Raw genomic sequence first — 1,062,299 nt, 5'->3', positions numbered from 1 at the left:
GAGCAGCCGTCAGGATGTAGTAGTTGTTGATAAGGGCCCCTCCACACCAGTAGTCACGCCCTCCTCGGCTGCTTAGCAGGAAAATGGCTGCCTGCGTAGAGCGAAAGGGGGATGCGCATTAGTTGCATTAGTCCACGTTGCAAATAACTACAGAAAAATGGATTTGTCAATAAGATAAAATAAACTGAATTATTGCAGGTTGCACGTGAGCATTCCAAATTACCGAATTTCTTAAAAGAGACCTGCCGAAATCTCGTTCAGGTACGAGAAACTGGATACTTACCAAATGTGCTGCGTCACCAGCTATAAACTAAATATAACATTACGTGAACTGCGCAAGTTGTGAATATCTTACAAATAAACTGATATTTATTTATTAAATTTATATGATACATTTACCATTCAAACCCAGCATATATTTGATGTATTCGTTAACGCTTATTTATATTTATTAGTATTAGCCACGAGGTATCTCACCCAGGTGTGTCAAAAGAGGGACACAGAACTGCCCTTGTGCGGCGAAACGTGCACACTAAACGATGTACATTCGCAGTACACCGATCCCGTTTATACACTGAAACGAAGACAACTTCCCCCACTGGGGAAAAAGCCGTAGACGGGCCAAATCGTAAGAAGCGTGAAACCTAAAGGCAAAACTTCGTCCAATTTTAACATCGAATTCAAATATTTCGGCTCAAACGTGGCAAAAAAGAAGGGTTCGTAAACCTGAAAATGAGCAACATTGGACCTGGTACCTTTTAAGTCCTCGGTTTCTAAAGTGGGGTGCAGTTAACTGTCAGATTTTTTAAGGTCAATAACCAAATACAGAAACGTAGATAGAAATACTTTATCTTAAAACAACAAAAAATATGTACAGTACAGCGAAATCTGCATTAAGCGCTCCTGCGTGAAACCTGCGTCACCCTCTGTTAAGCGGTGCATTTTTGTCTGTTCTTCGCAAACACCCCTATTAAGCGCCGCCCTGTCTAACATAAACGTGTGTATTGTTCTACTCATTATCTTAAAATTCTAATCTCAAAGCGAATCAGGAACAGCTGCTGGACGTAAACTTGACACGCCGACATCTAAGAGGGCACGATTCGATACTAAGGGAATGATGAGTACATACTTGGGTTTGCGTCACTTGAAATGCCCTTGTTACAAGCATCCTCTCAAGTTGCATATTTATGATCTGCCAAGAAAAAGTAGTCTCGCACAATTGGCGAAGAGTTAGTGATATTTTGTCAATGAAAATGGCAAAAATAGTATTCGGTCCAGAAGCACAAAAGAAACTTCAATGGGTTCCCTTATCAAATGGGTTGATCACTCACGCACTAGCAAGGCTTTTGTGGATTTATTGGATGATTGTTGATGTAGAAATCAGCATGTTCGGGAGGCAACTAGAGGGAGTAATACTCCAAATCTGATTATCAGTAGTGATTCTTCATGCATTAAGAATCTGCAGATAAATGAACCACTAGGGGGGCAGTGATCACCGTGTGCTGAAGTGGGATTTACTCAACGAGATAACTACCAACAGGGGTAAAGGGAAGGGTTTTTGCTTTCGTAAAGGTGACTACGATGGTCTGAGACAGTATTTAAATTCTATTAAATTATATTCGGTGGGATTCTATACTGTTGATGATCAACTGATGGAACCAACTGATGATGTTACCAACAGCAAATTCGAAATGGGAAGCATTAAAAGAACTTATCTTGGAAGCTACTAGGCTTTAAATACCAACTAAGAAATATTGTTCAAGGTTTAGGCCAAAATGGATGTCAGATGAACTAATGAGGCATATGGCAGAGAAGAAAAATGCATGGGATACTTACAAATTAACACATGACACAGAAGCCTATGATAGATACAAGTTGATCTGTAACCAAGTTACAAAGGAGGTTAGGCAGGCGAAGGCAGATTACGAGAGATTTTTGGCAAAGGATGCAAAGAGTTCTTTACATGTAACCTCTAGAACAGCGTCAACTTTTTTTTAATTATCGCCCCCTAAAGGACTTTTTTTTAGACAATTTTTTTGCTAATCGCCCCCCATGAAATTTTAAACAAGAAAATACTTTATACTTTCTCTTTTTATTCAATGGGATGTCTGAGCCTGATGCTTCTTAGCTAAAAATGCAGTGTTCGGTATGATGTTAGTAAGTTTTAATTGTAATGTCTCCTCTTGTACATACGTGTACGAATTCTGTTTCTTTCCTTTATTAATGTTTTATTAATGAACTAAAACCACTTTCAAACATATTAGCTGGAAAGCAAACCGTACTTTGGCCATTTCAGACCACATTGTTGGATAAAGAACTTTATTTTTTTATCCCCACAATTCAGCCATTCCACCTTTTTCGAATTTATATTTGCATTCTTCGTTATGTTTCAATTCAATGAGTTCTTGAATTTCTTCACTAGAAGACCGGCATCGCATCCAATTGGATCTAACATCCGTGGCTTCATTTCAAAAGAAAATAAATCTGAAATTCTATTTTTCATTTCATCTTATAAAGAACACAAATGATCCGATAATTCTTAAGATCATTCTCGGTGAGAGATTCATTGATTTCAGCTAACCCTTGCATACCATTAAATTGTTTTCTCATTGAATTGCTTTCAAATATTTCCGGTTTTCCGTGAACGCTTTTATCACCGTAATTAATTTCCCTCGAAGTTGAAGTTGAACTTCGATACAACTTCGTCGAAGCGAAGTTTTCTAAAAATCCAAGCCATATAGTACATGTTATTTTTGTGTTTGCTGATCTCCTTTGCTAAATCTGAATAAGGAGACATACTTCGCTTTCTAAAAAACTAATTATCGTGTCAAAAAGGTTTACAAATCTTGTTATAGACAGTTTCCTTTAGAAAGCCATCTGACCTCATGTCAAAGAAGCCTCATAGCGTTCTTCATTATTAATACAAAATTTTCTGAAAAGGCGATCATGTTTGCTACGTGACTTTATTTTATTGATGGTTTTAATAACTATACTGAGAGATTGATTAAAAACTGGACTAATATTTTTTTGCAACCAGATGATGTCGGTGCACAATGCAGTGTATTGCAAGAACTTCGGGACATACCTCCTTTAAGTGGGCTGTAAAACCTTTGTCTTTCAACCATGGAGGTAGCACCAACAGTGGCACAGGATACCAATGGTACATGTTTTTCATCAAACCATCTTTTTACAGCACCAAAAATGGATGCTCCACTACAGTCAGCTTCTATACATTTTATATACATTATAAACAACATGTCTTCTTGCAATTTACAATCATCATCGAAATAACGAACGTATGCCATTAGAAGGGCCTTACTGTCAGTAATGGATTCATCAATCTGAATTCAATTAGCTGTCTTCAATGTTAACTGATATCTCATCGATTTGTCTTCAAATTGAATCGCTGCTCAATGGCAATGCTTTAAAGTACTGGAAGGATTTTGATGCATCACTGTTGAAATTACAGTCTCTAATGTGGGTCGTATCACAGTCTCGGCAACTGTATGAGCACTGCCAATTTTTGTAATGATTTCTGCAATTTTATAAGACCCAATCGTTCCATCGTCATTTGTTTGTGTGTTCTTCTTGAATAAGGAAGTAACAGTGTTATGTTGCTCAAAATTCTGTATTAAAATATTCCACATGTTCACCATCTTTATCAGGCTATTTCCTTTTTGAGTGATCTAAAATCTTGATGGTTTCATAGCCTCATTTAAAAAAGAATTGTTACACATAGGACACATGGGCAGCCTTGAGTGAATGGGCTTTCAATAAAACCATAAGCTAAGATAAAAAGATATTCATCCAGATACTGTCGACACTTTTTTCTTTTCAGCATTTGATACGATTGATGATGGATTGAATAACTACAAAGAATTAAATAATAAAATATAAACTATTTTTTTTAACTCTCATAGCCCACGTCACTCACAAAAGCACTGTAGATCAAGAATAAACAACTTCCACATGGAAACAATAAATCAATACTAATTGTCGCTTAGAAAGTAGAAACAATAGACTGCAACATTTCCTCATCCCATTGATGCCTCATATATTGACCAATGAAACAAAAGAATTAATAAATAAACCACGCCCACCATGCCACCGCCAAAGTCGCAGCTGTCGGAAAGACCCAAATGTCAAGTATTGCGAAGACATTACTTCTGAAAGCATTTGAGGATTTAATGCCTATGAAAAGCAAAGGTGGTTGAATTAAACCACGCCCACTATCTTCCTTTTATCAACATTTATGTTACTCCTAGTATAATAGACCTATATGTTAAAAATCAATTGTCTCAGGGGAAAAGAAAACCCAGTGAGAGAAATTAAATGTTAAGGAATAAGATGTCGTCGGGTAGGAGTGAACTTTGGAAGGCCACAAACCATTGTAATACCCATGATTTTTTCGGCCCCAAAAACCAATTTTCGCTCCCTTGGTGGCGATATCGCCCCTGTTGAGAATCCCTGCTCTAGAAAGAAGGGATGAATCAGATTGGTCCACTTGATATCAATAATTCAACTGTTGATGATCCTGCTCAGATAGCTAAAAAACTAAATGAGTATTTTGCATTCACACATATGAGTGGTTATTCGGTGAGGGGAAGGCCAGAGGTGAATTAAACTCGGGCAGTGAGCGAGATGATTTTGTAATGACTGAGAGCAAAGTAGAGGAGAAATTGTTGAAATTGAACGTAAGAAAGGCACCTGGGTGGACCGTGGATGGGATATATTAAAGGAGGTGGCAGAGGAAGTAAGCAAACCCTTAGCCATAATTATGAGAGCTTCCTTGGACTCAGGGGAGGCACCCATAGACTGGAAATGTGCAAATGTGACCCCAATTCACAAAGGAGGATCAAAGGGCGACACAAGTAATTACAGACCTGTGAGCTTAACTTCTGTTCCAGGAAAATTAATGGAGGCACTGCAGGTTAACGAAGCACTGCAGGTCATCTAGACAAGCGTTCAGTTATAGCTCGAACGCTGCATGGGTTTGTTAAGGGGAAGTCTTGTCGGCCAGCACACACGCGCAGCCATCTTCTTGGCACTGAGCGGATCATGTATATATAATGTGCTTTAGCATCATAATACACAGCCATTTCTGAATAAACAGAAAATTTTTAAGGCGGCATCGTTTTAGGTTATATCTCATATTGTGAATACCTTCACAACGAGTTGCCATGATATTGCACTACTTCGAATAAGTAACGCTTCACCTAAGGAGAAGACTAGTGTTACTTATTCTCAGATAGGTACCACCACCCAGACAGCACTGTTTCAGGGCTATTTGGCCCTTCGTCAGTGAGTGGGTAGGTACCCAAGTGATGCAATGATGGCAAAAACAGTTATGAAGTATAACTCCACAATATGAGAGATGCCTGATGGTGTATGATGTATTTAGACTAAGGCGCATTTAGGGCTAGAGCCTCAAGCTGCGAACAAATTTGGACTATGTATTGGACTAACCTAAAACGATGCCGCCTTAAAAATTTTCTGTTTATTCAGAAATGGCTGTGTATTATGATGCTAAAGCACTTTATATATACATAGTCCAAATTTGTTCGCAGCTTGAGGCTCTAGCTCTAAATGCGACTGAGCAGATCTTGTTAACTTGCGTCTAGACCCACTCTAGTTCTACAGCTGAGACACACCGAGATTGCTAGGGTCAAGACGGATCTTGCGAGGTGTGGCTATCCCACTAGTATCCGAGACATGTGTGACCTTCAGGCACATGACCACATAGCGACCAACAGGAACATTCAAGGTAATGATTCCGCCGCGAGCAGTTTTCTGGAGTCCTAAACTTTCATGGGATAAATTATTATTAAATCCGTTTATTAAAAATAGCGAGTGTTTGCTTTCACCCCCTTATACACAGCCGACCGGCTAGAAGAGTGTACAAAATGCAAGAATTGCAATTATTTACAATATGAAAAGGGTGTACAAAAAGCAAGAATTACAATTATTTACAGTATTTACAATATAAAAGAAAGATGTACAAAAATGCACGATTACAATTATTTACAATATTTACACAAGTGCGTATATTTACAATATTGTTTACAAATTCACTCATTGTCAAGATTATAGTTGGAGTAAGCTGTGCGCTTCTGAGATGCTCTTCACTCTCTACTGCTTGCTTTCGGAGTATTTCACAGGGTGGTCTATTGTCAATCAATTGAAAAGGTTCACTGCGTTGTTTGGGAAGAAATTCTTCACACAGCACAGGTTGGATAGTGTAGGATGCAACGGTAGGTAGGGACTGTCACTACTGCGTCCTGCACGTGGAATAGAGATAAGTCCTCGAAGACTGGGGGCGTCAATCACACCAGTAAGCATCTGAGAAAGAAGAAGAATATTCCTGGATGCAATGTGAACTCTCCAGGGAATGATATTTAAGTTGACATATAAAACAGCCCTGGGGTCAGAGGGTGAATGCGCTGCCCGTGACTCTGTTCATCCAATCCATCGCATTACCCAGTACTCGACTGAGAGGAATCTATTTATATACTATGTCGGGGCAGAAGACCAGATTGGTGATGCATACACGTGATCACAATGGGTTGTGGGCACCGCTGAACGTATCCTCCGACTACATCGACGTGGAGTATCCCCGTCAGCTCTTGTCGAATTGCCCGAAAAAGTCTTAGTTTTCATGGTCGAAAAATGGTTTTGAAAAGTGAGCCCCTCGTCCCAAGTCAAGCCGAGGTCGGTGTGAGACTTCACTTTCCTTATCTGCACTCCGTTGTGATGTCATTTTTGATTCTCTTTTTTGTAAATGTGATTTGTGCTGATTTAGATATGTTTAGCTCCAGACCTATCTGCAGTCGATAGGTTACAAGGCTGTTGATCAGGACGGCGCCTCGCTTGTTTATCAGGTGGGTTTGTTCAGGGTCTTTTGATTTTATATATAATTTGAGGTCATCTGCATATGATGAGAAACCAGTGTACCTTGCGAAGAAGGGTTCAAGGGCAGCGGCGAACAGTACACAGGATAGGGCACCTCCCTGTGGTACTCTTCTCGTTATAATGCACTCCTGTTGGAAGGATTTATAGCTGATGATGAGTTGTCTTGGTGTAAGGATGCGGTTGATGGTTTTTAGCAGGTTTCCAGTAATGCCAAAGTACTTTTCCAGAATGTAGATTAGAGCGGGAACTGAGAGCTTATCATAAGCAGATGAAATATCCAGGAAAATGACGTCTAGCTGAGATTTACTGTTGAGAGCAGTTTGAATTTTAAATAGGGCATCCAGTAGGTTTGTATATGTAATCTTTTGGGGATCACAGTATGCAGATATTTGGGGTCTATGAGAGAAGCATTGGTCGATCAGTGCTGATAAGATAGCTTTCTCAAACACTTTTAATAGAGAGCAACCCACTGAGATCGGTCTCAAGTCCTTAGGTTCCTTAGGGTTTCTTCTTTTGGGTATGGGTTGTTCCCTGTAGTGATTCCACATTGTCGGGATTGATCAGAACTTCAATATGCGATTAAAGATTACAAGAAGGGGCTCCACAATGAAGGCACTACACACTTTAACCATGAAGAGAGGGAAGCCGTCAGGACCAATTGTAGATTTATTAGGAAGTCTATTGATGGTATTTATAAAGTGTTCTTTTGTTAGCGTTATAATTGAAAGGGCTGTCTAGAGGGCATGACGAAATCACTTAGGTTTGGGGTTTTTGGGTCTAATGGCATTTCGTTGAAAGTCAAAGATAACCATTCCTGAAATATCTTCTCATCGATATGGAAATCTTTGTTGCATTTGGATGTAATACGTTTGGAGCGGTTTATGCTGTTGAGTACCAGCTGTCGGATTGCATTTCGTTTACATTTGAGGAAGGTTGCCCGCTCTTTCTTGTACATCTGGTTGTCAGCTGAGTTATGGTACTTTTTCCATATTCTGAATTCTTTTTGTTTCCTCTTGAATGCTTCTCGGACTTCGGCATTGAACCATGTATTGGATCTATCAGAAAGTTTTAATTGTTTGGAAGCTCCTTGGGAGGCAATTTCAAGTAGCTGGTTATCCAGGTTAGATATATAGCAAAATCTATTGATTCTTGCTGTAGATCCTTCCAGTTTATTCATTTGATGTGAGACGTGCAAGGATGATCTCTGGGTCTAAGTATTTAATGGACAATACTATTTTGGTAATCTTCTCGTTCCTGAGAGCTTCACCAGCGTTTGAGTTTACAGTGACTCAAACGGGATGGGAGAGTGATCAGAGTGGAAGCTGTGGTGTTCAGTGGTCAGACCAAGGCGTGGGAGTTTGTGGAATAATAGATCCAGCATCTGATTTCCCCTGGTAGGAGGTGTGGTTCGGTGAAATAAGCCAAATGTGCCAATGACTGATATGAGATCCTCAGTGGCCTCATCATGTCTAGGCGTAGGCAAGTTGAAATCGCTTATAATGAAGGTGGGGATATTGGGGGCTAGGTTGGCTGCTAATCATGCTATCAGTTCACTTCGTGAATCTTCTGTATCAGGGGGTAGATATACAAGACAAATTTGGAATTGTATGGCATCCTTTCTTAATGTGGTACATTGGGCTTCGAATTTAGCTGATTTGGTCCCCTGAAATCTGGACTGGCTGAAACTGGATGAGTACAGTAACGCAACACCTCCACCTCGTCTGCTGTCCCTGGAATTATGGAGGCTGAGGTAATCAAGAGGCTGACCTATGACATCCAGTTGCCTTCCGTGAGATAACCAGGTTTCGGTCATGCAGATGAACTGATATTCAGCTAGTAACATGATGGTTTGTAGGGGGTATAGTTTATTGCTGATACTGCGTACATTTTGGTAGAAGCATTTAAGGGGAGTTATTGAGACAGATTGGCATGATGCTGACGTTGGCTGCTGTCCCTGTGTTATTGTTGATCACAATAGGATGTGGAAGATGTTCGTTCTTTGTACATTTTTTTTAGAGTTCCTGGCGGCCAGGTGCTGGTATCTAGCACTTTTAGTTCATCCTATTTGTCACAAGTAATTGTGAATGAAGAATAGGCGGGATATCTTGTTTTCACAGGTCTGACAGCCACCTCGATCCCTATTTGTTCCTCAAAGAATTTACATATATTTGCATCGGTTGTGGATGGTCCAAGTCTCGATATGAAGATTTTCGATTTTTGTTTGAATGGTTGTTATATTGTATTTTCTCCAATATATTGGATTGGCCGACTGGTTTGGCTTTGATGGGGCATGCTAGTGATGTTCCTTGAGTGGGACTGGCACTCTGGGCTACCAATCTATTTACGGAACTACCTTGGTGAGAAGTTGGATCATTGACCGTTAATGACACTTCCGAAGGGGAATTGGTCGCGATCGTTTGAAGGATGACTGCTGGGAGACAATATGTGTATAAGTGGGTTTTTTATTGGTGTCACCACCCATGCTTGAGTGTAGGCATGGAGCATTTTGAGAAGCTTCACTGAGAGAAACGGCTGCTTCAGATATATAATCGATATCGCACCTAGGTTCACAAGGGTACTCTGATACAGGTAATTGACTTATATCGATGGGGGTAGGAATGTCGCTGTGTTTCCTATTAGTTAAAGATTGTTTTTCTTTAGTACTGCTGGTTTAAGATTTAGTGGGTTTCTTCATACTTTGATGACTATCACGATGTGCGGTACCATGTATTCATTTGATGTAGCTCCTTTGCCATTTCAATGGTTTTGTTCTGACAGAAGGCTGGTTCACAATGGTGAACTTATTTCTAATTAATTCTGTCTTTAGTAGTTGTACTTCTTCAAGTAGGCTTGAGTTTTGTGCTTTAATTTGCTTAAGCTCATTAATAAGAGTATTCAGCTGACTGTTTATGAGAATCACATAATCATTACTTATCCGCGGGCAGTTTTCCCCGTGCATCGAAGTTGTTGCCGTTTGGCAACATTTAGTGGCCGAGGTAGCTACGTCATGCATAACTTCTTCAGGGTGGCATTCAATTGCCCTGTGGTGCAACAGCGAAGTGGAGACAGCATCGTCATCTATGGGGGAATGATTTTCCCCCTCGGCGATTTGTACCTGTTCATCGGTAGTTTCAGGTGTGATGCTTCTGCTAAGGTATGCTGAGATAGCTTTTTTTTCCTGTGCAGATGATATAGTTTCAGTTGATGCGCAGGGTATCTCATTACGTTGGGAAGGTGCCCTTAATCAGATATTTCCTTGCATGAAACACAAGAAATTGCGTCTCCGTTGCTTATTCATCTTTTTTTAGGTCAATTTTGAGGCATGACACAAAAGGTAGTGCAGCACGTAACACAGATGATGCATAGTCCGTGTTTAATTTGCGTAATTTACATTCGGCTTCGGTAAAGACTTCATTCAATTCAGTCGTGTTTGAATGTCTGTTGGAAAAAAAAAAATGCTGGTGTTTGAAGGTTTAACAGGCTAAAACGATAGTATTTAGTTCGGCGAGCTTGACATCGATCTTAGGAATGCAGTTAATCTGTTTGTGGAGGACGTCAATCTCCAGGGGTTAGTGATTGATTTGTAGTGTCCCACCTAGATGAGACTCAACGGCCAGCTTTTTAGGGCCTGCAAACTGATGGAGACGACATACGGTGGCACTCTCCCGCCAGGACAGCCTATTGGCGACCCAAATCCGCACTCTCTTGAGCGGATCTTTCTTTCCAAACTCCTGGGGAGGAGACGCTTGCCTCTCCTTGCCTCCCCAATTTTCTCACTCTGGTGGGGCACGGGCATTCCTCACTACCTGCAGGGGCCATCTACTCTGTCGGCCCCTTATTTCCAATTTCTTCCCCCCAGTCTTCATCCTCCACCCCAAACTTTTGTCTTGCACAGCGTTTAGCCCTACATTTCAAAATCAAAAGAGAACATCAAAATTCTTGCCCGAACCTATTTTGTTTTTAAAACTCACTTTCACCGCACAGCCCCACGTCGCATACTATTAATACTAACTTGTTAATTATCACTAATATCAACCGCGATTTTTCTTTTTTTTTTTGGTCCTAGCCACTGAAATCCCAGGAAAGTAAGTGGCAAGACCAGCCAGAGTACAAATATTGGTAACACTCGGCCGGCCTCCCTGCGGCGGGTATCGGTAACGTCGGGTCTCACTAGGGGCCCGGCGGCTAACAGGCCGGACGAACAATGGGCACAACAAACTACATAGTACATATCCCACACACTTTTAAATCTCTGGCTTGTCCGATACAGAGAACATACGGGGAGATGGGAGAAATCCCAGGTGCCATCAGACCCCGAAGGTATTTATAAAGATTAATACCTATTAGGTATTAGTTATTCTGATGACAGAATAACTAATACGTAATAGGGCAACTGACCTTGATCTGCAGCTGGCAGCGATAATACAGCTTGTTAGTGTCCGCTTATGAGATTCTGCAATTTGAAAAAGAACTGCAAATAATAAATACCTGGGACCCTTGGTCGCCTTAAAGTTGATGTCTTCCTCTTCAGCGTCACTTGAGGAGCATAACAACACTAAAATCACCGTATACACTTAGGCAAAACTACTTTAATATTCATGATTATTGAGAGCAACGCACATACGTGACCGTACCGTCCGACACCACCTAGCTACATCATCATAAAGTGCATACACAGCAGGTTTCTAGGGTCCAGAAATCTCATGGGATAAAGTACATACGGCTCCCGGGCAGGAAATTGCGATCCCTCATCTCTACAGTGAAAACCTTAATACGTACAAAGTGGACTAGTCTACCACAGTTCTTGCTGTGACTGCACTGGTTGCTATGTTGGAGAAACTGGCATAAGGCTCGGAAAACGTATCTCAGCACACGAAAGAGCCATCCGGTTAGCGGACATAAAACGTTCGGCCATTGCTGAGCAATTCTGGTCAACCCAACACGACATTGACCCACGCCGCGGTGTCATGTTGTCGTTCGGTCCCGCCTTTACTGATGCGGTGCCTGGTTGGAGTCGTTGCACATCACGTGCTCTAATACTTCGGTCAACAGAAGCAGTGGATATCGTATCCACCCTATTATTGAGGCAACCATTCTGATGACTGACAAACGTTGTCAACGTTCACATATGTCACAACCACAGGCTTTAACTTCAAACAGTTAGTTGTTACATCACGCAGTTTACTGTGCATGACTGGCACTCACGCTCTTAAGTTCAACGTTCCTAAACTTTGAGTTCAACTGATGAAGGTTACCATAATAACCGAAAGCTTTTTGTATTTAACATATTCTGTTTTACTATTTAACATTAAACCTGTCATTTATTTTATTTTACTTAATAGATTATACATAATAGGTATATAAGTATATAATATCTATTATGTATACTGTACATAATACTTACTAGATTAAACATAATAGATTATACATAAAAGTAAACAATAACTTATTACACGGATATGTTTTCAGTAGGAAAATGTGAAAGCTGGTCCAAAACAAATCGAAAAAAAACCGATAGGCAAAACAAAACACAAATCGCGACTAAATTAAGTAAAATCTCATTTTTTCGCGTTTAAGCATGATATTGAACTCGATTTTCATATAAAAAATGGAATTTTATCAAAGATAAGAGAAAAAAGATTATTATATATATTTAAAGTGTTCCGCTGATTTTAGAATATTACAGTTACAATCACCAATTTTATAATTACAATTTGCAAATTACGATTCTAAAGCATTAAGTTCTGAATTGCCGTTACAATACAAAATAGGAAACGTAAATTAAATATGTTTATAAAAAAGATTAAATTCTTATCTGCTGGCAGATTCTTCTTGTCGATGCTCCCAGAAACCTGATGTGCATACAGGCAAAGAGGCCAGCAGTTAATTTATAAGTGAGGGATTAACTCCATTGGCCAATAGGACAGTGCCAAATTTTTATCCTGCATCTGGCGTTCTTGTTTAGTGAAAGCCTAGGGTGACCTTTGCTCCCATACTCTGTTTACCAGGGTTTGTGTGTAGGCTGGTTCAGGATCTTACCGATACCCATCATGAGACCATGCTTCTGGTTCAGGTGGACTGGAAGCCCTCCTGTGTAGCACAGTTGGTAGGAGCGCCGTTCCCTCCCCCACCCACACAGGGTGGAAAAGACCTGAGTTCGATTTCCGTCGATGACGGGAGGAATTTTTATGGGTCTTTCTCATGTGGCCGAGTTTGTCGGCCTCAGGCGAGGATACCTGGTTTTTTTTTCCAGGAAACACGGGTTTTTCGTTCAGCAAACAGAAAATCGACCTCAGAACACATGCAATTTGTAGACAGTAAATACGGAGCAACATGACCTTAGTCACCGATGCTACTAAAACCCAATAACAACAACAACAACAACAGGCGAACTGAAGGAATTTTATCTGGTCCACTTCTTTTCCTGAATGTTTTCATTCCTTCTATTTTCTTATCGCGGGTCGAATTCGCTGTTTTCTATTCCTTCCCTAATTATTTTCCCTTAATTTTATAAAATTAAATCTTTCGTGCCACACCAGAAATCTTTCTGGGACACATTAGAGTGCTTCGGCACACAGGTTGGGAAACTCTGACTTAGATGATCCAACTTCTGTTCCACTCCTGCACAAAATAAATTAGTTTCCTCTAAATCAAAGAGTCATTAATATAATTTGTAACCTAGAGGCAATTACAGTATCCATCGATTAATTTTGAAGCGAAACACTTTTAGCACGTGGATAATGAAAAATTATTTTATTAATTAAGCGCTTTGACCGGATTCCCAAACTCATTACAAAGGTGACGCTGTCTCGCGATCCTTGCCGAATCGCATCACGAGACCAACCACGGTGAGAAGATGCTAACAGCGGTGCATGGTTTGAAGATGGATGGTGACGCGCCACCTTTGTAATAAGAGCTTGATGCCAGAAGTATTGAATCAAATATTCTGACGCTTATTTAGAGCGATGCCGCATTCCAATCGCTCGGCTGGAAAATAACTTCGAAAACTAAAAATGCTTTGCATAACCTTAAAAGTGAACTGGAATTTGAGACTCACCATCCAGGGCCATTGTCCGGCTTGGCTCTGGTAGCCACCCACAATTCGAGGGTTTCTTCCTTCGACTCCGCACTCTGCAATGAAAAGCAAAACTGTTAGGCATTGACAAATGTGAAATGCAGCGAACGAAGAACGCCTCTGATCGATGATGGAAGCTCCGTTGGACACTCGACTAAAGTTAACATTAGAGAAGATAACCAGACGGTAATTGTATTACGAGTTTATCGTGAAAAAAAATTAAATCGGGTAAAATAACAGTAAGTATTACATTAAACCTTTCTTGGCCTTTTTGGCATTCTTTTTTTTGAGGGGAGAACTGGTGGTGATGAGCAATGCGCAGTAATGGTTGTTTTCGTGGTACGATGATTTAAAGATGCTCAGGTATGGGCTCAGGTAAGGTCGGAATAGACAAACTTGTGGTGAGTCACGTGGTTACCAATTCCGACGGAACCCTGCTACTGGATTGCAAGCAGAATTCCAAAACCTGTCAGCAATTCTTAATCGATGTCTTATCGGGCCGAACTCGGTGTTGATCGTAATGGTTGCGGTGGTGTTCTCATATAGCGCCAGTCCCAGAAATGGGGATGATGTAATGAAGAGTTCCATTATCGCTCTCAGTCGTCTATTGATGAATAACTGTCGTTGGTCGAGGTAGTTCCACCCGTACAACCTAGGCGGTGTGCGAAATGCGGAAGTAAGCAATGCCTATAAACGGCCCATTTCACCAGCCGACATTCTTCCGAGATTTTATCGTTGGGATCGGGCTGCAGGGGGCCTCACTTTAGCTCCCTCCTTACATGCACGAGGTCGACTTTGCACGCTCTCTTGTGGTTGGCATTCTGTTTTTCAGCTCGTCAATGTGATCGCAAAAATTCAGTTTCGAATGAAGTGTGGTTCTTAGTTCTCTCTAAGTTTTGTGTCCCGCCGGGTACCTCTGTCTGGCTCAACTGTCGCTGGCGCGAACTTTGGATTAAAAATCCCCACTTTGGTTTCGAATTGGATTGAGGAGCCCGGACTATTTAGGTCTAAGGGACTTCGAAAAAGGGGCATGTCATATAACTGATTGCTGCGTATGATTGTACGTCCGTTTGGTTGAATAATCCCGGCGATAGCGCAGTCGTTATAATTACCACCCTTTCAGGAAGGGTGGTAATTATAACTACTGTGCTATCAACCCTTATAATTATCACCCTTTCAGAGTTCGAACAGGAAGAGGCCTGGTTTGAACTCTATCAATGGCGCGAACTTTTCGCACCGTAGCCGAAACAGCCAAACTTACCGGAGGATAAGCAATTTTCAGATAAAATATACTCGAGTATAGAAACATACCAGGGAAGGTACCCCGTTCGGGTAACCCGAAATCGAATCTGTTTGTCTGGTGAGCTCAATCCCATCCGTACAAAGCACCACATCTTCTCGATGTTCAATGTATGGTATTGTGCAGCTGTACAGAACCGGTTCGGGCAATACTCTGCCATGTGAAACGCGGCTGATTCGGTGTAAATTGTTTTGTTGATAATGAAGCTGACTTTTTGGGATCGAAAAGGAGAGCTCGTTTTCTTTTAGGCCGAAACAGTTTTCAAGAAGGATGATGCTGGCAATTGCATCGATGATTCCAAAAGACCACACAACGGTCAATTCGGCTTTTTTTCAGTCGAAAGCATTTAGGATGCGATGCACATCAAGGATGTTGGTTAAAGTGGATATGTTGGCGCTTGTGGTGGTCTGCGCAGAGCAATGTGGTTTGTTAGCACGAGGAGGATTGCTTAGTTGACACTGCGGAAATGGGTTTAAATATTTATTATAGCGGATGAAATGGTCTGAAATGTTTAGCACTGGTGGTTTGAATCGTCCGAACTGGCTTTATGGCATGTTTCTTCCTCGTTTGGAGAACTATCCGAGTTTACATCTAGTCGGATATTTGTAATGAGCATTCACATGAACGCATTAAATATGGTTATGAGACGACTAAAAAATATTTAAGGGCAAAGGCCTCATGCTACGAGGTAGAATGACTAATGTGTAGGTTAGTACAAAAGCATCATTTTAACGTGGCAATTTACCAAAGTAGTTAAATTAATTTATTAAATTGGTTATATCTCATATTGTGAATGCCTTCACAACGAGTTGCCATGGTATTGTACTACCTCGAATAAATAACACTTCACCAGTGGCGAAGACTGTCACTATTGCAACACCATGGTACCTGCCCACCCACCGAAGAGAAGCCAACAAGCTTTGAAACGGTGCCGTCTGAGTGGTGGTATCCGCTGAGAATAAATAACAGTAGTCTTCTCCACTGGTGAAGTGTTATTTATTCGTGGTAGTACAATACCATGGCAATGTGGGGGGTGGTAAATGTGTGTTATCTTATTTGTATCTTCTTTTTTTGTATTAATTTATTTTTATTTATTTATTTATTTTTTTTTTTAATATATCCCCTTATAAACTCCTCCCACTTTAACACCTGACTTGATTGATCTCAGAAAATCCCAGACTCACGGGGACCCCAAATATATTAGGTATTCTTCCACTGGACTGGCTGAGTTTCGGAATGACAGACACACACACACATATGAATGTAGAATGATACAATGTTTATTAACATGTCATACATAAAAACTTGCAATAATATCTAACTGATTATAATATTTGGTTGGAAACTTGTTATCTTTCTAACTTTTAAATGTGTATATATCTTGATCTCAAACCAATTATCTCACCAACAATTATCCAATTCTAATACATATTCTTATACATTATATCATGGTGTCTCTTCATGTTTTTACATGGGCTTCGATAGGGCGTAGTATTCACCTCATACAATCCGTCTCACTCTACTCCTAAACAGTCTGTATAATGGAACAACAAACTACCAGTCAATGAACTGGCCAACAAAATCTTTAAGAGTTCGTTTCTCAAACTTGTAAGGAAAGTACATTTATTCAATCAAACATTTTCTTGTAGCCAGGTTAACAGTAAACATTAATCAACTCAATTAAATAGTACCCTTCTGATCAATTAGTCCACAACTCCTTGATAGTTCACCTGTTAACAAACTCCTACTCCAATCAGATATACTCACAATAATTCAACTTTCATAATAAATTAAAGTTCAACCTTTAACTTCACACTAGTTAGAAAACCTTTACTCAATCGTAACAATTCTTAGTTAATTATTACCTCTTTTCTTTCTATCAAACTTTAATATATAGGACTTCACTTCCAATTACAGATTACTTACGCCTTAATTATATTACACTTATATACATATATTCATCACTTAGACATCCCTCCTTAACTATATAGCATTCTCCTATAGTCCTTCCCTTATTAATATAGGTACATTTATTCTCAGTAAACTTCCTAACACTTACGTGATTGTCTGGACTCTTCTCCCTGCTCGGATTCCTTTCCTATCTGCCCTTCGTGTACTGGAATGCGGAAGGCGCCCATCCGGGATCACGGTAATCTTTCTGATGTTTTCCTACAGGGTATTGCGCGGCTGTATTTAAATCTGGATCCTATATTCCTTTCTAGTCGGCATTTTTTTCTTCCGTGGACTGAGGTGCTTTCCTAGTAGGCCAGTCGTTCGACTGCTCATTTGATTATTCTTTGCCTAAAGAATTCTCAGAGTGTGTTTCTCTTTTCTCCTTCCATACTGCTTCAATGTCTACAGGTGAACATTCCTTCCTATTGTAGTCGTACGCAGAGTTCTTATCACAACTTCCATCTACCCCAGGACTTAGACCACGACTCCAACTTAGACCACGACTTTCCTTCCTCAGAAAAACTCCTCGAAAAAACTCCTCAGTATCAATTTTCCAGCCCCTTCTCTACGTTCTCTCAAAAATCCCTCCGCTTTCTTCCTGGCCAATCGTTGACTTCCACATCCTTTCCTTCGTGATTCTTATTCGTCTCCTTTCATTTCCGTGGGCGTGTTTTTCCATCCTTTTGTGTCCGAACTTCCGTTAGTCTGGAAATTACGAGATCATTCTAGAAGGTAAAACGTAAGTTCCGGTCAACTAAGAAAGTTTCAGGCCTTCTTTGTGACCTCACATTCACATCCATTACTACCTCGCCCACACCTGCTAGAGTCGCACCGTGAAATCTTTAAAAGGGCCACTCCCGCACTCAGTGCCCTTTCTATAGGGTATATGCTCCTGTCTTATGTGGGATTTGTTTCGGTCAATTACTTTTACTGACTCGCTTAAGGAATCCTTTACAAACAAGATATAACTAGAGCTAGGCGTGGCTGGAATAAACTTCCAAATTCCAGTGGTTCCTAACACATATTATTTGAGCTGAAAACTAACTATTTACACTACAATTAATTCTTCAAATATTTAACAAAACTTTATTAAATTATTGTAAGGATGGGTCCTTACAGCAACTCGTTGTGAAGGCATTCACAATATGAGATATAACCAAAACGATGCCAATTTAATTATTTTAACTACTTTGGTAGATGGCTACGTTAAAATGATGCTTTTGTACTAACCTACATGTTAGGTTATGAGGGGTTGATGAGAGGTATGAGCTCGGCACTCAACTATGAAGTATGGGATTCCATTGGCACCCATCGTAGCGGATAACTGTGGTATCGATTCATTCGTGCAGCCGTTCTCGTGACTCTCGACAAGATAGATAGGATATGAGGTCGTTTACTATTCCTCGTTTGGGCTCGGGATTATAATCACCATTCCCCGCAACCCGGGTGGAAAAGACCGGGATTTAAATAAATAAATAAATTTTCTGTTTATACTCCAGGACGACCAAACTCCTGTTTATACAAAGGGTACTAGGAAAGTTTTGCAATATGACGCAACAATGAATCACAGGAAGCTGCTTGTTGCTGCATGTTGAGACATGTTCATACGTGCATAGTAGCCGCCGCGCCAAGTCGATGGGCTCAGTTATTCATTAGTAGTGAGAGTGTAAAGTGCTTGCGATGGCATCGTGGTCACAAAATGAGATAAGGACAGTTTTGCGGTATAATTTCGTGCGTGGTTTAACCATAGACCAGTGCTTAGAAGAAATGACTCTTGCACTAGATGATGATTGTCCACATCGTACAACGATATTCAGGTGGTATAGAGAATTCCAAAGGGGAAATTTCACTCTGGAGGATTCTGAGAGGCCGGGAAGGCCACGAACGTCAGTTACGGAGGAAAACGTTACTGCTGTGAGGAAAATGCTTGACGAAAACAGGCGAGTGACCTACCAACAGATAGAGGATACTTTGGGCCTAAATGCACCAGCAATTCGTTCGATTCTGCAAGATCATTTGCACGTGAAGAAACTTTGTTCTCTCTGGGTGCCGCATCAACTGACTGAAGAGCAGATGACACGACGTGTGACTTGGTGCCGGGAGATGTTAAAAAAGTTTGATAAGGGACAATCTCGGTATGTGAACAACATCGTGACAGGTGACGAGACTTGGCTGTACTATTACGATCTGCCGACCAAGGCTCAAAACAAAGTTTGGGTCTTTGATGATGACGACACACCCGTAATTGTCAGAAAATCCCGATCTGTAAAGAAGAAAATGATAGCTGTATTTTTCAAATCGAGTGGAATTGTGGAATGTGTCGTTTTGGACACGCAGAAGACAGTCACAGCTAAGTGGTATACTGAACAATGCCTGCCTAAAGTCATTGGATCTATGAAGAACCTGCGGCCAAAGTCAAGAATGGACACCTGGTACCTCCATCACGATAATGCTCCAGCTCACCGCGCCAAAGCCTGCACCGAATATTTGACCGCGACAGGACTGAAACTTCTGGAGCACCTTCCCTACAGTCCAGACCTTGCTCCCTGCGACTTTGCACTGTTCCCGCATGTGAAAATGAAGCTAAAAGGGAGGCGGTTTTCCAGTGATGAGGACCTTCTACGGGCTTGGGACAACGAGTGTGCTTTACTCCCTAGTGAAACTTGGCAGAACTGGTTTAAAGATTGGTTTCGGAGGATGGAGAGGTGTATTGAATGTAGAGGAAATTACTTTGAAAAAATTAAATAAACAAAGCTGTATTGCAAAACTTTCCTAGTACCCTTTGTACTCTGGGATGACGAAACGGTCAGAGAAGTGAACTCCTCTGACCGTTTGGTCGTCTCGGAATATAAACAGGAAATTTGTTTATTTATTTAAACCAGGGTCTTTTCCACCCGGTGTTGCAAGGAATGGTGATTATAATCCAGGGCCCAAACGAGGAGTAGTAAACGGCCTCGTATCCTATCTATCTTGTCGAGAGTCACGAGGACGGCTGCACGAATGAATCGATACCACAGTTATCCGCTACGATGGGTGCCATTGGGATCCCTTATTTCATAGTTCAGTGTCCGAGCTCGTTAGACCCTCTACATACCTATACGTTATTAACAGACATCTCGCAATCCCGTTCATGATGAGGGACTTTTACGGGCTTTTTTTTCGCTCTGAGGCTGAGTTATTTGGTCGTAGCGAGGATGGCAATTTTTTTTTTCTCGCGGAAAGTCGAATTTTTTGTCCAGCCAGCAAAGCAGCAGATTGACAAGAAGAAATCCGCAATTTACGGACATAGTACACACGCGCAGATGAATTAGTTTTCGGTGGCCCTAATTCGACACCGCGTTGTTCTTAATTTCCCTCGATTGTCGCCTGTTCAACAACGTTCTTGATTCTCCATTCTGATTGCTTCTTCACGTTGTGGATCGCTTGTTTATTAGGGAGGCGTGCCTTGTTGTCATATCGATCCATTTCGTCACCACGAACGTAGCGTGCATAGTATTAGGGTCAGGCGCCACCTGTGGCTTCCCACATCTGCGCCGTAGGCATACTGTGAAGAATTACAGTACTGCTGTAAATGCCAGAAACGTGTTGCGTGTTGAATGCGCAGTATTAAGTTAGGTTCCATTGTTATGTACTGGCATTTGGCCACAGGGTCCCTGGTGGGACCCCACGTTGCACGCACACACCACTCGGACATAGCCAGGCTGTCCATTATTCTCTGGCTGGTCTCCGCCAGGGTCGACTGAGCTTCCTGGACGGAGAAAAAAAAAAAAAAAGTAGAGTCGGGGGAGTACAGAATGTACGCAAGTGGGGAGGGTATAGCTAGAAATATGGAGAGTATGTAGGCGAAGGCATTGTCCAGGTTATGAGTGGGGCCATAAACTCCATCAGGCGAAAGGGGAATCCGGGGAAAAGGTTAAATAAGACGCAGCGAGAGAGTTGCGTGTAAGTCGCCACTGGAGAATCAGGTGGCCCGAGGGCCATTAAATCCTATCCAGGTTAAGATCGGTTGACCAATTAGGTTAAGATCAGATGTTTCGAGTGTTTCTATTCTGCGTTGGGTGTTCCTCTTGTGAAGAGGGCTTGTGCAAACTTGGGAAACTCGTACTAGTAGTTTTCTTCTGTGATGTATAAGTGTTCATTTCCTTGAGGGATGTCTTGTATATCAGTAAACAGGATGCTGGGAAGGTCCTCATACTGTTGACAGGTATATACCAGATGATTCCAGTCTTCTATATCACCACATGCACAGTAAGGGTTGTCAATGATTCCTATAGACGTTAGTTTGTGGTTTATTGACCCGTATCTGGTAATGAGATAGGTGTGATGAAGACCAGGAGAAAACCTATTTGGAGACTTGAGAAATACGACATTCACATAAGGTATAAATTTCTTGGTGATTGGGCCCTTGTCTGCAGCAGTACATTTGTCCTGCCAGGTCTGGAGCAGTAGGGTGGCAATTTGTTCTTTTCCTGCCTGATTTCATTCAGATTATTGATGGAGTGTCCGAAAATAGATGCCGCTTGATAGAGTGTAGTGAAGACCCCATCGAATAACCCTCAGATTGAGAGGAAAGACGCCCGCAAGAACCTAAAGGGCTGGGTTACTGACCCTTGTAATAGTAAGAAGGATGGTGCGCTGGAAGGTTCCCAGTTTATGTTGGTTGTAGAGAGTTGCCCTGCGAAACCAGACTGCAGATCCATATGTTATGATGGGAAGGAAGATTGATTTATACAGAACTTTAAGGGTGCGTCGGTTCAACCACAAGGACTCACCAGTGCATTGAGAGCAGTGTACACTGCGAGTCACGTTGGCAGTACATAGCAACCAAGTAATGATCCGAGCTGCGCGAGACATTTATCTGAGTTCAATAATTAGCTGAGACTATGGAGACTATTTCCCTTTTGTTTCACGTTAGGAACTGCGAAGTTGGTGGGGGGGGGGGTCCAGATTGGCATAAAGAAGAACATCGAGTTGCGATCCGATGAGAAAGAACTGTAATCTTTAGAGTGCCAGAGAAATTTCGTTCCGTTCAAGTCCTGATAAAGTCGAACCAGTTTATTCTGGCTTCTTTTCGAGTTCAGGCCGATTGTCGACGTTGATGCGTGTTAAATTCGGATTATTTTTCACCCGGCAAACGGACAAACCGACTGAGCAATAAAGAAGTTACATACAAAAGTGTACACGGACATTAGCAGAAATAAAGAGAGATGGAACTGCTGAGAAGTAGCCGCGTGCAGAGAAAGGTGACGGAATCGAGTTGTAAGAATGAACGAGGAAAACGACTGATGGAGCTAAAGTTCCACCGGGCTGCAATAAATTTGGACGGAGATCTACGAACGCTTGTTAGCACTTTCGCCGACTCAACGCAGGTCATGAGGCGCGAGTATTCTGTTATGTCCGTAAATTGCGCATATTAACGATCTGCCTGTTTCTAAGAGTGGGGGAAAAATAAAGATGACACCTCGGCTCTAGACGGAATAACTCGGGCAGGTACAAAACATTTAATGAAAGTTCCACCCGTGTGGACGAAATTCAATAAAAAATCCACAAAAAAACTTTCTGTACGAATACACAGCGATCGTGATCCCTGTGCTGGTCTCCAGGATTAAACGAGAATTAAAACCAAGGGGACGAAGGGAGGATGCTTTAAAGCCGGTACTACAAGCAGACCGCTGACCGAATTTTTGATTTTTTCCTCGTCTTTTCAGTAATTTAGAGCCCCATTTTTAAGTATACTTCGAAATACGCATCAATAAACAACATCAATGTTTAACAAAAGCAAAGAATGAAACGCTACAAACCTGTCATTGGGGATTCAGAAGGTACCGCTGTCCCCACTACGTTCAGTGTAGTCGACGTTACGACGCTTTGAAATCCCACACCGGGCGACACCCCAAGACCAGTTGAAGGCGGTCCGAGCAGATGACCTTCCAGTGCAGATTGCGGTGACAGCAGCGGAGGAGACTGCGTGATTGCCGAAGACGTTAAAAAACTCCCGCGAGGGGTGGTGGGGTTTGGGGCACCAAAACTGAATGGACCTGTTGTAGTTGGAATGACGGAAGCAGAAGCAGCAGGCGTCGAGAACCCTTCGGAAATCTGAAACAAAACGATAAAAACGTTGAGGTCAACCAATATTTTTGTAAACCATGTCCAGAAGATCCTCCATCGAAAATCTGGCCGCGTCTGATCTAAGTAATAAATACACTAAAGGGTTCGTCGTCTTCAAATTATCGCGAAGAATGCTACATTCAAATTTGGAGGTGCGATTTGTGGGCAAAATTTTGCATTTCTGTTTATATTCGTACGCGTGCAATTATTGTCATTAAGCGTCAACATATGTAAATGTACTCGCTCTCGATGAAATATTTAAATACAGTATTTTAGGGAAAAGGTTTTTCAGAAAGCCATGCGAAACCTGTGGAAAATATCAAAACGAGCGTGACGTCTGTCTCACGTAGGAGATAAAAAATGCTTTTATTTTATGCGAATTACAGTGGTGCGCAAAATTTAAGGACCAGTCAGGTTTTCACCTGTAGCTTCTCGTAGGAGTGGCCTGGAATTGGGAAAAGCATACCAAAGGAACCTCGTGAGGTACAGAAATGATGAAGGAGACAACGCCGACACAACAACGTAAACAAAACGGTACAGAGGGACTTTATTCAAAAATGGCAACATAGCACTGGCTGCCATGATACAGATGCATCAGTGCCAAAGATGGGACGTGTTTGGCAGTGATGAGGTGGTCCTCGGTAGGAGATATAGCCATCCCTAATGTCGATGCACCGCCTGTCCATACTTAGAACAATGTTGTTGATAAGTTCTTGCGGAAACATCGTCCACTCCTCTGTCAGCGCCACCTTCAGCTGCTGAACATTTTCTGGTGGGTGTGGACGTGCTGCTGTGAAATGACAGAACTTGCCAGCAGAACTGTGGTTTCTTGCGATAACTCTAGAGAAAACCAAAGACAGGTTCCTTTCATTTGTACGTATGGTAACGGCAGAAAGTGTGAGTTTTATACCCTCTACAGAGAGTCTTCTTAGCAAATATCTCCATAGTAATGAATTTGTTTATTCTATTTGGATAGTGTTTATTTTGAGATATGGAGAGAGAGAGAGAGAGATGTTATTTTCCGAAAGAGGACTGTTTATAATATCTTTGCTTTTGCCCACCTGTCCAGTTCCACTGATGACGACAGCAAATGAAGGGGATTATAACATGTACAACTTTAAAACGGTTATACCTTTCCAGTGCAGTGAAGTGTTCAGATACAAAAGGTATTTACATTCAAAAATCCATATTTGCGTAACGCTTGTGTGCCATTTTAGCATTGGGCTTGCAGTTCACATCGTGCAAAATCTATTGAAATTCCAGCCAGAATGGAACAAACGTTGTCAGCAAGAGAACAGGACAGCCAGTATGATCGCTACGTTCAAGAAGCTTAGAAGATGCCGATGCAGACAAAGGTACTCCGCTACACTTCCTTTAGGATGTTGTGTTGTGCAATAGCGAAGTTAGTAATTTAATTTGTGACTGCGTATCGTAATAGTATTCATTTTTCGTACAAGCAGTTCTTTAACAAAATCCCCGAAGTTATCAATGCAAAGTCTGTCATGATATCCAATGATATTCATTTCTTTATGTGTTATAACTTCGTACATGTAACTCTCCTTGTGAATTAGAAAGCCCCTGGCTCGTACGCCGTTTCTTGGGTAGGATGTACACCTAAATCTGATTTAAATAAAAAACAAAACCTTAGATTCCTCAGGCAAGTTTAATGGCAGCACCACAGATGCCCTTCTACACGTCGACACCCTCCTAAATTAATTTTTAATTAATTAACTAATATATGAGGATAGCTTAATTCGTTTCTAACCTCTCATCGAACGTATTTCTGATATATATATATATATATTTTTTTTTTTTTTTCCCCAATAATCTGAACCATTATACACTCAATGATCACTCATTATCACAACCAACCGTGTTGAGCCACCGTTCGCACGGATAACAGCCACTATTCGCCTACGCATTTTTGACTCCACTAGATATCTGAAGACATTGTAGGGACCTTCCACAATACTGGAACAGATGACGGTTGCGTGCCCATACGCTTCACTTCCCGTTCCAGAACATTTCACAGGTGTTCACTTGGATTGAGGTCAGGCGAATTTGGAGGCTAATCAAGACCCACCCGTTCTTGATTGGCCTCCAAATGCCCACATGATGCACCTCGCCCACATGGTGCATTATCGTCTTTGAAGATCCCGTTTCTGTCCCGGAAAAAATACAACATGGCACGGTGCACATGTTCTCCTAAGAGTTGCCAGTACAACTCACCAGAAACTTTCGTCCATGAGATCAGAGGTCCTACTTCTTATTTATTTATTATTTATTATTAACGTAATATACACAACAGGCGTACGCCCAGTTAAAGTGTATAACAGAACAGAAAATGCACGAAGATATTGATTGTACATTAACGTGTAAATAAATAAAAGAATACTTACTATTTAATCATAACTTCCACCTTGATGCTCAATGTTAGGCAACCACCGCCACCTGCCTGGATAGTGGGCACCATGCACAATCTATTGCTTACGCCACACAGGAAGGCGTCCGTCGGCTTGTTGCACCAGATATTTGGATTCATCCGACCAGCACATTCGTGGCAAGTCCTTTAGTGTCTAACCAGCGTGTTATTGACACATTTCGCCATCGACGATGATCCGCAGCGAGGCCAGGGTGATTCTTGGGTTGTCTGTTGTGGAACCCCATACGTCTGAGTGTGCGGCGCATCGTCATTTGGGACATTGTTCTTGCATCCCCATATTGTATTGCGATGTCAATTGTAGCACAGTAGCCTGTCGTTGATCCTGTAGAATGCGCTGCACCCTGCGCTTACTACGAACATCCACCTTGCGTTATCTTTTACAGTTCTGTCGACGGATGGCGGTTTGACCCGTTCGACACTGTGCTTTGTGGGCCTTAGCCACAGTGGACCATGAACAACAGACAAGACGTGCCGTTTTCTCCAGTGGACGAGTACCCAGAATCTTCTGTCCAGGTGACTGGTGCTTCTGGGTACCCAAGAGGCCAGAACATTACAACAGAACACACACACAGATCTACGTCACACAAATATATGGCCCATTTGTAGTGATACAGTTCTTCACAGATACGAGGCGGAGTTGAACAAACGTTCTAGGTGCCGCCCTTACATATACACACACATCCACATGTCCATGGAACACCCGACGCACGAACTCACACAATCATGGCCTTTTTAAACTCCGTGATACCTTTACTACGTCCCACAACTGCTACTTTATCACTTTGACCTGCCCGAACAGATGCAAATTACCACTGCTCTAGAGTACGAAGCTGTTCGGCTTGTTTTCACTTCGAGCTTTACAGCAGAGTCCATTACGGATGGGTGGTGACAATTCAGTGATCACTGAGTCTATGAGCACATGCAAAGTTCATAATTTATAACACCTTTTTTTGGCTGTGGCCATTCAGCTGAACTGGTTTCTGCACGATTGGGCCCGCCTTTTGACACACGATCATATACGCGTTCGATTCAAAACTTCAAAGTAACTCTTGCCCGTCATCGAGCATCTGCTTGATAACGAGGAAATCTAACCTAACATTTTCTGGCCACATATGTAACCATAGAAGAAACATTAGCTTCACCATTACCAACCAGACCCAAAAGAGTAATCGTGGGGTCAATGGTGACATGCTAATTCACCATCTCCAAAGAATATCAAGGCGGACTCATCAGTATGTAACATCGTAGTGTCTGTCTTCTGGAATGATTCAAAAAGGATGAAAACGGTGGACTGTTTTCCAAAGGAACAAATAATAAACGGACAATTCTACATTAATTTAATTTAGTTATTATATATTATGTAACATTCTATATCATTATATATTATATAATTATAATAATTATTATTATTATTATATATTATCACGAAAGCCGTTTTAGCAGACGTACATCCCCAAGGTCAAAGTGACAACAGAGGCAGATAATGGTACCATCTGGTGTCACTCCGAAGAACTAACACCACCACCACCACCACCAAAACCACCACCACTGAATGCAAGCCGAAGCAAACCAGGTACATCTTCATAGATGGATGTCGAAGAGAAGTAATGAACATACTGCAGTAAGTGTGGCACAGATAAAATCACTCGCGTTCATTCCTTAGACAAAGCGGTTGGTTCGAAAATTCGGAGACGGTCTCCTAGGAAGAGAGTGGAGCAAGTGGCGATGACTCCCGTATGGCTGCCACAAGGGCAAGCCATCCAGCCCAACCAAATGGAAGTGCTTCCTTTGTAACTGCGCTAGTGACCACCCAGAAAAAAAGAAAATGCCAACGCATGCAGTGGAGCATCGAAAGGAATATGTTCATCGTGCGAACATACTACGAAGTAAACAAGATAGAGGCCGATATGACAAAATACACACCAAGTGGCTGGAACGATTCCCGAATGTTCAGGTCAGCGAATAGCAGACCAGAGAAAGACCTTTGCGAAGAAGCCTGATGACTCCTGCCATCTTGGACAAAATCAAACAGGATGTGAGGGACCAACTACAAAGAACAAAGACTATGGAGAACATAGAACAAGACGAGGAAGAGCAAGAAGAAAACAGATAATAGTTCATGATATCCACAGAATTAACATGATACCCACAGGCCCTAACAGAATTCCCTCGAATTCTGTTAGGGAAGAAGGCCCTAACATTGGAAGAAGGCCCTAACAGAATTCGAGGGAATGGACCCAACAAAGACCACGCCATACGGAAGCAGAGACCTAATAAAATCCTGTAGCGAGTCAATGATCACCTCACCTGGAACATAATATCACATTACCTCGATAACAACGGTGCAACGCTGGAGGCCATCCACACAACAATGGCCGGACTAAGGTATTCCCTTTGCCCCGGGAAGAAAGATTATTTCGGCGTCCCTTTGCATATCCTAGAAACTGCTTAAGGTTTTGTAAAAAAAATCATTCCCTTGTTCTTCAGCTTCTTGGCACCCTTGTAAGAATGGCGCCCCCGGCAGATGACCTGTTAGCCCGTGTAGTGCCGGAATCTGGCACTGCACACAACCATATACTGTATTGCAGTATATGGTTGTGTGCCACTAGGATCAACGGAAGAGAAACGAGAGGCCAGAAGAAAAGGAAAAACAAGGAGGCGCCAGCCTGGAAAGAAGGCTTCGGTAGAAGATTGAAGAATTAAATGTCAAGATAGGCCAACTAGCATTAGCATATGTTTCAAGAAAGCAAGCTTACCTAGCTTGCTTTGCATCAACCAAAAAAAAAAAAAAAAATCTTCCCGTTTCAGCCATCTGTTCACTCCAGAAGTTTGTCTAATTCATTCAGCCTTGAATTTATTTAAGCTGTCAGCTTCTACAACGGCAGATGGAAGTTTGTTCCAGTAATCAACCACCCGCTGGCTAAAGGCAAACTTCCACACATCTATTCTGCAACTGTCTTTCCTCGTTTGAATTTATGTCCCCTCAGGTACGGAATCTCAGCAAGAGGAAGAATCCCATCAGCATTGACTTGCTCAAACTGTCCAAGGTCTTATACACTTCTATCAGACGCTACAATCTGCAGAACTTAAGCCTATCTTGGCAACGGCAACCCTTTGTTACACTCACTGATCTCGTTGCCCTTCTCTGTACTCGTTCTAGTAGCTCAACATCTTTCCTAAAATTAGGGCTCCAGACGTGTATAAGGGAATAATCACTTCCTTATCGCTGCTAGCAAAATTCCTATATATCATTGACCAGACACTATGAGCTACTCTTACAGCCTGTCTGCACTGCTCAGAAAACTTCATATCTCACTGCACAATCACCTCCAGCTCTTTTTCATTCTCCACTACCCTGAGCGCAGTATCGTACTGACGGAATAACAGGAGCAAGAAGTTGAATGGAAGTGCATCCGGAAGAGAGACAAAGTCCACTGCAACCACGAGACCAAAAATCAGAGAACAGGAGAATGCTTAGACACACTAAAGCTGAACCTCTTCGCACTCAGCAAGAGACTATGCCACAAAGAGAGCTCCGAGAGAAAAGTAAACAACAGCTTCTTCGATGAAAACCAAAGAGCCTTCTCTTTGGTTTTCCAAGGATGTAGAGGTGATGACAAAATAAGAGATTCTTGAGGAAGAAGTTGAACAGCGATCAGGAAGTCCCCAACTGGTGAACTCCAGGAATAGACAACGTCCAAAACTATTGGTACAAGAAGCTCATTTGCACACACAAGCACTTAGCCGAGCAGGTCACCAGGATTATAAGTCATCCTCATCCAATCCCAAAGTTTCTTACTCAAGGAATCACATATCTGAAGGATAAAGACCAAGAAACCCGAAGAAATAGAGACCGATCAGCTGTCTCCCAACGATGTAAGTTCTTGGCCAGCTGCATAACTAAGAAGATATGAGACCACTTGAGCAAGCCTACAAGAAGCGCCGCAACGCGTACACGTCTTACATCCATACCCGCAAGGCCTTCGACACCGTGCCTCTTAGCTGGCAGAGACGCTGAAGACCTACATAGTCAATCTGACAATGACAAACTTTCTTGAAGCAACCACGGTGAAATGGAGTACGGCCATAAAGGTCGAAAAAGTCACAACCAGACCGTCAGGAATCTTTCAGGGAGATGCCCTGAGCTCACTGTGCTTCTGTCTAGCACTCAACCTGCTATCTGCCGTGCACAACAACAGCAAGTATGAATACCCCCAAAGGAATCTATCCAGCTGAACTGAAAAAGGCCTTTGTTACCCCTCTTTACAAAAAAAGGAGCCCCATCCTCACCCAACAACTACAGACCAGTTTGTCAATTAAATACAATCTCAAAGATAATTTAATCCATTGTAATGAAGCAGCTATTTAACTTTATGAAATTTAATTTGTCAGATTACTCTCACCGATTTATCAAGAGTCGTTTCACCTGTACAGATATGATTTCGTTTGTCTCGAATATATCCCAGGCGCTTGACGAAAGAAAACAAGTCGACTCCATCTTCCTTGATTTAAGCAAAGCCTTCGACAAAGTAGTCCATCAGAGAATAATCAATAAACTGCATCTCTATGGTCTCAGAGGACAGGCACTAAACTGGATTGCAAACTACTTGGAAGGTAGAGAAAGGTCGGTGACATTTAAAGGTAAAATCTCATATCCTTTCAAGCCTGAAATTTCCCGGAATATATAAGAGCACTAGAAATTTACAAGAAAAAAGTAGATTATAGTTGATGATGATAATGCTTGGGTAAGACTATAAGTTTTGTAGAGAAGGATTAGATACGTAAGTATATAACTTGTGCTTAATATAGTAATTAAGAAGGATTAGATAATGTATATATGAAATACCACGGTGACTATGACGGCATCTCTTTTGAAGTAGTACTTAAGGTACTACTAAATAGATTGATTTGTTTGCATTGTATATGTGTGAAATTTATTTGATGTTTAAGTATGAGTAGAATAGTGATTTGTCCAGTTATAAGCAGGTAAAATGAGTTGAATATCTCAAGACTGAAAGTTTAGAATATGATACTACATGTTGTAGTAAGATATTAGATATGGAATTGTAATTAATTGATTAATTACAATTCCATATCTTCATAATTGTAACTAATTGTGAAGATACTGGAGCTGTAATGGCAAGGAATTGTTCTTTTAGATAGTTTTTAGAGGTTTTTGTGAGTGAGCAAGGATCCTGTAATCCCTGGAATTCTAGTTTAAATTAAATGAATTAAATAATAGTGTGAAATATAAACATTACTCATATGAAAGAGTTTATAGGATGAGAAACCCTATTGCGTGGAAAGGAAAGGGTAAAGAAGTAGCTGGATAGTAGAAGCCTACCTCCACGCGGTAGGGATGGCAACTCTCTCCATTAAAATCTAAGAAATAAAAAGTGGATTTTTCTTGGGAGAGGCTAAGTGGCTTAAATTAAATAGAGTTGTAGTTAACAGTTGACAGTTTGAAACAACGTTACCAAAATTTTTTTTGTTATATATAGTTGAATTCTAAAAGACTCCGACACTAGTTCCTTTCAAGAGTTAGCCATGGATGAGCTACGGCTCAGGGAATGGTTCCCTTGAAAGAGGTTTCGAATGGAATGTCTCGAATATATCCCAGGCGCTTGACGAAAGAAAACAAGTCGACTCCATCTTCCTTGATTTAAGCAAAGCCTTCGACAAGGTAGTCCATCAGAGAATAATCAATAAACTGCATCTCTATGGTCTCAGAGGACAGGCACTAAACTGGATTGCAAACTACTTGGAAGGTAGAGAAAGGTCGGTGACATTTAAAGGTAAAATCTCATATCCTTTCAAGCCTGAAATTGGTGTCCCACAGTGTTCATCCTTAGGCCCGCTATTATTTCTTATCTACATCAACGACCTGCAAGCACCCTTGGAGACTACCAAATAAAAATCAACATATTTGCAGAAGACATAAAAATGTATAAAGCAATTGGCAGTACCAATGACTGCATCATCCTAAAGGAACTGTTCAACGAGTTATTCAGTAGCTGAAGGAGAAAAAAATGGTAGTCAATGAAAATAAGTAAAAAGTAAATAAGTAAACTCTGTAAAAGGCCAGAAATGTGTGTAATGTTATGTTTATGCAGTATGTGTTGTTATGTTGTTTAGTTGTTTCTGGCTTCTTTGTCACCAGGCTGGCGATCACCTGGAAAGCCTGCCCAATGTCCGTCTACACCACGGGGAGGTGGGCCAGAACTGAGCATGTGCTGTGGCTCACGAGCAGACGCTCTCCCTGGAGACTAAAGGATTCATGCTCGCCACAAGACCAGGTACTATAGAAAATACATCGCCAAGGAGCCCGGAGTGTCAGATGACACATATCAACGATGCTACCTGGCCTCAGAAACGATCCAACACATCACGGTGGGATGCAAGGTGGTCACCCAGACTCAGTACACTCATAGACACGACCAGATAGCCAGGATAACACATCAGAAGCTAGCATGGAAACACCAACTAATCAAAGAAAGTGTGCCGTATTACAAGTACGAACCCCAGGCAGTACTAGAGACCCCAACCCACACGCTGTACTGGGACCGCGCCATAATAACGGATAAGACCATCCCGCACAACAGACCGGGCGTAACCCTTGCCGACAAGAAGGAAAAAGTTACCTATCTGATCGACATCGCAGTGTCCAACACTAGCAACATCCAGAAAACCCACGAAGAAAAGATCAGGAAGTATACAGGAAGGACCTACTAAAACAGGGAATGAAAGAGTTGTGGCATCAAGTAATGACCATTCCGATCACCGTGTCAATCACCGGTATGGTGACATGACAACCACCCTGTGCAGTTGGTACCAGAACTCGTTACGGGGGGTTGGACAACTCCCCCGTCACCCATCAAGTAGAAATAACATAACAATAATAAAGAGGTCAGGGAAGCTCACTGAAACCTTTGTGTCACCAGGGCAATGCACCTATTTACGTATTGGCTGTTGTCATGGCTACAATTCATTAGGCCCGCTACGAATTGTTTTTGCACTCATTCTCCCACGGTATTTTCGGATTCGAAAGTAAAAACCAGGTTGTCCGGAAGGAAATTTGGGTCGGATGATGGGATGCTACTGGCCACACCCTCCTTTTTTCGGGACATTCAAGGAAACGACTACAACAGTGGGAACGCGAATGTGGGACATCGCTGGAAAAAGTGCGTTGTTCCATCTCAACGCATTTAATTTTTTTTTTTTTTTTTTTTTTTATGAAAACCCCAAACACGAAAGGTATCAAAACCTATAGTACTTAGTACCGTGCATGGGTTGAAGGAGAAGTATGGGGGGAGGGGGATGCCGGAAACTTTGCTCTAGAGACTGAACATGGGTTTCACCACTTCAAGCGTCCAATAAGCAAAGTGGTGGTATTTCACCGGTTGATGAAAGTCATCTACCTCCTTAGTACCCTTAAGGGTACATTAAGCAAATTCGTACCCTTAAGCAAATTTTCCACGATTTTAGAGACCGCTTTTTCTACATCCATGCTAGACTTAAGTTTAGAATCATGCCGAGGCCTCATCAGAAGTACATTATCAGAACTAACAATATTTGTCAGCCGATTATTCTGCTTTGCATGGCTGTCATAATTAGTTATGTTATCTTTCCAGTTTTCATTTTTTAACAACCTCGCTGTAAAATTCGATATTTTCCTCTAATTACTGGGAATAGTACTTGACCCTAAGCTCACTTTCTCTCCGCATCTTGCACACCTCCACGCGAAAGTGAGAAATTACACTGCTCTCATTGCACGGGTGAGTCGTCGCGATTGGGGATTGAACCGACGCACCCTTAAGATTCTGTACAAATCAATCTTCCTTCCCTTCATAACGTATGGATCAGGGGTCTGGTTTCGCAGGGCAACTCTTTACAACAACAAACGCAAACTGGGAACCATCCAGCGCACCATCCTTCTTACTATTACAAGGGCATGCTGCACAGTTAGCAACCCAGCCCTTCAGGTTCTTGCGGGCGTCCTTCCGCTTGATCTTGAGGTTATTCGAAGGGGCCTCCACTACTGTCTATCCAGGGGTATGCCAGCAACTATCCTTGGACACTCCATCAATAACCTGAATGAAATCAGGCAGGAAAAGAAAATAACTGCCATCCAACTACTTCAGACCTGGCAGGACAGATGGACTGCTACCGACAAGGGCCCAATATCACCAAGAAATTTATACCGAATGTCAATGCCGTATTTCCTAAATCTCCCACTTGGTTTTCTCCTGGTCTTTATACCACCTACCACATTACTGGACACGGATCAATAAACCATAAATTAACATCCATGGGAATCATTGACAACCCCTACTGTGCATGTGGTGAAATAGAAGATTGGAACCATCTAGTATATACCTGTCAACACTACGAGGACCTCCGCAGCATCCTGTTTACTCGTATACAAGATAACCCTCAAGGAAACGAACACTTATTCATCACAGAAGAAAACTACTACTATGAGTTTACCAAGTTTGCACAAGCCCTCTTCACAAGACGGAGCACCCTATTGCCAACACAAAATAGGAACAACCCAAACATCTGATCCTAACCTAACTGGCCAACCGATCTTAACCTGGATAGGATCAACTGGCGTATGGACCACCTCATTCCTCAGTGGCAACTTGCACACGGCTCTCTTGCTGTCTTATTTATCGTCCTTCCCGGGTTCCCCTTTCAACTGATGGCGCTTATTGCTCCATTGATAAGCTGGAGGATACCTTCGCCTACATCCTCCATATTTCTAGCTATACCCTCCTTTCTTGAGTACACTCTGTACTTCCCCGACTCTTTTTTTTTTGTCTCCGTCCAGGAAGCTCTGGCGACCCTGGCGGAGACAAGCCAGAGAATAATGGGCAGACTGGCTACCTCCTAGTGGTGTGTGCGAGCAACGTGGAGTCCCACTAGGGGCCCTGCGGCCAAATGCCAGGACACACAACAGAACCTAACGCAATATGTCATATACAACACACAACACTTTTCTGGCATTTACAGTAGTTCTGTATTCCTTCACAGCGAACATATGGCGCAGATGTGGGAAACCACAGGTGGCGCCTGACCCTAATACTATGCACATTATTCCTCTAATTATTGCAATGTATTGAGTTAGAGACCCCTGTAAACATCTACGTGGCATCATTAACAATTCCATGTCCTTTAGCAAATAAAATTTCCTCTAACTTTCTTCTCATACATGTCACATTGATTGGCTCTTTGTGGAAATTGTTAAGCGCTTGTTTCTGCATATTTGGGTTTTTCAGTCCGTCTCTACCAAACAACTGCGAATCTGTTAAATCTGGTTCGTTTTCTACTAAATCTTGCGACTAATATCCAGAAGCGTGTGATCGATGTTTCGATGTTTGTCGACGCCAATGTCGACAGAATTATTAAAATTGTCAATATCCTCAACTGGATTCGTATATTTCCTGTCAAGTCTATTTTAAGTCCGTTTCTATGTTTCTGTTGACTTGTCTCATTTCTTCATCATTATCCTTAAGTACCTCTACTTCATTTAATACTTTAGTCAAATTTTTCTTATGTTTATCGCTTCTTTTTCACAAAACATGAGATTTACTCTTAACCGAAGTAGGAGTACCCACAGAGCTTTCTCCTTCGTCTATCACTTCTTGTCATAATATAATTCTCAAGGATTCTGCTTCTTGAGAGGACACAGCTGTCACTCTGCATCTCAACACAGTGTGAAGTGGACATCAGAAACTCATATCGATCAACCTTCGTGTACAAAAGGAAGTGTTTTCGCCTCGGGGCAATTACCTCACAACGTGCTTTGCTCAATGTTTTGTAATTCTTCCTGTTCCATTTTAAATAAAAACTGAATTGCAACTATTTCAGCGATTATTATTATTACTATTAGTCATATGGTGCAAGGAAGCGTAAGGCTTATTCTGCACCAGCCAAAAAAATTCCCAAGTTACCCCTAGAGAGAGAGAGAGAGAGAGAGAGTCAGAAGTAGAAGGGAATCACCAAGAAAGAGAAGAAGGATGATATCCACCTCAGGACCTTGGGTGTGCAAAGAACATATTCACCAGATGTGAGCCCCTCGGGTGATTTGCCCCTGTGATTTAATAAAAGAAACAATTAGCAATACGCGTTTCGTGTAGCCAAAAGTTTTGTATTTCACGTTGTGCCGCGATTAACACAAGACGTAGTAATAATTGGTGATTTATACATTCGGGGAATTGATACGAAAATACGAGCTCGTCAAAAAGTAGCCACTTCATATGCGCGAGCAGAGAACATTTCGTTTCTGCGCATTTCCCGTCTATTCCTTTAATCTGTGCGCAGCAACAAACGTATCTAGATCTAGCCACTTACGTGATATATATAAAGCAGGGGTCCCCAACCTTTTTCATCGGAGGGCCACCTAGAAAATTCAAAACAAATGGCGGGTCGGCGTCGGTGCAATTTCGACGACTAAAAACGCTTTAAACCAGAAACGGGGTGTACAAGACAGAAAATCTATAAACACGGGATATTTATTGTAAATAAAGCCATAGTGATATCAGAAATGACAATGTTTATTGTTATAATCCCATTTGTTTTTCTGAAAAACATCAGTTTTTCTTTTCCTTGACATCTTGGTTCGCTAAAATTAAACTTAAAAATTCAAATTTAAATAAAAATAACGCGCATTTATATAAATAGCGCCAATAAATTGTTGCAACCGATTCGCAACAGACCGCTTGACCTGGAGCGCGTGATAATCGGTGCAGCGGCCCGGCGCTGCGAGCTGACCACGAGGAAGATTAATACGCGTACTCGTGTTTGCGTTCAGTTCTTTCACTAATACGTACTTCATTAATATTTATATTTTGTGTTCAGCGATTGTTTTAACAGGCGCTTATTTTAACTTCACTTTTTGACCCAACGCTCGTGTTCGCCGGAAATACTCGAGGCTATAAACTTATTGGGCGCCCACACCGTTCCGATTTCCGACATCGCAAGAAACACCGCTGCCGAGTGGAAGCCCACAGGGTTGCAAAATTGTATTTAGACGCATTTACATTGATTTTTATTAAAAATATCCTCATATACAAAGGGTACTAGGAAAGTTTTGCAATACAGCTTAGTTTATTTAATTTTTTCAAAGTAATTTCCTCTACATTCAATACACCTCTCCATCCTCCGAAACCAATCTTTAAACCAGTTCTGCCAAGTTTCACTCGGGAGTAAAACACACTCGTTGTCCCAAGCCCGTAGAAGGTCCTCATCACTGGAAAACCGCCTCCCTTTTAGCTTCATTTTCACATGCGGGAACTGTGCAAAGTCGCAGGGAGCAAGGTCTGGACTGTAGGGAGGGTGCTCGAGAAGTTTCAGTCCTGTCGTGGTCAAATATTCGGTGCAGGCTTTGGCGCGGTTAGCTGGAGCATTATCGTGATGCAGGTACCAGGTGTCCATTCTTGACTTTGGCCGCAGGTTCTTCATAGATCCAATGACTTTAGGCAGGCATTGTTCAGTATACCACTTAGCTGTGACTGTCTTCTGCGTGTCCAAAACGACACGTTCCACAATTCCACTCGATTTGAAAAATACAGCTATCATTTTCTTCTTTACAGATCGGGATTTTCTGACAATTACGGGTGTGTCGTCATCATCAAAGACCCAAACTTTGTTTTGAGCCTTGGTCGGCAGATCGTAATAGTACAGCCAAGTCTCGTCACCTGTCTCGATGTTGTTCATATACCGAGATTGTCCCTTATCAAACTTTTTTAACATCTCCCGGCACCAAGTCACACGTCGTGTCATCTTCTCTTCAGTCAGTTGATGCGGCACCCAGAGAGAACAAAGTTTCTTCACGTGCAAATGATCTTGCAGAATCGAACGAATTGCTGGTGCATTTAGGCCCAAAGTATCCTCTATCTGTTGGTAGGTCACTCGCCTGTTTTCGTCAAGCATTTTCCTCACAGCAGTAACGTTTTCCTCCGTAACTGACGTTCGTGGCCTTCCCGGCCTCTCAGAATCCTCCAGAGTGAAATTTCCCCTTTGGAATTCTCTATACCACCTGAATATCGTTGTACGATGTGGACAATCATCATCTAGTGCAAGAGTCATTTCTTCTAAGCACTGGTCTATGGTTAAACCACGCACGAAATTATACCGCAAAACTGTCCTTATCTCATTTCGTGACCACGATGCCATCGCAAGCACTTGACTCTCTCACTACTAATGAATAACTGAGCCCATCGACTTGGCGCGGCTGCTACTATGCACGTATGAACATGTCTCAACATGCAGCAACAAGCAGCTTCCTGTGATTCATTGTTGCGTCATATTGCAAAACTTTCCTAGTACCCTTTGTACAATATGTAGACGAGGCGGATGAAATCGCCTCGCGGGCCGGATGAAATCATCTGGCCCACAGGCCGTACGTTGGGGACCATTGATATAAATGATATTTGTCCGATTTTAACGCAATTTGGGACAGTTGGGCGTGTAGCGCAGTGGTATCGTCACCGTCTACCCCACACCGAGCGGAAAAGGCCCGAGTTCGAATCCCGTCGATGGCGAAGAACTTTAATGGGCTTTTTTCACTCGGTGGCTGAGTTAGTGGGTCTCAGGTGTAGACAACAAAAAGGTTCCCCCCTCCCCCCCAGAAACTGGAGTTTTCGTCCAGCAAAACAGACAAATCGAACGTACGCAATCAACAGACACACAGCATGGCAGACGAATTTTATTATTCGGGTGGCGTAAAAATAATAGTTTGCGTTTTTATACATATACGAGGGACGATCATTTAATTCGCGGACTGGTGCAAGACCTTATCTTAATTGTCTCATGTGAATCTTCAGTGGATTTCCCCTTCTTCAAATACTCTTCCTTGCACTTTACACACTTTCGACACTGTCCTACCCACGCATTAAATGCTTCTTTTTTTGCGAGCCATTTTTCGAACGACTGCGAATTTCTTCTGTTGTGGCTCTGCGATCATCGTTGTGTCGGAAGCGAAATGCTTGCCTTTTACGGCTTTCTTCGGACGTGGAAACAGGAAGAAATCACATCGGGCTAAGTCCGCCGAATAAGAGGGACGTGGTAGAACCTCGGCACCTATAGTAATGATCACTGCCCGCATAATATTAGCCGAATGGGGTCTGGTATTGTCTCGGTGGAGAAACCACTTCACACCGGAAAATTCGGTCGCACCGGAATACAAGCCATCCTACCAAGACACTCATTACCATACGCTTCATTCATCTCTTTAACTGTTTTCGGTGCATTTAAGATCCAAAAAAAAAAAAAAAACCTACTTTCCCCCTCTCTGGAACAGATATGCTGTGAGGCCACATCCTAAATGCCAATCTGCATCCCTCATTAAACAGTTTCCAGCCTCTTGAAACTTATGGAGAAGGCATTACTTTCAACCATCACCAATCAAATCATGCCTCACAAACCCCCACAAATTCACTATGCCATTCCCGGAAGATCCACAGTCACCAATTTAACTTCCATAACCAGCACCATTCTCAGGGCACTAGAAGCAAAAGCAGAACTTGCCGTTACATATGTCGACCTGGAAGCTGCCTTCGACTCAATCAGCATTCCCTCACTCGTTCACCTCCTAGAAAATTACTTCCATATAAAAGGTGACATGTTGTGGTTTATCACAACCCTGCTATCAGACAGAATCATTGTTCTTACGGCGGATCAAGATATAACCTCAAGAAAAATCCCTGCAGGAGTTCCCCAAGGCGGAGTCCTCTCCGGAGCATTATTTACAGCAGTCATTATTCCGTTTGTTCAAGAGAAAGAAGACATAATATGCTGACGATATTAAGTTACACACCCAGATTAACCCGGGCGAACATATCTCAAAAATTAATGAAAAGATCAATTGAAAGCTACACGACTTAGAATCCTATCTCCATCAATTTGGACTACTTATTAATCCTGCAAAATCAGCCCAAATTGTTTTTTCTTTGAAGCACCAACTCACTGAAGTTCAAGCTTCTCTAGATGGCATTCTCCTTCCAGTGGTAAATACACATACGGACTTGGGAGTAGTTTTCGATTGCAAACTGACCTTCAAGCCCCTCATTGACAAGCTCATAACAAAATTCTGCAAAATCCGGTGGATTACCAAACAACAACTACTTCACGTTAAGGATCTGGATGTGACTCGGCGGTACGTATACACCTCTGTATATTCCGTGGTGTTATACGCCTCAGAAATATGGGCATCTGCAGCCCCCACGAATATCAAGCGTGTGTACTCCTCCGAATACTGGCTCCTTCGTTGGGTCACACATAAACATCATCGTCCACCCCAGCAAAGAACAACTGCGATGGCAACCGCACTGAACTTTGCCCGACTGCCAAATCTTATAATGGAAAGACGCCTCAGCCTAATTGTCAAAATGACCACAGGAATAATCTCGGAGCCAAACATTATGGGAACTGCGCAGCTGGAGGATCCCTCAACCCGGACTGAGATCAGCTCCAACCCTTAGCCAACCATAACAGACTAGCCCTTAGCGACCGCTTTCTCCCCAAGCAGATGCTTATCACAGTCCAAGCAATCGAAGGCGACCTCTACAAATTTGTCAAGGACCGCAAATACCGGAGGGAGATCCTTGATGACCTAAACTCAATTGTGGCAAACTGCACAGTAATGTCGCAGTATAATAAATTTAAAAAGGATGTCTGTATAATATTGTATATAATGTCAAAAAATACTGTATAACATTTTTATGAATATTGTGAATAATTTAACTGAAACCTATTATATTGTTGGCCTTGGGGGATGAACCCGAACTTCGATGTGGGCCCCGTCCTCAAGGCCTTTGTACACCAGCCAATGTGAAGCCCCTGGCATTAATGCCGTGAAGGGTACATTGTATACATCCTTTGTACAATAAAGATTATATATATTTAGGTCACCCAAATAATTAAATTCACGTGCCATGTCTTTTATGTCCGTTAATTGCGTGTGTTCTATGTTCGATTTGTCTGTTTTGCTGGACGAAAAATCCCAGTTTCTTGGGAGGGGGGCTTGCTATCTACACCTGAGACCTACTAACTCAGCCACGGAGTGAAAAAAGCCCATAAAAGTTCCTCGTGTCATCGACGGGATTCGAACCCGGGCCTTTTCCACCCGGTGTAGGGAGGACGGTGATGATATCACTGTGCTACGCGCGCAGACTGCATTTAGGATCCGTCTAACACAATAACGAATCCCATATCGCAGCTCAATCTGTATGTCCGACATGATACTTGCTTCAAAACGATCGTCAGTGACACGCGGCTAAAAAAAAAACTGTTCACGCGACACTAGTACTGGCATGCGCACACAGAGTGTGCTCAGTAGCGATTAGGGAGAGCGCCTCTAGCGGAAGTTATGGAAGGTTCGCCCGGTAAGCATAAAATCTTGCAGCAGTCAGCGAATTGAGTAATCACCCCTCGTATTTTTAAGCGATTTCGAAGCGAGCGTGCGAAAGCGCCAAAATTCGCCACGGGGCGGCTGCCAGGTTCTTTCCACGTTTAATCGCGATTAACCAATCGGAATTACACGTGCAATAAAAATAATTAAAATAATTTCGGTTAATGAATCCGAAGCTACGGCAGCAGAGCCGAGCACGCAATTAGGAAGGTGCGAAGTCGAGTTAACGACAAACAGCGCGCGATCGATATTTTGGAGTGGCACGCGCAGCGGTGCCACTGCCGACCGCAGTAGAAGCATCCCGCGTGACCGGCAGCTTAAGGGGATTAAGAGCGCAGAAGACAAGCGGAAATGGGCAGTGTTCCGTCGATGAACTCACCTCGGCTAGTGGACAGCAGACGCCCAGCAGAAGGACACTCCGTAAGCACATCGATCTTCCGAATTTCCCGAAGTTGAGCAGAAGACGCGGGCACTGAAGCAGACCAACACACTTCCCCGGATATCCGTCACGAGACCAGCAATGATCCCAGTTTGGAAACAGGAACTCGGCTGCAAGTAGTCAATTGCGTATTCTTAAGGCCTTTCGTTAAACTTCTTTATTTAGTTAAAAGTGCACTCGCCAGATGGCTTCTCATTCAAACTGAAACACACAAAATATGGCAGAATGAGCGTGGAACAGCTAACTCAGTTGTTTTCAACCGGGGTGCCGCAGCAACATTCCAGGGATGCCACGTAATTTGGGTTTAAGTTACTTAAACTTATTATTATTTTTTGATTTATTTCATTATAAAAAGTGTACCTTTTTAATTTTGTGGTGATCTCTAATTGATGTTTACTGAGTACCTCAATATAAAGAATAAAATTATACATATAATTTGTATTATGAAATGTAATTTTTATAATTGTATTATTGTAATAACATTTATATTTTTAATATTCAGTAGGGCTCCCACAAAATAAAATAAATTACTTAGGGGTGCCGTTATTCAAAAAAGGTTGAAAAACCACTGAGCTAACACGTACAAGCACCTTCCCCCCCCCCCACCTGAAACTCCCTCGAACTGTACGCGATGCAACAATTAATGTACCCGCAATTTCTTCTACAATTCATTCATTTATTAATTTTAATTTTTTTTTCTCTCTTTTACGTATTTGCGTGTAAAGTTCGGTGATCTCTCCATCTGGGGGTCAGCTGGACATCTGCCGATTACTCTTCGTCCAATTTGGGTGACCAAATTCGTCGAGAAGAGTAATTCCGGAACTTCGTAAAGATACGCACGTTTTTCGGGCGATTGAACTTTCGACATTATCGTCGTTTGCGCCTCGTGGAATTGGGGCCGTTTTCGCTCTTCGAAGTCGCTTCACTTCGGTCGCGATTAAACGAAACTCTTCCACGTCACGAGGAGCGATTTTCTCTCGGAAGAATGGTGTCGTCGTGTTTCGTGCGGCGCCTCTCTCTGTCGAACGTAGCACGGCAGAACGCCGATCTTTTATCGCCGGCCCTACGAACGTTCCCGAAACGGGCTTAAAGACCAAAGTTCAACTTTTACTCGGCCGGATTCTAAGACTGAAAAACATCCGTGTCGACATCTCCGACGGAATCTGCAGCAGGGACGGCGACCAACGAAATGCTTTTCGTAACGAGAGAAATCCACGAGGGTTATCGGGGTCTGGTCCGAGACATTTTCCAAGACCACGAGCGTGTTTCTCCAGAATATTCGAACAAAAACCGATATCTTTTGACCGTAAAGCGTTCCGGTGCTGAGAATTTGCACGTGCAGTGAGCGGAAAGGAGATTTCAAAGGGAAAACACAATGACCCGCTCAACAAACACTCGGGTTGGACTACGAGTAAGTGGTGTTCTGACTGAGCAGGGGCAAAATAGCGGCCCTCGTTCGCGGGGAAAGAGCACGTGACGGAAAGAAAAAGGCGGTTTGCACGCCCACGTCGTTCCACCCGTTTCAAGAAGAGACAGCGGGACAATGGCTGCCAGCGAGAACATTTGGCCAAAACTAACGGAATCCTTCGAGAAACGACGTTCAAAAGAGAACACGTTCAGATGAGCGTGCGATGAATGGAAAATTACTGCGTCTCGGATCAGGGCGGGCCGAGGAAATTCGGGCGATGATCAGCGTACTGTTGTTGTCTATGAACTCGATTTGTATTGAACTCGATTCCTAGGATTCACGAAACGTGATTTGAACCTGTAACCTTTTCAAGCGATTGGACAGTTGGTTTGGTTTTTAAATAAAAGGAAAAAAAAAATTGGTTCCTCGAGCGTCAATCTGTCTCGTTTATAAATTGTGCAATTCTAAGCCAGCCGGCTCGTTTGTGCAATTTTTCGGAGAATAACTCGAAAAGGGTGGGTAATACACGCATTACGTTGTTCAGGCACTTTCGATCGTCGGAGAATTGCACCTCTCAGGAATTGAAAACTTCTCCCTTACTACTCAACGAGGGTACACACAGGGGCGAAACTGCTTGGCCGCCTCTGCCAGATTCATCAATAGCCCAGCATCTTTAACAACCACACCAAATCGGAGCTATCGGAACCCTCTGGGACCTAGTAATCGAGGACGTGGCAGTATGGTAGTTTGGCCACTGTCACCGCGTCATGTTCACGCGATGGGCAGCTGTGAGACGAGAGGTGGCGGTTCTTTTTGGGTGAGGGTTGTACACAGGGGACGTTGGTTATCTGTTGACACGATATTTAGTACAAAAAGTATAGAAGAACAAAATATAGAAGAAAAGGATGAGAGCTGCTGTTCATGCTTTAGTTGGTCCTTGTGGATGTTTCAGGATTAATTCCGATTTTTGGTCACCTCACTGCAGTTCTTCCTACAGAAATGTTGCTATAAATCTGGAACCATCTACGATACCACAGTCCCTCCTCCCCTTCAAACAGAAATCCGTATACAGTAAATGAAAGGATGCTTAACTGGACAGTTGTAAATGGTTTTTAAAGCTTCCCAAACCAACGAAACATGGAAACGCGCGCTGAAAATTTAGCGTGGGATCTCTTCGTTCAGTAGATTTTTTCACCTGATTCATTTGTTGCATTTATTCTAATCTGTTCACAATATCAGAGGTTTTTACAATAACACTGTCTTAATATAAATAATTTGAATGGCAATGCTCAACGTCTTAACTAAGAATAAAAAGTTTGCAAGTGGCCAAATAACTGCTTGAAGGAAACGCTATATTTGTTAGACATATTTATGTTGGATGTCTGAAGTTTTTGCCTGCAAATTTGGCTTTGCGTCCCAACTCTTCTTCAATGCGAAGTATCTGATTATATTTTGCCAGCTGCTTCTTTTGCTTTTGTCTTCATTAGAGTCCAGCAGTCTTGATTTGCTCTGTACAAAGACCAACAACTAGATCTGCAATAGCAGTATCTTCTGTTTCATGACGATGACATACCGTAGCTCCATATCCATTAGACTTTGCCAGTTGATTGGCTTTTATGGCTTCCGAAACGCTGCCAATCTGATTAACTTTGAGAAGACAATTACATGCTTTTTTTTTCTTTTTTTTTTTGTCCACAGCCTTCTCTTTATTCTCTTTGGATTGGTAACAAGCAAATAAATAATCACCGACAATCCGAATGTCTACAGCAGAAGATAATTTTGTCCAACCGGTCCAATCATCTTGATCAAAAGGATCCTGAATAGAAACAATTGGATACTCTTTGACAAATCCTGTATACATCTCACTCAGAGCATCTGGTTCTAGCATTGACTAGAATCTTCATTAGGATTTTTTAAATCTAAATCACATTTGCCATCCTTGTAGAATTCTGAAGCAGCAGCAGCAACATCCATTCCAATTTCTAATTTTCCAGTATATCCAGCAATATTAATAGCCTCCTTAATTAAATTTAGTGCCTCTTTATCATTTTGTATATCAGGTGCAAATCCACCTTCATCTCCTACACTTGTAGCGAGTCCAAATCTGTGTTTGATAACAATTTTAAGGTGATGATATACTTCACTACCTATTTTCATGGCTTCAGTGAATGATGTGCCACCTGTAGGAACAATCACGAATTTTACTAGTTTATTACCCGCATGACTACCCACATTTATTACATTGAAGGCTGGAACTGGAAGGATTACTTCTGCATTTCCCGCAAGGTCAGCAATATGACGATACAATGGAACACCCTTTTGAGCAGCCCCTGTTTTGCATATTGCTAGTGAAACTCAAAGTTTGGATTTATTTTCTGTTCCATCCATATCTAGCATAAACTGGTCAACTTCAGCTTGCTTAGTGGCATCAAAATTCTTTTGCACAAGTGCAGGGGCAATAACTTGGCTGACATTAGCTGTGGCTTTCTTTACACCTTTACCACGATATGCACCTTTATCATCATTTCTCATTTCTAATGCTTCATAAATTCCTGTTGAAGCACCACTTGGTACAGCAGCTCTAAATAAGTCCTTTTCTGTTGTGACTGTAGGATTACCACGACTGTCAAAGATTTGCCTCGCAGAGACTTTGCAGATAGGATGATCAGGACTTGAAAATGAACTTTACTCTTTTAACAATTATCCAAACTTATATTGCGATAAGACTACAGTGCACTACCAACTTTACTCAGGACAAACTAAAGGTCGTTTCTTAAGGCTTCAGCATTCGAAAGTAGAGTTATATTTGGCCTGTTGTGCCGGGTCGTTTTGTCCGTTATTATGGCTACTGAGTGAAAGGAAGCTGTGGGCTTGGAACTGATCCTTTAAACTTCCCGGGGCTGATGGAACACACGTCGAAAATCTGTTGACGCTGTTTCTTCGACAGTTGGAAACTGAAATGTAAGCATGAAACTAGCAACCACTAGTTAACCTCGAAGACACGATATAAAAATGGTTTGGAGAACGGCACTCAATTGACGCAGAGCTGAAGTGAGTTCAACTTAAGACGCCAACTCTTACCAGCTGAACTTAATTAAAAAAGGCATTCATTTGAATTTGGCTGGTAAATCCTCAGATAACTTCCAATGTAGTTAATCCTAATTGCGAAAGTAATCAGGACACTGAGAGGTTTTATGAACACAATTTCGTACTCAATGTAGTCAGAAAATTTCAAAAACTCATCCGTTTCAGGAGTTTGAAATTTTTGGCCATCGCACGCTATAACGTCGAATAACCTCGAAGACTGTTCCACATTCTGTGCTTCACCAGAATGTCAACTTCGACTGTGAATCGAGTTTTTCCAGGCACTACGTTATCTCCTTGGTAGAAGGTGATGTACAGTCACGGTACAGGTGCCACATCTCTCTCTGATGTGGCATCAGAGAGAGAGAGAGAGAGAAATCTATCTAGTGTACCACTAGAGAGAGAGAGAGAGAGAGAGAGAGAGAGAAACGAAAAAATAAAATTAAAAAATATATAAAATAAAATAACATAGCTACACTTGAGGGAAAAATAAAAATAAAGGAAGAAGCAGAGGGAAAAAAACCCTTTATCTAATTAACTTCAGGCCCAATGCCAGGGGTGTTGACCACTCTATATTATTTTTTTATTATTATCTGTTTATTTCCATAAGGAATAATCTCCTCCTTCCAGCAAACACTTCCGTAGCAAAGTTGTGAAGAGCAGATAAACTTTCAGGGGTCAGGAGTAACTAGTCTAATTGATTTTCAGATATTGGGATGGTGTTCGCTAAACCTTGCCTCAAGTCTTCGTACAGAATACAGTCAAAGAGGAGGTGCCTCCAGTTTTCCTTGGCTTCGCAGTAGCACAGGTCAATCGTGCAGAGGCCTAGTTGGTGCAGTTTTTCATTAAGAGAACCATGTCCAGTAACTAGGAAGGAAGTCTCCATGGTGAGGGAAAGTCAGGATTGGACAGAATTAGAGGATGTAAAGGTGACATAGGAAGGAGTCTTCTAGTAACCACCCCAACATGGGATATATCCCAGCGGGTCTGCCAGATGTTCACTAACTCGTTGTAGCATCTGGCTTTCTCAGCTTTTGTTTCGGTGTCAAGATCAAGCTCGATGTCAAGGAACTTAGAGGGGATGTTGTTTTTAATTCTAAATACTAGTCCTCTGTACGCGGCATACAAATCCAGAGGAAGAGTTCCAGCTATGACCTGGATGGCTGCTATAGATACTGTTCTGCAAACTCTAAGGATAGCTAGTAGCATTGTACGTTGGATGAAATTCAATCTGTCTCTCATCTTGACCAATCCAACTCGGTGAAACCAGGCACCGGCTGCATAGGTGACGATCGGCAGGAAGACTGCTTTATAGTAAAGACGACGCGTCCTCTTGGAATAGCCCCAGTCATTCCTGGAGATAAGAATAATGGAACCAGAGAGCTTCTTGACTTTTGATCTGAGATGGGTGAGGTGTAGCAGGAAGCTCACTTTGTGGTCAATTACTTCTCCGAGAATGGTAGCCTCAGTAACTATGGGTAGCCGGATTCCAGAGATTTTAACCCGTGGTGGATGCCTAAGGTCTAGCTTGTGCTTATAGAGCATCATTTTGGTTTTACTTGGATTAATGCGGAGTTTGTTCAAAGCTGTCCAGGAGGAGAGATCAGACAGGACCAGATTGGCGTATGTTCAATGGCACCCCTAGATTTTCCAGACACAACGATCGTAAGGTCATCGGCAAAGGCTACATGGCTCTCCGCTCCGTTGAGAGCACCAAAGTGTTCTCAAAGGAGCAGGAGAGCCATCCTGTAGAACCATATTCCACACCACAGACCCCAAAACCGACGCCTGGGGGCATCCCGAGAGATAGGCCTGTGGACATATTGATATTTGGATTTTAAGATAACAGTTCTTTCAGAGAAGTAGCTAAGGAAAAGTTGATATAGTTGATGGGAACAGGATGCAGATCTGAGGCGCTCCAAAGCGCTGTCCCACCAGACAGTGTCGAACGCTCCCTCAAAATCGACAGATTGCCAATTAAAACTTGGCCTCGGAGTTTACTATATGTAACACCAGGTCAAAAAGGGCCTCTTCACAGGAGCAGTTGTAAAGTGTAAAGTGTGTTTAGGGTCAAACGGCACAAGGGGTTTCCCCCATCTCCACTTAGTTTACATTGTGGTGTGATACAGTTCACTCTAAAGGCCGGAGATTTAAAAGTATATGGATCTTGAGGTGTGTGATGTCGTGTACCGTTGTTCTTCTGGCCATTTAGCCGCCAGACCCCGGCTGAGGGCCGACGTTGCCCACACTTCGCCCCGTGGAGGCAGACGAGGTATCCAGTAGTTGTAGTTTACTCTGGCAGGTCCTGCCACCTAGTTTCCTGAGATTTCAGTGGCTAGGACCTAAAAAAAAAATAAAATAAAAAAAAAATTACGTTTGCGTGGGTTGATCGCTAGATTGAAAGACTGAAATGTGAGCGAACTTAATTTGGAACTATTAAATTTTGACCTGTGGGGTATACGCTGGCGAGCAGATAGAGAGGGAGAGGAGACTGAAGACTGGGGGGAGAAAGACAGAGGAAATGGGATCAATAGAGGAGACAACCCCATTATAAGTCAGTGGGGCATGCCCATGCCCCACCAGGAGGAAATCTGGGTTGGCGAGTAGGGGAGGAGGCAGGAGGGACAGCCTCCTACAGCCGAGGGAGGGGGAGAGAAAGATGGGTCCAACAAGAGCGCCGGCACCGATTGCCATTATGGCTGGCGTATGCAGAAAGCTCTGTGGTCTCATTGGGCTGGTTGGAATTCAGCTGAGTAGAAAGTCACTCATGAGGCTGCGTCCCGTCCGTGGGAGGTCCACATATCGGGTGTGCACTTTTCGTGGGTTAGGTTCGGTTCGTGTGATTGGTTTCTTATCATGGTTTTTTTTTTTTTTTTTTCTGAGGCAGTTAGTTGTTGGTTTGTATTGTTTGCTGTCATAGGTTATTCATTTCATGGTTGTTGCTGTTGTGGTGGTGGATACGGGAGAGTCCACCTTCTTGTGAAGAGGTCTTGCGCATATTGAGTGAAGGCACGTTAAGTATCTTTTTCAGTTAGTACAGGAGCAGTTGATGGCCACTTTATGGATGACAATGCAAGAGCGTATCGTGCCAGAAGCGTGCAAGAGTGGTTCGGAGAACATGACACGGATTTCCGCCGTCTTCCCTGGACCCCACATTCACTAGATCTCAATCCTATTGAGAATATGTGAGATATGCTGGAGAGAAGCAATTGGGCCACGAAGTCTTCGTCCTTCAGCTCTATTGCAGCTGAGCGATATTTTGCCGGACGAATGGTTAAAATTAGACCAAAACGCATTAAAACATGGATGGAAGCCGCGCCGCACAGTTGCTGTTATTGGAAACAAATATTCGATACTGAATAAAGGATCGTTTTTTTTTTTTTTAGCCAGTGTGTGTTTTTTTTTTCGATAGGAGGAAAGGTTCTTTCGCCTCTCTAAATTCCTTTACTTTGCTAAAAATGTAAAAATTTGCATATAAGTTATGAAAAAATCAAGATGATTTTATCTGAGGGTTTTTTTTTTTGAAAATTCGTGTGTGTAAAGAATTGCAAATAAAACTCTTTTGTTTATTCTGTAAACAACCCTATTTTTTTTTTTTTTTCATTCCTTTCGACGTATGGGTTCAACCGGAGAATATGAAAAAGAATACAAATCGCATTTATTATAAAAATTCATCAAAAATGCTCCTACCTTTTCTGTTTATCTTCAGTGTGGTGACGCAGAGGAACGCGCAGAGGAAAGTAGCAGCGAGATCCGTGTTCATTCCTCCAGGGCTGAAAAAAAATAGATGATCGAATCACTCAATCTTGGTTTATCTGACGTTCTCTCAGCAAATAAGCGACATAAATTTGAGAACAAATCACACGAATCCCTTTGAACTTTTTCGGACCTCACTTTGGCCGTAATCAGTTTTGTGGAAACCCTGTTCCATTAGCTGTAAAACTGTTTAAATATATATATTTTTTTTCAATTTAATTCTATTCAAAAAATATAAATTACAGAGTAAACTCACTGGAGTGAGTTTACTCTGTAATAACGTAGTTCACTTTAAAGAATAATATTATACATCTGTGCATAACTATGCAAACAAATAAACAAATAATTAATGAAAACATCGGACAACCTAATTAGCCAATATTCGTACGCTACAAGTAGATTTTGTCGTAGGAGCGGCAGATGCCCACACTTCCGATGCGTACAAGAATGATGGACAAACCTTTCACAGGAGGGCAGAGATAAAGCGCAGAACGTCTCCCTTAATGCAATGATATTCGAACAGCCGTAATACTGAGGCGACATTCACTGCACCGAAGGCGGCCGCATTCGACGCTGATAATATGGCATTTCTGGTCGCGAGGAGGGTTGTAGTCGTTAATGAATCTGAGGAGAGTTTGTCTGCGAGGATCTGTTTGGTAAGGACCGGCAACGACGTTTTCTCAAATCGCTTCAGTACGGCAAAGCCTTTGAGATTGGACTCGCTTAATAAGAGATGGGCGAGGACTTCGGAGAGTGGCTTGGCTGGAGAGCTATTCAGTTCAATGAGGAACGATGGAGTCTTGAGTATGCCATTGAGGATAGTCAGTCTTGTTATATAATGAATGGCTTAGCCACTTAACCATGAGTTGAGATCCGACATGGGGAAGAAATATCTCTGTAACACCCAGAACCGAATCAGTTTTCGAAGAAGCTTCTTGGATAATGCCATGTCCCCAGGAAGTTGTTGAATGTCACGATCTGTTTGTTTTTGTCCTACTGTCGAAGAACTAACCAACCTGTTTTAATTCCTTTATACAGAAGATGTAGGAGAAGTTCAAAATGTATTTGAGATGTTCTGCATCATACTGTTTAGCTTAATTGGAAAGAAGAACTAAGTATCGACCCCGTGAGACACTTATCTGCGTGAAATATCAATGAAACACTTCACAATATCGAACTCGAAATATTGAGCGTTGAAGCGAGTTTCGAATAAATTACAATAGAAAATCTCGTAATCCCAAGGTGCGAAGTTCTCAAATGACGTAGGGTGTCAAACTTCCAACTGGTATCAGAGGCCTCTTGTATATCGAGACTCACCATTACAAGATGTTTATTTACGACTTCAGCGTTATGAATGCGCGTCTCAACTTTCATCAAAGATGATCCGAATCGAAACTGATCGTTATTCGCGTTGATTTCGGTTTCTAGAATTCACGTAAGTACTATTCTTTCAGGTGTCATACTGAGCCAACTGGTGGGAAAGAATTTTATGAACGCGATAGACGCCTTCCTGGTTTAGTAAAGATTGAAATAATAGAGCGTTGGCGTGAAGTTGGATTAACACATTCGAGAGAGAGAGAGAGAGAGAGACAGAGAGACAGAGAGAGAGAGAGAGAGAGACAGAGAGACAGAGAGAGAGAGAGAGAGATCGAAGACTAATCTAAGTTTGCTAAGGTGAAAAAAAAAAAGAAAAAAAAAAAAGAGCTTTTTAAAACTGAAAACATTGAAAATTCGAGATTTGCAAAATTGATGGCGTAGGTGGGGATAAATGAATCCTCGGAATTTTATTTAGATCAGTCGAATTAAATTGGTGTTTGAAAGGATTCCCAGTAACTTTAATTCGATCACTCAGTTTAAATTGAACACTTTTTTTTTTTTTCTTTTGAGCAACCTCACAAATTACACGCTTGTTTGGACTCTTTTTGCGCCAACCGAAGTTTCGTGGTATCGGACAAAACAAACTGGCATCGAATCTAGTCCCGTTCCTTTTCCAGGTGCGTTAGATATGTGCGTCCGTCCGTCCGCATGAGGAAACGGTGAAGACAATCGGCGCATTTGACTGTTGCGACGTAATTTTATATTTGGGCCTTTCACAAATATTTGTAGAGCTGTTCCAGGTGTTCCAAGTGGGACCAAAACAGTAACAGAGATCCGGAACTGTTACTTTTTAGTTTCCTTCCGCGTGTAATACTCGACTTCCGGTGGATGAAATTTTAGTGGTAGAAAAAAAAGAAAGATGAAAATGTACCCTGCCTCAAAATTGTAGGTACTGGAATTTACTTTTTTTTTTAAAGTTGGAACTTTGTGCAAAAAAAAAAAAAAAAAGAAAGAAAGAAAGAAAGAAAGGATGGTGCGTATTACGGAAGAATAGTCGTCGATATTACGGGACTCGGCTGGGGAGAGTAACATCGACAACGATGCCCGCTGAAAAGAGCACCCCGCTTACGCCGCCTCGTGCGCTAATTGCAACGTCTAATTTTGCCGACTGCACTACTGACCTTCTTATCATTTTTAGCACGATGCTCTGCGTTTCGTAGTTCCCCCGGCCCACTCAAAAGAGCGTCGATGCGCATCGCTGAATCGGCACACAAAGAAAGCGGAGACAATCGGAATTGGCACACGCTGGAGGGCGCACAATGCACGAGGGAAGAATGGGGCTTTCATTCGCGTTTCAGAAGACGAACCTTCGCCTTTTCCCTCAAAAGGGAAGGGGCGGACCGGCGGTATTTCACGGTCACTTCGCTTAAAATAGCATTACGAAGCCGAGGGTTGCTTTGGGTCGACATAGACGGCTGCTTACAGCGAAGTTAGGAGCACAAAGGAAGAAGAAAGACGAGGCATCGCCACCTTGTGTTGCAGCGACAGCGTGACCACAGAACAGCTTCTCGTAAGAATGGGCGACCTCGATGCATTCATCCCCTAACGGCAGTCGGCCAGACGAGAGAATCGACTCCAGCAGTCCACGCGTATTCCAGGCTTCGTTACTGACGAGATCAGGCCCCGCCGCCAACATCAATACGGGTCTTCTCACCCCGAAACATCTTGGGCACCCCACAAACGATTCCCAACAATTTTATCAAGGGTTGTTGCAACAAAACCAAACGGCGTGTCGGCGTTGTGATTTAATTTCGAAGCGGACTTTGTTGAAAATGCTCCCCAAAGAGCTTTATTCACTCTGCGCACTTCTCCGAAATTTCTGAATTTAAAGTGATGCCCGCACCTCGCACAGCGGGCGAGTCGACGCTGCACTTTGAGAGAAGAGGCGCATCATTTTCGAAAGGATGCCACCGATCCCCGCTCTGTCAATCTCTCAAAATGCTCAGCGCCCCACATCTTAAGGCGAGATTACTAAATCTCTCAAAAACAAAATCCCAAATCTGTTATGAAAGCAATTTTCTTAAAGCGAAATTTCTTATTGACAAACGCAAATGTGATTGGGCTATACCTCGTGACTGCACCAAGAGGACACTCTCTCTCTACTCTTGTTTGTTGCAATCTCGATTTCTAATAGCAAATGCGCGCACGAAAGTTGCAGAATTCTAGATGGAATTCCTCTCTTTCTATCCCGGTTAGATCGAGAATGGATTTCGCTCTGCATCCAGTTTTCGTTTGAAGATGACCTACGAAAAGAAAGCCACACACACAACCATCAGTAATAAGAACGTTTTTTTTTTTTTTTTTTTTCATTTTTTCAAAAGCGTGATATGAAAAAATGGCAGCTGAAGTTTAATGACACCAAATGGTAGAAAAGTATAGTACCCGGGGAAAAGCAAAACAAACAGAAGTAATTTACAGTTGTTGGGGGTGGGAGAAGATTTAAAGGACGAGAAAGACCTGAGGATTACGATACAAAAAAGAACGGGACGTTTAACTGGAGTGTAAGAAGGCGCCAAAGGGCACTTCTTGCCGCCTGTTTTCTATCTGCGCTTTTTCGAGGTTTCGTAAATACGAGAAGATGTCATTATTTTGGCATCAGATGATGGCGTGACTACACTCGATATACTGCATCCAGGTGTCGTGGCTGCGTCTAAAGAAAGATACACACTGCTTCAGAAGGTGCAAAGAAAGGCGGCCAAATCAGTAAAGAACGCGAAGCATTATCCGTACGAGGAACTTAACCTTAAAAAATGTGGTCTACGAACTTAACAGCCACACACCTTCTTGAGGAGGGCGGCATTTGAGCGAAGTGTATAAGAGGGTGCAGTAAAATGAACCAAGGTGAACATTCTCAGTGATCGGCGAAGAGGAACCGTTATGAAGTTTACCTTCGGGCAGGTGTTTGTGGAACGTTGGAAGAAGTTGCCCGCGAAGGGTGGCCGAGGCGGAAAATTCAAAAAAAAAAACATTGCGGCACTTTTTGACGATGGAAATAATATGAGGGACTTTTTTGGGGAGAGATGCAAAATAATTTGGCTTCCTTGCATCGTTATGCCATTTTATTACTAATATCGGAAAGTATAGTCAATAAATAGATGATAATAATAATGTTGCTGATACGGTATCAATGTCAGATGCTGATCCAATTTGGATCATGAACGATAATCTCCAGTTCATTAATGCACGAGGAAGCTCTAACGGCAGTTTGCGTGGAACATCTCGCCACCGTACGATTCTAACTGATTTGAAGTTTCAAATCAGTTTTCGTTTTCTCTAGAATTTGGGCTGAGGCGCTAAAACAACGAGGATCACTGTACTGCGCGTGCAACTGAATGGAAAACACGAGTTTAAACAACAAAAAAAACATACACTTCCTCTGAAGTCACTTTGCGAAAAAAAAATTATAAACATTTTTCCTCCTCCTCCTGTCTCCATAGGAACTGAACCCAGACAAAATCAGAAAATCGCACGTTAATTTTAATGAATACGAAGAGCATTTGAAAATGCTTCTGGTCTTCTCTCAGAAAGAATGAAGCAATCTGAAAATGAACCTCTAAGAAGACAACTGATACAACGTCTCCAACCCTTCTACACTCCTTATGTAGTAGAACCCGCTGAAACAATCCTCCACAGCCAGCATCAATGACGTTGCTTCAAATGCCAGAGCGAGTTTGAGTTTCGAATTATCTTTTGGAGTATCTAAATATAAAGGAACGAAAGTACAAAAAACAGTTGGGGAGGGCTCAGTTTCTGTTTCGTAGTTTTTTTTTTTTTTTTTTATGTAAACCCCAAACACGAGAAGTATTAGAACCTATAGTACTTAGGGTGCGGGTTGAGAAGATGAAAGAAGATATTTGTTGATATTACACATGAAATTCTGTAGACTGTAATTTTCAGGAAATACGTAAGAAGGAAGGTTGTTCCAGAAAACGGCAGTTGAATGAATAAACGAGAAAGATGAAAAGTTGGTTGTGAGTTTGAAGTTGGACAGTAAATGGATGTTGGCTGGATGTCTTCGGACTGTTTTAAAAGAGAAAGGGGGAATTATAGAAGCCAATTCAGAAGAACAGTGCCCATGGAAGTATCTGTTGAAGAGGCATGCAGCAGAAACAGTGCGTCTATGAGAAAGCGAGTGGAGAGACTCTGTTAGAGATGAATCATTAATTAACCTAACTGCCCTCTTCTGAATGGAATCAAGAAGCCTGAGAGAGGTTTTGGGGGCACCACCCCAGATGTGGGAACAATATTCCATGGCAGGGCGGATTTGCGATTTATACAGAGTGAGCAGCTGTTTGGAAGAAAAGAACGCTGAGAGCGAAAGAGAAAACCAAGTTTTTTAGATGCAGAGGAAGCAATATTTGTAATGTGCTTGTGCCAAGAGAGATATAAGCTAGGTTAATCCGCAAAAGAGATATATCATTTTGCCTAGAAATCGGAGTGTCACCAAAGATAAGCATACGGGCAGAAGAATCCTTTTTGCGAGATATAAGACAAGACAGTTTTAAAAGGGTTGAAATCAACTAAGTTGTCTTTGCCCCACTCGAAAATTACCTGAAGATCGGCATTTAAGGAATTGATAGCAGATTTTAGAGAAGTTGAAGCTGATTGAGAAGGACAAGGTTTCCCACAATGGAAAGTTGAATGCAATGTGCTATCATCGGCAAAACTATGGATAGGATTTCTAGTCAATGGAAGAAGGTCATTGATATTCAAGAGAAAAAAAGTGGGGGAAAGAACTGAACTTTGGAGGACACCGGCATTAGTGGAGAAGTTAGAAGACAGAGAGCCATCTACCATCACCCTCAGTGAGCGATCAGAAAGAAAACTGGATAACCAATTACTAAAAACATTTGGCAAACCATAAGATGGAAGCTTGTTTAGAAGACCTTTATGCCAAACACGATCAAAAGCCTTTGAGATGTCAAGAGCAACTACTTGTGTTTCACCGAACCTTTCCATTGAATTAGTCCATAAATGGGTAACATAAGCCAGAATATCACCAGTGGATCGACACTGACGGAATCCATACTGATGATCGTTGATCAGACGGAAGGTTTCTAGGTAGTTTAAGAGTTGGCGGTTAATTCATTTCTCCATTACTTTAGAAATGGGACGATAATTGGATGGGAGGGATTTGTCACCCTTTTTAGGAACTGGCTGAATATGAGCAAATTTCCAAGCAGAAAAAAAAAACACCTTTGGAATAAGAAAGTGAAAAAAGGCGGCAAAGAACAGGAGCACAGGTTTTGAGAACAAGTGGAGAAATATCATCGGGAGCTGGAACTTTCTTAGCATCAGGATTCGTCAAAATCCTTCTGACATCCTTTTGACGGAAGACCACAGGAGACATTGAATGCAGCGTGTTGGGAATGGTGGGAGGTGTTTTACCAAGTTCATTAATACATGCGTTGGAAGAAAAATGGGATGCTAGCAGGTCAGCTTTATCCTTGGCTGAAGTGACAACAGAACCAACTGGTTTGACAGAGGTGGGAGCAGAGATGGGCAAAAGTTGCGGCCAATAGCTTTGGCAAGAGACCAGAATGCTCGGCTACCATTTGGGCAAGAAGCAAGTTTTCTACTCTCAGCCTGTTCAAACTCTAGTTTGGACTGATTAATAACTGCTTTACAATTGTTGCGAGCTTTGGTGTACGCAGAAAATGAAACTGAAGAATTAAAAACAAGCCAATTACGATATGCAACATTCTTCTCTTGAACAGCCTTAGCACATTTATTGGAAAACGAAGGTTCAGATAAAGGACGAGATTTTAAAGTGGAGTGTGGGATAAAGGGTTCCATTCCTGCAAGAATAATTTCACTAACACGATCTGAGCAAACGTTGACATCAGAAGTCTTGAAACAGTAATCCGACCAAGGAAAAGAAGAAAAGGAGTCTCGCAGGTCATCCCATTTTGCATTGTTGTAATGCCAAACAACATGAGGTTGGGAATAGCCATGAGATAAAGGTTCCATTGGAGAAGAGACAATCACCAAGTTGTGATCTGAAGTGCCTAAAGGACCTCTCACTTAGACCGTGTACTTAGAAGCGTTGTTTGTGAGAAAAAGGTCAAGCGTACTGGCTGTATGATTAGGATTGCCCAGTATTCTTGTACGTAAATTAACAATCTGTGCAAGGTCATTAGTAATTGCAAAAGCCTCAGCATCTCGACCAGCTGGGTCGGTGTGACTAGAAAACGGAAGCCAGCTGGAGTTGTGAACATTAAAATCACCAAGGAAAATTACCTCACTGTTAGGAAAGTTGGACTGGAGAAATTCAAGTTGTAAAGAGAGGAAGTCAAAGAGCTCCAAGTGATTAGTGGAGTTGGGAGAACGGTAGAGACAACAGATTAATTTGACACAATGAGGTAGAGAGATTTTAAGCCAGAGAAGATCAAAGAGAGGAGATTCCAAATTGCCAAGTCTCTGACAGGGAATATCAGAACGGACAAATGCACAAGTACCACCTTTGAGGCGAAAGGTGGTACTTGAGCATATAGCGAATAATTTGGGCAATTGAGATGAGCAGTAGTTGAATCAACCGATAACTGAGTTTCTGTCAGAAAAAGTATATGGAGTTTGGTAGACTGCAAGTGGATGCAGCTCACTACTGAAATGACTTCACCACCTGGACGGGACCTATGTATCCCAGTATTGCACTACTCGAATTTGACGTTCTCGGACTGGACTCTGCCAACTATGACTTCACACAGCATTCCTGCCAATGCCACGTGGTGATCCTGAACCCGTGCTCCCTTGCACGGCCCTGTTTTTCCCCTGTCCTGGCGGGGAGGAGGTGAAGGTTCCTTTGTCTCCTCCCCGCAGCCCCCCTCTTTCCTTCTGGTGGGGCATGGGCTTGCCTGACTGATTTTTGGGTCATCTACTCTATCGATCCTATACTTCTGTCTCTCACCCCCCCCAGTCTTCAGTCTCCCCTGCCCCTCTAGCTTTCCAACTAGCGTTCATCCCATGTCAAAATTATCCTAGCCCTACACCCAAAATTCTTAATTCCACACTGTATAACTCTAGCGCACCCCCTTTTTTTTTTTTTTTTTTGGTCTTAGCCACTGAAATCCCAGGAAATTAGGCGGCAGGACCTGCCAGAGTACTTATTTAAAAATACTGGTCTCAATGGCTTGCCTCCACGGGGCTAAGTGTGGGCAACGTTGGGCCTCGGTAGGGGTCCAGCGGCTAAATGGCCAGTTGAACAACGGTGCACGACACTACATCCAACAATACCCATACACTTTTAAATCTCTGGCCTTTACAGTGTTCTGTAACACACGACAATGTAGACTACACGGAGATGGGGGAAACCCCTGGTGACGTTAGACCCTAAACACGCTTTACACTTTTTACTGCAAGTGGAAATGGACATCGTTGAGATTAGAATTGAAACCACGTATATTTGTGAAATGAATTAGGAAGTCCTTGGGAGGTTTAGATCTTTTCGCAGATAAGCTTGCTCTATTAGTTTGACAATTCATGGTTTATTCAATAGTAAGAAAAAGTGGGTGGGACATGCTGTATGAAGTAATGAAATTTTTGGATATGGCGTACACATGGTAAGGGTATACCGAGATCCTTGACATAACGTGGCCTCGACAATGCTCCCCGCATACACACTACTCGGACCCCCTCCAGTCACTCTCTGGCAGAGTAGAAGTAGCAAGATTATACACTAGCTGATCCGGAAGCCTCCTAATGAGTTACCATTAGGTTTTGTCCGATGTACTAACTAGCGGCCGGCCTGCGAACACCGTTTTAGAGCTGTACCCTCGAAATGTAAGGAATATTGGATCTTGCCACGACGTTCATCATAACCTCAAAAGTCATCAATGATACTAATGATGGAAGAGATAGGGAAGGATTGAACGGAACATAGCTCTAGAGACTAAACATGGGTTCCACCACTTCAAGCCTCCAATAAGCAAAGTGGTGGTATTTCACCGGTTGATGAGAGTCATCTACCACCTAGTACTGCCTGGTAACATAGAGGGGCGGCGTTCCTCCATGTGGTGTGGGCGCCACACCTCGACCCCTGCTTACGTTGATTCACACCTGGGTGGTCACCCACCATGTACTTGAGCATGGAGGGTGACCACCCAGGATTACTAACAGTCCCACCATCGTGAAGGTGCAAGCAGAGGATTTGGCTGTTGCATACCGTCCGGACTTCGCCGAAATTGGGTCCACTTGACCTGACCGAATATCAGTTCCATCAGCATTTTAGACTCCCAGGTAGCAAGTGCAGCTTGTCTGGCAAATCTGAGAGAATGTCTGTGACAACCTCAAGGACCTCAAGTAATGGTGGATCAAAGTTTATTGCCGAGTGCTACTCGCTGTTGATTCAAAAAAAGTTAAAAATCGCGTGAAATAATTTGGGAACGGTCCTCAATATCTTCCAAGCAATTTTTGGACATTTTCGGGATATGGGGGAGTGTTGGATGCAGCAGACGAGCTGCAGATCGATTTCACTTACAAGTATATTCGGGTGGGTGTACGCCATCGCGGTTGCCCTTAAGCCGATGCCCCCCCCCCCCCTCGATGTCTCAATAAAATGCGGTGACCGTCGAATACTTGCCTGCTTCCTTTGCTGATAAATCTGCCCCTGCCGGGTTTTCTAAAAGCGGAACAAAACGTAGCCGAATTTGCAGATTAGGCAGATGAAACGATACAATAAACTGCTTCCAGTTATTATCATCAGTTTATTTAAGTTGATCAGTTGAGTGCAGGTGGAATGAAACTAGCCATAACCACACGCGAAATCATCAACAGCGTGCGCAGCGAAGAGCAAAGTTAATTCACACGCATTTGTTTTCATCGCTCTGTACTCTCGGTGGCGCAAATATTTCTGCGCAGCGCTTTCGACTTCCATTGACCGTGCTGACTACCCGCCGAAGAGGTGACAATAACCACCCAAACAGCCATCGGGATCAAAGCACACGTTTCAAATAATAATAATAAAAAGTTCCGTTTACACCACACAAGCTTTGATCAATATTTGATTCAAGCTCAGAGATTTGCTCTTCTTGGGTTGACACGTGTATTCTGAACTGTCTCCTCTGAAGCATTACAGATTATTTCTGGAAAGCTTCTTGTTCAGTATGGCGTTTGCTGGCTGGATTATTATATTACAGAAAACAATATTAGAAGGACTATTCTGGGCGTAACATCTTGCGCAGAGGAAAATAGGAACTATTCTAAAGTTGATTCGAAATCTGAGAAAATATAATGGATATGTGGCGAGATGATTGGAAAAATGCAAAGAAAAAAAGACCGTTAGACCTTTATGTTTTCCCCCAATAATAAAATTATCAATCCAAAGTTAAAAACATGGCTTCAATTTGTTTTTCATGCCACAAGCCTCATTACTGGACATGGATTGGCATATAAATTGTCATTGTTAAGATTACGTGAGGAGGGGGTCATGTGTCAGTGTTGAACCGGAAACATCTGAACATGTTATGTTGGATTGTTATTTGGACATTAGATCTAAATTTGAAAGATCAGTTAGGATATCAGAGAAAGAGCGACTCTGGGTTCCGTTCACAGATCGTCACATATTTTAATGACTTTGTCAGCGAAGTATTTAGAAGACGGAGTACTCTAATGCTAGATAGTAGCGGCCCGCCTCTTTGTGGCAGATACGGAACACACCCGATTAAGATCTACAGATATGAAGTATCTAGGTAGATTCTTCTCAGTTGGGGTCAAGTGGCCAAATTGAAAGTTTTCAAATTTTGCGTTGCGTTATGTTTATTGTTTATACTAACTTATGGTATTCAACTCCAACCCAGTTAATAGTACAACATCGAATCTGAGAGCCACGGATAAAGCTGTGGCCTTTAGCATTACTGGAATCTTAAATGGACTGCCGTAGCCAGCACGATCCTCAGACTTAAATCCGATCGTGTGGCACGCAGACAGCCAGCTTCTCAGTCACTTCGTTAGCTAAGGTCTGCGCTGGTGGAAGAATGGGATTTGCAGCCACAGAATCTTATAGACACTCTTATATCACTTATGGTTCACTGCTGTGAACAGTATTGAATCCAGGAGGTGAGTTTCACTCTCGGTGGAATAAAATCCCCCCCAAGGTGAAAAATAATAATTTTTATTTTAACATTCATTCAAAGATTTCGGACGTTGAAATTTTCGCCACATTATTTTTTTGTTTATTTTTAATTAAAATTTTCTTCTTACTGCTTTGTTTAGGGGCTATATTATCAGTTTATACAATGTTGTAATTATAAAACACGAATTCAATAAATTTGTGCCAAATAAACATAACACGAAAAATCACATCGACTAAGTGCGGTATTCGTTAGGTCGTACACGGCGAAAATAAATCACTAAAATTCAAAAGACACGAAAATTTCAAAATAATTAAACGGGAAATATTTCTGGCTGCACAAATTATAACTAAAAGTCGCTGTTTCAAGTGTCCGCATTTTCGTTTTATGGCTTTCGGGTTCCCTTTATTTTCACACGAACTATCTCTTGATGTTTCACACAAACGGTCTACTTGTGACTAATTCTTTTTTGGATATACTGTATATCACAAACAAGATGCAGGCCGCGAATAGGTCAGCCTGAATTGGTTCCTGACAGATGCTATTGTATTATAAAATATCATGCGGCTTTCAGGGAAAGGCTAAATGTCTGTGCAAGAGAGAGGTGTCTACTGCAGCCACTAATTCAATCGTCAGCAATTCCGCAATATTGTTTTCACATTCCCTTTATTTGTTTTTTTTTTTTCACAGCACGAGCGTACTTGTGGCTAATTCTTCCTTTGTGTACTGCAAACTAGACTGTTTGGTCACGGCCTATAAATAATACATTTTATAACCTTTTTATTAAATACGCATCTGTATTGTAATATTGAAAGATTGCGCGAAGATAAGCTTAGAGGGCCCGAATGAGTTGTCGGAAAAATTAATAAATGAAGCGATTGATACACATGCTAAGAAAAAGCAAAGAAGGATAATATTGTTATAATACTCGCATGTTTGATTATATTTTGTATGATTTTTTTTTCGAATTTTAATCGGCGCTTTTCATATTATTAAACTGCGATTATTGTCAGTAATGTGGTTTTGTGAACTGACTTTAGTATTTAGATGTTAAATAATTCCTTTTGTTTCCTATTTTGCTTTCTTATCCTCTTTTTATAACATTCATAAATATGCATAAATATAAATATGCATAATCTGTACATTTAAGCATATTTTAAATTTATATGTATGCATAAATATAAAAGTACAGATTTTTTTGTAACATATATATACATATGTTGTAAATGTTAAATAATAATAAAAAATACTATACGTATCCCCCCGGCATGTACTCCCGCAGTTTACATTCTCTCCCCCCCCCCCGGTGCAAACGTTCTGGATTCAACACTGGCTGTGAGGCATGTTTAGACGTTAGAGGGGATCATATGCTGTACTGATGTCACGTGACCATATTTTCAAGGTCTTGTATCAACTTCTGTAATGCGACCTTTTGGTAATTTTTAAACCACCCCTATAAATGTCGCTTATACCTGTTCGAAGTTTCTCGCTGACTCCTCATTTTTTCATCCTTATTCTACGGTACACCACCATACCAAATTTTGTCCCGTTTCACCACCAGCTGAACGAATTTCGACACGTTTTCTGCGTGTTCTGTTAATTTTGTCGACCACTGTATATTATATCATCATATTATTTTAACCAAAAATAAAACCCCGCATTAACAGAACGTTGCTTCAACCACGGGCCTCCCTGCCTCCACTCGGCAATCGAAGGCAGGTGTACTACTAGTACCAACACTCTTGACACACAAGAATACAAAGACCTCTGAGCGACCGAGCGCAACTTGATGTGGCCTTCTTCAATGTGAAAGCGGCAGATGACCGTATCAGTATTGATGCATTCATATATCTCACGGACAATTATTTGAACCTTACAAGTGATGCTATACGAATCTGGAAGCAAGGAAGGGTTCAAGAGCTGCAACGAACAGTAAAGGGGAAAGAACCCCCCCCCCCCCCCCCCCGAGGTACTCCACTATCAGTATAGGTGCCTGATCACTTTGGAGTACCACAGAAAGGAGTCCTTGCCCCTTATTGTTCGCTACAACCCCTTCCTGCATCACAACAGGACTTTTTGTCTTATGCGGATGACATTAAATTCTACGCAACATCATCTAATCCTCATCGAGCAGCTACCATCAATTAAGTGGCCAATTAAAAATACAACGACTAGAAACGTATCTGGGTTCGATCAGTTTAGAACTTAATGAGGACAAATTATCTTTACAAATGGAATAACCTAGAAATCTATATCGGGGGGGGGGGGAACCTGTCGTTATGCGTACGGACTTAGGCTTAACGTGGTACGAGGGACTCGCATTTCAGGAGCATTAAGCGTCACCAAAACGAAGACCTACTCAGCAATGTGGCTGCTACGCCTCCATCATCCGATCCTCAGAGCCCAAAACCCACCTCAGCAAAATTTCTTGGGTTGGGATGCTTAAATGTTAGATTTTAGGAGTCAGCGTCTAAGGCCATATTGTTCCGTACATGCTGTTTGTACATTGCGTGTGTTCCGAGGTCGATTTTCTCTTTGCTGGACGAAAAACCCGAGTTTCCGTAAGAAAATATCACGCTCCCCTCGCCCGACTAACTCAGCCACGTTGTGCACTCCTTAAATGGCTTAATAGAATAACTGGAATCGAATACCATTTCTAGATCGATCGTATACTCGAATTTAGACACGTGATGGAAATTGCGGATTGCTGCCCTAAACATCCTAACACCAACTAAACTTATAACCGGGAGCATCGATGTCTTCGGAATCGACGATATCATCGGGACCCCCAGGACAACAGGCTTCCCTTCGAACGAGAGTAGACGATGAAGTTCGCCAAGTAAACACGTTTCTCGGGAATACAATCGAGCTGGATTGTGTTCAGAGCAGCGATTGAGGTAGAGGAGTTGTGTGGCTCAAAAGTGTACGCGGCAGAAACTGCAGGAAACGTCACGTGGATGGAGTTATGACACTATTACCCAGTGACAAACCACAAGTAACCCATATACTGAGGAAGAGTGTCAATTGCCTCTGACTCGTCCTGCTAAATTCATAAATTTCCCGATAAATCTCCTACACCGGGGTCCGATTTAAACTTGTTGTGGGCCAAAGCTATAACATTTATGAGGCCCTCCTCTCTTACTTGTGACAATATTAAAAAAAAGGATTTTTTTTAAGATGGAGCGAGGCCCTAAGCTATAGCTCGTTTAGCTTATGTGTAACTCCGACCCTGACACACACACACATAACAAGAGAGCCGCGAATATAACGAAAATGAAGAGGGACTTACTGTGGTCAGACGTTGCGAGATTCGACATCACTTCCGCAGTGGTCGACTTCAACTGACACTGGTTGACGGACACTTCATTTCGGACACCGTCGCTCTAAGCGGACTTTAATAGTGTTCGCTCTCTCTCCCTGCCCCGACCAATGTGACACGACTGCTCCCGCTCCTGTCTTCGACTGCGGTGACCCATTTTTGTAGCGAAACTCGCTCGACGCGAAATGGAGGAAGGAGGGGAACATCCTGGTCAAACGCCGGCTTGTTTTCGCTCTCGGTACGCCGGGCTGCCTGACGGCATAATGAGACGGCCATTGTTCGCCATTGTGGGTCAACGCCACCGTTATTTATCGGCGATAAGTGGCGTAGGAAACGGGCCGATGTTAATCGGGAGATTGCAGCGCGGGTGCGCCATCAATAGCAATCCGAACAGATGCGGATTAGCGAACACACTGTTGCTTTCTACTCTATTAACTCCATTCTCTCGTCAATGCGATGTTTTTGTCTCTCGCTGTGTCAACGAGAACTGCACAATGTGTCATTCACCCAATCGTGTGTCACTGTACTACCTCCGATCCCCCAACAAGTTGAGCCAAACTGATTCTGGTCTCATTCTCTATTATTTATTTATGAAGCAATTAGTGCCAACGCAATTTGTTCCAGATTATTTTCTCTCTCTTCTACATTCGATCTTAGGCGGTCTCACTCTGATCACTTATCGATCCGAGCTTATTCGTAACACAAACTTCCCCACCGATCGCTTAACTTCGCGCAAGACCGTGCAATGGTATCCGCAATCCAGGGCAAGGTTGCATTTTGTCCCCTTTCTTTTGTAATAATTATATTATAACCATTTAAAAACGCCTAGGGAGGCCCCAAACACGTCTTGGGGGAGGGCCTTCAGTCCCCTTCGGAACTTGAATGCGTTGCATCCTGCGCATTTCCCCATTTGCACGACCCTGTCTACACGTTCAATTAAGTCCTACGCCTGCCTTTCGAACCACCTTAAAAAGCAACCCTTACCCGTTAATGGGAAGGTGTTAAAGCCACGAGCGACGATGAATTCTTGTGGAAAATACACGAAATGAAGCGAAAGCACTCGTTCGAAAAATCTCTTTTCGAGGATTCTATTTTAAATGGTGCGCAATTGGAATTCCACGCACAGATAACCGGAGGAATCTTGCGAATCATTGACTATGCGAGTGACCAAGCGCAGAAATACAAAGTTCAGCTACAAAATGGCCATCACAAACAAAATATGAAAATATAAAAATAATCGTAATTAAAACAGGCACGACTTAAATTAAGCCTGTCATAAAATTAATGAGCATACTAGGACCGGCACTTGCACACCTGTCCTTTACATACAGTAAGATAGCCGAAGATGCCATCTCGGTAGGATTTGTAATTTTTTGCGATAAATTTGTCAAGACGAAAAGCCGCAAACACCGTGCAAAGGTGGCCGAAGAGAGACTGACAATGCCCTCGAGGAAAACATCGGGGTCCCTCGGAAAGTTATTTATGCCCCGAAAGAAGATTCAAATTGAAACTATTATTTTATAGTGGCACCCGTAATTTCTTACACATACCCGAATACGTATTATGGCTGTAAATTGCGCGTGCGTTCTCTGCTCGATTTGCCTGTTTTTCTGGAGGAAAAAGCCTCACTTTTTTGCGGGAAAAACCTTGGTAAGCTTAATTAGTAATGAAGAAGAAAAAAAAATATATATATACATTTTTTGGATACCACAGCTTAATATAGCTTACCTTGATTTAGCAAATATTTATTTAAATACGCTAAATAACTGAATAAATTAGAAACGGGTAAAGAAAGGGCCTAACGGAAATTTCCCAGAAACTTTGACCAAGAAGGACAAGTCAGATTTCCTCGAAAAGACCGAACACGGCGAAATGAACAGAAAGGGTTTTAGATCGTCAAGGGAGAAAGGATTAATCGGGGATTACACAAAAATAAGGGGAGGGGGAAATGAGAACATAATTTGGTATATAAGGAATTGAGGAGCGGGAAACTGAGTCGGTCTTTTGGGTAAAGCTTCGGTGGTGTCTAGCTGTGTACGGGGAGAATGCAGAAAAGGGTTTGGATCAGCGAAAATTAGCTGAGTACGAGCAGAGTAGGCCAAAAGGGTTTTGAGTTTTCTACTAGCCGTAGTTAAGTACGTATATGCGAAAGGTTACGAAAACCAAATGGTCCACTACCACCTGAGTCCGGTCTGATAGTCCTAAAATGGAGGAAGAAGAATAAGAAAGGGATCCACCGAATTGCAAGCCCCAGAATGGAAAAATCGTCCTTTGATAACGGAACTGGCCCAACCTGACGATGGCGAAAAGTACTCCAAGTACGCTTTATGCATACTATGTCTAGTTTTTGTCCCGAGAAGAGGAATTAAACCTTAATTTAAGAACTAAAGGAAAAGGCACTCTGTGACCCTGCTAAGAAAAGACTCAATCACCAAATGACCTTCACTAACAAAAAGAAGAAAAACAAAATTACGATCTTTGTGAACAATACCAGAGTTCAAAAATCCCCCGCACATGTTGACCTTGGCCTTAAATGGGATGAAGGATTAAACTTCATACCTCACTTCGAACACATTAGAAAAAAGACATACGCAGCACTCTGGAGCACTAGACAAGAACTCACCGGTCTCCGAAGCCCTCATCTCATGATTCAATACATCCTTAAATGCGTTACACCGATCCCGAGAACGACATCAAGGCCTTCTTATGAGTAGAATACCCATAAGAAGGCCTTGATGGCCTCCTGAGATGGCTAAATAAGATCGCCGGAAAACCGTTCACCATCTCAAGAGCGGTCTTGTTTGCCATGTGGACATGTGTTTTTGTAAGGGGCGGCTCCTGAAATGTTAGTTCAACTCGGCCTCGTATCTCTGGGACGAACAGTATCACTACAAATGGGCCAGATATGTGTGTAACATCGATTTGGGTGTATTATGTGTGTGTTCTGTTCTTATGTTCTGGCCTCTTGGCTACCCAGAAGCATCAGTCACCTGGACAGATGATTCTGGGTACTCGTCCACACCACGGAAAGGCGGGCCAATCCCAGCAAAACACGTACTGTCTCAATACGAGACTCTGACCCACCTGATGTTGCCAAAAGGTGGGCCAGGTTCCTCTATGCGCCGACTCCAGAGAAAAAAAAAAAAAAAAATTATTTTCCCGTGGTGCAAAAAAAAAGAAGAAAACAGTGATATCACTATAAAACGCAAAACAACAAACAAAAACAAAACAAAAAATAATAACAATAATAAAAATAAACGATAATAAATAAATAAATAATAATAAAAAACGACAGTGTGACAGCAACCCTGAAGAACGCAATAAGAAGAGATGAGGGAAAAAAAACACAAAAAAAACCACGTGACAGCCACACAGAAGAACGCCAAGAGATGGGAAGAAAAAAAAATAAATAATAAAAAAAAAAAAAAAAAATTTAAAAATGTGATATTACTGTAGAACGTGAAACAACAAAACAAAAAATAATAAATAGAGAGAAAAAAAATAAAATAAAAATAAAATTTTAAAAAATAATAAATAAAAAATAATAATAAAATAAAAATAAAATTTAAAAAAATTTAAAAAAATAATAAATAAAAAATAATAAATAAAATAAATAGAAAAAAAATTAAGAATTAAAAATAAGTAAATAAATAATATTAAAAAAAAACAGCAATGTGAGAGCAACCCTTAAGAACGCAAAAAGAAAAGAGAGGGGAAAAAAACCATATGACAGCCGCTCTGATTGTAGAACGCGAAGAGAAAAAAAGAAATGGGAAGAAATAAAAAATAAGTAAATAAAAAAAATTAAAAAAAGAGAGAGATAGTGTTTTCCGTCCTACACACAGACCGCAGAAACAAGCTCCACAGCCCATGAAGAAGACGGGGGGGGGGTGGTACATGGTCGGTTTCAGTTCACTGCTGGGTCATCGATGTTGGCCAATGGGGACTTGTTAATCCTTCGTTTGCGCTTAAAGACTTGAGCTGAGTAGGTTTGCAGTGCATGAAGGTTATTAGGGTTCGGTAGGAAGAGCTCTAGATGCTCACTAGAGATCTGTGTACAGCTGACAAGGTCGTGTCTCAGATCCGCGTACATAATGCACTCGAATCAGTTCTCTTTGACTCCACAATGGCAGAGATCTGTTGGGTGGAGACCTAGATGGTGTCATTTTTCATTCATGGATCCGTGTCCGGTAATTAGGTATGACATTTCTAGTGAAGGAGTAAACCAAGACCGTACAGATTTAGTAGCAGTGTAGGTTACATCAGGTAGGAATCTTCTTGTGACAATGCCCAGTGTTGAGTTATGCCATCGAGTTTGCCAAATGTTGAAGAGCTCGTTGTAGCAACGGGTCATCTCAGCCTTAGGGTCAGCATCCAGATTAACCTCAATGTCGAGGATCCTTGTTGGGATAATTCTCGTAATTCGGAGGCACAACCCTCGGAAGATGACATGTAGATTGAGCGGAAGTGTTCACCCAATGACCTGAATGGCAGGAGTGGAGACCGTTCTACACACTCGGCAGATTGCCACTAACATTGACTTCTGGATGGTTCGAAGCTTGTCTCGCATCTTTACAAGAGTTACTCGATGGAACCAGGCTCTGGCTGCATAGGTCACAATTGGTGAAAATATTGCGTTGTAATACAACTGCAGGGACCTTTTGGAGAGTCCCCAATCACTTTTAGAGATGCGTATGATGGTTCCTGAGAATCTCTTAACTTTGTTTCTTAGATTAACAAGATGTGGGAGAAACCTGAGTTTGTGGTCAATAATCACCCCAAGTACCTTTGTTTCGGTGACGATTGGCAGTTGAGCATTAAATATCTTTACCTGCGGTGGGCGCCTCATTTTAGCATCATTTTAGTTTTTGTTGGGTTGATATGCAACTCATTAAGTGCTGCCCAAGTTCAGAAATCGTTGAGGACCTGGTTTGCGTTTTCTTTGATGGCCTTCCGTGAATGCCCTTGTCAGGGCATTCACGGAAGGCCACCACTGTGATATCATCAGCGAAAGCCACAATTTTCGCATTCCTGAAGGTGTGGGAGAGCCAGTCTTGGAGGAATATATGAGGGGTTCCAGGACAAACCCTTGGGGACAACCTCGATTTATTGATCTGGTGACTTGCTGGAATTTTGACTTCAGAATAACTGCTTGGTAGGAAAAATAATTCTGAAAGAGGCTGTATAATTGCCGGGGGAAAGCGACAGTTCAAAGGTGTGACAAGGAACTGTTCCACCAGACAGTGTCGAAGTCTATTAAGATGGCCAATTGGAATTTTTCTTCAGAACATTCAATATGTAAGACCAAATCGAAAAGAGCTTCTTCATATGACCTTCCACGGGTGAAGCCATAAAGTGTGTGTGTTTAGGGTCCAACGGCACCAGGGGTTTCCCCCATCTCCGCGTAGTTTACATTGTGGGTGAACCAGTTGACTGGAAAAGCCAGAGATTTAAAAGTGTGTGGGAATTGTATTTGTGTGGTGTCGTGTACCGTTGTTCATCTGGTCATTTAGCCGCTGGACCCCTATTGAGGCCCAACGTTGCCCCACTTTCGCCCCGTGGAGGCAGACCAGGAACTCACTTGACTTAAGTTACTCTGGCAGGTCCTGCCGCTTAATTTCCTGAGATTTCGGCAGCTAGGACCTAAAAAAAAAAAAAAAAAAATTGAAGATATATAAGTGTGTATATATATATATACACACATGCAGTTGTAATTTATTTTTGAATGTTTGCATACAGCGCAAAGCGTCCATGCATTCAAACGGCAAGAGCAGGGCAGTGGATATGATAGGCCGAGACTGGGCGAAAATTATTTTTGATTTGATTAATTTAGGATGTAGGGCGTTTACATCGTGTATAGATAGAGTGGGGGAGGAGAGGCAGAAGGCTGGGGGGTAAAGGTAGAAGTATGGGGGGGACAGAGTAGATGTCCCCAGGTGGTCAGTGAGGCATGTCCATGCCTCACCAGAAGGAAAAGGAGGGTCGGCGGAGAGAGGGGGGACAGGGTGTCTCCCCTCTTCCCGCCTGGGTTTGGGTTTAAAGTAATCGAGTCAGGTGCTCGATTTTGTTCGCCAAAATGGCTTGGTGGCAGTGAACTGCACGATCCAGGTCGGTGTGTTCCTTTGAAAAGTCCAGGGTTGTAGTCATTCTAATGGTTGTAAGCCGTGTCCTTTATTCTTGGTAGAATCCGTTTCCTTGTAGGGTCCACGATGCGGCAGTCATGACACTTTGTCGTTTTCAGTTCTCAGCTTGAATTAGTTTTATTGCTGTTGGTCACGGTTTGGTTGTTGTACAATGAGGGTACGTCTCCTCTTGTAGAGGTCTTCTGCGAATTTGGAGAATGCAATGTATTGCTCTTTACTGTCGAGTAGGTGCTTTTCTCTGTCTCTGGGCAAGAAGGTGATCCTGGAGATGAGCTGGCAGCGAAGGTCATCGTAGAGCCGGCAATCGTACATGAGATGCTGCCAGCTCTCAGACTCTCCACAGCAGCAGGCAGGGTCCTCTGTGATGCCCAGGGCTGTGAGTTTTGCCTTGAATGCTCCGTGTCCGGTAAGTAGAAAGGTTGTATAGAGGCCCGGTGAGAACCACAGCGGGGCCTTCGGATGCAATTTCTCCACGTTGGGGAGAAATTTCCTAGTGATCTCTCCCTTGGAAGAGTTGTCCCATCTAGATTGCCATATTTGCGTGAGGTGGGCAGTGAGCCTTTTCTTTTCGGTCGCTCGATTAGCAGTGGGATCTGCATTGAAGCCCATGAAGGTTCAGGCGCTCCCCTTAGAAATTTCATAGAGGATACCGATTCTGGCCACTTCCAGGTCGAGTGGAAGGGTTCCAGCCAGCACCTGCAGCGCATGTGTGCTTACTGTGCTGCAGGCCCGTGTGATGGCTAATAGCATGGCTCTGTGAATGGAGTCGAGTAACATGTGGTTTACTGCCATGGTGACTTTAGAGTACCATGCTCCCGATGCATAGGTTGCTATCGGTATAAAGGCTGCTTTGTATATGAGCTTGAGGGTTTTGCTGTTTAGCCCCCAGTCCCTTTTTGCGACCCTGGTGATGAGGGCCGTGTAGCCCCTAATTTTCTTCCTGGTGTAGTTGAGATGCGTTTTAAAGGAAAGAGTGGCGTCAAGTATTACACCCAGGTACTTGAGCTCTTTTGATAGTCTCAGTGTGGTGGTACCAATCTTGATCTGAGGGGGTCTCCTCGGATCAAGGAAGCCCCTTAGGAGGATAGAATTAGTTTTTTCTTTGGAGATCCTGAGATTGTGCTTTTCGGTCCATTTCAGAAGAATTTGTAGGGCATGGTTTGCCTTTGTTTCAAGTTGTAGTCTGCTGTTTCCGGCGACCATAAGGATGAGGTCATCTGCGAAGGCTTGCGAGGATGCTTCACCAATGTCCGTATTAAGGAGTTCATCCATTGTGATGTTCCACAGTATGTCCCAGTACAGAGCCCTGTGGGCAGCCTCTGTGTATTTGTCTTGTAAGCGTTCTATATGGGGTGTTTATCGTGATACGTCTGTCAGACAGGTAGCTTTTTATTACGTTATATAAATTTTCTGGCATGCTGGTCTCCCGGAGCCGGGCCAGGACGCTTGGCCACCAGAGGGTGTCAAACGCCCCGGCAAAGTCCACAGAGATAACTAGGAAGTACTTTTGATCAGTGGCTGCTGGTGAAGCCATACTGGCATGGAGAGACCAAATCATGCATCTGTAACAGGGAGACAACCCTGAGAGCCATGAGTCGCTCAAGGACCTTACCAAGGTTAGCCAGCAGGGCAATAGGCCAGAAACTGCGGGAGTCTGTTGGTGGTTTGTGAGGCTTCTTGATGAGGCGAAGGAGGGCCAACTTCCATTCTTTTGGGAAGCATCCTTCATCCAAGCATTTATTGAAGAGAAGGAGTAGATGGTGCGGCCGCAGTTTGTGAAAGCGGAAGATGAAGATGTATTCTATTAGGTCAAGGCCCAGACACTTTTTGGCATTAATGTTTTTAAGGACTGCTCCCAGTTCTTCTAGTATGAATGGATCGGCTTGCTCTTTTGCTATATAATTTCGGTTGGCAGCTCTAATTGCTGAATGTTCTGGGTGATCCTCAGAGATGTCATCAGGTGGAAACAGTTTGTCTAGAATAAGGTTGGCAGAATCCTGCCAAGACTTAGTTTCCTGAGCGTCTACTGAAACAGTGTTGAATATTTCCGGGGAGAAGGTTCTCTCTCTCAAGACCTTATATGCCAGGCCCCATGGATTTGTACGGTTGGTTTCTTTTACGAAATTTGCCCAAACTTCTCTCTTTCTGGCTGCAATTGCCTTGGTATACTCATTCTTTTTAGCGGTATAATCCCTATGAAGACGTTCGACATCAGGAGCTGGCCAATCACAGTGTCGCTGGTAGTTCCTGCGTGCAGTGTGGACTGACTTGCGAAGGATGGTAAGTTCCCGGGTCCATCACGGGAAGATTGCTGGGCGGAACACCTTCTTCCTTGAGGACCTGTATTGGGCTCTGAGTATGGAGTGCTGGATAAAGGTGGTCAAGTCCTCTGCATTCAGCGAGTCCATCTGTGATGGGTCTGTATTTGGAAAGTCCATTTCTATGGAGCTATCATATGCTTCCCAATTGACGTTTCTCGAAGAGAATCTGATGAAGTCAGTTGCCCTTGCTCTGTTATTGTTTCTCGGTGGAACCAAGTCAAGATGGAACAGTATGGCTCTATGGTCGCTAACAATCAGATCTGGGGTTACCTCCCAGCAGCTAACTGACTGACTTAGGTCCTTTGTAGAGAGGGTTAAGTCAATATTAGATTCACCAGTGGAGCTAGAGTAAGTAGTGAATTGGCTAGGCTGGTTATGGATAATAAGATTTTAGCTGAAGACGAAGTCCTCACGAAGCTGGTCACGGCCATCAGCAACGGCACTGTGGCGGAAGGGGGATTTTGCTTTCAAGTCAGATGCAATAAATTTCAGGGCGAATTCCCAAAAGTTTAGTGTTTCATTGATGTTACCTGACGGAGGACGGTAGAGTGACATCAGATAGAATGATTGATCTGTATATGTAATCTGGATACGGGTGGAGAACAGATTGCAGAGCCCCTGGACAACCAGGACATCGAGATATCTATTTATACATGTTTTAGGGTCCACTGGGACAGGTTGAATGACTCGAATGTGTATGGAAAAGCCAGTGAATTTAGAGGTTGGATGGGGTTGTATTCTTGTAGCATAAGGCTCTTGAATCAAAACAACATCAATTGAATGCTTCGCAGTGGCCTGGCGTATTTCATCCGCAACTGTGTGGGAAATTTGCCCATTTATTTGCATCATGCGCAGGTATTTAGTTTGAGATACGGGGGTTCCTCTTAGACTTCCAGGAAGAGTGGGCAGTATTGGAGCGGGGATACAACCGGTATTTCTTGTTGGTTTAGGCATCAGCGGTCCTTAGTCTTACGAGTTCCAGAGCCCTTTGGCATTCTGGGCATAAAACATCCCGGAGAGAATGGTTATGTGTTTGCCTGTTCCTTTTACAATTCACACAAGAAGGCTCTTCATCATGGTGGGGACATTCTGCTTGGACATGCCCACTCCTGGCACAATGCCCGCAGGATAGAGATTTGTGGAAGCAGCGTTGGGAGGTATGCCCATAGCCCAGACATAGGAAACACCTTGTGACAATTGTAAACGGACAAAACCTGTGTGCACTGCAACCAGGGAATAATCTTTCTGTAGAGAGGACGGTTCTATAAATTCGTGGGGAGAAGCTAATTACTTTGTGTTGTGTAGAGCTGGATTTTGATTTTGTTGCGAACCTAAAAGTGGCTTCAGCTTTAACTTCTTGGACATGCCCACTCCTGGCACAATGCCCGCAGGATAGAGATTTGTGGAAGCAGCGTTGGGAGGTATGCCCATAGCCCAGACATAGGAAACACCTTGTGACAATTGTAAACGGACAAAACCTGTGTGCACTGCAACCAAGGAATAATCTTTCTGTAGAGAGGACGGTTCTATAAATTCGTGGGGAGAAGCTAATTACTTTGTGTTGTGTAGAGCTGGATTTTGATTTTGTTGCGAACCTAAAAGTGGCTTCAGCTTTAACTTCCTCCCAGGAGAATCCCCGGTCCAGTAGGTTTCTCTGGAACAGATCCTCAAGTAATTCATCGTTGGACTTGTGCTGCTTTAGAACATCATACACTACGATTGATGGATTTGACTTTTTAGGAGCTATGGCCACTCCTGCATTTGTGAGAGTACCACATGTGGCAATAATACTTGTTAGGGTGTATCTGTCATCGACAACTTGTTTGTGAAATTAATCTTTATTATCAACAGCAATAACGTATAAACCCATGCCTGAAACCTAAAACGTGTTTATATTAAACACGTTGAAATTATATTTGTGTCTGTGTCAGTTGTTTCACTTTATTCCAGTTTAACTTAAGATCCGCCCAGGTAAATCCGCAATTTCTGCTTAACCTGTTCAAAAAATGCCTAACCCAGGGATCCTTCCCAGAAAGCTGGAAAATAGCTGAACTAAACCTAATACCCAAAAACCCATAGAAGCCTCCAGAACAGCCTAAATCATACCGGCCCATTGCCCTCCTGTCCACATTGAGCAAGCTACTTGAACGCTTCCTCCATACCAGATTCCTAACACACTACGCAGAAGCTGGCCTACAATCCAATTCATGGTATGGATTTCGTTCAGGACGCTGTACAGAGGATGCTCTCTATCAAATAACTCAAGCTGCAGCCAACACTAATTACAAGTATTTCCTCCTCATAACCATTGACTTTGACGGGGTCTTTGACATGCTCTGGTGGCCAAGCATTCTTCACAGGCTAAGATTGGCATGCATACCAGCCAACTTATACAAGTGTATGCAAAGTTACCTTTCTAACAGGAAGATCACCATCACCTCACCAAAAGCTCACCAAGTCTATCTACAGAGGCTGCCCACAGGGCTCGGTTCTCGGCCCGTTCCTCTAGAACAGCGTCATCGATGAGTTACCTGGCCTGGATCTGGGACGTGTTACTGTCCAAGCATTTTTGGATGACATTACCATCTCCATCGCAGCGGACACCAGATCAGCTCTCGAGGGCACTGGCAATGAACCATGACAGATCTTACAGGACTGGGCTGGGCGACTCTACACAAGCTCCGATTTCCCCACAGCAGACACAACCCATACTTCTCAAAGGCACCCTGCAAATATCAAGGCCTCCTCAGATCAAGGTATAAGGAAAAACGATCAAGCTGGTTACCTCCCTAAGATGCCTGGATATTATCCTGAATTCGAAGCTCTCTCCTTCTTACCGCACCTCTCATACCTTCAAGTCAAAATCAGAACTTATGAAGCCCTAATCGTCCGAGTAAGCAGGTGTGACCGGGGACTGAACCGGAGAACACTCAAACTCCTGTATAAAGCTATGTTCCTCCCTGTTATTACCAAAAAAAAAAAAAAAAAAAAAAAAATATATATATATATATATTAGCGTTACCCGTAAATGATTACATAAACCCGTATTCGTGTCTGTAAATTGCGTGTGTTCTTTGATCGATTTGCCTGTTTTTCTGGAAGGAAAAAAAACCCAGTTTCGGGGGAAAAAATCCTTGCTATCTACGCCTGAGATCGACTAACTCAGACACAGAGTGAAAAAACACCCACTAAAGTTCCTCGCGTCATCGACGGGATTCGAACCCGGGCCTTTTCCACCCGGTGTGGGGAGAACGGTGGCGATACCACTGTGCTACCACGCAGATACCCTGTTATTACATACGAATCCGGGATTTGGTACCATAGAGCAATAATTGTTCGCAATAAACCCAAAGTAGAAACAATCCAGTGGACTATGTTGCTCGTCATTACCAGGACCTGCTGTGCAGTAAGCTCTCCAGCCCTCCAGGTTCTTGCAGGTGTCCTCCCACTTGACTTGGAAGTTATCCATCAAGGATTGCGCTATTGCACTACTGGGCATCCCAGCTACCGTCTTTAGACATACCATCGACATCTACACTGACTGTTAGCAAGAAAAGAAGAAACTAGCTGCCGTGCTACAACAAATCTGGCAGATAAGATGGGAAGAGACGGACAAGGGCCTAATAACTAAGAACTTCATCCCGGACGTCAAACTTGTTTATCCAAAGTCGCCGCCTTGGTTCTCTCCTGGCCTCTACTGCACATATATTGTAACTGGACACGGCTCTATAAATCATAAGTTGGCTACCTTTGGGAATCATCAATAACCCCTACTGTACATGTGGGGAAATTGAAGATTGGGACCATTTTTTTTATAAAAGCCCAATTTATGACGATCTTCGAGGAACACTATACACCAGACTCCAACACATACCTCAAGGAGAAGAGCACCTGCTCATTTCTGATGAACAACACTACAAATCACTAACGAAGTATGCACAAAACCTCTTTGCTAGACGCAGGACTCTACAACCAACTCATGCTAGGGATACAAACCCGTGAGGGACTTGCTCAAATCGGAAATAAAAAAATCTCTATTTGACCGTTTTACCAACATCGATTGTAAAGTTAGCAGGTAATCCTACCCTGGAACCTCCAGGGTAGGATTACCTGCTAACTCACCCACATGGTTGGGTACGCTCCAATGGTTTTGAAAACTGCAACGCAAATTATAAGTCACACTGAGCACTCTCGCTGCGTGGTTTTTCTACCCATTTGGAGTTATCCCCTCCCCCCTTTTCGCCTGATGGGGCATACGCTCCACTGTCAGTTTAGGGTATGCCTTCACCTACATCCCCTTACCCTTACTTTCACCTCCCCATCTTCTTCCATAACCCTGTACTGCCGTACTTTACCTTATTTTTTATTTATTTTTATTTTTATTATTTTATTATTTTATTATTTTTTATTTTTATTTATTTTTATTTTTATTATTTTTTTATTTTTTATTTTTATTTATTTTTATTTTTATTATTTTTATTATTTTTTTAAATTTTTATTATTTTATTATTTTATTATTTTTTATTTTTATTATTTTTTTAAATTTTTATTATTTTATTATTTTATTATTTTATTATTTTATTATTTTTTATTTTTATTTATTTTTATTTTTATTATTTTTTTATTTTTTATTTTTATTTATTTTTATTTTTATTATTTTTATTATTTTTTTTAATTTTTATTATTTTTTTTAATTTTTATTATTTTATTATTTTATTATTATTATTTTTTTATTTATTTAATTATTTTTTTTTAATTGGTCTCCATTCAGTAAGCTCAGGCGACCCTGATGGGGACCTGCTAGAGAATAATGGGCAGCCTGGCTACCTAGTGGTGTGCGCAGGCAACGTGGGGTTCCATCAGGGGCCCTGTGGCCAAATGACAGGACACACAACATAACCCATCATACTACCACGCATTCAAAACACAACACTTTTCTGGTATCAGTGTTATGTATTTCTTCATAGTGTACATATGGCGCAGATATGGGAAACCACAGGTGGCGCCTGACCCTAACACTATACACACTATGACTTATATGGTGGTATCGTCACCGTCCTCCCCCACACCGGGTGGAAAACGACGGGTTTGAATCCCGTCTATGACGCGAGGAACTTTAATGAGCTTTTTTCACTCCGTGGCTGAGTTAGTCGGTCTCAGGCACAGATAGCAAGGTTCCCCCCCCCCCCCAGAAACTGGGATTTTTTCATCCAGCAAAACAGGCAAATCGACCATAGAACACACGCAATTTACAGACACAAATACGGGTTACTCTATTCAATTACGGGCAACCCTAAAATAATATATATATATTTTTTTGACTTATATGGTATAAAGGATGTCAAAGTTAAATACATAAAGAAAATACGGGCAAACGAAAATACGGCATTAATTGAAACTGCGACCTCCCAAGATCTTGAAAAGATCAAAAACTGCGTCAAATTACAAGAGTTCGGTTTAAAGCCTGAACTTCCCAGAAAGTTATTATTATTATTAGTATCCGTTTATTAAAGTTGGACCCAACGATTGTGTTTATGATGTTCACAAACAGTCCAATATTGAGGATATAATTGAAGATCAGAAAAAATTTAAAGGACTATGACTAACTTGAGAATGTTAAAGAGCAAATTAAGCGTAGATTTCCAACTGAACCGAAACCTAATAAGTCCAATATAAATTGGATTTTAAAAGTCACTGGTAAGATTCGCAAGATTCTTTTTTCTCCTCGTAGAATTTATCTAGGGTGAATATCTTACACGGTCAAGGATTATACCATAGTTCCCAGGTACTATAAATGCTTGGGATATGGCCACTCTTGAGATCATGTTCTCAAGAAGCACAAACTTGTGACCACTGTGGTCTAACTGGACAGAACTTTATAGATTGCCCAAATAAGGAGAAACCAAATGAATATCCAAACTGTAAGAAGCGAAAGAAGAACTGCGCCCATTCCTTCAGAGATCTCAAATGTCAAGAATACTTAAAAGCAGTAGATGCTGTTCACTCTAAGACATTTTATGGATAGAAACACACAGCATCAATACAGTACTAATTATAGTACTGTACAGTACTATAATTACAGTACAGTACTAATTATAGTACTGTACTTCACAATCAACAGTATTCGGGTTTTTGCAGTTAAATTGCCAACAATCCATCCCAGTTACAAATGACTTAACAAAAGTGTCACAAGAACATTGCATTAGCATTAGCATTAGCATTAGTAGAGGCATTTGATGCAAGAAAGCAAGCTTATGCAGCATCAGCCAAAAAAAAAAAAAAAAAACCCACTTCCACTTCACCCCTCTGTTCGTTCAAAATACCTGTCCAGCTGAGCCTTAAACTTATTTAGGCTATCAACCTCCACCACAAGGGATGGCAGTCTGTTCCACCAACCAACCACCCGCTGGCTAAAGGCAAATTTCCGCACGTCTATCCTACATCTGTCTTTCCTCAATTTGAATTTATGCCCTCTCAGGTGATTTTTCTGAGCTAGAGGAAGAATCCCATCAGCATTGAGCATGCTTAAACCATTCAAGGCTTTATACACCTCTATCAGATCACCTCGCTGGTGCCTAGTCTCCAGACACTGTAATTTGCAAAACTTAAGCCTTTCTTCGTAAGAGCACCCCTTTGTTCCATCACTAATCTTGTTGCCCTTCTCTGTACTCGTTCCAGCAGCTCTACATCCTTCTTGAAATGAGGCCTCCAGACCTGTATACAGTACTCTAGGTGTGGCCTGACCATTGCCTTATACAATGGAATAATCACCTCCTTATCACTACTGGAAAAATTCCTGTATATCATTGACAATACTCCATGAGCTACTCTTGCAGCCCGTCTGCACTGCTCAGAGAACTTCATATCTGTCTGCACAATCACCCCCAAGTCCCTTTCATTCTCTACCACTGTCAGTGTAGTACCACAGAGTTTATACGTTGCTCTTGGGTTGCTGTTTCCCATGTTTAGTACTTTACATTTGTCAATGTTAAACTTCATTTGCCACCTCTCAGCCCATCTGCTCAACCTTTCCAGATCCTGTTGCAGCAGCATAGTGTCAGTAGTGTCCTTGACAACCCTGCCAACCTTTGTATCATCTGCAAACTTGGACATTAAGCTTGATATACCATCATCAATATCATTTATAAATACAGAAAACAATAATGGACCCAACACTGAGCCCTGAGGGACTCCACTAATAACATTAGTCCACGATGAGCAGTGTCCATTGATTACCACTCTCTGTCTTCTCCCCCTCAACCACCCCTTTATCCATAGCAGCAATTTGCCTCCAATGTCACACCGCTCCAATTTGTGCAGCAGTCTTCCATGTGCAACAGTATCAAAAGCCTTTCTAAGATCCAAGTATATAATATCAAAGTTATTCCCTGCATCCAGTTCTTTTGTGACTGCATCATAGTATCCAATCAAGTTGGTCAGGCAAGACTTCCCCTTAACAAAACCATGCTGTGTCTGAGCTATAACTGAAGTCTTGTCTAAATGATCCTGCAGTGCTTCTTTAACCAGTGCCTCAATTAATTTTCCTGGCACAGAAGTTAAGCTCACAGGTCTATAATTACTTGTGTCAGCCTTTGATCCTCCTTTGTGAATTGGGGTCACATTTGCACATTTCCAGTCTATGGGTACCTCCCCTGAGTCCAAGGAAGCTCTCATAATTATGGCTAAGGGTTTGCTTACTTCCTTTGCTGCCTCCTTTAATATAACTGGATAGATCCCATCCACCCCGGGTGCCTTTCTTGTGTTTATCTTCAACAGTTTCTCCTCCACTTTACTCCCAGTTATTTCAAGATTCTGTAGCTTACTGCTAGAGTTGAATACACCTCTGGCATTCCCCTTGCTGAATAACTCCTCATGTGTGAATGTCGATGCAAAATATTCATTTAGTTTGTTAGCTACCTGAGCAGGATCATCAACAGTTGACCCATCAATATCAAGTGGACCAATCTGATTCATCCCCTTCCTTCTAGAGTTTACATAAGTAAAGAACTCTTTGCTGTTTTTCTTTGCATCCCTTGCCAAGGATTTCTCGTAATCTGCCTTCGCCTGCCTAACCTCCTTTGTAACTTGGTTGCATATCAACTTGTATCTATCATAGGCATCTGTGTCATGTGTTAATTTGTAAGTATCCCATGCATTTTTCTTCTCTGCCATATGCCTCATTAGTTCATCTGACATCCATTTTGGCCTAAACCTTGAACAATATTTCTTAGTTGGTATGTAAAGCCTAGTAGCTTCCAAGATAAGTTCTTTGAATGCTTCCCATTTTGAATTTGCTGTTGGTAACATCATCAGTTGGTCCCACTGTATAGAATTTAAATACTGTCTCAGTCCATCGTAGTCGCCTTTACGGAAGCAATAACCCTTCCCTTTATCCCTAATGGTAGTTACCTCTTTCAGTAAATCCCACTTCAGCACACTGTGATCACTGCCACCTAGTGGTTCGTTTATCTGCAGATTCTTAATGCATGAAGAATCACTGCTGATAATCAAATCAAGAGTATTACTCCCTCTAGTTGCCTCCCGAACATGCTGATGTAGAAAACAATCATCCAATAAATCCACAAAAGCCCTGCTAGTGTGTGAGTAACCAGCCCCCAAATTCCAGTCAATATCTGGGAAATTAAAATCTCCCATTATAAGACTCTCTGATTTACTGGCCCACTCTATTTCCCTGTACAGTTCCTTATTATACTCATCAGAGTCATTAGGCCTAAAGCACACTCCTACTCTCAATTTTGATCTCCCAATGCTTATGTCACACCAAACTGACTCAACACTGCACTGTCCAGCGATGTCGACTGGCTTCACTTCCTTGGTTTTTATGTGTTTCTTAACTAATAGCATAACCCCTCCCCCCTTCCTATCCTGTCTATCCTTTCTGTAGACATTGTACTCCCCAAATTGCAGTTCTGCATCCCTTATATCTGTGTGACACCACGTCTCTGATATCCCAACAATATCTGCCTTTGATGTTTTGAGCAATACCTCAAATTCATCAAATTTATTTACTAAACTCCTAGCATTGGTGTACACGCAAGTATACCTGCACCTGTTTCTATTCTTAGCTACCCTAACACAACCCATGTGTTTACTTGTACCGCAATGGCTCCCAGCAGTCTCTGAAATACCATGCATCTTGTTTTTCAGGCTTCTGCTCATTCTAATAGAAGCAGTGCAAGAATCTCTTTCACCTCTGCCAGTGGCTACTGTCAATCTATTGGTCTTTGTCTCCCCCCAAGCTAGCAGTTTTCCGACCCACCTAACACTGCCTCGATAGCATCAGCAAATATTCTTGCACCCTTTCTATTTAAGTGTATCCCATCCCTGTAGAAGCAATCTCTCCTGTTAACAAGTACAGTCCAGGCTGAAAAAAATTATACCCCTTGAGCCTTGCACAATCTTTCCAGGGCCGAATTGATCGACAAGGCTCTCATCATATACTCCCTCCTATCGTGTCTGGGCAGAATTGCAGACACTTTCAAATTCAACCCTAATTCTCGGCTTTTGTTCAACAGTGACCTGTACTTGTTAAGTAATTCTGCCGGTCTCCTACTCTTAATATTATTAGTGCCAACGTGTACAACCATATCACCTTTTGTGCCCTTAAAAGATGATATCCGCTCTACAACGTCATCAACCTTTGCCCCTGGCAGACATACCCTGGTCCTGCTCCACCTATTGTATTCAGGTTATGGCTCTTCAAGAGCTCTATTCATACAAGGGCCTTGTAAAGGGTCTTCCTATTCGCTATAGAATAGTACAATCCAATCCAACTACTGATAGAACTGGTAGAAGTACCCGATGTCGGATTTGAGCTGCAATAGTCATCTTAGACCCATGTCTTACAGTTACAAGAATTCCCAGTCTCTGCTCCACCCATGTTGTTTGTGTGTGTTTGGAGGGCCGGTTTGGCCAAGTTTACGCTATCTCGTCATCCTGTCAATGCTCCGAATGCAGAGATTCTATACAACCGTTTGTGGACTACCCGGATATGATACTTAATATTCTACGTGGAAAGAACGTTATTGTCATGATGGATGCAAATGTGGAGTGCTGCAACTACAAATGAAAAGGGTGAACTAATGGAAGACCTAATCTTATCTCACTGCTTAACTATATTAAATATCCCCAGCCATCCACCAACATGTGTGACGCCTATGGGTTCTTCTCACATCGACATTACTCTCGCATTTTCTGCTATTAGTCCGAGACTTGCTAACTGGAAGTTGCACACTACTTGCTCTACCAGCAATCATAACATCATAACATTCCAACTTAATTATGATCAACGGCGATCCAGATTTGATCCTACTGACATACCAAGATTTCACACAAAGAAAGCAAAGTGGGATAAATTTGACTTATACAAGACCAAATGGAACAATTGACTACTCTCACTGCAGATGAACAGGCACGAGTAGTTCAAAACATAATTATTACAGCTTGTCGGCAGTCCATGAACTATAAGAAAAGGAAGCCCTACCATGTGCCGCGGTGGTCTTCAGACTTGTCACAATTAAAATCATTGACGAGACAGGCAAGAAGAAATTTCCAGAAAGCGAAGAGGGGGACAGATCTCGTCCCATTTTGGAGGTTGTTCTTTTGCAAAACAGATACAAACAAGCCCGTAGAAACTATCATCAGGAAATGTACAAGAGGAAAAAAGCTTCGTGGGAGCAACTAGTGAACACTCAGTGAAATAATTCTCCGTGGAGGCTCGTTTACAGATCAATAAACAATAAAATTCCAACTGGTGAAGTGTTTGCATCGATTACAACTTGTGATAATCAAGAAACCATATCTTGGGAATACGCCATAAATAGGATCCTGGATGTTATTATTTATCAAGAAGAAGAAGAGGTATATACGGATCAAAAACAGATAGACATCAGAGTGCAAAAGGCTTGTTATTAGGGCTCGCCTGATGAACCTCCTTTTACCTTTGAGGAGATTGATATTGCTATCCAGTCCATGAGTTCGGGCAAATGTCCTGGACTTGATGGCATTGAGGTGGAAATGCTCAAGCATGTATGGAAAACGGTTCATGTAGTTATTACAACATTATTCAACTCTTGTCTTAATCAGGGTATTTTCCCTGCAATTTGGAAAGTTGCTAACTTAAAAATTCTCCTCAAAAATCCAAAGAAGCCAGAATCTGATCCGCTGTCATATAGGCCTATTGCCTTGCTCCTTGTTGTGGGCAATGGTCTTGAAAAAGTTATTGCGAGTCGTCTTTTGACTAACTATTTTACGAAAGGACTTTCTTCACCTGTACAGTTCGGTTATATAAAGGGTAGAGGAACTGAAGATGCCATTGCTTCTCTATTAGAGACACAGCGGGAAACTACGACTAAATATCTGCTCGGTCTCTTGTGGACATCAAAGGGGTCTTTGACACCCTTTGGTGGCAAAGTGCCCTGGATAGGCTCCGTCAGGCCAAAATGCGTATACCTATATACCAGTTGCTGATGAGCTACTTTTCGCAGCGCTCACTTGTTGTTATGAGTGATGTCATTCAAGTTTAAAGAAAAGTTTAAAGAAAAGAGGATGTCCGCAGGGGTCTATTCTTGGGCCCCTGTGCTGGAATTTAGTGTTCGACTCCTGGTTAAATAAACATTTTGATGCAACAACTATTATCACATATGCAGACGACCTAACCATCTTGGTCCAAGGAAACTCCAGGAAGTCTCTTGAAAATGTTGCTAACCGGGTACTGGAGGAGCAGTCTGTGTGGTCTGACGAGAATAAACTCCAGTATCTACAAGTAAAACGTCCCAAATGTTGCTTAAAGGCAGGTTAGACAGAGGACGTCCCCCTCAAATAAAATAAACTATTAAATACAGTTCAACCACAAAATACTTGGGAATTATTTTGGATGATGGTCTGAGCTTTATACCTCATGAGGCAAAATACATTAAAGAAAAATGCAAGTCACTATTACCTAGATTGAGACAAGTAACGCGACAAGAGTGGGGCCTTAAAGGTCTCTCACTGAGATTGTATATTCTCACTGAGAATATGCAGTTATAAACTGCATATTCCTGTCCATTATCACATATGGTGCTGGCGCATGGCGATATAAGGCAACCAAGTGTGCCATTATCAAACAGCTATTGCAAGCACAGCGTATTGCCCTTCTTATGTTATCGAGAGCTTGTAGGACAATCTCTACTGCAGCGTTGCAGGTGATTGAGGTCCAGTATAGATATTTGAGATACCACCTGAAAAAGGCACATTCTAATTCTCTTGATAATTTGGAACTTGACCTAAGTGTTCCAATTACAACCGAAAAGGAAAGATTTCGCACTATTTATGTTAATAAGTCGCAGTCTGATTGATCTATATTGGAGACGGGAAAGGTGACAAGAGAACATTTGCCTAATGTAAGGGAATTCAGGAAAAGGGAACCATTGTGGTTTCCTCCTGGGTTATATGGAACATACCTTTTGTTTGGTCACGGCAGTCTCAATAGCAAGCTATATAAACTTGGACTGTCTCCTTCCCCCTCTCTGTCTCTGTGGAGGTGAAGAGGACGCAGATCATATTCTTTTGGAGTGTCACTATTATATAGACTTACGGAATGAACTACAACTCATTACTGGTTCCTATGACAGGGAGAAGAAACCTCTGCTGATCCAATCACAAGATGCATTTGAAGCTTTTAACTTATTTGCAACACGAGTATTTAAATGATGAGAGGAATTGAGAGCTGCTGCCCTGAGATAGCCTGAATCTGGATCATGAGAAAGACTTGAACAAGGACTGACATTCTCTTTGCAGACTTGCACAAGAACTGCTACCTAGAAAGTATTGACTAATATATTGGATTTCAATATATCATTACATTATCACTTATTTCTCTATGTCTTCTTATAAGAACAACTGGTGTTACTACTACCACGTTGTCTGACTAGTAGCATAAAAGCTTCAACTGTCACTTCCTGCATTTTGTCTCACGAACATTACGTGATACATCGTGATGGAATTTAAATCCTTATTGATTGGAGTGACGAACCTACTGTGTTAGAAATTCTAAATAGTGTATGTAGTTTGACTCCGGTGCTTCAGCTGTGCCATACCATTGGATTCTCATTATCTAACATCGAAATTTAGGATTGCTACAACTACCGAGCCTCCTCCTGGTATGTCGTAGAGTTCTTTTATGCCTTTGCTCCAAGAGGATTCTCCTATTGAATTGATGGGAGTGCTGAAGAAATCTTCAACATTGGAAGAGTTACCCTTCAAGCTGAAGGATCTATTGAGGAACTGCTTTGACATCTGATAATCCTGGTCACAGCATAGGAATTGCTAATCCTAATTTAGGATAGAATTACACCACGACATGCGGCTTCTACAATGGCTGAAATTTGCCTCAACCTCCTCGTTTTTCTTTTATCTTTTCTCAATTTCCCTTAACTTCCTTTTATTATGGCGAGTCCCTTCTCTGACCCCCCGCAGTCCTTCTTCCCTTCCCCACCCATCCCTAACTTTTCCAGCTATTCTCATTTTCCTTTTCACATAACTTTGTCTATCCTGGAACCTTGTTCCCGTATATACTAGCATGAAGGCGGCGGGGATGGGGGGGTGGGACGCTGCGACCAGGTGTTGCCGCTTCCCCCCCGCTAAGAGCCAGGTACCGATCGATAACACAACAGAACACATCATAACATTTTGGAATGCCGTGCTGGACCAGTGGTTAAATAAGTCTCAAGCTATAAACTACATACAAGTGGCATATGCTGGCGATTTGATTGTGGGGGTCCCAGGTCGGTGTAGAATCGTGTTGGAGCACAGAATACAGGATGTCCTGGAGGATCTCTCTAATTGGGCTACTCTGAACAAATTGAAAATTTCATCTACTAAAACCAAATTCATGGTGTTTAAAAACCATTTTGATTATAACCGCCCACCTAGAGTTGTGTTAAACGGGAAACAAATTCCTGTTGTGTCTAATATCAAGTATTTAGGGATAATTTTGGATGACAGGATGGGTTTTTATCTGCACGTTTCACACCTTAACGATAAAATTAAGAAGTTTATCTGTTCAGTTATAAGAATTTCAAGGCGAGAATGGGGACTTAGCAAAAAAAACTATGAGCTTGTATTACAAAACGATCTTTCTGCCAGTTATCGCTTATGCTGCTGGCGTGTGGGTGGAGGCTGTGTTTAAGATCAAAACTCAACGTAAGTTAATGTCGCTGCAGCGATCAATGATGCTGACTTATTTGAATGCGCCACGGACTGTGTCTACGGTTGCGCTACAAGTGATAGCTGGCTTGTTACCTCTGGATTTATATGTGGTTTACCGAGGAATGTTGTACGCGATGAGGAAGGGTATCCCTGCCCAATATCTAGGGATGTCTTTAAATCTGACGGCTACCGTTAAGGAAGAGAAACTTCGAATTTGGACTGGTTTGGTTGGAATATGGAGAGCCCGATGGAGTTCTTCTGAGGTGGGAGCGATAACTAGAAAGATTATTCCAGAGGCATATTTCGCTATTTCTAAACCAGTGTCGTCGTGGTTTTGCCCCACTATGTATACCAGTTTCCTGCTAACAGGGCACGGGTCGTTCCGGGATAAATTGTATTCTAGGGGGGTTGGAGCCAGATCCATGGTGTTCTTGTGGAGCGGTAGAGACTTGGCAACATATTCTATTTTCTTGTCCTTACTATAATGTTGAAAGGCGTCTTTTAAAAGAACAGATATCTAATCTTGATGAAGATAATGTACATACATTGGTGCAAGGAGTTAACAACTTTCAGGCCTTACATGCAAATGCTGCGTTTTCCAGAAGATGTATAATAAGAAACCTTACGGACATTGAATTTATAACCAGAATCTTCATTGATTGCATCTGGGCTTGGGAGCTTCAGACCTGGAAGCCTTTGGTCGGGTCTGGAGCTCCTGGGCATGGACCACTGCAGTGGTTTTTTTTTTTCTTTTTTTTGTTCAGTTCTTGGGTTTGGGCGGCCCAAGTCTGGACAGCTGGAACTCAATAGTATTGCACTTTCTCTGTTGAGTGTTCAATTGTGCTTCGGCGCTCCAGCTTTTAAATATAGTACCAGGTCCGGCTCCTCGTGCCAGGGACGGGCATCAGATTGCAGTTGAAAAGTCCAGCTGCTTTCTGATGGCAAAGTGACCTGACATAAACAACATACTACACTCACAAACATATCTCTCTTATATATACTTTTATTCTTTCCTATACAAAAATCATTTATACACTTGACTTAGCTTACGAACTTAACTTAACTTTTAAAAAAAAAATTTTTCCCCCCTCCTATTCCTTTTCAAAATTGTGCTTTTGTCTTCTTATTTCTTAGCTATGTTTTTATTTATCAGGTCCACTTTACAGATTTTCTGTTTAAAATGATTTAGGTGGAGATGGGCTTTTGCCTGGGAACCACCCTGACACACACACACACACACACACACACACACACACACACACACACACACACACACACACACACACATCATAACATTTACAGATCCAACACACTACATACAAATCGGCGGTTTTGGCATGAGCTTCACCACACGAAGTACAATAGCGGCTAATGAGGGGAAATCCTGGGGTCCACCACAACAACACATGAATATCTCCCCCGACTTATATGGTTTCAAAGCTGGTTGCAGCACTGAAGATGCTCTTCATAAATTAATATCTACTGCTTCAAACACTTAAGCCAAGTATGCGCTAGCCATCACAGTTGACATTGCTGGGGCTTTTGATCGGCTGTCGTGGCGAAGTATTTTCAGAAGACTCCGTCAAGCCAAAGCACCACTCAACCTTTATAGCTGTGTCAAGGAGTATCTGAGACACCGCACCTTCCATGTTAGTATCAGGTACAAATCTATCACTAGCCAGGTTTCCCGAGGCTGCCCACAAGGCTCGGTCCTGGAGCCTTTCTTTTGGTCTATCGTCCTGGATGAGTTCCTTAGGATGGATTTGGGGATGACTCAACGCCTTGCGTTTGCTGACGATCTGGTTATGGTGGTGGTGCATGGTGACTCAAGAGCTGATCTAGGAGAGCGTGCAAATTGCGCTATAATTAAACTCCAGGATTGGGCGGCCATTCACCGACTAAAGATCTCGGGAGGGAAAACAAAATGTATATTGCTGAAGGGAACAACTACGAAGACCACCGGTTATCAAAATTGACAACACCTCCATAAGATTATACCCAGAAATCAAGTATTTATAAATCGACTTAGATATGAAGTTTAATTCTCATCCTCACTTGAAATACATGTCAGAGAAAATAAAAAAATATTCGGCCATGATCATCCGTATAAGCCGTGCAGACTGGCCTTAAGCGCCAGGCTCTGGCCCTCATTTGTAATGCCACATTTGTGCCAATAGTTTGCTATGGAGCCTGAGTATGGCGTACTTGGGCCTCCTTCGACCAAAATCCCGTAAACTGGACTCCACACAGCGTTCTATGCTCCTTGCTGTAACTAGGGTGTGCTGTACAGTTAGCACCCCAACTCTACAGGTTCTAGCTGGATGTATATCCCCAGACCAAGAGGTAATAAGAAGAGGATTGTATCAACATATCAACAGTTGAAGAAGAGTATTCCCACCAAAACAGCAGGCATCACCCTTGATAAAAACCCCAAACAGGAAAGGAAGAGAATCACTGAAATTATTTTTCAGTGATTCTCTGAGAAGCACCACCAATAAAGGACTAATAATCAAAAAGTTCATTCCCTCTGTGAACCTCATCAGGCCAAAGCCTCCCTGGTACTAACCAGGCCCCAACACTACAATTCTATTTACAGGCCACGGACCCTTTAAGGGGAAGCTAACATTCCTAGGCATAGAAGATGATCCACTGTGTCACTGTGGAGCTGAAGAAACGTGGGATCACGTAATGTACCATTGCCATGAATATGACGGGTTCTGGCTAAGGTCTGCCACTAAAATCCAAGATAATCCCCGGCATTCTGAGCACCTGATTATAATGGACGAGTGGCGGTACGCCATCTTTACTGAGTTTGCCCAGTTTGTCTTCACTGCTAGACGGGTTAAGCACTCAAACACCATTCATTGAAGACAAATTAAGAAATTTCCTGGATATCACCCACTTCTCAGATAAAAAAAAAAAAAAAATTCTTCCTTGGTTGGAAGTTCAGTCCCAGGAGTGACTGAACCACCAACACAGCTGAGCTGCTGCCATTAGGTCTTCCTAGCCATGCTCCCTTGCATGGTCCTTTGCCTCCACTCCCCAGGCGGGAGAGGGAGGTGCCCTATGGTCTCCCCCTTGCCGCCCCTCTTTCCCTCTGGTGGGGAATGAGCCTGCTCCACTGATTTGATGGTTATTTCCTCTATGGACCCCATATCTCTGTCTTTTCCCCCCCAGTCTTCAGTCTCCCTCCTCTTCTCTAACTTACAACTAGCATCCAAATCATCTCTAAATTGCTTCAGCCCTACACCCAAAAACCCAATAGCATCAAATCGCATAACTAGTACTCCTTTTGGCTGACCTATATCTATAGCAATTTTTTCTAATAGGTCTTTGTCACTGAAATCTCAGGAAATTAGGTGGCAGGACCTGCCAGAGTAAATAATCATAATACTGGTGAACTTGGTCTGCCTTCACAGGATGAGTGGAGCTATTGGTTCCCATTAGGGGCCCAGCGGCTAAATGACCAGAGGGAAAACGGTACATGATACTACACATACACCGATGAGCCAAAACATTATGACCACCTACCTAATATGACGTTGGTCTTCCACGTGAAAATCAAAAATATTATATTAGGGCCACCCATTATTTCTAATATACAGGGTGATTCACTACCAGTGCGACAAACTTTCAGGAGGCGTAGGGGGCACAAAGACGAATCGGAATCACATAGCATTGCAGGGTCCGAAATGCCTTCGTCATGCGGTAGAGGTCGTTGAACGGGAGGTCGCGTGAACAGCGATCCCGCTGGAAGTCAGCTTTTGCAAACCGGTTCCCGAGGCATAGTGGCATAGTGGCATAGTGTTTTGTGGAAGGCGCCACCGGTGGTTTCCCACATCTGCACCATAGTACTCTGTGAAGAATTTACAGAATCTCTGTAAAAGCCAGAAAAAGTGTGGTGTCTGGTTTGTGACAGAGTTGTGCTGTGTTCTGTTGTTCTGTCTCTGGCTGCTTAGCCGCAAGGCCCCTAAGGGAACCCCACGTTGCCCGCCACCACCACTGGGAGGTGAGCCAGGCTGCCCATTATACTCTGGCTGGCCTCCGCCAGGGTTGCCTGAGCTTCCTGACGGAGACCAAAAAAAAAAAAAATAATAAAAATAAATAAAAAAATAAAATAAAATAAAAATTAAAAAAAAATAATAAATAAATAATTAAATTAAAAAAAAAAAAAAGAAAAAAAATATATATATAATAATAATAAAAAAAAAAAATATATATATATATATATAAAATAAAAATAAATTAATAGAAATAAGTAAACAAGTAATAGATTAAAAAAAAAAAAAAAAGGGAGAGAGGGAGGGGCATAGAGGATTTGAGGGGGAATGAATTTGGGTGGGTTGACAGTGGAGAATAAATCCACCCTAATTGGGCGAAGTATAGGAAAGAGTGTGGGTTTAAAAAGTCACAGGGGACAGGTGCCCCTGTGTAATTGTCAATGACATAGTGCCTGTAGATCCCGCACTGAGGTCAGTGCCAGCAATCCCGCACCTAGATCGGTGCCAGCAGTATATCCTACCCATTTCGGGTTTGCGATGACTTAAATCCCGCACTCCAAGGAGTGCCAGCATCCCGCACCTTGGATGGTGCCTGCAATAGATCCTACCCTATTAGGGTTTGCATGATTATATCTGCGTTTTCCGGGGGAATAGAGAGTTATCCCACGCCGGTCCGGTTTAGTTCTTGGGCTCTGAGTTCTGCAATCTTAGCTCGCCTAAGAGCAAATGTTTCCTGCGCGTAGGTGGTTAATGCCTTATAGGTATGTTCCTCGAGTAGCAGAGTGGATTCTTGATTACGAGGGTTTCTCTGTATCGTGGTGAGGAATTTAAGCCTAATGTTGTCGTAGCTGGGGCACTCATACATGAGGTGCCCCCAGGACTCCTCTTCGCCGCAGTGGCAACGTGGATCATTCTCGATTCCCATGGCGGTCAGTTTTTGTTGGAAGGATCCATGGCCGGTGATGATAAAGGTCACATGGAGGCCAGGCGAAAACCAGGGTGGAGGTTCTGGGTGAGTTGAGCTTATGGATGGAAGGAATCGTTTTGTGATGGCCCCTTTTGTTGTAGTGTCCCAGTCATGTTGCCATATCTCTTGTAGATGTTGGGTTATCCGTTGTCTTTCCTGCCTGATGCCATTTGTGGTGTCAAGTTGAAAATTTAGCAGTTGGGTTGGAATTCCCTTCCTTAAGTGATAAAAAAGCCCTCTTTTAACCACTTCTAAGTATAGTGGCTGACATCCAGTTAATACCTGCAGAGCAGGGGTGCTGACGGTGCGGCACGCCCTGCAAATTGAAAGGAGCATGAATCTCTGGATTGAATCCAGCTTACGTTTATTTCTTGCTAGGATTGCTTTTCGGTACCAGATAGAGGCACCATAACACACAATTGGCACGTATGCCGCTTGGTATATCAGAGTAAGAGCTTTGTGCTTCAGCCCCCAGTCTGCCCTGCTGACTCGCCTTATCATGGCACTGTACCTTTGAATTTTGTTGGCTAGATACTTTAGGTGGTGGTGGAAGGTAAGCCCCGAGTCTAAGAAGATACCTAGGAGCTTGACTTCAGTGTGCAGCCGTATGGGCATAAAGTTTAATTTTATTGTAGGTGGTCTTGTGATTTGTAGCCTGCCTTTAAGGAGTATGGACTTTGTTTTCTCTCCTGAAATGGTAAGGTTGTGCAGGGCTGCCCAGTTCTGAAGTTTTGCCAGTGCTCCATTTGCCATTTTCTCCAGGTTCGTCCTGGTGTTAGCACATACCAAAAGGACAAGATCATCCGCAAAGGCCAAGGACTCAACACCTCCCAGGTCCATGCCCAGGAACTCATCCAGGACAATAGACCAGAGGAAAGGGCCAAGCACAGAGCCCTGCGGACAGCCTCGATCGATGTACCTAGTCACTGTCTGGAATCTGTTGGTAACTCGGACTTTTCTACCAGTTAAATATGACCTTAAACTGTTGTATAGATTGTTGGAAACATTTGTTTGCCGAAGCCTCCGAAGAACACTGGGCCACCATAGTCGATCAAAGGCCCCAGCGAAGTCTACCATGATTGCAAGGGAGTATTTAAAGGCTATGTGAGTTACTTGAGTGATTAAACTGTTAATGGCATCTTCTGTGCTACTACCTACTTTGAATCCAAATTGCTTGTCACTTGGAAGTTTTTGTTCTTCATATCTGGCGGTTAAGCGAAATAGGAGTAGGCGTTCTTGTAGCTTGGCCATTACAGAGAGCAAGGCAATCGGGCGGTAGGAGGTTGGAATTTGTGGTGGCTTGTCGGGATTTTTCAATATCAATTTCAGGGTTGCCGTTTTCCAGGATGTTGGAAAGGTGCCTTCTGTCAGGCACCTATTTAGAAGGCTTAGGAGAGTAACAGGATAGCATTCTGCAAATTTTTTAACCACATCCACTTCCAGCAGATCAGCACCAGGTGTTTTTCCTACTTTCATTTTGGTTATTGCCAAGTCCATCTCAATGTTAGTGAAGGGGGATTCCACAGAGGCAGGATGATAGTTGTGATTTTCATCTACTATTTCTTGTTGTTGTTGAGTCATAGCTGCAGCTTCAATGGGATAAATGGTGTCTAGAATATTGTTAATGCTATCCTTCCAGGTGTAAGTAGAGGAGCCATCCATCTTTAGTGTCGTATCGAGTACCTCTCCTCGCGGTAGCTTGTTTGTTACGATCTTGAAAACGATGCCCCAGGGGTCCTTATTCCCAGAAGTGGATACCAGGGTTTGCCACGTTTGCTTTTTACTTTTACGAATTAGCTTTGTGTATTCATTTCTGACAATGCGGTAAGCCTCTCTGGCGGCATCTACCTCATGGGGAGGTAGCCTTGATCGAGCCTGCTGGAACATTTTTCTTGAATGGTGGACTCTTCTTCTGAGATCCTGTAGTTGGGGATTCCACCAGGGAACTGCATACCGGTAGGGCCTTCTGCGTGGGATGGAGAGATCACATGCAGATCTTATGGCAGTGGTAATAATTTGTACGCAATCGTCTGAAGGGAGTGCGTCAGGGAGTGGAGTGTCTTCAGGGAATCTTCTTGTTAGCTCAGTACGAAAACGTTGCCAATCTGCCTTTTTTGAATTGTACCGTATCACATCTCGTGGGATCGGAGGGGTCCGTTCCACAGAGCGAACCAGAGAAAATGATATCGCTCTGTGGTCCGACGTGGTCCAGGCTTCTTGTACAGTCCATTTGGCTAGTTTGTTGGCAATGTCTGGGGTGGCTGCTGTAACATCTATGGTGCTTTCCCAAAGGGGGCCGCTGTAAGTTGGAAGTTGATCTGGTCGGTTTATTACTTGGAGGCCTGTAGCTAGGAAGAATTCTTCTAGTTTTGCACCATTTCTTTGTGCAGATCTGTCAGGGGTGCGACTGTGCCAGAGCAGAGATCTGCAGTTTGCATCCATGGCTATTAGTAGTCGTCCCCCCGGGAGAGTCTCAAGAGCCGTCTGAATGGTTGAGATCGCTGGGGTGATGTCTTCACCAGGGTGAGTATATATTGTTAACAGGAACAAATTCCCTAACTGAGTTATGATTTGTGCACAGGCACTGTTTGCAGTGCAGAGTGGTGTAATCTTTGTTGTGCTGATTTCTGGATTTCTGATGATTATTGCTGCCCATGGGGTTTCGGTTTTACAGTAGACCATTTTATAGGATGCAGGGTAACCTGTGACCACACCTGAGCGAACATACGGTTCCTGTAATAAGGCCACATCAATTTGGTTTTCTTCTATTTTCACTTTTAGGTGGTCAGCTACCAGCCTCGCTCTTTGTGCGTTCAGTTGAACTATTTTTATTTCATGGTAGCAGTTTGTAGAGGGGCCTCTATCCATAGTTAATTCTCATTTGGTATTGGCTTTTGGCTTTCAGGTATACCATACAGTTCCCATCCCTGATTGAGTGGGTTTCGTTGAGGAGCTTTCACTGCTTTGCAGTTTGCACAGACTGGGAGCTGATCTTTTGCTGGGCAATCACTGTACTTGTGCCCTTTCTGGGCACAGTGGCCACATGTTGAATCACGCTGGTTGCATGTGTGTGATGTGTGGCCAAAGCGAAGGCACTTGTAACATTTCGTCACTGAAATATGCTCCTTAAACCTATGGCTACCCCAGCCTATGAAAATGCGACTCTGTGTTTCTAAGATTTTCCATGCTCGTGTGGAGAGCTGGATTACCCAATTGACATTTGAATGTGTTTTAGATTTAGTACTGTATTTTGGGCTAACGTCTTCTTCCACAGTGTCCTCAGGTAGGTGCAGACTTAGATTTTTGTGGTAAATTTCCTCTTTGAGTTCTTCTGGGGTTACACCTTGCTGTATGTCAAATAAGACAATTGAGGGTCCTTTTTTCTTGGGAGCCTCTGCCTTTAAACCGTACTTGGTCATATTTTCATTACTTAAAATTGTTTGTGCCTCTTCTCCGGAGTTGGTTTCAATTACCACACATGGGTGTCTAGTCTTCCGCATACTTTTGATCTGGATTGTCTTCATTTGGTCTTTTAGATTTTTGGTTAAGGTCTCCTTTACAGCGTCACTTGTGTCAAGCTGCGCGTCTTCTGTTGGCTTAATCAGGATTATATGTGATTCTGTCTTTCTTGTTAGTGTTTTGGTTTGGAGTCCATCTGGTTTATGGGATGCTACTTTAGCGCCATTTCGCAACGCCTCCGAAAAGGTAGGGGGGCGTTGTTGCATTTGTTTTCCCCCTTTCTGAGGGCGAACCTCCCATTTCGCTTGCAGTTTTTCGTATTCGACGTAGAGGTTTAAAATCACCGTCTCCATCTTGCTGAATATGGTAATGAGGTCAGTGCGGATAGCAGCAGTAATTTTCGATGATTTTCCCACATACTCCTCAAGCGTCCCTCTGATAGCCATAATTTGGTCAACTGGGGTTCCAGTTAGAGGGGGTAGAGTGGGGTTCGGGTTTGCAGCTGGTTCTGGCACTTCATTTGTTTCTTTATGTGCATCTTTCTTCACCTCTTTGCTGGTCTCTTCAGTCAAGTCCGGGTGCGAGCGAGTCAATTGTTGTGAATCCTTCGTTTCACAACTGCTTCTCTTTCCCTTTTCTGGGTAGTAGATTTCGCCTAATTGTAGCTCCTCGACAGATAAGTCCGCAGGAGTGGGAGAGATTTGGTCAGTTGTTGTGCTGTCTCTCTCTGCGTTGTTTTTTCCAGCACTTGAAATGCTGCTTTTGCATTGGCTGCAGTAGTATCTAGATCGAGCCGTGGAACTTATCTTTGGAATCGTAGATCTTCCAGAACAGCACTCCCCCAGTCTTCTTTTGCAGGGGCCATTACAGATCAAAAAGACTTTAATATTTTTTCCGCAGCAATCACAAGTTTGTTGGCTTGCGCGACCAGGCATAATGATTTTTAAAAGGACGGAGAATTGGCAAAGAACAAATGTTTAAGGTTATTAAGGCTATTAAGGTTATTAAGGCTACAGTTGGGGCGGAAGGTTTCTGCAATTTTTATTTATTTTTTTATTTTATTTTTTGTTTATTTATTATTATTATTTTTTATTTTTTGTTTATTTATTATTATTATTTTTTATTTTTTGTTTATTTATTATTATTATTTTTTATTTATTTGAAAAATTACTGCAATTTCTATTTAGATTCTCAAGTTCCTTATTTTTAAAGTGTTCAACTGCTAGGCAATAAAAGCACTTCCTACTATGTGAGGAGAAATAGTCGGGAACTGGAAGTACTGTATCGTATTGATAAAATCAGCCAAGAAATCATATATAATAAAACATTACCTGAGGAAGATGCAGGCGATTTGGTATTATTACCGGACAGATCATCTTTAGAACATCTTTCTTGAAAATCAAAACAGTATAACCGCACAAATTATTAACTTTAATCGGAGCTCATTCGCAGGCTGCCACACACTATACGCGCACGAACTTGCTCCAATTCAAAACTTTGTGTACGTATCGTATTACCAGCAATATCCACTAAGCCTATCTGTCAACAATACGTGTGTTACTACAGCAAAGCGTTAGCAGAATGCTAAGCCTAAAGGGATTAGGTCTATGACGAGAGAGTACAGACCAGATAACCCTCGTAATAACAAAATTTTTTCACCGAATTAATCCACTTGCGAAGTTCTTTTAGCTGGTACACTTTTCCAGTGGAAGAAAACACTTTAAACACATTAAAATAACTGAACATTCAGGAGCTCCAGAACACGTGGCTACACTGAATGACGGCCATTACTACTCCGGTTCCCGAGGCATTAGGTATTAGGTATTAGGTATGTTCGGGGTCTGACGGCACCTGGGATTTCTCCCATCTCCGCGTATGTTCTCTGTATCGGACAAGCCAGAGATTTAAAAGTGTGTGGGATATGTACTGTGTAGTTTGTTGTGCCCATTGTTCGTCCGGCCTGTTAGCCGCCGGGCCCCTAGTGAGACCCGACGTTACCAATACCTGCCACAGGGAGGCCGGCCGGGTGTTACCAATATTTGTACTCTGGCTGGTCTTGCCACTTACTTTCCTGGGATTTTAGTGGCTAGGACCAAAAAAAAAAAAAAAAAAAAAAAATCGAGGTTGATATTAGTGATACAAGTTAGTATTAATATTGCGCGACGTGGGGCTGTGCGGTGAAAGTGAGTTTTAAAAACCAAATAGGTTCGGGCAAGAATTTTGATGTTCTCTTTTGATTTTGACATGTAGGGCTAAACGCTGTGCAAGACAAAAGTTTGGGGGGAGGATGAAGACTGGGGGGAAGAAATTGGAAATAAGGGGCCGACAGAGTAGATGGCCCCTGCAGGTAGTGAGGCATGCCCGTGCCCCACCAGAGTGAAAAAATTGGGGAGGCAAGGAGAGGCAAGCCTCTCCTCCCCAGGAGTTTGGAAAGAAAGATCCGCTCAAGAGAGTGCGGATTTGGGTCGCCAATAGGCTGTTCCGGCGGGAGAGTGCCACGTATGTCGTCTCCATCAGTTTGCAGGCCCTAAAAAATTGGCCGTTGAGTCTCATCTAGGTGGGACACTAATAGGGGATTAAATCTGGATGTCATCCTTCCAGACTGCATGTGGTCTGGGGCTTATTTTCTGGTCATTATCTTGGGGTCATAATCAAGTCTACTGGCTGTCATTATGGGGTTTTATCCCTTCCGTGATGTTTGCTAGTCCTTACACTACCTTTTGTCATTATGTAGTGGGTCTATGCTGCAAGGTCTTGGGGCAGTGTCCCTTTGTTCTGATGTCACGACTATTTAAAGGTGTTTTTTCGCTTCTATTGGCGGTAATCATGACTCTTGTAGTTCGACAATCTATTGTCACTTGTCTTTTCCTAGTGCATTTTGTAGTCAGTCCAAGGTCTGTATAGTCGGTTCCTCTGTGTCGTCTCGCAGCTATTTGCAGTTTTGTTTTGTCTCATTCCGTTAAGGTCTTCGGTATATGGCGGCTAGTGTTTGGCGCCTGCTAAATAATCCCTGGGCAAAATCAGTTAAGGCTAAATATTCTTCTTGTGTATCTAGTAGATGTGACTCGAGATCCCTCGGTAAATAGTGAACTCTAGTTATTAGTCTGCATCTAAGGTCTTCGTATTGGACACACTCAAACATAATGTGCACCCAGCTTTCTTGTTCCCCGCAAGTACAACGCGGATCCTCCACTATTCCCAATGCTGTAAGCTTTGCATTGAAAGCCCCATGACCCGTAAGGAGGTAGGTCGTGTAAAGTCCGGGTTGCAGCCAGGTTGGAAGAATGGGGTATACTCTGTCTACGTCCGGGATGAACTTTTTGGTGATGTTCCCTTTTGTTGTGTTTGTCCAGCGGTATTGCCAGGTTTCTTTTAGGTATTTCTGCAGCCTGTTCTTTTCAGCCTTGTGGGTTGCATTGTTATCCACTGTGTAGTCTTGGTGGGTGCAAGGCATTCCTTTGGTTATATAATAGGCTATTCCAGTACGTATGATGTCCAGGTCAAGGGGAAGGGCTCCGGCCAAGACCTGTAGGGCAACAGTGCTAGTGGTGCTACAGGCTCTGGTAATGGTTAACAGGATAGTTCTATGGATTGAGTCGATTATGCGTCTATTTACGGCGGTTGATGCCTTGTGATACCAAACCGCAGAGGCGTATGTTATAGCTGGTAGGAATGTCGTTTTATAATATAAGGAGAGCACACGACGTTTAAGTCCCCAGTCCCGACGAACCACACGTGCTAACAGTGCAGAGTACTTCCTTATCTTTGTTCTTAAATGTGTGAGATGCTGCTTGAAGGAAAGATTACAATCTAATATCACCCCCAGGTACTTAAGCTGGCTTTGGAGTTTCACTGTGGTGTTGTTCACCTTTATTTGAGGTGGCCTGTGCAGGTCAAGGGAGCCTTTCAGTAAAATTGAGGATGTCTTAGTTGGTGAGATTTTTAGGCAGTGTAAGATGGTCCAGTCCTGTAGTATCCTGATGGCATGGTTTGCTTTTACCTCCAACTGGGTTCTACTGTCGGCAGCAATTTTCAAGATTAAGTCGTCGGCAAAAGCTTGGGTTTGGACGTCACCAAGGTCCATGGCCAGGAACTCATCCAAGACAATGTTCCACAACAGCGGCCCCAGGACAGAACCCTGGGGGCAACCCCTGCAGACACGGCGGTTTACCCTACCATAGGGTGCCACGACACTAATACTCCTGTCGGTAAGGTAAGACTTGATAGTGAGATACAAATTGCAGGGAAGGTTGGCCCGCCTTAGCCTTGCCAGGACACTTGGCCACCAAATGGTGTCGAAAGCCCCGGCAAAATCTATGGAGATGATTAGGTAGTATTTACTGTTGCAACTGGCCACACCGTGCAGCAGATGTCTAAGTGCCTCTACTGTCGAAGACTCAGGCTTAAAGCCGAACTGGGTAGACATGTGCAGTTCAGCACTCTTGTAATGTGTGTCAATTCGGGCATATAGCATTCTCTCAAATAGTTTGCTGATCACTGGTAGCAAAGCTATCGGTCTGTAAGTGGTTGGCTGTTGTGGAGGCTTCGTGGGTGTTTTTGGGATCAGCTTCAGTCCCGCAGTCTTCCAGTTTCTTGGGAAGATGCCTTGATGCAAACAGTTGTTAAACAGATTTAGGAGTTCGGGGGTCAGATCCGTTACTTTTTTGACAATTTCCGGTTCGAGATAATCGAGGCCAGGGCACTTATTATTTCTTACGTGATTTGCCGCGGATTTGATGTCATCTAGCGTGAACGGTGGTTCACGGGAGTCAGTGGTGTATATGTCATTTTCTTGACATATTCTATGCTGTTCAGGTGAAGTAGGCATGGCAGTCTCCGGGAAAATAGTGCCCAGAATATTTGTGATTGACTGTTGCCATGTGGTGGTTTGGCTCCCCTGTGGTGTCAATGTGGTAGAAATAACTTCCCCCCTGGGGAGTTTGTTTGTGATTATCCTATAGACTACCCCCCATGGCTCATTATTTCCTGTTATGCCTGCCAAGTTTTCCCAGGCTCTTTGTTTGCTCTTGTTTATCGCATCCGTATATCTGTTTCTTGCTTCTCTATAGTGCTCCTTTAGTATCTGGACCTCAGCAGCAGGCCATGTGCGTCTTGCCCGTTGAAAGAGTTTTCTTCTTCTCATGGTCTCCCTTCTGAGTTGCTGGATCTCGTGAGTCCACCACGGGACTGCTCCCGGTTTGGGATTTCTCCTCGTCATTGATGCTTCACTCGCCGCAAGTATTATTTCCGTTACCCTCTTTTGATTCTCGTCTGGATCCCCATTCTGGTTTGTTGTTTCCAGGTGTAGGGCTGCAGCGGGCATTAAAACCTCTCTGAACCTTTCCCAGTTCGCCCAGCGGATGGCGAAGCGATTTAGTGTTTGTTTAGGTATCAGTAGCCTGTTTAATGATCTTCTGATTTGGCAGGTAATCACCCTGTGGTCGGAAGTCGTCCACGAGTCTCTGACGATCCAATCATCAACGTAACCTGCAAGGTTTCTCGTGGACAATGTGACATCAATAGTCGCCTCCCACAGGGTATTACAAAATGTAGGCATCTGGTGTGGTCTGTTCAGGATAGTGAACCGGGAGTTCGAGAGAAAGTCCTCTAAAATCTGTCCATTTCTGGTACCTCTCCTGTCTGGGGTCAGACTGTGCCAGGCTGGTGAGCGGCAGTTTACATCTGCCCCAATTATGATCCTTTGATCAGGGAGCATGTCGGTCAAGGCCTGCAAGTACCTGGTGATGGGTGCGATGTCCTCGCCCGGCCTGCTGTAAAGGGCCACAGCATAGGATGGACGAGTATTCAAACATTGAACTGGCCGACATGCACCTCGCGTATGGAGCTGTGGACTGTAAGGGGAAACGATTTTCGCACGTGTGCATAGAAGGTTACGTGAGACTGGTTGTTTCACGAGAGGTACCATGAATCGAGAGCGACCGACGAGGACGCCAGACAATGAGAAGAATGTCCTACGTCTTGCTGAAGGCAATTCGAGTACGAGTACTCGAGCGATAGGCCAACGATTGGGTATTTCCCAATCCACTGTACGGAGGATACTGTCAACAAACCAAATGAGTTCATACCATCTGCAACGCGTCCAATCATTGGAGCCTGCGAATTATCCACTCCGGAGGACTTTTGCTACTTGGTTTCTTCAACAGAAACGGTTCGCAAATGCTGACTTCCAGCGGGATCGCTGTTCACGCGAATTCCCGTTCAACATCCTCTACCGCATGACGAAGGCATTTCGAACCCTGCAATGCTATGTGATTCCGATTCGTCTTTGTGCCCCCTACACCTCCTGCAAGTTTATCGCACTGGTAGTGAATCACCCTGTATACCCATATATGTATTTTGTCTGTGAATTGCGTGTGTTCTCTGGTCGATTTGCATGTTCTGTTGCACGAAAAAACCTGTTTCTGGTGGGGGGGAACCTCGACTAACCGACTAACTCAGCCACGGAGTGAAAAAAGCCCATAAAGTTCATCACGTCATCGACGGGATTGGAACCTGGGCCTTTTCCACCAAGTGTGGGGAGGACGGTGACGATACCACTGTGCTACTTGCAAAGACCTCCATGTGCAGCCAAAATAGCTCGTACCCGGCGAGGCATGGACGCTACAAGATTCCTAAATGTGTCTTGTGGTATCTGGTACCAACACATAACCAGCAGATCCTTTAATTCCTGTAAGGTCCGCGGTTGAGATACCGCAGATCGGAGTTGCTTTTCCAACACAAACCACAGATACTCGATGGAATTGATGTCTGGGAAATTTGGATGCCAGGGCAATACCTGGAAGTCTTCCTCATGTTCTGCGATCCAGTCTCGAACAATCCGGGCAGTGTGGTATGGCGCATTATCCTGCTGAAAGATGGCACCGCCAGAAAGGTTGCCACGAAAGGGTGTACTGTACTGTACTTGGTCAGCAATGATGTTTAGGTAAAGTGTAAAGTGTTTCGTGTCTAACGGCACCAGGTGTTCCCCCCATCTCCGCATAGTTTTCATTGTGGGTGTCACAGTTCACTGTTAAGGCAGGAGATTTAAAAATGTATGGACTGTCTATATATGTAGTGTTATGTGATATTGTTCTCCTGTGATGTTTAGGTAAGTGTGTTTAGGGTCAAGCAGCACCAGGAGTTCTCCCCATCTCCACATAGTTTACGATGTGGTGTGTTACAGTATGCTGCAAATGCCAGAAATTTAAAAGTGTCTTAGTCTTGGATCGTTTAGTGTCGTGTACTTGTTCTTCTGGTCGTTTAGCCGCTGAACACCAGTTGGGCCCAACGTTGCCTCATTTACGCCCCATGGAGGCAGACCAGGAACCCAGTAGCTTATATATATTCTGGCGGGTCCTGCAATCTAATTTACTGAGATTTCAATGGCTAGGTCCTTAAAAAAAAAAAACACCTCGGTAACGATGAGCGCTAGAATTAGAAAAGCGAAATGAGGTTTATGCAGTTTAATTTGGACAAAATTAAGTTTTTGCAGTTTGTGTGGGGTATACGCTGGCGTATTAGGCATAGTCGGGGGGAGACAAGATTGGGGGGAAAAGACAGAAGTATGGGGATGATAGAGAAGGTAACCCCAGGATATTCAGTGAGGCAGGCTCATGCCCCATTAGGAGAAGGAGAAGGGTTGGGGAAGGGACAGAGACAGGACTCCCTCCTCTTCCTCACTGGGGAAAAGGGAGAAAAAGGTGCCAGGCAAGAGAGCCCGGTATAGATCGCCATCAGGAATTGGCACTAGAGAGCATGTTGTCACTGTTGGTAGCCGACCGGGCTAGCCAGGTGGGTAAAGTGCCTGCCTGGCAACCCAAAGGTCGCGGGTTCGAATCCCGCCTCGGGCTTGGATCAGAGTACTGCAAAAACCTTGGGAGGTGCATTATGGCCACAGAAGCTGATGCGCCAACAACTACCAAAAAAAAAAAAAAAAAGTCACTGTTGGTAAAGAGTATAATTTGGATATCTCGTCTGATTCGGCGTCATTCATGGAACAGAGGTTCCATCCGAGATAGGTTAATAATCAGGGCAGTCTTCAATGTGGTGATGGGTGCCAGTCGATTTCGATGGCAGAATACATTCCAATTCCCAGATCTCTTATGTTCTGGATAGGGTTTTTTTGCCTCTGGAATAGGTCCTTTGCAAAGGTGGTGAAGGCAGTGTATTCTTCAGCTGTGTCAAGCAGGTGGTGGTGGTCCATATTCATGGGGATGTAGTGAATTATCGTCGTAAGAGAGCGCCTAAGGCCCTCATAAATGTCACAGTGGTAGAGGAGATGCTCCCAGGTCTATGGGGAGCCACAATGGCAGTTTGGGTCTTCCACAATCCTAAACCTGGCCAATTTAGCTTTGAAAGACCAGTGGACCGTGAGAAGGATGGTCACGTGGAGTCACTGTGAGAACCATGTGGGTAGCTCGGGTTAGATTCTTGAGATTTCAGGGATGAATTTCTTGGCGATGGATCCCTTTGTGGTTTGGTCCCATCTCATTTACCGTGTTCTTTGAAGTTGAAGGGTGAGTTGTGCTTTTTCCACTCTGACACTATTTGCAGGGTCGGTGATGAAGTCAATGCAGGTAAGGGTTCTGCCTCGAAGAGATAATGTAGTAATCCGCACTTGACTACCTCTAGGTCTAGGGTAGTGTACAGGCCAGCACCTGCAAGGCATGTGTGCAGACCGTGCACCAAGCTCTAGTGATGGAAAGTAGGATGGTACGCTGGATTTATTCTAATTTTCTTGTATTTACTGAGTTGTCGCTTTGGCAAACCAAGCTCCTTCAGCATAAGTGATGATGGGTACAAATACTGCTTTGTAGTAAAGGATTAGCGTTTGCCATTTCAAGCCCCATTCTCGCCGAGAAACTCTGTTAACCATGGCACTATATTTTCTTACATTTTGGTGGAGATGAATCAGATGCGAGGTGAATGATAAGTTTCTGTCTAGAATTACTCCCAGGTATTTCAGCTCCTTGGATAGTTTATGGTCGTTTGTTGGATTTTAATTAGGGGAGGTGTGGTGACTTGCAGTGTCCCCTTCAGTAAAATCGAGTTGGTCTTGTCTGGTGAAATCTGCAGGTGCTGCTGTTCAGCCCAAATTTGGAGAGTCATAAGGGCTTCTTTTACTGCATCTTCCAGTTGTCTACGGGAGTCGGCTGCCAGGGTATGAATAAGATCATCAGCATACGCCTGGGTAGAGACGTCTCGCAGATTGATGTGCAGAAATTCGTCTAAAACAATGTTCTAAAAAAGGGGTACAAGGACAGAGCCCTGGAGACACCCTCTATGCACTAGTCTGGTCACCTGGCAGTACGGTGTTTGACTGTTACTTTCCTTTGAAAAAGATAATCCTTAACGCAGCAAAATAATTTGGCTTCCCTGAGTCTGCCGAGGGAGTTTTGCCACCAAAGTGAGTCAAACACCCTGGCAAAGTCAATGGAAGTGACCAGGAAGTATTTTCTCTGTGTTCCTTGCAGCAATCATGATAGCTTCCAGGGCATCAGATGAGAAGCCTTTCTTGAATCCAAACAGTTTTGGTGACTGTAGGTTCATGTTGGAGTAGTGCTGACTGATTCTGAGGTGAAAAAGATGCTGAAACAGTTTGCTGAGCACGGATAGCAGGGCTATGGGCCGGTAGGAGTCTCGTTGTTCCTGAGGCTTGCTCGGGTTTTTTAGTATTAGTCGAATGCTAGCTGTCATCCAGGAGGGTGGAAAGCGTTCTGTCTTTAGGAAATTGTTGAAGAGATTTAAAATTATAGCTGGGGTGTTTTCCACGACTTTTTTTTTACTATCTCCAGTTCTAGCATGTCAATTCCAGGAGATCTCCTATTCTTGAGTTTGTTCGATGCTAGGCAGAGTTCTTCCAGTGTGAAAGGAGGATCTATTGTTTATGTGCGATACTTTTCATTTTTCTGGCAAAGTTTGATCTGCTTCAGATTGGCTGGGGAAGCTGGTGTCTTGATTGTGGTACTTACGATATTATTGATGCTACTGTGCTCATGGAACCGTTTGTCGCTATTGTGAGGGGATAACCGCTCCTCTGGGGAGTTTGTTTGTGGATACCCTATAAATCCTACCCCAGGGATCTTCATTGCAGGTAGCAGAAACCAGATCCTCCCAGGACCAGCTTCCTACGCCTAATTAGCGTGGTGTAGCGGTTTCTTGCTTGGCCATGTCTGGCTGTCTGAGTACTTCAATCTCTGGCTACGGCCAGGATCTACAGGCCCGTTGGAAGTCTTTCCTTCTGCGTTGTACTTCTCTTTACAACACAGAAGAAAAGGAGTTCAGGACACCCCTATCAGGGTGCACCCAGTTTGGGATTTTTTTGATTGCCGTGTTACAGGCAGCAGTGATGAGGTTGGTGATGGCATGTTGGTGCTTGTCTGGGTCCACGTGTTCTAGGTCCTGTTGTTGGAGCTGTGATGCTGCTTTGCTGAGGATTTTCCTGAAACGTTCCCAGTCAGCACTAGCAATAGCATATCTGTGCAAGATTAATCTCTGTACGGATATGCGCACGAAAGAGCGCCTCATCTCAAATGTGATCACCCTGTGGTCGGATGTTGTCCACTCCTCCCTGACTATCCAGTTCAGGAGGTAGCCTGCAAGCGAGGTTTGTGGTCAGAGTAATATCAATGGTAGCCTTCCATAAGGTGCTAGAGAAGGTAGGAAGATTATTCGGTTGATTAATGACTGTGAAATTTGAATTAGCCAGAAAGTCCTCCAGGAGTTGCCCATTCTGGGTGAAACGTCAGCCCACTGTGGCGCTATGTCACAGGGTAGAGCAGCCGTTTACATCATCACACACTAGAATTTTGGCATGGGAGAGGTGAGAAGAGACAATTTGCAGGTAGTTGGTTGCTTGCTGGGTGTCCCTACAGGGTGTGTGTGTGTGTGCAGTAGAGGAATATGACAGAAATCCTCTAGAGGGGTGAGAAGGTGCACACGCACCGCTCAGGCAGTGCAGAGGTGTGCTACTTTCATTATATTAATGTCAGGGTTCTGGACTGGAATGGTGGCCCAATGGTGTTTCCCCCGCTGTGCTGGATGATTTTGTAGGTGAGGGGGTAACCCCTCACTTCTTTGCAGTGGGTGTAGGGTTGTTGAATTAGAATGATGTCAGAGTTTGTTTCATCTGCCTTGATTATGATTGATCTACTACTGCTCGAGCGCGCTGCACGTTTATCTGGATAAAACTGATTTCTTTCGTGTTAAAACTTCTAGTCCGAGTTCCGATAATCGTCCTGCTTTGGTGAATACTCTTGAATTTTTGATATGCTGGGCACTTGCTGTCCCGAAGGGAGTCATTTTACGCACCTTGCAGTTAGTGCAAACAGGCCCAGTAGTTTTATTTCGGCATGACTTGTATTCATATCCCTGCTGGGCACAATGGTCACAAGTTGGCTGGGTATGGACGCATATGTAAGTGGTGTGTCCGAAGCAACAGCACGTGTAGCATTTGGGGACAGGAACATGCTTGTTTAGGTAAAGTGTAAAGTGTATTTACGGTCAGACGGCACCAGGGGTTCCTCCCCCATCTCCGTGCAGTTTACATTGTGTTGTGATACAGTTCGCTGTAAAGACCAGAGATTTAAAAGTGTTTGCAAATTGAAATGTGTGGTGTCATGTACCGTTGTTCTTCTGGCCATTTAGCTGCCAGACCTCTGCTGAGGCCCGACGTTGCCCCATGGAGGCAGACCAGGTACCTAATAGTTTGTATTTACTCTGGCAGGTCCTGCCAACTAATTTCCTGATATTTCAGTGGCTAGGATCTATAAAAAAATAATAAATAAATAATAATAATAATAATAACAATAATAAATAAATAATAATAATAACAATAATAAATAATAATAATAACAATAAATAATAATAATATTAATAATAATAATAATAATAAATAATAATAATAATACAATACAATACAATTTTATTTATCAAGAGAATTCGTTTACAATAAATGAACTTGTTAAGAAAAGTAAATTTCTTGACAACAAGTTGTAGTTCTTCCTTTACAAGTTTTGTACAAATTTGTTATCTTACAGAAAAGACTATGAAGTCACTACACATAGTATATTCCACACTGTAAACAGAGGTAGTTTATCTGCATATCAATTCTAATCTACTGTGTCATTGAGTATCAAGAATTTTCTTATTAGGAATTTTAATTTGGAGATGGGATAACTTCTCCTGAGCCTGAAATCAATGCTAGCCAACAAGTTGTTTATTACATTCATTGTGTGCCTATCTCCAAATCTATTTAGTATCCTAGGGTGAGGCAAAGTAATTGCTTTTGGGTTCCTTAAATTATGTGAGACATTTCTTTGCAGATTCGACTCTTCAAAAATAGTGTTAAGATTTTTTAAGAATAGATTTAACTTTAGTTTTTGAACTGGATACAATATTTTATGTTTCAACAAAAATTGCCTTCTCTTATTCAGGTCATTCCAAGAGTTTGTCCCCATTAAAAGTTTCAGAATCCTATTCATTAAGTTGTCTATTGCCCTTATTTCTGTTTTATTTGCTCGTGCCCATATATTTACTAAATAATTGAGTTGGGAGTCCACTAATGCATAATATAAGGTTACTTTTGTTCTAAGATTTAACTTATTCTTAATGTAGTAGAAAAAGTACACATAAAATCTCATTTTTTTGTACAAGTTTGTTATATGCATTATCCAACTTAGACTGTAGTCGATCCATAACCCAAGGTAACAATGATTTGAGACTTCTTCCACAGTTAGACATTCGCAATTCTGGAAATTCTGTTCATGTAGGCAATCATGTTTGTGCAATTTGATAGAGGGTTGAATGTCCAAGGTTTGATGAGGAGGCCTTATTACCAAAAATTTAGTTTTTTCAAAGCTGAGTGCTAATTTATTATCGTGCAGCCAAGATTGTAAATGTATTGCATCCTGTTGTAAATCATTTGCCATTTTTGTTAGGTCCTTTCCTATTGTATATAAGATTATATCATCTGCATAAATTTTTATAAAGGAGTTCTTAATTACTTCGAATATGTCATTTATATAGATGTTGAACATGATTGGCCCAGCATGAGTGCCCTGAGGTACTCCTCTCTTTACATTATAAGATTTCCCCTTTGTATTTTCTACTTCTACTGTTATTTTTCTCTTGGTTAAATAATTTGCTAGTAGTTGATTGAGTCTTCCCCTTATTCCATATTTCAGTAATTTCTGTTGCAATATTGGGATATCAATTAGGTCATAAGCTTTGGTCAAATCTATAAATAAAATCAATATGAAGTTATTGTTGTTTAAATGTAAGTTTAGAGAGTCTATTAAGTTCTCTAATAATGTCTGTGTGCTCTTGCCCTTCTAATATGAGAATAGAGAGCTGTTTAACAGTCCATATTGATGTAAATATTTGCTTATATGGAAAAATATATAATTTTCTATTATCTTATTTAAAACTGACTGTATTGTTATTGGTCTGTAGTTGCAAAAGTCATCTGGTGGTCCCTTTTTATATATAGGAATTATCTTAAATGACAGTAAGTTTGTAGGATAGCTTCCCGACTCTAACATCCGTGCTATTAGCTCTACCAAGAGAACAGAGAACAGTTCTTTGTTTCTCTTTACTTCGGTTACTGTAATACAGTCCAGTCCGTAAGATTTCTTGTTCTTTAATTGTTCTATAATTTTAAGAATCTCAGTATAATGTGGAGCTAAGACTACACAAGAGTTCATTATCTGAGGAAGCCTATCTTGTTGAGTAAAGGAATTTTGGCAATAATGTATTAAATATCTGTTGAGATCTAATACAGCTTTGGCAAACCTATTTGCAGCCTCATATTGTTTGTTTGCACCAGAAATCTGTTCTACTAGTGTTTTAATTTGGTTTCCCCTTGACTTTTTCTTCCTTGTACTTAACATGTTATTTATAATGCTCCATTTATCCTTTTGTGTTATCTGCTTATCCATGAAAAGATGATTGTAATAAGTGTTTTTTTGCTTTTTTATCATACCTGTCACTTTATTTCTGAGTGTTTTATAATTGTGATAATGTTCTTTCTTTGATGGACAATTTCTAAACTGCCTGTAATATTTATCCCTTTGTACCATTAGTTCTTCTATTTCTTTAGTCATCCAAGGTTTCCTAAGCTTAATCCTGCTACTCCCAGTGTTTGTGTTGTTGGCTGTGTGATTAACTTTTCTCTCGGTATTAAACCTCGAATTGTTTATAATTTGTATTATCTTATTTGAAAAAACATTTACATTTGTTGTGTATGATGCTTGCTCTTGTATTAACAAGGTTCCTATGTTCTGTTTCAGTTTCCCTGTTGATAAATAATTTTTCTTCATAGCATTAGTTAATTTTTTTTCTTCACATGGGTGTTGTTTTGAATACATATCTACTATTAGTATACATGTTCTGTGATCTGAAAGTTGATTTAATAGTATGTAGGAATTAGCATACTTCAACTTGATATTTGTAATTAGGTGGTCCAAACAAGAGCTGACTGTTCTATTACCCTCCATCCTTTGTTGTCTAGTTATTCCAATTAAGGTATGTTCAAATCCATAATTGTTTAAGATTGCAGAGTATCTGGGTATCACATTATCAGTTACATCGGCTAGTAAATTAATATTAAAATCTCCTACTAGTATGGTCTTATCTGTTTGTATGTCGTCCCATTGCAAAATAATGTTTTCTAATTCTATTAGGAAGCTGTTTATTGAATCTGATGGTGGCCTGTAAAAAGCACAAATCATGAATGTGTTTTCTGAGTCTTCTCCTAATAATTTGACACAGCAGTTTTCACAAGACTGAGTTAAGTGGTAAACCTGTATTGCCCTAAAGCATGTTCTATAGTATATTATTATTCCTCCACCCCTTCTCAACTCTCTCAATATATAGACCTTATCATAACCTTGTATGTTATGATATATGTTATAATAATAATAATAATAATAATAATAATAATAATAATAATAAAATAAATAAATAAATAAATCTATATATACATATAATGATTATTTATTATTAATCGATTGTGTGGGAAGAGCGCTTGAAGTCTTGAGAGGCCAAAATCTGAGCGAAAAGTAATTTGGACAAAGTTAGATTTTGACGTGTAGGGTGTATGCTAGATAGATACGTGAAGATAGAAACGGAAGGGAGATTGAAGGCTGGAGGGGGAGATGAACAGAAAGATGGGGTCAATAGTGAAGACGACCCCAATCAGATGTCAGTGGGGAATGCCCATACCAACCGGAGGGAAAAAGAGGGGTGTGTATAGTGTATAGTGTGTTTGTGTCTAACGGCACCAGGAGTTTCCCCCATCTCCGAGTTGCTTTCATTGTGGGTGTGACAGATGTAAAGGCCAGAGATTTAAAAGTGTATGGATCTTGAGATGTATAATGTCGTGTACCGTTGTTCTTCTGGCCATTTAGCCGCTAGACCGCTGCTGGGGTCCAACGTTGTCCACACTATGCCTTGTGGAGACAGACCAGGCATACCAGTATTTAGATATTTACTCTGGCAGGTCCTGAGGACCTAATTTCCTGAGATTTCAGTGGCTAGGACCTATTTGTAAAAAAAAAAAAAAAAGAAAAAAAAAAAAAGAGGGACGAGACGCTGTTAGGGTTGAGAGGCTAAGAGAGTTTGCGCATTAATTTAGATGCTATAAATTTTGGTTCTGTGGAACATTCGCTGTTGACTTAGACAGAGTAGAGGGGGGAGACTGAAGACTGGGGGTGAAAGTCAGAGTAGGGAAGGTGACCCCTTGGAAGATCAGTGGGGCAGACCCATGCCCACCAGGAGAAGAAAATATTTGGTATTTGGTATGTTGAGGGTCTAGTGGCTCCTGGGATTTCTCCCATCTCCGCGGTGTTCTCTGTATCGAGTGACAGTACCGTCAAGCCAGAGATTTAAAATGAGTGGATCGTGTATAGTGTAGTCTGTTGTGCCCATTGTTCATCTGGCTTATTGGCCATTGGGCCCCTGATGGTACCGGACGTTGACCATACCGCACCACGTGGAGGCTAGCCAGGTGTTACCAGTAAGGAATCAGTACTCTGACAAGTCCTGCCACCTACTTCCCTCAGATTTCAGCGGCTAGGACCTATAAAAAAAAAAAAGACATTGCTTTAATCGCTGTTGGTGCTTTGTTTGGTCATAGAGATTTGCCTTAAGAGAGAGAAGGGATTGTACGCTGGATGAGTTGTATTTTTGTCCGAAAAGGCTCGTGGAAGCAATTTTGGTGTAGTTACAATTTTGACATGCGGGACTGTGTGCTGTGAAGGTAGACAGATTTGGGTGGGGAGAAGGAAGGCTGGAGGGCAGAAAAAGAAGAAAGGGACCGATAGAGAAGGTGGCCCCCAAATGTTCTGTGGGCATGCATGCCCATGCCACACCAGAGGGAAAGTGGGTTTTTCAGGGAGGGGGGGTGTCCCCCCGCGGGGAAAAGGAGAGAAAGCAGGCCCGGAAAGGTGTCGGACCTGGGTCGCCTTTTGGCTAGTTGGCAGCAAGGCTGCAATCTAAGTCGTTCACTTTGACTTGTCCAGGTGGTGGACCTGACCTGGCATTCTAGTCCAATCTGGTGAGTTGGAAGGTAGTCCAATCCAGTGGATCATATCTGGCAGTCCAATCCAGTGTAAGTTCGATCTGATGTCTTTGTTTATTGGTTTGTTGATCACATTTTGTGGTTTCAGTTCAGTGTCATGTTGAAGACAGGCACCCAATCCTTTGAGAGTCCTTGTTCTGTTAAGTTTGTTGGAGTCCATTGACAGTTCTGGACGCCCATATCAGACACTCACTGATTGCAGTTTGCAATCAGTGAGTGTCTGATATGGGCGTCAGGGACTGGCAATCAGGTGGAATGCTGCAGTTGTCTTGTCCAGTTCTGTTCGTGAGTCATGGGACAGAGTCTTCCAGGAGTTTCGCGTTTGGAATACTTTGGCTGCAATTTGCAGGGCTTAAGCCTTTCTTGGTAAGAGCACCCCCTTTGTTTCCCTCAGCAATCTTGTTGCCCTTCTTTGTACTCGTCCTAGCAACTCTACATTCTTCCTAAAATGAGGCCTCCACACCTGTACACAGTACTCTAGGTGTGGCCTGACCATTGCCTTGTATAACGGGATAATCACCTCCCTGTCCCGCCTAGCAAAATTCTCTATATCACTGACAAAACTCCGTGACCTGCCCTGGCAGTCCATCCACACTGCTCAGCAAACTTCATATTTGACTGCACAATTACCCCAGGTCTTTTTCACTTTCCACTTCCCTGAGTGTAGTACAACACAATTGGTACGTTTCTCTTCAGTTATTGCTACCCATATATAGTAATTTACATTTGGCAAAGTTAAACTTCAGTTGATACTTCTCAGCCCTTTTGCTCAACTTGTCTAGTCCAGTTTGAGTAGCATACTGTCTTTACTGTCCTTAACAATCCTGCCAACCTTTGTATCATCCGGAAACTTGGACATTAATTCCGATACCTTCATCAATATAATTCATGAATACACAAAACAACAATGGGCCCAGCACCATACCCTGGGGAACTCCACTAATAATATTTGTCTATGAAGAGCAGTGTCCATTTATTACAACTCTCTGTCGTCTCCCACTTAACCATCCCTTTATTCAATGTAGCAATACCCTTAACGCCATACTGCTCCAACTTGTACAGTAGTCTTCCATTTGCAACAGTATCAAGAGCTTTCCTGAAATCCAAGTATATGATATCAAAATTATTTTTGACATTCATTTCCTTTGTGACCACATCATAGTATCCAATCAAATTGGTCAGACAAAACCTCCCTTTAACAAACCCATGTTGTGTCTTAACTATTACTGCAGTCTTGTGTAGATGATCCTGCAATGCATCTTTAACGAGTGACTCCATTGTTACCCAGAACAAAAGTTAAACTAACTGGTCTGCAATTACTCGTGTCACCCTTTGATCTCAATTTGGGAATTGTGGGTACATCTCCATTCCATGGGGGACTTCCCCCTGAGTCCAAGGATGCTCTGATAATTATGGCTAAGGGTTTGCTTACTTCCTTTGCTGCCTCCTTTAATATAACTGGATAGTTCCCATCTGCCCCCAGGTGTTTTCTTATGTTTCTTCAACAATTTGTTCTCAGATATTACAAAATCACTTAGCTCCGTGTTGGAGTTTGATAAACTTCTGGCATTCCCCTCATTGAATAATTCCTCATGTGCGAATTTAGTTGCAAAATACTCATTCAGTGTATCAACTACCTGAGCATGATCATCAATAGTCAACCCATCTATGTTAAATGGTCCAATCTGATTCATCTATGTTAAATGGTCCAATCTGATGAATGATGATTCATCCATTCATCATTCTAGACTTTATATAAGTAAAGAACTTTGCTGTTTTTCTTTGCATCCTTTGCCAAAGATATCTCATAATCTGCCTTCGCCTGTCTAACCTCCTTTGTGACTTGATTACAGACAACGTTATTTCTGCCATAGGCTTCTGTCACCTGATAATTTATATGCATCCCATACATTTTTCTTCTCTGCCACGAGCGTCATTAATTCATCTTACATCCATTTAGGTCCGAACCTTGAACACTATTTCTTAGTTGGAAAAGCCTAGTAGACTCCAGGATTAAGTCCGTGAAAGCTTCCCATTTAGAATTCAACGTTGGCAACATCATCAGTTGAACCCACTGTATAGAATATAAACTGTCTGAGACCCCTGTAGTCACCTCTATGAAAGCAAAAGCCCTTCCCTTTAGCCTTGATGGTAGTTACATCTTGATGGTAGTCTTAAGTAATTCCCACATCAGAACATTGTGACCCAGTGGTTCCTTTATCTGCAAATTCTTAATGCATGAATAATCACTGCTGATAACCAGATCAAGAGTATTATCCCTCTGGTTACCTCTAGAACGTGCTGCTGTAGAAAATACTCATCCAATAAATCCAAAAAATTGTGCGAGCGACCAACCACAAGTTCCAGTCAATATCTGAAAAGTTAAAATCCCCCATTATAAGACATTCTGATTTACTGCCCCACTCTATTTCTCTGCACATCATACTCATCAAATTCATTAGGCTTATAACACACACCTACTCTTATTTTTTCTTTCTCAGTGCTTATGTCACACCAAACAGACTCAACATTGCATCGTCTACCAACATCAATTGGATGCACTTCCTTAGATTTTGTGCTTCTAAACTAACAGCATAAACCCTCCTCCATTCCTGTCCTGTCTATCTTTTCTGTACACATTGTACTCCCCAATTCCAATTCTCACTGCTTATATCTGTTTGACACCATGTCTCTGATAACCTTTGATAACAACAATATCTGCCTTTGATGTCTGGACCAGCACTTCAAATTCATCAAATTTATTAACTATACTCCTAGCATTGGTGTGCATGCAAGTGTACATGACCTGTTTCTACTCTTAGTTACCCTAACACAGCCCATGAATTCATTTGTTCCACTATGACTCCCAACAGTCCTGGAAATCTCCATTGCCTTGCTTTCCATGCTGCTGCTCTAATAGAAGCAGTGCTAGAATCACTTTTGCCTCTGCCTGTGGCCACTGTTAACCTTTTTGTCTGTGTAGTCCCCCCCCCCCCCCTCAACCAAGCTTACAGTGTTCCGACCCACTTAACACTTCCTCGATAGCATCTGCAAATATTCTTGCAACGTTTCTATTTAAGTGTACCCCATCCCCGCAGAAGCAGTCTCTCCTGTCAACAAGCACAGACCAGGTTAAAAAAAATCTACTCCTTGAGCCTTGCACAGTCTCTCCAGGGATAAACTCATCGACAAGGTTCTCATCATATACTCCCTCCTATTATGTCTAGGCAGGACTGCAGATACTTTCACAATAAACTCGCGACTTTTTTTTTTTTTTTCCCCCATCATTGATCTGTATTTGTTGAGTAAATCTGCAGATCTCTTAATCTTAATGTCATTTGTTCCAACATGTACAATAATAACCTTTTGTGCAATGAAAAGACATCTGCTCTACAACAACTTTTGCCCTGGAAGATATACCCTGGTCCTGTCCCACCTATCTTTCTTGCATAATATATTCCCCGTCTCCCTGTCAATAGAGTAACCAACAATAACTAGTTCTTTTGGGACCAGCGCATTCTGCCTTGGAGATTGCCTCTCTGTTGCCTGATACACAGGAGTCGGCTCCACCGTCGAGCTGGGCAGCTGAGAGCTTAATGGGCCCTCATATTAATTTCTTCGAGGGCTACACCTCAAGCTCTTATAGACGCCCATCAGAACGCTGAGTTGGCTCCTAATTCCTAATATCTAGCACACAGAAAGACTTCCTCCTTTGCTAGATAATGTCCTGTTTTAGAAAGTCAGCAAACATTCCGCATTTCATACATTTTTTGAGACTATGATGCGTTGAAGAATCGCCCACTTCGTTTTTCCCCCGAGTCACAGCACTCTCGCTAGTCTATGATCTTTGCTTCGCAGCTCTGGGTCATGATTTCGGTTTAAATACAGTTTAATTAACAATGGAATTTAATAAGATTAATAAATATTTTTGATTAATTGATAATACTATACTAAGCTAACAGATTCCTAATACAGTGCTTCGTATTATGTTATCTAGTTTTACGTTATAACTTATGCTATCAGTTGGAGATATACTGCGCTATTTCTTATCGATTACAATTAATTACAATTACAATTATAAAGCTAGTTCAACAATATTGGCACCAATACCGGGAGTTGTGACTTCCAAAAATCACTAGTTAAATTCAAACTAAGAAGCTAACGAATGCTACTAAATCAATTTAATATCTTTGTAAAACACAATGTAGTATGTTAATTAATGAAGAATACGGTAAAACTATCTAAATACTTATCCCTTTACTGCAGCCAAAAATCAACTGAATGTTCTCTTCCGCGACCAGAGCGCCCTCTTGGCAGAGTTGTTAATGACAGTAAAGACAGTATGCTATTGCAACACGATCTAGAAAAGGTAGGCAGATGGGTTGAGAAGTGGCAACTGAAGTTTAACATTGATAAATGCAAAGTACTGCATATGGGTAGCAGTAACCCAAGAGAAACATAACAACTGTGTGGTCGAGTACGAAAAAGACCTGGGTGTAATTGTGCAATCAGATATGAAATTCTCTGAGCAGTGCAGACAGTTTGACAAAGCAGGTAATGGAGATTTGTCAATGATATATAGGAATTTTGCTAGCAGAGACAAGGAGGTGATTATCTATTTGTATAAGACAATGGTCAGGCCACATCTTGAATACTACATACAGGTTTGGAGGCCTCATTTTAGGAGGGATGTAGAGTTGCTAAAACGAGTACAGAGAAGGGCATCAAGATTGATGAGAGGAACAAAGGGGCATGCATATGAAGAAAGGTTTAAGTTCTGCAAGTTGCAGCATCTGGAGACTAGGCACTTGCGAGGTGATCTGATTGAGGTGTATAAGGTCTCGAATGGTTTGGGCAGGCTCAATGCTGACAGGATACTTCCGCCTGCTCAGATTAAGAAACTTAGGGGGCATAGATGTGTGGCGATGAGATATTTTAAAAAATGTGCAACTTCCTTAACTTCAGCCTAGTTAATAAGTATGTGTAATTAACTAGCAAAACTACTAAATTACTCATATTTAATGTACATACTTCTCGATGATCAATTGTCATATGTTTTTATGGTTTAATTTCTTATGGCAATCTTAAGTTCTAGCCTGCAACTTGAGAAATTCACAATTTCTAAAGTTGCAGGCTAGAACTTAAGATTTAAGTCATAAATGGAAATTTAGCAACACAGAGATTCTAAAAGAGTAAGATATGCAAACAATATTTTGACTTTATTAACAAACATCTGTATCTACAATATACAATCTTCCAATTATGGAATTTTGTTAAAATCATTAAATTAAATATAGTTTATATAATATACAGGAAACAAATCTATATATATATAAATGATATGACAATATTTCAAGATAATTTAAACAATTTAGACAACTAGTACTATTAATTACAGCATAGGAATACACAATGCATAGATCACCCTTGGGAGGTAATTCTAATATCATTTCTGTAAAATTTTGGAGGAGGGGATATCATTTTCTGTTAATTTATATATGTATGCTTGTTTTGACAAATGCTTTTATTAATTTTTACAATTACATACATTACTAAAATTAAGCATCAATTTTTTCATCATATATGATTGTAACACATTTTAGAATTATTCACAAAATTTTAATTCGTTGATTCACTGATTTTGTAATTTTCATCTCAGCAGTGTAATTTGACTTAAAATTCACAATACAAATTAAAACACTTACTACAGTGATAAGTCATGTCCCATGACATGGTATTTCTATTATTTGATTAATAAAAGGGAATTAAAATCAAAGGGGCAAATAGTCATCAATGCCAAATAAGTAAATTTTATTCATTTGCCTCTGGACAACCCAATGTTTTTTTTCAGAGATAAAACAGAATGAATGAATGCCATGATGGCTGGATGACTTCTTCTTATGCATTTCATAAATTAAATTATGGCACTCAGGCAAAAATTTCCATCCAAAAACTGGATCATGTCCCAGTTAACTTAAAAATGTTGAATACTTTGCATCAGTGGTAGTGATATTTCTTCATGAGTGATAACTTTGTTAACCCCCTGCTTATATTATTTCAGGTAATGTGATATGTGCTGCATTATTCTTACCAAATTGTTTACTTGGTCTGAATAGGCCTAACATTGGGGGGGGGGGTGACCATATTTTCAGGGATGAAAAGTGGGACAAAACTGAAAATTCTGAAGATTGGGACATATAATGCATACTGCAAAAATAAAAATGGGTACATTCCCAGGATGTAGATATAAAAACTGGGGGGCATCACAATATTAGCAAAGCTAATATCATTTCATAAACAGTAGTGCACCAACAGATCTTATAGTATTATTATTATTAGCTGTATAGTGCAAGGAAGCCCGAGGCTGATGCTACACCAGCCAAAAAAAAAAACCCGAGTTACCCTGACAGAGAGAGAGAGAGATGTAGAAGGGAATCACCAAGAAAGAGAAGAATGATGATATCTAGCTCAGAACCCTGGGTGTGCCAAGCCCATACTCACCAGATGTGAGCCCCTGGGGTTGTAATTATAGTTTTCTTTCAAGCAAAATTATCAACCAACTGTTGAAACACACAAATCCCAAACCTGGCATGATTATCATGTTTTTTATTTATATATATTTGTAAAATAATAAAAGAAGTTTACCTCAATATAATATGTAATATTATATAATATATGATATATATAATAATATAATACTCTCTAGCAGAAAGAAGGAAAATCATTTTCTGCAATTTTTTTGTGTTAATTTCTTTTAATTTAATTTTTAATTGTGTTCGTTTGATTTCTAATTGTGTTCAATTGAGTTTTAATTATTTTTTAATGTAATGTAAGATTTGCGATTTTTTCGTTTTAATTGCTGAAGAGTATCATACGGAAGTGTTCTACATATTATATTGAGGTAAACTTCTCTTATTATTTTACAAATATTGATATCAAAGTAGAACATATTGAGCATTACAGCTCTCGTTCATATTATCAAATTTATTTTTATATATATATATATATAAAATATCAGTCTCGTATTCATAACTATTAGAAATATTTTCCAGCAGGTCTTTTTTGTTCTGTTATAAAACAAAAAAATTGTCTTTTAATTCTGAGAATGCCAATGGAGAAATATGTAACTTTTTAATCAAATAGTTTATGTCATGAGGCAAGCTATTTTCAGCTGTTTATGATTATGCATTATGGGTGCTGGGCAGCTGATATCTTTCATCCTTTTATTTCCACTTACTGCAATTTTTATCCCAGGGTCTTGACTGTTACCCACTCACTACTACTCAGCTGAAATTAATCATGCTGGCAGTGTGACGAATGTTAAGGCTGATTCACACTTATTAAGTACTTAATGTTTTAATTCAACATTTTTTACTTCATTCAATTTATAAAATTCATTAACCAATATATCAAAATTGTTATGATTATTCAAACAACTGAAAATGGATGGTCACAGGATAGATGTCTGGAAAATCTGCTTTCAGCAAAAGTAACTGTTGGAATAAGCTTTCACCTAGTGTTGTGAAGATAGGTAGTTTAAAGAAATTTAAAGACTGGGCAAATTATTGGATACAATGAGCAAATGAAGTAGATAATCAAATGTATTCAGTTTTTCCAATCAAACATATACAATACTGTGAGTGGCCATTGTAATGCATTTGCATGAGAATATTGCTCACAATTTTTCCTGAATTCTGATATGCAGAATGACACTGAACTACGAAAGTAAGATCTTTACTTTTCTATTATATTAAGTAAAGGAAATTATGTGGAATATATTCAAATATAAAACTTAAAAAATGCCTTATAATAATGGTTTTTATAGTTTTATTTTTTGCATTTCAGCGTTAATGTATTCACACTAGCTGAATTAACATGGTAAACGTGGACGCTACTCTCCCTCACTTTGCACTAAATATTACACTTTACATTTTGCTATCTCCCACCAAAGAATTTTTTAGAACCTAACCTAATTTTAAATAATTTATATATCTGATCTTTAAACAATAAACTAAAAATTTCAAATTCTAAAACTCAAATGGTTGTTTTCAAAGGTTCAATGTCCTCTATTTGCCCTACTTTATTTAAAATAAATGGAAAATTGACCCCTTTGTCACTACCATAAAATATCTGCACCTTACAATTTAATAACCTTTCTGTCACACTTAAAGTTAAAAAATTTTCATCTCAAATGATCAAAATTACTAGATTAGAATGAGGGCTATATAACTATAACTGTAGTTATAGTTATGTACGAGTATGCTGCAGGAGCTTTGTATCATCATACCAAGCTGCTAACAGTGCAAAGAAAAACAGGCTCTATTCAACAGTGTTTTACTCCATTCTTGCAGACCCATGTTAACACCAGCTTTGCAGGTTCTCTCTTTCTCTGGTTTATTGCCCTTAGATCTAATATTAATATATCATGGGCTTAGTTATTATATAAGGAAAGGTTTGGCCATAAAATTTGATGGAATAAATATTAGTCTTAGCTTGAGTACTGCATGCAGGTCTGGAGGCCTAATTTTAGGAAGAATGTAGAGCTGCTGGAATGAGTACAGAGAAGGGTAACAAGATTGGTGAAGGGAACAAAGGGTTGCTCTTACCAAGAAAGGCTTAAGTTCTGCAAATTATAGCATCTGGAGACTAGGTGCCTGTGAGGTGATCTGACTGAGGTGTATAAGGCCTTGAATGGTTTGAGCAAGCTCAATGCTGATGGGATTCTTCCTTTTGCTCAGATTATGCCACTTGAGGGGGTATAAATTCAAATTGAGGAAAGACAGTTATAGAATAGATGTGTGGAAATTTGCCTTTAGTCATCAAGTGGTTGATTGCTGGAACAAACTTCCACCTGTCATTGTGGAGGTTGATAGCATAAATAGAACTGGACAAAGTTTTGGAGTGAACGGATAGGTGAGAAATGTGAAGTTTTTTTTTGGCTAATGTCGTATAGGCTTGCTTTCTCGCATCATATGCCACTATTAATGCCAATGATAATTAGCATTAATAGTGGCATATGATGCAAAAAAGCAAGCTTATAGCAAGCATTAGCCAAAAAAAAAAAAAAAAAAAAAACCTCATTTCATCTATCCATTCACTCCAAAACTTTGTCCAGTTCTTCCTTGAATCTATTTATGCTATCAACTTCCACAACGACAGATGGTTTTTTTTTTTGTTAGTTATTGGCACATCGGCTTCTGTGGCTATAATGCACCTCCCAAGGTTTTTGCAGTACTCTGATCCAAGCACGAGGTGGGATTCGAACCCGCGACCTTTGTGTTGCCAGGTAGACACTTTACCCACCCAGCTAGCCCGGTCGGCTCAATGACAGATGGAAGTTTGTTCCAGCAATCAACCATTCCCCTGAATACCATATACCTGATATCTATTATTATTTTTAGCACTCTGAGAGGCATATATCTGTTGTAAGGTGAATACTGAAAGTTGTTGTTTGTGTCATTTCAGGAGAGAAAGGTCTATGTTAAGAGGGAAAAGGTGGGCAGGAGAAGCAGTGCATAGCACACGATTCTTGATTAAACCGGGGTTCGAGCCCGTGACCACCAAATACGGAGGATGCGGCAAGGTCAGGGAAGGACCACCGCATATCTCCCGGAGCAATGTGGCCTTAGTTGCTAATGCCCCTAAAAACCAAATAACAAATAAGACGGGGAAAAAAAAGATGTCTCTCCACCTACTCTCCTGATCTAGCATCAGCAGACTTCTCCTCTTTCTCATGCTGAAGACTGCCCTCAAAGGAGAGAAATTTCAGATTGGGAGTTTATTCTTGAAGATCCTTTTCCTGTAATTTTAGCCTATTTTTCAAGGGTGAATTTATTTGAAGTAATAATATACACACACATGAGGATCATCCTCATATACAGAGTGAATCAGAATTATGTGTAAACACTTAAACATCAATATTTTGTGCATAGACTTACCAATTTGAATAAAAAAATTGCTCATTTTAAAGCTAAAATAAGAAATTATGTTTTTAATGAGTTTTCATTATGTTGCAGATCCAACATTTCTCTGTTGAGAAAATCAACTAACATTTGAAAAAAGAGTGCATTCTGAAATGGTACTGGAATTATGAAAACATGAAAGAGATTCAGTGTGAAAGTGAAAGCACATGTCACAATAATAAGTCTCTCTGATAAGTTTTATGAAAACTGAACTATTTACATTTTAATAGAAAGACACAGGGGTTAAAAAAAAAAAAAAAAAAACCACTAAGTGTCAAAACATCCAAGCTGTTAGAAGTATGGTAACTGATCGCATCCAAGATGCGATCAGTTACCACAGAAGTTAAGATAGTATTCCCAAGAACTGCATTCGAGTCAATTGAGCATTATGAGAATTTTAAAGGACATAAAGGTTCAACCTTTCATACCTCAGATATTACTGATGATCCTGATTGATGAGCAGGATGCTATGAGTGGGACTGTCAAAACAGCAATGAAGCTGGCTATTTTCAGAATGTAATCATATGGGTAGACAAAACAATGTTAAATTTAAATGGTTACTGGAATCATAACTGTGTTTACTGTGCCAGTGACAATCCCCACCTCCTCTACAGAAAGATGTCAACCTGTTAGGGATCAGCATGTGGTGGTGATGTGGACTGGCCCTTACAGATTTAATGACACTATTACTGGGAAGAATTACCTTGAATTGTTAATGATGCAGTTCCTGCAGTAGGAATCACATTTTTAAATAGACTGGTGTATTTTCAACAGGATGGTACACCTCCACATTTTCACTCTGATGTCCAGAGTTCTGGATAGCGAATTCCCTGAATGATGGATATATAAGAAATTCCTTTAAATACTACCAAGCACTTCAGACCTTCTTTGGCTAGACTTTTTTTGTATTTTTGTATAGTGATAACTGATAGATAGTGTATACTCAAAAACTTCAAAATCACAGCAGGATTTGTGGGTAATGATATAACAAAAAGCAGACAAAATTACAACTGACACATGCATCACCATACATTGGGATTTTGAGAAACAATGCCATTAATGTTGGTGTACTGGTAGCAGACATTTTGAAAATCTGATGTAACTTGTAGTAATAAATCCCATTTCTCTATATCTATAATGTATCTGAAAGCAGTTTTTTAGTTTCTTGTTAGTATCTTCACAATAATATGAATGGTTGTTCATTTACAAGTTACACTGTTTTAAATGGAAACATCTTTGAACAGGAGGTTCAAAAAACATGAATAGGGGTTTTTCAACAATTTTTGTTCCATTGAAAATGTGAAAAAAAAATGCATTTTTAAACTCTACTGTGACTGAAGATGAATCTTGGATTTACCACTATTGTTTGGACAACAAGAAAATTGAAGGAGTTTTGCTTGCCATTAAATCTAGGCAAGTGATGTTGACTGAATTTAGAAATCTATGAATGCTATTCACACAATTTCTTGAAAAACAGATTAGACAAACTCAAAAAATTATTCAATTGAGTAAGGCCTGGCAATACAACAATACTGTTTCAACATTACCATAATGCATTACAAGTTACATTACATATGCTTTACTTTACTACAGCCATGAGACAGCAAGAATTTTGTGTTGGGATTTGAAGTTGTTCTGCAAAAGCCCTACATTGGCCCTAAATGTTTTTTTTCCCCCCAATTCCAAAAGCTTAAAGGCAACAGGTATGACTCAGATGAAGAAGTTGGTTGGATCTTTCAGCAGAAAGAATTTTACTTAAATGGCACAAAAACTTACGTGCAGGAAGAAATGAATCAAGTTAAGTGGGACATATGTAGATAAAAGTAAAAAGCAAACTTCATGTATACCTTTTGTTTTATCTCTATTCCTTAAAAATTTAAGCTGTTATTCTTATTTTTCAGTCCACCATCATATATAGATTTGATTACCACATATGTATGTTGTACTTAATAGATACGGTGGTTGCTGAGAATATTCCTGTTGTTCTAATGTTACTATTAATTAATGTCAATATACAAAATCAGTGATGCTTTTTGGAAGACAAATTTGATTTTATTTTGAACAGGTGGTAAAAGAAGTAAAGTAATAAAAAAAAATGCATAATAGGTCATATAAATTTACTTATGTGATGCACCTTACTTCTCTACAATCACCGACCAGACAGCAACCTGGATATATTTTTAATACAGAAAAATGTTACACTGTTTAAAATATATAACCTATATAAATGACAACTTAATTTAAGGTAAAGATAAAGGTAGAGATGCACTGTTACATTGTTACTTTAATGATCACTAATGCCATTAAATAATTGAACATTATGTGATGGCTGCATATTTATTGATATAATTAAATCTATTATGCAGTTGAAATTTTGAGTTATAACCTATAATACAAGCCATAACTAAACTATAAATTGTGTTCATGTATTAGAATTTCTAATGTATTCAATTACTTATGTGGAACTAAGGAATTGTAAAGAATGGCAATTGGAATATTAAAATATAAATGATACACTATTGAAATTCCAAATACCATAAACCAATAAAATTCACATAAATAAAGTAAAACTATTTACAATTAAAATTATAAAATATGCCATGGAAGTGCTCAACAATGAATATTGTCTTTCTCAACTACAAATACCTTGATTCTGGTGTCCTCATAAATACAGTGGAAAGATACCTTAAAATTACTTAGTGTTATATGGGAACTACTTGATTTTGATATTCTGTTGGTTCATTGAATAACAGATCCCTCCCTCCCCACCATCTCCATAGGAGTATAATACCTCAGGTTAATACTAAACATAATACTTCAGGAACCACCTGGTTTCCCAGGTGGTCCGTGAGGTCTTTTGTCTTGTCAATGTAGCTCACATTCCATTCCGTATAATCAATTTTATAAATCAGCCAACTCATCAACATTTGTGGGGAGAGGGATTTAGCCAGAGGAAATATATCCTATGGTTTATCCTTAGAAATATATCCTTGCTCAGCATTTGTCTACATTGTATATTATACTGCTTTAATATTCTGGATATCTTCTCTGATATTCCAGGACAGAATGGGATGGAAGTCTCACCAGTGCTGGCAGGGCACTCTCTGTGTGAAGTCCTTTGACCAGCCAAAATTTCATACTTATCAAGGATCAATCTGGGAAACAACAGATTATGTAAGTTTTCTTGCATCTGTTCCATTGCTTATTCTTCTTCTTCAGTGACCAAACCCTATCCATTAAAATTTAAGCTGTGCTATTTTTGTGTGCTGGTGCAAGCATTCGGCATAGTTTGTAAACTGGCCTGTGCACACTGGGTTTCTATGTAATGTTGTGAACAGGAAGCAGACATTGTATCTGTGTAGCAGTACATCTAAAAATGGTAGGGTCTCTACTTCAAGGCAAATTTTATAAAGGGGAAAGACTGTTTAAATTACTAAAAATACCTCTTATTTGTTCTTTCGCAAAAAAAAAAAAAAAAAAGTATGGTTAGGAAAGATTCGTGCCAAACTCAGGAAAGAACAAAAAATAAGGTCATTTAAAGATTTATAAGGTGTATAGATGGCATGCAAGCTACATTGGAGAGGCAGAGAGATTACTGAATGACAGTATGAGTCTGAAAAACCATGCGGATGCCATATGCAATGGAGAGTTTAGTTTGACTACTATTGAACACATATAGCAAAAAAGCGCACTATGTACTCGTTTATCCCGGTTTGGCAGAAATCATTGGTTACAAAAAAGATCAAAATATTGTTGATAGCTGGAAGCACTGCCCAATCTGGTTGAAAACGTGCTACAAAAAGACAAGAGAATATGCATTCATTCTATCTTCAAGTCTGTCTCTCTGTCTCTCTCTCTCACACACACACACACACACGATGATGATGTATAATTTAAAATAATTCCTATATGACACTGAGCTCAATGACTAAACATATTTGACCATGTTCACATGATTTAACCAAGTATCTTGCCAGTGTATTTAAGAGGCCACCAGACTCAATATGTTTACGGTTGATAAAGACTATGTATTTTTCGAAAGCTTCCCACATATTGTGGAGGCCTTATTTTAGGAAGGATGTAGAGTTGCTAGAACAAGTACAAAGAAGGGCAACAAGATTGGTGAGGGGAACAAAGGGGTGCTCATACCAAGAAAGGCTTAAGTTCTGCAAACTGCAGTGCCTGGAGAGTAGGCACCTGCGAGGTGATCTGATTGAGGTGTATAAGGCCTTGAATGGGTTGAGCAAGCTGAATGTTGATGGGATTCTTCCTCTTGCTCGGATTAAGAACCTGAGGGGGGCACAGTTTCAAACTGAGGAAAGATAGTTGTAGAATATATGTGTGGAAATTTTCCTTTAGTCGGTAGTTGATTGGTGGATCAGGCTTCCATCTTTTGTTGTGGAAGCTAATAGCCTAAATAAATTTAAGGCTGAGCTGGACAGGCATTTGGAACGAATGGAGGGGTGAAATGGGAGGGATTTTTTTTTTTTTTTTTTTTTTTTTTGGCTGATGCTGCATAAGCTTGTTTCTTGCACTGTATGCCTCTACTAAAGCTAATGCTAAATATTAATTGAAAATTGTTTTATTTTATTTATATAGATTTTATTGGGTTACAGTTTTTGGAATTTTAGTTGTAAATAATTTATACTGTTCTATTATTTTTAAAAAAAATGTAAAAACTTTGTATATTAGAAATATATCCCAATTGCAGTCTGGTCAGTGATTAGACAGAGGTAACGTGTTGTGCCTCGACCTCAGAGGGTTCTTTCATCAGTTACTTACATGAGCTTCAAAATATTATAGAAATGTTTATCTTTTGGATGTTTATCTAAACCAATCTGGCTAAAATTATACATTCTAAAAAACAATGTATGCAGCATAACGATAGCAAAAAACAAACTATCCATGAAATATTAAGGCATATTTTCAAAGGTAATAAAATGTTTAATCTGCAAAGGCACCAAAGAGACTAAACGCATTTGACTATATATGATACAGAGCATTATCCTTTATCTTTTTTAATAACTGTACAGCAACTTAACATGAAAAATATTAAGATTTTCACTTTATGAAACAGCAATATTAAAATATCTTTTTCTTTTATCCCAATAAAAGTGGGATATACTGTTTGTTCAAAAGAGCGTTTCTCTGCCCAATGTGCAAATCTAAATACCTTTTATACATCACTGAATATGAGGATAGTTTACAAGTAAGCAAAATTATCTAATAAAAATCGGCTAGATTCAAATATGTATTATATACAGATGTAAGCTGACATCTGTTCATGATAGTTTGAATCACAGTTAATGTGTGTCAGATAGAAAAGCCAGCCTTCCATCTACCTGCTATCAACCAAATTATTTTCATGCCGTCATACTTTAATGCACACATTAATCAACCACAGTATTTACCAAACTTTGCTAAAACTAATTCACAATAGCACTGCAAACAGATATATAATTTATATAAATATATTATACGTTTGTATTTCTGTTCTTTTACTTAACTGTTTTTGTGGAATAAAAAAAATTCAAAATCTGATTTTAACATATACATAAAATTCCAATGACAATCATATGTAATAATGAAAACTGTGACAAGATGTTTGAATAGGGCAGGATTCTCAAACTGTGGGCTGCATCCCCCCCAGGGGTCATGGACAACTTAGAAACAATTTGCAATTCTTTCAAAAATTTTGTCTCAGGTTTCAAATTTTGTTTGCTTCCAATGAAACAGTTTCATTTTATAAAACTATAAGTCTATATTCACTGTTTTATTTTATATATAGATTAAAATTTAATTATTAAGAGTAAGTGATATATTTATTTCTTACCCAACTCTAACCTACATGAAATGATTATTACTTTTATTCATGGGGGGGGGGGATCACATAAATTCATTTATCATTTAAGTTTAAGAACCCCAAGGTTAGGGCACATTAATAAAAATGCTGAATAATGCATAACACCAATTTCACACAATCTCCAGTGAAAAGATATATGCAGATAACAAACAAAAATGTTAAATTAAAAATAGTAAATTTATCAGTAGTGCAAACCTACTAGATATATTTTAAAAGGTCCTATTATTATGGTAGAGATGTCACATGTGAGCCTTTTGAATGAATGTAGAATTTCATAAGAAAGGACAGGGCATTTTAGAGGTATGGAAATATACCTGTGCTGTTGGTTATCTAATTGATATGTGAAGAAATGCAATTCATTTACAAAGGCTTTTACTGCATAAAAAAAAAGGCAACTTCACTTCTGCTGTAATTTGCAGCTTAGGTTGCAAATTATTAATTTTTATTTTAATTCTTAAATGTCTACATGTCAGTTTTTCAAAAAAAGAGTAATTTTACTGTTAAATATGAAATAAATTTGCTGAGATTTGAACTCCCACAAGATTTAATAACTTTAGATTAATTCCACATCAGAATTGTACAATTCAAAGATACGAAAGGTGTTGGATCTATGGGCATGCAAAACTAGTGGATAGATAATGAAGGAATGTTTGAATTTCTGCTATGTACATAATTTTGCCAGTTTTTGCTAACCACAGAAAACATAGATACTGGGTGCTTTAAAGCTTGAATACCTATCTACAGTATTAAATCTGTGCAATTTTTTCTGTAAGACGGAGATTCTGAATAAGCTGAATTCCATAAATTTCCCTCCCCCAAGTCAATGAAAGCTGTAAAGTATGAATGTGACAAATTATGAATAAGTTAAGATATATTAGATCTGTAGTAATTTTGAAAGAAGCTGAAGCCAGAATACAGGTCAAACATGTCATTTTCCAATAAATGCACCCAATAACTGCTTTCTTTTTTCCTTTCCTCTCTGCTTCCTTGTTAAGGATACTATGTGAAGGACTAATATACAGAAGTGATTTCTGAACGTAACTTATACTGTCTTAATTACATACATCAGAAACAAATCAGCCACTGTCAAACTATATATAATAGTTTTCATTATATAAAGAAATATAACATTTTCGCACAGAATATACAATTATAATATATAGTACTAAGATTTGAATTTATCCCTTATTCTTATTTGTGAATCAAATAGCATTTTTACAAACTGCTCTCATGTAACGAAATATTTCACAGACATTTTGTTACACATAACTTTATATTCTCTGTTGGTCCCTTCCAATTTTACAACAAATATATAAATCTTTATGCTCAGAGAGAAGCATGTAAATCCACAGAAGAATAGAAAAGAAGGTAACCGGCTGCAGTCTGCAAAAATTGAACAAAATTAGTATTACATAATATATTTGTAATATTTCTCTAATTATAACAAATACAAAATAGACAAAAAAAAAAAAAAAAAAATTAAGACTAATCCTTGGCAGTCCTGCATTAATCTTGCCATCTTTTCCATTATAGTCTGCTTCAGAAAAAAAACACTGCTACACTAAATTTGATGTATTCAAATTATTTATCTTACATCCATTACCTAATAGGGTCTAGACTTTTTTTTTTTTTTTTTTAATGAAAACCCCAAACATGAGAGATATTAGAACCTATAGTACTTGGTACCATGTTTGAGTTGGACATTAGACTTGAACTTTGTAGACTGTAATTTTCAGGAAACACGTACGAAGGAAGGTTGTTCCAGAAAACAGCAGTTGAATGAATAAACGAGGAAGATGAAAAGTTGGTTCTGTGAGTCTGAAGTTGGACAGTAAGTGAATGTTCGTGTTCGGACTGTTTTGAAAGAAAGGGCGAGAATAACAGAATCCAATTCAGAAGAACAGGATTCTGAACAGGCCCATGGGAGTATTTGTAGAAAAGGCATGCAGCAGAAACAGTGTCTATGAGACAGCAAGTTGGAAGACTGTTAGAGAGGAGTCATTAACTAACCTAACTGCCCTCTTCTGAATGGAATTTAGAAGCCTGAGAAGGGTTTTGGGGGCACCGACGCAGATGTGGGAACAATATTTCATGGTAGGGCGGATTTGCAATTTGTACAGAGTGAACAACTGTTTGGAAAAAAAGTAACGCCAAGAGCAAAAGAGAAAACCAAGTTTTTTAGATGCAGAGGAAACAATATTTGAAATGTGCTTGTGCCAAGAGAGCTTAGAAGTCAGGGTCCCCAAAAGAGATATACGAACTTGTTTAGAAATTGGAGTGTCATCAAAGGTAAGCATAGGAGCAGAAAAATCCTTTTTGTGAGATGTAGTAGTAGTAGTGGCATGTGATGCAAGGAAGCAAGCGTATGAGCTTATGCAGCATCAGCCAAAAAAAAAAAAAAAAAAAAAAAAAATCACACCATTCCTTCCAAATGCCTGTCCAGTTCCTCCTTAAATTTATTCAACCTATCAACTTCCACAACGACAGATGGAAGTTTGTTCAATTAACCACCCACTGGCTAAAGGAAAATTTCCGCACATCTATTCTACATCTGTCCTTTCTTAATTTGAATTTATGCCCCCTTAGGTTCGTAATCTGAACAAGTGGAAGGATCCCATCAGAATTCAGCATGCTCAACTCATTCAAGGCCTTATACACCTCAATCAGATCACCGTGCAGGTGCCTAGTCTCCAGCCACTGCAATTTGCAGAACTTAAGCCTCTCTTGGTAAGTGGATCCCTTCATTCTGCTCACCAATCTTGTTGCCCTTCTCTGTACACACTCAAGCAAATCTACGTCTTTCCTAAAATTAGGCCTCTAAACTTTGTAGTTGTTATAAGCATCAGTACTTTTCATTGCCCTGTAACTTTTCCATACCATCTTTTTCTGCTCAAGTAATCTGGCAACTTCATTATTCATCCAACTTGGAATCCTCCTCTTCAGTGTTGAATCCAGAGAATTTGCACCGTGGGGGAACATAAACTTTGGTGGGGTAATGTAGTATATGTGTATATTTTTTATTATTTAATATTTACAACATAACGTAGATGTTACAAACAAATCTGTATATTTATGCATAAATATGGCGCTTAGAGGGGGAACAGGCATTCTGTGTGTTATCAGGCACTCAGTCTAAAACACTGATGGATCCAATATCTTTCTATTTCAGAAGATTTAGGGGAAGTCCAGTTGGCCTCCCTCCCTAAAATCCACTCACGCACAACTTCTTGATGGTAAGCCCTGTTACATCAATTAGGTGGCAACGAACGTGTACAGTGGTTCTCTTCAAGTTGCCTGGTCATCATGAAGAGGAAAAGACCAAACCCAACAGCATGACGAAACAAATGGCCTTCAGTCCCCAGAGGCTTTCACTCCCCCTCTTATGGCAGCAACAGGATCAATGCAGAAGCAGAGGATGCTAAGAATCTCTGGATATGACCAGGCTGCCATGCACAGAAACTGAACTTGGCCTGTTGCAGCGTAGGATCGCTCATCGGTGAAGATAGGATATTAGAGCTGGAAAAGGAATTAGGAAACGTGAATTGGAATATCATCGGTTTTGCTGAAACAAGAAGAAGAAATGAATCACTTATAAGTTTATCAAGTGGAAATCTGCTAAACACCAATGTAAACAGTGAAAGGAGAGAAGGTAGAGTTGACTTTCTGGTCCATAGAAATATAAAAAACAACATTTTGGAATTCAAAAGTACATCACCAAGGGTGTCAAGACTACTACAAGTGACCCCCGCTTAACACTGATAATTCGTTCCGGAAAAACAGAGTGCTAAGTGAATCTGCGCTAAGTGAGCATCGCATTCTCATAAGGTAACATATGTATTTGTGAGTTGCGGTCAGTGCCATAGGATATTTCCTAATAAATAATAAACCGTAGTGAACAGAGGCACAAATGTTGGGCAAATATTTAATATTCAAATATTTGTACATATAAAATAGTCTGCATTACATATGTATATAATTATGTGGTAACTACTTATGTATCAAAATTAAACTTAAAATTCCAATTAAAATCATGAATTTAATTGATCTAATTTAATTGATGAATTTAATCATGAAAAATGTGTCGATTTTGGGCTGTACATTGGCCCTCTTGCTGGAAAACTAAAAGGGGTCTTAATTGTAAATCCCCCGCAGCGTTACCACCCAACAATAAAGTCAACCGATCCTTCACCGCTTTGAAACCTGGCATGTTTTTTGCTTCTTTCAATATGAAACTTATTTTAGGCATTCGTTTCCAAAAGAGTAATTTATGTTAAAAACTTGTTGAGAATTACAACACATACCTTCAATAATTTTAACAAGTTCTTTTTTGAAAGTTTCAGCTCCTTGATCTGCGCTTGTGGCTTCTCCCTGGATTTTAAATCTATTCAACCAGCCTTACTAGTTTTAAATGGTTCCAAATATTTATTTATTTTTTTTTTATAGGCGAGTTTTCTTCAGATCATCATATAGGCTAATCTCTCTTTCTCTCTCTCTCTTTTTTTTTTTTTTATAATTAGCATTAGCATTAGTAGAGGCATTTGATGCAAGAAAGCAAGCTTATGCAGCATCAGCCAAAAAAAAAAACCACTTCCACTTCACCCCTCTGTTCGTTCAAAATACCTGTCCAGCTGAGCCTTAAACTTATTTAGGCTATCAACTTCCACGACAAGGGATGGAAGTTTGTTCCACCAACCAACCACCCGCTGGCTAAAGGCAAATTTCCACACGTCTATCCTACATGTCTTTCCTCAATTTGAATTTATGCCCTCTCAGGTGATTATTCTGAGCAAGAGGAAGAATCCCATCAGCATTGCGCATGCTCAAACCATTCAAGGCCTTATACACCTCTATCAGATCACCTCACTAGTGCCTAGTCTCCAGACACTGTAATTTTCAAAACAAAGTATATAATATTTAACTTAACTGAATTCTGCATTGGATATTATCTTCAATAAAATTAGTTAGTCTCCATTTCAATCCTAATAGCCGGCCTAGCCCTAATTGCTTGCAGTGGAACAGCTGTCTTTCCCACTGCTAAAATTAATTCTTTATTTTTTATAACTGTTCTTACAGTTAAACTTGCCAGTCCTAAATTATAGCACACATCTGCTTGTCGTTGACTGGAATCGATTTGCTTCCAAACGTCTAATTTAATTTTAAAATTCAGTCTTTTTCTTACATTTGTAGTCTTCGTACTGCGTCCAGACGTTGCTTTTTCATTCCTATCCGCCATTATTAACTCTTCGAAAATGTAACTGCGTTGGTTGCATTAATTATGATACAATGTTTGAGTAAACTGTCAGTTACGCATGTCAGTTAGACTTCGGATAAATGCATATAACGCAAATATTACAAGCAATACACTTGATCATTTTTTAAAATGTTGATCTCGGAACTACGTAACAAGTCACTGTACTGCAATTAAATTAGCATGCGAAAAATTTCACTGAGCATGGGAAAATTTCTCATCGGCATGGGAAAAATTTTAATGCTGTTTTGCTATTCATTTTCAAGCTATCGACTCCATTAAATGAAACGATTTCGTTAAATATACCAAAAATTCAATCTGTAAAAGAGTGTTATAGTGATTTGTGACAGTGTCAGATACAGGTTATAATATAAGAACAGCGTTATGGCGAATTGGTATAAAGTGAACTGCATTATAACGAGGGCCTGCTGTACTACTTAGGATTTCTAAGAGGTACAAGCTAAAGGTTATAATGATTTATGCACCACCATCGAGCCATGATGATGAAGATGTTGAAGAAATGTACACCAAAATTGAGTCTTCTAGATGAGCAGAAAACCCACTACACTATCATTACGAGAGACTTCAATGCTAAGGTTGAAAAGATAAAAAACAGCACAGAAATGGGAACTATAGGAAATTTTGGAATTGGTGAAAGAAATGAACAAGGTGAAAGACTTGTGGAATTTGCAGAATGTCAGTAATAAACACATTTTTCAAGAAAAGGGTGAACAGAAAGTGGACATGAAAGAGCTCAAATGGATTAACAACTAATGAAATCAACTTCATCCTCACTAACAGAAGATGTATCGTGAATGATATTACACGTCCCGAACAAGGTAAATGTTGGAAGTGATCACAGAATGGTAAGATGCTTGTTTGTTTGTTTCTTATTTGGTTTTTAGGAGCATTAGCAGCTAAGGCCATATTGCTCCAGGATATGCGGTGGTCATTCCCTGACCTTTCTGCATCCTCCATATTTGGTGGTCACGGGCTTGAACCCCGGTCTAATCAAGTAGCGTGTGCTAAGCACTGCTGCTCCTGCCCACCTGGCTACAGAGGCGCCAGTAAGATGCACACTTGATATAGATGTAAGAAAAGAAAGGAAAAAACTGACTCGAGTAAATAACATGAAGGTCTTTGAGGTAACAGAAGAGGAGAAAAAGCAGCATGTAATGGAATTTAAGAACAAGTTTAAACTTCTGCAGACTGTTCAGGACCAAGATATAGATGAGGAATACTACAATTTTCTGAAAGTGAGGAAGATGGATCACAAATTAGTAACACATACGACATACCTGATATCCTTCTTGATGAGGTAAAACATGCACTGAAGAAAATGAAGAATCAGAAAGCCCTGGGGGAAGATGATTGTAATTGTAGAGTTGTTAAAATTGGGAGGAAGAGACATGGTACAGAAACTGCCCAAGAAACCGACAGGTAAAAAGAAATCTAAAGAAGAAAAAATTAGTCAAGAAACACTTGTCATGATGAACCAAAGCTAACAAATGAAGAGCAAGATAAACACTGACAAGGATAAAATTGGGTATATTGAGTTATGCAAAGCCATTAAAAATACTCAGAGAGAACATAAGAAGATTTAACACAAGAAAAGTAGAACAAGCATTAAGGGAAAACAAAGGATTTAAATCAGTGGCCATGAGCAGTAATACAGAAAGACAAATGATAATGAAACTGAATAATAGCGATGGTTTACTTATAAATAGCAGAGAAGGCATAATTCAAATAGCAAAGACTACTCTAGAGAATTATACAAGGACCAAGGGAATGGTGCCAGCAGTGAGGAAGATAGATCACAAATTAGTAACACATAAGACATACCCGATATCTTTCTTGATGAGGTAGAACATGCAGTGAAGAAAATGAAGAATCATAAAGCCCTGGGGGAAGATGAGGTTATTGCAGAATTGGGAGGAAGAGACGTGACACAGAAACTGGCAAGACTCTTCACAAAATGCATTAGAAAAAGCGTGATGTCTAAGGAGTGGAATAATGCAATCATAGTTTTGCTGCATAAGAAAGGAGATAAATCAAAATTGGAAATTATAGACAAATCAGCTTGTTATCCCACATCTACAAGTTGTTCAAAAGGGTCATTACTAACAGATTAGAAATACTTGATGAGAATCAACCAAAAGAGCAAGTTGGCTTTAGGACAGGATGCTCAACTATGCAAATGAATATAAAACACCATTATGCATTTGCGGATTATTAAAAAGCATTTGACTCCATAAAGCATAAGGCAATGTTTCGGGCACTGGAAAGACAGGGCATAGATATCCCATATATTATGATTTTGAAGAAAATATATGAGAACACTACCTCCTTTATTAGACTAGACAAAGACAGTAGCAAATTAAAAATTGAGAAAGGAGTTAGACAAGGAGACACAATATTTCCAAAGTTGTTTACTGCATTTTGGATGGACAGCATTCAGGAAATATAGTCATGTACTGAGGAGCAATATCCCAATTTGTCTAAAATGTAAAATAATGAATTAAAGTATACTCCCCATCATGATTCATATAAGTGAAACTTGGGCACTCACCACAAGAATGGAAGAGAAACTGAGAACTGCACAGCGAAGAATGAAACGAATTATATTAGGAATCAGACTTTCAGATAAGAAGAGAAATACATGGATTAGGTAGCAAACTCAAGTAAAGGACATTCTTATCAAAACTAAAGAACTAAAATGGTCTTGGGCAGGACACATAGCTCAAAGATATGATGACAGATGGACTAAGAAAATAACAGAATGGTGCCCAAGAGGAGCTAAAAGAAAATCTGAAAAACAAAAATGGAGATGGACATATGAAATTCAAGAGTTCATGGGCAGTAAATGGATGGCCATTGCACAAAACAGAAAGAACTGGAAAGTTGCTGGAGAGGCCTTCATCCTGCGATGGATTGAAAATGGCTGAGATGATGATGATGCATAAATATAAGCATAATATGCATATATTATTATTATTATTAGCCATATGGTGCAAGGAAGCCTGTGGCTTATGTTGCATCAGCTAAAAAAAAAAAAAAAAAAAAAAAACCCAAGTTACCCTGAGAGAGAGAGAGAGAGAGAGAGAGAGTCAGAAGTAGAAAGGAATCACCAAGAAAGAGAATGATTATATCCCACTCAGGACCCTGAGTGTCCAAACTCACCAGATGTGAGCCCCTGGGGTTATATTTATATTTATGCATATTTACAAATGTTATAATAAGAGAATATTAGGAAACAAAAGGAAATATTTATTATTTAACATCTAAATACTAATAGACAATTCACAAAAACCACATTACTAACAATAATCACAAATTAATAATATGAAAGTCACCGATTAAAATTTGCAAAAAAAAATTATACATATTATAATTAAACATATAAGTGCAGTACTGTACTATAATAATCTTATTCTTCTTTGTGTATGTATCAATCACTTAATTTATTAATTTTTCCGATAACTCATTCGGGCCCTCTAAGCTTATCTTCATGAAATCGTGCAATATTACAGTACAGATGCATATATAATAAAAAGGTTATAAAATATATTATTTATAGTCTGTGACCAAACCATCTTGTTTGTGGTATACAAAGAAAGAATTAGCCACAAATAGACTCTTGCTGTGAAAAAAACAAATAAAGGGAATGTGAAAACCATAAAGTAAAACTGCTGATGATTGAATCAGTATTAGTAGAGGCATATGATGCAAGAAAGCAAGTTTATATAGCATGTCAAAAAAAAAAAAAAACCCTTCCCATATCACCCATCTGGTCACTCCAGATGTTTGTCTAGTTCAGCCTTAAATTTATGTAAACTATCAACTTCCACAACAACAGAGATGGAAGTCTGTTCCAGCTATCAACTACCTGCTGGCTAAACGCAAACTTCCGCACATCTTTTCTACAACTGTCTTCCCTCAATTTGAATTTATATTCCCTCAGATTTGTAATCTGAGCAAGAGGAAGAATCCCATAGCAATGAGCTTGCTCAATCCAATCGAGGCCTTATACATCTCAATTAGATCACCTTGGAGGTGCCTAGTCTCCAGAAGCTGCAATTTGCAGGACTTAAGCCTTTCTTAATAATACCAACCCTTTGTTCCACTCACCAATCTCGCTTCCCTTCTCTGTACTCGTTCCAGCCGCTCTACACATCTTACCTAAAATGAGGCCTCCAGACCCGTATGCAGTACTCGAGGTGTGGCCTTACCATTGCCTTATACAAGGGGAAAATAACCCCCTTATCCCTGCTAGCAAAATTCCTGAAAAGACACCATGAAAAGACATGGTGTCTTTTCATGGTGTCTATATCATGAAAAGACACCATGAGCTACTCTTGCAACCTTTTTGCACTGCTCAGATTAGTGGCTGCAATAGACTCTTCTCTCTGCCCAGACATTTAGCCCTTTCCCTGAAAGCCACGGGACACTTTACAATTACAATAGCATCTGTCAGGAACCAATTCAGAAGAATCTATTCATGGCCTGTGATCTTGTTTGCGATATACAAACAAAGAATTAGTCGCAAGCAGATCGTTTGTGTGGAACACTATCAAGAGATGGTTTATGTGAAAATAAAGGGAACCTGAAAAGCATAAAAAGAAAATGCAGACACTTGAAATAGTGGCTTTTAGTTACAATTTGTGCAGCCAGAAGTGTTGCCCATTCCATTATTTTGAAAATTTCGTGTCTTTTCAATTTTAGTGATTTATTTTCGCCGTGTACTACCTAACAAGTACCACACTTAGTTGATGTCATTTTTCGTGTTGTGTTTCATCATCATCATCATCAGCCATTTTCAATCCACTGCAGGATGAAGGCCTCTCCAGCAACTTTCCAGTTCCTTCTGTTTTGAGCACTGGCCATCCATTTACTACTCAAAAACTCATGAATTTCATCTATCCATCTCCGTCTTTGTCTTCCAGGTTTTCTTCTAGCTCCTCTTGGGTACCATTCTGTTATTTTCTTAGTCCATCTGTCATCATGTCTTCGAGCTATGTGTCCAGCCCAAGACCATTTTAGTTCTTTAGTTTTGATAAGAATGTCCTTTACTTTAGTTTGCTGCCTAATCCATGTGTTTCTCTTCTTGTCTAACAGTCTGATTCCCAATATAATTCGTTCCATTCTTCGCTGTGTAGTTCTTAGCTTCTCTTCCATTCTTTTGGTGAGTGCCCAAGTTTCACTTCCATAAGTCATGGTGGGGAGTATACATTGATTCATTATTTTACGTTTCAGACAAACTGGGATATTGCTCTTCAGTATGTGACTATATTTCCTGAATGCTATCCATCCAAAATTCATTCTTCTCTTGACTTCCAGCCATTTATCATTATTACAGCTAATAACTTGTCTCAGATAAGTATATGACTCCACCATTTCAATTACTGCTCCTTCAATCATTATTTCCCTTTCCGTGGCATACTTGTTCATCATTACTTTTGTTTTAGCCATATTCATCTTTAGTCCAAAATCCTTACTAACTGTGCATAACTGATTAAGATTTTCCTCTAATTTTTTGGGATCGTGGCTTATGACCACAATGTCATCTGCAAATCGTAAATGGTTTAGGTACTCTCCGTTCACATTGACTCCTTTCTGCGACCAGTCTAATCTTCTGAAAGCTTCCTCAAGGGCAGCAGTAAACAGCTTCAGAGATATTGTGTCTCCTTGTCGAACTCCTTTCTCGATTTGAAATTTGCTACTGTCTTTGTCTAGTCTAATAAAGGATGTAGCATTCTCATATATTTTCTTCAAAATCATAATATATGGAGTATCTATGCCTTGTCTTTCCAGTGCCCGAAACATTGCCTTATGCTGTATGGAGTCAAACGCCTTTTCATAATCCACAAATGCAGGCATAATGGTGTTTTATATTCATTTGCTTTCTCCAATAGCTGTGATATTACGTGAAGGTGATCCATAGTTGAGAATCCTGTCCTAAAGCCAGCTTGCTCTTTCGGTTGATTCTCATCAAGTATTCTTTCTAATCTGTTAGTAATGACCCTTGTGAACAACTTGTAGATATGGGATAACAAGCTAATTGGTCTATAATTTCCAATTTCTGAATTTTCTCCTTTCTTATGCAGCAAAACTATGATTGCATTATTCCACTGCTTAGGCATCACACCTTTTCTAATGCACTTTGTGAAGAGTCTTGCCAGTTTTTGTGTTATGTCTCTTCCTCCCAATTTTAACAACTCTACAGCAACTTCATCTTCCCCCTGGGCTTTCCGATTCTTCATTTTCTTCAATGCATGTTCTACCTCATCAGGAAGAATATCGGGTATGTCGTATGTGTTGCTACTTTGCAATCCATCTTCCCCACTGCTGGTATCATTCCCTCGCTCCTTGTATAATTCTCTATAGTAGTCTTCTGCTATTTGAATTATGCCTTTTCTGCTGTTTATAAGTACACCATCGCTATTCTTCAGTATCATTTGTCTTTCTGTATTACTGCTCATGGCTGCTGATTTAAATCCTTTGTTTTCCCTTAATGCTTGTTCTACTTTTCTTGTGTTAAATCTTCTTATGTCCTCTCTGAGTCTCTTTCTAATGGCTTTGCATAACTCAGTATACTCAATTTTCTCCCTGTCAGTGTTTTTCTTGCTCTTCATTTGTCGTCTTTGGTTCATCATGACAGGTGTTTCTTGACTAATTTTTTCTTCTTTGGATTTCTGTTTCCCTATAGGTTTCTTGGGCTTTATCACTTTCAGAAAGTTGTAATATTCCTCGTCGATATCTTGGTCCTGAGCAGTCTGCAGAAGCTCAAACTTGTCCTTAAGTTCCAGTACATACTGCTTTTTCGCTTCCTCTGTTATTTCAAAGACCTTTGTATTATTTACCCGAGTCAGTTTTTTCCTTTCCTTTCCTACATCTATATCAAGTGTACATCTTACCATTCTGTGATCACTTCCAACATTTACCTTATTCAGGACGGTAACATCATTCACAATATATCTTCTGTTAGTGAGGATGAAGTCGATTTCATTAGTTGTTAATCCATTTGGACTCTTCCATGTCCACTTTCTGTTCACCCTTTTCTTGAAAAAAGTGTTCATTACTGACAGTCCTTGAGATTCTGCAAATTCCACAAGTCTTTCACCTCTTTTATTTCTTTCACCAATTCCAAAATTTCCTATAGTTCCTCTTTCTGCGCTGTTTTGCCTTTTTCCAACCTTAGCATTGAAGTCCCCCATAATAATAGTGTAGTGGGTTTTCTGCTCATCTAGAAGACTCTCAATTTCAGTGTACATTTCTTCAACCTCTTCATCATCATGGCTCGATGTTGGTGCATAAATCATTATAATCTTTAGCTTATACCTCTTAGAAATCTTGAATATTAGTCTTGACACCCTTGGTGATGTACTTTTGAATTCCAAAATGTTGTTTTTAAAATCTTTATGGACCAGAAACCCAACTCCACCTTCACTCCTTTCACTGTTTCCATTGGTGTACAGCAGATTTCCACTTGATAAACTTATAAGTGATTCATTTCTTCTTCTTGTTTCAGCCAAACCGATGACATTCCAATTCACATTTTCTAATTCCTTTTCCAGCTCTAATATCCTGTCTTCACCAATGAGTGATCGTACGTTATAACAGGCCAAGTTCAATTTCCGTGCATGGCAGCCTGGTCGTACCCAGAGATTCTTAGCACCCTCTGCTTCCACTCTGATCCTCTCGCTGCCGTAGGAGGGAGAGTGAAAGCGGCTGGGGACTGAGGGCCATTTGTACTGTTGTGCTCTCATTGCTGGAGGGTTTGGTCTTTTCCTCTTCACGCTGACCAGGCATCTTGAAGAGAACCACTCTACACGTTCGTTGCCACCTAAGTGACGTAACAGGGCTTACCATCGAGAAGGTGTGCATGAGTGGATTTTAGGGAGGCAGGCCAACCAGACTTCTCCTAAATCTTCTGTAATAGAGAGATATTGGATCCATCAGTGTTTTAGGCTGAGTGTCTGATAACACACAGGATACCTTGTTTATTTGGCATAAATTTATTGAAAATTTCAACGTCGGAGGCCTTTGAATGAATATTAAAATAAAAATTACTATTTTTTACATGGGGAGATTTTATTCCCCTGGAGTCAACCCTGCTCCTCATGGAGTATTTTTTTAATGAAATATACATTGCAGTTTTGTTCTGGTAAATGTGTGTGCATTTACCAGAACAAAACTACAGCTTTTTGAAGCAGTAAATGGAAAATGTTTGAATGAAAACATTCGTTACTGCTGCTAGAAACTTGATTTGGTTCTAAAATAATATCATCATTATCTGATAATAAATTAAGTTTTAACAATTTCTGAATTTCTTTACCACAAAGACCATCATGAGATGCCGATGCTATAACTAAATAATTCATTTCTGAAACAAAAACAAAAAATAAAAGTAGCAAACATTGATTTAATTTTTCAAATTGCTTTGATGAATTATCAATAAGTGGCAGTACCAAAGGTACACCAGCAGAGGACTAAAACAAATCTCTATATTACTAAGACTGCAACATTCAGCAATGCTGAATGTTGCAGTCTCAGTAAAATTTACGATAGAAATAACATAGTGCCATAGAAGGTTAATAATCCTCATTAAAAAGCAGTACAAAATGATTACCAAAAATTTATTATCAAGGAATAATGTTCAATCAGATTTAAAGTCAAGAAACGTACATATTTATATTGTATGCTAAGGTATAGTTAGAAATGCTGAATGTAGTTAACAAAGTTGATGAAATTGAAGTACTCCCAACTCTGGCTAAATCAACTAATGCTGACATAATATGAATATCAGAAACCTGCCAGCTTTTATCAATATGTGAAACAAATTAATGATAACTAATAAATAATAAACACCATAAACTTTTTAACCTCCACATCGATGAGAAGGTTAAAAATCAACAAAACAATTCTAATATAATCACAAGATAAAAAATTTATTTAATTACTTGAGAAATGAGATATTCAAGTCTTGACCAGACCACTTAAAGAATTCAGCCTGGGTACTCTAGATCTCAACCGTCTTCCCCCATCAGGGGCTTAGTTTTCACTAGCACAGAGAGAGAGAGAGAGAGAGAGAGAGAGAGAGAGAGAGAGAGAGAGAGAGAGAGAGAGAGAGAGAGAGAGAGATAGTCAGAAATAGAAGGGAATCACCAAGAAAGAGAAGAATGAAAGAATGATTGGGGACAGAGTTGAAGAGCCATTATTAAAAAGTCTGTTTCAATTTCATTGACTTTAATATTTGTATGATTTTTTTTTTTTTTTTTTTTACGAAAACCCCAAACACAAGAGGTATTAGAACCTATAGTACTCAGTTCAAAGGGGTCTGCATGCACAAAACGATTTCTCTAGAAAATCACCTAGCCTCTCCATCCCAATCCCACTCTCACCTCAACGCTGGTGAACCCTGGGACGTGAGCAACCTAGCAGAAGGTTGGGTTATAACCCCAGCGGGAAACTAGATCAGGTGCTAACGAGAGACGGAAGACTGTGCAAGGCCATATTCAACACGCTATGAAACTGGGCTTGCGCAGTGGTCACCAACAAGGTAGGTTGGGAGACCTAGGTCTGGTTGCAGAAGAGCCTCTTAAAAGCCAATGACAGCAAGCACAGCCTCAGACAGTGAAGGTTACTACTTGCAGGGAAGGCAAGGGGACACCACCCTGTTGCTTTTTCTTTTCCCCAAGAAAACCAATGATGAGCAGTCAAAGGGGAATTAGAGTAACTGGCAATTCTGGGATAAACAATACATATAGGCAATGTGATGTCGGGCCCGGCAGGGAAAGTAGCAGGGCTTTCCAGGCTGTCAGCAAGCGAAATCCCTGTTTTGGAATTGGAACATGGAATGTATGCACTATGCTACAGATTGGAAAATTAGAGAATGTTAAAAGAGAGATGAAAAGGAATAAACTAGATGTCCTTGGACTGGCTGAAACCCATTGGAAAGATGCGGGAGAATTCCTCAGTGTAGAATATAAAATAATACATTCAGAAAGTGATAAAGGTCAGGGAGGCATTGCAATTATTATGTCAAAACGTTTTTCATCATGCTTGCCAGATGTGGAAACAATCAGTAACAGGATTATAATGACCTGTCTTGCAGCAGCTTCAGTTGATATTATAATAATACAAGTTTACAAGCCTACATCAAACAGCGATGAAGACACAGCAGAAGAGATCTACGACCAATTGGAAGAACTTCTGAGAAAAACAAAATCATATGATAATATAATTATAATGGGAGACAGTTGTGGGAGACAAAAGAGAAGGAAATATTGTTGGAGATTTTGGGCTGGGAGCAAGAAATTTGAGGGGACAACGACTAACTGATTTCTGTAGTCAAGAAAGATTTGTAGTGGCCAACACTTGGTTTCAGGCGCCACTACGACGTAGGTATACGGGGAAAAATCCTGGAGATTCTCATAGATACCAGTTAGATTACATTCTGGTGAAACAAAGATACCGCAATCAGGTAAGAAAAAAGCCATGTCTATGTCTTTTCCAGGAGCATATGTGGATAGTGACCATTCAATGATGAAAATGATACGAGAACTAAAGCTAAAGAAAATGAATGGAAAGAAAATAAATAATAAATCGAACCTAGAAAAACTAAAGAATGAAGAAATAAGAATACTGTTCCAGAATACTACAAACAGCTATAATGTGGTAAATAAGGAAAGTATGATAAACAATATTGACCAGATGTGGAATAACATTAAAGAAACTATAAACAAAGCAGCTCATGAATTTCTGGGAAAAGGAAACAAGGCGAAAAGAAAACCATGGATAACAGAAGACATCCTTCAAATGATGGATCAAAGAAGAATCTTTAAAAATATGAAAACAAAAGATGGAAAAAATAATTACCATGCTCTCAGGAATGAAATTAATAGAGAATGCAGAAAAGCAAAACATAAATTGTGGACAGAACAATGCCAATAAATTGAAACTTTAATGCAGTATGGACGAACAGATAGGGCCTACAAGAAAATTAAAGAAATAACAAGAAAATGTAATGGAATTCGCTCCAGAGCAATCAGAAATGAAAAAGATAATGCCATTCTCAATACAAAAGAACAACAAGAGACATGGAGAAAGTATATAGAGGATCTATACATGGGACCATATAGTTACACTTGGAAATATGACAAGAAAGGAGGACAACAAAACTTAAAACAAGATCAAATATTAAAAGAAGAATTTGAGCTAGCTTTAAAGTTACTTCCTAATAACAAAGCTCCTGGTATAGAAAATATTAGAGCAGAATTACTAAAGAACAGTGGAGATCAAGTCAAGCAATCACTATTTGGATTGATTTTGAAAGCATACAGTGAAGGAAAATAGCTAGAAGAACATTATGCAACCATCATAGTACCAATACCAAAAAAATCTGCACCAACCAAATGCAAAGACTACAGAACCATCAGCCTCATATCACATGCATCAAAAATTCTCTTAAAAATCATAAAAATACGAATAGAATCCTACATCGAACACTTTGTAGAGGATACAGTAGATAAGAAAAGATAAGAAACTATACAGTAAAATACATTTACTGGATTTACTAACAGAAACTGTACCAATAAGGAAGAAAATGGAAGACCTCAAGACAGAAGTAGATGGTATCAAAAAACCGATGCTTTTGTCTCAGATTCCTTCGATAAAATACAAAATAGCATAAGCAAGCTGCAGGACTCCAACGCTGCTATCAATAAAAAACTTGAGGATCTGGAAGCTTCTTTCAAGAAAAATTAGGAGAATTCTATTCTACTTAACTTACGGATTGACTCGATAGAACAACAGTTATTAGAAAATAATGTAGAAATAGTAGGATTAACAGGATTAGCGGGCCAAGACCTAGAGCATGTTATTCAGCAGCTGGGGGGTTGCATTAAAGCTACAGCACAATAACAAAGTGGAACGCTACTACATACCTAACAACAAAAAAATAAATGACAAGCCTACACTAATTGTGAAATTCTCAAATCATGTGGTAAAGGAAAAATGGATGAGAAAGGCAAAGGAAATTTGATTTACAGCAAATGATGTATTTCAGAACAACAGCAGTGCTCCAATCTACATAAATGACCACTTAACAACACACCTCAAGCAATTATTTTGGGAAACAAAACAATTAGTAAAAACTCACAGTTTCAAATTTTTATGGTTAAAACATGGAAGGATTTACGTGAAGAAGAATGACTCTTCAAGAGCCATAAGAATCTTGAGTTCAAAGGACCTGCAGTATATAAAATAGACTACTTCATTGTGAATAATTGTAATTTCTTGAAATCTAGGCCTAAGGTAATATTAAGGCATCAGGTATGCTTTTTGAGGAATTGCAAACTTTCAATTCATCTTAACATTTTTTTTTAAAAATCCAAATATCCAAGTTCTTTTAATTGATAAAAAACAGTTTTTTCTGGTAGCTCTAAACATCAGGTCATTAAGAAAAAATTGGTTTAACTTTTTGCAATATATAAATGCAATGAAAAAATATATTTCTTGTATAGTTTTAACAGAAGTTAACATAAAAAGTGATGAAATTGCCAACTATAACATACTAGGATATGACGAGGTCTATAAGTTGAGAGAGTTGAGAAGGGGTGGTGGAATAATAATATACTATAGAACATGCTATAAGGCAATACAGGTTTACCACGAGACTCAGTCTTGCGAAAACTGCTGTCTCAAATTATTAGGAGAAGATCCACTTCATGATTTGTGCTTTTTATAGGCCACCATCAGATTCTATAAACACTTTTCTAATAGAATTAGATAACATAATTCTGCAATGGGAAGACAAACAAGCTGATAAGACCATACTAGTGGGAGACTTCAATATCAATTTACTAAATGATGAAACAGAAAATGTAATACTCAGATACTCTGCAATCTTAAATAATTATGGATTTGAACATACCTTATTTGGAACAACAAGGCAACAAACGATGGAGGGAGATAGAACAGTAAGCTCCTGCTTAGATCATCAACAGGCCAGTGAGGTGTCGCTAGTGCATATTGTACATCTTTCTTGAGCTCCTCAAAAAAGTCTCTAAATTGTGATATAAATTGTGATTTCTAGCTGTAAAAGTGTCCATCGAGTTCCTCGTCTGATGGTGAGTCCATTCATAGTACTTTTGTGTCAAATCTTGTAGGGATATCGATGCTAGAAGCGTTTTTAATTAACGTCGCTCTGTTGTTCTTGCTTGCGTTGGAACTGTCGTCAAAATGGCTGCTCCTACATAGGACTGACTATTGTTAATATATTCGTGGAATTTTCTAATTGATATTGTTGCTGTTTTGTACTGTAGAATAATGATTTTCATTGCATTTTTGTTCAGTATGGCTAATTTTTGTAATTGCGCATTTGATTGAGAAGCCTTTGAGACTATATTTTGGCAACTTAACTATAGTTGTTTTGACCATGAAATTAAGTAAGCTTCAAGTCGTCATTGCTTCTTCCCCATGAAGAACAAAGGTCTTTGTTCCAGGAGTTCTTTGTTCGACGCCATCTTGCCCTGTTGTTGCTGGGTGACCACATGCCTGAAGCAGTAGGTACTTGATTATTGTTACTTATCATAAAGATATTGAATCGATTTTCATGATTATATACAAGATACATATTTTGGTCTGTAAATTGTTAACTGTTGACTGATTGATTATTGCATTGTAAGCTAGCATAAGGAATACTGTAGCAGTTTCAAGGCTGGCTAGTTATAAACTCTAACTGGACATATAAACATTGGAAGATTAATATGATTTTTCGCTGCGCCCCTTGGCGAGCGTAGTGAAAAACGCAAATTATCGACATCCAACACAAACTTATACTGTTGGCAATTGGCTTTTCATCCCGCACTTTCAACCCGGATTTTTCATCCCAGATTTTGTAAGCGCCCTGTCTCAACATGAGCACAGTGCAAAGTTCATCTACCACCACTCTGGATGAATCAGAGGCACATCACAGCCTCATACAACATAACAACCCCTCAAAAGTCTGTCACTCAACCACAAAAAAAAGGAAAAGAGAAAAAAGCGCACCGATTATCATTCTCAGGAAGAAGTTCAAGAGTGCTCCAGCCCCTCTGACTTTGGTCCTGATGAGACCCAATGTAGTACTGCATGCACGAGAGCTTCCACAGCCGCGGGCCCCAATGTAGACCCCAAACTCTCAACTCCTACGCTTCCTCCTTCAGCCCTTGACCAGACGATTGTAATGGGTCTAAAACCTTCTGAACGATTGGCCATCTCGTCCTCGCTGATGCCCACTGACTGGAAAACCTCTGCTGAATCTACCACGCTTCATCAAACCATCTGCAAGTTCCGCCTCATACTTGTCTCCTATCTGAATAATGACACCAACCGGATTACCAAAACGGCTAGCACTTATGTACAGGAATTGTGGACTAAATTGGACTTGATAGCGACAGAATTAATAATAGATAACGAGAAACTCCGAGCAGTAAATGATGAGTTGAAGACAAGAACAACTATTTTCGAGAAGGTGGTGGATACCCTTTCCAAGCTCTCGCCTTCTCCTGACCAGGCTTCCCCTCTTGGAATGAATGACCTGACTATGGCTATACCTGATCCCACTCCATTCTCTTATGCGGGAGCAGTGAAAGCTAGGAAAGTTACCCGTGCTGTGGCTGCAAAGCAGCAACAACAACCACCATCAAATTCTGATAGGAAGATGCAGCATGTGCTACTACTCCGTGCTAGTGAAGACTCGAACCTCAAGACCAGTACTGAGGTGCAGGAGATGGTTGCTAACACGCTAAAGAGTGATTATCGAAATGTCAAAGTCAAATCGCTTAGACCCATCAGGAACAGGGGAGTCATCCTCGAAACTACCACTGAAGAGGACCTGAAAAGCATCTCCTCCAGCGGTTCCCTCTCATCTGTTGGTGTCCAGGCAGCACCACCAAAGAAAGCTAATCCATCGTTACTCATTTACGATACTCCCAAGGATTGGTCTAATGAAGAAATTTTAGACGACCTCTACTACAAAAATCTGGCCGACTATGGGTACACTAAAGAAGAAGTCAAAAGAGAAATTACATTCAGATTTCAAACAAAAACAAATTCCAATTCAACGGCGCACAGGGTCATTAGCCTTTCACCCAAAATCTACAAGAGAGTTCTCTCAGCTGATAGAATTTTCTTGGGTTGCAGCGCATACAGATTTCGGCCTTTCACAATCGTCACAAAGTGCTTCTTGTGCCTAGGATATGGCCACACCTCCCAACACTGTACCCATAACTCCCCCACATGTGGCCACTGTGCACGTAGCGGGCATGTACATGTGGAGTGTCCCCATCAAGATGAGCAGCCTTGCTGTGCCAACTGCAAACGACGGAAGCGAGAGCATTCCCACTCAGTCCGTGATGTTACTTGCCCTGAGTACCAACGTGCACTAGAAATGGTACGACTAAATGGTAGTCTAAATACAATCAAATCAAGCCGAGCCACTGCAAAAAACTTTGATTCTACTCCACAGGCTTCCACCAACTCAGTGTGGTCTAGAGCAAAGCTAAGAATTATGCAAATAAATGGACAGAGATCACGATCCGTCTCTGACGAAATTCGTGTCTCTGCTGAGGACCACGAGATCGATGTTATCGCCATCCAGGAACCCTACACCGCTAGAATACAATCTGGACCATCAACAAGGATTATGGGCTTTCCCATCACCACCAGAGTCATTCAGCCTGTCCCAGAGGACCCAAAATCCTGCATTGTCGTCTTCAACCATGAACTGGACATCTTGGTCGTGCATGGGCTCTGTAACAAATTTGCTACCTGTGTTCAAATCATTAGCAAAGTACTGACCTTTTATCTTATTTCACTGTACTGCCCACCATCTGCAGACTTCAATGACTCACTGAATTACCCAGAATTTGCACTCAATTTCCTTGAAAAAAAGTCAGTCCTTCTTGTCTCGGATGTCAATGCCAAATCCCATTTCTGGCATAGCAATACCACGGACCTTCGAGGAATAATGCTAGAGGATTTCATTGTCTCCCACAAACTCATAGTCCATAATCAGCCAAACCAGCACACCACCTACAGCAGCTCCACAGGGAATCTAATACTGATGTCACTGTCACCACCAACAATTTAGGCCCGTGTATCCATGACTGGCAGACCATACCAGATTGGACCCTTAGCGATCATAGAGTTATCACATTCGATCTAACCCCAAATGCAACTAACACATCTAGGATGCCCAGACCACATGCATTAGTGCGGTTCTCCATCAAGAGCATCAACTGGTCTTCGTTTGATGACTCTGTAGTCAAAGACTTTATTTCACATGAACCAAACTACCTGAACTCCTGCACAGCCACTGAAATAGCAGACATGATGCAGCAAGTGTTGTTGAAGGCCTCCTACAGGTCGGCTAGGAAAAAATCTATCCATCCCACTGCCTGCTCTTGGTGGTGTCAAGAGCTTACTGCACTCCACAGAGAGGTCCATCGTGCCCGTCGACTTTATCAACGCCATCGCGACTGGCCTCCCTGTGAAGTAGCTAGATTCCACGGCAATTATATCGCTAAAAAGAACGAATATACCAAAGCTATAGCTGCCCAGAAGAAAACCGCCTGGTTGGAGTTTGTTCGAGACTCAGGGAATTCCAACCCCTGGGGACTTCTATACAAAATAGCGAGGGAAAAGACTTTCAGGCCTGAAATCTTTGGCACTGTAACTACTGGGAACACCGAGACTTCTAACTGGACCGACTACATCAACTCCACACTTGACAGACTGTTTCCTGAAGATAATCCAGCAGACGATCTACCTGAGCACAGAGCAATACGATTAGCTAATCAAACCTATGCTTCCGAGGAAGAAACAAATCCCTTTACAATGGAAGAGCTCACAGCCATCCTCAACACGATCAATCCCCAAAAATGTCCAGGAATGGACCTCATTGAGTACGTCTTTGTCCTTCATTTGTTCAAGCTTAGACCCCTATATCTCCAATTGCTCTACAACAAATGTCTTCAAGAGGGAGTTTTTCCCAAGGCGTGGAAAGTGGCCCTGCTGCGACTCATAAGGAAGCCCGGAAAACCCCCAGGAGATCCGCGCTCCCTTAGACCAATTGCACTCTTGGCAAATCTAGGCAAAGTTCTAGAAAGGCTCATGGCTCTCCGAATCACACAACTGTTCCAGGAAAAGAACCTATTCTCCCCAGCGCAGTATGGCTTCACACCAGGGCGATCTACAGAAGAGGCGCTGTTTGACTTCGTCCTCCATATTGAAAACTCCACATCTAAATATGAACTGGCCATCTTGGTGGATTTTGAAGGTGCCTTCGACACTGTCTGGTGGGACAGTGCATTGGCATGCTTCCGCCTAGCTAACTGTACCTCCCATCTCTACAAGCTCTTCCAGAATTATTTCACAGAGCGCACTATCGTGGTTAAATCCAATCTTCTGCAGATAACTAGACCAACCTCTCGGGGGTGCCCACAGGGTTCTGTCTTGGGGCCCTTTGTGTGGAACACGGTCCTGCACAGCTGGCTTTCTAAAACTTTTGAAGGATGCAAAATTGTGGCGTTTGCAGACAACCTGACTATGGTTGTTTCTGGGAAATCACGCTCCAACCTTGAAAACAAAGCAGATCTTGTCCTAGCAGATCTCTACTCCTGGACAGTTCTCAACAAGCTTCAAATCAGTACCAGCAAAACAAAAATGATGCTTTTTAAATCAAAGCTTGACCTACGTCGCCCACCACAAATCAAGATCTCCGGAAAACAGCTTCCTATTGTGACACAGGCTAAAGTCCTAGGGGTGATCACTGACCATAAGCTGAGCTTCCTTCCACATCTACAATACCTAGGGGTCAAAACGAAAAGATTTTCAGCTGCAATCATGAGGATCTCCAAGAGCAACTGGGGACTCTCCAATAAAACACTCTCTCTGTATTATAAAGCTGTTTTCATCCCCATTGTGACCTACACAGCAGGAGCGTGGTTTCACCGGGTTCAACGAGTACATATGAAAGTCAAGGTCAACTCCATTCAACGTGCTATGCTCTTGGCCACTCACAGATTATGCCGAACAGTGTCTACAGCTGCCATCCAGGTGACAGCTGGAACTCTGCCGCTTGATCTATTTGTTATCTTCAGAGGGCTTAACTTCCGAATTAAAAAGAAAATACCAACGAAGATACAGGGCCTAGAACTAAATCTCAATACTGACCCCAAAGCAGAAAGAGCTCGCTGTTATAAGGAACTCGTCAACATTTGGCAGTCTAGATGGAACACCTCACGCACAGGCTCCGTTACCAGAAAATTCCTCCCTGATGTCACTTTCACAACCCTGAAAACGGTAAAGACCTGGCTTTCTCTCACCTTGGAATCCTCCTACTTGGTTACCGGACACGGGTCCCTCAAAGAAAAGTTACATCTACTGGGTTTGCTACCAACAGATCGCTGTTTCTGCGGCAGTTCAGAGAATTGGAAACATCTTCTTTTCGAATGCAGGTTGTACGATGACTTAAGAAGGACCCTGCTGCAGGCTGTGCCAGGTATCTCAGAACAGCAACCAGAGCCTCTACTCCAAACACCTGACAATCTAAAGGCATTCCAATCCTATGCATCCGAAGTCTTTGAGCGCAGGAAGCAGAGCTACATAGTTGTTACTGCACCTAACAATACCTCTTCGGTGACTTAAAGAGTTCTATATTCGCATGCCACCACTTCTTCATTTTTTTTTTTTTTTTTTCTTCTCCACGTGCTGTCTGGAGTTCCCACTCTATACAGACAAACACCTATACAGAGAAATAGTGTGCCAGTAAATTGAATCTCTCATAGTGGGAAATTTTAACTTTCCAGATGTTGACTGGAATTTGTGGGTTGGTCACTCACAGACTACCAAGACTTGTGGATTTCTTGGATGACTTTTCTACAGCAGCATGTTAGAGATCCATCAAGAACAAGTACCCTTGTTCTGGTTATCAGCAGTGATTCTATATGCATTAAAAACGTGCAGGTAAAAGACCATGTATTAATGTGGAATTTAATTAAAAGACATAACTACTCTCAAGAGTAAAAGGAAAGGCTTTTGCTTTCATCGGAGTGATTACGGTGTTTTCAGACAGTTTTTAAATTCTGTGCTGTGGGACCAACTGTTGCTGTTACCAGTAGCAAATTCTAAATAGGAAATATTCATGAAAGTAATCAGAAGCTACTAGGCTTTCCATACCAAAAAAGAAATACTGTTCAAGGCTTAGACCTAAATGGATGTCAGATGAATTATTGAGGCATGTGGTAGAGAAGAAAAATGCATGGGATGCATATAAATTAATCGGGACACAGAGGGGCACCTCCGTAGCCAGGTGGGAAGGAGCAGCAGTGCGTAGCACACGCTTCTTGATTAGACCGGGGTTCGAGCCCATCACCACCAAATACGGAGGATGCGGAAAGGTCAGGGAATGACCACTGCATATTCCAGGAGCAATATGGCCTTAGTTGCTAATGCTCCTAAAAACCAAACAACCAACCAGGACACAGAACTCTATGGAAGATATAAATTAGTTGTAATCAAGTTACAGAGGTTAGGCATGCTAAGGCAGATTATGAGAAGTCCCTGGCAATGAATGCAAGGAAGAACAGCAAAGACTTCAATGCTTATATTAACGGTAGATGGAAGGGGTTGAATCACATTGGGCCACGTGATGTCTATAGGTTAACTGTTGGTGACCCTGCTTAGGTTGCGGACAAACTGAATAGGTATTTTGCATCTACATTCACACATGAGGAATTCTTTACAGAAGGTGATGCCAGAAGTTTATCAAACTATAACGAGGACCTATGGTAACTGAAAGGAAAGTGTATGAGAAATTGTTGAAGATGGACATTAAAAGGCGTGAATGGAATCTATTGAAATATATTAAGGGATGCAGCAATGCAGATAAGCAAACCTTTTGGTCATAATTATGAGAGCATCCTTGGATTCACGGGAGGTCCGTATGCACTGGAGATGTGCAAGTGTATCCCCAATTCATAAAGGGGAACAAAAGGCAACATGAGTAATTACAAACCTGTTAGCTTAAAGTCTGTTCCATAGAAAATAATAGAAATCACTGGTTAAAGAAGCAGTGCAAGACCATCTGGACAGACATGCAATTATACTGCAATCACAGCATGGATTTGTTAAGGTACGGTCTTGTGTAAGCAATCTGATAGGTTACTGTAATTCCGTGACCAAGGAGCTAAATGCAAAAAATAATTTTGATGTCATATGCAGGGAGCACTCGGTTTGCAATGGTTTGTTTTGAAATGATTCACAATAATGATGGTTGTGAAACCAGAAAGCCAAAAATATCCAAAAACTATAAAAAATTTCAAAAATGTGCAACTTTAAATACCGGATATGATGTAAAGAAAACACAGTCAATCAGAGATGAGGTGGCCGCAAATAAGAGAGGAACACTCAGTTTGCTTGTTGGTGTACTATTGTTGGGCCACTATTCTACAGTGTCAATTTGTGAGTTTTAATTAAAAATTGATTAAATTAATAAAATAAGAAGTGCCATTTCTAGTAAGAGAAATGTGCAGTAAAGCCAAGTGAATTTAAAAATGTCACATAGATCTATCATGCTGAAAAAAAAGATGGGGGTAATTTGTAGAATGGAAGATGATCAGGCACATCTTAATGTGTGCAGAAGTATGAAATTGTCTCCATCGACTGAGAGTACCATAATGAAAAATGCAGATAAAATAAAACCATCACTGCAACATGCTATGACAGTAAGCACTACACAAGTGAGTTATAGCAGAAGTAAACTTTTTAAAAAAAAATGAAGAAATTATTGTCATTGTGGGTGGATGACTTAAATAAATTTAAAAAAAAATTCCACTGGCTCAAGCTGTTATTTGATAAGGCAAAATCAATTTTTGAAGATCTTAAGAAAAAAGAGGGTGATGGTGAAACATTTTTAGGTAGAAAGTGCTGGTTCATGCAATTTAAATCTTGAAGTAAGTGCTGCTGTGCAAAATTAAATGGCACGGTGGAAAGTGCAGATAATGAGGAAGCTGCAGCATTTCCTGCAGTTTCAAGCCATTGTGCAGGAGGGTAATTATCCTCCTGGTCTCATTTTTAATGTTGACAAGACAGCTTTATTGGAAGAAATTGCTATCATGAACCTTCATTGCTCATGAAGAACAGTCTGCAAAAGACAGGCTAATGCTTCTGCTGGGCACAATGTCTCTGGCACTTTAAAATTAAAACCAATGTTGGTGTACCATTCAGACACCATGTACTCTCAAGGACCTAAAAAGCCATGTTGCCAGTCTACTGGAAATGGAACAGGAGAAGTTCTTTAGGAAATGGAGGGCTTGGGTGACACAAATCTTCTTGGATTGGTATTCAAACTATTTTTGTCCTAGTGTGCTCTGTTTTTGTCAAGAGAATGAGTTACCAACCAAGGCTCTTCTTATCTTGGACAATGTCCCTGGCATTACTGGAAACCTTGCTGAAGTTGGAACATCTCAGGATGTCATTGTTTACATACCACCAAACACCACTTCAGTTTTGCAACCAATTGACTAAGGGGGTAACAGCAACCTTTAAAGCCTATTAGCTCCACCAAAACCTTCATGGAAATGGTGATAGTTCTGGACAGGTCAGACCAAACTATCAAGGATTATTGGCACTCATTCGACATTTTGAAGGGCATTAATAACATCAATGCAGTTTGGAAGGAAGTGTCAGTGAACTGTTTGAATGGAGTGAGGTGCATTCTCCCACAATTTATACACAACTTCACAGAATTAGGGCCAATGTAGAACTTTGAAGATGTTAGCAGACTGGCACAAGAGGTGGGATTGGATGAGGTTACAGCTGAAGATGTAACAGCTGTTGGATTGCCATGGATAGCAGCTTTCCAATGAAAACTTGGAAGAATTAGCTAAAGAAATAAGCCAAAAGAAGGAAGAGGAGAAAGAAAAAGATGAAGAGCCTCCAATAAAATCTGAGTACAAGCGATCTATAGCTCATCCTTTCAGCAATGGAGACCCTCACTGATGAGCCCTGTGAGATTGACCATGACTGGGAGCGAAGTGTGAAATTGAAAAGGAGTGTAATTTTATCCATTGGCCCTTATTCTGAGATTCTCAAAGAAAGAAAGAGGAAATCTTGACAGTCAACATTGTATGCTTTTTTCCAAAAAAGGGAAGATCCTCAACCAGGGACTTTATCTGAGAAGTAAGGTCTGCATTATGCCACTGTCAAAAAAAGATCAATGCAGGGCCTTACAGTGACACTTCTAAAACTTTCCATCTGCTCTTCGAACATATCAAAATAAAGGTACAAAATTTAATTTTTTAAAAATTATATTTAGTTTGGCTATTTTATACTGAATTGCATTTAATTCTTTCAAGTTTTAAATATAACAATGTCAATTTTGAGAGGGGCTTGGAACAACTCATTGATTTACATTATATAATTAGGTTCATTTTATGCAGTTTTTTTGTTTTTTTTGTGACTGTTCCATCAGGAATGGAACCCTGTTGTAAACAGAGGGCTACCTGTACTTGGATTTCAGGAAGGTTTTTGATACTGTTACACATAAAAGACTGCTGTACAAACTGGAGCAATGTGGCATTAAGGGCAAGTTACTGCTATGGATAAAGGGATGGTTAAGTGAAAGAAGAAATAGTGGTTATCAGTGGTCGCTGCTCTTCATGGACTAATGTTATTAGTGGAGTTCCCCTGGGTTCAGTGCTGGGCCCATTATTGTTTTCAATATTTATCAGTTATATTGATGAATGTATATCAGGCTTTGTAAGATCTTTGCAGATCTTACAGGTTGGCAGGGTGGTTAACAACAGTACTGCAACAAGGTCTAGAAAAATTGAATTGATGGGCTGAGAAATGGCAGTTGAGGTTTAACATTGATAAATGCTGTGGTTGTATATGTTACTCTGGGGGTTACTGCATATAGGTAGCAGTAACCCCAGAGTAACTTTTGACCTATGTGATACTGCACTCAGGGTAGTGGAGTATCAAAAAAGATCTGGGGGTAATTGCAGCTGACATGAAATTCTCTGAGCAGTGCAGACATGCTGCCAGGACAGCTCAAAGGCTTTTGTCAGTGGTTTACAGAAATTTTGTTAACAGGAATAAGATGATTATCCCTTTGTATAAGGCCATGGTTAGAGCTGCATCTTGGGTATTATATACAAGTCTGGAAGCCTCACTTTAGGAAAGGAAGGGTGTAGATCTGCTGGAATGGGTGCAGAGAAGGGCAAACAGACTAAAAAACATACTCTTACCTAGAAAGACTTCAGTTCTGCAAATTGCAGCATCTCGAGACTAGGAACCATTGGGGAGATCTGGTTGAAGTGTTTGTTTAAAGGCTTTAATGGATTGAGTAAGATGATTGTTAATGGCATTCTTCCATTTATTGAGACTACACACGTGAGGGGGTTATAAATTCAATTTGAGGAAAGATGATTGCAGGATAGATCTGTGGATGTGGATGGGTTGAATAAATTCAAGGAAGAACCAAACAAATTTTTGGAGGGAAACAGATGGGTGAACTGTGTTTTTTTTTTTGGCTGATGCTATATAAGCTTGCTTTCTTGCATCATTTGCCATTACTAATACTATTAATATCATTAATAAATATTGATTAATGATATTTATTAATGGTGAACCCATCACTGAACCTTAGAGATTCCACTGATAACATTAGTTCACAAAGAGCAGTGCCCATTCTGTCCTCTGGCTTCTACCACTCAACCATCCCTTTCTCCATACCAACTTGCTCTTAATGCCACAATGCTCTAGTTTGTACAGCAGTCTTTTATGTGCAACAGTATCAAACGCCTTCCTGAATCCAAGTATATGATAGTAAAATTATTTTTTACATCCAGTTACTTTGTGACTGCATCACAGTATACAATCAGATTAGTCAGATACCCCCCCCCCCCCCGCCCCAACAAATCAATGCTGTGACTGCAGTATAATTGTATTCCTCTCTCTAGAGGTTCTGTATTACTTCTTTAACCAATGACTCAATTATTTTCCCTGGAACAGAGGTTATGCTAACAGGTCTGTAATTACTCATATTACCCTTTGATATGCTTTTTGAATCAGGGATATATTATCACATCTTCAGTCCATAGGGACCTTCTCCGAATCCAAGGATGCTCTTATAATTATGGATAAGGGTTTACTTACCTCCTTTGTTGTTTTCCTTACTATATTATAGTTGGATAGATCACACCCACCCAAGGTACTTTTTTATGTTTAGTTTCAACAATTTACTTTACTCATACACTTTCCTTTCCTTTCCTTTCAGTTATCACAAAATTATTTAGCTCCCTGTTAGAGTATGATAAATGTCTGGCATCCGCTTCCCTAAAGAATTCCTCATGTGTGAATGTAGATGTAAGCTACCTATTCAATTTGTCCGCAACCTGAGCAGGATCATCAACGGTTAACCAATAGACATCAAGTGGTCCAGATCTGCTGTGATGCATGAGGAATCACTAATGATAACCAGATCAAGATTACTGTTTCCTCTTGTTGGCTCTCTAATATGCTGCTGTAGAAAACAGTCATCCAATAAATCCACAAAAGTCTTGCTAGTCTTGCAACCCACAAATTCCAGTTAACATCTGGAAAGTTAAAATCCCATCCCCCATTATAAGACATTCTGATTTACTGGCCCACTACATTTCTCTGTATAATTGTTTGTTATACCAATCAGAGTGACTCTTATGTCACACCAAACTGACTCAACATTACACTGGCCACCTATGTCAACTGGATGAACTGCCTTATATTTAATATGCTTCTTAACTAAAAGCATAACCTCTCCCCATAGGGGTTGGGTCACTTTTCTAGAAAAGAAAGAACCTAGTGGTGGTCTCAAAATCAAGAAAAACTCCAAGAATAAAAAATGAACATGATGAGTACAGTAATTTTTTTCAAAACTTTTGAAAATTCATTTAGAAACTTTATAATTTATTTTAAGCTCTTACCATACATTTTTCTTTAGTTTTAGGTTAAACTAAAATCCTTGTGACAAGATTTACTAGTGCAATAATGTAAGTATGATGTAATCACTATCCATTTATATCACAGCAAAGTGGATATTTTAATATAATTATTTTATTCTAGTTATATTAGAAAAAATATTTTATAGTCGTTTTAATTTTCATTTTTGAGCTGTTACAGCCATACATTAAATATGGGGTGGCTCTTATTAGTCTTACTTTTGTTAAGGTTTGATTTTTATGGAACTCAAACAGACAGGTATGACAAAGTTCCAAAAATGTATAAAATGGTTTTCATCATTACATAGGGATAAAAGGTGATTCCTTTTATCCCTATTTAAGTATGTATTAAAGGAACCAATCCCAAGCCCATCATAATCACTAATATTTAGAAATGACACAGTCCTCTGAAGTACTTTGCAAAACAAAAACTTATACATTTCTATCTAATTGTGCTTTACTCACCTTTACATCAGTTGATGAAATTTCTGATACTTCCTGATCATCATATTTGTACCATTTATCATAGACGCTACTCCGACAGTAAGAGGTGTCTGATAAAACATAAAATAATATGTTAAAATTATTATTATTAGAGTATTATAATTTCTATTAACAGTAACTTCATTATGTATTATTTATTTAGCACTGAATGATCAAAACAGTTTAATTTATGGAGAACCAATAACAGAGTGAAGAGTCGAATACAACAGGATATGGTGCCTCTGTAGCCAGGTGAGCAGGAGCAGCAGTGCTTCTTCATTAGACTGGAGTTCGAGCCCGTGACCACCAAATACGGAGGATGCGGAAAGGTCAGGGAATGACCACCACATATCCCCGGAGCAATATGGCCTTAGTTGCTAATGCTCCAAAAAAAAAATAAATAAATAAATAACAACAGGATATGACATAGACACTTGTGTGTCATCAACAAATTCTGGAATTAATTTAAAGATATTAGAAACAATGGTATTTAATAAGTGAGATTAAGGCTATCTACCACTGACTTTGCAAATAGGTGACCACTATTTGGCTTTAACTGCCTATCAGAGTTGATGGATATCACTTAGAACATACACAAAAAAACTGTCTTTGTCAAAAATGGCTTTATGCTGACAAACAAATGATGAGGTTCAAAGGAGTCAGGTTCTCTTCACATCCAAATTCATATTCAGCCTGCTCCTCAAAGTGTCATTGTCCGGTGTAAATATGGAATCCGCAAACCCTTTGTACAGATTTACCTGGAATGGAATTAGTGTGGTGCTGTTTCTGCACAAAGTATCAGTGGCTATATAGACCTTTACATTGCCATAATGAATAACTGATAGGTTTCATTTAAAGAGGATGAGATTCTGAGACCAGACGTCCTTTCATATACCACAGTATTTCATGGAAGATGATTTCACAATTCACTGATGTTCTATAAGCTTAAGCTTATAGAGAATCAGTGGAAGTAGGCGAAGACCTTTTTACTCTCTTCATTTGTCTATCCACTGTAATAATTTCTTCACCCCTCTTTTAAATGTATTCAAACTACTTAATCTTTTCAAATTTACTTACCTCCGTAAAAACAGGTGGACCACTCAACCATCCCTACCTTACACTAGGTGGAAGTCAATAAATTACTCTCTGGCAGAAGGCAAATTTCACAGATCTGTTGTGTAGCTGAACCTTGTTCAATTTAAATTTATGTTCTCTCTCTGTGTGCATGTCAACTGAGAAACAGAAAAAGATAACATCAGGCCTAATTTTTCATCCTTAAGCATTTCATTTAGGCCTCCACATAAATGCCTAGTCTGCATTTGTGTGGAGGACTGCAATTTACAGAACAAGTCTTTTTTTTTTTTTTGGTAGAATATCCTATTTTTTTGCTCCAAACTAATCTTGTTGCCCTTCTTTGCACCTTTCCTAAAGTGAGTATTCAAAGTTTGCATGTATTATTGAAGATATGGCTTAATCATTGCTTTACACCAGTGGTGTCCAACCTACGGCCCACAGGCCGGATGCAGCCCGTGAATAATTTTTATACAGCCCACGTGGAAAGTGAACTAAAACAGCATTTCAGTTTAATAAATAAATCGCTGACATAGATTCACTGCACTTTTATATAAAAGTGTTGGGAATTTGTATTTTTTATATATAGCCTGAAAATAAAAAACGGTAACATGAAAATAGAAACTTCCTTTTACATGTAACAAGATATGGAAAATGTAATGCAGAAATTTTTCTCCAATCACTCCTGTATGGGAAAAGGTCAGACAACACTGCTTTACACAATAGGACAATTACCTCTTTATTCTTGCTAGCAAAGTTCCTGAATATCACTAGGAGAATCCCACAAGCTGCTCAAGCAGTCTGTCTGCTCGGACAGTTCATGGGGTCCTGTTAATGTTAATATTAATGTTATCCTACTCTTCTGATACTAATTTTATTAAAAGGATATATGAACATATCAGAAAGATGTACTATTACTCAACTTATACTTTCAGTTATACTCCAGAAGCTGGAGAATGCCCCAACAAGGCTGATTATTTAGAACAAGTGATTCATCAGTTAAAGTTAGTACAGATATAATGCACACAAAACCATATGAATTAAGAGTACCACTGAAAGCAGTACACTATGGTATAAATAACTAATGCACCAAAATTTTACAAAAACAAAAATAATCAAAGAACATGTTTGTGCATATGTGTGCTTGTGAATGATAAGGAAAAATGGTGATCTAATACAGGCTTTGTATTAATCAGATTATTATATGTTCTTCTGGTTATAAGTTTACTTCTATTAAGCCTCACTATCTACTTTTTCAATTCAATATAAAGAAGATGGCAAACATATACAGCACACCCTCATGCACAAGGGTTCTTCAATGATACTATATATATACATGGAAAGCTTTAATAATATAACTGAGCACTGAGCCATTCCCTGTTTAGCATTAGCAGTGGCATATGATGCAAAAAAAACAAGCTTATACAGCATCAGCCAAAAAAAGGGGGAGGGAGAGGCCACTTCCCATTCACCTCTCCATCCAATCCAAAAGTTTTTCAGTTCTTCCTTGAATTTATTTAAGCTATCAACTTCCACAATGACAGATGGAAGTCTGTTCCAGAAATCAACCACTGCTGGCAGTGGTTGGTTGCTGAAATGTGTGTAGATGTTCACTTTTAGGCAAACATCTGCACATCTATTCTGCAACTGTCTTTCCTCAATTTGAATTTATGCTCCCTCAAGTGAATAATCTCAGCAAGAGGAAGAATCCCATCGGTAGTAGAAGGAATCTGTTTTGTAGAGATGGGATGCATTTAAACAAAGATGGTGCAAGAGTTTTTGCCAGTATTAATGAGGATATCTTAAAGGTTCAGGGGAACTGCTAATTTGGGGGGACACAAGGATAATATTTATCTAGATATGCATTTATCTGATAATATTTGTCAAAGTAACACTTGCATATACCTCAAGAGTTGTTAGTTGCTGCAACAGATCATATTAGCAAGATGTTCTAAGGGCAGAAACGTTTCAAATGAGTGGGTAGTTAACTATACAAGAACACTAATTCTTAATTGCTTATACATTAATGTCAGAAGTGTTATCAATAAAATGAGGTGAATTTGAACTGCTGGTTAGGACAAGTAACGTTGACATAATGGGTTTAAGGAAATGTGGTACCATCCAGAAATAGCAGATGATGAGTTTCAGTATGGTATGTATTGCATTTAGGAAGGATAGGGAAGATAGAAGGGGTGGTGGGGTCATGCTTCTTATCAAAACACAGCCTGAGTGTGACGAAAGATTTCCCAGATTCAGACATTCCACATGCTAGCATATATGTAGTCTGTATGGTGTGAGATAGTTGGAAGCAAAGGTTTAATGAGTGGGAGTAATCTAAAGGCTAGGTGAATGTGAATATTATGATGAGAGCCTCTACATGCAAATGGAATGGGCAAGTAAGCATCAAAGTCTTATTATGGGTGATTTTAATTTGCCTCTGATTGGAGCAAATGGGAAGGAAACTCGAAATGGGAGACTAAATTTTTAAATCAACTAGATGATTGCTATTTGCATCAACATGTCAGGGAAAAGAATATTCTAGACCTCATTATCACCCATGAACCAGATGACATAATAAGGCTGACAGTACAGGAACCAATAGCAGGAAATGATCATGGAGTTCAACGGTGGACGATGAAGAGAGAGGTAGCAGTAGTTAAAGGCAAAGGAATGGGTTATAATTTCAGAAAAGGAAATTATGATGTCTTAAATGCTATGACCTCTATTAACTGGGTAGATATCATACAAAGAGCAAATACAATTGAATTATGGTATACCTTTAAAACATTAATCACAGAAGCCTTGGATGCTTATATACCATTAAAAAAATACTTCAAGAGGAGGATTCCAAGTTGGATGAATAATGAAGTTGCCAGATTACTTAAGCAGTAAAAGATGGCATGGAAAAGTTACAGGACAATAAAAAGTACTGAAGCCTATAACAGGTACAAATTGATCTGTAATAGTGCCACAGAAAAGGTTAGACTGGCAAAGGCAGATTATGAGAAATCGCTGGCAAAGAGGGAGGATAAGGAATTCTTCACATAAATAAATGCAAAGACAAGGACAAACTGGATCAGACCCTTATGTAATGGACGTGGGATAGTATTAGATACCTCAGCTGAAGTTGCAGATGAACTCAACAGTTATTTAATAAAGTGACTCAGTTATTTAATAAACTCACTTAAAAAAGTGAGTGCACTCACTTATTAAGTTAATAAAGTGAGTGCACTGAATTGAGGCTAATTATGACAACATCACTGGACTCGGGAGTGATTCCATTGGATTGGAAAGGTGTCAATGTATTTCCAATACATAAGGGTGGTTCTAAGAGTGAAGTGGGAAATTACTGGCCGGTTGGTCTAACTTCAGTAGAAGGGAAAATCATAGAGACAATGATCAAGGGTGGAATTCAGGATCATTTAGATAGAAATGGAACTGTGAAGGTTACTCAGCATAGTTTTGCAAAGGGAAAATCATGTTTAACTAATCTGGTTAGCTATTTTGACAGGGTCACTCAAGAGCTGGACTTAGGCAATAATTTTGACATTGTTTATTTGGATTTCAACAAAGCATTTGACTCAGTTGTACATGAGCAGTTACTTTATAAGTTGGAACAGTTGGAATCATAGGGAAAATTCTTTGATGGATAGTTGGAAGGCTTCAGGGCAGGAGGCAGAGGGTAGTGATAATTGGTTATTCCTCAGATTGGGTTGATGTAAGAAGTGGGATTCCCCAAGGATCCGTATTAGGGCTAATGTTGTTTTTGATTTTTATAAATGACATCGATGAAGGGATAGAGAGCGTGATGTCTAAATTTGCAGATGATGTAATGATTGGTAGAGCAGTTATTGATCACTGCCAAGCAGAGCTTCTTCAGAGTCACCTAGATAGACTTCAGGAATGGTCAGAAAAATGGCAGCTATAAGCTGTAAAGTATTGCCCAAGGTGCAATATCTTACACTTTGCTGGGGCAGAGTAACCCCAAAATAACTTATACACTTGGTCAAGTTGAACTAAAGCTGGCAGTGGAGGAAAGGGACTTGGGTATTGCAGTACAGTGAGACAGGAAGTTCTCCAAGCATTATAGACTCTTTGCAAGGAAGGCCCATGGTGTCCCATCGATGATTTATCGAACAATTGCTAGTAGAGATAAGGACGTCATAATCTCATTATATAAGGCTATTGTTAGACCACACCTGTAGAAAGAAATCGTGCTTCTTGAAAGGGTCCAAAGATGGGTAACTCATCTGGTGAGATCGGCAAAAGGGTGTCCATATGAGGAAAGACTACAAAATGTGGGTTGCAGAGCTTGGAAACTAGACACCTTAGAGGAGATATGATTGAGGTGTTTAAGTCACTGAGAGGCATAAGCAAAATGAATGAGGATGAAATTTTTATGGTTATTAATGATTCCAGAACTAGTGGCCATAATTTCAAGTTAAGGGGGGGAGATGTTTAGACTACATTGCAGGAAGTTTTATCTTAGCCAGAGATTATAATTAATTAAATGATACCACTTTATACCATGTGAAATAAAATAATATATAGTTTATTAGGCTGAACGTGACATAATGTAGAGCTATGTAGGCATTCAGCCTAATAAACTATATATTATTTTATTTCATGTGGTATAAGAGTGGTACCATTTAATTAATTATAACTTATTGGAAACACCACATAACGTCCTTCCTAACTCCATTTAGCCAGAGAATTATAAATTGCTGGAATAAGTCGCCTACGTGTGTGTGTGGTAGAGGCTGACAGTTTGGGAAAATTCAAAGATCGGCTTACCTATGGGAGCAGGAAAATGCATAGGTTGTCTTTTTTCTTTTCTCTAATTATTATTTTATTTTTATTCTTTTATTTTATTTTATTTATTTTTTGTTATTTCATTTCATATTTTATTTTATTTATTATTTATTTATTTATTTTTGCTGGTGCAGCATAAGCCATAGGACCTTGCACCATGTGATGAAGTAGTTAAAGTCCTAGAACCCACAGCTTTAGGTACTATCATTTATTTTTATGTTATACCTTAATTTCATTTTATTTCAGGTAATCTGTTTTTACCATGCACGTGTTCTCAATTTTTCCATGGTAATTACACCTGACAGTTCAGAACCTCCACTTAATACACTGATAATAATATATCTGTCTATATGTGACACACACATATATACAATATTGATAAAAATAATTAAGTTACCAAATGACAAAGTAAACAAACAAAGTATAAATCAATATTATTAAACTGTGTATTAAATCAAAATTATTAAACTGTGTTATGGATCCGGGTACTACTAGAGAAACCTGGCAATCATGATGAAATATAGACAAATGCTTATATTCAGTGTATATGGAAGGGATGTTGACCTGTCAATTGTAATTACCATGGAAAAATTGAGAAGGCCTGTAAGGTGAAGGAGATAACCTAAAATAAACTGATTAACATAAAAATAGAAATAATAATGAAGATAACAATGTTACCTAAAGTAGTGGGTCCCAAAGCTTTAACTACTTCTTCATAGGGCCGGCAGCCAAAACTGTGGGAGCCACTACAATAAGCAAGGGTCTCTGTTTCTCTTATGATGTATACATGCAAAATGTATAAATCATAGTCGACCCGACAGAGACCAAAAAGAAAAGAGTAAAATAAAAAAATAATAAAAAAAACAAATTTTGAAATCAAAAGGACAGATACATAACAAAAATTACTTCAACATAAAATAACTGTGTATTTGTAATGGAATCTGTGAAATAGTTCCTGTGGTGCTTACAAAGTAATGTTGGGGAACCAAGGATAAAGCTGATAGATCCTGAATGTTCATATCAGTTGAAGCAACCACATGTGAGGGGGAGGAAACGGAGTTGTCAAAGTAAAAGAAATGTCCCATGTTACGGGGAAGTAGGTAAATAAACAAATGAGGCAAAGTGCCAGCAGAGGGAGATTATTAATGACTGACAAAGTAGTGTAGAAAGACAATAAACTTTGTATCAGAAGAAAAAAGGGGGCAATAGCAGAGGAATAGCATCTCAATTCCTCTGCTATCGCCCCCTTTTTTCTTCTGATACAAAGTTTAGTGTCTTTCCACTAAACTATTTCACAGATTCCGTTCCAAACACACAGTAAGTTGAAGTAATTTTTGTAATGTATCTGTCCTTTTGTATATATATACAAAGGGTACTAGGAAAGTTTTGCAATACAGCTTTGTTTATTTAATTTTTTCAAAGTAATTTCCTCTACATTCAATACACCTCTCCATCCTCCGAAACCAATCTTTAAACCAGTTCTGCCAAGTTTCACTAGGGAGTAAAGCACACTCATTGTCCCAAGCCCGTAGAAGGTCCTCATCACTGGAAAACCGCCTCCCTTTTAGCTTCATTTTCACATGCGGGAACAGTGCAAAGTCGCAGGGAGCAAGGTCTGGTCTGTAGGGAGGGTGCTCGAGAAGTTTCAGTCCTGTCATGGTCAAATATTCGGTGCAGGCTTTGGCGCAGTGAGCTGAAGCATTATCGTGATGGAGGTACCAGGTGTCCATTCTTGACTTTGGCCGCAGGTTCTTCATAGATCCAATGACTTTAGGCAGGCATTGTTCAGTATACCACTTAGCTGTGACTGTCTTCTGCGTGTCCAAAACGACACGTTCCACAATTCCACTCGATTTGAAAAATACAGCTATCATTTTCTTCTTTACAGATCGGGATTTTCTGACAATTACGGGTGTGTCGTCATCATCAAAGACCCAAACTTTGTTTTGAGCCTTGGTCGGCAGATCGTAATAGTACAGCCAAGTCTCGTCACCTGTCACGATGTTGTTCACATACCGAGATTGTCCCTTATCAACCTTTTTTAACATCTCCCGGCACCAAGTCACACGTGTCATCTGCTCTTCAGTCAGTTGATGCGGCACCCAGAGAGAACAAAGTTTCTTCATGTGCAAATGATCTTGCAGAATCGAACGAATTGCTGGTGCATTTAGGCCCAAAGTATCCTCTATCTGTTGGTAGGTCACTCACCTGTTTTCGTCAAGCATTTTCCTCACAGCTGTAACGTTTTCCTCCGTAACTGACGTTCGTGGCCTTCCCGGCCTCTCAGAATCCTCCAGAGTGAAATTTCCCCTTTGGAATTCTCTATACCACCTGAATATCGTTGTACGATGTGGACAATCATCATCTAGTGCAAGAGTCATTTCTTCTAAGCACTGGTCTATGGTTAAACCACGCACGAAATTATACCGCAAAACTGTCCTTATCTCATTTCGTGACCACGATGCCATCACAAGCACTTTACACTCTCACTACTAATGAATAACTGAGCCCATCGACTTGGCGCAGTGGCTACTATGCACGTATGAACATGTCTCAACATGCAGCAACAAGCAGGTTCCTATGATTCATTGTTGCATCATATTGCAAAACTTTCCTAGTACCCTTTGTATTAGCATTAGCATTAGTAGAGGCATATGATGCAAGAAAGCAAGCTTATGCAGCATCAGCCAAAAAAAAAAAAAAAAACCACCCTTCCACTTCACCCCTCCGTTCGTTCGAAATACCTGTCCAGTTGAGCCTTAAATTTATTTAGGCTATCAACTTCCACAACAAGGGATGGAAGTCTGTTCCACTAACCAACTACCCGCTGGCTAAAGGCAAATTTCCGTACATCTGTCTTTCCTCAATTTGAATTTATGCCCTCTCAGGTGATTATTCTGAGCGAGAGGCAGTATCCCATCAGCATTAAGCATGCTCAAACCATTCAAGGCTTTGTACACCTCTATCAGATCACCTCGCCAGTGCCTAGTCTCCAGACACTGTAATTTGCAAAACTTAAGCCTTTCTTCATAAGAGCAACCCTTAGTTGTGTTGACTAACCTTGTTGCCCTTCTCTGTACTCGTTCCAGCAGCTCTACATCCGTCTTGAAATGAGGCCTCCAGACCTGTATACAGTACTCAAGGTGCGGCCTGACCATTGCCTTATACAAGGGAATAATTATCCCTTGTATTATCCCTGGTAGAAAAATTCCTGTATATCATTGATAAGACACCATGAGCTACTCTTGCAGCCCGTCTGCACTGCTCAGAGAACTTCATATCTGCCTGCACAATTACCCCCAGGTCCTTCTCATTCTCTACCACTGTCAGTGTAGTACCACAGAGTTGATATGTTGCTCTGGGGTTACTGTTTCCCATATGTAGTACTTTACATTTCTCAATGTTAAACTTCATTTGCCACCTCTCAGCCCATCTGCTCAACCTTTCCAGATCCTGTTGCAGCAGCATAGCGTCAGTAGCATCCTTAACAACCTTGCCAACCTTTGTATCGTCTGCAAACGTGGACATGAAATATATTCAGTTTTTTTTTTTTTTTTTTAGTTATCAATATTTATAGTTAGCTAGAAATATTGAAATTTTTGAATTTCAATATGTCAATATTTCTAGTTTCAAATTGAAACTAGAAATATTGATAACTAAAAAAAAAAAAAAAACACGCTGTAAACCGGTAGCGAAGCAGACATCTAAAAACTTTCAACTTGCCATGTTCAAAAGAACTTATTTTAGGAATTACTTTGTGTGGACTGCACTGCACATTAAATGGAATTTCAATCTTAGTAGTTAAGGGTACATTTTTCATTACACTGCAAGTGCTTCCACACTACGAATACTAAAATTCATTCTAATTATGATTTAGAATGAATTTTAGTTATGAATTTAGGTATTCTCCATTCACATTGACTCCTTTCTGCAACCAGTCTAAGCTTACGAAAGCTTCTTCAAGGGCAGCAGTAAACAACTTAGGAGATATTGTCTCCTTGTTGAACTACACCACTACTTGTTAGGTGTTCCTTAATAAACATTCACTTTAGCTTATTTTTAGAACTATAAGCCGGCGGTGTTGGGTTTATTATATTCTAATAAATATTTTTGTGCTAAGAGTAGGTAATATTAACTTCCAGCAGTATTTGATATTCGTCCTACTCAGTTGTATGAGAGAAGTAGCAATTTCGCATGAAAATTGGAAAGTGAATATCTGGATATTTAAAAGGTGGTAGATGACTTTCATCAACCGGTGAAATACCACCACTTTGCTTATTGGAGGCTTGAAGTGGTGAAACCCATGTTTAGTCTCTAGAGCAAAGTTTCCGGCACCCCCCTCGCCCCATACTTCTCCTTCAACCCATGCACGGTACTAAGTACTACAGGATTTGATACCTTTCGTGTTTGGGGTTTTCATAAAAAAAAAAAAAAAAAAAAGCTTGATATACCATCATCAATATTATTTATAAATACAGAAAACAACAATGGACCCAACACTGAACCCTGAGGGACTCCACTAATAACATTAATCCACGATGAGCAGCGTCCATTAATTACCACTCTCTGTCTTCTGCCACTCAACCATCCCTTTATCCATAGCAACAATTTGGAACCAATGCCACACTGCTCCAATTTGTGCAGCAGTCTTCCATGTGCAACAGTATCAAAAGCCTTTCTAAAATACAAATATATAATATCAAAGTTATTCCCTGCATCCAATTCTTTTGTGACTACATCATAGTATCCAATCAAATTGGTCACGCAAAACCTTCCCTTAACAAAACCATGCTGTGTCTGAGCTATAACTGAATTCTTGTCAAGATGATCCGGCAGTGCTTCTTTAACCAGTACTTCCATTAATTTTCCTGGAACAGAAGTTAAACTCACAGATCTATAATTACTTGTGTCAGCCTTTGATCCTCCTTTGTGAATTGGGGTTACATTTGCACATCTCCAGTCTGTGGTACCTCCTCTGAGTCCAAGGAAGCTCTCATAATTATGGCTAACGGATTGCTTACTTCCTTTAATATAACTGGATAGATCCCATCCACCCCAGGTGCCTTTCTTGTATTTATCTTCAACAATTTCTCCTCCACTTTACTCTCAATTATTACAAGATCATCTAGCTCACCGCCAGTGTTTACCTCTGGCATTCCCCTTCCAGAATAACTCCTCATGTGTGAATGTAGATGCAAAATATTGATTTAGTTTGTTAGCTACCTGAGCAGGATCATCAACAGTTGACCCATCGATATCAAGTGGACCAATCTGATTCATCCCCTTCCTTCTAGAGTTTAGTAAAGAACTCCTTGCTGTTTTTCTTTGCATCCCTTGCCAAAGATTTCTCGTAATCTGCCTTTGCCTGCCTAACCTTCTTTGTAACTTGGTTACAGATCAACTTATATCATAGGCTCTGTGTCACATGTTAATTTATATGTATCCCATGCATTTTTCTTCTCTGCCATATGTCTCATTAGTTCATCTGACATCCATTTAGGACTGAACCTTGAACAATATTTCTTAGTTGGTATGTAAAGCCTAGTAGCTTCCAAGATAAGTTCTTTGAATGCTTCCCATTTTGAGTTTGCTGTTGATAATATCATCATTTGGTCCCACTGTATAGAATTTAAATACTGTCTCAGACCATCGCAGTCGCTTTTACGAAAGCAATAACCCTTCCCTTTACCCCTGATGGTAGTTACCTCCTTGAGTAAATCCCACTTCAGCACACTGTGATCACTGCCACCTAGTGGTTCCTGTATCTGCAGATTCTTAATGATTGAAGAATCACTACTGATAATCAAATCAAGAGTATTGCTCCCTCTAGTTGCCTCCCGAACATGCTGATTTAGAAAACAATCATCCAATAAATCCACAAAAGCCTTGCTAGTGTGTGAGTGGCCAACCCACAAATTCCAGTCAATATCTGGGAATTTAAAATCCCCCATTATAAGACTCTCTGATTTACTGGCCCACTCTATTTCCCTGTACTGTTTCTTATTATACTCATCAGAGTCATTAGGCCTATAGCACACTCCTACTCTCAATTTTGATCTCCCAATGCTTATGTCACACCAAACTGACTCGACACTGCACTGTCCAGCGATGTCAACTGGCTTCACTTCCTTGGATTTTATGTGTTTCTTAACTAATAGCATAACCCCTCCTCTCTTCCTATCCTGTGTATTATATATATATATATATATATATATATATATATATATATATATCCTTGTTTATGATAAATGATGTTTTATCTTCCCCCCCCTTTTGTTGTTGTTATATTTTAATCTTTCCTCCATGAACATAAGTTTGCATAGTAATGTAGTGCTTTGGTACATGATCAGGTGTAATCCCCTGATGAAATACCTGATCTATATACCAATTTCATTTAGTTTGCATCAAAAGTTTTTTTTTTTTTTCCCCCTTTTTACCTTTTCTACCACCCTCTTTTTGATGCTCTCTATTATTAACATTGATTAATTTCTTCTTTCCCTTTCAGCTCATGTACATATGATTAGCTTATTAATTCAGCCTTTAATTCTATATAATTTCATAATTTTTTTTTATTTTTTTTTTCCCCTTTTTACCTTTTCTACCACCCTCTTTTTGATGCTCTCTATTATTAACATTGATTAATTTCTTCTTTCCCTTTCAGCTCATGTACATATGATTAGCTTATTAATTCAGCCTTTAATTCTATATAATTTCATAATTTTTTTTTAAGGTTCTTAACATTTTTTTCTTTTCATTTCTCATTCTCTTCTCTTTTCCCCCTATTAGGCTCGGCATCTAGTGTTATTTACTTTTCCATCTTTTTGTATTATTTTCTATTAATTACTGCTAATTTTATCATTATATATATATTTAATCTATTAAGAATAATTGGGTTAAATGTAAAAGTTACGTCAGATCAGATTAATGCCATCAATAGTAGATTGAACATTACATCAGCCTGTAATCTAGTTATTATAATAAAAGAATAATATATACTATATAGGTACTGAATATGTATATAAACATAATGGTATACAGTGGGCCATAAGGCCAAAATAATTTATAAAGACTATCTTATAGCCTGTGTAGGTCTACATTGCCATACCATGGAAATAAACATATTAAAAAACATATAATAAACATATAATTATATATTACTATATTACATATTATAGTAATAATATATAATATAGAATACAATAATGATTAAGTAGCCAATTATTGATCTATAGATACATTGAAAGAAACCTTTTCAAGGGCTAACCCCTTTCACTATATCCCACCAAACAGATCGCTATCTGCCTGTTCAACTAAGTCCAATTAATAATCATAAACATAAAAGCTGTTTGGTTAAAATTTAAATTTAACAGAAAACAGGCAAGATAACAGTTAGCCCAACAGATAACTATGAAATGAATATATAGAATATTATTTAGCAAATAGAAGGCCAACATAATTTTCAATTTCAGTTGTGGTAATATTATTTGATTTATATTTATGCAAAATAAATCTACTGCTGACATAAGATGAAAGGAAGTAGGGATAAGTTTAGTAATAGTACCTCAATTTCCCTCGAATTGCAATATAGCAATTCAAGAGAAATTGAGGTACTATTACTATATTATACTTTTACCATAATAACTATACATACACATACACACATATATATATATATATATATATATATATATATATATATATATATATATGTATAGCGAGTGAAATGCAGCGATTCCATGACCATTATTGGCCTCGTGGTCCTCTGTCGATATGGGGCATAATGGTCAGTCTATTTTATTTGGATTTTGTTATCTTTTAGTAATTCCTTTAACCCTTTTTGGTGATATTTCACGTCTTTCGGAACTGGTACCTCTCGGGGGGGGGGGTATCGCTAAATTATTATGTAATTGACATTATTTTAAATTTATATCCGTTTTATTAATTGGATTTAAAGTGTGAAATTATATAAGGGTTTTTCAGCTAATGTTTGTCATACCTTTACTCTCCTTTTTCCGTTCGTTTGTTTTATTTTGGGTTATTTTTATGTTAATTATAACTCTACAGTTTTTGCCATACTACTGGCTTATGTTTTATTTTTTATTTAATCCTAAAATTTAAAATATTGGATATATTGGCTTCATATGGAGGATTTGCGTGTCGCTGCCTCTAATGAAAGCTCAATATTTATTTATTTTATTATATTTTAACTTTTGTCATTATTTAAATATATATATATATATATATATACATTTTTTTAAATGAAAACGCCAAACACGAGAGGCATCAGAACCTATCATACTTAGTACCATGCTTGGGTTGGAGGTTGAGAAGACGAAAGAAGATATTTCTGACATTACACTTGAACTTCTGTAGACTGTAATTTTCAGGAAATATGTATGAAGGAAGGCTGTTCCAGAAAACGGTAGTTGAATGAGGAAGATGAAAAGTTGGTTCTTGTCAGTTTGAAGTTGGACAGTAAATGGACGATGGCTGGTGGTGGCACATGTTCGGACTGTTTTAAAAGGGACAGCAGGAATTGTAGAAGCCAATTCAGAAGAACAGTGCCCATGGAAGTATCTGCAGAAAAGGCATGCAGCAGAAACAGTAGATCTATGAGACACAGAGTGGAGAGATTCTGTTGGAGATGGCTCATTAATTAATCTAACTGCCCTCTTCTGAATGGAATCTAGAAGCCTGAGAGAGGTTTTGGGGGCACCACCCCAGATATGGGAACAATATTACATGGCAGGGCGGATTTGCAATTTAAAGAGAGTGAACAGCTGTTTGAAAGAAAAGTAACACTGAGAGTGAAACCGAAAACCAAGTTTTTTTTAGATGCAGAGAAAGCAATATTTGTAATGTGCTTGTGCCAAGAGAGATATCATACTGCCAAGAAATCAGAGTATCACCAAAGATACACAGGAGCAGAAGAATCCTTTTTCTGAGATATAAGACAGGACTGAGTTTTAGAAGGATTGAAATCAAATAAGTTGTCTTTTCACCACTGGAGAATTACCTTGAGATCGGCTTTAAGGAATTGGTAGCGGATATTTGAGAAGTTGAAGATTCAGCAGGGCACGGTTCCTCAAACTGAAGACAATGTGCCATCATCGGCAAAACTATGGATAGGATTTCCAGTCAATGGAAGAAGGTCATTAATATACAAGAGGAAAAGAGTGGGGGAAAGAATTGAACCTTGGAGGCCACCAGCATTGGTGGAGAAGTTAGAAGATAAAGTGCCATCTACCATCACCCTCAGTGAGCGATCAGAGAGAAAACTAGATAGCCAATTACTAAACACATTTGGCAAACCATAAGATAGAAGCTTGTTTAGAAGACCTTTATGCCAAACACAATCAAAAGCCGTTGAGATGTCAAGAGCAACTGCTTGTGTTTCACCGAACCTTTCCATTGAATTAGTCCATAAATGGGTAACATAAGCCAGAATATCACCAGTGGATCGACACTGATGGAATCCATACTGGCGATCGTTGATCAGATGGAAGGTTTCTAGGTAGTTTAAGAGTTGGCGGTTAATTGATTTCTCCATTACTTTAGAAAGAGTAGAAGTAATTGCAATGGGACGGTAATTGGATGGGAGGGATTTGTCACCCTTTTTAGGAACTGGCTGGAAATAAGCAAATTTCCAGGAAGAAGGAAAAACACCTTCGAAATAAGAAAGTGAAAAAAGGGGGCAAAGAACAGGAGTAAGTTCAGGAGCACAGGTTTTGAAAAGTGGAGAAATACCATCTGAACATGAAGCTTTCTTAGCTTCAAGATTCATCAGTCTTTCTGACATCCTTTTGACAGAAGACCACAGGAGGCTGTTCGAAATGATGGGAAGTGTTTTACCAAGATCATTAATACGAGTTGGAAGAAAAATGGTATGCTAACAGGTCAGCTTTATTTCTTGGCTGAAGTGACAATAGAACCATCTGGTTTTGACAGAGGTGGAAGCAGAGACGTGTGTGTGTGTGTGTAAACTGTGTCGGGGTGGTTCCCAGGCAAATGCCCATCTCCACCTAATTCTTTATTTAACAGAAAATTGTAAAGTGGGCCTGAAGTATAGCTAAGAAGTTGAAATTCCAGAACAAGAATTTTTTAATGTGTAAATTAAATTACACTAATATATCCAATAATAATGACCAAAATTTGAATAGGAAATATTACAATAGTATTGAAGGAATGTTTGTGAGCTTAATGTGTTGTTTATGTCAGGTCACTCTGCCATCAGGAAGCAGCTGACAACTTCAGCTGCAACCTGATGCCCGTCCCCGGCACGTGGAGCCGGACCTGCTTCTACTATGATACTCTAGAGTGCTGCTAAGCACAAACGTGCACCCAACAGAAGAAGTGCAATACTGTTGGGTGCCAACATCCCTGGTCTCAGGCCGCCCAAACCCAAGAACCAGGGAAGAGAAAAAAAAAAAAAAAAAAAACCACCGTAGTGGTACATGTTCAGGAGCCCCAGACCGAACAAAAAGCCTCCCGGACTGAAGCTCCCGAACCCAGATGCAATCATGCATGATGCAAATACGCTGCCAACTCTAGATCTGAAAAGTTTCTGATTATAGTTCTTCTGGTGAACACCGCAGCTGCAAACCTTTGTAAAGCCTGGAAACTAGATACATCTTTCAAGAGGATTCCTACGTTGTCCTCGGCAAAGGGAGAAACCTCATCAAAGAGACGACGACGTTCCAACCCGTAGCAGGGGCAATCAAACAACACATGTGTCCAGGTTTCCGTCTCACCACATGAGCACCACGGGTCTGGCTCCAATCCTCTTGAATACAACTTATCACGAAATGATCCGTGGCCAGTCAAAATATAGCTTGTAGACATCGAAGGACAAAACCAGGATGACACTGTCTTCGATGTAGCGAAATCCACAAGCGGAATAATTTTCCTTGTGATCTCGCCAAAACTAGAAGAGCTCCAACGAGCCCTCCACATAGCAATCAGGGAGTTCCAAATTTTAACTTTCTCGTCCTTAGCATTAGCAGTCAAATCAACCGAGATACCCATACATTGAGCTGAGATACCTTTTCATAGAGCATACAACATGCCACGATATAGAATGTACAAATCTACAGGTATAGTCCCTGCAAGCACCTGCAGTGCAACCGTTGAAACAGTCCTAGGAGCATGCAGAAAAGCCAACAATATGGATCTCTGCAACGACATTAGCTGCCTACTGATTCTAACCTTGGTCACAGCCTCCATCCATACACCAGCGGCGTATGCGACTATGGGCAAGAAAATAGCCTTGTAATATAATGCCATTGTTCTTTTATTAAGACCCCACTCCCTCCGAGAAATCCGTATGACAAAAGAAGTAAAATTCTTCAGCTTATCTCTCAAATGTGAAACATGCTGGTGAAATCCCAGCCGGTCATCCAAAATAATACCTAAATACTTGGTACTACTTACTAGAGGAACTTGGATTCCATTCAGCAAAACCCTAGGTGGACGCTTGTAGTCGAAATGGTTTTTGAATACCATCATCTTGGTTTTCTTAGATGAAATCTTCAGTTTATTTAGCACAGCCCACTCAGAGAGACTACTCAAAACTTCTTGAATTTTCAACTCTATCACAGTTCTTGAGCCACCAGATACTCCCAAAACCAAGTCATCCGCATAAGCCACCTGCAAACACTGTGAAACCATCGATCTATTCAACCATTGGTCTAGAACTGAGTTCCAGAATATCGGCCCCAAAACAGATCCCTGTGGGCATCCCCTGTTGATATACTTGCCGAACATAAGGTGCTTCGCACAGACTCTGACAAGCCGGTCGCTGAAGTAGGAACGAATAACTCCAAAAATATTCCTATTACAACCAGATTTTCTCAAAGACATCAACACACTCTCCCACCATACGGAATCGAAAGTCCCTTCAAAATCTATAAATACAACCAACACATATTTTTCAGTAGAAGATTTGATATAATTCATTAACTCCAAGATAGCTTCCTCAGTAGAATGTCCCTTTTTAAATCCGAGCTGGGAATTTGACACCATGTTTCCATCCACTAAACTACCAATAATGCGAGGGAGTAACAATCTCTCAAATAATTTCCCAAGATTCGCCAACAGGGAAATAGGTCTGTAAGCCCTAGGATCAGCCTTAGACTTCCCAGGTTTGTGAAGGATCTTGAGCAACGCTATCTTCCAGGGTCTCGGAAAGACCATTTCAAGAAAACATTTATTGTACATATTCAATAATATTTGAGGACAGAGATCAAAAAACTTAACCAACATTTTATTTTCTATCAAATCTAAACCCGGACATTTCTTAATACTTAACTTATCTATAGCGGCTCCAAGCTCTGGTAAAGAAAAAAGACATGTCACATCTGGAACCTCGTACGTGGCATTTTCTATTCGTACCCTGGATTAATCCTGTGTATCCAGGTCAATCCGGTCCTCTGGAAAAAGATTTTTAATTATATGTTCCAGGAAGCAGAGACGGGCAAAAGTTGGGACCAATAGTTTTCGGCAAGAGACCACAATGTTCGGCTACCATCATGGCAAGAAGCAAGTTTTATAATCTTAGCCTGTTAAAAATCAAGTTCGGACTGATTAATAACTGCTTTACAACTGTTACGAGCTTTGGTATAGGCAGAAAATGAAACTGAAGAATTGGAAACAAACCAATTAAGATATGCAACTCTTGAACAGCCTTAGCACATTTATTGGAAACCAAGGTTTAGATAAAAGACAAGAATTTAAAGTGGAGTGTGGAATAAAGGATTCCATTCCTACAAGAATAATTTCACTGACACGATCTGAGAAACATTAACATCAGAAGTTTTGAAACAGTAATCTGACCAAGGAAAAGAAGGAAAAAAATCTCGCAGGGCATCCCATTTTGCATTCTTGTAATGCCAAACAACACAAGGTTAAGAATAGCCATGAGATAAAGGTTCCAACAGAGAAGAGACAATCACTAAGTTGTGATCTGAGGTGCCTAAAGGACCACTCACTTTGGTGTACTTAGAAGGGTTGTTTGTGAGAAAAAGATCAAGCGTGTTAGCTGTATGGTTAGGATTGTCCGCTATTCTGGTAGGTAAATGAACAATCTGGGCGAGATCCTTAGTAACTGCATAATCCTCAGCATCTCGACCAGCTGCGTCTGCGTGTCTAGAGAATGGAAGCCAGCTGCGTCTGCGTGTGCAGAGATAGGAAGCCAGCTGCGTCTGTGTGTGTAGAGAACAGAAGCCAGCTGGAGTTGTGAACATTAAAATCACCAAGCAAAATTACCTCACTGTTAAGAAAGTTGAACTGGAAAAAGTGAAATTGCAAAGAGATGAAGTCAAAGAACTCCAAGTGATTAGTGGATTTGGGAGAATGGTAGAGAAAACAGATAAATTTGACACAATGAGGTAGAGAGATTTTAAGTCAGAGAAGATTCCAAATTACCAAGTCTCTGACAGGGAATATCGGTACGGACATATGCGCACGTACCACCTTTAAGGAAAGGAATCATACAGCGAATAATTTGGGCAACTGAGATGAGCAGTGGTTGAACCGTCCGATGACTGAGATTCTGTCAGAAAAAGTACATGGGGTTTAGCAGACTGTAAGTGGAAATGGACATCTTGAAGATTAGGACTGAGACTACGTATATTTGTGATATGAACTAGGAAGTGTTTGGTAGGTTTAGATCTTTTCGCAGATAAGCTTGCTCTATTATTTTGACAATTCATGGTGAATTCAATAGTACGAAAAAGTGGGGGATATTCTGTATGAATTAAATGAAATTTTTGGATATGGCGTACACATGGTAAGAATATACCCAGATCCTTGCCACAACGTGGCCTTGACAATGCCTTCCACATACATACTACTTGGACTCTCTCCAGCCGCTAACTGGCAGAGTAGAGGTAGCAAGTTTATACACTAGCTGATCTGGAAGCCTCCTTGAGAGTTACCAATAGGACCGGCCTGGTGTACCAACTAGCGGCCGGCCTGCAAACACTGTTTTAGAGCTGCACCCTTAAAATGTGAGGAAGTTTGGATCTCACAATGATGTCCAAAAGACATCAGTCTCTTGGACATCATACTACATGATGAAAGAGATGGGGAAAGGTTGACCGGAACTTAGCTCTGGAGAGTAAACATGGGTTCCACCACTTCAAGCCTCCAATAAGCAAAGTGGTGGTATTGCACTGGTTGATGAAGGTAACCACTACCTAGTATTGCCTGGTAACACAGGAGGGACGGCATTCCTCCATGAGGTATGGGTGCCACACCTCGACCCCTGCTTACATTGGTTCACACCTGGTGGTCACCCACAGTGTGCTTGCACACGGGGGTTATACCCAGGATTACTAACATTGTCAACATCGGGAAGGTGCAAGCAGAGGATCTGGCTGTCACAGACTGTTTGGACTTTGCCAAAATTGGGTCCACTTGAATTGAGTTCATACATATATCAGTTCCATCAGCGTTTTAGACTCCTAGGTAGCAAGTACAGCTTGTTTGGCATACCTGAGAGAATGTCTGCAAAAGGTTGATGACGCTGTAGAGCAGATATCATCTTTTAAGGGCACAAAGAGTGATATTGTTGTAAATGTTGGCATCTTGTGTATGGAAGCCAGATATTAAGAGTAGGAGACCGGTAAAATTACTTAACAAGTACAGGTCACTGTTGAAAAAAAGCCTTGAATTAGGGTTCAATTTGAAAGTGTCGGCAATTCTGCCCAGACACGATATTAGGGAATATATGATGAGAGCCTAGTCGATCAATTCGGCCTTGGAATGATTGTGCAAGGTTTGAGGGATGGAATTTTTTTCAGCCTGGTCTGTACTTGTTAACAGGAGAGACCGCTTCTACAGAGATGACATACACATAAATAGAAAGGGTGCAAGAATATTTGCTGATGCTATCGAGGCAGTGTTAAATGGGTCGGAAATCTGCTGGCTTGGGAGGGGGGTACAAGGACTAATAGATTAACAGTGGCCACTGGCAGAGGTAAAAGTGATTCTTGCACTGCTTCTATTGGAATAAGCAGCAGCATGGAAAGCAAGATGCAGGGTATTTCAGAGACTGCTGGGAGTCATTGCAGTACAAGTAAACACATGGGTTGTGTTAGGGTAGCTAAGAATAGGAACAGGTGCATGTATACTAGTGTATAGACCAATGCTAGGTTGTTGTTGTTGAAGTGGGATTTATTGGCGCAACGGCTGCTATGGCCAAAATGCGCCTATAACTTAAGATTGTTGGTCAATATATGAAAGGAATTGTTCTAGAAGTGACTGTAAACGTTTATCATTTTTAAGTATTTAAACAGTTCTGATAGATTGGCATCATCTCCAAGTATATGAGCTAGTTGCAAGGGTTTTTTTGAGTTGGTTAAAGATCTGAAACATTCAATTCTAGCTGAACCATAGTGTGCACATTCAATAATAATATGTTTCACTGTAAGAATGGAACTACAATGCGAGCAGAGAGGAGGCTCTTCTCCTAGCAGTAAAAAAAAGCGTTAGGTGCGTATGACCAATTCGTGCTCTTGCAAGCATGACCTCTTTGTGCCTGGTTAATCGAGAACTAGATCTCCATAGCTGTGGGTTTTGTTTTATTTCAAGAAGTTTGTTTGATATCTGATTATGCCACTTTTCAGACCACATCTCTGTACATATCCTCTGTATGATTGGCTTGTAATCAGAAAAAGGACCTGGGATGAGAGCAAAGCAAGCAGGGTGTTTTGCTGCTTCGTCTGCACACTCGTTTCCTGGAATTCCAACATGGCTGGGTATCCAGCAGAACGTGACAGTCAGCTTATTTTTATTGAGGTGATATAACTGGGATATCATTTGTGTGAGAAGTGGATGGGAACTTTGTGGCTTTTCCTGTAGGGCATTCATTGCACTTAAAGAGTCTGTGTATATTATGACCTGGGTATTTAGATCATTAAGGAGATTTAGAGCCATTTTGATTGCATATAATTCGGCAGTAAATACACTGCATTCACATGGTAATTGTACAGAAACAGTGGATGTAGGACTGATTACTGCAGCTCCCACGGATGTCAGTTTTGGATCCATCTGTGTATATCTGAAGACTGTGAGCATTGGTCAAAGCATGGTCCGCATGTAACTGTCTAAGATTGTGGTTTGATAGGGAGTGTTTTCTCCACTGTAGAAAATAGTTATCGCAAAGAGGTATATACATTGCCCATGGTGCTTGTACTACATCTGCAGCTTGAGAGATGTTTCCTAGACAGATGTTCCAATGTTTGGTTAGCTCTTGTAGCCGGATACCAGCAGGTTTGTTTTCATTGGGTTTATTTTTATATAAATTTTCCCACTGAGGTTCAAACAGATATGTCCAGATGGGGTGAGAAGGGAGGCTATGTAGTTTGGCTGCATAGTTAAGGAGCAATACTTTTCTCCTAAGATGTAGTGGTGGTTCATTGGCGTCTATATACAAACTTTGCACTGGGGAGGTCTTAAAGGCTCCTAAAGCAATCCTCAGAGCACTATGCTGGACTGGATTGAGCCAGGCTAGTACTGTCTTATGCGCAGAGTCATAAACTGGGGCTCCATAATCTTTAGGTTGTTGTTATTAGGAGCATTAGCAACTAAGGCCATATTGCTCCGGGATATGCGGTGGTCATTCCCTGACATTTCCGCATCCTCCGTATTTGGTGGTGATGGGCTCGAACCCAGGTCTAATCAAGAAGCACTGCTGCTCCTTCCCACCTGGCTACGGAGGCGCCACCTCCATAATCTAGACGAGATCTTATTAAAGTACGATATAAGTGTAAGAGTGTGAAGCGATCGGCTCCCCATGTCATAGAAGAGATAACTTTGAGAATATTCATCTTTCTCATGCACTGAGTTCTCATTTGCATTATATGTGCCTGAAAGGTAAGTTTAGCGTCCAGTACTAAACCCAAGAACCGGATATTGTTGCTAAGTGGTATTAGTTGGGCTCCTAACCTTAGCTCAGGATCTGGATGAAGCTGTCGCTTTTTACAAAAGTGAATAGCAGTTGTTTTTGTCCTGGATAGGTGATAGCCATTGTGGGATGCTCATGACTCTATTTTGTTTATTGAGAGTTGCAGTTGGCGTTCAATGGAGCGCATATTTAGTGAATGACAGGATATTGTAAGGTCGTCTGCGTATAGATAAGTGTCGACATTAAGCGGAATATTATCTGTTGCATTGTTCAACCTAACTGCAAAGAGCATTGCACTAAGCACTGATCCTTGTGGGACCCCTTCTTCCCGAACAACTTTTTGGGACAGTGTATTGCAGTAACGCGCCTGAATTTTCTATTTTGGAGAAAGCTCTGTATGATTATTGGTAGCTGGCCCCAAAGTCCTGTGGCATAAAGATTTTGAAGAATGCCATAGCGCCAGGTTGTATCAAAGGCTTTTTCAATGTCGAGGCAGACCATGACGAGATGTTCTCTACGGATAAAAGCATTCCGTATGTTGGATTCTGCCTTGATCATAAGGTCTACAGTTGACCGATTTTTCATAAAGCCATATTGATTCTTGTCCATTACCGAATAAGATTCTAGAAACCAGACTAATCGAGCATGAATCATTTTTTCCATTATCTTACCAAGGCAACTGCTGAGACATATTGGCCGATAGTTTTGTGGATCTGACTGATCCTTTCCAGGTTTAGGAAAGGCTAGGACAATTGAGTGGCACCAAGAATGAGGGAAGTAACCTTCTGAGAATAGCCGGTTGAAATATGCCAGTAGTGAGTTCAGAGCTTGATTGTTTAGGTGTTTAAGCATCGTGTAGTATATTCCATCAGGCCCTGGTGCAGTATTCGCTGACCGATAAGGGAGCTCTCTAGTTCCAGTAATGTAAAAGGTTGGTTATATGAGAGAGATGCCGTTGTATGAAAGTTCAGTTTATACTTTTCTGCATTGGCTTTATGCTGTTTGAAGGCAGGCTCATATGCTGCCTGGGCTGATATTTGAGAAAAGCATTCTGCCAGGGCATTTGCCATATCCACTGAAGAGGAAAACTCTTTACCCTTCCAGCTTAGAATAGGCGTTAGTTCTGGGAGGTATTTTCCATTTAGTTTCTTTATTTTATTCCATATTTTTCTACTTTCAGTATTTTTAGTGATGGTAGAAGCAAACCGGATCCAAGAGTCTTTTTTTGCTTTTTTCTGCACGTAACGTGCTTTGGCTTTGAGTTTCTTAAAATTAATTAGGTTGTCGGTTGTTGGGTGCTTGCGAAAAAGATTCCATGCCTTATTCCGTTCTTTTTTAGCATCTCGGCAATCACGATTACACCAAATATTGGCATATCTATGTGGACCAATTATGACTTTGGGTATGGCACTGGTTGCAGCTGTTATTATCTGTGTAGTGATATGGCTAGTAACATCATCAATAGGCTGGTTTTTAATAACTTGATCGTCAAAGGAAATTGCATTGGTGAACTTGTTCCAATCTGCTTTGGAGAATTTCCATTTTATGGGACTGATTATATGTGAGGTTCTGTTTGTTTGCAATTTGCAAATAATCGGGTAATGGTCGCTGTTCAGTGGGTTATTTGAGACTGACCACTGAATGATTGGGAACATATTGATAGGTCTATGGCAGTAGATACTCAGGTGGGAAAGTGGATATAGGTGTCAGCACCAGTATTTAATAATGTGAGATTCTGGTTATCAATAACTGTTTCAATGAGTTTTCCTCTTTTGTTTATCTGGGGGAGATCCCCCACATAGGGTGGTGCCCATTGAAATCTCCTAGCAGAATAAAAGAAGATGGAAACTGCTTTATGAGTTCCTCCAGCTCTTTCACAGTGAATTCTTTGTTTGGTGAAAGGTACAGTGAGACTGCGGTTAACATAACACTCAGATTTATTCGTACTGCTACAGCCTCTAATGTGGTCTGCAGCGGGATCTGTTTTGTAGGAACCTTTTTGTCGACAATTATGACTACGCCTCCTCTTGTTGAATTAGTATTGTTTCTGTCCTGTTGATAGATACTATAGTTTTTGATAACTGGAGTCACTTGTGGGGTTCGATTGGTTTCTTGTAAGCATAGGATAACTGTACTATGTTGTTTGATTAGTTCATAAATATCAAAAATATTGCTTCGTAGATCTCTACAGTTCCATTGTATAATGTTGTGCATTATTTAATTTTAGAAATTGTGTATGGTTCTGTCTGTTTTTTATATTCTGCCTGTTTGCCTCGATCTAGTTTCATCTTTTCTTTTTTTGGAAAAGTGGGGCGTCCAATTTCCATATCATCTTCTGCATGTAGATCTAGTATTGGTTCATTCTGTAGGGTACCAGAGTCAATATCCATATTTGCTGAGCATGGTTGGTTTGAACTGTTTGGCGGTGATGCTTTTGATTTTGCAGTTTCTGGTAGGGTATCAGAAGCGGTTGGTGGAACTGTTAGCGGGATATTGCTAGCAGAAGTTACTTTCCATTGTTCTGTAGGTGACTGCTGTGGGGATGATAGCACTGATCGAGCCCAATCAGCAATTGAAATGGATGGTGGTACTGTTACTGCCGTTTGTGTTGCTGTTGACTGGTATTTTTTTGTTGCTGCAGCATATGTAATTTTTGGCATATCGAGCATAACTTGCTTTCTAGCTTCCTGATAGGTGACCTTTTGTTCGATATTGTACTTCTGAATCTTTTTGCCTACTCTCCAGAGTTCGCAATTTTTTGAATACGCTGGATGCTGGCCTTTGCAATTTGGGCATTGTGGCTTTTCTGCAGTGCAGTCAGTTTGTGCATAGTCTTTGGAGCCGCAGTTCGGGCAAGTAGTGTCCCCTCGACACACTGTTTGCGAATGTCCAAATTTTTGGCACTTAAAACATCTGGTTGGGTTGGGAATGTACGGACGTACTCGGCAATTTAGGTATCCGGCTTTCACACATGATGGTAAGGTAGGTGTATCGAACGTTAGAATAATGTTTCTAGTTGGAACAAGTTCACCATCCTTTTTAATCATTATTCGTTTTGCCTGGACGACTTTTTGCTCTTTTAGTTCTTCAACTATCTCATTTTCAGCGACATTCATCAAGTCCCACTCAGCTATTACTCCTTTTGAACTATTTAGTGTAGCATGAGGGGTGACCTGTATAGGAATTCCTCCAAAATTTGATAATTTTAGTAGAGCCTGAGAATGCTGATATTTCGCTGTTTCAATTAGTAGATCTCCGGATCGGAGTCTTTTCACCATTTTCGGTGAACCAGCCACGCTTTCTAAACATTTCTGAATTAGAAATGGTGAAAGAGCACTCATAGGCTTGGATGAGAGAGAATGGAATATAAGGAATGTTGGGAATTCCTGCTGATTCTCATTTCTACGTTGTCTTTTGGTTTGTGATACATCATTTTCGGTTTCAATCAGGTCATGAGTTGAGTGTTTAGGCTCAAGTGCGGGATAATTGTCAAAATCCATGATTGCTCCTTTTGGCCCCGGAGGATAACTTTTCCCCCAGGTTACCAGCCCCGCCACGTGGAGGCAGGAGCGGTGCTACCAGTGACCAAGCGATCAGAGGTTAGTGGTTAGTGTGTTATATAAATTAGTTCAATATACAAGAAAAGTACCTTTCCTTTCTTTTTTGAAGAGCTTGCTTCTTTATTCAGAAGAGCAGAAATGAAATAATTTTGCAAATAAAGACTTAAATTCTCAGTAATCTGCTGATTCTGGAGAAGTCGCTTTGAAGTTCACTTTTTAAATTCGCTCTGATCACTCGCTTGGCACTCGGGGCCCCAATGCTAGGAGTTGGGTAAATAAATTTGATGAATTTGAGGTATTGCTCAAAACATCAAAGGCAGATATTTTGATACTGAAAATTTAAACAGATACACAACCGTTTAAAACAGATTTAATTGTAAAATAAAATAAATTAAAATGATACAAAAGATTGTAAAATAATATTTACAAAAATTTTGATTATTTACAAAAAACTAGTTTACAACAAAAAATAAAATAAGATAAAATAAGTAAATAAGTTAAAATGCATTAAAATATAATTTAAAAGCGATAAAAACACTATTGAAGCTTTCGGAGGTGTCTGCCTCCTTCCTCAGCAATAATGAAACTTAAGCGACACATCCTTAAATACCAGGTTCACGGCACACGTGGATGACCAGGCGCATACTCGGTATTCCTTTCACTTGTACCAGAACCGGAAGTGGTCTGGGGACGTGGAAAACTAAAACGTTTATCTCTGGCTAAAACCACCTCCTCAAAAAGGGGGTGAAGCCTAACTCCCCTGTCTCTGTTCATGCTATTGTTGCCAGAGGATCCAATCCACAGACTTTCCAGCCGCTTGCGGTCCCAGAATCTATGCACCCGGTCAAGGATGACAGCATCGTCGGGGGTTGTTGTTGTTGTTGTTTATGGGGTTTTAAGTGCAATGGCTACTTAGGCCATATTGCACTTAGAAAAGTGGTTCATACTGCCTGTTTGTTTCATGTAGAAGCAATTAGAAACGGCTATACATTCCTATTTGTTTTAGGAAGGAGAAGAATTCTGCGATGTTTGATTTTTCGCCTATGATATGGCTAAGTGACAATGGTACCTTTAAGCTTGCTAGAGAACTGAATGACATTAGTCGAGCATTATGATACAGAGTACATTCTAGAAGTATGTGTTTCACTGTAAGTGGTGTATGACAATGATTACACTCAGGAGGGTCATTCCCTGAGAGGAGGAACAAATGAGTTAAATGAGTATGACCGATTCTGGCTCTGGTTACGATTACTTCTTCTTGTCTGTTAGTAATGAGGCTAGAGGCCCATAATTTTGGTACAGGTTTAATTTGAAAAAGTTTATTATGAATTTGTGCTTGCCATTGTAGAGTCCATCGATCTTTACATATACTTCGGATCTTCATTTTATAATCAGTAAACGGTATTAAGAAATTTGTTGGGGCTGCTCTAGATGGATGTTTGGCAGCATCATCCGCAATTTCATTTCCTGGTATTCCAGTATGACCAGGTATCCAGCAGAAAATAACCTTTTGTTGGCACTCTCTCAGACGTATCAACTCTGTTCTAATGAGCTTTAATAGAGGGTGAGTAGACGGGGAATTGTTTTGCAAGGCTGATAAGGAACTCTGCGAGTCTGTGTAAATTAAGCTCTTTTGAATTGACATATGGAAAATACTTTCTATAGCAAGCTTTATGGCATATAATTCAGTTGTGTAGCTACTGCACTCTGTTGGGAGAGATAGAGAAATGGTAGTATCTGGGAGTACTACTGCTGCGCCTGATCCACTCTCAGACTTCGATCCATCTGTATAAATTTTAGCGAAGTCAGGATAACGTTGAGTATGCGCTATGTGTAGCTGCTGGATATTAATATCTGATAGAGAGTGTTTACCCCACTGGTAGAAATAATTGTCACAAGATGGTGTGATGACAGACCATGGAGGATCAGGATCTATAGGATCTCGTAAAATTTTATTGAAGTGTACATCCCAATCTTCTGCTAGCTGTTTTAACCTAATACCAGCAGGCCGAACTGTCTGTGGTTTGTTTCTGTATAAGGTCATAAACTGTGGATTGTAGAGTATTGGCCAATTAGGATGGGTCATCTGGCTTTGGATCTTGGTTGCATAATTCAGCAGCAGCATCTTTCTCCTGATATTTAGGGGAGGTTCATGAGCTTCAACATACAAGCTTTGCACTGGAGATGTTCTGAACGCACCCAGTGCTGTTCTGAGAGCTGAATGTTGAATAGGATTGAGGCGAGATAAAGCGCTCTCCCTAGCAGAATCGAAGACAGGGGCACCGTAGTCCAGTCGAGATCTGATTATGGATCTATATATATGTAGCAGGCTTTGGCGATCTGCTCCCCATGTTGTGGCTGATAAGACTCTGAGAATGTTCAGTTTTTTTTGACAAGTAGTCCGGAGATGTTCAATGTGCTTTTGGAAATTTAACTTATTGTCAAAGAACAATCCTAGTAGACGAGTACAGTCAGCTATGGGAAGAGGATGGTTATTCAATTGCAGCTCAGGTTCAGGATGCATATTGCGTCTAGAGCAGAAGTGTATGGCAGTAGATTTCTGGCTGGACAGTCTATAACCATTTTGTGTCATCCATGTCAGGATGCGATTCATTGATATTTGAAGTTGGCGTTCAATGTAATGCATGTTTTGAGAATGACAGGAAATCGAGAGATCATCTGCGAAAAGGTATGAATCCACCGTTTTCGGAATGAGTTCAATTATATGGTTTATTCTCATTGCAAACAAGGTAGCGCTGAGAACAGATCCCTGTGGAATTCCTTCTTCTTGGATAAAGATTTTAGAGAGGGTTCCCCGATAACGAACTTGAAAGGATCTCCGTTGAAGAAAATTTTGGATAAAATATGGTAAATTACCTCTCAGGCCAAGAGAATGTAGATCCTTTATAAGATTCCAAAACGCCACGTAGTGTCAAAGGCTTTCTCAACGTCAAGACAGACCATGACGAGATGTTCCTTTTTGATGAAAGCATTTCTGATATTTTACTCAGCTTTGATCATAAGATCCAAGGCGGATCGGTTTTTCCGGAATCCAAATTGTTCTTTATTTATCAAGTTTTGAGACTCGAGGAACCAGGTGAGACGGCCATGTATCATTTTCTCAAGAGTTTTGCTGAGACAGCTGGTGAGGGATATCGGTCTGTAATTTTGAGGAACCGAATGATCTTTACCGGGTTTTGCAATCGGTATTACATAAGAATGACTCCAGGAGCTGGGGAGGGTATGTTCAGAAAATATTCGATTATAAAATATGAGCAGCGAAAACAGTGATCTTTGATCCAGATTTCGGAGCATTACATAATATAACCCATCAGGGCCAGCAGCACTGTTTCTTGAGTTGGTAAGAGCTTGCTGTAGCTCGAACATGGTAAATGGCTGATTATACGATAAAGCAGAATTGTCAGCGTAATTCAGTTTGGATCTCTCTGCAACGGTTTTACGTTTTTGGAATGATTGATCATAAGCATTACAAGAAGACAACAGAGAAAATACAATTCCCAGTGCATTTGATATATCTGTGGGATTAGAGAGTTCTTGTCCATTCCAGTTTAGTAGCGGGGTGGATAGAGGAGGAAATTTATTGTTTAAACATTTTATTTTTCTCCAGATTAATCTGATATCGGTATTTTTATTAACTGATGAGGCGAATTTAATCCAAGTTTCTTTTTTTGCTTTGCGTCTGATGTAGCGAGCTTTAGCTCTGAGCCGTTTATAGTTAATAAGATTGGGGGCGGTAGGATTTTTGCGGAAAAGATTCCATGCTTTGTTTTTCTCTTTTTTTGCATTATTGCAATCTTCATTCCACCAGTAATTTAATTTTCGTCTATTACTTGCTTGATATTGAGGAACTGCGACGGATGCAGCTGCCAGCATTTGATTTGTGATATGCTCAGTAACGCTATTGATGGAACCGGACTGAATGATATCGTTGTCAAATGAGATGTGCGATCTGTATTTTTCCCAATCAGCCTTTGAAAATTTCCATTTAATTGGACTTTTTGTTGGGTAGGAACAGGATGTTTGAATTTTGCAGATTAATGGATAATGGTCACTACTATAAGGATCATTCAGAGGTATCCAATCTATACTTGGAAAGAGGATTGGGGAACATATGGAAAGATCTATAGCAGATATTGAGCCAGTAGGGAGATGCACATATGTAGGAGACCCAGTATTCAGTAATGTTAAATTCTGCCTATCAATCAACGTTTCGATCAGCTTACCCCGTCTGTCTGAGGTGGGGGAACCCCATAATGGGTGATGTGCATTAAAGTCTCCTAGTAAACAAAACGGTGATGGTAACTGCGTAACAAGATCTTCAAGTTCCTGAATAGTATATTGATGATTGGGCGGAAGATAAATGGAAGCCAATGTCAAAGTAATACCACTAACAACACGCGTGGCAACAGCTTCTAAGGATGTTCGTAGGGGAATACGTCTGGCGGGGATGCTGGAATCCACGAGTATCGCTACTCCGCCATGAGCGTTATTAGAAACAGTCCTGTCTTGCCTGAATACAGTGTAATTTTTGATTGAGACTGAGACCAGTGATGTCAAATTAGTTTCTTGTAAGCACATTGCAAGAGGTTTATAGTGATGAATTAATTCGTGTATATCATCTAAGTTACTGCGAAGACCTCTACAGTTCCATTGTATAATATGTTCCATTATTTGGTTTTGTAAGAGGAAGCTGAATCTGTCTGCTTTTTATGCGTAGGTTGTTTGTGACGGTCAGATTTAGATTTTTCTTTTCTAGGAAAAGAAGGGCGTCCTGAATCATTTTTATCCTCCATGTCTCCATCTGCATTTAATTCAAGAAAATCTTCTTGGTTGGGCATATCATCTGTATCCATGCTTGTTGGTTGTTTCACCTCCACACTATCTGATTTATGTACTTTTTCTGCCACTGTATTGTGGGTTGGGTTTTGAGTTGGAATTGTGAGTGGCGTATTATTACTTTGGTCCACTAACTGTGATTCAGATGTAGGCTGAGTTGATAGTACAGATCGAGCCCAGTCGGCGATCGATTTATCTGGAGAGACTGACACTTCTGTTTGACATGCTACTGATTTGTAACTATGGGCAGCCGAAGCATAAGTAGTTTTTGGAATACTTGATTTTACTTGTCTTCTAGCTTCTTGAAAAGATACTTTATTTTCTGTCTTGTATTTCTGTATTTTTTTTCCTAACTTCCAAAGATCACAATCTTTGGAGTAGGCTGGATGATTGCCCTTGCAATTAGGACACTGCGGAGTTTGTGCCTTGCATTCAGATTGAGTGTGAGTTGTGCATCCGCAGTTTGGACATGTTGCATCTCCACGGCATGCTGTCTGGGAGTGGCCAAATTTCTGACATTTGTAGCATCTCAGAGGGTTCGGGATATAGGGCCGAACACGACAGTTTAAATAGCCTGCTTTAACCGAGGATGGTAGATTCGGCGAACTAAAGGTTAAAATTATGCTACGGGTTGGGACTAAGATGCCGTCTTTTCGTATCATGATTCTCTTGGCCTGAGTTACATTTTGATCTTTTAGTTCCTGAATTATTTCTTCCTCGGAAACGTTCAATAGGTCCCATTCACTGATCACTCCCTTGGAAGAATTCAGGGTGTTGTGTGGAGTGACTTGGATTGGAATTCCACTTAAAGATGTAAGTTTTAACAGGAGGTCAGAGTGTCTTGGAAGAGAGGTCTCTATTAGCAAGTCGCCAGATTGAAGGCGTTTCACCATTTTTGGAGATGCTGCTGCATTTACAAGGCATCGTTGTATGATGAAAGGCGAAAGCTTGCTGACAGATTGTGAAGACAGAGAATGGATGATCAGGAAAGCTGGAGCTTCCTGCTTGTTTGCATCCTTTTTTAGTCTTTTCGACAATGAGAAGTCATGATCAGTTTCGTGGTTGTCTTGTTGCGAGCTCTTTGGCTCTAATCGTGGGAAATCATTAGTATCCATGTTTACTCCTTTTAGCCCTGGGAGAAGTACTTTCTTCTCCCAGACTACCAGCCCCCGCCACGTGGAGGCAGGAGCAGTGCCACCAGTGACCAAGCGGATATTAAGGTTAGTAGAGTGTGAGTATTTAATATAAATACTAAGAAAGAAAGGTAGATTCCCTTTCTGGGTTCTTACGTAAGACTTTTTAAGTGAAGAACCGCTTTAAGTGAACAAAACAGGAGAAAATCGTACAACAAAAAATAGAACTATATCACTTTCAAAGATCACTTTATGAGTCGCAGAGAAAAATCGCTTGTCACTATCGCTTGGCACTCGGGGCCCATCGTCGGGGGAGATCTGGTATTGTTTTTCCCAATAGTGCTTGGCAATGGCGGATTTATTGAGCTCTGCGGTCTGTATCGCTCTTGAATGTTCCCCCAGACGGTCCTTGAGATGCCGTCCTGTCTCCCCCACGTAACATTCCCCACAATCCAGGCATGTGATCTCATATATGACCCCACTACTAGAATCCCTAGTAATGGGGTCTTTGACCTGTGACACCGCTGTGTGCAACCTCCGGCCCGGAAGCTGCACTCAGCGTGTCTGAAAGTCGCGAAGCATCCTCGCAATGCGATCTGACAGGCCTGGATAGTAGGGAACATACACTGTGGCAAGCGGTACAGGCGGAACTATCCGATTGGTCTCTTCCTCTCTATTGTATTTATCAATGACCCTCTGGGGGTAACCGCACCTCATACGATCCGTTGTAATTTGCCTAATTTCCTTCTCCCCCTGGTCAGAGGTGCTGCAATGTGTACTCACCCTACCCAAAAGTGCTCTGGCCACTCTGTGCCGTCCTATAATATGTATACTGGCCCCTACACATTGGTTTCCTATAAACCTTGGTTCTAAGTCTGGGGCCTTCCCTATATACCATTATGCCCAGAAATGGGAGGGTGCCATCTATTTCTACCTCCAAGGTAAATTTAATAAAGGGGGAGAAACCATTGAGAAACAAGACCACATCTTCCTCTCTCCCCTTCTTTACAATAGTGAACGTGTCATCAACATATTGATGACACGTTCACTATTGTAAAGAAGGGGAGTTTCCACTTTCGCATAGGGAACTCCAATCTCGCAAAAACCCTATTCTCTAATTCCTCCATAGCCACTGTTTGGAGAACCCATGGCTGTGCCTTGAACCTGTTTATACATCACTCCTTGCAAAACCAAGGCTGTACTAGAAAGACATAATTCAACAGCACAACATATATCTTCTATGCTTAGGTGGGATCTAGCACTTAAGGTATTATCCTTCTGTAAAGCCAACTTCACACATTCTACCCCATGTGCTATGGGGATACATGTGAATAATGATATGACATCTAATGACATCATCATCTCGTTCTCCCCTATATCTTGACTCCTTACAAAGTTCACAAATTCCACACTATCTCCAATGACCAACGTGGACCGACCCACAACCAGAGAAATCAGCTGCGCCAGATATTTAGATAGAGCATACATATTTAGATAGAGCATGCATGGAAGAATACTTGTCCCTTGAAATCTTTTCCATTTTTAGCCAGGAAAGTAGCATCTTATTTACACGCTGTTCTAAGTTTGCCAAGGGGTTTCTATGGATAATCTTATAAGTCACCACTATCACCTAATAAGTCTAACACTTTCTTGTGGTAATCTTCCTTGCTTAATACCACCGTTGATCTGCCTTTGTCTGCTGGTAGGATTATAATACCTTCGTCCCGTTTAAGTTCTAGTGCTTTCTTCTGTTTCGAGGTAAGATTTGGAGCAACCGTTTTTGCCTGGCCCAGGATGGCAACAGCTTTAACACAAATTTGATTGGCAATGTGTTTAGGTAATTTGCTAATTGCCCTCTCAATGCCCATAGATGTTTCGGTAACTGGAGGTTTGGGGGGCAGCAATGCAAACTTAGGTCCAAGAGCAAATAGTCTCTCTCTTGTTCTTGGGTTAAAGGTTTGGCACTTAAGTTCTGAATAAAGTTGAAATGGTTACTACCCCTAAATATAGTGGACTGCTCCTCTAATAATGTGTTGAACTTCCTAATATGTCTCTGTTTATATGAATAGGTAATCCTATTCGTCCTCTCCAGTACTAACCTCTTCACACCCATCAGGTGTAGGGGGGGGGGAGACAAAAAAAAGTAAAGTGCAGCCATTATCAACCCACTGCAGGATGGAAGCCTCCTCAACAATTCATGCTGAGGGAAATGGACCATAATCTGCCACGCTGCTCCAGTGCGGGTTGCCAGATCGACCGTATTCAGCAGTCAGGGGCTTGAACCCCAGTCTACTCAAAGAGGGTGTGCTACTGCACTCCCGCTCCTGCCCACTCGGCTACGGAGGGGGGGACAATCTACTACTAATATCACCTAATGCTACACATTGCAATCAAGTTTGTGTTAAAGCTGTTGCCATGCTGGGCCAGGCAAAAACGGTTGCTCCAAATCTTACCCCAAAACAAAAGAGAGCACTAGAAGAACTTAAACGGGACGAAGATATAATCCTGCCATTGCCGAGCACTATTGGGAAAAACAACACCAGATCTCCCCTGACAACGCTGTCATCCTTGACTGGGTGCATAGATTCTGGGACCGCAAGTGGCTGGAAAGTCTGTGGATTGAATCCTCTGGCAACAATAGCATGAACAGAGACAGGGGAGTTAGGCTTCACCCCCTTTTTGAGGAGGTGGTTTTAGCCAGAGATAAACGTTTTAGTTTTCCACGTCCCCAGACCACTTCCGGTTCTGGTACAAGTGAAAGGAATACCGAGTATGCGCCTGGTCATCCACGTGTGCCGTGAATCTGGTATTTAAGGATGTGTCACTTAAGTTTCATTATTGCTGAGGAAGGAGGCAGACACCTCTGAAAGCTTCAATAGTGCTTTTATCGCTTTTAAATTTATATTTTAATGCATTTTAACTTATTTACTTATTTTATCTTATTTTATTTTTGTTGTAAACTAGTTTTTTGTAAATAATAAAAATTTTTGTAAATATTATTTTACAGTCTTTTGTATCATTTTAATTTATTTTATTTTACTATTAAATCAGTTTTAAACGGTTGGTGTATCTGTTTAAATTTGTGGTATGAATAATCACAACCTTAGAGGGTTTATTGCAGAAATAGATATTTTGATATCAGAGACATGGTGTCACACAGATATAAGGAATGCAGAACTGGAATTTGGGGAGCACAATGTCTACAGAAAGGATAGACAGGATAGGAAGGGAGGAGGGGTTATGCTATTAGTTAAGAAACACATAAAATCCAAGGAAGTGAAGCCAGTCGACATCACTGGACAGTGCCGTGTCGAGTCAGTTTGGTGTGACATAAGCATTGGGAGATCAAAATTGAGAGTAGGAGTGTGCTATAGGCCTAATGACTCTGATGAGTATAATAAGAAACTGTACAGAGAAATAGTGGGCCAGTAAATCAGAGAGTCTTATAATGGGGGATTTTAATTTCCCAGATATTGACTGGAATTTGGGGGCTGGTCACTCACACACTAGTAAGGCTTTTGTGGATTTATTGGATGATTGTTTTCTACATCAGCATGTTCGGGAGGCAACTAGAGGGAGTAATACTCTTGATTTGATTATCAGTAGTGATTCTTCATGCATTAAGAATCTGCAGATACAGGAACCACTAGGTGGCAGTGATCACAGTGTGCTGAAGTGGGAGTTACTCAAAGAAGTAACTACCATTAGGGGTAAAGGGAAGGGGTATTGCTTTCGTAAAGGTGACTACGGTGGACTGAGACAGTATTTAAATTCTATACAGTGGGATCAACTGATGTTACCAACAGCAAATTCAAAATGGGAAGCATTCAAAGAACTTATCTTGCAAGTTACTAGGCTTTACATACCAACTAAGAAATATTGTTCAAAGTTTAGGCCTAAATGGATGTCAGATGAACTAATGAGACATATGGCAGAGAAGAAAAATGCATGGGATTCATACAAATTAACACGTGACACAGAAGCCTATGATAGATACAAGTTGATCTGTAACCAAGTTACAAAGGAGGTTAGGCAGGTGAAGGCAGATTACGAGAGATCCTTGGCAAGGGATGGAAAGAAAAAGAGCAAAGAGTTCTTTACTTATGTAAACTCTAGAAGGAAGGGGATGAATCAGATTGCTCCAATTGATATCGATGGGTCAACTGTTGATGACCCTGCTCAGGTAGCGAACAAACTATATGAATATTTTGCATCGACATTCACACATGAGGAGTTATTCAGCGAGGGGAATGCTAGAGAATCTTGTAATAACTGAGAGTAAAGTGGAGGAGAAATTGTTGAAGATGAACACAAGAAAGGCACCTGGGTGGATGGGATCTATCCAGTTATATTAAAGGAGGCAGCAAAGGAAGTTAGCAATCCCTTAGCCATAATTATGAGAGCTTCCTCAGGGGAGGTACCCATGGACTGGAGATGTGCAAATGTGACCCCAATTCACAAGGGAGGATCAAAGGCTGACACAAGTAATTATAGACCTGTGAGTTTAACTTCTGTTCCCGGAAAATTAATGGAGGCACTGGTTAAAGAAGCACTGCAGGATCATCTAGACAAGACATCAGTTATAGCTTGGACACAGCATGGTTTTGTTAAGGGGAAGTCTTGCCTGACCAATTTGATTGGATACTATGATGCAGTTACATAAGAACTGGATGCAGGGAATAATTTTGATATTATATACTTGGATCTTAGAAAGGCTTTTGATACTGTTGCACACGGAAGACTGCTGCACAAATTGGAGCAGTGTGGCATTGGAGGCAAATTGCTGCTATGGATAAAGGGGTGGTTGAGGGGGAGAAGACAGAGAGTGGTAATTAATGGACGCTGCTCATCGTGGACTAATGTTATTAGTGGAGTCCCTCAGGGTTCAGTATTGGGTCCTTTATTGTTCTCTGTATTTATAAATGATATTGATGATGGTATATCAAGCTTAATGTCCAAGTTTGCAGACGATACGAAGGTTGGCAGGGTTGTCAAGGACACTACTGACACTATGCTGCTGCAACAGGATCTGGAAAGGTTGAGCAGATGGGCTGAGAGGTGGCAAATGAAGTTTAACATTGGCAAATGTAAAGTACTACATATGGGAAACAGCAACCCCAGAGCAACGTATCAACTCTGTGGTACTACACTGACAGTGGTAGAGAATGAAAGGGACCTGGGGGTGGTTGTGCAGGCAGATATGAAGTTCTCTGAACAGTGCAGATGGGCTGCAATAGTAGCTCATGGTGTATTGGCAATGATATATAGGAATTTTTCTAGCAGGGATAAGGAGGTGATTATTCCCTTGTATAAGGCCACACCTAGAGTACTGTATACAGGCCTGGAGGCCTCATTTCAAGAAGGATGTAGAGCTGCTGGAACGAGTACAGAGAAGAGCAACAAGATTAGTGAATGGAACAAAGGGGTGCTCTTATGAAGAAAGGCTTAAGTTTTGCGAATTACAGTGTCTGGAGACTAGGCACCAGCGAGGAGATCTCATAGAGGTGTTATAAAGCCTTGAACGGTTTGAGCATGCTCAATGCTGATGGGATTCTTCCTCTTGCTCAGAATAATCACCTGAGAGGGCATAAGTTCAAATTGAGAAAAGACAGATGTAGGATAGAGGTGCGGAAATTTGCCTTTAGCCACCAGCGGGTGGTTGGTAGGTGGAACAGACTTCTATCCCTTGTCGTGGAAGTTGATAGCCTAAATAAGTTTAAGGCTCAGCTGGACATGTATTTCGAACGAACAGAGGGGTGAAGTAGAAGTGGTTATTTTTTATTTATTTTTTTTACTTTATTTTTTTTTGGCTGGTGCTGCATAAGCTTGCTTTCTTGCATCAAATGCCTCTACTAATGCTAATGCTAAAACTGCACTACTAATTTTAGCAAAACAATTGAATTAAGAAATATAAAAACAACTTAGCAGGTTTGAAAATGGCTTTCACAGTATAATTGGGAACAAGGGCAACTTGTTCCCAATGCAAAATAGAATTATACGGTTTCTATTCTTCCCTTTCTTGGATGAATTGCTGTTTCAAGTCTTTTGATTATCTTTATGAATTAATGATTCCAGTGCTCAGATTCTGTCAATAAAATTATTCTTGGAGAGATAAACTACTTTATTTCCCTTTCCACCCTAAAACCTTGTCCGTCACTGGTTTTCCAATAAATGTGCTACAGCTGTTCAAGATATTCAGAATATTGAAACTGGCTTGTATCCAAATCTCCAGCTTCAATTTTTGCCTACACTAAAGACTGGCAACAGTCTTTAGTGTAGGCAAAAGAGTTTAAAAAGTTATTAATTAGTCCAAACTCAATTCTGAATAGCTCAGATTAGGAAACTTATTGTCCAAATGGTAGTAGAGCATTTTAGTCTCTTGCCAATGATATTGGCTGCAACTTATGTTCATCAATACTCCCATCTCTTTTAAAACTGGTTGCTATCACAGCTAAAGATAAAGATGACTTACTAGCATCCTACTTTTCTTCTAACTCTTAGATTTATAATCTTGATAAAGCACCTCCTATCATTCGCAGTACACTCCACTCAATGCCTCCTGTCATCTTCCGTCAAAAGGATGTCAGGAGAATTTTGAACAATTCTTGCCAAGAAAACAACATGTCCTGATGACATTTCTCCACTTGTTCACAAATCTGTGTCTACAAGCCTGTTCTGTCTCTTCTTTACACGTTATTTCACTGGCATTCTGGTGTTTTATCATCTGCTTGGAAATTTACTCATATCTGACAAGTTCCTAAAAAAAGTGTCAAATCCCTCCCTTTCAATTACTGTCACACTACACTCACCTCTACTCTTTACAGAGTAATGGAAAAATTCATCATCTGCCAAACTCTTAAAAACTTCTTGAAACCTTCCATCTATTTAATGATCATCAATCTGAATTCCATGAGTGTCAATATACTGGCTTATGTTTACTCACCTTTGGACAAATTAAATGAAAAAAACTGGAAAAACTCAAAAAACTGCCCTAAGGATTTTGATTATCTGTGGCATAACGAGCCAAAATATAAGTCCATTATAAGATGGGAGCTTCTAAACAGGCATAACAGTCCATAAGATGGGAGCTTCTAAACAAGCTCCCATCTTACGGACTGGTGACTGTTTTCTTGCAATTGCTTATCCAGTTTTCTCCTGACTGCTCTCTGCAACTGATGGTAGATGGCTGCCTGTCTTCTAACTTTTTCTCTCTTGTATATTGATGCTCTTCTTCCAATGAGTGGAAATCCTATTTACAGTTTTTCCAATGATAGCACATTACATCCCAACTTCCAGTTTGAAAAGCCTTGCCCAGTACAAAGAGCCTCAACTTCTCAAATATCTTTCTAAAATTTGTAAGTTTTAGAAAGATCTTCAATCTTTCTAAAACTTAGCCTTGTCTTTCTTTTCTAATTTATGGAAACTGGATGACCAGGAATGGAGTTTTGGTTTAATCTGTAGGAAGTTATTGTAATTTTGAGATCTTCAGATGTCTTGCTAGTAATGTACAGTCATAGTTGTTACAAGATTCTTATATTCTGTTAAGGAAACTATGAAGGCTGTATCAATTGCCTCCACAGAGAGTCTAGCAGCACAGTCAACATGTATAGGAAACCATCAAAATATAACAATTTGCTATTTCTCAGTTAGCCTAATCAACATGTTTAGAATATGTTCAAGCAGTTGCGATATTTCCTGCTTATTGAAAGGCAAGTATGGTACCAAGAGAATCAGCGAAACTGATGCTGCAAGATAAACTGTTGGAACTGATTTGCTTCCATAGCGATTTGCATTGCACATAATTCTGTAGTAAAAATTTTGCATTCTGGAGGCTGTCAAGTGGTGTTTATGAATAACAGAACAGCACAGCACTCACACACTATCAGCTTTGGAGCCATCTGCATGTATACTGCATAGATGAACCATATTGGATAGTAAGGACTTTATGAAGCTGTTTAATCTTTTTACAGGTTACGCAACTTTTTCAACAAACCATACCCCCATTCAATGACAAGGATATAAACTTATTAACACTAATCTTAAATTTAACTTTATGGCAACAATAGAACACTCCAATATTTTAAATATTTTATTTTGAATAAAACATTGGACTGAACTGATGTAAATACTTACAGTGTCCACCCTCGAGAGTCCCATAGTGGTTCTGTTAAAGAAAATAATGTGGTAAATTTGCAAGAATAAACTGCATAACAATAGCTAACTATTAATAACTCTTACATAAGTATAATATTTTCATTATAGAATCATATACTCATTTATATTAAATACACTTTATAAATTTGGAACTGCATACAGGTCAAAACACAACTAGGTGACAGGACAGACGGTCATCATGACCTGATATATTACAGATACAGATAGATGCATATCACATGTGCAGAAATTTGTCTAGATAAATTGTTAGAGGGGATGGACAGGTAAAATGGGAAGTGTGGGTGTTTCTCTTTTTTTTTTTTTTTTTTTTTTTTTTGCTGATGCTATATAAGCTTACTTTCTTGCATCATTTGTCACTACTTCTACTACTAATATTAGATATCATGTTATTTATTAAGGCTTATAATCACATTACTGGTGGGTAATGTGATTATTAGCCTTAATAAATAACATGATATCTAATACGTTAATTGTTATTTTGTGTTTAATTAAAAGTTTCATGTTAACAGGAGAGATTTGTTTCTACAGGGATGGGATAAAGTTAAATAGAAAGGGTGCAAGGATATTTACTGATGCTATCGAGGCAGCGTTAAGTGGGTCGGGAAAACTGCTAGCTTGGGGAGATTCATAGACTAATAGATTAACGGTAGCCACAGGCAGAGGTGAAATTGATTCTTGTACTGCTTCTATTGGAATGAGCAGCAGCCTGCAAAGCAAGGTACTGGGGATTTCAAGGGCTGCTAGGAGTCATCATGGAACAAGTAAATACATGGGTTGTGTTAGGGTAACTAACAGCAAGAATAGATGTATGTATACTTGCATATACATCAATGCTAGGGGTACAGTAAAAAAATTTGATGAATTTGAAGTGCTGGTCAAGATATCCAAGGAAGATATTGTTGGGATAACAGAGGCGTGGTGCCACACAGATATAAGCAGTGCAGATTTAGAATTTGGGGAATACAATGTGTACAGAAAGGATAGACAGGACAGGACAGGAAGGGAGGAGGGGGTTATGCTGTTAGTTAAAAAACACATAAAATCTAAGGAAGTGCATCCAATTGACATTGGTGGCTTACAATACCAAGATTCCGGGATCCTGAATACCGGGGATCCCGGTCATTTTTTTTCAGGATTTGAAATCCCGGTATTGATACAAAAATACCGGTTTTTCAGTATTAATTAAAAAAAAAATAACTATTTATGATTTATTCACATAAAGGTTATAACATCAACAACAATAAATCATTAATATTACAGAATGTGTAATGGAGGGATTATTATACACAGTACAAATGTAATGGAGACCTGAAATCGTCTTGAAACTGAAAATACATAAAAATCTTACAAATATATTTCTCTTAGTAAGTATAGTGTGTGTGGAAGTAAAGCACTTAAAAGGAATAACAAAAACATCATTATGGAAATATTTCCTTTAGTGGGAGTAGGCCTGGTAGGGCTCTTAAGGAATATGGTGAACAATGGCATGGCAAGTGAGGAAATTAAAAGCTACTGAACAACAGTTTATTCCCTCTTTTACACTGCTATTGGAGGATGCGACACTGAGTGCATTTTGGGAAAAAGTGTCGATATGTAGTAGTTCAAATGTATTGTCAGTAAATGATCTAGAGGTAAAAGATGAAAGAGTTTCGTTGTGTGGGAAAAATAATCTGCTTTTCCCACCAAAGGAAGAAGAGTGAGTTTAAAGAATAACACTGTGATTGGATCAGGTTTAAATTAGACAGGGGGAGATACGTAAATGAAAAGGAAATAAATAAGGTTCTCGTGCCAAAAGAGTGGGTTGCGGTTATTGTTCGGCAGGGTTGCAGACTTGCAGTGGTAGTTCTGGATTCAGTTCGGGGTCCAGTTCTGGGAGTGTCCAGCTATATAGGGAAGAGTTCCACCGGGCATGTTCCTCTGCTAGAAGTTAATCCAGAAGCTGAGTAACAAGCCAGTCAGATAGTGCCCTGGCTTCTTCTATTAATGCTATGGTAATTTCCTTCAGTATTAACAGAGAACTTCCTGAAATCCAGAAATAAGATAGTACTGGAAGAGCTATACGGCAGAATTCAACTAAGAAGAAAGACTTCACTGCACTCCGATGAGCCAAAACATTATGACCACCTAATCTAATATGATGTTGGTCGTCCACGTGCAGCCAAAACAGCTCGTACCCGGCGAGGTATGGATGCTACAAAATTTATAAATGTATCTGGTACCAACATGTAACCAGCAGATACTTTAACTACTGTAAGAACCGTGGTTGAGAGGCCACAGATCGGAGTTGCTGCTCCAACACAAACCACACATGCTCAATGGGATTGAAGTCTGGGGAATTTGGAGGTCAGGGCAATACCTGGAAGTGTTCCTCATGTTCCGCAAACCAGTCTCAAACAATCTGGAGGTAAAAATTTAGTTTAAGGTGCACCCTACAAAATGGCGGCGAGGAGAAGAGGAGAAAGCAGTGATTAATGGATTGTGACTCCGCCCTGTCACTGCATTCCCCCTCTTCTCCCTGCTCGCACGCGGTTGATGTCACATGACACCAGAGCTGAAAATGAAGGAAAAGGAATGCGAAAAAGGAAATTTTTTTAAAATCAAGAAACAGCAATGTGTGTAATTCTGGGATGACGAAATGTCACATGACATCACAATACGTCAGAACTAAAAAGAAGAAAATAAAAACAGCAAAAAGCAATTCTTTTAAAGACAAGAAATAAAGGCTAAAATTAACCGAAATAACATTTCACAAGCCGCGATTCTTCTCGCCCATTACTAGACGATTGCACGAGCATTATCAATGAAACTGCTGTTTATCAATTGAATTTTTTTAAATTTTCGGTATGGGAATTTTTTTTTTTAAAACAAGAAATATAAATTTTATTAGAGTCTGCTGACGAGGCTACTAGAGACGGTCGTGTTCAAAGCCGCTAAGTGGATTTTTCTTATTTATTGATTTGAAATTATTGTTTTTCTAAAACTTTTGATTTAAATTTAGTAGTATAACATTATTCAGTGATTTTCTGATTAATTTGGTGTATTTATTCTTTACTCGGCCTTGTAATTGCATAAAAGTATCGGTAAAGGTTTCCACGTGTTTCAACTCCGCTACCGTTCGTAATTTTCGAGCCTTTGTGATACGATAGTTATATACCGTACTAGATAGCGTTAGTTGAATTTCGTTAGCAGTTAAATTGTACGTTTAAATAAATACATATAACGACTTAGATTACAAACGTAATATAATTAATTTATTTAACATAATTAATAACATAACATAATTAATTAATAAATTAATAGAATCATGACTCAGACCAGAGCAGCAAATCAAAAGGCTCAAGCTAATGGAAGTGCTGTGGCTCAGAACAGAACTGAGGGGGGCAGTTGTCCTCTGACTCACAGCCTTATAAAATGCACTGTTTGCTTGATGTTTGCAGAGCAATCGGATACGGGACATGATACTGCCATGGGGGATGTCTTTGTGTGTGCGCGATGCAAAGAGTGTATCGATATCAGGCAACAACTCAGCGTTCTTGTGGGCCTATATGAGAGCTTGAAGGACAGGGTGGATGCCCTCGAAGGAACTAAATTGAGGGGCCCATCAAGCTCTCAGCTGCCCACATCAACGCCAGAGCTTGCACTTGGACATCACGTGACACAGAGGCAACCCCCAAGGCAGAATGCGCTGGTCCCACAGGAACTAGTAGTTGTTGGTGACTCTATTGTCAGGGAAACGGGGAACATGCTTTGTAAAAAAGATAGGTGGAACAGGACCAGGGTATGTCTGCCAGGGGCAAAGGTTGATGACGTTGTAGAGCGAATATCATCTTTTAAGGGCACAAAAGGTGATATAGTTGTACACGTTGGCACTAATGATATTAAGAGTAGGAGACCGGCAGAATTACTTAACAAGTACAGGTCACTGTTGAACAAAAGCCGAGAATTAGGGTTGAATTTGAAAGTGTCTGCAATTCTGCCCAGACACGATAGGAGGGAGTATATGATGAGAGCCTTGTCGATCAATTCGGCCCTGGAAAGATTGTGCAAGGCTCAAGGGGTAGAATTTTTTTCAGCCTGGACTGTACTTGTTAACAGGAGAGATTGCTTCTACAGGGATGGGATACACTTAAATAGAAAGGGTGCAAGAATATTTACTGATGCTATCGAGGCAGTGTTAGGTGGGTCGGAAAACTGCTAGCTTGGGGGGAGACAAAGACCAATAGATTGACAGTAGCCAGTGGCAGAGGTGAAAGAGATTCTTGCAATGCTTCTATTAGAATGAGCAGAAGCCTGAAAAACAAGATGCATGGTATTTCAGAGACTTCTGGGAGCCATTGCGGTACAAGTAAACACATGGGTTGTGTTAGGGTAGCTAAGAATAGAAACAGGTGCAGGTATACTTGCGTGTACACCAATGCTAGGAGTTTAGTAAATAAATTTGATGAATTTGAAGTATTGCTCAAAACATCAAAGGCAGATATTGTTGAGATATCAGAGACGTGGTGTCACACAGATATAAGGGATGCAGAACTGCAATTTGGGGAGTACAATGTTTACAGAAAGGTTAGACAGGACAGGAGGGGAGGAGGGGTTATGCTATTAGTTAAGAAACACATAAAAACCAAGGAAGTGAAGCCAGTCGACATCGCTGGACAGTGCAGTGTTGAGTCAGTTTGGTGTGACATAAGCATTGGGAGATCAAAATTGAGAGTAGGAGTGTGCTATAGGCCTAATGACTCTGATGAGTATAATAAGGAACTGTACAGGGAAATAGAGTGGGCCAGTAAATCAGAGAGTCTTATAATGGGAGATTTTAACTTCCCAGATATTGACTGGAATTTGGGGGCTGGTTACTCACACACTAGCAGGGCTTTTGTGGATTTATTGGATGATTGTTTTCTACATCAGCATGTTCGGGAGGAAACAAGAGGGAGTAATACTCTTGATTTGATTATCAGCAGTGATTCTTCATGCATTAAGAATCTGCAGATAAATGAACCACTAGGTGGCAGTGATCACAGTGTGCTGAAGTGGGATTTACTCAAAGAGGTAACTACCATCAGGGGTAAAGGGAAGGGTTATTGCTTCCGTAAAGGCGACTACGATGGACTGAGACAGTATTTAAATTCTATACAGTGGGACCATCTGATGATGTTACCAACAGCAAATTCAAAAATGGGAAGCATTCAAAGAACTTATCTTGGAAGCTACTAGGCTTTACATACCAACTAAGAAATATTGTTCAAGGTTTAGGCCAAAATGGATGTCAGATGAACTAATGAGGCATATGGCAGAGAAGAAAAATGCATGGGATACTTACAAATTAACACATGACACAGAAGCCTATGATAGATACAAGTTGATATGCAACCAAGTTACAAAGGAGGTTAGGCAGGCTAAGGCAGATTACGAGAAATCTTTGGCAAGGGAAGCAAAGAAAAACAGCAAAGAGTACTTTACTTATGTAAACTCTAGAAGGAAGGGGATGAATCAGATTGGTCCACTTGATATTGATGGGTCAACTGTTGATGATCCTGCTCAGGTAGCTAACAAACTAAATGAATATTTTGCATCGACATTCACACATGAGGAGTTATTCAGCAAGGGGAATGCCAGAGGTGCATTCAACTCTAGCAGTAAGCTACAGAATCTTGAAATAACTGGGAGTAAAGTGGAGGAGAAACTGTTGAAGATAAACACAAGAAAGGCACCCGGGGTGGATGGGATCTATCCAGTTATATTAAAGGAGGCAGCAAAGGAAGTAAGCAAACCCTTAGCCATAATTATGAGAGCTTCCTTGGACTCAGGGGAGGTACCCATAGACAGGAAATGTGCAAATGTGACCCCAATTCACAAAGGAGGATCAAAGGCTGACACAAGTAACTATAGACCTGTGAGCTTAACTTCTGTTCCAGGAAAATTAACGGAGGCACTGGTTAAAGAAGCACTGCAGGATCATTTAGACAAGACTTCAGTTATAGCTCAGACACAGCATGGTTTTGTTAAGGGGAAGTCTTGCCTGACCAACTTGATTGGATACTATGATGCAGTCACAAAAGAACTGGATGCAGGGAATAACTTTGATATTATATACTTGGATCTTAGAAAGGCTTTTGATACTGTTGCACATGGAAGACTGCTACACAAATTGGAGCAGTGTGGCATTGGAGGCAAGTTGCTGCTATGGATAAAGGGGTGGTTGAGGGGGAGAAGACAGAGAGTGGTAATTAATGGACACTGCTCATCGTGGACTAATGTTATTAGTGGAGTCCCTCAGGGCTCAGTGTTGGGTCCATTATTGTTTTCTGTATTTATAAATGATATTGATGATGGTATATCAAGCTTAATGTCCAAGTTTGCAGATGATACAAAGGTTGGCAGGGTTGTCAAGGACACTACTGACACTATACTGCTGCAACAGGATCTGGAAAGGTTGAGCAGATGGGCTGAGAGGTGGCAAATGAAGTTTAACATTGACAAATGTAAAGTACTACAGATGGGAAACAGCAACCCCAGAGCAATGTATCAACTCTGTGGTACTACACTGACAGTGGTAGAGAATGAAAGGGACTTGGGGGGTGGTTGTGCAGGCAGATATGAAGTTCTCTGAGCAGTGCAGACGGGCTGCAAGAGTAGCTCATGGAGTATTGTCAATGATATACAGGAATTTTTCCAGCAGGGATAAGGAGGTGATTATTTCATTGTATAAGGCAATGGTCAGGCCACACCTAGAGTACTGTATACAGGTCTGGAGGCCTCATTTCAAGAAGGATGTAGAGCTGCTGGAACGAGTACAGAGAAGGGCAACAAGATTAGTGAATGGAACAAAGGGGTGCTCTTATGAAGAAAGGCTTAAGTTTTGCAAATTACAGTGTCTGGAGACTAGGCACCAGCGAGGTGATCTGATAGAGGTGTATAAAGCCTTGAATGGTTTAAGCATGCTCAATGCTGATGGGATTCTTCCTCTAGCTCAGAAAAATCACCTGAGAGGGCATAAATTCAAATTGAGGAAAGACAGATGTAGGATAGACGTGCGGAAATTTGCCTTTAGCCAGCGGGTGGTTGGTTGGTGGAACAGACTCCCATCCCTTGTGGTGGAGGTTGATAGCCTAAATAAGTTTAAGGCTCAGCTGGACAGGTATTTTGAACGAACAGAGGGGTGAAGTGGAAGTGGGTTTTTTTTTTTTTTTTTTTGGCTGATGCTGCATAAGCTTGCTTTCTTGCATCAAATGCCTCTACTAATGCTAATTTCACCAACTGCGATTCTTCTTGCCCATACATTACTAGACGATTGCATGGGCATTAACAATGAAATTGCTGTTTGTTAATGCACCAATTGAATACAAAAATGCTAATTTTTTTAAAAATTTTGGTGGGAGCATTAACAAAGAAATTTTTCTTTGTTTATTGCTTATTTTTTAAATTTTTGGTGGGGGCTGCTGCTGCCCCCTAACCCCCGCTTTTGGGATCGAACAGAACTGGACAATTCCAAAGGCATTAACAAAGAAATTGTTCTTTGTTAATGTATAAAATGTATACAAAATTGCTTATTTTTAAAATATTTGGTGGGGGCTGCCACCCCCTAACCCCCGCTTTTGGGATCGAACATAACTGGACAATTCCACGTGTATTAACAAAGAAATTGCTCTTTGTAAATGCACAAAATGTCTACAAAAATGCCTATTTTTTAAAAGTCAATAAGAACTGGAGATAAAATGTTGACAATTTCTTTGTAGTTTCTCTTAAAAATATTTATTGTATGCAAATATTCTGCTTTATATTTTTCTAACTAAACATCCAGTTATTGCTAGTTAAAAATGTATAAAGTAGAAAACTTATTTATAAAGCAAAAGCATTAACAAATAAATATGTATTCATCTGGGTACGAGGTTATCCTGTGCGGACGAAGCTCCTTGAAGCTCTTGAAACAGAGAAGTTTTTCCTGATTTATTTTCTGATTTATTAGCTTAAATTGTCATATTAACTTATTTTCTAGAGTAGCTTTATATTCCTAGTTACGATACTTAGTTTAAAGTTTAACTTAGACAGAGATTTTGTAGGTATTACTTAGTATCGGTAACTGTATCAAATCCACGTGTCACAAATTGAACGAGAGGTCTTTTTTTTTTTTTAACCAAATTTAGTCGCTTTATTAACCAATTGTTATACCAAATTATCTTCTATAAGTAGATTATAGACCTAGTGAGGATCCTTAGTTTATTCTAAATTGAGATAGCGAGATTTGGAAGCTAATCAATACTTACGAGTCCGTTCGAGAATTCCCGCCATTTTTACACGATAGCATAAGCTTAGTGTAGTATAGTGCATAATATAATATTGTCAATTAATCAGTAAATCTATTAATCTTGATAAACTTTATTGTCAATTAAATTGTATTTTAACTATATATATTTATAACGACTTAATCGTAACAAATAATTAATACATAACTATAGTGGTACACGTGATACGGAAGTTGTATAAAGGGAACTCGTAGAAAACACTAGATACCGAAAAAAAAAAAAAAAAAAAAAATTAACATAACTGTTTTTGGATATAACTTAAGGATTTAATTTTTGTTTTGAAATTTTATTGAATTAAATCGGAATCATGACTCTGACCAGAGCAGCAAAGCAAAAGGCTCAAGCTAATGGGAGTGCTGTGGTTCAGGGGAGAACTGAGGGGGGGCAGTTGCCCTCTGAATCACAGTCTTTTAAAATGCACTGTTTGCTTGATGTTTGCGGAGCAGTCGGGTACGGGACATGATGCTGCCAAGGGGGATGTCTTTGTGTGTGCACGATGTAAGGAGTGCAAGGAAATCAGGCGACAACTCAGCGTTGTTATGGGCCTTTATGAGAGCTTGAAGGACAGGGTGGATGCCCTCGAAGGAAATAAATTGAGGGGCCCATCAAGCTCTCAGCTGCCCACATCAACGCCAGAGCTTGCACTTGGTCATCAGGCAACACAGAGGCAGCCCCCTAGGCAGAATGCGCTGGTCCCACAGGAACTAGTAGTTGTTGGTGACTCTATTGTCAGGGAAACGGGGAACATGCTTTGTAAAAAGGATAGGTGGAATAGGACCAGGGTATGTCTGCCAGGGGCAAAGGTTGATGACGTTGTAGAGCGGATATCATCTTTTAAGGGCACAAAAGGTGATATAGTTGTACACGTTGGCACTAATGATATTAAGAGTAGGAGACCGGCGGAATTACTTAGCAAGTACAGGTCACTGTTGAAAAAAAGCCGTGAATTAGGGTTGAATTTGAAAGTGTCTGCAATTCTGCCCAGACACGATAGGAGGGAGTATATGATGAGAGCCTTGTCGATCAATTCGGCCCTGGAGGGATTGTGCAAGGCTCAAGGGGTAGAATTTTTTTCAGCCTGGACTGTACTTGTTAACAGGAGAGATTGCTTCTACAGGGATGGGATACACTTAAATAGAAAGGGTGCAAGAATTTTTGCTGATGCTGTCGAGGCAGTGTTAGGTGGGTCGGAAAACTGCTAGTTGGGGGGGGATACAAGGACTAATAGATTAACAGTAGCCACTGGCAGAGGTGGAAGTGATTCTTGCACTGCTTCTATTGAAATGAGCAGAAGCCTGAAAAACAAGATTCAGGATATTTCAGAGACTGCTGGAAGTCATTGCGGTACAAGTAAACACATGGGTTGTGTTAGGGTAGCTAAGAATAGAAACAGGTGCATGTATACCTGCGTGTACACCAATGCTAGGAGTTTGGTAAATAAATTTGATGAATTTGAGGTATTGCTCAAAACATCAAGGGCAGATATTGTTGGGATATTGGAGACGTGGTGTCACACAGATATAAGTAATGCGGAACTGGAATTTGGGGAATACAATGTGTATAGAAAGGATAGACAGGACAGGAGGGGAGGAGGGGTTATGCTATTAGTTAAGAAACACAAAGTCCAAGGAAGTGAAGCCAGTCGACATCGATGGACAGGGCAGTGTCGAGTCAGTTTGGTGTGACATAAGCATAGGGAAATCAAAATTGAGAGTAGGAGTGTGCTATAGGCCTAATGACTCTGATGAGTATAATAAGATATTGTACAGGGAAATAGAGTGGGCCAGTAAATCAGAGAGTCTTATAATGGGGGATTTTAATTTCACAGATATTGACTGGAATTTGTGGATTGGTCACTCGCACACTAGCAAGGCTTTTGTGGATTTATTGGATGATTGTTTTCTACATCAGCATGTTCGTGAGGCAACAAGAGGGAGCAATACTCTTGATCTGATTATCAGTAGCGATTCTTCATGCATTAAGAATCTGCAGATAAATGAACCACTAGGTGGCAGTGATCACAGTGTGTTGAAGTGGGATTTACTCAAGGAGGTAACTACCATCAGAGGTAAAGGGAAGGGTTTTTGTTTTCGTAAAGGCGACTATGATGGTCTGAGACAGTATTTAAATTCTATACAGTGGGACCAACTGATGATGTTACCAACAGCAAACTCAAAATGGGAAGCATTCAAGGAACTAATCTTGGAGGCTACCAGGCTTTACATACCAACTAAGAAATATTGTTCAAGGTTTAGGCCTAAATGGTTGTCAGATGAACTAATGAGACAGGTGGCAGAGAAGAAAAATGCATCGGATACATACAAATTAATGGGTGACATGGAAGCCTATGATAGATATAAGTTGGTCTGTAACCAAGTCACAAAGGAGATTAGGCAGGCAAAGGCAGACTACGAAAAATCCTTGGCAAAGGATGCAAAGAAAAACAGAAAAGAGTTCTTTACATATTTAAACTCAAGAAGGAAAGGGATGAATCAGATTGGTCCACTGGATATTGATGGTTCAACAGTTGAGGATCCTGCTCAGGTGGCTAACAATCTAAACGAGTATTTTGCATCTACATTCACGCATGAGGAGTTATTCAGGAAGGAGAATGATGTAGGTAAAGTAAACATTGGCAGTGGGCTGGATGATTTTGTAATAACTGAGAAGAAAGTGGAGGAGAGATTCTTCAGGATAAACATAAAAAAGGCACCTGGGGTGGATGGGATCTATCCAGTTATATTAAAGGAGGCAGCAAAGGAAGTAAGCAAACCCCTAGCCATAATTATGAGAGCTTCTTTGGACTCAGGGGAGGTACCCATAGACTGGAGATGTGCAAATGTAACCCCAATTCACAAAGGAGGATCAAAGGCTGACACAAGTAATTATAGACCTGTTAGTTTAACTTCTGTTCCAGGTAAATTAATGGAGGCACTGGTTAAAGAAGCACTGCAGGATCATCTAGACAAGAATTCAGTTATAGCTCAGACGCAGCATGGTTTTGTTAAGGGCAGGTCTTGCCTGACCAATTTGATTGGATACTATGATGTAGTCACAAAAGAACTGGATGCAGGGAATAACTTTGATATTATATATTTGGATCTTAGAAAGGCTTTTGATACTGTTGCACATGGAAGACTGCTGCACAAATTGGAGCAGTGTGGCATTGGAGGCAAATTGCTGCTATGGATAAGGGGATGGTTGAGTGGCAGAAGACAGAGAGTGGTAATCAATGGACACTGCTCAACGTGGACTAATGTTATTAGTGGAGTTCCTCAGGGTTCAGTGTTGGGTCCGTTGTTGTTTTCGGTGTTTATGAATGATATTGATGATGGGATATCAAGTTTAATGTCCAAGTTTGCAGATGATACAAAGGTTGGCAGGGTTGTTAAGGACACTACTGACGCTATGCTGCTGCAACAGGATCTGGAAAGGTTGAACAGATGGGCTGAGAGGTGGCAAATGAAGTTTAACATTGACAAATGTAAAGTACTACATATGGGAAACAGTAACCCCAGAGCAACGTATCAACTCTGCGGTACTACACTGACAGTGGTGGAGAATCAAAAGGACCTGGGGGTAATTGTGCAGGCAGATATGAAGTTCTCTGAGCAGTGCAGACGAGCTGCAAGAGTAGCTCATGGTGTCTTGTCAATGATATACAGGAATTTTTCTAGCAGGGATAAGGAGGTGATTATTCCCTTGTATAAGGCAATGGTTAGGCCACATCTTGAGTACTGTATACAGGTCTGGAGGCCTCATTTCAAGAAGGATGTAGAGCTGCTGGAACGGGTACAGAGAAGGGCAACAAGATTAGTGAATGGAACAAAGGGTTGCTCTTACGAAGAAAGGCTTAAGTTTTGCAAATTACAGAGTCTGGAAACTAGGCACCGGCGAGGTGATCTGATAGAGGTGTATAAGGCTTTGAATGGTTTGAGCATGCTCAATGCCAATGGGATTCTTCATCTTGCTCAGAATAATCACCTCAGAGGGCATAAATTCAAATTGAGGAAGGACGGATGTCGGATAGATGTGCGGAAATTTGCCTTTGGCCAGCGGGTGGTTGGTTGGTGGAACCGACTTCCATCACTTGTTGTTGAAGTTGATAGCCTAAACAAATTTAAAGCTCAACTGGACAGGTATTTCGAACGAACGGAGGGGTGAAATGGGAGTGGTGTTTTTTTTTTTTTTTTTTTTGGCTGATGCTGAATAAGCTTGCTTTCTTGCATCATATGCCTCTACTAATGCTAATGCTAACTGAAGCAATAACTGGGAAAACAATGAAATGGTCAAAAAAACTACAGAATACAAAGAAAACTTACCTCATCAGTTGTAGCCTAGCATAATAAAAACTGAACACTTGAATACACGAAAAGAAGGAGATTACGCAATCCTAATTAGCCAATCAGTAAACTTAAAATTGGAATCATCACTTTTGTTCGTTATTTCGTTATTTGGTTTTTAGGAGCATTAGCAACTAAGGTCATATTGCTCCGGGAATATGCGGTGGTCATTCCCTGACCTTTCCGCATCCTCTGTATTTGGTGGTGACGGGCTCGAACCCCGGTCTAATCAAGAAGCGTGTGCTATACACTGCTGCTCCTTCCCACCTGGCTACGGAGGCGCCCATCACTTTTGTACAAAAAAAAAAAAAAAAAATTAAAAATAACACCTTGTGATATTTCTGTTTTCAGCCTAAATTCAATTGAGTGAATTAAGGCAGCTGCAACCTTTTTGGCTGGTCCAACTTTCGTACAACATTCTCTGCTAATATTCAGCCAGCCTAGCGTTTGGGGATGATCCTTTTTGGCTGTTAACTTTCCCGACAGTTGGTGGGCATCGGTATACTGATTTTTCCGGTAATATTCAGGATTCAGCAGCAACGGTTTGCAGTGCCATAAACTAAATCTTAGCCAAATCCAGGCAAAGATTTCAGCAGGATAATGGGGCATGGTGCATTATCCTGCTGAAAGATGGCACAGCCTTAGGGGAAGACTATTGCCATGAAAGGGTGTACCTGGCCAGCAGCAATGTTCAGGTAGGTGGAAGACATCAGAGTGCCTGGCACAAGGATGACTGCACCCAGGGTATCCCAGCAGAACATTGCCCAAAGCATGACACCACCGGCTTGTTTTTGTCCCAAGGTGCATCCAGGCGCCATTACTTCCCCAGGTAAACGATGCACACATGCGCGGCTGTCCACAAGGAAACGTGATTCATTGGACCAGACGACCTTCTTCCAATCACTCAAGGTCCAGTTTTAACGATCGCGTGCCCATTGTAGGTGCTGTTGCCAGTTTTTTGTTTTTTTGTTTGATTTGGTAGTTTTTGGCGCATCGGCTTCTGTGGCCATATTGCACCTCCCAAGGTTTTTGCAGTACTTTGATCCAAGCCCGAGGCGGGAATCAAACCCGCGACCTTTGGGTTGCCGGGCAGGTACTTTACCCACTCGGCTAGCCCGGTCGGCCCCTGTTGCCAGTGAACAGTGGTTAGCATAGGCACTCAGAGCGGCCTGTGGCTACGCAGCGCCATTTTCAACAGGGTTCAGCGTACTGTGTATTGTGACACATTACTCCCGTCACCAGCAAGTTGCACCACAGTCGCCCTTCTGCTGCCATGTACCATCTGGGAGAGCCTTTGCTCACCTCAAGCATTGATGAGCCGTGGTTGTCCAACACCTCGCCGGCAGTTCGCTGACATCCTTTTGACGGAATACCACAGGAGGCATTGAATGGAGCGTGTTGGAAATGGTGGGAGCTGTTTTACCAAGATCATTAATATATGAGTTGGAAGAAAAATCGGATGCTAGCAGGTCAGCTTTGTCCTTGGGCGAAGTGACAACAGAACCATCTGGTTTTGACAGACCTGGGAGCAGAGATAGGCAAAACTTGTGGCCTTGGCAAGAGACCACAATGCTCAGCTACAATTAGGGCAAGAAGCAAGTTTTCTACTCTTAGCCGGTTCAAAATCTAGTTTTGACTCATTAATAACTGCTTTACAATTGTTGCGAGCTTTGGTGTAGGCAGAAAATGAAACTGAAGAATTGGAAAGAAGCCAATTACAATATGCAACATTCTTCTCCTGAACAGTCTTAGCACATTTATTGGAAAACCAAGGATGAGATTGTAAGAACAAGATAAAGGACAAGATTTTAATGTGGAGTGGGGAAAAAAGGATTCCATTCCTCGAAGAATCATTTCACTGACATGATCTGAGCAAATGTTATGATTGATCAGAAGTTATGAAACAGTAATCCGACCAAGGAAAAGAAGAAAAGAAATCTTGCAGGTCATCCTATTTTGCATTCTTATAATGCCAAACAACACCAGGTTGGGAATAGCCATGAGATGAAGGCTCCACTGGAGAAGAGACAATCATCAAGTTGTGATCTGACCTTGTACTTAGAAGGGTTGTTTGTTGTTGTTGTTGTTATTGGGTTTAAAGACACAAGGGCATCTGAGGCCAAATTGTGTCTATTCATCGTTTAATTGCATGACCCAATCTTTATAGTTGTTAAATTATATGCTGTTGTATAGGCCAATACATTTTAAGTATGTTAAAAGTTCTTCAATATTTGCATTGTTTCCTAGGATATGAGATAAATCAGGTGATACGTTAAGCCTGGAAATTGATTGAAAAGTGTTTGACCAGATGGTTGAATGCAAGGGACAATCAAGCAGAAAATGGCGGACTGTGAGCCGACTGTTACAGGATGAACACTGAGGTGGGATTTCTCCCAATAGCAAGTGGAGATGGGTATGATGTGTATGTCCAATTCTTAGCCTTGCCAACACCACTTCCTCACGTCTGTTTGGTCTGAAGCAAGAGAGCCACAGCTTTGGTTCTTGTTTTATTTGGTAAAGTTTGCTGTTAGTCTTCCTTTTCCATATCTGTGACCAGTTGTGGTAACATGCTTTACGAATAACAGGTTTGTAATCAGTGTATGGAATCTGAGGTTGTTGTGAGAGAGTGGGTTGAGGATGTTTAGCGGCAAAGTCTGCACTTTCATTTCCCGGAATGCCAGAATGGCCAGGGATCCAGCAAAAGCAGATTGACAGATTGGACATACTACAGGAAAATAGTTGGGAATGAATTTCTTTCAATATAGGATGAGAAGAGGAGAAATTCTTCCTTATGGCATTGATAGCACTGAGGGAATCCGTGTAAATTATTGCGGGTGAGATGCAAAGTTCAATAATCTTACTAAGTGCTAACTTGATGGCATAAAGTTCAGTAGTGAAGACACTGCATGATAAAGGTAGTGTGGCTGAAATTGTACATGTAGGAAAGACAGCTGCAGCACCTACCATACTATCAGTTTTAGACCCATCAGTATATATTTTACAGATGTTGTTGTTGTTGTTGTTTGGTTTTTAGGAGCATTAGCAACTAAGGCCATATTGCTCCGGGATATACGGTGGTCATTCCATGACCTTTCCGCATTCTCCATATTTGGTGGTGACGGGCTCGAACCCCGGTCTAATCAAGAAGCGTGTGCTACGCACTGCTGCTCCTTCCCACCTGGCTACGGAGGCGCCTATATTTTACAGAAATCGGAGTTAAGATTAGCATGAGCTGAGTGCAACTGTCTCATGTTATTGGGAGATATGACATTCTTCCCCCACTGGAGAAAATGTGTGTCATGTGAGGCACAAACATACATCCAAGGTGGAATAGGTGCAGTTGTGTTCTGAAAAATATCAGCTAAATCAATGTTCCAACTCAGAATAAGATCTTTGATCCTGAGAGAAGCAGGTCGATTTTCATGTGGCTTATTCTCATAAAAGGAATCCCACCGAGTGTGATAAAGATACTCCCAACTGGGGTGCGATGGAAGACTCTGGATCTTAGAAGCATAGAAAAGCAATAATGTTTTTCTACGAAGATGTAATGGAGGCTCGTGGGCTTCGATAGAAAGACTTTGCATGGGAGAAGTCCTGAATGCGCCCAGAGCAGTCCTCAGGGCACTGTGCTGGATGACATTCAGCCGATCTAATGTGCTTTTCCTAGCTGAGTCATATACGGGAGAACCATAATCTAAGCGTGAGCGGATCAGAGATTTGTAGAGGTGAAGTAAGGAGTACCGATCAGCTCCCCACGACATGGATGAGACTGATCGAAGCATGTTCAACTGTTTTAGACAAGTAGTTCGTAGATATGTGATATGTGCTTGGAAGTTAAGCTTACTATCTAAAATCAGACCGAGAAATCTGATGCTGTTTACTACTGGTATTGGACAATTGTTTAGCCGTAATTCAGGATGGTGGTGGACAGCACGTTTCTTACAAAAGTGAGTGGTGGTAGACTTTTGTACAACTAGACGATATCCGTTGCGTGACATCCAGGATTCAATTCTGTTAATGGCAAGTTGGAGTTGACGCTCAATGGTGTTCATGCTTTGCGATTGGCAGGAGATGGCGAGGTCATCCGCGTACATATATGCCTCCACAGTTTTGGGGATGTCTCTAGTTATGCTGTTGACTCGAATTGCAAATAACGTTGCGCTGAGTATAGATCCCTGCGGTACTCCTTCTTCCTGAATATGGGGTGTAGACAGTACGTTCTGATAACGGACCTGAAAAGAGTGGTGGCGCAAGAAATTCTGAATTATCTGAGGGAGATGACCCCTTAGTCCTAGATGATAAAGGTCCATAATAATACCATGTCGCCAGGTAGTATCAAATGCCTTTTCAATATCTAAATTGACCATGACTAGATGTTGCTTCATGACAAAGGCGTTGCGAATATTCGATTCAGTTTTGATAAGGACATCAAGAGTGGATCTGTTCTTACGAAAGCCACTCTGATGGTCTGTTAAAAGGTTCTCTGCTTCTAAGATCCAGGTAAGCCTCGTATGTACCATTCTTTCAAAAATTTTCCCCATGCAGCTTGTGAGAGATATTGGCCTATAATTGTTAACCAAAGAAGGGTCTTTGCCTGGTTTTGGTATGGCAAGTATGAGAGAATGACGCCAGGAAAGCGGATAGGCATTTTCTGAGAAGATTCGATTATAGAAAATTAATAGGGTACGTAAGTCCTCTTCAAGTAATTGTTTTAGCATGATGTAATGTACGTCGTCTGGGCCGGCCGCACTATTTGAAGATTTATTTAAGGATTCTTTGAGTTCTGTTATATTAAATGGTTGATTGTATGGAAGTGAGAGCTGTGTGGAGAAGTTAATTTTGCGGCGTTCTGCATCTGCCTTGATGCGCTGAAAGGAGATCGAGTAGGAAGTAGAAGCAGATATTGTAGAGAATGATTCTGCTAGCGCATTGGCGATTTCCTTAGGTGCCGATAGATCTTTCCCATTCCAACAGAGTATTGGAGAGGGTGGTCGAGTGAATTTTCCATTTAGTGCTTTAATTCTTCTCCAAATGAATCGTGGGTCAGTGTCTTTGGTGATAGTTGAGGCAAATGAGATCCACGAGTCACGTTTGGCTTTTCTCCTAATCTGCCTTGCTTTGGCTTTAAGTCTTTTGTATTCTATTAGATTATTGGTTGTCGGAAACTTACGGAATTTGTTCCAAGCACGGTTTTTCTCACGCTTGGCATTAGAACAATCTGTATTCCACCAGTTGTTATGGTGGGAGTACTTGTGAGGTTGTGACTTCGGGATTGAATTTTTTGCTGCATTTAGTATCTGATTGGTAATGTAGTTAGTTACGTCTTCAATTGGATGTTGCTGAACATAACTCCTGTCTAACTGGACCTGGGTACAGTAGCTCTCCCAGTTTGCCTTCTTGAACTTCCAGGTGGATCGGACCTCGAGATTTGCAGTTATCCGTGTTTGTAATGAGCAAAGTGATCGCTGTTTAAAGGATTGTTTAGCACTGACCATGACATACTTGGGAGAATTGCTGGTGAGCAGATAGACAAGTCTATTGCAGAGGTAGATCCTGTAGATAGGTTAATATAAGTGGGAGATCCAGAATTTAGTATAGTTAGGTTGTTATTATTCATGAATGTTTCGATTAATTTGCCTCTTGTGTCAATTGCTGGCGACCCCCATAATGGATGGTGGCCATTAAAGTCACCAAGAAGGCAGATTGGAGATGGTAGTTGCATAACCAAATTATCAAGATCTGTATTTGAAAATGGTTGAGAAGGGGAAATATAAATAGAAGTTAGGGTAATTGATATACCGATTGAAATACGTGCTGCCACAGCTTCTAGACTAGTTTGTAACTGAATTTGCCTGGACGGTATGTTTGATTTTATAAGCACAGCTACTCCTCCGCGAGCAGGAGACTCCGAAATCCTGTCTTTTCTATATATTGTATAATTTGTAAATTTTGGTGAAGCTTCAGATGATAAGAAAGTTTCTTGTAGACATACTCCTATCGGATTGTATTGAATCAGTAAATCTTTTATGTCATCAGAATTGCTTCTTAGTCCTCTGCAGTTCCACTGTATGATATTAGACATTATTTGAGTTTAGTTGTGGTCGATTGTTCTGACTGTTTTTTAGAAGTGGAGCATTTCGATCTGTCTTGCTTTATTTTATCTTTTTTCGGAAAATAGGGGCGTACGGAATCCATGGTGTCATTTGCATGGAGTTCCAAAATGGGCTCCCCATTATCTGAACGCTCATCTACTTCCATACTGTTGGTGGGAGTTTCCATTTTTTTTGAACCTGTGTCAGATTTCCTTTGCTCTGTGTCATATGGGACCGATTCAGTATCACTAGGGATACTGATTGGGGTATTTGTAGCTTCGCTAGATTTATTTTGAGGATTTTCCTTTTTTGAATTTGAAAGAGTAGATTTAAGCCAATTAGTCATTGAGGTATTAGGCGGAATTGATACATCTGTTTGTGCTCCAGTAGATACATAGTTTCTAGTGCGAGCAGCGTAGGTTCGACTGCTAGGCATGCTCAACATAACTTGCCTACGTGCCTCAGGAAAAGAAACTTTATTTTCTATTTTATATTTTTGGATTTTTTTCCCTGTAATCCATAATTCGCAAGATTTGGAAAAGGCAGGGTGACTTCCCTTGCAGTTTGGACACGCAGCAGTTGCGGCCGAGCAATCAGCTTGAGTATGTTCTTTAGCTCCGCAGATGGGACAAATGGGGTCACCTCTACATGCCTGCTGTGAATGACCATATTTCTGGCATTTGAAGCAACGAACAGGATTCGGGATATATGGTCTAATACGACAATTCAAATAGCCAGCTTTGATTGAGGATGGTAAGTCTGGAGTACTGAATGTTAAAATGATGGTTCTAGTTGGAGTTAGATTCCCATCTTTTTTACTCATGATTCTTTTTACACTTGTTACCTTTTGACTACTAAGTTCTAGCAGTAGTTCTTCTTCGGAGACTGTAATTAGGTCCCACTCACTGATCACACCTCTTGATGAATTTAAGGTTCTGTGGGGAGTAACTGATACTGTCAGCCCCCCAAATGATGTTGTATTTAACAGCCGTTCAGAATGTTTTGAGGTGGCTGTTTCGATCAGGAGGTCTCCGGATTGTAGTCGCTTCACCATTTTTGGTGACCCTGCAATAGACTCTAAACACTTTTGTATCAAAAATGGTGATAACTTGCCTACAGGTTGGGCAGATAACGAATGTACCACCAAGAAATTCGGTATCTCATTTGGACATTTTGCTTCTGTTCGAAGCTTTTTTGGGTGAACAGAGTCATGGTCAATATCGGGAGTCTCTTGTCTTGAGCTCAATGGCTCTAAAGGGGGATAATTATTTGTATCCATGTTAGCTCCTTTTGGCCCTGGGGGTTTACCTTTACCACCCAGGTTACCGGCCCCGCCACGGGGAGGCAGGAGCAGTGCCGCTTGTGGCCAAGCGTATAGGTTAATATAGTTAGTAGGAGTACTAAATTAAAGAAAAAGGTTCTTTCCTTCTTCTGGGCTCACCTCTTAGTACTTTTAAGAAAATGAAGCTACTTAACGAAAAGGTTTAATAAGTAAGGGAGAAAGCAAAATAGAACCTAGTCGCTTACCAAAAAACGCTCTTTAAACGCACGAGAATCGCTTGGTCACGGAAACGCTTGGCACCCGGGGCCAGGGTTGTTTGTGAGAAAAAGATCAAGCGTGTTGGCTGCATGGTTAAGATTGTCCAGTATTCTGGTAGGTAAATGAACAATCTGGGCGAGGTCATTAGTAATTGCAAAAGCCTCAACATCTCAACCAGCTGGATCTGTGTGACTAGAAAACGGAAGTCAGCTGGAGTTGTGAAGATTAAAATAAACAAGGAAAATTATCTCACTGTTAGAAAAGTTGGACTGGAGAAAGTCAAGTTGCAAAGACAGGAAGTCAAATAGTTCCAAGCAATTAGTGGAGTTAGGAGAACAGTAGAGACAAAAGATGAATTTGACTTCTCTAGCTTAAAAACTCCCTACTAAGGTAGGGAGATTTTAAGCTAGAGAAGATCGAAAAGAAGAGATTCCAAATTATCAAGTCTCTCACAGGGAATATCGGAACAGATATATGCACAAATAACACCTTTGAGGAGGAAGGAATCATTAGCATTAGCATTAGTTGAGGCATATGATGCAAGAAAGCAAGCTTATTCAGCATCAGCCAAAAAAAAAAAAAAAAAAACCACAACCACTACTCCCATTTCACCCCTCCGTTCGTTCGAAATACCTGTCCAGCTGAGCCTTAAATTTGTTTAGGCTATCAACTTCAACAACAAGTGATGGAAGTCTATTCCACCAACCAACCGCCCGCTGGCTAAAGGCAAATTTCCTCACGTCTGTCCTACATCTGTCTTTTCTCAATTTGAATTTATGCCCTCTCAGGTGATTATTCTGAGCAAGAGGAAGAATCCCATCAGCATTGAGCATGCTCAAACCATTCAAGGCTTTACACACCTCTATCAGATCACCTCGCTGGTGCCTAGTCTCCAGACACTGTAATTTGCAAAACTTAAGCCTTTCTTCGTAAGAGCACCCCTTTGTTCCATTCACTAATCTTGTTGCCCTTCTCTGTACTCGTTCCAGCAGCTCTACATCCTTCTTGAAATGAGGCCTCCAGACCTGTATACAGTACTCAAGGTGTGGCCTGACCAATGCCTTATACAAGGGAATAATCACATCCCTATCCCTGCTAGAAAAATTCCTGTATATCATTGACAAGACACCATGAGCTACTCTTGCAGCTCGTCTGCACTGCTCAGAGAACTTCATATCTGCCTGCACAATTACCCCCAGGTCCTTTTCATTCTCTACCACTGTCAGCGTAGTACCACAGAGTTGATACGTTGATCTGGGGTTACTGTTACCCATATGTAGTACTTTACATTTGTCAATGTTAAACTTCATTTGCCACCTCTCAGCCCATCTGTTCAACCTTTCCAGATCCTGTTGCAGCAGCATAGCGTCAGTAGTGCCCTTATCGACCCTGCCAACCTTTGTATCATCTGCAAACTTAGACATTAAACTTGATATCCCATCATCAATATCATTCATAAACACCGAAAACAACAATGGACCCAACACTGAACCTTGAGGAACTCCACTAATAACATTAGTCCACGTTGAGCAGTGTCCATTGATTACCACTCTCTGTCTTCTGCCACTCAACCATCCCCTTATCCATAGCAGCAATTTGCCTCCAATGCCACACTGCTCCAATTTGTGCAGCAGTCTTCCATGCGCAACAGTATCAAAAGCCTTTCTAAGATCCAAATATATAATATCAAAGTTATTCCCTGCATCCAGTTCTTTTGTGACTACATCATAGTATCCAATCAAATTGGTCAGACAAGACCTGCCCTTAACGAAACCATGCTGTGTCTGAGCTATAACTGAATCCTTGTCTAGATGATCCTGCAGTGCTTCTTTAACCAGTGCCTCCATTAATTTTCCTGGAACCGAAGTTAAACTAACAGGTCTATAATTACTTGTGTCAGCCTCTGATCCTCCTTTGTGAATTGGGGTTACATTTGCACATCTCCAGTCTATGGGTACCTCCCCTGAGTCCAAAGAAGCTCTCATAATTATGGCTAGGGGTTGCTTACTTCCTTTGTTGCCTCCTTTAATATAACTGGATAGATCCCATCCACCCCGATGCCTTTTTTATGTTTATCCTCAACAATTTCTCCTCCACTTTCCTCTCAGTTATTAGAAAATCATCTAGCTCACTGCCAATGTTTACTTCACCTACGACATTCCCCTTCCTGTATAACTCCTCATGTGTGAATATAGATGCAAAATACTTGTTTAGATTGTTAGCCACCTGAGCAGGATCCTCAACTGTTGAACCATCAACATCCAGTGGACCAATCTGATTCATCCCTTTCCTTCTTGAGTTTAAATAGGTAAAGAACTCTTTTCTGTTTTTCTTTGCGTCCTTTGCCAAGGATTTCTCATAATCTGCCTTTACCTGCCTATGCACAAAAACCACCTTTGAGGAGGAAGGAATCATACAGCTAATAATTTTGGCATCTAAGATGAGCAGTAGTTGAATCAACCGATAAATGAGATTCTGTCAGAAAAAGTACATGGGGTTTGGCAGACTGCAAGTGGAAATGCACATCGTTGAGATTAGAATTGAGACCACGTATATTTGTGAAATGAATTAGGAAGTGATTGGGAGGACTTCCTAATTCATCCGAGTGTAGAATGAATATTATTAAATGAATGTAAAATGTCTTGGATAGTGCTACTATCAGTAATAACAAGAACATCGTCCAAATACCTACCACAGTATGTGATATGGTGTAGAAAAGGTGTCAGATGTATATGCTCAATCGTTGAGAGAGAGAGAGAGACCTCTAATATTAGCCACTCAGGCTCAATCCCATTGGCAAATACGAAATATGTTGTCTCAAAAGGTGATATAGTTGGCTTCAACTAAAAGTTTAATTAAGTGAAAAACCTCTTTAATAGAAAGTTTCTCTATAATTAATCAGTATAGAGTTATTATTTAACATATCCCAAAGAATATCTAATGTGTATTCAACGTTTACATTCGATATAATGAGGTAACATCTAGTGAGAATAAATTATCATTATCGCCAAGTTTATAGTCCTTAAGGTTATTATTAAATAATGTATCATAGTTTTTTTATCCCAAATTGTATCGTCTGTCTAAAGGGTTTTATAATGCTATTGACATGTGTGGCCAAGGATGAAAATGCCGAGTTTCTGTAGGAAACAATGGGCCGAATAGGAAATCCAGCCTTATGCAATTTTTCCTGACTGAAAAGTGCAGGAATGTTGTATGTTCTGGCCTTCAATTCCTTTAACTGAGCCATAGTAATGTAGTCATTTTTTCAATACATGGTTAACGTTTTATTGTACTGATTGACCAAATTGGTAAATAGTGCCGGGTGTACTTCAAGATATGTGACGGTATCTGATACAATTGAATCTAACTTATTTATATAATCAGGTTTATTGAGTATTACAACTATATCTCCTTTCTCTTCTCTCTGAATAATAATGTCTTTATTTTTCTGAAGTTCACATAAATCGTTCCCACATCTGGGGTGATTTCCCCAAAAATATTTAAGAAAACGTTTCTTGGTATTTACATTCTGCACAGGAATATGATTCATAATTCATAACTAAACTGAGAACCAAAGTTGTATTATTAAACATCAACTGAAGCAAAACCAGTAAATATTAACAATGATGATTTTGGAAGAAATTGGTGCCCATCTGGAACGTTGAACGTTCACCTCATAAGTCTTTTTTGCTGTGAAAAATGTCTTTTAGACTTCTCTCACAGATAAAATATTAATGTTGAAATGAGCAACATATCTAAGAAACAATTTTATCGTGTGCGTGTGTGTGTGTGCACGTGCGCGCAAAGACACATGCCAGGATCTTTTCAGTGACGTATGCATTGCATCAAAGCTGATGGATATCACTTTCAGCATTACCTTTAATGACAGTAAGTAGGCATCACTTATTTTAATACAGAATTAGCATAAAATGAATGAAAAATAATAAATAATGAAGGTAACAGGAACTATTTTTGTTTGAAGTAAGCTATGCTTAACATATTTCTGCAGTCATATGATCACTGGAGCTAGTCAAGTGAAAATGCTGAACAAGCAAAGTGCAATATTGTGCAAAGACAATGCTTAACTAACCAGCATTTCTTTGCATTATCATCAAAACAACCTTTCTGTATTATATATAACTTGTACTCGGGGAAGGTCCCCATGGACTGGACATGTGCAAATGTAACCCCCAATTCAAGGAGGGTGGCACAGGTAATTACTGCCCTGTTAGTTTAACTTCTGTTCCAGGGAAAATAATGGAGTCACTAGTTAAAGAAGCACCGCAGGATCATCTGGACCAAATTGCAGTTATAGTTCACACATAGCATGGGTTTGTTAAGGGGAAATCTTGTCTGACCAATTTGATTGGATATCTATAATATGGTCACAAAGGAATTGGATGCAAAACATAATTTTTATATTGTATACTTCGATTTCAGGAAAGCTTTTGATACTGTTGCACATGGAAGACTACTGTACAAACTGGAGCAGTATAGCATTAAGAGCAAGTTGCTGCTAAGGATAAAGGGATGATTGAGTGGTAGAAGACAAGAGTGGTCATCAATGGACACTGCTCCTCTTGGAATAATGTTAATAGTGGAGTCCCCCAGGGTTTGGTGTTGGGCCCATTGTTGTTTTCTATATTTATTAATGATATTGATGAAGGTATATCAGACTTAATGTCCAAGTTTGCAGACAATATGAAGGTTGGCAGGGTTGTTAATGACAGTAATGCAATGGGATCTAGAAAAGTTTGATATTGATAAATGCAAAGTACTGCATATAGGTAGCAGTAACCACAGAATAGTGTACCGACTCAGGTACTACACTCAGGGTAGTGGAGAATGAAAAAGATCTGGGGGTAATTGTGCAGTCAGATATAAAAGTTTTCTGAGCAGTGCAGACAGGCTGCCAGAGCAGTTCATGGGGTCTTGTCAATGACAACAGAGGAAATTTGCTAGCAGGTATAAGGAGGTGATTATCTCCTTGTATAAGGCAATGGTCAGGCCACACCTTAAGTACTATACAGAGGTCTGGAAATCTCATTTTAGGAAAGATCTAGAGTTGCTGGAACAAGTACAGAGAAAGACGAGATTGGTGAGGAGAACAAAGGGTTGCTCTTACTAAGGAAGGCTTAAGTTTTCCAAATTACAGCATCTGGAGACTAGGCGAGGTGAACTAATTGAGGTGTATAAGGCTTTGAATGGTTTGAGCAAGCTCAATGCTAATGGGATTCTTCCTCTTGCTCAGGTTACACACCAGAAGGAACATATATTCAAATTGAGGAAAGTCAGTTGTAGAACACATGTGCAGAAATTTGCCTTTAGCCAATGGGTTGTTGATTGCTCTGAACAAACTTCCATCTGTCATTGTGGAAGTTGATAGTTTAAATAAATTCAAGGAAGAACTCGACAAACTTTTGGAATGAATGGAAGGGTGAAATGGGAAGGGCTTTATTTATTTATTTATTTATTTGGCTGATGCTGTATATGCTTGCTTTCTTGAATCATATGCCTCTTCTAATGTTAATGCTAACTGAACAATCTCATTTTACTCTATTAAGCTTTACATTTGATATCTACAGGTTGTAAATAGAAAAATTCAGTTCTAGATCCTAAAAAATTGTCAAGAATCTTTTCCTACTACTTCTTTTATATAATTACTTTACACAACTAAATTTTAATCAAGTGTAGAAAGCATACTTACAACCACACCATATAGATCATACACAGATCTTATTATTTCTGTATTAACAAATGGTCGCATTTCCAGCCTTGTTAGTGGAAAGTTAACAAGTGTTTGTAGCTTTCTCCGCCATAAACCTTCATATGAAAACCTGAATTGGATAAAAATATTATTTTCACTCTCTCTCTCTCTCTCTTTTGTAACTTTAATTAAAGTATCTTTTACTACCAGCTTTAATTATTTATCCTTGATGGAGTTCAATAATAAAAAATGAATTAATTAGCTAACTTTATGTTTTTCGAAAAAAGGGAGCAAACTTTCCAAAACAGTACATATTATCATGTGGCCAATTTTATGTATTACTACAAAAGAATTACTATATAATTAAGCAGTGTTCTCTCCAGGACCTATCGAATGGGTGCACCACCCGGTAAATTTAACTGACCTCCCGGCTAAAATTTAAGCGATTCTCGTGGTACCGTATGGTACTGATCACCGATCGCAATCAATATTAATTTGAACATACCATGCAACTGAGATCAATGTGACAGGAGCATATACAAAGGGTACTAGGAAAGTTTTGCAATATGACGCAACAATGAATCACAGGAAGCTGCTTGTTGCTGCATGTTGAGACATGTTCATACGTGCATAGTAGCCGCCGCGCCAAGTCGATGGGCTCAGTTATTCATTAGTAGTGAGAGTGTAAAGTGCTTGCGATGGCATCGTGGTCACGAAATGAGATAAGGACAGTTTTGCGGTATAATTTCGTGCGTGGTTTAACCATAGACCAGTGCTTAGAAGAAATGACTCTTGCACTAGATGATGATTGTCCACATCGTACAACGATATTCAGGTGGTATAGAGAATTCCAAAGGGAAAATTTCACTCTGGAGGATTCTGAGAGGCCGGGAAGGCCACGAATGTCAGTTACGGAGGAAAACGTTACTGCTGTGAGGAAAATGCTTGACGAAAACAGGCGAGTGATCTTCCAACAGATAGAGAATACTTTGGGCCTAAATGCACCAGCAATTCGTTCGATTCTGCAAGATCATTTGCACGTGAAGAAACTTTGTTCTCTCTTGGTGCCGCATCAACTGACTGAAGAGCAGATGACACGACGTGTGACTTGGTGCCGGGAGATGTTAAAAAAGTTTGATAAGGGACAATCTCGGTATGTGAACAACATCGTGACAGGTGACGAGACTTGGCTGTACTATTACGATCTGCCGACCAAGGCTCAAAACAAAGTTTTGGTCTTTGATGATGACGACACATCCGTAATTGTCAGAAAATCCCGATCTGTAAAGAAGAAAATGATAGCTGTATTTTTCAAATCGAGTGGAATTGTGGAACGTGTCGTTTTGGACACACAGAAGACAGTCACAGCTAAGTGGTATACTGAACAATGCCTGCCTAAAGTCATTGGATCTATGAAGAACCTGCGGCCAAAGTCAAGAATGGACACCTGGTACCTCCAACACGATAATGCTCCAGCTAACCGCGCCAAAGCCTGCACCGAATATTTGACCACGACAGGACTGAAACTTCTCGAGCACCCTCCCTACAGTCCAGACCTTGCTCCCTGCGACTTTGCACTGTTCCCGCATGTGAAAATGAAGCTAAAAGGGAGGCGGTTTTCCAGTGATGAGGACCTTCTACGGGCTTGGGACAACGAGTGTGCTTTACTCCCTAGTGAAACTTGGCAGAACTGGTTTAAAGATTGGTTTCGGAGGATGGAGAGGTGTATTGAATGTAGAGGAAATTACTTTGAAAAAATTAAATAAACAAAGCTGTATTGCAAAACTTTCCTAGTACCCTTTGTAATGTTAAATTATGTAATTAATTTTTGCTCTGGATCACTTAAGTCACATTTATCAATAACAGAAAATTTTATAATATTGTGAAGTATTACACTTTCCCACCCAGCTACTTAATAATGCCACCCGGTTGGCAAAATTTTCTGGGGAGAACACTGATTAAGCTGTAACTGCAAAAAAACCACACTGATACTCTCTGAAATATATATCTGTATAAAGAGCATCACTTTCTGGGATCTATAATAGAATATGATGCTCTTTATACAGGTGAATACAATGTCCCCTGATTGAGAGAAGTTGTGCATGTTATCAAGCAATCAGTATAGATCAGATACCGGAATGTGTTGCTCATTATAATGGTAAATATTGTGGAGTAACAGTGTTTTTTAATTGTAGTTATATCTTAATGGAATTAACCTGCAAAGTTAATGACTCGTTTAAAGTCAATTATTAGGGAATTGTCATGCAGCAATTTATAAATTGCCCTCCCATGTATTTAGCAGCCAGTGGGATTTCAAATGCCATGAGTAAACATTATTGTATTAAAACCAAAGTAAGAACATATCCATGTTCTTACTTTGGTTTTTTCATTGTCTTTGGATTAAATACTTTTAAACAAATGATTTCACTGAAAGACTATTCTATTATTGTTTTAAAATATGAGACACTTCTATGGGCCCATACTTTAAATGCTGCCACTTGAAATCCATAGGCCTGCTAAATACAAAGAACATAGTCCTCAAATTATTCATTTATTTTAGCCACGCAAGTATTAATACACTAAAAAAAAATCATTAGCAGGTAACCTGATGCACGATATCATATTTAAATCTGCAGTGCAAGAATGCTAACTAAATAGGCACATACTTGCAGAACTTAACCAGAATTGGAAAGGAATATACCTCCACAAATAGTTATAAATAAGTTTCATATTGATTTTAAATACACCTTACAGCATAAATTTTTAACAACAATTAATGAAATTAATGAAATATCTTTATTAATTAATAAAATAATAATATCCACTATTAATTATCATTCAATCATGTGAAAGCATCTTCATTAGTACTGCAGATGCTTTCATTTCTGAAGATGACTTCATTAGTACATTTTATGGAAATGAATAGTGCTTATCTTTCAAGAAATTACTGTGAAATTTGCTTCTGCTCATAAGTCAATGGGTTTTAAATGGCAAACATTTGTTTGCCATTTAAAACCCATTGACTTATGAGCTTAAATAAAACTGTTTATATTCCAGGAATAAAGGAGTTAGTCTCAGCTGATGCTGGTGTTCTCTGCATATATGAGACATCGAGAATATATCTGGTTAATATACACACATCACACAGAAAATCTTGTAGGTACCTCCTTTGACAGTCAGTGGGAGGAGAGTTGAAGGGTTGCCTTTATTTGATTATATTCATTAAGGTAATATTGAAGCCATATGCATTTCTTTCAAATTCGTTAAGTTGAGGGATGGATGGAATAGAGAGTTGAGAACACGCGGCTGAGGGGAGTACTGATTCTGCAGGTGTTGAGGATTATAATTCTTTTTTAAGGCTGGCAGTCAGGTGCTTGGGTAAATGGTTGTAGCTAGGGATAAAAGGGTGTATTGTAACTTTTTTTTTAGAATAAAGTTTATGATAATCAATATATAGCATTAGTAGGGCAGATGATGCAAGAAAGCAAGCTTATATACAGTGACGGACAAAAAAACTGCATCACCTTATAAAAAGTAACATTTGTAGTGAAATGTATAAGATATTTTTGATTACAATCATTTTGTTTGTCGCAAAGCAAAGGTATTGCATCAGACAGTAATTACAAGGTACTGGATCATCCGTATCTATAAATACGGCATTGGAAGGGGTGTTTTTTTTTTTTTTGTTTAATGAAAACCCCAAACACGAGAGGTATTAGAACATATAATACTTAGTACCAGGTTGAGAAGATGAGAGAAGATATTTATTGACATTAGACTTGAACTTCTGTAGACTGTAATTTTCAGGAAATACATATGAAGGAAGGTTGTTCCAGAAAACGGCAGTTGAACGAATAAACTACGAAGACAGTTCTGTGAGTTTGAAGTGGGACTGTAAATGGATGTTTGCTGGTGGCGGCATGTGTTCGGACTGTTTTGAAAGAGCGTGTATAACAATTCGAACTGTTATACACGCTCATTAATATCTCTTTTGCGGAGGTGTAAGCATGGCTCCATATGTTCAGTTGACACCAAGAAAAAAAAATTGTAGCTGTTGCTCTGTCCCAAGAATGGCTTTCTACGTATGCTATCGTTAATAAACTAGGCTGCCACCAGTCAACGGTATCCCTGGTGCTGAAATTAAAGTGTGATGTGAAGACAACACTGGAATCAGGCTGTAAAAGAGTGACTACGCTTTTCCAAGATCGATATTTGAAACTACTTATGAATTATGATATGATATGATTATGAAGACTATGCCTTCATAAACAGCATGTTAGGGCTCCTGATCTAAAACTGGAATTTGAGATGGCCTCTGGTGTTGAAACAAGTGCATGAACTATCCAAAGATAGATTTCGGAATGTTGTCTGCATGCATATCGGCCCAAGAAGAAGCTTTTGTTAACCCAACAAATGAGGAAGAAGTGACTTGCTTAGGCTAAAACGCATGTTTCATGGACAAAAGAGCAATGGGACACCGTCATCTTTTCTGACGAATCGAAATTCAACCTGCATGGCTTGAATGGGAAGCAATATGCCAGAAGACAAAAATTGGAGGCATACCATCCTGATTGCATAACACTGACTATAAAGTTTCCCGCTGGTCAGATGGTCTGGGGATGCATAACAAGCAAAGGGCCATGTGGGGCGAATTAAGTTTATTAACAGAAAGGTGAGTGCAGAAACTTACACTGCTATCTTGGAGGAGTGCCTGAAACCCGTTATTAGGATCACCACAGAGATATCCAAAACTGAATTTTGGATTGGTAAGGTTTTATGCTATTTAGATTTAATGATGAGTTTGTCTTCTTGTCTCTCAAGGCTTAAAACATACTTACACCAATGTTCTCCCTCTTTTTCTCCCTTAAGGTGCAATCATACTTCAGAAATGCTGGCATTAGTGTTGGAATGGCCCAGCAAGTCCAGATTTGAACCCTAATGAAAATTGCTGGTATATAATGTCATCTAAAATTGCTCAGAAGCCAACAATTAATATTCAGCTGCAGGAGAGCATTGTAAGGGTATGGTACCATGAAATTGAGCAAGGCCCTTCTTGCATCATATGCCTCTTCTAATGCTAACTGAACAATCTCATTTCACTCTAGCTTGACATTTGATATCTGGAGATTGTAAATAGAGAAATTCAGTTCTGTAATTGCAGCTCGAGGAGGAACAACAAAATACTGAGGACTTATTTTGTTGATTTCCACTACATAATACTATTATGTTATCTTGTCATTTCAGTTTGTACACGTAAATGCAATAAAATGTATGTTTGATTGTCATGATTGCCATTTGAATGATTTCTCATATTTCTCATATTAAGCATTTTACCCTTTGGGAAGATATTTATGACAATTAGATAGTCTTTTTATTAGATTTCATTCACAGAGATATATATCCCATCTAACAAATGCATTTCGAACATTTCTGCAAACCACAACGCAGTGCAAAACACATTATTTGCAAAATTCACAGGTGATGCAGTTTTTTTGTCCACCACTGTAGCATGAGCCAAAAAAAAAAAAAACTCACCCTTCCAATTTTGTCCAACAATTCAATGCAAATGTTTATCTAGCTCAGCCTTGAACTTTTAAATTACTGACCTCCATTACAACAGATGGAAGTTTGTTCCAACTATCAACCATCTGCTGGCTAAAGACGAAATTCTGCACATCTATTCTACAATTGTCTTTCCTCAATTTCAATTTATGCACCCTCAGGTGAGTAATCTGAGCAAGAGGAAGAATCCCATTAGCATTGTGCTTGCTTAATCCATTCAAGGCCTTATGCTTATCAATTAGATCACCTCACCAGTGCCCAGTCTCCAGAAGTTGCAATTTGCAGGACTTAAGCCTTTCTTGGTAACGCCAGCCCTTTCAGCAGATCCATATCTTTCCTAAAATGAGAGATCCAAACCGGTATACAGTACTCAATGTGTGGCCTCACCATTGCCTTATACAAAGGGACAATCACCTCCTTATCCTTGCTAGAAAAATTAGCATTAGCATTAGTAGAGGCATTTGATGCAAGAAAGCAAGCTTATGCAGCATCAGCCAAAAAAAAAAAAAAAACCCACTTCCACTTCACCCCTCTGTTCATTCAAAATACCTGTCAAGCTGAGCCTTAAACTTATTTAGGCTATAAACTTCCACGACAAGGGATGGAAGTCTGTTCCACCAACCAACCACCCGCTGGCTAAAGGCAAATTTCCGCATGTCTATCCTACATCTGTCTTTCCTCAATTTGAATTTATGCCCTCTCAGGTGATTATTCTGAGCGAGAGGAAGAATCCCATCAGCATTGAGCATGCTCAATGCTGATGGGATTCTTCCTCTCGCTCAGAAGGGTTATTGCTTTCGTAAAGGCGACTATGATGGACTGAGACAGTATATAAATTCTATACAGTGGGACCAACTGATGATGTTACCAACAGCAAACTCAAAATGGGAAGCATTCAAAGAACTTATCTTGGAAGCTACTAGGCTTTACATACCAACTAAGAAATATTGTTCAAGGTTTAGGTCTAAATGGATGTCAGATGAACTAATGAGACATATGGCAGAGAAGAAAAATGCATGGGATACATACAAATTAACACGTGACACAGAAGTCTATGATAGATACAAGTTGATCTGTAACCAAGTTACAAAAGGAGGTTAGGCAGGCGAAGGCAGATTACGAGAAATCTTTGGCAAAGCATGCAAAGAAAAAAAGCAAAGAGTTCTTTACTTATGTAAACTCTAGAAGGAAGGGGATGAATCAGATTGGTCCACTTGATATCGATGGGTCAACTGTTGATGATCCTGCTCAGGTAGTTAACAAACTAAATGAATATTTTGCATCGACATTCACACATGAGGAGTCATTCAGCGAGGGGAATGCCAGAGGTGTATTCAACTCTGGCAGTAAGCTAAAGAATTTTGTAATAACTGAGAGTAAAGTTTAGGAGAAATTGTTGAAGATAAACACAAGAAAGGCACCTGGGGTGGATGGGATCTATCCAGTTATATTAAAGGAGACAGCAAAGGAAGTAGGCAAACCCTTAGCCATAATTATGAGAGCTTCCTTGGACTCAGGGGAGGTACCCATGGACTGGACATGTGCAAATGTGACCCCAATTCACAAAGGAGGATCAAAAGCTGACATAAGTAATTATAGACCTGTGAGTTTAACTTCTGTTCCCGGAAAATTAATGGAGGCACTGGTTAAAGAAGCACTGCAGTATCATCTAGACAAGACTTCAGTTATAGCTTGGACACAGCATGGTTTTGTTAAGGGGAAGTCTTGTCTGACCAATTTGATTGGATACTATGATGCAGTCACAAAAGAACTGGATGCAGGGAATAACTTTGATATTATATACTTGGATCTTAGAAAGGCTTTTGATACTGTTGCACATGGAAGACTGCTGCACAAATTGGAGCAGTGTGGCATTGGAGGCAAATTGCTGCTATGGATAAAGGGGTGGTTGAGGGGGAGAAGACAGAGAGTGGTAATCAATGGACACTGCTCATCGTGGACTAATGTTATTAGTGGAGTCCCTCAGGGTTCAGTATTGGGTCCATTATTGTTTTCTGTATTTATAAATGATATTGATTTATAAATACAGAAAACAATGTCCAAGTTTGCAGACGATACGAAGGTTGCAGGGTTGTCAAGGACACTACTGATACTATGCTGCTGCAACAGGATCTGGAAAGGTTGAGCAGATGGGCTGAGAGGTGGCAAATGAAGTTTAACATTGACAAATGTAAAGTACTACATATGGGAAACAGCAACCGCAGAGCAACGTATCAACTCTGTGGTACTACATTGACAGTGGTAGAGAATGGAAGGGATTTGGGGGTGGTTGTGCAGGCAGATATGAAGTTCTCTGAGCAGTGCAGACGGGCTGCAAGAGTAGCTCATGGCGTATTGTCAATGATATATAGGAATTTTTCTAGCAGGGATAAGGAGGTGATTATTCCCTTGTATAAGGCAATGGTCAGGCCACACCTAGAGTACTGTATACAGGCCTGGAGGCCTCATTTCAAGAAGGATGTAGAGATGCTGGAACGAGTAGAGAGAAGGACAACAAGATTAGTGAATGGAACAAAGGGGTGCTCTTACGAAGAAAGGCTTAAATTTTGCAAATTACAGTGTCTGGAGACTAGGCACCAGCGAGGTGATCTGATAGAGGTGTATAAAGCCTTGAATGGTTTGAGCATGCTCAATGCTGATGGGATTCTTCCTCTTGCTCAGAATAATCACCTGAGAGGGCATAAATTCAAATTGAGGAAAGACAGATGTAGGATAGACGTGAGGAAATTTGCCTTTAGCCAGCGGTGATTGGTTGCTGGAATAGACTTCCATCCCTTGTCGTGTAAGTTGATAGCCTAAATAAGTTTAAGGCTCAGCTGGACAGGTATTTCGAACGAACAGAGGGGTGAAGTGGAAGTGGTTATTTTTTATTTATTTATTTATTTATTTATTTGTTTGTTTTTTTTTGGCTGATGCTGCATAAGCTTGTCTTCTTGCATCAAAGGCCTCTACTAATGCTAATTCTAAACAGTTCTTTTCGTTTTTTTAATGTCTGTCTATTTGATACACTGCTTTTATCACATTCCACATCGAATTTGAAAGCAAATGTCTTTATAGATTCTTTTTATTTTTTAATATCTGACACAATCTGTTGGCCAAACCAAATTCTTCAGCAATTTTTTTTTTCCAGGAACACCATTTTCAAGTTGTTAATGATAGTTAAAGTTATGTGTTTTCTTTTCATTCCACTTTTTAATTCTTTAGGACCCATAATATAAAATATGTTAACTTATGTACATATATACGTATAAAGAAGTACAAAAATAAAGTAATATAAGCAATAACATCCATCCAACTCAGGGTCAACAACAATACTGAACAACACGTAAGACAATGTTACGTATGCTCCATCTCTCTCTCTGCACAGTCAGAATGACTTATCTGCCTTCCTAAATCCCATATGTCTTTCAAAGTGCTCAACTGTGAACAAAATTTTTCATATTATGAAACGATCTGGATTATCCGACATTCGGATTAACTGTAACTGGATTAGGGAGGGTTTACTGTAAATTAAGTTTAAAAAATCAGGAAATAATCTACAGAAGTCTGTGAACACTTATGTACATAAAAGAATACGAACTGCACTCAAGCCAAAAATATCCTCAAATGAAATAATTTTTTTTTTGAATCAAGTCTTATGTTATAACACATAAGTTACATAAATTGTTGTGATTCGCATAACACTTTTTGAATTTTATCACTTCTGTTATTTTTTGTTTGCTTCTTTACAACATTATTCCATATATATCATGGGATATTTTTTGCTAATCAGTTTTTCTTACTTATCTATAAATGTAATATCTTTTAAATGAACGTACTTCTCCTCCGTAACTGAAAAGTGGCAGTCATATCACTAAGCACATTATCCTTGTAAATGTAATCATAATGAACAGACCAGTAATGAAAATAATACAATAATTTACAGTACCTATGACACTTCTGGACTGCTTCAATGTTTTGCTGGTATGGAATCATTTCATCAGTTTGTTTAAACATTTCTTTATAACGGCCTTCAAGAATCCCCTATTTATCCTCTACAGATCTAAGTTGTGTACTAATATGATGTTCCTCCATCCCAAGTTTTGAAATTTCCATTTGAAGTTCTTGCACTTTTTTTTCAGTATGCCTGGCATTTGTGGATTATTAAAAGATATTTGACTCCATAGAGCATAAGGCTATGTTTCGGGCACTGGAAAGACAAGGCACAGATACCCCACATATTATGATTTTGAAGAAAATATATGAGAATGCTAACTCCTTTATTAGACTAGACAAAGACAGTAGCAAATTTAAAATCGAGAAAGGAGTTTGACAAGGAGACACAATATCTCTGAAGCTGTTTACTGCTGCCCTTGAGGAAGCTTTCAGAAGATTAGACTGGTCGCAGAAAGGAGTCAATGTGAACGGAGAGTACCTAAACCATTTACGATTTGCAGATGACATTGTGGTCATAAGCCACGATCCCAAAGAATTAGAGGAAAATCTTTATCAGTTATGCACAGTTAGTAAGGATTTTGGACTAAAGATGAATATGGCTAAAACAAAAGTAATGATGAACAAGTATGCCACAGAAAGGGAAATAATGACTAAAGGAGCAGTAATTGAAAAGGTGGAGTCATATACTTATCTGGGACAAATTATTAGCTGTAATAATGTTAAATGGCTAGATGTCAAGAGAAGAATAAATTTTGGATGAATAGCATTCAGGAAATATAGTCACATACTGAAGAGCAATATCCCAGTTTGTCTGAAACATAAAATAATGAACCAATGTATACTCCCCACCATGACTTATGGAAGTGAAACTTGGGCACTCACCAAAAGAATGGAAGAGAAGCTGAGAACTACACAGCGAAGAATGGAACGAATTATATTGGGAATCAGACTGTTAAATAAGAAGAGAAACACATGGATTAGGCAGCAAACTAAAGTAAAGGACATTATTATCAAAACTAAAGAACTAAAATGGTCTTGGGCAGGACACATAGCTCGAAGACATGATGACAGATGGACTAACAGAATAACAGAATGGTACCCAAGAGGAGCTAGAAGAAAACCTGGAAGACAAAGGCGGAGATGGATAGATGAAATTCATGAGTTTGTGGGTAGTAAATGGATGGCCAGTGCTCAAAACAGAAGGAACTGGAAAGTTGCTGGAGAGGCCTTCATACTGCAGTGGATTGAAAATGGCTGATGATGATGATGGCAACTAACAGTAGCTTGCGTATGTCTTTTGTTTTTTTTTTGTTTTTTTGCCTTCTCGATATAGCTGTATGGAGGAGTGACGTAATATGATTCCCACACTTCGCCTATAAAGGGCGAAATTGTTTATGAAAATCTACTCCTCTCTGTAAACAGAAATTCCTGCTCTCTCTAGATGAACAAACGAATCAAGTGTTGCATTTCATAAGCCCTAGACTAGTTAGGTGTTAGAAAAATAAATGAAAAAGGTCTAAAAAAATGCTTACTTGATGTCACATTTTTGTCGTTTGCATGAAATTGAATAGAAATTTCTGAAAACTGAAGTGGGAAAATTCAAGAAAACAGTTCTGGCTCCAGCTATAGCGAGTTTCAGCTCTCTAGATAGAGAAAAAATTATAGAATTAACTTGTTGAACCCAGTTGGGGTGAGGATGCACCCCACCAGACCAAAATACGTAGGTTTCTACTTCCCCAGATCCTAATATTCTGTTTATTTGATAGTTCATTGTAATGAAAAGGGCATTCATAATTGAAGATTAAATGGTCAACGAAACCTCTTAGTCCATCTACACCACAATGTACACCATATGTACAATGATTTCATTGACCATTTACTCTTCAATGAATAGATGGACTATGGAGATTTATAAAACAAACAAAAAAAAAAAAAAAAAACAGTTCTAATCCTACTCCAGTATGACTGCATAAATCAGAGTTTACAACTAGAAATTTAACAATAATTTGCCATATTTATTAATCACAAAGATTTAAACCATAATCAACTCAAATGCATGTACAACTGTACTTTTACGCTCCCCACGCAGCTACACAATGTACATAGTAAGCTGCAGTGTAGATGGATTACAGAGTACTGTTTTCAGTTTGTAATTTGATGGCTAGCTTGCTTTGCTGATTTTCTAGGGCTTCAAAAGCTGTCCTCATGTTTTCCGCAGTTTCATCTCTTCCATATAGTATCATCTTCAAAATAGCATGGAACTCTCTGCCCCATGTGGCCATACTGGAGTATAAACAGAGTATGGAGGCCTCATGTAGTGGTCAATACCAAAGTACTGTTGAACGTGCATTTGAGTCGATCACCGTTCAAATCTTTGTGATCAATAAATATGGTAAATGACTGTTAAATTCTAGTTGTAAACTCTGACCTATGCAGTCATACTGGAGTAGGAATAGAACTTCTTTTCTTTAATGAAAACCCCAACATGAAAGGCATTAGAACCTACAGTACTTAATACATGCATGGGTTGACAGTTGAGAAGATGAAAGAAGGTACTTATTGACATTAGACTTGAATTTCTGTAGATTGTAATTTTCAGGAAATATGTGTGTGAAGGCAGGTTATTCCTGAAAATGGAAGTTGAAGGAAGGTTATTCCAGAAAATGGAAGTTGAAGGATAGTAGAAGGATGCTGACTGGTCGTGGCATTGGTTTGGACCTGTGTGGAAGAGGGAGAGAATTACAGAAGCCAATTCAGAAGAATAGTGCCCATGGAAGTATCTATAGAAAAAGCATACAGCAGAAACATAATATTTATGGGATCGAGCACTACAGTTTTGAAAGAACATATCAAAACTGTAGTGCCAATTTCAATTTTGCATTGTAATTTTGTCCTTTTTTTTTCCCAATTTTATGTATATAAACACATAATTCCAACAGTACAGAAAATAAAATATATCAACAACTACATCCATCAAAACCAAACAAAAATTAACATTAGCATTAGCAGGGGCACACATGCAAGAAACCAAGCTTATATAGCATCAGCCAAAAAAAAAAAAGAAAAAAAACTTTCTTATTTTACCCATCCACCAGCTCCAAATGTTTGTCTAGTTCTGCCTTGAATCTATTGAAGTTATCAACTTCGACAACGAAAGTTGGAAGTTTGTTCCAGCAATCAACCACCCGCTGGTTAAAGGCAAACTTCTGCATATCCATCCTACAACTGTCCTTCCTCAATTTGAATTTATACCCTCTCAGGTGATTATTCTGAGCAGGAGGAAGAATCCCATCCGCATTGAGCATGATCAAACCATTCTAGGCTTTATACACCTCAATCAGATCACCTCGTAGGTGCCTAGTCTCCAGACACTGTAATTTGCAAAACATAAGCCTTTCTTCCTAAGAGCAACCCTTTGTTCCATTCACTAATCTTGTTGCCCTTCTCTGTACTCATTCCAACAGCTTTACATCCTTCTTAAAATGATGCCTCCAGACCTTTGTACAGTACTCAAGGTGTAGGATAATCAATATACAAGGGGATAATCACCTCCTTATCCCTGCTAGAAAAATTCCAGTATATCAATGACAAGACACCATGAGCTACCTTTGCAGACAGTCTGCACAGCTCAGAAAACTTCATATCTGCCTGCACAATTACACCCAGGTCCTTTTCACTCTCTACCACTGTCAGTATAGTACCACACAGTTGATACATTACTCTGGGGTTACTGCTTCTCACACGCAGTACTTTACATTTGTTAATATTAAACTTCAGTTTCCACCTCTCAGCCCATCTGCTCAACTTTTCTAGATCCTGTTGCAGCAGTGTACTGGCACTAATGACAGTACACTGCTGCAACAGGAGCAGTGTACTGTCATTAGTGCCATTAACAACCCTGCCGACCTTCATATCGTCTGCAAACTTGGACATTAAGCCCGATATACCATCATCAATATCATTAATTAATACAGAAAACAACAACAGACCCAACACTGAACCCTGGGGGGCCTCCACTAATAACCTTAGTCCACGAAGAGTGGTGTCCATTGATTACCACTCTCTGTCTTCTCCCACTCAACTATCCCTTTATCCATAGCAGCTATTTTACTCCAATGCCACACTGCTCCAATTTGTTCAGCAGTCTTCCATGAGCAACAGTATCAAAAGCCTTTCTAAGATCCAAATATATGATATCTAAGTTATTCCCTGCATCCAGTTCCTTTGTGACCACATCATAGTATCCAATCAAATTGTTCGGGCAAGACTTTCCCTTAACAAAACTATACTGTGTCCGAGCTATAACTGAAGCCTTGTCTAGATGATCCTGCAATGCTTCTTTAACCAGTGCCTCCATTAATTTCCCTGGAACAGAAGTTAAACTAACAGGTCTGTTTTGTTTGTTTGTTTGTTTGTTATTTGGTTTTTAGGAGCATTAGCAACTAAGGTCATATTGCTCCGGGGATATGTGGTGGTCATTCCCTGACCTTTCTGCATCCTCCGTATTTGGTGGTGACAGGCTCGAATCCTGGTTTAATCAAGAAGTGTGTGCTACGCACTGCTGCTCCTTCCCACCTGGCTACAGAGGTGCCTAACTAACAGGTCTGTAATTACTGTGTCTCCCTTTGATCCTCCTTGGTGGATTGGGGTCACATTTGCACATCTCCAGTCCATGGGTAACTCCCCTGAGTCCAAGGAAGCTCTCATAATTATTACTAAGGGTTTGCTTACTTCCTTTGCTGCCTCCTTTAATATAACTGGATAGATCCCATCCACCCCAGGTGCCTTTCTTATGTTTATCTTCAATTTCTCCTCCACTTAACTCTCAGTTATTGCAAGATTATCTAGCTTACTGCCAGAGTTTAATACACCTTTGGCATTCCACTCCCTGAATAACTCCTCATGTGTGAATGTAGATGCAAAATATTGATTTAATTTGTTAGCTACCTGAGCAGGATCATCAACAGTTGACCAAGAGGACCAATCTGATTCATCCCCTTCCTTCTAGAGTTTACATAAGTAAAGGACTCTGCTGTTTTTCTTTGTTTCCTCTGCCAAAGATTTCTCATAATCTGCCTAACCTCCTTTGTGACTTGGTTACAGACCAAATTATATCTATCATAGGCTTCTGTTAATTTATATGTATCCCATGCATTTTTCTTCCCTGCCACATGTCCAATTAGTTTATCTGACATCCATTTAGGCCTAAATCTTGAACAATATTTCTTAGTTGGTAAAAAAGCCTAGTAGCTTCCAAGATTAATTCTTTGAATACTTCCCATTTTGCTGTTGGTAACATCATCAGTTGGTCCCACAGTACAGAATTTAAATACAGTCTCAGACCACCCGTAATCACGTTTACGAAAGCAAAAACCCCTCCCTTTACCCTTGATGGTAGCCACTTAATCAAAAGTGGCTGTTTTAGAAACTATACAAAATTATAGTTTTAATTTTATTTTATTTATTATTTTCATTCCCCTAAGTCACTAGCATTGTTGAACAATTGAATGTCACGCTAAAGGATTTCAAAGTGCACTAGTTATTTTGGCAGGCAATACACAAAACAATATTCCAATTTTGTTTTTATGAATTTCATCATTTAAATTTCGTAACAGTGTGTCAGTACTAGGAATTTTTTAAAAGCAATCTTTTAAAAAAAAAATGTATTCCTGAGCTTAGAAATCCCATAAGTTTTGTTGCATATTGGGAAACATATACATATGGGAAACAGCAACCCCAGAGCAACGTATCAACTCTGTGGTACTACACTGACAGTGGTAGAGAATGAAAGGGACCTGGGGGTGGTTGTGCAGGCAGATATGAAGTTTTATGAGCAGTGCAGATGGGCTGCAAGAGTAGCTCATGATGTATTGTCGATGATATATAGGAATTTTTCTAGCAGGGATAAGGAGGTGATTATTCCCTTGTATAAGGCAATGGTCAGACCATACCTAGAGTACTGTATACAGGTCTGGAGGCCTCATTTCAAGAAGGATGTAGAGATGCTGGAACGAGTACAGAGAAGGGCAACAAGATTAGTGAATGGAACAAAGGGGTGCTCTTACAAAGAAAGGCTTAAGTTTTGCAAATTACAGTGTCTGGAGACTAGGCACCGGCCAGGTGATCTGATAGAGGTGTATAAAGCCTTGAATGGTTTGAGCATGCTCAATGCTGATGGGATTCTTCCTCTTGCTCAGAATAATCACCTGAGAGGGTATAAATTCAAATTGAGAAAAGACAGGTGTAGGATAGATGTGAGGAAATTTGCCTTTAGCCAGCGGGTGGTTGGTTGGTGGAATAGACTTCCATCACTTGTCGTGGAAGTTGATAGCCTAAATAAGTTTAAGGCTCAGCTGGACAGGTATTTTGAACGAACAGAGGGGCGAAGTGGAAGTGGTTATTTTTTATTTATTTATATATATATATTTTTTGGCTGATTCTGCATAAGCTTGCTTTCTTGCATCAAATGCCTCTACTAATGCTAATGCTAATATTTAAGCTGTTTATGCAATGTTAACTTTACCTTTTCAGGTGAATTATCAATATCTGGGGTAATCTGCATATAACCATTTTCTTCTTAGCTTCCTGCTTCTGTTTACAGTGAGAACAATCCCAAGCTGTCTCTCCTTCCATTCTCTCTTCTCTAAGAAATAACTGCAAGCAATCCTAAATAGAACAGACAAATAAGGAAATCTAAAGTTTAATATGTGTGAATTTTGAACTTAAAATTAATATAAATATAAAAAAATACAATAATACAACAAAGTAGCTTACCAATAGCGAACATTTACTGGAAAGAACAGGAAGTGACAAACATGAAAATACTTCATAATTGCTAGAAGTTGTATGACAATGAAGACAGGTTAAAGTAGAGCGCAATAAGCCTTCAAATAAGTCAGCTATAATAGACTGATTCATGTCAGAATGATGCTGCCAAAATCTCTCAGCTGCTACACAATCAGTAAGATTTTCAAGGTTTGGCATGTTAACAGTTCGGGATGGGTTTTTCTGGAAAAAAGAAAAAAAAATCAGAACGTACTGAAAATTAAGATCATTACCATAAAACAGTAACAAGAGAAACTTTTGCTTTAAGAAGAATATAAAGAAAAATTTTACCGTGAGAGACAGAGAGGACATATTTTTTATACTAGGGAATGCAATAAGGTATACAACTAATCAATTATGTATCTCAGGAATATCACACGTCAGTCAAAGCAGTGAGTATGACCATGGAGAAAAATTAACTTGATGGAAGAAAGCAAACAATTCACAGTTCTGCTAATGCTAAATTACTCAGGCAAGACTGCTATACTCATATGCAGATGGACATGACTGACTGGGATTCAAACAGCAATTAACAGGATATGAATTAAAGGAAACATTATTTCTGATCTAAGACAGTTCTAAATGTTTACGTGAATTTCTAATATCTCCTAATATATAGCGGATTAATGAAATTAGTCATGGATATTCTTCTGATAATGAAGAAGATGATGATGGATAAAGAGAAAGTTTATGTGTTTATCCCTTCTTTTTAATACCTAATATATATCTAATACCTAGATATACCAGGTATTACAGGTGGCAGAATAATACTTAGCATATCTTTTGGAGGGTTGTCCCTCTCCCTCCCTAAAAAAAAATAACATAGTACAGATTAAAGGTGTGGTGTGTATGCACTCCCAGAAGAATGAATAATCATCAGAATAATATTGGTGATATAAAATTCTCATCACAGCTGTCTCTATATATACAGTGAAACTTCTCCTAACGGACACCTCTCTTTAACGGACATCTCTCTACAACGGACATTTTCAAATTCACCAACTCTCCTCTATTGGTTTTAACGTGTTTTCAGCTTCTGTCTAGCAGACATTCTCTGTAACGGACGCGGACAGGCAATCTGCACTGTTTCGTTTAGATTAGCGCTTAATTTGATCTCCCAATAATGGACAGCAGGCGAGCTCACAGCCCTTTTTCTAGGAACGTTTCTTCCACGTATTGCCTCAATCGTGTGTTTATTTTCTATTTCCGATTCTCTGAATTTTATCAAGGTGTTTACGTTGTGGTTCTAAACCCTTTTTCAAGAATTTTAAGGCACGTGTAAAACTTCTGATGAATTCGGTGTGTGCAGGGGGGGGGGGGATTTGGTTGGCCTTTCGTCTTTTCAGTTTCAGTTTTGTTCAGTGTCGTGTGAAGTGCACAATGTCTTCTCGTAAACATTTAACTTTAAAAGATAAAGTTAAACTCATTAATGTGTATGATCGGCAAAAAAATAGTGTTTGCAATCTCGCTGCAAAATTCAAAATCGGGAAGACGCAGGTAAGCGACATCCTAAAGAAAAAAAATTAACTGCTCAAACAATTTTGGCAACATGGAAATGATCAGGTTCAAAAATCATCCCCGAAAACTGTTTGACTTCAAATTTGTCGTGCACATGCTAAAAAAATTCCCATTAATGGGCCTATTATTCGAGAAAAGGCTTTGGAGGTGGTGAAATCTATGGGAGTAAATGAGTTCAAAGCTTCTGTGGGATGGCTAGACAAGTTCAAAACTCGGCATAAAATTTCTTGGAAAACCGTAAGTGGTGAAGGTGGATCTGTTGATACCGGGGTTGTAACAGAGTGGACCGTCAAATTGGAAGATTTATGTCGTGATTTTGAAGCTAAGGATATTTAAAACTGTGACGAAACAGGGTTGTTTTTTAAAGCTCTTCCTGAAAAAACAATGAGTCTAAAAAACAAAAAGTGCCAGAGCGGAAAAATTTCTAAGGAACGCTTGACTGTACTATTGTGTACAAATATGCTGGGAGACTTTGAACAACCTCTTGTTATAGGAAACCCTTGTTGTTTCAAGGGCATAAAGTTGAATCTTTTGACTGGAAGTCTAATAAAAAAGTGTGGATGACACGAGATATCATGAGCAAATGGATAAGTCACTTTAACCAAAACATGATTCGTCAAAACAGAAAAATTATTCTTTTCATGGATAATGCTGCATCTCACCCGCACACTGAATTGTCCAACATTCAAATCATTTTTCTGCCACCAAACACATCTGCAGAGTGTCAGCCCTTGGATCAAGGGATAATAAAAAATTTTAAACTTCACTACAGAAAACGTGTTTTAAGACATCTCATTGCAAACATGAATGATGTAACATGTGTGAGTGACCTTGTAAAGAAAATCAGCATCCTAGATGCGATTCAATGAATTTCCTCTTCAGTAAACGCAATTAGAAAACAAACTGTCGTAAACTGTTTTGTAATGTCTGGCTTCTCAAACGCAAAAATTGAAGTTGTAAACAGCAATGTGGAGCACCAAGAAGAACAAGAACTTCAACATCTATTGATAATGTATGATACTTCCACTACGAGTGACCCTGGTTACAAAGATATACACTCGAACCTCACTACAGAACATGGTGCTCTAGATATCAACGACATTATCATCGATATTTTTCAAGAAGTTCCTCATGAGAATGAAGAAATGGAAGGAGGTCATTCTGTCGAAGAACATATTAACGACGAACCACCAATGAAAATAGAAGAAGCGCTCATACAAATCAATTGTTTAAAAATGTTTTTCGCCGCTGAAGAAGATACTGAAGGACTTTCGATGGTTTCTTCACTCCAAACAAATGTTGAAAACAAAATTATCAGCCGGAAGAAGGTGCAGAAGAAAATAAGTGATTACTGTATGTATTTTTCTGAAGATAAAGTCATAATATGCATAGCACAATTGTATGTATATTATTTACAAAAATATTGTGCAAAATCTGTATATCATTTAATTTAATTTTACATTAAATGTTTAATGATTTTTCTTTATCTCTTGTGTATGTAATTGTATATTATTTACAAAAATATTGTTCAAAATTTGTATATATTTTAATTTAATTTTACATTTAACGTTTAACTATTTTTCTTTCTTTCTTTTTTTTTTTCTCCCTCAGACTTCTTGTTAGCGGACAGATTTTCATTCCACATGGCTCTCCGTTAAAGGGAAGTTTCACTGTATATGTTGACATGTATGGTATTTTATGTAGAGCTGTATAACTGATTAAGGAATTGGTCATGGATATTCTTCTGATAATGAAGATGACAGAAAAGGAGATTATTATTATTAATACCAGCCATATAGCAGAAGGAAGAATCCAGCTTTTGCAGCACCAGGCAAAAAAAAAAAAAAAAAAAGACAAGAAAATACAAATTATGTGTTTCCCTCCTCATGTAAGTTGACTTACGAATTTCTTCAAACTTCAGCTTGAACTACCTGCAGAAGCAATGTGTTCTAGTAGTAGTAATAGAGGCATGTGATGAAAACTTCCTACAATACAGTCCAAACCTCTTCCCCTGTAATTTGAATTTATGGCCAATAGCTCTGTAATTCTTTATAACAGAGAAATTCTGCCTTCATTCATTTTACTAACCCCTCTCAGAGCCTTATAAACCTAAATAAGGTTCCTCTAAATGTGCCTGGCTGCCAGGCTCTACAAATAATCAAAGTATTTCCTCGTAAGGTTGCCATTTTGCAGATCTCATCAAGCAAGTTGGCTGTTTTGGACCCTTTCATTTTTTTATTTCTTCAGATCAGATATTCCTTAGTTGGAAGATGAAGAAAGTGGTTGCAAGTATCAAATGTATATGCATGGAGTTTAATTTGTATTAGCCATACACTCAAGGAAGCCACAGGATTTTGCTGCACCTCCACAAATAAAAAAAAAAGTAGATAAGAAAACACAAATTATGCCCATCTCTCCTCTCACAGGAAACCATCCAGTTCACCTTTGAATTTCTTCAAACTGGCAGCTTCAATTGCATGTGAAGGCAATTTGTTCCAGCCAGTGGTGTAACTATGTCAATGCAGCTGCATTGGGGTGCGAGCTTGAAAGGGGCATGTGAAATTTGGAAGACAGTGTCATTCCTCAAGACAATTAATGAATTTCATTAATAAAAGGGAAATTTTTTTAAAATTAAATATACATTCTTGTCAACCCGGTGACTGGCCGCCCAAGTATTGCTTAGACTGATGCCATGCTTATGGAAACATTAGTAAATAAAAGATAGTCAACATATTCAGCAAAAACAGTGGTATCAAATATAAATATACATCACAGTCTGATTTTATTCTAGTGTTGGTGAATTTATTTTACATTTTTTTTGTGTACGTCCAACTCTGAATGTTGTCAAGGGCAATGTGTTTTATTTTACAATACATATATTTGTCACATAGCAGTCTAGCTATGGACAGTGTTGTCATTTTATGCCTTTCACGCTAAATTTGGCATATGTGTGTGTGTTTTTTTTTTAATCTGAAATGAAAAACTACAAGGACTATGAGTTATTACTATGCTAACCAGAGACACATTTAAATAGCAGATCCTCGCGTATGTCGATGACAACCTGAGACTGACCAGTGGACTGGGAGGAACCCTTCCTGTAATTAGTGTTTATCCCATGGTGTTCAGAGTGGATTAAAGAATGAATAAACAAGGCGGAGTAAAGCATCTACTTCAGTCACTCTAAAGCAAGCAGTTTGATTAAATTTATGGTTTTGAGGTTCATTTGCCATTTTCACAAAATTCTACCCTTGTCTATTGCTTTGTTTCTATACAGCCAAAAAGGACCCAGAATTGGTCGCTAGCCATGAATAATACATTTTATATGTATCTGTTCTATTTTCATTTGTGGTGGGAAAATTTGTTGCAAAGTTACTTGAAGGAATAAATTGGGACATGAGAGTGGGAAACAAAGAAAGAAAAAAATCCAGCCAATCACAGAATGTTCATTTGCTTTATTGGCAGAGAAAGAAAGTTCTGCAGCCATCGTGTACTATTATTGTACATTTTCAAGTTTCTTAGAGCAAGAAAAGCACTTTGTCAACCATTACCACCATTCTAACTTGTGATAGAAAGGCTGAAGATGTAAGTAAATTTATTATTCCCGTTTTCGTTTGTATATATGATGGACCATTCAAAATTACGAATGGTCCATGATGTCGGCGATCATCAAACATTATCTAGTTAGTGACACTAATATATGTCACTCATTGCTGTAGATTTAATTTATTATATTTTTTACTAGTCTTTTATTACTCTGATGTCAGTAATATTTTTTTATTGAAAATTTGTTGCTGGATCATTTATAGATCAGTGAAAGATATGATAATATGAATTTCCAACAATCACTTATAAAAGTCCAACTTCCTTTCTTTTAATTTCAATTTTCTGCAGTATAATTTTATAGAGCATCTACTTTATGCTGGTTTCATTTTCTGAATTACTGGAGTATCTTGCCCAAAACATAGATGCATTAACTTAAATCGTTTCCATGTGCAAACCACTGATCTGAACAGGTTTAATGGGTGATGAAGAAACCATTCATTTTTTGTTTGTGATGATTCAATTACTTTGAGTAGATAACTTTTTTCTTTTTTTTTTTTGCTTGTGAATTGTCAGACAGCAGGGAATGTAAGGACTTCAAACCGCAAAGAACGTGTTCTTTGCAGTTTAGTCCTCATTCCCTGCAAAAAAGTATACAAGAATTCACAAAAAGAATACAAGCACACCAAGAAGCTATGCTAAAAGGAAGAGAAAAAGAGTCCACAAAAGCACTAGAAAAAGAATTTTAAAAAATTCTGAAGTTTTCTTTCTTCCCCAGGAGCAACGTGAGCTCTTCTCTTACTACACCGACAGAAATAATAGCAAAATCAGCATCGTCAGGTTCGGTATCAGCAACATCATCTTTTCCAGCACAAACTAGATATAGATGTAAAAAACCAAACGAATACCAATGAACTAGAACTATTAGAAAATTTAGTTAGTGACCAATATCCAAGTGACATTGCTAATTATCCAGACATAATAACAATGGATATGAAGACAATAAACAAACTGGGTCTTAAAATGAACAATTATTGTTGTGTTATTCCCTAAAATTGGATGCAGTGTACTGTGAACTCTGTTGGATGTTTTCTCATCAAGTAAGAAAATTCTGGAGGTATCAGGAATAGAGGACTGGCAAAATTTATCCAATAAAATTAAAGACCACAATGCAAGTTCACCACATACAGAGGCTTGTTATGTGAAGGAATTATGGATGGCAAATAAATGTTTGGATAAAAATGTAGAAGAGAATTATAAGAATTTTTGGAGTAAAGTTTTGAAGCAGCTTATCAAAATAACTAAAATTATCAAAAAATTCAATCCCATTTCGAGGTCATCGAGAGAGTTTGAAAGATATATACAATGGAAACTTTTTGTCTGATGTAAAACTTTTAGCCGAATATGATGATATTATGAGACAAGTGATGATGATACTATGTTGAAGATAAACATAAAAAAGGCACCTGAGGTGGATGGGATCTCTCCAGTTATATTACAGGAGGCAGCAAAGGAAGTAAGCAAACCCTTAGCCATAATTATGAGAGCTTTCTTGGACTCAGGGGAGGTACCTAATGACTGGAGATGTGCAGATGTGACCCCAATTCACAAAGGAAGATCAAAGGACGACACAAGTAATTATAGACCTGTTAGTTTAACTTCTGTTCCAGAAAAATTAATGGAGGCACTGGTTAAAGAAGCACTGCAGGATCAGCTAGACAAGACTTCAGTTACAACTCGGACACAGCATGGTTTTGTTAACGGAAAGTCTTGCCTGACCAATTTGATTGGATACTATGATGTGGATACAAAGGCACTGGATGTAGGGAATAACATTGATATCATATATTTGGATCTTAGAAAGGCTTTTGATACTGTTGAACATGGAAGACTGCTGAACAAATTGGAGCAGTGTCGCATTAGAGGCAAGCTGCTATGGATAAATGGATGGTTGAGTGGGAGAAGACAGAGAGTGGTAATCAATGGCCACTGCTCATTGTGGACTAATGTTATTAGTGGAGACCCTCAGGGTTCAGTGTTGGATCCATTGTTTTCTGTATATATATATATATATATATATAAATGATATTGATGATGGAATATCAAGCTTAATGTCCAGGTTTGCAGACGATACGAAGATTGGCATGGTTGTTAAGGACACTAATGACAGTATGCTGCTGCAAAAAGGATCTAGAAAAGTTGAGCAGATGGGCTGAGAGGTGGCAAATAAAGTTTAACATGACAAATGTAAAGTACTACATATGAGAAGTAGTAACCCCAGAGGGACATATCAACTCTATGGTACTACACTGACAGTGGTAGAGAACGAAAAGGACCTGGGGGTAATTGTGCAGGCAGATATGAAGTTTTCTGCAAGAGTAGCTCATGGTGTCTTGTCAATGATATACAAGAATTTTTATAGCAGGGATAAGGAGGTGATTATTGCCTTGTAAGGCAATGGTCTGCCCACACCTTGAGTACTGTACACAGATCTGGAGGCCTTATTTTAAGAAGGGTGTAGTGCTGTTGGAATGAGTACAGAGAAGGGCAACAAGATTAGTGAATGGAACAAAGGGTTGCTCTTACGAAAAAAGGCTAAAGTTTTGCAAATTACAGTATCTGGAGACTAGGCACTTGCGAGGTGATCTGACTGAGGTGTATAAAGCCTTGAATAGTTTGAGCATGGTCAATGTTGAAGGGATTCTTCCTTTTGCTCAGAATAATCACCTGAGAGGGCATAAATTCAAATTGAGGAAAGACAGATATAGGATAGATGTGTGGACGTTTACCTTTAGCCAGCGGGTAGTTGGTTGGTGGAACAGACTTCCATCCTTTGTTGTGGAAGTTGATAGCCTAAATAAATTTAAGGCTGAACTGGACAGGTATTTGGAACGAACGGAGGCGTGAAATGGAAGCATTTTTTTTTTTTTTGGCTGATGCTGCATAAGCTTGCTTTCTTGCATCATATGCCTCTACTAATGCTAAAAAGTGTTAAATGTGTCATTTGGCACATCGAAATACCCAAGTCCTAAAATATCTTTGTAAAAATACACACAAATATCCCATCAATGATCTCAATAACTTAATATATCTCATAAAATGCCAACCGAACTACGACACCTGTTACATCGGCAGCACAACCACCAAATTTGGTTCCTCCACAACTTCCAATACCCGCGCATACTACCACTTCAACAGTTTCAAGACAAGTCAATCCTGCACTGAGTTAACAACCCATGCTCAAACCCACAACCACACCCCCCTTGTTGACTCTGCCATCACTATTATTAAACTTAGATCGAGCTACAGAATTCTTCAATATGAAGCCCTCACCATCGAATGGTACCGACACCATTCTGATCTCAACATTATTAACGCTAAACTTCCCTTCAACCTTTCACCGGCTTGGAACCTCTCGCGGCTAAAGTTCCCACGTGTCAAAAAGAGCATCATGGGAGTTTAGATAAACTTTAAATACAACACGCGCTCACTTCTCTTCCATTTGCCAACTGATGACGGTTTACTCACGAAAGTTCATTGTAACGACTATTGGCACCACCGGTCTTCTCTCTCTCTTTTTTTTTTTATTTACGTCTTTTAACCTCTTTATGACAACCAAGGATTGGAGATCTGCATTTCTACTTCCTCGCGCTCATTTTAAAATCTGTTTAAAATATTTTCACCCCATTCTCCGCCTTAGTTCTATTTAATGCTTCTTCCAACCTAAATTTAACCACCATCTACCAAAAAAATTTTATTGCAGATTTATACAAGGTGAGTACCGTTTTCTAAGCATTTGCTATTCATTTTTTAGTCAGATTTATCACGGTATTATAAGGTTACTATAATTTCACTATTTAAATATAAAACATTGAATTTTCTTTTCAGAAAACCCAGTGTTCATACATATATACACACACAGAGAAGCATATATACACTGTGCTGCCACTTTATTAGGTACACCTACCTACCTACCTATTGGCGTGTTGAGCTTCCTTCAGCATTCAAAACACAGCCTGAATTCGTCTAGGCATGGATTGAACAAGATGCTGAAAAAGTGCAGGAATGGAGTACCGTGAAGACATGAAAGTGTCACGCAGTTCCTTGAAATTTGACGGAGGAGTAGGCCTTCAACGAACAGCCTTTTTCAGCTCATCCCAAAGAAGTTCGATAGGATTGAGATCCACAGACTGAGCGGGCCACTGCAGCAATGAAAAGTCATTGTCGTGTTCCTGAAACAATTCCATAAGGATTCGGGCTTTGTGCACCGGAGAATTATCCTGCTGGAAGTAACCAACTGACTGAGGATTAACTGTCAACAAGAAATGAAGCACTTGGTCAGCAATGATGTTTAGGTAGAAGTAGCATTCAGATGTGAATCTACACGTATCAATGGACCCAACGTGTGCCAAGAAAACATTCACTACACCATAACACTACCCCCACCATCTTGCACAGTAGTCATCAGACATGACAGGTTCATGGATTCATGTTGTTTTCTTGCCAAGTTCTAAGCCTTCCATCAACATGATGCACAAGGAATTCAACTCGTCAGACCAAGCAACTGTTTTTCAATTCTCGATAGTCCAGTGCTGATGTTGCTGTGCCCACAGGAGGCATGCTCTCTTGTTCTTCATTGATAATGAAGGTACACAACGTGGTCATCGGCTGTTGTAGCCCATTCGTGACAAAGTGCGACTAGTGGTCCATTGCAATATTTTGTTCCGTGCACCACAGTTGTATACTGATGTGATATGCAACATTTTGCCCCGTCTGTTTGCTTGCTCTGACCTCGCTCATCAACAAGTGATTTTCTTCCACAGGAGTGCCATTACAGGATGTTTTCTGTTTCTTCCACCATTCTCAATACACTCTTGAATCTCTGGTGTGTGAAAAGTTCAGGAGAACTACCATTTAGGTGCTTTGTCCAACATGTCTTGCACCTACGACCATGCCACATTCAAAGTCCGTTAGATCACTCCTTTTCCCCATTCTTGCTACGGTTTGTACACTTAACTACTAGAAAATACTAGAAAGGTTGTTCTGCTGCATTTATATCCACAACTGTGGTCATGTGACTTGCAACTTTGTGAGAAAACCCATTTGTGTATACAGCAGGGATGTACCTAATAAAGTGGCAGCACAGTGTATATATAGGGCTCTGCAAACCTTTTTTTGATTTTTGAAAGGGTCCGTAGATCTCAATAATTTGGGAAACACTGACCTAACTAATCAGACTGCTGCAGGTATAACAGTGACTATTTGCAACATACTGCAGTCAAAAGATCTGGATTTTTCTAAATGTTGGATGATGCTAAGGATATGATGGGATATGACTGGTCCTTGAGGCTGTCACAGACATTCTCTAAGATATGCCAGACAAGCTTGTACTTGCTACCTGGGAGTCTAAAAACCACTGATGGAACTCATATACGGGTGACACTCAAGTCAAGTGGAGCCAATTTCGGCGAAGTCGGGATGGTCTTTGACAGTGAAGGTGCAATCCTCTGCTTGCACCTTCACGATGGTGGGATTGTTAATAATCCTGGGTATAACCTCCATGCACAAGCACACAGTGTGGGTGACCACCCAGATGTGAACCAATGTAAGCAGGGGTGGAAGTATGGCGCCCACACCATATGGAGGAATGCCGCCCCTCTGTGTTACCAGGCAGTACTAGGTGGTAGATGACTCTCATCTACTGGTGAAATACCACCTCTTTGCTTATTGGAGGCTTGAAGTGGTGGAACCCATGTTTAGTCTCCAGAGCCAAGTTCCAGTCAACCCTTCCCCATCTCTTCCATCATGCAGTGTGACTTATAATGGTTAAGATGAACATCATGGTGAGATCTAATCTTTAGCATTAGTAGAGGCATTTGATGCAAGAAAGCAAGCTTATGCAGCATCAGCCAAAAAAAAAAAAAAAAAAAACCACTTCCACATCACCTCTCTGTTCGTTCAAAATACTTGTCCAGCTGAGCCTTAAACTTATTTAGGCTATCAACTTCCACGACAAGGGATGGAAGTCTGTTCCACCAACCAACCACTCGCTGGCTAAAGGCAAATTTCCGCACATCTATCCTACATCTGTCTTTCCTCAATTTGAATTTATGCCCTCTGAGGTGATTATTCTGAGCGAGAGGAAGAATCCCATCAGCACTGAGCATGCTCAAACCATTCAAGGCTTTATACACTCTATCAGATCACCTCGCACTATCAGATGCCCTCTGAGGTGATTATTCTGAGCGAGAGGAAGAATCCCATCAGCATTGAGCATGCTCAAACCATTCAAGGCTTTATACACCTCTAAAACATCAAAGGCAGATATTGTTGGGATATCAGAGACGTGGTGTCACACAGATATAAGTAAGGCGGAACTGGAATTTGGGCAATACAATGTGTATAGAAAGGATAGACAGGACAGGAGGGGAGGAGGGGTTATCCTATTAATTAAGAAACACAAAGTCCAAGGAAGTGAAGCCAGTCGACATCGATGGACAGGGCAGTCTCGAGTCAGTTTGGTGTGACACAATCATAGAGAAATCAAAATTGAGAGTAGGAGTGTGCTATAGGCCTAATGACTCTGATGAGTATAATAAGATATTGTACAGGGAAATAGAGTGAGCCAGTAAATCAGAGAGTCTTATAAAGGGGGATTTTAATTTCCCAGATATTGACTGGAATTTGTGGGTTGGTCACTCGCACACTAGCAAGGCTTTTGTGGATTTATTGGATGATTTTTTTCTACATCAGCATGTTCGTGAGGCAACAAGAGGGAGCAATACTCTTGATTTGATTATCAGTAGAGATTCTTCATGAATTAAGAATCTGCAGATAAATGAACCACAAGGTGGCAGTGATCACAGTGTGTTGAAGTGGGATTTACTCAAGGAGGTAACTACCATCAGAGGTAAAGGGAAGGGTTTTTGTTTTCGTAAAGGCGACTATGATGGTCTGAGACAGTATTTAAATTCTATACAGTGGGACCAACTGATGATGTTACCAACAGCAAACTCAAGATGGGAAGCATTCAAGGAACTAATCTTGGAGGCTACCAGGCTTTACATACCAACTAAGAAATATTGTTCAAGGTAAATGGTTGTCAGACGAACTAATGAGACATGTGGCAGAGAAGAAAAATGCATGGGATACATACAAATTAATGGGTGACATGGAAGCCTATGACAGATATAAGTTGGTCTGTAACCAAGTCACAAAGGAGATTAGGCAGGCAAAGGCAGACTACGAAAAATCCTTGGCAAAGGATGCAAAGAAAAACAGAAAAGAGTTCTTTACATATTTAAACTCAAGAAGGAAAGGGATGAATCAGATTGGTCCACTGGATATTGATGGTTCAACAGTTGAGGATCCTGCTCGGTGGCTAACAATCTAAACGAGTATTTTGCATCTACATTCACGCATGAGGAGTTATTCAGGAAGGAGAATGATGTAGGTAAAGTAAACATTGGCAGTGAGCTGGATGATTTTGTAATAACTGAGAGGAAAGTGGAGGAGAGATTCTTCAGGATAAACATAAAAAAGGCACCTGGGGTGGATGGGATCTATCCAGTTATATTAAAGGAGGCAGCAAAGGAAGTAAGCAAACCCCTAGCCATAATTATGAGAGCTTCTTTGGACTCAGGGGAGGTACTCATAGACTGGAGATGTGCAAATGTAACCCCAATTCACAAAGGAGGATCAAAAGCTGACACAAGTAATTATAGACCTGTTAGTTTAACTTCTGTTCCAGGTAAATTAATGGAGGCACTGGTTAAAGAAGCACTGCAGGATCATCTAGACAAGAATTCAGTTATAGCTCAGACGCAGCATGGTTTTGTTAAGGGCAGGTCTTGCCTGACCAATTTGATTGGACACTATGATGTAGTCACAAAAGAACTGGATGCAGGGAATAACTTTGATATTATATATTTGGATCTTAGAAAGGCTTTTGATACTGTTGCACATGGAAGACTGCTGCTATGAATAAGGGGATGGTTGAGTGGCAGAAGACAGAGAGTGGTAATCAATGGACACTGCTCAACGTGGACTAATGTTATTAGTGGAGTTCCTCAGGGTTCAGTGTTGGGTCCGTTGTTGTTTTCGGTGTTTATGAATGATACTGATGATGGGATATCAAGTTTAATGTCCAAGTTTGCAGATGATACAAAGGTTGGCAGGGTTGTTAAGGACACTACTGACACTATGCTGCTGCAACAGGATCTGGAAAGGTTGAACAGATGGGCTGAGAGGTGGCAAATGAAGTTTAACATTGACAAATGTAAAGTACTACATATGGGAAACAGTAACCCCAGAGCAACGTATCAACTCTGCGGTACTACACTGACAGTGGTGGAGAATGAAAAGGACCTGGGGGTAATTGTGCAGGCAGATATGAAGTTCTCTGAGCAGTGCAAACGAGCTGCAAGAGTAGCTCATGGTGTCTTGTCAATGATATACAGGAATTTTTCTAGCAGGGATAAGGAGGTGATTATTCCCTTGTATAAGGCAATGGTTAGGCCACATCTTGAGTTACAGGTCTGGAGGCCTCATTTCAAGAAGGATGTAGAGCTGCTGGAACGGGTACAGAGAAGGGCAACAAGATTAGTGAATGGAACAAAGGGTTGCTCTTACGAAGAAAGGCTTAAGTTTTGCAAATTACAGAGTCTGGAGACTAGGCACCGGCGAGGTGATCTGATAGAGGTGTATATGGCATTGAATGGTTTGAGCATGCTCAATGCCAATGGGATTCTTCATCTTGCTCAGAATAATCACCTCAGAGGGCATAAATTCAAATTGAGGAAGGACGGATGTCGGATAGATGTGCGGAAATTTGCATTTGGCCAGCGGGTGGTTGGTTGGTGGAACCGACTTCCATCACTTGTTGTTGAAGTTGATAGCCTAAACAAATTTAAAGCTCAACTGAACAGGTATTTCGAACGAACGGAGGGATGAAATGGGAATGGTGTGTATTGTTTTTTTTTTTTTTTGGCTGATGCTGAATAAACTTGCTTTCTTGCATTATATGCCCCTACTAATGCTAATGCTAATCTCTTCCATCATGCAGTGTGACTTATAATGGTTAAGATGAACATCATGGTGAGATCTAATCTTTACCATTAGCATTAGTAGAGGCATTTGATGCAAGAAAGCAAGCTTATGCAGCATCAGCCAAAAAAAAAAAAACCACTTCCACTTCACCCACTCTGTTCGTTCAAAATACCTGTCCAGCTGAGCCTTAAACTTATTTAGGCTATCAACTTCCACGACAAGGGATGGAAGTCTGTTCCACCAACCAACTACTCGCTGGCTAAAGGCAAATTTCCGCACGTCTATCCTACATCTGTCTTTCCTCAATTTGAATTTATGCCCTCTGAGGTGATTATTCTGAGCGAGAGAAAGAATCCCATCAGCATTGAGCATGCTCAAACCATTCAAGGCCTTATACACCTCTATGAGATCTCCTGGCTGGTGCCTAGTCTCCAGACACTGTAATTCTCAAAACTTAAGCCTTTCTTCATAAGAGCACCCCTTTGTTCCATTCACTAATCTTGTTGCCCTTCTCTGTACTTGTTCCAGCAGCTCTACATCCTTCTTGAAATGAAGGCTCCACACCTGTATACAGTACTCTAGGTGTGGCCTGACCATTGCCTTATACAAGGGAATAATCACCTACTTATCCCTGCTAAAAAAATACTATATATCATTGACAATACACCATGAGCTACTCTTGCAGCCCGTCTGCACTGCTCAGAGAACTCCATATCTGCCTGCACATCCACCCCCAGGTCCCATTCATTCTCTACCACTGTCAGTGTAGTACCACAGAGTTGATACGTTGCTCTGGGGTTGCTGTTTCCCATGTGTAGACTTTACATTTGTCAATGTTAAACTTCATTTGCCACCTCTCGGCCCATCAGCTCAACCTTTCCAGATCCTGTTGCAGCAGCATAGTGTCAGTAGTGTCCTTGACAACCCTGCCTACCTTTGTATCGTCTGCAAACTTCGATATTAAGCTTGATATACCATCATCAATATCATTTAGGTCAGTCTTCCGACGAGGCTACTAGAGACGGTCGTGTTCCAAGCCGCTAAGTGGATTTTTATTATTTATTGATTTGAAATTATTGTTTTTCTAAAACTTTTGATTTAAATTTAGTAGTATAACATTATTTTGTGATTTTCTGATTAACTTGGTGTATTTATTCTTTATTCGGCCTTGTAATTGCATAAAAGTATCGGTAAAGGTTCCACGTGTTTCAACTCCAATACTGTTCGTAAATTTCCCGCCATTGTGATACGATAGTTGTTTGCCGTACTAGATAGCGTTAGTTGAACTTCGTTAGCAGTTAAATTGTACGTTTAAATAAATACATATAACGACTTAGATTACAAACGTAATATAATTAATTATATTTAACATAATTAATAACATAACATAATTAATTAATAAATTAATAGAATCATGACTCAGACCAGAGCAGCAAAGCAAAAGGCTCAAGCTAATGGAAGCACTGTGGCTCAGAGCAGAACTGAGGGGGACAGTTGTCCTCTGACTCACAGCCTTATAAAATGCACTGTTTGCTTGATGTTTGCAGAGCAATCGGGGACGGGACATGATACTGCCAAGGGGGATGTCTTTGTGTGTGCGCGATGCAAGGAGTGTATCGATATCAGGCAACAACTCGGCGTTCTTGTGGGCCTATATGAGAGCTTGAAGGACAGGGTGGATGCCCTCGAAGGAACTAAATTGAGGGGCCCATCAAGCTCTCAGCTGCCCACATCAACGCCAGAGCTTGCACTTGGGCATCGCGTGACACAGAGACAACCCCCCAAGGCAGAATGCGCTGGTCCCAAAGGAACTAGTAGTTGTTGGTGACTCTATTGTCAGGGAAACGGGGAACATGCTTTGTAAAAAAGATAGGTGGAACAGGACCAGGGTATGTCTGCTAGGGGCAAAGGTTGATGACGTTGTAGAGCGAATATCATCTTTTAAGGGCACAAAAGGTGATATAGTTGTACACGTTGGCACTAATAATATTAAGAGTAGGAGACCGGCAGAATTACTTAACAAGTACAGGTCACTGTTGAACAAAAGCCGAGAATTAGGGTTGAATTTGAAAGTGTCTGCAATTCTGCCCAGACACGATAGGAGGGAGTATATGATGAGAGCCTTGTCGATCAATTCGGCCCTGGAAAGATTGTTCAAGGCTCAAGGGGTAGAATGTTTTTCAGCCTGGACTGTACTTGTTAACAGGAGAGATTGCTTCTACAGGGATGGGATACACTTAAATAGAAAGGGTGCAAGAATATTTGCTGATGCTATCGAGGCAGTGTTAGGTGGGTCGGAAAACTGCTAGCTTGGGGGGATACAAAGACGAATAGATTAACAGTAGCCACTGGCAGAGGTGAAAGAGATTCTTGCACTGCTTCTATTGGAATGAGCAGAAGCCTGAAAAACAAGATTCAGGATATTTCAGAGACTGCTGGGAGTCATTGCGGTACAAATAAACACATGGGTTGTGTTAGGGTAGCTAAGAATAGAAACAGGTGCAGGTATACTTGCGTGTACACCAATGCTAGGAGTTTAGTAAATAAATTTGATGAATTTGAGGTATTGCTCAAAACATCAAAGGCAGATATTGTTTGGATATCAGAGACGTGGTGTCACACAGATATAAGGGATGCAGAACTGCAATTTGGGGAGTACAACGTCTACAGAAAGGATAGACAGGATAGGAAGGGGGGAGGGGTTATGCTATTAGTTAAGAAACACATAAAAACCAAGGAAGTGAAGCCAGTCGACATCGCTGGACAGTGCAGTGTTGAGTCGGTTTGGTGTGACATAAGCATCGGGAGATCAAAATTGAGAGTAGGAGTGTGCTATAGGCCTAATGACTCTGATGAGTATAATAAGGAACTGTACAGGGAAATAAAGTGGGCCAGTAAATCAGAGAGTCTTATAATGGGAGATTTTAATTTCCCAGATATTGACTGGAATTTGGGGGCTGGTTACTCACACACTAGCAGGGCTTTTGTGGATTTATTGGATGATTGTTTTCTACATCAGCATGTTCGGGAGGCAACTAGAGGGAGTAATACTCTTGATTTGATTATCAGCAGTGATTCTTCATGCATTAAGAATCTGCAGATAAATGAACCACTAGGTGGCAGTGATCACAGTGTGCTGAAGTGGGAGTTACTCAAAGAGGTAACTACCATTAGAGGTAAAGGGAAGGGTTATTGCTTCCGTAAAGGCGACTACGATGGACTGAGACAGTATTTAAATTCTATACAGTGGGACCAACTGATGATGTTACCAACAGCAAATTCAAAATGGGAAGCATTCAAAGAACTTATCTTGGAAGCTACTAGGCTTTACATACCGACTAAGAAATATTGTTCAAGGTTTAGGCCAAAATGGATGTCAGATGAACTAATGAGGCATATGGCAGAGAAGAAAAATGCATGGGATACTTACAAATTAACACATGACACAGAAGCCTATGATAGATACAAGTTGATATGCAACCAAGTTATAAAGGAGGTTAGGCAGGCGAAGGCAGATTACGAGAAATCCTTGGCAAGGGATGCAAAGAAAAACAGCAAAGAGTTCTTTACTTATGTAAACTCTAGAAGGAAGGGGATGAATCACATTGGTCCACTTGATATTGATGGGTCAACTGTTGATGATCCTGCTCAGGTAGCTAACAAACTAAATGAATATTTTGCATCGACATTCACACATGAGGAGTTATTCAGCAAGGGGAATGCCAGAGGTGTATTCAACTCTAGCAGTCAGCTACAGAATCTTGAAATAACTGGGAGTAAAGTGGAGGAGAAACTGTTGAAGATAAACACAAGAAAGGCACCCGGGGTGGATGGGATCTATCCAGTTATATTAAAGGAGGCAGCAAAGGAAGTAAGCAAACCCTTAGCCATAATTATGAGAGCTTCCTTGGACTCAGGGGAGGTACCCATAGACTGGAAATGTGCAAATGTAACCCCAATTCACAAAGGAGGATCAAAGGCAGACACAAGTAATTATAGACCTGTGAGCTTAACTTCTGTTCCAGGAAAATTAATGGAGGCACTGGTTAAAGAAGCACTGCAGGATCATTTAGACAAGACTTCAGTTATAGCTCAGACACAGCATGGTTTTGTTAAGGGGAAGTCTTGCCTGACCAACTTGATTGGATACTATGATGCAGTCACAAAAGAACTGGATGCAGGGAATAACTTTGATATTATATATTTGGATCTTAGAAAGGCTTTTGATACTGTTGCACATGGAAGACTGCTACACAAATTGGAGCAGTGTGACATTGGAGGCAAATTGCTGCTATGGATAAAGGGGTGGTTGAGGGGGAGAAGACAGAGAGTGGTAATCAATGGACACTGCTCATCGTGGACTAATGTTATTAGTGGAGTCCCTCAGGGCTCAGTGTTGGGTCCATTATTGTTTTCTGTATTTATAAATGATATTGATGATGGTATATCAAGCTTAATGTCCAAGTTTGCAGATGATACAAAGGTTGGCAGGGTTGTCAAGGACACTACTGACACTATGCTGCTGCAACAGGATCTGGAAAGGTTGAGCAGATGGGCTGAGAGGTGGCAAATGAAGTTTAACATTGACAAATGTAAAGTACTACACATGGGAAACAGCAACCCCAGAGCAACGTATCAACTCTGTGGTGCTGCACTGACAGTGGTGGAGAATGAAAGGGACTTGGGGGTGATTGTGCAGGCAGATATGAAGTTCTCTGAGCAGTGCAGACGGGCTGCAAGAGTAGCTCATGGAGTATTGTCAATGATATACAGGAATTTTTCCAGCAGGGATAAGGAGGTGATTATTCCATTGTATAAGGCAATGGTCAGGCCACACCTAGGGTACTGTATACAGGTCTGGAGGCCTCATTTCAAGAAGGATGTAGAGCTGCTGGAACGAGTACAGAGAAGGGCAACAAGATTAGTGAATGGAACAAAGGGGTGCTCTTACGAAGAAAGGCTTAAGTTTTGCAAATTACAGTGTCTGGAGACTAGGCACCAGCGAGGTGATCTGATAGAGGTGTATAAAGCCTTGAATGGTTTAAGCATGCTCAATGCTGACGGGATTCTTCCTCTAGCTCAGAAAAATCACCTGAGAGGGCATAAATTCAAATTGAGGAAAGACAGATGTAGGATAGACATGCGGAAATTTGCCTTTAGCCAGCGGGTGGTTGGTTGGTGGAACAGACTGCCATCCCTTGTGGTGGAGGTTGATAGCCTAAATAAGTTTAAGGCTCAGCTGGACAGGTATTTTGAACGAACAGAGGGGTGAAGTGGAAGTGGGTTTTTTTTTTTTTTTTTTTTTGGCTGATGCTGCATAAGCTTGCTTTCTTGCATTAAATGCCTCTACTAATGCTAATGCTAATGCTAATTTATAAATACAGAAAACAATAATGGACCCAACACTGAGCCCTGAGGGACTCCACTAATAACATTAGTCCATGACGAGCAGTGTCCATTGATTACCACTCTCTGTCTTCTCCCCCTCAGCCACCCCTTTATCCACAGCAACAATTTGCCTCCAATGTCACACTGCTCCAATTTGTGCAGCAGTCTTCCATGTGCAACAGTATCAAAAGCCTTTCTAAGATCCAAGTATATAATATCAAAGTTATTCCCTGCATCCAGTTCCTTTGTGACTGCATCATAGTATACAATCAAATTGGTCAGGCAAGACTTCCCCTTAACAAAACCATGCTGTGTCCGAGCTATAACTGAAGTCTTGTCTAAATGATCCTGCAGTGCTTCTTTAACTAGTGGCTCCATTAATTTTCCTGGAACAGAAGTTAAACTCACAGGTCTATAATTACTTGTGTCAGCCTTTGATCCTCCTTTGTGAATTGGGGTCACATTTGCACATCTCCTGTCTGTGGGTACCTCCCCTGAGTCCAAGGAAGCTCTCATAATTATGGCTAAGGGTTTGCTTACTTCCTTTGCTGCCTCCTTTAATATAACTGGATAGATCCCATCCACCCCGGGTGCCTTCCTTGTGTTTATCTTCAACAATTTCTCCTCCACTTTAGTTATTACAAGATTCTCTAGCTTACTGCTAGAGTTGAATACACCTCTGGCTTTCCCCTCACTAAATAACTCCTCATGTGTGAATGTCGATGCAAAATATTCATTTAGTTTGTTAGCTACCTGAGCAGGATCATCAACTGTTGACCCATCAATATCAAGTGGACCAATCTGATTCATCCCCTTCCTTCTAGAGTTTACATAAGTAAAGAACTCTTTGCTGTTTTTCTTTGCATCCCTTGCCAAAGATTTCTCGTAATCTGCCTTCGCCTGCCTAACCTCCTTTGTAACTTGGTTACAGATCAACTTGTATCTATCATAGGCTTCTGTGTCATGTGTTAATTTGTATGTATCCCATGCATGTTTCTTCTCTGCCTCATCAGTTCATCTGACATCCATTTAGGCCTAAACCTTGAACAATATTTCTTAGTTGGTATGTAAAGCCTAGTAGCTTCCAAGATAAGTTCTTTGAATGCTTCCCATTTTGCATTTGCTGTTGGTAACATCATCAGTTGGTCCCACTGTATAGAATTTAAATACTGTCTCAGTCCATCATAGTTGCCTTTAGAAAAGCAATAACCCTTCCCTTTGTCTCTAATGGTAGTTACCTCTTTGAGTAAATCCCACTTCAGCACACTGTGATCACTGCCACCTAGTGGTTCATTTATCTGCAGATTCTTAATGCATGAATAATCACTGCTGATAATCAAATCAAGAGTATTCCTCCCTCTAGTTGCCTCCCGAACATGCTGATGTAGAAAACAATCATCCAATAAATCCACAAAAGCCTTGCTAGTGTGTGAGTGACCAACCCACTAATTTCAGTCAATATCTGGGAAATTAAAATCTCCCTTTATAAGACTCTCTGATTTACTGGCCCACTCTATTTCCCTATACAGTTTCTTATTATACTCATCAGAGTCATTAGGCCTATAGCACACTCCTACTCTCAATTTTGATCTCCCAATGCTTATGTCACACCAAACTGACTCGACACTGCACTGTCCAGCGATGTCCACTGGCTTCACTTCCTTGGATTTTATATATTTCTTAACTAATAGCATAACCCCTCCTCCCTTCCTATCCAGTCTATCCTTTCTGTAGACGTTGTACTCCCCAAATTCCAGTTCTGCATTCCTTATATCTGTGTGACACCACGTCTCTGATATCCCAACAATATCTGCCTTTGATGTTTTGAGCAATACCTCAAATTCATCAAATTTATTTACTAAACTCCTAGCATTGGTGTACACGCAAGTATACATGCACCTATTTCTATTCTTAGCTACCCTAACACAACCCATGAGTTTACTTGTACCGCAATGACTCCCGGCAGTCTCTGAAATACCATGCATCTTGTTTTTCAAGCTTCTGCTCATTCCAATAGAAGCAGTGCAAGAATCTCTTTCACCTCTGCCAGTGGCTACTGTTAATCTATTCGCCTTTGTCTCCCCCCAAGCTAGCAGTTTTCCGACCCACCTAATCCTGCCTCGATAGCATCAGCAAATCTTTTTGCACCCTTTCTATTTACGTGTATCCCATCCCTGTAGAAGCAATCTCTCCTGTTAACAAGTACAGTCCAGGCTGAAAAACATTCTACCCCTTGAGCCTTGAACAATCTTTCCAGGGCCGAATTGATCGACAAGGCTCCACCATATACTCCCTCCTATCGTGCCTGGGCAGAATTGCAGACACTTTCAAATTCAATCCTATTTCACGGCTTTTTTTCAACAGTGACCTGTACTTGTTAAGCAATTCTGCCGGTCTCCTACTCTTGATATCGTTAGTGCCAACGTGTACAACTATATCACCTTTTGTGCCCTTAAAAGATGATATCTGCTCTACAACGTCATCAACCTTTGCCCGTGGCAGACATACCCTGGTCCTGTTCCACCTATCCTTTTTACAAAGCATGTTCCCCGTTTCCCTGACAATAGAGTCACCAACAACTACTAGTTCCTTTGGGACCAGCGCATTCTGCCTAGAGGGTTGCCACTGTGTTGCACAATGACCAAGTGCAAGCTCTGGCATTGTGTGAGCAGTGAGAGCTTGATGGGCCCTCAATTTAGTTCCTTCGAGGGCACAGCTCTAAAATGGTGTTCGCAGGCTGGCCGCTAGTTAGTACACCGGACCAAACCTACTGGTAACTCTCCAGGAGGCTTCCAGAAGAGCTAGTGTATAAACTTGCTACCTCTACTCTGCCAGACAGTGACTGGAGGGAGTGCGAGTAGTGTGTATGTGGGGGGACATTGTCAAGGCCACGTTATGTCAAGGATCTGGGTATATTCTTACCATGTGTATGCCATATCCAAAAATTTCATTACTTCATACAGCATGTCCGACCCACTTTTTCTTACTATTGAATACACCATGAATTGTCAAACTAATAGAGTAAGCTTATCTGCAAAAACCTCTCAAACACTTCCTAGTTCATTTCACAAATATACGTGGTCTCAATTCTAATCTTAATGATGTCCATTTCCACTTGCAGTCTGCCAAACCCCATGTACTTTTTCAGACAGAATCTCAGTTATCGGTTGATTCAACTACCGCTCATCTCAGTTGTCCAAACTATTTGCTGTATGATTCCTTGTATGATCGCCTCAAAGGTGGTACTTGTGCATATGTCTGTTCCGATATTTGCTGTCAGCGACTTGGTAATCTGGAATCTCCTCTTTTCGATCTTCTCTGGCTTAAAATTTCTCTACCTCATTTGTCAAATTCATCTGTTGTCTCTACCGTTCTCCCAACTCCACTAATCACTTGGATCTCTTTGACTCCCTTTGCAACTTAACTTTCTCGAGTGCAACTTTCCTAACAGTGAAGTAATTTTCCTTGGTGATTTTAATGTTCACAACTCCAGCTGGCTTCCATTTTCTAGTCACACTGAACCAGCTGGTAGAGATGCTGAGGCTTTTGCAATTATTAATGACCTTGCACAGATTGTTCATTTACCTACAAGAATACCGGACAATCCTAACCATACAGCTAACACGCTTGATCTTTTTCCCACAAACTACCCTTCTATTCTAAGTACATGGTCGAAGTGAGTTGTCCCTTAGGCACCTCAGATCACAACTTAGTGATCGTCTCTTCTCCAATAGAGCTTTTATCTCATGGCTATTCCCAACCCCGTGTTGTTTGGCATTACAAGAATGCAAAATGGGATGACATGCGAGATTTCTTTTCTTCTATTCCTTGGTTAGATTACTGTTTCAAAACTTCTGATGTCAACATTTGCTCAGATCATGTCATTGAAATTATTCTTGCAGGAATGGAATCCTTTATCCCACACTCCACTTTAAAATCTCGTCCTTTATCTAAACCTTGGTTTTCCAATAAATGTGCTAAGGCTGTTCAAGAGAAGAATGTTGCATATCATAATTGGCTTGTTTCTAATTCTTCAGTTTCATTTTCTGCCTACACCAAAGCTCGCAACAATTGTAAAGCAGTTATTAATCAGTCCAAACTAGAGTTTGAACAGGCTAAGAGTAGAAAACTTGCTTCTTGCCCAAATGGTAGCCGAGCATTCTGGTCTCTTTCCAAAGCTATTAGCCACAACTTTTGCCCATCTCTGCTCCCACCTCTGTCCAAACCAGATGGTTCTGTTGTCACTTCAGCCAAGGATAAAGCTGACCTGCTAGAATTCCATTTTTCTTCCACTCATGTATTAATGACCTTGGTAAAACACCTCCCACCATTTCCAACACGGTCCATTCAATGCCTCCTGCGGTCTTCCATCAAAAGAATGTCAGAAAGATTTTGACGAATCTTGATGTTAAAATCCAGGTCCTAATGCAAAACCTGTGCATTAGGACCTGGCATTCGCAAAACCTGTGCTCCTGAACTTACTCCTGTTCTTTGCCGCCTTTTTTCACTTTCTTATTCCATAGGTGTTTTTCCTTCTGCTTGGAAATTTGCTCACATTCAGCCAGTTCCTAAAAAGGGTGACAAATCCTCCCATCCAATTATCGTAGCATTGCGATTACTTGTTGTTGTTATGTTATTTGGTTTTTAGGTGCATTAGCAACTAAGGCCATATTGCTCCGGGGATATGAGGTGGTCATTCCCTGACCTTTCCGCATCCTCCGTATTTGGTGGTCATGGGCTCGAACTCCGGTCTAATCAAGAAGCGTGTGCTACGCACTGCTGCTCCTGCCCTGGCTACGGAGGTGGCCTTACAATTACTTCTACTCTTTCTAAAGTAATGGAGAAATCAATTAACCGTAAACTCTTAAACTACATAGAAACCTTCCGTCCAATCAACGATCGCCAGTATGGATTCCGTCAGTGTCGATCCACTGGTGATATTCTGGCTTGCGTTACCCATTTATGGAAAAATTCAATGGAAAAGTTCAGTGAAACACAAGCAGTTGCTCTTGACATCTCAAAGGCTTTCGATCGTGTTTGGCATAAAGGTCTTCTAAACAAGCTTTCATCTTATTGGAACAAGCTTCCAAGCTTGCTGGTGTGCCAGCTTCCAACTAACCAGGCACAGAACCACACATCTCCAAAACCATTATTCTTATTCCACATGGTTCCATCTGTTCTTTGTATGCCATAGAAGTAAACTGATGCCAAGCAAGGATGCAATGGAATCCAAATTATTCTGTTTATAATAACATATAGCTACTCTATCCCATCACTTAGAAGTTTGGCTCATATAGGTGAAAGGGCATGGGGGGAACCCATGGATATAAAAGTCTATCCACAATGAAAATTTATACCTGCTCCTCAATGTACACTCAGTTCCAAGCATGCAGACTTTCGTAGATATGGTGCTTTTGTCTACTTCTTCTTCTTTGTTAGCTATGCTTTTTGTTTAATTATCAAATGAATATACAACCTAGAACAATAGTTGATTTTGCTTGCTTAACTAAGAATTTCCATCATGTCAGTGAAAATCACCATTATAACTCAATGTATAAGTATTTAAATATTTTTACCGTCCATTCTTAAATCTGCTGAAGACAACCCACAGGGAAGAGCCGGAATGTTATCAGTTATATTTTATAGATTAAAGTACACATCTTGTGTAGTAGCGACTTTTGTCACTGCAAAATCCTACGTATTAAAACTTTTATAAAACATTTAGCGATATTCGGTTGGCACCACAAAAACTTTGAGTTTTGGTTATGTTCTGGGATAAGAGTTTCTGCTAAGATGAAAGGTCTGTATGTCTTTGCCTTGGCCAGGTATTGTAGTTACTGACTATTCACTCTGTTTAAGTATCTATGGAGATGACATTTACAGTAGAGAGAGATGAGAAAAATGTTTCATACCAGACCCACATTTTAAACAACTTTCCAAAAAGACAAAAAAAAAAATTTAATTTTTATACAAAAGCGTGATCATTCTGAATTAGCTATATTTGTAACTGATCTTAAAACAATTTTAGAGGCTCATCTTAATTTCTCTACAGTCCACTATGGCACACACACTGTTTGAAAAAGATTTCAAGATTCATCTCTGGTATTTCAGGAAATTATAACCTATAATTACTATGTGCATGGAAACTTTGTGAACTAAATGTCAGCAAATTCTGAACTAATCTAATTCATATAAATTAGCAGTAATTATTATATGATGAATTCTCGTTGCAACTTACAAGGTTTAAGTCACCATGAAGTTTATCCATTAGAACAACTAAAAATTCATGTGAATCCTGTTGATCAAAATCTGCACACATCTCTAAGTGTCTGCTAACTGCAGTCTGTAAAAAAAAATAATAATAAAAATAAATAAAATGTGTTTATTTTTAGCAGAGCGATGAATCACAATAAATAATGGGTTCAATATATATATATATATATATAATTACTATTGTAAGAGTATAATTGGTACTATAATATAATATAATTGTAAGAGTATAATTGGTAACCTAGAAATAAACATATAATTAGCAATATTTTATTATTATTATTTTTTTTATTTTATTGCTAATTATATGTTTATTTCTAAAGTATAGCAATGTAAATCAACAGGGGCAATCTTAGTCTTTATAGGTTCTTTTGGCCGTATGGCCCGCTGAGTACTTTTATGCCAATGTTTTAATACACTTTGAATACCTATATAGTACCAATTATACTCTTACAATAGTAATTAGGTTACAGACTGATGTAATGTTCAATCTACAATTAATGGCATTAATCTAATCTAACATACCTTTTACATCTATTCCAATATTTCATAATATATTAAATACACACACACACACACACACACACACACACACACACACACACACACATATATATACACAGTGTATTCCGGTTATTTGGGCCACCAAATAACCGGAATCGGGGCAGTTTTTTTTTTTTTTTTTTTTTTTTCGCAGCTGTTTATTTGGGGCAAATCTTAAAAAACAGAAACCAATCGAGAAAATAGCCAGGGTTTACTTCGCTTAATTGGGACAGCATGCCATTTAATCGGGGCAGGAGACCGCAGCACTGGAGATTACCCTACGATTGTCTCCGACGGTACCACGTGGTTTGGTCGAAATTCTGGAGGTCACAACCATAAAACAATTAGCAGTCACCTGTTTATTGGGCTTTTCTGTTAGTGAAATCTATCACAAACGGACAGTAAACTCGATCTTACTGAATTTGCAATAATACCAACAGCTGGAATTCTGTGGGTTATTATGTTGAAATGTTTTTACATTTTCATGAAATCTTCAATCATATAAAAAAATTAATTTTCAGATCTTCTCTTCATTCCTATTTTTAAAGCTTTGTAACTCGTTACTCAGTTCTCACTTGCACGTATTGTGTCACTTGCAATTTGTGTGTGCTGTATTCTTTGTTACTGACTGCTTATCTTTTTACTGTTTTAAATTTTAACCCCCACCCACAAATGTCAGTAAACAGAAATGTCAACTAGTTCGTATGTACATATTACAGTACTTTTATTTAGATAGTATGAATCAGAGCTGTGCTACTCAATATGTTCTACGTTGATAAATATATCTTTTTGTGGAACAAAATTATTATTATTATTATTATTATATATTAATTAATATTATTTTACTAATATTACAGTACGTATTAATTATTCTGATTTTCACATATTTTTTAATTGGTAAGGTAATAAAGAGTAAATTTCTGCTTAATATATCTTTGCTTTTATAGTCTGTGGATAATATTCCTCCTTATTTTCACTAATTAGAATCACTGTTTAAAATTCAATTCACAAACGTGATCACAATGACCGGCGCTTACTATAGTGAATGGTACTTTACTATGTTGAGTTCAACGCAATGCGATTTGATTGTACAGTCAACCAATTGTAAAAAAAAAAGTGGGGGGGGGGGGGGGCGACATTGCATTTTTTTACTATTTATGTGAAACTTAGGATAATTGGGACAGCCGCTGGATCGGGCCAAAATGCACTAGTCCCGATGTGTCCCAAATAACCGGAATGGACTGTGTATATATATACAGGGTGTCTCAAAAATATTGGTACAAACGTTTAGGGGAGGTAGGTAACACCTAAGGAATGTGAATCGCTTAGGAACCCATAACTGGAAATGTCACCGTAAGTCGATAGATGGCGCTGTTCATCAGTCAGCGAGAGGGAAAATTTCAATGTTTTGTTCACGGATGAGGCTTATTTCACTCGGGAAGGCTTATTCAATCAGCACAATGCTCATGTGTGGGCTCACGACAACCCACACGGTGTGCGCCCGCATGCAGCACAACATCGCTTCACAATAAATGTGTGGGCAGGTATGGTTGATGACTGTTTAGTCGGCCCATACCTGTTACCATCCTGCATGAACTCTGCTAAATATCGAATCTTTCTTGAACAAGTTCTACCAGGGTTACTTGACGATGTTCCAGCAAATGTGAGACGCAACATTTGGTTTCAACATGACGGGGTGCCTGCCCATTATGGAAGGTGTGTTCGTAACCATTTGAACAGGCGTTTTGGGCGTTGATGGATTGGCTGTAGTGGACCCGTTGCCTGGCCCCCACGCTCACCTGATTTATCGAGCCTTGATTTCTTTCTCTGGGGGGCTCTCAAATCTATTGTGTATAAATCGCCTGTGGAGATGGAAATGGATCTTGTGGCGAGACTTGTCTACACTGCTGCTACTGTCAAAGAAACTCCAGGTGTGTTCGACAGTGTCTGCCAATCCATGCTGCGTCGGTGTCATGCATGCATCACGTCTCATGGTGGAACCTTCGAGCATCTGTCATCTGTTGTAATATCATGAAATGCATCCATCTCGTACTCCATTGTTAATATTATGTCAAATAAATGTTTGTCACTAATTACTGTCTTGTGTCATTTCTGCTTCTTGTGCCTCTGCTACTACTTTCCCGTGACGTTTCCGGTTATGGGTTCCTATGCGATTCACATTCCTTTAGATGATACCTACCTACCTACCTACCTCCCCTAAAAGTTTGTACCAATATTTTGGAGACACCCTGTATATCTATATGAATGAATCCCCATTTATATATATATATATATATATATATATATATATATATATATATATATAAATGGGATTCGTAAGAAATATATATAAATGGGTATTCCATTTATACTTTTTTATACCATTTTTATCCCAACTCGATACTTATTTTGACCTAAATAAATTACACTGCGTTGGGACTACCTTTTCCATACTGTATTAGTAAGTGCTAATTTCATTTTGTTGCTTTTTTGGCCTTTCACCTTTCTTCTACTACTATGGGCAAGTATAGAAATGCAGTTCCTGATACATCGTCAGGTGTAGTCCCCCTGATGAAATTCCTGATCATGTATCAATATTTGTTTCAGCTGACATCAGATCAAGCATTTTTCCATTACCTATATTAGACCATTTACTAAAAATGTTTCCCCCCCATATCTGATGACAGCTTTACCATTTTGATTTTCATTTTATTTGCATTTCATTAGTATTTTGATATACTAATTTTACTTTACAGTTCCCCGACTTTATATTGGCTTGGCAATTCAGCCCATAATTTTCTTAATTCACTATAACCTCTAAGATATTAACATTCACCCTTCACCTTTCACAAATCTATTACACTTCTTTTTCTACTTTCCTCACTCTTCTAGTTACTGGCACTTTGTGTAACTTTCACATCCATTTATGCATACTTAATTCAATATATTAATACAACTTATTATCGTATGGACATTTGCCATGTCACATGTGATTCCCACATTGAATCGTTGTGAAGTGATGCAATGTAAAAAAAAACTTTGACATTTTCTCTTTCACAAGGTATGTAATGACACTGATATCTCTCCTAGTCTTTGTGCAATAAATCGCTGAAAGTGTTCCCACCATTTATAAACCTGTATATATATATATATATTATGCCAAAATATATATATTATGTCAAATTACCAGTATTTTAATATCCATATTAAAACATTTGTAAAAACATTTGTATTAATATTTTAATCCATTGTTCAAACATATTTCATGTATATTAACACATCATTTCTACCATCGTTTCATTTCGGAAGGTTTCTCCCGACTTCAATCCCCCCCCCCACCACACACACACACACACACACACACACACATTGGCATTGGATATTGGGGCCCTGCGCCATTTCACTATCACACCACTATATACAATAAGAGTGACTGCGCAGAATAAATTTAACAACATTTAAAACAAAAAGAAGGCGGGACTGACCCCTTTCTGACCGTCGACCATCACAGGACAGTAGCAGTAAGTAAGTAAGAATCTTCTCATTTATTCAGATACATACCCGTTAGGCTTTGTGTCACCTATCCCAGTTTGCTGCACCGGATGCTTACAAAATTTAAATTCAAAACTAAATATTATAAAACGTATCTATATCCAAAATTAAAAATACTAAATGTAATGAAAATTAAAATAAATAAATAATCCATTCCTACTAAAATATCGTTTATATATATTAGCAAAGTAATAAAGGGCAAAACTGGTATCGGGACAACAGAAACGGGTAGGTATGAGACATTCCTTTAGACTGGCTATCGACCTACTCAAAGCCCCCAATGAAGTAGTGGATAGATGGCCATGTGAGGGAATGATTTTCAAAAAATTGCATCACCCTTTATCATTTAGTATTGATATTTTCATTTTCATTATAATTTAGTTATGATATCTTCATTATCATTTAGTATTGATATTTTCATATTTTGCGTCATAGTAATTAATATGTTTACATTAACATAATGTTTATAGGCCAACCAGAATTAAGATAGCCTATATATGCTAGCTTGATTACCTGATCCGTATACACACTAATACCTATAATGTCTAAATCATGCACGTATAAAAATACCACTTAATTGAATTAATCAACCAATATATCCATATTAATATAAGGATGTAAACATGAGTTATGTAAATTTGACATATTCAGTCGATTTTTATTTTCCCTTTATTTCTACTGTTTTTAACTTATTAGCACTATATTTAATATCATTTTTATTATCATTTTTTACTGTTATTTTCATTATTATTTTATACCTTCCAGGATAAAGCTAGTTTACTTTTATTAACTTGTTAGTTTGGTCCTTATACACCTAATTCCCTACAGATAGATACTATTAAATAAAACTGACTAATACACCTAATTCTGTTTTTGCACGAACTTTTTTTACACGAATTTGGTTTAACACGAATTCAAAATAAATATTTCATTCTCTTTTTACGCGAGTCATTTTGATTTAACACGATTTCTATGAATTTTTTTTTGCCTAAATTCTAAGAAAATTTTTTTTATTTGTGGCATATTAGTATCATTTCTATATTACACGCACCAATAGATTGGATAACAGCTAGTGTATGCGTTTTGAAACGCGTGCTTTTGCTTACCAATGTGTACGTCTAGGTATCTATGAATCATCAACGTTTTTATTGAATTTGGTGCACATCTACGGTATTCGTGCATTGTATCTTCGGCAGACATGTAGTAGTAAGCTCTATTTCAAAGTGAAAGAATCTTTAGTGAAATTTGTGCACATATAAATTTATTAATTTTGCCGATAGTCAATAAATTGTAAGTTTACAAAATTTTTATACCTTTTTTTATTAATGATAACTGAGATATTTTTCGGTAGCCCTTATATAATGTCGAATAATTCGCCTATTACCAAAATGAAAAGGAAAGCGATTTCTTTGGAACTTAAAATTCAAATTTTAGATCGTCTTGCAACTGGACAAGGGGCTACGTCTGTAGGAAAGCATTTTGGTGTACATGAAGCTACCGTAAGAACTATTAAGAAAAATGAAGCTGCAATTAGGAAGTCGGTATGTTCTGGAACAAAAGTAAGTGTTAATTCATCATCATATACAAGAGATATTGTCAAGGAAAAAATGGAAAAGGCCCTGGTAATATGGATAGAAGATCAGTCACAAAAAAGAGTACCAGTAGATGGAAATGCCATCAAGCAAACAGCACTAAGAATTTACAGACAGATTAAAGAAAAGGAGCCAAGCACTTCATCTCAGTTAAACAGAAAGTATGAATTTTCTGCGAGTACAGGTTGGATGACAGGGTTTCTTAAAAGGAATGCTCTTCATAATATAAAAATTAAAGGTGAAACTGCATCTGCAGATGAATCGGCTGCTAAAGTATTCCCGCAGGAACTTGCAAAAATTATTGAAGATGGAGGATACACTCCTGATCAAGTGTGGAATGCAGATGAAACTGGTTTCTTCTGGAAACGAATGCCGAACAGAACGTATGTAGCCAAATCGCAGAAAACTGGTGGTGGTTTTAAGGTAGCTAAGGATCGTGTGACCTTATTATTTTCCTCCAACGCTTCAGGAGATCGTATGTTGAAACCACTGCTGGTAAATTGAGCCCTAAACACACGTTCAATGAAAGGTGTAGATATCAATAAACTGCCTGTTCACTGGATGGCAAACAAGAAGGCCTGGGTGACCACTACTATTTTTACAGAATGGTTCAACAAATGTTTCGTCCCAGAAGTCAGACGTTATATGAATTTGAAAGGTCTCGAATTTAAAGTTCTTCTGATTCTTGACAATGCACCCGGCCATCCTGTCTTGGAACACCCAAACGTACAAATTTTATTTCTGCCACCTAATACTACATCTTTGATATAACCGCTAGACCAAGGTATAATTGCGACAATTAAAACATACTACGTAAAACGAACATTCCAACACGTTTTGGACAAACTGAATGATGAAACACTAACAGTCATTGATGTGTGGAAGAAATTCTCAATTATGGATTGTATCAATCAAGTTGGATTAGCGTTAACTGAATTAAAACCAGCAACTTTAAATGCGTGTTGGAAAGCGGTTTGGCCACAATGTGTAAAAAGCAAAGATCCCATCATCCCTAATACGACCGAATTTCCCAACATCATTACAATGGCACACAAAATTGGTGGAGAAGGATTCGATGATCTATCGTTTGAAGATATTGATGAATTGTTAACCGACAAAGCCCTAAGCGAAGATGAAATATTAGAGGTTGTCCTTGGGACTCCTTATCCCACAGAACGTAGTGATAATGAAGAAAATGATCCTGTTCTAAATGCAGATTTAATAAAAGAAGGTCTGGAACTGGCCAGAAAATTAGGTAATCATTTTGTCAAACATGACCCTAATGAGGAACGCGCTGGGAAGTTTCAACGTGAACTGAAGTTGTTGACAGCCTCTTACAGAGAATTATATAATGGCCTAACCAAAACACGAACACAACGATTAATAACTGAATTCGTTCGTAAAACCGGTGAAACATCAGCACCAGAGGAGACTCGTGCTGATTTTGCTGAAGAGATCACAGAAAGAATTTCATTAATAGAGGAAGAAGACGATGTCCACAACATTTCTAGTGATGGCAGTGATATTCCAGTCGTACGCAAACGTATGCGCCGTTTATTATCAGAAAGTGAAAATGAATAAAATCTTATGTGTAAAACAGATTTTTTTTGTTCATGAAGAATTTTTTTTCATTTCATATGCATACAAATTTATTTTAGTACATTTTAATTACATATTATTACATGTGTATTTTGTTGAAATAAAATAATAAGCTTAAAACGAATATTTTATGTGTTTTTTTTTTAATTATTTTTACTGATTTTTTTTAGATCCGGAACCAATCTTCTTTTCTTCCATAAATACAATGTCTTTTTTTACACGAATTTTTTTTACACGTATTTTTCAGGAACGTATCTATCGTGTAAAAACAGAATTAGGTGCATATATATATAATCTTATAGAATAATAGAATGGAGAAGCTATTGGTATATGCGGGGGGAGGAAATTAAGATTTAGATAAGATTAGATAAGCAGAATTACGATAACGTGAAATATGGATCAGGGTCACTGCTAACGCAAAAAATACCCTACAACCATAATGTATATATAAAGAATATTTATTATTAGTATAAAATATAGTAAGTAGATATTTATGCTTAGAATTAGACTAATGAAAATACGGTGTACCCTGGGAGTGATATATGTGTTGACCGAAAAGGGGGGGGGAGGAAGAAAGGAATCAAAATTAAAATAAATGTAACAATAGAAAAAATAAACCAAATGGAATTTTGAAGAGAGATGACCAAGGTGGAAATAGCATTGCGGTGTCATTCATAATTTTAGTGTCTTCTTTTGAGGTCATCCACCAAAATAATGAAAAAGACAGCAATACTCTTACTTCTGTTTCCGACATGTTCTGTATGTCAAGGTACACGTGTGAAATTCCACATGGTAAATCTAATATAAATTTTGAATATAATTTTGAATAAGGTTATACAGGTTAGCCAATACAAATGTGTTGATAAAGTAATACATACAGATCATGGATGACCTTACAGAAGTAAGTAGAACGCTATGAAGGTGGAAAAACCAAAGACAAAGGTAAGGAAAATTAGAATGACAGGAACTTACCGCTACTGGTCGGACTGACAGAAAAGACTGTGTCAGAGGATTACCAGTGTATTTATGCGTGGTCACATTAGCGGCGCCTAGCGTTAGACCAAATTTCGGTGTATGTTTGAGATGAAATGAAATTACGTGGGCGGTGAAACTACGCTAGGATTAAGTACATGATGCTCCAACTGCCCAGGATAGTAAGAAATATAATAGCTGACAAAGTAGCAGTAGAAGGCAGCTAAACTTTGTTAAGGCGAAAAATAGCTTGGGTAAAGTCAGAAAAATAGAGCCCTGGTGTAGCGTTCGGTAAACTAATGGTGCACAGGAAATAATATGTAGAGGTTAGCAAAGTAAAAAGATGATTATAGTAGAAATATGTAGTTTGGCTAGGGTAGTTCGGGGTTGCAAACCCGTTCCTATAGTTAGGACCCGGAACGAATGTCCGAGAGTTAGTGCATCATGTATTTAAGTCAGTTGTGTTAAAAGTGGTATACTTGAATACAATTAAGCTATAATATATTCACATATAAATAAAGTTGGGCTTGAACATAATTACAAGATAAATACACTGTGTTAGGCCAATTGGTGGGTACGAGTTTTCCAGGCTGTAAGACACCACAGAGGCCTAGTGTATTGTATTTACACTATATACATACTTGATATGTATGGGAATAATTATATGTCAATAATGCTGTTTATATTAATCTCCTTGAGGTTCTTGTGCCTTAATATGTTAAGGGCTTTAATGATATGATGGCGCAGATATGCTATAGGAAAAAGATTGTTTATCAGTTTCCTGTATAATATCCTGATGTTATCGATGGCTGTTTCATTATCGCTGCATATGGTTGCTATTCTGATGCATTGTGCCAGAATAACATTGGCATGTACCTGTTTGGAAATATTTGAATTCCATTGTGTAAGGTTTACTATGCTAAGGTTGAATGCTTCACTCATTCAACCTTAGCATAGTAAACCTTACAGTTGAATTGATGGAGGCTATGTCATTCTTTAACTTAATGTCTAGATCCAAGAAATTGGCTGCTGTATCAAAGTTGTTTGTTTTTTCCAGTATGAGTTCATTGGGGTATAAGTGTCCATAATCCTTGATGAAATTCAGGCTGTTGATCACTATGAGGTCATCTATATATCTATATAGGATAAAGTCGTGGAAATGATGTTTCTGACCAATACAGATATAGGTTGGCTATTATGCATGAGGCTGGGTTGCCCATAGGTGTTCCATTGGTTTGTTGATACACTGTATTACTGTCATATATAAAATTATTGGAGATACATAGGTTCAGTAAGTTGTTCCAGTAATAGGTATTGCAGGATATATAATCCTTATATTTAGCATAGATATCCTTGAGTACAGATTTTAGATTGGTTTGATTAATACTTGTAAATAGGCTGTGGAAATCAAAGGTTTGAATATTATTGACTTTATTATTCTGCAAAAATTTTAATACAGGTAGGTTGTTGCCTATGATTCTGCTGTTATGTATGTTATGCAGCAGTGGTTGCAGTAGTTGTTCTAGTGTTTTTCCAGGTTTGTGCACTAACTATTTTTGCAGGAGGTTATGAATCTGAAACCTATGGGTTTTTTATGAAATTTTGGAATGAAGTATATATAAGGCAAGTTGCAATTGTTCAAGTTCAGCTTTAGTTTTTTATTGAAGGCTATTAGTTTTTTTGTAATACTATTGCAGGTACTGGATATAGCTTTGTAAGTATTGCTGGAGTTAAGTTCATTTGTCAAAGTTTGTGCATAGAAAGATTTGCAAATGAATGCCAAGTTGTTTGCAGCTTTATCTACAGGTGTGATTATGAAGTCTTTATGTATTTCTAGTAGTTTTTGTTTTAATTTAGCCAAGTTGTGGTATTTATGCTGGTTATATATATTTGAATTGGGTAAAGCATATTTTTGCTTGAATAGAGTGAATGTATGGCTGATCCACATATGGTATGCCTCTACAGGTGTGTTATTTTTGTAAGCTAGTTGGAAGCAGTAGTTTACCAGGTCTTGATATATCTGTTTATTGAAGGTGGTTATATTTAATTTGGTACATGGTCTGAATTTAAATCCCTGTGATAGTACGTATCTGAGTATTGGGTCTGTAATTATGTTTAGATTACCAGTGATGATGTGTCCATAATCTGGATCAATATATTGTTGCATGTTACTATGTTTGCATATGCAGTTGTTGGTGTCTGCAATATGGGATATTAAATTGGTAGCTATGGATTTGTAGTTACAGGCTAATAATCCAAAGGGTTTTTTATATTTATATCTTACTTTTATATAACTTTGGCTGGCATTAGGAAGTAGATGATTATGCTGATTTATAAGTTTATTGATATTTATATTGTCCATGATCTGGCTACTGAAGTTCAAGATTATGATTGATTCATTATCACCTGTTGTGGTGCGTTTGTTTTTAGGTTGAATTTACAAATATCGTTTATTATATGAAAGAGATGTTTGGACTCGAAGTTGAAAGTGTGTATGAACTTGTGCAGTGCTCTCAGTATATTGTGTTTAGTACTGAAAAGTAAATTATGTATATAATGTACATCTATAATATTTTTATCCCATTCTTTAAGGGTGGAATAAAAATCGCCTAAAATAGGCTTGTGTTTAATGCTGGTATTTTTAGATTTTTTAGTACGTTTGTGTTGTTGTTTGGTTTTTAGGAGCATTAGCAACTAAGACCATATTGCTCCGGGATATGCGGTGGTGGTCATTTCCTGACCTTTCCGCATCCTCCGTATTTGGTGGTGACAGGCTCGAACCCCGGTCTAATCAAGAAGCGTGTGCTACGCACTGCTGCTCATTCCCACCTGGCTACGAAGGCGCCCGTACGTTTGTGTGGGTTATTGTGGAATTTAATTATATTGAATTTGTCATATATACAGCAGTCTGTTAAGTTGTTGGTAATAATTTTATGGTTGAATTCATTATTTAGACCATACGGGTATAAGGTTTTTAGTTTTAACATAAATATTTCTTCTCGTTTAGTTCTAATGTTAATGTTACTAATCTGTGCTAGTATGGATATGTATATATTGCTGAAGTTGTGAGACTGAAAATGCAGATATTCTATTTCTTGTTCTATATTATTACTATTTCTATTTAGGTAGTTATTGATGTCTGATCTGTGTTGATTAATTCTCAGGTGTAATTTATTGCTAGTTTGTCCAACGTATTTTATGTTACAGGTATTGTCCATTATGAGGTATATAACATTACTAGTTTTACAAAATGTAGGTTTTGATGCATCATTTGTTATATGTTGCAGGTGCATACAAGGACAGGTTAAACATAGTTTATTTTTGCAAGTGTTGAATTTAAGGTTATGGATCCCATATTTATCTAAGTTAGAAGCATTAAATGCTGTTGTGCTCTGTATTGTGTGTGTTGAATGTGTATGTACTGAGTTATAATTGTGTTGCGGAGTACAGTACAGAGCATAAGTATACCACTTTTAACACAACTGACTTAAATACATAATGCACTAACTCTCGGACATTCGTTCAGGGTCCTAACTATAGGAACAGGTTTGCAACCCGAACTACCCTAGCCAAACTACATATTTCTACTATAATCATCTTTTTACTTTGCTAACCTCTACATATTATGTCCTCTGCGCCATGAGTTTACCGAACGCTACACCAGAGCTCTATTTTTCTAACTTTACCCAAGTTATTTTTCGCCTTAACAAAGTTTAGCTGCCTTCTACTGCTACTTTGTCAGCTATTATATTTCTTACTATCCTGGGCAGTTGGAGCATCATGTACTTAATCCTAGCGTAGTTTCACCGCCCACGTAATTTCATTTCATCTCAAACATACACCGAAATTTGGTCTAACGCTAGGCGCCGCTAATGTGCCCACGCATAAATACACTGGTAATCCTCTGACACAGTCTTTTCTGTCAGTCCGACCAGTAGCGGTAAGTTCCCATCATTCTAATTTTCCTTACCTTTGTCTTTGGTTTTTCCACCTTCATAGCATTCTACTTACTCCTGTAAGGTCATCCATGATCTGTATGTATTACTTTATCAACACATATTGTATTGGCTAACCTGTATAACCTTATTCAAAATTTATATTAGATTTACCACGTGGAATTTCACACGTGTACCTTGACATACAGAACATGTCGGAAACAGAAGTAAGAGTATTGCTGTCTTTTTCATTATTTTGGTGGATGACCTCTGAAGAAGACACAAAAATTATGAATGACACCGCAATGCTATTTCCACCTTGGTCATCTCTTCAAAATTCCATTTGGTTTATTTTTTTCTATTGTTACATTTATTTTAATTTCAATTCCTTTCTTCCCCCCCCCCCTTTCGGTCAACACGTATATCGCTCCCAGGGTACACCGCATTTTCATTAGTCTAATTCTAAGCATAAATATCTACTTACTATATTTTATACTAATAATAAATATTATATATATATATATATATATATATAAGTGTCACAAATGACAGGTACACGTATTGTTTTTCCTATATATATATATTTTTTTTTTTTTCACTTCTTCATTTTTTATTTTTTCCTTCCACTTCTTCGTTTTCATATATATATATATATAGAGATAGAGAGAGAGCGAGAGAGTTTAATAAGAATGGATTCATAAGAAATTAAATATGATTTATGCCCAAGGGGTTCATAATTAGCAGTAACCCAATTAAACAATATCAACAATATCAAAGAAAAAGAAAATATTATAAATCACAAAATAGACCAGAAATACACTTTGCACGTCACAATAAATAATGCAGTTTTTTATTAACTAACATTATTTTTATTAACATTATTTTTATATATTATATATATTATTTACTGTGGTGTCCAAAGGTGTGAATAGTTTATTACTTCATAAAAGTGAACAGTTTATTTCTTGACACTTGCAAAGAAACAATATCATCTAAAGAAAAGATTTATGCAAAAATATTATACAAGTATATTAGTGAGAATCGGTGTGTAGATACACCATAGACAACTCTTAAAAAACTACAAAGTAGTTGTTGTGGGCATCATTTGCTCTTTCTCATATTGTGCTCTGCCTGCACGATGAGTTGCCATGATAATGCACTACCTCGAATAAGTAACGCTTCACTAATAGAGAAGACTATTGTTACTTATTCTCGGTGAGTACCACCACCCAGATATGTTTCAAGGCTATTGACCTATCATCAGTGGGTGGGCAGGTACCCTGGTATTGCAGACATGACGACCCAGTTGTGAAGATAATCACACAATATGAGAGATGCCAAAAGGTGTATATGACAATATTTAAAATAACTAAATGCACAAGGCATAATACATTAAGAGTGTAATATCTACATAATATCGGTGTGTAGATACACCATAGACAACTCTTAAAAAACTACAAAAAAAAAAGTAGTTGTTGTGGGCATCATATAGGAATTTTGCTAGCAGGGAAAAGGAGGTGATTATCCCTCTGTATAAGGCAATGGTCAGGCCACGCCTTGAGTACTGCGTACAGGTCTCGAGGCCTCATTTTAGGAAGGATGTAGATTAACTTGAGCGTGTACAGAGAAGGGCAACAAGATTGGTGAGGGGAATGAAGGGATCCTCTTATCAAGAGAGGCTTAAGTTCTGCAAATTGCAGTGGCTGGAGACTAGGCACCTGCGCGGTGATCTGATTGAGGTGTATAAAGCCTTGAATGGGTTCAGCATGCTGAATTCTGATGGGATCCTTCCACTTGTTCAGATTACGAACCTAAGGGGGCATAAATTCAAATTAAGAAAGGACAGATGTAGAATAGATGTGCGGAAATGTGCCTTTAGCCAGCAGGTGGTGAATTGCTGGAACAAATTCCCACTGGACAGGCATTTGGAGGGAATGGTGTGATTTTTTTTTTTTTTTTTTTTTTTTGGCTGATGCTGCTGATGCAAGAAAGCAAATGTATAAGCTCATACATTTGCTTTCTTGCATCACATGCCACTACTACTACTACTACTACCACCTTTTGGCATCTCTCCTATTGTGTGATTATCTTCACAACTGGGTCGTCATGTCTGCAATACCAGGGTACCTGCCCACCCACCGATGATAGGCCAATAGCCTTGAAACATGTCTGGGTGGTGGTGGTACTCACCGAGAATAAGTAACAATAGTCTTCTCTATTAGTGAAGCGTTACTTATTCGAGGTAGTGCATTATCATGGCAACTCGTCGTGAAGGCAGAGCACAATATGAGAAAGAGCAAATGATGCCCACAACAACTACTTTGTAGTTTTTTAAGAGTTGTCTATGGTGTATCTACACACCGATATTATATAGATATTAAACTATTAATGTATTATGCCTTGTGCATTTAGTTATTTTAAAAATTAGTGAGAATATCCTGTCAAATCTACAGTGTACATAATATATATATATACATACATATATATATATATTTTTTTTTGATGCTTAAATGAATTAAATTTGATTGTTTTATTGATTGTTTTAATATTTTATCCCTTGCTACATTAATGCCATTGCCGTTGGCAATTCGACAATTATACGTGCTTGATATATTTTAGTTTGATTGCTTAGATGAATTAAACTTTAGTGTCTATTTTCCATTGGGTATTAGGGTGTATCCTGAACAGGAGATTTTGTTAGCATTTCAAGTCTAACATATTCCTAGGGGTCTGTGGTGGCGTTCAAATTATATAATAAACAATAATAAAAAGTTAGTTCTAATACTAATTGTTTAATTTTAATTAATGTTATTAATCAATACTAAACATTCCCTTATCTGGTCATCTATCCGCTACTTCTTCAGGGGCTTTGAGCGGATCGATACCCAGTTTTAAAGGAATGTCTCATAATTACCCGTTTCTGTTAACTCCTTATCAGTTTTGCCTTTTTCGTGAGATTTTTATCTCCTTTAGATTATTTAATTTATTAAATAATGATATTTTTATGCTAATTTGTCTTTCAGTTTATTTTTAAATTTTTGAATATTTTTAATACTTAATTTAGGAATTCAGCAAACTGGTATAGGAGAAACAAAGCCCAACGGGTAATTATCGGAATAAGCGAGTGGAGCTATACTTATCTGTCCGGTGGTGGTGGTGGTCCTTCAGTAAAAGAGGGGTTAGCTCTTGTTCACTGTTTGTTTCATCCTTGGTTTGGTTTTTATTGCGCAGTCGTGTCTATTGTTGCTTGATATTGTTATAAGGTGATATTTTAGCAAGTCTTCCGATAAGTGGGTTGGTTCCTACGTCAGCCGGGGTGCGGCCTGGGTTTGTTGACATTGAACTTGAACTTCTGTAGATTGTAATTTTCAGGAAATACGTATGAAGGAAGGTTGTTAAAGAAAACGGCAGTTGAATGAATAAATGAGGAAGATGAAAAATTGGTTCTGTGGGTTTGAAGTTGGACAGTAAATGGATGTTGGCTGGTGGCGGCACGTGTCTGGACTATTGTGAAAGAGAGAGCAGGAATTATAGAAGCAAATTCAGAAGAACAGTGCCCATGGAAGTATCTGTAGAAGAGGCATGCAGCAGAAACAGTACGTCTATGAGAAAGCGAGTGGAGAGACTCTGTTAGAGATGAATCATTAATTAACCTAACTGCCCTCTTCTAAATGGAATCAAGAAGCCTGAGAGAGGTTTTGGGGGCACCATTCCAGAGGTGGGAACAATATTCCATGGCAGGGAGGATTTGAGATTTGTACAGAGTGAGCAGTTGTTTGGAAGAAAAGTAACGCCGAGAGCGAAAGAGAAAACCAAGTTTTTTAGATGCAGAGGAAGCAATATTTCTAATGTGCTTGTGCCAAGAGAGATTAGGTCAGGATAAACCCCAAATGAGATATATCATTTTGCCTAGAAATCGGAGTGTCACTAAAGATAAGCATAGGAGCAGAAGAATCCTTTTTGAGAGATATAAGACAAGACTGAAGGCATTTAAGGAATTAGTAGAGATTTTCAAGAAGTTGAAGCTGATTGAGCAGGACAAGGTTTCTCAAAATGGAAAGTGGAATGCAATGTGCTATCATCGGCAAAACTATGGATAGGATTTCCAGTCAATGGAAGAAGGTCATTAATATACAAGAGAAAAAGAGTGGGGGAAAGAACTGAACCTTGGGGGACACCGGCATTAGTGAAGAAGTTAGAAGACAGAGAGCCATCTACCATCACCCTCAGTGAGCAATCAGAGAGAAAACTGGATAACCAATTACTAAAAACAGTTGGCAAACCACAAGATGGAAGATTGTTTAGAAGACCTTTATACCAAACACGATCAAAAGCCTTTGAGATGTCAAGAGCAACTACTTGTGTTTCACCGAACCTTTCCATTGAATTAGTCCATAAATGGGTAACATAAGCCAGAATATCACCAGTGGATCAACACTGACGGAATCCATACTGGCAATCGTTGACCAGACGGAAGGTTTCTAGGTAGTTTAAGAGTTGGCGGTTAATTGATTTCTCCATTACTTTAGAAAGAGTAGAAGTAATTGCAATGGGACGATAATTGGATGGGAGGGATTTTTCACCCATTTTAGGAACTGGCTGGATATGAGCAAATTTCCAAGCAGAAGGAAAAGCATCTTTGGAATAAGAAAGTGAAAAAATGCGGCAAAGAATAGGAGTAAGTTCAGGAACACAGGTTTCGAGAACAAGTGGAGAAATACCATCAGGACCTGGAGCTTTCTTATCATCAAGATTCATCAAAATCCTTCTGATATCCTTTTAACGGAAGACCACAGGAGGCATTGAATGGAGCGTGTTGGGAATGGTGGGAGGTGTTTTACCAAGATCATTAATACATGAGCTGGAAGGAAAATGGGATGCTAGCAGGTCAGCTTTATCCTTGGCTGCAGTACAACAGAACCATCTGGTTTGGACAGAGGTGGGAGCAGAGATGGGTAAAAGTTGCGGCCAATAGCTTTGGCAAGACACCAGAATGCTCGGCTACCATTAGGGCAAGAAGCAAGTTTTCTACTCTTAGCCTGTTCAAACTCTAGTTTGGACTGATTAATAACTGCTTTACAATTGTTGCGAGCTTTTGTGTAGGCAGAAAATGAAACTGAAGAATTAGAAACAAGCCATTTACGATATGCAACATTCTTCTCTTGAACAGCCTTAGCACATTTATTGGAAAACCAAGGTTTAGATAAAAGACGAGATTTTAAAGTGGAGTGTGGGATAAAGGATTCCATTCCTGCAAGAATAATTTCACTGACACGATCTGAGCAAACGTTGACATCAGAAGTTTTGAAACAGTAATCCGACCAAGGAAAAGAAGACTCGCAGGTCATCCCATTTTGCATTCTTGTAATGCCAAACAACACGAGGTTGGGAATAGCCATGAGATAAAGGTTCAATTGGAGAAGAGACAATCACCAAGTTGTGATCTGAAGTACTAAAGGACATCTCACTTCAACCGTGTACTTAGAAGGGTTGTTTGTGAGAAAAAGATCAAGTGTATCGGCTGTATGATTAGGATTGTCTGGTATTCTTGTAGGTAAATGAACAATCTGTGCTAGGTCATTAGTAATTGCAAAAGCCTCAGCATCTCGACCTGCTGGGTCGGTGTGACTAGAAAACGGAAGTCAGCTGGAGTTGTGAACATCAAAATCACCAAGGAAATTTAAATCACTGTTAGGAAAGTTGGACTGGAGAAATTCAAGTTGCAAAGAGAGAAAGTCAAAGAACTCCGATTAGTGGAGTTGGGAGAACAGTAGAAACAACAGATGAATTTGACACAATGAGGAAGAGAGATTGTAGGCCAGAGAAGATCAAAGAGAGGAGATTCCAAATTGCCAAGTCTCTGACAGGGAATGTCAGAATGGACATATGCACAAGTACCACCTTTGAGGCGAAAGGAATCATACAGCAAATAATTTGGGCATCTAAGATGAGCAGTAGTTGAATCAACCGATAACTGAGATTCTGTCAGAAAAAGTACATGGGGTTTGGCAGACTGCAAGTGGAAATGGACATCGTTGAGATTAGAATTGAGACCACATATATTTGTGAAATGAATTAGGAAGTGCTTGGGAGGCTTAGATGTTTTCGATGTTTTCGCAGATAAGCTTGCTCTATTAGTTTGACAATTCATGGTGTATTCAATAGTAAGAAAAAGTGGGTGGGACATGCTGTATGAAGTAATGAAATTTTTGGATATGGCATACACGTGGTAAGAATATACCCAGATCCTTGACATAACGTGGCCTCATCAATGCACCCCGCATACACACTACTCGGAATTCCTCCAGTCACTATCTGGCAGAGTAGAGGTAGCTTCCGGATCAGCTAGTGTATCATCTGGAAGCCTCCTAGAGAGTTACCAATAGGTTCGATACGGTGTACTAACTAGCGGCCGGCCTGAGAACACCATTTTAGAGCTGTACCCTCGAAATGTAAGGAATATTGGATCTCGCCACGACATTCATCATAACCTCAAAAGTCATCAATCATACTGCATGATGGAAGAGATAGGGAAGGGTTGACCGGAACTTAGCTCTAGAGACTAAACATGGGTTCCACCACTTCAAGCCTCCAATAAGCAAAGTGGTGGTATTTCACCGGTTGATGAGAGTCATCTACCACCCAGTACTGCCTGGTAACATAGAGGGGCGGCATTCCTCCATGTGGTGTGGGTGCCACACCTCGACCCCTGCTTACGTTGGTTCACACCTGGGTGGTCAACCACCATGTACTTGTGCGTGGAGGTTATACTCAGGATTACTAACAGTCCCACCATCGTGAAGGTGCAAGCAGAGGATTTGGCTGTCACAGACCATCCGGACTTCACCGAAATTGGGTCCACTTGACTCGAGTGTCACTCAAATATCAGTTCCATCAGCGTTTTAGACTCCCAGGTAGCAAGTACAGCTTGTCTGGCATATCTGAGAGAATGTCTGTGACAACCTCAAGGACCAAGTTCTTTACTTGGTCCTTGAGGTCAATGTATAATGTGTGACACCTCTCAGCCCATCTGCTGAACTTTTCTAGATCCTGTTGCAACAGCATACTGTCATTAGTGTCATTAACAACCCTTCAGATGACCTTCGTATAATCTACAAACTTGGACATTAAGCCTGATATACAATCATCAATATCATAAATAAATACAGAAAACAAAAATGGACCCAACACTGAACCCTGGGGGACGTCACTAATAACATTAGTTCACGAAGAGCAGTGTCCATTGATTACCACTCTCTGTCTTCTCCCACTCAACCATCCCTTTTTAGCAGTAATTTGCCTCCAATGCCACACTGCTCCAATTTGTGCAGCAGTCTTCCATGTGCAACAGTATCAAAAGCTTCTCTAGGATCCAAATGTATGATATTAAAATTATTCTTTGCATCCAGTTGCTTTGTGACCACATCAGAGTATCCAATCAAAGTGGTCAGACAAGACTTCCCCTTAACAAACCCATGCTGTTTCCGAGCTGTAACTGAAGTCTTGTCTAGGTGATCCTGCAGTGCTTCTTTAACCAGTGCCTCCATTAATTTCCCTGGAACAGAAGTTAAACTAACAGGTCTATAATTACTTGTGCCACCCTTTGATCCTCCTTTGTGAATTGGGGTCACATTTGCACATCTCCAGTCTATCGTACCTTCTCCGAGTCCAAGGAAGTTCTCAATAATTATGGCTAAGGGTTTGCTTACTTCCTTTGCCGCCTCCTTTAATATAACTGGATAGATCCCATCCACCCCAGTTGCCTTTCTTATGTTTATCTTCAAAAATTTCTTCTCCACTTTGCTCTCAGTTATTACAAAATCATCTAGCTCAGTGGCAGAGTTTAGTTCGCCTCTGGCATTCTCCTAACTGAATAACTTCTCGTGTGTGAATGTAGATGCAAAATACTCATTTAGTTTGTTAGCTGCCTGAGCAGGACCATCAACTGTTGAACCATCGATATCAAGTGCACCAATCTGATTCATTCCCTTCCTTCTAGAGTTTACATAAGTAAAGAACTCTTTTCTGTTATATTCACATTATATACATTATATTCCACAAATTCAAATTGCATAGTATACACATTGTACTCCACAAATTCAAATTATGCATCTTTTGTATTGCCTGCATTTGATAGATAACCAATCAATTTGATAACATAACCAATACTTCAAATTGAACAATTTTTTTTACTATACTCCAAACACAACCCATGTATTTGCTTGTCTCATGATGATCTCCAGCAAGCCTTGTAATCTCTGGCACCTCACTTTTTCAGGTGACAGACTTATGTATCAGAAGAAATGCAAGAATGACTTTCACTTCTGCTTGCAGCCATGTTAGTCTGTTAGTCTCCTCCTTCTATACCTCCCCAAACTAGCAGTTTTACAACTCACCCAACACTGATTCGATAGTATTAGCAAATATTCTTACACCCCTTCTCCTTATTTAAGTGTATCCCATTCCTGAAAACAATCTCTCCTGTTAATAACCACAAATTACAGTGAGAAAAACTGTACCCGATGAGCCCTTAATGCTGTTTAAGTTACCTAAATGTCTGAAATATTGGGATTAAATGAGTGGTGTGAAAACATATTTTATGTACATAAATCATCAATTTACAAATGTATTTATTATTTGGAATACATTATACAATGTAGCATTCAGTTTCTAATAAAGAAATAAAAATTTTTGTCTGTTTTACAGTCACTTCACTAAAGCAGGTTTATGGAGTTGCAAAAACAGAATCTGGTTAGCTTGTATGTCATTTTCTATAGCCCAATCAATACATGTGTTAAAACACAAACAAGCAAGCATCTTCGTGCTCTTTTATTGTTTTATTATTTATCTCTAAATGTTATGAGAATGTGCAATGTCCTATATTCATTAATTTGACCACCACAGGATGCTATACACTGGTTACTCATAAAATAAAATTTTTTACTGAAATTAATGATGTTTCATTTAATTAGGCAACCATGGAAGGTGCACTTTCCTTTCTTAAAAATTTTTTTATAGCCCATAACTTAATTTTAAACCCATAATCCCTGTAAAGTATTAGAATCCTATAACCACTATGTATGTGGTAAAACCCTCCACCAGCTAAGCAGATTACTATGAGGTGAGTGCTGAAAATTAAGCTAAGCTATACATACGATTTGATGTTTCATGTATAATAGCATTGATTTTGGCCCTTAGTTATCTTTAACTTAATTAATATTTGCAGTTTTTGAATTAAATACCCTCTCCTTTAGAGAGGGCATACCATAATTTTAATTATGCATTGTTTTTAATTAAGTCAAATCTGAAAAAGTTCGAACAGAATCCTTGCAAACAACAACATTGTGGATGGTATACCATATCCAAGGTTTCTTGGTGAAGCTATACAGCCCTTTTACATAAGGATAACACTTGAAAGATTATATGATTAAGCAAAAATTTTATCTTTTCTTGAGGGTTTTTTTTTTTTTTTTTCTTTTTAATTTGATTAAACAACGAAACATACTCTGATGAATCTGATGGCTTCCAACTGATTTTTATGGACTGCTCAAAACACTGTGGTACTAAAGCTATAATGAAGGATGTATAATAATACATCCTCCATTCTTTTCTTTTTTTCTTCTGTTCATTGCCTATTGCTAATTGTTCCACTTTCTTGAAATCTTGCAATGAATTGTTGAGTAACGTGTTCATAAAGAGCAAGATTCATGCCATTTTATTTAAGCTTACAGGAAAAAGATTCAATAAAATTCTTCAATAAGAATTGAAAATAAGACGTTAGAGGGGGAAATATCCAGAAACTGTGACATGGAGGAAGTCCATCAGCATTTTGTTCACTGCCAGAAAATGTTAGATTGGTAGACACCATTGGGCACCTCCGTAGCCAGTTGGGAAGGAGCAGCACTGCATAGCACACGCTTCTTGATTAGACCGGGGTTCGAGCCCGTCACTACCAAATACGGAGGATGTGGAAAGGTCAAGGAATGACTACCGCATATCCCGGAGCAATATGGCCTTAGTTGCTAATGCTCCTAAAAACCAAATAACAACAACAAGAAGACACCATTGAATCTTTAAACCCACATGAATGATTGTGCTTCTCATGAAGCATCTTCTCTAACAGCCATTTGTAAATTTTAACGTTTTACTAATTTTGAAAAATTACACAGCATGTGCACAACTCCATTTAACAGTTTCATATATGTGAACAGTATACAAGATATAATAGTATATATTATATCTTGTATAATATATACTATTATATTTCATGTATACAACAGTATACAACAGCTAGAGTTCTTTGCCTTGTACAAACCACTTTGCAAAATTCATACTATTATAGGTAATTCAAATTCAGTAACATACCTTGAAATCTTTAGGTGATATAGACCGGTAATGACCAATCCACAAAGCCCGAATTACAGCAGCAAACTCTTCAGCAACTTCTCCCCTTGTTCCCTGCCTACTTTCTCTATAACATAAAAATGCATATAATAATATAAAGAGAGAATATTAGAAAGACAATACATAGTAAACAATAAAAAGCATATCCAGAAATATGAAAATTTTAAAATCCTATCAGAATATGAATTAGAAATTGTAATATCGAAGTATATTATCTAAAATTATAAATAAATATTTGTTCTTCATCTAATATATAAATCAAATTAGAGAACTTATGGCTATATGCTTCATCTAAGGTTTTTTTTTTTTCTTTTTAAATGAAAATCCCAAATACTTGTTGATATTAAATCTGAATTTTCAGATTTAATTCTGAATTAAATCTGTTGTAATTTTTAGGAAATATATGCAAAGGGAGGTAGTTCCAGAAAACGGAAGTTCACGGAATAAATAAAGAAGAAAAGTTTCTGTGAGCTTGAAGTTGGACAGAAACAGGATGCTTACTGGTTGCAATATGTGTTCAGAATGGTTTGGATGAGAGAGAGAGAATTATAGAAGACAATTCAGAAGAACAGAAACCATGGAAATATATCTGTAGAAAAGGAACCCAAAACATCTATGAGAGAGAGGGTGAAAAGATTCCAGTGTAGTGCCCCTGTTGTGGGAACAATATTGCAGAGTAGGGCAGATTTGAGATTTGTACAGAATAAGTAGAGTAACCTTTAAGTAGAGTAACACTGAGAGCAAAAGAGAAAACCCAGTTTTGTAGAAGCAGAGGAAGCAGTATTTGTGATATGCTTATACCAAGAGAGATTAGAAGTCAGGGTAATAACTAAGGGAGATATGTGATTCTGTCTAAAAATCTGAGAGTTGCCAAAGATAAGCATAGGAGCGGAAGAATCCTTTTTGTGAGACATGAGAGGACTGAGTTTTACAACAATTGAAATTAACTAGTTATTATCTTTACCCCACTGGATAATTACACAGAGATCAGCATTCAAAGAATGGGCAGTGGATATTCAAGAAGTTGAAGCTGTTTGTGCAGGGCATGGTTTCTCAAACTGAAAAGTGGAATGCAGTGTGATACCATCAGCAAATTTATGGATAGGATCAGCCAATGGAAGATGGTCATTAATATACAAGAGGAAAAGAGTGGAAGACAGAACTGAACCTTGGAGAACACCAGCATAGAGGACAGAGAGCTGTCTACCATCATGCACAAAGAGTAGTCAGAGAGAAATCTTGATACCCAATTAGCATTACAGTGGTAAATGATGCAAGAAAGGAAGCTTATACAGCATCAGCCAATAAAAAAAAAAAAATACACCTCCCATTTCAACTACTCATTCCCTGAAATAGTTAGCATTAGCATTAGTAGAGGCATTTGATGCAAGAAAGCAAGCTTATGCAGCATCAGCCAAAAAAAAAAAAAAAAAAACCCACTTCCACTTCACCCCTCTGTTCGTTCAAAATACCTGTCCAGCTGAGCCTTAAACTTATTTAGGCTATCAACCTCCACCACAAGGGATGGAAGTCTGTTCCACCAACCAACCACCCGCTGGCTAAAGGCAAATTTCCACACGTCTATCCTACATCTGTCTTTCCTCAATTTGAATTTATGCCCTCTCAGGTGATTTTTCTGAGCTAGAGGAAGAATCCCATCAGCATTGAGCATGCTTAAACCATTCAAGGCTTTATACACCTCTATCAGATCACCTCGCTGGTGCCTAGTCTCCAGACACTGTAATTTGCAAAACTTAAGCCTTTCTTCGTAAGAGCACCCCTTTGTTCCATTCACTAATCTTGTTGCCCTTCTCTGTACTCGTTCCAGCAGCTCTACATCCTTCTTGAAATGAGGTCTCCAGACCTGTATACAGTACTCTAGGTGTGGCCTGACCGCCTGACCATCGCCTTATACAATGGAATAATCACCTCCTTATCCCTGCTGGAAAAATTCCTGTATATCATTGACAATACTCCATGAGCTACTCTTGCAGCCCGTCTGCACTGCTCAGAGAACTTCATATCTGCCTGCACAACCACCCCCAAGTCCCTTTCATTCTCTACCACTGTCAGTGTAGTACCACAGAGTTGATACGTTGCTCTGGGGTTGCTGTTTCCCATGTGTAGTACTTTACATTTATCAATGTTAAACTTCATTTGCCACCTCTCAGCCCATCTGCTCAACCTTTCCAGATCCTGTTGCAGCAGCATAGTGTCAGTAGTGTCCTTGACAACCCTGCCAACCTTTGTATCGTCTGCAAACTTGGACATTAAGCCCGATATACCATCATCAATATCATTTATAAATACAGAAAACAATAATGGACCCAACACTGAGCCCTGAGGGACTCCACTAATAACATCAGTCCACGATGAGCAGTGTCCATTGATTACTACTCTCTGTCTTCTCCCCTTCAACCACCCCTTTATCCATAGCAGCAATTTGCCTCCAATGTCACACTGCTCCAATTTGTGTAGCAGTCTTCCATGTGCAACAGTATCAAAAGCCTTTCTAAGATCCAAGTATATAATATCAAAGTTATTCCCTGCATCCAGTTCTTTTGTGACTGCATCATGGTATCCAACCAAGTTGGTCAGGCAAGACCTCCCCTTAACAAAACCATGCTGTGTCTGAGCTATAACTGAAGTCTTGTCTAAATGATCCTGCAGTGCTTCTTTAACCAGTGCCTCCATTAATTTTCCTGGAACAGAAGTTAAGCTCACAGGTCTATAATTATTTGTGTCAGCCTTTGATCCTCCTTTGTGAATTGGGGTCACATTTGCACATTTCCAGTCTATGGGTACCTCCCCTGAGTCCAAGGAAGCTCTCATAATTATGGCTAAGGGTTTGCTTACTTCCTTTGCTGCCTCCTTTAATATAACTGGATAGATCCCATCCACCCCGGGTGCCTTTCTTGTGTTTATCTTCAACAGTTTCTCCTCCACTTTACTCCCAGTTATTTCAAGATTCTGTAGCTTACTGCTAGAGTTGAATACACCTCTGGCATTCCCCTCGCTGAATAACTCCTCTTTTGTGAATGTCGATGCAAAATATTCATTTAGTTTGTTAGCTACCTGAGCAGGATCATCAAGTTTGTCCAGTTCATCTTGAATTTATTTAAGCTATCAACTTCCACAATAGAGGGAAGTTCCATTTGTTGTGCAAATTAATCAACCACCCACTGGCTAAAAGAAAACTTCCGCACATCTATTTTTCAACGATCCTTCTTCAATTTGAATTTGTGCTCCGTCTTTGGTCCAAGCAAGAGGAAGAAACCCACCAGGATCGAGCTTGCTCAATATATTCAAAGCCTTAAACACCTCAATCAGACCAACTAACAGGTGCATAGTCTCCAAAATATGCAATTTGCAGAACTGAAGCCTTTCTTGGTAAGAGCACTCCTTTGTTTCCCCTTACCAATCTCAGTGCTCTTCTCTGTACTCATTCCAGCAGCAACACATCTTCCTAAAATGAGGCCTGTAGACCTGTATGCAGTAGTCAAGATGTGACCTGACCATTTCCGTAAACAATGGGATAATCACCTCCTTATCGCTGCTAGCAAAATTCCTGTATACCACTGAAAAAACCCCATGAGCTGTTCTGGCAGCCTGTTTTTAATGCTCAGAGAACTACAAATCTGACTGCACAACAATCCTAGGTCTTTTCATTTTACACTGCCTTGAGTGTACTACCATACAGCTGGTACATTACTCTGGGGTTATGTTTCATTTGTCAATGTTAAACTTCAATTGCTGTTTCTCAGCTCATCTGCCTAACTTTTCTAGATCTGTTGCAATCATTATTGTCATTAACAACTCTGCCAACCTTTGTATGCAAACTTGGTAATTAAGCCTGATATACCTTCATCAATCTCAATAATAAATACAGAAAACAACAATGTGCTCAACACATTGTTAACTAATATTAGGCCCTGGGGTACTCCACTAATAACATTAGTCCATGAAGAACAATATCCATTGATTACCACTCTCTTTCTTCTCCCACTCAGCCATCCCTTTATCCATAGCAGCAACTTTCACCATATGCCTCTACTAATATTAATGCTAATACTTGCACTTAATGCCACACTGCTCCAATTTGTACAGTATTATTTTATGTGCAAAAGTATCAAAAGCTTTTTGGAAAGCAGAGTATATATCAAAATTACTTTTTTGCATTCAGTTCTTTTTTTCCTAGACTGTAGGTATCCAATCAAATTGGTCAGACAAGATTTTCCCTTATAAAACCCATACTGTGTTTGAAGTATAATTGCAGCTCTGTCTAGATGACAGGGCCACATTACTTCTTTTACTGGGACTCCATTATTTTTCCTGTAAGAGAAGTTAAACTAACAGGTCTCTACTCGTATCACCCTTTTATCCCCCTTTGTGAATTGGGGATACATCTGCACATCTCCGGTCTGTGGGGACCTCCCTTGAATCAAAAGATGCTCTAGTAATTAGAACTTTCCTCCTCTGTTCCTGTTTGTTACCTCCTTTCCTACCTTCCTTAATAGAATTGGAGAGATCCCACAAGCCAGTGTGGGATTCAAAATAGAGAAGTACTTTACATTTACAGTGCCATCTCCTACCCAACATAGGGCACCCTGGCTCTCTGACTTTATTCCCCTTTAATACTTGTTTCTCTCCCATCACAACCTTTGCACCTAGGGTACTCTACCACTACAAAACTTTCTCTGCTCCCCATCCCTCTGTGGAGGATGGGCTCCTTCCACAGGAGCAACCCTCTGTCCCCTTTAACTTCTGTTTCCAAGGTGGAAGCCATCTTCTAATCCACCTTCTTTTCTTCATCTGTTTCCTTCCCACCTCAACTGTCCCCCCCACACTCGCTTCCAATACAAACTTCTGTTTTTTTTTTCCTTTTAGGGAGCCCTCTCTAGCAAGCTTTGGTGACGCCAGGGTTTGTCCCAGCCAGAGAACCTATCACACCTTAAAACCTGGCCCACCTCTCCATGGTGAAGGACAGGCAATGGGGAACCCCAGGTGACCTGAGGAACAACATTCCAACACAACCAAACACTACACTACCCAGACTATACTAAAACTCACACTATCTCTGGGCTTTACAGAGTTTGTACTGCAACACAGAGTATACAACATGGAGATGGGGTGCAACTTGAACATAACCACTATACAATATGTCCTTTCTGTATAATGATCACTTACACATCCTAATGATCTGGTCTCAAAACTCACTAACTTAATTATAAATGCTGTCCAAACCACATTTGAAAAGATAAAGCCCCACGAAAATGCAGTCCCCTGGTGGTGCCCTGAACTGGAACCTGAGGGTGTTTCACTAAAAAAAAAAAAATTAAACTTCACTTTATTTTAATTTTAACTTCACTTTATTTTATTTTAACTTCACTCTGCTTTCCCTTATGGTTGTTATTCCATTAGGTTTTTATTTAAATTTTTTTCATTTCCTTTATTCCAGAGGACCATGCTTTGGATTGTGTGCACACAGCCTTGGAGGGTGATAATACTTTGAGAGACAGGACGAATTTGAGTGTACAGGACATATGTGAAGGTGTAAGCTTGTGTTTGTCCGGCACCACTATAGTATCTGCAGGTGTGATGTATAAACAGATCTGGGGCATGGCTATGGGTTCACCTATTAGCGCAGTCATTGCTAATTTAATAATGGAAGAATTTGAGAATAGGATGTTAAACTCCTCTGATCCTCTGTCCCTGCGGCCTTGGAAGAGGTATGTGGATGACATGTTCGCTATACTATGTAGGAGACGTGGGCCAGAGGTTCTCAATTGGCTTAATACTTTATAAAGTTTACCCCCGAGGTCAAGCAGGGGGACACTCTGCCATTTTTGGATATCTGGATTTACAGGGTGGGCCAACAATTAAAGACAAAAGTGTTTAGGAAGGAGGTGTCGGGCCCAGTATACTAATTTTGGTTCTGCCCAAACTAGAGGTCATAAGAAGAGTGTAGTTAGGGCTTTAATGAGCAGGGCTTAGTTGCACTGCTCTACCTCGGAGGATAGGGAGGAAGAAATTAAACAGGCCATGGCCGACCTTGTGAGATTGGATACCCCTGGAACGTGATTGAAGGTTGTTATGTGTTAGGGTAGCTAAGAATAGAAACAGGTGCAGGTATACTTGCGTGTACACCAATGCTAGGAGTTTAGTAAATAAATTTGATGAATTTGAGGTATTGCTCAAAACATCAAAGGCAGATATTATTGGGATATCAGAGACGTGGTGTCACACAGATATAAGGGATGCAGAACTGCAATTTGGGGAGTACAACGTCTACAGAAAGGATAGACAGGATAGGAAGGGGGGAGGGGTTATGCTATTAGTTAAGAAACACATAAAAACCAAGGAAGTGAAGCCAGTCGACATCGCTGGACAGTGCAGTGTTGAGTCAGTTTGGTGTGACATAAGCACTGGGAGATCGAAATTGAGAGTAGGAGTGTGCTATAGGCCTAATGACTCTGATGAGTATAATAAGGAACTGTACAGGGAAATAGAGTGGGCCAGTAAATCAGAGAGTCTTATAATGGGAGATTTTAATTTCCCAGATATTGACTGGAATTTGGGGGCTGGTTACTCACGCACTAGCAGGGCTTTTGTGGATTTATTGGATGATTGTTTTCTACATCAGCATGTTCGGGAGGCAACTAGAGGGAGTAATACTCTTGATTTGATTATCAGCAGTGATTCTTCATGCATTAAGAATCTGCAGACAAATGAACCACTAGGTGGCAGTGATCACAGTGTGCTGAAGTGGGATTTACTTAAAGAGGTAACTACCATTAGGGGTAAAGGGAAGGGTTATTGCTTCCGTAAAGGCGACTACGATGGACTGAGACAGTATTTAAATTCTATACAGTGGGACCAACTGATGATGTTACCAACAGCAAATTGAAAATGGGAAGCATTCAAAGAACTTATCTTGGAAGCTACTAGGCTTTACATACCAACTAAGAAATATTGTTCAAGGTTTAGGCCAAAATGGATGTCAGATGAACTAATGAGGCATATGGCAGAGAAGAAAAATGCATGGGATACTTACAAATTAACACATGACACAGAAGCCTATGATAGATACAAGTTGATATGCAACCAAGTTACAAAGGAGGTTAGGCAGGCGAAGGCAGATTACGAGAAATCCTTGGCAAGGGATGCAAAGAAAAACAGCAAAGAGTTCTTTACTTATGTAAACTCTAGAAGGAAGGGGATGAATCAGATTGGTCCACTTGATACTGATGGGTCAACTGTTGATGATCCTGCTCAGGTAGCTAACAAACTAAATGAATATTTTGCATCGACATTCACACATGAGGAGTTATTCAGCAAGGGGAATGCCAGAGGTATATTCAACTCTAACAGTAAGCTACAGAATGATGGGTCAACTGTTGATGATCCTGCTCAGGTAGCTAACAAACTAAATGAATATTTTGCATCGACATTCACACATGAGGAGTTATTCAGCAAGGGGAATGCCAGAGGTATATTCAACTCTAACAGTAAGCTACAGAATGTTGTAACTGGGAGTAAAGTGGAGGAGAAACTGTTGAAGATAAACACAAGAAAGGCACCCGGGGTGGATGGGATCTATCCAGTTATATTAAAGGAGGCAGCAAAGGAAGTAAGCAAACCCTTAGCCATAATTATGAGAGCTTCCTTGGACTCAGGGGAGGTACCCATAGACTGGAAATGTGCAAATGTGACCCCAATTCATAAAGGAGGATCAAAGGCTGACACAAGTAATTATAGACCTGTGAGCTTAACTTCTGTTCCAGGAAAATTAATGGAGGCACTGGTTAAAGAAGCACTGCAGGATCATTTAGACAAGACTTCAGTTATAGCTCAGACACAGCATGGTTTTGTTAAGGGGAAGTCTTGCCTGACCAACTTGATTGGATACTATGATGCAGTCACAAAAGAACTGGATGCAGGGAATAACTTTGATATTATACACTTGGATCTTAGAAAGGCTTTTGATACTGTTGCACATGGAAGACTGCTACACAAATTGGAGCAGTGTGACATTGGAGGCAAATTGCTGCTATGGATAAAGGGGTGGTAATCAATGGACACTGCTCATCGTGGACTAATGTTATTAGTGGAGTCCCTCAGGGCTCAGTGTTGGGTCCATTATTGTTTTCTGTATTTATAAATGATATTGATGATGGTATATCAAGCTTAATGTCCAAGTTTGCAGACGATACAAAGGTTGGCAGGGTTGTCAAGGACACTACTGACACTATGCTGCTGCAACAGGATCTGGAAAGGTTGAGCAGATGGGCTGAGAGGTGGCAAATGAAGTTTAACATTGACAAATGTAAAGTACTACACATGGGAAGCAGCAACCCCAGAGCAACGTATCAACTCTGTGGTACTACACTGACAGTGGTAGAGAATGAAAGGGACTTGGGGGTGGTTGTGCAGGCAGATATGAAGTTCTCTGAGCAGTGCAGACGGGTTGCAAGAGTAGCTCATGGAGTATTGTCAATGATATACAGGAATTTTTCCAGCAGGGATAAGGAGGTGATTATTCCATTGTATAAGGCAATGGTCAGGCCACACCTAGAGTACTGTATACAGGTCTGGAGGCCTCATTTCAAGAAGGATGTAGAGCTGCTGGAACGAGTACAGAGAAGGGCAACAAGATTAGTGAATGGAACAAAGGGGTGCTCTTACGAAGAAAGGCTTAAGTTTTGCAAATTACAGTGTCTGGAGACTAGGCACCAGCGTGGTGATCTGATAGAGGTGTATAAAGCCTTGAATGGTTTAAGCATGCTCAATGCTGATGGGATTCTTCCTCTAGCTCAGAAAAATCACCTGAGAGGGCATAAATTCAAATTGAGGAAAGACAGATGTAGGATAGACGTGCGGAAATTTGCCTTTAGCCAGCGGGTGGTTGGTTGGTGGAACAGACTTCCATCCCTTGTGGTGGAGGTTGATAGCCTAAATAAGTTTAAGGCTCAGCTGGACAGGTATTTTGAACGAACAGAGGGGTGAAGTGGAAGTGGGTTTTTTTTTTTTTGGCTGATGCTGCATAAGCTTGCTTTCTTGCATCAAATGCCTCTACTAATGCTAATGCTAATGTTATGGACATAGTACTCAAAGGGAGGACTTAGCTCCACCGCGTACATTCCCTACTATCTGGGCGATTCACAACCAATAGCCTGCACCTTACAGTCGTACCAAATACGTTGTGTACAGCTTCCAGGTCGGAAGCTGCACATGGTGATGGCAGCAGTTAAAGACCCTGTTGTGGGCTGACAACAGTGGGGTTGTCTACAAAATTCAGTGTCCAGATTGCGGGGGATTTTATGTAGGTGAGGCTAAGTGCAGATTACGCAATATATTGGGGGAACATAGCAGGGCGCTTAGATTGGCTAATGTCTCGGGGTCGGCCATGGTGGAACATGCCTGGGAAACCGGGCATGGGATAACAGCTGAAGGAGCTGTAATTACACATAAGGTACAGGGTTTCTGGAACCGGAAGTGGCTGGAGAACATAAGGATTTGTACCTTGGGTGATCATAGCCTTGAACAGGATAAGAGTTGTAGGATTAATGTAATGTTTGAGACCATTATCCTGGTTAGGGATGGGCATTTTAAAGTCGTATAGCCCCAAGCCATTTCCTGTGCTGATATACAGAAAACGGAGCATGCACAGATAACATAGTACACCCTCGATATCTGCTGTGAAAGCATAGTACTTTTTAATGAATTGCTAATGCAACACTAATTATGTTGAAAAAGGCAGCAGATGCCGAAAGCTTCAGTTTTAGAGTAGTATGGGTTTAACACTTTTAATGTATAATATTTTATACTTTTAATATTTTAATATATTCACATGATTTATTGTATTTTATATTTTACGTATTTTATTTATTTATTTTATTTGTAATTTAATTTTATCGATGTTTAAAGCTATAACTGGTCAGAGTTGGCGGCATTAATTAGCATTAGAGGCATATGATGCAAGAAAGCAAGCATATGCAGCATCGGTAAAAAAAAAAAAAAACTCACATTTCACTCCTCCGTTCATTTCAAATACTTGTCCAGCTGAGCCTTAAATTTATTTAGGCAATCAACTACCACAACAAGGGATGGAAGTCTGTTCACCAACCAGCTACCTGCTGGCTAAAGGCTAATTTCCACACATCTATTCTATATCTATCTTTCCTCAATTTGAATTTATGCCCTCTCAGGTGATTATTCTGAGCAAGAGGAAGATTTCCATCAGTATTGAGCATGCTCAAACCATTCAAGGCTTTATACACCTCTAGCAGATCACCCCGCCGGTGCTTAGTGTCCAGACACTGTATTGCAAAACTTAAGCCTTTCTGCGTAAAAGCAACCTTTTGTTCCATTCACTAATCTTGTTGCTCTTCTCTGTTTGCAGCTCGACATCCTTCTTGAAATGAGGCCTCCAGACCTGTATACAGTACTCAAGGTGTGTCCTGACCATTGTCTTATACAAGGGAATAATCACCTCCATATCCCTTCTAGAATAATTCCTATATATCATAGACAAGACACCATGAGCTACTCTTGCAGACCGTATGCACTGCTCAGAAAACTTCATATCTGCCTACACAATTACCCCAAGGTCCTTTTCATTCTCTGCCACCATCAGTGTAGTACCACAGGGATGATACGTTACCCTGGGGTTACTGTTTCCCATATGTAGTACTTTACATTTGTCAATGTTAAACTTCATTTGCCATCTCTCAGCCCATCTGCTCAACCTTTCCAGATCCTGTTGCAGCAACATATCAGTAGTGTCCTTAACAACCCTGCCAACCTTTGTATCATCTGCAAGCTTGATATACCCTCATCAATATCATTTATAAATACAGAAAACAACAATGGACCCAACACTGAACCTTGAGGGACTCCACGATGAGCAGTGTCCATTGATTACAACTCTCTGTCTTCTGCCACTCAACCATCCCTTTATCCATATCAACAATTTGCCACCAATGCCACACTGCTCCAATTTGTGCAGAAGTCTTCCAAGTGCAACAGTTTCAAAAGCCTTTCTAATATCCAAATATATAATATCAAAGTTATTCCATGCATCCAGTTCTTTTGTGACTGCATCATAGTATCTAATCAAATTGGTCAGGCAAGACTTTCCCTTAACAAAACCATGCTGTGTCCGAGTTATAACTGAAGTCTTGTCTAGATGATCCTGCAGTGCTTCTTTAACCAGTGCCTCCATTAACTTTCCTGGAACAGAAGTTAAACTCACAAGTCTATAATTACTTGTGTTAGCCTTTGATCCTATTTTGAGAATTGGGGTCAAATTTGCACATCTCCAGTCTATGGGTACCTCTCCTGAGAACAAAGAAGCTCACATAATTATGGCTGAGGGTCTGATTGCTTCCTTTGCTGCCTCCTTTAATATAACTGGATAGATCCCATCCACTACAGGTGCCTTTTTATGTTTATCCTCAACAATTTCTCCTCCACTTTCCTCTCAGTTATTACAAAATCATCTAGCTCACTGCCAGAGTTTACTTCACCTCTGGCATTCACCTTCCTGAATAACTCCTCATGTGTGAATGTAGATGCAAAATACTCATTTAGTTTGTTAGCCACCTGAGAAGAATCATCAAGAGTGGAACCATCAATATCCAGTGGAACAATCTGATTCATCCCTTTCCGTCTAGAGTTTACATAGGTAAACTCTAGAGTTTACATAGGTAAAGAACTCTTTTTTGTTTTTTTCTTTGCATCCTTTGCCAAGGATTTCTCAAAATCTGCCTTTGCCTGCCTAATCTCCTTTGTGAGTTGGTTACAGACCAGCTTATATCTATCATTGACTTCCATGTCACCCATTAATTTATATGTATCCCATGCATTTTTCTTCTCTACCATATGTCTCATTAGTTCATCTGACATCCATTTAGGCCTAAACCTTGAACAATATTTCTTAGTTGGTATGTAAAGCCTAGTAGCTTCCAAAATTAATTCTTTGAATGCTTCCCATTTTGAATTTGCTGTTGGTAACATCATCAGTTGGTCCCACCGTATAGAATTTAAATACTGTCTCAGACCATCGTAGTCACCTTTACGAAAGCAAAAACCCTTCCCTTTACCCCCGATGGTAATGACTTCTTTGAGTAAATCCCACTTCAGCACACTGTGATCACTGCCCCCTAGTGGTTCCTTTATCTGCAGATTCTTAATGCATGAAGAATCACTACTGATAATCAGATCAAGAGTATTACTCCCTCTAGTTGCCTCCCAAACATGCTGATGTAGAAAACAATCATCCAAAAAATCCACAAAAGCCTTGCTAGTGTGTGAGTGCCAAACCCACAAATTCCAGTCAATATCTGGGAAATTAAAATCCCCCATTATAAGACACTCTGATTTACTGGCCCACTCTATTTCCCTGTACAGTATCTTATTATACTCATCAGAGTCATTAGGCCTACAGCACACTCCTACTCTCAATTTTGATCTCCCAATGCTTATGTCACACCAAACTGACTCGACACTGCACTGTTCAGCAATGTCGACTGGCTTCACATCCTTGGATTTTATGTGTTTCTTAACTAATATCATAACCCCTCCTCTCTTCTTATCCTGTCTGTACACATTGTACTCCCCAAATTCCAGTCCTGCATTCCTTGTATCTGTGTGACACCACGTCTCTGATGTCCCAACAATATCTGCCTTTGATGTTTTGAGCAATACCTCAAATTCATCAAATTTATTTACCAAACTCCTAGCATTGGTGTACACACAAGTATACATGCACCTGTTCCTATTCTTAGTTACCCTAGCACAACCCATGTGTTTACTTGTACTGCAATGACTCCCAGCAGTCTCTGATATACCCTGCATCTTGTTTTCCAGGCAGCTGCTCATTCCAATAGAAACAGTGCAAGAATCACTTTCACCTCTGCCAGTGGCTACTGTTAATCTATTAGTACTTATATCTCCACAAGCTAACAGTTTTCGACCCCAATTAACACTGCCTCGATAGCATCAGCAAATATTCTTGCAACTTTTCTATTTAAGTATATCCCATTCCTGTAGAAGCAGTCTCTCCTGTTAACAAGCACAGACCACACTGAGAAAAATTCTAACCCTTGAGCCTTTCACAATCTCTCCATGACCAAATTGATAGACAAAGCTCTCATCATATACTCCCTCCTATCATGTCTGGGCAGAATTGCAGACACTTTCAAACTCAACCCTAATTCACAGCTTTTTTTTCAACTGTGACCTGTACTCATTATACTGTTGTAATGTTAAACTTCAATTGTCCTTTCACAGACATATAAGTTTCACAGATAAGACACATCAGTGGTCTCATTGCAAAGTGTAAATTATACTTTTTCACATTCTTTCTACAATAATTGATTCAACATAATCAGACATATCATGTACAGGCAGCCCTTGTTTTGCACTGGTCCGATTTGTGCCGACTCGCAATAGTGCCAATCACTAACCACAATGCCATTTTTATTTTTATTTATTTATTTTTGCAATTTTTTTATAAATTGAAAGTTTAAAATGGTCAGACAAAATTTATCGGCATCATACTATGCTATGTATCATGCACTATTCGCGTGATTTAGGACAATCTGAGCCAATCAGAAATTACCGCATTCATATCAGAGACAAGAAAGATTCCCAACCTCAAAGTAACCACTCATGGATGCGGGTAGTAAAGGTCCATGCAGTGAAGCATTCAGTTAGCCATTGCTTACACTACGCGTGTTGGAAATGTATTGCGCTAACATTTTTTTTATTAACATTAACAGAGGCATACGATGCAAGAAAGCAAGCTTATGCAGCATCAGCCAAAAAAAAAAAAAAAAAAAAGCTCCCATTTCACCGCTCTGTTCGTTCCAAATACCTGTCCAGCTCAGCCTTAAATTTATTTAGGCTATAAACTTCCACAACAAAAGATGGAAGTCTGTTCCACCAATCGACTACCCACTGGCTAAATGCAGAGTTCCACACATCTATCCTACAACTATCTTTCCTCAAGGTGATTATTCTGAGCCAGAGGAAGAATCCCATCAGCATTGAGCATGCTCAAACCATTCAAGGCTTTATATATCTCAATCAGATCACCTCGCAGATGCCTAGTCTCCAGACACTGTAATCTGCAAAACTTAAGCCTTCGTTCGTAAGAACAACCCTTCGTTCCACTGACTAATCTTGTTACCCTTCTCTGTACTCATTCCAAAAGTTCTACATCCTTAAAATGAGGCCTCTAGACCTGTATACAGTACTCAAGGTGTGGCCTGACTATTGCCTTATACAAGGGGATAATCACCTCCTTATCCCTGCTAGAAAAATTCCTATATATCATTGAAAAGACACCATGAGCTACTCTTGCAGACCGTCTGCACTGCTCAGAAAACTGCATATCTGCCTGCACAATTACCCCCAGGTCCTTTTCATTCTCTACCACTGTCAGTGTAGTACAGAGTTGACACGTTACTCTGGGGTTACTGCTTCTCATATGTAGTACTTTACATTTGTCAATGTTAAACTTCATTTGCAACTTCTCAGCCTATTAATAGGACATTAATTGTCCTATTAATGGGCTGAGAGGTGGGCTTTATATAACTACATTATATAAAGGGTTCAATTTGCACCTGTCCCCCCAGGTTTGGTTTTGGTTTTTTTTAGGAACATTAGCAACTAAGGCCATATTGCTCCGGTGCAGTGGTCATTCCCTGACCTTTCCGCATCCTCCGTATTTGGTGGTGACGGGCTCGAACCCCGGTCTAATCAAGAAGCGTGTGCTACGCACTGCTGCTCCTTCCCACCTGGCTACGAAGGCGCCGTCCCCCCCAGGAACCTAACCAATGTTCCCCCTAATTTTTCTTATAGCTGTGCAGTGCAGAAATGCACCTGGGTAAAAAAATTTCAAACAAGATTAAATATGTGCAATATTTTTACAATTGTTTTAATTATAAGTAGGGACATATATAATAATAAAAAAATGTTAACGATAAATTTACACTTTACAGTTAGTTATTATTTTCTTTGAAATTTTCCTCTTTTCTTCTGTTCTTTGTAGAAGTCCATACTTTTTAGAGATCATCTACATTTATTGTTGCACCATTAGCTAAATGCAATTTGATTCTCATAAGGTCACTTAAATGGTCTTCATGTATTCTATTTCAATTTTTTGTTTTAATTGAATTCATAGTGCTAAATCCTTGCTCGCAGTCTGCACTTGATGCTTGAAATGTTCCCATAATATCATAGCGAATAGATGTTACAAAACTCTAAATTTGTAAGTACGAAATTTAAAGTGTCACTGAAAGTTTTAAATGTTCCTGTTTTAGTTTTTTTCGGCAATTATAAATTTTAATTCCGAATATTCTGCTGATATTTCAGAAATAACATCACTTTCATTATTTGTAATAAATCGTGAATATTTTGTTTGGAGGCATATCTGACATTACGTTTCTCAAAGTCAAAATTGTTGCTTTCATTTGTGATAGCATTAACTTTCAAAATATCAAATACTTTCCAATCATTTAATTCATCATCAGGAAATCTGTTATCTCAGTGATCATATACACGTTAGATAAAGCAAATTATACACTGGTGTGCAAAACTGAAGAACCAGTCAGGTTTTCATAGCTTCTCATAGGAGTGGCCTGGATATGGGAAAAGTATACTAAAGGAAACTTGTGAGATACAGAAATGAAGAAAGAAACAACACCGACACAACAACGGAAACAAAACGGTACAGAAGAACTTTATTTAAAGATGGCAACATAGCACTGGCTGCCATGATACAGATGCATCACTGCCAAAGATGGAACAAAGGGAAGAGGTGGTCCTCAGTAGGAGATATGGCCACCCCTAATGTCAATGCAGGCTTTTCACTGCCTGTCCATACTTAGAACAATGTTGTTGATAAGTTCTTGTGGTAACATCGTCCATTCTTCTGTCAGCGCCATCTTCAGCTGGTGAACATTTTCTGGTGGATGTGGACGTGCTGCAAGGCGTCCCATATGTTCGATGGGATTTAGATCGGTCAGGGAACGGGCAGGCCAATCCATACGAACAATATCTTCACTTTCCAAAAGCATATCAACAGCTGCAGTGCGATGGCATATGGCATTATCATCCATAAACACGAACTCGGGGCTAATGGCACCTCGGAACAGACGCACATGGGGAAGGATTTCCTCAGTACAGTAGCGTGCACTGGTAACAGTACCGCCTTCCAGTATCTGGAGTTGGGTATATATATCCAAGATAACGCTTCCCCAGACGAGAACACCTCGACCGCCATATCAATCCCTTTCAGTGATGTTCTGCAGTCATCAGTAGCAAAGTCACAGTCAGTTAACAGCCAGCTGAGCAATTTCGGGAGGGAGCACAGGAATTTTCATGGTTAAACTGAGTTGTAGTTGTAGGACACTTGTAGAGTTGCAAAGGCGCCTCCATAGCCAGGTGGGCAGGAGCAGCAATGCGTAGCACATACTTCTTGATTAGACCGGGGTTCAAGCCCGTGGGCCACAAATACGGAAGATGCAGAAAGGTCAGGGAATGACCACCGCATATCCCCGGAGCAATATGGCCTTAGTTGCTAATGCTCCTAAAAAAAAAAAAAATAAAAATAACAAATAGAGTTGCAAAAAAAAAAAAAAAAACCCACAGGACAAGCCCAAAATTGTAGATGTTGTTGACAAAATGGACGCCACTGCACAGTGAAGGTGAAAAAAGTCTTGAGCTGAATTTGAAACATTCACAGGTCAGTCATTGCAGAAAGAATTGCAAGCCTTTTATTGAAGGCTGCCTTAGCAAAATCCTGAAGGGCACGGTAACTCGTGGCATTTGAGAAGTAAAAACACCTGTGCAACTTCATAGAAATCAGTGTGGGGCCGCACACACACACGCAGCTTAGAGGGAACCATGAACCTAACCCCGACGTAAATCGAGGGCTACCTGTATTTGGCAAGACACTGTGTTATTAGAAAAGTGTGTTATCATCTCCAACTTCTTAACTGAACTGTTTTCAAATATACACTTGACAACTGCTTTTTCATATGGTAAAATCAATTCTGCAATAGAATGAGCTTCTCCTGCCTTTGCAATTTGATAACCCACTATGAAGTAAGTTACTTTTTTCAATCACTTTTTTGATTTCTTGATTATTCAGTATATGAATCAATATTATGTTTTTAATTCATGTGATTTCTGTTTAAAAAATCAACAGGCTTACACAGTTTTCATGTTTTGATTGTAAATGTCAAGACAAAAGAGAAGGTTTCAAGCTGCTATTTTTGAGCACTTCTCTATAAATGACACAATGTGGGTGTAGATATTCATCATTTCCAATAAATGAAAAATTGAATTTAATGAAATCTTCATTATATTTCTTTTTAATTTCATCTTTAATTTAATTTTTAATCTTTATATTGATATCTTGAACATTTTTATGCACTATTTGAGAAATCTGATGAATTGAATGCATTTTACTAATTTCTTGGTCACCTTTCACCTTAAATCGAATTTGGAGGAAGATTTTTTTGTTCCTATTACCATGTTTTTCAACATCGTTTTTCCTTACGTTTCCAGTCTTCAACCAACAATATGTTATGGCTGTTATAATTTTAAAATATTTATATTATATAAAATTTACTTCTATAGAACTTTTACATATTTAATTATATTTTATATTTTACTGAACTCACTGACTTGCATTCGATTTCTTACTAAACATTTTAATATTTACATATATCATTTAAAAAAGCGGGGAACCCATATTTCAATAAAGTAAGCATTGTAAAATTTTGCAGGATTATGTAATTAGAGTTTCTGCAAACAGTACCATCTATATATAAATTTACGTAAATTTTGAGATACGTCCAATTCAAACTTCACCATCGACAGACATGCATTACGTTATTATCTTTAATATCATTCACACAAGGTATACATTTTTAACCGATTTTTTAATAAAAAATGTTTTTATAAAAATTGAAGACAGCACACAGACTTTTTAGCACATGGAGCATTGTCACAAAACCCTGGGGGGGGGGAGACAAATCACAAAAGGGGAACTGCTGACTTATACAATGGGATTATCACCTCCTTAACCCTGCTGGCAAAATTCCTATATATCATTGAAGACAACACACACAGACTTTTTAGCGCGTGCGCACGCGTACACACACACACACACACACACACACACACACACACACACACACACACACACACACACACACACACACACCGTCACAAAATCCTGAGAGGGGGAGTCCATGAATCACAAATGGGAACTGCTAACTGCTAACAATAGGATTACCACCTCCTTATCCCTGCGGGTAAAATTTCTGTAAATCATTGACAAAACTCATTACCTGTCCAGGCAGCCTGTCAGCACTATTCGGGGAACTTCCTAACTGACTGCACAATTACCACTAGGTGTTTTTCATTTTCAACTACCCTGAATGTAGCACTGCACATTTATCCCATTAATCTGCGATTAATGCTACCCATAGGCAGAACCTGAATTTTATAATTAGCATTCGTGAGAGGTATACGATGCAAGAAATAAAGCTTCTAGAGCATCAGCAAAGGGAAAAAAAAAAAAACACGGTCCAATTTCACCCCTCCGTTCGTTCCAAATATCTATCCAACTCAGCCTTAAATTTATTTAGGCTATCAACTTCCACAACAAAAGATGGAAGTTTGTTCCATCAATCAACTACATCTATGCAATCCTACACATCTATGCACTGCTTGCTTGAATGTTTGTGAAGCAATCAGGAATGGGACATGATACTGCCAAGGGGAATGTCTTTGTGTGTGCGCGATGTAAGGAGTGCGAGGAAATCAGGTGCCAACTCGTCATTATGGGTTTATATGAGAGATTGAAGGACAGGGTGGATGCCCTCGAAGGATTTAAATTGAGGGGACCATCAAGCTCTCAGCTACCCACATCAATGCCTGATCTTGCACTTGAACTTCACACAATACAGCGGCAACCCCCAAAGCAGAAAGCACTGGTATCAAAGGAACTAGTTGTTGTTGTTGCAGGTGACTCTATTGTCAGGGAAACGGGGAACATATTGTGCAAAAAGGATAGATCGAACAGGACCAGGGTATGTCTGCCAGGGGCAAAGGTTGATGATGTTGTAGGGCATCATCCTTTACGGGCACAAAGAGTGATACTGTTGTACATGTTGACACTTGGTTTTTTTTTTTTTTTTTTTTTTTTTTAAGGAGCATTAGCAACTAAGGCCATATTGCTTCGGGAATATGTAGTGGTCATTCCCTGGCCTTTCCGCATCCTCCGTATTTGGTGGTGATGGGCTCGAACCCTGGTCTAATCAAGAAGCGTGTGCTACGCACCACTGCTCCTTCCCACCTGGCTACGGTGGCGCCATCATTGGCACTAATGATATTAAGAGTATGAGACCGAAAGAATTACTTAACAAGTACAAAACAATGCTGAAAAAAAGCTGTGAGTCAGGACTGACTTTGAAAGTGTCTGCAATTCTGCCCAGACATAATAGGAGGGAGTATATGACGACAGCCTTGTCGATCAATTCGGCCCTGGAGAGATTGTGCAAGGCTCAAGGGGTAGAATATTTCTCAGCCTGGTCTGTGCTTGTTAACAGGAGAGACTGCTTCTACAGGGATGGGATACACTTAAATAGAAAGTGTGCTAGAATATTTGCTGATGCTATCAAGGCAGAGTTAGGTGAGTCGGAAAACTGCTTCCTTGGGGGGATACATGAACTAATAGATTAACAGTAGCCGCTGGCAGAGGTAAAAGTGATTCTTGCACTACTTCTATTGAAATGCAATTGAGCAGCAGCCTTTTTAAAGCAAGGCAATGGGAATTTCCAGGACTGCTCGGCGTCATAGTGGAACAAGTAAATACATGGGCTGTGTTAAGGTAACTAAGAGTAGAAACAGATGCAGGTATACTTGCATGTGCACCAATGCTAGGAGTATAGTTAATAAATTCGATGAGCTTGAAGTGCTAGTAAAGATATCAAAGGCAGATATTGTTGGCATATAAGAGACATGGTGTCACACAGATATAAGCAGTGCAGAAATGGAATTTGGGGAGTACGATGTGTACAGAAAGGATAGACAGGACAGGAAGGGAGGAGGGGTTATGCTGTTAGCTAAGAAATACATAAAATCTAGGGAAGTGCATCCAATTGATGTGGGGGAAAATGCAATGTTGAGTCTGTTTGGTGTGACATAAGCACTGGAAAATGAAAAATGAGAGTGGATGTGTGTTACAGGCCTAATGAATCTGATGAGTATAATGAGCAATTGTGCAGAGAAATATAGTGAGCCAGTAAATTAGAGTGTCTTATAATGGCGGATTTTAATTTCCCGGATATTGACTGGAATTTGTCGGTAGGTCACTCACACACTAGCAAGGCTTTTGTGGATTTATTGGATGACTGTTTTCTACAGCAGCATGTTCAGGAGGCAAATAGAGGGAGTAATACTCTTGATCTAATTATCAGTAGTGACTCTTCATGCATCAAGAATCTGCAGATAAAGGAATCCCTAGGTGGCAGTGATCACAGTGTGCTGAAGTGAGATTTACTCAAAGAGGAAACTACCATCAAGGGTAAAAGGAAGGGTTTTTACTTTCTGACTACTGTGGTCTGAGACAGTATTTAAATTCTATACAGTGGAACTAACTGATGATGTTCCCAACAGCAAATTAAAAATGGGAATCATTCAAAGAATTAATCTTGCAAGCTACTAGACTTTTCATACCAACAAAGAAATATTGTTCAAGATTTAGGCCTAAACGGATGTCAGATGAATTGATTAGACGTTAGCATTAGCAAAGGCACATAATGCAAGAAAGCAAGCTTATATAGCATCAGCCCAAAAAAAAAAAAAAACACACCCTTATTTCATCCATCCACTCCCTGCAAATGTTTGTCAAGTTTTGCCTTAAATATATTTAAGCTTTCAACTTCTATGACAAATGGAAGCCTGTTCCACCTATCAACCAACTGTTGGCTAAAGGCAAACTTCTGACCATCTATCCTACAACCGTCCTCCCTCAATTTGAATTTAGGCCCTCTAAGGCGATTACTCTGAGCAACAGGAAGAATCCCATCTGCACTGAACATGCTCGAACCATTCAAGGCTTTATACACCTCAATCAGATCACCTCGCAAGTGCGTAGTCTCCAGACACTGTAATTTGCAAAACTGAAGCCTTTCTTCGTAAGAGAAACCACTTGTTCGGTTCACTAATCTTGTTGCCCTTCTCTGTACTCGTTCCAACAGCTCTACATCCTTCTTAAAATGAGGCCTCCAGACCTGTATACAGTACTCAAGGTGTGGCCTGAGTATTCTTGTATATCATTGACAAGAAACCATGAGCTACTTTTGCAGGCCGTGTGCACTGATCAGAAAACTTCATATCTGCCTGCACAATGAATGAAAAGGATCCCAGGTCCTTTTCATTCTTTACCACTATCGGTGTAGTTCCACAGAGTTGAAACGTTACTCTGGTATTACTGCTTCCCATATGTAGTACTTTACATTTGTCAATGTTAAACTTCATTTGCCACCTCTCAACCCATCTGCTCAACTTTTCTAGATCCTGCTGCAGCAGTGTACTGTCGTTAGTGTCATTAACAATCCTGCCAACCTTCGTATCTTGCATGTACACCAATTCTAGGAGTCCAAATATAACCTGCAAACTTGGACATTAAGCCTGATATACCATCATCAATATCATTTATAAATACAGAAAACAACAATGGACCCAACGCTGAACCCTGAGGGACTCCACTAATAACATTAGTCCACGAAGAGCAGTGTCCATTGATTACCACTCTCTGTCTTCTCCCACTCAACCATCCCTTTATCCATACCAGCAATTTGCCTCCAATGCCACACTGCTCCAATTTGTGCAGCAGTCTTCAATATGCAACAGTATCAACGGCTTTTCTAAGATCCAAATATATGATATCAAAGTTATTCTTTGCATCCAGTTCCTTTGTGACTGCATCATAGTATCCAATCAAATTGGTCAGGCAAGACTTTCCCTTAACAAACCCATGCTGTGTCCGAGCTATAACTGAAGTCTTGCCTAGATGATCCTGCAATGCTACTTTAACCAGTACTTCCATTAATTTCCCTGGAACAGAAGTTAAACCTAACAAGTCTATAATTACCTGTGTCTCCCCTTGATCCTCCGTTGTGGATAGGGGTCACATCTGCATTGGTGTACAGGCAAGTATACATGTAACTGTTCCTATCCTTAGCTACCCTAACACAACCCATGTGTTTCCAAATTGATAGACAAAGCTCTTATCATATACTACCTCCTATCATGTCTGGGCAGAATTGCAGACACTTTCAAATTCAACCCTAATTCACAGTTTTTTTTTTAACAGTGACCTGTACTCGTTATACTGTTGTAATGTTAAACTTCAATTGTCCTTTCACAGCCTGTCTGCCAATTTTTCTAGATCTGGTTGCAGCAACACACTTTCTTTACTGTCATTAAACATCCTACCAACTTTTGTATCATCTGCAAACTTATACACTAAGACTGATATATACCTTCATCTATATCATAAATAAATAAATACAGAAAACAACAACAATAGGCCCACTAAACCACAGGAGAGTCCAGTAATAACACTGGTCCACAAAGAGCAGTGTTCACTGATTACCACTCTTTGTCTTCTCTCACTCAACCATCCCTTTATCCAGAGCAGCTATTTGCCCTTAATGCCACACTGCTCCAATTTGTCTTTTATATGAAATTATATGAAGTTTCCAGAAATCCACGTATATGATATCAAAGTTATTTTTTCTATTCAGTTTTTTTATTATTGCATCACGGTATTCAAATGAAATGGCTAGACAAGATTACCCCTTAACAAATCCATGCTGTGACTGCAGTATTCTAGGAGCTCACATCTGGTGAGTATGGGCTTGGCAAACCCCAGGTCCTGAGCTGGATATCATCATTAGCATTAGTAGAGGCATTTGATGCAAGAAAGCAAGCTTATGCAGCATCAGCCAAAAAAAAAAAAAAAAAAAAACCACTTCCACTTCACCCCTCTGTTCGTTCAAAATACCTGTCCAGCTGAGCCTTAAACTTATTTAGGCTATCAACTTCCACCACAAGGGATGGAAGTCTGTTCCACCAACCAACCACCCGCTGGCTAAAGGCAAATTTCCGCACGTCTATCCTACATCTGTCTTTCCTCAATTTGAATTTATGCCCTCTCAGGTGATTATTCTGAGCTAGAGGAAGAATCCCATCAGCATTGAGCATGCTTAAACCATTCAAGGCTTTATACACCTCTATCAGATCACCTCGCTGGTGCCTAGTCTCCAGACACTGTAATTTGGAAAACTTAAGCCTTTCTTCGTAAGAGCACCCCTTTGTTGTTGTTGTTGTTGTTGTTCGGTTTAACGACACAAGGGCTACTACGGCCAAATTGTGTCTCTTCATCGTTAATCCACAAAAGCGTATTGTTAGAGAGATTAAATTATATGCTTCTGTACAAACCAATATATTTTAGATATAATAAAAGTTCTTCAATATTTGCTTCATTTCCTAAGATGCGAGATAAATCAGGTGATATATTCAATGTAGAGAGTGACTGAAAAGTGTTTGACCGGATGGTTGAATGTAAGGGACAATCAACCAGTAAATGACGGACTGTAAGTTGCGTCTGACAGGATGAGCACTGCGGTGGACTTTCCCCCAATAATAGGAAGAGATGAGTATAGTGAGTGTGTCCAATTCTCAGTCTTGCCAGTACCACTTCCTCTCGTCTATTTCTTCGGAAGCCAGACAGCCACAGCTTTGGATCTTCTTTTATCTGATAAAGTTTATTGTTAGGGTCACTTTTCCAGGTCTGTGACCATATATCATAGCAGGCTTTGCGTATGACCGACTTAAAATCAGAGAAAGGAACCTGAGGATGTTGTGAGAGAGCGGGTTGGGGATGTTTAGCGGCAAAGTCAGCACTTTCATTTCCCGGAATGCCTGAATGGCCAGGGATCCAGCAAAAACTGATTGACTGATTGGACACACTGCAAGCGAATAGCTGGGAATGAATCTGTTTCAATATAGGGTGAGAAATGGAGGAATTCTTCCTTATGGCAGAGACAGCACTAAGAGAATCTGTGTAAATTATGGCAGATGAGATGGAGAGCTCAATTATCTTACTAAGCGCTAACTTAATAGCATATAATTCAGCTGTGAAGACGCTGCTAGCAAGCGGTAATGTGGCTGAACTTGTAAATAAAGGAAAAACTGCCGCAGCACCTACCATACTCTCAGTTTTTGAACCATCCGTATAAATTTTACAGGCATGGTTGTCCGTAGCATGAGCTGAATGTAACTGTCTGATATTCCAGGAAGGTATATTTTTCCCCCACTGGAGGAAGTATGTATCTTGAAAGACAGACACATATGTCCAAGGAGCAACAGGTGTAGTTGTGTCTTGGAAAATGTCATTTAAATTGATATTCCAAGTCTGAACAAGTTCTTTGATCCTGAGAGAGGCGGGTCTATTTTCATTTGGTTTGCTCTCGTAGAAGGCATCCCAACGAGTATTATAGAGATACTCCCAACTTGGGTGCGATGGTAGACTCTGGATCTTAGCAGCGTAGTGAAGCAGTAGTGTTTTTCTACGCAGGTGTAATGGGGGATCATGCGCTTCAATATATAGACTTTGGATCGGAGAAGTCCTGAAAGCTCCCAGCGCAGTTCTCAGAGCACTGTGATGGATCATATTTAGCTGTTTTAATGTAGTGCTCCTGGCAGAGTCATACACTGGACAACCATAATCTAGTCGTGAACGGATTAAACTTCTATAGAGATGCAGCAAAGTACACCGATCAGCTCCCCATGACATAGATGAGACAGAACGAAGTATATTCAAATGCCTTAAACAAGTAGTTCTCAAATAAGTGATGTGAGCTTGGAAATTTAGTTTGCGGTCTAATAATAGTCCAAGAAATTTAACGGTATTAACAAGCGGGATTGGAGTATTGTTTATTTGCAGTTCAGGTTCGGGATGGAGAGTTCGCTTCTTGCAAAAGTGTGTGACAGTGCATTTCTTTTCTGACAGTCTGTAACCGTTCAGTGAAGTCCAGGTTTCTATTTTGGTTATGGCAAGTTGTAGCTGCCGTTCAATGGTATTCATACTTTGAGATTGACAGGAAATGGTAAGGTCATCTGCATACATATACGTTTGTACAGTTTTTGGGATATCTCGTGTCATACTACTAACTCTGATTGAAAACAGTGTTGGACTGAGTATTGATCCCTGTGGGACTCCCTCTTCCTGAATGTGAGATGTAGAGAGGATGTTTTTGTACCGGACTTGAAAAGAGCGCAATTGCAGGAAATTTTGAATTATTTCCGGCAAATGGCCCCGAAGCCCCAGATGGTAAAGGTCCCTAATAATACCATGGCGCCATGTTGTATCAAATGCCTTTTCAAGATCTAAATTGACCATGACTAGATGTTGTTTCATGACAAAGGCATTGCGGATATGAGATTCGGCTTTGATAAGCACGTCCAGTGTTGATCTGTTTTTCCGAAAGCCATATTGTTGTTCTGGAAGAAGATTCTCTGACTCCAGGATGTAGGTGAGTCTAGTATGAACCATCCTTTCGAAAATTTTTCCCATGCAGCTCGTAAGAGATATCGGCCTGTAATTTTCAACACAGGAAGGATCTTTTCCTGGTTTTGGTAAGGCGATAACGAACGAATGGCGCCATGAAGAAGGATAGGCATTTTCAGTGAAGATCCGATTATAAAAAATTAATAGAGTTCTCAAGTCTTCATCAAGTAAATGCTTTAGCATAACGTAGTGAACTCCATCTGGTCCTGTAGCGCTATTGGAAGATCTGTTTAATGATTCTTGCAGTTCTATTAATGTAAATGGTTGGTTGTACGACAGTGAGCGGCGCGTGAAGAAGTTGATTTTATACCGTTCTGCACCTGCTTTGATGTTCTGAAAGGCAGACGCATAGGTGGCAGAAGCTGAGATTTTTGCAAATGATTCTGCTAATGCATTTGCAACTTCTTCAGGAGTAGAAATGTCTTTCCCTCTCCAATGAAGTATCGGAGAGGGCAGCCGAGAAAATTTGCCATTTAATGCCTGTATTCTTTTCCAGATGACCCGTGTATCCGTGTCTTTGGTAATGGTTGAGGCAAAAGCAATCCATGAATCCCGTTTCGCTTTCCGCCTAACTTGTCTAGCTTTCGCTTTGAGTCTTTTATAAGAAATTAGGTTACTAGTGGTGGGATACTTGCGGAAATTATTCCAAGCACGGTTTTTTTCCTGTTTGGCAATTAAACAATCTGTATTCCACCAATTATTTCTGTGTTTGTGATAAGGCGTGGATTTTGGAATGGAAGCATTAGCTGCAGTGAGAATCTGATTGGTTATATAAGTATTTACTTCATCAATATGTTGTCTTTGAACATAACATCTGTCTAAGAGTATTTGGGCAGAATATCCTTCCCAATTTGCCTTTTTAAACTGCCAGTTGGATCGTTGAACAGGATTCGGAGTTACTCTTGTTTGTAGTGAGCAAATAATTGGAAAGTGATCACTGTTAAAGGGATCAGTTAATACTGACCATGTCATGATTGGAAAGACAGAGGGTGAACAAATTGATAAGTCGATTGCAGAAACAGATCCTGTTGCTAGGTGTATGTAAGTAGGAGATCCAGAATTTAGTAAATTAAGACCATTATTGTTCATGAATTCCTCCACCAATTTGCCTCTTCTATCCATTGTAGCAGACCCCCACAATGGATGATGTCCATTAAAGTCACCAAAGAGACAAATTGGAGTTGGGAGTTGTGAAATCAGGTTGTCAAGTTCTGAATGAGGAAGTGGTAGAGAGGGTGAAATGTAGATGGAAACAATGGTAATTGAAATACCAACTGCAATACGAGCTGCGACAACTTCTAGAGTGGTTCTCAATTGGATCGGCCTGGATGGAATGTCAGAGTTAACAAGAATAGCTACTCCGCCACGAGCAGCAGAGTTTGAACTCCTGTCTCGTCTATATATCACATAATTTGAGAATTTTGGTGAAATTTGGGGTGACAAGAAAGTTTCCTGTAGGCATACACCTATGGGATTGAATTGAGCTAGTAAATCCCTTAAGTCATCAGAATGACTACTTAGTCCTCTGCAGTTCCATTGTATGATGTTATACATTATTTAGTTTTGGCTGAGGATGATTCGTCTGACTGTTTTTTGTTCGTGGGACATTTTTTCCGGTCTTTTTTTGGGAATGTGGGGCGTCCAAGATCCATGGTGTCATCTGCATGGAGTTCTAGAATGGGCTCCTCATTACGTAGCAGCTCATCTACATCCATATTACTGGTAGGCGCTTCCATTTTTTTTGAGACTGAGTGAGATTTTAATTGTTCTTTTTCAATCGAGACCAATGGGGTATGAGTAGGGATACTGATTGGAGTATTTGTGGCTTCGCTAGTTTTTTTTGGAGGATTATGAGGATTATCTTTTTTTGGGGTTGAAAGTGTAACTTTAAGCCAATTCGCTAGAGAGGTGTTAGGCGGAACTGATACATCCGTTTGAGCTGCAGTAGAAACAAAGTTTCTAGTTCGAGCTGCATAAGAACGACCACTAGGCATGGTCAACATAACTTGTCTACGTGCCTCAGGAAACGTGACTTTATTTTCAATTTTGTATTTTTGTATTTTCTTTCCTGTTATCCATAGCTCACAAGTTTTGGAAAAGGCTGGATGGCTTCCTTTGCAGTTTGGACAAACAGGAGTTTTGACTGAACAATCCGCTTGGGTGTGATCTTTAGAGCCACAGATGGGACATGTGGCTTCCCCGCGACAAGCCTGCTGGGAATGGCCGTATTTCTGACATTTAAAGCAACGAACAGGATTCGGGATGTAGGGTCGAATCCGGAAGTTTAAATAACCAGCTTTAATACAGGATGGTAAGTCTGGAGTGCTAAATGTCAGAATGATGGATCTTGTTGGAGTAAGATTTCCATCTTTTTTTGTCATGATCCGTTTTACATTTACTACTTTCTGACTGCTGAGTTCTTGGAGTAGTTCTTCTTCGGAGACTGTAATTAGGTCCCACTCGCTGATGACACCTTTTGACGAATTTAGAGTTTTGTGGGGAGTAATTTCTACTGTCAACCCACCAAATGTTGTTGTTTTTAACAGCCGCTCAGAATGTTTAGAGGTGGCTGTTTCTATCAGAAGGTCTCCGGATTGCAGTCTTTTAACCATTTTTGGTGATCCTGCAATTGACTCCAAGATTTTCTGAATTAAGAATGGTGACAACTTACCCACAGGTTGGGCGGACAGGGATTGAATCACCAGGAAGTTTGGGAAATCGTCATGACATTCTGCTTCTCTTCGCAGTCTTTTTGGTTGACTTGAGTCATGGTCAGGGTTGGAATCTTCCGCTCTTGAGCTCAAAGGCTCTAAGTTTGGATAATGATTTTTATCCATGCTTGCTCCTTTTTGCCCTGGGGGTTTGCCTTTACCACCCAGGTTACCGGCCCCGCCACGGGGAGGCAGGAGCAGTGCCGCTTGGTGGCCAAGCGTAGAGTTAGTAAGTTAGTACGGCTAGTTAAATTAAAGAAAAAGGTACTTGCCTTCTTCTGGGCTCTCTTCTTAGTGTTTTTAAGTAAGTAGAGCTAGCACCCCTTTGTTCCATTCACTAATCTTGTTGCCCTTCTCTGTACTCGTTCCAGCAGCTCTACATCCTTCTTTATACAGTACTCTAGGTGTGGCCTGACCATCGCCTTATACAATGGAATAATCACCTCCTTATCCCTGCTGGAAAAATTCCTGTATATCATTGACAATACTCCATGAGCTACTCTTGCAGCCCGTCTGCACTGCTCAGAGAACTTCATATCTGCCTGCACAACCACCCCCAAGTCCCTTTCATTCTCTACCACTGTCAGTGTTGTACCACAGAGTTGATACGTTGCTCTGGGGTTGCTGTTTCCCATGTGTAGTACTTTACATTTGTCAATGTTAAACTTCATTTGCCACCTTTCAGCCCATCTGCTCAACCTTTCCAGATCCTGTTGCAGCAGCATAGTGTCAGTAGTGTCCTTGACAACCCTGCCAACCTTTGTATCATCTGCAAACTTGGACATTAATCCCGATATACCATCATCAATATCATTTATAAATACAGAAAACAATAATGGACCCAACACTGAGCCCTGAGGGACTCCACTAATAACATCAGTCCACGATGAGCAGTGTCCATTGATTACCACTCTCTGTCTTCTCCCCCTCAACCACCCCTTTATCCATAGCAGCAATTTGCCTCCAACGTCACACTGCTCCAATTTGTGTAGCAGTCTTCCATGTGCAACAGTATCAAAAGCCTTTCTAAGATCCAAGTATATAATATCAAAGTTATTCCCTGCATCCAGTTCTTTTGTGACTGCATCATAGTATCCAATCAAGTTGGTCAGGCAAGACTTCCCCTTAACAAAACCATGCTGTGTCTGAGCTATAACTGAAGTCTTGTCTAAATGATCCTGCAGTGCTTCTTTAACCAGTGCCTCCATTAATTTTCCTGGAACAGAAGTTAAGCTCACAGGTCTATAATTACTTGTGTCAGCCTTTGATCCTCCTTTGTGAATTGAGGTCACATTTGCACATTTCCAGTCTATGGGTACCTCCCCTGAGTCCAAGGAAGCTCTCATAATTATGGCTAAGGGTTTGCTTACTTCCTTTGCTGCCTCCTTTAATATAACTGGATAGATCCCATCCACCCCGGGTGCCTTTCTTGTGTTTATCTTCAACAGTTTCTCCTCCACTTTACTCCCAGTTATTTCAAGATTCTGTAGCTTACTGCTAGAGTTGAATACACCTCTGGCATTCCCCTCGCTGAATAACTCCTCATGTGTGAATGTCGATGCAAAATATTCATTTAGTTTGTTAGCTACCTGAGCAGGATCATCAACACTTGACCCATCAATATCAAGTGGACCAATCTGATTCATCCCTTTCCTTCTAGAGTTTACATAAGTAAAGAACTCTTTGCTGTTTTTCTTTGCATCCCTTGCCAAGGATTTCTCGTAATCTGCCTTCGCCTGCCTAACCTCCTTTGTAACTTGGTTGCATATCAACTTGTATCTATCATAGGCTTCTGTGTCATGTGTTAATTTGTAAGTATCCCATGCATTTTTCTTCTCTGCCATATGCCTCATTAGTTCATCTGACATCCATTTTGGCCTAAACCTTGAACAATATTTCTTAGTTGGTATGTAAAGCCTAGTAGCTTCCAAGATAAGTTCTTTGAATGCTTCCCATTTTGAATTTGCTGTTGGTAACATCATCAGTTGGTCCCACTGTATAGAATTTAAATACTGTCTCAGTCCATCGTAGTCGCCTTTACGGAAGCAATAACCCTTCCCTTTACCCCTAATGGTAGTTACCTCTTTCAGTAAATCCCACTTCAGCACACTGTGATCACTGCCACCTAGTGGTTCGTTTATCTGCAGATTCTTAATGCATGAAGAATCACTGCTGATAATCAAATCAAGAGTATTACTCCCTCTAGTTGCCTCCCGAACATGCTGATGTAGAAAACAATCATCCAATAAATCCACAAAAGCCCTGCTAGTGTGTGAGTAACCAGCCCCCAAATTCCAGTCAATATCTGGGAAATTAAAATCTCCCATTATAAGACTCTCTGATTTACTGGCCCACTCTATTTCCCTGTACAGTTCCTTATTATACTCATCAGAGTCATTAGGCCTATAGCACACTTCTACTCTCAATTTTGATCTCCCAATGCTTATGTCACACCAAACTGACTCAACACTGCACTGTCCAGCGATGTCGACTGGCTTCACTTCCTTGGTTTTTATGTGTTTCTTAACTAATAGCATAACCCCTCCCCCCTTCCTATCCTGTCTATCCTTTCTGTAGACATTGTACTCCCCAAATTGCAGTTCTGCATCCCTTATATCTGTGTGACACCACGTCTCTGATATCCCAACAATATCTGCCTTTGATGTTTTGAGCAATACCTCAAATTCATCAAATTTATTTACTAAACTCCTAGCATTGGTGTACACGCAAGTATACCTGCACCTGTTTCTATTCTTAGCTACCCTAACACAACCCATGTGTTTACTTGTACCGCAATGGTTCCCAGCAGTCTCTGAAATACCATGCATCTTGTTTTTCAGGCTTCTGCTCATTCTAATAGAAGCAGTGCAAGAATCTCTTTCACCTCTGCCAGTGGCTACTGTCAATCTATTGGTCTTTGTCTCCCCCCAAGCTAGCAGTTTTCCGACCCACCTAACACTGCCTCGATAGCATCAGCAAATATTCTTGCACCCTTTCTATTTAAGTGTATCCCATCCCTGTAGAAGCAATCTCTCCTGTTAACAAGTACAGTCCAGGCTGAAAAAAATTATACCCCTTGAGCCTTGCACAATCTTTCCAGGGCCGAATTGATCGACAAGGCTCTCATCATATACTCCCTCCTATCGTGTCTGGGCAGAATTGCAGACACTTTCAAATTCAACCCTAATTCTCGGCTTTTGTTCAACAGTGACCTGTACTTGTTAAGTAATTCTGCCGGTCTCCTACTCTTAATATTATTAGTTATTTTTTCTATTCAGTTTTTTTATTATTGCATCACGGTATTTAAATGAAATGGCTAGACAAGATTACCCCTTAACAAATCCATCTGTGACTGCAGTATCCTAGGAGCTCACATCTGGTGAGTATGGGCTTGGCAAACCCCAGGTCCTGAGCTGGATATCATCATTATTCTCTTTCTTGCTTTCTTGGTGATTCCCTACTACTTCTCAGGGTAACACAGCATTTTTTTTTTTTTTGGCTGGTGCCAAATGCTAATTGTAACAATAATAATAATTAGGATATAGTCAGAGAATTCCTCGACCAACAGTAACCCCAGACAAAACAACAACCACCCTGTGTACTTGGAAGCAATCACAAGGTGGAACCCCCAATCAGGGAGAAATAATATAAGAGCAATAATAATAATAATAATAATAATAATAATAATCAACACCAAGAATTATAGAAAATACATAGCCAAGGAGCCTGGAGTGTTAAATGACACAGGCCAACGATACCACCTGGCCTCAGAAACGATCCAACACTACTGCGGGATGTAAGGTGATCACCCAGACTGACTACACTCATAGACACGACCAGGTAGCCAAGATACATCAGAAGCTAGCATGGAAATACCAGTTGATCGAAGAAAGTGTGCCATACAGCAAGTATGAACCCCAGGCTGTACTAGAGACCCTAACCTACAAGCTGTACTGGGACCACATCATAATAACGGATAGGACAATCCCGCACAACAGACCGGACATAACCCTTGTGGACAAGAAGGAAAAGGCTACCTACCTGAATAACATAGTGGTACCAAACACTGGCAACCTGCAGAAAACCCATCGGGAAAAAATCAGGAAGTACACGAACCTAAGACAAGAGATCAAAGAGATGCGGCATATGCAATAAGTAACGATCATCCCAATCATCGTGTCAACCACAGGTATGGTGCCAAAGCCCCTACATAACAGCCTAGCAGCAATAGGTCTCCCAGCGAACACCTACAACGAACTCCAGCAAGTCACAATCCTGAACACCTGTAGGATAGTCAGAGAGTTCCTCGACCAACAGTAACGCCACCACCCTGTGTACTTGGCAGAAATACCGTCACATGGTGGAACCCCCTCTCAGGGAGAAATAATATATAAGAGCAATAATAATAACAGTCAATCAGGAACACCCACAACTATAGGAATTGATAACATCCACAATTACTAGTAAAAAAAGATGTCTTCCCCGAGACTGAAGGTTTTATGCTGGCCATCCAAGACCAGGTAATCAACACTAGAAACTATAGAAAATATATCGCAAAGGAGCCCGGAATGTCAGATGACACATGTTGATGATGCCACCTGGCCTCAGAAACACTCCAACACATCACAGGGGGATGGAAGGTGATCACTCAGACTGAGTACGCTCATAGAAACGATTATGTGGCCAGGATAATACATCAGAAGCTAGCAAGGAAATACTAGTTGACCCAAGGAAGTGTACCATACTACAAGTACGAACCCCAGGCAGTACTAGAGACCCCAACCCACAAGCTGTACTGGGACCACGCCATTATAACAGATAAGACCATTCCACAAAACAGACAGGACATAACCCTTGTGGACAAGATGGGAAAGGCTACCTACCTGATTGACATAGCGGTGCCCAACACTAGCAAATGTCCAGAGGTCAAGGAGATGTGGCATATGTAAGAAGTAACGACCATCCCAATCATCGTGTCAACACTGGGATGGTGCCAAAGACCCTACATAGCAACCTAGCAGAAATAGGTCTCCCAGAGAACAGCTACAACGAACTCTAGAAAGTCACAATCCTGAACACCTGTAGGATAGTCAGAGAGTTCTTTGGCCAACAGTAACACAGACATTACAACCACCCTGTGTACTTTGTAGCAATACCCGTCACGTGTGGAACCCCAATAAGGGAGAAATAATATAAGAGCAACAATAATAATAATAACTCTCGTTTACATGGCCTGCATTACTTCTTAAACCAGTGACTCCATTATTTTCCCTGAAACAGAAGTTAAACTAATGGATCTGTAGTCGTTTACATCACTTTTTGATTCACCATTCATATCACCTTAAGTCCACAGGGACTGAAGATGATCTTCCCCTGAATCAAAAGATGTTCTTATAATTATAACTAAGCATTTGCTTACTTCCTTTGTTACCTCCCTTAATGTAATTGGATAGATCTCATCCACTCCACAACTTTTTTATGTTTAGCTTCAACAATTTCTCTTACACTTTCCTCTTAGTTATCACAAAATCATTTAGCTCTCTCAGAATTTGATAAACTTCTGGCATCCCCATCCCGAAAAAAGTTCCTCATGTCTATATTCAGACATGAGGAAAATCAGTGCAAAGTACCTATTCTGTTTGTCAGTAACCTCAACAGCATCATCAACAGTTAAACTACTGACATCAAGTGGATTAATGTGATTCATCTCCTTTCTTCTAGTGTTTACATAAGTTAAGAAGTCTTTCTGATTTTCTTCTCAATCTTTGCCAGAAATTTCTCATAATTTACCTTATCTTGTTAACTACAGTAGAAAACTAGTTTTCAACTGTAGGCCTAATTATGTCTGATCAGTTAAGCATTGTTTGATAATTTATGTGCATCCCATGCATTTTTTTCTCCGCCACAAATCTCATTATTTCTTTTAGGTCTAAGCCTTGAACAGTATCTCTGTCTTAGTTAGTATAAAGAGCTTGATAGCTTCTACGATTACTTACTTGAATATCTTTCATTTATAATTTTCCGTTGGTAATATCATCATTTGGTCCCACTGCACAGAACTTAAAATCTCTCTTAGAGCACTATAGTGAGTGGTCTCAGAGAAAAAGCCATTCCCTTGACAGTAGTTACATTCTTAGGTAAATTTCACATCAATTGATCATGATGACTGCAACCTAGTGGGTCTTTTATCTGCAGATTCTTAATGCATAAAGAATTGCTACTGGGTGACATACAAATTTCAGCCAAAGTTAAAATCCTCCATTATGAAACAATCTGATTTACTGGCCTACTCTGTCTTTCCGTACAGTTGTTCATTATAGCCATCAAGACTGAAATGCCTATAATACTCATAGTCTCATTTTTGTTTTTCTAGTGCTTACTTAAACTGACTCAACATTGCACTGGCCACTCATGTCAACTGGACGTACTGCCTTATAAATTTTGTTTTTTAACTAAGGGCATAACTCCTTCTCTCCATCTTCTATCCTGTCTGTCCTTTCTGTAACTCCTGTCTTGTAGCTGGCACCTTCCCTACAGCTTGGAAAACAGCCAACCTGAAAATTATATTAAAGTCTCCAGAAAAACCGACAAACCAGGCCACATCATATCGACCAATAGCACTGTTACCCTTCCTTGGGAAAGTGCTGGAAAAACTCCTGGCCCAAAGACTCAGAAACTACTATAACTCAAAGGCACTAAATTCAAACGGGCAACTAGGCTTCACTCCACACAAGTGCACCACAGATGCAATTAACCTTATGCTAACAACAATTAAAAATTATAACCACAAATATGTCCTCGGCCTCTTCGTGGACTTCAAAGGGGCATTCGATACACTATGGTGGCCGAGTGCCCTTGCGAGGTTCCGAGAGGTTGGGGTATCAGCTCCAATCTACAAGCTTATGGACAGTTACTTTCAAGACCGGCGCGCAGTAGTCTCCTCGGGCTGTTGCTCAGTTATGCGAAAGATAACAAGAGGATGCCCGCAGGGTTCAGTCCTGGGACCCCTGTGCTGGAATATGGTGCTGGACGGGTGGCTAAATCTACCACATGGAGAGATTATACCCATCGCATACGCGGACGATCTCGCCCTGGTAATCCCAGGAAACTCACGCAAGGAACTCGAGGATAAAACAAACACAATCCTGCAGGAACTTTACACATGGAGCAATACGCATAAGTTGATAATATCAATACCAAAGACCAAGCAAATCCTTCTCAAAGGCCACTTCGACCTCAATAGACCACCAAATATTAAATTAGAAGGTCAAAGAATTGAACTAGTGCGTCAGCATAAATACCTGGGCATCTGGATAGATGACAAGCTATCCTTTCTGCCACACATCAGGCATATCGTCAAATCAATCAGGAAAATAGCAGGATGGCTCATTAACATCACAAAAGCCATATGGGGAATTAAATCCTCCACACTAAGCCTATACTACTCCTGCTTGTACATTCCCATTGTCTGCTATGGAGCCGGGGCCTGGGGTTACAGAGCACTGAACTCGGCTTGCAAAAAATACTTATTGCAGTCACAAAGAGTCTTTCTCCTGGCAACCTGCAGAGCATGCAGGACAATTTCTACTGAGGCCCTCCAGGTACTGTGCGGGAGACCACCCGTATACTTTGATGTAATCTACCACTACCTGGCACACAACCAACGGCTAGGCATACAGGCTACGCTGGGAGGAATTGCCAACGACACCAACCAAAGTATAAAAGAAAACAAAGCAAGAATTTATAGGGACATAGGCACAAAATGGCAGGATATCTGGCAAACAACAACTAAGGGAAGAGACACCTTCACCTTCTTCCCACAAATATATCTGCGAGACAAATCCAGGAACTGGTGGACACCAAGCATGCATACTACTTTTCTAATCACAGGACATGGTAGTCTCAACTCCAAACTCCACAAATTAGGCCTAACTCTCTCCCCCCCTTTGTCAATGCGGCGAAGAAGAAACAGTGAAACACCTCATACTTGACTGTTATCTCTACACAGATCTGAGACATCCCCTGCTATTGGGGACTAACGTAACTAACGCTGGAGAATTCCCACAACTGATAGCTGGGGCAGAATCGCTCAAACTTCTTTCAGCTTTTGCAGGAAAATTATTCAGGCAAAGGGCAGCCCTCCAGCAGGAAGCACAGAGAGACAGTAGGTAAATGGGAAAATGAAAAGAAGGAATGAAGTGGAAGGGACTCAACAGAACAAGAAAATAGGAAGTAACGCAGAACGGAAGCACAATTATACTGAACTGAATAAGAAGCAAAAGTAAGGACTCAAGAACAAGACATCCCACAGCTTAGGAGCAGCGGAGCACACATAACTGTGATGTAGCTTCCTTGAAATTAGTGACTAACACTGATCATGCCCTAAAGAACTGGGTCGATGTCATAGGCCACATAGTGTCTTAGTATGTGCGTTTTTTTTTTTTTTTTTATTTATTAGTGAGGACCCTACCTTCATAGGACAGGACCGAGATCTACGAGAAGCTGAGCAATCGAGAATTTCACTTGGTTATAGCCCTACAGGACTGGGTCGAAGCCACTGGCAATAATCATGTTTCCCGTTAACTACCCTGCCACACTGGCTTGTCCGTCCTTCTACTCGCAAAACACACAATGAACTCATCTCCACACACTCTAGGACAGGATTGAGCCCTGCAAGAATGTGTGTCTTGAATGCGGTGCTTCCCCTCAAGATGAAATTAAACCCTGTAGGACGAGCAAAGATAACTGTGAACTGTATAGCTATGATAATTATAAGATATTCTTAACTACCTTAGAACTGTTAAGTTGCTGTTGCGGTAGCGCTGTGGTTAAGGACACTGGTTGTGTCTTCGGCCATAGTGTTGTTGCGACAGTGGCTGTTTTGCCAAGTATTTATATTGTCAACTGTAAAATTGTAGTAATTACTAACTTAGAAGTGTTCACTTTTGTTCAGGTTTGCTGTGGCTCCGGGGGTGCCGCGGTTGTGGTGCACTGGTTTGTGTCTGTCGCCGCGGCTCCGTCGTGGCTGCCGCAGGTGCATGGAATTGATTGTTACGCCGTGCCCTCTTCTGGCAGGATGGGCCCCTACTAGGGCCAATATTTGGTATAGATCATTGGACAACCTAAACATTGAACATGCTAAACTCACTAGAAACACCCACCACTTTACTGCTCCCCTTAACTAAATCTAAATTCATCCACACGCTATGTTTTAATCTCCTGACGAAACTTAACTTATTTTAAATTACAGTAATACCCCGAAGTTACGCGATAGGTGGGTCCGACGAAAATCGCGTAAGTCGAATTCACGTAAGTCGGGGTACAACTTTGCATATAAATACATATAAATTTTGCTTAATTGGGACCAAGGACTAACAAAAACACTAGTTTAGAAGAAAAATATTAATAAAATTGCAGTTCTTTATACATATTAATACAAAATATGTATTAAAAAACAAATGACTTACGTAAAAAAGTTATTTCGATGTCGATGGCTTCATAAAATCTAACAAATTCGTCTGACGACACAGCGCCTTCTTTTTTTCACGCAGAATTTCTTCGTAGCAAGCTAATAATTGTTTTATTCCTTGCTTTGTAGCTATAACGCGTTCTTCGTTGGAGTCTGTTTTCTAAAAATTTTAAGCCATTTACAATTGAGCCCTTTTCAATTTTCAACCTGTCAAGTTTGCAATTGTCATGTGCTTTTCGCCGTTGCTTCATTTAGGCCTGTAGCACGTGCAATATCACATGGTCTTTCATTTCCCTCAAAGCGTTTCACAATTTCATATTTTTTCTCTATCGACAGAGGCGGACTGGCCATAAGCCTTACTGGGGAAACCCCGGTGGGCCAGTGTGATTTTGGCCATAAACCATAGTATGAGGCCACTACAAATTTTCCCGGGTAAGAATTTTTGACCCAGTCCGCCTCTGTTTATCGATAATTGCTTTTCTTTTTCTCTCTGAATCTGCAGTGTCTTCACCAGGACGCTTCCTTTTCACACCTTTTAATTAAATATTTTACTCATTTTTAGGGAATAAAGCACAATTACAAAACGAGGAGGCACGCTTGATACGCATAAACAAAGCTGCGCGCGTGTAGCAACTGAATAAACAACACCATAAAGGCAGAGATACACTATTAACACCTCACATTTCTAGGGGTTACTACCATAAAACAATAACAATCCAGTTGTGTTTCTGCTAGTGGAATCTGTTATAAACTGGTAGTAAACTCGATCTAATTGCATACCGATAGCTGGAATTGTGTTGGTTTTTACGTTATTATGGTGAAATGTGTTTCCCCTTCACTGATATAAAAAACATAAAAGCAGCAAAGTTGAATTTTGTTCATCTTTCGCTCTCATTCTCCGCCGTCGCACCGTATATCGATAACATATGAAAAACGACCTTGAAGATAGTGGGCGGCAGCGTTGCCAAACGAAAAAATCAAGAACCGCGTAACTCCGAGTTCGCGTAAGTCGGGGTATTACTGTATTACCATATTGTATGTAAAACACACTAGAAACATTCACTCCATTAATTGATCCCCACTCAACTAAACCAACTCTATCCACACTTGATGATTTACTCCTTTATTGCTATATTTATCTCTATTTTAATATTATTGTATAAACATATAGAGGTTCAAGAACCTCCTTTTGTGAAAACCAGACTCCCTGGAGCGCCTCCACGTGGCTAGGGACGGGAGTCAGGACGCAAGATATATCTGTTCTTGCCTCCTGGCTGCAAAGTCTCCAGGTGCCGGCATACAACACTCAACAAAACAAACACTCAAACAAAAACCTCCCCATACACACACTCGCCGGCTTAAAAAAAACCTACAAGAATCATTGCGGCAATAGGGGAAACCCTGGAGGCTGCAGTAAACAAAAATACTTTGAATACTTTGTCCTTTCTGTTTGACTCTGGACCGCTAGAGGGATTGTTGGTTGGATTAATCGTTAAAATGTGCTCCTGTTCTTAAGATTATTTAAAGTTTTTTAAGCCTCCCCCTGCTATTAAATTATGTGCTTCTTAAAGACGAAGAGTTGGTGAGTTGTTCTGTTAAATTTTGGGTGTCGGAATCGTGGGGTTGTGCTGATATCATCGAGTGAAGTATTCTCTTTCATTATTTGAATACTATACATAGGAATACATAGAGTTAACACTGGAATATATACCGTTCTGAAATTTCCCATAGACTTAGCATTAGCCCATAGACTTTTCATGGGAGAAAATGGCTACCTGAGAAATTTTGTTTAAAAATATCCATGGAGATGGAAAACAATAACTAGTGCCATCTCAGTAAATACATAGTACTGAATAATATTAAATATAATATAATTCAAAATATACATATTTTGAAGTTGTGTGATTATTTTCGGGATATTTTGAAGAAGAGAAATCTATCCAACTATAAGATTTTTTATTTATGGCTTTTGTTTCTTCACTGAAACATACACTCTTAAACATGGATACGGATTTAGAAAAAACTTTAACTAGACATTCTGAAGCAGAGAATTCATCTTCTGGATCGGAGTTAGTGGATTCGGGGAGGAGAAAGAAATCTTCAGACAATGTAAAAATGTCTAGAGGTAAAAAAACACCTAAAACGCCCAGAGTGCTTGCTCCTCGGTTGGACAAAGATAAAGACAAGGATAAGGATAAAAATCCTCAGGTGTGGGTGGAAGAGTCTACCCCATCAATAGAAACGGATGTTAATCTAATTACTACTACGATTAATACGGATAATCAAAATAGTTCTAGTGAAAATGATGTGGTTCGGGATTCGTCATTTACCGAGGGTTTGGACCTTGGTGGGTCCATAGAGGCTTCTGCGGTGTATTCAGCGGTAGCCAAAATCCGAAAGGTTTTGGGTGAGGTAATGTCAGCTGATTCAAGCAAAGTAACAAAGTTGGCCTCAAATCGCATCCATAGTTTGTGGGCAGATTTGGAGGCAGTCACAACAGCTTTATTGATTGACAATGAGCGATTAAAAGCTAAATCAGTTGAACTAGAAATTCGAGCAAATCATTTTAATCAGCTAATGGAGAAACGGGCAGCTCCTCATAGATTTTTTGCTGATGCTGTTAGGCAGAATTTGGTTTGTGAGAATTTAAATGGTGATACTATTGTTAGAGAGACTACTGAGAGGCGCGCAATGGGTGTTGCTGCTGCAGATAAGGTTGTGCATGTGTCCTCGGTTAGTCCTCGTGGTATTTCGGACCCTAAAAATATTGTTATACTTAGACCAACAGAGAATTCTGCTTTGGCTTCAAGCCAAGACGTCAGGAATGCGGTGGCAGACGCAATTAAGAAGGATTATAAGAATATGAAAATTAAAAATATTCGTCTCCTGAGGAATAAAGGGGTTTTATTAGAAACCACAAACTCAGAAGATAGGATAGGGAACGTTTCAGCTTTAAAGGAGGTTGGTATATCGATCGAGAGGCCTAAAATGTCAGATCCAACAGTGCTTGTATACGGGGTTCCCAAGGAGTTTACAAAGGATGAAATCCTGGAGGATTTATATTATAAAAATTTTAAAGATTATGAATTTACTCAGGATGAGGTAAAAGATGAAGTAACATTCAGATTTAATTCTGGATCTGGAACTAATGCAACTAATTGGGTCATTGGTTTCAGCCCTCGATTATATAAATGCTTGTTTCATAATGAAAGAATTTTCCTTGGATTCGGTTCACATAGGTTTCGGAAATTCACGGTGGTGAACAAATGTTTTAGATGTCTGGGTTTTGGACATGGTGCACAGTCATGTTCACACAAGACTGTTTCTTGTGGTCACTGTGCTAATGGGGGTCATGTTTTCGCTGAGTGCCCTCACAAGGAGAATCCTCCACAATGTATTAATTGTAAGAGAAGAAACAGAGATTGTAATCACTCCGTAAGGGACATTAAGTGTCCTGAGTACATGAGAGCAGTGGAATTAGCAAACATGTGCATCAATCATGGATAATAACTCCTCTGATTTTACCTCTGGAGCTTTGCAAGGACATAGAGATTTAAAAATTTTGCAAATAAATGGTCAGCGCTGTCGGGCAGTTGCTGATGAAATAAGGGTGATTGCCTTGGAGCATTGTATAGATATTGTTTGTATACAGGAGCCATTTTATTCCTCACAAGTGGGAGGGGCAGCTCATAAGATTATGGGTTTTCCTTCTTCTACTAGAATAGTAGCAGCTGTGGATGTTCCTCCAAAATCCGCTATTGTAATTTTTAATCAAGACCTTGTTGTAACGTCAATCACGGGTTTGTGCTCGGCGTGTATGACAAGCATTATTGTGTCTTCACAAGTTTCTTCTTTCTGCCAAGTGTCACTGTATTGTCCTCCATCGGAAAATATTCAGATAGCGCTTCATAATTTGGAAAATATTTGCTTAAGATATGCATCCCATAATCTCATTGTGACTGCTGATTTTAATGCAAAATCACATTTTTGGCACAGTGGATATACTGATGTGAGAGGGAACCAATTTGAAGACCTCTTATTATCTCATAATCTTGTTGTTCAAAACCTTCCAAATAAGCCGTTCACCTTTTCAACTGTAAATGGAGAGTCTAATATTGACGTAACTGTGACATCTCTTCATATGTGCGATTCTATTTTGAATTGGGAAGTCAATTCTGGTTTAGTAAATAGTGATCACCGTGCAATTTCAGTCTAGATTTTCTATGGACCGTGTTAACTGGAACAATTTTAAAAATTATTTGACTACAGTTTTCGATAGTGATAATTGTGCGATACCTGGAGAGAGTTTAAATGGTATGACAGCTTATGAATATGTAAACTATGTACAGTATCATATTTTCCAGGCTTGTGTGCACTCTACGAGGAGAAAAAGGACTAAAAAGTTGTCTGTGCCGTGGTGGACTCCTGCTTTGTCTTCTCTGAGGTCTCAGGTATGCCAGGCTAGGAAAGTATACCAAAGAAATAGACATCTCTCTAGTGTTGATGTGGAATCATTTAAAAATGCCTATAAAGAGAGAAGAAAGGCCTTTCATAAGGCTATTGCTGAGAGCAAGAGAACTTGTTGGCAAAATTTGGTTAATGAAGTTGGTAACAGAGATCCCTGGGGTCTCGTGTATAAAATCTCTCGTAATAAGTTGCTTTGTGGAGAAATATACAACACTGTATTGAACAATAATGATGAGACATTGGATTGGTTTTCTACTGTGGAAACGATTGTTAGAAGACTATTTCCTCAGGATCTTCCTCAAGATGATTCACCTGAACAAACGGAGATACGCCGGATGAACTCTGAGTTTACAGGAGCAGGTGACGCTGAAGCTGAACTCTTCAGTTTGGTGGAGTTGGGTGCAGCAGTAGCTAAATTGAACGTTAAGAAATGTCCAGGTTTAGACTTAATTGAAAATCAAGTAATCATTAAGTTTTATGATTACTTTCCTCAAATTATGTTAAATTTGTTTAATAAATGTTTCACTGAAGGTACTTTTCCAAGACCGTGGAAGATGGCACTGCTAAAGATATTGCATAAGCCTGGTAAGCCCAGGACTGATCCGAGAGCATACAGACCAATTTCTCTCTTGGCGAACATGGGTAAGGTTTATGAAAGGTTACTTGCTCCCAGAATTTCTGCGATGTTAGAGGATAAGCATCTGTGTTCTGCTGATCAGCACGGATTTAAGAAGGGGCACTCTACAGAGGACGCCATAACATCTCTTTTAAAGTACATTAAGGATTCTTCTGAGAAATATGTTCTTATGGTCTTTATAGACTTCGAAGGAGCATTTGATTCGGTATGGTGGGAAAGTGCCCTTCGATCTCTAGTGCTTGCAGAGTGTAATAGTTACATATTTAACACTATAAGGTCATACTTTCAGGACAGATTTATTACTGTGCGTGCACGTCATCTGTCATATAGTGCCAGTGTCTCGAGAGGCTGTCCTCAAGGTTCGGTTTTGGGACCTCTCTTTTGGAATGCAGTTTTAGATCAGTGGCTTGTTAAGGAGAGTACAGAGGTTGCTAAGATAGCTTATGCTGATGACCTTGTGATTGGAGTTTCTGGGCGCTCCAGACTTATATTGGAAAGAAAAATACAGTCAGTTTTAGATGATTTAATGGAGTGGGCCAATTTGAACAAATTGAAGATCTCTGCAAGTAAGACCTGTTTTATGGTTTTTAAGAAACAATTTGATTACGGCAGGCCTCCAAGAGTTCTTTTAGGTGGTGTTCAAATTCCTTATGTTGCTAAAACTAAGTATTTGGGATTAATCATAGATGACAAACTTTCCTTTTTCCCACATGTTTCACACCTAAATGTAAAAGTAAGACACTTTACAGGCTCCATTGCTAGGATTTCTCGTAAGGAGTGGGGATTGAATAAGAGAGTGTTGTCATTGTATTATAAGACTATTTTTCTCCAGATAGTGGCATATGCGGCTGTTGTTTGGTTTTCTGTGGTAACTAAAACTAGGATTCGATCGAAACTTTTATCGCTTCAGCGCTCTATGTTATTAACTTTATTGAAAGTACCTAGAACAGCGTCTACAAACGCCCTACAGGTAATTGCTGGTACCATGCCATTGGATTTATTTATTGTCTACAGAGGGTTTTTGTACAAATTGAAAAAGGGTACATCAGTAACGTTTTTGGATATTACAATTGATTTGGAGAATAATATTAAAGAAGAAAAACAACGAATATGGAACAAATTAATGGATTTATGGCAGACTAGATGGGAAAGTGGTGATGTTGGAGCTGTGACGAGGAAATATATTCCCCAGGTGAACTATGCATTGGCAAAAACCGTGGCATCTTGGTTTACGCCTTCTATGTACACTTCTTATTTGTTAACAGGACACGGCTCACTTAGGGCCAAATTATATGAGAGAGGGTTGGAGACAGATCCTTTCTGTACATGTGGCGAGCAGGAGACTTGGATGCATGTAATTTTTTTATGTCGGGAGCATAAAGACCAAAGGCGGATTTTGATGGCGCATATTCCTGACTTATCATTTGATACAGTGCATTTGCTTATTGCAAATCGTGACTGTTTTAATTTATTTCAGGAGTTTTCAGCTGCTGTTTTTGCAAGAAGAACTGTTCTCAGAGCCTTTCTTCAGAGGCAAACCTAGTGTCTTAATTGTCTTCATGGAGTTTCACTATTGGTTTCTGCATCTGGCTGGCGGCTGGGGTGCTGGACCTGATTCATGGTGTTGGGTCTGGTGCTCTGGTTGGTTGTCTTTTGTGCTGCAATCATGAATACTCCATTCTGGATTCTGCCGTGCTGGATCAGATTCATTGCGTCGGGTCTGGTGGTCTAAAGCGTCTATTATCCATGGCGTACAGTTGGAGATTGCTGGATAGTACCGTTATTGGTTTTGGAGGTTCCAGTGCATGTGAAACAGCAGCTGAGGAAATATTCAATTGAACTGTGATTTTTGAAGTTTATAGTTGTGCCATCCAGACTATTGAATATTATTGTTGTTTTATTATATATATATATATATATATATTTTTTATTATTATTTTTTTTTTCCCCTGCTGGCTCCCTGGTATGGCCAACCCGGGGCGCGGGATTGCTGGCACTCACTGGTATTGCACTACCTCCAGTGGGTGCGGGATTTCAAGTGCGAATAGCGCTACAGTAAAATCAGACTCAAGTAATTTAACATACTTTTTAAGGACTGCTTTGTAAAGACTATATATTCCCAAGTTCTCAAGGTAGATTTGGGCTTATGCCTGGGAGCTACCCTGAATAAGAACACACTTGCACACACACATGAGAGTTTAATGTTTGTCAGAGCATATAATTATATGTAAATATATCTTGTATATAAATCATGTATATACTTTTATGTACATAATGTTGAGACTATATTGTGTGTAATTAATAAATGAATGAAAAAAAAAATGTCCTTTCTGTTTGTCTCTTTGTGTTTTGCATATATGTTTCTGCATTTCTTCTGGTTGACTATTTCTGTTAATTTCTTGGTTGACTGGTTTTTCAGCTAAGATTTTAATTACTTATTTTGTAAATATTGTATATTTTACTCTCTGCTTATGCAGTGTAATTTGTTAATGTTTACTGCTATGTTTCATATCGGTGACATAAGTATTTATTATTTATCTTAATTTATTCTTTTAAGTGGCTATCTAATAGCCACTTGTACATTACCTATGTTCTTTCCTTGAGACTTTTCTTTTTCCCCTTGTCGGTGCAGGTTGGGCTTCCTTCCCGGCTAGGAGAATCTTTCTTTCAAAATTTTACCTCTTCAAACTCTCTAGCTTGTTAGATTTTGCAACTAGTGTTTTCCTCTTTAATATTTCTTCTTTTTCCTGAGAGAGTGTTTTGCTCTCTTTTCTTCTTCTACTACTTTCTTTTCTCCTACTTTCTCCTCCCTATTCCTTATTAGCATTAGCATTAGTAGAGGCATTTGATGCAAGAAAGCAAGCTTATGCAGCATCAGCCAAAAAAAAAAAAAAAAAAACCCACTTCCACTTCACCCCTCTGTTCGTTCAAAATACCTGTCCAGCTGAGCCTTAAACTTATTTAGGCTATCAACCTCCACTACAAGGGATGGAAGTCTGTTCCACCAACTAACCACCCGCTGGCTAAAGGCAAATTTCCGCACGTCTATCCTACATCTGTCTTTCCTCAATTTGAATTTATGCCCTCTCAGGTGATTATTCTGAGCTAGAGGAAGAATCCCATCAGCATTGAGCATGCTCAAACCATTCAAGGCTTTATACACCTCTATCAGATCACCTCGCTGGTGTCTAGTCTCCAGACACTGTAATTTGCAAAACTTAAGCCTTTCTTCGTAAGAGCACCCCTTTGTTCCATTCACTAATCTTGTTGCCCTTCTCTGTACTCGTTCCAGCAGCTCTACATCCTTCTTGAAATGAGGCCTCCAGACCTGTATACAGTACTCTAGGTGAGGCCTGACCATTGCCTTATACAAGGGAATAATCACCTCCTTATCCCTGCTGGAAAAATTCCTATATATCATTGACAATACTCCATGATCTACTCTTGCAGCCCGTCTGCACTGCTCAGAGAACTTCATATCTGCCTGCACAACCACCCCCAAGTCCATTTCATTCTCTACCACTGTCAGTGTAGTACCATAGAGTTGATACGTTGCTCTGGGGTTGCTGTTTCCCATGTGTAGTACTTTACATTTGTCAATGTTAAACTTCATTTGCCACCTCTCAGCCCATCTGCTCAACCTTTCCAGATCCTGTTGCAGCAGCATAGTGTCAGTAGTGTCCTTGACAACCCTGCCAACCTTTGTATCGTCTGCAAACTTGGACATTAAGCTTGATATACCATCATCAATATCATTTATAAATATAGAAAACAATAATGGACCCAACACTGAGCCCTGAGGGACTCCACTAATAACATTAGTCCACGATGAGCAGTGTCCATTGATTACCACTCTCTGTCTTCTCCCCCTCAACCACCCCTTTATCCATAGCAGCAATTTGCCTCCAATGTCACACTGCTCCAATTTGTGTAGCAGTCTTCCATGTGCAACAGTATCAAAAGCCTTTCTAAGATCCAAGTATATAATATCAAAGCTATTCCCTGCATCCAGTTCTTTTGTGACTGCATCATAATATCCAATCAAATTGGTCAGGCAAGACTTCCCCTTAACAAAACCATGCTGTGTCCGAGCTATAACTGAAGTCTTGTCTAAATGATCCTGCAGTGCTTCTTTAAGCAGTGCTTCCATTAATTTTCCCGGAACAGAAGTTAAGCTCACAGGTCTATAATTACTTGTGTCAGCCTTTGATCCTCCTTTGTGAATTGGGGTCACATTTGCACATTTCCAGTCTATGGGTACCTCCCCTGAGTCCAAGGAAGCCCTCATAATTATGGCTAAGGGTTTGCTTACTTCCTTTGCTGCCTCCTTTAATATAACTGGATAGATCCCATCCACCCCAGGTGCCTTTCTTGTGTTTATCTTCAACCATTTCTCCTCCACTTTACTCCCAGTTATTTCAAGATTCTGTAGCTTACTGCTAGAGTTGAATACACCTTTGGCATTCCCCTCGCTGAATAACTCCTCATGTGTGAATGTCGATGCAAAATATTCATTTAGTTTGTTAGCTACCTGAGCAGGGTCATCAACAGTTGACCCATCAATATCAAGTGAACCAATCTGATTCATCCCCATCCTTCTAGAGTTTACATAAGTAAACTCTAGAAGGAAGGGGGAGAAAATTTCTTTCAAAATTTTACCTCTTCAAACTCTCTAGCTTGTTAGATTTTGCAACTAGTGTTTTCCTCTTTCCTATTTCTTCTTTTTCCTGAGAGAGCATTTTGCTCTCTTTTCTTCTTCTACTACTTTCTTTTCTCCTACTTTCTCCTCCCTATTCCTTATTTATTATAAGTATTCCACTTGTTGGATTCCCACTTAGTTTAATTTAGATAGTTCCTGGAGCGCCTCCACGTGGCTAGGGACGGGAGTCGAGAAGCAGGTAGCTTGCTCCCTGCCTCCCGGTTGCTAAGACTCCAGGGCCGGCAAACAACAACCATCAAAACACATATATACTTACATACACACACTTACACACACACTTGCCAGCTATAAATAACCTACAGATGCTACAGCGGTATATAGGGGTAACCCTGGAGGCTGCAATCAATACAAGAATACCTTGCCCAATCTGTAAACAATGAACTTCCTGTATTTCTCATATTCAAATTCTGCATTCCTTATATCTGAGTGACAACATATTTCTAATATTCCTATAATGTCTTCATTTGATGACTTAGCCAATATTTTAGATTCACTAAATTTATTTACTATGCTTCTAGCATTAGTGTACATGCAACTAATTTTACTCTTAGTAACCTAGCATGGTCCATGTAATTGCTTGTCCAATAAGGGTGCCCAGTAGGCCTTGAAATCTCCAACACGTTGCTTTCCAGGCTGTAGTATATGTTATAAGAGAAGCAGTGCAAGAATCATTTATACTTCTGGGTGTTGTTGTTAAACTATTAATCTGTGTTCTCCCCCCCCCTCCAAGAAGCTTACAGTTTTCTGACCCTGCCTAACCCAATACTGCCTTGATAGCATCAGCAAATATTCTTGCATCCTTTCTATTTACGTGCATCTCATTTCTGTAGAAACATTCTCTCATGTTAACACACACACAGACCATACACAAAAAAATTCTACTCTGTGAGCCTCATGCAGTCTCTTCAGAGTCTAAATGACTGGCAAGGCTCTCGCATGTACTCCCTCCTGTTTGTGTCTGGGCAGAATTATAGACACTTTTAATTTCAAACCTAACTCTGACTTTTTCTGGACACTGTCCTGTAGTTTGAGAAAATTCTCAAAGCTTGTACTCTTAATATCATTAGCATCACTATGTACAAGAGACATATCCCAGTCTTTTTTCCAACTATCCTTTTTACAAAGCATATACTGTGATAAGCTTTTTTTTTCTTTTTTTTTTAAAGTTAAAAAACAGAATATAACCTTCTAATAGAAAACCTGATTTTGTCTTAATGGATGCATAGTAAATACGTTAATACTTACCTGTTAATGTCAGCACGGTAACTGCCAGATATAATATAGCTTGCAAGTGGAGTTGTATTTGATAGACACTGAATAATTGAATTCATGTAACATGTGTTACCTAAATTCTTAAGTCCTGTAACTGCATAACCCTAAAAGGAAAGGAGGGGAAATATATATATATAAAATAAATATATTTAAAAAATAAACTATATAATATCGGTGTAAATACACCATAGTTAACCCATATATTTGAGCTACGATTGTAGTGTAGAAGGCATCGTTTTAATTGTATCTCATAATGTGGTTGCCTTCACAACAAGATAGCTACTATTGAATTACTTCAATACCACCACCCAGACGATCGTTTCGAAGCTTTTTGGCTTCGTCATCAGTGGGCGGGTAGGTAATACAATACGCCATTAGCATTAGCATTTAGCATTAGTAGAGGCATTTGATGCAAGAAAGCAAGCTTATGCAGCATCAGCCAAAAAAAAAAACCACTTCCACTTCACCCCTCTGTTTGTTCAAAATACCTGTCCAGCTGAGCCTTAAACTTATTTAGGCTATCAACCTCCACCACAAGGGATGGAAGTCTGTTCCACCAACCAACCACCCGCTGGCTAAAGGCAAATTTCCGCACGTCTATCCTACATCTGTCTTTCCTCAATTTGAATTTATGCCCTCTCAGGTGATTTCTCTGAGCTAGAGGAAGAATCCCATCAGCATTGAGCATGCTTAAACCATTCAAGGCTTTATACACCTCTATCAGATCACCTCGCTGGTGCCTAGTCTCCAGACACTGTAATTTGCAAAACTTAAGCCTTTCTTCGTAAGAGCACCCCTTTGTTCCATTCACTAATCTTGTTGCCCTTCTCTGTACTCGTTCCAGCAGCTCTACATCCTTCTTGAAATGAGGTCTCCAGACCTGTATACAGTACTCTAGGTGTGGCCTGACCATCGCCTTATACAATGGAATAATCACCTCCTTATCCCTGCTGGAAAAATTCCTGTATATCATTGACAATACTCCATGAGCTACTCTTGCAGCCCGTCTGCACTGCTCAGAGAACTTCATATCTGCCTGCACAACCACCCCCAAGTCCCTTTCATTCTCTACCACTGTCAGTGTAGTACCACAGAGTTGATACGTTGCTCTGGGGTTGCTGTTTCCCATGTGTAGTACTTTACATTTATCAATGTTAACCTTCATTTGCCACCTCTCAGCCCATCTGCTCAACCTTTCCAGATCCTGTTGCAGCAGCATAGTGTCAGCAGTGTCCTTGACAACCCTGCCAACCTTTGTATCGTCTGCAAACTTGGACATTAAGCCCGATATACCATCATCAATATCATTTATAAATACAGAAAACAATAATGGACCCAACACTGAGCCCTGAGGGACTCCACTAATAACATCAGTCCACGATGAGCAATGTCCATTGATTACCACTCTCTGTCTTCTCCCCCTCAACCACCCCTTTATCCATAGCAGCAATTTGCCTCCAATGTCACACTGCTCCAATTTGTGTAGCAGTCTTCCATGTGCAACAGTATCAAAAGCCTTTCTAAGATCCAAGTATATAATATCAAAGTTATTCCCTGCATCCAGTTCTTTTGTGACTGCATCATAGTATCCAATCAAGTTGGTCAGGCAAGACTTCCCCTTAACAAAACCATGCTGTGTCTGAGCTATAACTGAAGTCTTGTCTAAATGATCCTGCAGTGCTTCTTTAACCAGTGCCTCCATTAATTTTCCTGGAACAGAAGTTAAGCTCACAGGTCTATAATTACTTGTGTCGGCCTTTGATCCTCCTTTGTGAATTGGGGTCACATTTGCACATTTCCAGTCTATGGGTACCTCCCCTGAGTCCAAGGAAGCTCTCATAATTATGGCTAAAGGTTTGCTTACTTCCTTTGCTGCCTCCTTTAATATAACTGGATAGATCCCATCCACCCCGGGTGCCTTTCTTGTGTTTATCTTCAACAGTTTCTCCTCCACTTTACTCCCAGTTATTTCAAGATTCTGTAGCTTACTGATAGAGTTGAATACACCTCTGGCATTCCCCTCGCTGAATAACTACTCATGTGTGAATGTCGATGCAAAATATTCATTTAGTTTGTTAGCTACCTGAGCAGGATCATCAACACTTGACCCATCAATATCAAGTGGACCAATCTGATTCATCCCCTTCCTTCTAGAGTTTACATAAGTAAAGAACTCTTTGCTGTTTTTCTTTGCATCCCTTGCCAAGGATTTCTCGTAATCTGCCTTCACCTGCCTAACCTCCTTTGTAACTTGGTTGCATATCAACTTGTATCTATCATAGGCTTCTGTGTCACGTGTAAATTTGTATGTATCCCATGCATTTTTCTTCTCTGCCATATGCCTCATTAGTTCATCTGACATCCATTTTGGCCTAAACCTTGAACAATATTTCTTAGTTGGTATGTAAAGCCTAGTAGCTTCCAAGATAAGTTCTTTGAATGCTTCCCATTTTGAATTTGCTGTTGGTAACATCATCAGTTGGTCCCACTGTATAGAATTTAAATACTGTCTCAGTCCATCGTAGTCGCCTTTACGGAAGCAATAACCCTTCCCTTTACCCCTAATGGTAGTTACCTCTTTGAGTAAATCCCACTTCAGCACACTGTGATCACTGCCACCTAGTGGTTCGTTTATCTGCAGATTCTTAATGCATGAAGAATCACTGCTGATAATCAAATCAAGAGTATTACTCCCTCTAGTTGCCTCCCGAACATGCTGATGTAGAAAACAATCATCCAATAAATCCACAAAAGTCCTGCTAGTGTGTGAGTAACCAGCCCCCAAATTCCAGTCAATATCTGGGAAATTAAAATCTCCCATTATAAGACACTCTGATTTACTGGCCCACTCTATTTCCCTGTACAGTTCCTTATTATACTCATCAGAGTCATTAGGCCTATAGCACACTCCTACTCTCAATTTTGATCTCCCAATGTTTATGTCACACCAAACTGACTCCACACTGCACTGTCCAGCGATGTCGACTGGCTTCACTTCCTTGGTTTTTATGTGTTTCTTAACTAATAACATAACCCCTCCTCCCTTCCTATCCTGTCTATCCTTTCTGTAGACATTGTACTCCCCAAATTGCAGTTCTGCATCCCTTATATCTGTGTGACACCACGTCTCTGATATCCCAACAATATCTGCCTTCGATGTTTTGAGCAATACCTCAAATTCATCAAATTTATTTACTAAACTCCTAGCATTGGTGTACACGCAAGTATACCTGCACCTGTTTCTATTCTTAGCTACCCTAACACAACCCATGTGTTTACTTGTACCGCAATGGCTCCCAGCAGTCTCTGAAATACCATGCATCTTGTTTTTCAGGCTTCTGCTCATTCTAATAGAAGCAGTGCAAGAATCTCTTTTACCTCTGCCAGTGGCTACTGTCAATCTATTGGTCTTTGTCTCCCCCCAAGCTAGCAGTTTTCCGACCCACCTAACACTGCCTCGATAGCATCAGCAAATATTCTTGCACCCTTTCTATTTAAGTGTATCCCATCCCTGTAGAAGCAATCTCTCCTGTTAACAAGTACAGTCCAGGCTGAAAAAAATTCTACCCCTTGAGCCTTGCACAATCTTTCCAGGGCCGAATTGATCGACAAGGCTCTCATCATATACTCCCTCCTATCGTGTCTGGGCAGAATTGCAGACACTTTCAAATTCAACCCTAATTCTCGGCTTTTGTTCAACAGTGACCTGTACTTGTTAAGTAATTCTGTCGGTCTCCTACTCTTAATATTATTAGTGCCAACGTGTACAACTATATCACCTTTTGTGCCCTTAAAAGATGATATTCGCTCTACAACGTCATCAACCTTTGCCCCTGGCAGACATACCCTGGTCCTGTTCCACCTATCTTTTTTACAAAGCATGTTCCCCGATTCCCTGACAATAGAGTCACCAACAACTACTAGTTCCTTCGGGACCAGCGCATTCTGCCTTAGGGGTTGTCTCTGTGTCACGCGATGCCCAAGTGCAAGCTCTGGCGTTGATGTGGGCAGCTGAGAGCTTGATGGGCCCCTCAATTTAGTTTCTTCGAGGGCATCCACCCTGTCCTTCAAGCTCTCATATAGGCCCACAAGAACGCCGAGTTGTTGCCTGATATCGATACACTCCTTGCATCGCGCACACACAAAGACATCTCCCTTGGCAGTATCATGTCCCGTACCCGATTGCTCTGCAAACATCAAGCAAACAGTGCATTTTATAAGGCTGTGAGTCAGAGGACAACTGCCCTCCTCAGTTCTGCTCTGAGCCACAGCACTTCCATTAGCTTGAGCCTTTTGCTTTGCTGCTCTGGTCTGAGTCATGATTCTATTAATTTATTAATTAATTATGTTATGTTATTAATTATATTACATTTGTAATCTAAGTCGTTATATGTATTTATTTAAACGTACAATTTAACTGCTAACGAAGTTCAACTAACGCTATCTAGTACGGTATATAACCTACGGTATATCTAGTACGGTATCACAATGGCGGGAAAGTTACTAACGGTAACGGTAGTTACGAACACGTGGAAACCCTTACCGATACTTTTTCAAGGCCGAGTAAAGAATAAATACACCAAAAATCCATCTCAGTTGCGAAGTTATATCCACATTATGAGAGATGCTAGAAGGGTGTGGTGGTAATGTATTTGGAAAATTAAATGCACTAGGCATAATCATTATGGGTTTTGATAATTAACATTATAATATCGGTGTAAATACACCATAGTTAACCCATATATTTGAGCTATGATTGTAGCGTAGAAGGCATCGTTTTAATTGTATCTCATAATGTGGTTGCTTTCACAACAAACCCATAAGGATTATGCCTAGTGCATTTAATTTTCCAAATACATTACCACCACACCCTTCTGGCATCTCTCATAATGTGGATATAACTTCGCAACTGAGATGGCATATTGTATTACCTACCTGCCCACGGATGGCGAAGCCAAAAAGCTTCGAAACGATTGTCTGGGTGGTGGTACACTGAAAATAAATAACAGTAGTCTTCTCTACTAGAGAAGCGTTATTTATTTGAAGTAATTCAATAGTAGCTATCTTGTTGTGAAGGCAACCACATTATGAGATACAATTAAAACGATGCCTTCTACGCTACAATAGTGGGTTTTCTGCTCATCTAGAAGACTCTCAATTTCAGTGTACATTTCTTCAACCTCTTCATCATCATGGCTCGATTGATGCACCAACATCGAGCCATGATGATGAAGAGGTTGAAGAAATGTACACCAAAATTGAGAGTCTTCTAGATGAGCAGAAAACCCACTACACTATTATTATGGGGGACTTCAATGCTAAGGTTGGAAAAAGGCAAAATAGCGCAGAAAGAGGAACTATAGGAAATTTTGGAATTGGTGAAAGAAATAAAAGAAGTGAAAGACTTGTGGAATTTGCAGAATCTCAAGGAATGTCAGTAATGAACACTTTTTTCAAGAAAAGGGTGAACAGAAAGTGGACATGGAAGAGTCCAAATGGATTAACAACTAATGAAATCGACTTCATCCTCACTAACAGAAGATATATTGTGAATGATGTTACCGTCCTGAATAAGGTAAATGTTGGAAGTGATCACAGAATGGTAAGATGTACACTTGATATAGATGTAGGAAAGGAAAGGAAATCTGACTCGAGTAAATAATACAAAGGTCTTTGAAATAACAGAGCAGGAGAAAAAGCAGTATGTACTGGAACTTAAGAACAAGTTTGTGCTTCTGCAGACTCCTCAGGACCAAGATATCGATGAGGAATATTACAACTTTCTGAAAGTGATAAAGCCCAAGAAACCTATAGGGAAACAGAAATCCAAAGAAGAAAAAATTAGTCAAGAAACACCTGTCATGATGAACCAAAGACGACAAATGAAGAGCAAGAAAAACACTGACAGGGAGAAAATTGAGTATACTGAGTTATGCAAAGCCATTAGAAAGAGACTCAGAGAGGACATAAGAAGATTTAACACAAGAAAATGTAGAACAAGCATTAAGGGAAAACAAAGGATTTAAATCAGCAGCCATGAGCAGTAATACAGAAAGACAAATGATACTGAAACTGAAGAATAGCGATGCTGTACTTATAAACAGCAGAGAAGGCATAATTCAAATAGCAGAAGACTACTATAGAGAATTATACAAGGAGCGAGGGAATGATACCAGCAGTGGGGAAGATGGATTGCAAAATAGCAACACATACGACATACCCGATATTCTTCCTGATGAGGTAGAACATGCATTGAAGAAAATGAAGAATCGGAAAGCCCCGGGGGAAGATGAAGTTACTGTAGAGTTGTTAAAATTGGGAGGAAGAGACATAACACAAAAATTTGCAAGGCTCTTCACAAAGTGCATTAGAAAAGGTGTTATGCCTAAGCAGTGGAATAATGCAATCATAGTTTTGCTGCATAAGAAAGGAGATAAATCAGAAATTGGAAATTATAGACCAATTAGCTTGTTATCCCATATCTACAAGTTGTTCACAAGGGTCATTACTAACAGATTAGAAAGAATACTTGATGAGAATCAACTGAAAGAGCAAGCTGGCTTTAGGACAGGATTCTCAACTATGGATCACCTTCACGTAATATCACAGCTAATGGAGAAAGCAAATGAATATAAAACACCATTATGCCTGGCATTTGTGGATTATGAAAAGGCATTTGACTCCATACAGCATAAGGCAATGTTTCGGGCACTGGAAAGACAAGGCATAGATACCCCACATATTATGATTTTGAAGAAAATATATGAGAGTGCTACATCCTTTATTAGACTAGACAAAGACAGTAGCAAATTTAAAATCGAGAAAGGAGTTCGACAGGGAGACACAATATCTCCGAAGCTGTTTACTGCTGCCCTTGAGGAAGCTTTCAGAAGATTAGACAGGTCGCAGAAAGGAGTCAATGTGAACGGAGAGTACCTAAACCATTTACGATTTGCAGATGACACTGTGGTCATAAGCCACGATCCCAAAGAATTAGAGGAAAATCTTAATCAGTTATGCACAGTTAGTAAGGATTTTGGACTAAAGATGAATATGGCTAAAACAAAAGTAATGATGAACAAGTATGCTACGGAAAGGGAAATAATGATTGAAGGAGCAGTAATTGAAAAGGTGGAGTCATATACTTATCTGGGACAAGTTATTAGCTGTAATAATGATAAATGGCTGGAAGTCAAGAGAAGAATAAATTTTGGATGGATAGCATTCAGGAAATATAGTCACATACTGAAGAGCAATATCCCAGTTTGTCTGAAACGTAAAATAATGATTCAATGTATACTCCCCACCATGACTTATGGAAGTGAAACTTGGGCACTCACCAAAAGAATGGAAGAGAAGCTAAGAACTACACAGCGAAGAATGGAACGAATTATATTGGGAATCAGACTGTTAGATAAGAAGAGAAACACATGGATTAGGCAGCAAACTCAAGTAAAGGACATTCTTATCAAAACTAAAGAACTAAAATGGTCTTGGGCAGGACACATAGCTCGAAGACATGATGACAGATGGACTAAGAAAATAACAGAATGGTAACCAAAGAGGAGCTAGAAGAAAACCTGGAAGACAAAGGCGGAGGTGGATAGATGCAATTCATGAGTTTTTGAGTAGTAAATGGATGGCCAGTGTTCAAAACAGAAGGAACTGGAAAGTTGCTGGAGAGGCCTTCATCCTGCAGTGGATTGAAAATGGCTGATGATGATGATGACGCTACAATTGTAGCTCAAATATATGGGTTAACTATGGTGTATTTACACCGATATTATAATGTTAATTATCAAAACCCATAAGGATTATGCCTAGTGCATTTAATTTTCCATAAAAAATAAAGAAAAAAATATAGGAAAGAATAGGTAGAAATTTTTATTTTATGTTCAAATCATATATATATATGATTTGAATATAAAATATACACACAAATTCAACAAAAACAACAGTGTTCTACAACAGCCTTAGAAAAAATACAACCATTTGAAAACATTTTTACTTTTGAATATGTTATTCTTAACATATTCAACATATTCATGACTTAACATATTCATGACAGTTAGTAAAATGAAAGAGCAACAAGGCCTAGTATCATGACTATGAAACCCTCTAAACAGTAATTTAACAATACAGAGAGATAATTTCTATTCACACACACAGAGATGACTCCTTTTGATAATTGATAATTATAAGCAATTTGTTAACATTAAAAAAAAAAAAAAAAAAAAAAAAAAAAAGAGTACAGTAGCGTAGGGTGTCAATAATCCAAGAGAAACAGGACCATGGCAATTTGGATTAGGGAAAGATGAGAACAATAAAATAAAAAGTCCATTTTGTAATTTTAATTATTAGAATTATACATGAATACATGCATTTACATAGGTGAAGATGTAAATGCATATTACTAGCAACACTGATATTTCATTAATTTGATCAGAAGGACATTTTGCAGACATTAAACTTGCAGCTGTAATTTCAATCACTGAAATTATAACAAATGGGAAACATTCTGGCAGAAATGTTTTATTTTAGTGTGAAACACTTCAGTTTAGTTTTAAAATATGTTAATGGTGTTTTCTTTAATTCTTCTACCATAAACAACATTGGATGAAAGTCAAATCTTCTGCCAAACTTTATGGATCGCCAATCACAGAAAAGATATTTTGCAGCAAAAAATTCCAGATTGACCAACATATGAAAACAACATCACGCTGTGGGCAAAAAGAAAAAAAAAATAATAATAAATAAATAAAATAAAGAAAGAAAAGAACAAAGGAAAAAAAGAAAAGAAAGAGCAAGGAAAACTGGCAGGTCAGTTGCTTTTAAACAAGCCATCTTAGAAAAGAGACTTTTCACAGGACATGACTTGCTGTGGTAAGCAGCAATATTCCTTTCAATAAGTATTACAATTAATAGTGGCAAATAATTCAAGAAAGCAAGCTTATATAATATCAGCAAAAAAAAAAAAAAAAAAACCACTACCACATCATTTGTATAATTTAGCCTCAACTATCCACAAAAGTAATAAGATCCAGAAATTAATAACTCAATAGCTAACACAACTTTTCACAATCTACACTAAATCTTTCTCTATAATTTGAATTTCTGGCATCTAGTTCTGGAATCATTTATAACAATCAAAACTTTAAAGTTTGATATCTGCATTAATAACTGCAGATAAAACAACCACTAGGTGGCACTGATCACGATGTACTGATGTTATTGTTGGTGACTCAATTGTCAGGGAAATGGGAAATATATTGTGCAAAACAGATAGGTGGAATAAGAACAGGGTGTGTCTGCCAGGGGCAAAGGTTCATGATGTTGTAGAGCAGATATCATCTTTTAAGGGCACAAAAGGTGATATGGGTGTACACGAATGATATTAAATGTAGGAGATCTATGGATTTACTAAGAAAGTACAAGTCAATGCTGAAAAACAAGTCACGAACTAGGGTTAAATTTGAAAGTCTGCAATCGTGCCCAGACACAACAGGAGGGAGTATATGATGAGAGCCTTGTCAATTAAATCGGCCCTGGAGAGATTGTGTAAGGTTCATGCAGATAGAATTTTTCTCAGCATGGCCTGTGCTTGTTAACAGGAGAGATTACTTCTACAGGGATGGAATACACTTAAATAGAAAGGGTGCAAGAATATTTGCTGATGCTATCAAGGCAGTGTTAGGTGGGGTGCAAAACTGCAAGCTTGGGGGGGGGGGGATTCACAGACTAATAGGTTAACAGAAGCCACAGGCAGAGGTGGAAATGATTCTTGCACTGCTTCTACTGGAATGAGCAGCAGCCCAGAAAGCCAATTGCTGGGGATTTCAGGAACTGCTGGGGGTTATGAAACAAGTAAATACAAGGGTTGTGTTAGGCTAACTAAGAATAAGAACAGGTGCATGTATACTTCCATGTACACCGATGCTAGGAATATAGTAAAGAAATTTGATGAATTTGAAGTGCTGGTTAAGACATCCAAGGCTGATATTGTTGGGATATCAGAGACTTGGTGCTACTAAGATATAAGGGATGCAGAATTGGAATTTTGGGGAGTACAGACAACCCCCGTATAACAATGTACTTCTATAACATGGATTCGCTCTAACACGACTGATAAATTGCAGAAACCCTCGCACAACATGGTACTTATATAACATGGTTAAATTTCGGAAAACCCCGCATAACAAGGTATTTTTGAACTTTTGTGCGAGGAAACCCTGCTATTATGTTGGATGTAATTTTTCAACATTTTCATTCTTTTTGAATCCCCGCTGTTGACTCGCTATTTAAAAAAAAATTATTGAGAAATGCATGCATTTTATTTTGTTGGGAAATTCCCAAGTTACATTCTGAACTATTGAACTTGTGGAAAAACTAGACTTCAAAGTTTTATTTGTGTTGGATAGAACACCAAGCCATCCAAAAGATTCAAGTCATCCAAATGTTGAAATTATGTTCCTACCACAACAGTTGTACTGGGTTAATACAACTTCTTTCATTCAGCCGTTAGATCAAGGCATTATATCCACCTTTAGCATTAGCAAGGGCACATGGTGCAAGAAAGCAAGCTTATATAGCAACAGCCAAAAAAAAAAAAAAAAAAAAAAAAAAAGAGAGAGAGAGAGAGATCCCCTCGCTCCAAATGTTTGTCAAGTTCTGCCTTGAATCTATTTAAGCTATCAACTTCTACAATGACAGATGGAAGTTTGTACCAGCAATCAACCACCCGTTGGCTAAAAGCAAACTTCAGCACATCTATCCTACAACCGTCTTTCCTCATTTTGAATTTATGCCCTCTCAGGTGATTATTCTGAGCAAGAAGAAGAATCCCATCAGCACTGAGCATGTTCAAACCATTCAAGGCTTTATACACCTCAATCAGATCACCTTGCAGGTGCGTAGTCTCCAGACACTGTAATTTATAAAATTTAAGCCTTTCTTCGTAAGAGAAACCCTTTGTTCTGTTCATTAATCTTGTTGCCCTTCCCTGTACTCATTCCAACAACTCTACATCCTTAAAATGAGGCCTGCAGACCTGTATACAGTACTCAAGGTGAGGCTTAACCATTGCCTTATACAAGGCAATAATCACCTCCCTACCCTTGCTAGAAAAATTCCTGTATATCACTGACAAGACACCATGAGCTACCCTTGCAGACCGTCCGCACTGCTCAGAAAATTTCATATCTGCCTGCACAATTACCCCCAGGTCCTTTTCATTCTCTACCACTGTCAGTGTGGTACCATAGAGTTGATACGTTACTATGAGATTACTGCTTCCCACATGTAGTACTTTACATTTGTCAATGTTAAACTTCATTTGCCACCGCTCAGCCCATCTGCTCAACTTTTCTAGATCCTGTTGCAGCAGTATGCTGTCATTAGTGCCATTAACAACCCTGCCAACCTTCGTATCGTCTGCAAACTTGGACATTAAGCCTGATGTACCATCATCAATATCATTTATAAATACAGAAAACAACAATAGACTCCACTAATAACATCAGTCCACGAAGGGCAGTGTCCATTCATTACCACTCTCTGTCTTCTCCCACTCAACCATCCCTTTATCCATAGCAGTAATTTGCCTCCAATGTCATACTGCTCCAATTTGTGCAGCAGTCTTCCATGTGCAACAATATCAAAGGCCTTTCTAAGATCCAAATATATGATATCAAAGTTATTCTTTGCATCCAGTTCCTTTGTGACTATATCATAGTATCCAATGGAATTAGTCAGACAAGACTTCCCCCTAACAAACCCATGCTGTGTCTGAGCTATAAATGAAGTCTTGTCTAGATGATCCGGCAATGCTTCTTTAACCAGTGCCTCCATTAATTTCCCTGGAACAGAAGTTAAACTAACAGGACTGTAATTACCTGTGTATCCCTTTGTCCTCCTTTGTGGATTGGGGTCACATCTGCACATCTCCGGTCCATGGGTACCTCCTCTGAGTCCAGGGAAGCTCTCATAATTATGGCTAAATGTTTGTTTACTTCTTTTGCCACCTCCTTTAATATAACTGGATAGATTCCATCCACCCCAGGTGCCTTTCTTATGTTTATCTTCACCAATTTTCCTCCACTTTACTCTCAGTTATTATAAGATTATCTAACTTACTGCCAGAGTTGAATACACATCTGGCATTCCCCTCACTGAATAACTCCTCATGTGTGAATGTATATGCAAAATCATTTAGTTTGTTAGCTACCTGAGCAGGATCATCAACAGTTGAACCATCGATATCAAGTGGGCCAATCAGATTCATCCCCTTCCTTCTAGAGTTTACATAAGTAAAGAACTCTTTGCTGTTTTTCTTTGCATCCTTTGCCAAAGATTTCTTGTAATCTACCTTCGTCTGCCTAACCTCCTTTGTAACTTGGTTACAGACCAGCTTATATCTATAGGCTTCTGTGTCACATGTTAATTTATATGTATCCCAAGCATTTTTCTTCTCTGTCACATGTCTTCTTTGTTCATCTGACATCCATTGAGGCCTAAATCTTGAACAATATTTCTTTGTTGGTATGAAATGCCTAGTAGCTTCCAAAATTAATTCTAACCTAATGCTTCCCATTTTGAATTTGCTGTTGGTAACATCATCAGTTGGTCCCACCATATAGAATACTGTCTCAGACCATCGTAGTCATCTTTACGAAAGCAAAAACCCTTCCCTTTACCCTTGATGGTAGTTACCTCTTTGAGTAAATCCCATTTCAGCACACTGTGATCACTGCCACTTAGTGGTTCCTTTATCTGCAGATTCTTGATGCATGAAGAATCACTACTGATAATCAGATCAAGAGTATTACTCCCTCTAGTTGCCTCCCGAACATGATGCTGTAGAAAACAATCATCCAATAAATCTACAAAAGCCTTGCTAGTGTGTGTGAGTGGCCATCGCAAATTGCAGTAAATATCTGGGAAATTAAAATCTCCCATTATAAGACACTGATTTACTGGCCCACTCTATTTCTCTGCACAATTGCTCATTATACTCATCAGATTCATTTGGCCTATAACACAAACCTACTCTCATTTTTCCTTTCCCAGTGCTTATGTCACATCAAACAGACTCAACATTGCATTGTCCATCAACATCAATTGGATGAACTTCCTTAGATTTTATGTGTTTCTTAACTAACAGCATAACCCCTACTCGCTTTCTGTGCTGTCTATCCTTTCACTACACATTTTACTCCCTAAATTCCAGTTCTGCACTGCTTATGTGCGTGTGACACCATGTCTCTGATATCCACAAAAACATAAGAAAGGCACCTGGGGTGGATTCAATCTATCCAGTTATATTAAAAGAGGCAGCAAAGGAAGTAATCAAACCCTTAGCCATAATTATGAGAGCTTCCCTGGACTCAGGGAGGTACACATGGACTGGAGGGTGTGCAAATGTGACCCCAATCCACAAAGGAGGATCGAAGGGAGACACAGGTATTTACAAACCTGTTAGTTTAACTTCTCTTCCATCACAGTATCCAATCAAATTTGTCAGACAAGACTTCAGTTATAGCTCGGACACAGCATGGGTTTGTTAAGGGAAAGTCATGTCTGACAAATTTGATTGGATACTGTGATGTAATCACAAAGGAACTGGATGCAAAAATAACTTTAATATCATATACAGTCGATTCCAGTTATTTTGGCCAGTTACTATTCTGGGACTAGTGCATTTTGCCCGATGAAGCGGCTGCCACAATTATCCGAAGTTTCATGTAAATTGTTAAAAATACAATGTAACCCCCCCCCCCACTTTACAATTAGTTCACTGTACAATCAAATCACATTACGACGAACTCACCACAGTAAAGTACCATTCACTATACGATGTTTAGTAAGCGCCGGTCATTGTGATCACGTTTGTGAATTGAATTTTAATTCTATTAAACAGCAATTCTAACTAGCGAAAATAGGAGGAATATTATCCACAGGCTATAAAAGTAAAGATATATTAAGCACAAATATACAAATATTCCTTACCAATTAAAAAATTAAATGATACATGAAAATCGGAAGAATATACGTGATAATCGGAATAATTAATACGTACTGTAATATGTACATACTAACTAGTTGATATTTCTGTTCACTAAAATTTGTGGAAGGGTGCTAAAATTTAAAACAGTAAAAAGATAAGCAATCAATAACAAAGAACACAGCAAAAACAAATTGCAAGTAACACAATATACGCAAGTGAGAACGGAGTAACGAGTTACAAAGCTAAATAGGAATGAAGAGAAGGTTCTGAAAATTATTTTTTTTATATGATTGAAGATTCCATGGAAGTGTAAACAAATTTTACCATAATAACCCACAGAATTCCAGCTGTCAGTATTATCGCAAATTCAATAAGATCGAGTTTACTATCGGTTTATGATAGATTGCACTAACAGAAAAGCCCAATAAACAGGAGACTGCTAATTGTTTTTATTGTTTTATTGGTTGTGACCTTGAGAAATCCGACCGAACTACGTGGTACGGTCGGAGACAATCGTAGAGTAATCTCCAATGCTGCGGTCTCCTCCCGTGATTAAATGGCATTTTCTCCCAATTAAGCGAAGTAAACCCTGGCTATTTTCTCGATTGCGTTCTGTTTTTTAAGATTTGTCCCAAATAAACGGCTGCACCAATTAACCGGTGGCCCAAATAACTGGAATCCACTGAATTTGGATCTTAGAAAGGACTTTGATACTGTTGCACTTGGTAGACTACTGCACAAATTGGAACAGTGTGACATTGGAGGCAAATTGCTGCTAGGGATAATGGGATGGTTGAGTGGTGGAAGACAGAGAGTGGTAATCAATGGACACTGCTCTTCATGGACTAATGTTATTAGTGGTATCCCTCAGGGTTCAGTGTTGGGTCCATTGCTGTTTTCTGTATTTATAAATGACATTGATGATGGTATATCAGGCTTAATATAAAAGTTTGCAGATGATAAGAAGGTTGGGAGGGTTAGTAATGACACTAATGACAGTACCCTGCTGCAACAGGATCTAGAAAAGTTGAGCAGATGGGCTGAGAAGTGACAACTGAAGTGTAACATTGACAAATGCAATGTATTACATATGGGTAGAAGTAACCCCAGAGAAACGTAACAACTGTGTGGTACTACACTGACAGTGGTAGAGAACTTTTCTGAGCAGTGCAGATGGTCTGCAAGAGTAGCTCATGGTGTCTTTGATATACAGGAATTTTGCTAGCTGGGATAAGGAGGTAATTGTCCCCTTGTCTAGATGCCTCATTTTAAGAAGGATGTAGAGCGGCTGGAAAGAGTACAGAGAAGGGCAACAAGTGAATGGCAACAAGATTAGTGAATGGAACAAAGGGTTGCTCTTACAAATAAAGGCTTAAGTTTTGTAAATTACACCTGCAAACGTGATCTAATTGAGGTGTGTAAGGCCTTGAAGGGGCCTAGAGAGGAACAGGTATTCTGTGTGTTATCAGACACTCAGTCTAAAACATTGATGGATCCAATATCTTTCTATTACAGAATATTTAGGAGATGTCCGGTTGGCCTGTCCACTCATGTACACCTTCTCAATGGTAAGCCTGTTACGTCACTTAGGTGGCAACGAACATGTAGTGGATCTCCTCAAGATAACTGGTTAGCGTGAAGAGGAAAATTGCTGCTAGGGATAAAGGGATGGTTGAGTGGGAGAAGACAGAGTGGTAATCAATGGACACTGCTCTTCATGGACTAATGTTATTAGTGGTATCCCTCAGGGTTCAGTGTTGGGTCCATTGTTGTTTTCTGTATTTATAAATGATATTGATGATGGTATAGCAGCGAGAGAATCAGAGTGGAAGCAGAGGCTGCCAAGAATCTCTGGGTACGACCTGGCTGCCATTCACGGAAACTGAACTTGGCCTGTTACAACATAAGATCGCTCATCAGTGAAGACAAGATATTAGAGCTGGAAAAAGAACTAGAAAATGTGAACTGGGATATCATCGGTTTGGCTGAAACAAGAAGAAGAAACAAATCACTTATAAGTTTATCAAGTGGAAATCTACTGTACACCAATGGAAACAGTGAAAGGAGCAAAGGTGGAGTTCGCTTTCTCGTCCATAAGGATATAAAAAACAACATTTTGGAATTCAAAAATACATCACCAAGGGTATCAAGACTAATACCCAAGATTTCTAACAGGTACAAGCTAAAGATTATAATGATTTAGGCACCAACATCAAGCCATGATGATGAAGAGGTTGAAGAAATGTACACCGATGAGTCTTCTAGATGAGCAGAAAACCCACTACACTATCATTATGGGGGACTTCGATGCTAAGGTTGGAAAAAGACAGAACAGCGCAGAAAGGGGAACTATAGGAATTTTTGGAATTGGTGAAAGAAATGAAAGAGGTGAAAGACTTGTGGAATTTGCAGAATCTCAAGGACTGTCAGTAATGAACACTTTTTTCAAGAAAAGGGTGAACAGAAAGTGGACATAGAAGAGTCCAAATGGATTAACAACTAATGAAATCGACTTCATCTTCACTAACAGAAGATATATCGTGAATGATGTTACCTTCCTGAATAAGGTAAACAGTGGAAGTGATCACAGAATGGTAAGATGCACACTTGATATAGATGTAGGAAAGGAAAAGAAAAAAACGAACTTGAGTAAATAATATGAAGGTCTTAGAGATAGCAGAAGAGGAGAGAAAAAGCAGCAGTATGTACTGGAACTTAAGAATAGGTTTGCGTTCTGCAGACTGCTCAGGACCAAGATATCGACGAGGAATATTACAACTTTCTGAAAGTGATAAAGCCCAAGAAACCTATAGGGAAAAAGAAATCCAAAGAAGAAATTAGTCAAGAAACACTTTTTATGATGAACCGAAGGCGACAAATGAAGAGCAAGATAAACACTGACAAGGAGAAAATTGAGTATACTGAGTTATGCAAAGCTATCAGAAAGAGACTCAGAGAGGACATAAGAAGATTTAACACAAGAAAAGTATATCAAGCAGCCATGAGCAGTAATACAGAAAAACAAATGATACTGAAACAGAAGAATAGCAATGGTGTACCTATAAATAGCAGAGAAGGCATAATACAAATAGCAGAAGACTACTATAGAGAATTGTACAAGGAGCCAGGGAATGATGGCAGCAGTGGGGAAGGTGGATCGCAAATTAGCAACACATACGACATACCCAATATTCTTCCTGATGAGGTAGAACATGCATTGAAGAAAATTAAGAATCAGAAAGCCCCAGGGAAGATGAAGTTACTGTAGAGTTGTTAAAATTAGGATGAAGAGACATAACAGAAACACTGGTAAGGCTCTTCACAATATGAATTAGAAAAGGCGTGATGCTTAAGCAGTAGAATAATGCAATCATAGTTTTGCTGCATAAGAAAGGAGATAAATCAGAAATTGGAAATTATAGACCAATTAGCTTGTTATCCCACATCTACAAGTTGTTCGCAAGGGTAGTAGTAGTAGTATTGGCATGTGATGCAAGAAAGCAAGTGTATGAGCTTATGTAGCGTCAGCCAAAAAAAAAAAAAAAAAAAATCACACGACTCCCTCCAAATGCCTGTCCAGTTCCTCCTTAAATTTATTTAACCTATCAACTTCCACAACAACAGATGGAAGTTTGTTCCAGCAATTAACCACCCGCTGACTAAAGAAAAATTTCCGCACATCTATTTTACATCTGTCTTTTCTTAATTTGAATTTATGCCTCCTTAGGTTCGTAATCTGAACAAGTGGAAGGATCCCATCAAAATTCAGCGTACTCAACCCATTCAAGGCCTTATACACCTCAATCAGATCACCGCACAGGTGCCTAGTCTCCAGCCACCGCAATTTGCAGAACTTAACCCTCTCTTGGTAAGAGGATCCCTTTATTTCCCTCACCAATCTTGTTGCCCTTCTCTATATACACTCAAGAAAATCTACATCCTTCCTAAAATGAGGCATGCAGACCTGTACGCAGAGGCATGACCATAGCCTTATACAGAGGGACAATCACCTCCTTTTCCCTGCTAGCAAAATTCCTATATATCATTGACAAAACCCTATGACCTGGCCTGGCAGCCTGTCTGCATTGCTCAGAAAACTTCATATCTGACTGCACAATTACTCCCAGGTCTTTTTCATTTTCTATCACCTTGTGTAGTACCACACAGTTGGTACATTTCTCTGGGGTTACTTCTACCCATATGCAGTATTTTGCATTTGTGAAGATTAAACTTCAGTTGCCACTTCTTAGCCCATCAGCTTAAATTTTCTAGATCCTGTTGCAGTAGCATACTGCCATTACTGCCATTAACAACCCTGCCAACCTTTGTATCATCTGCAAACTTGGACATTAAACCCGATATACATTCATCACTATTTTGTATATTTATCACTATCACTGATAAATATACAAAACAAAAATGGGCCCAGCACCAAACCCTGGGGAACTCCACTAATAACATTTGTCCAAGAAGAGCAGTGTCCATTGATTTCCACTCTCTGTTGTCTCCCACCCAACCATCCCTTTATCCATTGTAGCAACTTACCCTTAATGCCATATCTAAAATTTGCATAGCAGTCTTCCATTTGCAATAGTATCAAAAGCTTTCCTGAAATCTACGTATATGATATCAAAATTATTCTTGGCATTCGGTTCCTTTGTGACCACATCATAGTTTCCAATCAAATAGACCTTCCTTTAATAAACCCATGCTCTGTCCGAGCTATAACCGAAGTCTTGTCTAGATGATACTGCAGTGCTTCTTTAACCAGTGCCTCCATCAATTTTCCTAGAACAGAAGTTAAACTAACAGGTCTATAATTACTTCTGTTGCCCTTTGATCCTCCTTTGTGAATTGGGGTCATATTTGCACATCTCCAGTCCATGGGTACCCCCCCTGAGTCCAAAGAAGCTCTGTTAATTAGGGCTAACGGTTTGCTTAGTTGCTTTGCCGCCTCCTTTAATATAACTGGATAGATCCCATCCGCCCCAGGTGCCTTTCTTATGTTTAACTTCAAAAATTTCTCTTCCACTTTGCTCTCAGTTATTACAAAATCATTAAGCACCCTGCTACAATTTGATAACCTTCTGCCATTTTCAAATCTTAATAACTCCTCATGTGTGAATGTAGATGCAAAATACTCATTTAGTTTGTTTGTTATCTGAGCAGGATCATCAACAGTCGAACAATCAATATCAAGTGGGTCATTACTAACAGATTAGAAAGAATACTTGATGAGAATCAACCGAAAGAGCCAGCTGGCTTTAGGATAGGATTGTCAACTATAGATCACCTTCACATATCATCACAGCTAATGGAGAATGCAAATGAATGTAAAACACCATTATGCTTGGCATTTGTGGATTATGAAAGACATTTGACTCCATACAGCATAAGGCAATGTTTCGGGAACTGGAAAGACAAGGCATAGATACCCCATATATTATGATTTTGAAGAAAATATATGAGAACGCTACCTCCTTTATCAGACTAGACAAAGACAGTAGCAAATTTAAAATCAAGAAAGGAGTTCGACAAGGAGACACAATATCTCCAAAACTTTTTACTGCTGCCCTTGAGGAAGCTTTCAGTTGGTTGGTTGGTTTTGATTTTATTGGCGCATTAGCAACTAAGGATATAATACGCCAAGACCAGGTCATATATAAAAAATTTTAAACTTTCAGTGACCTAATTACTTAGGTCACTATGTCAAAATATATAACAAATATATAAAAAGTAATATAACAAATATATAAAAAGTAATATAACAAATATATAAAAAGTAATATAACAAATATATAAAATATATAAAGATAGATCAATAGAAAATCACAATAAAATGTAAATTTTATATACAAGCAAAAATGTTTATTGATTTTAAAAAGCTAAAAACAGCAGATACATGGTCATTGTCGGATAAAATCTGACTGAGTGTATAAGGCTCAGCCGGATGATTAAAAACGGTAAAATATAAATCATGTTCGTGTCTAAAACATGGACACACGGTTAAAATGTTATGAATAGTTAAAATGGTGCCGCAGTTCTCGCACATAAGACAGTCATCTGCCCTCAGCAGAAAAGCATGTGTAAGATGACTGTGTTCTATGCGGAGATGAGCTAGATCAACTTCCTCTTTGCGGTTCCTGCGCAGACTAGACTGCCAGTGTCGGATTACAGGCTTTATCTGATAGAGCTTGTTTGTGACTTGCTCATGCCAAGATTGTTGCCTTTGGGAATGTAATTTATCTTGTATTAGCTGCCTGTAGTCTGGATAAGGAACTAACAGGCAATAAGTGTTGCGGGGTTCTGGTGATCTGGCCGCAGCATCTGCAGTTCATTTCCCCCGATCCCAATGTGGCTTGGAATCCAGCAGAAACGGATGTCGAATGAACTCTCAAACAGGGAATGTAACGTCTGCTGAATCCGAGTCACAATCGGATGAGGATTATACCTCATCCCCGATAAAGCCTGCAGTGTACTTGAAGAGTCAGTGTACACCATACATCTTTGGTGCTTACGGGTTTTAATGTGGTCCAAGGCTAGCTCAATAGCATACAACTCAGCTGTATATATGCTGCATTTGTGGGGAATCTTCCCAGATATAGTACTATCTGGAAAGACAGCAGCAGATCCTACAGACAACTCTGATTTCGAGCCATCGGTGAACACAGGCAAAAAATCAGAGTAATCAGATCGGTGGGCAGCATAGAGTTGTTGGTAGACAGAGGATGGAGTTATGGACTTACCCCAACTTTTAATGGAGAAGTCACATGATGGAAAGCGAGCATGCCAGGGTGGAAGTAGATGCCTTGGTGACTGGGCAACATTGTGAACCGTGATATTGGGCTCTCTGAGAAGCTCTTGGACACGGATGCCAAAGGATGGGTTAGCAGTCTGATGGGTTTTATAAAGTGTTTCCCATCATGGCTCAAAAACGCAAGTCCACGTTGGGTTGTCTGGTAGGGATTTTAGTTTAAAGGTATATTTTAGCGGCAATTGCTTTCGTCGGAGCAATAGTGGTGGTTCACCGGCTTCGACGTATAAACTCTGGGCAGGAGATGTTCTGAATGCTCCAGTAGCAGTACAGATGGCTTGGTGGTGGAGTGGGTCTAGCCACCGTAGTAGGCTATTTCTAGCCGATGCATACACTTGGGACCCATAGTCTAATTTTGAATGAACAAGCGCACGATAAAGGCGGAGTAAAGTGCACCGCTCTCCCCCCCCAATTTATTTGAGGAGATGGCACGAAGGAGATTGAATCCCCTCATGCACTTTGTTCGTAGTTGACGGATATGTGGTAAAAATGTCAACTTCTTATCGAATGTGAGACCCAAGAATTTTGTCTCCGTTTGTGACAAAAGTGTACGCAGACGGTCTTCTGAGGTGACAGCCTGAAACCATTAGCCATTGCCCAAGTTTTGACATGGCCAATGGCATGCTGCAATTGTCGTTCAATAACCCTCATGTTGCATGACTGACAGAAAATGGTAAAATCATCAACAAAACTGCTATTTACAGTTGGGGGAAGTTGATCAGTAATAGAATTAACTTTGATAGCGAAAAGCGTAACACTTATCAATGACCCTTGGGGGACTCCATCCTCTTGACAAAAAGATTGAGAGAGAACAGAGCCAACAGGCACTTGGAATGACCGGTTCACTAAGAAATTTTTAATGAAGAGGGCTAGATGGCCCCTCAGACCCAGATCATAGATATCCCTTAAGATTCCAAATCTCCAAGCTGTGTCATACGCATTTTCGATATCAAATAAAATTGACACCAGGTGTTCGCGTTTAAGGAAAGCATCTCGGATAGATGTTTCCAGCCTTATAAGATGGTCAAGTGTTGACCTGTTCCTTTGGAAACCACATTGAACTTTGGAAAGGAGGTCATTCGCTTCTAAATACCACATGAGATGGGCATTCACCATCCTTTCCAAGATCTTGCACAAGCAGCTTGTCAGAGCAATTGGACGGTAATTACTCAGAAATTTTGGATCTTTTCCTGGCTTTGGAAAGGGAAGCTTTCGTAAGACTGGTCGCAGAAAGGAGTCAATGTGAATGGAGAGTAGTTAAACCATTTACTATTTGCAGATGACATTGTGAGCATAAGCCACGATGCCATAGAATTAGAGGAAAATCTTAATCAGTTATGCACAGTTAGTAAGGATTTTGGACTAAAGATGAATATGGCTAAAATAAAAGTAATGATGAACAAGTATGCCACAGAAAGGGAAATAATGATTGAAGGAGCAGTAATTGAAAAGATGGAGTCATATACTTATCTGGGACAAGTTATTAGCTGTAATAATGATAAATGGCTGTAAGTCAAGAGAAGAGTAAATTTTGGAATGATAGCATTCTGGAAATATAGTCACATACTGAAGAGCAACATCCCAGTTTGTCTGAAACATACAATAATGAACCAATGTATACTCCCCACCATGACTTATGGAGGTGAAACCTGGGCACTCACCAAAAGAATGGAAGAGAAGTTGAGACCTACACAGCAAAGAATGGAACGAATTATACTGGGAATCAGACTGTTAAAGAAGAGAAACACATGGATTAGGCAGTCTGTAAAGACTGCCTAATCCATGTCTGTAAAACTCAAGTAAAGGACATTCTTATCAAAACTAGAGAACTAAAATGGTCTTGGGCAGGACACATAGCTCGAAGACATGATGACAGATGGACTAAGAAAATAACAGAATGGTACCTAAGAGGAGCTAGAAGAAAACCTGGAAGACAACGGCGGAGGATGGATAGATGAAATTCATGAGTTTGTGGGTAGTAAATGGATGGCCATTGCACAAAACAGAATGAACTGAAATGTTGCTGGAGAGACCTTCATCCTGCAGTGGATTCATCCTGATGATGATGATGATGATGAAGGCCTTGAATCGGTTGAGTATGCTGAATTCTGATAAGATTCTTCTACTTGCTCGAATTATGAATCTGTGCGGGCATAAGTTGAAATTGAGGAAAGACAGCTGTAGAATAGATGTGCAGAAATTTGCCTTTAGCCAACGGGTTTTAATTTCTGGAATAAACTTCCATCTGTCATTGTGGAAGTTGATAGTTTAAATAAATTCAAGGAGGAACTGGGCAAACTTGTAGTGGGAATGGATGTATGAAGTTGGGGTTATTTTTATTTTTTGGCTGATGCTAGATAAGCTCCTGCACTTGCTTTCTTGCATCACATAACTCCATTACTACTACATGACCTTGAACAATTAGGCAATTGAGCTGAGAAATGGCATTAGAGGTTTAACATTGACAAAATAGATTAACAGTAGCCGTGAAGGCCGAGGTTAAAGTGGTTCTTGCAGTGTTTCTATTGGAATGAGCAGCACCGTGGAAAGCAAAGTGCTGGTGATTTTAAAAACTGCTTGGAGTCAGCATGGAACCAAGTAAATACATCAATGATATTAGTATAGTAAATACATCTGATTAATTTAAAGTGCTGGTCAAGATATCAAAGGGGGATATTGTTTGGATATCAGATATGTGGTGTCACACAGATATAAGGAATGCAGAATTGGAATTTGGGAGTGATATGCGTACAGAAAGGTGTAAACTGAATAGAAAGGGAGGAGAGGTCATGCCATTAGTTAAGAAACATAAAATCTAAGGCAGTGTATCCAGTTTACAGGGGTGGACAATGTAATGTTGTCAGTTTAGTGTGACATAAGCACTGGGAAAGCAAAAATGAGGGTAGGAGTGTGTTATACGCCTAATGACTGATGGGAATAACTGTACAAAGATATAGAGTGATTCAGTATATTAGATTGTTGTATAATGGGGGATTTTAACTTCCCAGATACAGCCTGGAACTTGTGGATTGGTAACTTGCATACTAGCATATCCAGATGTTTTGGATGATTCTTTTCTACATTAGCATGTTCAAGATGCAACCAGGGGGAGTAATGCTCTTGATCTGATTATCAGCAGTCATTATTAATGCATTAAGAATCTGCAAATAAAGGAAACACTAGTTGGCAGTGATCACAGTGTACTGATTTGGGATTTACTTAAAGATGTAACTACCATCAGGAGTAAAGGGAAGGGTTTTTGCTTTCAAAAAAGTGACTAAGTGGTCTCAGAAGTTTTTAAATTCTATACAGTGGGATAAAAAAAGGGCATCAAAGTAAACGGCCACATAATAAATAACATTTGTTACGCTGATGACACAGCATTAGCAGGCAACAACAAAGAACTGCAAGAAATAAAGCTTGGATGATCAGGGCTTGCACATCAGCAATACAAAAAAGAAAATTAATTATCATCAGTGAGACTGGAGTTGACAGGACATATCTTGTTTTAACTGGCAAGAGTATTGAAGGAGTAGTAAGGTCCAATACCTTGGATGCTGGCTAAATGAAAATTTAGACCCTGATGAAGAGATTATGATCAGATTGAGATCGCGAGATCTGGATCCATGAAATATAAAGAACTGGATTTGGGAAAAAAACATTGCACTAGCAACTCACATGAAGTTTGTAAATGCTATGTGTGGCCACTACTTCTGTATGGAGTGGACACTTGGGCACAATCAGGGTTTCAGCAGTGAAGAGAGTGGAATCCTTCAAGATGTGGGTGCATAGAATAATGCTGAGGATCCCCTAGATGAAGCAAATCACAATTGAACAAGTGCTACAAATTATAGGACATAATCAACAAATGATGAGCATCGTGAAATGACAGAAGGTAAAATACCTGGGACATATCATGAGAGGAAGTAAGTACGAGTAGTTGCAGGTGGTCCTGAAGGGGAGGATGGAGGGGAAGAGACGAGTTGGCCGACCAAAAACCTCATGGATGGATAACATCAAGAGATTGACGGAACTAGGGTTTGCAGAACAGGTCAGATGGGCTGAAGATAAAAAGGAGTTCAAAAAAGTGATCAACAACCTCTGAACTCAGAGATGGCACTAAGAGAAAAAAGATACAGTGGGAGCAACTGATGATGTTACCAACAGCAAATTCTAAATGAGAAGTATTTAAGGAATTAATCTTGGAAGTTACTAGGATTTTCATACCACCTAAGAAATACTGTTCAAAGTTAGGCCTAAATGAATATCAAATGAACTAATGAGACTCATGGAAGAGAAGAAAAATACATGGGATGCATATAAATTATGAGATGACACAAGCCTATCGTAGATGTAAGCTGGTCTGTAATCAAGTCACAAAGGAGGTTAGACAAGTGAAGGCAAATTATGAGAAAGCTTTGGCAAAAGTTGCAAATAAAAACAGCAAAGACTTCTTTACTTATGAAAACTTTGGATGGAAGGGAAGGAACCAGATTGGTCCACTTGATATCGATGGTTTGACTATGAATGATCCTGCTTAGGTAGCTGCCAAAGTGAATGAGTATTTTGCATCTACATAAAAGCATGATGAATTCTGTAGGGAAGTAGAGGTCAGAAGTTTATCAAACTCTAACTGGGTAGCTAAATGATTTTATAATAACTGAGAGCAAAGTGGTGGATAAATTTTTGAAGTTAAACATCAGAAATACATCTGGTGTGGATGAGATCTATTTAGTTATATTAAAGGAGGCAGCAAAAGAAGTAAGCAAACCCTTAGGGATAATTATGAGAGGCTTGGATTTGGAAGAGGAAACAAGTGTACTAGTCGTTCAGGTGTTTCAAGAGATTGAGTATTGTGCTTGTAATCAGGAAACCATTGTTCACATTTGTAAGTCTGATATGACTAGGCAAATGATCAGTGAAGTTTCCAAGATTATTTTGGCATTCGTCAGTTGCCTTGCTGTTCTTGATGAGCTTTATGTGTATCATGGAGCATGCCCTTGTAAGGCGAGATGATTGAGCGTTGAATTTTGGTTTCTGTGTCCACAGATTGCAGGTTCATGAGAATAATCAAAGGACAACACTGAAGATACAAAGGGTACTAGGAAAGTTTTGCAATACAGCTTTGTTTATTTAATTTTTTCAAAGTAATTTCCTCTACATTCAATACACCTCTCCATCCTCCGAAACCAATCTTTAAACCAGTTCTGCCAAGTTTCACTAGGGAGTAAAGCACACTCGTTGTCCCAAGCCCGTAGAAGGTCCTCATCACTGGAAAACCGCCTCCCTTTTAGCTTCATTTTCACATGCGGGAACAGTGCAAAGTCGCAGGGAGCAAGGTCTGGACTGTAGGGCGGGTGCTTGAGAAGTTTCAGTCCTGTCGTGGTCAAATACTCGGTGCAGGCTTTGGCGCGGTGAGCTGTAGCATTATCGTGATGGAGGTACCAGGTGTCCATTCTTGACTTTGGCCGCAGGTTCTTCATAGATCCAATGACTTTAGGCAGGCATTGTTCAGTATACCACTTAGCTGTGACTGTCTTCTGCGTGTCCAAAAGGACACGTTCCACAATTCCACTCGATTTGAAAATTACAGCTATCATTTTCTTCTTTACAGATCGGGATTTTCTGACAATTACAGGTGTGTCGTCATCATCAAAGATCCAAACTTTGTTTTGAGCCTTGGTCGGCAGATCGTAATAGTACAGCCAAGTCTCGTCACCTGTCACGATGTTGTTCACATACCAAGATTGTCCCTTATCAAACTTTTTTAACATCTCCCGGCACCAAGTCACACGCCGTGTCATCTGCTCTTCAGTCAGTTTATGCGGCACCTAGAGAGAACAAAGTTTCTTCACGTGCAAATGATCTTGCAGAATCGAACGAATTGCTGGTGCATTTAGGCCCAAAGTATCCTCTATCTGTTGGTAGGTCACTCGCCTGTTTTCGTCAAGCATTTTCCTCACAGCAGTAAAGTTTTCCTCCATAACTGACGTTCGTGGCCTTCCCGGCCTCTCAGAATCCTCCAGAGTGAAATTTCCCCTTTGGAATTCTCTATACCACCTGAATATCGTTGTACAATGTGGACAATATTCATCTAGTGCAAGAGTCATTTCTTCTAAGCACTGGTCTATGGTTAAACCACGCACGAAATTATACCGCAAAACTGTCCTTATCTCATTTCGTGACCACGATGCCATCGCAAGCACTTTACACTCTCACTACTAATGAATAACTGAGCCCATCGACTTGGCGCGGTGGCTACTATGCACGTATGAACATGTCTCAACACGCAGCAACAAGCAGCTTCCTGTGATTCATTGTTGCGTCATATTGCAAAACTTTCCTAGTACCCTTTGTATTCCTGGCTGGGAATATCACTACTGAAAGTAGGCTTGCAAGAATTTGCAGGCCTGCTTTTGGTAATGATATTCCTAGTGACAAAGCTGTGTGATGATGTATGGAGTATATTTTAAAGGTGTGATGTAATATCATTTAAGGTAATAACTGCATAATGAAATTTGGAAGCTTTTTGACTATATCTTGTAATTAGTCAAGTTCCATTTTTAATAACGATTCCATATTCTAAAAGCTGGATATAAAAACTGGCTTGCCATGGCACATGTTGATACCTTTCAACATGTTGAAAATTCTCACTGTATATTTGAAGACACTGGACCTGCCGAGATTGGGGGCTCAAAAAACGCACTCTAGCCTTACTGTTGTATAAAGCCATATTCATACCAGCTATCACCTACGGTTCTGGCATATGGTTCACCAAAGCCTCCACTGTGGTAGGACGAAGAAAGCTGCACATCACTCAACGGCCAATTCTCCTTATGATAACCAGAGCATGTTGCACCTCCAGCACCTCGCCGGTGTACTGCCTCTAGACCTTGAGGTAGCCCATGTGGGGATGCTGTATCAGCTCAGCAGAGGAAAGTCTACAACCTTTATTGATTTTACCACTGATCCTGCTAACACCTATTCCAGTGAAAAAAGCAGACTCCTAACCAAACTTACAACAGACCTGGCAAGCTAGATGGTCTGAATTCACCAAAGGGGCCATCACCCACAAATTTATACCAGACATATGAAAAGTATATCCCAAATCACCATCCTGGTTCTCCCCAGGCCTTGTAACCACATACCTCCTAACAGGGCATGGTACCTTTCGCAGCAAACTGAACCTTCTTGGACTTTCCGACAGCCCCCCCTTTGCACCTGTGGTGCCCAGGAAACCTGGGACCACTTGATGCATGACTGCCTACTATATGATGACCTCAGATCTTCTCTCATCACACAAATTCAGTTCATCCAGAGAGATCAGGAGCAACATCTCCTGGAAGACCACCATACCTATACAGCCTTTTCGAGCTTTGCTCAGAGCCTCTTCACGAGGCGGAAAACCTTACAACAACCACAGAATCAGACCCAACCAAACAATGAAACGGCCTAATCAGCCATGTGTCAAGACCACTACTTGCTTTAGCATACTGCAATCCCCGTGAAGACTTTCAACCTGCACAATAATTGTGCCTTTACAATGCAGTCTCAACATCACCTCCATCTACCATGACTGCCGCTCCGGTTCGCCTCCCACCAAGTTGACTCACAACGAAATGACTCCACTATCTGGACGGGACTTCTTTGTCCCAGGATTGACACTACTCGGATTTGATCCTCTCAGATTGACTCTACCAAACATATCTTCATGCAGCTCACTATTGAAATGACTTCACCACCTGGACGGGAACTGTCTGTCCCAGGATTGCACTACTCGAATTTTACCTTCTCGGACTGGACTCTGCCAACTATGACTCCACGCAGAATTGCTGTCAATGCCACGTGGCGATCCTGAACCCGAGCTCCCTTGCTGCTGCTTTTTTTTTTTTTTTTTTTGATTTGGTAGTTGTTGGCGCATCGGCTTCTGTGGCCATATTGCACCTCCCAAGGTTTTTGCAGTACTTTGATCCAAGCCCGAGGCGGGAATTGCACCCACGACCTTTGGGTTGTCGGGCAGGTACTTTACCCACTCGGCTAGCCCGGTCAGCCTCCTCCCTTGCACGGCCCTGTCCTGGCGGGGAGGAGGTGAAGGTTCCCTTGTCTTCTCCCTGCCGTCCCCTCTTTTCTTCTGGTGTGGCATGGGCCTGCATCACTGATTTTGGGGTCATCTACTCTATCGACCCTATACTTCTGTCTCTCACCCAACCCCCAGCTTTCAGTCTCCCCTCCCCCTCTAGCTTTCCGACTAGCGTTCATCCCATGTCAAAATTATCCTAGCCCTACACCCAAAATTCTTAATTCCACACTGTATAACTTAAAACTCCTTTCGCCTGACCCAACCTCTGGTGCACACCCCCCTCCCCTTTTTTTTTTTTTTGGTCCTAGCCACTGAAATCCCAGTAAATTAGGTGGCAGGACCTGCCAGAGTACTTATTTAAAAATACTGGTGTACCTGGCTTGCCTCCACGGGGCTAAGTGTGGGCAACGTTGGGCCTCAGTAGGGGTCCAGCGGCTAAATGGTCAGACAAACAACGGTACACGACACTACATCCAACAATATCCATACACTTTTAAATCTCTGGCCTTTACAGTGTTCTGTAACACACGACAATGTAGACTACATGGAGATGGGGGGGAATGCATCGACATTCACCCATGAGGAGTTATTCAGCGAGGGGAATGCCAGAGGTGTATTCAACTCTAGCAGTAAGCTACGAAATCTTGAAATAACTGGGAGTAAAGTGGAGGAGAAACTGTTGAAGATAAACACAAGAAAGGCACCCGGGGTGGATGGGATCTATCCAGTTATATTAAAGGAGGCAGCAAAGGAAGTAAGCAAACCCTTAGCCATAATTATGAGAGCTTCCTTGGACTCAGGGGAGGTACCCATAGACTGGAAATGTGCAAATGTGACCCCAATTCACAAAGGAGGATCAAAGGCTGACACAAGTAATTATAGACCTGTGAGCTTAACTTCTGTTCCAGGAAAATTAATGGAGGCACTGGTTAAAGAAGCACTGCAGGATCATTTAGACAAGACTTCAGTTATAGCTCAGACACAGCATGGTTTTGTTAAGGGGAAGTCTTGCCTGACCAATTTGGTTGGATACTATGATGCAGTCACAAAGGAACTGGATGCAGGGAATAACTTTGATATTATATACTTGGATCTTAGAAAGGCTTTTGATACTGTTGCACATGGAAGACTGCTACACAAATTGGAGCAGTGTGACATTGGAGGCAAATTGCTGCTATGGATAAAGGGGTGGTTGAGGGGGAGAAGACAGAGAGTGGTAATCAATGGACACTGCTCATCGTGGACTAATGTTATTAGTGGAGTCCGTCAGGGCTCAGTGTTGGGTCCATTATTGTTTTCTGTATTTATAAATGATATTGATGATGGTATATCAAGCTTAATGTCCAAGTTTGCAGATGATACAAAGGTTGGCAGGGTTGTCAAGGACACTACTGACACTATGCTGCTGCAACAGGATCTGGAAAGGTTGAGCAGATGGGCTGAGAGGTGGCAAATGAAGTTTAACATTGACAACCAATGTAAAGTGCTACACATGGGAAACAGCAACCCCAGAGCAACGTATCAACTCTGTGGTACTACACTGACAGTGGTAGAGAATGAAAGGGACTTGGGGGGGTGGTTGTGCAGGCAGATATGAAGTTCTCTGAGCAGTGCAGACGGGCTGCAAGAGTAGCTCATGGAGTATTGTCAATGATATACAGGAATTTTTCCAGCAGGGATAAGGAGGTGATTATTCCATTGTATAAGGCAATGGTCAGGCCACACCTAGAGTACTGTATACAGGTCTGGAGGCCTCATTTCAAGAAGGATGTAGAGCTGCTGGAACGAGTACAGAGAAGGGCAACAAGATTAGTGAATGGAACAAAGGGGTGCTCTTACGAAGAAAGGCTTAAGTTTTGCAAATTACAGTGTCTGGAGACTAGGCACCAGCGAGGTGATCTGATAGAGGTGTATAAAGCCTTGAATGGTTTAAGCATGCTCAATGCTGATGGGGTTCTTCCTCTAGCTCAGAAAAATCACCTGAGAGGGCATAAATTCAAATTGAGGAAAGACAGATAAAGGATAGACGTGCAGAAATTTGCCTTTAGCCAGCGGGTGGTTGGTTGGTGGAATAGACTTCCATCCCTTGTAGTGGAGGTTGATAGCCTAAATAAGTTTAAGGCTCAGCTGGACAGGTATTTTGAACAAACAGAGGAGTGAAGTGGAAGTGGTTTTTTTTTGGCTGATGCTGCATAAGCTTGCTTTCTTGCATCAAATGCCTCTACTAATGCTAATGAAAAAAAAAAAAAAAAACATGCTGAAAGTTGCTCCATTAGACTCACCTTCTCCAAGGTCGGAGGGACAGCTAAGACAGATAACAGCGCCAGCTGGTGTCACTTACGAGAACTAAAAATACCCACTGGACATAAACCGAAGCTGAACAAGTCCACCTCCATAGATGAATGATGCTGCAGAGAAATATTAATCATACTGCATCAAGTGTGGCACAGGATAAAGTCAGGCCTTACATAGAGGGGTCAGTTTGAAAAGTTGGAGACAGTCTCCCGGGCAAGAAAGTGGAGAAAGAGGCACTGTCCCCCATATGGCTACCACAAGAGAAGGGCAAGACCATCCAGAAATAAAAATACCTACTAGACATAAACCGAAGCTAAACAAGTCCACCTCCATAGATGGATGATGCTGCAGAGAAATATTAATCATACTGCATCAAGTGTGGCACAGAATAAAGTCCCTCACATTCAGGCCTTACACAGAGGGGTCGGTTTGAAAAGTTGGAGACAGTCTCCTGAGCAAGACAGTGGAGAAAGAGGCACTGTCCCCCATATGGCTACCACAAGAGAAGGGCAAGACCATCCAGCTCCACCAATTGGAAGTGCTTTCTGTGCAACTGTGCTAGTGACCACCCAGGAAGGAAGAAGATGCCAACGCATGAAGTGGAGCATCGAAATGAATTACATACATCATGTGAGCATACTATGAAATAACCAGGCCAGAGACCGATATGACAATGTACAGGACGCGAATACATCGAGTGGTTGGGACAATTCACAGATATTCAGTTCATTAAACAGCGATTAGCGGACCGAAGAAGGACCATCGTCACGAAGAACCTAATAGCTACTGCCATCTTGGAAAAAATCAAGCAGGATGTGAGTGATCAACTACAAAGAACAAAGAATATGGTCAATATAGAACCAGAGAAAGAACAGCATACTACGGAACCAGAGGAGGAAGAGCAGGAAGAAATACAACCCAGAGTAGCAAAATGGAAAGAGACTAAGTCACGATATCCAAAATAGAAGACAAGTGGAAGAAGGCCTTAACAGAATTCGAAGGAATGGACTCCACAAGAACCCATGTGATACCTAAACAGAGGCTAAATAAAATCCTGTGGAGAGTAACAGATCACCCCAATCGGCAAATAATACCACATTATCTTGACAACAATGGTGCAATGCTGGAGGCTATCCACACAGCAATATACTGTGTTGCCATAGCAGCCACTAGGATAAATGAAAAAAGAAACAAGAGACCGGCAGCATCAGAAGAACCGAAAGCAGATGGAACTGCCAGCCTGGGAAAGAAGACTTCGGCAGAAGATGGAAGAATTAAAAGTCAAGATAGGTCAGTTGACCAGTACCAACAGGGTAACAGAAGTAAGAAATTCATTGGAAAGGTGAAGAGCACCCTCAAGAGAGACAGCATCCACATCAAACACGAGACCAGAAATCAGAGAATAAGAGAATACTTGGACACACTGAAGTAGAACCTCCTCACACTCAGGAAGAGACTACGCCAATACAAAGAGAGCTCCCAGAGGAAAATAAACAACCGACTCTTCGATGAGGACCAAAGAGCCGTCTAGAGGAAACTGGTAGAAGATGAGAAAACAGGAAACAGATCACCCAAGAAGAAGATGATCGAGGAGATATGGGGAAATATCTGGAGCAGTGAAGTAAGACATAACAGCCGAGCCTGCTAGATAGAAGTAGAACGGAAGAAAACCAAGGACATACAAGAAATGAGAGAGTGGGAGATTCTAGAAGAAGTAGTAGTTTAACAGTCAATCAGGAACACCCAGAACTGGCAAACCCCAGGAACTAATAACATCCACAACTACTAGTACAAGAAGCTCACTTTACACACACATGCACCTAGCAGAGCAATTCACTCGAATGATAAGGCACCCGGGGACAATACCGAAGTTTCTCACAGAAGGAGTCACATATCTGAAGCCTAAAGACGAAGATACAAGAAACCCAGCAAAATACAGGCCAATCACCTGCCTCTAAACGATGTAAAAGATCCTCACCAGCTGCATAACCAAGAAGATATCAGACCACTTAGAGTCAGAACATAATGGCCGAACAGCAGAAAGGATGCATGTGGAGCAGCAATGGATGCAAGGAGCAATTAACCATAGATGCCACAGTTATGGAGCAAGCCTACAAGAAGAACCGCAACCTATACACGGCCTACATTGATTACCGCAAGGCCTTTGACTCCGTAACTCATAGCTGGCTAACAGAGACCCTGAAGATCTACAAAGTCAATCCAATAGTGACAAACTTCCTAGGAACAACAATGACGAAATGGAGTACCACCATTTAATGACGAAATGGAGTACCACCATTAAGGTCAAGAACATCACAACCAGACCAATCCCCATCAGAAGAGGAATCTTTCAGGGAGATGCTCTAAGCCCACTGTGTTTCTGTCTAGCACTCAACCTGCTATCCACCATGCTTAACAGCAGCAAGTATGGATAGAACTTCAAAGAAGAAAGAAAGAACCTGTACACCCTCACCTGATGTACATGGATGACATAAAGCTCTACGCGGCAACTGAAAAGCAACTCCAGCAACTACTCCGGATCACCAAAGAATTCAGCAAAGACATCAGGATGGAATTTGGTCTAGACAAAGGCAAGACCCACACACACACACAAACTGCACCAGGGAAAATTAGTCGGCCGAAACTACCAGCTGATGACTGGTAAAGAGATCAAAGCTATGGCAGAAGTAGAGACTTACAAATACCTAGGGATGATGCAGGCTCAGCAGATAGAGCGCAAAGAAATCAAGAAGTGCCTGATCAAAACATCATCAGAGACTCAGAAGCCTGCTGAAAGCAAAATTGAACAAAGGGAACACAGTTAAAGCCATAAACACCTATGCAGCTCCAGTACTAACATACTCCTTTGGGGTCATAGTGTGGACTAACACCGAGCTAGAGGATATCATGCAAAAGACAAAGACAATGATGATCAAGAGCAGCCAAGACCACCCAAAGTCAGCAGTAGGGAAACTAACAATAGCTTGGAAAGAGGGAGAAAAGGGCCTCATAGGGCTCTTCCCCTCTCAACAGAAAACAGTGAAAGTTAACCTGAAGGATTACTTTGAGAACAACACAGCACCACTCCACCAGGCCATAAGGAAGATAGACAAGCCATAAGGTATACCCCACTAACCTAAGTGACACTACAATGACCTCCATCAAAATCACATCGATAACACTGCTTCCAATGCATGGCTCACAAGCAGGATGCTCTTCCCCGAGACTGAAGGATTCATGCTGGCCAACCAAGACCAGGTAATCAACACCAGAAACTATAGAAAATACATAGCAAAGGAGCCCGGAATGTCCAATGAAACATGTTGACGCTGACACTTATCCTCAGAAACGATCCAACACATCACAGGGGGATGCAAAGTGATAACTCAGACTGAGTATGCTTGTAGACATGACTATGTAGCCAGGATAATACATCAGAAGCTAGCGAGGAAATACCAGTTAACCAAAGAAAATGTGCCATACTACAAGTACGAACCCCAGGCAGTACTAGAGACCCCAACCCACAAGCTGTACTGGGACCACGCCATAATAATGGATAAGACCATCCCGCACAACAGACCAGACATAACCCTTGTGGACAAGATGGAAAGGCTATTTACCTGATTGACACAGCAATGCCCAACATTAGAAATTTCCAGAAAACCCATGAGAAAAAATTCAGGAAATACACGAACCTGAGACATGAGGTCAAGATTTGGCATGTGTGAGACGTAATGCCCATCCCGATCATTGTATCAACCTCCGGTATGGTGCTAAAGACCCTACATAGCAGCCTAGTAGCAATAGGTCTCCCAAAGAACACCTACAAGGAACTCCAGAAAATCACAATCCTGAACATCTGTAGGATAGTCAGAGAGTTCAATAGTAACACCAGACATTAAAACCACCCTGTGTATTTGTTAGCAGTACCCGTCACAGAGTGGAATCCCTCCAATCAGGGAGAAATAATATAAGAGTAATAATAATAATGAGCTCACATGTTTGAATGGCATCAAAGATTTTTAGAAGGAAGATATATGTGGAAGACAATGAAGAGCAGATCATTCAGTATCCATGAAAACAGATGAAAATGTGGACTGGATACAGACACTGATTAGAACTGATCATCGTTTAAGCATTTGTATGGTTACGTCAGAACTTAAAATTGACAAAGAAACAGTTAGACAAATTTTAACTGAAAAATTAGGCACGAGAAAAGTGTGTCAAGATGCTGCCAAAAATTATGAATGAAGATCAAAGAATGAGAAGACTCCAAGTTTCTGAAGATCTTTCAAAAAAAACTGAAGATCCAGACTTTTGAGTACTGTAAGTTTCTTGTGACAAAAGTTGAATGTTCCTATATAAAACAGAAAAACTAAAAAATAAAGTAAATGCAATGGAAAACAAAATTTCCCAGATAAAAAAAAACTAGAATATCAAAAATGAAAACCACACTTCTCGTTTTCCTCAATATTAAAGGAATTATTATGTCTGAATAAGTCCCATCAAATCAGACTGTCAACAAACATACTATATTGAAGTTCAGACAAGACTGCATGAAAAAATTTGAAGGAAATGCCTGAATTGTGGAAGGATAGTTGTAAGCTCCATTAAGACAACCAGCACACAACGCACTCTCACTTTGCCAATTTCTAGCCAAAAAAACAAATCTCTATGTGTGAACATGCATCCTATGACTTTTAGCCCCTTATGACTTTTTTTCTCCTCCTAATGGAATCCATTTTCAGTTGTTAAATGGAATCCATTTTCAGTTGTTAAAAGTGCACACAGAAGATGAGTTCCAAAATTGTTTCTGTGCTTAAACGAAATGTATGGAACAATGTATATGCAAAACCAAGGCAATTATTTTGAAGGGAATAACTTTTAAAGTATGAAATATTTCATTACATTTATTTTGTTGCTGCAGTATTTTTAGTTAACAGGCACATCTGCCCTTCTTCTCATTACATGAATAAATAGTTTTAAATATTTATTTTGAATTTGACATGCCAAGAAGCACGTGAATTTCAAATATTATGCACCTTGCTAACTCTGTACCTGAGCGATTATCACTTTTTGTGTTTATTATTCAAAAATAATAATGATAATCATTATTTTTCGAGAACAACACAGCACCATTCCACCAGGCCATAAGGAAGATAGATAAGTGGTATACCCCACTCAACCTAAGCGAGGAGCCCCCTCCTGCCCAGACGGCACAAGAAACGAAGTTGCAAAGAAGACACTCCATGGCAGACACTACAATGACCTCCATCCAGAGCACATCGATAACATTGCTTCCAATGCATGGCTCACAAGTGGGATGCTCTTCCTCGACACTGAAGGATTCATGCTGAATCCTTCAGTTGATTACATGATCAAAGACCAGGTAATCAACACCAGAAACTATAGAAAATACATCACAAAGGAGCCCTGTGTGTCAGATGAAATCTGACCTCAGAAACGATCCAACACATCACAGGGGGATAAAAGGTGATCGCCCAGACTGAGTACGCTTATAGACGCGACTACGTAGCTAGGATAATATATCAGAAGCTAGCGAGGAAATACCAGTTGACCAAAGAAAATGTACCATACTACAAGTACGAGCCCCAGGCAATACTAGAGACCCCAACCCACAAACTGTACTGGGACTGCGCCATAATAATAGATAAAACCATCCCACACAACAGACCGGACATAACCCTTGTGGACAAGATGGTTGTTGTTATGTTTTTAGGAGCATTAGCAACTAAGGCCATATTGCTCCACGGATATGCGGTGGTTATTCCCTGACCTATCCATATTCTCCGTATTTGGTGGTTACGGGCTCAAACCACGGTTTAATCAAGAAGCGTGTGCTGCGCACTGCTGCTCCTGCCCACCTGCCCACATGGTGGTGCCCAACACTAGCAATGCCCAGAAAACCCACGAGGAAAAAATAAGGAAGTACATGAATGAGATGTGGCATATGCAAGAAGTAACAACTATCCCGATCATTGTGTCAACCACCGGTATGGTGCCAAAGACCCTACATAGCAGCCTAGCAGCAATAGGTCTCCCAGAGAACACCTACAATGAACTGCAGAAATTCGCAATCCTGAACACTTGTAGGATAGTCAGAGAGTTCCTTGACCAACAGTAACACCAGACATTACAACCACCCTGTGTACTTCGTAGCAGTACCCGTCACGGAGTGGAACCCCCCAATCAGGGAGAAATAATATAAGAGCAACAACAATAATAATAATAACAATGATAATTTCCCACGTTAATCTTTATATGAGTTATAAGTATAACAAATGTGATGGGGCAGTACTTGCTGGGTGCACTGATGGGAAAACTATAAATATGGGAAAATTATAAAAATTCAAAAACCATCCCTTTGAATTTTTATAATAAAAATTATAAAAATTCAAATTTAAAAATTTGAATACATTTAGCAAGGTTACAGAAAATCAGATTTTTATCTATAGCTAACCATTTTTTTTTTTTTTTTTTTTTTATGTGAACCCCAAACAAGAGAGGTATTAGAACCCATAGTACTTAGTACCGTGCTTGGGTTGGAGGTTGAGAAGACAAAAGAAGATATTTGTTCACATTGGAATTGAACTTCTGTGGACCGTAATGGTCAGGAAAGACATATGAAGGAAGGTTGTTCCAGAAAATGGCAGTTGGATGAATAAATGAAGAAGATGAAAAGTTGGTTCTGTGGGTTTGAAGTTGGACAGTAAATGGATGTTAGCTGGTGGCGGCACGTGTTCGGACTGTTTTGAAAGAGAGGCAGGAATTATAGAAGCCAATTCAGAAGAACAGTGCCCATGGAAGTATCTGTAGAAGAGGCATGCAGCAGAAACAGTATGTCTATGAGAAAGCGAGTGCAGAGACTGTTAGAGATGAATCATTAATTAACCTAACGGCTCTCTTCTGAATGGAATCAAGAAGCCTGAGAGAGGTTTTGGGGGCACCACCAGAGATGTGGGAACAATATTCCATGGCTGGGCGAATTTGCGATTTATACAGAGTGAGCAGCTGTTTCCAAGAAAAGTAACGCCAAGAGCGAAAGAGAAAACCAAGTTTTTTTGATGGAGAGGAAGCAATATTTGTAATGTGCTTGTGCCAAGAGAGATTAGAAGTCAGGATAATCCCCAAAAGAGATATATCATTTTGCCTAGAAATCGGAGTGTCACTAAAGATAAGCATAGGAGCAGAAGAATCCTTTTTGTAAGATATAAGAGAAGACTGAGTTTTAGAAGGGTTGAAATCAACTAAGTTGTCTTTGCCCCACTGGAGAATTACCCGAAGATCAGCATTTAAGGAATTGGTAGCAGATTTTCGAGAAGTTGAAGCTGATTGAGCAGGGCAAGGTTTCTCAAAATGGAAAGTGGAATGCAATGTGCTATCATCGGCAAAACCATGGATAGGATTTCCAGTCAATGGAAGAAGGTCATTAATATACAACAGGAAAAGAGTGGGGGAAAGAACTGAACCTTGGGGGGGACACCGGCATTAGTGGAGAAGTTAGAAGACAGAGAGCCATCTACTATCACCCTCAGTGAGTGATCAGAGAGAAAACTGGATAACCAATTACTAAAAACAGTTGGCAAACCACAAAATGGAAGCTTGTTAAGAAGAACTTTATGCCAAACACGATCAAAAGCCTTTGAGATATCAAGAGCAACTACTTGTGTTTCACCAAACCTTTCCATTGAATTAGTCCATAAATGGGTAACAAAAGCCAGAATATCATCAGTGGATCAATACTGATGGAATCCACACTGGCGATCGTTGATCGGATGAAAGGTTTCTAGGTAGTTTAAGAGTTGGCGGTTAATTGATTTCTCCATTACTTTAGAAAGAGTAGAATTAACTACTCTTTCTAAAAAAAAAAACTTTAGAATAAGAAAGTGAAAAAAGGCGGCAAAGAATAGGAGTAAGTTCAGGAGCACAGGTTTTGAGAACAAGTGGAGAAATACAATCGGGACCTGGAGCTTTCTTAGCATCAAGATTCATCAAAATCCTTCTGATATACTTTTGACGGAAGACCACAGGAGGCATTGAATGAAGTGTGTTGGGAATAGTGGGAGGTGTTTTACCAAAATCATTAATACATGAGCTGGAAGAAAAATGGGATGCTAGCAGGTCAGCTTTATCCTTGGCTGAAGTGACAACAGAACCGCTTGGTTTGGACAGAGGTTGGAGCAGAGATTTGTAAAAGTTGCGGCCAATAGCTTTGGCAAGAGAGAGCAGAATGCTCGGCTACCATTAGGTACACTCTTAGCCTATTCAAACTCTAGTTTGGACTGATTAATAACTGCTTTACAACTGTTGCGAGCTTTGGTGTAGGCAGAAAATGAAACTGAAGAATTAGAAACAAGCCAATTACGATATGCAACATTCTTCTCTTGAACAGCCTTAGCACATTTATTGGAAAACCAAGGTTTAGATAAAGGACAAGATTTTAAAGTGGAGTGTGGGATAAAGGATTCCATTCCTGCAAGAATAATTTCACTGACACGATATGAGCAAAAGTTGACATCAGAAGTTTTGAAACAGTAATCTGACCAAGGAAAAGAAGAAAAGAAGTCTTGCAGGTCATCCCATTTTGCATTCTTGTAATGCAAAACAACACGAGGTTGGGAATAGCCATGAGATAAAGGTTCCATTGGAGAAGAGACAATCACCAAGTTGTGATCTGAAGTACTAAAGGACCTCTCACTTCGACCGTGTACTTAGAACGGTTGTTCGTGAGAAAAAGATCAAACGTATTGGCTGTATGATTAGGATTGTCCGGTATTCTTGTAGGTAAATAAACAATCTGTGCTAGGTCATTAGTAACTGCAAAAGCTTCAGCATCTCGACCTGCTGGGTCGGTGTGACTAGAAAACGGAAGCCAGCTGGAGTTGTGAACATTAAAATCACCAAGGAAAATTACCTCACTGTTAGGAAAGTTGGACTGGAGAAAGTCAAGTTGCAAAGAGAGGAAGTCAAAGAGCTCCAAGTGATTAGTGGAGTTGGGAGATCGGTAGAGACAACAGATGAATTTGACACAATGAGGTAGAGAGATTTTAAGCCAGAGAAGATCAAAGAGAGGAGATTCCAAATTGCCAAGTCTCTGACAGGGAATATCAGAACGGACATATGCACAAGTACCACTTTGAGACAAAAGGAATCATACAGCGAATAATTTGGGCATCTAAGATGAGCAGTAGTTGAATCAATCGATAACTGAGATTCTGTCAGAAAAAGTTCATGGGGTTTGGCAGACTACAAGTGGAAATGGACATTGTTGAGATTAGAATTGAGACCACGTATATTTGTGAAATGAATTAGGAAGTCCTTGGGAGGTTTAGATCTTTTGGCAGATAAGCTTGCTCTATTAGTTTGACAATTCATGGTGTATTCAATAGTAAGAAAAAGTGGGTGGGACATGCTGTATGAAGTAATGAAATTTTTGGATATGGCGTACACGTGGTAAGAATACACCCAGATCCTTGACATAACGCGGCCTCAATAATGCTCCCCGCATACACACTACTCGGACTCCCTCCAGTCACTATCTGGCAGAGTAGAGGTAGCAAGATTATACACTAGTTGATCCGGAAGCCTCCTAGAGAGTTACCAATAGGTTCAGTCCTGTGTACTAACTAGCAGCCGGCCTGCGAACGCCATTTTAGAGCTGTACCCTCGAAATGTAAGGAATATTGGATTTCGCCACAACGTTCATCATAACCTCAAAAGTCATCAATCATACTGCATGATGGAAGAGATAGGGAAGGGTTGACTGCAGGCTTATTATTTTCGAGTTACAATTCAGGTGTAACTCAAAAATAATGCACACCAACACTCCAGGGTTAAAATTTAAACCCTGAATTGTTAAAATTTAAACACTGAAATTTAAACACATTCAATTCCAAATTTTACTTTTTAGAAAGCTCATGTTATTAACCTATATATAGTTGTTAACAAAACAAATAATTCACAACTGCTGAAGGAGACAAGAGTAATTAACTCTTAGACTTCTTCATGGAAATGCTGCCTTATAAACAAGACAAATGTAAGTAGATGATATGATCTCAGTAGCAGTATTTTTGATAGCTGATACTACTAGTGAGAAGTCTCCCCCACAAATGGTAAAATACTTATGGTATTAGTAATTATTAACCACAAGGTTCACAAATATTTACCTGATTTCCATACATAGGATTTAAATTTCTAAGGCGGGCAGCACTGATTTCTTCAGGCTTCTTACTCCTATTATGACCAAATGAGTGCAACTCAGAACTGAAATAAATAATAAATATTCAATAAAATGCAGCAATGGTATCTAACCCTTAAGTGGGCATACAAAAAAGTAAAACATAAATAGTCACACAAGGTACAAAATTATTATTTCTCACTAATTTTGGTTTTTAACTGGTCAAGTATGTATTGCTCAAATACATCCAAGAACAAATAATGCTTCACTTTTTTTGGAAAATCATCGTATTTTTTTTATTTAGAAAAATACATTTTTCCCATCACATAATCATAAATCTAACATAGCTATATTTATAAGTTACTGACATAAATAAATAAATTAAAACATTTGGTTTTGTTTTTTTAACTCTTTAAGAAGAGAGTTTTCTAAATGTATATGGAAATGCTTTTAAAAAAAATCATAAAAAAAAACTTGCTGTTACTTTTTAATTTCCTCTACATCTATTTGCATACATATAGAGGGCAGGCACTGAATTCAATTTGTAAGCCCACATTGAAAAAACTTGCTAAAAGGTCCAATCTTTGCCTCCTATGATTTTCAAAGGTTTTTCGTGTTGATATATACATAAATTATGTTTACAATTACAATCAAACTCAGTTATAATGAACATGGATATCATGAAGTCACGGCTATAGTAAGAAAATGCAATCTCCAAGTTAAATTAATGAGCATTAACATGCAGAAATTTTATATACATAACAAGCATGCTTCATGGCTATACACTGAGTAAAGTCCACTTGTTTCCAGAGTGTGAACCACTGAGGTACTGTGTTCTATTTCTGTGATATATTCTTTATTCGATTTAGACCATTAAATTTTTATAAACAACAGGACTTATCCAGGAGTAATTACTGTATATGTTCAATTTTCTTCCTAGATACAATAAAAAGTACATCATTGAAATGTTAACTGCACATGGGAAACTTTCAAAAGTAAATATTTATCTCTGAGAGTGGGAACCAATTACCATAACTGTCAGCTGCAATTCAATTATAAATTTTTGTAAACAATGTGACATCTTTTTCAACAGTTTGGGAACAACAAAAGGCAGTGCGTCCAGTGAGCAACTAGTGAGAATAAAACTTGCCATAATGTTTAGTGATACAACAGCATGTGTTCCTGATCTGATCTGATCAGGAATGATCAATGTTTTAATATTCATGAAACTGCATTTGACGAAATTGGCATTTCTTATGGGATATGTTAATCAATTTTAATACAAGATTTGGGAATACAAAACATTTCAGCCAGGTCTGCACCTCACAACCTCACTGATCACAGAGAATGATGAGTTCTAGCAATTCAGAATCTTTGTCAAATGCTGCTTTTTTTTTTTTTTTTTTTATGTGAACCCCAAACATGAGAGGTATTAGAACCTATAGTACTTAGTACCGTGCTTGGGTTTCAGGTTAAGAAGACGAAAGAAGATATTTGTTGACATTGGACTTGAACTTCTGTAGATTGTAAATTTCAGGAAATACATATGAAGGAAGGTTGTTCCAGAAAATGGCAGTTGAATGAATAAATGAGGAAGAAGAAAAGTTGGTTCTGTGGGTTTGAAGTTGGACAGTAAATGGATGTTGGCTGGTGGCGGCACGTGTCTGGACTATTGTGAAAGAGAGAGCAGGAATTATAGAAGCCAATTCAGAAGAACAGTGCCCATGGAAGTATCTGTAGAAGAGGCATGCAGCAGAAACAGTGCATCTATGAGAAAGCGAGTGGAGAGACTCTGTTAGAGCTGAATCATTAATTAACCTAACTGCCCTCTTCTGAATGGAATCAAGAAGCCTGAGAGAGGTTTTGGAGGCACCACCCCAGATGTGGGAACAATATTCCATGGCAGGGCGATTTGCGATTTATACAGAGTGAGCAGCTGTTTGCAAGAAAAGTAACGCCGAGAGCGAAAGAGAAAACCAAGTTTTTTAGATGCAGAGGAAGCAATATTTCTAAAGTGCTTGTGCCAAGAGAGATTAGATGTCAGGGTAATCCCCAAAAGAGATATATCATTTTGCCTAGAAATCGGAGTGTCACTAAAGATAATCATAGGAGTAGAAGAATCCTTTATGCGAGATATAAGACAAGACCGAGTTTTAGAAGGGTTGAAATCAACAAAGTTGTCTTTGCCCCACTGGTGAAGATCGGCATTTAAGGAATCGGTAGCAGATTTTCGAGAAGTTGAAGCTGATTGAGCAGGACAAGTTTTCTCAAAATGGAAAGTGGAATGCAATGTGCTATCATCGGCAAAACTATGTATAGGATTTCCAGTCAATGGAAGAAGGTCATTAATATACAAGAGGAAAAGAGTGGGGGAAAGAACTGAACCTTGGAGGACACCGGCATTAGTGGAGAAGTTAGACAGAGAGACATCTACCATCACCCTCAGTGAACGATCAGAGAGAAAACTGGATAACCAATTACTAAAAACAGTTGGCAAACCACAAGATGGAAGCTTGTTTAGAAGACCTTTATGCCAAACACGATCAAAAGCCTTTGAGATGTCAAGAGCAACTACTTGTGTTTCACCGAACCTTTCCATTGAATTAGTCCATAAATGGGTAACATAAGCCAGAATATCTCCAGTGGATCGACACTGACGGAATCCATACTGGTGATCGTTGATCAGACGGAAGGTTTCTAGGTACTTTAAGAGTTGGCGGTTAATTGATTTCTCCATTACTTTAGAAAGAGTAGAAGTAATTGCAATGGGACGATAATTGGATGGGAGGGATTTGTCACCCTTTTTAGGAACTGGCTAGATATGAGCAAATTTCCAAGCAGAAGGAAAAACACCTTTGGAATAAGAAAGAGAAAAAAGGCGGCAAAGAATAGGAGTAAGTTCAGGAGCACAGGTTTTGAGAACAAGTGGAGAAATACCATCAGGACCTGGAGCTTTCTTAGCATCAAGATTCATCAAAATCCTTCTGATATCCTTTTGACGGAAGACCACAGGAGGCATTGAATGGAGTGTATTGGGAATGGTGGGAGGTGTTTTACCAAGATCATTAATACATGAGCTGGAAGAAAAATGGGATGCTAGCAGGTCAGCTTTCTCCTTGGCTGAAGTGGGAGCAGAGATGGGCAAAAGTTGCGGCCAATAGCTTTGGCAAGACACCAGAATGCTCGGCTACCATTAAGGCAAGAAGCAAGTTTTCTACTCTTAGCCTGTTCAAACTCCTAGTTTGGACTGATTAATAACTGCTTTACAATTGTTGCGTGCTTTGGTGTAGGCAGAAAATGAAACTGAAGAATTAGAAAAAAGCCAATTACGATATGCAACATTCTTCTCTTGAACAGCCTTAGCACATTTATTGGAAAACCAAAGTTTAGATAAAAGACGAGATTTTAAAGTGGAATGTGGGATAAAGGATTCCATTCCTGCAAGAATAATTTCACTGACACGATCTGAGCAAACGTTGACATCAGAAGTTTTGAAACAGTAACCAGACCAAGGAAAAGAAGAAAAGAAATCTCGCAGGTCATCCCATTTTGCATTCTTGTAATGCCAAACAACATGTGGTTGGGAATAGCCATGAGATAAAGGTTCCATTGGAGAATTGACAATCACCAAGTTGTGAACTGAAGTGCCTAAAGGACCTCTCACTTCTACCGTGTACTTAGAAGGGTTGTTTGTGAGAAAAAGATCAAGCGTATTGGCTGTATGATTAGGATTGTCCTCCGGTATTCTTGTAGATAAATGAACAATCTGTGTTTGGTCATTAGCAATTGCAAAAGCCTCAGCATCTCGACCTCCTGGGTCGGTGTGACTAGAAAACGGAAGCCAGTTGGAGTTGTGAACATTAAAATCACCAAGGAAAATTACCTCACTGTTAGGAAAGTTGGGCTGGAGAAAGTCAAGTTGCAAAGAGAGGAAGTCAAAGAGCTCCAAGTGATTAGTGGAGTTGGGAGAACGGTAGAGACAACAGATGAATTTGACACAATGAGGTAGAGAGATTTTAAGCCAGAGAAGATCAAAGAGAGGAGATTCCAAATTGCCAAGTCTCTGACAGGGAATATCAGAACGGACATATGCACAAATACCACCTTTGAGACGAAAGGAATCATACAGCGAATAATTTGGGCATCTAAGATGAGCAGTAGTTGAATCAATCGATAACTGAGATTCTGTCAGAAAAAGTTCATGGGGTTTGGCAGACTACAAGTGGAAATGGACATTGTTGAGATTAGAATTGAGACCACGTATATTTGTGAAATGAATTAGGAAGTCCTTGGGAGGTTTAGATCTTTTGGCAGATAAGCTTGCTCTATTAGTTTGACAATTCATGGTGTATTCAATAGTAAGAAAAAGTAGGTGGGACATGCTGTATGAAGTAATGAAATTTTTGGATATGGCGTATATGTGGTAAGAATATACCCAGATCCTTGACATAACGTGGCCTTGATAATGCTCCCCGCATACACACTACTCGGACTTCCTCCAGTCACTATCTGGCAGAGTAGAGGTAGCAAGATTATACACCAGCTGATCCGGAAGCTTCCTAGAGAGTTACCAATAGGTTCAGTCCGGTGTTCTAACTAGCGGCCGGCCTGCGAACACCGTTTTAGAGCTGTACCCTCGAAATGTATGGAATATTGGATTTCGCCACAACGTTCATCATAACCTCAAAAGTCATCAATCATACTGCATGATGGAAGAGATAGGGAAGGGTTGACCGGAACTTAGCTCTAGAGACTAAACATGGGTTCCACCACTTCAAGCCTCCAATAAGCAAAGTGGTGGTATTTCACCGGTTGATGAGAGTGATCTACCACCTAGTACTGCTGCTGACTCACTATTTGTTTCTTTCATCATTACTGGTGATGATCATAAGTGTATGGTTACAATCTGTAAAGAAAGGCCTAGCCTGCTCAATCAGAGACTCTGTCTTCTCCAAAGTCCAAAAAAAAAGCAACCTTGGTCAAAAGCAATATCATACTTATCATTTTTTTTTTTTTTTTTACTCAAATAGAATTTTTCATTGTGAATTTATCCTGCATGATCAATCAGAAAAACTGGAGTATAAAACAATTTTACAGTGACTGTGTAAAACTATGTGGGGAAAATAGCAGGAAAAATGGCATTCAGGAATTCACACTTGCATAATGACAACTTTACAATACCCTGCACTTTTAATTCAAGAATTTCTTATGAAGCACTCCAACACTGTTAACCCATCTTTCATACTCACTGGATTTAGATTCCTGCAATTTGTGTTTTTGTTTTCCAAGATTGAAGCCCCCTAGAAAGACCCTAGTGCAATGACTGAGGAAATTATTCAGGATTAAGAATTCCAAAAGAAGCATATCAGGAATGCTTCCAGAAATTGAAGAAGAAATGGAATCAGTATATAGTGTTATACTGATTCTGATGGATCTCAAAGGAGATCCATCAGAATACCCAGGAAAGCTTGTTCATTTCACAAATATTAGTTCAGTTCCTGTAATATCTGCTCACTCATATTACATAGGGAATTTTAACTTTCAAGATAATAACCAGAAATTGTGAACAGGTTACCCACAAGGAAGCTGCAACTGTCTTCTATTCCATGTATGACTGATTTCTATATCACATGTTAAAAAGGCAAGAAGAGAAAGCAATATCATTAATCTGATTATCAGAAATAACTCTTGATCAATTAAGAATGCTTAGATACAGGAACTGCTAAGTGGCAGTGATTATAGTATAATGAGGTCAGATTTATTCAAGGACATAACTACTATCAAATTCTCTTCAGTGGAACCAACTGATTCTGTTGCCAAATACAAATTATTAAACTTAGTAGTAGTGGCGGTAGCACATGATGCAAGAAAGAAAACTTATGTAGCTGATTATATAAGCTATAAATCAAGCTTATATAGCTACATTAAAAACAAAAAAAGGAGGGAGAAAAAAAAAAAAAAGACTTCCACATCACATCACCCCCCCCTTTTTTTTAATGAAGACCCTAAGCACGAGAGGTATTAGAACACATAATACTTAGTACCATGCAGAGATTTAATGGTTGAGAAGATGAAAAAAGATACTTGTTGACATTAGACTTCAATTTCTGTAGGTGGTAATTTTCGGGAAATATGCATGAAAAGAGTTCCAGAAAAAAAAGAAGTTGAAGGAATAAATGAGGGAAGAAAAAAAGACTGCTTTTGTGAGATTGGTTATGTGAGATTTAAGTTGGACAGTAAAAGGATGCTCACTGTTTGTGGCATGTGTACAGGCTTTTTTGAAGAGAAGGCAAGAATTATAGACGTCAATTGAGAAGAACAGTGACCATGGAGGTATCTATAGAAAATACACGCAGCAGAACAGAACGTTTATGAGAGAGAGAGAGAGAGAGAGAGAGAGAGAGAGAGAGAGAGAGATAGTGGAGACCAATGTTAGAGATGAGTCATTAATTTAACTAATTAATTAATTAACCTAATTGCTTTCTTTTAAATGGAATCTAGAAGCCTGAGCGAGGTTTAGGGGCACTGCCTCAGATGTTGGAACACTATTCTATTATAGGTAGAATTTGAGGTTTGTACAGAGTGAACAGCTGTTTGGAAAAAAAAAAAGTAACGCTGCGTGTGAAAGAGAAAACCCAGTTTTAGATACAGAGGAAGCAATATTTTTTTGTCATATGCCAAAAGAGATTACAAGTCAGGGTAATCCCAACAGATATGAGATCTTATATAGAGTGTCATCAAAGATAAGCATAGGAGCAAAAGAATCCTATTTGCGAGATAAAAATTTGCGAGATTACCAAGTCTTAGAAGGATTGAAATCAACCAATTATCTTTGCCCCACTGGAGAATTATGTGGAAATCAGCATTCAAGGAATTGGTAGTGGATATTTGAGAAGTTGAAGTCGCTTGTGTAGGGCAAGGTTTGTCAAACTTGAAGATGGAATGCAATGTAATGTGCTATCATTAGAAAAACTGTGGATGGGATTTCCAGTCAATGAGAAAGATCATTAATATACAAGAGTGGGAAAAAGAACTGAACCCTGGGGAACACCTAATTTAGTGGAGAAGTTAGCAGAGAGAATTATCTATTATCATCTGCAATGAGTGGTTAGAGATAACTGGATACCCAATTACAAAAAAAAAAAAAAAAAACAGTTGGCAAACCATCAGATGGAAGATTATTTAGAAGATCTTTATTCCAAACACAATCAAACAACAGCAACTGCTTGAGTTTCACCATTTTCCATTGTATTTGTCCAGAGGCAGGTAACCAGTATATCACCAGTGAATTGACACTGACAGAATCCATACTGGTGATCATTGATCAGATGGAAAGTTTCTTGATAATTTAGGAGTTAAGTGGTTAATAGATTTTTCCATTACTTTGGAAAGAGTAGAAGTGCAAAGGGATGATAACTGAATAGAAGGGATTTTGTCCTTTTAGGAACTGACTGGATATGAACAATTTCCAAGCAGAAGGGAAAACACTGGTGGAATAAAAAAATGTAAAAAGGTGACAAAGAACAGGAGTAAGCTCAGTATCACAGGTTATGAGAACAAGCAGAGAAATACCATCAGGATCAGAAAATTTCTTGAATCAAAACGGTTCAAAATTCTTCTGATATCCTTTAGACAGAGGACCACAGGAGACATTGAATGGAGTGTACTGGGAATGGTAGGAGGTGGTTTACTAAGATCATCACTACACGAGTTAGAAGAAAAGTAGGATGTAGCAGGTTACCTTTATCTTTGGCTGAAGTGGCAAAAGAACCATCTGGTTGTGACAGAGGTGGGAATGGAGATTGACAAAATTTGTGGTAAATACCTTTAGCAAGAGGCCAGAGTGCTTTACTACCATTTGGACAAGAAGCAAGTTTTCTTCTACTAGCCTGTTCAAAATCTAGTTTGGACTGAATAATAACTGCTTTAAAATTATTGGGAGTTTTGGTGTAGGCAGATAATGAACCTGAAGATTTGGATACAAGATAATTACAATATGCAACTCTTATCTTGAACAATCGTAGCACATTTATTGGAAAGCCAAGGTTTAGATAAAGGACAACATTTTAAGGTGGAGTATGGAATCTCTCAAGAAGAAAATAAATCTCGTAGATCATCCCATTTTGCATTCTTGTAATGCCAAACAACACGAGGTTGGGAATGGCCATGAGGGAAAGGCTCCATTGGAGAAGAGACCATCACCAAGTTATGATCTTGTGTGCCTAGAGGACCATTCGCCTCGATCGTGTACTTAGAAGGGTTGTTTGTGAGAAAAAGATCAAACATGTTGGCTGTGTAGTAATGATTGTCTGGTATTCTAGTAGGTAAATGTAAAATCTGTGCGAGGTCATTAGTAATTGCAAAGGCCTCAGCATCTTGACCAGCTGGGTCTGTATGACTAGAAAACAGAAGCAAGAGGAAGTTGTGAACATTAAAATCACCAAGGAAAATTACTTCAATGTTAGGAAAGTTGGACTGGAGAAAATCAAGTTTCAAAGAGTTTCAAGTGATTAGTGTAGTTGGAAGAACAATAGAAGCAACAGACTAATTTAACACAATGTGATAGAGGGATTTTAAGCCAGAGAAGATCGAAAAGAGGAGATTCAAAATTACAGTCTCTGACAGGGAATATCAGAGCAGACAATATGCACGAGTACCACCTTTGAGGTGAAAGGAATCATACAGCGAATAATCAGAACAACTGAGATGAGCAGTGGTTGAATCAACCAATAATTGGGATTCTGTCAGGAAATGTATATGGGGTTTGGCAGACTGTAAGTGGAAATGGACATCACTGAGATTGGAACTGAGACCAAGTATATTTTTGAAATGAATGAGTAAATGTTTGGTTTAGATCTTTTTTCAGATAAGTTTGTTCTATTAGTTTCACTATTCATTATGTATCCAGTAGTAAGAAAAGGTGAGAGGACATGCTGTATGAAGTAATGAAGTTTGTGGATATAGCAAACACTTGGCAAGAATATACCTGGTCCTTGACATACTGTAAGCTACAATGCACCCCGTCCCCACAAAGACACAACCCCATCTCCCTCTAGTAACAAGATTATACAATAGCTGATCCAGAAGCCTCTTAGAGAGTTACCAATAGGTTTGGTTCAGTGGACTATCTAGCGGCCAGCCTGCAAACATTTTAAGAACGTACCCTCAAAATGTTAGCAAGATTGGATCTCACCATTATGTCCATCATAATCTCAAAAGACATTAATCATACTCCAGATGGAAAATATGATGGTGGGGAGGGGTTTCCAGAGCTTTGCTCTTGAGACCAAACATGGGTTCCACCACCTGACATCTCCAATAAGCAAAGTGGTGGTATTAGCATTAGTAGAGGCATATGATGCAATAAAGCAAGCTTATACAGCTTCAGCCAAAAAAACCCTTCCCATTTCACTCATCCAATCACTCCAAAAGTTTGCCTAGTTCTGCCTTGAATTCATTTAAGCTGTCAACTTCTACGATAGATAGAAGTTTGTTCGATCAATCAACCATTCTCTGGCCAAAGGCAAACTTCTGCACATTGCCCCCAATAATTTATATGCTTCCCATGTACTTTTCTTCTCTGCCACTAGTTTCACCATCCATCTGACATCCATTTAATTTTCATTTTTGCATTGAAGCAACTAAAAGTCATGAGACTCCACCCCAGTACAGACTTTTCTTAACTGTGGTTTATAATTGAAGGGTTTTTTTTTTTTTTTTTTGGAGAGGGGGGAAATAGCCCCACAGATGAAAGATAGAACCCTTCAATTATACCTTTTGTACTCCATTGAAGAAGGGAGGTTTACAAAATAAGTTGAATTAAGTTTCTGTAGACTGGAAATACATACATATGAAGGAAACATTTTCAGGAAATACATATGAAGGAAAATCACTGGCATTAGTAAAGGCACATGATGCAAGAAAGCAAGCTTATATAGCATCAGCCCATCATTCCAAAGAACAAAATGCAGAAGGAATAAATGAGGTGAAAAGTAAATTTGCTGAGTTTATAGTTCAAATGTGAATCACTGTTGACTATTTGAAGTGAGTATCTGGATTGATTTGAAATAAAGAAGTCGAATTACAGATACTAATTCAAAAGAACAGTGCCCATGGAAACATCTATAGAAAGGGCATCTACAGCAAATGAATCTTTGATAAGAAATGGAGTGAGTGTAAATGATAGCTAATTAATTAACTTTATTTCCATACTGTGATTTTAGTGTTTTGCACCAACCTTGCGTAGAAGTAGAAATAAAACACCAGGGAAACTAAACTTTTGATAACTGTATTTATAATAAATCAAAATACCCGCATCTACAATAAATTTAACTTTATAATAAACTCTACATATAAATTATTAAAATCTGCTACATTACAATCAATAAAATGCATAAAACATAGATTAAAACGATAAAAACCCGTAGCTTTCAAAGGCTCAGCCTTCTTCTTCAGCGGTAAATCTTGCTATGCAGTACAACTTTAAATATCAGCAGGCTAACGGTACTCCTCACGTGTTTCCATTCTCGTGTGCTTCGTTCTCTCGCGTTGTGGAACTGGAAGTGGCTCGAGTGGAAGCCACACGGAATCGTTCATCCCTTTTGAGGATAGTGGTCTCAAAGATGGGATGAATCCGCGTACCTCTATCCCTATTTATGTTAATGGTAGAACAAATCCGCAAACTCTCGAGCCACTTACGGTCCCAGAACTGATCATATAGCTAGAATACTGATCATATAGCTAGAATACTAAGAAAGTACCAGACGCGGTGTGTGCAGCTTCCAGGACGGAGGCTGCGCACTATCGTGTCTCAGGTTAAAGACCCCATTGAAAAAGAGAACACTAGTGGGGTCGTATATAGCATTAGATGCCCGGATTGTGGGGAGTGTTATGTAGGGGAAACGAAACGCCGTCTTAAAGATCGTCTGGGGGAACACACTAAGGCAATAAGAAATGCGGAATATGGCAAGTCCGCCGTGGCCGAGCATTTTTGGGAGAAACAACACCAGATCTCTCCAGACGATGCTATCATCACCGATCGGGCGCATAAGTTCTGGGACCGTAAGTGGCTCGAGAGTTTGCGGATTTGTTCTACCATTAACATAAATAGGGATAGAGGTACGCGGATTCATCCCATCTTTGAGACCACTATCCTCAAAAGGGATGAACGATTCCGTGTGGCTTCCACTCGAGCCACTTCCAGTTCCACAACGCGAGAGAACGAAGCACACGAGAATGGAAACACGTGAGGAGTACCGTTAGCCTGCTGATATTTAAAGTTGTACTGCATAGCAAGATTTACCGCTGAAGAAGAAGGCTGAGCCTTTGAAAGCTACGGGTTTTTATCGTTTTAATCTATGTTTTATGCATTTTATTGATTGTAATGTAGCAGATTTTAATAATTTATATGTAGAGTTTATTATAAAGTTAAATTTATTGTAGATGCGGGTATTTTGATTTATTATAAATACAGTTATCAAAAGTTTAGTTTCCCTGGTGTTTTATTTCTACTTCTACGCAAGGTTGGTGCAAAACACTAAAATCACAGTATGGATATACCCAACCTCAGAGGCCTGTTTGAAGAACTTTATTTCCCTTTTTTGTACCAAGTCTAGAAGCTTAAGAGAAGTTTTTGGGATCCCAGATAACACAATATTTCATGAAAAGGCAGATTCATGTAGAGCAGTGGTTCACGAACCCCTGGGGGTTCGCAAAAGTGTTCCAGGGGGTTCGCACTAAAAATTCAGTAATGGCGTCTGCTTAGATTTACGCAGGTATATTATTGTAAACTACAAAATATAACTAATAATACACAATAAAGTGAATTAAAATTAAATAAAAAGTAAAGAAATGCCAAAGAAAGAAACCACACATGCCACAATTCCTTATAATTAGTTTACTATCTTACAGTATATCATGTTAAATAAATATGTTTTCCATACTAAATTTTTTTTTCATTCTCAAGGACCATTGTTATGTATAAGTACTTTTCTTTTTTTTAAGAACATATAGTACTTAGTACCATGCATGGATTGAAAGTTTAAAAGATGAAAGAAGATACTTGTTGACATTAGAATTGAACTTTTGTAGATTGTAATTTTCAGGAAATACGTATGAAGGAAGGTTGTTCTAGAAAACAAAAGTTGAATGAATAAATGAGTAAGAAGAAAAGTTGGTTCTGTGAGTTTGAACTTGGACTGTAAAAGGATGTTGACTGGTTGCAGCACGTGTTCGGACTTCTTTGAAGGAGGGAATTATAGTAGCCAATTCAGAAGAACAGTGCCCATGCAAGTATCTATAGAAAAGGCATGCAGCAGAAACAGAAATTTGTGTCTATGAGACAGAGAGTGGAGAGACTCTGTCACAGATGAGACATCCGGCATCCCCCTCCCCCCATACTTCTCCTTCAACCCATGCACGGTACTAAGTACTATAGGTTTTGATACCTTTCGTGTTTGGGGTTTTTCATAAAAAAAAAAAAAAAATTAACCTAACTGCCCTCTTTTGAATGGAATCTAGAAGCCTGAGAGAGGTTTTGGGGTACCGCCCCAGATGTGGGAACAATATTCAATGGTAGGCTGGATTTGCGATTTCTACAAAGACAACAACTGTTTGGAAGAAAAGTAACACCGAGAACGGAGAAGAAAACCCAGTTTTTTTAGATGCAGAGAATGCAATATTTGTAATGTGCTTTATGCCAAGAAAGATTAGAAGTCAGGGTAATCCCCAAGATCTTGCCTAGAAATCGAAGTGTCATCGGAGATATGCATAGGAGCAGAACAATCCTTTTTGTGAGATATAAGACAGGACTGAGTTTTAGAAGGATAGAAAGTAAATTATCTTTGCCCCACTGGAGATTAGCATTTAAGGATTTGGCAGTGGATACTTGAAAAGTTGAAGCTGTTTCACAGCAGGGCAAGGTTTCTCAAACTGGAAGGTGAAATACAATGTGCTATAGTCGGCAAAACTATGGATAGGATTTCCGGTCAATGGAAGAAAGTCATTAATATATACAAGAGGAAAAGAGTGGAAGAAAGAACTGAACATTAGGGAACACCAGCATTAATGGAGAAGTTAGAAGACAGAGAGCCATCTGCCATCGCCCGCAGTGAGCGGTCAGAGAGAAAACTGGATACCCAATTACAAAGCACAGTGGCAAACCAAAGGATAGAAGCTTATTTAGAAGGCCTTTATGCCAAACACGATCAAAAGCCTTTGAAAAGTCAAGAGCAATGGCTTGAGTTTCACCAAACTTTTCCATTAAATTTGTCCATAGATGGGTAACATACACTGCCCTACCATTAATATATGGACACCAGCCTTTAGACAAAAAAAAAAAAAAAACACATGTTCCTCCTCGGCCTTTAATGCAGCCACCAATTCGGCCTTGTTCTTTGGGCAATCTCGACATGCACATTCCCGACGATCCAATACATCCCAAAGACGCTCAATAGGGTTCAGATCAAGACTCTGAGCTGGCCAATCCAACTTTTCTACACCCATTTCTCAAACCACTCTGTTACAACCCGAGCAGTATGGCATGGCAAGTTGTCTTGCTGATAAAGGTCTGGCCCTTCCCGAAGTATTGCCATAATGTTGGAAGTGCATAATTGTCCACAGCATGGTTTTGTCGGTAAGGACTAATGGACCCAAGCCAAACCATGAAAGGAGCACCATACCATGACACTGCCTCCACTAAACTTCATTGTAGAGAGGATTAAATCAGGAAGGAACTGTTTGTTTGGCATTCGTCACACCCTGATAGCTGTGAACCTCGACTCGGCTGTCTATAGGACTGTTTTCCACTGCTCTACAGTCCAGGATTTGCACTCTTTACACCATGTTAATCGGCATCTAGCCAGCATCATTTGATGAGGTGATCAATTCTGAACTATTGAAGTAATTCTGCTGAACGTGTCATCTTGGATGCCCACTTTTGCAATTGTCTGTTCGAAGCCCAGTATGTACATTTATAGCAGGTTCGGTGACATGTTGCATGCATAGGACCTGTTTCCCCCATCCATGGAGGGGATGTCTGGATATTAATGGTGATGGATTTAATATCCAGATATTAATGGATTTAATATCTGGATATTAAAGGCAGTGTAAGTCAGAATATCACCAGTGGAACGTCACTGACGGCATCTATACTGGCAATTGTTGATCAGATGAAAGATTTCCAGATAGTTTAAGAGTCGGTGGTCAATTGATTTCTCCATTACTGTAGAAAGAGTAGAAGTAATCGCAATGGAACAATAATTGGATGGAAGGGATTTGTCACCCTTTTTAGGAACTGGCTTGATATGAGCAAATTTCCACAAATGAAAAACACCTTTGGAATAAGAAAGTGAAAAAAGACCACACAAAACAGAAGTATGTTCAGAGGCACAGGTTTTGAGAATAAGTGGAGAAACACCATCAGGACCTGGAACTTTCTTATCATCAGATTCATCCAAACTCATTCTGATATCCTTTTGACGGAAGACCACAGGAGGCATTAAATGGAGTGTACTGGGAATGGTTTGAGGTGATTTACCAAGATCATCAATACATGAGTTGGAAGAAAAATACAATGCTAGCAGGTCAGCTTTATTTCTGGCTGATATGGCAACGGTACCATCTCGTTTTGACAGAGATGGGCAAAAATTGCGGCCAATAGGTTCGGCAAGAGACCAGAATTCTTGGCTACCATTTGGACAAAAAGCAAGTTTTCTACTCTTACCCTGTTCGAAATCTAGTTTGGACTGAATAATCAGTGCTTTACAAAGTATAAATAATACTTAATAATAATTTTTATTATTATGCAATGTTGCTTATAAAAAAATAGTACTCAAAATATTTTATAATAAAAATTCAGAAAAATTATACGATTTCAGGGTTAATGTTTCGCATTAAAAATATTATGTTTAAATGGGTTCGCAATAAAAAATATTACGTTGAAAGGGGTTCATGAGTAAAAAAAGGTTGGGAACCACTGATGTAGAGATAACAGCTGTTTAGAAGTAATAATGAGAATAACAAAAAATTGTTTTTTTCCATGTAGAGGGAAATATTGTGATATGCTTATAACAAGAATGGTAATTACTTCTTACCATTCGATAAATTATCTCCAATAAAGATCTTATTAAGAAATATTAATGTTGTTGAAGATAAGCATGGGAACCAAAGACTTTTTTTTTAAAACATGCATTTAGGACCAGATTTTAGAAGATTTGAAGTTAACTAAGTTTTCTTCTCCTCACTACTACAAATTGCATTTAAGGAAGGGCAGGTAGATATTGGCGTTACAGCAGTTTCTACAGAGCAGAGTTTATTGGAATGTAAAGCAGATTGTGCTACGATCAGCAAAACTATGGACAGGATTTCCAGTGAACGGATAGTTATTTCCAGAGTACATATGTATATATAAATTTTTCATGTGCAAGTAATATGAAGTACTACACTACCATCCAAAAAGTATCCAGACATTTGATTTCATAATCCATTGTACCTTCCTGGTAAACAAGTGACTCAGGCTAATATATAAGAAAGGTGAATAAGCTATATAAGTTAGTTATTCTTGTCATGGCATGCAGAGCCAAACTGACCAATTTCAAGGCGGAGGTTACTGTCCATTTGTAATTGCTGACAAAATATACTATCCAAAGACAGTGTAATTTTTTTTAATGGAAGAGAAGTGTGGCAGTGCCACCACTGTTCAGCAATGACAATCCTCTGTCTACAATTTCTGAATTTCTGTCTTGTATCTTTTAGCCAGGCTATGATCCAGTATATGATCTTGATATTAGTAAATTGATATTAGTAATAGCAATTTGGCGCCTCCGTAGCCAGGTGGGCAGGAGCAGTAGTGCATAGCACACGCTTCTTGAGTAGACCAGCGTTCAAAGCCCGTGACCACCAAATATGGAAGATGCGGAAGGTCAGGGAATGACCACGCATATCCCCAGCCCGGATAAAGGGTGAGGGTTGCCATCAGGAAGGGCATCCGGCCGTAAAAATTGAATGCCAAAACAATAAAAATGCTGACCCCATATATAATGGGAAAAAGCGAGGACAAAAAAAAAAAAAAAATACCAATTTCTTTAAGTTTTATATAGTAACTTTCCACAAGGGATGGTATCAAAAGCTTCACTAAAGTCTAGATATATAATGTCAAAATTGCTCTGTGAATGGATGGATTAAAAGCTAAGGGATTAGTAGCTTTGATAAAGAATTCAGTAGACTAATTTTTGCATTTTCTTAATTTCTTTAATGTATTATAAATTTTATTTAGATAAAAGTTATTTTCTGTGATACAAGATAACAGTCAAACGTTTTCAGAATGGGGCAATCATATTAATTTAGACTTATATTAGTTACAGTTGTCACTGTCTCCTTCAAAGCACTCCGTTCATAGTTTATACATCGATCCCAATACTTCTCTCATTGTTTTAAACATCTGTGGAACTCCTGATTCTTGATGATGTCCAACACTTTCTGCAATTCAGCTTGAATCTGTGCAATGTCTTCCAATCTCTGTCTTTTAATTGGATTTTCATTTTGGGGAACAGGAAGAAGTCAGAGGGTGTGGCACCATCACCATTTTGTTCTTGGATTAAAACTGCTGAACCAACAAAGCCATATGGATTGATGCATTGTCATGATGCAGAAGTCAATCATGAGCGTGCCTCTTGACATCCTCCCTCAAAAATGAGGGAGGATGTCAAGTTGGTGGATTTTTACAATAAAAGAACTGCTGCCTTGTTTCTGTCATAGCTATAAACCCAGATTTCATCTCCTGTTATGACTTTGGAAAGGAGCTTCCGTCCTTTCTGGCCTGGGTTTGCAGGTCCCTGCACAGAGAAAACTGATTCTGTTTCTGTTCATCACCCCCCCCCCCCAATAAAACAAGCCCCTCTCAGGAGGCCATACTTTAGAAACTACTGCATTAATAGATTGTCATATTTTAAGGGGAAGGATAAAGACAGCATTACTATTGCTATGGGAACTAATGAGTGATATTAAGCACTTATGGATTGAAGATTTGTTGGATAAATATAGGAACATGCTGGGGAAAAAAGTCATGAGTTAGTTCAGAATGCGTCTACAATACATGTCTACAATTCTGGGGGGAGTATACACTGAAATCTCTCTGTATTAAAGACTTAAAAGACTCTGAAAAGTTTTGTGGGGTGGGGTATTTTTAAATATAAGGAATCTATTTTAGATTCCTTGTATTTTAAAAGTGTGGGCCACGCTGATAAACCCCCACCAAAAGCTTTTCAGAATCCCTCAAGTCTTGGTGAGAAACATATGAACAATATGAATAAAATTATCTGACCTTTGAATAAATTCAAGGAAGAACTTGACAAATTATTGGGGGGGGGGGTAACAAGTGATGCCAGGGTTTTTTTAACACAGTTAATTCTTGTTCACACCAACAATATTTTATTTTACTTATTTTTATTTGGCTCAGTTCAGTTATATTTTTTGAAAGGAGTATTTCATCACTGTTGCTGGATGTAAATTAAATGTGATCTCTGTTTTTGTTTTCCAAAAATTACCAAAAAGACTTGGTCTGTATTTTAAAAAAGAAGATAGTGTAACAATTATATATGTGCACTCAACCAATGAATAATTTTTGGTTCTACAGAAATGTAGAAAAGCATTATATGTCAAAGATTTTATAAGAGAGGGAAAACAAACAAACAAACAAAAAAAACAACACATACTTCTTACTAGGTTTAAGGGATCTGTCAAACTGTGGTACTCTTGTCTTCACAATTTTATTTTCTTCTTCATCTACCATCTGAGAAAGATTTGGAAACGAATGGGACCGAGATAAACTTCTTTTTCCCAATCCTCCTCCTCCTCTACTAAGTGAGTCATCCTTCAAACCTATTACATATTCATCTTGCTGGGTTATAATACCTAAAAGCAGCAACACAAAACTGCATTCAAACATATCCAAGCATTCAAGAAGTAGTTCATTAAAAATACACAATTAAATGCACACCTGAGAAAATCCTTAAAAGTTTTTAAGGATTTTCTCTGAGAAAAACCTTTGCCCCTGCCAGGGGCAAAGGTTGATGACGTTGTAGAGCGAATATCATCTTTTAAGGGCACAAAAGGTGATATAGTTGTAAACATTGGCACTAATGATATTAAGAGTAGGAGACCGGCGGAATTACTTAACAAGTACAGGTCACTGATGAAAAAAAGCCGTGAATTAGGGTTGAATTTGAAAGTGTCTGCAATTCTGCCCAGGCACGATAGGAGGGAGTATATGTTGAGAGCCTTGTAGATCAATTCGGCCCTGAAAAGATTGTTCAAGGCTCAAGGGGTAGAATTTTTTTCAGCCTGGACTGTACTTGTTAACAGGAGAGATTCTCCAGGGATGGGATACACTTAAATAGAAAGGGTGCAAGAATATTTGCTGATGCTATCGAGGCAGTGTTAGGTGGGTTGGAAAACTGCTAGCTTAGGGGGAGACAAAGACCAATAGATTGACAGTAGCCACTGGCAGAGGTGAAAGAGATTCTTGCACTGCTTCTATTAGAATGAGCAGAAGCCCGAAAAACAAGATGCATGATATTTCAGAGACTGCTGGGAGCCATTGCGGTACCGCAATGGCTCCCAGCAGTCTCCGCAATGGCTCCCAGCATTGGGAGATCAAAATTGAGAGAAGGAGTGTGCTATAGGCCTAATGACTCTGATCAGTATAATAATAAACTGTACAGGGAAAGAGTGGGCCAGTAAATCAGAGAGTCTTATAATGGGAGATTTTAATTTCCCAGATATTGACTGGAATTTGGGGGCTGGTCACTCACACACTAGCAGGGCTTTTGTGGATTTATTGGATGATTGTTTTCTACATCAGCATGTTCAGGAGGCAACTAGAGGGAGGAATACTCTTGATTTGATTATCAGCAGTGATTCATCATGCATTAAGAATCTGCAGATAAACGAACCACTAGGTGGCAGTGATCACAGTGTGCTGAAGTGGGATTTACTCAAAGAGGTAACTACCATTAGGGGTAAAAGGAAGGGTTATTGCTTCCGTAAAGGCGACTACGATGGACTGAGACAGTATTTAAATTCTATACAGGGGGACCAACTGATGATGTTACCAACAGCAAATTCAAAATGGGAAGCATTCAAAGAACTTATCTTGGAAGCTACTAGGCTTTACATACCAACTAAGAAATATTGTTCAAGGTTTAGGCCAAAATGGAGGTCAGATGAACTAATGAGGCATATGGCAGAGAAGAAAATGCATGGGATACTTACAAATTAACGCATGACACAGAAGCCTATGATAGATACAAGTTGATATGCAACCAAGTTACAAAGGAGGTTAGGCAGGCGAAGGCAGATTACGAGAAATCCTTGGCAAGGGATGCAAAGAAAAACAGCAAAGAGTTCTTTACTTATGTAAACTCTAGAAGGAAGGGGATGAATCAGATTGGTCCACTTGATATTGATGGGTCAACTGTTGATGATCCTGCTCAGGTAGCTAACAAACTAAATGAATATTTTGCATCGACATTCACACATGAGGAGTTATTCAGCGAGGGGAATGCCAGAGGTGTATTCAACTCTAGCAGTAAGCTACAGAATCTTGAAATAACTGGGAGTAAAGTGGAGGAGAAACTGTTGAAGATAAACACAAGAAAGACACCTGGGGTGGATGGGATCTATCCAGTTATATTAAAGGAGGCAGCAAAGGAAGTAAGCAAACCCTTAGCCATAATTATGAGAGCTTCCTTGGACTCAGGGGAGGTACTCATAGACTGCAAATGTGCAAATGTGACCCCAATTCACAAAGGAGGATCAAAGGCTGACACAAGTAATTATAGACCTGTGAGCTTAACTTCTTTTCCAGGAAAATTAATGGAGGCACTGGTTAAAGAAGCACTGCAGGATCATTTAGACAAGACTTCAGCTATAGCTCAGACACAGCATGGTTTTGTTAAGGGGAAGTTTGCCTGACCAATTTGATTGGATACTATGATGCAGTCACAAAAGAACTGGAAGCAGGGAATAGCTTTGATATTATATACTTGGATCTTAGAAAGGCTTTTGATACTGTTGCACATGGAAGACTGCTACACAAATTGGAGCAGTGTGACATTGGAGGCAAATTGCTGCTATGGATAAAGGGGTGGTTGAGGGGGAGAAGACAGAGAGTGGTAATCAATGGACACTGCTCATCGTGGACTAATGTTATTAGTGGAGTCCCTCAGGGCTCAGTGTTGGGTCCATTATTGTTTTCTGTATTTATAAATGATATTGATGATGGTATATCAAGATAATGTCCAAGTTTGCAGACGATACAAAGGTTGGCAGGGTTGTCAAGGACACTACTGACACTCATCATCATCAGCCATTTTCAATCCACTGCAGGATGAAGGCCTCTCCAGCAACTTTCCAGTTCCTTCTGTTTTGATCACTGGCCATCCATTTACTACCCAAAAACTCATGAATTTCATCTATCCATCTCCGCCTTTGTCTTCCAGGTTTTCTTCTAGCTCCTCTTGGGTACCATTCTGTTATTTTCTTAGTCCATCTGTCATCATGTCTTCGAGCTATGTGTCCTGCCAAGACCATTTTAGTTCTTTAGTTTTGAAAAGAATGTCCTTTACTTGAGTTTGCTGCCTAATCCATGTGTTTCTCTTCTTATCTAACAGTCTGATTCCCAATATAATTCGTTCCATTCTTCGCTGTGTAGTTCTTAGCTTCTCTTCCATTCTTTTGGTGAGTGCCCAAGTTTCACTTCCCTAAGTCATGGTGGGGAGTATACATTGATTCATTATTTTACGTTTCAGACAAACTGGGATATTGCTCTTCAGTATGTGGCTATATTTCCTGAATGCTATCCATCCAAAATTTATTCTTCTCTTGACTTCCAGCCATTTATCATTATTACAGCTAATAACTTGTCCCAGATAAGTATATGACTCCACCTTTTCAATTACTGCTTCTTCAATCATTATTTCCCTTCCCTACTGACACTATGCTGCTGCAACAGGATCTGGAACTTTGAGCAGATGGGCTGAGAGGTGGCAAATGAAGTTTAACATTGAAAAATGTAAAGTACTACACATGGGAAACAGCAACCCCAGAGCAACGTATCAACTCTGTGGTACTACACTGACAGTGGTAGAGAATGAAAGGGACTTGGGGGTGGTTGTGCAGGCAGATATGAAGTTCTCTGAGCAGTGCAGACGGGCTGCAAGAGTAGCTCATGGAGTATTGTCAATGATATACAGGAATTTTTCCAGCAGGGATAAAGAGGTGATTATTCCCTTGTATAAGGAAATGGTCAGGCCACACCTAGAGTACTGTATACAGGTCTGGAGGCCTCATTTCAAGAAGGATGTAGAGCTGCTGGAACGAGTACAGAGAAGGGCAACAAGATTAGTGAATGGAACAAAGGGGTGCTCTTACGAAGAAAGGCTTAAGTTTTGCAAATTACAGTGTCTGGAGACTAGGCACCAGCGAGGTGATCTGATAGAGGTGTATAAAGCCTTGAATGGTTTGAGCATGCTCAATGCTGATGAGATTCTTCCTCTAGCTCAGAATAATCACCTGAGAGGGCATAAATTCAAATTTAGGAAAGACAGATGTAGGATAGACGTGCGGAAATTTGCCTTTAGCCAGCGGGTGGTCGGTTGGTGGAACAGACTTCCATCCCTTGTAGTGGAGGTTGATAGCCTAAATAAGTTTAAGGCTCAGCTGGACAGGTATTATGAACGAACAGAGGGGTGAAGTGGAAGTGGGTTTTTTTTTTTTTTTTTGGCTGATGCTGCATAAGCTTGCTTTCTTGCATCAAATGCCTCTATTAATGCTAATGCTAATTACTGAGAATGTATAACTTGAAAAAATAATATTTGCAACTACATGACTGAAAATGATTAGTTACCAGCCTGTCTTTATCATATATAAAGAACTGGAACTAACATAAATCAAACAGTAAACACAGAGATAAAACAAACAGCAATGAAAGCATCTGTTTTTGTTTGCACACAGCAGAGTAAATTGAGTGGGATAAATGCACTTAACCTGTTGGTGGATAATCATTTAATAATAATATATAATCAATTTAATAATATATATATATGAACACACACATATGAGGAGAGGTTGAGTCAATGCCTCCCTCCTGAAGTCAACACACTTTCTGGAATGATCCAGTAGCTTTTGTAATCTGCTCAAATAAAATTCAGAAGATTTTGACTCAAACCAGTTGTTCATTGCATCCATCACAGCATTATCACTGTCGAATTTCTGTCCTTTTGAAGACTTGGAAAATAGTCCTGTGGAGCGAAATCCAGTGAGCAGGGTGGATGCTGTAATTGCCCAACCCCACAGTCATGCCTGTGTCACAGCAAACGCTATATGTTGGTCACTCCTTTGGCCAATTTCCCATATCTGTTGAGCTTCAGTTCCTAATGAAAATGTCTCAGTAAGTTAGAATAATACTTGGCATTGATAGTGGCACTTCATTCCAAGAAATCAACCACAATCACTACTCTGGCATCCCAGAAGATGGATACCACGACTTCTGCACTCAAAACTTTTTAGGAGGGGGAGAAGAGTGATGCTTCCACTATTTTGAATGTTCTTTTGTTTATAATCAAAGTGAAGCACCCATGTTTCATCCACAGTCTCATACTGCCTACAAAACAGCTTCATTTGCTTCAAAATGCTGCAATATCTCATGACAATACCTCGCTTGTTCCTGCTTCTGATCTGTATTCAGTGCTTTAGGACACCCACCTTAAAGAAACCTTCTTCAAGGTGGTCAAATTATAAAACACTCACCACAATATTGTGAGTTTGCTCATGGGAGATGTTGAACATTGTTTCAATGTGCTTCAATGTTATTCTGCAGTCCTGCATGATCAAGTCTGAATGGTATCAACATTTGCAGGTGTCGAAACAAGTAACAGGCCTCCCACTACAGGGACGTGGAGATGGGAGAAATCCCAGGTGCCATCTGACACAAATATACCTTATACAGGGTGCATCTTTAACACTGGCTCATCCATGCTTAAATTCTGCAACCCAATTTTTAACCATGGCATATGAAGGAAAAGATTCCCCTAATGTTTGTTGCATGTCTTCATGAATTTCTTTCAGCAATATTCCCTTTAAATTAAGGTACTCAATGACGGCATGGAACTTGATTCTCTCAACTGTCACCATCTTCATTCACTTTCAACACTTCAATACCCTCTATAAAGGAGAGGAAAGAATATATAGTTACAAATCTGAAATTTTCTGTGAACACACAAGAAGAGTCCAAACAGAAATTGGCAATATTGTCTTTCATGAAAACCTTTGAAATCTATATTGGGCTAAACAGGCAATGGTCAGACCACACCTTGAGTACTGTATATACACACAGTACTCAGGTCTGGAGGCCTCATTTCAAGAAGGATGTAGATTTACTTGAGGACACTGCTCAACGTGGACTAATGTTATTAGTGGAGTTCCTCAGGGTTCAGTGTTGGGTCCGTTGTTGTTTTCGGTGTTTATGAATGATATTGATGATGGGATATCAAGTTTAATGTCCAAGTTTGCAGATGATACAAAGGTTGGCAGGGTTGTTAAGGACACTACTGATCCTATGCTGCTGCAACAGGATCTGGAAAGGTTGAACAGATGGGCTGAGAGGTGGCAAATGAAGTTTAACATTGACAAATGTAAAGTACTACATATGGGAAACAGTAACCCCAGAGCAACATATCAACTCTGCGGTACTACACTGACAGTGGTGGAGAATGAAAAGGACCTGGGGGTAATTGTGCAGGCAGATATGAAGTTCTCTGAGCAGTGCAGACGAGCTGCAAGAGTAGCTCATGGTGTCTTGTCAATGATATACAGGAATTTTTCTAGCAGGGATAAGGAGGTGATTATTCCCTTGTATAAGGCAATGGTTAGGCCACATCTTGAGTACTGTATACAGGTCTGGAGGCCTCATTTCAAGAAGGATGTAGAGCTGCTGGAACGGGTACAGAGAAGGGCAACAAGATTAGTGAATGGAACAAAGGGTTGCTCTTACGAAGAAAGGCTTAAGTTTTGCAAATTACAGAGTCTGGAGACTAGGCACCGGCGAGGTGATCTGATAGAGGTGTATAAGGCTTTGAATGGTTTGAGCATGCTCAATGCCAATGGGATTCTTCATCTTGCTCAGAATAATCACCTCAGAGGGCATAAATTCAAATTGAGGAAGGACGGATGTTGGATAGATGTGCGGAAATTTGCCTTTGGCCAGCGGGTGGTTGGTTGGTGGAACCGACTTCCATCACTTGTTGTTGAAGTTGATAGCCTAAACAAATTTAAAGCTCAACTGGACAGGTATTTCGAACGAACAGAGGGGTGAAATGGTAGTGGTGTGTGTGTGTGTTTTTTTTTTTTTTTTTTTGGCTGATGCTGCATAAGCTTGCTTTCTTGCATCATATGCCTCTACTAATGCTAATATACTTGTACATAGTAAAAAATGAATGAAGGAACTGAAAAATGAGAAAATTACTTTATTAGACATTTTTTATTATAATATGTTACACAATGGATTAAGTAAAGTTTATTGAAGTTATTTTTCAGCTGTATGAATAAAGAATGAATCCAGAGTTGTTCGTGTTTTTTTTTTTTTTTTTTTTGAGGTCATAATGATGATTCCCATAGTCCATTGGATTGAATAGTATTGGCAGGTAAAGCAGTGTACTCCCAGCATTACTTGATTTATGCACAGATAAAGAAGTTTCCCATCTCTACTGCACATCTCCAATTTATATTAGGACGAGCATTGTTGAGCTGTGGGGGGGGGAGAATTTTAAGATTTGTCTATTATTTTCTCACTTCTTGACCAAAATAGTAATGAAACCACCAAGTGGTGATGGCCTGCATGAATCAAGCAAGATCTCTAAGTGCTGTCTTCTTTTCATTAAGCATTTTCTGTAATGCAGAAGGAGCTTGGATTTTTACGTTTCTTGATTTCTTTCACAGTTTCTACCAACAGAATCAGTAATCTAAATGTAATTGGAATACCATTTACAATTTATAAATTTGCCTAATTACCTGCTTTTTTCTCAATGGGAAAATTGTTCCTCATCTACAGTTTAGTCTAAAAACTTCAGTGCTGTACTTCTGAAAGGAATGTAAACCAGCTTTATTTGAAGAAAAATCAAACATGAGAGTTGTATATGACATTTGGTGAGTTTGGGCTTGGCAAACCCAGGGTCCTGAGCTGGATATCATCATTCTTCTCTTTCTTGGTGATGCCTTTCTACTTCTCTCTCTCTTTTCTCTCACACATGGGGTAACTAGGGGTTTTTTTTTTTTTTTTGGCTGGTGCAGCATAAGCCTCAGGCTTCCTTGTACCATATGGCTAATAATAATAATAATACACGAGTTTAACAGTTTGTGTTGCATTTATGAATGCTAACCATTGTGCTATTATTATTATTAATTTTTTTTCTCTGGCAAATAAAGAGGAAACAATTTTCCCTAAGAGGCAAAAAAAGTAGTTAATTGGGCAAAATTTTAATTTAGAAATCACAAAATCTAAATGGTAATACTTAGTACAAGTTTAACATTGGATTCAAAAATTTCAATCCAGATATGAAAAAAAAAAAAAAAGGTCCGTGTAACAAATTGCCTAAACCTAAAAATAAGCGAGAGACACCCTGCTCCATTTTAATTGAAACATATGTAGGTATCTATGAGTATAAGGGTTATTCAAATGATCCAAGGCTTTTGGAATAATTAGATCAGAGAACCTGGTTAAAAGTAAGAACTTATTGTACTGTGACACCAGTCTCATTATATTATCAGGCAGATCATCACAATGGTACCTTAATATTCCACTGACTGTAAATAAAAGAGAGGTGTCAGTCTTCTTCACCTCACTTTCCTACTTAAAGTTACAGCTTAGAGAGTCTTCTTCAGAGGAACAAAGGTGTAGTAGTCACAGGGCAACAAATCAGGATTGTAGGTTGGGTGTTACAGAATTTTCTCCTATACTTCTGCAGATAAGTCGTCTGGATGTCAAAGGTATGACGTTTCATGAGGGGATGTATTTAGAAATTTGCACAGCTTCCAACTCTCCAGATTTAAAACTGAAAATCCATCTTTGTTACTCAATTTGGCCCTTCTCCACTTCACTGTAGTTGAAATGTGTAGCTGGCAAGTACAGAGCAAGGCAACAAGATTTGCGAATGGAACAAAGGGTTGCTCTTACAAAGAAAAGGCTTAAGTTTTGCAAATTACAGTGTCTGGCGACTAGGCACATGCAAGGTGATCTGATTGAGGTGTATAACGCCTTGAATGGTTAGAGCATGCTCAACGCTGATGGGATTCTTCCTGTTGCTCAGAATAATCGCCTGAGAGGGCATAAATTTAAATTGAGGAAAGACAGTTGTAGGATAGATATGCAGAAGTTTGCCTTTAGCCAGCGGATGGTTGCTGGAACAAACTTCCATCTGTCGTAGAAGTTGATAGCTTAAATAAATTCAAGGCAGAACTAGACAAACATTTGGAGTGAGTGGATGGGTGAAATTAGAAGATTTGCGGGTTTTTTTGGCTGATGCTATATAAGATTGTTTTCTTGCATCATGTGCCTTTACTAATGCTAAACTCTTTTCAATCCCCTTCATATATATTATATATATAAATATATAAAATTAATAACAATATTCCAATATTTCATATATTGACTATTCTTTTTTTTACCATATAATACTAAATTTCTTAACCTTTTATATCTTTATATATCTGCTACAGTATATTTATTATGCCTTAGGTTTTTTTTTTTTTTGCCTTGTTTTAGCTTTTAAACTCTTTCCTATCTTATTTATCTTTAAGCCTATCCATCTTTCCTATCTTTAAGCCTATGATAGATATAACCTGGTCTGCAACCAAGTTACAAAGGAAATTAGGCAGGTGAAGGAAGATTATGAGAAATCTTTGGCAAAGGATGAAAAGAAAAACAGCAAAGAGTTCTTTACTTATGTAAACCTCTAGAAGGAAGGGTATGAATCAGATTGGTCCACATGTTGATGTGGATCATCAACTGTTGATCCTGCTCATGTAGCTAACAAACTAAATGAATATTTTGCATCGACATTCACACATGAGGCGTTATTCAGCGAGGGGAATGCCAGAGGTGTATTCAACTCTGGCAGTAAGATAGATAATCTTGTAATAACTGAGAGTAAAGTGGAGAAGAAATTGTTAAAGATAAACACAAGATAGGCACCTGGGGTGGATAGAATCTATCCAGTTATATTAGAATAGGCGGCAAAGGAAGTAAGCAAACCCTTAGCCATAATTATTGAGGGCTTCCTTGGACTCAGAGAAGGTACCCATAGACTGGAGATGTGCAAATGTGATCCCAATTCACAAAGGAGGATCAAAGGGTGACACAGGTAATTACAGACCTGTTAGTTTAAATTCTGTTCCAGGGAAATTAATGGAGGCACTGGTTAAAGAAGCATTGCAAGATTATCTAGACAAGACTTCAGTTATAGCTAGGACACAGCATGGGTTTGTTAAGGGGAAGTCTTGTCTGACAAATTTGATTGGATACTATGATGTAGTCACAAAGGAACTGGATGCAAAGAATAACTTTGATATCAAATATTTGGATTTGAGAAAAGCCTTTGATATTGTTGCACATGGAAGACTGCTGCACAAATTGGAGCAGTATGACATTAGAGGCAAATTGCTGCTATGGATAAAGGGATGGTTGAGTGGGAGAAGACAGAGAGTGGTAATGAATGGACACTGCTCTTCGTGGACTGATGTTATTAGTGGAGTCTATTGTTGTTTTCTGTATTTATAAATGATATTGATGATGGTGCATCAGGCTTAATGTCCAAGTTTGCAGACGATACGAAGGTTGGCAGGGTTGTTAATGTCACTAATGACAGTACACTGCTGCAACAGGATCTAGGAAAGTTGAGCAGATGGGCTGAGAGGTGGAAAATGAAGTTTAACATTGACAAATGCAAAGTACTACATATGGGAAGCAGTAATCCTAGAGTAACATATCAACTCTGTGGTACCACACTGACAGTGGTAGAGAATGAAAAGGACCTGGGGGGTAATTGTCCAGGCAAATATGAAGTTTTCTGAGCAGTGCAGATGGTCTGCAAGAGTAGCTCATGGTGTCTTGTCAATGATATACAGAAAATTTTCTAGCAGAGATAAGGAGGTGATTATCCCCTTGTATAAGGCAATGGTCAAACCACACCTTGAGTACTGTATACAGATCTGGAGGCCTCATTTTAATAAGTCCTTGAGGTTGTCACAGACATTCTCTCAGATATGCCAGACAGGCTGTTCTTGCTAACTGGGAGTCTAAAACGCTGATGGAACTGATATTCGGGTGACACTCAAGTCAAAGTGGACCCAATTTCGGCGAAGTCTGGACGGTCTATGACAGCCAAATCCTCTGCTTGCACCTTCACGATGGTGGGACTGTTAGTAATCCTGGGTATAACCTTCATGCACAAGTACATGGTGGGTGACCACTCAGGTGTGAACCAACGTAAGCAGGGGTCGAGGTGTGGCGCCCACATCACATGGAGGAACGCCGCCCCTCTATGTTACCAGGCAGTACCAGGTAGTAGATGACTCTCATCAACCGGTGAAATACCACCACTTTGCTTATTGGAGGCTTGAAGTGGTGGAACCCATGTTTAGCCTCTAAAGCTAAGTTCCGGCCAACCCTTCCCTATCTCTTCCATCATGCAGGATGATTGATGATTTTTGAGGTTATGATGAATGTCGTGGCGAGATCCAATATTCCTTACATTTCAAGGGTACAGCTCTAAAACGGTGTTCGCAGGCCGGCCGCTAGTGAGTACACTGGACTGAACCTATTGGTAACTCTCTAGGAAGCTTCAGGATCAGCTAGTGTATAATCTTGATGCCTGTACTCTGCCAGATAGTGACTGGAGGGAGTCCGAGTCGTGTGTATGCGGGGAGCATTGTCGAGGCCACGTTATGTCAAGGATCTGTGTATATTCTTACCACATATACGCCATATCCAAAAATTTCATTACTTCATACAGCATGTCCCACCCACGTTTTCTTACTATTGAATACACCATGAATTGTCAAAATAATAGAGCAAGCTTATCTGCGAAAAGATCTAAACCCCCCAAGCACTTCCTAATTCATTTCACAAATATACGTGGTCTCAATTCTAATCTCAACGATGTCCATTTCCACTTGCAGTCTTCCAAACCCCATGTACTTTTTCTGACTGAATCTCAGTTATCAGTTGATTCAAGTACTGCTCATCTCAGATGTCCAAATTATTTGCTGTATGATTCCTTTCGCCTCAAAGGTGGTACTTGTGCATATGTCCATTCTGATATTCCCTGTCAGAGACTTGGCAATTTGGAATCTCCTCTCTTTGATCTTCTCTGGCTTAAAATCTCTCTACCTCATTGTGTAAAATTCATCTGTTGTCTCTACCGTTCTCCCAACTACACTAATCACTTGGAGCTCTTTGACTTCCTCTCTTTGCAACTTGACTTTCTCCAGTCCAACTTTCCTAACAGTGAGGTAATTTTCCTTGGTGATTTTAACGTTCACAACTCCAGCTGGCTTCCATTTTCTAGTCACACCGACCCAGCAGGTCGAGATGCTGAGGCTTTTGCAATTACTAATGACCTAGCACAGATTGTTCATTTACCTACAAGAATACCGGAGGACAATCCTAATCATACAGCCAATACGCTTGATCTTTTTCTCACAAACAACCCTTCTAAGTACAAGGTTGAAGTGAGAGGTCCTTTAGGCACTTCAGATCACAACTTGGTGATTGTCTCTTCTCCAATGGAACCTTTATCTCATGGCTATTCCCAACCTCGTATTGTTTGGCATTACAAGAATGCAAAATGGGATGACCTGCGTGACTTCTTTTCTTCTTTTCCTTGGTCTGATTATTGTTTCAAAACTTCTGATGTCAATGTTTGCTCAGATCGTGTCAGTGAAATTATTCTTGCAGGAATGGAATCCTTTATCCCACACTCCACTTTAAAATCTCGTCCTTTATCTAAACCTTGGTTTTCCAATAAATGTGCTAAGGCTGTCCAAGAGAAGAACGTTGCATATCGTAATTGGCTTGTTTCTAATTCTTCAGTTTCATTTTCTGCCTACACCAAAGCTCGCAACAATTGTAAAGCAGTTATTAATCAGTCCAAACTAGAGTTTGAACAGGCTAAGAGTAGAAAACTTGCTTCTTGCCCTAACGGTAGCCGAGCATTCTGGTCTCTTGCCAAAGCTATTGGCCGCAACTTTTGCCCATCTCTGCTCCCACCTCTGTCCAAACCAGATGGTTCTGTTGTCACTTCAGCCAAGGATAAAGCTGACCTGCTAGCATCCCATTTTTCTTCGAGCTCATGTATTAATGATCTTGGTAAAACACCTCCCACCATTCCTAACACGCTCCATTCAATGCCTCCCGTGGTCTTCCGTCAAAAGGATATCAGAAGGATTTTGATGGATCTTGATGCTAAGAAAGCTCCAGGTCCTGATGGTATTTCTCCACTTGTTCTCAAAACCTGTGCTCCTGAACTTACTCCTATTCTTTGCTGCCTTTTTTCACTTTCTTATTCCAAAGGTGTTTTTCCTTCTGCTTGGAAATTTGCTCATATCCAGCCAGTTCCTAAAAAGGGTGACAAATCCCTCCCATCCAATTATCGTCCCATTGCAATTACTTCTACTCTTTCTAAAGTAATGGAGAAATCAATTAACCGCAAACTCTTAAACTACCTAGAAACCTTCCGTCTGATCAACGATCGCCAGTATGGATTCCGTCAGTGTCGATCCACTGGAGATATTCTGGCTTATGTTACCCATTTATAGACTAATTCAATGGAAAGGTTCGGTGAAACACAAGTAGTTGCTCTTGACATCTCAAAGGCTTTTGATCGTGTTTGGCATAAAGGTCTTCTAAACAAGCTTCCATCTTATGGTTTGCCAACTGTTTTTAGTAATTGGTTATCCAGTTTTCTCTCTGATCGCTCACTGAGGGTGATGGTAGATGGCTCTCTGTCTTCTAACTTCTCCACTAATGCCGGTGTCCAGCAAGGTTCAGTTCTTTCCCCCACTCTTTTCCTCTTGTATATCAATGACCTTCTCCCATTGACTGGAAATCCTATACATAGTTTTGCCGATGATAGCACATTGCATTCAACTTTCCATTTTGAGAAACCTTGTCCAGCTCAATCAGCTTCAAGTTCTCGAAAATCTGCTGCCAATTCCTTAAATGCCGATCTTCAGGTAATTCTCCAGTGGGGCAAAGACAACTTAGTTGATTTCAACCCTTCTAAAACTCAATCTTGTCTTATATCTCGCAAAAAGGATTCTTCTGCTCCTATGCTTATCTTTAGTGACACTCCGATTTCTAGGCAAAATGATATATCTCTTTTGGGGATTACCCTGACTTCTAATCTCTCTTGGCACAAGCACATTACAAATATTGCTTCCTCTGCATCTAAAAAACTTGGTTTGCTCTTTCGCTCGCGGCATTACTTTTCTCCCAAACAGCTGCTCACTCTGTATAAATCGCAAATCCGCCCTGCCATGGAATATTGTTCCCACATCTGGGGTGGTGCCCCCAAAACCTCTCTCAGGCTTCTTGATTCCATTCAGAAGAGGGCAGTTAGGTTAATTAATGATTCATCTCTAACAGAGTCTCTCCACTCGCTTTCTCATAGACGCACTGTTTCTGCTGCATGCCTCTTCTACAGATACTTCCATGGGCACTGTTCTTCTGAATTGGCTTCTATAATTCCCACTCTCTCTTTCAAAACAGTCCGAACACGTGCCGCCACCAGCCAACATCCATTTACTGTCCAAGTTCAAACCCACAGAACCAACTTTTCATCTTCCTCATTTATTCATTCAACTGCCGTTTTCTGGAACAACCTTCCTTCATATGTATTTCCTGAAAATTACAGTCTACAGAAGTTCAAGTCCAATATCAACAAATATCTTCTTTCGTCTTCTCAACCTCCAACCCAAGCACGGTACTAAGTACTATAGGTTATAATACCTCTCGTGTTTGGGGTTCTCATAAAAAAAAAAAAAAAAAAAAAGTATGTAGAGCTGTTGGAATGAGTACAGAGAAGGGTAATATGATTATTTATTTATTTATTTTTTTTGATTTGGTAGTTGTTGGCGCATCGGCTTCTGTGGCCATATTGCACCTCCCAAGGTTTTTTGCAGTACTTTGATCCAAGCCCGAGGCGGGATTCGAACCCGCGACCTTTGGGTTGCCAGGCAGGCACCTTACCCACCTGGCTAGCCCGGTCGGCGTAATATGATTAGTGAATGGAACAAAGGGTTGCTCTTACGAAGGCTTAGGTTTTGCAAATTACAGTGTCTGGAGACTAGGCACCTGCGAGGTGATATGATAGAGGTGTGTAAAGCGTTGAATGGTTTGAGCATGCTCAATGCTGATAGGATTCTTCCTCTTGCTCAGAATAATCACTTGAGAGGGCATAAATTCAAATCGAGGAAAGACGGTTGTAGGATAGATGTGCGGAAGTTTGCCTTTAGCCAGCGGGTGGTTGATTGCTGGAACAAACTTTCATCTGTCGTTGTAGAAGTTGATAGCTTAAACAGATTCAAGGTAGAACTTGATAAACATTTGGAGCAGGTGGATGGGTGAAATAAGGGTTTTTTTTTAGGCTGATGCTATATAAGCTTGCTTTCTTGCATCATGTGCCTTTGCTAATGCTAATGCTATTTTACTAATTTATTTCATCTGACTTCTCATAGGCCAGCATCTTGTAGAAAGAACAAATATTATGCACATAGCATCAGTAATCTGGCGTAATTTGTTACTTTTTTTATTATTATGTAATACAATAGCTTTGATCTCTATAATATCAATAGAACAACAGTTGGCAGCATCAAGCCAAAATGTCCTGTACTGCCAGATTAGTACAGTGGGTAACATACTTGGTATAATGGCAGCACGTTTGAATGATGCTTCCAGTATGCGATTGCAAGTGTCCAACGTTTTTTTAATATGAGGTATAACTAGTGCAATATAATTTTAGCAATCAAACTGCCTTAAAAGCTAAATACATTCTGCTGAACTATTAAGTACTATATTGTACTAGATTGAATGACTTGCAAAATGAATGATTTTATATTTTGCAAATACATAGTATTTGCATACAGTCTAGGAAATTAAAAAACCAAAAAGAAATTAGTGTGAAAATTATTAATGAAACATAATACATAAATCAGGCACCTACATTGCTTGTTTCTTAGAGTTTATCTATCCCTTTTATCCTCTAACCTTATATGATCAACTATTCTCATTGAAATATTAAAAATCTTCTGTTTGTAGATGTGGACAATATGAACTATAACTAGTGCAACATAATTTGAGTAATCAAACTGCCTTAAAATACATACTGCTGAACTATTAAGTACTATATCTTACTAGCTTGAATGTCTTGCAAAATGAATGATTTTATATGTTGCAAATACATAGTATTTGCATACAGTCTAGAAAATTAAAAAACCAAAAAGAAATGACTGTGAAAATTATTAATGGAATATAATACATAAATCAGGCACTGACATTAATTGTTTTTTAAAGTTTAGCTATCCCGTTTATCTTCCAACCTTACAGGATCAACTATTCTCATTGAAATATTAAAAATCTTCTATTTGTAGATAATAATTAGAGTCCCAACCTCAGATTAAAAAAATTACATTATTCACATATTGAAATACTCCAAAATTTTACTGCCTACAAAAGTAGACCACTGTTCTATGATTAAAACAAGGTAAATGAGAAAAATTTATCTGCATTAGTTTTCAAGCAACATATCTAGAAAGTTTTTGTTTCTGAATTATGGAAAACTACACTATGATCATCATCCCCCTCTTCCATGTTCTTCATTTATATGTAAATATTTTCAAGTTGCAATTCATAAAAAACAAGAAAATTTATTCAATAATTGTTCCAAATCTTCTGAATATTTATTCAATGCTGATACACAGATATGACAAAGGGGGAAAAAAAACTTATTAAAAAGTTTAAATTCAAAAGAAAATTGAATTAAGGAGTTAATATCCAATAGCACATGACTAATATGGTTTTTTAAACACTATACTTTAATTCATGAATTAAAAGTTAATAACCACAAATTTAATAAGTACATGGTCCCTTCCAATCATATTGACTTTTTGAAGAAATCTAAAATTTTCTGTTGAATAATGGTCCTTTATATTGCTATTTCATAACTTAAAGCATTTCTTATTGATTTTCTCTTAGAGCATAAAATATTTTTTGGATTCCTTATCAGAATCAGCAAATTTAATAAAAGTACTGCAGCAACTTCTGGATTCATTTAGTTTACCTTCTTCATTTCCAGTTTCAACTAGAGATTTTGACTCCTTGAAATGACATGGTTATATCCATTATAACCATATGATATCCAGTGTCATTTTCATTTTATTTTAGCAACATACATCCACCAAATTAATATCCTTCCAATTTTGCAACACACATTTTGAAAAGTCTTCATCCCTCATCCCACCTAAATCAATAAGAACATCATTACCATTTCAGGACTTTTTCCATAAACTACCATTGTATTTGACTTTACTTCATTCCAATTTGTAATATTCCCTTTTTGGCACAGTTAATAAATAGCAATCTTTATTGTTATAATTTTTTACATTGTCTAATGTATTTTCTCCTCTTGTATCCTGCTTATTGTCAAATTCATCAAGAAAAACAAGATACTCCTAAACTTTTTCATTCAGTACAAATATTTACAGCTGACTCTCTCATCTACAGCTGAATAATGGCTGTAGTACTTGTAGATAAAGAAAAGGCAATTAATATTGCTATAATTAAATGATAAAATTTCAGCGGAAGTGCCATATCTAAGAATAAAAATGTTTTTACTTGAATTTAATTTTTCCATTTAAATGGCTTTCTTTCTTTCTTTTACATTCTTATTCAGTAAAAATTTCTGTCCTTCATGAATGAAATACTCACATAACAAAGGGGAAAAAAAAAAGTCTGAATATTAGCATTAGCATTAGTAGAGGCATTTGATGCAAGAAAGCAAGCTTATGCAGCATCGGCCAAAAAAAAAAAAAAAAAAAACCACTTCCACTTCACCCCTCTGTTTGTTCAAAATACCTGTCAAGCTGAGCCTTAAACTTATTTAGGCTATCAACTTCCACGACAAGGGATGGAAGTCTGTTCCACCAACAAACCACTCGCTGGCTAAAGGCAAATTTCCGCACGTCTATCCTACATCTGTCTTTCCTCAATTTGCATTTATGCCCTCTCAGGCGATTATTCTAAGCGAGAGGAAGAATCCATCAGCATTGAGCATGCTCAAACCATTCAATGCTTTATACACCTCTATCAGATCACCTCGCTGGTGCCTAGTTTCCAGACACTGTAATTTGCAAAACTTAAGCCTTTCTTCGTAAGAGCACCCCTTTGCTCCATTCACTAATCTTGTTGCCCTTCTCTGTACTCGTTCCAGCAGCTCTATATCCTTCCATTGCCTGACCATTGCCTTATACAAGGGAATAATCACCTCCTTATCCCTGCTAGAAAAATTCCTATATATCATTGACAATACACCATGAGCTACTCTTGCAGCCCGTCTGCACTGCTCAGAGAACTTCATATCTGCCTGCACAACCACCCCCAGGTCCCTTTCATTCTCTACCAGTGTCAGTGTAGTACCACAGAGTTGATACGTTGCTCTGGGGTTGCTGTTTCCCATGTGTAGTACTTTACATTTTTCAATGTTAAACTTCATTTGCCACCTCTCAGCCCATCTGCTCAACCTTTCCAGATCCTGTTGCAGCAGCACAGTGTCAGTAGTGTTCTTGACAACCCTGCCTACCTTTGTGTCATCTGCAAACTTCGACATTAAACTTGATATACCATCATCAATATCATTTATGAATACAGAAAACAATAATGGACCCAACACTGAGCCCTGAGGGACTCCACTAATAACATTAGTCCACGATGAGCAGTGTCCATTGATTACAACTCTCTGTCTTCTCCCCCTCAGCCACACCTTTATCCACAGCAGCAATTTGCCTCCAATGTCACACTGCTCCAATTTGTGCAGCAGTCTTCCATGTGCAACAGTATCAGAAGCCTTTCTAAGATCCAAGTATATAATATCAAAGTTATTCCCTGCACCCAGTTCCTTTGTGACTGCATCATAGTATCCAATCAAATTGATCAGGCAAGACTTCCCCTTAACAAAACCATGCTGTGTCCGAGCTATAACTGAAGTCTTGTCTAAATGATCGTGCAGTGCTTCTTTAACTAGTGCCTCCATTAATTTTCCTGGAACAGAAGTTAAACTCACAGGTCTATAATTGCTTGTGTCAGCCTTTGATCCTCCTTTGTGAATTGGGGTCACATTTGCCTGATCCTCCTTTGTGAATTGGGGTCACATTTGCCTGATCCTCCTTTGTGAATTGGGGTCACATTTGCACATCTCCAGTCTGCGGGTACCTCCCCTGAGTCCACGGAAGCTCTCATAATTATGGCTAAGGGTTTGCTTACTTCTTCTGCTGCCTCCTTTAATATAACTGGATAGATCCCATCCACCCCAGGTGGATGGGATCTATCCAGTTATATACTTTCTTTTGTTTACCTTCGACAGTTTCTCCTCCACTTTACTCTCAGTTATTACAAGATTCTCTAGCTTACTGCTAGAGTTGAATACACCCCTGGCTTTCCCCTCGCTAAATAACTTCTCATGTGTGAATGTCGATGCACATATTCATTTAGTTTGTTAGCTACCTGAGCAGGATCATCAACAGTTGACCCATCGATATCAAGTGGACCAATCTGATTCATCCCCTTCCTTCTACAGTTTACATAAGTAAAGAACTCTTTGCTGTTTTTCTTTGCATCCCTTGCCAAAGATTTCTCGTACTCTGCCTTCGCCTGCCTAACCTCCTTTGTAACTTGGTTACAGATCAACTTGTATCTATCATAGGCTTCTGTGTCATGTGTTAATTTATATGTATCCCATGCATGTTTCTTCTCTGCCATATGCCTCATCAGTTCATCTGACATCCATTTAGGCCTAACCTTGAACAATATTTCTTAGTTGGTATGTAAAGCCTAGTAGCTTCCAAGATAAGTTCTTTGAATGCTTCCCATTTTGCATTTGCTGTTGGTAACATCATCAGTTGGTCCCATTGTATAGAATTTAAATACTGTCTCAGTCCATCGTAGTCGCCTTTACGAAAGCAATAACCCTTCCCTTTACCCCTAATGGTAGTTACCTCTTTGAGTAAATCCTACTTCAGCACACTGTGATCACTGCCACCTAGTGGTTCATTTATCTGCAGATTCTTAATGCATGAAGAGTCACTGGTGATAATCAAATCAAGAGTATTCCTCCCTCTAGTTGCCTCCCGAACATGCTGATGTAGAAAACAATCATCCAATAAATCCACAAAAGCCTTGCTAGTGTGTGAGTGACCAGCCCCCAAACTCCAGTCAATATCTGGGAAATTAAAATCTTCCATTATAAGACTCTCTGATTTACTGGCCCACTTTATTTCCCTGTACAGTTTCTTATTATACTCATCAGAGTCATTAGGCCTATAGCACACTCCTACTCTCAATTTTGATCTCCCAATGCTTATGTCACACCAAACTGACTCGACACTGCACTGTCCAGCGATATAACTATTACTCCATTTTCCCAAGTAGTTCCAAACTATCAAATTAATTGTACTAACATTGATAGTTTTAGCTTTCTTGATTATTCAGAAACCATTAGGTATCATGGCAGTATCTTTGCAACTGTTTTTCCTGAAGACTGGTGTGGGAGATGACAGGTTCTGACTGTTATCTGTCACCAGCACAATGAATGCATTAGTATTACCACTTATGTGGACTCAGTTTATTCCCTTTTTAATCATTATTGGCAAAATAATTTGACAAAATACATAAAAATAATAAACTCTCAACTTGTAGTAATGCTGAGGGTCAGAGCTGTTGCTTTCACTAGAGAAAATTACTGTTTTCTCCATTTTTGCTGAGTACCTGTGGGGGGGGGGGGGGGGGGCTCTGGGTGCTGAGCTAAAGTAGTAGTAGAAGCATGTGATGCAAGAAAGCAAGCTTAGGTAGCATCAGCCAAAAAAAAAACCATTTCACAAATTTTGGCTGCATTTAGTTATAAGTATTAATCTCAGTTGCATTTAGTTACAATATTAAAGTTTTAGTTGCCATTTTTTTGGACCATATATGCAACGGAACTGACTTTTTAAAGCAATATAGCCTAGCTCAAATTGTAAACCATACTTCCTATCTTCAAATCATCAGCAAAATTTGAGAGTTAGCTTTCATATCCATGTCAATATCATTTATGAAAATTATATATAGTAGATAACCCAACATCGAAATCAGTCACCTGCAATCCAACATAGGATATTACCAGTAAATAAGGTATGTGCAACATTAATTGTTGGTTTGTTAAATAACAGAATTGAACTAACAAATTTGGTGCCACCTTCAACAAGACACACACACACACACACACACACACACACACACACACACACACACACACACCCTCCTAAATATACACACACTTTTACTTCAATAACCTTTGATTTCTTACAGATTTTTCCAAGTAATTTCACAGCATAATTGTGCAAGGATCTGACAGGTGCAAATGCTACAAAGTTTTGTAGGTTGTGAAATTTAACTCCACAATATGAGATGCCAATTAGTGCACACAGTAATAATATTAAAAAGAATAAATGCACAAGGTGTAATAGGCTACAGATTGGTAATTCACTATATGAATATCAATGATATATGACCATATTTTTCAGTAGTAGCAAAAAACTACAGAAGTAGTGTAAATGACATCGATTTAATTGTATCTCATATTGAAAATATGAGATACAATTAAATATATAAAATTATATACAGACCACCTTCCCAGCTTACGTAATACTTGACTTACGGAAATTCGACTTTACGTAAGTTTTTGCTGGCCAATGCAAACTCAAAAAAGTCACGGAAGCGTATTTTGCATCCCACAGAAATAAATGGAGGCATTTATTTCTGTGGAGTGAATATAATATAATAAATGGAGTGAATATAATAAATGGAGTGAATGCTATTTTAAAGGACAGTGTGCATGTAAAAGATCATGTTAAAGGATCAACGCATTTAAGATCAACAGTGATCACAAAACAGCATTCAGGTGCTATATTGAAGATGGAAAAGCTATTAATAATATGGATGGAAAATCTGATTCAGAAGCGAGTGTCCCTGAGTCTAATGGCCATTCAAGCAATAGCAAGAAGTATTTATGAAGACATTAAGGATAATTACAGCAAACCCCAAGCCAAGTTCGTGGCAAACAACGTGTGGTTTAATAGGTTCAAGCATTGCTCTGGTTTCCAAAACATTAAAGTATGTGGTGAAGTTGCCAGTGTCGATTCTGCAGCTGCAGAGAAATTTTGTGATGTGTTGGAAAAAACCCCTTCTAAATCTCCACAGCCCTCAACTTCCGCAGCGGCGTACTTATCAGCTGGAGAGTTAATTCTAGCAACAATGCTCGAAAGGTAAAACTTGCTTACATTATGGCTGTCTCCCCTCTCTTTTTGTAATTTTATAATTTTGAAATTTTTAATTTTGTAAACTTTTGTAATTTTTCCTGCACATGAGATAAAAAAAAAAAATTAATAAATAATTCTATTTACATGTTTGTCAAACATTTCTTTTTTGTTTCAATCAAATTCAGTGCGCATAGTTGTGAGTGCTGCATACGCATTTAGGGAAATTTTGACTTAGGCAGAGTTCAGTGGAACGCAACCCTTACATAATTTGGGGAGTGGCTGTACATAAAAATATTATATAGTTTTATATATAAAAATATATAAAATTATATATTTATATATATATAAAATTTTATATAAATATATAAAAATATTTATATACATAATAAGCATAAATGTATGGGCATGAACACATTTTGAATTTCATGCACTTAATACATTTTTAAACTGGAAAATGGAAGAGACTAATAGGTTCATGTTTATAATTTATGCCAATATATTTTGTTTTCTTAAATTTTCAGCAGCAGCAGTAATAAAAAAAAAAGTTTTGCCTTCTTTGAAAACATGAAAGGTGTAAAAAAAACACAGCATTTTTAAAATATTTATTTTTTATTTATTTTTTTAATATACATATTAAATGTTGCAATCCATTTAGAAAAAGATGAAATATTGATATACTGAAGCAGAAGCTTTGAACTTTTTCCAGAAATTAAAAAGAAAGTTGTCACCTGTCAGGTTAAAGTTAAGCTAACACTAACTTTGGGGTGTTTCCAGGTTAATAATAGTTATGGTCCACTTAAAATATTTCCCTCCAGGATATCATGACTCAGAAATAGCTGTGGGCAATTCCCATGTGTAGATGCAACTTGCAGTATGTATTCTAAAGTTAATCCAATATATAATCCTAGTTCACTGATAAGTGTAAACTTAATCCAGTAGATAATCCTAGTTCACTGATGAGTGAAGCTTATGCACCAAATGTAAAGAGTGTACTGATCTAAAACTTGGTGCATTACTAGATGAAACTGAATTACTGAAGAAATGCGTGGCTGTTCTAGAAACAGATAAAAGTGGGTTCTCGTCAATGATTAGTGACCTGCCAGATGATACAATTCTGAGTCAGGCCTCAGGAAGGAGAAATGATCAAGTGCAGATTGCTCTGAATCAAAATGACATGGTTTCATCAGGGAACTCAACTGTAAGAGAAATGGTAACATTCTTTGTAATAAATGATATATATATATATATATATATATACATACCCTGAATTACAATCAGGGTATGTCTGCCAGGACTGTTGTCACTTTAAACTACCTATCACCTTTAAAAACTGACAACTTGTCAATTTTTAAGGTGGTAGTAAAGAGAGCACTATTATTTACAGGGGACTAACAAAAAGTGCACATGAACTGATGAATTGTTGAATAAATATATGCCCAAATGATAAAAGCACTTGGAAAACAAAGATTATAGGAAGGATAAGTTATAGACCAGCTGTGATAAGTATAATGAACTTTACAGACAAACAGAATGAGTAAGAAATTCAATTTGTATTGTTATGGAAGACTTTAATTTTCCAGAGAATGGGTGGAACTCAGGGATTAGTCACTCACTTAGTAGTTGAAATTCCTGGAATTCCAAGATATGCCTGACATTCTAGGTATTTACATGCTTTTACCTAATTCTTACATCACCATGGTAAAGATACTACAAGGAAAAGAAATATTTTGACCTTATCAATAAAACTACATCAGATATTGAAAATCTACAAAGAAAGGAACTGTTGGCAAGCAGGAATCACAGTATATTAAAGGGGGATCCATTTAAAGAAGTGACTACTGTAGAAAGAAATCAGAAAAGTTTTTATTTTTCACAAAAGGAATTACAATGGTTTTAAAGATCATTTCAGTTTTTTTTAGTGAGCCTACCTCACTTTAGGTCCACTGAAAAGAACAAAAAATGTTTAAGGAATTTATTGTGGAAGTACTAAGCTTTTTATACCAACAAAAATGTATTAACCAAACTGGATGACAAAACAGCTTTAGTAGCAAAATAGACGGATGCATGGGATAATTATCAATTATCAGTGAATCTTGAATCTTAAAGTAAATATAAATTAGTCAATAATATGTAATAAAATTACTGGAGGTTAGCAATGTTAGAGAGGGTTATAAGAAGTTGTTAGCTAAGCAAGCAAAGAATAGTAGCAAGGAATTCTTTAATATGTTAACAGTAAAAGAAAAGCAATCAATTTTTATATCATATTAGTCCTTTTGACATCTGTGGTAATAGTATCAATGATATCAAAATGTTTGCTGATAACTGGAATAAATATTTTGCATCCCCATTCAAGCATTAAGAAATTTTTTAAAGTTAAGCTAACACTAATTTGGAGTAGAATGATTTCGCAATAACTGAGAAGAAAGCAGAAGCAAAGTTATTTCAATTATATGCAAACGAGGTACTAGGAACTGACAGATTAAATACAATTATACTGAAGGAAGCAGCAAAAAGGTGTAAGCAAATATTTAGATGTTAAAATAAGACCATTCTTGGAATCAGACAATTCCCTCAGAATCAGACAAAACAGCTCTCATTTCTTGGAATCAGACAAAACAGCTCTCATTTTCATATATATAGCTTAAATGGCAAAATAAGCAATCACAGTGGCATAGATAAGCGTCCCAGGGGCAAAAGAAGATGACATTGTACAGCAGATATCATCTTTTAAGGGCAAAAGGTAATATTGTTGTACATGTTGGCACTAAGGATATTAAGAGGAGGAGATCTGAAGACATTACTTAGCAGCAATACAGGTTAATGTTGGGAAAAAGTTGTGAGTTAGGATTGAATCTGAAAGTGTCTGCACTTCTGCCCAGACACGATAGAAGGGATTACGTTGAGTAACGTCAATCAATTCAGCCCTAGAGAGAATGTGCAGGGCTCATAAGGTAGAAATTTTCTCAGCGTGGTCTGTGCTTTGTAACAGGAGAGACTGCTTCTAAGAGATGGGATACGCATACGAGAGTGGTTCAATAAAGAATCGCCCTCACCTAGCTGCACGGGTGCTAGCCTGTTGATTCTTGGCACAGGTTTTATTCCTTCTCTACATAGCCATTGTGCAGATTTACACACTTTTCCCATCGATGGATTAGAAACTTCAAAGACCAACCTCACCACTTCCACAAAAACGGATACCGTTTTTGTAGAAGTGGTGAGGTTGATCTTTGAACCATGACTCTGTTGCAGAAATGAGTGTCTCGTCATGATTTGAGGGAAGGAAACAAGAAGTCCAATGGTGCAAAGATCGGGTGAGTAGGCTGGATGGGGCAGTATTTCATATCCGCAAGTGGCCGCTTGTGTTGTTGCAATTTCAGAAGTGTGAACTGGGGCATTGTCTTGAAGCATTCTCACACCTTTTGGACAGCATACCATGCCTACATATTTTGATTTTCTCCCATAATTTTGTGAGTAAGTTGGCAATAATAGGCACCTGTAATTGTTCTACCTTTAGGCAGGTAATTAGTCATTATTACACCTTTCTCATCCCAAAACACTGTCAACAAGACCTTTCCTGCTGACGCTTGGACCCTTTCCTTCTTGCGGGGGTGGGGAACCATGATGTCGCCATTCCATGGACTGCTTTTTACTTTCAGGGTCGAAATGGTGTATCCAACTTTCATCCTAAGTGATTAGATGAGAGAAAAGGTCTTCCTTGTTTTTTTGGCACAGGGCTAACAACTCTGTGATTTCTGTTGTCGATCAGCCTTCTGGAAACCAGTCAATAATTGGCGAATCCATCTTGCATTCAATTTCTGTAAATGGAGTTGGTTGTGAAAGACTGTTTCAACAGAGCCCACGCTAATCTTCACCTCCTGGGACAATTCATGCACAGATATCCAGCGATCTTCCATGATTAACGACTCCACTTTTCTGATCATGTTGTCATCAATGGCTGAATGGGGAAGATTTAGAATGGGCTCACATTCTACTGATGTCCGACCATATCTAAACTGTCTATGGCAGTGCTTCATAATGCCACAGGATGGAGCTTCAACCTTATATACAGCAGTCATCTACTCATGGATTTCTTTAGGAGATTTCCCCTTCAAGAACAGATACCGGATTACAGTTCTGGCTTCAACTTTGTCCATGATGCTACTTCATCACACGTTCAGCTCTGTAAGAGGAAAACAAATTAAGACAGAGGGCTGAAATTTTACACCTTTGATACAAAGATATGTACAAAATATCATGACTCTGCGATATGCAGAAGTAGGTGAGTGTGATTCTTTATTGAACCACCCTCGTAAATAGAAAGGGTGCAAGAATATTTGCCGATTTTATCAAGGAGTGTTAGGTGGGTGAGAAAACTGCTATCTTGGGGGGGGGGGGGTTAATGGCGCATTGGCAGCTAAGGCCATATCTTGGGGGGGGAATGCACAGACTAAGAGATTAACAATAGCCACAGGCATAAGTAAAGCATTAGCATTAGCATTAGTAGAGGCATATGATGCAAGAAAGCAAGCTTATTCAGCATCAGCCAAAAAAAAAAAAAAAAACACACACCACTCCCATTTCACCCCTCCGTTCGTTCGAAATACCTGTCCAGTTGAGCTTTAAATTTGTTTAGGCTATCAACTTCAACAACAAGTGATGGAAGTCGGTTCCACCAACCAACCACCCGCTGGCCAAAGGCAAATTTCCGCACATCTATCCGACATCCGTCCTTCCTCAATTTGAATTTATGCCCTCTGAGGTGATTATTCTGAGCAAGATGAAGAATCCCATTGGCATTGAGCATGCTCAAACCATTCAAAGCCTTATACACCTCTATCAGATCACCTCGCCGGTGCCTAGTCTCCAGACTCTGTAATTTGCAAAATTTCAAAGGTGATTCTTGTACTGCTTCTAATGGAAAATGCAGCAGCCTGGAAAGTGAATTGTTGGGGATATCAGGTCCTGCTGTGGGTCATCATGGAAGAAGTGAATACATGGGGAGTGTGTAAGGTTAATGAAGAATAAAAGCATGTGCATGCATACTTGCATGTACACTAATCCCAGAAACATTTTAAATAAATTTGAAGTATTGATTTAGTCATTAAATGCACACAACACAGGGATAGCGGAGGCATGGTGTCACTCAGACATAAGTGATGTCGAATCTGAATACAGGGAGAACAAAGTATAGGCAGACCGGCCAGGAGGATTGTAGGAATTAGTTAAGAATCATATTAAATCTAAGGCAGTGCATCCAGTTAATAAGAGTGATCAGTGCCTGGTTGAGTCAGTTCGGTGTAATATAAGCAATAGGGGAAACAAATTTGAGAGTAGTAGTGTGTTATACACCCAATGAATGTGATGATTATACCAAACAGCAATACAAAGAAAGAGAGTAAGCCAGTACATCAGAATGTCTTATAATGGGGGATTTTAACTTTCTGGATGTTAACTGCAAATTGCAGATTGATCACTCACACACGACCAAGACTTTTGTAGATTTTTTGGACGACTGTTTTCTAAACAGCATGTTACCACTATCCTTGATCTGATTATCAATAGTGATTCTACATGCATTAAGAATCTGCAAGTAAAACATGCACTGGGCGGCAGCAATCACACGTGAAATTTAATTAAATGTGAAAAAATTGATGTGAAATTTAATTAAAGACATAACTGCTATCAAGGGTAAAGGGAAAGGATTTTGCTTTTGTAAGGGTGACTATAGTTTCTCAGACAGTTTTTAATTTCATACAATGGAACCAATTGATGGGTTACCAACAGCAAATTGTAAATGGAAAGCATTCAAGGAATTAATCACTAGACTTTTCATACCAATGAAGAAATACTGTTCAAAGTATAGATTATGGACCTAAATGGATGTCATGTGAACTATTGAGACATATGGCAGAGAAGCAAAGAGCACGGGATGCATATAAGTTATCAGGTGATACAGAAGCCTATGGTAGATAAAATTAATCTGTAATGAAGTCACAAAGGATTTTAGGTGAGCTAAGGCAGATTATGAGAAGTCTCTGGCAGAGAATGCAAAGAAAAGCAGTAAAGTGTTCTATGTTTATATTACCAATTGTGGTACAATCAGGGGTTCAATCACATTGGGTCACTTGACGTCGATGGGTTAACTGTTGATGATTCTGCTCAGGTTGCTGACAAACTGAATAGGTATTTTCGGATCTACATTCACACATGAGGAATTCTTTAGAGGAGGGGGATACCAGAATTTTATTAAACTCCAATGTGGAGCAAAATGAATTTGTGATAACTGAAAGAAAAGTGGAAGACAAATCATATTATTGAAGCTGAACATTAAAAAGGCATCTGGAGTGGATGGTATCTATCCAATTATATTAAGGGAGGCAGCAAAGAAGGTAAGAAAACCTTCAGTCATAATTATGAGATCATACTTGCAATTCAGAGGAAGTCCCTATCAACTGAAGATGTGCAAATGTATCCCCAATTCAAAAAGGAGCATCAAAAGGTGACATGACTAATTACAGACCTGTTGCTTTAACTCAGGGAAAATATTGGCGTCACTGGTTAAAGAAGTACTGCAGGACCATTTGGAGAGGAATGCAATTATACTGCAGTCACAGCATGGACTTGTTAAAGAAGCAGTCTTGTCTAACCAATCTGACATGTTACTATAATGCAGGGACAAAGGAACTGAATGCAAAATATAATTTTGATATCATATACTTGGATTTCAGGAAGTCTTTTAACACTGTTGCACATAACAAACTGCTGCATAAACTGGAGCAATGTGGCATTAAGGGCAAGTTATGGATAAAGGGATGGTTAAGTGAAAGAAGATAGATAGAGAGTAATGTTATCAGTGGAGTTCCCCACGGTGTTCGGTGCTGGGTCTATTGTTGTTTTCAATATTTATTAATGACACTGATGAAAGTATATCAGGCTAAATTAGCATTAGAAGAGGCATACGATGCAAGAAAGCAAGCTTATACAGCATCGGCCAAAAAAAGAAAACCCATCCCCATTTCACCCATCCATTTGCTCCAATACTTTGTCTAGTTCTTCCTTGAATTTATTTAAGCTATCAACTTCCACAACAACAGATGGAAGTTTGTTCCAGCATTTGAATTTATGCCCCCTGAGATTCATAATCTGAGCAAGGGGAAGAATCCCATCAGCATTGGGCCTGCTCAAACCATTCAAATATCAGAGTTTGCAGGTGATACAAAAGTTAGCAGGATGGTTAACGACAGTTATGAGGGCAAACTGCTGAGCAAGATCTAGGAAAATGGGACTGATTAGCTGAGAAATGGCAACTGAAGTTTAACATTGACAAATATAAGATACAGTATATGGGTAAGAGTAATCCAGAGTAACTTATCAACTGTGTGGTACAATCAGGGTAGTTGAAAATGAAAAAGACCTGGGGTAGTCAGATATAAAATTCTCTGAGCAGTGCAGATATGCAGCCAATGGGGTTTCGTCAATGATATAAAGAAACTTTGCTAGTCTCTTTGTAAAGGCCATGGTTAGGCCACATCTTAAGTACTGTATATAGGTGTGAAGGCCTCATTTTAGGAAGGATGTAGATCTGCTGCATTGGGTGCAGTGAGGGACAACAAGATAGGTGAAGGGAACAAAAGGTTGTTCTAACATAGAAAGATTAAGTTTTGAAAATTGCAGCATCTGGAGACTAGGCACCTGTGAGGGTGATCTGATTGATGTGTTTAAGGCTTTGAATGGATTAAGTAAGCTGAATGTGAATGGCATTCTTGCTGTTTCTGAGACTACACACAAGGAAGCATAAATTTTAAGTTGAGGAAAGATGGTTGCATAATAGATGAGCAGAAATTTGCCTTCAGCCGGCAGGTGGCTAATTGCAAGAACAGGCTTCCATCTGTTGTTGTGGAAGTGGATGGTTTGATTAAAGTCAAGGTAAAAACTAGAAAAATTCTTGGAGGGTATGGATGGATGAAGTAAGTAGTTTTTTTTATTTTATTTATCTTTTTTGGCTGATGCTATATAAGCTTGATTTTTGCATCATTTGCCACTACTACTACTACTATTAGTTTCATTTGGAGATCTTAACTTAGTATGGAATCATAAGGGGATTGAATCATACTATGGAATTATCAGTGAATTAAATAACAGCTTTGTAATGAACAGCTGTAATCTTACTAATCTACTATAAAGCTGTCAGTAAACAAATGGATAGAAAGAATAATTTCTAACAGTTTGTCGGATTTACCAACAGACCGTCAGATTTTAAGGGAGGTAAAAAGAGAATTATTATTATTCATGTGGACTAACGATATTTAATGTATACCATCTGTTGGTGAAATATAGGACTATGCTGAAAAAATGTCGTGTTAGGTCAAAATTGTGTGTGTGTGCGTGTGTGTGTGTGTGTGCAATTCTGCCCAGACTATCACAGGAGGGAGTATAGGCAGTTCTCACTTTACGAGTTCCCCCCCCCCCCAAGTATCAAGCATCAACAAAATCGAAAATATGAACATTAATTGCAAAAAATGAATGTTAAACATTCATAAATACCACATTTCAAACCACGTGCATAGCTATACAATACAGTGTACTCCGCTTTACGATATTAATCCGTCACCATTGTATTGCGAAAATATCGTAATGTGAACCCAATAACACATTGATTTTGGGTATTTCATTCCACAGAAGTTCAAATTTTCATTCCTCAGATAGGGTATTTCATTCCTCAGAAGTTCAAATTTTCACAATATTATATAACTCCCTAAAATGTCATTTTTATAGTGTAAATTGTATTAGTTACCAATTAAATCATTAAATGCACTACACTTTCATCGTTATCATATGTTATAAGAACCAATTTTGAATGGCTTTGTGATATTTTTCTAAAACACATTTCTGGAAGTCACAACCATAAAATAATAAAAACAATTTGCATTTTCTGGTTTATTGGGCTTTTCTGTTACTGTAAGCAATTATAAATGGGTAGTAAATTTGATGTTATTGCATTTGTGAATATACCGATAGCTGGAATTTGTGAGTTTTTATGTTATTATGGTGAAATGTGTTTGCCCTTTACTGAAATCTTCAATCGTAAAAAAAAACATAAATAAATTTTCAGAATCTTCTCTTCGTTCCATTTTTTTTTTTTTTTTTTTTTAGCTTCGTAAACTTGTTACTCAGCACAAATCGTGTTATTTGCAATTTGTGCGTTTTGTTAAAAAATGCTTATGCATGCTATTCAAATTTATAAAGAAAAGAGAAGATTATCTAGGAAATAAATGCCTCTTGAAGCATTTCTCAAGAAGACGACGCCAAGCATTTCTCAAGAAGACATTTGTGCAACAAATCAACAAGTGCCGAGCCAATAATGAGTGATCAACGAGTGTGCATTTAGTCAATGATGATGATGAAGAATAAACATTTGTAAGTCAATTTGCTTGATTTTACAGGTTGTTTTCATTTCTTTGAATAAATCAATCATTGTTTAAACATAAACTAATTAGCTAACTAATTTCATTGTTGATAATGTAACCCCCATTTTTAACATTATGTCTATGGGAAATAAGTTCCCGCTTTATGAGTTTTTGCTTTACGAGTATGCGCTGGAACGAATTAACTCATAAAGTCGAGAACTACCTGTATATGCTGGAAGCATTGTGGATTAACTTCAAGATGTGAGTGAATCTGCAAGGCTCTGGGGGGGGGGGATTTCTTATCGGCTCAGCCCAGATTTGTAAGTAATAGGAATATATTTTGTAGAGATGGTATTCATTTGAACAAAAGGTGGTGAAAGGATTTTTGCCAGTATGCTTTTAATCTGATCCCTAAAATGCTTTCAGTCTGATCTATTTGCACACCATCAGACATCTCTCATATTGTGGAGTTATACTTCATAAATGGGTTGTCATCATTGTAAAGCCAGTGTATCTGCTCACCCACCAATGAGAAGCCAATAAGCTTCAAATCTTATCCACCAAGAATAAGTAATAATAGTCTTCTCAATTGGTGAAGCATTACTTATTCGAGGTAGTGCAATATCGTGGCAACTCATTGTGAAGATATTCACAATATGAGATATACTTAAATGATGCCAATTCTTTAACTACTTTAGTAGTTTGCTGTGTACTAAAATGATGCATTAGCATTAACCTGTATGTTAGAATATGATGCGAGTCTTTAGATGCGATTTAATGGGCAAGTAAGCATGAATGTCTTATCATGGGTGACTTTAATCTGCACCAGACAACCAGACTGATTCGGGCTTGGATCAAAGTACTGCAAAAACCTTGGGAGGTGCATTATGGCCACAGAAGCCTATGCACCAACAACTACCAAAAAAAAAAAAAAAAAAAAAAAAAAAACCAGACCGATTGGATGTTATTTGTTATTTGGAGCATTAGCAACTAAGGCCATATTGCTCCGGGATATGCGGTGGTCATCCCTGACCTTTCCACATCATCCGTATTTGGTGGTGACGGGCTCGAACCCCGGTCTAATCAAGAAGCGTGTGCTACGCACTGCTGCTCCTTCCCACCTGGCTACTGAGGCGCCACCAGACTGATTGGAATAAGTGGGAGGGAAACTCCCATTAGTGAAAAACTTTTTTAAATAAACTGGATTATTATTTTCTCCATATTCTTGACCTCATTAATACTAATGATTCAGATGGCATCACAGGGTTAAAGTGCAGGAACCATTGTCAGGAAGTGATCATGCAATCACCAGCTGGAAGATGAAGAAAGATGTTGCAGTAGTTAAAGATAAGGATATGGGTTTTAATTTCAGAGGAGGCAACTTTGGCAGTTTAATGTGCTATATCCATCTGTGAAGTGGGCAGATTGACGAGAATGGTGAATACATTTGAATTATGGCATACTTTTAAAGCAAAAATCACAGAAGCCATGAATGCATACATACTTTTAACAAAACATTGCAGAGCTGGCTGGTCCAATAGAGCAGAAAAAGATAGCATGGGACTGTTATGAAGCAATGAAAAGTACTGACGCCTACAACACATACAAGTTGATCTGTAATAGTACCAAAAATAGGGGCAGGGCTGCATATGAGAGAGCATTGACAAAGAGAGCAATGAATTTTTTGTATGTGAATACAAGGAAGAAAAAATGAGAATTAGATTGGACCCTTGTAACAACCAAGTCTTAGACAACCAAGCTGATATTGCAGGTGAATCGAAGAAATACTTTGCATCTGTCTTTACTGATGAAAGATCCTTGCTGAGAACAGGCTCCGCAAGTTAGGCTGAGCCATATGAAATTAGTGATGTCATAATTGCAGATGATTATTTATTGGATAAACGTTGGAGCATATTGGCAAGTAAAGTTCCCGTAGTTTGTGGAGTGCACGAGGGAGTGTACTGAACCATTAAGGTTAATTATGAGGGCATCTTTGGACTCAAGGGAGATTCATTTTAATTGGAAAATGGAGAGTGGAATAATTACGAAATGCTTAGATCAAGTGAAAATGTGACAATTAATGATTGCATTACTATTATGGTAATGATTTAAAGAGTGAAGTATGTCAAACGCACAACCTGATGGTTGCCAACATAATTTATCAAAACAATAAACCTGCACATTCATTATGGTGGTTTTCAACCGGGGTGCCGCAACAATATTCCAGAGGTGCCACGTAATTTGGGTTTAAGTTACTTAAACTTATTATTATTTTTTTAAAAAAATTTATATATTTATTTCATTATAAAAAGGTGTACAGTATCTTTTTAATTTTGTGGTGATCTATAATTGATATTTACTTAGTACTTCTATATAAAGAATAAAATTATTATATACTGTATATATATATATATATATATAATTTATATTATGAAATGTAATTTTTATAATTATATTATTATAATAACTATCATACAGTATATATATATTTTTAATATATATATACAAGAATCGGATCTAACTGGAAGAAAATTGAGTAGGGGGTGCCGCAAAATAAAATAAATGACTTAGGAGTGCCGTTATTAAAAAAAGGTTGAAAACCACTGCGGTAGAGTATAAAAATGTTTGAAATTGATATTCGATTATATCTTTGTTAGAGAAAACAGAGATACAGTAATCACGGATCATGAGAAGTAATATTAACTCTATTATACAGGGTGTCTCAAAAATACACAGCATAACTTCAGGAATGAGTTCCTCATATGAAGACAATAAAAATATTTTATATCAACACAGTTCCGGAAATGCTTGGTTTCCGAGTTTTGAAGGTCTGTCTATGACACTTAAATGTTCACAGTACCTTATAGTAATTGTTCAAAATATCCACCTTCTGCCTGAATACAGGCCTCAACATCGATGTCTCATGGACTCATGAAGACGATGCCAAATTCCTGGCATATTTCTTATTGTCTCACAACCAGCCACAATTCGATTGTGGAAAGTTTCCACATCAGATACCGGAGTCGAATACACCAATGACTTTAAATGACCCCACAAGAAGAAATCTAGTGGGTTTAAATCAGATGAGCATAGTGGCCAGGCCGTTGATCCACCCCTCTACTTCAGGAGTCGTAGATCTTGGTCGTCCTCTGTCGGCAGCATGAGGTATAAAGGTCCCATATTCACAAAGGCAGCGATGGATACCCTCAAACGTTTTCCTGTCTGGACATCTTCGTTCTGGGAACCTTTCGTGGTACAAACAACAAGCCTCCAGAGCATTGCCGTCCACCAAACCATACATAAAGTGCATATCCACTTGCTCCTGATTTGAGTACATGGTCGGAACGGAAAACCATCAGATTCTGTCAGTACCTTGTGATGAAGGAAATCACCTGCGGGAGACAAGACATTCCGGTTAATAACTCGGAAACCAAGCATTTCCAGAACTATCTTGATATAAAATATTTTTATTGTCTACATATGAGGAACTCATTCCTGAAGTTATGCCGTGTATTTTTGAGACACCCTGTATAATGATTATTAGAATACAGTAAGTAATACGGTAAGTTAGTAAGATGGTTTTATTGATTTGGAACAAGAACACCCACAATATAATCTATTAGTCTTTGCAATCTGAGAACAGAATAGTTGTATTTGAGCAGACTGGAGAGAAAACTGTATTTATTGAACAGGATTTCTTTAATACATGATTGTGTGATTTTCTTCATTTTCTCAAGGGTAAGAGAGAGAAACTGATTCCTTTTTGAAGGAATTTCTTTAGGTGCATTCTAGGCAGTTTTCACATGGGAGCAACTTGCATCCATGGAATTACAAAAATGTGACACAAAATGACGTACACAGTACGTAACAGCAACACATGAAGCAATCAGTATCCCTACAGTGTAGCCACGGTGTAACTCACAAGCATGTCGCATTTACGTTTTAAATCATTATATCTCAGCTTCTAGCAATCCAATTTTAAAAATTTAAAAAGCAAAATATTTCTTTCACCATTCTGCTGCATTTCATAAAAAATTTCGATGAAAAAAATATTTAAAATTCAACATGCAGAAGACTAATAGTGAGCATTGTAAGGCGTATAGAGCATGTATACTTGCAATGTAACCACCAAAATCAGCTCCATTGAGTACAAAGGAGGGATCTGTAAATACTTTGTAATAAAGTTGTAAAATATTAAACCACTGTAACATTTAAATAATAAACTTTTCAAAACATTCTAAAGAAGTTTCACTTTACTTCTGCTATGCATGCTTGATGCACATATGATTTTTTTTTATTAGAATACAGTAATTTTTTTTTTTTTTAGGTGCATTAATAAAACTGCATCTCTCGCTATTTCTTATTTAGCCCCATTATTTCAGCATTGAATATATTAAAAATAAAACTTTCTATATAACAGAAAAATCAAAATAATGGCACCTTGAATCCCCAAAGGTGCCGTTATTCTGAAAGTCTACTGTATTTTTAAATTAATTTTCTGCATTAAGTACTTCAAATATAGATTTGTACTCTTCTCTATGCAAATCACTATTGGAGAACCAAATTGGAATCTCCGTTATGAGGAATCCTATACTGAACAGAAGTTTTGCAAAGGTGTGTTGAATGCACAGTGTCAGTGAGTAGCGAGTGCACTTTATCTGCAGACAGTTGGGTGCTACTTCTCTTATTCAGGTCCAGACAGAATTTTTGCTTCCAACCATAGACGTAATCCAATTGCTTGCAAATCCAATGCAGTTTTCTAAATTCATATCATACTTACTCAATTCAGTCTTCAATGCATCATTAATGGACTGTGCTATTGCCAATGATACTGAAACTAATCCTAAAAATGCTGTTTTAATATCAAGTTCTCACACAAACAAATCTTACTACTATGAACAAATATTTTTGGATAGTGAAGTCAGCTAATTAATCAATGAGTAAAGCAAACTTCTTACCTTTAACATTTTCATTTAAATCGTCCTTTAGTGCAACACCAACCACATTTTTTTATTAATTGAATACATTTAGTCTGGTGCATTATAATGCTACCAAGCACACTGCCTTCTCTATGTTTTTTCATTATTTTGCAGAAGTGGTCAATAGTCAGTACACAGTGACTGGCAAGGTCATTTCTACAGTAAGCTAAATTTCAGCTTGTTTAATGTTTTCCTGGTTTGTACGTCTGGTTCTGGCCTATGTACAAATAATAAAAAAGTACTCTGATTCAACTCAACACTTTTAGATTTAGGTTTAGAAGAGGCTTGTTGAGCAAAACTGTACAGAAAACTATATCACTTTTGTGATATAGTTTATCCTTTTAAACTATATCCTTTTCATAACTATGGGAACTTTTTACCCCACTCTTTATTGTATTTCTTTCCACTATCATAATATGGTTTCCACTAAAGACAAACAGTAAATAAAGGGTTATCAAATTTTAGAAAAAAAACACAATTTCTCTAATATCCACACGGGAACATACAACACATGTCGCAACATGTAAAATGATCTACTACTATTTAATAATGTAATGCTTGTGGTCTTGTACAACACTGTACATGTACAAACATCATTTCATCTCGTAAAGGTATATATAAACAAAAGGGAAACAAAATGAAACTGAACAGAAAAATTGACCAAAATTTAATTAAAAATTTTTGCAAAAATATGAAAAAAAGCCAAAATTAAATTTTCATGGACATATTTCTGGAATATTTGGAAACCAAAGGGTACGTGGAAATTGTTTTCAATCAGATGCATTCCTCTGTGGTTGCAGCAGTTCTTATAACGGAATAATGTACAATATTTCACATCAAATTCCAATTTTAACAAAAATTGTTGTTGTTGTTGTTATTTAGTTTTTAGGAGCATTAGCAACTAAAGCCATATTGCCCCGGGGATATGCGGTGGTCATTCCCCAACCTTTCCGCATCCTCCGTATTTGGTGGTCACAGGTTCGAACCCCGGTCTAATCAAGAAGCTTGTGCTACGCACTGCTGCTCCTGCCCACCCGGCTACGGAGGTGCCTTTGTTAAAATTGAACTGGATGCTTTCTTTATATGTGGCCTGTATAAAGCTGTTTGGTAAATTATATTTTTGTATCAGATAATATGATTATAACTGCATATTAGTATTAGATCTCTCTCTCTCTCTCTCTCTCTCTCTCTCTCTCTCTCTCTCTCTCTCTCTCTCTCTATCTTTCTCTCTCTCTCTCTCTCTCTCTCTCTCTCTCTCTCTCTCTCTCTCTCTCTCTCTCTGTGCATCCTTTAAGCAATTCTGTATAGAATACTGTATTCTATACAGAACTAATTCCAGGAATATGAGACTCCTATTACAGTGATTCCTAATCATCAGATCTTGATCCAATTTGAGCACCTGTGCATAGGTTCTATGGGGGAGATATCTGGAGCCATTAAAATATCTATATATATATATATATATATATATATATATATATATATATATATATATATATATATATAGTGGATATGGCAAATAGTTAACAGTTATAAACGTAAGATAATTAATTATAATGGTGATACAATCAGTGAAAACCTAAACAAAGAACCTGACAAGGGAGAGAAGAGCTGATTAATGCCATCAATGTCTAGATAAAACATTACATCAGTCTTAATATCTATGAACATATTGTGAATGAGCAGGTGGTAACTGAGTGCTGTGATAGCTGTCATAGCTGTCTCTGGTCCATGGTAATAACCTGGTAGGGAAACATAATGGTTATATGCAAAAATGAAACATATATATATATATAAGGATAATTACTAAATAACTATGCCAAGCCAATTGTAGTAAAGATAGGGTAGACACATTGCAAAGGACTTTATCGAGGGCTAACCCTTACAATGTGTCCTCCTACAATTGGCGAGCTATCAGTTTCTGTCATCATCATCTGCCTGTTATTCCTGACGAATGGTAAATAGATATCATAAGGATATCTGTAAGGTGACAACTAAGTTAAGTTAAGATTAAACTAGAGTATAGTAGTGGATAGAAGATAATTAGTTAGGGAGGTAAACGAATTAAGGTGGTTAACAAGCTAGATGACTTTAGCCCGACCGATAGCCCAGACAACGAAATCAAAGTAAAAAGCAAATAATGGTGATAGTAAAGAACCAATAATACTATACAAAGGGTACTAGGAAAGTTTTGCAATATGACGCAACAATGAATCACAGGAAGCTGCTTGTTGCTGCATGTTGAGACATGTTCATACGTGCATAGTAGCCGCCGCGCCAAGTCGATGGGCTCAGTTATTCATTAGTAGTGAGAGTGTAAAGTGCTTGCGATGGCATCGTGGTCACGAAATGAGATAAGGACAGTTTTGCGGTATAATTTCGTGCGTGGTTTAACCATAGACCAGTGCTTAGAAGAAATGACTCTTGCACTAGATGATGATTGTCCACATCGTACAACGATATTCAGGTGGTATAGAGAATTCCAAAGGGGAAATTTCACTCTGGAGGATTTTGAGAGGCCGGGAAGGCCACGAACGTCAGTTACGGAGGAAAACGTTACTGCTGTGAGGAAAATGCTTGACGAAAACAGGCGAGTGACCTACCAACAGATAGAGGATACTTTGGGCCTAAATGCACCAGCAATTCGTTCGATTCTGCAAGATCATTTGCACGTGAAGAAACTTTGTTCTCTCTGGGTGCCGCATCAACTGACTGAAGAGCAGATGACACGACGTCTGACTTGGTGCCGGGAGATGTTAAAAAAGTTTGATAAGGGACAATCTCGGTATGTGAACAACATCGTGACAGGTGACGAGACTTGGCTGTACTATTACGATCTGCCGACCAAGGCTCAAAACAAAGTTTGGGTCTTTGATGATGACGACACACCCGTAATTGTCAGAAAATCCCGATCTGTAAAGAAGAAAATGATAGCTGTATTTTTCAAATCGAGTGGAATTGTGGAACTTGTCGTTTTGGACACGCAGAAGACAGTCACAGCTAAGTGGTATACTGAACAATGCCTGCCTAAAGTCATTGGATCTATGAAGAACCTGCGGCCAAAGTCAAGAATGGACACCTGGTACCTCCATCACGATAATGCTGCAGCTCACCGCGCCAAAGCCTGCACCGAATATTTGACCACGACAGGACTGAAACTTCTCGAGTACCCTCCCTACAGTCCAGACCTTGCTCCCTGCGACTTTGCACTGTTCCCGCATGTGAAAATGAAGCTAAAAGGGAGGCGGTTTTCCAGTGATGAGGACCTTCTACGGGCTTGGGACAACGAGTGTGCTTTACTCCCTAGTGAAACTTGGCAGAACTGGTTTAAAGATTGGTTTCGGAGGATGGAGAGGTGTATTGAATGTAGAGGAAATTACTTTGAAAAAATTAAATAAACAAAACTGTATTGCAAAACTTTCCTAGTACCCTTTGTATAACATGTTATTGGATGACAAAAGATAGTCAGCTATTGCTAAATAAGGAGAACGGAGATTAGGTGATAGAAAAGTAATAGTACCTCATGTATATATATATATATATATATAAACACACACACAGGAAACAATGAAATCAACGAGTACCAGCATCACTGTGCATGCTTCTGACACCTCAATGAGTCCATGCTACAGCATATCTAGGCTGTTATGAGAGAAAAAAAAGAGGGGGAACTATTTGGTAATAGGTAGATGTGCCTAATGAAGTGGCCATTCAGTGTATATGTTACAGGGTTTTTTTTTTTTTTTAATATACATTATTCCAAAAACCATTAGCAAAGGCACATGACGCAAGAAAGCAAGCTTATATAGCATCAGCCAAAATAAATAAAAAAAACCCTTATTTCACCCATCCACTCACTCCAAATGTTTGTCAAGTTCTGCCTTGAATCTATTTAAGCTATCAACTTCTACAACAACGGATGGAAGTTTGTTTCAGCAATCAACCACCCGCTGGCTAAAGGAAAACTTCTATACATCTATCCTACAAGCGTCTTTCCTCAATTTGAATTTATGCGCTCTCTCAGGTGATTATTCTGAGCAAGAGGAAGAATCCAATAAGCACTGATCATGCTCAAACCATTCAAGGCTTAATACACCTCGATCAGATCACCTCACACGTGCGTAGTCTCCAGACACTGTAATTTGCAAAACTTAAGCCTTTCTTCATAAGAGATCCTTTGTTCCATACACTAATCTTGTTGCCCTTCTCTGTACTCATTCCAACACCCCTACATCCTCCTTAAAATGAGACCTCCAGATCTGAATACAGTACTCAAGGTGTGGTCTGACCATTGCCTTATACAAGGGGATAATCACCTCCTTATCCCTGCTAGAAAAATTCCTGTATATCATTGACAAGACACCATGAACTACTCTTGCAGACCGTCTGCACTGCTCAGAAAACTTCATATCTGCCTGCACAATTCTCCCCATGTCCTTTTCATTCTCTACCACTGTCAGTGTGGTACCACAGAGCTGATACGTTACTCTGGGATTACTGCTTCCCATATGTAGTACTTTACATTTGTCAATGTTAAACTTCATTTGCCACCTCTCAGCCGATCTGCTCAACTTTTCTAGATCCAGTTGCAGCAGTGTACCGTCATTAGTGTCATTAACAACCCTGCCAACCTTCGTATCATCTGCAAACTTGGACATTAAGCCTGATATACCATCATCAATATCATTTATAAATACAGAAAACAACAATGGACCCAACACTGAACTCTGAGGGACTCCACTAATAACATTAGTGAAAGAAGAGCAGCGTCCATTGATTACCACTCTCTGTCTTCTCCCACTCAACCATCCCTTTATCCATAGCAGCAATTTGCCTCCAATGCTACACTGCTCCAATTTGTGCAGCAGTCTTCCATGCGTATCAAAGGCTTTTCTAAGATCCAAATATATGATGTCAAAGTTATTCTTTGCATCCAGTTCCTTTGTGACTACATCATAGTATCCAATCAAATTAGTCAGACAAGACTTCCCCTTAACAAACCCATGCTGTGTCCGAGCTATAACTGAAGTCTTGTCTAGATGATCCTGCAATGCTTCTTTAACCATTGCCTCCACTAATTTCCCTGGAAAAAAAGTTAAACTAACAGGTCTGTAATTACCTCTGTCTCCCTTTGATCCTCCTTTGTGGATTGGGGTGATATTTTAGCATTAGCAAAGGCACATGATGCAAGAAAGCAAGCATATATAGAATCAGCAAAAAAATAAAAAATAAATAAATAAACCCTTATTATCACCCATCCACTCACTCCGAATGTTTGTCAAGTTCTGCCTTGAATCTACTTAAGCTATCAACTTCTACAACGACAGATGGAAGTTTGTTCCAGCAATCACTCACCTGCTGGCTTAAGGCAAACTTCCGCACATCTATCCTACAACCGTCTTTCCTCAATTTGAATTTATGCCCTCTCGGGCGATTATTCTGAGCAAGAGGAAGAATCCCATCAGCACTGAGCATGCTCAAACCATTCAAGGCTTTATACACTAATGGAGTCACTGGTTAAAGATGCATTGCAGGATCATCTAGACAAGTTTGGTTTGGTTTGGTTTGGGGGTTTATTGGCGCATCAGCAACTGAGGCTATAATGCGCCAAATCTAGACAAGACTGCAGCAATAATTCAGACACAGCATGGGTTTGTTAAGGGAAAGTCTTTGATTGGTTATTATGATGTGGTCACAAAGGAACTGGATGCAAAAAATAATTTTGATATCATATACTTGGATTTCAGGAAAGCTTTTGACACTGTTGCGCATGGAAGACTACTGTACAAATTGGGAGCAGAATGGTATTAAGGGTAAGTTGCTACAATGGATAAAAGGATGGTTAAGTAGGAGAAGACAGAGGGTGGTAATCAATGGGTGCTGCTCTTCGTGGACTAATGTTATTAGTGGAGTCCCACAGGGTTCGGTGTTGGGTCCACTGTTGTTTTGTATATTTATCAATGATATTGATGAAGGTATATCAGGCTTAATGTCGAAGTTTGCAGATGACACGAAGGTTGGCAGGGTTGTTAATGACAGTAATGGCAGTGTGCTACTGCAACAGGATCTAGATAATTTGGGCAGATGGGCTAAGAAGTGGCAACTGAAGTTTAACCTTGACAAATGCAAGTACTGCATATGGGTAGAAGTAACCCCAGAGAAACGTACCAACTGTGTGGTACTACACTTAAGGTGGTAGAAAATGAAAAAGACCTGGGAGTAATTGTGCAGTCAGATATGAAGTTTTCTGAGCAATGTAGACAGGCTGCTAGGGCAGGTCATGGGGTTTTGTCAATGATATATAGGAATTTTGCTAGCAGGGAAAAGGAGGTGATTGTCCCTCTGTATAAGGCAATGGTCAGGCCACGCCTTGAGTACTGCGTACAGGTCTGGAGGCCTCATTTTAGGAAGGATGTAGATTTGCTTGAGCATGTACAGAGAAGAGCAACACGATTGGTGAGGGGAATGAAGGGATCCTCTTACCAAGAGAGGCTTAAGTTCTGCAAATTGCAGTGGCTGGAGACTAGGCACCTGCGCGGTGATCTGATTGAGGTCTATAAGGCCTTGAATGGGTTGAGCACGCTGAATTCTGATGGGATCCTCCCACTTGTTCAGAATACGAACCTACGGGGACATAAGTTCAAATTAAGAAAGGATAGATTTAGAATAGATGTGCGGAAATTTGCCTTTAGCCAGCGGGTGGTTAATTGCTGGAACAAACTTCCATCTGTCGTTGTGGAAGTTGATAGGTTAAATAAATTTAAGGAGGAACTGGACAGGCATTTGGAGGGTATGGTGTGATTTTTTTATTTTTTTTTTATTTATTTATTTTTTTTTTTTGGCTGATGCTGCATAAGCTCCTACACTTGCTTTCTTGCATCAAGTGCCACTACTACTACTACTACTACTACTACTACTACACCTCAATCAGATCATCTTACAGGTTCCTAGTCTCCAGACACTGCAATTTGCAAAATGTAAGCCTTTCTTCGTAAGAGCAACCCTTTGTTCCATTCACTAATCTTGTTGCCTTTCTCTGTACTCGTTCCAACAGCTCTACATCCTTAAAATGAGGCCTTCAGACCTGTATACAATACTCAAGGTGTGGCCTGACCATTGTCTTATACAAGGGGATAATCACCTCCTTGCCAACCAGGCTAACCAGGTGGGTAAAGTGCCTTCCTGGCAACCTAAAGGTAACGGGTTCGAATCCCGCCTTTGGCTTGGACCAGAGTATAAAATGCAAAAACTTTGGGAGGTGCATTAATGCCACAGAAGCCGATGTGCCAACAAAAAAAAAAATAATAAAAATCACTCCCTTAATCAATAAATCTTATATGTCAAAAGGAAATATTTTTAAGCAAATTATGTAATATCAAACAACCTACCCTGCTTCTCAGTGGAAGGGCCCACATGTTCTAATTTGGAGCCTTTGAATGTTTGTTCTGCTGTTTTTAGAGAATCATTCTCTGTTTTTTCCTTCACTTTTTCACTCTTCTTGCGCTCCTCACGCAATCTATAAAGCAAAGTTCAAATTCAAATAATGTGATATCTTCAAAATTAAAAGATATTATGCAGACATAACTACTACCTACAACATAGTACCAATATGATTCATCAACAACAATCAAAATAGTTTTGTTTTATGTTGAAAGATTTGAAATTCTAAAAAGAAATTGTCAATATCAAATAACTTTTAATGAGCTGTCTGCTCATTAAAAAATATTCAGCTCATTAAAAGACACTGAATATCCTAGCAATTTACGCACTGAATATCCTAACAATTAAAGCAATTTAAGCAGTGAATATCCTAACAATTAAAGTGGTGCAGAAAGAACCCATACTTGCACTATGTACTACAAGAGATGTCCACAGCATACAGGCAATCCATTCTGAAAAATGCACTGAAATGTAATTATATAAATTGTATAAAATGAGATAAATAGTTCCACTGTTAAGAAAGGTACAGAATAAAAATTGTTAAAGTGGAACAGAATGCTTGCTTTAAAGCTTGTATAAATCTCTTCAGCAAATTACATATTTGTATGAGATAAACTGATTACAGCTAATTATTTATATCTATAATGTGATTATAGATATATCATATTTGTATTATATAATGTGATTATAACTAAAGGTTGCAAATTAGCCAGTGTCTTCATGATCCGCAGAAGTCTAAATCAGATAACAAAATTAAATACGTGGAATCCATTACAGGTGTTGTTTACATTTTGCAGTACGGTTTTTTTACTACAGTACAATTAATTTTAACATCCGCTCCCTAATTTTTTTTTTTATTTATTTGTGCCTCTATCATGTTACAACAGAAAAGGACTGTTTCATTCCTACTGAACAAAAGTTTGGAAAGAGGCAGATTTACTGGTAATCACATTAAGCCCAGTATTGGGGCGCCATGAGATTAAAGGGGCTACAAATCCAAATCACTCAAAAATATTACTATAATTAAAGTGGGAGGGAAAAAAAAAACTCTCAATAAGCAAGTAAAAATTGAAGCCTCGACAATGATGAAGATTTCAGACAACTGGAGATGCCATTACAGCATTGTACAATTTACTTAGAGTTTTGATTTATAGTTTACCATTAGAAGTTGATAGCTTAAATAGATTCAAGGCAGAACTTGACAAACATTTGGAGCGAGTGGATGGGTGAAATAAGGGTTTTTTTTTTTTTTTTTGGCTGATGCTATATAAGCTTGCTTTCTTGCATCATGTGCCTTTGCTAATGCTAACTGTTATTATACAAATCAGGTTATAAAAGCAGAAGAATGCCAAAAAAAAAAAGAAAGCGAAGAAAAGTGTTAAGACAGTTCATTGCCTTTTGTGAAGCATGTTCCTTCAGTTTTCAAGAGACAATACAAGTGAATCAAGATGAAGTAAAGAAGTGAAGATGGAACAAACCACAAAAATATGAAATTACACATATACAAGCTGAAGTTATTGGTAATGAACAAAATGTCTCAAAATATTTGTTTGGGAAAGTCACAGAGTCCTGCAGTAGTGTCAAATGATACAAGAAAGCAAGCTTATACAACATAAGCCAGTCTGATATTGTATAAGACTTCAAAGATAATCTATAGGCTTCAAAGATAGAGAAGTGGCAGCTATGTTTTAATGGAAGGTACTTGGGAACACCTGGGGAATAGCAATCCCCAAATAAATTATACATTTGGTGGGGGTGAATTGTAAACAGTAGATGAGGAAAGGAATCTGGGAGTTACAATACAGGTAGATATGAAGTTTTCTGAACAGTGTAAACAGGCAGCCAGGAAACTCCATGGTGTCCTATCAATGATGTTCAAATATAATCCTGTAGAGACAGGAAAGTCATAATCCCACTGTATAAGGCAATTGTAAGACCACATTTAGAATACTGTGTTAAAGTAAAGAGACCTCACCTGAAAAAAGACAGTGAGATTCTTGAAAGGGTCCACAGATGAGCAACTCGAATGGCAAGATTGGCAAAAGGGAGACCATATGAATAAAGATTCCAATTATGTAGGCTACAGAGCTTGGTAACCAGGCATCTCAGAAGTGACCTGATTGAGGTTTATAAGGCTTTCAGAGGGTTTAGTAAAATGAATGAAAGTGGAATTTTCACTGTTATAAAGAATTATAGAACTAGGGTCCATAAATTCAAATTACAGTGATTGAGGTTCAGATTGGATTGCAGGAAGTTTTCGTTTCGCCAGTGAGTCATTGATTGCTGGAACAAGTTGCTCTTGCAAGTTGTTAAGGCTGACAGTTTGAATAAATTCAAAGGTCAACTGGATAGTTACTTATGTGAGGAGGGAAGTTGTTTGTTTGTTATTTGGTTTTTAGGAGCATCAGCAACTAAGGCCGCCATATTGCTACGGGGATATGGCAGTGGTCATTCCCTGACCTTTCCGCATCCTCCGTATTTGGTGGTCACAGGCGCAAACCCCGGTCTAATCAAGAAGCGTGTGCTACGCACTGCTGCTCCTGCACACCTGGCTACGGAGGCGCCAAGGAGGGAAGCTGATACTTTGTATTTTATTATCTACTTGGGATTTTTTTTCTTGCTAGTGCAGCAAAAGCCTGTGACAAATACTGTTACTATTACTACAAACCTCATTTATCAATCCTTTATATCAATATATCTAATTCTTCCTTAAATTTATTCAAACTGCTCACTATCACACCATCAGATGTACCAACAATCAGTTATGCTAGTAGATACAAATTTTCACATCTATCCAGCAGCCACCCTTTTTCAATTTCAGTTACTCAGAGAAAGTTTTAGCATAATATCATCAAATTTACTCAATCCATTACAGCTGTAAACACTTCAATCAAGTCTCTCTCTCTCTCTCTCTCTCTGCAAGTTCCTAGTTCTAAGTGTTGCAATTTGCCAAAGGGAACTGATTGAAGTGTTTAGAGCATCATTAAATGGATTGAGTAAACTTAATGATGATATTATTCTAACTCTTTCTTTAACAACATACAAAATGGACACAAACTTAAATTGAAAAGGTGTGGCTTCTGGATAGATATGCTTAGATAGGTTTGAAGATTTGCTTTCCACCAGCGTAACTGATTGTTGGAATAGGGGAATGGACTACTATCTGATGATAGTGAGCAGTTTGAATAAATTTAAGGAAGAATTAGACGTATCAAGATGTATCATATGTCTATTTTATGAATGTAATTTTTATGAAATACATGTAGTATCACTTCCAACTCATTGATGTCCATTTAAACCTAAAATCTGCCAAGCCCCACACTTTTTCTGATAGTGTCTCAATAAAACTTGCATTCGAGATGAGCGGACGTGCTTCGTCAGGGCTCCTCAGTTAAGTGGATCGGATGCTGTTGATTGCTTTTAAATATTTGATTTATTTAGATATTGTTGGATTATTTTGTTATGGGTTTTCCTGTAACAGTTTGATTTTTATAATATTATAGATATAATATAATACATGAAGATAATTTTTTAATTTATCGTGAAGCCTACACACAATTATGGGAGATTTTTTTGAATGGCTTGGTGCAAAATTACATTAAATCTACACTAAGGTACTCGGCCCAAAGTTACCATATTTCTTTTCTAAAATATTGCCTTCAAAACAACATCGTTCCAAAGTTTGCCAGGGTGAATTTAAATCAAAAAATTTCAGGCATAAAACAACTAACACTGGCGACATCACAATAATATTGTTAAGCTTGCCTTAAAATCTCGATGTTCGAATAAACAAAAATACCTTTCCCAGGTAAGGAGGCTTCGCAATAAATTAAAAAATTATCTACATCCGAACGATTGGTCTGTACTGAAGACCCATAGATTTGCGATGGGAAGCACAGGCCTCAGAAATAAAAAAAACAAACACGTTAATAAGTTGCAAACATTATCGGATAGGTCAAGACACGTTCATAGCGAATTTTTTTTTGGCTGGTGCAGCATAAGCCTCAGGCTTCCTTGTACCATATGGCCATTAATAATAATAATAATAATAATAATAACATTGTCGTGGGCTTGCAACCAAGTTCATACGAGTTGGGTGACAACCCCCCCCACAGACACACAACGTACTACCACAGAATATGTCAGCTAGTTCCCAAACACCCCCTCACCCAGTATTCAACGAACCGACATATCAACGGGTTACAAATCTTTCCTCGTGTACACTATCGCAGGACCAGATTTCACTTTTATCCAAAGGACTAAATTATAATTACCACCCCGAAAACTACCTAAAAAACAATGCGTAATTGATATTGAATTTGGACTTCGTAATGTTCCACAAAAGATGTATTTATTCAACAAGTTAACCAAGTAGTGAATAACATAAAAGAAATGCGACTTCCTAAATTGAATATACGTGACAGTTCAGCTTTACGAGAACTTCGGGGAATAAGGACATTATTATACAGAGGGCAGATAAAGGAGATACAGTGGTAATGCTAGATAAACACGATTATATTAATAAGTTAGATTCAGTTGTGTCAGATACCTCCACTTATCGTGAAGTAGACCCCGCACTGTTTACCAATTTGGTCAATCAATACAATAAAACGTTAACCATGTATTGAAAAAACAATATGTGGTTAACGTTACGTTTTACGTGGTTAACTTCAATTCCTTTAACGTTCAGTTAAAGGAATTGAAGTCCAGAACATACAATATTCCTGCACTTTTCAGTCAGCTAAAATTACACAAGACTGGATTTCCTATTCGACCTTTTGTTTCCTACAGGAACTCGGCATTTTCATCCATGTATATAACATTATAAAACCCTTTAGGCAGGTAATACAATTTGGGATTAAGAACTACGGTACATTATTTAATAATCTTAAAGACTGTAGACTCGGCGACAATGACAATTTCTTCTCACTAGATGTTACCTCGTTATATGCGAATGTAAACGTTGAATACACATTAGATATTATTTGGGATGTGTTAAATAAAAACTCGACACTGATTAATTATACGAAGCTACCTATTAAGGAAATTTTTCACTTAATTAAACTGTTAGTTGAGACCAACTACATCACCTTTCGAGACAAGGTGTACAAACAAATTTTTGGATTACCAATGGGTTTGAGCCTGAGTAGCTTAATGTCAGAGATCTATCTCTCAAAGATTGAGCATATACATTTGACACCTTTTTGACCCCGTATCACAAACTATGGGAGTTATTTAGACGATGTTCTAGTTATTACCGATAGTAGTACTATCCAAGACATTTTACATTCATTTAATAATATTCATTCTAGACTCAAATTTACATTGGAAAGGGAGAATACGGATACAAAGTCATTAAACTTTCTAAATTTCACGCTTACCTGGGACTTGAATAAAATACAATTTAGCATCTATCGAAAACCTACAAACACCGGTATGCTTCTACATTATAATAGCTATCACCCGTTCACCTACAAAATATCGATTATCTTTAATCAATTTCTAAATGCTATAAATATTCAACGATGGAATCTGCTTTGGACTCAGAAATACAAATAGCAGATTCTTAAACAGGGGTTATTCCATTACCACAATAAACCGAATTAGGGTACAGGCTAAGGATAGGATACAAAATACTACATCAATCAACAATAGTAATATCAAAAAATACTTGCTTAATAGATTCTTTAAAGACACCTGAATTTAAAATTGTAGCTAGGCCAATACGGAAGTTACACACTATACTGAACAAATCGCTGCGTTCTTTCCGCGTTCGCAACGATCAAATTAAGTGATCTGGAATACAACATTTCTTGCGGTGACTGCGACTCGTCTTACCAGGTTCGACAGCGAGTTTCTCTTAATATTCGTGTAAATCAACATGAAGCCTCAGTTCGTGCTTCTCGTTCAGCAGCGTCAGAATTAGCCCTTTCATGTCATTAACGAAAAACATACCTTTTAATTAACTGAGGCCAAAATACTTAACGTTCAACGTAATTATATGCGACTATTAATTGCAGAAACCGTTGAAAATTAATTACACGAGAATTCTGTTAATGTTCGGCCGGCCATATTTGATCTCCGTGATGCGTGGACTCTTTTCGCACATGCGTGAAGACAAATAATCACTATTTAAGTTTCAGGTTTACCCGATTCGGTAATTTTCATTCCTGTGATCACGACATGCGGTCGAAAAGCGTTGTCAGCTTCAGGAAGGAAAATCGTTTTGAATATTTTCATTAGATTCTTTTAATTGCGTTAATTTGATTTTTAATTGTTTTAAATTGATTTGAATTGTGTTAAATTGATTATTTAATTATTTATATTTTACTCTAATGTACCGGTAAATTATTATTTAATTTCTGGAGGGTATCATACGGAAGTGTTCTACGTACTATATTGAGGTAAACTCCTCTAATTATTAATACTAATGTTACCCATTTATGGACAAATTCAATGAAAAGTTTTGGTGAATACACAAGCAGTAGTGCTCTGACATCTCAAAGGCTTTCAATTGTGTGTTTGGCATAAAGGTCTTCTAAACAAGCTTCCATTTTATGGTTTGCCAGACCGTGTTTTGTAATTGTTTTATCCAGTTTTCTCTCTAATCGCTCACTGAGGTTGATGGTAGATGGCTCTCTGTCTTTATAAGTTCTCACACAATTGGTGTCCCCCAAGGTTCAGTTCTTTACCCTACTATTTTCCTCTCTTGTACAGGTGTCTCAAAATATTGGTACAAAACGTTTAGGGGAGGTAGGTAACATCTAAAGGAATGTCAATCACATAGGAACGCCATAAACGCAAACGTCACTGTAAGTCGGTAGGCGGCTGACGGTAGTGCAGCACAAAGACCATGCACTCGTTATACGAACTGTGAGCAGCAGACATGCACATAGTGTATGGATTAGCAGAGGGCAATGGACAAGCAGCTCAATGAATTTAAGGAGAATGCTTCCCAGACAGATATGTATCGGACCACCGTTTGTCTGCGGGTGTGCATCAAAATTTGTGCAATTAATGGGTCATTTAGAGGTAAACAGGAGTAGTTGGGCTGGAGACACGTTCAACGCGAACTCCTGCCATGGAAGAAAGTGTGTGAATTGCCGTCCAGAATAATCCTACTACCAGCACATGTGCCGTTGCCTCTGCCTTAGAAGTGTCTCGTTGCAGTGTACAGCATGTCGGGCAAGACGATTCCTTACACCCCTATTATCTCCAAAGAGTTCAGTTACTGGTCCTCCAAGATCATCCTGCACATGTTGCTTTTGTGTGCAAGTGGTTTCTCCAAGAATGTGTTCAAGACTTGAATTTTCCAGCCTATGTTTTGTTTCATGGATGAGGCTTATTTCACTCAGGAAAGCTTATTCAATCAGGAAAGCTTATTCAATCAGCAGCAATTGCTCATGTGTAGGATCACGACAACCCACACGGTGTGCGCCCCCATGCGCACAACATCGCTTTTGCAATAAATGTGTGGGCAGGTATGGTCGGTGACTGCTTTAGTCGGCCCATACCTGTTACCATCCCGAATGAACTCCGCTAATATTCGGATCTTTCTTGAACAAAGTTCTACTAGGGTTACGTTGACAATATTCCAGCCAATGTGAGATGCAACATTTGGTTTTCAACATGACGGGGTGCCTGCCCATTATGGAAGGTGTGTTCGTGACCATTTGAACAGGCATTTTGGGCGTCGATGGATTGGCCGTGGTAGACCCATTGCCTGGCCCCCCACGCTCACCTGATTTATCGAGCCTTGATTTCTTTCTGTGGGAGGCCCTCAAATCTATCGTGTATGAATCGTCTGTTGAGACGGAAATGGATCTTGTGGCGAGACTCGTCTGCACTGCTGCTACTGTCAAAGAAACTCCAGGTGTGTTCGACCGTGTCCGCCAATCCATGCTGCATCGGTGTCACGCATGCATCGCATCTCATGGTAGAACCTTCGAGCATCTGTTGTAACATCATGAAATGCATCCATCTCGTACTCCATTGTTAATATTATCTCAAATAAATGTTTGCCATTAATTATTGTCTTGTGTTTTCTGCTTCTTTTTGCCTCTGCTAATACTTTCCCATGACGTTTCCGGTTATGGGTTCCTATGTGATTCACATTCCTTTAGATGTTATCTACCTTTAGATGTTACTGTTTGTACCAATATTTTTGAGACACCCTGTATATTAATGACCTTCTTCCATTGACTGTAAATCGTATCCATAGTTTTGCCAATGATAGCACATTGCATTGCACTTTCCATTTTGAGAAACCTTGCCCTGCTCAATCAGCTTCAACTTCTTGAATATCTGCTACCAATTCCTTAAATGTTGATCTCCAGGTAATTCTCCAGTGGGGCAATGACAACTTAGTTGATTTTAATCCTTCTAAAACTCAGTCTTGTCTTATATCTCGCAAAAAGGTTTCTTCTGCTCCTATGCTTATCTTTGGTGACACTTCGATTTCTAGGCAAAATGATATATCTCTTTTGGGGATTACCCTGACTTCTAATCTCTCTTGGCACAAGCACATTACAAATATTGCTCCCTCTGCATCTAAAAAACTTGGTTTTCTCTCTCGCTCTCGGTGTTACTTTTCTTCCAAACAGTTCACTCTGTACAAATTGTAAATCCACCCTACCATGGAATATTCTTCCCACATCTGCGGCGGTGCCCCCCAAAACCTCTCTCAAGCTTCTAGATTCCATTCAGAAGAGGGCAGTTAGGTTAATTAATGATTCAGCTCTAACAGAGTCTCTCCACTCGCTTTCTCATAGATGCACTGTTTCTGCTGCATGCCTCTTCTACAGATACTTCCATGGGCACTGTTCTTCTGAATTGGCTTCTATAATTCCCGCTCTCTCTTTCGAAACAGTCCGAACACATGCTGCCACCAGCCAACATCCATTTACTGTCCAAATTCACACTCACAGAACCAACTTTTCCTCTTCCTCGTTTATTCATTCAACTGCCGTTTTCTGGAACAACCTTCCTTCATATGTATTTCCTGAAAATTACAGTCTACAGAAGTTCAAGTCTAATGTCAACAAATATCTTTCATCTTTACAACTTCCAACCCAAGCATGGTACTAAGTACTATAGGTTCTAATACCTCCGTTTTTGGGGTTTTCATAAAAAAAAAAAAAAAAAAAACCCTACTTTAATACTAATGACTGAATGAGTTAACAGGTGCTGTCAGAAAAATGGAATTCTGAAATGTAATTATCGTTTATTTCCTACTATCACATAATGCAGCTTTTAATACAAAAAATGAAATTATTTTAAAATGTAACAAGATGAAATTTTGATGTTATTTTTGTAATCAGAAGAAAATGTGCATTAAAAAAAGTCATCTTTTATCAGAAAGAAAATACACTGTTCAATGGCATTATCTGTTTTTCCAATTGTTTTTAAATTTTTCCATCAATATAATTAACAAAGTATAATAATTACACCTCATCTAATTTAGAGTGACGTGTATTTCACGATTCTATTCTCACTAAAATCCCTTTTTACACACTTTGTGGTTTCTGACTGATAAAAGTTGGCAGGTATAGAATTATAAAAATATAAAATTTTTCCTATAGTCTGGGAACTGAGAATTCAGGAAGAACAGTTTTGCCTAACTTTGCATAACTCAAACATCCATATAAATTCTCTTAAAAAAAAAAAAAAAAAAAGAATCTGGTTATTTATTTATGATTTGCATGTTTAATACTAAAAAAAAATCACCTTTCAACTTCTTTGTTTAATGTCATTTTTCTTTCTTCTTCAAGTACTTTTTCAATTCTTTTGGTTTCTTCTTCTCTTGTTTGTGAGCATTCAAGTTCCTAAAAAATATCAAAGTTGCATCTTTATTATAAATGATACCAAGAAAAACTTGATTAATATCCTCTTTATAAAAAAAAAAGGAAAAGAATACAGAAACATAATTAAAAATTAACCGTAATCCTGCTGATTTTTCAGGCACAGTGTGAAGTTTTAGTCTGCAGCACTGAAATCTTTTCAGACGTGACAATCACACAATTGAAAAGTCTTATGCTCTGTCTTTATTGCATCATTGAAAAATCATAGGGACTGCAATAAAGCTATTAGAGCTTCTAGTGGATACAATACTCTTCACAGAATTTCACTTTAAAATAGGGCCAATCATAAAGAAAGTCATTCATTCTTGGTGATATAGTCTCTCCATGTACACTGGTAACTTGAGACACTGGTTACTGGGGAAACTAACAGATTGCACGTCAAGAAGCTTACATCTGCTCAACATCCTTTTGACTACTGGAATAAACCGCTTTGCTCAATGGTTGAGGTTGGCAGTCTAATAAAGTTTAAGGCGTAACTAGACCTTCTGGCAGTGGGAAAAGTATAATAAAAGGAATACAAGTTGTACAGGCATTTTTTTTTTTTTTTTTTTTTTTTTTGTTAGATGAAACAAAAGCCTAGCTACTATGTATCATAGGCCCACTGATATTAATATCTTTAAGATATCAACTGATTTTTCCATAGCTACTGATATAAAGTTGTCTTGCTTATTTTTGATTTACAATTGATCATGCTCTGAGTATAGTATTCATTGGAGTGTCATTTCAAGTTTTCTGTGGGAATATGAACTTAGTTCTTTCAATATGAAAGACACTGCATTTACTATATGATCACAGAACAGAATATTAAACATAAGTTTGGTTAAATCTTTCATTAAACATAAGTTTGATTAAATCTTTCATTAAACATCAGGTTGGATATGAATCAAATGATGAAATACAGATCAAATGATGAAATATTTACTAAGAGGTTTAATGAAACCCATGTACATACAATAAGTTCATAAGGGAGAAAGCTCAGTAGCAAACTCCAGACTGATCAGGTATGGAGTTTGTTGATTTTCAGCATGAAACTTCTTTAGAAGGCAAGAAATGTTAGAAAAGGAAGTTCAGCAGGTCTGGTGTCTTAGCTTGCCATTTATCCCTTTAATGATACAGAAATCCTTGAACTACCTTAGTATTAGTAGTGGCAAATAACAAGAGAGTAATCTTATACAGAATCATCCAATAAATAAAAAAAATAAAAAAAAAATTACCATTTCATCTATCCATTTGAATAGTTTTTTTTATGATGACCTCAAGCACAAGAGTTATTAAAACCTAAAGTATTTAATAAAATGCATGGGTTCAAGGTTTGACAAAAAAAGGTTGAGATGATGAAAGGTTGTAAAGATGAAAGAGAGTCATTAAAGATAAGCATTGGAGCAGAAGAATCCTTTTTGGTGATACATGAGACAGAACTAAGTTTTAGAAGGAAATCAACTAAATTATCTTTGCCCCACTGGAGAATTACCTGGAAATCAGCATTTAAGGAATTATTAGTGCACATTCAAGAAGTTGAAGCTGTATGTACAGGGCAAAGTCCCCCAAACTGGAAGGTGGAACGCAATGTGCTATCATCAACAAAACTATGGACAGGATTTCCAGTCAATGGGAAAAAGTCATTAACACACAAAAGAAAAAGCGTGGGAGAAAGAACTGAACACTGGGGGGATACCAGCATTAGTGTAGAAGTTAGAAAACAGAAAGCCATCTACCATCACCCACAGCAAGTGGTCACAGAGAAAACCGGATACTCAATTACAAAAAAACAGTTGGCAAATCATACAATGGAAGATTATTTAGAAGAACTTTATTCCAAACACGATCAAAAGACTTTGAAATGTCAAATGCAACTGTCTGAGTTTCACCAAACATAAACCGATGAGCCAAAACATTATGACCACCTACCTAATACGATGTTGATCCTCCACATGCAGCCAAAACAGCTCATACCCAGCAAGGCATGGATGCTACAAGATTTCTAAATGTGTCTTGTGGTATCTGATACCAACATGTAACCAGCAGATCCTTTAACTCCTGTAAGGTCCATGGTTGAGGTACCACAGATCAGAGTTGCTGTTCCAACACAAACAGATTGATGTCTGGGAAATTTGGAGGCCAGGGCAATACCTGGAAGTCTTCTTCATGTTATGCAAACCAGTCTCGAACAATCCAAGCGGTGTGTCATGGTGCATTATCCTGCTGAAAGACGGCACCACTGCCATGAAAGGGTGTACCTGGTCAGCAATGATGTTTAGGTAGGTGGTAGACATCAGACTGCCCTGCACATGGATGACTGGACCCAGGGTATCCCAGCAGAACATCGCCAAAGCATGAACCCCCCCCCCCGCCATGCTTATTTTCATCCCACAGTGCATCCAGACACCATCACTTCCCCAGGTAAACAACGCACACGTACCCAGCCATCCACATGGTGCAACAGGAAACATCATTCATCGGACCAGATGATCTTCTTCCAATCACTCAAGGTCCGGTTTCGATGCTCGTGTGCCCATTGTAGGCACTGCCACCAGTGGACCGTGGTTAGCATGGGCACTCAGAGCGGCCTGTGGCTACGCAGCCCCATTTTCAGCAGGGTTCGATGAACTGTGTGTGTTGTGGCACATTACTTCTGTCACTAGCATTCCAATTAATGGCGAGTTGCACCACAGTCACCCTTCTGTTGCCACGTACCATCCGAGGAGAGCCTTCGCTCACCTCGAGCATCAATGAGCTGTGGTTGTCCAACACCTCATCAGTAGTTTGTGGGTTTTCCTTCCTCAGACCACTTTAGGTAGGTACTAACCATGGCTGACCATGAGCACCCTACCAGCCGTGCCATTTCGGATATGCTCGGACCCAGTCATCTGGCCATTACAATTTGACTTTTGGCAAACTTGCTTAAGTCCTCTGCCTTTCCCATCTGAAGGGCAAGAGTAACACTGAGTAACGGAGCTCAGTACCAGGTTTTTTATACCATGTCCTGACCTGTGCAAGCACCGAAGTTCACCTGCAGTTACTTCGATTTTCATAACACGCTGGTCATAATGTTTTGTCCCATCGGTGTATGCATTGCACGGAATTTGTCAACAGATGAGTAACATAGGCCAGATATCACCAGTGGACTGACATTGATGGAATCCATACTGGAGATCATTGATCATATGTAATGTTTCTAGATAGTTTAAGAGTTGGCAGTTAATACATTTCTCCATTACTTCAGAAAGCATAGAAGTAAGTAAGTAATAAGTAAGTAATGTGCATGAGAACTGTTGAAGTTAAACATAAGAAAGGCACTTGGGTGGATGAGATCTATTCAGTTACATTGAAGAAGGCATCAAAGGAAGTTGTTGTTATTTGGTTTTTAGGAGCATTAGCAACTAAGGCCATACTGCTCCAAGGATATGCGGTGGTCATTCCCCGACCCTTCCGCATCATCCGTATTTGGGGGTCATGGGCTGGAACCCCAGTCTAATCAAGAAGCATGTGCTACGCACTGCTTCTTCTGCCCACCTGGCTACAGAGGCACCAGCAAAGGAAGTAAGCAAACCCTTAGCCATAATTATGAAAGCACCCTTAAACAGATGAACTGGAGATGTGCAAATGTATCCTGAATTCACAAAGGTGGATCAAAGGGTTGACATGAGTAATTACAAACCTGTTAGTTTAAATTCTGTTTGGGAAAATAATGGATTCAATGGTTAAAGAAACATTGAAGGATCATGTTACTGCATATGGACTGCAGTAATAATTCAGAAACAGCATGGATTTGTGAAGGGGAAGTCTTGTCTGACCAATTTGATTGGATACTATGTGGTCACAAAGGAACTGATGCAAAAAATAATTCTGATATCATATACTTGGATTTCAGGAAAGCTTTTGATATTGCACATGGAAGACGACTTTGCAGTATGGCAATACAGGCAAGTTGCTACAATAAATAAAAGAATGGTTCAGCGGGAGAAGACACAGAGTGGTAATCAATGGAAACTGCACTTCGCGGCCTAATTTTATTAGTGGAGTCCCCAGGGTTCTGTGTTGGTCCCATTGTTGTTTTGTATATTCATCAATGATATTAATGAAGGTATACATCAGGCTTAATGTCAAAGTTTTCAGATGACACAAATGTTGTCAGGGTTGTTAATGACAGTATGCCACTGCAACAGGATCCAGAAAAGTTTGGCAGATGGGCTGAGAAGTGGCAACTGAAGTTTAACACTGACAAATGCAAAGTACTGCATATGGATAGCAATAACCCAAGAGAAATGTAGCAACAGTGTGGTACTACACTCAGGGAAGTGGAAAGTGAAAAAGACCTAGGGGTAATTGTTCAGTGAAATATGAAGTTTGCTGAGCAGTGCAGACAGGGCCAAGTCAGGTCATGGAGTCTTGTCAATGATATACAGTGGGGTATGCTAGAACAAACGTAATTGGTTCTAGAACCTCATTCGTTATAGCATCTGCACATTCTAGCATACATTGAAATATATGTATTTAGGGGTAATTCTTTCCAGGCCCGCAGTCTAGAGCAAAGTTACCATCCAATACAATGATTTAAACAAGAAAAATATAATACAAAAAGAAAAATATAAGTGTAAAAATAATATAAAATTAATTTATTTAACTTTTATACACTGTACATAAAATTTAAAAAGCATAAACAATATTCCCCCAGTGAAAACAAAAACAAACTTTCCCTAATAAAAATCATAAAACCTACAGATTCTATTTGCACTTTTTATTTCTACCTTGTTTTTTCAAATTGTACTGATTTTTTATTTGGCCATACCATATTCAGCACTTAGATCTCCTACACTTTCTCGCTAGGAAATTATTTGTTTCTTAATCTCTCAGTTAATTAGCTTTCTTACTCTATTTTGCCGGCTCATAGCTAAAATTATATAGAAGAATAAGCAAAAAATATATTTTCACTGCTAAAGAGCAAATAAGCAGATAACTGAACCTTACAAATGATAACAAAGATGATAACTGACGCTCTAATCGAAGTGGGAAATTACAGTGGGAAGCGCTCTAATCAACACGTCATGCACACGCACATGCTATGTTGGCCGTAGTATTCCTCCATGTTTATTGTAGCATCCTGATTTTATTGATAAAAACTGTTCGTTGTAGCATTCGTTCGTTGTAGCATACCTGACTGTATAGGAATTTTTCAAGCAGGGACAGGGAGGTGATTATCCCATTGTACAAGGAAATGGTCAGGCTACACCTAGAGTACTGTGTGCAGGTCTGGAGGCCTCATTTTAGGAAGGATGTAGAGTTGCTAGAACAAGTACAGAGAAGGGCAAAACGATTGGTGAGAGGAACAATGGGGTGCACTTACGAAAAAAGGCTTAAGTTCTGCAAGTTGCAGCATCTGGAGACTAGGCACCTGTGAGGTGATCTGTATTGAGATGTATAAGACCTTGAATGGTTTGAGCAGCCTCAATGCTGATGGGATTTTTCCGCTTGCTCAGACTAAGAACCTGAGGAGGCACAGATTCAAATTGAGGAAAGACAGTTGTAGAATAGGTGTGCAGAAGCTTGCTTTTAACCAGTGGGTAGTTGACTGCTGGAACAGACTTCCATCTTCTGTTGTGGAAGTTGATAGCTATAATTAATTTAAGCCTGAACTAGACAAACATTTGGAGTGACCGGACGGGCGAAATGGTAAGGATTTTTTTGGCTGATGCTATATAAGCTTCAGGGGGCTTAGAGGGGAACAGGTATCCTGTGTGTTATCAGACACTCAGCCTAAAACACTGATGGATCCAATATCTCTCTGTTACAGAAGATTTAGGAGAAGTCCTGTTGGCCTGCCTCCCTAAAATCCACTCATGCACACCTTCTCAATGATAAGCCCTGTTACGTAACTTAGGTGGCAACGAACGTGTAGAGTGGTTCTCTTCAAGACGTCTGGTCAGCGTGAAGAGGAAAAGACCAAACCCTCCAGCATATGACAGCACGACGAAACAAATGGCCCTCAGTCCCCAGCAGCTTTCACTCTCCCTCTTACGGCAGCGAGAGGATCAGAGTGGAAGCAGAGGGTGCTAAGAATCTCTGGATACGACCAGGCTCCCATGCACGGAAACTGAACCTGGCCTGTTATAACGTCATCATCATCAGCCATTTTCAATCCACTGCAGGATGAAGGCCTCTCCAGCAACTTTCCAGTCCCTTCTATTTTGAGCACTGGCCATCCATTTACTACTCAAAAACTCATGAATTTCATCTATCCATCTCCGCCTTTGTCTTCCAGGTTTTCTTCTAGCTCCTCTTGGGTACCATTCTGTTATTTTCTTAGTCCATCTGTCATCATGTCTTCGAGCTATGTGTCCTGCCCAAGACCATTTTAGTTCTTTAGTTTTGATAAGAATGTCCTTTACTTGAGTTTGCTGCCTAATCCATGTGTTTCTCTTCTTATCAACAATCTGATTCCCAATATAATTTGTTCCATTCTTCGCTGTGTAGTTCTTAGCTTCTCTTCCATTCTTTTGTTGAGTGCCCAAGTTTCACTTCCATAAGTCATGGTGGGGAGTATACATTGATTCATTATTTTACATTTCAGACAAACTGGGATATTGCTCTTCAGTATATGACTATATTTCCTGAATGCTATCCATCCAAAATTTATTCTTCTCTTGACTTCCAGTCATTTATCATTATTACAGCTAATAACTTGTCCCAGATAAGTATATGACTCCACCTTTTCAATTACTGCTCCTTCAATCATTATTTCCCTTTTGTGTGGCATACTTGTTCATCATTACTTTTGTTTTAGCCATATTCATCTTTAGTCCAAAATCCTTACTAACTGTGCATAACTGATTAAGATTTTCCTCTAATTCTTTGGGATCGTGGCTTAAGACCACAATGTCATCTGCAAATCGTAAATGGTTTAGGTACTCTCCGTTCAGATTGACTCCTTTCTGCGACCAGTCTAATCTTCTGAAAGCTTCCTCAAGGGCAGCAGTAAACAGCTTCGGAGATACTGTGTCTCCTTGTCGAACTCCTTTCTCGATTTTAAATTTGCTACTGTCTTTGTCTAGTCTAATAAAGGAGGTAGCACACTCATATATTTTCTTCAAAATCATAATATATGGGGTATCAATGCCTTGTCTTTCCAGTGCCCGAAACATTGCCTTATGCTGTATGGAGTCAAACGCCTTTTCATAATCCACAAATGCCAGGCATAATGGTGTTTTATATTCATTTGCTTTCTCCATTAGCTGTGATATTATGTGAAGGTGATCCATAGTTGAGAATCCTGTCCTAAAGCCAGCTTGCTCTTTCAGTTGATTCTCATCAATTATTCTTTCTAATCTGTTAGTAATGACCCTGTGAACAACTTGTAGATATGGGATAACAAGCTAATTGGTCTATAATTTCCAATTTCTGATTTATCTCCTTTCTTATGCAGCAAAACTACGATTGCATTATTCCACTGCTTAGGCATCACACCTTTTCTAATGCACTTTGTGAAGAGACTTGCCAGTTTTTGTGTTATGTCTCTTCCTCCCAATTTTAACAACTCTACAGTAACTTCATCTTCCCCCGGGGCTTTCCGATTCTTCATTTTCTTCAATGCATGTTCTACCTCATCAGAAAGAATATTGGGTATGTCATATGTGTTGTTACTTTGCAATCCATCTTCCCCACTGCTGGTATCATTCCCTCGCTCCTTGTATAATTCTCTATAGTCGTCTTCTGCTATTTGAATTATGCCTTTTCTGCTGTTTATAAGTACACCATCGCTATTCTTCAGTTTCAGTATCATTTGTCTTTCCGTATTACTGCTCATGGCTGCTGATTTAAATCCTTTGTTTTCCCTTAATGCTTGTTCTACTTTTCTTGTGTTAAATCTTCTTATGTCCTCTCTGAGTCTCTTTCTAATGGCTTTGCATAACTCAGTATACTCAATTTTCTCCCTGTCAGTGTTTTTCTTGCTCTTCATTTGTCGTCTTTGGTTCATCATGACAAGTGTTTCTTGACTAATTTTTTCTTCTTTGGATTTCTGTTTCCCTATAGGTTTCTTGGGCTTTATCACTTTCAGAAAGTTGTAATATTCCTCGTCGATATCTTGGTCCTGAGCAGTCTGCAGAAGCTCAAACGTGTTCTTAAGTTCCAGTACATACTGCTTTTTCTCTTCCTCTGTTATTTCAAAGACCTTTGTATTATTTACTCGAGTCAGTTTTTTCCTTTATTTTCCAACATTTACCTTATTCAGGACGGTAACATCATTCACAATATATCTTCTGTTAGTGAGGATGAAGTCGATTTCATTAGTTGTTAATCCATTTGGACTCTTCCATGTCCACTTTCTGTTCACCCTTTTCTTGAAAAAAGTGTTCATTACTGACAGTCCTTGAGATTCTGCAAATTCCAATGTCTTTCACCTCTTTTATTTCTTTCACCAATTCCAAAATTTCCTATAGTTCCTCTTTCTGCGCTGTTTTGCCTTTTTCCCACTTAGCATTGAAGACCCCCATAATAATAGTGTAGTGGGTTTTCTGCTCATCTAGAAGACTCTCAATTTCAGTGTACATTTCTTCAACCTCTTCATCATCATGGCTCGATGTTGGTGCATAAATCATTATAATCTTTAGCTTGTACCTCTTAGAAATCTTGAATATTAGTCTTGACACCCTTGGTGATGTACTTTTGAATTCCAAAATGTTGTTTTAAAAATCTTTATGCACCAGAAACCCAACTCCACCTTCACTCCTTTCACTGTTTCCATTGGTGTACAGCAGATTTCCACTTGATAAACTTATAAGTGATTCATTTCTTCTTCTTGTTTCAGCCAAACCGATGATATTCCAATTCCCATTTTCTAATTCCTTTTCCAGCTCTAATATCCTTTCTTCACCGATGAGTGATCGTACGTTATAACAGGCCAAGTTCAATTTCCGTGCATGGCAGCCTGGTCGTACCCAGAGATTCTTAGCACCCTCTGCTTCCACTCTGATCCTCTCGCTGCCGTAAGAGGGAGAGTGAAAGCTACTGGGGACTGAGGGCCATTTGTATTGTTGTGCTCTCACTGCTGGAGGGTTTGGTCTTTTCCTCTTCACGCTGACCAGGCGTCTTGAAGAGAACCACTCTACATGTTCGTTGCCACCTAAGTGAATTAACAGGGCTTACCATCGAGAAGGTGTGCATGAGTGGATTTTAGGGAGGCAGGCCAACCAGACTTCTCCTAAATCTTCTGTAATAGAGAGATATTGGATCCATCAGTGTTTTAGGCTGAGTGTCTGATAACACACAGGATACCTGTTCCCCTCTCGGTGAAGACAGGATATTAGAGCTGGAAAAGGAATTAGAAAATGTTAATTGGAATATCATTGGTTTGGCTGAAACAAGAAGAAGAAATGAATCACTTATAAGTTTATCAAGTGGAAATCTGCTGTACACCAATGGAAACAGTGAAAGGAGTGAAGGTGGAGTTGGGTTTCTGGTCCATAAAGATTTTAAAAACAACATTCTGGAATTCAAAAGTACATCACCAAGGGTGTCAAGACTAATACTCAAGATTTCTAAGAGGTACAAGCTAAAGATTATTAGCATTAGCATTAGCAGAGGCATATGATGCAAGAAAGCAAGCTTATTCAGCATCAGCCAAAAAAAACAAAAAAAAAAAAAAAAAAAAAACCCACTCCCATTTCACCCCTCCGTTCGTTCGAAATACCTTTCCTGTTGAGCTTTAAATTTGTTTAGGCTATCAACTTCAACAACCAGTGATGGAAGTCGGTTCCACCAACCAACCACCCGCTGGCCAAAGGCAAATTTCCGCACATCTATCCGACATCCGTCCTTCCTCAATTTGAATTTATGCCCTCTGAGGTGATTATTCTGAGAAAGATGAAGAATCCCATTGGCATTGAGCATGCTCAAACCATTCAAAGCCTTATACACCTCTATCAGATCACCTCGCCGGTGCCTAGTCTCCAGACTCTGTAATTTGCAAAACTTAAGCCTTTCTTCGTAAGAGCAACCCTTTGTTCCATTTACTAATCTTGTTGCCCTTCTCTGTACCCGTTCCAGCAGCTCTACATCCTTCTTGAAATGAGGCCTCCAGACCTGTATACAGTACTCAAGATGTGGCCTTACCATTGCCTTATACAAGGGAATAATCACCTCCTTATCCCTGCTAGAAAAATTCCTGTATATCATTGACAAGACACCATGAGCTACTCTTGCAGCTCGTCTGCACTGCTCAGAGAACTTCATATCTGCCTGCACAATTACCCCCAGGTCCTTTTCATTCTCCACCACTGTCAGTGTAGTACTGCAGAGTTGATACATTGCTCTGGGGCAATGTATCAACTCTGTATGACTACATCATAGTATCCAATCAAATTGGTCAGGCAAGACCTGCCCTTAACAAAACCATGCTGCGTCTGAGCTATAACTGAATTCTTGTCTAGATGATCCTGCAGTGCTTCTTTAACCAGTGCCTCCATTAATTTACCTGGAACAGAAGTTAAACTAACAGGTCTATAATTACTTGTGTCAGCCTTTGAACCTCCTTTGTGAATTGGGGTCACATTTGCACATCTCCAGTCCATAGGTACCTCCCCTGAGTCCAAGGAAGCTCTCCTAATTATGGCTAAGGGTTTGCTTACTTCCTTTGCTGCCTCCTTTAATATAACTGGATAGATCCCATCCACCCCAGGTGCCTTTTTTATGTTTATCCTCAACAATCTCTCCTCCACTTTCCTCTCAGTTATTACAAAATCATCCAGCTCACTGCCAATGTTTACTTTACCTACATCATTCTCCTTCCTGAATAACTCCTCATGCGTGAATGTAGATGCAAAATACTCGTTTAGATTGTTAGCCACCTGAGCAGGATCCTCAACTGTTGAACCATCAATATCCAGTGGACCAATCTGATTCATCCCTTTCCTTTTCGAGTTCAAGTATGTAAAGAACTCTTTTCTGTTTTTCTTTGCATCCTTTGCCAAGGATTTTTCATAGTCTGCATTTGCCTGCCTAATCTCCTTTGTGACTTGGTTACAGACCAACTTATATCTATCATAGGCTTCCATGTCACCCATTAATTTGTATGTATCCCATGCATTTTTCTTCTCTGCCACATGTCTCATTAGGGCGCCTCCGTAGCCAGGTGGGAAGGCGCAGCAGTGCGTAGCACACGCTTCTTGATTAGACCGGGGTTCGAGCCCGTCACCACCAAATACGGAGGATGTGGAAAGGTCAGGGAATGACCACCGCATATCCCGGAGCAATATGGCCTTAGTTGCTAATGCTCCTAAAAACCAAATAACAAACAACAAACAACATGTCTCATTAGTTCATCTGACAACCATTTAGGCCTAAACCTTGAACAATATTTCTTAGTTGGTATGTCAAGCCTGGTAGCCTCCAAGATTAGTTCCTTGAATGCTTCCCATTTTGAGTTTGCTGTTGGTAACATCATCAGTTGGTCCCACTGTATAGAATTTAAATACTGTCTCAGACCATCATAGTCGCCTTTACGAAAACAAAAACCCTTCCCTTTACCTCTGATGGTAGTTACCTCCTTGAGTAAATCCCACTTCAACACACTGTGATCACTGCCACCTAGTGGTTCATTTATCTGCAGGTTCTTAATGCATGAAGAATCACTACTGATAATCAGATCAAGAGTATTGCTCCCTCTTGTTGCCTCACGAACTTTGGATGATTGTTTTCTGCTGATGTAGAAAACAATCATCCAATAAATCCACAAAAGCCTTGCTAGTGTGCGAGTGACCAACCCACAAATTCCAGTCAATATCTGGGAAATTAAAGTCCCCCATTATAAGACTCTCTGATTTACTGGCCCACTCTATTTCCCTGTGCAATATCTTATTATACTCATCAGAGTCATTAGGCCTATAGCACACTCCTACTCTCAATTTTGATTTCCCTATGCTTATGTCACACCAAACTGACTCGACGCTGCCCTGTCCATCGATGTCGACTGGCTTCACTTCCTTGGACTTTATGTGTTTCTTAATTAATAGCATGACCCCTCCTCCCCTCCTGTCCTGTCTATCCTTTCTATACACATTGTATTCCCCAAATTCCAGTTCCGCATTACTTACATCTGTGTGACACCACGTCTCTGATATCCCAACAATATCTGCCTTTGATGTTTTGAGCAATACCTCAAATTCATCAAATTTATTTACCAAACTCCTAGCATTGGTGTACACGCAGGTATACATGCACCTGTTTCTATTCTTAGCTACCCTAACACAACCCATGTGTTTACTTGTACCGCAATGACTACCAGCAGTCTCTGAAATATCCTGCATCCTGTTTTTCAGACTTCTGCTCATTTCAATAGAAGCAGTGCAAGAATCACTTCCACCTCTGCCACTGGCTACTGTTAATCTATTAGTCCTTGTATCCCCCCCCAACTAGCAGTTTTCCGACCCACCTAACACTGCCTCGACAGCATCAGCAAAAATTCTTGCACCCTTTCTATTTAAGTGTATCCCATCCCTGTAGAAGCAATCTCTCCTGTTAACAAGTACAGTCCAGGCTGAAAAAAATTCTACCCCTTGAGCCTTGCACAATCCCTCCAGGGCCGAATTGATCGACAAGGCTCTCATCATATACTCCCTCCTATCGTGTCTGGGCAGAATTGCAGACACTTTCAAGTTCAACCCTAATTCACGGCTTTTTTTCAACAGTGACCTGTACTTGCTAAGTAATTCCGCCGGTCTCCTACTCTTAATATCATTAGTGCCAACGTGTACAACTATATCACCTTTTGTGCCCTTAAAAGATGATATCCGCTCTACAACATCATCAACCTTTGCCCCTGGCAGACATACCCTGGTCCTATTCCACCTATCCTTTTTACAAAGGATGTTCCCCGTTTCCCTGACAATAGAGTCACCAACAACTACTAGTTCCTGTGGGACCAGCGCATTCTGCCTAGGGGGCTGCTTCTGTGTTGCCTGATGACCAAGTGCAAGCTCTGGCGTTGATGTGGGCAGCTGAGAGCTTGATGGGCCCCTCAATTTATTTCCTTTGAGGGCATCCACCCTGTCCTTCAAGCTCTCATAAAGGCCCATAACAACGCTGAGTTGTCGCCTGATTTCCTTGCACTCCTTACATCGTGCACACACAAAGACATCCCCCTTGGCAGTATCATGTCCCGTACCCGACTGCTCCGCAAACATCAAGCAAACAGTGCATTTTAATAGACTGTGATTCAGAGGGCAACTGCCCCCCTCAGTTCTCCCCTGAACCACAGCACTCCCATTAGCTTGAGCCTTTTGCTTTGCTGCTCTGGTCAGAGTCATGATTCCGATTTAATTCAATAAAATTCAAAACAAAAATTAAATCCTTAAGTTATATCCCAAAACAGTTATGTTATATATATTTTTTTTTCGGTATCTAGTGTTTTCTACGAGTTCCCTTTATACAACTTCCGTATCACTTGTACCACTATAGTTATGTATTAATTATTTGTTAGATTAAGTCGTTACATATATATATATATATATATATATATAGAGTTAAAAGTACAATTTAATTGACAATAAAATTTATCAAGATTAATAGATTTACTGATTAATTGACAATATTATATTATGCACTATACGACACTAAGCTTATGCTATCGTGTAAAAATGGCGGGAATTCACGAACGGTATTTCTACGGACTCGTAAGTATTGATTAGCTTCCAAATCTCGCTATCTCAATTTAGAATAAACTAAGGATCCTGACTAGGTCTATAATCTACTTATAGAAGGTAATTTGATATAACAGTTGGTTAATAAATCGACTAAATTTGGTTAAAAAAAAAATTTGGTTTGTGACACGTGAATTTGATACCGTTACCGATACTAAGTAATATCTACAAAATCTCTGTCTAAGTTAAACTTTAAACTAAGTATCGTAACTAGGAATATAAAGCTACTCTAGAAAATAAGTTAATATGACAATTTAAACTAATAAAGCAGAAAATAAATCAGGAAAAACTTCTCTGTTTGAAGAGCTTTAAGGAGCAATGACGCACAGGCTAACCTCGCACCCAGACTCGCACTAAATTATAATGATTTATGCACCAACATCAAGCCATGATGATGAAGAGGTTGAAGAAATGTACACCGAAATTGAGTCTTCTAGATGAGCAGAAAACCCACTACACTATTATTATGGGAGACTTCAATTCTAAGGTTGGAAAAAGACAAAACAGCGCAGAAAGGGGAACTATAGGAAATTTTGGAATTGGTGAAAGAAATGAAAGAGGTGAAAGACTTGTGGAATTTGCAGAATCTCCAGGACTGTCAGTAATGAACACTTTTTTCAAGAAAAGGGTGAACAGAAAGTGGACATGGAAAAGTCCGAATGGATTAACTACTAATGAAATCGACTTCATCCTCACTAACAGAAGATATATTGTGAATGATGTTACCGTCCTGAATAAGGTAAATGTTGGAAGTGATCACAGAATGGTAAGATGTACACTTGATATAGATGTGGGAAAGGAAAAAACTGACTCGAGTAAATAATACAAAGGTCTTTGAGATAACAGAAGAGGAGAAAAAGCAGTGTGTACTGGAACTTAAGAACAAGTTTGAGCTTCTGCAGACTGCTGAGGACCAAGATATCAATTAGGAATATTACAACTTTTTGAAAGTGATAAAGCCCAAGAAACCTATAGGGAAAAAGAAATCCAAAGAAGAAAAAATTAGTCAAGAAACACTTGTCACGATGAACCAAAGACGACAAATGAAGAGCAAGAAAAACACTGACAGGGAGAAAATTGAGTATACTGAGTTATGCAAAGCCATTAGAAAGAGACTCAGAGAGGACATAAGAAGATTTAACACAAGAAAAGTAGAACAAGCATTAAGGGAAAACAAAGGATTTAAATCAGCAGCCATGAGCAGTAATACAGAAAGACAAATGATACTGAAACTGAAGAATAGCGATGGTGTACTTATAAACAGCAGAGAAGGCATAATTCAAATAGCAGAAGACTACTATAGAGAATTATACATGGAGCAGTGGAATGATGCCAGCAGTGGGGAAGATGGATTGCAAAGTAGCAACACATACGACATACCCGATATTCTTCTTGATGAGGTAGAACAGGCATTGAAGGAAATGAAGAATCAGAAAGCCCCGGGGGAAGATGAAGTTACTGTAGAGTTGTTAAAATTGGGAGGAAGAGACATAACACAAAAACTGGCAAGGCTCTTCACAAAGTGCATTAGAAAAGGTGTGACGCCTAAGCAGTGGAATAATGCAATCATAGTTTTGCTGCATAAGAAAGGAGATAAATCAGAAATTGGAAATTATAGACCAATTAGTTTGTTATCCCACATCTACAAGTTGTTCACAAGGGTCATTACTAACAGATTAGAAAGAATACTTGATGAGAATCAACCAAAACAGCAAGCTGGCTTTAGGACAGGATTCTCAACTATGGATCACCTTCACGTAATATCACAGCTAATGGAGAAAGCAAATGAATATAAAACACCATTATGCCTGGCATTTGTGGATTATGAAAAGGCATTTGACTCCATACAGCATAAGGCAATGTTTCGGGCACTGGAAAGACAAGGCATTGATACCCCATATATTATGATTTTGAAGAAAATATATGAGTGTGCTACCTCCTTTATTAGACTAGACAAAGACAGTAGCAAATTTAAAATTGAGAAAGGAGTTCGACAAGGAGACACAATATCTCCGAAGCTGTTTACTGCTGCCCTTGAGGAAGCTTTCAGAAGATTAGACTGGTCGCAGAAAGGAGTCAATCTGAACGGAGAGTACCTAAACCATTTACGATTTGCAGATGACATTGTGGTCGTAAGCCACGATCCCAAAGAATTAGAGGAAAATCTTAATCAGTTATGCACAGCTAGCAAGGATTTTGGACTAAATATGGAAATGGCTAAAACCAAAGTAATGATGAAAAAGTAAGCCACAGAAAGGGAAATAATGATTGAGGGAGCAGTAATTGAAAAGATGGAGTCATATACTTATCTGGGACAAGTTATTAGCTGTAATAATGATAAATGGCTGGAAGTCAAGAGAAGAATAAATTTTGGATGGATAGCATTCAGGAAATATAGTCACATACTGAAGAGCAATATCCCAGTTTGTCTAAAACGTAAAATAATGAACCAATGTATACTCCCCACCATGACTTATGGAAGTGAAACTTGGGCACTCACCAAAAGAATGGAAGAGAAGCTGAGAACTACACAGCAAAGAATGGAACGAATCATATTGGGAATCAGACTGTTAGATAAGAAGAGAAACACATGGATTAGGCAACAAACTCGAGGAAAGAACATTCTTATCAAAACTAAAGAACTAAAATGGTCTTGGGCAGGACACATAGCTCGAAGACATGATGACAGATGGACTAAGAAAATAACAGAATGGTATCCAAGAGGAGCTAGAAGAAAACCTGGAAGACAAAGGCGGAGATGGATAGATGAAATTCACGAGTTTGTGGATAGTAAATGGATGGCCAGTGCTCAAAATAGAAGGAACTGGAAAGTTGCTGGAGAGGCCTTCATCCTGCAATGGATTGAAAATGGATGATGATGATGATATAAGCTTGCTTTCTTGCATCCTATGCCTCAACTAATGCTAATGCTACTTTCCAGTTATTTCGAGCAGACAGGATGAAAATCCATCTATCAATGTGGAAATTGATAGCTTAAATATATTCAAGGAGGAACTGGACAAATTTAGAGAGAATGAATGTGTGAAATGGGGTTTTTTTTTTTTTTTTTTTTTTTCGGCTGATGCTACATAAGCTTGCTTTCTTGCATCATATGCTTCTACTACTTGAGACATAACATGTCTTTGTTAAGGGGAAATCTTGTCTGACGAATTTGAGTGTATACTATGATGTGGTCACCAAGGAACAGGATGCAAACAATAATTTTGATATCATAAATTTGGATTTAAAGAAAACTTTTGATTCTGTTGTGCATAAAAGACTGCTGTACAAAATGTGGCAGTATGGCATGAAGGGTAAGTTACTGTTATGGATAAAACAATGGTTGAGTAGGAGAGGAGAAAAAGTGTTTATCAATGGCAAACACCAGTTGGTACATTTGTTCATTTCAAATGCATTTCACAATCTTATAGAGATTTACATTAGTAGTGAAAAATAGCACAAATGTAAAGGTTACTATTCACTCAGAACACAGTTTAGCAAACAGGTGCATCATATGAGCTATTTTTTGGGGGAAAAAGTGATGGAGGTGATTTTTTCAGTCTCCAGAAAGAGACCTGTCAACAGAAAAATTGAGATCTGAGTACAGTACTGCACTCAAAGTTAAAAACAAAAATTCATGCTCTCATGTTAAAACGAAATCGTGATATGTGAACTCATATAAAATAGAGATTACAAATGGATTTTGTTATAATAGTATTTATCAACATTCTCATATGCTAAGAAGTTTAAATATAGTAGTAGGCGCCTCTGTAGCCAGGTGGGAAGGAGCAGCAGTGCGTAGCACACGCTTCTTGATTAGACCGGGGTTCGAGCCCGTCACCACCAAATACGGAGGATGCGGAAAGGTCAGGAAATGACCACCGCATATCCCGGAGCAATATGGCCTTAGTTGCTAATGCTCCTAAAAACCAAATAACATTAAATATAGTAGTACCTCAATTATCCATGCTTCTATTAACCGAGGATTTTATTAACTGAACTAGCTGGCTAGAGCCAAAAAATAATAAATAAATAAATCATAAAAAATATCAGAAGCTAAAAGGCTATATGATTAATCTAAAGGTGAAAGATTTCACATCAATCAATGTGTAGATATAAGTCATGTCAACCAGGACTGGTTTCTGTAAAATGTTGAATGAACACATGCAAACATAATATAATAATATCTCATTGGTTCTGAAATTTGAATACCAGAATTAATTACAAATGTGTTTAAACTTGTAATATTGGATTGATCATCTTAAGATTCTTCTTCTTTTGATGCCATCTCCTATTGGAGGTTGACGATCACCGCGCTGTACTTCTCTCTATCTTGGGTGAGATGAAAAAGATCCTCAGCTGATCTGCCAGTCCAGTTGCAGATGTTTTTCAGCCAAGAAAGTTTCCTCCTCCCCACTCCTCTCTATCCCTCTATTTTCCCCTCAATTATTACTTGAAGCAATTTATATTTCACATTTCTAAGGATGTGTCCCAAGTAGGCAGTTTTCCTTTTCTTCACTAAGCTGAACAATTCACGTTTTCTTCCTGCTCTTTTCAAGAATTCAATGTTGGTGATTCTGTCTATCCAAGATATTTTTAGCATGCATCTGTAGATCCACATTTCAAAGGCCTCTATTTCGTTCATGCTTGATGTTTCAGCATCCAAGTTTCAACTCCGTATAATAATATGGACCACACATAGCACCTAATGAATTTCAGTCTGATTGACAGATCTAGAGCTTTGTGACAAAGCATTGTTCTGTATTTCGTAAAGGCATTTCTCGAAACCTCTATTCTATCATTCATTTCTGCTTTTGGGTCTACATCAGCATTTACTTACTTAATTTTCCTCTTTATCATTTTTTTGATCTGCTGGCATTCAGCTGAAGCACCATTTTTGAATTTCCTTCTTTCATCCATTAGGTTTAGGATCTCTTCTGTCATCCACTGCTTTTTGGCAGGGTTGTTTTTCATCGCCTAGAATTTCTTTTCCAGTATTGATAAAAATCTTACCAAACTCCTTCCATTTGTCATTTACATCTTCAGCTGTTACTCTGTTATTTAATTTTATGTTTAGCTCTTTACCTAATCCAAAATCACCCACAATGTTAAGTACCTTTCCTATGCTGATTTTGGCATTAAAGTCTCCCATGATGATATTTACTTCATGTTTTTTTGTTGTTACTTGTGATGTCTTTCAATTCCCTGTAGAATTTTTCAATAACATCATCACTCTTATCCAATGTAGGTGCATATATTTGTATCACATTAACATTAACTGTGTTACCCTGCAGTTTTAACATAATGATGTGATCCGAGAATGGAATAAAATTAGCTGGTGATTTCTTAAGAAAATCGTGGATCATAATTCCCACACCGTTTTTATGTGTATTGTCACCTGTACCAGAGTAGTATAAGACCATACCATCGGAAGCCGATTCCTGAGTTAGTCCATCTGATCTCACTTCAACCGACAATTTCTACTTCACAATGTTTCATTTCCCTAGCCACAATTGCCAGTTTCCTAGCTTCATATAAGGTTCTAACGTTCCATGTTCCTATTTTGCCTAATGAAAGATTTTGTCACCAGGATTCTTACACCCATCCAATTTAAGGGACGGCAGGGCTCGGGGGCCATCTTCGGGCCATCTATTTTGCCCAATGAAAGATTTTACCACCAGGATTCTTACACCCGTCCCATTTAAAAGATGCCAGGGTTCGAGGCCATTTCTCTCGCTGTACTAGCCATAGTGATTATTCTTGGGAAGCATAGTGGGAAGTGTCTAGAATTAAGATTCTAGAAAGTGAAATGAGGCACATTTCACTCTTCATGGGAGCTGTTAATGCACAAAACTAACGAATATTAGCATTAGTATAGGCATATGATGCAAGTAAGCAAGCTTATGCAGCATCAGCCAAAAAAAAAAAAAAAAAACTTCCACTTAACCCACTTAACCGTTCGAAATACCTGTCCAGCTGAGCATTAAATTTATTTAGGCTATCAACTTCACAAAACAAGGGATGGAAGTCTGTTCCACCAACCAACTACCAGCTAACTAAAGGCAAATTTCCACACATCTATCCTACATCTGTCTTTCTTCAATTTGAATTTATGCCCTCTCAGGTGATTATTCTGAGCAAAGAGGAAGAATCCCATCAGCATTGAGCATACTCAAATTATTCAAGGCTTTATACACGTCTATCAGATCACCTCACCGGTGCCTAGTCTCCAGACATTGTAATTTGCAAAACTTAAGCCTTTCTTCGTAAGAGCAACCCTTTGTTCCATTCACTAATCTTGTTGCCCTTCTCTGTACTCGTTCCAGCAACTCTAAATCCTTCTTGAAATGAGGCCTCCAGACCTGTATACAGTACTAAAGGTGTGGCCTGACCATTGCCTTATACAAGGGAATAATCACCTCCTTATCCCTGCTAGAAAAATTCCTGTATATCATAGACAAGACACCATGAGCAACTCTTGCAGCCCGTCTGCACTGCTCAGAAAACTTTATTTCTGCCTGCACAATTACCCCCAGGTCCTTTTCATTCTCTACCACTGTCAGTGTAGTACCACAGAGTTGCTAAGTTGCTCTGGGGTTACTGTTTTCCATATGTAGTACTTTACATTTGTCAATGTTAAACTTCATTTGCCACCAATCAGCCCATCTGCTCAACCTTTCCAGATCCTGTTGTAGCAGCATAGCATCAGTAGTGTCCTTAACAACCCTGCCAACCTTTGAATCATCTGCAAACTTGGACATTAAGCTTGATATACCATCATCAATATCATTTATAAATACAGAAAACAACAATGGACCCAACACTGAACCCTGAGGGACTCCACTAATAACATTAGTCCACGATGAGCAGTGTCCATTGATTATCACTCTTTGTATTCTCCCCCCCTCAACAATCCCTTTATCCATAGCAGCAATTTGCCTCCAATGCCACATTGCTCCAATTTGTGCAGCAGTCTTCCATGGGCAACAGTATCGAAAGCCTTTCTAAGATCGACATATATAATATCAAAGTTATTCCCTGCATCCAGTTCTTTTGTAACTGCATCATAGTATCCAATCAAATTGGTCAGGCAAGACTTTCCCTTAACAAAACCATGCTGTGTCCGAGCTATAACTCAAGTCTTGTCTGGATGATCCTGCAGTGCTTCTTTAACCAGTGCCTCCATTAATTTTCCAGGAACAGAAGTTAAACTAACAGTTCTATAATTACTTGTGTCGCCCTTTGATCCTCCTTTGTGAATGGGCTATCAAATTCACATTTGCACATCTCCAGTCTATGGGTCCCCTGAGTCCAAAGAAGCTCTCATAATTATGGCTAAGGGTTTGCTTACTTCCTTTTCTGCCTCCTTTAATATAACTGGATAGATTCCATCCACCCCGGGTGCCTTTTTTATGTTTATCCTCAACAATTTCTCCTTCACTTTCCTCTCAGTTATTACAAAATTATCTAGCTCACTGCCAGAGTTTACTTCACCTGTGGCATTCCCCTTTCTGAATAACTCCTCATGTGTGAATGTAGATGCAAAATACTCGTTTAATTTGTTAGCCACCTGAGCAGGATTCTCAACTGTTGAACCATCAATATCCAGTGGAACAATCTGATTCATCCCTTTCCTTCTAGAGTTTACACATAGGTAAAGAACTCTTTACATCCTTTGCCAAAGATTTCTCATAATCTGCCTTTGCCTGCCTAATCTCCTTTGTGACTTCATTACAGACCAGCTTATATCTATCATTGGCTTCCATGTCACCCATTAATTTATATGTATCCCATGCATTTTTCTTCTCTGCCATATGTCTCATTAGTTCATCTTACATCCATTTAGGCTTAAACCTTGAACAATATTTCTTAGTTGGTATGTAAAGCCTAGTAGCTTCCAAGATAAGTTCTTTGAATGCTTTCCATTTTGAATTTGCTGTTGGCAACATCATCAGTTGGTCCCACTGTATGGAATTTAAATACTGTCTCAGAACATTGTAGTCGCCTTTACAAAAGCAAAAACCCTTCCCTTTATCCATGATGGTAGTTACCTCTTTGAGTAAATCCCACTTCAGCACACTGTGATCACTGCCACCTAGTGGTTCCTTTATCTGTAGATTCTTAATGCATGAAGAATCACTACTGATAATCAGATCAAGAATATTACTCCCTCTAGTTGCCTCCCGAACATGCTGATGTAGAAAACAATCATCCAATAAATCCACAAAAGCCTTGCTAGTGTGTGAGTGACCAACCCACAAATTCCAGTCACTATTCCTGAAATTAAAATCCTCCATTATAAGACTCTCTGTTTTACTGACCCACTCTATTTCCCTGTACAGTTTCTTATTATACTCATCGGAGACATTAGGCCTATAGTATACTCCTACTCTCAATTTTTATCTCCCAATGCTTATGTCACACCAAACTGACTCGCCACTGCACTGTCCAGTGATGTCGACTGGCTTCACTTCCTTGGTTATGTGTTTCTTAACTAATAGCATAACCCCTCCTCCCTTCCTATCCTGTCTATCCTTTCTGTACACATTGTACTCCCCAAATTCCAGTTCTTTGTTAATTGCTGGAACAAACTTCCATCTGTTGTGACACCACGTCTCTGATATCCCAACAATATCTGCCTTTGATGTTTTGAGCAATACCTCAAATTCATCAAATTTATTTCCAAACTCCTAGCATTGGTGTACACGCAAGTATACATGGACCTGTTTCTATTCTTAGCTACCCTAACACAACCCATGTGTTTACTTGTACCGCAGTGACTCCCAGCAATGTCTGAAATGACTCCCTGCATCTTGTTTTCCAGGCTGCTGCTGCTGCTCATTCCAATAGAAGCAGTGCAAGAATCACTTTCACTTCTGCCAGTACCTACTGTTAATCTATTAGTCCTTGTATCCCTCCAAGGGGGGGGGGACTTCTCGTCCATCTGCTGTGCAAGAAAGAACACTACAAAGTCCATACGTTACAGTATGGTGTGGATTCACAGCAGAGTTTATAATCGGACCATTTTTCTTTGAATTTAAACCTCATGGCCACATAAAGTGCACGACTAGTGCACGGTACTGTGCTCTTCTAAGAGATTACATTATTCCTGTTCTGCTCTGCAAGAAAGGCAATTCTTGGAGACCATAGTGTTCATGCAAAATGGTGCCCCTCCCCACATTGGTTGACAAGTGAAGGAACTGCTCCGTTCAACATTTGGAAATGATCGCACCATTTCTAGAGACTTTCCGCAGTTATGGCCAGCTCAATCTTCAGATCTCAATCCCTGTGATTTTTGGCTATGGGGATACCTGAAAGACAGAGTTTACCGTGGCAACATACAGATGCTTGTCCAATTGAAAGCAAGCATTAAACAAGCATGCAGCCAACATCTCCAATGAGATGCTATGCGAAACTGTGTCACATGCAGTCCTCTGTTCTCAGAATGTCATCTCAAATGAAGGAAAACAAACAGAACAATATCTGTAGCTTTCTAAGTTCAGATATTAAAATCTAATCCTAAGTTAAGCATTCCATCTCGTGTTTACAGTGCCAATTTCTCCCCTGGTGGCACAAATTCAAACTATTTTCTTATACAAATCACTTCCCCATACCCTAAATGACATACCCACTGATTTTCACAGCGCCATGTCTAACCGTTTTGGCACTAGGGTCTTCTAAATAGGGAAATTTATTTTATAACCACCCGGTATATAAAGAATAAAATTATTATACATACAAATATATAATTTGTATTATGAATTGCAATTTTGTTTATAATTATATTATTGTAAAAACTATGATATGACATATTTTTTTATTATTATTATATATACATATATATATATATATATATATAACCATACAAATAAATTAGAATGAGAGTTAAAAAAATAAAATAAAATAATGCCAGCAGTATGGCAAGACAAGAGTGAAAAAGTCTAAATTAAACTCAAGAATCAAACAAAACAGGGAGGGAAGAGAGGGGTAACAAGAGTAAAAATATTGCAGCAGAAAATCTCTAAGATAATTTAGAACATTAATTATAAGAATAATAATTCATTAAATTTTGAAAGCCAATTAAAATAGAAATTTAATGCCCCCCCTCTGGCAGGCACCAGGTCCAAATTTATGTGAAATATCACCAACCGAGATCTAGACTACTACGGTAAAATAAAACAAAAATAAACCAAAAATAGACTGGCCATTACGCCCCATCTCAACAGAGGACCACAAGGCCAATAATGGTCAGGGAATGCTGCATTTCGATCGCTAGACAACTCGCCGTAAAGGCGAGTCGATCGGAAGATCAGTCCACCACCGATCCATAGATCAAACCACCAATGCAGGGGACTTGAATAGCGGTGGTCCTGATGCAGCGAAAACTAAAAATAGAACAGATACGAGCACTCCAGTGCAAAGCCACACTACTGACAGAATTAATCTTAACCAGTTTATATAGACGAAAATTGAACTATGAATGGCAGCACAGGCCCAGCGTTAGCAATTCGCCCACTACTGTCATGTGATATACATATATTTGAATAGCGTTTAAAATAGTTGGAAACTGAATCTTTCATATATATCATATATATATATATATTTATAATTATATTAGTGATAAAAATTAAAAGAAAGTTAAAACAACAGTAACTGTAACTAATATTTATGGGTCAATGCAGTTGCAAGCAATCATGCAATACACCCATAATGTCTATAAAATATTAAGGATAATAGAAAATAATAGAAAAAGTAAATCAATCAAATAATAATACTATCAGGGAATTAAGAAAACACAAAAAAAAAAAAATTATTATCGCTTTTTAGCGACAATCTAGATGACTTCAACTGGGGCCAACCACCTAGACTGAAGGCAAAAAACGACAAGAGGTTCTCTGTTTCTGTAATGATCAATATATGCTAAGTAATTTAAATCTAAACCAAATATAAACCAGTATAGGCCAAATATAAATCAAATGTAAATAAATTTTAGAATTATTAGAATCAAATATAAGAAATATAAGTAAAATATAAATGTAAGCATATATTAATAAAACTATTAATTTACGTAATGACTTGCTGCCTATTAATAACTTACATATTAATATCAGATTTAGATATTCTAAATCTGATATTAATATGGGCCAATGCAGTTGCAAGCAATCATGCAATACACCCATAATGTCTATAAAATATTAAGGATGTAAAAAATTAAAGCATGTAACTATAAAATAATAGCTACAAACCTTCACAATATTAACATCGGACAGGATACATGTGTTTGCCACAAACCTTCATTTCATAGATACGTACCATAACTACATTATAACCGGCAATTTAGATATAATCCCATATCCCGAACTTAGAGATATTTTATCACTGGGTTTTAAATTTCGACCTAATCTACCTATCAATAAATCTACCTTTAAAAAATTGTTATATCTAGATTTACTAAAATACTGCATAAGATCAGCATACAAATATAACATACCGGTTGAGGCTTACCACATGTGGTTATTTACAATGCTTAATATCATATCTAACAAATATAATCAATTGAAATTCATACAGGATAATCTATATAATACTAAATTAATAAATAGGCAGCTCAAAGAAATACATGAACATTTTGTAATTACTCCCGTTGACAAAGCTGCTTGCAATTATGCAATCATATGTAATTCATATTATATAGAAATTATAAAAAATGAACTACAGTCTAGCCATACATATAAACAGATAACATCTTCCTCTAATATAATAATCAAAAAATTAATTGCATTGCATAAAAAATTAAAGTTAAAGTATAATAACCTAAAAGTTTATACAAAGGGTACTAGGAAAGTTTTGCAATACAGCTTTGTTTATTTAATTTTTTCAAAGTAATTTCCTCTACATTCAATACACCTCTCCATCCTCCGAAACTAATCTTTAAACCAGTTCTGCCAAGTTTCACTAGGGAGTAAAGCACACTCGTTGTCCCAAGCCCGTAGAAGGTCCTCATCACTGGAAAACCGCCTCCCTTTTAGCTTCATTTTCACATGCGGGAACAGTGCAAAGTCGCAGGGAGCAAGGTCTGGACTGTAGGGAGGGTACTCGAGAAGTTTCAGTCCTGTCGTGGTCAAATATTCGGTGCAGGCTTTGGCGCGGTGAGCTGGAGCATTATCGTGATGGAGGTACCAGGTGTCCATTCTTGACTTTGGCCGCAGGTTCTTCATAGATCCAATGACTTTAGGCAGGCATTGTTCAGTATGCCACTTAGCTATGACTGTCTTCTGCGTGTCCAAAACGACACGTTCCACAATTCCACTCGATTTGAAAAATACAGCTATCATTTTCTTCTTTACAGATCGGGATTTTCTGACAATTACGGGCGTGTCGTCATCATCAAAGACTCAAAGTTTGTTTTGAGCCTTGGTCGGCAGATCGTAATAGTACAGCCAAGTCTCGTCACCTGTCACGATGTTGTTCACATACCGAGATTGTCCCTTATCAAACTTTTTTAACATCTCCCGGCACCAAGTCACACGTCGTGTCATCTGCTCTTCAGTCAGTTGATGCGGCACCCAGAGAGAACAAAGTTTCTTCACGTGCAAATGATCTTGCAGAATCGAACGAATTGCTGGTGCATTTAGGCCCAAAGTATCCTCTATCTGTTGGTAGGTCACTCGCCTGTTTTCGTCAAGCATTTTCCTCACAGCAGTAACGTTTTCCTCCGTAACTGACGTTCGTGGCCTTCCCGGCCTCTCAGAATCCTCCAGAGTGAAATTTCCCCTTTGGAATTCTCTATACCACCTGAATATCGTTGTACGATGTGGACAATCATCATCTAGTGCAAGAGTCATTTCTTCTAAGCACTGGTCTATGGTTAAACCACGCACGAAATTATACCGCAAAACTGTCCTTATCTCATTTCGTGACCACGATGCCATCGCAAGCACTTTACACTCTCACTACTAATGAATAACTGAGCCCATCGACTTGGCGCGGCGGCTACTATGCACGTATGAACATGTCTCAACATGCAGCAACAAGCAGCTTCCTGTGATTCATTGTTGCGTCACATTGCAAAACTTTCCTAGTACCCTTTGTATATGGCATACCCAAATTTCATAAATCACCTATTGCTTTTAGATTCATAACATCATGTAGAGATAGTTATCCTAAATTTCTCGGAAAAACATTACAAAAGTTACTTAAAATTATATTAAATAACTTAAATAAAACTATTGTAATAAATAATAACTTACAGATTATAAATGCAATAAAAAATAACAATATTCAACAAATACAAACATTTGACTTTAACAGTCTATTTACGAGCATTAATCTTGATAATTTAAAAGTCGTTCTCCTGAAACTATATTTGGAAAACGAATATGCTATAAAGGTTGATTTAACCTATTGGGATACTCTAATAAAATTATGCATCTTTAATAATTATGTATATTACGGAACATCGTTATACTTGCAAGTGACTGGCACTCCTATGGGAAATCCAGCATCAAGCATAATCGCAAACCTTTATCTATATTATACAGAAAGAGCATTCCAAGATAACCTACTTATATACAGATACGTAGATGATCTATGTGTTTTTAATTGTCTACATTTTGTCCAGGATTACAGTAAATTATATCCAGTAGAACTTGTATTAGAAAAAACTAATAGTTCTGATACTATAGCAAATTACTTGGATCTTCATATAGAAATATTCCATAATAATAATATAGACGTAAACGTATATAATAAAAGAGACGCATTTAATTTTAATGTAGTCAGCCTTACAAACTGGAGATCTAATATATCAAAATCAGTGCATGCTAATATAATTTTATCGCAATGTCTAAGGATTGCTTATATTTGCAATAGTAATAAAAACTGTTCAGCGGGCATAACAGCGTTGTAGGGCAAGTTGATTAATAATAATTTCCCTATCGCTTACCTGAAATATCACTTCAGGAAAGCGATAAGCATAATTAATTTCAAAAATTTGTTTTCTGAACCTACTGTTTCAATATAATTGTCATATTTAGTGCCACGTATATATGTACATAGGACACACTTTGCATTCTTGGTGTCTAAAATAATTAAATGCACAAGGCATAATACATTAAGAGTTTAATATATGGTGTGTAGATACACCATAGACAACTCTTAAAAAACTACAAAGTAGTTGTTGTGGGCATCATTTGCTCTTTCTCATATTGTGCTCTGCCTTCACGACAAGTTGCCATGATATTGCACTACCTCAAATAAGTAACGCTTCGCTGATAGAGAAGACTATTGTTACTTATTCTCAGTGAGTACCACCACCCAGACATGTTTCAAGGCTATTGGCCTATCATCAGTGGGTGGGCAGGTACCCTAGTATTGTAGACATGACGACCCAATTGTGAAGATAATCACACAATATAAGAGATGCCAAAAGTTGTATAAGACAATATTTAAAATAATTAAATGCACAAGGCATAATACATGTTTTTTAAGAGTTGTCTATGGTGTATCTACACACCGATATTATATAGATATTAAACTCTTAATGTATTATGCCTTGTGCATTTAATTATTTTAAATATTGTCTTATACACCTTTTGGCATCTCTCATATTGTGTGATTATTCACACAATATGAGGGATGCCAAACTTCACACATTTCACAACTGGGTCATCATGTCTGCAATACTAGGGTACCTGCCCACCCACTGATGATAGGCCAATAGCCTTGAAACATGTCTGGGTGGTGGTACTCACTGAGAATAAGTAACAATAGTCTTCTCTATCAGTGAAGCGTTACTTATTTGATGTAGTGCAATATCATGAAGGCAAGCACAATATGACAAAGAGCAAATGATGCCCACAACAACTACTTTGTAGTTTTTTAAGAGTTGTCTATGGTGTATCTACACACCGATATTATATATTCTTGGTGTCTTACGGCATAGAAAACTTGTACCCACCGGCTTGCAACTTACAGTGTATCATTTTTATATATATATATAGTTAAATTCGTTTAAATTTACTTGGTTCACGCTGAGGTAACATGCAAATTCAGTTCAGGGTCCTACTATAGGAACGGGTTTGCGATCTCGGGCATACCCGAGCCACAACTTATATCTTGTAATGTCTTTAAACTGTCCTACACTACTTTTATTTCTCCGAAATTATTAGGGCAATCCGAGGACGTAGGTGAAACTATTTCTTATCTATACCACTATTTTTCGCCTTTGTGGAGTTCAGGTTCTATTATTGCTACTCCTTTAGTTTTTCTTCTTACTATCTGCATGTTTCCCTTTGAAAAACTTAAATTTAATTATTTATTTTTACCGTATCCATCACATAGGGAGCACCACATTATTTTGACGACTATTACATTATGTCCTAGATACGGTAAATATGTAGTATGTATTATATATTTTAATTACATTCTCTATTTTAAATTACATTCTCTGTTGGGTCAACGATGATTAATATACGCTTACATTTATATAAGCGTATGACGATTTAAATTACTTAGCATATATTGATCATTACAGAAACAGAGAACCTCTTGTCGTTTTTTGCCTTCAGTCTAGGTGGTTGGCCCCAGTTGAAGTCATCTAGATTGTTGGTAAAAAGCGATAATAATTTTTTTTTTTTTTTTTGCGTTTTCTTAAGTCCCTGATAGTATTATTATTTGATTGATTTACTTTTTCTATTATTTTCTATTATCCTTAATATTTTATATATATATATATATATATATATACACACACATATATTATTATTAGTATGCATAATTTTTCTTCACACCATTTTTCTGGACATGAAATCTGCTTTTGGCTCAGTCCAAATAACACCCCTTCTTGCCTTACTTGAGAGATTCTACGGGATATCCGGAAATATGCTCGAGATGCTCAATAATTTGCTATCTAGGAGAATGCTTCACTTCAAAGGCGATGGCGTTAAAGTCACTAAAAGCGTCGAAGTAGGGATCCCACAAGGTGGTTGTCTCTCAGCCTTGTTATTTGCAGCAATATTCGTTCCACTAATGGATCAAATTCCAGCATTCCTATCGTATGCTGATGATATTGTTTGCTACTTGCCATGCAGACGCAATGTTGGTCCTTCACAAGAAAGACAAACCGCCTCTGAATCATTAAACAGCTACCTAAATACATTCTGTAAGTATGCTAAATTTTTTGGCCTGTCAGTCAATCCAGAAGTCAAACTATCTCATCTTTACGCCAAGTCGGATCACTTCTACTGATACTGCATCTTCTCTACTTCCGGAATTGGCAGGAAATGTCCCGACTCCCACAGACAGTGTCAAATTCCTAGGAGTAATCCTGGATGCCAACCTCACCTATAAAAAACAAATCCAAGCACAGTATTCCAAAGCCCTAAGAGCGTTCTGGGGAATGAAAATTGATCTGTGCAAAACGCACAATAAGAAAATAATCAAGAAGTACCTTGCAACTTACTTCTGTAGTGTACTCTCCTATGCCGTGGAAGTTTGGTCGGCGGCACCACCCACCAGCCTCAGGAAACTATGGGGCCTCGAATTCTGGGTGCTGAAGTGGGCCAACTTGTGGTCGCACCAGAACTACACAACATCTAAATCTACTCTCTGCTGCAACCTGCAATATATGCCCATAGTCCACAGAGCCCATGTGCTAAAAATAAAGTCATTCCTTCATCTTTGCTCAGCTAAGCAGGATCACATCAACATCTGGAACAAGGTTGGTTGGCGTTTGCCAGGCAGACATCTCCGTAGTACTCCCTCCTTATACTCAAGGCTCCAGCGGTTACAGAATTTCAAGAGACACTTCCCTAATGTGACTCTGGACACTCTCAACTCGCTCAACATCGACATCGACCTGTGAACGATACACAAGGCATACCGAGATGGCATCTTGTCCTATCTTACTGTTTGTAAAGGACATTTGTGTAAGTGCCGATCTTAGTTAACTTATGTAATTTGTTTCTGCTCAACTTGTATTCCTTTTTCGCTGTAATTACTACTTCATTCATTTTTACATTTTGACTATTATCTTTGCTTTGATCTATTAATTATTATTTAGTTATTATTATTATTATTTTTTTTTTTATTATTATTATTTTTTTTTTTTATAAATCAAAATCACTTGTATAAACAACTAATTGTAAGATTCCTCTGGCTTTCTGTGTAAGGAATCACTAGTGTATAAAATTTATGTTAATAAAGAATCTTATTATTATTATAATCGGTTAGATTTTTTTTTAGCATATAGTTTAATGATTACTTTTGTGCAACGTTAATGCCATTGTAAGTATGCCAATTGGACATTATACGTGCCTGTATATATGTGTGTGTATATGTTTTTCTTTTAATGGTGTTTTGACATAAGTATTATTGTGCATACAAATCTGGTAAACAAGTCAGCCCAACAAGGTTATCTTAATTCAGCATGGCCTATACATATTAATTTTAAGTATATTACTATATGATAATGAATTTTTCATTACACTTTACTGATGAACATAGGATACTTTTTAATTTTAATATTTCATTTACTTTAGTTTAAATTTTTATAATCGTTCTCTACAGCAAACTGTCATAGGGGACACAAAGCCCAACAGGTTTGTTTGTTTGTTTTTGATTTTTAGGAGCATTAGCAACTAAGGCTATATTGCTCCGGGAATATGCGGTGGTCACTCCCTGACCTTTTCCGCATCCTCCGTATTTGGTGGTGACGGGCTCGAACCCCGGTCTAATCAAGAAGCATCTGCTACGCACTGTTGCTCCTTCCCACCTGGCTACGGAGGCGCCAAAGCCCAACAGGCCTGGACATCCTATGCTAATGTCTGCTTTTGGGAGGGTGCTTCTTTGGTTGTTGAATTTCTGTTAATTCCATATGTAATATGCCAACATTGGATTTTAAGTTTGTCTTATCAAATTATATTTATATGAGTATTTACATTCGCTTTTACCTTTGTATTTACATATGCTTTTACTGTTATTTGTACATTTGTTTCTGACTTACCTCGGCGCAGTCCGAGGTAAGGCATTTTTATGTTAAGGCATAACAGCGCATATATGTCCTAAGGTATGGCTATATACAGCCTCTTACTAGGTGATATCTTCTAATACTTTTATAACAATTTTTTCTGGGGGTGGGGGAATTTTTGCTGAGGGTTGTACTGCAGTCAGACAACGAGCCTCGTCTGAGCACAAAAAACCGTTTAAACATTGGGATTAAATTTATTTAATGCTATGGTATTTTTAGATTATTTTCAATGAATGTATGTGGGTCGACATTAGGGTGGTGCATGTATGGCTGCTTTTATATGATGTCTGCTGTATTGGGTGGGTATTTTATTTATGTTGAGAGTTGATGAGTTTTTGTATGGCTACTTTTACACTATTTATATTGTTGCATATTTTTAACAATCTGTTTGTCTGATTTCTGATTGTATTTCCATGTATGCATTTTGCTATATTGCTCTCCCAGTGGGTGAGTTTTATTGTATTGAAGTTAAAGTGGTCTCTCTTATCATAGTGATGTGTGTATATTTTGTTATGGTTGATGGTAATTTCGCTGTCTAAGTAGACAGCTTGCCGGTTGTTATCTGGGTTTGTACGTTCAATGGTTAGGTCTGTTGGGTAAATATACTGTGCTACTGTTCCAAAATTGTCATGGTTGATCACAAGGACGCCATCAATAAATCTGTAAAATGTAATATTGTCTGTGATGCTGCTTTCACAGTGGTGCAGGTAAAGGTTAGCTATGGAGCATGAACTGCTAGAACCCATAGCTATCCTCCTGGATTGCATGTATATCTTTTTTCCCATTAGTACATAGTTTCCCTTGACAAGGTCATTCCAATATTGTTTGCTGCATTTTATGATATTGTGATATTTTTGGTAGTGTAGCAGGAGTACTTCTATTAAATTGTCGTGTGCTATACTTGTAAAGAGGTTTTTGAAGTCTTATGTGTATATACTTTTTATGTTATTGCTATGTTTTGTGATATAGTCCAAATATTTTTTGTTGTCGTTGATAATTCTGGTGTTCTTTATTTCATTAGTAATGTGTTTTAATTTATCTTCCATTATCTTACTAGAATACTTTATATAACTGTTTTTGCTTGATGTAATAAATCTTTTTCCTGCTGACACTTTGTGATATTTTTGGATCCTCGAGGAAACAAATTAAACTAAGAAATCTCAACAGCAAAATAAAAGAAGCACAAAACAAATTCGTGATCACAAGCACAGACAAAGCAAATAATAACTTCAGCATTATATGTAAAAAATGCTATGTAGAAGCTATCAAAGGGGAACTGAATCACAATGACACATACAAATACATAGACACCAAACCAAACAGCATCAGCAAAAATATCAGGATTTTGTATCCTGATATTTTTGTATCTACAAGGGTATTGCATCCTGTCTATTTTTAAGTTTTTTTTTGCATAGCCAAAATTTTTTTGCTGATGCTGTTTGGTTTGGTGTCTATGTATTTGTATGTGTCATTGTGATTCAATTCCTCTTTGATAGCTTCTACATAGCATTTTTTACATATAATGTTGAAGTTATTATTTGCTTTGTCTGTGCTTGTGATCACGAATTTGTTTTGTGTTTCTTTTATTTTGCTGTTGAGATTTCTTAGTTTAATTTGTTTATCATTTTTTTGTGGTGCTATGTTTTCTCTGAAACTGGTCAATATACTTTCAGTGGTGGTGTTTATCCAGTTTTGGAATGATTCTATTGGTTCGCTGTGTTTGTATATGGTTTAAATGCAAATTGTAATAGATCTGTGTATACTGATTTTTGTATGTTTTTCAAATTGACTGGGGTGTTTGGTCTGAATTTTGTACCCTTTTTCATGATCTCTTTAAGTGCATTATCTTTGATAATGTTGAGCTCGCCTGTAATTATATGGTTGTAATGTGTATTAATGAAGTCTTTATACATCATTTTACCACTCAGCAAAAACTGGCACAATAACGGGATTAAAAACGGTAAAATATTACAAGAGTATAATAAAGACAACTATAAAAAGCCACTAAATATCAAAGACTTTGGAAAACTCCTAATAGAATGGGACACTGATCCCATAAATATTAAAAACATACACAATACTCTATTCTCTATTAAAATAAGCAAGCTAAAAGCCGTAAATAATGTATACCAAAAGCAAAAAACACAGAACAAACACCTCAACAATGCCCTAGAAGACATTTAAATTCAGAATAGGCATAAATTATGCCGACCACACCAAAATAGAATACTGCTTATTCAAATACCTAAACCGATCATATGACAAAGTAAGCATAAGTAACATCATAAATAATAATAAGAATTACCTACCCATTAAAAACACCCAAATTAAAGTTAGATACAGCTACACCAAACCTATAGGATTAACAATCTGCAACTACAAAAACACGATAGATAAAATAAATTAAGACCAACCGTGTCACTGCCAAGAAAGTAAGTATAAAGACTTCATTAATACACATTACAACCATATAATTACAGGCGACCTCAACATTATCAAAGATAATGCACTTAAAGAGATCATGAAAAAGGGTACAAAATTCAGACCAAACATCCCAAAATCAGTATACACAGATCTATTACAATTTGCATTTAAAGCTGCATACAAACACAGCGAACCAATAGAATCATTCCAAAACTGGATAAACACCACCACTGAAAGCATACTGACTAGTTTCAGAGAAAACATAGCACCACAAAAAAATGATAAACAAATTAAACTAAGAAATCTCAACAGCAAAATAAAAGAAACACAAAACAAATTCGTGATCACAAGCACAGACAAAGCAAATAACTTCAGCATTATATGTAAAAAATACTATGTAGAAGCTATCAAAGAGGAATTGAATCACAATGACACATACAAATACATAGACACCAAACCAAGCAGCATCAGCAAAAAAATCTTGGCTAAGCATAAAAAACTTAAAATAAAAATAGACACGATGCAATACCCTTACATATATTGGATACCAAAATATCACAAAGTGCCAACAGGAAAAAGATTTATTACATCAGGCAAAAACAGTTATATAAAGTATTCTAGTAAGATAATGGAAGATTATCTTCCATTATCTTACTAGATATCTATGGAAGATAATGGAAGAAATTTGCCTTTAGCCAGCGGGTGGTTGGTTGGTGGAACAGACTTCCATCCCTTGTGGTGGAGGTTGATAGCCTAAATAAGTTTAAGGCTCAGCTGGACAGGTATTTTGAACGAACAGAGGGGTGAAGTGGAAGTGGTTTTTTTTTTTTTTTTTGGCTGATGCTGCATAAGCTTGCTTTCTTGCATCAAATGCCTCTACTAATGCTAATGCTAATGCTAAGATAAATTAAAAAACATTACTAATGAAATAAAGAACACCAGAATTATCAACGACAACAAAAAATATTTGGACTATATCACAAAACATAGCAATAACATAAAAAGTATATACACATACGACTTCAAAAACCTCTTTACAAGTATAGCACACGACAATTTAATAGAAGTACTCCTGCTATACTACCAAAAATATCACAATATCATAAAATGCAGGAAACAATATTGGAATGACCTCATCAAACTTTGTGTCAGGGGAAACTATGTACTAATGGGAAACAAGATATACATGCAATGCATGGATAGCTATGGGTTCTAGCAGTTCATGCTCCATAGCTAACCTTTACCTGCACCACTGTGAAAGCAGCATCACAGACAATATTACATTTTACAGATTTATTGATGACGTCCTTGTGATCAACCATGACAATTTTGGAACATTAGCACAGTATATTTACCCAACAGACCTAACCATTGAATGTACAAACCCAGATAACAACCAGCAAGCTGTCTACTTAGACAGCGAAATTACCATCAACCATAACAAAATATACACACATCACTATAAGAGAGACCACTTTAACTTCAATACAATAAAACTCACCCACTGGGAGAGCAATATAGCAAAATGCATACATAGAAATACAATCAGAAATCAGACAAACAGATTGTTAAAAATATGCAACAATATAAATAGTGTAAAAGTAGCCATACAAAAACTCATTAACTCTCAACATAAATAAAATACCCACCCAATACAGTAGACATCATATAAAAGCAGCCATACATGCAAAACTTAGAATGCACCACCCTAATGTCGACCCACATACATTCATTGAAAATAATCTAAAAATACCATAGCATTAAATAAATTTAATCCCAATGTTTAAACGGTTTTTTGCGCTCAGACGAGGCTCATCATCTGACAGCACTACAACCCTGAGCAAAAATTCCCCCACCCCCAGATAAAATTGTTATAAAAGTATTAGAAGATATCACCTAATAAGAAGCTGTATATATGTATATAGCCATACCTTAGGACATATACGCACTGTTATGCCTTAACATAAAAATTCCTTACCTCGGCGCAGTCCGAGGTAAGGTAAAAGCAAATGTAAATACTCATATAAATACAATTTGATAAGACAAACTTAAAATCCAATGTTGGCATATTACATATGGAATTAACAGAAATTCAACAACCAAAGAAACACCCCCCCCCCCCAAAGCAGACATTAGCATAATATGTCCAGGCCTGAGGCTAATGCACCATCACGACACAGTATAAAGTAAGTGCGACTGCGCAGTAAAAAGCTTCGCTACCTATGTAACAATTAGAAGGCAAGAAATAACCTCTTTCTAATCTACAACTTCATCAGGACAGTAGCAGTGGGTAAGAGCCTTCACAATATCGGATACTTACCCGTTGGGCTTTGTGTCCCCTATCACAGTTTGCTGTAGAGAAAAATTATAAAAATTTAAACTAAAGTAAAGGAAATATATTAAAATTAAAAAGGGAAATTGAAAGTTAAATTAATATAACAAAAATGGCAAAACAGGTATAGGCACAACAGAAACGGGTAGGTATGAGACATTACATCAGATGGGCTGTCAATCCACTCAAAGCCCCCGAAGAAGTAGAGGATTGACAGCCACATGAGGGAATGTTCTATATATTAATATTATATTATATGTAAATGTATTGTTATTTAATATTAGTATTGACATAACATAACCATTAGTTTTAATATAATTTTAGCTGAAGATAATGAAAATTCATCAGTAAAATGTAATGAAAAATTCATTATCATATAGTAATATACTTCGTATTAATATGTATAGGCCATGCTGAATTAAGATAACCTTGTTGGGCTAACTTGATTACCAGATTTGTATGCACAATAATACTTATATGTCAAAACACCATTAAAAGAAAAACATATACACACACACATATATATATATATATATATATATATATAATTACTATAGTAAGAGGATAATAGGTACTATATAGGTACTCAAAGTGTATTAAAAGTATACAGCCGGCCGTAAGACCAAAAGAACCTATAAAGACTAAGATAGCCTGTGTTGGTCTACATTGCCATACCCTAGAAATAAACATATAATTAGCAATAATATAATATAACATAGAATACAATAATGATTATGTAGCTAATTACTGATAATCATTGATATTCAGATAAACTGAATGGAACTTTTTCAAGGGCTAACCCCCATTCAATATATCCCACCAATAGGGTATGGCAATGTAGACCAACACAGGCTATCTTAGTTGTTATAGGTTCTTTTGGCCTTACGGCCGGCTGTATACTTTTAATACACTTTGTTTTAATACACTTTGAGTACCTAATAGTACCTATTATACTCTTACTATAGTAATTAGATTACAGACTGATGTAACGTTCAACCTATCATTGATGGCATTAATCTGATCTCACATAACTTTTACATTTATCCCAATTTTTCATAATAGATTACACACACACACACACACACACACACACACACACACACACACACACACACACACACACACACACACACACACACACAGAATCAGATCTAACAGGCAGAAAATTGAGTAGGGGTGCCACAAAATAAAATTAATTACTTTGGAGTGCCATTATTAAAAAAAAGGTCGAAAATCATTGGGCTAGATGTTTAAGGCCAAATAAATGTCATTGCAAATGAACATACATACATAACAAAATACAGTTATGCGTAAAATTAAGGAAATAAAAAAAAATAAAAAAACTCATTTATACAACAATGTGCTAAGAGCTACCAATTTTAAAGTTAATTCAAAAATATCAACAGTTCAGTTACTGATGCAATAAACTCCACAAAGGAAACTAATTTCATATTTTATTATCACAAAAAAAAAAAAAAAAAGTGAAAATAAATGACTGTTTGATAAATTATGTCAATTAAGTTGTCAGATAAATCAATTGTCACATTAAAATCAAATTTACCTTTTTCATTCTTATATTTTCTTCTTTAATTTTCGCAACTTCCTCTTCTGATGCTTGCTTTTCCTCTTTCAAGGAAAATAATTTAGCACGTAATGTCTCTTCCTGCTCCTGTAATATGAGACGTTTATCTTCTTCTGCTTTCAGCATTTTCTCCAACCGCATCATAATAAATTCCTTTTCCTTTTCATGTGTATTTACAGTTATTTTGGCATTTGTTTCTCCTATAGGTGATGTATTTAACAATGGCCTGTTGTCTGATGATTCAGCAGCCATTGGTTTTTTTATTTCATAACTGGGTTTGGACGCACGATCAACTAATGGAATTTCTTTCCTGGATTGAATGTCTCCCATATTTATGACCTCTTCATACTTCTCGACATTAATTCCACTGTTCTCGACCATAAGAGTAACATCAATATTTTCTCTTAATGTGGTTTTTGCATCAGAAATTGCTGTTTTTGGGATTCCCACTGTTGGTTTAATTTGCCGATTGATTAATGGTGCTGCAGCTGATGATTCACGAATATAACTGTCATTCAATCCATTTTTGGATTGGTCACATATACTGTGCACAGGAAAGACTACTTCATTTGTACTATGATCCGGAGAAGCAAGGAACGCTTCATTCAGGTCAGGATAATCACAGTCAGCTGGAAGATATTTTAATGTAATTACTTTAAACAATGTAATAACTTTTTCAAATATAGGGTTCATAAATAAACTTTACATACAATGAGAAGAAAATACACAGGTTAAAAGCTACAATAAAACTTAATATTAAAGTTTTATTGCATACAAGATTATGCATACAATATAATTGTTTCTTCACTGAAAATTAAAATAAATTACCCAAACTTGGCAATATTCTTAATTTTCAGTTAAGAAAATTGTTGTTAACTAGTAACAAAAATTATTTTTATTTAAATGTTTTTAAATACATATAAATCACAAATAGAATAAAATTACTGTACAAGAGTATTACATTCCAGGATGTACAAGTTCTTATTTTGTGCTTTTATCTTTCATCCTAATGTTTTTTAACTGTTGTATTGTTGTGTTGTAGGAGTGTGTTGACAAGCTTATTGAGTATTTTGCATCTACATTCACACATTAAGAGTTATTCTGGGAGGGAAAGGCCAGAAGTTCATCAAACTCTAAGAGAAGATAAATAATTTTTTAATAACTGATAGCAAAGTGGAGGAGAAATTGTTGAGATTAAACATAAGAAAGGCAACTGGGGTGGAAGAGATCTATCCAGTTACATTAAAGGAGGCAGAAAGGAAGTAAGCAAACCCTTAACCATAATTATGAGAGCTTCTTTGGATCAGGGGAAGTCCCCATGGACTGGAGATGTGCAAATGTGTCGCCAATTCACAAAGGGGAATTAAAGGGCGACACGAGTAATTACAGACCTGTTAGTTTAACTTCTGTTCCGGAAAAAATAATGGAGTCACTGGTTAAAGAAGCATTGCAGGATCGTCCAGACACAGCATGGGTTTGATAAGGGAAAATATTGTCTGACAAATTTGATTGGATACTATGATGTGGTCAGAAAGGAACTGGATGCAAAAAATTATTTTGATATCATATTCTTGTATTTCAGGAAAGCTTTTGATAATGTTGTGAATGGAAGACTGCTGTACAAATTGGAAAATTATGGTATTAAGGTCAAGTTGCTACAGTAGATAAAAGGGTGGTTGAGTGGGAGAAGACAGAGATTAGCAATCAATGTACACTGCTCTTCATGGACTAATGTTATTAGTGGAGTCCCCCAGGGTTCGGTGTTGGCCCACTTTTGTTTTGTATATTTATCAGTGATATTGATGAAGTATATTAGGCTTAATATCCAAGTTTGCAGTTGATATTAGGGTTGGCAGGTTGTTAATGACAGTAATGACAGTGTGCTACTGCAATCAGGATCCAGAAAATTTCAGCAGATGGGCTGAGAAGTGGCAACTGAAGTTTAACATTGAAAAATGCAAAGTACTGCATATGGGTAGAAGTAACCCAGAGAAGCATACCAAATGTGTGGTACTACACTTAGGGTGGTAGAAAATGAAAAAGACATGAGAGTAACTGTGCAGTCAGATATGAAGTTTTCTGAGCAGTGCAGAGAGGTAATGGACTTTTTTGTCAATAATATATAGGAATTTCGCAAGCAGAGACAAGGAAGTGATTATCCTTTTGTATAAGGAAATGGTTAGGCCACACCTTTAGTACTGTGTACAGGACTGGAGCCCTCATTTTAAGAAGGATGTAGAGTTGCAAGACAAGTACAGAGAAGAGCAATAAGATTAGTGTGAGGAACAAACCAAATCCTGCAAGTTGCAGAATCTGGAGACTAGTCACCTGCAAGATGATCTGATTGAAGTCTATAAGGACTTGAATGGTTTGAGCAGGCTCAATTCTGATGGGATTCTTCTTTTTGTTCGGATTACAAACCTGAGGGGGCATAAATTCAAATTGAGAAAAGAAAGTTATAAAATAGATGTGCAGAAATTTGCCTTTTGCCAGCTGGTAGTTGATTGTTGGGACAAACTTCCATCTGTTGTTGTGGAAGTTGAAAGCTTAAATAAATTCAAGGAAGAAATGAAGAAACTTTTAGAGGGAATGAATGTGTGAAATGGTTGTTTTTTTTTTTTTTTTTTTTTTTTTTTTGCTGATGCTACATAAGCTTGCTTTCTTGCATCACATGCCGCTATTACTACTATTATTTTTGGATAAAAGTCTTAATATGATTTTAATCCTAAATCTCAAGACAGGTTAAAACTTCTCCTTGAAAATCATACACAGTTTTGCATTCAATTTTTGTCTTGGATAAACGCTGGATGCCAACAGTGATAGAGGCTTAAATTTGGCAAAATTACTGAAGGGGCAAAAGTGCACCAAGGTGAAAATAGGACACAGAAATGCATTTAATTTTCAAATTATATTAATGCCTGTGTTAAAATATAACTCCACAACCTTTAGAACCAAATCAGACTTTTCTGTTCAAAAATTTTCTGACTACAGATCAGTTGGCAATAATCACTGAACACTTGAAAAAGTACTTCCAGACAAGGCTTACATTAAAATAATATACAAATGTGTATACAAATAATATACGAATTAAAAATAAGTGCAAAGTTTCATAATTATTCTTTTGTGTCTAATTCTACTAAATCTTTTGTTAGTTTTTTTTTTTAATTAGCCTCTGTATCACACAAACTGAAAACAAAAGCCGTAGTTGCCATATTTTTTACTTTTTTATGAAAACATCAAACACGACAGATATTAGAAACTATAGTGCTTAGTACCATCCTTGGGTTGGAAGTTGAGAAAACAAAAGAAGATATTTGGTGACATTAGACTTGAACTTCTGTGGACCGTAATGGTCAGGAAAGACATATGAAGGAAGGTTGTTCAAGAAAGTTGAATGAATAAACGAGGAAATTGAAAAGTTGGTTCATTGAATTTGAAGTTGGACAGTAAATGCATGTTGGCTGGTGGTTGCATGTGTTCAGACTGTTTTGAAAGAGAAAGTGGGAATTATAGAAGCCAATTCAGAAGAACAGTGCCCATGAAAGTATCTGTAGAAAAGGCTTGCAGCAGAAACAGAACATCTATGAGATAGTGAGTGGAGAAACTCTGTTAAAGATGAGTCATTAATTAACCTAACTGCCCGGATGTGAAAGGAATCTGACGTCTGAGAGAGGTTTTGAAGGCACCGCGCAAGATGTGGGAAGAATATTCCATGGCAGGGTGGATTTGCAATTTCTACAGAGTGAACAGCTGTTTGGAAGAAAAGTAATGATGAGAGCGAAAGAGAAAACCAAGTTTTTTACATGCAGAGAAAGCAACAATTGTAATGTGCTTCTGCCAAGAGAGATCAGAAGGCATGGTAATAACCAAAAGAGATATATCAACTTGCCTAGAAATCAGAGTAACACCAAAGATAAGCATAAGAATCCTTTTTGCAAGAGATAAGACAAGTCCAAGTTTTAGAAGGATTGCATTAGCATTACTAGAGGCATTTGATGCAAGAAAGCAAGTTTACGCAGCATCAGCCAAAAAAAAAAAAAAAAAAAAAAAAAAACACTTCCACTTCACCCCTCTGTTCATTCAAAATACCTATCCAGCTGAGCCTTAAACTTATTTAGGCTATCAACCTCCACCACAAGGGATGGAAGTCTGTTCCACCAACCAACCACCCGCTGTCTAAAGCCAAATTTCCGCACGTCTATCCTACACCTGTCTTTCCTCAATTTGAATTTATGCCCTCTCAGGTGATTTTTCTGAGCTAGAGGAAGAATCCCATCAGCATTCAGCATGCTTAAACTATTCAAGGCTTTATACACCTCTATCAGAACACCTCGCTGGTGCCTAGTCTCCAGACACTGTAATTTGCAAAACTTAAGCCTTTCTTCGTAAGAGCACCCCTTTGTTCCATTCACTAATCTTGTTGCCCTTCTCTGTACTCGTTCCAGCAGCTCTACATCCTTCTTGAAATGAGGCCTCCAGACCTGTATACAGTACTCTAGGTGTGGCCTGACCATTGCCTTATACAATGGAATAATCACATCCTTATCCCTGCTGGAAAAATTCCTGTATATCATTGACAATACTCCATGAGCTACTCTTGCAGCCCGTCTGCACTGCTCACAGAACTTCATATCTGCCTGCACAACCACCCCCAAGTCCCTTTCATTCTCTACCACTGTCAGTGTAGTACCACAGAGTTGATACGTTGCTCTGGGGTTGCTGTTTCCCATGTGTAGTACTTTACATTTATCAATGTTAACCTTCATTTGCCACCTCTCAGCCCATCTGCTCAACCTTTCCAGATCCTGTTGCAGCAGCATAGTGTCAGTAGTGTCCTTGACAACACTGCCAACATTTGTATCGTCTGCAAACTTGAACATTAAGCTTGATATACCATCATCAATATCATTTATAAATACAGAAAACAATAATGGACCCAACACTGAGCCCTGAGGGACTCCACTAATAACATTAGTCCACGATGAGCAGTGTCCATTGATTACCACTCTCTGTCTTCTCCCCCTCAACCACCCCTTTATCCATAGCAGCAATTTGCCTCCAATGTCACACTACTCCAATTTGTGTAGCAGTCTTCCATGTGCAACAGTATCAAAAGCCTTTCTAAGATCCAAGTATATAATATCAAAGTTATTCCCTGCATCCAGTTCTTTTGTGACTGCATCATAGTATCCAATCAAGTTGGTCAGGCAAGACTTCAACTTAACAAAACCATGCTGGGTCTGAGCTATAACTGAAGTCTTGTCTAAATGATCCTGCAGTGCTTCTTTAACCAGTGCCTCCATTAATTTTCCTGGAACAGAAGTTAAGCTCACAGGTCTATAATTACTTGTGTCAGCCTTTGATCCTCCTTTGTGAATTGGGGTCACATTTGCACATTTCCAGTCTATGGGTACCTCCCCTGAGTCCAAGGAAGCTCTCATAATTATGGCTAAGGGTTTTCTTACTTCCTCTGCTGCCTCCTTTAATATAACTGGATAGATCCCATCCACCCCGGGTGCCTTTCTTGTGTTTATCTTCAACAGTTTCTCCTCCACTTTACTCTCAGTTATTTCAAGATTCTGTAGGTTACTGCTAGAGTTGAATACACCTCTGGCATTCCCCTTGCTGAATAACTCCTCATGTGTGAATGTCGATGCAAAATATTCATTTAGTTTGTTAGCTACCTGAGCAGGATCATCAACAGGTGACCCATCAATATCAAGTGGACCAATCTGATTCATCCTCTTCCTTCTAGAGTTTACATAAGTAAAGAACTCTTTGCTGTTTTTCTTTGCATCCCTTGCCAAGGATTTCTCGTAATCTGCCTTCGCCTGCCTAACCTCCTTTGTAACTTGGTTGCATATCAACTTGTATCTATCATAGGCTTCTGTATCATGTGTTAATTTGTAAGTATCCCATGCATTTTTCTTCTCTGCCATATGCCTCATTAGTTCATCTGACATCCATTTTGGCCTAAACCTTGAACAATATTTCTTAGTTGGTATGTAAAGCCTAGTAGCTTCCAAGATAAGTTCTTTGAATGCTTCCCATTTTCAATTTGCTGTTGGTAACATCATCATCAGTTGGTCCCACTGTATAGAATTTAAATACTGTCTCAGTCCATCGTAGTCGCCTTTACGGAAGCAATAACCCTTCCCTTTACCCCTAATGGTAGTTACCTCTTTGAGTAAATCCCACTTCAGCACACTGTGATCACTGCTACCTAGTGGTTCATTTATCTGCAGATTCTTAATGCATGAAGAATCACTGCTGATAATCAAATCAAGAGTATTCCTCCCTCTAGTTGCTTCCCGAACATGCTGATGTAGAAAACAATCATCCAATAAATCCACAAAATCCCTGCTAGTTTGTGAGTAACCAGCCCCCAAATTCCAGTCAATATCTGGGAAATTAAAATCTCCCATTATAAGACTCTCTGATTTACTGGCCCACTCTATTTCCCTGTACAGTTCCTTATTATACTCATCAGAGTCATTAGGCCTATAGCACACTCCTACTCTCAATTTTGATCTCCCAATGCTTATGTCACACCAAACTGACTCAACACTGCACTGTCCAGCGATGTCGACTGGCTTCACTTCCTTGGTTTTTATGTGTTTCTTAACTAATAGCATAACCCCTCTCCCCTTCCTGTCCTGTCTATCCTTTCTGTAGACGTTGTACTCCCCAAATTGCAGTTCTGCATCCCTTATATCTGTGTGACACCACGTCTCTGATATCCCAACAATATCTGCCTTTGATGTTTTGAGCAATACCTCAAATTCATCAAATTTATTTACTAAACTCCAAGCATTGGTGTACATGCAAGTATACCTGCACCTGTTTCTATTCTTAGCTACCCTAACACAACCCATGTGTTTACTGGTACCGCAATGGCTCCCAGCAGTCTCTGAAATACCAGGCATCTTGTTTTTCAGGCTTCTGCTCATTCTAATAGAAGCAGTGCAAGAATCTCTTTCACCTCTGCCAGTGGCTACTGTCAATCTATTGGTCTTTGTCTCCCCCCAAGCTAGCAGTTTTCCGATCCACCTAACACTGCCTCGATAGCATCAGCAAATATCCTTGCACCCTTTCTATTTAAGTGTATCCCATCCCTGTAGAAGCAATCTCTCCTGTTAACAAGTACAGTCCAGGCTGAAAAAAATTCTACCCCTTGAGCCTTGCACAATCTTTCCAGGGCCGAATTGATCGACAAGGCTCTCATCATATACTCCCTCCTATCGTGTCTGGGCAGAATTGCAGACACTTTCAAATTCAACCCTAATTCTCGGCTTTTGTTCAACAGTGACCTCAACTGTACAGGGTGCAAAGACAACTTAGTTGATTGAAATCAACTAAGTTGTCTTTGCACCCGGGAGAATAACCTGGAAATCGGGATTTAAGGAATTGGTAGTGGATATTCAAGAAGTTCAAGCTGAATGAGCAGGGGCAAGGTTTCTCAAAATGGAAAGTGGAAAAAACTATGGATAGGATTTCCAGTCAATGGAAGAAGGTCATTAATATACAAGAGCAAAAGAGTGGGAGAATGATCTGAACCTTGGGGGGGGGGCATCAGCATTGGTGGAGAAGTTAGAAGACAGAGAGCCATCTACCATCGCCCTCAGTGAGTGATCAGAGAGAAACTGGATAAACAATTACAAAAAACAGTTGGCAAACCATAAAATGGAAGCTTGTTTAGAAGACCTTTATGCCAAACAAGACTGAAAGCCTTCGAGATGTCAAGAGCAACTGCTTGTGTTTCACCGAAAATTTCCATTGAATTTGTCCATAAATCGAGCATGTTGGAGTAACAAAAGCCGGAATATCACCAGTGAATCAACACTGATGGAATCCATACTGGCGATCGTTGATCAGACAGAAGGTTTCTAGGTAGTTTACGGTTAATTGATTTCTCCATTACTTTAGAAAGAGTAGAAGTAATTGCAATGAGGTGATAATTGGATGGGAGGGATTTGTCATCCTTTTTAAGAACTGTCTGGATATGAGCAAATTTCCAAGCAGAAGGAAAAACACTTTTGGAAGATTCGTCAAAATCCTTCTGACATCCTTTTGAGAGAAGACCACAAGAGGCATTGAATGGAGCATGTTGGGAATGGTGGGAGGTGTTTTACCAAGATCATTAATACATGATTTGGAAGAAAAATGGGTTACTAGCAGGTCAACTTTATCCTAGGCTGAAGTGACAACAGAACCATCTGGTTTTGACAGAGGTGGGAGCAGGGATGGGAAAAAGTTGCTGCCAATAGCTTTGGCAAGAGACCAGAATGCTCGGCTACCATCAGGGCAAGAAGCAAGTTTTCTACTCTTAGCCTGTTCAAAATCTAGTTTGGACCAATTAATTAATAACTGCTTTAAAATTGTTGCGAGCTTTGGTTGAGCAGAAAATGAAACTGAAGAATTGGAAACAAGCCAATTATGATATGCAACATTCTTCTCCTGAATGGCCTTAGCATATTTATTGGAAAACCAAGGTTTAGATAAAGGATGAGATTTTAAAGTGGAGTGTAGGTTAAAGGATTCCATTCCTACAAGAATAATTTCACTGACACGACCGGAGCAAACATTGACATCAGAAATTTTTAAACAGTAGTCCGATCAAGGAAAAGAAGAAAATAAATCTCGCAAGTCATCCCATTTTGCATTCTTGTAATGCCAAACAACACGAGGTTGGTTATTGTTGTTATTTGGTTTTTCAGGAGCATTAGCAACTAAGGCCATATTGCTCAGGGATAGGCGGTGGTCATTCCCTGACCTTTCCGCGTCCTTCGTATTTGGTGGTGACGGGCTCGAACCCCGGTCTAATCAAGAAGCGTGTGCTACGCACTGCTGCTCCTTCCCACCTGGCTACGGAGGCGCCACGAGGTTGGGAATAGCCATGAGATAAAGGCTCCATTGGAGAAGAGACAATCACCAAGTTGTGATCTGAGGTGCCTCAAGGACCACTCACTTCAACAGTGTACTTAGAAGGGTTGTTTGTGAGAAAAAGATCAGGCGTGTCAGCTGTATGGTTAGAACTGTCCGGTATTCTTGTAGGTAAATGAACAATCTGTGCAAGGTGATTAGTAATTGCAAAAGCCTCAGCTTCTCGACCAGCTGGGTCGGTGTGACTAGAAAACAGAAGCCAGCTGGAGTTGTGAACATTAAAATCACCAAGGAAAATTATTACCTCACTGTTAGGAAAGTTGGACTGGAGAAAGTCAAGTTGCAAAGACAGGGAGTTGAAGAGCTCCAATTGATTAGCGGAGTTGGGAGAATGCTAGAGACAACAGATGAATTTGACACAATGAGGTAGAGAGATTTTAAGCCAGAGAAGATTGAAAAGAGGAGATTCCAAATTACCAAGTCTCTGATAGGGTATATCAGAACAAACATATGCACCAAGTACCACCTTTGAGGCAAAAGGAATCGTACAGCAAATAATTTGAGCAACTGAGATGAGCAGTAATTGAATCAAACAATAGCTAAGATTCTGTCAGAAAAGGTACAGTGGATTTGGCAGACTGCAAGTAGAAATGGATGTCACTGAGATTAGAATTGAGACCATGTATATTTGTGAAATGAACTAGGAAGTGTTTGGGAGGTTTAGATCTTTTCGCAGATAAGCTTACTCTATTAGTTTGACAATTCATGGTGTATTCAATAGTAAGAAAAAGTGGGGGAGACAAGCTGTATGAAGTAATGAAATTTTTGGATATGGCTTACACATGGTAAGAATATACCCAGATCCTTGACATAACGTGGCCTTGACAATGCCCCCCGCATACACACTACTCGGATTCCTCCAGTCACTATCATGCAGAGTAGAGGTAGCAAGATTATACACTAGCTGATCCGGAAGCCTCCTAAAGAGTTACCAATAGGTTCAGTCTGGTGTACTAACTAGCGGCCGGCCTGCGAACACCAATTTAGTGCTGTACCTTCAAAATGTAAGGAAGATTGGATCTCGCCATGATGCCCACCATAACCTCAAAAGTCATCAGTCATACTGCATGATGGAAGAGATGGGGAAGGGCTGACCAGAACTTAGCTCTGGAGAGTAAACGTGGGTTCCACCACTTCAAGCCTCCAATAAGCAAAGAGGTGGTAATGCACCAGTTGAGTCATCTACCACCTAGTATTGCCTGGTAACATAGAGGGGCGGCACTGCTCCATGTGGTGTGGGCGCCACACCTTGACCCCTGCTTATGTTGGTTCACACCTGGGTGGTCATCCACAGTGTGCTTGTGCATGGGGTTATATCCAGAATTACTAACAGTCCCACCATTGTGAAGGTGCAAGCAGAGGATTTGGCTGTCACAGACCATCCGGACTTACCGAAATTGGATCCACTTGACTTGAGTGTCACCTGAATATCAATTTCATCAGCGTTTAGACTCCCAGGTAGCAAGCACAGCTTGTCTGGCATATCTGAGATAATGTCTGTAATAACCTCAAGGTTGTTGTTGTTATTTGGTTTTTAGAAGCATTAGCAACTAAGGCCATATTGCTCCGGGGATATGCTATGGTCATTCCCTGACCTTTCAACATCCTCCGTATTTGGTGGGCATGGGCTCGAACCCGGTCTTATCAAGAAGCGTGTGCTATGCCCTGGTGCTCCTGCCCACCTGTCTACGGAGGCGCCAACCTCAAGGACAAAATTATATACTATATAATAAAAGTATATAATTAAAATATTAAAATAAACCAGAATCTCAGTATGGGGGGATTCAAATTTTTCCCTCTTAAATATCAGTACATTTTTATCATGAATATTAAGTATTTCAATATGCATTAATTGGACATTGAATAGGCGAGTGAAAAACAAATTGCTCTCCACAGAAATGGATTTTTGGAGACACTCAGCAAGAACTTCTAGAGGAGACAGAAAAGGAATGAAGACATAAGAGAGAGAAAATGGAAGTGAAAAAGAATATTATTCACACTATCAGAGAAAAGCATTTAACATGGTATGGACATGTAAAACAGATGCAAGAAACCAGATATCCAAAGGCTATCCTGGAATGGATACCTCCAGGAAGGAGAAGAGGAAGACCTAGGAGAACCTGGATCAATGTAGTATGGGAGTGCATAACAGCCCAAGGCATAACCGACCAAGACACCTTGAACCGCACTTTATGGTGGGAAAAAAATTCCTACCAAAAAATAACTTGTAGGCCGAGGAAACCCATTGTAAATGGAAACACTCCTCTTGAAGGAGAAGAACATGCATTAATACATGCAGTAGAACTTCAATATAACATGGGTGTTGAGGACATATTTTAACACACATTACAGCCTGAAATAAGATCTATCTAGTTTTTTTTTTTTTTTTTTTTTTCAAATTTTAACAAGAATGTGTGATGATTTAAACATTTGCACATCTCCAGTCAGTGGGAACCTCCCCTGAGTCCAAGGATGCTCTCATAATTATGGCTAAGGGTTTGCTTAGTTGCTTTGCCGCCTCCTTTAATATAACTGGATAGATCCCATCCACCCCAGATGCTTTTCTTACGTTTAACTTCAACAGTTTCTCTTCCACTTTGCTCTCAGTTATTACAAAATCATTAAGTATCCTGCTACAATTTGATAACCTTCTGCCATTTTCAAACCTTAATAATTCCTCACGTGTGAATGTAGATGCAAAATACTCATTCAGTTTGTTTGCTATCTGAGCAGGATCATCAACAGTCGAACCATCGATGTCAAGTGGACCAATCAGATTCATCCCCTTCCTTTTAGAGTTTATATAAGTAAAGAAATCCTTGCTGTTTTTCTTAGCATCTTTTGCCAAGGATTTCTCGTAATCTGCCTTCACCTGCCTAACCTCCTTTGTGACCTGATTACAGACTAGCTTATATCTGCCATAGGCTTCTGAGCCACTTGATAATTTATATGCATCCCATGCATTTTTCTTCTCTGTTACGAGTCTCATTAGTTCATTTGACAACCATTTAGGCCTAAACCTTGAACAATATTTCTTAATAGGTATGAAACTTTTAGTAGCATCCACGATTAATTCCTTGAATGCTTCCCACTTAGAATTTACTGTTGGTAACATCGTCAGTTGATCCCACTGTACAGAATTTAAAAACTGTCGGAGACCACTGTACTCACCTTTACGGAAGCAAAAACCCTTTCCTTTACCCCTCATGTGCCTTTGCTAATGCTAATATCTTAGTACTCCAAGAGCCCTACACACATATGGGTAGGGTTCAAGGATACGTTATTTGGTTTTTTTTAGGAGCATTAGCAACTAAGGCCATATTGCTCCGGGATATGCGGTGGTCATTCCCTGACCTTTCCGCATCCTCCGTATTTGGTGGTGAGGGGCTCGAACCCCGGTCTAATCAAGAAGCCTGTGCTACGCACTGCTGCTCCTTCCCACCTGGCTATGGAGGCGCCGGTTCAAGGATACCCAAGGGGGTAAAAAATAATAGAATACACCTCAGGTGTCCCTTCTACAGCAATAGTTGTTAAAAATACTGATCTTATAGTCACAAAGGTGGGTCACCTCTGCTCTCCAGTGGCAGTGTATGCCCATATCACCAGTGCCGTAGGACAGTTTTACATCATTTCACTATATTCTAAACGGTGAATATATAAATCCAGCTATTCAATATCCTGACAGATTGACGCCCCCTAGGATTACCCTGCCATGTGTAGGAACCTGGGGACCCACACCAAATAAGTAACCATGTGGGGGAGGGAGATGTACAGGCAGCCAGGGAAGCAGATTAGCTGAAAAATATCAGTAGGCTGGTAGCAAGTAGAATGAAAGACAGAATGAATAGGCTGGTCACTGAGTGAATTAAGAATTATAGTAAAAGGAAATAAATGTCAGTTTTGGTGAAAGAAAGGCAGACCCAGCATGAGGGAAAGAGAGTGAATGAGCATTATGGTGAATGGGAATAAGTGGAAGACCAATTGTAATTGGCTGAAAGAATACAAAGTTAATAATACCTTACACTACTTTATATATACTAACAAACGTTTACTAACAACACTATGACTGCATTCTCCCTTGCCCTCAAAAAACTTGTGGCTAGGCCTGCACCATAACGGAAGGATAATAGTAAGTTGAGGTGCCCAGAGAGTGCAGTGCAGAAAGCAAGAGTTGATCAAATGAAATGAAAGCCAGAAGAATGAATGAGAGTGTAAATGTGTGAGAAAAAGAACACAAACCATAAATGTTAAAGTTAAGTTCACAGGTGGTAGATGACTTCCATCAACCGGTGAAATACCACCACTTTGCTTATTGGAGGCTTGAAGTGGTGAAACCCATGTTTAGTCTCTAGAGCAAAGTTTCCGGCATCCCCCTCCCTCCATACTTCTCCTTCAACCCATGCACGGTACTAAGTACTATAGGTTTTGATACCTTTCGTGTTTGGGGTTTTCATAAAAAAAAAAAAAAAAAAACTAACCCTAGTTTTAATCTTTTTTTTTTTTTTCTTATTTAGCTTATTAATTATTAAGCATCAGTATTTAAATTACATTACACACCCTTTCATCCCCCCCCCCACCCCGGTGTGTGAGAAAGAGATGAATGAGTGAGTGAGCGAAAAAAAAAAAAAAAAAAAAATATATATATATATATATATATATATATATATATATATATATATATGTGTGTGTAACCTAACAGGAAAAAAAATATATATATTATAAACTATAAAAAAAAAGTATAAAAATAGAATGCAAGTAGAATGAGAATGCGGATTATGAATGAAGTAAACTTGTCTCGTCTCCCCCCCCCCACCTGGTGGGTTCCACACTGCCAGCTAACATATCCCACAGCCAGAGCGGGATGGGCAGTTTGACCTCCCTACTGGATTCGACAAGGCATGGACCTGACAACCATCACTGATGAAGGCATACTGCAGCTTTGCAGCCAACATCAGATGACATAACAGGGCTGACAGTAGAGGAACCAGTAGCAGGAAGTGATCACTGAGTTCTACGGTGGATGATGACGAGAGAGGTAGCAGAAGTAAAAGGCAAAGGAATGGGTTTTAATTTCAGAAAAGGAAATTACGATGCCTTAAGGTACTATACATGGCCTCTAATAACTGGGTAGATATCGCGCAGAGAACGAATACAACTGAATTGTGGTACGCTTTTAAAACATTAATCACAGATGCCTTGAATGTGTATATACCATTAAAAAAAATACTCCACGAGGAGGGTTCCAAGTTGGATGAATAGTGAAGTTGCCACATTACTTGAGCAGAAAAAGGTAGCATGGAAAGGTTACAGAGCAATAAAAAAGAGCAATAGAAGCCTATAACAGCTACAAGGTGATGTGTAATAGAGCCACAGAAAAGGTTCGACAGGCAAAGGCAAAGGCAGTTTATGAGAAATCACTAGCAAACAGAGCAAAGAGGGGGGATAAAGAATTCTTCACATATATAAATGCCAAGAGCAGGACAAACCAGATCGGACCTTTACGTAAGGAAAAGGGGATAGTAATAAATACACCAGCTGCCGTTGCAGATGAACTCAACAGTTATTTTGCATCGATATTTACAAATGAAAAGCCTTTTGTGGCAATGGGAAATTGTGGGAGCAAAGTTAAAAAATATGTAATTAATGATATTGAAATTTCGCAAGATTATTTAATGAAAAAACTTTCGAGCCTACAGACCAGTAAGGCTCCTGGAGTTGATGGAATATACCCTATAATCTTAAGAGAGGCGGCAAGTGAGTGCAATGAACCACTGAGGCTAATTATTCGAGCATCACTAGACTCTGGGGAGATTTCCTTGGATTGGAAAAGTGCAAATGTATCTCCCATACATAAGGGTGGCTCTAAAAGTGAAGTTGGAAATTATCGACCTGTCAGTCTGACTTCAGTAGTAGGGAAAATCATGGAGGCAATAATCAAGGGTGGAATTCAGGATCATTTGGATCGAATTGAAATTCTCAAGGATACTCAGCATGGTTTTGTAAAGGGAAAATCATGTTTAACAAATCTGGTTCGCTATTTCGATAGGGTCACTCACGAGCTGGATTTAGGGAATAATTTCGACATTGTTTATTTAGATTTCGGCAAAGCTTTTGACTCAGTCCCACATGAGCGGTTGCTTTATAAGCTGGAACAGGTTGGAATCACTGGGAAAATCCTTAGATGGATAGAAGGATGGCTTCAGGGCAGGAGGCAGAGGGTTGTGATAAATGGCTATTCCTCAGATTGGGTTGATGTAAGAAGTGGGGTTCCCCAAGGATCAGTATTAGGACCACTGTTGTTTTTAATTTTCATAAACGACATTGATGAAGGGATAGAGGGCGTGATGTCTAAATTTGCAGATGATGTTAAAATTGGTAGAGTAGTTAATGATCACTGTCAAGCTGAGCTTCTTCAGAGAGACCTAGATAGACTTCAGGAATGGTCAGAAAAATGGCAGTTGTGCTTTAATCCAACAAAGTGTAAGGTATTACACCTGGGAAACAGAAATCCCAAAAAAACTTATTCACTTGGTGGAGTTCAACTAAACCCAGTACTTGAGGAAAGGGACTTGGGTGTTACGATACGGTCAGACATGAAATTCTCTGAGCATTGTAAACAGGTTGCAAGGAAGGCCCATGGTGTCCTATCGATGATCTATCGAACTTTTGCAAGTAGAGATAGGGACGTGATAATCCCATTATATAAGGCTTATGTTAGACCACACTTGAAATACTGTGTTCAAGTATGGAGACCGCACCTAAAGAAAGACATCGAGCTTCTTGAAAGGGTGCAAAGAAGGGTAACTGGCCTGGTGAGATCGGCAAAAGGGCGTCCTTATGAAGAAAGTCTTCGAATATGTGGGTTGCAGAGTTTGGAAACTAGATCTTAGAGGAGATTTGATTGAGGCTCTGAGAGGCATCAGTAAAATGAATGAGGACAAAATTTTCAAGATTATAAATGATGCTAGAACTAGGGGACATAAATTCAAGTTATGGGGGGAAATGTTTAGATTAGACTGCAGGAAGTTTTATTTTAGCCAGCGAGTTATAAATTACTGGAATAAGTTGCCTTCATAGGTGGTAGAGGCCGACAGTTTGGGGAAATTCAAAGGTCATCTGGATAGTCTTTCGTGTAAGGGAAGCGCATGGGATGATAGGTTTAATTTCCTTTTTTTTTTTTTTTATTAATTATTATTATTTAGTTATTTATTTTATTTTATTTATTTTTTGTTTTTATCATTGTTTTGTTTGGATTTTTTTTTTTTTTTTTTGGCTGGTGCAGCATAAGCCATAGGCTTTCTTGCACCATGCGGCCGTTACTAATACTAAATACTAAAAATACTAAACATGCCATTTGCCGAACTGAACTGGGTACTTTAACCTGGTTCCCTTTAAAACCCCATCGCCAGGTAGGGGAAGGAGGAGACGGGTCTCTGTCTCTCCCCTCCCTGCTCCCCCCATACTTTGGCTGGTGGGGAGGCCTCATCCTCACTGACCTCTTTGGGGATGCCTACTCTATCATCCCCATCCTTCTACCTGTTTCTCCCCAGTCTTCCCCCACTCTAACTAAACCGACCGAGTACACTCCTAACAATACCGCCAAATTCTAATCAGTGTCAAAAAATTCAACCACTTTCTCGTAAACCTCTTTTGGCCTTTCCAAATTCTAGTGTTCACCCCTATTTTTTTAGCATTGCCACTGAAATCCTCAGAAAATAGGTGGCGAGACCTGCCAGAGTACTTAAATAATTATTGGGTTTCTGACCTGCCTCCTCATGGCAAAGTGTGAGCAATGGTGGGTCTCAATAGGGGACATAATATTACACAACAAACACCACTCCTCACACACTTTTTAAATCTCTGGCCTCCACAGAGTTCTGTGTCACTTACAAAGAATACAATGTGGAGATGGGGGAAACCCCCAGTGCCATCAGACAACTAACACACTTTACATTTTATAATTTCAAATTTCGGATTTATCTCTTTTCTTATGCAGCAAAACTATGATTGCATTATTCCACTCCGTAGGCGTCACACCTTTTCTAATGCATTTTGTGAAGAGCCAGTTTTTGTGTCATGTCTCTTCTCCCAATTTTAACAACTCTGCAGTAACTTCATCTTCCCCTGGGGCTTTCTGATTCTTAATTTTCTTCAACGCACGTTCTACCTCATTGGAAAGGATATCGGGTATGTCATATGTGTTACTAATTTGCTATCAAGCCAGCCTCTGTAGCCGATGGTCAGGAGTGGGAGTGCAGTAGCACACGCTCTTTGAGTAGACCGGGATTCAAGCCCATGACTGCTAAATATGGTCGATCTGCCAACCCACACTGGATCAGTGTGGCAGATTATGGTCCATTTCCCTCAGCATAAATTGTTGAGGAGGCTTCTGTCCTGCAGTTGGTTGATAATGGCTGCAGTTAAACTTAAACTTCCCCACTGCTGGCATCACACCCTCGCTCCTTGTATAATTTTCTATAGTAGTGTGCTGCTATTTGAATTATGCCTTCTCTGCTATTTACAAGTACACCATCACAGTAATACAGAAAGACAAATGATACTGAAACTGATGGTGTACAAGTACACCATCAGTTTCAGTATCATTTGTCTTTCTGTATTACTGCTCGTGGCTGCTGATTTAAGTCCTTTGTTTTCCTTTAATGCTTGTTCTACTTTTTCTTGTGTTAAATCTTTTTATGCCTTATCTGAGTCTCTTTCTAATGGCTTTGCATAACTCAGTATTCTCAATTTTCTCCTTGTCAGTGTTTCTAGACAAAATTTTTCTTCTTTGGATTTCTTTTTACCTATAGGTTTCTTGGGCTTTATCACTTTCAGAAAGTTGTAATATTCCTCGTTGATATCTTGGTCCAGAGTAGTCTGCAGAAGCTCAAACTTGTTTTAAGTTCTTCAGTTTTTTCTTTCTTTTCTTACATCTATATCAAGTGTGCATATTACCATTCTGTGATCACTTCCAATGTTTACCTTGTTCAGGACTGTAACATCATTCATGTTGTTACAGAGCATGAAGTCAATTTCATTAGTTGTTAATCCATTTAATTAGTTGTTAATCCATGTCCACTTTCTATTCACCCTTTTCTTGAAAAAGTGTTCATTACTGACATTCCTAGATATGCAAATTCCACGTCTGTCACCTCTTTCACCAATTCCAAAATTTCCTATAGTTCCCCCTTTCTGTGCTGTTTTGTCTCTTTACAACCTCAGCATCGAAGTCACCCATAATGATAGTGTAGTGGGGTTTCTGCTCATCTAGAAGACTCTCAATTTAGGTGTACATTTCTTCAACCTCTTCATCATAATGGCTCGATGTTGGTGCATAAATCATTATAACCTTTAGCTTGTACCTCTCAGAAATCCTGAATAGTAGGCTTGACACCCTTGGTCAGGTACTTTAGAATTCCCAAATGTTGTTTTTTACATCTTTATGGACCATAAAGCCAACTCCACCTTTGCTACTTTCACTGTTTCCATTGGTGTATAGCAGATATCCACTTGATAAACTTATAAGTGATTCCTTTCTTCTTGTTTCAGCCAAACCGATGATATTCCAATTCACATTTTCTAATTCCTTTTCCAGGTCTAATAACCTGTGTTCACCGATGAGCAATTTTACGTTGTAACAGGCCAAGTTCAGTTTCTGTGCATGGCAGTCTGGTCACACCCAGAGATTCTTTGCACCCTCTGCTTCCACTCTGATCCTCTCACTGCTGTAAGAGGGGGAGTGAAAGCTGCTGGAGACTGAGGTCCATTTGTTTTGTCATGATGTCATGAGCTGGAGGGTTTGGTCTTTTCCTCTTCACGCTGACCAGGCGTCTTGAAGAGAACCACTCTACATGTCCGTTGCCACCTAAGTGACATAACAGGGCTTACCATCAAGAAGGTGTGCATGAGTAGATTTTAGGGAGGCAGGCCAACCGGACTTCTCCTAAGTCTTCTGAAATCCTAAGTCTCCTAAGCTGCCCACATCAAATCCAGAGCTTGCACTTGGTCATTGCGCAACACAGTGGCAACCCTCTAGGCAGAATACGCTGGTCCCAAAGGAACTAGTAGTTGTTGGTGACTCTATTGTCAGGGAAACGGGGAACATGCTTTGTAAAAAGGATAGGTGGAACAGGACCAGGGTATGTCTGCCAGGGGCAAAGGTTGATGACGTTGTAGAGCAGATATCATCTTTTAAGGGCACAAAAGGTGATATAGTTGTACACGCTGGCACTAATGATATCAAGAGTAGGAGACCGGCAGAATTGCTTAACAAGTACAAGTCACTGTTGAAAAAAAGCCGTGAAAAAAAGCCGTGAAAAAGAGGGTTGAATTTGAAAGTGTCTGCAATTCTGCCCAGACACGATAGGAGGGAGTATATGATGAGAGCCTTGTCGATCAATTCGGCCCTGGAAAGATTGTGCAAGGCTCAAGGGGTAGAATTTTTTTCAGCCTGGACTGTACTTGTTAACAGGAGAGATTGCTTCTACAGGGATGGGATACACTTAAATAGAAAGGGTGCAAGAATATTTGCTGATGTTATCAAGGCAGTGTTAAGTGGGTCGGAAAACTGCTAGCTTGGGGGGGAGGGGGAGACAAAGACGAATAGATTAACAGTAGCCACTGGCAGAGGTGAAAGAGATTCTTGCACTGCTTCTATTTCAATGTGCAGAAGCCTGAAAAACAAGATGCAGGATATTTCAGAGACCTGAAATGCTGGGAGTCATTGCTGTACAAGTAAACACATGGGTTGTGTTAGAGTAGCTAAGAATAGAAATAGGTGCATGTATACTTGCGTGTACACCAATGCTAGGAGTTTAGTAAATAAATTTGATGAATTTGAGGTATTGCTCAAAACATCAAAGGCAGATATTGTTGGAATATCAGAGACGTGGTGTCACACAGATATAAGGAATGCAGAACTGGAATTTGGGGAGTACAACGTCTACAGAAAGGATAGACTGGATAGGAAGGGAGGAGGGGTTATGCTATTAGTTAAGAAATACATAAAATCCAAGGAAGTGAAGCCAGTGGACATCGCTGGACAGTGCAGTGTCGTGTCAGTTTGGTGTGACATAAGCATTGGGAGATCAAAATTGAGAGTAGGAGTGTGCTATAGGCCTAATGACTCTGATGAGTACAATAAGAAACTGTACAGGGAAATAGAGTGGGCCAGTAAATCAGAGAGTCTTACAATGGGAGATTTTAATTTACCAGATATTGACTGGAATTTGGGGGCTGGTCACTCACACACTAGCAAGGCTTTTGTGGATTTATTGGATGATTGTTTTCTACATCAGCATGTTCAGGAGGCAACTAGAGGGAGTAATACTCTTGATTTGATTATCAGCAGTGATTCTTCATGCATTAAGAATCTGCAGATAAATGAACCACTAGGTGGCAGTGATCACAGTGTGCTGAAGTGGGATTTACTCAAAGAGGTAACTAGCATTAGGGGTAAAGGGAAGGGTTATTGCTTTTGTAAAGGCGACTACGATGGACTGAGACAGTATTTAAATTCTATACAGTGGGACCAACTGATGATGTTACCAACAGCAAATTGAAAATGGGAAGCATTCAAAGAACTTATCTTGGAAGCTACTAGGCTTTACATACCAACTAAGAAATATTTTTCAAGGTTTAGGCCTAAATGGATGTCAGATGAACTGATGAGGCATATGGCAGAGAAGAAACATGCATGGGATACATACAAATTAACACATGACACAGAAGCCTATGATAGGTACAAGTTGATCTGTAACCAAGTTACAAAGGAGGTTAGGCAGGCGAAGGCAGATTACGAGAAATCTTTGGCAAGGGATGCAAAGAAAAACAGCAAAGAGTTCTTTACTTATTTAAACTCTAGAAGGAAGGGCATGAATCAGATTGGCCCACTTGATATCGATAGGTCAACTGTTGATGATCCTGCTCAGGTAGCTAACAAACTAAATGAATATTTTGCATCGACATTCACACATGAGGAGTTATTTAGCGAGGGGAAAGCCAGAGGTGTATTCAACTCTAGCAGTAAGCTAGAGAATCTTGTAATAACTGAGAGTAAAGTGGAGGAGAAATTGTTGAAGATAAACACAAGAAAGGCACCCGGGGTGGATGGGATCTATCCAGTTATATTAAAGGAGGCAGCAGAGGAAGTAAGCAAACCCTTAGCCATAATTATGAGAGCTTCCTTGGACTCAGGGGAGGTACCCGCAGACTGGAGATGTGCAAATGTGACCCCAATTCACAAGGGAGGATCAAAGGCTGACACAAGTAATTATAGACCTGTGAGTTTAACTTCTGTTCCAGGAAAATTAATGGAGGCACTAGTTAAAGAAGCCCTGCAGGATCATTTAGACAAGACTTCAGTTATAGCTCGGACGCAGCATGGTTTTGTTAAGGGGAAGTCTTGCCTGACCAATTTGATTGGATACTATGATGCAGTCACAAAGGAACTGGATGCAGGGAATAACTTTGATATTATATACTTGGATCTTAGAAAGGCTTTTGATACTGTTGCACATGGAAGACTGCTGCACAAATTGGAGCAGTGTGACATTGGAGGCAAACTGCTGCTGTGAATAAAGGGGTGGCTGAGGGGGAGAAGACAGAGAGTGGTAATCAATGGACACTGTTCGTCGTGGACTAATGTTATTAGTGGAGTCCCTCAGGGCTCACTGTTGGGTCCATTATTGTTTTCTGTATACATAAATGATATTGATGATGGTATATCAAGCTTAATGTTCAAGTTTGCAGACGATACAAAGGTAGGCAGGGTTGTCAAGGACACTACTGACACTATGCTGCTGCAACAGGATCTGAAAAGGTTGAGCAGATGGGCTGAGAGGTGGCAAATGAAGTTTAACATTGGCAAATGTAAAGTACTACACATGGAAAACAGCAACCCCAGAGCAACGTATCAACTCTGTGGTACTACACTGACAGTGGTAGAGAATGAAAGGGACTTGGGGGTGGTTGTGCAGGCAGATATGAAGTTCTCTGAGCAGTGCAGACGGGCTGCAAGAGTAGCTCATGGAGTATTGTCAATGATATACAGGAATTTTTCCAGCAGGGATAAGGAGGTGATTATTCCCTTGTATAAGGCAATGGTCAGGCCACACCTAAAGTACTGTATACAGGTCTGGAGGCCTCATTTCAAGAAGGAGATAGAGCTGCTGGAACGAGTACAGAGAAGGGCAACAAGATTAGTGAATGGAACAAAGGGGTGCTCTTTCGAAGAAAGGCTTAAGTTTTGAAAATTACAGTGTCTGGAGACTAGGCACCAGCGAGGTGATCTAATAGAGGTGTATAAAGCCTTGAATGGTTTGAGCATGCTCAATGCTGATGGGATTCTTCCTCTCGCTCAGAATAATCACCTGAGAGGGCATAAATTCAAATTGAGGAAAGACAGATGTAGGATAGACGTGCAGAAATTCGCCTTTAGCCAGCGGGTGGTTGGTTGGTTGGTGGAACAGACTTCCATCCCTTGTCGTGGAAGTTGATAGCCTAAATAAGTTTAAGGCTCAGCTGGACCGGTATTTTGAACGAACAGAGGGGTGAAGTGGAAGTGGTTTTTTTTTTTTGGCTGATGCTGCATAAGCTTGCTTTCTTGCATCAAATGCCTCTACTAATGCTAATGCTAAATAGAAAGATATTGGATTCATCAGCGTTTTAGACTGCGTCTGATAACATACAGAATGCCTGTTCCCCTCTAAGCCCCCGACAACTTCTTTTCGAATACTGTCATTCCTCAATTTCAGTTTATGCCTACTTGCTTGTAATCTAGAGGAAGAATCCCATCAGCACTGAGCCCGCTCAATCCATTCAAGAATACACCACAATCAGATCACCTCACAGGTGCCTATTCTCCAGATGCTAAAATTTTCGGAACTTAAGCCTTTCTTCATAAGAGCACCAGTTGTGTTTCCCTTCTCTGTACTTCTAGGAACTCTACATCCTTCCTAAAATGAGGCGTCCAGGTACTCAAGGTATGGTCTAACCAGTGCCTTATACAAAGGGATAATCACCAATTTATCACTACTAGAAAAATCGTTGTATATCATTGACAAGACCCCATGATCGGCTAAGGCAGCCTGTCTGCACTGTTCAGAAAACTTCATATTTGACTGCACAATTACCCCAGGTCTCTTTCATTCTTCACTACCCTGAGTGTAACACCACACATTTGGTACATTTCTCCGACAAATGCAAAGTACTGCTTATGCTACCCATAAGCAGTACTTTGCATCTGTCGATGTTAATCTTCAGTTGCAACTTCTCAGCCCATCTGCCCAACTTTTATAGATCCTGTTGTGGTAGCATACTGTCATAAACAATCCTGCCAACTTTTGTATCATCTGCAAAATTAGACATTAAGCCTGATACACCTTTATCAATATCATTGATGAATATACAAAACAACGATAGGCCCAACACCGAACCCTGGGGGATTCCACTAATAACATTAATCCATGAAGAGCAGTGTCCACTGATTACCACTGTCTTTCTTCTCCCAATTAAACATCCTTTTAATTGGGAGAAGAAATTTCCCTTAATGCCATACTGCTCCAATTTGTACAGTAGTCTTCCATGTGCAACAGTCAAAAGCTTTCCTGAAATCCAAGTATACGATATCAAAATTATTGTTTGCATTCAATTCCTTTGTGACCACATCATAGTATCAAATCAAATTGGTCCAACCAGACTTTCCCTTTACAAACCCATGCTGTGTCTGAATTATTACTGCAGTTCTTGTCTAGATGATACTGCAATGCTTCTTTAACCAGTGACTTCATTATTTTCCCTGGAACAGAAGTTAAACTAACATGTCTGAACTAACATTTGTGCCAGAAACTGAAGTGCATATGTGTTGCAGTACTATCCTTATAAGATGCACATGCTGTAGCATGTGCATCGTATAAGGATAGTACTGCAACACCTGACACATTACTAGCCTTACAGTGGAATACGGCATGTCCATTTCACGACAAACACTTGCGCTACCACATGGAAATTGACTTGATAAATCCACACAGACATAACCACATCTTCAACGTGAGAGAAGTCCACTCGTTTTTGACCTCTACCTGGTTGAACACCGAGATGTCCTGTCACTTCAAATTTTGCAATCATTTTGCAGACAGCACAGGCCTTATGCGCTTCTGACACCAGAATTCTCTGGTAGCCACAGCTGCATTGTTGCTGTTCTGTGATAGTACAGCTTCAGTAATAGTGCCTTTTCCTGCAATGTTGTTGACATTGCTGCTGTAGTGCAAGCAAACATCTACTGTATGATTTTGAAGAGAATGCTTTGCTTTTATACAGTACAGTACAGCTGAGTAGTGGCGCTGTGGCAACAACTTACGTTATTTGCATAATCGTAACTAAGATAATTATGCGCGATACAATGACAAATTTTGTAACTATATTTTTTTCCAATAAATGGCGAGCGCATTCTTTATTGTACCCATTGTCCAAATTTCTCTTCAGTACAAGCCTTAGAACTCGCTCCAGAGCCCTCTACATAGAAATACTTTAATTTTAACAGCCCACCTACTATATTTTTAACAAAACACCTTCCCACTCTATTCCATTTCTTAAAAAACTCCCCCCCCCCCCAGCTTGAGCTGAAGTATGGCTCTTCGGATTCTGTTTGTTTTTTATTAATTAGATCAAAAATGGCTCTTAACTCAAAAAAGGTTGCCGACCCCTGCTGTAGAAGCAGTCTCTCCTGTCAACAAGCACAGACCAGGCTGAAAAAAATTCTACCCCTTGAGCCTTGCACAATCTCTCCAGTGCCAAATTGATTGACAAGGCTCTCATCATATACTCCCTCCTATCATGTCTGGGCAGAATTGCAGACACTTTCAGTTATTTATCTTATTATAAAATTAGCTGTATGGTAACTATTTTAATTTTAATTGTGTGATTAACATATACAAACAACAGTGTGCTACATAGATGTATAAATACAATTAATATTTTATTAGAATTGCCATAGGTATATGTTTCATGTTAAAACAAAATGGCACTGGAGAGATTGTGCAAGGCTCAAGGGGTAGAATTTGTTTTTTTAAACAATTAAGAAAAAGAAACATAATATCTAGCCATGATTAATCCATACCAATGGATAACTGGGCTTCAGATAACGGATTTTCTATTGTATATTTGTAACAATATACAACAGAAATTGAAAGCTTGTCAGAACTTAAAAAAAGGTATATTTTACTTGGATATTTTTGAGGGCTTTTCACATGATAGTTAAAACCCTGGGTTAAACTATATAAACCATTCCGTGTCGAAACTTCATTTTCATTAACCAAATCAGCCTCATTTAGCCAACAGTCAAACCAAGGAAATAAAGAATAGAAATCAAACACATCATTCTGCCTGGAACTGTTGTAATGCCGAACACCATTAGACTGAGAAAGGCCATGGGACAGAGACTTCTAGAAAAGAGACTATCACCAAATCTATCATATCTACCTCACTGACAACTCATCAAAATAAATTGGTTGTCAGAGAGAAGAAATACTTCATTAGGTGGATGATTAGGATTGTTTGGTATTGTAGGATTAAACAACTTCTGCAGCCTCATTAGTAATAACTAAGCCTCAGTATCTCTAGCAGCTAAGTCCATACAACTAGAAAATTGGATCCAACTGTAATTATGAATGTTAAAACTTCAAAGAAATAAAACTTCTTAACTGTATAGAAAGTTAGATTGGAGAATTTATTTCTTTATTAAGTTCTGTTGAGATGAATTAGGTTATGATACAAGCATACATAAACAACAAATGAAGTATATATATCTATATATACTTCATTTGTTGTTTATGTATTTGTTGTTTAGCTAAAAATATTTTTAGCTATGTGTTATAATATAAGATATATATACTTTTTTTTTTTGGCAGTTCATAGTTTAAGTTTAATTTTTTTTCCCTATTATAGCACAGATAACTGGTACAGTTTTTATCCCATAGGATCTGTATTATTCCATTACTAATATATATATATTTTTAAATCTGCAAGCATTTTTAAATCAGAACCCTGGTTAAGTATACCTTTTTCAAATCTGCAAGAAGAAAAACCTGGATAAGTATACCTTGTAACGAGCACATGTGCATGCTTTGTACAAAGCATATACACGTGCTCATTCTCACAGAAAAATGCAAAATTGTTACTGAAACAATATTCATACAGAAAGGCAGTAGAAGCATAAACATTATATAAATGGCTTTTACAAAATTTTCTATTAACCTCAAATATCACAAAATGTATTGCTTCAAGCAGACTTACACAGCAGTGAAGGAATGACTGAAGAGTCTTTAACTGATGTTTGGAATATGGTACGACCAGTAGTATACATAGGATAATGAAGTGACCAATCTTCAAATCCATCTTCAAGAATTAACGGATTATTCTTTAATGTGTACTTTGAATTCCACTAAACAAACAAATAAAAAAAAATCATAAAGTATCACTGACACCCTTATCAGTTTAAACATCAAAAATGGATATTTAAATACAAAATCTATAAAATCTATAATTTAATTTAATATAAAAACTGATTTTTCAGAAAATCAGTTTTCATCATTAATGAGGGCAATAAATTAATCATTCCGTCCACTTGACTATCTAGCAGCTGGCCTACAAACACCGTTTTAGAGCTGGATCCTTGAAATGTAAGGAAGATTGGATCTTCCATTATTATTATTATTATTAGCTATACGATGCAAGGAAGCCTGAGGCTAGTTACCCTGAGAGGGGAAGAATCACCAAGAAAGAGGATGATAATGATATCCAGCTCAGGACCCTGGGGTTTCCAAGTCTATACTCACCAGATGCGAGCCTCTGGGGTTATATCCATCATAACCTCAAAAAACATCATTCATACTGCACGATGGAAGAGTTGGGGGTTGCGGAGTTTTGCTTTGGAAACTAAATTTGGTTTCCACCACTTCATGCCTCCAATAAGCAAAGTGGTGGTATTACACTGGTTGATGAGGGTCAACTACCACCTAGCATTACCTAGTAACATGGACGAATGGCAATCCTTGTTGTAAAGTGGACGCCACACCTCGACCCCTGCTTACATTGGTATATACCTGGGTGCAGAAACATAGCTAGGTGTTTGGAGCCCTTGGCAAATTTGTGGCTAGGTGCCGTTTTTCAATAATTAGTAAAATCATAATAAATAATAATAAATACAGTCAGACCTCTGTTTAACGAATTTCTTTATAGCAAATTTTTTTGAATTTGAGTTGGTAATTACATTTAAAATAGTTCCCTTAGAACAAAGAAACTTTTCCATATAAAGAGGGGAGATTTAACTAGGTATGCATTGTTCACACCTCTGGCCTTCAAGCAATTTAGGAAAAGTGCTATTGCTAAGTACGAATTAAGTGCTAAAGAGATTACCATCTGCAACTTAGTGGTGCCCATAAAACCTATCCAACTACCTGTCCCACATACCGAGAAGTCGAGCTGGCCAACTAATTTCTAAGTATCCATAGCCAGTGGGCAGATCAAGGCATCTTCACATTGGAGAATAGGCTCTTTTCAAACTTCTACTGTAAGCATCCTGTTAGAAATTTTGGAGAGAGAGTTGTTTTCCTTTATCCTGACAAATGGTCATATGTTGTTTCGTGGAACTGAATCATCCACACTTTGCTGTAAATTTCCCCTATTTCTGTTTACGTGGTCACAATAGTTGAATATCTGAGTGACTTTGACATTCTGGACAGTTTCAAAAAAAAAAAAAAAAAATTATGTTCCTAAATAAAGTTATTATATAGGAACATAAAATTATTAAATTATATCAAAGCTTAATTTTTCTTGCTTTAGTGTTTAGCAAAATTTCATCAAAGTCTATTTTGCTAGCAAGTTCATGTTCAATTAAAAGGAAACGTAGATATGATGTTTGTCTTTGTATCTCAAATAATTCTTAACAAGTTTTAACTTGCTAAAACTTGTTTCAGCAGTGGCTACTATTGTTGGCATTGTAAGGAATATTTTAAGAACTTTTTCAATATTTGGATATGTTTCTTGCAACTCCCATTTAGCCAATACAGTTAAAAAATCTAAGTGATATATTGTATGCGGATTTTTGTTTTCTAAGATTTTAATTATTTGGCATTTAAAGCATTTGATTTCAATTTTAAATTGGTCTTGATTAATTTCAGGGTATTTCTCTGGCAATAAAACAGATTTAGTTTCTAAATCTTCACTTGTCATTGAATTTGCTTTGTAAGTAAAAAATTAGTCTTCTGCTATCTTTTTTAGAGATTCAAATCTTTCATTTATTGTAATGCAGTTGCATTACAGTAGAATTAATTATTGAAAAACAAGAAATTTTTATTCCATTGAAGTTCGATGATTCATCTTCAGCATGCACACCTGTCATTTTTTTTCATTTCACCTTCCTATTTTCAACTGGTACTATTGAAATTTTTTTGCAAATTTCCTCAATTTCAGTAAAAACGTTATAAATTTCATTATTTCTTAGATCTTTAAAATAATCAATAAGTCCTTTAATTAATACAGGATCGATAAATATCCTTATCTTGTTTTGCAGTGATGTTGACTATCCTTTCCAGTATCAAATTCCAGTCTTAAAAATGCAATAAACTTGTAATTACTCATTTAACAGTGCAATGATTTAGATTTATCTTTTATTTCACCTAATATTAAAATAATTTGTCCAAAGTGCAGATATACGGCACTTATGGAATTTACTTTTGAACACCTGCTTGTATCAGTATGTCTCTTCAAGCTGATTTTTATGACCGATGATAGTTTTTCCCATCTACTAGTGGATGAAGAGAAGAAATTTAGATGAACTAATGAGGCATATGGCAGAGAAGAAAAATGCATGGGATACATACAAATTAACACGTGACACGGACGCCTATGATAGATACAAGTTGATCTGTAACCAAGTTACAAAGGAGGTTAGGCAGGCGAAGGCAGATTACGAGAGATCCTTGGCAAGGGATGCGAAGAAAAACAGCAAAGAGTTCTTTACTTATGTAAACTCTAGAAGGAAGGGGATGAATCAGATTGGTCCACTTGAGATCGATGGGTCAACTGTTGATGACCCTGCTCGGGTAGCTAACAAACTAAATGAATATTTTGCATCGACATTCACACATGAGGAGTTATTCAGCGAGGGGAATGCCAGAGGTGTATTCAACTCTAGCAGTAAGCTAGAGAATCTTGTAATAACTGAGAGCAAAGTGGAGGAGAAATTGTTGAAGATAAACACAAGAAAGGCACCTGGGGTGGATGGAATCTATCCAGTTATATTAAAGGAGGCAGCAAAGGAGGTAAGCAAACCCTTAGCCATAATTATGAGAGCTTCCTTGGACTCAGGGGAGGTACCCATTGACTGGAGATGTGCAAATGTGACCCCAATTCACAAAGGGGGATCAAAGGCTGACACAAGTAATTATAGACCTGTGAGTTTAACTTCTGTTCCCGGAAAATTAATGGAGGCACTGGTGAAAGAAGCACTGCAGGATCATCTAGACAAGACTTCAGTTATAGCTAGGACACAGCATGGTTTTGTTAAGGGGAAGTCTTGCCTGACCAATTTGATTGGATACTATGATGCAGTCACAAAAGAACTGGATGCAGGGAATAACTTTGATATTATATACTTGGATCTTAGAAAGGCTTTTGATACTGTTGCACATGGAAGACTGCTGCACAAATTGGAGCAGTGTGGCATTGGAGGCAAGTTGCTGCTATGGATAAAGGGGTGGTTGAGGAGGAGAAGACAGAGAGTGGTAATCAATGGACACTGCTCATCGTGGACTAATGTTATTAGTGGAGTCCCTCAGGGTTCAGTATTGGGGCCTTTATTGTTTTCTGTATTTATAAATGATATTGATGATGGTATATCAGGCTTAATGTCCAAGTTTGCAGACGATACGAAGGTTGGCAGGGTTGTCAAGGACACTACTGACACTATGCTGCTGCAACAGGATTTGGAAAGGTTGAGCAGATGGGCTTCGAGGTGGCAAATGAAGTTTAACATTGACAAATGTAAAGTACTACATATGGGAAACAGCAACCCCAGAGCAACGTATCAACTCTGTGGTACTACACTGACAGTGGTAGAGAATGAAAGGGACCTGGGGGTGGTGGTGCAGGCAGATATGAAGTTCTCTGAGCAGTGCAGACGAGCTGCAAGAGTAGCTCATGGTGTATTGTCAATGATATATAGGAATTTTTCTAGCAGGGATAAGGAGGTGATTATTCCCTTGTATAAGGCAATGGTCAGGCCACACCTAGAGTACTGTATACAGGCCTGGAGGCCTCATTTCAGGAAGGATGTAGAGCTGCTGGAACGAGTACAGAGAAGGGCAACTAGATTGGTGAATGGGACAAAGGGGTTCTCTTACGAAGAAAGGCTTAAGTTTTGCAAATTACAGTGTCTGGAAACTAGGCACCAGCGGGGTGATCTGATAGAGGTGTACAAAGCCTTGAATGGTTTCAGCATGCTCAATGCTGATGGGATTCTTCCTCTAGCTCAGAAAAATCACCTGAGAGGGCATAAATTCAAATTGAGGAAAGACAGATGTAGGATAGATGTGCGGAAATTTGGCTTTAGCCAGCGGGTGGTTGGTGGGTGGAACAGACTTCCATCCCTTGTCGTGGAAGTTGATAGCCTAAATAAGTTTAAGGCTCAGCTGGACAGGTATTTCGAACGAACAGAGGGGTGAAGTGGAAGTGGTTATTTTTATTTATTTATGTTACTTTTTTTTTTTTTTTTTTGGCTGATGCTGCATAAGCTTGCTTTCTTGCATCAAATGCCTCTACTAATGCTAATGCTAATGAAATTATACAATCACAGTATAGTTCCGAAAAATGTCACAACATCTGCATTAATGCTGGCCGCAGCATATATGCCTATCAAATTAAGATTATATTATATGCCTATCAAATTAAGATAATCAACATGCAATATACCGAGCAAGGGAATTCTCCTTTTGAAATATGGCTTGGACGCCTTTTTACTTTCCTGTCATATTAGCTCCATTACCATAGCCTTGACCATGTATATTTTCAATTAATAGGCCTTCTTGAATTAGTTTTTCCTTAATTTCTGACACAATTTTATTAGTGGAGTCCCACAGGGTTCAGTATTGGGTCCTTTATTGTTCTCTGTATTTATAAATGATATTGATGATGGTATATCAAGCTTAATGTCCAAGTTTGCAGACGATACGAAGGTTGGCAGGGTTGTCAAGGACACTACTGACACTATGCTGCTGCAACAGGATCTGGAAAGGTTGAGCAGATGGGCCGAGAGGTGGCAAATGAAGTTTAACATTGACAAATGTAAAGTACTACATATGGGAAACAGCAACCCCAGAGCAACGTATCAACTCTGTGGTACTACACTGACAGTGGTAGAGAATGAAAGGGACCTGGGGGTAGTTGTGCAAGCAGATATGAAGTTCCCTGACAGTGCAGACGGGCTGCAAGAGTAGCTCATGGTGTATTGTCAATGATATATAGGAATTTTTCTAGCAGGGATAAGGAGGTGATTATTCCCTTGTATAAGGCAATGGTCAGGCCACACCTAGAGTACTGTATACAGGCCTGGAGGCCTCATTTCAAGAAGGATGTAGAGCTGCTGGAACGAGTACAGAGAAGAGCAACAAGATTAGTGAATGGAAAGCACAAAGGGGTGCTCTTACGAAGAAAGGCTTAAGTTTTGCGAATTACAGTGTCTGGAGACTAGGCACCAGCGAGGTGATCTGATAGAGGTGTACAAAGCCTTGAATGGTTTGAGCATGCTCAATGCTGATGGGATTCTTCCTCTTGCTCAGAATAATCACCTGAGAGGGCATAAGTTCAAATTGAGGAAAGACAGATGTAGGATAGATGTGCGGAAATTTGCCTTTAGCCAGCGGGTGGTTGGTAGGTGGAACAGACTTCCATCCCTCGTCGTGGAAGTTGATAGCCTAAATAAGTTTAAGGCTCAGCTGGACAGGTATTTCGAACGAACAGAGGGGTGAAGTGGAAGCGGTTATTTTTTATTTATTTATTTTACTTTTTTTTTTTTTTTTGGCTGATGCTGCATAAGCTTGCTTTCTTGCATCAAATGCCTCTACTAATGCTAATGCCAATGCAATTCACTCTCCTGTTTTTTCTGTTGTGTTTATGAAATCGATGAACCTTTCTTCAAGTGTATATTTATCATCTGAAAATTTTACATACCCAATCATTTCTATTAATTGGTCTCTGTGTGATACATCTGGAGTGCCCTCGTGGGTAGCACAGTTGGATCGCCATCCTCCGCCAAATTAGGATCGCCATCCACCCCACACTCAGCGAAAAAGACCAGAGTTCCAGTCCCGTCGATGACGTGAGGAATTTTATGGGCCACTGCACAACGTCGCTGAGTAAGTCGGTCCCAAGCATAGTTTTTTCCTCACAGAAACTCAGGTTTTTCATCCAAAAAACAGAAAATCACTTCAGAACAATCACTTCATGTAATTTACAGACAATATACACAGAGCAATATGGCCTTAGTTGCTGATGCTCCTAAAACCTTACTACAACAGGAACATCTAGAATGCTATTAAATATTATACTATAATATTTAACTATTTGGATTTTTTTTATTATTTCACTTCGTACTTTTGATACTAACAAATTAATAAATTCATTTTGAATTTCTGCCAATAAATAATTAGTGTGGTGTTTAATTTGCAATTCCAAAGCATTTTTCATACCAACATCAAATTGTCTGACAAATTTGATCAAGTTTAAAAATATACCACAATTTTTTCCTTCAGTATCAATATTATTAGCATATTCACAAAATGATAAATTATTTTCAGCACAGAACAATATACAATATACATTTTAATATTATTTTTCAATATATGCTGTCATTTTGAAATTTCATTTCTTAATGCTGCTTGTCCAATGTCATCAAATGGGCCACTGTTGAAGATCCTTTTCTAATAATTTGAATTTTGTAAAATTGTTTGTGTTGTAACAAATTCTCATGAAACAAATGTTGAATTTAGATATTTCCAGTCCTTAAATCCATCTGAGCTGCAAAATGGAACATTATTAGTGGAAGATACAAATAAGAGGCACGGAAAGCAATATACTAGATCTTTGTTTTTACAATAAAATAATCCCAGAGAAACATACCAACTGTGTGGTCCTCCGCTTAGGGTGGTAGAAAACGAAAAAGACCCGGGAGTAATGTGCATGAGTACTGCATACAGATCCTGGAGGCCTCATTTTAGGAAGGATCAGTGTTCTCTCAAGAACCTATCGAATGGGTGCACCGCCCGGTGAATCTAACTGACCGCCTGGCTAAAATTTTAAGCGATTCTCGCAGTATTATATGGTACTGCTCACTGATCTAGATCAATATTAAATCAAACATACTATGTGATCGAGGTTAATGCGACGTGAGCGGATACCACGTCAGCTGGAATTATGATTGGACGACGAAAGATCAGTAGAACTCAGCTTTCCAGTACATAACCTACATATGCAGTTATAAGACCTCCCACTATTCGACAGCTCCCAGACTGCATGGTCACCATGTCGCTGACAACAGGGCTATAGAGAGGCTGCTGATATAACACGGCGGCCGCGTTTCCACTTGACACCTTGACTGGGGAGGTGCCCCAACTAGTGCAAACTGAGCAGTTGTTCTCTATCAATCTGTGTCTTTACCGAATAATATCACCAAAGAAATATGACTTTAATGTGCCCCCCCACCATAAACTCTCCATGGAGAGAGAGAGAGAGAGAGAGGCTATCTTCGCACCTGTGCTTCTACTAGAAATCTGAATGCCATGAACGTCTTCGCCGCTACTAGATATCCCGCTGGGAAAGTAGTCCCGTCCTTTTAGGAGCATTTCTATATCCGGCGTCCCCCCCCCCGCACTCCAAGTGCTGTGGGGAGACCAAAAACTTACACAGTCCACTGTGTGTGCCTTCAAATACACCCATGAACTTGTGGTTGGCATCAATCACAATCACTTTTAATAAACCATCTAACCCCAACATTGTGAACCCGATTAACCGAACAGTCCCGGTAATCCGGAATCCACGGATATGGAGGGGAAAGACAAGCACAAACACTCCCTGACAGAGACACAAAATGATGACCCCATCATTATTGATCAACTGGAGGATATAGAGGACACCCGACCTGGGACCCCCCCAACAAAGCGGAAAACCCGCAAGCGATTGGTTCCCGAACCGAAACGCGAAACACGATCTCGGGTTGAAACAAAGGAACAGCCAGAAGCCAATGCATCGCAAAAACAAAGAAATGATGAAAAACAACAAGAACTATGTCTGGACCATACCATACCAGAGGGCTCCGTATATGAGAAAACTCTCTTTCTGAAAACGGCCCTCGAAACTATTTTTAAGGAGAATCTTAGTAGGATATCGTCTGGCCTGAAATCACAGATTGTCACCATCTTTCACAAGATGGAGACAATCCTGCATGACACACATGTTGAAAACGAGAGAGCCATCACACGGCTACACAACCACATCGAATGCGGGGCAAGACAAATGCCAGGGCGCCCCGACATATTCAGAAACGCTGAGGACCCCAACGGAAATGCAACAGACAACAACGCACCAGAAGAGGAAGACACTCCTACCAACACCAAACCTCGTGATACTTAGACCGAAACAAATAGGAAAAATTCCCACAAGCGAAGGCCTCAAAGCAAAAGTAATAAATAGCATGAAGGAGGACCTGAAGCTAACACGAATAAAAGGGATGAGAAAGACGAGAGATGTAGGACTGGTAATAAAGACAGAGACGAGGCAAGAAATCCAGAGCATCATTGAAAACCCCAAGATTGAAGACCTTGGATTAACGGCCCAGCCGCCCAAAAGGAAGGGACCAAATATATTAATTTATGACGTTAGCCCAGAAATTACAGCCACCCAGATAGCTGAAGAATTTTACCACAGAAACCTCCAACGCGAGATCCCGGACAAGCAGCCGCAAGAAGTTATAACACCAAAGTTCCACATAGAGGCGAGAGGAGGCTTAAAAAACAGCTGGAGTGTGGAACTAATCCCGGAGGCGTGGCAAGTCCTAAAGGACCGGACAAGGGTCTACATAGAATGGGGAAGCTATCGTTTTCGTGAGCAGGTGGCAGTACCGAAATGTTTTAGATGTTGTAAGTTCGTTCACTCCAGCCACGTCTGTTCCCAGACAGTCCCAACATGCGGACATTGCACTGAAAAGGGCCACGAATATAAAGAATGCCCACACAAAGACAAGGAAGCCACATGCGCAAATTGTAAAACAATGAAACTCGAATATATACACACTCAATCAGGGATCCTAACTGCCCAATCTATATAAAAGCCAAGAGCACCTACCAAAACAGAATCGATTATGGGTACAAAAATTAAGAAATATAACACAACCATGATCAAAATAATACAAACAAATGCCCAGTGAGCAAAAGCGGTGGCTGACCAGATTCGGGTCAAGGCCGATGAAGAGAACATAGACGTTATTATATTACAGGAGCCATACGTCCATGCAAGGCGGGTGGCAGGCTACCCATTACAATATAAAGTGATCCACACAGAAGAAGACACCCCGTGGGAGGCGGTATTGGTCAGAAACAAGAATATTACCACAACAAGAATAACGCAACTATGCACGGCTTGGGCAGCCTGTGCCCAACTCATCACAGCACTGGGTTCCCTCTACGTGGTGGCTCTATACAGTAGACCGGGAAAAGAAATAGAGATCGCCATCAACTACCTACGCTACCTACAGAACATCCTGCCAAACAAAAGAATCATAATAGGTGCGGATGTAAACTGCCGCTCCCCACTATGGTATAGCGCTACAGATGATAGAAAAGGGACAGCAAACGGACAGCAGCTTGAGAATTACCTGACAGGATCACAGTTAGCGGTCCTAAACCAGCCACACCAGTTACCGACATTCTGTAACACCCTCTGGGAGGCCACAATCGACATATCCTTAGCCACTAGGAACCTGGCGAACCACATGGCCGAATGGAGGGTGGAGGAAGCCTGGACCACCTCGGATCACCGAGTTATAACTTGCACAATAACAAGAACAATGACAAGAGCAACAACAATCAACCAACGATGCCATAGATATGCAGTTGACAAAGCGGACTGGCCGCTATTCAAAGAACTACTGACCACAGCGATCAACAGTAACCCACTAACCCTGAACCCATTGAACAGCCTGGACGACCTGCAGAAAGTTACTAAGGAACTGATGACAACTATCAGTAACCAAGCAATGAGAAAAAAACACCCCCAACTGGGGGCAGTACCCTGGTGGACTCGAGAAATTGCCATGCTCCGGCGGCAAACGATAAAAGCAAGGAAGGACTTTCAGAGGGCCCGCAGATCATGGCCTGCAAACGAAGTCGAAGTCCTGAGACAACAATATAGGGAGATAAGAAACCGCTATACTGATGCCATTAAGAAGAGCAAAAGATGCTCTTGGTATCCACAGAAGGAAACACTGATCCCTGGGGCCTAGTCTACAAGGTAACCACCAACAAAATGCCCAGAGGGGAGGTGAATGCCACCACCAGGACCCAGCAGGGAAACCTTACCACGACCTGGGAGCAGTCGATGGACAATATACTGGACACAATCTACCAGAAACCAGCGATGCCGATACTACCAGCACAGAGCGAAATATGCGAGAGCAATGCCAGTTACACTAATCAGGCAATGGAGCCCCCCTTTACCAATGACGAGCTCAGCGTGGCAGCTAGTCGAGTAAGAAGCAAGAAATGCCCAGGTCTCGACATGATTGAGCCTGAAATCTTAAAGAAAACTGTTGAATACGCACCGTACCTATTGCTCACCCTATACAACAGATGCCTGGAAGCCGGCCACTTTCGAAAGGCATGGAAAATGGCCAACTTAAAACTAATTCCAAAAAAACCCAGAAAACCCAGATGCATATCGACCCATCGCACTGCTCTCGGTGGTAAGTAAAGTATTCGAAAGACTACTTCACAGAAGAATAATTGCTCACTACGGAAAAGCTGGACTCCATGCCGCGAATCAGTATGGCTTCAAGCCAGGGACCTACTCAGGACGGTGCAAGAATGTAGAAACAAGTACCTGCTTCTCATCTCGGTTGACTTTGCTGGGGCGTTTGACTCACTTTGGTGGCCAAGCGTCCTGGCGAGGTTGAGGGAGGCACAGGTGCCAACAAACCTATTGAAGGTCATGGAAAACTATTTATCACATAGAAGAGTGGAGATCAATGTAGAATACCATAAGGTCACAAGAGAAGTGCACAGAGGCTGTCCACAGGGGTCGGTGCTGGGACCACTCCTGTGGAATATGGTGTTAGATGAGTTCTTAGTGATGGATCTGGGACCCGTCAGGACACAAGCATTCGCTGATGACCTGATATTGACCGTGGGAGCAGATTCCCGGGCCCAGTTGGAAACCCAAGCAAACCAGGCATTGCAGCAACTCCAGCAATGGGCCGCAAAACACCAGCTCACAATTTCACCCATAAAGACCTCTTCAATCCTGCTTAAAGGAACCCTGCAATTGCGACGACCACCGCAAAGAAAAATTGACAATGTCACCATTAAGTTTGTAAACCAACTTAAGTACCTAGGCGTGGTACTGGACAACAACCTCTCGTTCCAGCTGCACCTAAAGTACATAAGAAAAAAAATCAGGAGCTATTCTGCACTGGTAGCCAGAGTTACTAGGAAAGATTGGGGACTCAAAAAAGAGCCCTGACGCTATATTACAGGACAACGTTTCTCCCAGCAATTACTTACGCCTCAGCAATTTGGTTCCCAAAAACTGCACTGGCAGTGAATAGAAGAATTCTGGACATGATCCAAAGGACCATACTCTTAACTACGACGCGTGCATGTAGTACAGTGAGTACTCCAGCACTACAGGTACTTGCTGGAGCGCTTCCTTTGGACCTGGATGTCATTCGCACAGGTTTGCTATACTTGCTATCCAGGGGAGTGGCGGCCACACATCTGGACTACACAACTGACCCAGCGAACAACCTAAAAACGGAAAAAAACTAGATTACAGAACCACCTGCTAAAATTATGGCAGAGAAGATGGACGGAGACCACCAAGGGCAAGATAACCAGAAGATATCTACCAGATCTCCATAAAATCTACCCAAAACAGCCGACCTGGTACTTCCCAGGGTATCATTTGACATCTCTAATAACAGGACACGGACCCTACAATGAGAAGCTGCACGGATTCGGACTCACTGAGGACCCCAACTGTACGTGGGGGGAGAGAAAGCTGGAATCAAATAGTGTAAGAGTGCCCACAATATGAAGACCTCAGGGGGTACTTATAACAAAAATAAGATACCTACCAAAAGGATTGGAATCCCATTTCATAGATACTGAGGATGAATATAGAGCATTATCCCAGTTCGCACAAGACCTCTTCGTCAGGAGAAGGACATTAATCACCATCTACAATGACTGACATCAAGTACCACTATTGAGACACCAGCCAGCACAATGTAAAGAAACTTGAAACAATAGCTGCCGATAGCCATATGGCGATCTGAAGAGGGCACTCTAGCCCCCTTCACCTTTATACCTACTTCCTTGGGGGGAGGGGGGACATTTTCGTCCTCCCCTCCTCTCCACCCTACTCTGGTGGGACATGGGCATGTCCCACTGAAAACTGGGGCTACCTACTCTATTGGCCCCATATTTCTGTCTTTCTCCCCCCAGCCTTCTGCCTCCCCCCCTCTCTATCTATACGCTAGCGAAAGCCCTACATACCAAAAACTTAACATATATAAATTACCTTACGCCCATAACTTGGCCCAGCAAAACTAAGCGATTCTACCCCTACGTCGACGTGTTTCTTTCTTTCTTTCTTTTTTTTTTTTTTTTAAGGTCCTAGCCACCGAAATCTCAGGAAATTAAATGGCAGGACCTGCCAGAGTGAAACAGACTACTGGGTTCCTGGTCTGCCTCCACGGAGCGTAAGTGGGGCAACATTGGGCCTCAGTAGGGGCCCGGCGGCTAAATGACTGGATGAACAACGGTACAAGGCATCACACATATACAAAGTCCATACACTTTTAAATCTCTGGCTTTTCCAGTCAACTGGCTTACCCACAATGTAAACTAGGCGGAGATGGGGGAACCCCTGGTGCCGTTTGACCCTAAACACACTTTACACTTATTCGACAGCTCCAAAAAAAAAGCCAATATGGCAGCCTTTGCAGTCGGACTCAGGTAATGACGCTCCATAAAAATGTGTTTAAATTGCAGTTAAAATTCCAAATTGTGTCTCCACCCGAAGACTCATCCGAGGAGTGCCTAGGTGAAAAACTTTTGGTTCCTTATAGGGAAATTAGCCAGATAGTAGCATTATTCTCTATTTTCCTTTGTTTGCAAGATCGGTATGGTCACCATGCGGCTCGAAGAGGGATAACAGAGAAGCGCTCCGGTATAACACAGCCGCCGCACTAGGATCTGGCCCTTGACTGGGGAAGTACTTCAAAGTGTTGCAATAGTTGGACAGGGAATGTGTCCCAACCTTTCCTACCAAATTCGGTGCAATTTCAATCAAATTTCTTCCCCTACCATAAACTTTCCATGGAAAGGACCCAACTATGCTCTGAAGCACATTACAGCAAATCTGATTCCACCATTGTCTTTGCAGATATCTAGAACCCTCTAAGAAATCCCGACCTTCTAGGGGTATTTTTACACTTGCTGTTCCACCTCCCCAAAGTGTCAGTTGAGGATAGTCCAAAACTTCAAAAGCTCATTGGAAACCCCCAAATTACACCATGGACTTGTGGAAAATACCATTCATCAACATTCTCAAAGCCCAATCCAGGCACATAGGTGTAACCCTGATGGTCTCGATTGACAGGATTACACTAAAAATGGAAGGAAAACAAGGTAAAAATGGCAATACCCAGTTGCAGTGACAGAATGATGATCCTGTCATCATTGACCTGCAGAAGGAAGGGGAGGTTATCCCATCCAGAGCCCACCCCCAACTAAGCTTTGAATTCAAAACTGATCCTGCCAACAATATCAAGGCAGAGAAAAAGCGAGCTGACACAACACTTAATGCAGACTTGGCAGTCAAGATGGACTAATTCTACTAAAGGAAATATCACTAAAAAATTCATTCCTGAAATTTCCAGAATCACCTTCGTGGTTCTCCCCTGGCCTGTAACATCTCATTCCTACTTACTGGCCATAGATCAATCAAGGGAAAATTGGAAGCGCTGGGTATCATTGATGACCCCTGTGCCATTGCAGCTCCACTGAAAACTGGGATCATCTTATGTATGATTGTGAAATCCAGGAGGATATAAGATGCACTCTTCTCACAAGGATACACTATCTTCCAAATCACCTTGATCATCAAGTACTGGAAAACAAAGAAGACTATATTGCCTTCACCCACTTTGTCCAGGACCTGTTCGAGAAGCGGTAAACCCTGTCAAGGAAATAAACTTTAAACAATCGGACAATCAAAAAAATCTAAAAATCTAAACATCATTTGGACTTGACTCAAAAGAAAATAACCTGGACTTGACTCTACCTGCCAAATAGTGACCTATGCAGTGCTCACTTGCACTGTCACTTTTGTTCCCCTTCTCCTTCCTTCCTCTTTCACCTGATGGAGACATCTCCATCTCACCTGAGGATACTTTCGCTGTTGTCCTCAAGGCTCATCCTATCTCTCTCTTTTCTCCCCCTAAACTATATCCTAATTTTCGTACTCTCTCTCTCTCTCTCTTTTTTTTTTTTTTTTTTGTGGTCTCTGTCAGGAAGCTCGGGTGACCCTGGCAGAGACCAGCCAGAGATTTTGGGACTGCCTGGCTACCTCCCAGAGGTTAGTGGCAGACAACGTGGAGTCCCATCAGGGATCCAGCAGTGAAAAGCCAGACGACAACACAACCCAACACTAAACCATAAAGCACACTTCTGGCTTTCACAGAGTACAGTTTTACCGCACAGAGTATACGGCACAGCTGTGGGAACCACTGGAGGCAATCCAACCCAAATACTATGCCATTATTCGACCATCATGCTGACGACATTCAGCCACTGCATAGTTCTATGCTGCAAATTCGGATAACCAAGAATATTGTCGTGTGCTTTATGTTGAGCTATCAGATATAATAAAGCACACAAATATAATAACCTAAAAGGTTAATCTTTACAAGCTGGTACCATCCAGTTGAGTTTTGAAGAGGACTTGGCATCACTGCAGTGATCAAGTTTCGCTCATTCCACTGCATGCGTCCAGTTTACACTGTCACATGATCATTTCCTACTTCCCACCACCACGCCGAAGTAAGAGTCAATTCCAAATGGGTACCATTTTATACGGAACTGCCACCACACAGAAGCAAGTGTAAGTTGTCACATGACCAATTTCCCATGTATCTTTGCAACAAATAATGATGGTGAAGTAGCATACAAGCTAATGCCATCCAACCATCAACTGCGTGCCGGGGTACCAGTTTATACGATCTCTATGGATGCATTGATCGTAGGAGAATTGCCGCCTGGTCGAAGCGTGTGGCAGTTGTCACGTGATCAAATTCATGGCAAAATAGGGGAGAAGCTGGGGTACCAGTTTCTCTGGATAAGAAGATCGACCAAATAATTACAAATTTTTACGGATGCGATGATCACAGGAGAACTATGTCGTACATGCTGGAAAATGATCAGTTATCCATTTAAATTTTATATAATGTCTTTTAAAAAACTGTTAGAAGACAATAGACAATAGGTGAATTTACTCGTGTAAACAGCAGGTAAATGGGTAAAGGTTGCACAGGACAGGCTCGCTTAACTACAAATAGGCCTATAAAAATTCCTCTTGAAGAAATCACAATTTATTAACTCTCTTCGTGACTGAAGTGCATTTTACACAGATCAATTTATATAAACTACCAATTCAGCAGCAAAAGACTCATACATCCAGAAAAAAAAAGAAAAAATATCAAATGCATTTTTAATTTGACATTTAGGAATTTTCAATAAGCTAATAAATCACAGCTGAAGATGCCAATTATGACTACCATTCTGACAAGCTTTACATTCAACCAGTCTTTTTTTTGCAAGAATAGTTTTTATCAATCATCTTGAAAGATGAAGTTGGAATACCAGATGTGGATTTGGTCTTTTTTTTTTGGAAAAGGTTTCTTTTCCGACCTGTGTTACAGTTTTTTTCTGTCTTCAACTAGCTGGTATCTTTTTGTAAGGTGACACTCTGTTGCCAAATCATCTTTTGGTTTCATTCCACGTATATCAGTATGAAACCAAGAATAGCCATTTTCTGCCTGGCAACTTCGATCACATGGCTGAATGATCACATGATTGTTTTGTAAATGACATTGATGATGTAACTTACAAATCCTTTTCTAAAGCAGATGAAACTACTAACTCCATTCAGTCATTCTGGCAAAAAGAATTTTTAGCACAATCCTTGAAATTGTAACTGCATTAAATTATATGCAAGAGACGTATGTTCATTATTAAATGTTACTTAGCATTTTCAAGAGCAGGAACTGATAACCAATTCAATAGCAAATGACCAATAATTATTAACCAATTAAATTCATGAACCTATCTGCAAAATTCATAAAAGTGGCAAAAGGCGGAAAACGAAAATTACGCAGAGAATTATTTTTGTGTGTTTATTTTCTTATTATTACTATTTACTAATTTTTTTTCCTAAAAATGGAAAAAAGTGAATAATTACACAGAAGATTATGAATTGATCTGATTGGCAGTTTCCCTACTATCTTTGATTCCGTAGAAACTGGTATGTACCCCTTCGGAGGGTCATGTGGATTTGGTCATATGACAACTGGTGCTCGCTTCATCGCATGCATAGAAACTGGTATCCAATAGAAACTGGTATCCATTTGGAATTGACACTTGCTTCTGCATGGTGGCAATGGGGGTGGCAATCAAATGACAGTGTAAACTGAACACAAGCAGTGGAAAGTCCTCCTCAAAACTCAACCAGAAGGTTGTTGTTGTTGTTATTTGGTTTTTTAGGAGCCTTAGCAACTAAGGCCATACTGCTCCGGGGATATGCGGTGGTCATTCCCTGACCTTTCCCCATCCTCCGTATTTGGTGGCTCACGAGCTCGAACCCCGGTCTAATCAAGAAGCGTGTGCTATGCACTGCTGCTCCTGCCCACCTGGCTACGGAGGCACTAACCAGAAGGTACCAGCTTGCAAAGATTAACCAAGAACCCATAATGGGTAAGAAGTAAAATCAGAAAACAACACTCTTAAGATTCTTTAAGAAAAATGAAATTACGAAAACAACTACAGAACCAGCAATTTCCGACAAGACATTGCGGAGGCTGCTCTATCTCATGAAACACAGTCTGTTTCAAATGAAAAATGTGCTTCTAAACACTACTTAGGTGTAAACAGTGACTGGTTTCCAACATTTAATTGGTGAGTGGCAGAAAATAATGGAACGATGTGTTCCATGTGTATGATGTACGGAAAGAGATGAACCACAAACAAGGAAGTGACGTGGGTGCCTATATCATGCAAAAGACTTCGAAAAGAAAGTTTAATTGACTATGAACAAAGCAAGTTACACACTGATTCCTGTTCAGATATAACTCAAAAATGTGTACTTGAAGAATATGGGTTAAGATAAATTGAATGATCAATTTCAGTTTTGAATAAATTGAAGAGAGAATAAAGAATAAAGAAAAGAAAAGAAAAGAGAAGAGAGAATTTTGAATAAATTGAAGAGATGCTTTTCTGAGAGCTTTAAGATCTATGTATTGGTTAGCAAAAAATTAACTACCACACACTACATTGTGCAAAAAATTGCTTGAACATTGTAAGGTTATGGGTTGTTCATAATTAAAGCATCTTGATATTGGAAAGAATGCATATTACATGTTGGAAAGAATAATGCAAGACATTGCTTGACATTTTAGCTTCAGAAATTAGAAATTAGATGCGAAATACTAAAAAATGTGCATTCGCAGATTATTTCAGTGTTCTGTGTGATGAAACGACAGACATCTCAGTTTTGAAGCAGCTTATCATATCGATGAAATACGTTTGTCAACTTAAAGATATTAGTGTTAGTTTTATATCAACTTGTAATATCATTGATGTCAAAAGCTGAAACTATAACTAACAAAATTATTGTAATATTTGGCAATATAGTTTTGAAAATTTCAAAATTGATGGGTCTAGAATCTGATGGAGCAGTCATGACTGGGAAACACAAAGGAGTAGCAAAACTACTAAAAGATGACACAGACAGACTCATGGTCAAATGCCATTGTAAAAACAACTGCCTCGCTCTTGCTAGTGCCCAAGAAACTGCTGAGGTGCCTTATTTGGTAAAATTTAACTATACCTTAAATATCATTAAATTTGTTAAATATGTTTTTCTTCTTCTAAAATTTATCCATTAGAACGGCTGGTTAAAAACTAAAATCCAAAATATACTGAATATTCCTCAGATTAAACATAAAATGGCTAGTGACTAGTAAAATTTGCTCATATCCAATTATCATCCCATTGCATTACTTCTACTCTTTCTAAAGTAATGGAGAAATCAATTAACTGCCAACTCTTAAACTACCTAGAAACCTTCCATCTGATCAACGATTGCCAGTTTGAATTCTGGTAGTGTCAATCCACTGGTGATATTATGGGGACATTTATGGACAAATTCAATGGAAAGGTTTGGTGAAACACAAGCAGTTGTTCTTGAAGGCGGCTCCGTAGCCAGGTGGGCAGGAGCGGCAGTGCATAGCACACGCTTCTTGATTAGACCGGATTAGGCCTTGAATGGGTTGAGCATGCTGAATTCTGATGGGATCCTTTCACTTGTTCAGATTACGAACCTAAGGGAGCATAAATTCAAATTAAGAAAAGACAGATGTAGAATAGATGTGCGGAAATTTGCCTTTAGCCAGCGGGTGGTTAATTGCTGTAACAAACTTCCATCTGTCGTTGTGGAAGTTGATAGGTTGAATAAATTTAAGGAGGAACTGGACAGGCATTTGGAGGCAATGGTCTGATTTTTTTTTTTTTTTTGGCTGATGCTGCATAAGCTCATACACTTGCTTTCTTGCATCACATGCCACTACTACTACTACTTCTACTATTTCGAGCCTGTGACCACCAAATACAGAGGATGCAGAAAGGTCAGGGAATGACAACCGCATATCCCCGGAGCAATATGGCCTTAGTTGCTAACGGTCCTAAAAAAAAAGAAAAAGTTGTTCTTGACAACTCAAAGGTTTTCGATCGTGTTTGGCATAAAGGTCTTCTAAACAAGCTTCCATCTTATGGTTTGCCAACTGTTTTTTGTAATTGGTTATCCAATTTTCTCTCTGATTGCTCACTGAGGGTAAGGGTAGATGGCTCTCTGTGTTCTAATTTCTCCACTAATGCTAGTGTCCCCCAAGATTCAATTGTTTCCCCCCACTCTTTTCCTCTTGTATATTAATGACCTTCTTCCATTGACTGGAAATCCTATCCATAGTTTTGCTGATGATAGCACATTGCATTCCACTTTCAATTTTGAGAAACCTTGCCCTGCTCTATCAGCTTCAACTTCTTGAAAATCTGCTACCAATTCCTTAAATGCCAATCTCCTGGTAATTCTCTAGTAAGCAAAGGCAACTTAGTTGATTTCAATCCTTCTAAAATTCAGTCTTGTCTTATATCTCACAAAAAAGGATTCTTCTGATCCTATGGTTATCTTTACCGACACCCCAATTTCTATGCAAGGTGATATATCTCTTTTGGGAATTACCCTGACTTCTAATCTATCTTGGCACAAGCACATTGCAAATATTGCACGTCTAAAAAACTTGGTTTTCTCTTTCATTCTCGGCATTACTTTTCTTCTAACCAGCCATTCACTCTGTACAAATCGCGAATTCGCCCTACCATGGAATATTGTTCCCACATCTCGGGCAGTGACCTCAAAACCTCTCTCAGGCTTCTAGATTCCATTCAGAAGACGGTAGTTAGGTTAATTAATGACTCATCTCTAACAGAGTCTCTCCACTCGTTGTCTCAGGGACATACTGTTTCTACTGAATGCCTTTTCTACAGAAAACAAAGGTATCATCTGTAGAAAACCTTTTCTACAGATGATACAAAGGTTGACAGGGTTGTTAATGACAGTAAAGAGAGTATGTTGCTCAAATGGATCTATATAAGTTGGGAAAATGGGCTGAGAAGTGGCAACTGAAGTTTAACATTGACAAATGCAAAGTACTACATATGGGTAGCATTAATCGATGAGTAACGTACCAACTGTGTGGTACTGCACTCAGGGAAGAGGAAAGCGAAAAAGACATGGGGGCTAACTGTGCATTCAAATATGAAGTTCAATGAGCAGTGCAGATGGGCTGCCAGGGCAGGTCATGGAGTTTTGTCAATGATATATAGGAATTTTGCTATGAGGGACAGGGAGGTGATTATCCCGTTATACAAGGCAATAGTCAGGCCGCACCTAGAGTACTGTGTACAGGTCTGGCGGCCTCATTTTAGGAAGGATATAGAGTAGCTAGAACGAGTACAAAGAAGGTCAACAAGATTGGTGAGGGGTAACAAAGGGGTGCTCTTAACAAGAAAGGCTTAAATTCTGCAAATTGCAGCACCTGGAGAGTAGGCACCTTTGAGATGATTTGATTGAGGTGTATAAGGCCTTGAATGGGTTGAGCAAGCTGAATGCTGATGGGATTCTTCCTCTTGCTCAGACTAAGAACCCAAAGGGGCACAGTTTCAAATTGAGAAAAGTTAATTGTAGAATAGATGTGCATAAATTTACCTTTAGCCAGTGAGTAGTTTATTGGTGGAACAGGCTTCCATCTTTTGTTGTGGAAGGTAATAGCCTAAATAAATTGAACGCTGAGCTGGACAGCCTTAAACCATTCCATTTCAACCCTCCATTTGGAACAAATGGAGGATCCTGCATAAGCTTGCTTTCTTGCATCTTATGCCTCTGCTAATGCTAATTAGATAGATCTCATCCACACAAGGTACCTTTTTTTGTGTTTAAATATTCAACAATTTCTCCTCCACTTTGCTCTCAGTTATTACAAAATCACTTCGATTCCTGTTAGAATTTGATAAACTTCTGGCACTCCTCTCATTGAATAACTTCCCATGTGTGAATGTAGATGCAAAAGACGCATTCAATTTCTCTGCTACCTTAGCATGATCATGAATAGTCAACCGATCTATGTTAAGTGGTCCAATCTGATTCATCCCTTTTCTTCTAGATTTTACATAAGTAAAGAACTCTTTGCTGTTTTTCTTTGCATTCTTTGCCAAGGATTACTCGTAATCTGGCTTCACCTGGCTAACCTCCTTTGTGACTTGATTACAAACTAGTTTATATCTGACATAGGTTTCTGTATCATCTGATACTTTACATGCATCCCATACATTTTTCTTCTCTGCCACGAGCCTCATTATTTTATCTGGCATCCATTTAGGCCTAAACCTTGAGCAGTATTTCTTTAATGGAATGAAAAGGCTAGTAGCCTTCAAAATTAAGTCTCTGAAAGCTAACCATTTAGAATTCAACGTTGTCATCATTAGTTGATCGCACTGTAGAGAATTTAAAAACTGAGACCCCTGTAGTCACCATTACGAAAGCAAAATCCCTTTCCATTAGCCTCGATGGTAGTTACATCTTTAAGTAATTCCCGCATCAGTATATTGTGATCACTGTCACCAAGTGGTTCCTTTATCTGTAAATTTTTAATGCATGAATAATCACTGCTGATAATCAGATCAACAGTATTACTCCCTCTGGTTGCCTCTCGAGGCAACCAAAGGGAGTAAAACATGCTACTGTAGAAAACAGTCATCTAATATATACACAAAAGTCTTCCTAGTGTGTGAGTGACAAACTCACAAGTTTTAGTCAATATCTGGAATAATCCCCCATCTTAAAATCCCCCTTATAAGACATTCTGATTTACTGGCCCACTCTATTTCTCTGCACAACTACTCAATATACTCATCAGATTCATTAGGCCTATAACACACCAAACAGACTCAACACTGCATTGTCCATCGTCAATTGGATGCACTCCTTTGATTTGATGTGTTTCTTAACTAACAGCATAACCCTCCTCCCTTCCTGTCTTGGCTCTCCTTTCTGTACATATTGTACTCCCCACATTCCAACTCTGCACACCTTATGTCTGTTTGACACCACGTCTCTGATATCCCAACAATATCTGCCTTTGATGACTTGACTAGCACTTCAAGCTCATCAAATTTATTAACTATACTCCTAGCATTTTTGTACATGCAAGTATACGTGCACCTGTGTCTACTCTTAGTTACCCTAACACAGCCCATGTACTTATTTGTTCCACTATGACTCCCAGCAGTCCTGGAAATCTCCATTGCCTTGCTTTCCGAATTTCTTAGAATGGCTGCTGCTCATTCTAATTGAAGCAATGCAAGAATCACTTTTGCCTCTGCCTGCAGCCACCATTAACCTTTTAGTCTGTGTACCTCCCCAAGCTAGCAGTTTTCCGACCCACCTAACACTACCTCGATAGCATCAGCAAATATTCTTGCACCCTTTCTATTTAAGTGTATCCCATCCCTGTAGAAGCAATCTCTCCTGTTAACAAGCACAGATCAGGCTGAAAAAAATTCTACTCCTTGACCATTGCACAATCTCTCCAGGGCCGAATTGATTGACAAGGCTATCATCATATACTCCCTCCTATCCTGTCTGGCAGAATTGTAGACACTTTCACATTCAACCCTAACTCACAACTTTTTGGCAACATTGCCCTGTAGATATTTTACTCTTTTGTGCCCTTAAAAGATGATATCTGCTATCTACAATGTAGTAGTAGTAGTGGCATGTGATGCAAGAAAGCAAGTGTATGAGCTTATGCAGCATCAGCCAAAAAAAAAAAAAAAAAAAAAAAAAAATCACACCACTCCCTTCAAATGCCTGTCCAGTTTCTCAAATTTATTCAACCTATCAACTTACACAACGACAAATGGAAGTTCGTTCCAGCAATTAACCACCCACTGGCTAAAGGCAAATTTCCGCACATCTATTCTACATCTATCTTTTCTTAATTTGAATTTATGCCCCCTTAGATTCGTAATCTGAACAAGTAGAGGGATCCCCTCAGAAATCAGCGTGCTCAATCCATTCAAGGCCTTATACACCTCAATCAGATCACTGCGCAGGTGATCTCCAGCCACTGCAATTTTCAGAACTTAAGCCTCTCTTGGTAAGAGAGGCTTAAGTTCTGAACAGGAATTTTGAACGAACAGAGGGGTGAAGTGGAAGTGGGTTTTTTTTTTTTTTTTTTTTGGCTGATGCTGCATAAGCTTGCTTTCTTGCATCAAATGCCTCTACTAATGCTAATGCTAAAGAGGATCCCTTCATTCCCCTCACCACTCTTGTTGACCTTCTCTGTACACGATCAAGCAAATATACATCCTTCCTAAAATGAGGCCTCCAGACCTGTACACCGTACTCAAGGCGTGGCCTAACCATTGCCTTATACAGAGGGATAATCACCTCCTTTTCCCTGCTAGCAAAATTCCTATATATCATTGACAAAACTCCATAACCTGCCCTGGCAGCCTGTCTGCATTGCTCAGAAAACTTCATATCTGCCTGCACAATTACTCCCAGGTCTTTTTCATTTTCTACCACCTTAAGTGTAGTACCACACAGTTGGTACGTTTCTCTGGGGTTACTTCTACCCATATGCAGTATTTTGCATTTGTCAAGGTTAAACTTCAGTTGCCACTTCTTAGCCCATCTGCCCAATTTATCTAGATCCTGTTGCAGTAGCACACTGCCATTACTGTCATTAACAACCCTGCCAACTTTTGTAACATCTGCAAACTTTGACACTAAGCCTGATATACCTTCATCAATATCATTGCAAATTCATTGCGATATCTGCAAATTCTTAATACACGAATGATCATTGCTGATAACCAGATCAAGAGTATTACTCTCTCTCTCTCTCTCTCTCTCTCTCTCTCTCTCTCTCTCTCTCTCTCTCTCTCTCTCTGGTTGCCTCTCGAACATGTTGCTGCAGAAAACAATCATCCAATAAATTCACAAAAGTCTGACCAGTGTGTGAGTGACCAACCCACAAGTTCCAGTCAATATCTGGGAAATTAAAATCCCCCATTATAAGACATTCTGATTTAATGGCCCACTCTATTTCTCTGTATAATTGTTCATTGTACTCATTCGAGTCATTAGGCCTATAACACACTCCTACTCTTATTTTTGCTTTCGCAGTGCTTATGTCACACCAAACTGACTCAACAGTGCACTGTTCATCTATATCAACTGGGTGCACTTCTTTTGATTTTATGTTTTTCTTAATTAACAGCATAACACCTCCTCCCTTTCTATCCTGTCTATCCTTTCTGTACACATTGTACTCCCCAAATTCCAGTTCCGCATTCCTTATATCTGTGTGATACCACATCTCTGCTATCCCAACAATATCCGCCTTTGATGTCTTGACCAAGATATGCGGAAGTTGAGTTTGAGGACGAGAGTTTCCTGTGCGGACGTGCCTTTCTGCCGCTCTTGGAACAGAGAAGTTTTTTCTGATTTATTTTCTGCTTTATTAGTTTAAATTGACATATTAACTTATTTCTAGAGTAGCTTTATATTCCTATTTACGGTACTTAAAGTTAAAGTAACTTAGATAGAGATTTGTATGTATTACTTAGTATCGGAAAGGGTATCAAATCCACGTGTTTACCGTTCATAAACAGCCGCCATTGTTACGTGAAAATTAATCAGTAAAATCTATTAATCTTGTCGAACTTCATTGGCAATTAAATTGTACTTTTAACTATACATATAACCACTTAGGTTACGGAACATAAATAATTAGTAAAAATAAATAATTAATACATAACTTGATATGGAAGTTATACAAAGGGATTTCGTAGATAACACTCGTTACTGAAACGCGATACAGCATATCCGGAATTCGATAGCATTAGCTTTGTATAGTATAGTGCATAATATAATATTGTCAATTAATCAGTAGATCTATTAATCTTGTTAAACTTCATTGTCAATTAAATTGTACTTTTAACTATATATATATAACGACTTAGAGTACAAACGTCACAAATAATTAATACATACTTGATACGGAAGTTATATAAAGGGAACTCTTAGATAACACTCGATACTGAAAAATAAATATAGTATTAGGTATAACTGTGTTAAGATACTAGTTTAAGGTTTTATTTTTGATCTGCAATTGTAATTTAATTGACATTTAAATCGAATCATGACTCTGACCTAGCAGCAAAGCAAAGCGCTCAAGCTAATGGGAGTGCTGTGACTCAGGGGAGAACTGAGGGGGGGCAGTTGCCCTCTGAATCACAGCCTTTTAAGATGCACTGTTTGCTTGATGTTTGCGGAGCAATCGGGTACGGGACATGATACTGCCTGGGGGATGTCTTGTGTGTGCACGATGCAAGGAGTACAAGGGAAATTAGGCGACAACTCGGCGTTGTTATGGCCTATATGAGCCTATGAAGGTCAGGGTGGATGTCCTCGAAGGAAATAAATTGAGGGGCCCATCAAGCTCTAAGCTGCCCACATCATCGCCAGAGCTTGCACTTGGTCATCTTGCAACACAGGGGCAGCCCCAAGGCAGAATGCGCTGGTCCCACAGGAACTAGTAGTTGTTGGTGACTCTATTGTCAGGGAAACGGGGAACATGCTTTGTAAAAAGGATAGGTGGAACAGGACCAGGGTACGTCTGCCAGGGGCAAAGGTTGATGACGTTGTACAGCAGATATCATCTTTTAAGGGCACAAAAGGTGATACAGTTGTACACATTGGCACTAATGATATTAAGAGTAGGAGACCAGCAGAATTACTTAACAAGTACAGGTCACTGTTGAAAAAAAGTCGTGAAGTAGGGTTGAATTTGAAAGTGTCTGCAATTCTGCCCAGACACGATAGGAGGGAGTATATGATGAGAGCCTTGTCGATCAATTTGGCCCTGGAAAGACTGTGCAAGGCTCAAGGGGTAGAATTTTTTTCAGCATGGAATGTACTTGTTAACAGGAGAGATTGCTTCTACAGGGATGGGATACACTTAAATAGAAAGGGTGCAAGAATATTGCTGATGCTATCGAGGCAGTGTTAGGTGGGTCGGAAAACTGCTAGCTTGGGGGGAGACAAAGACTAATGGATTAACAGTAGCCACTGGCAGAGGTGAAAGAGATTCTTGCACTGCTTCTATTGGAATGAGCAGAAGCCTGAAAAACAAGATGCAGGATATTTCAGAGACTGCTGGAAGTCATTGCGGTACAAGTAAACACATGGGTTGTGTTAGGGTAGTTAAGAATAGAAACAGGTGAATGTATACTTGCGTGTACACCAATGCTAGGAGTTTAGTAAATAAATTTGATGAATTTGAGGTATTGCTCAAAACATCAAAGGCAGATATTGTTGGGATATCAGAGACATGGTGTCACACAGATATAAGGAATGCAGAACTGGAATTTGGGGAGTACAATGTGTATAGAAAGGATAAACAGGACAGGAGGGGAGGAGGGGTTATGCTATTAGTTAAAAAACACATAAAATCCAAGGAAGTGAAGTCAGTCGACATTGATGGACAGGGCAGTGTCGAGTCAGTTTGGTGTGACATAAGCATAGGTAAATCAAAATTGAGAGTAGCAGTGTGCTATAGGCCTAATGACTCTAAAGAGTATAATAAGATACTGTGCAGGGAAATAGAATGGGCAAGTAAATCAGAGAGTCTTATAATGGGGGATTTTAATTTCCCAGATATTGACTGGAATTTGTGGGTTGGTCACACACACACTAGCAAGGCTTTTGTGGATTTATTGGATGATTGTTTTCTACACCAGCATGTTCGGGAGGCAACTAGAGGGAGTAATACTCTTGATCTAATTATCAGTAGTGATTCTTCATGCATTAGGAATCTGGAGATAAAGGAACCACTGAGTGGCAGTGATCACAGTGTGCTGAAGTGGGATTTACTCAAGGAGGTAACTACCATCAGAGGTAAAGGGAAGGGTTTTTGCTTTCGTAAAGGCGACAATGATGGTCTGAGACAGTATTTAAATTCTATACAGTGGGACCAACTGATGATGTTACCAACAGCAAATTCAAAATGGGAAGCATTCAAGGAACTACCAGGCTTTACATACCAACCAAGAAATATTGTTCAAGGTTCAGGCCTAAATGGTTGTCAGATGAACTATGAGACATATGGCAGAGAAAAAAAATGCATGGGATACATACAAATTAATGGGTGACATGGAAGCCTATGATAGATATAAGTTGGTCTGTAACCAAGTCACAAAGGAGATTAGGCAGGCAAAGGCAGATTATGAGAAATCCTTGGCAAAGGACGCAAAAAAAACCAGAAAAGAGTTCTTTACCTATTTAAACTCAAGAAGGAAAGGGATGAATCAGATTGGTCCACTGGGTGTTGATGGTTCAACAGTTGAGGATCCAGCTCAGGTGGCTAACAATCTAAACAAGTATTTTGCATCTACATTCACACATGAGGAGTTATTCAGGAAGGGGAATGTCGTAGGTGAAGTAAACATTGGCAGTGAGCTAGATTATTTTCTAATAACTGAGAGGAAAGTGGAGGAGAAATTGTTGAGAATAAACATAAAAAAGGCACCCGGGGTGGATGGGATCTATCCAGTTATATTAAAGGAGGCAGCAAAGGAAGTAAGCAAACCCTTAGCCATAATTATGAGAGCTTCTTTGGACTCAGGGGAGGTACCCATGGACTGGAGATGTGCAAATGTAACCCCAATTCACAAAGGAGGATCAAAGGCTGACACAAGTAATTATAGACCTGTTAGTTTAACTTCGGTTCCAGGAAAATTAATGGTGGCACTGGTTAAAGAAGCACTGCAGGATCATCTGGACAAGAATTCAGTTATAGCTCAGACACAGCATGGTTTTGTTAAGGGCAGGTCTTGTTTGACCAATTTGATTGGATACTATGATGTAGTCACAAAAGAACTGGATGCAGGGAATAACTTTGATATTATATATTTGGATCTTAGAAAGGCTTTTGATTCTGTTGCACATGGAAGACTGCTGCACAAATTGGAGAAGTGTGGCATTGGAGGCAAATTGCTGCTATGGATAAAGGGATGGTTGAGTGGCAGAAGACAGAGAGTGGTAATCAATGGACACTGCTCAACGTGGACTAATGTTATTAGTGGAGTTCCTCAGGGTTCAGTGTTGGGTCCATTGTTGTGTTCTGTATTTATAAATGATATTGATGATGGTGTATCAGGCTTAATGTCCAAGTTTGCAGACGATACCAAGGTTGGCAGGGTTGTTAAGGATACTACTGATACTATGCTGCTGCAACAGGATCTGGAAAGGTTGAGCAGATGGGCTGAGAGGTGGCAAATGAAGTTTAACATTGACAAATGTAAAGTACTACATATGGGAAACAGTAATCCCAGATCAACGTATCAACTCTGTGGTACTACGCTGACAGTGGTAGAGAATGAAAAGGACCTGGGGGTAATTGTGCAGGCAGGTATGAAGTTCTCTGAACAGTGCAGACAAGCTGCAAGAGTAGCTCATGGTGTCTTGTCAATGATATACAGGAACTTTTCTAGCACGGACAGGGATGTGATTATTCCCTTGTATAAGGCATTGGTCAGGCCACACCTTGAGTACTGTATACAGGTCTGGAGACCTCATTTCAAGAAGGATGTAGAGCTGCTGGAACGAATACAGAGAAGGGCAACAAGATTAGTGAATGGAACAAAGGGTTGCTCTTACGAAGAAAGGCTTAAGTTTTGCAAATTACAGAGCCTGGAGACTAGGCATCGGCGAGGTGATCTGATAGAGGTGTATAAGGCTTTGAATGGCTTGAGCATGCTCAATGCTGATGGGATTCTTCCTCTTGCTCAGAATAATCACCTGAGAGGGCATAAATTCAAATTGAGGAAGGACGGATGTGGGATAGATGTGCGGAAATTTGCCTTTAGCCAGCGGGCAGTTGGTTTGTGGAATAGACTCCCATCGCTTGTTGTTGAAGTTGATAGCCTAAACAAATTTAAGGCTCAGCTGGACAGGTATTTCGAACGAACGGAGGGGTGAAATGGGAGTAGTGGTTTTTTTTTTTTTTTTTTTGGCTGATGCTGAATAAGTTTGCTTCTTGCATCATATGCCTCTACTAATGCTAAAGTTTGCCTTCAGCAAGCGGATAGATGATTGCTGGAACAAACTTTCATCTGTTGTTGTTGTTGTTGTGGAAGAGGGTACTTTGAATAAATTCCAGGAACAATTAGACAAATTATGGACATGTGATGTGGAAAGTTTCTTTTTCATTTGGCTGATGCTATATAAGCTTGCTTCGTTGCATCATTTGCCACTACTAATACTAAATAACAATAACAGAAGGAAGAGAATCAGAGTGTCTTGTCAGGTTAAATAAAACGCTTATCATCAGCAATATACTTGAAAATAATCCAGACAACTCAAATTACACATGTGAAACTGAAATATCCATAATATAAGATAAATTTAGTTGCTCAGCTTTTCTGTGGATCTTAAAATTTTTTTTTAATTAATCTAAAAATAAACTAAAACATCCAACAATAAAATTTCACTGTGATAAGATAAATAATATACACTGCAATTAATAGTAATGCGACAACAAATACATATTTATAAACAATACCTTACAAAGTGCATCGTGAAGTGAATGTAAAGCACTGCCATGTGTTAAAATGGAAGAACTGCAGTCCACCAGTATTATAAATTCGACTTTATCTTGCATATTCCACATTTGAAGTGATGACGAAGGAAGGTCCTTTTCCAAATTTGAAGCAGTTAAACTAGGGGAAAAAAAAAAAAAAACTTGTGAAACAGCCCAATATGATAGTTGCAGTTAAAAATCAAACGTTTTATACAAAGGCCCTATGTAACAGCTCTAAAAGCTATAGCCTATGCACCTGCAAGAAGTCTTTAACATTTTATTTTCTTATGAAATATAATAATCAAGGTGTTCAAAAAATTTTTTATGGCAAATTAAGTGTAGTAAGACACACCTAATCCAAACTTCCATAATACAGCATTTTTCGAGTTCACTGCAACCTCCTAATGTCCATATCTTAAACACTTTTTTTTGAAAATCATATCAAAATGTATTTTAACTTTTTCTATTATTTTATGACAGTGGCCAATGTGATTTTACCTCCACTAATGTATCAGCTGTCTGCAGTGAAATTTTATGCATACATTTCATAAATTATAAGCTGAACAATACTCAATACACTATCTAAATATTTAGATAGTGTATTGAGTATTGTAACTCATCTTTATATTACTGCAAAAAATTTAACATGGGAATTCAACTGCAAAAATAAAAATTATGGCTTTTTAAGGAAAAGATCCCGTCTGAAGCAAAATTTTCATTGGTAATACAATTATTGAACAAGAAAACTGCTTTAAATATCTTTAAATTTAAGGATAAGTATGGGGGGGGGGGAAATGCCGGAAACTTTGCCCTAGAGACTAAACATGGGTTTCACCACTTCAAGCCTCCAATAAGCAAAGTGGTGGTATAAAAGCACATGACGCTAGCCAGACCAATACTCATATACAGAAGTGAAGTCTGGAAATCAAAAAACAAGATGAATGCCGAACCACTTCAAGCTGAAATAAAATTTATGAGAAAAACTGCAGAATTTGCATTGTTAGGCAACATAAAAAAAAAGGACATACTAGATAGACTAAAAATGACACCCAACTGAATACATCCAAAAGTACAGAGAAATGGCTACAACACGTAAGAAGACTAGACAAAACCAGCATACCTCATCAGATTCCCTGATACATCCTTAGAGGAAAAAGAATGCCAGGAAGACCAACCAAGAGAGGGCTGGAAACCCTAACAGGCCACTAGGCCTACTACCTGACAAAATGATGATGACATTTAATAAAATAATTCTTAAATTTTCACACCTTGTCACAATTTCTACATATACAGGCTATTGTGTTTATCCATAATATATATATCTTACAACAATTTAGGCAAATAGATATGACTGATCTGTTGTATTACCTGCAAAATAATAATTTATATGTGTGCATACATAGATGATAGTAATATTGAGAGGGCTAACATGCTCAATACCTCCAACCTCTATCTTTCAGTAACAGAAAGACAATTGCAGTGTGAGTACATGCACAGTTTATCTGTGTATCTTTTGCATATTGTTTGTTTCTTGTTTTGTTTAGCATTTTATTTTTAAATTGTTAAAGTGGAAGCAAAGAGCTGTCTGAATAACCCTGAAAATTCCCGCTACATGTGTGGATAGTTTACCACAATAACTTATATTTGTGAAATGAATGAGGAATATTTGGGAGGTTTAGATCTTTTTATAGATAAGTTAGTTCTATTAGTTCGACTATTCGTGATGTATTAGTATGAAAGGAAGAAAATCAACATTATTACTAAATGTGCATTTGGTCCTTGAGGCAGCCACAGACATTCACTTGGGGAATCAAGTTGAGCCTACTACTTGTGAGTCTAAAATGCTGACAAACTGGACAAGTGGACTGAATTTCGGTGAAGTCCAGTCATTCTGCAACAACCAAATCCAATGCTTGACCTTCATGATGGTGGGACTGTTAGTAAACCTGGGTATAACCCACAGTGCCATGTGAAAGTCCCAAAATATGGCACCAGTACATTGGAGGTGTGAAATAACATAAGCAGGTGTTGAGTTGTAGCGTCCACACCACACAGAGAAATGCCATCCCTCTGTGTTACCAGGCAATACTAAGTGGTAGATGACTCTCATCAACCAGTGCAATACCACCACCTTGCTTATTGGAGGATTAAAGTGGTGAAACCCATGTTTAGTCTTCAGAGAAAAGCTCTGGAAATCTCCCATCTTTTCCATCTGCCATGATGCCCATCATAACATCAAAAGACATCAAGACAAGATCCAATGTTCCTTACATTTTGAGAGTACAGCTCTAAGACGGTGTTCACAGACCAGCCAATGGAAAGTCCACCTGGATGACCCTATTTGTAACATCCAGATCAGATAATGTATAATCTCACTGCCCCTACCCTTCCAGATGGTGAGTGGAGGAAACCAAGACGTGTAATGCAGAGGCCACGCCATGTCAAGAAGTATGTCAAGGCCATGTTATGACAAGGAGATGGGTATATTTATGCTGTACACCATATCCAAAAATTTAACTTCATATAACAAGTCCTCCCCACCTTTTCATACTAATACATCACGAATAGTCAAACTAATAGAACAAACTTATCTATGAAAAGATCTAAACCTCCCAAATATTTCTTGTTCATTTCAAAAATATAAGTGATCTTGTTTCATCTCAATGATATCCATTTCCACTTGCAGTCTGCCAAGTCACACTTACTTTTTTTTTAACAGAATCCCAATTATCAGTTGATTCAACCACTGCACATCTCAGTTGTCATTATTTGCTATATGATTCATATCACTTCCAAGGTGGTATCTTTGAAGAGAAAGTGCATATGTCCACTCTGATATTCCCTGTCAGAGATTTAGTAATTTGGAATCTCCTCTGGCTTAGGATTACTCTACACTATTGTGAAAAATTCCTCTGTAGCTTCTATCAATCTCCTAAATTCACTAATCATTTGGAAGGCTTTGACTTGCCCTTTCTTTACAATTTGACTTTCTCCAACTTTTCTAATAGTAAGGTAACTTTCCTTGGTAATTTTAATACTGACAACTCTAGCTGGCATCCGTTTTCTAGTCACAGAGACCCAGCTGGGTGAGATACTCAGGCTTTTGCAAAATTACTAATGACCTCACGCAGACTGTTTATTTGCCTACCAGAATACCAACAATCCTCACCATGTAGAAAACACTCAATTTTTTTCTCACAAACAACCTTTCCAAGTACACAGCTGAGGTGAGAAATCTCTAGGCCCTTCATATCACAACTTAGCGATAGTCGCTTCTCCAATGACATCTTTCTCTCATGGCCATTCTCAAGCTGGTGTTGTGTGGCATTATAAGAATGCAAAATGGAATGATTTGCAAGATTTAAAAATAGTAGAAGAAAAATAGTATAATTCAGGCAGATATGAATTTTCTGAGAAGTGTAATCAGGCAGCCTGGAAAGCCCATGGTGTCCTATCAATGATTTATCAAATGTTATCCTGTAGAGATAGGGAGGTCATAGTCCAATTGTACAATGCAATTGTAAGACCACATCTGGAATACCGTGTTCAAGTATGGAGATCTCATTTGAAAAAAAGACATTGAGCTTCTTGATAGGAAAGACATCGATTATGTGGGCTTGGCAACCAGACACCTCAAGGTTGACGTGACTGAAGTTTATAAGGCTCTGAGAGGGGTTAGTAAAATGAATGAAGGCAAAATTTTCCCTGTTATAAAGAATTCCAGAACTAGTGGACGCTGTTATAAAGAATTCCAGAACTACATTCAAATTACAGGTTTAGACTAGCCAGTGAGTCACTGACTGATGAAACAGGTTGCCGTTGCAGATAGTTGAGGCTAACAGTTTGAATAAATTCAAAAGTCAACTGGATATGTGAATAAGAAAGCAAATAATTTGTATTTTCCATCTACTCGGTTTTCTTTTTTCAACCAATGCAGCAAAAGCCTGTGGCTTCCTTGCAGCACTATAGCTATTGCTATTACTATTCTTCTTTCCTTGACTGGTTTACTCTTTTAAATGTTGTGATGTTTGTTCTGATTGTATTAGTGAAATTATTCATGCAGGGATGAAATCATTTATTCCACACTCCACCTTAAAATCCCTTCCTTTATCTAAATCTTGTTTTTCCAATAAATGTGCTAAGGCTGTTCAAGATAAGAACATTGCACATCGCAGTCAGCTTGCATCCAAATTTCCAGGTTCATTTCTGCCTACACCAAAGCTCGCAACAATTAAAGCAGTTATAAATCATGCCAAACTATTTTTCAAACGGCTAAGAGTAGAACATTTGCTTCTTGTCTAAAGGATTTATTTATTTATTTAATCAAGAATTATGGTCTCTTGCAAAAGCTATTATTAGCAGCAACTTTTACCCATCTTTACTCCCACCTCTCTTAAAACCCAGTGAATCGAATGCTGCCTCAGCTAAAGATAAAGCTGACTGTAGCATCCTACATTTCTTCTAAATCTTGTATTGATGATATTGGTAAACCACTTCCTACCATTTCCAGTACACATAATCCAATGCCTCCTGTAGTCTTCAATTAAAAGTATATCAGAAGAATTTTCAGCAGCCTTCATGCCAAGAAACCACCAGGTCCTGACGGTATTTCTCCATTTGTTCTCAAAACCTGTGCTCGTGAGCTTACTCCTGTTTTGTGTCTCCTTTTTTCACTTTCTTGTTCTACTGTGTTTTTCCTTTTGCTTGAAAATTTGCTCATATCTAGACAGTGCCTAAGAAGGGTGATAAATCCCTCCCATCAAATTATCGTCATATTGCACTTCCTTCTACTTTTTCTAAATAAAAGGAGAAATCCATTAACCACAAACCACTAACTATCTAGAAATCATCCATCTGATCAACAATTGCCAAAATGGATTCACCAGTATATTACCAGCCACTATACCACCAGTGTAAATCCACTGGTGATACAGTGGCTTACATTACCCATTTAAGGACAAACTCAATGGAAAAGTTTGGCAAAACTCAAGCATTTGCTCTTGAAATTTCAAAGGCTTTTGATCATGTTTGGCATAAAGTTCTTTTAAATAAGCTTCCATCTTATGGTTTGTCAACTGTTTTTTGTATTTGAGAGTATCCAGCTTTCTCTCTGACCATTCACTACAAGTGATAGTAGATAGCTCTGTGTCTTCTACTTTCTCCACCAATGCTGATGTTCCACAAGGTTCGGTTCTTTCTCCCACTCTTTTCCTCTTGTATATTAGCCATTTTTCCATTAACTGGAACTACGATCCATAGTTTTGCGAATGATAACACATTGCATTTCACCTTTTAGTTTGAGAAACCCTGCCCTACACAAACAGCTTCAACTTCTCAAATATCCACTACCAATTCCTTAAATGCTGATCTCCAAGTAATTCTGCAGTATGGCAAAGTAACTTAGTTAATGTCAATTCCTCTAAAACTCAGTTTGGTCTTATATCTCACAAAAATAATTTTTCTGCTCCTATACTTATCTTCAACCTCACTCAGATTTCTAGACAAGTTCATATACACTGTGTTGCCACTTTCTTAAGTACACCTACCTAGTAGCATGTTGAGCCTCCTTTAGCCTTAAAAACAGTCTGAATTCATCTAGGCATGAATTGAACAAGATGCTGAAAACATTGTGCAGGAATGGAGTACTATGCAGACATGAGTGTGTCACGCAGTTCCTTGAGATTTGACGGAGGTGTAGGCTGTTGGTGTTGTTATTTGGTTTTTAGGAGCATTAGCAACTAAGACCATATTGCTCCGGAGATATGCGGTGGTCATTCCCTGACCTTTCCACATCCTCCGTATTTGGTGGTCACGGGCTTGAACCCCAGTCTAATCAAGAAGCATGTGCTACGCACTGCTGCTCCTGCCCACCTGGCTACGGGGGCGCCAGGAGGTGTAGGCCTGCAGTGAACAGCCCTTTCCAGCTCATCCCAAAGATGTTCAACAGGATTGAGATCCGCGGACTGAGCAGCCACTGCAGCAAACAAAAGTCATTGCCATTTTCCTGGAACCATTCCATAGTGATTTGGGCTTTATGCACTGGTGCATTATCCTGCTGGAAGTAACCATCTGACTGAAGATAAACTGTCAACATGAACGGATGCATTGGTCAGCAACGATGTTTAGGTACGATGTGGCATTCAGACATGAATCTATGGGTATCGATGGACTCAATGTATGCCAAGAAAACATACCCCACACCATAACACTGCCCCCACCACCTTGCACAGTAGTATCAGACATGACGGGTCCAGGGATTCATGTTGTTTTTGCCAAATTCTGAGCCTTCCAGCAACATGATGCATCAGGAACTTCGACTCGTCAGACCAAACAACTGTTTTCCAATCCTTGATAGTCCAGTGCTGGTGTTGCTGTGCCCACAGGAGGCGTGCTCTCTTGTTCTTCATTGATAACAAAGGTATGCAATGTGGCCGTCGGCTGTTGTAGCCCATTAGCAACAAAGTGTGACTAGTGATCCATTGCGATATTTTGTTCTGAGCACCAAGGTTGTATTCTGACATGATGTGTGACATTGTGGCCCATCTGTTTTCTTGCACAATTCTAGCCATCCTCCTCTGACCTCTCTCATCAACAAGTGATTTTCTTCCACAGGAGTGCCGTTGAGAGGATGTTTTCTGTTTGTTTGTTGCACCATTCTCGATACATCCTTGAAACTGTAGTGCATGAAAAAGGTCAGGAGAACTGCCGTTTCAGAGATGCTTTGTCCAGCACATCTTGCACCTATTACCATGTCACATTCGAAGTCCGTTAGATCGCTCCTTTTCCCATTCTTGCTATGGTTTGTACGCTTAACTCAGAGGTTCCCAACCTTTCTTGGTTCCCAGTAATTTTTTCACGGCATCCCTAGGCCAAAAGAAATACCTAACACAGTGGTTTTCGACCTTTTAATATATACCTATATATTAATTTTATTCTTTATATAGAGATACTAAATAAAGATCAATTATAGATCACCACAAAATTAAAAAGATAAGGTACAATGGATATTGTACCCTTTTATAATGAAATAAATATATAAATTTCAAAATAATAATAATAATAATAATAATAAAAATAACTTTAAGTAACTTAAACCAAAATTACATGGCACCCCAAGTATGTTGTTGTGGCACCCTAGGGTGCCATGGCACCCCGGTTGAAAAACCCACTGGCTTAACTGATACTACAAAGGTTGTTCTGCTGCATTTATATCCACAACTGTGGTCATGTGACTTGCAACATTGTGGGACAAACCATTTGTGTGCACAGCAGGGATGTACCTAATAAAGTGGCAGCACAGTGTATATCTATTAGGGATTACTATGACTTTTACTCTCTCTTGGCATAAACACAAAAAACTGATTTTCCCCTTTGCTCTCAGCATTACATTTCTTCTAAGCAACTGAACACTGTAGAAATCTCAAATCCATCCTACCATTAAATATTGTCCCAATATCTGGGGCAGTGCTCCTAAAACCTCTCTCAGGCTTCCAGACTCAATTCAGAAGAGGTTAATTAATGACCTATCTCTAACCGAGTCCCTTCATTCTCTATCTCGTAGATGTTCTGTTTCTACTGCATGCCTTTTCTATAGATACTTCCATGGGCACTGTTCTTCTGAGTTCACTTCTATAAATCCCGCTCTCTCTCTCTCTCTCTCTCTCTTCCAAACCAGTCTGAACACATGCCACAATCAGTGAACATCCGCTTACTGTCCAACTTCAGAACCAAATTTTCTTCCTCTTCACTTCACATGCATTTCCTGAAAATTACAATCGACAGACATGCAAGACTAATGTCAACAAATACCTTCTTTCATCTTCTCAACCATGAAAAATTCGTCCTCTTCCTAATCATGCAATAACATTATTAATGGAGTCTCCCAGGGATCAGTGCTGTGCCCACTGTTGTTTTCTATATTTATTAATGATTATTGATGAAGATATATCAGGCGTGATGTTTAAGTTTCCAGAGTAATCAGAGTAAGCTACTGCAAGATCTAAAAAAATTAGGCAGATAAGGTGACAAATGGCAATGAAAGTTTAATGTTGACAAGTACAAGGTGCACTTACGAAGAAAGGCTTAAGTATTGCAAATTACAGTGTATGGAGACCAGGCACCTGCGAGGTAATCTCAATGAGGTGTATAAAACCTTGAATGGTTTGAGCATACTCAATGCTGATGGGATTCTTCCTCTTGCTCAGAATAATCGTCTGAGAGGGCATGAATTCAAATTGGGGAAAGACAGTTGTAGGATAGATGTACAGAAGTTTGCTTTAGCTAGTGACTGGTTGATTGTTGGAACAAACTTCCATCTGTCGTTGTAGAAGTTGATAGCTTAAATAGATCAAGGCAGAACTAAACAAACATTTGGAGTGAGTGGATGGGTGAAATTGAAAGTTTTTTTTTTTGGCTGATGATGCATAAGCTTGCTTTCTTGCATCATGAGCCTTTACTAATGCTAATACTAACATAGAAAGAAATTTGCAAACAAAGTATCAAAACTTGTAGAAGAAAAATAGAGCCAAGAAAAACTCAAAAACAAACCAGAATATAGACCTTGGATAAAAGCATCAGGAAATACCTATACTTGTTAACAGGAGAGACTGCTTCTACAGGGATGTGATACACTTAAATAGAAGGGGTGCAAGAATATTTTCTGATGCTATCGAGGCAGTGTTAGGTGGGTCGGAAAACTGCTAGATTGGGGGGGATACAACGACTAATAGATTAAGAGCAGCCACTAGCAGAGGTGAAAATGATTCTTCCACTGCTTCTATTGGAATGAGCAGAAGCTTGGAAAACAAGATGCAGGATATTTCAGAGACTGCTGGGAGTCCTTGCAGTACAAGTAAACTTGTACTGCAAGGACTAAGAATAGAAACAGGTGTATGTATACTTGCATGTACACCAATGCTAGGAGTTTGGTAATTTGAGCAATACCTCAAATTTGATGAATTTGAGGTATTGCTCAAAGCATCAAAGGCGGATATTGTTGGGATATCAGAGACGTGGTTTCACACAAATATAAGGAAAGCAGAACTGGAATTTGGGGAGTAAATGTGTACAGAAAGGATAGACAGGATAGGAAGGGAGGAGGGGTTATGCTATTAGTTAAGAAACACATAAAATCCAAGGAAGTGAAGCCAGTCGACATCGCTGAACAGTGCAGTGTCAAGTCAGTTTGGTGTGACATAAGCATTGGGAGATCAAAATTGAGAGTAGCAGTGTGCTATAGGCCTAATGACTCTGAGGAGTATAATAAGAAACTGTACATGAAAAGAGAGTGGGCCAGTAAATCAGAGAGTCTTATAATGGGAGATTTTAATTTCCCAGATATTGACTGGTATTTGCGGTGTTGGTCACTCACACACTAGCAAGGCTTTTGTGGATTTGTTGGATGATTGTTTTCTACATCAGCATGTTCGGGAGGTAATTAGAGGGAGTAATACTCTGGATTTGATTATCAGTAGTGATTCTTCATGCATTAAGAATCTGCAGATAAAGGAACCACTAGGTGGCAGTGATCACAGTGGGCATCAGGGGTAAAGGGAAGAGTTTTTGCTTTCGTAAAGGCGACTACGATGGTCTGAGACAGTATTTCAATTCTATACAGTGGGACCAACTGATGATGTTACCAACAGCAAATTCAAAATGGGAATCATTCAAAGAACTTATCTTGGAAACTACTAGGTTTTACACACCAACTAAGAAATATTGTTTAAGGTTTAGGCCCAAACGGATGTCAGATGAACTAATGAGACAAATGGCAGAGAATAAAAATGCATGGGATACATATAAATAAACATGTGACACAGAAGTCTATGATAGATATAAGTTCATCTGTAACCAAGTTACAAAGGAGGTAGTAGTAGTAGTGGCATGTGATGCAAGAAAGCAAGTGTCTGAGCTTATGCAGCATCAGCCAAAAAAAAAAAAAAATCACACCATTCCCTCCTAATGCCTGTCCAGTTCCTCCTTAAATTTATTCAACCTATCAACTTCCACAACGACAGATGGAAGTCTGTTCCAGCAATTAACCGCCCACTGGCTAAAAGCAAATTTCCGCACATCTATTCTACGTCTGTCTTTTCTTAATTTGAATTTATGCCCCCTTAAGTTCGTAATCTGAACGAGTGGAAGGATCCCATTAGAATTCAGCAGGCTCAACCCATTCAAGGCCTTACACTTCAATCAGATCACCACGCAGGTGCCTAGTCTCCAGCCACTGCAATTTCCAGAACTTAAGCATCTCTTGGTAAGAGGATCCCTTCATTCCCCTCAACAATCTTGTTGCCCTTCTCTGTACATTAGCATTAGCAGAGGCATATGATGCAAGAAAGCAAGCTTATTCAGCATCAGCCAAAAAAAAACACACACACTACTACCATTTCACCCCTCTGTTCGTTCGAAATACCTGTCCAGTTGAGCTTTAAATTTGTTTAGGCTATCAACTTCAACAACAAGTGATGGAAGTCGGTTCCACCAACCAACCACCCGCTGGCCAAAGGCAAATTTCCGCACATCTATCCGACATCCGTCCTACCTCAATTTGAATTTATGCCCTCTGAGGTGATTATTCTGAGCAAGATGAAGAATCCCATTGGCATTGAGCATGCTCAAACCATTCAAAGCCTTATACACCTCTATCAGATCACCTCGCCGGTGCCTAGTCTCCAGACTCTGTAATTTGCAAAACTTAAGCCTTTCTTCGTAAGAGCAACCCTTTGTTCCATTCACTAATCTTGTTGCCCTTCTCTGTACCCGTTCCAGCAGCTCTACATCCTTCTTGAAATGAGGCCTCCAGACCTGTATACAGTACTCAAGATGTGGCCTAACCATTGCCTTATACAAGGGAATAATCACCTCCTTATCCCTGCTAGAAAAATTCCTGTATATCATTGACAAGACACCATGAGCTACTCTTGCAGCTTGTCTGCACTGCTCAGAGAACTTCATATCTGCCTGCACAATTACCCCCAGGTCCTTTTCATTCTCCACCACTGTCAGTGTAGTACCGCAGAGTTGATACGTTGCTCTGGGGTTACTGTTTCCCATATGTAGTACTTTACATTTGTCAATGTTAAACTTCATTTGCCACCTCTCAGCCCATCTGTTCAACCTTTCCAGATCCTGTTGCAGCAGCATAGCGTCAGTAGTGTCCTTAACAACCCTGCCAACCTTTGTATCATCTGCAAACTTGGACATTAAACTTGATATCCCATCATCAATATCATTCATAAACACCGAAAACAACAACGGACCCAACACTGAACCCTGAGGAACTCCACTAATAACATTAGTCCACGTTGAGCAGTGTCCTCAAGTAAATCTACAACCTTCCTAAAATGAGGCCTCCAGACCTGTATGCAGTACTCAAGGCGTGGCCTGACCATTGCTTTATACAGAGGGACAATCACCTCCTTCTCCCTGCAGGAGATTAGGCAGGCGAAGGCAGATTACGAGAAATCTTTGGCAAAGAATGCAAAGAAAAACAGCAAAGAGTTCTTTACTTATGTAAACTATAGAAGGAAGGGGGATGAATCAGATTGTTCCACTTGATATCGATGGTTCAACTGTTGATGATCCTGCTCAGGTAGCTAACAAACTAAATTAATATTTTGCATCGACATTCACACATGAGAAGTTATTCAGCGAGAGGAATGCCAGAGGTGTACTCAACTCTAACAGTAAGCTAGATAATCTTGTGATAACTGAGAGTAAAGTGGAGGAGAAATTGTTGAAGATAAATACAAGAAAGGCAGCTGGGGTGGATGGGATCTATCCAGTATATTAGAGGAGGCAGCAAAGGAAGTAAGCAAACCCTTAGCCATAATTATGAGAGCTTTCTTGGACTCAGGGGAGGTACCCATAGACTGAAAATGTGCAAATATGACCCCAATTCACAAAGGAGGATAAATGGCTGACACAAGTAATTATAGACCTGTGAGTTTAACTTCTGTTCCAGGAAAATTAATGGAGGCACTGGTTAAAGAAGCACTGCAGGATCATCTAGACAAGACTTCAGTTATAGCTCAGTCACAGCATGGTTTTGTTAAGGGAAAGTCTTGATTGACCAATTTGATTCGATACTATGATGCAGTAACAAAAGAACTGGATGCAGGGAATAAATTTGATATTATATACTTGGATCTTAGAAAGGCTTCTGATACTGTTGCACATGGAAGACTGCTGCACAAATTGGCGCAGTGTGGCATTGGAGGCAAATTGCTGCTATGGATAAAGGGGTGATTGAGGGGGGGGGGAGAAGACAGAGAGTGGTAATCAATGGACACTGCTCATCGTGGACTAATGTTATTAGTGGAGTCCCTCAGGGTTCATTGTTGAGTCCATTATTGCTTACTGTATTTATCAATAATACTGATTAGCATTAGCATTAGTAGAGGCATTTGATGCAAGAAAGCAAGCTTATGCAGCAGCAGCCAAAAAAAAAAAAAAAAAACCAATTCCACTTCACCCCTCTGTTCGTTCAAAATACCTGTCCAGCTGAGCCTTATTCTACATCCTTCTTGAAATGAGGCCTCCAGACCTGTATACAGTACTCTAGGTGTGGCCTGACCATTGCCTTATACAATGGAATAATCACCTCCTTATCCCTGCTGGAAAAATTCCTGTATATCATTGACAATACTCCATGAGCTACTCTTGCAGCCCGTCTGCACTGCTCAGAGAACTTCATATCTGCCTGCACAATCACCCCCAAGTCCCTTTCATTCTCTACCACTGTCAGTGTAGTACCACAGAGTTGATACGTTGCTCTGGGGTTGCTGTTTCCCATGTGTAGTACTTTACATTTGTCAATGTTAAACTTCATTTGCCACCTGTCAGCCCATCTGCTCAACCTTTCCAGATCCTGTTGCAGCAGCATAGTGTCAGTAGTGTCCTTGACAACCCTGCCAACCTTTGTATCATCTGCAAACTTGGACATTAAGCTTGATATACCATCATCAATATCATTTATAAATACAGAAAACAATAATGGACCCAACACTGAGCCCTGAGGAACTCCACTAATAACATTAGTCCACGATGAGCAGTGTCCATTGATTACCACTCTCTGTCTTCTCCCCCTCAACCACCCCTTTATCCATAGCAGCAATTTGCCTCCAATGTCACACTGCTCCAATTTGTGTAGCAGTCTTCCATGTGCAACAGTATCAAAAGCCTTTCTAAGATCCAAGTATATAATATCAAAGTTATTCCATGCATCCAGTTCTTTTGTGACTGCATCATAGTATCCAATCAAGTTGGTCAGGCAAGACTTCCCCTTAACAAAACCATGCTGTGTCTGAGCTATAACTGAAGTCTTGTCTAAATGATCCTGCAGTGCTTCTTTAACCAGTGCCTCCATTAATTTTCCTGGAACAGAAGTTAAGCTCACAGGTCTATAATTACTTGTGTCAGCCTTTGATCCTCCTTTGTGAATTGGGGTCACATTTGCACATTTCCAGTCTATGGGTACCTCCCCTGAGTCCAAGGAAGCTCTCATAATTATGGCTAAGGGTTTGCTTACTTCCTTTGCTGCCTCCTTTAATATAACTGGATAGATCCCATCCACCCCGGGTGCCTTTCTTGTGTTTATCTTCAACAGTTTCTCCTCCACTTTACTCCCAGTTATTTCAAGATTCTGTAGCTTACTGCTAGAGTTGAATACACCTCTGGCATTCCCCTTGCTGAATAACTCCTCATGTGTGAATGTCGATGCAAAATATTCATTTAGTTTGTTAGCTACCTGAGCAGGATCATCAACAGTTGACCCATCAATATCAAGTGGACCAATCTGATTCATCCCCTTCCTTCTAGAGTTTACATAAGTAAAGAACTCTTTGCTGTTTTTCTTTGCATCCCTTGCCAAGGATTTCTCGTAATCTGCCTTCGCCTGCCTAACCTCCTTTGTAACTTGGTTGCATATCAACTTGTATCTATCATAGGCTTCTGTGTCATGTGTTAATTTGTTAGTATCCCATGCATTTTTCTTCTCTGCCATATGCCTCATTAGTTCATCTGACATCCATTTTGGCCTAAGCCTTGAACAATATTTCTTAGTTGGTATGTAAAGCCTAGTAGCTTCCAAGATAAGTTCTTTGAATGCTTCCCATTTTGAATTTGCTGTTGGTAATATCATCAGTTGGTCCCACTGTATAGAATTTAAATACTGTCTCAGTCCATCGTAGTCGCCTTTACGGAAGCAATAACCCTTCCCTTTACCCCTAATGGTAGTTACCTCTTTCAGTAAATCCCACTTCAGCACACTGTGATCACTGCCACCTAGTGGTTCATTTATCTGCAGATTCTTAATGCATGAAGAATCACTGCTGATAATCAAATCAAGAGTATTACTCCCTCTAGTTGCCTCCCGAACATGCTGATGTAGAAAACAATCATCCAATAAATCCACAAAAGCCCTGCTAGTGTGTGAGTAACCAGCCCCCAAATTCCAGTCAATATCTGGGAAATTAAAATCTCCCATTATAAGACTCTCTGATTTACTGGCCCACTCTATTTCCCTGTACAGTTCCTTATTATACTCATCAGAGTCATTAGGCCTATAGCACACTCCTACTCTCAATTTTGATCTCCCAATGCTTATGTCACACCAAACTGACTCAACACTGCACTGTCCAGCGATGTCGACTGGCTTCACTTCCTTGGTTTTTATGTGTTTCTTAACTAATAGCATAACCCCTCGCCCCTTCCTATCGTGTCTACCCTTTCTGTAGACGTTGTACTCCCCAAATTGCATTTCTGCATCCCTTATATCTGTGTGACACCGCGTCTCTGATATCCCAACAATATCTGCCTTTGATGTTTTGAGCAATACCTCAAATTCATCAAATTTATTTACTAAACTCCTAGCATTGGTGTACACGCAAGTATACCTGCACCTGTTTCTATTCTTAGCTACCCTAACAACCCATGTGTTTACTTGTACCGCAATGGCTCCCAGCAGTCTCTGAAATACCATGCATCTTGTTTTTCAGGCTTCTGCTCATTCTAATAGAAGCAGTGCAAGAATCTCTTTCACCTCTGCCAGTGGCTACTGTCAATCTATTGGTCTTTGTGATGACGATATATCAAGCTAATGTCCAAGTTTGCAGACGATAGAAAGGTTGGCAGGGTTGTTGAGGACAGTACTGATGCTATGCTGCTGAAACAGGATCTGGAAAGGTTGAGCAGATGGGCTGAGAGGTGGCAAATGAAATTTAACATTGACAAATGTAAAGTACTACATAGGGGAAACAGCAACCCCAGAGCAACGTATCAAATCTGTGGTACTACACTGACAGTGGTAGAGAATGAAAAGGACCTGGGGGTAATTGTGTAGGCAGATATGAAGTTCTCTGAGCAGTGCAGACGGGCTGCAAGAGTAGCTCATGGTGTCTTGTCAATGATATACAGGAACTTTTCTAGCAGGGATAAGGAGGTGATTATTCTCTTGTATAAGGCAATGGTCAAGGCCACACCTTGAGTACTGTATACAAGTCTGGAGGCCTCATTTGAAGAAGGATGTAGAGCTGCTGGAACGAGTACAGAGAACGGCAACATGATTAGTGAATGGAACAAAGGGTTGCTGTTATGAAGAAAGGCTTAAGTTTTGTAAATTACAGTGTCTGGAGACTAGGCACCGAAGAGGTGAACTGATAGAGGTGTATAAGGCCTTGAATGGTTTGAGCATGCTCAATGCTGATGGGAATTTTCCTCTTGCTTAGAATAATCACCTGAGAGGGCATAAATTCAAACTGAGGAAAGACAGATGTAGGATAGATGTGCGGAAATTTGCCATTAGCCAGCGGGTCGTTGGTTGGTGGAATAGACTTCTATCCCTTGTTGTGGAAGTTGATAGCCTAAATAAATTTAAGGCTCAGCTGGACAGGTATTTCGAATGAACAGAGGGATGAAGTGGAAGTTTTGTTTTGTTTTTTTTGGCTGATGTTGCATAAGCTTGCTTTCTTGCATCATATGCCTCCAGTAATACTAATGCTAAAAGAGTGCAGTCAAACAAAAGAAGATTTGGCACCTAGTAAATGCAAAGAAATAAAAGAACTTGGTAGGATGCATAGAGATGGGCATCTACACAGAGAAGTGAAATCGCTGAAGGTTTGTAAACATATACCAAAATGGAGTTCTGTTCAACAAAAAAGATATGCTAAAGAGATGGTCAGAATACAGAGGAATTTTCAGATACACAGAAAAGTTCTTTGCTGATAAAAGAAAAGGAAAACCATGTGCAATTAATCTAGAGGATTCAACTATTCTGGAATGTGAGGTCACCAATGCCAAAAATGGGAAATCAACTAGAACAGATGAAACCTGTTCAGAAATGCTGAAAGCACTAGGCAGTGATGGAATTAAAGTACTTACAAAACTACTTATTTAAACAACTTCTTTAAAGCCTTCATACCTCTTCCCAAGAAAGCTGGATCCTTGGAATGCTCTGATCATAGAATCATTAGCATCGAGCCATACTTCTAAGATTCTCCTGAAAATAATTTACCTAAGAAACATACACAATCTCACAGCAAAAATGAGCCCAGTTCAAAGTGGATTCATGAAAAACAGTGCAACGAGAGAAGAAATCTTTAACTTAAAGATGATAATTGGGAGATATCTGGAGAAACAAAAAGACATTTAGTCTTTTAGACTACAAAAAAACTTTCGACTCAATAGACCATGAAAAAATTATTCAATCTCTACAAAAAATAGGAATTAATGGTTAAGATATAAGAATTATAACTAATTTATACTGGGAAAAGTCAGCTTCCATCAGAATTGATGGAGAATTTTCAGATGAGTTTCCAATACTAAAGGAAGTGTGTCAGGGATGCATCCAATTGCCTATCCTTTTTAACATTTATACCAAAGAAATTTTCAGAGAGATAGAAGACTTAAAGGGCCTTACCATAAGATGAATCAGAATTAATAACCTAAGATATGCAAATGACACCATTCTACTGGTGGAAAACAAAACAGACAAGTATGCAGAAGAACCATCTTTTCCATTAGGCTATTTAGGTGTTGTCTAAGGCCTACAAAAAAACAGGTATCCAAAAAAATAAAATTCAAATCAAATTCAACAATTTTACTCTAACAAAAAAATTTTACAGACTTTTTTTTAAATACAGATTTCTAAGATAAATTCTTTCCTTGGCTTTTCTGTAAGCAAAGTGATTAAACGTCATCAAAGTTTGTACTGCAGGTAAGTAGTGCTGGAATAAGCAATGTGGAAATAAATTAAAGCCCAAATGTACAGAAATAATAATAATAAGATTCTTTATTAATATAAATTTTATACAATAATGATTCCGTACACAGAAATCCAGAGGAATCTTACAATTTGTTGTTTATACAAGTGATTTTGTTTTATATAAAAAAAAAAAAAATATATATATATATATGTATATATAATAATAATAATAACTATATAATAATTAATAGATCAAAGCAAAGATGATAATCAGAATGTAAAATGAATGAAGTAGTAATTACAGCGAAAACGGACTACAAGTTGAGCAGAACATGAAATGACATCGGCTAGCTAAGATCGGCACTTACACAAATGTCCTTTACAAACAGCAAGATGGGCCAAGATGCCATCTCAATATGCCTTGTCTATAGTCCACAGGTCGATGTCGATGTTGAGCGAGTTGAGAGTGTCCAGAGTCACATTAGGGAAGTGTCTCCTGAAATTCTGTAACCGCTGGAGCCTTGAGCACAGGGGGGGGGAGTACTACGGAGATGTCTGCCTGGCAAACGCCAACCAACCGTGTTCCAGATGTTGATGTGATCCTGCTTAGCTGAGCACAGATGAAGGAATAACTTTATTTTTAGCACATGGGCTCTGTGGACTATGGGCGTATATTGCAGGTTGCAACAGAGAGTAGATTTAGATGTGTAGATCTGGTGCGACCACGAGCTGGCCCACTTAAGCACCCAGAATTCGAGGCCCCATAGTTTCCTGAGGCTGGTGGGTGGTGCCGCCGACCAAACCTCCACGGCATAGGAGAGCACACTACAGAAGTAAGTTGCAAGGTACTTCTTGATTATTTTCTTATTGTGCGTTTTGCACAGATCAATTTTCATTCCCCAGAACGCTCTTAGGGCTTTGGAATACATATGTTTGAATTTCTTGAAAAACAAGAATTAGATTAACAGAAAGGGCATTTTAACATATTTGATATAATGCAGTGCATTATATCAAATATAGGGCCTACACCAAAACCAAAAGACAGTCCTGGTATGCAGGCTGCCTGTCTTACCGGTTGACACAATTTGGCTTCAGTGCCAAGCACATTTTGACCTCAGTCTTCCGAAGACAATCATAAGCAAGCGTGAAGGCAAGCCATATGGGAACATCCATACTTCTGGCATTTAAAGGATCTTAAAGTAATTGAAATAGACGGCCTTGCTGAGAGTGCAGGTAACTAGCTATAAGAGAGTTTAGGGGGTCATGGGAGAATTAAATAGGAGCATGAGATTTCTAGTTGTTATTAGATTTCCATTTTACGATGCACAAATATTCTTTTTAATACCCCCACTCCTTGCCAGAGACATTTTCCCCAATTCTTTTTTCACTTGTTGAATGAATAATCAGGAACCTAGAATGGAACCTGATATGGATTCCATCCTGGGTCTCTTAGCTAAACTGGTATTATCAGATTATCAAGTATAATGTAATTTACACGATCAGATACGTGTATTTTTATTTATGGTTCAGTGGTGCTTGGGCTGTCCAACTACCAGGTAGCCAAAAGAATACTCTCTATCCAGCAAGCAATAAATGCAAATGGAAGAGAGTGCCAAGGCTATGATGATTATGTCTACACCTTAACTAGCATGAATTCTATCCCTTATGTATGGTATCAGCAAGGTTGACCTTTCCATGCAAGCAACATCAGGATCTCAGAGCAGGAATCAATATCCAAGTGGATATTGTGGTTAGAGCAGAGACCCTGAACCACCAGATCTGCTTCCCTTTCAGAATTTCCACAGGTTGCAACACACAGCAAATAAAACAATAAAATGCAATGAGGATGTATCTATTAGATTTAGCGATGCTAATCTGAAGAGTTGGTATTAACAAACACTTGGAGGTCCACCTCCCACCACAACATGTTCAGGTGCCTGCATCAAACAATCTGAATCTCATGCATTTTCCAGATAGTGTGGAATGATAACAAAAGCATAATACTTATATACTTGTTCAGTCTCAAGACTAGGAGCCACCTAAGAGTCATTAATGATTCTTGGGAGGCTCCTAGTCTTCAGACTGAACAAGTCTTAAATTTTCATTTTTAACATTAACATATCATTCATGTTAAAGAATAAATGATAAATAAATGATACAGAATAAATGATAAATGAAAAATATTATAGTGAAAAATCTTAATTATATTTACATACCCAGGTTTTAAGATATCTGCCGGCACATTCATACAAAGATGATGGGTTATATGTGAAGCATCAAACTCTACAGCTGGACGGACATCCATAATTAACAGTGAACTAGCAGCGTCAATGATGAGGCTATACAGATCAGGACTGGAAATAATGCCCTTCTCTGTTTCTGCAATAAATAAATTTCTTTGATTAATGGTTGAGCTACATGTAGAATACAATGATGTGCACAATGATGTTGACATTTTAACTGTATACAATATTATTAAAGCCCCAAAAATGCTTTACTGTCTACTCTATCCTTTGGTCATTGAGGTTATCACAGAACAATCTTTCAGGTATGCCAAGCTGGACTTGCTACCTGGAAATCTAAAACACTAATGGAACAGATACCAGGTCACTGCCGAAATTAGGTCTGCTTGACTTAATTTCAGTCTGGTCAGTCTGTGACATCCAAGTCCTCTGCATGTGCCTTCACAATGGTGGGACTGTTAGTAACAATGAGTATAACCCCCATGTGCAAGTCCTGAAATACAGCACCTAATATACTGGAGGTGACCACCAATGGTGTGAACCAACGTAACCAGGGGTCGAGGTGTGGTGCTCAAACCACATGGAGGAATGTCACCCCTCTGTTTTACCAGGCAATACTGGGTGATAGATGACTCTCATCAACAGGTGAAATACCATCACTTTGCTTATTGGAGGCTTGGAACCCATGTTTAGTCTACAGAGCAAAGCTCTGGTAACCCCCCCCCATCTCTTACATCACGCAGTATGACTGATGTCTTTTGAAGTTATGATGGACATCATGGCGACATCTAATCTTCCTTACATTTCAAGGGAAATGTAAGGAATATTTTAAGGTACAGCCCTAAAACAGTGTTCACAGTCTGGCTGCTAGGTAATCCATCAAACCAGATCTATTGGTAACTCTCTAAGAGGCTTCCCAGATCAGGTAATGTATAATGTTATCACCTATACAATGCCAGATAGTGAATGGAGGGAGTTCAAGTAGTGTGTATGCAGAGGGCATTGTCGAGGCTATGTTATGTCAAGGAGCTGGGTATATTCTTTCCATGTGTATGCCATATTCCAAAATTTCAGCATGTCCTCCCCACCTTATCTTACTGCTGAATAAATTATGAATTGTCAAACTAATATAGCAAACTTATCTGCAAAAAGATCTAAAACCTCACAAACACGTCCTCATTAATTTCACAAATATTAATTTGATAGTATAAAACAGAGCTACAATTCTCTGTATGTTCTACGTTGTATTACTATATTTGTAGAAGAATAAGAGAAATTTCCCTCAATACGGTATGTAGAACACTTCCGTATGACACTCTCCAAAAATTTATTTCATCACTCATGAAATAGAGCAGTGGGTCGAGTTTACCATCTGCAATCTTGTTAAGTAGCCACACACAATAATTCAGAGGTTTTGCTGAATCAGATGGCAGTAATTCTTGGTGACGCACATCACACAATAGGGTTTCAATTTCAAGTAATGAAGTACACGAAAACAAGAAGTTGATTTCACTCCAGTTTGTTGTGACAATTTCCTGATCGATTTTCCAGGTCTAGCTAAAATTCTATTTTGAATGCTCAACACTGCCTTTGGAGTCCTAACAGAGGGCAGACAGTTTTTCGGTGCGTTTACAACAAAAACACACAGAGAAACCATCTACCCTCTGTTAGTTTACAACGGAACCTGCTGTCCGCCATTTTGCAAGTAAGCACTGAATAGCACTCTTAGCTGGGATGGTAGCAATAGGAAATTTCTCAGAAAATAATTCCTGTGTTTCCTTAAAATAGCCATTACATACATAGACTTCCAGTATATAAATCCTTTCTTGCAAAGAATATGGCTTTCTGGACGATACTCTCACACACCTATCACTTACGAACACCAAACACCGACTGTATGAGCAACACAAACTGAATTGATTTAGCCAAAATTCATTCTTTGAACAACTTCACGCGGGAGTTGTTCAAAAATGAATATCACACCAGTATGAGGCGGGCCGGTTTTACATGGAAAACTCTGTATAATTACATTGAACACTAAGTATTTTGCCTCATTGAATAAAAATGTATGGTTTTCATTAATGGCATGAAAGGCCAATCCTGATGCTGTTGAACGACAAGCTTAGACTGAGGACGTGCTGTTTTACTCTCACATCCGGTGTACACTGCGTCGAGCCCTGGTGAGACCAGTCGCAATCACTACATAAATTAAACTTTTTTAATTAATTTTTTAATTGTTTGCTGACATGTAAGTTAGTGCAAGTGCATCATTTCTATGATGCACTTGCACTATACAGTGCTCTATGATTTTTTAATTGTTTTTAATTTATTACTGTAATCATTTTGCGTTAATTTTATATTTGTTTAAATTTCTGGAGAGTGTCATACGGAAGTGTTCTACGTACCATGTTAAGGTAAATTTTTCTTAGTCTTCTACAAATTTCAAAAATATACATGGACTCAGTTCCAATCTAAAGGATGTCCATTTTCACATACAGTCTGACAAACCCCAAACCAATCAATAACTGAGAGAATCTCAGTTATTGATTGATTGATTCAACCACTGCTCATTTCAGTTGTCAGAACTATTTGCTGTATATACAAATCCTTTCTTGCGCAGAATATGGCATGATTCCTTGCACTTAAAAGTTGGTACTTGTGCATATGTCTGCTTTGATATTCTCTGTCAGACTTAAAAATTAGAAATCTCCTCTCTTCAAACTTCTGTGGCTTAAAATCTATTTACTACATTCTGTCAAACGGGGAACATAGTATGTAAAAAGGATAGGTGGAACAGGACAAGTGTATCTCTGCCAGGGGCAAAGGCTGATCATGTTGTAGAGCGGAAATCATTTTTTAAGGGCACAAAAGGTGATATACACACTGGCACTAATGATATTAAGAGTAGGAGACCAGTGCAAGTGATTGACAAGTACAGGTCACTGTTGAAAAAAAGTCGTGAATTAGGGTTGAATTTGAAAGTGTCTGCAATTCTGCCCAGACACGATAGGAGGGAGTATATGATGAGAGAGTTGTTGATCAATTCGGCTCTGAAAAGATTGTGCAAGGCTCAAGGGGTAGGCTTTTTTTTCAGCCTAGTCTGTACTTGTTGAGAGCAGAGAGAGACTGCTTCTACAGGGATGGGATACACTTAAATAGAAAGAATTCAAGAATTGCTGATCCGATCAAGACAGTGTTAGGTGGGTCAGAAAACTGCTAGCTTGAGGGGATACAAGGACTAATAGATTAACAGTAGCCACTGGCAGAGGTTAAAGTGATTCTTGCACTGCTTCTATTGGAATGAGCAGCAGCCTGGAAAACAAGACAAAGGGTATTTCAGAGACTGCTGGGAAGCATTGTGGTACAAGTAAACACATGGGTTGTGTTAGGGTAGCTAAGAATAGGATCAGTTGCATGTCTACATGCGTGTACACCAATGCTAGGAGTTTGGTAAATAAATTTGATGAATTTGAGGTGTTGCTCAAAACATCAAAGGCAGATATTGTTGGGAAATCAGAGATGTGGTGTCACACAGATATAAGGAATGCAGAACTGGAATTTGGGGAGGACAATGTGTACAGAAAGGATAGACAGGATAGGAAGGGAGGAGGGGTTGTGCTATTAGTTAAGAAACACATAAAATCAAAGGAAGCGCAGCCAGTCAACATCCGTGGGTAGTGCAGTGTCGAGTCAGTTTGGAGTGATATAAGCATTGGGAGATCAAAATTGAGAGTAGGAGTGTGTTATAGGACTAATGACTCTGATGAATATAACAAGAAACTGTACACGAAAATAGAGTGGGCCAGTAAATGAGAGAGTCTTATAATGGAGGATTTTAATTTCAGGAATAGTGACTGGAATTTGTGGGTTGGTCACTCACACACTAGCAAGGCTTTTGTGGATTTATGGGATGATTGTTTTCTACATCAGCATGTTTGGGAAGCAACTAGATCGAGTAATACTCTTGATCTGATTATCAGTAGTGATTCTTCATGCATTAAGAATCTGCAGATAAAGGAACCACTAGGTGGCAGTGATCACAGTGTGCTGAAGTGGGATTTACTCAAAAAGGTAACAACCAACAGGTGTAAGGGAAAGGGTTTTTCCTTTCGTAAAGGTGACTACGGAAGTTAGCATTAGCATTAGTAGAGGCATTTGATGCAAGAAAGCAAGCTTATGCAGCATCAGCCAAAAAAAAAAAAAAAAAAAACCCCACTTCCACTTCACCCCTCTGTTCATTCAAAATACCTGTCCAGCTGAGCCTTAAACTTATTTAGGCTATCAACCTCCACCACAAGGAAAGGAAGTCTGTTCCACCAACCAACCACCCGCTGGCTAAAGGCAAATTTCCGCACGTCTATCCTACATCTGTCTTTCCTCAATTTGAATTTATGCCCTCTCAGGTGATTTTTCTGAGCTAGAGGAAGAATCCCATCAGCATTGAGCATGCTTAAACCATTCAAGGCTTTATACACCTCTATCAGATCACCTCGCTGGTGCCTAGTCTCCAGACACTGTAATTTGCAAAACTTAAGCCTTTCTTCGTAAGAGCACCCCTTTGTTCCATTCACTAATCTTGTTGCCCTTCTCTGTACTCGTTCCAGCAGCTCTACATCCTTCTTGAAATGAGGCCTCCAGACCTGTATACAGTACTCTAGGTGTGGCCTGACCATTGCCTTATACAATGGAATAATCACCTCCTTATCCCTGCTGGAAAAATTCCTGTATATCATTGACAATACTCCATGAGCTACTCTTGCAGCCTGTCTGCACTGCTCAGAGAACTTCATATCTGCCTGCACAACCACCCCCAAGTCCCTTTCATTCTCTACCACTGTCAGTGTAGTACCACAGAGTTGATACGTTGCTCTGGGGTTGCTGTTTCCCATGTGTAGTACTTTACATTTGTCAATGTTAAACTACATTTGTCAATGTTAAACTTCATTTGCCACCTCTCAGCCCATCTGCTCAACCTTTCCAGATCCTGTTGCAGCAGCATAGTGTCAGTAGTGTCCTTGACAACCCTGCCAACCTTTGTATCATCTGCAAACTTGGACATTAAGCTTGATATACCATCATCAATATCAGTTATAAATACAGAAAACAATAATGGACCCAACACTGAGCCCTGAGGAAGTCTGAGACAGTATTTAAATTCTATACATTGGGACCAACTGATGATGTTACCAACAGAAAATTCAAAATGGGAAGCATTCTAAGAATTAATCTTGGAAGCTACTACGCTTAAAAGGCCTAAATGGATGTCACATGAACTAATGAGACATGTGGCAGAGAAGAAAAATGCATGGGATACATATAAATTAATGGGTGATATGGAAGCCTATGATAGATATAAGTCTGTAACCAAGTCACAAAGGAGATCAGGCAGGCAAAGGCAGATTATGAGAAATCTTTAGGAAAGAATGCAAAGAAAAACAGCAAAGCGTTCTTTACCTATGTAAATTCTAGAAGGAAAGGGATGAATCAGATTGGTCCACTGGATATTGATGGTACAAATGCTGATGATCCTGCTCAGGTGGCTAACAAACCAAATGAGTATTCTGCATCTACATTCACACATGAGGAGTTATTCAGGTAAGGCAATGCCAGAGGTGAATTAAACTCTGGCAGTGAGCTAGATGAGTTTGAATAACTGAGAGGAAAGCAGCAGAGAAGAAATTGTTGAAGATAAACATAAAAAAGTCACCCTGTGTGGATGAGATCTATCCAGTTATATTAAAGGAGGCAGCAAAGGAAGTAAGCAAATCCTTAGCCATAATTATGAGAGCTTACTTGAACTCAGGGGAGGTACCCATGGTCTGGCGATGTGCAAATGTGACCCCAATTCACAAAGAAGAATCAAAGGGCGACACAAGTAATTATAGTTTAACCTGTTAGTTTAACTTCTGTTCCAGGGAAATTAATGGAGGCTCTGGTTAAAGAAGCACTGCAGGATCATCTAGATGAGACTTCAGTTATAGCTTGGACAGAGCATGGTTTTGTTAAGAGAAAGCCTTGTCTGACATCATAGTATCCAATGAAATTGGATACTATGATGTGGTCACAAAGGAACTGGATGCAGGGAATAACCTTGATATCATATATTTGAAAGACCTTTGATACTGTCGCACATCGTAAAAAGGCATCGTAGACTGTCGCACATCTTAGAAAGGCCTTTGATACTGTTGCACATCGAAGACTGCTGCACAAATTGGAGCAGTGTGGCATTGGAGGCAAGTTGCTGCTATGGATAAAGGGATGGTTCAGTGGGCGAAGACAGAGTGGTAATCAATGGGCACTGCTCTTCGTGGACTAATGTAATTAGTGGAGTCCCTCAGGATTCAGTGTTGGGTCCATTGTTGTTTTCTGTATTTATAAATGATATTGATGATGGTATATCAGGCTTAAAGTACAAATTTGCAGACGATACGAAGGTTGGCAGGGTTGTTAAGGACACTGATGAAAGTATGTTGCTCCAACAGGATCTAGAAAAGTTGAGCAGATGCGCTGGGAGGTGGCAAATGAAGTTTGACAATGACAAATGTAAAGTACTACATATGGGAAGCAGATGTAACCCCAGAGTAACGTATCAACTTTGTGGTACAGCTGACAGTGGTAGAGAATGAAAAGGACCTGGGGGTAATTTTACAGGCAGATATGAAGTTTTCTGAGCAGTGCAGACGATCTGCAAGAGTATCTCATGGTGTCTTGTCAATGATATATAGGAATTTTTCTAGCAAGGATAAGGAGGTGATTATCCTCTTGTATAAGGCAATGGTCAGGCCACACCTTGAGTATTGTGTACAGGTCTGGAGGCCTCATTTTAAGAAGGATGTAGAGCTGTTGGAACGAGTATGGAGAAGGGCAACAAGATTAGTGAATGGAACAAAGGGTTGCTCTTATGAAGAAATGCTTAAGTTTTGCAGATTACAATGTCTGGAGACTAGGCACCTGCGAGGTGATCTGATTGAGGTGTATAAAGCCTTGAATGGTTTGAGCATGCTCAATGCTGATTGGATTCTTCCTCTTGCTCAGAATAATCACCTGAGAGGGCATAAATTCAAATTGAGGTAAGACAGTTGTAGGATAGATGTGTGGAAGTTTGCCTTTAGCCAGCGGGTAATTGATTGGTGGAACCGACTTCCATCTTTTGTTGTGGAAGTTGATAGCTTAAATAAATTTAAGGTTGAGCTGGACAGGTATTTGGAACTAACAGAGGGATGAAATGTGAGCGTTTTTTGTTTTTTTTTTTTTATTTTTTTGGCTGATGCTGAATAAGCTTGCTTTCTTGCATCGTATGCCTCTACTAATGCTAATGCTAAAACTAAGTGGTTAAATGTAGAAAAATTGAAATTTAGATGTTGAAATGAAGTACCGGGCAGCGTTGGCCCAAAGACTGCAGGAACAGGAAAACAGTGACAAGGTTAAAGATGAATGGACTTGCATAAAGGCTGCAATTCTGGGTGCAGCACACGTAACCTTGGGTGAGACCTCAAGGCCAATAAATGAGGAATGGTAGGATGGCGAGTGTCAAGTAGCAGTAGAATTGAAGAGACAAGCCAGGGTGAAATATTTACCGTGGAAGAGCAGAGCGAATAGCGAACACTACAAGGAAAAATGGATTGCTGAAGCTAGGATATGTAGAAAAAAAAAGAGAGAGAAGCTTTAAGAAGGAAGGTCAACAAAATCGTGGAACATTACAAGAAAAAGGAAAGTAGAAAATTTCATAAGAAGATTAAAGAAAGTACACAGGAATTGCCAACCAAAAGATACTGCATGTAGAGATAGTGAAGGGAACTTGCCGACTGAGAGAAAGGAGGTGCTGAAATGGTGGAAAGAGTATTTTGAGAGCATTTTGACAGAATGTAAGACTGAAACAAAGCAGTTATTATACTATACAGTAGAACCATGCATTGAAGACCCTAGCTTCGAAGAAATTCAAGAAGTTATTAAGTGCTTAAAGAACTTTAAAGCAGCAGGGGCTGAGGGAATAACTTCAGAGATGCTCAAGAATGGTGGAGTGACACAATGGAGAAGGATACATAATCTGATATTATTAATACAGTCTGAGGAAAAAATCCCAGATGAATGGAATCATACAGTCAATTCACAAGAGTGACAAACTGCTTTGCTCTATCTATAGAGATATTACATTTCTGAGCCTTACTTATAAGATTTTGTCAGCAGTTATTTATAGCAGACTGGCAGCATATTCAGAGAAAATCACTGAAGAATATCAGTGTGTCGTTTCAGACCCAATCGCTCAACAACTGACCAGATTTTCATCTTCAGGCAGATACAGAAAAAAGCATTTGAGTATAATATACACTTATTTACGTATATGTATATTTCAAACAAGCTTTTGATTCACACAACAGAGAGGAAATGATAGATGATTTCCTTCTCCTGGGAATACCCACAAAGACTATTGGGCTCATAAAAGCAACCCTGGCAGGCTCTAAAACAGTGGTGAGAAATGACAATAAGTTGACAATTCCCACTGGTGACATTAACACTGGTGTTAGACAGAGTGATGCACTGTCTACTGTGTTATTTAACTTGGTTTTAGAGATGGCTGTCAGAAAATTAGAAGTGACTCCGCACATTAGCATTAGTAGGGCATATGATACTAGAAAGCAAGCCGATATAGCATCAATTGAAAAAAAAAAAAAAAAACAACTCTTCCCATTTCACCCATTCATTCACTGCAAAAAGTTTCGAAGTTTGTAGACAGAAGTTTGTTCAAACTATCAACCACCCACAGCTAAAGGCAAATTTCTGCACATCTATTCTACAATTGTCTTTCCTCAATAAGCCACCCAGGTGAGTAATCTGAGCAAGAGAAAGAATTGCATTATCATTGAGCTTGCTCAATCCATTCAAGGCCTTATATACCTCAATTAGATCAACTTGCAGGTGCCTAGTCTCCAGAAGCTCCAATTTGCAGAACTAAAGCCTTTCTTAGTAATACCAATGCTTTATTCCACTCAGCAATCTCGAAGAAGCGGGGATTTGTGTCAGATGAGAACTTAATAAAAATTTGGAATTTTCGATAAAAACATAAGAAAGGCACCTGGGGTGGATGGGATCCATCCTGTTATATATTAAAGGAGGTGGCAAATGAACTAAACAAACCCTTAGCCATAATTATGAGAGCATCCTTGGACTCAGGGGGAGGTCCCCATGGACTGGTGATGTGCAAATGTATCCACAATTCCCAAATTGGGATCAAAGGGCAACACGAGTAATTGCAGACCAGTAGTTTAACTTCTGTTCTGGGTAAAATAATGGAGTCAGTGGTTAAAGATTCATTGCAGGATCATCTAGACAAGAATGCAGCAATAATTCAGACACAGCATGGGCTTGTTAAGGGAAAGGCTTCTCTGACAAATTTGATTGGATACTATGATGTGGTTACAAAGGAACTGGATGCAAAAAATAATTTTGATATCATATACTTGGATTTCAGGAAAGCTTTTTACACTGTTGTGCATGGAAGACTACTGTACAAATTGGAGCAGAATGGTATTAAGGGTAAGTTGCTACGATGGATAAAAGGGTGGTTGAGCGGGAGAAGACAGAGGGTGGTAATCAATGGACACTGCTCTTCATGGACTAATGTTATTAGTGGAGTTCCACAAGGTTCAGCGTTGGGTCCACTGTTGTTTTGTATATTTATCAATGATATTGATGAAGGTATATCAGGCTTAGTGTCGAAGTTTGCAGATGATACAAACGTTGGCAGGGTTGTTAACGACAGTAAAGACAGTATGCTACTCCAACTGGATCTAGATAAGTTGAGAAAATGGGCTGGAAGTGGCAACTGAAGTTTAACCTTGAGAAATGCAAACTACAGCAAATGGGTAGAAGTAACCCCAGAGGAATGTACCAACTGTGTGGTATTACACTTAGGGTGGTAGAAAATGAAAAAGACCTGGGAGTAATTGTGCAGTCAGATATGAAGTTTTCTGAGTGATGCAGACAGGCTGCAAGAGCAGGTCATGGGGGGTTTTGTCAGTGATATACAGGAATTTTGCTACCAGGGAAAAGGAGATGATTATCCCTTTGTATGAGGCAATGGTCAGGCCATGCCTTGAATACTGCGTACAGGTCTTTAGGAGGATGTACATTTGTTTGAGCATGTACAGAGAAGGCCAACAAGATTGGTGAGGGGATTTCAGGGGCTGGAGACTAGGCACCTGCAAGGAGATCTGATTGAGATGTATAAGGCACAGAATGGGTTCAGCACGCTGAATTCTGACAGGATTCTTCCACTTCCTCAGATTACGAATCTACAGGGGTATAAATTCAAATTGAGGAAAGAATTGAGGAAATTCAAATAGAATAGATGTATGGAAATTTGCCTTTAGCCAGCGGGTGGTTAATTGCTGGAACAAACTTCCATCTATCATTGCAGAAGGTGATAGCTTGAATTTTCAAGGAGTAACTGGACATACATTTAGAGGGAAGGGTTGTGTGATTTTTTTTTTTTTTTCTTTTTTTTTGGCTGATGCTACATAAGCTCATATGCTTGCTTTCTTGCATCACATGCCTATATTACTATTTAATTATGAAACTATGCACATTTTTACTTATTTTTTATAATAAATGATATATGCTAAACCCATGCTAAATAAACTGTATTAATATACTTCCTTCGTTGTTTTTTTTCCAAAAATACTACTACTGAAGTAACAAACATAAGGAAACAATTTTTTAGTTTACTTTTGATATCCTTTTAATTTAAAATTTTTCCTCATAGCAAAGAATGAGTTCCGAAATAACAAGTACCGGTACCCATTTTTTTTTCCAAAAAAAAAGTGCTGCTACTCATATGCAGTACTTTGCATATGTCAAGGTTAAACTTCAGTTGCCACCTCTCAGCCCATCTGCTCAACTTTTCCAGATCCTGTTGCAGTAGTGCACAATCATTACTGTCATTAAAAACCCTGCCAACCTTTGTATCGTCTGCAAACTTAGACATTAGCCCTAATATACCTTCATCAATATCATTGATAAATACCGAAAACAACAATGGACCCAACATCGAACCCTGGGGGAACTCCACTAATAACATTAGTCCATGAAGAGCAGTGTCCATTGATAACCACTCCTCTCCCACTCAATCATCCTTTTATCCATTCTAGCAACTTGCCCTTAATGCCATTCTGCTCCAATTTGTACAGTAGCCTTCCATGTGCCACAGTATCAAAAGCTTTCCTAAAATCCAAGTATATGATATCAAAATTATTCTTTGCATCCAATTCCTTTGTGACCACATCACAGTATCCAATCAAATTTGTCAGACACGACTTTAGCATTAGTAGAGGAATTTGATGCAAGAAAGCAAGCTTATGCAGCATCAGCCAAAAAAAAATAAATAAATAAAAATAAAAAAATAAAAATAAATAAATAAAAAATAACCACTTCCACTTCACCCCTCTGTTCTTCGAAATACCTGTCCAGCTGAGCCTTAAACTTATTTAGGCTATCAACTTCCACGACAAGGGATGGAAGTCTGTTCCACCAACCAACCACCCGCTGGCTAAAGGCAAATTTCCTCATGTCTATCCTACATCTGTCTTTCCTCAATTTGAATTTATGCCCTCTCAGGTGATTATTCTGAGCAAGACTTCCTATTAACAAACCCATGCTGTGTCTCAACTATAACTGCAGTCTTGTCTGTATGATCCTGTATCACTTCCTTAACCAGTTACTCCATTATTTTCCCTGGAACAGAAGTCAAACTAAGAGGTCTATAATTACTCGTGTCACCCTTTAATCCCCCTTTGTGAATCTGGGGACACATTTCACATCTTAAATCCATGGGGACCTCCCCTGAGTCCAAGGAAGCTTTCATAATTATGGCTAAGGTTTTGCTTACTTGCTTTACTGCCTCCTTTAATATAATAAATAAGATCTTTATTGTAAGGTTCACCGGTACACGCAGGTACCACTACTCTACAATACCCTTCACGGCATCATGCCAAGGGTTCTTAACTGGATAGATGCCATCCACCGTGGGTGCCTTCCTTATGTTTAACATAGGTGCAGAGAAAGTGCAGGTCTGTGCATATGCTGATGATGTCACTATTATCAGTAGGACTATAAGAGCACTGGAGGAAACAGTGGCCAGACTGGATAGTGAAGCACAAAGAAAAGGACTTAGGATAAATGAAGTGAAGAAAAATATATGGAAGTCCGGAGAACGGCAGACAACGCAGAAAATTTAAGAACCAGCAGCTTTTCGTTTGAGCATGTTCAAAATTTTGCCTATCTAGGTTCACAGATAAACCAGTCCAACTCTATTAGTAATGAAATTGAGTCCCGTTTTCTGAGTGGAAACAAATGCTTCTAAGCATAAGAAAAACTAATGAAGTCCATAGTATTGAACAGACATTTAAAATTAAGAAAAAAAAGAAAGTCTCATTAGACCAGTTGTAACATACAATTGTGAAGTTTGAACATTAAAAAATAAAGATGAGCAGTTGTTCACAGTGTTCAAGCATAGAATTTTGCGAATAGCCTTTGAACCCGTACAAGACACTGATGGATCCTGGAGGATCAGAATGAACCATAAATTTGACAATCTTATTCAGGGTGTGGACATCGTCAGATTTGTGAAGGGCCAGAAACTTGCCTGGTTGGGACATGTTATGAGAATGGATGATAGCAGAAGAACTAAGAGGATAATTGAAATGGAAATCTACAGATAGAGGCAAGATTTTTTGTTATTTTGGTTTTTAGAAGCATTAGCAACTAAGGCCATATTGCTCCGAGATATGCGGTGATCATTCCCTGACCTTTCCGCATCCTCCGTATTTGGTGGTGACGGGCTCGAACCCCGGTCTAATCAAGATTTATTTTTATTTTTGTTTTTTTTTTTTTTTTTAGGAGCCTTAGCAAATGAGGCCATATTGCTCCGGGATATGCGGTGGTCATTCCCTGACCTTTCCGCATCCTCCGTATTTGGTGGTGACGGGCTCGATCTAATCAAGAAGCGTGTGCTAGAGGGGCAAGAGAAAGACTGCGGAAAAGATAGATGGATGACATAGAAGAGGACTTAAAGATCATAAGAATAAGAAATTAGAGAAGTTTGACTAGTGGGAGGGCTTACTGGTGGAACATCGTTGAGAAGGCTAAGACCCACCCTGAGTTATAACATCAGAAGGAGAAGTGCATTTATGTATGTGTTGGAATTTTCATTTTTCAGTTAAAAAATATATAACACTAGCCAATATTAAATTTTTTCAATGTTTGTGGCACAAATTATCATTAAATCAATATAATGTTAAATTATGCAATTAATTTTTGTTCTGGATCACTTAAGTCACATTTATAAATAACAGAAAATTTTAAAATATTGTGAAGTATTACACTTCCCCACCCAACTAATTCATGTCACCGGCTGGCAAAATTTTCTGGGGAGAACACTGCTGAATATACACATAACTAAAAAGTGAACACGAAACTGTGTAAAAGAATGGAATTTATTGTGGATTAAAGCAATTGCATCTAAGGAATAACAATAAGGGGAATTGTGCCTGACATTTTCGGGAGCTGCATTGCTCCCTTCTTCTGAGGATTAAATAGATAGAAGAAAGACCTACTGGTCTATATTGGTTATAAAGACACTCTTGAGTGTCTGTACAGCCAACTTAGATATTCAGACGACTTACCCTTAGATGTAATGACTTTTAACAACCTGTGCTAAAAGACCATTAAAAAATGCATGTTTCTGCACAATTTTGTGGTCTAGCTTTAGTAACATTGCATAATTTCTTTTTCATAATTATCTTCTGAAAATATTTTTTAACCCACTTAATGGTTGTAATCCATGTGTGTGGACCACTTTTTTTTTTTTTTTTTTCTTAGCCACTGGTCCAAACAAACTATATGTACTCTCTGGTTTTCTCGGATTGGGTTTTTTTTTTTTATTAATCTAGGTAACTATTGATCATATATCAACAACAGATCTTGCAAATGATACTCACCTATGCTTTCAACATTTAACTTATATAATACAGTAGGCACTTTTCTTTCTTCACTTTTAGAAGGTTCTGCAACAGCCTTTGAAACTGAATTTTCTTTCAACCTTTCTACTGCTTCCTCTCTAAATTCTTTTTCTGAAGCTTCCTTTAAAATCTTATACCTAGAAGGAGTGAGACAATAATTTTATCAATTCTTGATATTCAATTCAAGAAAAAAGCATAAATATAAATGTAAAAAAATAAAATATATGAAATTCAAGGTACTCTGTAAGAAGAAGGATTTCATTTGAATATTTCTAATTTATTTATTTTTTTTTTCAGCATATTATAATTTGAGATTTGAACAAAACAAGACTATCATTTTAAATGTAAAGGATTAGTGAGTGAGGATTAGTCAGTGTTTATAAATTAATCCAGAGTAATCCATTAAAAATGGCAGTAAAGTAGGTGAATACCAAATCGAAAGGTTGGAATGATAACAAAAACAGATAGCAATATCTGCCAAAAACTGCACCCCACTGGATGTCAACTACCACAAATTTGAGGATACCAAAAGTGCATTATTCAAACATTCCATTAGGATATGTTTTTGTGAATATTGTAATTGTACTTATTGGCATTATTTTTCCAAGTATGACTAGGTTATTAAATGCACTAAACTGGTCAGGAAAATAACCCACACAATAAAGTCTGGCATGGATTGTTAATATTTATACAGCAATAGCTATTAGTAAGTGATAAATTATATAGTGTCAACTGAGTAGTATCTTTGTTTACTTGTAATAATGGTAAAGCTTGTTATGGACTGTAAGAGAAATATTGGAAGAGAGAAACCAAATTAATAAAACTGAGACTTCCAACAGAGAAATGAGAAACCAAGATTTTAGATGAGCCATCATTTCCAATGTGCCTGTTTTGTACACCATGTTACACATTAAAACTCATGAATGGTCCAGGTATAAAATTTACCTTGGAATCAGGAGTGGATGAACCCTCCCATTCCAGACAAGCTAGCGCAAGAGCAAAGCCTGCAGAAAGGCAATGTGAGGATAGAGGTACTGAATCACACAACTCCGCGTTTTGAAAAAAAAAAATTTCACTGACGTTTTTCTCAGAAAGGATGTTTCCGAATCATTTTCTAATGCTGATTCCAAAAATGACTTCTGTTTGCTTCCATCAAGTCTGATTTCTACAAAAATCACAAAAGAAAATTTGATTTTTCACAAATTTTTATTAATTTATTGAATTTGTGCACTGAAATCATAAAATGATAATACTTTTACCAGACTTTTACATTTAAAGACATGTTAAAAACACTATTATAAAGAGAAGTATGGTAAAAGGTCCAAAAAACACTCACCTCTCGTCTGATCAGTTATCACCACTGATGGAATCCAAATTGGTGATAACTGATCATATGTAAGATTTCCAGATAGTTTAGATAGTTGGCAGTTAATTAACAGATTTCTCCATTACTTTAGAAAGAGTGGAAGTGAGTGAATGGGAAAATAATTGGATGGAAGGGATTTTTTACCCTTTTTAGGAACTAGCTGAATATGAACAAATTTCCAAGAAAAAGGAAAGAAAAAGTAGAATAGGAAAATGTAAAAGGCACAGAACAGGAGAAAGGTGAAATGTTTTCAGAAAAATTAAGAGGAAATAACAATATATCGAAATTCTTTGCATTAGCATTAGTAAAGGCACATATGCAAGAAAGCAAGCTTATATACCATCAGCAAAAAAAAAAAAAAAAAAAAACCTCCTCATTTCACCCATCCAGTCGCTCAAAATATTTGTCTACTTCTGCATTGAATCGATTCAAGCTATAAACTTCTACAACAGCTGGAAGTTTGTTCCCGCAAAGGCAAACTTCCGCACCTATCCTACAACGGTCGTTCCTCAATTTGAACTTATGCACTCTCAGGCAATTATTCTGAGCAACAGGAAGAATCTCATCAGCACCGAGCATGCTCAAACCATTCAAGACTTTATACACCTCAATCAGATCAATTCGCAGGTGCCTAGTCTCCAGACACTATTTTGCAAAACTTAAGTTTTTCTCCGTAAGAGCAACCCTTTGTTCCATTCACTAATCTTGTTGCCCTTCGCTGTACTCATTCCAGCAGCTCTATATCATCTTAAAATGAGGCTTCCAGACTTGTATACAGTACAAGGAGTGGCCTGACCATTGCCTTATAGAAGGGAATAATAAACTCCTCATCCCTGCTAGAAACATTCCTGTGTATCATTGACAAGACAACATGAACTAATCTTGCAGACTGTCTGCACTGCTCAGAAAACTTCACATCTGCCTGCACAATTACTCCCAGGTCCTTTTCATTCTCTACCACTGTCAGTGTAGTACAACACAGTTGATACATTACTCTAGAGTTACTGCTACCCATATGCAGTACTTCATATCTGTCAATGTTAAACTTCAATTGCACCTCTCAGCACATCTGGTCAACTTTTCTGGAACCTGTTGCAGCAAAAGTGTCATTAACAACCCTGCTGACCTTCATGTGTGCAAACTTGGATATTAAGCCTGATATACAATCATCAATATCATTAATAAATACAGAAAACAACAATGGACCCAACACTGAACCCTGGGGAATCCACTAATAAACTTAGTCCAGGAAGAGCAGCGTCCATTGATTATCACTCTCTGTCTTCTCCCACTCAACCATCCCTTTATCCATACCAGTAATTTGCCTCCAATGCCACAATGCTCCAATTTGTGCAGCACTCTTCCATGTGCAACATTATCAAAAGACTGTCTAAGATCCAAATATAGGATATCAAAATTATTCTTTGCATCCAGTTCCTTTGTAACAACATCATAGTATCCAATCAAATTGGTAAGACAAGACTTTTCCCTTAACAAACCCATGCTGTGTCCAACCTATAACTGAAGCCTTGTCTAGATGATCCTGCAGTTAAAGGTCTTTTAACCAGTGCCTCCATTCATTTTCCCTTTAAAAGAAATTAAACTAACAGGTCTGTAATTACTTGTGTTTCCCTTTGATCCTCCTTTGTGAATTGAGGTCACATTTGCACATCTCCAGTCCATGGGTACCTCCCTTGAGTCAAAGGAAGCTCTCATATTTAAGGCTAAGAGTTTGCTTACCTCCTTTGCTCCCTCCATTAATATAACTGGATAGATTGCATCCACCTCAGACACTAAATTGCAAAACTTAAGATACTGATAATCAAGTGCCTTTTTTATGTTTATCTTCAATAATTTCTTCTCCATTTTGCTCTCAGTTATTACAAAATCATCTAGCTCACTGTCAGAGTTTAAATCACCTCTGGCATTCCCCTCCCTGAATAACACCTCATGTGTAAATATAGATGTAAAACACTCATTTAGTTCGTTAGCCACCTGAGCAGGATCATCAACAGTTGAACCATTGATATCAAGTGGACCAATCTGATTCATCCCCTTCCTTCTAGAGTTTACTTAAGTAAAGAAATCTTTGCTGTTTTTCTTTGCATCCTTTACCAAAGATTTCTTATAATCTGCCTTTGCCTGCCTAACCTCCTTTGTGACTTAGTTACAGACCAGCCTATATCTATCATAGGCTTCTGTGTCACCTGTTAATTTATATGTATCCCATGCATTTTTCTTCTCTGCCACATGTCTCATTAGTTCATCTGACATCCATTTAGGCCTAAACCTTGAACAATATTTCTTAGTTGGTATGAAAAGTCTAGTAGCTTCCAAGATTAATTCTTTGAATGCCTCCCATTTTGAATTTGCTGTTGGTAACATCATCAGTTGGTCCCACCATATAGAATTTAAATACTGTCTCAGACCACCGTAGTCACATTTACAAAGGCACAAACCCTTCCCTTTACCTCTGATGATAGTTACCTCGTTTAGTAAATCCCAGTTCAGCCCACTGTGATCACTGCTCCCTAGTGGTTCCTTTATCTGCAGATTCTTAATGCATTAAGAATCACTACTGATAATCAGATCAAGAGTATTACTCCCTCTAGTTGCCTCCTGAACATGTTAATGTTGAAATCAATCATCCAATAAATCCACAAAAGCCTTGCTAGTGTGTGTGTGTGTGTGTGTGTGTGTGTGTGTGTGTGTGTGTGTGTGTGTGTGTGTGTGTGTGTGTGTGTGTGTGTGTGTGACCAACCCACAAATTCCAGTCAATATCTAGGAAATTAAAATCTCCCATTATAAAACTCTCTGATTTACTGGCCCACTCTATTTCCCTGCACAGTTTTTTATTATACTCATCACAGTCATTAGGCCTATAACACACTCCAAACTGACTCAACACTGCACTGTCCAGTGATGTCGACTGGCTGCACTTCCTTGGATTTTATGTGTTTCTTAACTAATAGCATAACCCCTCCTCCCTTCCTATCCTGTCTATCCTTCCTGTACACATTGTACTCTCCAAATTCCAGTTCTGCATTCCTTATATCTGTGTGACACCGCATCTCTGATATCCCAACAATATCTGCCTTTGATATTTTGACCAACACCTCAAATTCATCAAATTTATTTACCAAACTCCTAGCATTGGTGTATACGCAAGTATACATGCACCTGTTCCTATTCTTAGCTACCCTAACACAACCCATGTGTTTACTTGTACCGCAATGACTCCCAGCAGTCTCTGAAATATCCTGCATCTTGTTTTCCCGGCTTCTGCTCATTCCAATAGAAGCAGTGCAAGAATCCCTTTCACCTCTGCCAGTGGCTACTGTTAATCTATTAGTCCATGTATCCCCCCACTACTAGCAGTTTCCCGACCCACCTAACACTGGCTCGATTTGCATCAGCAAATATTTTTGCACCCTTTCTATTTAAGTGTATTCTATTCCTGTAGAAGCAGTCTCTCCTGTTAACAAGCACAGACCAGGCTGAAAAAAATTCTACCCCCCCTGAGCCTTGCACAATCTTTCCAGCTCTGAATTGATCGACAAGGCTCTCATCATATACTCCCTCCTATGGTGTCTGGGAAGAATTGCCAACACTGTCAAATTCAACCCTAATTCACGTTTTTTTTTCAACAGTAACCCTTTTGTGCCCTTAAAAAATGATATCTGCTCTACAACGACATCAACCTTTGCACCTGGCAGACCATACCCTGGTCCTGTTCCACCTATCCTTTTTACACACTATGTTCCCCGTTTCCCTGACAACTACTAGTTCCTGTAGGACCAGCGCATTCTGCCTTGGGGGTTGCCACTGTGTTGCGTGATGATCAAGTGTAAGCTCTGGCGTTGATGTGGGCAGCTGAGAGCTTGATGGACCCTCAATTTCTCCAATGGAACCTTTATCTCATGGCTATTCCCAATCTCGTGTCGTTTAGCTTTCCAAGAATGCAAAACAGGATGACCTGCGAGACTTCTTTTCTTCATTTCCTTGGTCGGATTACTGTTTCAAAACTTCTGATGTCAATGTTTGCTCAGATCATGTCAGTGAAATTATTCTTGCAGGAATGGAATCCTTTATCCCACACTCCACTTTAAAATCTCATCCTTTATCTAAACCTTGGTTTTCCAATAAATCTGCAAAGGCTGTTCAAGAGAAGAATGTCGTATATCGTAATTGGCTTGTTTCTAATTCTTCAGTTTCATTTTCTGCCTACACCAAAGCTCGCAACAATTGTAAAACAGTTATTTATCAGTCCAAACTAGAGTTTGAACAGGCTAAGAGTAGAAAACTTGCTTCTTACCCTAATGGTAGCCGAGCATTCTGGTCTCTTGCCACAGCTATTGGCCGCAACTTTTGCCCATCTCTGATCCCACCTCTGTCCAAACCAGATGGTTCTGTTGTCACTTCAGCCAAGAATAAAGCTGACCTGCTAGCATCCCATTTTTCTTCCAGCTCATGTTTGTTATTGTTTGTTATTTGGTGTTTAGGAGCATTAACAACTAAGGCAATATTGCTCCGGGGGATACACGGTGGTTATTCCCTGACCTTTCCGCATCCTCTGTATTTGGAGGTCACGGGCTCGAACCCCGGTCTAATCAAGAAGCGTGTGCTCTGCACTGCTGCTCCTGCCCACCTGGCTACGGAGGCGCCCCAGCTCATGTATTAATGATCTTGGTAAAACACCTCCCACCATTCCCAACACACACTCCATTCAATGGCTCCTGTGGTCTTCTGTCAAAAGGATATCAGAAGGATTTTGATGAATCTTGATGCTAAGAAAGCTCCAGGTCCTGATGGTATTTCTCCACTTGTTCCCAAAACCTGTGCTCCTGAACTTACTCCTATTCTTTGCTGCCTTTTTTTCACTTTCTTATTCCAAAGGTGTTTTTCCTTCTGCTTGGGAAATTTGCTCATATCCAGGAAGTTCCTAAAGAGGGTGACAAATCCCTCCCATCCAATTATTGTCCCATTGCAATTACTTCTACTCTTTCTAAAGTAATGGAGAAATCAATTAACCGCCAACTCTTAAACTACCTAGAAACCTTCTGTCTTATCAACGATCGCCAGTATGGATTCCGTCAGTGTCGATCCACTGGTGATATCTGGCTTATGTTACCCATTTATGGACTAATTCAATGGAAAGGTTCAGTGAAACACAAGTAGTTTTTCTTGACATCTCAAAGGCTTTTGATCATGTTTGGCATAAAGGTCTTCTAAACAAGCTTCCATCTTATGGTTTGCCAACTCTTTTTAGTGATTGGTTATACAGTTTTCTCTCTGATCACTCACTGAGGGTGATGGTAGATGTCTCTCTGTCTAACTTCTCCACTAATGCCGGTGTCCTCCAAGGTTCAGTTCTTTCCCCCACTCTTTTCCTCTTGTATATTAATGACCTTCTTCCATTGGCTGGAAATCCTATACATAGTTTTGCCGATGATAGCACATTGCATTCCACTTTCCATTTTGAGAAAACTACTTGTACTGCTCAATCAGCTTCAACTTCTCGAAAATCTGCTACCAATTCCTTAAATTCCGATCTTTAGGTAATTCTCCAGTGGGCAAAGACAACTTAGTTGATTTCAACCCTTCTAAAACTCAGTCTTGTCTTATATCTCGCAAAAAGGATTCTTCTGCTCCTATGCTTATCTTTGGTAACACTCCGATTTCTAGGCAAAAGGATATATCTCTTTTGGGGATTACCCTGACTTCTAATCTCTCTTGGCACAAGCGCATTAGAAATATTGCTTCCTCTGCATCTAAAAAACTTGGTTTTCTCTTTCGCTCTCGGCGTTACTTTTCTTCCAAACCGCTGCTCACTCTGTATAAATCGCAAATCCGCCCTGCCATGGAATATTGTTCCCACATCTGAGGTGGTGTCCCCAAAACCTCTCTCAGGCTTCTTGATTCCATTCAGAAGAGGGCAGTTAGGTTAATTAATGATTCATCTCTAACAGAGTCTCTCCACTCGCTTTCTCACAGACGTACTGTTTCTGCTGCATGCCTCTTCTACAGATACTTCCATGGGCACTGTTCTTCTGAAATGGCTTCTATAATTCCCGCTCTCTCTTTCAAAACAGTCCAAACACTTGCCGCCACCAGCCAACATCCATTTACTGTCCAACTTCAAACCCACAGAACCAACTTTTCATCTTCCTCATTTATTCATTCAACTGCCGTTTTTTTCCTTCATACGTATTTCCTGAAAATTACAGTCTAGAGAAGTTCAACTCCAATGTCAACAAATATCTTCTTTCGTCTTCTCACCCTCCAACCCAAGCACGGTACTAAGTACTATAGGTTCTAATACCTCTCGTGTTTGGGTACACATAAAAAAAAAAAAAAAAAAATTTTAGATCCTTCAAGGGCATGCACCCTGTCCTTCAAGCTCTCATATAGGCCATAACAACGCTGAGTTAATTGATTCTTATAACGGAACATATGATAACTATGAAACCGGTAGTGCAATTTCTATTATAAATATGACCTGTTAGAGAGATAAATAGCTGAGTAATATAGCGAATTTTTCAACTTCCAAGGACTTCAAACGAATTTTAAAAAAAAAATAATAATAATAATAAAAAGAGTGTTATTCGATTCACATTATGATATTTTCATGATATCTCCATTTATTCCTACGGGATGCAGAATACGTTTTTATGAATTTTTTAAGTTTGCACCGGCCAGCAAAAACTTATGTAAAATGGAATTTCCATAAGTCGAGTATTATGTAACTTGAGTATTATGTAAGTCGGACAGTTCCTGTATATATATAATAGCAGTAAGTAACTAAGTAAAGAGTGGAGAGCAATTGGAGTAAAATGGAAAGTAATAATACTAATATCAGTAGGTAAATAAGTAAAGTGCGAAGAGCAATTTGAGTACTTCTACTTCGCACTTTCTATATACCACTATTTATATTTATTTTTATAAATATATATATATATATACACACAAGATGATGATTAGGGAGGAATAATAAATATTTTGGGAGGTTATAGTATTGATTATTCTGAGTAAAAAAAGTTCATATAAACATGTGTCCAATTCTCAATGGATATGGAGACAGCAATTTGAAACTGGTGTGCAAAAGCCATTATGAGAGGTATTAAAGAACAATAAATGACATTGTTTGTATTTATTGACTTTTTCAATGATACAAAATGATATAAAACACAAATAATTGACAAATTTTTTACAGTTCACAATAAATGCTCGAAAATCACAGCCAACCTCAATGCACTTTGCAACTCTTGTGGTAATATGACGTGTTGTTCTTCTGAGATCATCTTGGCATTCCTTTATGAGGGAAGCAGTATCCAAAATGCAAGCGAGCAATTCTTCTCTTGAATTCAACTTTTCTTTGTATACTGCCCTTTTCATCTATCCCCACAAACAAAAATCTAACGGAGTGAGGTCTGGAGACCTTGGTGGCCAATGAATAGGACCACCAGAGCTGATCCATCCTTCAGGGAAAGTTCAATTTAGATCAATTTATCACCAGACGGGTACAGGGCGCAAGAGCTCCATTATGCTGAAAGTACATACCAATCCTTGTACTATGATTTTTTAGTGTTTCTCACCAACCATTGAAGTAAAAACGAAAGACGAAAAACCAAATTCTTAAAATTTTTAATATTTACAATAAATTTATTTACAAACAAAACAAAATACCATATTACTGATGATAGCAATTTTAAAATAAGACAACTGTGATATACAGTAAATATACAAGGTGATAATGCAAATACCGAATTTAAAATACAATAAAATATACTAGGTTAAAAGCGCTAAAATACTAACTGAAGCTTTCAAAGGCTTCTGCCTTCTTTCTCAACAGTGTACTTCTATTCTGCGGTGTATCATTAAATACCAGCAGGTTCGCGGTGCGTCTCACGTAAACGTATACTGTTCCCGTCGGAACCGGAAGTGGCTCGGGAGCGTTTCAGGCAAAAACGTTCATCCCCTCCAAGGATTACCGCCTCAAAGAGGGGATGAATGCGTGTGCCCCTATCTCTATTTATATTATTCTCGATAGAACTAATTCGTAAGCTCTCGAGCCACTTGAGGTCCCAAAATCTATGTGCCCAATCAGTGATGACAGCTTCGTCTGGGGAGATTTGATGTTGCTTCTCCCAGAAATGTTCAGCTACGGCGGATTTACCATAGTCTGCATTTCTTATCGCATTTGTGTGCTCCCCCAGACGATCTTTGAGACGCCGTTTTGTTTCTCCCACATAAAAAATCATAGTATGAATATACCCAACCCCAGAGGCCTATTTGAACAATCCTTGTAACCAAGGGAACCTCCAATAGTAGTGGAAGTCCATTTTGCAGAAATTCCAGGTAAATGGGCCCTGTAAGATGATTTTGTCACAACATGCACAATCAACTGATTATCGATGATACTTCTCTGTAAACACATTTACAGAGAAGCGATGTTGAAAATTTGTTTCTACGGTGGCATGTGGATTTTCGTCTGACCACCTATAAGAGTTGTGGGTGTTGTTTGATACCATCACGGATGAAAGTAGCTTCATTGCTGAACAGTATTAATGGAATTAATCGGCAATTAGCATTTACTTACCGACAAAATTCCAATCACTGGGCGTCATCTCATGGTTGAAGGTATTGCACCTGCTGTATGTGAAATGGATACAAGCCGTTCTCACGTAATGTTCACTATACTCGTCTTTGGAACACCGATATGCATAGAAATTCTTCGTGTGCTAATGGTAGAACTACGTTCTACAGAGTGAAGAATTTTTTTTCTATTTCATCCATATTTTGTTCATTTGCACGTTCAGAAGAAATATGAGCACTGGGAACTGTAACAGTCTCATGCAGTTTGGTGTAAGCACTAGTAAATGCTCTTGAATCCAGTATTATGCGGTTAGGAAACCATCGACGGTATTCTCTACAAGCAGCAGTAGCACTTCCAAACCACAAAAACCATAGACAAACACCATATCAGCATGTGTGATGATGTGCGACATTCTTAACAACACTTCTAACGCCAAACATCATCAGGTTATAACTGCTTCTTGGTCACATGTGATTCAGAGAGCGGTGCATGCCAATTTCAAACAGCTGCATCTCTGTATCCATTGAGAAATGGACACATGTTTATATGAACTTTTTTACTCAGAATAATATACTATAACCTCAGTCCAATGGACTATCTAGTGGCTGGACTGCAAACACCCCCTTTGCAGCTATACTCTCAAAATGTAAGGAACACTGGATCTCATTACAATACCCATCATAACCTCAAAAGACATCAATCGTACTGCATGATGGAAGAGATGGGATGATTGCTGAAGCTTTTCTCAGGAGACTAAACATGGGTTTCACCACACATTAAGCCTCCAATAAGCAAAGTGGTGGTACTGCACCAGTTGATGAGAGAATCTACACCCTAGTACAGTCAGTCGTCAAATAGCACGATAGTTGTGTTCCTTGAAACCCTCGTGCAATGCAAAATCATGCAATATAAACAACAGGTCCTATGGGAAAAATAGGGTTAGGTGCCGACCACCCAAGATTGAACACACATTTGTAACCAAAAATTACCAAACACAATAAATTATCATAATAAAATACTTACGTATTTTATTACGACTATTACATAATAAAATATTGCTAATGCTTTTGCTCCTATCGTAAGCAAACTTGTTTTTTGTTTGATTTTCTATCCAAACAGACAACAGCCATTCCATCTCTTCCAATTCTTTTTGTCTTAATCTAATGGATTTTAATTACACTTTGAGTTGCTCCTGCTATAAAAGTTGTTTTTATTTTATCTGCATTCTTTGTAATTCTCGGCATTGCCTCATTTAGGCCTGTAGCACGTGCAATATCACATGGTCTTTCATTTCGCTCAAAGCGTTTCGCAATTTCATATTCTTTTCCTCTATCGACAGAGGCAGACTGGCCATAAGCCTTACTGGGGAAACTCCGGTGGGCCGGAGGCCGGTATGATTTTGGCCATAAACCATAGTATGAGGCCACCACAAATTTTCCCGGGTAAGAATTTTTGACCCAGTCCGCATCTGTTTATCAATATTGCTTTTCTTTTTCTCTCTGAATCTGCAGTCTTCACCAGGACGCTTCCTTTTCACACCTTTTAAGTATTTTACTCATTTTTTGGGAATAAAGCACAATTACAAAATGAGGAGGCACGCTTGATACGCATAAACAAAGCTGCGCGCGTGTAACAACTGAATAAACAACACTGTAAAGGCAGAGATACACTATTAACACCTCACATTTTACTAAAGCACATTTCTGGGGGTTACTACCATAAAACAATAAAAACAATTTCCAGTTGCGTTTCTGCTAGTGGAATCTGCTATAAACTGGTAGTAAACTCGATCTAATTGCATTTGCGATAATACCGATAGCTGAAATTGTGTGGGTTTTTACCTTATTATGGTGAAATGTGTTTCCCCTTCACTGATATAAAAAAAAACAAATACATTTTCAGAATCTTCTCTTCATTCCTACGTGTTGCGTTCAGTTGGGGTGATTCCGCGTTCAACTGCCATTTCTTGTAAACACAAAGGCGAATCATGCATAAGCAAATTCGGTTCGTGTTATACACGATATCGTTCCCCTATTTATAAATCGTGTATGATCAAATTCGTGTAGTGTAAACACGTGTTATACGAAGACTGACTGTACACTATTAACACCTCGCATTTCACTAAAGCACATTTCTAGGGGTTACTACCATAAAACAATAAAAACAATTTCCAGTTGCGTTTCTGCTAGTGGAATCTGTTATAAATTGGTAGTAAACTCGATCTAATTGCATTTGCGATTATACTGATAGCTGGAATTGTGTTGGTTTTTACGTTATTATGGTGAAATGTGATATAAAAAACAAATACATTTGCAGAATCTTCTCTTCATTCCTATCGTGTTGCATTCGGTTGGGGTGATTCTGCGTTCGACTGCCATTTCTTGTAAACACAAAGGCAAATCGTGCATAAGCGAATTCGGTTCGTGTTATATAAGATATCGTTCCCCTATTTATAAATCGTGTATGATCGAATTCGTGTAATGTAAACACGTGTTATAAGAGGAGGACTGACTGTACTGCCTGGTAACACAGAGGGGTAGGTGCAGTATTTCAGAACTTTCACGTGGGAGAAGGGGTATACCCAGAGTTACTAACAGTACCACCATCATGAAGGCACAATCAAGAACAATTTCAATTATTCCAAAACTTAGCCCTGTCTTTTATCTCACAAAAAGGGGTCTTCAGCTGCAATGATTATCTTTGATGACAATCAGATTTCTAGATAACATCACATATTTCTATTAGGAATTACCCCAATTTCTAATCTATCTTGGCATAAGCACATCACAAATATTGCTTCTTATGTATCTAAAAAACTGGGTTTACTATTTTACTTCCGACATTACTTGTTTTCCAAACAACTACTCACTGTGTACAAATTCTCAAATGTGCACTACCATGGAATACTGTTCTAATGGGCTCTAGACAGCTTAGAGAGGTTTTATGGTAATGGCCCCAAAACCTCTCTAAGATTTCTAGAGCCTATTCCAAAGAGGGTAGTCAGGCTGATTAATTACCCGTCTCTTTCAAAGTCTCACCACTCTGTCTCCCATATGGCCTGTTTCTACAACATGCCATTTTTACAAATACGTTCATGGGCATTTGTGATTCCCATGAACTCACAGAACTAAGTTTTCTTCTTCCTGATTTATGACTTCAACTTCAGTTTTCTAGACGCACCATGCTTCACATTTATTCCTTGAAAATTACAATATACAAAAGTTCAACGACTATCAACCCTCTTTCACATGGTAGTAAGTACTATAGGTTCTAATATCTTTCATGTTTGGGGTTTTTTTTTAAAAAAAATTAAAAAAAAGTCATTCTCAGCACTTTATTCATTTCTGATAAAAAGCTAAAAAGCTAAGGGTCAGAGAATATTCAACCAGATAAAGAAACAAACTGAATTTGGATTGTCTCTTTCCTGCAAAAATGCTCTTGATAGTGAAGTCTTAATAGTGCTATTGTTATAAACAAAATCTTCACTTAACATTTCTGAAAAGACCAAAACCTATTTTTCAGAAGCAATCATAAACAGTTGATATCTAACAGCCAATCCAAACAGAAATCCAGAGGCAGAAAATTTTCAGGTAAGATGTTAAAAAAAATACTGTACTCATAAATAATCTTATGGTTATATTTTAATATGTGTGTGTTTTCACTGAAATTTCATTTCTATGGCAATATAGGCTTTAAAAACCTGCTTTAATGAAAACCCTGTTTTCCACCTGTTTTTTTGGGGGGGGGGAGAAGGGAAGGGGGAAGAACTGCTGCTATTTGTAAAAAAAAATCCTGCCTTTTGTTTCAATTGGCCAAAAATCTTTTTTTTTTCCTCCTGAAAAACGTAATCTGCAGTGTTTTAAAAGTAAAAACTTGGCAGCTGTACTGCTTTATGGAGCTGAGACACTGGCACTAAAGAAAATAGAATATTAGAATTGAAGCCTTTGAGTTGTAGCCATGGGGGATGCTCGAAAGGATGATCTTGAAAGATGAAATACAAATGAGGAATCATTGAGGACAATAGGAGAAAATCAAAGTATTATAAATGCCATAAGAAAGCAGAAAAAAGAAAACCTAGATTAGTATTTTGGTGCAAGGAAGTCCTGGACTTTTCTGTATGGGGCAAAAAAAAAATAATAATCCACAACAACAGATGGAAGTTTGTCCCAAAAATCAACCACCCATGGCTATAGGCAAACTTCCATACATCTTATTCTGCAACCATCCTTCCTCAATTTGAATTTGTGCTGCCTCATAGGTGCTTATGAGATACTTCCTATTGAGGAAGAATCTCATAAGCACCCATGAGGCAGCACAAACCATTCAAAGCCTTAATCAGATCACCATGCAGGTGCATAGTCTCAAGATGCTGCAATTTGCAGAACTGAAGCCTTTCTTGGTAAAAGCACCCTTTTCTTCCAATCACTAATCTCGCTGCCATTCTCTATAACAAAGTTCCTGTATATCGTTGACAAAACCGCAGGAGCTGTCCTGTTATGAGCTGCATTGCTGAGAACTTCCCCCAGGTCTATTTCATTTTCCACTACCCTGAGTGTAGTACCACACAGTTTATACATTAGTCTGGGGTTACTGCTACCCACATACACTATTTTGCATTTATCAATGTTAAACTTCAATTACCATTTCTCAGCCAATCTACCACACATTTCTGTATCATATTGCAGTAGCATATTCTCATTACTGTCATTAACTATTCTGCCAACCTTGTATCACCTGAAAACTTGGATAATAAGCCTGATATACCTTCATCAATATCATTGGTAAATATAGAAACCAATGATGGGCCCAAGACCACATCTTGGGGAACTCCACTAATAACATTACTCCACGAAGAGCAGTGTCCATTGAATATCACTCTCTGTTTTCTCCCAATCAACCATCCTTTTATCCATTGTAGCAACCTGCCTTTAATGCCATACTGCTGAAACACCAAAATACAAAGGGTACTAGGAAAGTTTTGCAATACAGCTTTGTTTATTTAATTTTTTCAAAGTAATTTCCTCTACATTCAATACACCTCTCCATCCTCCGAAACCAATCTTTAAACCAGTTCTGCCAAGTTTCACTAGGGAGTAAAGCACACTCGTTGTCCCAAGCCCGTAGAAGGTCCTCATCACTGGAAAACCGCCTCCCTTTTAGCTTCATTTTCACATGCGGGAACAGTGCAAAGTCGCAGGGAGCAAGGTCTGGTCTGTAGGGAGGGTGCTCGAGAAGTTTCAGTCCCCTGTCGTCGTCAAATATTCGGTGCAGGCTTTGGCGCAGTGAGCTGCAGCATTTTCGTGATGGAGGTACCAGGTGTCCATTCTTGACTTTGGCCGCAGGTTCTTCATAGATCCAATGACTTTAGGCAGGCATTGTTCAGTATACCACTTAGCTGTGACTGTCTTCTGCGTGTCCAAAACGACACGTTCCACAATTCCACTCGATTTGAAAAATACAGCTATCATTTTCTTCTTTACAGATCGGGATTTTCTGGCAATTACGGGTGTGTCGTCATCATCAAAGACCCAAACTTTGTTTTGAGCCTTGGTCGGCAGATCGTAATAGTACAGCCAAGTCTCGTCACCTGTTACGATGTTGTTCACATACCGAGATTGTCCCTTATCAAACTTTTTTAACATCTCCCGGCACCAAGTCACACGTCGTGTCATCTGCTCTTCAGTCAGTTGATGCGGCACCCAGAGAGAACAAAGTTTCTTCACGTGCAAATGATCTTGCAGAATCGAACGAATTGCTGGTGCATTTAAGCCCAAAGTATCCTCTATCTGTTGGTAGGTCACTCGCCTGTTTTCGTCAAGCATTTTCCTCACAGCAGTAATGTTTTCCTCTGTAACTGACGTTCGTGGCCTTCCCGGCCTCTCAGAATCCTCCAGAGTGAAATTTCCCCTTTGGAATTCTCTATACCACCTGAATATCGTTGTACGATGTGAACAATCATCATCTAGTGCAAGAGTCATTTCTTCTAAGCACTGGTCTATGGTTAAACCACGCACGAAATTATACCGCAAAACTATCCTTATCTCATTTCGTGACCACGATGCCATCGCAAGCACTTTACACTCTCACTACTAATGAATAACTGAGCCCATCGACTTGGCGCGGCGGCTACTATGCACGTATGAACATGTCTCAACATGCAGCAACAAGCAGCTTCCTGTGATTCACTGTTGCGTCATATTGCAAAACTTTCCTAGTACCCTTTGTATAACCAAGAGCATCAGGCCTGGCCAGCCAGCTTAAAAATTCAGCTAGACATATTCAACATGGAAGAACAACAAGATGTGAGGGCTAGGGCATACCCCGTAGGCAACGCACTGCAGTGGACCCTGGCTGTAGTGGAAATAATCAAGGGCAAAAACACAACGCTAGGGCCACCCCAGAAGTTTTAGCATTAGCATTAGTAGAAGCATTTGATGCAAGAAAGCAAGCTTATGCAGCATCAGCCAAAAAAAAAAACCCACTTCCACTTCACCCCTCTGTTCGTTCAAAATACCTGTCCAGCTGAGCCTTAAACTTATTTAGGCTATCAACCTCCACCACAAGGGATGGCAGTCTGTTCCACCAACCAACCACCCGCTGGCTAAAGGCAAATTTCCGCACGTCTATCCTACATCTGTCTTTCCTCAATTTGAATTTATGCCCTCTCAGGTGATTTTTCTGAGCTAGAGGAAGAATCCCATCAGCATTGAGCATGCTTAACCCATTCAAGGCTTTATACACCTCTATCAGATCACCTCGCTGATGCCTAGTCTCCAGACACTAATTTGCAAAACTTAAGCCTTTCTTCGTAAGAGCACCCCTTTGTTCCATTCACTAATCTTGTTGCCCTTCTCTGTACTCGTTCAAGCAGCTCTACATCCTTCTTGAAATGAGGCCTCCAGACCTGTATACAGTACTCTAGGTGTGGCCTGACCATTGCCTTATACAATGGAATAATCACCTCCTTATCCCTGCTGGAAAAATTCCTGTATATCATTGACAATACTCCATGAGCTACTCTTGCAGCCCGTCTGCACTGCTCAGAGAACTTCATATCTGCCTGCACAACCACCCCCAAGTCCCTTTCATTCTCTGCCACTGTCAGTGTAGTACCACAGAGTTGATACGTTGCTCTGGGGTTGCTGTTTCCCATGTGTAGTACTTTACATTTGTCAATGTTAAACTTCATTTGCCACCTCTCAGCCCATCTGCTCAACCTTTCCAGATCCTGTTGCAGCAGCATAGTGACAGTAGTGTCCTTGACAACCCTGCCAACCTTTGTATCGTCTGCAAACTTGGACATTAAGCTTGATGTACCATCATCAATATCATTTATAAATACAGAAAACAATAATGGACCCAACACTGAGCCCTGAGGGACTCCACTAATAACATTAATCCACGATGAGCAGTGTCCATTGATTACCACTCTCTGTCTTCTCCCCCTCAACCACCCCTTTATCCATAGCAGCAATTTGCCTCCAATGTCACACTGCTCCAATTTGTGTAGCAGTCTTCCATGTGCAACAGTATCAAAAGCCTTTCTAAGATCCAAGTATATAATATCAAAGTTATTCCCTGCATCCAGTTCTTTTGTGACTGCATCATAGTATCCAATCAAGTTGGTCAGGCAAGACTTCCCCTTAACAAAACCATGCTGTGTCTGAGCTATAACTGAAGTCTTGTCTAAATGATCCTGCAGTGCTTCTTTAACCAGTGCCTCCATTAATTTTTCTGGAGCAGAAGTTAAGCTCACAGGTCTATAATTACTTGTGTCAGCCTTTGATCCTCCTTTGTGAATTGGGGTCACATTTGCACATTTCCAGTCTATGGGTACCTCCCCTGAGTCCAAGGAAGCTCTCATAATTATGGCTAAGGGTTTGCTTACTTCCTTTGCTGCCTCCTTTAATATAACTGGATAGATCCCATTCACCCCGGGTGCCTTTCTTGTGTTTATCTTCAACAGTTTCTCCTCCACTTTACTCCCAGTTATTTCAAGATTCTGTAACTTACTGCTAAAGTTGAATACACCTCTGGCATTCCCCTTGCTGAATAACTCCTCATGTGTGAATGTCGATGCAAAATACTCATTTAGTTTGTTAGCTACCTGAGCAGGATCATCAACAGTTGACCCATCAATATCAAGTGGACCAATCTGATTCATCCCCTTCCTTTTAGAGTTTCCATGAGTAAAGAACTTTTTGCTGTTTTTCTTTGCATCCCTTGCCAAGGATTTCTCGTAATCTGCCTTCGCCTGCCTAACCTCCTTTGTAACTTGGTTGCATATCAACTTGTATCTATCGTAGGCTTCTCTGTCATGTGTTAATTTGTAAGTATCCCATGCATTTTTCTTCTCTGCCATATGCCTCATTAGTTCATCTGACATCCATTTTGGCATAAACCTTGAACAATATTTCTTAGTTGGTATGTAAAGCCTAGTAGCTTCCAAGATAAGTTCTTTGAATGCTACCCATTTTGAATTTGCTGTTGATAACATCATCAGTTGGTCCCACTGTATAGAATTTAAATACTGTCTCAGTCCATCGTAGTCGCCTTTACGGAAGCAATAACCCTTCCCTTTACCCCTAATGGTAGTTACCTCTTTCAGTAAATCCCACTTCAGCACACTGTGATCACTGCCACCTAGTGGTTCATTTATCTGCAGATTCTTAATGCATGAAGAATCACTGCTGATAATCAAATCAAGAGTATTACTCCCTCTAGTTGCCTCCCGAACATGCTGATGTAGAAAACAATCATCCAATAAATCCACAAAAGCCCTGCTAGTGTGTGAGTAACCAGCCCCCAAATTCCAGTCAATATCTGGGAAAATGAAATCTCCCATTATAAGACTCTCTAATTTACTGGCCCACTCTATTTCCCTGTACAGTTCCTTATTATACTCATCAGAGTCATTAGGCCTATAGCACACTCCTACTCTCAATTTTGATCTCCCAATGCTTATGTCACACCAAACTGATTCAACACTGCACTGTCCAGCGATGTCGACTGGCTTCACTTCCTTGGTTTTTATGTGTTTCTTAACTAATAGCATAACCCCTCCCCCCTTCCTATCCTTTCTGTAGACGTTGTACTCCCCAAATTTCTGCATCCCTTATATCTGTGTGACACCACGTCTCTGATATCCCAACAATATCTGCCTTTGATGTTTTGAGCAATACCTCAAATTCATCAAATTTATTTACTAAACTCCTAGCATTGGTGTACACGCAAGTATACCTGCACCTGTTTCTATTCTTAGCTACCCTAACACAACCCATGTGTTAGGGTAGCTAAGAATAGAAACCACAATGGCTCCCAGCAGTCTCTGAAATACCATGCATCTTGTTTTTCAGGCTTCTGCTCATTCTAATAGAAGCAGTGCAAGAATCTCTTTCACCTCTGCCACTGGCTACTGTCAATCTATTGGTCTTTGTCTCCCCCCAAGCTAGCAGTTTTCCGACCCACCTAACACTGCCTCGATAGCATCAGCAAATATTCTTGCACCCTTTCTATTTAAGTGTATCCCATTCCTGTAGAAGCAATCTCTCCTGTTAACAAGTACAGTACAGGCTGAAAAAAATTCTACCCCTTGAGCCTTGCACAATCTTTCCAGGGCCGAATTGATCGACAAGGCTCTCATCATATACTCCCTCCTATCGTGTCTGGGCAGAATTGCAGACACTTTCAAATTCAACCCTAATTCTCGGCTTTTGTTCAACAGTGACCTGTACTTGTTAAGTAATTCTGCCGGTCTCCTACTCTTAATATTATTAGTGCCAACGTGTACAACTATATCACCTTTTGTGCCCTTAAAAGATGATATTCGTTCTACAACGTCATCAACCTTTGCCCCTGGCAGACATACCCTGGTCCTGTTCCACCTATCTTTTTTACAAAGCATGTTCCCCGTTTCCCTGACAATAGAGTCACCAACAACTACTAGTTCCTTCGGGACCAGCGCATTCTGCCTTGGGGGTTGTCTCTGTATCACGCGATGCCCAAGCTCTGGCGTTGATGTGGGCAGCTGAGAGCTTGATGGGACCCTCAATTTAGTTTCTTCGAGGGCATCCACCCTGTCCTTTAAGCTCTCATATAGGCCCACAAGAATGCCGAGTTGTTGCCTGATATTGATACACTCCTTGCATCGCGCACACACACACAAAGACATCCCCCCCTTGGCAGTATCATGTCCCGTACCCGATTGCTCTGCAAACATCAAGCAAACAGTGCATTTTATAAGGCTGTGAGTCAGAGGACAACTGCCCCCCTCAGTTCTGCTCTGAGCCACAGCACTTCCATTAGCTTGAGCGTTTTGCTTTGCTGCTCTGGTCTGAGTCATGATTCTATTAATTTATTAATTAATTATAATTAATTATGTTAAATATAATTAATCATATTACGTTTGTAATCTAAGTCGTTATATGTATTTATTTAAACGTACAATTAACTGCTAACGAAGTTCAACTAATGCTATCTAGTACGGTGTATAACTATCGTATCACAAGGACGGGAAAGTTACGAACGGTAGCGGAGTTGAAAACACGTGGAAACCCTTACCGATACTTTTATGCAATTACAAGGCCGAGTAAAGAATAAATACACCAAAAGTGATGCATTGCAGCTGGCCCCGGACCAAATATAAGAGGACAAAGGTCAGAGGGGGATCAATTAACGTAGGAACAATGATTGGGAAAGGAATACAACTTGTGGAAGTTATGAAGAAAAGGAAAATCAATGTATTGTGTGTACAGGAAACCAAATGGAGAGGGATGAGGAGTAAAGAACTAGCTGAGGGCTACAAATTAATATACTACGGCACGGAGAATAGGAGGAATGAAGTAGGAGTTGTGGTTGAAGATAACCTAATGGATGCAGTAGTGGACGTGCGCAGGAAAAGTGACTGGCTAATTAAAATTAAACTGTTATTGACTGACAAATGTGTGCTGAATATCATTAGCGGTTACGCCCAACAGGCAAGATGTGATGTAGGAGAGAAGGATACCTTTTATGGGGACGCCTGAAGCAGCACGCCTGAAGAGGAAGGAATTATCACCAGAGCAGACCGGTGATCATTCAATGGACAATGGACATGTGAGCCAGAGAACCCAGGGCTACCTGGAGTCCATGGCAGCTTTGGATGGGGTGATACCCAGTACAAGAAGAGAGAACACCTTATTACATACCATAGTGGTGAACATAGTACCCAAGTCGACTACATGATTTTGAGAGTCAAAAATAAGAAATGGTGCCAAGACTGAAAAGTCTTCCCAGGAGAAAGCTTATTCAATCAACACAGACTTCTGGTATGTGATCTCATTACTGAAGGAACTTGCCAAGGCTATCACAAGATGTTTGAGGAGCACATCAAATGGTTTAGGCTAGAAGAACATGAGCCTAAACTGAGACTGCAGGAGCTGCTCCTACAAGCTTTTATAGAAATCAAGGAGGATCCAAACCTGATGACTGTGGACCAAATATGGAACAAGGCCCAGATAGAGATTATGAAGGGAGGAGAAGAAATTCTAGGGAAGACCAAAGGAGGGAAGAAACTACACAGAGAAACCTGGTGGTGGAGTGAAGAGGTTCATAAGGCACTGAAGGACAAGAAGACAGCTTTTAAAGAATGGCAGAGAGACAAAGCTGATGAAAACAAGAAGGTACAAGGAAAAGAAAAGAAAAGAAAAGACAAGCTAAACATGCAGTAGCTAAAGCCAGGGAGAAAGCTGTGGAAGGATAGTATAACGGTATAAACACCAAGGAAGGGGAATTGAAGATATTCAAGATTGTCAGAATATGGTTCAACAAAGAGCAGACTATAGAAGTAAAAAGAGCAGTAAAAGATCAGATTGGTAAGGTTGTTACAAAAACAGAAGATGTAAACAAGAGATGGAAAAAGTTTTTGGGGGGAACATGAATAGTGAAACAGTTGCTGGAGAAGAACAGGAGCTAGACAGACATGGTGAGGATGTTGAGGATATAAAGGAGAAAGAAGTTCTGCTAGCATTGCATAGTATGAAGTCATGGAAGGCAGCAGGCCCTGCTGCCTTCCATGACTTCATTGATATTTTCATGCCACATTTGATATTTTCAAGGGATTAAGATAGAGAGCCCCATTTATGACGAGGCTAATGAATAAAATAATGAGAGAAGCCAAGGTACCAGATGCTTGGAGGGAGAGACTTATAGTACTGATATATAAAAAAGGAGACATACAAGACTGCAATAACTATAGATCTATCAAACTAATGAGATAGACAATGAAGTGGTTAGAGAGGGTTGTTGAAAGAAGACTGACAGTTAAACTGCAAGGCCAGATTACCAAGAACCAGCTTGGCTTTATGAAGGGGAGAAGCACTACCGATGGAATATTTATAGGAAGGGTCCTGCAAGAGAAGTGCAAGGAGAAAGAGCAAGCTCTCCACTTAGCCTTCATAGACCTAGAAGGATTCTTCTGTGGAAGTATCTCAGAAAGAGATGTGTTCCTAAGCTCTATGTCAAGATTATCCAGAACATGAACAAGGATAGTAGAACTGGAGTATCACTAGTGCAGCTGGAGCTAGTGATGCCTTCACTGTTAATGTCAACTTACAGTAGAGCACTGCCCTTAGTCCGTTTCTTTTCATCATCATAATGGACACACTAACCAGAGACATTCAGAGCAATGGCTCTGACAGTTTACTCATTACAGATGACATCATACTTAGTGGCGAATCACGAGAGAGAGAAAGAGAGTGTGCAACAGAAGCTAGGGAGATGGGTAAGATTTCAAGAGCGGAAAGGTCTAAAAGTCAACAGGAACAAGATAAAACACAAGGAGTGTTTTGGCAACCAAAACAGCTCTCTCAGCATTAGCAACGTACAGCTTAATAGGGTTAATAATTACAAGTACCTAGAGTCAGTGCTAGACACAAATGGCAGCTGTGAACAGGATGTCTAAAGTTGAATAAAATCTGGATGGGTCAAGTGGGGAAAATGTTCGTTGGTTGGTATAGATGTTTCTCGGCACAAGGGCAACTTACGCCAAAATGTGCCTATTCTAATATTTGATAAATGCTGGAAATTCACTTTATTTGACATTAGAAATATTCATATAGTCTGGTTTCTTTAAGATAAGCAAAGAGATCATCCAGATCAGCATTGTTTCCCTAAAGATGAGATAGTGACAAGAGTACTTGGATTTACCTCAGAGAGCGGAAAATATGATTTCTGAACTGAGAAAGAATTCAACAGTCCACAAAAATATTAGCATTCGTAGATGAATACAATGCAAGAAAGCAAGCTTATGCAGAATCAGCCAAAAAAAAAAGAAAGAAAGAAAAAGGGCACAAAAGGTGATATAGTTGCACACGTTGGCACTAATAATATTAAGAGTAGGAGACCGGCAGAATTACTTAACAAGTACAGGTCACTGTTGAACAAAAGCCGAGAATTAGGGTTGAATTTGAAAGTGTCTGCAATTCTGCCCAGACACGATAGGAGGGAGTATATGATGAGAGCCTTGTCGATCAATTCGGCCCTGGAAAGATTGTGCAAGGCTCAAGGGGTAGAATTTTTTTCAGCCTGGCCTGTACTTGTTAACAGGAGAGATTGCTTCTACAGGGATGGGATACACTTAAATAGAAAGGGTGCAAGAATATTTGCTGATGCTATCGAGGCAGTGTTAGGTGGGTCGGAAACCTGCTAACTTGGGGGGAGACAAAGACCAACAGATTGACAGTAGCCAGTGGCAGAGGTGAAAGAGATTCTTGCACTGCTTCTATTAGAATGAGCAGAAGCCTGAAAAACAAGATGCATGGTATTTCAGAGACTGCTGGGAGCCATTGCGGTACAAGTAAACACATGGGTTGTGTTAGGGTAGCTAAGATTAGAAACAGGTGCAGGTATACTTGCGTGTACACCAATGGTAGGAGTTTAGTAAATAAATTTGATGAATTTGAGGTATTGCTCAAAACATCAAAGGCAGATATTGTTGGGATATCAGAGACGTGGTGTCACACAGATATAAGGGATGCAGAACTGCAATTTGGGGTGTACAACGTCTACAGAAAGGATAGACAGGATAGGAAGGGGGGAGGGGTTATGCTATTAGTTAAGAAACACATAAAAACCAAGGAAGTGAAGCCAGTCGACATCGCTGGACAGTGCAGTGTTGAGTCAGTTTGGTGTGACATAAGCATTGGGAGATCAAAATTGAGAGTAGGAGTGTGCTATAGGCCTAATGACTCTGATGAGTATAATAAGGAACTGTACAGGGAAATAGAGTGGGCCAGTAAATCAGAGAGTCTTATAATGGGAGATTTTAATTTCCCAGATATTGACTGGAATTTGGGGGCTGGTTACTCACACACTAGTAGGGCTTTTGTGGATTTATTGGATGATTGTTTTCTACATCAGCATGTTCGGGAGGCAACTAGAGGGAGTAATACTCTTGATTTGATTATCAGCAGTGATTCTTCATGCATTAAGAATCTGCAGATAAATGAACCACTAGGTGGCAGTGATCACAGTGTGCTGAAGTGGGATTTACTCAAAGAGGTAACTACCATTAGGAGTAAAGGGAAGGGTTATTGCTTCCGTAAAGGCGACTACGATGGACTGAGACAGTATTTAAATTCTATACAGTGGGACCAACTGATGATGTTACCAACAGCAAATTCAAAATGGGAAGCATTCAAAGAATTTATCTTGGAAGCTACTAGGCTTTACAAACCAACTAAGAAATATTGTTCAAGGTTTAGGCCAAAATGGATGTCAGATGAACTAATGAGGCATATGGCAGAGAAGAAAAATGCATGGGATACTTACAAATTAACACATGACATAGAAGCCTATGATAGATACAAGTTGATATGCAACCAAGTTACAAAGGAGGTTAGGCAGGCGAAGGCAGATTACGAGAAATCCTTGGCAAGGGATGCAAAGAAAAACAGCAAAGAGTTCTTTACTTATGTAAACTCTAGAAGGAAGGGGATGACTCAGATTGGTCCACTTGATATTGATGGGTCAACTGTTGATGATCCTGCTCAGGTAGCTAACAAACTAAATGAATATTTTGCATCGACATTCACACATGAGGAGTTATTCAGCAAGGGGAAGGCCAGAGGTGTATTCAACTCTAGCAGTAAGCTACAGAATCTTGAAATAACTGGGAGTAAAGTGGAGGAGAAACTGTTGAAGATAAACACAAGAAAGGCACCCGGGGTGGATGGGATCTATCCAGTTATATTAAAGGAGGCAGCAAAGGAAGTAAGCAAACCCTTGGCCATAGTTATGAGAGCTTCCTTGGACTCAGGGGAGGTACCCATGGACTGGAAATGTGCAAATGTGACCCCAATTCACAAAGGAGGATCAAATGCTGAAACAAGTAATTATAGACCTGTGAGCTTAACTTCTGTTCCAGGAAAATTAATGGAGGCACTGGTTAAAGAAGCACTGCAGGATCATTTAGACAAGACTTCAGTTATAGCTCAGACACAGCATGGTTTTGTTAAGGGGAAGTCTTGCCTGACCAACTTGATTGGATACTATGATGCAGTCACAAAAGAGCTGGATGCAGGAAATAACTTTGATATTATATACTTGGATCTTAGAAAGGCTTTTGATACTGTTGCACATGGAAGACTGCTACACAAATTGGAGCAGTGTGACATTGGAGGCAAATTGCTGCTATGGATAAAGGGGTGGTTGAGGGGGAGAAGACAGAGAGTGGTAATCAATGGACACTGCTCATCGTGGACTGATGTTATTAGTGGAGTCCCTCAGGGCTCAGTGTTGGGTCCATTGTTGTTTTCTGTATTTATAAATGATATTGATGATGGTATATCAAGCTTAATGTCCAAGTTTGCAGATGATACAAAGGTTGGCAGGGTTGTCAAGGACACTACTGACACTATGCTGCTGCAACAGGATCTGGAAAGGTTGAGCAGATGGGCTGAGAGGTGGCAAATGAAGTTTAACATTGACAAATGTAAAGTACTACACATGGGAAACAGCAACCCCAGAGCAACGTATCAACTCTGTGGTACTACACTGACAGTGGTAGAGAATGAAAGGGACTTGGGGGTGATTGTGCAGGCAGATATGAAGTTCTCTGAGCAGTGCAGACGGGCTGCAAGAGTAGCTCATGGAGTATTGTCAATGATATACAGGAATTTTTCCAGCAGGGATAAGGAGGTGATTATTCCATTGTATAAGGCAATGGTCAGGCCACACCTAGAGTACTGTATACAGGTCTGGAGGCCTCATTTCAAGAAGGATGTAGAGCTGCTGGAACGAGTACAGAGAAGGGCAACAAGATTAGTGAATGGAACAAAGGGGTGCTCTTACGAAGAAAGGCTTAAGTTTTGCAAATTACAGTGTCTGGAGACTAGGCACCAGCGAGGTGATCTGATAGAGGTGTATAAAGCCTTGAATGGTTTAAGCATGCTCAATGCTGATGGGATTCTTCCTCTAGCTCAGAAAAATCACCTGAGAGGGCATAAATTCAAATTGAGGAAAGACAGATGTAGGATAGACGTGCGGAAATTTGCCTTTAGCCAGCGGGTGGTTGGTTGGTGGAACAGACTGCCATCCCTTGTGGTGGAGGTTGATAGCCTAAATAAGTTTAAGGCTCAGCTGGACAGGTATTTTGAACGAACAGAGGGGTGAAGTGGAAGTGGGTTTTTTTTTTTTTTTTTTTGGCTGATGCTGCATAAGCTTGCTTTCTTGCATCAAATGCCTCTACTAATGCTAATGCTAAAAAGCCCTCCCATTTCACTCATCTATTCACTCCAAATTGCTTGCCAGTTCAGCTTTAAATTTATTTAAGCTATCAACTTCAAAAAACAAAAGATGGAAGTCTGTTCAGCAACAACCACCTGCTGGCTAAAGGCAAATTTATGCATATTTATTTTACAACTGTCTTTCCTCAGTTTGAATTTATGCACCGCCTCAGGTTCTTAATCTGAGTAAGAGGAAGAATCCCATCAGCATTTGGTTTCCTCAACCTGTTCAATGCCTTATACACCTCAATCAGATCAACTCGCAGGTGCCTACTCTCCAAGCGCTGCAATTTGCAGAACTTAAGCCTATCTTGATAAGAGCACCCATTTGTTCCTTTTGCCAATCTTTTTGTCCTACTTTGCACTCATTCTAGCAACTATACATTGTTCCTAAAATGAGGCCTCCAGATCTGTACACAGTATTCAAGGTGTGTCTTGACCATTGCCTTGTACAATGGGATAATCACCTCCTTGTCCCTGCTAGCAAAATTCCTATATATCATTGACAAAACTTCAGGTGCAGATGACCTACTCTGCAGCCCATCTGCACTGCTCAGAAAACTTCATATCTTACAGCACAATTACCCTCAGGTCTCTTTAACTCTCCATTTCCCTGAGTGTAGTACCATACGGTTGATACGTTTCTCTTGGGTTACTCATATGCAGTACTATGCATTTGTCAATGGTAAACTTTAGTTGCCACTTCTCAGCACATTTGCCCAAGTGTTAATGACAGTAAAGACAGTTGTAGTAGCATACTGTCTTTACTGTGATCAACAAACCTGCCAGCCTTTGTATCATCTGCAAACTTGGACATTGGGGACCCTTCGATTACACAATTCACAAAGGGGGATCGAAAGGTGACACAAGTAATTACAGACCAGTTAGTTTAACTTCTTTTCTGGGTAAAATAATGGAGTCACTGGTTAAAGATGCATTGCAGGATCATCTAGACAAGACTGCAGCAATAATTCGGACACAGCATGGGTTTGTTAAGGGAAATTCTCGTCTGACAAATCTGATAGGATATTATGATATGGTTACAAAGGAACTGGATGCAAAAAATAATTTTGATATCATATATTTGGATTTCAGGAAAGCTTTTGACACTGTTGCGCATGGAAGACTATTGTACAAATTGGAGCAGAATGGCATTAAGAGTAAGTTGCTACAATGGATAAAAGGATGGTTGAGTGGGAGAAGACAGAGGATGGTAATTAATGGGTGCTGCTCTTCATGGACTAATGTTATTAGTGGAATCCCACAGGGTTCGGTGTTGGATCCTCTGCTGTTTTGTATATTTATCATTGATATTGATGAAGGTATATCAGGCTTAGTGCCGAAGTTTGCAGATGATACAAAGGTTGGCAGAGTTGTTAATGAAAGTAATGGCAGTGTGCTACTGCAACAGGATCTAGATAATTTGGGCAGATGGGCTAAGAAGTGGCAACTGAAGTTAAACATTGACAAATGCAAAATACTGCATATGGGTAGAAGTAACCCCAGAGAAACGTACCAACTGTGTGGTACTACACTTAAGGTGGTAGAAAATGAAAAAGACCTGGGAGTAATTGTGCAGTCAGATATGAAGTTTTCTGAGCAATGCAGACATGCGCCAGGGCAGGTCATGGAGTTTTGCTAGCAGGGAAAAGGAGGTGATTGTCCCTCTGTATAAGGCAATGGTCAGACCATGCCTTGAGTACTGCGTACAGGTCTGGAGGCCTCATTTTAGGAAGTATGTAGATTTGCTTGAGCGTGTACAGAGAAGGGCAACAAGATTGGTGAGGGGAATGAAGGGATCCTCTTACCGAAAGAAGCTTAAGTTCAAGAAATTGCAGTGGCTGGAGACTAGGCACCTGCGCGGTGATCTGATTGAGGTATATAAGGCCTTGAATGGGTTGAGCATGGTGAATTCTGATGGGATTCTTCCACTTGTTAAGATTACGAACCTAAGAGGGGCATAAATTCAAATTAAGAAAAGACAGACGTAGAATAGATGTGAAGAAATCTGCCTTTAGCCAGTGGGTGGTTAATTGCTGTAACAAACTTCCATCTCTCGTTCTGGAAGTTGACAGGTTAAATAAATTTAAGGAGGAACTGGACAGGCATTTGGAGGGAATGGTGTGATTTTTTTTTTTTTTTTTTTTGCCTGATGCTACACAAGCTCATACACTTGCTTTCTTGCATCACATGCCACTACTACTACTATTAAGTCTGATATACCTTCATCAATATCATGGATTAATAAACAAAACAACAATGGGCCCAGCACCAAACCCTGAGGAACTCCACTAATAACATTAGTCCACGAAGAGCAGAGTCCACTGATTACCACTCTCTGTCGTCTCCCACTGAACCATCCCTTTATCCATTGTAGCAACTTTTCCTTAATGCCATACCACTCCAATTTGCACAGCAGTCTTCCATGTGCAACAGTATAAAAAGCTTTCCTGAAATCTGAGTATATGATATTAAAATTATTTTGTGCATCCAGTTCCTTTGTGACCACATCATAGCATCCAATCAAACTGATCAGACAAGGCCTCCCTTTAACAAACCGATGCCTTGTCTTAACTACTACTGCAGCCTTGTCTAGATGATCTTGCAATGCTTCTTTAAACACAGACACCATTATTTTCCCGTGAAAACAAGTTAAACTAACAGGTTTATAGTTACTTGTGTCACCTTTTGAACCACCTTTGTGAATTGGAGGAACATTGGCACACCTCCAGTCAATGGAGACCTCCCCTGAGTATAAGGAAGCTCTCATAATTATGGCTACTTCCTTTGTTGCCTCCTTTAATATAACTGGATAGATCCCATCCACCCAGGTACCTTCCTTACATTTAACTTCAACAATTTCTCCTCCACTTTGCTCTCAGTTATTACAAAATCACTTAGCTCTCTGACAGAGTTTGATAAGTTTCTGGCATTCCTCTCCTTGAATAACTCCTCATGTGTGAATGTAGATTCAAAATACTCATTCAGTTTATCAGCTACTTGAGCATGATCAAACCATCTATGTTAAGTGGACCAATCTGATTCATTCCTTTTCTTTTAAAGTTTAAATAAAGTACTCTTTGCTGTTTTTCTTTGCATTCTTTGCCAAAGATTTCTTGTACTCTGCCCTTGCCTGCCTAACCTCCTTTGTGATTTATTACAGACTAGCTTATATCTGCCATAGGTTTCTGTATTGTCTGATAATTTATATTTATCCCATGCATTTTTCTTCTCTGTCACAAGCCTCTAATTCATCTGACATCCATTTAGGCCTAAACCTTGAACAGTATTTCTTAGTTCGTAAGAAAACCTAGTACCCTCCAAGATTAAGTCCCTGAAAGGCTTCCCCTTTAGAATTCACTGTTGGTAACATCAGTTGATTCAACTGTAAAGAATTAAAAAATTTTCTGAGACCACCTTTACGAAAGCAAAATCCCATCCCTTTACCCTTCGTGGTAGTTACATCTATAAGTAAATCTCACATAAGTACACTGTGATCACTGCCACCCAGTTGTTTTTTTTATCTGCTAATTCTTAATGCATGAATAATCACTGCTGATAATCAGATCAAGAGTATTATCCCTCTGGTTACCTCTCGAACATGTTGCAGTAAAAAACAGTCATCCAATAAATCCACAAAAGTCTTGCTAGTGTGCGAGTGACCAACCCACAAGTTCCAATCAATATCTGGAAAGTTAAAATCCCCCATTACACCAGTAAATAGTGTACCAGTAAATCAGAATCCCCCACATTCTGATTTACTGGTACACTATTCATTCCGATTCATTAGGCCTATAACACACACACCTACTCTCATTTTCACTTTTCCAGTACTTATGTCACACCACACTGACTCAACATCGCATTGTCCACTAATGTCAACTGGATGCACTTCCTTAGATTTTGTGTGTTTCTTAACAAACAGCATAACTCCTTCTCTCCCCCATCTATCCTTTCTATATCTCAATTTTTGTCAACATTGACCTGTACTTGCTAATTAAATCTGCAGATCTCTTAATCTTAAGGTCAATAGTGTCAACATGTACAACATCACCTTTTGTGCCTTTAAAAGATGATATCTTCTCTACAACGACATCAACTTTTGCCCCTGGGAGTCATACCCTGGTCCTGTTCCACCTATCCTTTTTGCATAATATATTCTACGTCTCCCTGACAATAGAGTCACCAACAATAACTAGTTCCTGTGCGACCAGCATATTCTGCTTTGGAGAATGCCTCTGTGTTACCTGCTGCACAGAAGTAAGATCTGTGTTAAGTTAGCATTAGCATTAGTAGAGGCATATGATGCAAGAAAGCAAGCTTTCGCAGCATCAGCCAACAAAAAAAAAAAAAAAACACTTCCACTTCATCAATTGATGCATTCGAAATACCTGTCCAGCTGAGCCTTAAATTTACTTAGGCTATCAACTTCCACGGCAAGCAATGGAAGTCTGTTCCACCAACCAACTACCCACTGGCTAAAGGCAAATTTCTGTACGTCTATCCTACATCTGTATTTCCTCAATTGGAATTTATGCCCTCTCAGGTGATTATTCTGAGAAAGAGGAAGAATCCCGTCAGCATTGAGCATGCTCAAACCATTCAAGGCTTTACACACCTCCATCAGATAACCTCGCTGGAGCCTACTCTCAAGACACTGCAATTTGCAAAACTTAAGCCTTTCTTCATAGGAGCACCCCTTTGTTCCATTCACTAATCTTGTTGCCCTTCTCTGTACTCGTTCCAGCAGCTCTACATCCTTCTTGAAATGAGGCCTCCAGACTGTATACAGTAATCAAGGTATGGCCTGACCATTGCCTCATACAACGAAATAATCACCTCCTTATCCCTGCTAGAAAAATTCCTGTATATCATTGACAAGACACCATGGGCTACTCTTGCAGCCCTTCTGCACTGTTCAAAGAACTTCATATCTGCCTGCACAATTTCCCCCAGGTCCTTTTCATTCTCTAACACTGTCAGTGTAGTACCACAGAGTTGATACGTTGCTCTGGGGTTACTATTTCCCATATGTAGTACTTTACATTTGTCAATGTTAAACTTCATTTGCAACCTCTCAGCCCATCTGCTCAACCTTTCCAGATCCGGTTGTAGCAGCATAGCATCAGTAGTGTCCTTAACAACCCTGCCAACCTTTGTATTGTCTGCAAACTTGAATATTAAGCTTGATATACCATCATCAATACCATTTATAAATACAGAAAACAACAATGGACACAACACTGAACCCTGAGGGACTTCATTGATAACATTAGTCCACAATGAGCAGTGTCCATTGATTACCACTCTCTGTCTTCTCCCCCTCAACCACCCCTTTATCCATAGCAGCAATTTGCCTCCAATGCCACACTGCTCCAATTTGTGCAGCATTCTTCCATGTGCAAGAGTATCAAAAGCCTTTCTAAGATCCAAGTACATAATATCAAAGTTACTCCCTGCATCCAGTTCTTTTGTGAATGCATCATAGTATCGAATCAAATTGGTCAGGCAAGACTTCCCCTTAACAAAACCATGCTGTGTCCGAGTTATAACTTGAGGAACTCCACTAATGTTATTAGTGGAGTTCCTCAAGGTTCAGTGTTGGGTCCGTTGTTGTTTTCGGTGTTTATGAATGATATTGATGATGGGATATCAAGTTTAATGTCCAAGTTTGCAGATGATACAAAGGTTGGCAGGGTCGTTAAGGACAATACTGACGCTATGCTGCTGCAACAGGATCTGGACAGGTTGAACAGATGGGCTGAGAGGTGGCAAATGAGGTTTAACATCGACAAATGTAAAGTGCTGCATATGGGAAACAGTAACCCCAGAGCAACGTATCAACTCTGCGGTACTACACTGACAGTGGTGGAGAATGAAAAGGACCTGGGGGTAATTGTGCAGGCAGATATGAAGTTCTCTGAGCAGTGCAGACGAGCTGCAAGAGTAGCTCATGGTGTCTTGTCAATGATATACAGGAATTTTTCTAGCAGGGATAAGGAGGTGATTATTCCCTTGTATAAGGCAATGGTAAGGCCACATCTTGAGTACTGTATACAGGTGTGGAGGCCTCATTTCAAGAAGGATGTAGAGCTGCTGGAACGGGTTCAGAGAAGGGCAACAAGATTAGTAAATGGAACAAAGGGTTGCTCTTACGAAGAAAGGCTTAAGTTTTGCAAATTACAGAGTCTGGAGACTAGGCACCGGCGAGGTGATCTGATAGAGGTGTATAAGGCTTTGAATGGTTTGAGCATGCTCAATGCCAATGGGATTCTTCATCTTTCTCAGAATAATCACCTCAGAGGGCATAAATTCAAATTGAGGAAGGACGGATGTCGGATAGATGTGCGGAAATTTGCCTTTGGCCAGCGGGTGGTTGGTTGGTGGAACCGACTTCCATCACTGGTTGTTGAAGTTGATAGCCTAAACAAATTTAAAGCTCAACTGGACAGGTATTTCGAACAAACGGAGGGGTGAAATGGGAGTGGGTTTTTTTTTTTTTTTTTGGCTGATGCTGAATAAGCTTGCTTTCTTGCATCATATGCCTCTGCTAATGCTAATGCTAAATGCTAAACTAAAGTCTTGTCTAGATGATCCTGCAGTGCTTCTTTAACCAGTGCCTCCATTAATTTTCCAGGAACAGAAGTTAAACTCACAGGTCTATAATTACTTGTGTCAGCCATTTATCCTCCTTTGTGAATTGGGGTCACATTTGCACATTTCCAGTCTGCGGGTACCTCCCCTGAGTCCAAGGAAGCTGTCATAATTATGGTCAAGGGTTTGCTTACTTCCTTTGCTGCCTCCTTTAATATAACTGGATAGATCCCAACCACCCCAGGTGCCTTTCTTGTGTTTATCTTCAACAATTTCTCCTGCACTTTACTCTCAGTTATTACAAGATTCTCTAGCTTACTGCCAGAGTTCAGTACACCTCTGGCATTCCCCTCGCTGAATAACTCCTCATCTGTGAATGTCGATGCAAAATTTTCATTTAGTTTGTTAGCTACCTGAGCAGGATCATCAACAGATGACCAATCGATATCAAGTGGACCAATCTGATTCATCCCCTTCCTTCTAGAGTTTACACAAGTAAAGAACTCTTTGCTGTTTTTCTTTGCATCCCTTGCCAAAGATTTCTCATAATCTGCCTTTGCCTGCCTAACCTCCTTTGTAACTTGGTTACAGATCAACTTGTATCTATCATAGGCTTCTGTGTCAAGTGTTAATTTATATGTATCCGATGCATTTTTCTTCTCTGTCATTCATATGTCTCATTAGTTCATCTGACATCCATTTAGGCCTAAACCTTGAAAAATATTTATTAGTTGGTATGTAAAGCTTAGTAGCTTCCAAGATAAGTTCTTTGAATGCTTCCCATTTTGAATTTGCTGTTATTAACACCTTCAGGTGGTCCCCACTGTATAGAATTTAAATACTGTCTCAGACCATCGTAGTCGCCTTTACGAAAGCAATAACCCTTCCCTTTACCCCTGATGGTAGTTACCTCTTTGAGTAAATCCCACTTCAGCACACTGTGATCACTGCCACCTAGTGATTCCTTTATCTGCAGATTCTTAATGCACGAAGAATCACTACTGATAATCAAATCAAGATTATTACACCCTCTATTTGCCTCCTGAACATGCTGATGTAGAAAACAATCATCCAATAAATCCACAAAAGCCTTGCTAGCGTGTGAGTGATCAACCCACAAATTCCAGTCAATATCTGGGAAATTAAAATCCCCCATTATAAGACTCTCTGATTTACTGGCCCACTCTATTTCCCTGTACAGTTTCTTATTATACTCATCAGAGTCATTAGGCCTATAGCACACTCCTACTCTTAATTTTGATCTCCCAATGCTTATGTCACACCAGACTGACTCGACACTGCACTGCACTGCACTGTCCAGCGATGTCGACTGGCTTCACTTCCTTGGTTTTTATGTGTTTCTTAACTAATAGCATAACCCCTCCCCCCTTCCTTTCCTGTCTATCCTTTCTGTAGACGTTGTACTCCCCAAATTGCAGTTCTGCATCCCTTATATCTGTGTGACACCACGTCTCTGATATCCCAACAATATCTGCCTTTGATGCTTTGAGCAATACCTCAAATTCATCAAATGTATTTACCAAACCCATAGCATTGCTGTACACAAAAGTATACATGCATCTGTTTCTATTCTTAGCTACCCTAACACAATCCATGTGTTTACTTGTACTGCAAGGACTCCCAGCTGCCTCTGAAATATCCTGTATCTTGTTTTTCAGGCTTCTGCTCATTCCAATAGAAGCAGTGCAAGAATCACTTTCACCTCTGCCAGTGGCTACTGTTAATCTATTAGTCTTTGTATCTCCCCCCCCACAAGCTAGCAGTTTTCCGACCCACCTAACACTTCCTCGATACCATCAGCAAATATTCTTGCACCCTTTCTATTTAAGTGTATCCAATCCCTGTAGAAGCAGTCTCTCCTGTTAACATGTACAGTCCAGGCTGAAAAAAATTCTACCCCTTGAACCTTGCACAATCATCAGCCAAATTGTTAAGTAATTCTGCCAGTCTACTACTTTTGATATCATCAGTGCCAACGTGTAAAACTATATCACCTTTTGTGCCCTCAAAAGATGATATCCGCTCTATAACGTCATCAACCTTTGCCCCTGGCAGACATACCCTGGTCCTGTTCCACCTATCCTTTTTACAAAGCATGTTCCCCATTTCCTTGACAATAGAGTCACCCACAACTACTACTGTTGGGCAAATGAGTCCTTGGCGGGCCTCTCATATTATTTTATGATTCTTAGAGGGCATCCTAACACCTCAAACTCTAATAGATGCCCATCAGAATGCTGAGTTGGCGCCTAATTTCTTGACACTCTAGGCACCTAGCACACAAAGCGAGATCCTCCTTGGCATGTCCTGTTCCCACAATGTCCGCAAAAATTTCACATATCACACATTTTTTTGAGACTGTGATGTGTTAAAGAATCACCCCCCTTCGTTTCTCCCCAAGCCACTGCACTCCTGCTACTCCGTGATCTTTTGCTTTGCAGCTCTAGTCTGGGTCATGATTTCAGTTTATATACATTTTAATTAACAATGAAATGTAATAAGATTAATAAATTTTATTGATTAATTGATAATGCATACTAAGCTAATAAATTCCTAAAACAGTGATACGTATTACGCATCAACACTGGTGTTCGCAGAAAGTGCATCACCTAGGAATTTCACATTTATAAACCTTTTTCGGGATGGACGGTACGTTACATTAATGACTAGCAACACAAATAGAAATATAAACAAAAGATATTTATTAATAGATAAGGCAAAGCTAAGTAATATTTGACAGGTGCTCTCAAAATATTCCAAAATGAGCATTTCAAACCGTTATACAACAGTTTTGGTAAACACGACAATTATGGCTGAAATAGTAGTAGTAGTAGTACTAGTGGTATATGATGCAAGAAAGCAAGTGTATGAACTTATGCAGCATCAGCCAAAAAAAAAAAAAAAAAAAAAAATCACACCATTCCCTCCAAATGCCTGTCCAGTTCCTCCTTAAATTTATTTAACCTATCAACTTCCACAACGAGAGATGGAAGTTGGTTCCAGCAATTAACCACCCGCTGGCTAAAGGCAAATTTCCGCACATCTATTCTACATCTGTCTTTTCTTAATCTGAATTTATGCCCCCTTAAGTTCGTAATCTGAACAAGTGGAAGGATCCCATCAGAATTCAGCATGCTCAACCCATTCAAGGCCTTATACACCTCGATCAGATCACCGCGCAGGTGCCTAGTCTCCAGCCACTGCAATTTTCAGAACTTAAGCCTCTCTTGGTAAGAGGATCCCTTCATTCCCCTCACCAATCTTGTTGCCCTTCTCTGTACACGCTCAAGTAAATCTACATCCTTCCTAAAATGAGGCCTCCAGACCTGTACGCAGTATTCAAGGCGTGGCCTGACCATTGCCTTGTACAGAAGGACAATCACCTCCTTCTCCCAGCCAGCAAAATTCCTATATATCATTGACAAAACCCCATGACCTGCCCTGGCAGCCTGTCTGCATTGCTCAGAAAACTTCATATCTGACTGCACAATTACTTCCAGGTCTTTTTCATTTTCTACCACCTTAAGTGTAGTACCACACAGTTGGTACGTTTCTCTGGGGTTACTTCTACCCATATGCAGTACTTTGCATTTGTCAAGGTTAAAATTCAGTTGCCACTTCTTAGCCCATCTGCCCAAATTATCTAGATCCTGTTGCAGTAGCACAATGCCATTACTGTCATTAACAACCCTGCCAACCTTTGTATCATCTGCAAACTTCAAGATTAAACCTGATATACCTTCATCAATATCATTGATAAATATACAAAACAACAGTGGATCTAACACCGAAACCTGTGGGACTCCACTAATAACCTTAGTCCACGAAGAGCAGCACCCATTGATTACCACCCTCTGTCTTCTCTCACTCAACCATCCCTCTATCCATTGTAGCAACTTACCCTTAATACCATTCTGCTCCAATTAGTACAATAGTCTTCCATGCGCAACAGTGTCAAAAGCTTTCCTGAAATCCAAATATATGATATCAAAATTATTTTTTGCATCCAATTCCTTTGTAACCACATCATAATATCCTATCAAATTTGTCAGACAAGACTTTCCCTTAACAAACTCATGCTGTGTCTGAATTATTGCTGCAGTCTTATCTAGATGATCCTGCAATGCATCTTTAACCAGTGACTCCATTATTTTACCCGGAACAGAAGTTAAACTAACTGGTCTGTAATTACTCGTGTCACCCTTCGATCCCCCTTTGTGAATTGGGTATACATTTGCACATCTCCAGTCCGTGGGAACCTCCCCTGAGTCCAAGGATGCCGTCTCCTTTAATATAACTGGATAGATCCCATCCACCGCAGGTGCTTTTCTTATGTTAACTTCAACAATTTCTCCTCCACTTTGCTTTCAGTTATTACAATATCATTAAGTATCCTGCTACAATTTGATAACCTTCTGCCATTTTCAAACCTTAATAATTCTTCAAGTGTGAATGTAGATGCAAAATACTCATTCAGTTTGTTTGCTATCTGAGCAGGATCATCAACAGTCGAACCATCGATGTCAAGTGGACCAATCAGATTCATCCCCTTCCTTTTAGAGTTTATATAAGTAAAGAAATCCTTGCTGTTTTTCTTAGCATCTTTTGCCAAGGATTTCTCGTAATCTGTCTTCGCCTGCCTAACCTCCTTTGTGAGGTTAGGATTTTTTGATTACAGACAAGCTGATATCTGATAGCTGATACTTTGATTACAGACTAGCTGATATCTGCCATAGGCTTCTGAGTCGCTTGATAATTTATATGCATCCCATGCATTTTTCTTCTCTGTTACCAGTCTCAATAGTTCATTTGATAACCATTTAGGCCTAAACCTTGAACAATATTTCTTAATAGGTATGAAACTTTTAGTAGCATCCACGATTAATTCCTTGAATGCTGCCCACTTAGAATTTACTGTTGGTAACATCGTCAGTTGATCCCACTGTTATCAGAATCCCTCAATTTGCTTCAGTTTATCATTTTAAATGGAAAACAAAATGAAAAGTTCAGCAGGTGCAAACTAATATTTAGTTGAACGACCTCTGGCCCTGATTACGGCGGCACACCATCAAGGCATTGGCAAGTTCAATTTCTAAAGATAATCAACTGATAGTTCTGGTTCCAAACACAAATTATCAAGTATGGCAGAGAAGAAAAATGCATGGGATACTTACAAATTAACACATGACACAGAAGCCTATGATAGATACAAGTTGATATGCAACCAAGTTACAAAGGAGGTCAGGCAGGTGAAGGCAGATTACGAGAAATCCTTGGCAAGGGATGCAAAGAAAAACAGCAAAGAGTTCTTTACTTATGTAAACTCTAGAAGGAAGGGGATGAATCAGATTGGTCCACTTGATATTGATGGGTCAACTGTTGATGATCCTGCTCAGGTAGCTAACAAACTAAATGAATATTTTGCATCGACATTCACACATGAGGAGTTATTCAGCAAGGGGAATGCCAGAGGTGTATTCAACTCTAGCAGTAAGCTACAGAATCTTGAAATAACTGGGAGTAAAGTGGAGGAGAAACTGTTGAAGATAAACACAAGAAAGGCACCCGGGGTGGATGGGATCTATCCAGTTATATTATAGGAGGCAGCAAAGGAAGTAAGCAAACCCTTAGCCATAGTTATGAGAGCTTCCTTGGACTCAGGGGAGGTACCCATGGACTGGAAATGTGCAAATGTGACCCCAATTCACAAAGGAGGATCAAAGGCTGAAACAAGTAATTATAGACCTGTGAGCTTAACTTCTGTTCCAGGAAAATTAATGGAGGCACTGGTTAAAGAAGCACTGCAGGATCATTTAGACAAGACTTCAGTTATAGCTCAGACACAGCATGGTTTTGTTAAGGGGAAGTCTTGCCTGACCAACTTGATTGGATACTATGATGCAGTCACAAAAGAGCTGGATGCAGGGAATAACTTTGATATTATATACTTGGATCTTAGAAAGGCTTTTGATACTGTTGCACATGGAAGACTGCTACACAAATTGGAGCAGTGTGACATTGGAGGCAAATTGCTGCTATGGATAAAGGGGTGGTTGAGGGGGAGAAGACAGAGAGTGGTAATCAATGGACACTGCTCATCGTGGACTGATGTTATTAGTGGAGTCCCTCAGGGCTCAGTGTTGGGTCCATTGTTGTTTTCTGTATTTATAAATGATATTGATGATGGTATATCAAGCTTAATGTCCAAGTTTGCAGATGATACAAAGGTTGGCAGGGTTGTCAAGGACACTACTGACACTATGCTGCTGCAACAGGATCTGGAAAGGTTGAGCAGATGGGCTGAGAGGTGGCAAATGAAGTTTAACATTGACAAATGTAAAGTACTACACATGGGAAACAGCAACCCCAGAGCAACGTATCAACTCTGTGGTACTACACTGACAGTGGTAGAGAATGAAAGGGACTTGGGGGTGATTGTGCAGGCAGATATGAAGTTCTCTGAGCAGTGCAGACGGGCTGCAAGAGTAGCTCATGGAGTATTGTCAATGATATACAGGAATTTTTCCAGCAGGGATAAGGAGGTGATTATTCCATTGTATAAGGCAATGGTCAGGCCACACCTAGAGTACTGTATACAGTTCTGGAGGCCTCATTTCAAGAAGGATGTAGAGCTGCTGGAATGAGTACAGAGAAGGGCAACAAGATTAGTGAATGGAACAAAAGGGGTGCTCTTACGAAGAAAGGCTTAAGTTTTGCAAATTACAGTGTCTGGAGACTAGGCACCAGCGAGGTGATCTGATAGAGGTGTATAAAGCCTTGAATGGTTTAAGCATGCTCAATGCTGATGGGATTCTTCCTCTAGCTCAGAAAAATCACCTGAGAGGGCATAAATTCAAATTGAGGAAAGACAGATGTAGGATAGACGTGCGGAAATTTGCCTTTAGCCAGCGGGTGGTTGGTTGGTGGAACAGACTGCCATCCCTTGTGGTGGAGGTTGATAGCCTAAATAAGTTTAAGGCTCAGCTGGACAGGTATTTTGAACGAACAGAGGGGTGAAGTGGAAGTGGGTTTTTTTTTTTTGGCTGATGCTGCATAAGCTTGCTTTCTTGCATCAAATGCCTCTACTAATGCTAATGCTAATGCTAAAAGTTCACCAAGTGTCTTTAATTTCTTTCTGGCAACTGTAGATTTCATACAATGCCAACAGTTCTCTATAGGATTCAGGTCTGGCCAGGATGTTTCCTGGCCAGCTAACAGTTGTAATGGTAAAGTAACTACAGAAGAGTCTACTTACACTTTTCGCACAATGACAAGCAACAGAGTCCTCCTGAAAGAGGCAGTTATTTTGTAGGTTTAAATGGTCTCTAATGGTTGACAGCAATTTGCCTTCCAATATAGCCAGGTATCCATTGGCATTTACAGAACCTTTTATAAAACTGCAGGTGACCTACTGCGCAATACGAAATGCACCCCCATATCATTTGGCTGGTAGGGAATTTCACTGTAGACACCACAGTCTGGATGGTATTCTTCACCATGTCTACGGCGAATCGTTTGTCTTCCATCAGAGCCATGTAGGTTTTATTTATCCTCATCCGAGAAAATAACTGCCTTCCACTGCTCAGGGGTCCACTTGACATGCTCCTTACCCCCAATGAATCAGGCTTTTTTCATTTTTTGTGTGAGGAGGGGCTTCTTCTTAGGACGACAGGCTACAAGTCCATTTTTGATGAAGCATCTTCTGACTGTTACTGCACTTGCTACCACTCTTCTATGTTCTTCCCATTCTCTTTTCAGCTCAGATGAAGAAGCTTTACGGTTTTTAAGGCATAAGCGCTTCAAAATGTGATCCTTTTTTTTTTTGGCGTAGAGACTCATTTGTGTCCAGTTCCTTTTTTCCTATCAGCAGAATCAGTATTCTTGAGTTTGGAAAGAAATCTCCTCACTCTCGACTGATTACAAGACACTCTATAAGCAATATGACGGGAAGAACATCCTTCCTCACGTAAAGCAACAATAGTACTCTATCTTCGTGGCATCGACTGTATGTAACTCACCATCCTGACACGAGCAAGAATGACTGCAACTCTTGCAGAGCATGCTTATATAGCTGAAAGTAACAGCTGATGCAATATTACTTCATCACCTACGCACATCAATCTTATCTGATGCAATCTATAAGAAATATTGCCATATACTTACATTATTCGGATGACAATTACAATTTTAAGGGGTGATGCATTTTCTTTGAACACCAGTATAGTTTTACGTTATACCTTATGCTATCAGTTCAAGATATATGTTACACTATTTCGTATCGATCTACGCAATGGCAGCAAGTTCAACAATGTTGGTCCCACAGATGGTATGAGAGGTGAGTCATAAATTACAAAAATCACTAGTTAAATTTTTAAAAAATAGGCTAATAAACGCTACTAAGCCGATTAAATATCTTTGTAGAACACAATGTATTATGGGGGGTTTCCGAAAAGTAAGGTAACAAATTTTTTCTCTTGATGATGTTTAATAATATGAATTTGAAATTACACACCAAGAAATAGGTAAACATGCACTTCTCCACAAAGTCTCCAGTTTTATTGATGCACTTGTCCCAACAATGGATCAGTGATTTATCAATACCAGTCCTGAAGAAGTCCGTGCCCACACGTAGTAACCAACGTCGCACCGCCTGATGAACTTCCTCATCCGTGGTGAAATGCTTTCCTGAAAGGTGTTTTTTCAGAGGGCCGAACAAATGGAAGTCTGAAGGTGCTAAGTCTGGGCTGTAGGGGGATGTGACAGAGTTTCCCAATGATTACGGTGCAACCACTCACGAGTAGTGTGGGCAGTGTGTGGAGTTGCATTGTTGTACAACAAAATCACACCATTTGTGTTGAATGTTTTTCCAACGTTGCACAGTAAAGCTGTGCATTGATTGTTCCTCCCTTCGGCAAGAAATCCACCAACAGAATGCCTTGTGATCCCAGAACACTGTGGCCATGACTTTTAGGACACTGCGAACAGTTTTGAATTTTTTGCGCAGAGGAGATTGTGGATGTTTCTAGGTCATGGAGTCTTGTTTGCTTTCCGGGGTAAAGTGATGAACCCACGTGTCATCTAATCCTCTCCTTCGTCAGTGTATCGCAACAGGTTCTCCAGACACATCCGCATGCATTTTGCTTTGTCCTCCTCTGACAATTGTCGTGGCACCCAGTGGCAGCACACCTTTCGAAAGCCAAGGACATTGTAAACAATTTTGTGAACAGTCAACTTACTCAAAGATCACTATTTGTGCAATTTCATGCAGTTTCACTTGCCCGTTTTCAAGAATGATGCCCTTAATGCACGAAATGTTGTCTTCTGCCTTGCTTGATGAAGGCCTGCCAGCCCGACCAATGTCAATCTTCAATGTCAACTCAGCCCACTTTAAATTCATTGCCCCAAAAACACACATGCTTCTTTGTCATCGCCTTTTCGCCATACACAGCAACCAGTTCAAGGTGAATGTCACTTGGTGAAGACCCTTTTGCTTGCAAAAGCGAATAGCTTCTCGAACACCTGTTTTGGACCACACTCGCATGGTAGCCACCATTTTGCAACTGAAATCTGCTATGAGGTGACAGTACAACACTGCACTGGCGGTCTTTTTCAACGTTATTAACGGTTCTATCTGTCCACAGCGTTTCATCTCATTCACTTTCACCATCATTAAGAAAAAAAATGTTTTTTTTTTCTGAATGATGGTGAAACCTCTTGTATGTTAATTGGAAACCTCTTGTATGTTAATTAACAAAGAATACGGTAAAAATAGCAAAACTACTTATCGTTTTCAGCAGCCAAAAATCCATCAACTGTTGAGTTGTGATGAACAATGAGTACATATAGGAGAGTCATCACCAATGAGCAGGGTGTGTGTGTGTGTGTGTGTGTGTGTGTGTGTGTGTGTGTGTGTGTGTGTGTGTGTGTGTGTGTGTGTGTGTGTGTGTGTGTGTGTGTGTCCTATGCATAGTTTTGCCAGTCTTCATGCCTGTTTCACCTGTACCTGGAGTTCCATTGTTGTGGTTCATGTTTAATTTCAAACAATTTATTGTTTGTATGTTTCTTCCAAATGTCTGGTGTAACCACTGGTGTCAACAGATATGTGTTAATAAATCTACATGTCTTCAGATTTTATTTTAATTACTTGGTAAGATGGAGGTGCGGTGCTGTTTGGATGTTTGGCTGCCTGGTCTGCTGTTTCATTACCTACGATGTCAGCATGCCATAAAAACCAAGAGAAGCTTACAGTATGATTCCTATTCCATAAACGATTTAGACCAGAGTGGATTTCTTTTACTATGAGATGTGGGATTGAGAATTTACTACTCATTGCAGAGAGCACACTCATGGAGTCTGATATATTAAACTATTGGTGTTCAGATGGATATTGAGAACTGTATGCAATCCAGCAATAACTAGCTGGATTGCATACATATATCTCTCCGGACTATATGCAGCAGTTATACTGCAGTTCTGCAGTATAACTGCTGCATGTAGTCCGGAGAGAAACAGATACTGTGAATGAGGGAAAAACTGTTGCAGCACCTACAGTGGCATCTGATTTTGAGCTCTCAGTATATATTATGCAGCTCTGCGCATTGGTATAAGCATGCCCTTTGTGCAGTTTCTTGATCTTGCAGTTTTCCAGACTTTTTCTTTCCCCCATTGTTGGAAATATGTGTCACAGTAAGGTATGTTTGTGTACTAGGATGGATCAGGTATTTTAGCTTCTTTGAGCGTGTTTTCAAAATGTACATTCCAGCATGAATCAACTCTTGTAGTCTAACACCAGTGGGTCTATTTTCAGTGGGTTTATTGTTATAAGATGTTATCCATTCAGGATTGAAGAGTAGCAGTTGATTGGGATGATCTGAAAGGCTTTTAAGTCTGGCTGCGTGGGTGAGGTATAAACATTTCCTCCTGAGGTGGAGTGGAGGTTCGTTTGCCTCTATATAGAAACATTGGACTGGAGAAGTTTGAAATCCAAGAGCAGTGCGAAGAGCACTGTGTTATATGATATTTAGTCATGTAAACACACTTTTCCTGGCTGAGTCATAGACAATTGCATCATAATCTAGTGCCTAGAGTGTCAAGAAATTAGGCGCCAACTCAGCGTTCTGTTGGGCATCTATTCTGTAGGGTAGATGCCCTTGAAGAAATTAATATGAGAGGCCCATCAAGCTCTCATCTGATGAGATAATGATACAAGTGCAGGAGGAGAGTGTATCTATCTGCACCCCATGCTATGGCAGAGATGGCTCTAAGTATATTGAGTTTTTTCAAACAGATGATTCTAAGATAACTTATATGTATGGAAAAATTTAGTTTCACATCTAGTGTTAAACCTAAAAACCAGATATTTCTGGCGAGAGGGATCGGATGATTTCTTAATTTAAGTTCAGGTTCTGGATGCAATTTGTGTTTTTTACAGAAATGGATCACAATCGTCTTTTGTTCTGATAGAAGGTAACCATTTTGTTGGATCCATGTCTCCAGCTTATTTATGGAAAGTTGTAGCTGTCTCTCAATGGTATTAATGTTTGATGAATGGCATGATATGGCAAGATCATCAATATATATATCTCTACAGTTTTGGGAATATTCTGCAGTACGGTCTTTAGCCTAATTGCAAAAAGGGTAGCACTAAGAATGGACCCTTGGGGCACCCCTTCTTCCTGGATAAAATATTGTGACAGTACATTCTGGTGACGAACTTGAAAGTTTCTATGCTTAAGAAAATTCTGAATGAATTGTAGTAAGTGTCCTCTCACCCCCATGGAATTAGAGCTCTCGAAGAACGCCATACCTACATGTGATATCAGAAGCTTTTCCGACGTCTAGACTGACCATAACTAGATGTTCATTTTAAACATAAGCGTTGCAAATATTGGTTTCAGCTCTTATCATAAGGTCCAAGCTGAATTGGTTTTGTTGGAAACCTTATTGGTTGCAATTTAACAGCATTTTACTTTCAAGGATCCATTTTAGTATGCCATGTATATCATTTTTTCGAGTGTTTTACCAAGACAGCTGGTGAGAGAAATTGGTCGATAGTTTTGCATAACTGATTGATCCTGTCCCGGTTTAGGAAAGGCAAGAATTACAGCATGATACCATAAGGAAGGATAAACACATTCAAGGAAAATCCGATCAAGAATACTCATAATAAGTTTAAAGATGTGTTATTGAGATATTTGAGCATTATATAATAGATTCCATCCAGTCGTGCTGCACTGTTTGCTGATCTGTTTAGGGCTTCTTGGAGTAAAGGGCTGGTTATAGGAGAGAGATCGAGTGGTATTAAAATTTATTTTATATTTTTCTGCTGAAGTTTAAATTTTCAGTAATGAATTTTCATATGTAGATGCTGCTAAAAGGTTCTAAAAGGAAACTGCCTATTTCTTTAGGGGAGGGCAGTTTGTGGGAAATGTCTGGTGTTTGGAAAGACAAAAAGATGCCAACTAAACTGAAATCAAAAATTTACAAACATGTGGTAAGGCAATGTATGTTATATGGCTTGGAGTGCCGGGCTGTCAGAAGAAAAGAAGAACAAGCTTTAAAGACAGGACATGAAAGCAGCACCCATCAACTTAAAGATTAGGGATAACAGACTTAGTTGTTGTTTTTATTTGGTTTTTAGGAGCATTAGCAACTAAGGCCATATTGCTCCAGTGATATGCGGACCTTTCCGCATCCTCTGTATTTGCTGTCGCGGGATGTCTTTCGAGTACGGCATCCTTTGCCAAAGATTTCTTGTAATCTGCCTTCACATGCCTAACCTAGGATCATCTAGACAAGACTGCAGCAATAATTCAGACACAGCATGGGTTTGTTAAGGGAAAGTCTTGTCTGACAAATCTGATAGGATATTATGATGTGGTTACAAAGGAACTGGAGACAAAAAATAATTTTGATATCATATATTTGGATTTCAGGAAAGCTTTTGACACTGTTGCGCATGGAAGACTATTGTACAAATTGGAGCAGAATGTATTAAGGGTAAGTTGCTACAATGGATAAAAGGATGGTTAAGTTGGAGAAGACAGAGGGTGGTAATCAATGGGTGCTGCTCTTCGTGGACTAATGTTATTAGTGGAGTCCCACAGGGTTTGGTGTTGGGTGCATTGTTGTTTTGTATATTTATCATTGATATTGATGAAGGTATATCAGGCTTAATGTAGAAGTTTGCAGATAATACAAAAATTGGCAGGGGTGTTAATGACAGTAATGGCAGTGTGCTACTGCAACAGGATCTAGATAATTTGGGCAGATAGGGCCAAGAAGTGGCAACTGAAGTTTAACCTTGACAAATGCAAAGTACTGCATATGGGTAGAAGTAACCTCAGAGAAACGTACCAACTGTGTGGGAGCGTGGAAATATAAAACGCTCGTCTTTTGCCAGGACCACGGCTTCCAGTAGGGGATGAAATCAAACACCCCTGCCCCTATTCATACTATTGTTCTCAGACGAGCCTATCCATAAACTCTCCAGCCACTTACGGTCCCAGAACCTATGCGCCCGGTCAAGAATGACAGCATTCACAGGGGAGACCTGATGATGTTTCTCCCAATAATGCTCAGCAATGGCGGACTTATTGAATTCTGCGGTCTGTATAGCTCGCATGTGCTCTCCCAGACGGTCTTTTAGTCGCTGTCCTGTCTCCCCCACATAGCATTCCCCACAATCCGGGCATTTGATCTCATATACGACCAAACTACTGGAATCCCCAGGAATGGGGTCTTTGACCTGTGACAACACTGTGTGCAACCTCCGGCCCGGAAGTTGCACACAACGTGCCTGAAAGTCACGTAGCATTCTTGAAATTCGATCTGACAAGCCCGGATAATAGGGAATATAAACTGTGGTGACTGGAACGGACGGTGTTCCATGATTAGGCTCCACGCCTCTATTATATTTATCAATGACCCTCTGGGGGTAACCGCATTTCATAAGATCCGCCCTAACTTGCCCAATTTCTCTCATGTCTCTGCTTTCATGTCCTTTAATTAGCATTAGTAGTAGACTATCCCCTTTACATTTAGCATGTGTCAGGACGTTAGTTCATAATAGGGTTGGTAGGATTGCACATTTATATAAAATGAGGCACATTAGCAGATTCAATACATTATTCGAAGAACAGGCAAATATGTATAGGGTTAATAAATCTAATTTTATTTAGAATCTGAGTGGTAAATCCTTAACTACAGAGCAAGAGGGGGGGGATTGGCTTTAGGACCTAAGTTTGCCTTGTTACCCCCTAAACCTCCAATCACTGAGACAGCTATGGGTATTGAGAGGGCAATTCGTAAATTGCCAGAACCCATTGCTAATCGTATTCGGGTAAAGGCCTCAGCCATCCTATGTCAGGCCAGAAAGGCTACCTCTAATCTCACACGTAATCAAATGAAAGGGTTAAAGGAACTCAAGCAGGATGAAGATATTGTAGTTCTTCCGGCAGATAAGGGTAGATCCACAGTAGTATTAAACAGTGATGATTATCATAAAAAAGCCCTAGATTTATTACAGGATGATAATACATACAAGATCATCCGCAGAAATCCTCTAGCCGGTTTGGAACAACGTGTTAATAAGATTTTACAGCTCTAGTTAAAAACGGGTAAGATTTCTAAAGAAAAGTACTGGTCTATGCATGCAACGGGGGGTGTCAGCTGCCCAGGTTTTATGGGCTGCCAAAAACACATAAAGTGGGGGTCCCGTTACGACCCATTGTTTCTTTTATTGGGAGCCCTACCTATGCTTTGTCAAAATTCCTGGTGCAACTGATTTCTCCTATAGTGGGACGGTCCATGTTTGTTGTTAAAGACAGTGTGGATTTTGTGAACTTCGTTAAAAGTCAAAATGTAGGGGAGAATGAAATAATGGTGTCGCTAGATGTGGTGTCATTATTTACTTGTATGCCCATGGGGTGGAATGTGTAAAGGTGGCACTACAAAGAGATGATACCCTAAGTACTAGATCACACCTAAGTGTAGAGGATATATGCTGTGGCGTAGAATTATGTCTTTCAAGTACGACTTTGCTATATAAAGGAGTGATGTACAAACAGGTTCACGGCACAGCTATAGGTTCTCCTATTAGCACTATTGTCGCAAACCTGGCAATGGAAGAGTTAGAGAATAGGGTTTTTACAAGTTTGGAGTTCCCTATGCGCAAGTGGAAGAGATACGTGCATGACATGTTCACTTTGGTGCAAAAGGGGAGAGAAGAGGATGTAGTTAGTTTTCTCAATGATTTCTCTCCTTTTATACAGTTCACCTCAGAGGTAGAAATGAATGGTTCCCTCCCATTCCTGGACGTAATAGTGAGTAGAGAAGGCTTGTCAGATCGAAGTTCAAGAATGCTACATGACTTTCAGGCACGCTATGTGCAACTTCCAGGCCGGAGGTTGCACACAGTGTTGTCACAGGTCAAAGACCCCATTCCTGGGGATTCCAGTAGTGGGGTTGTATATGAGATCAAATGCCCGGATTGTGGGGAATATTATGTGGGGGAGACAGGACGGCGACTAAAAGACCGTCTGGGGGAGCACATGCGAGCTATACAGACCACAGAATTCAATAAGTCCACCATTGCTGAGCATTATTGGGAGAAACATCATCAGGTCTCCCCTGTGAATGCTGTCATCCTTGACCGGGTGCATAGGTTCTGGGACCGTAAGTGGCTGGAGAGTTTATGGATAGGCTCGTCTGACAACAATAGTATGAATAGGGACAGGGGTGTTCGATTTCACCCCCTACTGGAAGCCGTGGTCCTGGCAAAAGACGAGCGTTTTATATTTCCACGCTCCCTTGCCGCTTCCAGTTCTGGATCGTATGGAAGAAATATTGAGCATGCGCCTGATCAGCCACGTGTGCTGTGAGCCTGTTACTTAAGGATGTGTTGCTTAAACATCATTGAGAAAGGAGGCGGAAGCCTCCGAAAGCTTCAGTCAATGTTTTATCGCTTTTAATTTTATTGTATTTTAAATATTTTATTTATATTTTATTGTATATTAAAATTTTTATCGTATATTTTATTTTGTAAATCAGTTTTTTGCATATATTATTTTACAGTGTAGTATCGTTTGTTACATTTTATAATTTTCAGTATTAAACCATTATAGTTAAACGGTTGGTATATTTGTTTTAAATTCTGGATATGTATCACTCTCCCAACCTTAGAGGCCTTTTTGAAGATAAGGGAAAGTCTTGTCTGACAAATTCGATAGGATATTATGATGTGGTTACAAAGGAACTGGATGCAAAAAATAATTTTGATATCATATATTTGGATTTCAGGAAAGCTTTTGACACTGTTGCGCATGGAAGACTATTGTACAAATTGGAGCAGAACGGTATTAAGGGTAAGTTGCTACAATGGATAAAAGGATGGTTAAGTGAAGGAAGACAGAGGGTGGTAATCAATGGGTGCTGCTCTTCTTGGAATAATATTATTAGTGGAGTCCCACAGGGTTCGGTATTAGGTCCACTGTTGTTTTGTATATTTATCAATGATATTGATGAAGGTATATCAGGCTTAATGTCGAAGTTTGCAGATGATACAAAGGTTGGCAGGGTTGTTAATGACAGTAATGGCAGTGTGCTACTGCAACAGGATCTAGATAATTTGGGCAGATGGGCTAAGAAGTGGCAACTGAAGTTTAACCTTGACAAATGCAAAGTACTGCATATGGGTAGAAGTAACCCCAGAGAAACATACCAACTGTGTGGTACTACACTTAAGGTGGTAGAAACTGCAGACAGACCTGGGATAAAGTTTTCTGAGCAATGCAGACAGGCTGCCAGGGCAGGTCATGGGGTTTTGTCAATGATATATAGAAATTTTGCTAGCAGGGAAAAGGAGGTGATTATCCCTCTGTATAAGGCAATGGTCAGGCCACGCCTTGAGTACTGCGTACAGGTCTGGAGGCCTCATTTTAGGAAGGATGTAGATTTACTTGAGCATGTACAGAGAAGGGCAACAAGATTGGTGAGGGGAATGAAGGGATCCTCTTACCAAGAGAGGCTTAAGTTCTGCAAATTGCAGTGGCTGGAGACTAGGCACCTGCGTGGTGATCTGATCGAGGTGTATAAGACCTTGAATGGGTTGAGCATGCTGAATTCTGATGGGATCCTTCCACTTGTTCAGATTACGAACCTAAGGGGGCATAAATTCAGATTAAGAAAAGACAGATGTAGAATAGATGTGCGGAAATTTGCCTTTAGCCAGCGGGTGGTTAATTGCTGGAACCAACTTCCATCTCTCGTTGTGGAAGTTGATAGGTTAAATAAATTTAAGGAGGAACTGGACAGGCATTTGGAGGGAATGGTGTGATTTTTTTTTTTTTTTTTGGCTGATGCTGCATAAGCTCATACACTTGCTTTTTTGCATCACATGCCACTGCTACTACTACTACCTTTACAAAAGCAAAAACCCTTTTCCCCTGCTGGTAGTTACATCTTTCAGTAAATCTCACATCAATTCACTGGGAACACTGCTACCTAGTGGTTCCTTTATCTGCAGATTTGTATTGCATGAATAATCGCAGCTGATAATCAGATCAAGAGTATTGCTCCCTTTGGTTGCCTCTTGAACATGTTGCTGTAGAAAATAATCATTGAATAAATACACAAAAGTCTTGTTAATGTGCAAGTGAAGAACCCACAAGTCCCAGTCAACATCTGGGAAGTTAAAATCTCCCATTGTAAGACATTCTGATTTATTGGCCCAATCTATTTCTCTGTACAGCTGCTTGTTGTACTAATCATAGTCACTGGCATTAGTAGAGACATATGATGCAAAAAAGCATGTTATACAGCATCAGCCAAAGAAATAAAAAAAAATTTTAAAAATTCCCATTTCACCCATTCATCCAATCCAAAAGTTTGTCCAGTTCTTTCTTAAATTTATTTACGCTATCAACTTCCACAATGACTGATGGAAGTTGTTCCAGCATTCAACCACTCGCTGGATAAGGGCAAATTTCCGCACATCTATTCTACAACTGTCTTTCCTCAATTTGAATTTATTCCCCCTTTACAACCCCAAGAGGAAAAATCCCATCAGCTTGCTCAAACCATTTATGACTTTATACATCTCAATTAGATCAATGCACAGCTGCTTAGTCTCGAGATGCTGCAATTTGCAGAAATAAAGCTTTTCTTAGTAAGAGCAACCCCTTGTTCCCCTCACTAATCCCGTTGCCCCTTCTCTGTACTCATTCCAGCAGCTCTGCATCTTTCCCAAAATGAGAACTCCAGATCTGTATGCAGTATTCAAGGTGTGGCCTGACCACTACCTTATACAAGGGGATAATTACCTCTTTATCCCTGCTAGCAAAATTCCTGTATATTATTGACAAGACCCCATGAGCTGCTCTGGCAGTCTGTCTGCACTGCTGGGAAAACTTTAAGTCTATAATGCGCTCCTACTCTAGTCCTATTCCCAGTGCTTGTCACACCAAACTGACTCAACATTGCACTGTCCACCCTTGTCAACTGGATTTTAGATTTTGTGCATTTCTTAACTAACAGTATAACCCCTCCTCCTCCTTTCCTATCCTTCTGTACACACTGTACTTCCCAAATTCCAATACTTCATTCCTTATATCCTGACTTTAATGTCTTGACCAGCAATTCGAATTTATTTACTATACTCCTAGCATTGCTGTATACCCAAGTATACATTTTGAATTTTGCACCTGTTTGTAATCTTAGTTACCCTAACACAGTCCATATATTTACTTGTTTCATATATATATATATATATATATATATATATATATATACTTGTTTCAAGCAATCCTTGAAATCCGCAGCAGCTTGCTTTCCAGGCTACCGCTCATTCCAATAGAAGCAGGGCAAGAATCACTTTCACCTCTGCCTGCAGCTACTATTAATCTAGTGAATCCACCCAAACTAGCAGTTTTCTGACCAACCTAACACTGTCTCATTAGCATCCACAAATATTCTTGCACCCTTTCTATTTAAGTGTATCCTATCTCTATAGAAGCAATGTCTCCTGTTAACAAGCACAGACCATGCTGAGAAAAATGCTACTCCATGGGCGTTGCACAATCTCTCCAGGGCCGAATTGATTGACAAGGCTCTCATCATATACTCCCCCTTATCGTGTCTGGGCAGAATTGCAGACACTTTCAAATTCAACCCTAAATCCCAACTTTTTTTAAACATTGACATTTACTTCTTAAGTCTGCAGATCTCCTACTCTTAATGTCATTAATGCCAATGTACAAAAATATCAACTTTTGTGCCATTAAAAGATATCTGCTCTACAACGTCATCAACTTTTGTCCCTGGCAGACATACCCATCCTATTCCACTTTTTAGAAACGTTTTACAAACTGGAAGAGAACTAAATGTTTCAGAAATGAAAAATACACCCAATTACAGGAAAACATCTAACTAAACTGACAGAAGTGACAGGTATGTTTAGAAATGTGAGAAGAAATGAAACAATTTTGTAAACATTTGCAAAAGACAGAATATGAGGAGTTAACTAAATTTTACTTAACTAAAAAAATTTAGTTTACTAACTAAGTTAACTAAATTACTATTATTATTATTATGATTAGCCATATGGTAGGTACAAGGAAGCCCGAGGCTTATGCTGCACTAGCCAGAATCCGAGTTACCCTGAGAGAGAGAGAGAGAGAGAGAGAGAGTCAGAAGTAGAAAGGAATCACCAAGAAAAAGAAGAATGATGATATCCAGCTGAGGACCCTGGGTGCGCCAATCCCATATTCACCAGATGTGAGCCCCTGGGGTTACTTAAATGTTCAGTGAAATGAAATCTGGCTTAAAAACTTCTTTCAATTAGCATTAGAGATTTTCTTGATTTATAGACTCCTTATAACAACATAACTAACAAAGAACAGCTGTAATAAAACAATAAAAAATTGCCCGTTTAATACTGCCTATAAGGAATACATACTATTAATAGGACAAAGCTCTTATGTATATGATTAATATTCTATCGTATTATATTTTTATCCCTTTGAAAATACAGTGGATTCCGGTAATTTGGGCCACTGGTTAATCGGGGCAGCCATTTATTTGGGGCAAATCTTAAAAAACAGAAACCAATCGAGAAAATAGCCAGGGTTTACTTCGCTTAATAGGAACAAAATGCTGTTTAATCGGGGCAGGAGACCACAGCACTGGAGATTACCGTACGATACCACGTACTCCGACAGTACCACGTGATTCGGTTGAAATTCTGGAGGTCACAACCATAAAACAATAAAAACAATTAGCAGTCACCTGTTTGTTGGGCTTTGCTGTTAGTGAAATCTATCATAAACAGACAGTAAACTCGATCTTACTGAATTTGCGATAATACCGACAGCTGGAATTCTGTGGGTTATTATGGTAAAATGTGTTTACACTTCCATGAAATCTTCAATCATATTAAAAAATCGATTTTCAGATCTTCTCTTCATTCCTATTTTTAAAGCTTTGTAACTTGTTACTCCGTTCTCACTTGTGCATATTATTATTATTATTATTAGCTATATGGTGCAAGGAAGCCTGTGGCTTATGCTGCACCAGCCAAAAAAATATTCCCGAGTTACCCAGAGAGAGAGACAGAGAGAGACAGAGAGAGAGAGAGAGAGAGAGAGAGAGAGAGAGAGAGACATAAGTAGAAGGAAATCACCAAGAAAGAGAAGAATGATGATATCCAGCTCAGGACCCTGGGTGTGCCAAACCCATACTCACCAGATGTGAGCCCCTGGGTTTGTGTTACTTGCAATTTGTGGGTGCCGTGTTCTTTGTTATTGACTGCTCATCTTTTTACTGTTTTATATTTTAACCCCCCACCCACAAATTTCAGCGAACAGAAATGTCAACTAGTTCGTATGTACATATTGCAGTATGTATTAATTATTCCGATTATCACGTATATTCTTCCGATTTTCACGTATCATTTAATTTTTTAATTGGTAAGGTAATAAAGGGTAAATTTGTGCTTAATATATCTTTGCTTTTATAGCCTGTGGATAATATTCCTCCTATTTTTGCTAATTAGAATCGCTGTTTAATAGAATTAAAATTCGATTCACAAATGTTATCACAATGACCGGCGTTTACTGTACATCGTATAGTGAACGGTACTTTACTATGGTGAGTTCGTCGTAACGTGATTTGATTGTACAGTGAACTAATTGTAAAGGGGGGGGGAGTACATTGTAACTTCGGATAATTCGGGCAGCCGCTTAATCGGACCATTATGCACTAGTCCCGATGTGTCCCAAATAACCAGAATGGACTGGATTAACATTTCATTTATGAACATTATTAACATTTCATTTATGAACATTATTAACATTTTATTTATAAACCTTAATCGTGTACCTTTTATTTAAGCTTTTCTGTAGTTCTTCGGCTTTTTCTACAGCTTTCAGCATCACTTTTCTTTGGGTCACATTGGGAAAATCCTTTAAAATATTTTGATTTATCATTTATATGTAAATATTACAAAAAAATACTAGAATTTTCACTTTTGAAAAAATACTATGATTGAATGAAAAAAAAAAGTACTAATAGTTTTGGAATTTCAAATGAACATTATAACTGAATTTAATAAGAAATCCACTAGACGAAATGGCACTAAAATGGCATTCAGGCTCGCTATCTGTTACTCATGTTTATTTTAGTGAAAAATTTACTGATTAGCATTAGCATTAGTAGAGGTATATGATGCAAGAAAGTAAGCTTATGCAGCATCAGCCGAAACAAAAAAAAAAAACACTTCCACTTCACCCCTCCGTTCGTTCGAAATACCTGTCCAGCTGAGCCTTAAATTTATTTAGGCTATCAACTTCCACAACAAGGTATGGAAGTCTGTTCCACCAACCAACTACCCGCTGGCTAAAGGCAAATTTCCGCACATCTATCCTACATCTGTCTTTCCTCAATTTGAATTTATGCCCTCTCAGGTGATTATTCTGAGCAATAGGCAGTATCCCATCAGCATTCAGCATGTTCAAATCAGTCAAGGCTTTATACACTTCAATCAGATCACCTCGCAGGTGCCTAGTCTCCAGACATTGTAATTTGCAAAACTTAAGCCTTTCTTCATAAGAGCAACCCTTTGTTCCATTCACTAATCTTGTTGCCCTTCTCTGTACTCGTTCCAGCAGCTCTACATCCTTCTTGAAATGAGGCCTCCAGACCTGTATACAGTACTCAAAGTGCGGCCTGACCATTGCCTTATACAAGGGAATAATCACCTCCCTATCCCTGCTAGAAAAATTCCTGTATATCATTGATAAGACACCATGAGCTACTCTTGTAGCCCATCTGCACTGCTCAGAGAACTTCATATCTGCCTGCACAACCACCCCCAGGTCCTTTTCATTCTCTACCACTGCCAGTGTAGTACCACAGAGTTGATACGTTGCTCTGGGGTTGCTGTTTCCTATATGTAGTACTTTACATTTGTCAATATTAAACTTCATTTACCACCTCTCAGCACATCTGCTGAACTTTTCCAGATCCTGTTGCAGCAGTATTGAGTCAGTAGCATCCTTAACAACCTTTGTATAGTCTGCAAACTTGGACATTAAGCTTGCTATACCATCATCAATATTATTTATAAATACAGAAAACAACAATGGACCCAACACTGAACCCTGAGGGATTCCACTAATAACATTAGTCCACGATGGGCAGTATCCATTAATTACCACTCTCTGTCTTCTGCCACTCAACCATCCCTTTATCCATAGCAACAATTTGCCACCAATGCCACACTGCTCCAATTTGTGCAGCAGTCTTCCATGTGCAACAGTATCAAAAGCCTTTCTAAGATCCAAATAAATAATATCAAAGTTATTCCCTGCATCCAATTCTTTTGTGACTACATCATAGTATCCAATCAAATTGGTCAGGCAAGACTTCCCCTTAACAAAACCATGCTGTGTCTGAGCTATAACTGAATTATTGTCAAGATGATCCTGCAGTGCTTCTTTAACCAGTGCTTCCATTAATGTTCCTGGAACAGAAGTGAAACTCACAGGTCTATAATTACTTGTGTTGGCCTTTGATCCTCCTTTGTGAATTGGGGTTACATTTGCACATCTCCAGTCTGTTGGTACCTCCCCTGAGATCAAGGAAGCTCTCATAATTATGGCTAATGGATTGCTTACTTCCTTTGCTGCCTCCTTTAATATAACTGGATAGATCCCATCCACCCCAGGTGCCTTTCTTGTATTTATCTTCAACAATTTCTCCTCCACTTTACTCTCAATTATTACAAGATCATCTAGCTCACTGCCAGTGTTTACTTCATCTATGGCATTCCCCTTCCTGAATAACTCCTCATGTGTGAATGTAGATGCAAAATATTGATTTAGCTTGTTAGCTACCTGAGCAGGATCATGAACAGTTGAACCAATGATATCAAGTGGACCAATCTGATTCATCCCCTTCCTTCTAGAGTTTACACAAGTAAAGAACTCCTTGCTGTTTTTCTTTGCATCTCTTGCCAAAGATTTCTCATAATCTTTCTCATAAAACAAATCACCAAATCTGATTTGGTGATTTGTTTTACCTATTGTTTGTGATATTGTTTTAGATCACAGATAATTGTGGTATTGTTTTAAACTATCCACATCTGCAAAAGATGTTGGTACAAGAGTAGAAAGTACAGACTGAAAAATAGGAAGTCAGGTAATTGAGAACCAAAGATTTTCAAAAGAAGTGCCAATCAAAATAAGGAAATTTCTAATTCTTTATGTGCAAAATGGTATCAAGCTAAAGGTATTATTAACACATTTGCTGCCACCTATATCTGAGAGAGAGTGATTTCCATGTGAATTGTATGCATTGATGATTATATGCATGAAGCAGCAGTTGTGTTAAGTGTAAAGAGGTTAAAACAAAAAAGCAGAAATTTGTAAAGTACTTTCAAGCAAATAAAATAATTATACTTCATTTAAGCATTTAATTTTCACTCTGTTTTATTTTAATTCTTACAATCTACACATAAATCCATTCCGAATTAATTAAAAATAAAAATAGCACACATCATATAAATTAAAATATTAAATATTACATGACAATAAGATTTCATAAGAAATTATTATTATTATAATTATTAGCCATATGGTACAAGGAAGCCTGAGGCTTATGCTGCACCAGCCAAAAAAAAATTCCTGAGTTACCCAGAGAGAGAGAGAGAAGTAGAAAGGAATCACTGAGAAAGAGAAGAATGATGATATCCAGCTCAGGACCCTGGGTGTGCCAAGCCCATACTTCTTGAAGACAATGACCACCACAGGCAGATTACCCACTAGGTGCACTTTGCGAATCCCTAAGGACTCAAAACACAATATGATAGCAAAAAAAAATTAATAATAATAATTAATCAAATAGACATGAGTAGTGTATAAGCCGTGAAGAAATTTCTAAAATCATCACGTGATAATTTATCACATTTGGCAGTCATTTGAATTTCCCACTACTACGCAATTTCAATTACAGTTTGCTTCAGCCACTCACTAGCGCTACGAAGAACAGCCCATATTGTTTGTAGCAGGTAATGGCAAATGATGCAAGAAAGCAAGCCTATATAACAGCAGACAAAAAAAAACAAAAAAAAAACACAGTTCTAGTTCTCCCTTGAATTTATTCAATCCATCCACTTTCATAACAGATGGAAGCCTCTACAACAATTAACCACCCACTGGCTGAAGGTAAACTTCCACACATCTGTCCTCTTGCAACTATTCTTCCTCAACTTGAATTTATGCCTCCTCATGTGTGTAGTCTTAGCAAAAGGAAAAATCATAGTTAGGGAAGGCCATTACGTGGTTGTTTTCCATGACTATATTTAATAACCGCTCATATACCATGTGAAATTAATAATATAGTTTAAAGTTTATAGCCCAAACCACTATACATTTAAGGTGATGTTTAAGGCATCTTACTGATACCCATCATCAGACTATGCTGCTGACAGACTCCTGCTTACCGATGCTACCAAAACTTGATGTGCGAGTCTCAGTCAACATCTGGGAAGTTAAAATCCCAGAATCATCAGTTGGTAGATCCCATTGTATAGAATTTAAAAACTGTCTGACACCACTGCAGTCACCTTTACGCAAACAAAAAAACTCTTCACTTTACCCTTGATTGTAGTTACATCTTTAAGTAAATTCCACATCAGTGTCACCTAGTGGTTCCTTTATCCGCAAATTCTTTATGTATGAATAATCACTGCTGATAATCAGATCCAGAGTATTACTCTGATTGCCCCTCGAACATGTTGCTGTAGAAAATAATCCTCCAATAAATCCATAAAAGTCTTGCTAACGTGCAAGTGACCAATCGTGGATTCCGGTTATTTGGGCCACCGTTTATTTGGGGCAGCCGTTTATTTGGGGCAAATCTTAAAAAACAGAACCCAATCGAGAAAATAGACAGGATTTACTTCGCTTAATTGGGACAACATGCCGTTTAATCAGGGCAGGAGACCACAGCACTCGAGATTACCCTATGATTGTCTCTGAACGTACCACGTGGTTCGGTCGGATTTCTGGGAGTCACAACCATAAAACAATAAAAACAATCAGCAGTCACCTGTTTATTGGGCTTCTCTGTTAGTGCAATCTATCGTAAATGAATAGGAAACTCAATCTCATTGAATTTGCGATAATACCGACAGCTGAAATTTTGTGGGTTATTATGATGAAATGTGTTGACACTTCCATGAAATTTTGAATCATATAAAAAAATTAATTTAAAGCTTCGTAACTTGTTACTCCGTTCTCACTGGCGTGTATTGTGTTACTTGCAATTTGTGTCCTGTGTTCTTTGTTCTTGATTGTTGTTGTTGTTGTTTGGGGTTTAATGGCGCAAAAGCAACTTCGGCTATATTGCGCCTGTTCAAGTTTTGTTATTTCCTGTTATATTGTTACTGATTTAACATATTAGATATGATTAGTTAAGTTTATTAAGCTGAGGTATGATAAGAGTTCACTGATGTTTGACTTTTCTCCCATAATGAGTTCAAGGCTTAATGGCTCATTTGAATGCGATTTGAAAGCTGATTGGCGGGCAAGTTGGTATCGTGGACATTCTATGATGATGTGCTTCACTGTTAGTGTGGTCAGACACTGAGGGCATTGTGGAGGATCGTCTTTCATTAGGAGGTAAGAGTGTGTTAAATATGTGTGTCCGATGCGAAGCCGGGCGAGGATAACCTCTTCATGTCTGTTTGACCGAAAACTTGATTTCCAGGATTTCTGCTGTTGTTTGATTTGGTATAATTTATTGTTTGTTTGAGATTTCCAGGTCTGCGTCCATATATTTTCAGAGGCTTTTCGATTGATGTTTTTAAAGTCATTGAGCGGTATTTTATGCAAGTGAGAATTTTTGTTAGATGGATGGTTTGCTGCATCATCCGCACGTTCATTGCCGAGTATTCCAGAATGTCCAGGAATCCAAGTGAATCTGACTCTTTGTTTGTTTTCCCGAAGGTGTGATAAGGAGGAAAGAATTTTTCTTACATACGGATGAGATGGATGATCTTCTGTCTGTAAAGCATATATTGCACTTAATGAGTCTGTGAAAATAATACTTTTTACGAGGGAAGTTTTGGCAATGTGATCTAGGGCGACACTTATTGCAAACAATTCAGCACTAAAGATACTGCACTCTATTGGAAGAGACTGTGAGATTATGTTGTTTGGCAATACAACAGCAGCACCAACGTGTGTGGCCGTCTTGGATCCATCAGTATACAGATGAGAATAGTCAGAGAATTGCGTTACATAAGAGGAATGGAGCTGTTTTATATGTTGGCTTGGGATATTGCTCTGTTTCCATTTTATGAGGAACATGTCACAGTCTATTGAACTGAGATTCCATGGTGGAAGGGCTGTGGGGGTATCTTGGTAGATTTTATCCATACTTAAGTTCAATTGTGAGAGTATTTCTTTTAGTCGGATACCTGCAGGTTTGCAGATATTAGGTTTGTTCGTATATAAATTTTCCCATTTCGGTTTATACAGATATTGCCATGTTGGATGTCCAGGAAGGCTTTGAACTTTCGCAGCATAGTTCATAAGAAGAACTTGTCTACGAAGACTGAGTGGGAGTTCATGGATCTCTGTATATAGGCTATACACAGGTGAGGTACGGAAGGCTCCTGAAATAACACGTAATGCATTGTGATGAATTGGATCTAACCAGTTTAACACACTTTTCCTAGCTGAGGAGTAAATGGGAGAACCATAATCTAATTTAGATCTTATCATTGCACGATAAACATGCAAAAGTGAATATCGATCTGCTCCCCATGTCATGGCTGATACAGCTCGTAGAATGTTTAATTTTTTTAGGCACATTGTACGCAGATATTTTATGTGTTCTAGGAAATTTAATTTTTGATCCATGATTAGTCCTAGTAGCCGGATACTCTGTTTCAGTGGAATTTGTTGATTGCTTATCCTTAGTTCTGGATCAGGATGCATCTTTCGTTTTCTGCAGAAGTGTATTGCCGCTGTCTTTTGTACTGAAATTCGATATCCATTATAGATGGACCAGGATTCTATTTTGTTAATAGCACATTGGAGCTGCCTCTCAATTGTCCGCATATTCTGTGAGTGACATGATATGGTGAGGTCGTCAGCATATAGGTAGGTTTCAATTGTTGCTGGAATAACTTCTGTTACTGGGTTTATTTTGATAGCGAAAAGGGTTGCACTGAGGACTGAGCCTTGGGGGACCCCCTGTTCTTGATTGTATATTAGAGACAGGATATGATGGTAGCGGACTTGAAAAGTTCTTTTGGTCATGAAATTCTGAAGGAACTTCGGTAGATGGCCTCGAAGACCTAATTTGTGCAATTCGTGAAGGATACCATATCTCCACGTGGTATCGAACGCCTTTTCAATATCAAGGCATATCATTACAAGGTGTTCGTTTCGGAGAAAGGCATTGCGAATATTTGATTCAGCTTTTGTCATTATGTCTATTGTGGATCTATTTTTCCGAAAACCATATTGACTAGGACTAAGGAGGTTATGGAAATCAAGAAACCATGTTAACCGAGCGTTCACCATTTTTTCTAAAATTTTACCTAGACAGCTAGTGAGCGCGATGGGACGATAATTATATGGATTTGAATGGTCCTTCCCAGGTTTTGGAAAGGCCAGTACAAACGAATGTCGCCAAGAGTCTGGATATGTATCCTCAAGGTATATCCTATTATATAGCAGTAACAGCATGTATAAAGCATTTTTATGGAGGTGTTTGATCATTTGATAGTGGATTCCATCCGGACCTGCTGCACTTTCTTTAGATTTAGCTAGGGCTTTATGCAATTCATTTATAGTGAAGGATTGATTGTATGAAATCTCATGAGCTGCATGAAAATTAATTTTGTATTTTTCCATTTGAACTTTATATGTTTGAAAGATTGGTCTGTATGACGTTGTTGCTGACAATTCCTCAAATGTTTCTCCTAGTAGATTTGCAATTTTTTCTGGATCAGTTATGTCATGACCTTTCCAGCTTATGATCGGTTTAGGGACGGTTGTATATTTGCCTGAAATTTGTCGAATTTTGTTCCATATTATTCTGCTGTCCATATTTCTATTAATTTTGCTTGCAAAAGATATCCAGGATTCTTTCTGAGATTTCCGGCGTATATAGCGTGATTTTGCTCTGGCTTTCTTATATTTTATGAGATTAGTGGTGGTGGGATACTTTCTGAATTGATTCCAAGCCTTATTTTTTTCTTTCTTTGCTTCCAAGCATTCTTCATTCCACCACTGCTTGTAATGTTTATGAGACTGGTGAGCTGTCTTTGGTATTGCAATGTTTGCTGCAGAAATTATTTGGTTTGTGATATGAGTAACAGCATTATTGATATCAGTATGTCTTATGATTTTCTCATCTAAGGAAGCAGCATATTGGTATTTTTCCCAGTTTGCTTTGCAAAATTTCCATTTTATACCTCTTATAGGTTGCTGTACATCATTTGCTAGTAGGTGACAAACAACTGGGTAATGATCACTGCTATAGGGATCATCGGAAACAGACCAGTCAAGGAGAGGAAAGAGAGCTGGGGAACAGATGGTGAGATCAATTGCAGAGGTAGTCCCTGTTGGTAAGTGGACATGGGTGTGAGTACCTGTGTTTAAGAGTGTTAGGTTCCTATTATTTATAAGTTTTTCAATCATCTGTCCTCTTTTGTCTGTACGAAGTGATCCCCAGATGATATGATGCCCATTAAGGTCCCCCATCAAACAAAAAGGAGATGGTAATTGTTCAATTAAATCCTCAAATTCTTGCAGTGTATACGCATGATTAGGTGGAAGGTAGAGAGAAATCATAGTCAAGGAAATTCCAGTCACGATGCGTACTGCGACTGCTTCAAGGGGTGTTTGTAGTTGAATATGCTTGGATGGAACATTAGAGTCAACAAGAATGGCGACTCCTCCATGACCTGTATTGGTTTTTCGGTCTTGCCTATATAGATTGTAGTTCTTGATTGAAATACTTATGTGCGGAGTTAGGTTTGTTTCTTGCAAACAGATACTTGCAGGAGCATGTACGGAAATTAGATCTTTGATATCGCTTAGATTACTTCGACAGCCACGACAATTCCATTGTAGAAGTGTACGCATTATTTGGGTTTAGTACTTGATTCAGATGACTTACGATGAGCTGCTTGTTTTAATCGATCTGTTTTGATTTTTTCTTTTCTGGGGAAGCTTGGTCGGCCACCACTGTCCATGTCATCATTTGCGTAAAGTTCCAGAACTGGTTCATCATCTTTCTCCTTTTCATCAATATCCATAGTGTCAGTATTTTTTTGTGTTTTTTCTACAGATTTGGTGGAATTTGTACTGCTTGTTGGTGTTGGATCTTCAGCATCTGGTGGGATTACAATGGGTGTATTAATTGCCTGGTCAACTTTTTGTTTTGTTTGTAGAAGAAGATTACGTGCCCAATCTGCTATTGAGATGTTAGGTGGGACTGTGATGTCAGTCTGTATTGCAATTACCTTTGTTTTCTGCACTGTAGTTGCTGGTGTTGCTGCTGCTGCTGCATATGATCTCACTGCTGGAAGTAGTGGTATCTGCTTTTTGGCTTCTTGATATGTTATCTTATGTTCAGTTTTATATTTTTGAACTTGCTTTTCTCTTTTCCATATATTACAGTCTCTGGAATAGGCAGGGTGGTCTCCTTTGCAGTTTGGGCAGTGAGGAGACTGTGTATTGCATTCTTTACTGGTATGTTCTTTTGAGCCACAAGTGGCACAAATAGCTTGTCCTCTGCATACTGTTTGGGAATGGCCATATTTTTGACATTTGAAGCATCTTAATGGATTGGGGATGTATGGTTTTACCTGGCAATTCAGGTACCCGGCTTTGACTGATGATGGTAGAGTTGGAGTACTGAAAGTAAGTATGATGGTGCGGGTTGGAATGAGGTTTCCATCCTTTTTAATAAGGATTCTTTTGGCATGTATGACATTCTGGTTTTGTAGCTCTTGTACGATTTCTTCTTCAGAGCTGTTTAGGAGGTCCCATTCCACGATAACCCCTTTAGATGAATTTAAAGTGGCGTGTGGAGTGACTTTGATGGGAATCCCTCCAAAAGTTTTGGTTTCAAGAAGAAGCTCAGAATGTCGATGATTTGTCGATTCTATCAGAAGGTCGCCTGATTTCAAGCGGCGAACCATTTTCGGTGGACCAGCTATATGTTCTAGACACCTTTGTATAACAAAGGGAGAAAGTTTACTAACTGGTTGGTCTGATAGGGAATGAATAATTAGAAAGAGTGGCGAGATGGTTTGGGTCACATCTTTCTTTTGTCTTTTGGCAGTAGATGGATTAGGATCATCTTGCTGCCGATTATGATCAGTTTGATCCATAATTCCAGGAGAAGTCTGGTTTGTCAAGTCCATTGTTGCTCCTTTTAGCCCTGAAAGGATGATTTTTCCTTTCAGGTTTCCGGCCCCACCACGGGGAGGCAGGAGCAGTGCCACCTAGTGACCAAGCGGCTGACGGATTAGTTTGTTAGTAAGAAAATGGATAAATATCCTAAAAAAGAAAGGTGATTTTCCTTCCTGGGTTCTACTTAAAATCTGCTAAGTGAAGAACCACTTACAATGAACTGAGAATAAGTGAGCGGCTAGAAATGAAACAGAACAAAATCACTTGGAAGGATCACTTTAGAATTCGCTTAAGAAAAATCGCTTGGTCCCTATCGCTTGGCACTTGGGGCCTTGTTCTTGATTGCTTATCATTTTACTGTTTTAAATTTTAACCCCCACACACAAATGTCAGTGAACAGAAATGTCAACTAGTTCTAGTTGACATTTCTGTTCACTGACACAGTACATATTAATTATTCCGATTATCACGTATATTCTTCCGATTTTCACGTATCATTTAATTTTTTAATTGGTAAGGTAAGGTAATAAAGGGTGAATTTGTGCTTAATATGTCTTTACTTTTATAGCCTATGGATAATATTCCTCCTATATTCGCTCATTAGAATCGCTGTTTAATAGAATTAAAATTCAATTCACAAACATGATCACAATGACCGGTGCTTACTACACATCATATAGTAAGCGGTACTTTACTATAGTGACTCCATCGTAACATGATTTGATTGTACAGTGAACCAATTGTAAAGCGAGGGTCCATTGTATTTTAACTATTTACGTGAAACTTCGGATAACTGGAGCATCCACTTAATCGGGCACAAATGCACTACCACTCAGTTTTCTCAAGCTACTAAATGTATTAAACACATCTATCAGATCACCTGGAAGGTGCCTAATCTCCAGACAATGCAATTTGCAGAACTAAAGCCTTCAATTCTAGCCTATAGAACTACTGCTTCTATTAGAATGAGCAGCAGCCTGGAAGGAAAAGGTAATGGAGATTTCCAGGACTGCTTGGAGTCATAGTGAAACAAATAAATACATGGGCTGTGTTTGGGTTACTAAGAGTAGGAACAGGTAGTAGTAGTAGTGGCATGTGATGCAAGAAAGCAAGTGTATGAGCTTATGCAGCATCACCCAAAAAAAAAAAAAAAAATCACACCATTCCCTCCAAATGCCTGTCCAGTTCCTCCTTAAATTTATTCAACCTATCAACTTACACAACGACAAATGGAAGTTCGTTCCAGCAATTAACCACCTGCTGGCTAAAGGCAAATTTCCGCACATCTATTCTACATCTATCTTTTCTTAATTTGAATTTATGCTCCATTAGGTTCGTAATCTGAACAAGTGGAAGGATCCCATCAGAATTCAGCGTGCTCAACCCATTCAAGGCCTTATACACTTCAATCAGATCACCGTACAGGTGCCTAGTCTCCAGCCACTGCAATTTGCAGAACTTAAGCCTCTCTTGGTAAGAGGATCCCTTCATTCCCCTCACCAATCTTGTTGCCCTTCTCTGTACACATTCAAGTAAATCTACATCGTTCCTAAAATGAGGCCTCCAGACCTGTACGCAGTACTCAAGGCGTGGCCTGACCATTGCCTTATTTTTTTTTTTTTTAATGAGAACCCCAAACACGAGAGGTATTAGAACCTATAGTACTTAGTACCGTGCTTGGGTTGGAGGTTGAGAAGACGAAAGAAGATATTTGTTGATATTGGACTTGAACTTCTGTAGATTGTAACTTTCAGGAAATATGTATGAAGGAAGGTTGTTCCAGAAAACGGCAGTTGAATGAATAAATGAGGAAGATGAAAAGTTGGTTCTGTGGGTTTGAAGTTGGACAGTAAATGGATGTTGGCTGGTGGCAGCACGTGTTCGGACTGTTTTGAAAGAGAGAGCGGGAATTATAGAAGCCAATTCAGAAGAACAGTGCCCATGGAAGTATCTGTAGAAGAGGCATGCAGCAGAAACAGTGTGTCTATGAGAAAGCGAGTAGAGAGACTCTGTTAGAGATGAATCATTAATTAACCGAACTGCCCTCTTCTGAATGGAATCAAGAAGCCTGAGAGAGGTTTTGGGGGCACAACCCCAGATGTGGGAACAATATTCCATGGCAGGGCGGATTTGCAATTTATACAGAGTGAGCAGCTGTTTGGGAGAAAAGTAACGCCGAGAGCGAAAGAGAAAACCAAGTTTTTTAGATGCAGAGGAAGCAATATTTGTAATGTGCTTGTGCCAAGAGAGATTAGAAGTCAGGGTAATCCCCAAAGGAGATATATCATTTTGCCTAGAAATCGGAGTGTCCCTAAAGGTAAGCATAGGAGCAGAAGAATCCTTTTTGCGAGATATAAGACAGGATTTTTGCGAGATATAAGACAAGATTGAGTTTTAGAAGGGTTAAAATCAACTAAGTTGTCTTTGTCCCACTCGAGAATTACCTGAAGATCGGCATTTAAGGAATTAGCAGAAGATTTTCGAGAACTTGAAGCTGATTGAGCTGGACAAGGTTTCTCAAAATGGAAAGTTGAATGCAATGTGCTATTATCGGCAAAACTATGGATAGGATTTCCAGTCAATGGGAGAAGGTCATTGATATACAAGAGGAAAAGAGTGAGGGAAAGAACTGAACCTTGGGGGACACCGGCATTAGTGGAGAAGTTAGAAGACAGAGAGCCATCTACCATCACCCACAGTGAGCGATCTGAGAGAAAACTGGATAACCAATTACTAAAAACAGTTGGCAAACCATAAGATGGAAGATTGTTTAGAAGACCTTTATGCCAAACACGATCAAAAGCCTTTGAGATGTCAAGAGCAACTACTTGTGTTTCACCGAACCTTTCCATTGAATTAGTCCATAAATGGGTAACATAAGCCAGAATATCACCAGTGGATCGACACTGATGGAATCCATACTGGCGATCATTGATCAGATGGAAGGATTTTTTTAGGTAGTTTAAAAGTTGGCGGTTAATTGATTTCTCCATTACTTTAGAAAGAGTAGAAGTAATTGCAATGGGACGGAAATTGGATGGGAGGGATTTGTCACCCTTTTTAGGAACTGGCTGGATATGAGCAAATTTCCAAGCAGCAGGAAAAACACCTTTGGAATAAGAAAGTGAAAAAAGGCAGCAAAGAATTGGAGTAAGTTCAGGAGCAGAGGGACAATCACCTCCTTTTCCCTGCTAGCAAAATTCCAATATATCATTGACTAAAAAAAAACCCCATGACCTGCCCTGGCAGCATTAATCAGAAAACTTCATATCTGACTGCACAATTACTCCCAGGTCTTTTTTGTTTTCTACCACCTTAAGTGTAGTACCACACAGTTGGTACGTTTCTCTGGGGTTACTTCTACCCATATGCAGTACTTTGCATTTGTCAAGGTTAAACTTCAGTTGCCACTTCTTAGCCCATCTGCCCAAATTATCTAGATCCTGTTGCAGTAGCACACTGCCATTACTGTCATTAACAACCCTGCCAACCTTTGTATCATCTGCAAACTTCGACATTAAGCCTGATATACCTTCATCAATATCATTGATAAATATACCAAACAGTGGACCGAACACCAAACCCTGTGGTACTCCACTAAAAACATTAGTCTCCGAAGAGCAGCACCCATTGATTACCACCATCTGTCTTCTCCCACTTAACCATCCTTTTATCCATTGTAGCAACTTACCCTTAATACCATTCTGCTCCAATTTGTACAATAGTCTTCCATGCGCAACAGTGTCAAAAGCTTTCCTGAAATCCAAATATATGATATCAAACTTATTTTTTGCATCCAATTCCTTTGTAACCACATCATAATATCCTATCAAATTTGTCAGACAAGACTTTCCCTTAACAAACCCATGCTGTGTCTGAATTATTGCTGCAGTCTTGTCTATATGATCCTGTAATGCATCTTTAACCAGTGGAACCGAAGTTAAACTAACTGGTCTGTAATTACTCGTATCACCCTTTGATCCCCCTTTGTGAATTGGGGGTACATTTGCACATCTCCAGTCAGTGGGAACCTCCCCTGAGTCCAAGGTTGCTCTCATAATTATGGCTAAGGGTTTGCTTAGTTGCTTTGCCGCCTCCTTTAATATAACTGGATAGATTCCATCCACCCCAGGTGCTTTTCTTATGTTTAACTTCGACAATTTCTCCTCCACTTTGCTTTCAGTTATTACAAAATCATTAAGTATCCTGCAACAATTTGATAACCTTCTGCCATTTTCAAACCTTAATAATTCCTCATTTGTGAATGTAGATGCAAAATACTCATTCAGTTTGTTTGCTATCTGAGCAGGATCATCAACAGTCGAACCATCGATGTCAAGTGGACCAATCAGATTCATTCCCTTCCTTTTAGAATTTATATAAGTAAAGAAATCCTTGCTGTTTTCCTTAGCATCTTTCGCCAAGGATTTCTCGTAATCTGCCTTCGCCTGCCTAACCTCCTTTGTGACCTGATTACAGATTAGCTTATATCTGCCATAGGCTTCTGAGTTGCTTGATAATTTATATGCATCCCATGCATTTTTCTTCTCTGCTACGAGTCTCATTAGTTCATTAGATAACCATTTAGGCCTAAACCTTGAACAATATTTCTTAATAGGTATGAAACGTTTTGTAGCTTCGACTATTAATTCCTTGAATGCTTCCCACTTAGAATTTACTGTTGGTAACATCGTCAGTTGATCCTACTGTACAGAATTTAAAAACTGTCGGAGACCACTGTACTCACCTTTACGGAAGCAAAAACCCTTTCCTTTACCCCTGATGGTAATTAAATCTTCAAGTAAATCCCACATCAGTGCACTGTGATCACTGCCACCTAGTGGTTCCTTTATCTGCAGATTCTTAATACATGATTGATCACTGCTGATAACCAGATCAAGCGTATTACTTTCTCTGGTGGCCTCTCGAAAATGCTGCTGCAGAAAACAATCATCCAATAATTCTACAAAAGTCTGACTAGTGTGTGAGTGACCAACCCACAAGTTCCAGTCAATATCTGGGAAGTGAAAATCCCCAATTATAAGACATTCCGATTTATTAGCCACTCTATTTCTCTGTATAATTGTTCACTGTACTCATTCGAGTCATTAGGCTTATAACACACTCTTATTTTTGTTTCGCAGTGCTTATGTCACACCAAACTGACTCAACACTGCACTGTTCATCTATATCAACTGGATGCACTTCTTTTGATTTTATGTTTTTCTTAATTAACAGCATAACACCTCCTCCCTTTCTATCCTCTCTATCCTTTCTGTACACATTGTACTCCCCAAATTCCAGTTCAGCATTCCTTATATCTGTGTGACACCACGTCTCTGCTATCCCAACAATATCCGCCTCTGATGTCTTGACCAACACTTCAAATTCATCAAATTTATTTACTATACTTCTAGCATTGGTATACATGCAAGCACACATGCTCCTACTCCTATTCCTAGTTACACTAACACATAACATATACCCACCTATTTCAGGATGACTGCCATCCGTCCCTGAAACCCCCCAACACCCCATGCTCCAGGTCGCTACTTATTCTAATAGAAGTTGTGCAAGAATCACCTTCACCTCTGCCTACGGCTAATGTTTAACTATTAGCCCTTGTATCCCCCCAAGCTATCAGTTTTCCGACCCACCTAACACTGCCTCGATAGCATCAGCAAATATTCTTGCACCCTTTCTATTTAAGTAGAAAGGGTGCACCTAAATAGAAAGTAGTTTCTATTTAGGTGCATGTATACCAATGCAAGGAGTATAGTTAATCTATTTGATGAGCTTGCAGGTGCTCACATTTGGTGAGTATGGACTTGGCACACCCAGGGTCCTAAGCTGGATATCATTATTCTTCTCTTTCTTGGTGATTCCCTTCTACTTTTGGCTCGCTCTCTCTCTCTCTCTCTCTCTCTCTCTCTCTCTCTCTCTCTCTCTCTCTCTCTCTTGGGGTAACTTGGCAATTTTTTTTTTTTCTTTTGGCTGGTGCAGTATAAGCCTCAGGCTTCCCTGCATCATATAGCTAATAATAATAAAGTCAAGGCATCAAAGGCAGATATTGTTATATATTAGAGACGTGGTGTCACACCGATATAAGCAGTGCAGAATTGGAATTTGGGGAATACAATGTGTTCAAAAAGGATAGACAGGACAGGAAGGGAGGAGGAATTATGCTGTTAGTTAAGAAACAAAATCTAAAATCTAAGGAAGTGCATCCAATTGATGTTGGTGGACAATGCAGTCTTGTTTGGTGTGAAATAAGCACTGGCAAAGGAAAAATGAGAGTAGGTGTGTGTTATAGGCCTAATGAATCTGATGAGTATAATGAGAATTGTGCAGAGAAATAGAGTGGGCCAGTAAATCAGAATGTCTTATAATGTGAGATTGTAACTTTCCAGATATTGATTGGAACTTGTGGATTGGTCACTCACACACTAGCAAGACTTCTGTGGATTTATTGGATGACTGTTTTCTACAGCAACATGTTCGAGAGGCACCAGAGGGAGTAATACTCTTGATCTGATTATCAGCAGTGATTATTCATGCATTAAGAATTTGCAGATAAAGAAACCACTGGGTGAGAGTGATCATAATGTACTGATGTGAGAATTACTTAGCATTAGCATTAGTAGAGGCATTTGATGCAAGAAAGCAAACTTATGCAGCATCAGCCAAAAAAAAAAAATAAAATAAAATAAAATAAAAAATAAATCATTCGAAATACCTGTCCAGCTGAGCCTTAAACTTATTTAGGCTATCAACTTCCACGACAAGGGATGGAAGTCTATTCCACTAACCAACCACCCGCTGGCTAAAGGCAAATTTCCTCATGTCTATCCTACATCTGTCTTTTCTCAATTTGAATTTATGCCCTCTCAGGTGATTATTCTGAGCAAGAGGAAGAATCCCATCAGCATTGAGCATGCTCAAACCATTCAAGGCTTTATACACCTCTATCAGATCACCTCACCGGTGCCTAATCTCCAGACACTGTAATTTGCAAAACTTAAGCCTTTCTTCATAAGAGCACCCCTTTGTTCCATTCACTAATCTTGTTGCCCTTCTCTGTACTCGTTCCAGCATCTCTACATCCTTCTTGAAATGAGGCCTCCAGACCTGTATACAGTACTCTAGGTGTGGTCTGACCATTGCCTTATACAAGGGAATAATCACCTCCTCATCCCTGCTAGAAAAATTCCTATATATCATCGACAATACACCATGAGCTACTCTTTGCAGCCCGTCTGCACTGCTCAGAAAACTTCATATCTGCCTTCATATCTTCATACTTAAAGATGTAACTACCATCAAGGCTAAAGGGAAGGGCTTTTGCTTTTGTAAAGGTGACTACAGAGGTCTCAGACAGTTTTTAAATTCTGTACAGTGGGATCAACTGATGATGTTATCAATATTGAATTCTAATTGGGAAGCCTTCAGGGACTTAATTTTGGAGACTACTAAGCTTTTCATAGAGGGGCTTAGAGGGGAACAGGTGTCCTGTGTGTTATCAGACACTCAGCCTAAAACACTGATAGAGCCAATATCTCTCTATTACAGAAGATTGAGGAGAAGTCCGGTTGGCCTTCCTCCCTAAAATCCACTCATGCACACCGTCTCGATGGTAAGCCCTGTTACGTCACTTAGGTGGCAATGAACGTGTAGAGCGGTTCGCTTCAAGATGCCTGGTCAGCGTGAAGAGGAAAAGACCAAACCCTCCAGCATATGACAGCACGACAAAACAAATGGCCCTCAGTCCCCAGCAGCTTTCGCTCTCCCTCTTACGGCAGCGAGAGGATCAGAGTGGAAGCAGGGGAGGCTAAGAATCTCTGGGTACGACCAGGCTGCCATGCACGAAAACTGAACTCGACCTGTTATAACATAAGATCACTCATCGGTGAAGACAGGATATTAGAGCTGGAAAAGGAATTAGAAAATGTGAATTGGAATATCATCGGTTTGGCTGAAACAAGAAGAAGAAATGAATCACTTATAAGTTTATCAAGTGGAAATCTGCTGTACACCAATGGAAACAGTGAAAGGAGTGAAGGTGGAGTTGGGTTTCTGGTCCATAAAGATTTTTAAAACAACATTTTGGAATTCAAAAGTACATCAACAAGGGTGTCAAGACTAATACTCAAGATTTCTAAGAGGTAAAAGCTAAAGATTATAATGATTTATGCACCAACATCGAGCCATGATGATGAAGAGGTTGAAGAAATGTACACCGAAATTGAGAGTCTTCTAGATGAGCAGAAAACACACTACACAATGGGGGACTTCAATGCTAAGGTTGGAAAAAGGCAAAACAGCACAGAAAGAGGGACTATAGGTAATTTTGGAATTGATGAAAGAAATAAAAGAGGTGAAAGACTTATGGAATTTTCAGAATCTCAAGGACTGTCAGTAACGAACACTTTTTTCAAGAAAAGGGTGAACAGAAAGTGGACATGGAAGAGTCCAAATGGATTAACAACTAATGAAATCGACTTCATCCTCACTAACAGAAGATATATTGTGAATGATGTTACCGTCCTGAATAAGGTAAATGTTGGAAGTGATCACAGAATGGTAAGATGTACACTTGATATAGATGTAGGAAAGGAAAGGAAAAAACTGACTCCAGTAAATAATACAGAGGTCTTTGAGATAACAGAGGAGGAGAAAAAGCAGTATGTACTGGAACTTAAGAACAAGTTTGAGATTCTGCAGACTGCTCAGGACCAAGATATCGACGAGGAATATTACAACTTTCTGAAAGTGATAAAGCCCAAGAAACATGTAGGGAAAAAGAAATCCAAAGAAGAAAAAAATAGTCAAGAAACACTTGTCACGATGAACCGAAGACGACAAATGAAGAGGAAGAAAAAGAATGAGAGGGAGAAAATTGAGTACACTGAGTTATGCAAAGCCATTAGAAAGAGACTCAGAGAGGACATAAGAAGATTTAACACAAGAAAAGTAGAACAAGCATTAAGGGAAAACAAAGGATTTAAATCAGCAGCCATGAGCAGTAATACAGAAAGACAAATGATACTGAAACTGAAGAATACCGATGGTGTACTTATAAACAGCAGAGAAGGCAATAGCACAAGACTACTATAGAGAATTATACAAGGAGCGAGGGAATGATACCAGCAGTGGGGAAGATGGATTGCAAAGTAGCAACACATACGACATACCCGATATTCTTCCTGATGAGGTAGGAACATGCATTGAAGAAAATGAAGAATCAGAAAGCCCCTGGGGAAGATGAAGTTACTGCAGAGTTGTTAAAATTGGGAGGAAGAGACATAACACAAAAACTGGCAAGGCTCTTCACAAAGTGCATTAGAAAAGGTGTGACGCCTAAGCAGTGGAATAATGCAATCATAGTTTTGCTGCATAAGAAAGGAGATAAATCAGAAATTGGAAATTACAGACCAATTAGCTTGTTATCCCACATCTACAAGTTGTTCACAAGGGTCATTACTAACAGATTAGAAAGAATACTTGATGAGAATCAACCGAAAGAGCAAGCTGGCTTTAGGACAGGATTCTCAACTATGGATCACCTTCACGTAATATCACAGCTAATGGAGAAAGCAAATGAATATAAAACACCATTATGCCTGGCATTTGTGGATTATGAAAAGGCATTTGACTCCATACAACATAAGGCAATGTTTCGGGCACTGGAAAGACAAAGCATAGATATCCCATATATTATGATTTTGAAGAAAATATATGAGAGTGCTACCTCCTTTATTAGACTAGACAAAGACAGTAGCAAATTTAAAATTGAGAAAGGAGTTCGATAAGGAGACACAACCGAAGCTGTTTATTGCTGCCCTTGAGGAAGCTTTCAGAAGATTAGACTGGTCGCAGAAAGGAGTCAATGTGAACGGAGAGTACCTAAACCATTTACGATTTGCAGATGACATTGTGGTCATAAGCCACGATCTCAAAGAATTAGAGGAAAATCTTAATCAGTTATGCAGCGTTAGTGAGGATTTTGGACTAAAGATGAATATGGCTAAAACAAAAGTAATGATGAACAAGTATGCCACAGAAAGGGAAATAATGATTGAAGGAGCAGTAATTGAAAAGGTGGAGTCATATACTTATCTGGGACAAGTTATTAGCTGTAATAATGATAAATGGCTGGAAGTCAAGAGAAGAATAAATTTTGGATGGATAGCATTCAGGAAATATAGTCACATACTGAAGAGCAATATCCCAGTTTATCTGAAATGTAAAATAATGAACCAATGTATACTCCCCACCATGACTTATGGAAGTGAAACTTGGGCACTCACCAAAAGAATGGAAGAGAAGCCAAGAACTACACAGCGAAGAATGGAACGAATTATATTGGGAATCAGACTTTTAGATAAGAAGAGAAACACATGGATTAGGCAGCAAACTCAAGTAAAGGACATTCTTATCAAAACTAAAGAACTAAAATGGTCTTGGGCAGGACACATAGCTCGAAGACATGATGATAGATGGACTAAGAAAATAACAGAATGGTACCCAAGAGGAGCCAGAAGCAAACCTGGAAGACAAAGGCGGAGATGGATAGATGAAATTCATGAGTTTTTGGGTAGTAAGTGGATGGTCAGTGCTCAAAACAGCAGGAACTGGAAAGTTACTGGAGAGGCCTTCATCCTGCAGTGGATTGAAAATGGCTGATGATGATGAAGCTTTTCATTCCAACTAAGAAATACTGCTTAAGGTTTAGGCCTAAATGGATGTCAGATGAATTAATGAGGCTCGTGGCAGAGAAGAAGAATGTAAGGGATGCATATAAAGATTTTTTTTTTTTTAGGAGCATTAACAACTAAGGCCATATTGCTCCGGGATATGTGGTGGTCATTCCCTGACCTTTCCGCATCCTCCGTATTTGGTGGTGACGGACTGGAACCCCGGTCTAATCAAGAAGCGTGTGCTACGCACTGCTGCTCCTTCCCACCTGGCTACGGAGGCGCCACATCGGGTAACATAGAAGCTTATGGTAGGTATAAACTAGTCTGTAATAAAGTCACAAAGGAGGTTAGGCAGGCAAAGGCCAATTACGAGAAATCTTTTGCAAAGGATGCAAAGAATTCTTTACTTATGTAAACTCTAAAAGATAAGGGATGAATCAGATTGGACCACTTAACATAGATGGGTTGACTATTGATGATCATGCACAGGTAACTGATAAACTTAATAAGTATTTTGTATCTACATTCACACATGAGGAGTTATTCAATGAGGGGAGTACAAGAAGTTTAACAGGGAGTTAAGTGATTTTGTAATAACTGAGAGCAAAGTGAAGGAGAAATTGTTGAAGTTAAACATAAGGAAGGCACCTGGGGTGGACAGGATCTGAATAGTTATATTAAAGGAGGCAGCAAAAGGAAGTAAGCAAACCCTTAGCCATAATTATGAGAACTTCCTTGGGAATCAGGGAAGGTCCCCATGGACTGGAGGTGTGAAAATGTATCACCAATTCACAAAGGGAGTTCATCAAAAGGTGACACAAGTAGTTGTAATAGTAGTGGCATGTGATGCAAGAAAGCAGTGGATGAGCTTATGCAGCATCAGCCAAAAAAAAAAAAAATTCCCACAACCATTCCCTCTAAATGTTTGTCCAGTTACTCCTTAGATTTATTTAACCTATCAATTTCCACAATAACAGATGGAAGTTTGTTCCAGCAATTAACCACCCGCTGGCTAAAGACAAATTTCCACACATCTATTCTACATCTGTCTAACTACAGCAACTGAAGTTTAACCTTCTTGTTCAGTAACTACAGACCTGTTAGTTTAACTTGTGTTCCGGGGAAATAATGGAATCACTGGTTAAAGAAGCATTGCAAGATCATCTAGACAAGACTGCAGTAATAGTTAAGACACAGCATGGGTTTGGTTAAAGGGAGGTCTTGTCTGACCAATTTGACTGGATACTATGATGTGGTCACAAAGGAACTGAATGCCAAAAATAATTCTGATATCATATACTTGGATTTCAGGAAAGCTTTTGATACTGTTGCACATGGAACTTGTTGTTGTATTTGGGATTTTTGGCACAAGGGCCTTTGGGCCATATTGTGCCTGTTCGTGATTTGCTTGTCACTATGATCACAGTTTAATATACAAATTTATGTGTTTCAAATAATTAAACAGTTCCTCGAAATTTGCTTCATTGCCAAGAATATGAAATAAGGTTAAGGGTTCCTGTAAGTTAGATAGGGAGCTGAAGCTTGATTTTCTGACTGTTGAATGTTGGGGACATTCTATGAGGATGTGTTTTATTGTTAGCTGCAACTGACAGAAGAAACACTGAGGAGGATTCACTCCCATAAGCAAATACAGGTGAGTTGGATGCGAATGACCAATGCGGAGCCTTGCTAGAATCACTTCTTTTCACCTGCTTCTCTTGGAACTAGATGTCCACAGTTGTGGCTCTTTTTTTTTAACTGCAGCAGTTTATTATTGATTTCAGTTTTCCAAAGGTGAAACCATTGTTTCCTCCATGGCGTTTTAATGATAGATTTGCAATCAGTATAGGGAACTTTTAGTTGTCTGGAAGTTCCAGAGTCGGGATGTTTAGCAGCATCATCCGCATGTTCAATACATGGGATGTCGACATGACCAGGGATCCAGCAGAAGGCAACCTTCTGATTAACTGTTCGATAGTAAAATAACTTATATCGGATCTTTTTAAGAATGGGGTGAGAGGGAGAAAAGGTAGACTGAATGGAAGTGATTGCACTTAAGGAGTCTGTATATATCAAAGATTCCTTGATATCGTAGTGGTTTATATTATCTAGAGCCAGTTTTATTGCAAATAATTCTGCAGTATAGATACTGCATTCAACAGAAAGAGAGACAGCTACTGAGAAGGTGGAAGAAACTGCTGCAGCACCTACTGTTGTATCTGTTTTGAAGCCATCAGTAATAGATATGTATTTTTCTGAGTTTTCCAAGGAATGCAATTTATGGAACTGCTGAAAATTTGTATTAGCCAGGTTCTTCCCTCATCTTAAAAAAAATTGTCACAGAGAGGTACCAATTCAGTACAGGGAGGTTCAGCAGTACCAAGGTCTTGGAAAACATTCTGAAAATTAATGTTCCAACTGATCATAAACTCTTGCAGTCGATGCCCTACGGGTCAATTCTCATTAGGTTTATTGTGATATAGCAGGGTGTATTGAGGGCCAAACAAGTGCTGCTAGCTAGGATGAGATGGACTACTCTTAATCTTTAGTGCATAGTTACACAATATGGATTTTCTCCTTAGATACACTGAAGGTTCATTTGCCTCAATATACAGGCTGTGGACTGGAGATGTTCTGAAGGCTCCCACAGCTATCCTAAGGGCACTATGCTGTATGATGTTCAAATGCAATAGCGAACTTTTCCTAGAAGAGTCATAAACAAGTGGCCCATAATCTAAGCGTGATCTTATTAAAGCTCTATAGAGATGAAGGAGAGAACTTCTGTCAGCACCACAGGACATAGCGGAGACAGCTCTTAGAAAAACAGCAAATAGTTCTTTACTTATGTAAACTCTAGAAGGAAGGGGATGAATCAGATTGGTCCACATGATATCGATGGTTCAACTGTTGATGATCCTGCTCAGGTAGCTAACAAACTAAATGAATATTTTGCATCGACATTCACACATGAGGAGTTATTCAGCGAGGGGAATGCCAGAGGTGTATTCAACTCTAGCAGTAAGCTAGATAATCTTGTAATAACTGAGAGTAAAGTAGAGGAGAAATTGTTGAAGATAAACACAAGAAAGGCACCTGGGGTGGATGGGATCTATCCAGTTATATTAAAGGAGGCAGCAAAGGAAGTAAGCAAACCCTTAGCCATAATTATGAGAGCTTCCTTGGACTCAGACTCAGGGGAGGTACAGATAGACTGGAGATGTGCAAATGTGACCCCGATTCACAAAGGAGGATCAAAGGCTGACACAAGTAATTATAGACCTGTGAGTTTAACTTCTGTTCCAGGAAAATTAATGGAGGCACTGGTTAAAGAAGCACTGCAGGATCATCTAGATCTTCAGCTATAGCTCAGACACAGCATGGTTTTGTTAAGGGAAAGTCTTGCCTGACCAATTTGATTGGATACTATGATGCAGTCACAAAAGAACTGGATGCAGGGAATAACTTTGATATTATATACTTGGATCTTAAAAAGGCTTTCGATACTGTTGCACATGGAAGACTGCTGCACAAATTGGAGCAGTGTGGCATTGGAGGCAAATTGCTGCTATGGATAAAGGGGTGATTGAGGGGGAGAATGTTATTTGGTTTTTAGGAGCATTAGCAACTAAGGCCATATTGCTCCGGGAATATGCGGTGGTCATTCCCTGACCTTTCCGCATCCTCCGCATTTGGTGGTGACGGGCTCGAACCCCGGTCTAATCAAGAAGCGTGTGCTACGCACTGCTGCTCCTTCCCACCTGGCTACGGAGGCGCTTGAGGGGGAGAAGACAGAGAGTGGTAATCAATGGACACTGCTCATCGTGGACTAACGTTATTAGTGGAGTCCCTCAGGGTTCAGTGTTGGGTCCATTATTGTTTTCTGTATTTATAAATGATATTGATGATGGTATATCAAGCTTAATGTCCAAGTTTGCAGACAATACAAAGATTGGCAGGGTTGTTAAGGACACTACTGATGCTATGCTGCTGCAAAGGGATCTGGAAAGGTTGAGCAGATGGGCTGAGAGGTGGCAAATGAAGTTTAACATTGACAAATGTAAAGTACTACATATGGGAAACAGCAACCCCAGAGCAACGTATCAACTCTGTGGTACTACACTGACAGTGGGAGAGAATGAAAATGACCTGGGGGTAATTGTACAGGCAGATACGAAGTTCTCTGAGCAGTGCAGACGGGCTGCAAGAATAGCTCATGGTGTCTTGTCAATGACATACAGGAATTTTTCTAGCAGGGATAAGGAGGTGACTATTCCCTTGTATAAGGCAATGGTCAGGCCATACCTTGAGTGCTGTTATTTGGTTTTTTTTTTGGGAGCATTAGCAACTAAGGCCATATTGCTCCGGGATATGCGGTGGTCATTCCCTGACCTTTCCGCATCCTCCGTATTTGGTGGTGACGGGCTCGAACCCCGGTCTAATCAAGAAGCGCGTGCTACGCACTGCTGCTCCTTCCCACCTGGCTACGGAGGCGCCCCTTGAGTGCTGTATACTGGTCTGGAGGCCTCATTTTAAGAAGGATGTAGAGATTCTGGAACGAGTACAGAGAAGGGCAACAAGATTAGTGAATGGAACAAAGGGTTGCTCTTACGAAGAAAGGCTTAAGTTTTGCAAATTACAGTGCCTGGAGACTAGGCACCGGCATGGTGATCTGATAGAAGTGTATAAAGCCTTGAATGGTTTGAGCATGCTCAATGCCGATGGGATTCTTCCTCTTGCTTAGAATAATCACCTGAGAGGTCATAAGTTCAGATTGAGGAAAGACAGTTGTAGGATAGATGTGCAAAAATTTGCCTTTAGCCAGCGGGTAGTTGGTTGGTAGAACAGACTTCCAACACTTGTTGCGGAAGTTGATAGCCTAAATAAATTTAAGGCTCAGCTGGACAGGTATTTCGAACGAACGGGAGGGGTGAAGTGGAAGTGTTTTTTTTTTTTTTTTTTTGGCTGATGCTGCATAAGCTTGCTTTCTTGCATCATATGTCCCTACTAATGCTAATGCTAATGTTCAGTTTTTAAAATATGTAGTTCGAAGGTAAGATATATGGGAAGCAAAGTTAGGTTGGCGAAGGTAAAGAAAGCCTGCACGCGAGAAGCATGCAAAAGTTCGATGAAATTTACCGGTAAAAGTACTTTGCTGTAACGGCATTTATATTGTTGCTCGCTCAGTAAACAGACAGTGAGTGTTATCGGTCAGGAGTAGAAATTGAATCCCATGGGAGATTGAAACCCTCCCAAAGTGGAGGGGATAACCTGACCTTTTTTCTTTAGAATCACTGGTGGACTAGTGGATAAATTGTTTATTAAGAAAAAAAAAAAGGCAAAGGAAGCCCACACAAGAAGCATGGCAAGCTTCAAAAAGGTTTACCGGTTAAACTATGTTACGAACATTTTTTACGACGCCAGAACTTCCAATATGACTCTGTTAGTGATTCAATTAGTGATTCTAAAGAAAAAAGGTCAGGTTAACCCCCCCCCCCTCCACTTCGGGAAGGTTTCAAGCTCTCGTGGTTGTTGTTGTTGTTGTATTGGGTTTTTTGGCACAAGGGCCTCTTGGGCCATATTGTGCCTGTTCATGATTTGTTTGTCACTTTGATCACAGTCTATCATACAGATTTATGTGCTTCAAATAATTAAACAGTTCCTCGAAATTTGCTTCATTGCCAAGAATATGAAATAAGGTTAAGGGTTCCTTTAAGTTGGACAGGGAGCTAAAGCTTGATTTTCTGACTGTTGAAAGTTGGGGACATTCAATGAGGATGTGTTTTATTGTTAGCTGCGACTGACAAAAGAAACACTGAGGAGGATTCTCTCCCATAAGCAAAAACAGGTGAGTTGGATGAGAATGGCCGATGCGGAGCCTTGCTAGAATCACTTCTTGTCGCCTGCTTCTCCTGGAACTAGATGTCCACAGTTGTGGCTCTTTTTTTATCTGCAGTAGTTTATTATTGGTTTTCCAAAGGAGAGACCATTGTTTCCTGCATGTTGTTTTAATGACAGATTTGTGATCGGTGTAGGGAACTTTTATTTGTCTGGAAGATCCAGAGTCGGGATGCTTTTCAGCAGCATCCGCATGTTCATTGCCTGAGATGCCAACATGACCAGGGATCCAGCAGAAGGTAACCTTCTGACTGACTGTTTGATAGTGAAGTAACTTAGATCAGATCTCTTTAAGAATGGGGTGAGAGGGACAAAAAGTAGATTGAATGGCAGTGATTGCGCTTAAGGAGTCTGTATATATCAAGGATTCCTTCATATGGTACTTGTTTATATTATCTAGAGCCAATTTTATTGTGAATAATTCTGCAGTATAGATACTGCATTCAGTGGAAAGAGACACAGCTACTGGAAGAAACTGCTGCAGCACCTACGGCTCTATCTGTTTTGGAGCCATCAGTATAGATATGTACTTTTCCCGAGTTTTCCAAGGAATGAGATTTATGGAGCTGTTGAAAATTTGTATTAGCCAGGGATGTCTTCCCCCATCTTAAAAAGAAATTGTCACAGAGAGGTACGAATTCAGTTCAGGGAGGTTCAGGAGTACCAAGGTCTTGGAAGACATTCTGAAAATTAATGTTCCAACTGATCATGAGCTCTTGCAATCGAAGCCCTGCGGGGCAATTCTCATTAGGTTTATTTTCATATAGCATGGTGTATTTAGGGTCGAACAAGTGCTGCCAGCTAGGATGTGATGGAATACTCTTAATCTTTAGTGCATAGTTACATAATAAGGATTTTCTCCTTAGGTGCAGTGGAGGTTCATTTGCCTCAATATACAGGCTGTGGATTGGAGATGTTCTGAAGGCTCCCACAGCTATCCTAAGGGCACTATGCTGTATGGTGTTCAGACGTAATAGGGAACTGTTCCTAGCGGAGTCATAGACAGGTGATCCATAATCTAAGCATGATAGCTCCCGTGGAATTCAACTTCTACTCCAGACCGATAACACCCACCGTCTGTTTACCAAGAGAGAAACAATACAAATGCCGTTATGGCAAAGTACTTTTACCGGTAAATTTCATTGAACTTTCGAATGCTTCTCATGCAGGCTTTCTTTACCTTCGCCAACCTAACTTTGCTTCCCATATATGGGGAGCAAATATAGAGATTAATCATGACTAGATGTTCTCTCCTTATAAAGGCATTATGGATGTTTGCCTCTGCTTTTATCATCATCACATCTAGTGTGGACTGGTTCTTTCGAAATCCATACTGGCTGCTGTTTAGTAAGTTGTTTGCTTCCAGGAACCATGTTAGCCACCTGGGAACCATTTTTTCCAAGATTTTTCCTAAACAACTAGTCAGTGAAATCGGCCTGTAGTTATGCAGAAAGGTACGATCCTTTCCTGGCTTCGGGAAGGCTAGAACAATTGAGTGATGGCAGGAGAGTGAGTAGGCATTTTCTAAGAAAATTCAGTTGTAATATTTTAACAATGTTCTTTTTGCTCTGTTGTCAAGTTGTTTTAACATTATATAATAGACCCCATCTGGCCCAGCAGCACTACTGGTTGTTTTATTGAGTGCCCCTAGAAATTCTGTTAATGTGAATGCCTGGTTGTATGGGTGTGAAATTGCTGTAGAAAAATTTATCTTATGCTTTTCTGCAGATTTTTTAATTTGTTGAAAGGTTAGGTTATAGGTGGATATTGCTGATATGCTGTAATATGATTCTGCTAAGGCATTTGCTATTTCTCCCGGTGATGACAACTCTTTCCCATTCCAATTTAGTATTGTAGATGGGGACTGAACATATTTGCCATTGAGTGTTTGAATTTTCCTCCAGATGATTCTGCTGTCCATGTCTTTCTTTCTTTGCTTTTCTTCTTATTTGGCAGAACTTGCTTTCAGTCTTTTGAAGTTAATTAGGTTACTAGTTGTGGGGAATTGACGAAATAAATTCCAAGATCTATTTTTTTCCTGTTTGACATGCGTACAATCTTGGTTCCACCAGTAGTTACTGGGTTTTCGTTTCCCCAGTAAAGATTTTGGTATTGCAATGGTAACTGCTAGTAATATTTGACTAGTAATGTGTTCCATGACATTTTCTATGGTCTGAGATTGTATTATTTTACATCTAACTGAATATGAGAGGCATATTCACTCCAGTGTGCCCTACGGAATTTCCAAATGGAGCAACGTAGTGAATGGGAGTCTGCTCGTGTTTGGAGTTTGCAGAGTATTGGCAGGTGATCACTGTTCAGTGGGTTTTCAAGAGCAGACCACTCCATAATAGTATATATGGAGGGAGAACAGATCGAGAGATCTATTGCACTCATGGATCCAGTCGAAAAATGAATATAGGTTGGCAGAATATCCCAGTGTTTAAAAGGGTGAGTTGATAAGCATCAAGAAAGGTTTCTGTTAGTTTACCTCTCTTGTCAATTGTTGGAGATCCCCACAACAAATGATGTGCATTGAAGTTGTTGTTTTTAGATTTGTTGGTGCATCAGCAAATTAGGCTATAATGCACTAATTGCTATCTAATATTTTCTTCCTTTATCTTACTAGTGATATGGTTTAGATAATGTGATATTTATTTATCAATTTTAGAAAGAGAAAAATATCATCCATGTCTTCGCGATCTCTTAGAACACACTGTAATGATAACTCATTAGCAAATTTCAACAATTTTATATTTCTTCATTCTTATATTTCATGAAAATGAGAGGAGAAAGCAGTTTTCTGTTCTTTTAGATATTGCAGGCATTCTATGATTATATGTTTTACTGTTAATGAGCATGAGCAGTTACTGCATTGTGGAGCATCATCGTTTGTTAGAAGGTAGCTATGAGTGAGGAATGTATGACCAATGCATAATCTGGCTAGTATGGTTTCTTCCCTTCTGTTTTGTCTCAGACTGGATTGCCATTGCTTGAGTTCTCTCTCTCTCTCTCTCTCTCTCTCTCTCTCTCTCTCTCTCTCTCTCTCTCTCTCCCCCTTGATTTCAAGTACTTTTTTAATTCTTTGATCTCTCCACATGCATGTCCACATTATCAAACAGACATGTAAAGTCTGTTTGATAATAGATTTATAATCATATAAGGAGTCCTGAAATTAGTTGGCATCATATTTGTAGCACTTTTAGCAGCTAAATCTGCTTGCTCGTTTCCTGGGATTCCAACGTGTCCAGGGATCCAACAAAATATTACGAACTGTCCATGAAATTCTAAATAATAGTTCCCAAATTTTATGTATCAGAGGATGACTAGGGAAGGATTTGCACTATAGAGCATTTACAGCACTTAATGAGTCTGTATATATGATCGATTGAGCATACGAGGCTTCTTTTATATTCTCTAAGGCTAGTAGAATACCGTATAGCTCTGAGGTATAAGTGCTGCATTCTGATGGGAGCCGTCTGGAGATGGTGGCATTTGGTAGTACTACAGTTGTACCAACTTTACTACCAGTCTTGGATCCATCTGTGTATATTAGAAAGAAATTTCTGAACTTAGTGGAGTGCGCCATATGTATTTGCCTAATGTTGATATCTGGAAGGTAATTCTTCCCCATTGTTGAAAATGTCTATCAATATGTATCTGAGGCATTTGCCATGGCTGGGTTTCCATAGTAGTATCCTGAAGAGTGTTATTGAAATTCAGGTCTCAGTTTGTGATTAGAGCTTGAAGTCTAATTCCAGATGGTTTGTTGAGCCGTGGCTTATGTTCATAAAGGTCTCTCCATTTTGGCATGAAGAGATATTGTCATATGGGATGATGTGGAAGGCTGCTGATTTTGGCTGCATAATTTAGTAGAATAGCTTGTCACCGAAGGTGTAGCGGCGGTTCATAGGCTTTGGTATATTGGCTTAAAATTGGTGAGGTACGAAAAGCCCCCAGTGCAATTCATAGTGCACTATGATGTACAGGATCGAGCCATTTCGGAGCACTCGGTCTGGCCAAGTCATATGCTGTTATTTGGTTTTTTTTTAGGAGCATTAGCAACTAAGGCCATATTGCTTCGGGATTATGCAGTGGTCATTCCCTGACCTTTCTGCATCTTCCGTATTTGGTGGTGACGGACTCGAACCCCGGTCTAATCAAGAAGCGTGTGCTACGCACTGCTGCTCCTTCCCACCTGGCTACGGTTATTGTTGTCGTTATTTTGGTTTTTAGGAGCATTAGCAACTAAGGCAATATTGCTCCGGGATATGCGGTGGTCATTCCCTGATCTTTCCGCATCCTCCGTATTTGGTGGTGACGGGCTCGAACCCCGGTCTAATCAAGAAGCGTGTGCTACGCACTGCTGTTCTTTCCCACCTGGCTACGGAGGCGCCTGCCAAGTCATATGCAGGAGACCCATAGACTAACCTGGATCTAATCAGCAAATGGTACAGGTGTAGCAACACGTAATGATCTGCACCCCATGACATAGAAGAAATTACTCTGAGAAGATTTAGTTTTCTAAGACAACTTGTATGAATATGTTTTATATGTTCCAGGAAGTTTAATTTTTTATCAGGTATTACACCAAGGAATTTAATTCTAGGCCGGAAAGTAATACGATGAGAATCTAACTGAAGGTCTGGAGCAAGATGTAAAGAGCGTTTGCGACAGAAGTCTACGGTAGTTGTTTTTGGTTTAGAAAGTTGATATCCATTGTTTTGGCCCAAGAAACTATTTTGTTAATGGTACCTTGTAGTTGTCTTTCAATTAGTTGCATATTTTGAGAATGACATGAGATGGCAAGATCGTCAGTGTATAGGTATGCATCAACTGTATTAAGTATACACTTGGTTATGGCATCAATCCTAATGGCAAAGAGTGTGGCGCTCAACACCAAACCTTGGGGGAACTCCCTCTTCTTGTACATATGCTCAAGACAATGAAGAATGGAATTGGACCTGAAACGATCTATTGCCTAGAAAGTTCTTAATGAATTTCGGCAGTGACCCTGAGGTCCACATTTATGTAAGTCCCGAAGAATCCCATATCGCTAAGTTGTATCGAAGGCTTTCTCTATGTCAACGCATATCATGACTAGGTGCTCATGTCTGAGGAAAGCGTTCCGAATATTTGTTTCTGCTTTGATAATGAGATCAAGTGTAGATCTTCTTCTTCTTCTTCTTCTTCTCCGGAAACCATGCTGGTTTGGACTTAGAGTGTTTTCCATTTCTAGAAACCATGTCAGTCTAGCGTTAACTATTTTTTCCAATGTTTTTCCCAGACAACTGGTTAGAGAAATAGGGTGGTAATTTCTGGGATCTGTCTGGTCTTTTCCTGGTTTCGGGAAGGCTAGCATATAAGAATGGCACCGGCTAGCAGGGTAATAGTCCTCTAGGAAAATTCTGTTATACAGTTGTAAAAGGGCAGTTAATGAATCCTCACTTAAATGACAAATCATGGTGTAAAAAATTCCATCAGGGCCTGGAGCACTGCTCTTCAATCGGGCAAGTGCACTGCACAGTTCAAACATGGTCAGAGGTAGGTTATACAAATGTGAGACAGTAGTATTAAAATTTAGTTTGTACTTTTCTGTCCGGGATTTTAACAATTGAAATATTGGATCATATGTGGCAACAGCTGAAAGTGTTTCGAATGAAGGCATTTGCAATTTCTACAGGTTCAGAAATTTCCTTCCCTTTTACAAGTAGAATAGAAGTTGTTGTTTGCGAATATTTACCATTAATTCTTTTGATTTTTTTTTCCAGATTAAAGAAGCATCTGTGGCTCTGTTTATGGTGGAAGTATAAAGTGCCCATGCTTCTTTTTTACTCTTGCGTTTTATATGACAAGCTTTTGCTCTGGCTCTCTTAAACTGAGGCTGTGGTTGGATATTTTCGAAACAGATTCCAGTACTTATTCCTTTCTTTTTTAGCATTGTTGCATGCTTCATTCCACGACATTTTTGGATGAAGCCGGATTTTCGATGATGATTTTGGAATAGCAGACTCGGATGCTTTCATTATTTTTTGTGTAATGTACCTGACTGCAGAATCAATTGTGAGGGTTGTAATGATGGAAGTATCTATCTGAGCTATTTCCTGGTATTTAGTCCAGTTAGCCTTGTCAAATTTCCAGGTTGTCCTAATGTCTCTCTGGGGAGGAGAACTTGAACTTAAAGTACAGATTATAGGAAAGTGATCGCTACCACGAGGGTTATCAATAACAGTCCAGTCTATGATAGGAAATATCGCTGGGGAGCATATTGAAAGATCAATAGCTGAACTTGAGCCAGATGGAGAGTGTACGTATGTGTGATCACCAGTGTTTAGAATAGTTAGATTATGTTTATCTAAAAATTTTTCTATTATCTGTCCTCTAGAGTCAAGATGTTGGGAACCCCATAGGGGGTGATGGCCATTCCAGTCACCCATAATACAAAAGGAAACAGGTATTTGCTTTACTATATCATCTAAATCAGCAATGGTGTATGTATGGTTTGGTGATAGATACAACGAAACTAATGTTACTGTTATACCAATGGTGACACGAACTGCAACCACCTCTAAAGATGTTTGCATGGGGATAGGTCTACAGGGAATAACAGAGTTCACTATGACTGCTACTCCTCCATGAACTGAATTAAAGGAACTTCTATCTTTTCTATATATAGTATAATGCTTAATTGTCATAGATACTGTATTTTTGAGATTGGTTTCTTGAATGCATACTGCAACAGGCTTATATTTATTTAATAGATCGTAAAAGTCATCTAAGTTAGCACAGAGGCCAAGGCAATTCCACTGAATAACTGTACTCATTGTTTGGTTTTAACTGGTGTCTGCTAATGTCTGTAAAGTAGTCTGCTTACACCTATTTATTTTTGCCTTTTCCTTCTTTGAGAAAACTGGTCTGCCTGTGTCAATCTCATCTTCTGGATGAATTTCAAGAACTGTATCGTATTCGCCTGCTTTTTCATCTATGTCCATGGTTTCAGATCTGAGTTTGTATCTATCAGTTCTTTCAGAGCTCTTGATTTGTTCTTTCTGTTGCTGATTGGGATTCTTATCTGGAGGTATTGTCACTGGTGTATTTACTTCTTGAGTTGCATATCTGGGGGGGAGATTGTTCCTTTGATGAAGAAAGAACTGATTTAGCCCAACCAGATATAGAGATATTTGGAGGGACTGAACAGTCAGTTTGAGTTGATACTGAGCATAGTCGTTGAGTAACTGACGCATACGTAGATGATTTAACAGGAGTTGCAAAGTGTTTTTTTGCCTCTTGATATGACACCTTATGCTCTATTTTATATTTCTGAATATTCTTCTATCGTTTCCATTGATCGCAGTCCTTAGAGAAGGCAGAATGATTACCATGACAGCTAGGACAGTTTTGAGTTTCCTTGTTACAGTCAGTATGTGTGTGTTCTTTAGACCCACAAGCAGCACAAGTGACTACACCTTTGCATACAGTTTGCGAATGACCAAATTTTTGGCACTTGAAGCACAGTACCGGAATGGGAATGTATAGTTGAACATGATATCTGAGGTATCCAGCTTTTATAGTTGTGGGAAGAATTGATGTTTTAAACGTCAGTATGACTGTACAAGTAGGGACAGGCTCTCCATCTCTTTTGATAAAAATTCTTTTTGCATGGATTACATTTTGGTTGTTTAATTCATGGACAAGTTCATCTTCTGATACATTTAGGAGATCCCATTCTGATATTACCCCTTTAGAGGAGTTCAAGGTGGCACGCGGGGTAACCTTTGTGGGAATTCCACCAAAGGTAGAAATTTTCAGGAGTCTCTCAGCATGTCTGTGTTCATTCATCTCCAATAATAAATCTCCAGATCTTAATCGGCAAACCATTTTTGGAGGGCCAGCCACATTTTCGAGACATTTCTGAATCAAAAACGGAGATAACTTACTCTGGTTGGTCTGTGGAGGAATGCAATATTAAAAAAAGAGGAGCAGAATAATCTGTCCCTTCTTTTTTTTGACTCTTGGCATGGGATGGGTTTAAGTCATGATCTGGGTCATGCCTATCTAGATCTGGATCAGTAGATCCACAGCTGGACTGTTTTGTGTTTTCCGTCATTGCTCCTTTTAGCCCTGGGAGAATGGATTTCTCCTCCCAGGTTTCCAGCCCCGCCACGTGGAGGCAAGAGCAGTGCCACCAGTGACCAAGAGATAAGGAGAGATTAGTTGTTAGTGTGTTAATAAATTATTCCTATATACAAAAAGAAAGTGTCTTGTCTTTCTGTCAAGTGAGCTAAATTCTTTACTTCAGAAGAGCAAAATTAAATAACTTTAGAAAAATAACTCTATACTATAATCAACCACTCTTTTAAGTAAATCGCTTTCAAAATCACTTAGGAATCGCTCTAGTCACTCGCTTGGCACTCGGGGCCATGCATTGAAGTCTCCGAGCAAACAGAATGGAGATGGTAGCTGGTCTATTAGATTTTTCTAGGTCATCTGAAGAGAATGAGAAATTAGGAGGGATATATATTGACACTAGTGTAAGAGTGATACCAATTGCAATATGCACTGCTACTGCTTCAAAAGTAGTCTGAAGAGCAATATGTTTTGATGGAATGTTGTTTCTCACAAGAACTGCCACTCCTCCATGGACTGGTGAGTCTATACTCCTACCTCGTCTGAAGATGGTATAATTTTTAATGGTGGGACATACTCGTGCATTTAGGTAAGTTTCCTGTAGGGATGTGCCTGCTATATCATACCGGTCGATGAGATCATATAAATCGTTTGTATTGCGAAAGCCTCCACAATTCCATTGGAGGAATCTTTCCATTAAGTGGTTTTGTTGTTTATTTTTGTTTCTGACTGTTTTTTAGTTGAAACTTGCTTGCATCGATCCAATTTTGCTTTCTCTTTCTTTTTCTTTGGAAAGTAGGGACATGCGATGTCCATCTCATCGGTCGCATTCATTTCTAATATACTATCGTCTGATTCATTGTGTTGGTCACATCCATTCCCGTTGAAACTGGTGGGTTCAGTACCTTAGTTTCTGCCACTTTTGGTTTTGCTGTTTGAGGCACATTGGCTGGAATGGTAATTGGGGTGTTACTGGCTTGTTCAGCTTTCTGTTGTGAAGGATACTGTTTGGAAGCAGAGAGCAAGGAATATGCCCAATCAGCGATGGATATATTTGGAGGAACTGTAACATCTGTTTGGATACCTATTGACTGAAATTGTTTAGAAGCAGTGACATATGTATGCTTTGGTTCTGTTTTGAGTATTTGTCTTCTCGCCTCTGTGTATATTGATGTAATATTTTTGGATTTTATTCCCTTGTTTCCATAATTTGCATATTTTGGAAAAAGCCGGGTGATTACCTTTACAGTTTGGGCAGTGAGAAGTAGCAGTGCATTCAGATTGGTTATGATCCTTTGTTCCACAATTAGAACATATTGCCTCACCTCTACATGCACAGTTTGGGAGTGTCCGTATTTTTGGCACTTACAGTACTAATTGGATTCGGGATGTAAGGACGGACACGGCAATGAAGATAGCCTGCTTTAGCAGATGTTGGTAGAATAGGAGAGCTAAAAGTGAGGATTATACTCCTTGTGGCAACGAGTACCATCTTTCTGAGTCAGGATTCTCCTTGCTTGGATTACTTTTTGTTCACGAAGCTCTTGGACTATTTCCTCCTCTGATACATTTAATAAGTCCCATTCTGTAATTACTCCCTTTGAGGAGTTTAGTGTGGCATGGGGAGTAACCTTTACTGGTTGTCCACCAAAGGTAGTCAGCTTTAATAACTTTGCAGAATGTTGAGATTTAGTGGTCTCTACCAGAATATCCCCGGACTGAAGTCGCCTTACCGTTTTCGATGAACCTGCAACAGACTCAATACATTTCTGAATAAGGAATGGTGATAACTTACTCAGAGGCTGGTCTGAGAGAGAGTGGAGAATGAGGAATGAATGGTATCTCCTCTTGAGGGTTGTTCTCAGCCCTCAAGAGGAGAGTTGGGTTGAGAGAAGTCATTTTCATTGTCATTTGTGTCTCGTCTTGAGCTCAATGACTCTAAAGGGGGATCTACTATCCATCTTTGCTCCTTTCAGCCCTGGGAGAGTGGATTTCTTCTCACAGGTTACGGGCCCCACCACAGGGAGGCAGGAGCAGTGCCGCAAGAGTGACCAAGCAGAATAAAAGTTAGTACGTTAATTTAAAGGAAAAAAGAAGAAAGGTGTTTTTTCCTTTCTGAAACTTGCTTACGATTTGTAAAACTAAGTTGCCTATTAATTAATGGAAAGTAAGAAAACTTTTATAACTGAAACAGAACTATATCTTTGAGAAAACGCTCTAGAAATCACTCAAAAAATCTCTTGATCACTATAATGGTTGGCACCCGGGGCCTGCACATGGAAGACTGCTGTACAAATTGGAGAGATATGGCAATAAGGGAAAGTTGCTACAATGGATAAAAGGATAGTTGAGTGGGAGACTAAAGAGAGTGGTAATCAATGGACATTGCTCTTCTTGGACAAATATTATTAATAGAGTTCTCCAGGGTTTGGTGCTGGGCCCATTGTTGTTTTGTATCAATGATATTGATGACGGTATTTCAGGTTTAATGTCCAAGTTTGAAGATGATACAAAGGTTGGCAGGGTTATTAACGACAGTAAGGACAGTATGCTACTCCAACTGATCTAGATAAGTTGGGAAAATGGGCTGAGAAGTTTTAACATTGATAAATGCAAAGTACTGCATATGGGTAGCAATAACCGAAGAAAAACATACCAACTTTTTTTTTTTTTTTTTTTTGATTTGGTAGTTGTTGGCGCATCGGCTTCTGTGGCCATATTGCACCTCCCAAGGTTTTTGCAGTACTTTGATCCAAGCCCGAGGCGGGAATCGAACCCGCGACCTTTGGGTTGCTGGGCAGGTACTTTACCCACTCAGCTAGCCCGGTCGGCTACACACATACCAACTGTGTGGTACTACACTCAGGGAAGTGGAAAGTGAAAACGACCTAAGAGTAATTGTGCAGTCAAATATGAAGTTCGCAGAGCAGTGCGGACAGGCTGCCAGGGCAGGTCATGAAGTCTTGTCAATGATAACCATGGGATTACTGCTAACTATATGCAGTACTTTGCATTTGTCAATGTTAGTCTTCCAGTTCTACAAATCAAAATTCAAGGACATAGTAATTCCGACAGAAATGCCTGCAGGCACATCCAGTGTGAGTCACGACTTTGTCGTTTGTATAGCCTACGGCACGTATTCTAATACTGGTGTAGTAGATAGACCTAGCTCAACTGAAGATTCTTTTCTTTGCACCAGATGTAAGAAGTATACTGATCTGAAATTAGAACTTGGAGCATTATGAGAAAAATTTGAGTCACTGAAGAAATGAGTGCTTACTCTAGAAACAAACATAACCAGGAGCTCATCAGAGAGGGACACAAGTATCTCGTGACCTGCCAAGTGATACCCCCCAATTTGAATCCCAGAAAAGAAAAGTAAAGTGCAGACTGCTCTGGTCGAAGGTGATTTAGTTTATTAGAAGACTCTATTGTCAGGAAAACAAGTAAAATTTTTTTGTAATAAAGATATGTGGTTCAGAACCAGAGTGTTTTCCAATAGCCAAATTGATTCTTCAAACAGGCCTCTGAGGTTGGGTATGTTCATATTGTAGTTTTAAATGTTTTTCACCAACCTTATGTAGAAATAAAACACAAAGAAAACGAAAACTGGAATCTTGATTTATAATATTTACAATAAATTATATTTAACTTTACAACTAAAATATATAAAATATACATTAAAATATACTGGGTTAAGAACAATAAAATACATTAAAATATACTAAATTAAAATTGATAAAATCAAAGCTTTCGAAGGCTCCTGCCTTCTTCTTCAGCGGTATTTTCTTTGTTCTGCGGTGCGTCTTTAAATACCAGCAGGTTCACGGTACTCATCACGTGTTTCATTCCCACGTGTTCCGTTCTCTTGTGTTACGGAATCGGAATGAATGTACCGTGAACCTGCTGGCATTTAAAGACGCACCGCAGAACAAAGAAAATACCGCTGAAGAAGAAGGCAGGAGCCTTCGAAAGCTTTGGTTTTATCGATTTTAATTTAGTATATTTTAATGTATTTTATTGTTCTTAACCCAGTATATTTTAATGTATATTTTATATATTTTAGTTGTAAAGTTAAATATAATTTATTGTAAATATTATAAATCAAGATTCCAGTTTTCGTTTTCTTTGTGTTTTATTTCTACATAAGGTTGGTGAAAAACATTTAAAACTACAATAGCCAAATTGATGATATTACCAACAGTTTATCAAATTTTAAGGAAAGTACAGAGAGCATTATTATTCATGTAGAAGCTAATGATATTAAACAGGCAAATATTGACCATCTTTTGGATAAATATAGGACTATGCTGAAAAAATGTTGCATCTTAGGTCACAACGTGTATATTTCTGCAATTCTGCCCAAACACAATAGGGACGATTATATGCTGAAAGCCTTTAGCATTAGTAGAGGCATTTGATGCAAGAAAGCAAGCTTATGCAGCATCAGCCAAAAAAAAAAAAAAATAAATAAATAAATAAAAAATAACCACTTCCAATTCACTCTGTTCATTCGAAATATCTGTCCAGCTGAGCCTTAAACTTATTTAGGCTACAACTTCCACGGCAAGGGATGGAAGTCTGTTCCACCAACCAACCACCCGGTGGCTAAAGGCAAATTTCCTCACATCTATCCTACATCTGTCCTTCCTCAATTTGAATTTATGCCCTCTCAGGTGATTATTCTGAGCAAGAGGAAGAATCCCATCAGCATTGAGCATGCTCAAACCATTCAAGGCTTTATACACCCCTATCAGATCACCTCGTTGGTGCCTAGTCTCCAGACACTGTAATTTGCAAAACTTAAGCCTTTCTTCGTAAGAGCACCCCTTTGTTCCATTCACTAATCTTGTTGCCCTTCTCTGTACTCGTTTCAACATCTCTACGTCCTTCTTGAAATGAGGCCTCCAGACCTGTATACAGTACTCTAGGTGTGGTCTGACCATTGCATTATACAAGGGAATAATCACCTCCTTATCCCTGCTAGAAAAATTCCTATATATCATCGACAATACACCATGAGCTACTCTTGCAGCCCATCTGCACTGCTCAGAAAACTTCATTTCTGCCTGCACAACCACCCCCAGGTCCTTTTCATTCTCTACCACTGTCAGCGTAGTACCACAGAGTTGATACGTTGCTCTGGGGTTGCTGTTTCCCATATGTAGTACTTTACAATTGTCAATGTTAAACTTCATTTGCCACCTCTCAGCCCATCTGCTCAACCTTTCCAGATCCTGTTGCACTAGCATAGTGTCAGTAATGTCCTTGACAACCCTGCCAACCTTCGTATCGTCTGCAAACTTGGACATTAAGCTTGATATACCATCATCAATATCATTTATAAATACAGAAAACAATAATGGACCCAATACTGAACCCTGAGGAACTCCACTAATAACATTAGTCCACGATGAGCAGTGTCCATTGATTACCACTCTCTGTCTTCTCCCCCTCAACCACCCCTTTATCCATAGCAGCAATTTGCCTCCAATGCCACACTGCTCCAATTTGTGCAGCAGTCTTCCACGTGCAACTGTATCAAAAGCCTAAGATCCAAGTATATAATATCAAAGTTATTCCCTGCATCTTATTCCCTGCATCCAGTTCTTTTGTGACTGCATCATAGTATCCAATCAAATTGGTCAGGCAAGACTTCCCCTTAACAAAACCATGCTGTGACTGAGCTATAACTGAAGTCTTGTCTTGATGATCCTACAGTGCTTCTTTAACCAGTGCCTCCATTAATTTTCCGGGAACAGAAGTTAAACTAACAGGTCTATAATTACTTGTGTCGCCCTTTGATCCTCCTTTGTGAATTGGGGTCACATTTGCATATCTCCAGTCCATGGGTACTTCCCCTGAGTCCAAGGAAGCTCTCATAATTTTGGCTAACGGTTTGCTTACTTCATTTGCTGCCTCCTTTAATATAGCTGGATAGATCCCATCCACCCCAGGTGCCTTTCTTGTATTTATCTTCAACAATTTCTCCTCCACTTTACTCTCAGTTATTACAAGATTCTCTAGCTTACTGCCGGAGTTGAATACACCTCTGGCATTCCCCTCGCTGAATAACTCCTCATGTGTGAATGTCGATGCAAAATATTCATTTAGTTTGTTAGCTACCTGAGCAGGATCATCAACAGTTGACCCATCGATATCAAGTGGACCAACGTGATTCAAACCCTTTCTTCTACCATTAATATATATAAAGAAGTCTTTGCTGATTTTCTTGGCATTCTTTGCCAGACACTTCTCGTAATCTGCCTTGGCTTGCCTAACCTCCTTTTTAACTTGACTGCAGACTGGTTTATATCTTCCATGGACATCTGTATCATCTGATAATTTATATGCAGCACATGCATTTTTCTTCTCTGCAACGTCTTATTTTCATTTATACCTTATTTTCATACCTTAGTAGGTATGAAAATCCTGTAGCTTTATGATTATATCCCTGAATGCTTCCCATTCAGATGGTTATTGTTGGTAACATTAGTTGGTCCACATCATAGAATTTAAAAACTATCTGAGACCACTGTAGTCTCCGTTACAAAAAAAAAAAAAAAACCTCCCTTTACTCTTGATGGTAGTTACATCTTTATGTAAATGCCACATCAGTACTCTGTGAGCAATGACACCTAGTGGTTCTTTTATGACTGTTGGAACAAACTATATATAAAAATATATATATGTATAAATAACACACCAAAATATAATAAAAATTTGATATTTTACAATAAATATCTATACAAAAAAAAAACATACTATCTTAAATTTTTCAAAATCTCGACTCTGCCTAATTTTATTAATGAGTTCTAGAAACATCATGAAACAGAAATATGCTTTTTCTTCATCTCCATCCAAGCAGCATTTCTCAGCTTCTCCAATTATTTTGGCGGCAGACTTGCAACAGCTAAAAAAATACATGAATAAAAATAAATAAAAGGAAGTGTTTGCACTTATCACACAAAAAATTAACATCACAATATACACATTTCAGAACCTATGAGAACGTTATTTGTTTAAAAAGATATATTTTATGATTATTTGTTCATTATGAATGAATTAAGATGAAGAAATGCTATAAAACCATGATAATGTTAAGTAAATTTTTAACGAAACAGTTATAAGGAGGAGGATAACAATTAATCACCACAATACTAGAAGGAATTAAAATGGAGGGGGGAGCACAAAGCTCTGCCAATGAGTTGGGCTCAGTTACCCAACTCAATCGTAAAGCTTAAACTTGTGCATCTGCCAAAACAGCAATAGTCCCCAAGGCAAAATGCACTGATCCCACAAGAAGTAGTTATTGTCGATGACTGTATTTTCAGGGAAATGAAAAATATACAGTGCAAAAAGGAATAGACCTGGAAAGCAAGGTGTCAGGGATTTCAAGTACTGCTCTCAGTAATCATGGAACAAGTAAATATGTGGACAATGTTAGGGTAACTAAGAGTAAGAACAGGTGCATGTACACTAATGCTATATACAGTCCAACTTCATGGGCAATCTCAACAACAGTCACTCGCCTATCATTTCAGATGAGTTGATTCACTTTCGTGACATTTTCATCATTTCATGACAGGACGTTTCAGGGCATCCACAGTGAATTCATCTTCCAATGCATCCTGCCCATTTTTAAAACAATTAAACCAGTTGTAAACTCTTTCCTTCAAATCATTATCACCATAAACTTTCTGTAATGCTTGCAGCATCTCTTTAACACTTTTCCAAGTCTAAAGAACTTCATGTTAACACGCTGTTCAAACTGTGACGTTCTGCAATCAATCAGCTGTGAGAAAGGAATGAAGAGGACGTGCCAATTCTCACTTGGCATGTGTGAGCACCAAGGTCAATGTCCAATGAAATCTTATAGTCGTAGCACAAACCATTTAAATACCAGCATGCAATTCCAGGAACTTTTTCAATGTATTAGCATTAGCAGAGGCATATGAGGCAAGAAAGCAAGCTTATGCAACATCAGCCAAAAAAAAAAAAAAAAAAAACCTGGTCCCATTTCACTCCTCCCTTTGTTCCAAATACCTGTCCAGCTCAGCCTTAAATTTATTTAGGCTATCAATTTCCACAACAAAGGATAGAAGTCTGTTCCACCAACCAACTACCCGCAGGCTAAAGGCAAATTTACGAACATCTATCCTACATCTGTCTTTCCTCAATTTGAATTTATGCCCTCTCACTCAGGTGATTATTCTGAACAAGAGGAAGAATCCCATCAGCACTGAGCATGCTCAAACCAGTCAAGGCTTTATACACTTCAATCAGATCACCTCGCAGGTGCCTAGTCTCCAGACACTGTAATTTGCAAAACTTAAGCCTTTCTTCGTAAGAGCAACCCTTTGTTCCATTCACTAATCTTGTTGCCCTTCTCTGTACTCGTTCCAACAGCTCTACATCCTTCTTAAAATGACGCCTCCAGTCCTGTATACAGTACTCAAGGTGTGGCCTGACCATTGCCTTATACAAGGGGATAATCACCTCCTTATCTTTGCTAGAAAAATTCCTGTATATTAGCATTAGCATTAGTAGAGGCATTTGATGCAAGAAAGCAAGCTTATGCAGCATCAGCCAAAAAAAAAAAAATAATAATAATAAAGTAAAATAAATAAATAAAAAATAACCACTTCCACTTCACCCCTCTGTTCGTTCAAAATACCTGCCCAGTTGAGCCTTAAACTTATTTAGGCTATCAACTTCCACGACAAGGGATGGAAGCCTGTTCCACCTACCAACCACCCGCTGGCTAAAGGCAAATTTCCGCACATCTATCCTACATCTGTCTTTCCTCAATTTGAATTTATGCCCTCTCAGGTGATTATTCTGAGCAAGAGGAAGAATCCCATCAGCATTGAGCATGCTCAAACCATTCAAGGCTTTGTACACCTCTATCAGATCACCTCGCTGGTGCCTAGTCTCCAGACACTGTAATTTGCAAAACTTAAGCCTTTCTTCGTAAGAGCACCCCTTTGTTCCATTCACTAATCTTGTTGCCCTTCTCTGTACTCGTTCCAGCAGCTCTACATCCTTCTTGAAATGAGGCCTCCAGACCTGTATACAGTACTCTAGGTGTGGCCTGACCATTGCCTTATACAAGGGAATAATCACCTCCTTAGCCCTGCTAGAAAAATTCCTATATATCATGGACAATACACCATGAGCTACTCTTGCAGCCCATCTGCACTGCTCAGAGAACTTCATATCTGCCTGCACAACCACCCCCAGGTCCATTTCATTCTCTACCACTGTCAGTGTAGTACCACAGAGTTGATACTTTGCTCTGGGGTTGCTGTTTCCCATATGTAGTACTTTACATTTGTCAATGTTAAACTTCATTTGCCACCTCTCAGCCCATCTGCTCAACCTTTCCAGATCCTGTTGCAGCAGCATAGTGTCAGTAGTATCCTTGACAACCCTGCCAACCTTCGTATCGTCTGCAAACTTGGACATTAAGCTTGATATAGCATCATCAATATCATTTATAAATACAGAAAACAATAAAGGACCCAATACTGAACCCTGAGGGACTACACTAATAACATTAGTCCATGATGAGCAGTGTCCATTAATTACCACTCTCTGTCTTCTCCCCCTCAACCACCCCTTTATCCACAGCAGCAATTTGCCTCCAATGCCAAACTGCTCCAATTTGTGCAGCAGTCTTCCATGTGCAACAGTATCAAAAGCCTTTCTAAGATCCAAGTATATAATATCAAAGTTATTCCCTGCATCCAGTTCTTTTGTAACTGCATCATAGTATCCAATCAAATTGGTCAGGCAAGACTTCCCCTTAACAAAACCATGCTGTGTCCGAGCTATTGTTAGGATATCAGAGACGTGGTGTCACACAGATATAAGGGATGCAGAACTGCAATTCGGGGAGTACAACGTCTACAGAAAGGATAGACAGGATAGGAAGGGGGGGAGGGGTTATGCTATTAGTTAAGAAACACATAAAAACCAAGGAAGTGAAGCCAGTCGACATTGCTGGACAGTGCAGTGTTGAGTCAGTTTGGTGTGACATAAGCATTGGGAGATCAAAATTGAGAGTAGGAGTGTGCTATAGGCCTAATGACTCTGATGAGTATAATAAGGAACTGTACAGGGAAATAGAGTGGGCCAGTAAATCAGAGAGTCTTATAATGGGAGATTTTAATTTCCCAGATATTGACTGGAATTTGGGGGCTGGTTACTCACACACTAGCAGGGCTTTTGTGGATTTATTGGATGATTGTTTTCTACATCAGCATGTTCGGGAGGCAACTAGAGGGAGTAATACTCTTGATTTGATTATCAGCAGTGATTCTTCATGCATTAAGAATCTGCAGATAAATGAACCACTAGGTGGCAGTGATCACAGTGTGCTGAAGTGGGATTTACTGAAAGAGATAACTACCATTAGGGGTAAAGGGAAGGGTTATTGCTTCCGTAAAGGCGACTACGATGGACTGAGACAGTATTTAAATTCTATACAGTGGGACCAATTGATGATGTTACCAACAGCAAATTCAAAATGGGAAGCATTCAAAGAACTTATCTTGGAAGCTACTAGGCTTTACATACCAACTAAGAAATATTGTTCAAGGTTTAGGCCAAAATGGATGTCAGATGAACTAATGAGGCATATGGCAGAGAAGAAAAATGCATGGGATACTTACAAATTAACACATGACACAGAAGCCTACGATAGATACAAGTTGATATGCAACCAAGTTACAAAGGAGGTTAGGCAGGCGAAGGCAGATTACGAGAAATCCTTGGCAAGGGATGCAAAGAAAAACAGCAAAGAGTTCTTTACTTATGTAAACTCTAGAAGGAAGGGGATGAATCAGATTGGTCCACTTGATATTGATGGGTCAATTGTTGATGATCTGCTCAGGTAGCTAACAAACTAAATGAATATTTTGCATCGACATTCACACATGAGGAGTTATTCAGCAAGGGGAATGCCAGAGGTGTATTCAACTCTAGCAGTAAGCTACAGAATCTTGAAATAACTGGGAGTAAAGTGGAGGAGAAACTGTTGAAGATAAACACAAGAAAGGCACCCGGGGTGGATGGGATCTATCCAGTTATATTAAAGGAGGCAGCAAAGGAAGTAAGCAAACCCTTAGCCATAATTATGAGAGCTTCCTTGGACTCAGGGGAGGTACCCATAGACTGGAAATGTGACCCCAATTCACGAAGGAGGATCAAAGGCTGACACAAGTAATTATAGACCTGTGAGCTTAACTTCTGTTCCAGGAAAATTAATGGAGGCACTGGTTAAAGAAGCACTGCAGGATCATTTAGACAAGACTTCATTATAGCTCAGATACAGCATGGTTTTGTTAAGGGGAAGTCTTGCCTGACCAACTTGATTGGATATTATGATGCAGTCACAAAAGAACTGGATGCAGGGAATAACTTTGATATTATATACTTGGATCTTAGAAAGGCTTTTGATACTGTTGCACATGGAAGACTGCTACACAAATTGGAGCAGTGTGACATTGGAGGCAAATTGCTGCTATGGATAAAGGGGTGGTTGAGGGGGAGAAGACAGAGAGTGGTAATCAATGGACACTGCTCATCGTGGACTAATGTTATTAGTGGAGTCCCTCAGGGCTCAGTATTGGGTCCATTATTGTTTTCTGTATTTATAAATGATATTGATGATGGTATATCAAGCTTAATGTCCAAGTTTGCAGACGATACAAAGGTTGGCAGGGTTGTCAAGGACACTACTGACACTATGCTGCTGCAACAGGATCTGGAAAGGTTGAGCAGATGGGCTGAGAGGTGGCAAATGAAGTTTAACATTGACAAATGTAAAGTACTACACATGGGAAACAGCAACCCCAGAGCAACGTATCAACTCTGTGGTACTACACTGACAGTGGTAGAGAATGAAAGGGACTTGGGGGTGATTGTGCAGGCAGATATGAAGTTCTCTGAGCAGTGCAGACGGGCTGCAAGAGTAGCTCTTGGAGTATTGTCAATGATATACAGGAATTTTTCCAGCAGGTATAAGGAGGTGATTATTCCCTTGTATAAGGCAATGGTCAGGCCACACCTAGAGTACTGTACACAGGTCTGGAGGCCTCGTTTCAAGAAGGACGTAGAGCTGCTGGAACGAGTACAGAGAAGGGCAACAAGATTAGTGAATGGAACAAAGGGGTGCTCTTACGAAGAAAGGCTTAAGTTTTGCAAATTACAGTGTCTAGAGACTAGGCACCAGCGAGGTGATCTGATAGAGGTGTATAAAGCCTTGAATGGTTTAAGCATGCTCAATGCTGATGGGATTCTTCCTCTAGCTCAAAAAAATCACCTGAGAGGGCATAAATTCAAATTGAGGAAAGACAGATGTAGGATTGACGTGCGGAAATTTGCCTTTAGCCAGAGGGTGGTTGGTTGGTGGAACAGACTGCCATCCCTTGTGGTGGAGGCTGATAGCCTAAATAAGTTTAAGGCTCAGCTGGACAGGTATTTTGAACGAATAGAGGGGTGAAGTGGAAGTGGGTTTTTTTTTTTTTTTTTTTTTGGCTGATGCTGCATAAGCTTGCTTTCTTGCATCAAATGCCTCTACTAATGCTAATGCTAATGCTATAACTGAAGTCTTGTCTAGATGATCCTTCAGTGCTTCTTTAACCAGTGCCTCCATTAATTTTCCAGGAACAGAAGTTAAACTCACAGGTCTATAATTACTTGTGTCAGCCTTTGACCTCCCTTGTGAATTGGGGTCACATTTGTACATCTCTAGTCCATGGGTACCTCCCCTGAGTCCAAGGGTAGCTCTCATAATTATGGCTAAGGGTTTGCTTACTTCCTTTGCTGCCTCCTTTAATATAACTGGATAGATCCCATCCACCCCAGGTGCCTTCCTTGTGTTTATCTTCAACAATTTCTCCTCCATTTTCTCTCAGTTATTACAAGATTCTTTAGCTTACTGCTAGAGTTGAGTACACCTCTGGCATTCCCCTCGCTGAATAACTCCTCATGTGTGAATGTCGATGCAAAATATTCATTTAGTTTGTTAGCTACTAGCATTGGTGTATATGCAAGTATACATGCGCCTGTTCTTCCTCTTAGCCACCCTAACACAACCCATGTGTTCACTTGTACCCCCATGATTCCCAGCAGTCTCTGAAATATCCTGCATCTTATTTTCCAGGCTGCTGCTCATTCCAATAGAAGGAGTGCAAGAATCACTTTCTCCTCTGCCAGTGGCTACTGTTAATCTATTAGTCCTTGTATCCCCCCCCCAATCTAGCAGTTTTCCGACCCACCTAACACTGCCTCGATAGCATCAGCCAACAATATCATTGACAAGACACTATGGGCTACTCTTGCAGACCATCTGCACTGCTCAGAAAATCCATATCTGCCTGCACAATTACCCCCAGGTCCTTTTTGTTCTCTACCACTGTCAGTGTAGTACCACAGAGTTGATACATCACTCTGGGGTTACTGCTTCCCATGTAGTACTTTACATTTGTCAATGTTAAACTTCATTTGCCACCTCTCAGCCCATCTGCTCAACTTTTCTAAATCCTGTTGCAGCAGCATACTGTCATTAGTGTCCTACATATGGAAAACAACAATGGGCACTGACTGAACCTGAGGGGGGGGGTTAGCGTTGGCCCAAGAAAAGCAATGCCCATTGATAACCACTGTCTGTGTTGTCCCACTCAGCCATCCCTCACATTTACCTCATATACCTTTTTTTTACATTTAACATGAACAATTTCTCCTCTGTTTTCCTTTATCCATAGCAGTAACTTGTCCTTATCGCCACATAGCTCCAATTTGGATACCAGTCTTTTATGTGCAAGAGCATCAAAAGCTTTCTGAACTGAAATTTATGTACATAATGTCAAAATTATTTTTTCGCATCCAGTTCATTTCTTATTCTATCCAATCTTATTGTATCCAATCAGACTGGTCAGACAAGATCTCCCCTTAACAAATCCATGCTGGGACTGCAATATAACGGCATTCCTGTCTAAATGGCCCAGCATTACTTCTTAACCAGTGACTCGATTATATTCCCTGTGGTAGAAGTAAAGCTAAGAGATAGTCTGTAATTACTCATATCACCCTTTGATCCCTTTATGAATTAGGCTTACATTTGAATGTCCCCATCCACCGGAACCGCCACTGCAACCAAGAATGAATTCATAATCACAGTAAAGGTTAGCTTACCTCCCTTAATATAATTTTACAGTCCCATCTACCTCATATGCCTTTTTTACATTTAGCATCCACAATTTTTCCACCACTTTCCTCTCGGTTATCACAAAAGAATTCAACTCCCTGTTAAAATTTAACACACTTCCAGAATCCCACCACAAAAAAAAAAAAAAAATCCTCATGTGTGAATGTATATAGGCACAATTCAAAATACCCATTCACTTTGTCATCAACCACAGCAAGATCATCAACAGTTAATCCATTCATATCTAGTGGACCAATGTGATTCAACCCGGTCCTTCCAGTGTTTCCATAGGTAAAAAGTCTGCTGCTTTGATTCTTAGCTAGAGACTTCTTGAAATCTGCCTTAGTTTTCCTAACCTCCTTTGTGATTGATAGCAGAGTAGTTTATATACAGGGTGTTTCAAAAGTCTTGTTCAATAATTTAAAGGTGAACTGTACAGACTACATTATGAAAAAAAGCCTAGTAAACATGGGTCCTTAAGTGAATTGTTTTTGAGATATTGCACATTTCTAGTTGGGATCTACTACTGACAAGGTTAACTGTACAGAGTTGGGATTCACCACTGAGTTTTTTTTTGTTTAGGTTGGGTTATACTCATTCTCTCCCTTTCCCAATGCTCTGAGACGTAGAAGGCATATTAGTACTTGTCAAAGGATAATCAACATGGAAAGAGGTTACAGCAACGAAGAGTATGCGGACATGCACTTCACGTAGGGTAAATCCAACGGCAGTGCACTGCACGTTTGTACCAAGAAGCATTTCCCCGCCGAAGGCAGCCCAACAGGCGCACGTTCATCAAGGTACATCAACACCTTAGAGAACATGGGCGCTTTGCACATGGAGTATGAGTAGATAGGTCCAGAAGCATAACACCTGATGTTGAGGAAAGGATGTTAGAAAGAACAGAACCAAATCCAGGAATTTCGACAAGAAGGGTTGCTCTGCAAGAGCGTGTACTGAGTCATAGCAATGCGTGACAATTTTTACATCGATACTTACTGTACCCCTACCATATCCAGCATGTACAAGGTCTCAGCAATACAGACTACCCTCCCAGAGTGCTCACATAGTCAGAGGCGGATATTAACAGAAAATGTGCATTATCTCAAAAACGGTTCATTTCAGCCCGATGTTCTTTTTTGCTTATTTCAGTTTGTACTTTTCACCTTTAAATTATTGACCATCATTTTTGAAACACCCTGTATACTGCAAGCATTTGTATCACTTGATAACTTATATTCATTCCATGCATTTTTCTTCACTGTGTCACAAAGTTCCACAGTTCATGTGACATCCATTTAGGCCTGTCTTGAATTGATGTTATTTGTTATTTTTTTTTTTTTTTTATGAGCATTAGCAACTAAGGCCATATTGCTCTGGGGATATGCAGTGGTCATTCCCTGACCTTTCTGCATCCTCCGTATTTGGTGGTCACGGGCTCGAACCCCGGTCTAATCAAGAAGCGTGTGCTATGCACTGCCACTCCTGCCCACCTGGCTACAGAGGCACCGTCTTGAATTGCATCTCTTCATTGGTATAAAAAGCCTAGTAGCTTCTAGAATTACGTTCCTGAGTGCTTCCAATTTAAAATTTGCTGATGTTCACTTTATCAGCTGACCTCACTGCATAGAATTTAAAAACTATCTGAAACTGCGTAGTCACCTTTACAAAAGCAAATGACCTTTGCTCAGTCTTTGCCAGTAGGTCTCGCCTAGTAGCTCTTTCATCTGCAGATTGTTAATGAAAGGATCACTGCTGATAATCAAACAAATAGTATTGCTTGTTGACTTAGATCTCTCTCTCTCTAAGAGAGACTGGTCACTCACACACTAGCAAGACTTTTGTGGATTTATGGCATGACTGGATTCTACAACAGCATGTTTGAGAGGCAACCAGAGGGAGTAATACTCTTGATCTGATTATCAGCAATGATTATTCATGCATAAAGAATTTGCAGATAAAGGAACCACTAGATGGCAGTCTCAGTGTACTGATGTGGGATTTACTTAAAGATGTAACTACCATCATGAGTAAAGAGAAGGATTTTTGCTTTCGTTTTAAAAAATATCTGAGACAGTAGTCTCAGATATTTTTTAAATTCTATACAGTGGGACCAACTGACAATGTTATCAACAGCAAATTCAAAATGGGGGACATTCCAAAATTATTATTTGGAAGCCCCTAGGCTTTTCATACCAACTAAGAAATACTGTTCAAGGTTTAGGCCCAAATGGATGTAAGACGAACTAATGAGATATCTGGCAGAGAAGAAAAATGCATGGGATACATATAAATTAACAGGTGAGACGGAAGCCTATGATAGATATAAGCTGGTCTGTACCCAAGTCACAAAGGAGGTTAGGCAGGCAAAGGCAGATTACAAGAAATTGGCAAAGGATGCCAAGAAAAACAGCAAAGAATTCTTTACTTATGAAAACTCTAGAAAGAAGAGGATGAATCAGATTGGTCCTCTTGATATGCATGGTTCAACTATCAATGATTCTATTCAAGTAGCTGATAAACTGAATGAGTATTTTGCATCTACATTCACACATTAGGAATTCTGTAGGGAAGTAGATGCCAGAAGCTTGTTAAACTCTAACAGGGAGCTAGATGATTTTGTAATAACTGAGCAAAATGGAGGAGAAATTGTTGAAGTTAAACATAAAAAAGACAGCTAGGGTGGAGGTGATCATCCAGTTGGAAGCAAAGGAAATAAGTACCCCCCCCTTTAGCCATAATTTTGAGAGCATCTTTAGACCCAGAGGTGGTCCCCACGGACTGGAAATGTGCAAATGTATCCCAAATTCACAAAGGGGAATCAAAGGGTGACACAAGTAAATACAGACCTGTTAGTTTAACTTCTGTTCAGGAAAAATAATGGAGTAATTGAATAAAGAAGTAATAGGATCATCTTCACAAAGACAGATGGAAGTTTGTTCCACCAATCAACTATCCACTCAACACTAAATTTGGGGCAAATTTATGCAAATCTATTATCTTTCCTCAATTTGAGTTCATGCCCCCATCAGATTTGCAATGTGAACAAGAGGAAGTATCCCATCAGCACTGAGCCTGTTCAAACCATTCAAGGGCTCATACACATCAATCAGTTCACGTCACAGGTACCGTGTCTCCAGATACTGCAATTTGCAGAACTTAAGCCTTCCTCAAAAGTCTTGTTGCCCTTCTCTGTACTCTCTAGCAACTCTACATCCTTCCTAAAATGAGGCTTGCAGACCTGTATGGTGTACTCAAGGTGAGGCCTGACCATCCCCTTATACCAAGGGATAATCACCTTCTTATCCCTACTAGCAAAATTCCTGTACATCAATGACAAGACTCCATGATCTGCTTTGGTAGCCTGCCTGCATTGCTCAGAAAACTTCATATCTGACTGCACAATTACCCCAAGGTTTTTTTCATTCTCCACTACCAAAGTTTCGTACCACTCACGGTTGGTACATTCCTCTGGGCTTACTGCTACCCATATGCAGTGCTTTGCATTTCTCAATGTTAAACTTTAGTTCCCACTTCTCAGGACATCTGCTAAACTTTTCATGAGTCAACAGCATACTGTCATTACAGTCATTAAAAACCCTACCAACCATTTGAATCATAAGCAAACTTCGACATTACACCTAATATACCTTCATTAATATCATTGATAAATATGCAAAACAACAATGGGCCCATCACTGAACCCCAGGAGACTCCATTAATAACATTAGTCCACAAAGAGCAGTGCCTCTTCTTTTACCACTCTCTTCTCGCACTCAACAATCCTTTTATCTATAGCAGCAACTTGCCCTTAATGCCATACTACTCCAATTTGTACAGTAGTCTGCTGAATGCAACGGAATCAAAAGCTTTCCTGAAATCCAACTACACGATATCAAAATTATTTTTTGCATCCAGTTCATTTGTGACAACATCATAGTATCAATTCAAATTGGTCAGACGAGAGTTCCCCTTAACAAACCTATGCTGTGTCAAATTATTACTGCTTGTTATTGTTAGTTTGTTATTTGGTTTTTATGAGCATTAGCAACTAAGGCCATATTGCTCCGGGAATATGCGGTGGTTATTCCCTGACCTTTCCGCATCCTCCGTATTTGGTGGTGACGGGCTCGAACCCCGGTTTAATCAAGAAATGTGTGCTATGCACTGCTGCTGCTCCTTCCCACCTGGCTACGGAGGCGCCCCGAATTATTACTGCAGTCTTGTCTAGATCCGGCAATGCTTCTTTAACTAATGACTCCATTATTTTCCCCAGAACAGAAGTTAAAATAACACGTCTGTAATTACTTGAGTCGCCCTTTAATCCTCATTTGTGAATTGGGGATACATTTGCACATCTCCAGTAAGTGGGGACCTCCTTTAATATAACTTGATAGATCCCATCCACACAGTTAACAATTTCTCCTTCACTTTGCTCTCAGTTATTAAAAAATTATTCAGCTCCCTGTTAGAGTTTAATAAGCTTCTGTCCTCCACTTCCCAACAGAATTCATGTGTGAATTTTGCACCTACACTGATGAACCAGCTACCTCAGCAGGTTCATAATTTATATATTTTTTAATTTATATGCATGGGATGCATATAAATTATCAGGTGATAATTTAATGCATCCCATGCATTTTTTTTCTCTGCGACGAGTCCCATTAGTTCATTTGACATCCATTTAGGCCTAAACCTTGAACAGTATTCCTCAGTTGGCATGAAAAGCCTAGTAGCTTGCAAGATTAATTCCTTGAATGCTTCCCATTTAGATTTTGCTGTTCATGACATCATCAGTTGGTCCCATCGTATAGAATTTAAATAATGTCTGAGACCACTGTACTCGCCTTTACGAAAGCAAAAACCCTTCCCTTTACCACTGATGGTAGTTACACCTTTAAGTTAAGACCACAGCAGTACACTGTGTTCACTGCCACCTAGTGGTACTTTATCTGCAAAATCTTAATGCATGAATAATCACTTTTGATAATCAGATCAAGAGTATTGCTCCCTCTAGTTGTCTCTCGAACATGCTGCTGTAGAAAACAATCATCCAGTAAATCCACAAAAATTCTGACACAGCATGCATTTGTTAAGGGGAAGTCTTGTCTGGCCAGTTTTATTGGATACTATGATTTGGTCACAAAGGAACTGGATGCAAAAAATAATTTTGATATTATATACTTGGATTTTAGGAAAGCTTGTGATGAGCAGTATGGCATTAAGGGCAAGATACTGCTATGGAAAAAGGGATGGTTCGGTTCAGAGAGTGGTAATCAAGTGGCAAGTCTCTTTGTAGACTAATATTATTAATGGAGTCCCTCAAGGTTTTGTGTTGGGCCTATAGTTATTTTATGAATTTATCAATGATATTGATGAAGGTATATCAGGCTTAATGTCCAAGTTTGTAGACGACACAAAAGTTGGCAGGGTTGTTAATGATAGCAACAGGATCTAGAAAAGTTGAGATGAGCTAAGAAGTGGCAACTGCAATTTAATAATGAGAAATGCAAAGTACTGTGTATGGGTAGTAGTAACCCAAGAATAAAGTACCAACTGTGCGGGTACTACACTCAGGGTAGCAGAGAATGAAAAATACCTGAGGGTAATTGTGCAGCTCGATATGACGTTTTCTGAGAAGTGTGCAGACAGGCTGCAAGAGTAGCTCGTGGGGTCTTGTCAATGATATATAACAATTTTGCTAGCAAGGATAAGGAGGTGATTATCCCCTTGTATAAGATGGTCAGGCCACACCTTGAGTACTGCATACAGGGGTCCAGAGGCCTCATTTTAGGAAAGATGTAGGGCTGCTGGAATGAGTACAGAAAGGGCTACAAGATTAGTATTAGTATTAATATTAGTATTAGCAATGGCCACATTGTGCAAGGAAGCCTATGGCTTATGCTGCACCAGCCATACAAATAAAATAACAAAATAAAAAATAAAATAACAAAAAAATAAAATAAAATAACAAAAAATAAATAAAATAAAATTATAAGAATAAAAGCAAAATAATAATAATAAAAAATACTAAGAGAAAATAGGATAATAGATACTGCTCAAAATCGGATACTGCTGACGAGGCTACTAGAGACGGTCGTGTTCAAAGCCGCTAAATGGAATTTTCTTATTTATTGATTTGAAATTATTGTTTTTCTAAAACTTTTGATTTAAATTTAGTAGTATAACATTATTTTGTGATTTTCTGATTAATTTAGTGTATTTATTCTTTACTCGGTCTTGGAATTGCATAAAAGTATCGGTAAGGGTTTCCACGTGTTTCAACTCCACTACTGTTCGTAATTTTCACGCCTTTGTGATACGATAGTTATATACCGTACTAGATAGCGATGTTGAACTTCGTTAGCAGTTAAACTGTACGTTTAAATAAATACATATAACGACTTAGATTACAAACGTAATATAATTAATTATATTTAACATAATTAATAACATAACATAATTAATTATAATTAATTAATAAATTAATAGAATCATGACTCAGACCAGAGCAGCAAAGCAAAAGGCTCAAGCTAATGGAAGTGCTGTGGCTCAGAACAGAACTGAGGGGGGCAGTTGTCCTCTGACTCACAGCCTTATAAAATGCACTGTTTGCTTGATGTTTGCAGAGCAATCGGGTACGGGACATGATACTGCCATGGGGGATGTCTTTGTGTGTGTGCGCGATGCAAGGAGTGTATCGATATCAGGCAACAACTCGGCGTTCTTGTGGGCCTATATGAGAGCTTGAAGGACAGGATGGATGCCCTCGAAGAAACTAAATTGAGGGGCCCATCAAGCTCTCAGCTGCCCACATCAACGACAGAGCTTGGGCATCGCGTGACACAGAGACAACCCCCAAGGCAGAATGCGCTGGTCCCGAAGGAACTAGTAGTTGTTGGTGACTCTATTGTCAGGGAAACGGGGAACATGCTTTGTAAAAAAGATAGGTGGAACAGGACCAGGGTATGTCTGCCAGGGGCAAAGGTTGATGACGTTGTAGAGCGAATATCATCTTTTAAGGGTACAAAAGGTGATATAGTTGTACACGTTGGCACTAATAATATTAAGAGTAGGAGACCGGCAGAATTACTTAACAAGTACAGGTCACTGTTGAACAAAAGCCGAGAATTAGGGTTGAATTTGAAAGTGTCTACAATTCTGCCCAGACACGATAGGAGGGAGTATATGATGAAAGCCTTGTCGATCAATTCGGCCCTGGAAAGATTGTGCAAGGCTCAAGGGGTAGAATTTTTTTCAGCCTGGACTGTACTTGTTAACAGGAGAGATTGCTTCTACAGGGATGGGATACACTTAAATAGAAAGGGTGCAAGAATATTTGCTGATGCTATCGAGGCAGTGTTAGGTGGGTCGGAAAACTGCTAGCTTGGGGGGAGACAAAGACCAATAGATTGACAGTAGCCACTGCCAGAGGTGAAAGAGATTCTTGCACTGCTTCTATTAGAATGAGCAGAAGCCTGAAAAACAAGATGCATGGTATTTCAGAGACTGCTGGGAGCCATTGCGGTACAAGTAAACACATGGGTTGTGTTAGGGTAGCTAAGAATAGAAACAGGTGCAGGTATACTTGCGTGTACACCAATGCTAGGAGTTTAGTAAATAAATTTGATGAATTTGAGGTATTGCTCAAAACATCAAAGGCAGATATTATTGGGATATCAGAAATGTGGTGTCACACAGATATAAGGGATGCAGAACTGCAATTTGGGGAGTACAACATCTACAGAAAGGATAGACAGGATAGGAAGGGGGGGAGGGGTTATGCTTTTAGTTAAGAAACACATAAAAACCAAGGAAGTGAAGCCAGTCGACATCGCTGGACAGTGCAGTGTTGAGTCAGTTTGGTGTGACATAAGCATTGGGAGATCAAAATTGAGAGTAGGAGTGTGCTATAGGCCTAATGACTCTGATGAGTATAATAAGGAACTGTACAGGGAAATACAGTGGGCCAGTAAATCAGAGAGTCTTATAATGGGAGATTTTAATTTCCCAGATATTGACTGGAATTTGGGGGCTGGTCACTCGCACATTAGCAGGGCTTTTGTGGATTTAATGGATGATTGTTTTCTACATCAGCATGTTCGGGAGGCAACTAGAGGGAGTAATACTCTTGATTTGATTATCAGGAGTGATTCTTCATGCATGAAGAATCTCCAGATAAATGAACCACTAGGTGGCAGTGATCACAATGTGCTGAAGTGGGATTTACTCAAAGAGGTAACTACCATTAGGGGTAAAGGGAAGGGTTATTGCTTCTGTAAAGGCGACTACGATGGACTGAGACAGTATTTAAATTCTATACAGTGGGACCAACTGATGATGTTACCAACAGCAAATTCAAAATGGGAAGCATTCAAAGAACTTATCTTGGAAGCTACTAGGCTTTACATACCAACTAAGAAATATTGTTCAAGGTTTAGGCCAAAATGGATGACAGATGAACTAATGAGGCATATGGCAGAGAAGAAAAATGCATGGGATACTTACAAATTAACACATGACACAGAAGCCTATGATTGATACAAGTTGATATGCAACCAAGTTGCAAAGGAGGTTAAGCAGGCGAAGGCAGATTACGAGAAATCCTTGGCAAGGGATGCAAAGAAAAACAGCAAAGAGTTCTTTACTTATGTAAACTCTAGAAGGAAGGGGATGAATCAGATTGGTCCACTTGATATTGATGGGTCAACTGTTGATGATCCTGCTCAGGTAGCTAACAAACTAAATGAATATTTTGCATCGACATTCACACATGAGGAGTTATTCAGCAAGGGGAATGCCAGAGGTGTATTCAACTCTAGCAGTAAGCTACAGAATCTTGAAATAACTGGGAGTAAAGTGGAGGAGAAACTGTTGAAGATAAACACAAGAAAGGCACCCGGGGTGGATGGGATCTATCCAGTTATATTAAAGGAGGCAGCAAAGGAAGTAAGCAAACCCTTAGCCATAATTATGAGAGCTTCCTTGGACTCAGGGGAGGTACCCATAGACTGGAAATGTGCAAATGTGACCCCAATTCACAAAGGAGGATCAAAGGCTGACACAAGTGATTATAGACCTGTGAGCTTAACTTCTGTTCCAGGAAAATTAATGGAGGCACTGGTTAAAAAAGCACTGCAGGATCATTTAGACAAGACTTCAGTTATAGCTCAGACACAGCATGGTTTTGTTAAGGGGAAGTCTTGCCTGACCAACTTGATTGGATACTATGATGCAGTCACAAAAGAACTGGATGCAGGGAATAACTTTGATATTATATACTTGGATCTTAGAAAGGCTTTTGATACTGTTGCACATGGAAGACTGCTGCACAAATTGGAGCAGTGTGGCATTGGAGGCAAATTGCTGATATGGATAAAGGGGTGGTTGAGGGGGAGAAGACAGAGAGTGGTAATCAATGGACACTGCTCATTGTGGACTATGTTATTAGTGGAGTCCCTCAGGGCTCAGTGTTGGGTCCATTATTGTTTTCTGTATTTATAAATGATATTGATGATGGTATATCAAGCTTAATGTCCAAGTTTGCAGACGATACAAAGGTTGGCAGGGTTGTCAAGGACACTACTGACACTATGCTGCTGCAACAGGATCTGGAAAGGTTGAGCAGATGGGCTGAGAGGTGGCAAATGAAGTTTAACATTGACAAATGTAAAGTACTACACATGGGAAGCAGCAACCCCAGAGCAACGTATCAACTCTGTGGTACTACACTGACAGTGGTAGAGAATGAAAGGGACTTGGGGGTGGTTGTGCAGGCAGATATGAAGTTCTCTGAGCAGTGCAGACGGGCTGCAAGAGTAGCTCATGGAGTATTGTCAATGATATACAGGAATTTTTCCAGCAGGGATAAGGAGGTGATTATTCCATTGTATAAGGCAATGGTCAGGCCACACCTAGAGTACTGTATACGGGTCTGGTGGCCTCATTTCAAGAAGGATGTAGAGCTGCTGGAACGAGTACAGAGAAGGGCAACAAGATTAGTGAATGGAACAATGGGGTGCTCTTACGAAGAAAGGCTTAAGTTTTGCAAATTACAGTGTCTGGAGACTAGGCACCAGCGAGGTGATCTGATAGAGGTGTATAAAGCCTTGAATGGTTTAAGCATGCTCAATGCTGATGGGATTCTTCCTCTAGCTCAGAAAAATCACCTGAGAGGGCATAAATTCAAATTGAGGAAAGACAGATGTAGGATAGACGTGTGGAAATTTGTCTTTAGCCAGCGGGTGGTTGGTTGGTGGAACAGACTTCCATCCCTTGTGGTGGAGCTTGATAGCCTAAATAAGTTTAAGGCTCAGCTGGACAGGTATTTTGAACGAACAGAGGGGTGAAGTGGAAGTGGTTATTTTTTATTTATTTATTTTACTTTATTATTATTATTTTTTTTTTTTGGCTGATGCTGCATAAGCTTGCTTTCTTGCATCAAATGCCTCTACTAATGCTAATGCTAAAAACAAATAGACAACCTATGCATTTCCCTCCTCCCGTAGGTTATCCATCTGACCTTCCCCAAATTTCCCCAAACTGTCATCATCTACCACCTATGTAGGTAATTCAATCTAAACATCTCCCCCGCGTAATTTGAAATTATGACTCTATGTTCTAGAATCATTTATAACCATGAAAATTTAATCCTCATTCATTTTGCTTATGCCACTCAGAGCCTTAAACACGTCAATCAAATCTCCTCTAAGGTACCTAGTTTCCAAGCTCTGCAACCCAAATATTCAGTCTTTCCTCATATGGATGCCCTTTTGGTGAGATCACCAAAAGGCCATCCATATGAGGAAAGACTGAATGGATGATTAGATGAGTTACCCGTCTTTGGACTCTTTCAAGAAGCACAATATCTTTCTTTAGATACCGTCTCCATATCTGAGCACCGTATTCCAAGTGTGGTCTAATAATAACGTCTTGCAGTAGTTTTTGGTTATGATGTCATACTAGTCTACAAATGGATTTTGCTAACTACTGAATTGTAAAAATATACCTATAAAAGTATTTCGAAGATGGCTAAAACTCCAGCTGAGGGAAATCGAGAGAAGTATACAAGAATAAAAGTTTCAAAGCCACAGAAGAAAACTTTCCCATGTCGACAAAAGAATGAGTTCAAAATCATGGAGAATGAAAAAATATGCAGAGTTTAATAACATCTGCTTCTCAAGATTTTGATCAACATCAACCTTCTACATCAACTTCTCATCAAGAAGCTGGGCCGTCAACATCACAAAATTATATTTAAGAACTTCCTGAAAATTTCGATACAGAAGATTTCAGTCCAAATGAATTACCTGAGGATTTTCAATTGATTCCTGAACAGGCTGGACAGAGTATACTGCAACAACCAGCTCTGACTTTGAGGGTCCTGCTAGAACGAAGGCTCGTTGGTGTGCTATGGCTAGAGAAATCAATTTCAAAGCCATACAAATGTACTGATCACAAGAAGAAGAAGTACGAGTGTTTCATTGAATAACAACAGAATGATCTTGGCTAAACGAAATCATTTTCCACTGATACCGGCTTGTGCTATTACTATCCATAAATCTCAGAAAGGTGCTTTTGATTCCATAGTTAATGAATATGAGAAATGTCACAAACAACAACAACTAGCTTATGTTGCCTTATTTCGAGTTACTGATATCAATGAACTTTACATTATTGCTGCAAATGGAGAAAATAAATTTTATCATGGACTGAGAAATGCTACATCCACTCTTGCACTTCAAGCTGAAATGACCAGGTTCTCGAGTAATCCTCTGTTTACCATGCAAGATACTTCATACGAGTTCATCAGTAAATGACAAGATCTTTCCATTCTAATGTTAAATTGTCAAAGTTTACATATCCACAGTGACGATCTCACTGATGCAGTCACCCAACAATCCAATTTACTTCTACTTTCTGAAACTTGGCTAAATAACAAAGAAGTAAGCATACGTAACTTTGATTGTATCATTCAATTCAAATGAGATGATTAACAAGCTGGTGGGATGATGATAAACTGTTAATGAGATGATTAACAGTTTATCGTAAGAGATAAAATCATACTGATATTGTTACTTCTCATATGGAAGTGATTTATCGAAAAACTGTTGGCAAATCCATGAGTGTTAGACCTGTTGGAGACATTTGTGCAGCTGAATGCATTCTTCCTGGTGGTAAAACGATATTATCAGTAGTCATTTACATTTCACCTAACCAAAAGATCGAACACATCATTGAATTCATCCATTTCATTTTACTTCCTTACACAATTGAAGGAGCTGCATTGCTACAACAATTTTTTCACAAGCAATGCAACTGAATACCAATGATACTTAGTGGAGATTTCAACGTTAATTTTGCAGATACTCAACCCAAACCCTTGAGCGATTTCTTAGAAAATAAATTTGGACTAATGTTAAATACTTCTAGATCTGTATCAACTACTAATCATGGAACTATAATTGATGCTGTGTTTCAAAGACATTTACACTCTAGAATCTGAAGTGTATGTATCATATTTTAGCTATCACAAACCCATTGTAAGTAGATTACCTATTGAACATGTATTGCAACCTCAAATTCGTGAAATTGTTGAAAAATAATAAATGCTTTAAAATGTTAAACGTGTTCGGATTCTTTTCATACTAAACGCTTTAACCTCGTCCAAGCCAAGGATGTTTTCACATAAAATAAAACATTTTCCTATGTCACACCAAACTTGCTCAATATTGCACTGGCCATCCATATCCACTGAATGTGCTGCCATTGATTTGATGTGCTTTTTAACTAACAGCATAACTTCCACATCCTGTCCTGTATCTCCCACACATTTTTCTCAAATTATATTTTCCCAAATTTAAATTCTGAATCCCTTATATCTGAACACTACCATGTCTCTGATAACCCTAGAATGTCTGAATTTGATGATTTGATACTTGAATTCACCAAATTTATTTAGTATGTTCCCAGCATTAGTGTACCTGCAAGTATACATGCAACACTCTTTGTAACTCGAATACAGTTTGTATATTTACCTGTTCCACAAGAGTCCCATCAGGTCTTGAAATCCTCAACACCTTGATTTCCGTGCTGCTGCATATTTCGGTAGAAGAAGCAGTGCAAGAATCATTTTCATTCTCTGCCTGCAGCTACTATTAATCTATCAATATATGTATCTCCTCCCCAGGCTAGTAGTTTCACTGTATCAGTAATATTCTTGCTCTTCTATTTAAGCGTATTTTTAAGCGTGCTCTATTTAAGAGTATCCCATCCCTGTAGAGACAGTTTTCCCTGTTAAGGTAGCACAGACCACACAGAAAAATTCTACAGCACAAGCGTTGTACAGCTTTTCCAGGGTTGAATTGCTTGACAAGCATTTGAACATGTACTCCCACCGATCATGTCTGGAAGAACTGTCACTACTTTCAATTTCAATTCTAACTCGCAACTTTTTCTCACCATTACTCTGTACATATTAATTAAGTCTTCAGGTCTCCTACACTTAACATCATTAGTACCAATGTGTACAGCAATACACATTGGTACTAACGATGTTTGCACCCTTAAAAGATGACAGCTGCTCTATGTCATCAACTTTAGCCCATGAAAGACATAACCCAATCCTATTCCAGTTGTTCTTTTTGCACAATATGTTTTTGCACAAAATAATGATGTTCTTTTTTCTTTCTTTTTTTTTTGCCTTGTGCTGTATAAGCTTGCTTTCTTGCATCATTTGGGACTATTAATACTAATACTACTTTAAAAATAAGCAGGGTCATAAAATCAACCCATCACACAATTGTATCTCTATTTGAAATAAAATAGCTAGTTGAAGAAAATTAAATTACACTTTTATTTCTATGAACTATGACTGACCATCGCCAATCTCTGTTTTAAGCTATGGCATTCATAAGATGCTAAACCAAAACCAAAACCAAAATTCAGACATATATATATATAAGTAAACAGTTATCAAAAAAGACCTTTTAGTAATTTTATCTAAAAATAATATTTCACAAAATAAATTTTTTAGTTAGAAAGTACTCTAAAATTTATGTATATTAGAGTTTTCTGGTAGTAATTCTGTGTACAATACGCAGTTGCAAAATGCAGATATGCTGTAATTTGCATATAGACATTTTAAACTTATAAAATGTATGTTTATTTTTCACTTTGATTTTTGTATATTACCTATTATGCTGTCAGCCATGATTTCTTTTATCAATTTTAAAATTACTTCCATGACTCGCACCTCTCCAAAAAAAAATTTTTTTTTTCTTGTAACAAATGCTTAGTCCTATGTCCCTTGACATATGCTAAGACAGCTTCACACCTGTTTAACAGTTGGCTTTTTTTCTTATGTACGTAAATTAGCATTAGCATTGGCACATGATGCAAGAAAGCAAGCTTATATAGCATCAGCCAAAAAAAAAAACCCTTATTTCACCCATCCACTCACTCCAAATGTTTAAGTTCTTGAATCTATTTAAGCTATCAACTTCTACAACGACAGATGGAAGTTTATTCCAGCAACCAACCAACCACCAGCTGGCTAAAGGCAAACTTCCGCACATCTATCCTACAACCGACTTTCCTGAATTTGCATTTATGCCCTCTCAGGCGATTATTCTGCACAAGAGGAAGAATCCCATCCGCATTGAGCATACTCAAACCATTAAAGGCTATATACACTTCAATCAGATCAGCCCACAGGTGCCTAGTCTCCAGACACTGTAATTTGCAAAACTTAAGCCTTTCTTCGTAAGAGCAACCCTTTGTTCCATACTAATCTTGTTGCCTTTCTCTGTACTCGTTCCAACAGCTCTATATACTTCTTAAAATGAGGCCACCAGACCTGTATATAGTACTCAAGGTGTGGCCTGACCATTGTCTTATACAAGGGGATAATCACCTCCTTATCCCTGCTAGAAAAATTCCTGTATATCATTGACAAGACACCATGAGCTACTCTTGCAGACCGTCTGCATTGCTCAGACAACTTCATATCTGCCTGCACAATTACCCCCAGGTCTTTTTAATTCTCTACCACTATAAGTCTGGTATCACAGAGTTGATACGTTACTCTGGGATTACTGCTTCCCATATGTAGTACTTTACATTTGTCAATGTTAAATTTATTTGCCACCTCTCAGTCCATCTGCTCAACTTTTCTAGATTCTGTTGCAGCAATGTACTGTCATTAGTGTCATTAACAACCCTGCCAACCTTCATATCGTCTGCAAACTTGGACATTAAGCCTGATATACTATCATCAGTATATATATAAATACAGAAAACAACAATGGACCCAACACTGAACCCTGAGGGACTCCACTAATAACATTAGTCCATGAAGAGCAGTGTCCATTGATTACCACTCTGTCTTCTCCCACTCAACCATCCCTTTATCCATAGAAGCAATTTGCCTCCGATGCCAAACTGCTCCAATTTGTGCAGCAGTTTTCCATTTGTAACAATATCAAAGGCCTTTCTAAGATTCAAATATATGATATCAAAGTTATTCTTTGCATCCAGTTCCTTTGTGATTATATCATAGTATCCAATCAAATTGATCAGACAAGACTTCCCCTTAACAAACCCATGCTGTATCTGAGCTATAACTGAAGTCTTGTCTCGATGATCCTGCAATGCTTCTTTAACCAGTGCCTCCATTAATTTCCCTGGAACAGAAGTAAAACTAACAGATCTGTAATTACCTGTATCTCCCTTTGTAGATTGGGGTCACATTTGCACATCTCTAGTCCATGGGTTAAAATAAATTAAAATGAATAGTAACAATATATTCATCACACTTTCTTATAAGTAAATTTAAGCCTCATATGATAAATTAAAATATTGCTCAAATAAGAATTCACTAGTAACCTACCGTGCTGGATCAACATTTGGAGGAATATTTTTTTCCACTTTCGAATTGAGCTCACTGATTGACTTAGCTAAATATAATTTCTGGACAATTATACCAGGCATTGCTACGGTACAGTTCTGCAATTTACAAAATCAAACATTTTAAAAATAATCCTAATTCATAATTTTAATATGAATTAGTGTACACATCATTTATGCAAATAGTACAAATAGTTCTCAATTTTAATTTTGTTTCAATTTAATTTATTTTTAACTAGGAATTCCCATTCTGAATTTTCAGAAAAAATATGGGATGCTTTGCATTAACAATTTCCAGAAATAAACTAAAAATTCAAAGGAATACTCATTTTGTTAAATTTTGTGAAATACAGATCACAAATAAAGTACCATTTCTCAAAACATTTTTTCAATTCTTTGTTTCTATATTATTTGTTTAGTGATTAGCACAAATCATAACTGTTATTTAATATCTGCTAAGAGTTTTACTATAATTTTGTTTTAATTAGGAATTACATCTGTTTACTGAACCCTTAGTTACATTTCCAAAACTAGTAGCTGATGTGGTTCAGATGTTTAGAGATATTTCAATGCAGGGAAAGGCGATAAATAAAGACAGAGCTATACATAAAAAAGGTTCTAAGTTAGTTAGCAGTAAAGTTACATCAAGCTTTGATAGACATTTATATTTAACAAAGAAAAAAACACAAATGAGAAATAATTTTATTAAAAAAACAATTTCTGGAGAGTATAATTTATCTCAAAATGAAAGTGCTGTGAGATCAGTTATAAAGAATATTATAATGACACAAATCACCAAAATAATTAAAAAAGAAATTCAATGAAAATTAAAATTCAAAAACATTTTCAAAGCTTCGAAACAGAGCTGTTTTGAAGTGGTGGTACTGAACTGAAAATAAGTAACAATAACCTTCTGTAATGGGGAAGATGTTACAATAATGATGCCAATGTACAAACTTTGGTTTGTCTAAAAAATTCAACTATGTAGTAATAACGAAAATGTACTAACTATTGTCAATAAATATATTTTATAAATGAAATTTTATTTTATTTAATCTTATAACAATAAATAATTTATATATGTGTGCACATTATAATTACTATGGCAGATAATGATGTTTAACATCACATACCATTATATTAGGAGTTATTGGTTAAAATTTTCAGTTAAGTAGAATTTTCAGTTGAAGTTACAGCCTTGAAAAGAAACTATTGGCTACAAAAGTTATGTGGAAATAGCAGACCTCAGATGCACCAGAATGAAGAGGGAAATTTTTAGTTTTAGAAAACAATACTGTAAAATTACAGGGATTTACAACTGTGTTAAGAGCGGTTTAAGTTCCTCCAATGCAGCAGATATCCAGTGGTGATTGCAGGGTGAAAAAATACAAGAAACAAGGACACGTCTAATAATTTATATTAGCCTAATATGAGCCATTTGCAAGTGAATGCCACTTGGGCTTCTTTCCAAGAAGCCCAAGTGGGCCAACTCCTCAATATGAACAATATGAAATTTAAAATTATCAATATGAATAAAAAATACCTGTTCTGTAACAAGGTAAACATCACAAACCAGCTCCTTAGTCATGTCTTCCAGCATTCATGAAATTTGCACAATAATAAGAGAATAATGCATTTTTTTTTTTTTTTGTATATTTTCTGAGGGCTGGTGATTTAGTTTCCAAGGCTTGGTATGGGGCTGCTGTCCAGAGTTTTGAAAACAATGGGTTTGGCACATCAAATGCATCGCTGCCTGTAAATGAAAATCATGCCCCAGACAAGAGCAACGGACTCAAGAGTGCTATGGCTTGGAGGAGAACTTCAGGGGCGATTCTCCTACTAATCATGGCATAGAGACGTGCTGTTTGTGCAATGTTTATGGTGGAACAGGACATGATATAGTGAAGAGAGGATGTCTTTGTGTGCTAGGTGCAGAGAGTGTAAAGAAATTAGGCAATTTAAATTTCTGATGGGCTTTTATGAGAGCTTGAAGAGCAGGGTGGATGTCTTTAAAGGCATTAAAATGGAAATGGCCCATCAAGCTCTCAGCTGCCCAACTCACCAGAGCTCACACTTAAGCATCAGACAACCCAGCAGCAATCACCAGGGCAGAATATGCTGGTCCCACAGGACGTAGCTATTCTTCGTGACTCTATTATTGGGGAAATAGGAAATATATTGTGCAAAAAGAATAGGCGGAATAGAACCAGGATATGTCTGCCAGGGAAAAAAGACGAAAACATAAAGCAGATATCATATTTTAAGGACAGGACAAAACGTGATGTTGTACATGCAAGCACTAAGGACATTAAGGGTACGAGATCTGCTGACTTACTTAACAAGTACTGAGCAATGTTGAGGAAAAGTCACAAGTTAGGGTTGAATTTGAAAGTATTCGAAATTCTGCAAAGGTGTGATAGGAGGGAATATATGATGAGAGCCTTGTCAATCAATTCAGCCTTAGAGACATTCTGCAAGGCTCGTAGGGTACAATTTTTGCAGCATGGTTGGTGCTTGCTGACAGGAGAGACTGCTTCTACAGGGACGGGATATACTTAAATAGAAAAATGGTAAGAATATTTGCTGATGCTATCAAGGAAGCATTAGGTGGGTTGGAAAACTGTTACCATGGGGAATACATGGACTAACAGATTAACAATAACCATAGGCAGAGGTGAAAGTGAATCTTGTACTGTTTTTACTGGAATGTGCAGCAGCCTGGAAAGCAAGGATGAGTATTTCAAAGGCTACTCTAAATCATCATGGTACAAGTAAATACATGGGCTGTGTTAGTGTAACTAAGTGCATGCATACTTGCATGTACACCAATGCTAGAAGCATAGTAAATAAATTTCATGAATTTGAGTACTGGTCAAGTCATCAAATGCAGACATGTGGTGGGGGGATATCAGAAATGCAGATATCATTCAGATATAAGGGATGCAGGATTTGAATATAGGGAGTAGATGGTGTACAGAAGGAACAGATAGGATAGGAGAGGAGTTATGCTCTTAGTAAAGAAGCATATAAAATCTAAGACAGTGCATCCAGTTGACATGGGTGGCCAGTGCAATGTTGAGTCAGTTTGGTGTGACACTGGCACTGGGAAAGCAAATATGAGAGTAGGAGTGTGTGACAGTCCTAATGATTCTAACGAGAACAACAAACAGTGACAGGCCTAATGATTCTGATGAGTACAGAGAAATATATATATTGGATCGGTAAATCAAAAGGTCTTACGATGGGGGATTTTACCTTTTCAGATATTAACTGAAACTTGTGGTTGGTTGCTCACACACTACAAGCCTTTTGTGGATTTACTGGATGACTGTTTCTACAACAGCATATTAGAGAGGCATTAGGAGAGAGTAATACTCTTGATCTGATTTTTCAGCTGTGATTATTCACACGTTAAGAATCTGCAGATAAAAGAAAAACTAGGTGGTAGTGGTCACACAGTACTGATTTGGGATTTACTTAAAGATGTAACTAAGATCAAGGGTAAAGGGAAGAGTTTCTGTTTTCATAAAGGTGACTACAGAGGTCTCAGACAGTTTTTAAATTCTATGCAGTGGAAGCAACTGATGATGTTCTCATCAGCAAATTCTAAATGGGAAGCATTCAAGGAAATAATCATAGAAGCTATTAGCTGCTTTTCATGCCAACTACAAAATACTGTTCAAGTCTTGGGCATCAGAACCTAATGGATGTCAGATAAACTAATGAGACTCATTCCACAGAATAAAGATGCATGGGATGCACATAAATTACACTGATTGGCATCAATTTCCTTCCTGAAATAATTTCAACAGATTCTCATAGGAAATAAATTCAAAAACTCAGATATGTGTTTAAAAAGTGCTCATCCCTCTCAATTTTAAAATATCATAGGCTAATGACCTACAATATTTGAAAACCAAGACCTGTGGTTAAAGCTTCATTTCCGACATTCCCATTTAGACTTTTTTCATGAAATCTTGAGAGCAGTCTCCGATGAACACCCTGAAAGCTTTCACCAAGATATTTCTCAAATGGAAAAATGATACCAGGGAAAATGGAGTCCAAATACGTCAGCAGACTACTGTTGGAATCTTGTATGGGAGACACTAATAGACGAATATAAAGGGCAAAGAACAACAAATTAAGAATTTTGTTATTACATAAGCAATTTTGTAAACAGAATAAGGTTAATAGACCCATTCATTGCACCATATGGATAATAATAATAATAATAAGGATATGTGGCATATACAACAAGTATCGCCATCCCAATCATTGTGACAACCACCAGTATGGTGCCAAAGACAGTACATAGCAGCCTAGCAGCAATAGATCTCCCAGAGAATACCTACAAAGAACTCCAGAGAGTAGCAATCCTGAACACCCGTAGGATAGTCAGAGATTTCCTCGACCAACAGTAACACCAGACATTACAACCACCTGTGTACTTGGTAGCAGTAACCGTCACGGAATGGAATCAATTCCGTGATGGGTACTTTATGCATTATTTTGTTATTAGATAAGCATAAGCATAGGCTGATGCTGTCGAGGCAGTGTTAGGTGGGTCGGAAAACTGCTAGTTTGGGGGGATACAAGGACTAAAAGATTAACAGTAGCCACTGGCAGAGGTGAAAGTGATTCTTGCACTGCTTCTATTGAAATGAGCAGCAGCCTGGAAAACAAGATACAGGATATTTCAGAGACTGCTGGGAGTCATCGCGGAACAAGTAAACACATGGGTTGTGTTAGGGCAGCTAAGAATAAGAACAGGTGCATGTATACTTGCATGTACAACAATGCTAGGAGGTTGGTATTTTTGTAAATAAATTTGATGAATTTGAGGTATTGCTCAAACCATCATAGGGAGATATTGTTGGGATATCAGAGACGTGGTGTCACACAGATATAAGGAATGCAGAACTGGAATTTGGGGAATACAATGTGTATAGAAGGGATAGAAAGGACAGGAGAGGAGGTGGGGGTTATGCTATTAGTTAAGAAACACATAAAATCCAAGGAAGTGAAGCCAGACGACATTGATGGACAGGGCAGTGTTGAGTCAGTTTGGTGTGACATAAGCATAGGGAAATCAAAACTGAGAGTAGGGGTGTGCTATAGGCCTAATGACTCTGATGAGTACAATAAGATACTGTACAAGGAAATAGAGTGGGCCAGTAAATCAGAGTCTTATAATGGGGGATTTTAATTTCCCAGATATTGACTGGAATTAGTGGGTTGGTCACTCACACACTAGCAAGGCTTTTGTGGATTTATTGCATGATTGTTTTCTACATCAGCATGTTCGGGAGGCAACTAGAGGGAGCAATACTCTTGATCTGATTATCAGTAGTGATTCTTCATGCATTAAGAATCTACAGATACAGGAACCACTAAGTGGCAGTGATCACAGTGTGCTGAAGTGGGATTTTCTCAAAGAGGTAACTATCATCAGAGGTAAAGGGAAGGGTTTTTGCTTTCGTAAAGGCGACTATGTTGGTCTGAGACAGTATTTAAATTCTCTACAGTGGGACCAACTGATGATGTTACCAACAGCAAATTCAAAATGGGAAGCATTCAAAGAACTAATCTTGGAAGCTACCAGGTTTTACATACCAACTAAGAAATATTGTTCAAGGTTCAGGCCTAAATGGATGTCATATGAACTAATGAGACATATGGCAGAGAAGAAAAATGCATGGTATACATACAAATTAATAGGTGACATGGAGCCTATGATAGATATAAGTTGGTCTGTAACCAAGTCACAAAGGAGATTAGGCAGGCAAAGGCAGATTATGAGAAATCCTTGGCAAAGGATGCAAAGAAAAACAGCAAAGAGTTCTTTACCTATTTAAACTCAAGAAGGAAGGGGATAAATCAGATTGGTCCACTGGATATTGATTGTTCAACAGTTGAGGATCCAGCTCAGGTGGCTAACAAACTAAACGAGTATTTTGCATCTACATTCCCACATGAGGAGTTATTCAGGAAGGGTGAACGTCGTAGGTGAATTAAACATTGGCAGTGAGCTAGATGATTTTGTAATAACTGCGAGGAAAGTGGAGGAGAAATTGTTGAGGATAAACGCAACGAAGGTACCTGGGGTGGATGGGATCTATCCAGTTATATTAAACGAGTTATATTATGAGAGCTTCTTTGGACTCAGGGGAGGTACCCATACACTGGAGATGTGCAAATGTAACCCCAATTCACAAAGGAGGATCAAAGGCTGACACAAGTAATTACAGACCTGTTAGTTTAACTTCTGTTCAAGGAAAATTAATGGAGGCACTTGTTAAAGAAGCACTGCAGGATCATCTAGACAAGAATTCAGTTATAGCTCAGACACAGCATTGTTTTGTTAAGGGAAGGTCTTGCCTGAACAATTTGATTGGATACTATGATGTAGTCACAAAAGAACTGGATGCAGGGAATAACTTTGATATTATATATTTGGATCGTGGAAGACTGCTGCACAAATTGGAGCTGTGTGGCATTGGAGGCAAATTGCTGCTATGGATAAAGGGATGGTTGAGTGGCAGAAGACAGAGAGTGGTAATTAATGGACACTGCTCAACGTGGACTAATGTTTTTAGTGGAGTTCCTCGGGGTTCAGTGTTGGGTCCGTTGTTGTTTTCTGTATTTATAAATGATATTGATGATGGTATCAAGCTTAATGTCCAAGTTTGCATACGATACAAAGGTTGGCACGGTTGTTAAGGACACTACTGATGCTATGCTGCTGTAACAGGATCTGGAAGGGTTGAGCAGATGGGTTGAGAGGTGGCAAATGAAGTTTAACAATGACATGTAAAGTACTACATATTGTAAACAGTAACCCCAGAGCAATGTATCAACTCTAAGGTACTACACTGACAGTGGTAGAGAATGAAAAGAACCTGGGGGAATTGTGCAGGGAGATATGAAGTTCTCTGAGCAGTGCAAATGAGCTGCAAGAGTAGCTCATGGTGTCTTGTCAATGATATACAGGAATTTGTCTAGAAGGGATAGGGAGGTGATTATTCCCTTGTATAAGGAAATGGTCAGGCCACACCTTGAGTACTGTTTTGTTTTTTTTTTTTTTTTAGGAGCATTAGCAACTAAGGCCATATTGCTCCGGGATATGCGGTGGTCATTCCCTGACCTTTCCACATCCTCCGTATTTGGTGGTGACGGGCTCGAACCCCGGTCTAATCAAGAAGCGTGTGCTACGCACTGCTGCTCCTTCCCACCTGGCTACGGAGGCGCCTCTTGAGTACTGTATACAGGTCTGGAGGCCTCATTTCAAGAAGGATGAAGAGCTGCTGGAACGAGTGCAGAGAAGGGCAACAAGATTAGTAAATGGAACAAAGGGTTGCTCTTACGAAGAAAGGCTTAAGTTTTGCAAATTACAGTCTGGAGACTAAGCACCGGCGAAATGATCTGATAGAGGTGTATAAGGCCTTGAATGGTTTGGGCATGCTCAATGTCGATGGGATTCTTCCTCATGCTCAGAATAATCACCTGAGAAGGCATAAATTCAAATTGAGGACAGATGTGCGGAAATTTGCCTTTAGCCACCGGGTAGTTGGTTGGTGGAAAAGACTTCCATCACTTGTTGTAGTTGATAGCCCAAACAAATTTAAGGCTCAGCTGGACAGGTATTTCGAACGAATGGAGGGGGGTGAAATGGGAGTGGTGGTTTTTTTTTTTTTTTTTGGCTGATGCTGAATAAGCTTGCTTTCTTACATCATATGCCTCTACTAATGCTAATGTGGCACCACGTCTCTGATATCCCAACAATATCTGCCTTTTGATGTTTTGAGCAATATCTCAAATTCATAAAATTTATTTACCAAACTCCTAGCATTGGTGTACACTCAAGTATATATGCACCTGTTCTCTTTCTTAGCTACCCTAACACAACCCATGTGTTTACTTGTACCGCAATGACTCCCAGCAGTCTCTGAAATATCCTGCATCTTGTTTTTCAGGCTTCTGCTCATTCAAATAGAAGCAGTGCAAGAATCCCTTTCGCCTCTGCCAGTGGCTACTGTTAATCTATTAGTCCTTGTATCCCCCAAGCTAACAGTTTTCCGACCCACCTAACACTGCCTCGATAGCATCAGCAAATATTCTTGAACCCTTTCTATTTAAGTGTATCCCATCCCTGTAGAAACAGTCCATTCTGTTAAAAAGTACAGACCAAGCTGAAAAAAATTCTACCCCTCGAGCCTTCCACAATCTTTCCAGGGCCAAACTGATCGACAAGGCTCTCATCATATACTCCCTCCTATCGTGTCTGGGCAGAATTGCAGACACTTTCAAATTCAACCCTAATTCATGGGTTTTTTTCAACATTGAACTGTACTTGTTAAGTAATTCTGCCAGTCTCCTACTCTTAATATCATTAGTACCAATGGGTACAACTATATCACCTTTTGTGCCCTTAAAAGATGATATCCGCCCTACAACTTCATCAACCTTTGCCCCTGGCAGACATACCCTGGTCTTGTTCCACCTATCCTTTTTACAAAGCATGTTCCCTGTTTCCCTGACAATAGAGTCACCAACAACTACTAGTTCCTGTGGGACCAGCGCATTCTGCCTTGGGGATTGCCGCTGTGTTGCGTGATGACCAAGTGCAAGCTCTGGCATTGATGTGGGCAGCTGAGAGCTTGATGGGCCCCTCACTTTAGATTCTTTGAGGGCATCCACCCTGTCCTTCAAGCTCTCATATAGGCCCAAGAGGTAGCCATAGACATAGTTTTCACAGTTTTCATAGAGGTAGTCATAATTCAGTATATAAAACTATTCATTTTGCAAGGCATTCAATTCCAGTTCGTATAGGGCTTTGTACTGCTAAGTAGCAGTACAAAAAATTAATTTTTAAGGTGATTCAATTATGATATGAATTCTGAAATAATATTATTATTATTAGTAGTAGTAATAGTCATATGGTGCAAGGAAGCCTGAGGCTTATGCTGCACCAGGGAAAAAAAAAAAATTCCCAAGTTACCCTGAGAGAGAGAGAGAGAGAGTCAAAAGTAGAAGGGAATCACCAAGAAAATGAAGAATGACATATACCTTATATTAAAAACATATTGGATAATTGAAATACCAATACTGGACATGGGAACTGAACCCACCTTTATTTCTTAGGTATAGCACCCACAAGCAACAACATGATTTCACATTTTAGCTTAGTACTAGTGGTGATTGCTCTATGGAGAGTAGGAATCAAAGCTACTGTATTATCTCACTTTATTATGGAACCAAGAAGTCTCCCCAAATTCAGACTGATAAAATTAAAATTTTGTCTCTGATAATGTGACTGCACTAAAGTATGCTACTGGCTCACCTGAGCTGCTGAGTATAGAATACATGTACAGTATGAATTACTGTTAATACTCAGGTTATATGTATAACTTTCAAAAATCTAGAATGTGTTATGTTTCTACTTCAAATTATGAAGTAAAATAATAATTATTAAATCATTATCAAAAACCTTGTAGTTTTAACAAAATGCTACAAGCCTTTACAATTTTAGATAATAACAATTGTTTCATGTTTTTTTCTTTTTTTATGAATTAAAAATTCAGTTATTCTGAAGCTTTTCTTTAACTCTATAACCTCATTCAGTGCTCTTGACCATAATATACATATAGATATATACGGTGTACGATAAGTCACTCCCCATTTTTAAATTAATGCGACTCTTTATGTTTTAACACCGATTATAACAAAACCACTGTTAAATTATTCATAATTTACTGAAATTTTTGACACTACCTTTTAAAATTCCATGAGCTTGAGAATTTTCAGCACAGTCCCTTAACAAGTAATTAGTCACACAGGCGTGATTTCACACTGACAATATTTCAGCAATTTGTGAGTCAGCTAATCCATTCACATAGCTGAAACTGCTAATAGCTGTTTATTGAAAATTTTTCTTTAAATTCTCCAAGAAAGTTCCAGATATGCCTGTTAATTTTCACACAATTAGAAAAAATTCATTATATGCATGTGTTGACTTTTTTTTTTTTTTTTTTTTTTTTATGAAAACCCCAAACACGAGAGGTATTAGAACCTATAGTACTTAGTACTGTGCTTGGGTTGGAGGTTGAGAAGACGAAAGAAGATATTTGTTGACATTAGACTTGAACTTCTGTAGACTGTAATTTTCAGGAAATATGTACGAAGGAAGGTTGTTCCAGAAAAAGGCAGCTGAATGAATAAACGAGGAAGATGAAAAGTTGGTTCTGTGAGTTTGAAGTTAGACAGTAAATGGATGTTGGCTGATGGCAGCACATATTCTGACTGTTTTGAAAGAGAGAGCGGGAATTATAGAAGCCAATTCAGAAGAACAGTGCCCATGGAAGTATCTGTAGAAAAGGCATGCAGCAGAAACAGTACATCTATGAGACAGAGAGTGGAGAGACTCTGTTAGAGAGGAGTTATGGACTGATATCGTGTTGAGTTATTGACAGCACACTCTCTTTACTGCTACACACTTTCCTCCAATCGGTAATGCTCTCTGGTTTGTGATACTGATGCATCATCTGCAATCAAGCTGTTTACACACATACATCACATTTCATGCAGTGAGCACTCCTGTTACTGATATGCTCTTATCCAAAGTGTACACTGAAGGGTGTGGTTTTTAAATTTGCATTTGCTCATCAACTGGTCTAATGTGAGTTTTAGTTTTCAAAAATTAATTTTAAAAAAAAAATTTTTTAATATTTTTCACAAATGTGTTCAGAAAATATCAAAAATATAAGTGATATAAAAAAAAATTAACAACGTTGGAATATATTTTCTGGATTATATTTTTGAATGCACAGATGAATTTCAAGTTTTCCCACAACTAGTTAAATAAACACAAGTTTGCTACTGTCAATGGCAAAAGTTAACTGGAATGTCTGTGAGCACACTGATGTTTACTTTCACTGCTTCCAATTCATCCAAACTGCATGGTCTTATAATGGTAAACCTCTTCCTTAACACCCCCCCTATCATACAAAAAAATTACAAGGCATTAGATTCAGGCTGCAGGCAAGCCATTCATGCACACATCTGCCAATGCATCACCCTGGTAAATCGTTATGCAGCCACATATGGATATCATTTACAAAATGAAGGGATGCTTATCCTGTACAATACTGAGTTTCAATGTTGTCCCAGTGTGAAATAACTGGCCACACACACGATCTTACAACATTTAAATAAATAAATTTTCTGTTTATACTCCGGGATGACCAAACGGTCAGAGGAGTTCACAAGATAGACAGAATACAAGAAACAACAGCACCATATTCAGTAGTCATGGGCTTGAACCCCGATCACTCAAGGCACGTGTACTTATGCACCTGCGCGCCTGACCACTAGGCTACGGCGGCCTATTTTTTTTTTTTTTTTTTATAAACAAAACAGCACTTTATATGTTTATTTATTTACAGCTTTTATAGGCCCCTTTTTTCTTTTTTATACCTTTGTCAGATTTTTCATGTTTTCTCTTTGTACTTTGTTCACAATGCTCTATTTCATTTTCAGATTTCACATTTTCTATTTTTATATCTACAGGTATCATTTGAAATATACAGGTATATTTCAAGGTATCATTTGGCATTTATCTTGCACAATCAAAGGTCCAGTGAGTGTGGATGATGTCATACACTAGACTGTTATATTTAGATTACCCTGTGCTTTTTTTAACACACGTGGCCTGATTTTCTGTTGCCCAATAATGGCATTGTGTCAATTAACAAAACTGCCAAAGTGAAATACAACCTCGTCACTTCAAACAATACTATCAAACGGCTCTGGCCATTTTTCAATCCACCCCAACCTGATTTCTGCAAATCCTAATCTTCTGTTGCAGTCCTCAGAAAACAACTGCTGCACATGATATGGCGTCCACAGTTCGAAAAACAGTTCTTTCCTAAGCATGATCACAAATGCATAATGAGAGTATCCACTTTCAGCTCCTTCACCCACTGATTTCTAACATCTCTTGCTATGTTGTCTGAAATCCACAAGGTTGAGGGCCTTCACGTTCTCTTCCTATTGGTAACACTGCAGGTTGTCATTAACTCCTGGTGGAAATATTTTATTGTTTTTGTGTCCAGTGTCACATTGATTCCATGTTCAGCCCTCCACCACCTTTGAACTGTTATAATGGATCCCCTACACCTCATAGTGGGCTGTGATTTTGCCCCCTTGCACACTCCAAACTGGAGGCATGGTTCAAGTGTAAAAGAAATTAACATTAACTTTCTGAACTTCAACAAACAATGATTGTCAGTCTCATCAAAATCAGTTAAAATATAAGGTAGTTACAATAATTTAAAAATTAGTTGTCACAATATATGTAGGTAGGAGTGGTTCCAAGATTTTCTAAGCTGAGGAGACTAAAGAAGAATCATTTAGTTTTGATTATCATGTAGCAGAATTTTTTTTAAAAAAATCCACATTACTTTGATCATAAGGGAGGATTGGCTATAAAGCCTTCAACCTGCTACCGTAACTGCGTTTGTATACACAACACAAACCAAAAAATAGTGGGTGTATACATCTAGGTTTCCCAGAACGAGGGTAACAATTACTAACACTAAAAGGACAAAGCTTAAAAACGTCAAATAGACGAGTTCTATGAACCTGGTCGGTCAAAATTGCAAATTGCTTTTGTTGAAAGTGTGAAGAACTAGACAAATAAACGAATAATTAGCGACATACACACAACACAGTTTCCTTTACGTTCACTCAATGTATCATCAACCCTTTCATCACTGATGCAGGGTAGCCTTGCTTCCTTCTGTCTATTAATTAAAGATTTTAGAAATATTGCTATCTCACATTTTATTTTAGTAGCGGTGAGTCCAACTGGGCCAATCTTTTCCCCATAATGACAACTTTATTAATCTGCACGACATGTTAAAATAACATGGTAATTTGTGGTATGCAATTTTGTACACATAACTTGCTAAATAATTTGACGTTATAAAAGTGAGACTGCATGTTGTCATCGTGACAAAAATATAACCATTTGACTTACCAAATAAATTCTAAATACTTTTATACATTTAAAAATGTTTATAAACACATCACTGCATGTCAAAGTTACGTTACGATACGATCCTTACTCATACGCCCTCTATAAGAAGGAGATTAATGCATATCAAATTACGAAAGTCCATTCGGCCTCGTAATCATCATACAGGACGTATGCACGGGTGGACAGAAGGGACATGTGCCGCTCCTTAACCATAATTTTTTTTAACGCCTCCTGCTTTCCAAAAAACCCACTGGTCACAATGCCTCCCCGTGCTTACGATGACAACTGGACATAGTCGCCATGTCTCCCGCTACGATGATACCTGGATACCCCACTGGTCATCATCATAGAGGGGTTAGATCATTATTATTATCATAATTAGCCATAGGGTGCAAGGAAGCCTGAGGGGTTTGGTAGCACCAGCCAAAAAAAAAAAAAAAAAAAAAATTCTGATTTAGCATGAGAGAGAGTCAGAAGTGGAAGCGAATCACCAAGGAAGAAAAGAATAATAATATCCAACTCAGAATCCTGGGTGTGCCAAGCCCATACTCACCAGATGTGAGACCCTTCTCTCTCGCGGTCCGAAGTCGAAGAAAACTTTGGACCGCGAGACTGGTCAAAACAGAATGAAAGAATTTTCTAGAGATGCTTTAACATTTTTGATAAACAGTCTACCTGAAAGAATTACGTACATAGTTTTGCCTCATAAATAAAGAAAGATTTAGAATAAAAAATTAGACAACCAAACACAGTTAATGGAACCTTCCGAAAATTCCCAAAATATACATTTCATAGTTTAGATAGATTCGATTATTTTTCTAAATGATGAAAATACGCAGCAGCATCAGGCGACTGGAGCGTTTAGTATCATGCTGTCATTTGTTTCAAACAAAGAAGACAACTGCATATTGATGGGTCAGCTTGTGAAACTTAGGTTTCCCAGAACGAGGGTAACAATTACTAACACTAAAAGGACAAAGCTTAAAAACGTCAAATAGACGAGTTCTATGAACCTGGTCCGTCAAAATTGCAAATTGCTTTTGTTGAAAGTGTGAAGAACTAGACAAATAAAGGAATAATTAGCAACAATTTCGAGATGACATTACACTAGGAATGAGTTCAAATTATATTAATTCATCTTGGGTATATCCATTATTGAGAAACACCGCAATACAAGATATGTTATTAATTGGAAATATTGGATTTTTTAACGAAAGGCCGATCATCATCCACTATAGAGAATGCCATGTCTATAAATTGAACGTGTCCACTGACCAGATTGCTTGTTTCACTGGATGAAAATAAAACAGTTTTTGCACGATACAAAAAGTACAAAAACTTGAGATCCTCGACTCAATTGAATCGCGCAAATACGAAGTGAATATATTTCAGGCTTCTGCTCATTCTATTAGAATGAGCAGAAGCCTGAAAAACAAGATGCATGGTATTTCAGAGACTGCTGGGAGCCATTGCGGTACAAATAAACACATGGGTTGTGTTAGGGTAGCTAAGAATAGAAACAGGTGCAGGTATACTTGCGTGTACACCAATGCTAGGAGTTTAGTAAATAAATTTGATGAATTTGAGGTATTGCTCAAAACATCAAAGGCAGATATTGTTGGGATATCAGAGACGTGGTGTCACACAGATATAAGGGATGCAGAACTGCAATTTGGGGAGTACAACGTCTACAGAAAGGATAGACAGGATAGGAAGGCGGGAGGGGTTATGCTATTAGTTAAGAAACACATAAAAACCAAGGAAGTGAAGCCAGTCGACATCGCTGGACAGTGCAGTGTTGAGTCAGTTTGGTGTGACATAAGCATTGGGAGATCAAAATTGAGAGTAGGAGTGTGCTATAGGCCTAATGACTCTGATGAGTATAATAAGGAACTGTACAGGGAAATAGAGTGGGCCAGTAAATCAGAGAGTCTTATAATGGGAGATTTTAATTTCCCAGATATTGACTGGAATTTGGGGGCTGGTAACTCACACACTAGCAGGGCTTTTGTGGATTTATTGGATGATTGTTTTCTACATCAGCATGTTCAGGAGGCAACTAGAGGGAGTAATACTCTTGATTTGATTATTAGCAGTGATTCTTCATGCATTAAGAATCTGCAGATAAATGAACCACTAGGTGGCAGTGATCACAGTGTGCTGAAGTGGGATTTACTGAAAGAGGTAACTACCATTAGGGGTAAAGCGAAGGGTTATTGCTTCCGTAAAGGCGACTACGATGGACTGAGACAGTATTTAAATTCTATACAGTGGGACCAACTGATGATGTTACCAACAGCAAATTCAAAATGGGAAGCATTCAAAGAACGTATCTTGGAAGCTACTAGGCTTTACATACCAACTAAGAAATATTGTTCAAGGTTTAGGCCAAAATGGATGTCAGATGAACTAATGAGGCATATGGCAGAGAAGAAAAATGCATGGGATACTTACAAATTAACACATGACACAGAAGCCTACGATAGATACAAGTTGATATGCAACCAAGTTACAAAGGAGGTTAGGCAGGCGAAGGCAGATTACGAGAAATCCTTGGCAAGGGATGCAAAGAAAAACAGCAAAGAGTTCCTTACTTATGTAAACTCTAGAAGGAAGGGGATGAATCAGATTGGTCCACTTGATATTGATGGGTCAACTGTTGATGATCCTGCTCAGGTAGCTAACAAACTAAATGAATATTTTGCATCGACATTCACACATGAGGAGTTATTCAGCAAGGGGAATGCCAGAGGTGTATTCAACTCTAGCAGTAAGCTACAGAATCTTGAAATAACTGGGAATAAAGAGGAGGAGAAACTGTTGAAGATAAACACAAGAAAGGCACCCGGGGTGGATGGGATCTATCCAGTTATATTAAAGGAGGCAGCAAAGGAAGTAAGCAAACCCTTAATCATAATTATGAGAGCTTCCTTGGACTCAGGGGAGGTACCCATAGACTGGAAATGTGCAAATGTGACCCCAATTCACAAAGGAGGATCAAAGGCTGACACAAGTAACTATAGACCTGTGGGCTTAACTTCTGTTCCAGGAAAATTAATGGAGGCACTGGTTAAAGAAGCACTGCAGGATCATTTAGACAAGACTTCAGTTATAGCTCAGACACAGCATGGTTTTGTTAAGGGGAAGTCTTGCCTGACCAACTTGATTGGATACTATGATGCAGCCACAAAAGAACTGAATGCAGGGAATAACTTTGATATTATATACTTGGATCTTAGAAAGGCTTTTGATACTGTTGCACATGGAAGACTGCTACACAAATTGGAGCAGTGTGACATTGGAGGCAAATTGCTGCTATGGATAAAGGGGTGGTTGAGTGGGAGAAGACAGAGCGTGGTAATCAATGGACCCTGCTCATCGTGGACTAATGTTATAAGTGGAGTCCCTCAGGGCTCAGTGTTGGGTCCATTATTGTTTTCTGTATTTATAAATGATATTGATGATGGTATATCAAGCTTAATGTCCAAGTTTGCAGATGATACAAAGGTTGGCAGGGTTGTCAAGAACACTACTGACACTACACTGCTGCAACAGGATCTGGAAAGGTTGAGCAGATGGGCTGAGAGGTGGCAAATTAAGTTTAACATTGAGAAATGTAAAGTACTACACATGGGAAACAGCAACCCCAGAGCAACGTATCAACTCTGTGGTACTACACTGACAGTGGTAGAGAATGAAAGGGACTTGGGGGTGATTGTGCAGGCAGATATGAAGTTCTCTGAACAGTGCAGACGGGCTGCAAGAGTAGCTCATGGAGTATTGTCAATGATATACAGGAATTTTTCCAGCAGGGATAAGGAGGTGATTATTCCATTGTACAAGGCAATGGTCAGTCCACACCTAGAGTACCGTATACAGGTCTGGAGGCCACATTTCAAGAAGGATGTAGAGCTGCTGGAACGAGTACAGAGAAGGGCAACAAGATTAGTGAATGGAACAAAGGGGTGCTCTTACGAAGAAAGGCTTAAGTTTTGCAAATTACAGTGTCTGGAGACTAGGCACCAGCGAGGTGATCTGATAGAGGTGTATAAAGCCTTGAATGGTTTAAGCATGCTCAATGCTGATGGGATTCTTCCTCTAGCTCAGAAAAATCACCTGAGAGGGCATAAATTCAAATTGAGGAAAGACAGATGTAGGATAGACGTGCGGAAAATTGCCTTTAGCCAGCGGGTGGTTGGTTGGTGGAACAGACTGCCATCCCTTGTGGTGGAGGTTGATAGCCTAAATAAGTTTAATGCTCAGCTGGACAGGTATTTTGAACGAACAGAGGGGTGAAGTGGAAGTGGTTTTTTTTTTTTTTTTTTTTTCTGGCTGATGCTGCATAAGCTTGCTTTCTTGCATCAAATGCCTCTACTAATGCTAATGTTAATATGCAATAAAAGTTTGTCGGGACCCTTCAGAGCAAGGCAGTCAGTAGAATCGCTGCACTCCACACACGAGAAAAGGAGACCCATGGGTTTAAAACCAGCTGATAATGTGAGGAATTTTTAGGGGTTTTTTAAACACATGGCTCAGTTAGTTGGTCTCAACGATTATAGTTAGCAGAACGGTTTTTCGTTTTCAAAACACTAGGGATAAGAAAAAGCAAATAGATCACAGAACCCAGACGATTACAAAACATGTTGCTATGGATACAGGGATGGTGGAGTGCGAGAAGGCAGAGACTGGTAATTAATGGACACTGCTCATCGTGGACTAATGTTATTAGTGGAGTCCCACAGGGTTCAGTGTTGGGTCCATTGTTGTTTTCTGTATTTTATAAATAATATTGATGATGGTATATCAAGCTTAATGTCCAAGTTTGCAGACGACACAAAGATTGGCAGGGTTGTTAAGGACGCTACTGACGCTATGCTGCTGCAACAGGATCTGGAAACGTTGAGCAGATGGGCTGACAGGTGGCAAATGAAGTTTAACTTTGACAAATGTAAAGTACTACATATGGGAAATAGCAACCCCAGAGCAACGTATCAACTCTGTGGTACTACACTGACAGCGGTAGAGAATGAAAGGGACCTGGGGGCAATTGTGCATGCAGATATGAAGATATGAAAGAGTAGCTCATGGTGTCTTATCAATGATATACAGGAATTTTTCTAGCAGGGATAGCGAGGTGATTATTCCCTTGTATAAGGCAATGGTCAGGCCGCACCTTGAGTACTGTATACAGGTCTGGAGGCCTCATTTCAAGAAGGATGTAAAGCTGTTGGAACGAGTACAGAGAAGGGCAACAAGGTTAGTGAACGGAACGAAGGGTTGCTCTTACGAAGAAAGGCTTAAGTTTTGCAAATTACAGTGTCTGGAGACTAGGCACCGGCGAGGTGATCTGATAGAGGTGTACAAAGCCTTGAATGGTTTGAGCATGCTCAATGCTGATGGGATACTGCCTCTTGCTCAGAATAATCACCTAAGAGGGCATAAATTCAAATTGAGGAAAGATAGATGTGAGGAAATTTACCTTTAGCCAGTGGGTAGTTGATTGGTGGAATAGACTTCCATCCCTTGTTGTGGAAGTTGATAGCCTAAATAAATTTAAGGCTCAGCTGGACAGGTAATTCGGAAGAACGGAGGGGTGAAGTGGAAGGGTTTTTTTTTTTTTTTTCGGCTGATACTGCATAAGCTTGCGTTCTTGCATAATATGCCTCTACTAATGCTAAATGCTAATGCTAATAATATATATGCGGCAATATCACTTAAGGCGCTGATGCCCGTAAAACCCAAAGACAAACATTTCATCGCATCATTGATGAGATTCGAATCTGCACCTTTTTTCACCAGATGTGGGGAGACAATGAATATACCAACTGTGCTACATGACACGGCACGAAAAAATGATCATTCATAATTTCTATTCTGTTTTTTTTTTTGAAACATGGTTTTAAAAGTTCCTGTCATAGTTTTTGTTAAGATTTGACAATGAAATTATCCTTGTAGGGAAGAAAACTTTTTTTACTACATTACACCCAAAAATCTCTTCCTTCATCACAACAACAAAAAAAAAAAAAAAAAAAATGCTAAGCCTTTATTCTCATAAGAATGAAGCATATCATGACTTGTGTGGGAACTTTTATTTTCATTTTCTATCAAAATTAAAGTTTTCAATAATTTTAAATAACATTAACCAATCGATCTAAACTCGATATTAAAGAGGACAGTATTAAACGTGCTTCTTTTCCAAATGGTGATACAGCGTTGAGGTAACTTTCCAAAGCTATTGGCCGCAATTTCTAAACATCTGTACTCCCGCCTCTCTTATAACCTCGTGGTTTTGTTGCTGTTGCCAGGCTTAAGAGCGCCAGAAAATTCGGGCATATTGCACCGAATGAAACGTCTGTAAATGGTGTGTTCTGTGATCGATTGGCTGTGTCCTCAGGTCTCGTCCAACAGCCCGCTGTGAGAATAACGGTCATTACACGAATTATGCAACGCACGCTGGCCCAACTTGACATTTCTTATGCTTTTTCAGCTATGCTTAAAGACAAAGCAGACTTACTAGCGTGCTACTTATGTAGTAGTCGTAGTAGTTGTAGTAGTAGTAGTAGTGGCATGTGATACAAGAAAGCAAATGTATGAGCTTATGCAGCATCAGCCAAAAAAAAAAAAAAAAAACCAAACAAACACCATTCCCTCCAAATGCCTGTCCGGTTCCTCCTTAAATTTATTCAACCTATCAACTTCCACAACGACAGATGGAAGTTTGTTCCAGCAATTAACCACTCGCTGGCTAAAGGCAAATTTCCGCACATCTATTCTACATCTATCTTTTCTTAATTTGAATTTATGCCCCCTTAGGTTCGTAATCTGAACAAGTGGAAGGATCCCATCAGAATTCAGCGTGCTCAACCCATTCAAGCCTTATATACCTCAATTAGATCACCGCGCAGGTGCCTAGTCTCCAGCCACTGCAATTTGCAGAACTTAAGGCTACCCCAAGTAAGAGGATCCCTTCATTCCCCTCACCAATCTTGTTGCCCTTCTCTGTACCCGCTCAAGTAAATCTACATCCTTCCAAAAATGAGGTCTCCAGACCTGTACGCAGTACTCAAGGCATGGCCTGACCATTGCCTTATACAGAGGGATAATCACCTCCTTTTCCCTGCTAGCAAAATTCCTATATATCATTGACAAAACCCCATGACCTGCCCTTGCAGCCTGTCTGCATTGCTCAGAGAACTTCATATCTGACTGCACAATTATTCCCAGGTCTTTTTCATTTTCTACAACTTTAAGTGTAATACCACACAGTTGGTACGTTTCTCTGGGGTTATTATTTCTATATTTCTATGCAGTAGTTTGCATTTGTCAAGGTTAAACTTGTTGCCACTTCTTAACCCATCTGCCCAAATTATCTAGATCCTGTTGCAGTAGCACACTGCCATTACTGTCATTAACAACCCTGCCAACCTTTGTATCATCTGCAAACTTCGACATTAAGCCTGATATACCTTCATCAATATCATTGATAAATATACAAAACAACAGTGGACCTAACACCGAACCCTGTGGGACTCCACTAATAACCTTAGTCCAAGAAGAGCAGCACTCATTGATTACCACCCTCTGTCTTCTCACACTTAACCAACCTTTTATCCATTGTAGCAACTTACGCTTAATACCATTCTGCTCCAATTTGTACACTAGTCTTCCATGCGCAACAGTGTCAAAAGCTCTCCTGAAATCCAAATATATATATGTTCTCACTCTAGTATCTCCAAATATATGTTCTCACTCTAGTATCAAAGATCTCTGCCAATCGCCTGCGACCATGCCAAATACGCTACAATCGATTAATCCCGTAGTCTTCCGACAGAAGGATAACCGAACAAACATATAAACAAGTATAAACTTGTTTTAAAACTATTTTACAAGCTTTGATATACACACAAAAGACTACTGTTAAATGGAATCAACGTGATATTATAGGTAATTTACCCAGATCGATAAAGGAGTGTTTCAGTGGGAGAAGACAAGGAGTTGATATTAATGAGCACTGCTGTTCTTCGGTAAATAAGTTACTAACTTTTTACCGAAGGTCCTATACGGTTGTTGTTGTTGTTATTTGGTTTTTAGGAGCATTAGCAACTAAGGCCATATTGCTGCGGGGACAGATATGCGGTGGTCATTCCCTAACCTTTCCGCGCCTTCCGTATTTGGTGGTGACGGGTTCGAACCTCGGTCTACTCAACAAGCATGTGCTATGAGCTGCTGCTCTTGCCCACCTGGTACGGAGGCACGGCCTATACAGTTCACTGCTGGCCCCATTGTTGTTTTCAATATTTATTAATGATAATAATGAACGCATCTAATCCTTATTGTCTAAGTAGGCAAAAGATTGGCAGTGTGGTCAATTACAGTAATGAGCGTATGCTGCTGCTGCAATAATAATAAGAACATTAGGCAATTGAGCTGAGAAATGACAATTGAGATTTAACATTCACAAAGGGAAAGTAACGAATCTCAGCAGAAGTAATCCCAAATAAACGGAGTAAGAGCGTACTACTACACTAACAGTATGGAAACTAAAAAAGAACTATATGAAAATCTCGAACCGTAATGACAGGACAGCATGGTTCAGGATTTGTCTACGATATATCGGAATTTTGGAAGCAGGGATAATGTGATTATTTCATAGTATAAGGACGTGAACAGGCCACATCGAGTTATTATAATTGTTGTTGCTCTGATATTATTTCTCCATCATTCGGGGATTTCACTCGGTGACAGGTAATGCTACCAAGTACACAATGGTGGTTGTAATGCTGGTGTTATTGTCGGTTGAGGAAATCTCTGACTATCCTACAGGTTTTCAGGATTGCACCTTTCTGGAGTTCCTTGTAGGTGTCCTTTAGCATTAGCATTAGCAGAGGCATTTGATGCAAAAAGCAAGCTTATGCAGCATCAGCCAAAAAAATTAAAGTAAAAAAAATAAATAAAAAATAACCACTTCCACTTCACCCCTCTGTTCGTTCGAAATACCTGTCTAGCTGAGCCTTAAACTTATTTAGGCTATCAACTTCCACGACAAGGGATGGAAGTCTGTTCCACCTACCAACCACCCGCTGGCTAAAGGCAAATTTCCGCACATCTATCCTACATCTGTCTTTCCTCAATTTGAATTTATGGCCTCTCAGGTGATTATTCTGAGCTAGAGGAAGAATCCCATCAGCATTGGGCATGCTTAAACCATTCAAGGCTTTATACACCTCTATCAGATCACCTCGCTGGTGCCTAGTTTCCAGACGCTGTAATTCGCAAAACTTAAGCCTTTCTTTGTAAGAGCACCCCTTTGTCCCATTCACCAATCTTGTTGCCCTTCTCTGTACTCGTTCCAGCAGCTCTACATCCTTCTTGAAATGAAGCCTCCAGGCCTGTATACAGTACTCTAGGTGTGGCCTGACCATTGCCTTATACAAGGGAATAATCACCTCCTTATCCCTGCTAGAAAAATTCCTATATATCATTGACAATACACCATGAGCTACTCTTGCAGCCTGTCTGCACTGCTCAGAGAACTTCATATCTGCCTGCACAACCACCCCTAGGTCCCTTTCATTCTCTACCACTGTCAGTGTAGTACCACAGAGTTGATACGTTGCTCTGGGGTTGCTGTTTCCCATATGTAGTACTTTACATTTGTCAATGTTAAACTTCATTTGCCACCTCTCAGCCCATCTGCTCAACCTTTCCAAATCCTGTTGCAGCAGCATAGTGTCAGTAGTGTCCTTGACAACCCGGCCAACCTTCATATCGTCTGCAAACTTGGACATTAAGCTTGATATACCATCATCAATATCATTTATAAATACAGAAAACAATAAAGGACCCAATACTCTGAACCCTGAGGGACTCCACTAATATCATTAGTCCACGATGAGCAGTGTCCATTGATTACCACTCTCTGTCTTCTCCCCCTCAACCACCCCTTTATCCATAGCAGCAATTTGCCTCCAATGCCACACCGCTCCAATTTGTGCAGCAGTCTTCCATGTGCAACAGTATCAAAAGCTTTTCTAAGATCCAAGTATATAATATCAAAGTTATTCCCTGCATCCAGTTCTTTTGTGACTGCATCATAGTATCCAATCAAATTGGTCAGGCAAGACTTCCCCTTAACAAAACCGTTCTGTGTCCTAGCTATAACTGAAGTCTTGTCTAGATGATCCTGCAGTGCTTCTTTAACCAGTGGCTCCATTAATCTTCCGGGAACAGAAGTTAAACTCACAGGTCTATAATTACTTGTGTCAGCCTTTGATCCCCGTTTGTGAATTGGGGTCACATTTGCACATCTCCAGTCCATGGGTACCTCCCCCGAGTCCAAGGAAGCTCTCATAATTATGGCTAAGGGTTTGCTTACTTCCTTTGCTGCCTCCTTTAATATAACTGGATAGATCCCATCCACCCCAGGTGCCTTTCTTGTGTTTATCTTCAACAATTTCTCCTCCACTTTGCTCTCAGTTATTACAAGATTCTCTAGCTTACTGCTAGAGTTGAATGCACCCCTGGCATTCCCTTCGCTGAATAACTCCTCATGTGTGAATGTCGATGCAAAATATTCATTTAGTTTGTTAGCTACCTGAGCAGCGTCATCAACAGTTGACCCATCGATCTCAAGTGGACCAATCTGATTCATCCCCTTCCTTCTAGAGTTTACATAAGTAAAGAACTCTTTGCTGTTTTTCTTCGCATCCCTTGCCAAGGATCTCTCGTAATCTGCCTTCTCGTGCCTAACCTCCGTTGTAACTTGGTTACAGATCAACTTGTATCTATCATAGACGTCTGTGTCACGTGTTAATTCGTATGTATCCCATGCATTTTTCTTCTCTGCCATATGCCTCATTAGTTCATCTGACATCCATTTAGGCCTAAACCTTGAACAATATTTCTTAGTTGGTATGTAAAGCCTAGTAGCTTCCAAAATAAGTTCTTTGAATGCTTCCCATTTTGAATTTGCTGTTGGCAATATCATCAGTTGATCCCACTGTATAGAATTTAAATACTGTCTCAGACCATCATTGTCGCCTTTACGAAAGCAATATCCCTTCCCTTTACCCCTAATGGTAGTTACCTCTTTGAGTAACTCCCACTTCAGCACACTGTGATCACTGCCACCTAATGGTTCATTTATCTGCAGATTCTTAATGCATGAAGAATCACTACTGATAATCAAATCAAGAGTATTACTCCCTCTAGTTGCCTCCCGAACATGCTGATGTAGAAAACAATCATGCAATAAATCCACAAAAGCCTTGCTACTGTGTGAATTACCAGCCCCCAAATTCCAGTCAATATCTGGGAAATTAAAATCCCCCATTATAAGACTCTCTGATTTACTGGCCCATTCTATTTCTCCGAACAGTTTCTTATTATACTCATCAGAGTCATTAGGCCTATAGCACACTCCTACTCTCAATTTTGATCTCCCAATGCTTATGTCACACCAAACTGACTCGACACTGCACTGTCCAGCGATGTCGACTGGCTTCACTTCCTTCGATTTTATGTGTTTTTTAACTAATAGCATAACCCCTCCTCCCTTCCTATCCTGTCTATCCTTTCTGTAGACATTGTACTCCCCAAATTCCAGTTCTGCATTCCTTATATCTGTGTGACACCACGTCTCTGAAATCCCCACAATATCTGCCTTTGATGTTTGAGCAATACCTCAAATTCATCAAATTTATTTACTAAACTCCTAGCATTGGTGTACACGCAAGTATACATGCACCTGTTCTTTTTCTTAGCTACCCTAACACAACCCATGTGTTTACTTGTACCCCAATGATTCCCAGCAGTCTCTGAAATATCCTGCATCTTATTTTCCAGGCTGCGGCTCATTCCAATAGAAGCAGTGCAAGAATCACTTTCACCTCTGCCAGTGGCTACTGTTAATCTATTAATCCTTGTATCCCCCCAATCTAGCAGTTTTCCGACCCACCTAACACTGCCTTGATAGCATCAGCAAACATTCTTGCACCCTTTCTATTTAAGTGTATCCCATCCCTGTAGAAGCAGTCTCTCCTGTTAACAAGTACAGACCAGGCTGAAAAAAATTCTACCCCTTGAGCCCTGCACAATCTTTCCAGGGCCGAATTGATTGACCCAGGCCTTTTCATTTTCCACTACCGTGAGTGTAATTCCATACAGTTGGTATGTTAATCTGAGATTACTACTACCCATATGCAGTACACTGCATTTGTCAATGTTAAAGTTCAATTCCCATTTCTCAGCCAGTCTGCCTAATTTTTCTAGATTTTGTTGCAATAGCATACAGTCATCATCTAACCTGCCAACCATTGTGCTATCTGCAAACTGAGACATTTCACCTGATATATGCTCATCAGTATCATTAATAAATACAGAAAATCTGGGGCGCTCAACTAATCAATTAGTTCTTAAAGAGCAATGTTCATTAGAACTGTACTTTTGTCTTAATCCCATTCAGTGGTTTTTTTTTTTTTTTTTTTTGCTAGTGCAGCAAAAGCACTTTTGCATAGAACAGTCAAAATCTTTCCTGGAATCCAGGTATATCAAAATATTTTTTTATATTTCTGCATATGTCATCTTTGTCACTATCATAATATTCAAACAGATTGTTCAGAGAAGATTGTCCCTAACAAGTCCATGCTGTGACTGCAGTAGAAGTGCATTCCTGTCTAGATGATCCTACATTACTTCTCTAACCAGAACTCCATTAATTTCCTTGTAAAAGAAGTTAAGCTAATAGGTCTGTAATTACTCATGTTGCCCTTTGATGCTCCCTTTTATGAATTGGGGGATACATCCTGCACACCTCTAGTCCATTAGGACATCTCCTGAATCTAAACCTGTATTCACAATTATGGCTAAGGTTTTACTTACCTCCTGTGCTGCCTCCCTAATATAATTAGATAGATCTCATCCACCCCAGGCTCTTTTTTATGTTAAGTCTCAACAATTTTTCTTCCACTTTCCTCTCAGTTATCACAAAACCATTTATCTCCTTGTTTGATTTTGATGACTTTTTTGATTTCCCCTCCCTACAGAACTTACATGACCTGAGCATCATCAACAGTGAAACCATCACCTGAAGTGGACCAATATGATTAAATTCCTTCCTTGTACTCTTAATGTAAGTAAAGACGTCTTCGCTGCTTCTTTTGGCATCGTTTGCCAGATACTTAATAGTAATAACCACAGTGCAAGGTTACAGTCTTTCGTTGCACTGGCAAAAAAAAAAAAAAAAAAAAAATACAAGTAGATAAGAAAATACAGACTATTTGCTTCTCTCCTCACATATATATCTATCCAGCTGACCTTTGAAGTTATTAACAACTCTCAACTTCAACTACCTGCTCCAGACAATCTGTTCCAGAAATCAACATCTCACTGGCTAAAAATTTCTAAAATCTATTCTAAACCACCTTCCCTGTAATTTGAATTTATGTCCCCTAGTTCTGGAATTCTTTATAACAGTGAAAATCCCACCTTCATTCATTTTACTAACTCCTCTCACAGCCTTATAAATCTCAATCAGGTCTCCTCTGAGGGGTCTGGTTGTCAAGCTCTGTAGCCCACATAATCGGAATCTTTCCCCGTATGGTTGCCTGTTTGCTGATCTCACCATGTGAATTGCCTGTGTTTGAACCCTGTCAAGAAGCTCAATGTCATTTTTCTAATGAGGTCTCTAAACTTGAACACAGTATTCCAATACTTCTTATAATGTGTGCCTTTGTTTGCCTAAACTGTTCGTAACTTGATTACAGCTTAGGTTATATCTAACATAAGCTTCTGTATCATCTGATAATTTATATGAATTCCATGTATTCTTCTCTGCCATGTGTCTCATTTGTTCATCTGATATCCAATTAGGTCTAAACCTGGAATAGTATTTCTTGGTTGGTATGAAAAGCCTCGTAACTTCTACAATTACTTCACTGAATATTTCCCATTTACAATTTGCTGATGGCAACATCATCAGATGATCCCACTGTAGTCACCTTTATGAAGGGAATAGCCTTTACCTTTGACAGTAGTTAGGACTTTAAGTAAATCCCATCAGCACATTGTGATCACCGCCACTCAGAGGGTATTTTGCCTGCACGTCCGTAATGCATGAATAATCACTGCTGATAATCATATCAAACGTACTGCTTCCTCTTGTTAATGCTTTAACATGCTGCTATCGAAAACAGTCATCTGATAAATCCACAAAACGTACACTGCAAAATTAAAATTCAGCATTTTTCACAAAGAAAACAATTAAGACATCATTAAGCTTGGCAAGGACTGATAACGCACAAAAGATATTGATATAATTTGCCTTGTTCTATCTTGCATTTAGCCAAATTATTCCTGCTGATACTATCAAATAAACAATCAGTTCCTCACATCCTAATTTACAGTGAGGATTCCACATAAGACATAAGTTCTTCTAAACATGTAAAATTTATTACATTTCAATAATTTTAGTGATACAAACTGTGTGGCTAAAACAGAAATGACTGATGATGAAATTGAGAAATTGTGGTACTTCATTGTTTCATTATATACAACAAATGAGTACTAACTGGAAAAGAGCGATCAACCAACAAAGATTGATTTTAATGAGTATATGATTAAAAAATATATAGATATTCCAGAATAGAATAATGAATTAATTTCATGGAATGACTAATATCATATACAATAAACATATGCATCAATTTATTACAACTGCACAACTGTAATGAAAAGTCTTTCTTCTCCATTCCTCATTATGCTGTAATTTACCAGTAAAAAAAAAAAAAGTTGTGAAAGAGTTACATAGCAAAATAATAGCATTTAAAAAGCTTCAGGAATACTAGAAAAATAATTACATTCTCTAATTAAGAATAATAATTGCGAGCTCTAAGGATATATAATAATGTTTAGTTTCTTCACCTGTGCATATTTATATTTTGCACATTACTTCTCAGTTTGTTTCTCAAATTTATTAGTTTATTTTATTTTTCACAAAAAAATATTATTTTAATTGGAAGTTCTTTACACATACAAAGCCATCCACATTTCTATTTTTCATAATTTATACCATTTTATTCTTTTAGTCACAAGCTCATTGTATTAGCATTTACACATTACAAACTGTTACAAACTGCAATGCAAGTTCTGTCTAGCAATTGGAGCCTTAGAATCTTTCTCAATTTAATTAACTCTCTGCAGAGAGTTAGCAAAATTGAGAAAGAGCCTAAGGCTTCAATTATTGGACAGAACTTGCCTAATACTGCAAATATTGCAAGAAAAGCACTACAATAGAATGACTGGAGTAATTTCTATTTAAAAAGTGTGTGAGCAACGGGAACAAATATGGAGGCATTATAATATACTCATGAATAAGAGCGCAGGATGATGAAATAGAGAGAAATGATTTTTGGAATCATTCAGAAAATCATTGCTTTCTATTTCAATGCAGCACAACACTGTGCCTAGAGTAAGACATGGAAGAATAGAAGAAAAATAATATTTAAACCAAATGAAGTATTATTCTCTTCAAGAGTGATGATTACTTCGATAAAAAAACTTAAAGAAGGCATTTCTATGTTAAAGTAAATAAAAATATGCACAGGGAAATGAAGTGCACACATTTTTGCATAATTTTAAAAATGAAAGAAATAATTTATAAGTAATATTATTTACAAATAAGTGTACCATTCCACGTTTCCCATCTATTTCATTTCAGAGATTGCATTTAATGAATTTTTGTTTACTGTTCCCATTTCAATTTGGTTTATTACAGAATTGCAGACAGAAAAACAATATAAAAATGCATCAATGAATGGATGTATACAAGTGTGGAAAGGTGGGGCAGTTTCTTTTAATAAAATAAAATCAGTCATATTCCTGTTGTATGGACCTCAGCTGAACAATAAGATTTTCTAACCCAAAGAGATAGCCTTCATCAGGTCCTGTATATATATTTTGTGCATTTGTCATTTTATTATAAGTAGAATGGGCAAAGTCAATCATTCTAACATCCACTAAGTGACAATGTGAAGAGCTATAATCCTTTTCCAAGTGAGATGGAGTAAGTTTTGAATATGATGAATGAGAACTGAACTGAACATGCCAGTCTTCTGAGCCATCGTCATCAACAGGAAAAGAATTGCTGTTTTCAAATATTTGGTTTGAGTTGTGTATTTCACCATTGTAAGCAACTGCAGTTTTATTTTTATTTGAATTATCTGATTGTTGTAAAGTTGTATTTTCTTCAGTATTGCCTATAAGCCCATTCCCATTGTGAATGGCTGATGGTGGCAGAGGTGGTGTCAGTGGGGATGCTGCTGCCATGGTTTCTTTTCCGTCATAAATAATAAGAAGCGAACTAGTAAAGAAACGGAATGTGTCAAGGTTTTGTACAATAGCATAAAGGCGGTCCAAATTATTGATCAACACTGGGATAATATCTTTTCTAAGTCTGTTGCCATTAAAAAGAAAGTGATGAAGGGCTTGTTTGAAGCCGTCCACTGACAGACTGCGTCCATAATACTTATTGTAACAGATGAAGCGGCATGATTTTAGGTTGTACACCTGCAAAAATAACAGATCAAAAAGGAATTAAAAACTGTCACTGAAATTAGCTTATGATTGCATACAAAACACAAATACAGTAGTGCCGCTTATTGTGATCACATTTGGATTACAAGATAACATTATATGGAGGGATTTTTTTTTTTTTTTTTTTGATGAAATTTAAAACGTTTATCTTACTAATTACTTTATTAATTATCCAATACAGTATATAAATAGTACTCTACATACATAACTACAATATAAAAATATATCAACCAATTTCAGTGTTGAAATTAAAAAACAAAACAAATATGATAAAAAAACATAAATACAGACATATATTCACTGCAGAATTGGAATTTGGGGGAGTACAATGTGTAAAGAAAGGATAGACAGGCCAGGGAGGGAGGGAGGAAGGGAGGAGGGGGGGTCATGCTGTTAGTTAAGAAACAAAAAATCTAAGGAAGTGCATCCAATTCACATTGGTGGACAATGCAATGTTGAGTCAGTGTGGTGTGACATAAGCACTAGGAAATGGAAAATGAGAGTAGGTGTGTGTGTTATAGGACTAATAAATGTGATGAGTACAATGCACAACTGTACAGTGAAATAGAGTGGTCCAGTAAATCAGAATGTCTTATAAAAGTTGATTTTAACTTTCCAGATATTGACTGGAACTTGTGGGTTGGTCACTCACACACTAGCAAGGCTTTTGTGGATTTACGGGATGATTGCATTCTACAACAGCATGTTCGAGACCAGAGGGAGTAATATAATCAGATAATCAGATAAAGAGTAATACTCTTGATCTGATTATCAGTAGTGAATATTCATGCATAAAGAATTTGCAGATAAAGGAACCACTAGATGGAAGTGATCACAGTGTATTGATGTGGAATTTATTTAAAGATGTAACTACCATGAAGGGTAAAGGAAAGGGTTTTTGCTTTCATAAAGATGACTACAGTGGTCTCAGACAGTTTTTAAATTCTATACAGTGAGATCAAATGATGATGTTACCAACGGTGAATTCTAGATGGGAAGCCTTCATGGACTTAATCTTGGAGGCTACTAGACTTTTCATACCAACAAAGACATACTGTTCAAAGTTTAGGCCTAAATGAATTTCAGATGAATTAATGAGGCTCGTGGCAGAGAAGAAAAATGCATGGGATGCATATAAATTATCAGGCGACACAGAATCCTATGGAAGATAAAAGCTAGCCTGAAATAAAGTCACAAAGGAGGTTTGGCAGGCGAAGGCAGATTACGAGAAATCTTTAGCAAAGGATGCAAAGAAAAACAGTAAAGACTTCTTTACTTATGTAAACTCTAGAAGGAAAGGGTTGAATAAGATTGGTCCACTTAACATAGATGGTTTGACTATTGATGATCATGCTCAGGTAGCTGATAAACTGAATGAGATATCCAGAATTTAAAACAAATACACCAACCGTTTAATTATAATGGTTTAATACCAGAAACTAAAATGTACCAAACAATACTACACTGTAAAATGATATATGCAAAAGACTGATTCACAAAATAAATATACGATGAAACTTTAATATACAATAAAATATAAATAAATAAATAAATAAAATATTTAAAATACAATAAAGATAAAAGCGATAAAACATTGACTGAAGCTTTCGGAGGCTTCCGCCTCCTTTCTCAGCAACAATGATGTTTAAGCAACACATCCTTAAGTAAGAGGCTCACAGCACACGTGGTTGACCAGGCATATGCTCAATATTTCTTCCATACCATCCAGAACCGGAAGCGGTTCGAGAGCATGGAAATATAAAACGCTCGTCTTTTGCCAGGACCACAGATTCTAGTAGGGGGTGAAATCGAACACACCTGTCCCTATTCAGACGAGCCTATCCACAAACTCTCTAGCTCGTCTCAGACGAGCCTATCCACAAACTCTCTAGCCACTTACGGTCCCAGAACGGTCCTGGCAAAAGACGAGCGGTTTATATTTCCACGCTCTCGAACTGCTTCCGGTTCTGGATCGTATGGAAGAAATATTGAGCATATGCCTGGTCAACCACGTGTGCTTTGAGCCTGTAAATCAGTCTTTTGCATATATCATTTTACAGTGTAGTATCGTTTGGTACATTTTAGTTTCTAGTATTAAACCATTATAATTAAACGGTTGGTGTATTTCTTTTAAATTCTGGATATGTACTCTCCCAACCTTAGAGGCTTTTTTGAAGAAACTGAATGAGTATTCTGCATCTACATTCACACAAAGAGTGATTCAAGGAGGGGCATGCCAGAAGTTTATCAAACTCCAACAGGGAGGTAAGTGATTTTGTAATAACTGAGAGCAAAGTGGAGGAGAAATTGTTGAATGCACCTGGGGTGGATGGGATCTATCCAGTTATACATTTATTTCCTGATAATGTGCTGGAATGGATCGACTTTTTTTTAATTTTACAGATTAAAAGTATGCATCATGCGAATACTCATTGTATAGTTTTTTGTGTTTTTTAAAAATTTTTTAGTAGAAAATACATGGGAGTAAATAACCCATTTTGGCTATTCTGAGTTATCTTGTGTATGCCAAAAAGTTAGCATTAGTAGAGGCATTTGATGCAAGAAAGCAAGCTTATGCAGCATCAGCCAAAAAAAAAAAAAAATAATAAAATAAATAAAAAAATAACCACTTCCACTTCACCCCTGTTCGTTCGGAATACCTGCCCAACTGAGCCTTAAACTTATTTAAGCTATCAACTTCCACGACAAGGGATGGAAGTCTGTTCCACCAACCAAATAAATACCCGCTGGCTAAAGGCAAATTTCTGAACGTCTACCCTACATCTGTCTTTCCTCAATTTGAATTTATGCCCTCTCAGGTGATTATTCTGAGCAAGAGGAAGAATCCCATCAGCATTGAGCATGCTCAAACCATTCAAGGCTTTATACACCTCTATCAGATCACCTCGTTGGTTCCTAGTCTCAAGACACCGTAATTTGCAAAACTTAAGCCTTTCTTCGTAAGAGCAACCCTTTGTTCCATTCACTAATCTTATTGCCCTTCTCTGTACTCGTTCCAGCAGCTCTACATCCTTCTTGAAATGAGGCATCCAGGCCTGTATACAGTACTCTAGGTGTGGTCTGACCATTGCCTTATACAAGGGAATAATCACCTCCTAGAAAAATTCCTATATATCATTGACAATACAACAAGAGCTACACTTGCAGCCCGTCTGCACTGCTCAGAGAACTTCATATCTGCCTGCACAACCGCCCCCCAGGTCCTTTTCATTCTCTACCACTGAGTTGATACATTGCTCTGGGGTTGCTGTTTCCCATATGTAGTACTTTACATTTGTCAATGTTAAACTTCATTTGCCACCTCTCAGCCCATCTGCTCAACCTTTCCAGATCCTGTTGCAGCAGCATAGTGTCAGTAGTGTCCTTAACAACACTGCCAACCTTCGTATCATCTGCAAACTTGGACATTAAGCTTGATATACCATCATCAATATCATTTATAAATACAGAAAACAGTAATGGACCCAATACTGAACCCTGAGGGACTCCACTAATAACATTAGTCCATGATGAGCAGTGTCCATTGATTACCACTCTCTGTCTTCTCCCCCTCAACCACCCCTTTATCCATAGCAGCAATTTGCCTCCAATGCCAAACTGCTCCAATTTGTGCAGCAGTCTTCCATGTGCAACAGTATCAAAAGCCTTTCTAAGATCCAAGTATGTAATATCAAAGTTATTCCCTGCATCCAGTTCTTTTGTGACTGCATCATAGTATCCAATCAAATTGGTCAGGCAAGACTTCCCCTTCGCAAAACCATGCTGTGTCCGAGCTATAACTGAAGTCTTGTCTAGATGATCCTGCAGTGCTTCTTTAACCAGTGTCTCCATTAATTTTCCGGGAAAAGAAGTTAAATTCACAGGTCTATAATTACTTGTATCAGCCTTTGATCCTCCTTTGTGAATTGGGGTCACATTTGCACATGTCCAGTCTATGGGTACCTCCCCTGAGTCCAAGGAAGCTCTCATAATTATGGCTAAGGGTTTGCTTACTTCCTTTGCTGCCTCCTTTAATATAACTGGATAGATCCCATTCACTCCGGGTGCCTTTCTTGTGTTTATCTTCAACAATTTCTCCACAACTTTACTCTCAGAGATTACAAGATTCTCTAGCTTACTGCCAGAGTTGAATACACCTCTGGCATTCCCCTTGCTGAATGACTTCTCATGTGTGAATGTCGATGCAAAATATTCATTTAGTTTGTTAGCTACCTGAGCAGGATCATCAACAGTTGACCCATCGATATCAAGTGGACCAATCTGATTCATCCCCTTTCTTCTAGAGTTTACATAAGTAAAGAACTCTTTGCTGTTTTTCTTTGCATCCCTTGCCAAAGATATTTCGTAATCTGCATTCGCCTGCCTAACCTACTTTGTAACTTGGTTACAGATCAACTTGTATCTATCATAGGCTTCTGTGTCACATATAGGCTTCTGGCATATGCCTCATTAGTTCATCTGACATCCATTTTGGCCTAAACCTTGAACAATATTTATTAGTTGGTATGTAAAGCCTAGTAGCATCCAAGATAAGTTCTTTGAATGCTTCCCATTTTGAATTTGCTGTTGGTAACAACATCAGTTGGTCCCACTGTATAGAATTTAAATACTGTCTCAGTCCATCGTAATCACCTTTACGGAAGCAATAACCCTTCTCTTTACCCCTAATGGTAGTTACCTCTTTGAGTAAATCCCACTTCAGCACACTGTGATCACTGCCACCTAGTGGTTCATTTATCTGCAGATTCTTAATGCATGAAGAATCACTGCTGATAATCAAATCAAGAGTATTACTCCCTCTAGTTGCCTCCCGAACATGCTGATGTAGAAAACAATCATCCAATAAATCCACAAAAGCCCTGCTAGTGTGTGAGTGACCAGCCCCCAAATTCCAGTCAATATCTGGGAAATTAAAATCTCCCATTATATGACTCTCTGATTTACTGGCCCACTCTATTTCCCTGTACAGTTTCTTATTATACTCATCAGAGTCATTAGGCCTATAGCACACTCCTACTCTCAATTTTGATCTCCCAATGCTTATGTCACACCAAACTGACTCAACTGCACTGTCCAGCGATGTCGACTGGCTTCACTTCCTTGGTTTTTATGTGTTTCTTAACTAATAGCATAACCCCTCCCGCCTTCCTATCCTGTTTATCCTTTCTGTAGACGTTGTACTCCCCAAATTCCAGTTCTGCATCCCTTATATCTGTGTGACACCACGTCTCTGATATCCCAACAATATCTGCCTTTGATGTTTTGAGCAATACCTCAAATTCATCAAATTTGTTTACTAAACTCCTAGCATTGGTGTACACGCAAGTATACCTGCACCTGTTTCTATTCTTAGCTACCCTAACACAACCCATGTGTTTACTTGTACCGCGATGGCTCCCAGCAGTCTCTGAAATATCATGCATCTTGTTTTTCAGGCTTCTGCTCATTCTAATAGAAGCAGTGCAAGAATCTCTTTCACCTCTGCCAGTGGCTACTGTGAATCTATTGGTCTTTGTCCCCCCCCCCAAGCTAGCAGTTTTCTGACCCACCTAACATTGCCTGGATACCATCAGCAAATATTCTTGCACCCTTTCTATTTAAGTGTATCCCATCCCTGTAGAAGCAATTTCTCCTGTTAACAAGTACAGTCCAGGCTGAAAAAAATTCTACCCTTTGAGCCTTGCACAATCTTTCCAGGGCCGAATTGATCGACAAGGCTCTCATCATATACTCACCCCTATCCTGTCTGCGCAGAATTGCAGACACTTTCAAATTCAAGCCTAATTCTCAGCTTTTGTTCAACAGTGACCTGTACTTGTTAAGTAATTCTGCCGGTCTCCTACTCTTAATATCATTAGTTCCAACATGTACAACTATATCACCTTTTGTACCCTTAAAAGATGATATTCGCTCTACAACGTCATCAACATTTGCCCCTGGCAGACATACCCTGGTCCTGTTCCACCTATCCTTTTTACAAAGCATGTTCCCCGTTTCCCTGACAATAGAGTCACCAACAACTACTAGTTCCTTTGGGACCAGCGCATTCTGCCTTGGGGGTTGCCTCTGTATCACGTGATGCCCAAGTGCAAGCTGTGGCGTTGATGTGGGCAGCTGAGAGCTTGATGGGCCCCTCAATTTAGTTTCTTCGAGGGCATCCACCCTGTCCTTCCAGCTCTCATATAGGCCCACAAGAACGCTGAGTTGTTGCCTGATATCGATACACTCCTTGCATCGCGTACACACAAAGACATCCCCCATGGCAGTATCATGTCCCGTACCCGATTGCTCTGCAAACATCAAGCAAACAGTGCATTTTATAAGGCTGAGTCAGAGGACAACTGCCCCCCTCAGTTCTGCTCTGAGCCACAGCACTTCCATTAGCTTGAGCCTTTTGCTTTGCTGCTCTGGTCTGAGTCATGATTCTATTAATCTATTAATTAATTATAATTAATTATGTTATGTTATTAATTATGTTAAATATAATTAATTATGTTACGTTTGTAATCTAAGTCGTTATATGTATTTATTTAAAAGTACAATTTAACTGCTAACGAAGATCAACTAACGCTATCTAGTACGGTATATAACTATCGTATCACAAAGGCGGGAACTTACGAACTTTATATCTACGGACACTTAAGTATTAATTAACTTTCAAATCTCGCTGTCTCAATTCGGAATGAGCTAACGATCCTTACTAGGTCTATAAGCTACTTACAGAAATAATTCGATGTAAAAAATATTCAATCAAGCGGCTAAATTTGGCAAAACTACTTCTCGTTCAGCGGAGTTGCAAACACGTGGATACCCTTACCGATACTTTTATGCAATTACAAGGCCGAGTAAAGAATAAATACACCAAATTAATCAGAAAATCACAAAATAATGTTATACTACTAAATTTAAATCAAAAGTTTTAGAAAAACAATAATTTCAAATCAATAAATAAGAAAAATCTACTTAGCAGCTTTGAACATGACCTCCTAGTAGCAGACCAATGTCTAAGTTTGCAGACAATACAAAGGTTGGCAGGTTGTTAATGAGAGTAATGATACTACACTCTTGCAAAAGAATCTGGAAAGTTGAGCAGATGGGCTGAGAGGTGGCAATTGAAATTTAACATTGACAATGTAAAGCACTGCATACGGGTAGCAGTAACCCCAGAGTAACGTATCAACTGGGTGGTACTACACTCAGGGTAGTGGAGAATGAAAAGGACCTGGGGGTAACTGTGCACTCAGATATGAAGTTTTCTGAGCAGTGCAAAAAGGCTGCAAGAGTAGCTGATGGTGTCCTGTCAATGATATAGAGGAATTTTGCTAGCAGGGATAAGGGGATGATTGTACCCTTGTATAAAGCAATGGTCAGGTCACACCTTGAGTACTGTTTACAGGTCTGGAGGACTCATTTTAGGAAAGATGTAGAACTGCTGGAACGTGTACAGAGAAGGGTAATGAGATTGGTGAGTGGAACAAAGGGTTGCTATAAGTTTGCTTTCTTGCATTGTATGCCCTACTAATGCTAAAGTAGTAAAAAGGTTTGAGGGATAAAAATTTGAGATGTCATCCGTGCATTTGTGTTGTTCTTATGTTCAACTGGTAGAACATAAGAACAACAAGACGTGGATGCTTACTTTTTCCAATTAGAAAAAGACAATTTTCTTTCTTTCTTTCTTTTTTTTTTTTAATTGTGCCTGTCAATATTGCACACATAAGAAGCACAGGCAGATACTCTTTCTTTCTCCTTTTTTCCAGCTGTTCAATGTTCATTTCTGAATAACACAGCATGCTCAGGCATCACTGCTTTAAAATAAGCATCAGTTTCTTCAGTGTTGAAAATACAGTCAGGACTAAATTCTTACAATAAATTAGGTAAGGTATTTTCCAACCCTTTTTGTGCTGAACCTGTATCCAAATCTGATTTTTCTCCACAAAGTTTTTTGTACACAATGTTGTGTCTTATCATCCACCTGTTTAGCTGCCCAATTGTTTACAGAGTTAATCTGCAAATTCATTTGCCTTTTCATATAGAATATTTTTACTGATAGGATTTTTTTTAATCTAGCATTTGAGAACCATATCACAAGCACCTCTTCCGTAAGTTTTCTTTCTGCTTCTTTCCCTTTTCAGACTGTCATTGGCAGTCACTCCTAAGTCATGCAATTTTCTTTTCTTTAAAAGTATACACAAGTAAACCTTTAAAGAAAAGAGAGGAAACATTGAGTTTTAATGCAACTTCTCGCTGACTACACTAGGTAAGGCATTATAAGTGCTTAGAATTTTGTTCTTTTCATTCAAACTTAAATCTACATTTCTGCAACATTTCTATTCTAAGAAAAAATAATAAATCATGGATATATTCTTGATGGACGTCAGTTAAAACTAAACTGCTAAACTCAAGTTTATTCACAGAAAGAAGACTATGGATACAGTAATGCATATATGTAATGTGAGATCATGCGATTGCTTGTAGGAAAACTTAAAATGTTTGGACACTATAAACACCAATAACGAGTCATTGTAAAATTTTGCAATAGTGGGCAAGATTGGTCTTTTCCCTAGCCATATAGCCAGATAACAAAAGCATCTTTTTCTTGATTGTTCACTTGTTTTTGCTTATGGACACTCCACTGCTTTTCCTAAAGGCTACAGACATTTTATTATTTTTATTATTATTAACTGTATGGTATAAGGAAGCCTGCGGCTTATGCTGCACCAGCAAAAAAAAAAAAAAAATTCTGAATTACCCCGAGAGAGAGAGAGAGAGAGAGAGAGAGAGAGAGAGAGAGTAGAAGGGAATCACCAAGAAAGAGAAGAATGATGATATCCAGCTCAGGACCCTGGGTATGCCAAGCCAAACTCACCAGATGTGAGCCCGTGGGGTTGCAGGGATTAGAAATGAAATGGTGCCGTTTTCACGTGACACGGGACAACGTTATAAACATTATTTGGACGAGGTCTCAGTTGTAAATGATTGACAAATTCTGACTTATACACAATGTAGCTGTTCTAGTAGACATTTCTCCTAATTGAAATGAAAAATGATAAAAATAAACAGTGGTATGATCATATAAAGCAGCAGAATTTATATACATTATAATATAAATGGTTTTGAATGTTGTTAATTTTTGATTATAATAAGTGGCAGATAGCAATACCAGCAATAACATTACCATTGATAGAGGCATATGATGCAAGAAAGTAAGCTTATTTAGCATCAGCCAAAAAAAAACCCTGTTCCTCTTTCATTCATCCATTCACTCCAAACGTTTGTCTAGATCAACCTTGAATTTATTTAAGCTGTCAACTTTCATGACAAATGGAAGTTTTTCCAGCAATTAAGCACCTGCTGGCTAAAGGCACATTTCCACACATCTATTCTACAACGATCTTTCCACAATTTAAATTTATGCCCTCTGAAGTGCAGAATCTCATTGAGCTTGCTCAAATCATTCAAGGCCTTATACACCTCAATCACATCACCTTGCAGGTGCCTAAATTCCAAACGTTGCAATTTGCAACGGGTTTAGAAGTTAAGCTTATCTTTGTAATAGCAACCCTTTGTTCCACTCACTAATCTTGTTGCCCTTCTCTGTACTTGTTTTAGTAGCTCAACATCTTTCCTAAAATGAGGCCTCCAGACTTGTATGCAGTATTCAAGGTGTGGCCTAACCATTGCCTTATACAAGGGAACAATCGTATCCTTATGTATACTAGCAAAATTAGTATATATCATTGATAAGACCCCATGAGCTACTTTTTCAGCCTGTCTGCACTGCTCAGAAAACTTCATATTTGACTGCACAATTACCCTCATGTCTTTTTCATCCTTCACTACCCTGAGTGTAGTAATGCACAGTTGGTATGTTACTCTGGGGTCACTGATACCCATATGCAGTATTTTGCCTTTGTCAATGCTAAACTTCAGTTGTCACATCTCAAGCAATCTGCTCAAATTTTCTAGACCCTGTTGCAGTAGTGTACCGTCCTTACCATCATTAATAACCCTACCAACCTTCATATAGTGTGCAAACTTGGACATTAAGCCTAATAAACCTTAATCAATATCATTGATTAATACAGAACTAATGGTTCTGTATTAATCAATACAGAACCATTAGTTCTGTATTGATTAATACCCAACACAGACTAATGTTAATTAATCTATACTGCTTTGTTGTTGTTATTTGGATTTTAGGAGCATTAGCAAATAAGGCTATATTGTTCGGGGAATATGCGGTGGTCATTCCCTGACCTTTCTGCATCCTCCGTATTTGGTGGTGACGGGCTCGAACCCCGGTCTAATCAAGAAAGCATGTGCTACGCACTGCTGCTCCTTCAAGCCTGGCTACAGAGGTGCCAATCTATACTGCAGTATAGATTGATTACCAATCTCTGTTTTCTCCCGCTCAACCATAAGCATGCTGCATAAGCTTGCTTTCTTGCATCAAATGCCTCTGCCCATGCTAATGCAATGCTAACCATCCTTTTATTCATTCTAGCAACTTGTCCTTAATGGCATACTGCTCCAACTTGTACAGCAGTGTTCCATGTGCCACAGTATCAAAAGCTTTCCTAAAATCCAAGTATATGATATCAAAATTATTTTTTGCATCCAATTCCTTTTTGACCAAATCATAGTATCTAATTAAATTGGTCAGACAAGAATTTTCCTTAACAAACCCATTATATGTCTGAACTATAACTGCAGTCTTGTCTAGATGATCCCACAGTGCTTCCTAAAAGTCTGCAATTACTCATGTCACCTTTTAATCCCCATTTGTGAATTGGGGAAACATTTGCACATCTCCAGTTCGTGGGGACCACCCCTAAGTCTAATTATGAGGGCTATGGCTAAGGGCCTGCTTACTTCCTTTGCTGCCTCCTTTGATATATGGATAGATCCCATCCATGCCTTGCTTATGTTTAACTTCAGCAATTTCTCCTCCACTTTGCTCTCAGTTATTACGAAATCATTTAGTTCCCTGCAAGAATTTAAGCTTCTGGCCTCCACTTCCCTACAGGCTTCCTCGTGTGAATGTAGATGCAAAATAGTCATTCAGTTTGTCAGCTACCTCAGCAGGTTCATCAACAATCAAACTATCGATATCAAGTGGACCAATCTGATTCATTCCCTTTCTTCTAGAGTTTACATAAGTAAAGATGTCTTTACTTATGTAAAGACATCTTTACTTATGCATTCTTTGCCAAAGAATATCATTCTCGTAATTCATATTTTCTTGCTTAACCTCCTTTGTTCACTTGATTACAGACTATCTTATATCTAACATAGGCGTTTGTGTATGTCCTGATAGACATGTGTCCCATGCATTTTTCTTCTCTGACACGAGTCTCATTAGTTCATCCGACATCTATTGAGGCCTAAACATTGAACAGTATTTCTTAGTTAGTATGAAAAGTCTAATAGTTTCCAAGATTAATTCCTCAAATGCTTCTCATATAGAATTTGCTGTTGGTAACATCATCAGTTGGCCCCACTCTATAGAATTTAAAAAATCTCTGAGACTACTTTAGTAATCTTTACGAAAGCAAAAAACCCTACCTTTTACCCCTGATGGTAGTTACATCTTTGAATAAATCCACATGAGTACACTGTGGTCACAGCCACCTGCATCTAAAATCTGCAGATAAAGGATGCAATTCTGCATCCTTTATCTGCAGATTTTTAATGCATGAATAGTCGCTACTGGTAATCAGTTAAGAGTATTGCTCCCTCTAGTTGCCTCTTGAACATGCTGCTATAGAAAACAATCATCCAATAAATCCATAAAAGTCTTGTTAGTGTGTAAGTGACCAACCTACTAATTCCTATCTATATCTGGGAAGTTAAAATCCTTCATTATAAGACAATGTGATTTACTGACCTGCTCTATTTCTCTGTAGAATCGTTTGTTGTACTCATCAGAGTCATTAGGCCTATAACACACACTGCTAATTTCAACTTTGCTTTTCCAGTGCTTATGTCACACAAAACAGATTCAACACTGCACTCTCCACCCATGTCAAACTAGATGCATGTTGTACTCCCCCAATTCCAATTCTGCATTCTTTATCTTTGTGTCACACAAATGGTATCTGCCTTTGATGTCTTCACCAGCACTTGAAATTCATCAAATTTATTTATCATACTCCTAGCATTGGTGTACATGCAAGTATACATGCACCTATTCTTACTCTTAGTTATCCTAACACAACACCATGTATTTACTTGTTCCATGATGTCTCCCAGCATTCTTTGAAATCCCAAGCACCTCATTTTCCAGGCTATTACTCATTCCAATATAAGCTGTGCAAGGATCACTTTCACCTCTGCCTGTGGCTACAGTTAATTTATTAGTCTGTGAATCGCCCCCAAGCTAGTAGTTTTCCAACCCACCTAACACTAGCTCAATAGCATCAGCAAATCTTCTTGCACCCTTCCTGTTTAGCATTAGCATTAGCATTAGTAGAGGCATTTGATGCAAGAAAGCAAGCTTATGCAGCATCAGCCAAAAAAAAAAAAAAAAACACCCACTTCCACTTCACCCCTCTGTTCGTTCCAAATACCTGTCCAGCTGAGCCTTAAACTTATTTAGGCTATCAACCTCCACCACAAGGGATGGAAGTCTGTTCCACCAACCAACCACCCACTGGCTAAAGGCAAATTTCCTCACGTCTATCCTACATCTGTCTTTCCTCAATTTGAATTTATGCCCTCTCAGGTGATTTTTCTGAGCTAGAGGAAGAATCCCATCAGCATTGAGCATGCTTAAACCATTCAAGGCTTTATACACCTCTATCAGATCACCTCGCTGGTGCCTAGTCTCCAGACACTGTAATTTGCAAAACTTAAGCCTTTCTTCGTATGTGCCTTGTTCTGTTGTTTTGTTGTATCTGGCCACTTAGCTACTAGGGAGCAGCGATCACCAAGATGGCTGCTCCCTAGTACCTGTCCATGCCATGAATAGGCGGGCCACAACAATATGCATACTGCTAAAACGAAAGTGACAAGGTAAGGATTCTGCATCCACTGGGGGAAAAATCAGTTCCAGTGGATGCTAGCAGATCCTGTGCCACTGAGAGCCCAAACCGGTGGTACCAGCAAAATGTAAAGATAACAAAAAAAAAATAAATAAAATAAATAAATAAAATAATAATAATAAAAAAATATAATAATAATAAAATAATAATAAAAAAATATTAAAATAATAAAAGTAATAAAATAAAGCAATGTATGCAAGCAAATAAAAAATATCAAATTGTTAAAAAGGTTAAATAATTAAATTGAAACAATAAATGCATACAATTAAAAATAATGCATTCAGCAGTCGTCATGTAGCTTTTCAGGGGGTTACAATCAGCAGCAGTCGAGTCGAAGAATTCAGAAGGAAAAATCTTGTTATTATTGTTATTGTTGTTTGGTTTTTAGGAGCATTAGCAACTAAGGCCATATTGCTCCGAGATATGCGGCGGTCATGCCCTGACCTTTCCGCATCCTCCGTATTTGGTGGCGACGGGCTCGAACCCCGGTCTAATCAAGAAGCGTGTGCTACGCAATGCTGCTCCTTCCCACATGGCTACGGAGGCGCCTAGAAAAAATCTTGCAGCCAATGTTCTGAAATAAAATTTTAGGTGGACTTGGCCAGGTGACATATGGCAAAACAAGACTCAGTTGGATCGATTTCAGAATCAAAATTGAGTTCTATCTTGATAGTAGGAAAGCTGGTTAGCTGGCCCCATCTGTTAAAGATTTCTTTTGAAAATTCTTGGAAGATTTCAAAAGTTTCCTTATTTGAAATCAAATCGTTTTCATTTCCAGGAGCAAAGCGATGAGAGGTACTTGAGATTTGTTGCTGAAGACCTTGGTAAATTGGGCAAGAATAAATAAATCATGTGTTGCTAATCCTCGATGCCACAACGTAAGCAAGGATCCGTAGAGGTAAGATTAAACTGTAAGAGCTTCATTTTGTATTCAATGATCCATGACCTGTTATTAAGTATGATGTGCTGAGACCGGGAAAGAACCATTTCTGTACAATGTTGGAACAGGTAAATGAAATGTCAGGTATAAACAACTTAGTAACGGTACCTTTAGAATTAGTATTAGCAATGGCCACATGGTGTGCAAGGAAGCTTATGGCTTATGCTGCACCAGCCAAAAAAATAAAAAAATAAATAAAATAAAATAATAAATTAACAAAAAAATAAATTAAATGATAAGAATAAAAAAATTAATATTAATTAATAAATAAGAGAAAATGAAATGGACAACCTAAGCATTTCACTCCTCCCATAGGTAATTGACTTTTGAATTTCCCCAAACTGTCAGCCTCTACCACCCATGGAGATAACTTTTTCCAGTTATTTATAACTCGCTGCCTAAAATAAAACTTCCTGCAATCCAGTCTAAACATCTGTATAGAAGTAACAACACAGGAATGTACCAACTGTGTGGTACTGCACTTAGGGTGGTAGAAAATGAAAAAGACCTGGGAGTAATTTGAGCAGTCATATATGAAGGTTTATGAGCAATGCAGACAGGCTGAAGAGCAGATCATGGGGTTTTGTCAATGATATACAAATCTGGCTAAGGTAAAGAAAGCCTGCACGAGAAGCATGCAAAAGTTTGATGAAATTTACCGGTAAAAGTACTTTGCCGCAATGGCATTTGTATTGTTGCTCACTCGGTAAACAGACGGTGGGTGTTATCAGTCTGGAGTAGAAATTGAATCACAAGGGAGCTTGAGACCCTCTCGAAGTGGAGGGGGATAACCCGACCTTTTTGCTTTAGAATCAGTAATTGAATTAACTAATTGAATCACGAACAGAGTCATATTAGAAGTTCTGGCGTCTTAAAAAATGTTCGTAACGTAGTTTCACCGGTAAACTTTTTCAAATTCTGCCGTGCTTCTCATGTGGGTTTCCTTTGGCTTTTTTTTTCTTAATAAACAATTTATCCACCAGTGATTCTAAAGAAAAAAGGTCAGGTTGTTCCCTCCATTTTGGGAGGGTTTCAATCTCCCATGGGATTCAATTTCTACTCCTGACTGATAACACCCACCGTCTGTTTACTGAGCGAGTAACAATAAAAATGCCTTTATGGCAAAGTACTTTTACCAGTAAATTTCATCTAACTTTTGCGTGCTTCTCGTGCAGGCTTTCTTTACCTTCGCCACAAACTTTGCTAGCAGGCAAAAGGAGGTGATTATCCCTTTGTTTAAGGCAACGGTCAGGCCACGCCTCGAGTACTGCGTACAGGTATGGAGGACTCATTTTAGGGAGTGTGTATATTTGCTTGAGCATGTACAGGGAAGGGCAACAAGATTGGCGAGGGGGAGAGTGAAGGGACCCTCTTACCAAGAGAGGCTTAAGTTCTGCAAATTGCAGCAGCTGGAGACTACGCACCTGCGAGGTGATCTGATTGAGGTGTATAAGGCCTTGAATAGGTTGAGCACACTGAATTCTGATAGGATTCTTCCATTTGCTCAGATTACAAACCTAAGGGGGCATAAATTCAAATTGAGGAAAGACAGTTGTAGAATAGATATGTGGAAATTTGCCTTTAGCCAGCAGGCGGTTAATTGTTGGAACAAACTTCCATCTATCGTGGAAGTTGATAGCTTAAATAAATTCAAGGAGGAACTGGACAAACATTTAGAAGGAATGGTTGTGTGAGTTTTTTTTTTTTTTTTGGCTGATGCTACATAGCTCATATGCTTTCTTGCATCATATGCCTCTATTACTATCTCCTCATGTAACTTGAGATTATGGCCCCTAGTTCGAGAATTATTTATAACCGTGAAAATTTAATCCTCATTCATTTTGCTTATGCCTCTCAGAGCCTTATTTAAACACCTCAATCAAGTCTCCTCTAAGGTGCCTAGTTTCCAAGCTCTGCAATCCACATATTCGAAGTCTTTCCTCATATGGATGTCCTTTTGCCGATCTCACCAGGCGAGTTACCTGTCTCTCGACCCTTTCAAGAAGAAAAATGTCTTTCTTTAGGTGCGCTCTCCATACCTGAACACAGTGTTCCAAGTGTGGTCTAACAATAGCCTTATATAATTGGATTATGATGTCCTTATCTCTACTAGTAATTGCTTAATAAATCATTGATAGGACACCGTGGGCCTTCCTTGTTATTTACTCCACGGTGCGGAGTAAATAACAAGGAAGTTCTCGGTGCTCCGAGAACTTCATATCTGACAGTAATACCCAAGTCCCTTTCCCACTACCACCTTGTTGTTGTTGTTGTTGTTTGGTTTTTAGGAGCATTAGCAACTAAGGCCATATTGCTCCGGGGATATGTGGTGGTCATTCCCTGACCTTTCCACATCCTCCGTATTTGGTGGGAACAGGCTCAAACCCCGGTCTAATCAAGAAGCGTGTGCTACGCACTGCAGCTCCTGCCCACCTGGCTATGGAGGTACCACTATCGGTTTTAGTTCAACTCTGCCAAGTGTATAAGTTATTTTGGGGTTACTGTTCCCCATATGCAAAGTGGAAGGTATTGCATCTGTTCCCCAGATGCAATACCTAAGGGGTATTGCATCTGGGGAACTTTGCTGGATTAAAGCATAGCTGCCATTTTTTCGACCATCCCTGAAGTCTATCTAGGTCATTCTGAAGAAGCTCTGCTTGGCGGCGATCATTAACTATTCTAGCAATCTTTACGTTATCTGGAAATTTAGACATCACGCCCATAAATGACATCGATGAACGGATCTTCATCGATGTCATTTATGAAAATCAAAACAACAGTGGTCCTAATACTGATCCTTGGGGATCCCCACTTCTTACTAAACCCAATTTGAGGAATAACCACGTATCACAACCCTCTGTCTTGTGCCCTAAAGCCACCCAGCTATCCATCTAAGGATTTTCCCTGTGATTCTGACCTGTTCCAGCTTGTAAAGTAAGTGCTCATGTGGGACTGAGTCAAATGCTTTGCTGAAATCCAAATAAACAATGTCGAAATTATTCCCAAAGTCCAGTTCTTGAGTGACCCTGTCAAAATAGCTAACAAGATTAGTTAAACATGATTTTCCCTTTACAAAATTATGCTAGGTATCCTTTAGAATTCCATTTCTATCTAAATGATCCTGAATTCCAACTTTGATCATTGTGTCCATGATTTTCTCCACTACTGAATTTAGTAAACAAAGGACCACCTGGATTGCCAATAGTTGGTGAGAAGATTCCAGTATTTCTCTTTTTATTTCTTTGGATCAGCAGTTAGATCAACAGTAATATTTAGGAAGGTAATAGGTATCCTTTTCCTAATATAATAGCAGAGAGCTTGGTAAATAACATAAAGGTCAGTGGGGAAAGTGGCTCCGATAGCTTGTAGTGCCAGTGTGGAGACTGTATGGCATGTTCGAAGCAGTGCCAAGAGAAAAGACATTTGTATAGTTTCCAGTCGAGAATTTGAAGTTTGAAGGCTGGCCCTTTGAAACCAAATACAGGGAGCATATGATAGATTTGGGATAAAGACAGTACAATACAAGATATAGAGAGTACAGTATTTGTTTTTTAGTCTCCGATTCTTTGCTAGAAATTCTGAAGAGCATTGATGTAAAGTTCTTTATCACTGCTTTTTATAATGTTAATCATATCTTTATCTCTGTCAAATGATTAGTATGGGATGCAAGGAAGCAAGCTTATACAGCATCAGCAAAAAGTGGGAGAACACACACTTCCACGACCTACCACTTCATGTTTACACAGGGCTGCACTAAGGAGGGTACAACATGTGCAGAGTACACAGGCCAAGTGCTGTAGGGCACTGTACCATCATGGTAAAGACAGTGATGATTTATTTGATTTCGATATGCTTATTTAAGTGGAAGCCGCATGGACAATTATATTTACTGCAGAATTTGCAACAAACATTTTCTGACAGTCACGGCACTGTTATACAGTCTTCATACAAATGGAAAAAAAGAAGTTGTGGGCAAAAATCAACATTTTCGTAATTTCTGAATATGTGGGAATGGCTAATGTTTTTGTTAGTTGTAATTTGCCTAAATTTTGTAAATTTAAAAATAAGTGAAATTAATCTTAGATGTGTGTAAACAGAGGTTAATATTAATAGAGTAGCTGTTGCTATCTTACTTTTATTTTAATATACATATTGAAGTTGTTCCTGATGTCTCTTCTTTATTGATACAGCTATTATTACAAGAATAAGTATTCTGTAATTTTGAATTATAAAAACCATTTCGATAACCTTTACTTATTATTTCTATGATCTGCTGCTTTAATAGCTATCAACTTGATTTGACTTTGAATGACTAACTTCTTGTAGAGATATTGTAATTTATTTAGGAATTCTTTTAGCTCTTCCTTTGATTATTGCCAAGGCTGAGTGTTCTTTATCAAAATTAAAATTAATAAAACATTATTTCCAATCTACAATTTCTCAAAAAAGTTTACCAAATTTAGCAATAATATCTGCAAGAAACATAATATGCAATGACCTTGATTTGCACAGAATTATTAGACAATATTCATTGGCCAAAGCAAGAAATCCATGCTTTCTTTAAATTTAATTAAAATAATGTTACTACTGTAAATTTGATTTACTTTTTCTTTTATATCCAAATATATAATTAATAATTTTTTTGTTCATTACTGTTATGCTGTAAACTTTTTATAAATATTAAAGTACATGTTTATTATGGTACACACAATGTGTGTACCATAATAAACATGTACTTTACAGTTATAATTACACGTACATTACAGTTATAATTACAAATAATTATAACTGTAATGAAATGTGTAATCACTTTAAGTATTTATCTAATTCATCAGTAACAGTTCTGAATGTGTTTGATTGGTAGTTCCATGAAAAGGAAAGTGTTTTCAAAATTAATTTTGCACACAAGTGAAAAATACCTCAGGCACAGACCTGTGTATACATCATTCCTCCTCCAATAGTTTGTCTAATCCTTTAAATTTATTCAAACTACCCACTTCCACAAAAGCAGATGGAAGTTTTTACCAACAATCAATTATTCTACGTCAAAAAGTAAAAATTTTAAAAAATCTATCCTTTCACCAAGTTAAATTCATGTTCTCTTACATATGCTGTCTGAGAAAGAGTAGAAAATACCATCAGCATTTAGGTTACTCAATCTACTTAAAGCTGTAATTACTTCAATCAGAATTCAATAATTACTTCAATTATCTCCTTGCCAGTACTTACTTTCCAGCAGATACAATTTTCAGAAATAAAGACTTAATGAGAATAACTTTTTATACTCCTGAATAATGGCAGAGAGTGGTAATAAATGGACACTGTTTGCAGTACGTGGAATAATGCTATTAGTGGAGTCCCCCAGGGTTGGTACTGTACCCACTGTTGTTCTGTGTATTTATTAATGATACTGAGAAAGGTATATCAGGCTCAATGTCCAAATTTGCAAATGATACAAAAGTTGGCAGGGTTGTTAATGACAGTAAAGACAGTATGCTACTGCAACAGAATCTAGAAAAGTTATGCAGATGGGCTGAGAAGTGGAAACTGAAGTTTAAACATTGACAAATGTAAAGTACTGCATATGGGTAGCAGTAACTCAAGAGAAATGTACCAACTGTGTGGTACTACACTCAGGGAGATGGAGAATGAAAAAGACCTGGGGGTAATTGTGCAGTCAGATATGAAGTTCTCTAAGCAGTGCAGGTAGGCTGCCAGAGCAGATCATGGAGTTTTGTCAATGATATATAGGAATTTTGCTAGCAGAGAGAAGGAGGTGATTATCCCTTTGTATAAGGCAATGGTCAGGCCACACCTTGAGTACTGAATACCGGCCTCTTTTTAGAAAGGATGTAGAGTTGTATAATGAGTACAGAGAAAGGCAACAAAATTGTTGAGAAGGACAAAGGGATGTGCTTAAGAAAAAAGGCTTAAGTTCTGCTGCAAGTTGCAGCATCTGGATACTAGGCACTGCGAGGTGATCTGATCGAGGTTTATAAGGCCTTGAATGGTTTGAGCAGGCTCAATGCTGACGGGATTCTTCCTCTTGCTCAGAATAATTACCTGACAGGACATAAATTCAAATTGAGGAAAGACAGATGTAGGATAGACGTGCGGAAATTTGCCTTTAGCCAGCGGGTGGTTGGTTGGTTGGTGGAACAGACTGCCATCCCTTGTGGTGGAGGTTGATAGCCTAAATAAGTTTAAGGCTCAGCTGGACAGGTATTTCGAACGAACAGAGGGGTGAAGTGGAAGCGGTTATTTTTTATTTATTTATTTTACTTTATTTTTTTTTTTTGGCTGATGCTGCATAAGCTTGCTTTCTTGCATCAAATGCCTCTACTAATGCTAATGCTAATGCCAATGCAATTCACTCTCCTGTTTTTTCTGTTGTGTTTATGAAATCGATGAACCTTTCTTCAAGTGTATATTTATCATCTGAAAATTTTACATACCCAATCATTTCTATTAATTGGTCTCTGTGTGATACATCTGGAGTGCCCTCGTGGGTAGCACAGTTGGATCGCCATCCTCCGCCAAATTAGGATCGCCATCCACCCCACACTCAGCGAAAAAGACCAGAGTTCCAGTTTTTGGTTGTTTGTTTGAACAGACTTTCATCCCTTGTCGTGGAAGTTGATAGCCTAAATAAGTTTAAGGCTCAGCTGGACAGGTATTTCGAACGAACAGAGGGGTGAAGTGGAAAAGGTTATTTTTTATTTAATTATATATTTTTATTTTTTTTATTTATTTATTTTTTTTGGCTGATGCTGCATAAGCTTGCTTTCTTGCATCAAATGCCTCTACTAATGCTAATGCTAATGAGCAGTGTCCATTGATTACCACTCTTTGTCTTCTCCCCCTCAACGATCCCTTTATCCATAGCAGCAATTAAACATGTCTCCAATGCCACACTGCTCCAATTTGTGCAGCAGTCTTCCATGTGCAACAGTATCAAAAGCCTTTCTAAGATCCAAATACAGTAAACTCCCGCTATTCGCGGTATCTGTATTCGCGGTCGCTGATTTAATATAAAATTAAACCTAAAAAGCGACCATAAAAAAAACATGGACGTGGTTAAAATTATCTTTACCAGTCAAAACAGCACTCAGTCGGTGAGAGGAGAGGAGTGACAAAATTGCGAGTGTGGATGTTTCTCGCTAATCCTTGTTCAGTATGTGTTATGGAAGGTTTCGTCGTTTTCTTTTAACTTATATTCTTATAAATTGAATAAAATTATCAATTTATAAATTGATATGCTTACAAAAGTGATAAATCTACCGTTTTGCAGTGTAAAACAGACTTTTTCGAGTGTGTTAACGGAAGAAAGTGACTTTATTGTGGACAAGTTCTTTCTAACCCGTAGAAAAATATGGCTACGAATAATAAGGAAATGTGAAAATATCAAAGAAGGTGATGACATTAGCGAATAAAATTGAGTTATTAGACAAAATTTCTAATGGTGAAAGTGTCTTCTCAGTGGCAAAACATTATAAAATCAATGAGTCAACAGTACGATCAATCAAGAAATTGGAAGAAAAAATCCGCCGTAGTGTCCGTGAAAACGTGCTAACTGCTTCAAAAATTTGCTCTGTAACTGGTGATGTTAAATTAGAAAAACATGGAAAAAGCTTTATATCTGTGGATAGAAGACGGAACTCATAATAAAATTCCGTTAAGTTCACTCATCATTCGTGAAAAGGCAAACTCCTTTATCAACACTTTAGCGAAACTGGTGATAGCACTGGCGGGATAAGTTTTTTAGCTAACAAAGGCACTGGTTTGAAAATTCTAATAAATATTACATTTAATATTAAATTCTTTCTTATTTTCATTTCGATGCCAAATGCTTGCATTTCACTATGTACTGTCTATGTACAACATAGTCATATTATGGAGGTACATATAATACATACATAGACAAAATTTTAGACTACAGGCATACCTCGGTTAACGTTACCTCTGATAACGAAGCTTCGATATAACGAAGTCGGCAATTTCAAGCCCCATTTAACATAAAAAAAAAATTCCAGTTTAATCACCTGAAATCTAAACAAACTGAAGAAATTACGGAAACCTTTGGGGCTTCTCGTGGTTGGTTCGAGAAATTTAAAAAACGGGCCAGGATTCATAGTGTAAAATTAACAGGAGAAGCTGCAAATACGTTTCCAGAAAAACTAAAGGAAATAATTGAACGTGAAAATTTTCCACCAAATTCGGTGTTCAGTGTTGACGAAAACGGTTTGTTCTGGAAACGGCTACCAACAAAAAGCTTCATTTCTATTGAAGAAAAATCAGCTGCTGGGTTTAACGTTACTCTTTGGATCAAATGCCTCTGGCGATTATAAATTAAAATTGTGATTAGTTTACCATTCAGAAAATCCGAGGGCGTTAAAAGGTAACATAAAAATGAATTTACCTGTAATATGGAAAGCAAATAGAAAAGCTTGGGTTACCAAGAGTTATTTACTGATTGGTTTGTTAACCACTTTTGTCCTGAAGTAAAACGGTATTGTCAAAAAAGCAACTTTGAAGAAAAAGCTCTTTTGTTGTTAGACAATGCTCCGGGACATCCTACTGATCTTCACACGTTGGACACATGCATTCCTGTCAAAGTTGTGTTTCTTCCAGCAAACACAACTTCCCTGATTCAGCCATTGGATCAGGGAGTAATAGCATCATTTCAAGCTTATTATCTGCGTCGAACATTAAGCAATTTAACTGAACTAGAGGATAAAGAGGAAATGACAGTTAAAACTTTTTGGAAAAACTACACCATTAAAAACACAATTGAAAACATTGATAATTCTTGGAAAGAAGTCACTAAGAAATGCTTAAATGGAGTTTGGCGCAAAATATGGCCAGAAGTTGTACTAGAAGAAGAAAATAACATCCAAGAAATTAGAAATGAAGTTATCCAGATGGCTCAATCAATAGGTTTCGAAAATGTCGATGAAGAGGATGTTAGAAATTTATTGAATGCAGAAGATGATGGTTTTTCAGTGGAAGATTTAGAAAACCTTGTTAGCAACGAAGACAAAGATAATGAAGACGAAGTTAAAGAAGTTCCTGCCGAAAAAGTGTTAACAACCAAAGATTTAAAAAGGTGCTTAAATGACATTGAAAACGTTTTAAATTTTTTTAGTGAAAATGATCCTGATTTAGGAAGAAGTTTTATTGTTAAGCGATCAGTGTTAAATGCAATAACTCCGTATAGGCAATTGTTAAATGAAAGAGAAAAAAAAAGCATAAGCAATCAACTTTAGACTCATATTTTAAAATGAGATTTCACTTTGTATGTAAGTTGACTGTTTATTTAATAAAACTTTTCTTTGTTTGAAAAAAAGCTTTTCATTTTCTTTAAGTGGGAACGTATTCCTATTCTGGCCATAGTATTTTTACCTCTGAAAACGAAGTTTCGCTTAACGAAGTAATTTCGTGGAACGCATCCTATTCGTTATTCGAGGTATGCCTGTAGTTTTTCTTATATATTTCATACTTTGGAACGGAACCCCTTTATTACTATGGGAGCCATAACTCAGTATTCGCGGCATTTCTCAAGAATGTAACCCCCGCGAATAGCGGGGGTTTACTGTATATAATATGAAAGTTATTCCCTGCATCCAATTCTTTTGTGACTACATCATAGTATCCAATCAAATTGGTCAGGCAAGACCTTCCCTTAACAAAACCATGCTGTGTCTTAGCTATAACTGAATTCTTGTCAAGATGATCCTGTAGTGCTTCTTTAACCAGTGCTTCCATTAATTTTCCTGGAACAGGAGTTAAACTCACAGGTCTATAATTACTTGTGTCAGCCTTTGATCCTCCTTTGTGAATTGGGGTTACATTTGCACATCTCCAGTCTGTTGGTACCTCCCCTGAGATCAAGGCAGCTCTCATAATTATGGCTAATGGATTGCTTACTTCCTTTGCTGCCTCCTTTAATATAACTGGATAGATCCCATCCACCCCAGGTGTCTTTCTTGTATTTATCTTCAACAATTTCTCCTCCAGTTGACTCTCAATTATTACAAGATCACCTAGCTCACCGCCAGTGTTTACCTCTGGCATTCCCCTTCCTGAATAACTCCTCATGTGTGAATGTCAATGCAAAATATTCATTTAGTTTGTTAGCTACTTGAGCAGGATCATCAACAGTTGAACCATCAATATCAAGTGGACCAATCTGATTTCATCCCCTTCCTTCTAGAGTTTACATAAGTAAAGAACTCCTTGCTGTTTTTCTTTGCATCCCTTGCCAAAGGTTTCTCGTAATCTGCCTTCGCCTGCCTAACCTCCTTTGTAACTTGGTTACAGATCAACTTATATCTATCACAGGCTCTGTGTCACATGTAAATTTATATATATCCCATGCATTTTTCTTCTCTGCCATGTCTCATTAGTTCATCTGACATCCATTTAGGCCTGAACCTTGAACAATATTTCTTAGTTGGTATGTAAAGCCTAGTAGCTTCCAGGATAAGTTCTTTGAATGCTTCCCATTTTGAGTTTGCTGTTGGTAACATCATCAGTTTGTCCCACTGTATAGAATTTAAATACTGTCTCAGGCCATCGTAGTCGCCTTTACGAAAGCAATAACTCTTCCCTTTACCCCTGATGGTAGTTACCTCCTTGAGTAAATCCTACTTCAGCACACTGTGATCACTGCCACCTAATGGTTCCTGTATCTGCAGATTCTTAATGCATGAAGAATCACTACTGATAATCAAATCAAGAGTATTGCTCCCTCTAGTTGCCTCCTAAACATGCTGATTTAGAAAACAATCATCCAAAACAATTAGAAAACAATCGTAGATCAAACAGAAGGTTTCTAGGTTGTTTAAGAGATTAGGCGGTTAATTGATTTCTCCATTACTTTGGAAAGAGTAGAAGTAATTGCAATGGGACGATACTTGGATGGGAGTGATTTGTTACCCTTTTTTTGGAAACTGGCTGGATATAAGCAAATTTTTAGAATAAGTGGAGAAATACCATCAGGACCTTTTGACGCAGACAACCTTTTGACGGAAGACCACATCAGGCACTGAATGGAGGGAGGTATTTTACCAAGATCATTAATACATGAGTTAGAAGAAAAATGGGATGCTGGCTGGTCAGCTTTATCCTTGGCTCAAGTGACAACAGAACCATGTGGTTTTGACAGAAGTGGGAGCAGAGATGGGCAAAAGTTGTGGCCAACAGCTTCAGCAAGAGACCAGAATGCTCAGCACCATTAGGGCAAGAAGCAAGTTTTCTACTCTTAGCATGTTAAAAATTTAGTGAGGACTGATTAATGACTGTTTTACAATTGTTGTGAACTTTGGTGTAGGCAGAAAATGAAACTGAAGAATTGGAAACAAGCCAATTACGATATGCAACATTCTTCTCTTGAACAGCCTTAGCACATTTTATACCAAGGTTTAGATAAAGGACAAGTGGAGTGTAGAATAAAGGATTCCATTTATACAAGAATAATTTCATTGACACGATCCGAGAAACGTTGACATCAGAAGTTTTGAAACAATAATCCGACCAACAAAAAGAAGAAAAGAAATCTCGCAGGCCGTCCCATTTTGCATTCTTGTAATGCCAAACAATACGAGGTTGGGAATAGCCATGAGATAAAGGCTCCATTGGAGAAGAGATAATTACCAAGTTGTGATCTGAGGTACGTAAAGGACCACTCACCTCTACCGTGTGATTAGAAGGGCTGTTTCGGAAAAAACAGATCAAGCGTGTAGGCTGTATGGTTTGGATTGTCTGGTATTCTTGTAGGTAAATGAACAATCTGTGCAAGATCATTAGAAATTGCAAAAGCCTCAGCATCTTGAGCAGCTGTCTCGGTGTGACTAGAAAACACAAGTCAGCTGGAGTTGTGAACATTAAAATCACCAAGGAAAATTACCCCACTGTTAGGAAAGTTGGAGTGGAAGAAGTCAATTTGTAAAGAGAGAAAAACAAAGAGCTCCAATTGATTAGTGGAGTTGGGAGAATGGTAGAGGCAATGGATGAATTTGACATAATGAGGTAGAGAGATTTTAAGCCAGAGAAGATCGAAATGAGGAGATTCCAAATTACCAAGTCTCTGACAGGGAATACTGGAACGGACATATGCACAAGTACCACCTTTGAGGCGAAAGGAATCATACAGCGAATAATTTGAGCAACTGAAATTAGCAATAATTGAATCAACCGATAAATTTGATTTTGTCAGAAAAAGTACATGGGGTTTGGCAGACTGCAAGTGGAAATTGACATCATTGAGATTAGAATTGAGAACAAGTATATTTGTGAAATGAACTAGGAAGTGTTTGGGAGGTTTAGATATTTTTGCAGATAAGCTTACTCTATTAGTTTGACAATTCATGGTGTATTCAATAGTTAGAAGAAGTGAGGGGGGGTACATTCTGTAAGAAGTAATGAAAATTTTGTATATGGTGCACACATGGTAAGATTATACCCAGATCCTTGACATAATATGGCCCCGAAAATCCCCCCCACCACATACACACTACTCAGACTCCCTGCAGTCACTATTTGGTAGTGTAGAGTTAGCAAGATTATACACTAGCTGATCCAGAAGCCTCTTAAAGAGTTACCAATAGGTTCGGTCTAGCGTACAAAAAGCAGCTGGCCTACAAACACCATTTTAGAGTTGTACCCTCGAAATGTAAGCAAGATTGGATCTCGCCGTGATATTCATCATAACTTCAAAAGCATCAGTCATACTGCATGATAGAAGAGATAGGGAAGGGTTGACTGGAACTTTGCTCTGGAGACTAAACACAGAGGGGCAGCATTCCTCCATGTGGTGTGGGTGACACATAAGGTATGTTCGTGTCGGACGGCACCTGGGATTTCTCCCATCTCCGCGTGTGTTTCGCTGTATCGAGGACAGTACACTGTCAAGCCAGAGACTTGAAAGTGTGTGGGCTGTGTATGTGCAGTGTGATATCTTGTACCCATTGTGTATCCTTCTTATTGGCCGCCAGGCCCCTAGTGGGGCTTGACGTTGCCCATACCCTGCCACGTGGAGGCTAGCCGGGTGTATCCAGTATCGCAACAAATTGCTCTGGCAGGTCCTGCCACCAAGTTTCCCGGGATTTCAGTGGCTAGGACCTATTAAAAAAAAAAAAAAAAAATTGCGTTTGACATTAATGCTTAATGGGATTTTGCTGTTCGGAAATCGCTGGTTGGGGTTGAACGCTAAAGAGATGTGTTAAAGGCCAAATAGTTTGGCAAAATTTTGATATTATTAAATTTAGACGTGAGGCTATACGCTAGCTAATAGTGTTAGTTGTCTTAGAGATTTACAGGAAACCGGTAGAATTTAGACATTGATTAGAATTTCGCGGCATTAAGGGTGTACTCGGTTGATTTAGTGAGAGAGGGAGGGAGACTGAAGACTGGGGGGAAAACAGATAGAAGAATAGGGATGATAGAGTAGGCATCCCCAAAGAGGTCAGTGGGGACGAGGCAAAGTATGGGGGGTAGGCAGGGAGGAGAGGAGACAGAGATCCGTCTCCTCCCTCCCCTGCCTGGGGATGGGGTTTTAAAGGGAACCAGGTTAGAGTACCCAGTTCAGATTACCATTGGCAGCAAAGCTGCAGAATGTCTTCGTCGGTGTCATGTCCAAGGAGTGTCGAACCCGGTATGAAGGTTAAGCTGCCCATCCCGCTCCGGGGGTGGGATATGTTAGCTGGCAGTGGGGAACCCACCAGGCAAGGGGGTGGGAGAGACACACATTTACTTCATTCTAATCTGCATTCTCACTCTGCTTGCATTCTTTTTTTTTAAATTTTTATTTATTTATTTATTTATTTTTATTTTTTTTTAAATACTTTTTTTCTTATTTTATAATTTTTTTCCAACTTTTATATATATATATATATATATATATATATTTATTTTTTTTTTTTCCAACTCAACTCATTCATCTTTTTCTCACACACCAGGAGGGGATGCAATGATGTGTAGTGTAAATTTAAATACTAATTAAAACTAGGGTTAGTGTGTACTTAACTGTAGCATTTATGGTTTGTGTTCTTTTTCTCACATGCTTACACTTTTATTCATTCTTCTAGCTCTCATTTCATTTATTCGACTCTTACTTTCTGCACTGCACTCTCTGGGCACCTCAACTTACTGTTATTCTTCAGTTGTGGTGCAGGCCTAGCCACAAGTTTTTTTGCAGGGGAGAATGCAGTGATAGTGTTTATGTGGTTAGTAAATGTTTGTTAGTACAGTATATATAAAGTGATATAAGTTATTTTTAACTTTGTATTCTTTTTGCTCTTCCACTCATTCCCATTCACTCTCTCTTTCCCTCTTGCTAGGTCACTCTCTCTTTCCCTCTTGCTAGGTCACTCTTTCTTTCACCAAAACTGCCATTTATTCCCTTTTTACCATAATTCCTAGTTCACTCAGTTCTCAGCCTATTCATTGTCTTTCATTCTCATTCATTCATACTATATTGCATCCCTTTGCTACTAGCCTACTGATATATTTCAGCTAATCTGCACCCTGTACACATCTCCCTCCCCTACGTGGTTACTTATTTGGCATGGGGGCCCCAGGTTCCTACACATGGCAGGGTAGTCCTGGGAAGGTTTGTCATGTCAGGTTTCTGTCAGGGTGCAGAATACTGTTATCCTGACAGTTTTTAAGTTATCGTCTGGGCGTGGTGGGAAACTTGTGCAAATTTACTATTGATTATTGTTTAATTACTGGGGGGGCTGGATTGCCATTCTTTTCATTGCTCTGCGCATTTCGAATACTTTCTGTGTGAAAGATGTAAAAGCTTTATAATTTTGCTCTTCTATGATGAACAGATGTTCTTCTCCCCTGGGAAGGGGATCAATCTGTGCTATTAGCTCTGTTCTGGGGATGTCATATATTACACATTCATATAGAATGTGTGCCCAGTCTTCACTTTCGCCACAGGTGCAGTTTGGGTCATCGGTCAGGCCTAAGGAGGTTAGTTTCACCTTTAGGGAGCCGTGACCTGTCAATATAAATGTTGTAAAAAGTCCAGGGGCATACCACTTAGGTGGCTTTGGGCTAACCATTGACACCCATGGCAGAAACCGTTTGGTAATCAGACCTCTGTTTTCCTGCTCCCACTTTGTTTGCCATAGCTCGTGGAGCTTTGTGGCTATTCTTTTTCTTTCATCATTGAAGGTGTTGGCTGTGTCAAGGGCTATCCCCAGAAATTCTGTGGGTATGCCCTTTTTAAATCTATAATATAAGCCTCTTTTGGCTACTTCCAGGTAAAGTGGGAGAGTTCCGGCCAGCAACTGTAGTGCAGGTGTGCTTACTGTGCGACATGCTCTGGTAATAGTGAGTAGTATTGTCCTTTGTATCGATTCTAATTTATTACTATTTCTTACTACGGCCGAGCGGATGAACCATGCACCGGCTCCATAGGTGATAACAAGTAGGAACATTGCACGGTATATGATTGCCAGGGTCTTTCTTTTGAGTCCCCAGTCTGATCGACTGATCCTGGCAACCATACCTGCATAATTTCTCACTTTCTTCGCCAAGTAGATCAAATGGGGGTAAAAAGTTAATTTTGAATCAAAGACCACTCCAAGATCTTTTAGTTCTGTTACCATTTTTATAGTGGTTGTGTTAATTTTGATTTGTGGATGCCTTCTTATGTCCAAAATTGCCTTTCAGAAGTATTTGTTTGGTTTTTTCAAGCGATATTTTGAACATGTGCATTTGTGCCCACTCCTGCAACTGCAAGAGGGCGGCATTTGATCTTGTCAAATGCCGCCCTCAAATGCCTAATGTCATCTGCAAAGGCCAGGCTTTCCACGGGGGCCCAGATCCAAGGCCAGAAATTCATCCAGAACAATGTTCCAAAAGAAAGGGCCAAGGATTGAACCCTGCGGGCAGCCTTTATTCACAGGGCATGTCAATTCCTGGAACCTTGTGCGTACTGAGACACTTCTGTCTGTAAGGTAGCTGTTTATTACCTTATAGAGGTTTTGTGGGGCATTTTGCCTGGCGAAGTCTCCTAAGGACACTAGGCCACCAGAGTGAGTCAAAGTCAATGGAGATTGCCAGCATATATTTCTCTTCTGTGTTTTTAACTGTTGTCAGTAGGTGGTGCATGGCATCCTCCGTAGAATTGCCCTGCTTAAAACCGTACTGATTGTTGGAATGCAAACCTGCTTCTGTGTAATATTGAGCTAATCTGCTATATATTAGTCTTTCATATATTTTCCCTAGTACAGGGAGTAGGGCTATTGGTCTATATGATTTGGGATCAGTAGTGAGTTTTTCAGGGTTTTTGAGGATTAATCTTAGCACAGCTTGTTTCCATATTTTTGGGAATATACCTTCTGTCATACAGTTATTATATAGTGCTATTAGCATTAGCATTAGCATTAGTAGAGGCATTTGATGCAAGAAAGCAAGCTTATGCAGCATCAGCCAAAAAAAAAAAAAAAAACCCACTTCCACTTCACCCCTCTGTTCGTTCAAAATACCTGTCCAGCTGAGCCTTAAACTTATTTAGGCTATCAACCTCCACCACAAGGGATGGCAGTCTGTTCCACCAACCAACCACCCGCTGGCTAAAGGCAAATTTCCGCACGTCTATCCTACATCTGTCTTTCCTCAATTTGAATTTATGCCCTCTCAGGTGATTTTTCTGAGCTAGAGGAAGAATCCCATCAGCATTGAGCATGCTTAAACCATTCAAGGCTTTATACACCTCTATCAGATCACCTCGCTGGTGCCTAGTCTCCAGACACTGTAATTTGCAAAACTTAAGCCTTTCCTCGTAAGAGCACCCCTTTGTTCCATTCACTAATCTTGTTGCCCTTCTCTGTACTCGTTCCAGCAGCTCTACATCCTTCTTGAAATGAGGCCTCCAGACCTGTATACAGTACTATAGGTGTGGCCTGACCATTGCCTTATACAATGGAATAATCACCTCCTTATCCCTGCTGGAAAAATTCCTGTATATCATTGACAATACTCCATGAGCTACTCTTGCAGCCCGTCTGCACTGCTCAGAGAACTTCATATCTGCCTGCACAATCACCCCCAAGTCCCTTTCATTCTCTACCACTGTCAGTGTAGTACCACAGAGTTGATACGTTGCCCTGGGGTTGCTGTTTCCCATGTGTAGTACTTTACATTTGTCAATGTTAAACTTCATTTGCCACCTCTCAGCCCATCTGCTCAACCTTTCCAGATCCTGTTGCAGCAGTGTAGTGTCAGTAGTGTCCTTGACAAACCTGCCAACCTTTGTATCATCTGCAAACTTGGACATTAAGCTTGATATACCATCATCAATATCATTTATAAATACAGAAAACAATAATGGACCCAACACTGAGCCCTGAGGGACTCCACTAATAACATTAGTCCACGATGAGCAGTGTCCATTGATTACCACTCTCTGTCTTCTCCCACTCAACCACCCCTTTATCCATAGCAGCAATTTGCCTCCAATGTCACACTGCTCCAATTTGTGTAGCAGTCTTCCATGTGCAACAGTATCAAAAGCCTTTCTAAGATCCAAGTATATAATATCAAAGTTATTCCCTGCATCCAGTTCTTTTGTGACTGCATCATAGTATCCAATCAAGTTGGTCAGGCAAGACTTCCCCTTAACAAAACCATGCTGTGTCTGAGCTATAACTGAAGTCTTGTCTAAATGATCCTGCAGTGCTTCTTTAACCAGTGCCTCCATTAATTTTCCTGGAACAGAAGTTAAGCTCACAGGTCTATAGTTACTTGTGTCAGCCTTTGATCCTCCTTTGTGAATTGGGGTCACATTTGCACATTTCCAGTCTATGGGTACCTCCCCCGAGTCCAAGGAAGCTCTCATAATTATGGCTAAGGGTTTGCTTACTTCCTTTGCTGCCTCCTTTAATATAACTGGATAGATCCCATCCACCCCGGGTGCCTTTCTTGTGTTTATCTTCAACAGTTTCTCCTCCACTTTACCAGTTTCTCCTCCACTTTACTCCCAGTTATTTCAAGATTCTGTAGCTTACTGCTAGAGTTGAATACACCTCTGGCATTCCCCTTGCTGAATAACTCCTCATGTGTGAATGTCGATGCAAAATATTCATTTAGTTTGTTAGCTACCTGAGCAGGATCATCAACAGTTGACCCATCAATATCAAGTGGACCAATCTGATTCATCCCCTTCCTTCTAGAGTTTACATAAGTAAAGAACTCTTTGCTGTTTTTCTTTGCATCCCTTGCCAAGGATTTCTCGTAATCTGCCTTCGCCTTCCTAACCTCCTTTGTAACTTGGTTGCATATCAACTTGTATCTATCATAGGCTTCTGTGTCATGTGTTAATTTGTAAGTATCCCATGCATTTTTCTTCTCTGCCATATGCCTCATTAGTTCATCTGACATCCATTTTGGCCTAAACCTTGAACAATATTTCTTAGTTGGTATGTAAAGCCTAGTAGCTTCCAAGATATGTTCTTTGAATGCTTCCCATTTTGAATTTGCTGTTGGTAACATCATCAGTTGGTCCCACTGTATAGAATTTAAATACTGTCTCAGTCCATCGTAGTCGCCTTTACGGAAGCAATAACCCTTCCCTTTACCCCTAATGGTAGTTACCTCTTTCAGTAAATCCCACTTCAGCACACTGTGATCACTGCCACCTAGTGGTTCATTTATCTGCAGATTCTTAATGCATGAAGAATCACTGCTGATAATCAAATCAAGAGTATTACTCCCTCTAGTTGCCTCCTGAACATGCTGATGTAGAAAACAATCATCCAATAAATCCACAAAAGCCCTGCTAGTGTGTGAGTAACCAGCCCCCAAATTCCAGTCAATATCTGGGAAATTAAAATCTCCCATTATAAGACTCTCTGATTTACTGGCCCACTCTATTTCCCTGTACAGTTCCTTATTATACTCATCAGAGTCATTAGGCCTATAGCACACTCCTACTCTCAATTTTGATCTCCCAATGCTTATGTCACACCAAACTGACTCAACACTGCACTGTCCAGCGATGTCGACTGGCTTCACTTCCTTGGTTTTTATGTGTTTCTTAACTAATAGCATAACCCCTCCCCCCTTCCTATCCTGTCTATCCTTTCTGTAGACGTTGTACTCCCCAAATTGCAGTTCTGCATCCCTTATATCTGTGTGACACCACGTCTCTGATATCCCAACAATATCTGCCTTTGATGTTTTGAGCAATACCTCAAATTCATCAAATTTATTTACTAAACTCCTAGCATTGGTGTACACGCAAGTATACCTGCACCTGTTTCTATTCTTAGCTACCCTAACACAACCCATGTGTTTATTTGTACCGCAATGACTCCCAGCAGTCTCTGAAATATCCTGAATCTTGTTTTTCAGGCTTCTGCTCATTCCAATAGAAGCAGTGCAAGAATCTCTTTCACCTCTGCCAGTGGCTACTGTTAATCTATTCGTCTTTGTATCCCCCCAAGCTAGCAGTTTTCCGACCCACCTAACACTGCCTCGATAGCATCAGCAAATATTCTTGCACCCTTTCTATTTAAGTGTATCCCATCCCTGTAGAAGCAATCTCTCCTGTTAACAAGTACAGTCCAGGCTGAAAAAAATTCTACCCCTTGAGCCTTGCACAATCTTTCCAGGGCCGAATTGATCGACAAGGCTCTCATCATATACTCCCTCCTATCGTGTCTGGGCAGAATTGCAGACACTTTCAAATTCAACCCTAATTCTCGGCTTTTGTTCAACAGTGACCTGTACTTGTTAAGTAATTCTGCCGGTCTCCTACTCTTAATATTATTAGTGCCAACGTGTACAACTATATCACCTTTTGTGCCCTTAAAAGATGATATTCGCTCTAAAACGTCATCAACCTTTGCCCCTGGCAGACATACCCTGGTCCTGTTCCACCTATCTTTTTTACAAAGCATGTTCCCCGTTTCCCTGACAATAGAGTCACCAACAACTACTAGTTCCTTTGGGACCAGCGCATTCTGCCTTGGGGGTTGTCTCTGTGTCACGCGATGCCCAAGTGCAAGCTCTGGCGTTGATGTGGGCAGCTGAGAGCTTGATGGGCCCCTCAACTTAGTTTCTTCGAGGGCATCCACCGTGTCCTTCATGCTCTCATATAGGCCCACAAGAACGCCGAGTTGTTGCCTGATATCGATACACTCCTTGCATCACGCACACACAAAGACATCCCCCTTGGCAGTATCATGTCCCGTACCCGATTGCTCTGCAAACATCAAGCAAACAGTGCATTTTATAAGGCTGTGAGTCAGAGGACAACTGCCCCCCTCAGTTCTGCTCTGAGCCACAGCGCTTCCATTAGCTTGAGCCTTTTGCTTTGCTGCTCTGGTCTGAGTCATGATTCTATTAATTTATTAATTAATTATAATTAATTATGTTATGTTATTAATTATGTTAAATATAATTAATTATATTACGTTTGTAATCTAAGTCGTTATATGTATTTATTTAAACGTACAATTTAACTGCTAACGAAGTTCAACTAACGCTATCTAGTGCGGCATACAACTATCGTATCACAATGGCGGGAAAATTACGAACGCTAGCGGAGTTGAAACACGTGGAAACCTTTACCGATACTTTTATGCAATTACAAGGCCGAGTAAAGAATAAATACACCAAGTTAATCAGAAAATCACAAAATAATGTTATACTACTAAATTTAAATCAAAAGTTTTAGAAAAACAATAATTTCAAATCAATAAATAAGAAAAATCCACTTAGCGGCTTGGAACACGACCGTCTCTAGTAGCCTCGTCAGCAGACTCCTCGTAAGCAGACTACTATTAATTTATTTAATATTAATTTATGTGGTGCTATTTCCACTAATTTTTTGATAATCTCAACCTCTAAGAGGTCAAAACCTGGGCATTTATTGTTTTTGGTTTTAGATAGTACTATTTCTAAGTCTTGTATAGTGAACAGAGGTTCAATATTAGCATTGTCATATTCAGTGTTTTCTTTATAATATCTAGCTGGGTGGGGGAATGATTTCCAGTTTCAGTCTGAATGATACTGTCTAGGATGTTATTTACAGAATCCCCCCAACACAGGGTTGGGGTTCCATCTGGTTTGACAGTGGTTTCTAAGACATCTCCTCTTGGCAGCTTGTTGGTCACTATTCTGTAGACAACTCCCCAAGGGTTATCGTTTCCAGTAGTTCCCACCAAGTGCCCCCAGCATTCCTTTTTCTTGTCTCTTATGAGGGCTGTATACTGATTCCTGAGAATTCTATAAGAATCTCTTAGTGCATCCACCTCATTTTGCGGCCAAGATGTTCTGGCTCTTTGAAAATGTCTCCTCGCTTGGTGTACCCTACTTCTGAGTATAGTCAGTTCGGGGCACCACCAGGGAAATGTCTGCTTCCTCGGTTTTTTCCGTGGGATAGACAGGGCTGCTGTTTTTGTTAAAACAGCAACCCTGTCTATCCCAGTGGTTGCTCGTCCGGGCTACAGTTGCCTGATCTAGACCACTCATTTTCCTGTTTTTGCAGCTCAGCTGCTGTATGTTCTGCAAAAATCTCCCAGTTTGCCTTTTTTTTTAAGGTTATACCTTTTGATATCCAACAGAGAGTAGCAAGTACAGCTTGTCTGGCATATCTGCATATGCTAGCATATGGCATATCTGCATATGCTAGCATATGGCATATCTGGCTTACGTTAGTGTCTTTGTGACACCACATCTCTCTTATATCCCAACAATATCTGCCTTTGATGTCTTGACTAGCACTTCAAGCTCATCAGGAACTATACTCCTAGCATTGGTGTACATGCAAGTATACATGCACCTGTTTCTACTCTTAGTTACCCTAACACAGCCCATGTATTTATTTGTTCCACTATGACTCCCAGCCATCCTGGAAATCTCCATTGCCTTGCTTTGCAGGCTGCTGCTCATTCTAATAGAAGTAGTGCAAGAATCACTTTTGCCTCTGCCTGCCGCCACTGTTAACCTTTTAGTCTGTGTTTCCCCCTAAGCTAGCAGTTTTCTGACCCACCTCGATAGCATTAGCAAATATTCTTGCACCCTTTCTATTTAAGTGTACACCATCCCTGTAGAAGCAGTCTCTCCTGTCAACAAGCAGTATGGCATTAACGGTAAGTTGCTAAAAGGGATAAAAGGATGGTTGAGTGGGAGAAGACAGAGAATGGTAATTAATGGATGCTGTTGTCGTGGTCTAATGTTATTAGTGGTGTCCCACAGGTTATTGTTATTTGGTTTTTAGGAGCATTAGCAACTAATGCCATATTGCTCCGGGATATGCGGTGGTCATTCCCTGATCTTTCCGCATTCTCCGTATTTGGTGGTGACGGGCTTGAACCCCGGTCTAATCAAGAAGCATGTGCTACGCACTGCTGCTCCTTCCCACCTGGCTACGGAGACACCGGTGTCCCACAGGGTTCGGCCCATTGTTGTTTTGTATATTTATCAATGATATTGATGAAGGTATATCAAGCTCAATGTCAAAGTTTGCAGATGATACAAAGGTTGAGAGGATTGTTAATAACAGTATGCTGCTGCAACAGGATCTGGAAAAGTTGGATAGATGGGCTGAGAAGTGGCAACTGAAGTTTAACATTGACAAACGCAAAGTACTGCATATGGGTAGCAGTAACCCCAGAGAAAAGTATCAACTGGGTGGTGTTACAATCAGGGTAGTGGAGAATGAAAAAGACTTGGTGGTAATTTTGCAGTCAGATATGAAGTTTTCTGAGCAGTGCAGACAGGCTGTCTGAGTATGTCATGGAGTCTTTTCAATGATACACAAGAATTTTGAGAGCAGGGACAAGGAGGTGATTATTCCCTTATATAAGGCAATGGTCAGTGCTGCGTACAGGTCTGGAAGCCTCGTTTTATTAAGGATGTTGAGTTGCTAGAATGAGTACAGAGAAGGGCAACAAGACTGGTGAGGGGAACAAGGGGGTGCTCTTACAAAGAAAGGATAAAGCTCTGCAAATTGCAGCATCTGGAGAGTAGGAAACTGAAGGCGATCTGATTGAGGTGTATAAGGCCTTGAATGGATTGAGCAGGCTCAATGCTGATGGGATTCTTCCTCTTGCTCAGATTACAAATCTGAGGGGGCATAAACTGAAATTGAGGAAAGACTGTTGTGGAAAAGATGTGCAGAAATTTTCCTTCGGCCAATGGGTAGTTGATTGCTGGAACAAACTTTCATCTCTTGTTGTGGAAGTTGATAGCTTAAATAAATTCAAGGGAGAACTAGACAAACATTTGGAATGAATGGATGTGTAAGATTTGAAAATCTTACAAAAATAAAATATTTTTTTTGGACTTTGGAAGTTAGTTTTCCTTTTTGGATTCTTGCCGTTAGTAGGATAATATGGTAATAGCATCAGTTTCAGTAACAAGAATTATTCAGTAAGAATTATAAAATTAGTGGGTAGTAGTAGTAATGAAAAACAGAGCCATTAGCATAACTTCCGTTGTAAGCAGGGAATAGACGGTGAATACTACGGCAAACACAGCATGTGGTTTTGCGAAACAAACAAGTTAATGTTTATGCAAGGTCAAAATAGTAGGGAAATTTACGCAGACCGGAAATCGGTTCTTAAACGCACACACAAGTTTCCAAAAATAGATGCTGTGGTCACTAATGTCACTTTTTGGTGGTTTTGGAACGCTATGGAGACAAGGCGTTATATATGAAGAGTAAAGTTGTTTTTGGACAATTGGTACCATCAAACGGCACACCGGATGGTCGCAGATCCAACAGGTTGTAAAATAGGGGAGTATTGATCACGTGCTACTGGGCCGGCGGAATAAGGGGTTTTCCAACAAATGGAATGAGATAGAATCCGAAAGTAAATGTAAGATTGGTAGAAGTCACTGGGAAATGGGCATGGCGAAATCGGCAGTAAGAGGAAAAAAAAAAAGGCAGTGAACGAGTTGCAAGACACACAAAGTTGAGATTTTTTGTGGGGTGAGTAAACATGGTTTAGAAGACACTAAGTTGAGATTTTGGCGGTGTGAATGAAAATGGTTTATGAAGGAGATAGTTTAGATTTTGGTCGGTGCGAGGGAATGGGTTAGTAGTCGAGAAAGTCAGAGTTCTTTTTTTTTTTTTTTGAGTGGAACATAGCATTAGCATTAGCAGAGGCATTGGATGCAAGAAAGCAAGCTTATGCAGCATCAGCCAAAAAAAAAAAAAAAAAAAAACCCACTTCCACTTCACCCCTCTGTTCGTTCAAAATACCTGTCCAGATGAGCCTTAAACTTATTTAGGCTATCAACCTCCACCACAAGGGATGGAAGTCTGTTCCACCAACCAACCACCCGCTGGCTAAAGGCAAATTTCCGCACGTCTATCCTACATCTGTTGTTGTTGTTTGGTTTTTAGGAGCATTAGCAACTAAGACCATATTGCTCCAGGATATGCGGTGGTCATTCCTTAACCTTTCCGCATCCTCCGTATTTGGTGGTGACGGGCTCGAACCCCGGTCTAATCAAGAAGCGTGTGCTACGCACTGCTGCTCCTTCCCACCTGGCTACGGAGGCGCCTATCCTACATCTGTCTTTCCTCAATTTGAATTTATGCCCTCTCAGGTGATTTTTCTGAGCTAGAGGAAGAATCCCATCAGCATTGAGCATGCTTAAACCATTCAAGGCTTTATACACCTCTATCAGATCACCTCGCTGGTGCCTAGTCTCCAGACACTGCAATTTGCAAAACTTAAGACTTTCTTCGTAAGAGCACCCCTTTGTTCCATTCACTAATCTTGTTGCCCTTCTCTGTACTCGTTCCAGCAGCTCTACATCCTTCTTGAAATGAGGCCTCCAGACCTGTATACAGTACTCTAGGTGTGGCCTGACCATTGCCTTATACAATGGAATAATCACCTCCTTATCCCTGCTGGAAAAATTCCTGTATATCATTGACAATACTCCATGAGCTACTCTTGCAGCCCGTCTGCACTGCTCAGAGAACTTCATATCTGCCTGCACAACCACCCCCAGGTCCCTTTCATTCTCTACCACTGTCAGTGTAGTACCACAGAGTTGATACGTTGCTCTGGGGTTGCTGTTTCCCATGTGTAGTACTTTACATTTGTCAATGTTAAACTTCATTTGCCACCTCTCAGCCCATCTGCTCAACCTTTCCAGATCCTGTTGCAGCAGCATAGTGTCAGTAGTGTCCTTGACAACCCTGCCAACCTTTGTATCATCTGCAAACTTGGACATTAAGCTTGATATACCATCATCAATATCATTTATAAATACAGAAAACAATAATGGACCCAACACTGAGCCCTGAGGGACTCCACTAATAACATTAGTCCACGATGAGCAGTGTCCATTGATTACCACTCTCTGTCTTCTCCCCCTCAACCACCCCTTTATCCATAGCAGCAATTTGCCTCCAATGTCACACTGCTCCAATTTGTGTAGCAGTCTTCCATGTGCAACAGTATCAAAAGCCTTTCTAAGATCCAAGTATATAATATCAAAGTTATTCCCTGCATCCAGTTCTTTTGTGACTGCATCATAGTATCCAATCAAGTTGGTCAGGCAAGACTTCCCCTTAATAAAACCATGCTGTGTCTGAGCTATAACTGAAGTCTTGTCTAAATGATCCTGCAGTGCTTCTTTAACCAGTGCCTCCATTAATTTTCCTGGAACAGAAGTTAAGCTCACAGGTCTATAATTACTTATGTCAGCCTTTGATCCTCCTTTGTGAATTGGGGTCACATTTACACATCTCCAGTCTATGGGTACCTCCCCTGAGTCCAAGGAAGCTCTCGTAATTATGGCTAAGGGTTTGCTTACTTCCTTTGCTGCCTCCTTTAATATAACTGGATAGATCCCATCCACCCCGGGTGTCTTTCTTGTGTTTATCTTCAACGGTTTCTCCTCCACTTTACTCCCAGTTATTTCAAGATTCTGTAGCTTACTGCTAGAGTTGAATACACCTCTGGCATTCCCCTTGCTGAATAACTCCTCATGTGTGAATGTCGATGCAAAATATTCATTTAGTTTGTTAGCTACCTGAGCAGGATCATCAACAGTTCACCCATCAATATCAAGTGGACCAATCTGATTCATCCCCTTCCTTCTAGAGTTTACATAAGTAAAGAACTCTTTGCTGTTTTTCTTTGCATCCCTTGCCAAGGATTTCTCATAATCTGCCTTCGCCTGCCTAACCTCCTTTGTAACTTGGTTGCATATCAACTTGTGTCTATCATAGGCTTCTGTGTCATGTGTTAATTTGTAAGTATCCCATGCATTTTTCTTCTCTGCCATATGCTCATTAGTTCATCTGACATCCATTTTGGCCTAAACCTTGAACAATATTTCTTAGTTGGTATGTAAAGCCTAGTAGCTTCCAGAAAAAGGTGAAATCAAATCTGCCAAAAAAAAGGCCAAGATCCCTGAAATGTTGGAAAGCACAGTGCTGGAATCGAATGGAATCGGAACCCCGACTGACATGATAGTAGCCATTCCGGAACAGGAGAAGTGCATCAAGCGGGCTGAATAAAATGAAGCCGAAACCTCCTGGCAGCACAACTACCAGTGCCTAATTCTTCAAGAATAGTAAGACGTCGCCCCAGATAGTGAAGATAAGCTGTACCTGATAGGAAGGATGAAACCCGCCGAGTTCTACAAGTAAGTCGCTAGTTTGTAGTACATAGTACCTTCACATACACAAAGAACTGTAGAAACCCAGTAAATTGGTCAGCAGGACTTTAGAAATACCTAATTGTAAAGATAGTTTAGTGAAGAATTAGGAAGGAAGAACATTAAAAGGAGGGAGATTTATTAGATATAAGATATTTAGAATGTTGGATATATGATAACGTAGAAAGGGATAGAATGGAATTGATGTTAATCATTAATTGTTATTAATGGTATTTAAATGAAGCAGTATTAAACATATGCAGGATGAAATAGAATGGAATTAATATTTCCTGTTAATAGTATTTAATTGGTGCAGTACTAAATATATGTAGAAAGGAATGGATGGATTTAATATTTCTTATTAATGGTATTTAAATGAAGCAGTATTAAGTATATGTAGAAAGGAATGGATGGAACTGATAATTCTTGTTTAATTGATGCAGTATTAAGTATATGTAGGGAGGAAGGAAATGGAATTGATAATTCTTGTTAATAGTATTTAACTGATGCAGTATTAAGTATATGTAGGGAGGAAGGGAATGGAATTGATAATTCTTGTTAATAGTATTTAATTGATGCAGTATTAAGTATATGTAGGAGGGAATGGAATGGAATTGATATTTCTTGTTTAATTGATGCAGTATTAAGTATATGTAGGGAGGAAGAGAATGGAATTGATAATTCTTGTTTAACTGATGCAGTAAGGAATAGAATGGAATTGATGGTTCTTATTAATGGTAATTAAATGAAGCAGTATTAAGTATATTTAGAAAGGAATGGATGGAATTGATAATTCTTGTTGATGGTATTTAATTGAGGCAGTATTAAGTATGTGTAGAAAGGAATAGCATGGAATTGATGTTTCTTGTTAATGGAATTTAACTGTTGCAGTATTAAACAAATGTAGGAGGGGATAGAATGGAAATGATATTGTTTTACTAATGGTATTTAGAGGATGCAGGAAATAAAATATATTAACAAAGGAAGTGATTGATATTAGCTTGTTGATGATTTTTACTGAAGTATGAATATGATACAGTAATACCCCGAAGTTACGCGATAGGTGGGTCCGACGAAAATCGCGTAAGTCGAATTCGCGTAAGTCGGGGTACAACTTTGCATATAAATACATATAAATTTTGCTTAATTGGGACCAAGGACTAACAAAAACACTAGTTTAGAAGAAAAATATTAATAAAATTGCAGTTCTTTATACATATTAATACAAAATATGTATTAAAAAAGCAAATGACTTACGTAAAAAAGTTATTTCGATGTCGATGGCTTCATAAAATCTAACAAATTCGTCTGACGACACAGCGCCTTCTTTTTTTCACGCAGAATTTCGTCGTAGCAAGCTAATAATTTTTTTATTCCTTGCTTTGTAGCTATAACGCGTTCTTCGTTGGAGTCTATGTTTTCTAAAATTTTTAAGCCCTTTACAATTGAGCCCTTTTCAATTTTCAACCTGTCAAGTTTGCAATTGTCATGTGCTTTTCGCCGTTGCTTCATTTAGGCCTGTAGCACGTGCAATATCACATTGTCTTTCATTTCACTCAAAGCGTTTCACAATTTCATATTTTTTCTCTATCGACAGAGGCGGACTGGCCATAAGCCTTACCGGGGAAACCCCGGTGGGCCAGTGTGATTTTGGCCATAAACCATAGTATGAGGCCACTACAAATTTTCCCGGGTAAGAATTTTTGATCCAGTCCGCCTCTGTTTATCGATAATTGCTTTTCTTTTTCTCTCTGAATCTGCAGTGTCTTCACCAGGACGCTTCCTTTTCACACCTTTTAATTAAGTATTTTACTCATTTTTAGGGAATAAAGCACAATTACAAAACGAGGAGGCACGCTTGATACGCATAAACAAAGCTGCGCGCATGTAGCAACTGAATAAACAACACCATAAAGGCACAGATACACTATTAACACCTCACATTTCTAGGGGTTACTACCATAAAACAATAAAAATCCAGTTGCGTTTCTGCTAGTGAAATCTGTTATTAACTGGTAGTAAACTCGATCTAATTGCATTTGCGATTATACCGATAGCTGGAATTGTGTTGGTTTTTACGTTATTATGGTGAAATGTGTTTCCCCTTTACTGATATAAAAAACATAAAAGCAGCAAAGTTGAATTTTGTTCATCTTTCGCTCTCATTCTCCGCCGTCGCACCGTATATCGATAACATATGAAAAACGACCTTGAAGATAGTGGGCGGCAGCGTTGCCAAATGAAAAAAAATCAAGAACCGCGTAACTCCGAGTTCGCGTAAGTCGGGGTAGCGTAAGTCGGGGTATTACTGTATATATATATACACATGTAGGTGAGTCCAAATCATGTTGTCATATGTGTGAATTCAATTATTATTTGGTTTTAATTATGCTCATGTAAATATGTCTAATAAACTGATTTTTTTATATACAACATTTGTGTGTTTTTTTTGTTGTTCTGAGTACAAGCCTATCCAAAGGGAATTAAACACATTAAGGAGATTTTCCCCTTGAACTTAGAATTTTCTGTGAAGCAATAGTCAGATGCGCAAGTGGGGAGTTATTTTAAAGGGGAGTTGTTACAAATAAAAGAAAAAAAAAAAAAAAAAAAACAAATGAATATACAAATATATAAATATAAATAATATACATATAATCATTAAAATAACCCCCCCCACAGATGTATGAAATGGGAACGGGATTTTTTTTTTTTTTTTTTTTTTTAACCATTGCTGTATAAGCTTGTGTTTTTGCATCATATGCCTCCACTGATGCTCACCCAGCTGATGTTGATGATGAATTGAATCATTATCACCCATTGGTCTTTACTGGCAAAAGAGTAAGGCTAAACCACGTGAAATCAATGATTTAAAATTTACAGATGACTATTTATTAGTAAAAATTTCAAGTCTCAAGGCAAATAAGTCTCCCAGAGTTGGTGGCACAAAACCAGTAATTTTGAGTGAAGTGGTCAGAGAGCATAATCCAGTGAGCTTAATTATGAGGACATTATTAGACTCGGGAGAGATTCCTTTATATCGGAGAAGTACCAAAATGTTACATAAAGGCAGTTTTAAAAGCAAAGTTGGTAACTATAGTCCTGTTAATATAACTTCAGTGGAAGGGATCTTAGAGGAAATGATCGAAAGTGCAATCCAGGGACATTTATATAGAGATGGTATTGTGAAGGACACGACCTTGTTTTGTTAACGGAGAGTCATTTTTGCTAACATGGTAAGCTATTTTTACACAGTTACTCATGAGCTGTATGTAGGGATTTCAACATAGTTTATTTGAATTTTTGCATTTGGATTATTTTGAATATCAACAAAGGGATAAAAAGTGTGATGTCAAAATTTGCAAACAATATAAAGATTTGGAGTATTATTAATGAGTACAGTGCCAAGCAGCACTCCATCAGGATGACTTGAGACTTGAACAGAGTTCAAGAATGGTCAGATAAGTGGCAGCTGTGTTTTAATGCAGCAAAATGCGAGGGCTTGAACTTGGGAAATGGGAACTCCAAAATAACTTATACACTTGGTGTGATTGAAATAAATAACACAGTAGAGGAGGAGGAGAGGCACCTGGGAGTTATATGATTAGATACATAGTTTTTGAGCAGTGTTAACAGTTGGCCAAGAAAGGCCAGCTGCTAGTTAGTACACCGGACCGAAACTGTTGGTAACTCTCTAGGAGGGTTCCAGATCAGCTAGTATATAATCTTGCTACCTCTACTCTGCCAGATAGTGACTGGAGGGAGTCCGAGTAGTGTGCATGTGGGGTTTTTTTCCCTTTTTCCAAAGGTGTTTTGTTTTTTCCTTCTGCTTGGAAATTTGCTCATATCCAGCCAGTTCCTAAAAAGGGTGACAAATCCCTCCCATCTAATTATCGTCCCATTGCAATTACTTCTACTGTTTCTAAAGTAATGGAGAAATCAATTAACTGCCAACTCTTAAACTACCTAGAAACCTTCCATCTGATCAACGATCGCTAGTATGTATTCCATCAGTGTCGATCCACTGGTGATATTCTGGCTTATGTTACCCAGTTATGGACAAATTCAATGAAAAAGTTTGGTGAGACACAAGCAGTTGCTCTTGACATCTTAAAGACTTTCGATCATGTTTGGCATAAAGGTCTTCTAAACAAGCTTCATCTTATGGTTTTCCAACTGTTTTTTGTAATTGTTTATCCAGTTTCTCTCTGATCGCTCACTGAGGGTGATGGTAGATGGCTCTCTGTCTTCTAACTTCTCAACTAATGTTGGTGTCCCCCCAAGGTTCAGTTCTTTCCCCCACTCTTTTACTCGTATATTAATGACTTTCTTCCTTTGACTGGCAATGCCATCCATAATTTTGCCGACGATAGCACATTGCATTCCACTTTCCATTTTGGGAAACCTTACCCTGCTCAATCAGCTTCAACTTCTTCCATATTCGCTACCAATTCCTTAAATGCTGATCTCCAGGTATTTCTCCAGTGGGGCAAAGACAACTTAGTTGATTTCAATCCTTCTAAAACTCAGTCTTGTCTTATATCTCACAAAAAAGGATTCTTCTGCTCCTATGCTTATCTTTGGTGACACTCCAATTTCTATGCAAGATGATATATCTGTTTTGGGGATTACCCTGACTTCTAATCTTTCTCTGGGCACAAGCATATTACAAATATTGCTTCCTCTGCATCAAAAAAACTTGGTTTTCTCTTTCGCTATCGGCGTTACTTTTCTTCCAAACAGCTCTTCACACTGTCCAAATCGCAAATCCACTCTACCATGGAATATTGTTCTCACATCTGGGGTGGCACCCCCCAAACCTCTCAGGCTTCTAGATTCCATTCAGAAGAGGGCAGTTAGCTTAATTAATGACTCATCTTTAACAGAGTCTCTCCACTTGCTTTCTCATAGACGTTTTGATTCCGCTACATGCCTTTTCTATGGATACTTACATGGGAACTGTTCTTCTGAATTGGCTTCTACAATTCCCACTCTCTCTCTCTCTCTTTCAAAACAGTCCGAACACACGCTGCCAACAGCCAACACCCAATGTCTAATTTCAAACTCACAGAACGAACTTTTCATCTTCCTCGTTTATTCATTCAACTGCTGTTTTCTGGAACAATCTTTCTTCATACGTATTTTCTGAAAATTACCGTCTACAGAAGTTCAAGTCTAATGTCAACAAATATCTTCTTTCGTCTTCTCAACCTCCAACCCAAGCATGGTACTAAGTACTATAGGTTCTAATAACTCTCGTGTTTGAGTTTTCATAAAAATAAAAGAAAGCTCCCATGGTGTCCTACTGATGATTTATTGAACAATATCCTGTAGTGATAGGAGGTGACAATCCCACTGTATAATGCAATTGTAAGGATTTTATGGAGACCTCATCTGAAAAAAAAAAAAGACTGTTTCTTGAAAAAGTCCAAAGACAGGCAACTCTCATGGTAAGATTGACAAAAGAGTGCCCAAAAAAGGAAAGGCTATGATTATGCAGGATATAGAGCTTGACAAACAGGCACCTTAGAGGGGACCTGATTGAGTTTTACCAGCTCTGAGGGAGTTTAATAATATGAAGACAGAATTTTCACTATTATAAATAAATTCCGAACTCAGTGCCATAAATTCAAATTACAGTGGAAGAAAGGTCAACTGGATAGTTGCCTACATGAGGACAGAAGCAAATAATTTGTATTTTCTTTTCTTTCTTTTTTTTTTTTTGGCAGGTGCAACAAAAGCCTGTGTCTCCTTGCACTGCATTGCTAATGCTAATTCTAAAGACACAGGCACACACACAAAGAAAGAAAGAAAGACACTAAAATGGATAATAAAACTTAAAACTAAATTGGCCTCTTACTCTGGGATCTACAGTATATGAAGTACGTATATTGTTCTCCACCGGAGGAACGGAAATAGTTAACAAGTAATTGCAGATACAAACAACTTTAATAAACTGAATGAACAGATTAAATTAAATTAAGTAAAATAAAGCAGAAGTAGCTTTTAAATCTGAGGTACTCTTCTATCCAGTGATTGTCCCTACTGTTGCTGCTTGCACTCGTGTCATGCTTTGTTTGCCATATATGACCACGGCTGGGCATTCTTTGTTTCATACTAATGTTTATGTTCAAGCTGATGAATCTAAGACTCAAAAGCTACTTTTGCTTTATATTAATTTAATATAATTTATTCTGTTCATTTAGTTTATTAAAGGTTACTACCTTTTTTTTACCTGCAGTTCCTTGTTATTGTTAACTATTTCCATTCCTCCGGTAAAAAACATGACCTACTCTGGCAGCCTAATGCTAAAGCATTAGCATTAGGCTGCCAGAGTAGGTCATGGGGTCTTGTTTATGATATATAGGAATTTTGCGAGCAGGGATAAGGAGGTGATTATTCCTTTGTATAAGGCAATGGTCAGGCCACACCTTGAGTATTGTGTACAGGCCTGGAACCCTCATTTTAGGAAGGAAGTAGAGTTGCTAGAAGGCGCCTCTGTAGCCAGGAGCAGCACTGCGTAGCACACGCTTCTTGATTAGACCGGGGTTCGAGCCCATGACCACCAAATACAGAGGATGCGGAAAGGTGAGGTAATGACCACCACATATCCCCGGAGAAATATGGCCTTAGTTGCTAATGCTCCTAAAAACCATATAACAACAAGTTGCTAGAATGAGTACAGAGAAGAGCAACAAGACTTGTGAAGGGAACAAAAGGGTGCTCTTATGAAGAAAGGCTTACGTTCTGCAAATTGCAGCTTCTGGAGACTAGGCACCTGTGAGCTGATTGAGGTGTATAAAGCCTTGAATGGTTTGAGCATGCTCAATGCTCAAACCATTGAGCACTGCACACCCTTGCTGCACTGGGGTGTGCAGCAAGCTCATGGGGCCCGCAGATCACATTTGTCAAGGGCACAGGCAGGATAGCCACAGTGAGATAGATCTGTTTTTACTTTCGAAACTTCACCATGCCTCTCGTCTATGTTGCTGGAATGAGTCCAGACACTGGTGAATAGGGTGCACGTAGTACTGAGAAGTTGGTTGGGGCGTGAGCCGATTTGTAGTTGGTGATTTAGCCAGTACACATTGGCTTATGTTAGACTGAGGTTCTTAAACTTGTGCTCACGCATTGCACTAGAATATCCAGAAAGGAGAGGGCATTGTCCGACTCTAGTTCGATAATGAACTCGATGAAGGGTGATAGGGAGTTGAGATGCTGCAAAAGCTGGGTTTCTGAGCCGCAGGGAATGATAATGAAGACATCATCCACCCAATGATACCTGAAGGTGATAGGAACTGGTAAATTTGAGAATGCATGGTCCTCCGGTTCTTCCATGGCAATATTTGCTGTGACCAAGCTGACAGGTGCACCCATGGCCGTACTGTGAATGTGCCTAAACAGGGAATTGCCAAACATGACTACACCACCAGTCAAACATAAGTTCAGAGCAGTGCAAATGTCCTTTGCGGATAGTGAGGTTCTACTGGGCAGGGTGGAGTCACTGTCTAAAAGTTATCTTGCACATGCAATGGCTTGTTGAACTGGGACTGATGTGAACAAGAGACATCAAAGGAGGCCATGACCTGGTCTTAGAGACGAGGCGCAAGAATTCCCCACTGTTTGAGACAGTACGGTTTGTGTTGCCTAAAAGGAGTGCTAGTAGTCCAGAGACAAATTACAATAGTTCATATGTTGGCAAATTGCAACAAGAGACAATTGGTCTCTTGTCGTGTTCATGTCAACAAGAGACACGACAACGCCTGGACATTCTTTGTTTCATACTAGCGTTTATGTTCAAACTGATGAAGAGTCCCTCAGACTCTAAAGCTACTTTTGCTTCATTTTACGTAATTTAATTTAATTTATTCTTTTCATTTAGTTTATTAAAGGTTACTACCGTGTTTGTACCTGCAATTCCTTATTATTGTTAACTATTTCCATTCCTCCGGTGGAAAACAATATACATACTTTGTATAAAATGGATAATTTTTTTTTAAATATTGGTCTATATTTGCACACACATTTTTTAAATATGAACTTACTTGCATGCCACAAATTCTGACTCCAAGAGTTCCTGAAGTTGAAGAGGCTACCTTAGCTTGATGGCTTTGTCGTTTGGATAAGCTGGCACCATCTCCATATTGTCTTGTTCCCATTTTTAAGTCCAGCACACAGGGAAACTCATATTTAGATGTCAAGTTTTCTAAGAGAAGGAACTCTAGTTCAAGAAAGGAAACAGTGTATATTAGTTTTAATTAATTATTATTAAAGCTAATATTTCAGATGTTATATGTACAAAAAATGAACTGGCCAATAACAAAGAATTTATAAGCTCATGCAAAAAATAATCAAAGCCTTTTCCATTTTGAAAAATTTTTTGGTAAAATTATAATGGATACAGTGCTTAAACCTCTCATGGCCCTGTCCAACACAGATATTTTGTGCATTTGCAATGCTAGAGCCCACACTCAAACATCAGGCAACATAATGACATCCTCAATGGCAGAGAGCATTCATCCCAGAGGATATATCCATTGTCAATGATTCTATTGTCAGGGAAATGGGAAATATATTATGAAAAAATTGGCAGAATAGCAACAGGACTGCCATAAAAATGACATTGTAGAGCAGTTACATTTAAAGGGCACAAAAAAGTGATGACACTAATGATATTTAGAATAGGAAATCGGAGGAATTAACAGGTAAAGAACAATACAGTAAACCCTCGATTTAATGGACCCCGATATAACGGATTTCAGATTTAACGGACCGGACAAATAATAATACGGTAATATACATATTAATCTCAACCATATTATTTTTTTTAGGTTATACAAAACTTCAGTATTATTATTAATTAAAAATTAATAATAATTACCTATTTCCATTATTGTTTTGATAATTACCTACTTTTATTTTTATAATCAAATTCAGGAAATTGTAGTCAGGAAATTGTTTTTTTATTCTTTCTGAAAAGATGTTCAAATAGTTGTTATTACAGATAAGAGCAAGCAGTGACTTGCGAGCTGAACATGACTCAGGACACTAAACTGCAGATCTACCGACTCGCTTTGTTTCGGTCTCAATCTGCCTCAAGCTATCATGCGGTCAGGTCATATACAAAGTGTTTCTGTGATTTCTGAATTGTGACTTTATTTATTAAATAATTTTGCAATCCTTACAATCTAAAATGGCATCAAGTGATAGGGGAGTTAAAAGAAAGCGTGTGAACTTAAATGTGGAATAGAAATTAGAGCTAACTGAGAAATTAGAACAATGCATCTAGTAGCACGTGTTTGTAAAATTTACGGCATAAAAAACAAACTGCTTCTGATATCCGTAAATCAAAGGCAAAATTGCAACATTTTATATTTACAACAGAATATTACATATTCTTTAGGGCCTCCGTAGCTGAGTGGTCAGGAGCAGGAGTGCAGTAGCACACGTTTGAGCATGCTCAGTGCCGATGGGATTCTTCCTCTTGTTCAGAATAATCACCAGATTGAGGAAAGGCAGATGTGGGATAGATGTGCGGAAATTTGCCTTTATCCAGCGGGTAGTTGGTTGGTGGAACAAACTTCCATCCCTTGTTGTGGAAGTTGATAGCCTAAATAAATTTAAGGCTCAGCTGGACAGGTATTTTGAACGAACGGAGGGGTGAAATGGAAGTGGTTTTTTTTTTTTTTTTTTGGCTGATGCTGCATAAGCTCGTTTTCTTGCATCATATGCGTCTACTAATGCTAATGCTCTTTGAGTAGACTGGGGTTCAAGCCCCTGACTGCTAAATATGGTCAATCTGCCAACCCGCAATGGACCAGCGTGGCAGATTATGGTCCATTTCCCTCAGCATGAACTGTTGAGAAGGCTTCCATCCTGCAGTAGATTGATAATGGCTGCAGTTTACCTTTTTTTTTATTACATATTCTTTATTATATTTAATAAGTTTATATTGTTTTAAGGCTTTTTTTTTTTACATTAAGAACAATAAAAAATGCCCCCCCTCCCCCAGTTTACATTTGATTTAACAGACTTTTGGCATTAACGGACACCCCTTCTCCACTATTAGTCTGTTAAATCGAGGGTTTACTGTACTGAGAAAAAAAAATACATAAATTAGTATTATATTTGAAAGTGTCTACAATTTGGACAAGGCACAATATGAGTGAGTACATGATGAGAGCCTTCGTAATCAATATGGCCCTGCTTGGAGAGACTGTGCAGTCTCATGGGGTAGTATTTTTTTCAGCAAGACCTGTGCTTGTTAGAAGGATAAACTATTTTTACAGGAGTGGGATATACTTTAACAGAAGGGGTGCAAGAATATTTGTTAATGCTTTCAAGGCAGTGTTACGTGTACAACTGCTAGTTTGAAGGGATACACAAACTAATGGTTTAATGGCAGCTGTCAGCAGAGAAAAAATTTATACTTGGACTGCTTCCATTGGGAAATGCAGCACTTGGAAAACAGTGAGTGAGATATTATTGGTCTGCTAGAGAGAGATCTGCACAGGACAAGCAAATACAATGGCTATATTAGAGTTGGAGTTGCTAAGTGCCGAAATAGTAGTAGTAGTAGTAGTAGTGTGATGCAAGAAAGCAAATGTATGAGCTTATGCAGCATCAGCCAAAAAAAAAAAAAAAAAAAATCACACCATTCCCTCCAAATGCCTGTCCAGTTCCTCCTTAAATTTATTTAACCTATCAACTTCCACAATGACAGATGGAATTTGTTCCAGCAATTAACCCGCTGGCTAAAGGCAAATTTCCGAACATCTATTCTACATCTGTCTTTTCTTAATTTGAATTTATGCCCCCTTAGGTTCGTAATCTCAACAAGTGGAAGGATCCCCAAAGAATTCAGCGTGCTCAACCCATTCAAGGCCTTATATACCTCAATCAGATCACTGCGCAGGTGCCTAGTCTACAGCCACAGCAATTTGCAGAACATAAGCCTCTCTTAGTAAGAGGATCCCTTCATTCCCCTCACAAATCTCGTTGTCCTTCTCTGTACACGCTCAAGAAAATCTACATCCTTCCTAAAATGAGGCCTCCAGACCTGTATGCAGTAATCAAGGCGTGGCCTGACCATTGCCTTATACAGAGGGACAATCACTTCCTTTTCCCTGCTAGCAAAATTCCTATATATCATTGACAAAACTCCATGACCTGCCCTGGCAACCTGTCTGCATTGCTCAGAAAACTTCATATCTGACTGCACAATTACTCCCAGGTCTTTTTCGTTTTCTACCACCTTAAGTATAGTACCACACAGTTGGTACGTTTCTCTGGGGTTACTTCTACCCATATGCCGTACTTTGCATTTGTCAAGGTTAAACTTCAGTTGCAAATCCTGTTGCAGTAGCACACTGCCATTGCTGTCATTAACAACCCTGCCAACCTTTGTATCATCTGCAAACTTCGACATTAAGCCTGATATACTTTCATCAATATCATTGATAAATATACAAAACAACAGAGGACCCAACACCAAAGCCTGTGGGACTCCACTAATAACATTAATCCATGAAGAGCAGCACCCATTGATTACCACCCTCTGTCTTCTCCCACTCAACCATCCTTTTATCCATTGTAGCAACTTACCCTTAATCCATTCTGCTCCAATTTGTACAATAGTCTTCCATGCGCAACAGTGTCAAAATCTTTCCTGAAATCCAAATATATGATATCAAAATTATTTTTTGCATCCAGTTCCTTTGTAACAACATCATAATATCCTATCAAATTTGTCAGACAAGACGTTCCCTCAACAAACCCATGCCGTGTCTGAATTATTGCTGCAGTCTTGTCTAGATGATCCTGCAATGCATCTTTAACCAGTGACTCCATTATTTTACCCGGAACAGAAGTTAAACTAACTGGTCTGTAATTACTCGTGTCACCCTTTGATCCTCCTTTGTGAATTGGGGATACATTTGGACATCTCCAGTCTGTTGGGACCTCCCCTGAGTCCAAGGATGCTCTCATAATTATGGCTAAGGGTTTGCTTAGTTGCTTATGTTTAACTTCAACAATTTCTCCTCCACTTTGCTCTCAGTTATTACAAAATCATTAAGCACCCTGCTACAATTTGATAACCTTCTGCCATTTTCAAACCTTAATAACTCCTCATGTGTGAATGTAGATGCAAAATACTCATTCAGTTTGTTTGCTATCTGAGCAGGATAATCAACAGTCGACCCATCGATATCAAGTGGACCAATCAGATTCATCTCCTTCATTTTAGAGTTTATATAAGTGATGTAGATGTTGCAATTAGTTGTCACATTCAAAAACTTTCTAAAGCTTCAATTATTTCTTCCAGTTGTTATCTCAATGGTTTTAGTGCTTCCAGATGACTGGTCCATCTGGTATCACTAAGTGCTTTTAAGGTGCCTTTAACATATTGCTTTAAAACAATATGTTAAAACCTTTGTGGAGATGATAAAAAGTGTAAAGATGCTGTACAATATCAAGAAGTGGCACGGGTTCAACACAACTTGATGCGTAATTTATTACTAAATTCAAGGAATGTGAAGAGCATAGTAGAATGCTCTTGGGTATGAGGACAGTATGTGACTCTGTATACCATGATGCCTTCCATGCATGTTTGAGCAGCTGCTTTATCCTTGACCTTTTAAGTCACTCAATGAAAGATTGTACTTTTGTAAAACTTCAAATATTTTGTCCGTCATTCCTTTGTCTGTGCTATCGTTAAAATTTTTTGAATTGTAAAAATCCTTTGAATCCTTTACTCCCATACTTTTAACATCAGGGTGCAGGCTAGTCCAGGATCTTACCAATACCTATCATTAGACCATGCTGCTGCTGGTGTGGGAGAAAAAGTCACCCCAGGCTTCTAAGGATCCCGGATCCAGGATAAAAATCTGGCACTATTCTATTGGCTAAAAGAGTTAATCCCTTTCCTATAAATTAGCTGCTGGCAGTGCCTTTTATCTGTATGCACATCAGGTTTATGGGTGCATCAGAAAGAGAATACATTAGCATTAATAGTGGCACATGTTACAAGAAAGCAAGCTTATACAGAATCAGCCAAAAAAAACCAAAAAAAAAAAAACCATTCCCATTTCACCCATCCATTCGCTCCAAATATTTGTATAATTCTGGCTTGAATTTATTTAAGCTGTCAACTTCTACAATGACAGATGCAGTTTTTTCCAACAATCAACCACACGCTGGCTAAAGGCAAATTTCCACACATCTATTCTACAACTGTCTTTCCTAAATCTGAATTTTGTCCCCTCAGGCGATTAATCTGGGCAAGGGGAAGAATCCCCTCAGCATTGAGCTTGCTGAAACCATTCAAGGCTTTATACACATTATGCTTAGACTCAGCATTGAGCTTGCTCAAACTATTCAAGGCCTTATACACATTATGCTTAGACTCCTGCTGACAGGAGTCTGTCAGCAGGTAAGAATTTAGTCTCTTTGTAAATACCTTAGATTTCCTGTTTTCTATTGTAACAGCAATTCAAAACTTACTACTTTGAAGCATAATTTGCAAATGTAATTGTAATATTCTAAAATATTCAAATTTGTAACCCTTTCTATTTTCTGTTCCCCCCCCCCCACCCCAACAGCTTGGTCTGATGATGGGTATCGGCAGTTCTTTTTTTGTAAAAAAATAGGCCCCGGTACTCATTGTTTGCCTATCAGGAAAAACTGAAAATTAAAAGGATATGAAAAGTAAACTAAAAAATTATTTCCTGATATTGTTACTTCAGTAGTAATGTTTTTGGAATAAGAACAATAAAATATGTATATTAACACAGTTTATTAAACCTAAATTTATTATACAAGTATATAAAAAAATAAGAAACATGTGTAAAAAATATGTCAAAGGTGAGTACAATAAGTAATAAGCAAAAAATAATAAGTAAAAAAATAAGAAAAATAATTTCATAATGAAGTTTTATAGAATATTCCAAATTTTATTAAGTTCTCATCCGACACAATATGCTGACTTCTTTTCTTCTTACTGTTTGTGTCTGTTGCTGAATGACGTTTCCGAAGCAGCCACGAATCAATATATTTTGCTGGATCGAAGCATGTCAGCGGTGGACCTACAATTTTAAGAAACAGTAGGGAAGAAACTGTTTTTGTCATCAACAAAGTTCTGGTTGGGCTGACGATCAGATTTATTTGAGAAAATTCCCGTTCACATTCACTTTATGAAATTGGTATTGAACTCAGAGGGTTCATCAAATGCTTTGATTCTTCCGAAATCTTATTTTCAATTAGGTATTCCCAAAATCCATGAATTGTATCTCTTTCATTTAACTGAAACCTAATTGATAATTTTCTACCTACATTCTCAACAAATGTCATTTGAGAGTTAGTATCTTTAGGCCAATGTTTCCTATCAAGTATTCGGACCGACGCTGCCAAATCAGCATTTTTACTATCAAGTAGCTGCTTTCTACTGATTGTTTCAAAGTTCTGTAGAAAGCTTCTGGATTGATTGGAGAATAATTTCTGTAATCTATCCCATGAAATGAAACTCCTTGAAATTGTAGATTCTTGGCAGCTTTGGCAGGATTTCTGTAATACAGTCCTGGAACTGTTTGTATTTCATGAAAAAGTTGTACAACAATTTATAATTTTTTATTTGCCGTGTACAAATCTATATCGTGCTCCTGCAAGTCCAAGCTCAAGTCTGATAATTCTTGAAGAGCATCACACATTAAACCTAAGTCTAATATAAAGTTTGTAGTCGTAGTTTTCTTCTGCAATCCTTCATATGTACATCTTTCTTTTTGGTCCTGCATTGAGTCATTCTTTGCTTCTTGAAAATGATTAACTAAGGCCTCACAGTTATTCCAAACAGCTGAAACAGACCGGAAGCTCGATGCCACCCATTGTGTGCTTAAAATTCTGCCAATTTTTAATAGTTCAATATTCAGCGAGTTTGTGCACACCTTCAATTTTCTGGAATTTTTTGGCGTTATACGTGACATAAAGTTTATCAAAAAATGCATTAAATCTATCGATACCTGCAACAGATTTCACAGTATCACCAACGGACAGTTCTAATCGGTGATTAGCGCAATGCCACACTATCAAAGAAGGGAATTTTTCTTTCATTAGTTTCATAATGCCACTTTTGCTACCCATCATAACAGCTACACCATCACATGTGAACAAACTAAGCGAGTTTTTGAATAGTTTCTCATCATATCATATGACTGAAAATAATCGAGCAGAGAATCAAATATCCCTTTTGCAGTAACACTTTCGAGTTCAATCAAGTCCAGAAACAAATTTACGGGAGATCTCATTCCACTGTCAAATATACAAGTTCGAATGTAAACGATCAAAGCAGATTTTCTGTCATCATGGTTGATTCGTCAATTATCAATGAAATTTAACTGTTCGACATAACAATTTTATTAGCCAAACTTTTTCTCATTTCATCACTAATGTGGTTCAAGAAGTTAATGCAAACGTTAGTTGAATGAAGAATATGACCCATGTCAATCCCATTCAATTCTTGTAGGTCAATCTCTGATCCAAAATTATGAAAAGACTGATTTTCTTTAGCCACCTTATATGTGGTGTGAAAAATTTTTGCTGTTATTAATTTTTGGTGCAATAAACTCTTTAAACACAGGTTTTCAAGGGGCTCTTTCTCAGCTTCTGCAAGCAGTTTTATAGCAGCTTTATGTCCCACTGTTTCCTTGTGATAGAAAATTTCCTTTCTTAAAGACAGTAGCTGTTGCTGTCTGTTTTTGCCAAAATAGGTAACTTCATTATTTGTCCATTCCTTAAAAATCTTCATGCCCACCTTCTTTTTCACTCCAATAGTTTCAATTTGTTTACACAATGCAAGGCCAAGTCTCTTATTTTGATACTTTAGCCAATTATACTTTGCACAGAAGTAATTTTTTTGATGAACAGTCCAGCAACTTTGCCAGTCATTTATGTCAGACATCCCTTGCTGTTAGATGCAGATACCATCAGGAACAAAAGCAGTCTTTGACACAGTTTCAGTTGTTAAGTCTTCACACATTTTCATTTGCTTTTAATTTCTTAACTATGTAAGGTGAAAAGAAACTAGTAATTTTTTTTCATTTTTTTCATTTATGGTTCAAGACAGTTTTTTCAGCATTAACATTAGTAGGGCATTGAATGCAAAAGCAAGCTTATATAGCATCAGCCAAAAAAAAAAAAAACATTGTTCCCATTTCCCCCATCCGTTCACTCCAAATGTTTGTTTACAATGCAACAAAAAAAGTGATGATGCCCAAGCTAATAGGCAAAAAAAATTAACTTCTTAGACACAGCTGATGGCTAGTGCTTGGGATTTAATTTACGAACAAACAATCAAAAACTATTTTTGTAAATCCAGATTTATTCAGACAGATGTTCTGATAAATATTGAAGAAAGTAGTGCAGTGTCAACACAGTATACCAGTAATACGTTTAATATTACACAAAATTTCAAGTGGTTAAAAATTGATGCAAATCTTACAACAGATGAACTTTCAGTAAAGGATACAGTTGATGAAATTATATCAGATGAACCAGATGCTGAGGAAGATGAAAATTCTGATAATGAAGATATCGAGGTCCATCTACACCAATGACCAGAAAAAAGTAGGAAATCTTTTGAATTGTTAGAACTTAATGGAGGGAAAGGTGAAGATTACAAATTATTGTACACATTACAAGAACATATTGAAAATTTAACTGCTAAGAATTTAAAACAAGATATATTTGAGAAATTTTTTAAATAGTCGTTAAATAGTAGTTTGCATCGACATTCACACATGAGGAGTTATTCAGCAAGGGGAATGCCAGAGGTGTATTCAACTCTAGCAGTAAGCTACTGAATCTTGAAATAACTGGGAGTAAAGTGGAGGAGAAACTGTTGAAGATAAACACAAGGAAGGCACCCGGGGTGGATGGGATCTATCCAGTTATATTAAAGGAGGCAGCAAAGGAAGTAAGCAAACCCTTAGCCATAATTATGAGAGCTTCCTTGGACTCAGGGGAGGTACCCATAGACTGGAAATGTGCAAATGTGACCCCAATTCACAAAGGAGGATCAAAGGCTGACACAAGTAATTATAGACCTGTGAGCTTAACTTCTGTTCCAGGAAAATTAATGGAGGCACTGGTTAAAGAAGCACTGCAGGATCATTTAGACAAGACTTCAGTTATAGCTCAGACACAGCATGGTTTTGTTAAGGGGAAGTCTTGCCTGACCAACTTGATTGGATATTATGATGCAGTCACAAAAGAACTGGATGCAGGGAATAACTTTGATATTATATACTTGGATCTTAGAAAGGCTTTTGATACTGTTGCACATGGAAGACTGCTACACAAATTGGAGCAGTGTGACATTGGAGGCAAATTGCTGCTATGGATAAAGGGGTGGTTGAGGGGGTGAAGACAGAGAGTGGTAATCAATGGACACTGCTCATCGTGGACTAATGTTATTAGTGGAGTCCCTCAGGGCTCAGTGTTGGGTCTATTATTGTTTTCTGTATTTATAAATGATATTGATGATGGTATATCAAGCTTAATGTCCAAGTTTGCAGATGATACAAAGGTTGGCAGGGTTGTCAAGGACACTACTGACACTATGCTGCTGCAACAGGATCTGGAAAGGTTGAGCAGATGGGCTGAGAGGTGGCAAATGAAGTTTAACATTGACAAATGTAAAGTACTACACATGGGAAACAGCAACCCCAGAGCAACGTATCAACTCTGTGGTACTACACTGACAGTGGCAGAGAATGAAAGGGACCTGGGGGTGGTTGTGCAGGCAGATATGAAGTTCTCTGACAGTGCAGACGGGCTGCAAGAGTAGCTCATGGAGTATTGTCAATGATATACAGGAATTTTTCCAGCAGGGATAAGAAGGTGATTATTCCATTGTATAAGGCAATGGTCAGGCCACACCTAGAGTACTGTATACAGGTCTGGAGGCCTCATTTCAAGAAGGATGTAGAGCTGCTGGAACGAGTACAGAGAAGGGCAACAAGATTAGTGAATGGAACAAAGGGGTGCTCTTACGAAGAAAGTCTTAAGTTTTGCAAATTACAGTGTCTGGAGACTAGGCACCAGCGAGGTGATCTGATAGAGGTGTATAAAGCCTTGAATGGTTTAAGCATGCTCAATGCTGATGGGATTCTTCCTCTAGCTCAGAAAAATCACCTGAGAGGGCATAAATTCAAATTGAGGAAAGACAGATGTAGGATAGACGTGCGGAAATTTGCCTTTAGCCAGCGGGTGGTTGGTTGGTGGAACAGACTTCCATCCCTTGTGGTGGAGGTTGATAGCCTAAATAAGTTTAAGGCTCAGCTGGACAGGTATTTTGAACGAACAGAGGGGTGAAGTGGAAGCGGGTTTTTTTTTTTTTTTTTTTTTTTTTGGCTGATGCTGCATAAGCTTGCTTTCTTGCATCAAATGCCTCTACTAATGCTAATGCTAATGAGCAAATTTCCAAGCAGAAGGAAAAACACCTTTGGAATAAGAAAGTGAAAAAAGGTGGCAAAGAATAGGAGTAAGTTCAGGAGCACAGGTTTTGAGAACAAGTGGAGAAATACCATCAGGACCTGGAGCTTTCTTAGCATCAAGATTCATCAAAATCCTTCTGATATCCTTTTGACGGAAGACCACAGGAGGCATTGAATGGAGCGTGTTAGGAATGGTGGGAGGTGTTTTACCAAGATCATTAATACATGAGCTCGAAGAAAAATGGAATGCTAGCAGGTCAGCTTTATCCTTGGCTGAAGTGACAACAGAACCATCTGGTTTGGACAGAGGTGGGAGCAGAGATGGGCAAACGTTGCGGCCAATAGCTTTGGTAAGAGACCAGAATGCTCGGCTACCATTAGGGAAAGAAGCAAGTTTTCTACTCTTAGCCTGTTCAAACTCTAGTTTGGACTGATTAATAACTGCTTTACAATTGTTGCGAGCTTTGGAGTAGGCAGAAAATGAAACTGAAGAATTAGAAACAAGCCAATTACGATATGCAACATTCTTCTCTTGGACAGTCTTAGCACATTTATTGGAAAATCAAGGTTTATTTAAAGGACAATATTTTAAAGTGGAGTGTGGGATAAAGGATTCCATTCCTGCAAGAATAATTTCACTGACACGATCTGAGCAAACGTTGACATCAGAAGTTTTGAAACAGTAATCAGACCAAGGAAAAGAAGAAAAGAAGTCTTGCAGGTCATCCCACTTTGCATTCTTGTAATGCCAAACAATATGAGGTTGGGAATAGCCATGAGATAAAGGTTCCATTGGAGAAGAGACAATCACCAAGTTGTGATCTGAAGTGCCTAAAGGACCTCTCACTTCGACCATGTACTTAGAAGGGTTGTTTGTGAGAACAAGATCAAGCGTATTGGCTGTATGATTAGGATTGTCCGGTATTCTTGTAGGTAAATGAACTATCTGTGCTAGGTCATTAGTAATTGCAAAAGCCTCAGCATCTCGACCTGCTGGGTCGGTGTGACTAGAAAACGGAAGCCAGCTGGAGTTGTGAACATTAAAATCACCAAGGAAAATTACCTCACTGTTAGGAAAGTTGGACTGGAGAAAGTCAAGTTGCAAAGAGAGGAAGTCAAAGAGCTCCAAGTGATTAGTGGAGTTGGGAGAACGTAGAGACAACAGATGAATTTTACACAATGAGGTAGAGAGATTTTAAGCCAGAGAAGATCAAAGAGAGGAGATTCCAAATTGCCAAGTCTCTGACGGGAATATCAGAACGGACATATGCACAAGTACCACCTTTGAGGCGAAAGGAATCATACAGCAAATAATTTGGACATCTGAGATGAGCAGTAGTTGAATCAACTGATAACTGAGATTCAGTCAGAAAAAGTACCTGGGGTTTGGAAGACTGCAAGTGGAAATGGACATCGTTGAGATTGTAATTGAGACCACGTATATTTGTGAAATGAATTAGGAAGACCTTGGGAGGTTTAGATCTTTTCGCAGATAAGCTTGCTCTATTATTTTGACAATTCATGGTGTATTCAATAGTAAGAAAAAGTGGGTGGGACATGCTGTATGAAGTAATGAAATTTTTGGATATGGCGTACATGTGGTAAGAATATACCCAGATCCTTGACATAACGTGGCCTCGACAATGCTCCCCGCATACACACTACTCGGACTCTCTCCAGTCACTATCTGGCAGAGTAGAGGTAGCAAGATTATACACTAGCTGATCCGGAAGCCTCCTAGAGAGTTACCAATAGGTTTGGTCCGGTGTACTATCTAGCGGCCAGCCTGCGAACACCGTTTTAGAGCTGTACCCTTGAAATGTAAGGAATATTGGATCTCGCCACGACATTCATCATAACCTCAAAAATCATCAATCATACTGCATGATGGAAGAGATAGGGAAGGGTTGGCCGGAACTTAGCTCTAGAGACTAAACATGGGTTCCACTACTTCAAGCCTCCAATAAGCAAAGTGGTGGTATTTCACCAGTTGATGAGAGTCATCTACCACCTAGTACTGCCTGGTAACATAGAGGGGCGGCGTTCCTCCATGTGGTGTGGGCGCCACACCTCAACCCCTGCTTACATTGGTTCACACCTGGGTTGTCACCCACCATGTACTTGAGCATGGAGGTTATACCCAGGATTACTAACAGTCCCACCATCGTGAAGGTGCAAGAAGAGGATTTGGCTGTCATAGACCGTCCGGACTTCGCCGAAATTGGGTCCACTTGACTTGAGTGTCACCCGAATATCAGTTCCATCAGCGTTTTAGACTCCCAGGTAGCAAGAACAGCTTGTCTGTCATATCTGAGAGAATGTCTGTGACAACCTCAAGGACCAAATATTTATGCTTAATCGCCTGTTGTAGACCCTCCACAGGTATCAACAGTAGTCAAGCACGAAATCATTTGTAAGAACGTTGAACATGACCATAACTCCTATAAAGAATTTGAACAACAATTTCTGAAAAATACATTTGGAGCTGTTTGTGATATCTGCAATTGATTATAGTATGAAAATGATGTATAATTGTGCACAAAAATGTAGGAATGGAATCATTTTTAATACTTTCACCCATCTATCAAAAATGATTCCATTCCTACCTTTTTGAAGAACAGTTTCGTTTACCCTGCTATTCCACCTCATCAGCCTCGACTGGATTTAGTAACTGTGCAACTCATTTCTTCTAGTATACCATTCATGCAAATTAGAAGACTACGATATGGTTTCAGACAATACAGAATTTTGGGCCAAATTATAAATGTTCCTGTAAATGTTAATTCGATGGTCAATCATTTGACTCGGAGAACAGATGCTGATTACCACGTTAACTTCCATGTCAAACGTAAAAACATACACAAATCAAGATGTAAGGGTTTGGTTAAAGTATCTACTTAAGACTCCTTTGTATCTATCGTCTGTATAATATTGAGATTGATGAAGCATTCTACGACGAAGACATGGAACATGATGATGCACCTGCATGTGATGAAATGAGGTGAAGCTATATCTATTGAAGAAAGTTTAGTCACTCAACAACAAACTTTTGTGGAGCAATGACAAATATTTATGAATAGCTCTTGGTAAACAAAATTTTCCTCAAAGTTTACTTTTTGACGAACATGCCAAAGAATTGTCCTTTCCTAGCATTTACCTTGGTGAGTATCGAGTGTTTAAAGATAATTTAAAAGTTACACTGTTTATGTGGCATCAAGTGAACTTTGTCGTTCAGATTGGCATGTAGTGATGCCTTATCAACTTATTTATATGGCCATGAAAATAATGGGACTAAGAAGTCGAGATTCTTTAATAGTTGCTTTTAAATATGCCAGAAAACACACTAAGGTTACCAAAGAACAAATCCAATCTTGAGAATACGTCAAGAACTGCATTGAAAACAATTTAGCATTTTTGAAATCGATTCCTACTCAACTTATTACCAGACATTTGTTTGTGCTGATCAGACAACTGGGTAAACCTACGTTCTTCTTAACTTTGAGTGCAGAAGAAATCGGTGTTGGCCTAAATTGCTAAAAATTTTATACAAATTAAAACACGACGGCTTGGATATCCCTGACAAGCAAGCAGAAGCTCTTCATTTTATGGAAAAAGCAACATTAGTTAATGAAGATGCGGTAACGTCTGTGATTCATTTTAATAAACTTGTGCATTGTACTTTAACTTTACTTCAGTCTAAGCATTTCAGTGCATTTTGACAATATTATGTCATCAACTATTTTAAACGGATTGAATTTCAATATCGTGGCAGTCCACAGGCTCACATTCTTTTGTGGCTTAATCATGCTTCTAAAGAACCTATGGGAAACGGTATGAATGCAATGATAGCTACGATAAATCAGCTCGTGTCCATTTCTACTGCAAAAGTCTCTAGTATTATCAAACTTCAAACTCAAACATACTTTTACTTGTTAAAAAGGATCCAAACTGCCGATAAACTGGTTTATCATTTTGAAGCTCCACTTATGCCATTACAATTCACAATGATTTTAATTTCCATGCCAAAAGCAGACATGTGACGAGTTAAATGTAATGCTGAATACAAGAAATTGTGGAAGAATCTAGAGGACAGCGAATACTAGCATAAATCACTTCTTTAAAGAAAATCACATTCATTTGGAATCATATTATATTGATTTATGAGCTGGTATATATATATTATATTGATTTACGAGTTGGAATCATATTATATTGATTTATTGAGCTGGTATTACTTGGCCAAAAGTCGTTTCAGAATACAAGAAATTGTATTCTGAAACGAGAACAGAACCTCTTCAAAAAATAGCATAAACCCTTCAATCCTTTTGTGTTTAGCATTCTAAAGTCTAACATGGACATTCAATTCATCACAGAAGAATATTCTTGTGCTGCTTATGTCGTCAAACACACATATAAGATCAATCACGGGATTAGCAATTTACAACATAAAATTATTGAAATTATGAGAGTATCCTGAGCTTGACATCATTGAAATTACAAGAAAATTAAGCATTGACATGCTCAACTCTGTTGAAACTACTAGTCAAGCGGCTGCTTGGAATTTCCTTCATCAACTGATGTCCGACAGTTCAGTTGTAACTTATATACCTACCGTGTGGCCTATCAGGTGACAGAGTAATAGAAAATTGAACAAGAAAACATGGGTGACAATTCTACCGACATTTGGAAAGAGAATTGGTTTGATAAGTATGAGAAAAGACCTCCAGAACTAGAAATTAGCTGAGTTCATTGCCAATTATACTTGCACCTCGGGATGTCAATATCCAAAAATATTTTGATATCGAAATTGATATGGCCAATGACTTGAATGAATATAAAAGAGAAATGGTTACCCTTCATTTATCTTTTCAAAGTGAAGAGGAGGAAATACTTTCTTTTCTCGCTTTGTATGACAAACACGAACAAGTTATTTTAGAACTTCGTAAAAATTATTAATCTGATTTAGATATTCACGAAACTATGGAGATCTGTTGTGACATATACAATACTGACATAGAAGCTGATGCTGACATTGTCGGTGATATATGAAACTTTGCAATGTGGATTCGTGAAGATGCTGATCCATTTAAAGATTTCTACAAACACCCAGACAGTGAAATGAATAGCGACCTTCGACTAGCAACTCCAAATCAGCTTGGTGCAATAGCAAAGAAATGAGAAAATTTAATGCCAAACGATCAGTTTTGGGATTATTATTATTATTATTATTATTATTAAAATCAGTTTATTTCCCAAGAAACCTTGGGTCACCCCGGGACGGCTCTGTGCCAGAAGGGTGTGAATATTTACAGACTAAGGTGCGAGGAACACAATGTACAATAAACAAGAGTACATGTGGGCTCGAACCGAGACTTTTACAGGATTAAATATACAATAATATACAAAATATGCAGTAATATACAAAATATATGATTGCATGAAGACAAAAAGTCTTTGTCATATACAAATAGGCAAGTTAAAAAAAAAAAAAAAAAACAGTCTGTCATGTCCAGGAGCAGGTGAGTATTATAAGTTCATTATCTGGTAGCAGTTCTTGAGGATTTCCTTCCTGTAGGGCTTGTCTTCACAGAACCTATCAGGGTGGATCCTAAATTTATTAAAGATCCGAAGACAATTGGCTGGAAACATGTTCCTTAGGGAATCAATGTTTGACAGCGTAAGACGTAGAGGGAGACAGGAGTCGGGGTGCTCCCCTCTTGCCCTCCTCGGGCCAGAGATTAACGTGGATACCGATGGAGCATCAATTCGCCTCGTTATAAGCCGTGCAAGCGTGAAGACATTTTTTGTCATAATGATATGTCTCCAGGGGGTGGTGCCCAGATTTGCTTGTAGGCCACCCCCCCTAACTATCTCCAGATAGATCTGGAGATAGTTGGAGGGGGGGCTACCACCCTGTTCATCCATCTAAGCAACCAGTACTCTAAACTGAGATACTTCTGAAGGTATGAGGCAGGGGCAGATGACCAAATTTCTGAAGCATAGAGAGGAATCGACGTAATACACCTCAGGATGCGCTGAACAAGCAGCGCTGGCTGATGCACACCAACGAGCTCTTGACGCACTGCCCAAAGAGCAGTGTACATCTTCTGCCTCATCTTGGCAAAGTGAGGCTGAAATGTGAGCCCAACATCCCAGGTGAGGCCAAGATCAGTATGAGAGGTCACCTTTTGCATCGGTTCCCCACTAACAAAGATTTGGATATCATTTTTGACTTTCTTCTTGGTTATCATCAGCTGTGATGATTTGAAGGGCTCAGATGCAGCCCAATTGTGGCAAGATAACTTTCCAAGCTCAATATCTGCCTAGAAGCTTGTTGGTTGATATCATGAATCTGATGTTTATGATCTGAGCTCACGTAGAACTTCAGATCGTCGGCATAGGAGACAAAGTTCGGATTCTGAGCAAGGAAAGGCTCCAAAACTATTGCAAACAGGATAGCTGACAGTACGCTTCCTTGTGGGATGCCTCTTGAGACGTCAATAGTTACTTGAAAGTCATTGTGAGTCACAGACAGATGTCTAGGAAGTAAAATAGACTTTAAAATTTGAAGTAAGGTATCTGCCAAGCCGAAGTAGTGTTTCAGAATGGTAAAAAGAGCTGGGAGGTGTATTCTGTCATAAGCCGATTTTATGTTGAGGAATATGATATCAATCTGTGATTTGTTGTTAAGGGTGTGCTGAATTCTGAAGAGGGTATCAAGAAGATTGGTAGTTGTCGATCTCCTTTGTAGAACGGTATGCAGGTACTCAGGCCTGTGTGCAAAGCAATGCTGGGCAATTGTTGGCTGAATTACTTCTTCAAAAATTTTGAGTAAAGAACAACTGATTATGAATACGTAGTTAATGAATACGAGAAATATTGAGGATAACAACTAATTTATGTTCATTATCTCGAGTTACTGATAACAATGATCTTTACATTATTGCTGGAAATGGAAAAAAAGAAATTTTAATATGGACTGAGAAACGTTACATCCAACCTTGTACTTCAAGCTGAAATGACCCGGTTGCTGAGTAATCCTCTACTTACCATGCAAGTTAGCAAGCTTTCTTGCATCATATGCCTTTACAGATCAAACAGAGAAAAAAAAACAAAAACAACTTCTCATTTCACTCATCCACTAGCTCCAAATGTTTGTCTGGTAGTTCTGCCTTGAATCTACTTAAGCTATCAATTTCTACAACAACAGATGGAAGTTTGTTGGAGAATCGCCCCCTTCGTTTCTCCCCCGAATCACAGCACTCTCGCTAGTCTGTGATCTTTGCTTCGCAGATCTAGTCTGGGTCATGACTTCCATTTAAAATACAATTTAATTAATTTTAATAAGATTAATATTATTTTCGATTTTTGATAATACTATAATAAGCTAACAAATACAGTGCTTCGTATTGTGCTATCTAGGTTTTACTTTATACCTTACACTATCGGTTCGAGATATATATACATTAAGCTATTTCTTATCAACTAAAATATGGTGGCTAGTTGAACAATACTGGCACCAACACCGGAAGAGTCGTAATTACCAAAAATTGCTGGTTAAATTAAAAAAAAAAAAAAAAAAAAATTCATTTAATAATCTAGCAGTACTATTCAAAAAATCAAACTTTAAGTGATTAGTTTTGAATGGCCCTTGTACATATGCCAAGGATCTTGCACAGACTGTTCATTTATCTACAAGCATACCAGACATCCTAACCATACAGCCAACACGCTTGATCTTTTTCTCACAAACTACCCTTCTAAGTACACAGTTGAAGTGAGTGGTCCTTTAGGCACCTCAGATAACAACTTGGTGATTGTTTCTTCTCCAATGGAGCCTTTATCTCATGGTTATTCCCAACCTCGTGTTGTTTGGCATTACAAGAATACAAAATGGTATGACCTGCAAGATTACTTTTCTCATTTTCCTTGGTCAGATTACTGTTTCAAAACTTCTGATGTCAACGTTACATCAATACATCAATACACCAATACAAAATGGTATGACCTGCGAGATTACTTTTCTCCTTTTCCTTGGTCAGATTACTGTTTCAAAACTTCTGATGTCAACGTTTGCTCAGATCGTGTCTGAGCAAACATTGCAAAAAGGATGCAAAGAAAAATAGCAAAGGCTTCTTTACTAATATAAACTCTAAAAGGAAGGGGAGGAATCAGATTGGCCCACTTAATATCAATGGTTGGACTGTAGGTGATCATTCTGAGATAGCTGCCAAACTAAATGAGCATTTTGCATCTAGATTCACACATGAAGAGTTATTTAAGGAAGAGAGGGCCAGATTTTATCAAACTCTAACAGGGAGTTAAATTATTCTGTAATAACTTAGAGCAAAGTGGAGGAGAAATTGTTGAAGATAAACATAAGAAAGGCACCTGGGGTGGAGGGAATCTATCCAGTTATATTAAAGGAGGCAGCAAAGGAAGAAAACAAACCCTTAGCCATAATTACGAGAGCAAACTTGGAGTCAGGGGAAGTCCCCACGGACTGGAGATGTGCAAATGTATCTCCAGTTCACAAAGGGGATCAAAGGGTGACACGAGCAATTACAGACCTGTTAGTTTGACTTCTGCTCCAGGGAAATAATGGAGTCAATAGTTAAAGAAGCATTGCAGGATCATTTAGACAAGATAGCAGTAATAATTCAGACACAGCATGGGTTTGTTAAGAGGAAGTCTTGTCTGACCAATTTGAATGGATATTATGATGTGGTCACAAAGGAACTTGATGCAAAAAAAAAAAAAAATTTGATATCATATACTTGGATTTCAGGAAAGCTTATGATACTGTTGCACATGGAAGACTACTGTACCAATTGGAGCAGTATGGAATTAAGGGCAAGTGGCTACAATGGATAAAAGGATGGCTGAGTGGGAGAAGACAGAGAGTAATGATCAATGTGTACTGCTCTATGTGGACCAATGATTTATGTTATTAGTGGTGTCCCTCAGGGTTCGGTGTTGAGCCCATTGTTTGTTGTTTTGTATATTTATCAATGATATTGATAAAGGCAGATCTAGCTTAATGTCAAAGTGTGCAGGTGATACAAAGGTTGGCATGGTTGTTAATAACAGTAATGACATGCTTCTGCAACAGGATCTGGAAAAGTTGTGTAGAATGACTGAGAAGTGGCAACTGAAATTTAACATTGACAAATGCAAAGTACTGCATATGGGTAGCAGTAACCCCAGAGAAATGTAACAACTATATGGTGTTACACTCAGGGTAGTGGAGTATGAAAGAGATTTGGAGGTAATTGTGCAGTCATATATGAAGTTTTCTGAGCAGTGCAGACAGGCTGCCAGAGTACATCATGGTGTCTTGTCAATGATATACAGGAATTTTGCAAGCAGGGATAAGGAGGTGATTATCCCTTTTTATAAGGCAGTGGTTAGGCCACACCTTGAGTACTGTGTAAGGTGGAAGCCTCATTTTAGGAAGAATGTAGAGTTGCGAGAATGAGTACAGAGAAGGGTAACCAGACTGGTGAAGGGAACAAAGGGATGCTCTTACGAAGAAAGGCTTAAGTTCTGCAAATTGCAGCTTCTGGAGACTAGGCAGCTATGAGGCGATGTGATTGAGGTGTATAAGGCCTTGAATGGATTGAGCAGGCCCAATGCTGATGGGATTCTTCCTCTTTCTCAGATTTAAGAACCTGAGGGGACACAGGTTCAAACTGAGGAAAGATAGTTGTAGAATAGATGTGCAGAATTTTGCCTTTAGCCAGTGGATAGTTGATTGCTGGAACAATCTTCTATCTGTTGTTCTGGAAAAGTTGATAGCTTAAATAAGCTATTTTTTTTTTTTTTTTGGCTGATGTTGCATAAGCTTGCTTTCTTGCATCAAATGCCTCTACTAATGCTAATGCTAAATTCAAGGCAGAACTGGACAAAAATTTGGAATGAATGGATCAGTGAGATGGAAGTGGGGTTTTTTTTTTTTTTTTTTGGCTGCTGCTGTATAAGCTTACTTCTTGCATCATGTGCCTCTTCTAATGCTAATGTCACTTTGATGGCAATGAACTTGTAGAGTGATTCTCTTCAAGACGCCTGGTCAGCATGAAGAGGAAAAGACCAAACCCTTGCATAAGATCTCCTTGCAGGTACCTAGTTTTGAGATGTTGCAATTTGCAGAACTGATGCCTTTGCTAGTAAGAGCATCCTTTTATTTCCCTCACTAATCTTGCTGCTCTTCTATGCATCCATTCCAACAGAACTAAATAAGGTGTGGCTAAACGATTGTTTTATACAAAGGATAATCATCTCCTTATCTCTGCTGGCAAATTCAATTATAGTAGTGTCAAAACACAATGAGCTATCCTAGCAGATTTGTGCTGCTCGCAAAACTTCATATCTGATTTTTCTAGGCTAGTGCTTGGAGTCATTATTAAAGCAAAAGCCTTAACATCTTGACCAGTTAGATTCAGTCGGAGCCAAATGGATCTGTAAACATCAAAATCACCATGGAAACTTACCACACTGTTAGGATAGCTAGACTAGAATGGGGAAGAAAGATTTTAAGCCAGAGCAAATGTATGCACAAGTACCACCTCTGAAGCAAAAGGAATCATAGAGAGAATAATTAGGACAACTGAAATGATGGTTGAGTCAATCAACTGATAATTAAATTCTGGAAGAAAAAGTAAATTATGTGGCTTGGCAGATTGTAGGTGAAAATGGATACCATTGAGAGTGCAACTGGGACTATATATATTTGTGAAATGAATGAGGAAATTTTTGGGAGGTTTAGATCTTTTTTCAGATAAGTTTGTTCTATTAGTTTAACTATTCAAGCTTTCAGTAGTATATAAAGTAAAAGGGAAGATTGGAGAACATGTATAAATTAATGTAATTTTTTGATGTGGCATACACTCAGCAAGAATATACAGTCGAACTTCCCTATAACGAATTTGATAAATCCAGCGAAAAAATTCGTTATAGAGAAATTTCATTAGAAATTGTTATCTAATTAGAAAATGACTCTACATTTATTTTTAATGTATTTTATTTCAAAAACATACTTATTAAATTACGTTTACACAATTTTTGTCGGTAAGCATCACAAATTAAAAAAAATCTGTAATTTTCGTTTGCACAGTATAATTAAAAATTGTCTTGATTCTCAAAGAAAACCTCACATTTGTTCAGAGCATTAAAAACATTATCAGGAACATTTTCACAAACAGTAGAGTCATATGAACCATTTTAAAAGCGTTAATCATTTCTTCGCAAGTTGGCTTTTCTACGGGTTGTTTCTGAAGTATTCAGCATCATCATTAATTTCTTCGTGATCATGGTCATGCTAACACTGTTCAGCAGTATTTTATCTTCATTTGGATGTTCTGCTGTGAACTACATAAGCATAACTGTACAGTGTTATTTAATTTTCGATGTTTCTGGACGATTCTAATAATGTCCAAAAGTTTTTCAGTTGTGAAAGGGGCAGTTCATCATGTTCGTCCAGTCGTTTTTTGACTTCTGTATTCAATGCAAATCCCACTTTCGAAAAACAATTTTGAATAGTATATTCAGTGACATCGTTTGTCCAAACTTTTGCCAGTTCAGAGATGCAATCTCTAAGGTTAATTGTAACCTCCAAGTTTCTATTTTCTGATAACGCATTGACAATCTTCTTTATTATTCTCTTTCGATAATGAAATTTAAAATTTTTAATAATGCCTTGGTCCATTGGCTGGAGTTCTGACGTTACGTTTGGTGGTAAAAACAACTTCGCACTTTTAAGTTTGGCAGAAATACTGGTAGGATGTACCGGACAGTTGTCAGTTACCAACACGAGTTTCCTTTTTTCTTTTGTTATACACTTGTCTAGTTTTAATATCCATTCTTCAAAAATATCACTTGTCATCCATGCTTTTTTTATTAAAGGTGTAATAGTCAACTTCCAAAGATTTTGTGCCTCTAAAACATCTTGGGTTTTTTGATATTCCGATGACTAAAAGTCTTAATTTTTCACTTCCTGTCATATTTGCTCCAACTAGCACAGTGATTCTTTCTTTGCTTTGTTTTCCCCCAAAACATTTATCATCCTTAAAAGCAAGTGTTCTATTTGGTAAACATTTAAAGAATAAACCCATTTCGTCAGCATTAAAAACACCCTTACACTCATATTCTTCCAAAATCTTCTTTAAGGTATTGCTCCTCCAACTGTTGCAATCTTTTTCGCTTACATTAACACTTTCTCCACAAATAACATTTTCCACAATTCTGTGGTGCTTCTTAAATTTATCTAGCCACCCAGTGCTCTCATTAAATTCTGTATGTCCAAGGGACTGTGCAAATTTCAGAGCTTGTTGCTTAATTATTAGGCCCGATATTGGTATATTCTTTTCACGTATCATTTACACCCATTTTAGAACAGCTTTATCAATATCTTCATATATACACAACTTAATTCGCTTCTTGTCTGCTCCTCCTTCAATTGCATTTAAAATTGATTCTCGATTTTTTAAAATCGTAGATAAACTGCTTGCAGGTATGCCATATTTCTCCGCAATATCTTTTTTCTTAAAACCCTGGTCAATATCATAACAATCTTTGCTTTATCATTAATACTTAACATTCTATTCGACATTGTTTCCGCAATTGTAAAAATTACTCTACTGCAGCTCCTGCCGATACATGCACCGCAAACTTTGCTGCGCTGGCCATATAGTGAATTGTTAGTACTACGTACTCAATGATGTTCACTTGCCAATTCAACAGTATCACGTGACCTTTCCTATCAATCACTTTAAAGAAATATACGACTTTGTGAATTTTTTTTATTCTGCTTTCATTCATATATACACGAAAGAAAATTTATGATTAATGTATGCTGTATGTTACTTTCCAGAAAAAAAAAAAAAAAAAAAAAAGGCTAAGATTTAGCATCTGGTGCACCCTCTCTACACTCGCCGACACGGCAGTGATTGACGGGTGCTGACTCCGCCCAGTGTCACGTGATCTCCTGTACATATGGAAACATCTGGTACGCGTGCCACGCAATGCATGTCAGTGTTTCCGTATGTTCAGGTTTTGTAAAAGGCTGAATAAAATAATAAGTATATAGGGGTGGAGGCAAGAGCCCCTCTAGAAATGGCTATCAGGAAAAAATTATAAAACAAAAATGGACAAACCTATATACTATGGTTTCTTGTGTAGTCAGGGACATGGTTTCTTGTATAGTCTACACAAGAAACCATTTCCATTCGATTGCATTCATTTATTTTTTCATTAATATATATTAATAATCACCCTATTTGCGTATAGTCTACACAAGAAACCATTTCCGTTCGATTGCATTAATTTATTTTAATAATCACCCTATTTGCGTATTCAATTGTATTCCTTTTTATTTTCATTAATTAATAGAAAAAATTAGGTCTGCCTAACCAAATTCCTGGTTTCATGTTATTTCTGGCTATATGATTTTTAATTAATAGAAAATTAATGTGATTTAATTTGTTTATCTGTTTTTTTTTTCTGAAAAAAATTAAAGACTGTTATTCTCAATTTTTTTTTTATTAGGTTTTGTTCTCCGAAAGTGAAGTTTCTTCCCTCCCCCAGTCCTCAATTATCTGATTGGCTAATTAGAACTGCGTAATCGCCCTCAATTCCGGTTTGATGTAATTCTGTTCATTATTTCTTTGGTTCTGTGCTGTTTGGTTTTGCGTTGTTCCTGCTGGGGATCGCCTCGTGCTGCTTAGGAATCGCCTCGTGCTGCTTAGGAATCGCCTTCTGTGCTGCTGTGAGTTGTTTTCATATAATTGTATATTGTTTTATTTTATTTTTTTTTTTTGCCGTTCAACCCCAATGGAGAAAGTGACCACGAAAATGTTGTATGGTTTAAAAGGGACTGATGCAAGGCTGTGATTGACTGATGTATGAATGTTAAATTAATTGCATCAGAGTACATGTGTTTCCAGTGTGAATGTATGATGAGCTTGGCTGAGTGCAAGGATTGCACGGATGGATTTGTATGGGTCTATCTACAGAAAGGAAGGGGCTGATCCTCATCATGTTAAAAGGTCTGTGCGCAAGGGGTTGTGGTTCTCAGAGAGTTGATTGACAATAATCCAGGTGCTCCTTCTCACTTATTTTTGGGTTGGGAAGGTACCCGTGGAATTTGTCATCAATGAGATGGGGTGAGTTCCGTGACCGTGTGTGACTGGAGACATTTTTGTTGTGAGGTGTGTGTTGATGTATGTGTGAAAGAAAGTTGTATGATTGGTGGTGGTGTGGGCGTTATTGTAGAAATAGATGAAAGCATGTTTGGGAAGAGAAAGTACAATAGAGGCAAAAGAGTAAATGGGTATTTGGTGTGGCTGAACGTGGTTCTTCCCGGTGTTTTTTCCGGGTCATTGAAAATAGGAGTAAGGAAGTTCTCCTGGACATTATCAAGACTTCCATACTGCCTGGTACCACCATTGTATCAGACTGTTGGAATTGTCTCGGGCAGGAAGGGTTTAAACACCTAACTGTGAACCACTCAATTCCTTTTAGCGACCCGGAAATTGGCGCTAACACCAATAATATTGAGGGTACATGGAGTGCCATTAAACGGCAACTGTCATCTTGTACCATTGATGATCAGTTTGACTTCTACCTTGCAAAATATATGTGGAGACGGAGTCACAACTTCTAGCAGCACCAACATAATGAGGTTTTTCCTAGTAGCCATTTCCAAAATGTATAAACCCACTGATCAGGTTAGTTTGTGGTTTTCTTTCCTGAATTTAAAAAAACAAGCAATTTTATAGACAATTTGTGCAGTAACAAAGAGCTATTTCTTTGTTAATACACGTGGAATTGCTCAGTTTTGTTCGATTCCAAAAGCGTAGCAGCCCCCCACCAAAAATAAGCAATTTTGCAGACATTTTGTGTAGTAACAAAGGGCCATTTCTTTTTTAATGCATGTGGAATTGGCCAGTTTTGTTTGATCACAAAAGTGGGGGTTCTGGGACATTGTTGTCGATCTTCAATAAAAATTGTTGATTTGCCGTTCAATTTCTATCGTTAAATTTCATTAAAAATTACCATTCAGCTAATATTGGCTGAATGGTAAAATTACCGTTCAGCCAATCTCATTGATAATGCTTGTAAAATATAGCCTAGAAAAATGTGCATATCTGTTTGTTTTATTTTTAGTAATTGTTTATTTGCCGTTCCTTTTCTTTTGCGAAATTTCTTTTTAAATTACCTTCCCCCCTCCTCTTCTTTCTGGCTAAATTCGACTTATTCAAATGTCACGTGACATTTTGTGATCCTCGAAAAATGTATATTTTTTAACTTGAATGTTTAAATTTATTGGATTCTTGTGGCTGTGCCATGCGCCATCTGCCGGGCGAGGAGAAGAGGGGGAACACAGTGAGTGGGCGGAGTCGGAGTCTCAATCCGTTAATCACTGCTTTCCCCCTCTTCTCCTCGCCGCCATTTTGAAGGATGCACCATAAACTATTTACCGAAAAAAAAAAATACAAGAGCATATGTGATTGATGACAAACGAAATTAAAAAAAAAAAAAAAATTCACGAAAACCATCTACTGGGAGTCCAGTTAGATGAGAATGGACATATCACATAATGATTGACAGGAAGGTCACGTGGTACAGTTGAAGTGAGAAGCGAATGACACTCAGTAGGTGTTACTAAAAACCGACCATGGTAGCATTCTATGTATTGCCGCCGCAGCAAATTTTGTTTTCCCCTGAGCCAACATCAATTTACAAATCTACCCTATTTATTGTAAAGTTTACGACCACTTTTAAGAAAACCCATTTGGTTTAATAACTGTAACAAAAATGAAACATAGACCCTCCTACGGGAATCAATGGCCACAAGTATTCACTAAATGTATGATTAATTCCAGATGCTAATGCGCAATTTTGGAGGGAAGGAGGATGTATATTTGAGTGGCTGTTTAGCAGTAAATGCTTGAAAATCTTCAAAAAATGCTTTTACTAATTTTTTTTAAAAATTCGTTATAGAGAGACTAACACTTCACTATATGGGGTTAATTTTGCATGTAATTTCATTTCGAGGTGCAATGTTTTGCGAAAAAATTCGTAATATAGAGAAATTCGTTAAATAGAAGTTCGTAATAGAGAAGTTCCACTGTATATAGCTTCTTCACATAATGTGGCCTTCAATAATGCCCCAATCCCCTGTATATACTCTACTCAGACTTCCCTCCAGTCTCAAGATTTGATATTCCAAGGAATATTGAATCTTGCCATGGTGCCCATCATAACCTTGATAGCCATCACTCTAATACTACCTGATGGAAGAGATGGGGGTTGCTCTGCAGACTAAACATAAAGTTTAGTCTGTAGACTAAATGTTGCTATGCATACTAAACAAAGTTTAATGTGCACAAATGTTTAACCTGCAGAGAAATATAAACATGGCTTTTATCACTTGCAGCCTCTAATTAGTAAAGGGATGGTGGTGTTGCAATTTTGCACCAGATGATAGAGGTCATGTGCCTTATTTCAAGGTGGCTTTCCTTTGTGTGATATGGATGCTACACCTTGACCCTGCTTACTTTGATTCACACCTTGAAGCAGGGATATAGGATCAGTCTGGTGGACTGTTTTTGGTTGTCGTGTAATGACTGGACTTCACTGAAATTTGATCATTGGACTCACAAATATAGCCAGATACTATAATTAACACACTTGTAATCTTTGCTTCCTTGCACTTTCCTTCAATTTTGAAATCAATACTAACCATACTTGGAATGATTATTGAAAATATTTTATAAACAAGTTTCATAAAAATTAATTCACTTGAACAGTACTCTCGTGTAAAGGCAGACACATCAATGCAAAAAGATGCTTATAAAATGTACCTAAAAAAATAACTATTTACTTACTATGTGAAAAAACAGTGGATGATGGTGCAGCTCTCATCTTACTTAATTGTTCTTGATGACAATGCAATACCCATGGATTCAGTGAACTTTCAATGCACTCTTTTCCTTGTTCACCCTCTTCGAAGAGCTGAATGGCAAATCCAGGAGAACTTTCAATTTTAATGTTTCCTGACTGCTGAAGATGGATTCTGAAAAAGGAAGTGAGTTTTGAAGTAAACAGGTGTATAATAAATAACAAAAAATAAATTATTACTAAGCTTTTATATTTTTGCGCAATTTCATTTTATTTCTCAAAATTCCTCAAAAGGAATAATGATTTGTGATGTATATTTAACATTAACATTAGTAGAGGGATGTGATGCAAGAAAGCAAAAAAACCTTCCCATTTCACCATCCATTCATTCCAAATGATTGTCTAGTTCTGTCTGGAACTTGTTTAAGTTGTTGACCCCCACTACAACACGTGGAAGTTTGTTCCAACTATCAACCACCTGCTGGCTAAAGGCAAATTTCCGCACATCTATTCTATAATTGTTTTTCCCCAATTTCAATTTATGCCCACTCAGGTGAGTAATCTGAGCAAGAGGAAGAATCTCATTAGCATTGAGCTTGCTCAATTCATTCAAGGCCTTATAACCTCAATTAGATCACCTCACAGGTGCCTAGTCTCCAGAAGCTGCAATCTGCAGAACTTAAGCCTTTCTTGGTAACAGCAGCCCTTCGTTCCACTCACCAATCCTGTTGTCCTTCTTTGTACTCATTTCAGCAGCTCTACATCCTTCCTAAAATGAGGCCTCCAGACCTGTATACAGTACTCGAGGTGTGGCCTGATCATTGCCTTAGACAAGGGGACAACCACCTCTTTATCCCTGCTAGCAAAATTACTGTATATCATTGATCACACCATACGCTAGATTGCTTATGGTGTGATCTCTTGCAGCTTGTCTGCACTGCTCAGAAAACTTCCATCTCCTGCACAATTACTCCCAGGTCCTTTTCATTCTCAAACAATTTAGCAAGGTATATTATTAAACATGCAGTATTATAGCTATGAAAGAAAAACACTTTTCTGCATGAAAAGAAACATAGAAAATAAATAAATATTGAATGTACAAATAACAAAATGTTCAACTGAGCTTACAACAATATGTTAAATTGTGAATACACTGTAAAATGATGATAAAATAACACTTCATTGAGCTAGTAGAGAAAGCAGTTTTATTCGAACTATACCTATTGGTCTATTCATGTAGGGCCCACTCTTCAAAGGACAATAACTACAGGACTAATTATATTATAGATAATCAAAATTTTTAATAAAAGATGTAACTGCCAAAAAGAAACAGATTACTGGCTGATACAGACTGTACAGGGAGATCTGCAGTAACAAAAGTTTGTAGTCCTTGGAAGTATGGGAAACAAGAACCAAAGCAGAATTGTTGTTGTTGTTTAATGGCACCAGGGCTGCTAAGGCCATATTGTGCCTGATTCTATTTACTACTGCAGTTGAAATGTTAAAATCTGTTTAATAATCGTATCTGCTTCAAGAATGCAAAAAATTCGGCTAGATTTGCATTGTCTCCAATCAGATGAGATAATGTTAAAGGTCTTGCAGATATGAAAGCGATGTTAAAGCACTGTTTCGAGCATTAACGTATTGGTTACAATTTAGTAGGATATGCTTCACTGTAAGTGCAGTCTGACAATATGTAAAAATAGGCGGATCTTCCCCCACGAGCAGATAAATATGGGTTAGATGCGTGTGCTCAATAAGCATCCTAGCCAGGATCACCTCTTCTTGCCTATTTGATCTCATGCTTGATGCCCACAACTGAGGTTCCCATTTGAATTGCAACAGCTTATTACCATCCTGAGCCTGCCAGATCTGCAACATTGTTCTTCACAGATGTTTTTAATGACCGATTTATAGTCTGTATACAGCACTTCGTAGTTAGGAGAGCACGCAATGGTCGGATGTTTAGTGGCTTGATCTACATGATCATTTCCTTTGATGCCTACATGATCTGGTATCCAACAGAAAGTGACTGATTGGTTAGCAGCATGTAACACAATTATCTGCGATCTGATTTGCTTCAATATGGGGTGGATTGGCTTGGATGAATTTTTTAATGCTGTTATTGCACTCAAAGAGTCAGAATAGATCATTGTTTGCTTACGGGACAGATCAGTTACGTGATCTAGAGCTATCTTTATAGCAAAAAGTTCGGCAGTATAGACACTGCATTTCTTCGGAAGGGACACAGAACTAGAAAAGATAGTGTAAACTGCTGCTGCACCTACTGTCATACTTGTTTTTGAGCCATCGGCACATATATGAAAATACTGAGAATTTTTAGCTACATGAGTAGCATGGAGTTTCCTGATGGTGGGATCTGCTGCCTGTTTTTTACCCCATTGTTGGAAAGAGAGATCACAGACTGGTATATAAGTAGACCATGGGGGTTCATAAGTGTTTGTGTCCTGAAAGATATCTATATATAAGTTCCAGCATTCTATTAACTGTAGTAGCCTTATTCCAATTGGCTTGTTTTCATTAGGTTTGTTGTGATAAAAGGTGGTTTGATAATTGGGGTTCAAATAAGTATGGCCAGATAGGATGAAAGGGAAGGCTCCATATTTTTCTTGCATAGTTGAGTAGTAACATTTTCCTCCAAAGATGGAGTGGAGGTTCGTGTGCCTCTACATATAGACTCTATACAGGGGATGTTCTGAATGCTCCTAAAGCAGTTCTAAGAGCACTGTGATGGATAGTGTCTAGCTGAATTAGCGCACTTTTCCCGGCAGAGTCATAGACTGGAGCTCTGTAATCCAAGTGAGACTGGATTAATACCCAATATAGCCGAAGCAGAGTGTATTGGTCAGCACCCCACGTGGATTGGATGAAGATAGTACTCTGAGGATATTTAATTTTTTCAAGTAAATGGTTCTCAGGTATGTGATGTGTTGTAAGAAGTTTAATTTATTGTCAAGTATTAGGCCAAGAAATCTGATACTATTGGCTAGAGGGATGGTGAGTTTTTTAATTTGTAATTCAGGCTCAGGATGGATCTTATGTTTGTTACAGAAATTAATACATTTGGATTTTTGTGTGGATAAGTGGTAGCCATTGTGAGTGGTAGCCATTTTGTTAATCGAGATCTGAAGCTGTCTCTCAATAGAATTCATATTTTTTCCTTGGCACGAGATCATGAGGTCATCTGCATAATGATATAATTCTAGTGTGCTTGGAATATCATGGATAATATTGTTTATTCTTACTAAAAATAGAGTAGGACTCAAAAATAGATCCCTGAGGATCTATTTTGAGTCCTAATACCCCCCCCCCTCCTGTATATGGATTGTAGAAAGAACATTTAGATAAAGAACCTGAAAGGTTTTGCCCTGGAGAAAGCTCTGAATAAGCAAAGGAAGCCTGCCTCGTAATCCAAAGGTGTGAAGATCTCGTAAAATACCGAAATGCAATGTTGTATCAAAGGCCTTTTCTAAATCCAGACTTACCATAACTAGGTGGTCATTTCTGACAAAAGCATTTCTGATGTTTACTTCTACTTTGGTCATCATATCTAATGCAGATCTATTTTGTCGAAAGCCATACTGATTTTTATGAAAGATGTTATGTGACTCTAGAAACCAGGTGAGGCACTTGAGAATCATTTTCTCCAGTATTTTCCCCAAACAACTAGTTAAAGAAATTGGACGATAATTAACTGGATTAGAGAGGTCTTTTCCTGGTTTAGGGATGGCTAATACAAATGAATGTCTCCAAGAGTAAGGATAAACATGTTCCTGAAAAATTCTGTTAAAAAATATTAGTAGAGTTTGTAAAGCAGTATCATTCAAGTGTTTTAACATAATATAAAATATACCATCAGGGCCAGCTGCACTATTGGATGCTCTTATTAAGAGATTCTTTTAACTCAGATATTGTAAAAGGCTGATTACATGGAAGGCAGGGACCAGTGTTGAAATTTAACTTCTGCGTTTCTGCTGCCTTTTTAGTTCGTTGGAGCATCATGTGAGTTTGCTGCTGAAATTTTGGCAAAAGCTTCCGCAAAGACTGCTATGTCTTTGGGGAAAGACATAGCAAATGTCATAGCAAAGGGAAGACAGTTCTTGTCCATTACATATCAATATAGGAGAGGATGACAATGGATATTTGCCATTAAGATGTTGGATTTTCCTCCAGATTAATCTAGTATCGGTATTCTTTGTGATAGTGGAAGCAAACTGTATCCAGGAACCTTTTTTGGCTTTTCTTCTTATTTGTCGTGCATTAGCTTTAAGTTTCTTGTAATTTATAAGATTAATAGTAGTGGGATGCTTGTGGAAAATATTCCAAGCTTTATTCTTTTCTTTTTTTGTCCTATTACATTCATCATTCCACCAGTAGTTTTTGCTGCAATAATTACACCTAAACACCAGCCAAGCGATTAAAAATTTTACTATAAAATGAAATAAATACAAAAATAAAATATAATAAAATACTATGATACAAATATCGGGAGACCAAACTATTACAATAAAATAAAATAAGTTACGATGAAACAATTAAAAGCAATGCTAAAATCGTTAAAATTTACTGAAATACCAAAGCTTTCAGAGACTGCTGTCTCCTTCTTCAACAGTGTACTATTACTGCAGTGACACATCCTTAAGTAGCAGGCCAATGGCACTCAAACACGTGATTCACCAGGTACATGGTTGGCATTCCCCACATGCGCATCGGAAACGGAAGTGGCTCGAACAGGGGGTGTAAACGCATACCCCCTGTCCCTGTCAATAGTATTATGACTGGATGAACCGATTCGCAAGCTCTCAAGCCACTTGCATTCCCAAAATCCATGGGCACTGTCAGTAATGACCGCGTATTTTTCTTATATATTTCTTTATTGAGGGGGTACTTGTGGAGTTAAAGTCTTCAAGGGAGATCCGATGTTGCTTCTCCCAGAAATGCTCTACCACAGCAGACCTCGCATAGTTTGCAGTCTTAATAGTGGTCATGTGCTCCCCCAGGACGGTCTTTTAAACGCCACCCCGTCTCCCCCACATAACACTCCTCACAATCCGGGCACTTGATCTCGTAGACCACACTACTAGTACAGTCTTGGGTTACAGGATCCTTGACTTGGGACACCACTGTGTACAACCTCCGTCCCGGAAGTTGCACACAGCGGGTCTGACACTCCCGCAATGCCGATATTTGTATCATAGTATTTTATTATATTTTATTTTTGTATTTTATTTTATAGTAAAATTTTTAATCGCTTGGCTGGTGTTTGAGTGTAATTATTGCAGTATGGAATTTCCCAGCCCCATAGGCCTGTTTGAAGAAGTAGTTTTTGCACCTGCGTGGATGAGTCGCTGATGAGTCGTGGATGAATAGCTATATCAGCTGCTGCAGTATCTGTTTAGTGATATGGTCATTAGTTTCATCTATTGCCTGGTTCTGAATGAAATTTTTATCTAAAACTGCACTTAAAAAAAATTTTATCTAGTTTGCCTTTGTAAATTTCCAGCATCGGCAAGTTTCTGGATAGGGAGAGGTAGTTTGGAATTTACAAGTAATTGGAAGATGATAGCTGTTGTGGGAATTATCCAATACTGTCTAATACTGGGCACAGAGCAGAGGAGCAGATAGTTAGATCTATGGCAGAAGTGTTTCCTATGGAAAAATGCACATGAGTATGTGCACCGGTGTTCAGCAGAGTTCGATTGTGTGTGTACAGTAATGTTTCTATTAGCTGCACTCTTTTATCCATATGAAGACTTCCCCATAGTGGGTGGGGAAGTCTTCATATGGATAAAAGATACCATCTCCTATATCAAACATATAGGAGATGGTATCTGGGCAAGGAGCTCATCAAAGTCTCTGAGTATATATGTTTGGTTCAGTGGAAGATAAATAGAAACAAGAGATAAAATTATTCCAAGTTCTATTCTAACAGCAACAACTTCTAAATTAGTTTTTAAGGGGATTTGCCTAGACGGATTAGTAACGGATACTAACACCGCTACACCTCCACGGGCTGCAGTTGCTGCATTCCTGTCACGCCTGTACAAAGTATATTTCTTTATTGAGGGGGTACTTGTGGAGTTAAATATGTTTCCTGTAAACAAATGCCCGCTGGATTGAAATTTCGGATTAGGTCCTAAAGTTTATCTATATTAGTAAGTACTCCTTGACAATTCCATTGTAACAAACACTGCATTATTAAGTTTTAGTGGTAGGATGACCCGGTTGCTTTTTAGAGGCAGTAGGCTTATGGCGAACTTTTTTGGGAAAGGAAGGATGTCCAGTGTTCATGTCTTCTTCAACATAAATTTCTAATATAGGTTCTTTTTGTGTTGTGTAATGTATGCCCATTAATGCAGTATTTGTTTGGTTCTTTGCAGAGGATTCAGCTTTTCCCGCCCTGGTCTCACTTTGGGACGATGTCATTAGTAGAGGGGATGGAAATGGGAGTATTACATGTTTGATCTTTATTGTTTTGCTTCAGACAGCTGAGGAACTGAAAGCATAGCTCTAGCCCATTCAGCAAGTGATCTGTCAGGTGGAATTGAGTCACTGGTTTGAGTCGCAACCAAGCGACATTTCTTTATAACATTAGCATATGTACATGCTAGATTATCTTTCACTATTTGTCATCTGGCTTCTTGACAAGTCACCTTTGGTTCGACTTTATATCTCTGCATTGTTTTTCCAAGTTTCCATAAATCACAGTTTTTTGAATATGCAGGATAATCTCCTTTGCAATTTGGGCAAACTGGAGATGCTGCAGTACAATCTGTTCAAGCGTGTTCTTGGGAACCACATTTTGGGCATACATTGTTTCCTCGACATGTTGTCTGAGCGTGTCCTAATTTTTGGCACTTATAACAGCATATTGGATTTGGAATATAGGGGCGGATATGACAATTTAGATAACCAGCTTTAACAGTATTTGGTAAGTTTGACGTATTGAAAGTGAGTATTATACTACGGGTTGAAATGAGATTGCCATCCCTATTGAGTCAGAATTCTCTTAGCTTGAACGATCTTTTGATCTCTCATTTCTTGCACAAGTTCCTCTTCTGTTACATTCAATAGATCCCATTCAGAGATAACAACTTTGGAACTATTTAGGGTTGCGTGGGGTGAGATTTTAACATGTTTGTTGTTTGTTATTTGGTTTTTAGGAGCATTAGCAACTAAGGCCATATTGCTCCGGGATATGCGGTGGTCATTCCCTGACCTTTCCGCATCCTCCGTATTTGGTGGTCACGGGCTTGAACCCCGGTCTAATCAAGAAGCGTGTGTATGCACTGCTGCTCCTGCCCACCCAGCTACGGAGGCGCCATTTTAACATGAATTCCCCCAAAGGTTGTAAGCTTTAACAACAGTTCTGAATGTTTAGGCTGTGCCGTTTCAACTAGTAAATCCCCCCGACTGTAACTTTTTGACCATTTTAAGTGATCCGGCAGCATTTTCTAGAAATCTCTGTATCATAAACAGGGAGAGTTTACTCACTGGTTAACTAGATAATGAATGGATTATAAGAAAGGGTGGATACTCTGTTTGATCATTGTCTTTTTTTAAGCACTTACTTTGCGCATTACCTTGATCAGAATTGTACCGATCTTTGGTATTTGAGCTCGAAGGCTCTAATGCTGGATAGTTTTCTTTATCCATGTCAATTCCTTTTTGCCCTGGAGGATTAGCTTTTACACCCAGGTTAATGGCTCTGGGGAGGCAGGAGCAGTGCCGCTTGTGGCCAAGCGTAGGAGTTAGTACGGTTAGTAAACTAAGAAAAAGTAAAAAAAAAGGTACTTTCCTTTTTCTGGCTCTCTTTATATGTATACTTTTAAAAAGTAGAACTAATTAACTAATTAAAAGGACTTATAAAACAAAGTAAAACAAGAAAAAATTTGGTCGCTCTAGGAAAATCACTCTACGAAGTCGCAGATCACTTGGCCACAGAAACGCTTGGCACCTGGGCCCCAAAGGAGAATAAAAGCTGACTATTCATGAGTGGGCAGTATCATTCCCAAAATGTATGGGATAACTCTATTGAGTTCGTTAGTAATATTAGGTGGATTTCCTGAGAATGAGGGTTTTATATGGTTTTGAGAGACATTGACTCCCCCAACAACAGTTTCTGTTTGAATGGAGACAGCTTTCAAAAATTCTCTTCTATAGTTGTTGGATTCAACAAATAGGATGGTGGGATACCCATGGTCAGCAATATGGTTCTTGTAAATGGCATGAAGGGCCATGTCACTATCCCCTGAAAGTTTCCCCATCCCAATATTTCTGATGTGTTCTCCTATGTGGACTCCCAACTACTACGACAGTGACTTTTATAAGTTTTCTACTAATATATAGGCTTAAAGATAGAATTCCTGGCTTCTGGGAAAGAGGATAAGTGAAGGCAATTTGTTTCAGCTTTGGACTGTCCTTAATTTCATCTCCAGACTAGAATAGTAGGGAGGGATGTCATGTATGTGTGTGTGGGGAAGGGAATTGGTTAGTTGACTAGGTTCACAACGTAAACCTGAGAAACTGCAAATTTAGGGCCCTGATGCACTTGTTTCTGATACTCCTGAAGTAATGTTTTTTCCAAGTTGGGGGGGGAAGGTGGATGGGGGATTATACAGCCAGTAGTTTCTCTATGGTTCAAGATGTTCAATCCTTCAAGATGAGCAGTGATGAATATTAATTATACAAATTATGATTAACTAGCTGGCTAATAGTGAAAAGTACTATATAAGAGTATAGTGGTTTTGCACTTTTACCATTCTGAAAAGGTCTGGGTTCAAAACCTGTCAGTGATTGGAACATTTGCTTGTTAGACTTTTTCATTTGCTGTCATGGATAATCTCAGCCAGAGGTAAGTGTTTTATTTGTGAAATATTCCAGATTCTTCACTCCACAAAACATTTAGGGCTGGTCAACACCTCCAATGATCTCAAATTATGGTGAGAGAGAGAGAGAGAGAGAGGGGGGGGGTTTAGTGTGGATTGCAGGATGTTTTCTTTTAGTCAGTGAGTTGTTAATTATTGGAATAAGGTGGGTGAAGCTGATGGTTTGGGTAAATTCAGAGTTCAGCTAGACAGATACCCATGCAAGGTGGTTTATTATTGTTATTATTATGTATTATTATTTTATGTTATTTCATTTTTTTGGATGGTGCAACAAAATCTCAGGGTTTCCCTGCATCATACAACTAATATTAAATTTGCCGGAAAGGTATAAAATAGTTTAAAATTAATTTAATTAGTTTCATGAAAAGCTGAATGATTCTTAAAAAGATTCACATGGGTAAACACTAATGAATGAAATTAAGGGGGCATAAATTCAAGTTTATGAAGGATGGTTGCAGGATAGGTGGTGCCTCCATAGCCAGGTGGGAAGGAGCAGCAGTGCGTAGCATGCTTTTTGACTAGACCGGGGTTCGAGCCCCAAATACGGAGGATCGGAAAGGTCAGAGAATGACCACCGCATATCCCAGAGCAATATGGCCTTAGTTGCTAATGCTCCTAAAAACCAAATAACAAACAAACAAACAGCAGGATGGGTGTGTGTGGAAGTTTGCCTTCAGCCAGGGGAATTGGTTGATTGTTGAAACTAGACAAATCAAGGGAACTATACAAATTCTTGGAGGGTACAGATGGGTTAACTGCTTTTTTTTTGGCTGATGCTATATAAGCTTGTTTTCTTTGCTTGCTATAACCTTGCTTGCTTTATTTGGCAATCCTAATGAGGAAGAAGCAAAAAAAAAAAAAAAAAAAGTAGCAGAGAAATAAGAATAACAATAACAATGGGTAAAAAAAAAGCTTTTGAGAAGCGAAAAAGAATATTATATGGAAGATTAGGAATTTGTTTCTAAGATAAGATTTTCTATAAGTTTGACTATTCATGATGCATTCAATGCCTTTGGCATACACATATTATTACTTGCACTCTCTCTCTCTCTCCCCCCCCAGTGACTAGATGGCAGAGTAGAGGCTGCGAGATTATACATTAGCTGATCTAGATAATACCTCCTTAATAGGCTCCGTCCAGTAGACTGCAGTGACTGGTCTGTGAAAACTGTTTTAGAGCTGTACTTTTGAAATATAAAGAATATTGGATCTTGCCATGATGCCATCATAACCTCAAAACACATTTTTTTGCAACACACTTATCTCTTGCGTGATGGAAGAGATAAGTGTTGTCGAAATTTTGATCTGGTAACTAAACATGGGTTTCACCACTTCAGAACTCCAATAAGTGGTAGAGGTGTGGCATCCACATTACAAGAGAAATCTCTTTTGTATTACAAGGCTATACTAGATAACTGGTAGATTATTTTTTTCATCTGGCACATACTTCTACTTTGCTTACTGTAAGGATTTGGCATGTTCTATGAGAACACAATCCTCTCCAATCCTCAAATGCATACAAAGAACAGAGAATTTGGGTTGTTGCAGAATGACTGGACTTTGCTAAAATTCAGTCTATTTGGCTCAGTGGAACTTTGGTTTTCCATGAGTGTTTTAGATCAAGCTCTGGTTGTCACTCATACTTGAAAGAATGTCAGCAACAAGTCACAGTAACCAATATAAACTGGAGCATGTTGATATCAAGATAAGATCTGCAAGACTGCTATAGGACAGGCAGAAGAGGGTTGTGATTGATGGTTACTCTTCGGATTTGGCATGTTAAAAGTGGGATCTCTCAAGGATCAGTGCTGAGCTCATTGTTGTTTTTGATTTTCTTAAATGATACTGGGTAAATTGGATATTGGCATTAGTAGAGGCATTTGATGCAAGAAAGCAAGCTTATGCAGCATCAGCCAAAAAAATAAAATAAAATAAAATAACATAAATAAATAAATAAATAAATAAATAAAAAACCACTTCCACTTCACCCCTCTGTTCATTCGAAATACCTGTCCAGCTGTGGCTTAAACTTATTTAGGCTATCAACTTCCACGACAAGGGATGGAAGTCTGTTCCACCAACCAACCACCCGCTGGCTAAAGGCAAATTTCCGCACGTCTATCCTACATGTCTTTCCTCAATTTGAATTTATGCCCTCTCAGGTGATTTTTCTGAGCAAGAGAGAGAGAATCCCATCAGCATTGAGCATGCTCAAACCATTCAAGGCTTTATACACGCCTATCAGATCACATCGCTGGTGCCTAGTCTCCAGACACTGTAATTTGCAAAACTTAAAACTTTCTTCATAAGAGCACCCCTTTGTTCCATTCACTACTCTTATTGCCCTTCTCTGTACTCGTTCCAGCAGCTCTACATCCTTCTTGAAATGAGGCCTCCAGACCTGTATACAGTACTCTAGGTGAGGTCTGACCATTGCTTTATACAAGGGAATAATCACCTCCTTAACCCTGCTAGAAAAATTCCTATATATCATTGACAATACACCATGAGCTACTCTTGCAGCCCGTCTGCACTGCTCAGAGAACTTCATATCTGCCTGCACAACCCACCACCAGGTCCTTTTCATTCTCTACCACTGTCAGTGTAGTACCACAGAGTTGATACGTTGCTCTGGGGTTGCTGTTTCCCATATGTAGTACTTTACATTTGTCAATGTTAAACTTCATTTGCCACCTCTCAACCCATCTGCTCAACCTTTCCAGATCCTGTTGCAGCAGCATAGTGTCAGTAGTGTCCTTGACAACCCTGCCAACCTTCGTATCGTCTGCAAACTTGGACATTAAGCTTGATATACCATCATCAATATCATTTATGAATACAGAAAACAATAAGGGACCCAATACTGAACCCTGAGGGACTCCACTAATAACATTAGTCCACGATGAACAGTGTCCATTGATTACCACTCTCTGTCTTCTCCCCCTCACCACCCCTTTATCCATAGCAGCAATTTGCCTCCAATGCCACACTGCTCCAATTTGTGCAGCAGTCTTCTATGTGCAAAAATATCAAAAGCCATTCTAAGATCCAAGTATATAATAACAAAGTTATTCCCTGCATCCAGTTCTTTTGTGACTGCATCATAGTATCCAATCAAATTGGTCAGGCAAGACTTCCCCTTAACAAAACCATGCTGTGTCCGAGCTATAACTGAAGTCTTGTCTAGATGATCCTGCAGTGCTTCTTTAACCAGTGCCTCCATTAATTTTCCGGGAACAGAAATTAAACTCACAGGTCTATAATTACTTGTGTCAGCCTTTGATCCTCTTTTGTGAATTGGGGTCACATTTGCACATCTCCAGTCCATGAGTACCTCCCCTGAGTCCACGGAAGCTCTCATAATTATGGCTAAGGGTTTGCTGCCTCCTTTAATATAACTGGATAGATCCCATCCACCCCAGGTGCCTTCCTTGTGTTTATCTTCAACAATTTCTCCTCCACTTTACTCTCAGAGATTACAAGATTGTCTAGCTTACTGCCAGAGTTGAATACACCTCTGGCATTCCCCTCGCTGAATAACTCCTCATGTGTGAATGTCGATGCAAAATAGTCATTTAGTTTGTTAGCTACGTGAGCAGGATCATCAACAGTTGACCCATCGATATCGAGTGGACCAATCTGATTCATCCCCTTCCTTCTAGAGTTTACATAAGTAAAGAACTCTTTGCTGTTTTTCTTCGCATCCCTTGCCAAAGATATCCCGTAATCTGTCTTCGCCTGCCTAACTTCCTTTGTAACTTGGTTACAGATCAACTTGTATCTATCATAGGCTTCTGTGTCACGTGTTAATTTGTATGTATCCCATGCATGTTTCTTCTCTGCCATATGCCTCATCAGTTCATCTTACATCCATTTAGGCCTAAACCTTGAACAATATTTCTTAGTTGGTATGTAAAGCCTAGTAGCTTCCAAGATAAGTTCTTTGAATGCTTCCCATTTTGAATTTGCTGTTGGTAACATCATCAGTTGGTCCCACTGTATAGAATTTAAATACTGTCTCAGTCCATCGTAGTCGCCTTTACGAAAGCAATAACCCTTCCCTTTACCCCTAATGGTAGTTACCTCTTTCAGTAAATCCCATTTCAGCACACTGTGATCACTGCCACCTAGTGGTTCATTTATCTGCAGATTCTTAATGCATGAAGAATCACTACTGATAATCAAATCAAGAGTATAACTCCCTCTAGTTGCCTCGAGAACATGCTGATGTAGAAAACAATCATCCAATAAATCCACAAAAGCCTTGCTAGTGTGTGAGTGACCAGCCCCTAAATTCCAGTCAATATCTGGGAAATTAAAATCCCTCATTATAAGACTCTCTGATTTACTGGCCCACTCTATTTCCCTGTACAATTTCTTATTATACTCATCAGAGTCGTTAGGTCTATAGCACACTCCTACTCTCAATTTTGATCTCCCAATGCTTATGTCACTCCAAACTGATTCAACACTGCACTGTCCAGCGATGTCGACTGGCTTCACTTCCTTGGATTTTATGTATTTCTTAACTAATAGCATATCCCCTCCTCCCTTCCTATCCTGTCTATCCTTTCTGTAGACATTGTACTCCCCAAATTCCAGTTCTGCATTCCTTATATCTGTGTGACACCATGTCTCTGAAATCCCAACAATATCTGCCTTTGATGTTTTGAGCAATACCTGAAATTCATCAAATTTATTTACTAAACTCCTAGCATTGGTGTACACGCAAGTATACATGCACCTGTTCTTTTTCTTAGCTACTCTAACACAACCCATGTGTTTACTTGTATCCCAATGAAATATCCTGCATCTTATTTTCCAGGCTGCTGCTCATTCCAATAGAAGCAGTGCAAGAATCACTTTCTCCTCTGCCAGTGGCTACTGTTAATCTATTAGTCCTTGTATCCCCCCAATCTAGCAGTTTTCCGACCCACCTAACACTGCCTCGATAGCATCAGCAAACATTCTTGCACCCTTTCTATTTAAGTGTATCCCATCCCTGTAGAAGCAGTCTCTCCTATTAACAGGTACAGACCAGGCTGAAAAAAACTCTACCCTCTTGAGCCTTGCACAGTCTTTCCAGGGCCGAATTTGTACATTAGGAGGAGTTGAGTTAAAGACAGCAGAGGAAGACAGAGATTTGAGGGGTTGGATGACATGAAGTCTTCTATGCAGTGTAGATAGGCAGCAAAGAAGACTCATGGTGTCCTAATGATGATTTATAAAATACTTACTTGTAGAGATAGGAAAGTGATAATCCCACTGTATAAGGCACTGGTGAGACCAAAATTTAGTACAGTGTCCAAGTAAGGAGAAAACACCTAAAGAAACACAGAGTTTCTTGAAAAGATCAAAAGATGGGCGAGTGTTTGACAAAATCAGCAAAAGAGAGAGAGAGAGAGAGAGAGAGAGAGAGAGAGAGAGAGAGAGAGAGAGAGAGAGAGAGAGAGAGAGAGAGAGAGAGAGACTATAGGAGACAAAATTTAGTTATGAGAGGAAAGTACAGCAGGCTGGGCTGTAGAAAGTTTTCTTTTAATGAAAGATTTGTAAATTACTGTAAATCAACGAGTTACCACTGTGGGTAGTTTTTTCTGAGAGTTTGGGAAAGGTGGTTGGTTGGATCAGCAGCTGTGCAGACAGTGGAATACCTACAAAGGTTTTTATCATCGTTTTTGCTTAATTATGTTTATTATTATTATTTTTTTATTTAGTTGGTGCAGCAAAAAGCTAGAACTTCTCTAACTATATAATTTTAGTATTTAATAAAATTGAAAGAAAAAAAGCTGTCAATTTCTTTTATATTTACTGAATTCTCCCATTTCTGTATGAGAAAATATTCTTGATTAAGTGAAAATTTTTTCTTAATGCACATCAGTGCCACTGCTTCTTTCCATATTATAGTAGCATATGCAACAAAATAAGCACAAACACAACCTGGTATTAATTGGTTCAAGCTAATTTTAAATTGCTAAGAAGCCTGCCTGGGCAAGCTTTAAGACCATTCTTTCTGATTCCAAAATATTCTTATCCCAGAGAAAACACTGTTTATAAGACTATTTTCACTTGAATGTAACATATATAATTTGTAATAATTTTATGATAAGGTATTCCCCCTAGATTTATTAGACATAAACATACCTGTATTTTGTCTTATTTTCACCATTTTTAGTTTGATTTGATGAGTGATTCTTCTGGAAGGGAAATTTAGAAATTTCAGGAGTAAAAGCTGTTAAAGTTAAATAACCATCACTGTCTTCTGTGAAGTTTACCTCAATTATCCCTGTAATTAAAAAAAAAAAAAAAAAAAAAGAATTTTGTGATCCGTAACTATAGTAATTAACAGGGTAAAAACTGAAATAGTTTCTTTAGGCCATTATTTTGTAGATAAACAGGAGGAGTTCAGGACAATCAGTTATTTTATTATCTCTATACCCATATAAAGATTCATATAAACCCAAAGAAAACTCCTTTGTTTTGTGAAAGATGTTTCACACATCACACATACAGCTTATAAATCGCGAATAAATTTGGAATGTTTCCTTACCTATGCCACAATGGCAAAAAAAAAAAAAAAAAAAATCCAACAAATATTTAAACAAATTAGAAGAGAAAATAAAAATAACTCATTGCACAGCTTTTTCATCTTATAATGTCCAAACTGTTTCTGCTAAACAAAACAGCAGGCATAGGAATTTAACATATATAGAGCACTTTGATGGTATATGGATATACTACTGCATTTCAACAAAAAAATGCAGTAGTATATCCATATCTTGTCACAAGTGATGTTCACTACAGAAATGCATTTTCCTCAAGTTAAGACTGGTCCACACTAGCAATAGCATTAGTTGTGGCAAATGAGGTAAGAAAGCAAGCTTATACAGCACCAGCCAAAAAAAAACAAAAAAAAAAAAACAATGATACTTCCCATTTCACCTACTCATTTCCTCCAATAGTATGCCTAGTTCTTCCTTGAATTTATTTAAGCTATTAAGATATTAACTATTAACTTTTAAAATAACAGACGCAAGTTTGTTCCAGCAATCAACCATCCATTGGCTAAAGGGAAAGTTCAACACATCTATTTGACAACCACCCTTCATCAATTGGAATTTATGCTACTCATCTGCTTAGTGTGAGCAAGAGGAGGAAGAATACCATCATTAGTGAGTTTTCTAAATGCATTCAAAGCCTCAAACACCTCAGTCAGAAGAGTGCTCTGATCGCAGAAGAGAACAGTCAGTGGATTTTTGGCTGCTGTAAAGGGACAAGTAGTTTTGATATTTTTACCATATTCTTTGTTAATTAACATAACATCGTGTTCTACAAATGATATAAGAATTAAATAGGTTTAGTAGCGTTCGTTAGCTTTTATTCTGAATTTAAGTAGTGATTTTTGGAAGTTGTGACTCACCAGTGGTGGCACCAATATTGTTGAACTAGCCACCATGTTGTAGTCGATAAGAAACAGTGTAATGTATATATCTTGAACTAATAGCATAAGGTATAACATAAAACTAGATAGCATAATATGTAGCACTGTATTAGGAATCTGTTAGCTTAGTATAGTATTATCAATTAATCAAAAATATTTATTAATCTTATCAAATTTCATTGTTAATTAAATTATATTTAATTTAATTAACTCGGCTGTCCAGCACAACGGCAGAGCGCACTCCTGTACATCAGGCAACAGAGAGGCAATCTCCAAGGCAGAATGCGCAGGTCACAGAGGAACTAGTTATTGTTGGTGACTCTATTGTCAGGGAGATTTGGAATATACTATGCAAGAAGGTTAGGTGGAACAGGACCAGGGTGTCAGCCAGGAACAAAAGTTGATGATGTAGTAGTAGTAGTGGCATGTGATGCAAGAAAGCAAGTGTATGAGCTTATGCAGCATCAGCCAAAAAAAAAAAAAAAAAATCACTCCATTCCCTCCAAATGCCTGTCCACTTCCTCCTTAAATTTATTCAACCTATCAACTTCTACAACGACAGATGGAAGTTTGTTCCAGCAATTAACCACCCGCTGGCTAAAGCCAAATTTCCGCACATTTATTCTACATCTGTCCTTTCTTAATTTGAATTTATGCCCCCTTAGGTTCGTAATCTGAACAAGTGGAAGGATCCCATCAGAATTCAAGGCCTTATACACCTCAATCAGATCATCATGCAGGTGCCTAGTCTCCAGCCACTACAATTTGCAGAATTTAAGCCTCTCTTGGTAAGAGGATCCCTTCATGCCCCTCACCAATCTTGTTGCCCTTCTCTGTACACGTTTAAGCAAATCTACATCCTTCCTAAAATGAGGCCTGCACACCTGTAAGCAGTACTCAATGCATGGTCTGACCATTGCCTTATACAGAGGGACAATCACCTCCTTTTCCCTGCTAGCAAAATTCCTATATATCATTGACAAAACCCCATGATCTGCCCTGGCAGCCTATCTGCATTGCTCAGAAAACTTCATATCTGACTGCACAATTACTCCCAAGAGCAACACACATTGATTACAACCCTCTGTCTTCTCCCACTTAACCATCCTTTTATCCATTGTAGCAACTCACCCTTAATACCATTCTGCTCCAATGTGTACAATAGTCTTCCATGCGCAACAGTGTCAAACGCTTTCCTGAAATCCAAATATATGATATCAAAATTATTTTTTGCATCCAGTTCTTTTGTAACCACATCATAATATCCTATCAAATTTGTCAGACAAGACTTTCCCTTAACAAAACCATGCTGTGTCTGAATTATTGCTGCAGTCTTGTCTAGATGATCCTGCAATGCATCTTTAACCAGTGACTCCATTATTTTACCCGGAACAGAAGTTAAACTAACTGGTCTGTAATTACTCGTGTCACTCTTCGATCCCCCTTTGTGAATTGGGATACATTTGTACATCTCCAGTCTGTTGGGACCTCCCCTGTCCAAGGATGCTCTCATAATTATGGCTAAGGGTTTGCTTAGTTGCTTTGCCGCCTCCTTTAATATAACTGGATAGATCCCATCCACCCCAGGTTCTTTTCTCATGTTTAACTTCAACAATTTCACCTCTACTTTGCTCTCAGTTATTACAAAATCATTAATAAATAAATAAATATTCATTTATTGCAAATACAGCAAGCCCATCACAGCACATGGCTAGGGGCAGGTAAAAAGACAAAGGGAATGATATAAAAGTACATGTACATAGTAGATTTTATATAGATATTAACAAGCTAGGAATTTTAGTTATGATTTAAAAAAATTGCAGAACAGTTATGAATTTAAAAACATTGCAGAACAGGACATTTGGCTTTCAGTTGCAATTACTGGGTTGGATTATTTTTCTTCATTTTATCGGAGATCTGACTCCTGTAGGTTTTAGAGTTGATTAACCTGTTGCAATCAATGTTGTGATGATTTATGAGGTGAAGAGATGCATTGGGGAACATTCTGTCCATTTGTTTGAGCCTGGAGAGGTTGGATTTGAATTGCTGGTTTCTTGAATTTTCTCTGTTGGAGACAGCTATTATATTGGCTAAGTTTGGTGAATCGCATGCAGATGTGATTAACTTTGCAAGAAGCAAGTATCTTGCTACAATTTGATAACCTTCTGCCATTTTCAAACCTTAATAATTCCTCATGTGTGAATGTAGATGCAAAATACTCATTCAGTTTGTTTGCTATCTGAGCAGGATCATCAACAGTCGAACCATCATCGATGTCAAGTGGACCAATCAGATTCATCTCCATTCTTTTAGAATTTATATAAGTAAAGAAATCCGTGCTGTTTTTCTTAGCATCTTTTGCCAAGGATTTCTCGTAATCTGCCTTCGCCTGCCTAATCTCCTTTGTGACCTGATTACAGACTAGCTGATATCTGCCATAGGCTTCTGAGTTGCTTGATAATTTATATGCATCCCATGAATTTTTCTTCTCTGTTACGAGTCTCAATAGTTCATTTGATAACCATTTAGGCCTAAACCTTGAACAATATTTCTTAATAGGTATGAAACTTTTAGTAGCATCCACGATTAATTCCTTGAATGCTTCCCACTTAGAATTTACTGTTGGTAACATCGTCAGTTGATCCCACTGTGCAGAAGTTAAAAACTGTCTGAGATCACTGTACTCACCTTTATGGAAGCAAAAACCGTTTTCTTTACCCCTGATGGTAATTAAATCTTTAAGTAAATCCCACATCAGTACACTGTGATCACTGCCACCCAGTGGTTCCTTTACCTGCACATTCTTAATACACGAATGATCACTGCTGATAACCAGAACAAGAGTATTACCCTCTCTAGTTGCCTCTCGAACATGCTGCTGCAGAAAACAATCATCCAATAAATCCACAAAAGACTAGTGTGTGAGTGACCAACCCACAAGTTCCAGTCAGTATCTGGGAAATTAAAATCCCCCATTATAAGACATTCTGATTTACTAGCCCACTCTATTTCTCTATACAACTGTTCATTGTACTCATTCGAGTCATTAGGCCTATAACACACTCCTACTCTTATTTTTGCTTTCGCAGTGCTTATGTCACACCAAACTGACTCAACAGTGCACTGTTCATCTATATCAACTGGGTGCACTTCTTTTGATTTTATGTTTTTCTTAATTAACAGCATAACACCTCCTCCCTTTCTATCCTGTCTATCATTTCTGTACACATTGTATTCCCCAAATTCCAGTTCTGCATTCCTGACACCACGTCTCTGCTATCCCAACAATATCCGCCTTTGATGTCTTGACCAACACTTCAAATTTATTTACTATACTTCGAGCATTGGTATACATGCTCCTATTCCTATTCCTAGTTACCCTAACACATCTTATATACCCACCTATTTCACGATGACTGCCATCCGTTCCTGAAACCCCCAACACCCCTCGCTCCAGGTCGCTACTTATTCTAATAGCAGTTTTGCATCAATCACCTTCACCTCTGCCTGCGGCTACTGTTAAACTATTAGTCCTTGTTTCCCGGCTTTTTTTCAACAGTGACCTGTACTTGTTCAGTAATTCTGCCGGTCTCCTACTCTTAATATCATTAGTGCCAATGTATACAACTATATCACCTTTTGTGCCCTTAAAAGATGATATCCACTCTACACCGTCATCAACCTTTGCCCCTGGCAGACATACCCTGGTCCTATTCCACCTATCCTTTTTACAAAGCATGTTCCTCGTTTCCCTGACAATAGAGTCACCAACAACTACTAGTTCCTGTGGGACCAGCGCATTCTGCCTTGGGGGTTGCCGCTGTGTCGCACGATGACCAAGTGCAAGCTCTGGCGTTGATGTGGGCAGCTGAGAGCTTGATGGGCCCCTCAATTTAGATCCTACGAGGGCATCCACCCTGTCCTTCAAGCTCTCATATAGGCCCATAACAACTGAGTTGTCACCTGAATTCCTTACACTCCTTACATTACGCACACACAAAGACATCCCCCATGGCAATATCATGTTCCGTTCCAGAGAGTTCGGCAAACATTTCACAAGTTGCACATTTTTTTAAGCTGTGATGCGTTGGAGAATCGCCCCTCTCAGTTCTCCTGTGAGTCAAAGCACTCCTGCCACTTTGTGCCCGTTGCTTTGCTGCTCTAGTTAGGGGCATGATATTTTAAATTAACAAGATCAATAAATTAAATTAATTAAATGTGAATACTATGCTATCTAATAGAAACATGAAGCGTATTATGCTATATAATTATACATTGGAGCTACCTAGTTACTTGAATTAAAAATTTGAATTCCCTAATTAGGAAGTGCTTGGGAGGTTTAGATCTTTTCTCAGATAAGCTTGCTGTATTAGTTTGACAATTCATGGTGTATTCAATAGTAAGAAAAAGTGGGTAGGGTATGCTGTATGAAGTAATGAAATTTTTGGATATGGAATGCACATGGTAAGAATATACTCAGATCCTTGGCATAATGTGGCCTCGACAATGCTTCCCGCATACACACTTCTCAGACTTCCCCCAGTCACTATCTGGCAGAGTAGAGGTAGCAAGATTATACATTAGCTGATCCAGAAGCCTCCTTTCTGCTTCATGTCTTTTCTACAAATACTTCCATGCGCACTATTGTTCTGAATTGGCTTCTATAATTCCTGCTCTCTCTCTCTCTCTCTCTCTCTCTCTTTGAAAAAAGTCCAAACACGTACACCACCAGCCGATCCATTTACTGTCCAACTTCAAACTCGCAGAACCAACTTTTCATCTTCCTCGTTTATTCATTCAACTGCCATTTTGTGGAACAACCTTCCTTCATATGTACTTCTTGAAATTACAATCTACAGAAGTTCAAGTCTAATGTCAACAAATATCTTCTTTCATCTTCTCAACCTCCAACCCATGCACGGTACTACGTACTATTGGTTCTAATACCTCTTGTGTTTGGGGTTTTCATAAAAAAAACTGAAGTCTTGCTTGGTAACAGCACCTCGATGAAGCCTCCAGACCAGTAATCAGTGCTCAAGATTTGGCCTGACAATTGCCTTATACAATGCCCTACTTATTGCGACAAGGAGACACAATATCTCCGAAGCTGTTTACTGCTGCCCTTGAGGAAGCTTTCTGAAAATTAGACTGGTCGCTGAAAGGAGTCAATGTGAATGGAGAGTACCTAAACCATTTACGATTTGCAGATGACATTGTGGTCATAAGCCACGATCCCAAAGAATTAGAGGAAAATCTTAATCAGTTATGCATAGCAGGTAAGGATTTTGGACTGAAGATGAATATGGCTAAAACAAAAGTAATGATGAACAAGTATGCCACAGAAAGGAAATAATGATTGAAGGAGCAGTAATTGAAAAGGTGGAGTCATATACTTATCTGGGACAAGTTATTAGCTGTAATAATTATAAATGGCTGGAAGTCAAGAGAAGAATATATTTTGGATGGATAGCATTCAGGAAATATAGTCACATACTGAAGAGCAATATCCCAGTTTGTCTGAAACGTAAAATAATGAACCAATGTATACTCCCCACCATGACTTATGTAAGTGAAACTTGGGCACTCACCGAAAGAATGGAAGAGAAGCTGAGAACTACACAGCGAAGAATGGAACAAATTATATTGGGAATCAGACTGTTAGATAAGATGAGAAACACATGGATTAGGCAGAAAACTCAAGTAAAGGACATTCTTATCAAAACTAAAGAACTAAAATGGTCTTGGGCAGGACACATAGCTCGAAGACATGATGACAGATGGATTAAGAAAATAACAGAATGATACCCAAGAGGAGCTAGAAGAAAACCTGGAAAACAAAGGCGGAGATGGATAGATGAAATTCATGAGTTTGTGGGTAGTAAATGGATGGCCAGTGCTCAAAACAGAAGGAACTGGAAAGTTGCTGGAGAGGCCTTCATCCTGCAGTGGATTGTAAATGGCTGATGATGATGATGTTTGCTGCTAGCAAAATTACTGTATATCACTGACAAAACTCTATTAGCTATCCTGGCAGCCTGTCTATATTGCTCAGAGAACTTTTCATTTTTCCAGTACCCTGAGTGTACCATACATTTGATAAGTTACTATAGGGTTACTGCTACCCATGTCAGTAACATATGCATTAATTTGCATTTGTCATTATGCTATTATGATGACATGTTAATAATGACATGTTAATAATGCATATTAACATGTCATTATGTTAATATGCATTAATTTGCTTTTTTTCAATGTTAAACTTCAATTGCCATTTTTCAGCACATCTTCCTAACTTTTCTAGATCCCGTTACAGCAGCATACAGTTATTCCTTTCATTATCCACCCTGCCAACCTTTATATCATATGCTAACTTGGACATCAAGCCTGATATGCCTCCATCAATATAAATAATAAATATAGAAGACAACATTGAGCCCAACACTGAACTCTAGGGAACTAATAACATTAGTTCAGGAAGAGCAGTATCCACTGATTACCACACTGTCTTCTCCCATTCAACCATCTCTTTATTCACAGCAGCAACTTACACTTAATTCCACACTACTCCAATTTGTTCAGTAGTGTTTTATGTGCAACAGTGTCAAAAGATTTCCTTAAATTGCAGTACAAGTCATCAAAATTATTTTTTGTATCCAGTTCCTTTGTCCCCACATCATAATGTCAATCATATTAGTAGTAGTAGTAATGGCAAATATTGCAAGAAAGCTTATATAGCAGCAGCCAAAAAAAAAAAAAAAAAAAAAAATTCACTTGTCTGTACCCTCCAAGTATTTATCTAACCTCTCCCTTGAATTATTTATTCCATAACCACTTCCACAACAACAGATGGAAGCCTGTTCCAACAATCAACTACCTGCTGGATGAAGACAAACCTCCAGATATCTATTCTGCAACCATCCTTCTTCAACTTTAATTTATATGCCCCTCAAGTGTGTAGTCTCAGAAAGTGGAAGAATATCATTAAGCTTACTCAATCCATTGAAAGCTTTAAACACCTCAATCAGATTGCCCCGAAGATGTCTAACTTCAAGATGTTGCAATTTGTGGAACTGAAGTCTTTCTAGTTTCCTTCAATAATCTGGTTGCCCTTCTCTTCACCCATTCTAGCAGATTTATATCCTTCCTAAAGTGCAGCCTCCATACCTGCATTCTGTACTTAAGGTGCAGCCTAATGATGGCCTCATACAAAGGGATAATCACATCTATATCCCTGCTAGCAAAGTATATCATTGACAAAACCACATGAGCTGTCCTGACAGCATGTCGGCACTGCTTACAGAATTTCATTACTGACTGCACAATTACCCAAGGTCTTTTTCATTCTCCACTACCCTCAGAGTAGTACCATACAGTCCAACTGTAACATCATACTGATGATGTTACAGAGTTGGGCATTACTGCTGAGTGTAGTATCACCATTTGGAGGTTACCTAGCATTTGTGAATGTTAAACTTCAACTGCCATTTCTCAGCCCATCGACCCAATTTTTCTAAATCTTGTTCCAGTACGTCACCCTGATGACTGTCGTAAACCAGCCTGCCAACCTTTGCATCATCTGCAAACTCAGACATTAAGCCTGATATAATAAAATCAATGTCATTGACATTGATTTTATTAACCATTGAAAACAACCATTGAAAACAACAATGGACCTAGCACTAAACCATGGGGAACTTCACTAATAACATTAGTCCATGAAGAACAGTTCCCATTAATAAGCTCGCTCGCTCGCTCGCTCTCTCTCTCTCTCTCTCTCTCTCTCTCTCTCTCTCTCTCTCTCTCTCTCTCTCTCTTTTTCACTTAATCATCCCTTTATCCATAGCAGTAACTTGCCCTTAATGCCATATTGTTCCACTCTGTAACGCAGTCTTTTAAGTGCAACAGTATTAAAGTCTTCCTGAAACTGAAGTATATGATGTCAAAATTATTTTTGCATCCAGTTCCTTGTTAATTGCATTATATTAACCTATCAGATCGGTTAGATAAGAGTGCCTCTTGATAGATATATGTTGTGATCCCTGTAAGAGGTCTATAATTACTCTTGTCCCCATTTGACCCACACTTTATGAATTGGTGATATATTTGTACAATTCCAGTCCATAGAGACCTCATCAGAATCTGAATGCTCTCATAATTATCTGATATAATTAAGTAAGCAGCAAAGGAGGGGGGGTTTCACAGACTAATGGATTAACAGTAGCCAAAGGAAGAAGCAAAAGTTATTCTTGCACTGCTTCTACTGGAATGAGCAGCAGCCTGGAAAACAAGGTACGGGTGATTTGAAGGACTGGTCAAAGGCAGTCAAAGGCAGATATTGCAGGAATATCAGAGACATGGTGTCACACAGATATAAGGAATGCAGAATTGGAATTTGGGGAGTACAAATGAGTTTAAGAAAAACATAAAATTTAAAGAATTGCATCCAGTTGACATGGGTTGACAGTGCAGTGTTGAGTCAGTTTGCTGTGATATAAACACTAGGAAAGCAAAATTGAAAGTAGGCGTGTGTTATAGGCTTAATGACTCTGATGCATACAATGAACTGTACAGAGAAATAGAGAGGGCCAGTAAATCAGATTGTCTTATAATGGGGGATTTAAATTTCCCAGGTATAGACTGGAACTTGCGGATTGGTCCCTCGCTCAGTAGCCAGACTTTTGTAGGCTTATTGTGATTTTCAACAGCATAATGTTCGAGAGGAAAAAGAAGAAGTAATACTCTTGATCTAATTATCAGCAGTGATTATTCATGCATTAAGAATCTTCAGATAAAGGAACCACTAGGTGGCAGTGATCACAGTGTGCTGAAGTGGGATTTACTCGAAAAGGTAATCACCATCAGGGGTAAAGGGAAGGGTTTTTGCTTTCGTAAAGCTGACTACGGTGGTCTGAGTCAGTATTTAAATTCTATATGCTGGAACCAACTGATGATGTTACCAAACAGCAAATTCAAAATGGAAAGCATTCAAAGAATTTATCTTGTAAGTGACTAGGATTTACATACAAACTAAAAAATAGTAGCATTAGCAAGGGCACATGATGCAAGAAAGCAAACTTATATAGCATCAGCCAAAAAAACCAAAAAACCATTATTTCACAAATCACCTTGTGCAAATGTTTGTCAAGTTTTGCCTTGAATCTATTTAAGCTGTCAACTTCTACAACGACAGATGGAAGTTTGTTCCAGTAATCAACCACCCACTGGCTAAAGGCAAACTTCTGCACATCTATCCTACAACCGTGTTTCCTCAATTTGAATTTATGCCCTCTCAGGTAACTATTCTGAGCAAGAGGAAGAATCACATCAGCATTGAGCATGCTCAAACCATTCAAGGCTTTATACACCTCAATCAGATCACCTCACAGGTGTCTAGTCTAAAGACACTGTAATTTGCAAAACTTAAGCCAGTCTTTGTAACAGCAACCCTTTGTTCTGTTCACTAATCTTGCTGCCCTTCTTCTGTACTCGATCCAACAACTCTACATCCTTCTTAAAATGAGGCCTCCAGACCTGTATACAGTACTCAAGGTGTGACCATTGCCTTATACAAGGGGATAATCACCTCCTTATCCTCACTAGAAAAATTCCTGTATATCATTGACAAGACACCATGAGCTACTCTTGCAGGCCGTCTGCACTGCTCAGTAAACTTCATATCTGCCTGCACAATTACCCCAGGTCCTTTTCATTCTCTACCACTGTCGGTGTGGTACCACAGAGTTGATATGTTACTCTGGGATTACTGCTTCCCATATGTAGTACTTTTCATTTGTCAATGTTAAACTTCATTTTCCACCTCTCAACCCATCTGCTCAACTTTTCTAGATCCTGTTCCAGCAATGTACTGTCATTAGTGTCATTAACAACTCTGCCAACCTTTGTATCATCTGCAAACTTGGACATAAAGCCATTCATATTGATGATGGTATATCTTCAATAAATGATATTAATGATATACCATCATCAATATCATTTATAAATACAGAAAACAACAATGGACCCAACACTGAACCCTGAGCGACTCCACTAATAACATTAGTCCATGAAGAGCAGTGTCCATCAATTACCACTCTCTTTCTTCTCCCACTCAACCAGCCCTTTATTAGTATTAGTATTAGTAACGGCCGTATGGTGCAAGAAAGCATATGGCTTATGCTGCACCAGCCAAAAAAAAAAAAAAAAAAAAAAAAAAAATCCGAACAAAACAATGATAAAAACAAAAAATAAATAAAATAAATAACTAAATAATAATAATTAATAAATAAAAAAAAATAAAAAAAATAATAATAAAATGAAATAAAAAATAAATAAAAGGGAAATTAATCCTATCATCCTATGCGCTTCCCTTACCCGAAAGTACTATCCAGATGACCTTTGAATTTCCCCAAACTGTCGGCCTCTACCACCCATGAAGGCAACTTATTCCAGTAATTTATAACTCGCTGGCTAAAATAAAACTTCCTGCAGTCCAATCTAAACATTTCCCCCCGTAACTTGAATTTATGTCCCCTAGTTCTAGCATCATTTATAATCTTGAAAATTTTGTCCTCATTCATTTTACTGATGCCTCTCAGAGCCTTAAACACCTCAATCAAATCTCCTCTAAGGTGTCTAGTTTCCAAACTCTGCAACCCACATATTCGAAGTCTTTCTTCATAAGGACGCCCTTTTGCCGATCTCACCAGGCGAGTTACCCTTCTTTGCACCCTTTCAAGAAGCTCGATGTCTTTCTTTAGGTGCGGTCTCCATACTTGAACACAGTATTCCAAGTGTGGTCTAACATAAGCCTTATATAATGGGATTATCACGTCTCTATCTCTACTTGCAAAAGTTCGATAGATCATCGATAGGACACCATGGGCCTTCCTTGCAACCTGTTTACAATGCTCAGAGAATTTCATGTCTGACCGTATTGTAACACCCAAGTCCCTTTCCTCCAGTACTGGGTTTAGTTGAACTCCACCAAGTGAATACGTTATTTTAGGATTACTGTTTCCCAGGTGTAATACCTTACACTTTGTTGGATTAAAGCACAGCTGCCATTTTTCTGACCATTCTTGAAGTCTATCTAGGTCTCTCTGAAGAAGCTCAGCTTGACAGTGATCATTAACTACTCTACCAATTTTAACATCATCTGCAAATTTAGACATCACGCCCTCTATCCCTTCATCAATGTCGTTTATGAAAATTAAAAACAACAGTGGTCCTAATACTGATCCTTGGGGAACCCCACTTCTTACTTCAACCCAATCTGAGGAATAGCCATTTATCACAACCCTCTGCCTCCTGCCCTGAAGCCATCCTTCTATCCATCTAAGGATTTTCCCAGTGATTCCAACCTGTTCCAGCTTATAAAGCAACCGCTCATGTGGGACTGAGTCAAAAGCTTTGCTGAAATCTAAATAAACAATGTCGTAATTATTCCCTAAATCCAGCTCGTGAGTGACCCTTTCGAAATAGCGAACCAGATTTGTTAAACATGATTTTCCCTTTACAAAACCATGCTGAGTATCCTTGAGAATTTCAATTCGATCCAAATGATCCTGAATTCCACCCTTGATCATTGCCTCCATGATTTTCCCTACTACTGAAGTCAGACTGACAGGTCGATAATTTCCCACTTCACTTTTAGAGCCACCCTTATGTAAGGGAGATACATTTGCACTTTTCCAATCCAAGGGAATCTCCCCAGAGTCTAGTGATGCTCGCATAATTAGCCTCAGTGGTTCAATGCACTCGCTTGCCGCCTCTCTTAAGATTATAGGATATATTCCATCAACTCCAGGAGCCTTACTGGTCTGTAGGCTCGAAAGTTTTTTCATTAAATAATCTTGCGAAATTTCAATATCATTAATTACATATTTTTTAACTTCGCTCCCACAATTTCCCATTGCCACAAAAGGCTTTTCATTTGTAAATATCGATGCAAAATAACTGTTGAGTTCATCTGCAACGGCAGCTGGTGTATTTATTACTATCCCCTTTCCCTTACGTAAAGGTCCGATCTGGTTTGTCCTGCTCTTCTTGGCATTTATATATGTGAAGAATTCTTTATCCCCCCTCTTTGCTCTGTTTGCTAGTGATTTCTCATAAACTGCCTTTGCCTGTCGAACCTTTTCTGTGGCTCTATTACACATCACCTTGTAGCTGTTATAGGTTTCAGTACTTTTTATTGCTCTGTAACTTTTCCATGCCACCTTTTTCTGCTCAAGTAATGTGGCAACTTCACTATTCATCCAACTTGGAACCCTTCTCGTGGAGTATTTTTTTAATGGTATATATGCATTCAAGGCATCTGTGATTAATGTTTTAAAAGCGTACCACAGTTCAATTGTATTCATTCTCTGCGCGATATCTACCCAGTTAATAGAGGCCATGTAGTACCTTAAGGCATCGTAATTTCCTTTTCTGAAATTAAAACCCATTCCTTTGCCTTTTACTTCTGCTACCTCTCTCGTCATCATCCACCGTAGAACTCCGTGATCACTTCCTGCTACTGGTTCCTCTACTGTCAGCCCTGTTATGTCATTTGATTCATGTGTGATGATGAGGTCTAGGATATTCTTTTCTCTAGTACTTTCCCTGACATGTTGATACAAATAACAGTCATCTAGTTGATTTAAAAATTTTGTTCCCCATGTCGAGTTTCCTTCCCATTTACTCCAATCAATTAGAGGCAAATTGAAATCACCCATAATAAGACATTGACGCTTACTTGCCCATTCCATTTGCATGTAGAGGCTTTTGTCATAATCTTCACAATCACCTGGTCTGTAGATTACTCCTACTCCATTGTACCTTTGTTTCCAACTATCTCACACCATACAGACTCTATACTAGCATGTGAAATGTCTGAATCCGGGAAAGCTATCGTCGCACCCAGGCTGCTTCTGATAAGAAGCATTACCCCACCACCCCTTCTATCTACTCTATCCTTCCTAAATACATTATACAAGCCGTACTGAAACTCATCATCCCCAATTTCCGGGTGGCACCACGTCTCTGTAAGCCCTATTATGTCGGCGTTACTTGTTTTAACCAGCAGTTCGAATTCGCTCATTTTATTGACGACACTTCTAACGTTACTGTATAAACAATTAAGATTTACTGTTCTTGTATATTTAACAACCCTAACACAACCCTTGAAGTTTTTTAGGCTCTCTTCCCTGATATTAGCTACCCGCTCACGTGAAACGTCTTTGGCCCCAGAACATCTAGATAATACGTCCAGTTGGGGTAACAGATAAGAACTCTTAAGGTATGTGCAAGAGTTACATTGACCAATATTATCTGATAAACGCGTGTCAGTATTACCCACATCCCCCCTAACTAGCAGTTTCCCTGAGCCTTTAAGATATCCTCAATAATACTGGCAAAAACCTTTGCACCACCTTTGTTTAAGTGTATCCCGTCTCTACAAAACAAATTCCTTCTACCTACAAGTGTGGGCCATGCTGATAGAAATTTACCCCCTAAAGCCTTGCAGATTCCTTCAAGTCTTGAGTTAATCCACAAGGCTCTTAACATATAATCCCTCCTATCGTGTCTGGGCAGAATTGCAGACACATAGACATTATGGCCTAGCTCGCGACATTTCCTCAGCATGGTCCTGTATTTTTCCAACAAATCGTCAGATCGTGTACGTTTAATATCGTTTGTCCCCACATGAATAATAATATTTTCTTTACCCCCTTTAAAATCTGACAGTCTGTTGGTGACATCATCAATAGTTGCTCCCGGCAGACATACCCTGGTTCTGCTCCACCTATCTTTATTACAAAATATATTCCCCGTTTCCCTGACAATGGAGTCTCCTAATAAAACAATGTCCTTTTTAACCAGGGTAGTTTGCACTTGGTTTTTCTGTTTTGAGGCTCGAATCGGGTGTGCATCACTTGGTAGATTGCTGGAGTTTTGAGTCCCTGACGAGCTCCCAGAAGCATTATTTTCGAGGGCAAGCACTCGTTTTTTCAGGGACTCAAATTGTTCCATCAGTGCACCAAATTGTAATTTAAGATCGGTGCACTCCTTACATCGATCACAAAGAAAAGAATCCCCAGGTGAGGTAGGATTAGTCACCAGGTCGACCTTGGAAAACATACCACAGGTTCCACAACGGATTAAATCATGACTCACCCGTAAATCGCCATCTGCTATTTCCGTGTGAGTCACGATACCCTGTGACGTGTTTAAGGCAGATCTCGTAACTACCATTATAAAATTAAATAAATATCAATGAAAGTAACTTTAAAAAATTATATCTACAATATTATTAAAATCAAACAGTTACAGGAAAACCTATAACAAAATAATCCAACAATATCTAAATAAATCAATTATTTAAAAGCACTATCCAAAAGTAAACCACTTTAACTGAGGAGCCCTGTCTAAGCGCGTCCGCTCACCTCGAATGCCAACGTACGAATCAATCACCGACCTTATCCATAGCAACAATTTGCCTCCAATGCCACACTGCTCCAATTTGTGCAGCAGTCTTCCATGTGCAACAGTATCAAAGGCTTTTCTAAGATCCAAATATATGATAACAAAGTTATTCTTTGCATTCGGTTCCTTTGTGACTACATCATAGTATCCAATCAAATTAGTCAGAGAAGACTTCCCCTTAACAAACCCATGCTGTATCCGAGCCATAACTGAAGTCTTGTCTAGATGATCCTGAAATGCTTCTTTAACCAGTGGCTCCATTAATTTCCCTGGAACAGAAGTGAAACTAACAGGCTTGTAATTACCTGTGTCTTCCTTTGATCCTCCTTTGTGAATTGGAGTTACATTTGCACACCTCCAGTCCATGGGTACCTCCTCTGGGTTCAGAGAAGCTCTCATAATTATGGCTAACGCTTTGCTTAATTCCTTTGCCATCTCCTTTAATATAAATGGATAGATTCCATCCACCCCAGGTGCCTTTATTATGTTTATCTTCAACAATTTTTCCTCCACTTTACCCTCAGTTATTACAAGATTATCTAGCTTACTGCCAGAGTTGAATACACCTCTGGCAATTCCCCTCCCTGAATAACTCCTCATATGTGAATGTAGATTCAAAATATTCATTTAGTTTGTTAGCTACCTGAGCAGGATGATCAACAGTCGAACCATTGATATTGTTCAAGGTTTAGGCCTAAATGGATGTCAGATGAACTAATGAGACATATGGCATAGAAGAAAAATGCATGGGATACATATAAATTAATGGGTGACATGGAAGCCTATGATAGATATAGGCTGGTCTGTAACCAAGTCACAAAGAAGATTAGGCAGGCAAAGGCAGATTATGAGAAATCTTTGGCAAAAGATGCAAAGAAAAACAGCAAAGAGTTCTTTACCTATGTAACTCAAGAAAGAAAGGGATGAATCAGATTGGCCCGCTCGATATTGATGGTTCAACTGTTGATGATTCTGCTCAGGTGGCTAACAAACTAAATGAGTATTTTACTTCTACATTCACACATGAGGAGTTATTCAGGGAGGGAAATGCGAGAGGTGAATTAAACTCTGGCAGTGAGCTAGATGATTTTGCAATAACTGAGAAGAAAGTGGAGGAGAAATTGTTGAAGATAAACATAAAAAAGGCACCAGGGATGGATGGGATCTATCCAGTTATATTAAAGGAGGCAGCAAAGGAAATAAGCAAACCCTTAGCATTAATTATGAGAGCTTCCTTGGACTCAGGGGAGGTACATGGACTGGAGATGTGCCAATGTGACCCCAATTTACAAAGGAGGATCAAAGGGCGACACAAATAATTATAGACCTGTTTGTTTAACTTCTGTTCCACAAAAATTAATGGAGGTTCTGGTTAAAGAGCACTGCAGGATCATCTAGACGAGACCTGTTATAGCTCGGACACAGCATGGTTTTGTTAAGGGAAAGTCTTGCCTGACCAACTTGATTGGATACTATGATGTGGTCACAAAGGAACTGGGTGCAGGGAATAACTTTGGTATCGAATATTTGGATTTTAGAAAGGCTTTTGATACTGCTGCATATGGAAGACTGCTGAACAAATTGGAGCAGTGTGGGCTTGGAGGCAAATTGCTGCTATGGATAAAGGGATGGTTGAGTGGGAGAAGACAGAGAGTGGTAATCAATGGACACTGCTCATCGTGGACTAATGTTATTAGTGGAGTCCCTGAGTGTTCAGTGTTGTGTCCATTGTTGTTTTCTGTATTTATAAATGATATTGATGATGGTATATCAAAATGTCAAAGTTTGCAGATGATACGAAGGTTGGCAGGGTTGTTAAGGACACTAACGACAGTATGCTGCTGCAACAGGATCTACAAAAGTTGAGGAGATTGGCCAAGATGTGGTAAATGAAGTTTAACACAGACGAATGTAAAGTACTGCATATGGGAAGCAGTAACCCCAGGGTAACACGTCAAGTCTGTGGCACTACACTGACAGTGGTAGAGAATGAAAAGGACCTGCGGGTAATTGTGCAGGCAGAAATGAAGTTTTCTGAGCAGTGCAGATGGTCTGCAAGAGTAGCTTGTCATGATGTCTTGTCAATGATATACAGGGATTTGTCTAGAAGGGATAAGGAGGTGATTATCTCCTTGTATAAGGCAATGGCCAGGCCACACCTTGAGTACTGTATACAGGTCTGGAGGCCTCATTTTAAGAAGTATGTAGAGCTGTTGGAACAAGTACAGAGAAGGGCATCAAGACTAGTGAATGGAACAAAGGGTTGCTCTTATGAAGAAAGGCTTAAGTTTTGTAAATTACAGTGTCTGGAGACTAGGCACCTGTGAGGTGATTTGGTTGAGATGTATAAAGGCTTGAATGGTTTGAGCATGCTCAATGCTGATGGGGTTCTTCCTCTTGCTCAGAATAGTCACCTGAGACGGGAGAAATTCAAATTGAGGAAACACGGTTGTAGGATAGATGTGCAGAAGTTTGCCTTTAGCCAGCAGGTGGTTGATTGCTGGAACAAACTTCCATCTGTCGTTGTAGAAGTTGACAGCTTAAATAGATTCAAGGTAGAAATTGACAAACATTTGCAGCGAGGGGATGGGTTTTCACCCATGGGAGCGTTTTTTTTTTTTTTTTTTTAGCTGATGTTGCATAAGCTTGCTTTCTTGCATCATATGCCTCTACTAATGCTAATTAATTTAATTGAATAATTGCAGTAATTTAGTTAATCAATTTAATTGAGTAATTACAGACCTGTTAGTTTAACTTCTGTTCCAGGGAAAATAATGGAGTCAGTGGTTAAAGAAGCACTGCAGGATCATCTAGACAAGACTGCAGTTATAGTTCAGACACAGCATGGGTTTATTAGGGGGAAGTCTTGTCTGTCCAATTTGATTGGATACTATGTTGTAGTCACAAAGGAATTGGATGCAAAAAATAATTTTGATATTATTTGATATTACTTGGTTATTATTACTTGGATATTAGATAATTTGATATTACTTGGATATTAGATAATTTGATATTACTTGGATATTAGATAATTTGATATTACTTGGATATTAGATAATTTGATATTACTTGGATATTAGATAATTTGATATTACTTGGATATTAGATAATTTGATATTACTTGGATATTAGATAATTTGATATTACTTGGATATTAGATAATTTGATATTACTTGGATTTTAGGAAAGCTTTTGATACTGTTGCACAATGGAAGTCTACTGTGCAAGTTGGAGCACTATGGCATTAAGGGCAAGTTGCTGCTAGGGATAAAGGGATGATTGAGTGTGAGAAGACAGAGAGTGGTAATCGATGGATTACTGCTCTTCGTGGACTTATATTATTAGGGTGTTTTCCCCAGAAGTTCATGCTGGGCCCATTGAAAAAACCCTGGGGATAATTGAAAAAGCCGAGAGTGAAAAACTTTGTTGTTATCCAAATGGTAACCAATCATTATGGTATCTTGGCAAAAATGTTGGCTGCAACATTTGCCCATCTCTATTCCCAACTCTGAGAAGTCTGTACTGTTCTATTGCCACCTCAGCTAAAGGTAAAGCTGACCTGCTAGCATCCTACTTTCCTCCTAACTCCAGCACTGATCTTGATAAACCACTTCCTACCATTACCAGTACACACCATTCAGCTGTAGTGGACCATTATTATTAGGAGGCTGTAGCTGGTTGCAATTTCTTACAATCTTTATGAAAGTATGAAATCCTACCTCAAAAACAGATACGTCCAAATTGTAACCAATATCAAAGAGTCTCCAGATATGTTCCAGGGGTGTCCCCAGGGATCATTCCTGTGGTCAATTGTACTGGACGAGTTCCTGGGGATGGATCTCGGCAGGGTCTTACTTCTGGCCTTTGCCCATGACCTTGCTCTTGTAATACACTCTGACACAAGAAATGGACTGGAAGTGAAAGCAAATCAAGCTCTTGGACGGCTACAGAATTGGGCCTCTCTGCACCAACTATCCATCTTGGGTGAAAAAAACGAAGTCCATCCTGTTGAAAGGTAAACTTAAAAGACCCCCAGTCATCAAGATAAACAACATACCAATTCGATTATATACTGAAGTTAAATACCTAGGCCTCCACATAGAAGCAAACCTTACCTTTTATCATCACATGAAGTAGCTTGCCATTAAAATAAGAAAATACACAGCCATGATCATGATTGGTCCTTGAGGTTGTCACAGACATTCTCTCAGATATGCCAGACAAGCTGTAATTGCTGCCTGGGAGTCTAAAATGCTCATGGAACTGATATTCGGGTGACACTCAAGTCAAGTGGACCCAATTTCGGTGAAGTCCGGACGGTCTGTGACAGCCATATCCTCTGCTTGCACCTTCACGATTGTGTGACTGTTAGTAATCCTGGGTATAACCTCCATGCACAAGTACATGGTGGGTGACTACCCAGGTGTGAACCAACGTAAGCAGGGGTCGAGGTGTGACGCCCACACCACATGGAGAAATGCCGCCCCTCTATGTTACCAGGCAGTACTAGGTGGTAGATGACTTTCATCAACCGGTGCAATACCACCACTTTGCTTATTGGAGGCTTGAAGTGATGGAACCCATGTTTAGTCTCTAGAGCTAAGTTCCGGTCAACCCTTCCCTATCTCTTCCATCATGCAGTATGATTGATGACTTTTGAGGTTATGATGAACATCATGGCGAGATCCAATATTCCTTACATTTCGAGGGTACAGCTCTAAAATGGTGTTCACAGGCCGGCCGCTAGTTAGTATATCGGACCGAAACTATTGGCAACTCTCTAGGAGGCTTCTGGATCAGCAAGTGTATAATCTTGCTACCTCTACTCTGCCAGATGGTGACTGGAGGGAGTCCGAGTAGTGTGTATGCGGGGAGCACTGTTGAGGCCACGTTATGTCAAGGATCTGGGTATATTCTTACCGTGTGTACGCCACATCCAAAAATTTCATTACTTCATACAGCATGTTCCACCCACTTTTTCTTACTATTGAATACACCATGAATTGTCAAACTAATAGAGCAAGCTTACCTCCAAAAAGATCTAAACCTCCCAAGCACTTCCTAATTCATTTCACAAATATACGTGGTCTCGATTCTAATCTCAACGATGTCGATTTCCACTTGCAGTCTGCCAAACCCCATGTACTTTTTCTGACAGAATCTCAGTTATCGGTTGATTCAAATACTGCTCATCTCAGTTGCCCAAATTATTCGCTGTATGATTCCTTTTGCCTCAAAGGTGGTACTTGTGTATATGTCTGTTCTGATATTCCCTGTCAGAGACTTGGCAATTTGGAATCTTCTCTCTTTGATCTTCTCTGGCTTAAAATCTCTCTACTTCATTGTGTCTAATTCATCTGTTGTCTCTACCATTCTCCCAACTCCACTAATCACTTGGAGCTCTTTGTCTTTGACTTCCTCTCTTTGCAACTTGACTTTCTCCAGTCCAACTTTCCTAACAGTGAGGTAATTTTCCTTGGTGATTTTAATATTCACAACTCCAGCAGACTTCCGTTTTCTAGTCATACCGACCCAGCTGGTCGAGATGCTGAGGCTTTTGCAATTACTAATGACCTTGCACAGAATATTCATTTACCTACAAGAATACCGGACAATCCTAATCATACAGCCAATACATTTGATCTTTTTCTTACAAACAACCCTTCTAAGTACACGGTCGATGTGAGAGGTCCTTTAGGCACTTCAGATCACAACTTGGTGATTGTCTCTTTCCTCCAATGGAACTTTTATCTCATGGCTATTCCCAACCCCGTGTTGTTTGGCATTACAAGAATGCAAAATGGGATGACCTGCGAGACTTCTTTTCTTCTTTTCCTTGGTCGGATTACTGTTTCAAAACTTCTGATGTCAACGTTTGCTCAGATCGTGTCAGTGAAATTATTCTTGCAGGAATGGAATCCTTTATCCCACACTCCACTTTAAAATATTGTCCTTTAAATAAACCTTGGTTTTCCAATAAATGTGCTAAGGCTGTTCAAGAGAAGAATGCTGTATATCGTAATTGGCTTGTTTCTAATTCTGCAGTTTCATTTTCTGCCTACACCAAAGCTCGCAACAATTGTAAAGCGGTTATTAATCAGTCCAAACTAGAGTTTGAACAGGCTAAGAGTAGAAAACTTGCTTCTTGCCCTAATGGTAACCAAGCATTCTGATTTCTTGCCAAAGCTATTGGCCGCAACTTTTGCCCATCTCTGCTCCCAACTCTGTCCAAACAAGATGGTTCTGTTGTCACTTCAGCCAAGGAGAAAGCTGACCGGCTAGCATCCCATTTTTCTTCCAACTCATGTATTAATGATCTTGGTAAAACACCTTCCACTATTCCCAACACGCTCCATTCAATGCCTCCTGTGGTATTCTGTCAAAAAGATGTCAGAAGGATTTTGATGAATCTTGATGCCAAGAAAGCTCCAGGTCCCGATGGTATTTCTCCACTTGTTCTCAAAATCTGTGCTCCTGAACTTACTCCTATTCTTTGCCGCCTTTTTTCACTTTCTTATTCCAAAGGTGTTTTTCCTTCTGCTTGGAAATTTGCTCCTATCCAGCCAGTTCCTAAAAAGGGTGACAAATCCCTCACATCCAATTAGCGTCCCATTGCAATTACTTCTACTCTTTCTAAAGTAATGGAGAAAGCAATTAACCGCCAGTATGGATTCCATCAGTGTCGATCCACTGGTGATATTCTGTCTTATGTTACCCATTTATGGACTAATTCAATGGAAAGGTTCGGTGACACACAAGTAGTTGCTCTTGATATCTCAAAGGCTTTCGATCGTGTTTGGCATAAAGGTCTTCTACACAAGCTTCCATGTTATGGTTTGCCAACTGTTTTTAGTAATTGGTTATCCAGTTTTCTCTCTGATCGCTCACTGAGGGTGATGGTAGATGGCTCTGTGCCTTCTAACTTCTCCACTAATGCCGGTGTCCCCCAAGGTTCAGTTCTTTCTCCCACTTTTTTCCTCTTGTATATTAATGACATTCTTCCATTGACTGGAAATCCTATCCATAGTTTTGCCGATGATAGCACATTGCATTCCATTTTCCATTTTGAGAAATCTTGTCCTGCTCAATCAGCTTCAACTTCTCGACAATCTGCTACCAATTCCTTAAATGCCGATCTTCGGGTAATTCTCCAGTGGGGCAAAGACAACTTAGTTGATTTCAACCCTTCTAAAACCCAGTCTTGTCTTATATCTCGCAAAAAGGATTCTTCTGCTCCTATGCTTATCTTTAGTGACACTCCGATTTCTAGGCAAAATGATATATCTCTTTTGAGGATTACCCTGACTTCTAATCTCTCTTGGCACAAGCACATTACAAATATTGCTTCCTCTGCATCTAAAAAACTTGGATTTCTCTTTCGCTATCGGCGTTACTTTTCTTTCAAACAGCTGCTCACTCTGCATAAATCGCAAATCCGCCCTGCCATGGAATATTGTTCCCACATCTAGGGTGGTGCCCCCAAAACCTCTCTCAGGCTTCTTGATTCCATTCAGAAGAGGGCAGTTAGGTTAATTAATGATTCATCTCTAACAGAGTCTCTGCACTCGCTTTCTCATAGACGCACTGTTTCTGCTGCATGCCTCTTCTACAGATACTTCCATGGGCACTGTTCTTCTGAATTGGCTTCTATAATTTCCGCTCTCTCTCTCTCTCTCTCTCTCTCTCTCTTTCAAAACAGTCCGAACACGTGCCGCCACCAGCCAACATCCATTTACTGTCCAACTTCAAACTCAGAGAACCAACTTTTCATCTTCCTCGTTTATTCATTCAACTGCCGTTTTCTGGCACAACTTTCCTTCATACGTATTTCCTGAAAATTACAGTCTACCGAAGTTCAAGTCTAATGTCAACAAATATCTTCTTTCATCTTCTCAATCTCCAACCCAAGCACGGTACTAAGTACTATAGGTTCTAATAACTCTCGTGTTTTGGGTTTACTTAAAAAAAAAAAAAAAAAAATGATCAAAAGAATAAGCTGGGCTGACTGGACTCTGAAGCACAAGGCCTTCTGTCTAATCTGCAAAGTGGTATTTGTACCGATTGTCTGCTATGGGGCCTCCATATGGTGCACTAGATCCGAACCAGCGTAAACTCGATTCAATTCAGCGATTTACGATCCTGTCTGTTACCAGGGCAACCTACACAGTCAGCACTCCTGCGCTCCAAGTCATTGCAGGATTCATGCCCCTCAACCTGGAAGTAGTGAAAAGAGGCCTCTACCAGTGCCACAGGAAAGGCATTCCCGCCCAACTACTGGATCTGCATCTGAACCTCACAAATGACCATAGGCAAGAAAAAAAGGCATATCACCAGCCACCTACAGCATGTACGGCAGGAGTTCTGGAATTCAACAAATAAAGGAGAAGTAACTAAAAAGTTCTTCCCTACAGTTGCCCTTACCTATCCCAAGCCTCCTCCCTGGTATTCACCTGGACTGCAGGCAACCTTCCTGCTTACCGGGCACGGCCCATTCCAGCAAAAGTTAACAGTGCTCAGTATCGAGAACAATCTTTATTGCCACTTGTAGATGAGGAGTCCTGGGCCCACGTCATGCACGAGTGACCCTCATATGATTATTACTGCTTATGACTCTTCACCAAGATATTATCCAACCCCTGCCAACAGGAGCACATCCTCATAAATGATGAAACGTCTTATGCAGCCTTTACCTGATTTGCACAGGCAGTTGTTATCACCAAACAGGTTTATCACACCCACGACAGGCCTGACCGGAACGTTCCACCACCACTGCAAACTCCATTAGGGGTAGAATAAATGCTAGCACCCAATTATAACAACCAAGCTATCATGCAAACCCAATCTGGGGTAGGATTATGCTGGCACTCTGATGAGTTTGGGATATTCCTTCAGAGTGCTAGGCCAATGGCGGTCACACGGGGTCACCTGCTGCCATGACTTTAATTCCCCATACCCTGTCCCCACATCGCCTTAAATCACCGGGTGCGTCCTTCACCCTCTTGATCTATCTTTGTTTAATAACTTTTAGTTGCATAATATGAAACGGGGAGACAAAGACGAATAGATTAACAGTAGCCACTGGCAGAGGTGAAAGAGATTCTTGCACTGCTTCTATTGGAATGAGCAGAAGCCTGAAAAACAAAATGCAGGATATTTCAGAGACTGCCGGGAGTCATTGCGGTACAAGTAAACACGTGGGTTGTGTTAGGGTAGCTAAGAACAGAAATAGGTGCATGTATACTTGCGTGTACACCAATGCTAGGAGTTTAGTAAATAAATTTGATGAATTTGAGTTATTGCTCAAAACATCAAAGGCAGATATTGTTGGGATATCAGAGACGTGGTGTCACACAGATATAAGGAATGCAGAACTGGAATTTGGGGAGTACAACGTCTACAGAAAGGATAGACTGGATAGGAAGGGAGGAGGGGTTATGCTATTAGTTAAGAAATACATAAAATCCAAGGAAGTGAAGCCAGTGGACATCGCTGGACAGTGCAGTGTCGAGTTAGTCTGGTGTGACATAAGCACTGGGAGATCAAAACTGAGAGTAGGAGTGTGCTATAGGCCTAATGACTCTGATGAGTATAATAAGATACTGTACAGGGAAATAGAGTGGGCCAGTAAATCAGAGAGTCTTATAATGGGAGATTTTAATTTCCCAGATATCGACTGGGATTTGGAGGCTGGTCACTCACACACTAGCAAGACCTTTGTGGATTTATTGGATGATTGTTTTCTACATCAGCATGTTCAGGAGGAAACTAGAGGGAAGAATACTCTTGATTTGATTATCAGCAGCGATTCTTCATGCATTAAGAATCTGCAGATAAATGAACCACTAGGTGGCAGTGATCACAGTGTGCTGAAGTGGGATTTACTCAAAGAGGTAACTACCATTAGGAGTAAAGGGAAGGGTTACTGCTTTCATAAAGGCGACTACGATGGACTGAGACAGTATTTAAATTCTATACAGTGGGACCAACTAATGATGTTACCAACAGCAAATGCAAAATGGGAAGCATTCAAAGAACTTATCTTGGAAGCTACTAGGCTTTACATACTAACTAAGAAATATTGTTCAAGGTTTAGGCCTAAATGGATGTCAGATTAACTGATGAGGCATATGGCAGAGAAGAAACATGCATGGGATACATACAAATTAACACATGACACAGAAGCTTATGATAGATACAAGTTGATCTGTAACCAAGTTACAAAGGAGGTTAGGCAGGCGAAGGCAGATTACGAGAAATCTTTGGCATCCCTTGCCAAAGATTACGAGAAATCTTTGGCAAGGGATGCAAAGAAAAACAGCAAAGAGTTCTTTATTTATGTAAACTCTAGAAGGAAGGGGATGAATCAGATTGGTCCACTTGATATCGATGGGTCAACTGTTGATGATCCTGCTCAGGTAGCTAACAAACTAAATGAATATTTGCATCAACATTCACACATGAGGAGTTATTTAGCGAGGGAAAAGCCAGAGGTGTATTCAACTCTAGCAGTAAGCTAGAGAATCTTGTAATAACTGAGAGTAAAGTGGAGGAGAAATTGTTGAAGATAAACACAAAAAAGGCACCCGGGGTGGATGGGATCTATCCAGTTATATTAAAGGAGGCAGCAAAGGAAGTAAGCAAACCCTTAGCCATAATTATGAGAATTTCCTTGGACTCAGGGGAGGTACCCACAGACTGGAGATGTGCAAATGTCACCCCAATTCACAAAGGAGGATCAAAGGCTGACACAAGTAATTATAGACCTGTGAGTTTAACTTCTGTTCCAGGAAAATTAATGGAGGCACTAGTTAAAGAAGCACTGCAGGATCATTTAGACAAGACTTCAGCTATAGCTTGGACACAGCATGGTTTTGTTAAGGGAAAATCTTGCCTGACCAACTTGATTGGATACTATGATGTGGTCACAAAGGAACTGGATGCAGGGAATAACTTTGATATTATATACTTGGATCTTAGAAAGGCTTTTGATATTGTTGCACATGGAAGACTGCTGCACAAATTGGAGCAGTGTGGCATTGGAGGCAAATTGCTGCTGTGGATAAAGAGGTGGCTGAGGGGAGAAGACAGAGAGTGGTAATCAATGGACACTGCTCGTCGTGGACTAATGTTATTAGTGGAGTCCCTCAGGGCTCAGTGTTGGGTCCATTATTGTTTTCTGTATTCATAAATGATATTGATGAGGGTATATCAAGCTTAATGTCGAAGTTTGCAGACGATACAAAGGTAGGCAGGGTTGTCAAGGACACTACTGACACTATGCTGCTGCAACAGGATCTGGAAAGGATGAGCAGATGGGCTGAGAGGTGGCAAATGAAGTTTAACATTGACAAATGTAAAGTACTACACATGGGAAACAGCAACCCCAGAGCAACGTATCAACTCTGTGGTACTACACTGACAGTGGTAGAGAATGAAAGGGACCTGAGGGTGGTTGTGCAGGCAGATATGAAGTTCTCTGAGCAGTGCAGACGGGCTGCAAGAGTAGCTCATGGTGTATTGTCAATGATATATAGGAATTTTTCTAGCAGGGATAAGGAGGTGATTATTCTCTTGTATAAGGCAATGGTCAGGCCACACCTAGAGTACTGTATACAGGTCTGGAGGCCTCATTTCAAGAAGGATGTAGAGATGCTGGAACGAGTACAGAGAAGGGCAACAAGATTAGTGAATGGAACAAATGGGTGCTCCTACGAAGAAAGGCTTAAGTTTTGCAAATTACAGTGTCTGGAGACTAGGCACCAGCGAGGTGATCTGATAGAGGTGTATAAAGCCTTGAATGGTTTGAGCATGCTCAATGCTGATGGGATTCTTCCTCTCACTCAGAATAATCACCTGAGAGGGCATAAATTCAAATTGAGGAAAGACAGATGTAGGATAGACATGCGGAAATTCGCCTTTAGCCAGCGAGTGGTTGGTTGGTTGGTGGAACAGACTTCCATCCCTTGTCGTGGGAGTTGATAGCCTAAATAAATTTAAGGCTCAGCTGGACCGGTATTTTGAACGAACAGAGGGGTGAAGTGGAAGTGGTTTTTTTTTTTGGCTGATGCTGCATAAGCTTGCTTTCTTGCATCAAATGCCTCTACTAATGCTAATGCTAAATATTAAATAACAGAAAGGGTTAAATTTTGATAAGGTGTCTGAATAATATTAAAATGTACATTATACAATGACAGAATGGAGCAAAAAAAAATGCCTGATTATGGAAGCCTTGGATTAGCGATGCCCTGTTGCATGGTATTCTATAAACTACTTCCAAATATTTACTATTTACCCTTTTTAAATTTACATAAGTGCTCTATCTCTACAAAGATTATTAAGGCAGATTTTTCTTTAGCAGTTATATTTTCTTATTTAAGTTTTATCCCTTGTTTAGACTAAAAGACATTTCTTGGCTATAGCCTTAGCCACTACATTGTGACCCACTCTACTCTTACTCTAATTCCTAGTGTGCTCTGTTCAACAAAAAAAATTTTTTTTTTTTTTTTTTTTTTTTACTTGATCTCTGTCAGGAAGCTCAGGCGACCCCTGGCAGACACCAGCCAGAATATAACAGACTGCCTGGCTCACCTCCCAGTGGTGGTGGTGGCAGGCAAGATACGGTCCCACTAGGTGCCCTGCAGCCAAGCAACCAGACATAGCAGAACAAAATACAATACTTCATAAACCATACATTACACTTTTTTTTTTTTTTCTGGCCTTTGCAGTTGTTCTGCATTCCATCACAGAGTACACATGGTGCAGATGTGGAAAACCACCACATCTGCACCATATTTAGGAAAACCACCCTAAATACTATGCCACTACACACCATTCAATTTCTTGCATTGGTTTAAATGCTTCAGTTACAGCTACAACTGATCCCATTTGAGATATTGAGACTACAGTATCTGCCCTATATATATCTCTGAGGTGATGTATCTGCAAGAGAACAAAGAAACACTTTTCATTCTTGCTTCCAGAGGGTTGCTTAGAATTAAGTAATGTGTCCATGGTGGTTTGCTGGATGCTACAGTTGCTCCTGTGGAAATGCAGGAATGGATTTGCCACATCTACTACAAAGGTATCCTGGAAGAACTTCTGTGGGCAGATAAGACAGTCTCTCACATATTTGATATTCTTCTGGCCAAATCTAACACAAACTTAAGTCAAGTCTTGTCATCAGTGCTAAGTCAGGGCACAATGAAGAGGCAAAGTGCCTTTGCAGAATATTCAAACACCCTCCACAATCTTATAGTCTATTGCTCTTGATATTATAGTACTGTTGTTGCTTACTGAGTCTAGAAACAAATTCATTTTCATGACATGTTTTCTATGTGGTCTGAGTTCATACTTCTTTCATATCAAAGGACTGATCTATTGATAATGGTCTAATTGTAGGGGAATAGCCTAAAAAGACAACTGTCCTACAATTAATCAAAATATAATTTTCAGATTTGGCTGTTCATAAACCATGCTAACTGACAGACTGGCAAATTTTGTGTCAGAACTCCTCCTTCAGACTTGCAGGTTGAATATAAAAACAAGACAAAGAGTTATAATAACACAGAGGTGCAAATGTACTGGAATGGCCAAGCAACTGAATACATGAATTATGAAAATCCTAAGCCCATTGTTAGAGCATGGAGTGAAGAAGTGGGCCAATTATCTAAAATGGAAATGCTTTTGTTGTGACTCCTATGTGTATTAGAGTGTTGGGGGAGGAGGGGAGAACCTCGCACTACAATGACCTCACACATCACACCCTTTTATTCTGTATGGATATGACCTCACATTTCCATTAGATAAATGAAATGAATTTTCTATTTATACTCCAGGATGACCATATAAGGTCAGAGCAGTTTGCAAAATAGAGAGATACAAGGAAAATATTGTATTTAGTAGTCACATGAACTTGAACCATGGTCACTTGAAGCATACGCACTTTGTACCTACACTTGACCATTAGGCTATGGAGGCCACTATTGGATATTAATTTAACCACTGGTTAACAAGATGAAACAATGAAATATATAGCTTAGCAAAAAACCAAAAAAAAAAAAAAACAAAAAAGCATGTGGAACAGAACAGAAGGAATATATAAATGGAGTGAGGAAATTAAAACCATTGGCTGTAGGTGATCAAGTTTTCATTACACATTTTGGAAAGAAGGCTCCTCGAGATAAGTTACACATAAGAGTGAGGAGACTTTATTGGCTCACACAGAAATTTCGAAAAAGTAAACTTTTGTGAAAAAGAAATTTTCTACTCACACAAGGAATATTATACAGTTGGATAATACTCAAAACACTCAGCAAGTGAACAGGAATTTCTAATTTACTTAGGGCTCTTGTAACAACAGCTAGGGGATACGATATGGATAAGGTAACCTACTAGTTGTAATGAAAATCTGTCTGTCTGTCTGTCTCTCTCTCTTGCTCAAAGAGTTATTACATCATCTGAGAGGTAACAGAGTTATTTATCTCATTTGCCCACCAAATATTATTTTTGGTCTTGAGCCTGTCATTTCTAATTAGAGCAGTGACTTCATTATTCATCAAGAAACTGAAACAAGTGCTTTGTCTTCTGTTCTGGAAAATTTAGTTTAAGAGATTAACAAACATTAGATATCATTTCTGAAACAAAAATATTCAAACAACCTATTAGCAATTGTTTTAGTGGGCAGAGATTAAAAAAAAAAAAAATTAAATAACTGTTAAATTAGCAGTTAACTTATTATTGTTGGTTGTTAAAATATTATTTGTTTGATGAACATTTAATAATACTTAACTGTTCTTGTACATATCAGTTAAATTAAATGGAACTGATTATATTTCTTATTGTTCTTCTGTATAATATCTGAACTACTGTTATGTAAGCAAAGGAAATGGCACTGATCTTCTGTCAGAAAAATTCACTATCAAGGACAATTAATTTTTATTTGAAGATGGGAAAATTTGTAGATGATAATAGTCTTTATTAAAAATAAGCTTTGAAACAACTGCAGAGACTGATGAACTTTCCTCCTGTTTGGTAATTTTTGGTTGATTATTTCTTTCCTTTGGCAGTAGAGTGTTAAGCCTTCTTTAAAAATGGAACAACTATCAAGTGTCTGGAACAATCTTGGAAACTGTCACACACATGCCTTTTTTTATGACACAGTCATGTTTTCTTCCTGGAAATGAACCTGATGCTTTTGATTTGATCAACATGTTGAAAATTGTTCAGAACACTTCACTGTTGTTCCTCCTCTTTTTTTTTTTTTTTTTTATATATATCAGCAACAAAGATAAAAGTTTTTCCTTATACACTGCCTTACCATTAATATCTGCCTATGTGCTGAAATCTTTAGCCCTTATGATAGCCTCAAATCTCTGTGGAACATTCTTCATCACCAGTTTTTCATATATGACCTCTGATATTTTCTGTCATTTGGCCTTCAAAATAATGACCAGCTCAGCTCTGTTTTTTTGGGTGATCTCTCCTCCCACACACCTGCCAGTCCAATACATCCTAGAGGTTCTCGACACAGGATTGAGATCAGAGCTCTCGGCTAGTCAGTCCAACTTTTTGCTATTCATGTCCTCAATTCAGTCTATCACAATGCATGTGGTATGGTATGGAGTGCTGTCCTGCTGAAACAGGATGAGCCTTCCCCGACATTCTGCAACAACGTAGGTAATGCATTTTGGCTACAGGCACAATGCATTACCTACGTTATTTAGACCTAAATGCTGAGGTCTAAATACAATACACCTGATGGTCCCAGGCCAAACCATGAAAGATGAGAAGAGGGAAATGCATACGTTGTTTATTTCCTTTTTTATTATTATTATTTATTTTATATACTATTTTACTTCTTTTTTGGCTGGTGCAGCAGCATAAGCCTTAGGCTTCCTTGCACCAAATGGCCATTACTAATTCAAAAAGGTGGGAAAGACAAGGCATGCTGCAATCATTGTAATAAAATGTTGAGCTGCAAAGATTCATCTATGAGCAATCTCCATAATCATCTGAAAGCAATTCGCAAAATAATAATCGACAAGAAAACAGAAACTATCGACAAGTAAGAAACACCTGGACCCTCCTCCTGCCCACAAAACCAAGCCAGTATTTTTAATTTCGTAAAAAGGAGCAGTTTAGAAGAAATTATGCAAAACTTGCTGCAATGGATGGATTGTCCATTAATAGCATTACAATAAGCTCATTTATACGAGAGTCTTTGCAACAATGGGGATGTTCATTACCAAAAAACAACACTTGAGTAATGGATCCAATTCATGTTTTATGACAATGCCAAACGTGAAACTATAAATGAATTGGATTGTATTAAGAAGAATGGGAAAAAATTTTCTATAACTTTAGATGAGTGGACTAGCAAAAGAAATTGCAGATATTTGAATATCAATGTACACCATTTTGAGGAAGATTTTAATTTGGGCTTAGTTCCAATAGCTAGTTCCTGCGATGCTAAGTAAACATTAGAATTAGTTTCTGAGCGGCTACAAATTTTTAACTTGGATCTAGCAACCAACATAGTTGCAGCTACAAATGATGGTGCCGCTGTTATGAAAAAAATTTGGCCAATTATCACCTATAATTAATAAACTATGCTATTCACATGCCATACACTTAGCAGTTACTGATGTGTTATATAAAAATAAAGAAATTGCTGAAACTGATGTATATGTTAAAAGTGAGGAATCGGAAGATGACTAGGGTGAGGATTTTTTAAATTCTCTTGATCTAGATAACGACTATGGATTCGCTATGTTGTCTAACAATTACAAACAATCAATTTCCCAAATTAGAAAAATTTGCAAATTTTTTAGAATATCTCCCATAAGAGATAGCATCCTTCAGAATTATGTAAAACAAGAAAAAGGAAAGAAATTAAGTTTGATTCTTGACTGCCAAACAAGATGGAATAGTTTAGAGGCCATGATTGAAAGATTATAACATGGTTATAACATTAAAGGCCATGATTATAACATTAAAAGAATGTGTTGTTTTAGCTTTGAATGATATTGGTGCTTCTCATATGTGGAATGAAGCTCAATATCCTAAAATCATGGAGCTTCTTAAAGTGTTGGGACCAGTACGTCTAGCAGCTGAGACCTTAGGGCAGCAAGATGCCAATTTATTAACAAGTGAAGGCATATTTGAATTTCTGTTAAATGAACTAAAAAATTTGAAGACTGAAATTAGTTCCAAATTATTAAATGTTTTAGAAGTACGAATTCAAGAAAGAAGACAAGTTGGATTGGTAACCCTTTTGCTATATTTGCAAAATCCACAAACCATTTCAACAAAGAAATCTAGTGTATATCCACTAGTTTTGAAAGTCGATATTACTAAGTTATCTGGAAAAATATTGTCTAGATTATATATTCAAATTCTTGTATGGAAACAGATTCCGATGATGAATATATCAGAGATGGAGAAACTATTAATCAGGGGAATGCTCTAAAAGAAGCCATGGAAAAATCAATTCATAGGTTTCTTGAGGAACCTGAAGAAATAATATCAACTCCGAAGACACTGAAGGCCAAATTTTCAGTATTTGAGGCAACCAATAAAAGAACAAAGAATTTAGATTTATTATTTGATGCCCTGAAAACGATAATACCAAGTTCAGTAGCCAGTGAGAGAATATTTTCTATTTCAGGCAATTCTGTATCTAGAATAAGAACAAGATTAAGTAATTGTTCAGTGGACATTTTATGTTTTTTGTAATCATATTTTCTGAAGAAAAATACTAAATGAAATAAAAATTTATAATTTATATTTTGTATAGATTTTAGTTATTTTATATTTGGTTTTGTATGGATTTCAGTTATTTTATATTTGGTTTTGTATGGAGTATATTTTATTTTGTTATATTTTTGCAGTTCCATAAATATTAAATAAACTGAAAAATTTTAAAATAAGTATAAATATTTTTTTACTGTTTTAATTATATATATATATATATATATATATATATATATATATATATATATATATATATATATATATATTTTTTTTTTTTTTTTGTAAAAATTCAAAAACCGTTTTTTTCAAAAGTCAGTTTTTGTATAAACCCTAGTTGTGTCTGATGTGTGGTTCTTGGGTAGGCCAATGAATATCATCTACACCAGGTGGTGAAGACTCGATAACTGTGAAACAGACAAAGTTTACTTTTGATACACACCAACAATACAATCATTAGGAAATGAGAACTATTAAAGTCTAAAAATTAACCCACTAATATAGTCTTGCCTTTATATTCTGATGTGAAAGGCTTTAAAGATTCTGGAACAGCCTTATAAAAGTTTAATTCTTGTGGAATAAGTGGTTTGCAGATAGTATAGTCATCAAGTTGCAGCATTGATGAATGTCCACCAACCTAAAATATATAAAAGTAATCAAATTAACAAGCACATTTATATATACTAAATTTCACAAATAAAATTTTCATTTAGATAACTTGTTAAAAAGTGTAAAATCATGCAATTTTTATATATATTATACACTATATTGCTTTGGAATTAGAAGGAATATTTTGGAAAACATATATGAAATATAATGAAGAAACGAGAATGGAGAATATTTATTTGAGTTCTGTGCTGAAAACAAGCTTAAGATAAATAATACATTTAACTTAGATTGGAATTACAGATGATGAGTATTTATTAGAAAAACCTTCGGGCATAGAGGCAAGTAAGGCTCCCAGGGTTGATGATATATACCTGGTAATTTTGAAGGAGACTGTCAGGGAGTGTACTGAATTACTGAGGTTATTTATGAGGGCATGTTTGCACTTGAGAGAGATTCCTTTGGATTGAAGAAGTGCCAATGTATTGCAAATAAGTGAAGGTGGTTCTAAAAGTGAAGTTGATAACTACAGACTAGTTAGTCTGCCTTTATGTTATGTTATTATTTGGTTTTTAGGAGCATTAGCATTAGCAACTAAGGCCATATTGCTACGGGGATATGCAGTGGTCATTCCCTGATCTTTCTGCATCCTCCGTATTTGGTGGCTCACGGGCTCGAACCCCGGTTTAATCAAGAAGCATGTGCGATGCACTGCTGCTCCTGCCCATCTGGCTACGGAGACGCCAGTCTGCCTTTAGTAGCAGAGAAAATCTCAGAAGTAATGATTAAGAGTGCAATCCAAGAACAGATAGATAGATATGGCATTATGAATAACACACAAAAACAACATGGTTCTGTTAAGGAAAAATCATGTTGAACTAACTTAGGAGGCTATTTAGACTTAGTTACTCATGAGCTGGATGTAGGGAACGATTTCAACATAGTTTATTTGGATTTTAGCAAGGCATTCGAGTCAGTCCATAACGAGAGGTGACTGTATACGCTTGAACAGGTTGGAATTACTCATAAAATCCTAAAGTGGATTGCTGGGAAGCACACGGCAGAAGGTTGCAATTAATGGATATTCTTCACTTTGGTGTAACATCATGAGTGCGGTTCCTCAAAGATGGGTTCTTGGACAATTGTTGTTTCTCAATTTCATAAATGACATCTGTGAAGGGATAGACGGGTTGGTGTCAAAATTTGGGGATGAAGTAAAGATTGAAAGAGTTGTTTACGATCAGTCCAAGAAGCACTCCTTCTGGATGACTAGAACAGATTTCAAAGATGGTCAGAGAAATGGCAGCTATGTTTTAATGCTGCTAAATGCAAGGTCTTACACTTGGGGAATAGCCCCCACCCAAATAAATATTACACTTGGTGGGGTTGAATTAAAAACAGTGGAGGAGGAAAGGGATCTAGGAGATACAATATAGACATAAGTTTTCTGAACAGTGTAAACAAGCAGCCAGAAAAGCCCCATCTATTATTTACTGAATGCTATCCAGTAGAGATAGCATTAGCAGAGGCATGTGGCAAGAAAGAAAGCTTATTTAGAATTAGCCAAAAAAAAAAAAAAAAAAAAACACACTTCCCTTTTTCACCCATACACCCACTCCAAAAGTTTGTCTAGTTCAGCATTGAATTTGTTTAAGCTGTCAACTTCCACAATGGCAAATGGAAGTTTGTTCCAGCAATCAACCACCTGCTGCCTAAGGCAAACTTCCGCATGTGTATTCTACAACTGTCTTTTCTCATTTTGAATTTATTCCCCCTCAGGTGCGGAATCTGGGTTAGAGGAAGAATTCCATTAGCATTGAGCTTGCTCAAACAATTCAAGGCCTTATACACCTCAATCAGATCACCTTGTAGGGACCTAGACTACAAAGGCTGCAATTTGCAGGACTTAAGCCTATCTTAGTAACAGCAACCATTTGTTCCACTCACTAATCTCGGTGCCCTTCTCTGTACTCATTCTAGTAGCTCAACATCTTTTCTAAAATGAGACCTTCAGACCTCAAGGTGTGGCCTGACATTGCCTTATACAAGGGGATAATCACCTCCTTATCCCTAATAGAAAAGTTCCTATGTATTATTGACAAGATCCCATGAGTGGTATGTTACTCTGGGGTTACTGCTACCCAGTTTTCTCCCCAGGAACTATCGAATGGGTGCACCACCTGGTGAATTTAACTGACCGTCTGGCTAAAATTTAAGCGATTCTCACGGTACGGTATGGTAAAAGATAAAGTGCAGCCATTATCAACCCACTGCAGGATGGAAGCCTCCTCAACAATTCATGCTAAGGGAAATGGACCATAATCTGCCACGCTGGTCCAGTGCGGGTTGGCAGATCAACCGTATTCAGCAGTCAGGAGCTTGAACCCCAGTCTACTCAAAGAGCATATGCTACTGCACTCCCGCTCCTGACCACTCGGCTACGGAGCAGGTAGCCCATGCTTCCTACAAGAAGAAGCCTTCACAAGACTCATACCAAATTTTCGAAAGCAAGGATGGATTTCAAGAAGAGTAAACAATCAGCAATTGATAATTTCATGAATGGCCAGCTATCAAGGGGAAAATGTGTGTGGTCCACAAGTAATACTTGCACCCCCCTCTGTCTTTAGATATCCAGAAATGGTGTGAGCATGTGCTGCGTTTTAAGCGAGATCACATTGTGTGTCCGAAGCATATCCTTGGAACAAAGTGTTTAATGTTTCTTCACCTACTAGTAATACAGAAATTTCTGAAGAACAGCTAATAAAAATAATAAATGCACAGGTGCCTTCAAGCTGGTTGTTGTACAGAGTTGTGGCAGTTCTGAAGAAGCTGCATGCAAAAACACCAGCTGACTTCAGGCCAATATCAATTGCCTCTCCCTTCCTGAAATGCCTTGAGAAGTGCATCTATAATGATGTAGCACTTGGAATCTTTGCGAATAGGCCCGAACATACCCATTATGCCATGCCTAAAGATTTACTGTAACCTGAATACAGTCCTTATCGCAGAAAATACTTCATGCCTGGAATGACAACGAAGATCTTCACACCATTTTTCTGGACATGAAATCTGCTTTTGACTCAGTCCAAATTATGTCTCTTCTTGCCTTACTTGAAAGATTCTATAAGATATCTGGAAATATGCTTGAGATCCTCAATAATCTGCTATCTAGGAGAATGCTTTACTCATAGGAAATGGCATTACAGTCTGAAAAGCGTTGAGGTAGAGATCCCACAAGGTGGTTCTCTCTCAGCCTTGCTATTTGCAGCAATATTCGTTCCACTAATGGATCATATTCCAGCATTACTATATGCTGATGATATTGTATGCTACTTGCCATGCAAACACCATGTTGGTGATTCACAAGAAAGACAAACCTCCTCTGAATCTGTAAACAGCTACCTAAATACATTCTGTAAGTATGCCAAATTTTTGGGCCTGTCAGTTAATTCAGAGAAGTCAAACTACCTCATCTTTACTCCATGTCGGATGACTTCTGCTGATACTGCATCTTCTCTACATCCGGAATTGGCAGGAAATGTTCCGACTCCCACGGATAGTGTCAAATTCCTAGGAGTAATCCTTGATGCCAACCTCACCTATAAAAAACAAATACAAGCTCAGTATTCAAAAGCCCTGAGACCCTTCTGGGGAATGAAAATAGATCTGTGCAAAATGCACAATAAGCAAATAATCAGGAAACACCTTACAACTTACTTCTGTAGTGTGCTCTTCTATGCCATGGAAGTTTGGCAAGAGGCACCACCCACCAACCTCAGAAAACTATGAGGCCTCAAATTCTGGGTACTAAAGTGAGCCAACTTGTGGTCACACCAGATCTACACAACATCTAAATCTGCACTCTGCTCCAACCTGCAGTACACACCCACAGTCCCCATGTGCTAAAAATAAAGGCATTCCTTCATCTATGCTCAGCTAAGCAGGATCACATCAATGACTTTCATCAACCGGTGAAATATCACCACTTTGCTTATTGGAGGCTTGAAGTGGTGAAACCCATGTTTAGTCTCTAGAGCAAAGTTTCCGGCATCCCCCTCCCCCCATACTTCTCCTTCAACCCATGCACGGTACTAAGTACTATAGGTTTTGATACCTTTCGTGTTTGGGGTTTTCATAAAAAAAAAAAAAAAAAAACATCTGGAACACGGTTAATTGGTGTTTGCCAGGCAAACATCTCCGCAGTCCCCCACTTTGTGCTCAAGGATCCAGAGGTTACAGAATTTCAAGAGACACTTCCCAAATGTGACTCTGGACAATCTCAACTCACTCAACATCAACCCGTGGAATATAGACAAGGCATATCACGATGGCATCTTGGCTTATCTTTTTGCTTGTAGTAGTAGTGGCATGTGACGCAAGAAGGCAAGTGTATGAGCTTATGCAGCATCAGCCAAAAAAAAAAAAAAAAATACAAAACAATCCCCTCTAAATGTTTGTCCAGTTCCTCCTTAAATTTATTTACCCTATCAATTTCCACGACAGATGTAAGTTTGTTCCAGCAATTAACCACCCACTGGCTAAAGGCAAATTTCCGCACATCTATTCTACATCTGTCCTTCCTCAATTTAAATTTATGCCCCCCTTAGGTTCGTAATCTGAACAAGTGGAAGAATCCCATCAGAATTCAGCGTGCTCAACCCATTCAAGGCCTTATACACCTCAATCAGATCACCTTGCAGGTGCCTAGTCTCCAGCTGCCACAATTTGCAGAACTTAAGCCTCTCCTGGTAAGAGGATCCCTTCATTCCCCTCACCAATCTTGTTGCCCTTCTCGATACACACTCAAGCAAATCTACATCCTTCCTAAAATGAGGTCTCCAGATTTGAATGCAGTACTCAAGGCGTAGCTCGACCATTGCCTTGTACAGAAGGACAATCACCTCCTTTTCCCTGCTCACAAAATTCCTGTATATCATTGACAACACCCCATGACCTGGCCTGGCAGCCTGTCTGCATTGCTCAGAAAACTTCAAAACTTACATAACTGACCTTTGTAAAGGACAGTTATGTAAGTTTTAGTTAGCCAATGTCATTTCATGTTCTGCTAAACTTGTAGCCCCTTTTCATTTTAATTACTATTTCATTATTACATTTTGATTATTATTACAGTCAGTCCTCATATAACACGTGTTTACACTACACGAATTCGATCATACACGATTTATAAATAGGAGAACGATATCTTATATAACACGAACCAAATTCGCTTATGCAAGATTCGCCTTTGTGTTTACAAGAAATGGCAGTAGGACCGGAATCAGCCCTAACTGAACGCAACACGATAGGAATGAAGAGAAGATTCTGAAAATGTATTTATGTTTTTTATATCAGTGAAGGGGAAACACATTTCACCATAATAACGTAAAAATCAATACAATTCAAACTATCGGTATAATCGCAAATGCAATTAGATCGAGTTTACTACCAGTTTATAACAGATTCCACAAGCAGAAACGCAACTGGAAATTGTTTTTATTGTTTTATGGTAGTAACCCCTAAAAATGTGCTTTAGTAAAATGTGAGGTGTTAATAGTGTATCACGGCCTTTACGGTGTTGTTTATTCAGTTGCTACACGTGCGCAGCTTTGAGCGTATCAAGCGTGCCTCCCCGTTTTGTAATTATGATTTATTCCCTAAAAATGAGCAAAATACTTAACACTACAGATTCAGAGAGAAAAAGAAAAGCAATATCGATAAACAGAGGCGGACTGGATCAAAAATTCTTACCCGGGAAAATTTGTAGTTGGCGTCATACTATGGTTTATAGCCAAAATCACACCGGCCTCCGGGGTGTCCCCTGGTAAGGCTTATGGCCAGTCTGCCTCTGTCGATAGAGAAAAAATATGAAATTGTGAAATGCTTTGACCGAAATGAAAGACCATGTGATATTGCACGTGCTACAGGCCTAAATGAAGCAACGCCGAGAATTACAAAGAATGCAGAGAAAATAAAAAAAAAACTTTCATAGCAGGAACAACTCAAAGTGTAATTAAAAGCCATTAGATTAAGTGCCGACCACCCAAGATTGAACACCCATTTGTAACCAAAACATTACCAAACACAATAAATAATGGTAATAAAATACTTAAGTATTTTATTACATAATAAAATATTGCTAATGCTTTTGCTTCTATCGTAAGCAATCTTGTTTTTTGTTTGATTTTCTATCCAAACAGATGACAGCCGTTCCATCTCTTCCAATTCCTTGTGTCTTAACCCTATTTTTCCCATAGGGCCTGTTGTTTATATTGCACGATTTTTGCATTGCACGATGGTTTCTAGGAACACAACTATCGTGCTATACAAGGACTGACTGTATTTTTTTAATAAAAAAAACCAACATACTGTAAGATTGCTCTGGCTTTCTGTGTCACTATTGTATACATTTATGTTAATAAAGAATCTGATGATATTAATTTGAACATACTACCTAATTGAGGTCAATGTGACAGGAGCATATAATGTTAAATTATGCAATTAATTTTTGCTCTATATTGCTTAAGTCACATTTATAAATAACAGAAAATTTTATAATATTGCTAAGTACACAATTTCATTTCCACACCCAGCTGGCAAAATTTTCTGGGGAGAACACTGCTACTCATATGCAGTACTTTGCATTTGTCAATGTTAAACTTCAGTTGCTACTTCTCAACCAATCTGCTCAAATTTCTATACCTTGTTGCGATAGCATACCATCCTTACTGTCATTAAAAACCCTGCCAGCTGTCATATCATCTGCAACTTTGACTTTAAGCCTGAAATACCTTCATCAATATCATTGCTATATACATAAAACAATAATAGGCCCAACACAGACCACTGGAGAACTCCACTAATAAAACTAGTCTATGAAGAAAAGTGTCCATTAATTACGACTCTCTGTCTTCTGCCCCTCAAACATCCTTTGTAGCAAGTTACCCTTAATGCCATACTGCTCCAACTTGTACAGTAGTCTTCCATATGCAACAGTATCAAAAGCTTTCCTAAAATACAAGTATATGATTTCAAAATTATTTTTTGCATCCAGTTCCTTTGTGACCACATCACAGTATCCAATCTAATTGTCAAACAAGACATCCACTTAAAACACCTATGCTGTGTCTGAACTATAACACTGCAGTCTTGTCTAGATGAAACTGCAGTGCTTCTTTAACCAGTGACCATTATTTTCCCCGGAACATAAGTTAAACTAACAGGTCTGTAAATACTCGCGTCACCTTTCGATCCCCCCTTTGTGAATTAGGGATACATTTTCACATCTCCAGTCCATGGACACCTCTCCCTTATAATCATAACAAAGGGTTTTCAGCCTCATTTAATATACCTGAATAGATCCCATCCAGCCCTGGTGCTTTATGTTTAACTTCAACAATTTCTTCTACACTTTGTTCTCAGTTATTACACAATCATTTAACTCCCTGTTAGATATTGATAAACTTGTGGCATTCACTTATCTACAGAATTCCTCATGTATAAATGTAGATGGAAAACACTCATTCAGTTTGTCAGCTATCTGAGCAGAATCCTCAATATTTGAACCATTGATATCAAGTGGACCAATCTGATTCTTCCCCTTCCTCCTAGTGTTTACATAAGTAAAGAAGTCTTTACGGCTTTTCTTTGCATCCTTTCCAAATATTTCTTGTAATCTGCCTTTCCTTGCTTAACATCCTTTGTGACTTGATTACTGACTATCTTATATCTATCATTGGTATCTGTGACCCCTGATAATTAATGTGTTCCATGCATTTTTCTTTTGTGCCACGAGTCTCATTATTTCATTTGACATTCATTTAAGAATAAATTTTGAATAGTATTCCTTAATTGGTAATAAAAGCCTAGTATCTTCCAAGATTAAATCCTTGAATGCTTTTCACTTAGAATTTGCTGTTAGTAACATCATTAGTTGGCCCCTGTAGTCACCTTTATGAAAGCAAAAACCCTTCCCTTTACCCCTGATCCTAGTTATGTCTTCATGAAAATCCCACAATTAGTATACTGTGATCACTGCTACCTAGTGGTTCCTTTATTGGCAGATTCTTAATGCATGAAGAATTAGTGCTGATAATCAGATCAAGATTATTACTGCATCTGGTTGCCTCTCGAACATGCTGCTGTAGAAAACAATCATCCAATAAATCCACAAAAGCCTTGCTAGTGGGCGAGTGACCAATCACAAGTTGCATTCTATATCTGGGAATTTAAAATCCCCCTATTATAAGGCACTGATTTCCTGGCTCAAACTATTCCTGGCTCAATCAAAAAGCCGTGAATTAGGCTTGAATTTGAAAGTGTCTGCAATTCTGCCCAGACATGATAGGAGGGAGTATATGATGAGAGCCTTGTCGATCAATTCGGCGATGGAAAGGTTGTACAAGGCTCAATGGGTAGAATTTTTTTCAGCCTGGACTGTACTTGTTAACAGGAGAGACTGCTTCTACAGGGATGGGATACACTTAAATAGAAAGGGTGCAAGAATATTTGCTGATGCTATCGAGGCAGTGTTAGGTGGGTCGGAAAACTACTAGCTTGGGGGGAGACAAAGACTAATAGATTAACAGTAGCCACTGGCAAATGTGAAAGAGATTCTTGCACTGCTTCTATTGGAAAGAGCCTGAAAAACAAGATGCAGGATATTTCAGAGACTGCTAGGAGTCATTGCGGTACAAGTAAACACATGGGTTGTGTTAGGGTAGCTAAGAATAGAAACAGGTGCATGTATACTTGCGTGTACACCAATGCTAGGATTTTAGTAAATAAATTTGATGAATTTAAGGTATTGCTCAAAACATCAAAGGCAGATATTGTTGGGATATCCGACACGTGATGTCACACAGATATAAGGAATGCAGAACTGGAATTTGGGGAGTACAACGTCTACAGAAAGAATAGACAGGATAGGAAGGGAGGAGAGGTTACGCTATTAGTTAAGAAACATAAAATCCAAGGAAGTGAAGCCAGTCGACACTGCGCTGGACAGTGCAGTGTCGAGTCAGTTTGGCGTGACTTAAGCATTGGGAGATCAAATTTGAGAGTAGGAGTGTGCTATAGGCCTAATGTCTCTGATGAGTGTGCTATAGGCCTAATGTCTCTGAGAAGAAACTGTACAGGGAAATAGAGTGGGCCAGTAAATCAGAGAGTCTTATAATGGGGGATTTTAATTTCCCAGGTATTAACTGGAATTTGGAGGCTGGTCACTCACACAAGGCTTTTGTGGATTTATTGGATGATTGTTTTCTACATCAGCATGTTCGGGAGGCAACTAGAGGGAGTAATACTCTTGATTTGATTATCAGTAGTGATTTTTCATGCATTAAGAATCTGCAGATAAATGAACCACTAGGTGGCAGTGATCACAGTGTGCTGAAGTGGGATTTACTCAAAGAGGTAACAACTATTAGGGGTAAAGGGAAGGGTTATTGCTTTCGTAAAGGCGACTACAATGGACTGAGACAGTATTTAAATTCTATACAGTGGGACAAACTGATGATGTTACCAACAGCAAATTCAAAATGGGAAGCATTCAAACAACTTATCTTGGAAGCTACTAGGCTTTACATACCAACTAAGAAATATTGTTCAAGGCTTAGGCCTAAATGGATGTCAGATGAACTAATGAGACATATGGCAGAGAAGAAAAATGCATGGGATACATACAAATTAACACGTGACACAGAAGCCTATGATAGATACAAGTTGATCTGTAACCAAGTTACAAAGGAAGTTAGGCAGGCGAAGGCAGATTACAAGAAATCTTTGGAAAGAGATGCAAAGAAAAACAGCAAAGAGTTCTTTACTTATGTAAACTCTAGAAGGAAGGGGATGAATCAGATTGGTCCACTTGATATCGATGGGTCAACTGTTGATGATCCTGCTCTGGTAGCTAACAAACTAAATGAATATTTTGCATCGACATTCACACATGAGGAGTTATTCAGCAAGGGGAATGCCAGAGGTGTATTCAACTCTAGCAGTAAGCTACAGAATCTTGAAATAACTGGGAGTAAAGTGGAGGAGAAACTGTTGAAGATAAACACAAAAAAGGCACCCGGGGTGGATGGGATCTATCCAGTTATATTAAAGGAGGCAGCAAAGGAAGTAAGCAAACCCTTAGCCATAATTATGAGAGCTTCCTTGGACTCAGGGGAGGTACCCATAGACTGGAAATGTGCAAATGTGACCCCAATTCACAAAGGAGGATCAAAGGCTGACACAAGTAATTATAGACCTGTGAGCTTAACTTCTGTTCCAGGAAAATTAATGGAGGCGCTGGTTAAAGAAGCACTGCAGGATCATTTAGACAAGACTTCAGTTATAGCTCAGACACAGCATGGTTTTGTTAAGGGGAAGTCTTGCCTGACCAACTTGATTGGATACTATGATGCAGTCACAAAAGAACTGGATGCAGGGAATAACTTTGATATTATATACTTGGATCTTAGAAAGGCTTTTGATACTGTTGCACATGGAAGACTGCTACACAAATTGGAGCATTGTGACATTGGAGGCAAATTGCTGCTATGGATAAAGGGGTGGTTGAGGGGGAGAAGACAGAGAGTGGTAATCAATGGACACTGCTCATCGTGGACTAATGTTATTAGTGGAGTCCCTCAGGGCTCAGTGTTGGGACCATTATTGTTTTCTGTATTTATAAATGATATTGATGATGGTATATCAAGCTTAATGTCCAAGTTTGCAGACAGTACAAAGGTTGGCAGGGTTGTTAAGTACACTACTGAGAGTATGCTGCTGCATATGCTGTATGCTCTGGAAAGGTTGAGCTGATGTGATGGGCTAAGAGCAAAATCTCGCTCACACCGTTTTGTATTCTTGTAATGCCAAACAACACGAGGTTGGGAATAGCCATGAGATAAAGGCTCCAATGGAGAAGAAACAATGACCAAGTTGTTATCTGAAGTGCCTAGACGACCACTCACTTCAATTGTGTACTTAGAAGGGTAGTTTGTGAGAAAAAGATCAAGCGTGTTGGCTGTATATTTAGGACTGTCTGTTATTCGTGTAGGTAAATGAACAGTCTGTGGAAGGTCCTTGACATTTGTACAAGGGCCATTCAAAAGTAATCACTTAAAGTTTGATTTTTTGAATAGTACTGCTAGATTATTTAATGATTTTTTTTTTTTTTTTTTTTCAATTTAACCAGTGATTTTTGGAAATGACGACTCTTCCGGTGTTGGTGCCAATATTGTTGAACTAGCCACCATATTGTAGTCGATAAGAAATAGGTTAATGTTTATATATCTCGAACTGGTAGCGTAAGGCAGTGGTTCCCAACCGGTGCCCTGCGGAGCTCTAAGGGCTCCGCAGCAGCTCCAGGAAAATAAAATACCTAAAAATTGAATGACATTAAAGAATTAGAAACATAAATTAGAAAACTAGAAATCACATTCTGAATAAAAATTTGACAAGATCAATTTTGCACATTCTCTAGCTGACAATGATCAGTCATTTTGCTGCCATTAGCTTCAAAATTATTGTATTACGAGATGGAGAGACGAAGGCAAAGCAGAGCAGAGGCATAGTGGATCCGGCACAGGGGTTCCTCCATAGAAATTAAATTCTAAAAAGGGCTCCACAGGTCAAAAAGGTTGGGAATTGCTGGTGTAAGGTATAAAGTAAAACTAGATAGCGCAATACGAAGCACTGTATTAGGAATCTGTTAGCTTATTATAGTATTATCAATTAATCAAAAATAATATTAATGTTATTAAAATTCATTGTTAATTAAATTGTATTTTAAATGGAAATCATGACCCAGACTAGATCTGCGAAGCAAAGATCACAGACTAGCGAGAGTGCTGTGATTCGGGTCACAAAAAATGTGCAAAATGTGAAATGTTTGCTGACCTTTTTAAAATAGGACATGGTCCAGCCAAGGAGGATGCGCCCTTGTGTGTGTGCTAGGTGTCTAGAAATTGGGCACCAACTCAATGTTCTGAGGGGTGTCTATGAGAGCTTTAGGTGTAGGATAAATACACTCGAAGGAATTAATGAGGGGCCCATTAATCTTTCACCTGCCCAGCTCAACGACAGAGATCACTCCTGTGCATCAGGCAAAACAGAGGCAATCTCCAAGGCAGAATACTTTGGTCCCAAAGGAACTAGTTATTTTTAGTGACTAGTTATTGTCAGGGAGATGGGAAATATACGATTAACATTACCATTAGTAGATGCATATGATGCAAGAAAGCAAGCTAATGCAGCATCAGCCAAAAAAAAAAAAAAAAAACACTCCCATTTCACCCCTCCGTTCATTCGAAATACCTGTCTAGCTGAACCTTAAGTTTATTTAGGCTATCAACTTCCACAACAACGGATAGAAGTCTGTTCCACCAACCAACTACCCGCTGGCTAAAGGCAAATTTCTGCACATCTATCCTATAACTGTCTTTCCTCAATTTGAATTTATGCCCTCTCAGGTGATTATTCTGAGCAAAAGGAAGAATCCCATCGGCATTGAGCATGCTCAAACCATTCAAGGCTTTATACACCTCAATCAGATCACCTCGCAGGTGCCTAGTCTCCAGACACTGTAATTTGCAAAACTTAAGCCTTTCTTTGTAAGAGCAACCCTTTGTTCCATTCACTAATCTTGTTGCCCTTCTCTGTACTCTTTCCAACAGCTCTACATCCTTCTTAAAATCAGGCCACCAGACCTGTATATAGTACTCTTGTGACCAGACCATTGCCTTATACAAGGTAATAATCACCTCCTTATCCCTGCTAGAAAAATTCCTGTATATCATTGACAGGACACCATTAGCTACTCTTGCAGACCGTCTGCACTGCTCAGAAAACTTCATATCTGCCTGCACAATTACCCCCAGGTCCTTTTCATTCTCTACCACTGTTAGTGTGGTACTACAGAGTTGATACGTTACTCTGGGATTACTCCTTCCCATATGCAGCACTTTACATTTGTCAATGTTAAACTTCATTTGCCACATCTCAGCCCATCTGCTCAACTTTTCTAGATCCTGTTGCAGGATATAGAAAAGACACTAATGACAGTACACTGTCATTAGTGTCATTAAAAACCCTGCCAACCTTCGTATCGTCTGCAAACTTGGAAATTAAGCCTGATATACCATCATCAATATCATTTATAAATACAGAAAACAACAATGGACCTAACACTGAACGCTGAGGGACTCCACTAATTACATTAGTCCACGAAGAGCAGTGTCCATTGATTACCACTCTCTGCCTTCTTCCACTCAACCATCCCTTTATCCATAGCAGCAATTTGCCCCCAATGCCAAACTGCTCCAATTTGTGCATCAGTCTTCCATGTGCAACAGTATCAAAGGCCTGTCTAAGATCCAAATATATGATATCAAAGTTATTCTTTGTATCAAGTTCCTTTGTGACTACATCATAGTATCCAATCAAATTAGTCAAACAAGACTGCTTCTTAACAAAACCATGCTGTGTCAGAGCTATAACTGAATTCTTGTCTAGATGATCCTGCAATGCTTCTTTAACCAGTGCCTCCATTAATTTCCCTGGAACAGAAGTGAAACTAACAGGCTTGTAATTACCTGTGTCTCCCTTTGATCCTCCTTTGTGGATTGGGGTCACATTTGCACATCTGCAGTCCATGGGTACATCTCCTGAGTCCAGGGAAGCTCTCATAATTATGGCAGGGTTTGCTTACTTCCTTTGCCGCTTCCTTTAATATAACTGGATAGATTCCATCCACCCCCAGGTGCATTTCTTATGTTTATCTTCAACAATTTCTGCCCCACTTTATTTTCAGTGTTTACAAGATTATCTAGCTTACTGCCAGATTTGGATATGCCTCTGGCATTCCCCTCCCTCAATAACTCCTCACGTGTGAATGTAGATGAAAATATTCATTTAGTTTGTTAGCTACATGAGCAGGATCATCAACAGTTGAACCATCGATATCAAGTGGACCAATCTGATTCCTCCCCTTCCTTTTAGAGTTTATATAAGTAAAGAACTCTGCTGTTTTTCTTTGCATCCTTTGCCAAAGATTTCTCGTAATCTGCCTGCGCCTGCCTAACCTCCTTTGTAATTTGGTTACAGACAAGCTTATATCTATCATAGGCTTCTGTGTCACATGTTAATTTATATGTATCCCATGCATTTTTCTTCTCTGTCACATGACAGTTCATCTGTCAACCATTTAGGCCTAAATCTTGAACAATATTTCTTTGTTGGTATGAAAAGCCGAATAGCTTCCAAAATAGTTTCTTTGAATGCTTCCCATTTTGCATTTGCTGTTGGTAACATCATCAGTTGATCCCACTGTATAGAATTTAAATACTGTCTCAGACCATCGCAGTCGCCTTTACGAAAGCAAAAACCGTTCCTTTTACTCTGGATGGTAGTTACCTCTTTGAATAAATCCCACTTCAGCACACTGATCACTGCCACCTAGTGGTTCCTTTATCTGCAGATTCTTGATGCATGAATAATCACTACTGATAATCAGATCAAGAGCATTACTCCTTCTATTTGCCTCCCGAACATGCTGCTGTAGAAAACAATCATCCAATAAATCCCCAAAAGCCTTGCTAGTGTGTGAGTGACCAACCCAGAAATTCCAGTCAACATATTTCTAACGTATGTATTCTACGTATTTCTAACAGAGCTAAGTAATTTAATAAAAATCCAACCACCAGGAGGGGAATTATTACATGTGGATGGATGGAGAAAGAAATAATAATTGTTGGATTTTTATTAGACCTAATTTAGTGAGATTTGCAATGACTAGCAATTTTTTTCAAAAAGAGCCAAATATAAAATTTTATGAAAATCGATCTGTGAGTGGATGGACATGGTGAAGACAATACGCTCAGTACACATATATGTTAATGTCATAAAAAAATGGGAGGGGTGAACTAGAGAAATTTGAATAAAACTAACCTGATGTATAAATGGTTCCAGCTGAATATAATCACAAAGTCCTCCTGAATCCTCAGCCATATCTTTTTTACAGTTGTCATTGAAATGGCAAATGAAGTTTCACAAATACATTTTCTTATAGTGTTGGATTTCTGAAAATAAAGTTCATCATAAATACCACGATAAGAATTTAACTTCAGTGATACAAAAGTAATACTGTACTAGCATTAGTTTCTTTTCAAATTCTTCTCGTTAATTCTTCCCTTTTGTATGAACAATAATATAAAATAGAATAAATAAAATAAATATATTTTTATTTTATGTTATGTGATAAAAACTGATTAAAACATGTTGTTTATGAAGACATGTTCCTTTGTTTCTTCAGTCTAAAATTCTCTCAGGTCAAATCTAGCATATAAAGGACTAGACAATTCACAAACAAGCATACCTAAAGCGTATATTTCAACAAGTAAAAAGGTACCTGATACACAGAATGATAATCTAAGGTGATTATTCTGCAAAAAGCATGAGCATATGCGTAAGATTCACTAGTCAATGCGTTAGTGCCATTGTACCATGTTTTGTTTATAGTGAACAACCGGAGTAGATAATTGGCATCGTTTTAATTGTATCTCATATTGCCTTGAAATGGTGCAGTCTGAGTGGGTGGTGGTATGTGCCGAGAATAAGTAACATAAGTCTTCTTCATTGGTGAAGCATTACTTTTTAGCATTAGCATACGCATATGATGCAAGAAAGCAAGCTAATACAGCATCAAACAAAAAAAAAAAAAAAAAACACACCCTTCTCATTTCACTCATCCACTCCCTCCAAATGTTTGTCTAGTTCAGCCTTGAAACTATTTAAGCGATTAACTTCAACAACGACAGATTGAAGTTTGTTCAAGCAATAAACCACCCGCTAGCAAAATTCAAACTTACACACATCTATTCTACAACTGTCTTTCCTCAATTTGAATTTAAGCCCTTTCAGGCGATTATTCTGAGCAAGAGGAAGAATCCCATCAGCATTGTGCTTCATCAAACCATTCAAGGCCTTATACACCTCAATCAAATCACCTCGCAGGTGCCTAGTCTTCAGACACTGTAAATTGCAAAACTTAAGCCTTTCTTCGTAAGAGCAACCCTTTGTTCCATTCACGAATCTTGTTGCCCTTCTCTGTCCTCGTTCCAGCAGCTCTACATCATTCTTAAAATGAGGCCTCCAGACCTTTATACAGTACTCAAGGTGTGGCCTGACCATTGCTATATACAAGGGGATAATCACCTCCTTGTCCCTGCTAAAAAATTTCTGTATATCACTATGAGCTACAATAGCAGACCTTCTACACTGCTTAGAAAACGTCATATCTGACTACACAAATCCTTTTAGTTCTCTACCACTGTCAGTGTAGAACAACACAGTTGATATGTTACTCTGGAGTTACTGCTTCCCATATGCAGTACTTTACATTTGTCAATGTTAAACTTCAGTTGCCACCTGTCAGCCCATCTGCATAACTTTTCTAGATCCTGTTGCAGCAGCGTACTGTCATTAACAGTCCTGATAACCGTCGTCTCATCTGCAAACTTAGACATTAAGCCTGATATACGATCATCAACATCATTAATAAATACAGAAAACAACAATGGATCCAAATTGAACTTTGGGGGACTCCACTAATAACATTAGTCCACAAAGAGCAGTGTTCATTGATTACCACTCTGTCTTTTCCCACTCAACCATCCCTTTACCCATAGCAGCAAACTCTTTCCAATGCCACACTTCTCCAATTGGTGCAGTAGTCTTCCATGTGCAACAGTATGAAAAGGCTTTCTAAGATTCAAATATATGATATCAAAATTATTCTTTGCATCCAGTTCCTTTGTGACCACATCATAGTATCCAGTCAAACTGGTCAGACAAGACTTCACCTTAAGAAACCCATGCTCTGTCTGATCTACAACTCAAGTCTTGTCTAGATGATCCTGAAGTGCTTCTTTAACCCATGCTCCCATTAATTTCCCTGGAACAGAAGTTAAACTAATAGGTCTGTAATTACTTGCTTTGGTCCTCCTTTGTGAATTGGGTCAGAATTGCACATCTCAAGTCCATGAGTACCTCCCTTGGGTCCAAGGAAGCTCTCATAATTATGGCTAAGGGTTGGATTACTTTCTTTGATGCCTCCTTTAATATAACTGGATAGATCACAGCCACCCCAGGTGCTTTCCTTATGTTTATCTTCAACAATTTCTTCTCCACTTTAATGCCAGTTATTACAAACTCATCTAGCTCACTGCAAGAGTTTACACCTCTGGCATTCCCCTCCCTGAATAACTCTTCATGTGTGAATGTAGATACAGAATACTCATTTAGTTTGTTAGATACCTGAGCAGAATCGTCAACAGTTGAACAATCTGATTCATTCCCTTCTTTCCAGAGTTTACATAAGTAAAAAACTCTTTGCTCTTTTTCTTTGCATCCTCTGCGAAAGATTTCTCGTAATCTGCCTTTGCCTGCCTAGCCTCCTTTGTGACTTGGTTACAGACCAGCCTATATCTATCATAGGCTTCCATGTCACCTGTTAATTTATATGTATCCCATACATTTTTCTTCTCTGCCACATGTCTCATTAGTCAACCTGATATTCATTTAGGTACAAACCTTAAACAACATTTCTTAGCTGTATAAAATCCTAGTAGCTTTCAAGATTAATTTTTTTGAATGCTTCCCATTTTGATTTTGCTGTTGGTAACATCATCAGTTGGTCCTACCATATAGAATTTAAAAACTGTCTCAGTCCACCACAGTCACCTTTACAAAAGCATAAACCCTTCCATTTACCCCTGATGGTAGTTACCTTTTTGAGTAAATCCCACTTCAGCACACTGTGATCATTGCCACCTAGTGGTTCCTTCATCTTATTGCATGAAGAATCGCTGCTGATAATCAGATCAAGAGTATTACTCCCTCCAGTTCCTCTCGAACACGCTGCTGTAGAAAACAATCATCCATTAAATCCACAAGAGCCTTGTTAGTGTGTGAGTGACCAACTCACAAATTCCAGTCAATATCTGGTAAATTAAAATTCCTCATTATAAGATAATATGATTTACTGGCCCATTTTTCTGTTTATTATACTCATCAGATTCGTTAGGCCTATAACACACTCCTACTCTCAGTTTTTCTGTCCTAGTGCTTATGTCACTCCAAACTGACTAGACACTGCTCTGTCCACTCGTGTCGACTGGCTGTACTTCTTTGGATTTTATGTGTTTCTTAACTAATAACTCCTCCTCCCTTCCAAACCTGTCTATCCTTCCTGTGCACATTATACTCCTAAAATTCCATTTCTGCATTTCTTATATTTGTGCGACACCACATCTCTGATATCCCAACAACATCTGCTTTTGATGTGTTGACGAACACCTCATATTCATCAAATTTATTTACCTCACTCCTAGCATTGGTGTACACGCAAGTATACATGCACCTTAGCATTAGCATTAGTAGAGGCATTTGATGCAAGAAAGCAAGCTTATGCAGCATCACCCAAAAAAATTAAAGTAAAATAAATAAATAAAAAATAACCACTTCCACATCACCCCTGTGTTCGTTCGAAATACCTATCCAGCCGAGCCTTAAACTTATTTAGGCTATCAACTTCCACGACAAGTGATGGAAGTCTGTTCCAAATAACCAACCACCCGCTGGCTAAAGGCAAATTTCCGCACATCTATTCTACATATGTCTTTCCTCAATTTGAATTTATGCCCTCTCAGTGATTATTCTGAGCAAGAGGAAGAATCCCATCAGCATTGAGCATGCTCAAACCATTCAAGGCTTTGTACACCTCTATCAGATCACCTCGCTGCTGCCTAGTCTCCAGACACTGTAATTCGCAAAACTTAAGCCTTTCTTCGTAAGAGCACCCCTTTGTTCCATTCACTAATCTTGTTGCCCTTCTCTGAACTCATTCCAGCAGCTCTACATCCTTCTTGAAATGAGGTCTCCAGGCCTGTATACAGTACTCTAGGTGTGGCCTGACCAATGCCTTATACAAGGGAATAATCACCTCCTTATCCCTGCTTGAAAAATTCCTATATATCATTGACAATACACCATGAGCAACTCTTGCAGCCCGTCTGCACTGCTCAGAGAACTTCATATCTGCCTGCACAACCACCGCCAGGTCCCTTTCATTCTCTACCACTGTCAGTGTAGTACCACAGAGTTGATACGTTGTTCTGGGGTTGCTATTTCCCATATGTAGTACTTTACATTTGTCAATGTTAAACTTCATTTGCCACCTCAAAGCCCATCTGCTCAACCTTTCCAGATCCTGTTGCAGCAGCATAGTGTCAGTAGTGTCCTTGACAAACCTACCAACCTTCGTATCGTCTGCAAACTTGGACATTAAGCTTGATATACCATCATCAATATCATTTATAAATACAGAAAACAATAAAGGACCCAATAGTGAACCCTGAGGGACTCCACTAATAACATTAGTCCACGATGAGCAGTGTCCATTGATTATCACTCTCTGTCTTCTCCCCCTCAACCATCCCTTTATCCACACCAGCAATTTGCCTCCAATGCCACACTGCTCCAATTTGTGCAGCAGTCTTCCATGTGCAACAGTATCAAAAGCCTTTCTAAGATCCAAGTATATAATATCAAAGTTATTCCCTGCATCCAGTTCTTTTGTGACTGCATCATAGTATCCAATCAAATTGGTCAGGCAAGACTTCCCCTTAACAAAACCATGCTGTGTTTGAGCTATAACTGAAGTCTTGTCTAGATGATCCTGCAGTGCTTCTTTAACCAGTGCCTCCATTAATTTTCCGGGAACAGAAGTTAAACTCACAGGTCTATAATTAATTGTGTCAGCCTTTAATCCTCCTTTGTGAATTGGGGTCACATTTGCACATCTCCAGTCCATGGGTACCTCCTCTGAGTCCAAGGAAGCTCTCATAATTATGGCTAAGGGTTTGCTTACTTCCATTACTGCCTCCTTTAATATAACTGGATAGATTACATCCACCCCAGGTGCCTTTCTTGTGTTTATCTTCAACAATTTCTCCTCCACTTTACTCTCAGTTATTACAAGATTCTCTAGCTTACTGCCAGAGTTGAATCCACCTCTGGAATTCCCCTCGCTGAATAACTCCTCATGTGTGAATGTTGATGCAAAATATTCATTTAGTTTGTTAGCTACCTGAGCAGGATCATGAACAGTTGACCCATCGATATCAAGTGGACCAATCTGATTCATCCCCTTCCTTCTGGATTTACATAAGTAAAGAACTCTTTGCTGTTTTTCTTCACATCCTTTGCCAAGGATTTCTCGTAATCTGCCTTCACCTGCCTAACCTCCTTTGTAACTTGATTACAGATCAACTTGGTTACAGATCTATCATAGTCTTCTGTATCACATGTTAATTTGTATGTATCCCATGCATTTTTCTTCTCTGCCATATGCCTCATTAGTTCATCTGACATCCATTTAGGCCTAAACCTTGAACAATATTTCTTAGTTGGTATGTAAAGCCTAGTAGCTTCCAAGATAAGCAATACCCTTTCCCTTTACCCCTAATGGTAGTTACCTCTTTGAGTAAATCCCACTTCAGAACACTGTGATCACTGCCACCTAGCGGTTCATTTATCTGCAGATTCTTAATGCATGATGAATCATTACTGATAATCAAATCAAGAGTATTACTCCCTCTAGTTGCCTCCCGAACATGCTGATGTAGAAAACAATCATCCAATAAATCCACAAAATCCACCTAGTGTGTGAGTGACCAGCCCCCAAATTCCAGTCAATATCTGGGAAATTAAAATCCCCCATAATAAGACTCTCTGATTTACTGGCCCACTCTATTTCTCTGTACAGTTTCTTATTATACTCATCAGAGTCATTAGGCCTATAGCACACTCCTACTCTCAATTTTGATCTCCCAATGCTTATGTCACTCCAAACTGACTAGACACTGCACTGTGCAGCGATGTCGACTGGCTTCACTTCCTTGGATTTTATGTGTTTCTTAACTAATAGCATAACCCCTCCTCCCTTCCTATCCTGTCTATCCTTTCTGTAGACATTGTACTCCCCAAATTCCAGTTCTGCATTCCTTATATCTGTGTGACACCATGTCTCTGAAATCCCAACAATATCTGCCTTTGATGTTTGAGCAATACCTCAAATTCATCAAATTTATTTACTAAACTCCTAGCATTGGTGTACACGCAAGTATACATGCACCTGTTCTTTTTCTTAGGTACTCTAACACAACCCATGTGTTTACTTGTATCCCAATGAAATATTCTGCATCTTATTTTCCAGGCTGCTGCTCATTCCAATAGAAGCAGTGCAAGAATCACTTTCTCCTCTGCCAGTGGCTACTGTTAATCTATTAGTCCTTGTATCCCCCCAATCTAGCAGTTTTCCGACTCTCCTAACACTGCCTCGATAGCATCAGCCAACATTCTTGCACCCTTTCTATTTAAATGTATCCCATCCCTGTAGAAGCAGTCTCTCCTGTTAACAAGTACAGACCAGGCTGAAAAAAATTCTACCCCTTGAGCCCTGCACAATCTTTCCAGGGCCGAATTGATCGACAGGGCTCTCGTCATATACTCCCTCCTATCGTGTCTGGGCAGAATTGCAGACACCTGTTCCTATTCTCAGCTACCCTAACACACACCATGTATTTACTTGTTCTGCAATGACTCCCAGCAGTCTCCGAAATTCCCCGCACCTTGTTTTCCAGGCTGCTCCTCATTTCAATAGAAGCAGTGCAAGAATCACTTTCACCTCTGCCAGCGGCTACTGTTAATCTATTAGTCCCTGTATCCCCCCAAGCTAGCAATTTTCCGACCGACCTAACACTGGCTCGTTAGCACCAGCAAATATTCTTGCACCCTTTCTATTTAAGTGTATCGCATTTCTGTAGAAGCAGTCTCTCCTGTAAACAAGCACAGACCAATGTGAGAAAAATTCTACCCCTTGAGCCTTGCACAATCTCTCCAGGGACGAAAGACTAGACAAGGCTCTCATCATATACTCCCTCCTATTGTGTCTGGGCAGAATTGCAGACACCTTCAAATTCAACTCTAACTCACAGCTTTTTTCTCAATATTGCCCCGTACTTGTTAAGTAATTCCGCTGGTCTCCTATGCTTAATATCATTAGTGCCAACATTGTACAACAAAATCACCTTTTGTGCCCTTACAAAATTATATCTGCTATACAACAGCAGCATCAACCTTTGCCCCTTGAAGAAGTACCCTGGTCCTGTTTGCTTAATTTATTCCCCGTTTCCCTGACAACAGAGTCACCGACAACAACTAATGTCTATGGGAGCAGCGCATTCTGCTTTGGGGGTTTCCACTGAGTTGCGTGACGTTGAAGTTCAAGCTCAGACATTGATGTGGGCAGCTGAGAGCCTGATAGGCCCCTCAATTTTAATCCTTCAAGTTCTCATATAGGCTTATAACAATGCTGAGTTGGCACCTCATTTCCTCACACTCCTTACATTGCACACACAGAAAGACATTTCCCTTGGCAATATCATGTCCCATTCCTGAATGTTCCACAAACATCAAACAAGCAGTACATTTCTAAAGGCTGTGATTCAGGGGACAACTAACCCCTCATTTCTCCCCTGAGCCACAGCACTCCCTTTAGCTTGAGCCGTTTGCTTTTCTGCTGTGGTCTGATTCATGATTTTGATTCAATTTGAATACAAAATATAACACTAAACTTATATTCCAATGCAGTTATAGCACTATATATACAGGGTGTCTCAAAAATATTGGTACAAACGTTTACGGGAGGTAGGTAACATCTAAAGGAATGTAAATCGCATTGGAACCCATAAACAGAAACGTCACCGTAAGTCGGTACACGGTGCTGTTCATCAGTTCGCGAGAGGGAAAATTTCTGGTTTACTCATTCAAGCAGTAGTCACCACACGAAGAGCATGCATCGATATACAAACTGTGGGCTGGCAGACATGCACCTAGTGTATGGATTAGCAGGGGGCCCACATGGTGTGTGCCCCCATGCGGCACAACATTGCTTCGCAATAAATGTGTGGGCAGGTATGGTTGGTGACTGCTTAGTCAGCCCATACCTGTTACCATCCCGCATGAACTCCGCTAAATATCGGATTTTTCTTGAACAAGTTCTACCAGGGTTACTTGACGATGTTCCAGCAAATGTGAGATGCAACATTTGGTTTCAACATGACAGGGCACCTGCCCATTATGGAAGGTGTGTTCGTGACCATTTGAACAGGCATTTTGGGCGTCGATGGATTGGCCGTGATGGACCCATTGCCTGGTCCCCACGCTCACCTGATTTATCGAGCCTTGATTTCTTTCTGTGGCAGGGGTCCTCAAATCTATTGTGTATAAATTGCATGTGGATACAGAAATGGATCTCGTGGCGAGACTCGTGTGTGCTGCTGCCGGTACTGTCAAAGAAACTCCAGGTGTGTTAGACTGTGTCTGCCAATCCATGCTGCGTCGGTGTCACGCATGCATCGCGTCTCATGGTGGAACCTTCGAGCATCTGTTGTAACATCATGAAATGCATCCATCTCGTACTCCATTGTTAATATTATGTCAAATAAATGTTTGCCACTAATCTTGTGCCTCTGCTACTACTTTCCCGTTATGGGTTCCTATGCGATTCACATTCCTTTAGATGTTACCTACCTTCCCTTAACGTTTGTACCAATATTTTTGAGACACCCTGTATATTTCAGTATTGAGTTTCTTCTCCAACCGAGTTACGTTATATGAATTTCGTATCTCCTATCTAGTTATATGTACTAATTTATAACGTTATGTTTGTAAAATCTAAGTCATTTTACATGACTTAGATTTTACTTATGTATTTAGTTTAAAAAATTTCATTTGTAACTCTATAATAGATAATAACTACTTAGAGAGTAGTTATAGATAACTATCTATTGCCACCAACGTGGTTTGAACTCTCTGCTAGCTATCTATGTCAAATCACCGATTCTAAAAGCTCTACGAATATTACTGTTGTATGTTAAAATCTATGTGACAAATCCAATTATTAATCGCGTAAATAGTGCTATAATTTATGATTTGTAATCCTCTTCTGATAATGATTACACTGCTACAAGTTATGTTGAAACTACCAGTATCTGCTGTATCGATACAAAAAAAAAGGGGTGGGGGCAGATTCAAATGCTACTATCGATACAATGCCGGCAGAAATTGATTGCATAATTTATATTCTTATCAAGAAAATTATGTGAAAAGTCTAAGTTGATGATCAGGTGATTTTCGTTTCACAAAAAAAAAAACCATTCATCCCACAAGACTTCCAGGTGGAGGTGTGGAAAGATCATGTTACCAGATTTAGTCTCATCTCATCTCATCCAATAATGCAACACCCATGTTCAAGAAAATCCATATTGTGTCATGCTACCTAAAATCTTTATTTCCCTCAGAGACTTAAGAAACCTAATCAACTCTCTTCCAAATTTCTTTTGTTGAGGACTATGAGTTAACTTCACATGCTACTTCAAAATTGGTAGCTTTTTCTTCCTTAGATATGTTGCCAACTCTTCACAACCAAATTCTCACCCAATTTTATGTACAGGCGGGCCTCGATTAATGCGATTAATTCGTCCCGCGAGCGCATCGTGCAAAACGGAAACGCGTTAATCGAATATAATAACCAATAGGAAAAATTATAATTACTCCTTGACCTGGAATGTCCGTAAAGAATTTTAAAAATACCTTTTAAATATCTTTTTAACTGTATATAATGTAAAAGATAATGAAAATAATTATGGAATTAAATGTTTATTGCATAAAACAGCGGTTCTTAAACTGTGCGCCGCGGAATATTTTAAATCTTCGAGGGAAACAGAGCGATACTCGACATCTGTCGGACACCGCGCGAACTACTAGCTCGAGGTAGTTCACAGTTTCAGCATTTCTTATTAAGTTGTTTGGACCTATCTACTAAACGAAATGTTAGGTATTTCTTTTGGTCTGGGTGCGCCTTGAAAAAATTACTGAGACACTAAGGGCGCCGTGAACCGAGAAACTTTGGGAACCTCTGACATAAAATACACAATGAAGAAATTACTGTTGCGGAAATATTTGAACAGTGTTGACTTTCTCTTTTCATCAATCAATTTCCGATAGCCGACAACAATCTTCTCTGGGCCCTGGCGAAATAAATATCGCAGAGAACATCAAACCTTTTGTTTGAGGTTCTATGCGATACAAAAGATTTCATCTAATTCTTTTACCGTTATCTCCTTCGCGGTAACATTTTCATCTGGCTCATTTAAAAATTTGAATTTTTAAATGCAAGTCTGCATTGACTTTATTAGCAGGAGACAAACACGTCTTCTTCCGATGGTTGATGGAACACACCGAGGTGGGCAGCAGGCAAACGTTTGTTTATTGACCGTTCGACTCGCGGTAAGCTTAACGCACGATTCAAATCTTTTTTCAACTATCGCATAAAAAAAAAGGTCGCGTTAATTGGAAATTTGCATCGTGTAAAGTGAAAAGTGGTATCATTTTTCAAATAGCGTTAACTGAATATCGCGTTAATGGAACTCGCGTTATGCGAGGCCTAGCTGTACTTCCAGCTTGGAAACAATATAGAATTACTTTTGTCCACAAGAATGCAAAACCATGAGTCAAATGACTCTATTTGCTCTCCCTAACTAAAGCTTTTTAGACAAAATTCTCTTGAAACTGCATTACAGACAAATTTTTACTTCCAGGCCAACATCAATTCACTGCCATCTCAATTGAAACATATTCAACTGAAATGTGTCTTCATTTCTATGATTTATGCAGCATGACAAGCTTCACTGCTTCTTCCATGATGTTAGTGATACCATCGATTCCACTGCTGTTGGTTCACTGATATCTTTGCTCTATTAGCAAATCTCAGGGACCCCTACTGAAAGTGGTTGAACCGCTACTTTATAAATGCACTCTTATATTGTTTAACTAATCTACAATCTGTATTCAGAACATTAGCTTAGGCCTGCCCTGTGGAGCCCTCTTGGTTTATCTTTTCTCAGCCATACACTTTCCTTTCATGTCAGCCTTCTCAAACACCAATTAATGACCTTTACATACTGGCTGGAACTGCCCCTCCCTCTATCAGAAGAAATGTTAACAGCATGAAAGAGAGAACCAAACAGCTACTTGAGCCCAGATATCCATTGTACAGCCAGCAAACAGTTCCACATTGTCTCTCATCCTGTAGGAGCTTCCTGCATGAGACAGCAACACTTTTATCTCCTGATATTACTAGATTAAGATTCTGGAAACAGGCCACTGTCAGATGACAACCCAGCAGACTTATCAGCCTCCCATGATTTGAGGCACTTCCACCAGGAGCCAATTTAGCCTGGCTTACATGGAAAAGCTTGAACAGACTTCAGACACCCTTACTGGAAGATTGAAATTTGATCTGGCGCAATAGGGCTACTCAGATGGTCCAACAGAATGCGATGCCATGCAAACCATGGAACAATTGTTAGACTGTCCTTTGCCTGGTCCACCATGCTCCACAGAGGACTTTGCTTCATGAATCTGATAACTATGCAACATGCACACTACTGGACAAATATTTAACATTTTATACTTCTCTCTCTATATATGGATGATGTTTATATTTGAATTTGTTTGAACGTTTTAAAAAAAAAAAATGTTTCCTTTACATATGGTTAACCATTATTTATTACTGTTTGACTATCTCGTGATGCATTTTTTTTTGAGTCTCACAAAAAATTTATTGAAATTCACTGAAAATTTATTTCTTGCATTTGCAATTAGACTTCTTTCCTGAAAACCTTCACAGTGAGTTATCAGCAAGGGAACTGATTCCATCAAGTCAATTGAAAATTGATACCAAGGTTGCTGGATGAACAAATGTTTATTCCAGATACCTTGGAAAATTTTTCCAGACACATTGCTATTATTTCTGGTGCAAGGGCTGCACTGCGCCTATCAGCAACATGGAGGTTACACACTGTGACTGTCATGAGAACAGTCAGAAATGATCATATCATTTTATCCATTTAAGAAAACAAAAACTCCAATAGATTAGCATCCTTTATGCACATTCAACAAGTATGTGCTTCATTGTAAGCGGCAAGTTGCAGTGCATATACTGCATCAGCATATATTAAAATATGGGCAGACTACTTGTGGCAATATCCACCAGTAGTCAATATTTGCCATGACATCTGGGCAAAGCATACAACGGAAATCATCATAACACATTTTTAAATCATACGGATATTTTTTACAATACAGTGGGGCTTCGATTCATGATGACATCGACATCCGATATTCTCAGGAACTGATATACCTTCCATATGATCTCTTATTTTAAGGACCGATGATATTTGCAGGTACTGATATAGTTGGAAGAATATATGGTTGGAAATTTTCATCGTTCATCATCACTTTCATCACTCGAACGATTGTTCTCAACAAATTAGTGTCTTTGCTATCGTTCAACGCCCGGTGCACGGAACATCACTCGTATGATTGTTTCAGATCTATGACGATCTGAAACTTAAGGCTCCATCAACCAGTGGCAGTGCTGTGCGCTTTGAAGACTTTAAAGCCAGCAGAGGCTGGCTCGAGCACTTCAATAAAAGGGCGAATATCAAATTGATATTCGCCCTTTTATTGAAGTGTTGAAAGGCATGGGGAGGCATCCAGTGCTGATAAAAATGCAGCTGAAATTGAATTCCAAGAGTTTGTTGATCAGGAAGATTATCTTCTCCAGCAGGTTTTTAACACTTATGAAACTGGCCTCTTCTGGAAGCAAAAGCCCAGAATGTACATCACTAAGGATGAGGCTAGTTTATCTGGGCATAAGCCTATGAAACATAGGCTCACTCTCCCGTTGGGTGCCAATGTCTCTTGAGATTTTAAGCTGAAGCCTTTGCTTGTGTGTGTGTCACTAACACCCCCCAGAGTATTTAAATAACAAATGGTCGACAAAGGCAGCTGGAAGCGTTTTGGCACAGTAACAAGAAGATTTGGGTTACAGGATACTGTATGTCTTCAGTGAACCGGAGCTTGGAATTTTCTGTCCTTCAGTGAAGAGAAAAATAAGCTTCCTATGCAGGAACTGCTCCTGCTGGATAATGCAAGGGGCCATGATCCCAAACTTGTTCAATCTCTTCAGTCACAATTTGATTTTGTTCATTTCAAATTTTTGTCCACCACTTTGCTTGACTTTGGACAGTTTCTTTGCCAAGAAACTGCCCAAGTTTTGATAGAAAATGCTAATTTATTGTTTGTTTTTATAATTTTAAGATGTTTTAACTCTTTATTAAATAATCTTTACAACACACTCATTTTTAATGTAAAAATGAAGTATAACATGTAAGAAATACCTATTTTATGTGTTGTTGAGGAACAACTTACAGGAAATAAATGTATTATTTGTTTCAACTTACAATATTTTCAACATATAATCGGTTTGGTGGAACGAATTACCATCAGATGTTGGGGCCCCACTGTACCGTATTGTATTGTATTATTTTAACTATGTGTATAAAGTGTGTTGGGTAAACTGTAAAAGCAATAAAAATGTAATTGTAACCAGACTTGTAATTTTGAATGATATAGCCTTAATTAACTTGTACTGATATTATCAGCAGTCATATTACAAAGTTTGGAAAATGCTCACTTAGACTATGCATGCTTACAGGATTAACAATTGTTTGCATGTCTCATTAATGTATGTATGTTGTTTTGTACTATTAAAAATAAAAGCTTTCCAAGGTTCATGCACTGCTTAAAATGACTGGCACTAGGTAAGCAACCACAGCCAGCAGTTATAGTTTTAATTTTTGATAGTAAATTCAAGGCATTCAGATGCTGCCATACCATACAAACACACCTTTAATGCCAGCTTCTTTTGGCAAAGTGATGATTTCACTTCTCAACATGGCAACAACATCCACCTAGTATTCCACCTAGTATCCTCTGTTCCACTTTTAGATCACAACCAAGCACAGGTCTTGCTGATAACTTATGTCAAAATTCCTTCACTGATGATTGACTGTATCTTTGTTTCTCTTTGTCAGTTGAATAATGGAGGTTGTGTTGGGTAAGAACACAATTTTAATAGAGCCACTCCACGACTTACGCAATGGTTGCATTCCGTGGAACTCTATGTGTCAGAATTTCCCTAAATGCCTATGCAGCACTCGCAACTATGCACTCTGAATTTGATTGAAGCAAAAAAGAAATGTTCGACGAACATGTAAATAGAATTATTTATTCAATATTTTTATCTCATACGCAGAAAAAATTACAAAAGTGTACAAAATTATAAAAAGAGAGAGGAGACAGGCATAACATCAGCAAGTTTTACCTTTCAAACATTGTTGCTAGAATTAACTTTCCAGCTGATAACCACTACACTGCGGAAGTTGAGGACTGTAGAGATTTAGAAGGGGTTTTTTCCAACACATCACAAAATTTATCCACAGCTGCAGAATCAGCACTGGCGACTTCACCGCATACTTTAAACCAGCACACTGCTTGAACCTATTAAACTACCCATTGCTTGCCATGAACTTGGCAAGCAATGTTCATGGCAAGCAATGTTCATGGCAAGCAAAGTTCTTGGCTTGCCATGAACTTGGCAAAGCCACGTTCATGGCAAGCCAAGCCAAGTTCATATGATGAACTTGGCTTGGGTTTACCATAATTATCCTTAATATCTTCATAAATACTTCTTGCTTTTGCTTCAATGGGCATTTGACTCAGGGGCACTTGCTTCTGAATCTGATTTTCCATCCATATTATTAATAGCTTTTCCATCTTCGATAGAATGCTGTTTTGTGATCACTGTTGATCTTAAATGCACTGATCCTTTTATTTAGTCCACGGGTGGACTAAAGAAAAATTGGGCCCTGGCTTTGTGTCCTGGCTTTAATCTGTTTAAGTTGTTGAATCATAACATAATCGTTTTTTCTATATAATGTTAAGGTGTTATTATATCTATTTACTAAATTGTAGAAGACTAAAGAGTCAATTTCTTGATAAGTTGCATCAGACATAATAGTATACAATTTGTCATAATAATCCTTTTCATTCAGTATTACGACTGTATCTCCATTATTGGCTTTTTGTATTACAATGTCTTTATTTCTTCTTAATTTACTCAATGCATCAGCTTCATTTTTATTCAATCTCTGAATATTTTTAACATTGGTGTGATTTATAATCTGGTTTGCTTGTTGAATGAAAATGTTTCTTTGAGGCAAGTCTCTAAGACAAACCTCAAGATCAATAATTAACTGTTTCTTTGGAAGCTTAGGTGGTAGAAGGCTGAAATTTAGGCCTTTGCCTAACAATGCAATTTGATGGGATGAAAGATTTATGACATTATATGAATTCTCAGAGCTGATATTAATTATATCAACCTCCCCCCAATTCAGAATCATTGTATTGCAACGGTTTGGAGTACTATGTTTGCCAAATGATTGTTCATATTGCACCCTGGAAGGGGTGTGTTAGAATTGCATGAATTCCACAATAATTGAAGTTTGCTGGAATGTCTATTTATTATTTCAGTAGTTAGCGCTTCTAATTTTAAGTGTATCGACTCTTTTAGAACGGTCCAATCTTCAATTCTCATATGTTTTTTAAGGGAGTTACAATAGCTTTAATATAAGCGATATTCAGCATCTAATAGCTCTCATTACCGTAAAATTAAGTGATCTTCCATGCGCAACAGTATCAAAAGCTTTCCTGAAATCCAAGTATATGACATCAAAATTATTTTTTGCATCTAGTTGCTTTCTAAACACATCATAGTATCCAATCAAATTTGTCAGACAAGACTTTCTTCTTAACAAACAAATGCTGTGTTTGAATTATTGCTGCAGTCTTGTCTAGATGATCCTGCAATGGATCTTTAACCAGTGACTCCATTATTTTATTTTACAGCCCAGTTATTTTATTATTTTACAGACCAGTTAACTAACTGGTCTGTAATTACTCGTGTCAGCCTTAGATCCCCCCTTTGTGAATTGGGGATACATTTGCACATCTCCATTCCATGGGTCTTTCCCCTGAGATCCAAGGATGCTCTTATAATTATGGGTGGTGCCTCGTAGCCAGGGGGGAAGGAGCAGCAGTGCGTAGCATACGCTTCTTGATCAGACCGGAGTTCGAGCCTGTCACCACCAAATACGGAAAATGCAGAAAGGTCAGGGAATGACCACCGCATATCCCGGAGCAATATGGCCTTAGTTGCTAATGCTCCTAAAAACCAAACAAACAAACAAACAAACATAATTATGACTAAGGGTTTGGATAGTTCCTTTGCTGCCTTGTTTAACATAACTGGATAGATCCCATCAACCCCAGGTGCCTTTCTTATGTTTAACTTCAACTATTTCTCCTCCACTTTGTTCTCAGTTAATACAAAATCATTACGCACCCTGTTACAGTTCGATAAACTTCTGGAATTTTCCTCCCTTAATAACTCCTGATGTGTGAATGTAGATGTAAAATACTCATTCAGTTTGTCAACTATCTGAGGAGGATCATCAGTCAAACCATGAGGAAGAGGGTTGCCGGTGTGGACGTGCCTTTCTGCCGCTCTTGGAACAGAGAAGTTTTTTCTGATTTATTTTCTGCTTTATTAGTTTAAATTGACATATTAACTTATTTTCTAGAGTAGTTTTATATTCCTATTTACGGTACTTAAGTTTAAAGTAACTTAGATAGAGATTTTGTAGGTATTACTTAGTATCAGAAAGGGTATCAAATCCACGTGTTTACCGTTCGTAAAGAGCCGCCATTGTTACAGGAAAATTAATCAGTAAAATCTATTAATCTTGTTGAACTTCATTGGCAATTAAATTTTACTTTTAACTATACATATAACCACTTAGGTTAAGTAACATAAATAATTAGTAAAAATAAATAATTAATACATAACGATACGGAAGTTATATAAAGGGATTTCGTAGATAACACTGGTTACTGAAACAAATATTTTGTAGATAACACTCGTTACTGAAACATAAATATTTCGTAGATAACACTCATAGATTTCGTAGATAACACTTGTTACTGAAACATAAATATTTCGTAGATAACACTCGTAGATTTCGTAGATAACACTCGTTACTGAAACATAGATATAGCATTATAACTGTGTTGGGATACAAGTTTAGGATTTAATTTTATACTGAAATTGAAATTTTATTGAAAGTAAATCGAAATCATGACTCAAACCAGAGCAGCAAAGCAAAAGGCTCAAGCTAATGGGAATGATGTGGCTCAGGGGAGAACTCAGGGGGGCAGCTGCCCTCTAATCACAGCCTTTTAAGATGCACTATTTGCTTGATGTTTGCGGAGCAGTCAGGTATGGGACATGATACTGCCATGGGGGATGTCTTTGTATGTGCACGATGCAAGGAGTGTAAGGAAATCAGTCGACAACTCAGCGTTGTTATGGGCCTATGTGAGAGCTTGAAAGACAGGGTGGATGCCCTCGAAGGATTACAAGTGAGGGGCCCATCAAGCTCTCAGCTGCCCACACCAATGCCGGAGCTTGCACTTGGTCATCGCGCAACACAGCTGCAACCCCCAAGGCAGAATGCGGTGGTCCCACAGGAACTAGTAGTTGTTGGTGACTCTATTGTCAGGGAAACGGGAAACATGCTTTGTAAAAAGGATAGGTGGAACAGGACCAGGGTATGTCTGCCAGGGGCAAAGGTTGATGACGTGGTAGAGCAGATATCATCTTTTAAGGGCACAAAAGGTGATATAGTTGTACACGTTGGCACTAATGATATTAAGAGTAGGAGACCGGTGGAATTACTTAACAAGTACAGGTCACTGATGAAAAAAAGCCGTGAATTAGGGTTGAATTTGAAAGTGTCTGCAATTCTGCCCAGATACGATAAGAGGGAGTATATGATGAGAGCCCTGTCGATCAATTCGGCCCTGGAAAGATTGTGCAGGGCTCAAGGGGTAGAATTTTTTTCAGCCTGGACTGTACTTGTTAACAGGAGAGACTGCTTCTACAGGGATGGGATACACTTAAATAGAAAGGGTGCAAGAATGTTTGCTGATGCTATCGAGGCAGTGTTAGGTGGGTCGGAAAACTGCTAGTTGGTGGGATACAAGGACTAATAGATTAACAGTAGCCACTGGCAGAGGACAAAATTGATAATTGCACTGCTTCTACTGGAATGAGCAGCAGCCTGGAAAATAAGATGCAGGATATTACAGAGACTGCTGGGAATCATGGGTGTACAAGTAAACACATGGGTTGTGTTAGGGTGGCTAAGAGGAAGGGCAGGTGCATGTATACTTGCGTGTACACCAATGCTAGGAGTTTAGTAAATAAATTTGATGAATTTGAGTTATTGCTCAAAACATCAAAGGCAGATATTGTGGGGATTTCAGAGACGTGGTGTCACACAGATATAAGGAATGCAGAACTGGAATTTGGGAAGTACAATGTCTACAGAAAGGATAGACAGGATAGGAAGGGAGGAGGGGTTATGCTATTAATTAAGAAACACATAAAATCCAAGGAAGTGAAGCCAGTCGACATCACTGGACAGTGCAGTGTCGAGTCAGTTTGGTGTGACATAAGCATTGGGAGATCAAAATTGAGAGTAGGAGTGTGCTATAGGCCTAATGACTGTGATGAGTATAATAAGAAACTGTACAGAGAAATAGAGTGGTCCAGTAAATCAGAGAGTCTTATAATGGGGGATTTTAATTTCCCAGATATTGAATGGAATTTGGGGGCTGGTCACTCACACTCTAGCAAGGCATTTGTGGATTTATTGGATGATTGTTTTCTACATCAGCATGTTCGGGAGGCAACTAGAGGGAGTAATACTCTTGATTTGATTATAAGTAGTGATTCTTCATGCATTAAGAATCTGCAGATAAATGAACCACTAGGTGGCAGTGATCACAGTGTTCTGAAGTGGGAGTTACTCAAAGAGGTAACTACCATTAGGGGTAAAGGGAAGGGGTATTGCTTTCGTAAAGGCGACTACGATGGACTGAGACAGTATTTAAATTCTACACAGTGGGATCAACTGATGATGTTACCAACAGCAAATTCAAAATGGGAAGCATTCAAAGAACTTATCTTGCAAGCAACTTGGCTTTACATACCAACTAAGAAATATTGTTCAAGGTTTAGGCCTAAATGGATGTCAGATGAACTAATGAGGCATATGGCAGAGAAGAAAAATGCATGGGATACATACAAATTAACACGTGACACAGAAGCCTATGATAGATACAATTGATTTGTAACCAAGTTACAAAGGAGGTTAGGCAGGCAAAGGCAGATTACGAGAGATCCTTGGCAAGGGATGCGAAGAAAAACAGCAAAGAGTTCTTTACTTATGTAAACTCTAGAAGGAAGGGGATGAATCAGATTGGTCCACTTGATATCGATGGGTCAACTGTTGATGACCCTGCTCAGGTAGCTAACAAACTAAATGAATATTTTGCATCGACATTCACACATGAGGAGTTATTCAGCGAGGGGAATGCAAGAGGTGTATTCAACTCTAGCAGTAAGCTAGAGAATCTTGTAATAACTGAGAGTAAAGTGGAGGAGAAACTGTTGAAGATAAACACAAGAAAGGCACCTGGGGTGGATGGGATCTATCCAGTTATATTATAGGAGGCAGCAAAGGAAGTAAGCAAACCCTTAGCCATAATTATGAGAGCTTTCTTGGACTCAGGGGTACCCATGGACTGGAGATGTGCAAATGTGACCCCAATTCACAAGGGAGGATCAAAGGCTGACACAAGTAATTATAGACCTGTGAGTTTAACTTCTGTTCCTGGAAAATTAATGGAGGCACTGGTTAAAGAAGCACTGCAGGATCATCTAGACAAGACTTCAGTTATAGCTCAAACACAGCATGGTTTTGTTAAGGGGAAGTCTTGCCTGACCAATTTGATTGGATACTATGATGCAGTCACAAAAGAACTGGATGCAGGGAATAACTTTGATATTATATACTTGGATCTTAGAAAGGCTTTTGATACTGTTGCACATGGAAGACTGCTGCACAAATTGGAGCAGTGTGGCACTGGAGGCAAATTGCTGCTATGGATAAAGGGGTGGTTGAGGGGGAGAAGGCAGAGAGTGGTAATCAATGGACACTGCTCATCGTGGACTAATGTTATTAGTGGAGTTCCTCAGGGTTCAGTATTGGGTCCTTTATTGTTCTCTGTATTTATAAATGATATTGATGATGGTATATCAAGCTTAATGTCCAAGTTTGCAGACGATACAAAGGTTGGCAGGGTTGTCAAGGACACTACTGACACTATGCTGCTGCTGCAACAGGATCTGGAAAGGTTGAGAAGATGGGCTGAGAGGTGGCAAATGAAGTTTAACATTGACAAATGTAAAGTACTACATATGGGAAACAGCAACCCCAGAGAAACGTATCAACTCTGTGGTACTACACTGACAGTGGTAGAGAATGAAAGGGACCTGGCGGTGGTTGTGCAGGCAGATATGAAGTTCTCTGAGCAGTGCAGACGGGCTGCAAGAGTAGCTAATGGTGTATTGTCAATGATATATAGGAATTTTTCTAGCAGGGTTAAGGAGGTGATTATTCCCTTGTATAAAGCAATGGTCAGACCACACCTAGAGTACTGTATACAGGTCTGGAGGCCTCATTTCAAGAAGGATGTAGAGCTGCTGGAACGAGTACAGAGAAGGGCAACAAGATTAGTGAATGGAACAAAGGGTTGCTCTTACGAAGAAAGGCTTAAGTTTTGCAAATTACAGTGTCTGGAGACTATGCATCGGCAAGGTGGTCTGAAAGAGGCGTATAAAGCCTTGAATGGTTTGAGCATGCTCAATGCTGATGGGATTCTTCCTCTTGCTCAGAATAATCACCTGAGAGGGCATAAGTTCAAATTGAGGAAAGACAGATGTAGGATTGATGTGTGGAAATTTGCCTTTAGCCAGCGGGTGGTTGGTTGGTGGAACAGACTTCCATCCCTTGTCGTGGAAGTTGATAGCCTAAATAAGTTTAAGGCTCAGCTGGACAGGTATTTCGAACGAACAGAGGGGTGAAGTGGAAGTGGTTATTTTTTATTTATTTATTTTACTTTATTTTTTTTTTTTTTGGCTGATGCTGCATAAGTTTGCTTTCTTGCATCAAATGCCTCTACTAATGCTAATATCAAGTGGACCAATCTGATTCAACCCCTTCCTTTTTGAGTTTATATAAATAAAGAAGTCCTTTGCCAGAGATCTGCATAATCTGCATTTGCTTGCTTAAACTCCTTTGTGACTTGATAATGGACTAGCTTATATCTGCCATAGGTTTCAGTGTCGCCTAATAATTTATATATCCATCCCATGCATTTTTCTTCTCTGCGACAAGTCTCATTAATGGTTTTTTTTTTTCAGGAGCATTAGCAACTAAGGCCATATTTCTCAGGGATATGCGGTGGTTATTCCCCGACCTTTCCGCATCCTCCGTATTTGGTGGTGATGGGCTCGAACCCCGGTCTAATCAAGAAGCGTAACTCATTAATGGAGGTCACATCACATCCATTTAGTCACATCAGACATCCATTTAGGCCTGAACCTTGAACAGTATTTCTTAGTTGGTATGAAAAGCCTAGTGCTTCCATGATTAATTCCTTGAATGCTTCCCACTTAGAATTTGCTGTTGGTAAAATCATCAGTTTGTCCCGCTGTACAGAATTTAAAAACTGTCTGAGACTACTGTAGTCACCTTTCATCCTTGAGGTTGTCACAGACATTCTCTGAAATATGCCACACAAGACTGTACTTGCTACCTGGGAGTCTAAAATGCTGATGGAACTGATATTCAGGTGACATTCAAGTCAAGTGGACACAATTTCGGCCAAGTCCGGACGGTCTGTGACAGCCAAATCCTGGGTATAAGCACACTGGGGGTGACCACCCAGGTGTGAACCAACAAAGCAAGGGTTAGAGTGTGGCACCCACACCACATGGAGGAATGCCGCCCCTCTGTGTTACCACACAATACAAGGTGCTAGATGACTCTTCAATCGGTGCAATACCACCACTTTGCTTATTGGAGGCTTGAAGTGGTGGAACCCATGTTTAGTCTCCAGAGCTAAGTTCCGGTCAACCCTTCCCCATTTCTTCCATCATGCAATATGACTGATGACTTTTGAGGTTATGATGAACATCATGGTGAGATCCAATCTTCCTTACATTTCGAGGGCTCTAAAACGGTGCAGCTTTAGGTACAGCTGTAAAATGGTGTTCGCAGGCCGGTTGCTAGTTAGTACACCAGACCAAACCTATTGGTAACTTTAAGGAGGTTTCCGGATCACCTAGTTTGTAATCTTGCTACCTCTACATTGCAAGATAGTGATTTGAGGGAATCCGAGTGGTGTGTATGTGGGAGGGGGGGGGGTGACATTGCCGAGGCCACATTATATCAAGGATCTGGGTGTATATTCTCACCATGTATACGCCATATCGAAAAATTTCATTACTACATACAGCATGTCTCCCCCCCCCCACCTTTTTCTTACTATTTAATACACCACGAATTGTCAAACTAATAGAGGAAGCTTATTTGCAAAAAGATCTAAACCTCCCAAACACTTTCCTAGTACATTTCACAAATATACATAGTCTCAGTTCTAATCTCAATGATGTCCATTTCCATTTGCAGTCTGCCAAACTCCATGTACTTTTTCTGACAGAATCTTAGTTATCAGTTGATTCAAATACTGCTCATCTCATTTACCCAAACTTTTGCCTCAAAGGTGGTACTTGTGCATATGTCTGTTCCGATATTCCCTGTCAGAGACTTGGAAATCTGGAATCTCCTCTTTTCGATATTCTCTGGCTTAAAATTTCTGTACCTCATTGTGACAAATACATCTGTTGTTGTCTCTAATCACTTGGAGCTCTTTGACTTCCTCTCTTTGCAACTTCAGTCTTCTTCTTTTTTCTGTCCAACTTTCCTAACGGTGAGATAATTTTCCTTGGTGATTTTAATGTTCACAACTCCAGCTGGTTTCCATTTTCTAGTCACATCGACTAAGCTGGTCGAGATGCTCAGGCTTTTGCAATTACTAATGACCTTGCACAGACTGCTCATTTATATACAGGAATACCGGACAATTATGTTTTTCTTAATTAACAGCATAACCACTGCACCCTTCCTATTGTGTATATCCTTTCTGTACACATTGTGCTCCCCAAATTCCAATTCTGCATTCTTAATATCTGTGTGACATGTCTCTGATACTCCAACAATATCCATAGCCATACAGCCAACACGATTGATCTTGTTCTCACAAACAACCCTTCTAAGTGAGTGGTCCTTTAGGCACCTCACATCACAACTTGGTGATAGTCTCTTCTCAAATGAAGTCTTTATCTTATGGCTATTCCTAACCTCTTATTGTTTGGCATTATAAGAATGCACAATGGGATGACCTGCGAGATTTCTTTTCTTCTTTTCCTTGGTTGGATTACTTTTTCAAAACTTCTGATGTCAACGTTTCTTCAGATCGCGTCAGTGAAATTATTCTTATAGGAATGGAATCCTTTATTCCACACTTCACTTTAAAATCTCATCCTTTATCTAAACCTTGGTTTTCCAATAAATGTGATAAGGCTGTTCAAGAGAAGAATATTGCATATTGTAATCGGCTTGTTTCCAATTCTTCAGTTTCATTTTCTTCCTACACCAAAGCTCGCAACAATTGTAAAGCAATTATTAATCAGTCCAAACTATAATTTGAACAGGCTAAGAGTAGAAAACTTGCTTCTGGCCCTAATGGTAGCCAAGCATTCTGGTCTCTTGCCAAAGCTATTGGCCGCAACTTTTGCCCACCTCTGTCCTAACCAGATGGTTCTGTTGTAACTTCAGCCAAGGATAAAGCTGACCTGCTAGCATCCCATTTTTCTTCTAGCTCATGTATTAATAATTTTGGTAAAACACCTCCCACCATTCCCAACACGCTCCATTCAATGCCTCCTGTGGTCATCCATCAAAAGGATGTCAGAAGGATTTTGACAAATCTTGAAAGCTGCAGATCCTGATGGTATTTTGCTAAGAAAGTTCCAGATCCTGATGGTATTTCTCCACTTGTTCTCAAAACCTGTGGTCCTGAATTTACTCCTGTTCTTTGCCACCTTTTTTCACTTTCTTATTCGAAAGATGTTTTCTTTCTGCTTCAAGATTTGCTCATATCCAGCCAGTTCCTAAAAATGGTGACAAATCCCTCCCATACAATTATTGTCCCATTGCAATTACTTCTACTCTTTCCAAAGTAATGGAGATATCAATTAACTGCCAACTCTTAAACTACTTAGAAACCTTCCATCTGATCAACGATTGCAGTATGGATTAGTATGGATTGTTCCATTAGTGTTGTTCCACTGATGATATTCTAGCTTATGTTACTCATTTATGGACAAATTCAATGGAAACGTTTTGTGAAACACAAGCCGTTTCTCTTGACATCTCAAAGGGTTTCGATTGTGTTTGGCCTAAAGGTCTTCTAAACAAGATTCCATCTTATGGTTTGCCAACTGTTTTTTGTAATTGGTTATCCAGTTTTCTCTCTGATTGCTCACTTAGGGAGAAGGTAGATGGGTCACTGTCTTCTAAAGTCTCCACTAATGGTGGTGTCCCCCAAGGTACCAGTTCTTTACCCCACTCTTTCCCTCTAGTATATTAATGACCTTCTTCCATTGACTGGAAATCCTACCCATAATTTTGCCGATGATAGCACATTGCATTCCACTTTCCATTTTGAGAAACCTTGCCCTGCTCAATCAGCTTCAAATTCTCGAATATCTACTACCAGTTCCTTAAATGCCAATCTCCAGGTATTTCTCCAGTGGGGCAAAGACAACTTAGTTGGCTTCAATTGTTCTAAAACTCAGTCTTGTCTTATATCTCGCAAAAAGGATTCTTCTGCTCCTATGCTTATCTTTAGTGACACTCCGATTTCTAGGCAAAATGATATATCTCGATTGGAGATTACCCTGATTTCTAATCTCTCTTGCCACAAACACATTACAAATATTGCTTCCTCTGCATCTAAAAAACTTGGTTTTCTCTTTCGCTCTCGGCGTTACTTTTCTTCCAAACAGCTGTTCACTCTGTACAAATCGCAAATCTGCCCTACCATGGAATATTGTTCCCACATCTGGGGGTGGTGTCCCCAAAATCTCTCTCAGGCTTCTAGATTCCATTCAGAAGAAGGCAGTTAGATTAATTAATGACTCCTCTCTAACAGAGTCTCTCCACTCTCTTTCTCATAGATATACTGTTTCTGCTGCATGTCTTTTCTACAGATATTTCCATGGGCACTGTTCTTTAGCATTAGCATTAGCATTAGTAGAGGCATTTGATGCAAGAAAGCAAGCTTATGCAGCATCAGCCAAAAAAAAAAAAAAAAAAAAAACCCACTTCCACTTCACCCCTCTGTTCGTTCAAAATACCTGTCCAGCTGAGCCTTAAACTTATTTAGGCTATCAACCTCCACCACAAGGGATGGAAGTCTGTTCCACCAACCAACCACCCGCTGGCTAAAGGCAAATTTCCGCACGTCTATCCTACATCTGTCTTTCCTCAATTTGAATTTATGCCTTCTCAGGTGATTATTCTGAGCGAGAGGAAGAATCCCATCAGCATTGAGCATGCTTAAACCATTCAAGGCTTTATACACCTCTATCAGATCACCTCGCTGGTGCCTAGTCTCCAGACACTGTAATTTGCAAAACTTAAGCCTTTCTTCGTAAGAGCACCCCTTTGTTCCATTCACTAATCTTGTTGCCCTTCTCTGTACTTGTTCCAGCAGCTCTACATCCTTCTTGAAATGAGGCCTCCAGACCTGTATACAGTACTCTAGGTGTGGCCTGACCATTGCCTTATACAATGGAATAATCACCTCCTTATCCCTGCTGGAAAAATTCCTGTATATCATTGACAATACTCCATGAGCTACTCTTGCAGCCCATCTGCACTGCTCAGAGAACTTCATATCTGCCTGCACAACCACCCCCAAGTCCCTTTCATTCTCTACCACTGTCAGTGTAGTACCACAGAGTTGATACGTTGCTCTGGGGTTGCTGTTTCCCATGTGTAGTATTTTACATTTGTCAATGTTAAACTTCATTTGCCACCTATCAGCTCATCTGCTCAACCTTTCCAGATCCTGTTGCAGGAGCATAGTGTCAGTAGTGTCCTTGACAACCCTGCCAACCTTTGTATCGTCTGCAAACTTGGACATTAAGCTTGATATCCCTGCTAGAAAAATTCCTATATATCATCATACAGCCTGTCTGCACTGCTCAGAGAACTTCATATCTTCAACACTGAGCCCTGAGGGACTCCACTAATAACATTAGTCCACAATGAGCAGTGTCCATTGATTACCACCCTCTGTCTTCTCCCCCTCAACCACCCCTTTATCCATAGCAGCAATTTGCCTCCAATGTCACACTGCTCCAATTTGTGTAGCAGTCTTCCATGTGCAACAGTATCAAAAGCCTTTCTAAGATCCAAGTATATAATAACAAAGTTATACCCTGCATCCAGTTCTTTTGTGACTGCATCATAGTATCCAATCAAGTTGGTCAGGCAAGACTTCCCCTTAACAAAACCATGCTGTGTCTGAGCTATAACTGAAGTCTTGTCTAAATGATCCTGCAGTGCTTCTTTAACCAGTGCCTCCATTAATTTTCCTGGAACAGAAGTTAAGCTCACAGGTCTATAATTACTTGTGTCAGCCTTTGATCCTCCTTTGTGAATTGGGGTCACATTTGCACATTTCCAGTCTATGGGTACCTCCCCTGAGTCCAAGGAAGCTCTCATAATTATGGCTAAGGGTTTGCTTACTTCCTTTGCTGCCTCCTTTAATATAACTGCATAGATCCCATCCACCCCGGGTGCCTTTCTTGTGTTTATCTTCAGCAGTTTCTCCTCCACTTTACTCCCAGTTATTTCAAGATTCTGTAGCTTACTGCTAGAGTTGAATACACCTCTGGCATTCCCCTTGCTGAATAACTCCTCATGTGTGAATGTCGATGCAAAATATTCATTTAGTGTGTTAGCTACCTGAGCAGGATCATCAACAGTTGACCCATCAATATCAAGTGGACCAATCTGATTCATCCCCTTCCTTCTAGAGTTTACATAAGTAAAGAACTCTTTGCTGTTTTTCTTTGCATCCCTTGCCAAGGATTTCTCGTAATCTGCCTTCGCCTGCCTAACCTCCTTTGTAACTTGGTTGCATATCAACTTGTATCTGTCATAGGCTTCTGTGTCATGTGTTAATTTTTAAGTATCCCATGCATTTTTCTTCTCTGCCATATGCCTGATTAGTTCATCTGACATCCATTTTGGCCTAAACCTTGAACAATATTTCTTAGTTGGTATGTAAAGCCTAGTAGCTTCCAAGATTAATTCTTTGAATGCTTCCCATTTTGAATTTGCTGTTGGTAACATCATCAGTTGGTCCCACTGTATAGAATTTAAATACTGTCTCAGTCCATCGTAGTCGCCTTTACGGAAGCAATAACCCTTCCCTTTACCCCTAATGGTAGTTACCTCTTTGAGTAAATCCCACTTCAGCACACTGTGATCACTGCCACCTAGTGGTTCATTTATCTGCAGATTCTTAATGCATGAAGAATCACTTCTGATAATCAAATCAAGAGTATTACTCCCTCTAGTTGCTTCCCGAACATGCTGATGTAGAAAACAATCATCCAATAAATCCACAAAAGCCCTGCTAGTGTGTGAGTAACCAGCCCCCAAATTCCAGTCAATATCTGGGAAATTAAAATCTCCCATTATAAGACTCTCTGATTTACTGGCCCACTCTATTTCCCTGTACAGTTCCTTATTATACTCATCAGAGTCATTAGGCCTATAGCACACTCCTACTCTCAATTTTGATCTCCCAATGCTTATGTCACACCAAACTGACTCAACACTGCACTGTCCAACGATGTCGACTGGCTTCACTTCCTTGGTTTTTATGTGTTTCTTAACTAATAGCATAACCCCTCCCCCCTTCCTATCCTGTCTATCCTTTCTGTAGACGTTGTACTCCCCAAATTGCAGTTCTGCATCCCTTATATCTGTGTGACACCACGTCTCTGATATCCCAACAATATCTGCCTTTGATGTTTTGAGCAATACCTCAAATTCATCAAATTTATTTACTAAACTCCTAGCATTGGTGTACACGCAAGTATACCTGCACCTGTTTCTATTCTTAGCTACCCTAACACAACCCATGTGTTTACTTGTACCGCAATGGCTCCCAGCAGTCTCTGAAATACCATGCATCTTGTTTTTCAGGCTTCTGCTCATTCTAATAGAAGCAGTGCAAGAATCTCTTTCACCTCTGCCAGTGGCTACTGTCAATCTATTGGTCTTGTCCCCCCCCCCCCAAGCTAGCAGTTTTCCGACCCACCTACCACTGCCTCGATAGCATCAGCAAATATTCTTGCACCCTTTCTATTTAAGTGTATCCCATCCCTGTTCTTCTGAATTGGCTTCTATAATTCCCGCTCTCTCTTTCAAAACAGTCTGAACCTGTGCCGCCACCAGCCAAAATCCATTTACTGTCCTACTTGAAACTCACAGAACCAACTTTTCATCTTCCTTGTTTATTCATTCAACTGCCAGTTTCTGGAACAACCTTACTTTATATGTATTTCCTGAAAATTACAGTCGATAGAAGTTCAAGTCCAATGTCAACAAATATCGTCTTTCGTCTTCTCATCCTCTAACCCATGCACGGTACTACATACTAGAGGTTCTAATACCTCTCATCTTTGGGGTTTTCATAAAAAAAAAAAAAAAAAAAAAAACTTTATGGCAGCAAAAACCCTTCCCTTTAACCCTGATGGTAGTTACATCTTTAAGTAAATCCACATCAGTACACTGTGATCACTGCCTTCTAGTGGTTACATTATGTGCCAATTTTTTATACACAAATAATCACTGCTGATAACCAGATCAAGGGTATTAGCCTCTCTGGTTGCCTTACATACATGTTGCTTCAGAAAACAGTGATTAATCCACAAGTTCCAGTCAATATCTGCGAAGTTAAAATCCTCCATTATAAGATATTTTGATTTACTAATCCACTCTATTTCTCTGTACAATTGTTCGTTGTACTCATTAGAGGTTTAAATGGATGTCAGATGAAATAATTAGAGATGTGGGAGAGAAGAAAAGTGCATGGGATACATATAAATTAAGAGGTGACACAGAAGCATTTGGGCGCCTCGTAGCCAGGTGGGCAGGAGCAACAGTGCGTAGCACACTTCTTGATTAGACCGGGGTTCAAGCCCGTGCCCAACAAATACGGAGGAGGTGGAAAGGTCAGGGAATGACCACCGCATATCCCCGGAGCAATATGGCCTTAGTTGCTAATGCTCCTAAAAACGAAATAACAAACAAACAGAAGCCTATGATAGATATAAGCTGGTCTGTAACTAAGCCACAATGGAAGTTAGTCAGGCAAAGGCAGATTAAGAGAAATCTTTTTGCAAAGGATGCAAAGAGTTCTTTAACTATGTAAACTCTAAAAGGAAGGGGATGAATGAGATTGGTCCACTTGATATCAATGGTTCAACTGTTGATTATCCTGCTCAAGTAGCTAAGGAACTAAATAAATATTTTGCATCTACATTCACAGAGGAGTTATTCAAGGAGGGGAATGCGAGAGGTGTATTAAACTCTGGCAGTAAGCTAGATAATCTTGTAATAACTGAGAGCAAATTGGAGGAGAAATTGTTGAAGATAAACATAAGAAAGGCACCTGGGGTGGATGGAATCTATCCAGTTCTATTAAATAAGGCAGTAAAGGAAGTAAGCAAACCCTCAGCCATAATTATGAGAGATTCCTTGGACTCAGGGGAGGTACCCGTAGACTGGAGATGTGAAAATGTGACTCCAATTCACATAGAAGGATCAAAGGGCGACACAAGTAATTATAGACCTGCAAATTTAACTTCTGTTCCAGGGAAATTAATGGAGGCACTGGATAAAGAAGCACTGCAGGATCATCCAGACAAGATTTCAGTTCGAGCTCGGACACAGCATGGGTTTGTTAAGGGGGATGTCTTGTCTGACCAATTTGATTGGATACTATGATGTGGTCACAAAGTAACTAGTTGCAGGGAATAACTTTGATATCATATATTTGAATCTTAGAAAGGCTTTTGATAGTTGCACATGGAAGACTGCTGCACAAATTGCAGCAGCCTTCCCTGTGCAACATTGCCTCCAATGTGCAGTGTGGCATTGGAGGCAAAGTACTGCTATGGATAAAGGGATAGTTGAGTGGGAGAAGAGAGAGAATGTTAAGCAATGGATACTGCTCTTCGTGGACTAATGTTATTAGTGGAGTCCCTCAGGATTCAGTGTTCGGTCCATTGTTGTTTTCTCTATTTATAAATGATATTGATGAGTATATCAGGCTTAATGTCCAAGTTTGCAGACGATACAAAGGTTGGCAGGGTTGTTAATGACACTAATGACAGTATGCTGCTGCTGCAACAGGATCTAGAAAAGTTGAGGAGATTGTCTGAGGTGGCAAATGAAGTTTAACATTGACAAATGTAAAGTACTACATATCGGAAGCAGTAACCCCAGAGTAATGTATCAACTCTGTGTGGTAGAGTAATGTATCAACACCGATAGTGGTAGAGAAAGAAAAGGATCTAGGGGTAATTATGCAGCCAGATATGAAGTTTTCTGAGCAGTGCAGATGGTCTGCAAGAGTAGCTCATGGTGTCTTGTCAATGATATACAGGTATTTTTCTAGGAGGGATAAAGGAGGTGATTATCCCCTTGTACAAGGCGATGGTTAGGCCACACCTTGAGTACTGTATACAGGTCTGGAGGCCTCATTTTAGGAAAGATGTAGAGCTGCTAGAATAAGTACAGAGAAGTGAAACGATATTAGTGAGTGAAACAAAGGGTTACTCTTACCAAGAAAATCTGAAGTCTGCAAGTTGTAGTGTCTGGAGACTAGGGAACAGTAAGGTGATCTGATTGAGGTGTCTAAGGGATTGAATGGTTTGGGGAAGCTCAATGCTGATAGGATTCTTCCTCATGCTCAGATTTCACACTTGAGGGGCATAAATTCAAATTGAGGAAAGACAGTCACACAATAGATGTGCAGAAATTTGCCTTTACACAGTAGGTGGTTGATTGCTAGAATAAACTTCCATCTATTGTTGTAGAAGTTGACAGCTTAAATAAATTCAAGGCTGAACTAGACAATCTTTTGGATGGATGAAACAGGAAAGTCTTTTTTTTGGCTGATGCTATATAAGCTTGCTTTCTTGCATCATATGCCTCTACTAATGCCAATCCTTAGGCCTATAAGACACTCCTTCCCTAACCTTTGTTCTTTCGCTGCTTATGTCACACCAAATTTCTTCAACATTGCACTGGCCACCCATGTCTACCAAATGCACTGACTTAGATTTAATACGTTCCTTATGAAATATGTTCCGCAACCTGTCTGTACGCACACACTATTCCCCATATTGAATTCTGCACTCCTTATATCTTAGTGATACCATGTTTCTGATATCAACACTTTGTCTGCATTAGATGATTTGATTAGTACTTCTGATTCATCAAATTTATTTAATATGTTCCTAGCATTAGTGTACATAAAAGTATATCTGAAATATTTTTACTCTTAGTAACCCTAATGCAATCCATATATTTGCTTTTTCCACTAGGACCCCCAGGAGGCCTTGAAATCTGTGGTATCTTAGTTTCCAGGCTGTTGCATGTGCTAATAGATGCAGTATAATAATCACTCTCACCTCTGCCTGCTGTTTATTTATTTGTTAGATTATCCCCAACCTGGCTAGCAATTCTTCAAACTATCTAACAATGGCATGATAGCATCCCCAAACATTTTTGCTCCCCTTATGTAAGTGTCTTATTCCTATAGAAACAGCAAAATGTCTCCTGGTAACAAGCACAGGTCATGCTAGGAAAAATTCCATCCCATTAGCCTTGCCCAATCTCTCCATTGCTGAACTGATTGAGAATGCTCTCACCAAGCTGAGAAAAATTCTACTCCACGAACCCAGTCTATCTAGATCCAAATTAATTGACAAGGGTCTCATCATATACATAGATACAAGAAATGACTATATCACTACAGAAAAGGATTTTAAACTAGTTGAAGATCTGAGATTTCAAGCAATTATAAACTTTTACCTTATTGTCATCTTTGTGAAAAGTTTTTGGGAACTGGAAACCAGTATTATGTACTGCCATCACGTTTTTACGTACAGTGAAAAGCTGCACTTAAATCTGAATATGTATATCAGATCATGTATAAAATTCGTGTAAAACTGCCAAAATGTGATACACTGGCTCTTACAGACTGCATGAGCTACCTTTCGCATCGACATTTATTTATAAATTTTAAGGTGATTTTTTAATTGGTATATTCACACAAGCTGCGCGATTTGTGATAATATAAGTTTTAATATCCACAACTTGTAAACGTAAATACTTAATAAAATGGTGAAAATTAATTCCTACCTTTTCTAAAAACCAATCACATCCCCGAAACAGCTGATTTATTAAATTCTCTCCAGTCTTAATTAAAATAACGTTCTCTGTGCATATATCGCTTTATATATATTTAATTAAATAAGTAAATATGTGTGTGTGTATGTATATATATATATATATATATATATATAGCTCCGCCTGTTTACATGTGATGAATCATCACGCAAAGATTACAAACAACTTACAATACATGATTTTCCATCATTATAGCAATTTGCAAACAGCTCCTGAAGCACTTTGGATCAAGGGAAGAGAACGAGGCTATCTTTTTTTCCAGGATGGATTTCAGGAATTCTGATTGATTTTATGGCGAGTTGTGTTTGACCGGCATTGTGAAATGCATACGTAGTTTCTGCACAAAATTTCTTGTACTTTTGTTGAACAAAATGGTTAAAGAAAAACCAAATTCAACTCGAACGTATGATGAAGATGGTTTTCGGAGACGGGCAGCTTGTTTATGCGTACGTAATGAAGAAGAAAGCGAGGTATATATTTTAGTGTCCACCAAAACAAGTTTTTTTTTTTTTTCCCTTTTTAAATCAACACTGTCACACACTGTAGTTTATATTTATTGGAATTAATCATATCATTATACACAACCTATTTGATGTTGTAATGCGCTTTTTTTTTTCATTATAAAAGGGTATTTGTCAAGTTTAACGTGTTCATTAGTTCTCAGTTGAAACTCGAGGTTATGACACCCCCATTATCACCTATTGCCAAAATATTCATTATGTTTGATAACTAGACGCCCGTTTTGAATCTGCATTGCCTATCTCCCCATTCAAATAAATTTTTGCTTAATTTATTATTTTTTTTAAAGAGCAGCTTAGTCAACAAATCATTCAATCAATATAAGTTTCAATTCACTATTAATCAGATAAAATTCAGTATCAGTCAATATCACTTTTCAAACAATGTCAGTTTATTGCCAAGATGCAGACTACAAGGTTGGGCTGCAGCACATAACACCTGATTGTACAACAATAAGTAAATAATGGCATATCCCAAAACGCCAAGGAAGCAGGATCATTTGCATCTTAGCAGAGATATAATGAGGATGCATATTAATGAAAATAACATCACATACAGCAGTTTTAAAATAATAACACTATCACAGAATTAGATTTAAGATTAAAAAAATGGTTGATCAACACTGACAGAATCCATATTGGTGAATATTGATCAGATGGAAGATTTCAAGATAGGGTTAGATTTAATAGGTTTCTTCGTTAATTTGGAAACAGAAGAGGTAGGATGGGAGAGGTTTGGAAACCTTTTTATGGATGGCTAGCTGGATATGAGCAAATTTCTAAGCTGAAGGAAAGACACCAGTGGAATAAGAAAGTGAAATTGAGGTAACAGAACAAATGCATGCTCAGGAGGACAATTCTGAGGAAAGTGGAGAAGTGCCATCAGGATCAGAGCTTTCCTAGCATTGAGATTGTTCAGATGCTTCTAACGTCCTGTTGGAAGCCCACAGGAGGCATAAGTGGAGTGTTCTGAGTATGGTAGGACGAGGTTTACTATGATCAGCAATACAAGAGTTAGAATCAAAATAGGATGCTAGTGGATGTAATAGAACCATAAGGTTTTAACAGGGGTGAGAGTATAGAAGGATATAAGTTGTACCAATAACTTTGGTAAGAGAGCAGAATGCTTAACTGGTTGTTTAAAATGAACTTTGGATTGATTAATACCTGTAACAGTTGTGAGTGGGCAGAAAATGAAGCAGCAGATTCGGATGCAGGCTAATTGCGTTATTCTTATCTTGAACAGCCATAGAACATCATTTGGAAATCCAAGGTTTTAATGTGGAATAAAGGATTTCATCCCTACAAGAGTAATTTCACTAATTTGATCTGTGCCAACATTGTGATCAAAACAGTATCCAACCAAGTTTTCGAAGAACGGAAATCTCTGAGATAATCCCACTTCATACTCTCGAAAGAAAGGGGGAAAAGCATTTTTTTTTGGTGTTATCTAATGTTTTTTTTTTTAATATATAAAAATATCAGGACAAAATAAAGTTTTCTTAAACATCAAAGTAAAGTTCATATCCAAAGCCAGTATAAGGTTAAGTTTTAGTGTGACACTTGGACTTGTTTCTTTTTGCACAAATCTTGAATTTTTGACAAACATCCCTGCAGTTCTTCCTCAACAGACAGTGTCGTTTTTTTTTTTTTTTTATATGTTTAATGTCTCTCAGACATGAGACACTGTTTGCAGAGGTAAGAAGTTTAAGGTTTTCACTGCTTCTGCTGAAATCACAGGATTTTTTTTTTTTTTTTTAATTAAAATTCAAAACATTAGGTTCCATTTCATTGCATTTTTCGTTCAAAGTTCAGTCACACTGTACTGTAGTGCAGTGATATAATGAGGATATATATTAATGACAATAATTAATTCACAAAATTACAGACAGTAATTAATGGGATGATTTCTTTAATCTCCCTGACTCGGAATTAGGAGCAAAAACATTTCAATATTTCCGTTTGAAAGGTGTTTTTTTTCCATACCTTGAGTTTATTCTTGAATGTAAGAAGTTTGTCTGGAGAACTTAGAATGTTTTTTTCTAGGCCCTATGTGCCTGTATTCAAAGTGTTTAAATGCTGATAAATATCTTTAAGTAGGCTAATTTCAGCAGTCATTTTGTATTTTCAAGAAAGTCATAAAAAATGACTTTCTTTATCTTTGAAGTAAGGCAGTGCTTCCTCTTGCAGTTCAAGTAGCCTTACTAAAATTCTCCTTCTTGAAAGTCATCTAACCTCAGTATGTAGGAGTGTGAAATGGTCTTTTTGCCTATCTTCACACAACTTTGAAAGCATGTAATTTAAGATGGTGCTGCTTTATAAAATTGTCCGTGTTAAATCCTCCCTAATACCTTTTTAGATGTACACAGTAGTGGGTCATTATGACATCAAGGATTACACCTTTGACAGGTTTAACCAAGCCTTTTATTGAACTAATTATCGAGGGGGGGGATGCCATCTGTACAAATCTCACCACAAACCACAGGATTCCAAGTAAGAATACCAGATGTTGAAAATATCTTGAACTTTGGTTGTTTCTGACAGTTCTTTACAACAACAAAAATTTCCATTATTTCGTCTTAGTTTTCGTTTGATAATTAAGGTGAAATAATGGAAATTTTTGTTGTAAAGAAACCTTGCTCTCCAAGTCATATTGTAAATAAATATTTGTGTTTGTAAAACTTTCTTCTTCAAGTTGACTTGTCAACAGACATGTTGCTTGTTGACTTATCAACTTGGAGATCAACGTTATTATTTCCGACATCTTCAGTGTCATGTGACATATTATCCATGCTTGTTAATAGTATCATTAGAAAGAGAACTTTGTCAATTTCATTTTCAGCTTCTCGTTATTTTCATTATTTTATAAGCAGGCATTACTACACAAACTGGCAGAACTAGACAAACATTTGGAGCTAATGGATGGGAAGGTTTTTTGGCTGGTGTTGTTTAAGCTTGCTTTCTTGCATCATATGCCTCCACTAATGCTAATTATTAGACTTTCAGTAATAGCATGACTTTTAATTTTTGTGCAACTAGCTCAGCTACTAAAATAGTTTGCTTGCTTGAGCTTTTTCATGATAATTAATTTCTTCTCAAACCCTTTGCAATTTTTGCTTTGTGAATCCAAAAGTCGTTAGAAGTCAGCAGTTGTTTTATTTTAAAAGTGGCCACGATTAGTAGTGAATGTCAGTTTAACTTGGCTGGGGCCATAGCTGTGTTTGTTAGCTTTTTTCCTGTAAACAGTGAATAATGGAAAGGAACAATTTTTGCCAGTCCATGTAGGACCTATGGCTAAGTAACTGTCATGGTAAAGGCGATTTTTTTTTAATATCAGTAACCTCTCCTCTGTTTTACTCATACTTGACTCTGATAATTTTGGTTCATTTTCCTGTCCACACCTTAACTGATGCCTCTTCTTTTCATTAAAATTTACTAGTTATGAGATATAGTGTTTGTGCCATTACTAGCAATAACAAAGGCTCTATGAATCATCATCAGCCATTTTCAGTCCACTGCAGGATGAACGCCTCTCTAGTAACTTTCTAGTTCCTTCTGTTTTGTGCGATGGCCATCCATTTACCACCCACACAAACTCGTGAATTTTGTCTGTTCATCTCCGCTGTTGTCCGGGTTTTCTTCTAGCTCCTCTTGGGTACCATTATGTTATTTTCTTAGTCCATCTGACATTGTCTTCGAGCTATGTGTCCTGCCCAAGACCATTTTAGTTCTTTAGTTTTGATAAGAGTGTCTTTTACTTGATTTTGCTGCCTAATCCATGTGTTTCTCTTCTTATCTCTTCTTATTCTTAGTAGTTGTTGGTGACTCTATTGTCAGGGAAACAGGGAACATGCTTTGTAAAAAGGATAGGTGGAACAGGACCAGGGTATGTCTGCCAGGGGCAAAGGTTGATGACGTTGTAGAGCGGATATCATCTTTTAAGGGCACAAAAGGTGATATAGTTGTATACGTTGGCATTAATGATATTAAGAGTAGGAGACCAGCAGAATTACTTAACTAGTACAGGTCACTGTTGAAAAAAAGCCGTGAAGTAGGGTTGAATTTGAAAGTGTCTGCAATTCTGCCCAGACACGATAGGAGGGAGTATATGATGAGAGCCTTGTCGATCAATTCGGCCCTGGAAAGATTGTGCAAGGCTCAAGGGGTAGAATTTTTTTCAGCCTGGACTGTACTTGTTAACAGAAGAGATTGCTTCTACAGGGATGGGATACACTTAAATAGAAAGGGTGCAAGAATATTTGCTGATGCTATCGAGGCAGTGTTAGGTGGTTCGGAAAACTGCTAGCTTGGGTGGGAGACAAAGACAAATAGATTAACAGTAGCCACTGGCAGAGGTGAAAGAGATTCTTGCACTGCTTCTATTGGAATGAGCAGAAGCCTGAAAAACAATATGCAGGATATTTCAGAGACTGCTGGAAGTCATTGCAGTACAAGTAAACACACGGGTTGTGTTAGGGTAGCTAAGAATAGAAACAGGTGCATGTATACTTGCGTGTCACCAATGCTAGGAGTTTAGTAAATAAATTTGAGGTTTTGCTCAAAACATCAAAGGCAGATATTGTTGGGATATCAGAGACATGGTGTCACACAGAAATAAGGAATGCAGAACTGGAATTTGGGGAGTACAACGTCTACAGAAAGGATAGACAGGATAGGAAGGGAGGAGGGGTTATGCTATTAGTTAAAAAACACATAAAATCCAAGTAAGTGAAGCCAGTCGACATCGATGGACAAGGCAGTGTCGAGTCAGTTTGGTGTGACATAAGCATGGGTAAATCAAAATTGAGAGTAGGAGTGTGCTATAGGCCTAATGACTCTGATGAGTATAATAAGAAACTGTACAGGGAAATAGAATGGGCCAGTAAATCAGAGAGTCTTATAATGGGGGATATTAATTTCCCAGATATTGACTGGAATTTGTGGGTTGGTCACTCACACACACTAGCAAGGCTTTTGTGGATTTATTGGATGATTGTTTTCTACATCAGCATGTTCGTGAGGCAACAAGAGGGAGCAATACTCTTGATCTGATTATCAGTAGTGATTCTTCATGCATTAAGAATCTGCAGATAAAGGAACCACTAGGTGGCAGTGATCACGTGTGCTGAAGTGGGATTTACTCAAGGAGGTAACTACCATCAGAGGTAAAGGGAAGGGTTTTTGCTTTCGTAAAGGCGACTATGATGGGCTGAGACAGTATTTAAATTCTATACAGTGGGACAAACTGATCATGTTACCAACAGCAAATTTAAAATGGGAAGCATTCAAGGAACTAATCTTGGAAGCTACCAGGCTTTACATACCAACCAAGAAATATTGTTCAAGGTTCAGGCCTAAATCGTTGTCAGATGAACTAATGAGACATATGGCAGAGAAGAAATATGCATGGGATACATACAAATTAATGGGTGACATGGAAGCCTATGATAGATATAGGTTGGTCTGTAACCAAGTCACAAAGGAGATTAGGCAGGCAAAGGCAGATTATGAGAAATCCTTGGCAAAGGATGCAAAGAAAAACAGAAAAGAGTTCTTTACCTATTTAAACTCAAGAAGGAAAGGGATGAATCAGATTGGTCCACTGGATGTTGATGGTTCAACAGTTGAGGATCCTGCTCAGGTGGCTAACAATCTAAACGAGTATTTTGCATCTACATTCCCACATGAGGAGTTATTCAGGAAGGGGAATGTCGTAGGTGAGGTAAACATTGGCAGTGAGCTAGATGATTTTCTAATAACTGAGAGGAAAGTGGAGGAGAAATTGTTGAGGATAAACATAAAAAAGGCACCCGGAGTGGATGGGATCTATCCAGTTATATTAAAGGAGGCAGTAAAGGAAGTAAGCAAACCCCCAGCCATAATTTTGAGAGCTTCTTTGGACTCAGGGGAGGTACCATAGACTGGAGATGTGCAAATGTAACCCCAATTCACAAAGGAGGATCAAAGGCTGACATAAGTAATTATAGACCTGTTAGTTTAACTTCGGTTCCAGGAAAATTAATGGAGGCACTGGTTAAAGAAGCACTGCAGGATCATCTGGACAAGAATTCAGTTATAGCTCTGACACAGCATGGTTTTGTTAAGGGCAGGTCTTGTCTGACCAATTTGATTGGATACTATGATGCAGTCACAAAAGAACTGGATGCAGGGAATAACTTTGATATTATATACTTGGATCTTAGAAAGGATTTTGATACTGTTGCATATGGAAGACTGCTGCACAAATTGGAGCAGTGTGGCACTGGAGGCAAATTGCTGCTATGGATAAAGGGGTGGTTGAGGGGGAGAAGACAGAGAGTGGTAATCAATGGACACTGCTCATCATGGACTAATGTTATTAGTGGATTCCCTTAGGGTTCAGTATTGGGTCCATTGTTGTTTTCTGTATTTATAAATGATATAGATGATGGTATATCAAGCTTAATGTCCACGTTTGCAGACGATACAAAGGTTGGCAGAGTTGTTAAGGACACTACTGATGCTATGCTGCTGCAACAGGATCTGGAAAGGTTGAGCAGATGGGCTGAGAGGTGGCAAATGAAGTTTAACATTGACAAATGTAAAGTACTACATATGGGAAACAGTAACCTCAGATCAACGTATCAACTCTGTGGTGCTATGCTGATAGTAGTAGAGAATGAAAAGGAACTGGGGGTAATTGTGCAGGCAGATATGAAATTCTCTGAGCAGTGCAGACGAGCTGCAAGAGTAGCTCATGGTGTCTTGTCAATGATATACAGGAATTTTTCTAGCAGGGATAGGGATGTGATTATTCCCTTGTATAAGGCATTGGTCAGGCCACACCTTGAATACTGTATACAGGTCTGGAGGCCTCATTTCAATAAGGATGTAGAGCTGCTGGAAGAAGTACAGAGAAGGGCAACAAGATTAGTGAATGGAACAAAGGGTTGCTCTTACGAAGAAAGGCTTAAGTTTTGCAAATTACAGAGTCTGGAGACTAGGCATCGGCGAGGTGATCTGATAGAGGTGTATAAGGCTTTGAATGGCTTGAACATGCTCAATGCCGATGGGATTCTTCCTCTTGCTCAGAATAATCACCTGAGAGGACATAAATTCAAATTGAGGAAGGACGGATGTCGGATAGATGTGCGGAAATTTGCCTTTAGCCAGCGGGCAGTTGGTTTGTGGAATAGACTTCCATCACTTGTTGTTGAAGTAGATAGCCTAAACAAATTTAAGGCCCAGCTGGACAGGTATTTCGAACGAATGGAGGGGTAAAATGGGAGTAGTGGTTGTGCTTTTTTTTTTTTTTTTTTTTTGGCTGATGCTGAATAAGCTTGCTTTTTTGCATCATATGCCTCTACTAATGCTAATGCTACCTAACAGTCTGATTCCCAATATAATTTGTTCCATTCTGCGCTGTGTAGTTCTCAACTTCTTTTCCATTCTTTTGGTGAGTGCCCAAGTTTCACTTCCATAAGTCATGGTCGGGAGTATACATTTTTTCATTATTTTACATTTCAGACAAATTGGGATATTGCTCCTCAGTAAGTGACTATATTTCCTGAATGCTATCCATTTAAAATTTATTCTTCTCTTGACTTCTAGCCATTTATCATTATTACAGTTAATGACTTGTCCCAGATAAGTATATGACTCTGCCTTTTCCATTACTGCTCCTTCAACCATTATATCCCTTTCTGTGGCATACTTGTTCATCATTACTTTTGTTTTAGCCATATTCATCTTTAGTCCAAAATCCTTACTAACTCTGCATAACTGATTAAGATTTTCTTCTAATTCTTTGGGATTCAATGTCATCTGCAAATCATAAATATTTTAGGTATTCTTCATTCACATTGATTCCTTTTGCGACCAGTCTAATCTTCTGAAAGCTTTCTCAAGGGCAGCAGTAAACAACTTGGGAGATATTGTGTCTCCTTGTCGAACTCCTCAATTTTAAATTTATTACTGTTTTGTCTAGTCTAATAAAAAAGGTAGCATTCTCATATATTTTCTTCAAAATCATAATATATGGGGTATCTATGCCTTGTCTTTCTAGTGCCCGAAACATTGCCTTATGCTGTATGGAGTCAAATGCCTTTTCATAATCCACAAATGCCAGTCATAATGTTGTTTTATATTCATTTGCTTTCTCTATTAGCTGTGATATTATGTGAAGGTGATCCATAGTTGAGAATCCTGTCCTAAAGCCAACTTGCTCTTTTGGTTGATTCTCATCAAGTTTTCTTTCTAATTTGTTAGTAATGACCCTTGTGAACAACTTGTAGATGTGGGATAACAAGCTAATTGGTCTCTTGATTTTTTAAGGAGTCCTTATGTGCTGTAATGTAATAACTAGATCGTATGTATCACAGTAACGTGCAGCCATTATCAACCCACTGCAGGATGGAAGCCTCCTCAACAATTCATGCTGAGGGAAATGGACCATAATCTGCCACGCTGGTCCAGTGCGGGTTGGCAGATCGAGCATATTCAGCAGTCAGGGGCTTGAACCCCTGTCTACTCAAGGAGCGTGTGCTACTTCACCCCCGCTCCTGACCACTCGGCTACGCTACTGAGTATCGTATGTATAGCTTAGCTTAATTTTCAGCACTCACCTCATAGTAATCCGCTTAGCTGGTGCAGAGATTTACCACATACATAGTGGTTATAGGATTCTAATAATTTACAGGGATTATGGGTTTTAAACTAAGTTGTGGGCCACAAAATTTTTAAGAAAGGAAAGTGCACCTTCCATTCTATGATTGCCTAATTAAATTAAATTAAATGAAGAAAAATAAAGAAAAAATAGAAGCTAATAGTCGCGGACGAGCGACTTTCGAGATTCCTCGTCTGCAGTTAGCTATGTTGGGGGAAAGAGAGCGCGATTGTGTTATATACGGGGTGGGTTTAAGCGCCATACATCACGCAACGTGTTAAACAAAAAGATTCCCGCAAATTTCTCCCCCATTTGGAATTTAGCACATATTAAGTTTCCACGTACACTGAAATGCATTTCGGGAACCCAACCCGTATATAACACAAGCGTGCTCTCTTTTCCCCCCAACATAGCTAACTGAAGACGAGGAATCTCGAAAGTCGCTTGTTCATGACTATTAGCTTCTATTTTTTTATTCATTTTTCATCATTTAATTTAATTTAATTAGGCAACCATAGAATGGAAGGTGCACTTTCCTTTCTTAAAAATTTTGTGGCCCACAACTTAGTTTTAAGCCCATAATCCCTGTAAGTTATTAGAATCCTATAACCACTATGTTTGTGGTAAATCTCTCCACCAGCTAAGCGATAACTATGAGGTGAGTGCTGAAAATTAATCTAAGCTATACATATGATCTAGCTAATTGGTCTATAATTTCCAATTTCTGATTTATCTCCTTTCTTATGCAGCCAAACTATGATTGCATTATTGCACTCCTTAGGCATCACACCTTTTCTAATGCATTTTGTGAAGAGTATTGCCAGTTTTTGTGTCCTGTCCAATTTTCTCCCAATTCCTCCCAATTTTAACAACTCTACAGCAACTTCAACTTCCCGGGGCTTTGTTATTCTTCATTTTATTTTATTTATTTATTTATTTACTTCAATGCATGTTCTACCTCATCAGGAAGGATATCAGGTATGTTGTATGTGTTACTAATTTGCGATCCATCTTCCCCGCTGCTGGCATCATTCCCTCGCTCCTTTTATAACTCTTTATTGTAGTCTTCTGCTATTTGAATTATGCCTTCTCTGCTGTTTATAAGTACACCATCGCTATTCTTCAGTTTCAGTATCATTTGTCTTTCTGTATTACTGCTCATGGCTGCTGATTTAAATCCTTTGTTTTCCCTTAATGCTTGTTCTACTTTTCTTATGTTAAATTTTCTTATGTCCTCTCTCTGTTTCTCTCTAATGGCTTTGCATAACTCAGTATACTTAATTTTCTCCTTGTCAGTGTGTTTTTTGCTCTTCATTTGTCATCTTCGTTTCATCATGACAAGTGTTTGTTGACTAATTTTTTCTTTTTTAGATTTCTTTTTACCTATAGGTTTCTTTGGCTTTATCACTTTCAGAAAGTTGTAATATTCCTCATTGATATCTTGGTCCTGAGCAGTCTGCAGAAGCTCAGACTTGTTCTTAAGTTCCAGTACATACTACTTTTTCTCCCCTTCTGTTATCTCAAAGACCTTTGTATTATTTACTCGAGTCAATTTTTTCCTTTCCTTTCTTTTCTTACATCTATATCAAGCATGCATCTTACCATTCTGTGATCACTTCCACCAAATACCCCGTTCAGGACAGTAACATCATTCACGATATATCTTCTGTTAGTGAGGATGAAGTCAATTTCATTAGTTGTTAATCCATTTGGGCTCTGCCATGTCCACTTTCTGTTCACCCTTTTCTTGAAAAAAGTGGTCATTACTGACATTCCTCAAGATTCTGCAAATTCCACTTCTTAATCCTCTTTCATCTCTTTCACCAATTCCAAAATTTCCTGTAGTTCCCCCTTTCTGCACTGTTTTATCTCTTTCCAACCTTAGCATTGAAGTCCCCCATAATGATAGTGTAGTGTGTTTTCTGTTCATCTAGAAGACTAAATTTTGGTGTACATTTCTTCAACCTCTTCATCATAATGGCTCGATGTTGGTGCATAAATCATTATAACCTTTAGACCTTAGAAACCTTATACCTCTTAGAAATCCTGAGTAGTAGTCTTGACACCCTTGGTGATGTACTTTTGAATTCCAAAATGTTTGTTTTTTATATCTTTATGGACCAGAAAGCCAACTCCACCTTTGCTGCTTTCACTGTGTCCATTGGTGTACAGCAGATTTCCACTTGATAAACTTATAAGTGATTAGTTTCTTCTTCTTCTTGTTTCAGCCAACCCGATGATATCCCAATTCACATTTTCTAATTCCTTTTCCAGTTCTAATATCCTGTCTTCACCGATGAGCGATCTTACGTTGTAGCAGGCCAAGTTCAGTTTCCATGCATGGCAGCCTGGTCATATCCAGAGATTCTTAGTGCCCTCTGCTTCCACTCTGATCCTCTTGCTGCTGTAAGAGGGGAAGTGAAAGCCACTGTGGACTGAGGGCCATTTGTTTTGTCACCAGGTATAGGGATAAGAAAAAGTCACAAATTTAATTTGGAAATGTCTGCATTTCAGCCCCGACATGATCGGTGGCAGCACATGATTAATAGCCTTGACAATAAATTTGTTCTTGGATGGGCTATGCAAGGCTTATGGGGAAAAATATTTCTCAGCATTGTCTGTGCTTGTTAACAGGAGAAACTTTTCAAGAGTTGGGATATATTTAAATAAAAGGGGTGCAAGAATATTTGCTAATGCTATTGAGGGATGTTTAGTGAATTGGGAAACTGCTAGATTTGTTGGGTGGAAGATACACAAACTAATAGATTAACAGTAGCTCCAAGCAGTGATCAAAGTAATTCTGGGACTGCTTCTGTTTGGACATGTCAGCATCCTGGAAAGCAAGGTGTTAGGAATTGAAAGGCCTAATGGGGGTCCAATTCTGCCATTGCCAGTCCCAAACCTGGATGAGAAAGGAGGAGGGGGAGGAGCATACCTCATATAAAAAATCCCGGGCTCGGTTGGCTTCGGCTGAGAGTACCTGTACCTGGGATAGACCCCTGCCTGGGTTACAGGTGAAGATGGAGGATCTATCTTCAGCAACAGTGGAAGTCTGTCACTCTTCCAAGATACTGGTCCCATCTAAATTGTGGACTATGCAGCAGAGGAATGGCAAGCCGGCTGCATTATCTGCCTTAAACCCTATGGATCTCAGTCATTCCCGGAGCAATATGGCCTTAGTTGCTAATGCTCCTAAAAACCAAACAACAAACAACAATTCAGTCATTTTAAGATAAACAGTCATGCTACCCCGTCCTGGGTAACTGACGCGGCTGTTCTTATACCATGGAGAACAGCTATGAAGAAAGCTATACGGTCAGCCAAAACTGAAATGTATCTCGCAACGCTAAATGTAAGTTCGCTTTACAAGACTGGGAAAAAAAAATTGGTAGAAGAAGAAGAAGAAGATCAAATGGGTTATCCTAGGTATATCATAGGTAAGAAGAATGTTGCATATCGTAATTGGTTTGTTTATAATTCTTCAGTTTCATTTTCTGCCTACACCAAAGCTCGCAACAATTGTAAATCAGTTATTAATCAGTCCAAACTAGAATTTGAACAGGCTAAGTGTAGAAAACTTGCTTCTTGCCCTAATGGTAGCCAAGCATTCTGGTCTCTTGCCAAAGCTATTGGCCGTAACTTTTGCCCATCTCTGCTCCCACCTCTGTCCAAACCAGATGGTTCTGTTGTCACTTCAGCCAAGGATAAAACTGACCTGCTAGCATCCCATTTTTCTTCCAGCTCATGTATTAATGAACTTGGTAAAACACCTCCCACCATTCCCAACACGCTCCATTAAATGCCTCCTGTGGTCTTCCGTCAAAAGGATATCAGAAGGATTTTGACAAATCTTGATGCTAAGAAAGCTCCAGGTCCTGATGGTATTTCTCCACTTGTGCGCCTGAACTTACTCCTATTCTTTGCCACCTCTTTTCACTTTCTTATTCCAAAGGTGTTTTTTCTTCTGCTTGGAAATTTGCTCATATTCAACCAGTTCCTAAAAAGGGTGACAAATTCCTCCCATCCAATTATCGTCCCATTGCAATTACTTCTACTCTTTCTAAAGTAATGGAGAAATCAATTAACCGCCAACTCTTAAACTACCTAGAAACCTTCCGTCTGATCAACGATTGCCAGTATGGATTCCATCAGTGTCGATCCACTGGTGATATTCTTGCTTATGTTACCCATTTATGGATTAATTCATTCAACTGCCGTTTTCTGGAACAACCTTCCTTCATACGTATTTCCTAAAAATTACAATCTACAGAAGTTCAAGTCCAATGTCAACAAATATCTTCTTTCGTCTTCTCAACCTCCAACCTCTCGTGTTTGGTGTTCATATAAAAAAAAAAAAAAAAAAAAAAAAGTATCTTAGAGACACATTGGACAGGAGAAGGAACACTGGATATGACAGAAGGAAGAATATTTTACTCAGGGAGAAAAGACAACATACATAGAGGAGGAGTCGCTTTCATAGTAAAGAAATATCTATTAAATTCAATAATAGAAATTCAGCCACACAGCTCAAGAATGATAAGTTTAAGAATAAAAGGTAAAGAAAAAGGAATCTTCATAAAAATAATCCAGGTAACCAGGTAATAACCCAGACTCCTCACATCGTGATACAGAGACAGCTGTCTTCTATTCAGACCTACAAGAAACCATAGATAACACAAACAAAAAGATATTTTAATAATAAGTTGGAGGCTTTTTGACAGATTTCAGTGACATATTAGAAAAGTTCGGGATAGGAAATAGAAATGAGCGAGGAGAAGAACTCTTGAACTTCTGCAAAGAAAATAAACTATTCATCACCAATACACTGTTCTACCACAGATCTCAAGATAAGTATACATGGACATCACCAGATGGAAATACAAAAAACTGTATCGAGTACATTTTAATAAATAACAACTAGAAATCATCCATTCAAAATGTTAAAACTCTTAGAAGTACAGATTTTGACACCGACCGTGACCTGCTAGCAGCAACAATTAAATGGAGATTTAATAATATGAAGCCAAAGAACAATAGAGCAACATTAAATATATCACTATTTGAAGAAGACAAAATAAAGGGCCCCGGGTGCCAAGCGTTCCGTGGCCAAGCGATTTCAGTGCGTTTATACAAGTGAACTATCTAAAGAGCTTTTGCCAATACATATTCTGTTTATTTCTGAATAGCGTTTTCTTCATTTCATTTTATATTTCAGTAGCTCTTTCGTTCTACAAGTAGTAGGCAAAGGCCCAGAAAGGAAAGACACCTTTCTGTTTCTTTTTCCTTTAGTACTAACTTAACTAACAGCCGCTTGGTCACCTCGTGGCACTGCTCCTGCCTCCCCGTGGCGGGGCCGGTAACCTGGGAGGTAAAGAAAAACCCCCAGGGCCAAAAGGAGCCAACATGGATAAAAATACTTATCCACCATTAGAGCCTTCGAGCTCCAGGGCAGAAAATTACAATGACCATGACACAAATCATGATTTAGGTAACAACACCAAAAGACTGAAAACTGATAGGATGGAGCAACCCTGCCCATCTTTTCTAATCTTCCATTCCCTCTCTAGTCAACCTATGAGTAAACTGTCTCCCTTTGTGATTCAGAAACATCTAGAAGGTATTGCAGGATGTCCTAAGACTGTTAAGAGACTGCAATCAGGAGACCTATTAGTGGAAACCAATAACCACAGACATTCGGAGAAACTTTTACAACTAAGTAATTTTGCTGGTATCCCAGTAAAAATATCTCCTCACGCAACCCTAAATTCATCGAAGGGTGTGATATCCAGTTGGGATCTTCTAAATGTCAGCGAAGAAGAAATAACCCAAGAGCTGCAGGGACAAAATGTCATAGAAGCAAAGCGCATAATGACTAAAAAAGACAATCAACTTACACCTACCAGAAACATTATTCTCACGTTTAATACCCCTGACTTACCCACCTCTGTAAAAGCAGGTTATTTGCTATGCCGCATTCGCCCATATATTCCCAATCCTTTACGATGTTACACATGCCAAAAGTATGGCCATTCGCAAACTGTGTGCAGAGGAGTTCCAGTCTGCCCCAATTGTGGGTCCTCTGAACACAATCAAAGTGACTGTTCAGCTACAAAAATGACGTGCGCTAACTGCAAAGGTGACCACCCTGCATATTCCAAAACCTGTGAAAAATGGAAAACAGAGAAAAAAATCGTAAAATACAAGGTTGAGAATAAAGTCAGCTACCAAGAAGCTAGAAAACAAGTTACACCTACTATAAACAAAAATTTAACCTATGCCAATGCAGTAAAAAAATATGAAACAGTCTCCACTCAAACAGATGTCACAGTTTCCACTAATAAATCAATTTCTGATTGGGCTAGAACTGTCCTCTCTGAGAAACAACCAAGTGTACGCAAACAACAGCCCAAAGTTTCAGACCAGGCAAATAATACTCCTCTGACAATACCAGCAGCATCTCCTCCTCCAATGAGTACTACTACGTCCGATATTACAAACTCAAATGCAATGAAAAATACCCAGAACACAACCATGGATACAGATAGCACATCTATACAGGAAGATCCAATTTTAGAAATTCACGCTGAAGAAGAAGAAATGGACACTGGTCGGCCAGTTTTCTCCAAAAAGGATAAATCAAAATTAGAACGTCATAAGCCAGTCACCTTCAAAAAACAGTCAGATACAGCTCCATTAGTTAAACACAAATAATGCCTTGTATTTTGCAATGGAACTGCAGAGGCTTTCGTTGCAATACAGACGATATTCATGACCTGATAAATCGGTATTCGCCAGTTGCTCTTTGTCTCCAAGAAACTTACTTAACTTCACAAATTTCTCCTTCGATAAAGAACTATTGTCTTTATCGAAGAGACCGTAATACAGCAAATGCTGCCCATGGTGGTGTTGCAATTCTGATAAACTCAAAGATCCCAACAAAGCATATCCCACTGCAAACTGGAATAGAAGCTGTTGCTGTTCGTATAACGCTCCATATTTCATTAACACTTGTGTCAATCTACTTGCAGCCAAACCATACATACTGTTTAAAAGAACTTGAAGACCTCATCATACAGATACCTCCACCTTTCTGTATTTTAGGAGACTTTAATGGTCACCACCCACTATGGGGCGCTACTAAATTAGATAGACGAGGTCGACTCATTGAAAGCCTATTAGAGTCACTAAACCTAGCCATACTGAATACTGGCATGCACACTCACATTCAGCTCCCAACTGGACATACTTCAGCAATAGATCTTTCCATTTGTTCTCCAGTACTGGTCCCGACCATAGAGTGGTATGTTATAAACGATCCTATGGGCAGCGATCACTTCCCAATTGTATGCAAGGTATTGATAGCACAGGCTCCTTTAACTAAACCCTGTAGGAAATGGAAATTTTCAAGAGCAAACTGGGCAAAATTTCAGTCATCAATCTGTTTCGATGAGAAAAAAATCCGTCTCCAGCGTATTGATGATGTGACAGATTACATCACGTCGCATCTCCTCAACGTGGCTAAAGATACAATACCATTATCAAATCCACCGGGCCGTAAACACTATAATTATTGGTGGAATGAGGAGTGCACCAAAGCAAAAAAGGCAAAAAATAAAGCGTGGAATTTGTTTCGGCAATATCCAATCACAGCCAATCTGATAAATTATAAGAAAGAAAGGGCAAAAGCACGTTACGTACAGAGGCAAGCCAAAAAAGAATCCTGGACCCGTTTTGCATCAACAATTAACAGAAACACTGACAGCAAATTAATTTGGAAAAAAATTAGACAGCTTTCTGGTAAGTTTCCAACCATACCTTCTCCAGTCCTCTCCTGGAATGGGCGAGAATTATCTAGTCCCTCTGATATAGCTAATGCTTTGGGCAATACTTTTGCTGAGATCTCAGCAACATCAGCTTATACTACATCTTTCCAACGAATTAAAAACAGTCGAGAACAGTATTCTATTAACTTCCAAACTCCCCTCATTCTACCATATAACAAACCTCTACAATATTCTGAATTATTGCATGCCATTAAAACAGCTCGTAATGGTGCCGCAGGACCAGATGGCATCTATTATATCATGCTGCAACATCTTGATGACAAAGCTTTGCGCCTCCTCCTGGTCTTTTACAACCGTATTTTTTTAGAAAATGTTTATCCAGCTTCTTGGCACCATTCTATTGTTTTGGCTTTCTTGAAGCCTGGAAAAGATCCAACCAATCCCCATAACTATAGACCAATATCTCTGTCCAGCTGCCTCAGCAAAATCCTTGAAAAAATTGTCCACAGTAGACTTGTATGGATAATAGAGTCACAACATCTAATGAGCAATATTCAGCATGGCTTTCGACAAAACAGATCATGTTTAGATCTCATGATCAAGGCTGAATTTGCCATTCGCAATGCTTTCGTTAAACATGAGCATCTGGTAATGGTTTCTATAGATATACAGAAGGCTTTTGACACCACCTGGCGACATGGCATACTTAGTGATCTTTATTCTCTCGGTCTACGGGGCAATCTTCCCATATTTGTTCAGAACTTTTTATATACTAGATCGTTTCAAGTAAAATACCAAAACGACCTCTCTACAACTTTCATTCAGCAAGAAGGTGTTCCTCAGGGATCTGTACTGAGTGCCACTCTCTTTGCTCTTAGAATCGATTCCATCACTAAACAGCTTCCAAACACAGTTGAATCATATCTTTACGCTGATGACCTTTCCATTTCCTGTCATTCCCAAAGCATGAGATCTATTGAAAGGCAGCTTCAGATATCACTGAATAAAATACAACAATGGGCCAGCCTTAATGGCTATCGACTCTCACAACAGAAAACAGTTGCTATCCATTTTTGTCGACAACGCAAACTCCATCTGGATCCTGAACTTCAAATTTCCAATGTCTCCATCCCAGTCGCTACTAACATCAGATTTCTAGGATTAATCCTTGACAACAAATTAAATTTCTTAGACCATATAAAAAATGTACGTACTTCCTGTTTAAAAAAGTTAAATATACTCAGAACTTTATCCGCCCTAACATGGGGTGCAGATCGCACCTCCTTACTTCGGTTATACAGGGCATTAATCCGATCCCGTCTCGATTATGGTGCACCTGTCTATGATTCTGCCAGAGCAAGTGTTTTGCGCTGGCTTGATCCAGTTCAGCACAGCGCCTTGAGGACTGCACTTGGGGCTTTCAGAACATCACCAGCACATAGCCTCTACATCGATGCACATGAGCCCCCTTTAACTCTACGTAGGAAAACATTGCTACTGAAGTATGCCGTTAAAATACATAGTTGTGCCTTGCATCCAACTCAGTCATACTTATTCAATCCACCATTAGAAAACCTCTACAGAATTAATCCTAGCATAGTAAAACCAGCTGGTCTTCGCCTTCTTGAACTGATGCAGGTTTGGAATGTCCCCATTCATTCTGTACAAGAAGTAGTAACGTGCGCTCAACCACCATGGACGTGTACTCCTCTACCCACCTGTGACACTTACCTTTGCCAGTGGGGAAAAAATGTTCTTCAAGAATCAAATGTGAAACAACTTCATGCAATTCACACTCACAGATATTCTGACTCTTCTCCAATTTATACAGATGGCTCTAAATCTAACTCAAACGTTGGAGCAGCAGCAGTGTTCCTAAATACCACTATTTCAGCATCCCTTCCACCTGAATTCAGTATCTTCTCAGCAGAATTATATGCAATTAAGCTAGCCTTAGAAAATCTCTGTTCTGACTGCTCATTAAAATTTGTTATTTACACTGACTCCCTCAGCTCAATTATGGCATTATCTAACTCCGCAGATAAAGATCACCCTTTCCTAAATGAAATTAGAAGATTATTACTGCAGATTGAAGAGCGCCACCAACTGATCACCTTCTGCTGGATTCCGGCACATTCTGGAATTTCTGGTAATGAACTGGCCGATAAAGCTGCAAAAAATCCATCTACCTTAAATTTAACCAATATACCTGTTCCAGCATCAGACTATCCACAAATTATTCGTGGTGCATGCCTAACAGAATGGACAGCACTCTGGCACTCTCAAACAAATAACAAACTATTTCAATTTAAACAGGATCCTAGAATTTGGCGTTCCAGTGTCCGTTCATCAAGACGAGAAGAAGTACTTCTTTCAAGATCAAGAATAGGCCATACACATTTGACTCACCTTCATTTACTCACAGGAGATGATCCACCACAGTGTCCACATTGTCCTCTAAATTTGACTGTGAAACACATTCTCATTGAATGCCCACACTATAATCAAGACAGAAATACAACCCTACTATCTTTGGTTAACCTTCGGAAACCAATAACCCTAGAGAATGTCATTGGTGACAATGCAAATATTCCTGAATTTTTTAATTTCCTGAAGAAAATTGGACTTTTTACTCATTTCTGATTTCTCCTTTTCTGACGTGACAAGAAATTCTAATATTTTATTACAATAAAGGAATAGGCGCATTATAGCCAAAGCAGCTTATGCGCCAGAAAACCCCCACAACAACAACAAAATAAAGGAAATTTATGGGGAAATGCTACAAGAAAAATGAAAAGATATAAACTATTCATTATCTGTGGAAAATATATGGGAGAAAACTAAACAAATGACTAAAGATGCAGCCTTAGAAACCTTGGGAACAAAACCAAAACCAAATAATCCTTGGATTACAGCAGAAATTTTAGATGTATGGACGGAAAAAAGGCAAAAGAAAAACCTCCCAAACAAGAAAATAGTCAAGACAAAAGGGAAAAATATAAAGCCCTAAAAAACAAAATAGACAATGTAAAGCTGCTAAAAGGAAATGGTTGGAAGACAAAGCAAAGCAGTGCAAAGAGGCAAATAAACGTCACAACTTGAAAACACATCCCGAAAACACTGACGATAAAAAATAAAAACAATATAAAAAGAGGAAACACGCAAGAAATTAATATGGAAAGAATATTACCAAACCCTGTTCAAAGCAGAAGGAAAAAAACACTCCTGCCTTAGATAATAGAAGAGAAAAAGCACCCTCGATAACAAAAGTAGTTCAATTAGCCAAATGAAGAATGACAAGGCACCCAGAAATTATGGTATCCAAGCAGAATTATGGAAATTCGGAGGCGATGCAATGTTAAAACACTTCACACAATTGTTTAATCTAATTTTATTTACAGGTGATATACCAGAAGACTGGAAAAGTGGAATAATAGTACCTATTCACAAAAAAAGGAGATAAAGGAAATTGTCAGAATTATAGACCCATTACCCTTTTAAACCATATATATAAAATATTTATAAGGATCTTACAAATTAGGATAATAAAAACATATGAAGGAACAATAGGGGAAGAACAAGCAGGATTTAGAAAAGGCAGATCAACAGTAGACCAAATATTCACACGAAATATTGCAGAAAAATATTGGAATAAGAAGAAACCTCTTTATCTGTGCTTCATCGATTTCAAGCAGGCATTTGACTCTGTAAACAGAGAAAATTTAATGAAGTAACTACAAAAAATCCCACTTGATCATGAAATAATCATGTTTGAAAATAATTTCTACAAAAATACAAGAGCAATAGCCCCAGGGGGCTCACATCTGGTGAACATGGGCTAGGCATAAGTAATATTGACCAAATTAATCACAGACTGAACATCGGAAGGACAAACATGAACAAACTCAAAAATATAGGAATTTTGCTAGCAGGGAAAAGGAGGTGATTATCCCTCTGTACAAGGCAATAGTCAGGCCACGCCTTGAGTACTGCATACAGGTCTGGAGGCCTTATTTTAGAAAGGATGTAGATTTACTTGAGCGTGTACAGAGAAGGGCAACAAGATTGGTGAGGGGAATGAAGGGATCCTCTTACCAAGAGAGGCTTAAGTTCTGCAAATTGCAGTGGCTGGAGACTAGGCACCTGCGCGGTGATCTGATTGAGGTGTATAAGGCCTTGAATGGGTTGAGCACGCTGAATTCTGATGGGATCCTTCCACTTGTTGAGATATCGAATCTAAGGGGGCATAAATTCAAATTAAGAAAAGACAGAGGTAGAATAGATGTGCGGAAATTTGCCTTTAGCCATCGGGTGGTTAATTGCTGGAACAAACTTCCATCTGTCGTTGTGGAAGTTGATAGGTTGAATAAATTTAAGGAGGAACTGGACAGGCATTTGGAGGGAATGGTGTGATTTTTTTTTTTTTTTTTGGTCTGATGCTGCATAAGCTCATACACATGCTTTCTTGCATCACATGCCACTACTACTACATATGGAAGAGCAATAAAATGTCAAGTAGTCTAAAAATTAAACTATATGAAACTGTCATCATACCCACAGCAACTTATGGATCAGAGAACTGGATAAGAAATAAGAAAGAAAGGCAAAAAATAATGTCATTTGAAATAAGATGTCTAAGGAAAATCAATAAAACAAATTGGAGAGAACATAAAACTAATGAACAAGTAAGGAGAGATCTAAATTTTGAATGCAGAATAATACAGCAGATCTATAAAAAACAACTGCAGTGGTATGGACATGTGAACCGGATAAAACAACACAGGCTGCCTAATGTAGTAAAGACAGGAAGAAGTGGAGATAAGAGACCGCCAGGAACACCCAAAAGAGAATGGCTCCAATGCCTAAAGGAAAACACAGGCTTTCAGAGTTATCAACAAATGATTCAAGATTCAAGAGAACGACAACAATGGAGGACAATATCTAAATAGGGATTCAACCCATGCCAAATGGAAGAGTAGAATGATGATGAATGGGTGTCCTCATGAAACAAGCAAAAATATTGTATCTGTTAGGGATGGATACTAAGAGGAAGGGGCTTAGAGGGGAACAGGTATCCTGTGTGTTATCAGACACTCAGCCTAAAACACTGATGGATCCAATATCTCTCTATTACAGAAGATTTAGGAGAAGTCCGGTTGGCCTGCCTCCCTAAAATCCACTCATGCACACCTTCTCGATGGTAAGCCCTGTTACGTCACTTAGGTGGCAACGAACGTGTAGAGTGGTTCTCTTCAAGATGCCTGGTCAGCATGAAGAGGAAAAGACCAACCCCTCCAGCAATATGAAAGCACGACGAAACAAATGGCCCTCAGTCCCCAGCAGCTTTCACTCTCCCTCTTACGGCAGCGAGAGGATTAGAGTGGAAGCAGAGGGTGCTAAGAATCTCTGGGTACGACCAGGCTGCCATGCACGGAAACTGAACTTGGCCTGTTATAACGTAAGAACACTCATCGGTGAAGACAGGATATTAGAGCTGGAAAAGGAATTAGAAAATGTGAATTGGAATATCATCGGTTTGGCTGAAACAAGAAGAAGAAATGAATCACTTATGAGTTTATCAAGTGGAAATCTGCTGTACACCAATGGAAACAGTGAAAGGAGTGAAGGTGGAATTGGGTTTCTGGTCCATAAAGATTTTAAAAACAACATTTTGGAATTCAAAAGTACATCACCAAGAGTGTCAAGACTAATACTCAAGATTTCTAAGAGATACAAGCTAAAGATTATAATGATTTATGCACCAACATCGAGCCATGATGATGAAGAGGTTGAAGAAATGTACACTGAAATTGAGAGTCTTCTAGATGAGCAGAAAACCCACTACACTATTATTATGGGAGACTTCAATGCTAAGGTTGGAAAAAGACAAAACAGCACAGAAAGGGGAACTATAGGAAATTTTGGAATTGGTGAAAGAAATGAAAGAGGTGAAAGACTTGTGGAATTTGCAGAATCTCAAGGACTGTCAGTAATGAACACTTTTTTCAAGAAAAGGGTGAACAGAAAGTGGACATGGAAGAGTCCAAATGGATTAACTACTAATGAAATCGACTTCATCCTCAGTAACAGAAGATATATTGTGAATGATGTTACGTCCTGAATAAGGTAAATGTTGGAAGTGATCACAGAATGGTAAGATGTACACTTGATATAGATGTAGGAAAGGAAAGGAAAAAACTGACTCGAGTAAATAATACAAAGGTCTTTGAAATAACAGAGGAGGAGAAAAAGCAGTATGTACTGGAACTTAAGAACATGTTTGAGCTTCTGCAGACTTCTCAGGACCAAGATATCGACGAGGAATATTATAACTTTCTGAAAGTGATAAAGCCCAAGAAACCTATAGGGAAACAGAAATCCAAAGAAGAAAAAATTAGTCAAGAAACATTTGTCATGATGAACCAAAGACGACAAATGAAGAGCAAGAAAAACACTGACAGGGAGAAAATTGAGTATACTGAGTTATGCAAAGCCATTAGAAAGAGACTCAGAGAGGACATAAGAAGATTTAACACAAGAAAAGTAGAACAAGCATTAAGGGAAAACAAAGGATTTAAATCAGCAGCCATGAGCAGTAATACAGAAAGACAAATGATACTGAAACTGAAGAATAGTGATGGTGTACTTATAAACAGCAGAGAAGGCATAATTCAAATAGCAGAAGACTACTATAGAGAATTATACAAGGAGCAGGGGAATGATGCCAGCAGTGGGGAAGATGGATTGCAAAGTAGCAACACATACGACATACCCAATATTCTTCCTGATGAGGTAGAGCATGCATTGAAGAAAATGAAGAATCAGAAAGCCCCGGGGGAAGATGAAGTTACTGTAGAGTTGTTAAAATTGGGAGGAAGAGACATAACACAAAAACTGGCAAGGCTCTTCACAAAGTGCATTAGAAAAGGTGTGACGCCTAAGCAGTGGAATAATGCAATCATAGTTTTGCTGCATAAGAAAGGAGATAAATCAGAAATTGGAAATTATAGACCAATTAGCTTGTTATCCCACATCTACAAGTTGTTCACAAGGGTCATTACTAACAGATTAGAAAGAATACTGGATGAGAATCAACCGAAAGAGCAAGCTGGCTTTAGGACAGGATTCTCAACTATGGATCACCTTCATGTAATATCATGAATTTAATGGAGAAAGCAAATGAATATAAAACACCATTATGCCTGGCATTTGTGGATTATGAAAAGGCATTTGACTCCATACAGCATAAGGCAATGTTTCGGGCACTGGAAAGACAAGGCATTGATACCCCATATATTATGATTTTGAAGAAAATATACGAGAGTGCTACCTCCTTTATTAGACTAGACAAAGACAGTAGGAAATTTAAAATCGAGAAAGGAGTTCGACAAGGAGACACAATATCTCCAAAGCTGTTTACTGCTGCCCTTGAGGAAGCTTTCAGAAGATTAGACTGGTCGCAGAAAGGAGTCAATGTGAATGGAGAGTACCTAAACCATTTACGATTTGCAGATGACATTGTGGTCATAAGCCAAGATCCCAAAGAATTAGAGGAAAATCTTAATCAGTTATGCACAGCTAGTAAGGATTTTGGACTAAAGATGAATATGGCTAAAACAAAAGTAATGATGAACAAGTATGCCACAGAAAGGGAAATAATGATTGAAGGAGCAGTAATTGAAAAGGTGGAGTCATATACTTATCTGGGACAAGTTATTAGCTGTAATAATGATAAATGGCTGGAAGTCAAGAGAAGAATAAATTTTGGATGGATAGCATTCAGGAAATATAGTCACATACTGAAGAGCAATATCCCAGTTTGTCTGAAACGTAAAATAATGGACCAATGTATACTCCCCATCATGACTTATGGAAGTGAAACTTGGGCACTCACCAAAAGAATGGAAGAGAAGCTGAGAACTACACAGCGAAGAATGGAACGAATCATATTGGGAATAAGACTGTTAGATAAGAAGAGAAACACATGGATTAGGCAACAAACTCAAGTAAAGGACATTCTTATCAAAACTAAAGAACTAAAATGGTCTTGGGCAGGACACATAGCTCGAAGACATGATGACAGATGGACTAAGAAAATAACAGAATGGTATCCAAGAGGAGCTAGAAGAAAACCTGGAAGACAAAGGCGGAGATGGATAGATGAAATTCATGAGTTTGTGGGTAGTAAATGGATGTCCAGTGCTCAAAACAGAAGGAACTGGAAAGTTGCTGGAGAGGCCTTCATCCTGCAGTGGATTGAAAATGGCTGATGATGATGATGATGATGATGATGACTAAGAGGAAAAACATATGCTTTTCCTCTGATGCAAGGAATGTGGCAAATAAATTTGAAGTATTGATTAATTTGTATAGTGCTGCTGTAGGACTTATGCAGATGATTTTTTTTTTTTTTTTTTAAGAAAACCCCAAACACGAGAGGTATTAGAATATATAGTACTTAGTACCGCGCATGGGTTGGAGGTTGAGAAGAAGAAAGAAAATATTTGTTGACATTAGACTTGAACTTCTGTGGAATGAAATTTTCAGGAAATATATATGAAGGAAGGTTGTTCCACAAAACAGCAGTTGAAGGAATAAATGAGGAAGATGAAAAGTTGGTTCTGTGATTTCGAAGCTGGACAGTAAATGTATGTAGGCTGGAGGCGGCACATTCGGACTGTTTTGAAAGAGAGAAATGGAATAGAAGCCAATTCAGAAGAACAGTGCCCATGGAAGTATCTGTAGAAAAGGCATGCAGCAAAAACAGAACGTCTTTGTGACAGAGAGTGGAGCAAATTTGTTAGAGATGAGTCATTAAGTAACCTAACAGCCTGTTCTAAATGGAATCTAGAAGCCTGAGAGAGGTTTTGGGGTCACCACCCCAGATGTGGGAACAATATTCCATGGTAGGGTGGATTTGAGATTTGTACAGAATGAACAGCTGTGCCGACCGGGCTAGCCAGTTAGGTAAAGAGCCTGCCTGGCAACCCAAAGGTCGCGGATTCGATTCCCGCCTCGGGCTGGATATCACGATGGTACCGAACCAGCCGGTTGGTTGGATATCCCGGCCACGATACACGAAGAAGCAAGAAAAAACTAGTTCCTTCGTGTATTGATCACATCATATGAAATAAATAAATAAATAGCTGTTTGGAAGAAAAGTAAAGCCGAGAGCAAAAGAGAAAAACCAAGGTTTTTAGGTGCAGAGGAAGCAATATTTGTAATATGCTTGTGCCAAGAGAGTTTAGAAGACAGGGTAATCCCTGAAAAGTAATGCTTGATGGTGTGTGTGTGTGTAGTTTAATCTAAAAAGATTTCTTGACTAAATGCCTAAGAGTATGAAAGAGTTGGTTTATGCATAGTTACTGGACATAATTAAATGATACTACCTGGTTAGTAGAAATGAAATTTTTTTTTAAAATAAAAAAAACTTTTCTTTTAAAGAGTTACATTAAAAACCCATCTATATATATAAGTTAGTAGTTGTGAAGGGTAATGTGCTAACGTTACTTGACTGGTAACGCTGGTTATGACTACTACTAACTTCACGACTACTAACTTATGTAGAAATTATGGTCATTGGGCAACTTTCTGCATATAGCAGTATCAAGTCCATAATCCATTATTTTTATTTCTATTATTAATAATATTTTAAACCATTGCTACCTTTAAAACATATATATATATATTTAAAATGAATGTTGTTGCAATTAAAAGTCAATTGTCTGGCAAGTTCGGAAGGTAATTATGATAACAATAGACACTCCTGCCCTCTTATCACTAATAGCTCAGAGTGTTGAAGAATTATAGGGGTAGGAAAGTAAAAAGAATATGACTGAAGAATATAAAGCTGGTGCTCAGGTAATCCGGGAGTCCAAAATTCCATCTGTGTTGGTAACGGCCGTGGACTGGGTAGGTTTCTGCATTTGAAAGAGATTGTCTCTGTATATCTACTGAAATCTTATGTTAATGTCTACTCTTATACTTAAATTAAAACTAAAGTTTTTAACTTTTAAAATAGAAAAATTAGAGGGTAACTGGCAGATACATGTGAAGCATTATCTCTCCAGGATGCCACACCGTTTCACTATTTCAGCTAATTGTGCTGAAATAGTCCGTATATGCCACCATTAACGTTTCAATAGTCTCCTGTACATATAATTTTTGTGTGTTGAGGCAAAAAAATTTTAAAATGAAAAGAATTTATCTAACGTACATGAAACTGTACATTAGATAGATGCCACAGTTTCCTGTACATTAGATGAATTCTTTTCATTTAAAATTTTTTGGCCTCAACACACAAAAATTATATATATACATGAGACTATTGAAACGTTAATGGCGGCATGTATCGACTATTTCAGCACAATTCGCTGAAATAGTGGAATGGTGGGGCATCCTGCAGAGATATCATTTAACATATATTTGCCAAGTTATCCTCTAATTTTTTAATTTTAGAAGTTAAGAACTGTAGTTTTAATTTAAGTATAACAGTAGACATTAGCATAAGATTTCGGTAGATATACAGAGACAACCTTTTCCAAATGCAGAGACCTACCCAGTCCAGGATCGTTACTAACACGGACGGGAATTTGCACTTCTGGATTACTTGTCCAGGTAATCTTGAGCACCAGGTTTATATTCTTCAGTCATATTCTTTTTACTTTCTTACCCCTATAATTCTTCAACGCTCTGAGCTATTAGTGTAACACGAGGGCAGAAGTGTCTATCGTTATCCTAATTACCTTCCTAACTTTGCCTAATAGCCAGACATTGATTGCTAATTGTAACAACATTCATTTGAAATTAATAAATATAAACTTAATACCTCTATCTTTGCAGCCGGTCGCAAGATAGACATTGATTAATTGACTATACTATACTTGAATAACTATACAATACTACACTGAATGATCACTGAATTATGACCACCCCCTGTGAAAACTGAATGCGACCTGTTGACCACGTGAGGTATGAGAGTGCAGAGTTAGTTGATCTACATAGAACAGATAAGGTGTCGGTGGTTCAGTAGGTAGTAAAATTCTGAGCATGATGGGTAAAAGGAAGGATTTATCGAACTTTCATAAAGGACAGATTGTGGGTGCTCGACGAGCTGGTGCCTCGATTTCCCAAACAGCTGGACTGGTGGAGTGTTCGAGAGCTGCCATTGTTAAAATGTACCAGCACTGGCATCAAAATGGTCAAACAACGACCCGACAGCAAAACTGCAAAGGTCAGCGAAAGGTTGATGTTAGAGGTGAGCTCCACGTCTGACGACTTGAACAGGCTCAACACTGTTGAAGAGTTGACTACCTAATACAACTTGGGCCAACCCGGAACAATATCTGGCATGACCATGCATTGCACTTGCACGTATGGGCTGTACCAGCAGACGACCCCTTGCAGCATCCTCTCCTAACCAAGGTTCATCAGTGGAAAAGACTCGCCTGGTGCGAAGAGCATGCTAGTTGAGACGTTAGAAGACTGGATGAAGGTGTGCTGGTCGGATGAGTCGTTATTTATTCCGCACTGTGGATTGTCGTGTATGGATTTGGCATCAACAACATCAACAACGTATCACTGGTCTCCACTATCGTCAACTGCTTGCTGACTATGTACACCCCCCCTGTGTTACACTTTTTCCTGAATGGTGATGGCGTCTTTTAAGGTGACAGTGCGCCAAGCCATCGGGCACTTGTTATAGGAATGGTTTCAGGAACACAGTTCTGACTTCCAGCATATTGATTGGCCTCCGACCCCCCCTCCCCAATATCAATCCCATAGAGCACTTGTGAGACACTACGGAAGCCGATCGGGCTGGCCGGGTGGGTAAAGCGCCTGCCTGGCAACCCAAAGGTCGCGGGTTCGAATCCCGCCTTGGGCTTGGATCAAAGTACTGCAAAAACCTTGGGAGGTGCATTATAGCCACAGAAGTCGATGCGCCAGTAACTACCAAAGGAAAAAAAAAAAGACACTATAGAAAGCCACATGAGGCATCTGAATACATCAATCACCTCCATGCGTGGCTTGGTTGGCTATACCTCCCGAACGCCTCCGGCATCTTGTTGAATCAATTCCACATCGGATAGCTGCTGTACTGAGGGCAAAAGGAGGACTTGCGATGTATTAGGTAGGTGGTCATAATTCAGTGATCACTCAGTGTGTGTATATATATATATATATATATATATATATATATATATATATATATATATATATATGTATACACTCAGTGATCACTGAATTATGAGCACCCCCATCTGTGATGGAATAGCCTGGAATATAAAAAAAGCCAAACAGCTTCCTACGCCAGAGCAATGATAATTTGCATCTGCTTGTGTGAGTTAGAGTGATAAATTAGCTTTTATGGTCAAGATATCATGCAGGTTCAAAATGGTGAGATTGTGGGAGGAGCTCATTCATTGGGTACTTCCATATCAGAAATGGCAAGTCTTGGCCGTTGATCACAGTGAACTGGCCAAACCAGCTCTTTCTGACAGAACTGTAAAGGATTATACAAGGAGAATTTTCTTGGTAAGCAATGGGTTCAGCCTGTTGTATGGGCTCAACAGTAAGCCACTATAGTTGAGTCTCTCAAGTTACTGTGCAACAGTTGATATTGCAATACAGTTTGGGGACTGCAGAAACAATATCCCAAATGATGATGCACTGCACACTGAAACATATGGGGGGTTCCACAGTAGATGACCCGAAAGACACCCTCTCCTCACCACTAATCACTGTTGATGGCAAATGCTGTGGTGTCAACAATATGCTGGTTGGACACTGGAGGACTGGAAATGAGCATGCAGAATGCATGAATCAAAATACCTGGTGTAACATGCCGATGAATGACTTCGTGTGTGATGCAAGCAACACGAGTCCATGGACCCATGGTGCTCACTATCCAGCCAGGTGGCGAATGTGGCTTAGCATTAGCATTAGTAGAGGCATTTGATGCAAGAAAGCAAGCTTATGCAGCATCAGCCAAAAAAAAAAAAAAAAAAACCCCACTTCCATTTCATCCCTCTGTTCGTTCAAAATACCTGTCCAGCTGAGCCTTAAACTTATTTAGGCTAACCTCCACTACAAGGGATGGAAGTCTGTTCCACCAACCAACCACCCGCTGGCTAAAGGCAAATTTCCGCACGTCTATCCTACATCTGTCTTTCCTCAATTTGAATTTATGCCCTCTGAACTAGAGGAAGAATCCCATCAGCATTGAGCATGCTCAAACCATTCAAGGCTTTATACACCTCTATCAGATCACCTCGCTGGTGTCTAGTCTCCAGACACTGTAATTTGCAAAACTTAAGCCTTTCTTCGTAAGAGCACCCCTTTGTTCCATTCACTAATCTTGTTGCCCTTCTCGCAGCTCTACATCCTTCTTGAAATGAGGCCTCCAGACCTGTATACAGTACTCTAGGTGTGGCCTGACCATTGCCTTATACAAGGGAATAATCACCTCCTTATCCCTGCTGGAAAAATTCCTGTATATCATTGACAATACTCCATGAGCTACTCTTGCAGCCTGTCTGCACTGCTCAGAGAACTTCATATCTGCCTGCACAACCACCCCCAAGTTCCTTTCATTCTCTACCACTGTCAGTGTAGTACCACAGAGTTGATACGTTGCTCTGGGGTTGCTGTTTCCCATGTGTAGTACTTTACATTTGTCAATGTTAAACTTCATTTGCCACCTCTCAGCCCATCTGCTCAACCTTTCCAGATCCTGTTGCAGCAGCATAGTGTCAGTAGTGTCCTTGACAACCCTGCCAACCTTTGTATCGTCTGCAAACTTGGACATTAAGCTTGATATACCATCATTAATATCATTTATAAATACAGAAAACAATAATGGACCCAACACTGAGTCCTGAGGGACTCCACTAATAACATTAGTCCACGATGAGCAGTGTCCATTGATTACCACTCTCTGTCTTCTCCCCCTCAACCACCCCTTTATCCATAGCAGCAATTTGCCTCCAGTGTCACACTGCTCCAATTTGTGTAGCAGTCTTCCATGTGCAACAGTATCAAAAGCCTTTCTAAGATCCAAGTATATAATATCAAAGCTATTCCCTGCATCCAGTTCTTTTGTGACTGCATCATAGTATCCAATCAAATTGGTCAGGCAAGACTTCCCCTTAACAAAACCATGCTGTGTCCGAGCTATAACTGAAGTCTTGTCTAAATGATCCTGCAGTGCTTCTTTAACCAGTGCCTCCATTAATTTTCCTGGAACAGAAGTTAAGCTCACAGGTCTATAATTACTTGTGTCAGCCTTTGATCCTCCTTTGTGAATTGGGGTCACATTTGCACTTTTCCAGTCTATGGGTACCTCCCCTGAGTCCAAGGAAGCTCTCATAATTATGGCTAAGGGTTTGCTTACTTCCTTTGCTGCCTCCTTTAATATAACTGGATAGATCCCATCCACCCCGGGTGCCTTTCTTGTGTTTATCTTCAACAGTTGATCCTCCACTTTACTCCCAGTTATTTCAAGATTCTGTAGCTTACTGCTAGAGTTGAATACACCTCTGGCATTCCCCTCGCTGAATAACTCCTCATGTGTGAATGTTGATGCAAAATATTCATTTAGTTTTTTAGCTACCTGAGCAGGATCATCAACAGTTGACCCATCGATATCAAGTGGACCAATCTGATTCATCCCCTTCCTTCTAGAGTTTACATAAGTAAAGAACTCTTTGCTGTTTTTCTTTGCATCCCTTGCCAAGGATTTCTCGTAATCTGCCTTCGCCTGCCTAACCTCCTTTGTAACTTGGTTGCATATCAACTTGTATCTATCATAGGCTTCTGTGTCATGTGTTAATTTGTAAGTTATTTATAGTCAACTTTCTTAAAGTTGAACCTATTTTGCTAGCAAGAACTAGGACCTCTGGGTACATATGGACCAACATTTCACTGGTGCAGTCTGCTGGCAGTTCTTAGGAGACCATGTGAACCCAGTCATGTTGCATTTTTTTCCTGGATAGAAATGGGATCTTCCAAGACAATAATGTTATTGGGCCTAGGTCCACACTGTGCATGAGTAGTTCTGCACCCTGGGCAGAAAGATTTTTTCGGCACCCTCTTACTAAACATATATATATATTTGTTGCCTCATTGTTCTTCTGTTTTTGTTGCTCCGGGCAAGGGCCTTACTAGCCCATGCCTTAATCAGGCACTGTGCTTGACCTCAATCCAGTTGAACACCAGAGATGTTTTGGAATAGGAAGTGAGGCGTATGGACATGCAACCATCATCTGTTCTGATACTGTAGAAACCTTGTGGGCAGCATGGCAGCAGATCTCTATGGATGTCTTCAGATATCTAGTGGATTCGATGCTTAGGCAAATAGCAGCTGTTATCCATGCTAATGGTTGCCCAACACCGTGTTAGATACTTGGTCATAATTCAGTGTGTGTGTGTGTGTGTGTGTGTGTGTGTGTGTGTGTGTGTGTGTGTGTGTGTGTGCATATACAGGGTGTTTCAAAAGTGATAGCCAATAATTTAAAGGCGAACTGTACAGACTACAATATGCAAAAAAGTAAACATGGGTGCTTAAATGAATCGTTTTCAAGATATTGCACATTTCTAATTGGGATCCACCACTGACTTATTTGTTTAGGTTAGGTTATGTTCATTCTCTCCCTTTCCTCTCTCTCTCAGTGCTGTGAGACATAGCAGGCATACTAGTACTTGTCAAAGGATAGTCGACGTGGAAAGAGGTTACAGCAACAAAGAATATGTAGACCTACACTTCATGTATGGTAAAGCCAATTGCAGTGCACTCGAGGCTGTATGTTTTGTACCAAGAAGCATTTCCCCGCCGAAGGCAGCGAACAGGTGCACATTCATCAGGGTACATTAACGGCATAGAGAACATGGCCCAGAAGCATAATACCTAGTGTTGAGGAAAGAGTGTTAGAAAGAATAGAACAAAATCCAGGAATTTTGACAAGGAGAGTTGCTCTGCTATGTACTGAGTCCACACTGCTATGTACTGAGTCATAGCAGTGTGTGTGGCGAATTTTACATCACCAATTACTATACCCCTGCCATATCCAGGTGTGCAAGGTCTCAGCAATACAGACTACCCTCTAAGAGTGAACTTCTGCCAGTGGATGCAATAAGAGTGTGTCCTGAACCCCCAATTTTTAAACAACATTTTTTTCACTGACGAAGTTGGGTTTACTTGTGATGGTATTTTTAATTTTCATAACTGTCACGTTTGGTCTGACAAAAATCCTAATGCAATTCACAAGTCACCACATCAGCAACGTTTCTTGTTGAATGTCTGGGCAGGACTACTAGGAGACCGTCTAATTGGACCACATTTTCCACCAAAAAGACTAACAGGAGAGCTGTACCTTCAATTCCTGCAGAATATTTTTCCAGATCTCCTTGATGATGATAATGTTCCACTTCAGCAACGCCAGAACATGTGGTTTATGCAAGATGGTGCACCAGCACATTTTGCTCAAGTTGTGACTCGGTATATAACTAGAAGATATGGTCAACAGTGGATAGGTAGAGGTGGGCCTGTAATGTGGCCTCCCAGATCACCAGACTTAAATCCTATGGATTATTGTATCTGGAGTCATGAAACTTGCTGTACACTTTTGATATTAACACAGTTGCAGAATTGCAGCATCAAGTTGAAGGAGCATTAGCATTAGTAGAGGCATTTGATGCAAAAAAGCAAGCTTATGCAGCATCAGCCAAAAAAAAAAAAAAAAACCACTTCTACTTCACCCCTCTGTTCGTTCAAAATACCTGTCCAGCTGAGCCTTAAACTTATTTAAGCTATCAACTTCCACGACAAGGGATGGAAGTCTGTTCCACTAACCAACCACCCGCTGGCTAAAGGCAAATTTCCACACGTCTATCCTTTCAGCAAATCAGAAATGACCCAGGAATGCCTGAGAGGATTCCCTACTCAATGCAGAAAAGACTTCAAAGATGCATTTGGATGCAAGGACTTTTTGAACACCTTTTGTAACATCCTGTAACATGCAACATCTGTAAAATCCTGTGGTGTTGAAACCAAAAAATAAAAATGTATTATTTTATGTTTAATAAAACCATCATTAGCAAAGGAGTCATAGATTTTTACTAAAGCAGTGCTCTCATAGTCAGTGGCAGATCTTAACAGAAAATGTGCATTATCTCGAAAACGGTTCATTTGCGGTGCGACATTCACTGGGACTTTTTTGCTTATTTTAGATTGTACTTTTCACCTTTAAATTATTGAACATCATTTTTGAAACACCCCTGTATATTTTTTTTAATGAAAACACCAAACACGAGAGGTATTAGAACGTATAGTACTTAGTACCGTGCTTGGGTTGGAGGTTGAGAAGACGAAAGAAGATATTTGTTGACATTAGACTCGAACTTCTGCAGACTGTAATTTTCAAGAAATATGTATGAAGGAAGGTTGTTCCAGAAAAACGGCAGATGAATGAATAAATGAGGAAGATGAAAAGTTGGTTCTGTGAGTTTGAAGTTGGACAGTAAATGGATGTTGGATGGTGGTAGCACATGTTTGCACTATTTTGAAAGAGTGAGTGGGAATTATAGAAGTCAATTCAGAAGAACAGTGCCCATGGAAGTATCTGCAGAAAAGGCATGCAGCAGAAACAGTATGTCTATGAGACAGTGAGTGGACTGTTAGAGATGACTCATCCTAACTGCCCTCTTCTGAATGGAATCTAGAAGTCTGAGAGAGGCTTTGGGAGCAGATTTGTACAAAGTGGACAGCTGTTTGGAAGAAAAGTAATGCCGAAAGAAAGAGAAAACCAAGTTTTTTAGATGCAGAGGAAGCAATATTTGTAATATGCTAGTGCCAAGAGAGATTAGAAGTCAGGGTAATCCCCTAAAGAGATATATCATGTTCCCTAGAAATCGGAGTGTCACCAAAGATAAGCATAGGAGCAGAAGAATCCTTTTTGGGAGATATAAGACAAGACTGAGTTTCAGGATTGAAATCAACTAAGTTGTCTTTGCCGCACAGGAGAATTACCTGGAGATCGGCATTTAAAGAATTGGTAGCAGATTTTCGAGAAGTTGAAGCTCATTGAGCAGGGAACGGCTTCTCAAAATGGAAGGTGGAATGCAATGTGCTATCATCAGCAAAACTATGGATAGGATTTCCAGTCAATGGAAGAAGGTCATTAATATACAAGAGGAAAAGAGTGGGGGGAAAGAATTGAATCTTGGGGGACACTAGCATTAGTGGAGAAATTAGAACACAGAGAGCCATCTACCCTTACCCTCAGTGAGCAATCAGAGAGAAAACTGGATAACCAATTACAAAAAACAGTTGGCAAACCATAAGATGGAAGCTTGTTTAGAAGACCTTTATGCCAAATATGATCGAAAGTCTTTGAGATGTCAAGAGCAACTGCTTGTGTTTCACAAAACTTTTCCTTTGAATTTATCCATAAATCAGTAACATAAGCCAGAATATCACCAGTGGATCAATACTGGATGGGTGGGATTTGTCACCCTTTTTAGGAACTGGCTGGATATGAGCAAATTTCCAAGCAGAAGGAAAAACACCTTTGGAATAAGAAAGTGAAAAAAGTGGCAAAGAACATTGGTAAATTCAGGAGCACAGGTTTTAATAACAAGTGGAGAAATACCATCAGGACTTGGAGCTTTCTTAGCATCAAGATTTGTCAAAATCCTTCTGACATCCTTTTGATGGAAGACCACAGGAGGCATTGAATGGAGCATGCTAGGAATGGTGGGAGGTGTTTTACCAGGATCATTAATATGTGAGTTGGAAATAAAATGGTCAGCTTTATCCTTGGCTCAAGTGACAACAGAACCATCTAGTTCTCACCGAGGTGGGAGCAGTGATGGCCAAAAGTTGCAGCCATTAGCTTTTGCAAGAAACCAGAATGCTCTGCTACCATTAGGGCAAGAAGCACATTTTCTACTCTTTGCATATTCAAAATCTAGTTTCGACTGAAAATGATATGCAGCATTCTTTTCTGGAAAAGCCTTAGCACATTTATTATAAAACCAAAGTTTAGATAAAGGACAAGATTTTAAAGTGGAGTGTGGAATAAAGGATTGCATTTCTACAAGAATAATTTCACTGAGAAGACTGAGGAAACATTAACATCAGAAGTTTTGAAACAGTAATCCGACCAAGGAAAAGGAGAAAAGAAATCTCGCAAGTCATCCCATTTTGTATTTTTGTAATGCCAAACAATACAAGGTTGGGAATAGCCATGAGATAAAGGCTCCTTTGGAGAAGATACAATGACCAAGTCGTGACCTGAGGTGCCTAAAGGACCACTCACTTCGACTGTGTACTTAGAAGGATTGTTTGTGAGAAGATCAAGCGTGTTGGCTGTATGTTTAGGATTTTTTGGTATTCTTATAGGTAAATGAACAATCATTAATAATTGCAAAAGCCTCAGCATCTCGACCAGTTGGGTCGGTGTGGCTAGAAAACGGAAGCCAGCTGGAGTTGTGAACTTCACCAAGGAAAATTACCTCACTGTTAGTAAAGTTGGACTGGAGAAAGTCAACTTGCAAGGAGAGAGTCAGAGCACCCACTGATTAGTGGAGTTTTCAGAATGGTAGAGACAACAGATGAATTTGGCAGAATGAGGTAGAGAGATTTTAAGCCAGAGAAGATCGAAAAGAGGAGATTCCAAATTACCAAGTCTCTGACGGAATATCGGAACGGACATATGCACAAGTAACACCTTTCAGGCGAAAGGAATCATACAGTGGATAATTTGGGCAACTGAGATGAGTAGTGGTTGAATCAACTGATAACTGAGATTCTGTCTGAAAAAGTATGCAGGGTTTGGCAGACTGTAAGAGGAAATGGACATCATTGAGATTAGAACTGGGACCACGTATATTTGTGAAATTAACTGGGAAGTGTTTGGGATGTTTAGATCTTTTCGCAGATAAGCTAACTCTATTAGTTTGACAATTCATGGTATATTCAATAGTAAGAAAAAGTAGGGGGACATGCTGTATGAAGTAATGAAATTTTTGGATATGGCGTACACATGGTAAGAATATACCCAGATCCTTGACATAATGTGGTCTCGACAATGCCCCCCCGCATACACACTACTCGGACTCCCTCCAGTCACTATCTGGCAGAGCAGAGGTAGCAAGCCTCCTAAAGAGTTACGAATAGGTTCAGTCCAGTGTACTAACTAGCGGCTGGCCTGCGAACACCATTTTAGAGCTGTTCCCTTGAAATGTAAGGAAGATTGGATATCACCATGATGTTCATAATAACCTGAAAAGTCATCAGTCATACTGCATGATGAAAGAGATGGGGAAGGGTTGACCGGAACTCTGGAAATTAAACATGGGTTCCACCACTTCAAGCCTCCAATAAGCAAAGTGGTGGCATTGCATCGGTGCTGACCGGGCTAGCCGGGTGGGTAAAATGCCTGCCTGGCAACCCAAAGGTCGCGGGTTCAAATTCCGCCTCGGGCTTGGATCAAAGTACTGCAAAAACCTTGGGAGGTGCATTATGGCCACAGAAGTCCATGCGCCAACAACTACTAAACAAAAAAAAAAAAAAAAAAAAATTGCATCTGTTGATGAGAGTCATCTACCACCTAGTATTGCCTGGTAACACAGAGTGGGCAGCATTGAATCTTTCATAATAAAAAGATAATAATTATGTTTAATTTTGCCTATTTTTGCTCTTCTGTCTTGCCATGCTACTGGCATTATTTTTGTTTAAATATCGTTCTAATTTACTTTACTTTTATATTTCAAGCATCATGTAGAGGAATATGCTTTTTGCTGCCTCTGATGTTTGCTTTTGAATGTGAGGTGTTAATAGTGTATCTCTGCTTTACGCTGTTGTTTATTCAGTTGCTATACGCGCGCAGCTTTGTTTATGTGTATCAAGCGTGCCTCCTCGTTTTGTAATTGCACTTTGTTCCCTAAAAATGAGTAAAATACTTAAAAGGTATGAAAAGGAAGCGTCCTGGTGAAGATACTGCAGATTCAGAGAGAAAAAGAAAAGCAATATCGATAAACAGAGGTGGACTGGGTCAAAAATTCTTACCTGGGAAAATTTATAGTGGCCTCATACTATGGTTTTTGGCCAAAATTACACCGGCCTCTGGCCCACCGGGGTTTCCCCGGTAAGGCTTATGGCCAGTCTGTCTCTGTTGATAGAGGAAAAAATATGAAATTGTGAAACGCTTTGAGCGAAATGAAAGACCATGTGATATTGCACGTGCTACAGACCTAAACGAGGCAACGCCGAGAATTAGAAAGAATGCAGAGAAAATAAAAACAACTTTGATAGCAGCAACAACTCAAAGTGTAATTAAAATCCATTAGATTAAGACACAAAGAATTGGAAGAGATGGAATGCCTGTCATCTGTTTGGATAGAAAATCAAACAAAAAACAAGTTTGCTTATGATAGAAGAAAAAGCATTAGCAATATTTTATTACGTAATAGTCGTAATAAAATACTTACGTATTTTATTACGATTATTTATTGTGTTTGGTAATGTTTTGGTTACAAATGTGTGTTCAATCTTGGGTGGTTGGCACCTAACCCCATTTTTCCCATAGGGCGTGTTGTTTATATTGCAACGATTTTGCGTTGCACGAGGGTTTCTAGGAATGCAACTATCGTGCTATACGAGGACTGACTGTATAAGTATATCACATGACAGTAGTGGGCAGATTTGCTAATGCTGCAATTGTGCTACCATCCATAGTTCATTATTCGTCTATATCATCTGGTTAAGATTACTTTTTGTTGGTGGTGTTGCTTTGCATCGGAGTGCTTGTATCTGTCCTATTTTTCATTTTTGCTGCATCAGGACCACCGTTATTCAGATCTTCTACATTGGCAGTTTGGTCTGGGGATCGGATGGCGGACTGATCTTTTGATCGACTCGCCTTTGCGGCGATTTGTCTAGCGATCGAAATGCAGCGATTCCCTGACCATTATTGGCCTTGTGGTCCTCTGCTGAGATGGGGCGTAATGGTCAGTCTATTTTTTGGTTTATTTTTGTTTTATTTTATTGTAGTCAGTTTACTTCTCTGCTGGTGATATTTCACATAAATTTGGACTTAGTGCCCGTCAGAGGGGGGCACCATTAAATTTCTATTTCATTGGCTTTCAAAATTTAATCGATTATTATCTTTGTATTTAGAATTTATAAATTATCTTGGATAGTTTCTGCTGCAATATTTTTACTTTTATTGCCCTTCTCTTCCCTCCTTGTTGGTTTGATTGTTATGTTTAATTTTGACTATTTTTACTCTTCTGTCTTGCCATGGTACTGGCATTATTTTTATTTTTTAATTATCATTCTAATTTACTTTACTTTTATATATATATATATATATATATGTAAGCTGTAAAATATTTGTTATTTGAGATATTATAACCTATAATTCAATGTAAGATGAACCATCAAATTTGCTGCATTTTCACCAGTGTTCTTACCAGGTAGAGAATGCACTTAGATAAAAATACAGCTGAAATAGTGATAGAATGAGCATAGTGGAACGTTTCTTAATATGGGGTATGTTTTGTTGACAAGATTTAGGATGCCTGGATATGTATGGACCAACGTTTCACTGGTGCAGTGTACTGGCAGCTCTTAGAAGACCATGTGAACCCTGCCATTTTGCATATTTTCCTGGACAGAAATGGGATCTTCCAAGACAATAATACGCTCTGTCATCAGTTCCACACTCTTTACGAGTGGTTCAAGGAAAAAAGTGATGATATTACACATCCTGATCACTCTCCAAATTTGCCTGACTTCACATGAAATACCTGACCATGTATCAATATTTACTTCAGCTGACATCACATTTTGCATTTTTGCTATCCCTGTTTTTGACTTATAACAAAATTTGTCCATCCATATCTGATGATAGCTCTATTACCTTTGAACATTCCAACTATCTTCATTCTATCGCTATTTTTCGTCTTTATTTAACCATTCCTATATCCCTTCCACATCCTCAATTTAATACCTCACACTATGCTATATGCTTGTTCTAAACAATTTTAATTTTAATTCCTCTAATTACCACAAAATTCCAACACCAATATATTTTTCCAAATTTACTTGCAAATCTACATATAATTCAAAAACCTTTTTTCCCACTCTGAAAACACTTAATTATTGAATTTGATAGTGTCTGCAATTCTTATCAGACACAATAGGAGGGAGATGATGAGAGCCTTGTTGAACTATTCGGCCACGGAGAGATTGTGCAAGGCTCAAAGTGTAGAATTTTTCTCAGCCTAGTCTGTGCAAAAAAGGAGAGGCTGCTTCTACAGGGAAGGGGTACACTTAAATAGAAAGGGTGCAAGAATATTTGCTGATGCTATTCAGGCAGAGTTAGGTGGGTCTGTAAACTGCTAGCTTGAGGGGATACATAGACTCATATATTAACAGTAGCCGCTGGCACAGGTAAAAGTGATTCTTGCACTACTATTGAAATGCAATTAAACAGCATCCTGGAAAGCAAGGCAATGGAGATTTCAGGACTGCTGGGAGTCATAGCGGAACAAGTAAATACATGGTCTGTGTTAGGGTAACTAAGAGTAGAAACAGATGCATGTGATAAGCTTGAAGTGCTAGTCAAGACATCAAAGGCAAATATTGTTGGGATATCAGAGACATGGTGTCACACAGACATAAGTTGGTGGAATAGACTTCCATCCCTTGTCGTGGAAGTTGATAGCCTAAATAAGTTTAAGGCTCAGCTGTACATATATTTCGAACGAACAGAGGGGTAAAGTGGAAGTGGTTATTTTTTATTTATTTATTTTTTTTTTTTGGCTGATGCTGCATAAACTTGCTTTCTTGCATCAAATGCCTCTACTAATGCTAATGCTAATAAGCAGTGCAGAACTCAAATTTGGGGAGTACAATATGTACAGAAAGGACAGACAGTACAGAAAGGGAGGACGGATTATGCTGTAAGTTAAGAAACACATAAAATCTAAGGAAGAGCATCCAATCGATGTTGTTGGACAATGCAGTGTTGAGTCTCTTTGGTGAGACATAAGCACTGGGAAAGGGAAAATGAGAGTAGCTGTGTGTTATAGGCCAAATGAATCTGATGAGTATAATGAGCAATTGTGCAGAGAAATAGAGTGGGTCGGTAAATCAGACTGTCTTATAATGGGGAATTTTAATTTCCCAGAGATTGACTGGAATCTGTGGGTTGGTCAATCACGCACTAGCAAAGCTTTTGCGGATTTATTGGATGATTGTTTTCTACAGCAGCATGTTTGGGAGCCAACTAGAGGGAGTAATACTCTTGATCTGATTATCAGTAGTGGTTCTTCATGCATCAAGAATCTGCAGATAAAGGAACCACTAGGTGGCAGTGATCACAGTGTGCTGAAATGGGATTTACTCAAAGAGGTAACTACCATCAAGGGTAAAGGGAAGGGTTTTTTCTTTCATAAAGTTGACCACGGTGGTCTGAGACAATATTTAAATTCTATACGGTGGGACCAACTGATGATGTTACCAACAGAAAATTCAAAATGGGAAGCATTCAAAGAATTAATCTTGGAAGCTACTAGGCTTTTCATACCAACAAAGAAATATTGTTCAAGATTTAGGCCTAAATGGATGTCAGATGAGACATGTCTAATTAGACATGTGACAGAGAAGAAAAATAATGGGATACATATAAATTAACATGTGACACAGAAGCCTGTGATAGATATAAGCCGGTCTGTAACCAAGTTACAAAGGAGGTTATGCAGGCGAAGGCAGATTATGAGAAATCTTTGGCAAAGGATGCAAAGAAAAACAGCAAAGAGTTCTTTACTTATGTAAACTCTAGAAGGAAGGGGTTGAATCAGATTGGTTCAACTGTTGATGATCCTGCTCAGGTAGCTAACAAACTAAATTAATATTTTGCATCTACACTCACACATGAGGAGTTATTCAGGGAGGGGAATGCCCGAGGTTCATTAAACTCTGGCAGTGAGCTAGATGATTTTGTAATGACTGAGAGTAAAGTGGAGGAGAAATTGTTGAAGATAAACATATGAAAGGCACCTGGGGTGGATGGAATCTATCCAGTTATATTAAAGGAGGCAGCAAAGGAAGTAAGAAACCCTTAGCCATAATTATGAGTGCTTTCTTGGACTCAGTGGAGCTACCCATGGTTTGAAAATGTGCAAATGGAACCCCAGTCCACAAAGGAGGATCAAAGGGAGACACAGGTAATTACAGACCTGTTAGTTTAAGTTCTGTTCCAGGGAAATTAATGGAGGCACTGGTTAAAGAAGCATTGCAGGATCATCTAGACAAGACTTTAGTTATAGCTCGGACACAGCATGGGGTTGTTAAAGGGAAGTCTTGCCTGACCAATTTGATTGGATACTATGATGTAGTCACAAAGGAACTGGATGCAAAGAATAATTTTGATATCATATATTTGGATCTTAGAAAGGCTTTTGGGCTAAGGTAAAGCCAACACGAAAACGATGAGAAACGTCGGATAACTTATGCAGAAAATTAGTTTCCCGACACTGGACTCTCACGCTGCTCGCTCCCTAAACAGACTATAGGTGTTATTGGTCTGGAGCCGAAATTGACAAGGATGTATTCATTGACAGGTAGGCAGGGCAGACAATGAAATGATTGGTGGTAGGCGTGACGGGCAAGCTACTGTGTAGTCATTGGTTGGGTTTATAATGTGTATCTATGAGTAAAGAACGGTGCATAATAGTTTTGTGATGAATGGTAAACAGGTAATAGTAGCAATGAATCTTTTAAAGATGGAAGAAATTTGTAATGAAAATAAAACGGTTGATTTTTTTGATGAAAACTAATTTAATAAGTTTCATTCCGTTCATTTTTTTTTTTTTTTTTTTTTGTTCATTATAGGTGCCTCCGTAGCTAGGGGGGCAGGAGCAGCAGTGCGTGGCACACGCTTCTTGATTAGACCGGGGTTCGAGCCCGTGCCCACCAAATACGGAGGATGCAGAAAGATCAGGGAATGACCACCGCATATCCCCGGAGTAATATGGCCTTAGTTGCTAATGCTCCTAAAAACCAAATAACAACAACCACAACAGTTCTTCGTTATGTTTTTTTTTCTCATTATTAAAAGCAGATTTTTTGAGTTCCTGAGTGTTTTTACTATATTGTTGATTTGGGTTTGGTTATGAAAAAAAGGAAAAGGCTTCTTTATTTTTTGTTATATTTTTTAGCCTGACCTTAAATGGTAGGTTAGGAAATAATAGAAGAGGTTCCCTTATATTATGTGACCTAACCTTAAACATTATGTTAGGAAATCATAGGAAAAGAAAGAAAGATTCTTTATTTATTTATATATATATATATATATATATAGCGAATTGCTATTGCGGTGTCGATTGACATTATGATATATGTGTATCTGCACGAGTATCTTTAAAAATAAAAGTACTTTAAAAAAAATTAATATTTTGTTAATAAACAATTTATGTGCTAGTCCACCCATGATTCTAAAGAAAAAAGGTTATGTTACCCCCTCCATTTCAGGAGGGGTTGAAGCTCCCATGTGATTCAAGTGGAGGTAACCTGGCATTTTTTCACCATTATGTAAAGCATTCATTAGGGCATGTGCGATTAGGGCAAGTTACCATTGATGCAAGTGACATTAATGCTTCTGAGTGCTACTAAACCAATGTTATCATGTGTTATGTTCACGCACCAATCAGCACATCATTTGCCATGTCTACCTGTCAATCAATATATCGTTCTCAACTTCTGCTCCAAACCGATAACACCTACCATCTGTTTACCGAGCGAGTAGTGTTAGAGTGACCTATCGGGAATCTAATTTGCCGCATAAGTTACCCGACGTTTCTCGTCGTTCTCGTGTTGGATTTCTTTACCTTCTCAAGCTTTTGATACTGTTGCACCTGGAAGACTGCTGCACAAATTGGAGCAGTGTGGCATTGGAGGCAAATTGCTGGTATGGATAAAAGGATGGTTGAGTGGGAGAAGACAGAGAGTGGCAATCAATGGATACTGCTTTTCGTGAACTAATGTTATTAGTGGAGTCCCCAGGGTTCAGTGTTGGGTCCATTGTTGTTTTCTGTATTTATTAATGATATTGATGATGGTATATCAGGGTTAATGTCTGAGTTTGCAGATGAGACGACGGTTGGCAGGATTGTTAATGACACTAATGACAGTACACTGCTGCAACAGGATCTAGAAAAGTTGAGCAGATGGGCTGAGAGGTGGCAACTTAAATTTAACATTGACAAATGTAAAGTACTACGTACGGGAAGCAGTAACCCCAGAGTAACGTATCAACTGTGTGGTACTACATATCTGCCTTCATACTGCAGGCAGATATGAAGGTTTCTGAGCAGTGCAGACTGTCTGCACGAGTAGCTCATGGTGTCTTGTCAATGATATACAGGAACTTTTCTAGCAGGGATAAGGAGGTGATTATCCCCTTGTATAAGGCAATGGTCATGCCACACCTTGAGTACTGTCTACAGGTCTGGAGGCCTCATTTTAAGAAGGATGTAGAGCTGTTGGAACAAGTACAGAGAAGGGCAACAAGATTAGTAAATTGAACAAAGGGTTGCACTTATGAAGAAAGGCTTAAGTTTTGCAAATTACAATGTCTGGATACTAGGCACCTGCAAGGTGATCTGATTGAGGTGTATAAACTAAAGCCTTGAATGGTTTGAGCATGTTCAGTGCTGATGGGATTCTTCCTCTTGCTCAGAATAATCACCTGAGAGGGCATAAATTGAAATTGAGGAAAGACAGTTGTAGGATAGATGTGCGGAAGTTTGCCTTTAGCCAGCGGGTGGTTGAATGCTTGAACAAACTTCCATTTGTCGTAGAAGTTGATAGCTTAAACAGATTCAAGGCAGAAGTGGGATTTACTCAAAGAGGTAACTACCGTCAGGGGTAAAGGAAAGGGTTTTTGCTTCCGTAAAGGGGAGTACAGTGGTCTCAGACAGTTTTTAAATTCTGTACAGTGGGATCAACTGACGATGTTACAAACAGTAAATTCTAAGTGGGAAGCATTCAAGGAATTAATCGTGGAAGCTACTAGACTTTATATACCGATTAAGAAATAGCGTTCAAGGTTTAGGCCTAAATGGTTATCAAATGAACTAATGAGACTCGTGACAGAGAAGAAAAATGCATGGGATGCATATAAATTATCAGGTGACGCAGAAGCCTGTGGCAGATATAAGCTAGTCTGTAATCAGGTCACAAAGGAGGTTCGGCAGGCGAAGGCGGATTACGAGAAATCTTTGGCAAAAGATGCTAAGAAAAACAGCAAGGATTTCTTTACTTTGGTCCATTGGATTGGTCCACTTGACATCGATGGTTCGACTGTTGATGATCCTGCTCAGATAGCAAACAAACTGAATGAGTATTTTGCATCTACATTCACATGTGAGGAATTATTACAGTTTGAAAATGGAAGAAGGTTATCACATTGTAGCAGTGTGCTTAATGATTTTGTAATAACTGAGAGCAAAGTGGAGGAGAAATTGTTGAAGTTAAACATAAGAAAGGCACCTGGGGTGGATGGGATCTATCCAGTTATTTTAAAGGAGGTGGCAAAGCAACTAAGCAAACCCTTAGCCATAATTATGAGAGCATCCTTGGACTCAGGGGAGGTTCCCACGGACTGGAGATGTGCAAATGTGTCCCCAATTCACAAAGGTGGATCGAAGGGTGACACGAGTAATTACAGACCAGTTAGTTTAACTTCTGTTCCGGGTAAAATAATGGAGTCACTGGTTAAAGATGCATTGCAGGATCATCTAGACAAGACTGCAGCAATAATTCAAACACAGCGTGGGTTTGTTAAGGGAAAGTCTTGTCTGACAAATTTGATTGGTTATTATGATGTGGTCACAAAGGAACTGGATGCAAAAAATAATTTTGATATCATATACTTGGATTTCAGGAAAGCTTTTGACACTGTTGCGCATGGAAGACTACTGTACAAATTGGAGCAGAATGGTATTAAGGGTAAGTTGCTACAATGGATAAAAGGATGGTTAAGTGGGAGAAGACAGAGGGTGGTAATCAATGGGTGCTGCTCTTCGTGGACTAATGTTATTAGTGGAGTCCCACAGGGTTCGGTGTTGGGTCCACTGTTGTTTTGTGTATTTATCAATGATATTGATGAAGGTATATCAGGCTTAATGTCGAAGTTTGCAGATGACACAAAGGTTGGCAGGGTTGTTAATGACAGTAATGGCAGTGTGCTACTGCAACAGGATCTAGATAATTTGGGCAGATGGGCTAAGAAGTGGCAACTGAAGTTCAACCTTAACAAATGCAAAGTACTGCATATGGGGAGAAGTAACCCCAGAGAAACGTACCAACTGTGTGGTACTACACTTAAGGTGGTAGAAAATGAAAAAGACCTGGGAGTAATTGTGCAGTCAGATATGAAGTTTTCTGAGCAGTGCAGACAGGCTGCTAGGGCGGGTCATGGGGTTTTGTCAATGATATATAGGAATTTTGCTAGCAGGGAAAAGGAGGTGATTGTCCCTCTGTATAAGGCAATGGTCAGGCCACGCCTTGAGTACTGCGTACAGGTCTGGAGGCCTCATTTTAGGAAGGATGTAGATTTGCTTGAGTGTGTACAGAGAAGAGCAACACGATTGGTGAGGGGAATGAAGGGATTCTCTTACCAAGAGAGGCTTAAGTTCTGCAAATTGCAGTGGCTGGAGAATAGGCACCTGCGCGGTGATCTGATTGAGGTCTATAAGGCCTTGAATGGGTTGAGCACACTGAATTCTGATGGGATACTTCCACTTGTTCAGATTACGAACCTACGGGGACATAAGTTCAAATTAAGAAAGGACAGATGTAGAATAGATGTGCGGAAATTTGCCTTTAGCCAGCGGGTGGTTAATTGCTGGAACAAACTTCCATCTGTCGTTGTGGAAGTTGATAGGTTAAATAAATTTAAGGAGGAACTGGACAGGTATTTGGAGGGAATGGTGTGATTTTTTTTTTTTTTTTTTTTTTTTTGGCTGATGCTGCATAAGCTCCTACACTTGCTTTCTTGCATCATGTGCCACTACTACTACTACTACTAACTAGAGAAACATTTGGATCGAGTGGGTGGGTGAAATGGGTGTGTGTGGGGTTCTTTTTTTTTTTTTTTTTTTTTTGGCTGATGCTATATAAGCTTGTTTTCTTGCATCATGTGCCGTTTCTGAGCAAAATGCTGATCTGGTATTGAAAAGTGAGTAGTTTGAAGAAATTTAGAGGTTCAGGCAATTGTAGTTGATAAGGTTTTTTTCTTTTTTTTTTTTTTTTTTGTACTTGTGCTGTATAAGCTTGCTTCCTTGAATTAATTTTCTACCACTAATACTTATTTAACACAGAGAACTAGACTTTCTTTTTCACAATTTCTACATATTTTATGCAATTCAGATTAACACCTTGTTAATGAAAATAGATATTCAGAGAATTTTTTTAAAAATTCAGAGTTTAATTGTGAAGCCGTAGTTTTACTGTTTTTGTGGAAAAAGATAGAGATAAAACTTTTTAAAGGTTTGCTTGTTTATTTATTTATTTATTTATTACCTGAGGCAGAATACAATTCCTAAAAGGGAAATATAATACAAAAAGTACATATTAAAAAAGGAAGTGTATTTAAAAATACTATGTATCTATAAGTTCTTGTTTATACTCTGGCATGACCACCAGGTTAGAGGAGTTTACAGTAAATTATCACTACAAACATTACCTGTATTTAGCTGTCACGGGCTTAAACCCTGGTTCACTCAAAGAGTGCGTGCTATTGCACTCTTGCTCTTGACCACTCGACTACATCAGCCCTATGTACAGCAGTACATTCTACATTCAAATTCTGTAGAGAACATTAGGGAATTGTATATTTCCTAATAATTTACTTAAATTATTCATTGCATTAATAAAAACAATTAAAGAAATAAAATAATAACACACCAATAAAGAAAAGGAAAATGATAATGAAAGCAAAATTACATAATAATCAAAGTAATGAAAATATGAGCTTAGCCAGATATTGGTTTCCAGAAATGGGAGTAAGCATCTTTTTTTTAAGTTTTTTGTTTGGTGAAAAGGTGACCAAATTTGTGTTATTGAATGATTAAATGGTTTGTGTGAGATTTGCCTACTACAAATGTTAATAAGAATTTAAGGAGTCTTGGAGAGAGCAATTAATGTACACTTTTTAAGAGCTGAGGAAACTCAGTGGAACCAGATATAATTTTATTCACACTGAGACAGAGAAGGGGCTAAAATAAGACAAAAAAGATGATCTCTTATCTTAAATCCAGAGAGTTGGAAAAAAAAGAGAGTATGCAACGATTCTTGTGTTTTTAACCTTTTTAACCTTTTGTAATTTGGTTATAATGAGTGTTCTTGAATTTATTTGCTCTTGTTATAGGGGATTTCATGTGATATTGTTATTATTTTTTTTTTTTCAACTACAATATATACTCATACTTCTATTCATTTCTAACTTTACTGCTTAGTAATTACACTTTTATAATCACTGCGTCAATAGTTTTTGTTGCTGCTTTATTATTCAGGTCTTGTTAGTGACTAGCAGCCGTGCACCAGACAGGTGGATAGTTCCAGGTGGTGGTCTAGAACCAAATGAAGAAGCTAGCATGGCGGCCATAAGGGAAGTTATGGAAGAGGCAGGAGTTCGTGGCATACTTGGACGATGTCTTGGGACCTTTGAAGTAATAATTTATTCATGATTGCTTATTATTTTAATTAATATATGATACCATTAAATGACTGAGAGAGTGTTTGCAGATTTCTCTGTATAACATCAAAGTGTTTCAGTTATACAGGTTATAAGTAAACCCTCACTTTAAAGGACTTCCTAAGTATGGAAGTCCTTTAAAGTGAGGGTTCACCAAAATAAGGCTTTTTTTTGTCTGGATGAGAACATTGTAACACAAGTATTTCAGCATGTCACTTAAAATATTTTCACTGCCAGGGAGACAGGAATTTCCTCACCATCCCCTTTCATTAGCTTTCTAAAGGGGGTGGACATCGGTAGTTGCTCACAGAACTTCTAATGAGATTCCCTAAGAACTCTTCAGACTCTTAGCATTAGCATTAGTAGAGGCATTTGATGCAAGAAAGCAAGCTTATGCAGCATCAGCCAAAAAAAAAAAAAAAAAAAAAAAGTAACATAAATAAATAAAAAATAACCACTTCCACTTCACCCCTTTCTTCGTTCGAAATACCTGTCCAGCTGAGCCTTAAACTTATTTAGGCTATCAACTTCCACGACAAGGGATGGAAGTCTGTTCCACCTACCAACCACCCGCTGGCTAAAGGCAAATTTCCGCACATCTATCCTACATCTGTCTTTCCTCAATTTGAATTTATGCCCGCTCAGGTGATTATTCTCAGCAAGAGGAAGAATCCCATCAGCATTGAGCATGCTCAAACCATTCAAGGCTTTATACGCCTCTTTCAGACCACCTCGCCGATGCATAGTCTCCAGACACTGTAATTTGCAAAACTTAAGCCTTTCTTCGTAAGAGCAACCCTTTGTTCCATTCACTAATCTTGTTGCCCTTCTCTGTACTCGCTCCAGCAGCTCTACATCCTTCTTGAAATGAGGCCTCCAGACCCGTATACAGTACTCTAGGTGTGGTCTGACCATTGCTTTATACAAGGGAATAATCACCTCCTTAACCCTGCTAGAAAAATTCCTATATATCATTGACAATACACCATTAGCTACTCTTGCAGCCCGTCTGCACTGCTCAGAGAACTTCGTATCTGCCTGCACAACCACCCCCAGGTCCCTTTCATTCTCTACCACTGTCAGTGTAGCACCACAGAGTTGATACGTTGCTCTGGGGTTGCTGTTTCCCATATGTAGTACTTTACATTTGTCAATGTTAAACTTCAATAAGCTTTGTAGAGTTTTCAATGCAACTGTATGACTCGGCAAATATCAAGCTATAATGGGTCATTCTTTTTTTTCCATGGCATATTGCTTTATCATAACATTCTTGAAATTGTAGCAATTATATGTGTTTCTTTCTTGTTTAACAAATAATAAGATTTAGCTGCAGAAAGGTCTTACCCCTCATATAATCTGTTAAATCAAGGTTTTGCTGTAAATTAATTGTAAGACACATCTTATCTTACAAATATCCAGAGGTCTGTTTAAAGATGGTATATTGTGATTATGGAAATCTCCTTTTTTTTTTTTTTTTAACTTGATCTTCTTATGTAGGTGTTTTGATCAAGGTTCATATCTATGAAGAAAAATAGTGAAAAATAAAGAGTGTATTGTAATCAGATTTGTGTGATCATGTATTGTACATGGAAATTAATAATTAAATACTAAAAGGAAATGTACTAATCCATATAAAAGTATTATTTTGTCTCTAGCCAGTGAGTAGTTGATTGCTGGAACAGGTTTCCATATATCATGGAAGTTGATAGCTTAAATGATTTCAAGGAAGAACTGAACAAAGCTTTTGGATCAAATGGATGGATGGGTGAAATGGGAAGTGGTTTTTTTTTTTTTTTAGCTGATACTGTATAAGCTTGCTTTCTTACATAATATGCCTCTACTAATGCTCAAGTAATAATTTTATATTTATTAGTGTTGTTAATGAAATGTTTAATTCACCCTAGCTGTTATAACTCTAAAATTTGTACACCCAGCAACAGTTCAGTTGTTGCTAGATCCTACGTTCTAAACTTTTAATAAACAAAAATGAATGTATATGCATAAAGGAAACATGTAGTATTGGTTACTAAAAACTAAAGTGATTAGTTTTTAGTAAGCAATACTACAGGCTTTTTTTTTTTTTTTTTTTGAGTATTTTTGATTAAATACAATGACATTGTGTGTGTGTGTGTGTGTGTGTGTGTGTGTGTGTGTGTGTGTGTGTGTGTGTGTGTGTGTGTGTGTGTGTGTGTGTGTGTGTGTGTGTGTGTGTGTGTGTGTGTGTGTGAAATTCACTTGATTGTCTCAAAAAAGAAGTACAAGAGGCAAATGATTTAGAGGGGCTTACAAGTGAAACAAAAAAAAAATACATTGTACATTGCTAGCACAAAACAAAATTACAAAGTCAGTCAAAATTTAGATGGTTACTGGGTACCTTTTGGGTTGCAGAGTTTGGAAACTAGACACCTTAGAGGAGATTTGATTGAGGTGTTTAAAGCTCTGAGAGGCATCAGTAAAATGAATCAGGATGAAATTTTCAAGATTATAAATGATGCTACAACTAGGGGACATAAATTCAAGTTACGGGGGGAAATGTTTAGATTGGACTGCAGGAAGTTTTATTTTAGCCAGCGAGTTATAAATTACTGGAATAAGTTGCATTCATGGGTGGTAGAGGCCGACAGTTTGGGGAAATTCAAAGGTCATCTGAATAGTACTTTCGGGTAAGGGAAGCGCATAGGATGATAGGTTTAATTTTCTTTTTATTTATTTTTTATTTTTTTTTATTTATTAATTATTATTATTTAGTTATTTATTTTATTTATTTATTTTTTTTGTTTTTATTATTGTTTTGTTTGGATTTTTTTTTTTTTTTTTTTTTTTTTTGGCTGGTGCAGCATAAGCCATAGGCTTTCTTGCAACATGCGGCCGTTACTAATACTAATACCACTCCAATTCCTGTTTTTTTAGGTAGATCTGAATTCACATCATTAGACTTTATAAAGGGTACCTTGGTATTCTTGAGGTTGGGAGAAATTTTTATCATATGCTTGATTTGGTAGAATTTGAGCATGATGAAATACCTTCTGGTGTAGAAAACAGTCTGTTTGGCATTCTCACTAACAACAATCATATCATTCCAGCATGATAATATAGTTATGATATTGTGGAGGGGGGATGCATTCTTTTTGCTTAGTAATGTTATTTCATTTCTTGTGAGGTCCCTTCTTTTACAGACCACGCAATGTATGATATCAATACACTTAGGTGTAAAGTGTGCATTGCCAGAGCCTTCATAGAAGATAACACCCATTTTTGTGGCTTCTTATAAATTGTGTATTGAAATGATTTTGGTAAGCATTATATCAAAATGGCAACCGGTTATTCTTTTCTCCTTCTAATGACGTGGTGTCACACAGATATAAGGAATGCAGAACTGGAATTTGGGGAGTACAATGTGTACAGAAAGGATAGGAAGGGAGGAGGGGTTATGCTATTAGTTAAGAAACACATAAAATCCAAGGAAGTGAAGCCAGTTGACATTGCTGGACAGTGCAGTGTCTAGTCAGTTTGGAGTGACATAAGCATTGGGAGATCAAAATTGAGAGTAGGAGTGTGCTATAGGCCTAATGACTCTGATGAGTATAATAAGAAACTGTACAGGGAAATAGAGTGGGCCGGTACATCAGAGAGTCTTATAATGGGGGATTTTAATTTCCTAGATATTGACTAGAATTTGTGGGTTGGTCACTAACACACTAGCAAGACTTTTGTGGATTTATTGGATGATTGTTTTCTACATCAACATGTTCGGGAAGCAACTAGAGGGTGTAATACTCTTGATCTGATTATCAGTAGTGATTCTTCATTCATTAAGAATCTGCAGATAAAGGAACCACTAGGTGGCAGTGATCACAGTGTGTTGAAGTGGGATTTACTCAAAGAGGTAACTACCATCAGGGGTAAAGGGAAGGGTTTTTGCTTTCTTAAAGGTGACTATGGTAGTCTGAGACAGTATTTAAATTCTGTATTGTGGAACCAACTGATGATGTTTCCAATAGCAAATTCAAAATGGGAAGTGTTCAAAGAATTTATCTTGGAAGCTACTAGGCTTTACATACCAACTTAGAAATATTGTTCAAGGTTTAGGCCTAAATGGATGTCAGATGAACTATTCAGACATATGGCAGAGAAGAAAAATGTGTGGGATACATATAAATTAATAGTTGACTTGGAAGCCAATGATAGATATAAGCTAGTCTGTAACCAAGTCACAAAGGAGATCAGACAGGCAAAGGATGGAAAGAAAAACAACAAAGAGTTCTTTACCTATGTAAACTTTCGAAGGAAAGGGATGAATCAGATTGGTCCACTGGATATCGATGGTTCAACTCTTGATGATCCTGCTCAGGTGACTAACAAACTAAATGAGTATTTTGCATCTGCATTCACCCATGAGGAGTTATTCAGGGAGGGGAATGCCAGAGGTGAATTAAACTCTGGCAGTGAGCTAGATGATGTTGTAATCACTGAGAGGAAAGTGGAGATGAAATTGTTGAAGATAAACATAAAAAAAAAAAAAAAAAGGCACCCGGGGTGGATGGGATCTATCCAGTTATATTAAAGGAAGTAAGCAAACCCTTAGCCATAATTATGAGAGCTTCTTTGGGACTCAGGGGAGGTACCCATGGACTGGAGATGTGCAAATGTGACCCCAATTCACAAACGAGGATCAAAGGGCGACACAAGTAATTATAGACCTGTTAGTTTAACTTCTGTTCCAGGAAAATTAATGGAGGCACTGGTTAAAGAAGCAGTGCAGGATCATCTAGCAAGACTTCAGTTATAGCTCTGACACAGCATGGTTTTGTTAAGGGAAAGCCTTGCCTGATCAATTTGATTGGATACTATGATTTGGTTGCAAAGGAACTGGATGCAGGGAATAACTTTGACATCATATATTTGGATCTTAGAAAGGCCTTTGATACTGTTGCAAATGGAAGACTGCTGAACAAATTGAAGCAGTGTGGCATTGGAGGCAAATTGCTGCTATGGATAAAGGGATGGTTGAGTGTGAGAAGACAGAGAGTGGGCTGCCTCCGTAGCCAGGTGGGAAGGAACAATGGTGCATAGCACACGCTTCTTGATTAGACCGGGGTTCGAGCTCGTCACCACCAAATACGGAGGATGCGGAAAGGTCAGGAAATGACCACCGCATATTCCCGTAACAATATGGCCTTAGTTGCTAATGCTCCTAAAAACCAAAACAAAAAAAAAAACAGAGTGGTAATCAATGGACACTGTTCATCGTGGACTAATGTTATTAGTGGAGTCCCTCAAGGGGCCATTGTAGTTTTCTGTTATAAATGATATTGTTGATAGTATATCAAGCTTAATGTCCAAGTTTGCAGATGATACGAAGGTTGGCAGGGTTGTTAAGGACACTAATGACAGTACACTGCTGCAGGATCTAGAAAAGTTGGGGAGATGGGCTGAGAGGTGGCAAATGAAGTTTAACATTGACAAATTTAAAGTACTACATATGGGAAGCAGTAACCCCAGAGTGACATATCAACTCTGTGGTTACTACACTGACAGTGGTAGAGAACGAAAAGGATCTGGGGATAATTGTGCAGGCAGATATGAAGTTTTCTGAGCAGCTCAGACGGTCTGCACAAGTAGCTCATGGTGTCTTGTCAATGATATACAGGAATCTAGAAAAGCAATGGTCAGTGGGCAGGCCACACCTTGAGTACTGTATACAGGTCTGGAGGCCTCATTTTAAGAAGGATGTAGAGTTGTTGGAACGAGTACAGAGAAGGACAGCCAGATTAGTGAATGGAACAAAGGGTTGCTCTTACGAAGAAAGGCTTAAGTTTTGCAAATTACAGTGTCTGGAGACTAGGCACCTGCGAGGTGATCTGATTGAGGTGTATAATGCCTTGAATTGTTTGAGCATGCTCAATGCTGATGGGATTCTTTCTCTTGCTCAGAATAATTGCCTGAGAGGGCATAAATTCAAATTGAGGAATGACAGATGTGCGGAAGTTTGCCTTTAGCCAGCAGGTAGTTGCTTGGTGGAATAGACTTCTGTCCTTTATTGTGGAAGTTGATAGCCTAAATAAATTTAAGTCTGAGCTGGACAGGTATTTGGAGCAAATGGAGGGTGAAATGGGAGCGGTTTTTTTTTTTTTTTTGGCTAATTCTGCCTAAGCTTGCTTTCTTGCATCATATGTCTCTACTAATGCTAATGTCAAAACTCTTCTTCCACTTCTTGAATCTTTTGATAGCATCAATGTCAAAACTCTTCTTGCACTGCTGGAATCACTGTGCAACATTTGGGGAAGTCTCAGTATCTTGCAGCGTGCATATTTGTGTCCATGTCTGGATAATAATTTATTTGTATGGGAAGCAAGTGTATTTGAAAGGCAGGAGAGGGTGGATATAAAGTTGTATTGCTATTTTCTGCCTCACTTCTCTGATTAGCTCTAATGGCTGGAACATGTAATATATCCAGGATTACATCTTGGTATACAGGAATTCATGCCTGTATTGCCTGGATGTACCTATGTATTGATTCAGTGAATTTTGTGTATTGAGTTACAAGAAATTTTGTTATACAGGTTGATAATTTTTATTGTTACCATGCTATTCAGTTTCAAAATTCTTTTTCCACAACACAAAATTCTTGACCTGGTTAATACTACTGTTGTAAAAGTATGATGATTTATTTAGTAATGCAAAACTCTGAAGATTGAATACCCTGTGGTCATATGGAATAGTTATAGTAATAGCCATATAATGCAAGGAAGCCACAGTCTTTTCTGCACTGGCTGGGAAAAAAAAAAAAAAAACAAGTAGATAAGAAAATACAAGTTAGTTACTTTCCTCCTCACATAGATAGCTATCCAGTCGACCTTCAAATTTATTAAAAGAGTCAGCCTCAACTACCTGTGCAAACTGTTCCAGCAATCAACAACTTTTTTTTTTTTTTTTTTGAAAACCCCCGAACACGAGAGGTATTAGAACCTGTAGTATAGTACTGTGCTGCTTGGGTTGGAGGTTGAGAAGACGAAAGAAGATATTTGTTGACATTAGACTTGAACTTCTGCAGACTAATTTTCGGGAAATACATATGAAGGAAGGTTGTTCCAGAAAACGGCAGTTGAATGAATGGATAAACGAGGAAGATGAAAAGTTGGTTCTGTGAGTATGAAGTTGGACAGTAAATGAATGTTGGCTGGTGGTGGCATGTGTTTGGACTGTTTTGAAAGAGAGAGAGAAAGCAGGAATTCATCATCATCAGCCATTTTCAATCCACTGCAGGATGAAGGCCTCTCCAGCAACTTTCCAGTTCCTTCTGTTTTGAGCACTGGCCATCCATTTACTACTCAAAAACTCATGAATTTCATCTATCCATCTCCGCCTTTGTCTTCCAGGTTTTCTTCTAGCTCCTCTTGGGTACCATTTTGTTATTTTCTTAGTCCATCTGTCATCATGTCTTCGAGCTGTGTGTCCTGCCCAAGACCATTTTAGTTCTTTAGTTTTGATAAGAATGTCCTTTACTTGAGTTTGCTGCCTAATCCATGTGTTTCTCTTCTTATCTAACAGTCTGATTCCCAATATAATTCGTTCCATTCTTCGCTGTGTAGTTCTTAGCTTCTCTTCCATTCTTTTGGTGAGTGCCCAAGTTTCACTTCCATAAGTCATGGTGGGGAGTATACATTGATTCATTATTTTACGTTTCAGACAAACGTTTCAGATATTGCTCTTCAGTATGTGACTATATTTCCTGAATGCTATCCATCCAAAATTTATTCTTCTCTTGACTTCCAGCCATTTATCATTATTACAGCTAATAACTTGTCCCAGATAAGTATATGACTCCACCTTTTCAATTACTGCTCCTTCAATCATTATTTCCCTTTCCGTGGCATACTTGTTCATCATTACTTTTGTTTTAGCCATATTCATCTTTAGTCCAAAATCCTTACTAACTGTGCATAACTGATTAAGATTTTCCTCTAATTCTTTGGGATCGGTGGCTTATGACCACAATGTCATCTGCAAATCATAAATGGTTTAGGTACTCTCCGTTCACATTGACTCCTTTCTGCGACCAGTCTAATCTTCTGAAAGCTTCCTCGAGGGCAGCAGTAAACAGCTTCGGAGATATTGTGTCTCCTTGTCGAACTCCTTTCTCGATTTTAAATTTCCTACTGTCTTTGTCTAGTCTAATAAAGGATGTAGCACTCTCATATATTTTCTTCAAAATCATAATATATGGAGTATCTATGCCTTGTCTTTCCAGTGCCCGAAACATTGCCTTATGCTGTATGGAGTCAAATGCCTTTTCATAATCCACAAATGCCAGGCATAATGGTGTTTTATATTCATTTGCTTTCTCCATTAGCTTGATCTTACGTGAAGGTGATCCATAGTTGAGAATCCTGTCCTAAAGCCAGCTTGCTCTTTCGGTTGATTCTCATCAAGTATTCTTTCTAATCTGTTAGTAATGACCCTTGTGAACAACTTGTAGATATGGGATAACAAGCTAATTGGTCTATAATTTCCAATTTCTGATTTATCTCCTTTCTTATGCAGCAAAACTATGATTGCATTATTCCACTGCTTAGGCATCACACCTTTTCTAATGCTCTTTGTGAAGAGCCTTGCCAGTTTTTGTGTTATGTCTCTTCCTCCCAATTTTAACAACTCTACAGTAACTTCATCTTCCCCCGGGGCTTTCCGATTCTTCATTTTCTTCAATGCATGTTCTACTTCATCGGGAAGAATATCGGGTATGTCGTATGTGTTGCTACTTTGCAATCCATCTTCCCCACTGCTGGTATCATTCCCTCGCTCCTTGTATAATTCTCTATAGTAGTCTTCTGCTATTTGAATTATGCCTTCTCTGCTGTTTATAAGTACACCATCGCTATTCTTCAGTTTCAGTATCATTTGTCTTCCTGTATTACTGCTCATGGCTGCTGATTTAAATCCTTTGTTTTCCCTTAATGCATGTTCAACTTTTCTTGTGTTAAATCTTCTTATGTCCTCTCTGAGTCTCTTTCTAATGGCTTTGCATAACTCAGTATACTCAATTTTCTCCCTGGCAGTGTTTTTCTTGCTCTTCATTTGTCGTCTTTGGTTCATCATGACAAGTGTTTCTTGACTAATTTTTTCTTCTTTGGATTTCTGTTTCCCTATAGGTTTCTTGGGCTTTATCACTTTCAGAAAGTTGTAATATTCCTCATCGATATCTTGGTCCTGAGCAGTCTGCAAAAGCTCAAACTTGTTCTTAGGTTCCAGTACATACTGCTTTTTCTGCTGCTCTGTTATTTCAAAGACCTTTGTATTATTTACTCGAGTCAGTTTTTTCCTTTCTTTTCCTACATCTATATCAAGTGTACATCTTACCATTCTGTGATCACTTCCAACATTTACCTTATTCAGGACGGTAACATCATTCACAATATATCTTCTGTTAGTGAGGATGAAGTCGATTTCATTAGTTGTTAATCCATTTGGACTCTTCCATGTCCACTTTCTGTTCACCCTTTTCTTGAAAAAAGTGTTCATTACTGACATTCCTTGAGATTCTGCAAATTCCACAAGTCTTTGACCTCTTTTATTTCTTTCACCAATTCCAAAATTTCCTATAGTTCCTCTTTCTGCGCTGTTTTGCCTTTTTCCAACCTTAGCATTGAAGTCCCCCATAATAATAGTGTAGTGGGTTTTCTGCTCATCTAGAAGACTCAATTTCAGTGTACATTTCTTCAACCTCTTCATCATCATGGCTCGATGTTGGTGCATAAATCATTATAATCTTTAGCTTGTACCTCTTAGAAATCTTGAGTATTAGTCTTGACACCCTTGGTGATGTACTTTTGAATTCCAAAATGTTGTTTTTAAAATCTTTATGGACCAGAAACCCAACTCCACCTTCACTCCTTTCACTGTTTCCATTGGAAACAGTGAAAGGAGTGAAGCAGATTTCCACTTGATAAACTTATAAGTGATTCATTTCTTCTTCTTGTTTCAGCCAAACCGATGATATTCCAATTCACATTTTCTAATTCCTTTTCCAGCTCTAATATCCTGTCTTCACCGATGAGTGATCATACGTTATAACAGGCCAAGTTCAATTTCCGTGCATGGCAGCCTGGTCGTACCCAGAGATTCTTAGCACCCTCTGCTTCCACTCTGATCCTCTCGCTGCCGAAAGAGGGAGAGTGAAAGCTGCTGGGGACTGAGGACCATTTGTATTGTTGTGCTCTCATTGCTGGAGGGTTTGGTCTTTTCCTCTTCACGCTGACCAGGCGTCTTGAAGAGAACCACTCTACGCGTTCGTTGCCACCTAAGTGACGTAACAGGGCTTACCATCGAGAAGGTGTGCATGAGTGGATTTTAGGGAGGCAGGCCAACCGGACTTCTCCTAAATCTTCTGTAATAGAGAGATATTGGATCCATCAGTGTTTTAGGCTGAGTGTCTGATAACACACAGGATACATGTTCCCCTCTAAGCAGGAATTATAGAAGCCAATTCAGAAGAACAGTGCCCATGGAAGTATATGTAGAAAAGGCATGCTGCAGAAACAGAATGTCTATGAGAAAGGTATGGAGAGACTCTGTTAGAGATGACTCATTAATTAACTTAATTGCCCTCTTCTGAATGGAATTTAGAAGCCTGAGAGAGGTTTTATGGGCACCGCCCCCAGATGTGGGAATAACATTCCATGGTAGGGCAGATTGGTGATTTGTAAAGAGTGACCAGGTGTTACTTTTCTTCCAGTCGTTTGGAAGAAAAGTAACGTTGAGAGCAAAAGAGAAACCCAAGTTTTTTAGATGCAGAGGAAGCAATATTTGTAATGTGCTTGTTCTAAGAGAGATTAGAAGTCAGATAATCCCCAAAAGAGATATATCATCTTGCCTAGAAATCGGAGTGTCACTAAAGATAAGCATAGGAGGAGGAGAATCCTTTTTGCGAGCTATAAGAAAGGACTGAGTTTTAGAAGAATTGAAACCAACTAAGTTGTCTGTGCCCCACTGGAGATTGGCATTTGAATTGGTAGCGGATATTCGAGAAGTTGAAGCTGATGGAGCAGGGCGAGGTTTCTGAAACTGAAAAGTGGAATGCAGTGTGCTATCATTGGCAAAACTATTGATAGGATTTCCGGTCCATGGAAGTAAATCATTAATATACAAGTAAAGAGTGGGGGAAAGAACTGAACCTTTGGGGACACCATCATTAGTGGAGAAGATAGAAGACAGACAGCCATCTATCATCACACTCAGTGAGCAGTCAGAGAGAAAACTGGATAACCAATTACAAAAAAACATTTGGAAAATAATAAGATGGAAGCTAGTTTAGAAGACCTTTATGCCAATCATGATTGAAATCCTTTGAGATGTCAAAAGCAACTGCTTGTGTTTCACCAAACTTTTCCATTGAATTTGTCCATAAATTGGTAACATAAGCTAGAATATCACCAGTGGTTTGACACTGATGGAATCCATACTAGTGATCGTTGATCAGATGAAAGGTTTCTAAATAGTTTAAGAGTTGGTGGTTAATTAATTTCTCCATTACCATAGAAACAGTAAAAGTAATTGTAATGGGGTGATAATTGAATGGGAGATATTTGTCACCTTTTTTAGGAACTGGCTGTATATGAGCAAATTTCCGAGCAGAAAGAAAAACACCTTTGGAATAAGAAAGTGAAAAAAGTGGCAAAGAACAGGAGTAAGTTCAGGAGCACAGGTTTTGAGAACAATTGGAGAAATACCATCGGGACCTGAAGCTTTCTTAGCATCAAGATTCATCAAAATCCTGACATTCTTTTGAATGAAGACCACAGTAGGCATTGAATGGAGCGTGTTGGGAATGGTGGGAGGTGTTTTTCTAAGATCATTAATACATGAGTTGGAAGAAAAATGGGATGCTAGCAGGTCAGCCTTATCCTTGGCTGAAGTGACAACAGAACCATCTGGTTTGGACAGAGGTTGGAGCAGAGATGGGCAAAAGTTTCTGCCAATAGCTTTGGCAAGAGACCAGAATGCTCGGCTACCATTAGGGATACATAAGAACAAGCAAAATTCAAAATATGAAGAAGTCTCCTACTTAGTCAGCAAGCATATAATAATAAATAACAACAATAAAGACTAAGAAATTATTTTAAAGTTAAGTTTCAACATAAGTTCTTTTAAAATAGCTAAATAACTTGACAGTGTACCGGTTGACAAGTTTATTAAGAAACGTCTTTGCTTAAATATTTGACATTTTGTATCTTGGGGAGAAAAGTCTCTTTGTGCCTTATAATGAAATGTCCTAAAATATTCAAGGTCATTGGTTAACAACAAAGCAGTTTTTGTCCTGTTTGAAATTTTTTTTTTTTTTTTTTTTTTAAACAAATAGAACTGTTTTTGTTGCTGTTCACTTAGCGTAGACTTTGACCATAATTTTCCTGCTGATTTTTGGTTGATTTCAACTTGCACTATTCCTGATAAACTCTTGTTACTATTCTTTTTGAAACGTCAATAAATTCAGGTACTGTTTTAGATCTGCCAAATGCTGTCATTCCTTTTTTTGCACTCACTAACATCTTTTCTGTGCCCATTCTTTCGTGCTAGAAAGAAAGGGCACAGAATCTTGACCTTGCTTCTTCAGTTGGTCAACTGTAAATAGAAAACACACCTGTAAGTAGAGAATACCTTGCAATCTGATTTCAGTGCTGTAAGCAAATAAGTGTAGATACACATGTGCAATCTGTTATATGCTGTAAAGTGACTCATTTTTCAACATCTGTATGTAGTATTAGTTAAATACTATTCAAATTCAGTTAGACTAGATTAAAATAATTTAATTTAGTTGCTTAAAAGTTTCTGATGAAGATATTTTTATTATCTTATGTTTATAAATGTAAAAAAAAAAGTTGGGTTTTTTTTGCATGTTGTCTTTTGCTATAATTAGTTTTCATTGAGATTATTTGTCTTTTTATGGAAATTAAATTTAAATTTTGACTGAAACACTTAAGCCTCAGACTTCTAGAGAATTAGACAATGTACAAGTTAGTACAAATCCATCATATTAGTATGCAGCAAACTCTGAATTAGCAAAAACGGTATCGTTTTAGTTAAATCTCATATTGTGAATACCTTCGCAAGTTTCCATGATATTGCACTACTTCGAGTAAATAATGCTTGACCAAAGGAGAAGACTATTGTTACTTATTCTCAGCAGATACCGCCACCCAAATGGCACTGTTTTGTGGCTATTTAGCCCTTCTTCGGTGGGTGGGTGGGTACCCTGATGATGCAATGATGACAAAACAGTTGTGAAGTATAACTCCACAATATGAGAGATGCCTGATGCCTGGGTGGTGGTATTTGCTGAGAATAAGTAACAATAGTCTTCTCCTTTGGTGAAGCGTTACTTATTCAAAGTAGTGCAATATCATGGCACCTCATTCTGAAGGTATTCAAAATATGAGATTTAACTAAACAATGCCGTTTTTCCTAATTCAGAGTTTGCTGTGTTTGCACTTACTTGTATGTTGTCCAATTCTCTTGCATCCCGAGGCTTAATCCCTTAAAGTGTTTCAGTCTAAATTCACTTTATACACCATCAGGCATCTCTCATACAAAATGTATTGTGGAGTTATACTTCACAACTATTTTGCCATCATTGCATTACCAGGGTAACCTACCCACCCACCGAAGAAGAGCCAAATAGCCCCAAAACGGTACCGTCTGGGTGGTGGTATCTGCTGAGAAAAAGTAACAATAGTCTTCTCCTTTGGTGAAGCATTACTTATTTGAAGTAGTGCAATATCATGGCAACTCGTGAAGGTATTCACAATATGAGATTTAACAGAAACAATGCCATTTTTGCTAGTTTAGAGTGGGTATTAATATGATGTTTTCACTAACTTGTATTTAAATTTTTATTAAAGTATTTTAAAAAATAGTTATTCTTTAACACTTCACCTCAATACTGAAATTAAATAAATAGAATTTGTGCTTTCTTAGAATCCTGAAAGGAAACATCGGACATCTGTATTTGTATTAGAAGTTACTGAAGAACTGGATGAATGGGAAGATTCCAAAAGCATAGGTAAGACGAAAAAGGTATTGTGGTGCAACAAGAGTATAAAATAATTTGACAGCCACTAACCTTCAGCATGAACTGGACACATGTTTTTAAAACAGAAGTACAGAAGCATGAGAAGCAAGTGACAGCACTAGCTTTTAAGGGTATTGAAGGACATTTGACTCAGGAGCAGGCAGTTTTTTTACCAAAGCAAAGCAGAAATTAAGAAAAAGATCTAGAGTTCTTATTTAGTAACTGGATGACACATTATAATTTTCAGTAGCAGAGGAAGCAGGTCAACTTAACTTGAGCATTATGTAAAAGTGAGAGAGAGAGAGAGAGAGAGAGAGAGGTTATACTATTATTCACTAAAAGAAACCTGTTAGGTAACAAACACAAATAAGATTAAAAGGTTATTTTTAATAAGTAAGATTTTTTGGCACAGGATGTCATATAGCTGTTCAGTAACAAAAATATGCTAGGAATAATTACAGACACAACAGGAAACTATGCAAATGGTATATTTCAGTTGTGATGCTGCTTACAATGCCACCCTGCTATCTTACAACTACAGCTAACAGATGTCATGTGTTGGCTGTGGTTTACCTCTCACTAATGGGAGGTATTTGGGAATGAGAGATAAGCTTTTGGGTTTTATTCCTGTCATCAGACCAGAATGATTTATCTCATCAGTTACAGCAGACTAGACTTTTGAAGTTGTGGCAAAGTTAGCTTGTTTCAGTTGGAGATGTAGGTTTTTCCTTCCTAAAAACTACTTAAGATTTTCATCCAGCAGAATGATGCTGGATGAAATTTATTATTAGTATTCTCCAACATTTATTAGAAACAGCCAAATTGAAATGCATAGAGCAAAATAAATTGCCAGAGGGTATTGTGGGGTGGTCAGCCGGAATACAGAATCCACACATCAGATGCACTGAGTATAGTTTGCCCAAGGAACACTATCATACAAACTGCATTGTAATCACAGTAATGTTTCTGTGCTGGTAGCATAATGATCTGAGCATATTTGATGGTTTAGCTTGAACCCATCATTTGTAAATGGGATCATGAATCCTACCCTGTCTGCATTTTGGAAATTCTGACAAGAAGGATCTTATCTGCATAGAAATACTTCATGTCATGCAACTCTGTAATATATAGTAGTTACAGAATTAAAAACTGCCTGAGCTAGTCCAGAGCCCTTATTCTAATTCAGTTTAATGCCTTTGGAATCTTTTTGAATTTCTTTGCTTTCTGACTTTTAGATGACACCCAGAGTGGCATCTGAAAGTCAGACTGGGATAAATAACCCCTGTGAAAAACCTAGCCACTGCTTTAAAGCCCATATTGGCTGCACTAGGTATTAATTTTTTCCCCTCCTCTCCATAATGTCCTTCTCTAAGTCCCAATACATATAGGAGGATAATGTAAGTGCTAGTACATAAAAAGCAATTGTTTATGTATTAACTATGAAGAGTGATGAAAAAAAATTGAACACATTGAATTAAAAATATAAAATGTTTTATTGAGCTTCTGATGATTATTCTTTTTTCAACATAACCTCCATCTAGCACATTTTCCTATCTCTTCATTCATTTTTTAAATATATTTCAGAGACAATTTAAGATACCATGAGTCGCACTTATTAGCTAGGTATTTGATGGAAGTATACCCTTTTAGTAAATGACCTTTTAGTTCACCCTTGAGCTTAGGAAATAGAAAAATTCACAGGAGACAAGATTTGAACTGTAGGGAGAGTAGGGGAACCATTTTCTTACTTATATATTTCCTCAATAGTTGAGCTATATGCACTCTTACATCATCATTGTCATCTATCTAGGTATATTAAAGGAGACAGCAAAACCTTTAGCCTTGATTATGAGAGTATCCCTGGATTCAGGGGAAGTCCCTGCAGACTAGAGAGAGAGATGTACAGATGTATCCCCAATTCACAAAGTAGATCAAAGGAAGACATGACTATTATAGACCGGTTAGCTTGACTTCTGTTCAAGAGAAAATAATAGTGTCACTGGTTAAAGAAATAATGCTGGATCATCCAGACAGGAATGGGATGCAGTTGCATTGCAGTCACACTCAGACAAGATCACCCCTTAATGGACTCATTAAGGGGTGATTTTGTCTGAATAATCTGATTGGCTACAATGACACAATAGCAGAAGAATTGGATGCAAAAATAATTTAACATCATATACTTATTTTAGAAAAACTTTTGATACCGTTGCACATAAAAGACTGCTATACAAATTGGAAGTGTGGAATTATGGGAAGTTGTTGGTTATGGATAAAGGGATAAATAGCAGTTATCAATTGGCAGTGCTCTTCTTTGAACTACTGTTATTGGCAAAGTTTCCTAGAATTCAGTGCTTGGCCCATTACTGTTTTCTATGTTTATTAACGACATTGATGAAAGCATATCAACCTTAATGTCCTAGTTTGCAGGATAGATAATCAGTGTATGCTACTGCAATAAGATCTAGACAAATTAGGCAGATGAGTTGAGAAGTGGCAATTGAAGTTAATATTGACAAATGTAAGGTATTTCATATGGGGAGCAGTAATCCCAAATTAATGTACCACCTGAAGGGTACTATACTCTTCCTTATAGGGTACTTCCTTATAGGGAGATGATTATTAGCATCAGTAGAGGCACATGGTGCAAGAAAGAAAGCTTATACAGAATCATCAAAAAAAAAAAATAAATAAATAAATCCTTCCTATTTCACTGATCCATTCATTCCCAATGTTTGTCTAGTTCTGCCTTGAATTTATTTAAGCTATCACCTTCCACAACAACAGATGGAAGTTTGTTCCAGCAATCAGTTACCCACTGGCTAAAGGCAAACTTCCGCACATCTATCTCTTCAACTGTCTTTTCTCAGTTTGAATCTTTGCCCACGCATGTTTGTTATCTGAGCAAGAGGAAGAATCTCATCAGCACTGAGCATGCTCAATCCATTCAAGGCCTTATACACCTCAATCAGATTGCCTCGCAGGTGCCTAGTCTCCAGACACTAATTAGCAAAACTTAAGCCTTTCTTCCTAAGAGCAACCCTTTGTACCATTCACTAATATTTTTGCCCTTTTCTGTACTCATTCCAGCAACTCTACATCCTTCTTAAAATGAGGCCTCCACACCTGTATACAGTACTCAAGGTGTGGCCTGACCATTGCCTTATACAAGGGGATAATCACCTCCTTATCCCTGCTAGAAACGTTCCTGTATATCATTGACAAGACACCATGAGCTACTCTTGCAGACCGTCTGCACTGCTCAGAAAACTTCATATCTGCCTGCACCATTACCCCCAGGTCCTTTTCATTCTCTACCACCATCAGTGTGGTACCACAGAGTTGATACGTTACTCTGGGATTACTGCTTCCCATATGTAGTACTTTACATTTGTCAATGTTAAACTTCAGTTGCCACTTCTCAGCCCATCTACCCAACTTTTCCAGATCCTGTTACAGCAGCAGCAGCATTCTGTCATTATTGTTATTAACAACCCTGCCAACCTTTGTATCATCTTCAAACTTTGGCATTAAGCTTGATATACCTTCATCAATATCATTCATAAATATACAAAACAACAATAGGCCCAACACCGAACCCTGAGGGACACCACTAATAACATTAGTCCGTGAAGAGGTGTGTCCATTGATTACCACTATCTGGCGTCTCCCACTCAACCATCCTTTTATCCATTGTATCAACTTGCCCTTAATGCCATACTGCTCCAATTTGTACAGTAGTCTTCCATGTGCAACAGTATCAAAAGCCTTTCTAAGATCCAAATATATGATATTAAAATTATTTTTTATATTCAGTTTCTTTGTGAACACGTCGTAGTATCCAATCAAATTGGTCAGCTCTTAACAAACCCATGCTATGTCTGAAGTATAATTGCAGGCTTGTAATTATTGACACTACATGGATATGATAACCATCACCGATGAAGACTTACTGCAGCTTTGCTGCCGACACGCCATTTGCCGATCGGAACTGGGTACCCTAACCCGGTTCCCTTTAAAACCCCATCCCCAGGCAGTGAGGGGCGGAGAAGAAACAGAGCCCTGTCTCCTCCCTCCCCCCATACTTCACATGGTGGGGTTCGTCTCCACTGACCTCTTTGGGGATGCCTACTCTATCGTTCCTATTCTTCTATCTGTTTCCTCCCCCCCCAGTCTTCAGTCTCCCCCTCTCTCACTAAACCGACCGAGTACATCCTTTAACAATGTCGCCAAATTCTAATCAACGTCTAAATTCTACCGCTTTCATGTAAATCTCTTTCAGCCAAATTCTAGTGTACACGCCCCCCCTCTTTTTTTTTTTTTTTTTTTTCATCTACTGAGTGCCTGACCTGCCTCCTTGTGGCAAAGTGTGGGCAATGGCTGATCCCAATAGAGCACAACTAACACTATTATCTATCATCTAGCATATAGCCTCACAATTAAATTTAATAACATTAAAATTTTGCTCGACCTATTAGGCCTTTTAACATATCTCTCTAGCGTTCAACCCCAACCAGTGATTTCCTAACAGCAATCCCATTAAGCATTAATGTCAAATACATGATTATTTTTTAGGTCCTAGCCACTGAAATCCCAGGAAACTAGGTGGCAGGACCTACTTATGATACTGGACACACCCGGCTAGCCTCCATGTGGCGAGGTATGGGCAACGTCGGGCCCCACTAGGGGCCTGGTGGTCAATAAGCCGGACAAACAATGGGCACAACATGGCCCACACACTTTCAAGTCTCTGGCTTGACAGTGTAATGTCCTCGATACAGCGAACACACGCGAAGATGGGAGAAATCCCAGGTGCCATCTGATATGAACATAACCCTATAGCTTATGTATATAAAATAAATATTTATATACTGTATATAAAATAAATATTTATATACTGTATATAAAATAAATATATTTATATATTTTTATCTTAATGAATATTAATCGTGTGCTGTAATTTCCTGAAGAGATAAAAAAAAAAAAATTTGGTAATTCATAAACATGGATAATTCTTAATTCAAAATTAACTTTTTTTTTTTTTTTTTTTTATGAAAATCCCAAGAATCAAGTTTTCTACTCTTAATCTATTCAAAATCTAGTTTGGACTGCTTTATGATTGTTGTGAGCTTTGGTGTATGCAGAAAATGAACCTGGAGATTTAGATGCAAGCCAATTGTGATATGCAACGTTCTTATTTTGAACAGCCTTCACATAATTTTAATGGAAAACCAAAGTTTTTAGATAAAGGATAAAATTTTAAGATGGAATGTGGATTAAGAATTTAATCCCTATAGGAATAATTTCACTGACATGATCTGAGCAAAGAAGATTGACATCAGAAGATTTAAAACAATAATCCAACCAAGGAATAGAAGATTAGAAATCTTGGAGACTATCCCATTTCGCATTCTTGTAATGATAGACAACACAATGCTGAGAAGGACATTGAAGAGAGAACATTGAAGAAGAGGCCATCACCAAGTTGTAATATGAAGTGCCTGGAGGACCACTCACCTTAACTGTACTGTACTGTACAGTACAGGGTTTTTTGTATGAGTGTTAGGATTGTTTGGTATTCTGGTAGGTAAATGAAAAGTCTATGTGAGATTGTTGGTAAGTGCAAAAGCCTTTGTGTGACTACAAAACTGAAACCAGCTGGAGTTGTGAACATTAAAAGCACAAAATTATCTCACTGTTTAGGAAAGTTGAAACTGGAGAAAGTTGAGTTTCAAATTGATTAGTGGAGTTGGGAGAATGATAGGGTTAGCAGATGAATTTAACAGAATGGGGTAGAGTGATTTTAAGCCAAAGAAAATGGAAAAGAGGAGTTTCTAAATTACTGTCTCTGTACAACCTTTGAAGTGAAAAGAATCACACAGTGAATAATTAGGACAAACAACTGAGATGTGGCGTCTCCATAGCCAGGTGGACAGGAGCAGCAGTGCACAGCACACACTTCTTGAGTCCAACCACGAGTACAACCTTTGAAGTGAAAAGAATCATACAGTGAATAATTAGGACAAACAACTGAGATGTGGCGTCTCCATAGCCAGGTGGACAGGAGCAGCAGTGCATAGCACACACTTCTTGATTAGACTGTGGTTCAAGCCCGTGACCACCAAATACGGAGGATGTGGAAAGGTCAGGGAATGACCACCGCATATCCCCGGAGTAATATGGGCTAATGCTCCTAAAAACCAAATAACAACAACAACTGAGATGTTAGTTAGTTAGTTAGTTAGTTATTTGGTTTTTAGGAGAATTAGCAACTAAGGCCATATTGCTCTGGGATATGCGGTGGTCATTCCATGACCTTTCCACATCCTCCGTATTTGGTGGTGACGGGCTCGAACCCCAGTCTAATCAAGAAGTGTGTACTACGCACTGCTGCTCCTTCTCACCTGGCTACAGAGACGCCCAACTGAGATGAGCAGTGGTTCAGGCAACTGATAATCGGGATTCTTTCAGAAAAATAAGTGGAGTCTGGCAGGTTGGATGAAATTATCATTGAAGCAAGCTTATACAGCATCAGCCAAAAAAAAAAAAAAAAACCCTTCCCATTTCACCCATATGGTCACTCCAAGTGTCACTGAAAGTCTATTCCAGTAATCAACTACCCGCTGGCTAAAGGCAAACTTCCGCACATCTATTCTACAACTGTCTTTCCTCAATTTGAATCTATGTCCCATGAATTGATATCATTGAGATTGGAATTGAGACCACTTATATTTGTGAAATGAACAAAGGAGTTTTTGGGAGCTTTAGATCTTTTTGCAGTTAAGTTTGTTCTGTTAGTTTTGACTATTCATGATGCATTCCATAGTAAAGTAAAAATGGAGGAGGGGGTGGCCATGTTGTATGTATTAATTAAATTTTTGGATATCATACATACCTGGCTCCTTGACATAACATGACCTCAACAATGCCCTTCTTATACACACTACTCAGATTCCTTCCAGTCACTGTCTGGTAGCGTAGATGCAGTGAAATGATTTTCTAGTTGATCTGGATACCAATAGGCCCAGTCCTAGTTGTCATCCAGATCAACCATAGAGAGTTACCAATAGGCTCAGTCCAGTGCACTATTTAGTGGCTAGCCTGTGAATGCTGTTTTAGAGCTATACCCAAAATGTAAGGAAGATTGGATCTTGCCACAATTCCCATCATAACCTCAAAAGACATCAATTGTACTGCATGATGGAAGAGATCGGAGTTCCCCAAGCTTTGCGCTGGAGACTAAACATGGGTTTTACTACTTTGAACCTTGAATGAGCAAAGAGGTGGTATTGCACTGTTTGATAAGAGTCGTCTACCACCTAATGTCGCCTAGTAATACAGAGATGGTGATATTCTTTGTGTGGTGTAGACGTGGCACCTTGACCTTGCTTACATCAATTTGCACCCTCTGTGGTCACCTCAAGTGTACTAAGTGTGGCATTTCAGGACTTGCGCACAGAAGTTATACCCGGGGTTACTAACAGTCTCACCATCATGAAAGTGCAAGCAGAGGATTTCCTTGTCATGGAACAACCAGACTCTACATAAATTTGGTCTGCTTGACTTACAGGTATCACCTGAATATCAGTTCCATCTACATTTTATACTCCCAGGTAACACACCCTAGCTTGTCATATCTGAGAGAACGTCTGTGGTAAACCTCAATCCCCACTTTAGCTCCTTGTTGAAATGAAAAGTATTTTTGTCCCATGTAATTAAAAAAAAAAGGTTAATAAAATTTAACCAATAAAATTTTTTGAAAAATAAAGGGGAACAAAACATTTGGGGCAATGCCAGGGTAGTTGGACGTACCCTGCGCCAGGCTTTGTTGTCATCTTTGCTTTGCATGTGCAATTTTTGGACAAGACAACTTGTGTAATCGAGAACCGCTAATATTCTTTAAATCAGACAAATGCTAACTCATTGTGATTTGCTGTTGTATTGGATCTGTGACCTCATTTTAAATTAAATTTTTAAACCAACCTAAGATTTCAAGCAGAATTTTTTTTTTTTTTTTAATAGAAATATAGCAATTTTAATCCAGAAATTCTCTTACCTAAGATTTTCACGTTTTGTTCAGTTCTTCATGAAAAAGGAACTCATAATAACTGCTTCAAGGTACAGTATAAAACTGCATATAATTCAATTATAGAATGAAATTAGATGGAATTAGTATTTGGAAAACCTGCCTAAAGTATGTTACAAAATCTTTGACAGAAGAACCTGTGATAGGACAAAAGAATGATTTCAACTTAAATCCTTGCACAACTAATACTACAGGTATAAAGGGAGATAAGTACCTGAAGCTTGATGAAGGCTTTTCGCTTATATCATCTTCACAGGGCAAGGGAATACGTGCTGATGGCCATATTTATATGACCGAGGCACATGCTATTATATTTAAAAAACTTGGGGGTGAATGGAAGAGGAGGATAGAAAGAAAATTCCCACCTCCAACGTATTTCACTAATAGTTTTGGCAATGTCGTAGTATCAAGTTTTGAAGACAGTAGGATTTCCATAATGTTTTTTTTTTTTTTGTATGATTTAAAGGTGCAACAATTTTTTTGTCTTTTGTCTACAGGTATCCTGCAAATTTTGTCATTTGTCCCAACTTTTTTTTTTTTTTTTTTTGGGATTTTTTTAAACTTCCCTATGAAGTTACCAATTTTTTTATTTTTCAATTATTTTTATTTAATGTTTTTAATAGTATGAACCAGAGCTGAAAATTAAACTAATAGTCATTTTATTTCCAGTTCCGGAAATCTTTATAGTTTGAAAATTCACACTTAGACGAAATGATATGTTTTGTCCAATAAATAAAGGAATAAATGGATAAATTAAAAATAATGATAATAATTGAAACAAGAAACTATTTTTTTTTTTTTTTTTTTTTTTTTATAAATACCCTCAAACATGAAAGGTGTTAGTACTGTGTATGGGTTGTACGTTGAGAAGACAGAAAATATTTGTAACTTTAGACTTGAATTTCTGTTGTTTGTAAATTTTCGGGTGATAACTTTGAAGGGAAGTTGTTCCAGAAGTAGAAAGAATAAATGAAGAAAGATGAAAAGTTGGTTCTGCGAGTTAAGAGTTGGGCAGCCACAAAAAAAAAAAAAAAAAAAACCTTCCCATTTCACCCATCCGGTCACTCCAAATGTTTGTCTAGTTCAGCCTTAAATTTATTTAAGCTCCAGATGCTGCAACTTGCAGAACTTAAGACTAGGCACCTGCGAGGTTATCTGATTGAGGTTTATAAGGCCTTGAATGGTTTGAGTAGGCTCAGTGCTGACGGGATACTTCCACTTGCTCAGACTAAGAACCTGAGGGGGTATAGGTTCAAATTGAGGAAAGGGAGTTGTAGAATAGATGCGCAGAAGTTTGCCTTTAGCCAACAGGTAGTTGATTGCTGGAACAGACATCCATCTCTTGTTGTGGAAGTTGATAGCTTAAATAAATTAAAGGCTGAACTAGACAAACATTTGGAGTGACCGGATGGGATTGTTTTTTTTTTTTTTTTTGGACGATGCCGTATAAGCTTGCATCATATGCCATCATGATTAGTATTTTTAGTAACGGCCATATGGTGCAAGAAAGCCTATGGCTTATGCTGCACCAGCCAAAAAAAAAAAAAAAAAAATCCGAACAAAACAATGATAAAAACAAAAAATAAATAAATAAAATAAATAACTAAATAATAATAATTAAAAAAAAATAATAATAAATAATAAAATAAAATAAAAAATAAATAAAAAGGAAAGTAATCCTGTCATCCTATGCGCTTCCCTTACCCGAAAGTACTATCCAGATGACCTTTGAATTTCGCCAAACTGTCGGCCTCTACCACCCATGAAGGCAACTTATTCCAGTAATTTATAACTCGCTGGCTAAAATAAAACTTCCTGCAGTCCAATCTAAACATTTCCCCCCCTTAACTTGAATTTATGTCCCCTAGTTCTAGCATCATTTATAATCTTGAAAATTTTGTCCTCATTCATTTTACTGATGCCTCTCAGAGCCTTAAACACCTCAATCAAATCTCCTCTAAGGTGTCTAGTTTCCAAACTCTGCAACCCACATATTCGAAGTCTTTCTTCATAAGGACGCCCTTTTGACGATCTCACCAGGCGAGTTACCCTTCTTTGCACCCTTTCAAGAAGCTCGATGTCTTTCTCTACTTGCAAAAGTTCGATAGATCATCGATAGGACATCATGGGCCTTCCTTGCAACCTGTTTACAATGCTCAGAGAATTTCATGTCTGACCGTATCGTAACACCCAAGTCCCTTTCCTCCAGTACTGGGTTTAGTTGAACTCCACGAAGTGAATACGTTTTTTTGGTATTACTGTTTCCCAGGTGTAATACCTTACACTTTGTTGGATTAAAGCACAGCTGCCATTTTTCTGACCATTCTTGAAGTCTATCTAGGTCTCTCTGAAGAAGCTCAGCTTGACAGTGATCATTAACTACTGTACCAATTTTAACATCATCTGCAAATTTAGACATCACGCCCTCTATCCCTTCATCAATGTCGTTTATGAAAATTAAAAACAACAGTGGCCCTAATACTGATCCTTGGGGAACCCCACTTCTTACATCAACCCAATCTGAGGAATAGCCATTTATCACAACCCTCTGCCTCCTGCCCTGAAGCCATCCTTCTATCCATCTAAGGATTTTCCCAGTGATTCCAACCTGTTCCAGCTTATAAAGCAACCGCTCATGTGGGACTGAGTCAAAAGCTTTGCTGAAATCTAAATAAACAATGTCGAAATTATTCCCTAAATCCAGCTCGTGAGTGACCCTTTCGAAATAGCGAACCAGATTTGTTAAACATGATTTTCCCTTTACAAAACCATGCTGAGTATCCTTGAAAATTTCAATTCGATCCAAATGATCCTGAATTCCACCCTTGATCATTGCCTCCATGATTTTCCCTACTACTGAAGTCAGACTGACAGGTCGATAATTTCCCACTTCACTTTTAGAGCCACCCTTATGTATGGGAGATACATTTGCACTTTCCAATCCAAGGGAATCTCCCCAGAGTCTAGTGATGCTCGCATAATTAGCCTCAATGGTTCAATGCACTCGCTTGCCGCCTCTCTTAAGATTATAGGGTATATTCCATCAACTCCAGGAGCCTTACTGGTCTGTAGGCTCGAACGTTTTTTCATTAAATAATCTTGCGAAATTTCAATATCATTAATTACGTATTTTTTAACTTCGCTCCCACAATTTCCCATTGCCACAAAAGGCTTTTCATTTGTAAATATCGATGCAAAATAACTGTTGAGTTCATCTGCAACGGCAGCTGGTGTATTTATTACTATCCCCTTTCCCTTACGTAAAGGTCCGATCTGGTTTGTCCTGCTCTTCTTGGCATTTATATATGTGAAGAATTCTTTATCCCCCCCTCTTTGCTTTGTTTGCTAGTGATTTCTCATAAACTGCCTTTGCCTGTCGAACCTTTTCTGTGGCTCTATTACACATCACCTTGTAGCTGTTATAGGCTTCAGTACTTTTTATTGCTCTGTAATTTTTCCATGCCACCTTTTTCTGCTCAAGTAATGTGGCAACTTCACTATTCATCCAACTTGGAACCCTTCTCGTGGAGTATTTTTTTAATGGTATATACACATTCAAGGCATCTGTGATTAATGTTTTAAAAGCGTACCACAGTTCAATTGTATTCATTCTCTGCGCGATATCTACCCAGTTAATAGAGGCCATGTAGTACCTTAAGGCATCGTAATTTCCTTTTCTGAAATTAAAACCCATTCCTTTGCCTTTAACTACTGCTACCTCTCTCGTCATCATCCACCGTAGAACTCCGTGATCACTTCCTGCTACTGGTTCCTCTACTGTCAGCCCTGTTATGTCATCTGATTCATGTGTGATGATGAGGTCTAGGATATTCTTTTCTCTTGTACTTTCCCTGACACGATACAAATAACAGTCATCTAGTTGATTTAAAAATTTTGTTCCCCATGTCGAGTTTCCTACCCATTGACTCCAATCAATTAGAGGCAAATTGAAATCACCCATAATAAGGCATTGATGCTTACTTGCCCATTCCATTTGCATGTAGAGGCTTTTGTCATAGTCTTCAAAATCACCTGGTCTGTAGATTACTCCTACTCGCATTATACCTTTGTTTCCAACTATCTCACACCATACAGACTCTATACTAGCATGTGAAATGTCTGAATCCGGGAAAGCTATCGTCGCACTCAGGCTGCTTCTGATAAGAAGCATTACGCCACCACCCCTTCTATCTACTCTATCCTTCCTAAATACATTATACAAGCCGTATTGAAACTCATCATCCCCAATTTCCGGGTGGCACCACGTCTCTGTAAGCCCTATTATGTCCGCGTTACTTGTTTTAACCAGCAGTTCGAATTCGCTCATTTTATTGACGCCACTTCTAACGTTACTGTATAAACAATTAAGATTTACTGTTCTTGTATATTTAACAACCCTAACACAACCCTTGAAGTTTTTTAGGCTCTCTTCCCTGATATTAGCTACCCGCTCACGTGAAACGTCTTTGGCCCCAGAACATCTAGATAATACGTCCAGTTGGGGTAACAGATAAGGACCCTTAAGGTATGTGCAAGAGTTACATTGACCAATATTATCAGATAAACGCGTGTCAGTATTACCCACATCCCCCCTAACTAGCAGTTTCCCTGAGCTTTTAAGGTATCCTCAATAATACTGGCAAAAACATTTGCACCACCTTTGTTTAAGTGTATCCCGTCTCTACAAAACAAATTCCTTCTACCTACAAGTGTGGGCCATGCTGATAGAAATTTACCCCCTAAAGCCTTGCAGATTCCTGCATGTCTTGAGTTAATCCACAAGGCTCTTAACATATACTCCCTCCTATCGTGTCTGGGCAGAATTGCAGACACATAGACATTATGGCCTAGCTCGCTACATTTCCTCAGCATGGTATAAGCTTGCATCATATGCCATCATGATTTATATAGGTTACTGAGTGTTCATATAGTATTAGTGTGGGGGTTGTTCATCTGGCCTCTTAGTCTAGGGGCATGTTAGCATTAGCATTAGTAGAGGCATTTGATGCAAAAAAGCAAGCTTATGCAGCATCAGCCAAAAAAAATAAAAAATAAAAAATAAAATAAATAAAAAAAAGAATAAAATAAAAAAAAAAAAAAAAAGAAACCACTTCCACTTCACCCCTCTGTTCGTTCAAAATACCTGTCCAGCTGAGCCTTAAACTTATTTAGGCTATCAACTTCCACGACAAGGGATGGAAGTCTGTTCCACCAACCAACCACCCGCTGGCTAAAGTCAAATTTCCGCACGTCTATCCTACATCTGTCTTTCCTCAATTTGAATTTATGCCCTCTCAGGTGATTATTCTGAGTGAAAGGAAGAATCCCATCAGCATTGAGCATGCTCAAACCATTCAAGGCTTTATACACCTCTATCAGATCACCTCACTGGTGCCTAGTCTCCACACACTAATTTGCAAAACTTAGCCTTTCTTCGTAAGAGCACCCCTTTGTTCCATTCACTAATCTTGTTGCCCTTCTCTGTACTCATTCCAGCAGCTCTACATCCTTCTTGAAATGAGGCCTCCAGACCTGTATACAGTACTCTAGGTGTGGCCTGACCATTGTCTTATACAAGGGAATAATCACCTCCTTATCCCTGCTAGAAAAATTCCTATATATCATTGACAATACACCATGAGCTACTCTTGCAGCCCGTCTGCACTGCTCAGAGAACTTCATATCTGCCTGCACAACCACCCCCAGGTCTCTTTCATTCTCTACCACTGTCAGTGTAGTACCACAGAGTTGATACGTTGCTCTGGGGTTGCTGTTTCCCATGTGTAGTACTTTACATTTTTCAATGTTAAACTTCATTTGCCACCTCTCAGCCCATCTGCTCAACCTTTCCAGATCCTGTTGCAGCAGCATAGTGTCAGTAGTGTCCTTGACAACCCTGCCTACCTTTGTATCGTCTGCAAACTTTGACATTAAGCTTGATATACCCTCATCAATATCATTTATGAATACAGAAAACAATAATGGACCCAACACTGAGCCCTGAGGGACTCCACTAATAACATTAGTGCACGACGAGCAGTGTCCATTGATTACCACTCTCTGTCTTCTCCCCCTCAGCCACCCCTTTATCCACAGCAGCAATTTGCCTCCAGTGTCACACTGCTCCAATTTGTGCAGCAGTCTTCCATGTGCAACAGTATCAAAAGCCTTTCTAAGATCCAAGTATACGATATCAAAGTTATTCCCTGCATCCAGTTCCTTTGTGACTGCATCATAATATCCAATCAAATTGGTCAGGCAAGACTTCCCCTTAACAAAACCATGCTGTGTCCGAGCTATAACTGAAGTCTTGTCTAAATGATCCTGCTGTGCTTCTTTAACTAGTGCCTCCATTAATTTTCCTGGAACAGAAGTTAAACTCACAGGTCTATAATTACTTGTGTCAGCCTTTGATCCTTCTTTGTGAATTGGGTTCACATTTGCACATCTCCAGTCTGTGGGTACCTCCCCTGAGTCCAAGGAAGCTTTCATAATTTATGGCTAAGGGTTTGCTTACTTCCTCTGCTGCCTTCTTTAATATAACTGGATAGATCCCATCCACCCCTGGTGCCTTTCTTGTGTTTATCTTCAACAATTTCTCCTCCACTTTACTCTCAGTTATTACAAGATTCTGTAGCTTACTGCTAGAGTTGAATACACCTCTGGCTTTCCCCTCGCTAAATAACTCCTCATGTGTGAATGTCGATGCAAAATATTCATTTAGTTTGTTAGCTACCTGAGCAGGATCATCAACAGTTGACCCATCGATATCAAGTGGTCCAATCTGATTCATCCCCTTCCTTCTAGAGTTTACATAAGTAAAGAACTCTTTGCTGTTTTTCTTTGCATCCCTTGCCAAGGATTTCTCATAATCTGCCTTTGCCTGCCTAACCTCCTTTGTAACTTGGTTACATATCAACTTGTATCTATCCTAGGCTTCTGTGTCATGTGTTAATTTGTATGTATACCATGCATGTTTCTTCTCTGCCATATGCCTCATCAGTTCATCTGACATCCATTTAGGCCTAAACCTTGAACAATATTTCCATCGTAGTCGCCTTTACGAAAGCAATAACCCTTCCCTTTACCCCTAATGGTAGTTACCTCTTTGAGTAAATCCCACTTCAGCACACTGTGATCACTGCCCCCTAGTGGTTCATTTATTTGCAGATTCTTAGTGCATGAAGAATCACTGCTGATAATCAAATCAAGAGTATTGCTCCCTCTAGTTGCCTCCCGAACATGCTGATGTAGAAAACAATCATCCAATAAATCCACAAAAGCCTTGCTAGTGTGTGAGTGACCAGCCCCCAAATTCCAGTCAATATCTGGGAAATTAAAATCTCCCATTATAAGACTCTCTGATTTACTGGCTCACTCTATTTCCCTGTACAGTTTCTTATTATACTCATCAGAGTCATTAGGCCTATAGCACACTCCTACTCTCAATTTTGATCTCCCAATGCTTATGTCACACCAAACTGACTCAACACTGCACTGTGCAGCGATGTCCACTGGCTTCACTTCCTTGGATTTTATGTATTTCTTAACTAATAGCATAACCCCTCCTCCCTTCCTATCCAGTCTATCCTTTCTGTAGACGTTGTACTCCCCAAATTCCAGTTATGCATTCCTTATATCTGTGTGACACCACGTCTCTGAAATCCCAACAATATCTGCCTTTGATGTTTTGTGCAATACCTCAAATTCATTAAATTTATTTACCAAACTCCTAGCATTGGTGTACACGCAAGTATACATGCACCTATTTCTATTCTTAGCTGCCCTAACACAGCCCATGTGTCTACTTGTACCGTAATGACTCCCAGCAGTCTCTGAAATATCCTGCATCTCGTTTTTCAGGCTTCTGCTCATTCCAGTAGAAGCAGTGCAAGAATCTCTTTCACCTCTGCCGGTGGCTACTGTTAATCTACTCGTCTTTGTCTCCCCCCAAGCTAGCAGTTTTCCGACCCATCTAACACTGCCTCGATAGCATCAGCAAATATTCTTGCAACTGTATATGCAACGATGTATTTTCACACATGTACTTTTACCTCTAGTTTGACATCCAGTTCTACAAGGAGGCAGGCTGAGCAGGATGAATCCTGTGATAGCCAAAGTTACGGACAGGAAGGGGCAACCAGTAAAAAAAAAAAAAAAAAAGGTTGAAGGTAATCTTTCTCTCTACCAAAGTGGTAGAGAGAAAGAGGGGACAGTAGTAAAGGACCCCACCTAGTTGAAAGAGAGGGCAAAAGAGGGTCCCCCGATGTTTAAAGCCTATCCTGACCCGGGGTGAGTTGACAGGTGACATTGGGTTTATCCACCAGACAAAGGGGAGACAAGGCCATTCTGGTGGTAGGAATGAAGGATCATAGGGAAAGAATCCCATGTTGGAGTGCCTGTGTCTGACACTGGCCAAGGGGCAAGCCCTGTTGGCCAGTGTCAGAATCCCACACCACACTGGCTAACTAGCAATGCCCTGGTTTCTGCTTGGATAGGCAGGGGGCCACTATGGCCATGGGGGAAGGAATGCAGGCAATTTTAACCACTTATAATCCTCATTCACTCCATGCCCTCATTCTGGTTTTATAATTTTTCTTACATTTTTTACTGTATTGTGCTTTTTTCCTCACAATTTCTGTTAGGTTATAAAATATTATTTTATATTTTTCTCCCACACATCCATCTTTTTTCCTCACACCATGGGGAATGCAGTGGTGTGTATTGTACTTGCTGTACTAAATATCTAATAATTAAAAGTAAGTGGCTAAAGACTAAAGGTTAGTAAATACTTATATTAATCACAATGTGGTTTGTGCTCTTTCACACTCACAGACATACTCTCATTTATTTTGCAAGCTAGGGGGGGTCTATTATTATTATTATTATTGGTCATATGGTGCAAGGAAGCCTGAGGCTTGTGCTGCACCAGCCAAAAAATATTCCCGAGTTACCCTGAGAGAGAGAGAGAGAGAGAGAAGTAGAAAGGAATCACCAAGAAAGAGAAGGATGATGATAAGGTATAAGGTATGTTCATGCCAGACGGCACCTGGGATTTCTTCCATCTCTGCATGTGTTTCGCGGTATTGAGGACAGTACACTAGCTTCACACTGTACTGTATCGAGGACAGTACACTGTCAAGCCAGAGACTTGACAAGGCCATTCTGGTGGTAGGAATGAAGGATCATAGGGAAAGAATCCCATGTTGGAGTGCCTGTGTTGGTGCTGTACCCCACACTGGCCAAGGGGCAAGCCCTGTTGGCCAGTGTCAGAATCCCACACCACACTGGCTAACTAGCAATGCCCTGGTTTCTGCTTGGATAGGCAGGGGGCCATTATGGCCATGGGGGAAGGAATGCAGGCAATTTTAACCACTTATAATCCTCATTCACTCCATGCCCTCATTCTGGTTTTATAATTTTTCTTACATTTTTTACTGTATTGTGCTTTTTTCCTCACAATTTCTGTTAGGTTATAAAATATTATTTTATATTTTTCTCCCACACATCCATCTTTTTTCCTCACACCATGGGGAATGCAGTGGTGTGTATTGTACTTGCTGTACTAAATATCTAATAATTAAAAGTAAGTGGCTAAAGACTAAAGGTTAGTAAATACTTATATTAATCACAATGTGGTTTGTGCTCTTTCACACTCACAGACATACTCTCATTTATTTTGCAAGCTAGGGGGGGTCTATTATTATTATTATTATTGGTCATATGGTGCAAGGAAGCCTGAGGCTTGTGCTGCACCAGCCAAAAAATATTCCCGAGTTACCCTGAGAGAGAGAGAGAGAGAGAGAAGTAGAAAGGAATCACCAAGAAAGAGAAGGATGATGATAAGGTATAAGGTATGTTCATGCCAGACGGCACCTGGGATTTCTTCCATCTCTGCATGTGTTTCGCGGTATTGAGGACAGTACACTAGCTTCACACTGTACTGTATCGAGGACAGTACACTGTCAAGCCAGAGACTTGACAAGGCCATTCTGGTGGTAGGAATGAAGGATCATAGGGAAAGAATCCCATGTTGGAGTGCCTGTGTTGGTGCTGTACCCAACACTGGCCAAGGGGCAAGCCCTGTTGGCCAGTGTCAGAATCCCACACCACACTGGCTAACTAGCAATGCCCTGGTTTCTGCTTGGATAGGCAGGGGGCCACTATGGCCATGGGGGAAGGAATGCAGGCAATTTTAACCACTTATAATCCTCATTCACTCCATGCCCTCATTCTGGTTTTATAATTTTTCTTACATTTTTTACTGTATTGTGCTTTTTTCCTCACAATTTCTGTTAGGTTATAAAATATTATTTTATATTTTTCTCCCACACATCCATCATATGACCAATTATTATTGGTCATATGGTGCAAGTGTGTGGGCCATGTGCAGTGTGTTATGTTGTGCCCATTGTTTGTCTAGCTTATTGGCCGCCAGGCCCCTAGTGGGGCCCGATGTTGCCCATACCTTGCCACGTGGAGGCTAGCTGGGTGTATCCAGTATCACAACAAATTGCTCTGGTAGGTCCCACCACCTAGTTTCCTGGGATTTCTGTGGCTAGGACCTATAAAAAAAAAAAAAAAAAAAATTACGCGTTTGACATTAATGCTTAATGGGATTGCTGTTAGGAAATCGCTGGTTGGGATTGAATGCTAAACAGATGTGTCAGAGGCCTAATAGGTCGGGCAAAATTTTGATGTTATTAAATTTAGACGTGTGAGTCTAGATGAAAGATAATACTGTTATTTGTTGTAGAGATTTACATGAAACTGATTATTATTATTCGCCTTATTGGTGCAAGGAAGCCTGAAGCTTATGCTGCACCAGGAAAAAAAAAAAATAATAATTCTGAATTACCCTGAGAGAGAGAGAGAGAGAGAGAGAGAGAGAGATGTAGAAGGGAATCACCAAGAAAGAGAAGAATGATTATATCCAGCTCAGGACCCTGAGTGTGCCAAACCCATACTCACCAGATGGAATTTGGTGGCATTGTTAACGGGTGTATTCGGTCGGTTTAGTGAGAGAGGGGGGGAGAGGAGACTGAAGACTGGGGGGGAAAACAGATAGAAGAATAGGGACGATAGAGTAGGCATCCCCAAAGGAGACGAGCCCCACCAGGCGAAGTATGGGGGGTAGGCAGGGAGGAGAGGAGACAGAGACCTGTCTCCTTCCTCCCCTGCCTGGGGATGGGGTTTAAAAGGGAACCAGGTTTGAGTACCCGGTTCAGATTGCCAATGGCCTGTTGGCAGTAAAGCCTCAGAATGGCTTCGTCAGTGTCATGTACAAGCAGTGTCGAATCCGGTATGAAGGTCAAGCTGCCCATACCGCTCAGGGGATGGGATATGTTAGCTGGCAGTGGGGAACCCACCAGGCGAAGGGGTGGGAGAGACACACATTTACTTCATTCATAATCTGCATTCTTACTCTACTTGCATTATTTATTTATTTTATATTTTTTAATACTTTTTTCTTATTTTATAATTTTTTTTTTCCAAGTTTTATATATATATATATTTATTTTTTTTTTTTTCACTCAACTCATTCATCTTTTTCTCACACACCAGGAGGGGATGCAATGATGTGTAATGTAAATTTATATACTAATTAAAACCAGGGTTAGTGTACTTAACTGTAGCATTTATGGTTTGTGTTCTTTTTCTCACAGGTATCCTGTGTGTTATCAGACACTCAGCCTAAAACACTGATGGATCCAATATCTCTCTATTACAGAAGATTTAGGAGAAGTCCGGTTGGCCTGCCTCCCTAAAATCCACTCATGCACACCTTCTCGATGGTAAGCCCTGTTACGTCACTTAGGTGGCAACGAACGCGTAGAGTGGTTCTCTTCAAGACGCCTGGTCAGCGTGAAGAGGAAAAGACCAAACCCTCCAGCAATGAGAGCACAACAATACAAATGGCCCTCAGTCCCCAGCAGCTTTCACTCTCCCTCTTACGGCAGCGAGAGGATCAGAGTGGAAGCAGAGGGTGCTAAGAATCTCTGGGTACGACCAGGCTGCCATGCATGGAAATTGAACTTGGCCTGTTATAACGTACGATCACTCATCGGTGAAGACAGGATATTAGAGCTGGAAAAGGAATTAGAAAATGTGAATTGGAATATCATCGGTTTGGCTGAAACAAGAAGAAGAAATGAATCACTTATAAGTTTATCAAGTGGAAATCTGCTGTACACCAATGGAAACAGTGAAAGGAGTGAAGGTGGAGTTGGGTTTCTGGTCCATAAAGATTTTAAAAACAACATTTTGGAATTCAAAAGTACATCACCAAGGGTGTCAAGACTAATACTCAAGATTTCTAAGAGGTACAAGCTAAAGATTATAATGATTTATGCACCAACATCGAGCCATGATGATGAAGAGGTTGAAGAAATGTACACTGAAATTGAGAGCCTTCTAGATGAGCAGAAAACCCACTACACTATTATTATGGGCGACTTCAATGCTAAGGTTGGAAAAAGGCAAAACAGCGCAGAAAGAGGAACTATAGGAAATTTTGGAATTGGTGAAAGAAATAAAAGAGGTCAAAGACTTGTGGAATTTGCAGAATCTCAAGGAATGTCAGTAATGAACACTTTTTTCAAGAAAAGGGTGAACAGAAAGTGGACATGGAAGAGTCCAAATGGATTAACAACTAATGAAATCGACTTCATCCTCACTAACAGAAGATATATTGTGAATGATGTTACCGTCCTCAATAAGGTAAATGTTGGAAGTGATCACAGAATGGTAAGATGTACACTTGATATAGATGTAGGAAAGGAAAGGAAAAAACTGACTCGAGTAAATAATACAAAGGTCTTTGAAATAACAGAGGAGGAGAAAAAGCAGTATGTACTGGAACTTAAGAACAAGTTTGAGCTTCTGCAGACTGCTCAGGACCAAGATATCGACGAGGAATATTACAACTTTCTGGAAGTGATAAAGCCCAAGAAACCTATAGGGAAACAGAAATCCAAAGAAGAAAAAATTAGTCAAGAAACACTTGTCATGATGAACCAAAGACGACAAATGAAGAGCAAGAAAAACACTGCCAGGGAGAAAATTGAGTATACTGAGTTATGCAAAGCCATTAGAAAGAGACTCAGAGAGGACATAAGAAGATTTAACACAAGAAAAGTTGAACAAGCATTAAGGGAAAACAAAGGATTTAAATCAGCAGCCATGAGCAGTAATACAGAAAGACAAATGATACTGAAACTGAAGAAGAGCGATGGTGTACTTATAAACAGCAGAGAAGGCATAATTCAAATAGCAGAAGACTACTATAGAGAATTATACAAGGAGCGAGGGAATGATACCAGCAGTGAGGAAGATGGATTGCAAACTAGCAACACACACGACATACCCGATATTCTTCCTGATGAGGTAGAACATGCATTGAAGAAAATGAAGAATCGGAAAGCCCCGGGGGAAGATGAAGTTACTGTAGAGTTGTTAAAATTGGGAGGAAGAGACATAACACAAAAACTGGCAAGGCTCTTCACAAAGTGCATTAGAAAAGGTGTGATGCCTAAGCAGTGGAATAATGCAATCATAGTTTTGCTGCATAAGAAAGGAGATAAATCAGAAATTGGAAATTATAGACCAATTAGCTTGTTATCCCATATCTACAAGTTGTTCACAAGGGTCATTACTAACAGATTAGAAAGAATACTTGATGAGAATCAACCGAAAGAGCAAGCTGGCTTTAGGACAGGATTCTCAACTATGGATCACCTTCACGTAATATCACAGCTAATGGAGAAAGCAAATGAATATAAAACACCATTATGCCTAGCATTTGTGGATTATGAAAAGGCATTTGACTCCATACAGCATAAGGCAATGTTTCGGGCACTGGAAAGACAAGGCATAGATACTCCATATATTATGATTTTGAAGAAAATATATGAGAGTGCTACATCCTTTATTAGACTAGACAAAGACAGTAGGAAATTTAAAATCGAGAAAGGAGTTCGACAAGGAGACACAATATCTCCGAAGCTGTTTACTGCTGCCCTTGAGGAAGCTTTCAGAAGATTAGACTGGTCGCAGAAAGGAGTCAATGTGAACGGAGAGTACCTAAACCATTTACGATTTGCAGATGACATTGTGGTCATAAGCCACGATCCCAAAGAATTAGAGGAAAATCTTAATCAGTTAGTAAGGATTTTGGACTAAAGATGAATATGGCTAAAACAAAAGTAATGATGAACAAGTATGCCACGGAAAGGGAAATAATGATTGAAGGAGCAGTAATTGAAAAGGTGGAGTCATATACTTATCTGGGACAAGTTATTAGCTGTAATAATGATAAATGGCTGGAAGTCAAGAGAAGAATAAATTTTGGATGGATAGCATTCAGGAAATATAGTCACATACTGAAGAGCAATATCTGAAACGTTTGTCTGAAACGTAAAATAATGAATCAATGTATACTCCCCACCATGACTTATGGAAGTGAAACTTGGGCACTCACCAAAAGAATGGAAGAGAAGCTAAGAACTACACAGCGAAGAATGGAACGAATTATATTGGGAATCAGACTGTTAGATAAGAAGAGAAACACATGGATTAGGCAGCAAACTCAAGTAAAGGACATTCTTATCAAAACTAAAGAACTAAAATGGTCTTGGGCAGGACACATAGCTCGAAGACATGATGACAGATGGACTAAGAAAATAACAGAATGGTACCCAAGGGGAGCTAGAAGAAAACCTGGAAGACAAAGGCGGAGGTGGATAGATGAAATTCATGAGTTTTTGAGTAGTAAATGGATGGCCAGTGCTCAAAACAGAAGGAACTGGAAAGTTGCTGGAGAGGCCTTCATGCTGCAGTGGATTGAAAATGGCTGATGATGATGATGATGTTCTTTTTCTCACATGCTCACACTTTTATTCATTCTTCTAGCTCTCATCTCATTTATTCAACTCCTACTTTCTGCACTGCACTCTCTGGGCACCTCAACTTACTGTTATTCTTCAGTTGTGGTGCAGATCTAGCCACAAGTTTTTTTTTTTCTGCAGGCCAGGGGAGAATGCAGTGATATGTTTATTTGGTTAGTAAATGTTTGTTAGTACAGTATATATGAAGTAATGTAAGTAATTTTAACTTTGTATTCTTTCGGCCAATTACATTTGCTCTTCCACTCATTGCCATTCACTCTCTCTTTCCCTCATGTTAGGTTACTCTTTCTTTCACCAAAACTGCCATTTATTCCCTTTTACCATAATTCCTAGTTCCCTCAGTGCCCAGCCTATTCATTCTCATTCATTCATTCTTCTTTCATTCTACATTGCATCCCTTTGCTTCTAGCTTAACGATATTTTTCAGCTAATCTGCTTCCTTGGCTGCCTGTACATCTTCCTCCCCTACATGGTTACTTATTTGGTGTGCCCCCCCCCCTCAGGTTTCTACACATGGCAGGGTAGTCCTGGGAAGGTTTGTCATGTCAGGTTTCTGTCAGGGCGCAGAATACTGCTATCCTGACAGTTTTTAAGTCATCGTCTGGGTGTGGTGGGAAACTTGGACAATTTTAACTATTGATTATTGTTTAATTTCTGGGGGACTGAATTGTCATTCTTTGGATTGTTCTGCACATTTCGAATACTTTCTGTGTGAAAGATGTAAAAGCTTTATAATTTTTCTCTTCTGTGATGAACAGATGTTCTTCTTCTTCCCTGGGAAGGGGCCCAGTCTGTGTTATTAGCTTTGTTCTGGGGATGTCATATATTATACCGTCATATAGAATGTGTGCCCAGTCTTCACTTTCACCATAGGTGCAGTTTGAGTCATCAATCAGCCCTAAGGAGGTTAGTTTCTCCTTTAGGGAGCCGTGACCTGTCAATATGCCACCAAGTGGTTCATTTATCTGCAGATTCTGAATGCATGAAGAATCACTACTGATAATCAAATCAAGAGTATTACTCCCTCTAGTTGCCTCCCGAACATGCTGATGTAGAAAACAATCATCCAATAAATCCACAAAAGCCTTGCTACTGTGTGAGTGACCAGCCCCCAAATTCCAGTCAATATCTGGGAAATTAAAATCCCCCATTATAAGACTCTCTGATTTACTGGCCCACTCTATTTCTCCGAACAGTTTCTTATTATACTCATCAGAGTCATTAGGCCTATAGCACACTCCTACTCTCAATTTTGATCTCCCAATGCTTATGTCACACCAAACTGACTCGACAAGTTGATCTGTAACCAAGTTACAAAGGAGGTTAGGCAGGCGAAGGCAGATTACGAGAGATCCTTGGCAAGGGATGCGAAGAAAAACAGCAAAGAGTTCTTTACTTATGTAAACTCTAGAAGGAAGGGGATGAATCAGATTGGTCCACTTGAGATCGATGGGTCAACTGTTGATGACCCTGCTCGGGTAGCTAACAAACTAAATGAATATTTTGCATCGACATTCACACATGAGGAGTTATTCAGCGAGGGGAATGCCAGAGGTGTATTCAACTCTAGCAGTAAGCTAGAGAATCTTGTAATAACTGAGAGCAAAGTGGAGGAGAAATTGTTGAAGATAAACACAAGAAAGGCACCTGGGGTGGATGGGATCTATCCAGTTATATTAAAGGAGGCAGCAAAGGAGGTAAGCAAACCCTTAGCCATAATTATGAGAGCTTCCTTGGACTCAGGGGAGGTACCCATTGACTGGAGATGTGCAAATGTGACCCCAATTCACAAAGGGGGATCAAAGGCTGACACAAGTAATTATAGACCTGTGAGTTTAACTTCTGTTCCCGGAAAATTAATGGAGGCACTGGTGAAAGAAGCACTGCAGGATCATCTAGACAAGACTTCAGTTATAGCTAGGACACAGCATGGTTTTGTTAAGGGGAAGTCTTGCCTGACCAATTTGATTGGATACTATGATGCAGTCACAAAAGAACTGGATGCAGGGAATAACTTTGATATTATATACTTGGATCTTAGAAAGGCTTTTGATACTGTTGCACATGGAAGACTGCTGCACAAATTGGAGCAGTGTGGCATTGGAGGCAAGTTGCTGCTATGGATAAAGGGGTGGTTGAGGGGGAGAAGACAGAGAGTGGTAATCAATGGACACTGCTCATCGTGGACTAATGTTATTAGTGGAGTCCCTCAGGGTTCAGTATTGGGGCCTTTATTGTTTTCTGTATTTATAAATGATATTGATGATGGTATATCAGGCTTAATGTCCAAGTTTGCAGACGATACAAAGGTTGGCAGGGTTGTCAAGGACACTACTGACACTATGCTGCTGCAACAGGATTTGGAAAGGTTGAGCAGATGGGCTTCGAGGTGGCAAATGAAGTTTAACATTGACAAATGTAAAATACTACATATGGGAAACAGCAACCCCAGAGCAATGTATCAACTCTGTGGTACTACACTGACAGTGGTAGAGAATGAAAGGGACCTGGGGGTGGTGGTGCAGGCAGATATGAAGTTCTCTGAGCAGTGCAGACGAGCTGCAAGAGTAGCTCATGGTGTATTGTCAATGATATATAGAAATTTTTCTAGCAGGGATAAGGAGGTGATTATTCCCTTGTATAAGGCAATGGTCAGGCCACACCTAGAGTACTGTATACAGGCCTGGAGGCCTCATTTCAGGAAGGATGTAGAGCTGCTGGAACGAGTACAGAGAAGGGCAACTAGATTGGTGAATGGGACAAAGGGGTTCTCTTACGAAGAAAGGCTTAAGTTTTGCAAATTACAGTGTCTGGAAACTAGGCACCAGCGGGGTGATCTGATAGAGGTGTACAAAGCCTTGAATGGTTTGAGCATGCTCAATGCTGATGGGATTCTTCCTCTAGCTCAGAAAAATCACCTGAGAGGGCATAAATTCAAATTGAGGAAAGACAGATGTAGGATAGATGTGCGGAAATTTGCCTTTAGCCAGCGGGTGGTTGGTGGGTGGAACAGACTTCCATCCCTTGTCGTGGAAGTTGATAGCCTAAATAAGTTTAAGGCTCAGCTGGACAGGTATTTTGAACAAACAGAGGGGTGAAGTGGAAGTGGTTTTTTTTTTTTTTTTTTTTTTTTGGCTGATGCTGCATAAGCTTGCTTTCTTGCATCAAATGCCTCTACTAATGCTAATGCTAATCTGAAAAAAAAAAATATAAATGTTGTAAAAATACAGGGGCATACCACTTAGGTGGCTTTGTGCTAACCATTGTGTCAGTGGTTAGCACAAAGGTTTCTGTGGCAGAAACCATTTGGTAACCAGACCTCTGGTTTCCTGCTCCCACTTTGTTTGCCATAGCTCATGGAGCTTTGTGGCTATTCTTTTTCTTTCATCATTGAAGGTGTTGGTTGTATCAAGAGCTATCCCCAGAAATTCTGGGGATAGCTCTTGATAGCCCTTTTTAAATCTATAATATAAGCCTCTTGGCTATTTCCAGGTAAAGTGGGAGAGCTCCGGCAGGCAACTGTAGTGCAGGTGTGCTTACTGAGTGACATGCTCTGGTAATAGTGAGTAGTATTGTCCTTTGTATTGATTCTAATTTATTCCTATTTCTTACTATGGCCAAGTTGGTGAACCATGCACTGGCTCCATGGGTGATAACAGGTAGGAACATTGCATGGTATATGATTGCCAGGGTCTTTCTTGTGAGTCCCCAGTCTGCTGACTGATCCTGGCAATCATACCTGCATAATTTCTCACTTTCTTTGCCAAGTAAATCAAATTGGGGTAAAAAGTTAATTTTGAAGGATGATGATATCCAGCTCAGAACCCTGGGTAAATGTGTTGTTTTTGTTAGTATATAGTTGAGATTGTGTTAGTATTTCTAATAAATATATTGTTAACCATGTATTCTTGCAGCCAATTTCATTCATTCCTTTAGTCATTCCCATTTACCATAACACTTTCTCTCTCTCACCAAAACTAATGTTCATTCCTCTTTACCACAGTTCCTATTTCACTCTATCATTCAGTGTAAAGCTGGTTCACTTAGTCTTTCACACTCTTTCATTCTACATTGCATCCCCTTGCTGCTAGCTTATGTTTTTTTTTCAGCTAAGCTGCTTCCTATGCTGCCTGTAAATCTTCCTCCCCTACATTTTTATTTGTTTGGTCTGTGGCCCCAAGGCCCTCCCAATAGGGGCTGGGTTGATTGGGGTTGGCCCTAATCAATCCTGTTGAGTCAAATTTGGGTATCTGTCAATTAGCAGATGCAGCTACCCTTTCAGTTTAAAATATCATCATCTTGGTGTGGTGAGAGACATGGGCACTTTGGCTATGGATTGTTGTTTTGCTGTGGAGGCTGTAAGGCTCAACAGCAAAACTGTGTCTCTGTATGTTTGATGTCTCTGGATGTTTCTACGCATTTCAAATACTGTTTGTATGGAACTTGTGAAAGCTTTATAATTATTTTCTTCTATTATAAATACATGTTCTTGTCCACAAGGTAGGGGGCCAATTTCTGCTATTAGTTGGGTTCATGGTATATCATAAATTATACAGTCATAGAAAATGAATGTATAATTTACCTTTACCCCTACTACTGTCACCGGTAAAGGGAAGGGTTTTGCTTTCTTAAAGGTGACTAAAGTGGTCTGAGATAATTTTTCAAGTCTATACAGTGGGACCAAATGATGATGTTACCAACAGTAAATTCTAAATGGGAAGTAATCTTTGAAGCTACTTAGCTTTTTCTCCCAACTAAGAAATACTGTTCAAGGTTTAGGCCTAAATGAATGTCAGATGAACTAATGAGACTTGTAACAGAAGAAAAATGCATGGGATGCTTATAAATCAGGTGACAGAGAAGCCTATGGTAGATATAAGCTGGTGTGTGTGTGTGATAAAGTTAAAAAGGAGGTTAGGCAGGTAAAGGCAGATTACGAGAAATCTTTGGCAAAGAAAAACAGCAAAGAGTTCTTTACTGAGGTAAACCCTACAAGGAAGGGGATGAATCAGATTGGCCCACTTGATATCGATGGTTTGACTGTTGAGGACCCTGCTCAGATACATGAGTTTATTCAGGGAGGGGAATGCTAGACGTTTATCAGACTCTGGCAGAGAGCTAAATGATTTTGTAATAACTGAGAGCAAAGTGGAGGAGAAATTGTTGAAGTTATTAAGGGAGGCAGCAAAGGAGGCAAGCAAGCAAGCAAGCCACCCTAGCCATAATTATGAGTGCTTCCTTGTATTCAGGGGAGGTCCCCATGGACTGGAGATGTGCAAATGTGATCCCAATTCTCAAAGAGGAGATCAAAGGGTGACACAAGTAATTACAGACTTGTTAGTTTAACTTTTGTTTCCAGGGAAATTAATGGAGGCACTGGTTAAAGAAGCACTACAGGATCATTTAGACAAGACTGCAGTTATAGTTCAGACATAGCATGGGTTTGTTATGGAGAAGTCTTGTCTGACCAATTTGATTGGATACTACGATGTGGTCATAAAGGAACTGGATGCAAAAAATAATTTTGGTATAATATACTTAGATTTGAGGAAAGCTTTTGATACTGTTACACATTAGCATTAGTAAAGGCACATGATGCAAGAAATCAAGCTTATATAGAATCAGCCAAAAAAAAAAAAAAAATCCTTCTCATTTCACCCATCCACTCGCCCCAAATATTTGTCTAGTTCTGCCTTGAATCTATTTAAGCTATCAACTTCTGAAAAGCCAGGCTTTCTGATTCCTATTCTACGCAAGATTCACAGACAAGTAATGCTTGTAATACAAGCATTGATGGTTTGTAAGGAATTGGAAAGTTTCTAATACTACACTTTTTAAAATATAAATGAAATTTGTTTGTTATTAGTATTTTTCTTGTCTATGTTTAGATAACAAAAATAGCAACTTTATGCTGCGCAATGCTAAAAGAGGTTTTTTAAAGCAGTAGTTGAAATAAAATCAAAATTTGTTTGCATTGGTAATGCATACAAATGGAGTGAAGCTTGATCACTGAGTACTTGACAGTAAGGCTAAGTCTTATGTTCAGCAAATCTGTAACAGAATTTGTCTCTGAATTCTACATAAGGTTCTGACAAAGTTGCCAATATCTTTGTAAATTGTATAGCATCATCAGAATACCAGGTGAATCTGCTATGAATTGAAAAAGCTATTCTGGTGGTTGTGTCTCAGAGACATAATGTGGGCAGCTGTTTTAAAACTTACTAGTTTCTTATCAGCTCTTGGAGGTTATTAGGCTTTTTGTCCCAACTAAGAAATACTATTCAAGGTTTAGGCATAAATGGACATCATCTAAATGTGCTTTTTTTGTAAAAAAAATGTGCCAGTACTCATTCTTTGCTATCAGGAAAAAATTGAAAATTAGAAGGATATGAAAAGTACTCTAAAAATTTATTTTTCTTGATATTCCAAAAACATTACTACTTTAGTAGTAATGTTTTTGGAATATCAGGAAAGAACAAAATAAGAATATAAGAACAAAAAATTTAGTATATTAACACAGTTTATTAAGCATAAATTTATTATTATTCAAGTATATAAAAAAATAAGTAAAATGTGGGTAAAATAAGTAAATAAATCAGTCAGCTACTGAGTGCCGGGCACTCAGGATGAAGGGTCCATAGTCACGAATGGTCGTTAGTGTAGTATCTCAAATAGAAAGCTTTATGGTAACTGAAAAATTTCTTGTACCCCGGCTTGACCTAAAACTGAGGGACTAACGAAAATGTCTATTTTAGTCTTTCCAGTTGTGAATGACAAGGGTGGGAAAAGTGACTCCGACTTCTTCCTGCAGAATTAAAGTCTTGGGGAAGAAGTGACTGGCAGGTGAGGGCCGTGCAAGACTGTGCAGGTGCCTACCCACCACTGCTGCCTCAACACTGGCTCTCTGAGTACCTCCTTGCCGGAACAACTCAAGCTTTGAAAATTGTTAAAAAATACTTCTTGTTGCAAAATTTATAAATGATCTTTATAGAATTATTAACTGACTATTTAGCAACCTTTTTGTCACCAAAAGGAGAGTTACTTAGTACAAATAAGCGTTCTATTGAAGTGCAGTAAAAAATTGTTTTTTTAATTTTAACACAAAAAGTAAATGATATATTTCAATAAGAATAGTTTCCCCTTGATAAGCATTGAATAATGCATGGTTAATGTGATTTTTAAATTTTTAGCTCAATTAGCGACGGAAATAGAGGGGGGGGGACACGAAATTACTCACATTTTCCTGTCTGGCGCCGCCATTTTTAATTCTAAAAATATTTTAAAATTATACAGGCATACCTCGGTTAACGTTACCTCTGATAACGAAGCTTCGATATAACGAAGTCGGCAATTTCAAGCCCCATTTAATATTAAAAAAAATATATTCCAGTTTAATCACCTGAAAGCTAAACAAACTGAAGAAATTACGGAAACTTTTGGGGCTTCTCGTGGTTGGTTCGAGAAATTAAAAAACGGGCCAGGATTCATAGTGTAAAATTAACAGGAGAAGCTGCAAAGTTTCCAGAAAAACTAAAGGAAATAATTGAACGTGAAAATTTTCCATTGGTGTTCAATGTTGACGAAAGCGGTTTGTTCTGGAAACGGCTACCAACAAAAAGCTTCATTTCTATTGAAGAAAAATCAGCTGCTGGGTTCAAAGCAGCCAAAGACCGTTTAACGTTACTCTTTGGATCAAATGCCTCTGGCATTTGATCCAAATTTTGTTGTTAGACAATGCTCCGGGACATCCTACTGATCTTAACACGTTGGACACATGCATTCCTGTCAAAGTTGTGTTTCTTCCAGCAAACGCAACTTCCCTGATTCAACCATTGGATCAGGGAGTAATAGCATCATTTAAAGCTTTTCTATTTAAGAATACTTAAATAGAAAAGAAAACAGTTTTCCCAGCCCGAGTAAAAGGGTTAGGGTTGGCGTAAGGAAGGGCATCCGGCCGTAAAAAAATTCATGCCAAAACACTACAAACGCTGACCTCATATATAAAAATTGGAAAAAGGCGAGGACAAAAAAAAAGAAAACAGTTGGATCTGCGTCGAACATTAAGCAGTTTAACTGAACTAGAGGATAAAGAGGAAATGACAGTTAAAACTTTTTGGAAAAACTACACCATTAAAAACGCAATTGAAAACATTGATAGTTCTTGGAAAGAAGTCACTAAGAAATGCTTAGATGGAATTTGGCGCAAAATATGGCCAGAAGTTGTACTAGAAGAAGAAAATAACATCCAAGAAATTAGAAATGAAGTTATCCAGATGGCTCAATCAATAGGTTTCGAAAATGTCGATGAAGAGGATGTTAGAAATTTATTGAATGCAGAAGATGATGGTTTTTCAGTGGAAGATTTAGAAAACCTTGTTAGCAACGAAGACAAAGATAATGAAGACGAAGTTAAAGAAGTTCCTGCCGAAAAAGTGTTAACAACCAAAGATTTAAAAAGGTGCTTAAATGACATTGAAAACGTTTTAAATTTTTTTAGTGAAAATGATTCTGATTTAAGAAGAAGTGTTATTGTTAAGCGATCAGTGTTAAATGCAATAACTCTGTATAGGCAATTGTTAAATGAAAGAGAAAAAGAGCATAAACAATCAACTTTAGACTCGTATTTTAAAATGTGATTTCACTTTGTATGTAAGTTGACTGTTTATTTAATAAAACTTTTCTTTGTTCGAAAAAAAAGCTTTTCATGTTCTTTACGTAGAAACGTATCCCTATTCTGGCCATAGAATTTTTACCTCTGAAAACGAAATTTCGCTTAACGAAGTAATTTCGCGGAACACATCCTATTCATTATTCGAGGTATGCCTGTATTTTAAACCTACTCATTGGGCTCTTTCCTACGGTATATAATAAGCTATAGGTTGTCAACAACATGTTTTTGCCCCCTCCACATTTACAAATCAGACAAATTTTTGTCAACAATGATCAATATGGTGTTATATTGGCCCACATGATGTACAAACCCATGCAACATTTCAAGTCAATAGATTGAGTGGTTCCAGAGATACAGTGCTTTGACAGATGGACAACTGAGTGATATTATAAGGGTCCTTTGTTAGATGATACAGTTTTGTATGTTTTCATGATACAGTTTTTGTAGAATATTCCAAATTTTATTAAGTTCTCATCCGACACCCTATGCCGACTTCTTTTCTTCCTCTTTGTGTGGCCAGGTGGGAAGGAGCAGCAGTGCATAGCATACGCTTCTTGATTAGACTGGGGTTCGAGCCCGTCACCACCAAATACGGAGGATGCGGAAAGGTCAGGGAATGACCACCACATATCCCGGAGCAATATGGCCTTAGTTGCTAATGCCCCTTAAAAAAAAAACCTATTTGTGTGTATCTTGCTGAATGATGTTTCCGAAGCAGCCATCAATCGACATATTTTGCTGGATCAAAGTGGGTCAGCGGTGGGCCTACAATTTTAAGAAACAGTAGTGAAGAAACTGTCTTTATCATCAATGAAGCTCTCGTTGTGCTGGCGATCAGATTCATTTGTGAAAATTCTCGTTCACATTCACTCAATGAAATCGGTATCGTACTCAGAGCTTCCATCAAATGCTTCAATTCCTACAAAGCCATCTTTTCAATTAGATATTCCTGAAATCCATGAATTGTATCTCTTTCATTTAACTGTAGCCTAATTGAAAATTTTCTAATTTCATTTTCACCAAATGCCAACAATTCATGTTTAGAAGGTTTAATATCTGTGTTGTCCTCGTTTTCCTTCTCTCGTCATTGGTGTTGTCACTAGTTCTTAAGTTTTAATTTTTTCTTTTCTTTTTTTTTTTTTTTTTTTTTTTTGAAACTATCCAAAATGTCCGTGTCATTCGGATATTCAGGTACTGTGACTATGTAAACAGAGATAGGGAAAATTTACGGGAAAAATGTGGATACGGAAAAAAAAACGCACTTCTGCAAAACAACAGATGATTATTTGTTATTTGTAAGAAAATTACTCTTTCCTAATTCTTGAACGGGGCGCTTAGAGTTGATTCACAGCAGTGTCCAATCTACGGCCAGCCCGGAAAATGAACTAAAACAGCATCTTAAATTTTGTTAATTATCAAAAAAAATGTTCTCATTAAATGTTTTGTTCAGTAAATGTAATTGTGTATTGTACTTAATAAAATTTTCGAATATTTTCAATTTTACTTTTATATGCAACAAGATATGGAAAATGTAACACACTAAAGAAATCTAACTTTGAATTTTTTTTGAATATGGCGCCTGTACGGGAAAAGTTTGGACATCACTGCAGTAGAAGGTGTACCAGAGCCCATTGGGGAAAACCCCTTGATCTGTTGACCAGTGCGACTTCTCCATATATGCGACAGGTGGTCGGATAGGTTTTACCAGGTACCACTAAGTTGTAGAATGGTAATTCCTTTAGCTCTCTTAATTTGCGCAGCAGCACTAATTACCTAAATGCCTGAAGGCCAGAAATGCGAACAGTGCATACCGAGTTAATTATCTCCTAATCCGTTCGCTATATGAAAATTTTCTTCACTCAATGGTAAGTATTTTAAATGTAACTTCCAAGGGGAATTCAAAATAATTCGCTATAAAAGCACTTTGTTAAACAGAGCCCTGACTGAGTAATTTAGAATTATAAAAATGGTTATACAGTTTTATATAGAAAATATCTTAACAATAGACAGTGGAAAATGCAAATTTAGTTAAATAATTTTAAGCTTATTTGAATAGTAGGTAAACGTGAAAAAAATTTATGGAATATTACAAATTTCGAAGTGCACTGCTTCCAAATGTCACACGTTACTGTTAATAAAGGTGCCGGTATGCCATACCGTTGCGTACCACCCCAAAAAAAGCACTGATTATAAGTAAACAGCAGTTGTTATGTTTTTGAAATAGAAGTTTTCTACTGTATACCGTATGGCTGTTTCACTTAGACAAAAAATATTATTTATAGTTTTGTATATGTTTGCTAATAGAGGCAACTTTCCAGCTGATGATCAGCTAGTAAGCATTTAAACAATGTTCCCAGATACAGTAAACCCTTGCTAATCCGGTTACAGTTAATCTGAATGTAGGATAATCCAGATTGAAATATGAAAAATTCTGTACACAGTTGAGTATTTTGAGAGACACATTGGATTTAGCAAAGCAGATGAGTCACTCTGATTGCACGCTGATTGACTGCACAGAGAAAGAGGGAACATACATTACGTTGTCTTGTGTGTTGTTCACTATCGTTGTTGACTCTGAGTTGGATGAATGTTATTGCTTATATTGGTTCAGTTGCTTCTTTATACATATATACAGTGGAACCTCTCTATTACGAACTTCTATTTAACAAATTTCTCTATATTACAAATTTTTTCGCAAAACATTGCACCCTGAAACGAAATTACATGTAAAATTAACCCCATATAACGAAGTGTTAGTCTCTCTATAACGAATTTTTTAAAAAAAATTAGTAAAAGCATTTTTGAAGATTTTCAAGTATTTACTGCTAAACAACCTTCCTTCCGAAATTGCGCATTAGCTCTGGAATTAAATAATAATCTTTTTAGTGAACACTTGTGGCCATTGACGCCCATAGGAGGGTCTTTGTTTCATTTTTGTTCCAGTTATTAAACCAAAGGCCGACCGGGCTAGCCGGGTGGGTAAAGTGCCTGCCTGGCAACCCAAAGGTCGCGGGTTCGAATCCCGCCTCGGGCTTGGATCAAAGTACTGCAAAAACCTTGGGAGGTGCATTATGGCCACAGAAGCCGATGCGCCAATAACTACCAAAAAATAAAAATAAATAAAAAATAAAAAAATAAGCCAAATGGGTTTTCTTAAAAGTGGTCGTAAACTTTACAATAAATAGGGTAGATTTGTAAATTGATGTTGGCTCGGGGGAAAACAAAGTTCGCTGCGGTAAACCTTTAGCATGCTGCGGCAGCAATACATAGAATGCTACCATAGTCGGTTTTTAGTAATGCCTACTGAGTGACATTCGCTTCTTACCTCAACTGTACCACGTGACCTTCGTGTCAATCATTGTATGATATGTCCGTTCTCGTCTAACTGGACTCCCAGTAGATGGTTTTTTTTTATTTTTTTTTATTTTGTTTGTCATCAATCACATAGGCAATATGCTCTTGTATTTTTTTTTTTTTCTGGAAAGTAACATACATCATACGTTAATGATAAATTTTCTTTCGTGTATATATGAATGAAAGCAGAATAAAAGAAATTCACAGTCGTATATTTCTTCAAATTGAGTGATACAGTTGAATTGGCAAGAGAACGTCATTGAGTAGGCAGTACCTGTACTAACAATTCACTATATGGCCAGCGCAGCGAAGTTTGCGGTGTATGTATCGGCAAGAGCTGCAGTCCAGCAGTCCAGTAATTTTTACAATTGCGAAAACAATGTCGAAGAGAGAAAGTGTTTAAGTATTAATGATAAAGCAAAGATTGTTATGATATTGACCAGGGTTTTAAGAAAAAAGATGTTACAGAGAAATATGGCATATCTGCAAGCAGTTTATCTACTTTTTAAAAAAAATCGAGAATCAATTTTAAATGCGATCGAAGGAGGAGCAGACAAGAAGCGAATTAAGTTGTGTATAAACGAAGATATTGATAAAGCTGTTCTAAAATGGGTGCAAATGATATGTGAAAAGAATATCCCAATATCTGGCCTAATAATTAAGCAAAAAACTATGAAATTTGCAGTCCCTTGGACATACAGAATTCAGTGCGAGCACTGGGTGGCTAGATAAATATAAGAAGCGCCACAGAATTGTGGAAAAGGTTATTTGTGGAGAAAGTGTTAATCTAAGCGAAGAAGATTGCAACAGTTGGAGGAACAATACCTTAAAGAAGATTTTGGAAGAATATGAGTGTAAGGATGTTTTTAATGCTGACAAAATGGGTTTATTCTTTAAATGTTTACCGAATAGAACACTTGCTTTTAAGGATGATAAATGTTTTGGCAGAAAACAAAGCAAAGAAAGAATCACTGTGCTAGTTGGAGCAAATATGACAGGAAGTGAAAAATTAAGACTTTTAGTCATCGGAATATCAAAAAACCCAAGATGTTTTAGAGACACAAAATCTTTGGAAGTTGACTACACCTTTTAATAAAAAAGCATGGATGACAAGTGATATTTCTGAAGAATGGATATTAAAACTAGACAAGCGTATAACAAAAGAAAAAAGGAAAATTGTGTTGGTAACTGACAACTGTCCGGCAGATCCTGCCAATATTTCTGCAAAACTTAAAAGTGCGAAGTTGTTTTTACCACCAAACATAACGTCAAAACTCCAGCCAATGGACCAAGGCATTATTAAAAATTTTAAATTTCATTATCAAAAGAGAATAATAATGAAGATTGTCAATGCGTTATCAGAAAATAGAAACTTGGAGGTCACAATTAACCTTAGAGATTGCATCTCTGAACTGGCAAAAGTTTGGACAAACAATGTCACTGAATATACTATTCAAAATTGTTTTTCGAAAGTGGGATTTGCATTGAATACAGAAGTCGAAAAACGACTGGACGAACATGATGAACTGTCCCTTTCACAACTGAAAAACTTTTAGACGTTATTAGAATCGTCTGGAAACATCGAAAACGAAATAACACTAGATAGTTATGTTTATGTAGATCACAGCAGAACATCCAAATGAAGATGAAATACTGCTGAACAGTGTTAGAGGCGACCATGATCAAGAAGAAATTAACGATGACGCTGAAGATGCATCAGAACAACCCGTAGAAAAGCCAACTCACAAAGAAATGATTAATGCTTTTAAAACAGTGCGTATGGGTCTACAGTTTTGTTAAAAATGTTCTTGATAATGTTTTTAATGCTCTGAACAAATGTGACGTTTTCTTTGAGAATCAGACAATTTTTTAATTATACTGTGCATACAAAAATTACAGATATTTTTAATTTGTGATACTTACCAGCGAAAATTGTGTAAACGTAATTTAAATAAGTATGTTTTCGAAATAAAATACATTAAAAATAAATGTAGATTCATTTTCATTTTCTAATTAGATAACAATTTCTAATGAAAAACATATTCTTTGTATAATGAAATTTCTCTGTAACGAATTTTTTCGCTGGATTTATTGAATTCGTTATAGGGTAGTTCGACTGTATATATAATATGTACATAAGTTAACATATTTTATATATGTATATATTTTTTTTAAGAAAACCCCAAATGAGAGGTATTAGAACCTATAGTACTTAGTACCATAGGTTCTAATACCTATGTTACTAAGAAGATGTTTATTGACATTAGACTTGAACTTCCGTAGACTGCAGTTTCAGGAGATACGTATGAAGGAAGGTTGTTCAGAAAACGGCAGTTGAATGAATAAACGAGGAAGATGAAAAGTTGGTTCTGTGAATTTGAAGCTGGACAGTAAATGGATGTTGGCTGGTGGCTGCACATATTTGGACTGTTTTGGAAGAGAGAGTGGGAATTATAGAAACCAATTCAGGAGAACAGAGCCCATGGAAGTATCTGTAGAAAGGGCATGCAGCAGAAACAGTATGTCTATGAGACAGCAAGTGGAGAGACTCTTTTAGAGGTGAATCATTAATTAACATAACTGCCCTTTTCTGAACGGAATTAAGAAGCCTGAGAGGGGTTTTGGGGGCACCACCCTAGATTTGTAAACAGTAATCCATGGTAGGTCGGATTTGTGATTTTTACGAGTGAACAGCTGTTTGGAAGAAAAGTAACATCGAGAGCAAAAGAGAAAACCAAGTTTTTTAGATTCAGAGGAAGCAATATTTGTAATGTGCTAGTGCCAAGAGAGATTAGAAGTCAGGGTAATCCCCTAAAGAGATATATCATTTTGCCTAGAAATCAAAGTGTCACCAAAGATAAGCATAGGAGCAGAAGAATACTTTTTGCAAGATATAAGAGAAGACTGAGTTTTAGAAGTATTGAAATCAACTAAATTGTCTTTGCCCCACTGGAGAATTACCTGGAGATTGGCATATAAGGAATTGGTAATGGATATTCGAGAAGTTCAAGCTGATTGAGCAGGGCAAGGTTTTTCAAAATGGAAAGTGGAATGCAATGTGGCATCATCAGCAAAACTATGGATAGGATTTCCAGTCAATGGAAGAAGGTCATTAATATACAAGAGATAAAGAGTGGGGGGAAGAATTGAATCTTGGTGGACACTAGCATTAGTGGAGAAATTAGAAGACAGAGAGCCATCTTCCTTTACCCTCATTGAGCAATCAGAGAGAAAACTGGATAACCAATTACAAAAAACAGTTTGCAAACCGTAAGATGGAAGCTTGTTTAGAAGACTGTTATGCCAAACACGATCAAGAGGTACTGCTTGTGTTTCACCAAAGTTTTCCAATGAATTTGTCCATAAATGGGTAACATAAACCAGAATATCACCAGTGCATTAACACTGACGGAATCCATACTGGCATTCGTTTATCAGACGGAACGTTCCTAGATAGTTTAAGAGTTCTTGGTTAATTGATTTCTCAGTTTCTTTGGAAAGAGTAGAAGTAATTGCAACAGGACGATAATTGGATGGGAAAGAACTGGCTGGATGTAAGCAAATTTCCAAGCAGAAGGAAAAACACCTTCAGAATAAGAAAGTGAAAAAAGACGGCAAGGAACGGGAATAAGTTCAGGAGCACAGGTTTTGAGAACAAGTGGAGAAATACCATGAGGACCTGGAGCTTCCTTAGCATCAAGATTCGTCAAAATCCTTCTGACATCCTTTTGATGGAAGACCACAGGAGGCAATGAATGGAGCGTGTTGGGAATGGTAGGAGGTGTTTTACCAAGATCATTAATACATAAGTTGGAAGAAGAATGGGATGCTAGCAGGTCAGCTTTATCCTTGGCTGAAGTGACAACAGAACCATCTGGTTTTGACAGAGGCGGAAGCAGAGATGGGCAAAAGTTGCGGCCAATAACTTTAGCAAGAGACTAGAATTCTTGGCTACCATTAGGGCAAGAAGCAAGTTTTCTACTCTTAGCCTGTTCAAAATCTAATTTGGACTGTTTAATAACTGTTTTACAATTGTTGCGAGCTTTGGTGTAGCAGAAAATGAAACTGAAGAATTGGAAACAAACCAATTACGATATGCCACATTCTTCTCTTGAACAGCCTTAGCATATTTATTGGAAAACCAAGGTTTAGATAAAGGACGAGATTTTAAAGTGGATTGTGGAATAAATTCCATTCCTACAAGAATAATTTCACTGACACGATCTGAGCAAACATTGACATCAGAAGTTTAGAAACAGTATTACGAACAAGGAAAAGAAATTTCGCAGTTATCCCATTTTGCATTCTTGTAATGCCAAACAATATGAGGTTCGGAATAGCCATGAGATAAAGGCTCCATTGGAGAAGAGACAATAGCCAAGTTGTGATCTGAGATGCCTAATGGACCACTCACTTCGACCGTGTACTTAGAAGGGTCATTTGTGAGAAAAAGATCAAGCATGTTGGCTGTATGGTTAGGATTATCCGGTATTCCTATAGGTAAATGAACAATCTGTGCAAGATCGTTAGTAATTCCCAAAGCATCAGCATCTCGACCAGCTGGGTCGGTGTGACTAGAAAATGAAAGCCAGCTGGATTTGTGAACATTAAAATCACGAAGCAAAATTACCTCACTGTTAGGAAAATTGGACTGGAGAAAGTTATGTTGCAAAGAGAGGAAGTCAAAGAGCTTCAAGTGATTAGTGGAGTTGGGAGAATGGTAGAGACAACAGATGGATTTGACACAATGAGGTAATGAGATTTTAAGCCAGAGAAGATCTAAAAGAGGTGATTCTAAATTACCAAGTCTCTGACAGGGGAATATTGCATAAGCAGAAATACCACCCTTGAGCCGAAAGGAATCATACAGCGAATAATTTGGGCAACTGAGATGAGCAGTAGTTGAATCAACTGATAACTGAGATTTTGTCAGAAAAAGAACATGGGGTTTGGCAGACTGCAAGTGAAAATGGACATCGTTGAGATCAGAACTGAGACCACGTATATTCGTGAAATGAACTAGGAAGTGTTTGGTAGGTTTAGATCTCTTTCCAGATAAGCTTACTCTATTAGTTTGACAATTCATGGTGTATTCAATAGTAAGAAAAAGTGTGTGGGGGGGGGGATTCATGCTGTATGAAGTAATGAAATTTTTGGATATGGCGTACACATGGTAAGAATATACCCAGATCCTTGACATAACATGGCCTCGACAATGCTTCCAGCATACACACTACTTGGACTCAATCATCACTATCTGGCAGAGTAGAGGTAGCAAGATTATATACTAGCTGATCCGGAAGCCTCCTAAAGAGTTACCAGTAGGTTCGATCCAGTGTACTAATTAGCAGCCGGCCTGTGAACACCATTTTAGAACTGTACCCTTGAAATGTAAGGAAGATTGGACCTTGCCATGATGTTCATCATAACCTCAAAAGTCATCAATCATACTGCATGATAGAAGAGATGGGGAAGGGTTGAAAAGAACTTAGCTCTTGAGACTAAACATGGGTTCCACCACTTCAAGCCTCCAATAAGCAAAGTGGTGGTATTGCACCGGTTGATGAGCGTCATCTACCTCCTAATATTGCCTGGTAACACAGGGGCAGCATTCCTCCATGTGGTGTGGGCACCACACCTTGAGCCCTGCTTACGTTGGATCACACCTGGATGTGGGTGGTCACCCACAGTGTGCTTGTGCATGGAGGTTATACCCAGGATTACTAACATTCCCACAATCGTGAAGGTATGAGTAGAACATTTGGCTGTCACAGCCGAAATTGGGTCCACTTGACTTGAATGTCACCCGAATATCAGTTCCATCAGCGTTTTATACTCCCAGGTAGCAAGTACATCTTGTCTGGCCTATCTGAGAGAATATCTGTGACAACCTCAAGGACCTTTTGAAAATGGTGTTCTATGGGGAAAAAAATGCTGAAGAATTTTTTTTTTTTTTTTTGTTGTTATCCAACATATGGTCAAATATTAAAAAACAAAAAGAATCTATAAAGACATTTCCTTTAAAATTCATTGTGGGGAGTGATAAAAGCACAGTATCAAATAAACAGACATTAAAAATGCCAAATGTAGTGTTGCTAGCAGAACCTGTTTAATTGCAATGATTAAGTGGCATTGATTACAATTGAGTGCAACAATCAAGTGCACTCACTTGATTAAGTGGCATTGGCATGCAATGCAAATAACACCCCTGATAAATGTATTACAATTAGTAATGGCCAAATGGTGCAAGGAAGCCTATGGCTTATGCTGCACCAGCCAAAAATAATAATAATAAAAAATAATAATAAAAGAAAGGGAAATAAACAAACTATGTGTTTCCCTCCTCTCATAGGTAATTATCCAGCTGACCTTTGAATTTCCCCAAACTGTCAGCCTCTACCACCCTTGTAGGTAACTTATTCCTGTAATTTATGACTCGCTGGCTAAAATAAAACTTCATGCAATCCTGTCTAAACATCTCCACTAACTTGAAATTATGGGCCCTTGTTCTAGAATCATTTATAACTGTGAAAATTTCATCCTCCTTCATTTTGCTTATACCTCTCAGAGCCTTAAACACCTTAATCAAGTCTCCTCTAAGGTGCCTAGTTTCCAAGCTCTGCACCCCACATATTCAAAGTCTTATGGATGCTCTTTTGCTGATCTCACCAGGCGAGTTACCTGATTTGGACCCTTTCAAGAAGCACAATGTCTTTCTTTGGGTGCGGTCTCCATACTTAAAAACAGTATTCCAAGTATGGTCTAACAATAGCCTTATATAATAAGGCTATTGTTAACCTTATTATATAAGGCTATTACATAAACCTTATTATATAAGTGGGATTTACTCAAAGAGGTAACTACCATTAGGGGTAAAGGGAAGGGTTATTGCTTCCGTAAAGGCGACTACGATGGACTGAGACAGTATTTAAATTCTATACAGTGGGACCAACTGATGATGTTACCAACAGCAAATTCAAAATGGGAAGCATTCAAAGAACTTATCTTGGAAGCTACTAGGCTTTACATACCAACTAAGAAATATTGTTCAAGGTTTAGGCCAAAATGGATGTCAGATGAACTAATGAGGCATATGGCAGAGAAGAAAAATGCATGGGATACATACAAATTAACACATGACACAGAAGCCTATGATAGATACAAGTTGATATGCAACCAAGTTACAAAGGAGGTTAGGCAAGCGAAGGCAGATTACGAGAAATCCTTGGCAAGGGATGCAAAGAAAAACAGCAAAGAGTTCTTTACTTATGTAAACTCTAGAAGGAAGGGGATGAATCAGATTGGTCCACTTGATATTGATGGGTCAAGTGTTGATGATCCTGCTCAGGTAGCTAACAAACTAAATGAATATTTTGCATCGACATTCACACATGAGGAGTTATTCAGCAAGGGGAATGCCAGAGGTGTATTCAACTCTAGCAGTAAGCTACAGAATCTTGAAATAACTGGGAGTAAAGTGGAGGAGAAACTGTTGAAGATAAACACAAGAAAGGCACCCGGGGTGGATGGGATCTATCCAGTTATATTAAAGGAGGCAGCAAAGGAAGTAAGCAAACCCTTAGCCATAATTATGAGAGCTTCCTTGGACTCAGGGGAGGTACCCATAGACTGGAAATGTGCAAATGTGACCCCAATTCACAAAGGAGGATCAAAGGCTGACACAAGTAATTATAGACCTGTGAGCTTAACTTCTGTTCCAGGAAAATTAATGGAGGCGCTGGTTAAAGAAGCACTGCAGGATCATTTAGACAAGACTTCAGTTATAGCTCAGACACAGCATGGTTTTGTTAAGGGGAAGTCTTGCCTGACCAACTTGATTGGATACTATGATGCAGTCACAAAAGAACTGGATGCAGGGAATAACTTTGATATTATATACTTGGATCTTAGAAAGGCTTTTGATACTGTTGCACATGGAAGACTGCTACACAAATTGGAGCATTGTGACATTGGAGGCAAATTGCTGCTATGGATAAAGGGGTGGTTGAGGGGGAGAAGACAGAGAGTGGTAATCAATGGACACTGCTCATCGTGGACTAATGTTATTAGTGGAGTCCCTCAGGGCTCAGTGTTGGGTCCATTATTGTTTTCTGTATTTATAAATGATATTGATGATGGTATATCAAGCTTAATGTCCAAGTTTGCAGACGATACAAAGGTTGGCAGGGTTGTCAAGAACACTACTGACACTGTGCTGCTGCAACAGGATCTGGAAAGGTTGAGCAGATGGGCTGAGAGGTGGCAAATGAAGTTTAACATTGACAAATGTAAAGTACTACACATGGGAAACAGCAACCCCAGATCAACGTATCAACTCTGTGGTACTACACTGACAGTGGTAGAGAATGAAAGGGACTTGGGGGTGGTTGTGCAGGCAGATATGAAGTTCTCTGGGCAGTGCAGACGGGCTGCAAGAGTAGCTCATGGAGTATTGTCAATGATATACAGGAATTTTTCCAGCAGGGATAAGGAGGTGATTATTCCATTGTATAAGGCAATGGTCAGGCCACACCTAGAGTACTGTATACAGGTCTGGAGGCCTCATTTCAAGAAGGATGTAGAGCTGCTGGAACGAGTACAGAGAAGGGCAACAAGATTAGTGAATGGAACAAAGGGGTGCTCTTACGAAGAAAGGCTTAAGTTTTGCAAATTACAGTGTCTGGAGACTAGGCACCAGCGAGGTGATCTGATAGAGGTGTATAAAGCCTTGAATGGTTTAAGCATGCTCAATGCTGATGGGATTCTTCCTCTAGCTCAGAAAAATCACCTGAGAGGGCATAAATTCAAATTGAGGAAAGACAGATGTAGGATAGACGTGCGGAAATTTGCCTTTAGCCAGCGGGTGGTCGGTTGGTGGAACAGACTTCCATCCCTTGTGGTGGAGGTTGATAGCCTAAATAAGTTTAAGGCTCAGCTGGACAGGTATTTTGAATGAACAGAGGGGTGAAGTGGAAGTGGGTTTTTTTTTTTTTTTGGCTGATGCTGCATAAGCTTGCTTTCTTGCATCAAATGCCTCTACTAATGCTAATGCTAAGTTTTACAGCATATTATATTCAAATAAATATTGCTCTGATGATATCGAGAACAAAGTAAGATATATCTTGAAAGCTTTTTTCTCTATTGGTACAGATTTTACTGATAGCTGACCCCTTTGCCAGTGATTTGAAATATGATAGATAGCGCTTTTTTTTTTTTTTTAATTGAAATGAAACCTTATCCTCTCATACTTTTCCTACCAGTTTTCATTTCAGCTTACTAGAGTTATGAGAGATCATCTGATAGTTGACATGAGTAACAACAACTATGTTTTTCGAAATTAGGTAGTATGTACACACATTTCTCAATATATCATAATTCATCCCACTTCACTGGCAAAGATCAGTGTATGACTTGTGGTTAATATTTAAAAACTATGCTAAAATTATGATTACAAACACCCTTTCTAGCAACTGTAATTCAGGATAGTTATAATTTTGTTTATCATACCTCTTGTGTTATATTTTTCTGAAAATTGCCTTTGGGGAGTGAGGAGTGAAAATCCAGAAATTGAGGAGAGATGGGTGATTATACCATTTCTCTCTCCTCAGAGAAGATGAGTTAAAAAAAACATACAGCCCAAGAAATTTAAGAGTGAGAAATGAGAATAAGCTATGCAAATGAAAATTAATAAAATGATGTTTTCAATATATCAAACAAAGAATTTTTTTATAATTAAAACAGGAATGGAGTCTGGTAGATGAATCATAAGCATTGTATTCCTTTTAGGGGTGCAAGTGATCTAGGATTAAAGAACAAGATGTGGCTATTTAAAGAAGAAAGTTATTCATTTATTGTACCTGAAATGTTACATCATTTGAACATTTCAGAGCTAGTCTGTTTCAGAGAAACACTTTTTTTTTTTTTTTTTGCTCTAAAAGTTATTTCTATTGTGTAGCCCAAAAAAAACCTGTAAATTGTAAATAAGATTGTATGAAATATAGTAACATAATTCTTCTTTTAAAAATTGTCAGGAGTTGTCAACCTTTTTCCTTATGTGTACTGCTTAGACAGGTATATCCTTAAATATAATACATAGAAAATTAGAAAATCTTTATATATAATACATAGAAAATCCTTAAAATTTAATTTTAATTTTTTTAAATATAAATTTCGATGTATTATGTTTAATATAATACATAGAGAATTTGAAAAGCATACCAACAACATGCTGCAGAAAATATTCCCACATGCTGCTAAGTGGTATATGTGCATAGGGTTGCCATGATTGATATATACACTGGTGTTCAAAGAAAGTGCATCACTTAGGAATTTCACATTTCTAATCCTTTTTCGTGATGGTATGTTACATTAATCACTAGCATCACAAATAGAAATATAAACAAAAGATATTTATTAATAGTTAAGGCAAAGCTAAGAAATATTTGGCAGGTGCTCTCAAAATATTCCAAAATGAGCAAAATGCAACCTTTATACAACAGTTTTGGTAAACACGACAATTATGGCTGAAATGTTATCAGAAGCCCTCAATTTGCTACAGTTTATCATTTTAAATGGAAAACAAAATGAAAAGTTCACCAGATGCAAACTAATATTTAGTTGAACAATTATGGCTGAATTGTTATCAGAAGCCCTCAATTTGCTACAGTTTATCATTTTAAATGGAAAACAAAATGAAAAGTTCACCAGGTGCAAACTAATATTTAGTTGAACTGCCTCTGGCCCTGATGACAGCAGCACACCATTGAGGCATTGAAAACAATTTCTGAAGATAAATCAACTGATAGTTCGTGGTTCTAAACACGAATTATGGCTTCCACGAAGGGTCTTTGGTTTCTTTCTGGCAACTGCAGATTCCACATAATGCCAACAGTTCTCCATAGGATTCAGGTCTGGCCGGGCTGTTTCCTGGCCAGCTAACAGTTGTAGCGGACCATTCTTCCAACAATTTTTTCACCTGTAACAAATGTAAACACATTACTGTCGAACTTCTAATGCAGAAATGAAGCTAAAGTAACTACAGAAAAGCCTACTTACACTTTTTGCCCGATGACAAGGAGCAGAGTCATCCTGAAAGATGCAGTTACTTGGCAGGTTGAAATGGTCTCTAATGGTTGGCAGCAATTTGCTTTCCAATATACCCAGGTATCCATTGGCATTTATGAAACCTTTTATAAATTGCAGGTGACCTACTCTGTGATATGAAAGGCATCCCCACATAATGGGTATGCATTTCGTATGGGACTGGTAGGGAATTTCACTGTAGACACCATACAGTCTGGATGGTGTCCATTCTTCACCACGTCTACGGCAAATCGTTTGTCTCCCATCAGAGCCATGCATGTTGAATTTCTTCTCATCCGAGAGAATAACTGACTTCCACTGCTGTTGGGGGTACATTCGACATGCTCCTTACACCAAATTTATCGGGCCTTTTTCATTTTTTGTCCTAAGAAGGGCTTCTACTTAGGATGAAGGGCTACAAGTCCATTTTTGAAGAGGCATCTTCTGACTGTTACAGGCGCCTCCGTAGCCAGGTGGGAAGGAGCAGCAGTGCGTAGCACACGCTTCTTGATTAGACCGGGGTTCGAGCCCATCACCACCAAATACGGAGGATGCAGAAAGGTCAGGGAATTACCACCGCATATCCCGGAGCAATATGGCCTTAGTTGCTAATGCTCCTAAAAACCAAATAACAACATAACAACATCTGACTGTTACTGTACTTGCTACCACTCCTGTATGTTCTTCCCATTCTCTTTTCAGCTCAGACGAAAAAGCTTTATGGTTTTTAAGGCATAAGCTCTTCAAAACACGGTCCTGTTTTGGCATACAGACTCGTTTGCATCCAGTTCCTTTTTTCCTATCAGCAGAACCAATATTCTTGAGTTTTGAAAGAAATCTACTCACTGTCGACTGAATACAAGACACTCTATAAGCATTATGGCAGGAAGAACCATAATGCTTATAGAGTGTCTTGTAATCAGTCCTTTCTCATGTAAAGCAACAATAGCACTCTTTCTTCGTGGCATCAACTGCACGTAACTAGTCATCCTGACACAAGCAAGGAATGACTGCAACTCTTTCAGAGCGTGCTTATATAGCTGAAAGTAACAGCTGATGCAATATTACGTCATTACCTGTGCTGTCTATCTTATCTGGTGCAATCTGTAAGAAATATTAAAATTAAAATATAAAAATTAAGAAATATTAAACATTATTTGGATGACAATTACAATTTTAAGGGGTGTTGCACTTTCTTTGAACACGTGTGTGTGTGTGTGTTATTAAAGTCTTTATTGTGTCTTATCATTATCTTTGTAAAGCACTTTTTCTTTTAGAAACTTTAGAAGTTTCTTAACTTGGTTACAAAGAAGTTGAATGTGTTGTGATAGAGGGATTGTGATGATTGTCTCATCATAGTATTTCTTCAATTTCTAATCGTTCTTAATTTTGAAATTGTGATTAGGTATATGTAGCTATCTTTATACAGCCTTTAAATGATTTTATGTTAACTATACTGAGATTTCATAAATCCCCGAGAATAATTATGTGAAATGAATTCCATCTGTGTGACTGAAAATTGGCTGGCTAAGTTTTGGAATCTGTTAAATTTGTATTTAAGTGAATTTTATTTAGTTTGTATTGATAGTTTTTTATTTGGAGTAAATATTTTTAAGGTTTTTTTTTTTATTCAGTTTTGTTGTGCTTAGTATTTTATATACTTTTGCAGCATTATCTATATAGTAGGGTATGTCCAGTAGGGACAGCTGCACTGTCTTGTAAGGTAGAAGGAAACAATCAAAAATATCTGATTTTTAAGATAATCAAAGGTTGGGAACCTCTGGGGTGTATCTTGATAAATGTGGTAAAGTGGTGAAATGTGAAACACTTTCTAGTTTATTTCACAAATATATGTAGCCTCAGTTCTGATCTCAACAATGTCCATTTTCATTTGCAGTCTGCCAAACCCAATGTTCTTTTTCTGACAAAATCTCAGTTATCAGTTGATTCAACTACTGCTCATCTCAGTTGCCCAAATTATTCGCTGTATGATTCCTTTCGCCTCAAAGTGGTACTTGTACATATGTCCATTTCAGTATTCCCCTGTCAGAGACTTGGTAATTTAGAATTGCCTCTTTTTGATCTTCTCTGGCTTAAAATCTCTCTGGCTGATTCTGTCAAATTCACATGTTGTCTCTAGCTGATTCGGTCAAATTTATATGTTGTCTCTACCATTCTCTCAACTCCACTAATCACTTGAAGCTCTTTGACTTCCTGTCTTTGCAACTTGACTTTCTCCAGTCCCAATTTCCTAAGAGTGAGGTAATTTTCTTTGGTGATTTTAATGTTCACAACTCCAGCTGGCTCCCGTTTTCTAGTCACACGGACCCAGCTGGTCAAGATACTGTGGCTTTTAGAATTACTAACGAACTCACACAGATTGTTCATTTACCATTTACCGTTTGTTTAGGATTGTCCAGTATTCCAGAATACTGGACAATCCTAAACATACACCCAACAAACTTGATCTGTTTCTCACAAACAACCCTTCTAAGCATACTGTCTTCGAAGTGAGTGTTCCTTTAGGCACCTCAGATCACAACTTGGTGATTGTCTCTTCTCCAATGGAGCCTTTATCTTGTGGCTATTTCCAACTTTGTGTTGTTTGGCATTACAAGAATGCAAAATGGGATGACCTGCAAGATTTCTTTTCCTTGGTTGGATTACTGTTTCAAAACTTCTGATGTCAACGTTTGCTCAGATCGTGTCAGTGAAATTATTCTTGTAGAAATGGAATCCTTTATTCCACACTCCACTTTAAAATCTCGTCCTTTATCTAAACCTTGGTTTTCTAATAAATGTGCTAAGGCTGTTCAAGAGAAGAATGTTGCATATTGTAATTTGCTTGTTTCCAATTCTTCAGTTTCATTTTCTGCCTATATCAAAGCTCACAACAATTGTAAAGCAGTTATTAATCAGTCCAAACTAGGTTTTGAACAGTCTAAGAATAGAAAACTTACTTCTTGCCCTAATGGTAGCCAAGCATTCTGGTCTCTTGTCAAAGCTATTGGCTGCAACTTTTTGCCCATTTCTGCTCCCACCTCTGTCCTAACTAGATGGTTCTGTTGTCACTTCAGCCAAGGATAAAGCTGACCCGCTAGCATCCCATTTTTCTTCCAACTCATGTATTAATGATTTTAATAAAACCTCCCAACATTCCCAACACACTCCATTCCTCCTGTGGTCTTCCATCAAAACGATGTCAGAAGGATTTTGATGAATCTTGATACTAAGAAAGCTCCAGGTCCTGATGGTATTTCTCCACTTGTTCTCAAAACCTGTGCTCCTGAACTTACTCCTGTTCTTTGTTGCCTTTTTTCACTTTCTTATTCCAAAGGTGTTTTTCCCTCTGCTTGGAAATTTGCTCATATCCAGCCAATTCCTAAAAAGGGTGACAAATCCCTGCCATCCAATTATTGTCCCATTGCAATTACTTCTATTCGTTCTAAAGGAAGGAAGAAATCAATTAACCGTCAACTCTTAAACTACCTAGAAACCTTCCGTCTGATCAACAATCTCCAGTATGGATTCCGTAAGTCTCCATCCACTGGTGATATTTTGGTGTATGTTACCCATTTTTCGACAAATTCAATAGAAAAGTTCGGGTGAAACACAAGCAGTTGCTCTTGACATCTCAGATGCTTTTGATTGTGTTTGGCATAAAGGTCTAAACAAGCTTCCATCTTATGGTTTGCCAACTGTTTTTAGTAATTGGTTATCCAGTTTTCTCTCTGATTGCTCACTGAGTGTGATGGTAGATGGCTCTTTGTCTTCTAACTTCTCCACTAATCTGGTTTCCCCCAAGGTTCAGTTCTTTCCTCCCACTCTTTTCCTCTTGTATATTAATGACCTTCTTCCATTGACTGGAAATCCTATCCATAGTTTTGCCGATGATAGCACATTGCATTCCACTTTCCATTTTGAGAAACCTTGCCCTGCTCAATCAGTTTCAATTTCTCGAAAATCTGCTACCAATTCCTTAAATACCGATCTTCAGGTAATTCTCCAGTGGGGCAAAGACAACTTAGTTGATTTCAACCCTTCTAAAACTCAGTCTTCTCTTATATCTCGCAAAAAGGATTCTTCTGCTCCTATGCTTATCTTTGGTGACACTCTGATTTCTAGGCAAAATGATATATCTCTTTTGGGGATTACTCTGACTTCTAACCTCTCTTGACACAAGCACATTACAAATATTGCTTCCTCTGCATCTAAAAAACTTGGTTTTCTCTTTTGCTCTTGGTGTTACTTTTGTTCCAAACAGCTGTTCACTATGTACAAATTGCAAATCCGCCCTACCATGGAATATTGTTACCACATCTGGGGGTGTTGTCCCCCCCCCAAACCTCTCTCAGGCTTCTAGATTCCATTCAAAAGAGGGCAGTTAGGTTACTTAATGACTCATCTCTAACAAATTTGCTCCACTTGCTGTCTCATAGACATACTGTTTTTGCTGCATGCCTTTTCTGCAGATATTTCCATGAGTACTGTTCTTCTGAATTGGGTTCTATAATTCCCACTCTCTCTCTTTCAAAACAGTCTGAACACGTGCCGCTAACATCCATTTAGTGTCCAACTTTAAACTCACAGAATCAACTTTTCAGCTTTCTCATTTATTTATTCAACTGCCGTTTTCTGGAACAGCCTTCCTACGTATTTCCTGAAAATTACACTCTGCAGAAGTTCAAGTCTAACGTCAACAAATATCTTCTTTCATCTTCTCAACCTCCAACCCAAGCACGGTACTAAGTACTATAGGTTCTAATACCTCTTGTATTTGGGGCTTTCATTAAAAAAAAAAAAAAAAAAAAAGTGCAATTGTTAGTAGTTGAATATTGGTAAAATGAGAGTGATAGTGATAATTAGAAGGAAGAAAATGAGGAGAGGATTGTCACAAGAGAGAATATCCAGGATTTGGTGATATTAGGAAAATAAGATATGATCTAGAACAATTTTCTAGATCATCGAAAATGATCTAGAAAATTTGTGAAAAAATAAGTTTACAAGAGCAGCTATGCAAGTGTACTACAGATGTGGGTTATGCCTGATGGAAAGGCTTTACAGATATACGTTGAGCATACCGTGTTGAAGGCTAAAATTACAGATTGTAAATGGATAGCAGAGCCTAATGATACTTGTGCTTCTTTCTTGAATAAAGATTTTGTTGGTGATAATGAGCATGAATTTTATCCTAAAAGGAACAGAAAGAATCCGTGGTTGTGATTCTTAAGTCAGTTGAGATTATATATATTGTTAGTATTAGTAATGGCTGCATGGTGCAAGAAAGCCTATGGCTTATGCTGCACCAAAAAAAAAAAAAAAAAAAATCCCAACAAAACAATGATAAAAACAACAAAAAAATAAATAAATAAGAATAATTAATAAAAAAAAAGGGAAATTAAACCTATCATCCTATGCGCTTCCCTTACGCGAAAGTACTATCCAAATGACCTTTGAATTTCCCCAAACTGTCGGCCTCTACCACCCATGAAGGCAAATTATTCCAGTGATTTATAACTTGCTGGCTAAAATAAAACTTCCTAAACATTCCCCCCCCCCGTAACTTGAATTTATGTCCCCTAGTTCTAGCATCATTTATAATCTTGAAAAGTTCGTCCTCATTCATTTTACTGATGCCTCTCAGAGCCTTAAACACCTCAATCAAATTTCCTCTAAGGTGTCTAGTTTCCAAACTCTGCAACCCACATATTCGAAGTCTTTCTTCATAAGGACGCCCTTTTGCCGATCTCACAAGGCGAGTTACCTGTCTTTGCACCCTTTCAAGAAGCTTGATGTCTTTCTTTAGGTGCGATCTCCATACTTGAACACAGTATTTCAAGTGTTGTCTAACATAAGCCTTATATAATGGGATTATCACGTCCCTATCTCTACTTGCAAAAGTTCGATAGATCATCGATAGGACACCATGGGCCTTCCTTGCAACCTGTTTACAATGCTCAGAGAATTTCATGTCTGACCGTATCGTAACACCCAAGTCCCTTTCCTCAAGTACTGGGTTTAGTTGAACTCCACCAAGTGAATACGTTTTTTTGGGATTTCTGTTTCCCAGGTGTAATACCTTACACTTTGTTGGATTAAAGCACAGCTGCCATTTTTCTGACCATTCCTGAAGTCTATCTAGGTCTCTCTGAAGAAGCTCAGCTTGACAGTGATCATTAACTACTCTACCAATTTTAACATCATCTGCAAATTTAGACATCACGTCCTCTATCCCTTCATGAATGTCATTAATGAAAATTAAAAACAACAGTGATCCTAATACTGATCCTTGGGGAACCCCACTTCTTACATCAACCCAATCTGAGGAATAGCCATTTATCACAACCCTCTGCCTCCTGCCCTGAAGCCATCCTTCTATCCATCTAAGGATTTTCCCAGTGATTCCAACCTATTCCAGCTTATAAAGCAACCGATCATGTGGGACTGAGTCAAAAGCTTTGCTGAAATCTAAATAAACAATGTCAAAATTATTCCCTAAATCCAGCTCGTGAGTGACCCTTTCGAAATAGCTAACCAGATTTGTTAAACATGATTTTCCCTTTACAAAACCATGCTGAGTATCCTTGAGCATTTCAATTCGATCCAAATGATCCTGAATTCCACCCTTGATCATTGCCTCCATGATTTTCCCTACTACTGAGGTCAGACTGACAGGTCGATAATTTCCAGCTTCACTTTTAAAGCCACCCTTATGTATGGGAGATACATTTGCACTTTTCAAATCCAAGGGAATCTCCCCAGAGTCTAGTGATGCTCGCATAATTAGCCTCAATGGTTCAATACACTCGCTTGCCGCCTCCCTTAAGATTATAGGGTATATTCCATCAACTCCAGGAGCCTTACTGGTCTGTAGGCTCGAAAGTTTTTTCATTAAATAATCTTGCGAAATTTCTTCTTGCGAATACTAATACTAACAATACTAACAAAGAGATATGAAATGCATATAGTGTAAGCTCGACATTGCAATATACAGGGTGCTTAAAAAATGAAGGTCAATAAATTAAAGGTGAAAAATATATCTAAAATAAGCCAAAAAGTCCTAGTGAACATCATTCCTAATGAACCGTTTTCGAGATAATGCACATTTTCTGTTAAGACCTGCCACTGACTGTGGGAATGCTGGTTTAGCAAAAAAGCTGTGAATCCTTTGCTAAGGGTGGTTTTATTAAAATAAGATAAAATGTGTGGATTCTACAGATGTTACAGGTTGTCAATATCATTAATTACATATTTTTTAACTTCGCTCCCACAATTTCCCATTGCCACAAAAAGCTTTTCATTTGTAATATCAATGCAAAATAACAGTTGAGTTCATCTGCAACTTCAGCTGGTGTATTTAATACTATCCCCTTTCCCTTACGTAAAGGTCTGATCTGGTTTGTCCTGCTCTTCTTGGCATTTATATATGTGAAGAATTTTTTATCCCCACTCTTTGCTCTGTTTGCTATTGATTTCTCATGAACTGCCTTTGCCTGTCGAACCTTTCCTGTGGCTCTATTACACATCACCTTGTAGCTGTTATAGGCTTCAGTACTTTTTATTGCTCTGTAACCTTTCCATGCCATCTTTTTCTGCTCAAGTAATGTGGCAACTTCACTATTCATCCAACTTGGAACTCTCCTCGTGGAGTATTTTTTTAATGGTATATACGCATTCAAGGCATCTGTGATTAATGTTTTAAAAGCATACCACAGTTCAAATGTATTAATTTTCTGCATCTTAATTTCCTTTTCTGAAATTAAAACCCATTCCTTTTCCTTTTACTTCTGCTACCTGTCTCGTCATCATCCACCGTAGAACTCCGTGATTACTTCCTGCTACTGGTTCCTCTACTGTCAGCCCTGTTATGTCACCTGATTCATGTGTGATGATGAGGTCTAGGATATTCTTTTCTCTAGTACTTTCCCTGACATGTTGATACAAATAACAGTCATCTAGTTGATTTAAAAATTTTGTTCCCCATGTCGAGTTTCCTTCCCATTTACTCCAATCAATTAGAGGCAAATTGAAATCACCCATAATAAGGCACTGACGCTTATTTGCCCATTCCATTTGCATGTAGAGGCTTTTGTCATAATCTTCACAATCACCTGGTCTGTAGATTACTCCTACTCGCATTATACCTTTGTTTCCAACTATCTCACACCATACAGACTCTATACTAGCATGTGAAATGTCTGAATCCGGGAAAGCTATCGTCGCACTCAGGCTGCTTCTGATAAGAAGCATTACCCCACCACCACTTCTATCTACCCTATCCTTCCCCTCGATGTGGGCACCTGTACGTGGTGAGGGGACCTCCCAGTGTTGCTGCTGAACTTCCAGACTAGCATCACTGGGATCCAACGCCCACAGCCCAGGTTCCAGGCTTACATCAATGGAATCCGGCATGTTTGCCGTGCGCTGCGACCCTTTGAAATTCGGAAAGGAGGATCCTGGTGGTTGAGGGGCCCAGCTTCAATACACCACTTTGGCCCCTGCTCGGACAAGACGGGAGGTCCTGGAAGGCCCGGCTAGGATCAATCAGCTAGTAGGCTCGCCTGCGAGGGTCAACCGTGTCAATGCCACGCCCCTACCCTCGTGGTCCGAAGGACAGGATTCAGGCTGGCGGCGGTGCGGGTATAATGTCTGGGTAGCCCTGGCGTTCCACTCCCGAGCGCATTTATTGCATGCCGGGTAGTGGGCATCCCTTTGGGCTCCGTGGTGGGTGGGGAGCCCGGGCACTGAACCACTTCAAAACTTCATGAATCCTGATAAACATATTCCTTCAGGGGCCCCAACCCGGTCCCTATCTGAAAATATTGACGGAGAGGCAGATAGCATTATTGCTACAAAGTGGCAGCGAACCGAACTACCATCAGGGCCTGTCCCAAGGTTCTTAATAATGCATTCCACCAACGAAACAACGATTGGTAAAATGTCACCGTTTTTTATACAAAAAGGGTTGGATGGGTTAGCAGGTACACCCAAGTCAGTTAAGAAGCTCCGTTCTGGGGACCTCTTGATTGAAACAAAAAATGGCAGGCAGTCTGAACATCTACTCCGAGTAACATCAATCGGAAGAATACCCATAACAGTGACACCACACAGAACACTAAATTCATCGAGAGGTGTCATTTCGGAGTGGGACCTTCTCGACGTCACCGAGGAGGAAATCTGCTCCGAATTAAAACCACAGGGAGTTACTGCCGTCAAGGGAATCACTGCGCGAAGGGATTAAAAAATTGTTAAACCCAGCAGTGTTATCCTGACTTTTAACTCTCCCAAACCTCCTGATGAGATTAAAGCTGGCTACATCAACGTCCAGTGCGTCCATATGTTCCAAACCCTTTACGGTGTTTTAAATGCCAGAAATATGGACATTCTCAAATGGCCTGCTGTGGAGTCCTTGCATGCGCTCGATGTGGTGCAAAGGACCACGAAACAACAGCATGTTCAGACACCCGGTCTACTCACGAGTATGCCAGAGGTGGAAAGAAGAAAAAGAAATTCAACGGCTGAAGGCAGAGCTAAACATATCGTACCAGGAGGCAAGGAAAGCAGTGAACATCAAAAAACCTACCTACGCCCAGAAGGTAGCAGGAAGGTGTTCGATTGGGACTCAGAAGGACATGTCTGTCCCTCCAAAAGAATCATTTACTCCCATCGCACGTTATCTTTTAAGCTCCCAAAAACCTGCACAGAAGGACCAATCAGCTGCCACTCCTATATCGGTACCTCCTAATGCTCCACAAATAACAAAAGCAAATGCAAAAGAAAATAATAAGAAAGGTGAAATACCACCTAGTACCCAAGAAAACATGGATGTCGAGCAGAAGGAGGTACAAGAAGACTCAGTTTTGGAGCTCTTTGCTGAGGAGGAAATGGACACTGGACAGCGTCCATACTTCCCCAGGAAGGAGAAAGCCAGAACTGAAAAAGGTAAGCCCTCAGCACCTCGGAAGCCACCTGATGGACCCACCAAGCCAAAATAATGGCTAAATTCCTACAGTGGAACTGTCGTGGATTCCGGCAAAATACTGATGATATCGAGGCACTCCTGCAAAAGCACAAACCAGCTTGCTTTTGCATACAGGAGACTTATTTAAAGGCAAATGACGACCCCACTATGCATAACATTACCATCATTCATAAGGATAGAATTGTGGATGGTCCTGCTCACGGAGGAGTCGCAATCCTCATCGGCAACCAGATCCCATTTCAGCCTTTGCAGCTTACAACTAGCATTGAGGCTGTAGCAATTCGCCTTTCAGTGGGGTTCTTATTAACTGTCTGCTCTGTTTATTTGCCACCTGGGATTGACATCCCCCCAGAAAGGCCTTGATGATCTTATCATGCAATTGCCTTCCCCTTGTTTAATTTTTGGGGATTTCAATGGACATAATTCTTTGTGGGGTGGTGCTAACATCAATCGAAGGGGACGAGTCATAGAGTGTATGCTCACTGACAATGACCTCTCCCTCTTAAATGTGGGAACAAACACCTTCTTCCACATGCCTACCCGTACATTCTCTGCCATTGATCTTTCTATCTGCTCCCCTTCTCTCCTTCCTTCACTTACTTGGGAGGTAGAAGAAAATCCATATGGAAGCGATCACTTCCCCATGATAACAACCCTAACTAGTGATAGACCCTGTCTGCCATTTAGTTTACCGCGGTGGAAGATTGATCAGGCTGACTGGAATGCCTTTCAATATCTGGCAAACTTTGACATTGCTACAGTCAGTCAGGAGCCAATCAATGAAGCAGTCATGTATGTCACAGAAACGATTGTCCAAGCAGCTGCAATTGCAATCCCAAAATCATCCAGCCGGTTCCCACTATTTCCCAAACATTGGTGGAATTCAGAACGCACTGCAGCAAAAAAAGCACAAAACAAAGCGTGGGGGATATTCTGCCGATATCCCACGATTGAAAATTTAATATCATTCAAACGTGCACGTGCGAAAGCGCGTTATGTATGACGTCAGAGCCAAAGGAAGTCTTGGATTCGTTTTACGTCTTCCATAACTCAGGCTGCTAGCTCAAAAGTAGTCTGGGATAAGATCCGGAAAATGAAGGGAAAATATCCACCATGCCCTTCAGTGATCCTCAAGCACAACGGATGTCCAATTGCAGATCGAACTGCAGTTGCAAATACTTTAGGGGAAACATTTGCAAAAATCTCTGCAACAACATCTTTTCCCACAGAGTTTTTGGCCAGAAAAATAAAATTGAGAAAAACCCACCGAACTTCTCTTCAAAAGGGCTTGAATCATATAACAAGCCCTTTTCACAGGAAGAGTTAAATGCAGCACTCTCTCTCACGCATGCAAGTGCTGTGGGGCCCGATGACATCCACTACGAAATGCTAAAACACCTCTCACCAGAATCTAAGGATCACCTTTTAATTCTGTTTAACAGAATTTTTATTCACAAACAATTTCCGGATTCCCGGCAAAGGGCTATCGTCCTTTCTTTCCCAAAACCAGGAAAAGACCCTAGCAATCCAAGTAACTATCGTCCTATTGCTCTGACAAGCTGTTTGTGCAAAGTCCTGGAAAGAATGGTTAATGCACGCCTCGTATGGTATTTAGAAACAAATGGTCTGCTTTCCAGGACACAGTGCGGCTTCCGAAGAAATAGATCCACTCTGGATCATTTAATCCGATTGGAAACGTCCATTCGTGATGCTTTTATTAAATCCGAGCATTTGGTAGCAGTTTTCTTTGATATTGAAAAAGCGTACGACACAGCCTGGCGATTTGGAATTTTAAAAGACCTCTATAACTTTGGTATTAGAGGTAACCTTCCTGTTTTTATTAAAAACTTTCTTTCGAATCGCCAATTTCAAGTCCGTTTAGGATCCACCCTCTCTCAAGTTTTCTCTCAGGAAGAGGGAGTCCCACAAGGATCCGTTCTAAGTGTTACGCTTTTCGCAATCAAAATAAACTCTAGCAGAACAACTTCCACCCACTGTAAACAGTGCCCTCTATGTAGACGACTTTGCTATATTTTGTAATTCATGCAATATGAGGGTCATTGAAAGGCAACTGCAGAAAACCATTGATCATCTTACAGCTTGGTCTTTGGCTAATGGGTTCAGATTTTCATCACAGAAGACTGTTTGTGTACACTTCTGTCGCAAACGTAACCTTCATCCTGACCCAGAATTAAGGCTTGGGCAAAATAACATCCCAGTTGTAGCAGAATTCAAATTCCTTGGACTTATTTTCGACAAAAAGCTGACATTTTTACAACACATTCGTCAGCTGAGGACAAGATGTGTCAAAGGGCTTAACATCCTTCGTGCCCTTTCATCAACTTCATGGGGCGCAGATCGTTCAACCCTTCTTCGCCTTTACTGAGCACTTGTCCGTTCCAAACTCGACTATAGGTCTCAGGTTTATGGTTCTGCTAGAGATAGTGCACTTCGGTGGTTAGATCCAATCCACCATCAAGCCATCCGGACAGCCACTGGAGCATTTCGCATATCTCCTGTCCAAAGCCTTTACGTTGAAGCAAATGAACCATCTCTGTCTCTTCGACGTAAGCAGTTGTCCTTACAGTACGCCTTCAAATTAAAATCCCTGCCCGATCATCCCATGTGGCCATCCATTTTTGAGCCGCGCTGGGAAAACCTCTACAACACCCGTCGGACTGCCAACAAACCTTTTGGTATTCGCATTCAAGGGCTGCTGAATGAGCTAAACTTGATGGTAGCCAACGTTGCCCAGTCACCAAGGCAATTCTTTCCACCCTGGCATGCTTATTTTCCAACTTGCGACTTCTCCCTTAAGATCTGAAAGAAGGCTACTACACCGCCATCTGTCTACCAGCAACTCTTTGCATCACATAGACAGCAGTATTCTGACTTTCTGCCAGTCTACACAGATGGCTCAAAGTTAGAATGTCATGTGGAATCTGCTGTTGTGTTCCCTCACGAAACATTATCCTATAAGATCCCACAAGAAACTAGCATATATACTGCAGAGTTGCATGTAATACAAACAGCCCTAGATCACATTCAAAATCGCGACTACCAGTGGTATATCATTTATTGCGATTCATCGAGCGTGTTACAGGCTCTGGTATCGGTGAGTTTTAACCCTCATCCGATCCTGTCCAGGATCCGGCAGATTCTTTTTTCTCTCATAGAATTGGAATATGATATTCGCTTTTGCTGGATCCCAAGCCACATTGGGATCCGAGGAAATGAATCGGCTGATGCAGCTGCCAAATCAGCCATTTCCCTGGATAATCATTGTCTGTCAGTCCCCTATACAGACTACAGGCAAATAATACTTTCTAAATTACTCTCCCAATGGCAAGATTCTTGGCACGGACAGGCCACAAATAAATTACATCGCATTAAGCCTGTAATTGCGCAATGGCAGTCCAGTCTACGCAGGGTCTGAAGAGAGGAAGTTGTTCTTGCTCGGCTCCGCATAGGTCATAGTCATCTAACACATTCCTATTTGCTGAGGGCGGATGACCCACCTATGTGCGAGATGTGTAATGTTATTTTAACCGTCAGTCATCTTTTTGTAGAATGTCCTGTTTTTATTGAAGCACGACGCTTGTGTTTTACTGATTTTAATAATTTGACTGAGCCATTTACACTCAGTCAGATAATGGGTGACAGAGACAATATGTCTGACATTTTTAACTTTTTACAATTTATTAATGTTTATACAAAGATCTAAGTTTTATGCTTTTACTTTTATACTTTTTTAACATAATAATTAATTGTTTGACGTGGTAGCTTTTGCTACCAAAATGTTTAATAACATTTTAAATTTGTCTTGGCGCATTATGGCCTTAGCTGCCAATGCACCATTAAAAACCAAACCAACCAACCAACCCTATCCTTCTTAAATACATTATACAAGCCGTACTTAAATTCATCATCCCCAATTTCCGGGTGGCACCACGTCTCTGTAAGCCCTATTATGTCCGCGTTACTTGTTTTAACCATCAGTTCGAATTCGCTCATTTTATTGACGACACTTCTAACGTTACTGTATAAACAATTAAGATTTACTGTTCTTGTATATTTAACAACCCTAACACAACCCTTGAAGTTTTTTAGGCTCTCTTCCCTGATATTAGCTACCCACTCACGTGAAACGTTTCTGCCCCCTGAACATCTAGATAATACGTCCAGTTGGGGTAACAGATAAGGACTCTTAAGGTATGTGCAAGGGTTACTTTGACAAATATTATCAGATAAACGCGTGTCAGTATTACCCACATCCCCCCCCTAACTAGCAGTTTCCCTGAACCTTCAAGGTATCCTCAATAATACTGGCAAAAACTTTTGCACCACTTTTGTTTAAGTGTATCCCATCTCTACAAAACAAATTTCTTCTACCTACAAGTGTGGGCCATGCTGATAGAAATTTCCCCCCTAAAGCCTTGCAGATTCCTTCAAGTCGTGAGTTAATCCACAAGGCTCTTAACATATAATCCCTCCTATCGTGTCTGGGCAGAATTGCAGACACATACATTATGGCCTAGCTTGCGACATTTCCTCAGCATGGTCCTGTATTTTTCCAACAAATCGTCAGATCGTGTACGTTTAATATCATTAGTCCCCACATGAATAATAATATTCTCTTTACCCCCTTCAAAATCTGATAATCTATTGGTGACATCATCAATAGTTACTCCCGGCAGACATACCCTGGTTCTACTCCACCTATCCTTATTACAAAAAATATTCCCCGTTTCCCTGACAATGGAGTCTTCTAATAAAACAATGTCCTTTTTAACCAGAGTAGTTTGCACTTGGTTTTTCTGTTTTGAGGCTCGAATTGGGTATGCATCACTTGGTAGATTGTTGGAGTCTTGAGTCCCTGATGAGCTCCCAGATGCATTATTCTCGAGGGCAAGCACCCGTTTTTTTCAGGGACTCAAATTGTTCGATCAGTGCACCAAATTGTACTTTAAGATCGGTGCACTCCTTACATCGATCACAAAGAAAAGAATCCCCAGGTGAGGTAGGATTAGTCACCAGGTCGACCTTGGAAAACATTCCACAGGTTCCACAACGGATTAAATCATTACTCACCCGTAAATCGCCATCGGCTATTTCCGTGTGAGTCACGATACCCTGTGACGTGTTTAAGGCAGATCTCGTAACTACCATTATAAAATTAAATAAATATCAATGAAAGTTAACTTTAAAAAATTATATATATAATATTATTAAAATCAAACTGTTACAGGAAAACCAATAACAAAATAATCCAACAATATCTAAATAAATCAAATATTTAAAAGCACCATCCAAAAGTAAACCACTTAACTGAGGAGCCCTCACTAAGCGTGTCTGCTCACCTCGAATGCCAACAATATATGATTCAAATTGAAGAACCTTTGTCTCTGTGACCACCCCACAACATCTTTCTTATGAAGATATGGTATTGTGGAGTGGCAATGGATACAGACTGAAGATATAAACTTAAGTGAACTGAAGCATCCTGGTTCAAAGTTGTTATGCAGATTTGGATTTGACTTTGGAGAAGTTAGAATTTATTCAAGAATTATAAAAATGGAATTTATTTGTTAATGGATATACAACAGGTGGTGGAACAAGTGACAGTGAGATTTATTTAAAAATGTTCTCAAGGAGTGGAGAACTGGATCATAGAGGTTCCAGCTAAGATTCATGAATGGACAATGATCACTGCACTAGTTGCAAGACATTGTTATAGGTGGTTATAAATGTCTCTCTTATGGACATATTCTAGGTTTTGTCATAATAGACAGGTTTGTATTCTCTGCATAAGCAGATTAAAGGTTACACCAGAGGAGGTAGAGAGAGAGAGAGCTGAGGGCAGGGAAGAATCGTAAAGCACCTTGAATATTCAATTCTAAGCTAATCCCCAGAAGGGATTAGCTTAGAATTGATGAAATATGGAGGGGGGGGGAAGTAGTAATAGTAGTAGTAATAGTGGCATGTGATGCAAGAAAGCAAGTGTATGAGCTTATGCAGCATCAGCCAAAAAAAAAATCACACCATTCCCTCCAAATGCCTGTCCAGTTCCTCCTTAAATTTATTTAACCTATCAACTTCCACAACGACAGATTGAAGTTTGGTCCAGCAATTGACCACCCGCTGGCTAAAGGCAAATTTCTGCACATCTATTCTACATCTGTCTTTTCTTAATTTGAATTTATGCCCCCTTAGGGTTGTAATCTGAACAAGTGGAAGAATCCCATCAGAATTCAGCATGGTCACCTCAATCATATAGTCTCCAGCCACTGCAATTTGCAGAATTTAAGCCTCTCTTGGTAAGAGGATCCCTTCATTCCCCTCACCAATCTTGTTGCCCTTCTCTGTACACGCTCAAGCAAATCTACAATCTTCCTAAAATGAGGCCTCCAGACCTGTACGCAGTACTCAAGGCGTGGCCTGAACATTGCCTTATACAGAGAGACAATCACCTCCTTTTTCCTGCTAGCAAAATTCCTATAAATAATTGACAAAACCCCATGACCTGCCCTGGCAGCCTGTCTGCATTGCTCAGAAAACTTCATATCTGACTGCACAATTACTCCCAGGTCTTTTTCATTTTCTGCCACCTTAAGTATAGTACCACACAGTTGGTACGTTTCTCTGGGGTTACTTCTACCCATATGCAGTACTTTGCATTTTTCAAGGTTAAACTTCAGTTGCCACTCCTTAGCCCATCTGCCCAGTGATTAAAGTGATTACATTAATCACAAAACTAATAAATGGCATATTTCGAGGAGAGAGAGAGAGAATACCAAGGAAATGACTTCGGAATATATGGTCTCGATTTTTAAAAAAGAAGACAGAAGAACTTGTTCAAATTCTAGAGGTATCTACTATCAGAAACCATGGGAAGTATTATAAGAAGTTAATTGGAAAAGGTTTTCCAGGGATCAGAAGAAAAATGCGGTTTTACAGCTGGCAGATCATGTGTAGACCATATATTCACACAAAGCAAATTCTTTAAAAAACGTATGAGAAAGGTCAAGATTTCAGCATGACCTTTATAGATTTAGAGAAGGCATATGACAATGTGCCTAGAAAACTGCTATGGGAAGCTTTAGAGCAGGCATCTCACCCAATACGTGAACCACTGATATATTTATCAAGGTCATTAAGACCATGCATAAAGACAACATATGTAGAGTCAAAATTTACAGCTGGCAGATCATGTGTAGACCATATATTCACACTAAGACAAATTCTTGAAAAACATATAAGAAAGGTCAAGATTTCGGGATGACCTTTATAGATTTACAGAAGGCATATGACAATGTGCCTAGAAAACTGCTATGGGAAGCTTTAAAGCAGGCGTCTCGCCCAATACCCCATTTTATCAAAATGGGGCAGACTATCCCAAAGGGCCTTCTGGAGGCTGCTGTATGTCATCAACTGTTTTTAAGATCTATATCCATACATGTCTAAGAGAATGGTTCAGAAAATGCAACAATATGGGCGTACCTGTTGAGGATAATGTTTACATATTCAACTTACTATTCGTTAATTGTCAGGTGGTAGTAGCACACGACATGGATGGTGCAGAGTATATGTGAAGGAAATTGGTGGAGACATATAGGGGATGGGGATTAAAGACAAATAATGATAAGATGGAATACTTAACATCGAAAGCAGAAGTTCTAGAGATAGAAGGATATAAAGTTAAAACATTTCATAACTTTAAATACTTCGGATCGATAATACAAGCCAGTGGATCATCTAAAATGGAGTTCGAGAAGAGAATTAGTGATGGAAGGAAAGCGATAAATATGCTGAATGCAATCTTTTGTAATAGGAATATACTCAGTAAGACAAAGAGACTTATCTACCAAACAATAGTACAGACCATTATGCTCTGTGGGGCAGAAATATGAACAGTGAATAAAAGACAACAGGGAAAATTGCTTGCAATAGAAATGGACTATTGGAGAAGAGCAGCAAGAAAATTGAGACTGGAGAAATAAGAAATGAACAGATTCAATGAATGATGGAAGTGAAAATTGATATAATCCAGGTAATTGAAACAAAAAAGCTGTGGTGGCATGGGCATACCAAAAGAATGGAGAAGGATAGATTTCCAAAAGTGGTTATGAATTGGATGGCACGAGGAAAAATGAAGACCAATGGAGGATGGATGGAGTCCAAAAAGGCATGGAAAGATTAGGACTGAGAAAAGAAGATAGAGAAAACAGAGAACTGTGGTGAAAAAGACTAGAACAATAGAAGTTTTTTTTTTTTTTTTTTTTTTTTAGATTGAGCAAAATCCATTGCATAATGGAAAATTCTTAATGAAGAAGAAATAGGTTTGTGGTCATTATGTCAGACAAGAGCATGTATTTAAAGGTTGCCCTAATAAAAAATGCCCCACTGGATAGCACATATTAATGTGCAAATTAATGCTCAAAGTACATGTAATGTTGCATCACAGTTGACTAAAAATGAAGGGGGACAACATTGATCCCTTTTCATACAAGATGTTTGCTATCCCACTTCCATCTGGTGTTGCGGAAGTGAGTAGTTTTGTTAGAAGAGATGGACAGATTGGGTGTTTTGTTTTGTTTTTATCATTAATGTTTTTGCTGTGCTGCTTTGTTTCCTTGTATCATTTGCCACTACTAATACTCAAAGCCTTATCTGAAGGTAAATTCTTTTGTTTTGTTTTTTTGTATGGTGTGTGTGAAATGAGAACATTGCTCTTTGACGGTTAAAGAAGGTGTTGGTTGATTTATTTTTATGGGTAAGGAGGCATGAATTCAAAATATCAGACAGCAAATCTGAAGCTATGATTTTTAAAGGTACATTGAATCTTCCAACAAGGTACTCACTGTAAGATGTGATGATATTACAATTTCAAGTTAGCATTAGCATTAGTAGAGGCATTTGATGCAAGAAAGCAAGCTTAGCTTATGCAGCATCAGCCAAAAAAAAAAAAAAAAAAAAAAACCACTTCCACTTCACCCCTCTGTTCGTTCAAAATACCTGTCCAGCTGAGCTTTAAACTTATTTAGGCTATCAACCTCCACTACAAGGGATGGAAGTCTGTTCCACCAACCAACCACCCGCTGGCTAAAGGCAAATTTCCGCACGTCTATCCTACATCTGTCTTTCCTCAATTTGAATTTATGCCCTCTCAGGTGATTCTTCTGAGCTAGAGGAAGAATCCCATCAGCATTGAGCATGCTCAAATCATTCAAGGCTTTATACACCTCTATCAGATCACCTCGCTGGTGCCTAGTCTCCAGACACTGTAATTTGCAAAACTTAAGCCTTTCTTCGTAAGAGCACCCCTTTGTTCCATTCACTAATCTTGTTGCCCTTCTCTGTACTCGTTCCAGCAGCTCTACATCCTTCTTGAAATGAGGCCTCCAGACCTGTATACAGTACTCTAGGTGTGGCCTGACCATTGCCTTATACAATGGAATAATCACCTCCTTATCCCTGCTGGAAAAATTCCTGTATATCATTGACAATACTCCATGAGCTACTCTTGCAGCCCGTCTGCACTGCTCAGAGAACTTCATATCTGCCTGCACAACCACCCACAAGTCCCTTTCATTCTCTACCACTGTCAGTGTAGTACCACAGAGTTGATACGTTGCTCTGGGGTTGCTGTTTCCCATGTGTGGCACTTTACATTTGTCAATGTTAAACTTCATTTGCCACCTCTCAGCCCATCTGCTCAACCTTTCCAGATCCTGTTGCAGTAGCATAGTGTCAGTAGTGTCCTTGACAACCCTGCCAACCTTTGTATCGTCTGCAAACTTGGCCTTTCTTCGTAAGAGCACCCCTTTGTTCCATTCACTAATCTTGTTGCCCTTCTCTGTACTCGTTCCAGCAGCTCTACATCCTTCTTGAAATGAGGCCTCCAGACCTGTATACAGTACTCTAGGTGTGGTATACCATCATCAATATCATTTATAAATACAGAAAACAATAATGGACCCAACGCTGAGCCCTGAGGGACTCCACTAATAACATTAGTCCACGATGAGCAGTGTCCATTGATTACCACTCTCTGTCTTCTCCCCCTCAACCACCCCTTTATCCATAGCAGCAATTTGCCTCCAATGTCACACTGCTCAAATTTGTGTAGCAGTCTTCCATGTGCAACAGTATCAAAAGCCTTTCTAAGGTCCAAGTATATAATATCAAAGCTATTCCCTGCATCCAGTTCTTTTGTGACTGCATCATAGTATCCAATCAAATTGGTCAGGCAAGACTTCCCCTTAACAAAACCATGCTGAGTCCGAGCTATAACTGAAGTCTTGTCTAAATGATCCTGCAGTGCTTCTTTAACCAGTGCCTCCATTAATTTTCCTGGAACAGAAGTTAAGCTCACAGGTCTGTAATTACTTGTGTCAGCCTTTGATCCTCCTTTGTGAATTGGGGTCACATTTGCACATTTCCAGTCTATGGGTACCTCCCCTGAGTCCAAGGAAGCTTTCATAATTATGGCTAAGGGTTTGCTTACTTCCTTTGCTGCCTCCTTTAATATAACTGGATAGATCCCATCCACCCCGGGTGCCTTTTTTGTGTTTATCTTCAACAGTTTCTCCTCCACTTTACTCCCAGTTATTTCAAGATTCTGTAGCTTACTGCTAGAGTTGAATACACCTCTGGCATTCCCCTTGCTGAATAACTCCTCATGTGTGAATGTCGATGCAAAATATTCATTTAGTTTTTAGCTACCAGAGCAGGATCATCAACAGTTGACCCATCAATATCAAGTGGACCAATCTGATTCATCCCCTTCCTTCTAGAGTTTACATAAGTAAAGAACTCTTTGCTGTTTTTCTTTGCATCCCTTGCCAAGGATTTCTCGTAATCTGCCTTCGCCTGCCTAACCTCCTTTGTAACTTGGTTGCATATCAATTTGTATCTATCATAGGCTTCTGTGTCATGTGTTAATTTGTAAGTATCCCGTGCATTTTTCTTCTCTGCCATATGCCTCATTAGTTCATCTGACATCCATTTTGGCCTAAACCTTGAACAATATTTCTTAGTTGGTATGTAAAGCCTAGTAGCTTCCAAGATAAGTTCTTTGAATGCTTCCCATTTTGAATTTGCTGTTGGTAACGTCATCAGTTGGTCTTTCCTTTCCTTTCCTACATCTATATCAGGTGTACATCTTACCATTCTGTGATCAATTCGGGACGGTAACATCATTCACAATATATCTTCTGTTAGTGAGGATGAAGTTGATTTCATTAGTTGTTAATCCATTTGGACTCTTCCATGTTCACCCTTTTCTTGAAAAAAGTGTCCATTACTGACAGTCCTTGAGATTCTGCAAATTCCACAAGTCTTTCACCTCTTTTATTTCTTTCACCAATTCCAAAATTTCCTATAGTTCCTCTTTCTGCACTGTTTTGCCTTTTTCCAACCTTAGCATTGAAGTCCTCCATAATAATAGTGTAGTGGGTTTTCTGCTCATCTAAAAGACTCAATTTTGGTGTACATTTCTTCAACCTCTTCATCATCATGGCTCGATGTTGGTGCATAAATCATTATAATCTTTAGCTTGTACCTGTTAGAAATCTTGAGCATTAGTCTTGACACCCTTGGTAATGTGCTTTTGAATTCCAAAATGTTATTTTTAAAATCTTTATGGACCATAAACCCAACTCAACCTTCACTCCTTTCACTGTTTCCATTTTTGTACAGCAGACTTCCACTTGATAAACTTATAAGTGATTCATTTCTTCTTCTTGTTTCAGCCAAACTGATGATATTCCAATTCACATTTTCTAATTCCTTTTCCAGCTCTAATATCCTGTCTTCACCGATGAGTGATCTTACGTTATAACAAGCCAAGTTCAGTTTCCGTGCATGGCAGCCTGGTCGTACCCAGAGATTCTTAGCACCCTCTGCTTCCACTCGGATCCTCTCGCTGCCGTAAGAGGGAGAGTGAAAGCTGCTGGGGACTGAGGGCCATTTGCTTTGTTGTGCTGTCATATGCTGGGCTTTTCCCCTTCACGCTGACCAGGCGTCTTGAAGAGAACCACTCTACACATTCGTTGCCACCTAAGTGACGTAACAGGGCTTACCGTCGAGAAGGTGTGCATGAGTGGATTTTAGGGAGGTAGGCCAACCGGACTTCTAAATCTTCTGTAATAGAGAGATATTGGATCCATCAGTGTTTTAGGCTGAGTGTCTGATAACACACAGGATACCTGTTCCTCTCTAAGCTCCTAGATGTTAACACTAGGTGGTAAAAACACCTCTTGATGTCATCAGAAGATAGGTTGATGGGATGTGTTGGAGCATTGTCAAGGACAAGAAGAGCCTTGAGCAGTAATTTCAAACGCGTAAAATGTGCCTTAACTTTTTGAACAAATTCAGTTGAAACCATTCTTCAAATAGAAAAGAATCCATCCAAGCTGACCTCTGAGCTTTGTAGTAAACTGGCTCTACCAGTTTACTACAAAGCTCTACCATTCTTATGGTAGAGCATTGAAATTTACATTTTTAAATGCTCTTGGTTTGGCTGACTTTCTTACAATGAAAAGGGGCAGTTCGTGACTCCCAGCAGCATTTGTACAAAGGGCCACAGTGATTCTCTCTTTATTCATTTTGAAACCAGCAACGAATGTTTCTTGTGGTGCTGCTAGTGTTTACATAGGAAGAAGCTTAAAATTTATGTCTGTTTCATCCAAAATGTAGACTTGCTCAGGAGTAAGATTTTCCTTCTGTATAACGTCTAAAAATTTTTGGGGAAATTCACTTGCAGCATTTTGATCTTCTGACAGTTTCTCACCTCAAGAACCTAGATAATGAATTCCATGGTGCTTTTCCATCATGAAAGTCATCCTTCACTGGCTAAGAATTCTTCTCCACTGTTGACTTTCTTCTGCAAGTGTACTGTCTTTTGTTCAAAACCGGTCCGCTAAGAGGTGTTGCTCTTTGTTCTTCTTGCATAAACCATATTTATAATGCATTGTCAATGACTTCATTTTTTGGTTTCTTAATAGTGCATTTGTCTGAGAGCACTTCTCCTGATTCTATTTGCATACTGGATTGCAGTCACAGAGTGACTGATCCAAACAGACTAACTGAAGTGAAAAAAGTTATAGGATCAGTACAGTGTGCTGTGCTTGTTCCCAGAATCTTTTAATTTTGTTTTCCTGCCTGACTCATGACATCAGAAATCTGATTCACAGAAAAATCTTGATGAAAATATCGCAGGTTAAAGCGAGACTGGATAAGAGGGAGTCTACTGTATACACATAAAATATAAAACTGGTTAAAAAACTGTTCAGTTAAAATAAAGTGAAAGCAGGATAAAAAGCAAATGGATGTAGCAATGTGGGAATTTACCTGCACACATTGGTTTTCTATTTACAGAGGTTTTTCAATACAGAGGCCCATATACATAATCCATTGGCATTACACTAATGCCTGGTCCTTGTAACCAACCCTAATTAGCATAAATGTGTCATTCAGATAGCAGCACCAGGAGTACAGAGCTATGGATGGGATATATAAAATCTTAGTTTGTGTCGAGATCATGCATTACTAAATCTGCCACTATTAAAAAAAAAGTTCCCATTTCACCCAGCCATTCAATCCAAAAGTTTGTCTAGTTCAGCTGTGAATTTATTTAAGCTGTCAAATTTCACAACGACAGATGGAATTTTGTTCCAGCAATCATCCATCCACTGGCTAAAGGCAAATTTCCACACATCTATTCTACAACTGTTTTTCCTCAATTTGAATTTATGCCTCCTCGGGTTCGTAATCTGAGCAAGAGGAAGAATCTTATCGGCATTGAGCTTGCTCAAACCATTCAAGGTTTTATACACCTCAGTCACATCACCTTGCAGGTGTCTAGTCTCCAGATGCTACAATTTGTAGAACTTAAGCCTTTCTTGGTTAACACCAACCCTTTGTTCCACTCACCAATCTTGTTGCCCTTCTCTGTACTCGTTCCAGCAGCTGTACATTTTTCCTAAAATGAGGCCTCCAGACCTGTATGCAGTACTCAAGGTATAGCCTGACCAATGCATTATACAAGGGGATGATCATCTGATTATCCCACAAGCAAAATTCATGTATATCATTGACAAGACCCCATGAACTACTCTTGCAATCCATCTGCACTGTTCAGAATACTTCATATCTGACTGCACGATTATCCCTAGGTCTTTTTCATTCTCCACCACCACCCTGAGTAAATGAACTCTACTGTTGGCATTCAAAGAGAGCAGACATATTTTAAGTTGGCTCAGCTGAGTAACTGAAGGGAATTAAGATCAGGTGTCTATTAGACAAAATTTTTGTTTAAAATTTGTTTAAATTTAATTTCTGTAATTTTTAAATATTTCAGTAATTTTGTAAATTTTTTCATTAATTTTGGGAAATTAATTTCTACAATATTTTGTAAATTTAATTCTTTAGTTTTCTAAAGTATTTCTGCTAAGTTAAGTTTTTTTGGTAACTTCAGCAGCTTGATTTTAACTTCACTAGTGGCTAAAGTTTTGATAACAGTTTAATTTCTGTAATACTGTGTTAATTTAATTTCTATAATATATTGTAAAATTTAAATTTTGTAATATTTCTTAAGTTCAAATTTTATGTAAATAATGGTTATCACAAGGTCCAGACAGAAATACCTGCAGACATTTCCGGTGTGAGTCATGAATTTATCCTTTGTAGAGCCAGTGGCATGTATTCAAAAGTTGATCAAGTAGACCAGTGATTCCCAGTCGGTGGTTAGCGAACCCCTGGGGGTTCGCAAAAGTGTTCCAGGGGGTTTGCACTAAAAATTCCGTAATGGCGTCTGCTTAGATTTACATGGGTATATTATTGTAAACTACAAAATATAACTAATAATAAAGTAAACTAAAATTAAATCAAAAGTAAAGAATTGCCAAAGAAATAAACCACATCTCCCACAATTCCTTATAATTATTTTGCTATCTTAGAGTATACCATGTTAAATGAATATCTAAAATTATTTCTTGACTAAATGTCTAAGAGTATGAAAAAGATTGTTTTTGCATGGATAATACGAGATATAATCAGATGCATGCATACTACCTGTGTAGTAGAAATGATGGAAGTGCATTACCCATGCATAAACAACCTTTTTTCATATACCCTATTGCAATAACAGGGTACCTGCCCACCCACCAATGAGTAAGCCAACGAGCCTCGAAATAGTGCCATCTGGGTGGTCGTATCTGCCGAGAATGAGTAATATTAGTCTGGTTGAAGTTACTTATTTAAAGCAGTGCAATACCTCGGCCACTCGTTCTGAAGGTTCATTCACAATATGAGATATGAATAAATGATGCATTCATACTACCTTGGTAGTAGAAATGATGGAAGGGCATTACCCATACTTAAACAACCTTTTTTAAATAAATATATTTTCCAATACTATTTTTTTTATTTTTATTTTTTTCATTCTCAAGGATCATTATTACGTATAGATACTTTTTTTTAGAACCTGTAGTACTTAGTACCGTGCATGGGTTGAAAAAGATGAAAGAAGATATTTGTTGACATTAGACTTGAACATCTGTAGATTGTAATTTTCAGGAAATACTTATGAAGGAAGATTGTCCCAGAAAACAGAAGTTGAATGAATAAATGAAGAAGAAAAGTTGGTTTTGTGAGCTTGAAGTTGGACAGTAAAGGATGTTCACTGGTTGCATCACATGTTCGGACTGCTTTCAAAGAGAGAGAAAGTGAGAATTATAGAAGCCAATTCAGAAGAACAGTGCCCATGGAAGTATCTGTAGAAAGACATGTGGCAGAAACAGAACATCTAAGAGACAGAGTGGAGAGACTCTGTTAGAGATGATTCATTAATTAACCTAACTGACTTCTTTTGAATGGAAACTAGAAGCCTGCGAGAGGTTTTGGGGACACCGCCCCACATGTAGGAACAATATTTCATGGTAGGGCGTATTTGCAATTTGTACAGAGTGAACAGCTGTTTGGAAGAAAAGTAATGCCGAGAGTGAAAGAGAAAACCAAGTTTTTTAGATGCAGAGGAAGCAATATTTGTAATGTTTTTGTGCCAAGAGAGATTAGAAGTCATGGTAATCCCCAAGATCTTGCCTAGAAATCGGAGTGTCATCAAAGATAAGCATAGGAGCAGAAGAATCCATTTTTCAAGATATAAGACAGGACTGAGTTTTTGAAATTAAGTTTTCTTTGCCCCACTGGAGAATTCTTGGAGATCAGCATTTAAGGATTTGGCAGTCGATACTCTAGAAGTTGAAGCTGTTTCAGCAGGGCAGGGTTTCTCAAACTGGGTGGAAAGTAATGTGCTATCAACAGCAAAACTATGGATAGGATTTCTGGTCAATGGAAGAAGGCCATTAATATACAAGAGGAAAAGAGTGGGAGAAAGAACTGAACCTTGGGGGACACCAGCATTAGTGGAGAAGTAAGAAGACAGATAGCTATCAGAGATAGTGAGCAGTCAGAGAGAAAACTGTATACCCAATTAAAAAGCTCACAAACGATAGGATGGAAGCTTATTAAGAAAACCTTTATGCCAAACACGATTAAAAGTCTTTGAAATGTCAATGGCTTGAATTTCACTAGCGACCTTTCCATTGAATTTTTCAGTAGATGTACATCTTCTTCAAGAGGAGTGTTTCCATTTACAATGGGTTTCCCCAGCCTACAAGTTATTTTTTGGTAGGAATTTTTTCCCGCCATAAAGTGCAGTTCAAGGTGTCTTGTTCAGTTAAACCTCGGGCTGTCATGCACTCCCGTTCTCCATCCATTCATGTCCTCCGAGATCTTCCTCTTCTCCGTCTTCCAAGAGGTATCCATTCCAGGATAGCCTTTGGATATCTGGTTTCTTGCATCCGTTTTACATGTCAATACCACGTGAAATGCTTTTCTTTGATAGTGTTAATATTTTTTTTTTCGCTTCCATTTTCTCTCTTATGTCTTCATTCCATTTTCTATATCTTCTAAAAGTTCTTGCTGAAGTTCTTCCATAGATGTACATAAGCCAAAATATTACCAGTGGAATGACACTGACAGAATCCATGCTGGCGATCGTTGACCAGATGAAAGATTTCCAGATAGTTTGAGTTGGCAGTTAATTTATTTCTCCATTACTTTGGAAAGAGTAGAAGTAATTGCAATGGGACGATAATTGGATGGAAGGGTTTTGTCATCCTTTTTAGGAACTGGCTGGATATGAGCAAATTTCCAAGCAGAAGCAAAAACACCTTTGAAATAAGAAAGTGAAGCAAGACGACACAAAACAGGAGTAATTTCACAGGCACAGGTTTTGAGAACAAGTGGAAAAATACCATCAGGACCTGGAGCTTTCGTAGCATCAGATTTATCAAAATTCTTCTGATGGAAAACCACAGGATTCATTGAATGGAGTATACTGGGAATGATTTGAGGTAATTTACAAGATCATCAATGCCTGAGTTGGAAGAAAAATAGGTTGCTAGCAGATCAGCTTTATCTTTGGCTGATGTGGCAATAGAACCATCTGGTTTTGACAGGCAGGAACAGAGATGGGCAAACATTGCTGCCAAGCTTTGGAAAGACGAGAATGCTCAGCTGCCATTTGGACAAGAAGCAAGTTTTCTACTCTTAGCCTGTTCAAAATCTAGTTTGGACTAATTAATAACTGTTTTACAAAGTATAAAAATAATACTTAATAATTTTTATTACACAATGTCGCTTATAAAAATGTAATGCTGTAAATATTTTATAATGAAAATTCAGATTTTTATACAATTTCAGAGAATAGAGGCTTAGGGATTCATGATATAAATATTATGTTGAAAGTTGTTCGCAAGTCAAAAAAAAGTTGGGAACCGCTGAAGTAGACAAACCAAGCTCAACTGACTATTCTTTTCTTTGCACCCAATGTAAGGAGTGTACTGATCTCAAATTAAAATTTGGTGCATTACTAGAAGAATTTGAGTTAACTGAAGAAGTGGGTGCTTTCCTTAGAAACAGAACTGGCACAAGGTCTATCTGAAAAATACTTACTTTTTTATTTTAAAAAAGAAACAATGTATGAGAGCCCCTGAAGGATAGAATCAAATATATTATTTAAATTTACAGCAAATCAGTTAATTTGCAGGGCATTTTGTGCCCCCTAAATTTTGGTGCTGTGCAGCCTCACCACTCGATCGCCTCTGAAGCTGACCCTGCTTAGAAATAAATGTTGCTGGAAGCTCATTAGAATCAAATAACGAATGTAGCCTGAGAATTTGTGGGATAATTATAGGACCATGCTGCAAAAATGCTGCGAGTTAGGTCAGAATGTGAATGCATCTGCATTACTGCTTGCACACGATAGGAGGGATTATATGCTGAAAGCTTTGTGGATTAACTCAAGACCTGAAGGATTCTGCAGAGCTTTAGAGGGGAAATTTTTATCAGCACTTACATGTGCAGGTAAGTTGATAAATATTTTATCAACTTACCTGCACATGTAAGTAAATGGAATGTATTTGGTAAAAAGGTATTCATTTTAATAAAGGTCCAAGAGTTTTTGCCCACTCCACCCCTGCTAGCAGGGGTGGAGTGGGCAAAAATGTCTTGATTACCACTCCACCCCTACTAGCAGGGGTGGAGTGGTAATCAAGACATGTTTTTCTAATGATATGAGTTAAAGTATTGCTTGCACACATCTCAAGAATTCTTGCTTGTTGCCACAACAGCCGATGTTGGCAAGATATTCATCAGTATTTCAAATGAGTGGAATGAGAAAGAGAAACAAGCCTAAATATCAAGGGGCATATCAGGATGGGTGAATTTGAGCTCCTAGTTAGGACAACTAATATTAACATAATTGTGCTAACAGAAATGCCATACCACCTGAAAATTAGGGATGACAAGTTCCACTATAATATTTATAATGTATTTAGGGAAGACAGAAGAGGTGGTGGAGTGGAAATGCTTCTTATTGAAAGCTGAGAGAGCATGAAAAGAGCTTTTGTTGAATCAGAAGTTATGCCTGCCAGGCACAGAATCTGTGTGGTATGAGTTAGTTGGAAGTAAAGGTATAATGAGAGTGGGGGTAATCTAGAGATCAGAGGATTGTGAAGAGTTTAATGAGAGTCTCTATATACAAATGGAACAGGCAAGCAAGTGATGTATTATGGGTGAACTTCAATCTGCTCTTAATTGATTGGAATAAGTGGGGGACAAAAGTTTTTATATGATTATTATTTGTAGCTATATTAGAGAAAATACTAGGGGTGAGAATATTCTAGACCCCATCACTATTTACAAATCAAACATCATAGAGCTTACAGTACTGGAGAACCATCTATAGGTAGTGATTATGCATTGTTACTTTGGAGTAGGAAGATGTTGCATTAGTGGTGTTGGGCCCATTGTTGTTTCTATTTATCAGTGACATTGATGAAGGCATATCAGGCTTAATGTTCAAGTTTGTTAGAGTGGTTAATGACAGATATGTTACTGCAATAGAATATAGAAATGTTAGGCAGATGTGCTCAGAAATGGCAATTGAAGTTAACATTGACAAATGCAAAATACTGGATATGGGTAGCAATAACTTCCAAGTAATTACCAACTGTGTAGTACTACACTCAGGGTAATGGAAAATGAAAAAGAACTGTGGGTAATTGTGATATGAAGTTCTATGAATAATGCAGATAGGATGCCAGGACAGCTTATGGGGTTTTGTCAGTGATATACATGAATTTTGTTAGCAGGGATAAGGAGGTGATTATCCCATTGTATAAGGCAATGGTCAGGCCACATCTTGAGAACTACATACAGGTCGGTCTGGAGGCCTCATTTTAGGAAGGATTTAGAGTTGCTGGAATGAGTACAGCAAAGGGTAATGAGATTGGTGAGGGGAACAGAGGGGTGCTCTTACCAAGAAAGGCTTCAGTTCTGCAAATTGTAGCGTCTGGAGACTAGGCACCTGCAAGGTGATCTGACTGAGGTGTTTAAGGATTGAACAAGCTCAGTGCTGATGGGATTCTTCCTCTTTTGCAGACTACACACAAATGAGGGGGCATATATTCAAATTGATGAGGATGATTGCAGAATAGATGTGTTGAAGTTTGCCTTTAGTAAGTGTTTTTGATTGCTTGAACAAACTTCCATCTGTTGTTGTGGAAGTTGATAACTTAAATAAATTCAGGGAAGAACTAGACAAACTATTGGAGGAAATGTATAGGTGAAATAGGAAGTGTAATTATTTTTTGGCTGATGCTGTATAAGCTTGCTTTCTTGCAGAATTTTCCAGTACTAATACTAATATATGTAGTTAAAAGTAAAGGCATGGGTTTTAATTTCAGAAAGGGGAGGGACAATTTAGGGCACTACATGGCATCTGTTAATTGGGTGGATCACAGAAGGAGGGTGTATATCGTTTGGTGTATATCTAAAATTAGCTTACCAGTGATTTGGAAGTCAATTCATAAAGCTTGGGTGACAGCTTCCGTTTTTGAGGACTGGTTTGGTCACCACTTCATACCCGAAGTCGAACGTTATTGCAAGTCTAAACAGATTCCATTTAAAGTGATGCTTCTTATTGACAATGCACCCGGTCACCCTCCTGCCACCCTAATTAATTTTGACCCACATGTGAAAGTTGTGTTTTTGCCTCCAAACACAATCAGCTTGCTTCAACCGATGGACCAGGGAGTCATCAAAACATTCAAGGCTTACTACAAGAGGTGTTCATTTGCACGTCTGAATGAAGCTACGAGACAAAATAGTGAGATATCTGTTAAAGACTTTTGGGAACAATTCAATGTTTTAGATGCCGTAAGAATCATTGAAGAATCTTGGGATGAAATTCACAAAAAAACATTGAATGATGTCTTTAACAGATATCATCTACAACACCTACACCTACAACAGCTACAAGTTAATCTGTAATAGTATTACAGATAAGGCTAAGGAGGCCAAGAGTGAGTATGAGAAAGCACTGGCTAAGAGAGCAGAGAATGGGGATAAGGAGTTTTTCATATATGTGAATACAAAAAAGAAGACAAATCAGTAGGATTCTTGTGTACTGAGCATGGGAAATTCTTAAATAACCCAGCAGATGTTGCTGACAAATTGAATAGGTACTTTGTATCTTTGCTGACAAAAGACCTGCTAAGGAGAGGCCATATGAGTGAGGCTGAGAGATATGAAATTAATCATTTTGAAATTACATGTCTGTTTATTAGAAAAACTTTCATGTCTAAAGGTCAATGTATACCCAGTAAATTTGAGGGAGTTGGCTAGAGAGTGTATCTAACTCAGTGGTTTTCAACCTTTTTATAATAATGGCACCCCTAAGTAATTTATTTTATTTTGTGGCACCCCTACTCAATTTTCTGCCTGTTAGATCTGATTCTGTGTGTGTATGTGTATATCATATGTTATATGATATTTATTACAATAATATAATTATAAAAATTACATTTCATAATACAAATTATATATATACAATTTTATATATATATAATATATACAGCCAGGCCTCGCATAACGCGAGTAACGCGATTTTCAGTTAATGCTATTTGAAAAATTATACTACTTTTCACTTTACAAGATGCAAATTTCCAGTTAACGCAATCTTTTTTTTTTGCGATAGTTGAAAAACATTTGAATCGCGCATTAAGCTTACCGCAAGTCGTACGGTCAATAAACAAACATTTGCCTGCTGCCCGTCTTGGTGTGTTCCATCAACCATCGGAAGAAGACGTGTTACTTGTTTGTCTCATGCTAATAAAGTCAATGCACACTTGCATAAAAATTCAAATTTTTAAATGAGCCAGATGAAAATGTTACCGCGAAGGAGATAATGGTAAAAAAATTAGATGAAATCTTTCGTATCGCACAGAACCTCAAACAAAAGGTTTGAGGTTCTTTGCGATATTTATTTCGCCAGGGCCCAGAGAAGATTGTTGTCAGCTATCTTTTTAAGAAAAATTGATTGATGAAAAGAGAAAGTCCACACTGTTCAAATATTTCCACAACAATCATTTCTTCATTGTGTATTTTATGTCAGAGGTTCCCAAACTTTCTCGGTTCACGGTGCCCTTAGTGTCTCAGTAATTTTTTCAAGGCGCACCCAGACCAAAAGAAACACCTAACAGTTCCGTTTAGTAGTTAGGTCCAAACAACTTAATAAGAAATGTTGAAACTGTGAACTATCTGGAGCTAGTAGTTCGCGCAGCGTCTGACAGATGTCAAGTATCGCTGTGTTTCCCTCGAAAATTTAAAATATTCCGCGGCCACAGTTTGGGAACCGCTGTTTTATGCAATAAACATTTAATTCCATAATTATTTTCATTATCTTTTACATTGTATGCAGTTAGAAAGTTATTTAAAACATATTTTTTAAATTCTTTATGGACATTCCAGAAGATCAAGGACAAATTATAATTTTTCCTATCGATTATTATATTCGATTAACGCATTTCTATTTTGCGCGATGCACTCGCGGGACGAATTAATCGAGGCCAGCCTGCATATAAAGAATAAAATTTTATATATATATATATATATATATAATTTTATTCTTTATATAGAAGTACTAAGCAAACATCAATTATAGATTACCAAAAAATTAAAAAGATACTGTACATGTACATCTTTTTATAATGAAATAAATATATAAATTAAAAAATAATAAGTTTCAATAACTTAAACTTAAATTACATGGCACCCCTGGAATGTTGTGGCACCCCAGTTGAAAACCACTGATCTAACTATTGAAATTAATTATGACGACATCATTGGACTTTGGAGATTCCTTTGAATTGGAGAAGTGCAAATGTATCACCATTATATAAAGGTTGGTCTCAAAGTGAAGTCAGTAACTATGGACCAATTAGTCCAACTTTAGTAGTAAACAAAATCTTAGAGCAATGATTAACAGTGCAATCCATAGATGTTTAGATAGAAATGGCATTCTGAAGGACACACAACATGGTTTTGTTAAGAGAAACACGTATTTAACTAACCTGTGAGTTATTTTGACACAGTTATTCTTGAGATGAATGTAGGGAAATTTTTGGCATAGTTTAGGGATACAAGGACTAATAGATAAACAGTAGCCACTGACAGAGGTGAAAGTGATTCTTGCACTGCTTCTATTGGAATGAGCAGAAGCCTGGAAAACAAGATGCAGGATATTTCAGAGACTGCTGGGAGTTATTGCGGTACAAGTAAACACATGGGTTGTGTTAGGGTAGCTAAGAATAGGAACAGGTGCATGTATACTTGTGTGTACACCAATCCTAGGAGTTTAGTAAATAAATTTGATGAATTTGAGGTATTGCTCTAAGCATCAAAGGCAGATATTGTTGGGATATCAGAGGTGTGGTGCACACAGATATAAGGAATGCAGTACTGGAATTTGGTGAGTACAACGTCTACAGAAAGGATAGACAGGATAGGAAGGGAGGAGGGATTATGCTATTAGTTAAGAAACACATAAAATCCAAGGAACTGAAGCCAGTCGACATCGCTGGACAGTGCAGTGTCGAGTCTGTTTGGTGTGACTTAAGCACTGGGAAAGAAAAAATGAGAGTAGGTGTCTTATAGGCCTAATGAATCTGATGAGTATAATGAGCAATTCTGGAGGAAAATAGAGTGGGCCAGTAAATTAGAGTGTCTTATAATAGGGGATTTTAATTTCCCGGATATTGATTGGAATTTGTGGTTTGGTCACTCACACATTAGCAAGGTTTTTGTGGATTTATTGGATGCTTATTTTCTTCAGCAGCATGTTTGGGAGGCAACTAGAGGGAGTAATACTTGTGATCTGTTTATCAGTAATGATTCTTCATGTATCAAGAATCTGCAGATAAAGGAACCACCAGGTGGCAGTGATCACAGTGTGCTGAAGTGGGATTTACTCAAAGAGATAACTACCATCAAGGTTAAAAGGAAGGGTTTTTGCTTTTGTAAGAGTGACTACAGTGGTCTGAGACGGTATTTAAATTCTATACGGTGGAACCAACTGATGATTTTGCCAATAGAAAATTCAAAATGGGAAGCATTCAAAGAATTAATCTAGGAAACTGCTAGGTTTTTCATACCAACAAAGAAATATTGTTCAAGATGGATGCCTACATGGATGTCAGATGAATTAATTAGACATGTGACAGAGAAGAAAAATGCATGGGATACATATAAATTAACATGTGACACAGAAGCCTATGATAGATATAAGCTGGTCTGTAACCAAGTTGCAAAGGAGATTAGGTAGGCGAAGGCATGTTACGAGAAATCTTTGGCAAAGGATGCAAAGAAAAACAGCAAAGAGTTCTTTACTTATGTAAACTCTAGAAGGAAAGGGTTGAATCAGATTGGTCCACTTGCTATCAATGGTTCAACTGTTGATGATCCTGCTCAAGTAGTTAACAAACTAAATGAATATTTTGCATTGACATTCACACATGAGGAGTTATTCAGGGATGGGAATGCCAGAGATGTATTCAACTCTGGCAGTAAGCTAGATAATCTTGTAATAACTGAGAGTAAAGTGGAGGAGAAATTGTTGAAAATAAACACAAGAAAGGCACCTGGGGTGGATGGAATCTATCCAGTTATATTAAAGGAAGTAAGCAAACCCTTAGCCATAATTCCAGAGAGCTTCCCTGGACTCGGGGAGGTACCCATGAACTGAAGATGTGCAAATGTGATCCCAAACCACAAAGGAGGACAAATGGAGACACAGGTAATTACAGGCCTGTTAGTTTAACTTCTGTTCCAGGGAAATTAATGGAGGCACTGGTTAAAGAAGCATTGCAGGATCATCTGGACAAGACTTTAGTTATAGCTCGGAAACAGCATGGATTTGTTAAGGGGAAGTGTTGTCTGACTAATTTTATTGGATACTATGATATAATCACAAAGGTACTGGATGCAAAGAATAACTTTGATATGTATTTGGATCTTAGAAAAGCCTTTGATACTGTTGCACATGGAAGACTGCTGCACAAATTGGAGCAGTGTGGCTTTGGAGGCAAATTGCTGCTGTGGATAAAGGGATAATTGAGTGGGAGAAGACAGAGAGTGGTAATCAATGTACACTGCTCTTTGTGGACTAATGTTATTAGTGGAGTCCCTCAGGGTTCAGTGTTGGGTCCATTGTTGTTTTCTGTATTTATAAATGATATTGATGATGGTATATCAGGCTTAATGTCCAAGTTTGCAGACGATATGAAGTTTGGCAGGGTTGTTAATGACACTAATGACTGTACACTGCTGCAACAGGATCTCGAAAAGTTGAGCAGATGGGCTGAGAGGTGGCAAATGAAGTTTAACATTGACAAATGTAGAGTACTACATATGGTAAGCAATAATCCCAGAGTAACATATCAACTCTGTGGTTGTTGTTGTCATTCGGTTTTTAAGAGCATTAGCAAATAAGCCATATTGCTCCACGGATATGCGGTGGTCATTCCCTGACCTTTCTGCATCCTCCGTATTTGGTGGTCATGGGCTCGAATCCCTGTCTAATTAAGAAGCGTGTGCTACGCACTGCTGCTCCCGCCCACCTGGCTACGGAGGTGCCCAACTCTGTGGTACCACACTTATAGCGGTAGAGAATGAAAAGGACCTTGTGGTAATTGTGCAGGCAGATATGACGTCTTCTAAGCAGTGTAGATGGTCTGCAAGAGTTGCTCATGGTGTCTTTTCAATGATATACAGGAATTTTTCTAGTAGGGATAATGAGGTGATTATCCCCTTGTATAAGGCAATGGTCAGTCCACACCTTGAGTACTGTATACAGGTCTGGAGGCCTCATTTTAAGAAGGATATAGAGCTGTTGGAATGAGTACAGAGAAGGGCAACAAGATTAGTGAATGGAACAAAAGGTTGCTCTTACGAAGAAAGGCTTAAGTTTTGCAAATTACAGTGTCTGGAGACTAGGCACCTGCGAGGTGATCTGATTGAGGTGTATGAAGCCTTGAATTGTTTGAGCATGTTCAATGCTGATGGGATTCTTTCCCTTGCTCAGAATAATCGCCTGAGAGGGCATAAATTCAAATTGAGGAAAGGCGGTTGTAGGATAGATGTGCAGAAGTATGCCTTTAGCCAGCGGATGGTTGATTGCTGGAACAAACTTCCATCTGTTTTTGTAGAAGTTGATAGCGTAAATAGATTCAAGGCAGAACTTGATAAGCATTTGGACCAAGTGGATGGGTGAAATAAGGGTTTTTTTTTTTTTTTTTGGCTGATGCTATATAAGCTTGCTTTCTTGCATCATGTATCTTTGGTAATGCTAAAATGCTAATGCTTCTTTAACTTGAAAGATATGAAGTTTGCTCGTTTGATTTTTTTGTTCACTGACATTTTTTTTTTTTTTTGGTAGTAAAATAGATAAGCATTCAATAACGATGCACACGGGACCAGCAAATTGCACAGTTGAGATACAGAGTAACAAGTTTACGAAGCTTAAAAAATAGGAATGAAGAGAATATTCTGAAAATTTTTTATGTTTTTTATATAATTGAAGATTTCATGGAAGGTGAAACACATTTCACCATAATAACGTAAAAAACACAGAATTCCAGCTATCGGTATTATCGCAAATGCAATAAGAGGGAGCTTACTATCCATAATTAGATTGCACTAGCTGAAAATCCAATAAACCGGGAACTGCAAATTATTTTTATTGTTTTACGGTAGCGACCTCCACAAATGTGCTCTTCTGCTCATGCTATCATGCTTCACGAAATTTTTGTTCGAATAGGAAAATGCGAGCTCCTGAAAACATGAGATGGCCCACAATATCATGTGTTATCTTGTGAATATGTCGAATGACACAATGTGTCTCCAACCAACTACAGTAAATGGGAAATATAGCTCTCAGAAATTTAATGTTTGACATTTTTTAAGCTTCGTAAACTGTATGCATTGCTGTGCAGGTGACTACGTTCAGCTTGGTGAACGTAGTCACCTGCACCTCAGTCAGATCACCTCGCAGGTGCCTAGTCTCCAGACACTGTAATTTGCAAAACTTAAGCCTTTCTTCGTAAGAGCAACCCTTTGTTCCATTCACTAATCTTGTTGCCCTTCTCTGTACTCATTCCAACAGCTCTATATCCTTCTTAAAATGAGGCCTCCAGACCTGTATATCATTGAAAAGACACCATGAGCTACTCTTGCAGACCATCTACACTGCTTAGAAGACTTCACCTGGTGTTACTCGCAGATGAAATCGCACATGAGCAGTGCAAAAATCGCTTTATACTTACATTGGTTCCTAATATATCAGTTGTGTTGGAACAAATTTGGTTTGCAAAAATGCGCATTATAGCAGAACTGACTGTACTTTGATTTTAGGAAAGCTTTTGATACTGTGGCACACAGAAGACTACTGTAGAAATTGGAGCAGTATGGCATTAAGGGCAAGTTGCTACAATGGATAAAAGGATAGTTGAGTGGGAGACAACAGAGGATTCGTAAACTGTATGCATTGCTGTGCAGGTGACTATGTTCAGCTTGGTGCCAGGTTATGCATTCACCTGGTGTTACTCGCAGATGAAATCGCACATGAGCAGTGCAAAAATCGCTTTATACTTACATTGGTTCCTAATATGGAACATTGGACATTGCTTTTTGTGAGCTAATGTTATACCTACATCAATGATATACCTGATATAGCTTCTCAATGATATTGATGACGGTATATCAGGGTTAATGTCTAAGTTTGCATACAAAGATATGAAGGTTGGCAGGGTTGTTATTGACAACGCTGCTACAACAGAATCCGTAAAAGTTCAGCAGATGGGCTGAGAGGTGGCAACTGAAGTTTAACGTTGACAAATGCAAAGTACTGCACATAGGTAGCAGTAACCTCAGAGGAACGTATCAAATGAGTAGTACTGCACTCAGGGTAGTAGAGAATGAAAAAGATCTGGGTAATTGTGCAGTCAGATATGAAGTTTTCTGAGCAGTGCAAAAAGGCTGCAAGCATAGCTCATGGTGTCTTGTCAATGATATACAGGAATTTTACTAGCAGGGATAAGGGGATTGTTGTCCCCTTGTATAAGGCAATGGTCAAGCCACACCTTGAGTACTATACAGGTCTGGAGGCCTCATTTTAGGAAAGATGTAGAGCTGCTGGAACGAGTATAGAGAAGGGCAACGAGATTAGTGAGTGGAACAAAGGGTTGGTGTTACCAAGAAAGGCTAAAGTCCTGTAAACTGCAGCTTCTGGAGACAGGAATCTGTGAGGTGACCTAATTAAGTTGTATAAGGCCTTGAATGGATTGAGTACGCTCAATGCTAATGGGATTCTTCCTTTTGCCCAGATTATTCACCTGAGGGGGCATAAATTCAAATTGAGGACAAGACAATTGTAGAATAGAAGTGTGGAAATTCACCTTTAGCTAGTGGGTAGTTGATAGTTGGAACAAACTTCCATCTGTTGTAGTGGAGGTCAGCAATTTAAATTAATTCATGACAGAACTAGACAAACATTTGGAGTGAATGGATGGGTGAAATGGGAAAAGTGTTTTGTTTTTTTTCTTTTTGGCTGATGAGTGCTGCAATAAGCTTGCTTTCTTGCATCATATGTCATGCTAATGCTAATCAAGTTTACGAGATAGGTCATGCCCTTCAGCCATACCATTACCATTTGTTGGAAATACCTTGCATTTCCACGGCCCTCACTTGCTTTAACTATAACTTGGCACAGGGTGCCAACCGAATCCGAGGTCAAGCATTCAAAGTGTGATTATATAGCGATCTTTCTCTGCAATAAAAGTTCATTTTAAGTTATATCCTTCTCTATTAGCAGTTCATTTGTAATCCAGTTCTACACTTGGAAAGTCACAAGTAAGAACAGAAAGGAACTTCAACTTTCTTTTTCATTACATATATTACTTTTTTTTTTACTAACCAACTAACTTATCTAACCACTTAGCCTCCTTGCAGCACTGCAAGGAGGCTAAAAAGGAGCTAACCTTGGACCATGATGATTATCATCCAGAGCTTGAGTAGCATAGGCACTCATCCAGTACTGTCAGCGATGCTGAACATGAAATTACCCATGATGCAACAAAATCTAAATGACTGCATACAGACACAGACCAACAGGAATATCCATTATTCCTTATCTTACATTCTCTGTTGGACAAATCTATGAGCACTCTCTCACTATTTCTTATACAGAAATGCTTATAAAATGTGGCTGGTCACTCAAAAGTGGTGAGAAGACTGAGATCTGCAGACCTCTTGCTAGAAACATTGAGCTGTGTGCAACTGTTTGATACTGGAGAAAGATAAAGCATTCTCCATTGGCAAAAGTAGTCATCATGAGAAGAGGGAGCATGAAACCAGGGTGGAACAACATGAGTCATGTCCTGAGAAATTTTACTTAAATCAACGTTCCGAGTTTTAAGAATTTCCCTTAGTCTGAGTGGCAGTTCAGTTTTCATTTGGCTTACTATCATAAAAGGAATTCTGATAGGTATCATGCAGATACTCAAAACAAGGATGTGATGGGACACTTCGGATCTTAACAGCATAGTTGGACAGCAACGTTTTTCTTCAAAGATGTAATGTGAGATCATATGCTATGACGAAAAGGCTTTGAACTGGAGAAGTGCAGAAAGCTCCCAGGGCTCTCCTGACAGCAGTGTGCTGGATGACATTTAGCCATTGTAATCTGCTTCTCCTAGCTGAGTCGTATACCAGAGAACCATAATGTAAGCATGAATGGATCAGAGACTTGTAGAGGTGAAGTAAGGAGTACTGATCCACTCCCCATGACATGATTAAGACTGACTGAAGATTTCTGTTCTAGTATTCAATATTTTGGTAAATAAATTTGATGAATTTGAGGTATTGCTCAAAACATCAAAGGGAGATGTTGGGATATCAGAGATGTGGTGTCACACAGATATAAGGAATGCAGAACTGGAATTTGGGGAGTACAATGTGTACAGAAAGGATAGACAGGATAGGAAGGGAGGAGGAGTTATGCTATTAGTTAAGAAACACATGAAATCCAAAGAAACGAAGCCAGTCGACATCGCTGGACAGTGCAGTGTTGAGTCCGTTCGGTGTGACATAAGCATTGGGAGATCAAAATTGAGAGTAGGAGTGTGCTATAGGCCTAATGACTCTGATGAGTATAATAAGAAACTGTACAGGGAAATAGAGTGGGCCAGTAAATCAGAGAGTCTTATAATGGGGGATTTTAATTTCCCAGATATTGACTGGAATTTGTGGGTTGGTCAGTCACACGTTAGCAAGGCTTTTGTGGATTTATTGGATGATTGTTTTCTACATCAGTATGTTCGGGAGGCAACTAGAGGGAGTAATACTCTTGATTTGATCATCAGTAGTGATCCTTCATGCATTAAGAATATGCAGATAAAGGAACCACTAGGTGGCAGTGATCAGTGTGTTCAAGTTGGGTTTACTCAAAGAGGTAACTACCATCAGGGGTAAAGGGAAGGGTTTTTGCTTTTGTAAAGGCAACTACGGTGGTCTGAGGCATTAAATTCTATATAGTGGGACCAACTGATGATTGTTACCAACAGCAAATTCAAAATGGGAAGCATTCAAAGAATTTATTTTGGAAGCTACTAGGCTTTACATACCAACTAAGAAATATTGTTTAAGGTTTAGGCCTAAATGGAGGTCAGATGAACTAATGAGAACATATGGCAGAGAAGAAAAATGTGGGATACATATAAATTAAAGAGTGACATGGAAGCCTATGATAGATATAAGCTTGTCTGTAACCAAGTCACAAAGGAGATTAGGCAAACAAAGGTAGATTATGAGAAATCTTTGGCAAAGGATGCAAAGAAAAACAACAAAGAGTTCTTTACCTTTGTAAACTCTAGAAGGAAAGATATGAATCAGATTGGTCCACTGGATATAGATTGTTCAACTGCTGATGATCTGCTCAGGTGGCTAACAAACTAAATGAGTATTTTGCATCTACATTCACCCATGAAAAGTTATTCAGGGAGGGGAATGCCAGAGGCGAGATAAATTCTGGCAGTGAGCTAGATGATTTTGTAATAACTGAGAGGCTCTGGCAGTGAGCTAGATGATTTTGTAATAACTGAGAGGAAAGTGGAGGAGAAATTGTTGAAGATAAACATAAAAAAGGCACCCGGGGTGGATGGGATCTATCCAGTTATATTAAAGGAGGCAGCAAAGAAAGTAAGCAAACCCTTATCCATAATTATGAGAGCTTCCTTCGACCCAGGGGAGGTACTCGTAGACTGGAGATGTGCAAATGTGACCCCAATTCACAAAGGAGGATCAAAGGTTGGAGCAAGTCATTACAGACCTATTAATTTAATTTCTGTTCCAGGAAAATTAATGGAGGCACTGGTTAAAGAAGCACTGCAGGATCATCTAGACAAGACTTCAATTATAGCTTGGACACAGCATGGTTTTGTTAAGGGAAAGCATTGCCTGACCAATTTGATGGGATACTGTGATGTGGTCACAAAGGAATTGGATGCAGGGAATAACTTTGATATCATATTTGGATATTAGAAAGGCTTTTGATACTGTTGCTCATGGAAGACTGCTGAACAAATTGGAGCAGTGTGGGATTGGATGCAAATTGCTGCTATGTTTAAAGGGATGGTTGAGTGGGAGAAGACAGAGAGTGGTAATCAATTGACACTGCTCATCGTGGACTAATGTTATTAATATTATTAGTGAAGTCCCTCAGGGTTCAGTGTTGGGTCCATTGTTGTTTTTTGTTTTTATAAATGATACTGATAATGGTATATCAAGTTTAATGTCCAAGTTTGCAGACGATACGAAGGTTGGCAGGGTTGTTAAGGACACTAATGACAGTACGCTGCTGCAACAGGATCTAGAAAAGTTGAGCAGATGGACTGAGAGGTGGCAAATGAAGTTTACTATTGACAAATGTAAAGTACTACATATGGAAAGCAGTAACCCCAGAGTGACGTATCACCTCTATGGTACTACACTGACAGTGGTAGAGAACGAAAAGGACGTGGTGGTAATTGTGCAGGCAGATATGAAGTTTTCTCAACAGCGCAGCCGGTCTGCAAGAGTAGCTCAAAGTGTCTTGTCAATGATATACAGGAATTTTTCTAGCAAGGATAAGGTGATTATCCCCTTGTATAAGGCAGTGGTTAGGCTACACCTTTAGTACTGTATACAGGTCTGGAGGCCTCATTTAAGAATGATGTAGAGCTGTTGGAACGAATACAGAGAAGAGCAACAAGATTAGTGAGTTGAAAAAAGGGTTGCTCTTATGAAGAAAAGCTTAAGTTTTGCAAATTACAGTGTCTGGAGACTAGGCACCTGCGAGGTGAACTGATTGAGGTGTATGAAGCTTTCAATGGTTTGAGCATGCTCAATGCTGATGGGATTCTTTCTCTTGCTCAGAATAACCACCTGAGAGGGCATAAATTCAAATTGAGGAAAGACAGATGTAGGATAGATGTGCGGAAGTTTGCCTTTAGCCAGTGGGTAGTTGGTTGGTGGAACAGACTTCCATTCTTTGTTGTGGAAGTTGATAGCCTAAATAAATTTAAGGTTGAGCTGGACAGGTATTTGCAACGAACGGAGGGGTGAATTGGGAGCATTTTTTTTTTTTTTTTTTTTTTTGGCTGATGCATCATATGCTAATGCTAATATGATTGTGTGAGGTCCAGGATTCAGTTTATGCCAAGTTGGAGTTGTTGTTCGAATTTGTTAACAGGGGAGATTGCTTGTTCAGGTGTATTCCATCCCACATTTTAAGTATATTCCATCCCTTCTTCAGGGATGGAATACACTTAAAAAGAAAGAGTGGATGGATATTTGCTGATGCTATCAAGGCAATCTTAAGTGGGTCGAAAAATGCTAGCTTGTGAGGATTCACAGACTAATAGATTAACAGCAGCTGCAGGCAGAGTTGGAAGTGGTTCTTACACTGCTTCTTTTGGAATGAGCAGCAGCCTGGAAAGTAAGTTGCTGGAGATTTCAAGAAATGCTGGGAGTCATCATGCAAGTAAATACATGGGTTGTGTGAGGGTAACTAAGAGTAAGAATAGGTGCATGTGAATCCAAGGTTTTTGCAATTATAAAAGCTAATAGTGTACCATAAAAGTTTTCATCCAACATATTCAGGATAGATTCCATCAGATTCTGGTGGTTTTGTTCCCTTTTAGATGTAATAATGTTGCTTCTAGTTCTCCCTTTTTCAGTTATCATACAGCTCCCAGTTAATATTAACATTTTACAAATTAGTTTACAGCTGCTTCGTGACCCTGTGAAAGACAGTAATCTTTCATGTGGGGGGATGTTACTGTCTTTCCCCCACACAATATTGTAATATGTTGTGTGGCTTTTGATACTGTTCTACATGAATAATAGCTACACAAATGGGAGCAGTGTATCATTAGGTAGGACCAGGATACAGAGAGTGGTTATTAATGGCCACTGCTTTTGGATTAATATTATTAGTGGAGTACCTCAGAGTTCAGTGCTCAGCCCCCTTACTCTTTCTAAATATTTGTAAACAGTATTGATTGGTTTAACATCAAAAATTGCAAGGTACATACTCGTGTGACTGTACAATCTCATGTGAAGTTCTCTCAGCAGTGCAGATAGGCTACTAAGTCAGCTCATGGGGTTCTGTTAATGATATACTGGAATTTTGCCAGTGGGGACAAGGAAGTGATTATCCTGTTTAAGGCAATGGTTAGGTGGCATCGTGAATACTACATGCAAGTCTGGAGGCCTCATTTTAGCAAGTATAAGGATCTGTTGGAATGAGTGTGAAAAGAATAGGGTACTCTTACCAAGAAAGACTTGAGTCCCACTCTTGCAGTATGTGAATAAAGGGCTTGAGTAAATTGCAGTGTCTAGAAATTAGACACATATGAGAGGCAGTTTAAATGCTGGCATCCGTACTCTATCTTGGAAGACACAAATAAGGAGACAGATTTAAATTGAAAAAGGATGGTTGTGGGATAGATATGTGAAAATATGCTTTCAGCTAGAAAGTAATTGATTGTTGGATTTCATCTGGTGTTGCAGATGGTTAAATAAATTTAAAGGAGGATTAATCATATTCTTATCATGAATTAGTGATGTAGATATTTTTTTTTATATATATATAATCTTGCATCTTTGTCGCTACTAACATTATATGAAAATCTTAAATTGAAATTGGACTAACTGTTTAGGTGACGATCTATTCTACTCCAAACATTCAGAGCATGCAGCTTACATTGAATTAAGGCTCATTATTACATATATTCTTGACTGGTTTCCTGATCAAGCAAAAATGATAAGAAATGAAAATGTTCAATAGTCTTTACCTAGGAGTTCATCTGATAGTAGATAAATTTGAATTTACAAAAGTTCTTTTGCATGCTGCCCAGACTGTAATGAGAAAAATAATTATAGGATTATCTATATAAATTCTGTTTTAGTAATAATTAATAGCAAATTATACAATTTTTGCATTCTGTGTTCAGTCAACCAATCATCACACCAATCCATTAATTGAGTGGCCACACAGGAGCTTTTGCTCATATGGCTAGTTTACTTTTTTTACTTAGTATTGGAACTTAATTACGTATATATGTACAGTGCTGGTGGGGATCTCTAAAATGAAAAGAACATGCCTTGAAATTTGACATAAAGTAATTAATTCTTTTGCTATTGATACTTCTTATATCCTAAAGAAAGCAAATATATTTCAAGTGAAGAACTTTAGTTATTAAAACTTGTAAAATCAGTAATATCCATGTTATTGATAAGTGTTGCAAACCAGTAAAACCAGTTGCAAACTATTTAAAAATTTCATGGTATTTTGTTAAAATTTCAAAAATAAGCAATCATTTTTAAAGTGATAATATAAAAAGTTCAATCTGTATTAAGAGCAATAATATAGATTGCTAACATATTATACTTTTTCTGCTTATTTTGAATGTTTCCCTACCCACTGTTTAAAGATTTGCAAACTGTGATCTGGGCAGCAGCTTATTTTTAATTTTTTTTTCTTCCCATCCCTAAGGACGCAAGAGGAGGTGGTTTCCAATTGATGAAGCCTTGGATCTGTTGGCTGTACACAAGCCTGTACAGTGTAACTACCTAAAACTGCTTATAAAAAATGACAAGGTACCATGAAAGCTGACAGTAATTTATAATCATGCAGGTAGAAGACACAAAGAGGGGTTTGTGTGTGTGTACTGTAAATATAGGACATTACTTGCAGCTACCCTACTTGTATGCTGTAGCAAAGGTCATGTCTCTGTTTTTCCCTCACCCCGGAAAACACTTGTCAACTTGACTTGTATCATGTTATTAGTGTTTCTTAGTGTTTCTCTTTACTTCAAATGTTCATATTCCTCTCTCCATTTCACACACACACAGCAAATGTTATTTCTGGAATAATTATGATAAGAGAAGCTTTGGAAGGCCATGAAAAAAATTTGATAACTTTAATTTAGGAAATATTCCTGCACTGATATCAAGCCACTTTGTTGAAACTATTAGTTTTATTGTAGAATGATTAAAGCATTTTTATTTATTTACATATATGAAATATAATTGGTCCATTGAGTGCATCTAGATCAAGGAAATACCTTTTTAATCTTTTGATAGTTTGTATTATAGAAATTATGTTTTCTAATAATTGTGTATTCTGGGATTCATTAGTTTATGAAATATGAATTTTATTTATTTTTTCAGGGATTATTTGTCTGATACATTGCAATGAATGTTTTTTTATTCGTACTATTGTTAGATGTTCTTTAATTTGAACATCAAATTTTGTGTTAAGTTAGGGTGACCAGATTTTAAAAAATAAAAAATGGGACACACCTGCTGAATAGTAGTGACACATGATACTATGTAGTGTACAAATCACGAACACCTGACTGCCGTGTAAGTTAGTTTAGAAACCTATGTCTATCAATGATGACTCTTTGCTTTGCCTTGTATTGCTATTATGTTACAAACTCGTGTATTGAGAACAGATGGCAAATCAGTCAACATTATTTTATTATGGTTTTCTTTAAATACTTTTCACCTGAAATGTTATCCATACAATACATCATACCTATCAAACTGAATGTTATAGACATAAGCGATTATAAATGTTTTAGTCCCAACAGTGTGAATGATTATTTCCTATTGTGCAGTCAACTTGAAAAACATCTAATGAAATTGACAAAAGTACCACTTACAAAATGTGTAATTATCATAAAAGTTTCATGTAACTTCTAAATAAATTGGCACCGTTGATAAAAACACCAGGACTGTCTAGTTTTTCATCTTTGGACAACAGACACCTCACTTAAAACTGGGGCATCTGGTCACCCTATCTGGTAAGCCTTGAGTTTGTGTGTGTGCAAACACATGGGATACCAGCTTTGGTTTTAGTCTGTACAAATTAAGATTCTTGTGTTCAGTGCATGTAAGGAGGCATCAATAGTAGCAAATGTGACATGTATAATACCATTAATATACACTTTGTAATGAAAATGATCACAAAGTGCTTTTTAAGAAGGTATGATAAAATGAACAATACACTTTGTGAGAATTTGTTTTTGGTTACAGCACACTATAATGTGAAAATTAATCTAAACCACTAAAATATATTGAATTTGAGCAGGCATATCTTGTTTCTTTCCTACAGAGGAAAAAGCTTTTTAACAAATTGGTATTTCAGCAGTAGAAAACTAGTATTCCTTCCAGTGACAGCTCCTGATTATAAAACTGCATTTTTTTTTTTTTTTTTTTTAATGGGACTCAGTTACTGAATGAAACATCAATATAATAAATGTTTCAAGACATAACAATTTCAATTGTTATATTTATTTCTCACTTCTTTGTGTTTTGCAGAGTTCTAATATATATATATACAGGGTGATTCACTACCAGTGCGACTAACTTGCAGGACGTGTAGGGGGCACAAAGACGAATCAGAATCACACAGCATTGCAGGGTCCGAAATGCCTTCGTCACGCAGTAGAGGACGTTGAACGGGAGGTCGCGTGAACAGTAATCCCACTGGAAGTCAGCATTTGCAAACCGTTTCTGTTGAAGAAACCAAGTAGCAAAAGTCCTCCGGAGTGGATAATCCGCAGGCTCCCATGATTGGACACGTTGCAGATGGTATGAACTCATTTGGTTGACAGTATTCTCCATACAGTGGATTGGGAAATACCCACTTGTTGGCCTATCGCTCAAGTACTCGTACTGCCTTCTGCAAGACGTAGGACATTCTCCTCATTGTCTGGCGTCCTCATCGTTCGTTCTCGATTCATGGTACCTCTTGTGAAACAACCAGTCTCACGTAACCTTCTGTGCACACGTGCGAAAATCGTATGATGAGGAGCATGCTTGTGCGTGAAACGTTCCTGGTACAAGCGCAGAGCGGCGTGCCCGTTACAGTCCGCAGCTCCATACGCGAGGTGCATGTCGGCCAGTTCAATGTTTGAATACTCGTCCATCCTACTGCCTCGGGAACCGGTTCGCAAATGCTGACTTCCAGCGGGATCGCTGTTCAACGTCCTCTACCGCATGACGAAGGCTTTTCGGACCCTGCAATGCTATGTGATTCCGATTCGTCTTTGTGCCCCCTACACCTCCTGCAAGTTTGTCGCACTGGTAGTGAATCACCCTGTATAGCAGCTCAGTTGTAAACACTAAATTGCAGTTGGAATATAGTGATTTAGTTCAAAGTATCTATCTGTTCACATAAAGAAAAAAAATCCAAACACATTTATTACATCCTAGTCTCGACAAGATATTTCTCTGGATTTGGCTAAATATTAAGGCAGAGTGTTGATTTTTTTTCTCTCTTTTTTGAGTGTGATGTGCATTAAGCATGTATGATATATTATTTGCACTTTTTTTATAAGTTTACTTTCTTTGTCTTCTGTTCTTATATTAAAATGATCAGGAATACACCAGTTGTGCTTATAAAGATTACTATGTGGAGTAATTGTAATTACATATTTTATTTTGCCTTATGACAGAATGAGGAAAATTCTTTTGTTGTGGAGCTGATTTTGTGATCTGTGTGCATTGGGTTTACCATTAGCACAGACAGTATATAAAAATATGTTAAAGGATATTGTTTAATCAAAGAAAATTAAATTAAAGAATAATTTTGCACAAGCTCTTGAAGCTTTTACTTTGTTGCATTGGGATTGCATTTTGCTAATTACAGATATATGCATATTTGCTTAGAAGATATTTTCTAATATTCTATAGTGAGACAGTAGTTGGCTTCAACAATCATCAACAGTTGACTTCAATAGGAAAACATATTGAAGTCACTCATCATCATATTATAAAATTTCAGCAAACAGTTACTTTGTGGCCGACCGGGCTAGCCGAGTGGGTAAAGTACCTGCCCGGCAACCCAAAGGTCGCGGGTTCGATTCCCGCCTTGGGCTTGGATCAAAGTACTGCAAAAACCTTGGGAGGTGCAATATGGCCACAGAAGCCGATGCGCCAACAACTACCAAATTAAAAAAAAAAAAAAAGTTACTTTGTGAAAAAATGCAATATTTTCTTTCTGGTTGTAGTCAGCACTTGCTACTCAGTTTATGTTTTTTTTTTTTTTTTTGATTTGGTAGTTGTTGGCGCTTCGGCTTCTGTGGCCATATTGCACCTCCCAAGGTTTTTTGCAGTACTTTGATCCGAACCCGCGACCTTTGGGTTGCCGGGCAGGTACTTTACCCACTCGGCTAGCCCGGTCGGCCTCAGTTTATGTGCAATAGCACCAATACGCTTTCAAGAATTCTTAGGGTTGGTTTAGTGTGTGTGTCCACATTAAAGGTAGATATATATTAATAGGATAATACATGTGTACATTTAAAAGACTTTTACCCAAGAAGTCTGATAGCAGATATACTTCTATTGCACTAAAATAAACTTGCTATATTTTTGTATTTTTACTTCTATGAGCAAATAATCATCAACATCAGATACTCTACTATATAATTTAGTGTTGTAAGTTAATTATTTAAATAAGATTTTTCCTATTTTACAAATGCATCGCTATGTGCAAAAATATGTTTGAACAAAATATATGCTAGTATATTATTCTTAGAAGGATCAATTCCAAAATTTATTTGTAATGAAAGATGTATACTGTATGTGATATAAGGCCTCCCATATATCTCTTTAAATACATATCATCTCTACATCAGTCCATTTTATCAACACTTATTAATCCCATGTCCTCCCACTAAATGTGTAGAGGAGAAGCAAAGCTTTGTTATCAAACCAAGGAAGTAATTAATTTTTTTACATTTTTGTTTTAGCCCAGTGAAGGAAGTTGAAGGCAAAATCTTTTTGCATTGGGACAGATTTTTTTGTTACACCACTCAATCAATGATATTCTAAAAATAAGCTTATAATATATTGGTGGGCTAAACTACATAAAAATTTAAAACTAGACATGACTTCATCAAAATATTCTTCAATAACTCCAACTGACTGAGCATACAGAAGTAAAATAAAATAAAAAATATAAAAATGTTCAATTAAAATAAAACAAAAGGAGGCAGGTTACAAACAAGGTAAAAAAAAAGAAAGAAAAAAGCAGATGCTTTGAACATCCCAGGATGTCTTCATTTTGTTAGCCATGAAGTTCTTTAGAGCACACACTGCTACTACTGATGAAGTAGTACAAGTGCAGGATGGGAGGATTATATGGTTGATAATTGTTTGTGTAACATCTTATGACATTATCTACTACCCCTCTTGGGTTTCACCTGTTTAAAAATAGGGTATGCATAGGCCTAAGTTACAATTAAAGCAAGTTGGGATGTGGAAACATAGTGATTCCAACCAATGTTAATGGTACAGCTGATGGGCACAATATATCGTGTAAGCTCTATTAGAATCAAGTGCCCATATTCTGAAAATGACGAGCCAGAGGGGTAATCCTGAACTACAGGAAGCCAACGTGTTTAGGTCAATTCACACATTTTGATATTGCCCATGCATATAAAGCTTCCATTGCTCATGCCTCATTATATAGTGCCCAGTCCCATCACAATACAGCCACATCTACACTAGAGGTTAACTGCATAAAACACAATCTGTGCAAATATACCTTTCTGGACAGGTATATTTGCACATTTGATCTGCATTCCCTGCCATTAGCTATGACATTCATCCCCTTTTACTCAAGCCTTTCCTATATTATTGCACAGATTTGGTAATTGGAAGGTCAAATGCATCCAACTTCTAGCTCATATTATCTTGTTAGTAGTCTTGCAAGTGAAACCACCATTGCCTTTTCATGCAGAGTGGTTTCATTTATTGTGGAGACAGCCCTAAATGCAATGAATGTTATGTGAGTCAAACCAAGAGGCATCTGCAAAACTTGCATAGACAAGTTTGATTTCTATTTGAGAGGACTTGCAGGATTTGCCTCTGGCTGTACATTTTTGGAATACAGATATGCACTTGAACATAATCAAGTTATTGTGATAGATCATATCCATCAGCCATACCATCACCATCGATTAGAATCACTATATATTTCCACCATCCCTACTTGATTTAATCATAATTTGGAACTACAATTACCCAGAAGGATAACAGATGTCATAGTATTTGTGGTATTTATTCTCATGGTACTTACTCTTATTTATTTATGTTACATTGCCCCAAAGAACTTTATGGTTGACAAAACAAAGATCACAGGCTGTTGAAAGCTACCATTTGCTTTTTATTTTGTTTTATAACCTGCTTTTAGTTTGAACAGTTTTTACCAGTTTTATATTTTTTGTGAAAATATAAAAAAAAAAATTATTTTATTTTACTTCCTGTATACTCAGTAGCCTAGAGCTATTAAAGAGTATTTCAATGCCATTCATTCCTAACCCAGAAGGGCTCTTTTGTGCACTGTTTGAAGATATTGTATGCAGTGCAGTAGTGGTATTTTTAATTATTTTGTAACTGCAATTTTCTAAAGATTTTCAGTTTTCATGTGTTTATCTTAATTGTAGCTGTAGTTCTGTAGATAAAGGGGAAGTTGGTGCAATTCAGATATTGCAGGAATTAAGCATTTCAGAATTTTTTTTATTTTTCTATTGCAGCTCTCTCTCTCTTCTGCTTCTTTCATACATAAACATACAGCATGTATTTTTAATGTTTTGTGCATAAAGATATATCTCTAATGCATGAAACATATTAAAAATAATGTATTTATTTTATTATTATGTATATATTTGAAGTTTAAAAAAAGTCAGCACTATCAAAGTCATATAGTTTCCTGTAATATAAAAACCTAAATTCAAGTGTGTGTGTGCATGTATATGTACGTACACCCCCTGTTAACCTGCCATTGGCTTGCCCAATAAAAGTTACTTCATTTGTGTGGTGAGGTCTTTTACAACTCATCGTCATTTCCCTGATTTTGAACATTTTTTAAATTGCCTTTTTAAGTGTGTTCATTATCCAATATGTAAATAAATGAGTTTTAAGCTTATCACAAGAAGGATTGTCAATAATATACATTTATAAAAAAAAATAAACAAAATTTCACTTTAATAAATTTTATGGTCTTTCCTTTTACACTGTTAAAAACATAAATAATAGTAAATATTATTTTAATTACTGTTTAAAATACTTCCTGCCTTTTAGTTCTTCTCTTTTGTTATCAGAGGTTGGATGACTGTCACTTGTCTGTCAAAATATTTTCGTGTGATCACGATTGGTATCAAGCATTTTATGCAACTTGTCTTCTTTTTGTGATCTTTCATTCAAGGGCAAAGCAGACATTGAGATGGTTGAATGCTTTTCATGGGAGCAGTGCAAACCTCATTAGGTGTGATGTTAACCCCTTTTTAATTTCCCCGCAAATTTTTGTAGAAGATAGGAACAAATTGTTTCCCGTTCTTTCCATATCTCTTTCAAAAAGTTCCAAGAGCTCTGACTTCCTCTCTTTGCAACTTGACTTTCTTCAGTCCAACTTTCCTAACAGTGAGGTAATTTTCCTTGGTGATTTTAATGTTTACAACTCCAGCTGGTCAAGATGGCAAGGCTTTTGCAATGACCTCACACAGATTGTTCATTTACCTACTAGAATACCGAACAATCTAACCATACAGCCAACACACTCTTTTTTTTTACAAACAACCCTTCTAAGTACATGGTCGAAGTGAGTGGTCCTTTAGGCACCTCAGATAACAACTTCGTAATTGTCTCTTCTCCAATGGAGCCTTTATCTCATGGCTATTCCCAATCTTGTGTTGTTTGGCATTACAAGAATGCAAAATAGGATGACCTGCGAGATTTATTTTCTTCTTTTCCTTGGTCGGATTACTGTTTCAAAACTTCTGATGTCAACGTCTGCTCAGATCGTATCAGTGAAATTATTCTTGTAGGAATGGAATCCTTTATCCCACACGCCACTTTAACATCTCGTCCTTATCTAAACCTTGGTTTTTCAATAAATGTGCTAAGGCTGTTCAAGAGAAGAATGTTGCGTATCGTAATTTGCTTGTTTCTAATTCTTCAATTTCATTTTCTGCCTACATCAAAGTTCGCAACAATTGTAAAGCAGTTATTAATCAGTCCAAACTAGATTTTGAACAGGCTAAGAATAGAAAACTTGCTTTTTGCCCATCTCTGCTCTCACCTCTGTCAAAACCAGATGGTTCTATCATCACTTCAGTCAAGGATAAAGCTGACCTGCTACCATCCCATTTTTCTTCCAACTCATGTAATAATGATCTTGGCTTTTATGAACAACCTCTTCAAATTACTTTTTGCATTCCATTAATAACTTGGACATTGATCACTGAAAATGGCAAGTTGCCATCTAGAACCAATCCTCCAAACTGTGTAATTCTGACATAGCTGGTCGTTGTACCAACACAGTCTTTCGTTGTGTTGTATA

The 1,062,299-nt window shown here is 39.1% G+C and overlaps 3 protein-coding genes and 1 pseudogene across 6 annotated transcripts; 1 reads left to right on the top strand and 3 right to left on the bottom strand.

Annotated features, from left to right (window-relative positions):
• Nucleotides 1–44,373: 44,373 nt before the first annotated feature.
• LOC150081142 (alpha-enolase pseudogene) lies at nucleotides 44,374–74,545 on the bottom strand (annotated as a pseudogene).
• Nucleotides 74,546–129,442: 54,897 nt separating this feature from the next.
• On the bottom strand, nucleotides 129,443–711,181 carry LOC150081141 (ubiquitin carboxyl-terminal hydrolase 8-like). The gene is made up of 22 exons (XM_090381373.1): nucleotides 711,171–711,181; nucleotides 698,118–698,233; nucleotides 674,779–674,926; nucleotides 633,735–633,817; nucleotides 578,999–579,156; nucleotides 564,978–565,140; nucleotides 545,538–545,694; nucleotides 516,041–516,188; nucleotides 489,785–490,434; nucleotides 451,615–451,712; nucleotides 441,837–441,964; nucleotides 398,159–398,357; nucleotides 380,437–380,533; nucleotides 339,032–339,162; nucleotides 290,081–290,186; nucleotides 267,491–267,595; nucleotides 241,708–241,941; nucleotides 241,457–241,599; nucleotides 225,415–225,544; nucleotides 199,388–199,418; nucleotides 158,898–158,986; nucleotides 129,443–129,539 (listed from the first exon to the last, which is right to left on the bottom strand). Exons 2-22 carry the CDS (start codon nucleotides 698,216–698,218, stop codon nucleotides 129,483–129,485), a joined length of 3,156 nt encoding a protein of 1,051 aa, XP_090237499.1. The 5' UTR covers nucleotides 698,219–698,233; nucleotides 711,171–711,181; the 3' UTR covers nucleotides 129,443–129,482.
• Nucleotides 711,182–726,893: 15,712 nt separating this feature from the next.
• LOC150081140 (inositol hexakisphosphate kinase 3-like) lies at nucleotides 726,894–900,838 on the bottom strand. Of its 3 annotated transcripts, none has more exons than XM_090381358.1 (7): nucleotides 900,753–900,838; nucleotides 867,902–868,032; nucleotides 852,869–852,995; nucleotides 818,848–818,989; nucleotides 803,785–803,972; nucleotides 776,456–776,631; nucleotides 726,894–727,733 (listed from the first exon to the last, which is right to left on the bottom strand). In XM_090381358.1, the coding sequence occupies exons 2-7, from the start codon at nucleotides 867,959–867,961 to the stop codon at nucleotides 727,035–727,037; spliced, it is 1,392 nt and encodes a 463-aa protein (XP_090237484.1). In that variant the 5' UTR covers nucleotides 867,962–868,032; nucleotides 900,753–900,838; the 3' UTR covers nucleotides 726,894–727,034. The 3 variants fall into 3 exon arrangements, with proteins under 3 accessions (XP_090237484.1, XP_090237483.1, XP_090237486.1); XM_090381357.1 differs by lacking the exon at nucleotides 900,753–900,838 and adding an exon at nucleotides 900,535–900,638; XM_090381360.1 differs by lacking the exon at nucleotides 900,753–900,838 and adding an exon at nucleotides 856,433–856,563 and having other exon boundaries at nucleotides 867,902–867,997.
• A 14-nt stretch (nucleotides 900,839–900,852) lies between these two features.
• LOC150081139 (diphosphoinositol polyphosphate phosphohydrolase 1-like) lies at nucleotides 900,853–1,054,895 on the top strand. Of its 2 annotated transcripts, XM_090381362.1 has the most exons (7): nucleotides 900,853–901,052; nucleotides 949,113–949,268; nucleotides 952,846–952,851; nucleotides 960,003–960,044; nucleotides 962,599–962,619; nucleotides 963,266–963,350; nucleotides 1,054,440–1,054,895. In XM_090381362.1, exons 1-7 carry the CDS (start codon nucleotides 900,954–900,956, stop codon nucleotides 1,054,550–1,054,552), a joined length of 522 nt encoding a protein of 173 aa, XP_090237488.1. In that variant the 5' UTR covers nucleotides 900,853–900,953; the 3' UTR covers nucleotides 1,054,553–1,054,895. The 2 variants fall into 2 exon arrangements, with proteins under 2 accessions (XP_090237488.1, XP_090237487.1); XM_090381361.1 differs by lacking the exons at nucleotides 952,846–952,851; nucleotides 960,003–960,044; nucleotides 962,599–962,619.
• The last annotated feature ends 7,404 nt before the right edge of the window (nucleotides 1,054,896–1,062,299 follow it).

Source organism: Mastigoproctus giganteus, chromosome 9 (genome assembly GCF_048544385.1).
Source record: "Mastigoproctus giganteus isolate SK-2022 chromosome 9, ASM4854438v1, whole genome shotgun sequence".
Classification (NCBI taxonomy): Eukaryota; Metazoa; Arthropoda; class Arachnida; order Uropygi; family Thelyphonidae; genus Mastigoproctus; species Mastigoproctus giganteus.
The sequence above is the reverse complement of the archived record's forward strand: the minus strand, read 5'-3'. Positions and strand labels throughout refer to the sequence as shown.

Coding starts and splice junctions, on each gene's coding strand:
- LOC150081141 (XM_090381373.1), bottom strand. CDS start 698,218: ATGCCTGGTATAATTGTCCAGAAATTATATTTAGCTAAGTCAATCAGT. Junction 545,695..564,977: donor GCAGATATCTTAAAACCTGG/GTATGTAAATAT, acceptor TTTTTCCCCTAG/TTTAACTGCTTCAAATTTGG. Junction 225,545..241,456: donor TTGATAATTCACCTGAAAAG/GTAAAGTTAACA, acceptor TATCCAATTCAG/GTTTTCATATGAAGGTTTAT.
- LOC150081140 (XM_090381358.1), bottom strand. CDS start 867,961: ATGGCTGAGGATTCAGGAGGACTTTGTGATTATATTCAGCTGGAACCA. Junction 818,990..852,868: donor TTTCACATCAGAATATAAAG/GCAAGACTATAT, acceptor TTTTAATTACAG/GGATAATTGAGGTAAACTTC. Junction 803,973..818,847: donor GAAAATAAGACAAAATACAG/GTATGTTTATGT, acceptor TTCCTTTTTCAG/AATCCATCTTCAGCAGTCAG.
- LOC150081139 (XM_090381362.1), top strand. CDS start 900,954: ATGGTTAAAGAAAAACCAAATTCAACTCGAACGTATGATGAAGATGGT. Junction 960,045..962,598: donor TCCAGTCGTTTGGAAGAAAA/GTAACGTTGAGA, acceptor ACAATATGAGAG/ATGCCTGATGCCTGGGTGGT. Junction 962,620..963,265: donor TGCCTGATGCCTGGGTGGTG/GTATTTGCTGAG, acceptor GTGCTTTCTTAG/AATCCTGAAAGGAAACATCG.